Source organism: Bos javanicus, chromosome 10, assembly GCF_032452875.1.
Source record: "Bos javanicus breed banteng chromosome 10, ARS-OSU_banteng_1.0, whole genome shotgun sequence".
NCBI classification, from domain to species: domain Eukaryota; kingdom Metazoa; phylum Chordata; class Mammalia; order Artiodactyla; family Bovidae; genus Bos; species Bos javanicus.
The window spans coordinates 59424206-60577638 of NC_083877.1; the positions used below are offsets into that span (position 1 = coordinate 59424206).

The 1153433-nt window shown below is 39.2% G+C and overlaps 8 protein-coding genes, 2 long non-coding RNA genes, 1 other non-coding gene and 1 pseudogene across 43 annotated transcripts in view; 7 read left to right on the plus strand and 5 right to left on the minus strand.

The window, feature by feature from the left end:
* Nucleotides 1–2129: 2129 nt before the first annotated feature.
* On the plus strand, nt 2130–73628 carry GABPB1 (GA binding protein transcription factor subunit beta 1). Of its 10 annotated transcripts, none has more exons than XM_061428788.1 (10): nt 2130–2214; nt 39067–39188; nt 41598–41705; nt 46693–46860; nt 48521–48715; nt 50640–50787; nt 51141–51254; nt 64684–64869; nt 67450–67565; nt 72121–73628. In XM_061428788.1, exons 2-10 carry the CDS (start codon nt 39183–39185, stop codon nt 72271–72273), a joined length of 1194 nt encoding a protein of 397 aa, XP_061284772.1. In that variant the 5' UTR covers nt 2130–2214; nt 39067–39182; the 3' UTR covers nt 72274–73628. The 10 variants fall into 10 exon arrangements, with proteins under 10 accessions (XP_061284772.1, XP_061284777.1, XP_061284773.1 ...); XM_061428793.1 differs by having other exon boundaries at nt 50640–50751; XM_061428789.1 differs by lacking the exon at nt 39067–39188.
* Nucleotides 73629–88840: 15212 nt separating this feature from the next.
* Nucleotides 88841–111130, plus strand: HDC (histidine decarboxylase). The gene is made up of 12 exons (XM_061428797.1): nt 88841–89291; nt 92082–92254; nt 95655–95768; nt 96714–96836; nt 99738–99872; nt 100101–100244; nt 101089–101155; nt 101990–102152; nt 102245–102335; nt 106211–106309; nt 109723–109824; nt 109958–111130. Exons 1-12 carry the CDS (start codon nt 89261–89263, stop codon nt 110690–110692), a joined length of 1977 nt encoding a protein of 658 aa, XP_061284781.1. The 5' UTR covers nt 88841–89260; the 3' UTR covers nt 110693–111130.
* A 9679-nt stretch (nt 111131–120809) lies between these two features.
* Nucleotides 120810–178859, minus strand: SLC27A2 (solute carrier family 27 member 2). Its single transcript, XM_061428798.1, has 10 exons — nt 178149–178859; nt 163414–163623; nt 157678–157836; nt 151869–151993; nt 138062–138256; nt 133988–134078; nt 133200–133398; nt 130413–130510; nt 124371–124501; nt 120810–123390 (listed from the first exon to the last, which is right to left on the minus strand). The coding sequence occupies exons 1-10, from the start codon at nt 178624–178626 to the stop codon at nt 123214–123216; spliced, it is 1863 nt and encodes a 620-aa protein (XP_061284782.1). The 5' UTR covers nt 178627–178859; the 3' UTR covers nt 120810–123213.
* A 19278-nt stretch (nt 178860–198137) lies between these two features.
* ATP8B4 (ATPase phospholipid transporting 8B4 (putative)) lies at nt 198138–546270 on the plus strand. Of its 8 annotated transcripts, none has more exons than XM_061428801.1 (29): nt 257272–257444; nt 258222–258387; nt 272044–272111; nt 304797–304855; nt 340223–340336; nt 343204–343302; nt 348102–348163; nt 400863–400935; nt 409447–409517; nt 414632–414714; nt 425776–425934; nt 433626–433714; nt 434885–435081; nt 443598–443806; nt 448022–448065; nt 454839–455004; nt 464645–464833; nt 475322–475437; nt 479649–479813; nt 480795–480906; nt 485057–485162; nt 495263–495410; nt 498197–498380; nt 499030–499253; nt 524821–524904; nt 530912–531157; nt 535823–535961; nt 539231–539361; nt 544089–546270. In XM_061428801.1, the coding sequence occupies exons 3-29, from the start codon at nt 272084–272086 to the stop codon at nt 544368–544370; spliced, it is 3579 nt and encodes a 1192-aa protein (XP_061284785.1). In that variant the 5' UTR covers nt 257272–257444; nt 258222–258387; nt 272044–272083; the 3' UTR covers nt 544371–546270. The 8 variants fall into 8 exon arrangements, with proteins under 8 accessions (XP_061284788.1, XP_061284784.1, XP_061284790.1 ...); XM_061428803.1 differs by having other exon boundaries at nt 258222–258293; XM_061428804.1 differs by lacking the exons at nt 257272–257444; nt 258222–258387 and adding an exon at nt 198138–198562.
* On the plus strand, nt 536340–536411 carry TRNAR-GCG (transfer RNA arginine (anticodon GCG)). The gene has a single exon. It is a non-coding gene; the product is annotated as a tRNA-Arg (tRNA).
* LOC133254679 (uncharacterized) lies at nt 544857–791195 on the minus strand. Of its 2 annotated transcripts, XR_009738736.1 has the most exons (5): nt 786002–791195; nt 749651–749758; nt 551327–551464; nt 548285–548361; nt 544857–544927 (listed from the first exon to the last, which is right to left on the minus strand). It is a non-coding gene; the product is annotated as an uncharacterized LOC133254679 (long non-coding RNA). The 2 variants fall into 2 exon arrangements; XR_009738735.1 differs by lacking the exons at nt 544857–544927; nt 548285–548361; nt 551327–551464 and adding an exon at nt 734573–735884.
* Nucleotides 636682–636781, plus strand: LOC133256280 (U6 spliceosomal RNA; annotated as a pseudogene).
* Nucleotides 791196–794892: 3697 nt separating the features above from the next.
* Nucleotides 794893–827254, minus strand: DTWD1 (DTW domain containing 1). 9 transcript variants are annotated; one of them, XM_061428828.1, is made up of 6 exons: nt 827143–827237; nt 822372–822690; nt 819702–819845; nt 817239–817488; nt 798458–798526; nt 794893–795994 (listed from the first exon to the last, which is right to left on the minus strand). In XM_061428828.1, the coding sequence occupies exons 2-5, from the start codon at nt 822633–822635 to the stop codon at nt 798459–798461; spliced, it is 726 nt and encodes a 241-aa protein (XP_061284812.1). In that variant the 5' UTR covers nt 822636–822690; nt 827143–827237; the 3' UTR covers nt 794893–795994; nt 798458. The 9 variants fall into 9 exon arrangements, with proteins under 9 accessions (XP_061284812.1, XP_061284811.1, XP_061284809.1 ...); XM_061428827.1 differs by having other exon boundaries at nt 794893–796121; XM_061428824.1 differs by lacking the exons at nt 794893–795994; nt 798458–798526 and adding exons at nt 810226–810371; nt 811689–811930 and having other exon boundaries at nt 827143–827241.
* A 65-nt stretch (nt 827255–827319) lies between these two features.
* On the plus strand, nt 827320–1040212 carry FAM227B (family with sequence similarity 227 member B). Of its 4 annotated transcripts, none has more exons than XM_061428808.1 (17): nt 827321–827560; nt 838738–838862; nt 841198–841251; nt 843541–843772; nt 845294–845361; nt 848351–848386; nt 849140–849244; nt 855511–855609; nt 864206–864307; nt 868098–868224; nt 878465–878602; nt 1008612–1008709; nt 1013622–1013787; nt 1032518–1032590; nt 1033799–1033873; nt 1036269–1036338; nt 1039984–1040212. In XM_061428808.1, the coding sequence occupies exons 2-17, from the start codon at nt 838815–838817 to the stop codon at nt 1040098–1040100; spliced, it is 1608 nt and encodes a 535-aa protein (XP_061284792.1). In that variant the 5' UTR covers nt 827321–827560; nt 838738–838814; the 3' UTR covers nt 1040101–1040212. The 4 variants fall into 4 exon arrangements, with proteins under 4 accessions (XP_061284794.1, XP_061284792.1, XP_061284795.1 ...); XM_061428809.1 differs by lacking the exon at nt 827321–827560 and adding an exon at nt 831614–831959; XM_061428810.1 differs by lacking the exon at nt 1039984–1040212 and having other exon boundaries at nt 827320–827558; nt 1036269–1036546.
* On the minus strand, nt 907743–969580 carry FGF7 (fibroblast growth factor 7). The gene is made up of 4 exons (XM_061428799.1): nt 969206–969580; nt 968060–968613; nt 910112–910215; nt 907743–908865 (listed from the first exon to the last, which is right to left on the minus strand). The coding sequence occupies exons 2-4, from the start codon at nt 968343–968345 to the stop codon at nt 908671–908673; spliced, it is 585 nt and encodes a 194-aa protein (XP_061284783.1). The 5' UTR covers nt 968346–968613; nt 969206–969580; the 3' UTR covers nt 907743–908670.
* GALK2 (galactokinase 2) overlaps nt 1040092–1153433 on the minus strand; it is a 155164-nt gene continuing 41822 nt past the window's right edge. For all 5 annotated transcript variants that reach the window (XM_061428814.1, XM_061428813.1, XM_061428812.1 and 2 more), the window contains 7 exons: nt 1147611–1147701; nt 1144655–1144801; nt 1091779–1091877; nt 1090302–1090454; nt 1081854–1082064; nt 1048887–1049088; nt 1040092–1040651 (listed from right to left, as the gene is read on the minus strand). In XM_061428814.1, coding sequence (XP_061284798.1) covers nt 1040444–1040651; nt 1048887–1049088; nt 1081854–1082064; nt 1090302–1090454; nt 1091779–1091877; nt 1144655–1144801; nt 1147611–1147701 — 1111 coding nt within the window. In that variant the 3' untranslated portion in view covers nt 1040092–1040443. The remainder of the gene's footprint in view (nt 1040652–1048886; nt 1049089–1081853; nt 1082065–1090301; nt 1090455–1091778; nt 1091878–1144654; nt 1144802–1147610; nt 1147702–1153433) is intronic.
* Nucleotides 1067531–1072475, plus strand: LOC133254680 (uncharacterized). Its single transcript, XR_009738737.1, has 3 exons — nt 1067531–1067713; nt 1068287–1068451; nt 1068914–1072475. It is a non-coding gene; the product is annotated as an uncharacterized LOC133254680 (long non-coding RNA).

Below are 1153433 nucleotides of genomic sequence, written 5' to 3' on the forward strand. Positions count from 1 at the left end.
AGTGCCAGTTACAGTTTTTCTCAAAACAACTTAAATGAAAGAATACCTAACTACCTACTAGATATACCTGCTTAGTTGCCTCATAAGCACTTCAAATTCTACATGGTCAAAACAGAACCATCTTCCTCCCCTAATATGTATTCCTCTTCTCTTGTTTCTAATCTCCATAAAGATATCCTTCAGACTGCTCCTCCAAGACACTTGGGAGTCATTTTTGACATGACCCTCTGTCATTCCCCATTCAGTCAACCAAATCACCAAGCTCTTAGCAACATCTTTGGTCATACTTTTCACTCCTGTTTGCCACCATTCAGTTCAAGTCATTAATCTCTCACAGACTGTTCTCTCTGCCTCTGACTTTTACCTAATAGTGATCTAAAATACAAATCTGATCTTACTATGCTTCTACTTAAAATCTTTCAACATCTTCCTCTTAGCTCTCAAAAGCTCTCAGCTGTTTTGCACATGGCGCTCAAGGCTTTTATGACTAGACGTCTTCAGATACATCTCTAGGCATTTCTGAAAAGTCTTCCGCACACAGGATTTCTGCAAAATCTTCCACACACTCAACCATTTCTAGTGTTTGCCTCCTAACCTTTGCATTCATTACTTCTGTCTGGAAAGTCTCCCCAAATCCCTTACTAAAGCTAACTGCTTTTCCTGCAACATGCCATGCCTCCTTCACAGGTAAATAAGGGATTCCTCCTGTATGAAATTCTCAGCATTCAGCAGTTTACCCTCATTATACTCCTGATGATGTCTATCTACTTGTTCACATTCTGCAGCATAAAAACGACAGCAAAGATTCTATTGCAACCATTAACTGAATGTTTACTCAGATAAATCAATGTTAAAGAAAAGCATGTGAGGATCCAAAGAAGCACTGAAAATATTCAAGAAAAAACAGAATACGACTCCTATGTCATTCATTTTATTTTAGGCACAACATTTTTGTAAGTTACACAAAGACAAATCTCTACATCAATATTACAAATAGGTAGGTGGAGAAAGACTGTTTACCTGAGGCCACCCTAAATCAGTGGGCAATATGTATTTCATTTGTAAACTCTTCTAAATTAAAATCTTGGTGCTCTCTCCCATATTCCCAATTCATAGATATAAGATGCCAAAAATTGTTAAGGTTGAAGATTGCAAAAGTCACTCCCTGGCTCATCTGTTAAGAAGTTTATCTACGTTACGGGTTTCTTAGCTACCCATTGTAAGTAAATTAAACTCATAAGACTCTTACTTTGCAAATCACCATTCTCAAATAAATTGGGGGGGGGGGGGCGCGGAGCATGCAGGAGCTTATTTACCTGACCAGGGATCGAACCTCCGCGCCCTACAGCCGAAGCGTGCAAAGTGCTAACCACTGGGCCGCCAGGTAAGCGCCCTCAAATAAACTTTTGCTACTTTCTTAATAAAATGCAACAAACACCTTAACATCCCAACCCCGGAAAAACAAGACTTCTACCTCTGAGTTGACAGTAATTCAAGGGAATTCAGCGAGCAGTTATTAGGATCTACAAAGTATAAGGAACCAACACAATGTTTAAAAAGGAGGGAGCTACACGAACATGTATGTTTTCATCTCAGCGCTCATGCGGGAGAGATTAGCACACGCACTTCAGCCTCCCACTCCTAGCCCCGCAGAAACGAGCGGGCAGGCTGCCTGGCCAGCCCGCTGCTCCGCCGCGCACATGGCCGGCCGCAGCGCCCACCCCCGTGCCGCGCAGGCGCTGGGCGAGCCGGGACTTGCGGTCGCCGAAGAGGGATCATTCCGCCGGTTTCTTTGTGTGGCTGTAGCTGTAGAAATGGCCTATTTCCCTCCTCTTCGTTAAAAACAAAAATCAGACCCTTTCGCCCTTTTTCTCCCGCCGGGAAGGGATCGGAGAGTGGGTGGGAGGGGGATCTGCTAACTAGGGCAGGGGCGGAAAGGCTCAGGCTAAGAGTCGACGAGGGCCGGGTCTGGGAGGGATGCTGGGAGCTTTGACTCACTCGCACACCATGTGTCCCTCCGCGCGCAGCACGGGGGACTTTTCGGTGGGGATTTTGGGCGCCGACCAGACGCGGCATTTTCGGAAAATAGCGCCCTGTGCAGCTGAAGCGCTTTGTGTTTAGCGGGGCCGCGTCAGCCCGGCAGGGTACGAGGCGCCTCGGGTCCCCGAACCACCTCCTGCTGCTCCCCCGTCGCCGCTCCCGAAGCTTTTCCAGGTCAGTGCGGGTCTGTGTAGGGCCCTGTTACCACCGGATGTGGAAGTTGATCTCTTCGCTGGTAAAAAATAATTCCACTTCCCCCGGAACCCAGATCATCCCCGCGATTTCCTGTTTATTGCATTAAGGCGCCGGGTTTCCGGGGCTCCTGGCCCCGCTTATTCCGCGGGGGTCGGCGGGGTGGGCCTGGGTCCCCGCTCCGCCCGCGCCGCCGCCGCGCTTTGTCCGCTGGCACCCCGCTTCTGGGAGGGGCGGGCAGACATGGTGGCGGCCGCCGCCCCCTCGTCGGCCCCGGCGCACCACGGCCTCCCCGCGGCTCTCCGCCGGGCCGGTGCCGAGCGGCGGCCCTGGAGCGGGATAGGGTCGGGCCAGGGCTGCGGGAACTGCGGCCGCCGAGTAGCAGGCGGTGGGCGGGCGAGGCAGGCTGGCGCGTTACGGCCTTGGCGCTGCCGCCCCGGGAGCCTCCGCTGTCTTTGTCTGGGCCTCCGGACCGCCCAGCCGGAGCGGGGAAGGGTCGGTGGGGGCGGCCGGCCCCCGGCACGGTGTGCTGTTCGGGCCGCGGGGCCTGGAGGCGCTCGGGCCGCGGCGGGAGCAGCCGGCTTGGCCGGCTCGGACAGGGTTAACGGGAGCGCCCAGCTGGTTCCGTGCGGGTCGGCCGCGGCGATTGCCTCGGCCTCGGGGACTCGAGTTGCTAAGGGAGGAAGCCAGCTGCTCTGGATGCTGGGGACTTCTGCTCTTGGCATTTGCCCGCCGGCATCTGCGGGTGCACGGCCTCCGGGACGAAGTTGAGAATTTTGCCAGGTCATTTCTGTCTCAGCACCATCAGTGTGTTTTTAGTGTGTTTTCTTTGAAGCTCTCTTACCATGTTGAACCAGCGTGCCTAGCCTCGAGGGTGCATCGTGAAAACCGAAACCAAAGGAATGATATAGGCCTGCTTTGTGTGTGTTTTCCCACTTGAAGCCTGTTTTCAGTACACATAACTCTTGCTTTAAACCTGATTGGACTGTGGCGTGGAGACATCTGTTCAAAGGAGGGGCAGAGACCACAGTACTTCTGAAGGGGGCTTGGTAATGTGGAAGTATCTTAAGTGTTCTCTCTGTACACTTGATTTGCTGTCTCGATTCAGGCAAGTTACTTTGTGAAGTACAGTTTTCATCTAGAAAATGGTTTGGTGTAATGAGTGCAGTAACTTGCCTTCCCAGAGTTAAAGCACCATAGTTTATTATGCAGAAGTTAGAGGCCAGAAGTTCTTTTTGCAGATAGTCTTTTTTCACACAGAGACCCACCCGGCTTGCTTTAAATTTCTTCTCACTGACATGTAACCATCGACCTTGACACTTCCACTTTCACGCTCAGATTTTGAATTTAAGGAAACGAAAGATGCCTTTGTCTTTTTTAACATTTTCTCGAATTTATTTTCCCACAAAATAACAAAAGACTATTGCATGTTAACGCCAGTGATATTTTAGGCAAGAGTGACATTGTTTTGCATTTCTGATTCTTTTGAATGTTTAACAGAAGATAGCTGGATTCGTGAACCTACTTCTGCGTTCAGTTTGTTGTGGTATCACATCATGTAACTGTTGGTAAACGCCACTGTATACTCATTCCTTTTTTCAAAAGCTGAAAAATGTGTCATTTCTATCCTGCTCTCATCATTCAAATCAAATCAGGATATTATTGTAAAAGACACATTTAAAAAAATACGGATAAGAAGGTTGTTTCCTGTGCTTTTTTCTTGAGCTCTAGCTTTTTTTCAATTTGGGATTTAGATGCATAAACATCATGAATAAAGATTGCATAATCTGCATATGATTTTAGAGACTCAGAATATTTGAAAAAAATTTAAATGATTAAACTTAATTTTTAATTCCACAACTTATTTTTAATGATGTACACAAGTAAAACACGAATCCCATGTTAAATTTGCTTGTGAAAACTTGTGTGTAAATGTAATTTCTGAAGTTGAACACTTCAAAGTACTATCGGAATGCCAGATTAAAAAGGAGTCCCGCAGTGAAACCTTTGGTGAAACTGCTTTTGCATTGTAACGCATATACAGATGTAGAGCTAACTTGTAACTTAAGAGTTCATGAGTTATCTATTTCTGAATCAGTCTGGGTGTTCTAGGTTGGAGGACGGTTGTAAATGTGTGAACACTTAAAGCCATACCTGCTTTGGTTTAATGGTTCTGAAATGAAGCTTCTGGTTGTTTTGTGAACTTTAGTCTGATTCTGTCAGTCTGTAGTTCTCTCCTGTTCCATCAACAGGAAGCATCTGGTCTGTCTTCATGTAATTGCTAGAAAATGTCAGGTATATTTTTGATGTTTGCTATTCACATGAAAATAAATATCAGATTGGATTTTGAGTTGTACTTCCCACCCTCAGTTCTAGATATACTTATGATGAGCTCATGGTCTATAGAATGGACTTTTTTTTGGCCCTTGAGTACCTTAAGTTAGCAATAGCAGGTAAAACAAGTTGTGAGGGGTTCAGGAGTCACTGCGAGAAAGTTTTGACTCATGAATTAATGATGAGGGTGCCGTAGCCCTTTGCAAGCAGGTTGAGCGTGGATAGGCTCCATCTCTTCTCTCTGCAAATACTAATAAGCAAACTGAAACAAAACCTTTAAGTTCAGGGCAACTTAGTTTTCCAGTGAGTCATTTCTTTGGTCCCTGAGCTTTCCAACTAGTAATCAGGTTTCTGTAGCACTAATGTGTCTACCTCAGGACAACTATAATTAGTATATTTAACTTTTTCTGAAGATGTTTGTTCGATCAGGCTCTCTGGTCAGTTTATTAGTGTTAGTATTAGGGCCTGTGTGTTACTTCACAATGTTGACAACAGAGTTCTGCACAGAGAAGATACTTTGGTGCAGCCACCTCTCCCGTTCAGACATTGGTGGGCTAATGCAGTTTTTATTTTTTGGGCTAAGTATGTCCATAGTGTTAGAGGCTTGACCATTAAGTGATTTCCCCACTGAAAATAAATCCACCTGTAGGGCCATTGGTCCACTTAGAAATAGAAACCTAAAATTCTTAGCCCTGGCTCTCTTAACCTTTTAATGGGAATGAGTATAAAGGTTGGCTGTTAGGGCCCAAGATGGTAATGCACAAATAGTGTGGAAAAGACTCGATCATTTTAACTGATTGTACATTTAATATGAATGAACACTTAAAAAATTTTAAAAAGTAAATGCCATTTTGAAGAGCAAGGTGTCAGCCCCACTTTACTTTGTACTGGTTGTGTTGTACCTGGGGTATTATTTCAAATAGCATACTATCCTATTTTAAGTGGGATCTTGGATCAGTTCTGAAACTTTGTATCAGAATCAGCTGGAGAGCTCATTAAAAAGACCTATGGAGGCTCAAGCTTAAGTAGGATAGGAACTGACCCACTCTGTTTTTCTCACATTCCTTAGATGATAAACAACTAAGTTTAAAAACCACCCAACTATAGAGCATGGCTAGAGAATTTTGATTGTGGAGGGAAATGGAAGGGAGGAAAAGTTGAAAAACTGTGATCTTTGGCCCAAAAAAGAGAAGCTCATCTCTCCTGTCAGAACAATCAGGTTTGATTTGACCAGAAAGAACTAGGAGTAAGGGGTAGAAATTAGAAGAAGGCAGATTTTAACATTCCTGGAAGAAAAATTCCTCAACAACAGTATAATGGGTTGTTTCTGGTGGTAGGCTGTCCCCTTCCACTGATGGGCGTTCAAGTTAGGAATTCAAGAGAAGGGGAAATGGTGAGCCGAATCAGGATTTCGGCCAGGTTTCCTTAAGTTCCTTACGGACTGAGAGTTTACAAATATGTGTAGGTTTGCAGATACAAAAGTGGAAGAGCAAAAGCTAATTGAAACAAGTTAGCTTAACTGGATCATAGTTTTCATTTTCTTGGATAAGGAAAAATGAGTATTAAATGAGAGAACTATTTAATGAGGGTTTTTTTAAACTCAGCTGTAGTTTGGTATATTCAAAGCCTGAAAAATGGGCATACCTTCTGATGTGAAAATTTTAAGTGAATTTGTCTTGGTGTTTATTTTGGTGTAATAGAAATATACCAACAAATCGGTAGCTGTTTACAACCAGTTGCAGCATCATTGATAATAAAAGCTGCATATTAACACATTTGATTCCTTCCCCACATTAATCATATATAGTAAGTAATGCTGTTCCCATTTTTCATAAGAGAAAATTGAGATATAGAGAAATTACTAGGTAGCTCACCCAAGTTAGCAGAATTAGTAACTGGTAGAGCACAGACTTGGTTACAAGCAGTTCTATGCTGTAAAATTGTAAACAATTTAGATGTTTCACAGAATTAGGATACATTCCTACCATGGGGGTCCTGCCTAGCCGTTTTTTTAATGCTTTGTTGTTTAGTCGCTAAGTTGTGTCCAACTCATTTGCGACCCCATGAACTGTAGCCCGCCAGCCGCCTCTATCCGTGAGATTTCTCAGGCAAGAATACTGGAGTGGGTTGCCATTTCCTTCTCCAGAGGATCTTCCTGACCCAGGGGTCAAACTTGCTTCTGCAATGGAAGGCAGAGTCTTTACTGCTGAGCCATAAAAATGTAAAAACATGAAATTATGTTTTGGTGTATGTTAAGTAAAAAAAAGTAAATTTAAAAATATGATTTTATTTTTATTAAATAACAGGTATATTGACATCTGGAAGGAAATTGCCAAATTGTTACGTGATTATTTCTGTATGTAATTTTATAGAAGACTGTTTTCTTTTTACTTACACAAATTTTCTAACTTTTACAGTGAATTTGTATGATTATGTATCTCTTGGGATTAAAAGGATTAAGGTTATGTTTCAATAAACATTAAAGATACTAGCATAAGCTGAGTTTGAATTTTACACTGTGCAATTTATGCAAGTTGACTAAGGAACTGCACATAAATGAGCATTTGAAAGTGCGTGAAGTGTTTTGTATTTGTTTGATTCCTTACCACTCTAATATATTAATTGAATAGGAAGAAACACCACTGATTCTTGCCACCCTACCTAATCAGTTCTGTATTTTATGTTTTTTTTTTCACCTTATGTGTAATATTTTAAATGTTGTGTTCATCCCAGTTTAGTCACTCCCTAGTTCTGTGACTGTAGGCAACTTGCCTAATCTGCTTTACTTTCCTTCTTTGTGCAATTCAAATAATTGCAATACTTAACTCATGGTGCTTGGAAGGATTAAGTGAGTTCAGTTCAGTTCAGTCACTTAGTCGTGTCCGAGTCTTTGCGACCCCATGAACTGCAGCATACCAGGCCTCCCTGTCCATTACTAACTCCTGGAGTCCACCCAAACCCATGTCCATCGGGTCGGTGATGCCATCCAACCATCTCAACCTCTGTCGTCCCCTTCTCCTCTTGCCCTCAATCTTTCCCAGCATCAGGGTCTTTTCAAATGAGTCAGCTCTTTGCATCAGGTGACCAAAGTATTGGAGTTTCAGCTTCAAAATCAGTCCTACCAATGAACACGCAGGGCTGATCTCCTTTTGGATGGACTGGTTGGATCTCCTTGCAGTCCAAGGGACTCTCAAGAGTCTTCTCCAACACCACAGTTCAAAAGCATCAATTCTTCGGCTCTCAGCTCTATAGTCCAACTCTCACATCCATACGTGACCACTGGAAAAACCGTAGCCTCGACTAGACGGACCTTTGTTGACACAGTAATGTCTCTGCTTTTTAATATGCTGTCTAGATTGGTAATAACTTTGCTTCCAAGGAGCATATAAATTGATGAGAAGTGTCTGAGACATACTTAATCGCTCAGTGCTGTGCTTAGTCTGTCAGTCCTGTACGACTTTGCAACCCCACGAACTGTAGCCCACCAGACTTCTCTGTCCATGGGATTCTCCAGGCAAGGATACTGGAGTGGATTGCCATGCCCTCCTCCAGATGATCTTCCCAACTCAAGTCTCCCGCACTGCATGTGGATTCTTTACCATCTGAGCCACCCAGGAAGAATTTTTTGTATATAGCTAAGGTGAAGGCAGTGGCACCCGACTCCAGTACTCTCGCCTGGAAAATCCCATGGACAGAGGAGCCTGGTAGGCTGCAGTCCATGGGGTCTCGAAGAGTCGGACACGACTGAACGACTTCACTTTCACTTTTCACTTTCGTGCATTGGAGAAGGAAATGGCAACCCACTCCAGTGTTCTTGCCTGGAGAATCCCAGGGACAGGGGAGCCTGCTGGGCTGCCGTCTGTGGGGTCGCACAGAGTCGGACACGACTGAAGCGACTTAGCAGTAGCAGCAGCAAGGTAGTGTTAATGTAACCTTTCAACAGTTAGTGCAGTAGCCGGCTGCTGCAAAATGTATGAACCTTTACACCAAGTGGGGTAAATAAAGACTATAAATAACTTCATGTCAGTTTAGGTAAGGTATTACTGCCAAATAAGTTATTTTGGGTTTCACAGCTTTTTTTTGGCTTTTGGGATTGCAGTTAAGGAAACTGTGGAATTTACTTAATTTTGAGTCCTATTTTATTTTACTATTACAACATTTTTAATATTAAAGCATGTATAGGAGGTCCAAGATCAAGGTGCCACATCACGGGGCTCTGGTTAGGGCCCTCTTTCAGATTGCAGACTTCTCTGTTGTATCCTTTTATGGTGGAAGGTGCAAAGGGACCCTTCTCAGGTCTCTTTTTATGAGGACATTTATCTCATTCATGATCTGACTGCACCTTCCAAAGACTCCTTCCTAATACCATCACTTTGGGCGTTAGGAGTTCAACATAAAATTCAGGGTTGGGGAGACACACAAATTTTTAAACGTAGCAAACAGTATACTGTTTAAGTGAATGATCTAAAAAAATTTCTTACATCCTAAGTGGCTTGTGTGAACTTTTGATCTTTGCAGTTATTCCACCTGTGCTCCTTTATCTGTGCTGTTCATGGGGACCCTCAGTTTGTCTCCCTTAGTTTATTCCTGTTGCATTATATATAGCCTCAACTGGACATCAATCACTCCTTTCGTATTTTACTGGACTCCTGTTGTCAAATCTTCCTACCTGTCTAGTTCCTGTTTTTCCTCAGAGATCGCAGTGTATTTGTTGGGGAAGGTAGGTAATTATGAAAATTTCTTGGCCACTGTAAATTTATGCTGTACAAATCCAGTGGACCCTTGCTACTTAGCAGTCATTTTATTAATCTGATATTTTGCTGTTGTTTTGTATCTTTTTTCTCTCTCTCAAGAGATGTCACTGACTTATATTTAATTGAAAAAGAGTATAGAATGCAAGCTTGCATGTTGTCACCGTGACAGATCTATCCAGTCACCTTATTTTGTAAACAGAATAGAAGAGGAATCTTGCTTTTCTAGGAATCTTGCTGCCATACTTAACTTTCCTTTGATCACTTTGATCATTAACTGCAGGGATTTCTCCTTACCTTCAAATATTGCAGTGTATACAGACTTCTATGTTTTAGGAGGAAAAGAAATGACTTTAACTATTAACTACTGTTCTTTTTAGCTATCTTCCTCATTTCTTTATTTCAAAAATTTTAAGACAGTTAAAATATTGCTGCCCTCAGCTCTTTCGCTACTTCTTCCCTACATTATTGCAATTTTGTAATGACATTACATGTGAATGTGACATATTCAGACTTGCTTCAAGGGACATCCTTCCCAATGGTATTGGTTTCATCCTGGTTTTATTCAGTCAGTGTGTTGCTATTGACTTCCACTTAGGCTTCTTAACCTTTCCTGTCCTTGCCTTTCATGTTAGTGTGCCGTCTTGATTTTCCTTTTCTAGTTGTTTCATTCGTGAATTTCTTTTGTTGTTTCACGATCCTCTTAGCGCTGTCACTCCTCTCAGTCCTTGGCTCTGTGCTCACCTCTTTTTGTCTCTTCTTCATGGATGTTCTATATGTTGATGACCCGTAAGGGTACTCCCCAGGCTGGTATCTCCAGTTGGTTTACCAAGTATTTCCTTTGAGAGGCTCAAGGAATTTCATTCTGTTTTTGGTTTATTATTACCCAACTTCCACCTACTTTATTTTTCTTTGTTTTATCATCATCATGCTTAAATCTTGAAGTCATCTGTGATATGTTTCTCCTTTATTTCTTATATCCATCAGTCAGCATTATTCTTTAGGTTAGTTTTTCCTGGATCTCTATTTTTGGGATTCTGCATTGCCTATTATTTGCCCTTTCTAACTTTATTTAATTATTTTAAAATATTTACTTAGTTATTTGGCTGCACTGAGTCTTAGTTGTGGCATGTGGAATCTAGTGCCCTAATCGGCGATTGAGCCCAGGCCCCCTGCATTGGGAGCTTGCAGTCAGCCCCTGGACCACCAGGGAAGTCCTGCCCTTTCTAACTTTCTTCCAATCCATCTTGCATATGGCTGCCAGAATAATTTTCCTAAAAGTTTTTTGAGCCCATTGCTGCTAAACCTAAGCAGCCTGAAGAGAGAACATGTACTGTTGACCTTTGCACTCTCCACTGTGCCAAGCAAAGTGAATTGAACTTGTGCTGAATAAATGTTTGAATGGATCATCGTTTGCTCAAAACATAGAACGACTCTCAATTGTCTACAGGATAAAGTCCAAACTCTGCTTTCTGGCTTTCAAGTCTTTCTGTTTTACACTCTGCTTCTTTAGCCTTATTCTTGACTTCTTAACATCACCAAGATAGTATTTGCTCTGTAGGATGCCATGCTTAGGCTTGACTCCATGTGTTCTTCCTTTTCCTTTTCCTGGCTGGTCAAAGCCTCTTCAGCCTAACAGTACTCTGTGCCAGGCAAGATTCCAATCTCTGGTGTTTCAGTAATGAACAAAACAGAAGACAAAATCTGTTTTCTTGGAGCTGACATTCAGTGTTGGGGGAGAGAGGGTGCAGTAAACAAATGTCAGGTGGTAATGAATGTAATGAAGAGTAAAACTGGATAAATGGATGAATACAGACACGAGAATACAATGTTAAAGAGAACGGGGAGTAAAGGATTAGTTTTAAAATGACTTGAAAAAAAAGAAGAAAACTAAAAAAATAAATGACTTGAAGGCAGGTTGGTACCTATCATAATTAAAATTGCATTTATCCCTGTCCCAGCAGCCCAACTTCAGGGAATTTATCTTACAGTTCTATGAAATGAAATGATGCATTTACAAAGTTATTAATTGCAGTGTAGTTTATAATAGCAATAAAGTCCACCTACAGTAAGCTGAGATGTATCCATACAACAGCATACTAAGCAGCTTTATAGAAAATGAGGAAGCCCTCTATGAACTAATAGGAAAGGATCTTCAGGATGCGTTAAGAAAAGCAAGTGCAGAAAGTATATAGTAATGCAGTCATTTGGTAACTATAGAAATATTGGAAGGATATCCATGAAACTAGCAAAGGTGAATAATTGTGGCTGGGGAGAAGACGGGAGTAGCATAAGTGCTTCTGTTGAGACTTCAGTGTATACATTTCTATGCTTTGAATTTTTGAACTATTGAAAACAGAAGAGCAAAGGAGAAGTAAAGTAGCCCCTATAAGACTTGATGATCTGCTGTATGTAGAGACAAGAGGAAGAGAGAGGAGTTGAGGATAGCTCACAGACTCTCTAATTTGGGAGGAAAAGAGGGTGATAGTGTTATCAGCAATACAAGAGGAAGACTAGGTTTTGGCTGGCATGAGAAGTTCTGGTCATGCCAGTTGATGAATGCTTTTACTCTTTTGTAGTTTTGTGTGTATGTGTGTGGCTGCTTAGTCACTCAGTTGTGTTCCACTCTCTGCGACCCCATGGACCATAGCCCACCAGACTCCTCTGTTCATGGTATTATTCCAGCAGGAACACTGGAGTGTGTTGCCATTTTCTCCTTCAGGATATCTTCCCGACCCACCGATCGAACCCACACCTCCTGAGGCTCCTGCATTGGCAGGTGAATTCTGCACCACTGAGCCACCTGGGAAACCCTGTGTGTGATGTGTGTGTATAATTTATGTTCTTTAGATAATAGAACTCGAGGTTGTCTTAAACATGAATAGTAAATAGTCATCAATAAACATTTTTTATCTTTCGATTACAGACATTTATATTCCGTTTTTCTTTGAAAACAGCTTTGTGGTGATGTCATAATTTTACAGTCAAATAGGGACATTGGTACACACAGATAGAATGTAGATAGAGCAATAGAGAATGTATATCTGATAGCTTATACGGGAAATAGGAAATTTATTAGCATAGTTCCAATTTAATTATATCTTTTGATGCCTGAAATTAAAAGCAATAAAAAGGGCTTTTTAATAAGAAAGTGACCTTTCAGTTCAGTTCAGTCCCTCAGTCGTGTCCAACTTTTTGTGACTCCATGGACCACAGCACGCCAGGCCTCCCTGTCCATCACCAACTCCCAGAGTTCACTCAGACTCACGTCTGTTGATGGTGCCATCCAACCATCTCATCCTCTGTCATCCCCTTTTCCTCCTGCCTTCAATCTTTCCCAGCATCAGGGTCTTTTCCAATGAGTCAACTCTTCGCATCAGGTGGCCAAAGTATTGGAGTTTCAGCTTCAGCATCAGTCATTCCAATGAATATTCAGGACTGATGTTCTTTAGGGTAGACTGGTTGGATTTCCTTGCAGTCCAAGGGACTCTCAAGAGTCTTCTCCAACACCACAGTTCAAAAGCATCAATTCTCAGCACTCAGCTTTCTTTATAGTCCAGCTCTCACATCCATAGATGACTACTGGAAAAACCATAGCTTGGACTAGATGGACCTTTATTGACAAGGTAATGTCTCTGCTTTTTAATATGCTGTCTAGGTTGGTCATAACTTTATTTCCAAGGAATAAGTGTCTTTTAATTTCATGGCTGCAATCACCATCTGCAGTGATTTTGGAGCCCCCCAAGATAAAGTCAGCCACTGTTTCCCCACCTATTTGCCATGTAGTGATGGGACTGGATGCCATGATCTTAGTTTTCTGAATGTTGAGTTTTAAGCCAAGTTTTTCACTCTCCTCTTTCACTTTCATTCTGCCATAAGGGTGGTGTCATCTGTATATCTGAGGTTATTTATACTTCTTTCAGCGATCTTGATTCCAGCTTCTGCTTCATCCAGCCTAGTATTTCTCATGATGTACTCTGCATAGAAGTTAAATAAGTGTCTCATGATGCACTCTGCATGTAAGTTAAATAAGAAGTGGAAATATCAGACCACCTGACCTGCCTTTTGAGAAATCTGTATGCAGGTCAGGAAGCAACAGTTAGAACTGGACATGGAACAACAGACTGGTTCCAAATAGGAAAAGGAGTACATGAAGGCTGTATATTGTCACCCTGCTTATTTAACTTCTATGCAGAGTACATCATGAGAAATGCTGGGCTGGATAAAGCACAAGCTGGAATCAAGAAGTGATCTTTAGGGTAGTTGAAATTGTATTGTAATATTTAAAACAATATTAAAACTGAGGGAAGTTTGTAATAGAGCATACATTTTTTTTTTTTTTTAAATATGGTGCATTGAGGAGTAACTGTATAAGATAAGAGGTTTTAACCTAATGGAGGAAAGGAGTCATGAAATGCATGGGTGCTGCTTAGAACAAACTCTTGCTGTATAATTTTGGATTTAAACTTTCTTGGATGACTTATAGTTCAGAATCTGATTTTGGAGGCCCTGATTTATCCATATGAGTTTTACTTGATTTCTATTTGGCTACTGTCAAAAAAATAAAAGGGGAGCATAGTTAAATCACATAACATGCCAGGACTTGCAAATGTATTAGTAGTTCTTTTCTGGGTTTATGTTAACGAGGATTTGGGTGTGGAATGGCAATAAAAAAGAGCTGTTAAGTAATTCTTGCTTGAGATTTAAAATTTTGACCATTTTATATCTGACAAGAGGATGTTATACTGGCAGTAGTTTTCTTTTAAAAATATAACGTTACATAGGATCATGTAACAGTTGGAGTTTTTTTTTTTTTTTTAACTGCATGTGACATGTGGGGTCTGGCATGCAAGATCTTAATTCCCCAACCAGGGATTGAATCCTTAGCCCCTGCAGTAAGCATAGAGTCTTAACCACTAGACTTCCAGGGGAGTCCCCAGAGATGGTCTTATTTGAGTGAGGGTGAAACTGTTTGGTAGCCTCCAACCTGTATTACTTACCCCTTCACTCCCTGTTTTCCTCAGTACTGCAGACCTTTGGAGCTTTGGGAAACCCAATTTGAGAAATGCTGAATTGGGCTTGGCTAAAGTTTTGGCTTGGATTAACTCTTACCTCTTATATATCTTTGTGTCCAGTTGAGTGGACAGTGGTAGAAAGGATGGTGAAAGCATAGTGTATAGAAATTAACTTTAAGAAGCATTTAATTAGTGGTTCTCAATCGGAGTGATTTTGCAAAAGCTAGAGAAATTTTTTTGATGTTGTGAAACAGGGTTGGGGGTTGCTACTGGTATCTTAGGGTGGAGAGTAGGGTTGCTACTAAATATGGAGACACTCTTGCCTAGTTAAATAGCCACTTTGTATGTTGCACTATTCTAAACTAGTTACGCATTCAAATGACACTAAAAGAAAGTCTTGTCTCTACCCATAAGAAACTTAAAATCTAGCTAAAGCATCTCAAACTTAACAGTCTGTGGCCAACCTCCTTAACATCTGACCCACCCTTTCCCACTTTGACACCTTTATTTCAGTAAATAATCCTATTTTTCACCAAGTTGTTCAGGCTAACAGCTTAGTTGTTATCTTTGACTCCTCTTTTTTTCTTGTACATTGAGGTCTGATAGATCAGGAAGTGGAGAAGGAAATGGCAACCCACTCCAGTATACTTGCCTGGAGAATTCCATGGACAGAGGAGCCTGGTGGGCCATGGTCCGTGGTGTTCCAAAGAGTCAGACACGACTGAACGACTAATGCAACATCAGGAAGACATGTAAACTTTACTTTGAAATATATCTTGGCATCTGGGTAATGGTGGGGTAGATTATTTAAACCAGCCCTCTTTTTAGGAACAACTGAAAATGCTGGGTACGACATGTAAAGCACTACCTTAAGAGCTTTGAAAACTGGGGAGATGGTGGAATCTGGTGAGTCAGATTCCAGAAGAAAGCCTAAACCAAGGGAGGTTAGAGGAATACCTGGAGAACTGAAGGCACTTTTCCCCTGAGTGTGTTTGCTGATATCAAGAAATTTAGGGTTTCCATTCAACGGCCTTGTGGGATGAGATGGACAGAAATCAAGACTCAGAGCTTACCTATATAAGAGTCATGTAAGAGATCTGTCCTTGTTAGGCTTGAACCTGTATGTCTACTCCTGAGAGGGAAGGATGAACCAGAGCACATCCTTGACCCCCTTTCATCCATTGCCTACTTCCCAGTCAAATATCAAAGGACTTCAGGCAAATTGTCTCAGTACTGAGTAGAACAGGAGAGAAAAAAAACACTCTACAAAATTGTAGCCCCAGCCTAGTGAGTTAAGGGCACCTTAATTTATAACTTTATTTGGATTGGTCCCTGACTGGTATTATCCCTTTGGTGTTTTGCAGAAGCAAATAGAAGTGTTCCTTTGAGTAATGTTCCTTCATGTTCGGTTCAGTTCAGTTGCTCAGTCGTGTCTGATTCTTTGCGACCCCATGAATCGCAGCACGCCAGGCCTCCCTGGCCATCACCAACTCCTGGAGTTGACTCAAACTCATGTCCATCGAGCCGGTGATGCCATCCAGCCATCTCATCCTCTGTCATCCCCTTCTCCTCCTGCCCCCAATTCCTCCCAGCATCAGAGTCTTATCCAATGAATGAACTCTTGGCATCAGGTGGCCAAAGTATTGGAGTTTCAGCTTTAGCATCAGTTTCCAATGAACACCCAGGACTGATCTTTAGAATGGACTGGTTGGATCTCCTTGCAGTCCAAGGGACTCTCAGGAGTCTTCTCCAACACCACAGTTCAAAGCATCAATTCTTCGGCACTCAGCTTTCTTCACAGTCCGACTCTCACATCCATACATGACCACTGGAAAACCATAGACTTGACTAGATGGACCTTTGTTGGCAAAGTAATGTCTCTCTCTGCTTTTGAATATGCCGTCTAGGTTGGTCATAACTTTCCTTCCAAGGAGTAAGCGTCTTTTAATTTCATGGCTGCAATCACCATCTGCAGTGATTCTGGATCCCAAAAAATAAAGTCTGACACTGTTTCCACTGTTTCCCCATCTATTTCCCATGAAGTGATGGGACCAGATGCCATGATCTTACTTTTCTGAATGTTGAGTTTTAAGCCAACTTTTTCACTCTCCTCTTTCACTTTCATCAAGAGGCTTTTTAGTTCTTCACTTTCTGCCATAAGGGTGGTATCATCTGCATATCTGAGGTTATTTATATTTCTCCCGGCAATCTTGATTCCAGCTTGTGCTTCTTCCAGCCCAGCGTTTCTCATGATGTACTCTGCATAGAAGTTAAATAAGCAGGGTGACAATATACAGCCTTGACGTACTCCTTTTCCTATTTGGAACCAGTCTGTTGTTCCATGTCCAGTTCTAACTGTTGCTTCCTGACCTGCATACAGGTTTCTCAAGAGGCAGGTCAGGTGGTCTGGTATTCTTATCTCTTTCAGAATTACCCACAGTTCACTGTGATCCACAGAGTCAAAGGCTTTGGCATAGTCAATAAAGCAAAAATAGATGTTTTTCTGGAACTCTCTTGCTTTTTTGATGATCCAGCGGATGTTGGCAATTTGATCTCTGGTTCCTCTGCCTTTTCTAAAACCATCTTGAACATCAGGAAGTTCACGGTTCACGTATTGGTGAAGCAATCCTTCATGTTACGGCTCCCCAAAATAATTTTTGAAGGACACTGACATGCATGTATTCAAAGATAACCAACCGTACACGCAGACAAACATGAGCAAGAACCAGTGGAAAGGAGAGACAGCAGAAAAAGATCATCATAGGCATCATATATTAGAATTAGAAGATACAGGTTAAACAACCATAATTACTGTGTTCACAGAAATAACACATCTGAAGAGAGGAAGCAGAAAAAAATGGCATTGTAGATTTGAAAATAACAATTACAACTACTGGAAATAAATAGAGTAAATGAATTAAAAACTTAATGGTGCAGTTTGCAGCACGTTAGACCCATCAGGAAAATTTTTGAACTAGAATATAGATCAGACAGCATTATCCAAGATGTAGCTTCAAGGTAGAAAAGAGAACGATGGAAAATATAGATGACAGTGTAAGAGATGTGGAGGATAGCATGAGAAAGTCTTAACTGGAATTCCAGAAGAAGAGAAAGAAAGAAAAATAGGTCATTTAGAGAGGTGATTACTGATGTTTTCCAGAAACAATGAAAGGTACCAAACTAGGATTCAAGAATCCCAGTGAATCCACATTAGAGTGAAAATAAATTCACACCTTGGTTCAGTTCAGTTCAGTTCAGTTGCTCAGTCATGTCCGACTCTTTGCGACCCCATGGACTGCAACATGCCAGGCTTTCCTGTCCATCACCAATGCCCGGAGCTTACTCAAACTCATGTCCATTGAGTCAGTAATGCCATCTGACCATCTCATCCTCTGTTGGCCCCTTCCCCTCCCGCCTTCAAACTTTCCCAGCATCAGGGTCCTTTCTAGTGAGTTTTTCGCATCAGGTGGCCAAAGTATTGGAGTTTCAGCTTCAGCATCAGTCCTTCCAATGAATATTCAGGACTGATGTTCTTTAGGGTACACTGGTTGGATTTCCTTGCAGTCCAAGGGACTCTCAAGAGTCTTTTCCAGCACCACAGTTCAAAAGCGTGAATTCTTCGTCATTCAGCTTTCTTTATAATCCAACTCTCACATCCATAGATGACTACTGGAAAAAGCATGGCTTTGACTAGACAGACCTTTGTTGACAAAGTAATGTCTCTGCATTTTAATATGCTGTCTGGGTTGATCATAGCTTTCCTTCCAAGGAGCAAGCGTCTTAATTTCATGGCTGCAGTCACCATCTGCAGTGATTTTTGGAGCCCCCCAAAATAAAGTTTCTCACTGTTTCCATTGTTTCCCCATTTATTTGCCATGAAGTGGTGGGACCAGATGCCATGATCTTACTTTTCTGAAATTTGAGCTTTAAGCCAACTTTTTCACTCTCCTCTTTCACTTTCATCAAGAGGCTCTCTAGTTCTTCTTCGCCTTCTGCCTTAAGGGTGGTGTCATCTGTGTATCTGAGGTTATTGATATTTTTCCCATCAATCTTGATTCCAGCTTCTGCTTCATCCAGCCCAGCATTTCTCATGATGTACTCTGCCTAGAAGTTAAACAAACAGGGTGACAGTATACAGGATTGACATACTCTTTTTCCTATTTAGAATCAGTCTGTTGTTCCATGTCCTGTTCTAACTTGCTTCTTGACCTGCATACAGGTTTCTCAAGAGGCAGGTCAGGTTGTCTCGTATTCCCATCTCTTGAAGGATTTTCCACAGTTTGTTGTGATCCACACAGTTAAAGGCTTTGGCATAGTCAATAAAGCAGAAGTAGATGATTTTCTGGAACTCTCTTGCTTTTTCTATGATCCAAAGGATATTGACAATTTGATCTCTGATTCCTCTAACTTTTCTAAATCCACCTTGAACATCACTGGAAGTTGAAGGTGGCTTGGAGAATTTTGGAGAATTTTGAACATTACTTTGCTAGCATGTGAGATGAGTACAATTCTGTAGTATTTGAACATTCTTTGGCATTGTCTTTCTTTGGAATTGGAATGAAAACTGACCTTTTCCAGTCCTGTGGCCACTGCTGAGTTTTCCAATTTGCTGGCATATTGAGTGCAGCACTTTCACAGCGTCATCCTTTAGGATTTGAAATAGCTCAACTGGAATTCCATCACCTCCACTAGCTTTGTGTGTAGTGATACTTCCTAAGGCCCACTTGACTTTGTATTCCAGGATGTCTGGCTCTAGGTGAGTGATCACACCATCGTGGTTATCTGGGTCATGAAGATCATTTTTGTACAGTTCTTCTGTGTATTCTTGCCACCTCCTCTTAATATGTTCTTTTAGGTCCATACCATTTCAGTCCTTTATTGTGTGCATCTTTGCATGAAATGTTCCCTTGGTATCTCTAATTTTCTTGAAGACATCTCTAGTTTTTCCCATTCTGTTGTTTTCCTCTATTTCTTTGCACTGATCACTGAGGAAGGCTTTCTTACGTCTCCTTGCTATTCTTTGGAACTCTGCATTCAGATGGGTATATCTTTCCTTATCTCCTTTGCCTTTAGCTTATCTTCTTTTCTCAGCTGTTTGTAAGACCTCCTCAGACAACCATTTTGCCTTTTTGCATTTGTTTTTCTTGGGGAAGCCCTTGATCACTGCCTCCTGTACAGTGTCCAGAACCTCCATCCATAGTTCTTCAGACACTCTATTAAATCTAATCCCTTGAATCTATTTGTCACTTCCACTGTATAATCGTAAGGGATTTGATTTAGTTCATACCTGAATGGTCGGTTGGTTTTCCCTACTTTTCTTCCAATTTCAGTATGAATTTGCCAATAAGGAGTTAATGATCTGAGCCACAGTCAGCTCCTGGTCTTGTTTTTGCTGACTGTATAGATCTTCTCCACTTTTGGCTGCAAAGAATATCATCAGTCTGATTTCGGTACTGACCATCTGGTGATGTCCATGTGTAGAATCTTCTCTTGTGTTGTAGGAAGAGGGTGTTTGCTATGACCAGTGTGTTCTTTTGGCAAAACTGTTTGCCTTTGCCCTGCTTCATTCTGTATTCCATGGCCCAATTTGCCTGTTAATCCAGGTATCTCTTGACTTCCTACTTTTGCATTCCAGTCCCCTACAGTGAAAAGGACATCTTTTTTGAGTGTTAGTTCTAGAAGGTCTTGTAAGTCTTCATAGTACCATTCAACTTTAGCTTCTTGAGCATTACTGGTTGGGGCATAGACCTGGATTACTGTGATGTTGAATGGTTTTCCTTGGAAACGAACAGAAATCATTCTGTTGTTTTTGAGATTGCATCCAAGTACTGCATTTCGGACTCTCTTGTTGACTGTGGCTACTCCATTTCTTCTACGGGATTCTTGCCCACAGTAGTAGATATAATGGTCATCTGAGTTAAATTCACCCATTCCAGTGCATTTTAGTTTGCTGATTCCTAAAATGTCAATGTTTACTCTTGCCGTCTCCTTTTAACCACTTCCAATTTGCCTTGATTCAGGGACCTCACATTCCAGATTCCTATGCAATATTGTTCTTTACAGCATTGGACTTTACTTCCATCCCCAGTCACATCCACAACTGGGTGTTGTTTTTGCTTTGGCTCCGTCTCTTCATTTCTGGAATTATTTCTCCAGTCGTCTCCAATGGCATATTGGGTACCTACCAACCTGGGGAGTTCATCTTTCAATGTCCTATCTTTTTGTTTTTTCATACTGTTCATGGGGTTCTCAAGGTAAGATTACTGAAGTGGTTTGCCATTCCCTTCTCCAGTGGACCACATTTCATCAGAACTTTCCACCATGACCTGTCCATCTTGGGTGGACCTATATGGCATGGCTCATAGTTTCATTGAGTTAGAAAAGGCTGTGGTCCGTGTATCAGTTTGAGTAGTTTTCTGTGATTGTGGTTTTCATTCTTTCTGCCCTCTGATGGATAAGTATAAGAGGCTTGTGGAAGCATTCTGATGGGAGGGACAGGCTGTGGGGGAATCTGGGTCTTGCTTTGATGGCCATGCTCAGTAAATCTTTAATCTAATTTTCTGTTGATGGGAGGGGCTGTGTTCCCCTCTGTTGTTTGTCCTGAGACCAAACTATGGTTGAGGTAATGAAGATAATGGCAGCCTCATTCAAAAGATCCCATGCACGCACTCAATGCCTCTGACCCTGCAGCAGGCCACTGCTGACCCACGCCTCCACCAGAGACTCCTGGACACTCATGGGCAAGTCTGGGTCAGTCTCTTATGGGGTCACTGCTCCTTTCTCCTGGGTTCTGGTGTACACAAGGTTTTGTTTGTGCCCTCTAAGAGTCTGTTTCCTCAGTCCTATGTAAGTTCTGGCATCTCTGTGGTAGGGTTAATAGTGACCTCTTCCATGAGGACTTATGCCATACCCAGGTCTGCTGCACCCAGAGCCCCTGCCGCTGTGGCAGGCCACTGCTGACCAGTACCTCCACAGGAGACACTCAAACACAGTTCTAGCTCATTCTCTGGGGTCTCTGAGTCCTGGTGCGCACTAGGTTTGTTTGAGCCCTCTGAGTGTCTCTGGCGGGTATGGGGTTTGATTCTAAATGTGATTTTGCCCCTCCTACCATCTTCCTGGGGCTTCTCCAGATATCTTTTTTTGGTGGGATCCAACATTCTTCTTTTGACTGTTGTTCAGCAAAGAGTTGTAATTTTGGAGTTCTTGCAGAAGATGAGCTCATGTCCTTTTGCACTGCCATCTTGAATTCACACATCATAATGAAATTGTAGAAAACCAATGACATTAAGAAAAATTTAAAAAGTAGCTGAAGGAAAAGATAACCATTGAAGTAGCAGGAATTAGGCTAACAAATGACTTCTCAACAATATAAATCAAAAGATAGTGAAATAATATCTGCAATATGAAATGAAATAAAAACAAAGGAAAAAGCCTGTCAACCTAGAATTTTATGGCCAGTGAAAATATCTTTGAAGAATGATGGTGGAAATAAAGATATTTTAAACAAAAACAGATTGTTATCAACATTGATTAAAGATAATTTAAACCAGCTTCATTCAGTAGAAGTTTTTGTAATGATAGAAATATTCTTTGTGCTGTTCAGTTTTGTAGTTATAAGTTACATAGGACTGGTGGACTCTTGAAATGTGGCTAGTGTGATTGAGGAACTGAATTTTTCATTAATTTAAATGATTACATGCACCTTATTAGTGCAGTCCTAAAGTATATACATCAGGTAAAATGAACCCCGGAGAAGGCAATGGCATCCCACTCCAATACTCTTGCCTGGAGAATCCCAGGTACAGAGGAGCCTGGTGGGCTGCTGTCTATGGGGTTGCACAGAGTTGAACACGACTGAAGCGACTTAGCAGCAGCAGCAGCAGAATGAACCCCACATGGTCAAAATAAAAGATATGAAGGGCTGAAAAATAAAGTGATATATATTTAGAAAATGAGAAGGAATAAGGACTGTATAGAACAGTAAAAATTATTTAATGGATTAAAAAACAAGACAATAGCAGAATGGAAATGAATGGGATTCTAGATTCTGGGGTCCTTGTCTAGAAGGAGGGTAAATTTAAAAAAAATATGTGGAAAACTTTAAATATATAAAAGGAAAGGAAAGAGTATGATGAACCCCACATATTCATTACCTAACTTCACCAGTGATCAACTCATGGCTAATCTGGTTCCACATACATCCCTCAATTAATTTATAACAAATTTCAAGTATCACATCATTTAATGTGTAAATATTTGTTTTTAATCCTAAAATGTTATAAACTTAAATATCATTGTCAGATCCAGTTTCTTATTATCAATATTAATTTCTTAATATACATTTAAGCACTGTTTCTTAATATTAATACACATTTAAGCAGTGTTTCAAATCTCCAAATGATCTTTTAAATGTATTTTATTATTTTTTTATAGTGATAATTTAATTGTTAATGCGTAAGTTCCGACAAAACTGTATGTATATTTAAACATTTTTATTTATTTTTTATTGAAAACATTTATGTAGATATAGATTTTTAACGTATATCACAAGGAAAATGTTACTTAAGGAAATTTGTTTATTCCTAAAAACTTCTTCATTAAATCTAAATCTATAAAATCTTGTTTTTAACTTGGAATCATTGTATTCCATGTTTTTCAACATAATCTGTTTGATCAAATTTTGTTGGTGATACAGCATTTCTTTTTTTAAAAAATTAGTTTATTTAAAATATAAATTTATTTATTTTAATTGGAGGTTAATTACTTTACAATATGGTATTGGTTTTGCCATACATCAACATGAATCTGCCACAGGTATACATGTGTTCCCCATCCTGAACCCCCTCCCTCCTCCCTCCCCGTACCATCCCTCCGGGTCGTCCCGGTGCACCAGCCTCAAGCATCCAGTATCATGCATTGATTTGGTGATTCGTTTCACATATGATATTATACAAGTTTCAGTGCCATTCTCCCAAATCATCCCACCCTCTCCCTCTCCCACAGAGTCCAAAAGATTGTTCTATACATCACTGTCTCTTCTGCTGTCTCGTATACAGGGTTATCATTACCATCTTTCTAAATTCCATATATATGAGTTAGTATACTGTATTGGTGTTTTTCTTTCTGGCTTACTTCACTCTGTATTATAGGCTCCAGTTTCATCTACCTCATTAGAACTGATTCAAATGTATTCTTTTTAATGGCTGAGTAATACTCCATTGTGTATATGTACCACAGCTTTCTTATCCATTCATCTGCTGATGGACATCTAGGTTGCTTCCATGTCCTGGCTATTATAAACAGTGCTGCGATTAACATTGGGGTACACGTGTCTCTTTCAATTCTGGTTTCCTCAGTGTGTATGCCAGCAGTGGGATTGCTGGGTCATAAGGCAGTTCTATTTCCAGTTTTTTAAGGAATCTCCACACTGTTCTCCATAGTGGCTGTACTAGTTTGCATTCCCACTAGCAGTGTAAGAGGGTTCCCTTTTCTCCACACCCTCTCCAGCATGTATTGCTTGTAGACTTTTGGATCGCAGCCATTCTGACTGGGGTGAAATGGTACCTCATAGTGGTTTTGATTTGCATTTCTCTGATAATGAGTGATGTTGAGCATCTTTTCATGTGTTTGTTAGCCATCTGTATGTCTTCTTTGGAGAAATGTCTGTTTAGTTCTTTGGCCCATTTTTTGATTGGGTCATTTATCTTTCTGGAATTGAGCTGCTGGAGTTGCTTGTATATTTTTGAGATTAGTTGTTTGTCAGTTGCTTCATTAGCTATTATTTTCTCCCATTCTGAAGGCTGTCTTTCTAAATTTAGGGCAGTTTTAGCTGCACAGCAAAATTTAGGGGCAAATAGAAAGGTTTCTCATACACCATCTTTCCCCATACATGTATAACCTCTGCCATTGCCAGTATCCGCCGCCAGAGTAGTACACTGTTAACAATCGAACCTGCATTAACACATCACAGTCCATAGTTTACGTTGTGGTTCATTCTTTGCTAAGTTGCTAAGTTGCCTCAGTCGTGTCCGACTCTGTACGGCCTCAGAGACAGCAGCCCACCAGGCTCCCCCGTCCCTGGGATTCTCCAGGCAAGAACACTGGAGTGGGTTGCCATTTCCTTCTCCAGTGCATGAAAGTGAAAAGTGAAAGTGAAGTCGCTCAGTCGTGTCCGACTCTTAGCGACCCCATGGACTGCAGCTTACCAGGCTCCTCCATCCATGGGATTTTCCAGGCAGGGGTACTGGAGTGGGGTGCCATTGCCTTCTCCAGGTTCATTCTTGGTGGTGTGCATTCTAGGATTTGGAAAAATGTATAGTGACAAGTTTGAGCATTCTTTGGCATTGGCTTTCTTTGGGATTGGAATGAAAACTGACTTGATGGACGTGAGTCTGGGTGAACTCCGGGAGTTGGTGATGGACAGGGAGGCCTGGTGTGCTGCGATTCATGGGGTCGCAAAGAGTTGGACACGACTGAGTGACTGAACTGAACTGATAGTGACAAGTATCCATCATTAATGGTATCATGCAAGTAGTTGTTCAGTGCCCTAAAAAAATGACTTTTAAAAATTTACATTTAGTTTCTTCAGACTGAATCCAGAGTCCACACATTGCATTTGATTGATGTGTTGGTTGGATCTTCTAAACTCTGTAGGTTTTGGGGGAAGGGGGAACTAAAGATTTTGACTACCTTTAGACTTTAATACCTGGAGAAGGCAATGGCAACCCACTCCGGTACCCCTGCCTGGAAAATCCCATGGATGGAGGAGCCTGGTAAGCTGCAGTCCATGGGGTCGCTAAGAGTCGGCCACGACTGAGCGACTTCACTTTCCCTTTTCACTTTCATGCATTGGAGAAGGAAATGGCAACCCACTCCAGTGTTCTTGCCTGGAGAATCCAAGGGATGGGGGAGCCTGGTGGGCTGCCGTCTCTGGGATTGCACAGAGTCGGACACGACTGAAGTGACTTAGCAGCAGAATTTAATACATGGTATGATATCTAGGGAACCACTAAAGAAAGAGAGGATGTAACTTCCAAATCAGTAGATGAAATAGATAGAATGTTTAAAAAAAAATCAATCTGAAAGAAGACAAGAAAGAACAGAAACTGAACAGAGAACAGTGGAAAGCATACAATAAGATGCTAGATTTAAACCTAGGTAGATGGCACCCCACTCCAGTACTCTTGCCTGGAAAATCCCATGGACGGAGGAGCCTGGTAGGCTGCAGTCCATGGGGTCACTAAGAGTCGGCCACGACTGAGCGACTTCACTTTGACTTTTCACTTTCATGCATTGGAGAAGGAAATGGCAACCCACTCCAGTATTCTTCCCTGGAGAATCCCAGGGACGGGGGAGCTTGGTGGGCTACTATCCCTGGGGTCGCACAGAGTCGGAACCGACTGAAGCAACTTAGCAGCAACAGCAGCAGATAGTACTTAAAGGTAGAAATGTCCAAATGATTACACAGGTATCATCCTAGCACAAGGCACTATCAGCCTGAAATATTTTCGTAACTAGTATTCCTGTCTCAGTTCTTCCCACCTTCTATGTATTTCCCACATGACTTGAGTTGTTGTTGTTCAGTCACTCAGTCATGTCTCTTTGTGACCCCATGGACTGCAACACACTAGGCTTCCCTGTCTTTCACTATCTCTCGGAGTTTGCTCAAACTCATGTGCATTGAGTTGATGATGCCATCCAACCATCTCCTCCTCTGTTGACCCCTTCTCCTCCTGCCCTCAGTCTTTCCCAGCCATCAGTGTCTTTTCCAGTGAGTTGGGTCTTTGCATCAGTCAGGTGGCCAAAGCATTGGAGCTTCAGCATCAATCCTTCCAATGAATATCCAGGGTTGATTTCTGTTAGGATTGACTGGTTTCATCTCCTTGCTCTAAAGGGTCTCTTAGGAGTCTTCTCCAGCACCACAGTTCGAATTCTTTGATGCTCAGCCTTCTTTATGGTCCAACTCTCGTACATGTGTAGTTTTTTAAAACACTAATTCAGTCACATCACAACCCTTAAGTTTAAAACATTCTAATATCTTCCTAGTAAACCGAATACAATCCAGACTCCTTAAAATTCCCAAAAGGCCCTACATGAAGTGGCCCATTCATACCTTTGTGATTGCATATCCTACTCTTCTACTTTTATCTCAGGGCTCGTATATTGGGTTGGCTAAAAAGTTCATTTTGCTTTCGTGTAACATCTTACCGAAAAACTCGAGTGAACTTTTTGGCCAACCCAGTGCTTGGCCTCTCTCTGGATCACCAGGAACAGTCAGAATTCTTAGCTTTAAGCACCAGAAACCACCTCTGGTGAATTTTATAGGAAAGGAATACATCACAGAAAGAAACTCCTATCGTTACTGTGATTGGAATCTGCTGCCGCTCTTGTCATAATGGATTCTATGTACTTCCTGCTTTTTTAATGGCACTATCACCTAAGTTAAATTCTGGCTTAAATACTTCTCTTTTGGAGAGGAGATCATATGACTGTATCCCAATTGCAAGGAAAGCTGGGAAAGCAGTTAACTAGCTTCAATAATAGGTGGAGGTTTCTTCTTTCAAGACTTTCTTCACTTTCTACCATAAGTGTGGTGTCATCTGCATATCTGCTCAATATCTAGAATTCCCTAGATGTTGAGCAGCTTAAAGATTGTTATATCCATCATGGTGCTTTTCTCTGGGATCCTTCCTTGCTTTGCCTCTTCCTTCATTTGTGTCTCTACTCACATGTCACCTCCTCAAGGAGGCCTGTCCTTAGACTTTTCTTAAATGGCAATTCTTTGTCCCTAATCCAGTACTCTGCATTTTCTTCAGTTCAGTTCAGTTCAATTCAGTCGCTCAATCGTGTCCGATTCTTTGCGACCCCATGAATCGCAGCACGCCAGGCCTCCCTGTCCATCACCAACTCCCGGAGTTCACTCAGACTCACGTCCATCAAGTCGGTGATGCCATCCAGCCATCTCATCCTCTGTCGTCCCCTTCTCCTCCTGCCCCCAATCCCTCCCAGCATCAGAGTCTTTTCCAATGAGTCAACTCTTCGCATGAGGTGGCCATAGTACTGGAGTTTCAGCTTCAACATCATTCCTTCCAAAGAGCACCCAGGACCAATCTCCTTTAGAATGGACTGGTTGGATCTCCTTGCAGTCCAAGGGACTCTCAAGAGTCTTCTCCAACACCACAGTTCAAAGCATCAATTCTTCGGCACTCAGCTTTCTTCACAGTCCAACTCTCACATCCATACATGACTACTGGAAAAACCATAGCCTTGACTAGACGGACCTTTGTTGTCAAAGTAATGTCTCTGCTTTTGAATATGCCATCTAGGTTGGTCATAACTTTCCTTCCAAGGAGTAAGCATCTTTTAATTTCATGGCTGCAATCACCATCTGCAGTGATTTTGGAGCCCCAAAAATAAAGTCTGACACTGTTTCCCCATCTATTTCCCGTGAAGTGATGGGACCAGATGCCATGATCTTACTTTTCTGAATGTTGAGTTTTAAGCCAACTTTTTCACTCTCCTCTTTCACTTTCATCAAGAGGCTTTTTAGTTCCTCTTCACTTTCTACCGTAAGTGTGGTGTCATCTGCATATCTGAGGTTATTGATATTTCTCCCGGCAATCTTGATTCCAGCTTGTGCTTCTTCTAGCCCAGAGTTTCTCATGATGTACTCTGCATAGAAGTTAAATAAGCAGGGTGACAATATACAGCCTTGATGTACTCCTTTTCCTATTTGGAACCAGTCTGTTGTTCCATGTCCAGTTCTAACTGTTGCTTGCTGACCTGCATATAGGTTTCTCAAGAGGCAAGTCAGGTGGTCTGGTATTCCCATCTCTTTCAGAATTTTCCACCGTTTCTTGTGATCCACACAGTCAAAGGCTTTGGCATAGTCAAGAAAGCAGAAATAGATACTTTTGTGGAACTCTCTTGCTTTTTTGATGGTCCAGCAGATGTTGGCAATTTGATCTCTGGTTCCTCTGCCTTTTCTAAAAACGGTTTGAACATCAGGAAGTTCACGGTTCACGTATTGCTGAAGCCTGGCTTGGAGAGTTTTGAGCATTACTTTACTAGCGTGTGAGATGAATGCAATTGTGTGGTAGTTTGAGCATTCTTGGCATTGCTTTTCTTTGGGATTGGAATGAAAACTGACCTTTTCCAGTCCTGTGGCCACTGCTGAGTTTTCCAAATTTGCTGGCATATTGAGTGCAGCACTTTCACAGCATCATCTTTCAGGATTTGAAATAGCTCAACTGGAATTCCATCACCTCCACTAGCTTTGTTCGTAGTGATGCTTTCTAAGGCCCACTTGACTTCACATTCCAGGTTGTCTGGCTCTAGGTGAGTGATCACACCATCGTGATTATCTTGGTCGTGAAGATCTTTTTTGTACAGTTCTTCTGTGTATTCTTGCCACCTCTTCTTAATATCTTCTGCTTTTGTTAGGTCCATACCATTTCTGTCCTTTATCGAGCCCATCTTTGCATGAAATGTTCCCTTGGTATCTCTAATTTCCTTGAAGAGATCTCTAGTCTTTCCCATTTTGTTGTTTTCCTCTATTTCTTTGCATTGATCTCTGAGGAAGGCTTTCTTATATCTCCTTGCTATTCTTTGGAATTCTGCATTCAGATGCTTATATCTTTCCTTTTCTCCTTTGCTTTTCTCTTCTCTTATTTTCACAGCTATTTGTAAGGCCTCCCCAGACAGCCATTTTGCTTTTTTGCATTTCTTTTCCATGGGGATGGTCTTGATCCCTGTCTCCTGTATAATGTCTCCATTTTCTTATCCTGCCTTATATTTTCTTCTTAGCAGTTATCACTACAACTTTAACTGATTGGTTGATTGATTAATTGCCAGGCTCTCCCTTTACTACAAAAGCTCTATGGGTTAGGGACTTGTCTGTTTTTGTTTGCCTTTCTGTTGGAAGATAGTGTATGCTAAGTAAACATTTGTTTAATGAACGAAGAGGAAGTGTACAGATTATGGCATAAATTGCTGATAAAAATGGAAAGGTAGAATTGTTGAGGAGTTAGCTTATTTAAGAAAAAGCTTATTTGGGAAGAGGAATGTTAGAAATGGGTTGGTTGAATATACAGTGGATTAAAGACAATCTCTTTAACAAGTGGTGCTGGGAAAACTGGTCAACCACTTGTAAAAGAATGAAACTAGACCACTTTCTAACACCATACACAAAAATAAACTCAAAATGGATTAAAGATCTAAACGTAAGACCAGAAACTATAAAACTCCTAGAGGAGAACATAGGCAAAACACTCTCTGACATACATCACAGCAGGATCCTCTATGACCCACCTCCCAGAATATTGGAAATAAAGGCAAGAGTAAACAAATGGGACCTAATTAAACTTAAAAGCTTCTGCACAACAAAGGAAATTATAAGCAAGGTGAAAAGACAGCCTTCAGAATGGGAGAAAATAATAGCTGATGAAGCAACTGACGAACAACTAATCTCAAAAATATACAAGCAACTCCTGCAGCTCAATTCCAGAAAAATAAATGACCCAATCAAAAAATGGGCCAAAGAACTAAACAGACATTTCTCCAAAGAAGACATACAGATGGCTAACAAACACATGAAAAGATGCTCAACATCACTCATTATCAGAGAAATGCAAATCAAAAGCACTATGAGGTACCATTTCATACCAGTCAGAATGGCTGCGATCCAAAAGTCTACAAGCAATACATGCTGGAGAGGGTGTGGAGAAAAGGGAACCCTCTTACACTGCTGGTGGGAATGCAAACTAGTACAGCCACTATGGAGAACAGTGTGGAGATTCCTTAAAAAACTGGAAATAGAACTGCCTTATGACCCATCAATCCCACTGCTGGGCATACACACTGAGGAAACCAGAATTGAAAGAGACACGTGTACCCCAATGTTAATCGCAGCACTGTTTATAATAGCCAGGACATGGAAGCAACCTAGATGTCCATCAGCAGATGAATGGATAAGAAAGCTGTGGTGCATATACACAATGGAGTATTACTCAGCCATTAAAAAGAGTACATTTTAATCAGTTCTAATGAGGTGGATGAAACTGGAGCCTATTATACAGAGTGAAGTAAGCCAGAAAGAAAAACACCAATACAGTATACTAATGCATATATATGGAATTTAGAAAGATGGTAACGATAACCCTGTATACGAGACAGCAGAAGAGACACTGATGTATAGAACAATCTTTTGGACTCTGTGGGAGAGGGAGAGGGTGGGATGATTTGGGAGAATGGCACTGAAACATGTATAATGTCATATATGGAAAGAGTCGCCAGTCCAGGTTCGATGCACGATACTGGATGCTTGAGGCTGGTGCACCGGGACGACCCAGAGGGACGGCATGGGGAGGGAGGAGGGAGGAGGGTTCAGGAGGGGGAACACATGTATATCTGTGGCGGATTCATTTTGATATATGGCAAAACCAATACAATATTGTAAAATTAAAAAATAAAATTAAATTAAAAAAAGAAATTGGTTGGTTGAAATCTGGGATTTGGAAAAAAGGGTCATGACCATTGCAAATGGGAAATATGAGGTCTGGAATAAGGTGGGCTTGTATGGAATGAGGAAGAACTATTAGATTCTGATGACTGTTGGAGGTTATTAAATGGGAGGTTAGAAAACTGGATGAAATGAATATATGAGGTTGAAGTAGTTGATACACGAACTTAAACTGTAGGTTGAAATTTTGACTTGATTGCTACAGAGTAAAAGGTTACTCATTTTTTTTAATTAAAAATAAAATAGTATTTTCACATAGCTGAGTACTGTGCTGCTGTAAAACAATTTGATTTATACCTTTTTTTCCCCAGATTCCACATGTAAGTGCCGTCACGTGATACTTGTCTTTTTCTGTCTGACTCCCTTCACTGTGTATAATCTCTGGGTCCGCCCATGTTGCTGCATATGGCAGTATTTCATTCCTTTCTTATGACTGAGAAATCTGTTATGTGTGTATTGTTTCACATCATGGTTTTCTCTGGATGTATGCCTAGGAATTATTGATATTTTTACTTTGACAGCATTTGATATATATTGTAGGGTAAAATCCATAAGTTTTATGCTTCTGTGTGTGCTTGCTCAGTCACTTCAGTTGTGTCTGACTTGTGACTCTATGGACTATAACCTGCCAGGTTACTCTGTTCATGGATTATCCTGGCAAGAATATTGTAGTGGGTTGCCATTTCCTTCTCCAGGGGATCTTCCTGACCCAGGGACTGAGCCTGTGGTTCCTGTTATTGGCAGGCAGATTCTTCACTGTTGAGCCACCTGGGAAGCCCTTTTTGTTTATATATTAGGAGGCAATAGAGATACTAGCGTACAATTCAAAGAAACGAAGCAAAAAAACCTGACAGTGATAAGTTGAATTATAAATGCCAGTATGACTTTATGATTTAAAATATTTATTTCTTAATTCTACCTAAATATATATTTCTTTCTTAGCTCTGCCCGTGGAAAAGACCTAGAAAAAGTGTGTCCCTTTGGTAAAAATGAGTACTGCTCTTGCTCCAGTTTTGGTCTTTAAATACTTCTACCTAGGATCCAGAGCTCCTCAAGAAATGACTGATTCCAGGATTGTGGCGGAAACATACACAGTACAACTGGAACGTGTTTTGCCAGAAGTGGGAAAACTTTCACAGACACAAAAGCCAACCCAAAGAAGCCCTTGGCCAAAATTGAGACAGATTGAAATAAAAAAGAATAAGGAGAGTGTATAGAAACAAACAAAAAAACCCAGAATAAATGGAAATGGCGTTTATACCTGTTCTTTACTCTGAAAATCAGTAAACATTTGAACTGCCTTTTTAGTAGAAACTATATTATAGTTAATGAGGAATGCCAGATAGTAAATATAGAAAGAATTATAGAACTGGAAATCACAATTTGTTACAACCTTTTATGGAATAATTGACTTGGGCCAGGATCATTAATGGATTATAAAAGTGTTAGTCAAAAGGTTCATTGGTAATTGAATATTCACATGGAGCCAAAGCAAATCCACAGAGTTCTGGTTGGTCTTGAAGTAATATGATAAAGCTTGACACATACACAATATCGTTATGCTTTCTGTTGATGGATATTTAGTTTGCTTCCATGTCCTAGCTGTTGTAAATAATGCTGCAGTGAACATGGGGATGCATCAGTTTCCTTAGAATGAAACTAATTTCGGAGAAGGAAATGGGAACCCACACCAGTATTCTTGCCTGGAAAATCCCATGGACAAAGGAGTCTGGCGGGCTACAGTCTTTGGGATTACCAAGAGTTGGACACGACTTAGCAACTAAACCACCACCAAAACTAATTTAGAGGTGTAACAACCAGATGTAGTGTTTGTCAGCTTTAAAGTACATTTGTTTTTAGAAGGGAGCAGGAGGAAGCAAGATGGCCAACTTTTAATTTAGAATGTGGGTGATGGGCACATGGGTAGGTGTGTTTGTGTATACACACACACATATATACACATATACATATACTTTTCTATGTTTGAAAATTTTTGTAATAAAAACTTTTAAAATAGTTTTCTGTCGATACTTAAATCGCTTGTAGTTTCCTTTTTTCTATTACAAAAAGTATTTCTATACACATTCTCATACATGTTGCTCTCTTTGTACACATGCTGTAGAATATACAAGGAGATAGGCTAGCTTCTTAGCAGTGGAATTCCTGAATCAGTGGGTAGGTGCTTCTTCAGCTCGACTAGATACTGATGAATTGTTCTTCAAAATGATTGTACTGATGAGAAAGAGGTCATGAAATGTACGACTTTTCTACTAGATGATGAGTTCTTTGATGGTAGAGACTCACATACATTTGTGTGTTTAGTTGCTAAGTTGTATCGGACTCTTTGCAACCGCATGGACTGTAGCCTGCTAGACTCCTTTGTCCATGGCATTTTCCAGGCAAGAATCCTGGAATATGTTGCCATTTGCTAACTCCAGGGGATCTTCCCAACCCAGGGATGGAACCCGAGTCTCTTGTGTCTTCTGTATTGGCGGAAGCCCCCTAGAGACTCACATATAGAAATATTTAAATTGAATGAAATTGTATTTTAGGGAGATTGCCTGGCAGCAGGATGGAGAAACCAGAGTTAGGTCAGCTAAGAGGCTATTGTGATGTTTAAAGTATGAAGCTGTGAGTGTATAGGAGTAGAGGTAGTGGAGGGGAAGGAAGGAAATAGAAATCTTGGAAAGAAAAGATCAAAGTGTATGCATTCTTATTGTTGGATGTTGATACTTCACTCTTGTGCCTTACAACAGCCAGCAGTTGATTGGTTCCACTTTATAGTAAACAAGTATGTTATGCTTTCCTGGTTAATTCAAAACTGTGTACTGGTCCAGATCTAATAGAGTTTTAGCCTTATCTCCATTCTATGCTCATACTCATTTTCAATCCTCAGTCTCTTTCTGGGATAAATACACGTGATTTAAGAGAGACTAGTAGTTGAATGAGGTAAAGGGACAGTGAGTTGCAAAGATGAAGTAGAGTCCAAAGTAGAATCTATGGATGTTTCATCCCCAAATCAGTTTGTGAAGTCTTACAAGGACTAAGGCTATATCTTCCTATAGTTTTTAGAAGGAAAGTCTATCTAGTCTCATAATGGAAAATTCATCGCATGCAGTTTTTCTAAAAGAATGCCATATATATATATATAAACATATACATGTTTATATATATATTTTTTTTTCCAGTTTTATTAAGATATAATTGATATACTGCATTATATAAATTTTAAGGTATACAGCATAATGATTTGATTTACATACATCATGAAGTGATTATCACAGTAAATTTTAGTGAATGTCCACCATCTCATATAGATAAAAAATTTTGTGGTGAGAACTCTTAGGATTTATTCCCTTCACAACTTTTATATATAACATACAGCAGTGTTGGAGAAGGAAATGGCAACCCACTCCAATATTCTTGCCTGCAGAATCCCATGGACAGAGGAGCCTGGTGGCTACAGTCTTATCGGATTGCAAGAGTTGGGCACGACTGAGTGACTAAGCACACACAGAGCAGTGTTTTTTTTTTTTTTTTTTTTTTTACTTAAGCATAAATTTAATAAAATGTGTGCAGGATTTGTTTGCATATAAATGGGAGACAAAGATGAAAGGATTCAAGAAAGATTTACAGAAACAGAGAAATTGCATGGATTAGAAGACTCAATACTGTTAAAATGTCAAGCTTCTTACCACCTTGATTAATTATATTAATCATGTTGCACATTACACCCCAGTACTTACTTATAACTTCTTATAACTGGAAGTTTGTACCTTTTGATTATTTTCATCCAACCCCTTCTCCTCACCCCCTACCTCCGGTTACAGCAAATCTGTTTCCTTTAGTTTGTTTTTAAGGTATAATTGACCTACAACACTACAGTAGAATGTTGTATATAGATGCCCAAAGGTGAGGAAAAGAGCTATTAATATATTCTGTATTTTTTGGTCTCTATTTGAATAGAAAACTGTTACAACTTTAAAGGTCAGAGCATTGAGAATGGGCTATCCTGTATATATATATATTTTTTTGCTACATTGTAAGGCATGTGGGACCTTAGTTCCCTGACCAGGGATCGAACCCATGCCACTTGCAGTGGAAGTGCAGAGTCCTAACCTGGACTGCAGGGAAGTCCCTGTAGGCAATATTCTTAACCTGTAGCAAAAGCAATAGAATATAGAGGTGAAGGTAAAAGAAACAGATCCAATATGGAGTCAGATTTGTTTTCCTCTATTACAGTATCTTGTATTTATGAGTGTGGGTGGGAAATGTGCTGGGCAAAATCTGTATTTAAGCTCTGTGGTGGTTGTGTGGGATTTTACTATACTATTGTGTCTATTTTTATATATGCTCAAAATTATCCAAAAAAGTAAAAAAATATAAAGACTACAATATTCCTTTATGGTATATATTAATTTAACTATTTGTAGTAAGGCATTTCCGTGTTTTCCAATTTTAAATAACACTACTATATATACATTGATATTTCAAATAGTTTTCTTGTGATTTCTATGAGTGGAATTACCAGGTCAAAGTGTGAAAATTTTAAAAGCTTTAGATATACACATAGTGTTAAATTTCTTGATGAAAAACTAGAAGAATTTTATTGGGTTTATAATTGTACTCATTGAGCATGGGGTGATATTGCACATTTTATTCTAAAATTTTGAATGAGACAAAGTTTATTATTAAGTATATTATAGTAGGCTTACATTTTCTAAGTGTTTTAATTCATTTTCTTTTTTGAGTGTTAATAGTTCACATAGAACTAATATTTCCATTTTATAGAGAGTTTTCATGTCCAGTAAATGCTGGAATTCTCACAATAGCTTTTTGAACTATGAATTCAGTTCAGTTCAGTCACTCAGTGGTTTCCGCCTCTTTGTGACCCCATGGATTGCAGCACGCCAGACTTCCCTGTCCATCATCAACTCCTGGAGCTTGCTCAGACTCGATGTCCATCAAGTCGGTGATGCCATCCAACCATCTCATCCTCTGTCATCCCCTTCTCCTCCTGCCTTCAATCTTTCCCAGCATCATTTTTGTGTACATGCTTTATTTGTTAAAATACCATTAGATTATTCCTCAGGATAAGAGCAAAGGTCATCCCCTGCAGAAACTTAGGATCTATGTACAGCATTTTACAGAAGACAACACTTGAGCTGAAGCCTGCATGCTGACCAGAGAAGGGTGACATGAGCGGACTCAGCAAAGAAAGGAAGTCAGGCAGGGCAGGGAAGGTGCCATCTGAATCAAACTTCGGCCACCATCAGGGCAAGTCTTGTGATGGTCACAGATTGGAGGCTGTTTTTGGAAGGATCGAGTACCACACAGGGGTTCTATGTGTCTTCACAGCTAGACCCAGGCTGAGGTGCCATTAGGTCAATGTCACTCAAATTTCTGGCCAGCCATACTCTTGCAGCAAAGAGTCCCAAATTGAGAATCACGTTCCTCTGGAAGTCATTCCTGTCGGTTCCAAAGCAGTAGACGCCCTGAAGCCAGTCTCCCAATGTTGTCTGGAATTTGGGGAGCTTCATTTGCTGAGGCTGCAGCGGTCATGCCAGCCCCACTGAAAGCCATAGCAGCACCTCCACTCTCCGTAAGAACTCTCAGTTCAGTCGCTCAGTCGTGTCCAACTCTTTGCGACCCCATGGACTACATAGCAAGCACACCAGGTTTCTCTGTCCATCACTAACTCCTGGAGCCAACTCAAACTCATGTCAGTTGAGTCAGTGATACCATCCAACCATCTCATCTTCTGTCGTCCCCTTCTCCTGTCTTCAATCTTTCCCAGCATCAGGTCTTTTCAAATGAGTCAGTTCTTCACATCAGGTGGCCAAAGTATTGGAGTTTCAGCTTCAGCATCAGTCCTTCATCAGTCCAATGAATAGGCAGGACTGATTTCCTTTAGGATGGACTGGTTTGATCTCCTTGCAGTCCAAGGGGCTCTTAAGAGTCTTCTCCACATCACAGTTCAAAAGCATCAATTCTTCAGCGCTCAGCTTTCTTTATGGTCCAACTCTCACACCCATACATGACAACTGGAAAAACCATAGCTTTGACTAGATGGACCTTTGTTGGCAAAGTAATGTCTCAGGTTTTTACTATACTGTCTAGGTTGTTCATAGCTTTTCCTTGAAGGAGAAAGCATCTTTTAATTTTATGGCTGCAGTCACCATCTGCAGTGATTTTGGAGGCCAGGAAAATTGTTTGTCACAGTTTCCATTGTTTCCCCATCTGTTTGCCATGAAGTGATGGGACCGGATGCTATAATCTGTGTTTTTTGAATGTTGAGTTTTACACCAGCTTTTCCACTCTGCTCTTTCACTTTCATCAAGAGGCTCTTTAGTTCCTGTTTGCTTTCTGCCATAAGGGTGGTGTCATCTGCATATCTGAGGTTATTGATATTTCTCCCGGCAATCTTGATTCCAGCTTGTGCTTCATCCACCTTGGCATTTCACATGATGTACCCTGCATATAAGTTAAATAAGCAGGGTGACAATATACAGCCTTGATGTACTCCTTTCCCAATTTGGAGCCAGTCTCTTGTTCCATGTCTGGTTCTAACTGTTATTTCTTGACCTGTATACAGGTTTCTCAGGTGGCAGGTAAGGTGGTCTGACATTCCTGTCTCTTGAAGAATATTCCAGTTTGTTGTGATACTCACAGTCAAAGGCTTTAGTGTAGTCAATGAAGCAGAAATAGATGTTTTTCTGAAATTCTCTTGCTTTTTCTATGATCAAATGGATGTTGGCAATTTGATCTCTGGTTTCTGTGCCTTTTCTAAATCCAGCTTGAACATCTGGACGTTCCTGGTTCACTTTCTGTTGAAGTCTAGCTTGTAGAATTTTGAGCATTACTTTGCTAGCGTGTAAGATGAGTGCAATTGTGTGGTAGTTTGAATATTCTTTGACATTGCCTTTCTTTGGGTTTGGAATGAAAACTGACCTTTTCCAGTCCTGTGGCTACTGCTGAACTGTGAATTACAGAAATTCAAAACAAAAAAGACTTTTCAAATTAATTACTGGTAGTAAGTTCTGTTACCACTAGATGGCCCTCTCAGCAGGTACTTTGGAGCAAAAGTAGCTAGTTCATAGACACTTTGAAGTTCTTCTATAGATTTTATTAACATACATTTTAATTGGATTTTAAAAATGGTTTATATCAGATTATGATAAGCTGTTTTAGAAATAGTAAAGAAATTCAAGAGGGAGTTTTTTGCAGTGGGTTTTGTTGTGTTTTCTTCTCAAGAAGAAGAGAGTTTTAAACTAAGTGGCATTCAGTACCATACACATAATATATTTTCAGTAAATATTTTAAACCTTCATTAAAATTTATTGAATTGAATTAGGCTTCTCCATTTGCTTGTGGGAAAGATATTTGCCACTTTGCTAAAGCAAAAAAGCAATCTTTTCTGCTAAGTCTTTAAGTGATTTTATATAAATCTAAGTCTTTATCTCTGAGGATTTAATATATAGATAATGAAGTAAGTAAACTGATGGCTTGATGTGGAGCTATGGTCCCCTTGGTCAATTTTGTTGTCCTAACAAAATTGAGCTCCTCTAAGGGTCGATTATTCTACTGTAGTGTTCATGGTTCCTGTCTGGTGAGAAGTATGAGTGAAATTGCTATATTTTAGTATTTTTATCATCCTAACTTTTACTATCTTGACAAGAAAATTAGAGCATCTTTGACTTTGGTCTTATTTGATCTCACATGTATGTTCTTCTGTTGATTTTTCAATCTTATTATATTCCTTAGTTTTGCTTTTATAATAAATATTTTATTTTGCATACTCTCCTAGCTTGAAATGAAAGCTATAGTTAATATTATCTGTACAACTTAAAAATCATTGTATCTCCCTAATTTCAATATAAAGGGAAGTAGAAGAAAAGCAATTTATAATAATATGTGTATTTCAATATGTAAGTACTGGAGCAGATTGCACTAGATGAAGCAGAAGGTAGTGAAATGCTTGTACCTGTACATAGAATCACTATGAATGTAATAACTGTGAAAGCTGGTTACAGTGTAGTATTATATTGGCGATTCAGGTACCCAAGTGGTATTGGCATTGGTGACATCATTTTCCAAAATGGTGAAAAACTCTTAAAGTTCTGAATGAAAGAGATGAATTGTTGCATTCTAGAAAATTTGGGATTCATTAATACTGTGGGAAAATACATTGTGTTTACTTATTATTTATTTCTAGTTTTAGATATATTCAGTGGGACCTTTGAAAGTCAGCCAACATGTGACAGTTGTTTGCCATACTGGTTTGTTCCCGGCATTGCTGGACCTCTAGTATCCCTGACACTTGCCCTTTAAATGAAGGTTAAGTATTCATCCCATCCTTCCTCCCAAGTAATCCCTAAAATACCTCCATATAGCCAAAGGATCCATCAGGCAGTATGTGTGCTGAATGAATGCAGATTGATTTATTACTATGTAAGAAGGGGACGACAGAGGATGAGATGGCTGGATGGTATCACCGACTCGATGGACATGAGTTTGAGTGAACTTGGGGAGTTGGTGATATACAGGGAGGCCTGGTGTGCTTAACGATTCATGGGGTTGCAAAGAGTCGGACACGACTGAGTGACTGAACTGAACTGAAGACATATTTTTAAATGCATATTTGGGGGAAAGACTTATTTCATTGTAAAAGCAGGTTAATATGAAATTTTGGTCATCCATTACTATCTTTGTTAGTATGGCCAGTTTAGATTTTGCTCTGCCTCTGTAGAACAGGGGTCTTTCTTTTTTACCTTATCCACTCCAGTACTCTTGCCTGGAAAATCCCATGGATGGAGGAGCCTGGTAGGCTGCAGTCCATGGGTTCACGAAGAGTCGGACACGACTGAGCGACTTCACTTTCCCTTTTCACTTACGTGCATTGGAGAAAGAAATGGCGACCCATTCAAGTGTTCTTGCCTGGAGAATCCCAGGGACGGCGGAGCCTGGTGGGCTGCCGTCTATGGAGTTGCACAGAGTCAGACACGACTGAAGCGACTTAGCAGCAGCAGCAGCCTTTAGTGTAGGACATTATTATTGTAGATTCTTTGCCTAGTGAATATGATGTTAATTCACATCCAGCTGGTACATATTCCCTAGGAAAAATTCTTCATTGAAGAACAATAACCTCTTTTGATTTTAGTACTTTTAGTGGGATAATGGAATATTTTGGGTTCCGGTGACTACAGCAAGGTATGAATAAGAGAATGGGAGGAAAAAGAAAAGAATATCAGAAACTCAAGAGTGAAAATGTTGTGTCACAAAAAGGCACATAAACCGCCCCCCCCCATAAAATCCACAAGAGCATATGGTTGTTTTTCTTATTTTTCACGTAGGTTATATTATGAATTATTTGTATTCTTACAGATTGAACAGCTATAAGAAATTCTTTCCTGTCTAGTGACAAATGCCTGTTTTGGACATAAGCATCTCACCTAGTCACCCAGTATTAACATCTATTCCTGGTTACTCTTTCTGTTTGGTATTTCTGTGTTATGAAATCTACTAAAAAATAGAATAATTTAAGCACAAACATGTTCTTTTGGGGACATTTTTTAACCAGCCCTTTTAGATTTCCTAACACCTCTATGTGTGATGCATTCTGTTCCTTTCTGGTATAAATAACCTCTCTGAGCTCTGTCGACATCCTTCTCAACACATACGCCTTTCCCCTCTTCTAGATAATACTTGTTCATAGCAGACTGGGATACACTAATCAACCTGACACTCCTCTCTTATAATTTATTTTCCCTCAACTCAAACAGTATTCACTTTTTGAGACAAATTCATGCGCCAGTCATGTTTCTTGTGTAAATTTAAGGTGTTGTCTATCTTCCCTTCCATACAACCTTCGTATTCTACCTGTTGCCTTTCCTGTGGATACATATAACATCAGTGAATAGTCTTTCTGGATTTGGGAACTTTCTTCTCCCTTGGATTCGAGCATTTCTGATACTTTAAAAATCTTTCTTTCCCTACGTATTCCTGTTATGCTCTTTCCCCAACAGATATTTCAGTATTTCTTATTCAAGACAATACACACACCCACCCACTCCCTAGACTGTGACGTTAGTTTTTTTCAGATACCTTGTGTATCTTGTATTCAGGATTTCAGTTACAGGGCATACTTACTTTATAGATGCTTAGTGAGACACATACTCTATTGATAATACTGTTAGACTCTCTTTTCCTTATTGTCATTAAATGTAAATTGTGCCTTTTCTGAAAGAACATACATGCAAATCCCTGTACAAGGATTGAAAATACTTATTTTCAAGTTCTGAGCACATTTACAAAAGAAAATTATGATAGATTTATTTTAAATTTTTACCAGTTAAAGAGGGTAATGTATTTACTTTATTTATGTTTATATTTGCGAGCTAATTTTATTGCTGCAGCTCCTCCGGTGAAAACAGTTTGTTGCTAGTTTTACATTCTAGACAAGCTTTCTCTACCTCTTACCTCTTCTATTTTTTTTTTTTTTACTAGCTATGTTCAGAGAATTCAAACTAATTTTATTACCCTAGGTAAAAATTTAATAAGAAAGAAAAATCTGCTTCCAAAGTTCAAATAAAAATTACTTTTGTGTGATCTGTAGTTTCAGATTAACTATATCACAACCTTTTAAAGAGATAATTGAGAAATGACTTATTAATAAAGATAGAAGGGGAAAGAAGTCATGTCATAATATATAAATGGAGATGTTAAATTCACCTGTGTTTTGTTTAGATGTCCCTGGTAGATTTGGGAAAGAAGCTTTTAGAAGCGGCACGAGCAGGTCAAGATGATGAAGTTCGTATTTTGATGGCTAATGGAGCTCCTTTTACTACAGACTGGGTAAAGAATGATTTTAACGTTGTGGGTTTTTTTTTCTTTCTTCTTGTTCTCACTTTTTGTTTTTCCAGTTAAAAGTTTAGTCAGTATTGTGTTTATAAATGGTGAAAAGTAATTTTTTTCTTTGCAAATTTGTTTGCAGTTTTAGACTTACAGCTTTTTTTTATATAGTTTTTTTAAAAAAATATTGGACAACCTTATCTAAATATTCTGTCCAACCATGGATTTTTCCTTAAATTATGCATTTCAGTAATGTAGGATGAATGTAAAAGGTAGCTGCTTAAGATTTAATTTAAAGGCCTTATAAATAGCATAGATAGAATTTATAATTCAGAAAAAACAAATTTGGTGTTAATGTTATAATTGATTCTAAAAAGTAAAAGTGTTTGCATTTCAATTGATACTTGTGAAACTATTACAAACATGACCCAGAAGGAAGAAAGATATGGGAAGGAGTTCTTAGTAATTATAGAAGGCAATTGTGAAGAAGATAAAAACCTTAACTATTCAATTCTGCAGGTAAATCAAAAGGGATGTTCTTGGTAGTATGGAGGGTTAAGAATCTGGATTAATTCTCCCACTGGTAATGACTAAAAATTCCAGAGTTTTGATTTTGTTGTTTTTAGCTTACTTGTTCCATGTTCTTTTTTATTTTTTATTCAGAACAAATTTTTTTATTATGGAAAATTTCAAACACATTAACCCCTGCATACCCTTCAAAAATTATCAAATCAGATGAGTCTTGTTTTCTCTGTAGTCCCATTTACTTTCTTTATTTTGTATTATTTTAAAGTAAATTTCAGGAACCATTTTGTTTCATCCATAGATTTCAGCACCTGTCTTTAAAAGATAAAGATTTTTTGACTGAATATTAAAAAAAAAATTGTTAGTCCACCAATGAGTTAGACAGGGATTATCAACCTGAAAAACCAGGCGAAGGCCAGAGCCAGAGAAATTTCACACTTTGAACATTTACCAACTCAGTACGTCTATTTGCTTGTTGGTTTTCCCACCTCCCTGGCATAGGTGACTTTAGAGGAAGACCTGAGACTGCTCACACAGAGAAGTCTTATAGAGATACTTTCCCCATAATACTGGAATCCCAGAGAGATGTACCTTCATGGTAAGGGTAAACCAGAAATACCCTTCCTTCCTCCTGCCTGCCCTTGCCCCTGTTGGATACTGCAAGACAAATCAACCGGCCTGATCTAAGTATCAAATGGAGAGAGGAAAATTTTTGTTGATGTGAATTTGGAGTCAAACATTTGTGGCCTTAACTAATAAATACTTATATATTCTGCAAAACCATGAAGTGAAAAATGAATTTAAAGTGATCTTTGGACTAGAAGTTTCCCCAGGTCTCTGACATGAGCAAATGAATATCCTTTTTGGAGGGACCTACTTCATCCCAGACTTTATATCCACAAATGAAATTCCACGAAAAATGAATGGTCGGAAATAATTGAAGACACAGGGACACAAAGCAACTTGGATAATAACCCACTGGAACAACTGATAGCATTAAGCAGACTTATAAGGACTGTAGATAAAATTTTAACAACAGATGAGGAGCAGCTGAAGAGAAAATTAGTAAATAAAAATCATCCACAGTGCAGCACAGAGAAGAATAGAAAATATGAATGATGTCAGGAGTCCTGAAGGCTAGTGTGTGAGAAAGTCTAACATATATCTGATCATAAATCTACAAGGAGAGTGAGAATAGGGATGAAATTATTTTTAAAAGATAATGGTTTAGATTTCCCAAGACTGGTGAAAGATGGTAGCTCACAGATTCAAGTAACCCAGTAAATCTCCAGCAGGATCAATAAAAACAATCAGTACACATCTAGACACATCATTGTGATCCTGTAGTACATCAAGACAAAAAAAAAAGCCTTCGAAACACCAATGAGGTATCGCCTCACACCTATTAGAATGGCTCTCATCAAAAAAATCTTCACATAAATATTGGCTAGAATGTGGAGAAAAGGAAATTCTTGTGCACTGTTGATGGGGAAGTAAACTGGTGCAGTCACTATGGAAAATGGTGTGGAGGTTCCACAAAGAATTAAAAATAGAACTATCTAGCAGTTCCACTAGTATCATACTGCTAGTGTGATCTAGCAGTTCCACTCCTGGGTATCTTATCTGGAAAAAATGAAAACTCTGAATTTGAAGAGCTGCATGTACCCCAATGTTCATAGCAGTGCTATTTGTAATAGCCAAGATATAAAAGAAATCTGAGTGTCTACCAACACAAAAATGGATACAGAAGATGTGGAATATTACTCAGCTATAAAAGAATGAGATTCTGCCATTGGTAGCAATGTAAGTTAGAGAAAGACAAATACTGTATGATCCTACTTGTTTGTGGAATCTATAAATATATATAGCAAAATAGAAACTGGACTCACAGATATAGAAAACAAACTAGTAGGGAGAGAGAAGCCAGGAGGGACAAAATAGGATATAGGATTAAGAGATACAAACTATGTATAAAATAGATATGCAACAAAGATATATTGTATAACACAGGGAATTGTAGCCATTATTTTATAATAACTTTTAATGAAGTATAATCTATAGAAATACTGAATCACTAGGCTATATACCTGAAACTAATATAATACTGGAAATCAGTTATACTTCCATTAAAAAAAAAAACCTTGAAAAAACACCCAAAAACCTTAAGAAAAATTATCAATAATACATAGAAATTCCCATGACAGTAATGACAAAGGAGATAGGGCAAATAGCTTGATATGGTACTTTACTAAAGTGAAAGTTTAAATGATCAATAAACATGAAAAGATGCTCAGGTACATTAAAATTGGGCAAATGCAAAGTAAAATCATGAAATACTATTGCATATTCACCAGATTAGCAAAAACAAAATTAAGAAGTCTGGCAGTACCAGCTATTGGTGAGGAGATTCATATATTGATACAAACATTTTGGAGGACAATTTGGCAGTACCTTGTAAGTCTGAATATGTACCTGCCCTAAGGAATAGCTATTGAACTTCAAAGAATATTCCCAAAGGAAACTTGTTAATAAACTTGAGACATGTGTAAGACTATTTTTAGTAGCAGCATTATTCATAATAACAAAAAACTAGAAATTTTAATGTTCAGAATAGATTGGTTAAATTAATTGTGGCTTATTCACTTGGTAGAAAGTTACAAAGCATAGAAAATAAGTGAACCACACTTAAATTCATCAACATGGGTGAATCTTAGGATATTATGCAAAAGAAGGCAAGTCTCAGGGAAATACATGAAATGTGATTCTATTTAAGTAAAGCTCAGCAGGCAGAACCAAAGTATATTACTTAGAGATATATAGTAATAATAAAAAAAGCAAAGTAAAACAATGTTTATCCCAACTTCAGGGATTAAGGGAAGGGTTTTTTAGGGAGTGGCATGTAGAAAGATTTTAAATTTTGGTAATGTTTTATTTCTAGACTCTGGTGGTGTTTACCTTATTTTTTCCCTTTAAACTACATATATGTATGAATATATATATGTATTTTTTGTATCATCAACCAAAAAGGTAAGGTCTCAAGAAGAAAAAATAAACCTTATAGCATACTAAGTAGAGCTCATGGCTGCTAAATGGGCTGCTGAGATACTTATTAAATATTAGAATATAAGAGTATAGAAAGGGCCAGTTTAAGAAACAGAATAGAATATGGAGAAAGAAAGGACTGTTTAAGAATCTTCTTTGATCTGCTGGAATGAACATCCCTTAAAAATACAAGGCTTTTAATAGTACTAAAATAAGTATTCCAAGGGTAAGTGATTTCCATTTTTACCATGTATTAAGAGCACATGCCTAGCTTTGTATTATGACTCTTGCTGTGTGACTTCAGGCATATTAATAACCTCTTTGTGCTTAGTTTCTTTTACTGCCAAATGAGGATAGTAATAGTACCTATGTTATAAGGAGATTAAATGAGATAATAAGTGTAAAGGCCTTAGAATAGTGCTTGCTATGGAAACAGAAGCCTTAGTTGCTATTATTACTGTAGTGGTGTTAGCAAATCACGTGTTCTAGTGAACTATCTTGGTTCTTTAAAATGAATGCCTTGATAATCATAGAGTTGTAGGGACTTTCTGTGCTTCTAAATGCTTGGGATATAATGTAATTCTAATTTTGACCTGTTAAAAATTATACCTCTGATAAAGCTCTTCTTCACATATTAGTATGTATTTCCCCTGTATGAATGTTGTGTTAATGTAGTGACTGGGCCACATGGAATCAATTTCAGGAGAACTGGGCTCTGTTTTGGTTCTTTTTAAAAAAATTTTTATTGGCACATATAGTTGGTGATGGACAGGGAGGCCTGGCGTGCTGCAGTTCATGGCGTCGCAAAGAGCCGAACATGACTGAGCGACTGAACTGAACTGAATAGTTGATTTACAGTGTTGTGTTAGTTTCTGCTGTGAATTTTGCATGTGTCTTAACTCACCTTTGGCAGTGCACCTCAGATTAGATTTTTCCCTTGAAAAATGACTGTATGAACTCCTTTAAAAAGATTACTGAGGTGCTGTAATTCCTATGAAACAGTTTAATGTAAAAATACACACTAGCATTTATTTGATATGAGTTTCATAGATGAAAAGAAGTTTTGTGTGAGTAGTATAGGGAAAACATCCTAGTACTCAAAAATTTCTCAAACTCTAATTTCTGATGAAATTAATTTTGTTTAGACTATTTATCTGATAAAAAAATACAGCACGTTTGAATTAAATAAAATATTGACTTTTCTTCCTCACTGAGAAACGAATGGGACTTCTTGAAGGTTCCTTTGAAGAGACTGTGATCAGCAAAAATTACTCCTTTTCAGTTTTGAGTTACTGTTGTTAACATTTGATAAAAAGATAATCTGCTTGCTCTGTGGACACAATATATAAAATATAAGGTAGAAATAGAATTATATTTAAAAATGACTATACGTGTGGGTTTTTTTTTTTTTCTTGTGGTGTAGCTGGGAACTTCTCCACTTCATCTGGCAGCACAGTATGGACATTATTCCACCACAGAAGTACTACTCCGAGCTGGTGTAAGTAGAGATGCCAGAACCAAAGTGGACCGAACACCATTGCATATGGCCGCCTCTGAGGGCCACGCCAGCATAGTGGAAGTTTTGCTTAAGGTATGTGTTCTCTTTTTCTACTCTGCTTTTGAAAGTCAGCCCACAAAGGTTTATAAAACCATAGTGGTTTTGTAAGAGGGAGAAGGGAACTAGTTTTGTTACTGGCCAGGGTCCTTGGACTCCTTAATCAATAGAAGTTAGTAAGAGACCAGACAAGAAATTCAGGCAGGAAAAAAAAAAAGAAAAAGAAATTCAGGCAGGGCTTTTTAGGGACTTGTGCTTCAGCATGAGGGAGTGAAAATAGATAACAGGTTCTCTTGCTCATTCTTTGAGGAGGGAGAAGCTGGTCCCTTAAATAGGGTGAGGGTAGGGGCCAGTCCAGCCATTAGGTAGGAGGGGTTGCTTGAGTGGACTGCCCTCCCCCTTGGTGGAGCTGTGTATAGTACCCAGCTTTTGCTCCTAACACCTCAGAAGTGGCAGTTGGGATTTTGGTCGTTTTGTATTTAATGTTCATAATTTGCCCCAATCGCACATGCAGTTATTTTTAGTCCCCATGGTTTCTCTGTATTCTGTTGCTAGAGGAGATATTTGTCCAGGTGTAGGCACTGCAGCAAAGGGTCTCAGGTCCCAGCCTGTCTCAGTTTGATTGAATGTCTGCCTTTTCTATGCCTGTTATCTCACTTTTTGTGTGTAACCATTCATTTAAATGAAAATTATCTTAAAGTTTTATTTTGTGGGGGGAAAAATTTTGTATGTATGTTTTTAGTTAAGTCAGACAGTTTATTTCTTAGATCTTGGTCTTTGCTATCAGCGACCCATAACTTTGTCTTACTCAACACATTTTAAATGTACATTGAAGGGAATGTTAGTTTGGATAATTAACAAACAAACTAGTATGGACAGGGCTTTTTCTTTAATCATCTAAATGCCAAAGAGAAAATTCTGAAACAGAGAGTGTTAGATGTAGATATTCTTTTTTTTTTTTTTTAGATGTAGATATTCTTAATCTTTTTTATTCTAGCCTCTAGATCAACTTATCTAAAAAATATACAGTGTAAGCCATAAATACAAATCATATGTAATTCTAGATTTTCTATTAGCTACATTTAAAAAGTAAAAAAAAGTTTTTCATATTATATTTTATTTAATTCAGTATATATAAAAAATTATTTCAATATGAATCAGTATAAAATTATTACTGAGATGTTTTGCATCCTTTTTTTGGTGTGATGTCTTTGAATTCCTGTGTATTTATATACACAACATCTGTATTCAGACTACATATGTCTAGTGACTACCATTATGAATAGTGTACCTCTAGAAAGATCCCTATTAATTCATTATATTGCACTGGTTTTGAAAGCAAAGGATATTTTTGTGTAAATAAGGGGCTGGAGGGTTTTGGAGGAAGCCATATGGTTTTCCTTCACTCCTTATGCCATTTAGCCCTTCATGCTCATGACTGGGTGGCTGAAACAATAATTGCTGTATTCCTGAGAAATTAGAAAGAAGGCAGTTGGGAAAGCCAGCATGATAGGAAACTGACTAAGTAACAAATGTATGGTGATTCTGGGAACATGGATTATTCAGCACACAGAAATAAGAGTTGATCATGTTAGTAACAAATTCTTGGTTTAAAGCACAATGGTTAGTATTTTCATATCAGGACTTTTTTATATTTCATATTTTAGAAATTTCTTATTTTGAAATATTTTTATAGCATGGTGCTGATGTTAATGCAAAGGACATGTTGAAGATGACAGCTTTACATTGGGCCACGGAACACAATCATCAAGAGGTGGTGGAACTTTTAATCAAATATGGTGCTGATGTACACACGCAAAGTAAATTTTGTAAAACTGCATTTGATATTTCAATAGACAATGGAAATGAAGATTTAGCAGAGATACTACAGGTAACTTTTGGCTTTAACTTAAAATAGAAAATAATAAAGATCTCTGTCATATGAATGATTTAACTATTTAGCTTATAGGTTTTTTTTTTAATTTATTTTTTAATTGAAGTATAGTTACTTTACAGAATTTTGTTGTTTTCTGTCCAACCTCAACATGAATCAGCCATAGGTATACATATATCCCTTCCCTTTTGAGCCTCCTTCCCATCTCCCTCCCCATCCCATCCCTCTGGGTTGACACAGAGCCCCTGTTTGAGTTTCCTGAGCCATACAGCAAATTCCCATTGGGAATCTATTTTACATATGGTAATGTAAGTTTCCATGTTACTCTTTCCATACATCTCACCCTCTCTTCCCCTCTCCCCATGTCCATAAGTCTATTCTCTATGTCTGTTTCTCCATTGCTGCCCAGTAAATAAATTCTTCAGAACCATTTTTTTAGATTCCATATATGTGTGTTAGAATACGATATTTATCTTTCTCTTTCTGACTCACTTCACTCTGTATAATAGGTTCTAGGTTCATCCACCTTATCAGAACTGACTCAAATGTGTTCCTTTTTATGGCTGAGTGATATTCCATTGTGTATATGTACCACAACTTCTTTATCCATTCATCTGTCGATGGGCATCTAGCTTGCTTCCATGTTCTAGCTATTGAAAATAATGTTGCAATGTACAACAGGATAGATTTTTCTTTTTCGACCCTGGTTTCCTCAGGGTATTATTTAGCTTATAGTTTTTCATTTTGAACATTATTTTGGACAGACCTATTCCTCTTTCACTTCCTTTTTGTTCATTACTGTTTATTTTCCTAATTATAAGACCATAGTCTTTGCATGTAACATTAGAAGATTAGATAAACTGATGAGTTTCGGTGTTTTTAAGGTTCTGAATTCCCTTCTAGACATTTTATTCTATTAATTATTTTATTGCATGTTTGGATACCATATCATTTTTCAACTCTGTTGTCCTCCCACTGAAGTTTTTTTTAAGTAACCATAATAATGTCCCCTTGGTGAGTAATGGTAGTCTTCATCATTCTGATCGGTTTATTTTTTCACCATCCTCAAAAAAGTCTGTTTATGAACACAGTTATTTATGGCTTTTGGACAAGTTTTCCTAATAACCAGCATTACGTCTCTTTTCTTTAGCTAGACAATATTGATGTAAATTATCTTCTTTACTTATTGCTTCTTGTTCTTCTTCCCAGTAGAACTCTTCTGTAAGACCCTATGAGTCTATTGAACTTCACCTAGTTACTTAAAATATGTTGTATATTCAGGGAAATAAACACATGCTGTGCTTCTTTCAATTTTTTTTTCTTCTGACTGCAGTTTGGGGCCTAGAATTGAGGATGGAGAACAATTGGGAAGGATGTGCTTTATATAGGTAGTGTTATATATTGCCAAACATAGTAGAGAACATAATTTTGATTTAAATAATTTGTTTTCTCTAACTACAGGGCAGCAGAATATCTTTCAGTTGTAATACATACATGTGTGTATATATATATATATATATTTTTTTTTTTTTTTTTTCCTTTCCCCTCCGCACAGCTTGTAAGATCTTAGTTCCCTAGCCAAGAGCTGAACCTACACCCTTAGCATTGAAAGCACAGAGTCCTAAACACTGGCCCACCAGGGAGTTCCCTCAACTGTGTTCTGTAAAAGTCTCTCAGATACTAATTTCTCCTCACGTGGGATTTTTGCTGCTTTATCTAATCAGGAAACTTAGGATATAAATCCATACCTATGATTTACTTCTGTACTTTCAATAGACCATAAACAAAGCTTTCCATTTGTATTATATAATTCTTGGATTACAGAATGTTCCTTTATATTTGTGTTTGTATGATATTAAAAGTCTGTGCTGTATGTTCTGATTGTAATTCTGAAAAACAGCTCTGGTAATTTGTTGCCTAGATTGCTATGCAGAACCAAATCAACACAAACCCAGAGAGTCCCGACACTGTGACGATACATGCTGCAACACCGCAGTTTATCATTGGACCTGGAGGGGTGGTGAACCTAACAGGTCTGGTATCTTCAGAAAATTCATCCAAGGCAACAGGTATTGAGATGCATATAGGATAGCTATTGGGATTTTATGCTTTAGTAGGTATACATCCTTTTAAGAAAGGACTGTTGGAGAATAAGGGTAAGATTATATTAGCCACCTTGGTTTTCTTTCTTATAATTGGCAAAAATCAAACTTTTATGAGAAAAATAATCTAAAGAAAGGTGATACTGCAAAACATACTTACAATATGACCTTTCAAAAGCTAATGCTATCCAAGCTTGTTTTCCCAAAACTAATATTATCTAAGCTTCATTTAACAGTTGAATAAAGTAAAGTAGTTTGTCAGAAAAATGCCCTAGATTAAATTCCTTAAAGATTCAAACCTGTTTTCTCCTTTCTTGTAGATGAAACGGGTGTGTCTGCTGTTCAGTTTGGAAACTCCTCTACGTCAGTATTAGCTACGTTAGCTGCCTTAGCTGAAGCATCTGCTCCACTGTCCAATTCTTCCGAAACTCCAGGTTAGAAAAATAAGTCAAAATGTGTACATCAGAAGTTGGAGATTCAAATATTGACAAAGGCCAGGAAGAAAATTTGGAAGGTGAAAGGGGATAGGCTTGAGTTTATGGCCATCTGAGAAGGTCGGGCAGGGTGAGGGTGCCCATGCTATCCACTCTAGCTGATTTTATTAAGATCCTCAGTCTGTGTCGCCAGGTTCTGTTTTTTTTCATGGGAAGCTGAAAATCTGGGTTTTAAAAGGATATAAAAATTTGGCAATCAATTAAAATTAATTAAAATTATTAACAAACTTGTATGATTCACGGGAAACATATCTGCTTACCCAATTTAGCTTTGTTTTACTAGGCTGTGACTTTGTGTAAAAAGTAGATAAATATATATGAACTTGCTGTCTTTCTCATAACTTAAATTTTGGCAGTTGTATTAGAATGACTTAAAAATCTTAATGACTGACAAAACCAGGAAGTAGCATACCAACAACTACCATTATAGGCTAACCTGGAGTTAAATGATTACAGACAATATTAATAGCCAATTTAGATAAGGTTTACCTTATATTATATTATAAGGTTTACCTTATTATATTCGGTTGGCCAAAAAATTCGTTTGGGTGTTACAGAAAAACCCAAAAGAACGTTTTGGCCAACCCAGTACTTAACCAAACTAGTTCTTGCTGTAATTATGTAAGTGAAATTCTTTTTTTAATTAGAGAATTAAAAAAACTCCACAAAATTATTTTTCTTACTGTAGTTTAAGCCACTATATTTGGACAGTGCTTATGAAAGTAAAGAATAATGTTGTTTTCATTATTTAAATTAATGGTTTTTTTTAGTGTGACTAATAATAATAACAACAACAGTTCACTGCGTGTTTACTGCGAGTGCTTTCAGGTCAGTTCAGTTGAGTTTGGTGTGTGCTTTGCACTGTGGCAAGCATTTTATTTACGATCTCATTTAATCTTCACCAGAAAGATTGAAGGTAGATATTACTGGATTTGTGTCTTTAAGGCGGTGACTGGAGGATGTATTTTTTAGGGGAGGGAGTACCTCTCTCTCTCCTTTCTCTCTCCCTCCCTCCCTCCCAACTCCCTCCCTCCCTTTCTCCCCACACCTCCACCCCCAACTAGTGATAGTAAACATTTCTTCATTCTCCAGCTTCTTTAGCATTGTAACCAGTGTTTGAATCGAAACCTTTGTATTTGGGAATCTGAAGATTTTTCTGAATCCCCTTTTCACAGTAGCAGCTATGTGCATCATCCTATTGACGTGTGGCTTTTATGACCTGTGCCAAAGGATCTCTTCAGAACCTTTGTAATTGCAAAAGCGTATCAGAGAAAGTTAATTTCATTGGTGGGTTTCTGTTTGATTAAACTTGTAAATATTTTTGCCTTTATTAAAGTACATATCACTGTAAATGCATCCTTTCTTCAAAGTCAGCTGAAGTATTGGCATTTAGACGTTTGGCTTCATGAATTGGTCATAACAACTTTTCTTCAACCTTTGAAAATGTTATGTGTGGTCTAGTCTGAGAGAATTGGTAATAATAGTTGACTTTTATTGCATGTGACTTGCAATCTTCTGTGAACACAATAATTTTTCATTTCACTGCTACGTCATAGTGGGATCTTTCTGAAGATACTTTAAGAGTTTGAATTAAGTTTAAGTTCAGGTGAGTACATTGACACCAGTGTAAACAACTCAGCTGAAGTGTGTAATCACATAAAGAAATAGCTTCTCACAGGTTGGTTTACACATGCTCAGTCAAGTTATTTCTCTGCCTCTTGGCTGTCTAGTTTCTGTTGATATCGGTTGTCAGACTCATCCTAATTTAGAAATGTTGTATGATTTTTCAAGGACATCTCAGGATCTGGGAAATTAATTAATACGTCCATTTGTATATGATGAAATTGAGGTTTTGTGAAGGTTAAATAGTTTTGCACAAAGTAGCAAGGCTATTTAGTGATGAAAGGAAGTTCGTGCTCAAGGTCTGACTTATTCCTAAGTTGTGTGTCTGTGATTACTAAGTACACTGTTTCCTCTATGCAGTTTCTTCAGGTTATAATTTGGTTTGTGATAAGAATAAATATTTGTAATTATCACTACTTTTACTTCTGAGGTATATATGTTGAAACAGTCTGTTGAAATAAATGTCTTCCTTTTTGCCCTTTTTAAATGGCTGAAGAACAAAATATGAGAACCTTCAGTACACTAATTGGTCTGCTCAGATTCTTTCCTTTTACTGGTGCTAAGTATTGGAGTAAACATGTCTTCTGATGCTATATAACCAGACTGTAGCCGCAAGTGAACTGCGTTTGAAATGGAGGCTAGCTGGCATATATGGTCCTATATATAGAAAATTGGTGCTTATGATAGTCTAGGAAACCATGCTATTTCATTTGAACTATGGCTTTAAAACATTCTTTCATGATTATGTTAGAAGCGTCTTTGATGTATAAAACAAACCTTAATGTTAGTTGAATGGGAGCATCATAGAGGAAATTGGTCTAGTATAATGCTTTCACTGTGAAACCCAATGATACCTCCATCTTCTTGATGTTACAAGCAAATATAACTTCGGATTGCCAAAGTTTGATTAGAGTCTGTTACTAAATTACTTCCTTACTAGTATTTTTATTAAATATTTCCAGTTTTGTTCTTTCCTCATAAACCTTTATTTTGCTAAGCATTTAACTTGATTAAATTTTTCATCTCCATGCATAATTTTCATAATTCTTGGTCTAATAGAAGTACAAAAAAGTAATTCAATAAGTCTCATTATACCCTGATGAGTTTGGTGCTAATGTTCATTTTTACTGGTTTTTTGAGAGTTTTTGTTTCAGTTCCTGAGTCCATAGGCCTATGCTAATTTTCATAGTTATATTAAATAATTACTAGCGGAGAAAGCAATGGTACCCCACTCCAGTACTCTTGCCTGGAGAATCCCATGGACGGAGGAGCCTGGTGGGCTGCAGTTCATGGGGTCGCTGAGTTGGACACAACTGAGCAACTTCACTTTCACTTTTCACTTTCATGCATTCAAGAAGGAAATGGCAACCCACTCCAGTGCTCTTGCCTGGAGAATCCCAGGGACGAAGGAGCCTGGTGGGCTGCCATCTATGGGGTCTCACAGAGTTGGACATGACTGAAGCGACTTAGCAGCAGCAGCAGCTCTATCTTGGTACAGGTGAGGCCAGAAAAAGATGATGAAACAATTGATGTAAGTCATAAATTTAATTTGGCATCTGCCTGTAATGCAGGAGACCTGGGTTCGATCCCTGGGTTGGGAAGATCTCCTGGAGAAGGGAATGGTTACCCATTCCAGTATTCTTGCGTGGAGAATCCCATAGACAGAGGAGTCCGGTGGGCTACAGACCACAGGGTTGCAAAGAGTCAGACGCAACTAAGTGACCAACAGTTTCACTTTTGATGGTTAATATGTACAGGGTTCTTGCTATGAGCTTGTCATTGTGCTGAGTGGTTTACTTGCATTATTTGCATTATGTCATTTTGTTGTCACAATAGTCATCTGGTTAATATAAGGGATTACTCAGCAAACTCATAAGAAAGTGATACATCAATCAAAATGCTAAGTTATTTATTTTTAACTTCTTTTTAAGGAAGGATACAACTGTCTTTTGATACATTAAATTAGCCCATTTTGGAAATAAATCAGTGAAAAAATTTCTAGCCTCTAATAAAAGTATCAGGGCTTCCCTGGGGCGTCAGTGGTGAAGAATTTGCCTGCCAAGCAGGATATGAGGGTTCAGTCTCTGGGACAGGAAGATCAACTGGAGAAGGAAATGGCAACACACTCCAGTGTTCTTGCCTGGGAAGTCCCATGGACAGAGGAGCCTGGTGGGCTGCGGTCCATGGAGTGGCAAAAGAGTTTGGAAATGACTTGGCGACCAAACAACAACAACAACAAAAAGTATGCCTCCACAGTTTACAAAATACTTGTTTAAAACATCCTTTATAGGAACTTCCCTGGTGGTCCAGTGGTTAAGACTCTGCTCTTCTAATGCAGGGGACGTGAGTTTGATACTTGGTTGGGGAATTAAGATCCCATGTGCCCTGTGGGGAGTTCAAAATTTTTTTAAAAAATCAAAAAAATAAGTCCTTCATAATGTTGGAAAGGGATAATTCAGGAGAAATATCAGGCAACTCAAACATTAATATAATAGTTGTCATTTTCTGTTATTAAAACTAGTAGAATTTTTGCTTGGAGATAGTTGGAAATGATCTTGTTAATTTATGTACCCAATGATTAGAAGGCTGTATTCCTTTAAATATTCTGTGATTCAAGTTTTCTACTAATTTAAACTCCTCTCAGTTATGTAGTTTGAATTAATATGATAATATCATAAGAGTAGCTTTCTTACATTTTGTGTGAATCAGAGTCACCTTCTCAATAATTCATTTGCCCCAGTTCTTTCCCAGTGGATTCTGATTCAGTAGGTTTAGGGTGAGGCCCTGACATCTATATTTTTAATGTGTTCTCAAAAGTGACTCTGATGGCACACCAAAATTTAAGAATTTGACGCAAATTTTAAAAGATCTATTTCTTACTACTAATACGTTGGATATAAAAACTATCTAAAGATTGTGAGTGTACTACAGCAAAGATTTGCTTGAATAATATATATTTCTTATTTATTTCATTTTTATGTGTAATTTAATATTTATTCAACTCTTTATGGGGTGCATAGGTGAATCTCTACTAAGGAAAAGATGTAGGCGAAAGGAATGGCTTTCTTAATAGCTTTAATAGTTGAGTATACTGCTACTTTGGTATAAGAAGATGAAAGAAAAACTATACAAAAAAACTATAAAAAAAGGTCTTCACGACCCAGATAATCATGATGGTGTGATCACTCACTCAGAGCCAGACATCCTGGAATGCACAGTCAAGTGGGCCAAGCATCACGACAAACAAAGCTAGTGGAGGTGATGGAATTCCAGTGGACCTAAAATCCTAAAAGATGATGCTGTGAAAGTGCTGCACTCAGTATGCCAGCAAATCTGGAAAACTCAGCATGGCCACAGGACTGGAAAAGATCAGTTTTCATTCCAATCCCAAAGAAAGGCAATGCCAAAGAATGCTCATACTACTACTACTACTACTAAGTCGCTTCAGTCGTGTCCGACTCTGTGCAACCCCATGGACTGCAGCCCACCAGGCTTCTCTGTCCGTGGGATTCTCCAGGCAAGAACACTGGAGTGGGTTGCCATTTCCTTCTCGAATGCATGAAAATGGAAAGTGAAAGTGAAGTCGTTCAGTCGTGTCCGACTCTTAGCGACCCCATGGACTTCAGCCTACCAGGCTCTTCCATCCATGGGATTTTCCAGGCAACAGTACTGGAGTGGGGCGCCATTGCCTTCTCCCAAGAATGTTCATACTACCGCACAATTGCACTCATCTCACATGCTAGCAAAGTAATGCTCAAAATTCTCCAAGCCAGGCTTCAACAGTATGTGAACTGTGAACTTCCAGATGTTCAAGCTGGATTTAGAAAAGGCAGAGGAACCAGAGATCAAATTGCCAACATCTGTTGGATCATCAAAAAAGCAAGAGAGTTCCAGAAAAACATCTGCTTTATCGACTACACCAAAGCCATTGACTATATGGATCACCACAAACTGGAAAATTCTTGAAGAGATGGGAATACCAGACCACCTGATCTGCCTCCTGAGAAATACGTATGCAGGTCAGGAAGCAACAGTTAGAACTGGACATGGAACAACAGTTCAGTCGTTCAGTCGTGTCCGACTCTTTGCAACCCCATGGACTGCAGCACGCCAGGCCTCCATGTCTATCACCAACTCCCAGAGTTTACTCAAACTCATGTCCATTGAGTTGGTGATGCCATCCACCCATCTTATCCTCTGTCGTCCCCTTCTCCTCCCACCTTCAATCTTTCCCAGCATCAGGGTCTTTTCAAATGAGTCAGCTCTTTGCATCAGGTGGCCAAAGTATTGGAGTTTCAGCTTCAGCATCAGTCATTCCAATGAATATTCAGGACTGATTTCCTTTAAGATGGACTGGTTGGATCTCCTTGCAGTCTAAGGGACTCTCAAGAGTCTTCTCCAACACCACAGTTCAAAAGCATCAATTCTTCGGTGCTCAGCTTTCTTTATAGTCCAACTCTCGCATCCATACATGACTACTGGAGAAACCATAGCTTTGACTAGATGGACCTTTGTTGGTAAAGTAATGTCTCAGCTTTTTAATATGCTGTCTAGATTGATCATAACTTTTCTTTGAAGGAGCAAGCGTCTTTTAATTTCATGGCTTCAGTCACCATCTGCAGTGATTTTGGAGCCCAAAAAGATAAAAGTCTGTCACTGTTTCCACTGTTTCCCCATCTATTTGCCATGAAGTGATGGGACCAGATGCCATGATCTTTGTTTTCTGAATGTTGAGTTTTAAGCCAACTTTTTCACTCTCCTCTTGCACTTTCATCAAGAGGGTCTTTAGTTCTTCACTTTCTGCCATAAGGGTGGTGTCATCTGCATATCTGAGGTTATTGATATTGCTTCATCCAGCCCAGCATTTCTCATGATGTACTCTTGCATATAAGTTAAATAAGCAGGGTGGATATACAGCTTTGACATACTCCTTTCCTGATTTGGAACCAGTCTGTTGTTCCATGTCCAGTTTTAACTGTTGCTTCCTGATCTGCCTACTGATTTCTCAAGAGGCAGGTCGGGTGGTCTGATATTCCCATCTCTTTAAGAATTTTCCACAGTTTGTTGTGATCCACACAGTCAAAGCTTTGGCATAGTCAATAAAGTGGAAGTAGATGTTATTCTAGAGCTCTTGCTTTTTCAGTGATCCAACAGATGTTAGCAATTTGATTTCTGGTTCCTCTGCCTTTTCTAAATCCAGCGTGGTCATCTGGCAGTTCATGGTTAATGTACCGTTGAAGCCTGGCTTGGAGAATTTTGAGCATTCTTGAGTAGTGTGTGAAATGAGTGCAATTATGCCATAGTTTGAGCATTCTTGGCATTGCCTTTCTTTGGGATTGGAATGAAAACTGACCTTTTCCAGTCCTGTGGCCACTGCTGAGTTTTCCAAATTTGCTGGCATATTGAGTGCAGCACTTTCACAGCATCATTTTTTAGGATTTGAAATAGGGCAACTGGAATTCCATCATCTCCACTAGTTTTGTTCGCAGCGATGCTTCCTAAGGCCCACTTGACTTTGCATTCCAGGATGTCTGGCTCTAGGTGAGTGATCACACCATCGTGATTATCTGGGTTGTGAAGATCTTTTTCGTATAGTTTCTCTGTGTATTCTCGTATTGCAAGGAGATCCAACCAGTCCATCCTAAAGGAAATCTGTCTGGAATATTCATTGGAAGGACTGATGCTGAAGCTGAAACTCCAATACTTTGACCACCTGATGCAAAGAACTGATTCATTTTAAAAGACCCTGATGCTGGGAAAGATTGAAGGTGGGAGGTGAAGTGGATGGCAGAGGATGAGATGGTTGGATGGCATCACCAACTCAATGGACATGAGTTCGAATAAACTCCAGGAGTTGGTGATAGACAGGGAGGCCAGGCTTGCTTCAGTCCATGGGGTCGCAAGGAGTCGGACACAACTGAGCAACTGAACTGAGTCACTGATACTGCTACTTAATCTTTTTAAGAATTGATTTATTAAGGAGCAAGCTTCAGGTAATTCGGATATAATTTTTTTCCCTCTTTATATTATATTTTTTTCAGTTTTATTTATTTATTTACTTTACAATATTGTAGTGGTTTTTGCCAAACATTGACATGAATCCACCATGGGTGTACATGTGTTCCCCATCCTGAACCCTCCTCCCACCTTTCTCCCCTTCCCATCCCTCTGGGTCATCCCAGCACACCAGCCCCGAGCACCCTGTATCATGCATCGAACTTGGACTAGCAATTCATTTCACATATGATATACATGTTTCAATGCCATTCTCCCAAATCATCCCACCCTCGCCCTCTCCTACAGAGTCCAAAAGACTGTTCTATACATGTGTGTCTCTTTTACTGTCTCACATACAGGGTTATAATTACCATCTTTCTAAATCCCATATATATGCGTTAGTATACTGTATTGGTGTTTTTCTTTCTGACTTACTTCACCCTGTATAATAGGCTCCAGTTTCATCCACCTCGTTAGAACTGATTCAAATGTATTCTTTTTAATGGCTGACAAATATTGGATTGTGTATATGTACCACAGCTTTCTTATCCATTCATCTGCTGATGGGCATCTAGGTTGCTTTCATGTCCTGGCTATTATAAACAGTGCTGCGATGAACATTGGGGTACACGTGTCTCTTTCAATTGTGGTTCAATTAGGATATAATTAAAATAAAAATGTGATACCTATTGTCAAAATCATATGTCTCAAATTGACATGAGAAGGATATTATCACTTTGAGCACTTCAAATATAAAACAGAGTAATTATTCACTGTCATAGTCTGTAGATTCATTAAGGTTTATTTATCTGTAACTCATGTGCCTCTTAAAAGTTTTTCTTTATTTGTACACACTGTTACTTGGTATACTGATTTCTGCCCAAACAGATAAGAAAAATTTTATAGATGATAGCTACTCCTATGAAATTGTATTTTAGCAGGTGCTGATTAGTAAGCTTTGATAAAATTTTGATTTAAAGAAAATATTACCTCTTTATAAAAAATGTGTATGTATATACACTCTGTCAGGGACTAAGTGTGGACATCTATTTAAACTGAGGGAATGCGTTTCTTTTTCATCTTTTAACTCACCTCTAAGTTAAGAAGGTTTCTATTTGCTGGAAGTTACCATCATAGTGTTTGATAATTTTAAGAATTATATTTTTCTTTTGTCTGATATTTCATCTTCTTATACCAAATAAATCTGATTTGCAGTCTAGTTGTGGTTCATTTTTGCTTGTTAGTATTTACGTTCTTTTGCTTTATTTGATTTGTCATAGTAGTTACCTAGCCAAGTAAGAGATTTACCATCAGAAAATAATGTATGAGTTCTAGATGTTTAGATACAATTGACCATTTCACTTGACTAGAAAGTTGTGCAGAGGTTTCCTTAAAATATGCTTTTTTATTTTTTTCTTATGCTCTCATTTCACTAATTTTAGAAAAAGCAAACATCTTCCTGAAACATACATATTTGAAATGTTCTCTTAGTATATTTTCCTGTGCATGAAACTAAGGGGAGTTTAGTTAGGAGTCTGTGGCACTCACCTGGGGAAGAAGTAATGGTAGCATGGATTAAGATCTGGCAAAGAGATAATAAGAAGTGAATAGAGTTGAGAGTTATTTGGATCATAGCTCAGTTGGTAAAGAATCCACCTGTAATGCAGGAGACCCTTGCTCGATTCCTAGTTTGAGAAGGTCCACTGGAAAAGCGATAGGCTACCCACTCCAGTATTCTTTGTCTTCCCTTGTGGCTGAGATGGTAAAGAATCTGCCTCCAATGTGGGAGACCTGGGTTCGATTCCTGGGTTGGGAAGATCCCCTGGAAAAGGGAAAGGCCATCCACTTTGGTATTCTGGCCTGGAGAATTCCACAGTCCATAGGGTCGCAAAGAGCCAGACACGACTGAATGACTTTCACTTACACTTTATTTGGATATAGAATTGGAAGTTAAAATTGTTAGATGTAGGCCTTAAATATACAGTGTAGTTTTAGTCCTTTTGAAATTAGCTCTCAGAAACCTCTATTTTATGGCTTTTGTTTGCAGTCTCACATTGATGTTGCATTGCTTAGACTTATTTTTTTTCTTGTGGCACAGCTTTATAATCCCTTGACTAAATGAATATCTGTGACTACCCTTCTTTTTGTCTTTAGTGCATCTTTGACTAATTGTTAATACAGTGGTTTTTCCAAAGGTATAATGAGTCTGGTGGCTGTTTCCCTCCTTTCTCCTAATAGTTAATTGGCTTTCAGGGATAAGTTAGTGGAGCTGATAATATTGTTTTGTTTTTGCCTGTTTGTTTTTTTTTTTTTTAATTTCAGATTCGAATTCAGGAGATAATACTTTTGAAATGTTATGCTTTTCTTCAGTAAGCATAGTTTCTGTTTTATTGTTGAAATGTTTATATACATAGAATTTTCAGTCTTTTAAGAATACCTCAAAGACAGTTTTTTCCTTATCTTAGTTGAATTTTATGGCATTAAAATTCAAAAGTTAGGTTGAATAAGAGGTCTCAAATATTTTCAAAGATGGTGCAGGTTATCTAGCCTCTCTTTGTATATTACAGCTTGACTTTTAAATCAGCAATGAATATTTATTAGTTATTTTGTTTTATCTAGGAGTTTTATATTTGGATATATCTGTGGATTTATAGTTTTTTTTAATGACATTCTTTGTAAAGTTTTTAGGTTTTCTCTTTTATTCTTATATGTTTCAACACTTCACTGTTAGGTTGTTCTTAGGATTACTCAGGGGCTACTTTGTTTTCTTACATAATTGGTTTCCTTATGATTTTTTCTTAATTCCTCACCAAAGTACAACTTAAAAAGAAAGCTTTTTAGATGAAAGGCCAGAACTCTGTTATCTTAATGATAGTCATTGCAAAGAATACAAAGATGAAAGTTCGAGTTGTGTCTTGATTATGTGTGATCTCAGAAATGTCTTATGTATGATTATGTTTTAGAAATATTTGCTACTTACAGGTACCATTCATCCAGAGTGAACATTTCTTTTTCATATGGATATTTAAAAGAAAAATCAAAGCAATAGTTAATGTGTTTGAAAACCTCAGTAGTTATTCTATCGAATATATTACTGCTTTATGCCCTACATTTCATTTTATAATTATCTTCCTGAAATTTTCTTAAGTGCTTGGTGATAAAGTGTAATTATTGTTTAAGACAAACAAAAATGAGAGAACCGAAAACATAAAGATTATTTGCATTTTAAATATCATCTGTGGTTTGTATTGTGATCTCTGATTACCCAAGTAACAGAGTCGCAGAGTTACAGCCATATCTCTTGCCATGAGTTCATCCTTGAAAACTAGGGTTTTGTTTAAAAAAAGGAGTTTGTTTAATTAAGGCATATCTGTATTTAGTGAATCGTGTGGTTGTTGATATCCAGGTTGTTCTACTGGAAGTTGGTAGCAGCTTAGCATGTTTCAGAGTAAATGTGTATCTGAAGGGTAGCATGACTTTAGGAGAGAATTATTTTATTTCATTACACTTTTGGTAAAGTGTTACCTCAAATAACACATTTCAGAGAACCATATCATTTAGAAATAGTTTTTTTTGTCATTTCCTTTTTCAGAATTAGTTATATTAAAACTTTTTTTTCATAGAAAAATTGGAGAATGAACTTTATACCTTGTACCTGTATTCACACCTGTTAACATCTTGCCACCACTGCATGTTCACACACAGACACATGCTTTTATTTTGCCAAATTATCTGAAAGTAGGTTACAGGCGTCATGGCACTTGATCCTTAAATTCTTCAGCATGTATCTACCAAGAACAAGGACACTTCCTACATACTCACTGTTCTATTATATTTTCTACAAACATAAACATTAATTTAGTAATACTATCTGACATGTGATTCATATTCAAGTTTCCTCAACCCCAAAATGTCCTTTATAATGGTTTGTTTTCATCTGGGATCCAGTCAGAATTCACACACTGTATTCAATTATTTTGTCTTTTGAGTCTCCCCCAAACTAGGATAGTCCTGCTGTATTGCCCTTTTTTTTTTTTTTTATACTTAAAAAAATCTGTTTATTTGGCTATGGAGGGTCTTAGTTGCGGCACATGGGATTTAGTTCCTTGACCAGATCTAGCTCCCTTTGTTGGGAGCACGGAGTCTTAGCCACAGGACCACCAGGAAAGGCCCCCTTGCTTGTTCTTTATGACTTTGAACTCTGTAGATTCATTTGAACATTTTGTCTCTCAAAAACATTTCACCAATATTTTTTTTTTAACATCCATTGGTGATGCTTTCTTAAATAAGTTATTACACTGGGGGTTACAGTGATAATTTTTCTTCTTTTGTTAATTAATGTCATTCTTCTATCAAGAAGATCCTAGTTCTTTCCCCCTTTCTCTCTTCTTTCATGAGATATTATCATGGATAAGTGGATTTTTAAAAATTCAGTGTGTTTGCTGTCCATTTGCTGTCATTTTTCCTTTTGATGCCTTTTTTTTTAAATGTGTAACATATATATATATATAGAAAAATCCGTTAATGTATAGTTTAATGAATTGTCACAAGGTAAATACTCTTGTCTAATCTCATTGCTCAGTTCATAAATGGAAAGTACTCATTATGTATACTGTGTCTGATTTACACCACCCAGTATGCTCTTTTGTCAGATTTATCCATGTTTTGTATTTAGTCACTTTAATTGCTATGTAGTATTCCAGTGTGTGAATCTACCATTTTGTTAACCAGTTTGTTTATTCATTCTACTTTTGACGGATATCTGATTTGTTTCAAGTTTTTGACTAATATGAGTAAAGCTGATATGAATGTTTGTGAGTATATCTTTTGGGATCAGTAGTTGGGTATAGAATTGCCTGTGGGAAAGGATTTTGGCAATTTCTTTACCTAGGCAAGACCTGGAGTGCTGCTGTTTTCAGCTGCCAGAATCCTGTCTGAACCTTTCATGAAATACTGAGAGCATAGTTTTGAATTTTATTTATGTAAATGTTAATGTATTATTTGATATCCAACAGTACCAGATCTATGTGCCACTTATTATAAAGGCAACCCTTGCTCACACAATCCAAAAAGGGAATGCTGTTTATTCTGTCTGCTTGAGAAGTACAGAGCTCCATGTTTTGTTGGATGGGAAATGTATATCAACTCATTTGTAAATTTAGATGGAGTATCACCACATACTGTATTTTATTTTTTGGATTTTAGAATTTTATTAAGATGGCGTAAGTACTTTGTCATATCTGTGACCTTAGGAGATCTTATAAATTTTGCACCTCATAGAACTAAATGAAGGCAGTTTATTTAAACACACGTATGCATACATAGCTGAAACCCCCTTATTGTAAATTGTGGAACTTGTAATCAGCTGTTTATATAGGTATCTACAGCACCACTAGAGACTGAATTTAAAAACCATGTAAAAGCTTTCCTGTATAAGAAAAATGGCTTCCCTGGGGGCTTAGATTGTGAAGAATCTGCCTGCCATGCCGGAGACCCGGGTTCGATCACTGGTTTAGGAAGATCCCCTGGAGGAGGGCATGGCAACCCATTCCAGTATTCTTGCCCGGAGAATCCCATGGACAGAGGAGCCTAGCAGGCTACAGTCCATGTGGTCGCAAAGAGTCGGACACAGCTGAGTGGATAGCACACTCATAAGAAAGAAGCAAGGACAGCAAAAGTAGCAGAGTAAAAACAAACTTCTCTTCATGCTTCTATGTATGTTCATTGATTTTCACTTTTTTTTTTCCAGTAGTGGCTACGGAGGAAGTAGTTACTGCAGAATCTGTGGATGGTGCAATTCAGCAAGTAGTTAGTTCAGGGGGTCAGCAAGTCATCACAATAGTTACAGATGGAATTCAGCTTGGAAATTTGCACTCCATTCCAACAAGTGGAATAGGTCAGCCCATCATTGTGACCATGCCAGATGGACAACAAGGTGGGTAGAAGGCATTTACATAAATGGTGTTTATTCTTAATTCTCAGGAAATTGGACAGTACTTTTTCCTAGGCCATTTAATACAATTCAGATATTGTATGAGCTTGTAAAAACACTATGTGAGAAAAGGCTACTTAAAAAGAAGTTGGACACGGTGGCAACTTTTAGCAGCTTTGTTGATAATTGTCCCATTTTTTTCATTTTGAGTAATAAGAGAGTAGTAATAAAATGGATGAAACATAAGCCCCAGATACATTTTAATCAAACTAAAAGGCTGAGAAAACCACAAAATTCCATATTTCCAAAAACATCTTAAAATCTAAGCCAGGGCAGGAGAACCCTCAGGGAAACCCGTAGTTGTGCATCAAGAAAAGGAGTTGAGCTCAGAAATCAGCAATAAATATACACTTCCAGCAAGACAGGGCCCAGTCTGAGTGGGCAGTGCTGCAAGTAGGGTTAAGATAGACTAGACGTGAAAGCTGCAGGAAGCAGAAAGAGAAGGTGCAGAAAGTTCCTATCTGAGCAAGCATCACCCTGTACCCAGTATTTCCCAATCCCTGCCCTGATCTAAAAGAAAAGTATGTGCACATATAACCTTCTGGAAAATGACTCAGGATTGTAAAGACTAAGTCTCTTCATGGCCATGAAGAAAGTGGGGGAAAGAGAGGGCTGGAGGGAGAAGTCCTCCTAAACTAGGTTTGATTGAGAGTGGCAGGGAGGTATGGCTTTGCAGAGAGACTAGGTCTCAAGGAAAGATTTTGTTTCTTTAGCAGTAGAGGAGGAAACGCTTGACCTGTGAAGCCTGGGAGGCTTTTCTCTCATGCAGGTGCTCCAGGATTTGGATCAAGACCAAGTACTTTCACAAGTTTTAAGAACTAATTCTAACTATATAGAAAAGAAGAAGCTTTCACTCCAATTAAAATAAATAAATTTATATTTAAAAAAAGCTTTCAGAGTATTTGTTTTAAGCAAATACAACACTGTTTCCAAAACTTGATATTAAACACACAGACTAATCTCATTGATGAACAAATGGAAAGAAACTCATGTTTTTGGATCAAATGACTCACTGTCATAAAGCTCTCAATTCTTCCTGACCTAATTGATAAGTGTGATGTGATGGGGGCGAAAGGCTGTACTAATTTACTAGGACTGCCATACAAACTATCACAGTCTGGGTAACTTAACAGAAACTTATCTTCTCACAGTACTGTAGGCTGAAAGTCCAAGATCAAGGCACTGGCAGGCTTGGTTCCTTCCGAGGCCTTTCTCCTTGCTTACAGGTGGTTGCCTCCTTGCTGTGTCCTCACAGAGTCATCCCTCAGTCTGTGTGTCTTCTGCGACCCAACCTCTTACAAGGACAGCAGTCACACTGTGTTAGGACCCACTCAAAGGACCTCATTTTACCTGTTTAACCTTTTTAAAGGTCCTGTCTCCAAATGCATTCTGAGGTACTGAGGATTAGGAAGGACTTAAACATTTGAATTTTGAGGGGGACACAATTTAGGCCATAATAAAAACCAATAGGTCTTTTTTTGGAACTTGCCAAACTGATTCTGAAATTTATATTGATGAAAGAGGAGGAAGAGCAATGAGGGGAACTTACTGAATATTAGTAGAAACATTTAAAGCCTTCACAATTTAAAATTATAAATGGCATATGATTATATAGACTATGTAGACAGTCCAGTGAAACAAATGTAAACTTCTCAGTTCTTTTTGAGTAAATTTTTAAATGTAGTATGATATGAGTTAAAAGAAATACTTTAATTCTCAGTATTTCTAATGTTCTTAATTAATACTGGTTTTACTATTTTTCATTTGTTTACGTTTACAAATGACAGTAAGAGATTTTTTAATGTTTTGACATTAGAAGCTGTAGGACGGTTGTATTTTCCCCAATGATTAGTAAGATTGTTTTGCATAGTTTAAGCTTGTACACTCATTTTTACGTTCTTGCTCTGTTATGCAAAGCAAGGACAGCCTCTCCCTCTCAGTATATTTACATTTGTATAAATAGATACTAAAAACTGGGGCAAAGTCCAACAACCCAATGGATGAGCAAAGCTTATGAACAGACAGTGTTCGTAATAGTGTGTCCACATAGTGGAACAGAATGCAGCTAAATTAAAGAAAGCTCTGTAAGTCTTGATGAAAGGTACCTAGATATATGAAGTGGAAACAGCAGATACTTTCATGAAAGAAAGAAAAAAGAGAATTGCAAATTCATATTCATTTTTACATGAATGAACACAAGAACAATGCATAAGAAACCAATAAAAGCAATTACCTGTTAGCAAAATATGCTTGTTAAATATTATTTTGATTTTGAGCCATATGAATGAATATATTGTCTATAAAATTAAAAAATAGGCACTTTAAATGATAGTTTTCAGTAAAAAGGCAAGAAGTTGAAGACAAAAATATGGACATTTCTCATAAAAAGGAAATCAGTGTTACGAAATAACTGGCTTTGGAATATATTTATCTTAGATGAGTTGCATCAACAATATCAAGACTAGTTTTAATTCTTCTAAACCTATCTGAAAATGAAGTAATGAGTAAATTTTTTCATTTTAGTATTAACAGTACCAGCAACGGACATTGCTGAAGAAACTGTTATAAGTGAAGAACCGCCAGCCAAAAGACAATGTATTGAAATAATTGAAAACCGGGTGGAGTCTGCAGAAATAGAAGTAAGGAGTCTTTTACCCGGTGTGTTTTGCTGCAGTCATCCAAAATAAATTTCATCTGCTTTTTTTTTTTGTCTTTTATATTTATTACTGACAGTATTGTTTTGATATAGAATGAGTACTTTTTTGTCTAGTTTTTTTTTGCCTTATTCATATAGCAAGCCTTCAATAAATAAATATTGAATGAATGAATGAATGAGTGAAGAATCTGTTTGTAACAGTCTTTCATCATGGTAACATTGGAATGTCTTTGGTCTTTGCACTTCATCCTTTATTTTCTATTAAATTTACATACATCATTCTCACAGTCACTAGAGGGAATGTCACTATATATTGACTAAACATTTTTTTCTTTCAAAAATGAAATGCAAATGTCTATTTGGGCTGGAAGATCCTCTTAAAGAATGTTGGAGTTTGTCAACTGAGTTATTTTTTTTGAAAAAGCCATAGATAACCGCTTATTTCACTGTTGAGTCCATTAAGGAAATTAAATGTAGACTAGCTGTTGATAGGGTCACCTTTTTTTTTACCTCTGCCAATCTAGTTTGAATTGTAAACTAGTTTGTAAATATGACTATTCCATAGTTACCTCGTAGATTTTTTTCTCACATTTCTGTAAATAGAATTGTTCCCCCAAGTTTATAATTAACTACATCAAAATGAAAATAAGATCTTTCTTGAATAACTTAAAAAGAGCAACTGCAATGTAAAGACAAGAAGTTTGGATTTGAAATTAAATGAGCTGGATTTGAATCCCACTTCTTGCCCCTCCTATTAGCTTTGAGGCAAGTTATCTTACCTTTCTGCACTTCTGTTTTATTTTCTCCCACATTTGAATTTAGGATAACAATAACTGCATTTTGGGGGTTTTATGAGAGTTGAAAAAGTCAGCCTATTGTTATATTCACATTCATAATATCTAATATATGTGAATAGTAAACATCGGTATTTAGAAATTCTTTGTTAAGGTTCTTGTTATTATACAAAAAAGAGGATTTTTAAAAATGTCACCTAAAGGAAACGTAGTTCTAACTGAGGACAGTTAGAAAATATTGTTGCCCAAATTCATTTACATGTAAGACTAGTGGCCACAATTTCAAAGTATATATTACTGAGTTAAGAAGAATTTAATTCATGGTTTAACCAGATGTTTAGTAATGTTTAATTATTGAGGGTGTGTTGTTTTATTTCTTCAAAATTTAGAGTAATAGACTAAAGTTCTTATAAATTAACCATTTATTTCATTGAATGGTGTCAGTATACTTATTTTTTAATAATCTTTAATATCTTTTACAGATAAATCAGTTGATTTTTTTTTTCTGACATAAAATGAAAAAGATTTTGTCATGTACTTTGCTTTAACTATTTAATAAAACACTTTTAAATTACTTGAATTTTTATTTAACATAAACTGACTTAATTCAGCATTTCTTTTAATTGGAGTACAGTTGATTTATGTCAGTTCACCATTTTTAAAACAGTGAATATGCAGCCTGTAGCTTTTATTTACCTAACAACCAGGGAGAGTTGCTGTTTTCTTCAAATTTCACCCTGATTCCACCTACAGTCTTTCAGAAACCAGGGAGAATAATTACAAATAACAAGGAAGTATGAACTGAGATATGTAAAGTAACTAGAACCAAGGAGACAGCACTTCAGGGAGATGGAATTTTACCTTGATATAAAGAACTTAAGGAAGTTAGAGTTTCAGCTCAATTTTTGTAATTGAGTTACCTGGTAATAAAAATCTTATTTACCGTCACCGGAAATGTTCAGGCCAAAGTTGCATAATCTTAGAGCTACTGCAGAGAGACCTTGAAGCATAGAGTGAGCAGAGATGGTAGAGGCGGGCAGGGGATACAGAATGAAGAGAGACCTCCAATGTTTTCATTAAACTGTTTTCTTAGAGTACATGAAGTAGTTCTTTGGATTTTATTTTCGTAGATGACCAGTAGAGTTGTCTTAGGGATATATTTTTATATTCCTTTCTAAGTGATTGCTTGGCCAAAAACCTCAAGAGTTTCTCAAAATCAGTGGTTCTTAACTGGAGCAATTTTGACCCCAGGGGACATTTGGCAATATCTGGATACATTTCAGGTTGTCACAATGAGGGAAATGCCACTGACATTTAGTGTATGGAGGCTGGGGTTGCTGCTAAACGTTCCATAGGGTGTGTTTTGCCTTCTGTTCAGCCTTCATAGTGGAAAAGCAGCCACAGACAGTTTGGTAATGAGTGGGTATGGCTGTATTTCTGTTAAACTTTATTTATAAAAATAGGATCATGTTTGGCCCATGGCAGTTAGAGGATGTTTGCACACAAGCCGACAGCTCACACACCCTGCCTCAGTTTCTTTTTTAAAAAAATATTTAATGGTTAAGAATATGAGTCTGGAATCAAATTTAGGTTTGAATGATAATTTTCTGAGTGTGATTGGTCAAGTTATTTAACCTTTCAAGGCTTGGCTTCCCCATCCGTAAGAAGGGGAAAATAATAGCACCTACATTATCAAATTGTTGAAAGGTTCAAGTGAGAATGCATGTGAAGGACTAGTACAGTGGTGAGCATATAGTAAATGCTCAGTAACTTGCTATTATTATTATCTTCTAAAAGTTACACTGAGGTATGGTAGAAGATAAATCACTATTATGATTTTTTTGCTTTATAATAAAGTAAAATAAATTGGAATATTAAAAAATCATATATAAAACTGTTAAAAGATAATTGCTAATAGTTGAAACAGAATTTGAGAATCCTATTTGGAAATAAAGCAAATTTGAAGTCTTTGTTCCATTATTCTATTGCCTAATGTAATAATAATATATCGTTGGGCATGAAGTTGTAGTGTAAGATAAATATCTTCCTTACTGGTTTCATAAACTGAAATAATTGTGAATCTCTTGCTCTGTCTAAATGTGAATAAAATAGCTAATTTTATAAGATACCTTGAAGTTTATTTTTTCTAATATTTCCTACCAAATTAGGGCAAGTTTTTATCTATATTCAAAACTTTGACTGGCAAAGGATCTTATTAGGACAGGTAAAATTGTAAAACATTTAAATGCACAGCTGTGTGTTCTCCTACCAGAGCAAGGTGGTCTAGCTTGTACCCTTTCTAAAGTCCTGCAGGTCACTGACAGGGACTGGTATCCATTGCTTATATGAGGTTGGCATCTTGCCTGTAGTAAGGAGAAAAGAGGAGCAGGGTAAGGCTTAGGCATTTCTTAACTTGGAGATGATGGGCACACCTTTCTTCTACTGTACATTTTATGTAATTGGACAATTTGGAGACTACATGTGCAATCAATCACTCCAACTTTTGGTGGGCTCATGGGAAAAACTAATGTTGGATCTAGCTTCATTCCCAGTGTAGGGAAGGCAGTGGGATCACAGGAAGGCAGGACTATTAGACATGTTCCTCCTTATGGACCATGTGAATAGTGAAGGGAAGGGAATCTTTTGGTGTTCCCAGTGGACGTGGGTCAAAGAGAGAGTGGAAGAGACCCTCGTAGTGTTCTCTTTCCCAGTAAGCTGCCGACCCCTTGCCTTTACCTTCAGTTCTCTCTGGCTAAGTGTCTTGTCCAGTGGCAACCTGGCCTCATTTTGTGACTAGTAGTTCTGCTCTTGGCCCCCACCTCATTCAGAGGGCTTGTGCTTCTGAGATGAGATTGAGCTTGGGTCTGTGCAAGTTGAGTTTTTGTCCATATGCTTACTGGAGGTATGGGAAAGGAGTTGAAATGTTTTCCCTTAGACAACTGTATAAGGGCAGAGTGAGGAGGAGGAGAAAGAATATCATTTTCATTGGACCAGATGAGTGTTTCACCTCTCAATTTATTCAGGAACTTAATACACGTGTTTTACAATATATAATGGATCACAATAGAGAAATTAATATTTTACTGATTTGTAAAATGGTATAATTTAGGAAATACTCATCTAGACCAGCCCTCTTCATTTTGAAGGTGAGGAATCTTGCTTGCTATCATAGGAAATGATAGTTTTAAACACAGTAACAGTAGAACCTCATAAACCTGACTCATTGTGTTATGGGAAAGCTACATCATCTCTGAGCATCATTTTTCTCATCTGTAAAATGGGCATAATATCTATCTTACAGACTTGTTATTGGAAATCACCTTGTTAATCAACATATATAATGGGTTTTCAATGAATACTATTTTTTTTATAATTAGTAGCTTTTTAACATCACAGATAAAGATGTAAAGAGGTATGGCTATATATTTCCCTATTTAAGTTTTTCACTAGTTTTTATAGTTGGTATAAAAGTACAGGTACCCAGTTTGGGTTCATCATGGTAGTTTTATTTCGAATTAGCAAATAATTTCCTTGAGGTCAGAAACTAGTCTTTATCTCATATTGAGGAGCTCAAAATGAGGGCTTTAATTATAAGAGAATTGGTTGAAAAGGCAAGATGTCTCAGAAATACCAATAGATGGCTACTTTTAACTACTACAGGTTTCTTTATTTGTAGGATATATACTTGAATGTGTTAATGTATTTGTGCAGTTACGAAAAAAAAACTTTTTTTTTGTTAATTAGGAGAGAGAAGCTCTTCAGAAACAGCTGGATGAAGCTAATCGAGAAGCACAGAAATACCGACAGCAACTTCTAAAGAAAGAACAGGAAGCAGAGGCCTACAGACAGAAATTAGAAGCTATGACGCGTCTTCAGACTAATAAAGAAGCTGTTTAATTGAAATGAACATATAGTTTGAGTTTACTTTTGGTCAAGAAAGAATACAATCTTGAACTGTACACGATAAGGTGCAGTCATGGAAAGACAGGATAATTGAAGAGACTGCAGATGGATAATTGGACTTAAGCCATGAGCTCTGAGTTCTTGTAACATAAAACTTTAGAAGTTGTGAAATGTATTTAAAACTGAATTCTGTAAATAGTTTTTTTTTTTTTTTACAGTTCCAAATGAGTTGATAAAGATTGTTGAAGAGATCCAAAAACACAATAAGCCACCGTTTTTGTGAATTCTTTTTGATATTAGTACAAACCTTAATTTCTCAGAAATGGAACAGTTTTAAGGGTGATCGTTGTTGATTAGACCAAATGTGTAATAATTATGTGGTGGACTGATGCTGGAATTACTCCTGTTGGTATAAACTTCTATATGAAGAGAAGATTTCTACCAGGAAATCTTTGTACAGCTTTAAGTTGTCTCAGATTCTCTGAAAACATTTTTTAGAAAGCAGATTTTTATATTTGTTCAATTTCAGCTATACCCAAGTAGATTTACATGTATATGAAGCAAATATTTTTTAAAACTTTCTGTTTGTACATATTCTGCATGTTTTATAATTTTGGAATGCATCACTTGCATAGGTATTATTTTTCCCACAAAGATGATGAAAGTTACTAGGAAAGAAAGAAACCCTTTTATTCTGTAGGTCCTTGAAACTAAGTAAGCTAGCAGCTGGTTTTATTGGAATGACAATGTTCTTGGAAGGAGCAGCTTACAAGATATCTTGAATTTTCAAACTGCAAAATTTATGCTTTTTTGAAAATTTCGTAGTGGGGATGTGAAACTCTTCTGTGCCTTCCATCATGATTTCCACATGAAAGCACTTTAAGGCACTGGATTTTAAGATAATGTTTTTGGAAAACTCAAAACATGGGTTTCTGAAATACTTCATGGACTCATTTCCCCCCCAGGAAATTATTCTTACAGAAAAGAAAAAAACTGCTTTTGTATGTAGAACAAGAACTTTTTGTACTACAGTGATGCTATAGATATGTCTAACATAACTTTATCTTCTCCCTGTGAAAGCTGTAAGTCTGTGCTGTGACTGGCTCTCATCACAGTATTGTTGAATTCCACAAATGTATGGACATTAAACTCTGACATACTGTTGCTTTTTTTGTAAAACATAACTTCAAGCTCTTTTCTTGGTTTATTTTTTAATGTTTTATTGCTTTATGAAAATGTTTAACCCTAAGACCCTTCTAGATTACCTATACTGTATAAAGAAGCAGTTACCCTTAAAACTGTACTCTGACCTACTTTTCTATTTTACAATTAAATATCTTTTCCACATATGTTCAGTGTAGACTTATATTTTTGACTGCATTTTTTCACACATTAAAAAGTTTGTTCTGTGTATTATGGCAATATTCCACCCTTGCTGTTGAGTCACTAAGTCATGTCCAGCTCTTTGTGACTCCATGACTACAGCACACCAGGTCTTCCACTGTCCCCTGGAGTGTGCTCAAAGTCATGTCCTTTGAGTGAGTGATGCTGTCTAACCATCTCATCCTCTGCCACCCTATTCTCCTTTTGCCTTCAGTCTCTGAGCATCAGGATCTTTTCCAGTGAGTTGGCTCTTCTTATCAAATGGCCAAACTATTGGAGCTTCAGCTTTAGCATCAGTCTTTCCAGTGAATATTCAGGGTTGACTTCCTTTATAATTGATTGGTTTGATCTTGTTGCAGTTCAAGGACTATCAAGAGTCTTATACAACACAATTTGAAAGCATCAATTCTTTGACGCTCAGTGTTCTTTATGGTCCAACTGTCTCATCCATATGTTATTACTGGAAAAACCATAGCTTTGACTATACTGACCTTTGTTGGCAAAGTGATGTCTCTGCTTTTTAATATGTTGTCTAGGTTGTTCATAACTTTGCTTCCAAGGAGTGAGCATCTTTTAATTTCATGGCTGCAGCCACCATCTGCAGTGATTTTGGGGCCCAAGAAAACAAAATTTGTCACTGCTTCCACTTTTCCCCCTTCTATTTGCCATAAAGGGATGTGACCAGATACCATCTTAGTTTTTTTCTTAATTTAGTTTTTTTCATGTTGAGTTTCAAGCCAGCTTTTTTACTCTTCTCTTTCACCCTCATCAAGAGGCTCTTTAGTTCCTCTTCACTTTCTGCCGTTAGAGTGGTATCATCTCCATCTTTGAGGTTGATATTTCTCTTGGCAGTCTTTATTCCAACTTCTGAGTCATCCAGCCTAGCATTTCGCATGATGTACTTACTCTACATAGACTCGATGGACGTGAGTTTGAGCAGGCTCTGGGAGTTGATGGACAGGGAAGTCTGATGTGCTGCAGTTCATGGGGTCGCAAAGAGTTGGACACGACCGAGTGACTGAACTGAACTCTACATATAAGTTAAATATGCAGGGTGACAATATATAGCCTTATTGTATGCTTTTCCCAGTTTTGAATCAGTTTGTTCCATGTCCGATTCTAATTGTTACTTCTTGACCTGCATACAGGTTTCTCAGGAGACAGGTAAGGTGGTCTGGTACTCCCATCTCTCTAAGAATTTTCCACAGTTTGTTGTGATCTACACAGTCAAAAGCTTTAGTGTAGTCAGTGAAGCAGCAATGGACCTTTTTCTGGAGCTCCCTTGCTTTCTCCTTGATGCAACACATGTTGGCAGTTTGATCTCTGGTTCCTCTGCCTCTTTGAAACCCAACTTTTACATCTAGAAGTTCTCAATTCATGTATTGTTGAAGCTTAGTTTAAAGGTTTTTGAGCATAACCTTACTACCATGTGAAATGAGTGCAATTGTACTATAGTTTGAACATTCTTTGGCATTGCCCTTCTTTGGGATTGGAAGAAAAACACCTTTTCCAGTACTGTGGCCACTGCTGAGTTTTCCAAGTTCGCTGACTTATTGAGTGCAACACTTTAACAGTACCATCTTTTAGGGTTTTAATTAGCTCAGCAGGAATTCCATCACCTCCACTAGCTTTGTTCGTGGTAATGCTTCCTAAGGCTCATTTGACTTTGCACTCTAGGATGTCCAGTTCTAGGTGAGTGAGCATGCCATTGTGGTTATCTGGGTCATTTAGACCTTTTTAAAATAGTTCTTCTCTATTCTTGTCATCTCTTTTAAATTTCTTCTGCTTCTGTTAGGTCCTTTCTGTTTCTGGACGTGGTCAAGCAGGAAATGGCAAGATTGAACATTAACATCTTAGGAAAAAGTGAGCTAAAGTGGAAGGGAATGGGTGAATTTAATTCAAGTGACCATTATATCTACTACTGTGGGTAAGAATCCCTTAGAACAAATGGAGTAGCCCTCAGAGTCAACAAGAGTCCAAAATGCAGTACTTAGGTGCAACCTCAAAAATGCCAGAATGATCTCGGTTTATTTCCAAGGCAAACCAACATCACAGTAATCCAAGTCTATGCCCCAACCACTGATGCAAAGAAGCTGAAGTTGACCTATGAAGACCTATAACACCTTCTAGAACTAACATCAAAAAAAGAAGTCTTTTCATCATAGAAGATTGGAATGTAAAAGTAGGACGTCAAGAGATACCTGGATTAACAGGAAAGTTTGGCTTTGGAGTACAAAATGAAGCAGGGCAAAGGCTAACAGTTTTGTCAAGAGAACGCACTAGTCATAGGAAACACCCATTCCCAACAACACAAAAGATGACTTTACATATGGACATCACAAGACGGTCAATACCAAAATCAGATTGATTATATTCTTTGCAGCCGAAGATGGAGAAACTCTATACAGTCAGCAAAAACAAGACCGGGAATTGACTGTGGCTCAGATCATGAGCTGCTTATTGCCAAATTCAGGCTTAAATTGAAGAAAGTAGGGAAAACCACTAGACCATTCAGGTCTGACCTAAATCTAATCCTTTATAATTTTACACTGGAGATGACCAATAGATTCAAGGGATTAGATGTGGTAGACGGAGTGCTTGAAGAACTATGGACAGAGGTTCACAATATTGTACAGGAGGCTGTGACTTTGGGGGAAGTCCACTTTTTTCAGAATCTGTTATGTTGGACTTTAATTGCTCAATCATCTATGCCTGACTCACTGTACTATACAATAAAAACTTAGACAAGAATTTATAACTAGAAAAGGGTATGCTTTTCTCTTTTAGCTTCTGTTTTGAAATGGGCTGGAAAAGCTTTGTATTCTACTTATTCTCAGTGGTGTTATGGGCAGAGATTTAAAAGAACTGAGAATAAAATACTAATAATAAGAATTTTCAGCAATCCACGTTTAATGTGTTTCTAGTACATAATGATGGATTTATAGTTAATGGTCATCAGGTTGCCACATTGATAGCTAATTATTTCCACTTATGTGTAAATGAACACCTTCCTTATTTTCTTTTTTAGAAAACAATCCACATTTGCAGTATTTGTGTGAGAAACAAAGATGCCTGGTGATATTTTTGCATTGGGTTAAGGATGTTTCTGTTTATATTTTCATGAAAGGAATGAGATACTGATTTTAAATGAATAGACACCTTCTTGGGCAGCCCTTCTCAACTAGGGTTCTGTGAGAGAATCAAACCCTTGCGGAATCAAGCCCTAATGTCCTAAAGGTTAGGGCCTGATGAATTAATTCCTGGTAATGCATTAGTTTCTTTCCCGTGCATCTGGAATAGTACTGGTTAGGTACTATCTAGACACAGTTCATTATGTGTCTTGATTGCCTAATTACTTAATTAAGACTTCACTGTGTAGAGTTGCTAGAACTCTGGGATGATTAATTCTAGGTTGATCTGTGGTGATTTCAGAAAGCCTCTTCTGACAACTGGTATCTGCAGAGACTGTACTCAACTAATTTTCATTTATTGTTACTTTATTTATTTCTCAATTACTTCCCCAAAGGGCTTGTGATGTGATTTATTTTTATTAGAAGTTATTTTCTAATGTCAGTCTTTCCTAATATCAACAGCAAGATAGTTTTTCATTTACTCTAGCTCTGGATTTCTCTATGATGGTTGAGGGTTGGGACTTGGAGAGCTTTCTTCTGTGACGTTCAAAATAACAGCTGAAGACCAAAGGAAATAAATGTGAAATTCCGTTTAATTTGGACTACACATGTTTTTAGCAAAAAGATCTGTATACAAAATATATTCAAAACATATTGCTAAAGGCAATCTGTGCCAGCATGTTTCTTCAACATAGTCATTTATGATATTTGTTGAAAAGTAGAAGAAACCCTTGCATATAACAGGAACTGATGAGTTGACAGACATATTCACGGATGCTTTATGCTGATATGATTTTTTTTAAGTACTCCATACAAAGTTTCTTCCAGATAAAAATCTATAAAATTTCTTTGTGTCTTAATACCTGAAAAATCAAAATATATCAAGAAGAAAACCCTTTTCAGATAAAATCACAAAACAATTGTAGGAACCTTTATATCCATATGGATGGGTTCCCAAGCCATCAGCACTCAGGCTTATATAGCAAATAGAAAAAAAATTTTTTTCTATTCACCTAGCTTCTATTGAGTAAATATCTCCTTCCATCATGTCAGATCAACTGAGGAATGAGCTAACTAATATATTCGTTATTTCATTAAGTCATATTTACTGTAGTTGGATTTCATTATAGATAACTAGTCTCTTGTAGTTTTGAATGATGTTTGCTATTTGCTTTCTCTGTTAGGTGAGAACATCTCAGTGCACATGGACTCAGTTTGACGTAAGCTCTGAATTCATTCTCAGATTACTCTGTATAATTTATAATGGAAAATATACCTCTGATTCCAAATGAAAATTTTGATACCAATATTTTTGTGACTTACTGAAACTGTTTTCCAAATATGCAGTCTTACAGTTTTTTACATCATTTTGATACCCTGAGCTCCTTTTAAAAGATTTCACTTTAATAATAATAATCAAATAGTGAATATAATTTGCATATGGTTCTTGGGACTCTTCATTTTTAGATAAGTATTGTAACTCTCCCCAAAACTGCTGTTTTCCTCCTGGAAAAATTCTGACCTGATCTCTATGATTCTGTCCAGTATTCTCTGTTAACTGCTCACTCAGTTTTTCATTTGAGTGGTTTTGATCTCATGTGCATGACTAATATGTTATATGTTTTCTATGTATATAAATAAATATAATTCTAGTCTTATGGATTATAATTTTGAATTTTATGAATTTTAATGTCTCCTTTGTTTTTCTGTAAGAAAATATTTTTCTTGTATGCCAGATTAAACTTAGTAAAGCATTAACTTTTGTATTACTATTTTTCATATTTATCCTATACTTGCCATCCTTATACTCAAGAATTAAGTTTTAATTTGCTTTTGCATATTTTGCTATAGAAAAATAACATACATTAAGAAAGTTTACACCTAAATGAACCTATATCCTCTTTTTATAAGATATTTCAGTGTGCCAGAGAAGTGACTACTTCCAAACTTTTCCTCTGCGTATAATAGACTCTTGGCATCAAACGCTGAAGTATGCTAAGAATGCTTACTACTTTTGTTAGATAAAATTCAATATTCATTTGTTGTTTTAATAAAAGCTTCAAAACATATAGAAGGGCATAGAGAATAACAAACATCCATGTACCTACACCAAAATTTAATGAATCTTAAAATTACCTTCTTTGCTTCAAATCTTTTCTGTTAAGAAACAATCTTACAGATGTAGCTGAAGTCCCTTTATCCCCCCTTTTCATCTCATTCCTCTCCTAAAAGATAGCCACTATCCTGAGGTTGAGATGTTTTGTTCTATCTACATTTTCATGCTTTTTCTTCATACCAAATTTCATAAACATAGGGTAGAGTTTTCTGTGGTTCTTAAACTTTGTTAAATTATCATTTTATACGTCATTCTGCATATCTTTTTCAGTTAACATTTTAGACATTAATTCATATCTGATATCTAATAATTCATTTTGACTGTTATATAAAATTAAATAAGGATATAATAAGTCCCATACACATGAATCTTCAAGATGCAGACTTTCAAAGATGCAAACATTCATGCCAGCCCCTGTACGCCAGCTATCGTGCTCTACCACTATACTTTTCAAGGAACTATAAGATTAAAAATGTTTTATTTTCTGTGTTTGTTTTCTATATACATATGATCTGTGTGAAAAGTATTATAAACCTATTATAGTACAGTGCTATATAGCCTGTTGTGTTAGTTGGGTACCTTGGCTAACTTTGTTGGACTTACAAACAAATTGGACTTATGAAGTTGCTCTCAGAACTCATGCGTATGTAGGGGACTTACTGTATACCATGTGTATTTATTTGTTTCATGTATAGAGATGTCACTATTTTTGGCTGTTATAAATAATACTTAATGAATAGCCTCATATGTTTGTTATCTTTGTATGTGCATGCGTGTACTAGGTTTCTCCAGAAAATGGAATTGTTAGATGATGGGTCAGCAGTTTTACCCAACGTTGTCCAATTGCTTTCCAGAGTGGCTCTGAATAGAGACGAGAATTCTCACTTCCCCACATCTAACAAACACATGATTTTATTACACTATTTTGCCAGCGTTCATTGGTCTGAAATTGTTCTCATTATTTGTAATTCCCTATTATTAGTGAGGCTGAACATTTTCCCCTGTTTCTTGTCCATTAGTGTTTATTCTGTGAATTGCTAGTTCATGGCCTGTTATTTCCTGTGTATTTTTCATATTGATTTGTTGATGTTTAATATTTTTTCTGGAAACTAATCTTTTGCTGGTGGTAAATATTTTCCCCCAGTGTCTGACTTAAAAAAAAGCTTTTTAAAATTGTCTCAAACGGTACATGTTTATTAAGTATTATGTGCAACCCAATGCCAGGCTGAGTTCGAGTATTATATCAGTGTAATACTCAAGGAGCCTATATATAAAGTGGAATGAAGTTTTAATTTACAGCTTGAATCTTTTTCTCTTTTAGTTGAATACTATCTCCTTTTTATTATATATACTTTCCCAGATAATTAGAAAAAATTTTCATTTCCACACTTACTGTTTTTATAAGACGTAATATACTACTCAAGGTAACTTTTTCCCATTCTTGCTCTACATTTTTTTAAAAAATATTTTACAGTTGTGTTTTGAATTGTATTTGAAAGGACAATGAATGTTTGGATTATTGCATGTGATGTGTATTCAAACATTCAGAAGCATTTATAGCAAAACCTCCAAAAATTAAAATTTCACTAGCCCTGACCCTAAAGCTCTGGTGTCTTAAAAGCTGTAGATACCAAACTTGAGAGAAGCAGCCTGTTGTGATAGAAAGACTATGGATATTGGAGCAGATAATCCTGGGTTCAGATCCTGATCCCTTCGATTATTATTTTGTGTAATTTTAGCCACGTGTTTTAATTTCCTTGAGACTAAGTTTCTCAAGGATGAGACAGAAAATGGCTTTCACTAGGTTGTGAAGATTGAACCAAATCATATGTGTTAAAACTGCAAGGCTGGACACAAAGGTGTGATTTTCTGCTGTCCTAAGGGAGTGTGTCTGTCCACTCCATCCTTATGCTACCTTCCCCAGTGAACAACTACGCTTGGTTGCTCTTTGTACAACTAGTTGCTCCCTGGAGGAAGCTGGACTTCCTTTTCCCTCCTATCATGTAACCTCTTTTAGACTGGCCCTAGCCTACGTCTGTGCCACATCTGTGCCCAGTGCTTCTTCAGGGGGCAAATAGCATTACTATGGGCACAGCAGTCCCCTTTCATTACATGGCTGAAAGTGAAACCAGTTCCTCAGTTCTAAGCAGTTCCTTGAGGGCATAGCTCTCTGTCTTCAGTCCTACTAATTCCTTTGTTTCCAGTAAAATCTTGTTTCCTTGGTGGCAGTTTCACCACTTTATTTGCAGCTCACACTTCCCCCGTTCATCAGACAAGCATAGTATTTCTTTGTGGAGTTTCTCAGTGAAGCTGGAGTTCTAGGCTCTTATTTCTGTTGTTGCCTGGCTTTAAGGCACACACCACTAAACTTCTTACTTTCCTAAATTCAGTTAAAAGTGAAAAGGATAGACCAAATGTGGAAGACATCACATCTCAGTTCTTTTAAGCAGAACTTAAAACATTCCAAACAGCAAATTGTATAAAAGTAACAAGTTATTACTATAACTTTATATAATCTGTTCACATCTAGAAGAAGGAACAGAACTCACTGTATCTATGTGTGGAAAGATGGGGAAACATTGATACACTTACTCTTCCTGGAAGGCATTTTGCAAAACCCACCAAAACTCTTTTACTCAGCAATTCTACTTCTAGGAATTTATTGGAAGAAATATCTCACTGGGCAAAATATTCTATTTTAATCCTATTAATAGCAACAAACAAAATTCCCCAAACTTAATTGTCCAGATACAGGATTGGTGGAAGATGCCAGTATATGCATATGGCAGAATGTAATGCAGCCATTAGAATGTTAAACAAATTCTTTTCCTAGAGTGCAGTATGATTAAATTTTTAAATGTCACATGTCTTAAGTGTGAGGTATGTGTGTGTGGTGAGTCTATACATGGAGTTACTAGGAGGTGTACACTGTGAGTATGAGTGTGGCAAAAGATGGAGCTCTAGGGTGCGTGGGCTCAGTAGTTGCGGTGCTCGGCCTTAGTTGCCCCACGGCATGTGGGACCTTAGTTCCTTGACCAGGGATCGAACCACATCCCCTGCAGTTGAAGGTAGATTCTTAACCGCTGTACCACCAGGGAAGTCCCAAGAAAGTTGCATTTTATTATAATCACATCTTTAAAAAAATTTAGTTTAATTAAAATAGTAAATGCTCATTAAATAAGAAAGTAAATAAATACAGTAAAAATAAAAGTTATAAAAGGCAGCTGTGCAAATCCTCTTCTCACCTCCAAGCCTATCTGCTCAACTCCTATTCCAGGTAACTACCATTATTAATTATTTATTAGTAATTTCAGTTTTACTTTTTGCAGGGAGCCGCATAGAAGCAAATGTATGCTACATTCTCATTTTCCCCATTTTTTTCATATATGGTACACTCTGTTCTGCTCTGTGCTGTTTTCCTCATCCCTTGGAGTCTACTCCTTTTACTGTAGAATTGCACTGTGCATGTGCCTTAGTTAAATTAGTTTCCTAGTCATGGACAGTTACGTTGTTTACAATCTTCTGCTACTAATACTCTGCTGCAAAGAATCCCCTTGTATGCATCATTTCACAGGTGTACAGGGATATCGTAAAGTGGAAGAGGTGGGTCAAGGGCAAGTGCATTTGCAGTTTTACAGATATTTCCAGATTGCCCTGCCACCTCTCTTTCAATGGGAGTACCTGTTTTGCTTTCGGCTTGCCCACAGACTGTTATTAGCAAACAGAATGTGTTATTCTGGTAAGTAAAATGTAATAGCTGAGTATAGATTTAAGTTGATTTTCTCAGTTATGGGTTTTGTATTTTCCTTTATGCTAATTTCTCTTACTATTCTTTGCCCAATCTTTTCTATCAGAGTGTTGGCCTTTTTCTTCTTGCTCGTGTATTATGAGTTGCAAGTAGTTTTCCTCAATTTTTCACTGTCTTTTGACTTTCCTTATGGGTGTTTTTTTTTAAAATACAGTTGAATGTATAATTTCTGGCTTTTGAGCCATAGCTAGAAACATATTGTTCACTCTGAGGTTAACCAGAAAAGCATCTAAATTTTCTTCATGTAATTTTCATCTTCTTTTAAAAAAAAAAATTTATGTATTGGCTGTGCAGGGCTTCAGTAGTCGTGGCTCTGGGCTTTAGAGCACAGGCTTAATTGTTGTGGCTCATGGGCTTAGTTGCTGTAGCCTGTGGGATCTTCCTGGATCAGGGGTTGAACCTGTGTCTCCTGTTTTGGCAAGCGGATTCTTTACCACCAAGTCACCAGGGAAGCCCCTCATCTTCCTTTTTTTAACAGCTTTGTTGGTATGTAATTGACATATCAAAAATGCATTATATATTTAATGTATATATTAATAAGTTGATGACCTCGGACATATGCATATACCCAGGTGGTGCTAGTGATAAAGAATCTGCCAATGCAGAAGACATAAGACATGCAGGTTTGATCCCTGGGCCTGGAGGAGGACATTGCAACCCACTCCAGAATTCTTGCCTGGAGAATTCCATGGACAGAGGAGCCTGGTGGGCTATAGTCCATGGGGTTGCAAAGAGTTGGACACGACTGAAGCAACTTAGCACACATGAAAGTGTTACCTAGATTATAGTAGTGCTTTCATGTAATTGTATGCTTTTATTTTTTACATTTATATTTTAAATTCTTTTGGAACTTATCAAGGTACATGGTGAGAGGATTGGATACAACTTATTTTTTTCTGGATGACTACCCCTTGTTTAAGCACTTTCCTGATCTGAGTTGCCATGTTTATTATATGTCTTTAATTATTTGTTCTTTTTGTCTCTTCGTATACCAGTATTGCATTGTTTTACTTATTAAAGCTTCATAAAGTATTTTAATACCTTCTTCGTAAGAGCAGAACTTTCTTGTTACTCTTATAGTTTTCCTCATTATTCTAGTTTATTCATTTTCCCTTATTAATTGTAAAAATGGCTACTGAATTCAAAACAGAACACGCTAAGAACCTGTTGGTGTTTTCACTGGGGTTGTGTTAAATTTGTAAATTAATTTGGAGGAAATTGATATCTTTGTGGTGTTGAGTCTTACTTTCCAAGAACATGTAGTCATGTCTTCTTTTACATCATTCAGCAGCAATTAAAAAATAAAACTTTGTTTATTATGTTCAAGAAAATGATAGTTGAAATTTTAAAATTTGGTAAGAGATTGAAAACTGTAACAAACCAACCATTTGTGTAGGTTTTAAAATTTTATTTATTTTTGCATACTTTACATAGCTACTAAGAGCAGTCAGGAATGCCAGTATTTCCATGCCAATACAAGTACATGGAAAAAAATGACAATAGTGGGAAAGGAGTCTAGGCTACATACCTAATCCCAGTGGAGAAGGAGGAGACCATGGAACAAGAGGTTGCCTCTTAAAACACTGATAAATATTAATAATAACACCTTGCATCCTATATACTGCTTTCATTAACTGTCTTTTACAACATCTCATTAATTTTTTTTGGCCACGCCACATGGCATGCAGGATTTTAGTTCCCCAACCAGGGATCTAACCCATGCCCCCTGCAATAGAAGCACTGAGTCTTAACCATGAGACGCCGGGGAGGTCCCCACAAAAACTCATTAATTAATAGAACCTCATAGATTACGACAAAACAGAGTAAATACCCATTTTGGTGTGGCATACTAGAAGAAAAAGAATTTACCTGCTAGTACACATGTAAAGAATACAACAACCAACTATGGGTGAGAGCCCTAATAAAATGTGATTCTTAAGTTTTGTTGGAAGTATAACACACATATAGAAAAATAAAGAAAACCTAAGTTTCAGCTCAATGAATTTTCACAAATTAAATGCCCCCATGTAACCAGCATCCAGATAAGAAAATGAAACAAAACTAGGATCCCAGAAGACTCTGAGTCTCCTTCCAGGCACTCTTTGCAAAGGTGCATCATAACATCAAGTATTTATTTTGCATAAGCTTGTACTTCACATAATGGAAGTATACTGTATGTACTCTTTTGGCATATCCAAATGTATTTACCCATAGCATGGATGGCCGTTTGAATCCAGTGTTTACCTGTTACGAATATGTGAGCATTCTTGCACATTCTTATGTTGATCATATAAGAGTATTTTTGTTGGTTAATTACCTGAAAGTGAACATTTTTTTTAGCATATATATACATATATATGTGTGTGTGTGTGTATATATATATATATATATATATATATATGTTTAGCTATGGAAGATAATATGAGAGAATATTTTCCAGGATACATGTTTAAATTTATGCCCCGACCTGAGTGTATGAGCTCCAATTGCTCTTAATATTTGCTGTCTTCCTCATTTTAGCCCTTTGGGTTTTGGGGTAATATGCCCTTGTGGTTTTAGTTTGAATTTCCCTGATCACTAATGAGATTGAACATCTTTTGTTACATTTATTGACTAGATATCCTCTTTGAAGAAGTACCTGTTCAAATTTGTTATCTATTTTTTCTATTGGATATACTGTCTTTTAAAGTTGATCTTTGCATGTTCTTTTTATGTCCTGGGTGTGTCCTCTGTTGAATATAAGAATTATGGGGAAAAGAATACCAAATGGAAATTCTAAAACTGAAAAATATACAATAACTGACATCAGGAAAATCAATAACCAGGTGTATCATCACATTAGATACATCTGAAGAGAAAAGTCAAAGATAGATCAGAGGATAATTGCCACACTGAAACTCAGAGGGAAAAGAAGATGGGAAACAAAACAATATAAAATATAATTTTATATATAATTTATAATTTATATAACACATATTATATAATATGTATATATATTTTAACCAGTTTAAAATAGTTAAAAAGTTTAACATAGGCATAATTGGAGTTGTAGAAGAATCAAAAAGAAGGAGCAGAAGTAACAGTTGAAGAGAAAAATAACTCGGAGTTTGTCATTGAAACTTCTTAACTCAGTTTTCGTGTGCTCAATAAACGTCAGCTATTATCACTGTCAATATTATTGTTTTCCCTACTCCTGTGAAAACTTTATACTATTGACAATATCACTGGATCCAAATCTACTAGGACATTTATTCATCAAAGACCTTATGTTCCTGAGGTTTTTCTCCTCCTGCTCCTCCTCCACTTCCTCCTGCTTCATCAACAGCTTTATTATGGCAACCCAGTCCAGTATTCTTGCCTAGAGAATCCCGTGGACGGAGGAGCCTGGTGGGCTGCTGTCCACAGGGTCGCACAGAGTCGCACTCGACTGAAGCGACTTAGCATGCATGCATGCGTTGGAGGAGGAAATGGCAACCCACTCCAGTATTCTTGCCTGGAGAATCCCAGGGACAGAGGAGCCAGATGGGCTGCCATCTATGGGGTCGCACAGAGTCAGACATGACTGAAGCGACTTAGCAGCAGCAGCAGCATACTTTAAATCCTATTTATTTTTCCTTTTTTGTTATATTTACTAGTTTCTTTCTTTTATTCTACATGTAAGTGATATCATGTAGTATTTGTCTTTCTCCAACTTATTTCACTAAGCATAATATTCTCTAGGTCTATCCATGTTGCTGCAAATGGCAAATTTTCATTCTTTTTATGGCTGAGTAATATTCCATCTTGAACCAGGTTATCTGTTGATGGGCACTTGGATTGTTTCCATGTCTTGTCTACCGCAAATAGTGCTTCTGTGAACACTGAGGTACATATATCTTTTCAAATTCATTTTTTCCAGATATATGTGTAGGAGTGGAATTGCTGGGTCATGTGGTAGCTTTATTATTATTATTATTTTTAATTTTAAGGAGTCCCATACTGTTTTCCATAGTGGCTGCACCAATTTGCATTCCCATCAATAGTATAGAAGGGGTCCCTTTTCTCCATACCATTTCCAGCATTTTTTATTTGTGGACTTCTTGATGATAATCATTCTGATTGATGTGAGGTGATACTGCTTTGTGGTTTTGATTTGCATGATGAAGTGGAGCATCTTTTCCTGTGCCTATTGGCCATCTCAGGGTCTTCTCTGGGAAAATGTCTGTTCAGGTCTTCTGCCCATTTTTAAATCAGGTTTTTTTTTTTTAATGTTATATATTTTGGATATTAGCCCATTATTGATCAAATCGTTTGCACTTTCTCCCATTCAGTAGGTATCTTTTCATTTTGTTGATGGTTTCCTTTGCTGTGCAAAAGCTTTTCAGTTTAATTAGTTTCCATTTGTTTATTTTTTCCTTGTATTTCCTCTGCTTTAAGAGACAGATCCAAAGAAATATGGCTAAAATTTATGTCAGAGAGTGTTCCATCTCTGTTTTATTCTGTGAGTTTTATGGTTTCTGGTCTTACATTTAGGTCTTTAATCCATTCTGAGTTTATTCCTCTGGGCTTCCCTGGTGGCTCAGGTGGTAAAGAATCTACCTGCAGTGCAGGAAAAACCCAGTTCGATACCTGGGTTGGGAAGATACTCTGGAGAAGGGAATGGCAATCCACTCCAGTATTTTTGCCTGGAGAATTCCATGGACAGAGGAGCCTGGAGGGCTGTCATCCATGGGGTCACAAAGAAGACACAGCTGAGTGACTAACACACAAGGTATAAGAGAATATTCTAATTTCATCTCTTATATGTAGCTGTCCAGTTTTCCCAGCACCGTTTATTGGAGAGACTGTCTTTTTTCCCTAAGCTGTCAACCTCTGGTAGCTGGTACTCTACCTTTTGTCTCTACAAATTTGACTATTCTGGACATTACATGTAAATGACATGATACGATATGTAGTCCTGTATAACTACCTTCTTTCACTTAGTGTTTTCAAGGTTTATCCATGTTGTAGCTGTTATCAATAGCTCATTCCCTTTTATTATATTCTGTTGAATAGATGGGTGGATGGAGATATAATGAACTGAGATGGGGAAGACTGAATGAGAAGCAGGTTTTTAGGGAAAGACCAAAATTCAATTTTGTAACATGTTAAGTTTGCCATGCCTAAGAGCCACACAAGAAGATTTTTCTGGTAGGCAGTTGAATGTAAGGGTTTCAAACTCAGAAGCCTGGGAGGGCCTCATGGTAAGAATTTGACATGGGGTTTTTATCTATAAGGATATCACTTGGTAATATTTGTTTCTTTATTTTTAATTTGTCTGCACTGAGCCTTAGTTGCAGCACGTGGGATTGTCCATCTTTGTTAAGGCACACAAACTCTTAGCTGTGGCATGTGGGATCCGGTTCCCTGACCAGGGATCGAACTCCACATGCCACAACTAAGAGTTGGGCACTGGGGGTGTAGAGTCTTAGCCACTAGACCACCAGGAAGTCCCTCAGCTGTTAACATTTTAAGTCATAGAAATGTGGAGGGGGGGAGTCATAGAAATGGATAAGGCCACCTAGGAAGAAGGATGCTGCTGCTGCTGCTACGTTGCTTCAGTTGTGTCCAATTCTGTGCGACCCCGTAGATGGCAGCCCACCAAGCTCCTCCGAGGGGAGAGCAATCCCTTGAAGCATGCCCGCACTTAAGGGCCAGTCAGAGGAGACAAGCAGCCAGAGAGCTGGAAGGAGGAGCGTGAGGGAGCATGCCATGAGAGGAGTAACCATCAAACTCCACCAGGGGGACAGAGAACAAACGGACTGTTCTCTTTGACACCTGAAAGCATCTGATCACTTTTTACTCAGAAATCAAGCTCCAGGAGTAGTGTTCCCCGCCCCACAGTAGTTTCCACATCTCCCTTTCCAAGCACAGGCACGCACAGCCGGTTAAGTACTCCAAGTGTTAAATCTCAGTGATGTTTCCATTTTTGCTTTTTTCGCTCATCTGTTTTCTTATCACTACAGCAATAAGTATTATCTAGTAATAATAAAAAAAAATCCATCGTATTAGATAACATCTGCCTGTTCCTGAGCACCCGTGTGGCCAGCAGAACAGCATCCCTGTAAATGCTGTTTCTCCCTCCTGGCTCAGATGGGGACCCAGTGGCAAGAATGATACTAACAACCTTTGCTACTTAGTCGGCACCTGCTTGGCTTCATTCTGGGCTACAGAGCTGGGAGCTTTGTGTGAGGCTCGTCCTCCACTGTATGAATCCAGGGGCAGAAAGAAAAGAGGGCTCTTTACCATATCCACCTGGAGGCTGCCTGCTAAGTGCACTGTTTAATTAGACATGCCTTTTATCCTAGGTCTCTGGACCTGCTAAAGTTGTGGTCTCTGCTCCTAACAAGGACTGGGGGAAGAAGGGGTGGAATTAATTAAACCTAGAGGAAGAGACATTGAGGGGTGGAGCTAAGGGGGGAAGAGAGGAGAACCCTTTAAATAAAGGGTGCACAGAGGGCTACCCAGGAGCGCATCCTCTACTGCGTCCTCTGCAAGAAGGAGCCAGCCCTGAGCCCGAGGGATATGATGGAGCCTGAAGAGTACAGAGAGAGAGGTGAGCACGGATGTCCCTGGCCTTTTCCCCATGGCCACTCTTCTAAAACTGCTGCTTAGATGTTGGGGTGTCTTTTGACTGGAGCATTAGAGCTGACTCTTGAGAGTTGGCTTCTGCAAAATCTTTCCTGAGAATGGAATGTGGGATCAGAGTTTAAAACTTTTCCCAGCCTCTTGTTCATCATCCCTCTCAGGCAGCGACTCTCATGGATGTCCACACTGCTGAGCCACGTTCTTCCTTTCCACTTTCCCACAGAATAGGGCATTTGGATTTCTGATCCACTAAATGGGAAAAGGGGGGATCATTCATTTTCTGAAAGAGAAAAGAATTCCTCTTAGTATTCTGCAGTCCCTGCAAAAATCTTATCTTTCTTCCGTTTGTTTCTCTCTGTGTGACTCTGCCTGGAGAGCTCTTTCATTTAGTCATTCATACCGTATTTAAAGAGCACCTACTGTGTCTCAAACCTTGTATGATGAGCAAAACCAGATGGTTATCCTGTTTTTCAGGCATGGCTGTCCTAAGAGGGGAAAAAGGTAGTTGCTTATAATTTCTCTTTTTGTAAGTGTTTATATCCTCATCCCCACTAGTAGGTTATTTTGCGGTAAGTCATGGTCTTATATTAAAATCCAACTTTTCCTCTCGTCTACCCAGACATAACTCACTAAGTAGATATGTCTTTGCATTTCAGTGGACATTAGCTTATTCCATTGCTTTCCAAAGGCATTCAGCCGAGAGCAGGTTCCTGTGGACATTTATCCTGTGTGTGGAACACAAAAACATTCCATACAGTCCCTGGACAAGGGGAGGGCTAGGTCCAAGGCTCTCAGAGCACTGGGGGGATGCTGCTGCAATCACGAGAGGCATCAGGCCGTGGGACGGTTGGAGGAGAGCACAAAGAAGAGAGAAGTACTGGGAGTTTTCACAGTTTTGTCTGGGGCTAGTTCTGTTCGTAAGAATTTTTCGTGAGCTGATGCATTGGGACGACATCAGATTCTCTTTCCTTGTCTCTCTCTTTTGCAGGCAGAAAGGAGCCTAGGGAGTCCTAAGGAGGAATGATAGATATTGAGAGAGACGGAGAGGGAGAGAAACAATGACAGAGACAGAAAGAGACAGAGGCTCTGAAGATAGAGACCCTTTTCTGCAGAAATGAAAGGGAAGAAAGGATAGATAATTTGCAGTGACTTCAAGTATTTGACCTGGGTGTTTTTCTTCCCTATTTATTTTTTTCCCTATTAAATCCTCATTTAATGAAGTATACCTCTTGAACATATCACACTTGTTCAGGGATCAAACGTTTGGGTGGGTATGATTGCAGTTAAGAAAAAAATAGGGAAAGGAAAGACTACAGTGAAGTCTTAGAGTAGAATTTTCAAGAGATTTATAACGTATAATATTCAATCAACGTACCACATTTTCCTATTACAGATTTCATTCTTGGTTATTCACTGGAAGTAGATATAATAAAAAGGGAACATGATTTGACTCTTAAGACATGAAATCTATCTATGTATGAAACACACATAAAATTTGTTTCTAGATTATTTGGAAAACATGTAAAGGAGAATCTTTCATAATAATTGTTGCTTTGCTTAATCTATCCCACATTAGCTTTATAAGGTTTGAGTTTTCTTCCTTATTTTATTCGTTCATTTGACAAAATTTTTTGAGCATCTGAAAACTGTTCCAGGCACTGAGGTGTTGGTGGAGACAGAACTGAGGGAGATAAGTTGATTAAGAGATAGTCCTGCATTTCCCCAAGATTTCAGGCTAGTGCAGCGTTCTTAGTCTGGGCCTGGGGTTGTACTTTGGGGAGTCCATGCACCTCAGAAATTATACACAAAATCGTATGTGTATAAATCTACAGTTTTAATCAGATTCTCAAAGATATTCACAGGTCCAAAAATGTGAGGAATTAATGGTCCAGTGGAAATGGTGAACTAATAGAATTTTTAAATCTTTTATCAGAACCTGGTGTGGCAGCTTGCCATTTGTGCGAACAAAGAGTATAGCGTGTGTGTGTGTGTGTGTGTGTGTGTGTAATTTCTGGTTAGAGCCACAGTGTTTACCCTGAACCTATAAGGTGATGAATAAATACATACGCTGTTTTTTGAAAAGAAAAAGAAAGGTGGGAGAGTTGTTCAAGATTGATATGGAGAAGGGAAGGGGAGGAAATATAAATACTTTATCTTGGTGAAATGGCAACCCACTCCAGTATTCTTCCCTGGGAAATCCCATGGACAGAGGAGCCTGGTAGGCTATAGTCCATAGGGTTGCAAAGTGAAAGTCGCTCAGTCGTGTCCGACTCTTTGTGACTCCATGGACTATACAGTCCATGGCATGCTCCAGGCCAGAATACTGGAGTGGTTAGCTGTTCCCTTCTCCAGGGGACCTTCCCAACCCAGGGATCAAACCCAGGTCTCCCTCATTGCAGGCAGATTCTTTTCCAGCTGAGCCACCAGGGAAGCCCAGGGTTGCAAAGAGTCAGACACAACTAAGCAACTAACACTCTCACTTTTTTACCTTGGTTTTAGAGTTTGAGGCCTTGGAAATTTTTCCTCTTGTTCATTTATATAGTCACATACTCTCTGCATCATTCATTCACTCCTTTGCACACCTCTTAATTTTTTAATTGAAGACAAGCTGTGTGCTGGGGGTCAGACCCTCCCTGACTCAGCCCATGAATCCATCTCCTTCCTCACCAAATCTCTGGCCCTAACCCAAGGGCGATGGGCATGGGTTAGCCAGGCCCAGTCAGGGGACATGAGGCTGGCCTCTCTGCCTCTCTTTTAGGAAAGGAGATGGTGGACTACATCTGCCAGTACCTGACCACTGTGCGGGAGCGGCGGGTGACTCCAGACGTGAGGCCTGGCTACCTGCGAGCCCAGCTGCCTGAGAGTGCGCCCATGGAGCCCGACAGCTGGGACAGCATCTTTGGGGACATTGAGCGAATCATCATGCCTGGGGTGAGATGCAGTCACCTCAGGGTGATTCTGGATGTCGGGGTGAAGGAGGGTGGGCACTAGGCCTGGAAACCCTGCTTTGGGTAAACGTGAGATGACCCCTAGGCCCTAGACCACCAACATCCCAGCCTGTCTCCTAGGCACATGGAGGGCTGGGACTTGGACTGAAGTTAGGTTTCTGGTGCCAGGACTGACCTGTAGAATTGGGTGGGGAGCAGGAGGGAGAAAGAACTGCATCCTAGGGCCTGTCTGACAGAAGGATGGAGATCTGATGGGATAAGGTGAGTGGTGAAAATTGGGCCAGAGGGGGAAGGATGACTGTGGGGAGCAAGATGGAGCGGGGAGGTGGGAGTTGGTTCCTGGTGCTCCCGTTGGCAGAGCTGAGGGCTCTCCTATGGAATCCTGATATGTGCCAAAGGGAACCAGGGAAGCCAAGAACACCCACCTCTGAGGGTATTCCGATTGTCAGGTTGGGGGGCCAGGAAGCCAAGTGAGTCCCAGTCACTTTCCCCTCTGAAGTGGGAACTATATCCTTCCTGACCAAGAGAGATCTCCTGATGGATCTGCTTTTCAGGAGTAGGGCAGAGCTCCCCCTGAGTCATCTATACTCTCGATGACAAGGGGCACAGCCTGGTGACAGTGTGAGGGGGCCAGGGAACTGACAGAGGCTGGCTGCTGCCTGGGGCTTGTGCTGGGGCCACCGTGGGCTGTGATGGTATCCCAGAGCACCAGGTGAGGAGCTGTGCCCAGTGCTCCTGCTGCAAGTGCACTGTGCTCCTCCCACTGAGGGGCTGCCTTTTACTGTGCTCCACGCCACGTGCCAGGCACCATATTAGCTACATTGTAGACTGGCTTGTTTTATCCCCAAACTGAGGCTCAGACAGGTTGTTTTTCCAAAGTGACAGTTCTCCCTGCATGGAGTGCTGGTGTCTTGAAGCCCATGTGTCCAGCTGTCCTTCCCCAGCATGACTTGACACTTGCTCCCATCGCCCCCGAAGAGTTTTGGACTTAGATGTGCCAGAAGTACACCTGGAGGCAGGGGCAAGATAGTCTTCAAACACAGCAAGTGATAGCAAATTTGTACAAAGGCAAATGCTCATCTCTGACCATTCAGCCTATTTCACAAGCATCGTTTGACATTTTCTATATCAGCAAAGCTCTACCAGGGAGGCTAGCTTCCTGATAAGATTATCTCATGGATTTCATTCTGTAAAATGTAACTGGCGGAGTCATCAACCGTAATTTGCTAGTGAGACCGAAAGCAACTGTCAGAAGAGGTGGAAATGAGCTGATTCATTTGACTGAAAGAAATTCCAGCAGTTGCTGGGGGTGTGGTTAAAGAGGTTCATTTCTGGACCTAGAGGTCTGTCTGTTTTGATAAGCATTCCTCCAGCTTATCTGATCTCATGTATCTTATTAGAACAGACAATTGCCTCTTGATAAGGCCAGGAGGTGGAAGCCCTTCTCTGGGTTTCCAAAATACTGTCACTAAGCACATTGATAATGAAGACCCAATCTTTCATCTCATCTCTCAGGCTGCACCAGCCTCTGAGAGTTGGCCTGAAAGCAGATGGCCCTTTGCTTTCTCATATGGGTCAGCGCCTCATTGAAAACTGGGTTAATTTCCCCCTCCACGCCATGCCCGAGACACAGAAGAAGAAAAACTCTTTTTGCCTTAATTCCAGCCTTGGTTTGAGAAACCAAGGGAGGGAGGGAGAGAAGAGAAGGGGGAGAAGGCAGAGTGCCATCCTGCTTAAGTGTTGAGCTCCAGAGTCAGGCAGTCCTGGATTTCTGCCATCTGTCCTTACCAGATGTATGCAATCATGGGGATGTTGTTTCTCTTTGCCAGCCCCAGTTGTTATCTGTAAAACAGGGATGATGGTAGAAACTCCTAATAGGAGTACTGTGAGAATTAAATAAGATAAAGCATAGAAAGTGGAAGATGTTGTTATTACCTATGACATCTTCTGCCTGGTGAAATTCAGAGGAAGAGGTCTGTTACCTAAGAGTCAAGTCAGGATGTGATATGTTTATCACCATGTGATTAGCTTACCATTAACATTAGTGCTTTACATTTTACAAATTTCTTCCCAAGCTAATTCACACAACTCCAGGAGATGGGATTTATTTTATGATGAGAAACTGAGGTTGAGAGAGAGAGAGGTACAGGGGAGGATCCTGGTTTTATGAGGTCTTAATTGGATGCAAAATTTGGGACCCCCTTAAATAAAAAAAAAAATGAAGAATTAATCTTGAAAGAGACCCATGCAAACATGGGACCTTGATGCTTAAGTTCATTAGCATCACAGTAAATCTGCAAGGTCATGCAGCTTGTTAATAGCCAACAGGTAGGACTGGAACCTGTGTCCTTGGGCTTAAATCTTGTGCTCCTTCTACTATACACACTCTCCAGAACACTGTCCTTGCTCTTGAAGGATTAAAGGGATTTGTGCACATGAAATACCTCAGTAATAAACTACAGTGTTATCTCATGGGCTCTCAGTAGGGTAAAATATCTAGAATGAGAATGTTCCATGGGTTTGGGGAAGGGATCAATGTGGGCTGGGGAAGGGATCATGGAGGAAATGCACTTTCAGTAGCTTTCTAAGAATTAATAGGTTTTGGAACATCACGTCTGTATGAGAAATGCCTTCCTTTGGGGAACACAGCTTTGCTCAAAGACGTGATCACAGATATGAACGGGTCATGTTTGTAGATTGGTGAGATGAAGCCAGAGGAGGCCGATGAGCCATCAAAAATGTTTCTGAGATTTGTTGTAGGGAGTCCCTGTCCACTGGCTCCTCCTTTCATCTGGGTAGTCCAACTGTGGGCTCAAGGGTTAACCTGGAAGCAGGGTCCCATATCCTTGAACTGGTATTTCTGTCCTCTGGTCTCCTCCTCTCTTCATCTCTACTGGGAAGCTCAGGACAGCTTTGAGCCCATGCACACTGACCTCTACAGGAGCTGCCTGCCCAAAGAACTAGGGATGCCTTTTGCAAATGACTGGATGAGATAAGCCACCTGCTGCTACAGGGCACAATCTCCCCTTCCTTTTATTACTGGATAGGAGTGCTGTGGGGGCTAAGCATTGGAGACTAATGCAAAGAGTACCCAGAATTCACAACTCTGATTCCCATAGCGATTTTCATCTTGCATATTCCCTTCTGGTCTTTGCCTATGTGCAAATGCTCCACTGATGAACGAGCTTAGAATAGGAGAAATGTGGGCAGCAAGAACTGTGAATATGTCTTATTTTTATGGATTTGTGTCACTCGTTTGGTTGTCTTGATAGTGTCAGCCAATCTCTAGGGTGGGTGCTTCCCCATGCCAGGGAGGATCTCTGGAGGAGGAAAGCCCCAGGACCTGCCCCCTGGTGCCACCTGTGTCTATGCTTTGCCTCCAGGTGGTGCACTGGCAAAGCCCCCATATGCATGCCTACTACCCAGCTCTCACCTCTTGGCCATCACTGCTGGGAGACATGCTGGCTGATGCCATCAACTGCTTGGGATTCACCTGGGTGAGTAACAGTGGCTGTGGCTATAACCAGTGGTAAAGAGGGCATAGCAGGAAGGGACATCCTGGGACAGACATATTTTGTCCTGGCTTCTGAACAGGGTTTCAAGGTAAATATTAACAGTGGCTACTTTCTTTGAGCTTAAGCTTTATATAAATGACCTCACCTTATTCGTTAACCCTATGAAACTATGAGTATTGGCCCCATTTTGTAGGAGCCAATTAAGAAATTAAGGCTTAAGTAACTTATCTCTCCGAGACCACACAGCTCATATAGATAGAGATGAGATCTGGACTGACATCTGGTTATTACCAGTTTCTGACATTCTCTAAGCACTTTGATACCTAGTGGTGACATTGTCTTTGAGGGGTTAGGGATATTCCCTAAGACTTCCCTTAATAAGCTCTTAAGCACCAATCAGCTTTAAATTTTGCCAGAGTCCTCCTAGAACAGCTCTGTATTTTAAGTCTTGACTATTATAGGGTGTGTGTGTGTGTGTGTGTGTGTGTGTGTGTGTGTAGGGGTGGGTGCGTGGGGTGGGTTGGAAGCTGGGAGAATTTCTATCTTTTCCAGGAGGAAGTGGTTTCTTTCTTAGTCCTAAAACTTCCCTCTGGCCTTTAGAATGCTTTTCAGTTGGATATTTTAGGGACTTAGGGAGCCAAATGGAAGTTTCTGGGCCTGTTTGTCATAAGGCTTTGGAGTCACAGGAGAATTTACCTCATTGAGGATGGCATGAACCAAAGCCCCATTTTCTTTTCCCCTTTTGGTCTGGCAGAGGATGGGGCAGGGATGGGACACAGGACCCAAAAGTGGTCCCTTTTCCCTTCTCCAGGGACAAGATAGGTTAGGCCTAGGGAAGGTCAAGGCAGAGACAGATGTGTTTGGGGGCCGGTGGGGGCATCTTGGTGCCCCGAAGCGGTCCGGATGAAGTTGCTTCCCCTTTTTCAGGCTTCCAGTCCTGCGTGCACGGAGCTGGAGATGAACGTCATGGACTGGCTGGCAAAAATGCTGGGACTCCCGGAGCACTTCCTGCACCACCACCCCGGCAGCCAGGGGGGAGGCGTCTTGCAGGTGCCTCCTCGTAGCATAGGGACTAAGTAGGAAAAGATAAGCCACACTTGTCCGGGCAGTTCTCAGTTTTCTATGGACTTTCTGCCATGTCACTCACACCACCGTCACTGCCACTGCTGTCGCCATCACCACCACCACTGTCACGACCGACGCGACCATCACAGATATTACAACCCCACCACAGTCCTTGCTCCCTCCATTGCTGTCACTACCATCTTGACTTCTGTTGCCTTTAAATGCAGCCACCACTGTCTCCACCCTTCTTTTAGCTTTTTTTTTGGAAAATGATTAAAATGTCAACAGGGCTTCTGAGTTGGACACTACTGAATGACTAAGCACAGCACAACACAAAATGTCAGCAGGGTTTCCCAGGTGGCGCGAGTGGTAAAGAATCTGCCAGCCAATGCAGGAGATGCAGGAAACGCTGGTTTGATCCCTAGGTCTGGAAGATCCCCTCTAGGAGGACACAACAATGCACTCCGGTTTTCTTGCTTAGAGAATCCCATGGACAGAGGAGCCTGGCAGGCTACAGTCCATGGGGCCGCAAAGAGTCAGACATGTACTTAGCATGCACTCACAAACACACAAAAAATGTCAACATGTGATCACATTTCTGGGATCACCTGATTCAAGTTTCTTAGTTTATAATCTGACAACTCCCCTCTCTTGTCCCATGATACACCTTATGGTAATTGGAAAAGAGAAGGCAAGCACAGACTTCTTACCCACCCTCCTAGGTCCAGGAGATCCTTGCCAGTGAGAGAAATTAACAATCAATTTATCTTATCCTCTAATCCTGTCTTTTGACTATCTGTCAAATGATAGTTCTTCAAATATTAATGTTTTTGTCAAGAGCAGTGCAGCACAGAGGAGCTTGCTGGGTGCCTCCCATAGGCTGTGCACATTGCTAGGTACTTAATCTATAAACCCTTGACATTCACGAGGGCTTTGTTCTGAGACCTTTGAGAAGCCCCAGATTCTTGAATTCTTCTGTAATGTGTCATTTTCTTCATTTTATGATTAGGTAGAGAAATAATAATCATAATTTTTATTCCCTCAAAGGGTGGATGTTAGGATTCAGTGAATTCATCTATTAAATAAAAGTAGCTGTGCTGCCCTGAGGTGAGAACTGGGATGTTTCCTGCACCCATTTGCTAGCTAAGTGACTCCCTCTCTCACTCTAGTCTTTTAAAACGATTATGTATTTATTTATAAGTTTTTGACTGCACTGGGTCTTTGTTGCTACACATGGGCTTTCTCTAGTTGTGGCGCATGGAGGCTACTTTCTAGCTGTGGTGCTTGGGCTTCTCTTGTTGCAGCACACAGGTTCTCGGGTGTGCGGGCTTCAGCAGTTGTGGTACTTGGGCTCGGCAGTTGTGACACACGGGCTTAGTTGGAATCTTCCTGGACCAGGGATCAGACCTGTGTCCCCTGCATTGGTAGGTGGATTCTTAACCACTAGGACCACCAGGGAAGTCCCATCTCCTTCCAGTCTTGTACTAATTAAATCTGACCCTCACAAGAAAGACAAATTACTGCATGTTGTAGACCTTGTGGGTGTTAGCAGATAGTTACAGCTTCAGATTTTATATCTGGAAGAACATGCTAAATGTCTGCTGGGCACGATCTTGCTTTTCATCTAATTATCTCAAGAATCCTGTAGGTAAATAGTGTCATTTAGACATCATCCCAGATGTTTGAAACCAGAGCACTGGAGCTCAGAGAGGTTAAAATTTTGCTCCAGATCATACAGCTGGTGAGTGGAAGAATGAGGCTTCAAACCCCAGGCCTGTCTAAATCCAAACAGTGCTTTCTCCTGTATCCATCAGCTCTATGAACTTGGTCTGGTCCTGTCATCTCCCTGAGCATCACTGTCCACATATGTAGACAGTGATCATGTGATGCAGGTCAAGTGGGATGGCAGAAAGTTCTTTGTAAACTATGAATTGCTATATAGATAGAAGGTGGTATCATTATATTATTATTACTATTCTGCTGGCTTCCTTATTGTGGAGTAATTTTTAGCCACTGAATATCTTGTGGGATCTGGTCTATACCACTCTCTATGACACAGTCTGCCAGGCTTTTCAGCAGGGACCAATCAGTTGTAGGTCACCTGAAGATTTCAAGGAGCCAGGACACCGAAGTCTGAGCAAACGAATGACAAAGAACATCCAGATTCTTGGGAGGTTGCTGAGGTGGCCCCCAGGGTTCCCACAGTCATGGCCAGAGCAAAATCCTGCCTAATCTTTTTTGGATTATGGTGGTCCCCTCTGGGAGGCAGCGAAAGAGTCACTCTCCATTTTATAAACGGAAAGAGCTTTCTGGAGGGGCGATACTAGCTTAAGGTCACAAGAGCCATTGGCAGCAACACTGAGGCCCCAGTCCTCTCGCCCGTGGGCCAGGACCCTCCCTCTCTGGGATATCCCTGCGGAAACAAACTCCATTTCACACAATACTGGGTTAGCTAAAAAGTTTGAGTTTTTCCATAAGATGGTATGGGAAGATCCGAGCTTTTTGGCCAAAGATCTTTTTGGCCGAATGAATACATTAAAAGTTTTTTTTTTTTTTTTAACACAGGGAACAAACATATCTATAAGCAGACATGTATCAAGCATTCTCTGGACATTCTCTTTTTGGTGCCTGTAGCCTATAAAGATGTTGTTGAAAATTGGAAAGTTATAGGAGAGGGAGGTGTCCCAGGAATGCATAAGAGGTTGTGAATGGAGATGGAGAACAGGCATGCGAGCTGGGGAGTGGGGGGAGACAGCTCCTTAAGCAGGAGCTGTGTGTGTGCTTCCTCAAGAATAGCTATTACACACACACACACACACACACACCTATGAAGCTAGGGAATTTGTCAAGAGAATACATGGAGAAGCTACCCTTCTTCCACTGCAGAGCACAGTCAGCGAGTCCACCTTGATCGCCTTGCTGGCAGCAAGGAAGAACAAAATCCTGGAAATGAAAGCCTCTGAGCCTGAGGCGGATGAGTCCTTCCTGAACGCCCGGCTTGTGGCCTATGCCTCCGACCAGGTGAGTTGCCTTCAGGCTTGGCTTCTGGAGTCTTAATCCTTGAGTGATTTCCCTGTAGACAGAAGCTTGCTGGGTTCAGGGCTACTCAGGCCTGGGAGATTTTCCAAGGAACTGTGGGGTAAGACAATCGTCAGATACTGTATTTGCTTCCCTTTGTCTGGTTTCAGTGGTTTCTGGGAGTGCTCATTCCCGGACGACTCTGCTAACAGGTTTCCGTGGTCCTTCTAGGCCCACTCCTCGGTGGAAAAGGCTGGTCTGATTTCCCTGGTCAAGATGAAATTTCTGCCTGTGGATGAGAACTTCTCGCTCCGAGGGGAAGCTCTTCAGAAAGCCATCAAGGAGGACAGGGAAAGGGGCCTGGTGCCCATCTTTGTAAGTCAGACCACGTTCTCAGAACAGTAGAGTTGGAAGGGGAGGAAGGAATTTTGGCAGAATTCAGGTAAGTAACAGGCTGCAAACAAGAGCCAAAAGGTCCTCAAATATATTGTTTTACAAAGTATGAGTTGGTATGTTAGGAAATAAGTTGTGTGGGTCATAACCAGCACTAAAAGAAAAAAATAAGAAATAGAAAATATGAGAGTGCCTTCCTGTATTGAGAATATGCATTGTGTGGTAAGACTTATTTCAGATACACATGTGTGTATGTCCTAGGTGGCTCTCTAAAAGATATTTCTTACTGTTGTTGTTGTTCAGTTGCTAAGTTGTGTCCGACTTTCTGTGATCCCGTGGACTGCAGCACGCCAGGCTTCCCTGTCCTTCACTATCTCCCTGAGTTTGCTCAAGCTCATGTGCATTGAGTCGGTGATGCCATCCAAGCATCTCATCTTCTGTCGCCCTCTTCTCCTTCTGTCCTCCATCTTCCCCAGCATCAGGGTCTTTTCCAGTTAGTTAGCTCTACACATAAGTTGACCAAAGTATTGGAGCTTCAGCCTCAGTCCTTTCAATGAATATTCAGTGTTGATTTCCTTTAGGATTGACTAGTTTGATCTCCTTGCAGTCCAAGGGACTCTCAAGAGTCTTCTCCAGCACCACAATTTGAAAGCATCAGTTCTTCAGTGCATAATTTCTTACTGTGGGTCATGTTAAAACAGTGTGAAATACCCGCTGTTCCAGTCGGATGCATGGGGTAGATAATGTCTTTGACGAAATCTTTTTTCAGGCCGAATGTATCACACCAGCCTATCTTCCCATGTTAACTGCCTTTGTTTTCCCCCAGGTCTGTGCAACGCTGGGGACCACTGGGGTCTGTGCATTTGACTGCCTGTCAGAGCTGGGCCCCATCTGTAAGTGTCTGCCCCGTCTGGCTAGGAAGACAAGTGATGAGTTTTAACATGTTCCCTAGAATAAGAGCCTGAAGCCAGCTCAGTGGAATTCTCCTGTCCCTCCTTGGTCAAGGCACAGAGTGTGGGAGGAGTCACCAGAGGTCACGAGTGCCTTCTCCCAGGCAGCCAGGTCACCGCTTCTACAGTGGGGGACTGAGCTGACCTCCCTTGCATCCTATCCTGGAGGCAGCAGTGGGAGGTCCTCAGGTCTCTCACCCTCTCCCTTGTATGTTGAAATCTGCTTAAAGCAGGGTGTATCCAAAACACAGGGTAAATGAGGCATAGTGGAATATTTTCTAGTCTCAGCTAAGAAAATGAAAAGGGCAGGGCAGAGTAAACACCCGAGTGTGGGGAATAAGGGCAGAAGAGAAGCCCAAATGTGACTGTTCAGAATTCTCAAGTGAGAAGCCCACGAGGGAACAGAGCCCTTCCCTCTCTAATGTTTGTATTGGATGCATTAACCTTGTTCTCTGGGCCAGTGGTAAATTGGTTTCTGTTCCAGAAGGCTCTGAGTGGAGCCCAAGAGGGTGTTGCCTGTCTGGTCGGTGAGAGGAAAGGCCAGGGTGAGGCTCGTAGGCTTTCCCCATAGGGGTGGCCCTGCCTCCCTGAGCCCCACTCCTTGCACTGACACCCTCCCCCTGTGCCCACATGCCTCTGTGTCCCATTCCGCCCTGGGCATCCTTGTCCAGTCCTTCCCTCGCAGCCAGGCCAGGCGAAAGATGCCTTTTAGCTGACTGGCGACAACCAACGCCCACCTGCGCTGCCACCCCCAGCAGGTGACGTTTGCCTCCGCAGGTGCCCGTGAGGGGCTGTGGCTGCACATTGACGCTGCCTACGCAGGCACTGCCTTCCTGTGCCCCGAGTTCCGGGGCTTTCTGAAGGGCATTGAGTATGCCGATTCCTTCACCTTTAACCCTTCCAAGTGGATGATGGTGCACTTTGACTGCACCGGCTTCTGGTGAGTGTGGCAGCCGGGCCCCCAGCCTGTGGGAAGGCCTCGCTTGCTCTAGAGAGGCCTGAGCCCACTGATGCCCGTTTGGAACCCCACAGGGTCAAGGACAAGTACAAGCTGCAGCAGACCTTCAGCGTAGACCCCGTCTACCTCAGGCACGCTGACTCGGGCGTGGCCACCGACTTCATGGTGAGTCTGGACAGCCTGGCAGCCTCTAAGATGGAAAACTGGCTGCTTCTTATCCCCCAAGGCTCTCCTTCCCTCACATTCTGAGCCCATCCCACAGTATGACTGCTGTGTACCTTCAGATTCAAACCGTGCCTGAGCATACGGAATGAAACCCAGAAAACTTTATAAAAAACCCTAGAAAATCTGACCAACCTTTGAGGCAGTGTGCAAGTTTCCTAAGTATCTGTGGCATTTAAACATTCTCCCAGTTCCCTTCTGCCTCCATCCTGGGTAATCTTTTCTGCTTACTCCCCAGCAGCAGAGCAGGGTGGAGAATTTCCACAGGCAGGAGAAGAGGCTCCTTGCTTACACCACTGTCCTCCTTTTGTCCCTGTCGAGGTGCTGTGGGAAGCTACACGATGGGGATGGGGCAACGGGTACCCTTCCAGAAGTTCTGGATGCCTCCAAGCATTCCTTCCTGCCCAATAGCTGCACCTCAGTCTCTTGATGCTGTCCACATTCTCAGTCTGTACTGTCTCTTGGGGAAATAACTTCTTCAGATTTACTTCTCAGTCTGAAGATGGGTCCTTCCTTTAATTATAGGGGAGACAGGGATGTAAGAGCTTCCCAGGTGGTGCTAGTGATAAAGAACCCCCCTGCCAATGCAGGAGACGTAAGAGATTGAACCCAGGGTTCAATCCCTGGGTCTGGAGGATCCCCTGGAGGAGGACATGGAAACCCATTCCAGTTTTCTTGCCTGGAGAATCCCATGGACAGAGGAGCCTGGCGGGCTACAGTCCATGGGGTTGCAGAGTCGGACAGGACTCTTAGCAACTTAGCACACAAACACCCAGTGATGTAAACTAGTAAATTACGTATAACATAGCCAAAGCGAGGGATACTGAGATGAGCTGGCTCTGAGATTCCATACAAGCAGTGGGCTTTTGGGAAACTTAGTGAACCTCTCTCAGCCTTGACTTTCTCATCTGCAAAATGGGCATGGTGATACTGGTTTCATAGGGTATTGTGAGGCTGCAGTGGAAACATACATGTAGGTCACTTATTCCTGAAAATGTGGTACATGCTCCATAAATGGTAGGCATGACATTTCTAAAAGCTCTTCTTTTAAGCTGCAGAGATTTGTTGTATAGTAAAGAGATTAAGTATGTAGGTACCAAAGACAGATGACCTGTATTTGAATTCTGGCTTCTCCATTTATTAATTTGTGTGGACTTGGGCAAATGACTTAAACTATTTAGGTTTTCTCATCTATAAAATGAGGGTGAGGATTGAATGAATGAATTCAGAGAAGCACAGAGAGCAATGTCTGCTATCTGTGAGTCATTTTTTGCGAAGAGACGGTTCTGTCTTCTTGCCTTGGGCTGAAGCATCTAGCCCTTTTAGTCCTAAACTAATCACTCTATCATCTCATGATTATACTGGTTACTATCCCTTGGACCAGTTCATATTTCTTTAGATTTTTTTTCAAAGCTTTTTGATTAGAATTTCTGACAATAAGCTTACAGTGGTCCGGGAGGACCCTCCAGAAGTTGATAAAAATAGAAGAATAATGGTTCTTTCATTGCTACTGCCCTGTGTATTGGGTTTTCAGTATTTTTTTTTAATAAAAAAATACAGCAGCCCAAGGGCCAGATATCTTTAGGGATAATTCTGGGTTTCTCTCGTGAGTATGATATGATGCCTATTTTCCTGTAAGTAAACTTGGATCATCATAACTTAAGAGCATTTTTTTACCTTGGCCCATTTTGGATTTTATTTACTTTTTGTGTTTTTGTTTTTTGTCCACAACCCTATCTCAGGATCTTCTTGTGGCTCATTCCCATCACTTTCGAGATTTTATAGTGCTCTGTCTCTTGCAGATCACTCATAAGAATGTTAAATTGAACTTTTCTTAGCACTGATCCAGGGAAATCTTACTATGAATATTTCTACAACCAGAAGGTGCTACTTTATTTTTTCCTCCCCCCACCTCTAATCTTATGGATTTTAATTTTCAAATCTTGAAGCAATTCCTAGAAACGTGAAGCTGCTGTCTGTTGTGATCCCAGGGGTCTTCACTGCTGCTCTGACTCATACCTCAAGCTCTTTTTCACTCAGGTGACTGAAACTTTAAATAAAAGCTCAGCCATTTAAAGATGAGCCAGAAATAGAGCAGCAACCTGGTAGAGAAGACTTGAGGACTTCATCCCTGGGACCCTGGAGCCACCTAAAATCAGGGCTAGATTCCTCTGACATCAGGAAGCTTCCTCTTCTCCCCACAGTTAGTGGAGAGGGCATTGTCTTGTCCTTGGCAGGGAGACTGGCAAAACCTTGATAGGACATAGAAAAGATTTGGTGATACCTTGAGTATCACCAAAGAAGAGCCATGTCCAAATTTCCTGTTCCAACAGAAAATGTCAGCTAGAATCACCCTCCTGGGTCAGCAAGGATTGATTTCAGAATAGTGACAAGAGGAACAACTGGGGGATATGGACAGACTGTAAAGAAAACAAAATGAAAATCATCTCTGTTTCTCATTTAATTTGCTGGTCAGTTATAATAGTCAATTGGCCATAGCCATCTGGAAAATTATATTTTTAGGAAAGACCACTATTATCCATTCAATAGTCTGCATCTGGAGTGTCCATCTAACTAAGGGTGGAGTTTACACTTTCCTTGTCACAGGGATTTTTGTCCTGTATCCAGGTTTTGATGCCCTCTGCTGGTAGAGAAAGTCCCCAAGCTGGTCGTCAACACTGGAGTGTTTTGCTTGGAAATCAAAGGCTTAGTACTCGATACAAACATTGTCCATCAACCAAGGGGTCATGTCCAAACTGTGCCTGAATCGGGAACTGGGGTGAAGGATGCAGATGTGCACAGTTTTGAGGATTAGGCCATTCTGTGAAGGACTAGATAAATATTTGATGGAACAAATATTTATTTTTAGTCAACAGAAATTGTGGCAAATCTTTCTGACACTTGAGGAGGAGGTCATTTGAACTCACAGTACTCAACATAACAATTGCAAATATTTTCCAAACCCTTTGCTCTGTTTTCAGACCTTAGAGATTGGCGTAGAATTGGTTTGAACATTTTCAGCTCTTTGGTGCCCGCAACCTTGAACTTTAAGCTCTGTTGGACTTGGTCACCAGGAGCAAAGGGTCAATTTGAGTGTAACAGAGGCTGATGAGGAAAGGACAGTGATATTAAGCAATGATCATCTTGGTTCTAGGCAGAAATGCCGCTGTGATTGGTGGCTCCCATTTTATCATCTAAATAGCCAACATCTACTGACAGTTTCCTGTGAAGCTCTTCACCCTGGTTCTCTTCACACCGCTTCCCTGGAGGTGCTGCTCATTCCTGTCTCACGAGGAGCCAGTGAGGCAGCAGTGCCCGAGGGCACAGGCAGTAAGAGGAGGAGCTGGAGCAGAAACCCAGGTTTTCAAGACTCAAGCATCTGAGCTCTTGACCCCCACACTTTACATTGTTGTAAGAGAAATAAAACTTTATTTTCTGGAATAGAAATAAAACTTTATCTTTTGCAATTCAAGTAACTTAGGTTCTTTATAGAGAAAGTTGTATTTCGCCCTATCTTGAATTTCAGCCTGGGGTGAAACGTTTAGCATTTAAAGCAAACGTCTTCTCCTTGGTTCAGGGTTATGGACTTGGCGTCCACCTGTGCTGCTCTTAGGGCCAACTTCATTAGGGTTTGGTCACATGATGAAGCGGCCTCCGGGTAACTTGCCTGGCTTCTTACCAACGGGCCCGGGAGTCATGGTGACAGCATGCATCCCTGGAGGGCTGTGTGGGCAACTGATGATGAAGCCCAGGGTGGGTGTGTGGGAGCAGCGGGGGTCCCTGTCTTTAACCACGAGCATTGTGTTCCTTTGTTCTAGCACTGGCAGATCCCCTTGAGCCGACGCTTTCGCTCTATTAAACTCTGGTTCGTGATTCGGTCCTTTGGGGTGAAGAATCTTCAAGCGCATGTCAGACATGTATGTAGTGGGCAGATGTGGGTGGAGCCTGGGCTCTCTTTGTGGCCTCGTGGGGAGGAAGGCTGGTTTCTGCTTTGCAGACCTGCCCTAGGGACTTGTGATGTATGGTTCAGATGTCTGGGCCTGTTCCTGAACTCCTGGGACTTGATTATTCAGGGTGGCCATCTGTTTGTTAGCTAGAGGATCACTGAGCAGAACGTGACTCCAAGGCTGTCTGGTGTCTGTCCTGCCCACCTGAGTGTCTCACCATCCCTTCTGCTACTATCGAGTGCCAGGTGGGCATGGCCCGAGAACCTGGTTTGCAGAGAAAGAAATAGAGAGTAAATCAAAGGGCGGCATGTGCCCAGGGTAGGAGCCTGTGTTTTAAATAATTACTCGCATTGTCACAGCTGTCTGGAAATGTTAGTCACTCTCATGGTTATGCCAGAAACCTGGCTCTCCTGGCTTAGACATATAGACCTACCGAGTCTGCATTATGTCAGTAAGTATTTACTGAAGGCATATTTGGTACAATTTATTTCAACTCAATTCAACAAAAAAATTATTGTGTTAGGAAAGAGACCCAGAGGTGACTGAGATAGGTACAGTCCCTCTGCCATTCTTTTTTTGTTTGTTTGTTTGTAAACCTTCATATTTATTAAACCTGCACATGTGATAAAATTGCACTGATCAAAATACACACAAGCACATACACAGGTGAGTATTGGTAACCCCCAATCTATAAAATTTGTAGATTGTGTCCATGTCAATATGCAGGTGGTGATACTGTAGTATAAATTTGCAGGCTGTCATCATTGTAATAAAATGAGTAAGAGAGCATGTGGTCTATGATTTCTTATAAGTACCTGTGAATTTATAACTACATAAAAATAAAAGTTTAAATGTATTCAGACCACATTTAAATTTTGTTGGTAAATTTCACAATGACAGTCTCACTGTGACACCTCTGTAGGGGCACTTCACAGGTAAGAACTGAGCCAGGGGGGTGCAGTGACTTACAATCTGTATTATGTCTAAGATTTTTGTCAAGCAGCACTAGACAAAATGGCTAAGGCTGTGTCATATTCTTCCTGGAAGGGGTGGAACTTAACTAAGAATTTTTGTCAGCAGTGTTTTCCTCTCATTTTTACAAGTGCCCACGAGAAAGACCAGGTTGTTGAATAAAAGCAGCAGGCTTAATCCAAAAACGTCATCCTTTGTTCCTCTGTGTGTCTTCTCCTGTCCACCTTTCCTCTAGGGAATTCTTTCCTTCTTGAACAAATACAAAGCCCAATGAAATGGTTGAATCACTAAGGATGACTGGCTGGTAATTTTGCATTTGTTATTAACATCAAGGTGTTGGGGGTGCTGATCAATGAGCGGATGTCACCCAGTCTGCTGAGGGACATGAGGCACTTTTGCTCTCTCTAGATTGACTTTCAGACTCAAGACTGAAATGTAGTTGCTAGGGGATGAGGTGGTGGAGGCTACAAATTGTCAGGAAAATGCTTTTGCTTCCAACTTAGGGCTGGATAGTGACCTGCAGGTGCTGGCCCACTCCCTCATGCTGCCTCTTCCCAGCTCAAAGTCCCCGATTCCCATCAGCTCCCCTTTTCCTGCACTGCGCCCAGCCTCTGGGGCCTGGCTTTCAAGGACCCAGTCATCAGCCTCTAAGCTCAGGCTTCTCCCGGCCCATTCCGGCTCCGTCCTCGGTGCGCCTGTGCACCTTCACCTGGGTTTCACCCTCCTGAACCACCCTCTCCTCTCCAAATGATGCCAGGAGATTAAGTTCCGCTTCTCCCAGGAGCTTCCCTCACTGTTCACCTGCCGTCCTGTCTGGATTTGTACCTGAGATGTCTTACTCATGTAGATGTAAGAAAAATTTACACAGAAAGTTCTCAAAATTGGTAGGGCAAGATGGAAATGGGTTTGGAGGGAAGGAGGTACAGGGGGAAATGATGACAGAATTAGAAAGTAAATTGCAAAATTATAAAACAGCTAGAAAACACTTAGTGGAGTGCTTCCCTGAGAGAGAGTTTTAGGGCTTGACAATGAAAAGTGCTTAGGCAGAGATTGGGGATAATTTTAAACAGACCATGCCTTGGAGAGATAAAGTGATTCTGGATCAGGTATGTAGCAAATCAAAAAGATTGTTAGCTAAATCCTTTTGATTTCTCTTGAAATAGAGTAGCCAGTGTGAGAGTCAGGTAGTAGCAATTACTTAGCAAATAGTTTATTAAGATCCTTCTGGTTACCTGGGGAAGTTTTTAAAAATGAAAGGGCAAAAAAAAGGGGGGGGTAAGTTTTAGCCTTATTTAGTTAGTAATTCTAAGAAAAAAAATAGGAAATTAAAAATGATAACTTCAGTAAAAGATCAATATGGTACAAAACTTTAAAATTATTTTATTGTGGTAAAATATAGATAACATAACCCTTAAACTTTAATCTTAAAATTTTTTTTTCTTTCTTTTTAAAAAAAAATGTATTTTGTATTAGGGTAGAGCCGATTAACGATGGTAATAGTTTCAGGGGAATAGCAGAGGGACTCAGCCATATGTATACATGTTTCCATTCTCCCCTAAACTCCCCTCTCATCCTGGCTTCCATATAACATTGAGTAGAGACACCGCTAACCATTGTTACGTGCACAATTCAGTGGTATGAAGTACACTCACAAAGTGTGCAACTGTCATTACTATTTCCAGAACTTTCCCTTCATCCCCAGCAGAAACTCTGTACCCACTAAACAGGTTTAAAGCCCTCTCCATGAGGATAATAGGTAAAAATATATTCTTTGTGGAATGTCAGAAAGAAAGAGGATAAAGGGCATTTGAGGTGAAAATGTTTGAGAGGTTAGGGGAAGATGGAGACTTAGGATATGGGGGCAGGGCTGTCACAGCCCGCATTGTGCCTTCATGTGCAGGAGAAACAGATGTTGCTTCCTCTGAGCATTTGCACCTGCAAGAGGCTCCTGGCTGCGTGTGGGCCCTTGCCAGCCCCCTTGGCCAGTCTGGACGCTGAGACACCTGGAGCTGGTTTATGAGGGCACATTGCCTTAATGGCAAAGCAGGTGGCTTCTGGGAATTCCTTGGTGGTCCATGGTTAGCACTATGTACTTTCACTGCTGAGGGCCGGGGTTCAAACCTTGGTTGGGAAACTAGGGTCCTGCAAGCCTTCTCTTTCTGGGGGTGGTTGAAAGAGGGCCTTGAGACATGAGTTCTCAAAGTGGAGCTAATGTGACAAGAAATACAGAGCCACTGGAGGTTTCATAGCTTGGAACAAAATCAAATGGAGAAGAAAATCAGGCAGAAGTCACTTAGGTCTCTATGGTTCACAGGCGTGCCAGCTTTAAACCTGTTTAGCAGGGCGAAGTTTTATGCACAGTCTTCTCTTCCTGTTAATAATCTCAGTTCTCTTGATGTTCACAATTCTAGGGCACGGAAATGGCTAAGTATTTTGAATCTCTGGTCAGAAATGACCCTTTCTTTGAAATTCCTGCCAAGAGGCACCTTGGCCTGGTGGTTTTTCGTCTCAAGGTAATGCCATCTTCCGTCTCACGTGAAGGGTGTTATTTGGTGACTTTCAGCCTCTTGGAAATGTAAATACTGGGCTTCTGGGGATGCTTACTGGGAATAATGTGGTGTGCTCTTGTCTTTATCCTTCAAACAGGGTCCTAACTGCCTCACAGAAAGCGTGTTAAAGGAAATAGCTAAAGCCGGCCATCTCTTCCTCATTCCAGCCACTATCCAGGACAAGTTGATCATCCGTTTCACTGTGACATCCCAGTTCACCACCAGGGATGACATCCTGAGAGACTGGAATCTCATTCAGGATGCTGCCACTCTCATCCTGAGTCAGCATTGTACTTCCCAACCCAGCCCTCAGGGAGCGAACCTCATCCTCCAAACCAGGGGCCCCAGAGCCTTGGCCAAGGAGATGTCCTTTCCCTCTGTCAACGGGGCAGGCGATGACCCAGCCCATTCCAGGAAGATCGTCAAGCAGCCTCCGCGTGTGGGAGCCAGTCCTGTGAGCCGGCATCTTGAAACCCTGCTGGACCCACTGGATGACTGCTTCTCTGAAGAGGCTCCAGACGTCACCGAGCACAAGCTGTCCTCCTTCCTGTTCAGTTATTTGTCTGTGCAGAACAAGAGGAAGGCAGTACGTTCCCTCAGTTGCAATAGCGTGCCTGTGAGTGCTCAAAAGCAACTGACCACTGAAGGCTCTGTGAAGAATGGCAGCTCCTCCCGGGTCAGAATCTTTTCTAGGTTCCCAGAAGAGGTGATGATGCTGAAGAAGAGTGCCTTCAAAAAACTAATCAAGTTCTACAGTGTCCCCAACTTTCCTGAATGCAGCTCTCAGTGTGGGCTACAGCTGCCCTGCTGCCCTCTGCAGGCAATGGTTTAGACCAGGGGGTTCAGCCTGGCTCCATAAATGTGTTTCAAGGAGTCTCTGAACCTCTTAAAATTGATTCTGAATTTATGTGCTTATGTGTTTGTGCATTTTTCTTGGGAAAAAGCCAATGATTTCTCATGAACCTCATAGAGGTTCATGACCTATGGTAGGATTCAAATAGAGAATTTAAGCCAGCATGGTCCAGAAGACTCCAGCAGGCTGGCTAGAGAGAAAGGGTCTAGGGTGGGGCATTGACGGGCAGCTTCTGTGGTTTAGCTTGTGACACTGAGACTTTCAAGTTTCATGAAACATAATGTAGAAATAAATTGTGCTTGTCTCTGAAAAAAATTATTCTGTGTCACTCAATTAACCACTGAAATACTTGTTTTTCTCTTTCCATTATGGTTTATTACAGGGTTTTGAATATAGTCCTCTGTGCTATGCAGTAGGACAGGGAAGAATTTTGCTGTTTTATCCATTCTAGATATAATAGTTTGTATCTGCTAATTCCAGATTCTCAATTCATCCCTCCACCCCTACTCCCTTCTTGACAACCACAAGTCTGTTCTCTCTGTCTGTGAATCTGTTTTCGTTGCGTAGATAAATTCATTTGTGCCATATTTTAGATTCCACATATAAGTGATATTATATGGTATTTGTCTTTCTATTTCTGACTTACTTCATTTAGTATGACAATGTCTAGTTGCATCCATGTTGCTGCAAATGATAGTATTTCATTCTTTTTTGTGGCTGAGTAGTATTCTGTTGTGTGTGTATATATATGTGTGTGTGTGTGTATGTGTACACACACACTGTATCTTCTTTATCCATTCATCTTTTGGTGGACATGTAGACTGTTTCTGGTTTTTGGCTATTGTAAATAGTGCTGCTATGAACATTGGGTTGTATGTATCTTTTTGAATTATAGTTTTATCCAAAGATATACCTGGGAGTGGGATTGCTGGGTCATACGGCAACTCTAGTTTTTTGAGGAACCTCCATACTGCTTTTCATGCACCAATTTACATTACTTGGACATGGGGTTGATCCTCCAGGCTGCAGCCCCTGGCCTCAGGTGTGGGGTAGCTCCTCCCAGCTGCCGCCCCTGACCTCGAACGTGGGGTAGCTCCTCTCGGCTGCCGCCCCTGACCTCGGACTTGTGTAGCTCTTCTTGGCCATTCCTGCGCTGTCGCAGCCTGGCACTCTTGGCCGCTGCCCCTGACCTTGGACGTGGGGTAACTCCTCTTGGCCGCCGCCCTTCAGGCATGGGGTCCTCCCGGCTTCGGGGCGGCGGCCGAGAGGAGCTACCCTACACCGGAGGCCAGGGGCAGTGGCCAAGAGGACTAATCCCAAGTCCAAGGAGCGGTGGCTGCGCCAGCTCAGGAGGGCCTAGAGGAGCTATCCCACGTTGAAGGTCAGGAAGGGCTGTGGTGAGTAGATACCCCTTGTCCAAGGTAAGGAGCAGTGGCTGCACTTTGCTGGAGCAGCCGTGAAGAGATACCCCATGCCCAAGGTAAGAGAAACCCAAGTAAGATGGTAGGTGTTGCAAGAGGGCATCAGAGGGCAGACACACTGAAACCATACTCACAGGAAAATAGTCAATCTAATCACACTAGGACCACAGCCTTGTCTAACTCAATGAAACTAAGCCATGCCCGTGGGGGCAACACAAGACGGGTGGGTCATGGTGGAGAGATCTGACAGAATGTGGTCCACTGGAGAAGGGAATGGCAAACCACTTCAGTATTCTTGCCTTGAGAACCCCATGAACAGTATGAAAAGGCAAAATGATAGGATACTGAAAGAGGAACTCCCCAGGTCAGTAGATACCCAATATGCTACTGGAGATCAGTGGAAAAATAACTCCAGAAAGAATGAAGGGATGGAGCCAAAGCAAAAACAATACCCAGCTGTGGATGTGACTGGTGATAACAGCAAGGTCTGATGCTGTAAAGAGCAATATTGCATAGGAACCTGGAATGTCAGGTCCATGAATCAAGGCAAATTGGACGTGGTCAAACAAGAGATGGCAAGAGTAAATGTCGACATTCTAGGAATCAGCGAACTCAAATGGACTGGAATGGGTGAATTTAACTCAGACGACCATTATATCTACTACTGCGGACAGGAATCCCTCAGAAGAAATGGAGTAGCCATCATGGTCAACAAAAGAGTCCGAAATGCAGTACTTGGATTCAATCTCAAAAACAACAGAATGATCTCTATTCATTTCCAAGGCAAACCATTCAGTATCACAGTAATCCAAGTCTATGCCCCAACCAGTAATGCTGAAGAAGCTGAAGTTGAATGGTTCTATGAAGACCTATAAGACCTTTTAGAACTAACACCCCAAAAAGATGTCATTTTCATTATAGGGGACTGGAATGCAAAAGTAGGAAGTCAAGAAACAACTGGAGTAACAGGCAAATTTGGCCTTGGGATACGGAATGAAGCAGGGCAAAGACTAATAAGAGTTTTGCCAAGAAAATGCACTGGTCATAGCAAACACCCTCTTCCAACAACACAAGAGAAGACTCTACATATGGACATCACCAGATGGTCAACACTGAAATCAGATTGATTATATTCTTTGCAGCCAAAGATGGAGAAGCTCTATACAGTCAACAAAAACAAGACTGGGAGCTGACTGTGGCTCAGATCATGAACTCCTTATTACCAAATTCAGACTTAAATTGAAGAAAGTAGGGAAAACCACTAGACCATTCAGGTATGACCTAAATCAAATCCCTTATGATTATACAGTGGAAGTGAGAGATAGATTTAAGGGCCTAGATCTGATAGATAGAGTGCCTGATGAACTATGGAATGAGGTTCGTGACATTGTACAGGAGACAGGGATCAAGACCATCCCCATGGAAAAGAAATGCAAAAAAGAAAATGGCTGTCTCGGGAGGCCTTACAAATAGCTGTGAAAAGAAGAGAAGCGAAAAGCAAAGGAGAAAAGGAAAGATATAAGCATCTGAATGCAGAGTTCCAAAGAATAGCAAGAAGAGATAAGAAAGCCTTCCTCAGCGATCAATGCAAAGAAATAGAGGAAAACAACAAAATGGGAAAGACTAGAGATCTCTTCAAGAAAATTAGAGAGACCAAGGGAACATTTCATGCAAAGATGGGCTCGATAAAGGACAGAAATGGTATGGTCCTAACAGAAGCAGAAGATGTTAAGAAGAGGTGACAAGAATACATAGAAGAACTGTACAAAAAAGATCTTCACGACCCAGATAATCACAATGATGTGATCACTGACCTAGAGCCAGACATCCTGGAATGTGAAGTCAAATGGGCCTTAGAAAGCATCACTACAAACAAAGCTAGTGGAGGTAATGGAATTCCAGTTGAACTATTTCAAATCCTGGAATGCTGTGAAAGTGCTGCACTCAATATGCCAGCAAATTTGGAAAACTCAGCAGTGGCCACAGGACTGGAAAAGGTCAGTTTTCATTCCTATCCCAAAGAAAGGCAATGCCAAAGAATGCTCAAACTACCACACAATTGCACTCATCTCACACACTAGTAAAGTAATGCTCAAAATTCTCCAAGCCAGGCTTCAGCAATACGTGAACTGTGAACTTCCTGATGTTCAAGCTGGTTTTAGAAAAGGCAGAGGAACCAGAGACCAAATTGCCAACATCCACTGGATCATGGAAAAAGCAAGAGAGTTCCACAAAAACATCTATTTCTGCTTTATTGACTACACCAAAGCCTTTGACTGTGTGGATCACAATAAACTGTGGAAAATTCTGAAAGAGATGGGAATACCAGACCACCTGACCTGCCTCTTGAGAAACCTGTATGCAGGTCAGGAAGCAACAGTTAGAACTGGACATGGAAAAACAGACTGGTTCCAAATAGGAAAAGGAGTACGTCAAGGCTGTATATTGTCACCCTGCTTATTTAACTTTTATGCAGAGTACATCATGAGAAAAGGCTGAAAGAAGCACAAGCGGGAATCAAGATTGCCGGAAGAAATATCAATAATCTCAGATATGCAGATAACACCACCCTTATGGCAGAAAGTGAAGAAGAACTAAAAAGCCTCTTGATGAAAGTGAAAGAGGAGAGTGAAAAAGTTGGCTTAAAGCTCAACATTCAGAAAACGAAGATCATGGCATCCAGTCCCATCACTTCATGGGAAATAGATGGGGAAACAGTGGAAACAGTGTCAGACTTTATTTTTGGGGGCTCCAAAATCACTGCAGATGGTGACTGCAGCCATGAAATTAAAAGACGCTTACTCCTTGGAAGGAAAGTTATGACCAACCTAGATAGCATATTCAAAAGCAGAGACATTACTTTGCCAACAAAGGTCTGTCTAGTCAAGGCTATGGTTTTTCCAGTGGTCATGTATGGATGTGAGAGTTGGACTGTGAAGAAGGCTGAGTGCCAGAGAATTGATGCTTTTGAACTGTGGTGTTGGAGAAGACTCTTGAGAGTCCCTTGGACTGCAAGGAGATCCAGTCCATTCTGAAGGAGATCAGCCCTGGGATTTCTTTGGAAGGAATGATGCTAAAGCTGAAACTCCAGTACTTTGGACACCTCATACGAAGAGTTGACTCATTGGAAAAGACTCTGATGCTGGGAGGGATTGGGGGTGGGAGGAGAAGGGGACGACAGAGGATGAGATGGCTGGATGGCATCACTGACTCGATGGACGTGAGTCTGAGTGAACTCCGGGAGTTGGTGATGGACAGGGAGGCCTGGTGTGCTGCGATTCACGGGGTCGCAGAGAGTCGGACACGACTGAGCGACTGAACTGAACAACAGTGTAGGAGTGTTCCTTTTTCTCCATACCCTCTCCAGCCATTTTGACCAGTGTGGGTGGTAGCTTACTGTAGTTTTGATTTGCATTTCTCTAATAATTAGCGATGTTGAGCATCTTTTCATGTGCCTGTTGGCTGGCTGTATATCTTCTTTGGAGAAATGTCTATTTAGGCTGGGTTGTTTGTTTTTTGGCATTGACTTGTATCAGCTGTTTGTATATTTTGGAAATTGAGCTCTTATCAGTCACATTATTTGCAAAGATTTTCTCCTAGTCTGTAGGTTGTCTTTTTTTTGTTTATGGTTTCTTTTTCTGACCACTAAAATAATGATTTATTAACCAGGGCATGTTCTGGAGCCTAAATGAATGTACTTACAGGTTTTTAGTATGCTAAAGATCTGAATTTAATGTGAGAAAAAGTTTGGAGAAGCCCTAGGTAGGAAAAACATAGACAGTTTGAGCCAGACACTGTGACTTATAGTTTATAAATGAGGAAATAGAGATGCTAGGTCACACAACTTATAAATGGGCAAACCCAGGACTCCTTATCTTCATGCTATTCCCACCAGACCATACTGTTCAAGGTTGTCCTTGATCAGAATCTCACTATTCATCAGACCTCTCTAATTCTTCATTACAGATAAATGTTCCCTCTCTAGGTTTGGAACTTGTGCATTTTCGTTTTTTTCTGGACCCTGTAGTCAAATAAAAGTTTTGTTCCCAAGCAGCTTACCCATGGTGAGTTCTTTCTATTTTAGATGGTACTTTTATAGGAAGTAGTTCTGAAATTGGTCATATTAACACTGTTAAAGATAAAGTGGCTGCTAGTTAAAATGGTAAGGATACATTATTTTTTCTTCTTTTTTTTTTTTTTTTTGGCTGCTGGGTCTTTGTTGCATGCAAGAGCTTCTCTCTACTTGCCATGCGCAGACTTAATTGCCCTGTGGCATGTGGGTGGGATCTAGTTCGCTGACCAGGGATGGAACCCGGATCATCTGCTTTGGAAGGTGGATTTTTAACCACTGGACCATCAGGGAAATCCTGCTAAGAACAGATTTTCAATCAGTAATAACTATTTGCTATAGAAAAATGAGTCCAGTGTGAACTAGGCTTAACTATATTTGTACAGAGGTCACTGGGCACTTTAGAGGGAGAATGTGGGAACAGGGAGGACGCCTGCAGGGGCTCAGTAGGGTTAGGGAAGTGAAAAATTACCAAAAGCAGGAGAGGGGTTTGGTCATGGAAAGCCCACCTGGGTTTGCTAACTGGTGTTTATCGAAGTGAGGCCCCTACCCTTCCTGTCCCCTTGGGAGACAGGGACCCTATCTTCAAGTGTTGGCTGGAATAAGTGGTAAATACTTTGGCAGCCTTGGGTTTTCTCAGGCAGCCACTTTAAGGGGATGTAGGATTATCCAAGGGGTGTGGCCTTGAACTCTTAGAAACTCTGCTACTATTTTGTTCAAGTCTTTAAAAGCCAAGGTTGTGGCCCAGTTGAGAAGAGGCCTTGGAGGAGCCTAGGTAGAGTTTTCGTCAGGGTGAGAATCTTTGTCAAGACTTTATACTTGCATATTACCCTTGTTCTCAACTGGTGGTCCCTGAACTTTGCCCAAACTGGAATTACCTGGGAGTCTTAAAAAAAAAAAAGTACTGATACCTGGTGCTCACTCCCAGAAATCTTGATCTAACTGGTATCAGATGGGCCCAAGGCTTTGGGTTTTTTAACAGTTCTCCAGTGATTCTAAAAAGCAGCAGTGTTCTAGAGTCGCTTGCTGTTCCAAGAGGGGCATGTGCACCAGAAGCACTGGCATCCCCATGTACTTCTTATGCAACTTGAAGCTTGAGAAGCCCTGCTCCAAGCCAGGGGTTCTCAGATTGAGCCTGCCGCAGAGTCACCAGCAGGGCTTGTTAAAACATAGATGGCTGGGCCCCTCCCCAGTGGTTCTGATTCAGTAGGTCTGAGGGGCCTGATAATTTGCATGTCTGACAAATTCCCAGCGATACTGATGCTGCTGATCTGAAAACAGGCTCTGGTCTATAAAAAGGTGGTCTCTTCTGCAGGTGCTGGCTGGGAGCTTAATGATGCTAATGAGCTGCCTGTACATCACCTCCCCAGGCTTTCATTGTTTTTGTTTGTTTTATTAAAGAGGTTTGACTAGACACTCTCTAGGATTGCTTTTAGTTTTGCTGTAGCAAATAATACATATGTGTGTATCTAGTAAATAGACACTGTTAACATGAATTTTCAAGAACAGTTGAAGGCTAAAGATGATAGAGTGCTGCTTTATGCTGGACTTTCCCTGACGCCTGTACTTTGAGTCACTCCAAACCTAAGATCTGAGCTTCGGTTAATGAAAGATAATCCACACCTGAAGAACTGAATTATACTAAGCACACATGATGTGTAACTCAGGATGTTTTTTCTCTGTGTCAGTGGTTCTCAAAATGCAGCCCCTGATCAACAGCATTACATCACTTGGGAATTTGTTAGAACTGCAAATTCCAATTCCAGTTTCAACTCTGGACAATGGGTCCCAGCAGTCTGTGTCTTTTTAAAAATATATGTTTATATATTTACTATTAGCTGGGCTGGGTCTTCCTTGCTATGCAGGCTTTCTCTAGAAAGAGAGTGGGGATACTCTCTAGTTGCGGGCCATCGGCTTCTCATTGCAGTGGCTTCTCCTGTTGCAGAGCATGGGCTCTAGGCATGCGGACTTCAGCAGTTGCTGCATGTGGGCTAAAAGTAGCTGCGGCTTGCGGGCTCCAGAGCACAGGCTCAGTAGTTGTGGCACACAGGCTTACTTGCCCCGCAGCATGTGGGATCTTTCCAGACCAGGGATCAAAGTGGTGTTTCTTGCATTGCAAGGCAGATTATTAATTACTGGACCACCAGGGAAGTCCCAGTCTGTGTGCTACCAAAACTTTTTGGTGAAGGTGATTCTCAGTGTTCAAGTTTGAGACTCACTGCTGTACCTGAACTAGAAGACTCAGATAATCTATTTAGCTCATCCTCTCTGCCTCCAACACACCTCCCCACCCCCCCCACATATATATATATATATATATATATATATATATATAAAAGCTTGCATGTGGAACCAGATATTTATCAGGGTTGCCTAATTAAAAAAACACAAATAATTATTGCCTCTCATGTATGAGGCACTAGATACATAATGATGAGCAAAATAGATGAACTCTCTACTCTCATGGAGCTTACAGCTTCATAGATGTATGATATCTGTACAAAAGGAAATTGACCATCATAGTGGAATGCACCATCAGCTGTATATCCACATGACAACATAGTACTCTGTGCGCCTGGGGAGACGGTACCCATGCCGACTAGAAAACCTGGGTTGGCCAGGCATCCAGCTTCCCCTGCACAGGGTTGCAGTGATCCTGACTGACATCTTTCCTCTTAGCTGTCTCTTTACAGTCTTCATGCAGCCCCACCAACTGTAATGACAAAATAATTATTTTCAAAAAGTTAAAACACTTGGAGAAGACTCTGGCCTTCCTTCTAGGGGTCTTTCCGGTCAGCTTCCCTTGAAGGTCTGACCTGACTTCCTAAACAGCAGCTTGGAAAACTCCATCACACTGTGCTGAGCTTATCTGTTGGTCCTTAGCAGGGACCCACTAAATGCTTGTGGAGCTGGTGTACAAATGAATAACATGTGTAACAGATCATCTCTTAGGGAGGGTCACTGTGTTTTTATACTGATTCTTCTTAGCTTTCATTTCAGATGCTGACATTCACTAGTTTTACCCCCAAATTATTTTGGTGCCTGTAGCAGCCTATCTATGCACTCATTATATGTCTCCAACCAATGCACTTGAAATCAGAGACCTGTTGAATGATTTACAGGGTGGTGGTGGTTGTTATTCTTTAGTCTCTCAATCCGACTCTTTGCAACCCCATGGACTATAACCTACCAGGTGCCTCTGCCCATGGGATTTTCCAGGCAAGAATATTGAACTTGGTTGCCATTTCCTCCTCCAGGGGATCTTCCCGACCCAGAGATTGAACCCATATCTCCTGCATTGGCAGGCTGATTCTTTTACCACTGAGCCACCAAGGAACCATGTACATGGGTATCAGTGTATTAAAAAAAAAAATCCATTTGTGCTTTCAAATCAAGAAGGTGACTTATACAGACAATTCTATGTACACAATTTTTGACTCTTTTAAAAGAGAAAAATCAGTCTTTAAAATTGATTACTTGTCACAGGATGGGTTGCTTAATTTTGTTTGCTACTGCTGCTGCTAAGTCACTTCAGTCGTGTCCGACTCTGTGCGACCCCATAGACAGCAGCCCACCAGGCTCCGCCGTCCCTGGGATTCTCCAGGCAAGAACACTGGAGTGGGTTGCCATTTCCTTCTCCAATGCATGAAAGTGAAAAGTGGTATTGAGGATATTGTAGGTGGTGCCTCTGTTCATCCCAGCAGAGCTGTGGTTCCTGACTTGAATCTCAGAGGTTTGGGGAAGTGAGAGACTGAGGAGGCCATCTGGGTTTCTTGGGAAGTCTAAGATGTGGGTCAAAGGTGGTCAGGCCCCAGCAGGTTTTGGCTCCTGGAACTCTAATGGCCGTGATGTAAGTGCTGACCTCTCACATGAAAATAGGTCCCATGTGATGTGGAATGACAGGATTGCTTTAACATAATCACAGCACAACATGAGTCACTTTAACAAGATTCCAAATAACAAAATTGCACAATGTTACATTGTCAAAAGCTTGGCTATCTCCTATCACCTGGGTTAAAATTTTCACAAGGAGGATCAATAAAGCAAAGGCAGAGATCCCTAGTATTTTGCAAAAATTCCCAGATGCTGACCACAAGCCACCATGGTTCTACATTATTGGCAAACTCACATAGGTGCAGTGGTGTACGTAGCTCCCCTTAGGCCATCCCCAAGTACCTGGGCTGCACAGCCCCACCACAACAATCAGCTGACCGGAACTGTGCCGTGGCTGTCCCCAAGCTTTCCATGTTCATTTGTGACCTCTCTCCTTATCCACATTACCAAAACAAATCCTGAAGACACTTGAGTTTGCAACCCTTGCTATAGCTGAAAAGTTTGCTGAACACCTTTTTATGTATAGAACTCTGATACTCTAGACTGAAGCCTCTTCTGAGACTATAGGTGGCTTTATCACTTGGGGAATAATGCTGTAGATAGTGACCAGGATGCTCTTGGGGAATAGGGTTGGCCTTACAGTAGATCTGGACTTCCACTGAGTTGCTCACTGGGGACCTACCCCCTCACCTCCCACCTCCTTATCCTTCTTTACTTAAAGTACCATTAGCATTATAAGTGGGAGACCTGTGAAAAATGACCAGTTAGGCTGTCAGGTTCAGGGTTTGCATTTATTTTTCAGTCTTGTATTATTTCTTTATTTTAAAGATTTTTTTTTATTAGAGGCTAATGACTTTACAATATTGTGATGGTTTCTGCCATATCAACATTAAACAGCCATAGGTATCCATATGTCCCCTCTCTCTTGAACCCCCTCCCATCTCCTACCCCATCCCACCCCTCTAGGTTGTCACAGAGCACCAACTTTGGCTTCCCTGCATCGTATAGCAAACTGCCCCTGATATCTCTTTTCCTTATGGTAATGTATATGTTTCAGTGCTATTTTCTCAAATCGTCCCATCCTCTCCTTCCCACATTACATCCAGAACTCTGTTCTTCATGTCTTTGTCTCCTCTGCTGCCCTTCAATTAGGATCGTCAGTATACCATCTTTCTCGATTCCATATATACATGTTAATATAGGATATTTGTCTTTCTCATTCTGACTTACTTCACTCTGTATAACAGGCCCTGAGTCATCCATCTCATTAGAATTGACTCAAATATATTCTTTATAGCTGAGAAATATTCCATTTTGTATATGTGCCACAACTTCCTTATTGATGCATCTGTTGACGGACATCCAGGTTGCTTCCATGTCCTAGCTACTGTAAACAGTGCTGCAGTGAACACTGGGGTACATGTGTCTTTTTCAATTATGCTTTCCTCAGGGTGTATGCCCAGTAGTGGGATTGCTGGGCCGTATGGTATTCCTCTTTTAAAGGAATCTCCATATTGTTCTCCATAGCGGCTATATCAATTTATATCAATTTATCAGTGCAAGAGGGTTCCCTTTTCTCCACATTCTCTCCAGCATTTGTTGTTTGTAGACTTTTTGATGATGGCCCTTCTGACCAGTGTGAGATGATACCTCATTGTAGTTTTGATTTGCATTTCTCTAAGAATGAGTGATGCTGAGCATCTTTCATGCGTCAATAAGCCATCTGTATGTCTCCTTTGGAGAAATGTCTGTTTAGGTCTTCTGCCCACGCTTTGATTGGATTGTTTGTTTTTCTGGTATTGAGCTGCATGAGCTGCTTGTATATTTTGGAAATTAATCCTTTGTCAGTTGTTTCATTTGCTATTATTTTCTCTCATTTTGAGGGTTGTCTTTTCACTTTGTTTATAGTTTCCTATGGCATCTGGTCCCATCAGTTCATGGGAAATAGATGGGGAAACAGTGGAAACAGTGTCAGACTTTATTTTTGGGGGCTCCAAAATCACGGCAGATAGTGATTGCAGCCATGAAATTAAAAGATGCTTACTCCTTGGAAGGAAAGTTATGACCAACCTAGATAGCATATTCAAAAGCAGAGATGTTACTTTGCCAACAAAGATCCATCTAGTCAAGGCTATGTTTTTTTCAGTAGTCATGTATGGATGTGAGAGTTGGACTGTGAAGAAAGCTGAGTGCCAAAGAATTCATGCTTTTGAACTGTGGTGTTGGAGAAGACTCTTGAGAGTCCCTTGGACTGCAAGGAGATCCAACCAGTCCATTCTAAAGGAGATCAGTCCTGGGTGTTCTTTGGAATGAATGATGCTAAAGCTGAAACTCCAGTACTTTGGCCGCCTCATGCGAAGAGTTGACTCATTGGAAAAGACTCTGATGCTGGGAGGGATTGGGGGCAGGGGGAAAAGGGGATGACAGAGGATGAGATGGCTGGATGGCATCACCAAGTCGATGGACGTGAGTTTGAGCGAACCCCAGGAGTTGGTGATGGACAGGGAGGCCTGGCGTGCTACAATTCATGGGGTCGCAAAGAGTCAGACACGACTGAGCGACTAAACTGAACTGATGCAGTTCAAAAGCTTTTAAGGTTGATTAGATCCCATTTGTTTAATTTTTGTTTTTATTTCCATTACTCTAGGAGGTGGGTCATAGAGGATTTTGCTGTGATTTATGTTAGTGTTCTGCCTGTGTTTTCCTCAAGAGTTTTATAGTTTCTGATCTTACAATTAGGTTTTTAATCCATTCTGAGTTTATTTTTGTGTATAGTGTTAGAAGGTGCTCTAATTTCATTCTTTTACATGCAATTGACCAGTCTTCCCAGCATCACTTGTTGAAGGGTCTGCATTTAGAATCAAGTCAGGAAAAAGTGCCATTTCTTATCTTGGTGTTCATCTATTTTATTGCATATTAAAAAAAATAACATCCTCCCTCTAACAAGCTTAGTTTGCAATACAAACAGTAGGTGCAAATTGAAAAATAATTATATCTAGATCTTCTCACTTACAAAGGTTCAGGTGTAATTTAAAAAGTCTCCCCTTATGCTATACATAAAAAAATGCACCTTATAATCTTCAATCAAATTAAAGTTGGATTATATCAACAGTTGGCTGTACTAGATCCATTTAGTTTCTTTTTGGACATACATTGAGTTATCCTGCTGGTAGTATTCAGAGTTTCAGAATTTTATCACTAATGGCATTATAAATGTCCTCAGTCATAGGCACATACATTTCTGCTTTGTCATCCAAGAAATACAAGGCATCTTTGATAACTGCAGGGTTAAAGCCCTCTTCTACGAGGGTCACTTTTCGGTGTTTAAAAGTTCCAGTGATCTCAATGCTGTCCTGAAAAACATCAATCATTTGAGAGCTGTGAGGTGGTTTCTGTGTGATACCAGTATAGCCTGTCTTCAGAACCTCCACTAGGGGGCCCTCTGTGGAGGTATTTTTCCTTCCCTTAGAGCTTAAAGATCACTTGTTGGGAGGAAGGGCTGTGACAGTGGAATATGAAGCAAAGCATCTCTTGCTAGGCAAGCTTCAGGTATTGCTGGAAAATTCTGATTAATGGTGAGGTGGGGAAAGCAATCATCTACACACAGACAAATCTGCTTTTTCACATGTTTCTTGTTTCTGCTTCAATAAATAGGGGGATTTGAGGATATTTCAACTTTGATGTCTTTCAACGTCTCATTGTAAGGCAAATGTCAGGGCTTTATGAATATCAACAGAGATAATTGTATAAGCACAGAGTCGGACACGACTGAAGCGACTTAGCAGCAGCAGCAGCAGTATCTGGTAATCTAACACTGCTTTTCTTAAATCCTCAGCTACAGAATCACAGTGCTCAAGGTCCAAAAGTGAGTTAAACTAAGGGGTTAATGTTTGAGAAAGAAAACAGTCCCTCTATCAGTTTTTTATCAGCTTTGGAGTTCTGGCTGGGTAATGTTGCCCAATTAAATTTCAGGCCATAGACAGGTGCTGGACTTCAGTGAGTTGTTTTTTTTTAACCATTCTTTAAAACTGGAATAATAAGAAGGTCAGAGCATTTCTATTTTATGTGTCTGTTGTACTGCATCAGACAGACATTGTGAGTTATTTGCTAACATTCTTGCTGAATGAACTGTCTGTCGTTTTAAGGAGAAAGGGATTAGGATTTGGTTTCAGCTAGTTTTATCTTCTGGTATTTCTGCTTCCTCATTGAGCTCCCTGAAAAGGGTAGTGAAAATTTGGCTGGCAAGGTTGCCATGGTAGAGAAGAGTTGTTTCCTAAGAGGCAGGGGTCTCCAAGAGAAAGGATAACTGAACTTGATAACAACGGGGTCTCACCTGTATTCTTAGAAAGCGGGGCCTTGCGTAACTAGGCAGGTAATCGACCACGTGCTTAAAGAGCTTCCGTCCATCAAATTCATGGTCTGCCTTCATCTTGATCGAGGCCATGCCAATTCGACCCTCATGACCTAGAGTTAAAGTGAATAAAAATTAGGTGTGTTGTAGATAGTTTATTTTATGATGCTTTGCTAGGTCAGAGGATAGTGAACTGAGACAACATTATGGCATGGGTTTCTTTTGGGTAGCTGGAATTTGTATTTCAAAATATCTTTTGAAGTTAAATTCTGAAGTGAATTAATGGTAAAACAAGCTATACATTGAATCTTTATTACATGCCAGGCCCTTTGCGAAGTGTGTTTTCGTATCTATCTATTTTTTGACATGTACACACTGCTATATTTATTTAGTATTTTTGGCTGTGTTGGGTTTTCGTTGCTGCATGTGGGCTTTCTCTAGTTGCGGCGCACAGGCTTCTCACTGCAGTGGCTTCTCTTCCTGTGGAGCACAGGCTTTAGGCATGCGGGCTTCAGTAGTTGTGGTGCGAGGGCTCAGTTGTTGTGGCCCATGGGCTTAGCTACTCCACAGCCTGTGGAATCTTCCTGGCCCAGGGATTGAATCCATGTTCCCTGCTTTGGCAGGCAGATTCTTACCCATTGCACCACCAGGGAAGTCCATGAAATGTGTTTTATGTACTATCTCATTTAACCTCATGACAACCGTATGAAGGGGTACAAATGTTATCTCCATTTTACAGGTGAAGAAATTGAGGCTTAGTGACATTAAAAGACTTGTTCAATGGATGAACCTAGAGCCTATAATACAGAGTGAAGTAAGAGAGAAAGAGAAAGGTAAATATCGTATTCTAACACATATATATGGAATCTAGAAAAAAAGTACTGAAGAATTTATTTACAGGGCAGAAGTCGAGAACCAGACATATAGAATAGACTTATGGACATGGGGAGGGGGAGGAGAGGGTGAGATGTATGGAGAGAGTAACATGGAAACTTACATTACCGTGTGTAAAATAGATAGCCAATGGGAATTTGCTGTATGGCTCAGGAAACTCAAACAGGGGCTCTGTATCAATCTAGAGGGGTGGGATGGGGAGGGAGATGGGAGGGAGGCTCAAAAGGGAGGGGATATATGTATACCTATGGCTGATTCATGTTGCGGTTTGACAGCCTAAATGTAAACTACCATATGGACAACCAGTTGAACTAGTGGCTAAAGGAAATTTTTTGAATTCTGATGAAAAACCCTTGTTCCCCTGTCAGGGATAACTGGGCTCATATTGTTCTTTAGGTAGCAGGTCAGATCTACTGTGCTTCCAGGTACAAATGTCACCTCTGAGACTTAGTTATTTAATTATGGTTCCTAACAGCTTTGCCTCTGCATTTCAGAGAGGCTGACAGACAGGAAGGTGAAGGCAGATCGAGGGTGAGCTGTGACACCCCTACCCTCCACCTTGATGCCATCTAGTCTGGAGAGGTTTAACTCTCCACAGAGAAAACAGATCCTATAAGGTAGGGCTGTAAGTGGAGAGGCATTCAGAACAATTACCATTGTTTTCTTGTGAGGACAGTGGTAATTACTTATAAATACATCTTCTACCTGAGCCAGGAGACCCAGTGGGAGTCTGGGTCCATTTTTCTGAACTACTTAACTGTAACCAGAGAAGGAGATTGAGCCACCCTTCGTCACTTGGGCCCCAGCTTTCGAAATCTCTCCCATGGTGATTGCATGTTTACCTATTACTCTAAAGAAAACAAGAGGAAAGATTACAAGAAAGGAAATGCATCCACATTTGCTTTGCCTCTTGTCTGAAGGAGGGAGGCAGGGCACCAGACCCTCTTTCTTCAGGGGCCCCCGGTAGCTGTGTCAAAGGCACTAGTCTCAGGAATCTTGAATGTCTCCAGTGAGCTCCTTTTAGAATGAAGGCAGAGGCTGATGCAACAGAAATCTTCAGTGTCAGCTGGCACCTTGCTTCTGAGAAGCGAATGATGCTGATGGATCTCAGGTCTCTGTTCTGATTCCCAGATTAGCTGGGGCTAGTTCAGCTCCAGGGGGAAGGCTCCTGTCTACAACAATTTTAGCCAGGGGTTCTCTAGAGCTGTACTACCAACATGGTCACCACTGGTCACATGTAGCTATTAAAATTAATTAAATAAAATGAAAAATTCAGTTCCTCAGTTTCACCAGCCACATTTCAAGTGCTCAACAGCCATACGGTAGCAATTGGCTACCATACTGAGAGTGCAGATATAGAACATTTTCAGAACATTGCAGAAAGTTCTGTTGATAATATAAAGTTTTAGAAATGAGTTTGGCAGTTCTGGTGTCATCTCTATTTTAGACCCAAACTTGGAAGTTCTCTCCTGGTTCAAAGCTGAGATCTGTGAAAGCCTTGTTAAGTCCTTTGGAACTGAGAATCACCCCAGCAGACTGATGTCTTTCTCTAGATGAACTGCCACATTTCAAGGCTGCTGGGATGAAGCACAAGCTGGAATCAAGATTGCTGGGAGAAATATCAATAACCTCAGATATGCAGATGACACCACTCTTATGGCAGAAAGTAAAGAGGAACTAAAAAGTCTCTTGATGAAAGTGAAAGAGGAGAGTGAAAAAGTTGGCTTAAAGCTCAACATTCAGAAAACGAAGATCATGGCATCTGGTCCCATCACTTCATGGCAAATAGATGAGGAAACAATGGCTGACTTTATTTTTCTGGGCTCCAAAATCACTGCAGATGGTGACTGAAGCCATGAAATTAAAAGATACTCCTTGGAAGGAAAGTTATGACCAACTTAGACAGCATATTAAAAAGCAGAGACATTACTTTGCCAACAAAGGTCCACCTAGTCAAGGCTATGGTTTTTCCAGTGGTCATGTGTGGATGTGTGGACTATAGAGAGGGCTGAGCGCAGAAAAATTGATGCTTTTGAACTGTGGTATTGGAGAAGACTCTTGAGAGTCCCTTGGACTGCAAGGAGATCCAACCAGTCCATCCTAAGGGAAATTGGCCCTGGGTATTCATTGGAAGGACTGATGTTAAAGCTGAAACTCCAGTATTTTGGCCACCTGATGTGAAGAGCTGACTTATTTGAAAAGACCCTGATATTGGGAAAGATTGAGGGTGAGAGGAGAAGGGGACAACAGAGGATGAGATGGTTGGACGGCATCACCGACTCAATGGACATGAGTTTGGGTGGATTCCAGGAGTTGGTGATGGACACAGAAGCCTGGCGTGCTGAGTTTCATGGGGTCGCAAAGTCGGACACAACTGAGCAACTGAACTGAACTGAGAATCACAGAATCTGAAAACAGGAGAGATGTTGGGATTTGTACCTGATCTTTCACTGCTGTGAGAATTCTCATAGGATTCCTGGTGGACAACCAGCCTCTTCACACATTGGTGGGACACTGTCTGTCTCAGGAGACAGTGCATTTTGTTGCTGGTCCCTCAGGTTACAGGAGAGTTCTCAGGCTAAAATTTGCTCCCTGGTCATTTCAATCCATCCATTTTCATTCTGTTCTCCAGAGCAATATGAACACACCTGCTCCTTGTTCTATCTGATGTCTCCTAATCATTTGAAACCCATTAGCCTCCTCTTCTTTGTTCTATATCAGTGACTCCGAAACATTACTGGTTGTTAGACCCACTTGGGAATAAAATTTAAAAAAAGACACAAAAGACTGAGTCCCAAACCCCAGAGGTTCTGATTCGTTAGATCCTGGCTTTAGAAAGTTTCCCAGATGATTCTGAAGACTGGCTAGATTTTCAGAACCACTAGGCCTCCATGCTTCTCAGACTTTAGTGTTTTTTAAAAATTGTGGCAAAATAATGAATCATCATTTTAACCATTTTAAAGTATACGGTTCAATGGCATTTACAATGTTGTGCAATTCTTACCAGTATCTAGTTCTAGAAAATATTCATCACCTCAAACCAGACTTGATTGTTTTTAAGAATCACGGGAGGGCTTGTTAAAACACAGCTTCCTGGGGCCCTAGCCCAGAGATTCTGATTCAGTAGGTCTGGGGTGGGCATTTTTAATATGAGAAATAGCACATTTTTAACAAGCTTCCAGGCAATGATGCTGCTGCTGGTCCAGGGACCCTACTGTCAGCCAAAAAAAAAAAAAAGCACAGTTTAAGTGGTGGTTTAGTTGCTCAGTCATGTCTGACTTTTGAAACCCCATGGACTGTAGCCTTCCAGGCTCCTCTGTCCATGGAATTCTTCAAGCAAGAACACTGGAGTGGGTTGCCATTTCCTTCTCCAAGAATTGAACTCAGGGATTGAACCCAGATCTCCTGCATTGCAGATGGATTAGTTGTGAGTTAAGTTGAGGGCAAAATGAGGGCTATAGCCTGGAAGATAGCATTTCAGATGGCTGTGAGAAACTGCTCCAAAGAGGTAGTGGGGAAGGTCAGTATATACGAGATTTTAGTGAATGGGGAGTACATGCAATCAAGCACATATTTTTTTTTGCAGGTTACCGCTAGTCATGAGGAGCAGATGTCACCATGAAGAATTTAGTGCTTTTCTACAATAGATAAAGGAGATGCAAGAATTAGGTTCATAAAATCTTCTGAAAATATCTATCTGAAGACCTGCTCTACTAGCTTTTCCCAAAGCACAGATTGCCTAATTCCTGATCTCTACCCTGAACTCCAGCTGTAGCAGCTCATAATTTGATCCTTGTAGAGGCAGATGGCAAGTGCCAATGGCAAGTGCCAATTTATAGGTGACACCACTTTGAAGAACATGGATTAGGCCTTTCTTTCCATTTCCCATATTCTCTTACCTTGTCATACTCATTCTTTTGTATTGTTACTTAAAAAATAATCCAGCATTTAGAAGTGCATGCAACATTTTGGGTGGGATCTGTGAGAACACGGTGCAATGGCTGACAACCAGGATATGGGCCCTTGTGTTAATTCAGCCTGAAGTCCAACATGAGAAGTTGGACTCAGGTCAGACTCTGACCCAAGATGTGGCTACACTTCCTATCATATCACTGTCACAGAGTTGGAGAGGAACAGGCAAGAGAAAGCCTCAAATAGTCTTTAATAAAAGGACAGCACGATGTCATGTGAAACCATCATAACTCAAGAAAAAGGGACTTTGGGATTTCCATTCTGAATATAGATGAGAATCCCAAGTACTGAGTTCTAGGAAACACCATTACCCCTAGTACCTTATATTTAGATAGTGATTTGGAGGTTTTAATCCTCTTGACATCTATAATTGTAATGATTTCAGGACAACCCTCATGTACATATCTGATAAACATATATTTAGTATTTATGTAATTAAACTGAATTAGTTCTCTTGGCAATCTTAACTGCAGGGTTGGTATTCTCCCTAATTTAGTGGCTTGCCTGAAGTCAAACAGCCAGCAGGTGTTGGAGTCAGGACCCCAAATCAGACTCCACACTCCCCTCTCTCTTAGCAGAGGCTGATCAGCAGACAGAGGCTTGGTGACAGCACTTTGTGTGAAGCTTCTCAAACTCAGTGGGGCAAGCGGGGATCAGGAACTTGCTGTAAAAGTCTGGGAAAACTCAGCCCCTTCTTGGCTTTTTTCCTATAGCAACTGCTGCTGCTGCTAAGTCACTTCAGTCGTGTCCGACTGTGTGTGACCCCATAGACGGCAGCCCACTGCACTTGCCTGTTATTTGTGCCTTTCAGTTCAGAGACCAAGATACCATTTCTAAGCTCTCAAGGGTGACACATCTTTTCTCGAGGCATGCCAAACGCTGCATGGACCCTGCATCTCTGGGAGATTTGTCTTGCTGGAGAGCCTCAGAACAGCTGGAGAGCTGAACCACAGAGGAAGGCCAGGTTCAGAGGGACTCACGTGGCTGGTTTAGAATGCACATAAACCAGACATGAGCCCCTTACTCCCAGGAGCTGGGAAAGAGTTCTTTGCTTTTCCAGCTGGCAGGAAAAAAGGATGACAAACTTTGCCCTGGGGTTAAAATTATGTTCAGTTAGTGCAGAAATTTTAGCTTTGATTTATAATACATTGTGCATACCTGGCACAGACACACCATAAACGTTCACTTCTTCAACAAAATCAACCAGTCCTACTGTGTCAGCGACTTCAGTGGTGGCCACGTTCTCCCCTTTCCACCTGGAAGAAAAGGCAAGCTTGGCAGAGGTCACTGGTGGTCTGTGGTCCAGGTGGTCTGTGGCAGGTGTTTTCCCCAGGCCTCTGTGGGGTGGCTGCATTTGTCTTCCTCACCTTGGTCCTCAAACTCTCCAACTTAACTCACGGGAGAGGCATCCTGCTTGAGGCACGAAAGACAAAGGCATAGACCTAAATACTAAAATGTGGAATTTTAACCTCCCGACGTGAAATGTGGTACACAGAATGATGTTCTAATGTTAAAATACAGGTTTGGCATAAGAAAGGCACTAGGAATAAAAAATAAATCTCAGTGACTTTTTGCTGTGTTTAGGTCTCTCCCTTTCCTCATTCACTAACTTTGCTATTTAATTCAGTTAGCAAATTTCTATTAAATAGAATTTCATACTTGTATTTCAGGGTCTTATGTCTATGAAAATGCTTTTAGTAAGAAAGAAAATATCATACTTTATTTGTAGGGAGAATAAAATGTTGAATTTTAGTTAAATTTTGACTTACATTTAAAATTCTTTAGATCTCCCCAAAGTATTTTTTTAGTAACATGAAGGTGGCATAAACTAATGATTTAGATTCAGAGTCATGGGGTGTTAGAGATGGAAGGAACCCTAAGGATCACTGGGACCTTCATTTCATGGGTGAAGGAACCGAGGTGGAGAAAGGTTACCTGCCTTGATAATACATCTGCTCATGGGCAAAGGAAGCCTGGGAGCTGAGTTCTCATTCATATCCATGCTCTTTCTACTAGACAACTCCCATCTCTTCCTTATTCATTCATGCAAAAAGTAATCACTGCTAGGTGCTGGGGTTGGGGGTGAACAAGCAGACACAGAGTCTGGCCTCAGGGAGTTTATACAATAAGGAAGCTGGGTTAAACAAAGTGTCGTGAGGCTGGAGGACAATGCTGTTGCTGAGAATTAATTTCATGGTCTATTACAATGACTTTCAATGTTCATTGTGCTGACTTGGGGGTTCTGTGGGAAACCATTTGGTTGGGGATGGAAAGCAGGAGGGAGAGGCCCAGGTGGGGCTCAGAACCCTTGCCTCCTCTTCAACTAGATCATCTTCACATTAATTTGCATTTGATTTTATCTGAAGAAAAGCCTTATGATAGAAAACAGTGTGAACATCCCTGGCTGACCTGAGTGACTGGTAATAACTGATGATAATGAGAGGAATTGAACAGACCAAGTTATGAAGGTGCCCCAAAGCAGGCACAGGTTTTCTCTCCTAGTCTCCTCTGGTTGCTCAGCCAAGTTCACTGCGCATTGCAAAGTGACACCCTGTGTCTTTTGTTCCATATTTTCTGGGAATGTGTGTGCGTGCTAAGTTGCTTCAGTTGCGTCTGACTGTTTAAGACCCTATGGACTCCTCCAGTTCCATTCTTCTTTCTCAAGATAGCTTTGGCTATTCGAGGTTTTTTGTATTTCCATACAAATTGTGAAATTATTTGTTCTAGCTCTGTGAAGAATACCGTTGGTCGCTTGATAGGGATTGCATTGAATCTATAAATTGCTTTGGGTAGTATACTCATTTTCACTATACTGATTCTTCCAATCCATGAACATGGTATATTTCTCCATCTATTAGTATCCTCTTTGATTTCTTTCACCAGTGTTTTATAGTTTTCTATATATAGGTCTTTAGTTTCTTTAGGTAGATATATTCCTAAGTATTTTATTCTTTCCATTGCTATGGTGACTGGAATTGTTTCCTTAATTTCTCTTTCTGTTTTCTCATTATTAGTGTATAGGAATGCAAGGGATTTCTGTGTGTTGATTTTATATCCTGCAACTTCACTATAATCATTGATTAGTTCTAGTAATTTTCTGGTGGAGTCTTTAGGGTTTTCTATGTAGAGGATCATGTCATCTGCAAATAGTGAGAGTTTTACTTCTTCTTTTCCAATTTGGATTCCTTTTATTTCTTTTTCTACTCTGATTGCTGTGGCCAATACAGAGTGAAGTAAACCAGAAAGAAAAACATCAATACAGTATACTAATGCATATATATGGAATTTAGAAAGATGGTAACAATAACCCTGTGTACGAGACAGCAAAAGAGACACTGATGTATAGATCAGTCTTATGGACTCTGTGGGAGAGGGAGAGGGTGGGGAGATTTGGGAGAATGACATTGAAACATGTATAATATCATGTATGAAATGAGTCATCAGACCAGGTTCGATGCACAATACTGGATGCTTGGGGCTGGTGCATTGGGACGACCCAGAGGGAGGGTATGGGGAGGGAGGAGGGAGGAGGGTTCAGGATGGGGAACACAGGTATACCTGTGGCGGATTCATTTTGGTATTTGGCAAAACTAATACAATATTGTAAAGTTAAAAAAAAAAAAAAAGACCCTATGGACTATAGTCCACCAGGCTCCTCTGTCCATGATATTCTCCAGCCAAGAGTACTGGAGTGGGTTGCCATGCTCTCCTCCAGGGGATCTTCCCCACCCAGTGATCGAACCTGTGTCTCCCGCATTGCAGGTGGATTCTTTACCTCTGAGCCAACAGGGAAGCCCTTTCTGGGAATACAGGAGGTTGAACTGACATGACAAAGAGAGAGAAGGAAATGGAACACCACAACCAAAATGGAACATGACTCTAATTTAGGAGTAAGCCAAATTGTGCATGTGTTTGTTTTTGGTTCAATAATTCAGAGAAACCAACCGGAATGTGTCTCCAACTCTGTCGTGGAAGTAGATAAAATTTTCGTGGTCAATCATTAAGAGATCTCCAGTGTTGAAATAGAGGTCTCCTTTCTTAAAGACATCTCTCAGTTTTTTCTTCTCCGTCTGACTCATTCCTCCGGCATAGCCACTAAATGGTGTTAACTGTGTGATTTTGCAAACCAGGAGTCCAGGTTCACCTAAGACAGAAGGAAGTATATAGCTATTTTATGTGCTAGCAGTAGGAAAATTTTATTATTAACCTGCCTTTCAAACAGGTGGCATACAACCCACTGGTAACAAGTTGGCTGCAGAAAGCATCGTCTTACATGCACATGTACCTGTATTTCCATGTACATCATATACAGACATATATGCACCATGTACACACAGGGTACATATTCTCTACAGTTACACATTTTTAATTCTTTTAATAGTAATATTTTACTGAATAATGATTTATATACATAATTTGACAAATGCATGGTAGTTTAAGCTTAAAAGTAAAAGCCCCCTAAAACTAGCTATAGTTTTGTAACCATAATTACATATCCCCTTCATAATGAAGAAGTTACTAAGCAAGGTTTCAAATTATAGTTACATTACATGTGTAGTAAATCATTACCTTTTGGAATTTCTCTATTTTCAGGGGTACAAAGTAAACCTCTTCCCCCACCCACTCTGAAAAATTTTACCTGTTCATTTTAGCAGTGATATGTTTGTTAGTTCTGAAGGTTTACTCAGTTAAGATAAGACATGACAGGTTAATATAACAAAATTTTACTGTACCTTTGGGAACCTTGATGCAGTATCCATTTCCATCTCGAATGGGTTCATCTTTCTCTACATCATATTTAATCAGCTCATAATTTATGACTTTCTAGTAAAATTAAAATGGATCATTTTGAGCACATATTCTTTCACAAATTTTCATTGTTTATTGTGCTTTAGCATACAGAAAGTATGCAAAGTACAGATACCTTAAGTGTACAGCTTGATGAATTTTTACATATGCATACACTTATGTAACTACTGTCCAGATCAAGATACTAAACATTTCCATTACCTTAAGAAGTTTCCTCCTGCCCCTCTCTCTCAAGTCATTATTCTGATTTTTATTACTATCAAGTAGTCTTAAGCATCAAATCCATGAAATAAATACATGTCTTCGCATCTGCTGCTTTCACTCAACGTGTCTGGATTCCTCCCTTCCTGCTGGTGTTTGTGTCAGTGGTGTACTTTTTATTGCCACGCAACTTTCCTTGTATGAATATACCATACTTTATTTATCTCTTTTCCTGTTAACGGACATTTGGATTGTTTCTAGTTTTAGACTATTAAATATAAAGCTGTTATGAACATTCTCATACATGTTCTTTGATGGATATATCACTAATGGGCTTTTAAAGTCTTATTTAACACCCACCCCTTGCAAAAAAAAAAAGATCTTGTTTAACCTTAATACACCACTGTTAAATGTTTTGTGTTCCAGGGACATGTCCTCAAATACATTTAAGATTCAGTGGTATGATGGTATAATTTGTTTCATGCCATGGCTATAAAATTATTAAAATTCTACTGTATTTCTTGTTACTATAATCCAAGGGCATAAGAATTTAAATTTATATAACTCAATAAGAGCAATAAGTATATTATTTTCTATACTTGCAGCAAAACACAAACATCATAGTATTTAGACTTAATTATTAACTATAATTACTACGTCCATTTCAAATTTATATTCAAATTTATACATAAATTAACCAATCATATGCTTTTGTAGTAGCAGATAACCAATAAAAACCAAATAGCATACATAGTGAACAAATTAGATTTTGTTTATTTGCAAGAATATAAAAAAAATTAGGGGTGGTAACCATTGCTTCTTTCCCTATCAAATGTATGGTAATCTTCTTTTTTTTTAGTTAAAAAATATGGTTTTGTTTAAAGTAAGAAAATGACAACACATGGCAATCAGTGGATGAGAAGGGAAGAACTAGTAATACACAACATCAGCTTCTCAAGTGCTCAGGTTTGGTTTGAATGTTTCCCTGAAACTCACTGTCTTAAAAGATATCTTTTTTGATGTGGACTATTTTAAAAGTCTTTATTGAATTTGTTATAATATTACTTCTGTTTTATGTTTTGGTTTTTAGGCTGCGAGGCATATGGGATCTTAGCTCCTCAACCAGGAGTTGAGCCTGCACCCCTTGCATTGGAAGGTGAAATCTTAACCTCTGGACCAGTAGAGAAGTCCCTGCAACTCATGTTTTTGAGTGTCAGTAGTGCCCTGGTGGCTCAGATGGTAATGAATCTGCCTGCAATGCAGGAGACTCAGGTTCAGTTCCTGGGTTGTGAAGATCCCCTGGAGAAGGGAATGGCAACCCTCTCCAGTATTCTTACCTGGAGAATCCCATGGACAGAGGAGCCTGGTGGGCTATGGTCCATGGGGTCGCAAAGTGTCAGACACATCTGAGTGACTAACACCTAAGTGACAACATAGATATCTTGCACCAGGGCTCAGCTCAGCTATCTGCCCTCTCTTGTTTTTGAACCACATTTATCCTGGGTCTCCAAGGTTTGGACTCATCCAGGTTGGCCTGACCCTGACTAGAGAAGACTGACCCTCTCAACAGTGATTCTCAAGTCTGTAGTAGAGCTGCCCAGTAGAATCTTCTATGGTGATGGAAATGTTCTATAACTGTACTACTCAATGTGGTAGTCACTAAACACATGTGGCTACTAAGCACTTGAAATGTGGCTAGGTCAAATGAAGAACTGATTAAAAATTGACATAATTTAAATAGCCACGTGTAGCTAGTGGCTACTGTACTGGGTGGCACAGGTATAGAGGACAGTGGAGGGACATGTGTAGTGCAGCCTTGGCTGTTATTGTTAGAGAGGTGCCTTGGACTTGGAAATCCCAGGAGATCAGGCCAGGATACAAAGAATGGAACGATAATAATCTTTACAGCTATTCAAGGCTATTATATGGCAGGCATTGGGCTATATTCTATCTAATGTAATTCTTTCAACAACTCTTTCCCCTTATTACCTAAGTTTGGGCTAGGCACTAGGCTCTATATTTTCCCTTTTTGTTTTATTTCTGAAGTTGAGGCATGATTATGGGAAAGGGCATGACCTTGGGCTGGTCTGGGATGGTAGTGGAATTTGGTCTCTTGGGCCAGCTCTCTTACGCACGAGGACTATTGTCCTCTGTACTTGGCTGGTCAGTCCCTGGGGGCATCGGTTGCCTGGGAGCTCTGGTGTGGCCGTTTCATGCCCAGGCAGGATGAGGTGCTCGAGACATAACAACAGTAATGACTGCTCAAGCCAGTGAAGATTCAGCATTTACTGAATGTTTCTGGAATTTTGCAGAATAGGTGGTCATCTGGAAGACTGACTGCTCAGACACAATAAAAGGCAAAGAGATTGTCTGGAGATGAGGCAATAAAATGACTGAGAGGGAAAAGAAAATGCTGCATGAGCTGGCTTACACATAAGAAATATCTTTCTGGTATAGTTACTGTGGCTTGGTGCTAAGTCACTTCAGTCGTGTCCAACTCTGTGTGACACTATGGACTGTAGCCCGCCAGGTTCCTCTGTCCATGGGATTCTCCAGGCAAGAATACTGGAGTGGGCTGCCATGCCCTCCTCCAGGGGATCTTCCCAACCCAGGGATGGAACCTGTGTCTCTTAGTCTCCTGCAGTGGCAGGCGGGTTCTTTACCACTAGCACCACCTGGGAAGCCCGGTGTGGTTACCAGGTGAACACAATTGTTCACAAGAGCCTAGAACTCGATGCATTCTGGTTCTCTCAAAGGAGCACTTCTTAATCTTGGTTGAATAGCTTTAAAAAAATACTACCTAGAAGGGTAGGATATGAGGTGGGTGGGAGGGAGGTTCAAGACAGATACGAGGTGGGTGGGAGGGAGGTTCAAGACAGAAGACAGAAGACACACACACACACACACACACACACCTCCCCATACACACACACACACACACACACACACACACACTAAGGGTGGCATATGAGGTGGGTGGGAGGGAGGTTCAAGACAGAAGATTAGCTGATCCATGTTGTTGTATGGCAGAAACCAGCACAATATTATAAAGCCATTATCCTCCAATTAAAAACTTTATTTCTAAAAATACTAAAAAAAATACTGATGTCTGGGCCCACCCTCCTTTGAACAAAAGAAAGTGAAATTGCTCAGTCATGTCCGACTCTTTGCGACCCCATGGACTATAGCCTGCCAGGCTCCTCCATCCATGGGATTCTCCAGGCAAGAATACTGGAATGGGTTGCCATTTCCTTCTCAAGGGGATCTTCCCAACCCAGGGATTGAACCCAGGTCTCCAACATTGCAGGCAGACGCTTTAACCTCTGAGCCACCAGGGAAGCCCTCCTTTGAACAAAGGTGAACACAAGGTATCCCTCCTTCTAAAGCTCTGGGGACAGGGCCCTGCACCTATACGTATAAAAAGACCCCCCACCAGCCTCTTGATGGTAACACATGTCACAATGAAAGAGAAGTACCACATTTCACAGTGTGTAGTTAACATACAGAACTGGTAACATTCAAGTGTTTTAACATATACAAGTATAAATGGCATTAGAAGACTTCACACAAGTTACAGATGGAAAATCATAGTGGATTGTCATTAATAGAAATTACTATGTTAAAATTAAAGGACCCTGTCATTTTTAGGTCATTGTCATAGAGAATGAGCAAAACCTCTCTTGGTGATATGGATGGGTCATGGAATTCTAATAAGAGCATCATCATGATACAGCTTTCAAGAAATCTCCATGTACTGAAAGCTGGCTGCAGATGCCCTCATTTTCCAATATACTTACTTTCTGTAGGTAGTTTACTCTTCCAACCGCACCAATTTTTCTCGTGTAATTCATAAATCCGATATTGCCTTCAGTGGAAGCATAGAACTCATTAATGTGAATATCCCCAAATCTCCTGACGAATTCTCTCCACACATCTGCTCGTAAGCCATTTCCCATTGCCAGTCTGACTTTGTGGTCACGATCGTTTGGTTTCTGTAGCAGGAGAAAGAAGAGACCAAACTGAAACATCTTGGGAGGCTGTACTTGCATATTAATAATGGCCTTTGTGTTTCTACATATTTATGTTGGTTATGAATTGACCTTAGTGCATGCCTTTATTGTCCCCCACACATATTATACCCACCCCCCAACTCCCAAACACAGTATGGGCCGACACTGGGAACTTAATAGCCAAAAGACTTGTATTTTCCCATTTTGATTTTTAAGAGGTGATATGAGACAACTGGACAGGAAACTAAATGAAGCCAGTATTTAATCCCCATCCAATTTGAAGCTTGAGTCACATGTTGTTTTCCTTTTTGTATATTGGGGTATAATTATGTTACAATGTTATGTTAGTTTCTGCTGTACAATGATGTGAATCAGCTACATGTATACATATATCCCTTCCCTCCTGGACCGCTGTCCCACCCCTCTAGGTCATCACAGAGCACCGAGCTGAGCTCCCTGTGCATGTTGATTGTTCTCTTGATGAGGCTGGCGAATCTCAGTGAATTGTAGGTGTCATGGGAAGAGGTCTGTCAGAGAGCGACACAATCTGAAGCTATAGTCTTCACTTGATAATGAAGAAGAAAATGGGAACACAGTCCAGGGAGAGAGAGAGAGAGAGAATCATTTCTATAGAGTCATCCAAGAGCACTCCTGTGAGGGCCTGGTGGTACTGGAGAGAAGACTCTTGCTCACGCATTCATTGTCTAGAGAGACCAGGTGATCAAGCTCCACAAGAGCAGGTGGAGCTGAACCAACAGGGGAGGGGATAAGGGGGGAGGGAACTGGCTTCCAGCTGCCTCAGGTGGCCTGGAGGAATATGCTTTGCTATAAATAGAAATCACAATGGAAAAGCTGTTTTGAGTCTAAGAACTGAAAGCTGAGCTTGTATCAAGCAAGAGAGGTGGATAAGAACTGGGCTGTTTTCCATTCAACCACATTTATGAGGCCCTATAAATATGCCTGAACCTTAGGTAATTTTAATGATATTTTATATTAATGAGGCATTTGATTGAGGTCAGGAGATCACAGCTTGGAGGGAGGAGCAGGTAAATAAGTATAATTTTAACTTGCAAAATGTATAGCTTAATGACCTTTACTCTAAGAGAAAACAGGATGGAGAGAGGTGAAAGTGCTAGGTGACGATGGTTCTCCTCTCCTGTCAAATATAAATCTCGTTAACTGAACGGCGATTTGCTTAAAAGAGCAAATATTCTGAAGAGCATTTCTACATTATTTCTTATTCTGTGAAATCACTGTGAAATGATTTTGGAATAAGAGATCCTTTCTGGAAAAAAAAAAACTGTTTGCAGTGAGAGGCTGGCAGTTCTCTGACAAGGGGAGAACCTTTGATCCGGTGGTTAAAAACCAAACCAAACAAAACTTGAATGGTTTCCATGCGAGAGGTGTCAAGGAGCTAGTGGAGCAGTGTGTGAGCACTTAATTTTTAAGTAGCGCCTTGGTCAAAATTCAAGTGATAAAGTTCTTTCAGGAGACCTAACCAGAGAGGTGGACAATACCTGTCCCTAGTTAAAAGCGGGCCCCTTGTGCAGTCTTATGAGAAGGAAATGTGTAGGCAGAGAAACAGACTAGGGGCTTGATGCCAGTGGCTCTTTTTTTTGGCCCCACCACATGGCTTGCAGGATATTAGTTCCCCAATTAGGGATCGAACCTGCACCCTCTGCAGTGGAAGTGCAGATTCTTAACCCCTGGACCACCAGGGAAATCTGAGCCAGTGGTTCTTAACCAGTGTATTGAGGAGTCTTACCCGAGAAGCCTTCTGAACTTGCACAAATCTACTTGTTCTGAGCGGGAACCTATTCTCTTCATCAGCTCTCTTGATCCCTAGGTTACTTGGATCCCTTTTATAATTATCAAGTACCGATGAGTCAGGATGGGCTTTGCAGGTGGCTCAGTGGTAAAGAATCCTTCTGCCAATGCAGGAGACAGAAGTTTCATCCCTGGGTGGCGAAGATTCCCTGGAGAAGGAAAAGGCAACCCACTCCAGTACTCTTGCCTGGGAAATCCCATGGACAGAGGAGCCTGGTGGGCTATAGTCTACAGGGTTTCAAAAGAGTTGGACACGAGTTGGCGATTAAAACAACAACAGCAGCAGTCAGGACAGCATACATCTGGTTTGCCAGGGCCGGTTCTGGTTTACACCTATTGTTCCGATGTGCTTCTTAGTGACACGACTTCTGCTCTCAAATGGCCCTGTTTGGATAGTGATTTATAGATGGGGTCACCTTGTTTATAAGGCACTATTCCTCAGCAAGGACTGTCAGCTTTCCAAAGACTATCCTTGCCCCCACACTGGTGTGCCTCATTGCCACTCTGGGAATAAAACATCAAAAATACTTGCTTAAAAATACCACCTAACTTGGTCCCCAGGCCTGCGTGAGAAGTTCAAGAGTAGCAATTCAGTGTGTAAACCTGAGACCTTACTTCTTCTACATGCAGCCCACCATTGCCCTGTTAGTTCATTTCTTTGTCTAATTAGACTGTAAGCTCCTTTGAGTCCAAATCTCTCTATATATCGTCCATAGTGCCTGGCCCTGTGCTTGGCATAGAGTGTAATTCCCATAGTAAAAGAAGACATAACCTCCGCCATGAAAACACCAGCCATCCTGTTTAACAGTTAACAGCTGGGACATCCACACCAGGGAGAGCTTAGGATGCAGGAGGCTGCAGCGCTCTGAAATGTGGGAAGTGGGCTGGCCTCACAGGTGCATCTGTCACCTGCAGGTGCCAGGTAGCTGGGCTCACAGTCATAATACCACCAGCTTAGTGTTCATCATAAACGAGAGATCCAATTACACCAGCAAAAGGGATTAAGGCTGTAGGCTGGAAATGTTTGAGAGTTCTTGAAGCCTTTGGAGATGTCTGGTTCTCACCTAAGCTTTTGATCACCAGGGCTTGGGAGTAGCAGTGTTTCTCTTTTTGGAATTTCCTCATCACCAGAGCCACTCCCCAGAGGAACTGTATTTTAGGTCAAGGGTCACCTGCTCATTTGTTTTTTTAAACAAAGATCAAACATTCTATTCCACGTTACAGGTGAGGTGCAACATGCAAACACACCTGGGGCATTTTAATCCATCACGGATTGAATGACTGATGAAGGGTCAGAGGTCAGGGTGTTGAGAGAGGGTGCAGGGTGCCAGGTAATCAGAGAAAGCAGAAGACTTTTATTGAGGGTTTTGCTATGTGTCAGGAAATTGCCCTGTATTATCTAAGGTCCGAAGGAGCCCTACTGAAATGTGAGAGATAATCAAGTATTTGCCTCAGATTACAGTTGAGGAAACAGAACTTTGAAAAGTTTAAAGTAACTTGCCCAAGATCACACAGGTAGAAACACAGTTGCCCCAAAATTCAAATCCAAATTTATATGACTTCGGAGAGCATGCTTTTCCTTAGTTAAAAAAAAGCAACATACACACTCACACACAGAGTTTAAGAACCCAACAGTACTGAAAGGCTTTTACAAGAAGAAATGTTATTCCATTTATCTGTCTTTATCCTTTGACTCCAGCCTACTACCCAGAGGCAGATGCTTTTAATGCTTGTTGCTGCTGCTTCTCACCTCTGTGTTTCTAAATGAAAAGATCTGCTATCTTTCGAGTAAACACTTTAGACATTATTTACTGATTTCCCATTGTGCTGGACAGAGAAGGCAATGGCACCCCACTCCAGTACTCTCACCTGGAAAATCCCATGGACGGAGGAGCCTGGTGGGCCGAAGTCCATGGGGTCACTAAGAGTTGGACAAGACTCAGCGACTTCACTTTCACTTTTCACTTTCATGCATTGGAGAAGGAAATGGCAACCCACTCCAGTGTTCTTGCCTGGAGAATCCCAGGGACGGGGGAGCCTCGTGGGCTGCCGTCTATGGGGTCACACAGAGTCGGACACGACTGAAGCGACTTAGCAGCAGCAGCAGTAGCAGCAGCAGCAGCAGCATTGTACTGGATGGGGATTAAACTCTCTCTCAATTTTCCAATATCACAATTTTTTGTTAAAACAATATTAAATGTTCACATTATTCTGCCCCTAACTCACCACTGATGAACTCAGTAACATACTATGAACAAATTCTTGAACAAATGTTTGTTTTTCCTAGGAATAATTTCCTCCCTGCCCATTTGCTTGATTTTCTTAGTTTTTATTTATAGTTCTTTCCTTATCCTCCAAAAGCATCTAAATACAATACTCCTTCTATCAGACGATACAATTTCCTTTTTTCCATTTTTCTTCCTTTTATCCTTTTGTTCCAATCTGGACTAGTTGTTCTCCAGGTGTAGGAATATTCTTTGTCTCTTTTCCCTGGATTCTGGGTCTTCCTTTTTCTTTTTTTACTCTCCTGTTTGGATGGAATACTTTCTCTAGGAACTTCCTAAAGGAGGGTATACAGGAGGTAAGGTTTTGTTTTTTTTTTTAAACTTTGAATGTCTGAAAATCTCATTTTACACTTGATTAATAATTTGGTTGTATATAAAATTCTAGATCGTTAATAATGTTTACTTAGAATTTTGAAGGCACAGCTTCCTGTGTCTTCCAGCTTGACTGTTGCTGTTGGCAAGTCAAATATTATTTGTATAGAATCCTCTCTCTCTTTTGATAGTCTTAAATAACATCATAGTGTAGTTTAAGCATTAAAAAAAAATTCCACTCATTTTCTTAGGTACTCAATTAGCCCTTTCAATGCATCCTTCAGTTTTGGGAAGTTTTCTTCTGTTATTTCTTAACAATTTCCTCCTCTCCATTTTTGCTATACTTTCCCTAATGTCCTATTAATCAGATACTGAATCTTTTGGATCCTCTAATTTTCTTATTTTGTTTACACTCATGTCCATCACTTTATCTTTCCTCCAATTTCCTATAAGATTACTCAACTTTATCTGCCAACTTTTCTATGGATTAAGTAATTTTTAAATCATATTTTTATTTTTCAGAAGGCATTATTCTGGCTTTTTTAGTAGCATACTATTTTTGGTGTATGGATATAATATCTTCTGTAACATTTCTGAGAATATTAATTATTGATTTCTGGAAGTCATCTTCTACTGTCTGAATTAATGCTCTTTCTTCTTCTTTTTTAAAAATGATCTTTCCTGTTAGAGGTTTTCCTTTGGAATCTGTTCATATTTAGGAGTAAGACAACCCAGGTGGCACTAAGTGGTAAAGAACCCACCTGCCAATGTAGGAGACATAAAAGACGCAGGTTCGATCCCTGGGTTGGGAAGATCCCCTGGAGGAGGGCACGGCAACCCACTCCAGTATTCTTGCCTGGAGAATCCCATGGACAGAGGAGCCTGATGGGTTACAGCCCATGGGGTCACACAGAGTCGGATACCAATGAAGCAACTGACACACAAGGCAACCAAAAGATGCTCGAGCTGCTTGTCTAGTGAAGTGGCAGTGAGCCAATGGCCAGTTTCTTTTCTGGGAAAGTTTAGTTCTCCCTAAGAATAACTCCCTAAGATGGCTGGATGGCATCACCAATGCAATGGACATGAACTTGGGCAAACTCCAGGAGGTGGTGAGGGTCAGGGAAGCCTGGCGTGCTGCAGTCCATAGGATCGAGAAGAGACAGACACAACTAGGGGACTGAACAGCAACAACAAAGCACAGCTCTCCTCCAACGTCTTGCCTGCAAGCATCACTTACAGCCAGAGTTCTGAAAGCTGTGCAGGGCAAGGGAGCTGGTCAGTAAGCAGACAATTACTCAATCTCTGCTCTCAGTGCCTCAACCCCTGCCCTCCTCTGCTCCTAGGGTCCTTGAGAAGTTCAGAGCTTCTCTAGGTCTTCCCCAGACCATAAATCTCCTGTCTCTGATAAAAGATTGAGAGAGGTTGACTATGCTGCTCAAATGGTCAGAGTTCAGACCTGCTGCCTCCAGAGTCCTTGCTCTTAAGCACTACATTAAGTCTGTTAAGGTACTGACTAATGTACTGTAATAAACTGAACTCCTGCCCTAAGGTGGCTCGTGCATTTCTCCCTAGTCCTCTACTTTACCAAGGGAGCTACTGAACGTGACTTAGGAGAGGGAGGAGAAGCATCTTCTCAACATTGCCCCAGATTCTCCTGATGAACCAGGTCATTCTGTGGATGGGTATCATTTGGTTCATATGCTTAGCTAGGGTAGCAGTTGCCTCCCTGATATCCAATGCCTGGGGGCTGACGGTAGAGTTAGCCGCTCCAGGATCAGCCTATTTCAGGAGCTCGAAGGCCGAGGGCATTTCTGATGACATTAATGCAAGCCTTCCACCATCAGTTTTAGTTTATATCCACTTTTGTTGTTATTGCTGCAAATGGCAATATTTCATTCTTTTTTTTATAGCTGAGTAGTATATTATTGTACATATCTATCATCTCCTCTTTTTTAACTTTTTATTTTTTAGTGGAGTATAGTTGATTAACAATGCTGTGAAAATTTCAGATGTACATAAAAATGATTCAGTTATACATATACATGTTTCTAATCTTTTAAAAATTCTTTTCCCATTTAGGTTGTTATATAATCTTGAGCAGAGTTCCCTGCGCTATAGAGTGGGTCTTTGCTGGTTATCCATTTTAAATATAGCACTGTGTACATGTCGATGCCAAGCTCCCTAGTTATTCCTTCCCCCGCTGGCAACCATAAATTTGTTCTTTAAGTCTGTGAGTCTATTTCCGTTTTGTAAATGAGTTCATTTATATATTTCTTTTAAGATTCCATATTTAAGTGATAACATAGGATATTTCTCTTTCACTGTCTGACTTACTTCACTCAGTATGACACCCTCTAGGTCATCCATATTGCTGCAAATGGCATTATGTCATTCTTTTAAATGGCTGAGTAATATTCTATTATATACATGTGCCACATCTTTATCCATTCTTCTGTTGATGGACATTTGGGTTGCTTCCATGCCTTGGCTACTGTAAACTGCTGCAGTGGACACTGGGGTGCATGTACCCTTTTGGACCATGTTTTACTCTGGATATAAGCCCAGGAGTGTGATTGATGGATCAAATGGTAGCTCTATTTTTAGTTTTTCAAGGAATCTCCATACTGTTCTCCAGAGTAGCTGTACCAGTTTACATTCCCACCAACACTATAGGAGGGTTTCCTCTTCTTCACACCCTCTCCAGCATTTATTGTTTGTAGATTTTTTTGATGATGGCCATTCTGACCACTATGCTACCTCACTGCATTTTTGATTTGCATTTTCTATACAAAAGATCATAACATTTAAAAAACCTTCAAATGAAGGTTTTTTGAGATGACTTTGAGCATTTCTTACAATACCAATAAGTATTTTCCAGACAAACCAGACCAAAACTCAGGGGTGGGGTAAATCAAGGGCAAACAGAAACTCCAAATCTCTTTCTAGATTAGAGGTTGTCCATGTACTACTATTATACAACAAATCATAATATATTTTGATGATGTAAAACTCCAATCAAACTGAATGCTTTCCAGCATCTGAGACAATATTAATAAAAAGGAAATGTGGAAGTGTGTGTATGTGTATGAACCTGAAAAAGTGACATATGAACGTGTTTATTTTCCTCAACTCCAAAGGTGGCGCCCCTTAGAACTAACAGGAAAAAACGTAACATGCCCCCTCCCCCAGGAGACTTCTAACTGACAAGGAAGTGTTTTTAAGAAGAACAAGAGAAGAACTGACAAGAGAAGAAAAGCCAAACAGCAGGGCCCTATATGGATTTCTGGGGTTTGATCCTGCTGCTGCTGCTGCTGCTAAGTCACTTCAGTCACGTCCAACTCTGTGCGACCCCACAGACAGCAGCCCACCAGGCTCCCCTGTCCCTGGGATTCTCCAGGCAAGAACACTAGAGTGGGTTGCCATTTCCTTCTCCAATGCATGAAAGTGAAAAGTGAAAGTGAAGTCACGCAGTCGTGTCTGACTCTTTGCGACCCCATGGACTGCAGCCTACCAGGCTCCTCTGCCCATGGGATTTTCCAGGCAAGACTACTGGAGTGGGGTGCCACTGCCTTCTCCGGGGTTTGATACAGAGGCATGCAATCTTTCACACCAGGTGGAATATTAATGTGAAAAACACTCAATAATGACATCAACAAAAATTGCTATGGGAAAGGTCCTCACCCAACTCATAGCTAATTATGACCCTCAGGAAATCTGTTGAATCTGCCTCATGAATTAGCATAATGTGTGCTAAGCCCAAATATTTTTGCGGAACACATTACTTCCCTCAAGTCAATTACATATCTTTCAGGAGCAAGAATTTAGAGGTTCATTCAGCAAAATTTGTTGATGCCTAGAATGTGCCAGATATAGTTCTCAGTGCCAGAGATCTGGCAATCAACAAAGCCCCTGGTGCATGGAGCTTTCATATAACTGGAGGAGAAAGACAACAGTCATACAAACCTGCACTCTGTCAGGAGTGACAGTGGCACAGAAAGCAGTAACCCACAGATGCATGGTAAGGGGCAGGATGCGATGCTTGAGAATTAGTAGGAAGGATCTCTCTAATGAAGTGACATGTGGGCAGAGACCACATGAAGTAAGAAGAGAAAGAACTAAGGCAAGAGCATCTTATACTTCTTTATGTCACACTGCTTCTGTTACAGGCATACCCTGCTTCATTGTGCTTTGCAGATACTTCTTTTTTTTTTTTTCCCCACAAATTGAAGGTTGGTGGCAAGCCAGCATTATCAGATGATGGTTAACATTTTTAGCAATAAGGTATTTAAAATTAAAGTATCAGTCAGTCAATTCAGTCGCTCAGTCATGTCCGACTCTTTGTGACTCCATGAATCGCAGCACGCCAGGCCTCCCTGTCTATCACCAACTCTCAGAGTTCACTCAGACTCAGGTCCATTGAGTCGGTGATGAAATCCAGCCATCTCATCCTCTTTTGTCCCCTTCTCCTCCTGCCCCCAATCCCTCCCAGCATCAGAGTCTTTTCCAATGAGTCAACTCTTCGAATGAGGTGCCCAAAGTACTGGAGTTTCAGCTTTAGCATCATTCCTTCCAAAGAAATCCCAGGGCTGATCTCCTTCAGAATGGACTGGTTGGATCTCCTTGCAGTCCAAGGGACTCTCAAGAGTCTTCTCCAACACCACAGTTCAAAAGCATCAATTCTTTGGCGCTCAGCTTTCTTCACAGTCCAACTCTCACATCCATACATGACCACTGGAAAAACCATAGCCTTGACTAGACAGACCTTTGTTGGCAAAGTAATGTCTCTGCTTTTGAATATGCTATCTAGGTTGGTCATAACATTTCTTCCAAGGAGTAAGCATCTTTTAATTTCTTGGCTGCAGTCACCATCTGCAGTGATTTTGGAGCCCCCAAAAATAAAGTCTGACACTGTTTCCACTGTTTCCCCATCTATTTCCCATGAAGTGATGGGACCACATGCCATGATCTTTGTTTTCTGAATGTTGAACTTTAAGCCAACTTTTTCACTCTCCTCTTTCACTTTCATCAAGAGGCATTTTAGTTCCTCTTCACTTTCGGCCATAAGGGTGGTGTCATCTGCCTATCTGAGGTTATTGATATTTCTCCCAGAAATCTTGATTCCAGCTTGTGTTTCTTCCAGCCCAGCGTTTTTCATGATGTACTCTACATATAAATTAAATAAACAGGGTGACAATATACAGCCTTGACGTATTCCTTTTCCTATTTGGAACCAGTCTGTTTTTCCATGTCCAGTTCTAACTGTTGCTTCCTGACCTGCATACAGATTTCTCAAGAGGCAGGTCAGGTGGTCTGGTATTCTCATCTCTTTAAGAATTTTCCACAGTTTATTGTGATCCACACAGTCAAAGGCTTTGGCATAGTCAATAAAGCAGAAGTAGATGTTTTTCTGGAACTCTCTTGCTTTTTCCATGATCCAGCGGGTATGGCAATTTGATCTCTGTCTGGTTCCTCTGCCTTTTCTAAAACCAGCTTGAACATCTGGAAGTTCACGGTTCACGTATTGCTGAAGCCTGGCTTGGAGAATTTTGAGTATTACTTTACTAGCATGTGAGATGAGTGCAATTGTGCGGTAATTTGAGCATTCTTTGGCATTGCCTTTCTTTGGGATTGGAATGAAAACTGACCTTTTCCAGTCTTGTGGACACTGCTGAGTTTTCCAAAGCACTTTTACAACATCATATTTCAGGATTTGAAATAGCTCAACTGGAATTCCATCACCTCCACTAGCTTTGTTCGTAGTGATGCTTTCTAAGGCCCATTTGACTTCACATTCCAGGATGTCTGGCTCTAGGTGAGTGATCACACCATCGTGATTATCTTGGTCATGAAGATCTTTTTTGTACAGTTCTTCTGTACCTGCCACCTCTTCTTAATATCTACTGCTTCTGTTAGGTCCATACCATTTCTGTCCTTTATCGAGCCCATCTTTGCATGAAATGTTCCCTTGGTATCTCTGATTTTCTTGAAGAGATCTCTAGTCTTTCCCATTCTGTTGTTTTCCTCTATTTCTTTGCATTGATCGCTGAGGAAGGCTTTCTTATCTCTTCTTCCTATTCTTTGGAACTCTGCATTCAGATGGGTATATCTTTCCTTTTTGCTTCTCTTCTTTTCACAGCTATTTGTAAGGCCTCCCCAGACAGCCATTTTGCTTTTTTGCGTTTCTTTTCCATGGGGATGGTCTTGATCCCTGTCTACTGTACAATGTCATGAGCCTCCATCCATAGTTCATCAGGCACTCTATCTATCAGATCTAGTCCCTTAAATCTATTTCTCACTTCCACTGTATAATCATAAGGGATTTGATTTAGGTCATACCTGAATGGTCTAGTGGTTTTCCCTACTTTCTTCAATTTAAGTCTGAATTTGGCAATAAGGAGTTCATGATCTGAGCCACAATCAGGTCCTGGTCGTGTTTTTGTTGACTGTATAGAGCTTCTCCATCTTTGGCTACAAAGAACATAATCAGTCGATTTCAGTGTTGACCATCTGGTGATGTCCATGTGTAGAGTCTCTTTTGTGTTGTTGGAAGAGGATGTTTGCTATGACCAGTGCATTTTCTTGGCAAAACTCTAATAGTCTTTGCCCTGCTTCATTCCATATTCCAAGGCCAAATTTACCTGTTACTCCAGGTGTTTCTTGACTTCCTACTTAAGGTAGGAATTAAGGTATATACACTGCTTTAAGGCTATTGCATACTTAATAGACTACAGCATGGTATAAACATAACTTTTATGTGTACTCGGAAACCAAAACATTCATGTAACTTGCTTTATTGTGGAATTTGCTTTGTTGTGATGGTCTGGAACTGGATCTGCAACATTTCTAAGGTAGCCTATATATAAACTGAACATACTGCTACTGCTAAGTCACCTCAGTCGTGTCTGACTCTGTGCGACCCCATGGACGGCAACCCACCAGGCTCCCCCGTCCCTGGGATTCTCCAGGCAAGAACACTGGAGTGGGTTGCCATTTTTCCTTCTGCAGTGCATGAAAGTAAAAAGTGAAAGTGAAGTCGCTCAGTTGTGTCCGACTCTTAGCGACCGCATGGACTGCAGCCTACTAATCTTGCCTGGGATTTTCCAGGCAAGAGTACTGGAGTGGGGTGCCATTGCCTTCTCCTAAACTGAGCATAACTGGTGCTTATAAATAGCAGTTGATCAACTTAGTGATCCTTTGAGTTTGTTTTCTTTTGATGAGTAAAAGGATTAAAGAAAGTAGAATCTGGTGAGTTTACTGCATTGTCTAGTTTAGTGGTCCTAATGAAGGGTTACTCCTTGGAAGGAAAGTTATGACCAACCTAGATAGCATATTCAAAAGCAGAGACATTACTTTGCCAACAAAGGTCTGTCTAGTCAAGGCTATGGTTTTTCCTGTGGTCATGTATGGATGTGAGAGTTGGACTGTGAAGAAGGCTGAGCGCCGAAGAATTGATGCTTTTGAACTGTGGTGTTGGAGAAGACTCTTGAGAGTCCCTTGGACTACAAGGAGATCCAACCAGTCCATTCTGAAAGAGATTAGCCCTGGGATTTCTTTGGAAGGAATGATGCTAAAGCTGAAACTCCAGTACTTTGGGCACCTCATGCGAAGAGTTGACTTATTGGAAAAGACTCTGATGCTGGGAGGGATTGGGGGCAAGAGGAGAAGGGGACGAAAGAGGATGAGATGGCTGGATGGCATCACTGACTCGATGGATGTGAGTCTGGGTGAACTCTGGGAGTTGGTGATGGACAGGGAGGCCTGGTGTGCTGCGATTCATGGGGTTGCAAAGAGTTGGACACAACTGAGTGACTGATCTGATCTGATCTGAATGAAGGGTTGATTTTGCCTGCCAGGGGATATCTGGCAATGTATGAAGACATTTTGATTATGATGACCTGGGAGGATGGGGAGGGTATCACTGGCATGTCCTGTGTAAAAGCCAAAGATGCTATTAAACATCCTATGGTGCACAGGATAAATTCATACAGTAAAGAATGAGTGGGTGCAAAATAATGGGTGTAAAAAATTGGGACCTTGATGTGGTCCCAGGCAGGCTGCCCTCTCTGATGAGAGCTGAGAACCTGAACAGAACGAGCTCTTTCAAACAACCCCATCAAGATATAAGGGTATCTACAGGCAGGGAAGATCCACAGTACTTGGAGTTATTACCTTGGGACATCTGTTCTAAGCTTGGTAACAGATTTGGTCAGATGGTTCCTAAGTTTATTCACTAAGCAACATTAAGTAAAAGTTTTCTGCATGAATGTGGTATAAGAGAGGGCAAGGCAATGAGATGTGGTCCCATGGGAGGCATGAAGACCAACACCTGCAAAGTGACAAGGGCCACAAAGGAGGAGAAAACAAATGAGGTACAGGAAGGAAGCAATGAGTTCTGTTGGGGTGACTCATGTAAGTTTAACATGTGAGGTATCACTGAAGCTGGGCTTTGACAGTGAGTAGGGTTTAAACAAGTAGAGAAGGAAGCAGAGGATATGCTGGGTAGAGGGTAAAGTATGAAAACAGATACAAAGGTAGGGAATAATGTTATCACAGCAACTTTGCTTTGTGTGCATGCTCGGTCATATCTGACTTTTGTGACCTCAGGGACTGTAGACTGTCAGACTCTTCTGTCCATGGAATTCTCCAGGCAAGAATACTGGAATGGGTTGCCATTCCCTTCTCCAGGGGTCTTCCCGACCCAGGGATTGAACCTGTGCTTCCTGCTTGGCAGGCAAATTCTTTACGACTGAGGTGCCTGGGAAACCCTATTACAATGATTGCCATCAAGTAATGGCTTTCCTGGTGGCTCAGACAATAAAGAATCTGCCTGCAATGCAGGAGACCCGGGTTTGATCCCTGGATCTGGAAGATCCACTGAATAAGGGAATGGCCACCCACTCCATTATTCTTGCCTGGAGAATTCCATGGACAGAGGTGCCCAACTGGCTACAGTCCATGGAGTTGCAAAGAGTTGGACATGACTGAGCCACTAACACACTAACCAACAAATTCCTTATGGTAGGTGTGCTGCCAATAACTTTATAATGAAAAACTATAGTATAAACTGAAAACTGATATATAAGAAGCAGTTGAAACCTAGCATGATCCAAAGTGACTTGCATTCCCATCTTAAGCATTTCAAAAAGATAATGAAACATAGGAAGTGTTACCTGAGGACAGTTGCATAAATATCGAAGCAGTTCACCAATATACTGAATGACAGTGATGTTATATTTTCTGCAGTCATCCCAAAACTGGCTGGCTGAAAATTTGGTCCGCAAAACAAGAGTAGCACCTAGCGAGAAGGAATAGAAGGTACCAATAAAGGAATGCTACCAAAAAAGTCCCAAGTTATATTTTTCACTTTTGAAATTTATATGTGAATTACATTCATAAACAGGTGTTAGGGACCAACTATATTCAATGCAAAAAAAAAAAAAAAGAATAAGACATGGTTTTATTCAATAGGAGATTACAGTATAGTGGGGGAGAAGACATAAAGTTTTCTAGTAAAAGTCAGCTTGCAATAAATAAACACAGTCCAGTGAAGCCCTAAGGGTGTGTGTGTGTGTTGGGGGAGGTAGATTAATTTTTCCTGGGCAAGGGCTGAGAAAGACATATTTTTAAAAAGGTAGGATTTTAATTAGGTCTTGAGAAATGAATATGAAGAAAAATGAGAGAATTCCTGGCAGAGGAAAAAACAAGAACATAAAGGATGGTCCAGAAGGTTGGGGGATGGCCAAGATTCAGTTGGTCTGTGACCAGAGTGGTGAAAGGTGAGTGGGTCAAAGGAGATGAACCTGGAGAAGCAGCTAGGCTTGCAATCCTGGAGAGTTTGTAAGTGTCTTGAGCAAGCAGGAAATAGTCTTCTATGGTGGATGATATAGACAGAATAATGGTTCCCAACACATCCACATCCTAATCTCTAGAACCCATGAATATGCTACCTTACATGACAAAAGGGAATATGTAGATGTGATTAAACTAAGGATCTTGGAAAGGGGAGATTATCCTTCTCCATGGGAGGGCAGATAGATTGAAAACCACAATCACAGAAAACTAACCAATCTGATCACATGGACCACAGTGTTGTCTAACTCAATGAAACTAGGAGCCATGCTGTGTGGGGCCATCCAGGATGGATGGGTCATGGTGGAGAGTTCTGACAAAATGTGGCCCACTGGAGAAGGGAATGGCAAACCACTTCAGTATTTTTGCCTTTAGAACCCCATGAACAACAAGAAAAGACAAAAAGATAGGACACTGAAAGATGAACTCCCTTGGTCGGAAGGTGCCCAATATGCTACTGGAGATTAGTGGAGAAGTAATTCCAGGAAGAATGAAGAGATGGAGCCAAAGCAACAACACCACCCAATTGTGAATGTGACTGGGGACGGAAGTAAAGTCTATGCTGTAAAGAGCAATATTGCATAGGAATCTGGAATGTTAGGTCCATGAATCAAGGCAAATTGGAAGTGGTCAAACAGGAGATGGCAAGAGTGAACATCAACATTCTAGGAATCAGTGAACTAAAATGGACTGGAATGGGTGATTTTAACTCCGATGACCATTGTATCTACTACTGTGGGCAAGAATCCCGTAGAAGAAATGGAGTAGCCATCACAGTCAACAAAAGTCTGAAATGCAGTACTTGGATGCAATCTCAAAAACGACAGAGTGATCTCTGTTCATTTCCAAGGCAAACCATTCAATATCACAGTAATCCAAGTCTATGCCCCAACCAATAAGGCTGAAGAAGCTGAAGTTGAATAGTTCTATGAAGACCTACAAGACCTTTTAGAACTAACACCCAAAAAAGATGTCCTTTTCATTATAGGGGACTGGAATGCAAAAGTAGGAAGTCAAGAGATACCTGGAGTAACAGGCAAATTTGGCCTTGGAGTACAAAATGAAGCAGGTCAAAGGCTAACAGGTTTTGCCAAGAGAACACACTGGTCATAGCAAACACCCTCTTCCAACAACACAAGAGAAGACTCTACACATGGACATCACCTGGTGGTCAACACTGAAATCAGGTTGATTATATTCTTTGCAGCCAAAGATGGAGAAGCTCTATACAGTCAGCAAAAATAAGACCAGGAGCTAACTGTGGCTCAGATCATTAACTCCTTATTGCCAAATTCAGATTTAAATTGAAGAAAGTAGGGAAAACCACTAGACCATTCAGGTATGACCAAAATCAAATCCCTTACAATTATACAGTGGAAGTGACAAATAGATTCAAGGGATTAGATCTGATAGAGTGCATGAAGAACTATGGACAGAGGTTCATGACATTGTACAGGAGGCAAGGATCAAGACCATCCCCAAGAAAAAGAAATGCAAAAAGGCAAAATGGTTGTCTGAAGAGGCCTTACAAATAGCTGAGAAAAGAAGAGAAGTGAAAGGCAAAGCAGAAAAGGAAAGATATGCCCATTTTAATGCTGAGTTCCAAGAACAGCAAGGAAAGATAATAAAGCCTTCTTCAATGATCAATGCAAAGAAATAGAGGAAAGCAATAGAATGGAAAAGACTAGAGATCGCTTCAAGAAAATTAGAGATAGCAAGGGAACATTTCATGTAAAGATGGGCACAAACAAGGACAGAAATGGTATGGACCTAACAGAAGCAGAAGATATTAAGAAGAGATGGCAAGAATATATAGAAGAACTATACAAAAAAGATCTTCACAACTCAGATAATCACGATGATGTGATCACTCACCTAGAGCCAGACATCCTGGAATGTGAAGTCAAGTGGGTCTTAGGAAGCATCACTATGCACAAAACTAATGGAGGTGATGGAATTCCAGTTGAGCTATTTCAAATCCTAAAAGATGATGCTGTGAAAGTGCTGCACTCAATATGTCAGCAAATCTGGAAAACTCAGCAGTGGCCACAGGACTGGAAAAGGTCAGTTTTCATTCCAATCCCAAAGAAATGCAAGGCCAAAGAATGCTCAAACCATCACACAATTGCACTCATCTCACATGATAGGAAAGTAATGCTCAAAATTCTCAAAGCCAGGCTTCAACAGTATGTGAACCATGAACTTCCAGATGTTCAAGCTGGATTTAGAAAATGCAGAGGAACCAGTGTTCAAATTGCCAACATCTACTGTATCTTCAAAAAAGCAAGAGAGTTCCAGAAAAACATCTACTTCTGCTTTATTGACTGTGTCAAAGCCTTTGACTGTGTGGATCACAACAAACTGCGGAAAATTCTTAAAGAGATGGGAATACCAGACCATCTGACCTGCCTCCTGAGAAATCAGTATGCAGCTCAGGAAGCAACAGTAGAACTGGACATGGAACAACAGACTGGTTCCAAATAGGGAAAGGAGTACATCAAGGCTGTATATTGCCACATTGCTTATTTAACTTATATACAGAGTACTTCATGAGAAATGCTGGACTGGATGAAGCACTAGCTGGAATCAAGGTTGCTGGGAGAAATATCAACAACCTCAGATATGCAGATAATACCACCCTCATGGCAGAAATCGAAGAGGAACTAAAGGGCCTCTTGATGAAAGTGAAAGAGGAGAGTGAAAAAGTTGGCTTAAAACTCAACATTCAGAAAACAAAGATCATGGCATCCGGTCCCGTTCAGTTCAGTTCAGTTCAGTTGCTCAGTTGTGTCCGACTCTTTGTGACCCCATGAATTGCAGCACGCCAGGCCTCCCTGTCCATCACCAACTCCCAGAGTTTACCCAAACTCATGTCCATCGAGTTGGTGATGCCATCCTGTCATCTCATCCTCTGTTGTCCCCTTCTCCTCCTGCCCCCAATCCCTTCCAGCATCAGAGTCTCTTCATGGCAAATGAATGGGGAAACAGTGACAGACTATTTGGACTCCAAAATCACTGCAGATGGTGACTGCAACCATGAAATAAAAAGACGCTTGCTCCTTGGAAGAAAAGTTATGACCAACCTAGACAGCATATTAAAAAGCAGAGACATTACTTTACCAACAAAGGTCCATCTAGTCAAAGCTATGGTTTTTCCAGTAGTCATGTATGGATGTGAGAGTTGGACAAAAAGAAAGCTGAGCGCCAAAGAATTGATGCTTTTGAACTGTGGTGTTGGAGAAGACTCTTGATAGTCCCTTGGACTGCAAAGAGATCCAGCCAGTCCATCCTAAAGGAAATCAGTCCTGAATATTCATTGGAAGGACTGATGCTGAAGCTGAAACTCCAATACTTTGGCCACCTGATGCGAAGAGTTGACTCATTGGAAAAGACCCTGATGCTGGGAAAGATTGCAGGTGGGAGGAGAAGGGGACGACAGAGGATGAGACGATTGTATGGCATCACTGACTCAATGGATATGAGTTTGAGTAAACTCTGGGAGTTGGTGATGGATAAGGAGGCCTGGCATGCTGCAGTCCATGGGGTAGCAAAGATTTGGACACTACTGAGTGACTGAACTGAACTGAACTGATTGGGAGAGACCAATATAATCACAAAGGTGCTGATAAGAAGAAGTCAAGAAGGTCAAGAGTAGTAGGAGAAAGCACGACAAAAACAAAAGCCTGGAGTGAAATGTTTTGAAGATGAAAAAAGGGGCTACAAGCCAAAGAATGTGAGCAGCCTCCGGGAGATAGGAAAGGCAAGAAAATGGACTCTTCCCTACAAGCTTCCAGAAGGAATGTAGCCTTGCTGACATCTTGACTTTCGGACTTCTAACTTTCAAAAAAGGGAGAGAACCAACCTGTGTTGTTTTAAACCACAAAGTTCATGGTCATTTGTTACAGTGGCAATAGAAAACTAATACGATAGGTAAAAACAACGTACCTATCATATCCAACCTAACATAAGCGTGAAATGTAGTAAAGTGAAATAAAAATATCACAGATATTTTTCATGTTATTAGTTAATTTCTACACCTAAACATGCAAAATCAAATGTTTAAGGAGAAATTTTTTAAAAATACTATATTTTCCTTTTTAGCATTTATCTATTATGCTTAAGTAGATGTATGAGCGATTGATTTATCCCCAGGAGGGCTTCAGAGTCATTCTGTTTTTGAAGGGCCCAACAATATGATCAGACCCAGGCATTCCTTGCTGATTTGGAGACTGGTATTGGTGCTGGATTAAGGGTTTTATAGCCGATCAGTAAGCTGATGAGGAAAAGGAACAGAGGTTTGGGCAGTCATGTGTATTTGTATATGAATTAATATATGCATACGTTACTATATATACATATATAATTACTTAAAATGTCACATGGGAGAAAAAGTTAAGTTTTTTAGTTTAGTTGGAAAGTTAGAGGTAGTCTCCTGGAAGAGGTGGATATTGGACTGAGACTTCATGTACACAAGGGGCAGAAATCCTGTAGACAATAGTAAGAATGGCAATTCTAATGTAAATGGTAATGTTTCAGAAGGAAAGAGAAGAGATGGGGAAATCTAAGTATTCTGACCGGAGCTGAGAGCCTGTGGGAAGAGGGAAGAATAAAGTAGAATGGGCCAGCTGAATGAGAAGTTTAAACTAGGTGCTAATGGAGATCAACATGCAGATTTCTAAAGACAGAAATGACATAAGAGAATTATTTGTGGAATCAAAGGATCAAGTATCTTAACCTGTATAAAGACCTAAAAGACTTAAAAGAAGCTTGCTCTTTGATATGCTGAACAATTAAAGCATTATATTAAAAGACATGCAGGCATGAGAAAATAGAAATTCTTTTTATTTATTTATTTGGCCTTGGGGCTTGTGGGATCTTAGTTTCCTGATCAGGAATTGAACCCAGGCCCTCAGCAATGAAAATGTGGAGTCCTAACCAATGGACCATCATGGAATTCACTATAAATTCTTTTAGATGTTTGCTATGTGTAAGCCAAACAACCTCAGTATTAACATGGAATTAAACACTATTCCTAGCACAGAGGAAAATAGCAAATTTTGTATTACTTTTCCTTATGAGCACATTGAATGTGTACTGGGCTTCAATACCCTGTTGAGAGGAAAAGCTTACCAGTCACCATACATCCATGTAAGCCAATCAGAAGCGCAGCACTGTGGTACAAGGGTAGGGGGGAATAGATTACATCATCCTGTGTAACCTTGGAGGCGATAGCAAGGCCAATTCCGTACCAAATGCGTTGATGATTGATCTTCGCAGCTTTCGGGAGACCTGCATAAAGGCACAAGAGAAGCATGAGTGAATCAACAATGGTTATTCACAGACACATGGTCTGGGACAGAGATGTATCTTAGGAAGATTCTTCATCTAGTAATTAGAAGATTGCATTTGTTGAGACCAGAAGTTCACAGTTTTTTTCTGTAAAGGACCAGATGGTAAACGTTTTAGGTTTTGCAGGGTCATAAGTCTCTATTGCAACTACTCAACTCTGCTATTACGGCTGAAAGCAGCTAAACACAAAAAGTAATGAACTTGGCCCTGTGGACATGAAACTTTACTTACAGAACTGGTGGTGGTGTGGTGTTTGTGACCCACAGGCTATGGTTTGCTGACCCCTGAGTTAGCTGGTTATTAGAGTGCTAAGATGAGGAAAAACGAATGACTGTCTATTGAATTTCTGCTTTGGGTCTACCATCTTGCTAAGTATCCTTGAAGGACAGGGGTTTGAACTGCCTGGGGTCACTTATATGAGGATTTTTTTCAGTGGTAAACACACCGATGGTTGGTTGAATCCATGGATGAAAAATCGCAGATGCAGAAGAATCTATATGGAGGGCCTTCTATCAGTTTATGTAGATCTTCTGCTGTGTGGACCCTCGTATTGTTCAAGGGTCAACTGTATTGTCAAATTTTCACTCAATTCTTATAATTAATGATATAAGTAGAATTATATTCTCTAGTTCACAGATGAGAAGACTGAGAATCAGAGAGAATACATCCCTATCCATCCTATCTCTTTCCTTCATAGCCACTTCTATGAATTTCTCACATACTCTTCTACAGTTTTTTATGTAAATATAGGCTCATTTGCTCATATGTTCTTGCCCTTTCCCCCAATTAAAAAAAAAAAAAAAGCATACTATTCTGCACTTCCCCCCTTCACTAACAAAGTATTTTTAAGTTCTGTCTATATTTGTATGTAGAAATTTCCCTTATTTTTTCATCCACTTATTCTCTCTGCATTTACTCCTTTGTGTATGTGTTTTATAGTTTATTCACACTAATTTGCAATTTCAAACGACGCTGGTCCACATGTGGAAAAACCTGGTCCACATGGCACTTCACACTGTGAATGATGCTCCATCTGTAGGATAAATTTGCTGATGTGAGACTGCTGGGCCAAAAGGTATCAGACCTCGTAATTTTGTTAGACACTGGCACTTTGCCAGTTATTAGGGCTGTCCCCATTGACTCCCCCGTCAGTAATATAGGAGTGCACCTGTTTCCTCATAGCTCTTCAAAAGTGTCCTTTCAAATGTTGGAATTTCTGACAATCTGAAAGGTGAAAAAATGGTATCTCAGTGTATTTTTAGTACACTATGTACATTTGTATTTTCTTAACTATAATTTATGTAAATTTTTTTATAAGACTCAATTGAAAGAGTATGCTTATATTGTTGCCCATGGGAGTCAGTTTAGTTGGGGAGGCCATGAAGTCATTGCAAAGCGGATGGGTCTAGAGTTTAAAACCTGAGTGGGTCAGTTGGCTTTGTGAAGAGAAAGGCAATCTGTTTAGATTAAGATGCTTCAATATTTGATGGTATTTCCTAAATAAAAGCAAGTTGTTATAAGGCAAAGCAGTATGACTGGCAAACTACCATCATTGTAAACACAGTTCACAATTGATGGTCTTTGATGTCATTAATATTGATGCTCCATTCTATACTAATAATGAGAAACAGAAAAAAGAATCAACAAATCAATTGTATTCACCTTGAAAAAAATTATCCAGATAGTAAAAACTCAGAATTATATTTCTTAAAACAGAAACACACATCTTTTGCTGGTGTTAAGCACTTTCAGAAAACTTCCTGATTTAAAATTTTGTATTAATTAAGAAATAATATTTGGTAACTATTTTGTGCTAATGACTGCTTTTGAGAAACAGGGAAAGCATTTTGTTCTCTGATTGCTTAAATGAATTCTTTTTATTAATGTTTATACTAGTAACTTCCATTGTATAATCATAAGGGATTTGATTTAGGTCATACCTGAATGGTCTAGTGGTTTTCCCTACTTTCTTCAATTTAATAAGGAGTTCATGATCTGAGCCACAGTCAGTTCCCAGTCTTATTTTTGCTGACTGTATAGAGCTTCTCCATCTTTGGCTGCAAAGAATATAATCAATCTGATTTTGGTGTTGACCATCTGGTGATGTCCATGTGTAGAGTCTTCTCTTGTGTTGTTGGAAGAGGGTGTTTGCTATGACCAGTGCATTTTCTTGGCAAAACTCTATTAGTCTTTGCTCTGCTTCATTCTGTATTCCAAGGCCAAATTTGCCTGTTACTCCAGGTATCTCTTGACTTCCTACTTTTGCATTCCAGTCCCCTATAATGAAAAGGACATCCTTTTTGGATTTTAGTTATAGAAGTTCTTGTAGGTATTCATAGAACCGTTCAACTTCAGCTTCTTCAGCATTACTGGTTGGGGCATAGGTTTGGATTACTGTGATATTGAATGGTTTGCCTTGGAAACGAACAGAGATCACTCTGTCGTTTTTGAGATTGCATCCAAGTACTGCATTTCAGACTCTTTTGTTGACCATGATGGCTACTCCATTTCTTCTGCAGGATTCTTGCACATAGTAGTAGATATAATGGTCATCTGAGTTAAATTCACCCATTCCAGTTCATTTTAGTTTGCTGATTTCTAGAATGTCGACGTTCACTCTTGCCATCTCCTGTTTGACCACTTCCAATTTGCCTTGATTCATGGACCTAACATTCCAGGTTCCTATGCAATATTGCTCTTTACAGCATCAGACCTTGTTTCTATCACCAGTCACATCCACAACTGGGTATTGTTTTTGCTTTGGCTCCATTCCTTCATTCTTTCTGGAGTTATCACAATAAACTGTGGAAAATTCTGAAAGAGGTGGGCATACCAGACCACCTGACTTGCCTCTTGAGAAACCTATATGCAGGTCAGGAAGCAACAGTTAAAACTGGACATGGAACAACAGACTGGTTCCAAATAGGAAAAGGAGTACGTCAAGGCTGTATACTATCACCCTGCTTATTTAACTTATATGCAGAGTACATCATGAGAAATGCTGGGCTGGAAGAAGCACAAGCTGGAATTAAGATTGCCGGGAGAAATATCAATAACCTCAGACATGCAGATGATACCACCCTTATGGCAGAAAGTGAAGAGGAACTCAAAAGCCTCTTGATGAAAGTGAAAGAGGAGAGTGAAAAGTTGGCTTAAAGCTCAATATTCAGAAAACAAAGATCATGGCATGTGGTCCCATCACTTCATGGGAAATAGATGGGGAAACAGTGGAAACAGTGTCAGACTTTATTTTTTGGGGCTCCAAAATCACCGCAGATGGTGACTGCAGCCATGAAATTAAAAGATGCTTACTCCTTGGAAGGAAAGTTATGACCAACCTAGATAGCATATTCAAAAGCAGAGACATTACTTTGCCAACAAAGGTCTGTCTAGTCAAGGCTATGGTTTTTCCAGTAGTCATGTTCGGATGTGAGAGTTGGACTGTGAAGAAAGCTGAGCACCGAAGAATTGATGCTTTTGAACTGTGGTGTTGGAGAAGACTCTTGAGAGTCCCTTGGACTGCAGGGAGATCCAACTAGTCCATCCTAAAGGAGATCAGTCCTGGGTGTTCATTGGAAGGAATGATGCTGAGGCTGAAACTCCAGTACTTTGGCCACCTCATGTGAAGAGTTGACTCATTGGAAACGACTCTGATGCTGAGAGGGATTGGGGGCAGGAGGAGAAGGGGACAACAGAGGATGAGATGGCTGAATGGCATCACTGACTTGATGGACGTGAGTTTGGGTGAACTCTGGGAGTTGGTGATGGACAGGGAGGCCTGGCGTGCTGCGATTCATGGGGTCGCAAAGAGTCAGACACGACTGAGCTACTGAACTGAACTGAATACTAGTAACTTGGCAGATATTTTATTCAGAGATAAGAAGAAAGGTAAAATAAACATCAACCCAATTATATTCCAATTAAATCTAAATTCTGAATTATGGGATTGGATCAAAGAGTGCTTATTCTCTTTTTCCCCTAATCTGGGTTTTATACTTCATGGCAAAACCTGCAGTTGTAAACAAGTTCTGTACTTCTCTGTTTAGTATTAAGACTAGAACTCCCAGTCACTAGTTAAGGGCTTGTTTTACCTCAATTACTTCCCAAACCAAAGTTTACAGTTTAGTTTTACCATTCTATTAAGAAATGAGGGTATAAGTTCCATATATTGAGGTAGTTCTGGAGGTAGTGGAAGCATCTGGTTAAACCCTGTCATCCTATCATTCTGTTGACATGGCGAAATAGAACTTTTGACAAAGAACGATAGCTGTTATGCTCTGGAGATGAGCTTTAATAGGTCATCCCAAGCTACCCCTCCTCATAAGGCTCAAAGTAACCCTTATCTCTAATGTTTGATTATTTTACAAGGAGGATGCATGCTAGAATTATCTGCTTGAGTTAAAATTTTAATCAAATGACTCACATATTCAACTTTCCAATATTATTAAGAATAATTAGGATGCTGGGGGTAGCTTCTTATCCTTTCTTAAATATATTCTCTCAGACTTCATATGATTACATTTTGGTAACATTTCCCTGACCTTGAGTAGGCAGACACCAAATAGCTATCAGATGGATGAACTGGGAGGTATTCTGGCAGAGAGGTCAGTTGTATGAGCTGTGGAGTCAGCCTAGCAAAGTGAAGCCTGACACTTCTACTTCCTATCTTGGGAAGCTCTTAAACTCTCTAGGCATCAGTTTCTGAATCTGTAAAACAGGAATAAGAGTAGTACCTGTCTTAAGAGTGGTGGGAGAAATGTATGAACAAATACCACAGAGCTCCTAGAAGAGCACCTAGTACATCTACCTTTAATGTTGCCTGTTCCACATAGCAGTGTTTCAGTAATATAACAGTTGGCAGTGTTTTCTCTTAGCGGCTTATGTAAAATAATAGTACAGCTTACACCGAAGGTGTAAGACATCCTAGATTTGACGAAATACAGCATTTTAGGCCCTAAGCTAAGAGCCATTCTACATCCACAGAACCAAACACCTCCAAGTCATTGTTGCATTGAAAGACAGTGGTCAAAATGTTTGTACAAATATAACCCCATTATTGTTCTATAGCCTTTTTCGGTAGTCCACTTATAATTGGTTATACATTATATATGGATGCTGGACAGAGTATAATCAAAATGTAGCGATCATTAAAAAAATTCCAAAATCTGTTCAGTGCCCAATCTTAATAAAAAAGCAACAATCATTTTGAAAAAAATCCTAACAACCTATTCAGCACCAAATCTTATCATCACCATAATTATTTTTGTAGTTCTTGGTTAACCTCTCTACCTGTTCTATACACCAACTGGGGGAAGTATGTGTACCTTAGAAAAACCCAAATGGTTTCATGTGCTATGGAAAAAGATCATACTTCCCACAGGCAATGAGCTAAATCCCCTGAAGTATTAGTTATCTGATAAGCCTTGCCAAAGAAAGAGAGCATTTAAAAATCTAACCCAACATTTAACTCTTTCAGGATAGGTCCATTGCTTTGAGAATCCTCTCTTTATTTTTTACCTGTGGTTCCAGAAGTATAAATATATAAGGCAGGAGTGGAAAAGGTAACTTCCGACCTCCAGGATTCTGGGACAGGTTCACTTGACACTTCATCCACTTTGTCTAAGAAAGAGTTGACCCCATCCGTGTTAGAAGTTCTGCTCACATAATAGACAGCCACATCATCTTTCTTCAAGCTTGGCAGCACCTCTTCAACAGCGGTTTGTAGTTCTTAATTTAATAAGAGAAAAAAATCCAAACAAACTAAATTAGTCCATTCAAGCTCTATTAGTGCAATACATTTTGTAGTGATTTTGTTTCCACTAAGTGTTGTTAAAACATGTAGACACAGTAATGTTTATAGTTATGTATTTTTAACATGGAATTTACCACATCTGAAAATATCACAAGATCCCAATATTTAAGGGAAGGCTGAGTTTTGATGGTTTAAAAAGCGACAGATGATTGAAATCTGTACATTACATGGCAAATGTAAACAAACCACATAAGGGTAAAAACCAAGATTACATGTGTATGACTTATATGCATATCTGATATATATATATCTCAAAAAACTCCAGAAGTGAATTTAGTTATTCCCAGTGTATGCCCCACAGGACCAGAGATTTTAAAAAAAGAAAATTTTAAGGACAAAGAGAAATGAAAAGAAGGGAACCATGCTACTGAAAGGATAATAGAAGCTAACTTTATGTAACACATTTTTAAAATATCAGCAACAAGTAGTTCTACTAGGAAGGTTCAGCTGATCTGAGACATAAGCTCCAAATTTCATAAGCACATTATCCGACCTAAGAAAAAAAAGGACTGATTAGCATGTTTTTCAAACTCTGAGTCACAATACAGCAGCGAATTGTTAAAATCATTTAAAGTGATGATTTTTCTAAAAAATAAAATAGAAAGTATAACATACATAGGAAGAGGTAAGTATTCTTCTTCTTTTTTTTTTTTTTTTGAGTTTCAGCTATGTGAGTGTGTGAGTGCTGAGCCACACACAAATGTAGCTTTTATAGGGGTCAAGGTAAAACATTTTAAAGGCATTGATGTAATGTGCAAACGATATTTCAGGTTTGTTACTTGAATTTTTGTGCCATTTTAAATTTTATTTTAAATTTTAATTATAAGATGAGATGCTCTTTAAGCTTCTTTGTCTTGAATTGTGATAACTGAAATGAATAGGCCTATTCTTAATAGGAAGGTGACTCAATATCCCAGGGAATTACCTTAGGGAGGCTATATCTGATTCATATTATATGCTTTGTTTTTCAGATATTTACATATAATGTCTCCATCAAGACATGAGATAGCATCTGGATAAATGCATTTAAAAAGTTAAAAAATTTTTTAACCAAAGCAGTCATGCACCTGATAAATATAAATGAAATAGTACAAAAGAGTTGATAATGCAAGTCAGTAGGCCCTTATCTCACAAATAAACCTGCTGCCTGGAGGCAAGGACTTTTAGGTTTTTTGGGTTTTTTTTAGCTGTTTCTTCTAGCAGTCACTTCTTCACCAAATTACATACTTTTCCTGCTACATCATGTCTTACCATTTTTGAAACCCACCTCCATTCCCCCCTTGTTCACCCCCAACAGTTATTATTTTCACTTTATGTTGTCAGGGTTAATGGTATTTTTTATCTATTCTGAGACTATAATTCTATCTTTCTAGCTTTGTCTATGTGTTGGCTCTAGAAATTCTAGAACAAATAATCAGGACTGACAAGATTATGACAATGTAATTATTTCAAATATGACTGTAGAGCCAAGTAACACACTATAAGCATCTTTCCTTTCTTGAACAGTTTTCTCCTGGAGTGTCTACTGGCTATTATTCCTTAATGTACTATTTGTCTCAGTTCTTTTTTAACCTCCATCAGATCAGCTTATTCCTTTTGATGCTCTCTTCTCCTCTTTCATTTTGAATGGTTGCTCTCTAGTTCTTCAGTATTTTGAGAAGATCATCAGAAATATTACTGTTGTAAAAATGGTAACTGGAGTGCTAAGGTCCCTTGCCAGTGCCGTGGTTCAGATTCTCATTATTTCCTACCGAAATTGTCACAATAGCTTCCTGACCGATCTCCTTGCCTCTAACCTCTCCCTGCTTCCAGTGTCAGTGACACCACTGCCCGACTTCTCGTTCTTGCCCTGTTTAAAATCCTTCAGTGGTTGCTTATCCCTTGTGATAGAATCTTTCTAATGCAGTGGATGGTTCTACGGTTCTTCTCAGCCTACATCCCCCGCCCCGATTTTTCTGATGTCATCTTCTTAACTACCCTTGTCCCTTTTCCTCTAATCACACTGATTTATGTGAAGTGAATGGAGCCATAATTCTCACATCTTACCACCTTTGTCCAGGTGGTTTCATCTGCTTGGAACGCCCTCCTGCCCCTAGCCCCTGGTCACTGGAAAAACTTCTGTTCATCCTTCAAAACAGCCTCATTGCATTTAACTCTGTGGTCCTCCCATAGGAGTTTGCATTATACGTCTAGCAGTGTGTTTAGTATGTAGTATAACACGCTTCACTTCTTTTTCTCCTCTATTTGGCAGTGAAAACTTTGAGGTGAAGGGATTATAACTTGATCATCTTGGCCCTGCCGTAAGTGCTTAACAAGTGTTTACAGCTGAAAGAATCTACACAAAGTATTGTATTAGCCACTGGGGAAGAGACAGAGGAATAAGCAAAAGCTGTTGATGTTCAAGGATTTAGATATTGCAATACTGTGAGTTGATAAATCTCCAGTCAAATGCAAAATTAAATCATTTTTGTGATAGAGGTATGTCTTACATCCAAGTAAGGGACACGAAAGTAAATTAAAAATAAAACAAAACTACTATTGCTACTTAAAGAATTAAGAAATCTCTCTCCCTCCTTCTCTTCTACCTGAGACTGAGCCTATTTAGTTATACAGTGTGTTCATAAATTACCTGGATTATTTCTTATTCTTCTCCTCTCTCTCTCCCAACAGTTATTTGACATCTATTTAAAGTGTGTTTCCTGTGTGCATGGTTCTCAGCATTGGAACCAACAGTGTGTATAGCAGATACTGTTTTCACAGAGCCCAGGTCTAAGGGGGAGGAATCAAGAAATAATCCATTGAAATAAGGTGTCATAGGTGGTGTTTTGGAAGCACAGAGGAGGGGCATGAAAACAACCCAGAGGAAGTGTTACCTCAACTGATTCCTGAAGGGTGAGTAGGAGTTGGCAAGATGAAGATCCACTGAGATGGACTCAGCCTGTTTGTAGCCATGGAACAGCTTATGTAAAGACCCACAGGCAAACAAGTGAGCTTTAGTCACTCAGTCGAGTCTGACTCTTTGTGACCCCAGTGGACTATAGCCCATCAGGCTCCTCTGTCATGGAATTCCCCAGGCAAGAATTCTGGAGTGGGTAGTCATTCCCTTCTCCAGGGGATCTTTCTGACTCAGAAATTGAAACAGGGTCTCCCGTGCTGCATGCAGACAGATTCCTTACTGTCTGAGCCACCAGGGAAGCCCAGAGGCAAACAGCAGGATGCCAGAGCAGGTCAAACAGGCTAAAGCTGACTGATACGTAGAATGAGAGGGAAAAATGTTGGGAGAAGAAACTGGATGTAGGTAGGGACCAGGTCTCTGGCTTACATCAGGTACGTGGGTGGGAGAAGGCAAGGACCAGAGGTAGGGAGGCCATTTGATAGATCAAGCTTTACATTAAGGTAGCCACAGAGCCTAGAGAGAAGTAGATGCATTTAAGAGATGGTTGGGAGGTAGAACAGACAAGATTTGGTAAGTCTTGATGAGAGAAAAATTATAAGTCAAAAGAGACTTTAATTTTTTCTGTAATTTTTTGAAAGTAGATGTATGCAGGCATTAATGATATATCTGAAATTAGTAGTTTCTTAGATAATTTATAATTATTATATAAAATAATAATAGTAATAATGAAATAAACAGCCAACTCATTGGAAAAGACCCTGATGCTGGGAAAGATTGAAGGCAAAAGGAGAAGAGGGCAGCAGAGGATGAGATGGTTGGACAGCATCACCTGATTCAATGGACATGAACTTGGACAAACTCCAGGAGATAGTGAGGGTCAGGGAGGCCTGGTATGCTGAAGCATACCATGTAACAACTTAGTGACTGAACAACAGAATAATAAAGGTAAAAGGAAATGCAATTAAGCAGGTATCATGCTTGATCACAGTTCAAGTAATCTGGACAATTGGGGCTTCCGTTCCCTCATGTTTCCACTTGGCCCTCTGCATGCTTTTGGTTTACAATCCCTGACCTTTCACAGAGGTCATCTTATCTGAAGGGAAGGCCATTGCCCCAGCCCAGCACAGTTTCTTTACCTGACCTCTGGGCTGTTGGTGTAGAATTTACGTTTGGATATTGACTTGAGGTTCCAGTCGCTCCCAATCATATCAAGGCATACCTCACATGTCCTATACTGACCTTTACTTTACCTACCTGATAAATCCCTGATGCTGGAAAAGATTGGGGGCAGGAGGAGAAGGGGGCATCAGAGGATGAGATGGTTGGATGGCATCATGGATTCAATGGACATGAGTTTGAGCAAACTCAGGGAGATAGTGAAGGACAGGGAAGCCTGGTGTACTGCAGTTCATGGGGTGCCAAAGAATCAGACACAACATATGTCCTATGGTAGCAGACATTTTCCCTTTAAACTAAAGATGCAATATTTATATAAATACATCTATACACACATATATAAACTGAGATTGGAAGGGAAATTCTGGATGTGAATGCAACTCATTAACTGTATATTTAACATTTAATGTCTTTTCTTAAATCTGTTATAAATAGGACTGGCCCCCATGTTTTCTGCTTCACACATGAATTTTTTTGGTAATTATTACTATAAATCTGCTTACTGAAGATTAAGTGAAAAGTGAAAGTGTCAGTTGCTCAGCTGTGTCCATGTGCCCATGTCATTGTGTCTTTCTGTGCCCATGGACTGTAGCCCACCAGGCTCCTCTGTCTTTGGAATTTCCCAAGCAAGCACACTGGAGTGGGTAGCCATTCCCTTCTCCAGGGGATATTCCCAACCCAGGGATCAAACCTGAGTCTCCTGCATTGCAGGCAGATTCTTTACCATCTGAGTCACCAGGAAAACCCACTTAAGATAGACGTGGCAATCCACAAGGACACATAAGATCAAATGATTCTACTTGACACAGGCTGAGCTCCCTGGAATTCTGAGACTTTTGTGTAGGGGTCCTCTTGGGAATGATGCCTGCGGGGCTGCAATGGAGGTAGACTGGATGGAGGAAGAGATTGTGCTTCGATGCAGCCATGCAGTGGCCTCCCTCAATTGATCTTACCTGGACTCTGGGCCCGGGATGGCCCTTCAGGCTGTCCCAAATGAAACAAAGTAGGTTCTACCTCTGTGCCTGCCCACCAACCAGTCATGGGATGCAGATTGGGGCAGTAGTACTTGACCTTGGGTAAAGAGGCTTTCTTCAACTAACGGCAAGTCCTGGAATGGTTCTCGGCTGATAGCTGGCCGTTGCCAATGCCTCCAGCAGCAGAGGAAGGAGTACCTCAGTCCTGGAGTGGGGAATGGGGCAGCGCATCACAGCATCCACCACACCTTTCATTCTTACTGATTAAACATTTACAAATTTCTTTTGTGGAGGACAGTTTGTATAGTAGCTTTACATACATCACCTCACATAATTTTCACAACAACCCTGTGTTTTAGACAATGGTAACCTTGTTTCCACAAATGAGGACAGAAGCTCAGTGAGTCTCTATATGGATCATTACATACAAAACAAAAAGAATTATATTGGGCTTCTAGGATTACCACTTTCTTGTACTAGTCGTTCAAGTTCAAGTTTCGGTAAAGGACCTTGAGATTTTGGAAGACGCTGTCTACTTGACATGCTCAGTGCTCGTGAAAGCATTCGGATCTGCCTCTCAGTAGTAATATGGATCATCTCTTATTTGTCTTTCTGATGAAGAGAATAACCTCAAGTTTTATGAAAAGCATGGGTATGAGAAATAGTATTCACAGAAAGTTGCCTGCACCTGAAGGGTGTACAGTAGATCTGTCCTTTCTTCATTAGCCTGAGCTGAGATCATGGATGGGTGTAGAACCCCAGAGAGCCCCCTTGGTGGCTCAGATGATAAAGAATCTGCTTGTAATGTAGGAGACAAGAGTGGGACACGATTGAGTGACTAACACTTTCACTTTCACTTATAGAACCTCAGAGAAAGCAGTACACATTTGATGATGGAAAACCAACTGATTATAACATCTGCATTCCTTAAGATCCATTTTATAGAAAAGAAAAAAATCAGGTTTTTTCTGAAGTTTCCTCTCCCACTTACAACCCTCTTTTTTTTTTTTTTAAAAGAAGGTCAGAAGAGAAATTTCTGAGGACACAGGCCCATTCCTCGAAAGCAGGGAGAGAGGGTGGGTAGTGAGCTGAATCAGTCTTCGTCACCAAAGTGGCAAAATGCAACTGGCTAAACCCACTGCTTTTAAATAGGAAAAACATTCAATCTAGTAGCTTGTTTTGCTATTAGATTGCCTCATGGAGAGAGTAACTAACCAAGTTAGTTACATAAAACACCCCAGAAATGTTTACCAATAAAGTAAGATTTGAAAAGACGGCAGAGGACAGAAATGGTTTTGATCAGAATTTCAGGATGATGTGAACTGGTTGGCAGATGAACAAATCAGAATTGAAGACTTTCCTTCAGTCAGAAAGGCAACTGAAACAAACTGGTTCTAACACAGATCATGGAGACAGTCTGAAAATAGTTTTAAAAATACAGTTTGTAACTGTGATTTCTCATTTCTATTACTGGCAGTTTGGAATTATAGTAATTAATAATCTAGCATATAGTCTGTACATCAACACAATGTCATAGAACACCCTTCAGATAGAGGCTTGCATAACCTCCCCTAGGGCTTCCTTGGTGACTCAGATGGTAAAGAATCTTTTTGTAATGCAGGAGACCTGGGTTCAATCCCTGGGTCAGTAAGATCCCCTGGAGAAGGGCATGGCAACCCACTCTGGTATTCTTGCCTGGAAAATCCCAAAGACAGAGGAGCCTGACAGGCTACAGCCTATGGGGCTACAGCCCATGAGTTCTCAAAGAGACACAACTGAATGACTGACACTCACTTTTCGCATACCCTCACCTTCCCTCCACAATGCAAATCACCTTGAGGTCAGAAAGACGTTTAATCAAGGCTAAGTCCCTCAGGAGTAAAGAAATTTTTAGCAGGGAGATACACACTCATCTCATATTTATATAGTTACATAATTTCTTAACATTATTTTTCACTTCTCTCAGTTAAAGTTCTTGGTCAAAGTATCTTGCTTTCTAACTAGCCCTAGAATCAAAGGTAATTCCTTGTCAGAGATTACCAGATCATACCAGGCCCTACATAATCATTTGATATCCATAAGCAAACAAGTCACCTGTCTACCACCTGTGTACTTCCTGGTTTCTCAGAGGCTGTGGGAGGTCTTTTTCAAACACTGGCTGCTTATATTCATTATGCAGTATAATCTGAACTCTGTCCTTCTTCTGGATTCAATAACATTCACTGCGGATTTAGAATTTATTTTGTCTTTATCCCTTCACTCCTTTCTTATTGCTAAAGAAAATAAACTGATAAACATTCCCAAACATGCCAGCAATGTGCTGGTTTGTTTTTGAATGGAGATGTACAATCGTCCTCCCTTGCAAGCTTTAGTTATGAGCAGGTCAAGAAGAAAAATTTTACAGAACGTCTTTAAGCGAGCTCTCTCTTCAAACTGTGGGCTGCTTGTCTGGGACTCTAGCTCTTGAATACCCTCCTCATTTGTCGTCTGGGTTTCTGTGCCCTTCCATCCTGGGCACAGACTCTCCCCAGCAGCCCATTCTGTGCCCATCACCAGCTCCCTCTCTCGCAGTGAGTCCTGGAGAGAGAGTCTGTCTTGTAGCCCTCTGCCAGAAGAAAACTGGGAGGCAAAATAAGTCTGTGATATAAAAAAGAATGAAATGATGCCATTTGCAGCAACATAGATGGACCTAGAGAGTATTATACTGAGTGAAGTAAATCAGAGAAGGAGAAATATTGTATGACATCCCTCATATGTGGAATCTAAAAAGATGATACAAATGAACTTACTTATAGAGCAAAAAAAGACTCACAGACTTAGAAAATGAACTTATGGTTGCCGGGGTGGAGGGGAAGGATGGGGAGAAGGAATAGTTAGGGAGTTTGGGATGGGCATGTAACACTGCTATATTTAAAATGTATAACCAACAAGGACCTACTAGCACAGGGAACTCTGCTCAATGTTATGTGGCAGCCTGGATGGGAGGGGGGTTTAGGGGAGAATGGATACATGTACGTGTATGGCTGAATCCCTTTGCTGTTCACCTGAAACTATCACAACATTGCTTGTTGATGGCTATATCCCAATATAAAATAAAGTTTAAAAAAACTTGTGGCAGATTCATGTATGTATTAATGTATACATTTGTATACATGTATTAATGCCATACAATGTATGGCAAAACCAATACAATATTGTAAAGTAATTATCCTCCAATTAAAATAAATAAATTTATATTAAAAAATTTTTTAAAAAGTCTGTGGTAGGGAGAGGCTGGGCCTGGGGCAGATTGGGTCTAAATGGATTTTCTCAAATCAGGATATATTTGACTGTTTTAACATCATTTTTTTTTTTCATGCCCTCATGACCATCCCAATAGTTCTTAAACTTCAAAGAAGAAAGCTTGTTACAACCAACCAAAAGAATGGAACTTTTTTTTTTAATGGAACTTATTAATGCCACCAACAAAGGTCTGTCTAGCCAAAGCTATGGTTTTCCCAGTAGTCATGTATGGATGTGAGAGCTGGACTATAAAGAAAACTGAATGCTGAAGAATTGATGCTTTTGAACTGTGGTATTGGACAAGACTCTTGAGAGTCCCTTGGACTGCAAGGAGATCCAACCAGTCCATCCTAAAGGAAATCAATTCTGACTATTCATTGGAAGGACTGATGCTTAAGCTGAAACTCCAATACTTTGGCCACCTGATGCAAAGAACTGACTCATTGGAAAAGCCCCTGATGCTGGGCAAGACTGAAGGCGGGATGAGAAGGGGACGACAGAGGATGAGATGGTTGGATGGCATCACCGACTCAACGGACGTGAGTTTGAGTAAACTCTGGGAGTTGGTGATGGACAGGGAGGCCTGGCGCGCTGCAGTCCATCAGGTCACAAAGAGTTGGACACGACTGGGCGACTGAACTGAACTGATTAATGCCACAAATATTTACTGAGTGACGACTATGTGCTAGGTATTACTAAGGCATTATTCAAAGATATATGAGAGAACTGTAACCTGTTGAGACAAAGTACATTGAAGCAACACACCTAAGTTGCAACACACCTAAGTTACTTCTTGAGCAGCCCAGAAGAGGAATGGAGAGGCTATATCTATGCCCTGATTCTTGACTGAAGCTTGCACTAGAAAATTACCTCCTTGCATGAGTCTGAGGCCACCACTGTTGGCCATTCCTTGGGTTTTCTGAGTCCTATTTTCTCTATAGTAGAGTTTCCTCAGTAAACAGTTTAAAAATGACTAACACTTAAGCCCAGCCTACTGTAGTCCTTACATAGTAAAACTCTTTAACAAAGCATCTCATTGTGTTGGTGGTGGTTTAGTCATTAAGTCATGTCTGACTCTTGTGACCCTGTGGTCTGAAGCCTGCCAGGCTCCTCTGTCCATGGGATTCTCCAGGCAAGAATACTGGAGTGAGTTGGAGACCTGAGGAAAAATGCCTCTGGGCTCCTCCTGCCTAGAATTCCTGCTCCCCAATTGCACTTACCTACGCTCTGTTGTCACGGAGAAGGAAATGGCAACCCACTCCAGTATTCTTGCCTGGAGAATCCCCTGGGCAAAGGAGCCTGATGGGCTGCTGACCATGGGGTCACACAGAGTCAGTCACGACTGAAGCAACTTAGCAGCAGCAGCAGCTCTGTTGTCAATGCCCCCAAGAAACATTCATCCTCTCTTTTTCTTCTACAGCATCCTGAAGCCCTCCCAGTATACTTATCACATTCTCCTCATCATTCCAATCACATGTGACTTAGTTCTTCAACTGGACTGTAAGATCCTTAAACTAATTTAGCTTTTTCTCTCTGCCTCCCACCAGGACAACTAGCTTGTACCTTGTGGGAAATGTTTGTTGATATGATATCAAATTGTTATACCATCTGCTTTTCTGCATCTAACCTCAAAAGTTTATCTGACAAGAGTTCTCTTTGGTCCTGACATTAGTTTTAGAATGTTCTCCTCTTTTAGAACTTTCAATGATGCAATACTTTTGAAAGCTATTGGAAACATTTTATCTTATCACATTGTTTAAAGGAGGTCAAATTTTATTTTTTACAACCCTGAAAGACCAGGTCAAAGATAATTGGGAACATTTTATCACTTCTCTGGATCTCAATCTTGAAACACAAAGTATCTTTAATTGTTGCCTGCGTGCTAAGTAGCTTCAGTCATCTCCGACTCTCTGTGCGCCTATAGACTGCAGCCTGCCAGGCTGTTCTGTCCATGGGATTCTTCAGACAAGAATACAGGAGTGGGTTGCTGTGATCCAAGGGATCTTTCCAACTCAGGAATCAAACCTAGGTCTCTTATGTCTACCTGCATGGGCAGGTGGGCTGTTTACCACGAGCGCCACCTGGGAAGCCCATCTTTGTTACTAAAGCCTTATACAAGAGTAGTATCAACACTGGGGGTGCTGTGCATGATTGGTTGAGCCATGCAAGGTAGACCTGGCCAGTGAGCTAATGAAGGAGTTATCCTTCCAGGAGAAGAGCTAGGTTAGCAACAATCTTGCTGCTAAATCACTTCAGTCGTGTCCGACTCTGTGCGACCCCATAGACGGCAGCCCACCAGGCTCCCCTGTCCCTGGGATTCTCCAGGCAAGAGCATTGGAGTGGGGTGCCATTTCCTTCTCCGATGTATGAAAGTGAAAAGTGAAAGTGAAGTTGCTCAGTCATGTCCGACTCCTAGTGACCCCATGGATTGCAGCCTACCAGGCTCCTCTGTCCATGGGATTTTCCAGGCAAGAGTACTGGAGTAGGGTGCCATAATGTTAGCATAAATGGAAACAAAGCAAATTCACTATTTGGGGGACTCTTTTTTAAAAAAAATATTCTATGTTATATGAAATTAAGTATGGCTTCCCGTCTTACCTGTTTTGGGAAACTGCTTGAAAAACTACTGGCCCAATAAATTGGTTTCTATCAACTACAACACTGATGGAGGTTCCAATAGCTGAAGGTAATTTTACCATGTGATTACTTACATTAGAGTAGTCTATGGAGAAGGATCCTGAAATGCACCACACAGAGAAAATCCTGTTTTCTGGGAGATGGGTGTTTCTGATTGATGCAGGGAGGTGTTGTGAGTCTTTGGTTTTCTCTAAGTATAGTAAGTTCTGATGAAAAAAATTGGGCACTGAAATGCCTGACAGGATTGAGCCCTGTTAAGCTTTGTGAAGAGTCCCCCAAATTCATGACAAGGGGATCAATCTTCATCATAAACACCACTGTGCCAGTCCTTTGTATATGCTCCAGAATTTGACACAGTTGAAACTCAAGAAACCCATGAGCTCTGAGGTTGAAATTTGAAGTAAAGAATCAAACTCTGTTGAATTGTCACCTCTCTAACATTTGTAAAACTTCTCATCTTTCTGTCTCCTGTTTAGATGGCATAATAGAATATAAAAAGCATCCTAGAAGTGAGACAAAAATAATTGGGTTCTGTCTCCAGCTCTCTCTGACCCTGGGCAATTGATATCACTCCTCTGGGCCTTCGTTCATTCAACTATTAAACAAACAACTATTAAACAAAGTGGGAATTACCAGACTCAAAGCCTATTCCTTAGATGATCTGCTTCCAAATCATCTAGGAGTGGGATGGGGCTTGCTGTAAAAATATACTTTCCTGCCTCCCCCACAGTCCTGCTGAATCAGTGTTTTTGGGGGGATGAGGCTCAGGAAATTGTTTTTTAAAATGAGCTCCCCAGGTGATCCTTCCACTCATTAAAGTGACTCTTCTAAACGTTTTACTGAAGTATAACACACTTGTTAGGAGAAGGCAATGGCACCCCACTCCAGTACTCTTGTCTGGAGAATCCCATGGATGGAGGAGCCTGGTAGGCTGAGGTTCATGGGGTCGCTAAGAGTCTGACACAACTGAGTGACTTCACTTTCACTTTCATGCATTGGAGAAGGAAATGGCACCCCACTCCAGTGTTCTTGCCTGGAGAATCCCAGGGACGGGGGATCCTGGTGGGCTGCCGTCTATGGGGTCGCACAGAGTCGGACACGACTGAAGTGACTTAGCAGCAGCAGCAGCAACACACTTGTTAAGAGTTATATAAACAACACATTTGTTATATAACACACTTGTTAATCTTAGGATATCTCTAAGATTCTTTCCAACTTTAAAGAATTTGAAGAATCAGTCCATTCAACACATTTGCACATGGGCACGTTTACTAACCAGCATGCAACTTTGGACTCTGTTACCCCCATGGCAGTAACTGTTTTGGATCAGAGTGCAATTCTGCATGTGGTGTAACAGTTTCTCAGTGATTTGGAAAAACAGAATGGTTTTCAAATGTATGGCTTCTCTCAAAGGTCAGTTTACTGTCAGAGTGCTGTAGGTCCACTGGAAAGTCATTCAAATTTGACCTGAATGTTGGAATTTCATTATACTATCTACGTATGCTGACCAAAGCATAATACTCAGTGACAGAAGACTGTTGCCTGGGCAAAAAGGGAGATATCTGGTTGTATTCCTGATTTGATTACAGAACCAAACTCCAGTATAGTCATTTAAATCGAAGCTTCTTTGTCAACAAAACTCCCAGGCCTTGACTTCCTCACGAGGGGACCTGGAATAATATGCAGGAAAAGAAGTACTTAAATACCTCCTGAAGTACACAGATCACTGTGTTAATAACTTTCCTCTGAATCAAGTGGTAAATGGGTTTAAGAGAGTCTTGCAGTTACTAAATAGTGAAGTTGTCTCTTTCCCCAGGCAACTAGAAATTGTTGGGAATTTTCTTCAAAAAGCTATCCCTTTCAAATAATGTGTGTGTGTGTGTGTGTGTGCGCGCGCGTGCACGCGTGTGCTCAGGCACTCAGCTGTGTTCAACTCTTTGTGACCCCATAGACTGTAGCCCACCAGGCTCCTCTGTCCATGGGGTTCTCCAGACAAGAATACTGGAGTGGGTAGCCATGCTCTTCTCCAGGGTATCTTCCCGACCCAGGAGTTGAACCTGAGTCTCTTGCCTCTCCTGCATTGGCAAGTGGATTCTTTACCACTATGCCACATGGGAAGCCCTCAAATAATGCCTTTAAAATTACCCCTTTGCTTTTCAGCTTTTATGCAAAGCCTTCATTTCTTTTTGGATTATTTATGTCTGATGAAACAGGTGTGTAGTTTCCTGGCTTCCCAAAATGAATAGACATGTTGACTTACTGTAACTAGGCAAACTCCTTAGTGTACTTCAGAGTCCTCAACTATGAAATGAAGGCGGAGAAAAGATGGATGCTTAGTCTGTTCCAGCTCTAACACTTTTCATTTGTGAAGAGAAAGATTTCTCTGTGAAGAGAAAGGTAGCATGGTGTAGGGAGAGTCATGAGCTCTGAAACTAGACAGACCTAGGTTGGAATTTTAAGCCTCAGTTTCTTCAGCTGTGTGACAGGGGGTAATGATATATTAATTCTCAGGGTAATAAAAGCATCCAGCATAGAGCTTGGCACAGAAAGAAAGACATTCCAGAAAGGTGAGACTTCCTGGCTCCCTACTTCCCCACATCTTTTAGCCCACACCTGTTTAGCCCTCCTCTTACTGAGAGAGTGAAAAGCAATCCTTGGTCCTTATTCAAATGTAGGGACAAGCTTCCTGGGATAGGAAAACCAGCTAGTCCTTTGGGTAACAGGTTCTCGGATTCTTCCTGACCTGGTCACCACTGGAGCATGAAGTTACCATTTCAGGTCTTGTTGAAAAGCTGCAGGAGGCAACTACAGAACCAAAGGTCACTGTTGCTATAAACGTAATGAGGGCTCACTAGGGCTTGCAGCAGGTGATCAAAGTCTTCTTGGGGATCAGGTGGATTCTCTCTTTCTGCAGTGAGAATCCAGGGAGGCTAACAGAATTTGAGAGCTGGAAGCAGTCTTGAAGACCATCACAGAGGAGGAAACCAAGATATGGAGGGGGAAAGTGACTTTCCCAGGATTATACAGTCAATCAAGGAGCAGAGGGAACAGTCTCTCTGGATCCTCTGGACTTCACACTTTAGACCCTCTGGATTTTAATGCAGATATTGTCAGCACCAGCTAGGACCTTGAATTCTGGAGGCAGACAGATCTAGTTAACCCCCTCCTCCCAATTCTGTGATCTGGGACATAAAGCTTCACCTCTCTGGTCTGACTGGTCTCATCTACAAAGTCAACCCTATCTGTTGTATTACCAGCAACACTACATGTACGGTGATTCACATAATATCTGGCTTGATCAGCTTCTACAACAGAAGGTTCTAATAACCATTAATTAGCGTTTGGAGGAAGGGTTGCCATCCCCTCTCTCTACATCTCTAGTTCTGATCTGAACCCTCATCCCCCGCAACCCCTATGCCAGGCTGTCAAGAAGAGAAGGAGCCCAGTGCCAGGGTGAGGTGGTCCCCAGGCTCACCTGGTGAGACCAGTAGAACCTTCGCTCCAGAGCACTGAAAGCAGTGCAACAGGGACTTCCCGCGGATGTTGTAGTTGAGGCACGCCATGGCACAGCCCAGCTTGATCAGTCCCAGCCACAGCCATATGTAAGCTGGTTCATTGCCCATGAAAATTGCCACGCAGTCTCCCTGCCGCAGGCCGAGGTGGTCGCGCAGCGCCCGAGCCACTTGGTTGCTGCGTCGGTCCACCTGCGCGTAGGTGAGCGTCTCGTCGTGGAAGAGCAGGAAAGGCTTGTGTGGAGTCTGCTGCACTTTCTCCAGAAAGGCGTAGAGGATGGTGCGCACCGGACGGCGCTTCCCATTGCTGCGCGCCCGCTGGGCCACGCCGGCTACCAGCAGGAAGTAGCGCAAGTCCTGGAAGAAGTAAGGGCAGCAGAGGTTCACCAGCAGCGGGAGCATCAGCAACCCCGCCAGAACCGCGTAGACGACTGGCAACATGACGGCGGCGGAGCCCCCTACCCCCTCCAGGGCGGTGGGCGCACTTCGAGCGTGCAGGGCGGCGGCGGAATGGGCTTCTCTAGGGCTGCGGGCGGTGCGGGGATGCACAGCGAGGAGGGGGCGACAGTGGAGCTTTTGGGCCGCCCGCGCACCGCTGCGGGATCTCTGGCAGAAGGAGCTGGGGTGCTGGCTGTTGGGTGTGACAGGCAGGCTGAGCCTGCCCCCTCGTGAGGGTGCAGTAACCTGTGCGTAGGCCCCGCCCCGGCGGTCCTCCGCTGGCTTTAAGGGCGGCTCCGCGGCTCGCTGAGGCCTCGGCCACCTCCCCGCCCGAGCGCGGCGGCCTGGGGGCAAAGCTGGGCTCCCCGACGGTGTGACCTTATAAAAATGGTGACCGTAAGACGCCTTAGAAGACGCTGAGAAGATTAGAGGGGATAATACAGGCGGAGCGCTAGTGTACCTTTTAGAGATGACTGATGGTTATTACCAATAAAGTGCCTTATAAATACGAGAACAGTCCTATGATTTCCTAGTAGCGGGTAGCAGGTGCCACTGCCAAATCAGAATCGCATCTCTCCTTCCTGGTCTCGGGGGCTTTCCGCCTGGTCTCTCTTTGTTTCTCACATTTGCTTTCCGCCACGCCCCCCACGCCGCCCCTTGCACCTCCTGCCCCCCTCCCCACCCCCGCCGGACCCCGCCCCATTCCCCCCACCTACGTCCAGATCCCCGCCAAACCCGGAGCTAATTGCCAGGCAGGCTCTAGTGATAAAGAATTCAAGGGTGAACAAAAGCGCCTTCGATTGACGCCTCCAGCTCATCCCAGCCCGGGGGGCAGTGCGTGAAGCGCTCTAATCCGAGACGTCATGCGGGGCCCAGCTAGCCCAGATTAGGCTGGAGGTGGCGCCACACTTTGGTACATGAAATCAAGCTTCGGGGCAGGTTTGATTTGTTATGATACGTTGTTCTTTAAGTGCCCCCCTCCCCCTGCCGTATATTGAAAATTCTCAAGTATAGTCAGTCCAATTCAGTTCGGTTTACTAAATGGTTCCGTGAGAAACAAGCACAACGCAGAGAAAATGAAGCAAACGCTGGCATTTTTCAGAAGCCATTTCTTTGAGTGTCATCCTTTCTTTTCACTTCCTCGAGTGCTGCTTCTGTACCGAATGAACCCTGGCTCCTTGCTATAGAGGAAGGTCAGAATTTAAATAAAGCAGCATTTTCCTCTCTTCCTCGCCTGTCTTCCTGCTGTTCATTCATTTTATTCTATGCGACAACCAGGAGTAATGAATGCCTACCCCTCTCTGCTATGGGCTTCCTTGTATGATATTTTTGGAGCCTCACAGTCATCTAAAGGTGAAATTTTCAAGCTCATTTATAGACAGGAAAGGGACACTTAGAGAGGTGAATTAAGACAGCTGATAAGTGATGCTTCAGATTTGGGAATTGGTGTATCTGTTTGGTCCTGGGCCCATTGCTTTATTAACCGCAATGTGTTACGCTGTTCTCTTATTTTCTTCTTTCTTTAGCAGTTTTCTCCCCCCACCTCCTATCACAAACTCCCCTTCCCTCATTTCTGTTTAATCCTCCTTTTTAAATCCCTGAACCTGTTGCAACAACCCTTTCTCTTTTTCATTAGACAATAGCTCTAAACCAGCTATTGTCTAATGACTGGTTGCATCATTTCCCTTGGGGGTAAGAGGGGGAAGGATCCCCTGGACTTGGTTATCCCTTAGGGGAAGGTTGTAGTGTTAAAGCAGAAGCCAGGACAGAAACCATTCAGGTGTGCACCTCTTCTTTTCATGTTAAAGCTAGATCCAGCCCTCCTTTTCCAGCCCAATGCCACCGGTTCCTTCATGACCAGTCACTTCAGCATAGCCTCCTCGACCGACCTCTCTTGTCTTGTCCTTAAACAGTCACTCCTTCTTCAGAGTGCTTGATTGCCCCAAATGCCCACTTTCTCCTCTCTTACTCTGAGGATCACTTTAGCCTTGTGCATCCATAGTTTTTCAGTGGCAAATGAAAGAGAAACAAGACCCAAACTGGCTTAAGCAGACATGGGAATTTAAAACTCAGGGTCCAGGGCAGGGCTTCAGGTAAGCCTTCCTCTATGGCTTAAAAGTACTGAGATCTGGACCAAGTTTCCCTTTCTCCATTTTTCTGCTCCATCAACTCCTTTCTCCGGTAAGCTCTTCCCTCATGGTCCAAAGATGGCTGCCAGCCCCTTAGAGTGACCTGTTTCCTGTGCTGACTTCAGACAGAAATGTAAGAAACTTTTCCTTAAAAGTCCTCATTAGAAAGAAGGAAAGAAAAAAAGAAAAGAAGGAAAGATAAAGAAGAAAGCAAGCTCTTCCTGGGATATGTGTCTGTCTTTGTGGAATGGGGGAAGAGAAGCACTGATTGATTTAAGCCAGTCAGGGCTCATTCATGGAGCTGAGGGTAAAGTCAATTCCATGTACACCATACTATGGAAAAATCAGGGTCTTATTAAAAAGGAAGTGGGGAGAAGAAATAAATTTGGAGAGATATTTAATGTTTGTTATATATATCTTAGAACTCTTTTTACCAATGATTCTACCTTCCAACTTGGGCTCTGCTTAGTGGTCTCCCACCAGCCTGATGGTCTTCGTGGAAATGCTGCTAACATCAATCCTCTCTCCAATGCCCAGTTATCTTCAGTGACTGCCTCATCGCCTCCCACCCACTTCCACTCATGGTGTCTATAGACAACTGTTATATTTGTACAGCATACCAGAACACATCTAGGCTAGAGCTGGCTAGACGCCCTGGGTCCTACCTGGCTCCCAGGTGGAGGGAGAAGATTGGTAGCTTAGCACATTGGTTACGCATTCTAGAAACATCTGCGGTGGCAGCTCTGGTTTATAAAATGAAGTTCAAACTTTATTTTCTGGCTCTTCTGATACTGACTTGAACTTTCACTGCACTCAGTTAACAAATCTGTGTTGAGTTTCTCCTATGAGCCGGACATCATTAGGCACTAAGCATTTGAAAATGGATCAAAATGTAATCGCACTGTGTTTTGATGAATCTGGTCTATACCTTTCAAAAAAATGCCCTGCATATTCCTCTCTGTATGACTGTTCTTGCCTATTTCCACCCCTGAACTCTCTGTCCCTCTAAATCCCAACTTAAGGGATTTAAGGTAATGGGTCACAGATTTCTGGTTTTCTCAGTCCAGTAGCATTTCAAAATAAAGTACCAACTTAAAAAATTTTCAAGAAAACTTAGCTCCCCCAGCCAACTATAGTCTGTTTTTACTACTATTTCATGAAAAAAGGACACTTTTCAGCATTAAAAAGGCAAATATAACTGAACTGTTTACTCAAAAATGTTTAAGATGGTTAATTTTATGTGTATTTTACCACGAAAATATACACAAAAAGGAAAAATATACACCAAAAGAAAAGTATAGACCTTTTCAAGGAAGGATGAAGACTACATTATACCAACATATACAAAAGATAGAACTTCAAATATTTTTGAATGCAGAATAAATACAACTTTTATTGTTTTTTTGTCTATAGATATTGTTTCTATGTAAGTTTGAACATTTAAAAATACAAATTCAACAGTGATACATGAATTACAACCAAATCTCTTGGATATTAAGTCAGGATTGTTTCATCACTGAGGTCTCAATCATGGCGCGTCCTCACCCCACACCCTTAATGAAGCCACCTAGTTCCCTCCTCTTTCATGCTCCCATGTCCTCTGAGCCTGTTACCTTCATTGAGAGTCTGGTTCCTTCCTGACCAGTCACTTCAATGCAGACTCTTAGACTCCTCTTTTTCTTAAACTTTCTTCACAGGGCACTGTGTTGTATTTAGTCACTCAGTTGTGTCTGACTCTCTGTGACCCCATGGACTGTAGCCTACCAGGCTTCTCTGTCCATAGGGATTCTCCAGGCAAGAATACTAGAGTGGGTTGCCATGTCTTCCTCCAGGGAATCTTCCCAACCCAGGGACTGAACCCAGGTTTCCTGCACTGCAGGCGGATTCTTTACCATCTGAGCCACCAGGGAAGCCTAAGAATACTGGAGTGGGTAGCCTATCCCTTTTCCAGGGGATCTTCCTGACTCAGGAATTGAACTGGGGTCTCCTGCGTTGCAGGCAGATTCTTTACCAGCTGAACCATCAGGGAAGCCCCACAGAGCACTGCGGCTGCTGTTAAGTCACTTTAGTCATGTCCGACTCTGTGTGACCCCATAGATGGAAGCCCACCAGGCTCCCCTCAGAGCACTGCTACTGCTAAGTCACTTCAGTCATGTCTGACTCTGTGCGACCCCATAGATGGCAGCCCACCAGGCTCCCCCGTCCTTGGGATTCTCCAGGCAAGAACACTGGAGTGGGTTGCCATTTCCTTCTCCAATGCGTGAAAGTGAAAAGTGAAAGTGAAGTCACTCAGTCGTGTCTGACTCTTCGCGACCCCATGGACTGCAGCCTACCAGGCTCCTCCATCCATGGGATTTTCCAGGCAAGAGTACTGGAGTGGGGTGCCATTGCCTTCTCCAAGCACTGGGTTACTGCAAATCCTCACTCTCTTCTGATCTATTCTGAGTCACTGCAAGAAGAATTCAGGAGATAGACATGGTAACTGGAGCACATGTTGACACCTGCTAGCGTTGGTCAGGACTTTCCTGATGCTTCACCCTCATCCGTCCATCCCTGCTGGTGTCTTAGAGAAAGACTCCAAGTGGCAGTTCCCAAATCCAATCATGTCCCCAGTGTGTGTGCTAAGTTGCTTCAGCTATGTCCGACTCCTTGTGACCCCATAGACTGTAGCTGCCAGGCACCTCTGTCCATGGGATTCTCTAGGCAAGAATACTGAACTGGGTTGCCATTTTCTTCTCCAGAGGATCTTCCTGACCCAGGGATCAAAACCTAGGTCTCCTGCATTAGTAGGTGGATTCTTTACCACTAATGCCACTTGGGAAGCCCCAGTGTCCTGAGTCCCAACCTCAAATGTTCTTCGTTGTTGTTATTCGGTTGTTAAGTCATGTGCAACTCTTTTTGACCTTTATGGCCAGGTTTCCCTGTCCTTCACTATCTCCTGGAGTTTGCTCAAACTCATGTTCATTGTTGCCATCCAGCCATCTCATCTTCTGTCACCCCCTTCTCCTTCTGCCCTCAATCTTTCACAGCATCAGGGAGGGTCTTTTCCAATGAGTCAACTCTTTGCACCAGGTAGCCAAAGTATTGGAGAAGGTTTATTTATTTTTAAAAAAATTTTCCTAATTATTTTATTTAAAAAATTTATTTATTTATGACTGTACTGGATCTTTGTAGCTGTGCAAGATTTTCTCCAGTTGTGGTGAGTAGGGGCTACTCTGTAGTTGTGGTGCCCAGGATTCTCATTGCAGTAGCTTCTCTTGTTGCAGCTCCTGGGTTCTGGAGCACAGGCTCAATCGCTGTGGTGTATGGGCTTAGTTCCTCTGAGGCATGTGGAATCTTCCTGGATCAGGGATTGAACCCATGTCTCCTGCATTGGCAGGCAGATTCTTTACCACTGAGCCACGAGGGAAGTCCTCAAAGGCAGATGGTCTGCCTTCCTATTACATGGTTCTCAAACTTTATGAGTGTCAAAATTACCTGGACAACATGCTAAAACACAGCTTGCTAAGCCTCATCTCCAGAATTTCTGATTCATTCTTGGGTGGAGCCAAAGAATTCACATTTCTAAGAAGTTACCAGAAATGCTATAGCTGACAGTCCAGGGACTACACATTAGGAACCACTGATTTAACCCAGTGGTTTCCCAACTGTTCAGCGGAGCCTGAGGACTTCTGAGGAGCTGCTGAGAAGTGATTACAGAGCAGGGACTAGGGCTCTTGGACCTTATCTAGCTCCAGACAGAGGAGCTCTGTGTGTATTTTTCACACATTGGACTTTCATGTAGACTTCACACGAAAGGAATGTTCCCATAACCTTCTGATTCAGTTCAGTTCAGTCGCTCAGTTGTGTCTGACTCTTTGCAACCCCATGAATTGCAGCACACCAGGCCTCCCTGTCCATCACCAACTCCCAGAGTTTACCCAAACTCATGTCCATCGAGTTGGTAATGCCATCCAGCCATCTCATTCTCTGTCGTCCCCTTCTCCTCCTGCCCCCAATCCCTCCCAGCATCAGGGTCTTTTCCAGTGAGTCAACTGTTCGCATGAGGTGGCCAGAGTACTGGAGTTTCAGCTTCAGCATCAGTCTTTCCAATGAACACCCAGGACTGATGTCCTTTAGGATGGACTGGTTGGATCTCCTTGCAGTCCAAGGGACTCTCAAGAGTCCTCCAACACCACAGTTCAAAAGCGTCAATTCTTTGGTGCTCAGCTTTCTTCACAGTCTAACTCTCACATCCATACATGACCACTGGAAAAACCATAGCCTTGACTAGAAGGACCTTTGTTGGCAAAGTAATGTCTCTGCTTTTAATATGCTATCTAGGTTTGTCATAACTTTCCTTTCAAGGAGTAAGCGTTTTTTAATTTCATGGCTGCAATCACCATCTGCGGTGATTTTGGAGCCCCCCAAAAATAAAGTCTGACACTGTTTCCACTGTTTCCCCATCTATTTGCCATGAAGTGATGGAACCAGATGCCATGATCTTAGTTCTCTGAAAGTTGAGCTTTAAACCAACTTTTTCACTCTCCTCTTTCACTTTCATCAAGAGGCTCTTTAGTTCCTTTTCACTTTCTGCCATAAGGGTGGTGTCATCTGCATATCTGAGGTTATTGATATTTCTCCCAGCAATCTTGATTCCAGCTTGTGCTTCTTGCAGTCCAACGTTTCTCATGATGTACTCTGCATAGAAGTTAAATAAGCAGGGTGACAATATACAGCCTTGACGTACTCCTTTTCCTATTTGGAACCAGTCTGTTGTTCCATGTCCAGTTCTAACTGTTGCTTCCTGATCTGCATATAGGTTTTTCAAGAGGCAGGTCAGGTAGTCTGGTATTCCCATCTCTTTCAGAATTTTCCACAGTTTCTTGTGATCCACACAGTCAAAGGCTTTGGCATAGTCAATAAAACAGAAATAGATGTTTTTCTGAAACTCTTTCTTCTCTCTGTCTCCTTCTCTCTAGGTAGCCTCATCTATTCCTCTTGATGATGAGGGCTCCCAAGTCTAAATATTCAGCCCTTACCTTCTGGTGAGTTCCAAATCTGTTTTGATATGGCACACTTAATACCTCCACATGAATTCAGTTATTCAGTCATTCACTTGCTAATTTATTCATTTAGCATTTATTTAAAGTGTACTAGGTGAACACTATTTCACAGTGAAACTGGTAGGGCAGATATTATTATTCTTATTTCAAGTCAGTGAATTGAGATCCAGGGAGGTTAGCCAATGTACTGAAGGTCAGATACGGCAAGTCAGTTGTGGAGGAGGGACTACACCCCCAGTTTTATGACTCCTATAGGCACTGGTATATAAAGTGTTGTGGGTTAAATGGTGCTCCTCCCACAAACTCTCAGATCTTCAAATTATTGCCCCACAGCCCACTGCATGGATTCTGCTTAAAATGGTGTCTTCTATTACTTTATATCATGTGGTTATTTTCTTCTCCCTGCAAATCTTTCAGTATGGGCTCTCTTCTTGCTCAATTACACCCCTAATTTTATAGCTCATCTTTTTTTATATTCATATTTTTATTGAAGTATAGTTGATTTACAGTGTTACAGCTATATAGCAAAGTGATTCAGTTATACATGTATCTATTCTTTTTTAAGATTCTTTTCCATTATAGGTTATTACAAGATACCAAATATCTAGCTCATATTCTTGAGATAACAATCTGGTAGCCCAAACAAATCACTTGTATACACAATCGTATAGAATTCTTAAAGCAAATATCCATAGGTTGCTGTCCAGCCTATAGATAACTGCAGTTGAATAAAGTGCAGGGTCTTGGTCCAGTCAGCTCTGTTTATTCATGGAGATGCATGGAGGTGGGAAGAGGGAGGGGGATGGAGTCTCCCAATTCAAAATACCGTCACTGTATAGGTACTCAGCTGTGGAAACTTGGCAGTTTTTCCTGTAAAGGGACTATGGGCATGGTGTGCATGTGTGCGTGCTAAGTCATTTCAGTTGTATCCAATTTTTTGCGACCCCATGGTCTGTAGCCTCGCCAGGTTCCTCTGTCCATGGGATTCTCCAGGCAAGAATACTGGAGTGGGCTGTCATGCCCTTCTCCAGGGGATCTTCCTGACCCAGGGACTGAAACTGCATCTCTGTGTCCCCTGCACTGGCAGGTGATTTCTTTACCACTAGTGCCACCTGGGAAGCCCTAAAGATAGTCTTGTCAGAAAGAAAAGAAAGAAAGTGAAGTTGCTCAGTTGTGTCCAACTCTTTGTGACCCCATGGACTGTAGCCTATGAGGCTTCTCCATCCATGGAGTTTTCCAGACAAGAGTACTGGAGTGGGTTGCCATTTCCAGTGGGATTCAAACCCATGCCTCCAGGGGAGACTGCAACCTTACATATTAATTGGCTTGTCTTATGTTTCTCTTCCATTTGTTCAGATTGCAATGTCTCTACTGAGTTCTGACTACTATATACAGCAGTTATGGGTAACTACCTTCTATTCACTAGTAAATTATAATTGCCATACTTATGTGGAAAGATTATTTGTATAGATCCAAGTTTGGTATCATGGTCCTTCTGTCTGAAGAACTTCTCCTTAACATTTCTTGAACTATAGGTCTTCTGGAAATAGATTCTTTCAGCTTTTGTTTTTCTGAAAAAGTCTTTATTTAACCTTCATTTCTGAATGGTATTTTCACTGGGTAAAGAATTCTGGTATGAATAGTTCTAATCTTTTTGGTACTTTCAAGATATCACTGTTGCCTTCTGGTGTGCATAGTTTCTAACTGCTGTATTTCTTTTATCTCCTGGTAATTTTAAAGATCATTTTTATTTTAAAATAGCACATAAGCAGGGTTAAAAAAATAAGAATAGTAGAAGTCCGAGTAGAAAATTGTGCAAAGTAAATGCTCCTCCTATCCTGAACCCAAGTCCCTCAGATTCTCTTAGAGGCAGTTGCTGTTAGTAACTTGGTGGTGATGGTTTAGTCACTAAGTCATGTCTGACTCTTTGCCACTCCATGGACAGTAGCCCTTCAGACTCCTCTGTCCATGGGATTTATCAGGCAAGAATATTGGAGTGGGTTGTCATTTCCTTTTCCAGGGGATCTCCCCCACCCAGGGATTGAATCTGGGTCTCCTATATTGCAGGCAGATTCTTTACCCACTGAGCCACCTGGAAACCCCTAGTAACATGCAGACATATATAAATTTTGCTTAGAATCTTCAAAGATGAAAGAATGTACTTTCTATTCAAGAGAGTAGTCCATGATGAATTTAAGTTACATCATTTAGTAGGAATGACTGAAAGCATAGAAATTACCATGAATGGCAAGTAGAAGAGTTTGGATTTTCCTTGAAAGCTTTTTGGACATAAAGCTGTTAGGTCTGATCACAGACTATGTTGAAAATATTGCAGGGAGGAGATAGAAGTAGACCACTGAGATGAGTCCAAGACAGCTTATTGAAGCCTCTGCACTTGCTTGGAAGTTTTCATTAAGACATAGGTGCAAAACTTATGCTAATAATTCAGCTTGCAATTCGGAGCACTGACTTTATGCCAGACCCTCTGTTGAGTGCTTTATGTCTACTTAGTCGGAGAAGGCAATGGCACCCCACACTACTCTTGCCTGGAAAATCCATGGACAGAGTAGCCTGGTAGGCTGCAGTCCACGGGCTCGCTAAGAGTTGGACGCAACTGAGCGAATTCACTTTCACTTTTCTCTTTCATGCATTGGAGAAGGAAATGGCAACCCACTCCAGTATTCTTGCCTGGAGAATCCCAGGGACGGCGGAGCCTGGTGGGCTGCCGTCTATGGGGTCGCACAGAGTCGGACACGACTGAAGCGACTTAGCATAGCATAGCATAGCATAGTTCTCTTAGTGCCCCTCCAGAGTATACATCATTATCTCTGGTTGATAGACAGGAAAACTGAACACGACTGGTCAATGACATTCAGGATGGAATTAAAGTTTGTCTGTCCCCAAAGACCATGCAAGTGAACTACTGCACAAATATGCCTTCCAAGCTGCAGGGCATGCTCCCATCCTCCCTTTTTCCTACTGTCCAGTCATCTGTGACTATACTTCTTCCTCCTTCGAGGTAGCTGACGATATCTAGAGTCTGTACAGTGAGTACACAAATAGGATTGAGCATGACTCCTTTATTCCGTATCTTTGTGTGTGTGTTTTTTTTTTTTTTGTATGTAATTGATTTTTTTTCTGGCTATCTTCATGATTTTTTCTTTATCTTTAGTTTTTAGTAATCAGACTAGTGGTGTGTATGTGTGTGTGTGTGTATGGTATTTAATTTATCTTATTTGGGGTTCTATGAAATTTTGATCTATGGTTTGGTGTCTTTCATAATTTTGGAAAATTTTTTGTCATTATCTCTTCAAATATTTCTTCTGCCCTAAGTTTTTACTCTTTCCCTCTATGGCTCCAGTTACTCATTTACTGGGCCATCTGACACTTTTCAACACTTTTTTATGCATTCTTTTTTTAATTCTTTGTGTTTCAATTGGGGGAATTTCTTGACCTATCTTCATATATTGAGTTTCCCCCTCAGCTGTGATAAGCTTATCTAAATAATTATTTATTCCTGGTATTATGTTTTTTTTTAATCCAGCATTTTCATTTGACTCTTTCATGTAGTTTCCATTTCTACTAGTGTTCCTCACACTGCCCACGCATTTTTTTTTTTTTTTTTACAGTGGCTTTACTCTAAAGAGCTCTTCTCTACAGCTATTTCCTACCCATCTGAGTGGACTCTGGCATGATCAGAGTTCTTGAAAGTTTAAAGCACATACACATATACCCCTACACACTTGCCTTTTGTTTCATTACAATGTTAGTCATGGTACTTCCCTGGTGGCCTGGTGGCTAAGACTGCACTCCCAATGCAGGGGGCCTGGGTTTGATTCCTGGTCAGGGAACTAGATCCCACATGCCACAACTAAAAGTTCGAATGCTGCAATTGATCCTGGATGCCACAATGAAGACTGAAGATCCTGCATGCTGTTACTAAGACCCTGAGCATCCAAATAAATAAATATTTAAAAAGTACTATTAGTCGTCATAACTAGAAAAACAGATCTTGTCCTCATTTCTTTGCAAGGGAGGAAGTCAGCTAGCTAAGAAAAGTTTTGACTCAACTAATGGTGCTGGGATTTCCTTTTTATCTTCTAGCTTGTAGCTTGCTCTTTTGTGTCTACATGTTTCATGCTTATGACATGCTCCAGAGAATATATAGGAACCTTTTGGGCACCATGGCAACCAATCATGACATTCTCTCCTAAGCATAGAGTCATTTTTTAGGACCTCTTATATTTTTGAGATACACACTAGTTTGTTAATGCATGTTAGTTTACTGTTTTGGAGTAGAAAATGGCAACCTACTCCAGTATTCTTGCCTGGGAAATCCCATGGACAGAAGAGCTCGGTGGGCTATAGTCCATGGGGTCACAAAGAATCGGACAAGACTGAACAACTGAGCACGTTTGTTGTTTGGTTGCTCAGTTGTGTCTGACTCTTTTGCAGCACCATGAACTGTAGCCTGCCATGCTTTTCTGTCCATGGGATTTCCCAGACAAGAACACTGGAGTAGGTTGCCATTTCCTTCTCCAGGAGATCTTCCTGACCCAGGGACCGAACCTGCGTCTTCTGCATTGCAGGCAGATTCTTTACTGCTAAGCCACCTGGGAAGCCCATATTAATGAACAAGACCATGCTAAACCATTTGAGAGAGAGTTATAGACGTTGTGACATTTTATTCCCAAAGACTTTGTCATGTATCACCTAAAAAGAGCATTCTCTAATCTGGCTAGAATAGAATTATAACACATGGGAAGTTTAAAATTGATACAATTCTATGATGTGATATTATATTTAATATTATTTCCTAAGATAATTACTTATTTAAATGTCCCTAGTTATTTCAATAATGTCTTTCATAGTATTTTAATCATCTAAGAGCCAATCACAGATTACACATTGTATTTAATTATCTGTCTCTTTTTGTCTCCTTTAATCAAGGGCAGTTCTCCAGTCACTTTTAGTCTTTTATGACATTGATGTTTTTGGAGTCCTGGCCAGTTGTTTTGTAGAATGTTTTTCAATTGAATTTATCTGATGTTTCCTTAAGAATAGATTCAGCCCAGGCATTTTGGGAAGGAATATCACAGGGACGATGTTGAATCCTTCTCAGTGTGTCTTATCAAGAGGAGCCTGCTGATTTTTACCCATATTAAGTTCAATCACTTAGTCAAAGTGCTGGCTGCCAGATGTGTTGTAAAGGTATATTTTCCTTTGTAACAAATCTATATCACTGTGGAGTGATACTTTCAGACTGTATAAGCATTCTTTTATGCCCCACTGTTTCACTGAATGATTTTAGCATGCTTTAATCATTCTTGCCTGAATCTATTATTCCTAAGGTGGTTCTAGAATAATGATCTCTTGTTTTTATTATTCCTTCTGCATGCATTCATTGGCATTCATTTCTTTTTTCCTTTCTTTTTAAGGATGGGTATACACTCATGGGTTTTCAAAGAGTTTAATGTGTAATTATTTTCTGCTGTCTATCTTGGCTGGCTTCTATGTCCTTTTGCATTTTTCCCCCTTAGCCGTTGAGGGGCTTCCCTGGTGACTCAGTAGTAAAGAAGCCTCCTGCCAGGGTGGGAGACACAGGTTCCATACCTGGGTCAGGAAGATCCCCTGGAGAAGTAAATGGCAATCCACTCCAGTATTCTTGCCTGGAGAATCCCGTGGACAGAGGAGCCCGGTGGGCTACAGTCCATATGTGGTCACAAAAGAGTTGGACACGACTTAGTGACTAAATAACAACAAGAATGATCAGCCTTTCAGCACATTCTTATGCTCTGAAATGAGAATATGTTCCAGGATTACCCTGACTCCAGCCTGGAGTCAGTTATTTCGTCATGGGACCCTGCTTCCTTCCATTGGACTGTAACATTTGGACACTGAGATCAGGATATAAGGTGTACTCCCTGTTACAGGAGACTCATTGCTTCTAAGCTCTTTCAACAGACAAACCTAGGAAATACATACTTAAATTTCTTTTATTATATATTTAATGCCTGCAAGTTAAAAAAATATTTTTATTGGAGTATACATATATTAGGCTTCCCTCATGGCTCAGAGGTTAAAGCGTCTGCCTGCAATGTGGGAGACCTGGGTTCAATCCCTGAGTCGGGAAGATCCCCTGGAGAAGCAAATGACAACCCACTCCAGTATTCTTGCCTGGAGAATCCCATGGACTGAGGAGCCTGGTGGACTACAGTCCACAGGGTCACAAAGATTCGGACACGACTGAGAGACTTCACTCACTTCACTCATACATATATCTACTCTTTTTTAGATTCTATTCCCATATAGGTGGAAATAAGTACTTTTAAAAAACATGGATTTGTAATAATACCACCAATTTCTTAATCCAATGCCTTACAGTTTGCATCTTCTTCCCCATTCCATGACTTTAAAAAAATCTCTCCTGGAAAACTTGTTTCCAACAATATCAATATATTTATTTGGCATTTTAAAATACACACAAAACTAGATTCAGATTTACTACTGCTGCCAACAATAAACTTACCAGGTTCAAGATTTTCTCACAGTTCTTATTATCCTTAGAATACTCCCTAAGGATGGAAAGTTAGTTTTACATTAGAAAATTATTTGTAATAGTTTTCTTCTTCTTGTAAGTAGTCATATTATTGATGTTCTCATGCTCAGGTTGATTTTTTTCTGTTCAATTTAGAGTCCCTGCAACCTGTTGGTTTAATTTTATCTTTAAAAAATATAAATGTTTACAGGGTTCAAAAATCAAATATATAATCAGAGTATTTCCATTGTTTTCTGTATCTTTTCTACTCATTTCTTTCTTTTCTCTTTAGGTAATCAGTCCCATTAGTTTCTTGTTTATTCTTTCTGCATTTCATTTTAAAAATAAGCAAATGTATTTCCCCCAGGTTGATTGAGATGCAATTGATACACAACACTGCAAGCATTTTTTTTGGCTGAACCCTACAGCTTGCAGCACTTTAGTTCCCAAAGTCCTTTAGTTCCCAAAGTTCAAACAGGGATTGAACCTGGGCCATCCATGGTAGTGAAAGCGCCACTAACCATTGGACCTTCAGGAATTCCTGTAAGCACATATTTTAAAATTTTTCCTTCTTTATTATAAAAGGTAGCATACCATATACATTTTGTTTTTCATTTTTTAAAATTATTTTTTATTCACACAAATATTTTTAAATTGTAATTTTCTCTTACACGTGGTTCTGCCAAATCACTTTTAACTGAATAGAAATATTGTTCTGTTGGCTGTAAGTCCATGCTAGAAAGAGCAATATTGCATAGGAATCTAGAATGTTAGGTCCGTGAATCAAGGCAAATTGGAAGTGGTCAAACAGGAGATGGCAAGAGTGAATGTCGACATTCTAGGAATCAGCGAATTAAGTGGACTGGAATGGGTGAATTTAACTCAGGTGACCATTATATCTACTATTGTGGGCAAGAATCCCGTAGAAGAAATGGAGTAGCCATCACAGTCAACAAAAGAGTCCGAAGTGCAGTATTTGGATGCAACATCAAAAACAACAGAATGAACTCTGTTCGTTTCCAAGGCAAACCATTCAATATCACAGTAATCCAAGTCTATGCCCCGACCAGTAATGCTGAAGAAGCTAAAGTTGAACGGTTCTATGAAGACCTACACGACCTTCTAGAACTAACACCCCCAAAAGATGTCCTTTTCATTATAGGGGACTGGAATGCAAAAGTAGGAAGTCAAGAGATACCTGGAGTAACAGGCAAATTTGGCCTTGGAATACAGAATGAAGCAGGGCAAAGGCTAACAGAGTTTTGCCGAGAGAATGCACTGGTCATAGCAAACACCCTCTTCCAACAACACAAGAGAATACTCTACACATGGACATCACCAGATGGTCAACACTGAAATCAGGTTGATTATATTCTTTGCAGCCAAAGATGGAGAAGCTCTATACAGTCAGTAAAAACAAGACTGGGAGCTGACTGTGGCTCAGACCGTGAACTCCTTATTGCCAAATTCAGACTTAAATTGAAGAAAGTAGGGAAAACCTCTAGACCATTCAGGTATGACCTAAATCAAATTCCTTACAATTATACAGTGGAAGTGACAGATTCAAGGGATTAGATCTGATAGACAGAGTGCCTGAAGAACTATGGACAGATGTTCATGACATTGTACAGGAGGAAGGGATCAAGACCATCCCCAAGAAAAAGAAATGCAAAAAGGCAAAGTGGTTGTCTGAGGAGGACTTACAAATAGCTGAGAAAAGAAGAGAAGTGAAAGGCAAAGGAGAAAAGGAAAGATATACCCATCTGAATGCAGAGTTCCAAAGAATAGCAAGGAGAGATAAGAAAGCCTTCTTCAGTGATCAATGCAAAGAAATAGAGGAAAACAATAGAATGGGAAAGACTAGAGGTCTTGTCAAGAAAATTAAAAATAGCAAGGGAATATTTCATGTAAAGATGGGCACAATCAAGGACAGAAACTGTATGGACCTAACAGAAGCAGAATATATTAAGAAGAGGTGGCAAGAATACACAGAAACTATACAAAAAAGATCTTCACAACTCAGATAATCATGATGGTGTGATCAGTCACCAAGAGCCAGACATCCTGGAATGTGAAGTCAAGGGGATCTTAGGAAGCATCACTACACACAAAGCTAGTGGAGGTGATGGATTTCCAGTTGAGCTATTTCAAATCCTAAAAGATGATACTGTGAAAGTGCTGCACTCAATATGCCAGCAAATTTGGAAAACTCAGCAGTGGCCACAGGACTGGAAAAAGTCAGTTTTCATTCCAATTCCAAAGAAAGGCAATGCCAAAGAATGCTCAAACTACTGCACAATTGCACTCATCTCACAGGCTAGCAGAGTAATGCTCAAAATTCTCCAAGCCAGGCTTCAACAGTACATGAACCATGAACTTCCAGATGTTCAAGTTGGATTTAGAAAAGTCAGAGGAACCAGCAATCAAATTGCCAACATCCATTGTATCATCAAAAAAGCAAGAAAGTTCCAGAAAAACACCTACTTTATTGACTACACCAAAGAGTTTGACTGTGTGGATCACAATAAACTGTGGAAAATTCTGAAAGAGATGGGAATACCAGTCCACCTGACCTGCCTCTTGAGAAATCTGTATGCAGGTCAGGAAGCAACAGTTAGAACTGGGCATGGAACAACAGTCTGGTTCTAAATTGGGAAAGGAGTACATCAAGGCTGTATATTGTCACCCTACTTATTTAACTTATATGCAGAGTACATCGTGAGAAATGCTGGGCTGGAAGAAGCACAAGCTGGAATCAAGATTGCCAGGAGAGATATCAATAAATTCAGATATGCAGATGACACCACCCTTATGGCCAAAAGTGAAGAACTAAAGAGCCTCTTGATGAAAGTGAAAGAGGAGAGTGAAAAAGTTGGCTTAAAGCTCAACATTCAGAAAACTAAGATCATGACATCCAGTCCCATCACTTCATGGCAAATAGATGGGAAACAGTGGAAACAGTGACAGACATTATTTTTTGGGGGGCTCCAGAATCACTGCAGATGGTGACTGCAGCCATGAAATTAAAAGACGCTTGCTCCTTGGAAGAAAAGTTATGACCAATCCTGAAAGTATATTAAAAAGCAGAGACATTACTTTGCCAACAAAAGTTCATCTAGTCAAGGCTATGGTTTTTCTGGTAGTCATGTATGGATGTGAGAGTTGGACTATAATGAAAGCTGAGCGCCAAAGAATTGATGCTTTTGAACTGTGGTGTTGGAGAAGACTCTTGAGAGTCCCTTGGACTGCAAGGAGATCCAACCAGTCCATCCCAAAGGAAATCAGACTGACTGTTCATTGGAAGGACTGATGCTGAAGCTGAAACTCCAATACTTTGGCCACCTGTTGCGAAGAACTGACTCATTTGAAAAGCCCCTGATACTGGGAAAGATTGAAGGTGGGAGGAGAAGGGGACGACAGAGGATGAGATGGTTAGACGGCATCACCAACTCGATGGACATGAATTTGAGTAGACTCCTGGAGTTGGTGATCGATTGGGAGGCCTGGTGTGCTGCGGTCCTTGGGGTCTCAGAGTCGGACATGACTGAGCGATTGAACTGTTTGGTTGGCACTAAGTCCTATATTTCAAAGACGGCCCTAGTGACTGACCAAACATTTTCTATTCTGGGTGCACTGGAGGCAGCTATCAGTTGGAGGAACAGAAAAAGAAATGCATGGCTGATTAGAGTGGTGGGAGAGAAAGTAGGGAAGGAAATTTGCCTTGAGAGAGCATTTAATACAATTTCCACTAGATGGCAGTAACGTCCTAGGAATAAGGTTTCTAAAGTCTAGAAAGGGATAAACCTGCCGGGAAGGAACTGTGGACCATGCCCAGTGCAGAAATCTTTTAAATGGATTTACTCTTCAGATCATATCAATTTAACTTAAAAAAAATCTCATGCTGAATCCTCTTCATCTTTCAGTAATCTAATATACCAGAGAGAGAGACAGACAGACAGACAGAGACAGACAGAGACAGACAGACTGTGACCCTGAATAAATCTATTAGTCGTCGTCGTTGTTGTTTAGTGGCTAAGTCACATCTGACTCTTTTCCAGTCCCATGGACTGTAGCCTGCCAGGCTCCTCCGTCCATGGGATTTTCCAGGCAAGAATACTGGAGTGGGTTGCCATTTCCTTCTCCAGGGGAGCTTCCCAACCCAGGGATCAAACCTGGATTTGATCAAATCTCCTGCATTGGCAGGTGAAATTCTTTGCCCTTGAGCCAATATGGAAGCCTGAATTCATCTATATGTTCTCAAGTCAGGCAAGATGCTATACAGGGCAAATATTAAAACTAATTTTAAGATTCAGTAGACTGTATTTTAAACCTAAAGTTAATTGAAATTTCTCTACTAAGAATGATCTTAACTCCTTTCAGTTTTTGGTCTGAGCCTGATTTTAAAAACAAGTTTTAAAAAAAGGACAAAATTGAAAAGTAAACTAAACAGCAGGATTCATTCTAACTCAGATTAGGAGCTGGGAACTATTTTCAGAAATTATAGAGGTAATACCATACCCTGATTAATTTAGCAAATCTCGCAAAAAGTACTATTTAATATCACTTATTGTCTTTTGTGACCCTATTAGGCTAGAGGAACTAAGTATCTTCCAATTGCAGGCTCATTCCAATAGCCAGGCAAGTGTAAAATTAGTCTTACTGCCAAAAGCCACATATCTGAAGGCTTGGGAACAGGCCTAGAAACTCTACGCCAGGTATCAAACTGCAGGATTCCCCTACTTTTCATCCTGTTCTTTCTCTGCCTCCCACTTGCTAGCTGGCTACTGAGATGAGCTGGCATGATAGCTCTGACTGGGCTGAGGCATGAAAGTGTGAAAGTGTTAGTTGCTCAGTTGTGTCCCACTCTTGGTGACCCCATGGACTGTGTAGCGTGATAGGCTCCTCTGTCCAGGGGATTCTCCAGGCAAGAATCCTGGAGTGGGTTGCTGTTTCCTCTCCAAGCCATGGGGATGGCAGCTGTTTAAGAAGTCTTCTTTTGTTGGTTACAGACCTATGGGACCCATAGGTATAAGCCAACTGGCCACCCTCTGGTGTCCCTTGGTGGCAGCCACAAAAAACTGGTGTGCTAGACAAGGGCACGAGCTCCTTTCTAGGAGATACCAGCTATCTGGAGCAAGGCAGAGTGAGATTGCAGACAGTGTCTTGGGGTTCTAGAAGTGTGCCAGAGCAGAAGCCTGCCCCTAGGCCAAAGCTCCTGGGCAAGCAAATAGGCCTCTTTCACAGAAAGACGGGGTTGTGTGTCAGTTGGCTGTCTGTGCAGTGCCCTGGGGGTAGTAGCTTGTCAAGAACTGTCTCTGACGGTTCCTGTCCCATGAGACCCGGGGTTGAAAGCCCCCTGCCCTCCAGAAACAGGTGATCAAGTGAATCCCCTTGTGGAAGCCACAAAAACTGGGCCATCAAATGTGAGTAAGAGGTCCCCTGTAGGGGCAGTGGGGCTCTGGAGCGGAGTGGGTAGTGTGACGTTGACGCCCACCAGCTGGGATGAGGCAGAGAGATGGTGCTTGGTGGGAAAAGGAGAACAACAACAAGATCACACTCACTGGCTAGAGTGAGGCAGAGGGAGAGCTCAACATGCTGCCCGTAAGCTCAAGTGTGCTCAGTTAGATGCCTGTCTCGCAAGCAGAAGCTTTAGAATTAGCAGGTGAGTCTCATTCACAGCAGATCTGAGCACCTCCCGGTGAGCCCGAGCCCACGGGGCCTTTAAGAGCTGCTTCTGGCTTCCCCCATTGCCTTGTGGGATTCCTGGGCGGGACTTTGCTTGGTTTTCAAAGCCAGGTATTTTGGGGGCTGGTCTCTAAGGCACAAATCTTAAAAAGTTGGGGTGCCAGATATGGGGTTCAAACCCTTCAGTCCTCAGGGAGAAGCTCCAGGTCTGAGTTCCCTCCCAACTCTGGGCTCTGCAGCACCGGAGGTAGGATTCATGGCAGAGTTGCAACCCAGGCCCTCCTACCCGCTTTCGTGTGGGCCTTCCCTGCTTCTGCCTGATGTGTAGGAGTTGTTAGACAGTTTTTAGGGTTTTTTGGGGGGGGAGGGGGAGAGGAAGTTGTTTCCCGTATAGCAGCAGAGTCAGTGCGTCTCCTGTGAGGCCGGGAGTCCATCTTCCTCCCACGGGTGCCATCTTGACGCCATCAGCTCTTCACCATTGTAATTTCCTTCTGGCTCCTCTCTCTGGTGGGAAGCCAAATCCATGAACCAAGTTTGTGACGGTAAGGCGTTGGGGAGTCTGGAACCTTTTTCTCTCCCCTACTTTTTTCTCCTCCCACCTACCTTTGTGGTAACCATCAGTTAACATGCCTTAAAAGGGAAGTGGCCTGTGTGCTAATTATCTACAAGGATAGCCAAGCCGGAAGAGGCAGAGGATTGGCTGCTCTTGCTGCAGTTGGTTTTGGAGAAGGGCAGAACCCCAAGGGATGGAGTAGAGGCAGCTTTTAGGAAAAGGGGGTTAGAAAACCAAAAGAGGTGGGGCCTGGGAGGAGGTGTGAACCCGGAGTGTCCAGGGGCTCACAGATACTGGGGTGGAGATTTTTGACCCACAGTTCCTTCTGTGGTAGAGTTCTAAACGATGCTGGTGGCTTTTCGCTCTTTTGAGGACAGTCTAATAATGGAATGAGAGGCATCAGTCCTTTTGTAAAACGTTTGTACTTCCCAAGCTGCCTGCACATTAGAATTGCCTTAACAAATTTATTTTTATTTTATTTTTCCCAGAAAGGGAGCATGGCAGTTAATTTATCTTAGAACCTGTCTGTCTGAAATGTCTTTGAGTTCTCTTGTGCATGGTGGGCTGTTTGGCTGGACATAGACTTTTAAAAATTGAGATATAGTTGGTTTACAATATTAGTTTCAGGTGTGCAACATTGTGATTCAAATTTTTTGTAGGTTATACTACGGCAATGGCACCCCACTCCAGTACTCTTGCCTGGAAAATCCCATGGACGGAGGAGCCTGGTAGGCTGCAGACCATGGGGTCGCAAAGAGTCGGACACGACTGAGCGACTTTCACTTTTCCCTTTCATGCATTGGAGAAGAAAATGCAACCCACTCCAGTGTTCTTGCCTGGAGAATCCCAGGGACGGGGGAGCCTGGTGGGCCACCGTCTATGGGGTCGCACAGAGTCGGACACGACTGAAGCGACTTAGCAGCAGCATACTCCATTGAAAGTTATTATGAAATATTGGTTATATTTGTGTTGTATAATGTGTGTGTGTGTGTGCTTAGTCACTCAGTTGTGTCTGACTCTGTGACCTAATGGACTGTAGCCCACCAGGCTCCTCTGTCCATGGGGATCTTCCAGACAAGAATACTGGAGTGGGTTGCCATGCCCTCCTCCAGAGGATCTTCCCGACCCAGGGATCTAACCCAGGTCTCCTGCATTGCAGGCAGACTCTTTACTGTCTGAGCCACCAGGAAAGGCTATTGTACAATATATACTTATATCTTATTTCTTTAATATTAATACATAGTAGTTTGTTCGTGTTAATTCCCTACCCCTATCTTGCTCTTCCCCCATTCCTCTACCCACTGTTAACCATGAATTTGTTCTCTGTATCTGTTGAGTCTGCTTATTTTTGTTAGATTCATTAGTTTTGTTGTATTTTTTAGATTCTACTCGTACATGATATCATAGTGTTTGTCTTTCTCTGATTTATTTCATTTAGTGTCATATCCTTTAAATCCATCTGTGTTGCTGCAAAGGGCAAAATTCCATTCTTTTTGTGACTGAGTACTATTGCACTGTATGTTTGTGTGTATATTTGTATTTATCAATCGATACATAATCTCACATCTTCTTTATCCACTTATCTGTTGATGGACATGTAGATTGCTTCCATATCTTGGCTATTGTAAATTATGATGCTTTGACTATTGGGGTTTATGTATCTTTTCAAATTAGTGTTTTTATTTTTTTCAGATATATTGCCAGCAGTGAACTTGCTGGGTATATGATAGCTCTATTTTTCGTGTTTTGAGGAATTATCGTACTATTTTGCACAGTGGTTGCACCAATGTGTATGCAGGTTCCCTTTCTCCACACCCTTATTAACACTTGATAATTGTGTTCTTGTTGATCATGGCCTTTCTGACTGGTGTGAGGTGATATCTCATTGAGGATTTAATTTGTTTTTCTCTGATTAATGATGTTGGGCATCTTTTCAGGTGCCTGTTAGCCATCTGTATGTTGTTTTTAGAGAAATGTCTATTCAGGTCTTCTGCTCATTAAAAACATTTTTTTTTTTAATTGGTGGAGAATTGCTTTACAATGTTGTGTTGGTTTCTGTCATAAAACAATGTGAATCAGTTGTAATTATATTCATATCCCCTCCCTCTTGAGCCTCCTCCTCCTCCCTCCATTTAAAAAATTTTTTTTATATTCAGTTGTATGAGGTGTTTATTTTGGATATTAACCCCTTATTGGTCATATCGTTTGCAAATATTTTCTCGCTTTCAGTAGGTTGTCTTTAGTTTTGTCAGTGGTTTTCTTTGCTGTGCAAAGGTTTTTAAATTTAATTATGTCTCATGTTTATTTTCTTTAATTTCCTTTGCTTTAGGAGACAGATCCAAAACATATTGCTACAATTTATGTCAGAGTGTTTTGCCCCTGTTTTCCTCTGGGAGTTCAGTGGTTTCAGGTCTTACATTTAGGTCTTTAATCCATTTCGAGTTAATTTTTGTATATGGTGTTAGAGAATGTTCTAATTCCATTCTTTTACATAGCTGTCCACATTGTCTAACACCACTTATTGAAGAGACTGTCTTTTCTCCATTGTCTATTCTTGCCTCCTTTGCCTTATATTAGTTGATCTGTGACATAAACTCCTAAGTGTGTGGTTTATTTCTGGGCTTTCTATCCTATTCCATTTATCTGTATGTCAATGTCAGTGTTTTTGTGCTTGTCCCATAGTGTTTTGTAGTGTGGTCTGAAGTCAGGTGTGTGATTTCTTCAGTTTCATTCTTCTTTCTCAAAATTGTTTTTTGTTTGGGGTCTTTTATGTTCCCATAGAAATTTTAGAATTTATTCTAGTTTTGTGAAAAATGCCATTGGTAATTTGATAGGGATTTCATTGACTCTGCAGATTGCCTTGCATAATATGATCATTTTAACAATAGTCATTCTTCCAATCCGTGAACACAGTGTATCTTTCCATCTGTTTGTGTGATTTTCAGTTTCTTTCATCAGTATCTTATAGTTTTCTGGGCACAGGTCTTTTACCTCCTTCTGAAGTATTTTATTCTTTTTCATGTGATGGTAAATGAAATTGTTATCTTAATTTCTCTTTATGGTAGTTTGTTGTTAGTATATAGAAATGCACAGATTTCCAGATATAAATTTAGTATTCTGCTATTTTACCAGATTCATTGATGAACTATAGTAGCTTCTGGTGGTGTCTTTAGGATTTTCTATGTATAGTATCATGTCATCTTTAAACAGTGACAGTTTTACTTCTTCCTTTCCTGTTGGACTCCTTTGATTTCTCTATTTGTCTAGTTGCTGTGGCTGGGACTTCAATAGTATGTTGCATAAAAGTGGTGAGAGTGGGTATTCTTGTCTTCTTCATGATCTTAGAGGAAATGCTTTTAGCATTTCATTGTTGAGTATGATTTTAGCTGTGGGCTTATCATATATGGACTTTATTATGTTGAGGTGTGTTCACTCTATACCCACCATGTTGAGAGGTTTTTTTTTTTTTTTTAATCATAAATAGATGTTGAAACTTGTCAAAAGATTTTCTGTATCTACTGATATGATCATGTGATTTTTATTTTTCAGTTAGTTAATTTGGTTTTATTACATTGATTTGTAGATACTGAAAAATCTTTGCATCCCTGGAATAAATTCCACTTGATCTGGTGTATGATCTTAATGTATTGGTGGTTTCATTTTGCTAATATTTTGTTGAATATTTTTGCATCTGTATTCATCAAGGATATTGGCCTATAATTTTCTTTCTTTCTTTCATTTTTTTTTTTTTTTTGTAGTATCTTTGTCTGGTTTTGCTATCAGTGTGATGCCGGCCTTGTAAATGTCTTTGGAAGCATTCCTTTTTCTGCATTTTTTGTAATAGTTTGAGAATGGTAGGTGTTAACTCTTCTCTAAATGTTTGGTAAAATTCACCTGGGAGGCCATCTAGTTCTGGACTTTTGTTTTCTGGGAGTTTTAAAAATCATTGATTCAATTTCATTACTGATAATTGGTCTGTTTATATTTTCTATTTCTTCTTGATTGTACATTTCTAAGAATTTGTCCGTTTCTTCTAGGCTGTCTGTTTTATTAGTGTATAATTGTTTGCAATAATTTTCAATGATCTATGGTGTTGTAATTTTTTCGTTTCTGATTTTATTGATTTGGGCCCTCTTGATGAGTCTCACTAAATGTTTATCAATTTTATTTATCTTTTCAAAGACCAGTTCTTTTCATTGATCTTAGTTGCTATTGTTTTTAGTCTTTATTTCATTTATTTTTGCCGTGATCATTATGATTTCTTACCTTCTACTAACTTGGTTTTTTCTTTTTCTAGTTCCTTTAGGTGTGAGGTTAGGTTGCTTGAGATTTTTCTTGTTTCCTGAGGTAGGCTTGTATTGCTGTAAACTACTCTCTTGGAACTGCTTTTGCTGCATCGCATAGATTTTGGATTATTGTTCTTTCATTTCATTCGTGTCCAGATATTTTTAAATTTCTTTTTTGAGCTCTTCAGTGACCATTGGTTGTTTGTTTAGCCTCTGTGTGTGTGTGTGTGTGTGTGTGTGTTTTCTTGCAGATTTTTGTTGTAGTTGATTTCTTGTCTCATAGCACTGTGGCTGGAAAAGATGCTTGATATGATTTCACTTTTCTTAAATTTATTGAGAATATTTATGTGGCTTATTATGTGGCCTATTAGAATGTTGGGTTAGATGTCGATTAGAACATTCTGTCCAGTAGGATGTTCGTGTGCACTTGAAAATTATGTGTATTCTGCTGTTTTTTGAATGGAGTTTTATATATAAATATATATATGGATTTTGACCAATATATATATGAAGTCAATGGTTTAATGTGTTAAGGCCAATATTTCTTTATTGATTTTATGTCTTGTTGATCTGTTCATTGAGGTAAGTGTGGTGTTAAAGTCCCCGACTCTTACTGTGTTGCTGTCAATTTCTCCCTTTATGTATGTTGATATTTGCTTTGGGTAAAAATATTTTTATTGGGTACATGTATATTTACAGTTGTCACAGCATCTTCTTGGATTGATCCCTTGATCATTATGAATGTAATGTCCCTTATTGTTTCTTTTTACAGTTTTTGTTTTAAAGTTTATTTTGTCTGATAAAAGTATTGCTACTCTGACTTTCTTTTGATTTCCATTTGCATAGAATACCTTATTCCAATTCCCTCACTTTCAATCTGTGTGTGTCTTTAGATGGGAAGTGAGTCTTTTTCAGGCAGCATATATGTAACTCTTGTATTTATGTCCATTTTGCCACTCTGTTTTTTACACTGGAGCATTTAGTCCATTTACAATTAATATAGTTACTGATACATATGTACTTACTGCCATTTTGTTAATTGTTTTGGGATTGCTTTTGTAGTTAATTTTTGATTGTTTGTTCTTCTTGTGCTTTCTTCCCTATGATTTGATGACTATCTTTACTGTTATTTTGGATTCTTTTCTCTTTTTTGTGTGTGTCTTTATTATAGGTTTTTGATTTGTGGTTACCATAAGGTTTATGTAGCTATCTATGTTATTTTAAGTTACTAATCTCAGAATCTCTAATGCACTTTAACAACTCTACATTGTTATGTCCCTCCCCCGCAATTACTGTTTTGACATCATATTTTACATCTTTTTGTTTTGTGTGTCCCTTAACTACTTACGGGAATCCCTGGTGGCTCCGAGGTTAAAGTGTCTGCCTGCAATGAGGGAGACCTGGGTTCGATCCCTGAGCTGGGAAGATCCCCTGGAGAAGGAAATGGCAACCCACTCCAGTATTCTTGCCTGGAGAATCCCATGGAGGGAAGAGCCTGGTAGGCTACAGTCCATGGGGTCGCAAAGAGTTGGACATGACTGAGATACTTCACTTAACTACTTACTGCAAATATAGGTGGTTTTACTATTCTTGTCTTTTGACCTTTTTACTAATTTTGCATAAGGTTGATTTACTATCTTTACTAAATATTTCCCCTTACCAGGAAGCTCTTTCTTTCTCTTTCCCCTCCTCCTGCCTCCTCAGAGAATTCCCTTAAATGTTTCTTGTTAAGGTGAATTAGTGGTGATGAACTCTTAGCTTTTGTTTGTAAAACTTTTGATCTCTCCATAAAATCTGAAGGAAAACCTTTAATGGGTAGAACATTTTGGTTGTAGGTTCTTCCCTTTCATCTATTTAAATATTTTATGCTACTCCCTTCTCCCCTGCAGAATTTTTGCTGAAAAGTTATCTGATAGCCTTATGGGAGTTTCCTTGTACATAACTTGATTCTTTTCCCTTGCTGCTTTTAATATTTTCTTTATATTTAATTTTTACCCTTTCAATTAAAATGTGTCTTTGTATTGACCTCATTAGGTTGATCCTCTTTGGGACCGTCTTTACTTCCTGGATCTGGATGTCTGTTTCCCTTCCCAGGTTAGGGAAGTTTTCAACCATTATGTCTTCAAATATGTTCTCAGTCCCTTTTTTCTCCTTGTGGAACCCCCATCATGCATATATTAGTATGCTTGATGGTGTCCCTGAGGTCTCTTAAACCACCTTCACTTCTTTCTATTTTTTCTTTTTCTGTTCCGCTTTAGTGGTTTCCACTACTCTTTCGTTCCACTGACCTGTTCCTCTGTATCATTTAAGCTACTGTTGATTCCTTCTAGTGTATTTTTCATTTCAGTTATTGTATTCATCTCTGTTTTGTTCTCTATATTTGCTAACTCTTTTAAGCACTTGTAACTCCTACTCTGTTCATCCAATCTTCTCCTGAGTTATTGGATCATCTTTATGATTATTACTTTGAACTCTGTTGGGCAGATTGGCTATCTCTACTTAGTTCTTGTGGGTTTTAAAAAAATTTATTTATTTTAATTGGAGGCTAATTACTTTAAAATATTGTAGTGGTTTTTGCCATACATTGACATGAATCAGCCATGGGTGTACATGTGTTCCCCATCCTGAACCCCTCCTCCTCCCTCCCTCCCCATCTCATCCCTCTGGGTCATCCCAGTGCACCAGCCCTGAGCACCCTGTCTCATGTGTCAACCCTGGACTGGTGATCATCCCACTCCCACTCTTCTCAGATCATCCCACTCTTGTGGGGTTTTATCTTGTTACTTTGTTTGGAACATGATTTTTCCTGTAATGTGGTAGATTGTTTACATTTCTTAACCTTTTGTAGGGTATGTCATACATGTCCCAGCAGTATAATCCTCTCTGGTCACCAGAGCCCTGTGTTCTAGAGGTGTCACTCACCTGGCATGTGTGGGTCCTGTGTAGTGAGCTGACTACCATGGGTGATCGGGTAGGCACGACTGGCTTCTGGCCTAGTTGGTTGCCAGGAGTGAAGTCTGCTGGCCACTGATTGATGAGGCTGGATCATGAGGCAGCTGGCTGTGGTTCAGAGGGTCCCAGAACACGTGCCTGCCCTACTGTTGGCTGAGGCTGGTCCTTGGTGAGAGCCCACTCACCTGTGGGTGAGATCAGGGCCCAGGATGTCCTGGGGTTGTTGCCTGCTCACTGGTGGGCAGAGCTGGGTCCTAGGGTCTATGCACTGGTATATGGAGTCAGGTCCTGGGCCTTCTCATGGACAGCACCATGTCCCATCATGGCTGTGGGCTCAGAACTTTTAAAGACAACTCCTGCTTGCTGGTTGTTGGGGCTATGTTCCCACTCAGCTAGTTGCTTGGCCTGAGGCATTGCCCTACTGGTGCCCACACTCTGGTGGGCAGGAGCAGGGTTGGGTCCTGATGCTAATAAGCTCAAGGGTGCTTGTCAGCACCAGTGTTTGCATGGTAGAACACCCCACACCCCTGACCCAAAATGGCTGCCACCACTGTCTGTGTACCCAAGGTGAAGCGGTGGCTTCCCACCTCTCTGGGAGACCCTCCAAGATCAGTAGGTGGGTCTGACCCAGATTTCTTTCAAATTACTGTTTCTACCCTGGGTCCCAGAGCATGTGAGATTTTGTAAGCATCCTTTAAGAGTAGAGCCCCCTGGCACTCTCAGAAGTAAGCCCTGCTGGCTTTCAGAGCCAAATGTTGTGGGGGCTTGTCTTAGTGTAAGACCCCTTAGGGTGGGGAGTCTGATATGGAGCTCAGACCCCTCACTTTGGGGAGAAACTCTGCAATTGTAATTATCCTCCTGTTTGTGAGTCACCCACCAGGGGTGTATATAGATCTGACTAAACCAGGACTTTGCTGGTCCTGTTCTCTCATTGTGGTTCTTTCTTTGTATCTTTTGTTGTAGAAGCTTATTTTCTGCTAGATTCTGGTCCTTCCCATCAATAGTTCCTCTGTAAATTTTATAGTTATAAATTCTGTGTGCCCTTGAGAGGTGGTGAGCTTGGGGTCTTCCTACTCTGCCATCTTGGCCATTCCCTTGCCTTAGGAACTTTAAGTAGTACAGACACCGCCCCCCCATCCCCCCACCCCCAGTCTGACCTCAGAACTACAGAATCAGAGAATCTCCAGAAGTACAGCTAAGTACAGTTTTGAAATGTTCTGCTGTTGATTCTCTTGCAATTTATGCAAGTGGATATATTTAGATACCATTGCCCTAAACATATTAAAACTTATTTGTAAGTAATTTCCCCTAGAGATGAAAGGTATGTTGTTTCACTCCATGTATATCTTAAGTTCAGGAATTAGAATAAATGAAGTCATATTATGACATTAACACATGATAAATATTGATCTACGCTGACAAATAACATTGAATAATGACATTTATAGCACTCTGAAACCTTCCCACATTTGTTCTTCTTTTTTATATTCTCATAACTACTCTGCAAGGTAATCAACCGAGGGATATTTAATGAGTTTCTAGTGTTGTTCAGGAACAGTGCTGGGTATACAGGGAAATGATTATTGGTCCCACATTACACATTAGGATATGGATTGTGAGTAATTAAGTTTCCAGGGTCAGTTGATGGACGAGTCAGGACCTGCAATGACAGCCTGGCTCAGCACATCCTAGGCTTTGCTGCCTAAAAACTTGCCAGTTCACCTATTGCTGCTGTGATTACTCTGGGGAGTCTCCTAGATATCAGTGAAAGTTCCATATATTCATCTTTCTTACCCTTTTGTTCTCTTTCTGTTGTATTCAAGCTTCCAATTATATTTGAAAAAAAATATTCTTTTTTCTTTTCCAGCCAGCTGCCAGATCGTCTCATTTTCCTTCTATTCTTTTAGAACAGATGATCTGTAACAATAAACTCTAGCATCAGCTTTCTCTCTTAGTCTTCATAGTCTCTTTCCTCTCCTCGTCACTCCACCCAGATAACTCTAATTCAGGTCACACAAATCCCGTTCCCAGTTAATCAGAACAGACACTTTTGAAATCTTACTTTCTTCTTACTCTTCTTTCTGAAAGAACCTTTCTCTCCCAGTCTTCCAAGTCCTCTGTCTGCATGTGCTGTCAGTCTTTCTTCAGCCTCTCCTTTTCCTTCCTATTCTTTCAATTGTTTCTCTAGTCGTTCCTCACATGGGGACCTAAATGGGTCCCCTGCTTCTACTTTCCTCATTCAGTCCCACTTCACACACAGCTTCCAACAAATAATTCTCTTCAACTAGTCATTGTCCAACCCAGAAGGCTACGTGAGCTCTCTAGAGCCTGTGCTATTAGATGAAGTCTTACCCCTTAAGATTTTCAGAACCCTCAAGTAATTGTTGATTTATTCAACAGCCTCATGCCTTGAAACCAACCCTAGCAAATTTCCCACTCCTGCCACCTTCCAAAGCAGGAGACGTAAGAGACATGGATTCAATCTCTGGTTGGGAAGATCCCCTGGAGGAGGGCATGGCAACCCACTCCAGTGTTCTTGCCTGGAGAATCCTGTGGGCTGAGGAGCCTGGTGGGCTAAGGTCCATGGGGTCGTACAGAGTCGGACATGACTGAGCACACACATACCCTGTGCTCATCCCAGACATGACACCTACCTTGCACAGAAGCTCGCTCTTGTTGCTTACCAGGATACATCACCCAGCATCAAACTCTTCTAAAAGCGGTGTGGGGTTCAGATAGAGTGTAGCCTTTGTCCTTTTTTCCTTTGTTTAAAAATTTATTTTTAATTCGATAATTGCTTTACAATGTTGTGTTGGCTTCTGCCGTACAACAACATAAATCAACCATCAGTATACATATATCCCCTCCCTTGATCTCCCCTTATCGCACCCCTCTAGGTTGTCACAGAGCACTGGGTAGAGCTCCCTGTGTTATATAGCAGCTTCCCACTAGCTGTCTGTGTTACATATGAAAGTATATATATGTCAATGCTACTTTCTCAAGTCATCGCACCCTCTTCTTCCCCCACTGTGTCCACAAGTCTGTTCTGTCTGCATCTCTATTCCTGCCCTGTAAACGGGTTCATCTGTACCATTTTTCTAGATTCCATCAGTCAGTCAGTTCAGTCACTCAGTTGTGTCTTAACTCTTTGCAACCCCAGGGACCGCAGCATGCCAGGCCTCCCTGTCCATCACCAACTGCTGGAGTTTACTCAAACTCATGTCCATTGAGTTGGTGATGCCATCCAACCACCTCATCCTCTGTCATCCCTTCTCCTCCCTCCTTCAATCTTTCCCAGCATCAGGGTCTTTTCCAATGAGTCAGTTGTTCGCATCAGGTGGCCAAAGTATTAGAGTTTGAGCTTCAGCATCAGTCCTTCCATTGAATATTCAGGACGGATTTCCCTTAGGATGGACTGGTTGGACTTCCTTGCTGTCCAAGGGACTCTCAAGAGTCTTCTCCAACACCACAGTTCAAAAGCATCAATTTTTTGGCGCTCAGCTTTCTTTATAGTCCAACTCTCACATCCATACACGACTTCTGGAAAAACCATAGCTTTGACTAGATGGACCTTTGTTGGCAAAGTAATGTCTGCTTTTTAATAAGTTGACATTAAAGTTGACATTAAGTTGGTCATACCTTTTTTTCCAAGGAGCATTAATAGATTCCATATATGAGCATTAACATGCAGTATTTGTTTTTCTCTTTCTGTCTTCACTCTAGGTTCATCCACCTCAGTTCAACTGACTCAGATTCATTTGCTTTTATGGCTGAGTAATATTCTGTTGTATGTGTGTACAACTTCTTTATCCATTCATCTGTCAATGGACATCTAGGTTGTTTCCATGTCCTGTCTATTGTAAATAGTGCTGCAATGAACACTGGGGAATATGTGTCATTTTCAATTATGATTGTCTCAGGGTATGTGCTCAGTAGTGGGATTGGGTAGGTCATGTGGTATTTTTATTCTTAGTTTGTTTTTTTTTTAAAGGGATCTCCATACCATTCTTTATAGCGGCTGTATCAGTAGTCTTTTTCCTTTTTCATTACATTCCCACTAATAGTGCAAAAGGGTTTTCTTTTCTCCACAACCTCTCCAGCATTTATTGTTTGTAGAGTTTTTGCTGATGACCATTTTGACTGATGTGAAGTGATACTTCATTGCTGGCCTCTTTTTCTGCCAGGACCAAGAGAGGGTCTTTGTCCACTGTCCATATACCATGAGTATATGATAAGGTTACTAGAGTTAGAACCCAGACAATTTTATCACACTTCCCCACCCCCTTAAAAAATTAAGACCTCCAGAAGTCCTCAGTCTCATGCTAACGCATACTCTACCTCCAGTAACTTTCCCACTTCCCACTTGACTTCTTGTCACTCTATGACTCCAGGGGCTTCTGCTACAGTTCATGGTATGCAGCAGCTTCTGCTCCAGTGGAACAACCAAACAAATCTTGGGATTCGGGCATGATGACAAGAGATTAGAAAGACTTCCCTGGGCCCTGACTGTGGAGACATCGGTAACGTGGAGTAAAAGATTGCTTCTCTGCCCCTTTCAATCTACAACCATATAGCAATCACAAGTCAACAAAGGTGCCTCTGTCAACGCAATAGGATGCTGGATAACTCCACACAGCTGTACATACAAAGCTTGGTGATGGGAACAAATAGAAGTGGAACCGAGGGAACTGCAAAGTCAGCATCTTCAGGCCCTGCCCTCTGACCATGGCAGCTGACTCTACAGCTCCAGAGAACCTAGCAGCAACAGGTGAGGTTGCTGTGCGTGACTCTAACCTAATCACAGCAGCGCCAGAGCCACAGGTGACTTGGCAACAATGGCAATGGGGCGAGGACCCCATTCCTCCAGCCACTGGGCTGCCCACAATCCAGCCTCCACCTCCTTCTGCAATGTGGAGCCCATGAGCCTTACAGCACCTAAGAGGTAGAGGTGCCTGTGCGACCTTGGCAACCATCCCACCAGTGTCCTCCTTCCCCCATGGCAGTAAAAGCTACAACTCAGAGGATGCTGGATATGAAGGTAGAGCCCACCATGTCAGTGACTGCAGTGGTTGTGGCAGAAGCAAGGCAGCAGTGACCCCGGAGGCATAAGAAGCAATAGTTGAAGGCACAGAGGCACACCTGTCTCAAAGAGATGGAGGCTAGAAAGTGCCCACTCTTGAAAGTCGAGTGGAGTAAAGGATTGCCTTTCTCTGCCCCTTTCAATCTACAACCATATAGCAACTACAAATCAACAAAGGTGCCTCTGTCAACACAATAGGATGCTGGATAACTCCACACATCTGTACATTTATATATAAAGGTTGAATGCCACCAGGGGCAGCTCATTTAACAGAAACCAAAAACTTGTGTTATAGCACCACCTACTGGAAAACAGAAGAAAGTACTGTAATTTCTTAAAAAAAAAAAAAAGGGTGAGTGTTAGTCACTCTGTCCTCTGACTCTTCTTGAGGCCTGGACCTGTCAGGCTCCTCTGTCCATGAGATTTCCCAGGCAAGAACACTGGAGTGGGTAGCCATTCCCTTCTCCAGAAGATCTTCCAAACCAGGGACTGAACCCAGGTCATTAATATATGATATTTGTTTTTCTCTTTGTGACTTTACTCTAGGTTCATCCATTTCAACCTTGCTGTCAAGGCTGTATATTGTCACCCTGCTTATTTAACTTATATGCAGAGTACATCATGAGAAATGCTTGGCTGGAAGAAGCACAAGCTGGAATCAAGATTTCCAGGAGAAATATCAATATCACATATGCAGATGACACCAACCTTATGGCAGAAAGTGAAGAAGAACTAAAGAGCCTCTTGATGAAAGTGAAAAGAGGAGAGTTAAAAAGTTGGCTTAAAACTCAACATTCAGAAAACGAAGATCATGTCATTTGGTCCCACCACTTCATGGCAAATAGATGGGGAAACAGTGACAGAATTTATTTTTTTGGGCTCCAGAATCACTGCAGATGGTGACTGCAGCCATGAAATTAAAAGACGCTTGCTCCTTGGAAGAAAAGTTATGACCAACCTAGACAGCATATTAAAAAGCAGAGACATTAATTTGCCGACAAAGGTCTGTCTAGTCAAGGCTATGGTTTTTCCTGTGGTCATGTATGGGTGTGAGAGTTGGATTATAAAGAAAGCTGAGCACCGAAGAATCAATGCTTTTGAACTGTGGTGTTGGAGAAGACTCTTGAGAGTCTCTTGGACAGCAAGGAGATCCAACTAGTCCATCCTAAAGGAGATCAGTCCTGAATATTCACTGGAAGGACTAATGCTGAAGCTGAAGCTCCAATACTTTGGCCACCTGATGTGAAGAACTGACTCATTTGAAAAGACCCTGATGCTGGGAAAGATTGAAATCTGGAGGAGAAGGGGAGGACAGAGGATGAGATGGTTGGATGGCATCACCAACTGAATGGACGTGAGTTTGAGTAAACTCCAGGAGTTGGTGATGGACAGGGAGGACTGGCTTGCTGCAGTCCATGAGATTGCAAAGAGCCAGACATGACTGAGTTACAGAACTGAACTCCTGCATTGCAGGCGGATCCTTTAATGTCTGAGCCAACAGGGAAGCCCCAGATCATCACTTAAATTCATATGCCCCAGTGAGGAACAATTCATCAGGCACCACGAAGAACAACAATAACACTGTACTACAAAAAGAAAGTGACAATCCTTTAGAAAGCAAACTTAGTCATGGAATATTGTGATCTGACTGATAGAGAATTCAAAGTAGCTGTCATGGGGATATTCAGTGGGCTACAAGAAAACTCAGGAAGGCAGTTTTGTGAACTCAGGAATAAAATTAATGAACAGAAGGAATACTTTATCAAAGAGATTGAAACTCTGAAAAGGAACCAAACAAATTCTGGAGTTGAAAAATTCAATAAATGAGATAAAGAATGCACTGGAAAGCAATGGAAATAGAGCAGATACATGTAAAAGAGAATTAACAAACTCAAAGTCAGACATTAAGAAATGATATAAGTAGAAAAGGAAAGAGAAAATATTAGAAAATTAGGAAATCCCATGAGAGCTGACTCTTTTAGGAAGGGCAACATTAGGGGAATGGATATCTGAGATAGAGAAGATGAAGAGGGAACAGTTTATTTAAGGAAAGAATAGCTGATAGATTTTCTAAACTTGGGGGAGGAACTGTGTATATAAGCCCTTAAAGCTAAGAGAACACTTAATTATCTCAATGCAAAAAGACCTTCTCCAAGACACACATTAAAATGGTCAAAAGTAAAAGAAAGCGTTTTAAAGGCAGCCAGGAGTGAAGGACAGTAACTCATTGGGTTATCAGCAGATTTCTCAGCAGAAATCCACTAGGCCAAGAGAAAGTGGAATGGCATTCTCAAAATTCTGAAAGATAGGCTTTCACCCAAGAATACAGAGCAAAGTTGTCATTCAGATGTGAGGGAGAAATACTTTCCCAGACAAATAAAAGCTGTGGGAGGTCATTAATACTAGACCTGCCTTACAAGAGCTGTTGAAAGGAGCCCTTCTATAGTTGATTAACAATGTGTTCATTTCAGGTATATAGCAAAGTGATTCATTTATACATATGTGTCTATGCTTTTCCAAATTCTTTTCCCATTTAGGTTATTACATGGTATCGAGCAGTGTTCCCTGTGCTATACAGTAGGTTCTGTGTGGTCATCTATTTTAAATTTAGCAATGTGTACATGTCAAACCCAAATTACCATTCTGTCCTTCCTCGCCCATTCTTCCCTTTTCTAAGTGTGTTTTCTGCTTTGTAAATAAGTTCATTTGTATCATTTTTTAAAAAAATTCACATATATGCAATATCATATATTTGTCTTTCTCTGTCTGACTTTCTGCACTTGGTGTGATAATCTCCAGGCCCATCCATGTTGCTTCACATGGCATTATTTCATTTCAATGCATATATGTACCACGCCGTCTTTATCCTTTCCTCAGCCGATGGACATTTGACATTTAGGTGGCTTCCACGTCTCAGCTACTGCAAACTGTGCTGCAGTGAACATAGGGGTGCACGTATCCTTCAGTTTTACTTCTCTCATTCCAATTTGGATTCCTTTTATCTCTCTTTCTTGTTTGATTGCAGTTTTTAGGGCTGTCACTAGTATGAATAAAAGTGACAGAGTGGATAGCCTTGTCTAGTTCCTGATCTTAGCAGAAGTGCTTTCTTTTTTCACTGTGAAGCGTGGTGGTAGCTTCGAACTGATGGCTTTCGTAAGTTTGAGATAAATTCCCTCTACATCCACTTTATTCAGAGTTTTTATTGAAAGTGGATTTTTAATTTTGTGTGTCTACTGAGATGTTATTTTTATTACTCAATTTGTTGATACAGCATAGCACGTTGATTGATTTGTGGATATTGAATCATCATTGTATTACTGGAGGGGCGGGTGTATAATTACTGGAGGGGCACTTGATCATGGTGTATAATTCTTTCAAGGCATTATTAAATTTGTTTTGGTAAAGTTTTGTTGAGGTTTTTTTGCATCTGTTCTTCAAGGATATTGACTTTTAAATTTCTTTTTTCTTTTTTTGGTAGTGTCTTTGTTTTGGGTATTAGGATGATGCTGGCCTCATAAGTAAGTTTGGGAGTGTTTCTTCTTTAGTTTTTTAGAATAGTTGAGAAGGATCTCTTCATTGATATAAGTGGGATGTTAAATTGCCCTAATTTGATTGTGATGCTGTTGACCTCCCCCTTTCTGTTTGTTAATGTTTGTGTTGTGTATTTAGACGCTTCTGTGTTGCTTGCGTATATACTTACAGTTGTTTGCCTTCTTGTTCGATTGATCTCCTGATCACTTTGTAATTCCTTCTTTGCCTCTCTGAGGCTTTGTTTTAATGTCTATTTTTTTCAGTACAAATATTGCTACCCCAGTTTTCTTTTTGTTACCATTTGCATGGGAGACATTTTTCTCTCCTCTCACTTTCGGTCTGTGTGTTTCTTTAGATTTGCAGTGAGTCTCTGGTGGGCAGCATATATATGGGTCTTGTTTTCTTTATTCATTCAGCCACTGCTTCTCTTTGGGTTGGAGCATTTGGTCCATTTATGTTTAAGGTAATTATTGATAGGTATGTACTGACTGCCATTTTGTTAATTGTTTCTATAGTTCTTTTTTGCTCCCTTTTCCCCTCTTTTTTCTTATTTGATGACTGTATTTAGTGTTATATTTTTTGTATGTGTATCTCTCATAGATTTTTGGTTTGTGGTTATCATGAGGTATATGTGTGATTACCACGGGTGTGTGTGTGTGTATTTGTATACTTTTTCTTTGATAATCTCTTAAGTTCAAACATATTCTAACAATGCTGCATTTTTACTCACTCTTGCCCATGTTTAATATTTTTTACATCATATTTTACTTCTTTTTGTGTATCCCTTAACTATTTATTGTTGATATAAATGGTTGAGCTACTTTTGTCTTTTAACCTTTCTACTCACTTTAAAGTGGTTAATCTGTTATTCTTACTCTTCATTTGCCTTTACCAATAAGATTTTTTCTTTCTGTAATTTTTGAATTTCTAGTTGTGGTTTTCCTTTTCTGTTTAGAGAAGTCTATTTAATATTTCTTGTAAATTGGTTTAGTGGTCAGAACTCAACTTTTACTTGTTAAACCCTTTCTCTCTCCTGCAAATTTGAATGCTAGCCTTGTGGGGTCGAGTATTCTTACCTGTAGGTTTTTTACTTTCATCATTTTACATATATCCTGGCACTCCTGTCGGCCTGTAAAACTTTCACTGATTAACCTGTGGGAGTCCCTTGTATGTAAACAATTGTTTTTCCCTTTGCTGATTTAAGATTCTCATTCTTTTAATTTTCGGCATTTTAATTACAGTGTGTTTTGGTGTGGTTCTCATTGGCTTGATCTTGTTTGGAACTCTATGTTTCCTGGACCCAGATGTCTATTTCCTTTTCCAGATTATGGAATTTTCAGCTATTATTTCTATTAAATTCTCTACCCTTTTCTCTCTCTTCTCTTTTTGGGACCCTTATCTTTCAAATTTTTGTATGCTTCATGCTGTCCCAGACGTTTCTTTAACTGTCCTCATTTTTAAAAGTTTTTTTTTTCCTGTTCAGCTCACGTAGTTTTTCACCACTCTGTCTTCCAGTTCACTAGATCATTCCTCTGTGTCATCTATTCTACTGTTGATTCATTCTAGTGTAATTAAAAAAAATTTTACTTACTATATTCTTCAGTCTGTTTGGTTTTTCTTTATATTTTCTAATTCTTTGCTAAACTTCTCACCGTGTTCATCCTTTCTTCTCCTGAGTTCACAGAGCAAATGTATTAGGTAGGTTGTCTACATCTCACGATCTTGGAGAAACAGACATGTCTCTGACATAAAGGGCTTTTGAGGCTCAGACTCACACTCCCCTCTTGTCACCAGAGCTATATGCTCTAGTGAAAGTGAAGTGAAAGTGTTAGTCTCTCAGTCATGTCTGACTGTGTGACCCCCATGTGGACTGTAGCCCACCAGGCTCTTCTGTCCATGGAATTTTCCAGGCAAGAATACTGGAGTTGGTTGCCATTTCCTACTCCAGGAGATCTTCCTAACCGAGGGATCAAACTTGGGTCTCTTGTGTTTTTAGGTCTAGCTTGCCCCCTTCTTGGTTAACTGACTGGTCTTGCCTTGTGCTGAGGCTGCTGGTTACTGGTGGGAAGAGCTAAGTCACAGGGTGCCTGGCTATATGGGCTGGGTGTTCTTTGGTTTGGTGGTGGCCTGCCAGTGGGTGAGGCTGGGTTCTTGAGCAGCTGTCTAGTTGATCTTAGGAGCTCTGGGACTGATGATGGGCTGCTAGTGGATGGATAAGCTCCTGACACTAACAGGCTAGATTGGGGACTACAAAATGGTGCTTGTCAGCACCAGTGTCCTTGTTGTAGAATGAGCTGCCAAAAATGGCTGCTGCCAGCCCCCGTGTCCACAGGGGAAGTCCTCATTGTCTCTTGCCTCTCTGAGAGGCTTTCCAAAATCAGGAAATGGGATGACTCAGTCTCCTTTCAAATTACTGCCTCTGTACTGGGTCTTAAAGTGTGTAAGATTTTTGCATTCACCTTTTATTTATTTATATATTTTTAAAAGATATTTATTTATTTGGCTGTGTTTCTTCGTTGCAGGATCTTCTTTCGTTGTGGTGCACAGACTCTTTATTTATGGCGTGCGGGCTCTGGAGCGTGCAGGCTCAGTGGTTGTGGCACATAGGCTCTTTAGTTGTGGCACACAGGCTTACTTGTTCCACGGCTTGTAGGATCTTAGTTCCCCAACTAGGGATTGAACCTGCATCCCCTGCACTGCGAGGTAGACTGTCTACCTTTGGACCACCAGAGAATTCTCTGCATTTATCTTTTAAAAGCAGAGTGTCTATTTCTTACAACCCTCTAGCTATCTCATACACAATTTCTGCTAGCTTTCAAAGCCAGTGCTTGGGGCTCATCTTCCCAGTGTAGGACTCCCATCCCCCCTGCCCCATCCAGCTTGAGAACCAGATATGGATCTCAGAGCCTTCACTCTTTGGGAAGAACTTCTCTCTATCCTCCTGTTTGTGGTTGCCGACCTGAGGGTATGAGTCTTGACTATACCATGTCTCCACCCCTCCTACCCATCTTTTTGTATTTTCTTATTTAAAATATTTTCTGCTAGTCTTCAAGTCATTCTTATATAGTTGCTCTATAAATAGTTGTGATTTTGATGTGCCCCTGGGAGGAGGTAAGCTTAGGGTGTTTGTATTCTACCATCTTGGCTATAACCCTCCCATCTTGGCTGCTTCCTCCTCTATTAATATTTGCACTATTTTAACTGCATATTATTTTGTTTCACTTGTGAATTTTTTAAAGTATTTTATGTATGTATCTGTGAATAAACTATGTTCCCAAGTAGACTGTTTAAATGCTCTTTCTGAGTCTTTTGTTGGCGTTTCAGACAGTTTAGTACATTGTAGTGGGTGATTCAACATAACTTTCTTTACACTGGCAACTTGCATCACAGTATTTTTCTCTGTACTATCTCAGGTCTTGAATTTGGGGACACTCTGAGGGTCTGTTTGCTTGGACTCTCTCTTGAGGTCTCCACACTGAGAATTGGAGTTCTATTGGTATTAAAAGAGGCAAGATAAGGAAGAACCAGTGTTGTTGTTGATCAGTCACTAAGTCATGTCCAACTGTTTGCAACCCCAAGGACTGTGGCATGCCAGGCTTCCCTGCCCTTCATTATCTCCCAGAGTTTGCTCAATCTCATGTCTGTGAGTTGGTGATGCCATCCCACCATCTTATCTTCGACTGTCCCCTTCTCCTCCTGCCCTCAATCTTTCCCAGAATCGGTGAGACTTTTCCAGTGAGACTGGTAGATAAATACAGCCTGTGAGGAGATGAGGCCTGCACCAGGGGAAAGATGCAGCTGTTGGAAGTGAGCAGAGTGGAGCTTTCAGAGAGGTGGAAGCCAGCATAATTTGGATGCCTAAGGATGCTCAGAGATTGGACTTCAGTCCCTGGAGGTGGGGGATTGCCTGATAGGAGCAAAGTAGATCCCCAGTTTTCAAGGGGTGTATTCCAGGGAGAGGCTGGATGTGGGAGAGAAAGTTACCCAACTTCTGCGGTACTTGGAGGTTTGGGGTTGGACTGAATGTCACAACAGTCTAATTAGATGGCAGGTTCTATTGGCAACAAGCCCCCCATGGTTAGATGCTCTCCAAAAGTCACCTCATAACAAAAGACAAGCCACCTCAATTACTCTTATCACTTAGGAAATTGCAAGGGTTTTAGGAGCTCTATGCCAGTAACAGGGATGAAGACCACATATATACTTCAGTTAAAAAAAATTATTTGACTGCATCAGGTTTTAGTTGCAGCTTGCAAACTGTTAGTTGTGGCATGTGGGATCTAGTTCCCTGACCAGGGATTCAACCCAGGCCCCCTGCATTGGGAGCATGGAGTCTTAGCTACTGGACCATCAGGGAAGTCCCTATTTTTCTTCTTATAAGTCACAATAACCCAGGAACAAAACTGATTAAACACCAGCAATATGCTAGGCATTGTGCTAGGTACTGGGGATAAAGCTGTGAATGAGACAGACATAGTCTCTGTTCTTAGGGAGCTTAGAGTCTTAAGGAGAGGACATATCATTAAACAGAAAACTACAGGTAATTAAATAAACACTAAGAGTATAAGGAGGTAGATTCTGCAGAAATGTGTGAGTCTTGAGACTTAGTCTCAGTAAGAGGGAGACGTGCAGGATCAGAAAAGGACTGGACTGGCCCTGTGATCTTGTGGGTAGGGGCTGAGTTGAAGAGCCTGCGGTCAGAGGAAGCTGAGCCCAGATAGCGGAAGCTGGATTTTAAGGTTCTAGGTACTTCCTCTCAGAACCCCCAGGGGATAATCTTTCTGTACTGTTTGTGTTATCTTCTGTGCAAGAAGCTACCAATTTGTGCTTTTCCCAAGTTTAATTTCTGCCCATCAGGCAGAAAATATCCTACTGTGCATGTGAACTGTAGGATTCAAGATAAAATGTGGTTTCTAATAAAAATACTTTACCTAGAACATAGTGGTTAAATGAAGTTTCTTCCCGTAATATGTGTAGTCTAGGGCAATATGGATTTTCTCAAGTTCAAGCTTGAGGTTTTGTGGAATGATGGTAGGCAGTGAGAACTATCTAATGTTTGCAGTGTTAGTTTCACTCTGATACATCAGAGTCACTCAAAGTAGCATTGACTAATCTATAGAATGGATACATTTATTTATTCACACAATTTTCTTCATACCAGCAATTGAGTCCTGTTCATGCCTACTTTGACTTTGGAAAGAAAGAAAGGATTTACAAGGCAGGTAGACTTCTTGGGTAATGAAGGTGGTGTGCTCTCAGTGGTTGGTATGGGGAAGGAATAGGAGTGGCAAAGGGAGAAAAGGCTATGTGTAAAAAGTGACAAAGTGATTAAAGATAACTTTTTTTTCTAATTTCTGATTTGAAATTGGGATATTTGCAGTCAGTGAAATTCAGTTGACTTCTTACATGATGGTTCCTCCTTGGCATTGTATCTTCAATTCTAGTATCTGCCAGCAGGTGGGCAACAGTGCCTTTCAGGGTGTACTAGTGTGGCCACCTGCCTAGTGAACACACATTTCATTTGGTTATATATATATAGCTGAAGCTGAAACTCCAGTACTTTGGGCACCTCATGTGAAGAGTTGACTCATTGGAAAAGACTCTGATGCTGGGAGGAATTGGGGGCAGGAGGAGAAGGGGACGACAGAGGATGAGATGGCTGGATGGCATCACTGACTTGATGGACGTGAGTCTGAGTGAACTCTGGGAGTTGGTGATGGACAGGGAGGCCTGGCGTGCTGTGATTCATGGGGTCGCAAAGAGTCGGACATGACTGAGCGACTGAACTGAACTGAACTGATATACCTATATAGGGTTTCCCTGGTGGCTCAGAGGGTAAAGAATCTTCCTGCAATACCAGAGACCCAATTTCGATCCCTGGGTTGGGAAGATGCCCTGGAGAAGGAAATGGCAACCCACTCCAGTATTCTTGCCTGGAGAATTCCATGGAAAGAGGAGCCTGGCAGGCTACAGTCCATGGGGTTGCAAAGAGTTGGACATGACTGAGTGACTACACTTTCACTTTTCATATCTGTAAATGAACTAAGGATGCCTTGTGATTTGCTAACCACACACACATAGTATGTATATATATATGTATGTATGCATATTTGCCACATGGCTGATCATTTCTTAGTGAACATTCCCAGAAATGGGAGGATTAAGTCCCAAGGTGGAACACATATATAAGTTGTTTGGAACACTGCCAGGCTGCCCTCCAGAGAGGTTGCATTAGTCTACTCACCTCCAGTGTGAAAGACAGTGTTCTAGCATGGTTTATAGATTTTAAAAGGAAGAAAAGTGATAGATGCTGTCAGTGATACTGAGATGGGCATTGCAGTTGGCAGGCTATGCTCAGTCTTACCAAAGTGTTGATACTTAAATTGTGATCAATGGGAAATTTGGCAGAAGAATGTGCTTAGTTGCTTCAGTCATGTCCGACAAATCTTTAAATCTTGCTACAAGGTGTGGTACAGTGGAAAGATCATTAAAGTGGCATTTGACATTTAATAAATGTTAGACTCCTTTCAGTCCCTCTCTGTTACTTTCTCTAAAATGGTGCCCCTCCCACCTCTAAACCTGTGTACAGCTTTAAGGAGCATGGGCAACACTTCATGAGAGAAACCTGGTGAGCGTTCTCAACAGGGAAGAGACAGCAGACACTCATGATGCAGAGTGACTAAAAATGACACTATTTTTGTGCCTCTCTGCTGTGTACTTCCTGGCAATATGTGTTTTTACCCTCAGAAGCAGCAAAAGTGTGATAATCGCTTAGTCTTGTCCGACTCCTTGTGACCCCATGGACTGTAGCCTGCCGGGCTCTTCTGTCCATGGAATTCTCCACGAAGAATCTTAGTTGCCATTCTATTCTCCAGGGGATATTCCTGACCCAGGGATTGAACCCTGGGATCCTGCATTGCAAGCAGATACTTTACCGTCTAAGCCACCAGGGAAGCCGATGATTTCAGATCTTATCCCAGGACCATGTTCACTCTGAGGAGCTTCCAATAACTGAAGCAAAATGCTGCTGGTAGTTGGTCAAGATGTTTAAATGTCACTTGGTAACTGATCACTTTTGAGTCATGATGATGCACTGTGATGCTCAGTCATACAAAGGCCCAGTGGCTCACCTCAGTCAGCACTGCACAGAGAGGTGCCGAGGTCCAGCCCCGGCTGATCCAGGGTATTCGAAGGAGAGACGGCTTCGGCGACCTATTTATTTAAATATTCACCAAAGATATAAAGAGGAATAGAACAAGGATAGCTCAGTAGGAAAATTCAGTGGAGAAAAGAGGCTGAGTAGCTTGGTTTACGTGGAAAATCAATATAACCTGTGACACCAGGTTAGCTCTGACCACGGAGGCCGCAGGTGCCCTCTCGAATAGAGGAAGGTGCCCCACCTTAGACACCTTCTCAAGTGGGTCTTAGAAGCCCAGGCAAATAAATGGTCGCAGAGGACCTCCGTGCTCCAGATGGAGACTCAGCTGGAAGTTAAGGAGAAAAATGACATCGGGAGACCAAGCTTTGGCGAGCAAGGCCTGTAGCTTTATTTTTAACAGGGGCTTTTATACCCTAAGTTACACATAGAGGATAATAGGGGATGCAAAGTCAGCAGTCTTTGATCCTTATCAAAAACCAGGGTTTCTTTCCTGCAGATTTATCGTATACGAATGGTTTAGGTGATTTACATCATCTTCTGGCCAGAAGGCCTATTAACATTTTATGACTCTTGACAAAGACTTATTTTCTCTAAGATTAATTATTTTAAGGTTTGGCACCATCTTCCGAAGGTGTTAGATAAAATTGCATTCCTATAGGGCGGATGTGTAATGGGTTTACAACAAAGGAAAGAATTTATTACCTTAAGGGTCTAAAGTTGCTAACACCAAGGCCACTACTTATTTTTTCTACATACCAACTATATTAATTAATACACATTCAAGGATACAATACAGGGGATGTGAAAACTTGGCAACAAGCATTGGCTCATCAATGAAATCTTTTACTAGTTTTATTCTGACAGTTTCTAACTCTCTGAGAGGCTCTAAGCTATTTGAATATCTTAAGCTTCCCGTGCCTCTCGAGGCTGGGAGACTGTAAACAATCGTATGCATAGCTCTAGGAGTCCTGGTAAACTTGTCAGGCGAGTAAGAGAGCTATCTGAGGGGTTTGGATTTAAACACTCCTAATTGTCCAGGAACTTTATTAATTGGAGCTGTAAGTTAACTCTTTGACAGAGAGAGCGAGATGGTGGTGGGGGACAGCCCCCAGTAAAGTCAGAGGTGAGAGCACAAAGCAATAAAGTAAGCAGACTGTTTTTTTGGGGGGTAGATGCTCGAGAATATCCAGGGGGACTCCTGAGGCTTGATCCCGCCTTTGCGTATGCTGAGCCTCCTTCCTCATGACCTTTGTCATGAGTGAAATGCCTCACCGGCTCCCGGCAGAGAGGTAGTTGCATAACTCTCCATCCTTTGGAATAAGTCCTCCTAGAACATTCTGGCATAGGGTATCTCAGCCTTTCTCTAAATGTTGCTTTTCTAGAAAAGTTTACTCATTGATTGGTAAGAGCCAGGGATATTGGACAACTACATTTGGATAGCCCATTGACTGACACATAACAGGTGCTTACTGGGTGAACAAAACATAATGAGAGAATAAACAGGAAAGTATTCATGGAAAAATTGACATTACGTTTTGCTTGATTTTATGTCTATAATATGTATGAGAAACCTCTTTCAGTGCTTGATGCAGAGGAGGACATCAGTATTCCAAGTGTTCTAGTAAAGTATGAACAGGATCTATGGGAATAGAGAATTCAGAGTCCTCTCAAAAATAATTTCTGTTGGTCCTTCAAGGCCAAATCCCTGAGGTGAAAAGTATAAACTTTTATTTCTTCTATCTAGTGTTTCAGTTATAATAATAGTACTCATTGAATACTTTCTATGTACTGCTAAGTCACTTCAGTCGTGTCCGACTCTGTGCGACCCCATAGACGGCAGCCCACCAGGCTCCCCTGTCCCTGGGATTCTCCAGGCAAGAACACTGGAGCGGGTTGCCATTTCCTTCTCCAATGCAGGAAAGTGAAAAGTGAAAGGGAAGTCACTCAGTCGTGTCCGACTCCTAGCGACCCCATGGACTGCAGCCCACCAGCCTCCTCCATCCATGGGATTTTCCAGGCAAGAGTACTGGAGTGGGGTGCCATTGCCTTCCATGTACTATACACATACTATCTTATTTGGTCTTCACAGCTTGATAAGGCAGGATCCTTTACAGATAAGGCAACTGAGACACAAAGGGTAACTTCAGATCAGATCAGATCAGTCTCTCAGTCGTCTCCGACTCTTTGCGACCCCATGAATCGCAGCACGCCAGGCCTCCCTGTCCATCACAAACTCCCGGAGTTCACTCAGACTCACGTCCATCGAGTCAGTGATGCCATCCAGCCATCTCATCCTCTGTCGTCCCCTTCTCCTCCTGCCCCCAATCCCTCCCAGCATCAGAGTCTTTTCCAATGAGTCAACTCTTAGCATGAGGTGGCCAAAGTACTGGAGTTTCAGCTTTAGCATCATTCCTTCCAAAGAAATCCCAGGGCTGATCTCCTTCAGAATAGACTGGTTGGATCTCCTTGCAGTCCAAGGGACTCTCAAGAGTCTTCTCCAACACCACAGTTCAAAAGCATCAATTCTTCAATGCTCAGCCTTCTTCACAGTCCAACTCTCACATCCATACATGACCACAGGAAAAACAACTTACCCAGTGGTATTTGGCTACAAAGTGGCAGGGGTGGGCTTCACCCACCTCTGCTCTCTCACAAGGCCTGTTTTGTGTTCTCAGAACCATGTCATGAAGATAATTCCCCCAAATGGGACATAGGGTCACTTTTAGAAAAGAGTGGAGAGGAAATGAATTCATTTCTACTTACCAATTAAACATCACTCATTTAGCAAAGGAAAAAATTAGGATAAAATATCTTGATCATGGAAAAATTAAATGGCCCTTTCAAACCAATATTTAAGTCACATTTGCTCCAGCCTGGCTTTCTCCCTCTATGGGTGGTAGACCAACTAGCCTGTCTATTTTTCTCTTGGACATTTTGGCATTTTATAGACATACAAAATGCATTTGTGAAGTGCTCATAATTTGCAGTCTCTGTATAGCACTTCTCCCTTTATTCCCTGCTATGATAAACATAACCAGATAGCAAGTTCACAGAAGGCTGTGAGCTTTGAAGTCTTTGAAAAATCCGAAAATTATATGACAATATTGTATATGTAATGACTGTTGAGAGCAAGCCAACATCTTTCCGAATGCCAGACACATGGCCCCTATAAATCCTCTGCTAAGAGCAGAGAGAGGTGGTCCTGTTTATTTAAACTTCAGAGTGGAATGGACATGGTTAGCATCACGATAATTGACACAATCAGGATATTCAAATAGAATTGCTGCTACTCATGTGTATTTAAATGTCATGCTTACATCAATAGTTCAGAAGAAGAAAATCTCCACACTCAAGGTTGGAGTAAATAAAACAGCTTCACCTTTCATTGAAACGTATGTGAGAGGATTAGTAAATGTCTGAGGATTGTATAGTTTAATCTCGAGGAGATAAACTTTTATCAGTGAAAATTTGCACACTTTTTGAAGCCCTTTGAAGTTACATTTGTGTTCCCTTAATTGGACCAAAAGTTTCCTAGTTGAATACAAGAGGAGCCTAAGAAATTTCTCTTTATGGTGCTCTGCTCCAATGGCATCAGTATTTACCTACAGTTTTATATATGTCAGGTTTCAATTCTGATGATCTGTAAATTTATGTCCAGGAAGGAGACTCCATTGCTCAGCGTAGAGTTATCTGCTTATTGTGTTGCTAGATAACAATCCTGTGTGGAATTCTTGAACTTGAATTTTCAGTTTGCTGTCCACACTTTTGGAAAAATATACAATTTGTACCCAGATTGTTTTAAACTTAAAAGACTCTAGGAGCATAGATAAATGTATACTGAAAAGGTCACCCAAAGCAATGTGATGGACAGATATGACATGTCAAAAGCTCTGGGTGTATCTCAATCAGTTCCTACAAACCAGGGTGAGAACGATTCATGGAAATAAGGTTAAAATGAAAGATTCTCTGATTTGTAATACCATCAAGTGATGGTGGTGTGGCTAGAGATTAAGAGCAATGTGGAAAAAGACTATTCTGAATATTGACAGAGGGCAAAATGAAATGATGAAATCTAGAGTACCTCCTTGATCAATTTAGAAGTTGAGAATATGTCACACTAACTTTTTTTTTTTAACTGTAGATGAAACTGAAAGTTTGGAAATATGTCACAACTACATCTCAAAAGAGAAAAGATAGCTTTCAGGTTTCAACTAGTTAAAGATTAAAGAGGGGAACATAAAGGCTTTAAAACTTTCCTCTAAGGTTAGATTTTGAGGCTCTGAGTTAAGATTGAGTCATTCTAGACAGCCCACTTCAACATTTTCTTGCTCCTGAAAGATCTGGCTAATCACGTGCAGCTTTTGTTTTATTTCTGTGAGAGAAAGTAACTTCACCCTCATGTCTGATGAATCACAAAGTGACTGTTGGGTTCGAAACATTCTCTCCTCCTGCTTGGTGATAAGTTAGCTGAGGCTAGTACATATGGCAACCCACTCCAGTGTTCTTGCCTGGAGAATCCCAGGGATGGGGGAGCCTGGTGGGCTGCTGCCTCTGGGGTTGCACAGAGTCGGACATGACTGAAGCAACTTAGCAGCAGCAGCAGCAGCAGTACATGTGGCTCAAATAGATGGATCAGAACTCCTTCTTTCTTCTTTTTCATGATTTTTGTCAAGGTCACCAACATTATCTTAGAATTAGGGCTCAGAACTCAGCATCGCCTGTGACTTTTCCCTTCCCTCTTTCCTTCCTGTTGCCAAGTGTTGTTTCTATCTTTGGAATACTTCTTGAATTTATACTTTGTTGTGCATTTCCATTGACATTGCCTTAAGTTAGGTGATTATTACCACTTGCCTATATAATTCTAAGAGTCTATAATGTAAACCTATGTTTTTGTTCCTTAATTTTTTTCAGTGTCTTCTGTATGCTCAATCTGGCAGACTGAAGCACAGTATTTGTTAATTCTTGCCCATACTGTTTTTTGATTCTTTCTGACTTTGCTGCTGTTCTCTCTGCCTGAATGATTTTCACCCTTGTTATGTACATAAATCATATCAACCCTTCAGAGCCCAGCTCGAATATTTTCTATCCTGAGTTTGTCCTGATTATGAATCTCTTCTCTTTCCCTTCCTATTGCAACTTTCTTTCTCCCTTTATACAGGCACTTATCGCTGCATAATTTGTCATAATAACTTATTTTATGTTTTATTTCTCCTTTTAAACTCCAACATTCTATGTAAGAATCTATGTCTAATTAATCTGTATATCTCTGGCACAGACTTAGGATAGTCAATTCTGTACTTTTCATTATGCAAATAATGGAATTCAGGAAATAGAATACTAATTACTCAATAGTACAGTATATGTCTAAGTGTTGTCAATAAATTGTATATTTTTGTGTCAGCTTCCTGAATGTCAAACCATAGGCCAGCTGCTCAATTACTATTATAGTGTGACTGTTATCATTAGGCATAGAACCAGTGTTTTTTCACATTAACATTTTTTTAATCATTAAAGATAATTTTAATAATGCATTTTATTCAATTCAATACAGTATATCTGGAATATTACCATTTCAGCTTGTAATAAATATAGACATTTACTAAAGAGATATTTTACATTCTTTTTTTCCATACTAAGTCTTTAAAATCATGCATGTGTTTTATATATATATGTACCTCAATCTAGGCACTTAATTTTCACTGGAGATATTTGGTCTGTTAAATTTCATAAAATTTACCACTGGAAAAGTAGATTCACATGCCCAAGTTGTTCCAAATATACTTCAAAGTTTTACAGTAACTAAATTGAGGATCAGCAAATAGTGAGAGTTTTACTTCTTCTTTTCCAATTTGGATTCCTTTTATTTCTTTTTCTGCTCTGATTGCTGTAGCCAAAACTTCCAAAACTATGTTGAATAGTAATGGTGAAAGTGGGCACCCTTGTCTTGTTCCTGACTTTAGAAGAAATGCTTTCAATTTTTCACCATTGAGGATAATGTTTGCTGTGGGTTTGTCATATATAGCTTTTATTATGTTGAGGTATGTTCCTTCTATTCCTGCTTTCTGGAGAGTTTTTATCATAAATGGGTGTTGAATTTTGTCAAAGGCTTTCTCTGCATCTATTGAGATAATCATATGGTTTTTGTTTCTCAATTTGTTAATGTGGTGTATTACATTGATTGATTTGCGGATATTGAAGAATCCTTGCATCCCTGGGATAAAGCCCACTTGGTCATGGTGTATGATCTTTTTAATGTGTTGTTGGATTCTGATTGCTAGAATTTTGTTTAGGATTTTTGCATCTATGTTCATCAGTGATATTGGCCTATAGTTTTCTTTTTTTGTGGCATCTTTGTCAGGTTTTGGTATTAGGGTGATGGTGGCCTCATAGAATGAGTTTGGAAGTTTACCTTCCTCTGCAATTTTCTGGAAGAGTTTGAGCAGGATAGGTGTTAGCTCTTCTCTAAATTTTTGGTAGAATTCAGCCGTGAAGCCGTCTGGACCTGGGCTTTTGTTTGCTGGAAGATTTTTGATTACAGTTTCAATTTCCATGCTTGTGATGGGTCTGTTAAGGTTTTCTATTTCTTCCTGGTCGAGTTTTGGAAAGTTGTACTTTTCTAAGAATTTGTCCATTTCTTCCTCGTTGTCCATTTTATTGGCTTATAATTGTTGATAATAGTCTCTTATGATCCTTTGTATTTCTATGTTGTCTGTTGTGATCTCTCCACTGTCATTTCTAATTTTATTGATTTGATTTTTCTCCCTTTGTTTCTTGATGAGTCTGGCTAATGGTTTGTCAATTTTATTTATCCTTTCAAAGAACCAGCTTTTGGCTTTGTTGATTTTTGCTATGGTCTCTTTTGTTTTTTTTGCATTTATTTCTGCTCTAATTTTTAAGATTTCTTTCCTTCTACTAACCCTGGGGTTCTTCATTTCTTCCTTTTCTAGTTGCTTTAGGTGTAGAGTTAGGTTATTTATTTGACTTTTTTCTTGTTTCTTGAGGTGTGCCTGTATTGCTATGAACTTTCCCCTTAGGACTGCTTTTAAAGTGTCCCACAGGTTTTGGGTTGTTGTGTTTTCATTTTCATTCGTTTCTATACAAATTTTGATTTCTTTTTTGATTTCTTCTGTGATTTGTTGGTTATTCAGCAGCGTGTTGTTCAGCCTCCATATGTTGGAATTTTTAATAGTTTTTCTCCTGTAATTGAGATCTAATCTTACTGCATTGTGGTCAGAAAAGATGCTTGGAATGATTTCTATTTTTTTGAATTTACCAAGGCTAGCTTTATGGCCCAGGATGTGATCTATCCTGGAGAAGGTTCCATGTGCGCTTGAGAAAAAGGTGAAATTCATTGTTTTGGGATGAAATGTCCTATAGATATCAATTAGGTCTAACTGGTCTATTGTATCGTTTAAAGTTTGTGTTTCCTTGTTAATTTTCTGTTTAGTTGATCTATCCATAGGTGTGAGTGGGGTATTAAAGTCTCCCACTATTATTGTGTTATTGTTAATTTCTCCTTTCATACTTGTTAGCATTTGTCTTACATACTGCGGTGCTCCCGTGTTGGGTGCATATATATTTATAATTGTTATATCTTCTTCTTGGATTGATCCTTTGATCATTATGTAGTGACCTTCTTTGTCTCTTTTCACAGCCTTTGTTTTAAAGTCTATTTTATCTGATATGAGTATTGCTACTCCTGCTTTCTTTTGGTCCCTATTTGCATGGAAAATCTTTTTCCAGCCCTTCACTTTCAGTCTGTATGTGTCCCCTGTTTTGAGGTGGGTCTCCTGTAGACAACATATGTAGGGGTCTTGTTTTTGTATCCATTCAGCCAGTCTTTGTCTTTTGGTTGGGGCATTCAACCCATTTACGTTTAAGGTAATTACTGATAAGTATGATCCCGTTGCCATTTACTTTATTGTTTGGGGTTCGAATTTATACACCATTTTTGTGTTTCCTGTCTAGAGAATATCCTTTAGTATTTGTTGTAGAGCTGGTTTGGTGGTGCAGAATTCTCTCAGCTTTTGCTTGTCTGAAAAGCTTTTGATTTCTCCTTCATACTTGAATGAAATCCTTGCTGGGTACAATAATCTGGGCTGTAGGTTATTTTCTTTCATCATTTTAAGTATGTCTTGCCATTCCCTCCTGGCTTGAAGAGTTTCTATTGAAAGATCAGCTGTTATCCTTATGGGAATTCCCTTGTGTGTTATTTGTTGTTTTTCCCTTGCTGCTTTTAATATTTGTTCTTTGTGTTTGATCTTCGTTAATTTGAGTAATATGTGTCTTGGGGTGTTTCGCCTTGGGTTTATCCTGTTTGGGATTCTCTGGGTTTCTTGGACTTGGGTGATTATTTCCTTCCCCAGTTTAGGGAAGTTTTCAACTATTATCTCCTCAAGTATTTTCTCATGATCTTTCTTTTTGTCTTCTTCTTCTGGAACCCCTATGATTCGAATGTTGTAGCGTTTAATATTGTCCTGGAGGTCTCTGAGATTGTCCTCATTTCTTTTAATTCGTTTTTCTTTTATTCTCTCTGATTCATTTATTTCTACCAATCTATCTTCTAGTTCACTAATCCTATCTTCTGCCTCTGTTATTCTACTATTTGTTGCCTCCAGAGTGTTTTTAATTTCATTTATTGCATTATTCATTGTATATTGACTCTTTTTTATTTCTTCTAGGTCCTTGTTAAACCTTTCTTGCATCTTCTCAATCCTTGTCTCCAAGCTATTTATCTGTGATTCCATTTTAATTTCAAGATTTTGGATCAATTTCACTATCATTATTCGGAATTCTTTATCAGGTAGATTCCCTATCTCTTCCTCTTTTGTTTGGTTTGGTGGGCATTTATCCTGTTCCTTTATCTGCTGGCTATTCCTCTGTCTCTTCATCTTGTTTAAATTGCTGAGTTTGGGGTGTCCTTTCTGTATTCTGGCAGTTTGTGGAGTTCTCTTTATTGTGGCTATTCCTCGCTGTGTGTGGGTTTGTACAGGTGGCTTGTCAAGGTTTCCTGGTTAGGGAAGCTTGTGTCAGTGTTCTGATGGGTGGAACTGTATTTCTTCTCTTTGTTCAGTCGCGTTGTGGGGAGGGAGGGAGGGATGCTGCAAGCAAATAACACTGGCGTGCGCTCGCAGTGCCTCAGCCACACTGGGTCTGCCCCTGCTCACTGCGCGTGTAGCCTCCCTGCCCACACTGCTCGGGCTCTAGGTTGTTCCGCCGGGAACAATCTGAGGCTGGCCCTGGGTTGTATGTACCTCCCAGGTCCAAGCCGCTCAGGTTCAGGCACTCGGGTAGTCCTCAGAGGCGCAGACTCAGTTGGGCCTGAGTGTTGTGCTCTTCCCAGGTCCGAGCAGCTCAAGTGATGAGGTGTTTGGCGAGCGCCAATGCTGCGACTTATCGCCTCCCCGCCACTCGGTTATCTGGGCGCAAAACCGGCGCACCTTCTTAGGCAGATGTTAACCGTCCAGACCCCCAAGAAGTTTTAGTTAGCAAAGAAGCCTGCTTACAGTTTTATAGATAATGTCTCTCTGGGGCTGCGATTGCCCCCTTCCGGCTCTGGCTGCCTGTCACCGGAGGGGGAAGGTCTGCAGCCGGCTATCTCTGTTCAATTCTTTGTTCCGTGCGCGGGCCTGGCGGTCTTAGGTTGGGGCTGGCTTTTCGCGTGGTAGATATCCCACAGTCTGGTTTGTTAGCCCAAATTATTTCGTTCAGATAGTGCTTAGGGTATTCAGGCCAGATTCTTACTCTCAGCGATGCAGCCCGCGCTGCGCCTCCCTGCCCAGCCCCCGCTTGTTAATGGCGCCTGCAGGCGTCTGCGCTGCTTCTCCACTGGGGGAGTTACCGTAGGACTCGCAATCTTCGAGTTTTAATTGTTTATTTATTTTTTCTTCCTGTTATGTTGCCCTCTGTGCTTCCAAAGCTCGGCACAGACTCGGCAGTGAGAAGGTTTCCTGGTGCTTGGAAACCTCTCTCTTCCCAAGACTCCCCTCCCGGGACGGAGCTCCGTCCCTCCCTCCTTTGTCTCTCTTTTTTGTCTTTTATATTTTTTCCTACCTCCTTTCGAAGAGTTGGATTGCTTTTCTGGGTGCCTGATGTCCTCTGCCGGCATTCAGAAGTTGTTTTGTGGAATCTACTCGACGTTTAAATGCTCTTTTGATGAATTTGTGGGGGAGAAAGTGTTCTCCCTGTCCTACTCCTCCGCCATCTTGGAGCAGAAGAAGTAAAACTCTCACTATTTGCAGATGACATGATCCTCTACATAGAAAACCCTAAAGACTCCACCAGAAAATTACTAGAACTAATCAATGATTATAGTAAAGTTGCAGGATATAAAATCAACACACAGAAATCCCTTGCGTTCCTATACACTAATAATGAGAAAACAGAAAGAGAAATTAAGGAAACAATTCCATTCACCATTGCAACGAAAAGAATAAAATACTTAGGAATATATCTACCTAAAGAAACTAAAGACCTATATATAGAAAACTATAAAACACTGGTGAAAGAAATCAAAGAGGACACTAATAGATGGAGAAATATACCATGTTCATGGATTGGAAGAATCAATATAGTGAAAATGAGTATACTACCCAAAGCAATTTATAGATTCAATGCAATCCCTATCAAGCTACCAACAGTATTCTTCACAGAGCTAGAACAAATAATTTCACAATTTGTATGGAAATACAAAAAACCTCGAATAGCCAAAGCGATCTTGAGAAAGAAAAATGGAACTGGAGGAATCAACCTACCTGACTTCAGGCTCTACTACAAAGCCACAGTTATCAAGACAGTATGGTACTGGCACAAAGACAGAAATATAGATCAATGGAACAAAATAGAAAGCCCAGAGATAAATCCACGCACATATGGACACCTTATCTTTGACAAAGGAGGCAAGAATATACAGTGGATTAAAGACAATCTCTTTAACAAGTGGTGCTGGGAAATCTGGTCAACCACTTGTAAAAGAATGAAACTAGAACACTTTCTAACACCATACACAAAAATAAACTCAAAATGGATTAAAGATCTCAACATAAGACCAGAAACTATAAAACTCCTAGAGGAGAACATAGGCAAAACACTCTCTGACATCAATCACAGCAGGATCCTCTATGACCCACCTCCCAGAATATTGGAAATAAAAGCAAAAATAAACAAATGGGACCTAATTAAACTTAAAAGCTTCTGCACATCAAAGGAAACTATTAGCAAGGTGAAAAGACAGCCTTCAGAATGGGAGAAAATAATAGCATATGAAGCAACCGACAAACAACTAATCTCAAAAATATACAAGCAACTCCTACAGCTCAACTCCAGAAAAATAAATGACCCAATCAAAAAATGGGCCAAAGATCTAAATAGACATTTCTCCAAAGAAGACATACAGATGGCTAACAAACACTTGAAAAGATGCTCAACATCACTCTTTATCAGAGAAATGCAAATCAAAACCACTATGAGGTACCATTTCACACCAGTCAGAATGGCTGCGATCCAAAAGTCTACAAATAATAAATGCTGGAGAGGGTGTGGAGAAAAGGGAACCCTCTTACACTGTTGGTGGGAATGCAAACTAGTACAGCCACTATGGAGAACAGTGTGGAGATTCCTTAAAAAACTGGAAATAGAACTGCCTTATGATCCAGCAATCCCACTGCTGGGCATACACACCGAGGAAACCAGAAGGGAAAGAGACACGTGTACCCCAATGTTCATCGCAGCACTGTTTATAATAGCCAGGACATGGAAGCAACCTAGATGCCCATCAGCAGATGAATGGATAAGAAAGCTGTGGTACATATACACAATGGAGTATTACTCAGCCATTAAAAAGAATACATTTGAATCAGTTCTAATGAGGTGGATGAAACTGGAGCCTATTATACAGAGTGAAGTAAGCCAGAAGGAAAAACATAAATACAGTATACTAACGCATATATATGGAATTTAGAAAGATGGTAACGATAACCCTGTATACGAGACAGCAAAAGAGACACTGATGTATAGAACAGTCTTATGGACTCTGTGGGAGAGGGTGGGAAGATTTGGGAGAATGGCATTGAAACATGTGAAATGTCATGTATGAAACGAGATGCCAGTCCAGGTTCAGTGCACGATGCTGGATGCTTGGGGCTGGTGCGCTGGGAAGGCCCAGGGGGATGGTATGGGGAGGTTGGGAGGGAGGAGGGTTCAGGATGGGGAGCATGTGTATATCTGAAATTAAAAAAAAAAAAAAAAAAAAACAAAAAAACACAAATCTGCTCCATAAAAAAAAAAAAAAAAAAAAAAAAAAAAAATAAATTGAGGATCAGTTTTTAATTTTAGATTAGTAATACATTTTAATTCAGCAATTAAAAAATTTGAAGTATAGTTAATTTACATACTGTATTAGTTTCAGGTCTATAGCAAAGTGGGCTGGAGATATAAATGTACATATAAGTGTATTTTTTCCTTTGCAGTAACTTAAAAAAATAGCCTAAAGGACAAAGTAAATCTGATAAACCATGTAAAAGTTTGGTCTAATATAATCAGTTAAAATTTCTAGAACAAAACATTTTTATTTCTGATATTGGGTAAAAATCTGAGAACATGCAAGAGTAATAGCAGCATGATTTTATAATCTTTTTGAAGGTATTACTAATTTTAGTTGTTGCTAATTAATACATAATATGTAATGTTAGCATTATTCCTAATATTACTAACAGCGTGAAGATGAGACTATTGAAGTATATCAGTGGTTTTAGTTATTGGTGTTAAGGATTAAGTTATAAGGTTTTGGGGTGCTTCTGTCTGTCTTTACCTGATTGTAATGAAGTGAGTTTATATTCCTAGCACATTCTTGGAGAACTAGACACGTCTTAGTTTTTGGGGATGAATAAATTCACACCGTCTCCTATAAGGAGTGAAAGGAGGCATAATTACACAGAAGCAGAGACAGGTTAGGCACTACACAGTCCATGGAATTCTCCAGGCCAGAATACTGAAGTGGGTAGCGTTTCCCTTCTCTAGGGGATCCTCTTAACCCATGGATAGAATCCAGGTCTCCCCCATTGCAGGCAGATTCTTTACCAGCTGAGTCACAAGGGAGGCCCCAAAAGGCTTATATGTCACAGTATTGTTTTAAGAAAGAACTGAGTGGCTATGTATAAAGCACTTAGAAAATTGTAAGTACTGTATAACTATTTAGGAGTTTGTACCTATCACTGTTATTATGGAATGTTAGATTTAGGATGGTTGCTTAGGCATTGTAGTCTGAGACTCTTATTTTATGGATGAAGAAAGTGAGACCCCAAGATGGGTCATCAAGACCTAGGAAATCTCTTCACAGGGTCCTGGGCTCTTATATTCCGTGCTATGTGTGAGAACTTGAGTTGTGGGTGTTGAAGACCCTCAAGTGTTTCAGGCTTGGATAGGTGGAGATTACAGCAAGACCAACGCCATGATGGGCAAGTGCAGCTTCTTACTCAAGAGGAACTCCAGATTTCTTAGGTTCTTCTCCTCTCCCTGCCCCGCTCCAAGATGGCATCTAGGGAAAAGGAGGACTCATTTGCCTCTGTGCCAGTGACAAGGTGAGAGCCTTGGATCCATGCTGATGAACTTGAGTGACCTCAGCCTGCAGCAGCTTGAAGCAGGATTTCGGTTCCCTGGCTGCAGGTTGAAGTCAGGTCATGTGACTTCACTGAAAGTGAAAGCACTGAATCTTAGCCACAAGACTACCAGGGACCAGAGATCAGTGACAAGGCTCTGGCCCATCAACTTTACAGAAAATGAGTTTCTACAAAGAGGCAAAAAGTAGTGAAACAAGCAAAGTGGTTATTAGGAGGAAAAGAGTAAGTATGGATATACACACGGGTGGGCTCAGAGAAGAAGTCATGCCCTTGCGGTAGTTTGAATCACTTATATGGGGCATTTCTTCTGGGTTTCCTCTGGACAATCATCATGCTTCACCAGATCTGTGTCCTTATTTGGTTTATCTCAGGGTCCTCCCATGTGTGCATGTGCATCTCTTAGCCAAGATGGAGTCTAGTGAAAAGGCCTATGGGTAGGTTGACATTATTTGCTATGAAGTGACACCCCCTCTCTTTTGACCTCCAAGGAGTCTTTCTCACATATGTGGTCAGGAAGGTCTCCTTGACCTCGAGAATGAGAAAAATGTGGTCTCTGCAAACACCTTCTTCCAACAACACAAGAGAAGACTATACATGGACATCACAAGATGGTCAACACCAAAATCAGATTGATTATATTCTTTGCAGCCAAAGATGGAGAAGCTCTATACAGTCAGCAAAAACAAGACCAGGAGCTGACTGTGGCTCAGACCATGAACTCCTTATTGCCAAATTCAGACTGAAATTGAAGAAAGTAGGGAAAACCACTAGACCATTCAGGTATGACCTAAATCAAATCCCTTATGATTATACAGTGGAAGGGAGAAATAGATTTAAGGGCCTAGACCTGATAGATAGAGTGCCTGATGAACTATGGAGTGAGGTTCGTAACATTGTACAGGAGACAGGGATCAAGACCATGCCCATGGAAAAGAAATGCAAAAAAGCAAAATGGCTGTCTGGGGACGCCTTACAAATAGCTGTGAAAAGAAGAGAAGCAAAAAGCAAAGGAGAAAAGGAAAGATATAAACATCTGAATGCAGAGTTCCAAAGAATAGAAAGAAGAGATAAGAAAGCCTTCCTCAGTGATCAATGCAAAGAAATAGAGGAAAAGAACAGAATGGGAAAGACTAGAGATCTCTTCAAGAAAATCAGAGATACCAAAGGAACATTTCATGCAAAGATGGGCTCGATAAAGGGCAGAAATGGTATGGACCTAACAGAAGCAGAAGATATTAAGAAGAGATGGCAAGAATACACAGAAGAACTGTACAAAAAAGATCTTCATGACCCAGTTAATCATGATGGTGTGTTCACTGACCTAGAGCCAGACATCCTGGAATGTGAAGTCAAGTGGGCCTTAGAAAGCAGCACTACGAACAAAAATAGTGGTGGTGATGGAATTCCAGTTGAGCTATTCCAAATCCTGAAAGATGATGCCGTGAAAGTGGTGCACTCAATATGCCAGCAAATTTGGGAAACTCAGCAGTGGCCACAGGACTGGAAAAGGTCAGTTTTCATTCCAATCCTAAAGAAAGGCAATGCCAAAGAATGCTCAAACTACCGCAAATTGCACTCATCTCACACGCTAGTAAAGTAATGCTCAAAATTCTCCAAGCCAGGCTTCAGCAATACGTGGACCGTGAACTTCCAGATGTTCAAGCTGGTTTTAGAAAAGGCAGAGGAACCAGAGATCAAATTGCCAACATCTGCTGGATCACGGAAAAAGCAAGAGAGTTCCAGAAAAACATCTATTTCTGCTTTATTAACTACACCAAAGCCTTTGATTGTGTGGATCACAATAAACTGTGGAAAATTCTGAAAGAGATGGGAATACCAGACCACCTGATCTGCCTCTTGAGAAATTTGTATGCAGGTCAGGAAGCAACAGTTAGAACTGGACATGGAACAACAGACTGGTTCCAAATAGGAAAAGGAGTACGTCAAGGCTGTATATTGTCACCCTGTTTATTTAACTTATCTGCAGAGTATATCATGAGAAACGCTGGGCTGGAAGAAACACAAGCTGGAATCAAGATTGCCGGGAGAATTATCAATAACCTCAGATATGCAGATGACACCACCCTTATGGCAGAAAGTGAAGAGGAACTCAAAAGCCTCTTGATGAAAGTGAAAGTGGAGAGTGAAAAAGTTGGCTTAAAGCTCAACATTCAGAAAACTAAGATCATGGCATCTGGTCCCATCACTTCATGGGAAATAGATGGGGAAGCAGTGAAAACAGTGTCAGACTTTATTTTTCTGGGCTCCAAAATCACTGCAGATGGTGATTGCAGCCATGAAATTAAAAGACGCTTAACTCCTTGGAAGGAAAGTTATGACCAGCCTAGATAGCATATTCAAAAGCAGAGACATTACTTTGCCAACAAAGGTCTGCCTAGTAAAGGCTATGGTTTTTCCTGTGGTCATGTATGGATGTGAGAGTTGGGCTGTGAAGAAGGCTGAGCACCGAAGAATTGATGCTTTTGAACTGTGGTGTTGGAGAAGACTCTTGAGAGTCCCTTGAATTGCAAGGAGATCCAACCAGTCCATTCTGAAGGAGATCAGCCCTGGGATTTCTTTGGAAGGAATGATGCTAAAGCTGAAACTCCAGTACTTTGGGTACCTCATGCGAAGAGTTGACTCATTGGAAAAGACTCTGATGCTGGGAGGGATTGGAAGCAGGAGGAGAAGGGGACGACAGAGGATGAGATGGCTGGATGGCATCACTGACTTGATGGACGTGAGTCTGAGTGAACTCTGGGAGTTAGTGGTGGACAGGGAGGCCTGGCGTGCTGGGATTCATGGGGTCGAAAAGAGTCGGACATTACTGAGCGACTCATCTGATCTGATCTGATCTGAACAGTGTTCAGCTTTTCCTCCTCTTCATCTTGCAGTATCTGTCCACAGGAAACAAATTCTGGTTGCTCAGCCTGGGGCCCATCTATTTACTGCCTCATGAGATCCCCTGGATTCTCTTTGTACAAGGAAATATCTTCATCTTAACTTAGACCTTGCTCTTCATCAGCAGCCAGGAGGCAGGAATACAGGCGTAGGTGCCTGAAGCCACTGTCCTCCTCCAGTGCTCGTCTGCTGTTCCATTCTCGCTGGATGGAGTGTCGTGGTGGACAGGGCACCCAGTCTAGCTGGAGGACACAGGACACTCGACCATATTTCCCAGGTGCCTCTGTATATCTCAACTCTCTCTTGAAAGCTGAGGCCCAAGCTAGGAAAAGCCAGGATTTTAGTGTCTGCCTCCATCATTTCTCTCTTCCCTCTGATCTCTGGTGAGACATAACCCAGATCTCATTCTCCTTTTCTGGGAATGTATTCATGCCTGCTTCCCTTGAAGGACTGGATACAGAGGGTGGCTCAGATGGTAAAGCGTTTGCCTACCATGCGGGAGACCTGGATTCAATCCCTGGGTCGGGAAGATCCTCTGGAGAAGAAAATGGCAACCCACTCCAGTACTCATGCCTGGAAAATTCTATAGATGGAGAAACCTGGTGGGCTACAGTTCGTGGGGTCGCAAAGAGTTGGACTTGACTGAGCGACTTCACTTCACTCACTCCCTTGAAAGACCAGATACAGATGAAACATTGGCTTACCAATAAGGGAACTTCTGAAAAAACACCTTCCTTACCTAAAAGGATGCATAGGAACATGAGGATGCACCAGAAGTAGCTGTGTCATACACTCAGTCAGCGTGGGTCCTAGGCCTGGAGACTGGAGCACATTCTACCTCAAGGTGGCTCAGCATTTGTGGGAATGTGTTCAGAAATGGGGGGGAGGTGTACTCTTTGTTATTGTTCATCTGGAATTTATATTTTCCCAAAGAAAGCTTTTAATGGGGTCTGTTTATCTCCCTTAGGGGATATCTCTAGAGGGTGGGATAATCCTGCAGCCACTTCAGATAGCTTGGCCTCCCTTCTTCCATCTTGAGCTTTCACCTTCTGCACCATGCCCCCTGTGCAGTATTCTAGCTTCATGGTAGGGTGCATTTCCTTACACTCTACAGTATAGCACAGGGTCAGCACCTTACGCAGGTAAGAACACATCCATCTTGCTTTCCTCAGAGGTTGAGTGCCCAAGGCAGCACTTGAGGCTTTCAGGATTCAACTCCTGCCTAACCCCTGCCTGCTTTCTGATCCCCCAGGGCCTAGTAATTACCTTTACTGATGTGCTGAAAGTGATCACTAACTCACTTTTGTCCTCCACATTCATTAATGCTGTAGGATGCGTGACTCCGGCCATTTGGAATGAAAACCCAGGTGGCAGTAGAGGGCAGCTGTTCTTTGAGGTGGGATGAGTTGTAGGTGAACAGAGGATATAAAAGCTACCAGTGACTTTTTCCTCTTGGACTGTTGGCTCATGGAACTACATACATCTTCTCTACTCATCTCTTGGGATTCAGCTTCAAGTGGTATCCAGAGGTTCCTCCCTGACGCTTCCACATCCACAGGAATAAGTTCTCCTTCTACCTATATTCCAAAGCATATTTGGAACAGGGACACTTCTCTTAGAGTTTCTATTATATTGTATCAAAGTGACTTATTCAGAACTTATTTCTCTTCCACTAAAAAGATTCTTTCTAGGGCAGAGACCAGGTCTTGTTTATCTAGGCATCCCTAATGTCTTGCAGAGGTGTTGGTTCAGAACTGGGCCTTAGAAAATGGTGACAGATGTGTGAAATAGAGATAGTTCTGATTAGGAGCCTGAATTTCTTTGATCTTGAACTTTGATCCTGCACTTTCCAAATGACATGCTAGGAGTAGGGAGTGTTCATACTTACTGATGTTGCAGGGTAGGCTAAAAGGGTATAGAAATGAAGGGAAGAGCTTTTTAGAAGCCATATGGCCATAATGCTTCTTTCTTGCTGGGTGATAGCCTGCTAAGAAGAATGTGGGGCTGGAGTGAGTGTCAAAGAGTGTCAGGCTACTCCTGTGTTTTGAAGGTGCAAGAACCACTAGAACCCTGAAACCATTCAGATCGAATCCTTTCCAGATTGAGGCTCCTTTCAGATAAATGCCGCCTATTATTTAATGGCTTATGATGTTGATCTATTTTAAAACAGAGCCCCAAAATATCTCCTGGTCACTTATTGTGTTCAAAGAAGACACTATGCTCCCCTGATCTCAAGAGGTACATTGTTCTGGGGAGTGTTCCTCTCACTGGTGCCAACAGTCTAACCCAGGATCCAGTTTTGTCTGTGGAGCATTTGGATACGAACCTTTAGAATGACTTTTACAACTCAGGATGCCAGTTGTCTGGCTTGGATTAGGCCATCGGGTTTAGAGCTGGGTCATCTAGCTCTGGAACACATGGTTCAGAACACATTTGAAAGGACAAGTGAAATGCAAATCACCTGGTTTTGGTGAGTGGGCTTGGATAATAACAGACTTTCTGGACCCCACTGTTCTGCTTTGTGTCTGAGTGATTGCACTGAAAGGGATATTCAGGAGAGCCCTTGAAGAGACGTCCAAATTACTGGGAGGCGCTGGTCCCCAGAAGTACTTTTAGCATCCAGGAATTTATGTATCTTATTTTAAAAATCATACCAGCTTAATTTTAGTATAGTCATGGATATATAATATTTTTAGTTTACTTTTAATTCCTGAAATTTTAATAGTAGAGGAGGAATCTCTTCTCTTCCTAAATCTGGGTCACTATGAGGGCCTAACTTACAAAGAAATGTCTTCCTTCTTGCTTTCCCTGGTTTCTTTTCTGTTCTTTTTGTGAGTTAGTTCAGTAATAACTAAAACTCAACCATGTGTCTCTTCATCGAGGATGGAAAGTTCCACATAGGAAATTACACTATCAGTAATGGGTTAGTCGTTGATGTTGACCAATGTAAGGAAACCTACTTTCTTACACAAAAGGTTAACTGACCAAGGGGGAGTAATTGGTGGGGAGATTGGTGGAGGAGGAGTTGAGTTGTAGTCTTGTGGTGAACTTAGCTAAACACACCACGGAAAGTACCAGGCAGTAAATGAAACTGTAAGAGGTTAGAAAACTCTCCCTCTTTTTTTGAAATTAAAGACTGTGAAGGTATGTATGATTTCTAAATTTGGTGAACACATTTCTGAATAGGAAGTGAGTAGGTTTCAACCACTGAAAAGAAAAGGACATGGAGGGGCAGGAACATTTTCAGAGCACTTCTCTCACTGGCTGAATCTTTTCATAGAGTGGTGGTTTTCAAACAATTCCTTGGAGTGTAGGAAGAAAAACTAAGACTTGTCCTTATCCTTACTGAGCTCATTCTTTAGAATTGTCTGTTTCTTGTGCTGTTTTATGGTGTATTGAAAGGAAATGCTACAGAGAAGAGGGGAAAGCAGGTGGTTGTATCAGGATGGGAAGAACTGGAGATGCGGGAGAGCTCAGAATTTGGAGGTCTCCCCACTCTTCCAATCTGGGAAATGTAGCCATTTGGGAAGATTCTGGAGAGATAGCAGGAAGAACGTTGACCATTGCCCAGCAATGACTATGTGACAAGTACTGGGTTTTGTGTTATTTATTCTTGTTCTGTCATTGCACATGCAATTTGCTCATGCACTTATACTTCATATTCATTTATTATTTGTTTAGTGAATATCTCATTTGATCTAGACAGATTAAGAAGGTTTTAATTTTCCTCATTTTATAAGCAGAGTTTAAGGCATCACTGACTCGATGGACGCGAGTCTGGGTGAACTCCGGGAGTTGGTGATGGACAGGGAGGTCTGGCGTGCTGTGATTCATGGGGTCGCAAAGAGTCGGACACGACTGAGCGACTGAACTGAACTGAACTGAAGGCAGTTAAGTATTTTCACAACAACATATGGTTTATAACTCGGTGATTCCCTTGTTTTGCTATGTAGGTTTGTAAACCTACAGATCGTCTTTCAAAGAGATTCTTCAGTAGGTTCAAGATGGCTTGTTGTCTACACATAGCAGGTGTATTGTTTATAGAGTCAAGGTATAATTTATTCTGATTTTCTTTCCTTTTGTATTGTGTATGTCCGAATTGTAGTATTAGGCCAGAGACACTTCCCTGTCACTCAGGCTGACACCAAGTTTTGGTTTGCTACTTCAGTCAGCTGAATCTTCCTTTCTAGGCATTAAAAAAGTGAACAAGCAAAGAAAGAGAATAGCTCAAAACTCTTGTAATGGCTAAATTCCAGGGTACCTGTTACCTCTTAGTCTGTTTCACTGTGGTGTTGTTTTAGTTGCTAAGTTGTGTCCAACTATTTGCAACCCTGTGAACTGTAACCTACCAGGCTCCTCTGTCCAAGGGATTTCCTAGGCAAGAATGCTACAGTGGGTTGCCATGTCCTCCTCCAGGGGATCTTCCCAACCCAGGGATTGAACCCATATCTCCTGCATTGGCAGGTGGATTCTTTACAACTGAGCTACCAGCGAAGCCCCCTGTTTTGTTGTAACAAGATTTCAATCAATACAAAGTGGCTGACATTCCTGTTCCAGTCTCTTTCTCAATAGCAGAGCCTGCTGTTTTCCCCTTTCCTTGTAGAAACCTCGCATCTGCATGTCTGTTGTTTCCCAGCATATGACCAGGGGTCTCAGGAGCAAAAGTCACATTTTGTTCATCTTTCTGTGTTTCACAAAGTGCCTATCAGAGAGAGTATCTACATTTTTTGAATGAAAAAATCTTCGTTAAATGCATTTCTTCCAACTGTAGATTTCTACCTATGGATCAGTGCATTCCACTTGATGTATAGGTGATTATTCTGTTTGGTAAAGAATCTGCCTGCCCGTGCAGGAGACATGAGAGACATGGGTTCGATCCCTGGGTTGGGAAGATCCCCTGGAGGAGGGCGAGGCAAACTACTCCATTATTCTTGCCTGGAAAATTCCATGGACAGAGGAGCCTGGTGGGCTACAGTCCATGGGATTGCAAAGAGTCAGACACAGCTGAGCACACATGCAACCTGCTTACTTAAAACAGTAGTTTTCCAGCTCTCAGCTGTCTTGGTAGTAAAGCTAGACGTATTCATTGGTTCTAAGAAATATACTGCTATTCTTTTCAGAAAAACTGTGTGGATTTAGAATCTTAAGTATGAAGAATTCCATCTCTTTCTTATGAGGAAATGTGTGTGAAGTTGGAGGACTAACCAAGAGAGTGGGTAAATGAGGAAAGAAAAACTTTTCTCTCAAGTGCTCAGGCATTTAATCAAAATTCTTTTAACATAATTCACCGGATTGTTGTGAGGACCAATCAGGGCAATCATTGAGAAAGTTCTTTGGAAACTCTAGATTACAGACATGAAGGTCATTTGTAAAAAGTAAGGTTTTAAAGCAAAATAAGGCCTTCAAAAAACACAGAACTTTTGATGTATGTGTATATCAATTTACATGCTGACCAGTGAATATTAAAGATAAAACTGTGTTCAGGTAATATTATCTAAGGGGAATAACATAACATATACCATTTTAATCATTTTAAGTATATTGTTCAGTGACATTAGTGGCATTAAAAATTCTGTATAATCATCACTATCTCCAGAATTTGTTCATCATCCCAATCTCTATACACCGTAAACAATAACTCCCCATTCTTTCCTTCCCCCAGCCCCTGTAACCTCTTTTTTTTTTTTAAACTTATTTTAGGTACATCATATAAGTGAAATCATATAATATTTGTCCTTTTGTATCTGGCTTATTTCATTTAGTGTATATTTTCAAGGTTTATCCATGTTGTAGCATGTATCAGAATTTCATTCCTTTTTAAGAATGAATGATATTCCATTGTATATTTATACATTTTACTTCTCTCTTTATCCATTGACAGACATTTGGATTGTTTCTATCTTTTGGCTATTGTGAATAATGCTGCTATGAACATTGGTGTACAGGTATCTGTTTGAGTCCCTGTCTTGAATTCTTTTGGTTATATGTACCTAGAAGAGGAAAAAAACAGAACATTTAAACCCTTATTTTGCCTGTTACTTTGAGCACAGATACACTTTTTTTGGTTATCCAGAGAAAGTGTAGAACCTCTGTTGGTGCCCTAAAGAGTGGGCACCTGCTTTATTCACCTTCAACGTGCTCTAGGCCTCTATCCTTTCTCCTTGCTGCCTCCTCATCCTTCCCTTAATTTGATGCTTCAAGATGCAGCTACGGAGGATTCTGAAATCTGACTCATCACTACTGGTCTGTGGTGAAGTCTATTTAAATTAGGTCTGCCAACTGGTACTACTTTGGGGACTGATAAGGTGGACTGAGAGAAGTTAAGGGCACAATATAAGGGGAAGTTTAATAGAAATGGAAAGTGTCCTATAGAGCAGTGGTCCACAACCTTTTTTGGTACCAGGGACTGGTTGCACAGAAGACATTTTTTTCTTGGGGGCGGGGCTGGATGGTTTACGTGGTAAAAGTAAGTGATGGGGGTGCTGCAGATGAAGCTTCACCTGCTCACCCGCTGCTCACCCTCCTGCTTGGGGACCCCTGATATAGAGAACTATGCTTGACAGAGTTCAGCTTTAATTCAGTTATGAATAAATTACTGTCTGCTGAGCACTGTTAAAATACAGCAGAGAAGGAGATAAGAGCTAATGTTCTGGAGGGGGATGCAGACATATTTACTAAGCAGCAAACAACTATATGTTATTACTATCCATTTGTTTAGTCAGCATTCATTAACACCTACTATGCATGGTTCTAGGCCCTGGGTATACATCAGTGAACAAGAAAAATCCCTGCTCTCCTGAAGCTGACCTTATGGAGGAAGAAAGTGGACAAGACAAGAAAATACACAGTATTTTTCCTGTGGAGAAAAATAAAGGAAGATAAGGGATAGGAATTGATTGGGTGTGTGTGCTGTTTTAGGTAGGTTGACCAGAACAGGCCTCTGGGAGTCAGTGACTTTGACCACAGATCTAAATGAAAAGAAGAAACTCAAGGGGAGATGTGGGTGATGAGAGCCTGGCAGAGGAATAGTGGCAACTCCTATAAGCTTATATTCCAAAGATGGATACAGAATTTTGGGACTTAAATTGATGGGACAAATAAATTTGATGCTCTGTGATTTTAAGGACATAATCCTTAATAGAATATTGAGAATCCTTAAAAGAATATTCAGTGGCAAGATACTTGCATTTTTAAATGAATGTTTCAAAGTAAGTAATCAGTGCTAGAAATCTCTCTCTCTCTCTCTCACACACACACACACACAAGCATGCATTATGAGAGCTTCTGTGCACGGGGTAAACATGAGGCAGGTGTTCGTGGTTTTGGTGTAGGCGTGGAAGCCCTTCTATACTTTCTCCTCCCATTAAGATTCCTCATTCTGTCAGTGTCATTGGTTAGTAAAAAATACTGTAACTTAATCAGTTCAGACTAGGTAGAATAGGAATAATTAGAGTGTTTTAGACCAGTTTAGATCTCTTAGAAGCATTTAACAAAAATATGCTTAGTAAGCTGAAAAAAGACACCTCTAGTCTTGAAATTACAGGAAGGATGACAAAAATGTTAGAAACTTTTGGGTAAATGGAAAAAAAATCAAAACATGTAGCTCCTTAACGTTGACTCTCTCCTTTACAATATAAAACCGTGTGTGTGTGTGTGTGTGTGTGTGTGTGTGTGTACGTATGTGTATGAGGGGTCTTGCAAAACAAAAAGCACAATTCTTATAGTCCTACCTTAAGCAATGTATAAGCTGGGAGGGAAGATAGCAGCCATGAGAGGGGAAGGGCTGGTGGACAGGACCAAACCTAAACCTAGTCTCTGGCATTGCCTATGAGGGAGGGACCTCAGGTGCTGGGAAGACAGAAAAGGCTGGAAGTGAGGAGGGAGGATGTGATCTGGTCCTTTAAGGACAAGTTGGGAAAGGTCTCCCCAAAGGAGAGGATGGCCTGAGCGAAGATACCAAGTTAGGACTGTGCAGTTGATGTTTAGATACAGGAAAGGGGTTCCCATGGACTAGGGCAGAGCCTCTCTGGCTTGGAGATTATAGGAATAACTGGAAAAATCAATAGAAAGCCAAGGAGAAAAAAAGAGCTCTGTGCTTTCCTTCTTTTGTAAGTTGCTTTTTGACTCATTAATTTATCTGATTATGGGGGAAAATCATCACTTGCTCCTTCATCTGTGTGCTGCTAGTGGGGGCAACCGTAGATCTCAAGATATTCCATGTAAAAAAAATAATCACTGTTTTCTAAGAACTACATTTTCATTGGTTGACTGAAAATTTAAGTAGTACAAAAGGGTAAGAACCAGTGAAACATTTCTCCCAGGGCCCACCAGGTCTTATTATTAATATACTACTGATTATTATTATAGTATTAATGATATAAATATTATTAATATATTAATAACTATCTTCACTGGTAGTTATTATTTCTTCTTGCTCAGCTTTCTTGCTATCATCCATTCAGTCAACAATTATTTATTGAATGCCTATCACGGACATTGGTGATACAACAGTGAACAAAAGTCCCTGCTCTCAAGAAGCTTATGTTTTAGTTGAAAGAAACAGTAAGCAGCAAGTGTATTTAAAATATTTTTACTAAATGGGATTATCCTATACATACTCTTTTGCAACTTGTTCTTTTCACATGACATACATCTTGGACATCTTTCCCTGTCAGTCTGAAAAGGCCTACTTCTTTTGTTGATAGCAACTAATAATTATTGAGCATCTGTGAAGAAAGCTGAGCGCCAAAGAATTGATGCTTTGGAACTGTGGTGTTGGAGAAGACTCTTGAGAGTCCCTTGGACTGCAAGGAGATTCAACCAGTCCATTCTGAAGGAGATCAGCCCTGGGATTTCTTTGGAAGGAATGATGCTAAAGCCGAAACTCCAGTACTTTGGCCACCTCATGCAAAGAGTTGACTCGTTGGAAAAGACTCTGATGCTGCAAGGGATTGGGGGCAGGAGGAGAAGGGGACGACAGAGGATGAGATGGCTGGATGGCATCACTGACTCGATGGACGTGAGTCTGAGTGAACTCTGGGCGTTGGTGATGGATAGGGAGGCCTGGTGTGCTGCGATTCATGGGGTCGTAAAGAGTCGGACATGACTGAGCAACTGAACTGAACTGACTATGCTCCAAGCACTGTCTTATTCACAACAATCCTCTATTGTAAATACTATAATTATCACTTTTTTATGGAGGAGAAGCTGAGGCCCAGAGAGGTTTGAGAACTTTCTCAGAGTCACTAATGGAGCCAGATCTGAACCCAGACCATCTGATTCTTCACTCCAGTTCGACCCCCTCCTGATGGCTGTGTAGTACTCCTTTCTATGAATGTAAAAGTTGGCTTAAAGCTCAACATTCAGAAAACTAAGATCATGGCATCCGGTCCCATCACTTCATGGCAAACAGAGGGGGAAACAGTGGACACAGTGGCTGACTTTATTTTTCTGGGCTCCAAAATCACTGCAGATGGTGATTGCAGCCATGAAATTAAAAGACTTTTACTCCTTGAAAGGAAAGTTATGACCAACCTAGACAGCATATTAAAAAGCAGAGACATTACTTTGTCAACAAAGGTCCGTCTAGTCAAGGCTATGGTTTTTCCATTGGTCATGTATGGATGTGAGAGTTGGGCTATAAAGAAAGCTGAGTTCTGAAGAATTGATGCTTTTGAACTGTGGTGTTGGAGAAGACTCTTGAGAGTCCCTTGGACTGCAAGAAAGTCCAACCAGTCCATCCTAAAGGAGATCAGTCCTGGGTGTTCATTGGAAGGACTGATGTTGAAGCTGAAACTCCAATACTTTGGCCACCTGATGTGAAAAGCTGACTCATTTAAAAAGACCCTGATGCTGGGAAAGATTGAGGGCAGAAGGAGAAGGGGACAACAGAGGATGAGATGGTTGGATGCCATCACCGACTCAATGGACATGGGTTTTGGGTGGACTCTGGGAGTTGGTGATGGACAGGGAGGCCTGGCGTGCTGCCATTCATGGTGTCGCAAAGAGTCGGACACGACTGAGCGACTGAACTGAACTGAACCTCTGCTTACTTAGCCAGTTTCCTGTACTTAAGCCATTTTTAGATTTTTTGCCATCACAGCACTGTAACATTTTTATAGTATGTTTGCACATATTTGTGATCATCTTATAAGGTAAATTCCTGAGAGAGGGAAACATACACATTTCTATATTTGACAGGCATTAATTTCCCTTTAAAATATTTTATCAATTTTTATCTCCATTAACAATGTAGGAGAAGGTGTAGATTTCCTTAAATATCCTTCAACAAAGGTAACTACCAGACTTGTAATAGTTGTCAGTATGACAGGTAAAAAGTGGTATAGAGTTTATACTTAAATTTTTTTTAATTCAAAGGAGTTTTTCATTATAAATATTTAAAAGAAATGATTGCTTCTTCATATAGACTGTTCTTGGTCCTTTTTCTCATGTAAGGAAGGGAGCCATCACTCCTGATTCAAGAAATTCAGTTCAGCTGCTCAGTCATGTCCAACTCTGGACTGCAGCATGGATCCCATGGACTGCAGCATGCCAGGCCTCCCTATCCATCACCAACTCCCCAAGCTTGCTCAAACTCATGTCCATCGAGTCGGTGATGCCATCCAACCATCTCATTCTCTGTTGTCCCCTTCTCCTCCTGCCTTCAATCTTTCCCAGCATCAGGGTCTTTTCAAATGAGTCAGCTCTTCACATCAGGTGGCCAAAGTATTGGAGTTTCAGCTTTAGCATCAGTCCTTCCAGTGAATATTCAGGACTGATTCCTTTAGGATGGACTGGTTTTACCTTCTTGAAGTCCAACAGACTCTCGAGTGTCTTCTCCCACACTGCAATTCAAAAGCATCAATTCTTTGGCATTCAGCTTTCTTTATGATCCAAATCTCATATCCATACATGACTACTGGAAAAACCATAGCTTTGACTAAATGGACCTTTGTTGGCAAAGTAATGTCTCTGCTTTTTAATATGCTGTCTATGTTGGTCATAGCTTTTCCAAGGAGCAAGTGTCTTTTAATTTCATGGCTGCAGTCACTATCTGCAGTGATTCTGGAGCCCAAGAAAATAAAGTCTGTCACTGTTCCCCATCTATTTGCCATGAAGTGCTGGGACCAAATGCCACGATCTTCATTTTTGGAATGTTGAGTTTGAAGCCAGCTTTTTCACTCTCCTCTTTCACTTTTATCAGGAGGCTCTTCAGTTCCTCTTCGTTTTCTGCCATAAGGGTGGTTCATCTGCATATCTGAGGTTATTGATATTTCTCCTGGCAATCTTGATTCCAGCTTGTGCTTCATCCAGCTTGACATTTCACATGATGTACTCAGCGTATAATTTAAACAAGCAGGGTGACAATATACAGCCTTGATGTACTCCTTTCCTGATTTGGAACCAGTCTGTTCCATATACAATTCTTACTGTTGCTTCTTGACCTGCATACACATTTCTCAGGAGGCAGGTAAGATGATCTGGTATTCCCACCTCTTTAAGAATTTTCCACAGTTTGTTGTGATCCACACAGTCAAAGGCTTTGGCATAGTCAATAAAGCATATGTTTTTCTGGAACTCTCTTGCTTTTTCGATGATCCAGTGGATGTTTTTTAAATACAGCTTGAACATGTGGAAATTCTAGGTTCACGTACTATTGGAGCCTGGCATGGAGAATTTTGAGCATTACTTTGCTAACGTGTGAGATGAATGCAATTGTGCGGTAGTTTAAACATTCTTTGGCATTACCTTTCTTTAGGATTGGAATGAAAACTGACTTTTTCCAGTCCTGTGGCCACTGTTGAGTTGTCCAAATTTTCTGGCATGTTGAGTGCAGCACTTTCATAACATCATCTTTTAGGATTTGAAATAGCTCAACTGGAATTCTGTCACCTCCACTATGTTTGTAGTGATTCTTCCTAAGGCCTATTTGACTCTAGACGGCAGATATCTGGCTCTAGGTGAGTGATCACACCATCGTGGTTATCCATGTCATTAAGATCTTTTTCATATAGTTCTTCCATGTATTCTTGCCACCTCTTCTTAATATCTTCTGCTTCTGTTAGGTCCATACTGTTTCTGTCCATGATTGTACCCATCTTTGCATAAAATGTTCCCTTGCTATCTCTAATTTTCTTGAAGCGATCTCTAGTCTTTCCCATTCTGTTATTTTCCTCTATTTCTTTGCACTGATCACTGAGGAATTCTTTCTTTTCTCTTCCTTGCTATTCTTTGGAACTCTGCATTCAAATGAGTATATCTTTCCTTTTCTCCTTTGCCTTTTACTTCTCTTCTTTTCTCAGCTATTTGTAAGGCCTCCTATAGACAACCATTTTGCCTTTTTGCATTTCTTTTTCATGGGGATGGTCTTGATCATTGCCTCCTGTACAGTGTCATGAACCTCTGTTCATAGTTCTTCACACACTCATGCACATCTAATTGCTTGAATCTATTGGTCACTTCCACCATATAAATGTGAGGGATTTCATTTAGGTCATACCTAAATGTCCTAGTGGTTTTCCCTGCTTTCTTCAATTTAAGTCTGAATGTAGCAATAAGGAGCTCATGCTTTGAGGCACAGTCAGCTCCCGGTCTTGTTTTTGCTGACTGTATAGAGCTTCTCCATCTTCGACTGCAAAGAATATAATCAATCTGATTTCAGTGTTGACCATCTGGTGATGTCCATGTGTAGAGTCTTCTCTTGTGTTGTTGGAAGAGGGTGTTTGCTGTGACCAGTGCGTTCTCTTGGCAAAACTCTAGCCTTGCCCTGTTTCATTTTGTACTCCAAGGCCAAACTTGTCTGTTACTTGAGATATGTCTGGACTTCCTACTTTTGCATTCCAGTCCCCTGTGATGAAAAGGACATATTTTTGGGGTGTTAGTTCTAGAAGGTCGTGTAGGTCTTCATAGAACCATTCAACTTCAGTTTCTTCAGGCTTAGTTGTTGGGGCATAGACTTGGAATACTGTGATATTGAATGGTTTGTGTTGGAAATGAACAGAGATCATTCTGTCATTTTTGAGATTGCACCCAAGTACTGCATTTTGGACTCTTTTGTTGACTATGATGGCTGCTCCATTTCTTCTAAGGGATTCTTGCCCACAGTAGTAGATATAATGGTCTCTGAATTAAATTCGCCCATGCCAATCCATTTTAGTTCACTGATTCCTAAAATGTCGATGTTCACTCTTGCCATTTCTTATTTGACCACTTCCAATCTACCTTGATTCATGAACCTAACATTCCAGGTTCCTATGAAGTATTGTTCTTTACAGCATTGGACTTTACTTCCATAGCTGGGTGTTATTTTTGCTTTTGGTTCATCTCTCCATTCTTTCTGGAGTTGTTTCTTCAGTAGCATATTGGGCACCTACTGACCTGGGAAGTTTGTCTTTCCATGTTATATCTTTTTGCCTTTTCATACTGTTCATGGGGTTCTCAAGGCAAGATATTGAAGTGGTTTGCCATTCCCTCCTCCAGTGGACCACGTTTTGTCAGAACTGTCCACCATGACCTGTGCATCTTGGGTTGCCCTACATGGCATGTCTTTTAGTTTCATTGAGTTAGACAGTTCTTTGATCCATGTGATCAGTTTGGTTAGTTTTCTCTGATTGTGGTTTTTATTCTGTTTCCTTTGATTCAAGAAATCTCTCCTTTCTTTGTGACTGTGGAGCACTGGCATGGAAAGGCCCTCCCTTCTCTCTGATCTGGCTTTCAGTGGAAAGTTGAGGGCTCAGTGTCATGTTGTTTGAGAAGAGAGTTGACACAGGGGATCAACTTGCTCTGGTTAGAGAGAGATGATTAAAATATATTTGGCTTCAGTCCTTAACTGCAAATCTGTTGTAACTTCTGGAAACCCCATCAATGGCTTTAGATATATTGAAAAGTAGCCCTAATCCTTTCAAAATAGACATGGACCAAAATATTTTGTTTTTATCTAATCCCATGTTAAAAACCAGAACACTCTTAAGAAAAAAAAGCACAACAACCAGAACCTTCTCTAAGCAATTCTAAACTAAGAAGTTTAAATCTGTTTCCATGTGCATTTGTTCTTCAGCATCCTTAGGGTTAATGGTTTGCTTCCTCTGAGCTGAAATTAAGGATGTTGGGGGAAAAAGAAGTCCTTGCTCTGCATGTTACATGTTGCTTGAATGTGCTTAGCTTTCATCCATAAGAGAGTTGAAGTTCCCTTCTAATGATTTTTTAAAAAAACTGACATTGCTAATCCTTCAATTCTGGCAAAAACAGGTAGGAACTAACTCCAAAGATATTTACTTATCTCCCTCAGTTGAGGGTTGATAAAAGTTTGATAATTCGAAGCCATGGTGACCCCTTTCCTTATCTGCTTATGTTCTTCTGAACTGTTGATTCATACAGAAAAAGCAATCCTGGGGAAGCCAGCCTCTAGGGAGCTCCCTTTTGTTTTTCCAAGATTAACCAGTTCTGCCCTGGGAGTAGTAACAGGCAACTCTTCCAGGAGAAACTCTTCTGGGCTTTTGGTATGTTGCCAAGGACCGTTTTTTGCTCCCTCTGTGCTTCACTGGTAGTGAGGCTGCTTCCCTGCAACTCCTTCCTCCTTGTCTGATGAGATGCTACTTCTGATCTACCCTCGAGCAGCTTCCGGTAGTGGTAAGCGGCCAAGAGTGTTTTTCCGGGAGTTGATCTCAGATTTTCAAGAATGTCCCCTAGAGACCCAGTTTGTTTTCTATGTAATTACTAGAGCTTTCAGAATAGCCTGGCTTTTCTCATTGTTCTCACTGATATGGTCACGGAATGGGTACCTGTTTGATCTTGCTGCATTGCTGGGAAATCTCCCTTTTGTGGGGAGAGGCTTAGGTCCAGGCTGAGGTGAGTCTGGGGAGCACTGAAGGGTTGCTGGGACCAAGAGAGAGTTAGCTCTGCCTCCTTTGGTGCTTTTTGTTTCTCTTCTCTGGGTTACTCTTTTGTTTTTATTTTCTGTGTGTTGAAGTTTAGCAAACAGTCATTTTTCTCCTCTCATTAAAGAATAATTTTGGGGGGAAGTTAGTTGGATTTGGAAAATAGGACATTTTCTTTTTTTCCTTTGAAGTTCAAATGTTGATTCTGTTAGCATCATCTATTACATGGCTAGTGGAGAAGCGTCAGTGCAGCATTTTTTCTTGGTTTCTGGATACTTGTCACTTCCTTTGACCACAGTTGGTTTTAGATTTTTTTTCCCCCTAGAGGGCTCATAACTGATGCACCTATTCAAGATATTGTTCATTTTATGGTCAATTCTTCCTTTGGACATAAACAGTTTGTCACTAAAGTCTCCCTCTAAGGCATAAGGGGTAGATACGTTTCTAGTACTGAGATTTCTCTGAACAGAGAAATGGATTCTTCTAGTTGTTTTGTTGATAGACATGAGGGAGTCTCATTTTCTTAGTTAACAATGAGCTGTTTTGAAGAAAAAAGAGATGAGTGAGAAACATTAAATAGAAGCTGAAAACTTATCATAAAGGAGGTGAGGAGATAGGGTATCATGTATGGGATTACCAACACCTGTGTTCAAGACCAGCCACCTTACCTGTGTCGTTCCCTGCCTGCCTTTACAGCGGAATGTAAATTCAGAGGGATTTTGAGACCTATATTTGTCTGTCTTGTGTTTTTATATTGTTTCATCATCATGATGCATCTTTTAAAAATGAGGAGCCAAGTGATTTTTTTGTGTTGTTGGAGGATTTTTTTATGCTCAGAAGGATTTTATTTTTTTCTTACATGATACATTAGAAATTTTCATTTAGTAGGAAAAAGAAACTTAACCTATTGTTTCAAATAAGAAACTGTTACTGTCCTTGAAATAAAACTTCTTAATGTATGTATACTAGATGGTTACAGAGCATGTATAGGAATCAGATGCTAGTATTTGCTTTCAGGATTTCTCAAGAGATGTCAAGGAAAATACCGTAACCTCAAAATGCTCCATGTTTGTAGCGCATGCCTCAAGTCTTACTTCTTGGCAATATTGACAAATAATATTCTAATTAAATGTTAAATATAAACACTAAGTATTAATCATTGTATTTTTGGAAACGGTCCTTCCTTAATTTGAGGCTTCCTTTTTCTTTTCTCCCCTTCTTCACTCAGTGTTAGTTTGCTGAGCACCTGCCTACCCTGCACCAGCCTCTGTGCTGGATGCCCTGAAGAAGAGGGTGTAGGAGGAAAACTACAGCATTTTGTTTCTGTGTATCTTTCTCAGAACCTTCTTTTGATGTTGGGTGTTCCCTAGGACCTTGTCCTCGTCCTCTCCCTGACTCATCCTCACCCGCTGGCCTCTCCTCACTTCTCTTCGTTCTTCTTTCTGAATGAGATCATTCATCCCCCATGACTTCAGTGCTTCCTTATATGTTGATGATTCCAAGTCTACAAATCGGTCTCTTCTCTTTTGTGCTGAGGATATTTTCAGTGATCAAGAGGCGTTTCAAGCCTAGTGTGCTCAAAGTGAACTTAACTATTGCCGCACCTCAGTTCCTGCTCCTGCTCCCCTACCTTCTCCTTTCACTGCTCTGTTGTCATTTTCATTAGTTATCCTCTCTTGTCCTGAGCCAAAAGCTCAGAAGTCATCCCAGATTCTTTCTTGTTTTGCGCCCCAGCATATGGACCATTTTTAACATTTGTCAACTTCAACTGCAGACACATTTCTAGAATCCAACTCCATTGCCTGTTGTCATTATCCCCCATCTCTTGCCATTCTTGTTCTTGGCTGTGAGAGTAAAACCTTCCTGAAAACTCTGTCAGCTTGCACTCACACAGAGGGACATGAGGAAGCAATGACAGTGAACAAAGGAGCCTAGATTCTAAGCATACCTTTCTGCAGAGAGAACACTTCTGCCTCCCCAATACCTGAGGATCTATCAGGATCTTGACTGTAACAATGTCCTGTGTCAGTTCATCTATCAAATGGGAGAACAACAGTTCCTGCCCATAATATTTTGGTGAGGATTAAATGAGAGGTTACATTTAACAAGTGCTTAGCATGAGGCTAGGTACTTAGTAGATGGGAGTGATGATGCTGACAATGATGACTTCTTTCAGACTCCATCTCTTACCTATCTTGCCAGCCCCCTCACACCACACTCCTCCATGCTCCCTGTAATCTGGTTCCATGACTGTCACTGCTCCCTTTCACAATACTTGGTCTTTCCACTTGCTGTTCTTTTTGCCTGTACTTACCTTGTTTTATTGAGCAAACTCAGGACTTGACTGGGAATTACCATGTGTGAGATCATAGCTGACTGTGTGAGATCATAGCTGACTCTGCAAAGCAGGCTTGGTGACTCCCTTTCCTCTGTCTCCATGGTTCTCAGTCCCTTCTTCTGACATAGATCTGCAATATTGAACTTTCTATGTTTATGATCTCATCTACCCCAGACTCCTGGCTTTTGAAGAAATGATCCTTGCCTCCCTCTACCCAGCCCAAGTTTGATGTAGAACAGGTGTCTGATAAGTGTTGGATGACTGAATGTCAGTAGAGATACTCTCAAATTTGATAGGAGGTTTTCTACATATATAGAGTTAAGGATATATTTAAGAAAAATTAAAGTAATAGCTTTCCTTTCTTGAGTGTTTAACTTTGTATCAAGAGGCACTGTGCTAATTTTTTTTTTTTTTTTTTTACAGGCATGACCTCAGTTTGTTAAATGATCCCATGAGTTAGCTGATTGTCTCTGTTTACAGATGAGAAAATCAGGGCTTAGAATGGAGGGGAACTTGCTGGAAGGAGAGAACTAACAGGATCAAACCTGGTCCTCTGGCTCTAGGCTAATGGAGAAGGGGAAAGAAGAAGGGGAAAGAAGAAGCCGGGGGAGGCATGTTTGATAGAGAAAGGGCAGGATGAGGAAAAGGTTTTGAAAATGCACAAGAGAGGCAGTGAGAGCAGATGAGGAAAGGATGAGAAAGGAAAGAGAAAAGGAAACTGTTGGAAAATAAGCAGGACATAAACAAGAGGAAAAAGGAAGCAGGGTTCCCACCACTTTAGTATTCTGTGGCTGGGTAACAGCTGCACGCCTAACAGAATATAAACAGACTTCAGTGTCGACATAATAACTCACAACACCATCAATCTGATATATATTATATGGGAAATAAAATACTTTATTGTTGAGGCATGGTAATTAGATATAATTGGTAGGCAGTTTATACATTTGGCTGTGCTAACCATCACTTTGACAAACACATACACAGACTGGCTTAAATTTTTTTACTTTTATTTTTTCCCAGTATCTTTGCTCTGCAAGCACTATGGGTGCTGGCAGTTGTCACTGACACCAAATATGATGAGAACATTATCTATACCTCCTACTCTCACTTCATAGTCAAAGCTGCACACATGTAGGACTGAGGCCTGGGCTTATTCTTTACTTTATCCATCGTTGTTCTAACCTCCCAAGGCTGAGATTTCCCTTTTGGACCAAAAATATCCCTTCCCTGGAGTCTTAGAGATGTGCTCCCTCCCTGACCCCATCCCTTAGAGGCCCAGAGCAGGGGGAATATTCTTGGGCTGATAGGCAGTGTTGCCAGCATATATGATTGCAAGGCTACCATGTCCAGAGGTGGGAGGACTCGCTGAAGCTTTGCTTTTGAGCTTCTGGGAACCTAGGGCCAGAGGGAGAATAGGGGCAGGGGCAGGACCAGAGAAGGTGGACAGCAGAGGAGGAAAGAAGGGGCTAACTCCCTAATCCTGCCATCCCACTTCCCATCCTTAGGCCCCCACTATTGCTCAAGTTGGAGAAGGCAATGGCACCCCACTCCAGCACTCTTGCCTGGAAAATCTCATGGACGGAGGAGCCTGGTGGGCCGCAGTCCATGGGGTCGCTAAGAGTTGGACAAGACTCAGCGACTTCACTTTCACTTTTCCCTTTCATGCATTGGAGAAGGAAATGGCAACCCACTCCAGTGTTCTTGCCTGGAGAATCCCAGGGACGGGGGAGCCTTGTGGGCTGCCGTCTATGGGGTTGCACAGAGTTGGACACGACTGAAGCGACTTAGCAGCAGCAGCAGCATTGCTCAAGCAGAGGGGTTCTCCCGCTCACCTAAGCCTCAGCCCTCCCCTCTCTCTTGGTGGATTAGTCTTCAGAAAGGAGGTGGGTTGGGTTAGAAGGCAAGTGGCTTAGTGAGAAAATGAAAGAGAAGGAAACAGGGAAAGGAAACTGAGAGAGTGAAAGCAGAGAAAAGGGGAGGGAGTAGGAGGAGAGAAGACAGATGGGGAGGAAGGAAGGAGGGGGAGGGATCACATTTTTATGGAGTGAGCTGTATATTCTCGCTACAGCCCTGGGAGGAAGGCATTATTTCTTCTTTTTTACAGATTCGGAGAGTGAGTCTTAGGAAGGGTAAGTGACCTGGTCAAAGTGACGCTAGATAGAAAGTAGCTGAGCTCGGATTGGGGTCTGCTCTCCAGAAAGTGTCTCCTGTTCAGGACATGCCTCCCAAGAGGAAGAGGAGGCAGAGCTGGGGAGAGAGGGAGGCAAGAACAGAATGGAGACAGGAGAACAGACGGGTGGGGGGGCTAGAGACCTCACAGGGGTGAGGGCTGAGTCGGGCTCCTTGAAGCTCTCTGGGGTCTTGTTGCTGAGTCCTGACAACTGGAGAGGATGCACTGCTCAAAGGATGTAGAGGATCCTCCTCGGGCACACCCCTGTTCCTCCCTTGACCCTGAGATGAAGCCAGGCTGAGGGTGCTCCCTGGCAGCACTCTGGCGAGAAAGGAGAGCGGCCAGGAATCTGCTTGCCCTACTCTCCTGGCTTCAGCTGCTCCTCCTGTCCCTTCTCCAACTGCTCCACCCCTTCCTTTCCCCTTTCTTTTCCAGTCTCCTCTGATTCCTTTGTCTTGCTATCCCCTTTCCTCATATTTTCATTCTCTCTTCCCACTGGTTTTATTCCCTCAATTTATCGCTATGGCCCTGGATCCCCACTGTAAATACATCTTCTCTTTAAAGCCTCATTACCCAGTTGCAGTTACCTCCTTTGCTGCAGAATGTCTTACAGGAGTTACACTTACTGTCCTCATTTTATCCTAATGTTTATTTAGACATTTTGACAGAGGAAGTTCAGAGGACTGCCTTCAAGATAGCTATATAATGAGCTTCCTTTTCCCACTGACCTGTCCAGGTATGTTCTGAGGCTTAGACAGCTTACCTGCCCTGGATTCTGTAATGCTGGTGGAAAAAGCAGGAATCCAAGGTCAGTTTCTTTGACTCCAAAAGACAAGCTTGCAGCTACCACATCCTGCTGCCCCTTGAGCAGATCAGCTGGCCCTGCCCTTGGTGGCCTGTTGGTGAGTTCATTATGGCCAGGGTGGGTCATTTGTCCTGTATACTTTAGACCATAAGTCAACAGCATACCAAAAACAGATCTACATTTCTGGGGCAGAGTAATATAGCTCAGGAGACAGATGATCTAGACAGATGAACCACAATTTATTAATTGAAAATGTACAATGTAACTGTCAGGAGGACCAGAATGTTCACTTCAGCATGCATGGCTAGTGTATTCTTTCCCTGTAGGCAGACTTCTGTGGGAAAGCAAGTTATTATCAGCAGGTTGCTTGGTGATTGTGGAATTGGAGCAAGGGGAATTAACTATAATAACCTGATTGTTGAATGGCCTCCGATCTTTAAAGAGAAACTCCATTTTAATCCTTTACTTAAAGTGTTGAGTCACCTGTACCCTAGTGTACCCATTTTAATTGTAAAGTAAGGACCTCTGTGAGGAATCATAATATGACCCGTACGCCCCCTTATGCAGACAGCTGCTTGAGTAGCATTTCCAACTTGGATGTCTTTTTATGGCCCTTAATCTCAAGGTATCTGAAATCAACTTCTTATTTTCCCTAAACAAACTGGAATTTTCTTTTGACTTTGCCATTTTTTGTCTATTAGAAGAATTAAATTCTCTGACCAAGATTCAAAACCTGAACTTGAAATTAAAAAAAAAAAGAAATCAAATTCTTCATGCAAGCATCACTCTCAATCTTTTCCAAAAGAGTACTCACATAAATGAATTAATATAGGTAAAGTGCCTAGCTATTATTTGGGTTACATTTCTCTCTCTTCCTACTTTCCCCAGACCTGTCTTTCTTATAAAAATCCAGCAAGACTTTGACACATGAAAACCACCATCTTAACCCCTTGCACGAGATGAAGGCAAGGGTAAGATAAAACCTATTCAGCGACTTACCTTCTTCCACTTCTTCTGCTTTGGGTGATTTCAAAAAAGGAACAATGTTTTTATGTAAATAATGTTTGCTTTAGCACTTGTAAATGGTTGAATTTCAAAATCCTAAACTAGATATTATTTTAGCAAATCCTTCTTTATCACTTTTTTTTTTTTTCAGTCTATTTCCTTAGACTCTCACTGATCTGAAAGTTCAGTAGAAGATGGCTTTTTCTTTTCTCTAACATCAGTGAGTGTCAGCTGGGGTATTTTGGTGAATTGATAAATATAAGACAATAAAAGAACTGAATTTTACTTCCTCAAATTTACACTAGGATCTGATATATTACTATGAATACTCCATTAGATCTATCTGGGTTGCTGTTATTATAAAGAAAAGATTGGATTGGAGGAAACGTGGACTTGAAATCTTAATTTTTGTTATAACCACATGTTTTAGAGGGTAAAAACACTTGGATAAGATCATTAATAAGGAACAATTTTCACAAACCTCAGAGAAGTGTTTAATTCATACAACAGTGATTGTATTATCACTCTGCATTAAATATGAAATAGAGCATATTTTCTACAAAGGCAAAAATGACTAAATTAAAAAAGATTCATTATATTAAAAATAAAAAGTTTTAAAGATATTTTGGAAGGTGTTATTAGAGAAATTAAAAGCATTGAAATAATTGTAAGGCTTAAAGGTAATTTTAGAAAGGATATGGTTTTGCTTTATGCTTAATTGTCTGGGGATTTTAAAATGAAAAGTGCTTGTAGGAAGGTCTAAAATAAGAGATGGAAGGGGTTACATGGATATTTTCTCTTTAGTTACCTTTGTATTGCACAAATATATATTAAGTTCATCCTGTGTACTGGCTATCTGTTAGTGCTAATCCCTCAAAGCAATCTAGCAAACCAAGAAGGAGAAAGGAAGAAAATGTTGGCCAGTGGCCAGTACTCCTAATAACTTCCTGAGAGATTAAATTTCTTCTTCTAGCCTGCATTCTCATTGGCACCTGTCAGGGTGGAGAGTCCCTTTTGCCATCCTGCTTAAAGAACTGTTCTTCCTTTTACCTGCTCGAGGGACTCTGAGCTCGTGAAAACAGAATATGTTAACTTAGTCTCCAGAGAGTTTTCAAGCCCTAACAAGTTGACTTAGAACTTTCTGATGAGCCTTAAAACCCATTGGCCAGATGGGGCCATCAGATCGAGGTGTCATTGTCACTGAATCCATTCATCCTTTCCTATGTCCACATTTTGTATCTGTTGTGAAATTTTGTTGGAACAAAAATAGCTCCTCATGGATAAAAACCTACTTTTGTCCATGTTTTTCTCACAGAAAGTCTTTTCCTCAAAAAAAAAAAAAAATCCTTTTTGTGCATCTTCTTTTAGAGTCAGGGTGCTTCCTCTTGCCCTTCTCCTCCCAGAGATTTGCAAATTTCCTTCTCCTTTCTCATGCTATTCAGTTTGCCTGCAACACTCTTCCTATTGCTAACCAAACACTTCTCATTCTTTGAGGTTCTTCCTAGGTTGGAGGTGGGGTTACACAGGAGAATAGAAACCAGCCAGAGAGAGAGTGGCCAAGAAAGCCACAAAGTTCCCAGTTTGGGAGAATCTAAAACTGTCTTGAACTTGGAGTTGGGGTCTAGGAAGAGAGAGTTGCTAAAAGGAAAATGCCTTTAGTATCAGGAAGCTCTTACTTCATTCCTCATAGAAACTGAGAAATTCATTCTTTCATTTAGCAGACATTTATTGAGCACTGCTGCATGCCAGTCATGCATTTAATACGGAAGATACAACTATGGTCCGGACAGATCAGTTCTCTGCCCCACTGGAGTTTGTAGACTAAGGGAAAAACAGCTAATGTGATAGGCAAATAAATTCTAGAATTATAGGGGCTCTGAGATGATAAGTTCTTGATTCTATGGGAGCACATAGGAAGTGGTCTTATCTCTGATTTGGGGAGCCAGGGGAGAACTCCTATAAGTGCTTAGGAGTGCAGTTTGAGTTGATATTGAAAAGATAGGTACAAATTAGTCAGGTGTAAGGATTGACCATGGGTATTAGATTATGACTGACAGAGGAAAGAACATGAATCATGGCCCTCAAATGGAAAAAGCTGAGTTGAGTGTTTCTGTAGTATAGACATGAGAGGGTGTGAGGAGGAATGGGGACTGTAAGGAGAGTGATGGGAAATCAGAGTAGAAAGACTAGCAGGGTCCAGGTTGCAGAGGGGCCACGGAATCACGTGGAATTTGATCTTTTTATTTTTTTAAGGCCAATAGGAGGTGATTAAAAGGTTTTAAGTAGGTGTGTGACATAATGCTGTTTAACTTTTATCAATATCACTCTGGCTTCAGTGAGGACCCAAGTCTATGGGTGGTCAGGGCTGGAACAGGGAAACCTATTAATGAAGGAATGCAGGGGAAAGCAGTAACCAGTCAGCCCGCCTGTCCTGGAGGCGTCTGCTGCCTAGGGCTGGGGCACAGTGAGGGGAGGGGAGGATTGTTTTAGGCAGCCTTGTAGCAGTTCGTAGAAGGCATTGGAAGAGGAACAGAAGAGTTATTGATGGGTCATATTGGAGGACCTCTCTTGGCTTCTCACAGCATCCAGCAGTAGTAACCTCATCTTCATGTTGGATTCATCAATATTAGTGACTTGTTCCTGGAAAAGCAGTGGGTCTTAGAAAGTGTTAATGGCCCTACATGTCAGGGACACCTTGCGGTGGGTGTTATTCCCTCAGCACTGCTGAGGCTATGGCTTTTCCTGGCTGTAGTGAATGGGAACTTATAAATCTAGGTGCACAACAGGGAGAAATGCTGATGGTTCAGGCTTTTTAGATTCTAGAAATTGATAGTGGAGAAATAGGTGTTGATGAAATTCCTCTGCATCCTCCTTTCTTGTAACTGCTAAGCCATAAGCATTGCTCTTCCTCTTTTCTGGTCTCTAGTTGAGTGACCAGCTTCTTCTTTCGTGGGTGTTTAATGCATCCTGCCACACCACATCTTTGAGCACAAACAAACAAGTCATTTCTCTTGCTAACCTAGGGAATATCAATTCAGAAGCTCTCCTTACTGTCATGTGTTTGCAGAGGTATCTGAGTTCATGTCCATGGTCTACGGGGCTGACGTTGTTTGCCCTTTATTTATTCGTTCTAAATCCTTAATGGAGTTTGCCATATGAAAAAATTGAGACCACATGTAGGGGAAAAAATGAAACATAATATTATTCTGCCCCCTATTTATTTCTAAATAATTTTATTTTTTCTTCCAGTTTTATTGAGAAGTAATGGACATACAGTGCTGTGTAAGTTTAAGGTGTATAGCATGACTGGACCTACATCGTGAAATGATTACCAAAATAAGTTTAATGAACACCCATAATTTCATATAGATAAATTATTTTTGTTGTGATGAGAACTCATAGGATTTACCCTCTTAATAACTTTTGTACATAACATACACTACTGTTATATTGATCATGGTTGCGCTTTACATGCCTAGTACTTATCTTCTGACTGGAAGTTTGTATGTTTTAATCACCTTCATCCAATTCCCCCCCTTCCCACCCCTTGTCTGTGGTAATAACAAATCTGATCTCTTTTTCTATGAGTTTGTTACTTGTTTTTTGAGGTGTAATTAACCTATAACACCATAGTAGTTCCTGGTGCACAACACAGTGATTCAATATTTCTATACAAAGTGATCACCAGGATAAGTCTCGTTACCATCTGTCACCCTGCAGAGATATTATGTTATTAGTACTATGTGCCCCACACAGTGCATCTCATTCTCATGGTTCATTTGTTTAGTCACTGGAAGTTTACACTTCTTTTTTTTTTTTTTTTGCTTTTTTATTTTTTATTTATTTATTTATTTTTTTTAATTCTTCCAATTTTATTTTATTTTTAAACTTTACATAATTGTATTAGTTTTGCCAAATATCAAAATGAATCCGCCACAGGTATACATGTGTTCCCCATCCCGAACCCTCCTCCCTCCTCCCTCCCCATACCATCCCTCTGGGCCGTCCCAGTGCACCAGCCCCAAGCATCCAGCATCATGCATCGAACCTGGACTGGCAACTCGTTTCCTACATGATATTTTACATGTTTCATTGCCATTCTCCCACATCTTCCCACCCTCTCCCTCTCCCACAGAGTCCATAAGACTGTTCTATACATCAGTGTCTCTTTTGCTGTCTCGTACACCGGGTTATTGTTACCATCTTTCTAAATTCCATATATATGCGTTAGTATACTGTATTTATGTTTTTCCTTCTGGCTTACTTCACTCTGTATAATAGGCTCCAGTTTCATCCACCTCATTAGAACTGATTCAAATGTATTCTTTTTAATGGCTGAGTAATACTCCATTGTGTATATGTACCACAGCTTTCTTATCCATTCATCTGCTGATGGACATCTAGGTTGCTTCCACGTCTTGGCTATTATAAACAGTGCTGCGATGAACATTGGGGTACACGTGTCTCTTTCCCTTCTGGTTTCCTCAGTGTGTATGCCCAGCAGTGGGATTGCTGGATCATAAGGCAGTTCTATTTCCAGTTTTTTAAGGAATCTCCACACTGTTCTCCATAGTGGCTGTACTAGTTTGCATTCCCACCAACAGTGTAAGAGGGTTCCCTTTTCTCCACACCCTCTCCAGCATTTATTATTTGTAGACTTTTGGATCGCAGCCATTCTGACTGGTGTGAAATGGTACCTCATAGTGGTTTTGATTTGCATTTCTCTGATAATGAGTGATGTTGAGCATCTTTTCATGTGTTTGTTAGCCATCTGTATGTCTTTTTTGGAGAAATGTCTATTTAGTTCTTTGGCCCATTTTTTGATTGGGTCGTTTATTTTTCTGGAGTTGAGCTGTAGGAGTTGCTTGTATATTTTTGAGATTAGTTGTTTGTCGGTTGCTTCATTTGCTATTATTTTCTCCCATTCTGAAGGCTGTCTTTTCACCTTGCTAATAGTTTCCTTTGATGTGCAGAAGCTTTTAAGGTTAATTAGGTCCCATTTGCTCATTTTTGCTTTTATTTCCAATATTCTGGGAGGTGGGTCATAGAGGATCCTGCTGTGATGTATGTCAGAGAGTGTTTTGCCTATGTTCTCCTCTAGGAGTTTTATAGTTTCTGGTCTTACGTTTAGATCTTTAATCCATTTTGAGTTTATTTTTGTGTATGGTGTTAGAAAGTGGTCCAGTTTCATTCTTTTACAAGTGGTTGACCAGATTTCCCAGCACCACTTGTTAAAGAGATTGTCTTTAATCCATTGTATATTCTTGCCTCCTTTGTCGAAGATAAGGTGTCCATATGTGCGTGGATTTATCTCTGGGCTTTCTATTTTATTCCATTGATCAATAAGTAAAACTCTCACTATTTGCAGATGACATGATCCTCTACATAGAAAACCCTAAAGAGTCCACCAGAAAATTACTAGAAATAATCAATGACTACAGTAAAGTTGCAGGATATAAAATCAACACACAGAAATCCCTTGCATTCCTATATACTAATAATGAGAAAACAGAAAGAGAAATTAAGGAAACAATTCCATTCACCATTGCAACGGAAAGAATAAAATACTTAGGAATATATCTACCTAAAGAAACTAAAGACCTATATATAGAAAACTATAAAACACTGGTGAAAGAAATCAAAGAGGACACTAATAGATGGAGAAATATACCATGTTCATGGATTGGAAGAATCAATATAGTGAAAATGAGTATACTACCCAAAGCAATTTATAGATTCAACGCAATCCCTATCAAGCTACCAACAGTATTCTTCACAGAGCTAGAACAAATAATTTCACAATTTGTATGGAAATACAAAAAACCTCGAATAGCCAAAGCGATCTTGAGAAAGAAGAATGGAACTGGAGGAATCAACTTACCTGACTTCAGGCTCTACTACAAAGCCACAGTTATCAAGACAGTATGGTACTGGCACAAAGACAGAAGTTTACACTTCTTAATCTCCCTATTTCACTCGTTCTCCTTCCCCCTGTCTCCCCATCCCTGCAACCACCTGTTTGTTCTCTGTATATGTGTTTCTGTTTTGTTTTATTTATCCATTTGTTTTGTTTTTTAGATTCCACGTATAAGTGAAACCATACAGTGTTTGTCTTTCTGTTCTTTCACTTAGCATAATGCCCTCCAGGTCCATCTGTGTCATCAAAACTGACAAGATTTCTTTTTTTTATGGCTGAACAGTATTTAATTGTTTATATACACCACACCTGTATCCATTCATCTATCAGTGGGTACTTAGGTTGCTTCCATATCTTGGCTATTTGCTTCCATATCTTGGCTATTGTAAATACTACTGTGATGAACATGGTGGTGCTTAATGTCCTTTTGAGTTAGTATTTTTATTTGGAAAAATACCCCAAAGTGAAATTGCTGGATCTTATGGTAGTTCTACTTTTACTTTTTTGAGGAATCTCCATATTGTTTTCCATAGTGCAAGTTCATAAGAAAACTCTTTTCTCTGCATCCTTGCCAACACTTTCTATGTGTCATCATTTTGATAATAGCCATCTGACATGTGTGAAGTGGTATCTCATTGTAGTTTTTAAAAAATTTAGTTGATTTGTAATGTAATTTTTACAGTATAGCAAAGTCCAGTTTTATATATATACACATATACACATTCTTTCTTATATTCTTTTCTGTTATGGTTTATCACAGGATATTGAGTATAGTTCTCTATATGCCTGCCAATGCAGGAGACATAAGAATTGTGGGTTTGATCCCTGAGTTGGGAAGATCCCCTGGAGGAGGGCATGGCAACTCACTCTAGTATTCTTGCCTGGACAATCCTGTGGACAGAGGAGCCTGGCAGGCTACAGTCCATGGGGTCACAGAGAGTTGGACATGACAAGTGGCTTAGCCGGCACACATACTGTAGGATCTTGTTTATCTATTGTGTATATAATAGCTTGCTCTGCTGACTTCAAATTCCCAATCCATCTCTCGTCAACTCCCTTCCCCACTGGCAACCACAAGCTTGATTTTTATATCTGTGAGTCTGTTTCTTAGCTAAGTTCGTTTGTATCATATTTTAGATTCCACATATACATGGTATTATGTTATTTGTCTTTCTAATTTAGTTAGTATGATACTCTCTGGATCCATCCATGTTGTGGCAAATGACATTCTTTTTTATGACTGAGTAGTATTCCATTGTATGTATTATGTGTGTGTGTATACACACACACACACACACACACACACACACACACACAGTGCATCTTCTTTATCCATTCATTTTTCAGTGAACATTTAGGTAATTTCCCTATGTCTTGGCTATTGTCAGTGTTGCTGCAATGAACATTGGGGTGCATCTCATTGTAGTTTTGTTTTGTATTACTCTGCTGATTAGTGATGTTGAGCATCTTTCTTATGTATCCATTTGCCATCCATATGTATTTTTTGGAAAAATGTCTCTTTGGGTCTTCTGATCATTTTTTAGTGGGGTTGGGTTTTTTTTTTTGATGTTGAGTTGTATGAGTTCTTTTTTTTTTAATTTTATTTTATTTTTAAACTTTACAATATTGTATTAGTTTTGCCAAATATTGAATCCGCCACAGGTATACATGTGTTCCCCATCCTTAACCCTCCTCCCTCCTCCCTCCCCATACCATCCCAGTGCACCAGCCCCAAGCATCCAGTATCGTGCATCGAACCTGGACTGGCGACTCGTTTCATACATGATATTATACATATTTCAATGCCATTCTCCCAAATCTTCCCACCCTCTCCCTCTCCCACAGAGTCCATAAGTTCTTTGTATATTTTGGATGTTAACTCCTTATCAGATGTATCATTTGCAAATATCTTCCCAAATGCAGTAGGTGGCCTTTTTGTTTTGTTGATAGTTTCCTTCACTGTGCAAGTATTTTAGTTTGATGTAGTCCCATTTTTCTTATGTTTTTCTTGCTTACTTCATACATATACTTTTATATATTATGTAGCACATATACATTGGAGAAGGCAATGGCAACCCACTCCAGTGTTCTTGCCTGGAGAATCCCAGGGATGGTGGAGCCTGGTGGGCTGCCGTCTATGGGGTCACACAGAGTCGGACACAACTAAAGTGACTTAGCAGCAGCAACACATACACACACACACACACATATATGTACACCACACACACATACTTTTTCAGATTCTTTCCCCTGATAGGTAGGTTATTACATAATATTGAGTATAGTTCCTTGTGCTATACAGTAGGTTCTTGTCAGCTACCTGTTTTATACAGAGTGTGTATATCTTGGAGAAGAAAATATTCTTGCCTGGAGAATCCCATGGACTGAGGAGCCTGGTCCACAGGGTCGCAGAGAGTTGGACACAACTGAGCATTTGTGTCTGTTAACCCCACCTCCCAATATATCCGTTTCACTACCCCCTCTCCCATTTGGCAATCATAAGTTTGTTTGCTCTCTTTGTGAGTCTCTTTCTTTTTGGAAATAAGATCATTTGTGTCTTTTAAAATTTTAGATTCTATGTGGAAATAATGTTTGTATGATTTTTGTCTTTGGCTTACTTTACTTAGTACGTGGTACTCTTTAGGTACATCCATGTTGCTGCATATGGGCATTATTTCATTCTTTCTTATGGCTGAGTAATATTCCATACACACACACATGCACATCACATCTTTATTCATTCATCTGTCAATGGACATTTGGTTTGCTTTCATGTCTTGACTATTGTAAATAGTGCTGCAGTGAACATTGGGGTGCATGTATCTTTTTGAATTATGCCCAGGAGTTGGATTGCAGGATCATAGGGTAGCTCTATTTTTAGCTCTTAGATGAACCTCTATATTGTTCTCCATAGTGGAGAGGGTTCCTTTTTCTCCATACCCTCTCTAGCATTTATTATTTATAGACTTTTTGATGATGGCTATTTTGACTAGTGTGAGGTGATACCTCATTGTAATTTTCATTGGCATTTCTCTTATAGTTAGCAATGTTGAGCAGCTTTTCATTTGTCTTTTTAATCACGATGGTGTGATCACTGACCTAGAGCCAGACATCCTGGAATGTGAAGTGAAGTGGGCCTTAGAAAGCATCACTATGAACAAAACTAGTGGCGGTGATGGAATTCCAGTTGAGCTATTCCAAATCCTGAAAGATGATGCTGTGAAAGTGCGGCACTCAATATGCCAGCAAATTTGGAAAACTCAGCAGTGGCCACAGGACTGGAAAAGGTCAGTTTTCATTCCAATCCCAAAGAAAGGCAATGCCAAAGAATGCTCAAACTACCACACAATTGCACTCATCTCACACGCTAGTAAAGTAATGCTCAAAATTCTCCAAGCCAGGCTTCAGCAATATGTGAACCGTGAACTTCCAGATGTTCAAGCTAGTTTTAGAAAAGGCAGAGGAACCAGAGATCAAATTGCCAACATCCGCTGGATCATAGAAAAAGCAAGAGAGTTCCAGAAAAACATCTATTTCTGCTTTATTGACTATGCCAAAGCCTTTGACTCTGTGGGTCACAATAAACTGTGGAAAATTCTGAAAGAGATGGGAATACCAGACCACCTGATCTGCCTCTTGAGAAATTTGTACGCAGGTCAGGAAGAAACAGTTAGAATTAGACATGGAACAACAGACTGGTTCCAAATAGGAAAAGGAGTTCGTCAAGGCTGTATATTGTCACCCTGTTTATTTAACTTATATGCAGAGTACATCATGAGAAATGCTGGACTGGAAGAAACACAAGCTGGAATCAAGATTGCCGGGAGAAATATCAATAACCTCAGATATGCAGATGACACCACCCTTATGGCAGAAAGTGAAGAGGAACTCAAAAGCCTCTTGATGAAAGTGAAAGTGGAGAGTGAAAAAGTTGGCTTAAAGCTCAACATTCAGAAAACTAAGATCATGGCATCCGGTCCCATCACTTCATGGGAAATAGATGGGGAAACAGTGAAAACAGTGTCAGACTTTATTTTTCTGGGCTCCAAAATCACTACAGATGGTGACTGCAGCCATGAAATTAAAAGATGCTTACTCCTTGGAAGGAAAGTTATGACCAACCTAGATAGCATATTCAAAAGCAGAGACATTACTTTGCCAACAAAGGTTCGTCTAGTCAAGGCTATGGTTTTTCCAGTGGTCATGTATGGATGTGAGAGTTGGACTGTGAAGAAGGCTGAGCGCCGAAGAATTGATGCTTTTGAACTGTGGTGTTGGAGAAGACTCTTGAGAGTCCCTTGGACTGCAAGGAGATCCAACCAGTCCATTCTGAAGGAGATCAGCCCTGGGATTTCTTTGAAATGAATGATGCTAAAGCTGAAACTCCAGTACTTTGGGCACCTCATGCGAAGAGTTGACTCATTGGAAAAGACTCTGATGCTGGGAGGGATTGGGGGCAGGAGGAGAAGGGGACGACAGAGGATGAGATGGCTGGATGGCATCACTGACTCGATGGACGTGAGTCTGAGTGAACTCCGGGAGTTGGTGATGGACAGGGAGGCCTGGTGTGCTGCGATTCATGGGGTCGCAAAGAGTCGGACACGACTGGGTGACTGATCTGATCTGATCTGATGACTTCAGTTTTCTTAAATTTACCAAGACTTCCTTTGTTGTCCAGGATGTGATCTGTTCTGGAGAATGTTCCATATGCACTTGAAAAGAAGATATATTTTTCTGATTTTGGATGGAATGCTCTATAAATGTCAATTAGATCTATCTGTTCTAATGTGTCTTTTAAAGCCTGTGTTTCCTTATTGATTTTCTGTCTGGATGATGTTTCTATTGATTTAAGTGGAATGCTAAAGTCCTCCACCAAGGTGCTACTGTCAATTTTCCTTATATGTCTGTTAACATTTGCTGAATATATTGAGGTGCTCCTGTGTTGGGTGCATATATAATTGTTATATCTTCTTCTATTGATCCCTTGACTATTATGTAATGTCCTTTTTGTGTCTTGTAACAGTCTTTATTTTAATGTCTATATTGTCTGATAGGAGTACTGCTACTCTAGCTTTCCTTTGATTTCCATTTGCATAGAATACAGTTTTCTATCCCCTCACTTTGAGTCTGTATGTGTCTCTAGATCTGAAGTGGGTCTCTTACAGACAACATGTATATAGATCTTGTTTTTGTATTAATTCAGCCAGCCTATGTCTTTTGGTTGGAGCATTTAATCTATTTACATTTGAGATAATTATTGATATGTATGTTCTTATTGCCATTTTAAAGTTGTTTGATTTTGTAGGACTTTTTAAATTCCTTTTCTCTTTTGTTTACTTCTCTTGTGATTTGATAACTATCTTTAGTGTTGTGTTTGGATCCTTTTTCTTTTCTGTGTGTTTATCTATTATAGATTTTTTGTTTATGGTTACCATGAGGTTTTGATGTAGCAGTCTATATGTATACATGATTGTTTTAAGTTGCTAGTTTCTTAATTTAAAATGCATTTCAAGTATCCTGCATTTGTACTTTCCTCTGCTCACAATTACTGTTTTGACATCATATTTGTGTGTAGATGATTTCCTACTTTTACTATATGTTTACATTTATTAGTGAGCTTTACCATTTTGTAATTTTCTTATTTCTAATTGTGGCCTTTTCTTTTATGCTTAAAGAATTGCTTTAGCATTTGTGGTAACACTTGTTTGATGGTGCTGAATTCTTTTAGCTTTTGTTTGTCTATAAAGCTTTTGATTTCTCCATTAATTCTGAATGAGAGTCATGCTGAGCAAAGTATTCTTGGTTTTAGGTTTTTCCCTTTCTTTGCTTTTAATATATCAAGTCACTCCCTTCTGGCTTGTACAGTTTCTGCTAAAAAATCAAGTGATAGTCTTATGGGGATTCCCTTGTTTATTATTTGTTGCTTTTCCTTTCTTGCTTTTAATGTTTTCTCTGTCCTTAGTTTTTGTCAATTTGATTACTATCTGTCTAGGCATGTTCCTCCTTCATTTAATTCTATATGGGACCATCTGCACTTCCTGGACTTGGGTGACTCTGGAAGGAATCACACTTGGCACTTAAATAAAAGGCAGGTGTTGGAGCATCACCTTTGTAATATACAAATTTACAGGGTTTTGGATATATTAGAAAATTTGGCTCCATTTTAATCCCAAATTGAATTTCATACTTGTTCTTACTTTAAGTTCCATATATCTGCTATAATACAAATAGGTAATTTTTATATAGAATTGTCTGTCTTAAAATTTTTCTTTGGAATAGAATTGATTTACAATGGTGTGTTTGTTTCAGGTGTACAACAAATTGACTTGGGTCTCTCTCTCTCTCTCTTTCTATATATGTACATATATGTGTGTGTATATATATGTATGTATATACATATATACATGCATATACATATATACACACATATATACACATTCGTATATATATGTATGTATATATACACACACACATATATACATTCTTTTTTAAATTCTTTTCCATTATAGGTTATTACAAGACATTGTACATAGTTCCATGTACTATACAGCAGATCTTTGTTGGTTATATATTTTATATATAGTAATGTGTATATTTTGATTGCAAACTCCAAATTTATCCTTTCCCCCTTTCCAATTTGGTAACCATAAGTTTGTTTTCTGTGTCTGTCTGGTTAGATTTAAGTCTCATAAATGGAGTCTGTTATTTGTTCTCTTAATGACTTCCTAGTCATCTAGATTTACTAGGAAGAAAGTTGAATGATGGGAATTTTTGGTTAACAAGTGTTTCTCAAATACTAATGTTTTGTACATATCTCGTTTTCTTATATAGGCCAGCTGTGAGGCCTGGTGAAAAATAATCAAGTGCAATAATGTTCTGCAGTAAGAAGAAATCACTTGGTAAGTATTGAGTTCTTCAGGAGATACAAAGCAAATATGATTTTTTTAAGCATTCATTTTAATTTCAAGGAGATATGATTTATAAGCAAAAACCACATAGATCTTGAGTGTTCTCCTTGAGCTTTGACAATTTTATGTATATTTGTAATTTTCAAAAAGCAAGAAACAATATTTCTATCACTCCAGGAAGTTCCTTGCGCCCCCTTTTTTCATTTTCCCTGCATTGTACACAACCACCTTCTGATTTCTATTTGATTGATTTACCTATTTTTGAAATTAATATAAATGAAACCATGCAGCATGTATTCTTGTGTCTTCTTTCACTAAGTGTAAGGTTTTTGACATATTTCCATGTGGTTGCATGTATCAATATTTTGTTATTCAGTTTTTCCTTGTAAAGTAGTATTCCATTGTATGATTACAGCAACACTTAAAACTAAGATCATATGGTTAGAAATAATTTAGGTTCACTATGGCAAGAAACATTTGGTTTTTGGTTGAGTAATTTGTCTAGCAAAACAGTTTTAATAGTATTCTAGTGTTAAGAAATACATTATTGTGACCTGAGAGTATTAATCTTGTCTTAAACCTTGTTAGTCAGTGATGTTATTGTGTAGTTTTTCCTTCAGTGGAAGTGTATTTGGTTTATTACTACTGTTTTATTTCAGACTTGTTAGAGAGGAAAGGCTGGATTAGAGTATATCTAATATTCTCCTTCTAATCCTATGTGTGACAGTTGGTTAACCTACTTTGATAGGCAGTTATTTCTTGGTGCAGTCTGTTCCCTTTTTGGACACACTCATTGCAATGTTCAGTCTCATAATGAGCTGAAATCTGTCTCAGTGTAGTTTGCACCTGTAGGTCATTAGTTATGCCCTCTGGGGCAATAGTTTCATATTTCCAGAGCTTATTTAAGAGTCTAGAATTATTGTCGTCATTTTTTCTTTTACAAATAAAGTGATTTATTTATACCTAGTCACTGGTATTACCTTAATAATGTAAACATTAGATTAACCAGTTTTGACAAGGACAAGTTTCCAACAGAATCTACTGTTGTGAGGTTTTGGTAAGTTCAGTTTCACTTTTTAAAAAATAATTTCTATGTATATATGAACGCATATGTATAAAATAAGCAATTTTTTATAAGTAAAATTAAGAAAATAGAAGTAACTGTAATTGGACAATCCAGAGATAACTGCTCCAGTCTGCCATGTTGTCTAATTTAGAGGGCTCCAATCAGTGACCTCTATTAATACGTTAATGTATATTTATCCACATATCCCCAGATGGAACTATGGTGTGCATTATTTTGAAACTGGCTCTTAAATATTAATCTTGTAATCACAGATACCTTTTCTACCTTAAACTTTTCTCTATAACATAATATTTTTTTATATTTTCCTCTAACTTTTAATTTTGAAAATGTTGGAACTTACAAAAAATTGGAAGAATGATAAACACCCAAATACCTTTCACCTAAATTCTACAGTTGTTACCATTTTGCCACATTTACTTCCTCTTTTTCCTCTCCCTTCCGCCAGCACACACCCAAACACATGCATACGCATAAATTTTTTGTTGTTGACATCATGACTCTTATCCCCAAATCCTTCAGCACAGATCTCCTAAGAACAAGGACGTTCTCCGTCTTAACTGCAGTATTGTCACCACATCCAAGAAGTGTAACATTTATGAATAAGTAATATACATTCCATTTTTCAGTTTCCCCAACTGTCCCCACATCTCATGTCTCGGAGCTTGTTTTTATTTTTGGTATGATATCTAATTATAATGTTCACACATTGTGTTTGGCTTTAAACTCCTTTATTTTCTTTTAGATTTAGAATAGTTTGTCATCACATTGATTTTTGGCCAAAGTCCGTTCCGAAAGTCATTCCACTCAGTCGTTTTGGATTGAACATCTTGGGTGCAAATACTATGAAATAATATTTAAATGGGAAACTAATAAATTAGTTACTTGAACCACTCTTGATGGGAAATACAACTTGCTGATCTTCCTCATATGGAATTTCATTTTACAGACTGTCATAGCTATTTGTAATGAGCTTTTAAGTAGCCCATTTGTAAATAGCTTTGTAATGAGGTGAAATGTTGCCACATCGTTGGGTCTATATTCACTGTGGTGCTAATTGGCAGAGAAAGCTGAGGCTAGTTCCTTCCTCTTGGACTTGTTACAATGGCCACATGACTTGAGGCACTGACTTTGGTGTCACCATCATTTGCATCATCATGATTGGGAATGTGACATCTTTAGATTATATCAATTCTTATAGATCTATTTATAGACTGGAGATCTTTGTTGTTTAGTTGCTAAGTCATGTCCGACTCTCTGTGACCCCATGGACTGCAGCAGCACGCCAGGCTTCCCTATCCTCCACTCTCTCCTGGAGTTTGCTCAAGTTCATGTCCATTGAATCAGTGATGCTATCTAACCATCTCATCCTCTGCCGCCCTCTTCTCCTTTGGCCTTCAGTCTTTCCCAGCACCAGGGTCTTTTCCAATGAGACGGCTCCTCATATCAGGTGGCCGAAGTACTGGAGCGTCAGCTTTGGCATCAGTTGATGTTGGAGACCTTATTCAATCTACAGTATTCATTTGCTTACCATTTTGCCACATTTGCTTCCTCTCCTTCCTCTCCTCTCCTTCTTCTCCTCTCTCTTCCACTCCTCTATTCACGCAGTCAACAAATATTTTTGAGCACCTATGATATGCTAGGTAGTACCAACTTTACTTCACATAACTTTTTTATGATTTAATAAAAACACATATCTTTATACAATTAAGTTTACAGTAGCAGTGATAACTTAATAACAATTTACCAAACATCACTACCAGTATGTTTTCCAGAGGAGCACAGACTAGAGAACTTCTAGTCAGCCTGCTGTTGTCAGGGGGAGAATCAGGCAGAAGTGATATCTTACTTCAATGAGTTATTTAAGATCTATATTTAAGAAGTGTGCACTTATATTTATATAAACTTTCACAACATCATCAGGAAGCTTGGGACATTGATGATGTATGTGAAAATATAACAAGCTAACCATTAAGTGTTGTGGGAACCCAAGAATTTTCTCCCAGATATATGCTTTACTATTTATTATCTCCATATCCACATAAATCTCACAGTCTTCAGCATGTGGAAAATTCTAGCTAACTGACTCAAATATTTAAAACACACTTACAATCTATTCTTTTTGTTTGTTTGTTATTTGTAATTCATCCTTTTGGTGTAAGCTTGAATGGGAAATCCAAAGATGACCACTTTAAAGCATATATGTGCTTCATATTTTACATATGAACAACAAAGAATGTTGCTCATATGTAAAATACCTAATTCAGGTTTTAGGTTGTTAGGTAATATGGTAAGCAAAAGAGGTAGATAATTGGAGGCTTTATTTAGGCTGTAAAGCTATTATTGATTCCAAAATGTGAAGGTTGTGGAGCGACATGCATTATTCCACAGGGTGCAGGGTGGGAAGATCAGACCAAGGTCACATTATGTGTTTCAAAAAATATTGAAAATTAAATTTTACAGTTGTGAGGGTTTAAAGACAAATATAATCCAGGTTGGACTCATTATTATGTATCCATTATTATTATATTCATTTTGCTTCTAACTTTAAATGAAAATTTAAACATTTTTGTGTTCCTTAAAAGTATTGTGGGCTCCAGATGCTGCATATACTGTGCCTACAAAGGAGGTAGTGCTTTCGTTGAAGTTAAGATACCTATATATTATTTAGTAGGTACTGGGTTGTTCCTATTGCAGAGGACTGGTGACACAGAAGATGAATAAGACATTCAATTTGTTTCTTTTATTTATATACTGGTTCTCTAATGAAACTATCCATCTTGTTATCATAGTTATTTTAAAGTCCATATCTGACAGTTCCAATATCTAGATTATCTGTGAGCCTGCTTATATTTTCTATCTCTTGATTTTCAATAGTTGGTTGTTGTGCTGTATCATACCTACTAGTTTATTATTAAAATCTATACATTGCATATGAAAAAGTTACAGAGGGTCTGGATGTTATTTTTCTTCAGGAGATTTACTTTCTTCCAGCAAGCAGTAACAGAAGGAACAGGTCATTTTGATCCAGTCAGGGACTGAGACAAGTTAAGGCTGGGTTTCAGTGTTTATAAGACCTTGTTTGCTTTAGCTTTTTCTCACTCTAAGTCAATCCAAAACCTAGTATGTTACTAGGGCCCTTCTTCTCTGCCAGATTCTGAATTCTAATTATTGTCTCATCTCTGGGCAGGTTAGGAATTATCACATGCCTCAGGGGAAAGGAACAGAGTATCAGGTTCATCTCAGTATATTTCTCTTCTCTGCTGAAACTTTTCCCTTAAAGTCCTGGCTGATTTTGTTGTTCCATGGTAGTTTCAAACAGCTTTGTATATGTCATCTCTTATCATTGTTCTCAATAAATGGGTTTTCCTGACATTTTATCCTATTTTAGTGGGAAGCAGATTGTTTTAAAACAGTCTGTTTTATAAGATTATCAGAAAGCTACATTATATCACATTATTCTATAGTTGTTCAGTTCAGTTCAGTCACTCAGTAGTGTCCGATTCTTTGCAACCCCATGAACCACAGCACGCCAGGCCTCCCTGTCCATCACCAACTTCTGGAGTCCACTCAAACTCATGTCCATCGAGTCGGTGATGCCATCCAGCCATCTCATCCTCTGTCGTCCCCTTCTCCTCTTGGCCCCAGTCCCTCCCAGCATCAGAGTCTTTTTCAATGAGTCAACTCTTCGCATGAGGTGGCCAAAGTACTGGAGTTTCAGCTTTAGCATCAGTCCTTCCAATGAACACCCAGTACTGATCTCGTTTAGAATGGAGTGGTTGGATCTCCTTGCAGTCAAAGGGACTCTCAAGAGTCTTCTCCAACACCACAGTTCAAAAGCATCAATTCTTCAGCACTCAGCTTTCTTCACAGTCCAACTCTCACATTCATACATGACCACAGGAAAAACCATAGCCTTGACTAAACGAACCTTTGTTGGCAAAGTAATGTCTCTGCTTTTGAATATGCTATCTAGGTTGGTGATAACCTTCCTTCCAAGGAGTAAGCGTCTTTTAATTTCATGGCTGCAGTCACCATCTGCAGTGGTTTTGGAGCCCAGAAAAATAAAGTCTGACACTGTTTCCACTGTTTCCCCATCTATTTGCCATGAAGTGATGGGACCAGATGCCATGATCTTCGTTTTCTGAATGTTGAGCTTTAAGCCACTTTTTTCACTCTCCTATTTCACTTTCATCAAGAGGCTTTTGAGTTCCTCTTCTCTTTCTGCCATAAGGGTGGTGTCATCTGCATATCTGAGGTTATTGATATTTCTCCCGGCAATCTTGATTCCAGCTTGTGCTACTTCCAGTCCAGCGTTTCTCATGATGTACTCTGTATATAAGTTAAATAAGCAGGGTGACAATATACAGCCTGATGTACTCCTTTTCCTATTTGGAACCAGTCTGTTGTTCCATGTCCAGTTCTAACTGTTGCTTCCTCCTGCATATAAGTTTCTCAAGAGGCAGGTCAGGTGGTCTGGTATTCCCATCTCTTGAAGAATTTCCCACAGTTTATTGTGATCCACACAGTCAAAGGCTTTGGCATAGTCAATAAAGCAGAAATAGATGCTTTTCTGGAACTCTCTTGCTTTCTCGATCCAGCAGATGTTGGCAATTTGATCTCTGATTCCTCTGCCTTTTCTAAAACCAGCTTGAACATCTGGAAGTTCACGGTTCACGTATTGCTGAAGCCTGGCTTGGAGAATTTTAAGCATTACTTTACTACCGTGTGAGATGAGTGCAATTGTCTGGTAGTTTGAGCATTCTTTGGCATTGCCTTTCTTTGGGATTGGAATGAAAATTGACCTTTTCGAGTCCTGTGGCCACTGCTGAGTTTTCCAAATTTGCTGGCATATTGAGTGCCGCACTTTCACAGTATCATCTTTCAGGATTTGAAATAGCTCAACTGGAATTCCATCACCTCCACTAGCTTTGTTTGTAGTGATGCTTTCTAAGGCCCAGTTCACTTCACATTCCAGGTTGTCTGGCTGTAGGTGAGTGATCATACCATCATGATTATCTGGGTCATTAGATAAATATTTTAGATTTGTTAGGATTAGAAGTAAGAAATGAGCAGAAAGAATAGTTAAGTTGAATAAGAAAATAATCGTTAATTAATATGTTAATCAGTCTTATTTACTAGAATGGATTTAAGCTTTAGCTATGACACGTATACAAATATATATCTCTTTTGAGCTGTCTCATTCCAGTGGATAATACAATAGTATTCAGAATTGCATTCTATGTCATACATGTTTATTGGTCTTAGAACATATTTCCAAATACATTGTTCCAATTCTCCATTTTATTATTTAGTATTTCCAACTGTGTAATAATCTAATTGTCACACTTTGGTTTTATAAAAAAAATTGTCTTAATTGAAAAATTTCATCCATAGAATTATAATAATTTATTTTTAAAGATGCTTTATATTCCTTCCATAGACCCACACCTTAGAACAGTCCTTTAATTTAGCATTTGAGCCAGTACCTGGCATATAGTAAGCACTACTGAATGGTTGTTGTCGTTGTTATTATTTTAAGTAGTCTTTTAAATGCTATGTATGTGTTAAGTTGCTTCAGTCGTTTCCAACTCTTTGTGATTCTGTGGACTGTAGCCCACCAGGTTCCTGGGTCCATGTTATTCTCCAGGCAAGAATACTGGAGTGGATTGCCATACCCTCCTCTGGGGGATTTTCCTGACCCAGGGATTTGAACCCACATCTCTTATGTTTCCTGCACTGGCAGGAAGGTTCCTTAACACTAGCACCACCTGGGAGGCTATAGAGATTTTGTCTATAAAATGTCCAAATCTGGACACCTTATCATTGACAAAGGAGGCAAGAATATACAATGGATTAAAGACAATCTCTTCAACAAGTGGTGCTGGGAAATCTGGTCAACCACTCGTAAAAGAATGAAACTAGAACACTTTCTAACACCATACACAAAAATAAACTCAAAATGGATTAAAGATCTAAACGTAAGACCAGAAACTATAAAACTCCTAGAGGAGAACATAGGCAAAACACTCTCTGACATACATCACAGCAGAATCCTCTATGACCCACCTCCCAGAATATTGGAAATAAAAGCAAAAATAAACAAATGGGACCTAATTAAACTTAAAAGCTTCTGCACATCAAAGGAAACTACTAGCAAGGTGAAAAGACAGCCTTCAGAATGGGAGAAAATAATAGCAAATGAAGCAACTGACAAACAACTCATCTCAAAAATATACAAGCAACTCCTACAGCTCAACTCCAGAAAAATAAATGACCCAATCAAAAAATGGGCCAAGAACTAAACAGACATTTCTCCAAAGAAGACATACAGATGGCTAACAAACACATGAAAAGATGCTCAACATCACTCATTATCAGAGAAATGCAAATCAAAACCACTATGAGGTACCATTTCACGCCAGTCAGAATGGCTGCGATCCAAAAGTCTACAAGCAATAAATGCTGGAGAGGGTGTGGAGAAAAGGGAACCCTCTTACACTGTTGGTGGGAATGCAAACTAGTACAGCCACTATGGAGAACAGTGTGGAGATTCCTTAAAAAACTGGAAATAGAACTGCCTTATGACCCAGCAATCCCACTGCTGGGCATACACACTGAGGAAACCAGAAGGGAAAGAGACATGTGTACCCCAGTGTTCATCGCAGCACTGTTTATAATAGCCAGGACATGGAAGCAACCTAGATGTCCATCAGCAGAGGAATGGATAAGAAAGCTGTGGTACATATACACAATGGAGTATTACTCAGCAATTAAAAGGAATACACTTGAATCCGTTCTAATGAGGTGGATGGAACTGGAGCCTATTATACAGAGTGAAGTAAGCCAGAAAGAAAAACACCAATACGGTATACTAACGCACATATATGGAATTTAGAAAGATGGTAACAATAACCCTGTGTATGAGACAGCAAAAGAGACACTGAGGTATAGAACAGTCTTATGGACTCTGTTGGAGAGGGAGAGGGTGGGAAGATTTGGGAGAATGGCATTGAAACATGTATAATATCACGTATGAAACGAGTTGCCAGTCCAGGTTCGATGCACGATACTGGATGCTTGGGGCTGGTGCACTGGGATGACCCAGAGGGATGGTATGGAGAGGGAGGAGGGAGGAGGGTTCAGGATGGGGAGCACATATATACCTGTGGCGGATTCATTTCGATGTTTGGCAAAACTAATACAATATTGTAAAGTTTAAAAATAAAATAAAATTAAACTAGAAAAAAAAAATGTCCAAATCTCACTCCCCAGGATGGCAAGAATCCCACACTTTCCAGCAGGATGTTGGACCTATTTCTCAAAAACATCACTTTCACTATTTGTTCAAATAGAACTTCGTAATTTAAAGGAAATTAAGATTTTTTATTTCTAGTCTTAATTTTGAAATCTGGATTTCCTTTTGATGGTGGAATGAAGTCTGAAAGTTTATGAGGTAATCCCAAACATGGTATTTTTTATAAAGAAAAATACTTTTAATAATTCAGAAATGAAAAGCCTACTGTGAATTGTAAACCTGCCTTGATATGATGAATAAACCAATTAAAACATCACATTTCAATGATTTTGACTGGATTGATCTTGTATCATTGTGGTAGTGCTGGTTGTCTTATGTTAATCTCAACCTTGACTGGTGGTTCATTCATTCACTTATTCATTTATCCACTCATCCAGTCACTCAGCCAGCCATTTCACAGATACATACTGAATACCTGTTACGCACCAGACACTGTTCAAAACAGAAAAGAAACAACTGTGGTCAAAACAGATTTTTTTTTTAATATAAATTTATTTATTTTAATTGGCGGCTAATTACTTTACAATATTGTATTGGTTTTGCCATACATCAACATGAATCCACCACGGGTGTACATGTGTTCCCCATCCTGAACCCCCCTGCCACTTCCCTCCCCATACCATCCCTCTGGGTCATCCCAGTGCACCAGCCCAGAGCATCCTGTATCATATATCAAACCTGGACTGGCGATTCCTTTCACATATAATACTATACATGTTTCAATGCCATTCTCCCAAATCATCCCACCCTCACCCTCTCCCACAGAGTCCAAAAGACTGTTCTATACATTTGTGTCTCTTTTGCTGTCTCACATACAGGGTTATCGTTACCATCTTTCTAAATTCCATATATATGTGTTAGTATACTGTATTGGTGTTTTTCTTTCTGGCTTACTTCACTCTGTATAATAGGCTCCAGTTTCATCCACCTCATTAGAACTGATTCAAATGTATTCTTTTTAATGGCTGAGTAATACTCCATTGTGTATATGTACCACAGCTTTCTTATCCATTCCTCTGCTGATGGACATCTAGGTTGCTTCCATGTCCTGGCTATTATAAACAGTGCTGCGATGAACATTGGGGTACATGTGTCTCTTTCAATTTCCTCAGTGTGTATGCCCAGCAGTGGGATTGCTGGGTCATAAGGCAGTTCTATTTCCAGTTTTTTAAGGAATCTCCACACTGTTCTCCATAGTGGCTGTACTAGTTTGCATTCCCACCAACAGTGTAAGAGGGTTCCCTTTTCTCCACACCCTCTCCAGCATTTATTGCTTGTAGACTTTTGGATTGCAGCCATTCTGACTGGCGTGAAATGGTACCTCATAGTGGTTTTGATTTGCATTTCTCTGATAATGAGTGATGTTGAGCATCTTTTCATGTGTTTATTAGCCATCTAATTGTCTTCTTTGGAGAAATGTCTGTTTAGTTCTTGGCCCATTTTTTGATTGGGTCATTTATTTTTCTGGAGTTGAGCTGCAGGAGTTGCTTGTATACTTTTGAGATTAATTCTTTGTCAGTTGCTTCATTTGCTATTATTTTCTCCCATTCTGAAGGCTGTCTTTTCACCTTGCTTATAGTTTCCTTTGTTGTGCAGAAGCTTTTAGTTTTAATTAGGTCCCATTTGTTTATTTTTGCTTTTATTTCCAATATTCTGGGAGGTGGGTCATAGAGGATCCTGCTGTGATTGATGTCAGAGAGTGTTTTGTCTACGTTCTCCTCTAGGAGTTTTATAGTTTCTGGTCTTAGGTTTAGATCTTTAATCCATTTTGAGTTTATTTTTGTGTATGGTGTTAGAAAGTGTTCTAATTTCATTCTTTTACAAGTGGTTGACCAGTTTCCCCAGCACCACTTGTTAAAGAGATTGTGTTTTCTCCACTGTATATTCTTGCCTCCTTTGTCAAAGATAAGGTGTCCATAGGTGTGTGGGTTTATCTCTGGGATTTCTATTTTGTTCCACTGATCTATATTTCTGTCTTTGTGCCAGTACCGTACTGTCTTGATGACTGTGGCTTTGTATTAGAGCCTGAAGTCAGGCAGGTTGATTTTCCAGTTCCATTCTTCTTTCTCAAGATTGCTTTGGCTATTCAAGGTTTTTTGTATTTCCATACAAGTTGTGAAATTATTTGTTCTAGCTCGGTGAAAAATACCGTTGGTAGCTTGATAGGGATTGCATTGAATCTATAGATTGCTTTGAATAGTATACTCATTTTCACTATATTGATTCTTCTGATCCATGAACATGGTATATTTCTCCATCTATTAGTGTCCTCTTTGATTTCTTTCACCAGTATTTTATAGTTTTCTATATATAGGTCTTTGTTTCATTAGGTGGATATATTCCTAAGTATTTTATTCTTTTCATTGCAATGGTGAATGGAATTGTTTCCTTAATTTCTCTTTCTGTTTTCTCATTATTAGTGTATAGGAATGCAAGGGATTTCTGTGTGTTGATTTTATGTCCTGCAACTCTACTATATTCATTGATTAGCTCTAGTAATTTTCTGGTGGAGTCTTTAGGGTTTTCTATGTAGAGGATCATGTCATCTGCAAAGAGTGAGAGTTTTACTTCTTCTTTTCCAATTTGGATTCCTTTTATTTCTTTTTCTGCTCTGATTGCTGTGGCCAGAACTTCCAAAACTATGTTGAATAGTAGTGGTGAAAGTGGGCACCCTTGTCGGGTTCCTGATTTTAGGGGAAATGCTTTCAATTTTTCACCATTGAAGTTATTGTTTGCTGTGGGTTTGTCATATGTAGCTTTTATTATGTTGAAGTATGTTCCTTCTATTCCTGCTTTCTGGAGAGTTTTTATCATAAATGGATGTTGAATCTTGTCAAAGGCTTTCTCTGCATCTATTGAGATAATCATATGGCTTTTATTTTTCAATTTGTTAATGTGGTGTATTACATTGATTGATTTGTGGATATTGAAGAATCCTTGCATCCCTGTGATAAAGCCCACTTCATCATGATGTTTGATCTTTTTAATGTGTGGTTGGATTCTGATTGCTAGAATTTTGTTAAGGATTTTTGCATCTATGTTCATCAGTGATATTGGCCTATAGTTTTCTTTTTTTGTGGCATCTTTGTCAGGTTCTGGTATTAGGGTGATGGTGGCCTCATAGAATGAGTTTGGAAGTTTACCTTCCTCTGCAATTTTCTGGAAGAGTTTGAGTAGAATAGGTGTTAGCTCTTCTTTAAACTTTTGGTAGAATTCAGCTGTGAAGCCGTCTGGACCTGGGCTTTTGTTTGCTGGAAGATTTCTGATTACACTTTCAATTTCTGTGCTTGTGATGGGTCTGTTAAGATTTTCTATTTCTTCCTGGTTCAGTTTTGGAAAGTTGTACTTTTCTAAGAACTTGTCCATTTCTTCCAAGTTGTCCATTTTATTGGCATATAATTGCTGATAGTAGTCTCTTATGATCCTTTGTATTTGTGTGTTGTCTGTTGTGATCTCTCCATTTTCATTTCTAATTTTATTGATTTGATTTTTCTCCCATTGTTTCTTGATGAGTCTGGCTAATGGTTTGTCAATTATATTTATCCTCTCAAAGAACCAGCTTTTGGCTTTGTTGATTTTGCTATGGTCTCTTTTGTTTCTTTTGCATTTATTTCTGCTCTAATATTTAAGATTTCTTTCCTTCTACTAACCCTGGGGTTCTTCATTTCTTCCTTTTCTAGTTTGCTTTACGTATAGAGTTAGGTTATTTATTTGACTTTTTTCTTGTTTCTGAGGTATGCCTGTATTGCTATGAACTTTCCCCTTAGTACTGCTTTTACAGTGTCCCACAGGTTTTGGGTTGTTGTGTTTTCATTTTCATTCATTTCTATGGAAATTTTGATTTCTTTTTTGATTTCTTCTGTGATTTGTTGGTTATTCAGCAGCGTGTTGTTCAGCCTCCATATGTTGGAATTTTTAATAGTTTTTCTCCTGTAATTGAGATCTAATCTTACTGCATTGTGGTCAGAAAAGATGCTTGGAATGATTTCTATTTTTTTGAATTTAGCAAGGCTAGATTTATGGCCCAGGATGTGATCTGTCCTGGAGAAGGTTATATGTGCGCTTGAGAAAAAGGTGAAATTCATTAACAAAACAGATTTTAAAAATCAAAAACTCTTAAGTCTGTATGAAGCTTACATTCTTGTGGGGGGGACAGGGAGAGATAGTTAACAATAAATGAATAAGTAAGTCATCTTGTGTACTGGAGGTTTTGCAGTTTTAAAAATGATAATCAGGGAAGGCTGAATAGAGAAAGACATAGTTGAGCAAATATCTGAAAGAAGTGAGAAGGGGGATCATGTAGTTACTGGAGAACAAGGATTTTAGGCAGAGAGACCAGCAAGTGTAAAAGCTTTGAGGTGGGAGTGTGCCTGGCCTGTTAGAGGAACAACAAAGAGGCGCTGTGCCTGGAGCTGACTGACTGAGCAAGGGGGAGGGTCGTCAGGGCTAGATCCACTTTTTTTTTTTTTTTTGAAGCTTTAAACTAATACAAAACTAAGTATTAAAGGTAATGTTCATTTAGCATGAAAAAACAAATCCTTATAAATCTCAATTTTGAAAATCCATAACATACCATGCATATCACAAAATTCAGAAAAATAACAGGTTCATTAAATCAGTACTTGATAGACCTTTATAATGCCTTTGTTCCTCTACTTTTGGTGCTCTATTTTTTGATTGCGTCTTTTATGACCATTGTTTTGTGCATAACTTTCTATAGAGATACTAGAAAGATAATTCATTTTTTCCTCTAGCACATTAAAATTAGTTTTAAAATTATGATAGCCTAGAATAAAATCACTGAAGATGGTGATTGCAGCCATGAAATTAAAAGACGCTTACTCCTTGGAAGGAAAGTTATGACCAATCTAGATAGCATATTCAAAAGCAGAGACATTACTTTGCCAACAAAGGTTCGTCTAGTCAAGGCTATGATTTTTCCAGTGGTCATGTATGGATGTGAGAGTTGGACTGTGAAGAAAGCTGAGTGCCCAAGAATTGATGCTTTTGAACTGTGGTGTTGAAGAAGACTCTTGAGAGTCCCTTGGACTGCAAGGAGATCCAACCAGTCCATTCTAAAGGAGATTAGTTTTGGGTGTTCTTTGGAAGGACTGATGCTAAAGCTGAAACTCCAGTACTTTGGCCACCTCATGCGAAGAGTTGACCCATTGGAAAAGACTCCGATGCTGGGAGGGATTTGGGGCAGGAGAAGGGGACGACAGAGGATGAGATTGCTGGATGGCATCACCGACTCAATAGATGAGAGTTTGAGTGAACTCCGGGAGTTGGTGATGGACAGGGAGGCCTGGCGTGCTGCAATTCATGGGTTCCAAAGAGTCAGACATGACTGAATGACTTAACTGAACTGAGAATAACTGCAACTTCATGACTTCGTAATGTCATATAAAGATTTAGAATTGTTAACTTTGGGAAAACTTCCATCAAGTTCCCTTCATATCTGAGCTGTTACAGATGTACTTAACTATATATGATAATATTGGAAATGGGTTTGTGCTCTGTCAGCACTGGGATATTAATAAATTTTATATGTTTAATCCTCATGTAAAGAGAAAAATATATGATAGGCTTATTATATATAGTATCAAGGATACTCAAGCATTTGATTCTCCTAATACTACTAATATGAGATAAATTTTGTTTTGACTAGTAGTTAATGAAAAGTAAACCTTCCATGTACAGTTTTACATGTGTGATGATGGGAAGAATCCTCAACAGATTAACTTCTGGCTCAGTATTGCAAACTCCTGTTTCTTCCATGATTCACATACTTCGGGTGCCAGGTGCTACCAGACACAGTCATATTGCCATATGACCTTGGGCTCTGCACTTTCATCTTGCCATGCTAGGTAATTCCCCATGGAGACAGAATTATTCCTACTTTCGGGTGACCGCCAGTAACTTTGTACAGAAGTGACAGTGAATCACATAAATACATTCTGCTAAACACAACTTGGTGTATTTTTAACTTGGCAGTCTTTTATCCCTGCATTGTCTAATAAAAGGCAAAATGTGACGGGAGGAAATAGAGTGGAGACAATGATCTTAGCCTTTGTGGCTAAAATATTTTAATCTTGCACATCAAAAAACAAGACAGTGTGAAACAGATTTCTAGTGCTACACCCAGGGTGTTGGGATGAAATGTGCAAGTGAGGTAAGCTGAAGCTTAAGCTTCATTAGAAGAACTGGCTTCTCTCCTGAGCAAAATTGGACATTTTGTGTGGAGGACAGAGATGAGTCTTGTGGTAGGCAGATTCATGCCCTGCTCCTGCAAAGATAAAGGTGTCCATGTCCAAATCCTTTGAACTTGTGAACATGTAACTTTACATGGTAGAAGACACTTTGCAGATGTGGTGGAGTTAAGGATTTTAAGATGGGACGATTATCCTAGATTATAAAAGTGGGCTCGTTGTAATCAAAAGGGTTTCTTATAAGAGGGATGCAGAAGTCAGAGGAGGTGTTGTAATAATGAAAGCAGAAGTCAGAGTGATGCATATATTACCAAGGAATTCGGGCAGCCTCTAGAGGCTAGAAAAGGCAAAGAACAGACAGTCCTAGAGCCTCTAGAAGGGACTCAGTCTTGATGAAACAGCTTAATTTTATCCCTGTGAGATTCATTTTCATTCTTTTGACTTCCATAATAATAAGACAATACGTTGGTACTGTTTTAAACAATTACATTTGTGGTGATTTCCTAGAGCAGCAATTGGAAACTACTGCAATTCTGGAACTGTCACTCTGTTCTGTTGAAAATAGATGAAAGGGTAGGAGTGAGGAGACCCAAGGGGAGGCTATTACCACCGCCAGGAGGAGAGGTGAGGTGGCTTGGACCAGAGTGTGGTCAGAAGAGGGGCGGAGAAATGGGCAGACTTATTTTCTGCTCAAAGTTCTGGCTGTCTTTCATCTCCTTTAAAATGTGTTTTATTTGGCTGGTTCATGAATAGGTAAAGAAATCAAGTCTCCTATGTTTTTCTTTTCATCTTTTCAATTGGTCCAATATTCTGCTAGAAGGTACAGCTGAGGAGGAACTGTAGATGTCCTCTTGCAAAGTCCATATTTCACCACATCTCGGGTGGCAGACCACCTCCACCAAATGCCTTCTCTTTTTAGTAAATGACTATGACTCAGCTTGGACAGGGTCCAACCTACCACACTCCACAGTTTGTATTCACCTAAGTTCCCTTCAGAGCTTCCCAGGATAGGTGGGAATGACTTTGACCCCCTACCTGGACTTGACTTTCCTTTACTCTGCTTTCTGTGGCCCTCTAGGCCTCTCTTCCACTTCGTTGCTGTGCACATTTACATGACCTTTGAACATGATGGCTGGCTTACTTATTTTTCCTTCACTGTCTAGAATAGAGCCTTTACTCAATATTTACTGAACTCAAAGGAGTTCAGTAAATATTTCGGCAATAAATCACTTAGTCTTGGCTCCAGCAGATTTTATTTGCCAAATGGTTTCGGAAATTAAGGCTCAGAAACTAGTATGTACTAAAGAAACTCAGTTTATAGCCCTACACATATCAAAATGACAAACACAAGCTCTGAGAAACACAGCTTCCTGTGTAAGCCCTGGGGTGTGAAGCAGATAAGAGCCCTCCTTGGTTTCCTTCTCACACCTCTGTCTTTCCCACATGGGGTTCTTTCCTCTCACTTTGTGACAGGTGGCTTAATTTCCCTTGAATAGTTGGACTGTGTCTCACAAAGGGAAATTAAATGTCCTTCAGCTTTTTCTAGGCTCTTGTGATCCTTGGGGTAGATTCTGATTTTTTTTTTTTTTTTTTTTCATTTTGAATGGATAGGCTGTGGGAAAATATAGCTATTTTTTATCTGTATAGGAAATATTCTGATCCTGGCATAGTTCATAGCAATATAGTTTTTGCTGTAGATAATCAAATTGTAAGAGAATGTAGATAAAAATCCAGTTTTCTAGTATTGTATCCATAAGAAAAAGGTTGGTAAGAAAACAAGTTTTGGACAGGGGTTTGGGAAAGCCTCCAGTGAGAGGTCAGTCAGGTTCTCTGGGAGAGGGAGGTGGTACTCCACTGTGAAGCAGAGAGAAGCCTGGAAGCAGTGAAATGTAAGGAGTCACAGGGCCCCAGGTTTGACTGGGAGGGAGTCTGTGTTTTGAAGTACATCCTTGAGTATCACTTTGAAAACAAAATCTTTTGGCTGTGCCCCAGGGCATGTGGGGTCTTAGTTCCCAACCAGGGATTGAACCCACACCCCTGCATTGGCAGCAGGAAGCCTTAATCACTGAACCACCAGGAAAGTCCCCTGGAGCATCACTTTTGTTGAGAGAGGTCTCATCTTCCTGTCTTTGACCTCTGGACACAGGCGTGGGTACATTAATGTGCAGTTCTCTAATCATTTCTGCATGGTACCACCCACCATCTCCTTAGAATCTCTTCCAAGCTCCTTTTACATTCAGTGTTTGAAATCAGATTCTATTACATAATTGTGCTAGGCCTTTATTTTTCTTACTTGTAAAGTGGTGTTAATAACAGCGAGTACCTAATAGGATTGTTGTGAGGGTTAATGCATGTGAAATGCTTCATACAGCATCTAACTTTTAAGGAGTGCTCAGTAGACATTAGCTGTTATTCTTTTCACTGTATTACAGTGAAGTCTTAAATCTCCAGTTGTGAATGTGTACTTACAGAAGAAAGCCACATGGTGAGGCTCATGGGAAGATTCTATCGATTTAACTTGTAATGTGTATAGTATAATTTATGTATGCTCGAAGAGAAATGAATTAGTAAAATATTTTTATATTTCTTCGTGAAGCTGTAGGAAGTCATGAGAGGAACAAATCTCTCAATAAATCAAGTTTTCCAAATATCTGGACCTGATAAGCAAATTGGCTCAACCCAGAGGAAAACAATCCCAGGGCCCTTTAGCATTTGTTGACTCCCCTAACTTTGTTTCCAAGCTCTTTTGAGAGCACAAGAATTTTAAAAAATCATGGAAGGATTTTTTTTTTTCCCTCAATTCTCCCGTTAGTTTGCTTTTTAAATGTCAACAAATCCTCCCAGATGCAGGTCACCACTGAGTTTCAGTAGAAAACCCTGATTCGGGATACACATTTTTCAATTGTATCGGAATGTACTCTTGGAGTCAAATCAGGAAATCTTGAAGGCTGGGGAACTCTTTTTTTTTTTATTGTCTTTAAAACCTTGCCCTGCTCATTTTTCTTTCCTCATGTCTTTAATGAATTACTTTGGCTCCCAACCACACAGGCCAGATTGTGAAGAATGAAAGAACATTAAGAAGGGAAAAAGCTTAAGTTATTATTTTGGCTTGAGGGAATTTTTGCCCAACCCCAAATCCTACAACCCTCAAACCTCAAGTGACACTCCATGTTTGGAGACATTCTTCAACTTCTGGACTGGGACCAGCCTTCATGAGGAAATATTAGTCTGTGCTATCAGGATTTTATAGGGACACCCCCAAATTCTCCATGGTGCTTCCTCATTTCATGGTTTGGGGGAGCTAAAGGCAACTGCCTAGACACTGTCCTCTAAGCTGCATTTGGTGAAGGACAAAATGCTCTGGAGTTAAATGAAGAAAGACAGTATGCTTGTTAATTATGGGCTCATAGTTGCTGTGATCACTCATGGGCCCAATGGAAACCTCCTAAATCTTCCCCTTACTCTTAGTATTGTTAACAGAATTGCTACATTTACTAACTAGTTTTAAACACTAAGGTCACATTGACATTGTTTGGAGACAATATGCATTGTTCAGAGACAAACTCATCCAAAAAAAAAAAAAAATTGTTTAAGTGACCTGTCTTCTCTTGTCTCCTGAAAGTTGAAGCTGGATAATGTGTAATTTATTATGTTATGAGAGAGAAGAGCCCAGATTAGGAAGTGGATGTTGCCTTCAATAACCTAGCATAGAATCAATGGGTATTTGCCAATTTCTACTGAAAATATTCAGAAAATTACTTCAGACCCTCTTCAGTTATAGTAATAATAGTGACATTGACTATATGAACTTAGATGATTTCCTCTTTTTCACCTGTTATTTTTTTCATTAAAAAAAGGCATTTTTGAGTATTTTTCTGTTTATAAAGTGCTTTGCAAACATTTTCTCACTTAATGATGGCCCCATAATGTGGCATTCTATTACTGAGGAAGCATGGGTAAAGAGAGTTTCTTGAGTTAAAAGTGCTCACACAGATGATCTGGTGGAAGGAGATCTCAAGTCTCTTGCTTCACAATCTTGGCTTCTTCTGAGGGCTCCTTCATCAAACTCATTTAAAAAATTATGTATTTGGCTGCGCTGGGTCTTAGTCGTGGCATGCAGGATCTTTACTTGTAGCATGTGGGGTCCAGTTCCCCAAGTAGGAATTGAACCTGGGCCCCATGCATTGGAAGCGTGGAGTCTTAGCCACTGGACCATGAAGGAAGTCCCCATTATCAACCTCATATTTATGGGTCTAAACCCTCTTGCTAACATGAGAACAGCATTGTGCTTACGATTAAAAATTTCCAGCAGAGTAGTCTTAGGCCCCTCCCATCTTTTAAACTTATGTCTTAGTGATCTGATAACACTTTTGGGATTTTCTAGATGCATCTCCTCCTCCTGTAAGGAAAGGCAAGTATACATAATACATAAATGGATATGGTTTTATTATCTGAAACCGAGTCAAACAAACTGTCAGCCCTATAAGAAAATTATTTCAGGGAGGGAGGGGGTTTCTCCAGGTCATATTCCGAAACTCAGGTTACTCTTTTTAATAAATGTTCCCTAACATTTAACTGATTTATAATCATTTCATAAAATAGATGGGGTAGCCTCAGTTAGTTATCTTCTCTATGTAACAGGAAGCACATGGCTCAAAGATAAGCATTCCGTGAGTGCTTCATTGATACTTTGTTTGATTGAGGCAGACAAATTATTTTGGCCTTCCTGAGATTTGAGGAGTGAAGTATATTTCCAGCACCCTGTATGAAGAAGGACTTTGAGGGTTTAATGACCTCTTTTGCCTCTCTTCTGCAGCAGATTAAAAACAATGTCTAAGATAATTTTGCTTCTGCTAATGGCTATTGTCTTGCCCACTGAAATGGTGAAGGATGGCTTCCTATTCAAGCACATGTCTTTGGTGGGCTCCTCAGCTGTCACAAAAGAATGTTAACACTGTTACCAGCTTGCTCTTCTGCCTTATACATCTATACTCAGCTAGCAACACAGAGTAGCAGCTTTCCAGGTATTTCCTAGGAAGTTCAATCTCAACCTTACAGTCATTTAGTGTTTAGCACAAGTGCAGTTGAGAGGAATAATTTTTTAAATCTATAAAAATGTTTTATTATAGAATAGTAATATATTTTTCTTTATACAAATGCAGTAATAAAATGAAAATTTAAGTTCTTTTTATGGTGAAAGGGGCCAACCACAATCATCATACAGCCTTGCATGTTTTTTTCGCTTTCTCCATGGTTGTCTGCTTGGCCATATGTAAGTATAGCTAGACCTACAGGGGAGTTAACGTCCCCTGGGGCAACAGGGTGGGGGCTTAGGGTCAGGTAAACACTTTTGAGAGGCATTTTTATAATTTCCCTTGAAGAGTCAAGTCTCTGTTGCCCCTCTCACATCTTCACATACTTTGTAAAGCATGTTTATATACATTTGTCTTCATCTCTTTCTTGAAGTTGGTTTCTTACTTTAGGTTTAAGGAACAGAAGTGACGACTCTTGACTTGTACTTCACCAGAGAGGAATAATAATTAAGATGATTGCTCAAAGGACATGAAGTTCATTTGCTCATTTAAATAACCTAAAATATATTTTGAACTTCATCACTTCAGCAGAGAACTGATGTTTGGCCTTAGAAACTACAGAATGTTGGGCCCACAGAAACTCTTGTTGGGGTCTTGGGATTGTATTTGAGATATCCCTAGGCTTATTATAAAATACAGTTCTAAAAATCTCACTTTATGTTCTTTTCAAAAAAACAATGTATTTATGTTTGATTGTTCTGGGTCTTTGTCGTTGCACGGGCTTTACTCTAGTTGCTGCTAGTGGGGGCTACTCTAGTTGAGGTGTGTAGGCTTCTCCTTGCAGTGGCTTCTTTTGTTGCGCAGCACAGGCTCGAGGGCATGTAGACTTCAGTAGCTGTGGTTCCAGGTTCTAGAGTGCAGGTTCAGTAGTTGTGGTGCCTAGATTTAGTTGCTCCACCGCACGTGGGGCTTCCTGAATCAAGGATCAAATTCGTGTTTCCTGCAATGGGAGATGGATTCTTTACCACTGAGACACCAGGGAAGTCTTCACTTTATGTTCTTTGTATCAAACAATGACTACTTTATGGGGAGTTCTTAGAGAAATTATTGTTTTAGCCAAGAGCTAATACATAATTGTACTTTCCCAAAGAAATTGGTTTATTTTACCTTTTAAGGTCTTCCCTGTAGCTCAAATGGTAAGAATCTTGCCGGCAACACAGATCAAACCTGGGGAATGGCAGAGAATGGCAGTCCACTCCAGTATTCTTGCCTGTAGAATCCCATGGACAGAGGAGACTGGAGGTCTACAGTTCATGGGATCACAAAGAGTTGGACACGACTGAGCGACTAACACTACTACTACTAGCCATGCCTTCCTTTTTTCTGTAGAATTGGTGGTCCACCTGGAACAGATGTGTGGGTCATCATGTCAGGCATTTTTATTTTCATTATGGACTCTAGCTGATCATTATCCTTTCATTTTTTCCTCCACTCAAATTTACTTTCAATACTTAAACCGTTATTCTTCTTGTACATTCTTGAGTAGTTATTTTGGAGACATCTTGTGTGTAAATGCTCTTGCATGTTTAAAGATGTTTTTATTGTCCTTTCATGATTGATTATTTTACTGGGTATAGAATTTTAAGTTCAAAATATTTTCCTTAAAACTGGAAGGTATCACTCCTGTGTTTTCTATCATCCTTGTTGCTGATGAGAAATTTCATGTTGCTCTAGTTCTTGTAACTCTGAGGCTACCCATTTTTTTCCTTGTGGAGTAAGACTTCTTTCTGGAGGAAAACTTCTTTTCTTCTGGAAGTTTTTAATGTTTTTCTCTTTATTTTTAGAATTCAAAATTTTATGGTTCATTTTCATTCATCCTGATTGCCACTTGATGGCCCTTTTGCTTTGAAGAGCTGTCTTATTCTTGTACAGAGAAATTTTCTTCTATTTATTTCCTCCCACCCACTGTTTATGTTTTTTCTCCCAAGTGTTTTTTTTTGTTCACATTTCATTTTTGTCATTTTCATATATATTTTAAGAGATTTCTTCAGTCTTAGTTTTCATTCTGTCTTTCCTATTATACAGTTTGTGCATTAAATATTTTTAATTTCCTTGTCCTGTATTTTCTTTGTTCCTATTAGCTTGCTCTTGTTTCATGGGCGCCATGTCTTCTTGAATATCTTCAAGGTACTAATTAGAATTAAAAACAAAAACAACCCCCTTCCCCCACCTGTTTTCAGAATTATCTCTTCCCCTTGGAATCTTCTGTTTTGCGTTCTTGGTTTTTCTCAGATGTCTTATGTGACTTATGGTTGCTGGTTTGTATTTACAAATGAAGGACTAGATGGATTAGTGTGGTTTCAAAGTCTCTTTCCTGTCAGGCCTCTCCTTTAAATAGGAGGTCCAGTGATAGAGTCAGCTCACATAGATGTTTTCCCGTGTGTCTTAGTCTGTTCTGTTTGTTATAACAGAATACACGGACTGGGTGGCTCAACATAAATTTATTTCTCACAGTTCTTCATGCTGTGAAGTCTATGATCAAGGTATTGGCAGATATGGGGGCTGATGAGAGCATGATTCCTAGGTCATAGATAGTTGTCTTCTTGCTGTCTTCACATAATGTAACGGGCAAAGGAACTCTCTAGGGCCTCATTTCTTTCATTTTTTTTTTAAAAAACCTTTTATTGGGGTGTAGTTGATTTACAATGCTATGTTAGTTTTAGGTCTACAGCACAGTGAATCAGCTGTGTATATATCAGATCATATCAGATCAGTCGCTCAGACGTGTCCAACTCTTTGCGACTCCATGAATCGCAGCACGCCAGGCCTCCCTGTCCATCACCAACTCCCGGAGTTCACTCAGACTCACGTCCATCGAGTCAGTGATGCCATCCAGCCATCTCATCCTCTGTCGTCCCCTTCTCCTCCTGCCCTCAATCCCTCCCAGCATCAGAGTCTTTTCCAATGAGTCAACTCTTTGCATGAGGTGGCCAAAGTACTGGAGTTTCAGCTTTAGCATCATTCCTTCCAAAGAAATCCCAGGGCTGATCTCCTTCAGAATGGACTGGTTGGATCTCCTTGCAGTCCAAGGGACTCTCAAGAGTCTTCTCCAACACCACAGTTCAAAAGCATCAATTCTCTGGTGCTCAGCCTTCTTCACAGTCCAACTCTCACATCCATACATGACCACAGGAAAAACCATAGCCTTGACTAGACGAACCTTTGTTGGCAAAGTAATGTCTCTACTTTTGAATATGCTATCTAGTTTGGTCATAATGTTCCTTCCAAGGAGTAAGCATCTTTTAATTTCATGGCTGCACTCACCATCTGCAGTGATTTTGGAGCCCAGAAAAATAAAGTCTGACACTGTGTCCACTGTTTCCTCATCTATTTCCCATGAAGTGATGGGACCGGATGCCATGATCTTCGTTTTCTGAATGTTGAGCTTTAAGCCAACTTTTTCACTCTCCACTTTCACTTTCATCAAGAGGCTTTTGAGTTCCTCTTCACTTTCTGCCCTAAGGGTGGTGTCATCTGCACATCTGAGGTTATTGATATATCTCCTGGCAATCTTGATTCCAGCTTGTGTTTCTTCCAGTCCAGATTTCTCATGATGTACTCTGCATATAAGTTAAATAAACAGAGTGACAATATACAGCCTTGACGTACTCCTTTTCCTATTTGGAACCAGTCTGTTGTTCCATGTACCGTTCTAACTGTTGCTTCCTGACCTGCATAGGTTTCTCAAGATGCAGGTCAGGTGGTCTGGTATTCCCATCTCTTTCAGAATTTTCCACAGTTTATTGTGATCCACACAGTCAAAGGCTTTGGCATAGTCAATAAAGCAGAAATAGATGCTTTTCTGGAACTCTCTTGCTTTTTCCATGATCCAGCGGATGTTGGCAATTTGATCTTTGGTTCCTCTGCCTTTTCTAAAACCAGCTTGAACATCTGGAAGTTCATGGTTCACATATTACTGAAGCCTGGCTTGGAGAATTTTGAGCATTACTTTACTAGCGTATGAGATGAGTGCAATTGTGTGGTAGTTTGAGCATTCTTTGGCATTGCCTTTCTTTGGGATTGGAATGAAAACTGACCTTTTCCAGTCCTGTGGCCACTGCTGAGTTTTCCAAATTTGCTGGCATATTGAGTGCAGCACTTTCACAGCATCATCTTTCAGGATTTGGAATAGCTCCACTGGAATTCCATCACCTCCACTAGCTTTGTTTGTAGAGATGTTTTCTAAGGCCCACTTGACTTCACATTCCAGGATGTCTGGCTCTAGGTCAGTGATCACACCATCATGATTATCTGGGTCGTGAAGATCTTTTTTGTACAGTTCTTCTGTGTATTCTTGCCATCTCTTCTTAATATCTTCTGCTTCTGTTAAGTCCATACCATTTCTGTCCTTTATCGAGCCCATCTTTGCATGAAATGTTCCTTTGGTATCTCTGATTTTCTTGAAGAGATCTCTAGTCTTTCCCATTCTGTTCTTTTCCTCTATTTCTTTGCATTGATCGCTGAAGAAGGCTTTCTTATCTCTTCTTGCTATTCTTTGGAACTCTGCATTCAGATGTTTATATCTTTCCTTTTCTCCTTTGCTTTTCGCTTCTCTTCTTTTCACAGCTATTTGTAAGGCCTCCCCAGACAGCCATTTTGCTTTTTTGCATTTCTTTTCCATGGGGATGGTCTTGATCCCTGTCTCCTATACAATGTCATGAACCTCATTCCATAGTTCATCAGGCACTCTATCTATCAGATCTAGGCCCTTAAATCTATTTCTCACTTCCACTGTATAATCATAAGGGATTTGATTTAGTTCATACCTGAATGGTCTAGTGGTTTTCCCTACTTTCTTCAATTTAAGTCTGAATTTGGCAATAAGGAGTTCATGGTCTGAGCCACAGTCAGCTCCTGGTCTTGTTTTTGCTGACTGTATAGAGCTTCTCCATCTTTGGCTGCAAAGAACATAATCAGTCTGATTTCGGTGTTGACCATCTGGTGATGTCCATGTGTAGAGTCTTCTCTTGTGTTGTTGGAAGAGGGTGTTTGTTATGACCAGTGCATTTTCTTGGCAAAACTCTATTAGTCCTTTCCCTGCTTCATTCCGTATTCCAAGGCCAAATTTGCCTGTTACTCCATGTGTTTCTTGACTTCCTACTTTTGCATTCCAATCCCCTATAATGAAAAGTACATCTTTTTTGGGTGTTAGTTCTAAAAGGTCTTGTAGGTCTTCATAGAATCGTTCAACTTCAGCTTCTTCAGTGTTACTGGTTGGGGCATAGACTTGGATTACTGTGATATTGAATAGTTTGCCTTGGAAACGAACAGAGATCATTGTGTCGTTTTTGAGATTGCATCCAAGTACTGCATTTCGGACTCTCTTATTGACCATGATGGCCACTCCATTTCTTCTGAGGGATTCCTGCCCACAGTAGTAGATATAATGGTCATCTGAGTTAAATTCACCCATTCCAGTCCATTTCAGTTCACTGATTCATATATATATATATATATATATATATATATATATATATATATATATGTAGTCACCCTGCTTATTTAACTTATATACAGAGTACGTTATGAGAAACGCTGGGCTGGAAGAAGCACAAGCTGGAATCAAGATTGCTGGGAGAAATATCAATAACCTCAGATATGCAGATGACACCACCCTTATGGCAGAAAGTGAAGAGGAACTCAAAAGCCTCTTGATGAGAGTGAAAGAGGAGAGTGAAAAAGTTGGTTTAAAGCTCAACATTCAGGAAACGAAGATCATGGCATCTGGTCCCATCACTTCATGGGAAATAGATGGGGAAACAGTGGAAATAGTATCAGACTTTATTTTCTTGGGCTGCAAAATCACTGAAGATGGTGACTGCAGCCATGGAATTAAAAGACTCCTTGGAAGAAAAGTTATGACCAACCTAGATAGCATATTCAAAAGCAGAGACATTACTTTGCCAACAAAGGTCCGTCTGGTCAAGGCTATGGTTTTTCCAGTGGTCATATATGGATGTGAGAGAGTTGGACTGTGAAGAAAGCTGAGCACTGAAGGATTGATGCTTTTGAAGTGTGGTGTTGGAGAAGACTCTTGAGAGTCCTTTGGAATCCAACACGACTGAAACGACTTAACAGCAGCATATATATATACATGCTAAGTCCCTTCAGTCGTGTCAGACTCTGTGCGACCCCATAGACGGCAGCCCACCAGGCTCCCCCGTCCCTGGGATTCTCCAGGCAAGAATACTGGAGTGGGCTGCCATTTCCTTCTCCAATGCATGAAAGTGAAAATATATATGTATATATATATTAGTGTGTATATGTCAATCCCAAACTCGTAATTTATTCCCCCCTCCTTTACCTCTTGGTGACCATAGTTGGTTTTCTACATCTGTGACTGTACTTCTGTTTTGTAGATAAGTTCATTTGTACCTTTTTTTTAGATTCCACATATAAACAATCTATGATATTTCTCTTTCTGTGCCTAACTTCATTCAGTATGACAATCCCTGGGTTCATCCATGTTGCTGCAAATGGCATTATTTTGTTTGTTTTTACGACTGAGTTATATTCCATTTATATATATACCACATCTTCTTTATTCCTGTCGATAAAGATTTAGGTTGCTTCCATGTCCTGACTATTGTAAATAGTGCTGCAAGGAACAATGGGGTGCATGTATCTTTTCGAATTATAGTTTTCTCCAGGTATGTGCCTAGGAGTAGGATTGCTGGATCATATGGTAGATCAATTTTTAGTTTTTAAGGGACATTCCTACTGTTCTTCATAGTGGCTGCATCAATTTACATTCCTACTAACAGTGTAGGAGGATTCAGTGGGGCCTCTTTTATAAGGGCACTAATCCCATTTGTGGGGGCTCGACCCTCATGACCTAATTACTTTTCAAAAGCTTTCAAATATTTTCATATCAGGGATTAAGTCTCAACATTTGAATTTGGGAGGAGCAGAGATAATCATCCTGTAATGTTGTGGTTTAGTCAGGCAATCTGGCAAACACCACAATTACTCCAGGAAGGCAGGTCTTACTAGGGCTTAAGTCAGCTGTAGGTGATGTGGAGGTTTGCAGCTGCTTCTCTCTTAGGCCTGAACACCCACTCTTGGTCTCCTCCCTCAGCATGTTGCCTGCTCTCTTCAATGGGTGAGGGCAGTGTGTGTAAGAGGGCCCAACTGGCTCAATTACAATTTAATTATTTTGATAATGCTCCCAAACTAAGGGTATCAGATAACTTATGTTCCAAACATGGGACACTTAAAAAATTATTATTATTTATTTGGCTGCCTCAGGTCTTAGTTACAGCATGTGGGGTCTTCATTGTGACACGTGCGATCTTTCCTTGAGGCAAGTGGGCTTCTCTCTTGTTGTGGCCCATGGACTTAGTTGCACTGTGATGTGTGGAATATTAGTTCCCTGATCAGGGGTCAACCCTATGTCCCTTGCATTGGAAGGCAGATTCTTAACCATTGGACCACTAGGGAAGTATTCCCAAACTGGGACACCCCTTAGAGTAAAAGGCTACCCTATTAATTATTCTGCCAAGCTAATAGGCGTAACTACAGCACACTCTCAATCTTTGTATTTATTGGCTGAATTTGGAACTTGTCTGGGGCACCATTGTGAAAAACCACTCTTCTAATTCTTTTGGCTAGCATTGTTCCTATCTTTTTCTTTTTTGGGCAACTTGATTCCATCTGATTTCTATTTTATTTTCTAGACTGTCTTTAAAATATATGAGCCTCTGCTAACTCATATTCTTATTTTCTAACACTGTTATGTTTTTATTCTTTAGAAAAATATTTTCTGTCATTTCAGTGGGACCTGAGAGGAAAGGGAAGTAGAAGGACATGTTATCTTGAACAGTGAGCTCTTTCATTTCACTGTGAACATATGCTAGCTTACTATATTCGATAATCCATGTGTATCACTTTGCTTCTTTTTGGAACCAGACACATTTAGTGACACCAGTTGTGCAGGAATGAGCTTACCTTGGTAAATGATAAATCCCTTGGTGAGCACTTTCCTTTTATTACTCTCCCATTTTGAAGGATGCCTATGAAGTGGCAGGCATTAAGTCATTGAACAGCTGAGCAGTTCTCAGTGGGCATTGTTTATGGGGAATTCGGTCTCGGCTTCCTCTTCTTGGCAGGATGTGACTTATTGCCAACAGGGGTTTATATCCCCTCACATACTGTTGTAGTACATGGAAGAATGTCAATTCCTACAAAGACAATTCAGGCCTAGCATAAAAAGGTAAAAGGCAGAAAACTAGGAATTTAAATCCAAAGCCAGATATTTGCAGGGCTTAAGGAATGGATGAAAATCTGCCAGAATTTTTTTCATGAAGACTCAGTTCAGAAAGAAAATGCTTACTGAAAGTATAGAAGTAAAGATGAAGACTTAATAAGATGAATTTAAAAATAAATAGGGACTTCCCAAGTGGCACAATGGTAAAGAATTTGCCTGTCAATTCAGGAGACTCTAGAGATGCAGGTTTGATCCCTGGGTTGGGAAGACCCCCTGGAGAAGGAAATGGCAACCCACTCCAATATTTTTGCCTGGAAAACTCCATGGACAGAGGAGCCTGGCAGGCTACAGTCCAGGGAGGTCACAAAGAGTTGGACATGACTGAGCTACCAAGCGAGCACATGGATATAAATAGAGGAGAGGACCTCCTGGCTCTAACAAAGTCTCCAGGGGCAAGAGCAGTGTGAACAGTAGGGAGAAGATCAAAAATTTCCCAGCTCAGAAATTACTCCTTTGGCCACTTTGGAAAATGGCTGTTTTCAGTCCTTAGGGAGCGTAGTTTCATGGAGACACTGGATAGGATATTTAGAGTAAGCAAAACTAGACACAGAACTATAGAATTCTGTGCTTGGATGTGCTTCATACAAATGTGTAATTTAAAAATGATCATCAACTGAATGTATATGATCTAAACTAAAGCCAGTTAATATGAGCACATTTGATTTTTTAATGTTTTATTTTATATTGATGTATAGCTAATTAACAATGTTGTGAAAGTTTCAAGTGGACAGCCATACATATACATGTATCCATTCTCCCCCAAATCCCCCTCCCATCCAGGCTGCCATATAACACTGAGCAGAGTAGCACATCTGATTTTTAACTTACAGCTAATCTGGAAATTACATACAGGATGCCAGTGGGCCAATAACATCAGTTGTTTTCCTGTCAGCAGTTTTACTATGCCTGGGGCGATGTGGGGAATAAAAACATCATCTAGCTTTTTAAGTTTTTAAGTCTCTTTAGCCTCCAAAACTTCATTTTGGGCTTTGATATTTTTGCTCTTTGTTGGAGAATCAACAAGAAAGAGAGGATTATGCTTTTACAGTCAGAGTTTGAAATCGTTCTTTCAGAGGGCAGTTGTTTGAGAGGTTGCTTCCTGGTGGGTTCTCAATTTCAGAGTTATACAGGGAACTGACTTTTTTCATTGGTAAAGAAGGAAGTCATGTAGGTGGCTATCAAACAGATAAATAAACACTCTACAAATGCTAGGAGTCCAATCATAACCAAAGAGAGGGTACTGTTTGTCAGGAGCAGTCCTCAGAGGTGAACTTCATACCTGAAAGCTGAGCCAACACGGGGGATGTAGATTCCTCTTAGACTTTTGGGAAATAGGAATCAGTTCTTATAAATCATGATGCCTGGCACATTGGGTACAGGTGGTAAGACATGTTCCTACCTTCCTTCTTTCCCTGCTCATCTCCCTTATCTTTATCTCCTTCTTATCTCCTCCTCTTTGTTTCTCTCTTGCTGTTCCTTTCCTCATCCCTAATATGTGCCTCCAAGTTACTTCTGCTCTCCAGTCACCTTTATCTCTGTGGTTGTGTGTACCTTCTCTAAAGCCAAACTCTTATCACATCCCTATACTTTTTACAATCTGTCACTTATCTAGGTGGAGAGCTGTGGGATAAGGGAATCCCAGGTTGAGATGGTCAGGGCAGTTACTAGGAGAGTCCAGCACTGACATCTGTTTGTTACTTGACTGATCTTTCTTCCATCACTTTCATTTCTCCACCATTATTACCCTTCTGTCAACTCTGAGAAAATGGAGTGGGAATTTTCTACTCTTACTACAGAAACATGCTCTGCTGGTGTTTCTGGGGCACTGTCTTGTTTTGCCCTTTCAGTTCAGTTCAGTTCAGTCACTCAGTCATGTCCGACTCTTTGCAACCCCATGGACTGCAGCATGCCATGCCTCCCTGTCCATCACCAACTCCCGGAGTTTACTCAAACTCATGTCCATTGAGTCAGTGATGCCATCCAACCATCTCATCCTCCGTCATCCTCATCTCCTTCTGCCTTCAATCTTTCCCAGCATCAGTCAGCTCTTCGCATCTGGTGGCCAAATATTGGAGTTTCAGCTTCAGCATCAGTCTTTCCAATTAATATTCAGGACTGATTTCCTTTAGGATGGACTGGTTGGATCTCCTTGCAGTCCAAGAGACCCTCAAGAGTCTTCTTCAACACCACAGTTTAAAAGCATCAATTCTTTAGCACTCAGCTTTCTTTATAGTTCAACTCTTAACATCCATACATGACTACTGGAAAAACCATAGCTTTGACTAGACGGACCTTTGTTGGAAAAGTAATGTCTTCGCTTTCTAATAGGCTGTCTAGGTTGGTCATAACTTTTCTTCCCAGGAGCAAGCATCTTTTAATTTCATGGCTGCAGTCACCATCTGCAGTGATTTTGGAGCCCCCCAAAATGAAGTTTCTCACGGTTTCCATTGTTTCCCCATGTATTTCCCATGAAGTGATGGGACCAGATGCTGTGATCTTAGTTTTTTGAATGTTAAGTTTTAAGCCAACTTTTTCACTCTCCTCTTTCACTTTCATCAAGAGGCTCTTTAGTTCTTCTTCACTTTCTGCCATAAGGGTGGTGTCTGCATTTCTGAGGTTATTGATATTTCTCCCAGCAATCTTGGTTCCAGCTTGTGCTTTATCCAGCCCAGCATTTCTCATGATGTACTCTGCATATAAGTTAAATAAGCAGGGTGACAATATACAGCCTTGACATACTCCTTTTCCCATTTGGAACTAGCCTGTTTTTCCATGTCCAGTTCTAACTGTTGCTTCTGGACCTGCATACAGATTTCTCAGGAGGCAGGTAAGGTGGTCTGGTATTCCCATCTCTTTAAGAATTTCCCACAGTTTGTTGTGATCCACACAGTCAAAGGCTTGTTTTGCCCTTTACAAATTTTAATTTCTGCAATATGATAATCTTTGGGTTTGTGGTCCTATTAGTTTGTTATTTGTACTTACTTTCAGGTGATATAGAGCTGTCCCCTGGCAGTAGACAGAAAAATTGGGCCCCAGAGAAGGGATAAGCTCCTTTCTGAAGATCCTGGTGAGCTGGAGTGAGGTAGAGAGAGAATGCAAAGATTGTGTCCCTTGGCCTCTATTCCCTGGGAGCCTGTGTATAGTCCCCTGAGTGCCAGACCAGAAGCCTGTCCCACAGGCCCAAGGTTTTATGTAGTTCTCTTTCTCAGAAAGACTGGGAATGTGTTTTAGTCAGCTGTCTGTGCAGTGCCCTGAGGATGGTAGTCTGCCAAGAACAGAATCTTTGATTTTTACAGTTCCATAGGATCCAGGAACACAAGGCTGTGGCTTTCAGAGCCAAGTGACCAAGGAGTATTCCCTGGGTGGCAGCTGTAAAAAACTGGGTCATCAGATATAGAAACTGGGGCACCAAGTGTGTTTGGACCTCCCCTCCAGGGGATCCTAGAACTCTGGAGTGTGGCAGAGGCGGAGTACAAAGATAGCACCTATTGGAAGATAAAAAGGGAAAATAGAAATAGGAAAACAAAAAGACAAGGAGAAAAAGAAAAAGAATAAAGGAAGAAATAAAAGATGGCACCCATTTGCATTAGCAAGGCAGAGGTAGAGCAGGGAGATTGTACCTACCAACTGCCATCTCTGGGGAGTATGCCAGAGGTCCCTGCCCCTAAGACCAATGTTTTAAAATTAGAATGTGGGTCTTTTTCTGGTGCTTTTCAAAAGGCTGCTTCTGTGCTGGGCCCTGGGGTGGGTGAGTCTGCCTGTAGGCACTTTAAAGAGCTGTGCTTCAGTTTGCCGTAGTCCTGCCTGTTGGTCTTTGAAGCAGATGCTTTGGAGGCTGTCTCTCAGGTACTCATCTGGAAAGTTGGGGTATGAACCCTTCGCTTCTCAGGTTGAAGCTCTGGGTTTTGAGTTCCCTTCTCCTTTGTATGGGGATGAGATTGTGTCTCAGACTTTCCTACCTGCTTTGATTGGTTTCCCTCTTGTTTGCCTGATGTGAAGGGCATCACTCAGCTAGTTTTTAGGTGTTTTTCAGAGGAACTTGTTCCAGGTATAGCTGTTGATTTGGTGTGTCTATGGGGAGGAGATGACTTCAAGATCTTTATAAGTTGCTACCTTGAGCTGGAATTCTGCATTTACTTTCCGAAGAGATTTGATTTTTTTGGCCATTTCCAGCTAAGGGCCGGTCTCAGTGTCCTGAAGATGTCAAGTTCCTCTCACTATGCATGGATTGTTTAGACATTTTACCATTGGCTCCATAACCATTAGGTCAGTGACCTCACTGGCCACTTCAATATGGTTTTGTTTGGCTATATTACGTCTTACAATTCTATAGCAAAACAAAATTTCCTTTCCAGTGTGGCATTTGACATAGCTTTTTTTAGAAACTTTTTAGAAACTACCTGAAGTTAACAGAAAGGGTCTTTATGGAGTGAAAGGGATATAGAAATTGGCGACACATACTGTTTTGCTTTATGGCTGGCGTTAGAAAGACAATGAAAAACACTTCAGCTTTCCATTTGGGGACTTTTCCGATACATGTTCCAACATTTAGGCTGGAAAAAAACCAATGCCCTTCAAATTTCAAAAGAAAGAATTCTTGCAACCTTGATGACAATCAAAGTAACCTATGTGATGTTAGTTTAATGAGTCGTATGTTTCTTTTGGTTGAAAATTTAATTTCTTACCTGATTTCTCTTTCTCTTTAGAAGTGGAACGGATAGTAAAAGCCAATGACCGTGAATATAATGAGAAGTTCCTGTACAAAGTGAGTAAAACACATATCCCGCACACAACCTGGGGTAGGTCTTAAGATAGTAGGATTCATACCTTCTAGAACTTTGACTTCACTAAAAACTTTGTTGGCCCATTTTAATAGCAAGGTGCCATATGTTTCAGATTTTTAAAAATAAATTTAGATTTTAGTAATGTTTATACACTTATTTTTTTACACATTAAGAATGATTGGTATTCATATTGGTATGGGAATAAGATGAAGTATCTTCTTAAGAATGATGCTTAGTTTATTCTGGTGCCCATTGGGCACTTGAATAATGTAAGGATACTATGAAAACAGGCCTCTATGGTAGTACTTTGTGATAGAAGTGGTGAAAGTGGCTGATGGGGGATGAATAACATTTGGGGATTTTCTTTAAGCAACTCAGGCTGAATGTGGAAAAGTGTATGTAGGAGAAAGTTCCCCAACCTGAATGATTGTATTTATCAAGTGAGCAGTGAGAATTATTATTTAAAATGTGTGAGCTTTAAGCTTGTACTGAACTACTTTAAAAAAAGTATTTATTGGGCACACAGGCTCTTTGTTGCTTCGTGCGGGATCTTTTGTTGAGGTGCACAGACTCTCTAGTTGTGGTGCTCAGGCTCAGTGGTTGCCCCAAGGCATGTGGGATCTTAATTCCCTGACTGGGGATCCAACCTGTGTCCCCTGCATTGCCAGGTGGATTCTTAGCTACTGGACCACCAGGGAAGTCCCTGAAGTACCTTTTTTTTTTAAGCAAGTTTTTTTTTTTTTTCATTTACATAAGTATTTATTGAACATCTACTAAGTGACTGGCACTATTCTAGAAACTTGGGATACACTGGTGAACACTGTGAATTATGTCACGGTGCTGCTGCTAAGTTGCTTCAGTCATGTCCGACTCTCATTAAAATCTCCTCTTTCCTTGACTCAACTTAAGTTGCTACATGGGCTTTTAAGATAAGTTCTAAGAAAGATAATTGGTAGAATTGATGCTGCGGTTGACATGCAGCCTATAAGACCTGGTATGATTGAGTTACTAGCACATTAACCAGAGTCTGAATTCACAGAGGGATTTGATGACTATTAAGATGTAGCAATGTGAGTTTCTTGGGACAAACTTTAGCAGTGTCCATCCAGGAACTAGCTAGAGGAGAGAGAATTTTGGCCAATGGATTATTTTTAGTATTTGGTTCCTTTTGGGAGGTCATTTCCATATGTGTAGATGAAAGCATTGGACGGCTCTAGCTCGATACCAACAGAGATAGCTAACCACTCCTCTTCTCATGCTGTGCTAATTACCTAACTTGTGATTCTCTACAGGGAGATTCTCTACAGCACACTGCCTCTATGACAGATTTCTCATTAGAATAATACATGGCAACTCTGATTTTATTCATTTATTTTATAAACTTGGTTAAAGTAAGCCTCCCCATGAGAGAAGGAATCTCTCTCAGAAGGCTAATGAATGTGCTAGTGGGAGGATGGCTTTCTTCATGGTGATTATTTCCACTCTGTGCAGCCTCCTGCCATCTGGTCATTTAGCCTGGCTGGTGATCACTAGACTTGGCCCCATGCCTTTCTATCCATTTTATAGCCAGTTCCTTAACTCTTAAGGATGACCCTTGAAAGCCTTGACCACCAAATCCTAAATAAGAGGAGTAGAAATCTATATTTTAAGATCTCGGGGGAAAAGTTCAGTAATCTACTACTGGGTAATCATGCATTTACATATTTGGCTATATCCTTATTTTTCCAATATGTAAGAAGTATTTTCATTCTGTGAGTAGTGACTGTATAAGGAAAGCCATATTTTTTATGTTACTTGTAAGATGATACTGTCCTTTATAGTTATTTTTACTTAATTTATATAATATTTAAAACTTAGAGAAAAGTACAGGAAATAATATATCACCTGTATGCCCACTACACAGATTAAATAGGTAGTAACCATTTGCCATGCTTGCTTCATCTTTCTTTTACTATTAATAATAATACGCCAATCATAACAGAGGTTTTTATTTTCTTGAGCTTGCATGATATTGAACAGAAGCACACAGATGTGTGTGTTTTCTGTTGGTCTTCTTAACAGTGACAAGGCAGTAGAACAATATTCTGCAGCTGCAGCAGATGGAATAAGGCAGCTTCATCTCTGAGTTTAAACATACTAAGGAAAAAACAAAGCCCATTAAGGTCTAGGAAAACCAAGAATGACACCAAGAGTTGAGAGAAGGAAGCTGCAGAGCAGAGAGGGGCATGAGTGTCCTGGGTCTAATGACCCTTCCCATGGCTCAAAGGGGATAAGCCAGGCCCTCCTACAGTGAACAAGGGTCCCTACCAGACCTGGCTGATGGTGTGTTGATTTGGGAACTCCCAATAGGATGTCTGGCCACACATGAGTTGTAGGACTTTTCTCAGCCTCAGTCTATTCAGATAAAAATTACAGATAATAAGTGTAGTGATTTCATAAACTTATTGTATGGATTAAAGCAGAATAACAAAAAGTGACCCCATGAGCTATTCTTTATAGAGATAGTATTTGAATCTATATCTATCTGATTTTAAGGATTTTTAAGCACTTCATACGTGGGCTATCCTTTTAGGTAAGGCAGAAGCCATGGGCCTTTCGCTCAGTCTCGCGTAGCTTTAAAGGATATTACCTCAAATGGAAATGGGTTTTTTAAAAAATGTGCAGATCTCAGGCACTAGTAAAGTAATGCTTAAAATTCTCCAAGCCAGGCTTCAGCAATACGTGAACCGTGAACTTCCAGATGTTCAAGCTGGTTTTAGAAAAGGCAGAGGAACCAGAGATCAAATTGCCAACATCCACTGGATCATCGAAAAAGCAAGAGAGTTCCAGAAAAACATCTATTTCTGCTTTATTGACTATGCCAAAGCCTTTGACTGTGTGGATCACGATAAACTATGGAAAAATTTGAAAGAGATGGGAATACCAGACCACCTGACCTGCCTCTTGAGAAACCTGTATTGCAGGTCAGGAAGCAACAGTTAGAACTGGACATGGAACAACAGATTGGTTCCAACTAGGAAAAGGAGTATGTCAAGGCTGTATATTGTCACCCTGCTTATTTAACTTATATGCAGAGTACATCATGAGAAACCCTGGGCTGGAAGAAGCACAAGCTGGAATCAAGATTGCCGGGAGAAATATCAATAACCTCAGATATGCAGATGACACCACCCTTATGGCAGAAAGTGAAGAAGAACTAAAGAGCCTCTTGATGAAAGTGAAAGAGGAGAGTGAAAAAGTTGGCTTAAAGCTCAACATTCAGAAAACGAAGATCATGGCATCTGATCCCATCACTTCATGGGAAATAGATGGGGAAACAGTGTCAGACTTTATTTTGGGGGGCTCCAAAATCACTGCAGATGGTGATTTCAGCCACGAAATTAAAAGATGCTTGCTGCTTGGAAGGAAAGTTATGACCAACGTAGACAGCATATTAAAAAGCAGAGACATTACTTTGCCAACAAAGGTCTGTCTGGTCAAGGCTATGGTTTTTCCAGTGGTCATGTATGGATGTGAGAGTTGGACTATGAAGAAAGCTGAGCACCTAAGAATTGATGCTTTTGAACTGTGGTGTTGGAAAAGACTCTTGAGAGTCCCTTGGACTGCAAGGAGATCCAACCAGTCCATCCTAAAGGAAATCAGTCCTGGGTGTTCACTGGAGAGACTGATGTTGAAGCTGAAACTCCAAAACTTTGGCCACCTGATGTGAAGAGCTGCCTCATTGGAAAAGACTCTGATGCTGGGAAGGATTGGGGGCAGGAAGAGAAGGAGACGACAGAGGATGAGATGGTAGGATGGCATCACCGACTCAATGGACATGCGTTTGGGTGGACTCTGGCATTGGTGATGGGCAGGGAGGGCTGGCATGCTGTGATTCTTAGGGTCGCAAGGAGTCAGACATGACTGAGCAACTGAACTGAACAGATCTCGGTGAGAATGCTCTTAATAATTGATGAAGTAATATCCTTCCCTAAAGGCTGAAAGGGGGATGGGGATAAACCGAAAATTATAAAAAATATGAAAGAAAAAATGGCAAAGCTTCCTCAAATGTAGTAGAGAGAATGTTTCAGGATAAGATAAACCACAGCTTGAATCCTTTGCTCTCTTTCTCATTTACTAACTTGTGATTTCAATATATTTATTTTTCTGCACATCATTAATTTTACCTTTGAAATGGGGCATTTTCCTTAGAGGATTATCTACCATAGGGTTAAATGAAATAATTTATATAAATGTTTGATAACGGTAAGACTAGGTAGTATATGTTGGATGTGTACTATGTACCACATCCTAGGCTAAACCTTTTTTATGAATTTTTTCTTTAACATGTTTGTGGGCAAGTATGCACAGTCAATTTTAGATTTCCTATAAAGTACTGGGTAAAGTAAGATATCAGTGAAAATGGCTTAGGAAGACACTGAGAAATTGGCTGAAGTTACTTTTTGCAGCAGATATCATGTCAAAAAGTTAGCAAGTCTGTGATACTAAAGGTGTAGAAGCTGCTGATAAATTATGCAGGGAATGCAATATGGAGATGCAGATGCACCTAAAGCAAGAAGACTAACAGTGTGAATGACTATGATTGTAGAGTACACCCCACTCCAGCCTGCCAACTAAGCCATATGAAAGTGCTAGTACTTAATACTCTGGGCAATGCATTTGATAAGTTCAGGAAATAATCCTGATATTCTTAGTATGGATATTGACAGATGTATGGTTAACTGTGATGACAGTAACAAAGTTAGTATTAATAATGATAATAGGTTACACATATGTAAGTGCTTACATGGTTCTAAGCATTCTATTATAGTAAACTGATTTCATCTCACAACTCTATGAAGGGAGCACTTTACTTATCTCACTTTTATTTAAGAAGACATTGATGCACAGAGGTCTCAGGTGATTTACTCAAGGTCATAGAGCTGGATAATGGCTCATATTCTTAAAACTGTGAGTGTAGTTGTGAACCAGGTGCTTTGCACATATAGCTAATCTTCCACAAACCCCACGATACTGGATGCTTGGGGCTAGTGCACTGGGACGACCCAGAGGATGGTATGGGGAGGGAGGAAGGAGGAGGGTTCAGGATGGGGAACACATGTATACCTGTGGCGGATTCATTTTGATATTTGGCAAAACTAATACAATTATGTAAAGTTTAAAAATAAAATTAAAAATTAATTAATTTAAAAAAATTTTTAATTTTAATTTAATTTATTTTATTTATTTTTTATAATTTTTTATAATTTAAATTTATAATTTAATTTATTTAATTAAAATAATTTTAATTTAATTAATTAATTTTTTAAAATTTTATTTTATTTTTAAACTTTACATAATTGTATTAGTTTTGCCAAATATCAAAATGAATCCGCCACAGGTATACATGTGTTCCCCATCTGAACCCTCCTCCCTCCTCCCTCCCTATACCATCTCTCTGGGTCGTCCCAGTGCACCAGCCCCAAGCATCCAGTATCGTGTATCGAACCTGGACTGGCAACTCGTTTCTTACATGATATTTTACATGTTTCAATGTCATTCTCTCAAATCTTCCCACCCTCTCCGTCTCCCACAGAGTCCATAAGACTGTTCTATACATCAGTGTCTCTTTTGCTGTCTCGTACACTGGGTTATTGTTACCATCTTTCTAAATTCCATATATATGCATTAGTATACTGTATTTATGTTTTTCCTTCTGGCTTACTTCACTCTGTATAATAGGCTCCAGTTTCATCCACCTCATTAGAACTGATTCAAATGTATTCTTTTTAATGGCTGAGTAATACTCCATTGTGTATATGTACCATAGCTTTCTTATCCATTCCTCTGCTGATGGACATCTAGGTTGCTTCCATGTCCTGACTATTATAAACAGTGCTGCGATGAACATTGGGGTACACGTGTCTCTTTCCCTTCTGGTTTCCTCAGTGTGTATGCCCAGCAGTGGGATTGCTGGATCATAAGGCAGTTCTATTTCCAGTTTTTTAAGGAATCTCCACACTGTTCTCCATAGTGGCTGTACTAGTTTGCATTCCCACCAACAGTGTAAGAGGGTTCCCTTTTCTCCACACCCTCTCCAGCATGTATTGCTTGTAGACTTTTGGATCGCAGCCATTCTGACTGGCGTGAAATGGTACCTCATAGTGGTTTTGATTTGCATTTCTCTGATAATGAGTGATGTTGAGCATCTTTTCATGTGTTTGTTAGCCATCTGTATGTCTTCTTTGGAGAAATGTCTGTTTAGTTCTTTGGCCCATTTTTTGATTGGGTCGTTTATTTTTCTGGAGTTGAGCTGTAGGAGTTGCTTTTATATTTTTGAGATTAGTTGTTTGTCGGTTGCTTCATTTGCTATTATTTTCTCCCATTCTGAAGGCTGTCTTTTCACCTTGCTAATAGTTTCCTTTGATGTGCAGAAGCTTTTAAGGTTAATTAGGTCCCATTTGTTTATTTTTGCTTTTATTTCCAATATTCTGGGAGGTGGGTCATAGAGGATCCTGCTGTGATGTATGTCAGAGAGTGTTTTGCCTATGTTCTCCTCTAGGAGTTTTATAGTTTCTGGTCTTAGGTTTAGATCTTTAATCCATTTTGAGTTTATTTTTGTGTATGGTGTTAGAAAGTGTTCTAGTTTCATTCTTTTACAAGTGGTTGACCAGATTTCCCAGCACCACTTGTTAAAGAGATTGTCTTTAATCCATTGTATATTCTTGCCTCCTTGTCAAAGATAAGGTGTCCATATGTGCGTGGATTTATCTCTGGGCTTTCTATTTTATTCCATTGATCTATATTTCTGTCTTTGTGCCAGTACCATACTGTCTTGATAACTGTGGCTTTGTATTAGAGCCTGAAGTCAGGTAGGTTGATTCCTCCAGTTCCATTCTTCTTTCTCAAGATCGCTTTGGCTATTCGAGGTTTTTTGTATTTCCATACAAATTGTGAAATTATTTGTTCTAGCTCTGTGAAGAATATTGTTGGTAGCTTGATAGGGATTGCGTTGAATCTATAAATTGCTTTGGGTAGTATACTCATTTTCACTATATTGATTCTTCCAATCCATGAACATGGTATATTTCTCCATCTATTAGTGTCCTCTTTGATTTCTTTCACCAGTGTTTTATAGTTTTCTATATATAGGTCTTTAGTTTCTTTAGGTAGATATATTCCTAAGTATTTTATTCTTTCTGTTGCAATGGTGAATGGAATTGTTTCCTTAATTTCTCTTTCTGTTTTCTCATTATTAGTGTATAGGAATGCAAGGGATTTCTGTGTGTTGATTTTATATCCTGCAACTTTACTATAGTCATTGATTAATTCTAGTAATTTTCTGGTGGAGTCTTTAGGGTTTTCTATGTAGAGGATCATGTCATCTGCAAATAGTGAGAGTTTTAGTTCTTCTTTTCCAATTTGGATTCCTTTTAAAAAAAAATAAAATAAAATGTTTTATCTGACTTAAAAAAAAAAAAACCCAAGAGATGAAGTGGCGTCCCATTTAGTAATTTGTCTGAAGTCATACAGCTCATAGGTAGAATCCTAATTTAGATTGGTCAAATTGAAAGCCTGTTTATTTCCATGATACCTTGCTGCTCATTTGACCAATCTTGAAAAACAGTAACAACAGAAAACCCATCAAACAAATCCTCTGAATTCCCTCTCCTTCTCTTATTACATACCTGCTGGTGAAGTTTTTATACTCTGAAGACAAAGGTAGATAAAGGAGATACAAAATTTTACAAATGTGAGGCTAAGAAGGACCTTAAATCCTACCCTTAGCATTTGTAGATGAGAACTTGGGGTAAAAATTTACACAAAGCACAGATAAATGGTATAATTTCCACAAACACAAAGACTGGCCAAGCAAACTTTTCTCTTTGAAGGCTGAAAAAAGATATTTCAATACCTAGAAAAACCTTAATTTTTCAACAAACCCTTAAGCTTCAAAGCAATTTATAGAGCATAGAACAGTCTTAAAAAATGACCAAAAGTGCTTTTAAAAGATAAAGGGTTTAGAATACAAACAAAAGACAAGGTTAATGATTCTAAGTAAAATTAATTGGCAAATGAGACATGATATTGTGAAAACTGGAAGGTGGAAAACATAAACCTGCAAGTGGGCTTCAGACTGCCAAGATGTGTGACACAAAGCAGGACCCGGGTGGAGGAAGAGTGAGCCAAGCGCTGGGCTTATTCTTCTCATTAGAAAGGAGTTCAAAGTTTTCTTGGTTAATAATAGGAATGAATAATAGAAGTAATGAGAACAGTTGTATTAAAATATGTTAATGTTAAAAACGTTAGGAAAACATAAGCACGAGCCAGACAGCCACTCACGATCCCTATTAGGAGGAGTTCGGAGTGAACGGTAGGAGTAGTGAAAACAGCTGTAATTGTATTAGAATGTGTTGATGTCAAAAATGTCAGAAAAAGTGTTAGATTAATTATAGCTATTTTCTGACTTTATTAAAAAATAAACAAATATTGGAAAACATTGCTTCCCACTGTGTCCTGTTATTTTTCTTTACGTCAGCACAGACATATCCCTGTTCAATTCTCTTGAACTTAGACAGAATTTGAGAAGGGGGAGGAACTTGTCTGAGTGCTGAGAAACTTATCCTGCCTCCAACTCAGAAAGTCCAGTAAACCTGAACACTGTATAGCTTTTATCTGAAAATATTTCTTGCACAAAGGTAGATGGGAAGTTTCTAAAGAGTTTTTTCCCTGAGCTAAAAGGAAGTGTCCTGGCTTGAAGTTGGTGAAAGTTTAGCCAAGTAGTTTCAGATGCTTTTAAAGGAGGCCTTCCTTCCCCAAATGTCAATTTGAACACCGTAATTTATTCTTAGAATCTTGAGATGGCTTGTTGATATTATGGTTACTAAATGGAAGCTCTTGTTGCTCTTATGAGTTTTGTGATTGGTAAAACAATGACCATTTGGGTTTTCCAAAAAGTATTTCTTCAGTGTGACAATATGGCGGACGCTCAGCGGTCGGTGCTACAATGACATCACCAAGATGCCCTTCAGCATGAGCCCCTTCCATTTCCCTCCCACCCACTGACTGGGACTTGTATGTTTACATAGTCACTTCTCTTTTAACTCAGAATAAGTGGTTAAGAGTGGAGTTAGAGATTGTGGCCCACCATCATTCTGGATGTGTGAACTTGGACAGTCACTGGACCTCTTTAGGCCCACATTGTAATGACATGTCTGTGTTTCTCTGAGACCAGACTGACATAACAGTAAAACTTTCTATTCCTGTGTGTGGGTGAATTAATGTTTCATTGTCTCCTTTTTTAAAAAATAGAGATAAAAATGATTTTTAAAATTCAGTATGTTCACAATGTACCTACTCTAGACCTAGCAACATGTGTTCATTGACTTAATTACTTTCCAAAGAGGTTCTGAGGAGATGTATGAAAAAAAGGTGAAGCTGAAAGGAGTAAAAACACATGAGGAAACTGAAATGTGTAGAGTATTTTTAGGTGGGCCCCAAACTGCGTGCTAGAAGACCCTGTTGCTAAAACTGGCAATGTGTTGAGTGCTGAAAGTGAAAGTGTTTGTCGCTCAGTCATGTCCAAAAAATTTAAACTGCTTTCTTCCAAAAAAATTAAACTGCTTTCTTCAGGTCCACCAGCTGCTTCCATGTAATTTAAAGATATTCTGCTTTGAAACCCCACTGGACTGTAGCCTGCCAGGCTCCTCTTTCCATGGGATTTCCCAAGCAAGAATACTGGAGTGGGTTGCCATTACCTTCTCCAGGGAATCTTCCCAACCCAGAGATAGAACTCGGGTCTCCTGCATTGCAGGCGGATTCCTTACTGTCTGAGCCACCAGGGAAGTGCTGGGATTATTTATAAAGGGGGTATAGATTCTGCTTTCCACTTTCAAGGAGTGTGTGTAATCTATTCAAGTAGAGAAGGCCAGCACATAAGAATGAATTTGATAATAGGTAATAATCAAAAGGTAATGCTAAATTCTAATTGTGTGATGTGGCCTGTGTTAGGGAAATGAAGGCTCAGTGTGAGTGAAGATGTTTGACGAAGTGTTAACAGAGGAAATGGGAAATGACTTGAGACTTGTTTGTTTATATGTTTGTTTATATGTACCACCACTTGTTAGAAATGGGAGCAAAATCCTCAAAACTGATCTAATTGGTGGTGGGGATGGGTCATGGGAAATTATAGTTCAGGTAGGTGAGATCTGACTGTTTAAAAAAAGAATTCGAATATGAGGTAATAGGCTCTCAAGGGGCTGAGGAGTCACAAAGTGAGGACTTTAGTAGCCCTCTGGATTAAATAGGTTTGACAATCAAATGGAAATGCCCAGGTTAATAGGGAATGTAATTTGGGTGGGGTTAGAGTAGTAGATTAAGGATATCCATTGGAAGAAGGCACTTCAAGTTAGAAGAAAAACAGAACTTGTTAACGAGTGATGGCTGAAAGGTGTAGGGATAGAAACTCCCACTCAGTTAGAGAGGGGAGTGCTGAGGAAAACAGGGAAAGGGGGAGATGAAAGCTGGGGTGGGGTGGGGTACAGGGTGGTGCGTAACCATATCTGAAGCTAGGTGCTCATGAACGTAGAAGTTGAAGCAGAATATCTTTACATCACATGGAAGCAGTTGGTGGACCTGAAGAAAGCAGTTTAATTTTTTTGGAAGTCAGAGGGCAAGGGAAAAAACATGCAGAAAAGAAGGTCTTACTCAGTTAATAATAAGCAATAAAAAGAGAAATAGTATTAAGCTTTCAGACTCACTGAAATGCAGTGAAGGATTTTTGAGTCAGTTTTCTCACATTTTGACTAGGTACAGAAAGCCATGGGAAGGTAAAACTTTAAACATTTTCTTTGGAAGACTCGGGATATCTACATGTTGGGACACATCCTAGTCCTGTTTTAATCCTGGGAAAATTTGGTTTTCTCTTCTTTTTTTCATGAGCAGCGTAGTTGTACTGCCAACATGCTGTAGATGCTCACCAAGAAGCCTGATGATTAAAGCAATTTATGTACCAACCAAAAAGTATGGATGATGCCAGGCACTGTGACAAGTTGGAATTGGTTGTGGAAAGTGCCAGTAACTTGCATTTGCTGTCTTTTCTGGTTGTTGGTTGTTGCATTTTTTTGTATTGGGGAGTTACTATAGTAGCAGTGACTTTTTAGCAAACGTTGAAACGCTTTCTGTTTTGTGTGCTGTTAATATCTGTGTCCATTATTCTGTGTTCTACATGACAGAGGTTTTATAAATACTTGTAGGAGAAAAGATAATTTTTGGATATCCCTCAAATTCATTTTCATTATAGATTCAAGACTTTGAAAGTATAAATATGTCATCATTTTGACATCTGATTTATTTAAATACTGTTATTTGGCTAAACGTTTGTCTGATTTTTTGTTTTGTTTTGTTTCCTTAATTTGGTTGATCTGTTTTAACCTTTTGTTTTAGCCTCTGAATTCCTATTTCTAAATGTTCTAAAATGGTACATTAAGAAAATTTAAAAATCCAGTTAAGTTCTAGAACTTTGAAGAGTTTGCTTTTTACTTCTTCCAGGTTTGAGTGAGATAATTTCAGCATCCTCATAAGTTAGTTCTGTTCCGTCTGCTCTACGAAGTAAGTTTCTAGTAAAGCCATGTAATTAGCTTCATTTGTTTATTTTGCTTTTACTTCATTCATTGCAATGATATAAAATTTTAAATAGTTTTCAAACAATATGTAATTGGAATTAAAAGAGTTAAAATAAGCTAATTTTGATGTTTGAATTTTGGAGCTCTGTTGTAGCCTAGCTCTGGTGGACTAGATTAAGCTAAGGCTGAGAAATGAAAAGATGGAGCAGGAAGGAAAGTAACCTCCTGTGTGAAGCAAGAACTGCAACTGCAGTTTCCTTTGTTGGCCAGTGGTTTATGAAGGTAATCCATAAATCAATCATGTGGATAATATTGGGCAAGTTCAGTAACAGTTGAGGGGCTAACGGAAAAACCACCAACCCAACAGTCTCAAGGTGGTTTTTAACCCGGTTTTATACTTTTCTTTACTGGACCAAACAGTTTGTTTCTGTGATTCATATTATTAAAAGTTAATAACTATCACATTTTATATTTTGTAATTGAAAGATTAATCAAATCATTTGTGTTAACAGTTTAGTCTCAAATTCATGTCTACTATTATAAAACCAGTACTAGATTACTAGTGAGTTTTATATCTGACATTCTATATGCAGTTTCTTACAAAAGTAAACTATTTAGGCATTAAAGTTAGACCTGGAGATCACTTAAAAATGATACTAAGAATTGATAAGGAGCCATATATATAAATATTTGTGTGTTGTGTATTTATGTGCATGTAGGGAATGTTGTAGCTATAAGAATGTGTGTATGTCTTTGTAAGAATTATCTGGCTTGAATGGTGAAACACTGTTCTTTGGAGCAGAGAACAGCAGATTCTTATATCTAGATTGGTGATGTAAATTTCTACCTGCTAATATCCTGATGTGACATTTCTGGCAGCGCTGGTTGTTCTGGTTTTCATGTGTACTCTTTGGTTGTAAAGTTTGCTGTGACTCAAGGTCACCTCATTATAGCTGTGGCCTGTCCAGGTACAATGTATATATGTTGCAGTTGGTGACATCATTCTGCACCAGTAGTCTGAAAATGCACGGAAGAGGAGTTATTTTATTCAGATGAGAAAACCTGGTTGGTACAGTAAGGAAGATAGCTGAAGTTCATCACAGAATCTCAGTGTAGAATTATCCTTTAAAGCTTTTCCATCAACTTCTACAGAATTTTCACTGACGGCACATCCAGTCTGTTTGTATCCCTCTCTTAAAAGGGCCTTTTCTGTCTTTGTATAGCTTTGACCATTAGACAGTTTGTCTACTGATTGATGCAAAGTGATCTTCTTTGCTCTGTTATCCTTTGGGTTAGCTTTTCTTCTGAGGCCAAAGCAGAGCAAATGCATCTCCTGTTTCCCATGACAACCTTTCTGATATTTGGCTCACTAAGTAGACTTGTCTCCAGAATCATCTCCAATTCCCTTTCTTTTCAAAGAGCTTCAACTTTGCTATCATTTCTTACAGTGGGTTGCTCCAAAGTCAAGCAATATTCTAAAAGGTATTTGACCAGCTTGAAGTGGAAGCATTATTACTGCAACCAAAGCTGGCACTAGTTTTCGGTGATTGTTGGTGCCTATTAATCTCATATTAACCTCATTTTCATTATTAGTGATCAGGACTGTGCCACATTTATCTCTGCATCTTGCTTGTTGTAGGACAGACCTTCCTGTCCTGTGTCACATGTGGACTTATGAGCATGCCTTCTTCATTTTCACTGATATATAAGCCTATAGGCCAATCAAATCAGAGGCTCTGGGGGATGGAGTCTATGCAGTGATATTAAAAAAAGAAATCCACCCATGTGTTTCTAATGAGCAAGCAGGTTAAGAATTACTGATGTTGTTATTCAGTTGCTAAGTTGTGTCCGATTCTTTGCGACCCCATAGACTACAGCACGCCAGGCTTCCCTGTCTTCCACTATCTCCCAGAGTTTGCTCAAGTTCATGTCCATTGAGTTCAAGAATCCCTGATGTAAGTTCTTAAGTAAAATACTGAGCACAACACAGTTGAGGACAGAGCCAGTGCCTTTTCACTAGATGCCTTCCAACAGGTTCCCATTGGGCCATAATCATTATGTCTTGTTGCCTTAGCTAGTTTCCAGTTTCTATAATTAGCTCTTCTGGCTGCCAACCCAATTTTTGTTTAATTGTGCTACATTATTGCTCTCTGTCTTAATTAGCAGAAAGCCTTTAAAGATATTAAATCTATTATAGTGCTGGTTTAGATAACTTATATGGAAGCAGAAGGTTGGAATGAATAATTGAACTTTAAAGATTGTTTTCCAAATCATGTTTCTATGATTCTTGCAAACCACATAGTCCTATACTGCAATATTTTAAACACTCTTGTATGCCAAATTCTGCAAAAACACCATTGTTATAAGCAAGACATTCTTGAGATTAGAAGCACAATAGACTGAACTTCATAATGTTTTGCAGAGAAAGCATTGTTCAGACTTTTCTAGGTGAGAAAAATAAGGTAAAGAAATGTTTGATTTTTTTTTTCTTCTCCCTCACTCTTTAATGTGGAAATGTTAATGAACCACACAAAGATGTTATGCTAAAAATGTGAAAAATCTGTACTTATGCTAGAACCTATCTTTCTTTGGCAAATGTACTTCTCTAAGTTATATACTGGAAATTACTTGTTTGTGTTGTGAATTGCTAACACTTATTACTAGCTCATGTTTGTTCTGATAAATGGAATTGCTTTCCCTTGACATATTATTTTGCATTTTGAAAATTGGGTTTATCAGACTTATATTGAGTAATTAGTAATTTTTATCATTTCATTAAATCCTTTAGAGATTTATAAAAGTATAAGATAGGATCTTAGCTCCTCAGGGATTTGTGGTCACCTTGAGATTTTAACATTATCTTATATAAAAAAAATAATAGCATAACACATTGTAATATTAAGTATAAAATTAAATGGTATTAGACTACAATTGGAGAAGGCAACGGCACCCCACTCCAGCACTCTTGCCTGGAAAATCCCATGGACAGAGGAGCCTGGTGGGCTGCAGTCCACAGGGTCCTGAAGAGTCGGACACGACTGAGAGACTTCACTTTCACTTTCACTTTCATGCATTGGAGAAGGAAATGGCAACCCACTCCAGTGTTCTTGCCTGGAGAATCCCAGGGACGGGGGAGCCTGGTGGGCTGCCGTCTACAGGGTCGCACAGAGTCGGACATGACTGAAGCGACTTAGCAGCAGCAGCAGCAGCAGCAGACTACAATTGGGACTTCTTCAGTGGTAAAGAATCCACCTGCCAATGCAGGAGATGCAGGAGACATGGGTTTGATCCCGGGGTCAGGAAAATCCCTTGGAGGAGGAAATGGTAACCCACTCTAGTATTCTTGCTTGGAGAACCTCAAGGACAGAGGAGCCGGCGGGCTACTGTCCATAGGGTTGCAAAGAGTAGAACATGACTGAGGGGCTGAGGACACAAACAGATTCACAGTTAACATTTTCATTATATCTGGGTAAAGAAGATAATTTTCTAAGAAGAGATGAATCTTTTAAAAATATGTTTATGTTAGTAATTCTCCAAGCCAGGTTTCAGCAATATGTGAACCGTGAACTTCCAGATGTTCAAACTGGTTTTAGAAAAGGCAGAGGAACCAGAGATCAAATTGCCAACATCCATTGGATCATTGAAAAAGCACGAGAGTTCCAGAAAAACATCTATTTCTGGTTTATTGACTATGCCAAAGCCTTTGACTGTGTGGATCACAATAAACTGTGGAAAATTCTTCAAGAGATGGGAATACCAGACCACCTGACCTGCCTCTTGAGAAACAGGTCAGGAAGCAACAGTTAGAACTGGACATGGAACAACAGACTGGTTCCAAATAGGAAAAGGAGTACATCAAGGCTGTATATTGTCACCGTGTTTATTTAACTTTTATGCAGAGTACATCATAAGAAATGCTGGGCTGGAAGAAGCACAGGATGGAATCAAGACTGCTGGGAGAAATATCAATAACCTCAGATATGCAGATGACACCACCCTTATGGCAGAAAGTGAAGAACTAAAGAGCTTCTTGATGAAAGTGAAAGAGGAGAGTGAAAAAATTGGCTTAAAGCTCAACATTCAGAAAACTAAGATCATGGCATCTGGTCCCATCACTTGATGGCAAATAGATGGAGAAACAGTGGAAACAGTGGTTCACTTTATTTTGGGGGGCTCCAAAATCACTGCAGATGGTGACTGCAACCATGAAATTAAAAGACGCATACTCCTTGGAAGGAAAGTTACGACCAACATAGACAGCATATTAAAAAGCAGAGACATTCCTTTGTCATAAAGGTCTGTCTAGTCAAGTCTATAGTTTTTCCAGTAGTCATGTATGGATGTGAGAATTGGACTATAAAGAAAGCTGAGCACCAAAGAATTGATGCTTTTTAACTGTGGTGTTGGAGAAGACTCTTGAGAGTCCCTTGGACTGCAAGGAGATCCAACCAGTCCATCCTAAAGGAAATCAGTCCTGGGTGTTCATTGGAAGGACTGATGTTGAAGCAGAAACTCCAATATTTTGGCCACCTGATGCGAAGAGCTGCCTCATTGGAAAAGACCCTGATGCTGGGAAAGATTGAGGGCAGGAGGAGAAGGGGACGACAGAGGATGAGATGGTTGGATGGCATCACCTACTCAATGGACATGGGTTTGGGTGGACTCTGGGAGTTGGTGATGGACAGGGAGGCCTGGCGTGCTGTGGTTCTTGGGGTCGTGAGAGTCGGACAAAACTGAGCAACTGAACTGATGTTAGTAATAAATATCTTTTGAAAAATATGAAAGTGATAAAATATCATGTTACGTTTATATAGTATAAAAATGGGCTAACTTGATTTGGAAACCTAATCCTTGTCTGAATTTGAGGAACCATTTGCTACGCAAAAAGGCAATTACCAATCCCCTTCAAGCCCATCTAAACCTAAACTGTTGGGAGAAGATGATGTAGTCATTCAGATGTTCTGGGTTATTCTGGAATTGAATGTTTTGATTATGAAAGGCAGTTGGATTTCTTTTTATTTAATTCAAATGTGAATTTTACATGTATTTATTAAACCTGAAAGTGTTTTGACACTAGGAATAGTTCTGAACTTATGCTTTATTAACAAATAATGATTAATTTTTGAATCTAGTCAGTCTCTATATGTTATTTTCTATGCAGAGGGTTAGTTTTCTTGCATTTTATAATTTTTAAAAAAGGGTTCCTCCTGTTCCTCTCCCTTTCTCTTCCTGCAAATTTCTGTGGAATTTCTGCCATAGTCTTTCTCCCCTGGCCCCCAACTTAATGCTTGACCTGGTCTTTTTATTTGCTTGAGCTTTAATTGAAAATGCATGAAGTATCTCTCATTTTTATTTTCATCCAATGTATTTTTCTAAGGATTGAAGGATAAATCCAAAAAAATATCTGCAGCTGAGTCAAAAGGACATTTTCTTTCTGTGGTCTAAGCCCTAGTTTAAGGCATTTCAGCGTTTTAGCTCTAATGTTGATTTGGGTCCATAGTCTCATGGTGAAATCAAGTATTAACTCGAGGTTCGTAATCTATAGTTGACAGATGGGACTTTTTTGGATTTATATTAATTTCACTAAATTATTTACACAGCCCTTTGAAAAAATACATGGACCCTTTCTTATACTACAAAGTTTTGTGCCTATCAAAACTTACAGGCTCTTTAGTACTCTGCTTCTTGAAGAGCAGTCTTCTACTCATCATCATCTCCTCCTCTAGAGCTTGTTAGAAATTCAGAATCTTGGCCTGCATCATGAGACTACTGAGTCAGAATCTGCATTTGAACAAAAGCCTCAAATGATTCATATACACACTTTGAGTTTCAGAAACACTGGACAGATCCTCTATTCTTATATCTGTTAGAAGTGCCCTGAAGGTTTTGGCAAAAGCAAATGAGGAAGAAAAATGCATTTAATTAGGAAGCACAGTGCTAGTACTTTCATACACATTATCTCATATGATCTTCCTGGTTGTGCCAGGTAAATATTACTACACATAATTTACAGATGGGAAAACTGACAATTGGAGGTTTTAAGATTTTTTTCAAGGTCACTTAGTTGGTAAAATGTAGACTCACCTTCCAGATTCAGGATTCCAATTTTCCTAGTACTCAATTATCTCTTGGGACACTTGGTATTTGCCCAAGTCCTTACTACTTGGATGGTTGTGGCTTTATGGTGAATATGATTTAGATTTGAAGGGAAAATGTCTCCAAGAACTCTTGACATCGAAACAAGGTTTGCAAGGAGGCTTTTTTTTTTTTCTTTTTAAAAAAATTATTTTTAATTGAAGGATAATTGCTTTATGGTATTGTGTTGGTGTCTGCCAGACATCAACATGAATCAGCCATAGATATACCTACGTCCCCTCCCTCTTGAACCTCTCTCCCACCTCTCTCTAGGTTGTTACAGGGCCCCTGTTTGAGTTTCCTGAGTCACACAACAAATTCTCATTGACTATCTATTTTACATATGGTAATCCGTATGTTTCCAAAGGCTCTTTCTTAATCTCTGCATATGAAGTTGGAGGTTTGGTTTGTCCTCCTCCATGTGTAATTCTTCTTTATACAGCATGTCTGCCTTCCTCCTTCCCTTTCCTGCTGTTCTTGCCTTCTCCTTTGCAATAGTTCCTGTCATTGTTCTTTACAATAGTGTGTCTGTAATGAGTAAGAAGGCGTATGTAGAAAGTATCTCATGTAATTTTGCAACAGAAGCATGGCATATTTCAGTGGTATTTTCAGGGAAATGGTGGGGCTTAGTCACACATGCGAAATCCAGTTTGGATTCAGAGAGTAGAGGGGGTACAATGTGATTAGCACTGTAGGTTGTGATAAACCCCTCCTTCAGTTACTGTGTATGCTAATAGTAAGTGAAGTGCTTTCAACTGAAGCTAGTTATGTGTGGACTATGCCCCATTTCCTGCTTTCAAGTTTCCTTCCCCAGATCTTACTCCCCATGTCTGCCTGGTGCTTTCTCGTTTCCAAGATCTTTCTCATAGGAAGGATATACTTTTCATTTTGACATGTTATAAATTAATATATGTTGTCTTCCCTGGGTATTTGAGTTGTAATGGAGGACAGTGGCTAGAGAACAATGTTTGGTGCAAATTAATGCCTCTGTATCCCCCTTACCTACTACCCCATGCCTGAAACATTGCTAGGCAAATGGTAAGTGTGAACGTTTTTCTGGTAGAGGATTTCTCTGAATCATCGCAAACTTATTTATTTATTCATGCATTTATTTCACACCCCCAACTATTATTACAATTTTAAAAGTATTATTACAAATGAAATTTCTGAGGACAACAATTTTTGAGGGATTACTCTGCTCCTGGCACAGGGGTGAAGTACACAGAGGTGAGCACGACTCATCCTATCAGCCTTCAAGGAGCTAAACCACAGGCTGTTGAGGGCTTTGCTTCAGGTCTGGAACCATAACGTTTCCTAGAAGCCTGAGGGGTGCCACTGAAACTGTTTACCTCAGATTGGAAATTGAACCCACATGGCTGGAACTGGAACCCAGTCAAAACCCCGCTTGGGACTTGAACCCATGTGGCCAGGACTCAAACACAGCCAAAACCCATGGTACCTGGTTTTGAAACCTAATGAAGCTCAGGTTCTTGATGCCTTATCACAGAAAGAATTCAATGAGAGACAAAGTTGATAGGTAAGAAGTGGATTTATTCCGATTCAGAGAGAAGCACACTCCTCAGAGTTTGGGCCATTGCAGAGGGCAAGTGCAGGGGCAAAATGTGGCCCAAAGAATTGATGCTTTTGAACTGTGGTGTTGGAGAAGACTCTTGAGAGTCCCTTGGACTGGTTGGACTGCAAGGAGATCCAACCAGTCCATCCTAAAGGAGATCAGTCCTGGGTGTTCATTGGAAGGACCGATGCTAAAGCTGAAACTTCAATACTTTGGCCACCTCATGTGAAGAGTTGACTAATTGGAAAAGACTGATGCTGGGAGGGATTGGGAGCAGGAGGAGAAGGGGATGACAGAGGATGAGATGGCTGGATGGCATCACCGACTTTGGACATGGGTTTCGGTAGACTTAGGGAGTTGGTGATGAACAGGGAGGCCTGGTGTGCTGCGGTTCAGGGGGTCACAAAGAGTCAGACACAACTGAGTGACTAAACTGAACTGAATTATGTTTTAATGATAGAAAATGCTATTGAAGCCTCTCTCTTCCCCTATTCCATGTAGACAGGTTTCCTTCCATCTTTGCCAACTTCTCCCCTATTCTCTCTTCTCAACACCTTTATTCCCAAAGAAAAACCACTCAACAAACAAAAATCATAAAGCCAGGTAGTGTGGGTTTGTCTAAATTTAGGTTTATCAGCCTCCCCTGAATGAGAATGGGCTAAAGACCAGGAAAACCCAGGAATGTTGGAGGAGGACACCTCTGTGATCTGACCTGAGGTCCTTGTTGCCCCAGCATCCTCCAGAATATAGGAACTCAGAGCTACACACATTTCTCATCTGATCCTCAGTGTTTCAGGAGAAAATTGCATAGTTCCCCAGGGCTGGTGTTATTTGTGCAGAACCCTAGTATAAGAGATAGTCTTAGGAAGGATCATACTATTTGTAGTGTGTTATTATAACCCCTTGGCCCTTTGGGAAATTCTTCAGGGGTGCCTTCCTCATTAACTGGACTTTTCCACTGTGCCTTTGTTATTGTCATAAATGCCGAGGTCCTGCCTGAAGTTTGGCCTCGTTCCCAGACTGTACAACATGAACTGATTTTTAGTCTTAATAAACAAAGCAGTTTGTATGCACCGAGTTATCCAAAGATGCCCTTGTAGTTCAGCAATCAACTCCACATCACCTCAAAGAAATGCCCACTCTGGTTGTCCAAAGCCTCGTAAGCCCTGGACTGAGATGAGCCAGTGAGCCAAAGCTTGGGCCTGTTCCCAGCAGATATCAGACCATCAAGGTGGAGGCACAGAAGAGCTTTGGAAAACCAGCACTAGGAGACAAACAAGTGCTTAGCGATGCCCTGGGAGAGTCCCACGGTAATACAACCTTTGATTTCTGTTTTCTTTTCTCTGCTTTTCTTTTGTTTTACTTCATATCTCTCTGGATAAATCATATACTGAATCTCTCTCCCTCTGTATAATTTTAAGAGTCTTTTTAGTCCTTTTTCAGATATCTTAAAAGAAAAGTTAACATTTTATCTGGAATGGTTTAAAAGTCTTCTATATTGTACATGTCTAAACACCCTGGAGACAAAAAAAATTAGTGTGATTAAATTAATCTCAGAGGGAAATTTAATGTGTTCCCTTGGTAATTGTCCAATATTAGCTTTTTGTAGATAAATTACTAGTCAGAAGCCACTTACTAGCTTTAGAATAGTCCTTCAGATGCTGGAACGCTAAACCAAAGCCTGAGAGTGGAAAACAGAGCAAGGTTTATGACACTGCCAGGCAGATTTGCTCTGAGGTGAGACTGAGGCCTTCCTGAAAGCTTGCTGCCACTGTCTGTTTCTGAGGCCTAGATGGGAAATGATGCTCCCTAGACAAGCCCTGTGATGCTCTCCCTAGACTGAAAAGACTGAGAGTGACTGCTCCAGCTGACTTAATTAGTGTGCATTGTCCACTGTGCTTTAGTTTAGGGAGGCTCTTTTCTTCACCCGTTGCAGAATGTTCTATGAGGATCAATGAGTTCATTGATCAAGAGGGAATCTAAAGATTCCTTGTTTCTTACTCATTTCTCAGGAAACACATACCATTAGGGAGAATACATAACTCCATGAAACATAGCTTTTATGAGCAATGCTTGCAACTGCTGTAAGCCTCAGTTTCTCCATCTGTAAAATGGACTGAAATTGTAACAGTTCACTGTTTTTTTCTCTTTTAAAGATCACCTGAGATGATGTATGTACAGTGCTTAGCATAGAGCTTGTCATATGTACACCTGTTATCTGGTGTTATTGGGAGACACAGAAACACCATCACAGACATAGTCATGCATGTCCATTTTGTGTCTAAGTCTTGATGACACATACTCAGTCTCTCAGTTGTATCCCACTCTTTGTGACCCCATAGAATGTAGCCCTCCAGGCTCCTTTGTCCATGGAATTTTCCAGGCAGGAATACTGGAGTGGGCTTCCATTTTCTTCTCCAAGGGATCTTCCCAATCCAGGGATCGAACCTACATCTCTTGAGTCTCCTGTGTTTCCAGGCAGATTCTTTACCACTAGTGCCACATGGGAAGCCCTTCATGACACACGGGCCACACTCATTTCCTTTGACCATGACGGTGTTTCGTCTGACAGTCTTCAAACTTTTTGAATATGGGTCTTGTAAAAAGAAAACCTTCCCAATATTCTTTTATATATATATATATATATATAATTATAATACTTGGGCATCCCTGGTGGCTCAGATGGTAAAGAATCTGCCTGCAGAGCAGGAGACCTGAGTTCAATCACTGGGTCTGGAAGATCCCCTGAAGGGCATGGCAACCCACTCCAGTATTCTTCCCTGGAAAATTCCACGGAGTGAGGAGTCTTACATATATATGTATTTATATAGATGTATTCATGTATATGTTTATATGAATATGTGTATTGTTGTTGTTTAGTTGCTAAGTTGTGTTCAACTTTTTTGTGATCCTTTGAACTGTAGCCTGCCAGGCTCCTCCGTCCATGGGATTCTACAGGCAAGAATACTGGAGTGGGTTGCCATTTCCTTCTCCAGGGGATCTTCCTGACCCAGGGATCAAACCCATGTCTCCCTCATGGACAGGTGGATTCTCTACCACTGAGCCACCAAAGAAGTCCATGAATGTGTATACATATATAATAAAGACAATCTGTACTTTGAACATTAGGAACCATTTTTTTGGGAAACCCTAACTTTTGAATATTTTGTTAAAATATATATGGGAGTGTGTTGTTTTATTTTATTTTCTGCTATCCTGAAGCACTGTTTGGGGCATCCCTGGGGGACAGGTGCCCCAGCATTCTTAACAGGTAGTGAAATCTTGAGGTTGCATTAACCTGGAAAGCCAAACAAGCAGCGTCTTAAAGCGACTCTTGTCAGGAAAGGTGCTCCTGCTCTGTTGCTCACTGTTCTCTGGCACTGATCACTTACTTATTTTGTGTTATCAGTTTACAAGTTTATTGTCTGCCTCTCTCCCTACATCTAAAGTGCAAACTTCCTCTCAGAGGGTAGGGTCTTTGTTTATTCACATCGGTAGTCCTGGCTCCATGATCCAGTGCCTGACACATAGAAGACCCTAAATTAAATGTAAAGATAAAAGTTCGGGGACATATCCCTTCGTTCTTTCCCTCCCACACATGCTTTTGTTCGTGGTGGGGAGCCCAAGCTTAGGAGAATGTTCTGAAGCTGCTCATAGTGGTGGTGTTGGTGCTGATGATAAGGATTTAGCGGTTCTCAGTAAAGCCTCATCTGTGTGTTGACCCTCCGTCCGTAGTTATCACTTCTCCGTTCCTTCCAAATAGGAACGCTGTGGGCTCCTCACTGGGTAACTTTTGACTAATACTGAGGAGTTGTGGTTCTCCCTGGTACCAGTGAGGCGCCAGACGCCGGATCTCCACGCCCGCCCGCTTGCCCCATACATGCATTCTTTTGGGATCTTTGCATAAACATGGGCGTTTCACATATTTCCGTGTGATGCAAATGCCTTTAGGCCACTTCCTTTTTAATGCAAGTAGTCTGTGGACACAGTCTCTTTTTGGTTTTCATTTTATGGTTTAAAGATAATCTCTCCCTTAGGAGTCAGGGCTGTTTCTCTCTCTGGAATCCAGGATGTACTATAACAATACTATATCTGCCTCCTCTTCTGGTAAGAAAAATAGGCTTTCTCCCTTCAAGATCCTGATAGTTACTTTTTATAACTGTCATGGAATAAAAATGTTTCATCAAATTTGGGAAGATCTTTTGCTAGTGCTTAAACTTTGGTACTCATTGCGAAAGTTCCTAGGGTTTGGCCTGTGGGATTCACAGATGCAGGCAGTGTCCCCAGACAAACCACCAAACGCGGTTAGGCTCAGCCTTCCATGACTCACTCTTTAAGGCAAATATAGAGATAAAAGTAAATTATTATATAAAAATGTAAACTGATCTTTTATATATTAGTAAGACTCTTACCTGGGATTTGATTGATTGGGAGTAAAAGAAAAATCAACTCAAATTAACGTGGACAATATAAGACATGGACAGATCATATAACTAAAGAGTTCAGAGGTAGGGTTCTTCTCAGAAGAGGCTTGGTTTGGTTTCATTCTCAGTGTTTCTTGGCCCTGCATCTTCAGTGTAGAATTTGTTCTTGGCAGCCTCCTCCATTCACGGTCCCAAATGCTGTCAGTGACTCCTAAGGCTACTTTCTTCCAGGTTGGACTTCAGTAGGAGAAAAAAAGCCTATATTGCCAGCAAATTCCCAAAACTGATACATTAGTAAGACTTTAATCACATGATGTAGGTCATGTGCCAATCCTTGAATTCAAATTTGTAATTAGAAGGGTGGGGCATGTAATTGATTTAAACTAATCTGGCAACCCACTCCAGTATTCTTGCCTGGCAAATCCCAGGGACAGAGGAGCCTGGTGGGCTGCCATCTATGGGGTCTCACAGAGTCGGACCCGACTGAAGCGACTTAGCAGCAGCAGCAGGCCTGACCTTGGAGTTATGGTTCGGAGTTGAGTCAATCTAGATCACAGGACTAAGAAATTTGGGGCACTGTTAGCTGAGGTAAAGGGGGAAATACTTGTTATACTTGGTATTGAAACAGGACTGGGTTGGGAACACTGAGGTTGGTTTTTTATTTTTACTTTTTGTATCTGTTATGTCTTGCACTCTTCAAATATTAGAGTTTCCATTTTTGGTTATGGTAGCCATTATTGATGTCTGTTAGTGTTTCTGGCTTTCCGCCTTATGGACACATGGTTACTCTTTCTGGTCTATTAGCTGTGAGCATTTCCGTTGAAGCATTAACCTGTGGGTGTGAGACTATTCAGAGTGTTCTCTTTGCCTCCATTAATGCAACTGGAAGTGTTTGAGATGGTGGTTGGTCCATTATAAGTAACTATGTTGAGCAGATCTCCCTGCTGGCTCATGCTAGACAAGTAGTATGAGTAAAAACAAACCCTTAGTATGCTAAACCATGAAAATTCTGAAATTATAGGTTACTGTGGCATAACTGGTTTATCCTGTCTAGGACACTGGATTTCCTAAACCCATTTGGGTTATTTGAGGGTTGGTCACAAATATCTTGTATATTTATAATTTTTTTTCAACTTAACAAAATTGCTTTCATGTCTATGATACCATCTTATGTGCACAACGATTGTATAAATGTAATGAGAAATATTATTACTCCATTTTGCCAGTGGAATAATTGAGGCAAACTCCTGAAATGCTCTGTCTGCTAGTTTAGCAGTATCTGCTACTTTCTATTTGCTTTGTTTTCTTAAGCAATATGATTACATGATAAAATCAGATTATAAAAAATTATGTTTTTCATTTTATGAATATTTTATTTGATGGCCCCTTCTTGAAGAATTTGTCATTTTCTTACTTTATTCTTCCCCTCCACCAAGTAGTCAGTGTTAAAGACTTTTGCTGCTTCTGTTGGAGAGCTAAATTAAGGGAGTGGTTAGCTAAACTATTTGCCTGCATTGAGCTTTGAGAGGGACTGAATGGAGTTCAGGGAAGCTGTGGTTCTACACTAGACAGTAGGTAAACGGGGCTCCTGCTGAGGAGGTGGACTCAAGAGGAGAGGGTCGGCATATAGTGTTTCTTCTGGTCGGAAAATGACGGCAGGCCAGAAATAGAGTATAGGAGAAAGCAAGGGCTGATTGCTCTGAAAGCAGAAGAGACATCTGCTTTGCAATGAATTGGGGAAGCACAGTGGTAGCTCAGTTGGTAAAGCGTCTGCCTACAATGCAGGAGACCCGGTTTGATCCCTGGGTCAGGAAGATCTCCTGGAGAAGGAAATGGCACCCCACTCCAGTACTCTTGCCTGGAAAATCCCATGGACAGAGGAGCCTGATAGGCTACAGTCCATGGGGTTGCAAAGAGTCGAACATGACTGAGCGACTTCACTTCACTTAGTGGTAAAGAGAATGGGCTTTGGAAGCAGAGAGACTTGATTCAAATCCTGGTTCTACTACTTATAAGCTGTGCAATCTTGTGTGAACTACTTAATATTGCTGTATTAATATCTTGGATTTCCCTTCTATAGAAGGGGGATAATAGTACCTGTTTCATAAGGATGTTGCTCTTAGAACAGTACACATAGTAAGAGCTTAACCAATACCAGAAACTATTATTATTTCATTGCCACCCTTCTGCCACCATCCTGGTCTAAGCCATCCATCATCTCTCATCTGTAAATAATTGAAAGACCTTCTCACTGGTCTTCTCACATCTATTCTTTGTCATCACCATCTTTGTCCCAGCCGCCTCCCACTGCCCCTTGTAGTTAGGGTAATCTTTTAAAATTAAAACCTCATCAGGATTACTTAAGACTTTACAGTAAAGACTAAAATCTGTAGTATTGATTGTGAGAAACTCCTCTAATTACCGTTTGTGCTGACCTCTCTAGCTTCATAGTCCCTCTTTTACATCCTCAGGTGTGCCACCTTTGCTCATCTCAGGGCCTTTGTTTTACTGTATTTCAGAGAAGCAGTGCCTTTCCCTCATTCTGATGTTGCCTTGCAGGTGGAAAGGTCTCTACTGGGGCGATGTTTCTCTGTCCACCCCTTTTCTCACTCTGCCCCATGATGTGGACTTACTTCCCTGATGCATCCGTCTTGGGTAAATATCTGAGCTGCTTCAGCTCAGCTTTGCCCTCTTCCTCTGGGAAGTGAGCTTCCTAAAGGAAGCAGGTGGTTCCTGATGCATTTCTAGGGACAAGCTCTTTCTTACCATGTGGAAGGTCTTTCCTGGTCCCAGATTACTTATGTCTGTGTGGTTAAACCTACCTCATTGTGGGGTCAGTTGACTAGTCCACTTGGCTAACAGACTAAAGCCATGACTTCCAGCCTGATGTCTGTCAGCACGAAAGAAGCTCTACAGATTCCCTCCATGTACTCCCATCTCCTTGGTTTCTTTCTCGTCCACTTCTTCCTCCTTTCTTCCAAGTTGGGTTATTTCTAGTGGTCCTTGGTAGAAAAGTAGTGCAAAGAGGATAGTGGAGAAGCTCTTCCATGCTATATTATAGAATGAGTTGTCCACTATAACAGTTAGCCAATAGGCTGGCTCAAGGAAATGGCCAAATATCACAGTCTAACTAATGGTCACATTCTTGGATAGGGCAGTAGAAATGGAAGCATTGTTTTTCCTTTTTTTTATTGAAAAACAAAGGTAAATGGGTGTGGAGATTCTCCAGGAGGGGGAGCCCTCGTTCCTTGTTCCCAGTCAGCTATGTGTGTTTGCATCATCTGTGACTAAGTCACAACAAAGCCAGTAGAACAAACACCATCATTGCTATAAGTCAATTTAAACAGAATTGTCACAGTCCCCATTTGGTATTATCACTCTATCCCATACAGTTTACCCTTCACCTTTGTGGAATTCAGTTTTATAGGAGAATTTATAATTCCTGTCAGGGTTTATAATGTGGGCCCAGCAAATGTTCTGTCTATCCTTTTAGTAAGATACAGGCTTAACTTCTATTTTAGTTTCAACTTAGCAGGAAAATGTAAAATGGAATTAGGAACATGTGAATCTTTTGGTTAACTGTGTTTTCTCCTTAGCTGCTTTCTTTCCCATTAGTTTTCCAAGTCCCTTTTTTTTTTTTTTTTAGAAAAACGTGTTGTGATCAACAGCTCTTCCTTCCCAGTCAAGTTTTTGGATAGAAAACTCAGTGCAAAATAGTGATCATCAGCTTACAGACAGTTTTCAGCACAGTGCGATTCATCAGTCCAATGAAGCTGCAAATTCTTCTCTGGACACTTCTTTTACTCTCCCACAACTTGTTTCATAGAGCTGGATGCATTGATTCCTGATAAATGTTAAAAATGGTCATTTAACAGATGATAGTATTTTCTTTGGGGTCCCCTGATAGGTCAGTTGGTCAGGAATCCACCTGCAATGCAGGAGACCCCAGTTTGATTCCCGGGTCCAGAAGATCCACTGGAGAAGGGATAGGCTACCCACTCCAGTATTCTTGAGCTTCCTTTGTGGCTCAGCTGGTAAAGAATCTGCCTGTAATGCAGGAGACCTGGATTTGATCCCTGGGTTGGAAAGATCTCCTGGAGAAGGAAAAGGGTACCCACTCCAGTATTCTTGGGCTTCCCTTGTGGCTCAGCTGGTAAAGAATCCACCTGCAATGCAGGAGACATGGATTCAATCCCTAGGTTGGGAAGATCTCCTGGAGAAGGGAAAGGCTACCCACTCCAGTATTCTGGCCTGGAGAATTCCATGGACTGGATAGTCCAGGTAGTAGTGATTACTAGGCATCATTGTAGGTTCATTTAAAACAAGCCACATGGGAGGAGGCTCCAGTCAAGATGGGAGAATAGAAAGATGAAGAGCTCACCTCCTCCACAAATATATCAAAAATATATCCACATGTGGAACCATTCTCATGAAATAACTGCTGAACGTTGGCAGAAGATCTCAGAATGTCAAAATTGCAAGAAAGATCACCACAAACTTGGGTAGGGTGAAAGAAAAAAGAGAATCAGGATGGGATCCCTGGAAGGGAGCTGTGAAAGAGGAACCATTTCCTCACCCTGGGAAGCCCTTCAAATGTGGGGAGATCAGCTGGGACAGAGAGGGAGCTTCAGGGGCTCGAGGAGAGTACAGCAGCTGGTTTGTGGCAAGAACAGAGAGGGACCAGTACAGGAAGCCTGTGTCACTTCCCTGGTATCCCCAGCCCTAGACATGCATCTGGTGGTGTGTGGCGGTGCTGAGTGCCGAAATGTGAGCTTCAAAGGACAGAGCTGCACGGAGACAGCCTGAAGGGGACGGAGTGTGGTACAGGCTGCAACCAAGGAGTACATGCATACTTCCAGCCTACCAAGGAAGTGAAGGGCTATTGTTAGTGGGTGCATGAAGATTGCCATAGCAGCCCCATTATTGGTATGCTCACAGTGGGTGTGGCTCCACCTTTGTGAGCTCTGGGAGTGTGTAAGAGCCAGTGGATTGCCCACATGTGGAGGTGGGGCTGAAATCGGAGCTGATTTGTAGGTGTTACATGATGTAGGAAGAAGGGCTGAAACTGAGCCCTCTCCCCATGGCTTTGTAATCCACATATTTACCCCCCAGCCACTGGTGCCTTTGTAAACTCAGTGCTGCAGGACATCCGAGCGGACTGTGGGTGCTCCCATGGCTTGGGCAGTTCTGACATTAGTAGCTGTGGGCTTTGCTGGCAGGCACATGCACGCTGGGGTGGGTCTGGGTCTGGGCTGCTTGCATAGCTTGCACAGCAAGTCCAGGTGCACAACTACTGTGGTCCTGGTACCTGACTTAAGTGGAGCTGCCCCTACAGATCTGTGCTGGTGGCTTTGTGAATATAGCTCCGGAGGAACACCAGGGCCAACCATTCCCATGGTTGAGGTGGAACTGTGTACTTTGTGAGCCTGTATCACAGGTAACAGGTGACACCATAGAATGTACTCTCTGGTGGACAGTTCTGGAGGAAGAGGTATACTCAGTGGCTCCTCCCATAACTCTGCTGCTGCTACTATTAAGTCACTTCAGTTTTGTCCGACTCTGTGTGATCCCATAGACGGCAGCCCACCAGGCTCCCCCGTCCCTGGGATTCTCCAAGCAAGAAAACTGGAGTGGGTTGCCATTTCCTTCTCCAATGTATGAAAGTGAAAAGTGAAAGTGAAGTCACTCAGTTGTGTCCTACTCTTAGCAGCCCCATGGCCTGCAGCCTACCAGGCTCCTCCGTCCATGGGATCTGCCAGGCAAGAGTACTGGCATTTTGCCATTGCCTTCTCCAAAGACCTGCCTATTTCATATCACAGCTCAGAAATGGATCTGGGGGCTTTTACGACAACAACTGTGGAGCAGGCCCTGCCCCCAACAGGACTGTGACAACCATAGAGCAAAGAGGAGACCCTGCTCAATATCCAGTGCAGTCTTTTGTCATCACCACGCCAGTCATATGTTCTACCAAAGAGATAACAAACAGCACACCCTGAGGAAACATGTGGCAGGCATCTGTACTGAAAACAGCACATGCAGCCAAAAACATTAGACTCTTGTACACTACACAGGAACACTCCCACAGAAAAACAGCTCTCCAAGACCACAGTAGACCACGGTAGCTTCTCCTAAATTCATAGAGTAAGAGAAATGTAAGTAATATGAAGAAGCAGAGGAACCATTCCTAATTAAAAGATCAAGAGAATTCCCCTGAAAGAAACAGTGAAACAGACGTTTCCAGTCTAATAGTCTCTGAGTTAAAATAAAAAGAGAAAATAAAAATAACAAAGGAATTAAAAAAGACTATTGATAGAAATGCAGATTATTTTAAAAAGGAACTAGAAACTATGAATAGGAACCAAGAAAAATTAGAAAGCTCATTTTGGTGAGAGGAAAACTGAGTGAAAGGCAATAAATAGCAAACTGAATAATGCAAAAAAATAAGTAAGTGATCTGAAAGATAAAATAATGGAAATCATCTAATCATAATAGCAGATGGGAAGATAAGAAAAAGAAAACAATATTCAAGATCTATGTAATATTCCCTGGTGGCTCAGATGATAAAGAATCCACCTGCAATGCAGGAGACCCAGGTTTAATCTCTGGATCAGGAAGATCCTCTGGAGAATGGAATGGCTATCCACTCTAGTATTCTTTTTTTTTGAATTCTTTAAAAATTGGAGGATAATTGCTTTACAGAATTGTGTTGCTTTCTGCCAAACACTCCAATATTCTTGCCTGGAGAATTCCCTGGACAGAGGAGCCTGGTGGCTACAGTCCGCTTATTGGGATTGCAAAGTCAGACATGACTAAGCAACTAATACTTTTACTTTCACACTTTTTCATGGAATAATATAAAGCATGTCAATCTACACATCATAGGATCCTGGAAGGAGAAGAAAGATAAAAAGGGATCAAAAACATATTTGAAGAAATTATGGCTTAAAAGTATGAAACCTAAAGGAAACAGAATTCCAGTTATAGGAAGCGTAGAGGGTCCAAAACAATATGAACTGAACAGAACTACACCAAGACACATTGTAATTAAAATGGCAAAAGTTAAAGGGAAGATTCTAAGGCATCAAGAAAAAAACAAGTTATTAATAGTTATAAAGGAATCTCCATAAGGCTTTCAGCCTATTTCTCTACAGAAACATTGCATGTCAGAAGGGAGTGGCAAGATATATTCAAAGTTCTGAAAGGGAAAAACCTGCAACCCAGGACACTCTACCCTGCAAGATTATCCTTTAGAATAGAGGAGATATAAAGAATTTCACAAGGAAGCAAAAACTAAAAGAATATAGCAATACTAAACCTATTCTAAAATAAAATATTGAAAGGTTTTCTCTAAATAGAAAACAAGTAAGAATCTATAGGAAAGAGAAAATTACAACTGGGAAATAAGTCACTTAAATAAAGCCAGTACAGAAGTTAAAAAAAAAAATTTTTTTTATGAAAGTTATGATAACCACAATGAACTGCAAAGAAAAAACATGAAGATATTAAAAAAGGGCATCAAAATAACAAAATGTGGTGGGGGAGAATAATAGAATGTAAAGAAAATGTATATTTTTTTTAAAAAGAATGTGTTTGAGCCTATGTGACTACAAATTTAAAGCAACTAGATATAGGAATGTGTTAATATACTTTAAAAAGAAGGTAACCACAAATTAGAAACATACAATAGATTCACAAAAACCAAAAAGAAGAGAACACAGATGTAATATAAAGGAAAACCATCTCACCATAAAAGGAAAAGCAAAAAGGCAAAGAAAGGAACCATAAGAAATAAAATATCAACTGGAAAACAAGGTTTAAAATGGCAATAAATATATATTTATCAATAATTACCTTAAATGTCAATGAAATAAATAATTCAATCAAAAGACTTAAAGTGGCAGATTGGTTAAAAAGACAAGAGTCTACAATATGCTGCCTAGAAGAGACCTACTTAATAGGGCAAAAAAATACACATAGGTTGAAAGTGAAGGGATGGAAAAAGGCATTTAATGCAAATAGAAATGACAAGAAAGTGGGGGTAACAATACTCATGAGACAAAATAGACTTTCAAGCAAAGTCCATAAAGAAAGAAGGACTCTATATAATGATAGAAGGATCAATGTAAGAAGAGGATAGTATATGCATTAACATATTCACCTAATATAGGAGCACCCAAATACATAAAATGAATATGCTGCTGCTAAGTTGCTTCAGTCGTGTCCTACTCTGTGCGACCCCATAGACGGCAGCCCACCAGGCTCCCCCGTCCCTGGGATTCTCTAGGCAAGAACACTGGAGTGGGTTGCCATTTCCTTCTCCAGTGCATGAAAGTGAAAAGTGAAAGGGAAGTCACTCAGTCGTGTCCGACTCTGCGACCCCATGGACTGTAGCCCACCAGGCTCCTCTGTCCGTGGGATTTTCCAGGCAAGAGTACTGGAGTGGGGTGCCATTGCCTTCTCCAAAAAAAAAAAAAAAAGATCATATACCACCATTAAGTTGGATTCATCACAGGGTCACAAGGATGGTTTAAAATACACAGAATCAATGTATGATACACCACACCAATAAAAGAAAATACAAAAACCACATGGTCATCTCAATAAATAAAGGAAAAGCATTTGATAAAATTCAACATCCATTCATGATAAAAACTCTTACCAAAGTGGGCATAAGGGAAACATATCTCAATGTAATACAGGCTATTTATGACAAGTCCATAGCCAAAAGTACATTCTATGGTGAAAAGCTAAAAAGCCTTCCTGCTAAAACATAGAACAAGACAAGGATACTCACTCTCACTACTTCTATTCAGCGTAGTACCGGAAGTCCTAGCCACCGCAGTCAGATAGGAAAAAGAAATAAAAGCTATTCAAATTGGTAGAAAAGAGGTAAAATTGCCATTATACACAGATGACATGATGCTAAGACTCTGCACACAAACTATTAGAATGGATAAATAAATTTAACAAGGTAGCAGGATGCAAGATTAACACACAGAAATTGGCTACGTTTCTTTACACTTTCAATGAAATATCAGAAAGGGAATGCAAAAAAAATAATCCTTTTTAAAATTGTATCCAAAAATACTTAGGAATAAACCTCACCAAGGAGGTGAAAGACAGATGCTTAGAACTATAAAATATTGATAAAGGAAATTGAAGATGATATGCAGATGACCAATAGGCACATAGAAGATGGTCAACATTGCTAATTATTAAAGAATCAAATCTATGATGAGGTATCACTTCACTTGGGCTGAATGGCTGTCATTTACAAATGACAAATGCTGGATAGGGTGCGGAGAAACTCTCCTATATTGATGGTGGGAATGTAAATCACTATGGAAAACAGTATGGAGACTCCTCAAAAGCTAAAAATAGAGTTGCCATATGATCCAGCAATCATACTCCTGGGCTTATATCCAGATAAAACTGTAATTCAAAAAGATACATGCATCCCAATGTTAATTGTAGCACTATTTATAATAGCCAAGACATGGAAAAACCTTGAATGTCCATCAACAGATGAATGGATAGAGAAGATGTGATATATGTGTATATACACATAGGTGCCTGTGCGCACACACACACACAGTAGAATATTACTCAGTCATAAAAAGAATGCAATAATGCCATTTGTAGCAACAAGGATGGAACTAGAGATTATCATATATCATATATGATACGTAAGAAAGAAATACAAATACCATGTGATATCACTTATATGTGGAATCTAAAATATCACACAACTAACACAACATTGTAAAGCAACTATACTCCAATAAAAGTTAATTAAAAAATAAATACAGCAAAACAAGCCTATTTATGAAACAGAACAGACTCATAGACATAGCAAACAGACTTGTGGTTGCCAAGGGGAAGGGTGGGGGTGGATGGATGGATTAGATGGATGGATGCAAGCTATTATATATAGAACAGTTATAAACAAGGTCCTATTCGATAGCACAGGGAACTGTATTTAATATCCTGTAATAAACCATAATGGAAAGAATATAAAAAAGAATATATTAATTATTTTGCTGTATACCAGAAACTAGAAAAACATTATAAATTAGCTATATTTCAATAAAAAATAAATAAAAATCATATGGACTAATCTCCATTTTATGATATTAGTGGATAGAAATTCTCTAGGCATGCTGATTCTGAGTGTCAGTAAGATCTGTCACATCAAATTTCTTCTGCTATGTTTGTGAATAAGATAGAGTGAAGTCTCATGAGAATGTAGTTAGATTTATAGATTGTTAAATAAAATATATTTAATATGTTTTATGTAAACACCTGAAAAAGATATCAACTATAATCTGTGGAGAAATCTCTGGTAACTTGCTATAGTTTTATTTCTTTTATTAAATTTTTTTTTGTTTTAGCTCTGTACTTTTTAATGAATTAGTTTTATATAGTTTTGAAAGACTATATAAAAGGCATGTGTTTGAAATTCTTTGATGACATAAAGTTGGGAGGAATATTTAGTGCTTTTGTGATAGCACACTCAAGATTATTTTTTTTTAATTTGGCTCTTATAAAAGGAATATGTGAAAAATCATCAGGACTTAAAAAAATAAACTGTGAATGTTTAGGAATGGGAGACCTGATTTAATAGTGATTTATGAAGAAATGACCTTGAGATTTTAATTCATCAAAACAATGTGAATAAACAGTGAGATTAATTGACAAAATGCTAATGAAATTTTAAGGCAAATTAGTACAATAATCCAGAACACAGAACATCAAAGGCTCTTTTGTATGTGGACCAGTTGAGCTAGATCTGCAATGAATATTTGCATTTGGACACCATGTTTTAAGAGAGATGCAGAGAGGTTGGGATGGATGCAGAAGAGGCTGATCAGGAAGAGATGTCCATGAAAAAATCATGGAGAATGGCTAAGGGTTTCGTGAACACCTAGATCATAATGGAGAGGATCTAGGGGAGTCCTGTGAGTTACCCTCAAGTATTTGAAGATTGTCAATATGGAAAGGGCTTAGACTTTATTTAGGTGACCCCAGGGATGGATGGCACATGGCAAAATTTACAGGGAGGCAGATTTGAGTCTCTCATAATAAAGACCTTTCTATCATTTCCCATCCTGAAATGGAAACAGGATTACACCTGCCTTGTAAGGTGGTCAGTTTTCCACCAGAAGACTCTCAAAGATAGACCTAGGGGCCTTTGTCAGAGTTATCTAAAGGGTCATGGCTTTGGGAAGGTGAACCAAGTGATTCCTGAAGTTCCTTTTAATTCACAAATCCCAGCCACGAGCTCAGTGTCTGTAAACAGTAGGTTCTCAAGAAATGGCTGCCAAGTGAGTAAATACATAAGGATAAAAAATGTGAGGGCAGACTTTTGCACTTGAGAAATTTTTAAGTCACGGATGATTTTATAACATTGAATGGTAATTTCACCTAGTATCAGAAGCATGTCCTCTTGAAAAAACTGAAACCCTTGGCCCACACAGAGTTTAAAATTTCCTAGATAATTGGCTTATCTTTCTTGCTCTGGCATAACTCATGCTCTGTCTCATAAGTTTAGAGCTGTTTCTGATAATGAGTCATGCCTCACCCCAAACTAATGTGATGCTGTTTCTTTTTCAGGATAATCGTATCCACACATCCAAGTACAACATTCTCACCTTCTTGCCAATTAATTTATTTGAACAGTTCCAAAGAGTGGCAAATGCATATTTCCTTTTCCTTCTGATTTTGCAGGTAATGTTTAGGCTGTATTTCTTCATCATCTGTTTGTTAAGAGTATTCATGTAATTTGATAAAATTAATTATTTAGCTTATCTAAATGTTCATGCATAGAAAAGCAGCCTTATCAGATTTTTGATGTTTTTATTGCTGTTTCTCTTCACAAGTGTGGGAGGGATAGGAATGGGTAAAAAAACTAGTACATTCATCATTTTAAACACTGAGGTCATTTTAAAATGCTGCCTTGCGCTTTATCTGAACCACACCAGAGCCTAATAATTACTGTTCACAGCCTGCTTCCTTTCTTCATCTCCCTATCACATTCACAGCATGGTTATTGACAGAGTCGAAGCAAAGAATTTATCTGACTAGTGGTTTGTGGAACTTAATTTGGCAAATTTTATTTGCATCTAAGAACAGTGACATATTTTTACACATATATAAGTAAATGCTATATGTTATTTCACTGTGACTTTTTTGTAGTTTTGAGTGGTTCATTGGTAGTTGGTAACCTTCCTTTTTCTTCCCACTTGAAATTTGAACCTAAGTGAAATTTCAAATTTTACTGATATTTCAGGGAGGAAAGGCATAAATCAAAGATTTAGCATACATATAAGTGGCTCATATTAGCCAGTTATTTACCTTATATTTATTTTAAAGTAATCACATCAAACAGGTAGATTCTGAATCTGCTGGGCTATGCATTAATTATAGGAGGTAAGAGGATGAACTGGATATGTACAGTCTTGATTATAGCTTGAGCACTATTTTTTCTTTAACCAAACAACTATTTATTCAGTAGAATAACTGTCTTAAGAATCTTGGTTGTAAGCTGCAGACATCTAAGTTCACTTAATGTACTTTATGACAACTATTTCAACAGGATGTCACTTTTCTTTTTTTAAATTTCCTTCATGTTTACTCTCAGGCAGACCCTCTCTACTTGGTAATCCTTGAAAACTTTAGAGTTTTATTTTCCTGGCTTCAATGCTGATGTAAAAAAGAGGCAGAGGGGGAGAAGGAGAGGGAGAGGCAGTGGGGAGAGGAAAGAGGGAGAAAAAGGGAATGAAAATGAATCACTTTTTCTGTTCTCTAAAAAGTCCTGGGATTAGCTTTAATTGGACCATGCTGTTACCTTCCTTTTCCAAACCTGTCACTCTGGCACAGGAATTTAATGCAGTGATTGCCTTGACCTAGATCACATGCCAAAGTCCAAAAGCCAGTTGGACGGAATCAGTCCATCAAAATTATGTGTACTCACAGTAAAGGGGTATTAAGAAGTAAGGGAAGAGTTGAAAACAACTGGTTGCTCCTTCCGATGGAGGCCCAGCCCAGGGTTGGTGTGAGGCTGGTAGACCTGGTACATCAGACCAGGTCTCCCTGGAGTCAGATTGCTCTGGAATGCAGCCCAAAGTGGGCGGTAAACTCCATCTAAGGCTAAATACCTGCACAAGACCAATAGTCGCCAAGTACTGTGAGGGAAAGTTGAAAAGAACTTCGGAGAGAGAGTTTAAGAGGGCGAGAGACCATTGAGAGGTAAGCAGGTAGGGTCTGAGGAGTCCTCCTGGAGTAGGGAGAGAAAAAAAAAAAGAACTGGATGCTGAACAAGAGAAAAAATATAGCACTGAAAGTACACCTTACAATTTTGGAAGAGACTTTTTTTCTCTTCCCCCCATGAATTTGCTTTTGGTGTCTTCATAGAACCCTTTACACCACTTCCCTAATTTCTCTAATGGGTTTTCTTATTTATGACCAAAGGTTCCTGTTCACAGAATTTTATATCTAGAAGGGGTCTTTAAGATGGTTCAGTATAATCTCCTGTCTTTTATTGATGCAGAAATGAGATCTGGAGAGGTTAAGTGAGGTGTGGAGCTTTTACCATGTGTTAATGATACAACTCTGACTAGAATCCAGCTTTTCTGCCACTCAGGCTGATGTTTTTGTTGGTCCTTCATAGGCTTTTGAGGGTTTTTTTTAAATCTTATGTGGAAGCTATTACATAAAATTTATAGTGCTGTTTGGTTGAGGCCTGATCAATATACACTGACCATCTCCACCCATCCTTCCCTGCCTGATGGCCCTGAAGTAACTCCAAAATGAACCCCACTTGATGACTACCTTTGTGAGAGAGTCATGTCGACTGTCACTCTGTCTCTCTTAGGTGGGTGGCTTTACAGGTAGAGGCCCAGGCTTTGGAGTCAAACAGACCTAGATTCAATTTTTAGCAGTGTATGTTCTGGGCTGCTAAATCAGTTTGACTTCTCTGGTACTTTTTTTTTTTTTTAATAAAATAGGGAAATGGTGCCCAGGGCTGAGGCATTTCCGGACTCGTGGCTGTCATTCACAGTGTATTCTGCGCTGTGCACTATTTACATGCAATATAAACACTCTAGATGTGTGCAAAACACCTCTGGTACAGAATCTGACTTGATAAACTTCTCTGAGGATCGAGTGATATCATATATAAAAAGTATTTGGGATTGTGTCTGGTGCAAGGTAGGTGCTCGAAGATTCTCCCTTTGAGAATTGGTAAGGAGCTGGTAAAATTGTGAAAAGTTGAATTGAGAAGCGGAGAAAAGATAGGTGACATTTATCATCCTGGGGAAAGATCATCATTTGCGAAAGACTTCAAGAAGCTTTCTTCTCAACTTGCTATAAAAATTTAACTTTTTGCCAGGTAGTCTGACAATTGTTCAATGATGCTTTTTTTCTGTGTCTTATATCTGAGTGCAAACACTTAAATTATCGAATGTTCTATATTTGTACCAATAACTGAATATCATTTCATTAATTTCTGTTGTCTCATAAAGTTGAATGACAAAACCTGAAAGCTATATTTATGAAACTTAAAAGCACTAAACGACTTGACATGTTTGTTTCAGCTGATTCCGGAAATTTCCTCCTTGACTTGGTTTACCACCATTGTGCCCTTGGTCCTAGTGGTAACTATGACAGCTGTCAAAGATGCCACAGATGACTATGTAAGTATTTGCTTTTGAGCATTCCTGTGGTCTCAGTTTCAGTTGTGACCTCTCAGAAGTAGAAAATAGACATCCATTTGAAATTTTTGAATGAAGTTATTTTGGCAAATATTTGCCATAAGAGGCTTTATGGTTATTTGATGATTAATATAGAGGTCATAGAGCCAGGACTGTTTATAGTAATAGCACGGGGCTTCAGTAAGTAGACTCACTCCCTCATTTTATACATGAAGACACTCTCACCTATAAAGAACTAAAGATTTCTTAATGAACATACAAATAATTAGTGGTAAGATCAGAATTGATAGACAAACCTGTTTCCATTCAGTAAAGTATTATTTATCCTGTATCTCAAGTCTTTGTTTAAGTTTTAGGAACTGGTAGATATTAGGCATTCTCACATCCTCTGCTCCGGAGAAGGTAATGGCAACCCACTGCAGTACTCTTGCCTGGAAAATCCCATGGACGGAGGAGCCTGGTGGGCTGCAGTCAATGGGGTCTCTAAGAGTCGGACGCAACTGAGGGACTTCCCTTACACTTTTCACTTTCATGCACTGGAGACAGAAATGGCAACCCACTCCTGTGTTCTTGCCTGGAGAATCCCAGGGACGGGGGAGCCTGGTGGGTTGCCGTCTATGGGGTCGCACAGAGTTGGCTACTACTGAAGCAACTTAGCAGCAGCAGAGCAGCAGCAGCAGCATCCTCTGCTCATCGTACCAGTTCAGTTCAGTTGCTCAGTCGTGTCCTACTCTATGCGACCCCGTGAACTGCTGCACATCAGGCCTCCCTGTGTAACACCAACTCCCAGAGTTTACCCAAACTCATGCCCTTTGAGTTGGTGATGCCATCTAACCCTCTCATCCTCTGTCGTCCCCTTCTCCTTCCGCCTTCAATCTTTCCCAACATTAGGGTCTTTACAAAAGAGTCTGCTCTTTGCATCAGGTGGCCAAAATATTGGAGTTTCTGCTTCAACATCAGTCCTTCCCATGAACACCCAGGACTGATCTCCTTTAGAATGGACTGGTTGGATCTCCTTGCAGTCCAAGGGACTCTCAAGAGTCTTCTCCAACACCACAGTTCAAAAGCAACAGTTCTTTGGTGCTCAGCTTTCTTCACAGTCCAACTCTCACATCCATACATGACTACTGGAAAAACCATAGCCTTGACTAGACAGACCTTTGTTGACAAAGTAATGTTTCTGCTTTTTAATATGCTGTCTACGTTGGTCGTAACTTTCCTTCCAAGGAGTAAGCGTCTTTTAATTTCATGGCTGCAGTGACCATCTGCAGTGATTTTGGAGCCCCCCAAAATAAAGTCAGCAACTGTTTCCACTGTTTCCCCATCTATTTGCCATGAAGTGAGAGGACCGGATGACATGATCTTAGTTTTCTGAATGTTGAGCTTTAAGCCAACTTTTTCACTTTCCTCTTTCACTTTCATCAAGAGGCTCTTTAGTTCCTCCATGCTTTCTGCCGTAAGGGTGGTGTCATCTGCATATCTGAGGTTATTGATATTTCTCCTGGCAATCTTGATTCCAGCTTGTGCTTCTTCCAGCCCAGGGTTTCTCATGATGTACTCTGCATATAAGTTAAATAAGCAGGGTGACAATATACAGCCTTGACATACTCCTTTTCCTATTTGGAACCAGTCTGTTGTTCCATGTCCAGTTCTAACTGTTGCTTCCTGACCTGCATACAGATTTCTCAAGAGGCAGGTCAGGTGGTCTGGTATTCTCATCTCTTTCAGAATTTTCCATAGTTTATTGTGATCCACACAGTCAAAGGCTTTAGCATAGTCAATAAAGCAGAAATAGATGTTTTTCTGGAACTCTCTTGCTTTTTCGATGATCCAATGGATGTTGGCAATTTGATCTCTGGTTCCTCTGCCTTTTCTAAAACCAGCTTGAACATCTGGAAGTTCACGGTTCACGTATTGCTAAAGCCTGGCTTGGAGAATTTTGAGCATTACTTTACTAGCGTGTGAGATGAGTGCAATTGTGTGGTAGTTTGAGCATTCTTTGGCACTGCCTTTCTTTGGGATTGGAATGAAAACTGACCTTTTCCAGTCCTGTGGCCACTGCTGAGTTTTCCAAATTTGCTGACATATGGAATGCAGCACTTTCACAGTATCATCTCTTAGGATTTGATATAACTTAATTGGAATTCTATCACCTCCACTAGCTTTGTTCATAGTGATACTTCTAAGGCCCACTTGACTTCACATTTCAGGATGTCTGGCTCTAGGTGAGTGATCACACCATCATGATTATCTGGGTCATGAAGATCTTTTTTGTATAGTTCTTCTGTATATTCTTGCCACCTCTTTTTAATATCATCTGCTTCTGTTAGGTCCATACCATTTCTGTCTTTTATTGAGCCCATCTTTGCATGAAATTAAAAAATCAAGTAATTAAAAAAGTCAAGCAACTAATGTAAATATTAAGGTATAAGATGATGGAGAGTTTTGAAATCTCCATAATCCAAAGGAAGTCAGTCAAATTCAGATTTAAAACAGTTTTGGGAAAACCAAGCATTCTAAATTCAGACAAATTCTATTCTCACCCTAGGTGACTGCATATGCTCTAGCCTCAAGAGCTCTCTATATGCCATTGAGTGATAGGTTTATATATCTTCTGAACCTGTGATAATTGTTTCTAGTCTTCCCAGGCTCCATCTGTGTCAATGGCAAGATCCTTCGGAAAACCCTGAGCATCCTGAGGCTTGGAGAGTAGGTTGCTCAGCTTTTAGGCAGTGAACTCCATGGTGATTTTCTGTGATGCCAACCAGCTAGTCAGTTTGTGTGCTCAGCTGCTTCAGTCATGTCTGACTCTTTGTGACCCCATGGACTGTAGCCCACCAGGCTCCTCTGTCCATGGGATTCTCCAGGCAAGAATACTGGAGTGGGTTGCCATGCCCCTCTAGGGAATCTACCTGACCCAGGGATCAAACCTGCATCTTTTATGTCTCCTAGTTAGCAGGTGGGTTCTTTACCACTAGCGCCACCTGGGAAGCTTGTTCAGGTTAGATATAGAGGTGTCTAAATATTAAGTGTCTGATGTCTGAATATCTTTTTATTTTTATGATAATATGTCTAGTTTAACAACAGAATATCTTTATCAGTTAGGGTCTTGGCAGGAAACAGATGTCACCGTGGAATGGGGGAAGATTGGAGAAAGATGAATAATGAAGGCGCTATTAAAAGGGTTGTGAGTGAGGAAAAGCGCGTAGGGTAGCAACAAAGGTGGCAGTACTACTTCTCGACCTGAAGGGGCAAAGGGAGGAGGCAGTTACCAGACCTGGAGCTGAGGTGGAGGGCTCTCTATAGAGGAAGCACCCACTGCTGACCCAGTTCAGAAGAAACCAGTAATACATAACCCCATTTTACTCTCCTCTGATCTGGTGATTTTCTGTCAATACCACCCAAGCCCAATCACCAGCCAAAAGGCAGGGATTAAATAGATCAGCATCCCCTGGTACAGGGCAGAGTGTAGAAGGATGAGGTGTAGGTATGGAGGGGAAAACAGAACATCCACCCCTTTCAAATTACGTATTCGGACAGAATAATGTTTCCATTCTTATTGCTGGAGACAAGTTCACATGCCAATGATGGGTTGACTTAATTTACTCTTCTACCAGTGTTATAAAACTCTTTTCCTGTTAACAAATGCCAAGTATCTTTTTTCCTTAGTAATATTCATTTACTTATACATGGCAATCAGTGTAATTGTATGTACTGAGCATAGCATAACAGAAAGAATGGGATGGATTTGGTAAGGATGTTGAAAAGGGGAAAGGGCTGATTGAAGCAATTTATATACTGTGTTATTAATACAATGTTCGATGTTTTTTTTTTTTTTAAGGAAAAAGTGATAATCCTGATGATTAAAATCTATGAAATCAAAATTTCTTATGTCCTGATACTATCGCCTCTTCCTCTGTGCATTTAGCCTAATCAATTGAAATAACATTTTATCTCTAATTTAGCCTGTTCCTATCTGAATGGCTACTCATTTACTAGTTTAGTAGAAGGCTCATAATGTGTGGATTCTTCAAAGCAAACATAGCATAAGAAATAGGATCACTTGGGCATAAAAACATGAATCCACACCAAATGTGGTTCAGTATTATATTTTGATTTTGTTTTGAATGTTCAGTATTTCATAAGATCACTGTTAACAATAAGAATTTCTGGAGAATAAGAATACATGTTGTTACAAGTAATTGCTTGACTTCAAAGAAATCCATAAAACAGAATAGATGCTGTTCAGTAAAGTATTGAGCACATATGTGAGAAAAATGGAAGCCCCCATTCCTTGTTGAAGACATCAAAATTCATGTATGGTTTTCTCTGGAACTATGTGACAGAGTAAAGGGCACATTGTCTTCTTAGAAGACAGCTAAAAACGTGTGGGAATTGGAAGAGCATGTGGCCAGACTTATTCCATTGGTGACACCCAGAATGAGATTTAGTGAGAAGGGTCTTAATTTAGAACACATGGAGCTGGGGCTAAGGTAAGCATGTCATGCTCATTTTAGACTTGATGTTGTTTTCCAAACAGGTGAACTCAAAGTATTTTCAGTGTCACTATTTGTGCTGACAAAGTATGATTTAATATGTTTTTAAACATTTTTATTGGAGTATATTTGCTTTACAATGTTGTGTTAGTTTTTGCTCTACAGCATTGTGAATTAGCTGTACATATGTATACATACATCCCCTCTTTTTGGGATTTCTTCCCCATTTAGCTCACCACAGAGCACTGATTTAATATATCTTTTCACAAATGCTTTGATTTTCAGTTTCGCCACAAGAGTGATAATCAGGTGAATAATCGGCAATCTGAAGTGCTCATCGACAGCAAGTAAGAAATACATTCTTTCAGTTACTTTTAAGATTTCTGGTCATCAAACAGGTCTTGACCATTGGTGACTTTCTCTTTTAGTTGAATATATGTTTCTTCCCCCTTTTAACTTGTTAAAAACTGCAGTGTAAGTCCTTTGTATCTTCATAGCTCTCTTTTATGTTCAGCAAATGCTTGTGCTACTCGCTCAACTTCTACTTCAAATAAATTCCTTTGGAGTTTCCTTTGTCGAATACAGACATGCTATAGTTACTTTTTCATTTCTAGATCTAACACTATTTGGAACTGGCACACATATGATGTCTTTTATGTAGTAGATGTTTAGTAAGTATTTGAATGATTTAATTTGGTAATTTCTGGGAATGTTGCTAGAGAGACTTCAACACATATAAATATAGTGATAATAACTTTGTACCAACTTGATAGTTGAGTTTAGGATGGATTGTCCACCATAACACAGATGTTTAATTGCTGTAAAATTCATCCATCAATGAAAAAATATATATGGGAATGGTTCTTGACCCTGAAATGGTTTAAAATGTGTATTTACACACAAACAATAGCAAAAACGCCTTCAGAAAACTTTGCAAAAGGTAAATTTTATACCTTCATTTCATTGTTTCTTAGTCTCTTTCTTTGTCCCTTTTTTTCTAATAATAACATATGGCAAAGTAAATTTGTAACGTTGTACTTCAGTCTGGCAATCAGTCATGTCTGTTGATGATTTTGAAGCATTTGGGTACTGTGAAGAAAGTAGTTTTTAAAGGGAATATCATAAAATGAATTAATCACATGAGATGGAAAAATTCTAAGAAATGGACATCGAGAAGGGCTAGGTAGCTTAGACAATAACTGGTAGGATTAAAGTAATTAATCTCTTTCTATAAGTAAAATATTGACTGATTATTTACAGTGCAATGAATAATATAGTTTTCCTTTATTAGATTATTTTAGAAAATGGTGTTAAATGCACAGTGAAGAAAAATGATCTTAATCTAAAACCACAGTTATAGAAACAGAGTCATAAAGATGCTTGGAACCGTGTGGTTCATTTCCAGTGTCAGCAGGTTTTGAATTGTAGCCACTATAGCATGGAGTTTAAAAGCCTGGGTTTCATGCTCAGAGAGACTTGAGTTTAGTTCTGACCCTGAGTACTTTTGTGGTGTTGAGCAAGTTCTTATGAGGTGGTGACTATCTGTAAGCTGATGTAGTCCAACTTTGAGTTGGACTGTTGCCTATCTTGAATTTCTCAAGCCTTGCAGTTCTGACTGGGAATTAGATCTGACAATATGATCTGACTAATTCCCCAGAGAATATTTGATAATCAGACTCATTACTTTGAATTATCATCTCATATGGAATACATTAAAAATATGTGCAATTACATGATGAATTTGAACTAAAGGCTTCAGTTCAGTTCAGTTGCTCAGTTGTGTCCAACTCTTTGCGACCCCATGAATCGTAGCACGCCAGGCCTCCCTGTCCATCACCAACTCCTGGAGTTCATCCAGACTCACGTCCAACGAGTCAGTGATGCCATCCAGCCATGTCATCCTCTGTTGTCCCCTTCTCCTCCTGCCCCAAATCCCTCCCAGCATCAGAGTCTTTTCCAATGAGTCAACCCTTCGCATGAGGTGGCCAAAGTACTGGAGTTTCAGCTTTAGCATCATTCCCTCCAAAGAAATCCCAGGGCTGATCTCCTTCAGAATGGACTGGTTGGATCTCCTTGCAGTCCAAGGGACTCTCAAGAGTCTTCTCCAACACCACAGTTCAAAAGCATTAATTCTTCGGCGCTCAGCTTTCTTCACAGTCCAACTCTCACATCCATACATGACCACTAGAAAAACCATAGCCTTGACTAGACGGACCTTTGTTGGCAAAGTAATGTCTCTGCTTTTGAATATGCTATCTAGGTTGGTCATAACTTTCCTTCCAAGGAGTAAGCGTCTTTTAATTTCATGGCTGCAGTCACCATCTGCAGTGATTTTGGAGCCCCCCAAAATAAAGTCTGACACTGTTTCCACTGTTTCCCCACCTATTTCCCATGAAGTGGTGGGACCAGATGCCATGATCTTCGTTTTCTGAATGTTGAGCTTTAAGCCAGCTTTTCACTCTCCACTTTCACTTTCATCAAGAGGCTTTTGAGTTCCTCTTCTCTTTCTGCCATAAGGGTGGTGTCATCTGCATATCTGAGGTTATTGATATTTCTCCCAGCAATCTTGATTCCAGCTTTTGCTTATTCCAGCCCAGCATTTCTCATGATGTACTCTGCATATAAGTTAAATAAGCAGGGTGACAGTATACAGCCTTGACATACTCCTTTTCCTATTTGGAACCAGTCTGTTGTTCCATGTCCAGTTCTAACTGTTGCTTCCTGACCTGCATACAGGTTTCTCAAGAGGCAGGTCAGGTGGTCTGGTATTCCCATCTCTTTCAGAATTTTCCACAGTTTATTGTGATCCACACAGTCAAAGGCTTTGGGATAGTTAATAAAGCAGAAATAGATGTTTTTTTTGAACTCTCTTGCTTTTTCAGTGATCCAGTGGATGTTGGCAATTTGATCTCTGGTTCTTCTGCCTTTTCTAAAACCAGCTTGAACATCTGGAAGTTCACGGTTCACATATTGCTAAAGCCTGGCTTGGAGAATTTTGAGCATTACTTTACTAGCGTGTGAGATGAGTGCAATTGTGTGGTAGTTTGAGCATTCTTTGGCATTGCCTTTCTTTGGGATTGGAATGAGAACTGACTTTTTCCAGTCCTGTGGCCACTGCTGAGTTTTCCAAATTTGCTGGCATATTGAGTGCAGCACTTTCACAGCATCATCTTTCAGGATTTGAAATAGTTCAACTGGAATTCCATCACCACCACTAGTTTTGTTTGTAGTGATGCTTTCTAAGGCCCACTTGACTTCACATTCCAGGATATCTGGCTCTAGGTCAGTGATCACACCATCGTGATTATCTGGGTCATGAAGATCTTTTTTGTACAGTTCTTCTGTGTATTCTTGCCACCTCTTCTTAATATCTTCTGCTTCTGTTAGGTCCATACCATTTCTGTCCTTTATTGAGCCCATTTTGCATGAAATGTTCCCTTGGTATCTCTAATTTTCTTGAAGAGATCTCTAGTCTTTCCCATTCTGTTGTTTTCCTCTATTTCTTTGCATTGATCGCTGAAGAAGGCTTTCTTATCTCTTTTTGCTATTCTTTGGAACTCTGCATTCAGATGCTTATATCTTTCCTTTTCTCCTTTCCTTTTTGCTTCTCTTCTTTTCACAGCTATTTGTAAGGCCTCCCCAGACAGCCATTTTGCTTTTTCGCATTTCTTTTCCATGGCGATGGTCTTGATCCCTGTCTCCTGTACAGTGTCACGAACCTCCGTCCATAGTTCATCAGGTACTCTATCTATCAGATCTAGGCCCTTAAATCTATTTCTCACTTCCAGTGTATAATCACAAGGGATTTGATTTAGGTCATACCTGAATGGTCTAGTGGTTTTCCCTACTTTCTTCAATTTAAGTCTGAATTTGGCAATAAGGGGTTCATGATCTGAGCCACAGTCAGCTCCTGGTCTTGTTTTTGCTGACTGTATAGAGCTTCTCCGTCTTTGGCTGCCAGAGAAGGCAATGGTACCCCACTCCAGTACTCTTGCTTGGAAAATCCCATGGATGGAGGAGCCTGTTAGGCTGCAATCCATGAGGTCGCTAAGAGTCAGACACGACTGAGCGACTTCACTTTCACTTTTCACTTTCATGTATTGGAGAAGGAAATGGCAACCCACTCCAGTGTTCTTGCCTGGACAATCCCAGGGACGGGGAGCCTGGTGGGCTGCCGTCTATGGGGTCGCACAGAGTCGGACACGACTGAAGTGACTTAGCATAGCATAGCATCTTTGGCTGCAAAGAATATAATCAATCTGATTTCAGTGTTGACCATCTGGTGATGTCCATGTGTAGAGTCTTCTCTTGTGTTGTTGGAAGAGGGTGTTTGCTATGACCAGTGCATTTTCTTGGCAAAACTCTATTAGCCTTTGCCCTGCTTCATTCTGTACTCCAAGGCCAAATTTGCCTGTTAATCCAGCTGTTTCTTGACTTCCTACTTTTGCATTTCAGTCCCCTATAATGAAAAGGACATCTTTTTTGGGTGTTAGTTCTAAAAGGTCTTGTAGGTCTTCATAGAACCATTCAACTGCAGCTTCTTCAGCGTTATTGGTTGGGGCATAGACTTGGGTTACTTGATATTGAATGGTTTGCCTTGGAAACGAATAGAGATCATTCTGTTGTTTTTGAGATTTCATCCAAGTACTGCATTTCGGACTCTTTTGTTGACCATGATGGCTACTGCATTTTTTCTGAGGGATTCCTGCTTGTAGTAGTAGATATAATAGTCATCTGAGTTAAATTCACCCATTCCAGTCCATTGTAGTTTGCTCATTCCTACAATGTCGATGTTCACTCTTGCCATCTCCTGTTTGACCACTTCCAATTTGCCTTGATTCATGGACCTGACATTCCAGGTCCCTATGCAATATTGCTCTTTACAGCATCGGGCCTTGCTTCTATCACCAGTCACATCCACAACTGGGTATAGTTTTTGCTTTGGCTCCGTTCCTTCATTCTTTCTGGAGTTATTTCTTCACTGATATCCAGTAGCATATTGGGCACCTACTGGCCTGGGGAGTTCCTCTTTCAGTATCCTATCATTTTGCCTTTTCATACTGTTCATGGGGTTCTCAAAGCAAGAATACTGAAGTGGTTTGCCATTCCCTTCTCCAGTGGACCACATTTTGTCAGACCTCTCCACCATGCCCGCCCATCTTGGGTGGCCCCACAGGGCATGGCTTAGTTTCATTGAGTTAGACAAGGCTGTGGTCCTAGTGTGATTAGATTGACTAGTGTCGCCCGGGAGGAGCTGCCCCACACCTGAGGTCATGGGGCGGTGGCCGGGAGGAGCAACCCCACGTCCAAGGAGCGGTGGCTGTGTGGGCACCGGAGGGCTTATAGGAGCTTTTCCACGTTCAAGGTCGGGAGGGGCATCGGTGAGGAGATACCCCTCGTCCAAGGTAGGGAGCAGCGGCTGCGCTTTGCTGGAGTAGCGGTAAAGAGATACCCCACGCCCAAGGTAAGAGAAACCCAAGTAAGACGGTAGGTGTTGCAAGACAGCATCAGAGGGCAGACACACTGAAACCATACTCACAGGAAACTAGTCAATCTAGTCACACTAGGACCACAGCCTTGTCTAACTCAAAGGCTTCAGTATATCTTTTAATGAATCTCAAATTACCAGTTAAATTTTGTGACTGTATTTGGGCAGTGAAAGATATTGAGGCCTCTACCTGGAGGCCGTGGGAGTAATCCAGTAACTTAGATATTCAGAAACCTGATGGTTGTATGTGTCCCACACAATAATCTTTGTCATGGTTATTAGAAGTAGCACTGGTCTTGTGCTTTCATTTAGCTTTTTGTCAATTCCTTTTGAGGTAGCATCTCTTTGTAATTTGATATGTGTGACATTTTGAAAAGTACTGTTCCTGATTCTGTACAGTTGAAGGTAGAAGCACATATCCAGAATGGAGTGTTCTTTTCTTCAGAATATTTATTTATTTATTTTTGGCTGCGTCGAGTCTTACTTGTAGCATACTGGATCTTAGTTTTCCGACCTGTGATTGAATCTGGGTCCCCTCCATTGGAAGGTGGATTCTTAACTGCTGGACCATAGGGCAGTCCTGAGAATGGAGTATTCTTTAAGATATGGTTAAAAATCACACAGCATTTTTCATTTTTAAGATTATCTACTATTGTGAGCTCCTTTGGCCATCTCTGTTGATCATGTCTGTGTCACTTGAGCCTAGCACAGTGGCTGAGTGGCTGTTGAACTTTCAAACTGAGCAGTAACAAGTATTCTTGCTGAGAGGGCAATCTACCAGAGGAGCTTTATCAGTAGAATGTTGCAGAGTCCTTTTACTAGCCAATTCCAGTGGCTGGGGTTGCGGTCTTCACAGAATGTACTCTGGCTTTCAACACTGGCTTTTCACTTTTTGGAACTTGCAAAGTTGGACATATCAAATGGGCTTAGATTTGAGAAAGCCCAGGGAGCTTTCAGTCCTCCTTTGGAGCTGGTGATTGTAGAGGATGCTGTGAGGGATGTGTCAGACCACTACTGTGTTTCTGGGCTTACCCTAGGCTGCTGTCTGCATTGCTTCAAAGGGCTTGCACTTGCTACTTTCTTCAGAGCACTGCCCTTGGACTACTGGAACCAATGACCAATTGGTGCAAGAGTAAGAAAGAGCAGTGCCCCTAGCTCGAGCTGGATAAGCTGTGAGGTTTAATTTGCACTGCAAGTGCGTGTTGAAATCAGGCTGAAGGTGGGACTTTGCCTGCAGTCATACCCTTGCGTGGCTTCTTCCCCTTCCACGTGCTTCTCATCTTCATTTCCATTTTCTCTCAGAAGTGCTTTCCTAATGAATCCTTGGTGTATGAATCCTCATCTCAGGATCTGCTTTCAAGGAAGTTGACTTGAGAGTAGTTAATGCATGCTTAATCCCGTGGCAGTGTTAATGGAAAATATTAGGAAAGTGCTTTGGGGTCTATTTTAGGCACCTGAGGGTCATGACACAGGGTTAAAGTAAAAAGCCTATAGAGAATCACAGGTGTCTGGATGTTGCTGGAGATGAGTGTCTTACTGGGCTGGGTACTGCCAGGTACCTGTGGCTTCTCTTTGTGCTTCTGGCAGAAGGCTTGAACTTGAGGTTCATGCTTGGGCAGGGGAGGCATCATCGGCTTGTCCTGGAGGGAGGGGAGGCAAGGTTAGTCTTGGGCCGGAGATCCCTGAGAGGAAGGGGATGAGATGAAAGCATAGTCAGAAAACATGGTCTATGTAAGTGATTGCTATGTGATTTTGGGCAATTAATTTTCCTTCTGGCCTTCAGGTATCCCTTCTGCTGCTCTCAGAAGTGAGGAAGATGGGCATTTACATTCAGATTCAACACATACTTAATCAACAACTACCATGTGTGGGCTCCATGCTTCCACATTTAATTCTGATAAAACCCCAAGGTGTGGTGATAGTGCTTCTTTTTAGAGATGCTGAGATTAAGGCCTAGAAAGGGAGTGGCTTGTCCAGGGTTCCATGGCAAGTAAGAGCCTAAATTAGACTTCTAACCATTCACGACATGATGTGTAAATGTAGACTTTGTGGTCTGATCACATCTTCTCTATTTATTTTGCATCTGAAGGGCTTTGCATATAATTATAGAAATATAAACATAATTAATAGTATAAACTATATATAAAATAAATAGAGATGATGTAATCAGACCACAAAGCCTACATTTATGTATTATGTCATGAGTGATTAGAAGTCTAATTTACATATATGTATATACATATGGTTTCATGGGCTTCTCTGGTGGCTCAGATGGTAAAGAATCTGCCTGCAATGCAGGAGACCTAGGTTTGATCCCTAGGTTGGGAAGATCCCCTGGAGAAGGGAATGGCAATCCACTCCAGTACTTTTGCCTGGAGAATGCCACAGACAGAGGAGCCTGGCGGGCTACAGTCCATGAGGTCGCAAAGAGTTGGACATGACTGAGCGACTAACACACACAATATATATAGTTTATCTAAATATAATATGTATGTGAATAAGCATATATATCCTTACTTTTAGTGCCTGGAGCATTACTCATCTACATTCTTAGCATGGGGCAAGCTAATGAACATTATTAACCTAAGCCACACAATAATTAGGGAGACAAGATTCTTTGTTTATAACCTTCCTTTTCGATTTCATGTTTTAATTTTGTTACTTATGTTCCTTTCCATTTAGGACCAATCTTCTGCATCTTATGTGAAAGTGCTTAAGAAATAGGTATTGAATTAACCTTTGATAAGATCTTGTGGTGACTTTAGTGTTAAAACTAGGCAGGAGTGAATGATTCCATGTTGTAGAAATTGCTGTGTCTGATGTATGGGAGGAAAACGTTCTCTTCCAGGCTACGAATGCTGTCTGCTGACTCTACCTCTTGAAATACATATCAAGAGACACCCAGTGTTTCTCATGAGGGTTCCTCAGGGCATGCTAACCTGGGCCAGCTGCCACCATGGAAACACCCAGGCAGGTAAGGGGCTGTGTGAATGGTCTGAAGGTTTCCACAGAGGTCATTCCATCTAGCACTTCTCAGCCTGGGCTGTGTGTTGTATCTGTGCCCCACCCAGTCCCAGAGCAAGTAAATGAGTGGCTTACAAGTCTTGCAAGGGAGGCCTTGGTGTTTTGTTTCTCAAGTTTCCATGGTGATTCTACTATGCAGACACAATCAAGAACCTCTATGCTATGCTAAGTCACTTCAGTCGTGTCCGACTCTGTGCGACCCCATAGACGGCAGCCCACCAGGCTCCCCCGTCCCTGGGATTCTCCAGGCCAGAACACTGGAGTGGGCTGCCATTTCCTTCTCCAATGCATGAAAGTGAAAAGTGAAAGTGAAGTCGCTCAGGCCATTTCTTTACCCACACTTCTATCTCTATGCCTGTATCTCTCAAATTGTAAAAGACATCCAAGGGAAAGAATTCCATTGATTTTTAAAAATGATAGTATAATTTTTTTATATGAAAGTGAAAGTGTTATTTGGTCAGTTGTGTCTGACTTTTTGTGGCTGCGTGGACTATAGCCCACCAGGCTCCTTTGTCCATGGAATTCCCCAGGCAAGAATATTGGAGTGGGTTGCTATTCCCTTCTCCAGGGGATCTTCCTGACCCAGGGATCAAGCCTGGGTCTCCTGAATTGCAGGCTGATTCTTTACTATCTGAGCCTCACAAAAGAATAACTCTGTAATGCTGATTTACATTTTTTTGTAGTAAGGCTCACAGTTTTAGTCAAACATATGGCCAATCAATGATTACTCTGCTAGCTTTTCTTTGAGAAATTTAAATTTTCCTCACTTTCATCTTTTATTTCTTTCTTGTTACATGTGTTGTCTTCAGCGCTGAATTGTTTCTTGACTTTCATGTATCTATGCAGCTTCCAGTTTTTGTCCTGTCCCATCAACATTCCTAGTCATATGGGTTTGGAACAAGGAAAGGAGTGTGGAAGTCTTGCTACCCAGTTAGATAGCCGCTAGCCTCATGGGCTCTTGGGCATTTGAAATGAGGCTGGTTCAAATTCATAAGTGTTGTTAAGTACATTGTGTATGCCAGGTTTCAATGACTTAGTAGCAAAAAGCAAATGTAACACATATCATTAATAATTTGTTTTAAATTACTTTTTGAAGTTATATTTTGTATACACTGGGTTAAATATAACATTAAAATTAATTTACCTTCTGAAAACTTTTTTGAATGTGGCTACCAGAAAATTGAAGATTACCTTTGTGGCCCACATTTGTGGTTGGAATTCTATTTCTATTGGGTAGCACTGCTCTTGGTTACAAATGAGAAAACAGCAAAGAAGAAAATGAACTCTTTGCCATGGGGCTGGCTTCTGGGTTCTCAACTCAGGATTCTCTGTTTGCTTCAGCTGGCTGTTGGCATTGTGGTTTGTGTTATTATGAACAACTTGAGTCAGTGCTACTTTTTCTTAGTATCTGTTACTTACCTAGCATCTTCTGAACTTACACTTCTGCACTAGGAGAATCTGAGCTGGCCCTGCCCTCCTTCAGGTGGGATACTTCCCTGACTCCTCTAGATGTCAGTTAGCTCTTGCCCGTCAACTTTTTATGTAACACATTCCACTTTATACTTTCCTGAGCTTTGGCACAGTTGGCTTAAATCTCCCAAGTTCTTTCATGGGATTCTTCCTGTCAATCTTCTTCAATCATTTTTCATTTGAAACTGAGTATGTATAGGGAAAGACAAGGGCTTTCTGTACTGCAGAGTATTGTCTTCCCTCTTCAAGTCTGATATTCCTAGATATGCTGCATAATTATGAAAACAAATGTATTAATTCAGTAGGAATAAATTTTCTCCTTGTTTAATCAAATTTTCTAGTTTGATATCTCCCACTGGATATTAGAAGAGAACATTTCCTTTCTTTTTTTTTTTTAATTTGGTATTTTTTCCTGTTATAAAAATAGCATATGTTTATTAAGAGAAATTTGGGAGACAGAAAAAAGTAGAAGGGAGAAAATAACATTCATGCTTCCACTATCCAAAAGTAATTATTGTTACTATTTTCCTATATTTCCTTTCTGTTTTTTCCTTTTATCTCAAGATTTTTCATAATTGTATATATATGTGTATTTTTATTCTTGTTTTTACTTCACACCATGTCATTACCATTTTCCAAATCTCTTTCTATTCTTTTTATACATGTAATTTTTAAGGGTTGCATTTTTAAAAATTTATTTTTAATTGAGGAAACATTACAATGTTTTGTTTGTTTCTGCCATACAGCAACACAGATCAGCCACAATTATATATGTACCACCTCCCTGTTAAGCCTCCCTAAGTGTTGTGTTTTTAAAGACTGTATTCAGTTGAATTCATATCTTATAATTCATGTGACCATTTCCTCACTGCTTGATATTTACTCTGTTTTTAATTTTAAAGTATAGTTTCTTGATCTTTCTAAATCGATAGTTACCCTTTTCCATAATACTGGGTTTTGTGATGTATTTACCAAATCCACCTACAATGATTACCCTGACCCTGTTATTTCCTATATTAAGTAATTGAAGCTTGAAGGATTATTACTCAGTCCACTGATAGTAACTTTTGTCAGAGTTTCCCGGTTTAAGTGCGAACAGGACCAGGTTGGGTATGTTGACCAAAGCGTGGGAGGTTTCAGTTCTACCACACATGGGGGTTTCCTGAAACAAGGGTTTCTTGTCAGACCACCACCATCAAGTTTCAAGTTTATCTTTCCTTAATCATAGGACAACATGAAAAAAAGCTCCAGAACATTCTGCTTTGAAAAATGTGTTAGTGACACATGTAAATCCCCAAACATCAATAATTTGAAACGGTTTGAATATAAGTTTTATATTGCAATTACTAGCTATATGGCACTCATATGCATCAGTTTTGGTTTGCAGAGTTCCTTGAGGAAATTTGGGTAGTGATTCAGAAGGCTAGCAGATCCTTTCGGCAGCTAGGAAGGAACTCTTCCCATATTTGTACTGCCAGATTAGAGGTATGTAGACCTATGGTCAAAAGATCTATCATATGCTGTTGAATTCTTGGCAATAACTGACTCAGGAGGGGGTAATTCACGTATGTCATCATCCTTTGTTGGATTATAATCCAAAATGTCAGCCTTGGGTAAGAGTGGATTATTATTTCTTATTAAATATGCTCTTTTTGCCCTTGAGCTTCCTAAACAAAAACTAACTGAGGTCATTGAACTTGATGAATCTGAAGCTGATGCATGTTTAGTGTGTCTGTGTGCTGCTTGTAATTGGGTGAGTGGGAACATGCAAGGTTCTGGAATTCTATTAATTTCTTGGGAGAATGGATGAACTCTGCATTGAGTTATCTTTTCTTCATCAGGGCCCATGGGTTTGCAACCAGAGTGGAAACTTCTGTGTTAAACGCAAGACAGAGCACCAAGTTTCAGTGTTTTTAAAAATCTCTAGCCCATTGTAGATAATTTATGTGATGTTGGCACTACTGGGTCTAGGGGACAGCAATTCAGAATCTATATGAATAGCTCTGCATATTTGAAAAGAAAATTTGAGGTGAAAAATATTGATTCTTCTTTTTTTAAAACAATGTTAATAACACACGCTATTATGGGCTTAAATGACAATGAATTAAACAAGCTAGTGGGAGTAGTCTCTGTTTTTTGGACTCAGTGGAAATGGTTTAAAATTGATTTAATTTTAGATCACACTGCTAAGTCAGAGTAAAAGAATAGTCTCAAGAATAGTTTCACCCTCAAATTAATTTCAGTTTAACTCTTAGACCGATCATTTCATGGGTGAGTCTACACGTCAGTTTTGCAGATGGGATATACTGGTTTTTGTATGTAAGCTTTGACGTTGTAGTTCTTATAAATGATTTTTCCATTGTAATCCATTTCCATTATAATATTAAATTAATATTAAATTAATATTTAAATATTAAAATTATAATAATTTCCATTATAATTACATTATAAAATTGTAATTATTATATTGAATGAATACAATTTTTTAAGTATTGAATTTCTAAATGGTGACTATTTCCCTAAATGAGGTACATCTTGAAATAATGGGAAATTATAGCACTTTCAAAACTCTGCACATGGGCTTTTTTTCAGAGGCATCTCCTAATTTCTTTTTAAGTTTCTATAACCCAGATGTTAGCCACTTTTTTTTCCTCTTAAAACTCCCTTGAAGAACGCCCCTGCTCCCGTAGATGAAAGCATTAGAGAGCAAGGTAGAGTTGAATGAAGACTTTGTGAGGGGTATAAACGAGGAAGTTTATTTCACAAATTCCATAGCAAACAATGCGAAATCGCATTTTAACATTTTTATTCCCCAGAGTTCTCTTTCTTGGCTGTTGGCCTGTATTGTTTCTCCTTGACCCATCCAGTGCTCAGTATAGCTGACTCCAGTCTCCTCTCAGTTCTGGGGCTTCTCATATTTATCTCCCTTTTATTACTCAAAGTAATTTGGTTCTTCCTTGGCTCTGAACACAAACTCTGTTGCAGCTGCTCATCAAAACATCAGGCTCTTCTGTAGCTAGTACCCACTTTATCTGAGATGACAATAGAAGCTAAAAATACACCACATTCTATGTAACACTTAAAACTTGCTTCTCTTTTTAAAAAAATAGATTTATGCATCACTTCTCTGTTGTCATGGGGAGAGATCTAGAATTTCTTTTGAAAAAACAAACGTAAATCTAAACCACAAGGGCCTTGGAAATGTCAGAACATTAATTTTAATAATGTAAAGGCTTACGATAAAATCTGAAAGCTGAAAGAGATCATAATACTATAGTAAGTAAATTTGGTTTCAGTCAGAGCCTACTGGTTTGTCTAAACCAAACCCAGGAAAAATTTTGACAGCATTTATCAATTAACTACGTACTGTTGATTGACTGTACATTTCTACTACAAGGGCATTTTGCTTTAGATCTTCTGAGATTAATCTCAATGTGTTCCCTTCTCCCATGCATTTTAGATTGATATGTTATCTGTCTTTTGTGGGTAGAAAATGAAGACAACTTGAAAAGAGTATAAAGAAAGGATAGATATTTCTCTTGATTCTACTATCCAGATCAGTGTTAACTACAATGAACTTGTGAAGGCATTTTATTGCTCCCATTTCTCTTATATCTGAGTATCTTTGTTTTCTCCTCTTCTTTTCTCTTTCTATTCCACATACTATTTATTTAAAAAATAATTGCAATCATACTATACCTTATTGTCATGGCTTGAATGGTGCTTCCCTCACCCTAAAAGCTAGATCCACTGGAAACTGTGTATGTGATCTTATTTGGATAAAGGGTCTTTGCCTATATAATTAAGTTAAGAATCTTGAGATGAGATCATCCTGGTAATCCAATCACAAGTGTATAAGAGAAGAGCAGGGAAGAAGATAGACAAAAAGATAAGGTGAAGATGGAGGCAGAGATTAGAGCTATAAAGCCCGAAATCAAGGATGCCTGAGGCTATTGGGAGCTGGGGGGGAGGTGTGGAACGCATCCTTCTCCAGAGCCTGTCTGGAGAGCAGCATTGTGCATACACCTTGATTTTGGACTTCTAGCCTGTAGAACTGTGAGAGAGTAATGATTTACTGTTTTAAGACCTACTTTGTGGTCCACTGTTAAAGTGGACTTAGGAAACAAATTCTCAAAGTTTTTTTAGCTTTTAACCAGAGGTTCTATGTTTGTTTATTTGTTCATTTTTTCCTTTTCACTCAGGCATTTATTAAACCCTACTCTGTATCAGGCAGAATGCTATGTGCTGGGGATGCAGAGTTAAATAAAAGATAATTTTTGCCCCCAATAAAATACATTCATACATATACTGTATGTAATAGGTTTATCTCTAGAATTGCCAGGATATACTCACATTTCATTGTTTTTACTCACAGGTAAGGTGAGTGAGCAAAACAACTCATCTCATTAGGAATGAGCAGCTTTCTAAATTTTTTGTCAGTATACAGACAAACTGATGCCAAGTGACAGAAAACCTCAGTAGGATTTGGGAGCCTGGGTGGAAATGGGGCCTTAAAGCTGTAATTCAGGGAACATTAAACCACCTTTAAATGTGAACAGGATTCTCAAAAACCAAGATCTAGTTCCTTATTCCACGTCAGGAATTTAAAAATTTCTTTCTTGATCTTTGGCAAGGAAATTATAATAGTGACAGGAGAAAGAGAGGTCAGTGTGAATAGAAGTAAGAATAATCATCTCTAAATTAGAATTAAAGACTCAAAAGCATCTGGGAATTTGGAGGCTGTAAGAGTGATATTGTCAGCAACCCATGAAAAGAAAAACTCTGATTGTGGCATTGTGGACTAGTTCCTAATGGTAAGGAAGAGAGGGGAAGTGTAATTGAGATTCTGATGCTGAACATTTCAGAAGGAATTGACTTGGATGATGGGGAAAGAATTAGTTTTTAAAGATGTGAAAGAAATTGTTAGCATTTTAAATGAAGAATGTATGTGGGAAAAGTGTACTTTCTCTAAGCTTTAGAAGAGAGTACACATTAATTCAAAATAAGTATTGGGTTTTAAACTTGACTAATTTCCAGTGTTAAGCCCAGTATGGGGGCGTTCCAGGGGTAAAGAAGAAAAGCAAAGCACTGAGAAATGGAATTGAGATTAGAGAGGGCTTCATGACGGAGAATGCATGGACTACAATGAAGATTGAAGGGGACTGTGTTGGCAACAGGGCATGTTTCATTTGGATCTAATTTTCTCTGTGTGTCAATCAACACACTCCTGGGCTTCATCAGAGATATGAAGTAGACATTGTACAGGAGCTTTGAGAGTAGTGGCAGGAATTCATGTGGGTCGAGAAGAGTCAGACACGACTGAGCGACTTCACTTTCACTTTTTCTTTTCATGCATTGGAGAAGGAAATGGCAACCCATTCCAGTGTTCTTGCCTGGAGAATCCCAGGGACAGGGGAGCCGGGTGGGCCGCCGTCTATGGGGTCACACAGAGTCGGACATGACTGAAGCGACTTAGCAGCAGTACTCACCTATCATTAAGCCTACATTTATGTAACACCTCTGTACCAGCCACTGTGCTGATACAGGGCTGATACAGGGATACAGGGATTATTAAGACCCGTGTTCCTTCCCTTGGGGAGCCCAGAGTCCAGAGAAGGAGGTGGACAAACAGATTATTATTTTATAGCAGTAGGTGCCATGATAAAAGGAAGCATGAAGTGCTCTGGGAGAATACACATTGTTGTTGAGTTGTTAAGTCGTATCCGACTCTGTGACCCCATGGAGTGCAGCATGCGGTGCTTACCTGTCCTTCACTATTTCCCGAGTTTGCTCAAACTCACGTCCATTGAGTTGGTGATGCCATCCAGCCATCTCATCTTCGGTCACCCCCTTCTCCTCCTGCCCTCAATCTTTCCAAAAATCAGTTTCTTTTCCAGTGAACCAGCTCTTGGCATCAGGTGGCCAAAGTATTGACCACTTCAGCATCAGTCCTTCTAATGAATATTCTGGGTTGATTTCCTTTAGCATTGACTGGTTTGATCTCCTTGCTCTCTAAGGGACTCTAAAGAGTCTTCTCCAGTACCACAGTTTGAAAGCATCAGTTCTTTGGCACTCACCCTTGTTTATGGTCCAACTCTCACATCCATACACAACTACCAGAAAAACCATAGTTTTGACTCTACAGACCTTTGTTGGCAGAGTGATGTCCCTGCTTCATAATATGCTGTGTAGGTTCATAATAGCTTTTCTTCTAAGGAACAAGTGTCTTTTAAAATCACAGTCTGCAGTGACTTTGGAATCCAAGAAAGTAAAATCTGCCCTTGTTTCCATTGTTTCCCTATCTATTTGCCCTGAAGTGATAAGGCCAGATGCCATGATGTTAGTTTTTTGAATGTTGAGTTTTAAGCCAGCTTTTTCACTCTTCTCTTTAACCTTCATCAGGAGGCTCTTTAGTTCCTCTTTGCTTTCTGCCATTAGTGTGGTGTCATCTGCGTATTTGAGGTTGTTGATATTTCTCCCAGCAGTCTTAATTCTAGCTTGTGATTCATCCAGCCTGGTATTTCGCCTGATGTGCTCTGCATAAGCAGGGTGACAGCCTTATTATACTCCTTTTCCAATTCGAACCAATCCATTGTTCTGTGTCCGGTTCTAACTATTGCTTCTTGATCTGCATACAGGTTTCTCAGAAGACAGGTAAAGTGGTCTGGTATTTCCATCTCTGTAAGCATTTTCCACATTTTGTTGTGATCCACACAGTCAAAGGCTTTAGCATAGTCAGTGAAGCAGAAGTAGATGTTTTTCTGGAACTCTTTTGCTTTTTCAATGATCCATTGGATGTTGGCAATTTGATCTCTGGTTCCTCTGCCTTTTCTAAATCCAGCTTGAACATCTGGAAGTTCTAGGTTCATGTACCGTTGAAGCCTAGTTGAAAGATTTTGAGCCTTTCGTTGTTACCAAGTGTAATGAGTGCAATTGTATGGTAGTTTGAATATTCTTTGGCATTGCCCCAAATTCTTTGGGATTGGAATGAAAACTGACCTTTTCCAGCCCTGTGGCCATTGCTGAGTTTTCCAAATTTGTTGGCGTATTGGGTGCAGCACCCAAAGTGCCTGAAGAACTACGGATAGAGGTTTGTAACATTGTACAGGAGGTGGTGACGAAAACCATCCCAAAGAAAAGGAAATGAATGAAGGCAAAATGGTTATCTGAGGAGGCCTTACAAATAGTTGAGAAAAGAAGATGTGAAGGACAAAGGAGAAAAGGAAAGACATACCCAGTTGAATGCAGAGTTCTAAAGAATAGCGAGGAGGGATAAGAAAGACTTCTTAAGTGAACAAGGCGAAGTAATAGAGGAAAACAATAGAATGGAAAAGATTAGAGATCACCAAGAAAATTAGAGATACCAAGGGAACATTTCATGCAAATATCAGTTCAGTATCAGTTCAGTCGCTCAGTCATGTCAGACTCTTTGCGACCCCATGGACTACAGCACATTAGGATTCCCTGTCCATCACTAACGCCTTGAGCTTACTCAAACTCCTGTCCATCGAGTTGGTAATGCCATCCAACCATCTCATCCTCTGTTGTCCCCTTCTCCTCCTGCCTTCAATCTTGCCTACCATCAGAGTCTTTTTCAATGAGTCAGTTCTTCCCATCAGGTGGCCAAAGTATTGGAGTTTCAGCTTCAGCATCAGTCCTTTCCAATGAATAGTCAGGACTGATTTTCTTTAGGATGGACTGGTTGGATCTCCTTGCAGTCCAAGAGGCTCTCAAGAGTCTTCACTAACACCACAGTTCAAAAGCATAAATTCTTCTGCGCTCCACTTTCTTTATAGTCTAATTCTCAGATTTGTACATGACTACAGGAAAAATAATAGCTTTGACTAGATGGACCTTTTTTGGCAAAGTAATGTTTCTGCTTTTTAATATGCTGTCTAAGTTGGTCATAAATTCTTTTCCAAGGAGCAAATGTCTTTTAATTTCATGGTTGCAGTCAACATCTGCAGTGATTTTGGAGCCCAAGAAAATAGTCTCTCACTGTTTCCATTGTTTCCCCATCTGTTTGCCATGAAGTGATGGGACTGGATGTCACGATCTTAGTTTTTTTAATGTTGAGTTTTAAGCCAACTTTCACTCTCCTCTTTCACTTCCATCAAGGGACTCTTTAGTTCTTCACTTTCTGTCATCAGAGTGGTGTCATCTGCATATCTGAGGTTTTTGATATTTCTCGCAGCAATCTTGATTCCAGCTTGTGCTTCAACCAACTCAGCATTTCTCATGATATACTCTACATATAAATTAAATAAGCAGCATGACAATATACAGCCTTGACGTACTCCTTTCCCGATTTGGAATCAGTCTGTTGTTCCATGTCCAGTTCTAACTGTTGCTTCTTGACCTGCATACAGATTTCTCAGGAGGCAGGTCAGGTGGTCTGGTATTCCCATCTCTTTCAGAATTTTCCACAGCTTGTTGTGATCTACACAGTCAAGTGCTTTGGTTAATTAATAAAATAGAAGTAGATGTTTTTCTGGAACACTCATGCTTTTTCAATGATCCAACAGATGTTCATAATTTGATCTCTGGTTCCTCTGACGTTTCAAAATTCACATTGAACATCTGGAAGTTAATGGTTCACGTACTGTTGAAGCCTGGCTTGGAGAATTTTGAGCATTACTTTGCTAGCCTGTGCGATGAATGCAATTGTGTGGTAGTTTGAGCATTCTTTGGCATTGCCTTTCCTTGGGATTGGAATGAAAACTGACCTTTTCCAGTCCTGTGGCCATTGCTGAGTTTTCCAAATTTGCCGGCATATTGAGTGCAGCACTTTCACAGCATCATCTTTCAGGATTTGAAATAGCTCAACTGGAATTCCATCACCTCCACTAGCTTTGTTCATGTGATGCTTCCTAAGGCCCACTTGACTTCACATTCTAGGATTTCTGGCTTTAGGTAAATAATCACACCATCGTGGTTATCTAGTTCATGAAGATCTTTTTTGTATAGTTCTTCTGTCACAAAGCAGGTCAAAGGCTAACAGAGTTTTGCCGAGAGAATGCACTGGTCATAGCAGATACCCTCTTCCAATAACACAAGATAAGACTCTATACATGGACATCACCAGATGGTCAGTACCAAAATCAGATTGATTATATTCTTTGCAGCCAAAGATGGAGAAGCTCTATACAGTCAGCAAAAACAAGACCAGGAGCTGACTGTGGCTCCGATCATGAACTCCTTATTGCCAAATTCAGACTTAAATTGAAGAAAGTAGGGAAACCACTAGACCATTCAGGTATAACCGAAATCAAATCCCTTACGATTATACAGTAGAAGTGAGAAATAGATTCAAGAGATTAGATCTGATAGACAGAGTGCCTGAAGAACTATCCTTGGAGGTTTGTGACATTTTACAGGAGGCAGGGATCATGACCATCCTCAAGAAAAAGAAATGCAAAAAGGCAAAATGGTTATCTGAGGAGGGCTTACAAATAGCTGAGAAAAGAAGAGAAGCTAAAGGCAAAGGAGAAAAGGAAAAACATACTCATTTGAATGCAGAGTTCCAAAGAATAGCAAGGAGATATAAGAAAGCCTTCCTCAGTGATCAATGCAAAGAAATAGAGGAAAAATAACAGAATGGGAAAGACTAGAGATCTCTTCAAGAAAATTAGAGATACCAAGGGAACATTTCATGCAAAGATGCATACAATAAGGGACAGAAATGGTATCGACCTAACAGAAGCAGAAGATATTAAGAAGAGGTGGCAAGCATACAGAGAAGAATTGTACAGTAAGTTCTTAGTGACCTGGATAATCATGATGGTGTGGTCACTCACTTATTGCCAGACATCCTGGAACGTGAAATCAAGTGGGCCTTGGGAAGCATTACGAACAAAACTAGTGGAGGTGATGGAATTCCAACTGAGCTATTTAAAATCCTAAAAGATGATGTTGTGAAAGTGTTTCACTCAGTATGCCAGTAAATTTGGAAAACTCAGCACTGGCCACAGAACTGGAGAACACACATGGGAGGATCTTAACCCACGTTTTGGGAGGCTAGTAGCAGAGATACCATTGTCTCAGGATAAATCATGGAAAAATTGTCTTCTAACAGAGGTCATCCATTGGAGAGCTAATTGAATGAGGGGAGGGGATGCGAGGGGAGGGAGACAGAAGAGAATTAGGGAAGGGTCCAGGTCATAAAGGACTTCAGATCAGATCAGATCAGATCAGTTGCTCAGTTGTGTCCGACTCTTTGCGACCCCATGAATCGCAGCACTCCAGGCCTCCCTGTCATCACCAACTCCCGGAGTTCACTCAGACTCAGGTCCATCGAGTCAGTGATGCCATCCAGCCATCTCATCCTCTTTCATCCCCTTTTCCTTCTGCCCCCAATCCCTCCCAGCATCAGAGTCTTTTCCAATGAGTCAACTTTTCGCATGAGGTGGCCAAAGTACTGGAGTTTCAGCTTTAGCATCGTTGCTTCCAAAGAAATCCCAGGGCTGATCTGCTTCAGAATGGACTGGTTGGATCTCCTTGCAGTCCAAGGGACTCTCAAGAGTCTTCTCCAACACCACAGTTCAAAAGCATCAATTCTTCGGCGCTCAGCCTTCTTCACAGTCCAACTCTCACATCCATACATGACCACAGGAAAAACCATAACCTTGACTAGGCAGACCTTTGTTGGCAAAGTAATGTCTCTGCTTTTGAATATGCTATCTAGGTTGGTCATAACTTTCCTTCCAAGGAGTAAGCATCTTTTAATTTCATAGCTGCAGTCACCATCTGCAGTGATTTTGGAGCCCAGAAAAATAAAGTCTGACACTGTTCCACTGTTTCCCCATCTATTTCCCATGAAGTGATGGGACCAGATGCCATGATCTTTGTTTTTTGAATATTGAGCTTTAAGCCAAGACTTTTTCACTCTCCACTTTCACTTTCATCAAGCGGCCTTTGAGTTCCTCTTCACTTTCTGCCATAAGGGTGGTGTCATCTGCATATCTGAGGTTATTGATATTTCTCCCGGCAATCTTGATTCCAGCTTGTGTTTCACCAGGTGGCTAAGTGGTAAAGAATCTGCCTGCCAATGTAGGAGACGTAAGAGATGTGAATTTGATCCTTGGGTTGGGAAGATACCCTGGAGGAGGAAATGGCAACCCATTCCAGTATTCTTGCCTGGAAAATCCCATGCACAGTGGCACCTGGCAGGCTACAATCTATACGTTTGCAAAGAGTCAGACACGACTGACTGAACGACTGAGCATGCACAGGTCATAAAGGTGACTAACACCCGGAGCCTGAGAACATGCTGGGTGAAAAATACAGATAGATGAATTAGCATAAATCCATTCTCTCATGTTTGAAACTACCTGCTTTGTGAAATGTGGTCCATCTATGACTGTCATTGTCATGTATAGACATCTCATTATAGGGGTATTGAATGGCACAGCAGTATGGTTATTAGGGAAAGCCCACCAGTCTAGTGTCAGGAAGCTGATGTCTTATTTCAGCTTTGTCACTAATTTGCTGTGTGACTAAGGAGCAAGGACTTCAATTTTCTCATCTACAAAACAAGGGAGTGGATATCAGTCATTTAAAAACTTTTTCCAACCAGCAGATCCCTTTCAAATGAAATCTTATATAGAAGTCCAGTGTATAGAATATATACAAGTACAGCTGGGGTTCTCAGCTGCCATCTTACTGTCTATGGTGGCCCCTGAGGGGCCAGCACAAGCGTTTCTGGACCATACAGTGCTTCTCTCAGTGAGGTCTGAGGACTGCTTTTCCCAGACCTTCTGAATCAAAATCTCTGAGTCTGGGAGAGGACTCTGTTAGCACCTTATGGGATTCTTGTGCATGTTGAAGTTTGACTACCATTGGGCCAGATATTCAAGGTCCTTTCTAGCTCTTAGGACTAAGGCTCTGTGATTCTCTTCACCTTTGTGGTGATGGTGAAGATCTTAAGAAGTGAAGTCAGTACAAAAAGACAACACAAAACGGGATACTGGAAATGTAAGGATGAATATAATGGTAATAAATAATAGAAGATGATGATGGGAGAGGAAAGTTAGATATGAGAGTAAGTTACAGAATATATTAGGGAAAGAAGAAAGGGATTTTAACCATAGCATCTTCCAACAATGAGAATATTGTATTCCAAATGGGAGAAAGTGTAGCAGAAAGTATCAGAAAACAGTTCAGAGCATGATGTTCCCAGGGTTAATGCCTTAACCAGACGCTCCCAAATCCTGCTTTTCTCTATCACAGCACATAGTGTCATGATGGTCTTCTTACGTTTAATTTATTTGTATTTTTGATGCTTATTACATCAGTTAATGTTAGGTACCAGAAATTCAGTGAACCCCAATAGACATGGTCTCTGCAACCATAAACACAGTATCTAGTGAGAAGGGTAGACTTAATAAAGTACTGTTAAATACTTAGTTAAATACTTAATAAAATACTGGTTTAGTTGCTAAGTCCTGTCTGACTCTTGGATCCCATGGACTGTAGCCTGCCAGGCTCCTCTGTCCATGGCATTCTCCAGGTAAGAATACTGGAGTGGATTGCCATTTCCTTCTCCAGGGGATCTTCCCGATCCAGGAATCGAATTCGGGTCTCCTGAATTGCCAGCAGATTCTCTACTGACTGAGCTATGAGGGAAGCCCAATAAAATACAGTAGTCTCCCCTTATCCAAGACCAGCTTCTCTCCCCCACGGATGCCTGAAATCATGGACAGTTGCTGCTGCTGCTGCTAAGTCGCTTCAGTCATGTCCGACTCTGTGCGACCCCATAGACAGCAGCCCACCAGGCTCCCCCGTCCCTGGGATTCTCCAGGCAAGAACACTGGAGTGGGTTGCCATTTCCTTCTCCAATGCATGAAAGTGAAAAGTGAAAGTGAAGTCGCTCAGTCGTGTCCGACTCTTAGCGACCCCATGGAGTGTAGCCCACCAGGCTCCTCCATCCATGGGATTTTCCAAGCAAGAGTACTGGAGTGGGGTGCCATTGCCTTCTCTGATGTTTTTTCCTGTACATACATAATTATGATAAAGTTTTAAAACTAGGCACAGTAAGAAAATGTCTGAATTGCCAGCATCACTATTCCCATGCTTCGGAACTATTATTACGTAAAGTAAGGATTACTTGAACACAAGCACTGCAATGCTGTGACAGTGATCTGATAGCCTAGGTGGCTACTAAGTGACTAAAGGGTGGGATGTACTGAACAAAGGGCTGGTTGATGTACCAGGTAGGATGGAGCAGGACAGAGCAAGATTTCTTCATGCTACTCAAAACACTGCATGATTTAAAACTTATGAGTTATTTCTGAAATTTTCCATTTGATGTTTTCAGACTGTGGCTGGCCGCAAATAACTAAAACTGCAGAAACTAAAACCACAGATAAGGGAGAACCACTGCAGTCATGCTAAGTGGTGTGTAATTATGAACCAAGGCGGGTGCTGTTGAGAAAAACTATGATTCTGAAGCATGGGTTTTTTTTGGGTATGTGTGGCAGGGGAAGTGGATAGAGGTAAGGAAATTGAGAAAAGGGTTTTTTGCAAGAGTAGTAAATTTAAGCTGAGAGCTTATGACAACTAGGAGTTAATTAGATGCGGGGTGGGGTGATGGAATGAGAAGGAGAACTACAGACAGAGGGAGCAGCATGTTCAAAGGCCCTGTGGTAGAAAGGAGGATGTGATCATGGCAGAAGTGCAAAGGGCAAGACTGAGAGAAAAGCAGTGTGAAGCAAGGCTGGAAAAATGGTCCAAAGTCAGAGCCTGAAGGGCCTTGAAGACCGCATTGAGAGTTTGAGTGTTTTCCTAAAAACAGAGAGAATATGTGGAAGGATTTGCTTTTCGAAAAGTGCATGTTTGTTGCATGGAGGAAAAATCAGTGGAAGGGGGTCATGATAGATGTGGGAGAAGGCAGTTGTCCTGCTCTGCTTGCCTGTCATGTCACTTTAAGTTACTGGAAGCTGCGACAGTCTCTGTATTTCCGTCACCTGACTGAGCAGCATCCTGCATGCAGTTGAGATTCAATAATTGTGTGATGGATGAACTAAATGCATTTAAATTAAACAGCTCACTTTGAGGCAAGATCAGAATATCTTTTTAGTATTCCCTATCCTTCTTCTTCCCTGCAACTAATATGGGAAAGCGGGGTATCCACATATTGCATATTCTGTGCACATCATTGTCTGCTGTCATCACCACTGGAGAATGGTGTCTGCTGTGGGGTCTTTGGATGTCAGCCCCATCTTTAACCCAAATGCCTTGTATTATTTGGAGTCTCCCTGATGTTGCTGCACCTTAAGATGCCTGAGACTGTGCTTGACATTAAAGAAAGGGAGAGGATTTGGTCCATCTGGGCTTCATTTCTGAATTAGCAGAGCTCTAGGAAGCATTTGAAGCAATGCTTACTGTTTGCTTCTCAGCTCTCCCCAGGTTGCAGCATGTCAGAAAAACAAAGATGTGGGAGCCCAGGCGGCTCTCAACACTGGGGATGAGGTTGTGGAGATGGGCTTCCTTGTGTCTGCATCTGATACTGCCCTCCAGCAGGACTTTGTGAATTGCCTGCTAATGAATCCTGTTAACCCAGTTTGCCTGTCTGGTTACCTTGCCCTCTTCCAGACATTTGCATTCAGGCACACTTTCCCCCTTCACACTGCTAAATTTAAGGCTTCATTTTCAAATCAAATATTCATCTGGATGGCTGCCTGATAAATCACATGTGGAGAGCTGAGAGACCCAGGCAGGGAACTGTGCCCTTGCTTCTGGAGAGCGGGTCTGGAAACCATATGAACTGTAAATTGTTTTAAAATGTAGAAAAGTAAAGCTTTCTGCCAAAAGGGGAAAGCTGAGGGTTTTTTTTTTTTTTCTCTTTCTAGACTCAGTTATTAGATATGTGTTGGAAGTTACTGACCTCTACCATATAGTCTGTGTACTGTCTCTGTCAACAGGGCCTGGAGCATCCAAACTTAATCCCCTTGAGGCTTCAGCTCTGCCAACACTTGCGTTATTAGAAATAGGTTTTGGGGTCACAGCTATGAAGTTATTAGGTCAGTGCCTTTACTGGAGATTTGCCTTCTTTCACTTACTATTTTCTTCTGAAACTTGGGTACTAAACATAGATTATTATTATTTTTTAAATAATAGAACCTAATTTTCTTATAAGAGTAAGAAAAAGAATAAATAGAAAAAGGGACCTGGCTTCCTCTATTTGCTCCCCCTCAGGTAACTAACATGCTGCAACCTCACTTCCCACATCTGTCCTGTTTTCTGTTGTGCTTTCTCTTTTTCACTTGACACTTCATTATAGAAAGTAATTCCGTAAGACCTTTGCTTTTCTTTATTGCCTTTGGCCTTAATTCTTTTGGGTGCCAAGGCACAGAGATGCCATCACTCCTTTTTATATGTAGACGGTCAGTGAGGACCTTTTAATTGTGTTCTGGTGAATCACTTCAGAGTTTTCTTTTTTTCTTCACTCCAAATTTTGTCCTTTCTTTGTATCTCTCTTCTCACTCTTCTTCTAGGAATAAAGAAGAAAGAAGACTGGAATTGAGATACAAAGAATGATAAGAAAACAATATTCAGTGTAGGCCTTTTAAAGTAGAGAACATTTTCAAATACTAGATGTCTAAAAAGGTAGAAATTGTAATAGCATATGTAAATTAGTGCAAAGTATCACAGCATAAGTGCTTAGAATTGGCATGCAAATTTGTTCATGCCAGTCTGGTATGAAGTTTCAAATCTGGTACTGATAATGTTGAACTAATTTTAGTCCTACTCAAACGATACGTAATTATTGACCACCATCCCTAGCGTAAAAATCTCCCAGTTAACCAAGTCGACAACACAGTTCCCAGCAGTGGCTCTTATGATTAGGGAAGAAGTTCAGAAGAGAAAAGATTGTTATTTACATACTTGCCTATGTATTGTTGTTGGTCAGTTGCTGAGTCATGTCTGACTCTTTGCGACCCCATTGACTGTAGCCCACCAAGCTCCTCTGTTCATGGGATTTCCCAGGCAAGAATACTGGAGTGGGTTGCCATTTCCTTCTCCAGGGAATCTTCCTGACCCAAGGATTGAACCAGTGTCTCCTGTATTGGCAGGCAGATTCTTTACCACTTAGCCACCTGGGAAGCCAGATATATATTAGCAGATTACAAATAAAACCATAAGGCCTGAATCCCCCTGATATCTAGAAAGTATAGAGGGCCCGGGGAGTGTGAGACCAGTGTGTCATTGCTCTGACACAGAAAAACTTCATCCAAGAGCTGGGTGGAGCGTACAGTGTAGAATATTTTCCAGAAAGTAATTCAAAGGGCAACTTTCTGATGGAACGTTTTCATCTTCTTAATAGAGAAAACTGGAGTCTACTCTGGACAAAAAAAAAAAAAAAAAAAGATCATCTAGGTAGATCCAGGGGTCAGAGAATTTTAGAGACTTTGAGATTTGAGGAATGCCAGAGAGAAATAAAGGGACTGTATTATAAGGCCTTTCCCACCCCTCTTGCCTCTAAAGTATGAGAAATAGAACTACCATTTAATATTCTAACCTTCAACCCAAAGTCTTTGGCTGTTCCAAGGTTGTCCAGAGCTGTGGCCCATGGAGTAATGGATGGGGCAGTGCATGTATTAGGTATACCTTCACCAGAAGCTGGGTTTAGCTAGGCCTACAGGTTCCAGGAAGAGTGGATTAGTTTGGGAGTTCAGGTTATTGTGCTAAGTCGTGGCATGGGAGAATGTTGATGTTCCTACTTACACCTAACACTATTGGCCTGGATAGGGCTCCACAAGAGAGCCAGCCAGTCCTATTGGGACCACTTGAATTATTGTTCCAGCACTATTAAAACCAGACATATAGCTATTCTGAGCCAAAGAGAAATGTTTAAGTCTGTCTTAGTTCCCTAAATATTAAGTATCTTCAGTGTGCCAGAGATGATTAACATGCCATTTCTAGTTTCATGAATTCTCATTTTGTGGGGGGAGAGAGAAACAAGTAGGTAATTTCAGTATAATGTGGACGATGATGGGAATTTTCATGAACTGTCATAGAAACACTGAAGAAAGGGTACTTAGTCTAGAGGTCAGAGGAGGCTTCCCGGAAGAGGTGAATCTTTGACTAAAATTAATCAATTAAAAATATAATAATACAGAAAAATCAAAATTTCTACTTTTTGGAGTAAAGTATTATTCCTTGTATTTTTTGTTTTTTGTATATATGCAAAAAAGTCCATGCAATAGCTTTACATTTTACTTTTTTCTTTTGATATAACTCATTTATGTCATTAAAAATTATTTGAAAACTTTTTTTAGTAGTTAAATAATAGATATGCTATAATTGATCATTCCCTATTAGGAAATTAACTTGTTTCTAATATTTTGTTTTACTATATAATTCTGGGAGGAGCATTTTTGAAATGTTTCATATGTATCTTTATTTCTTTAGGTTATGTTTCTTTCTTTTCTTTTTTTTAAACTTTTATTTTGCATTTTGGTATAGCTGGTTAACAATCTTATGATAGTTTTAGGTGAACAGTGAAGAGACTCAGCCGTACATATCCATGTACCCATTTTCACCCAAATTCCCCTCCCATCCAGGTTGTCTGTATTTCCTGACCAGGCTGTATTTCTACGGAATCTAGACTTTGTCCTTTTTAAAGGTTCTTAATAATGTTGTGAAATTGCTTTCTAGGAAGTTCATGCCCATTTATCCTCCCATTTGAACAAAGTGGTTTTTCCACAACACCATTAGAACTTTGAGTATTATCATTTTGAAAATCTAGGCCAATTGCGTAAGATGTTTTGCATAGTAGATACACAACAGATATCTTGTTGTTTTAAAAATATGTTGTTTTCTAGAAAGTGAAGATGATTACATTTTCAAGTATATATTAACTGTATCATTTCTCTTTTTAGTGATTTGTCTAATTCTATTCACTGCCATTTGTTGGTCTACAGTATTTTTTTGAGTTCTGTTTGAGAATAAATTTTAGATTTTGTCTTCTAGTAAATTTTTCCAGTGGGAAACAATGACATCCCTATATGGTGTAGAGAGAGATTGTTTTAGAGTCTTCTCTAGTGTAGTGTGCATGTATAGTTTCTCTAAGCAGGATTGAGTTGTGCTGAGCCAAATATATTCCTGACAGTTTTCTTTCTACAAAACGACTCAGATCACAACATATTTCTGCTAAAAACTCCTTGGCAACTCCCTACTCTGTCCTTACCATCAAAGTACTTACTCCAGTCAAGCTCCCAGCCAGTCTTCCTAACATTACCTACAATTACATGTAACTACTTGCTTTACTTCAGCCTGCAATGCTATGCTTTCCTTTCTCCCTTTTTCATCCATTAGGGCTCAACTCCTGGGTTAACCATCTCTAGAAAACCCTTCAGTATCTATTTCAGGCAGGTAGAACTATCAGCATCCTCTTTTTATTCCTGTAGCATGTACCTGCGGAGAAGACAATGGCAACCCACTCCAGTACTCTTGCCTGGAAAATCCCATGGATGGAGGAGCCTGGTAGGCTACACTCCATGGGGTCGCGAGGAGTTGGACACGACTGAGCAACTTCACTTTCACTTTTCACTTTCATGCATTGGAGAAGGAAATGGCAACCCACTCCAGTGTTCTTGCCTGGAGAATCCCAGGGACAGGGGAGCCTGGTGGGCTGCTGTCTGTGGGGATCACACAGAGTCGGACATGACTAAAGTGACTTAGCAGCAGCAGTAGCAGCATGTACCTTTCACCAAGCTAGAGTTAAGCACAGCACTTTATGGTCCATTTTAGTCTTCCCCTTTGACTGGGAGCCTCTTCAGGGTTTATTCACAGTGCTTCTCTACTGCTTGACATGTAGTAGGTGTTCAATATTTATGAATTCAGCAGAATCCACATACTCTTTCAGTTGGCAACATACATTCATGATACAGGTCATAGTGAAAAAATTGGAAATGTAAAGCTATGAAAGAAGTTGGCATCCCTGTGGGATGTGCCACTTGCCTTATAGCTGTGAAGAAATGTAACTCAGAAGTACACACTTTGAGGAAAATGAATAACATTTTTATTTTCTAAACTGTTACCCTTTGCCCTGCAAGGATTCATTCTATATTTACTCTTTCTGTACTTTGTGCTAATCTCTACTAGATTTTTAGGGCCTTCCCACAGACAGGTGTAGCCATATGGAACTATTATTCGCTGCAACCCTAGAGCTAAATGTGTTAAGCACACAGTATGAGTAACTACGTAAATAACAAATCCACTAAAATATTCATTCAACTAATATTTATTGAGCCCCTTATATATGCCAGGCACTGTTTTACCTGCTAGGGATGCAGAAATGAGCAGGACAGACAAATCCCTATCCTAAGGAGTGAACTACATAGTAGGGAAGATGGACAATAAACAAAATATTAATAAGTAATATGGTTTCAGGTTGTTATAAATGCAACTAAGAAAACAAAATAGGGTAATAACATAGTAGTAGGATGAGAGATGGGCAGATGAGTTTAAATAGTATGGCCAAACAGGCCCATGAAAAGGTGCTCCACATCTCTAATCATCGGGGAAATGCAAAGCAAAACCACGTGAGAAATCACCTCTCACCTGTCAGAAGGCTATCACCAAAAAGAAAATGTTGGCAAGGATGTGGAGAAAAGAGAACCCTCCTACACTGATGGTGGGAAGATAAACTGTAGCAGTAGCCACTGTGAAAACAGTATGAGGACCCAGCAATTCTACTCCTGGATATATAGTCAAAAAACCCTCGGAAAACACTAATTTGAAAAGATACATGCACCCCAATGTTCATAGCAATATTGTTTACAATTGCCAAGATATGGAAACAACCTAAGTGTCCATCAATAGACGAATGAAGAAGGAAGATGTGATGTGATGTGATGTGTGTGTGTGTGTGTGTGTACACACAAACGCAGTGGAATACTCAGCCATAAAAAGAACAAAATTTTGCCATTACAGCAACATGATTGGACTTGGAGGGCATTATGCTAAGTGAAATATCAGACAGAAAAAGACAAACACTTTATGATGTAACATATGTAGAATCGAAAAAATACAACAGATTAATGAATAAAACAAAAGAGAAGCCAGACTCACAGAACAAACTAGTGGTTACCAGTGAAGAGAGGGGAGAGGAGGCAATAAAAGGACAAGGGATTAAAAAAGGGGGGTTATTATGGGATTATATGAAATCATATGTGTGGAGCTTTTGAAAATTATAAAGCACTACAGAATTTAAAGAATTTTCATTCAATTAAAAAGATAAAAGGGATCCTTCAAATCTGGGAGCCAAATAAACAAGGTGACCAAAGAAGTTCTCTTATGGAGATGCAATTTGATTTGAGAGGGACCTAGCCATACCAAGATCTGGGTAAAAACAATAAGTATAAAGGCCTCAAAGTGTCAATGAACTTAACAGTAAGATGTCTACTCTAGCTAGGGTATTGTGATAAAGGGGAGTTCTGAGGGGTTGGCAAGAGCCAATTCTTATAGATCATGTTGGAAAATTCCAATTTTATACTAAATGTGATGTGAAGCTAGTTTTAAGCAGGAGAATTGCATAACAGACAAAAATACTTCTCTGGCTGGTGTGTGGATAGTAGACAGCAGAGAAGGGCAAGTGTAGAATGGTAATGACAAATTGTGAGTTTTCTTTATTTTTTAAATTTTATTTTATTTTTAAACTTTACATAATTGTATTAGTTTTGCCAAATATCAAAATGAATCCATCACAGGTATACATGTGCTCCCCATCCTGAACCCTCCTCCCTCCCCATACCATGCCTCTGGGTCGTCCCAGGGCACTAGCCCCAAGCATCCAGTATCGTGCATTGAACCTGGACTGGCATCTCGTTTCATACATGATATTTTACATGTTTCAATGCCTGTTGTACAGATGATGATGGTGCCATCATCAACTCGTGGTAGTAGTATAGAAGATAAGTGGAATATATCTTATTATGGATTTTTAAACACATGAAAATAGAACCGTACAGTGAACTCTTTTTTATATATTACCCAGCTGCAACCATCATCAAGTTTCTGCTATTTTTGTATCCATTCTCACTTTTTATTATTTGGGATATTTTATTAATAAAAGTAAACCCTATGTGTCATACCCACATTGTCAGTAAATAATGCTTTAGTGTTTCTCTTGAACAGATAAGGACTTATAATATATTTTGCCAAAATACCATAACTACACCTAATGAAATAGAAGTACTCATTTAACTTTAACATTATCTAATACCCACACTTTGAGATGTATTTTCAAGTTAGAGTCAATAGGCGTGCTGCCATATGGAAGTGTGTGAAGAGAGAAATCAGGAGGACTTTTCTTGAGGTGAGGTCCAAGACAGGAAAAACTGGGAAAGAAGCATGTTGTTGTGACATTGATTGTTTTGTTTTGTTTTTGACTAGACTTGGAAACCAGAGTTCTAGTGAGATAGTAACCATTCTGTAGAGATGTAGGTTGAGCAGAAAAAGCTTAGGGGAGAAGTCTGATCTGAAGATATATGAGGGAGTCATCTGGCCACTTAGAGTGAGACTCCAGACTCTAGATAGAAGAGAGAGGAGTTCTGAAGATGGGAAGAAGAGAAAAGTAGCTAAGGGCTTAAGAAGGAGTGACTAATGAAGTAGGAAGAAAACCAAGGGAATACGGTGCTCTGGATTTAAAGAAAAGGTGTTTGAAGCAGGAGGGAATGGTTAATTGTGCTGGGTATAGTGAAGACTGAGAACTGATCTTTGGATTTAACATCATGAAGAGAGATTATAGATGGAGGGATTGAGACAAAATTCTGATTGGAGAAAGAAGCATGGGCAATCTTGAAGTGGAGATACTAAATATAGATAGCTCTTTTGAAGACTTAAAAATTTGAATGTACCATTCTTATAATGAGGTGGTTTATAGTAATAAGAAAGTAGTCACAATACTTAAAGGTATATATTATTTTATAGTTTATAAAATTCTTCATAAACTTGTATAAAATTCATAGGTGTCATCATAATACATGCTTAAATGTCAGATGGGTTTATCACATTTTAAATCCTTAGGATTCTGTATAAAGAAGCGTTCTGAGGAGTTGGCATGAACCAATTAATGTAGATCATAGTTGGAAATTCCAGTTGTGATGAACTTCTTGCCCAAGTGACATGGCTGGTTGGTAGTAGACTTAGTCCCAAGTCTGTGTCTTCTGGTTCTCATGACATAGGCTCTTTCTACTATGTTATATCATGTCTTTCATAAATTTAAGATAAAGATTCTCCTCTTGATAAATGTAAGGATTCAAAAAAAATTAATTGCAACTTCTGGTCCATTCTAAATAGTATTCTTTTTCCTCAAGTATCAAGATTGTCCCTAGAATGTCATCCTCAAAGGACAGAATCTTTACTTTAAAAATTCCTAGTTTTTGTTAAAACAATCCGTTAGGCTTTGTTTCTCATGAAGTTCAAATATTACCTTGAACTTTGTTTCTCCTCATAATGAAAGCATCTAGGGTGCAGAACCGATGGCCCAATGAAAGGATGTATTCTAGTAATTACAAGCAATAAGATTTATCCTGGTCCTGAGAGAAAGATGTGAATGACATAATGGTTGAAATCTCAGAAAGTGGAGATGCTTTCCTCATGACCACAAGTAAATCCTGATTGAAATCTTTTGGCATGACTTTAAGTCATGATTCTGAGAAGCCAAGTCTAGAGGGACCAGAGTAATACAGTCCAGGCATATAGTTTTCTGATGAGCTCACTGTGTAAGGGGACAAAGCTGAGAATATCTTGAGGAATGAAAGTTAATATATCCTTTATTAGACAATTTCTCTGGCCTATCAATTTTCTCAATTTTCAGCTTTTGATGACAGCTGTATGGCAAATAATCTCACACTGAGGTCATTCTCCTGAATACAGGTATTCCTCAATGCTGAGTGGAAGAATATCCACGTTTCAGGTATTAGAAGGCAAAAATGATTGAATTGGGGTTACTGAAGAGCCATATTTATATCCCACTAGTCTCTAGGTTTCTTGAAATCACAGTCTGTATCTCATTCTACTTGCAGCTTCAACACTCAGTGCAGTGCCTGACAATCAGAATGCGCATGTTGTGTGTATGGAGCAATCTTGAACTCCTTAAATGAAGGATGATAGTGCCTCCCATGCCAGTGGCTTTTGATTGAATGAAAAATTCACCTACATGCTATCCTGTTTCTGAGGAACTCAAAGTGATAAATAGTAGAGCCTACTTTAAAGTAACACTTTAACATTTTCTTTAAAATTGTTTAGGATTTAATATGACTGCAAATCTTCTAAGTAAATTAACTCCCCATCTTTCAGTGATACCGTCAGCTGTTCTTTGTGCTGCAGGGTCAGGAATGCTGTTTCCAGAGATGCTGTGTTCTCTGACTAGAGCAAACCAGATCACACCCTCTAGAGACACTTTTGCTCTGTGTCAATATGGCATGCATTATTACTTGATATAGTAAGCAACTAGTTTTTTCTGGCTTAACATATGTTTGCTTCTCTCTTAATTTGGCCCTATGTTTGAAAAATGATTAAGAACATGGTTAGAGGCAATGGGAAAACAGACTATAGGCCTTCAATCCTGATAAAGTTCCCATGTGCTCTGCTGCCACCCCAGTTCCTCCTCCAGAATGCAGAATGTATTTCCACAAGCTCGGTGTGCTGCCCGCACACAGCCCTCAGCTGTCAGCTCTCTCTGCTCCCAGTTGAGGAACAGTTTTTTGTTTTTGTTTTTTAAATTAAAGTCTCTGCTGTATCTGGGACCAGACTGCATCCAGTGACTGGATATGCTAAGGTATAAAGGCCAGGAACCCTTGATCCAACTCTAGAGGCCCATTCCAGCTCAGAGCTCCCCTGGGGTTGGCTGAGCCCTTATTGTGGCTGCAGCAGCAGTCCAGCTCCCCACTCTGCCCAGTGGTTTCCTTCCTGCCCCACAGGGATTATTCCCAAGAGAACTTGCTGATAAACTTCTTGCATGCAGATTTTCCTCCTGACTCTGCTGCCCAGGAATGTGACCTGAACCGAAATAACTGTTTGCTCCATGGTCAAATGAAAGTATTCCTTCAACATTCATATATCAGAGCAGATGAAATAGTCTTCCTTTGAGATAATTTTTTTCTAATTTCCTAGGGGTTGCATCATCTATTAGCCATCTACTAATGGATTTCTACCAAGAAATTACAGAAGATGGGCTCTAGGGAGATTCATTCAGGAGATATGTTTCAGTTTATAGAAATGATTAAAGATAATAGTTTTTCTGTATGACTGACAGTGGCTTATTGCTCAGGTAAAACTTAGTAAATGAATTGTTCATTCTGTTTTCAAAATAGTGTGTGTATTTCTGCATCCAAATAGTGCTCAAAAGACTCTACAAGGATTTGTATAAATTGTTGTTGTTGTTTAGTCAAGTTGTATCTGACTGGTTACAACCTCATGAACTGTAGCCTACCAGGCTCCTCTGTCCATGGGATTTCCCAGGCAAGAATACTGGAGTGGGTAACCATTCCCTTCTCCAGGGGATCTTCTTGACCCAGGGCCTCAACCCATATCTCCTGTTTGGCAGGCGGATTCTTTACGTCTGAGGCATCTGGGAAGACCTTTGTATAAATTAGGCAAGGCACTGCTAATACTGCATTTTTTCTAATAAAATTTATAAATCAAACTATCCATGCTGTAGAATTATTACATTTTATCATTTCTCCCTCTTCTTACCCTTTCCCGCTCTAAAATGGGAGCAATACCATTGACCTCCGTGTGTGGTTCTGCCTCAGCATCAGCATGGTGCTAAAAAGAAGTGAGGACAAGAAGGAAAACATCTGCATTCTTCAAAATAAGTAGATTCTAAAGATATGAGTCTTATGTTCAGTTCAGTCACTCAGTCATGTCCAACTCTTTGCGACCCCATGGACTGCAGCATGCCAGGCTTCCCTGTCCACCACCAACTCCCGGAGCTTGCTCAAACTCATATTCATCTAGTCAGTGATGCCATCCATCCATCTCATCCTCTGTCATACCCTTCTTCTCCCACCTTCAATCTTGCCCAGCATCAGGGTCTTTTCCAATGAGTCGGTTCTCATCAGGTGGCCAAAGTATTGGGAGTGTCAGCTTCAGCATCAGTCCTTTCGATGAATATTCAGGACTGATTTCCTTTAGGATTAACTGGTTGGATCTCCTTGCAGTCCAAGGGACTCTCAAAAGGCTTCTCCAACTCCATAGTTTAAGGCATCAGTTCTTTGGCACTCAGCTTTCTTTATAGTCCAACTCTCACATTCGTACATGACTACTGGAAAAACCATAGCTTTGACTAGACGGACCTTTGTTGGTAAAGCAATGTCTCTGCTTTTTAATATGCTGTCCAGCTTTTAGGCAGCATATTGGTCAAAGCTATGTTGGTCATAGCTTTTCTTCCAAGGAGCAAGTGTCTTTTAATTTCATGGATGCAGTCACCACCTGCAGTGATTTTGGAGCTCAAATAAAATAAAGTCTCTCACTGTTTCCATTATTTTCCCATCTATTTGCCATGAAGGGATGGGACTGGATGCCATGATCTTAGTTTTCTGAATGTTGAGTTTTAAGCCAACTTTTTCACTCTCCTCTTTCACTTCCATCTAGATGCTCTAGTTCTTCTTAACTCTCTGCCATAAGGGTGGTGTCATCTGCATATTTGAGGTTATGGATATTTCTCCCAGCAATCTTGATTCCAGCTTGTGCTTCTTCCAGCCCAGTGTTTCTCATGATGTACTCTGCATATAAGTTAAATAAACAGGATGACAATATACAGCCTTGATGTACTCCTTTCCCAATTTGGAGCCAATCTGTTGTTTCATGTAGAGTTCTAACTGTTACTTCTTGACGTGCATACAGATTTCCTAAGAGGCAGGTCAGGTGGTCTGATATTTTCATCTCTTTAAGAATTTTCCATAGTTTATTGTGATCCACACAGTCAAAGGCTTTTGCATAGTCAATAAAGCAGAAGTAGATGTTTTTCTGGAACTCTCATGTGCTTTTTCGATGATCCAATGGGTGTTGGCAATTTGATTCTCAAGGCAAGAATACTGAAGTGGTTTGGCATTCCTTTCTCCAGTGGACCACATTTTGTCAGAATTCTCCACCATAACTTGTCTGTCTTGGGTGGCCCTACATGGCATGGCTCATAGTTTCATTGAATTAGACAAGGCTATGGCCATCTTATGCTCAATCTCAGTGTAATGAGATCCTGCTCACCAGTCTGTTAGAGGATTAGGGACAAACTGTATCTCTTACTTTAGTGTGGCTCTGACAGCAGTGGGATTGAAAAGAACCAGAGACTGCTGCTGTCCACTGGACATTTGTGTCAGGGGACCATGACTGCAAGCTGGCTTTGAATCAGCTGTATTTAAACACTGGGAGCCTGTATTATTGCTATGCTTGAATCTCTTCAGCTCCTTAGGAGCCATCCTCTTTCTAAATAGACGATACATAGTTATCATAGAAAATAAAGTAAAAAAAGAATAATGAGTATAGATTTATTAAGAACATGGTTTTGTATTCAGGCAGATTCACTTTGCAGTTCTGATTTGCCACTCACATATAAACTTGGAGGAGTTTTCTTCTATTTTTACTCCCCAGTTGTCCTTTAAAACACCAATATGTGTAATGCCCAAAATTCAAACAGACTGGAAAAGTATACAATGAAATGGCATCTCCTCTACATCCCAGTTCTCCTTTTAGTTTCCTTTCTCTAATGGCAACCACTGCACAGTTTCTCATGTGTCTTTCAAGAAATCTTCTATGGGTATAACTGCAGACAAATGCAAATGTAAATCTTTGCTTCAAAACACAGTTAGAATCTTTCAATGCATATGAGTGTTCTGCATGTACTCCTTTTCAACCTAATAATGTAACTTAGAGGGTATTTCACATTACCACGTATAGATCTATTTTTTTCTTTTTTTAGTGGTTGCACTGTATTCCAGTGAGAAGATGAGGCATGATAGGATAGATGTATCCTGGTATTTCTAACTTATTCTTATTGATGGACACTTATGGTTTCTCATACATTGCTATTACAAGTAAATATTGAAAAAAATCCTTTTATATCCATCTTTGAGCATTGGTATGATTAGTTTTTTAAAGTAGAATGTCAAAGTATGTGGGTATTTGAAAGTAGAATGTCAAAGTATGTGGGTATTTGAATTTTTGATATATGTTGAAGACTAGGGCAAGTGTCCCAGTCTCTATGAATTTCAGCTTTTTTTCTGAGTAAAGTTAATAAAATGGGAGTAGCAATGGCACCCCACTCCAGTGTTCTTGCCTGGAGAATCCCAGGGATGGGGGAGCCTGGTGGCTGCCATCTATGGGGTCGCACAGAGTCGGACACGACTGAAGTGACTTAGCATAGCATAGCATAGCATAGCAATAGTACCTATCTCTTAGGGCTACTGGGAGGATTAAAAAAGAGATAAGATACTATCCAGTGTTGCTATGCTATGCTATGCTATGCTAAGTCACTTCAGTCATGTCCGACTCTGTGCGACCCCATAGATGGCAGCCACCAGGCTCCCCGTCCCTGGGATTCTCAGGCAAGAACACTGGAGGGGGTTGCCATTTCCTTCTCCAGTGCATGAAAGTGAAAAGTGAAAGCGAAGTCGCTCAGTCATGGCCGACTCTTAGCGACCCCATGGACTGTAGCCTACCAGGCTCCTCCGTCTATGGGATTTTCCAAGCAAGAGTACTGGAGTGGGGTGCCATTGCCTTCTCCACCCAGTGTTGCTAGATGTAGCAAAATATAGGCCCTCCAGTTAAATTTGAAATGCAGATAAACAATGACAACATTTTAATATAACTATATCCAAAATGTTGCATGGGACACACTTAAACTAAAACATTATTTGTTGTTTATCTTAAATTCAAATTTAATTGGATGTGGCTCAGTGGTAAAGAATCCACCTGCCAATGCAGGAGACGCAGGAGGCTCAGATTTGGTCCCTGGCTCAGAAAGATCCACAGGAGAAGGAAATGGAAACCCACCCCGTTATTCTTGCCTGGGAAATCCCACGGACAGAGGAGCCTGTGGGCTACTGTCAGTGGAGTAGCAAAGAGTCAGACGCAACTGAATGCCTGAGCACTCACACACTTATTTTTATTTGGCAACCTTGTACATTGAGGGACCAACACAGTCCCTGGAAGCCTTAAATAAATTGTTCATTGCTATAGTTCTTATTAGACATTCAGGGAAATGCTATCATCAGCAAACGTTTTTAGAAGTAATGATTCTATAGTTATTAATTTACTTATTCATTCAACAAATACTGAGTGCCTACTATAAACTAGGCATTATTCTAGGTTCTGGTGGTGCAGTGATAAAGAATCTGCCTGCAATGCAGGAGACCCAGGTTCAATCCCTGAGTTGGGAAGATCCCCTGGAGAAGGGAATAGCAACCCACTCCAGTATTCTTGCTGGGAGAATTGCATGGACAGAGGAGCCTGGGAAACTACCGTCTGTGGGGTTGCAAAGAGTTGGGCACAGTTGAGCAACTAACACACACAAGGATACAGTAGTGAATAAAACAAAGTCTGTATGAGCAGAGGAATGCTTTTGTATATTACAGAGCTGACATGGGTTTGAGATTAAGGAAGAGACCAAGTTCATGTGGATTGTTTGGTTAATTAGATGAAGTCAATTACACAGGCCTTCTTTATTATCTTCTCTATGTAGTACCACAGCAAAGCTTTTGAGGAAGTCTTTTCAGGATAATCTGTGTTGCTCATGGGCAGTCAGGAGCATTAGATTGTGGAAAGGATGACAGGAGCCTTGAAGAGACCAATGAAGATCTCCTCTTTCTGTCCCTTAAGCTTCAGCAATGGACTTGGGATCTTGCTCAAGGTAAACAGGTGATTTCTAGCCTCTGGTGTGAACAGTTCAGTGACATGGAGAATGGTAGGTGCTGTCTCACTCTTATTTCTTCAGGCAGTTTCTCAGCAAATTGTAACAACTCTTAGTATGCTATGCCTCATCAGAAAGCAGAAGATTCAGGGCCTTCCCTGGTGGTAAAGTGGCTAAGACTCTGCACTCCTAATGCAGGAGGCCCAGATTCGAATCCTGGTCAGGGAACTAGATCCCACGTGACAGAACAAAGAGTTTGCATGATGCAACTAAAGATCCCACATGCCATATCAAAGACCCTGCATGCTGTGACTAAGACCTGGTACAGCCAAATACACATTTTTTAAAAAAGGAAGCATTAGGTTTAGGCCAATTTATCAATAATTATTAGATACTGTGATTATCTCTCATCACCTTCTCTCAGAACTCAGATTCTCTGATGTTCTGAGAGTGGATATATATCTAGTGGGTATATTTTTAAAACTTCTTTCCTCAAAATAATTCTAGTCACTATTCTGTGACAGTTTAGTGCCATATCTTCTATGGCATCTTTAGAATTTAAATGTTATGAGTTCTTATCTTGAAGTTTGGCTTATTATGTGGTGATTGGCTTTGGGCTTATAAGGTAAAGCTTAACTTATTACCGTAACTGTTTTCAAATTATGTCAGTTTCAAAACCTGAAGCAATTCTGTGATACTGAAGCATATTTAAAAACCTTGGAATTTCTTGATTCAGTACAATGAATTAACTTGCTTTCAGAGTGTTTGTATACTGCAAATCCTCTCTTAAAATGGGAGGGTTTTTCTTGACAAACGTAAAAGCAAAGCTTAAAAATACTGAGTCTGTGGAGCCAAGTGTCATTGTCACAGTGCAAAAGGTCATCCTATTTTTCCCTTCACGGAGCTGTGATGCACACTTGCTTCAAACGTGAGCCTTGAGAGCAGCTGCACCACACATGGAGAGTCAGGGAATGTCCGTTTTATTGTTTCAGGATGATGACAAAATGAAATGACCATACCAACCAAAATCTTAGAAGAAGTCTAGAAATATTTTGAGGATGAGCTTTAAAGGAAATTTCCCTGTCTGTCCCTCCAGCCCTTGATATGTCTTTGATGTTGTGTGGTCAGTGGTAGTGGCAGTGAGTAGGAAAAGAAAATATGGTGGGATTTAAAATATATTCAATTTAAATTCCTTTGCAGATCTTTATCTGTTTATACTTGTTAGTAAGTTTGGTACTTCTATAGTTATGATCCTTAGTGCTCATTGCAGTGTACTCTGAGGTCCTAGTTAGTGCAGTTATAATTACCTGGTAAGAAAGAATAGTAAATAAAATTAAGAAACTCCTCTGATTGTATTATACATATTGATTGTTCTGTAGATATATATTCAAATGAGAGGCTTAACCAAGAACATATGGATTACCAATGTCTCCAGGCCCTTTTTTTTTCATGACCCTAATTACATCTGTAGAACATTACTTTCTCCTCTGCAAAATAATGTTCTGTACTTCTTCCTCCTCTTCTTGGTTCAGTTTCTGGTAGCCTCTTCAAGTCATAACTTTTTTTTTTTTTTTTAAGGAATTTGTTTGATGTGGACCAAAACAAATTTTTAAGTTTTTATTGCATTTGTTACAATATTACTTATGTTTTATGTTTTTTTTTTTTTTTTTTTACCCTGGGGCATGTGGGATCTTACCTCCCTGACCAGGGATCAAACCTGCACCCCCTGCTTTGGAAGATGAAGGCTTAACCTCTAGATCGCCAAGGAAGTCCCAAGTTGTAACTTTCTATCATAATCATCTTTGTAAGGGTTATGCTCTCTTCTGGGTAGGAGGCCATCTGCAAATCTGACAAATGTGTTGTTGTGTCAGTTATTGATGAAGTAGCTGGATAGTGCTAGGGTCAGGGTCAACATTCAAAGAATACCACTTGCTGTTTTTTGTGTCATATTGGTAATTAGTTTTGGATAATAATTGTTTCGAGGAAATATCTCCCATGATTGTGTACCTTCAAAACAATATTTTGTTTCAAGTTCAGAAAAATTTTGTGTCAGATGACATTGTTGCCTTGTGTTCTCTGTAGCTCATTGGTCACAGAGGTTATATTATATCCTATGAAATGTGTACATACACATCCCAGAAAGTTTTTACCATTCAAATGCCGTTTGTCATAGACTTTGGAAGCCAAGTGTTTGGAGTGCTGCTTTTTAGGAAAGGACTTTGCATTGGGATAGGTGGAGATGGATAGGTGACCAAGGACAAGAGTAGGTGTTCGGAGGTATCTGGAGTTACAAAGGGGCCTTTTTGGGAAGAGGCGCTCCAAGGTACATGTTCTGGGAAGAGGGCAGACAGGTGGCAAGAGAAAAGAAGTAGAGTAAGATAAACTAAGGGAGACTGAGTTCATATAGGTATTATTAATATTTTCTGCTTTTTTGGCCTGTTGGATGACATTAGCAGACTAATGGTCAAATCTTTGTAGAGAATGGTCAGATAACTTATTCTAAGTGTTTTATTATTTTTGGAAATATTTAATAAGTTAGTGAATAGAGGGGAAAATACAAATAGGGGTGTGTGGGTCAGAGGACAATGAGCACAAGGATCTAGCATGAGGAGAGAGATTTTCTCCACTTTATCTCTCTGCTTTATTATCCCAGTAGGAATCCATATTGACCATATCAGATTCTTCCTTATCAGGGATTCTTTGCATGCCTTGGGATTTTGCAGATTGTTTTCTTTTTATAAAAATTATTTATTTTAATTGGAGGCTAATGACTTTACAATATTATATTGGTTTTGCCATACATCAACATGAATCTGCCACAGGTGTACACGTGTTTCCCATCCTGAACCCCCCTCCGACCTCCCTCCCCATACCATCCCTCTGGGTCATCCCAGCACCAGCCCCGAGCATCCTATATCATGCATCGAACCTGGACTGGAGATTTGTTTCACATATGATATTATACATGTTTCAATGCCATTCTCCCAAATCATCCCACCCTCACCCTCTCCCACAGAATCCAAAAGACTGTTCTATACATCTGTGTCTCTTTTGCTGTCTCGCATACAGGGTTATCATTACCATCTTTCTACATTTGTTATTTAGAAACAAATTTAATGAATTCTAAACGAATGCGTTATTTAACGCATCTTTCTATATGTGTTAGTATAGTGTATTGGTGTTTTTCTTTCTGGCTTACTTCACTCTGTATAATAGGCTCCAGTTTCATCCACCTCATTAGAACTGATTCAAATGTATTCTTTTTAATGGCTGAATAATACTCCATTGTGTATGTGTACCACAGCTTTCTTATCCATTCATCTGCTGATGGACATCTAGGTTGCTTCCATGTTCTGGCTATTATAAACAGTGCTGCGATGAACACTGGGGTACACGTGTCTCTTTCCCTTCTGGTTTCCTCATTGTGTATGCCCAGCAGTGGGATTGCTGGGTTGTATGGCGGTTCTATTTCCAGTTTTTTAAGGAATCTCCACACTCTTCTCCATAGTGGCTGATCTAGTTTGCATTCCCACCAACAGTGTAAGAGGGTTCCCTTTTTCCACACCCTCTCCAGCATATATTGCTTGTAGACTTTTGAGTTGCAGCCATTTTGACTGGCATGAAATGGTACCTCATTGTGGCTTTGATTTGCATTTCTCTGATAATGAGTGATGTTGAGCATCTTTTCATGTGTTTGTTAGCCATATGTCTTCTTTGGAGAAATGTCTGTTTAGTTCTTTGGCCCATTTTTTGATTGGGTCATTTATTTTTCTGGAATTGAGCTGCAGGAGTTGCTTGTATATTTTTGAGATTAATTCTTTGTCAGTTGCTTCATTTACTATTATTTTCTCCCATTCTGAAGGCTGTCTTTTCACCTTGCTTATTGTTTCCTTTGTTGTGCAGAAGATTTTAATTTTAATTAGGTCCCATTTGATTATTTTTGCTTTTATTTCCAATATTCTGGGAGATGGGTCATAGAGGATCCTGCTGTGATTTATGTCAGAGAGTGTTTTGCCTATGTTCTCCTCTAGGAGTTGTATAGTTTCTGGTCTTACATTTAGATCTTTAATCCATTTTGAGTTTATTTTTGTGTATGGTGTTAGAAAGTGTTCTAGTTTCATTCTTTTACAAGTGGTTGACCAGTTTTCCCAGCACCACTTGTTAAAGAGATTGTCTTTTCTCCATTGTATATTTTTGCCTCCTTTGTCAAAGATAAGGTGTCCATAGGTCCATGGGTTTATCTCTGGGCTTTCTATTTTGTTCCATTGATCTATATTTCTGTCTTTGTGCTAGTACCATCCTGTCTTGATGACTGTGGCTTTGTAGTAGAGCCTGAAGTCAGGCAGGTTGATCCTCCAGTTCCATTCTTCTTTCTCAAGATTGCTTTGGCTATTCGAGGTTTTTTGTATTTCCATACAAGTTGTGAAATTATTTGTTTTAGCTCTGTGAAAAATACCATTGGTAGCTTGATAGAGATTGCATTGAATCTATAGATTGCTTTGGGTAGTATACTCATTTTCACTATATTGATTCTTCTGATCCATGAACACGGTATATTTCTCCATCTATTAGTGTCCTCTTTGATTTCTTTCACTAGTATTTTATAGTTTTGTATATATAGGTCTTTTGTTTCATTAGGTAGATATATTCCTAAGTATTTTATTCTTTTCATTGCAATGGTGAATGGAATTGTTTCCTTAATTTCTCTTTCTGTTTTCTCATTATTAGTGTATAGGAACACAAGGGATTTCTGTGTGTTGATTGTATATCCTGCAACTTTACTATATTCACTGATTAGCTCTAGTAATTTTCTGGTGGAGTCTTTAGGGTTTTCTATGTAGAGGATCATGTCATCTGTGAAGAGTGAGAGTTTTACTTCTTCTTTTCCAATTTGTATTCCTTTTATTTCTTTTTCTGCTCTGATTGCTGTGGCCAAAACTTCTAAAACTATGTTGAATAGTAGTGGTGAAAGTGGGCACCCTTGTCTTGTTCCTGACTTTAGGGGAAATGCTTTCAATTTTTCACCATTGAGGATAATGTTTTCTGTGGATTTGTCATGCTGCTGCTGCTGCTAAGTTGCTTCAGTCGTGTCCGACTCTGTGCGACCCCATAGATGGCAGTTGCCATTTCCTTCTCCAATGAATGAAAGTGAAAAGTGAAAGTGAAGTCGCTCAGTCGTGTCCAACTCTTAGCGACCCCATGGATTGTAGCCTACCAGGCTCCTCCGTCCATGGATTTTCCAGGCAAGAGTACTAGAGTGGGGTGCCATTGCCTTCTCTGGTGGATTTGTCATATATAGCTTTTATTATGTTGAGGTATGTTCCTTCTATTCCTGCTTTCTGGAGAGTTTTTATCATAAATGGATGTTGAATCTTGTCAAAGGCTTTCTCTGCATCTATTGAGATAATCATATGGCTTTTATTTTTCAATTTGTTAATGTGGTGTATTACATTGATTGATTTGTGGATATTGAGGAATCCTTGCATCCCTGGGATAAAGCTCACTTGGTCATGGTGTATGATCTGTTTAATGTGTTGTTGGATTCTGACTGCTAGAATTTTGTTAAGGATTTTTGCATCTATGTTCATCGGTGATATTGGCTTGTAGTTTTCTTTTTTTGTGGCATCTTTGTCAGGTTTTGGTATTAGGGTGATGGTGGCCTCATAGAATGAGTTTGGAAGTTTACCTTCCTCTGCAATTTTCTGGAATTGTCTGAGTAGGATAGGTGTTAGCTCTTCTCTAAATTTTTGGTAGAATTCAGCTGTGAAGCCATCTAGACCTGGGCTTTTGTTTGCTTGAAGATTTCTGATTACGGTTTCAATTTCCGTGCTTGTGATGGGTCTGTTAAGATTTTCTATTTCTTCCTGGTTCAGTTTGAAAAGTTGTACTTTTCTAAGAATTTGTCCATTTCTTCCAAGTTGTCCATTTTATTTGCATATAGTTGCTGTAGTAGTCTCTTATGATCCTTTGTATTTCTGTGTTGTCTGTTGTGATCTCTCCAGTTTCATTTCTAATTTTATTGATTTGATTTTTCTCCCTTTGTTTCTTGATGAGTCTGGCTAATGGTTTGTCAATTGTATTTATCCTCTCAAATAACCAGCTTTTGGCTTTGTTGATTTTTGCTATGGTTTCTTTTGCATTTATTTCTGCCCTAATTTTTAAGATTTCTTTCCTTCTACTGACCCTGGGATTCTTCATTTATTCCTTTTCTAGTTGCTTTAGGTGTAGAGTTAGGTTATTTATTTGACTTTTTTCTTGTTTCTTGAGGTATGCCTGCATTGCTATGAACCTTCCCCTTAGCACTGCTTTTACAGTGTCCCACAGGTTTTGGGTTGTTGTGTTTTCATTTTCATTCATTTCTATGCAAATTTTGATTTCTTTTTTGATTTCTTCTGTGATTTGTTGGTTATTCAGCAGCATGTTGTTCAGCCTCCATATGTTGTAATTTTTAATAGTTTTTCTCCTGTAATTGAGATCTAATCTTACTGCATTGTGGTCAGAAAAGATGCTTGGAATGATTTCTATTTTTTTGAATTTAGCAAGGCTAGATTTATGGCCCAGGCTGTGATCTATCCTGGAGAAGGTTCCGTGTGCAGTTGAGAAAAAGGTGAAATTCATTGTTTTGGGGTGAAATGTCATATAGATATCAATTAGGTCTAACTGGTCTATTGTATCATTTAAAGTTTTTGTTTCCTTGTTAATTTTCTGTTTAGTTGATCTATCCATAGGTGTGCGTGGGGTACAAAGGTCTCCCATTATTATTGTGTTATTGTTAATTTCCCCTTTCATACTTGTTAGCATTTGTCTTACATATTGCAGTGCTCCTATGTTGGGTGCATATATATTTATAATTGTTATGTCTTCTTCTTGGATTGATCCTTTGATCATTGTATAGTGTCCTTCTTTGTCTCTTTTCACAGCCTTTGTTTTAAAGTCTATTTTATCTGATATGAGTATTGCTACTCCTGCTTTCTTTTGGTCTCTATTTGTGTGGAATATCTTTTTCCAGCCCTTCACTTTCAGTCTGTATGTGTCCCTTGTTTTGAGGTGGGTCTCTTGTAGACAACATATATAGGAGTCTTATTTTTGTATCCATTCTGCCAGTCTTTGTCTTTTCATTGGGGTATTCAACCCATTTACGTTTAAGGTAATTATTTATAAGTATGATCCTGTTGTCATTTACTTTATTGTTTTGGGTTTGAGTTTATACACCTTTTTTGTGTTTCCTGTCTAGAGATCCTTTAGCATTTGTTGGAGATCTGGTTTGGTGGTGCTGACTTATCTCAGCTTTTGCTTATCTGTAAAGCTTTTGATTTCTCATTCATATTTGAAAGAGATCCTTGCTGGGTACAGTAATTCTGGCTATAGGTTATTTTCTTTCATCACTTTAAGAATGTCCTGCCATTCCCTCCTAGCCTGAAGAGTTTCTATTGAAAGATCAGCTGTTATCCTTAGGGGAATCCCCTTGTGTGTTATTTGTTGTTTTTCCCTTGCTGCTTTTAATATTTGTTCTTTGTGTTTGATCTTTGTTAATTTGATTAATATGTGTCTTGGAGTGTTTTGCCGTGGATTTATCCTGTTTGGGACTCTCTGTGTTTCTTGGACTTGGGTGATTTTTTTCCTTCCCCATTTTAGGGAAGTTTTCAATGATTATCTCCTCAAGTATTTTCTCATGGTCTTTCTTTTTGACTTCTTCTGGGACTCCTATGATTTGAATGTTGGGGCATTTAACATTGTCCCAGAGGTCTCTGAGATTGTCCTCATTTCTTTTAATTCATTTTTCTTTTTTCCTCTCTGATTCACTTATTTCTACCATTTTATCTTCTACCTCACTAGTCCTATCTTCTGCCTCTGTTATTCTACTATTTGTTGCCTCCAGAGTGTTTTTGATCTCATTTATTATATTATTCATTATATATTGACTCTTTTTTATTTCTTCTAGGTCCTTGTTAAATCTTTCTTGCATCTTCTAAATCCTTGTCTCCAGGCTATTTATCTGTGATTCCATTTTGTTTTCAAGATTTTGGATCATTTTCACTAACATTATTTGGAATTCTTTATCAGGTAGACTCCCTATCTCTTCCTCTTTGGTTTAGTGGGCATTTATTGTGTTCCTTTACCTGCTGAGTATTCCTCTATCTCTTCAACTTGTTTATATTGCTGAGTTTGGGGTGGCCTTTCTGTATTCTGGCAGTTTGCGGAGTTCTCTTTATTGTGGAGTTTCCTCACTGTGGGTGGGGTTGTACGGGTGGCTTGTCAAGGTTTCCTGGTTAGGGAAGCTTGTGTCAGTGTTCTGATGGGTGGAGCTGGATTTCTTCTCTCTGGAGTGCAATGAAGTGTCCAGTAATGAGTTATGAGATGTCAGTGGTTTTGGAGTGACTTTGGGCAGCCTGTATATTGAAGCTCAGGGCAGTGTTCCTGTGTTGCTGGGGAATTTGCATTGTACGTCTTGCTCTGGAACTTGTTGGCCCTTGGGTGGTGCTTGGTTTCAGTGTAGGTTTGGATGCGTTTGATGAGCTCCTGTCTATTAATGTTCCCTGGAGTCAGGATTTCTCTGGTGTTCTCAGGATTTGGACTTAAGCCTCCTGCTTCTGGTTTTCAGTCTTATTTTTACAATAGCCTCAAGACTTCTCTGTCTATACAGCACCGTTGATAAAACATCTAGGTTAAAGATGAAAAGTTTCTCCACAGTGAGGGACACCCAGAGAGGTTCACAGAGTTACATGGAGAAGAGAAGAGGGAGGAGGGAGATAGAGGTGACCAGGATGAGATGAGGTGGAATCAAAAGAGGAGAGAGCAAGCTAGCCAGTAATCACTTCCTTATGTGCGCTCCAGAGTCTGGACTGCTCAGAGATGTTCATGGAGTTATACAGAGAAGAGAAGAGGGAGGAAGGAGACAGAGGTGGCCAGGAGGATAAAGGGGGAAATCAAAAGGAGAGAGAAAGATCCAGCCAGTAATCAGTTCCCTAAGTGTTCTCCACCATCCAGAACACACAAAGAGATTCACAGAGTTGGGTAGAGAAGAGAAGGGGGAGGGAGGACATAGAGGCAACCTGGTGGAGAAAAAGGAGAGTTCAAAAGGGGAGAGAGCAATCCAGCCAGTAATCTTGCTGCCAAGTAAAAATGGGTACTGAAGATTGGGTTCTTAAAGGTACAAAGTTGATAACAAATACCAAAAAGCAAAGATTAAAAATCTAGAGTAGAGGTTGGATTTTCAAAAATACAATATTAAAGAAAAAAAGTCACAAAAATTATAAAATTTATATATATGAAGTTTGCTTTAAAAAATAGAGTCTCTTTTTTTTTTTTTTGCAAAGTAATAGTAGGTTATAAAAATGAAAATTAATGGAGTAATAGAGAACTTAAAATTAAAAAAAAATAAAGAATGATAGTAAAAATAGTAAAAATATATTTAGGACTTTCTCTGGTGGTGGTGTGGGCAGTGTGGGGTCAGTTCATTTTTGAATAGTTCCTTGATCCGGCTTATATATCTCAAAATTCATAGGCCCCTTCCTATGGTGAACATTTTTTTAGGCTCACTTGTTCAGTTGTGCTGTGGGGAGGGAGAGACGCTGCGAACAAATAACACTGGCATGTGCTCGCAGTGTCTCGGCCACGCTGGGCCTGCCCCCGCTCATGGCATGTGTGCTTTCTCTGTCTACACTGCTTAGGCTCTAGGTGCTCTGCTGGGAACTGTCTGAGGCTGGCCCTGGGTTGTATGTACTTCCCAGGTCTAAGCCGCTCAGGTGACCAGGTGTTTGGCGAGCGCAGTCGCTGTGACTTATTACCTCCCCCGTCCCTGCCACCCGGCTTTCTGGGGGTACAACTGGCGCACCTTCTCAGGTGGATGTTGACCGTCCAGAATCCCAGGAAGTCTTAGTTAGCAACCAAGTCTGCTTGCAGTTTGGTAGATAATGCCTCTCTGGGGCTGTGATTGCCCCCTTCTGGCTCTGGCTGCCTGTCAGCAGAGGGGCATGGTCTGCAGCTGGCTCACTCTGTTCTGTGAGCGGGCCTGATGGTGTCTTCGGTTTAGTTCAGTTCAGTTGCTCAGTCGTGTCCTACTCCTTGAGACCGCATGAATCTCAGCACGCCAGGCCTCCCTGTCCAACACCAACTCCCGGAGTTCACTCAAACTCATGTCCATCGAGTCCGTGATGCCATCCAGCCATCTCATCCTCTGTCATCCCCTTCTCCTCCTGCCCCCAATCCCTCCCAGCATCAGGGTCTTTTCCAATGAGTCAACTCTTCGCATGAGGTGGCCAAAGTTTTGGAGTTTCAGCTTTAGCATCAGTCCTTCCAAAGAACACCCAGGACTGATCTCCTTTAGAATGAACTGGTTGGATCTCCTGGGAATCCAAGGGACTCTAAGGGCCTTCTCCAACACCACAGTTCAAAAGCATCAATTCTCCGGCACTCAGCTTTCTTCACAGTCCAACTCTCACATCCATACATGACTACTGGAAAAACCATAGCCTTGACTAGATAGACCTTTGTTGGCAAAGTAATGTCTCTGCTTTTGAATATGCTATCTAGGTTGGTCATAACTTTCCTTCCAAGGAGTAAGCGTCTTTTAATTTCATCGCTGCAATCACCATCTGCAGTGATTTTGGAGCCCCAAAAAATGAAGTCAGCCACTGTTTACACTGTTTCCCCATCTGTTTCCCATAAAGTGATGGGACCAGATGCCATGATCTTCGTTTTCTGAATGTTGAGCTTTAAGCCAAGTTTTACACTCTCCTCTTTCACTTTCATGAAGAGGCTTTTGAGTTCCTCTTCACTTTCTGCCATAGGTGTGGTGTCATTTGCATATCTGAGGTTGTTGATATTTCTCCTGGCAATCTTGATTCCAGCTTGTGCTTCTTCCAGCCCAGTGTTTCTCATGATGTACTCTGCATATAAGTTAAATAACCAAGGTGACAATATACAGCCTTGATGTACTCCTTTTCCTATTTGGAACCAGTCTGTTGTTCCATGTCCAGGTTTAACTGTTGCTTCCTGACCTGCATACAGATTTTTCAAGAGGCAGGTCAAGTGGTCTGGTATTCCCGTCTCTTTCAGAATTTTCCACAGTTTATTGTGATCCACACAGTCAAAGGCTTTGGCATAGTCAATAAAGCAGAAATAGATGTTTTTCTGGAACTCTCTTGCTTTTTCTATGATCCAGCAGACGCTGGCAATTTGATCTCTGGTTCCTCTGCCTTTTCTAAAACCAGCTTGAACATCTGGAAGTTCACGGTTTATGTATTGCTGAAGCCTGGCTTGGAGAATTTTGAGCGTTACTTTATTAGCATGTGCTGCTGCTGCTGTTAAGTCGCTTCAGTTGTGTCTGACTCTTAGCAACCCCATGGACTGCAGCCTACCAGGCTCCTCCATCCATGGGATTTTCTAGGCAAGAGTACTGGAGTGGGGTGCCATTGCCTTCTCCGTACTAGTGTGTGAGATGAGTGCAATTGTGCGGTAGTTTGAGCATTCTGTGGCATTGCCTTTCTTTGGGATTGGAATGAAAACTGACCTTTTCCAGTCCTGTGGCCACTGCTGAGTTTTCCAAATTTGCTGGCATATTGAGTGCAGCACTTTCACAGCATCATCTTTCAGGATCTTTCAGGATTTGAAATAGCTCAACTGGAATTCCATCACCTCCACTAGCTTTGTTGGTAGTGATGCTTTCTAAGGCACACTTGAATTCCCATTCCTGTCTTAGGTTAGGGCTTTTCGCTTGGTAGCTATCCCACAGTCTGGTTTGCTAGTCCAAGTTAGTTCCCTCAGGTTTCCCTTGGGCATTCAGGCCTGGTCCTTACTCTAAGCAATGCAACCCGCGCCTCCCTGCCCAGCCCCCACTTGCTAGTGGTGGATGCAGGCGTCTGCGCTGCTTCTCCACTGGGGGAGTTACCGTTGGGCACGTAATCTGTGGGTTTTAATTATTTATTTATTTTTCCTACCTATTATGTTGCCCTCTGTGGTTCCAAGGCTTGTCACAGACTCAGCAGTGAGAGTGTTTCCTGGTGTTTGGAAACTTCTCTCTTTTTAAGACTCCCTTCCCAGGACGGATCTCCGTCCCTACCTGTTTTGCCTCTCTTTTTGTCTTTTATTTTTTTTTCTACCTCATTTCGAAGACAATGGGCTGCTTTTCTGGGTGCCTGATGTCCTCTGCTGGCATTCAGAAGTTGTTTTTTGGAATTTACTCAGCGTTCAAATGTTCTTTTAATGAATTTGTGGGGGAGAAAGTGATCTCCCCGTCCTATTCCTCCACCATCTTAGGACCGCCTCCGCAGATTGTTTTCTTAGAGACTTTATTCCACTATTGTTCCAAGTGTAGCAGTTAATTCAAGTAATTCCTGTGGATACCACCAGACTTTTAAAAGCATCTTTTCCAGTTGCTTCGGTTTTATGGGGGGAAATATTAATACACTAGAGAAAAACAAGTTAGAATTAAGTAAGAAAACTCAGGTTTTGATTTATTCCCCCCAAACAGTGGCTGTTGTTACTTGTCTGTTACTTAACTCTTGTTTGTACTGGTGTTACTTAACTCTCAAATGGATATTTTGAAATGTATAAGAGATCCTATAGAGTTTCCTTTTAACTTGGGTTGACTTTTCCATTTGGGTGGAAGAGGTAGGTTGTGGTCCTTCCTAGAGCTTAGAGTATATAGATAGGAGGAATAAGAGTTTGCTAATGAGAGTTAGTGTCTTCTCAGCATCTTCTTGATGCAGAGGAACTTTCAATAGAGACTTCAGGGAAATTCAGTAGCAGTGCAGTTTCCATAAATAAAGACACGGTCTCTGTCCTGGTCTTATTTTATCTGAGATACTGTTCCCTGAGACATGTCACTAATGCCTCAAAGTAGATACCCCAGGACAAACAGACCAACACATAATCTATTCATACCTGTAAAAAGAAATAAAATGAGATTTAAAGGCTTCCTAGGTTCTCTCATTGTCAACAAACTAGATAAAGTGCAGAAAAGTATGGTATTGGAAAAATGAATGAATTCTGGCTAGAGATGAAAATGCTTCAGTTGAAAACTTTCCAGAACAACATGTACTTGGAGTCGTATTAAAGAGAAATTCTTTGAGTGTTTAAGCCAAATGACCCAGCAGGGTTGATAGTGTGAGGTATATTTCACAGTTGTATAAATATTTAAAACTGTTTTCCAGCCTATAAAACAAGTAAATTAGGTTGTTTTTCAAAAACTTCACAATGAAATTAACCTGCCCACCTTAACTTGTTGGGAAACCTGCCCTTCTTGTAACAGCCTTCTCTCCTAGAAGAAGTTGCTGGGAAGGAGGTGTGATGAAGGTTTCCAACTCAGAAAACAAAGCTGGTTTACATTTCAGAGAACTTCAGAAACAGCATCATGGATACTCACAGGTGGTGTGTTTCCAGATGGGCTGTCTGCCTAACTTGTTGAGAGGGGCCTGACCAACGAGGCACAACAGCTTTTTGTCATAAACCGCTTTGAACTTGGTGAAGGTAGACTTGGGACTCCATTATATACATGAACCTCGAAGAAAACAGTGTAACATCTTGACCGTGTTCTCAATTCTGAGCTGTTCATCCTAGCTGTTAGAATGCCACCAAGCCTGTCCTTTGGCCAGAATACTGTGGATGATTTGTAGGTGGTCTTTCTTGTTCAGTTTTTTTTTGTCATTGATTGCTGCTCTTGTCCTTTCCAGAATTTTTGTTCTTTTCCTCTTGCATTCTAGCTGTTGCCCTGGACTACTCTCCCTTGCCTCTGTCTCCTTCATATATTGCCTCCAGTTAAACAGACTTCTGAGACAACAGCCCTAATGTTTTTGTATTAACATAGAGCTTGAAAAGAATATTAATGACTAAAGTTATTCCTTTCCTTCCCGCTGAGCTTTTTTGTTTTTGAATGTTCTGCAAGTAAGAGTTAACAGCTGCTGTATACAGCTGGCACCATGGAGTGGTAGGAAGAGTACACGCCAAGAGTTAGGCATTTTGAGTCTAGCCCTAGAGATGACTAACTCACTGGGTCTTTGGGCAAATCGTTTGACCTCTTTTGACCTCTCTCTAGTTCCCACATCACTCAGGTAAATGACTTTGTTATTCAAGGCTCTTTGAACTGAGCATTCTAGGAAAAAAGTTTTACTTGCTGCTTCTGTCATATGATGCTGTATTGTGAATACATTTTCTTGATTCTTTTCTCTATTCCTGAAAAAAAAATTAATTTTGTTTTTGTTCTTAGACTGCAGAATGAAAAATGGATGAACGTCAAAGTGGGAGACATCATTAAATTAGAAAATAACCAATTTGTTGCTGTGAGTATTTCGTACTGTTTAAAGACTTTATCTCAGGTTAAAATAGTATATGTACTAAACTATTTACACTTGCAAATTCAGCAAATCTGTACTAATTTAGCATAACTAAGGAGGGAATACCAAGAAGCATTATTATAATGTCTCAATTATAAGATACTTTTAAGGACATATTGATTAATTACTTTCAATAACATGATAATTCAGACAAGGCTGAGTGATTGTCACCTTGTTATTTTCTTTCGGGTCTTTTATTTATTTTTTTAAATTTTTAAAAATTTTTTTATTTTTATTTTTTTCTTTTGGGTCTTTTAACCTAATAGATAAAAAGATTTAAAATCGTTTGATGTAAATAACAGCTTTTAAAATGCTCCAGAATACTTTAAAAATAGTTCATTCCTGCGTAGTTGGAATACTGTCCCTTAACAATGGAATTAATGCTGTTAATTTGCAGGATTTTAGGAGAAAAGACTAGCTAGAGAAAGAGGAAAATGAATGCTCTCTCCTGAGTAATCATAATCAGAAAATGTTGACTGAATGTTCTCACTAAATGCTATTTTTGAGGTTTTACTTTGTCTTTCAAATGCACTATAATTTATGTTTTCAAAATTCCTGGGTTACAGTTCTCTTAATAAAATTCAAGGGGTCAATTCAGACTAAAATATGTGACTAACTATAGGTCATATTAAATGCAAGGATATATATAAAAGCTATTCAGAACAGGATTAAAAATTCTATATAGTCTTTATGTCAAATGTATATTAGATTAGTGAGGAAAATTTTTGTGTTAATACCATTTTATTTATCAAGTTGTGTTCTTCATTAAATCTGAGACATTTTCCCACAGGATAAAATAAACGGCTCCAAGATCTATTTATAAGAACTACTCAGTTGAGACTCTTAAATAGTCACTTTCAGAAGCAGTTTTCTTTCATTAAGTCATTTTCTGTGTATAGTGATTCTTGAGAGCAACCCATGCTAAGGCAACTAGTCAGTGAACAGGACATTCAAAAAAAGTTCACGGGAATTTGCTGTATGACTCAAGGAAGTCAAACAGGGGCTCTGTAACAATCTAGAGGAGTGGGATGAGGAGGGAGGTGGCGGGGAGGTTCAAGAGGGAGGGGACACATCTATACCTATGGCTGATTCATGTTGTTTGGCAAAAACCAACACAATACTGTAAAGCAATGATTCTTCAATTAAAAATAAATAAAGTAAAAAAAGTAGGATTAGCACACTTAGAGAGGAGACAACGTAGAATTCCCTCATCCTTTCTGCTACATGGGGACACAGAAGGAAGATGGCTGTCACTGGTTGAGGACATCCTGCAGTGAGTGTCTTGATCTTGGAATTCCCAGCCTCTGGAACTATCAGAGATAAATTTCTATTGTTTAAAAGTCAAAAAAAGAAAAAAAAAAGTTCACACTTTAAGTAGAGAAGTGCTTATTTCTCTGACCCCATAGTGTATCTGTGTTCCAACTTGCCTTCTAAAGCCTTAATATTCTAACTTGCACTTTCCTTGGTCTTTGTTTTTAATTTAGTTGTATTTTCTGTGTTACAGTATACATGCTGCTTGTTATTGCAAACGTTTCTGTGGAATGAAACATGGAGTCAAGTATAAGTGCACGCATCACATGGCAGGAAACCAGTTCCACAAACACATTTCCACAAACACATCGTTAGCATTGGTTTAAAATGAATCCACATTTAGATGAGTTCCCATGAAGTTCGTGATCCATGTGTCCCAACACTATCCAGTAGCACTTTCTGCAGTGAAGAAGATGTTTTATGTGCTGTCCAAATATAGAACAGTCAGAAGCACCTTGTGGATATGGAATCCTGGTAATGTGGTTATGCAACTGAGGAACTGAAAGTTAAATTCTATTTAATTTTAATTAATTTAGATTTAAATAGCCACATGTGACTTGTGGCTTTCTTATTGGACAGTGCAGATGTAGCCTTTTCATTGTGGTCATGTGATGGGGCGGAAACGCTTATTTATTCCCAGCCCTTCCCTGGGTCCTGTTGTTCTTGCTTTCACTTGGAGGGACAGCAACAAAATAACACTGAGCATCTTGCACCCCCTTGCTTGCTCCCCTCTTTCCCAGGAGTGACTTCTCTGATTGTCAAGTGTGGGGCAGTAACAGGTGTGCATGACCTGGCACCTCCTTCCTTCCCTTTCTCTTCAGGCTCTGTCTATGTACAGAGAGAACATTCTGCCCTGCTTGGTCACAGCATTCATTTTATAGGAGTAAATCCCCATGGTGGGGGTGATGGGAGGGTCTGGGTAATTTCTATCTTCCAGAGAGCTTCATCTATGGCTGGATAATCTGTCTATCTGGAGCGAAGTATTAGCAAGCCCACTCAGCCCACAGACCTAAAGCCTGGTCTCCAACTGCTTGGTCAGTAGCAGATGATATTTTCCTAATTTCCAGTCATGTCTGTCTGACTCCTACAATTATAGCTCTGTGTCTTTAGTCTTTGGATAAGTGAGGGGGTCCTCCAAATGCCAGAACACTGAAGTGCCTCTTGATTAGGTCACTTTGTTAAAAAGTTTTCCATGTGCAGCTACTCAGCACCTATGAAGCTGTTTTCAGGGACAAATAAATGTTTCTATGTGTGAACTGCTATAATCACTTAGAAGTGCTAATATACCTTCCTACTCCCTGGCATCAGCTGTTAGAGGCTATCAGAGAGCTTACATGTGGTGAGCAACAATCACAGGTCGCTAAAGAGACTCACTTCTGAGTTACTGCACCGAGGTAGAGCCTGGGAAACCAGATCATGAAGATCATGAAAAACCATAGCTAGCCTTTATTGACTACATGCCACATATCAGATAATATTACAAGCTCTTTATACAGCTTAACTCATTTAATCCTCACATTAGCCGAATGACAGCAGTTTATGTACTATTATTGTTCCCATTTACAGATAAGAAAATAGAGGTGCAGTGCCATCAGATAGCTTGTCAATAGGAAGGTTAGGAGTTAAATTCCATCTGGGTTTTAACCCCACTCTTTACCACTACCATATGCAGCTCCTACCTCCATTAGACCTGTCCTAATTACCTTAAGCCTGGGCTTCCAGAGTCAGAGCCTCTAGGCTTGGATGCTAGAAGTGCTGCTCCCAATTCTAATGCATAGCCTCTAACTGTCAAACTTAGAATTTCTAACTTGACTTAAGTCACTTTAAGCAAGGAAAGGAGCTTGTCTGAGATGACCAGTTAGCTGGCCTGTTAAGAGTTACTCACCTCTGTTTTCCAGATAAGAAATCCTTACTGCCCTTTACCTTAAGAAATCTAAAACACTTCTGGACTGAATTTCCAGAGCTCCTATTTTTATTTTAGGACCAAGAAAAAATGGACAGCATAATTCAGTTATCACAATGAGACTGACTTGCATTAGATGAACCAAGTAAACGGTGTGAGAAAACCACACTGCAGAGTTCCCGATACTGGTAGACCCTGGTCCCTGGGAACCATGCCTGCCTTCCTCCTTTAATTGACTGCAGTGCTATTTTCCTATTTTGCTTTGCTTTTCTTTCTTTTTTTTTTTTAAGCATCTTTTATTTTTTTATTTTTAATATAAATTTATGTTTTGCTTTTCTTATCTGGTGGTAGAAATAAACCTTTTCCTGGACATGAGCATATTTGAATTTCACATTTAGTCGTTTAGCTTATTTGGAAAAAGCTCCCCTTCCATCCCCTCCACAGAATGGCCTTTGTGTTTTAGATGTTTACAATGGTAAATTTTTGCTTTAGAACAAAGGCATTCTTCTGCTACAGAAACTGAAAATTTCACCTTAAGAAATGAAAGGACTAGTTTGATGTAAACTCCAGTCCTGACCATGGACAGGCTTTGTCTCTCTCTGTACCCATCATCAGGGCATCTCATCCAGTGTTTTTCAGCACCTTTTAAAGGGTATCCTTTTAGGGAGGCCATTTTGTGGTTGAATTGCGTTTTCAGTTATTTTAACTTTTATAACTTCAGAGTTACTTGTTTTACTCTAATTGCTGAAATAAATCTTCCTCTTTAAAAAAAAAAATGTGAAATGTTCAACATACATTTGAACATTTGGATCTGAACAATGGATCTGAAACTTAAATTTTAAAGAAAAATATTAACTGTAATCGTACACATTTTCATTTTTATGACTTAATTCTGATTTTTGTCCATATCAACATATTTTTCCATAAGTTACTCATACCACATGAGCCATTTTGGATTTTTATTTTTGGACTATAAAAGAATAAAAGAAGAGATAATTTTGTAGATGATAAAGAAGAATTCCGTGTTTGAGAATGGCTTAAAAAAATTAAGGGAGATCCAAATATGATGTTTCAGTTAATTCTACAAATTCATCTTTCCATTTGGTTACAAATCAAATCCCAATATTCTTTCACCATTGTAGTTTTGATTTTGAACACTAGCAAAGCAAAATGCTGTTTTATTTATAGTTGTAAAGATTGTGCATTTTGGGATCAGAGTTCTGAGTTCTAGTTCTAGCTTTGCCCTTTAAGCTCCATATGGTCATGGGTGTGGCTTTAAAGCTCTTAGAGCCTTGGGTTCCTCTATTAGATTCACCATGACTTGCTATGGGCATTGCGTGAGTTAATTTAGTTCATCTAGTGCTTGTCACAGAGAAGGCAATGGCACCCCACTCAGGTAGTCTTGCCTGGAAAATCCCATGGATGGAGGAGCCTGGTAGGCTGCAGTCCATGTGTGCGCTGAGAGTTGGACACGACTCAGTGACTTCACTTTCACTTTTCACTTTCACACGTTGGAGAAGGAAATGGCAACCCACTCCAGTGTTCTTGCCTGGAGAATCCCAGGGATGGCGGAGCCTGGTGGGCTGCCGTCTATGGGGTCGCACAGAGTCAGACACGACTGAAGCGACTTAGCAGCAGCAGCAGCAGCAGTGCTTGTCAGACTGGAAATGACCTTCCCAGGTTTCTTATCCACACAGTAGGAACAACATTATCCCCCAAAGAGACTATTGAGAGAATAAAGTGATACAATTATGTGAATGTTTTGTTAGCCCTTAGCTGCACAGCTTTTAGATGTTATATAATTGCTTGAGGTTTAGCTTCATTGGCTCTTTAATTCAACGAACATTAATTATGCCTAATAAATCTAGGAGTCTAGTGTCATTGGCTCTTAGAACTTACAGATGTTCTGCAGATTCTTTTCAAGAGTCCTCTGGCTGGTATATTTGTTTCAGTTCTCCTTGAAGCTGCTCCTTGGGCTTTTTGTTACCTTTTGAAGGTGGGTGAAGAGACACTGTGTTAAAAACAGTCCTCAATTCTTGAGAGATATAGTTGAGTCTTTCCTGGGAAAGCACAGGGAAAAGGAACCAGTAATTGACAGAAGAAAATACTGCGTTGGCCAAAAAGTTTGTTCGAGCTTTTCCATAACGTCACTTGGAAACCTAAACTAACTTTTTGGCCAACCCAGTACAAATAAGAGTCTAAGGAAGATGGGTATGGTTGGAATTAACTGCTGCGTGTCCCACTGTGAGTTCCAGTAATCACAGTTTCTGTTATTGTGTTTCATTCCTGCTAACACCTCTGCCTACAGGGACCTGCCCTCCATTCCATCTGGAATCTTCCATGAAGCCCTTCCTTAGCTACCAGTCAGATATACCCCTTTCTCACTTGCATTCCTCCCATAGCACTTTGTTAATAAGATACTTAGAACCCTTATCATATTCTGTCTTTACTAAACTATAAAATCCTTGAAGGAAAGAAGTTTTCACTCAATTTAGTACTCCTGGCAGTATAGGCTTTGAATTGCCTAGATTCACACCCTAGTGCCCTACTTACTCTGTGGCCTCAAACAAGTTACTGAACCTCTTTGGGCCTCAGTTTACTCATCTGTAAAGTAGAGATAGCACCAAGATATACATTTAGGATTTCTTTGAGTTAAATAAAATACTGCATTAAGGCTAGGCTATATAGAATAGTGCCAGACACATAGTAAGAACTCACCAAATTTTGGCTATTGGTATTATAAACACCTCCAACTCAAACACAAGTTTCTGGGTCCAATTCTAGGAATTGGGTCCCTGAGAGAGATTGAAAGGATCAGCTTAAGGAGGACTGACCTGAGACTGACAGTACTGGGGCTTGTTGGACCCTAAGACCACCCATGTGTTGCCCCACTCCCTGCTCCAAAGAGCAGAGGGCAATCCAGTACTAACAAGGCTGTTCCTACAGCTCTCCTGCCCTTCCTTTCCAAAAGGGCTACCTAGTGCGTGTGGAAGCAGGGCGGCATGATGGCGACTCAGCTGGCCACTGCTCGTTCACACATGCTCTTCAGCTACAATGAATGAACAAAACTTGAAGAGAGAAGTTAGCAAAAGGAAATACCCAAACTCAGCAGTTGGGCTGGGAGAACAGAGGAAGAGTGAGGGGAGGCAGGGCAGGGATTAGGGAGTGGGAAAACAGGAGGAAGGTTCAGAGGACATAGAAAAAGTTGACACTGGAGGTGACAGGAGGAGGCAGGGAAGGTAGATGAAGGGAAGATACAAGTCCCAGCTTCCCAGGGTATAGAAAAAGCAGTAAGAGTTAGCCCAGAGCCTGTGAGGTTAACACTTTCTACTTCTAGGAGGTTGAGTCGCTGCTCAGGAGATAATCCAGTCACCAGGTGGCAGTGGTGCCTCAGTCACATGTTCTGAGCCACTGTGGCCAACAGTCTCTCTCCTTATTTGCTGAAAATATGTGTTAAGGCAGCTGAGCTCAAACTTACGCAGTAACATTGGATAGTTCTTACTAGGCAGAATTTTGAAGAAAAGCAACCGTAGGTACAAATGGTTATCTTTCTCTAAACTTCATAACTATTTTTCAGTCACAGATGGTAGCAATTAGAGAATTCTGGCTTTTGTTTAAAATGATCCTGTTAAACTCAGGGAGGAGAACCATAAGCCAAAGAGTGTGAAGCTCTACTGCTGTTGTGCCTTATGCCTTTATTCATTGTAATGTAAATGTGAGAAATAAAATCAAGGTTCATTTTCATAACACTTTTTTACTTTAAACATGTTGGCTTATAACTGGCATATACTCTTCACATGTCCTCTTCAGAGTGAGTTTGCTTTGGTCATGTTGTGAGAAGTCAGAAAGTAAATAATTTCTGCCTTGACAGACGTCTGTGACTTTTTCATTCAGAGTTGAAGAACCTTGATAGTACAGACCTGTTTATTTTGTTAGGGGTTTGTCACCGAGTTTTTTTTTTTTTTTTTTCAGTTCTGTTTTGTTATGACTTAGACAAAACTATTCCCCCATACATGCAGCTATGCCTGGCCTATTTTTGAGTTGAAAATTTAAACACTTGAGAGAATGAAATGAGTAGTTTGATTCTAAATTTAACCTCCAGGCTTTGATAATGGGATATTTCTAGTATTTAAAAACCAAAGGTAAGAAAAATTTGCAGTTTTGGAATGCCAGTCATACATTTAGAGGTAGAAAATTGTTAGGCTAATATGTCAAAATAAATTGCTATAATTTTAGTCAGTTCTTTGTAGATATTCAAATCCTTAAGAATTTCATAAAAACTTTTATTTTAAAATTAATTTTGAAATTTCAAAGAAATAATTTCCCAATGTAGAAAGCTACCAGAATTCTAAAACTGAATCATGATCAGTCATTTCCAAAGCACCAAGAGAATAATTTATCTCTGTCTTCATCTCTGAATGTTTTCTGTTTTTACCATGTTTTCTATTCTATCCAGCCCTCTTGCTTAACCCCTGTTTTTCTTCTCTTTCCCTTTTCTTATACACCACCATCTTTTTCTTTTTTTGTTGTTTATCTTTTAAAAAATTATTTATTTTTAATTGAAGGATGGTTGCTTTACAGTATTGGTTTGATTTCTGCCATACATCAACATGAATTAGCCATAGGTACACATATGTCCCCTCCCTCTTGAACCTTCCTGTCATCCTGTTTATCTTTTCAAGTTTGTTTTTCCTTTAATCCTTTTCTCTTTCCTTGCCTCTCATTTTTTTTTATTGTTTTCAGTTTTCTCCTGCTCATTCACTTTTGTCTTTCCCCATTTCTTTGCCTGCCCTCTGCTCTTAACTGATAACTGAAGAATTAAAGTGTGTGCATATAAGTATTTCCAATTATCTTACTTATTGGATTACATTTTATGTTTTTCATGAGCAATTATCAAAGCAAGAAAATGGAATTTTATATGTTTCTATAAAAGATATAAATTTTATATGGGAATATATAAAAACTTTATATATTTCTATTAAAAAATAAAGTGGTTGTTAATTTATATGCTATATCCTGCCCTTGCTTATGTTCTGATGGCCAAGAGAGTGCAAAGCAGGAACAAGGAAGCAGAGGGTGGTTTTGATTCAGGGCATATGTCAGAGAGGTAGAGCCAGACTTCATGTCTCACTTTTTTTCTAAGACTCTGCTGACTCATTAGTAATGGAGGGGTGATACAGTGTTGAAGGCATTCAACCAATCTTCCCCCCTCAAATATTCTTTATCGTGGTTTTTCAAAATAGGCTGATCTCCTTCTCCTATCAAGTAGTGAGCCACATGGTCTCTGTTATATTGAAACTGCTGAGCTTGATGGGTAAGTTATTACAATTCAAATAATTGTTTAGATTGGTTTTCAATGTATTTAAGAGCAATAGCTTTAGAAACAAGACCTAACTTAAATCTTAAAACTTAATCTTAGATGCAATGTGTGTGTGTGTGTGTGTGTGTGCGCGCGCGTGCACGCGCATACCATGGAATAGTAATCATTAAAAAGAATGAAATAATGCCATTTGCAGCAACACGGATGGACCTTGAGATTGTCATACTGAGTGAAGTAACTCAGAGAAAGACAAATGTCATGTATCACTTAAATGTGGAATCTAAATTGATAAATTGATACAAAGGAACTTAGTTCAAAGCAGATATAGACACACTTAACGATTACCAAAGTGGTAAATTAGGGATCTGAGATTAACAGATACATACACTGCTATATATAAAACAGATAAACAGCAAGAATCTACTGTATAATACAGGGAACTACATTAAATATAATAACCTATAATGGAAAAGAATCTAAAAAAGAATATATGTGTATATTGAATGACTTTGCTGTACACCTGAAACACTGTAAATCAACTATACCTCAATCAAAAAATCTAAAAAAAATACCCTTCATTTTATATTCTTGGAAGAAATAAGACTGTTAAATTGCAAAGTCCATTAAAAATGTTTTTTTGATGTGAACCATTTTCAAAGTTTTTATTGAATTTATTACAATACTGCTTCTGTTTTATGTGTTGGTGTTTTGGTTGTGAGGCACGTGGGATCTTAGCCCCTGACCAGGGATTGAATCTGCACCCTCTGCGTTGGAAGGTGAAGTCTTAGCCACTGGACCATCAGGGGAGTCCCATTTAGTCCATTTGCTAGTTACTTTGCAGATCTTGGGAAAACTCTGTCTTTTTTCTTGAATTTATTTCAGAAACAATGAGCTAACTATATATGTGAGTAATATATAGTTTACATAGGGATTCTTCACTGAGATTCCCTGGAAGGGTCTCTTTGTTTATTTGTTTTCAAGTGCTTTTCTAAGGAAAATGAGAGGAATGGCAATCAAGATCTCTTGAAGAAAGAAGAACTGGTGTTACTTTATAAGGCAACTTTTGGAACTGGGTCAAGTGAGGATGTAGAGAGAGAAATGAAGTAGAATGCAGTTTTGACATAGATGCTAATTTGGAATTTAATTAGACCATATAGTAATTTCGTTTCAATGGATTCAGTTAGTCTGTCTGACATAAAAACATTTATTGAACACTTACATTTTAAAGTGTGTGCTTGAGATGGATTCTATCATTTAATCCTGACATAGGTACTATAAGCCCTATTGTATAGGCAAGGAAACGAAAGCTTGGAGTGACTAAAGAATTTGTCCCAGACTTCTAACGAATGAAACCAGGACTCAAACCTGGCAGTCTGACAAAAGAGCCCATGGTTTTAACCACTGCCTTCTAAATCATTGCTGTACTGAGGTATCCAAATAGAGATCAGCCTATGTGATCCTACCCTTGGTTTGGCAGAAGCTAGAATAGTGCTAAGAGGAAAATTTATAGCTATGCGTGTATATACTTGAAGAGTAAAAAAGCCTCAAACCAATTATCAAATCTTCCATTCATAACCTAGAAAATAGCAAAATAAACCAAAGCAAGTAGAAGGAAAGAGCAAAGAGAAAAAAAATCAATGAATCTGAAAATAGAGAAAGAATACAGAAAAATAAACAAAGAGCTAGTTCTTTGAAAACATCAGTAAAATAGACAAATTTTAAGAAGACTGGGAAAGGAGAAAAAAAAAGATACAAGTTAACAATATCATGAATGAACCAGGGAGTATTATAATAGATCCTGAAGTCATCAAAAAGATATGGAGATACTGTGTATAACTCTATACACATTAACAACCAAGAGTAAATGGACTACTTCATTGAAAAACGGTCAGAACTCATCCAGTATGAAATAGTTTGAGTAGTCCTATAATTGTTAAGGAAACAATTCAAATATAAAACATAAAACTATAAAAACTTTCGAAAAAACATAGTAGAAAGTCTTGAAGATTTGAGGCTAGTCAAAGAGCTCTTAGATTTGATCCAAAAAGCATAATGCATAAAAGGAAAATTTGACAAACTGGACTTGGTCATGTTAAAATTCTTTTTTTCCTGTGCAAAAGACTCTGTTAAGAGTATGAAAATAAAAGTTACAGACTAGGAGAAAATACTTGCAACCTATATATCTGACAAAGGACTTGTATCTTGAATATATGAAAAATATTAAAAACTCCACAGTAAAAAAAATCCAATTAGAAAATTGGCAAATGATATTAAAGGACAGTTCACCAAAGATAACTTACAAATGGCAAATAAGTACATGAAAAGATGCTCAACAACTTTAGCCATTGGGATATTAAAGTTAAAACAACAATGATGTATCACTTCCCACTTATCCTATCAGAATAACCAAAATAAAAACTAGTGAGAACTCCAAATGCTGGCAAGAACGTTGAGAAACCAAACCACTCACACATTGCTGATGAGAATATAAATGCTACAATCACTCTGGAAAACAGTGTGGCAGTTTCTAAGCATGTAGCTCCTGTATCCAGCAGTTTCATTACCTGGCATTTATCTCAGAGAAATGACTTATGCTTACACAAAAATTTGTATACAAATGTTTAGGGCACTTTATTTGTAATATCTCCAACTAGAAACAACTTAAATGTCTGTCACCAGGTGAATGGTTGAACAAACTGTGGTATATCCATATTGTGGAATATTACTGAGCAACAAAGAGGAATGAACTATTGATATATGCAGTAACCTGAATGAATCTTCACAGAATCATACTGAGTGAAAAAAGTAAATATCAGAAGGTCACATACTATATTATTTCATTTATATAACATTTCTATAAAATTAGAAAAATGTATAACAGATTAGGAATTGCCAGGAGTTTAAGATGGGTTGGAGGAGGCAGAGAAGGTGTATGTCCGTAAATGGAGCCCAGAGGAATCCTTGTGTTGATAGAAGTGTTCCATATCTTGACTGTTAATGTCAGTATCCTGGTTGTGGTATTGTGATACAGTTTCGTGAGATGGTACCATAGGAGAAATTGACTAAAAGGTAGAAAGGATCTTTCTGTATTGTTTCTTATGTTGAAAATCATTTTGAAATTTATCAAGATATTGACCAAAGTGACTGTACCATTTTAGATGTCACTATTAGTATATGAGATTTTCAGTGACTCTCTATCCTGGTATGATCGATCTTTTAAATTTCAGATAGTTCAGATAGTAGGCATGTAGTAGTAGTATTATTTAGATAGTAGGCAAGTAGTAGTATCTCATTATGGTTTTAATTTGCATTTCCCTAGTGAGAAATGGCAGTGAATTTTTTTTTATTTATCACTGTATTTCTTCTTTAGTGAAGTGTCTATTCAGATCCTTTATGCATGTGTTATTTTATATTGTCATTTGTAGTTTGTTTTTTTTTTTGATAGACACAGGCTATGAGATTCTTTATTCTATTTGTAGCAGCTTATGCAGGTGCAGCCAAACACAAAGCTTCAGGACAAACTGTACACAAACTTTACAATGTGGGAATTGAATTTAAAATATCAAACATAAAATCTACAGATTAAAAAATATTATTTGAGAAAAAAAATCAGGAGTTTTGAAAAAAAAATTTTTATCAGTGAGGCCTGTGTGTGATTATTCTTCCTCTTTAGTTTCCATGTCTGAATATAGAAGTGAGATATCAGAATCCTGAGGAAATAAATTAACATGATGATGAACTTTAGTGAGTGACAGCATATATGGAATAGGGCTGAGGAATGAGAGCTGTCTAGTCCAGTTGGTGTGATTGTTTAAATTATTTGAAAAGTCATTTAAAGGACAAACATTTGTCCTTTAATCTCAACACCACTGTCTCACTCTTTTTCATCAAGCCCAACTCAGTTTCTGCCTCAATTATGAAGTTATTTTTGACTGTCTATACTCATCTCTGCCTCCTAGAATTTGTAGATTTAGATCAGTAAGATCTAAATGACTTTTGAATAAAGTTATTTCAATTATACATTCAGCTTAATGTTTTCTGCAGTAAGCTGTTTGACTAATGGGCATTCCTTGGATTCAGTTCTCATTGCCATAACATCATTGTGAAGCTTAATCATGGAGAAGTTTAGATTAAATGAAGTTGCAGGTATCTGCTCAGTTCTCTAAATTCAGTTTTTCATGGTTTGGTATGCACTTCCAAAAGGTGATATTGGCTTTTTTACCTACCACTTGTTTTCCTCAAGAGGACAGTAACCTTCAGGGCTGCATTGAGTTTCATGGGTGACTATGGTATGTATTCAATCGATATTTGTTGACCCACTACTACTGAACCCACTACTAAACATTTCCATAAAGACTGAACTCTGACAGATGCTCTTAAGCTATGGTAGAAGAGAATTTGGTTGAACTCAGTGAGGAAACTGACATGACGAACTCCTTAAACAGGAGACTTGAATGATGGCCATAGAATCTTCACTGATGGTCATCTCATGAATACCAGACAGCCATCTGTCCAATGTATACATGGTCTTGCTTGGAAGAAGATGACCAGCTCCTTGTGATCTACTTAGTTCCTGTATAGTTTTATGATTCTAGATGTATGGGATTCTTGGCTTGATTCTTCAAGAAAAAGAAAGCTGTATTCCTTTTCCCATTTGAATTTCAGCTACTGTGAAATTTGCCATGACCATTCTTACCAGTAAAACTTCTGCATAGATACCAGATTCTGGAGTGATACTGACCTCCTTTAACTGGCAACTGTGTTCCCATTCCTAATGTGTTTTGTAACTCATGCATGATACTAAGAATGTTCGAATGCAACCATACTTATTATTAATACATCCTCTGTTTTTCTAAATAGCCAAACAGATCGCTGTTGTTACAGAGATGTGCCGTGGATGAAATGCTAACTCTTAGGAGTCTGCAAAGACTTGTCCACTTTGCCGAGATAGTGTGGGAGGTGTGAATGACATTCAGAGGGAGTTTCTTGAATCTCTTGTGTTGGATTTTGCATGTGCTAAAATTGAGGAAATGCCCCTGATGGCTTTGTGTAAGATACTGTTGGGCTATTTCATTTAAAAGTTCATGTCATGTCAATTAATTTCACAGGGAGACAAACCTTAAAGTGCGCCACGCGCTCTCAGTTACCTCAGAACTTGGAGCAGATATCAGCAGACTTGCAAAGTTTGATGGTAAGTGTTTAAAACTGAAAAAGAAAGACCTCAAAACCCAAAAGCTTTTGTAACAAAGCCATGTAACAAAATAATTATATGAAATTCAGTTTATGTTTCTTTTTATTTGGTGGAAGGACATAAAATTCTCCAAGCATCAAAGCCTGTGATCTCCTCTCACGCTCAAGGGTAAAAGTGTTTAACAAGGGGAGAATGGCTGTATCAGTTCATTGTTCCTTTCATCCTTGTTTTTTCTTCTCTAGACCTCGTTCCCTCTGGTCCTATAATACCCTTCATTTGCCTGACCTGGGTCTCCCTGGAGCCTCATACAGACTTGCTGAGGATGAGTAACAGGCCACACTAGCTCTAACTAGCCATGAGTTCTCTGGCTCCATAACAAAGACCAAACCCCAGACTACAGACTTGATGAAGACAGTAACTCTGCCTCATATATTTCTGTCTTTCAGAGTGCCTGGTATAATATCATAAAGATAGTAGGTGTTCAAGAAGAACATTATAATTTATTAATCAGTTGTCAACTATCACCTTGTATTTTAGACCAGGGTTTTGTTATCACCATCTTCACATCATTCAACCCAGTCCCACGCTCCTCAGCATGGTCTCCCCTGCCTATTCTACTCCATCTGTGTCTTGTTCTTTTCTATCAAAGCTGTCACAGAGTAGCAAAATTCTTCTAGTCAAAGGAAAAATAATTAATGGTAGGACTTCGGGCATCCTGATAGGTGGTTGGAGAATCTTTGGGGTCTTCCTGGCCATCCCTCAATGGTCTCTTGCTTTATGTATGATATGATATGTATACATATCCACCTATGTATCTGGACTTGGATATCAATATTTCCATACAGATTTGTTTTATTTATTAACCCATATTCATGAGTTTGAGGCTATCTTTCTAAATGTTTTCTTTGGAGTCTACTAAAGGAAAATATGGACAAGCAAGATCCTGTGAGTTAGAGCACAGGCAGCTTTACATTTTAAAGTTTCTTAGGGCACAACTTAGAGCTCCTGTTGCTTGGGGTTTGCATTTGCTTATAGACTCCATCTGGATACTGTTAATATTTTAATCTTTCTTAAATGAGTGCCATTGTAACAAATGTTTACAGAAAAAAAATATTCCTCCAGTTTGAGATTTAAGTCAGGGGAATAGCCAGGAAACTGAATGGCCCAAGAAATATTTTGATTAGATTAAAATAAATTACACATTTTCTACTAAGTAATTTTTTTCAATGAAATTTTACTGTTATGTGAATCCAAAAAAGTAAATTGTGTTCATGAATCAAAATACTTCCTTAAAACACGTCACGGAATATTCATAGAGTCCTAAAAGTGCAACCTAAATGTAATTTACTCATTTCTTTCCTGGCAGAAGTGTACCTTTACACCACTGTTAATCTATAAGGAGGTAAAAATTCATGACTTCTTGCTTACTTTACTGTTAAAAAGCAGAAAATTATGTTATAATTGCCAGCTTATTTTCTTTCATAGATACTGGCACAGATAGCCCGTGCTGTGATTTAGATACAAACAACCCTGAAATCATAGTGGCATATACAGTAGAAATTTATTTCTTCCTCATGTCACATCTGATGCAGGTTGGATGGGCTTCTTCATCTTGTAGCTTTGATGCCTAGACTAATGGGCCTTAATGAGCACATTAGAGTAAGGATGAGGTGAAAGAGACAAGCTAACTTTTAACTGCTCTTCCTCTCATGTTTCATTGGCCAACACGAGTCACATGGGCCTGACCTAACTGCAAGAGAGGAAATGAGTATGGAGTTGAGTTGAATGCTGTCTCTACCACACCCCCGTGACCAGAGGTCAATTCCAGGATCGTGTAGAAAGGGACATACTGGATTAGGTAGATTTCTTACTTGGAACTGCAGGAATGGGGCCAAGAATCTGCCATCTCAATATGACTCCTCATACCCCTCTCAATCCTCCCTGGCCTGCTTGACTTCTTCTTTTTTCTCATAGCACTTATCACCATCTGGCATACTCTACAAAGTGCTTATTTTCTGCTTATTAGTTATTATCTATCTCTACCTGCTGCAGTGTGTGCTGAACAGGGATCTCTGTTTTGGTCACTGATAAATGCCAAGTCCCTGGAACAAAGCATGGCACAGAGTGATTGCTCAACAAATCCTTGATGAATGCATGAATAAATGGTCACAGGTGCCAGAGAGTGGGGGACAGGATCAGCCTCAGGCCCCAAAAAGACATGGGAGAGCAAAGGAGGGGCCTAAGGTAAGGGACAGAGGGTGGAGTATGAAATGATAGGTGAAGAGGAGGCTTCCTGATGGGAACTTGCAAGACAAAGCAAGAGTGCTGGGGCCCCTTCTCTCGGAGGGCAGTGGCTGGGAAAGGGACCATCTGCTGTGGTGGTTTTATAATGACTTTCCGCAGAATCTTTCCTCCAAACAAAACAGAGTTGAACACAGAAGGCCGAAATTTAAACTAATACAAGTGGTGCTGCTTGGGCTAAAGCAGAAAATACTTCTTCACCTAAAATAATTCTTTTATCACAGATGGGATAACAAGTCCAGAGAGGTTAAAGGACTTGTCTCTGTGTGTGTGTGTGTGTGTATGTGGATGTATATATATACAGATAAAGTCTTTATTAATACTTAATAAAATTTACTTTAAAAGTGTATTCATAATTATTACTTAATAGTTGTGGTCTGCATTTGCTTCAAATAGCATAGGTGATTCACAAAACCTCTAATATATAATAGTTTTTGCCAATAAAGGCAACACAGACCTCTATTGTCTCTCATTTATACATAAACTGTGATCACTTTTCAGAGAACATGTAATGCCAAATTTATGAGGCAGGTACACTTCTGGGCTAAATATCAGATCTCTGCTAAATTTACTTTTTATTCTTAAATCTTGGGTTGAATTTCAATCTACCATAACATTCAAGGCAATAGGATGTTCTATGGGTTTAGTCATATTAAAATATGATTTCCTATTTCCAAGAAAACATCTGAAAAATGAATAGAGGGATTAAGGGGAAATAAATTCGATAGAATATAAAAATTAATCCCCCCTCTTAGCAGACAGATTTAAAGACGAGCGATGCAATATGTGGAAAAGTCTTTGAAAGAGTTGGAACAGTTAACAAACCCCAAATCTTTCCCGCAATTGCTTTTACTTTCTTATAGCCTTCAACTTTTCTTTCATTTCCTTCTTTTTAAGCCTTAATTTTAATTTCATTCTTTCCCTACCTCTGTGACATACACGTTCACACACCAGTACTTCTACTATATACACACATTTCTCTCATGACTCTAGGCATCGTTTTTATTTCCTCCCTTTTTGCATTATTTCTAACTATTCTCTTTGCATCTTTCTCTTTCAAATTTTTGTTTTTAATAGTTTACTTATCTCCTCTATCTGAATTCTCTTTTTCTCTATTATTTTAAAATATTTTCTATTTTCATCACTTTCTTTGTATTATTAGTTTATTAAGTTTATGGTGGCATAGTGGTAAAGAATCTCCCTCCCAGTGCAAAAGACACATCAGATGTGGATTCAGTCCCTGGGTCAGGAAGATCCCCTGGAGGAGGAAATGGCTACCCACTCTAGTATTCTTGCCTGGAAAATTCCACGGACAGAGGAGCCTGGCAGGCTACAGTTCATGGAATCGCAAAGGGTTGGACACAACTGAGCATGCATGACACATCACATCAAGTTTATCATTAAGCACCTCTAAGGACAAGTTGCAATACAAAGTATGTAGAAGTACAACATATCTTCACATGTACTATCAAGATTCTTTAGATACTTCTCCTCCATTCTTTTTCTATCCCCTCTTTTAGGTCTCCTCTGTTAACCTTTGTCATAATGGGATATCAATAGATTTCAAGTTTTCCTCTCGGGGCTAAAAAAAATTTCTTTCAGTCATGAGAAGTAAAACCAGATATTGCATCCCTTAGGTTTCCCAGATGGTTAAGTGGTTAAGAATCCACCTGCTGATGCAGGAGATGCAGGAGACATGAGTTTGATCCCTGGGTCAGAAGTATCCCCTGGAGGAGGAAATGGCAACCATTCCAGTATTCTTTCCTGGTGGGTTACAGTCCATAGGGTCATAAAAGAGTTAAAGAGGACTGAACTACTGAGCACACAGCACACACTGTATCCTTTAGCTTAAATTAGAAGTATGATGTCAGCATTTTGTACATTTGAAAGTGCCCTGCCTAGCTATGGCAAGGTCTAATAGATGAGAAGATGTGTGAGGCATGCCCTTTCTGTCTTTGCCGTGTGTATCTTTTAGCTTGTGACGTCTGGGCAAATCTGAGTAAGGTCTTGGTTTTGCTTCTAGTTACCATGTATTTTTTCTCCTGAGATTTGTGTCAGTTCAGTTCAGTCGCTCAGTTGTGTCTGACTCTTTGCGACCCCATGAACCGCAGCACGCCAGGACTCCCTGTCCATCACCAACTCCCGGAGTCCACCCAAACCCATGTCCATTGAATCGGTGATACCATCCAGCCATCTCATCCTCTGTCGTCCCCTTCTCCTCCTGCCCTCAATCTTTCCCAGCATCAGGGTCTTTTTCAATGAGGCAGCTCTTCGCATCAGGTGGCCAAAGTATTGGAGTTTCAGCTTCAACATCAGTCCTTCCAATGAACATCCAGGAGAACATCCAGTGATCTCCTTTAGGATGGACTGGTTGGATCTCCTTGCAGTCCAAGGGACTCTCAAGAGTCTTCTCCAACACCACAGTTCAAAGGCATCAATTCTTCAGCACTCAGCTTTCTTTATAGCCCAACTCTCACATCCATACATGACCACTGGAAAAACCGTAGCCTTTACTAGATGGACCTTTATTGACAAAGGAATGTCTCTGCTTTTTAATATGCTGTCTAGTTTGGTCATAACTTTCCTTCCAAGGAGTAAGCGTCTTTTAATTTCATGGCTGCAGTCACCATCTGCAGTGATTTTGGAGCTCAGAAAAATAAAGTCAGCCACTGTTTCCACTGTTTCTCCATCTATTTGCCATGACGTGATGGGACCGGATGCCACGATCTTAGTTTTCTGAATGTTGAGCTTTAAGCCAACGTTTTCACTCTCTTTCACTTTCATCAAGAGGCTCTTTAGTTCTTCTTCACTTCCTGCCATTTGTGTCATACTACTATCTTTAGCACCGAACTACAGTTCCAGTCCTGTATCAAAAGGACATATCATATCTTCTAAGTAGCTGAATACCTGAGTTTCCATTAACTCATTGGAAAAGACTCTAATGCTGGGAGGGATTAGGGACAGGAGGAGAAGGGGACGACAGAGGATGAGATGGCTGGATGGCATCACTGACTCGATGGACGTGAGTCTGAGTGAACTCCAGGAGTTGGTGATGGACAGGGAGGCCTGGCGTGCTGCGATTCATGGGGTCGCAAAGAGTCGGACACGACTGAGTGACTGAACTGAACTGAATTGAACCCAAGAAGTCCCCATTGGGAACTCCAAACTGGGGACAACAGCAAGCATCAAAACTGAGGTGGGTAGGGCCTTAGGATGTCTCTTGTAAGTCTCCCTGCCTCCCCACTTTTGCTCTTAAACCTAAGGACAGTAACTTGTTGGTGGCCTCTTAAGGCATGGCATGAGCTTTCTTTCTTGCTTTTTTTTTCTTTTATCCATTCACTCGGCCACCTGTTCCTTTACTTACTAAATGTATATTTCACACAAAGCCAAGGCATTTGCTAAGCCCTGAGATACAGTGGTTAACAAGTCAGATCCAGGCCTTGCCTTCATAGCACTTATAGCCCTGGGGAGAAGACAGATTTGAACAAGGACTCATCCTCAGGCCTACCCATGATGTTGACACATGAACAAGTAGTCACTATGTACCAGGCACCATGCTAAGTCATTGCACATTTTATTTTATTAAATCCTTACAGCCCCAGGAGGAAGAGATTACTATTACTTCCAATTTATGGGCAAGGAAACAGAGACCCAGATAAATTGAATAAGTTCCCCAAGGTCACATGGTAAACTAAGTGGAAGAAGTAGAATATGAACCTAGGACTACTGGCAAAGCCTTACATGAAATGAAGTGAAGTCGCTCAGTCGTGTCCGACTCTTTGCGATCCCATGGACTGTAGCCTACCAGGCTCCTCAGTCCATGGACTTTTCCAGGCAAGAGTACTGGAGTGGGTTGCCATTTTCTTCTCCAAAGCCTTAAATGAGAGGCTCTAAATTGCAAACAAAAAGTCATCATTGGAGGGTCAGGGGAATCAGCATGACTGCTTAGCTCCTGATCAGGGTAAGATTTTAATTGAAGAATACTTTAAACCTGAAAGTACAAAATTAAATTCTGGAGATCGAGTCCATCCAGGACCCAGATGACATCACCATGTTTTTTAAAAGTAGCAAAGTTCTCAGTGATCTTGAATGTCAGGATCCCTGACAACAGTTTATAAAAGAGTTGGCCAAACATAGAAACCAGTACACGCACGACGGAGTTGGGTTTTGGTAGGTAAATCCATTTATTTGAAAAGTTCTCATATAAATATTTTTATACATTTCAAACATCAGAAAAATTGATATGTAGTCTGTTGAATTGTATAAAAAATGATATATAACTTGGCCTAATATTATAAAAAGTATAAAAATAGAGTGGATTTTGATTTTTCATTTTGAAGTCTTTCAGGAATTGACAAGTTTTTATAAATAACTGGAAATAGTTTCAATTATACATTTGTAAACTGGTCAGTCTTATGCCTTGGGGAAAGCCCCGGATGTAAATTGTCCAAATGTGTTTAAGAATCTTTTGCATATTGTTACTGGACTAAGATCTGTTTTTTTGCAACAATGACAAGTTTACATATTTTGTATGACTGTTAATACTGAGTTGTGAAGCAGGGAAAGGTTGACTCTTTATTTAAGGAATCTTTGTGTATTTTTGTGGTCCTTTCTAAAGAAGAGCATGTGTGTAATTAAAACACAGAAAAACAAGCATCTCTTTTTGGTTAAAAAAAATCCAAACACACAGAAAGTCTTTGTTAGAATCTTGTGACTTTTTAAACTTGCCAGATCAGTTTCTCATTCACCTGGATAGAAGCACAGCTCAGTAGCAGAGCTGATGTGACTGTGTGAGACACAGAAGCCTTGTGAAGAAAATAACTTTTTTCTTTACTGCTGGTGTTGATGTGGCCATTATGGTGGTGATGATGGGTAGCTGAGGCTTACGGTTGAAGAGTAATGAGGTTTTAGAAAATGGGAAGGTGACATTTTTCTAAGAAAAAAATATTTATCACAATCATCAGGGCAACAGTAGAGGGCAGTCTTCTAAACTCTAATAAGCACTTGGCTAGAGCACTCTTGAACAGCAACAATGTTTTAATTCAATAGCTAATTGTCTTCTAGAAGAGTTGCAGTGCAGATAATCAAGAAGCATTGCTAACAGTAATAATATCCATAAAGAAATAAAGTCAGGTACTCTGAGAAAATCTTGAAATATGGGACACTGAGTTCCATTTTCATGATAAACTATAGATTTCCACTCTACAGTGGAACACTTTAGTTTGAGAACGATAGTAGGTTGTTAATTAACTAACAATGCAGCTGACTAAATTTAGAATGCCAAGAGGGTTCAGAATGAAATCTTGTAGATTTTGTTTGGTACGAGCCTCGAGTATTTCTGTGTGATTGCAAACTGGATGAACTGCTATCTGCTTTCACATCTATTTTTTTCAGAGAAGCAAACAACTGTGACTGACTAGTTTCATTATATTTATACTTCATAATCGACATGATTTTTCCCCCAGTTGTTTTATTGCTCATTAAAGATGATTTTGTTCTTTGTACACGTGTTCCGTGAATAACTATGTGAGAAGCAATGCTCTTTTTTCTAAACTGTTTTCTCATCCATTGTCAAACTGTTGCCTGCCACTTACTCTATGACTCAGTTAGCAAAGGGAAGCAGGGTCCTACAGTTTTTCTCTAATCCTTATTGTGCTTTATGGCAGGGATATATTTTTGCTTGCTTCTAATGTGCTTGAAGTTGCCAGTTTATTTTCAGTGTTCTCAGATCTATTTGTATCCCTTCAGAGTTAGGCCAACTTAAGTGGCCCACTGTGGTTAGACCATTAGGTCTTCCAATCCCCTTTATCATTGTTACCATGGAAATATACCACCACTTCTTTCATTCATCTTAGATCTGCTCAGATACCCACATCACCTTCCCATCTCTCTCTTGAAATCATCTTTCCATCCATCTCTCCAACAAATATTTATTAAGTTCCTATTACGTAGGTAGTATGATAGGTTATGGGGATACGGAAGTGAATACAGTGCTCCATTAAAAGGAACCTGTTTACCCCTTTCAGAAAGAGGAAGAAAAGACATTGGGAAGTTTGTGTTTTGTGCTAACAGGACTAAAAGAGGGAAGCTGAGCACTTCTAAAGATTAAAAAAAGTAGCTTGGCTTTGTTCATGCTACTTTATTTTCACTAGGCCCTGTATTTAGTATGTACTTAAACCACTGGGCTCATACTCTTCCAGAATGACTGAATTGGTGCTGGGCCTCCAAAAACTGAGGCATAGCCCCTTGGCCTTACTGCCTGTTCCTGTCTAGAACCACACCCGTGGTGTCAGGCCAGAAATGGATGAGCCTTGGGGCCAGGGAGGAGCCAGCCAGCATGTTCAAGGCTATATTTGCTTCAATGTCAGTCTTTGCTTGCAACAATAAAAATGATCAAATGAGCCTGTTTTTTATATTCCTGTTGGCAGGAACTGTGTATCTTGTTGTTTTTGCCCAAAGCACATTTTTTTTTTTTTTTAGTGGGCAAGTTTGAAGCTGGAGAAATTGAGTCTTGAATCTGGAATAAGCTTTAACGGTTGCTATGGACCCATTATTTTATTTAGGTTTTGCTGGTGATGCCTAGTTCAAGGTTCTGTAAAATTTGGGAATGTTAATCATTGGTCAACAAAAAAAGATGTTGAATTCTTAGAGTTTAGAAAAAGTCTCCTCTTCCACAATGGAGTTGTCTAAATAACTTGGGCCAGTTGAAATCAGTTTTCACTTACTTTTGAATATCTGTGATATGCTATAATAGGAGCAAATGAGGACTTAGCCATTCCTGTTCATATAAAAAGTGACTTTGTATGGATTATTTAGCCTCATCCAAATCCTTCTGCCGGCACACTCACAGTTAGCAGTAGATGTCTGGGAAGAAGCCAGTGTGTGTCCCAGTTGGCGTGTTTTGGCAGCAGTATTTCAGTGATTCTGGGGAAAGGTAGATGGGTTTGGAAAAGCAACCTGAGCCCTTAGAGTCTCTCATTCCTTTCAGGCTTTTGTTTGTTTTGTTTTTTCAAGCAAGGTCTATTAACTTTAGCAGTCTGGTTGGTTAGGAATGATCAGGCCATGTGAAAACTGGTTGCTGTCATCTAGGTTTGTTGTAGTGTTAGTTGCTCAGTCGTGTCCAACTTTGAGACCCTATGGACTATAGCCCATCAGGCTCCTCTGTCCATGGGATTCTCCAGGCAGAAATACTGGTGTGGGTAGCATTTCTTTCTGCAGGGGATTTTCCCAACCCAGGGATCAAACCCAGCTCTCCTGCATTGCAGGCAGATTCTTTACTGTCTGAGCCACCAGAGAAGCTCCCATCACCTATGTCTGTGAGCTTTAAAAGGAAAACATATCATCCTGGGAAGGAAAGGAGTCAGGTAAGAAGTCTCTAAGTTCAGGAGGGTGTTTGATGGGGGTGTAAACAGTGCAATACGGAAGTTCTGTAGGAAGTTCTGGTCTCTCTTCCCTTCAGTCAGTGCTAAAGACATATTTCCCTTTTTTATTTTTCCAAATGTTGCTTTCTATGTTGCAAAATACCCTTTTGGTTTCTGATTAAATAAATGTATCTTTATTGTTTTGGGGAGAGAATTTTGTACACACTAATCTTACCCCTGGCTGGCTTGAATCTTGTTTTGATCTGTTCTCAGTTATCTTTTTCATTCCTTTCCTCTCTTTTCATTCCTGTCTCCCTCTGTCCTTCAAATCTTTGTACTCAGAAAGTTAACCCCAACTATGTGCAATGCAAATGTACTTAAATCTAATAGATATACTTTGTGACAGAGTCCATGAAAGATTATTTCTGGTTTCTTTTTCTATCAAGAGAACCCTCATCCTAAAAATGTATTTTTTTATTAAAATAATTGAACAAATTGATTGATTGATTTGGAATGGGCTTGGTATTAAAAAAAAAAAAAAAACTAGAAACATCTTTCGGACAGTTTGGGGCAAGTTATATGTGCCTCTGAGAGTCCCCAGAACTCTGAATCTAATCAAGATAAGAAGCATGAAACAGCTGAAAGGAATCACATGCATTCTCAGGCACATGGGGCAAATACAAGGCCCAGGTTTCCTGGGGGTGGAGTATAGTAGGAACCCAAAATTCTGATTATGAGCCTAGAAAGACCCAATTAACTTTGGTTGTGAAACTAGAAGTATGCCATCTTAACCTGTGTGTAAGTTACATTAAATAATAATAAAAAAAAGATGAAATAAAAACTTTTAGGATCACCTCTGCTTTATCTTTCCAAAAATCATTTGTTTCAAACCAAAAGTAGAGATAAGTGATTGTTTTTTTGTTAATTTATTTTATTTTATTTTTTAACTTTATAATATTGTATTGGTTTTGCCATATATCAACATGAAAGTGATTGTTTTTAAAGGAAAAAACATCCCATGGCTCTTGGGGTTTCTATTCTTATTTGGACAGTGCAGAAAATCATGTTTCACAACATTTGTGCCCTGCCCCAGGTGATTTTTCCTAGCTTGACTTTGTGTGTGTGTGTGTGTGTGAGAACGGTATGGCAGTCTACTCCAGTATTCTTGCCTGGAGAATTTCATGGACAGAAGAGCCTGCCGGGCTACAGTCCATGGGGTTCACAGAGTTGGACACATCTGAGTGACTAACACTTTCACTTTTTCATATATATGACACTGGGCTGTTGAAAAGAGAAGGAAAATGAACTGTATGTGAGAAGTAGGCTGCTAACGGTATTGCAGGCTTCTAAAGAGAGTTCCAGGTGAGGCATAAAGATGTTTGTTTCTTGTATTTTACAGGGATTGTTGTGTGTGAGGCGCCTAACAACAAGTTAGATAAATTCACCGGAGTTCTGTCTTGGAAGGGCAGCAAGCACTCCCTCAACAATGAGAAGATAATCCTGAGGGGCTGTGTCCTGAGAAATACCAGCTGGTGTTTTGGAATGGTTATTTTTGCAGGTACAGTGGACTTCCCAGGGTGCAGTGGGTGAACTCTTCCTGAGAACTGCATGGGCACAGTCTGTGGCTCTCCAGGTTGGATGAGCATGCCAAGTGCCCTTCTGAGTTGACTACAGAGTGTAGAGCACCAGGGTAAGACACCGCTGCTCTGGAAACAGTGTGCCTGGCCCCACTCTGTAAGGAACCACTGACATCACGAACTTACTCTTGAGAGTGCATGGGCCTTGATTACTCAGATGCTAGATACCTAATGTTTATTTTCTTATTCTCTAACCCCATCTCAATCATCCCTATCATCATATGTATTAATCAGCCTGCCTTTAAAGTGGAGGACAAGCGTGAAAGAAAGTCCTGGCTCTGTTGTTGATTTTGTAGTTTGCCAATTTCACGCAGTCCTTTAAGAAAAGCCTTGTTAGAGATCCTGCAGTCATTTCTGTGTATACTTCAGAGCTTCTTCTACTATCTCTCAGCAGGCCAGCAGCTTCTGGAAGGACTGTGCGGGCTGGAGGTGGGGGTAGGGCTTGAGGGAGGAAGGGGAGCATCTCTTACTCTTCCTGCTACTACTTTTCCTGTCTCTAATTTATCTCTGGATGGCACCACCGACTCGATGGACATGAGTTTGAGTGAACTCTGGGAGTTGGTGATGGACAGGGAGGCCTGGGTGCTGCAATTCATGGGGTCGCTAAGAGTCAGACACGACTGAGCGACTGAACTGAACTGAATTTATCTCTAAAGGGCCCAAGGTGGCACTTTCTTGCCAAGGAAGCTTGCAGTAGCATCATTTCATAAAGCCTCTCAATTTTTACTCATGGCTTCAATTGCTAGCCCTTGACTTTTAAAAATCCTGTTTCTTGTGACACCAAATTAAGATGTGTTTTGGGCCCATTGACTATATGTGCAATCAAAATTGGAATGTTTTTCTTAACTGACTTTCTTCAGCAACAACAAAATGTTCATTAAAGTCTCAAAAGTGCTCCGAATCTAGAAAAATCCTTTGAATTCCTCCTAAATACTCTCAGCTGTGAGTGTTAGCAAGGCTCTCACTATCGGGACATTGCCATTATAAGGACTTGAGAAATCCCTCGAAATGATGCAGTATATGTCATTTTATCTGGGAATGAATCTGGTTTCATCATGTTTTCATCAGATGCTTTTATTCTTTAGTCAGGGGAATAAACCCTTGATTATATATTTCCTTATTTTGCATCTTGTATTGAGAAAAAGCATGCTAGTCTTATACATTAACCTATCTTCCCACTTCAATTGTCACGCTTAATGAAGAGATTTCTTGAAGGTCTCTTTTATTTTTTTTTTAATAATTTTATTTATTTTTTATTGTTTTCTGGCTGTGCTGGGTGTTCACTGCTGCCTATTTTTCTCTAGTTGTGATGAGTGGGGATTATTCTCTAGTTTCTATGTGTGCAGGCTTCTCATTGCGATGGCTTCTCTTGTTGCAGAGCATGGGCTCTAGGGTGTGTGGACTTCAGTAGTTGTGGCTCCTGGGCTCTAGAGTGCGGACTCAGTACTCATGGTGCACGGGCATAGTTGCTCCGCCACATGTGGGATCTTCCTGGATCAGGGATAGAACCTGTGTCTCCTTCATGGCAGGCAGATTCTTAACCACTGGACAACCAGGAAAGCCCTTCAAGGTCCTCTGATGGGAAAGACCTTCTCAGTTTGTTCCCTGTCATTAGAGAAGTGGAAGTGCATCATCCTAGGAGTGGGCTGTAACCCAAAGTTTTGTTTGCATTTGTGTGATCTTGTTTGGAATGACTCATTCAGGACAGTGGTTCAGCTATAGCATGTTATGTTAGGACAGCTGGTGCGAGCCACACAGGGGTCAGGTTTTCCTTCATCATGTTGGCTTTGTGTGGAAATGCTCCTCCATAGAAGAAAGTGGAGTGGTAAATTGAACAGGTCCCCCTCTGAAACAGTATAACAGAAAGTTCACAGAATTTGGATTGGACGTATCTGGGTTCAGATTTGTTTGCCAGCTGAAGGATGTTAAACCGTGGTTACTTAAAAGTCCTAAGCTTTAGTTTTATCTGCTGTAATGTGGGAATGAGTACATTAGAGAGTCACTATAAAGGCTCAGAGAGGCAGTGCATATGGAAGAGAATGCCTCACAATTGCTATTTTCCTTCCTTCCCTGCTTTTCCCTTCTTCTGACATCAATTCAGAGTACACTATCTGCTCCATAGGCTGAGAGTTTGGATAATGTACTGCTCTTGGATCTTGGCAGGGAGAAATGGGGAATCACCCTCTTTTGTGATGTGATCTTAATGTTCACTGGCAGAGCATTTATTTATTATATATACTTATAAAGCAGAGCATGCCTATATTAACTTTCATCTAGGCACAAATATTAATAGAAAGCTTAATTAGAATAATTGCAGGCAGAGGAATGGTTGATTTTGTCAGTGCTAGAGTTGAACAAAGGAATGTCTCAGCACCCTAAGTCTTGAGACATCTAACTTCGGGAACTAGGTCCATGTGAACGCCTAGATCTTATGAAAGTTATCTCAAACAAATTAACTATTCTTTCTGTATTAGTACTCTAGTTATACCTGCCCTTAAGGGTTGTGTAAGAAGTGTAGTTGACATAAACATGGTTTACTTTACAAATTATAATTTATGAAGATTTTATAATATACATTAACAGCTAGGCCATGCCTCCCTGGAATGGCTTTTCTTTTAACTCATGACAGGAGAAAGTCCTGTTTCTAAGGGTAGAAGTCTTATCCATGTAAGGGGTCCATAGGAGTCAGCACCATCTTGGTGCATAGTAGGTTTTTGTGCTGGCTGTATTCCACTTGCCCCTGCAGATCTGCTGTCACCACTTCACACTCTTCTCTCTGCCCTGGGAGGCTGACCTGTATGGTTCACACTAATAGGTTTCCTTGAACTTTGGTCCTGTCTTTGGGGATCCCTGGGAAGAAATCAAAGGAAGAAGACTGAGGTCATGGTATTTATTTCCCCAGCTGCCTCCCTTAAAGCTGGCTGGGTCCCTCAACATAAAGCCACCCTTCCTTTAGAAGCTGCAAACTTTACACAACTCTCTCCTTTAGGGTATAATAACCACCCCTCCCCTCATGTCTCCCTTCTAGGGTAGATGAAGAAACATCTTGATTGCTAGGAAGTGCTTGGTTACTATGTTAACATTTTACTTCTCCTGTACGGCCTATACACCCACCAGTACTTTTGTAAAGAGTCTCTTTATAAATATACCTTCCTCTAATAATCCTTGTTCAGTGTGTCATCTATTTCCTGTTTGAGCTCTGAATGAGTCATAGTCTTACATATTGATTGAGTCAGTGAGTTAATGAATTAATGGACTATTTCATGTGGCTTTAAAAATAGTGGTTAAGAGCAAAAGCTTTAGAAGTAGATGTATCTGGGTTCTAATTTTGGCTCTGATGCTTACAGGCCAAAAAATAAAAAATAAAAAAAGGAAACCTCAGGCAAGTTATTTAAATTCTTTAATCCTCAGTTTCATTGTTATTGACCTAAAGATAATAATACCTAATTTATTGGCTTGTTTTAAGCATTAGTGAGATAATAAGATGTGAAAAGCACATATAGATATTTCCTAAAACATTGTAGGTACTTAATAAATAAATTCATTCATTAAACAGTTACTTACTGGGTACCTGCTATGTGGCAGGCACTGTGCTACTTACTTTTTTGCAAGAATGTGACCAAGAAAAGTGTAGTCCCTTCACTCATGTGATTTGAGTCTGGTAGGAAAGAAAGGCATTACTCTTAAATCATTATAGTAATGAGTGTATAATATCAAACTGAGAAAAGTACTCTAAAGAAAAAGAACATGAACTCACAAGAGTGTATGGTGGAGGAATCTGAGGGGAAAGAACAAGCTAGCTAAAAGGCACACCATAGGCAAAGGCCCTATGGTGGGAATGAGGCTGGGGAGGTTAAAAAAAAAAAGGCAAAATTTAAGGCCAGTGTGGAACTTGGAAAACTTAGAGAATAGAAGTGGGCACGTGCCTAGAGACAGGGATAGAGGTTGGACCATCCAGGACCCTTATGGTCTGTATTCAGAATTTTGGTCTTTATCCTAAGAGCATTGAGAAGCCATTGTCAGTTTTTCATACAGATGATATGTGTATGTGTTAAACTGGAAAGTTTTGCTTTTGCCTGTAATATTTTTAAAGTTGGTCAATAGGATCCAGGAAAAAGTGTATACATAGGATGGTAGCAGATGCAGGAGACAAAGTTGCTAGGCTTTTCCTACATACAGTCCAGTTGAGAGGTGATGATACTTTGCATTAGAGTGGGAGTCATGGGATAGATTAGACTCTGAGGTTTCTCCCACCTTTCACAACTGAATGGAGAGTGGTACCATTCATTGAGATAAGGAACCCTGGAGAAAGAGCAGAAGCTAGGCTGGACAAGGGCCACTTGAGGGGCCTTAGAAACATCCAGGGGAAGATATCATATAGGCAATGAAATATATAAGTTTAGAGCTCAGAGGAGCGATCTGAGCTGAAGATACACATTTGGTCTACAGATGTTAACTGGAGCTATGATCTTAGATTTCTCAGGGAAGGTGGGTTGAGAAGGAAAAGAAGATGGCCTATACTTAATTTTTAAGAAGTCTCACTGTTTAATGATTGAGAATAAAGGAGTGAGCATAATGGAAAACAAAGAAGCAGCTATCAAAGAGGTAGGAGGAATAGCAGAACACTGTAAAACAGAAGCTAAGGGAAGAGTGTATTTCAAAAGGATGAAATAGTCAACAGTGTCGAAGTCTGCTGAGAGGTCAAAGAAGGCATGGAGGATATAGATGACAATGCCGGATCTGTTTTGGTGGAGTGATTGGCTCAGAAACTAGCTTGAGAAATGAGTTGGAGACAAAGAATCAGAGGCTGAAGGGTAAAGAAAATTCTTTCAAAATCTTGACTATGAGGGGAAGAAGAGATGTGTGTCTCAACATCTGTGGCTATATTTAAATAAGTACTTAAGAACTCATTAAGCAGATTCTTTGCTAGTCTGTGTGTATGCCTAAGAAATGTAAATTTTTAGCACCAAACTGGTCTGTCAATTTTCAGCTTTTAGCAATCACAAACTTTATTTGCCCTTTGTGATCTTTACTAAAAGAAATGCTTCCCACCCTCAATGTCCAGATGATTTTAATAAACGATTCTGGGAAAAAGTGGGTGGTCTTTGCCCAGCATTGGCTGGGAAAAGGACACTGGGATACAATTTCTAACTCAAGACTGAATTGTTATGAGACCCCAGTCTTTACTCCAATTTGTCTTTTAAGTAAAGGAGTCTTTTAAGAATGTTCCCATTGTTTCTTGACTTCTAGAATGATGTATAATTTCATGTGTACCCCCTTTCTCTCCTTTCTCTCCTTCCCCCTCTCCTCCTCTATTAAGTGGGTACATGGATTGGTGGTAATTGTGGGAAGATGGTGTAGAGAGGGAAGACTAGGGAAATCAGATATAATTAAAATGTGATCACTTCTATTGAGCATCTTTGTTTATAAGGAATTTACTTAGCAATATAATCTAATAGTCTTTATTAGTCATCTAATAATCTACCTCTAAAGCAGCTAATATTATTCTTAGAATTTCTTGAACAAGGCAGTTAGTAAATATTTAACATGGGATTTAAAAGGATTACTTGAAATAAATCTCAACACCATATTTAAGACAATTCTTGCTCTTACAAAAATGCATATCATATAAACAGTGTGCAATACCCAATAAAGGTTTAAATTACTTGCTGTTGTATTGTTTGGAGTTTCTCCATTAAAGCCACCAAAAATCTTTTTTGGGAAACACATCCAGCATTTGATTTTTTTCCCCTAACTTTCCATTTTTGACTTCAGTGTTCTGAATTGTGTTTATTACTACATTCTTGTAAACATTTCCAAATCATTCCTCCATTTGATTGACTTTAATTGCTTCAAACTATAAGCACATCCATACATAGATTTTTGGAAAAAAGCATTTCTTAAACCTTTTAGCTACAAATTATGTCTGGATTTATCCTGTTCTAAGGGATCAATTCTCTTGCAGTTTCCAGGATTATTGTTAAAGATATCAGTTGAGAGTCAATTGTTTCATCATCAGTTCAATCGCTCAGTCGTGTCTGACGCTCTGACCCCCTGAACTGCAGCACTCCAGGCCTCCCTGTCCATCACCAACTCCTGGAGTTCACCCAAACTCATGTCCATTGAGTCGGTGATGCCATCCAACCATCTCATCCTGTCTTCCCCTTCTCCTCCTGCCCTCAGTCTTCCCCAGCATCAGGGTCTTTTCAAATGAGGCAACCCTTCGCATGAGGTGGCCAAAGTATTGGAGTTTCTTCAGCTTCAACATCAGTCCTTCCAATGAACACTCAGGACTGATCTCCTTTAGGATGGACTGGTTGGATCTCTTTGCAGTCCAAGGGACTCTCAAGAGTCTTCTCCAACACCATAGTTCAAAAGCATCAATTCTTTGGCACGCAGCTTTATTTATAGTCCAACTCTCACATCCATACATGACTACTGGGAAAACTATAGCTTTGATTAGACGGACCTTTGTTGACAAAGTAATGTCTCTGCTTTTTAACATGCTGTCTAGGTTGGTCATAACTTTCCTTCCAAGGAGTAAGCATCTTTTAATTTCATGGCTGCAGTCACTATCTGCAGTGATTTTGGAGCCCCCCAAAATAAAGTCTGACACTGTTTCCACATCTGTTTGCCATGAAGTGATGGGACCAGATGCCATGATCTTAGTTTTCTGAGTGTTGAGCTTTAAGCCAACTTTTTCACTCTCCACTTTCACTTTCATCAAGAGGCTTTTTAGTTCCTCTTTACTTTCTGCCATAAGGGTGGTGTCATCTGCATATCTGAGGTTATTGATATTTCTCCCGGCAATCTTGATTCCAGCTTGTGTTTCTTCCAGTCCAGCATTTCTCATGATGTACTCTGCATATAAGTTAAATAAACAGGGTGACAATATACAGCCTTGACGTACTCCTTTTCCTATTTGGAACCAGTCTGTTGTTCATGTCCAGTTCTAACTGTTGCTTCCTGACCCGCATACAGGTTTCTCAAGAGGCAGGTCAGGTGGTCTGGTATTCCCATCTCTTTCAGAATTTTCCACAGTTTCTTGTGATCCATACAGTCAAAGGCTTTGGCATAGTCAATAAAACAGAAATAGATGTTTTTCTGGAACTCTCGTGCTTTTTCGATGATCTAATGGATGTTGGCAATTTGATCTCTGGTTCCTCTGCCTTTTCTAAAACCAGCTTGAACATCTGGAAGTTCGTGGTTCATGTATTGCTGAAGCCTGGCTTGGAGAATTTTGAGCATTTCTTTACCAGCGTATGAGATGAGTGCAGTTGTGTGGTGGTTTGAGCATTCTTTGGCATTGCCTTTCTCTGGGATTGGAATGAAAACTGACCTTTTCCAGTCCTGTGGCCACTGCTGAGTTTTCCAAATTTGCTCACATATTGAGGTCAGCACTTTCACAGCATCATCTTTTAGGATTTGAAATAGCTCAACTGGAATTCCATCATCATAGAAAACTTAAGAATCCTACTCTTAATAAAACTCAAATTATTTTGGAAAAACGTTATTTTCCTTTCAGGAACATTTGATATTCTTAGGAATTAATAATAATAATACATAATCTAATCATTTCAAAGTTATTTTTCTTTCCTTTTTTCTTTTGCAGGTCCTGACACTAAACTAATGCAGAACAGTGGTAAGACAAAGTTTAAGAGGACAAGCATTGATAGACTGATGAATACTCTAGTACTATGGGTAAGTTATTATAACAAAATTAGGCAATATCACAATCATTATCTGAATATGTTTCTTGCATTCTGATGAGATTTCTTTCAGAAATCTTCATTCTTCTTGTGGAATTTGTATTTGGAGATTTTGCATTTGGGGCCTCGTTGCCTCCAAAATGTCTGCTTTGCTAATACTGATAGAGTATTTGCAAATGTAGGGGTTGGCTAAAAATTTTGAGGTTGCTTTCTACTTTTTTTTTGAATCTCAAAAGCAACCTGAAAATTTTTAGTGTATGTCCTGCAGTATTTTAACTAACCCTTATCTTTCTTGTTGACTTCAAGGAATCATTGTGTAGCTAGATCTGTAGCCAGAGACTTGACTAGTCTGAGAAGGTCTTTTATTACTGATGTTTTCTTCCTTTTGCTTTTGTGCCTTGGGTTACCATATAATTTTTCATTTACCAGGATGCTTTTGAAGGTGAAAGAAGGGAATACTGTTAATATTACAGCTGGACAGTAGATTAAACTGGAACTGACTAGAGCAAGTCAGGACATCTTCTTGTACTTCTTGTGCTTCTGTGTGTGTGTGTGTGTGTGTGTGTATGTGTGTGCGCGCACCCACGCGCTCAGTCGTGTCCGACTCTTTGTGAGCCCATGGACTGTAGCCCTCCAGGCTCCTCTGTACATGGAATTTTCCAGGCAAGAATACTGGAGTGGATTGCCATTTCCTACTGCAGTGGATCTTCCCGACCCAGGTAGGGAACCCATGTCTCTTGCGTCTCCTGCATTGGCAGCAGATCCTTTACCACTGCGTCACCTGGGAAGCCCTTAATCTTTGGAAGCCACTTAAACACATGCATACCTCACAAATAGAGGATGTGAAGTTATTAGCTTTGTGGCCATAAACAAGTTATATAACCTGTCTGTTTTTTGTTTTTTGCCTGTAAAGTGTGAATGTTTTTTTCCTATCTCAGAAAGTTAATGGGAGAATTAAGTGAGAAAATGTATATGTAAAATATTTAGCCAAGTTCCCAATGTAAGCATATTACATTTTACTCATATGATTAATGATACTTAGATGAGCTTTGTATAACTTGATTTTCAAATAACAATTGGAATTAGAAGTGTAATTGCCTTGTGTTGATATGACTAGTTGGGATTCAAGTTAACCTTAACTGGACTTCTATACTCATTTCAGATTTTTGGATTTCTGATATGCTTGGGAACTATTCTTGCGATTGGAAATTCAATCTGGGAGAATCAAGTTGGGAACCAATTCAGAACTTTCCTCTTTTGGAATGAGGGAGAGAAGAACTCTGTGTTCTCAGGATTCTTAACATTCTGGTCATATATTATTATCCTTAATACAGTGGTACCCATTTCATTATATGTGAGGTAAGATGAGAGTTTGTTCTTTGAAACCATTTTGTCAAAAGCCTGTGTTCTATGTAATCATTTTTGTTTGTCTTAAAATTACAGCAGTGAGATAGAAGTCTCTAACTGTTCATGATCTGCCACATCTGTTACAAATGAGGCAACTAAGCTGTTTAATCTGCTTAAGTTTCACATTTTCAAATTAACAATAGATGCATTTTATTTTCTTCTTGATTTGATTTGGTTTCTTAGGAATGTTTTCCTCTGGAATACATGGACTACCGTGTAGTCTCATGCAACCTAATGAATTAGAATTGGGTTGATGTTGGGAAAGAAACAGAAAAATATTTGGGGGGATCTATTGAGATGATGCCTTCTTGGTACTAGTCTGGCTCCAGATACCAGGATTTAGACCTTGTGCTACCACTTCCTAGTTCCATAACCTTGAGCAAGTTACTTTACTTCCTGGTACCTCAGTGTCCTCGTTTTATACATGGAGAAAGTAATAGTTCTACTTTAAAAGGTAGTATAGAGAGTAAGCAAACCTATAATGCTCTTAGACAAATGCCTGACACATTATAAGAGATCAGTGAATATTAATTCTTTCTATTTTTATTAGTAACTATCAGTGAATATATGAAGGAGTTGAAATATGGTTGGTTGTTGGTGCTTATTCATTGTTGAAAAAGAAGTTTGGCTTATTACTCCCTCTACAACTTGATTTGTCATTTCTAGATTTGGTCCTATAAACTAGGGCTAAAATGGTCTGCCTGTCTATCTATACATAAGCACTCTGTGAGTGTGTGTGTTTATGTATGTGTTTGATAAAAGTTACAAGTTGGCCCTAGAATCTGTACCTGAGACAGTTTTGATCCTAATCCTGCCAAGACTGAGGCGGACAATCCCAAAGACACTGGAGCCAAGATGAGACTTGGTTGTTTGACATTCCTCATCACCAGTATTTTAACAATACACAAAATCACCAGCTCTAAATCTCTACTAATTTTTATGAGCTTCTTTTTCTCTCTTTCCAAAATCCTCGCTCTGATGAAGCTGGGGAAGTTTAATGCACAAAATCCACCCTTATTTTGGATAGCAGTCAGGAAACTGAAATGTCAAGTTGTGGGAAATTGACTTGAAATAGTGGCATGTGGCCACAACACCACAAATTACTTTGGGCCTTCTGGAACTGTGGTCAGAGCAGGCTCTATTTAAAATGTATCCTACTGGCTTGTCTTTGATTCTGAGGACCTCTCATGCTTGTATCCAATTATGAAGTCTGTAGTAAATCTTGCTCTTTGCCAGAGGAGCTATGGTCAGCTTTTATAGCTTTTCTTTTATGTGGAAATGAACAATAGACGCTCAGAGTGACTTACCATCTGCACATGAGCAGTTTCATGTGTCCTCACAAAGGAAGTATATTCCGTATATACTCTTTCTTTGAAGTGTATTGGTATTTTTCATTTTATGATTTCTAATATTGTTTTTTAAAGACCAAGATTCCCAGGTCCTTTTTCCTTCTAATGTGTTCCCTGCCGTGGCAGAAAGAAAACCTGTTTGGAATAGTCCAAGTTCACATTCTGATATTTTTGCCACTAATAGCTGTGTGACCTTGGAGAAAGTACTTGGATTCTCTGTGCCCTAGTTTGCCTAGGAAATACTTGCTGTAAAACGGGAGGATTAAAATAATTGACTTCTGAGTTACTTTCTGCTCCAAATAATATCACCTTACCTCTAGACAATTAATGTAAAATAGACATTTGTATTTTACATAAAGTGCTTTCACATACATTATCTCATTTACATCTCCCCCTCCCCAAATCTTTTGAAGTTATTGCTGTTGAACTTCTTTCATAAATGAGATGATTTTCTCAGGATTGTAAAGCTGATTAGGGACAGAACCAAGATCCAAACCCAAGTATTCTAACACTTGGCACAGTGTCTACGTCTAAGTTGTACATGATTTATTAATCAGCCAAAACATCAAAAGACACTAGAATTTTCTACCTGTTGGTAAGCCATGGTATTGATGAAGATAATATGAGCTTTTTTCCTCACCAAATAAGAACAGTGATCTGAGGTCAGCCTGACATAAAGTTGAGGCAAAAAGCATTCTGGGGGATTTCAGGTTGCTCATACCAAGATCTGGAAAAAGAGAAGTCCAGGTATTTCTGATTGGAGGGATGAAGGTTTTCTACAAAATTTTCCAAAGGTTCAAGGAATAAATTAGCGCAGTGTCACTAAAGGATAACGGTGCAGAATTTACATTGAATGGTTAACAATTCCATGTGAGCATAATACGTTGATTTTGGCAGGGTATTTCTATGCTGTCAGTTTATCTATAGTGTTAAAATATAACCAGCTACAGTTTTTTAATACACCATCTTAAGAAATGTAATTGCTGTACTCCCAAGGAATTAGCTTTTGAGTGTTTTTTTCTAAAGCAAAAGAAACTCGTTTCCATGTTGCTTATTTTGCCACAGAATGGGGGAAATCATAAGCCCTGCTCTTTGAGCATCCAGGCAGAAAACACTAAACAGTTTGATTATACTAACTCTGGAACATTTGTCTCCTTTTCTCTGCTATTATAAAGCAAAGGGGTGAATGTTCCACTGTGACTCTCCTAAATCCTCCTTTTCCAAACAAAAAAGATACCTTCTTCTCTATAGACTATTTTAAGGTCTAAGAATTAAAATTAATTAAGAATACTTCCACCAACTTGAACCATAACACAGGATTAAATTCTGTTCTCCATTCATTTTGCTTAGATTTTTAGGGAGATGCTTTACCTTTAAATAAATGAAAATGTCAAGTGATTGAACAGTTACTCACATTATGACAATGCATAATGCCATTTTTTATGGCACTCTCCAGGTCTGGTATGCATTGACTTTACCAGATGCCTGAATTCTAGTCTTGGTTCTGTGATTGTGTGACCTTGGGTTATTCACAGTCTCTGTAGGTCTTAATGTCCTTACTGGTGAAATTGGGGAATAAAGGGTCAGGATTCACTCATTCAACACTAACTGACTACCTATGACAGGTCAGGCATTGTGGCTAGTTTATGATATGTGCTAATGCTTTCTGAGTGAATGGAATAGGAAGAGCAAAGCTGATTAGAACAGCTAGCAAGGAACTTACAAGCAAGTGGGGTGGGAATGAAATTAAAATTAGATTGTAACTGGGTAACGTAAAATAAATACATGCAGAGTATGACATTTATTTTTATGATTCTACAGAGTTACAGTGTGCTTTTTTAGTTTGTGTGAAAAAAAGTATTACCATTTAAATAGAAAATGAACTGACACCATACCATTTCTGTAAAGGGAGATGTAGGTATGTCATATACTTATAGAACTAGATACATAGGATTTATTTTTTTAATATAAATTTACTTATTTTAATTGGAGGCTAATTACTTTACAATATTGTATTGGTTTTGCCATACATCAACATGAATCCACCACGGGTGTACACGTGTTCCCCATCCTGAATCCCCCTCCCACCTCCCTCCCCATACCATCCCTCTGGGTCATCCCAGTGCACTGGCCCTGAGCATCCTGTATCATGCATCAACCCTGGACTGGTGTTTCGTTTCACATATGGTATTATACATGTTTCAATGCCATTCTCCCAAATCGTCCCACCCTCGCCCTCTCCCACAGAGTCCATAAGACTGTTCTATACATCTGTGTCTCCTTTGCTGTCTCGCATGCAGCGTTATCGTTACCATCTTTCTAAATTCCATATATATGCGTTAGTATACTGTATTGGTGTTTACTGGCTTACTTCACTCTGTATAATAGGCTCCAGTTTCATCCACCTCATTAGAACTGATTCAAATGTATTCTTTTTAATGGCTGAGTAATACTCCATTGTGTATATGTACCACTGCTTTCTTATCCATTCATCTGCTGATGGACATCTAGGTTGCTTCCATGTCCTGGCTATTATAAACAGTGCTGTGATGAACATTGGGGTACACGTGTCTCTTTCAATTCTGGTTTCCTCGGTGTGTATGCCCAGCAGTGGGATTGCTGGGTCATATGGCAGTTCTATTTCCAGTTTTTTAAGGAATCTCCACACTCTTCTCCATAGTGGCTGATCTAGTTTGCATTCCTACCGACAGTGTAAGAGGGTTCCCCTTTCTCCACACTCTCTCCAGTATTTATTGCTTATAGACTTTTGGATAGCCACCATTCTGACTGGCATGAAATGGTACCTCATTGTGGCTTTGATTTGCATTTCTCTGATAATGAGTGATATTGAGCATCTTTTCATGTGTTTGTTAGCCATCTGTATGTCTTCTTTGGAGAAATGTCTGTTTAGTTCTTTGGCCCATTTTTTGATTGGGTCATTTATTTTTCTGGAATTGAGCTGTAGGAGTTGCTTGTATAATTTTGAATTAATTCTTTGTCAGTTGCTTCATTTGCTATTATTTTCTCCCATTCTGAAGGCTGCCTTTTCACCTTGCTAATAGTTTCCTTTGTTGTGCAGAAGCTTTTAATTTTAATTAGGTCCCATTTGTTTACTTTTATTTCCAATATTATGGGAGGTGGGTCATAGAGGATCCTGCTGTGATTTATGTCGGAGAGTGTTTTGCCTGTGTTCTCCTCTAAGAGTTGTATAGTTTCCGGTCTTACATTTAGATCTTTAATCCATTTTGAGTTTATTTTTGTGTATGGTGTTAGAAAGTGTTCTAGTTTCATTCTTTTACAAGTGGTTGACCAGTTTTCTCAGCACCACTTGTTAAAGAGATTGTTTTTTCTCCATTGTATATTCTTGCCTCATTTGTCAAAGATAAGGTGTCCATAGGTCCGTGGGTTTATCTCTAGGCTTTCTATTTTGTTCCATTGATCTATATTTCTGTCTTTGTGCCAGTACCATACTGTCTTGATGACTGTGGCTTTGTATTAGAGCCTGAAGACAGGCAGGTTGATTCCTCCAGTTCCATTATTCTTTCTCAAGATTGCTTTGGCTATTCGAGGTTTTTTGTATTTCCATACAGATTGTGAAATTATTTGTTCTAGCTCTGTGAAAAATACCGTTGGTAGCTTAATAGGGATTGCATTGAATCTATAGATTGCTTTGGGTACTATACTCATTTTCACTGTATTGATTCTTCCAATCCATGGACACGGTATATTTCTCCATCTATTAGTGTTCTCTTTGATTTCTTTACCCAGTGTTTTATAGTTTTCTATATATAGGTCTTTTGTTTCATTAGGTATATTCCTAAGTATTTTATTCTTTTCGTTGCAATGGTGAATGGAATTGTTTCCTTATATTTCTCTTTCTCTTTTCTCATTATTAGTGTATAGGAATGCAAGGGATTTCTGTGTGTTGATTTTATATCCTGCAACTTTACTATATTCACTGATTAGCTCTAGTAATTTTCTGGTGGAGTCTTTAGGGTTTTCTATGTAGAGGATCATGTCATCTGCAAAGAGTGAGAATTTTACTTCTTCTTTTCCAATTTGGATTCCTTTTATTTCTTTTTCTGCTCTGATTGCTGTGGCCAAAACTTCCAAAACTGTGTTGAATAGTAGTGGTGAAAGTGGGCACCCTTGTCTTGTTCCTGACTTTAGGGGAAATGCTTTCAATGTTTTCACCATTGAGGATAATGTTTGCTGTGGGTTTGTCATGTATAGCTTTTATTATGTTGAGGTATGTTCCTTTTATTCCTGCTTTCTGGAGAGTTTTTGTCATAAATGGATGTTGAATCTTGTCAAAGGCTTTCTCTGCATCTATTGAGATAATCATATGGCTTTTATTTTTCAATTTGTTAATGTGGTGTATTATGTTGATTGATTTGTGGATATTGAAGAAGCCTTGCATGCCTGGGATAAAGCGCACTTGGTCATGATGTATGATCTTTTTAATATGTTGTTGGATTCTGGTTGGTAGAATTTTAAGGATTTTTGCATCTATGTTCATCAGTGATATTGGCCTGTAGTTTTCTTTTTTTGTGGCATCTTTATCAGGTTCTGGTATTAGGGTGATGGTGGCCTCATAGAATGAGTTTGGAAGTTTACCTTCCTCTGCAATTTTCTGGAAGAGTTTGAGTAGGATAGGTGTTAGCTCTTCTCTAAATTTTTGGTAGAATTCAGCTGTGAAGCTGTCTGGACCTGGGCTTTTGTTTGCTTGAAGATTTCTGATTACAGTTTCAATTTCCGTGCTTGTGATGGGTCTGTTAAGATTTTCTATTTCTTCCTGATTCAGTTTTGGAAAGTTGTACTTTTTTAAGAACTTGTCCATTTCTTCCAAGTTGTCCATTTTATTGGCATATAATTGCTAATAGTAGTCTCTTATGATCCTTTGTATTTCTGTGTTGTCTGTTGTGATCTCTCCATTTTCATTTCTAATTTTATTGATTTGATTTTTCTCCCTTTGTTTCTTGATGAATCTGGCTAATGGTTTGTCAATTTGATGTATAGGATTTAATGTGCAGAAAGAACTTGTGTGTCATCTTTTGTCTTTTAGGAGATATATGTTCAGAGTTAGCATAATCAGGCTGCTTTCAACTTAGTTTACAGATGAGAAAACCAAAGCTTAATTCCCACAAAGATCAGAAATAAGCTACGAGTCCTTGCTTTATCATTACTATTTTATACTGTTCTGGATGTCCTTGTTAATGTACTAAGTCATGCAACTAAAATATTAAAAAAAAATGAGACATGAAACCAAAATAAACCATTTAGAGAGGAAGAGCAGAGAAAATGTGATTATAAACCTTGAAAATCCATAGAATAACTCTGTAAAACTCAGTAAAATAATTCAGTGAAATGTTGAATTTTGTCACATAATCACTTTTTTTTAATATTAAGGAAAGCTTCTTTTATTAAAACACATTAAACCAAAGCAATTAAAAATTATCTCATCAATAAAAAGATAAAATGTCTAGGAAGGAATCTGTCAAGCTATGGTGTGGACCTATGTGCAAAAACAAAACAAAACTAAACTATAACTCTTTACCAATAAAAGTACTTTTTAAAAGTTGAACTCCTCGGAAGAGTTATCCTTCTTTAAGTGATATTTATTATAAAATACTCATTCTTTTCAAATAATTGAGTTTAATATAAATTTAATAAAAGTCTCAAGTAAGTTTTATGAGAAAGTTGATACAGTGATTCTAAAGTTTATTTGATGAACACATTAATTTTATCAAGAGGTATAAATTAGTGATTACAGGTAAGAATTTTTTTAAAAGAAGAGAATGAAGATTTTCTTACCTCGTATGCCAAATTTTATGAAGCTACAATAATGAAAACATGAGATAAATTAAATCACACATTAAGCAACAAAATTGAAATACCCGAAACAGATTCTAGTTAGGAAGTAATCTTTATGTGACATGGAGTCATCTTAACACAATAGGGGAAAGGATTCATTGTTCAACAAATAGTGATGAATACATTTGGTAAAAATTGAAATTAGCTTCTCATATGCATGTCATAACTTCAGAAAATTCTAATTGCGAGAAAGAATTAAATGTGGAAAAAATTAAAAAACTGGAAGAAAAGTATAGATATCTGTATATATATATATAATCTTGCCATAGGGAAGGCTTATCTAAGCAAAAATTCCCCCAAAGAAGCTATAAGCAGAAACTGTAAACTATTGATAAATTTGATTGATTAAAAAGGGAGAAGTTCTTTGTGTCAAAAATAGTGGAAACAGAAATAAAAGATGAATGATAAACTGTGTATCATATTGATATAATGTATATAGATATATATTCCATATATATAAATCAATAAGAAATACACTAATACCTGAATAGGAAAGATGAACTAGGAAGGCAATGCAATTAGATAATTCCAGGAAGACATATAACTGGCCAATAAAACTTGAAACAGATATTCAATTCATTGATAAGAAAAGAAATGCAATAAACAGTAATAAAATGCCATTTGACTTGGCATAGACTAAAAGATAATTTTCAATAATCTAATGGTAGAAACTTACATTGTTGTAATTTTTTTGAAAGTTGATTTGGCCTTGTGTATGACAAAGACTGAAAAATATTATACTCTTGGCTTTAGAAATTCCACTTCTGGAACTGGAAAGTCATAAATCACCACTAGATCATAAGACAATGCTCTTTTTCTGGTAAATGGGCAAAGTAATATGACAATACACCCTGTTTTTACTCAATATCTACTATGGTTCGCTTAGTGCTTCATGGAGGGACTCCTTTTTACCTCTTTTGGTAAAATGAAGCCACATCAAATAACTGGTAGGCTACACAAGAAATCTCCACTGGGCCTGGGCCTGTTTAATGTAAATAGAGAAGCATGGAACTTTCCTGAAGGCTTTATGCCAAGTCAGCCCATTGTTTCAAGGTGCTACAAGGAAATGACTTTGAACATTTTCTGCTGACATGTCTCGGAAGATCACTAGGACCTTGAAACAGAGCATTCACATTTTCTTCTAAACTCTGAAGACATTAGCAGACTTCTTGCTTTGGTAAAGCTTTTTATGTTCTGAGATTGATGGAGTATTTCTCTCTTTTTTTCCATTTAAATGGATGAAAGTGTGGAAGTAATTCGTCTGGGACACAGTTATTTTATAAACTGGGATCGGAAGATGTATTACTCCAGGAAGGCAACACCTGCTGAAGCTCGAACGACCACTCTCAATGAGGAGCTAGGCCAGATTGAATATGTTTTCTCTGACAAGACTGGCACCCTCACTCAAAACATCATGACTTTTAAAAAATGTTCCATTAATGGGAGAATCTATGGTAAGATACACCTTTCCTTTTTGTTGTTATTGTTAACAGTCCTAAAAAAATTAAGAAACCCTATTTTTTTTAAATAAAAAAATCTCTGGCTTTCTTATTAATATGGAGACCACCAGCATCCACCAGAGTGGTCGGCACATAATAAACACTTGCTAAATATTTATTGGGTGAATGTTGAATAATTCAAATAAAGCTTTGGATCTGTTACCATTCATGTAACCCCATGAGGGTTAGTTTAGATACTGTCCAAGGCTCCTTTCGTTGCTAAAACTGTGTGATCTGTGGTGCTTAATAGACTCATATTCCAGGGAGGAGGAGTTCTTCAGAGCCTGATTTATCTCAACGAAAGCAGTATTTTATACTTGCTTCCTAACAGCCCTCAATTGATGTTAGTGTCTGTGTTTATAAGAATTTATGACTCATTCCTGAAAATTCACACTGCACAGGGTTACCTTTAGTGGTCAGACAACCTGTTTCATCAATATTGAGTTCCTATTTGTATGCTTTTGTTAGGATACCTGCTCTGTTGGGGATTATCAGCCTTTCTAGTTAGTTACATGTGACCCTTGTCACCCCGACTTAGTCCAGTTGGCAGTTCCTTCTGAGAGCACGGAAGCTCTCCAGAGGGCTCCTGTCAGGTTCCTCTGGATTCCCAGTATCACTTCACTGAACTCGAGTGTCCAGTTTCTCAGTACAAAAATCTCAGGAAGTAAAGAAAATCCAAGAGAGAGAGAGAAACCTTTCCTTTGTCTCCTGATGGGAAACTTCACACATTGCCAAATATTTTAAAGTAAGATTTGATCCTGAGCAAAACTGAGAAATATAAGTTGATTTTCATGCTCTCCTGTCTTTTGACCTCCCTCTGCTATTCCACTCCCCATAACCCCTGGTTGCCATGGTTTCCTCACTTCTCTTCTGTCCACACCTGCCCCACCTTTCTCTGGTAGTAGACCAGATAATATTCAACCTGGACTTCCACACGGCCTAAGTTACATTGTGCATTTTTCTTACATCACTATTAATATTATGAAGATGCTAAATAAAATAGAACATTTTCTTAAAATTTTTTCTTTTGATATTATTTTCAGACGCTTTTGATAAATACAACCCAGGAGCAGTTTAAATGAAAAATATTTTGTTGGAGTATTGGAGTCATTTTGAATTTTGTAGGCCTTTTGTATTCTTTTGCCATGGCACTTATTGGTAATATAATAGAAACAATATCACTTCTAGGAAATTATCCTAAGGAAACTTTAAGACATTGGGACCAAGATTTATTTGAAATATGTTTGTCACTGATGCTAAAGCTGAAACTCCAATACTTTGGCCACCTGATGCAAAGAGTTCACTCATTGGAAAAGACTCTGATGCTGGGAGGGATTAGGGGCAGGAGGAGAAGGGGACAACAGAGGATGAGGTGGCTGGATGGCATCACTGACTTGATGGACATGAGTTTGAGTGAACTCCGGGAGGTGGTGATGGACAGGGAGGCCTGGCGTGCTGCAATTCATGGGGTCTCAAAGAGTCGGACATGACTGAGCGGCTGAACTGAACTGATGTTTGTCACAGGGGCTGTTATTAGAAAAGTCCCTGGATTTTCACAATATATATATCCCAAGATCTTTGCAAATCTCCAAATTTACAAATCCTATGATATTCAGTTCAGTTCAGTTCAGTCGCTCAGTCGTGTCCAACTCTGCGACCCCATGAATCGCAGCACGCCAGGCCTCCCTGTCCATCACCAACTCCTGGATTTCACCCAAACTAATGTGTATCGAGTCGGTGATGCCGTCCAGCCATCTCATCCTCTGTCGTCCCCTTCTCCTCCTGCCCCCAGTCCCTCCCAGCATCAGGGTCTTTTCCAATGAGTCAACTCTTCTCATGAGGTGGCCAAAGTATTGGACTTTCAGCCTCAGCATCAGTCCTTCCAATGAACACCCAGGACTGGTCTCCTTTAGGATGGACTGGTTGGATCTCCTTGTAGTCCAAGGGACTTGCAAGAGTCTTCTCCAGCACCACAGTTCAAAAGCATCAATTCTGCGCTCAGCTTTCTTCACAGTCCGACTCTCACATATATTCATGACCACTGGAAAAACCATAGCCTTGACTAGATGGATCTTTGTTGGCAAAGTAATATCTCTGCTTTTTAGTATGCTATCTAGGTTGGTCATAACTTTGCTTCCAAGGAGTAAGCGTCTTTTTATTTCACGGCTGCTATCACCATCTGCAGTGATTTTGGAGCCCCCCACAATAAAGTCTGACATTGTTTCCATTGTTTCCCCATCTATTTCCCATGAAGTGATGGGACCAGATGCCATGATCTTTGAGAGCTTGTAATTTCCCTCATAAAAGGCAGGAAAGTAACTGAAAGATTTAACAACCCCTTTAGACCTTTAATTTATAAAGCCTTTCCAATTTATAATGTCAGTAAAATATATTCTTACTAAAGAACTCATAGATTGTTCCAGAATCATTTTCCCCCCATACAGTTGGTCTTGTTTATGCCATAGATCCAGGCCTTGGGAAATTTTTATAGTCCATTCTTATTTACCTAAAGCTCTGTTTTCTTTCTCAGATCTATCATTTTCTTAGACTTGAGTTTTTCTTTGCTTCATCACCAGCCTTATGAAGAGGCTTTCTTTGAGAACACCATTTTACACAAAGACAGTTTGTTTGCTTTTATCATTTATCAGAGTTATAGCATAGGGGGTAATGAGTAGAATATAACTGTGGTGAGTTTGGTATTTAAATTCCAGGTGCTGGGTGAGGTTCATTCACTAGCTCAGGGATTCCTCCCATATAGCAGCCTCACTGTATTCTAGATTTATACCTGAGCCCCAGAAAAACCACCAGTAACTCTTTATTAGTGCTTTTTTGGGTCATACTCTTGTATGGTGAGGGGCTTCTCAGGTGGTGTTAGTGGCAAAGAACCTGCAGGAGACGTAAGAGATGCCATTTCGATCCCTGGGTTGGGAAAATCCCTTTCAGGAGGGCATGGCAACCCACTCCTGTGGTTCTTGTCTGGAGAGTCCCCCTGGGCAAAAAAGCCTGTCAGGCTGTGGTCCAAAGGGTTGCACATAACTGAAGCGACTTAGCATGCATGTTTGTATTGAATAATGAAAAGAGAGAGATTTGAATTAAAAACCTACTATGGGCTTCCCTGGTGGCTCGGAGGATAAAGAATCTGCCTTTATGCAGGAGACTTGAGTTTAATCCCTGGGTTCGGAAGATCCCCTGAAGAAGGGAATGACAACCCACTCCAGTATTCTTGCCTGGAGAATTCCATGAACAGAGCACCCTGTTGGGCTACAGTCCACAGCGTCACAAATAGTCATACACGACTGAGTGACTAACACTACTACTATACTATGCTGACTTTTTAGTCTTAGTTGAATCATGTGGGAGATCAGGGCTCGATCCCTGGGTTGAGAGGTGCCCCTGGAGAAGGGAATGGCTTCCCACTCCAGTATTCTGGCCTGGAGAATTCCATGGGCTGTATAGTCCATGGGGTCGCACAGAGTTGGATGCAACTGAGTGACTTTCACATGTCACTTTATATTCTGTTCTTCAGTTCTGTCATCCATAAAACAGGAATGAAAATTTTTTTTTTTAAGATTTTCATTTCTGTTTTAAAAATCCCTGTATTTTCCAATATATTTGTAGTAAGTACATATTGGCTGTATATTAAGAATAGTTACTTTTAAATGTTTGGCGCATGGGTGGCTATGTTCTCTGACTACAGAAGGCTCTAACATTGTTTAATGTTTACATGCTAATTTGACCTTGCCATTACAGATATTAAAGATGTGTCTGGCCCAGACCAATATAGACAAAGATGTACTCACCACACTATAGCACTGATGAGAGTTGGTCTGTCTTGCATACCATTTTGGATTCCCCAACAGTGTGTACAAAGTGAAAGACAAAAACTTGCCTTGTGCAAACATCATAGATAATGTAACAACAGAATGATAAAATTTACAGAAAAACAGAATTATGACTTATTTTGTATTAATGTGTACTGATTTTAGTTCTGTTTTGGGCAAATGACTATCTTTCTGTGTTAATTGCCATGTCTAGTGTTACTGTTTAAGTTTGAACTCATAATGTCATCTAGTAGTGGTGCTTTAATAAACAAGTATATTTCTTCAAACTAAATGTGTAAATCTAGTTTCAATTTCATCTATTTTTAATTCTCAGTTTTGGTTTTGGCAGGTGAGGTGCATGATGACCTGGGTCAGAAGACTGACATGACTAAGGTGTGGAGGTGATTAAGTTCATTCTTACTTTTAATTTCAAATTGTACATACTTTTAAAAAATGATGAGTTCCTAGAAGCCTAATTTCCACTATGACCAGATTATATACTTAATATGTAACTTAAAAAAAAAAGATTCGTATGGTTCAAACTTCCTTCCTATCCAGGTTTCCCAATCACAGAGTTCACTGTCTTTTTTCCCCCTCTGTTAGAGATATTTATTATATACAATCAAATATATTTCTCAATTTTTTACATAGGTGGTAGTGAACTATACTTATTGCGCTTAACTTTCTTCCTTAGCAGTGATCAAGATCCTTCTATATCAGTGGGAAAAAAAGGGCTCCCTAATTCTTTTTATGGTGAATAATAGTTTATTATATTGATGTTTCTTAAATTATGTAAGGAGGTAGGAATGGACATTCATAATATTTTCAACATTTTGCTTGTAAAGGAAATGCAACAAAAGTAACCATGTATACATGTTATATCACATGGATCCTATACTTAACAAGTTCCATTTCTAGAAATGGGATTGCTAAGTCAAAATGTATGTGTATTTGTAATTTGATCAATATTTCCAAATTGCCCTTTTTAGAATTTGTACTAATTTACCCTGTCACAAGCAATGTATAAGAATGCCTGCTTTCTCCTACCCTCACCAACACATGTTTTATCCATTTTTTTATTTTTTAAATTAATTTTTGTTGGAATATAGTTGATTTACAATGTTGTATTAGTTTCTGCTATACAGCAAAGTGAATCAGTTATATGTATACATTTGTCCACCAATTTACCCTGTCACAAGCAATGTACAAGAGTGTCTGCTTTCTCCTACTTTCACTAGCACAGTCAAAGTTTTTGATTTTTGACAAGACTATTTAAAAAGTCACTTTGATGTATAGGAGAAATTAAGCACAACATTGTAAATCAACTGTACTTCAACTAATCTCAAAAATATACAAGCAACTCCTACAGCTCAATTCCAGAAAAATAAATGACTCAATCAAAAAATGGGCCAAAGAACTAAATAGACATTTCTCCAAAGAAGACATACAGATGGCTAACAAACACATGAAAAGATGCTCAACATCACTCATTATCAGAGAAATGCAAATCAAAACCACTATGAGGTACCATTTCAAGCCAGTCAGAATGGCTGCAATCCAAAAATCTACAAGCAATAAATGCTGGAGAGGGTGTGGAGAAAAGGGAACCCTCTTACACTGTTGGTGGGAATGCAAACTAGTACAGCCACTATGGAGAACAGTGTGGAGATTCCTTAAAAAACTGGAAATAGAACTGCCTTATGATCCAGCAATCCCACTGTTGGGCATACACACTGAGGAAACCAGAAGGGAAAGAGACACGTGTACCCCAATGTTCATCGCAGCACTGTTTATAATAGCCAGGACATGGAAGCAACCTAGATGCCCATCAGCAGATGAATGGATAAGAAAGCTGTGGTACATATACACAATGGAGTATTACTCAGCCATTAAAAAGAATACATTTGAATCAGTTCTAATGAGGTGGATGAAACTGGAGCCTATTGTACAGAGTGAAGTAAGTCAGAAAGAAAAACACCAATACAGTATACTAACGCATATATACAGAATTTAGAAAGATGGTAACAATAACCCTGTATACGAGACAGCAAAAGAGACACTGATGTATAGATCAGTCTTATGGACTCTGTGGGAGAGGGAGAGGGTGGGAAGATTTGGGAGAATGACATTGAAACATGTATAATATCATGTATGAAACGAGTCACCAGTCCAGGTTCGATGCACGATACTGGATGCTTGGGGCTGGTGCACTGGGACGACCCAGAAGGATGGTATGGGGAGGGAGGAGGGAGGAGGGTTCAGGATGGGGAACACATGTATACCTGTGGCGGATTCAGTTCAATATTTGGCAAAACCAATACGATATTGTTAAGTTTAAAAATAAAATAAAATTAAAAAAATAAACAGGGTGACAATTAAAAAAAAACTGTACTTCAATAAAATAAAAAAAATTTGTTCTCTCCCTTTTTTGTACAAGAATTTGTGGTTATTAATTTCCCTTTGAACACTGCTTTAGTTTTTTTTTTAATTTTTTTTTAAATTTTATTTTAATTTTAAACTTTACAATATTGTATTAGTTTTATTACATGGATTTTGGCCTGTAATATCTTTATTTTTGTTATATCAGTTTGAATATCCACACTGAACCATGAGAAGAACTAAACATTTTGAAGAGGTTGGGACTCCTCCTGCCTTACAATATTTTTAATAAAAGAATAGATTTGTATTTCTACTTTGGGGGATTTATTCAGGTTTTCTTTATGCCTTAATATGATCAATTGTTGTCAGTGTTCCAGGGTCCTTAAAATGAAAGTTGATGTATTTTCTGTCTTCAAGGTATAAAATTAGCTGTATTGTCATTTAATTCTACCTTATTAATTATATTATTATTATTTAGGTCTTCTATCTCATTTTTCATCTATGTTATTTGTTTGGATTAAAGAGATTAATAAAGCGTTCTGATAATTTCTCTCTCTCTCTAGCTCTCCTATATAGCCTGAAGTCTTCATTTTATGAGTATTGATGCTCTTGTGAGGTGCATTGATGTTCATAGTAGTTATATTTTTATCATGAATGTGCTCTTATCTGATTAATTTTCCTTGTCTTGGATGCAACCTTATTTGATAATAAGATTATGTCTCCTGGTTAACTTTTGATTTGCATTTGCCCACGTTTTTTTTTCAATATTCCTGAATAACTTTGTTTTAGATATGTCTCTTAAGAATGTACAGCATAGGATTGGCTTTTACTTTATATGCAATTTTTTTAGTAAGCAAGTTAGGGCCATTACATTGGATCTATTAAATATTTTAGATTATACTTTATAATTTTTAATAATTCTCTATATGGATTCTACAGACTATGTGTTTGCTTCTCTTACAGTATTTGGGAAAATATTTCATTGTTTCTGCACTGTATACTTTCAAGAGTTTGTGTAATACCCTTAATTCTTTTTTTGTAAGGAGTATCTATCAATTTCCTAATATGAAAAATGGTAAAATTATTATGTTTATCTTTCTTTCCCTCATATTTTCCTACTATTTTTATTAATGATGCATCTTAATCTTAAGTGTACATAGATTTCTCTTAGTTGATTTGAGTTTTTAAATGGTATCTTCTGACCTTCAAATACTAAAATGAGGACATCAGGATCTTCTAATTTTTAAGCAGTTTTTCTATGTAGTCAATGTATATAGCATATACATTTTGTTTTATAATACTAATCTGTTTCTTTTATATTTAGTTCTTCAGGTAATAAGATTCAGTACTTACCACTAACTACTTTTCCCTTTCCCACTGTTTTTCCAGTTATCTTTTATTTGGCTGAAATATATCTTCCAGTTTCAAGAAGGGTTCATGAGAAATAGCAGTTCAGAATTATCTGTTGACTTAATCATTGAATGACATTACTAAATTCATTGATTAGCTCTAGTAGTTTTCTCTTGGAGAAGGCAATGGCACCCCACTCCAGTACTCTTGCCTGGAAAATCCCATGGACACAGGAGCCTGGTAGGCTGCAGTCCATGGGGTCACTAAGAGTCAGACACAACTGAGCGACTTTACTTTCACACTTCACTTTCATGCATTGGAGAAGGAAATGGCAACCCACTCCAGTGTTCTTGTCTAGAGAATCCCAGGGATGGGGGAGCCTGGTGGGCTGCCGTCTATGGGGTCACACAGAGTCGGACACGACTGAAGCGACTCAGCAGCAGTAGCAGCAGTAGTTTTCTGGTAGCATCTTTAGGACTTTGTGTGTACAGATCATGTCATCTACAAATAGTGACAGTTTTACTTCTTTTCCAATTATATTCCTTCTATTTATTTTTCTAGTCTGACAGGCTGTAATCTTTACAAGTCATGGTTTCTTCCCTAGGTGTCAGGGGGAGGGGGTTTAGGGAATTCTAAGGCCAGTGTGTATTTTACTTCGTACTACTGAGTTGACCAATTTTTTCTCCTATTGGGTAGTTGTTTTTAAATTTTCTTACATGAACAAAACAATCTTTGATTAAAGTAAGTCTCTATGATTCTGAAATAAACACAGCTAATGGACTACCTTGTATACTGGCATGTATTCTCAAGTACTTGGATATATTAAGTGTTATATTTAAAATATTATTTTGCAGTCTCCAAGACAAAGTGTATTTGAAAAGTATTTTCTCATCAGTTGTTCTTGCAAAGACCTTATCACACGTCTAGTCCTTCGAGTAATAAACTGTCAAAAATTAGTAGTACATTTTATGCTTTTCATCAGTCAGTGAATTAACAGAGATCTTATTTAATATTAAAATTATCTTCTGTTTTGTTCTATCTTTAATCCTATTTCTTTCGTTTTTGTGATCAACAAATTTTGAAGTGGACAGTAAACTAATATGAGCACAGTGTGTACTGCAGATCTCTAGAACTTTTTCACCTTGTACATCTGAAACTGTAGTTTCTCATTGAACTGCAATGCCCCACTTCCCCATTCTTTTAGTCTTGGAAACTACTGTTTTACACTCAGTTTCTGTGAATTTTACTGTGTTAGATATCTTATATAAATAGAATTATGCAATATTTATTCTCTTGTGAGTGATTTATTTCTTTTAATGTAATGCCCTCAAGGTTCATTCATGTTGCAGCATAAAGACAAGGTTCCTTTTTTATGGCTGAATAATATTCTTTGTGTGTGTGTGTGTATGTGTGTATATATAGATATATAAAAATACATATTCTTTATTCATCATTTGATGGATGTTTTATTTTTGTTTCTGAAGTGAAGTGAAAGTGTTAGTCACCTAGTCATGTCTGACTCTTTGTGGCCCCCATGGACTGTACCCTGTCAGGCTCCTCTGTCCATGGAATTCTCCAGGCAAGAATACTGGAGTGGGTAGCCATTCCCTTCTCCAGGGGATCTTTCCAACCCAGGGATCAAACCCAGGTCTCCTGCACTGCAGGCAGATTCTTTATCATCTGAACCACTAGGGAAGCCCTATGTTGTTTCTGCTGCTGCTGCTGCTAAGTCGCTTCAGTCGCATCTGACTGTGCAACCCCATAGACGGCAGCCTACCAGGCTCCTCTGTCCCTGGGATTCTCCAGGCAAGAACACTGGAATGGGCTGCCATTTCCTTCTCCAGTGCATGAAAGTGAAAAATGAAAGTGAAGTCCCTCAGTCGTGTCCGACTCAGTGACCCCATGGACCGCAGCCTACCAGGCTCCCCTGTCCATGGGATTTTCCAGGCAAGAGTTCTGGAGTGGGGTGCCATTGTTTTCTCCAATGTTGTTTCTACCTTTTGGCTATTGTGAATTATGCTGCAGTGAATGTGTGAGTACAAGTATCTCAAGATCCTGATTTTAATTCTGTCATAATATTTTTTTTTACTTTATTTATTTATTTTTTTAATTTAATTTTTTATTCTGGCACAGTGCCCATATAAAATTGGCCATCATAACCATTTAAAAGTGTACAGTTCAATGGTATGAAGTACATTCATATTATCATCACCCTTGTCTATCTCCAGAACTCTTTTTTTTTGTCTTTTTTAAATTTTTTTATTTTATTTTTTAACTTTACAATATTGTATTGGTTTTGCCATATATCGAAATGAATCTGCCACAGGTATACATGTGTTCCCCATCCTGAACCCTCCTCCCTCCTCCCTCCCCATATCATCCCTCTGGGTCGTCCCAGTGCACCAGCCCCAAGCATCCAGTATCATGCATTGAACCTGGGCTGGCATAATTCTGTCATAATATTTTGCAGTTACTTTAGTGAGATCAGAGAAGTACTCAGTAATCAAACACATTAATATTTTTATATCTTGAAATACTAATTCATGCTAAGTAAGGTTCATCTAGTCAAGCTATGGTTTTTCCTGTGGTCATGTATGGATGTGAGAGTTGGACTGTGAAGAAGGCTGAGTGCCAAAGTATTGATGCTTCTGAACTGTGGTGTTGGAGAAGACTCTTGAGAGTCCCTTGGACTGCAAGGAGATCCAACCAGTCCATTCTGAAGGAGATCAGCCCTGGGATTTCTTGGGAAGGAATGATGCTAAAGCTGAAACTCCAGTACTTTGGGCACCTCATGCGAAGAGTTAACTCATTGGAAAAGACTCTGATGCTGGGAGGGATTGAGGGCAGGAGGAGAAGGGGACAACAGAGGATGAGATGGCTGGATGGCATCACTGACTCAATGGAAGTGAGTCTGAGTGAACTCCGGGAGTTGGTGATGGACAGGGAGGCCTGGCATGCTGCGATTCATGGGGTTGCAAAGAGTCAGACATGACTGAGCGACTGAACTGAACTGAACTGATATTTTAAAAAGTCTATAATTATGCACATACTATTCCAGGTCAGATATTGCTGCCAAAATGAGTTCAAGTCAGGTCAAGTTTTTCCATCAAGTAGGTTTTGAAATCAACTTTTAATTTTTAGGGCTTCTTTGTATTTTAGAGTTGAAGTAAATATTTGAGAATTTGTATAGCCATTGGATTTTTTTCTTCCCCATATGCTTTTGGAAGGTTTATTGCTCTGGTAATGAAGGCTTACATGGCTCTGAAATGAGAAGATGATATTTAACAGTAATGAGGAAACAAAGCCATTTTAGTGCCAGGCTTTGGAGGCTGAAAAGTCATACAAACTCTAAAAATACTTAGAGGAAGTGTTTTTGAATTTTAAAAGACTTTCGTTGGAATGAAGTCTACAGTTTTGTTGTTGTTGTTCTCCTACAGAAAAAAGAGACTGTGGGTTTCTCAGTCAGCCCTCAAGCAGACAGAACATTTCAATTTTTTGACCACCATTTGATGGAATCCATTGAACTGGGTGATCCCAAAGTGCATGAATTCCTTAGGTTACTTGCACTCTGCCACACTGTAATGTCAGAGGAAAATAGTGCAGGTAAGTGCAAAGTGTGTCTGAGTCTCGTTTTTTAAATAGGTATATTTTCATTGAAATGTTTGGAATTGGAAGGATTTTCTAATCCAAAATACAGCATTGCACAAGGGCTTTACCTATTACTAGCTTTTCTTTGTATTTATTTGTATACTGAATGTTTTCTAAAAGTATGGAGAGACTTAAAAGAAAAAAAAAATTAGGAACAGTAAAAAGATGAGGGCCTAGATAAACCAGTTAAAAGGGATACTTTTTTTTTATGACTGAACACCGTATTTGCATACAACAATGCTTAAACTGATGTTTGTAATACTAATGCCAATAATGACATTTTTATTTGAGGATATCACAATGCCTTTAAGTAAATTTTTTTTTATCTCTACTTTCATTTATTTCATTTTTTAAGTTCTATTTTAATAGCTATCTGATTTTATTTTAATATTTTCTTAGATCTCTTTGAGAATATTAATTATTCTTAATTTGAAATCTTTTGTTTCCTCTGCTGTTTCATTTTATGAAATGTTGTTTTTAGAGTTCTGTGTCTAACTTTCATGTTGTTCTCAAATGTTTTATTGTTTGTTATTGCCTGTTCTTATTTGTGTTTGAGCATCCCAGTTTGCCTCTTGGTGAATGTAGGTTCTGATAACGGCCTGTCTCCCAAGATTGTTGGGGAGAGTCACAAAATATTGCTCGTCTTCTGGGCATGGAGTTTCCTGCTTCCTGGAGTTCATATGATACCTGGGCTTAACTTATTTTTTCAAATCTAGTGCTAGGATTCTGTGTCAGAACTCTCATTTCAGAGAAAGTTGTGCTTAAGGTCTGGCCTAAAAGAAAGTATCACAGTCATGGACTCCCTTTCTTTTGTTAATTAATTTCTCTAATCCGTATGGGATTCTAAAGCTATTTCTGGCTGTTTTCAGCTTTGGTCTCCAGCCCCAGCATGAAAACCATAAAAGGTTCCTTAGGTGGATTGTGTACTTAGTGTAAAAGAACATTTTCAAGGTTTCATCTTGAGGCAAATATCACTGTAGCCTGTTGTTGGAAGGAAGTTGGCAGGAGGAGGAGCCGAAGTGGTCCTGGCAAGCTTGAGTGGAATTCTTCAACTCATTTTATTTCTAGTGCCCCTAAGATCACTTCTGCTCTTCTCTTTTGTTGATTCTGATTTGGAGAAACTTTGGGCATTGCTTTTAACTCTGTATTAATTTTCTTTTTCAAATTCTTTGAACTGTGTTTTTCTCCTTTCTTATTTATCCATTTATCAAATCTACTTTTTATCTTTTAGACATTTCTCAAGTTTCTGGTTCACTGAAAATATTCATTCCTCTTTTATGGTATCACTACAATTTTTTCATATTGTGATATTTTAATATTTAAATCAATTTTTAATTGGAGGATAATTGCCCTACAATATTGTGTTGGTCTCTACCATACCTCAATACAAATCAGCCATGAGGAAACATATGTTGCCTCCCTTATAAGCCTCTCTCCCACCCCTTCCCACCCCTCCAGGTTGTCACAGAGCACCTGATTTGAGCTCCTTGCATCACATAGCAAATTTTTACCAGCTATCTAATTCTACATATGGTAATGTGTATTTTCAATGCTACTCTCTTCGTTCCACCCTCTCCCTCCCTCACTGTGCCCAAAAGTCCATTCTGTCTGTTGTGATATAATTAAATGCAATAAAACACAAATCTTAAGTGTATTGTTTAATGAATTTTGACCATTATATACACCCATGTAACCACCTCCCCGATCAAAGTATTAATATTTTCCATCATTCAAGAAAGATTACTCATGTTCCTTTCTAGTCCACATCACCAGCCACTGCCCAAGCAACCACTATCCTGATTTTTATCATCAAAGATGAGTTTTGCCTGTTCTTATAGTAATACTTCATATAAATGGAATCATACAGTATGTATTCTTTTGTGTCTGGCTTCTTTCATACAGTGTAATGTTTTTGTCATTCATCCATGTTGTCATATCAGTCAGTAGTCCATTTTTTTAAATTTGAGTAACATTTCACTGTATGAATATGTTTACCACTTTTATTCTTCCCCAGCCCTCTGTTCAGACATTTAGGTTATTTTCTAGCTTTGGATTATTATGAGTAAAGCTGCCATAAACATTTTTACGTCTTTAAAAAAGTTAACAAATTTGTTTTTCGTAAATACTTAGGAATGGAAATTGCCTGATCATAGCATAGGTGTGTTTAAGAAACTGCCCAACTATTTTCCAAAAATGGAGTATCATTTTACATTCCTACTGTCAGTATATGAGAGTTCTAGTACCTTTACATTCTTACTAACATTTTAGTATTATTACTACTAAGTTGTACCTGTTCTCGTGGATATGGACTAATCTCTTCTGCCATATAAAAGCATTTTGAAGTGAAGAGAAGTAAATGTGTGTATCATTTCAACTATTTCAGTTTTTTCCTTTGAGATTTCAAATTCTCGGTGAAGAATTACAATACTAAATAAGGGGAAATTACATTTTTTTCCTCCTTTTAAAGCTCTAATTATAGGATAGATGACTTAAATCCATGTATGTTCAAGAGCACTGGAAAATATAAACCTTACTTACATAAATGTTAGTTATGATAAAGAACAGAACCCAAATCTGATGAACTTAAAACTACATGACTCTATAATTTATAGCTGAGGGTATTGCTTTTATTTTAAGTGAGTGCTCTTTGTTTCATGGAGACATTTGGGAAAGTTGATCTTCTCATTCCCTTTGCCAGGAATTTCAGAAGCAGAGAAGTGGAAGGTACAAAGGCTTCAATACAAGTTTTTTTCTATTTAGGTAGATGTCAATTAAAGAGATAAAAAATTTAGAAAATTTTTCTTATTGCCTTAAAATCAGTCCTTTAAAATTTGTCGAAGCTTGCTTTATGGCTTGAGATGTATTCAGTTTCTGTGTTTTGTGTGTGCTTGAAATAAATGTGCATTATCCAGTTATTGAAAATGGGGTTCTTAATATATCTACTAGATACTGTGTCTTAATGGTATTGTTTAATCTTCTCCCTCTCTGGATTCTTTTGAGTACTTGATTTCTTGATTAATGAGAATGTATTTAAATCACTTTGGTATAGTGAAAGTGAACGTCGCTCGGTCATGTCCGACTCTCTGCGAATTCTCCAGGCCAGAATACTGGAGTGGGGAGCTTTTCCCTTCTCCAGGGGACCTTCCCAACCCATGGATCAAACCCAGGTCTCCCGCGTTGTAGGCGGATCCTTTACCAGCTGAGCCACCAGGGAAGCCACAAGCGTAGTTAGATGCACAGTAATTGTGTGTTCATTAATTCTACTTTGTTTTGCTAATGTTTGCTTTGTATATTTAAGATCACATTATTAGATACTAGTTTAGAGTTAAATTTTTTTTAAATGAAAACATCTATCAATATATATTTACTTTTTTTATCTCTAGTAACACGTTTGCCTTAAAGTTTATTTTGTCTGATGTTAGTATAGTTATAGATGTTTATTTTGTCTGATCCAATATAGTTATTGATGTTTCCCTCTTGTTAGTATTTGCATTGTTCAGCTTTCCATACTCTTTCCTGCCATTCTTTTTTTTTAATGTTCTAGACACATCTCTTATAAATGGCAAAATTTTTGAAATTTAAAAGAATATCTAGGTTAACTAAACCAAATCTTAAATAGAACATTTAGCCAATTACCCATTGTTGATGATCAATATGTTTAGGTTCTAAGTATTTAATATATGGACTTCCCTATGGTTCAGTGGTAAAGAGTCCTCCTGCCAATGCAGGAGACACAGGTTTGATCACGGGGCTTGGAGAAGAAAACTGGCAAACCACTCCAGCATTCTTGCCTGGGAAATCCCATGAGCAGAGGAGCCTGGTGGGCTACAGTCCATGAGGTTACAAAAGAGTCAGATACAATTTAGTGACTAAACAACAGCAGCAACAATTTAATATATAATTACTGTAGTTACTGATAGATGTCCTTCTACCATCTTACTTTGTATTTTATATTTGCCCTATCATTTGTCTGCCTCTTCCAGTCTTATAGATTTAGTTCAATTTTATTTCTACTGCCTTGAAAATAATATACTCTTATTTGTATTCTTAGTTAATAGCCTAGAACTTTTAGCATAATTGACTCAACATAGCCTAAGCCTTTGTGAACAAAATAAGGACATTAAAACACTTAAATACTAATAAACTCTGTCCTGATTTATATATTTTCTTTTTCAGTCCCTCAAGAGGTTATTTTTATGGTTTTTACAGTCAGTTTACTTAGATTTACTCATATATTTACTTATTTCTATGCTCTTTAATGCTGTCCAATCACTGAGCTTCTGCTGGTCAAAAATGTATTCTTTAGAATTTCTTTTAGGCAGAAGCTACTGGTAGTAAACTCTGAAAAGCTTTGAAAACAACTTTATTTCATCCCATTCTTAAAAAATTTTTTTTTCTGAAGTATAGTTAATTTAAAATATTGTGTTTAATTTCTGCTATACAGTGAAGTGACTCAGTTATATATACATATATACACACACACACATATATGTATGTATATATATACATTCTTTTTTATATTCTTTTCAGAGTATATTGAATATAGTTCCCTGGGCTATACAGTAGGACCTTAATTTTTTACCTATCCTGTATATGATAGTTTGCATCTGCTAATCCCAAACTCTCAATTCCTTCTCTCCCATAATCCCTCTTCCCCTGGCTCATTCGTATTCTTGAATGATGTTTGTTGTGTGCAAAGGTTTAAGGTGACAATTTTCTCAGCACACTGAAGAAATTTAACTATATTTTGACTGCTATTTCTGTTACTGCATGGTCAGCTGTTAGTTCAGTTGTGACTTGAAGGTGATCAGTCCTTTCTCCCTGGTTCAGTTAAGTTCAGTTGCTCAGTCATGTCCGACCCTTTGTGACCCCATGAACGGCAGCACGCCAGGCCTCCCTGTCCATCACCAACTCCCAGAGTCCACCCAAACCCATGTCCATTGAATTGGTGATGCCATCCAACCATCTCATCCTCTGTCGTCCGCTTCTCCTCCTGCCCTCAATCTTTCCCAGCATGGGGGTCTTTTCAAATGAGTCAGCTTTTCGCATCAAGTGGCCAAAATATTGGAGTTTCAACTTCAACATCAGTCCTTCCAATGAACACTCGGGACTGATCTCCTTTAGGATGGACTGGTTGGATCTCCTTGAAGTCCAAGGGACTCTCAAGAGTCTTCTCCAACACCACAGTTCAAAAGCATCAATTCTTCAGCGCTCAGCTTTCTTTATAGCCCAACTCTCACATCCATACATGACCACTGGAAAAACCATAGCCTTTACTAAATGGACCTTTGTTGACAAAGGAATGTCTCTGCTTTTTAATATGCTGTCTAGGTTGGTCATAACTTTCCTTCCAAGGAGTATGCATCTTTTAATTTCATGGTTGCACTCACCATCTGCAGTGATTTGGAGCCCCCCAAAATAAAGTCAGCCACTGTTTCCACTGTGTCCCCATCTATCTGCCATGAAGTGTTGGGACCGGATGCCATGATCTTAGTTTTCTGAATGTTGAGCTTTAAGCCAACTTTTTCACTCTCCTCTTTCACTTTCATCAAGAGGCTCTTTAGTTCTTCACTTTCTGCCATAAGGGTGGTGTCATCTGCATATCTGAGGTTATTGATATTTCTCCCAGCAATCTTGATTTCAGCTTGTGCTTCCTCCAACCCAGCATTTCTCATGATGTACTCTGCATATAAGTTAAATAAGCAGGTGACAATATACAGCCTTGACGTACTATTTGGAACCAGTCTGTTGTTCCATGTCCAGTTCTAACTGTTGCTTCCTGACCTGCATACAGGTTTCTCAACAGGCTGACTTGAGACTTGTTTTTGCTTGTTTTGACTTGTTTTTGTTGACTGTATAGAGCTTCTCCATCTTTGGCTGCAAAGAATATAATCAAGCTGATTTTGGTGTTGACTATCTGGTGATGTCCATGTGTAGAGTCTCTTCTTGTGTTATTGGAAGAGGATGTTTGCTATGACCAGTGTGTTCTCTTGGCAAAACTCTATTAGCCTTTGCCCTGCTTCATTCTGTACTCCAAGGCCAAATTTGCCTGTTACTCCAGGTGTTTCTTGACTTACTACTTTTGCATTGCAGTCCCCTATAATGAAAAGGACATCTTTTTTGGGTGTTAGTTCTAGAAGGTCTTGTAGGTCTTCATAGAGCTGTTCAACTTCAGCTTCTTCAGTGTTACTGGTCAAGGCATAGACTTGAGATTTCTTCTTCTTTCATATTCTTAGTGTAGGTGTGAATTTTTAAAATATTTGTATTGCTTAGAATTCATTGAGATTCTTGAGTCCATAGAATGTTGTCTTTTATCACTTCTGGAATTTCCTTAGCCATATTATTTCTTCAAATATGGACTCTGACTCATTTTCTCTTTGTAATGGATCTTTAGTGTGTAACATTCTCACTTTATTCTCTATGTCTTTTAATAATTCTTTGATTTTTTTCCTTTCTTTGTCTCTCTCGGATATATTCTGGAATTTTCTCCATTTTTCCCCCTGTACACAAATTCTTTCTAGTAGTATTTAATCTGCTGTTTTTGACTTCTATTAAGTCTTTAATTCTTTTTTCAAATCTGATTAATTTTATCTCTTTTATTTTTTGAAATCCATTGTTTGTAGTATTTCTGATCACTTCAATATCTAAAGTTTTTAGGGATATTATTCTCTCTGTTCTTTCTGTTGGTTCTAATTATATCTTGGCCATTTTATTTGGGACTTCATTTGTAGAAATTTTTCAGGTTCTGAGGCTAAGACTGGTTTCTCCAAGAAAGGATTTGCATTTCCTTTAGACACTATTTGGGCTTCCCTTGTGGTTCAGCTGGTAAAGAATCCACCTGCAATGCGGGAGACTTGGGTTCAATCCCTGGGTTGGAAAGATCCTCTGGAGTAGGGGAAGGCTACCCACTCCAGTATTCTAGCCTGGAGAATTCCATGGACTGTGTAGTCGATGGGGTTGCAAAGAGTCAAACATGACTGAGTGACTTTCACTTAGTCACTAATGTATATTTTCAATCTAAATTCACAATATCTGGGTGATCTGTGAATTTAGGATGCAAATATACATGAAAGTCAGTTTTCTGTTATGAATTTTCAGCGTATTTTTTTCTCTTATAAATAGACAGTTTTCCTTATAGGTACTCTTAAAATGGGCACTGTTTTCCAGTTTACCTTCATACTGAGAGAACATGCTTTTGAGGAGTGAGGGTGCTCAGTTTTAAGAAGTGATCTCCTATTAGACTTCTTTCCCTGGCCTGTGTCTTTTCTAACCAAAGCCCTGAGATACTGGAAACCAGTTAGTTTCAAAAATGCGCATCCTTTATTCCAACTGTATTTTTTTTTCCCTCAGTCTTTGACCTGAGCAACTGCTGCTTTCTTGCCAGTCCTGAGTACATGCAAAAATATTTAAATGCTTTTTATTTATAGAATCTATAGCTGGTTCTAACAGAGGAGATTGATCCTGGAACCTAGTCCACCATGTTTCCAGAAGTGGAAGTTACCATGTCATTTCATAATAGATGAAGTAATTGCTTCAATTTTTTTTAATTTCAAAAATTAATTTATGCCTATTGTAGCAAATGAAGCCATACAACATAAAGATTTATAAAGGCAAAGATAGTAATTTCTTCCATGAACTTTAATTCAATCTCTAGAGAAGTAACTCGGAGAAGCAATGGCAACCCACTCCAGTACTCTTGCCTGGAAAATCACATGGACAGAGGAGCCTGGTAGGCTGCAGTCCATGGGGTAGTGAAGAGTTGGACACAACTGAGTGACTTCACTTTCACTTTTCACTTTCATGCATTGGAGAAGGAAATGGCAACCCACTCCAGTGTTCTTGCCTGGAGAATCCCAGGGACGGGGAGCCTGGTGGGCTGCCGTCTATGGGGTCGCACAGAGTCAGACATGACTGAAGTGACTTAGCAGCAGCAGCAGCAGAGAGGTAACTAATATTAACATTTGGTGTACATGATTTCACACTTTCTACTTGCTTATACATATACGCACATATATATGGATAGATATGTAAGTAGTTTTTTTTTAACAAAAAAAATTCTAGTACATAGATTAATATGCAACCAGTTTTCTTAACAATTTATCTTGGACATTATTATAAGTCAGTAAATATGGATCTAGCTCTGCCTAATTTTTTCTAATTTATTTTTACATACAAAGATACTTTTATATAGAAGAGCTTACTTTATTCATGCTGGGTTTTAAGTGTATTTTTATTTTTTTCCCACACTTCATTCTTTTCCTCTCTTCTCTCCTCTTACTCCCACTCCAGCACATACACAATATCAGGTACCAATCATTAATATCTTGGTTTGATTCCTTATATTTCAAGGGATTTCTTTGATGTATTTTCATAAAAAGATCACTAGTAGCAGACTGAAGAGGAATTTGGGATGTCTGCATCATCACTCTGGTGTGTTATCTTGCAAAAGTCGCATAACATTTTCGTACGTTTTACCAGTATAAAGTGGAAATACAGGCATACCTCATTTTGTTGTGCTTCACTTTATTCCACTTCACATATATTGTGTTTTCTACAAATTGAAGATTTGTGCCAACCCTGCATCGAGCAAGTTTATTGGCACCATTTTTCTAACAGCATTTGCTCACTTTGTGTCACTATGTGACATTTTGGTAATTCTTTTAATATTTCAAACTTTTTCACCTGATGGCTCAGCTGGTAAAGAATCTGCCTGCAATGCAGGAAACCCAAGATCGATCCTCGAGTGGGGAAGATCCCCTGGAGAAAAAATGGCAACTCACTCCAGTATTCTTGCCTGGACAATCCCGTGAACAGAGAAACTTGGCAGGCTACAGTGCATGGGGTCACAAAGAGTCAGACATGACTAGTGACAAACACATGTATTTCTCATGGTGATCTGTGATCAGTGATTTTTTGATGTTACTATTGCCAAAATATTATGAATCACCTAAGACTCAGATTATTAACATTTTTTTTCACAATAAAGTATTTTTAAATTAAGTATGTATATTCTTATACATAATGCTATTGCACACATAACAGACAACAGTATAATGTAAATGTAATTTTTATATGCACTGAGGAACCAAAAAATTCATGTGAATCGCTTTATTGCAATATTTGCTTTTTTGCAGTGGTCTGGAACCAAATCTGCAATGTATCTGAGATATGCCTGTAATAATTTTAATAATCCCTCCCTCAGTGCCATGAGGATTATGTGAGTTAATTTATATTAAGTGTTTTAGTTTGTGAAACTTTCTTGGCTGTTTCTAGTCACTGAAAATACAAAGGTGCGGTCTCTGACCTAAGAAACTTTCCACATAGGAAGGAGGCAGGCTCAGGAATGAGTTTTTTCCTGTAAGCTGACAGGGCTCTTATGCATGGTGTTATGTATGGTGTCCTGAAAGTTCCATAGGACTGGTGCCTGGTCAGCTGGTTAGTGAGTGGAAAAAGTCTAATTTCTAGAGCCGACACTTGGGGTGGGTCTTATAGAATGAGTTGAAATTGATGTTGGTTGTTCTGTGAATGTTACTATCATCATATTAATAATCTGTTTCTTTTTGTTATTTAATCCACTTGTTTCTTTTCCTTTTAGGACAGCTGATTTACCAAGTTCAGTCACCTGATGAAGGCGCTCTAGTGACTGCTGCAAAAAATTTGGGGTTCATCTTTAAGTCTCGGACCCCAGAGACAATAACAATAGAAGAATTGGGAACACTAGTTACTTACCAATTGCTTGCCTTTTTGGATTTTAACAATTTCCGAAAAAGGATGTCTGTCATAGGTATGGTTGGTGGCTGAGAGTATTTTCGATCTTTTGATAATACTGTGGTTATATGGAAACTTCTCAAGGATGATGTCACTCTAGTTACGTGCTGAGAGTTGTGATATGTTTTAACTTTTTGAACTTGTGTCATCCTCAGCTTAGCCTCAACTCGGTAGCAGTGAGTAGAACTAAAGAAACAAGTGCCTGTTCTGTGTCCAGCACCATCACCTTACCCTTTCCCCCATTTTCCTCCTTCATCCCCAAGCTACGATTTTACTCAGTCTGTTTTCTGCTTCAGATTAAAATTGCTCTTGTTCCTTTTCAATGCTAAAGGTTCTACCTGTTCCCATCCATTGCCCTTCCTTACTCACTCCCTTCTCGCTTGCTTGTAACTTCACTTTCTTCTTCATCACTGACTTCTTTCTTCAGCCTGCAACTCTATGATCATCTTTGTTTCCTTAAAGATATTGTTCATATTCTGATCTCCACTGATTTTGCCACCCAATTTTTCTTCTTTCCATCACAACTTAATTTTTCAAGGTTAGTTTTTGATCCTCATCTTGGTTTCTCTTTTCAGTCTATAAGGGTCAGGCTTCTGCTTCTTCAAGATGGAATTCCTTCTCAGAAGTTTGACATCACCTCTTAACTACCCAGTGCAATGACATCCCCCCTCTTCCTTCTTTCCTCCCTTCCTCTTCCTGTCCCTCCTTCCCTCCTCCTTATCTGTTTACTATCCATCTGTCGATCTATCTATCCTCTATTATCATCTCTATCTCTTTAAACTTAGTGATATTTGATACTGTTAATCTGCTTCTCTTGACACTCTTCTTTTGGCCTCTTTGACCGCATTGGCTCCTGGGTCTCACCTTGTCCTGTGCTTGCTTTCTGAAGCTCCTTTTCAAGCTGACTGTTCTTCATCATACTCTTCAGTGTTGGTGTCCTTTTCTCTTCTGCGCTCTCCTTGTATAATCTTGACCACTCACATGGTGGCAGCTACTGCCTATATTTTGTGTCCTTCCCATATGGTTCTTCAGTTTCAGTCTCTCTCTGAGGCCTCTATACACATTTTCAGGCTTCTCTTGGATTCTGTCACTGGGTTATACTACAGTTATCTCAAATTTTGCATGTCTAATATAGAACTTTGTCACAACTATGTTCTTATTAAAATTGTTATCTATCTTTTGCTATATGCCAGTGTGAGTGAACTGAACACTTTACAAAAATTTTATTAAAGTCTTGTAATAGTATGTCACCCCCAATCAGGAGATGGGACATTTAAAGCTCAAAGATTTTAAGTATCTTTCCCAGTACTGTCGTGTATCTTGTTACAAAGCCAGTAAGATGCAGAGCAAATATTTGAATCCAGATTTGTCTGTCTCCAAAGTCTGGCCTCTTTATCCCTGTTGTAGGTCACATGCTTTTGATACCTCCGTCTACTTTGTGCCCCTACGTTACTGGCTCTCAAACTTCAGCTTCCATCAAAACCACCAGGAAGAATTATTAAAATGCAGATTTTATTTATTTATTTTTGCTTTTTTTAGCTTAGCAGTACTTTTAGGAACTGTTTCCTTATCCATATATAAAAAAATATACTTGAAAAATTTTAAACTATGCAAATCTCCACTCTATGGATTAAGTCAAAATTTATTTTGTCCCTTGTAGTCGTAGTATAGCAGTAGTAGTGCTAGTTGCTCAGTCTCCCTGAAGGATACCCAGGTTTGATCCCTGGCTCAGGAATGTCCCCTGGATAAGAGAATGGCAACCCACTACGGAATTCTTGCCTGGAAAATTCTGTGGACAGAGGAGCCTGGTGGGCTACAGTCCATGGGATCGCAAAGAACTGGACACGACTGAACGACTAACACTTTCATTTTGTCCCTTTGTGGTGGCCATTTATGCTATCCTCAAACTTTTGCTTTTACACCTACTGAAATGAGTAGCCTTGTACATATTTCATTTTGTACATGTGCAGTTATTTCAGAATATTTATCAGAAATGAGATTGTTGGGTCATAGGATAAACATGTTTTTAATTTTGATGGTTATTGCCAAATTGCCAAAATGGTTATTACCATTGCAGGTATATCATTTTACAATCCCACCTCCATAGTAGGAACGCCTTTCCCCCTATATCCTCATCAACATCAAACTTCAGATTTTTGTCAGTTTTTAAATTGGCATGTAACAGTAGTTTTAGTTTGTACATTTTTATCACGGATGAGGTTGAGTTTATTTCCTATGCTTGAGATACATGTTTATTTTCCTTCTGGACAGAGTTAGTACTCCTCACTCATTTTGCTATTGAACTGCTAGATTTTTTTCTTCTATATTTACAGAAGTCCTTATATATTAGGGAGAGAAGCCCTTTGTGATGTAGCTTGCAGACATTTTTTTCCAGTTTGTTGTCTGACTTTGGATAGTATTTCTAGCTATACATATAGTGTTTTTTATGTGCCCTTGTTCTGCTTTTCTTTTAATATGATTGAATTATTTTAGGGCTTCTACAGTTTGAATCATAGTTAGGAAGCACCTGGTAATTTAGAAGATAGGCGAATACGTGATTTGGAAAGATAAGTATAAAGTAATATGCAGATTTTAAATGCTGTTAAAGTGCAGCCCTAGAGTTTTTGATTCAACAGGTCTGGGGTGGGGCATAAAAGTTTGCACGTTGCACAAGCTCCCAGGTATTCCTGATGCTGCTGCGTCACTGTTTGGACCACAGTTTGGGAGCCATTTCCTTAGACTAAGAGATCCTTCAGTTCAGTTCAATTCAGTTGCTCAGTTGTGTCTGACTCTTTACGACCCCATGAATTGCAGCACGCCAGGCCACCCTGTCCATCACCAACTCCCGGAGTTCACTCAAACTCACGTCCATCGAGTCAGTGATGCCATCCAGCCATCTCATCCTCTGTCGTCCCCTTCTCCTCCTGCCCCCAATCCCTCCCAGCATCAGAGTCTTTTCCAATGAGTCAACTCTTTGCATGAGATGGCCAAAGTACTGGAGTTTCAGCTTTAGCATCATTCCTTCCAAAGAAATCCCAGGGCTGATCTCCTTCAGAATGGACTGGTTGGATCTCCTTGCAGTCCAAGGGACTCCCAAGAGTCTTTTCCAACACCAAAGTTCAGAAGCATCAATTCTTTGGCACTCAGCCTTCTTCATAGTCCAACTCTCACATCCATACATGACCACAGGAAAAACCATAGCTTTGACTAGACGGACCTTTGTTGGCAAAGTAATGTCTCTGCTTTTGAATATGCTATCTAGGTTGGACATAACTTTCCTTCCAAGGAGTAAGCATCTTTTAATTTCATGGCTACAGTCACCATCTGCAGTGATTTTGGAGCCCAAAAAATAAAGTCTGACACTATTTCCAGTGTTTCCCCATCTATTTGCCATGAAGTGATGGGACCGGATGCCATGATCTTCGTTTTCTGAATGTTGAGCTTTAAGCCAATTTTTTCACTCTCCACTTCACTTTCATCAAGAGGCTTTTTAGTTCCTCTTCACTTTCTGCCATAAGGGTGGTGTCATCTGCATATCTGAGGTTATTGATATTTCACCCGGCAATCTTGATTCCGGCTTGCGTTTCTTCCAGTCCAGCGTTTCTCATGATGTACTCTGCATATAAGTTAAATAAGCAGGGTGACAGTATACAGCCTTGACATACTCCTTTTCCTGTTTGGAACCAGTCTGTTGTTCCATGTCCAGTTCTAGCTGTTGCTTCCTGACCTGCATACAGATTTCTCAAGAGGTAGGTCAGGTGTCTGGTATTCCCATCTCTTTCAGAATTTCCCACAGTTTATTGTGATCCACACAGTCAAAGGCTTTGGCATAGTCAATAAAGCAGAAATAGATGTTTTTCTGGAACTCTCTTGCTTTTTCGATGATCCAGCGGATGTTGGCAATTTGATCTCTGGTTCCTCTGCCTTTTCTAAAACCAGCTTGAACATCAGGAAGTTCACGGTTCACATATTGCAGATCCGTAGCTACTCTTTATTCTCCGCTGAGATACTCAGCATGCCTTGTGCACTTTCACACTGTTTGCATGGACTATTTCAATGTAGACCTCTCCTCTTTTCCTCTTCCTTTCTCAGAAAACTCCTAATCATCTGGTAATATTGATTCAGGTGTCACCCATTCTCTCGATTCTTTTCCTCCTTTCCAAATAACCACATTCTTCTTTGTTTCCCAGAGCCCCTTGTTCGAAGCACTAGTGTGATGCCAGTCATGATACTCACGGCTTTCCCTGTTAAAGTCATGCTACCTGAAGGCAGGGACTGTGCTCTAAACTTCATAAACTACCCAGGGCCAAGCAAAGTGCTTAGCACATAGTACATTCTCTAGGAATATCCGTTAAATAACATTTAACCCAACATTTTACAACTTATGAATATCCTGATCAACATGTTAAATCAATTTTTACTCTGAAAAACGTGTGTGTATGTAACAGTAGGACTTTTGGTGTCTTACTACTGGAAACTAGCCCTGGGAGATTGCTCTCAGCACGTAAAAACCAAACATCATCTGAGGGTGTTTATTTTTATTTTTCTGACAACAGGCTGTAGGCAGTCATTGTCAGTGTTACTAATGAGCACATATGCTGCTCTGGGTGTTGGCCTGATGTTGTATCAGCAGGGACTATCTTCTATTTACAGCTTCAGGGAAGTGTTATTGATGTTGGGTTGGCCCAAAACTGGCTTCTCTTTGCTCTGAGGGTGTTGACAAAACCTAAGATTGCTACACAGGGAAGCTTTTGGCTTTTCCCCAGCATCAGTCACTATTAAGGGAAATCACAGCCTAACCACAAACGTCACATGTTTGCCTTAATGGATCCCATATGAAGAAAGGTAGTGTTCCACCGCAGAATGCATGGAGGCTTGGGGCTTTATGTTTGTTCTGTTTTTTAATCAGTTCTGTTTGTTTTTTAATCAGGAGGAATTTGAAAGAGAAACTCCACTAGGGTAGACAAGTCTATGTTTGATAATAAGACCAAAAAAAAAAAAAAAAAGCAGTGTCAGACTCATGATTGTCACGGGTTTGGTGGGGAAAACACCCCAACACGAAGTCTCAGACATTTGTTGCTATTTCTTCTCCTCCTCCTCCTAGGTCTGCTCCTTCTTCAGGCCTGTTTTAGATAATCATTCATTGAATCATGAATGTACAGTTTCAGTACCAGTGGTACTTTCATTCTGGGGCAAGAGCCCTGATTTATTCAGAGGTTTTTATTTATTCTAAATAAAAATAGATTTCTGTAAGTAATTTTGTCAGAAGGTATAAAAGATACAATATTTTAGCCACCTGATGCAAAGAACTGACTAAGTGGAAAAAGACCCTGATGCTGGGAAAGACTGAAGGCAGGAAGAGAAGGGGACGACAGAGGATGAGATGGTTGGATGGCATCACCAACTCAATGGACATGAGTTTAAGCAAATTCCGGGAGTTGGTGATGGACAGGGAAGGCTGGTGTGCTGCAGTCCTTGAGGTCACAAAGAGTTGGATACAACTGAGCAACTGAACTGAACTGAAAAAATATGCTTCATAGATAAGTATATGGGTGCAATCTTGCAGAGTTGCTTCGGTTGTGTCCGACTCTGTGCGACCCAAAGGACCATAGCCTGTCAGGCTCCTCTGTCCATTGGATTCTCTAGGCATGAATACTGGAGTGGGTTGCCATGACCTCCTCCAGTAGATGATCTTCCCGACCCAGAGATCAAACCTGCCTCTCTTAGGTCACCTGCATTGGCAGGCAGGTTCTTGCCCACTAGCACCATCTAGGAAACCTTGAGAAGTGTATAGATCTCATTATATAGTTTTGGAAATATGTAAATAGTTATTTACATATTTACTAATTATGTAAATAAAAACAGATAAAATTCAAGGATAGTTATTAATAGGGCCAAGTGGCAGGTAATTATTAAAGAAGAATAAATTACAGTATCTCCTTTTAAAGCCCTTACAAGATCTTTATATAAAGGTTATTCAACTCTAAACCTTTTAAGGATTATCAAAGTACAAATCACACTGAGATGTGACAGGCATTTCTAACCCAGCTGAAATATGGCAAGTAGAATTATTCATCAACCTTCATGGTATAACTATTACATTTACTCTTACAGCAGAAACCTGGAACCATTTCTGAATATTTTTTTTCTTTATATCACAAAAGCATAGCTACTGCTTACAACGTATTTTGCATGATTATAATTTAACTCAATCAAGCAAATATTTATTAAGTACCTACCATGTTCTAGGAACTTGAAGCTGAAGTAGAATATGAAACTGAAAACTACTTTATGGTTGCATCCAGGGGAAGATGGTGAAGCAGGGTAGGAAATAGGCTAAAAGGGGGCAGAGCTGCATGATTCCTGTTTTTGCCACATTAGGAGTCCAGTATTCATTGGAAGGGCTGATGCTGAAGCGCCAATACTTTGGCCACCTGATGCGAAGAGCTGACTCATTAGAAAAGACCATGATGCTGGGAAAGATTAAAGGCAGGAGGAGAAGGGGATGACAGAGGATGAGACGGTTGAATGGCATCACCGACTCAATGGATATGAGTTTGAACAAACTCCAGGAGATAGTGATGGACAGGGAAGCCTGGCATGCTGCAGTCTATGGGGTCGCAAAGAGTCAAACACAACTGAGTGACTGAACAACAACAAAGGAGTCCAGACTTGATCTAAGGGCAAAAGGAAGCAATTAGGGGATTCTACACAGTAGTGTGAAGATGATTCACCCTGTGTGTGATGGTTGTGTTATAGAAGGAAAACAGGAGGGAAACAGGACTGGGATGAATAAAACCAATTAGGTTAATATGATAATCTAGGAAAGAGAGAAGGTGGCAGAGACCTCTTGGTTTCAATTGGATATGGGTGGTGAAGGGGGAGGAGATTTGAGTGATGACCAGATAACTGCTTTGGGAGACTGAGTGGATGGTGAAGCTGATATTTAAAACTGGAGATAAAAAAAAAACAAAAAAAAAAAAAACGGAGACATAGGAGGAATAATTAGTTATTGGTGATAGGTAATGTTTCCAGTTTGAGTTTAATGTGCTCAGGCACATTTAAGAGGAGATGTCCAGTTGGTAGTTAGATGTCCAGGCAGAAGGGAGAACTGGAAATGGATTTAGGCAGGAGATATACATTTAGAGCAACCATCCTATAGCTGAAGCCAGAAAGAGAATCTGACAGCCCAAAGAGCGTGTGAAGGATGGGATGAGAAGTCAATTTGGGGTAAATCTCTGAAGAACACCAATATTTAAAGGACAGGCAGTGGGAACAAATTCTATAATTAAAATCTGTGACCTTTGTCCAGACTGTTTATTTATCTCAATCATTTAAAACTGCTATGTTATTTTAAATTTATTTTAAAAAGCTAACTTCTGAAAGGACTGAGATTTTATTAGCCTAAAGATTTCCTAGCAGAACTGCCTTGAATGAAAAGGGATATAACACTAGCTGAGCTGCTAAAAGAAATGTTCAGTGAGTAAAATTAAGCAGGATTCCATGAAATTGGACTATGCAAACTCAAATTTAAAGGAGTTAATGCTGGGTTAAGAGAAGGCATCGGATATGGAAAAGTTTACTAAATCAGGAAATTGTAGAGCTGGAATGATGTTAGAAGTTAGGTTGTTTAAATATCTCTTTTTCAGAATAGAAATTGAGATGGTGAGACAAAGAGATGGTAAGGAATTTGCACAATTCATAATCAGTTTGTGATTTCCCTTGAACAGGGATTCTCAATGAGTGGTCTGGGGAACCCTAGGAAAACTTGAAAGATTTTCAGGGGATTCATAAGGACGAAAGTATTTTTATAACATTGCTAATGTTATTTATCTGTCAGTTTTTTTCTCATGAGTATGTCACAGAGGTTTACAAAAGCCACATGACATGTGATATCACAACAGATTGAATATAGAAAACAGATATGAGAATACAACCATCTTCTATTAAACAAGATGTTAAAGAGATCTATAATCATATAGAACATTTGCCACTCCCCAAACTATTTTGTTTTGGAAAAAGTGTCATTTATGTAAATATGTAATGTTTATTGTTATTTATATAATACTTATATTTTGATTAATATTATTAGTGTCATGACTACTAATATAATAACATTTCTCAGTTTTAATTTCTAGTGTGGTAAATATTGATAGATAGGACCCACCTGTAGTCCTCATGAAGTTTTAAGAGTGTAAAGGGGTTCTGAGACCAAGAAGTTTGAGAATCAATATCCTACTTTGGACTTTAAAAAATGAACCGTCATAGAGAAGTTTTACTAGCAAGTGGAGGATATACACACTTTGACTTTATAGCTCTGGTAACAGAAGGAAGAAAATGTGGGAGAAATTAAATTGAATTGCTGTATAAGAGAAGAAAGAGAAAGCCTTTCCTAGGAGTAAATGTTTTCCTCCCACTTGATTGAATAGATATAAATTGCATTTTTTTCCTCTCATTTTCCCCACTGTGGACATTAGAGCCGAGTACAAGAAAAATTGCATAAGTTCTAGAAACTATGAAAGTTGACCATGGGTCTTAGAAGAGAAGACAACTCATAGATAAATCCCAATACAAAAAAGTTTCTAGGGTGCATTAGGTTTATTCAAGCTAGGAGGAAATTGGATTAGATCAAGTTTTGACTAAGGGTCATTAAAAATTAGAGGAAACAACCTCAGTGTTCATTAGCAAGTGAATGAGTAAAGAAGATGTGGTATACATATACAATGGAATACTGCTCAGCCATAAAAAGGAATTAAATTTTGTCATTTGCAACAACATAGGCGCACTTGGAGGGCATTATGTTAAATGAAATGTTAGACATAGAAAGACAAATACTGTATAATATCTTTCAAATGTGGAATCTAAAAAATACAACAAATTAGTGGCTACAACTAAAAAGCAGATTCACAGATATAGAGAATAAACTAGTGGTTACCAGTGGGGAGAGGACAGGGACCAGGGAAATTTTAAGGATAGGGCATTAAGAGATACAAACTATTATGTATAATATAACCCACTAGGATATATTGTACAGCACAGGGAACATAGCCAACACTGTAGAATAACTTCTACAATATTGTGAATAACTTCTGAGCTTCCCCCCTGGCTTAGTGGTAAAGAATCTATGTGCAATGCAGGAGCTACAGGAGATACAGGTTTGATTCCTGGGTGGGGAAGATCCTCTGGAGGAGGGCATGGCAACCCACTGCAGTATTCTTGCCTGGAGAATCTCATGGACAGGGGAGTCTGGTGGGCTACAGCTCATGGGGTCACAAAGAGTTAGCCAGGACAAGCGACTTAGCATGAGTAACTATAAATGGAGTGTAGCCTTTAAAAATGGTGAATCACTGTATTGTACACCTGTAACTTATATAATGTTGTACATCAACTATATTTCAATTTAAAAAAGTTATGGGGAAAAGTAATTTATTGTACTGTGGTATTTATTATATTCCTTTAAATCAAGCTCTGAACTTCATATCCTCTTAAACTAATAGTAGTCAATATTTATGTCCATCTGTTATCAGGCACTCTATTTTTAGAGAAAAGGTACAACTGAGTAGAAAGCATATAATAATCTTAGACTTGATGAAGCTTGTGAGGGTCACTGTTCAAACTATGAAGCTGTGACATGAGCAGTTGTCCTAAATTGTATCTGACCTTTAGATGTAGTAGGGGAGAAATACATTTCTATATCATTCATCTGTTTAATAAATAATTAGGTGCCTGATATGTGCCAAGATGTAAAACCAAGCCTACAAATGTAGGTCAAGTATTCTGTGGCTTAAAGGAAGATTTGTCTGACAGCAACATGTGTGACACCCAGGGGAGGAGTTGAGGATTGTAAATGAGGGATTGGAGCCTCATCAAGGCTATCTTTCCCAAACGTGGGGAGAGCAGGTTAAAACACAGCCCTACTAACACAGACTTTTAGTGGGAAGAAGATAGAAACTTCAGTTTTGAAAGCCCCCTGAGAAGTCTGCTTGTAGCTAGGATTATGACCCAAGAGTAAAAGAGCTTTTCTAAGGAGTAAGGGTACTGAGGAAATATATCAGCAAGGGCTGAGAAAAATCCATAAACCCTGACTTTGAATGACTTGAATTCCATATGGTGATCATTTGGCATAATGCTGATAGCTGATTCCTATAGTCAGTCTTGAATTTCACATCAGGAGACAGGCAAACAAAGCTTTCAGTTCTGCTCAGTACAGAAGGCTTAAATTTAAATGTATCAGCCCTTCAGAAATAGTAAGCAAGGAAAATAGGAAGGTTGTATACATCAGAACAAAAATACTTGTTCCTGTAGATGGAATATTTCTAAGTTAACAAAACAGGAGTAAAGTCAGGTGACTTAGGTAATGACCTTTTAACCAAAGGCACTGAGTATTTTATGACTGCCTAAAGCCTGATGCTCATTTCCAAATTGCCTGGCTGGAGGCCAAGGAGAGTCTAATTTTGATGGATTTCATTGATTATTGTCTACTTTCCCAACTTTTTTTTTTCAGTTCGAAACCCAGAAGGACAGATAAAGCTTTATTCCAAAGGAGCAGACACTATTCTGTTTGAAAGACTTCATCCATCTAATGAAGACCTTCTGACTTTGACTTCAGACCATCTCAGTGTAAGTGCCCCTGCGGTAAGGTTAGCACAGTGGCCCTTTGGCAGCTTCCTGTGGTTAGGTCTTCTTTTTAAAATATCAGCTAAGTGATCTGATTTCTGAAATAGAAAGTGTGTGGAGAATGGCTCCACAGGAAACTGTGCCAGTGAACATTTAGAAACTGGCACATGGACCCACCCCCTGCCTTGTTGAGCATCAGGTCAGTCACTCCAAGGTGGATGAACCCACAGCTGATGAGAAATAGCCACTGAGTATGGGCTCCTGAACTCTGGTCAGGGGATGACTCAGGACACCAAGGGAAACCTGCTCTGACTTCCTTACAGCTGGGGGCTGTTCCACCTGGATGACTGGACTGGTTTTAGTGAAGAGGAACTGGAGAATTGCTTTCCCTTGGGTTCTGATGTGTCTGGTACTAATCTATCTGGTACTCTTAGGGTTACTCCCCTCCACCCAGGGGATAGTTTAGGGTCATGTTTATATGGTGAGAGGAAAATAATCTTTGTAGCCAACTTTCTCCTTTAAGGGTCTTTTTATTCAGGTCATATATCATGATGAGTCACTAATGTTCCCTGGGTTGAAGTTAGCAAATGCATACAGCCTGAGACTATGCAAAGTTTCTTTCTAGAAGCTTCCTAAAGGGAGCAGGGATGATATTTGGCATACGTTTTTCTTTTTGCAAAAGAGTAAGAGTCTAAGAATAAATATAAATGTTATCTGATTTAAAAACTTGAGATTTCAAGGGTCATTCTAGCATTTGTTTGAGGTTCTGTTAAACACAATATGAAATTTAAGGGCAACTGCTCAGAACTCTTATTTCCTCCTTGGTTTCTCTCCTTTAAAAAGCAATTGAGGGTTCATTTTCTTTGCCAAGCCCTATATTTAATATAAAAAAAATTTCCCTGAATCTTTAAAAAACAAACAAACAAATAAAAATCTCTGCCTGACTTTAAGTTTAAAGAATGATTGTTTGGTAATATTGGTTACAAACACAGCTATTGTTTTTGTCTTCCTAATAGAGCATTCTTGATTTTCTTTTAATCTCTTCCAGAAGGCCATCATGGTCCTTTAAAAAAAAATTTTTTTTTATGAAAACAACATTGGAATCATAAGCATTTGATTTTGCCATTGCTCAAACACCAAGGTCCTGGATTTTCATACTAAAGTATGGGAAACCTAATTTGATCTTTCTACATTTCTATGAGTATCACTTTGACTTGCCTTTGCTTCTTTCAGTTTATTCATTTTGACTTCTAAATTCTGAGGTTTTAAATTTATATTTAGGTATTAGTTTTTGAATGATTTAATGATAGGAAATGATCATGCTAATCCTAAATGTTGATTTAGGATTCAACTTGTTTCATGCACTAATTAAATAACTTAAATCATCTGTTCCCTTTTGTAGTGTCATCTTAGAGTTGATTCACTGCTGTGCAGAACAGAGAGAAAAGCACTAGTAATGCCCAGGGGCGTTGCAAGTTAAACTCAAAGAAGTGTTTGTGGGAATTAAGAGGACAAAAGATCATTATAAGGCAGTAACTAGATTTTCAGATCAGTTGGGGACCCGGTGGTGGTTTTGGAAGGGAGGGCTTGTACAGTGTGATTGCAACATCTAGAGTGCTACCAACTGTCTACGAGATAAGTTTGGATAATTTTTCTCATACTCTCTCTGGGCTAAACCACATCACCACAGTGGGCACTGATTTTCCATTTTCCTAATTAGGGTGTGTCAAAGTTTAATTTGTGTCTGATTGCCAATTTGTGTCTGTCCCATAAGCCAGAATATAACAGAGAAGATATGCTTCATGGGGGTGCCCAAAGGAGCAGAAATGGCTATAAAAATGCTTCCAGTATAGAAGGCCATAAAGTGGCCACTAGAGGCCTGTGCAAAGTGGGAGGTTTTTAGCATTTAATGGCACCCCACTCCAGTACTCTTGCCTGGAAAATCCCATGGATGGAGGAGCCTGGTAGGCTGTAGTCCATGGGGTTGCTAAAAGTCAGACACAACTGAGCGACTTCACTTTTACTTTTCACTTTCCTGCATTGGAGAAGGAAATGGCAACCCACTCCAGTGTTCTTGCCTGGAGAATCCCAGGGACAGGGGAGCCTGGTGGGCTGCCGTCTATGGGGTCGCGCAGAGTCGGACACCACTGAAGTGACTTAGCATAGCATAGCATAAGCATTCAACATATGTTTCTAGCTATTGTGACTGTCTGAAACACTTAGCAACTACCAGTCTCCTATGTTTAGTGAATTATTTGCATATTAGAAGGATGTAGCACTCAAGGTATTATTTCAGACTCTCAGTTGACTGAGACACTAAAGAAGGAGTATCATCCTCTGATAAACTTGACCTGTTATTAAATACTAACTCTATAGAAGATAGTTTATTAAAAAAAATTATTTTTTTTAAATTTTATTTTATTTTTAAACTTTACAATATTGTATTAGTTTTGCCAAATATCGAAATAAATCCGCCACAGGTATACCTGTGTTCCCCATCCTGAACCCTCCTCCCTCCTCCCTCCCCATACCCTCCCTCTGGGTCGTCCCAGTGCACCAGCCCCGAGCATTCAGCATCGTGCATTGAACCTGGACTGGCGACTTGTTTCATACATGATATTATACATGTTTCAATGCCATTCTCACAAATCTCCCCACCCTCTCCCTCTCCCACAGAGTCCATAAGACTGATATATACATCTGTGTCTCTTTTGCTGTCTTGTACACAGGGTTATTGTTACCATCTTTCTAAATTCCATATATATGCGTTAGTATACTGTATTGGTGTTTTTCTTTCTGGCTTACTTCACTCTGTATAATAGGTTCCAGTTTCATCCATCTCATTAGAACTGATTCAAATGTATTCTTTTTAATGGCTGAGTAATACTCCATTGTGTATATGTACCACGGCTTTCTTATCCATTCATCTGCTGATGGGCATCTAGGTTGCTTCCATGTCCTGGCTATTATAAACAGTGCTGCGATGAACATTGGGGTACACGTGTCTCTTTCCCTTCTGGTTTCCTCAGTGTGTATGCCCAGCAGTGGGATCGCTGGATCATAAGGCAGTTCTATTTCCAGTTTTTTAAGGAATCTCCACACTGTTCTCCATAGTGGCTGTACTAGTTTGAAAAAAAATTATTTTTTAAAAGTAACTGGGCTTGATGACCTCTTTAAAATTTCAAGCAATTTTATTTTTAAAATTAGACTTTACTACAGCAAAAAAAATATTATAAAGGTTTTAGGATGAAAAGTAAAAGTCAGCTTCAACTTCTAATGGATTTGAGCAAATTCTGGGAGATAGTGGAGGACAGAGGAGCCTGGAATGCTGCAGTCCACAGGGTCATAGAGTTGGACACAACTTAATGACGAACAACCACCACCACCACTTCTAGTACTAGTTCCCAGGAGTGAAAATTTGTATTAACTTTCCTACCTTTCTCACTTTTCCTCTAGAGTTATTATTATAACGTTAATTAATATCCTTGAATTTCTATTGCATGACATTTATTTATTCATCTTTATTGAATACATTTACTTTATTATTATAAATCTTGAAACATAAACACAAGTAGGAGGGAGTTAGTTTTAGACATCGCTGTATTATTAGGGGGAAAGCATGGATGGAGGAGCCTGGTAGGCTGCAGTCCGTGGGGTCACACAGAGTCGGACACGACTGAAGCGACTTAGCAGCAGCAGCAGCATGACTTTGGTGAGATGTCCTGTTGCAGCCCCTTGTGAGAGCCCCCTTCCTTTGATTTGAGAGCCATGGCTCCTCTGAAGGTCCTTTCTTCTCCCATGAAAACTGAGGGCCATGGCCCCAAAACAGGCTGAGTCCCTCTCATCACTAGCAGTGCTTCCTTCAGGCAGAATGTAGGTGAGAAACCAACGTGTCGCTTCGAATGGTTACCTCAAGTCACGCGCACCATTAATCACCTCTCAAAGAGGACCCTTTAGTGGGTGTTTCAGCAGTCTTAAGGGGGAATGCTAGGTCCTTTGAATGTCTCAGTCCCATTGGAATAAAATACAAAATAAAAATATCATCTCCCATTTCCAAGGGGACTAAAAAGTTGGAGAGTTGGAGTCAAGAGGACTAAGTTGTGCTCTTGGGCTAAATAAATCTGAGTGCATAACTTCTTACTCATCACTTTTGTTGTTTTATTGTTGTGATTATTGTTTTGGGATGGTTCCAAGGTCTCTGTCTGTCCTGGCAGGAATTTGCAGGAGAAGGCCTTCGAACCTTGGCCATTGCATACAGAGATCTGGATGACAAGTACTTCAGAGAGTGGCATAAGATGCTTGAAGATGCAAATACCTCCACAGATGAGAGGGATGAACGGATAGCAGGGCTGTATGAAGAAATTGAAAAGGATTTGATGGTATGCATTTAGAAGCATGATGGTTTGTTGTTTACACAAGGGATAGTATGTGTTTAGAGATCTAGCAAGGGAATAATCCACTGGCTAAATCATCTTGCACACAGCAGATGTTACTCTTTCAAACTTTGAATCATGCTTTATACGTTGGCTTTGGGCTTGCCATATGTGGCCAGAGGATTATTTCAATTAGCAGTAGCTTATGCCATTGGAAGTCCCCCAAGATAGTAGACTCCCTATTCTTTGTCAGCCTCTGGTATATCATGTTTTGTTTGATGTTGTGTTTTTTCTTCCTCCATGCTGTATGACCCACCTTTTTAGAACAGGGAAACTTGCTGTGAAGAGTGGGGATCCAGCTCTAAACCAACCTAGAGCCATGAGATGCTGATATCTGTACTGTCCAGAGTGTGATTTATTCTAGAAACCACTCTTCCCTAGGGCCCCAGTGGCTAGACTGTTTAGCGGTTGTGATGTACTAGGGATCACACCTTGATCATCTTTGGATGAAATATTGCATAAGAACCTTCACTTTTTAGTTCACGACATCTGATGGTTTGTTCATTGAAGAGAATGGTTCTATTTGTTCATTGAAGAGAATGGTTCTACTTTTTATTTTGAGGTCCTGACTCTGAGATGAGGCATTTCCTTTGAGACAGCTGGGGGATTCTTGAGGCTCTATAAGCCCAAATGGCTTCTGATCATTTATGCTAATGTTTTATCTGAGCATATCATATCCCTCATGTAAATTCTAACTTCCAGGATCTATGCACAAATTGGTATGCCCACCAGTTGCCTGGATTAGGGAACTTCCTTCTGGGGGTTTTCCCAGCCCACCTCTGTACATAAAGGATGCTTGCTATATCAACACATCCTAATTTCCATCTTTATGTACTTTGACCTCTAAACTCTGTGATTAAAAGCCATAGATGTTATGGGTATTATATGCATGCATTAACGTAAGGTATTCTCTATTTTTCACTGAAGCTACTAGGTGCCACTGCTGTAGAAGACAAGTTACAAGATGGTGTGATTGAAACAGTTACGAGCTTATCACTAGCCAATATTAAGATCTGGGTCCTAACAGGAGACAAACAAGGTAATTTGAAAATAGATGATGATGTTTTGAAAAGAGGAAGATCATTTTTGTGGTAAAATTTTAATGAACCAGGAAGCTTAATTAATAAGACATTTGCCCAGTACTCCACTTAGGAAAGAGTTTCAAATACAAAGAGGAAAGCGAATATATAACAAAAATTTACTATCAAACTAACCATACTTATTGCCAAATTCAGACTGAAATTGAAGAAAGTGGAGAAAACCACTAGACCATTCAGGTATGACCTAAATCAAATCCCTTATGACTATAGAGTGGAAGTGAGAAATAGATTTAAGGGACTAGATCTGATAGACAGAGTGCCTGATGAACTATGGATGGAGGTTCGTGACATTGTCCAGGAGACAGGAATCAAGACCATCCCCAAGAAAAAGAAATGCAAAAAAAGCAAAATGGCTGTCTAAGGAGGCCTTACAAATACCTGTGAAAAGAAGGGAAGCGAAAAGCAAAGGGGAAAGGAAAGATATACCCATTTGAATTCAGAGTTCCAAAGAATAGCAAGGAGAGATAAGAAAGCCTTCCTCAGCCATCAATGCAAAGAAATAGAGGAAAACAATAGAATGGGAAAGACTAGAGATCTCTTCAAGAAAATTAGAGATAGCAAGGGAACATTTCATGCAAAGATGAGCTCTTATAAAGGACAGAAATAGTAGGGACCTAACAGAAGCAGAAGATATTAAGAAGAGGTGGCAAGAATACACAGAAGAACTGTACAAAAAAGATCTTCATGACCCAGATAATCACGATGGTGTGATCACTCACCTAGAGCCAGACATCCTGGAATGTGAAGTCAAGTGGGCCTTAGGGAGCATCACTATGAACAAAGCTAGTGGAGGTGATAGAAGTCCAGTTGAGCTATTTCAAATCCTGAAAGATGATGCTGTGAAAGTGCTGCACTCAATATGCCAGCAAATTTGGAAAACTCAGCAGTGGCCACAGGACTGGAAAAGGTCAGTTTTCATTCCAATCCCAAAGAAAGGCAATGCCAAAGAATGCTCAGACTACTGCATAATGCACTCACTCACATGCTCGTAAAGTAATGCTCAAAATTCTCCAAGTCAGGCTCCAACAGTACGTGAACCATGAACTTCCACATGTTCAAGCTGGTTGTAGAAAAGGCAGAGGAACCAGAGATCAAATTGCCAACATCCGCTGGATCATTGAAAAAGCAAGAAAGTTCCATAAAAACATCTACTTCTGCTTCATTGACTATGCCAAAGCCTTTGACCATGTGGATCACAATAAACTGTGGGAAATTCTGAAAGACATGGGAATACCAAACCACCTGACCTGCCTCTTGAGAAACCTGTATGCAGGTCAGGAAGCAACAGTTAGAACTGGACATGGAACAACAGACTGGTTCCAAATAGGAAAAGGAGTACGTCACGGCTGTATATTGTCACCCTGCTTATTTAACTTATATGCAGAGTACATCAAGAGAAATGCTGGGCTGGAGGAAGCACAAGCTAGAATCAACATTGCTGGGAGAAATATCAATAACGTCAGATACGCAGATGACACTACCCTTATGGCAGAAAGTGAAGAAGTACTAAAGAGCATCTTGATGAAAATGAAAGAGGAGAGTGAAAAAGTTGGCTTAAAGCTCACAAACTAAGATAATGGCATCTGGTCCCATCACATCATGGCAAATAGTGGGGAAACAGTGGAAACAGTGGCTGACTTTATTTTTCTGGGCTCCAAATCACTGCAGATGGTGATTGCAGCCATGAAATTAAAAGACGCTTACTCCTTAGAAGGAAAGTTATGACCCACCTAGACAGCATATTAAAAAGCAGACATTACTTTGCCAACAAAGGTCCGTCTAGTCAAGAATATGGTTTTTCCAGTGGTCATGTATGGATGTGAGAGTTGGACTATAAAGAAAGCTGAGTGCCAAAGAATTGATGATTTTGAACTATGTGTTGGAGAAGACTCTTGAGAGTCCCTTGGACTGCAAGGAGATCCAACCAGTCCATCCTAAAGGAGATCAGTCTTGGGTGTTCATTGGAAGGACTGATGTTGAAGCTGAAACTCCAATACTTTGGCCACTTGATGTGAAGAGCTGACTCATTTGAAAAAACCCTGATGCTGGGAAAGATTGAGGGCAGGAGGAGAAGGGGACGACAGAGGATGATATGGTTGGATGGCATCACCAACTCAATGGACATGAGTTTGGGTAGACTCTGGGAGTTGGTGATGGACAGGGAAGCCTGGCATGCTGTGGTTCATGGGGTAGCAAAGAGTCAGACACGATTGAGTGACTGAACTGAACCAAATATCTTCTGTAGTACACCGTGGAGTCAGTTGAGTTTCAGTTCAAATACTTCTTAAAAATAATAGTTATACTCATAGGCATCAATGGTATTAAAATGTTTAACTGTTGGTTTGTATGTGCACTGATCCCAGTTTAGAACACAGAGTGGCAGAGCTCTGGAGCAGGACATTGGAGACTTCAGCATTACTTCTTTAGTTTCTTCTTGGTAGGGAGGTTTGGGAATCTTTGAGGAGGGGTAGGCTTTGGAGAGACTCAAGGAAGCAGCTTTTTATCAACTGGTATGAAAATATTTTTGTATTTTAACAGCCACCACAACTGTACAAGTGTAACTTGGCTGAATTCCAAGATTGCCCATGCAGTTGAACACGAAGAGCTGACCCACTTTCAGGCATAACAAAACTCCAAGTCATCAGAGAAAGAGTCATTAGGTTCAGAATACCATCTTTCCTAGGAAAGAAAAGGGGATCAATTTAGTTTGGGTCTATTGCTAGCAGTAATGGTTAAAACAAGCATGATTTTCTGCTTGGCCATCAGTAGACCAGAAATATTCAGTTAACTGGCATACATATTTTTAAGATTCTATTTACATGTTAGTTACTTTTTAGAACATTGGAGGACTTGCAGACCTGATAAATCAGTTCTCTATATGTTTACTCAAATCACTGACTACAAAATGTAAAACACAGAGCCTTGAGCTCTGTGCTGGGTTGTTAGAGACTTCACTTGATCAGTGTGTACAGCCATTCAATTAGTTATGAATACTTATAAGTTTACTGCTGCTGCTGCTGCTAAGTCGCTTCAGTCGTGTCCGACTCTGTGCGACCCCATAGATGGCAGCGCATCAGGCTCCCCCATCCCTGGGATTCTCAAGGCAAGAACACTGGAGTTGGTTGCCAATTCCTTCTCCAGTGTGTGAAAGTGAAAAGTGAAAGTGAAGTCGCTGGGTCATGTCTGACTCTTAGCGACCCCATGGACTGCAGCTTACCAGGCTCCTCCGTCCATGGGATTTTCTAGGCAAGAGTACTGGAGTGGGTTGCCATTGCCTTCTCCTATAAGTTTACTACTTAGCTTTAATTTCTGTGGTTTCTACAAAGGATATGCTGAAGTTTTATCTGTTGTCTTCCTTGACTTAGGACAAATCTAATGACTCCATAGAATTCACAAGAGTCTAACAACTAATAAAATTAAAATTGAATGATTGTATTGAAGATGGAAGGGGTACTTACCTATCCTAGGCTCTACTTATACAAAATTAGAGGTAGGATTGGTCAATATCATGTAATACTCTAGTTATCTAGTAGCAGCAGTCCTGGTTTGTTTTTGAGGTGATATTCAAATTCCAAATTTCTATTCACTTAATGGAAATATGGCAGTGTTGCATGTGGGAGAATTTAAAAAACTTAAAATCATTTTTTTGCTGTTCAGCTGAACATTGGGGAGTTTTCAATTTGTCTATTATATCAGATTGTATAATAGCTTAGTATTTCAGCTCTGCAAAGACAGTATTCAAGACTTCTGGTAAAATTTTATACAAGTAAAATGTATACATTTTACTATATCACAAGATCTTGGGATCTTTTCATGAATACTCCTTTTGGAAATCAGAAAGTTCTTTTAAAAACTAGATGAGAATATTGAGGATTCATAGATGTTGGTATTTTTTTTGTGTGGATTTAGCAAATTTTTAAATTTCTTCCTTGATCTCTTGTATTTATTTTATTACGAATCATACTCTCTCTGAAGGTAAGGAGGCCTGTAGGCCTTAAGGAAATATGGAAAGGACTCAAAACTCTTAGGAAAAAGATACTTATCTTATTAAGTAATGTTCTAACTGAAGTGGGATTTCTTTTGTATCAGAAACTGCCATTAATATTGGCTATGCCTGCAACATGCTGACTGATGACATGAATGATGTGTTCATCATAGCAGGGAACACAGCTGCGGAGGTCAGAGAAGAACTCAGGTGAGTGTTAAAGGAAAGAGGAAAGGAGGAGAGGGAAGGAGGGGAAAGGAAAATCTGAGAGTTGAGGAAGAGTCTGCCTAATTATTTCCCCAGAACTTTAGAAAGTGCTTTCTTATAACTAGTTTTGCTTTCTCTAAACTCAGTCCATTTGGGGTCTGACCAAATGGCTTAGAGGCAAATGGCTTGCCACTTGCTCTAGTCCTGAAAGGGGTAACACAGCCCATTCAACACAGCTCACGCAACACAACAGTGGGGCACCGTGAGCTTCCTTACTGTGTCTCCATTTAACCTTAATACTTGTAGATCAAATCTCCCAACATTTTTACACTGTCTTAGTCACTGTAGAAAATATCTATATCATGCTTATTAGAAGCTATGGCTGGAGACCGCATATGTATTTGGCAGTAAAAGTTGGAAAATCTCATTATTACTGATATAATTTTATCATTATTATTTCTATAAATTTAATGATAGAGTCTATAGAGTCTATTGGGAAAATTAATAATTTAGTTAATAATTGTTAAGTCACTAAGCCCTGTCCAACCCGTTGCAACCCCATGGACTATAACATGCCAGGCTTTCCTGTCCTTCACTGTCCTGGAGTTTCCTCAAATTCATGTTCATCGAGTTGGTGATGCCATCCGACCATCTCATCCTCTGTCACTGCCTTTCCTCCCACCCTCAATCTTTCCCAGCATCAGGATATTTTCCAATAAGTTGACTCTCTGCATCAGGTGGCTCAGGACTGAGCTTCAGCATCAGTCCTTCCATTGAATAATCAGGGTTGATTTCCTTTAGAATTGACTGGTTTGATCTTCTTGCAGTCCAGGGGACTCTCAAGAGTCTTCTTCAGCAACACAATTTGAAAGAGTCTCTTTGGTGCTCAGCCTTCTTTATGGTCCACCTCTCACATCCATACATGACTACTGGAAAAATCATGCTGCTGCTAGGTCGCTTCAGTCGTGTCCGACTGTGTGCGACCCCATAGGCGGCAGCCCGTCAGGCTCAGCCATCCCTGGGATTCTCCAGGCAAGAACACAGGAGTGGGTTGCCATTTCCTTCTCCAATGCATGAAAGTGAAAGATGAAATGAAGTCGCTCAGTCGTGTCTGACTCTTAGCGACCCCATGGATTGCAGCCTACCAGGCTCCTCTGTCCATGGGATTTTCCAAGCAAGAGTACTGGAGTGGGGTGCCATTTAGCTTTGACTATATGCATGAAAGTAAAAGAGGAAAGTGAAAAAGTTGGCTTAAAACTCAACATTCAGAAAACTAAGATCATGGCATCTGGTTCCATCACTTCATGGCAAATAAATGGAGAAACAATGGAAACAGTGACAGACTTTATTTTCTTTGGCTCCAAAATCACTGCAGGTGGTGACTGTAGCCATGAAATTAAAAGATGCTTGCTCCTTGGAAGAAAAGCTATGACCAACCTAGAGAGCATATTAAAAAGCAGAGATGTTACTTTGCCAACAAAGGTCCGTCTAGTTAAAGCTCTGGTTTTTCTAATAGTCATGCATGGATGTGAGAGTTGGACTATAAAGAAAGCTGAGTGCCAGAAAATGGATGCTTTTGAATTGTGGTGTTGGAGAAGACTCTTGAGAGTCCCTTGGACTGCAAAGAGATCAAACCAGTCAATCTTAAAGGAAATCAGTCCTGACTATTCATTGGAAGGACTGTTACTGAAACTGAAACTCCAATACTTTGGCCACCTGATGCAGAGAACTGACTTATTGGAAAAAACCCTGATGCTGGGAAAGACTGAAGGCCGGAGGAGAAGGGGATGACAGAGGATGAGATGGTTGGATGGCATCACTGACTCAATGGACATGAATTTGAGCAGGCTCCAGGAATTGGTGATGGGCAGGGAAGACTGGCGTGCTGCAGTCCATGGGTTCACAAAGAGTTGGACACAACTGAGTGACTGAACTTGAGACAGTGCCTTGGACACTGTAGTAAGCAGTAGGCATGTATTCTCTCATTTCATTCTCAAAGCAACCCAGTGAAAGACATTATCATTATCCTTGTTTTGCAGTTAGCAAGTTGAGACACATATAGGGTAAATAATGTGCTCAAAGTTTTACAACTAGTCAGTGGTTCAGGTGGGGCTGAATCTAGGGAGCATGGCCACAGAGCCTGTGCACCCATTCACTAGCCACATTTCTCTGAAAACACCATGGGTGTACTCTTACTCTCTTTAAATAATATTAAAAATGCAGTTTTTGAAGCATCTGGTTGCTTCCCTTGAGGTCAGACACCAGATTGGCAACTACAGCAGAATGGATTTCAGGTAGAGACAGCCAGCTTAAGGGGAAAAGTATAGAATCTGTTGACTTGAGCCAAGTTGGAATCTTGTCTTTGTGCTCTGGCTAGCTAAGTGATTTTTGATACACTATTCTCTCAGTGAACTCTGGGAGTTGGTGATGGACAGGGAGGGCTGGCGTGCTGCGATTCATGGGGTCACAAAGAGTCGGACACGACTGAGCGACTGATCTGATTCAACCTCTCTGTTTGTTTTCCTCATTTGTAAAATGGGAAAATATGCAAATACCAACCCTATAAATGATTTTATTTGAGGGATTAATATAAGAGCTTAAAGCTTTATGACCATTCATTGAACATCCTTCTTGCCTTCCCTCCTGTCTTTCCTCCCTTCCTCCTGCCCTCTTTCCTTAGCCGTTGTTCCCAATCTTTCAACCAACAAGGATTAATTTTTAAAAAATAGTTTTCCAACAAACTTTTGAGTCTATTATTAAGATCATATAAATAATAATGATAAAATTGTATCAGTAACAATTAGGTTTTCTAATTTTTATTTTGCAAAGACACATGTAATCTTCAGTTATGGCTTCTAACTAGTGTGGTATAGTGGTTTGCTATACTAGGTTGATACAAAGTAGCTGAAAGTAAAACACAACTTTAAAGAATTAGACAGTCTTTGCATTCTCATCATAGAAAAACTACACTTTTAATTAACCTTAAGATACTGAAAACAATATCCTGACCCCCATTACACATTTTATGAATCCGCTTCCTCTGTTGATTACATTGGATAACAGTATTGCAGCTTGATGGAATAGCATACACAAAGGCATACAGATGAGAAAGACACCATGTTATATTTCAGGAACCAAGTGTCAAGTCGTAGTTAGAGTGTAGTACAGAGTTATGGGTGGGGACGATTTCTCAGAGATAAAAGTGGTGATTGAGTGATAAGCAAAAGTGAATATACTTTATCTTGAAGGTATTGGATGGATATGGAGGACTTCTAAGCAGAAAAGAGACAAATCCAGTTTTACACTTTAGAAATAACACTCGCGTGACCAGATAGATGAAGTATGTTTGAGGAAAAAAATGAATGGTATGGAGAGATGCCTTAGGAAGCTGTTGGAATACTCAAGTTTGGGAATGTTGAGGGTTAAACAAAGGCAGTGAGGTTGTAATAATGGGGAAGGAAAGAGTGGAATGAAATTGACAGCTGTTTTGGAGGTGTAATGGATAGGACTCAGAATTTGGTTTGATGTGAAGGAAGAAGGAGGCTCTGTCATTTCTAGCTTGTCTGACTTCACAGCCTGCAATATACTGAGCTGGGCAAGAACAGAAACTCATAAAATTTTCTAAAACTAGACTTGAACCCCTTTTCTGCCTGATGACAGAACAACTAAAGTAGGCACTGTGAGTAAATTTAGCTCAAGGCTAGGCCGTGCTATTGCCTTACTGTCACAGAGGCTCAGCATCTACCCCGCTGGCATCTGGCACTTCCCACTTCCTTTCCCTGTGGGCTGACTTCCACATCCTCCTGGGGAAACATGGGTGTTCAGGGGTTCTTCCTCACTTCTCTGTGTCTGAGAAGTGCTCTCACATGGTGCCTCTGTTCCTGAAATCCCTTTCTTCTGCTCCCCTTCATGTCACCATGCTTCAGTGACTACTGTTGCACACTCAGATTCCCAAAAGCGACCCACTCCCGGTCCCGAGTGGGAGCAGCACCTAGGCTTCTTTAGTGATTGATTCGTGAGCATCTAATCTCCTCTTCAGTCGCTCTCCTTTAGGCTAGATAGGAAACAGAGAAAAGGAGTCTTTTTTTTTTTTTTTCCAGTCTATCGCTTAGGGCAACATTTTATGCTCTGGTTCCTTTAAGGATTAATTTTTTGACACTTACAGAAAGTCTTCTCTTCCCTTTCAAAAAGCCCAATTACTAGAATTCCAGATTGCTGGAATTCAGGATGGCAATTCTGCTTTGAGTTTCAAGAGTCTATTTTCATACTCAGAAAACAAGATATTGATTCTTGTTTTCTCTGTGTTTGGCTCTGTCACATCCTCCTGAGGCAAGGTATGTTTCTGAGTAAACAGGGTCGTCTGTGGTAGCAGTGGTGATTGCAGAAGGGGCGGGGAACCGAAATGAATACCTCAAGATTTTATCCAGGTGCATGTGGTTGACTAAGTGGGTGACATAACTGTAGTAATGTGGAAGGAATGTGAAGAAATATGAATTCTTATATACTGTCAGGAGAGTAAGTTGGTAGAAACTTTCTAGACGGTGAACTAGCAATATATTTCAAAATTATATATGTATACAGTTTTGACCCAGTCGTTTTTACCTGTAGGAATTGCCCTTAAGAAAATAAATGGACAAGTGTATGTATGTTTGAGTATGCATGCATGTGTGTTTTTATGTACATAGATATTGTGGCATCAATTATTATAATAGAAAATTGGAAATTGTTCAAACACCCAGCCACCGGGATTTTGTTAATTTGTATGATATATAGATGCAATGAGATACCATATAGTCTTAAAAGTAATTATGTGTTTTTTGACATTGGAAGATGTCCATGATAAGTGAGATTGTGAAATATCATGCATAACATGATCCATTTTTCTAAAAAGGCATATATGTGTATATAGGTATGTATGTATGTGTGTAAAACACTATATGCATCTGTCTCCATACCTATCCTCCTAGCTCCTCATGTGGTTCTCTCTGGATGACAGAATTATGGGTCATGTTTGCTTTCTTATTTCTGGCACTTCATTACAATGAAGTTGTAATAGTGTTCATACAGCAAGCCAAAAGATTATCTGCGAAGAACAATATATTCAAAGGAGAAAAATATTTTCCATCTAGCCTAAGTATTTCAGGACTCTTGAGGCCACTTTTCTTAACTTGCTGGAAAATAATGTTGATTTCAACCAAGATTTGGAGATTACCCCATTCTTAGAGTCTAAGACAGAGAGGCAGTACGTAGTAGAAAATTCTGTATGAGAAGAATCAATATATTTATAGTATGCATTTTCTTATATTAGGGGGGAAAAGAACATCCAAGAAAAGTTATTACTGGAGGTGCTCTCTACAATCCTATTCTTGACTTCTTACATCTAACCCAGGGTTTTAGGGATGAAATATTGAAATTATAAATTTACTCCACTCAGTTTTCTTGTGTTACATGTTTCAGTTCAGTGGGAGTTCATGCAAAAATATTTTATAAAGTGTATCAGGATCTATGTCAGAGGTTCTCAACCTCCAGGCCATGAACTGGTATCTCCTGTCAGATCAGTGGCAGCATTAGACTAGAAGTAAAGTAAAGTGCACAATAAATGCAACGCACTTGAATCATCCTGAAACCGTCCCTTCCCCCATTCCCAGTCTGTGGAAAAATTATCTTCCATGAAATCAGTCCCTGGTACCAGAAAGCTTGGGGACCGCTGATCTAAGTGATGGCAGCTCTTGAGGGAAAATGACCTACAATGCTCGTATTTAAACCCATCAAGTGTGTTTCAATTACATCATAAACAGTGATGTATTTTCATGCATATCATGAAGATGCTTGCTTCAAATTTAATGTCACATAAAATTTTCAAATTTAATGTCATGAAAATGTTTAAGCACATTGAGTCCTGGGTTAAGTTTGCTGCCATAGCTGCTTTAGTATTAAGGGCCTGTCCAGAAATCTACAATTAAACCCTGTTAAGGTCCATCTAGTCAAGGCTGTGGTTTTTCCAGTAGTCATGTATGGATGCGAGAGTTGGGCTGTGAAGAAAGCTGAGCACCGAAGAATTGATGCTTTTGAACTGTGGTGTTGGAGAAGACTCTTGAGAGTCCCTTGGACTGCAAGGAGATCCATTCTGAAGGAGATCAGTCCTGGGATTTCTTTGGAAGGAATGATGCTAAAGCTGAAACTCCAGTACTTTGGTCACCTCATGCGAAGAGTTGACTCATTGGAAAAGACTCTGATGCTGGGAGGGATTGGGGGCAGGAGGAGAAGGGGACGACAGAGGATGAGATGGCTGGATGGCATCACTGACTCGATGGACGTGAGTTGAGTGAACTCTGGGAGTTGGTGATGGACAGAGAGGTCTGGTGTGCTGCAATTCATGGGGTTGCAGAGTCGGACACGACTGAGTGACTGAACTGAACTGAACTGAAGGTTTCTTTGAAGATTTTGCTAAGTCACTTCAGTCATGTCCGACTCTGTGCGACCCCATAGACAGCAGCCCACCAGGCTCCCCCGTCCCTGGGATTCTTCAGGCAAGAACACTGGAGTGGGTTGCCATTTCCTTCTGCAGTGATTACATTTCACTGATAACATATGTCTTCTGCCCAAAGAAAAGCAGACTGAGGATTTAAGTTTGCTTGGGCCTACAAACAAACCAAATCCATGTTTCATTTTTGTTGCACTGATCACATATTTTATTAGAAAAATTAACTGAACCATGAAGAGACTCTCTTGCTTCTGAGTAGTATTCCAGTGATATACCTAGGAACTGATGTTTCCTCTTTAATCAACAACATGCGTATTGCATTTTTTTATATACCTATTTGGTGGATAGTTATTGTTTGAATGAGGAGGGGTCATAAAAGCAAATGGCTCCAGGGTCAGAAAGGTAATGTTGGTTGTGTGATCTTGGCTGTACAAGGCATTAGTGGCTGGGGGTTTGGTGAAAGTGAACATCATGTTGTCCATAAATTCATACAGATTCTTTTTAAACATTATGCAGGCCAAACAAAATGCCCCTTGTTCCTAATTCCCACCCTGCCAAAGTGTTTCAGTATATTTCGTTTCTATCGTAAATTGTAAAATTTTAGAGCACTTAATACTGGAGACCTGCTAGTACAGCCTGGTAGAGCTGCCCAGGTGTCCGTAATGGTATCAACCAGTGTGATTGACTGGTACCATTCACCTAGATTTTATTTTATTTTATTTTTTTTTTCACCTAGATTTTAATAAAGATACTGGTTTAGGGGTTGAGTATCTTACAGGTTAAACAGTTAATAAGGGATGAAACTGGGGCTTGATGTCAGAATTTCATGTACTTTCTCCTTGGATGGCAAGATAATGTCCCTTAGCTGCTGCTCTAGCACTGTGTCTTTGTCCCAGCCTAGAGGCAGCCTGTGGCTAACCATGTGTAAGCTTTTTGATGCGGCAGACAGAGGAGTAGAAATTTGAAGACCTGGGTTCTCCCATGGGTCTGTGACTGGCTAATCAAGTGGCTAGAGGTCAGCTAACTCAGCTGTGGGCATATGACATGTCAGAGGCAGACCTTGGGCCTGAAGCCAGATCTCCAGGTTTCAAGTCCAGTGCTCATGTCAAAGTCAAAATTGTATTCTTCTAAACACAATATCATAGTTTCAATCCATTTTCTAAGAGGTCCTTTTAATGTTTGAATACAGAATGCCTTAAGAAGCCTGACAAAACGATTCTTTTTCCTGCTCTCTCTTTACTTTATGGATTGCATGTACGCCAACATGGGCCTAGCTGTGCTTTGCTCTGTGTGTGGTGAGGTTTCAGTGGTTGGTGTGGGGCTCTGAATGCCAACCAAGGTCGTTCTCAGACATTAACGCATTTCTGTATGCCAGCATTGTAACAGACTGCCCTTCATTACAGAGCTTGGAAAAAACAGGCGCTCTTTTTGTTTTAGCATTTGTAACTTGCATTCTGTGGTAAAGCATTGTGTGTTCATCGTATAGTTCATATTCCTTGGAGGGAGTTATGTGTCTCTTTTCCCCTCCTAATAAATTGCTTTGTGAGAACTAGCTGGTGTTTGAAGAGCTAAGTTCTAGGAAGAAAAAGAAATGACAGCTATAGAGCATGGGTAAACGGAGGCTCTGCAGAGGGAGTGCAGTGGGAATTTAAGCAGGGCCAGAAACACTGTCTGTCCCTTTTCTGCCTGGAAAAGGGATCATGTGAGATGTTAGGAAGACAGTTTAGGGGAAAAAAAATCCTAAGTAAATAGAATTTCAGCCAATACTTTCATGAACTTCACCCTTCTTTGGAATGTTTTCATTCTCTGGGGGGAAAACAAGAGTTTGAGTCATTAATACAGCAAGTGAGAACTTTACTAAAGTTTTTACTAAAAAGGATACCTCAGGAGATGTTGGCCCTTTGGTGCTTTCTGAGGACCTAATTCATGAGCTCTGCAAACCTGTCAGAGAAATATTTTCGTTTCAGAGGAACTTGTCTCTCTTGCTTTCTTCATTACCTGGGACTGTAAATTTTCATGATGGTGAGGAGGATTCCCTTACATACTTATCTGATGCAAAAGTCCTGTATCTCCCACTTAAAGCAATGATTTTTCATGTCTACTCCTCCCTCCCTCTCCCCACCCTAACTCCCTAAATTTCACACATAGCGCTCTGATTTTATGAATCTTTTTCATTCATTCTGCAAACTGATTGCTAAACATAGCATGTCACCCCTGGAGCCAAGGGCATGTAACCTCAGGGTTCCTTGGGTTCCTAAATGCAGGCTGTGATTTTGGTCTTGAACAGCAGAAGGAGATGTTGAGCTAGAAGGTGTGTGTGTATGTGTGTGTGTGTGTTTCAGTTTAACTTGTAAACAATTAGTGGTACATTTTCAAATAATTAGAAAGCTGAGGGCTAAAATGGTTGTTTTTATAATGTGAACGTTCTCTTCCTTCAGAGGAGCCACAGCAAAAAACAAAAACAAACAAAAAGACAGAACCATTTAAGTAAAAAAATTTTTTTTTAAACATAGGATGAGCCTTTGGGGGATCGTTTCATTTCGCCCTAAGACAAAATCCCCATTTTCTGGCCCCTCTCTCCCCGTTCGGTCCTGGGCGCTCATTTTGCACACGCATGCTGTGGCCCGAAGTGTTGGTGTCTGGCTTTGGCACTCATCTTTGGGGGCATCTACTGTGTGGTTCCCTGGTTGTGACTGAAATTTCTAGCAGTCATGTCAGCTCACCCTATGTTACTTCAAAGCCTGTTATCCAAGGGATTCGGAGAGGAAATTTTCCTCCCTTTAAAGGCACTGTCCTTCCATTTTGAAGAGAAGAATAAAATTCCACTTCCAAGGAAGAGTATTAAGTCACGATACAGTCCTCCTCTTAAACAGCAGCGATGGATGTGGGCAGGATTATTGTAGTGCTGATGAGATCTAGGGCACTGGAGGGAGTTTCCATTTGGAACTGCCCTCTACACTTTGGTGTCTGTAGCTCCTTTCTCAGAAGACTTACTCTATTGTTGGAGCTAATGAGTACAATTTTCACTTAAAATATCCCATTGTATTATAATGACTATGCCAATTCAGTAAATGCCATTATTTGTTTTTATTGTCAAATTTCTAAAAGATGTGTTTCTCAGAAGGCTGCCGTTTTAAGTGGGATTGTATTACATTGTTCTACAAGTTGATTAATTTATGTACAGAATTTCCCAGAATTCCTAGAAGATTTCATCAGTTGTCTTCAGTCTTTCCCTTTCCATTATTTAACAATATCATGTGCCAGATCAGTCGTTCTTAAGTCCATGAAGCTCAGGTAACCTTATATATCAGATTTATCAAGAGCCCCTGGTTCCAACCCAGCCCACGATGATGATTTAGCTTTAAGGTAATTTAAAACGTTCAAGATGATTCTGTTTCCTTGTGTTTACCCTCCTCCTTCCTGGAATTTGCAAATTTGCTATGGTATCCCCCATCACAACAAATCATCCCGCTAGCTCACTGAAACTGAATCTCATGCAAGAAACAGTCTGTCTGAATAGTGACGAAATGAATTTACCTCTAGGCTAGCCTCTCCTTAGAGTGGATAGGTATGCTCTGTATACATTGTTATGATTTGCCTTCCTCCGTTCTCCTTTAAGGAAAGCAAAGGAAAATTTGTTTGGACAAAACAGAATTTTTTCCAGTGGACATGTAGTTTTTGAAAAAAAGCAGTCGCTGGAGCTGGACTCAGTTGTAGAAGAAACCGTAACAGGGGATTATGCCTTAATCATAAATGGCCACAGTTTGGTGAGTTCGCTTAAGGCTTTTGTTATTTCTTTTTCTCCACCCCAATAATGAGTTCTTTTCTGCTGTCATAACGAAATCTTCTTTTGTGTATTCAAAACAAATGACACTGCTAGAAACAGGGCATACACAATGATTTCCTGTTTGCAAAGGAAAGGGAAGCTTGTAATATATATTTCATACATTATTGCTTGAACCATCACAGTAAAGGGGAGGATCTGAAGAAATGCTGAATTCAGAGAATATCAATCTTGTCTTAATGACTGTAGACTGTTCAGCAGTATTGTTTAAATGCTCTTCTCAGGGAGAGTATCACAGTTCCTGTTGTTCAATTAAAATAATGCAACTGGATGGATGTACTGCAATTATTGCTCTTCCTAACGTTTGTGATTTGCAGAGCACAACCTGACCTTCATATAATTACCACACCAAATTACTGCCATTAAGATACCTCTAGTGGTTTTTCTAAATAGCAGCATTTTAGAGCAATGCCAAACAATTTGCTTTGATTAGGAAATCTGGTTCTTGTCGTAATAGAATAAACTTCCATTGTGCTTTTAATGTAGTTCAGGTTCCAAATCTTGAACAAATATCAAAATGCTCTTCTGAGTTTCTAACTTAGAAAACAAAAGCTCTGATTGTACTTTAGTGAAATGATCATTTATATGCACAAAGAGCTAATCTCACATCTTTTTCCAGCTTTGATGATTATTTTTCACTTTCAGAGATTGGAAAACAAACGGATCTCCTCGTAGACTATTTCTTAGAGGACAGAAGAAGTTGGACAGGAGTATATTGTGTTTCCCCCCTTGTAATCAGCTGTCTGTTAGCTCTTAGTGTTTAGAGCATTGTCCAGCTGGGTTCCAGACGTACCGATGTGTTGTCTTCTACACCATGGAAAGTTACAGAGCTCAGCTGCAGGCCAAGCTTAGTTGAAAGTTTGTCCAGATGACACGAACTTCTCTCTTGCACAAATGAGCAGCAACTGAGAATTCTAAGCCTGTCAGCTGGGACTTGGAGCTGGTGGCCTTCGTTGAATTCCCCAGGGACCATGATTGGGAAAGATTCCCTAAAGACTTGTGCTCTGACTTTCTCTCAGGTTCAGAGAGGTCAGTGTGAGGTCAATTAGGGCACTCAGGTGTTAACACCCATGATTTTCTCTCTCTGTCTCCAAATATGTTGAAAGAAAGATCTAAGATTGAAGTTGAAGTTGCTCTTCAAGAATTCCCTCAGCTTCAAAGCCTGAGCTTTAGAAACCATGAAATATCATTATTCATTTAAGGAGAATTGGCTGTGTTTCTCCTACTATGGTCAGTTTAAAAAATATTGTGATTTCACTTTGCTCAGATCTTGCTGCTTTGCAGAGTGTAACTGGATCTTTTTTCTCACAGTCTGTGTCTGTTTTTGTTGTTGATAATAAAGAAAAAAGAGAGAGATGGGAACCATTCTGAGCAAGACAGCCAGTTACCAGCTTTCTGTTTCAGAGAGTGTAAATTATATTTGAGAATGCTAATTCACAATTTCCCCTAAAAATTCTAGGCCTTGACATGAGAATTTTCTACATTAGAGTTATGTTTTTATACTCATTCACCCATCTTTGCTTTCATCCCATTAACATTTATTAAGCATGCCCAGGTCATAGTGCTAGAGCCTGAAGATGGATAAGGATATGAAGAGAACAGTCTCTGTTTTAGAGATTGTCATCTGGTGGGAGAGCTAATCTCACAGTATTGTGACAAATACTATACAGAAGCAGGGACATGGTGCTTTGAGAGCATAGAGGCAAAGCAGCCCATTTAGTTCCTCTTGGGAAATTTAGGGAAGAATTCCTAGAGAAAGCGATATTTTCAGGTAGAAGAAACAGCAAGTGCAAAAGCACAGAGGCAGGAAATAACCTGTTAACTTGTAGAAACAAGCAATTTGGCATGACAGGAGTAAAGACTAAACTTAAAGGTGGTGGTAGAAGACAGACCTCAAAAGGAATGTAGGGACCAGAATGTGATGGGCTATGAACATCTTGCTAGAGATTCATTCAAAGATAATGCCCACTCAAAGGTTAGATGGGTTCCTGTTCTCTCTTAATGCATTTACTAAATAATGTAGAGTGAGATATTTTCTAGAAAAAAAAATTATAGTTAATTGCAAAGGACTATGTTCTCTTTTTCAGTCCTTTCTTGGTGTGTCTAAAGGCTCTGATGTATTTGGGGAGGAGCAAGGGTGGAACTGGTTGATGCACCCTGTCTGAGATACAGGTTGCATGCCACCCTTTGCACAGGACTCTCCTGATTTCAGTCACTGTGCTCTTCAAGGACTGCTCTCTGGATCATTTGCTCCTCATCTGCCCTCACATCAACAACCACAACAATAAACACTAAACTACAAAACAACAATGCAAAGGAAACAAAAATGTCACCATGCAGAACAAACAAATCGTCACTTTGTAGTTCATTCTAAGCTTGGTGAAGGGGTAGATGGGCCGTCCTTCACTTTCCCTTATTTTAGTGGATTCTGGTGCTTCCCTGGCATTGAACTGTACCTTGCCAGCACAGCATGATAATGCACCGGTGAGGACACACAGGGCGCTGTGTTTTTGATTTTTATGGTAAAATTCCCTGGCACATAGTAGGCGTTCAGTACTCTCTTCTTTTGTTGTTTGTGTGACCCTGAGTCAACAATGACTTATTGAAGTGAATTAAACTGTTTAGAAATCAGTTGAAAAATAAGAAATCTGCTTCCCAAATGACATCTCTCTTGTTCTATTGTGGATTTTTTTTTTTTAAATAACCTAGGCCCATGCCCTAGAAAGTGATGTCAAGAATGATCTTCTGGAACTTGCCTGCATGTGTAAGACTGTGATTTGCTGCCGAGTCACCCCTCTCCAGAAAGCCCAAGTAGTAGAGCTTGTGAAGAAGTACAGAAATGCTGTCACTTTGGCCATTGGCGATGGAGCCAATGATGTCAGCATGATCAAAAGTAAGGAGACATTTGCTTAATGGGGCACACTACAGACGTGGAAGCCCAGTTCAGCATTTGGCAATATATAATGGAAATTGCATTGAAATTTAATTTTCCCAGTGGTTCTAAAATGAATATTTTCAGGTACAATGCATCCACCATTCATTAAAAAAACAAAACAAAACAACCCTCTGTCTTTAATTAAATCATTTGTGTATCTATCACTATTTGGAGAAGTAAGTAGCTGTGGTGTAGAGGAATGAACACTAGACACATAGTCCCAAATGTTATGTTTTGCCACAAATTGTAAATCTTTGTTCAAGTTACTGAACTTTCTGAGCAATTTTCTCTTGTAAAACTAGGATAAATACCTAACTACCAAGAGTGTTTCGTGAGATAATGTGTGGGAAAAATGATAAATGCTATAGCTGTAAGATTTCCATGAATAAATAATAGTATTACAAGAAGATTGATAGGGGAATTCCCTGGTGGTCCAGTGGTTAGAACTTGGTGCTTCCACTGCTGAAGCCCAGGTTCAGTCCTTGGTCGGGGAATTAAGATACCCCAAGCCGTGCCATATGGCTATAAAGAAAGAAAGAAAAAGAAAAGGAGTTTCCCCAAAGAGGTGTCTTTGTCTGGGAAGTGAAAGTGTCCTTCTTCTTTGTAGGTGCTCACATTGGCGTCGGCATCAGTGGCCAGGAAGGACTGCAGGCAGTCCTAGCCAGCGACTACTCATTTGCACAGTTCAGATACCTCCAAAGGCTTCTCCTTGTTCATGGAAGGTGGTCCTACGTCCGAATGTGCAAATTCTTATGCTATTTCTTCTATAAGAATTTTGCCTTCACACTCGTGCATTTCTGGTTTGGTTTCTTCTGTGGTTTCTCAGCCCAGGTTAGCAAAAAAAAAAAAAAATTTTTTTTTTCTTTTATAAGATCCCCTGGATTGTCGATGACTGTTCTTCATGGTTCTTTATAATATATAGAGATTGTTTTCATATGTCTAATACAAATGACAGTGTGACAATTATGTAATTCATAGTTGACCTGAGCTTTCAACCTAAAAAAATAATTTAGCTAGATTTTTATCTTTTGCTTATTTACATAATAACTAATGAGTACAACCTTTCTGTGCATTTTTATATTTTTATTGAAATGTTGTATGATGACAGGTAAGCTTGCTGTAGTTTTAATTGAGGATTTGAGAAACAATAATAAGAAATGTTGAAACGTATCTATTAGGAAGATGGTCACTCACCCAACACACTAACTGTAAATATTTCAAATTAGGGGAAGGAATTGAAACTCCAACCTCAAGGCTGTTTTGATAGCAATTCATTAGCTAAAAATGATCTATAGGTTATGTTGGTGGCAAGGAAGAAATATTAGCAAATTTGTAAATTAGGATTCTATTTTTATATCTATTTATAGCCATCTTAAAGGTTACTTAAGCCCATATCTTGGATATCAGGAAAGTTTTGATCCTGAGGATCAACTGTAAAACGTAAGACTTACAGCATTTAAATATATTTGTGTATAAAAAATGGCATCACTATTTTAGACAACAACAAAAGAAAAAGATTGTTCTTGAGAATGAAATGGTAACAGTAACTATTATTGGAGATTTCTTCTTTCCTGTTGGTTTTAGTTACTGGTTTCAACGGTATACATGGAGCTATTTTTTCAATTATTTTATTTCAGAAAAATTGAGTATGAATTAAATTTTGGCATTTATGTTAAATGTTGGAGAAGGCAATGGCAACCCACTCCAGTACTCTTGCCTGGAAAATCCCATGGATGGAGGAGCCTGGTAGGCTGCAGTCCGTGGGGTCGTGAAGAGTCGGACACAACTGAGTGACTTCACTTTCACTTTTCACTTTTATCCATTGGAGGAGGAAATGGCAACCCACTCCAGTATTCTTGCCTGGAGAATCCCAGGGACAGAGCAACCTAGTGGGCTGCCGTCTATGGGGTCGAACAGAGTCAGATACAACTGAAGTGACTTAGCAGCAGTAGCAGCATGTTAAATGTGCTGAGGGAAATTAGTGAATCCTTGTGGTAAAGAAAATAGGTATTGTACATTTTTCTCTTTCTCTGAGAAGTTGAAATTTCTTAAGTAAGGCACACCTGTACCCGAATTTTCTCTTTTAATAATAACATTCTCCAAAACGAAAAGCAGACTCTGATATTTTTGTTGATATTTTTGGTAATCTCTAGACAGTTCAAATAAAACAAAGTCTTGATTTTTCAGTTCAGTTCAGTTGCTCAGTCGTGTCTGACTCTTTGTGACCCCATGGACTGCAGCACTCCAGGCTTCTCTGTCCTTCACCAACTCCCGGAGCTTGCTCAAACTCATGTCCATTGAGTCAGTGATGCCATCCAACCATCTCATTCTCTGTCATCCCCTTCTCCTCCTGCCTTCAATCTTTCCCACCACCAGGGTCTTTTCCAGTGAGTCAGTTCTCTGCATCAGGTGGCCAAAGTATTGGAGTTTCAGCTTCAGCATGAGTCCTTCCAATGAATAGTCAGGACTGATTTCCTTTAGAATTGACTGGTTTGATCCCCTTGCAGCCCAAGGGACTCTTAAGACTCTTCTCGAACACCACAGTTCAAAAGCATCAATTCTTAGGCACTCAGCTTTCTTTATAGTCCAGCTCTCACATCCATACACAACTACTGGAAAAACCATAGCTTTGACTAGATGGACCTTTGCTGGCAAAGTAATGTCTCTGCTTTTTAATATGCTGTCTAGGTTGGTCATAGCTTTTCTTTCAAGGAGCAAGTGTCTTTTAATTTCATGGCTGCAATCACCATCTGCAGTGATTTTGGAGTCCCCCAAAATAGTCTGTCACTGTTTTCCCATCTATTTGCCATAAAGTGATGGAACCAGATGCCATGATCTTCGTTTTCTGAATGCTGAGATTTAAGCCAACTTTTTCACTCTCCTCTTTCACTTTTAACAAGAGGCTCTGTAGTTTCTCTTCACTTTCTGCTATAAGGGTGGTGTCATCTGCATATCTCAGTTTATTGATATTCCTCCTGTCAATCTTGATTCCAGCTTGTGGTTCATCCAGCCCGGCATTTCACATGATGTACTCTCCATATAAGTTAAATAAGCAGGGTGACAATATACAGCCTTGATGTACTCCTTTCCCAATTTGGAACCAGTCTGTTGTTCTATGTCCAGTTCTAACTATTACTTCTTGACCTGCATACAGATTTCTCAAGAGGCATGTCAGGTGGTCTAGTATTCCTATCTCTTGAAGAACTTTCCATAGTTTGTTGTGGTCCACACAGTCAAAAGCTTTGGCATAGTCAATAAAGCAGAGGTAGATGTTTTTTTTCTGGAACTCTCTTGCTTTTTCGATGATCCAAGGGGTATTGGCAATTTGATCTCTGGTTCCTCTGCCTTTTCTAAAACCAGCTTGAACATCTGGAAGTTCATGGTTCACGTACTATTGAAGCCTGGCTTGGAGAATTTTGAGCATTCCTTTACTAGCATGTGAGATGAGTGCAGTTGCATGGTAGTTTGAGCATTCTTTGGCATTGCCTTTCTTTGGGATTGGAATGAAAACTGACCTTTTCCAGTCCTGTGGCTGTTGCTTAGTTTTCCAAATTTGCTGACATATTGAGTGCAGCACTTTCACAGCATCGTCTTTCAGGATTTGAAATAGCTCAATTGGAATTCCATCACCTCCACAAGCTCAAAGGCAGGTAAGTTGGTCTGGTATTCCCATCTTTTTAAGAATTTTCCAGTTTATTGTGGTCTTGATTTTACCTTCTCAGAAGTAAAAGTTTTCTTAGCACTTCCCCCAAAAAGGCACCAGGGTGGGGATATTTACCTGCTTATAATTCCACCTTAAGTGCAACAAAGACAAGTGTGAGTGTGGCCTGTGGCCTTCTGGGCTGTTGGCTTTTCCTCCCCTTGAGAATGAAACAAGGCTATTTGCCAAGTGGTGTTTTGAGATATCCAGTTTTCATACTGCAAATGTTTGGGACTTTTGAAAAGTCATAAGACACTGAAGAGATGTCAACTCTTACTTAGACCTCTTAGGACACAGAGGAGTAGTTATGATTTGAATGTGCAGACACACGAAGCTTGGATAGGTAAGTTTACCATCAGAGTTGTCTTTGTTGAAACTGTGAAATTGAAATGAATGTTCAATGACTTGTAATGTCTACATTTGTGTGATTTTATGCTCCACTTTCAGGATCTGATAAAATTGGCAGAATCAGATGTTAAACAACTAGATTTTTAATCTTCTCAACAGTATTTTCAGTTTGAAAGAGAACAGCAAGGAGGAAAAATGATTGCACTAAAGACATGAATACCTGATGTAAACTCAGCTATGAGGCACATCACCCATTTATGATTAGGTTTCATAAATGGTTGATTTAATTGAGCATGTTTCTTTTCTGTGTTCCTGTCTTCTCCTTTTTATTATTTGTTATTACTGGGTGGGCCAAAAAGTTCATTAGGAATTTCCCATAAGATCTTATAGAAAAACCCAAATGAACTTTTTGGCCAACCCTATATTATGTTTTACACTGAAAACTAGTTAATTGCATGGCCTTCTTTTAAATCCATTGTCAGTCTGGACTGGCCCTCTGTATTCTTTCCGATGGTTGTGAGTTGAGCTGGACCAGTGGTTCTCAAGTTTTAATGTGCATGGGAGTTACCTGGAGGGCTTCTAAAGCACAGCTTCCCATCAAGTTTCTGATTCAGTAGGTAGGAGGCAGAGCCCAGAAATTTGCAATTCTAGAAAGTTGCCTGTAGATGCTGATGCTGCAGGTGGGGGACCATATTTTGAGAACCAGGGAGCTGGCCAATACAGAAGAAAATCTGAAGATATGCTTTTTGAACCCAGAGCCCATAGTGAAATCCAGTCTGCTGATGCTGTTTGGTTCATTCTAGACTCTACTTATCTTTTCTAAGGCAGAGGGGCCACTTAAGCCAACATCTTATCACCCCTCCCAATAGAATTGTTCCAGAGGGCTTAGAATCTCTTTATACACCTTGCCAAAACCTTGGCCCCTGAGGCTTATACATGCACTAAGACAAGGTCAGGAGAAAGAGGGGTATTTGTTTCAGGAGAAAGGATTGCTTTTCCCAATCAACTCAGTCTACTATGATTTTATCTAGCTTAACTCTGAACTCCTCCAGGAAAGAAAGCATATCTGAGTTGTGCACACATGACTATTTTTATTTATGTATTTTACTTTTTTATTCTTATTTGGATGCATTGAGTCTTGGTTGTGGCATGAGGGATCTTTGTTGTGGCACATGGGCTTAGTCTCCCCATGGCAGGTAGGGTTTTAGTTCCCTAATCAGATATTGAGCCTCGGTCCTCTGCATTGGAAGGTGGATTCTTAACCACTGGACCACCAGGGAAGTCCCTCAGCCTACACTCTTGAATGACACCTGGCACATAGAAGGTGTATAGTCATTTCAGTGTTGTAGGATGTCTCTAGAGTCCTTCCTTGTGTTCCTTGAGGCAGATCCAGCAAGGAGAGTCCTTCCAACTTGCCTCCAGTCACTCCTGCAGGTGCCACTTACTATACCTGCACCAAGGGCCATTTCTATAGGCTTCGCATCTGGTCTGTGTAAATAAGTACAGCCTGACTAACACTGTGGAGTCAGTGTCTTAAGATCTTAGTGTGATTATGGCATTGATTCCAGAAAGTAGAATGATGTTTTTTCAGTTGTATTAATATTAATATAATATGATAGTTAATTGGGCCACAGCTAATATCTCTTAATTATTTGTATATATATATATATGTATATATATATATTTAACTTCATTCTAAAAAAGACATAGAGTGGATTTTCCCTGGTTTATTTTGCTTTGGCTCGATCTTGGCTGATTTAAATAAGGCAGGGAATATCTTCTTTAAGCAGAGGAGGAGTCACCACATGAGACCAATTGGGCTACTGAGTAGAAATCTTGGATTGCTATCTTGGATTGCTATTAGGGCCATTTGCCCTAATTTTTATGATGATTTGATCAAACTGAGACTTAGGTTTACACCTACTGGACAGGATACTTCAGTCTTAGCACTAAAGGCTTTCATCAAATCAGTGAATATTTACTATGTGTCAGACTGTGATGTCTGCAGGAACTGGTATCTTAGGTACAGAAAGGGATGTCTGAGAGGTGTCTTCTTGGTGGACATGGCAAACTGATCTCACAAATTTTATTAGCTATCCACACTGTGGATAATTTAAGGTTCCAGTTCCAGGATTTTCACAACAGTAGATAGGCTTGTCAGCAGAGTGGCAAGTAGTAACTTGTTGGAGAGGAAAAGGCAGCAGGTCAATGACAGTACCCTTGTAATGACATGAATGCTTTGATGTCATCTTCTAAGTGGAGTCATGATATTGTTGATACCAACAAGTAAGGATAAAAGCAAATTGTAATTATAGCTAACACTTAACTATCACTTACTATGTGCCAGGCATTGTTTAAACATTTTACCTGTATTTGTTCAATTCTTATAATAATCATATGAAGTAGGTCTTTTAATTATAGTCTATGTCAGCTTTTTAAAAATAATTTTAAAATATTTTTAATTGTGTTAAGACACATAAACATAAAATTTAGTGTCCTAACCATTTTAAATGTACCATTCAGTATATTAAAAGTGCATTCACATTGTTATGCAACAGACCTTCAGAACTTTTTCATCTTATAAAACTGAAACAAACTCTATATCTATTGAAAAGCAACTCCCTATTTCCTTCTCTCTCCAGCCCATGAAAATCATCATTTTTGCTTTCTATTTCATTGAGTTTGACTGGATAATTTCAAATGACCTATGTTCTAGTTTACTGATTCTTTCTTCCACTTGGTTGGTGCTCTCTATTGACATCTTCAGTCATTGTATCCTTCAGCTGTAGGATTTTTGTTTTGATGATTTCCATTTCTTTGTTGAACTTCTCATTTTGTTTATGTATTGTTCTCTTAGTTTTTGTTTCCTCTGGGTTCTTACAGTTCACTGAAATTCTTTAAGAGGATTATTCTGAATTCCTTGTCAGACAGTTCGTAGATCTCCTTCAGCTTGGAGTACTAAATGGGCCAGCTGGCAGCTCTGTGGGCAGGTGGGGGGTTCTGTCAGGGTCTCTAGTAGGTGAAGTCCCTGCCTGTGCTCTGAGGTCAGGGGGCTGTTGCTGGCTGGGCTCTGTGATTGCTCATGGTAGATGACATCTCAGACTGTTTCCTGACCAGATGATGCTACTGGCTGGATTCTTTGTTTATGTAGAGCCACCTGCAGGGCTGTAAGTTTGGAGGGACCTCAGGCTGTTCTCTGTGATTAGGTGGGACCAAAGTGTGTACCCCAAAGCTGGGCTGGGCTCCTGTCTGGGTTCCCTCATCAGGTAGAACCCAGAGGTGATTTGCTCCATGGTTGAGTAGATACACTAGCTGAGCTCCCTGAGTGGGCTGGGTTATAGGCAGTGTTTAGCAGTTGGGCAGTTCTGTCTGTTGGGCTCTGCTTCAGGGTGGATCTACAGACTGGGTTCCTTGACTGGATAGTATCACAGGCTGGGCTTTGAGGCTGCCCAGGGTCACTGTTCTGACTCCATGGTTGTATGGGGTCAGAAGCTATACCTGAGACTTGGGTAGGCCTTCTGATCTAGGGGTCTGTATAAACAGGCTGTAGGATGGAGGGTTCCCTGGTTCACTGCCCAGGCTTCCTGGTTCAGTGGGACTGGGGGCTATATTCAGCAGTTAGGTGGGGTTATAAGTTTTCTCTTCTGCCCCAGTGAGGCTACAGAATGGGGTACACAGCAAATATAGCTTGTTGACTGAGTACCCATATCAGGCAGAACTGCCTGGACCAAACAAGATTTCCTGGCCAGAAGGGGTTACTGGGTCAGCTCTGCAGATGGGCAGAGCCCCTGGCTGGCATCTCTGCTTCAGTGCTGCTGAGTGCTGATTGCTATAAGTCTGTCTCCCTTACGTCTCTATCTGATCCACTTTGGGCTCTGTTTCTCTCACTGGAGAAACCATAGGCCCAGAGGGACCCTTTTGGTGCAGTGCTGTGCCAGCCTGGGGGAGAGGTGACAGGGTCAGAGTGTAGTTCTTCTTTCCCTTCTAATGTGATCCTTCTCGGTCTCTGTGATCCAGTGGGGCACTCACTCCCATTCCTGGGGTTTCACAGTGCTCTATTGGCTGTGGACAGTTGCTGGGTGGTCTTTTTGTGAGGGGAACTGAAGCTGGGGATGACCTAAGCTGCCATCATGATCACATCACTCCTGAGTCTCTCTTTTCTAGAGAGCATTTGTGTGGCATGCACTGAGTCCCTGAGGACACTACCTACCGGAGATCTTTCTCTCTGTTTTAGGATTTTTTTTTTTTTTTTTGAATTTATATTGCAGACTCTGCTGAATACCATCAGAGATTCAGGTTTCAGGAGATTTTTTTTTTTTTGTCTCTCCATTTAGCTGGTGCCAAGGCTGAAACAGGCAAATTTCCTTGCAGTCCCTTTCTGCGTGAAGATTTATTTCCTCTGTACTCTCACACTAAGGATTCAATCCTTTGTTGCCTTAGCTTTATGAGAATGTTAGATCCCCACTTTGGTCTAATCTTTGCATTGATTATGCCGTCTCTTATGATAAATAGTCTTAGAATCAATGAGATTTGGTGTTATTACCCAAACTCACTTGGCATAGAACCCTGTTTTTTTCCAAGCAATAGGCATAAAGTTCTATAGAACAAGTATCATACAGAACCCATCTTTGGGAAATTCTGGAATAGATGTCTCTGTGGTGAGAGTTTCAAAACTATTTATTATAGTTTCAATGTTTTGAAGTGGTAAGATGTACAAAGCACAATATGATGCTAAGAATATTTTTCCTAGAAGAATAAGCTATTTATGGTCCTCTCCTTCAAAAACTTCTATTAATTAGCTCTAGTCTAGGGATGAAATAACCCTGTCTTAAATGCTAAAGTAGGGACAGGGGGTTACATCTAAACTTTTACAAACTCATTTTCACTATCCTCAAAGTTTTGTCCTTATTATAAAAACAAATATATGTGGATATATATCAACCTTTATATATCTGAGAACATAACATTTTGTACTTTCTCATTAAAAAAATCATCACATTTTTGAGAAATCCCTCTTGTTTTACATTCTTCAAAAATGTTATTTTTCTTAATGGCACTCAGAAATGTACATTTATTACAAATTGTTTACTCTGATTTCATAAACATTTAAATTTTTATCATTTTAAATTGAATAATTCATCCCTCGCCCATAGCCATGAGTCACACGGCATTGTCAAGTTGCTAGTAAAAATGCTTGTTTACTGACTTGGGAAGAGAAGATAAAATGATGACTAGGTCAAGTCCCTACCCACAGAGTACTCATTTCCTCATTGGGAAATAGACACATGCACAAATATGTCTCATAGAAGTACTGAATTTGAAGTTAATAGGAGAGCAAGGGAAAGGGAGAAATCTATGAGGACTTGGTGTGACTTCAGGGGCTCAATTAAATCTCAGGTGAGAATATGAATATTTTCAAAATTAAGTGGAAGTCTGGAGGCCTGAAAGTCTAGCTACCTCAGGGATGCAGGGGCTGGTTTGTATAAAGTTTTAAGTGTGTGTGTGCTCAGTCATATCCAACTCTTGGCAACCCTGTGGACTGTAGCCCACCAGGCTGCTCTGTTCATGGAATTTCCAGGCAAGAATACTGGAGTGGGTTGCCATTTCCTTCTCCAGGGGATCTTCCCGACCCAGGGATTAAACCTGCATCTCCTGCATTGGCAGCTGGATTCTTTATCTTTGTGCCATCTGGGAAGCAAAGGTATAACATATTTTATTAAAAGGAGGAAAACCCTCCTGTCACACCTGAATACTTTCCAACTGACCTGCTATTAGTGGAATTTAAAATATCTTTTTAATTTCTAAAATTCCACTTAAAATCAACTCATTCAGAAATAACTTTTATAAACTGCATGGTATTACTGTATAAAGCAAGAAGTATATTTTAGAACAGATGTTGTACTTCTATAAAGATGAAAACACTGGTGTTCCCCCATCCTACCCTGGGCTTCCCAGGTGGCGCAGTGGTAAAGAATCTGCCTGCCAGTGCACGAGACACAGGAGGCAGGTTCGATCCCTGGGTCAGGAAGATCCCTTGGAGAAGGAAATGGCAATCCACTCCAGTATTCTTGCCTGGAGAATCCCACGTACAGAGAAGCCTGGTGGACTCTAGTCCGAAGGTCATGGACTGAGCGACTAAGCACACACGCATGCTGCATACCACCCACATGTGAGTGGGCTGATGTGTTAGTATTACTAAGAACTGGCTGTGAGGGCAACCTAGATGTGGAATTGGGATTGGTTGGGTTCATGGTCTCTTTTCCATTCCCTGTTTTTCACTAAAAACTCCTGATTAACAACAGGTTTAACTGAAAAAATTCTTTGGCTTTTTTTCTTAGCCCTGTTTTTCTAAGGACAATATGCTGTAAATGAGGCAAGTGAAAAGAAAACAACATTTTTGGGAGAGACACTAGTCTGCATAGAAGGAGAATTTTTGAATAGGGGACATTTTTTCAGTGACACTTTTTCACCCACTGAACTCATTGAGCTGTCCTGGGCCTCCAAAGCCACATGCTGGGTGACAGGCTTTCTTAGCCTGTAGAACCCATTAGAAAGCTGCTTACTTCCAATCTGTTAATGAAAGTTGGCTGTCTGAAGTCTTCCCACCCCTGCCATCCTTCTCCTAAATTGCTTCAGTGGAATTGAAAGCTCCGCAGTGAAATGGAGCCAGTAGTAATAAAACCTCCAGGGCCCCGCAGATGCAGTAACATTAGGCATGTGGGCAGAGGTCCATCCTTGGCAGACCTGATCTGCAGTCACCTCTTTAGTCACCACAAGACTGAGACTCGCTGACATCCTCTAGCACAGAACCTATAGTCTCTGAATGCTCATTCATTTCAAAAGACGAAACTGAGTGCCAGTTTGGGGCCAAGTGCTTTGCTGGCCTCCAGCGATAAGAGAATGAACCAGAGAGATGCAGTTCCTGCCCTCAGGGAACTTAACAGCCTGGGAATGGTTTCATTTTCATAAATATGAAACTGATGTCAAGTAACTCTGTAGTCACCTTTCTCTTATTTTTCCACCAAGGGTTTTTTAAAATTAAATTTGTCACGGATGGGATGTATCTTGGGGCCAACCCTGTCCAATCTCAGCATGATTCATAAACACCTAAATATTTCTTCCCTGCCTCTCTCAACAGACTGCTTTGAAGTAATCCACTCTGCAGCTGAAAACATCTGACCAAACGTGAACAGATGTGTGTCCATAGACATGTTGCTGACTTTTAAGACACCAGTTTAATTACTTAATGAAATGACATATGCTGTTTCTTTACTACCTTGGCCTGTCTCTCGGTGCCTGGTGAATTTTGTCTAGGCTCTTATTCTCTGATGAGAGCTCCAGTAGATTCCTGGTAGGTGGGTTGGGGCAGATGTTTGAGCCCATTCAGCTGTGACGTGCAAGGTTCCCAGGGGCCGATGGGTGGGACCTCTCACTGCTTGTGAGATGGTGGCCCTGAGGTCACTGGGATGGAGGATGGTGTGCTGCAGGCTGGTTGTACTTGGCTTGTGGACTTCCCTTTGCTTAACCTCAGTGGCTCGCCTCTGTTGTGACTGTTTCTGGACACATGGGGAAAGAATATGCTGGGCAGGGACCAAATTCTCTTTGTTTGCTTTGCTGGGTGGACCTTTCCTGGGAGAAGCAGCCTGGATACAGAACAAAATGTGTGTGCCTTGTTGAAATGTAGAATCTTTGCTCTGGCAGGGAATGTCAGTGATACTGAGTCTAGTTCCTCATTTTATAGAGGAGGAATCTAAGTTCCCTAAGAGCTGAGGATCAGCAATAGACAAGGCAAAGACCAGAATTCACCATGCCTTCTGACTTTTTCTTCAGTGCTCATTCTGCTCTGCTTGATGAGTGGCCACTGGAATTGTTACAGACTTGAGAGAATGGTGGTGGCGATTTAGTTGCTAAGTCGTGTCTGGCTCTTGTGACTCCACAGACTGTAGCCTGCTAGGCTCCTCTGTCCATGGGACTTTCCAGACAAGAATACTGGAGTGGGTTGTTGTTTCTTTCTCCAAGGACCTTCGAGAGAATGGCTATATCTTTAAGAAAAAAACTGTCTTCTCCTAACCCCTAATCAGGCAAATGTTTGCTTTGTTTGGAATCTAAAGGAAGGAGAAACATCCAGAAACACTCAGTATACTATGACTATGGGAGAAAATGAACTGTCTTATTGAGAGGGAGAGACCTTGTATTGTAGGGAGTGTCTCCCACAACTCAGATCCTTAGAAAGGCCAGGCCTGCCTCTAGGCAAACTGCCTCCTGGAATCATCTGGAAGCTGAAGGCCACCTTCTGCCAGCAAACTGCCACTAAAAAGACAATTTAAATATAATCTCTCCTGATGAGATTTCCAACCAGATTTCTGGAGCAGGAGGATTTGGAGAAAGATCATATAAATCTTTAAACTGAATCATGGATCCTTTCTAAGGACATACCTTATTCCAATCTGTCATCAAAGCCTGCATGGTTTTCATGGAATCCACTGTGTGCTCATGTATACTATTTATATGCGTAACTTATTTTTAAAGTACCTTATGCCCTCAAGACTTTTAATAAAGATAAAACCCCCACCCACCTCAAAACAAACAAACAAACAAACGAACAAAAAACCCCACAGCAAAAAAACAAAAACAAAAACAAACCCATTGGTTGAATCCCTGTTTAGGAAATTCACATTTGAAACCATGCAAATACTGGCACTGTGTACTTCTGATATTATCTGATGACAATTTATCATTGTCAGTGAGATACAGGGCTGTGTATGTTTTTTGTTTTTTTTTTTTAAGTTCTGCTGTGATATGGAAACAATTATCTTGTCAAGGCCAGAAAAACATTAGTTCTGTCAAACAGTATAAGAAAACTCATAATGAAAAGTTTGGAAAGTGACGTGAAAGAGTGCGACTAATCTTAAGGCTTGGATGACTTCATGGATTTGGTTACCTGCAAGCCCATCTCAACCTGGCTGGCAGTCCCCACCCGCCTCTCCCCTCACTCCCCTGCCACCACCTCGCCTTCCAGATGTGCTCTGGGGAAAACCCAGGGAGGGGTGGGTGCTCAGGCTTGGGCCATTACTCCTGGATCCAGCTAGTGGGTTTCTGTTAATTACACAAATCAGTAACAGATGTGTTGAGGCTGAGCACCTCATATTTATCCCACAATGTGTTTTCTTTAAATGGCAAATGTTTTTTAAGGCCAAAAAGAAAAAAAAATGTATCATTATATAGTTCTCCTCTGAAACACACAGCAAAGGGATGAATACATGTCTCCAGAGAGGTATTTCGTCCTGTCATTTGAACAAGGAGCTAAGCCAAGGGTCTCAGAATAGAAAGCCCTTTGTAACTGTCTGAGATCCTTATTAAAGTTTATTTAAATGTGGTATTCTATAAATCATAGCTTTTGTGTTCCCCAGGCTGTTAGATTGTAATTTGTAGCTGGGGTATTTTTACTCTATATAAAATGGTTGATAAGGTTGATAAATTGCTCCCACAGAGAAGGGAGCAAGGAGGAGCTTTCCCTAAATAGGAAAACAGTGAGGTAGGGAAAAGGAACACTCCACTTTTTTTTTTCTGATCTGTAAAGAGACACTTTTAGGCTTCCAAAGAGATTAGTAGCATCATGCAGAACAGAAAATTTGGAAGTAGAGGTGGTATGGCTGCCCATAGGAGGATGCAGTTCCTAGGACAAATATTTTTGTTCAAGATTCCTGTTTATATAAACAATTTTGAGTCACCCCAAATCAGAATGTCAGCAGTGGTCTGATATAGTCTCAGGCCAGAATGCTGCTCACACGAGAGGCTGCAAAAGAATCCCTCCTCCACCCTCCTTTACCCCTTCCATCTCTTTGGGGCATCTGGTCAATCCATAACAATGGGGATGAGCAGAAGAGAGAGATGGGGATAGTGGAGGTAGTAGAGGGCTTGAGGATGCCTGGAAGGGGAGAAAATGGATGGGAGTCCATGTGGGTCATGATCTGGCTAGTATGTCCCTCTCATCTGGTCCTAGTCATCAGAGGGGATCTTTACATTTTTCTGAATGTATCTAAGGACTTAAAGGGGAAGTGGAGCATTTACTAGGATAACTTTCTGAGTAGTTGGAGATCTCTTGCAGGGAGAGGAAGGAGCCTGTAATAGTAGAAATACTGCTTGTGACTTAATATTTTTAATCATTTCAGTTCAGTCACTTAGTCGTCGTGTCCAGCTCTTTGCAACCCCATGGACTACAGCACTCCAGGCTTCCCTGTCCATCAACAACTCCTGGAGCTTGCTCAAACTCATGTCCATTGAGTCGGTGATGCCATCCAACCATCTCATTCTCTGTCGTCCTCTTCTCCTCCTGCCTTCAATCTTGCCCAGCATCAGGGTCTTTTCCAGTAAGTCAGTTTTCTGCATCAGGTGGCCAAAGTATTGGAGTTTCAGCTTCAACATCAGTCCTTCCAATGAATATTCAGGACTGATTTCCTTTAGGATTGACTGGTTGGATCTCCTTGCAGCCCAAGAGACTCTCAAGAGTCTTCTCCAGCTACACAGTTCAAAAGCATCAGTTCTTTGGTGCTCAGCTTTCTTTATGGTCCAACCCTCACATCCATACATGACTACTGGAAAAACCATAGCTTTGACTAGATGGACCTTTGTTGGCAAAGTAATGTCTCTGCTTTTTAATATGCTATCTAGGTTGGTCACAGCTTTTCTTCCAAGGAGCAAGCATCTTTTAATTTCATGGCTGCAATCACCATCTGCAGTGATTTTGGAGCCCAAGAAAATAAAGTCTGTCACTGTTTCCATTGTTTCTCCATCTATTTGCCATAAAGTGATGGGACCCGATGCCATAATCTTAGTTTTTTGAATGTTGAGTTTTAAGCCTGCTTTTTAATTCTCCTTTTTCTCTTTCAAGCCCCTAAAGCCTAAACTGTGCTAAATCAATACACATCACTAGAAGGTGTTTTTTAAAAGTGAGTGACTCATGAATGACATTTGTAGAGGCAAAACTAGAGTTAGAGTAAACAGCGGTTGATATAATGAAATATTCATGAGGAAAATGCATAATTACATCAAGGTATTTCATGTTCTTTAACTCATGCTCTAATTTTCCATTGATTTTATTAGTATAGTAGTTTTTAATGGGTACAAATATCTTTGGTTGTAGCAGTAAAGGATTGTATTTCCATAAAAAATATAATTAGTAGGAAAATGCACCTTTTAAAAAAAATTGTTAAACATACGACTTGAAGCTTGAATCTTTGCATGTTTCTTCCTCCCTCTGTCCCTCCCTATCTTCCTTCCTTCCCTCCTTATTGAGGGTATTCACTTATGTGCACTATCCATTTGTCAGAGACAGAATTTTAGGTGCAGTAGTAAAGAATAACTCTATTACTTTGCCAGGCAAAGGGGAACACAGTGAACTCCTGCCCTTGAAAACTGTGTGTCCCAACCTGGGAGGATTTGGTGAGGAGTTTTATAGCAATGGTTCAAAGCGGGGATGTGCTGATAAGGGTCAGGGTATATAAGGGCCTGTACTCCATTAACTTGGTCTCAGGTAATCTCTTGATGCATTTTTCTGGTTCTTTTAATCTGGCCTCTGTGGTCTTCTCTGGAAGGAAGGGTGCTGACATCTTGCATTTGTTGGGAATTTTAGTGTGAGCTAAAGAGCTCAAAGATATTGTTATGTATGTCCCTTGCGGTTATTGTTATGTGCTTCTGTTAGATCCATACCATTTCTAGGTATGGTATGGATCTAACAGAAGCATAAGATATTAAGAAGAGGTGGCAAGAATACACAGAAGAACTATACAAAAAAGATCTTCATGAACCAGACAACCATGATGGTGTGATCACTCACCTAGAGACATACATCTAGGAATGTGAAGTCAAGTGGGCCTTAGGAAGCATCACTACAAACAAAGTTAGTGGACGTGATGGATTTTCAGCTGAACTATTTCAAATCCTGAAAAGATGATGCTGTGAAAGTGCTGCACTCAATATGCCAGCAAATTTGGAAAACTCAGCAGTGGCCACAGGACTGGAGAAGGTCAGTTTTCATTCCAATCCCAAAGAAAGGCAATGCCAAAGAATGCTCAAACTACTGCACAATTGCACTCATCTCACACGCTAGTAAAGTAATGCTCAAAATTCTCCAAGCCAGGGTCCAACAGTACGTGAACTGTGAACTTCCAGATGTTCAAGCTGGTTTTAGAAAAGGCAGAGGAACCAGGGATCAAATTGCTAATATCTGCTGGATCATGGAAAAAGCAAGAGAGTTCCAGAAAAACATCTACTTCTGCTTTATTGATCCTCGTCAAAGCCTTTGACTGTGTGGATCACAACAAACTGGAAAATTCTTCAAGATATAGAATACCAGACCACCTGACCTGCCTCCCGAAAAATCTGCATGCACGTCAAGAAGCAACAGTTAGACCCAGACATGGAACAACAGACTGATTCCAAATAGGAAAAGGAGTATGTACAGGCTGTATATTGTCACCCTGCTTATTTAACTTCCATGCAGAGAACATCATGTGAAATTCTGGGCTGGATGAGGCACAAACTGGAATCATGATTGCCAGGAGAAATATCAATAACCTCAGATATGCAGATAACACCACCCTTACAGCAGAAAGTGAAGAGGAACTAAAGAGCCTCTCGATGAAAGTGAAAAAGGAGAGTGAAAAAGTTGGCTTAAAACTCAGCATTCAGAAAACAAAGATCATGGCATCTGGTCCCATCACTTCATGACAAATAGATGGGGAAATAGTGAGAGACTTTATTTTGGGGGGCTTTAGAACCACTGCAGATGGTGACTGCAACCATGAAATTAAAAGATGCCTGCTCCTTGGAAGAAAAGCTATGACCAACCTAGGCAGCATATTATAAAGCAGAGACATTACTTTGCTGATAAAGATCCATCTAGTCAAAGTATGGTTTTTCCAGTAGTCATGTATGGATGGGAGAGTTGGACTATAAAGAAAGCTGAGTGCCAAAGTATTGATGCTTCTGAACTGTGGTGTTGGAGAAGACTCTTTGAGAGTCCCTTGGGCTGCAAGGAGATCCAACCAGTCAATCCTAAAGGAAATCATCCTGAATATTCATTGGAAGTACTGATGCTGAAGCTAAAACTCCAATACTTTGGCCACCTGATGCAGAAAACTGACTTATTGGAAAAGACCCTGATGCTGGGCAAGATTGAAATCAGGTGGATAAGGGGATGACAAAGGATGAGATAGTTGGATGGCATCACCAATGGACCTGAGTTTGAGCAGGCTCCCGGAGTTGGTCATGGACAGCGAAGCCTGGCGTGCTGTAATCCATGGTGTCACAGAGAGTTGGACATGACTGAGGGACTGAACTGAAACTCCCTTGAGGTGGAACCAGGACCTTGTCCTAGGCTTCCGTGTTGTTTCTTCTCTTTTTCACCCTGTCTCTGTGTCCTGTTCCTGATTAACAGTTGCTGGAATCTTCCCTTTGGAACTCAAGGTCATAGACGTTGGAGCTGTTCCCTACAAACAAGAAATGGGGGACATGGAAAGGCTTCCATGCCCAGGAGCCCCATGGGATCCTGCAGTTTCACCAAGAAGCTTGAAGTCTAGTGGGGAGGGCCTGGGAACCAGCACATAGATAATTACTGAGTCGACAGCTGTGAAGCAGTGAGGTATGGAATGTCATGGGACTACTGGCCTGGAACCCAGCTATGGAAGATGGCAGTGGGCAGAGCTCAGAACGGCTTACTAGAAGATCTGACCCTGGGCTGACCTTTCAGGGATCCATCAGAGTGAAGCAGGTGAAGAGGGAAAGAATGGGAATCCCTGGTTTGGGATTCCCATCCCAAACTGAAGTGAAGAATGGTTTGGGCTGGAACTCCACCCATCTGGCATGGTTAAGTCAGTGGGGTTTGGGATTAATTTAATGTGGGGTGTTGGAGAGAGGAAGAGAGATCAGATTTCTGACTTGGGCTCTGGGATGGAAGTGGTAGTGTCAGAAACTGATTTAGGGAACATAGGAAGAGGCCTGGTTAAGGGACTGTGAGAATGAGTCCAGGGCTGGACACATTGAATTTGCAAAGCCCATGGCATGTCCTCAGGGGAGGGTCTACTGAAAAGTTAAATGTTTAACATTTATAAAAAGTTGTAAAATATTCAACAACTCTTTTTAGAGCATCCACCATTGGCTAGACACTGCTCTAGATACGGGAGTTATCGCTGTGCATAAGTCTCTGTTTCATGGAAATTATATTCTGTGCTGTTCTCTGTCACTCTGTACTGTCTGACTTTGTGACTCCATGAACTATAGTCCACCAGGCTCTTCTGTCCATGGGGATTCTCCAGGCAAGAATGCTAGTGGGTTGCCATGCCCTCCTCCAGGGGATCTTCCCAAACCAGGGATTGAACCCAGGTCTCCCACATTACAGAAAGATTCTTTACTGTCTGAGCCACCAGGGCAGCCCAAGAATACTGGAGTGGGTAGCCTGTCTCTTCTCCAGGGGAACTTCCTGACCCAGGAATCAAAGTGGGGTCTCCTGCATTCCAGGCAGATTCTTTACCAGCTGAGCTACCTGGGAAGATTATATTCCAGAGAGATGAAAACAGATAATAAAGGAATAAATTAGTGAGATAATTTCAGAATTGCTATTAAGAAAGCACTGGGTATTGTAGAAGTTCTCATTGGGAAGTTAACACTGGAACTGTGACCTGAGTGTTTAGAGGGAAATGTTCATATGAATACCCTGGGGTTCAAGTATTCCAGACAGAGGGCATAGCAAGTAGGAATGAGCCTGGTAAGTTAGAGAAAGATAGTCAGTGAAGCTGAAGCTCTGTGAGTGAGGACTAGAGAGCAGTGAGGCAAAGTTGAAGAGGTAGGCTGCATGGATGAGGAAGGGCCTTAAGGCATGGGGCAGAGCCTTAGAAGTTCACTCTAAGTAAAATGGGAAACCACTTGAAGGTTTTAAGCTAATGGTATCATTTTAAATGACAAAAACCAGCATACAGAATTGTATTTGTTGTACACAAAGTGACATAAGCAGGGAAGCTTTTAAAGAAACTTGCCAAATGATACCACGGATTGAGCAGTGTTTTCATACCATGCTCAGTGCTGTGAATGCTGAGGACCAGGACTGGAAGTTGGTCCTGACACTTGATAGGCCAACGTTTTCCAACGCTGTGATCTCAGGACTCTATCAATATGTATCACTTGTTGTTCTTGTTTAGTTGCTAAGTCATGTCTGACTCTTTGTAACACCATGGACTATAGTCCACCCAGGCTCCTCTGTCCATGGTATTTTCCAGGCAAGAATACTGCAGTGGGTTGCCATTTATTTCTCCAGGGGATCTTCCCGACCCAGGGATCGAACCCATGTCTTCTGCATTGGCAATATATTAGGAATTAAAATGGAGGAAAGTTAAACATCTATTAAAAATAACATACCCATGACGTGTTTATCTAAATAACATTTTAGTGAAAAAAAAATATGGTACTTTTCAAAATAAAAAATTAGTTTTGAGAAGAGAGTGAGTTTTTATACTTAAGTTCTTACTATTTAGCACAACAGGAGGCACTCGGGTTCTCACATCTGCTTCTGCATCCAGTTGGTTGTGACATCACACATCATATATACTCATATGAGAATGAGAGTAAAGAGGGAATGTAAACAGCGTCTTAGCATCATTCTGATAACAGTTTTGACACTGTGGATCTCCTAACAGTTCCCTACACCACTTTGAAAATCTTCGTGTTCAGTGGCATTGGGCAGTCTCCTAACTTAATCAGGGCCTCAAACTAGTTTCCCTATCTGTAAACTGGAAGCTGTTAATAGCACCAACCACACAGGATTGTTGTGATTATTTAATGAGTCAATAACATCTGGCCCATAGTGTGTTCCATACATATCAGCCAGCTAATTTTTGTTTTCTTTTTGTTGTGATTCTGTGTGGCAGCAAGCCCTCTTGCAAGAAATTGTAAAAACTCATTTAAACTTTATTCTCACTAATTTTCCTTTCCTGTCCTCTCTTTCTCAAGTTGTGAAATGAGGCTTCAGATCCGAATACCAGCTTACAAACGCTACCATCAGATAACTGCAGGTTTAATGCTAGGCAATTTGTGGTGATGTTCATGGCGCTTTAGGCCAGACCATCAGTTACTGATTGTTTTGTTGTTGTTTAGTTGCTAAGTTGTGTCTGACTGTCTTGGGACCCCATGGATTGTAGCCCACCCAGGCTCCTCTGTCCATAGGATTTTCCAGGCAAGAATATGGAGTGGGTTGCCATTTCCTTCTCCAGGGGATCTTCCCAACCCAGGGATCAAACCTGTGTCTTTTGTGTTGGCAGATGGATTTTTTACTGTTGAGCCACCAGGGAAGCCCCACTCACAGTTTAGCTTGTCGTAATTTTCCGGATTCTTTCTTTCTTGATGAGGAAATCATCTGTCCTCAGTGAACAGAAGTTGGATGGTGGATGAGGTAGAGGAAAAAGAGATCCAACAGAGTGAGGTTTTGCCTGGGGGTCTCAGACTTCAATTAAATTGCTTTCCCACTCTTAAATATTCCATGCTTCAATCATGAAATGAATTGATATGAAACCATCATAAAATGCTTGAGGGTTTGTGTCAGCTACTGCTTTCTTTCTGGATAGGATAAGTGAAATTTCAATTTTGGCTTCACAGTGGACTCACCAGAGAAAATTTTTTTTTTTTTAAACTTTACATAATTACATAATTTTATTAGTTTTGCCAAATATTTAAAATTATCGATACTTTGATTATCCCACCTCCAAAGATATTGATTTAATTGGCCTGGATATGGCTTGGGCATCAGGATATTTAAAATACTTCCATTGCCCAAAGTCCCATCAGAGTGTGACTAGAGAATAGGTCATGTGTTTCCCTTTTTATTGTAAAAAATAACAAATTACAAAAAAGTACATAATATATAAATGTCAGCTTAACAAATTGTAGAATGAACACTCACATCCCCGTGATCCAGTGCAAAAACCAGAAGGTTGCCAAACCCCAGAAGCTCCCTTGCCTTTTCTCAGTCACACCTCATTTCTGACTCTCTGGAGGTAATCATTGTCCTGATATTTTATAATCATGTTCTTTTATAATTTTACCATATGAGTATAAACCTCTAAACAACATAGATTGGCACATTTTTAAACTTTACTGAAAGGGAATCGTACTTTTTTGTCTGGCTTCTTTTGCTCAACATCATATACATTTTTTGATTCATTTGTGGTTTTGGATATAGTTATATAGTTCCTTGCTTTTAATTATTTTGTAGAATTCTATGATATCAGTATACCACAGTGTCAGCCATGAATGTTTCTGGTTTGGGGCTTTTATAGCCAATGCTGGTATGAGCGTTTTCATAGGTCTCTTGGTGCAGGAAGGCAGGCATTCTGACATATATTTCTAGGAATAGACTCGTTGGACACATTGGTTTGTCTGAAGGAAGAGAAAGAGGCTGAGCAGACAGGAGTTTGGCAGATAGGAGGTGGTATCTGCGACTCTGTTAACACTCTACTGTGGGCTGGGCCCCTGGAGGGTTGCACTGCTCTGAGCCATGTGCCCTGGGGATGCTGAAGATTTACAGAAGGCAACGAGAAGCTCAGGACCCTCTGCTTTTAATCATTTTCTGAGACTAGAGGGATAATGTTCCCGTCAAGGGTAGAGATCCTGTTGACATACTTCCCAATCTGGACAGCCTCCTGGGATTAGGGTTTACAGCAGGAGACTGGTTGGCCCACAAAACATCAGGCTTTCATCCCAACCTCAGCAGCTGATAGAAAGAGATAAACACGGTCTCTGGAGGAAAAAAAAAAAAACATCATCTAGGCCTTGAAGTGGTTCTTAAATTGTCACCCTCTCCCTTACCTTGACAGGTATTCCCCATTCATTAGTTCACTGAGGCTTTGATGAAGATACTTTTTCACCCTTAGTTTTTGTTGTTGTCTTCAGTGGGGAATTTGGTATTAATCAATTGTTATTGATGGCACATGTCTCTGTCACATATAGGATTTCCCAAGTGGCTCAGTGTAAAGAATCTGCCTGCAATGCAGGAGATGCAAGAGATGCAGGTTCAATCCCTGAGTCGGAAAGATCCCCTGGAGAAGGAAAGGGCAAACCACTGCAGTATTCTTGCCTGGAGAATTCCATGGACAGAGGAGCCTGGAGGGCTACAGTCCATGAGTTCACAAAGAGTGGGACATGACTGAGCAAGCATACGTGCATCTTCAGTGGGGAGTTTGGTATTATTCAGTTGTTATTGATGGCACATGCTCCTGTCTTATATGAGTACCATAAATCCAGGCTTGTTCCAGATACCTGGGCTAGAATATCCTGGGGTTTCCAGGGAATGCTGACAAGCTTTTCTGGTCTATTCTTATGGTTGCCTGACACTCCAGGCAATTGCCCTGCCCTCTGCAGGTTCTCTCTTGCCACATGGAGTCTCAGGTCCTCTAGAATCTGCACTGTCTGTACTGCTGTGCTCCCAGCATACACATAGGCTGAGGTATGTTAGAGTTAGCTCATATTGGTCCCAAGAACTGCTTGTTAAATGTGAGCCAGTGGTTAAACACAGAAAATTAAATTCTATAATTTAAATAAACTATATGGAAAACCAAGTTCATAACTACTTCAAACTCATCACTTAAAAAAATTATTTACTTTAATTGGAGGACAATTACAATATTGTGAGTGTTTTTTGCTGTATATCAATATGAATTTGCCACAGGTATACATGTGTCCCCTCCATCCTGAAGCCCCCTCCCACCCCGTCCCCATCCCATCCCTCTTGGTTGTCATAGAGCCGTGGCTTTGGGTGCCCTGCTTCATGCATCAAACTCGCACTGGTTATCTATTTTTACATATGGTAATATATATGTTTCAGTGCTATTCTCTCAAATCATCCCACCCTCTCCTCCCACTGAATCAATTTTAAATGAGTTGACCATCTTCTGCTGATTATGCTCTTGAGGTTAATTGTATCTGTTGGATTGATGTGGTGGAAATACTATACGGTGGTGTGCTATGGCACATCTCGTCTTAACTCAGTGATATGACCGCTTGAACTGGAAATATTTACATCATGGAAAATTGGTAAATGTTACAACTCAGGCTTTTTCTTTCTTTTTTTAAAGAGCTAGTTGTTAAACATCTAGCATATCGCTGGACATAAGGCCCCCTTTCAGATCCTCAGAGCAGAGTTCAGACAGAATTTAATAAGCCTCAAAAGTGGTGCTAGTGCTAAAGAACCCATCTGCCAAAGCAGCAGAAGTAAGAGATGCAGGTTTGATCCCTGGGTTTGGAAGATCCCCTGGAGGAGGGCATGGCAACCCACTCCAGTATTCTTGCTTGGAAAATCCCCATGGGCAGAGAAGCCTGGTGGGCTACTGTCCATAGAGTAGCAAAAAGTCAGACACAACTGAAATGACTTTGCATGCACACACAGATAACAAAAGAGAACTTAAAAACTGGTTACTAGAAATGGTTATTCTGAGTCACAAGCACAGGCCTCTTGATGGTGGCCCCTAATGTTGCCCCTTTGCCTAAATCCTGTCTCCACTGTTTATTGGTAGTAGAATTCAGCTTTCCTGCCTGGTGTTTGGCATACCCTCAAAGAGAATGACATAGAGCAGGTCTTTCCTATGTAGATTCCAGGCCTCAACTCTCTGAGATATTCAGCGAATAAAGCAAATTCCTTCCTTCTCTCATCTAGCCCACACCTCCAGTTTTCTGTTCTCATTTTTTCTGTTTCTTTTTTTTGCCCTAAGAATGAAGTCTCCGTGAATTGATTGACATGTCCATGCTCATTACTTCTTACCAAGGGACTAAGCTTGCTGAGAATACAATAATCAGCATTTTTCACAGTGTCTGGCTTATTCAGTGTTGAATAAAACCACCTGTGGAGCTTCAACAGAAATTTCAGATTGAGATTTGGCCTTTAAAGACTGGCTTCCTTCTCTTTTCCTTGAACAAGTATATACCCATCTCAAGAACAAACAGCAATGCAAAGACATGTAATAGCCCAAATCCAGATTTAGCAATAAAGCCACCGAAATATTTTTTTCTCCTATATTACCTACATGTATAGGACAGGATTTGAAAGACTGCCTTAGCTATATAACTATGCAGAACCTACCTTTAGCTTCTCTATCTGGAACATTTGCATTTAAGATTCCTGTTGCTTTCAGAATTTCCCTAAGAAGAAAGTGTGCTTCAGAAAATATTCAAACTCCAGCTCTTCTTTCCACTGATGATCTGATCCAGTCGCCGTCGTCTCTCACCTGGAGCACTGCACTAGCCTCCTAATTGGTTTCCCAACTTCCACAATTGTGCCTCTTTAGTCTGTTCTCAGCACAGAATCCAGAGAATCAGGTTAAAGTACAAATCATGATGTTCCTGTGCTCAAAATCCTCTAATGCCGTCATCTTTTATTTAGGGAACAATCCATAGTTACCTCTATAGGATCCTCCTGTAATTATTTCTTTGAAATTCATGATACTCCATGTAGGGTGCTCTGCTCCAGCCAAATGGGCTGTCTTGCTGTCCTCTGAACCTGCCAGATACTTTCTTGCCTCACAGATTTTTCATGTGATCTACTTGCCATGTGAAATGTTCATGTCCCAGAAAGCTGCATATTTTGATCCTTAATTTTCTTCAGATTTTTTTCCTCAAATGTTACTTCTTAGTGATACCCTCTCCAATCACCTTACAACCCTTCCATATTTCCTACCCTCTTTCTACCCTAGTATTTGTTACTTTCTTACTCAGTCATTTACTCATCAACTATATATCTTGTTTATTATATAAAATCATTTTTGTTACAGTGAAGATTTCATGAGGAATTTTTATCTGATTGTATCATGTTAAATTATCATTGCTGAGAACCTGGTACCTGGCACATAATGGTTTCTTAATAAATATTGAATGAATGAATGATACAGTCGTAGAACAGACATTGGTTAGGGGCTGGAGACCTATTTTATTTTATTTGTTTTTATTTATTTATTATTTTATTTTATTTTTTAACTCTACAATATTGTATTGGTTTTGCCATTATTTGTTTTTAAAATATTTATTTTGCTGCATCAGGTCTTAGTTGTGTCACGTGGGATCCTTCATCATGATGCATGGGCTCTCTGGTGTGGCTCGAAGGCTTTAGAGGGCACAGGCTTCAGCAGTTGCATCATATGGGTTCTCTAGTTGTGGCACACAGGCTCCAGAGTATGTGGGCTCAGTAGTTGTGGAGCGTGGCATGTGGAATCTTAGGGATCGAATCTGCATCCCCTGCATTGCAAGGCAGATTCTTAATCACTGGAACACCAGGGAAGTCTCTGGAGCTGGAGACCTATGTTTTCATCTTTCCCTTTGCCTGTGATAAGGTCTATAATACTTTTTCCGTTCTGTTTCTACATGTCTATGTACTTATTAATACAAAGGAGATATAAGGACTATTCGGAGAAGGCAATGGCACCCCACTCCAGTACTCTTGCCTGGAAAATCCCATGGACGGAGGAGCCTGGTGGGCTGCAGTCCAGGGGGTTGCTAAGAGTCGGACATGACTGAGCGACTTCACTTTCACTTTCCACTTTCATGCATTGGAGAAGGAAATGGCAACCCACTCCAGTACTCTTGCCTGGAGAATCCCAGGGATGGTGGAGCCTGGTGGGCTGCTGTCTATGGGGTCGCACAGAGTCGGACGAGACTGAAGCAACTTAGCAGCAGCAGCAGCAGCAGCAGCTGCATAAGGACTATTTCACATGCCTCACTTTTAGTGAGGTGCATGCAAGGAACTGTTGTCTGTAGGTGTGAGGGGTATTTTTATTGTCTGATTTATATCCAGTGTAGCAAGCAGCTAGCTCCATGCCCACCTTGCTTTAAACCACTCACAAGAAAAAAGTTCTCCATGTGAACACAGGATGGGGCTGATAGGTTCATTTCTGTATCTCCCTCTGAAGATGTTCATGGATCCTTTGCTTATTGCTTAGCAGTTCAGGTAATTGGACTTATTAGAAGACATTGAAAACCTAAAGGGTGGAATAACCCCCCAGAGGGGCCAGAGCTTGTGTGCATCCAGCACTGTGTTAGGTGTTCTACATGTCTGATGCCCTTCTCCCCAACTGAAATTCTATAAGGAAAGTATGACTTCATTTTAGAGATGAAGAGATTGAAGTTTAGAGAGATCTAGGTGTCCATAAAGCAGCAAAGCTGATAAGAGAATGAGCCTGGGGAGAATTCAGGTCTATCTGACTCTAACACCAAACTCCCATCCACTTTAGGAAAATTGAGATAGTTAGTCCAAGAGCCTAAAAGTGAATATTCTCACACCTATGCATGCTGTTTCTCACTGATGTGTTAATTTCATTTCAGACTGTCTATGACCAGTGGTTCATTACCCTTTTTAACATTGTCTACACATCGCTGCCTGTTTTAGCCATGGGGATTTTTGACCAGGTATGTGTTTTCCTTTGTCTTTGTAACTTACTTTGCTCTGTTGATGCCTTCTAGTTGCTTTTAGCTTCTAAGTAGAAGCTTTTGAACTGTGGTGTTGGATAAGACTCCTGAGAGTCCCCTGGATTGCAAGAAGATCAAACCAGTCCATCCTAAAGGAAATCAGTCCTGAATATTCATTGGAAGGACTCATGCTGAAGCTGAAACGCCAATACTTTGGCCACCTGATATGAAGAACTGATTCATTTGAAAAGACCCTGATGCTGGGAAAGATTGAAAGCAGGAGGAGAGGGGGACGACAGAGAATGAGATGGTTGGATGGCATCACCAACTCAATGGACATGAGTTTGAGTAAACTCTGGGAGTTGGTGATGGACAGGGAGGCCTGGCGTGCTGCAGTCCAAGGGGTTGCAAAGAGTTGGACATGACTGAGCAACTGAACTGAACTGAGAAGATGCAAATCATGGAAAGAGTCCTAAGAATGGAGTCGATACCTTAATAGGTATCACATGGATCAAAAACCCTTCCAACTCCCCCAAAAGATCTCGGATCAGAGCTTGATTACTATCGTCTTAAAGACTCACAGTCTACATTATTTTCTCTAAAGGCTCTGAGAGGTCCTACAAGAAATAGTCTCTTTAATTACATTGTAGCCCAGAATTTCCCAAACTCATAGGACTTACGTTTACTTACTTATTTTTCATGTAGAACTGACCAATATGCCTCAGAACTAGTCTCTCTAGTTCACACACTGGGGAATCCTGTATTAGCCTCTGAGAGTGCAGAGAACCATGTGAGGATACATAGAAAATCATGGAGCTGGCTGGAGTGCAAAGAGCTAGCATCTGTGGTGAAACTGCCCAGCACGACTCAGAACAGAAACTCAAGGCCAGAGGAGCACCCTGCCAATGGGAGAGGGAGACACAGAGCCCCAGAGCCATGGAGAGAGAAAGGGCGTAGTTTTCTTTAGTTTAGCTCAATGTGCTTGAGGGGAGCGAAGGGAGGGAATCAATTATAAAATGGTAGGTCCTTGGCACACTCAAGGCCTTGGAGGGTACTTCCTGGATGGGGGAAAAGTCTGGCTGCCCATGGGGAAGTGAAAGACTAGCCAGAGGAGTTTCCATGGCACAGTTAGAGTGTATTATTTAAAAAAATTTTTGAAGTATTTTTAAGGAGACCAGATTTTCTCCAGGCTGTTGTTAGATACATTTGCTAGGCCTCATTTTCTGGCCCAAAGCCATCTATTGCAAAATATAAATCTTAACTTTATGAGCTCATTCTGCTCTCCCATTCTGAAGCTTTGTAGTCAGTTGTAAGCCTCACTTCTTGTACGTAAAAAAGGCAGATTGTGAACAACTCATTTTGTGAAATTCTACAAAAAGCAATGAACTCTTGAAGACTTTGGATATAAAGGATTAGGCTCTTTCATTTCCAAGTGCCCATGTTTACAAGTGTTCCTTTTCTTGGTGCTTTGTAGCTGCCCAGAATGTGGGGTAAAATATTAAAAATAAAACAATTTCTGGGAAAAGATGGTTATTGTGCAATATGGAAAACAATATAAAAAGGGGAGAGTTCAAGATGGTGATAAAGGAAGATCCTGAACTCACCTCTTGCTGTGGACACAGTCTACAACTACACAAGGAAGAATCTTCTCTTAAACAACCCTAAAGGCTGTCTGAGTGAAGACTATACACTGAGCAAACAAGAAGAGAACCACACTCAAGGAAGCGAGTTGGAGAGGCTGGGACACAATCTCGCCATAAATCCTACTCCCACCCTCAGCACAGCAGTCTTCAACCAGGAGAAAACTCAAAGCCTGAAGTTCTTCCCTTAGGAGTGAAGGGTATGCACCCCACATTGAGCACCTTAACTTTTAAAACCCACAACTAGAGATAAGCCCCCCCAAACCAATGGGGCTCCTGTTCCAAGACCCACAAGACTGAAGCAATCTAAGAAATAGTTCTGAATGGGCCCATGTGCTCAGACTCAGTTGCTCCTGGGCCCAGTGCAGACATAGCAAATCATGCCAGTCACAGAGGCTCACCAGCTTATATTAAGTGTCGGCCTGGGAGCAGGCATCCAGCTGAACACACACATCTCGGAGTCTGCTGGAACACACTCCAGGGACAGAGGGTCAGTGCCATCCTTGCATGCTCCCTTTGCCAGACTTCAGATCACCAGTATCTCCTGAACAGGTGCTGGTACATGTGTCTGGTGCCCCTATTTTTGTGGCTGCCACCCAGAGGACACCTCTTGGCTGCCTAACTCTGGAAGCCAGAGAAACTTGCATTCCTGGTCCCATCAGTTCAGTTCAGTCACTCAGTTACGTCTGACTCTTTGCAACCCCATGGACTGCAGCACGTCAGGCTGTCCTTCACCAACTCCCAGAGATTGCTCAAACTCATCCCAATTGAGTCGGTGATGCCATCCAATCGTCTCACCCTCTGTCGTCCTCCTGCCTTCAATCTTTCCCAGCGTCAGGGTCTTTTCCAATGAATCAGTTCTTTGCATCAAGTAGCCAAAGTATTGGAGCTTAAGTTTTAGCATCAGTCCTTCCAGTGAATATTCAGAGTGTATTTCCTTTAGGATTGACTGGTTTGATCTTCTTGCAGTCCAAGGGACTCTCAAGAGTCTTCTCCAACACCACAGTTCAAAAGCATCAATCCTTTGGCACTTAGCCTTCTTTATGGTCCAGCTCTCAGATCCATACATGGTTACTGGAAAAACCATAGCTTTGACTAGATGGACCTTTGTCAGCAAAGTAATGTCTCTGCTTTTAAATATGTCATCTAGGTTGGTCATAGCTTTTATTCCAAGGAGCCTATGGGACTATAGTAATCAGCCTGACCCAGAAAGGATCTCATACTCCTGTCTGGTGTCCTGACTTTTATGACTGTTGCCAGGGAACATTTCTAATGTGTGTGTAGACACACACACACATGTATATAAAAGAACATACATTATTACATGTATATATAGAATAATATATAGAATACAAGGAATATATACAGAATATATATATTCTATATCTATATATTCTATATCTCTCTATATATTCTAATATATGTATATTCTATATCTATCTATATATTCTAAAAATGTAGAATACTCCCTCCAAAAGCAATAGAATGCAAATTCTTCTGAAGTGCATGTGAAACATTTTAAAGAAAAGATCATTTGTTAAGCTATGAAAAGTCTTAATACATTTTACAAATTGAAGTCATATCAAGTATCTTTTCTAACCACAGTGGTATAAACTAGAAATTACTTACATGAAGAAAGCTGGAAAATTCACTTATATGTGCAGATTAAGCAGCATACTCCTGAAAAGCAATAGGTTAAAGAAGAAATCAAAGAAGAAATTTAAAAATACCTTGAGACAAATTAAAATGGGAATATAAGATATCAAAATCTGTGGGATAGAATAAAAGCAGTTCCAAGAGGGAAGTTCATAGTAATAAATGCCAACCTCAAGAAACATGAAAAGACTCAAACAACCTGCCTTTATACCTCAAGGAACTAGGAACAGCACAAAGCCCAAAGGTGGTAGAAGGAAGGGAAAAACAACATTAGAGCAAAAATAAATGAAATAGAGACTAAGAAAGTGATAGAGAAGATCCATGAAACTAAGCTGGTTCCTTGAAAAGATAAAGTCGACAAACCTTTAGGTAGACTCACCAAGAAGAGAAGAGAGAAGGCTCAAAATCAGAAGACATTACAACTGACCACAAAAACACAAGGATCATAAGAGACTAATATTATACAGCAACAAATTGGACAATTTAAAGAAATGAATAAATTTCTAGAAACATACATCCTACCAAGACTGAATTATGATTAAGCAGAAAATGTGAACAGAATGGAAAACAGTATAGAAATCCTGCAAAAAATTAAAAATAGAGCTGTCAAGTGATCCAGCAATTCCACTTCTGGGTATTTATCCAAAGAAAGCCAAAACATTAATTTGAAAAGATATAGACAGTCCTATATTCATTGCAGCATTATTGATAGTAAATAAGATATGGGAATAACCTAAGAGCTAAAAGATATAGATAAAAAATATACAGTTGACCCTTGAAACAACACAAAAGTTAGGGGTCCCCCTCACTTTGGCCCATACCCCAACAGAGTCCAAAATTCTCCTTTACTTGTAGAGTTGCCCCTCCATATCCATGGTTCTGCATCTAAAGTTTCAACTAAGAGTGGATCAGGTAGTACATATTTATTGAAAAATTCTGTGTGTAGGTGAACCCACTTACTGCAAACCCATGTTGTTCAAGGGTCAACTGTATACTCAATAAGTGAAGTCGCTCAGTCGTGTCCAACTCTTTGCAACCCCATGGACTGTAGCCTACCAGGCTCCTCTGTCCATGGGATTTTCCAGGCAAGAGTACTGGAGTGGGGTGCTATTTCCTTCTCCAGGGGATCTTCCTGACCCAGGTCTGCCGCCTTGCAGGCAGACACTTTACCGTCTGAGCCACCAGGGAAGTTCCGTATACACAATAAGGCCCCTTATTGCCATCAAGTTGAGCGTCTACCCATATCCTTTTCTGCTTTGTCTACTCTGACCCTTAAAATGATCTTCCGATCATGGGGTGCTATGCTGGAAGGCCTCGGTGACCATCTATGGCACTGCTTATTGTATAAGGAGGAAACTAAAACTCAGAAGATCATTCTCCTAAAGTTATACGGTCAGTGACAGACCTCAGCCTAGCACCAGGCCACTTGACTCTGAGACTGTAACACTGTTGTTACTATTACTATCATTATCTTGTTGTTATTTATAGAAGCATCTTGTTTTTTAATTATATGAACTATGGCAAGAACTCTGCTGAATACATACCCATTTCATCATGACAGTGATCCTGTGAGGGAGATGGTGTTGCTTGCACTTCTGAAGATGAGGAACCTGAGGCTCAGACAGGTTAAGTGACGGGTCTAAGACTACACACCTGTTACGCAGCAGAGCCGGGGTCTGAACTCAGGATTGTCTGGCTTTGGAGCCGGCTCTAGTGTTTGGCTGTGGCGCTCACAGTGTGGTCACCAGCACTGCTTTGGAGCTTGTTGGAAAGGCAGTCTCAGGCCCCACCCCAAACCTACTGAAGTGCAATCTGTTCCCCAGGTTATTAGTGTGCACATTAAGTTTGAGAAGCACAGCTTTAGCTTCTCCCAGGGCCTGGCTGGGCCCAAACATGATGCCTTCTTATTCTGTCTAAATTCTTTAACCTAAGCACCTGGTAGCTGCCTATGGAGCCCTCCCTGGGTAGAACTCTCACTTCTGCAGGCTTAGCTCCCTTGCACCTGGAATCTACATTCTGTTCCCTCTTTCCCTGTTCCTTTCCTCCTGCTCACCCTCCCCCAGAAGTTGGGAACTCAGGGGGGCCTTTTCTGACTGGCACCGCCTGTCACTGCCTTGGCAGCTAACCCCAGGACCCGCTGGCTGCACTGGATGTCCTAGAATTCTGGGAGCATGAGCGCAGCTAAGGAGAGTAGAGAAAAGAAACTTCCATGTGAAGCCAAATATCCACATGCAATCAAGTTCTGGTTCTGTTATAAAAGCTGTGTTGCCTCTCATGAATCTCTCTTGGAGACTCAAGTTCCTCCTATATAAAGTAGGGATAATTTTAATATCCTTTGGGTTACTGTGGGAATGAAAACAAAGTAATGAGTAGTGCATATTAGGGCATGCTTAGATAGTGCATGCATGCCCAACTGTGTCCAACTCTTTGTGATCCTATGGGCTGTAGCCTGTCAGGCTCCTCTGTCCATGGAGTTTTCCAGGCAAGGATACTGGAGTGGGTTGCCATTTTCTCCTCCAGGGGACCTTCTTGACCTAGGGATTGAACCCTCATCTCCTGGATCTCCTGCATTGGCAGGTGGATTCTTTACCACTGAGCCACCTGGGAAGGCCATGTTTAGATATGCACATGCTATTTCCAGAGACAGGAAATTCAGAGTTTCTCTAACTTCTCCTCGAGCCTCCTCCACTAAAGTAACTCTCTGTTGACAGGATGTTAGTGACCAGAATAGCATGGATTATCCCCAGCTCTACAGACCTGGGCAGCTGAATCTACTTTTTAACAAGCATGAATTTTTCATCTGTATGGCACATGGAATCTATACCTCATTAGCCCTTTTCTTCATCCCTTATGGGGCCTTTCACAACATGGCTGGAGAAGATGGACAGCACACTGCAGATTACCAGTCTTTTGCAGTGACCATGGCCACGTCTTTGGTCATTGTGGTCAGCGTGCAGGTAACCCTTCTGGTGAAAATATCTTAACTGGATGGCTTTACATCTTGTAAAATCATGCTTCATTTGTTGACAGTAATCTTAGTAGGGTCCTCAACCATTTTGGCACCAGGGACTGGTTTCATGGAAGACAATTTTTCCACGGGCCAGGGTGGTGGGGGGATGGTTTCAGAAATGCATTATATTTATTGTGCATTTATTTCTAGTATTATTACAACAACCACAGACCATCAGGCATTAGATCCTGCAGGCTGGGGACCCCTGTAATACGGGGGTTTTCTTTTTAACTACACATTCTGAGATGAAACAGGAAGTTTTAACATAAATCCCCAGATGTGGGAGATTAGCATTTTGTGTCTATAACCTCCAAATTAGGAGAAACCTCACAGTAAATTGGGCACTTTTTGGGACTGAACACTGTATGTAAAGAGAATTGATATACTAATTCTTCCTTGTGTTTTCTTCTTGGGAGAAAAAGTTTCTAATGATAATAGAAACTTTCCCATGATTTCTGTAAAAGTAACTTCTAGGTTTTTTAAATTTATGTCACTCAAAGGATAATTACTTTACAATATAGTGATGGTTTTTGCCATATATCAACATGAGTCAGTCATAGGCATAAATGTGTCCCCCCGATCCTGAACTGCATCCCACCTCCCTCCCCACCCCACCTCTCTACGTTGTCCCAGAGCACTGGCTTTGGGTGCCCTGCTTCATGCATCTAGTTTTATAGTGAGATGTAATGTTTATTTGGCAGTACATTTCTGTATTCAAGAGGTTGAATGTTAGGTGTGTGGCACATTTGAATCTCAATTTCATATAAGCTTTTCTGGTAGGAATAATTTTTTTAATTTATTTTATTGAATTACAGTATTGTACTGATTTCTACTATACAGCAAAGTGATTCAGTTTTATATATATTCTTTTTCATATTCTTTTCCATTATGGTTTATCACAGGATACTGAATATGTTATACCTCTTCCAGTAGGACCTTGTTGTTTATCTATTCTGTATATTGTAGTTTGCATCTGATAATCCCAAATCCTAATCTGTCCTTCTCCTAAACCCCCTCCACCTTGGCAATCACAAGTCTGATCTCTATGTCTGTGAGTCTCTTTCTGTTTCATAAATTTCTTCATTTGTATCATATTTATTTTCCACATATAAGTGATATCATATGGTATTTGTTTTCTCTAACTTACTTCACTTAGTATGATGATCTCTGGGTCCATCCCCGTTGCTGTGAGTGGCATTATCCATTCTTTTCACCGCTGAGTAGCCGTCCAGTGTGTCGTCTGCACGTGTGTGTGTGCATGCCACATCTTCTGAATTCCTTTATCTGTCAGTGAACACTCAGGTTGCTTCCATGTCTTGATTACTGTAATCAGTGCTGCTATGAACGTTGAGGAACCTGTATCTTTTTGAATTATACTTTTGTCCAGATACATGCTCGGGACTGGGAGTGCTGAATCACATGGCAACTTTACTTTTAGTTTTTTGAGGAACTGCCATATTGTTTTGCATAATGGCTGCACCAATTTACATTCCCATCTGGTAGAAATGATTTTTGATGATCGATTGATCATCATTGGACATCTTGAGTTTGTTTTTATTTCTTTTTTAATGAAAATGGTGGACAATACTATTAGATATTGAGTTAGAGTTCACAAAAGCTTTCTAATCCATTAAAATCTGTACCTCTGGGTGGATACAACAAGCTGTGTGACCTCTGTTCTTTGCCTTTGTGTGTGTTTTAAGGGGGAAAGTATCAATCAAGGGCTTAATTTTTACAGAGTTTGAATTGTCTTTGGTCAGTCCTTTTTCTATCCTATAAATAATCTCTTTTACAAATCTTAGCTATTTATATCAACAAAAGATCTCGTTAAACCCCAGACTTTCTCTTCATGACTCAATATTTATTAGACTGAATGAGTCAAATGTAAACATACTGCTTTTAAATGACATCTCTGCCATTCCTTGGTCCATCTAAGTGAGTATCATTAAGTTCATACCAAAGCCATCTAACACTTGACATCTTGGGAGTTCAAAATTCAGAGTCAGATAGCAGCCAAAATCAGAACCAGATTTCTCCACTCAGAGTTGTTTGTCTGTTTCACAACTACATAAAGCATATTGATGCTTTGTGAACGCTCCATGGCTAGGTCCCCTGTGTTCAATTCTGTAGCAGAGGAGGAAACAATAGAGTGAATTGAAAGTATCTGACATAGCTAAGGCATCCATCATGAAATCATGGCTTCAGTCAGAAACTGCTGTCTTTAGCACAGAGTAAACTTCAGGAATTTTGTGAATAAGCTCATTTTGAGAGTGGCATTAACATGTTTTCCTCTCTAAGCATGAGTAATTTCTGCAGGAATACATAGATGTATGTTTGAGTTCAAATCTTTATCTTCACAGTTAAATCATATATTAGATGGGCATAAGATACTTGAATCAGAGTGTTTTAGGAATTCTGTAAATGATTTTCCACTACATCTCTGTTTCACTGTAACAGCTTGGTAATAGGTTGATTCTCTTTCCTTTGTAAATAGTATCTCTTCCGTCTAGAAGCTATGTTTTTTATCCTTGAACTTCACAAATGTTACCAGAATGTAACTTCATTCATTGATTTGCCTATAATTTAGAGTACACTCTCAATCTGAAAATCTTTGCTGCTATCACAGAGCAGGGTTCATCATTTCTTTGATTGCTACTTTTTCTCTTTTTAGGATGCCATTATTTGAATGTTGGGCCTATGGATTGGACATCTATGGATTTACCATCCATGTCTCATATCGTTTTTGCACATGGTTCCCATTTCTTAGAGTTTTTGCCCTTATGAGATGTTTCCATTTGTTTTTACAGAATATTCAGTTCTAATCAGTAACTATTCTTATTTGGTTTCTCTATTAAATTTTTAAATTCAGAAATAACACTTTTTTCTTCCAGAATTTTTTTCTATTATCTAATTGCTTCTCAAGAGTTCTCATTACTTTTTAAAATTATTGTTATAGTGCTTGACTTTTTCATTGTAAGAACTACCTTTTTTTTCCCCCAAGTCAAATCCTCTTAAATTGGTTGTGATTTTTCTTTGCCTACTCATACCTACACAGGTCAAACTATTGGTGTCTTTTAATGGTGATGAACTGACAGATGGTGAACGTTAGAGCTAGAGATTTTGGTCAGCTGTCTTGAGGAATGAGCAGGGAAACCAGCAAGTCTTTCTTTGCTGAGGTATGGAAGGCAGGGCTCTCTGTTCTCAGGCCTCTTGAGGAAAGAAAAGGCTGTCCCTTTGGCACTCCTGCAGTTTCATCGAGGCTGCTAACATTCTTTTTATGGGGCATCATTTTAAAGGACAGTAACTTTGTGTGGGAAGGGGAAGTATGCCTCTATAATGCAGAAGAGTCTGTTTCCTGTGTAGGTAGAGCCCCCTTGGGCAGGCAGGAAATCTGTGACTCTGAGACTTTCTGAGACTCTGCTAGAAATCTAAACTTTCATTTGGACCATTTGGAACCTCTGAGATGCAAATAAGGATGCTGGAACCTACTTAAAAAAATTATTTATAAAAACTGGAATAAAACTGCTTTACAATGTTGTATTACTTTCTGCTGTACAATAATATAAATCAGCTATATGTATACATATACCCCCTCCCTCTTAAGCCTCCCTCCCACTCTGCAAGGTCATCACAGAGCACTGAGCTGACTGAGCTCCCTGTGCTATACAGCAGGTTCCCACTAGCTATCTATTTTACCCATGGTGTAGTGTTATACATATCAGTGTTATTCTGAATTCACCCTACCCTCTCCTCCCCCACATCCATGTGTCCATTCTGTCTGCATCTCTGTCCCTGTCCTGCAAGTAGGTTCATCAACACCATTTTTCTAGATTCCACATATATAAGTTAATATATGGTATTTGTTTTTCTGACTCACTTCACTCTGTATGGCAGACTCTAGGTTCATCCACATCACTGCAAATGACCCAGTTTCACAGAACCTACGTATTTTTCCTCTGAGAACTGAAGTGTTCATATTCACCAGTGGCTTCCTTAGTTTGCCCATATCAGATCACTCTTTTTCAGCTGTGCTGCCATAACAAGTTATTGGATGGGAGAAGGGCTTGTGAACATGCTCACAGATCACTATGAAGCCCAACTCCTGATGCCAAAAGTGGATTAAGGATTTTTGCTATTATTTGAATAGTTTAACAGAAATGGTAATCAAAATGAACTAGAATATTGATATAAAACAGACTATACCTGTGTCAAAATGCTGAAATGAAAATATATGTACAGATCTTAAAATGTTGCAGTTTCTCACTATGAAAAAGTTTTCCAATAGACAAATTTAGAGAGCAATTTGGAAAGTAGCATTGAAATTAGAAGCCACTCTGCTTTCTCATTTAAAAGTTTAACATTTTATTTCCTGATGTTCACTCAATATTGTTAGATATAATGGCTGCAGGTACAAGTCCTAAGGTCAGTTGTCTACCAGAAGTGTCACATCAGTCCCCTGTGTTGTGCAGAAAGTGGTAGAGCCTGTGGTTGGCTGCTAACTAGACAGGTACAATTGTCTTTTCACAGAAGTGTCCTGAGGAGACATTACTCAGTAAAATGATGCTCTTTTCATCCTCAACAATCTCCCCTTGGCATTTGACTTTATTTACAGATAGCCTTGGATACCAGCTATTGGACTGTCATTAACCATGTCTTCATCTGGGGCAGCATAGCCACTTATTTCTCCATTTTATTTACAATGCACAGTAATGGCATCTTTGGCCTCTTCCCAAACCAGTTTCCATTTGTTGGTAAGTGAATCATATTATTTGCTGGGGCCTTGTATCAAGATGTCATTTGTCTTTGTAATGTATCTTCATTTTGGTGGGACTAGGAATGACCAGTAATTCTGTCTCTAGGAATTGACTGAACCAGACAGCTGGAGGCTTACAGTTTCCTAACAGTGCAGATGCAGTATTCTGTCCCTTTTCAAATAAGAGGCACAGCACATATATATCAGAGCTGCCTGAAAACCATGTAGTTCAGGTATATGATAGAGGGAAGAGAAAGAAATGCCAGGCTCTCCCTTTTATGCCACATTATAACCAGCATTTATGCCAAAGTTCACCTGTGGAACTTACGTTCATTTAGAAAAGAAGTGTATAATTTGTGTGTGTGTTAAGTGGGCTTCCCTGGTGGCTCAGAGGGTAAAGCGTCTGCCTGCGATGCAGGAGACCCAGGTTTGATCCCTGGGTGGGGAAGATCCCCTGGAGAAAGAAATGGCAACCCACTCCAGTACTCTTGCCTGGAAAAGATCCCCTGGAGAAAGAAATGGCAACCCACTCCAGTACTCTTGCCTGGAAAATATCATGGACAGAGAAGCCTGGTGGGCTACAGTCCATGGGGTCGCATGTCTGACTCTTTGCAACGCTATGGACTCTAGCCCGCCAGGCTCCTCTGTCTATGGGATTCTCTGGGCAAGAATACTGGAATGGGTTGCCATGCCCTCCTCCAGGGGACATTCCTGACCCAGGGATCAAACCCGCATTTCTTATGTCTCCTTCATTGGCAGGTGGGTAGTGGCTCAGATGGTAAAGAATCTGCCTAGCAGTGCAGGAGACCTGGTCAATCCCTGGAATTGGGAAGAGCCCCTGGAGAAGGGAATGGCTACCCACTCCAGTATTCTTGCCTAGAGAATTCCATGGACAGAGGACCCTAGCAGGTTACAGAGCTGGACAGACTGAGCAACTAACACTTTCTTTACTACTAGTGCCACCTGGGAAGCCCAATGTATAATTTAGTCTTTTAAAAATGGCTGGACAGTAGGCAGTAAGTGGCACAAAGTGTAGGCTCTGTTGCCAGCCAGCCAGGGTTCTCTGCCACTTATAAGATGTGTGACCTTAGGCAAGTTTCTTTTCCTTTTAATACCTTAATGTCTTCAATTCTAAACTTGGGGATATTAATAGTTCCTACTTTTATAGGGAATTTGGGAGGGTTAAATGAGATAATGCATATAAAATGCTTAGCATGCAGCTTGGTACATAGTACTTTATCAGTAAATGTTAACCAGGATAATGATGATTAAATAAAATGTGACTTGATTACTGGTTGGGGACACTGCAAGCGATTTGAACAGCGGGTGGGTAGCAAAAGGCCTCCTAAAATCCCTTGAGCCCCTGATATTCTGAGTCCACCAAGAGTATATGTCTGGTCTACCTTTGGAGTATACTGTCATTGACCCCATATTTCAAAATGATTCCCAGCAAAGGCCACTGAGCTTTACATAGTGGGGCTATTAATAGACTTTTTAAAGAAGTTTTAAAATTTCTAGTGTGTGTGAAATAAGCTGGTAACAGAGATGTTTCTGAGTTCATCCTGGAAATGTGGAAAAGAGATGCACAGTGACAACCTTCTTGAGTTCGATTAGGTAAGGCTGAGATCTGCATCCATTAGTTGGGAAACTGAGTCAAGAAAAACAATTATTAGAAGACTGATTCATAGAGAAAGCAAAATAAGAGCAACTATCGGGTTATACATTTCCAAGATTGTAATTGTAATTGAGATTGTAATTCCATTTAAATGCATATATACATTTAAGAGTATTATATTCAATTTTTTGTCTTGCTCTGTGTACCTGGAAATATTTAAATTGCACCACTCTTACTTAATATAAACTGTTAATCCTTTGTCCACCAAAAGGTTCCAACCATGTAGAAACATGATGGTTGTGAATAATAAGCATACTAGGAGGGAAAAAAGAGACATTTAAGTTTTCCCTTTTGTTTTCTCTTTGGTGCCAAATCTGAAAGTTCAGTGTGTTGACCAGAAGACTTCCAGTCCTAAGAGAGCATTCGCACATACATAATGAGACTGGAATGCCTCAACTGGAGAAAGTAGTCTATGTGGTGACCACGCTCTCCAGCTAAGCACATGCCATTCCAGGAATTAATTACTGAGTTCCAATGAGACTTTTCAAAAGTTATATCAACACTGAGGTTTAAGAAATTTTTTCTTAGTAGCCAGCAGCAAACAGGAGTGTGGTTTTAAAGTGATGGGGTTTTTTCCAGTCATGGCTGCGGGTACTGAGCTTCAAGAAGCTCAGAGATATTTAATTTATGGAGTTGCTCATTTCTGCCCAGGCAGTTGGAATCAAGTGGTCTTTGGTAGGCAGTGTCTATCCTACAAAGAAAATGCAGACATTCCAATAAGTAGCCAAGCCCTCACACCTAAAGCCCATTCAAATAGTGGTAATGCTGTAGGATTGGGAGGGATAATTGGATGTATCATGTCCCTAGAAAACCAACAAAAGGAACAAAGGCTCATTTTGGCAATATAAGTACAGCTGACATCTTCTGTATAATTTTCCTGTCTGCCTCACTGACCCCTATTGCTGTGTTTAGGCAAACAGCCCAGGATACGAGGTGTGAGTATAAAATAAGAACACTGGCTCCAGGCTTGGGAAGGAGCTTCACTATTCTCTAGAACTAATATATTGAATGACTGCACCAGTGGTTTCCCAGTGTGGAGAATGCTCTTTTCACAAACCCAGGAGCATCTCTGATCACCTTGGGACCTTGAGGACTTCCTATCCATGGGAACATTAGAGAGATGAGCATGTCCGCTCGAGGCTGTTGCCTGGATTTAAAAGGTTGATCCTGTCATAGATACAGCTTACTTTTTATGACATAGCCAGTGGAAAAGACCATCATTTGCGATTGTACCTGCATCTAGAACATCTACTGTGTCATTTGATATGGTAGTTTTAAGGGTAAATGTGGCTTTAATGACTGTTTTGCGGTTGAGGCATCCTGAAACTGGATGAGAGAATGCTGTTCTTCAGTGAAGGTGGACTGAACCTGGATCAGACAATGCATGTCTCTGGCTATCAGTCTCCTAGTGATCAAGCCATGAAGCCGTTCCCAAGGGTGATCTGACCATTGTTCTTGCCTTTTTCTTATCACCACTGAACATACTATATGCTGGGGGAAGATACCCAGTGTTCTCTCTAGGAAATCTAAACAATCAATTCAATAATTCAGTTCGATTTATAACCACAGTGTTTATTTTCTTTTAATAATAGGAAATGCACGACATTCCTTGACCCAGAAGTGCACCTGGCTTGTTATTCTCTTAACAACAGTGGCTTCAGTTATGCCTGTGGTGGCGTTCCGATTTTTGAAGGTGGATTTATTCCCAACTCTGAGTGATCAGGTATGTTGCAGCACTGATGGATACTTGAGGGGTTGATTCTTTGCTCTTGGAATCATGTCCTCTGCCTGACAAGAAGTCCAGGGAAGAGCTAATGAAGTTCTCATCAGCAAACACCTACAGGTAGGTGCACAGCATCACATTGCAGTAGCTGGAACTGCCCACATCTGAATGTAGTAGCACTGGGAGTGCCAATGGAGATCACTGTCTACAGTAAATGTGGGTGAGGAGTCATAAATTACAAGTTAAGTTGTGTATTTTTTTATATTAGCACATAGTTGATTAAAGTGTAGTTTCAGGTATACAGCAAGGTGATTCAGTTACATACATGCATCTATTCTTTTTCAAATTCATTTCCCATTTAGGTTATTACAGAATATTAAGAAGCATTCCCTGTGCTACACAAGTCCTTGTTGGTTATCTGTTTTAAATATAGTAGTGTATACATCTCCATTCCAAACTCCCAGTCTATCCTTCCCTTCCATTCTTCCACCCAACCCCTAACTTAACCCAAACCCCAACCATAGACTTACCTTTCTGAAGCACCTACAGCATCCACAATCTCAAAGCAAACTGCACACTTAACAATCCAATAAACAATTCAACATTGATATAAGATTCATGCACCAAATAAGAGTAATAGGAAGTCAACATGACATTTATTTATTTATTTATATTTTATTTTAAAACTTTACATAACTGTATTAGTTTTGCCAAATATCAAAATGAATCCGCCACAGGTATACATGTGTTCCCCATCCTGAACCCTCCTCCCTCCCCATACCATCCCTCTGGGTCGTCCCAGTGCACTAGCCCCAAGCATCCAGTATCCTCTATACCATAAATCCACATCATCACAGTTAAAACAATGAACAGATTATTTAAAAAAGCACTCTGATAACAGTAATTTTGATAAGTATACACACATAGTTATAGCTGTGGTGTTAGTGGTAAATAACCTGCCTGTCAATGCCAGTGCAGGAGATGTAAGTGACTCGGGTTCACTCCCTGGGTGGGGAAGATCCTCTGGAGAAGGAAATGGCAGCCCACTTCAGTATTCTTGCCTGGGAAAATCCCATGGACCAAAGAGCCTGGCAGGCTGCAATCATGGGGTTGCAAAGAGTTGGACACGACTGAAGCAATTTAGCATGCATATAAATTTAAAGCATAACTTCAGCTAGTTATCAAATACATAAATTTACAATACAAAATATTAGTACACAAAATCTTTTTAGTTTTATAAACTACCAATGAATAACCTCAAAAGGAATTTAAGAAGAGAGTTCCATTTTAAATAATGTGAACATAATTAGAGAATGAACTTAAATATTCTAAGCCTGTGAGTCTGTTTCTGTTTGTAAATAAGTTCTTTTGTATCATTTTTTAAGATTCTTCCTATAGTGATACCATATTTGTCTAACTTCACTTAGTATGATAATCTCTAGATTCCATCCATGTTGCTGCAAATGGCATTATTTCATTCTTTCTAATGACTAATATTTCATTGTATAAATATACCATATCTTCTCTATCCATTCATCTGTTGATGGATATTTAGGTTGCTTCCATGTCTTAGCTACTATAAATAGCAGTACAATGAACATTGGGGTACGTGAACATTTCAAATATGGTTTTCTCTAGATATAGGCCCAGGAGTAGAATTGCGAGATCATATAGTAGCTCTATTTTTAGTTTCTTAAGGAATATCCATACATTCTCCTTAGTGGCTGTACCAATTTACATTCCAACAACCGCATAGAAGAAGTAAAACTGTCACTGCTTGTGAATGACGTGATACCATACACAGAAAATCCTAAAGATGGTACCGGAGAAGTGGTAAAGCTCATCACTGAATTTGGTAAAGTTGCAAGATACAAAATTCATACACAGAAATCTGTTGCATTTCTATACACTAACAACAAAAGATAATAAAGAGAAATTAAAGAAACAATCCATTTACTATTGCATCAAAAAGAACAAAATACCTAGGAATCAGCCTACCTAATAAGGCAAAAGAACTGTACTCTGAAAACTATAAGATGCTAATGAAAGAAACCAAAGATGACAAGTTCAGGTGGAAATAGAGACCATGTTCTTGGATTGAAAGAATCAATATTATCAGAATGACTATACTACCCAAGGCAATTACAGATTCAATACAATCTTTATCAAATTGCCAATGGTATTTTTCACAGAACTAGAACAAAAAAAATCTTAAAATGTTTATAGAGATACAACCAACCATGAATAGCCAAAGCAGTCTTCAGAAAGAAAAACAGAGTTGGAGGAATCAAGCTCCCTGACTTCAGACTACATTATAAAGCAACAGAATGATATGGGCACAAAAACGAAAATAGAGCTCAACTGAATAGGATAAAAAGCCCAGAAGTAAACCCATTTACCTACGGTCAATTTGTGGCAAAGGAGGCAAGAATGTAAAATGGAATAAAGACAATCTCTTCAATAAATGGTTCTGGGAAAACTGGACAGCTACATGTAAAAAAGAAAAAAGAACATTCTTTAACACCGTACACAAAAATAAAATAAAATGGATTAAAGACCTAAATGTAAGACCAGATATCATACAATTCTTAGAGGAAAACATAGGCAGAATGTTTTGCCTTTGACATAAGTTACGGCAATATATCTTTTTTTGGTTTGTCTCCTAGAATAATGGGAATAAAACAAAAATAAACAAATGGGATCTAATTTTGGCACAGCAAAGGAAACCATAAACAAAATGAAGAGACAACCCACAGAATGGGAGAAAAAAATTGCAAATGATGCTACTGATAAGGGATTAGTCTCCAAAATTTACAAATAGCTCATGGGACTCAATAAAAAAAAAAAAAAAAAAAAAACCCACCCTATCAAAAACTGGGCAGAAGACCTAAATAAACATTTCTCCAAAGAAGACATACAGATGGCCAAAAGGCACATGAAAATATGCTCAACATCGCTCAGAATTAGGGAAATGCAAATCAAAACTACAATGAAGTATCATCTCACTCCAATCAATGGGACCATTGTCAAAAAGTCTACAAACAATAAATGCTGGAGAGGGTGTGGAGAAAAGGGAACCCTCAGGCACTATTAGTGGGAATGTAAATTGGTGCAGCCACTATGGAGAAGAGCAAGGCAGTTCCTTAAGAAACTAAACACAGAGCTACCATGTAACCCCTGGCAGCATTTTGGACATTTGCTTCCAAGGCAAAGGGAAGCTTGATGGAAATTAACTGACTTGGGAAAGTAAAGGGTAGTAAAAGAGGGACAAATAAGGTATGAGGTGAAGGGGCTCTAAATATCTGTAGAAATATATTAATAGTAACATTATTAAACACAAGGGGGAGGTGGTGTTCATAATAGTTGAAAAGTACAGTTAGAAGAAAAACAGAAAGAATAGATTCTAGAAATACCTAAGCCAAGGGATTAACAGAACATATTTCAGTGTTTCATGGAAAGAGGAGTATAAGCAACACAATGTTGTTAGATCTGGACCCAGAGAGGAAGAGAAAAGGAGAAAGAGGGGACACACGTCTGTAGCCACGTATGAAGCCAAGTGAAGTCGCTCAGTCGTGTCCGACTCTTTGCGACCCCATGGACTGTAGCCTATCAGGCTCCTCCATCTATGGGATTTTCCAGGCAAGAGTGCTGGAGTGGATTGCAGTTTCCTTCTCCAGGGGATCTTCCCGACCCAGGAATCAAAGCCGGGTCTCCTGCACTGCTGGCAGACGCTTTACCGTCTGAGCCACCAGGGAAGCCCAACGTCATGCGAAGGGGGAAATACTGATAAGACGATTGACCAGGCTGATGATGTTGAGAAGAACTGATGTAGAAATTCCCTTATCATGAAATCCTTCCTGGTCTGGGGCCAAAGTGCCAAGAGATTCCTTCTGAAATGACTCACTCATTCCCCTCTAATGTTTGCCCTTTCCCTTTGGCCCTGTGAGCTCATTCTGATGTAAATCCAGACAATGATGGATGAGCTGAAGGAAGATGATGCTCATTCCTTCCTATGTTTATGCACACCATGATTTTCTGCTTGATGGCTTTCTCCTGACATGAAGGTCAGAATCCAAGTGGTCAGTCAGCTCATCTAGAGAACAAGGTGCTAAGCATCAAACCTTGGATCTTTTCTCTCCTCAGCATTACAGGGAAATGAGATGCTACAAACCCACTCAAACAATGTTGAGCTTTTCAAAAGGTCACCAGAAAACCCACAAGAAATCAAAACTATGACAAATCTCATGGTACTTGGATCTGTCACAAGAGTTTGAAATTTATGACTGTCATTTTCTAAATTTTCTTAGTCCAGTCACCACTAACTTTTTGGAGCCAGAGAACCTCTAAAAGAGAAAGGAAAGGCTTACTTGGGGGAAATGGGACTGTAAGTTGTTATACTGACTGAGTTTGGGTGGTGCAAGTTAGAAAATGATTCTGTGCAAAATATGTTCCTGTTCATTTAAGATGGATGTATGAGATGGAGACAATTCTGAAATTTGTCTTAACACTTTTTGTTTGCTTAATAGTCTCTTCATAGAAATAAAAACTGACCAGTATCCAGTTTTCCTGGCTTTTAGGTGAAAAAACTTGATTTTGCAATGAAGTTGAGTACTTGGTTATTACTGATACTGTTTTCACGGAAAAGGCTTTTACCTCAGGAAGTGGCCCACTATGTGGAGTCTGTCATTTGGATGCTCCGTCTCACCCTGGGTCTCCTTTGTCTCCAGATCCGCCAGTGGCAGAAGGCTCAAAAGAAGGCAAGGCCCCTGCGTAGCCGAAAGCCTCAGACTCGGAGATCAAGCTCGCGAAGATCTGGATATGCTTTTGCTCACCAAGAGGGCTACGGCGAGCTTATCACATCTGGAAAAAACATGCGAGCTAAAAATCCACCCCCAACGTCAGGGTTGGAAAAGACACTGTATAATAGCACTAGCTGGATTGAAAATTTATGTAAGAAAACCACAGACACAGTGAGCAGCTTTAGCCAGGATAAAACAGTGAAACTGTGAGTCAAGATGAATTTGAACCACACGATCATCTTTTCACTTCAGCTGGAGCTGAAATCAGCTGGCTCCAGGGTTTGGGGTCTGGGGCTAGGCTGGAGTAGATGGCCTCACTTATCCTAAACCTGTGGCAAACAGCAGCCAGTGCACATTGGATAGAGATGCACTCTACTGACAACCTGGCCAGAGGGCACTGCCTAACTGATGAGTTGGTGGATAAAACTCTCAAAATACTAGCAAAGATTTTTATCAACCTAGATACCAATCAATCTGTACTTTAGAATCTCATTTATGGAGAAACACTTGTAAATCTGTATACACAGAGAATGGATCTTCAGCTGGATAAAAGGATACATTCACAAGGTATATATCCCAGCTGTGCAAAGCATCCTTGTGACACATTAACACTTATATGTAAGGTCAGCTATTTCCAAGATACATGTTTAAGATTTTAGAGGTGCACATTGTACACGAAGGTGCTTTCAGACTTACCAGCAGCCTGTTACTCTCCAGTCTCGATCTCTACATGTGTGTTCAGTCAGAACAACAGATCCCCTTCATGCCTAAAGAGAAGAAAAACTTGCTGGTATTCCACATTTTTCTACTAGTCTGGAGACAAAGTAGACTGAACATCTTTACAGTGGGTAGGCTGACAACTTGTTCAAATTTATTCAAGAAATTCTCAGGGACATGTTCATGAAATGTCAAAGACAGACTCTAGATAGAAAGTATTCTAAGTACTTGTCAATGACTTTTATAACAAACTCAGTAGTTATTTACTCTGTGTCATCCATAACTATTGATGGACTTGGCAAAGCACTGAAATTTCACTGTGATGATAGTATTTCATGTAATTAATGTATCTGCAAATACTTTTGATATTTCCAATTTTGAAAAGTTCAGATTTGAAACCAAACAATCTCTTTAATCGCTATTTAAGTATGCAGGTTTAGTTTGTTCACCTGTCATACTCGTAATTCTAACATATGTGTTGAGTTTCTGGAGATGTACCAGCCCAGATTTCAGTCCACGTGTGAGTCACCAGTGCAGTATCTGTAAAAGGAATTCATGCATATTCATGTTCAAACTCCAGTTCTGTTACTTACCTTTGTAACCTCTGGCAGGTAATGTGCCTCCTCGGGGACTCAGTTTCTTCCTCTGTAAAATGAGGATATTCTACCTACCTCATGTGGTTGGTTGAGGATTGTCAAAGCACAAATTCTTTAATCATTAAAAACAATTCTCAGTGAATAGATGATTAGTTAAGTGCCATTTAACTAATCATCAGAATAAGAGTTTGAAAAGAGCAAATGTGAAGAACTGGAACTTAAGTAATCAGTGGGAAAGGCCTTGATGAAATGAGACTATAAAGTGAGAGCCTTACTTTGGTAAGTATCCTAAAGGGAAATATCCTTGGAGGTATTTTTATATAACTTTAACCATGAAGGTAAATTTCTCTATAAGAAAACAAAAATCATGTTTTATCAATTTTCTACAAATCAGTTTCCAACTTTATAGAATATTTAATCTGGTCTTTATTGAATTATTAAAGTTATATTTCTGGACAGAGTCAGATGGCCCTTGGGTGAGCTTGACGGATAATAGGCTAGCAAGAAATTAATGGATCACACAATCCTTTTTTTTGTTTGTTTTTTTGCTTTAATTTCCATGTCTGGGATAAGGTTTCCTGAATGGGGTCAGATGAGATATGTATAAAAAAGCCTAATGCAGTGCTTTAATCATAGTTAATGCTTATAGATTGACCCTTTTCTCCTGCATGCCTGCGTAGATTTATCCAGATGTTAGTTTTTAGTGTCTAATTTGTCATTAGTCTCACTGTGTTTGCTTGCTTTTTGTAGCATTTTTGAAAGATTTGAAAACTCTCAGTAAATATTTTGGCACTGTTGGTGTTTGACGTGTTGTTTCTTTATTGGAAACTCATCGGGAAAGTCTTTGTTACATTGATCAACTAATTGTTTTTTCTCTCTTAGGGAAAGTGTACTCATTCTTAGGATCAGAGTCAAGAACAAAATGAACCAGGTCAACCTATGTTTAACGGATGGGAAAGATTAGGAATGGTACACGTTTGCAAATTCAGTTCAAATTAAATAAGCCTGTTTATAAACAGATAATGTGGATAATTGTGAGAGAAACACATTTATCAGTTTACTTTGGCCCTATGAGATCCAAATAAACTCACACACCCATTGCAAGGTCCTTCAAATGCCAAGGATTATTTTGAACCTGAAGATAAAAAGGCATGAAAGGGTGTTGGTGATGCTTTGCTATGCTATGCTAAGTCACTTCAGTCATGTCTGACTCTGTGTGACCCCAGAGATGGCAGCACACCAGGCTCCCCCGTCCCTGGGATTCTCCAGGCAAGAACACTGGAGTGGGTTGCCATTTTGGGGAATAGTAAAATTTTAGTTTTATGTAAACTATCAGATTATTTGGAAAGAAAAAATAATTCTTATATTTAGGACTAAAGTTGATAACTTGTGTTTTTAAAGTCTTTGTCCAAGTTTTGAGCTCTTATAGACAATTACAAATTGTGTTTTCCAAAGGAGGGCTCAAGATGGCAGAATGAGAGACTGTGGCATTCACCTCCCCCTCCAGAGACATCAAGAATACATCTACATACAGAATAGTTCTCATGGAAAACTAGTTGGAAACTGACTGAAGAACTCCTATACAGCCAAAGCTGCAAGAAAAATCTCCACCTAACAAGGTAGGACAGAAAAAAAGCATAAGGTCAGGACCCCCACCCCTGAGAAGAGTCTGACAGGGAGAGAAGTCCTGCATTGGTGGATCCTCATCTAGGGCTGCAAGCGGTTCGAGCCACAGTCTGGGTTTCCCAGGCCTGGGGAACAGCATGGAGGAGACAAGCCCTGTTGGCCAATGGCAGAACTGCTGAGACACATAGAAGGGCTGCAGAAGCTCAAACTCAGTACCAAGGAGTCTGTGTGTGCCGATCGTGGCAGACAGAGCCTTGTACTGGCAGCTGCCACCTTGCTGCATTCCTCAGTCCGAATGGGGCAAACGCTCCAGCACCGCTCACTCCTCACCATAGCTTTGTATGAGACCTGGGCCAGCTGGCCGTGACATTTGTATAGCTACAGAGAGACAGCTCTGGGATGTGATCTGGTTAAGGCAGTAGTGGTCATTGTCAGCGTGTGCTTGGGCAGTGCTGCCAGAGTTTGCCACAGTGAGCCTCCCAGCCCAGTGTTCCAGCCCCACCCACTCCACACTGCAGCTGAGCATGGAGGCGGAGGTGGCCCAGATCGCTGGCAGCAGCTCAGCCACCTCAGTTCCTGCAGCCACAAAGCCCCGACTCCAGCTCCAGACTGGTGAATGCCCCAGCCATTCCACATCATCATGTTGTACTAGATCTGGGACTAACATGACAGGGAAGGGATGTGACCTTGGGCTGCATCCCAGTGGAGCTGCAGAGGCCTTCACAGGCGGCACATCATTCCTCTGTGAGTGTGTGGGGGGCAGGGCACACACTCAGGGGGAATGGAGCCTGATTGGGCCCAACCAGCCCGGCTTCTACCCCATCACCTGGGGAGCAGGCCCTGCCCCTGACAGGATGGTGACAGCCACAGAGCAGAGAGGAAATCCCACTTCATACCCAACACAGGCTTTACACCCTCCAACGCCAACCACGCTCCCTATCAAGGGGAAGACAGCCAGCACACCCTGAAGGAAGATGTGGCTGATGTCCATATTAAAACCAGCCCTTTCACCAAAGATATCACACACAGTCTACACAGTGATGCTCCCATATAAAAATGCCCTTTAAGACCACAAAAGCTAAGTTTCTGTGTCTCTATGAATTTAGGAGAAAGTTAAATAAAATGAAAATGCATAAACCACTCCCAATAGGAAGAGCAAGAGAAATTCCATGAAACAGAACTCACCTGTGTACCAGATCCTGATTTCAAAAAGGTGGCTTCATCTGCTGCTGCTGCTAAGTCACTTCACTCATGTCCGACTACTGGAGTAATGGAAATAAAAGCAAACATAAATAAATGGGACCTAATTAAACTTTAAAGCTTTTGCACAGTAAAGGAAACCACTGACAAAAAGATAACCTAGGAGAAATATTTCTAAGAAAAAATATTTGCAAGTGATATGACTGATAAAGGCTTAATAGCCAACATATATAAGCAGCTCATACAATTCAACATCAAAAACCATACAAGCCAATTAAACAATGGGTGGAAGAACTGAATAGACAACTTTCTGAAGAGGAAATGCAGATGGCCAACAAACACATGAAAAAATGCTCAACATCACTAATCATTAAAGAAGTGCAAATCAAAACCACAAGAGATATCATCTTACATCTGTCAGAATGACTATCATCAAAAAGTCTACAAATAAGAAATGTTGTCAAGGATGTGGATGAAAGGGAATCCTTGTACACCATAGGTGGGAATGTAAATTGCTTCTGCCACTGTGGAAAACAGTATGGAGATTTTTCAAAAAACTGAAAGAACTACCATGTGGACCCAGAGATTCCACTCCTGAGTATAGTCACTTCAGTCATGTCCAACTCTGTGCGACCCCATAGATGGCAGCCCACCAGGCTCCCCCATCCCAGGCAAGAACACTGGAGTGGGCTGCCATTTCCTTCTCCAATGCATGAAAGTGAAAAGTGAAAGTGAAGTCGCTCAGTCTTGTCCGACTCTTAGCAACCCCGTGGACTGCAGTCTAACAGGCTCCTCCGTCCATGGGATTTTCCAAGCAAGAGTACTGGAGTGGGGTACCATTGCCTTCTCCGGAGTATACATACAGAAAACCCCAAATCACTAATTCAAAAAGATACATGAACTCCAATGTTCACAGCAGCATTATTTACAACTGCTAAGACACGGAAGCAACTTATGCGTCCATCAACAAATGAATGGATAAAGATGGTGTGGTATATATTTATACAATAGAATACTATTCAGAATGAATATTTGCCATTTGCAGCAACATGAATGGACTCAAAGGGCATTATCCTAAGTGAAATAAGTCAGACAAAGACAAAAGCTATATGATATATGTGGAATATAAAAAATAAACTAGTGAATATAACAAAAAAGAGGCATACTCACAAATAGTGGTTACCACAAACTAGTGCTTACCAACCGGGAGAGGATTCGGAGGAGTCATACAGAGGTGGAGGAGTGGGTAATACAAACTATTGGGTGTAAGAAAGGCTACAAGCACATACTGCACAGCATGGGGAGTATAGCCAATATTTTTTAATAATTAGAAATGGGGTATAACCTTTAAAAATTATATAGAAGTAAAAAATTTTTTAAAGTTACTCCTTAAATTTATATGGAATCACAAAAGACCCAGAATTTCCCAATCCTGAGGAAAAAGAACGAAACTGTGGGTATAATCCTTTCAGACTTCACATTCTATCTACTTCAAAGCTATAGTAACTGAAACAGTATTGGCACAAAAACAGATATAGAGATCAATGGAACTGGAGAGAAAACTTGGAGAGAAATTCACACGCTTATAGTCAATCTATGAGAAAGGAGACAAGATTTTATAATGGAGAAAAGACAGTCTCTTCAATAAGTCGTGCTGGGAAAACTGGAAAGCCAAGCATAAAAGAATAAAATTAGAGCATTATCTAACACCACACACAGAAATAAACTCAGATGGAGTAAAGACCAAACGTAAGACCTGATACTATAAAATTACTAGAGGAAAACATAGGTAGAACCTTTTTCACATAAATGGTAGCAATCCTTTTGGATCCATCTCATAGACTAATGGAGAAAAAAACAAAAGTAAATAAATGGGGCCTAATTAAACTCAAAAACTTTGGTATAGCAAAAGAAACCATAAACAAAACAGAGATAACCTACAGAATGGGAGAGAATATTTTCAAACCATGTGACCAACAAGGGATTAGTCTCCAAATTTTACAAATAGTTCATGTGGCTTGATATCAAAGAAATAGCCCAATCAAAAAATGGGCAAATGACCTAAATAGACATTTCTCCAAAGAAGGCATACAGATGGCCAAAAGGCTTATGAATATATACTCAACATTGCTAAGTATTAGAGAAATGCAAATTAATGCTACAATGAAGCATCATCTTACTCCAGTCAGAGTGAGTGAAGTGAAAGTTGCTCAGTTGTGTCTGACTCTCTGAGACCCCAGGGACTGTAGCATGCCAGGCTCCTCTGTCCTTGGTGATTCTACAGGCCAGAGTACTGGAGAGGGTAGCAGTTCCCTTCTCCAGCGGATCTTCCCAACTCAGGGATCGAACCCAGGTCTCCCGCATTGCAGGCGGATTCTTTACCCACAGAGCCACCAGAGAAGCCTAAGAATACTGGAGTGGATAGCTGTTCCCTTCTCCAAGGATCTTCCCAACCCAGGAATCAAACCGGGGTCTCCTGCATTGCAGGCAGATTCTTTACCAGCTGAGCTACCAGGGAAGCCCTGGTAAGTATTACAGAATGAAGATGCATGTCACTCCAGTCAGAGTGGCCATCATCAAAAATCCTCCAAATAATAGATGCTGGAGAGGGTGTAGAGAAAAGGGAACCCAAGTACACTGCTGGTGGGAATGTAAATTGGTACAGCCGCTATAGAGAGAACAGTATAGAGTTTCCTTAAAAAACTAAAAATAGAACTACCATATGATCCAACAATCCCACTCCTAGGCATATATCCAGAGAAAACCACAATTCAAAAAGATACATGCACTTCAATGTTCATAGCAGCATTATTTACAATTGACAAGATATGGAAGTCACCTAAGTGTCCATCAACAGATGAAGAAAGAAAGAATATGTGGCAGGGTGTGTGTGTGTGTGTGTGTATATATATATAAAAATGCCAAGATTTCATTTTTTTATGGTTGAATATGTTTTTTATAGAGAGAAGACATAGAAGACATAAAAAAGCACCAAAGCAAAAATTGCATGCTGAAAGTCAGACTCACCTTTCCTTGGTTCCCTTTTCTCCAGTAATGACTCAAGTCCTGAATGTTTGGTTGCTCTGCTTCAGTGAGACTACCACAGCACTAGGCCACCATTTTCTTCCATATTTCCATGTCCCATGATTTGAAATGAGAAATGCCCTGGGGAGAAAAACAGTGTAGAATATGAGACTCTTTGAATGCATGAAGCTACTCTGAGATCTTGGCCCTCTAGTTCTGGCTGCAGCAATCCCACTGCTGGGCATATAGCCCCCAAAGGGAAAAACTCTAATTAAAAAAGGTACATGTACCCCAATGTTCATAGCAGCACTACTTAAAATAGTCAAGAAATGAAAGCAACCCAAGTCCCCATCAACAGATGACTGGCTTAAAAAATGTCGCATACACACACACACACACACACACACACACACAATGAATTACAACTCAACCTAAGAAAAATGAAATATTGCTATTTCCAGAAACATGGATGGACCTAGATAATAATATGCTTAGGGAAATATGTCAGACAGAGAAAGACAAATACTACAGATCATCACTTATATGTGGAATCTAAAAAATATTACAAATGAATGTATATACAAAAGACAGATTTTTTGACATAGAAAACAAACATGATTACCAAAGAGGAGAGGGAGGGGCACAGGGACAAATGAGTATAGGATGAACAAACTGCTATATATATATATATATATATATATATAGTTAGGATTTATGGCTTACCAGAGGAATTATACTCAATATCTTGTAATAAAGAAAAAGAAAGAACTGAATCACTAGTCACCTGAAACTAACACAATATGGTAAATCAACTTACTTCAATTAAAAAAAATAAATAAAAATTAAAAAAAAGACCAAATTGTGTTTCCTATTTTTCTCTCTCTCATTTGCCCCCATATATATCTATGATCTAAAGACAGAGAGAGGTGAAGAAAGCAAGAGATAAAGAAGGGACTGGAAAAAGAGGAAGGGAGATACGAGTTTCCAGATAAATATCACTTAAGGTGATATGACTTCCTGCAAAATGAATTTAACTCCTCAAAGGAAAAAACATTAGATTGTATTTGAAAAACAAATAACAAAACCTCCTGCATAGTTAATGTGAGGTCAAGAAAATTTCATTAGTGAACTCTAGTAGTGTTCTGGTAGCATCTTTAGGGTTTTCTATGTCCAGTATCATGTCATCTGCAACAGTGACAGTTTTACTTATTTTCCAGTTTGGATTCTTTTTATTTCCTTTTCTTCTCTGATTGCCATAGATAGGACTTCCAAAACCATGTTGAATAAAAGGGCAAGAGTGGACATCCTGGTACTGTTCCTGATCTCAGAGGAAATGCTTCTGACTCTTCACTGTAGAGGAGATGTGGTACATACATACAGTGAAATATTAGTCCGCCTTATAAAGAATGCAGTCACACCATTTGCAGCAGCATGGAAAGACCTGGAGATTATGACACTAAGGGAAGTGAGTCAGACAAAGACAAATGTCTATGATATCACTTGTATGTGGAATCTAAAAAAATAATAATAATAAATGAACTTATTTACAAAACAGAAACAGAATCACAGACTTGAAAACAAACTTATGGTTACCAAAGGGGAGATGTGTGTTGTGGGGGATAAATTAAGAATTTGGGATTAACATAAACACACTATGCTATGCTATGCTAAGTCACTTCAGTCCTGTCCGACTCTGTGTGACCCCATAGACGGTAGCCTACCAGGCTCCCCCGTCCCTGGGATTCTCCAGGCAAGAACACTGGAGTGGGTTGCCATTTCCTTCTCCAATGCATGAAAGTGAAAAGTGAAAGTGAAGTCACTCAGTCGTGTCCGACTCTTAGCGACCCCATGGACTGTAGCCTACCAGGCTCCTCTGTCCATGGGATTTTCCAGGCAAGAGTACTGGAGTGGGGTGCCATTGCCTTCTCCGATAAACACACTAACCATGTATAAAATAGATAATCAGTAAAAACCTACTGTATAGCACAGGGAACTCTATTCAGTATTCTGTAATAATCTATATGGGAAAATAATCTGAAAAAGAATGGATATATGTACATGTGTAAGTGAATCACTTTGCTGTATACCTGAAATACCACTTTGTAAATCTACTATACTCCAATACAAAATAAAAATTAAATTAAAAAAAGAAAATTTCATTGGAATATGGGTCAGGAGCTCTGACTTCTTATGGCAGTGATGCTACTGATTGGTGTGAGGCGGGGCATGCCACCCAACTCCCCTAGACCTTAGGGTCAGTTCATCAGTGGAGAAATTGGTCAGCATGGTCTCAAAGACAGTTTCTTATTCACACATTCTATGAGTTGGTTCTGCCAGTACTGCCTGCTATGTATTTGCAATTGTTTTTGATGGGAAAGAGGGAGGGAGGAAGGGAGGAAAGAAGAATGAAAGGGGAAAAGATCAAACTGGATGCTCTCCCGAGGGCAGCGCTTGGCTCTGGCACTGGCTTCTGTCTCTCTAGTCCCTGGTGTCCTCCTATCTCCAGCTTTTTCTCAGTCTCACCTCATAGAGGTGCTAAACCCCAGAGTAGTGCTTCTGGCTGAGTCAGCTGAACACAGTTTCTTACTGGTGATTCACTGAGATCTTACAACTCCTTTCCTCTCTGCCATTTTTAGTATCAAAAGTATAAGGAAATAAAAGTAAGACACTCATGCAAGGTCAAAAGAGGGCCTCTTTAAAATTCTCAATACCTTATCCCTGGGCTTAGAGGAGATTCTTTGGGTCCCAGTTTCCTCAAGATTCAAGTGGAAACAACAGAACTTGAGCTATTTCCTTCATAGTTATATAGAATTTTTCAGTTTGTGTATTCTTTGAGCCTCACAGCAACCCTGTCTGGTGGGCAGAGTGATCGTGCTGAACTCACTTTCAGGAAGAGGGAACTAAGACACAGAGAGGTTAAGTGCTTTGTCCAATGTCACACAGGAAGTAACAGAGCTGAACTCACTGAGTGACAGCAAGTCTGTAGCTTCTTAGCCGCAGTTCTTCATTCTGGCACCAGGCTCTCCTCAGAGATCTGGGATATCTCCACAGTCTATCCTCCTAAACCAATCATTTTGCTTAAGGATACAGAATTAAGGAAGCAGTGCAAACAAGTTCAATGTATTTTGAAATGTGTATTTCAGGTGTTCTCTTTTCAATGAAAATTAGCAAGATTTCCACCTTTCCCTTATGCATTTCATGAAGTTATTAATAGATGGTGGTGGAGTATAGACAAGGAAAATGTGCCTGACACTATTTTTTTTTTTAATTACTAGAAAACAAATCAGAAAGGCTTTACTTCTGGTTTTTACAGCCAGGAAAAATTTTTACTTATATTACTCTGTTAGTATGTGCACAAAATGCCTTGAGATTTATACAATCTAGTTACCTAGTTAAATAACTCAGAATTACTATTTTAGGTTAAAAAAATTAGACACAAAGTTTAATAGTGGAAGAAGCCAGAAACGATGATGCCTTCTGGACTGTAAATGGCTTTTGTGGGTCAGGGATCAGATAATTATGTGAGGCCACAGTTTTCCAATTTTTACATTAACATCTGGTATTAAATGTCTGCACTGTGCTCTACTGCGTCACATTTCATTCCTTGGTGAGAATTCATAAACTTTTGCAATTCTGTAGCCTAAGCATTTTGCCGAACTGCCTGGAAGCCAGAATTAAATGACCCATGTGTTTAAAAATGCTCATTGCAAAAGATCTGGAGGATCCGGCTGGGCTGATCTGTAGGACTGGAGCTATGATTTAACCAAGAAAGCGGCCTATCTGTCCTCACGTTTCAAAATTTCCTGGCAGATCCATTCCTGTAACTGGTGAAAAATGCAAATCAGCTTGGAGCTGCGTACGTAAATGTCCAGAGTTCAAAAAATAATCATGATGAGCTGGCCAGAAATCTCTGGCTATCTCAAGTTTGGTTCCAGTAAAGTTTATAAGGGCAAGTTTAAATTTTTAATAAACTGCATCCCTGGGTTTATTAAAAAAAAATATGTTACTGGATCAGGATGCATAGTCATATGATGGTGAACTTACTTTGGAAGTAATGATCAAGGAGAAATGTAGTCGCTTCATCTTTGTTACAAATATTTCTATGTTCCCTGTCTTCCTGAATGAGCAGAAAGGAGGATATTTCTCTGATGTTGATGATTTTACTTCTGGTCCCCTCTCTGCCGCTCCCCTCAGTGTGCAGCACTGTATAAATATGTAAGTACAAACTAATGGACAGAGATTGGATGGGAATTACACTGACTCTAACACATCCTCAGAAACTTTTTTGAATAAAATCTGTATTACTTTCTTGAGACGATGACACTTTTATTAAGTAATGATTGAAAAAGAATTAATTTGGGATCATGATTAGGTGATTGGGAGAGATATTAAAATCATTATCAATGTGTTCAGCAAGGACACTGACCAGTAAGAATGGACAGAAGCATGAATGACTGATGCTTCCCTACTGTTAACTGTGGCTGGCATTCAGCCCTATTCTGATCACATGCTAAGTCACATATGGAAACTGTACCTATTTTTATTTATAATGTGCCTACTTGGTCTGATCCCTGGGTTGGGATGATCCCCTGGAGAAGGGAAAGGCCACCCACTCCAGTTTTCTGGCCTGGAGAATTCCATGGATTGTATAGTCCATGGGGTTGCCAAGAGTCAGACATGACTGAACGACTTTTACTTTACTTGGTCTGAACTAGATAAAAACAAAATTTCTAAGCTAAGTAATTCATAGATACTATATGGCAGGTCAAAATTGTTTATATTTCCTAAAGCTATGTGTTTTGAACAACAGGAATAGTTTCTAACTGTATAGCATTAATGACAAACTATCCTGAGGTATTGTGAATGGTTTCTTATCTTTATGAATTACTGACATTATTGGTAAAATATTTTTATAAATAAAAATCTTATAAATGATTATGTAGCTTATACCAGAAAAACAAAAAACCCAATCAAAAAGTGGGTAGAAGACCTAAACAAACATTTCTCCAAAGAAGACATACAGATGGCTAACAAACACATGAAAAGATGCTCAATGTCACTCATTATTAGAGAAATGAAAATAAAAACTACAATGAGGTATTACCTCACAGTGATCAGAAAGGCCCATCATCAAAAAAATCTACAAACAATAAATGCTGGAGAGGATGTGGAGAAAAGAGAACCCTCTTGCACTGTGGGTGGGAATGTAAATTGATACAGACAGTATGGAAATTCCTTAAAAAACTAGGAGTAAAAGTACCATATGACTCAATAATCCCATTACTGGGCCTATACCCTGAGAAAACCATAATTGAAAAAGACACATGAACCCCAGTGTTCATTGAAGCACTCTTTACAATAGCCAGGACATGGAAGCAACCTAGATGTCCATTGACAGATGAATGGATAAAGAAGCTGTGGTATGTGTGTGTGTGTACACACACACACACACACACACACACACACACACACACAATGGAATATTACTCAGCCATAAAAAGGAATGTATTTGATTTGAGTCAGTTCTAATGAAGTGGACGAACCTAGGGCTTATTATACAGAGTGAAGTAAGTCAGAGAGAGAAATACAAATATATTAATGCATATATATATGGAATCTAGAAAGCTGATACTAATGAAGCTATTTGCAGGGCAGCAATGGAGATGCAGACATAGAGAACAGACTTGTGGACATGGATTGAGGGAAGGAGAGGGTGGGACAGCTGGAGAAGCAGCATGGAAACATATGCACTCCCATGTGAAAAGCAGATAGTGGGAACTTGCTGTATGATGCAGGGAACTCAACATGGGGATTAAAAGAGGGGTCGGATGGGGAGGGAGGTGGGACGGAGATTCAGGAGTCAGGGGAGATACATATACCTATGGCTGATTAATGCTGATATATGACAGAAACTAACACAATATTGCAAAGCAATAATCCTTCAATTAAAAAATTAAATATATACATAACTGAAAAAAAAGGAAAAAAAAAAAAACACAGTATGGTTCAGGACTTCAGAGCAATAGTGTTTGTTCCTATAACTTTGTTTGTGACCAGCTGGGAGAGCCAGACACCAACAGAGGTGACATGGGAGCCATGGAAATAATGACATTCACTAGGGACCAAGGACTAGGCCCTCTCCTGGCTCCTGGGACCAAGTAAGAGCTGAGATTTTTATAGAAGCCAAAGGGATGTATGGAAAGACTAGAGGTTGAGAGCTAGCCTAACTGGATATAGAAAGATAAAAGAATGTGATATGATCAGATCAGATCAGATCAGTCCCTCAGTCGTGTCCGACTCTGCGACCCCATGAATCGCAGCACGCCAGGCCTCACTGTCCATCACCAACTCCTGGAGTTCACTGAGACTCACGTCCATCGAGTCAGTGATGCCATCCAGCCATCTCATCCTCTGTCATCCCCTTCTCCTTTTGCCCCCAATCCCTCCCAGCATCAGAGTCTTTTCCAACGAGTCAACTCTTCGCATGAGGTGGCCAAAGTACTGGAGTTTCAGCTTTAGCATCATTCCTTCCAAAGAAATCCCAGGGCTGATCTCCTTCAGAATGGACTGGTTGGATCTCCTTGCAGTCCAGGGGACTCTCAAGAGTCTTCTCCAACACCACAGTTCAAAAGCATCAATTCTTCGGCGCTCAGCCTTCTTCACAGTCCAACTCTCACATGCATACATGACCACAGGAAAAACCATAGCCTTGACTAGACAGACCTTTGTTGGCAAAGTAATGTCTCTGCTTTTGAATATGCTATCTAGGTTGGTCATAACTTTCCTTCCAAGGAGTAAGCGTCTTTTAATTTCATGGCTGCAGTCACCATCTGTAGTGATTTTGGAGCCCAGAAAAATAAAGTCTGACACTGTTTCCACTGTTTCCCCATCTATTTCCCATGAAGTGATGGGACCGGATGCTATGATCTTCATTTTCTGAATGTTGAGCTTTAAGCCAACTCTTTCACTCTCCTCTTTCACTTTCATCAAGAGGCTTTTGAGTTCCTCTTCACTTTCTGCCATAAGGGTGGTGTCATCTGCATATCTGAAGTTATTGATATTTCTCCCAGCAGTCTTGATTCCAGCTTGTGTTTCTTCCAGCCCAGCGTTTCTCATGATGTACTCTTCATATAAGTTAAATAAGCAGGGTGACAGTATACAGCCTTGACGTACTCCTTTTCCTATTTGGAACCAGTCTATTGTTCCATGTCCAGTTCTAACTGTTGCTTTCTGACCTGCATACAAATTTCTCAAGAGGCAGATCAGGTGGTCTGGTATTCCCATCTCTTTCAGAATTTTCCGCAGTTTATTGTGATCCACACAATCAAAGGCTTTGGCATAGTCAATAAAGCAGAAATAAATGCTTTTCTGGAACTCTCTTGCTTTTTCCATGATCCAGCGGATGTTGGCAATTTGATCTCTGGTTCCTCTGCCTTTTCTAAAACCAGCTTGAACATCAGGAAGTTCACGGCTCACGTATTGCTGAAGCCTGGTTTGGAGAATTTTGAGCATTACTGTACTAGCGTGTGAGATGAGTGCAATTGTGCGGTAGTTTGAGCATTCTTTGACATTGCCTTTCTTTGGGATTGGAATGAAAACTGACCTTTTCCAGTCCTGTGGCCACTGCTGAGTTTTCCAAATTTGCTGGCATATTGAGTGCAGCACTTTCACAGTATCATCTTTCAGGATTTGGAATAGCTCAACTGGAATTCCATCACCTCCACTAGCTTTGTTCGTAGTGATGCTTCCTAAGGCTCACTTGACTTCACATTCTAGGATGTCTGGCTCTAGGTCAGTGATCACACCATCATAATTATCTGGGTCGTGAAGATCTTTTTTGTACAGTTCTTCTGTGTATTCTTGCCATCTCTTCTTAATATCTTCTGCTTCTGTTAGGTCCATACCATTTCTGTCCTTTATCGAGCCCATCTTTGCATGAAATGTTCCTTTGGTATCTCTGATTTTCTTGAAGAGATCCCTAGTCTTTCCCATTCCATTGTTTTCCTCTATTTCTTTGCATTGATCACTGAAGAAGGCTTTCTTATCTCTTCTTGCTATTCTTTGGAACTCTGCATTCAGATGTTTATATCTGTCCTTTTCTCCTTTGCTTTTCACTTCTCTTCTTTTCACAGCTCTATACATCTCCAAATTTCTGTGGAGCAAACCCAGATCCATTGAATAATTCTTTGACTTGCTATTTTGTATAGTAATCATTATTATTAGCTCATTCTGAGAAGTTCTAAGATGAGATATGTGTGTCCAGTCAAAGCTGCCTGTAGGTCTCTTGTGCTCTTTATCACTCCACATGTATCCCCAACCCTCCTCCTTTTAGCTACACTGTGGTGGTGTTCCTTGGTCCATCCACCCATTAGGCTGAAATCAAGGGTATCAGATCTAAACCCCCAAAGGCTATTCTCAATTATATACTCATCAACTGCTGCTTAGCTTTCACTTTTGGCTTTCTATCTGATCCTCCAGGCCTGAGGACTTTCTCCAAAACAGCACCATAGAGCAGTCAGAGGCATTTAGTTGACTTGCTGCTGGATGGGAGGGCTCCCAGGTTTAAAAAAAAAAAAAAAAGACATGGGGTGGAGAAAATGTGTAGAGTGCCTTCCCTGAGTCCTGGACACCTGGGAAGCTCCAGAGGAACTATGTTTCTTTGGATATCAGTGATAATTGAGACAGTGTTGTAAGGTGGGTAGTTTGTCTTGAGCATCGTCCTTCACTCAGTCTGTACTCTTTTCACCATCAAACACCCTATCCAGGTTGGCCTTCATAGTCTCTCTGTTATCTCAGAGATCTGCTAAACATCTATGGCAGACATCTGCCGTTATCTCAGACATCTGCTAAATATCTGTAGAACTGTTCCAGGTGACACTTCTGCATTCTAACAGAGGATAGTATAGTTTCTACTTCATGCAGGAACCCTCTTCAGAATAAGCCTACAGGTGGCATTCACCCTCTGCCCAAGTGTTCTCAGGGATGCCATGTTCACTAGCTCAAGGCAGCCAGTCCCCTAAGAGTACAGCCCCATTGTGAGGAAATGGCCCCTTCTCCCAACCTGAAATCTGGTTACCCCCAGTCACCACCCAGTGCCTGCTTCCACCTTTTGAGAATATGTTGAGTCAGTCTCTTCCTCATGATAGCATCTCAAATATTTGAAAACAGGTGTTCTTCCTTCTGGCCTCCTCTCTTCTCTGAGTTATACTGCAGGTTCTTTTGACTGACTGTAGTCTTTAAAGTGATCTGTGGTCTGATAATGGAAGTTGGAATCATCCGTAATCTCTAAAATGTTTTCATATTCCCTGAGAACCTTGTCAAGATCTGGAAGGGACTACTTTGAAGCTGAAAAAATATGGACAAATATGATGAGAGGGGTGTTAAAATACAAAGATGATGATGAGAGGGGTGTTAAAAGACTGGCAAGCTCTCATCTACATAGTCAAGGTGGTTTCCCTAATACTAGTGCTTAGTGGGGATAGTCCTGTGTCTCCTTGGCATAAACAAGTTGATGAACAGTATCAAGATGGTGGAATAGGAGGATGTGGAGCTCACCTTTCCACACAAAGACATTAAAAATATGTCAAAACATGTGGAACAATCCACATGAAAAACTAATGGGAACTGGCAGAACTTCTATGCAACCAAACCTGTGAGAAAGATCTCCATGTAAATGGGTGCATGCTAAGTCACTTTCAGTTCAGTTCAGTCGCTCAGTCGTGTCCGACTCTTTGCGACCCCATGAATCGCAGCACACCAGGCCTCCCTGTCCATCACCAACTCCTAGAGTTCACTCAGACTCACGTCCATCGAGTCAGTGATGCCATCCAGCCATCTCATCCTCTGTCGTCCCCTTCTCCTCCTGCCCCCAAATCCCTCCCAGCATCAGAGTCTTTTCCAGTGAGTACTCTTCGCATGAGGTGGCCAAAGTACTGGAGTTTCAGCTTTAGCATCATTCCTTCCAAAGAAATCCCAGCGCTGATCTCCTTCAGAATGGACTGGTTGGATCTCCTTGCAGTCCAAGGGACTCTCAAGAGTCTTCTCCAACACCACAGTTCAAAAGCATCAATTCTTTGGTGCTCAGCCTTCTTCACAGTCCAACTCTCACATCCATACATGACCACAGGAAAAACCATAGCCTTGACTAGACGGACCTTTGTTGGCAAAGTAATGTCTCTGCTTTTGAATATGCTATCTAGGTTGGTCATAACTTTCCTTCCAAGGAATAAGCATCTTTTAATTTCACTTTAGTTGTGTCCAATTCTTTGTGATTCTGTGGACTGTAGCCCACCAGGCTCCTCTGTCCATGGGATTCTCCAGGCAAGAATATTGGAGTGGGTTGCTATGCCCTCCTCCAGGGGATCTTCCTGATCTGGGCAGGTGGATTCTTTTACTGCTGAGCCATCAGAGAAGCCTGTGTAAATGGGTACCATGGCGAAAAGACATAAAGTCTAAACCTCTGTCCCTGGGAGGGATCTAAGAGGGAGAATAGGTCCACAAAGATGAACCCTCACCTTGGGGAGTGAGTAGGTGAAACCACAGACTGGGCCTCCCAGTCCTGTGGTCTACATGGAGGAGACAAGTCTCCTTGGCTGTTGAGAGAGCTGTTGGAACAAAAGGACTGGGGAAGCCGAGACTTTACCTGCAAAGAATGTGTGAGTACTGGCTTGCCAACAATCAGGGAGGAAAGAACTTCGCACTAGTGGCTGCTGCCTCACCATGCTCCTGAATCCAAGCGGGGCAAACACCCTGGCCCTGTTCACTCCCCACCATAACTTAGTGTGGGATCTGAGACAGCCAAGCACTGGGAAAAGACTTGGTATAGCTAGTCAGAGATAGCCCGAGGGCCTGGAGTGAAGCTGGGTTGGGACAGTAGCAGGCATTGTCAATGATTACAGTAGCACTGGAACTGGTGCACCTTGGTCCCTGCTCCTGTCCCCACTCCAACCCAACAAAGGCTCTGGCCCTGCTCACTCCATGCCGCAACTTGGCTTGAGGTCTGAGCCAGGTGGGCCCAGGGGGAACACTTGGTCTAGCTGCTCAGGGAGAGCCCAGGGAGCCTGGAGTGTTGTCCAGGTGGGGCGATGGTGGCCACTGTTGGTGCTTTCTCCAGTGGTGCAGCAGGAGATACCTTAACCTGCATGCCACGATCCATCTTCCAGCCAGTGAGTGCTTTGACCCTCTCCCTTACACCACAGCCTTGTAAAAGATCTGAGATGAATATATGGGAGAAGGGATGTGATCGGGCTGTGTTCTAGTGGAACCACAGATGGCTACACAGGTAGCACATTAGTCCTCTGTGAGCTCACGGGCCTCAACTGGCTTCAGTGATCACCTCCTCTGAGGCAGGGCAGGCATTCAAGGGAAATGGAGCCTGATCAAGTCTGAACTTCAGGATTTCTACTCCAACATTTGGTGAGCAGATCTGGTCCCTGACAGGGTTGCAACAGCCATGGAGCAAGAAAAAGTCCTGCCTCACACGCTTCATAGGCTTTAGATTCCCCAATACCAACCACATCCCTATCAGGGTATAGTGGCCAACACACTCTGAGGGAAGACATGGCTCGTATCCTTATCAAAACTATGTCTTGCATCCAACACATTGGTCACACACAGTCTACACAGTGATGCTCCCACATAAAAACACCTCTTCAAGAGCACAATAGTTAACTATTTCTCCTAAATTCCTAGAGACTGAGAAAGTCAAGTAAAATTAAAAGGCAGGGGAACAACTCCCAATTAAAAGAACAAGCAAAATCCCCTGCAAGAACAAATAAAACAAAGCTCACCAGTATATCAGGTCCCAAGTTCAAAAAGCTGGTAATAGAAATGCTAACTAAAAGGATTACTGAAAGAAACAAGGATCATTAAAACAAGGAATTGGAAACTATCAGGATAAGCAAACAAAAAAATTAATTTCTGAGATTAAAAAACAATCTAGAAGCAATGGATAGCTGACTAAATGAGACAAAAGAATGAATCAGTGATCTGGAAGACAGGATAGTGGAAATCAGCCAATTAAAACAGCAGACAGAAAGACAAATGAAAAAAAAAAGGAAGTAACATTCAAGATCTACAGGTTAATATAAAACATGACAACCTACACATAACAGGGAATCCAGGAGAAGAGAGAAAATGGTATCAAAACGTATTTAAAGAAATTACGTTCTTTTTAGCCATCCATTCTTTGGAGAAATGTTTATTTAGATCTGCTCATTTTTTGATTGGGTTGTTTGCTTTTTTGATATCAAACTGCATGAGCTGTTTGTATGTTTTGGAGAATAATTCCTTGATGGTCACTTTATTTGCATATATTTTCCTCAATTCTGTGGGTTGTCTTTTTATTTATTGTTTCCTTTGCTGTGCAAAAACTTTTAAGTTTAATTAGGTCCCATTTGTTTATTTTTGTTTTTATTTTCAATATTCTAGGAGGTGGATCCAAAAAGATTGCTGGAATTTATGTCAAAGAATGTTCTCCTCTGTTTTCAACTAAGAGTTTTACAGTATCTGGTCTTATGTTTGGCTCTTTAATTCATTTTGAGTTTATTTTTGTATAATATATTAGAGAATGTTCCAATTCCATTCTTTATATATGGCTGTCCAGTTTTCCCAGCACCACTTATTGAAAAGACTGTCTTTTCTCCGTTGTACATTCTTGCCTCCTTTGTCATAGATTAATTGACCATAGGTGCATGAGTTTATTAGTAGGCTTTCTATCCTGTCCCATTGATCTGTATTTCTGTTTTGGTACCAATACCATACTGTTTTGATTACTGTAGCTTTGTAGTGTGGTTTGAAGTCAGGGAGTTTGATTCCTCCAGCTCCATTTTTCTTTCTCAGGATTGCTGTGGCTATTTGGGATTATTTGTGTTTCCATATACATTAAAAAATATTCTAGGTCTGTGAAAAAGGCCATTGGAAATTTGATAGGGATGATATTGAATCTTGGGTAGTAAAGTCACTTTGACAATATTGATTCTTCCAATCCATGAACATGGTATATCTTTCTGTTTGTGTCATCTTCAATTTCTTTCATTAGTGTCTTATAGTTTTCAGAGTACAGGTCTTTTGCCTCCATAGGTAGGTTTGTTCCTACCTATTTTATTCCTCATCTACATTTTGTTCCTCATCTTTTTGATGAGATGGTAAATGGATTGTTTCCTTAGTTTCTGTTTCTAGTCTTCTGTTGTTTGTGTGTAGAAGTGCAAGAGATTTCTGTGTATTAATTTTGTACCTGTATCTTTACTAAATTCACTCATGAGCTCTAGTGGTTTTCTCACAGCATCTTTAGGATTTTCTGTATACAGTATCATGTCATCTGCAAACAATGACAGTTTTACCTCTTTTCCAATTTAGATTCCTTTTATTTCTTTTTCTTCTTTGATTGGAATAGCTAGGATTTTCAAAACTATGTTGAATAAAGGTGGCAAGAGTGGACATTCTTGTCTTGTTCCTGATCTGAGAGAAAACACTTTCAGCTTTTCACCATTGAGTATGATGTTTTCTTTGTCATATATAGTCTTTATCATATTGAGGTAGGTTCTCTTTATGCTGACTCTCTGGCGAATATTTTTCATAAATGGGTATTGAATTTTATCAAAAGGTTTTCTGCATCTATTGAAATATTCATATGGTTTTTATTCCTCAGTCTGTTACTGTGGTGAGTCACACAAATTGATTTGCAGATATTGAAAAGTCCTTGCATCTCAGGGATAGATAAATCACCTTGATCATGGTGTATGATCCTTTAATATATTGTTAGATTTGGTCTGCTAGTATTTTGTTGAGGATTTTTGGTTCTGTATTCATCAGTGATATTGGAAAAATGCTCAACATTGCTACTTATTAGAGAAAAGGAAATCAAAACTATAATGAAGTATACACACGAGTCAGAATGACTGCCACCAAAAGTCTACAAACAATAAATGCTGGAGAGGGTGTGAAGAAAAGGGAACCCTTCAAAACTGTTGGTGGGAATGTAAATTGGTACAACCACTATGGATAACAGTATGGCAGTTTCTTAAAAAACTAATAATAGAAATAACATAAGATCCAGGAATCCCACTCAAGGTCATATATCTGGAGAAAATTATAATTTGAAAAAATGCATGCACCCTGATATTCATTGCAGCACTATTTGCAACAGCCAAGACCTGGAAGCAACCTAAATATCTATTGACAGAGGAATGGATAAGGAAGATGTGGTACATAAGTATAATTGAATATTACTCAGCCATAAAAAAGAATGAAATAATGCCATTTGTAGCAACATCGATGGACCCAGAGATTGTCATACTGAGTGAAGTAAGTCAGACAGAGAAAAATAAATATCATATGATATCACTTCTATGTGGAATCTAAAAAATTATACAAATGAACTTATTTACAAAACAGAAATAGACTCTCAGACTTCAAAAACAAACTTATGATTACCAAAGGGGAAAGGTTGTGGGGGATAAATTAGTAATTCAGGATTAACATATATACACTACTATATATAAAATAGATAATAAACAAGGACTTACTCTATGTCACAGGAAACTCTACTCAAAATTCCGTAATAGCCTATATGGGAAAAGAATCTGAAAAAGAATGGATATAACTGAACCAATTTGCTGTACACTTGAAACCAACACAACACTGTACATCAACTATACTCCAAATAAAAATTATATTAAAAATTATGGCCCCAAACTTCCCAAACCTAAAAAAGGAAACATGTATCCTGGTACAGGAAGCACAGAGGGTCTCAAACAAGACAAACCAAGCAGTCCCATGCCAAAACATGTCAAAATTAATATGGCAAAAGTTAGACATAAAAGAGGATTCTAAAGACAGCAGGAAACAAACAAGGAGTCACTTATAAGGAACCCTCATAAGGTTATCAACTAATTTCTCTGCAGAAACTTTGCAGGCCAGAAGGGAGTGGCATGATGTATCCCAAGCCCTGAAGGGGAAAACCCTGCAACATAGGATACTCTACTCTGAAATATTATAATTTAGAATAGAAAGAGAGATAAAATATTTCTCAGACAAGCAAAAGATAAAAGGATTCAGCAATACTAAACATACCCTAAAAATAAATATTTAAGTGTCCTCTCTAAATAGCAAAGAAGAAAGAATCTATAAGAAAGGAAAAGCCACTATAGGAAAGGCAGATATAAAGTAAGGAATGAAGATTATATAAATAATCAGTACATACATTAAAAAAATATAAAAAATTTAAAAGTGATTATAACTACAATAAGCAGTAAAAGTATAAGCATGAATATATAAAATAGGACATCAAAACACAAAATGTGGAGAGCAGTTAACAATAGATCTTCAAGAACGTGTTTGAACTTGATTGACTATCAGTTTAAAGCAAGTTGGTATATTTATGGACCAACATACATGACCCTCAGTTCAGTTCAGTTGCTCAGTCATGTCCGACTATTTGTGACCCCGTGAATTGCAGCACGCCAGGCCTGCCTGTCCATCACCAACTCCCAGAGTTCACTCAGACTCACGTTCATCGAGTTGGTGATGCCATCCAGCCATCTCATCCTCTTTTGTCCCCTTCTCCTCCTGCCCCCAATTCCTCCCAGCATCAGAGTCTTTTCCAGTGAGTCAACTCTTTGCATGAAGTGGCCAAAGTACTGGAGTTCAGCTTTAGCATCATTCCCTCCAAAGAAATCCCAGGGCTGATCTCCTTCAGAATGGACTGGTTGGATCTCCTTGCAGTCCAAGGGACTCTCAAGAGTCTTCTCCAACACTACAGTTCAAAAGCATCAATTCTTCAGTGCTCAGCTTTCTTCACAGTCCAACTCTCACATCCATACATGACCACAGGAAAAAGCATAGCCTTGACTAGATGGACCTTTGTTGGCAAAGTAATGTCTCTGCTTTTCAATATGCTATCTAGGTTGATCATAACTTTCCTTCCAAGGAGTAAGCATCTTTTAATTTCATGGCTGCAGTCACCATCTGCAGTGATTTTGGAGCCCAGCAAAATAAAGTCTGACACTGTTTCCACTGTTTCCCCATCTATTTCCCATGAAGTGATGGGACCAGATGCCATGATCTTCGTTTTCTGAATGTTGAGCTTTAAGCCAATTTTGTCACTCTCCTCAAGAGACTTTTTAGTTCCTCCTCACTTTCTGCCATAAGGGTGGTGTCATCTGCATATCTGAGGTTATTGATATTTCTCGCAGCAATCTTGATTCCAGCTTGTGCTTCTTCCAGCCCAGCGTTTCTCATGATGTACTCTGCATATAAGTTAAATAAGCACGGTGACAATATACAGCCTTGATGTACTCCTTTTCCTATTTGGAACCAGTCTGTTGTTCCATGTCCAGTTCTAACTGTTGCTTCCTGACCTGCATACAGGTTTCTCAAGAGGCAGGTCAGGTGGTCTGGTATTCCCATCTCTTTCAGAATTTTCCACTGTTTATTGTGATCCACACAATCAAAGGCTTTGGCATAGTCAATAAAGCAGAAATAGATGTTTTTCTGGAACTCTCTTGCTTTTTCCATGATCCAGCGGATGTTGGCACTTTGATCTCTGGTTCCTCTGCCTTTTCTAAAACCAGCTTGAACATCTGGAATTTCATGGTTCACGTATTGCTGACATGACCCTATGGTAACCCAAATCAAAAACATACAATAGAATCATAAAAATCAAAAGAAAGTAACTCAAGCATATTGCAAAAGAAAATCATCAAATCACAACAGAAAAAAAGAAGAACAAATAAAAGTACAAAAGCCACAGGGAATCATGAAACAAAATGGCCCTAAAATACATACCAATCAATAATCACTTCTCATAGCAACAGAATAAATGTTTTGATCAAAAGACAGAGTGGCTGATTGTATTAAGAAAAAAACACCAAATATCTGCAATAAGCCACCAGTAAGTGACTCATTTCATGGTAAAAACCACACCCAGAATGACAATGATGGGATGGAATAAAAATATTTCATGCAAATGGAAGCAACAGGAAAGCTGAGGTAGCAATACCCACATCAGACAAAATAGACCTCAAAACAAAGGCTTTAACTAAAGAAAAAGAAAGGCATTATATAATTATAAATGGATCACTACAAGAAGATATTATAATTTTTAACATGTATTCTTGCCTGGAGAACTCCCATGGACAAAGGAGCCTGGTGGGCTACAGTCCATGGTGTTGCAAAGAGTTGGACATGACTGAGCGACTAAGCACAGCACAGCATGCGCACAATACATGAGTATCTCCATATATAGATAAAATACTAAGAGACGTAAGAGAAATAGACAATAATACAGTAATAATAGGAGATTTTTAACACCTCACTGACATCAATAGATCATCCAAACAGAAATTCAACAAGGCAACAAAGGCCATAAATGACACTATAGATGAGTTGGGTTTAATTAATATCTACAGGAAACTACATCCAAAAGTGCCTTCATGGAACACTGCCTTGTCATGATGAAGGGGCTTGCGTAGCTCAGTGACGTTATGAGCCATGCCACGTAGTGCCACCCAAGACAGACAGGTCAGAGTGCAGAGTTCTGACAATGCATGGTCCACTGAAGAAAGGAATGGCAAGACAGTCAAGTATTCTTGCCATGAGAACCCCATGAACTGTTTAAAAAGGCAAAGAGATATGACACCCAAAGATGAGCACCCCCCCCCCCCAGGTCAAAAGGTGTCCAATATGCTACTGGGGAAAAGTGAAGGACAATTACTAATAGCTCCAGAAAGAATGAAGTGGCTGGGCCTAAGTGAAACAATGCTCAGTTGTGGATGTGTCTGGTGATGAAAGTAAAATCCAATGCTGTAAAAAAACAGTGTTGCTTAAGAACCTGGAATGATAGGTCCATGAATCAAGATAAATTAGATGTGGTCAAGCAGGAGATGGTAAGAATAAACATCAGTATCTTAGGAATCAGTGAACTAAATTATTGGGAATGGGCAAATTTAATTCAGATGATCATTATATCTACTACTGTGGGCAAGAATCCTGTAGAAGAAATGGAGAAGCTCTCATAATCAGCAAAAAAGCCTGAAATGCAGTACTTGGGTGCAACCTCAAAAACTACAGAATGATCTCAGTTTGTTTTCAAGGCAAACCATTCAACATGACAGTAATCCAAGTCTATGCCCAAACCACTGATGCTGAAAAAGCTGAAGTTGAGCAGTTCTATGAAGACCTACCTGACCTTCTAGGATGAAGACCAAAAAAATATGTCCTATTCATCACAGGGGACTGGAATGCAAAAGTAAAAAGCCAAGAGATACCTGGAATAACAGGCAAGTTTGGCCTTGGAGTACAAAATGAACCAGGGCAAAGGCTAACAAAATTCTGCCAAGAGAATGCACTGGTCATAGCAAACACCCTTTTTCAACAACACAAGAGGTGACTTTACATATGGATATCACCAGATGGTTTATGCCAAAATCAGACTGATTACATTCTTTGTAGCCAAAGATGGGGAAGGACTATCCAGTCAGCAAAAACAAGACCTGGAGCTGAATGTGGCTCAGATCATCAGCTCCTTAAAGCAAAATTCAGGCTTAAACTAAATAAAGCAGGGAAAACCATTAGGCCACTCAGTTATGACCTAAATCAAATCCCCTATGATTATACAGTGGAGGTAACAAATAAATTTAATGGGTTAGATCTGGTAAACAGAATGCCTGAAGAACTATGGACAGAAGTTCATAACACTGTACAGGAAGCACTGACCAAAATCATCCCAAAGAAAAAGAAATGCAGAAAGGCAAAATGGTTGTCTGAGGAGGCTTTACAAATATCTGAGGAAAGGAGAGAAATGAAAAGAAAAGGGGAAAGGGAAAGGTACCCCCAACTGAATGCAGAGTTCCAGAGAATAATGAGAGACAAGAAGGCTTTATTCAATGAACAATGAAAAAAAAAAAATATAGAGGAAAACAACAGAAGGGGAAAGAGTAAAAATCTCGTCAAGAAAATTGGAGCTATCAAAGGAATATTTCATGCAAAGATGGGCACAATAAAGGATATAAACCGTAAAGACATAATAGAAGTAGAAGAAATCAAGAAGTGATGGCAAGAACATACATAAGAACTGTACAAAAAAGATCTTAATGACCCAGATAACCACAGTGGTATGGCCACTCACCTAGAGCCAGACACCCTTCAGTGTGAAGTCAAGTGGACCTTAGGAAGCACTCCTGCAAATAAAGCTAGTGAAGGTGATGGAATTCCAGCAGAGCTATTTAAAATCCTAAAAGTTAATGCTATTAAAGTGCTGCACTCAATACATCAGGAAATTTGGAAAACCCAGCAGTGGCTACAGGACTGGAAAAGGTCAATCGTTATACCAGTTCCCAAGAAGGGCAGTGCTAAAGAACTTTCAAACTACTAGACAATTGCACTTAAGATTATGCTCAAAATCCTTCAAGTGAGGTTTCAGCAATACTTGAATTGAGAAATTCCAGATGTACAAGCTGGGTTTAGAAAAGGTAGAGGAATCAGAAATCAAATTGCCAACATTCTCTGTATCATAGAGAAAGCAAGGGAATTCCAAAGAAACATCTACCTCTGCTTCATTGATTACACTATAGCCTTTGACTGTGTGGAGCATAACATACTGTGGGAAACTCTTAAAGGGATGGGAATACCAGAACACCTTACTTTTCTCCTGAGAAACCTGTATGCAGTTCAAGAGGCAACAGTTAGAACATTACATGACACAACTGACTGGTTCCAAATTGGGAAAGGAGAATGAGAAGGCTGTATATTGTCACCTGTTTATTTAAATTACATGCAGAGTACATCATGCAAAATGCTGGGGTGGATGAGTTAGAAGCTGGAATCAAGATTGCCAGAAGAAATGTCAACAACCTCAGACATGCAGATAATTCCACTCTAATGGCAGAAAGTGAAGAGGAACTAGAGAGTCTCTTGATGAGGGTGAAAGAAGAGAGTGAAAAAGCCAGATTAAAACTCAACATTAAAAAGACTAAGATCTTGGCATCCAGTCCCATCACATCATGGCAAATAGAAGGGGAAATGGTGGAAGCAGTGACAGATTTCCTCTTCTTGGGCTCTAAAATCACTGCGGATTTTACTACAGCCAGTAAATAAGAAGACAATTGCTTCTTGGAAGGAACGCAATGATAAGCCTAAACAGTGTATTAAAAAGCAAAGACATCACTCTATCTACAAAGGTCCACATAGTCAAAGCCATGGTCTTTCCAGTTGTCATGTACTGATGTGAGAGTTGGACCATAAAGAAAGTAAAGGCGCTAAAGAACTGATGCTGTCTAACTGTTGTGCTGGAGAAGATTCTTGAGATTTCCTTGGACATCAAGGAGATCAAACCAGTCAACCCTAAAGAAAATCAACCCTGAATGCTAATTGATTCTGATGAATGACTGATATTAAAGCTGAAGCCCCAATACTTTGGCCACCTGATGTGAAAAGCCAACTCTCTGGAAAACACTCTGATGCTGGGAAAGATTGAAGGCAGAAGGAGAAGAGGGTGAGAGATGATGAGATGGTTGGAGGGCATCCCTGATTCAATGGACATGAACTTGGGCACATTCTGGGAGATGGTGTGGGACAGGGAGGCCTGGCATGCTGCAGTCCATGGGGTCACAAAGAGTCAGACATGCCTTGGCAACTGAACAACAACAGGGACAACACATCCAAAAGAAAGCAGAATACACATTCTTTTCAAGCCTGCATGGAATGTACTCCAGGATAGACCCCATACTGGGACACAAAACAAACCTCAAAATTTAAGAGAATAGAAATTATTTCAAGCATCTCTTCTCATCACAAAAATACAAAACTAAAAATCAACCACAGAAAGAAAAAGAAGAAAAGAACAAATATGTGGAGATTAAACAACATGCTATGAAAAATCCAATGGACATTGATGAAATCAAAGAAATCAAGAAATACCCTGAGACAAAAGAAAATGAAAATACAACTTTACAAAATTTATAGGATGCAACAAAAGAAGTTCTAAGTAATTCATAGTGAAACAGATTTTCCTCAAGAAACTAGTCTGAAGTAAAACAACATAACCTACCATCTAAAAGAACTAGGAAAAGAACAAAGCCCAAAGTCAGTAGAGGAAACTAAAAAAGATTAGAGAGTAAATTTTTAAAAAATAGAGGTAAAAACCAATAGAAAAGATCAATAAAAACCAAGAGCTGTTTTTTTCTAAAGACAAAATTAACAAACTTCTAGTAAGGTTTCTGAAGAAGAAAAGACATAGGATCCAAATAACTAAAATTAAAATGACAAAGGAGAAATAACAACTGACAGCACAGAAATACGAAAAATCACAAGAGAATACCACAAACTCTTACATGCTAAACTGGACAGTCTAGACGAAATGGACAAATTTTTAGCAACCTTCAGTCTGTCAGGAGTGATTTAAGAAGAAACAGATAATCTGAACAGACCAATCACTAGAAGTAAAACAGAATCTGTAATTTAAAAAATATGTAAACAAATGTCCATGACTGGAGGGATACACTGGTGAATTCTACCAATTATATAAATAAGAACTTGTACCTATTATTTTCAAATTATTCCCAAAAACTTGAAGAAGAGGGAACATTCCCAAATCATTCTACAAGGCCACCATTAGAAAACCAGACCAAGACACTACCATAAAAGAGAAGTACAAGCTAATATCTTTGAGGAATATATTAACAGATGCAAAAATCCTCAACAACATACTAGCAAACCAAATCCAAAAAACAAACAAACAAAAAAAACATAAAAAGAATATACACCATGATCAAGCTGAGTTCATTCCAGGGTTGCAAGAATGTTTCAACATATGCAAATCAAGCAATGTGATACTCCACATTAACAAAAACATAGACAAAAACATGATCATGTCAATAGATTCAGAAAAGGCTCTGATAAAATTCAAGAGTCATTCATGGTAAAATTTCAAAGTAGATATAGAGGGAACATATCTCAACATAACAAAGGCTATTTATGACAACCCACAGCCCCTGGGCTTCCCAGGGGGCTCAGTGGTAAGGAATCCACCTGCCAATGCAAGAGCCCTAGGAGACACAGGTTCAATCTCCAGGTCAGGAAGATCCCCTGGAGGAGGAAATATCAACCCACACCAGTATTCTTGCCAGGATAATCCCATGGACAGAGGAGCCTGGCAGGCTACAGTTCATGGGGTTGCAAAGAGTTGGACATGACTGAGCGACTGAGCATGAGCATGCATAGCCAGCAAAATACTCAATGGTGAAAAGCTGAAAGCCTTCCTACTAAATTCAGAACCAAAACATGGATTCCTACTCTTAACACTTCTATTCAATACAATATGGGAAATACTAGCTATAGCAATCAGATGAGAAAAATAAATTAAAAATATCTAAATTGGAAGGGAAGAGGTAAAATTGTCACTATTTTCAGATGACATGGTACTCTATGTAAAGAACCCTAAAGTCTCCACCCTAGGACTACTGAAACTAATGAATGAATTAAGCAATGTAGTATACAATTAACAAACAGAAATATCTTGGATTTTTATACACATAGTGAGATATCAGAAAGCAAAAATTTACAAAAATCTCATTTAAAATTAGATAAAAAAAACTACCTAGAAATAAACTCAGCTAATCTGCATGCAGATCAGGAAGCAACAGTTAGAACTGGACATGGAACAGCAGACTGGTTCCAAATAGGGAAAGGAGTACGTCAAGGCTGTATATTGTCACCCTGCTTATTTAACTTATATGCAGAGTACATCATGAGAAACGCTGGACTGGAAGAAACACAAGCTGGAATCAAGATTGCCGGGAGAAATATCAATAACCTCAGAAATGCAGATGACACCACCCTTATGGCAGAAAGTGAAGAGGAACTCAAAAGCCTCTTGATGAAAGTGAAAGTAGAGAGTGAAAAAGTTGGCTTAAAGCTCAATATTCAGAAAATGAAGATCATGGCATCTGGTCCCATCACTTCATGGAAAATAGATGGGGAAACAGTGTCAGGTTTTATTTTGGGGGCTCCAAAATCACTGCAGATGGTGACTGCAGCCATGAAATTAAAAGACGCTTACTCCTTGGAAGGAAGGTTATGACCAACCTAGATAGCATATTAAAAAGCAGAGACATTACTTTGCCAACAAAGGTCCATCTAGTCAAGGCTATGGTTTTTCCTGTGGTCATGTATGGATGTGAGAGTTGGACTGTGAAGAAAGCTGAGTGCCAAAGAATTGATGCTTTTGAACTGTGGTGTTGGAGAAGACTCTTGAGAGTCCCTTGGACTGCAAGGAGATCCAACCAGTCCATTCTGAAGGAGATCAGCCCTGGGATTTCTTTGGAGGGAATGATGCTAAAGCTGAAACTCCAGTACTTTGGCCACCTCATGTGAAGAGTTGACTCATTGGAAAAGACTCTGATGCTGGGAGGGATTGGGGACAGGAGGAGAAGGGGACGACAGAGGATGAGATGGATGGATGGCATCACTGAATTGATGGACGTGAGTCTGAGTGAACTCTGGGAGTTGGTGATGGACAGGGAGGCCTGGCGTGCTGCGATTCATGGGGTTGCAAAGAGTCGGACACGACTGAGTGACTGAACTGAACTGAAGGAGGTGAAAGACATTTATACTGAAAACTATAAAACATTAGTAAAGGGAATTAAAGAGGATTGAAATATATCCCAGTCTTAGATTGGAAAAATTAATATTTTTAATTTTAGTGATATTATTCAAAGCAATCTATAGATTTAGTACAAACCCTATCAAAATAACAAAACAGGTTGTAATGATCTGGATAACCACAATGGTGTTGTCACTCATCTAGAGCCAGACATCCTGGAAATCAAGTGGGCCTTAGGAAGCATAACTACAAACAAAGCTAGTACAGGTAATGGAATTCCAGTGGAGCGATTTCAAATCTTAAAAGATGATGCTGAGAAAGTCCTGCACTCAATATGCCAGCAAATTTGAAAAACTCAGCAATGGCCACAGGACTGGAAAAGGTCAGTTTTCATTCCAATCCCAAAGAAGAGCAATGCTAAAGAATGTTCAAACTACTGCAAAAATTGCACTCATTTCACATGCTAGCAAGGTAATGCTCATAATCCTTCAGTCTAGGCTTCAACTGTACATGAACCAAGAACTTCCAGATGTACAAGCTGGATTTTGAAAAGGCAGAGGAACCAGACATCAATTTGCCAACATCCATTGGATCATAGAAAAAGCAAGAGAGTTCCAGAAAAAAAAAACAAAAAACATCTACTTCTGCTTCATTGACTATGCTAAAGCCTTTGTGTGGATCACAACAAACTGTGGAAAATTTTTAAAGAGATGGAAATACCAGACCACCTTACCTGTCTCCTGAGAAACCTGTATGCAGATCAAGAAGCAACAGTTAGAACCAGGCATAGAACAATGGACTGGTTCAAAACTGGGAAAGGGGTACATCAAGGCTGTATATTGTCACCTGCTTATTCAATTTCTATACAGAGTATATCATACAAAATGCCTGGCTGGATGAAACTGGAATCAAGATTTCTTGGAGAAATATCAACAATCTCAGATATGCTACTCAAATGATACTACCCTAATGGCAGAAAGGGAAGAGGAACTAAAGAACCTCTTGATGAAGATGAAAGAGGAGAGTGAAAAAGCTAGCTTAAGTCTCAACATTCAAAAAACCAACATCATGGAATATGGTCCCATCTTCATTGCAAATACAAGGGGAAAAATGGAAACAGTGGCAGATTTTATTTTCTTGGGCTCCGAAGTCACTGGATATGGTGACTGCAGCCGTGAAATTAAAACATACTTGCTACTTGGAAGAAAAGCTATGACAAACCTAGACAGTGTATTAAAAAGCAGAGACATCACTTTGCTGAGAAAAGTCTGTCTAGTCAAAGTTGTGGTTTTTCCAGTAGTCATGTACGGATGTGAGAGTTGGACCATAAAGAAGGCTGAGTGCTCTTAAACTGTGGTACTGGAGAAGTCCCTTGGACTGCAAGGAGATCAAACCAATGAATCCTAAAGGAAATCAACCCTGAATATTAATTGGAAGGACTGATGCTGAAGCTCCAATACTATAGCCACCTGATGTGAATAGCCAACTCATTGGAAAAGACCCTGATGCTCAGAAATATTGAGAGTAGGAGGAGAAGAGGGTGACAGAGATGAGATGGATGGATTGCATCGCCAACTCAATGGACATGAATTTGAGCAAACTCTGGGAGGTAGTGAAGGACAGGGAAGCCTGGCATACTGTAGCCCATGGGGTGGCAAAGAGTTGGACATGACCTAGTGACTAAACAACAACAATCAAGTACCCATGAGATTTTTCATAGAACTAGAACTATAATCCTAAAATTTCTATGGAGCCACAGATACATAGAATTTCCAAAGCAAACTAGAGAAAGGAGCCTACTGGAGGTATAACCCTTGCAGACTTTACACTATACTACAAAGCTACAGTAATCAAAACAGCATGGCACAAAAAAGATATACATATATACATATACAGGTAGGTTTATTTCTGCACTCTCCATTCTGTGCCATTGATCTAGAGTACAGAAATAAACCTACACACCTCTAGTCAATTTATTTGTGACAAAGGAGGCAATAATATACAATGGAGAAAAGACAGTCTCCTTAACAAATGGTATTTGGACAGTTGGGCAGTTATGTGTACATCAATGAAATTAAAACATTCCCTTATGCCATACATAAAAATAAGCTCAAAATGGCTTAAAGATATAAATGTAAGCTTTGACACCATAAAACTCCTAATAGGAACATAGGCAAAACAGTCTTTCACATAAATTGTAGTAATAATTTCTAAGATCACTCTTCCAAAGCAAAAGAAATACACAAATGGAACCTAATAAAGCTTACAATTTTTTGCATAGTGAAGGAAATCATCAACAACAAGATAGCCTACAGGATGGGAAAATTTTTTTCAACTGATGCTACCAAGGGGTTAATATCTGACATACAGAAACAGCTCATACAAGTCAATATTGAAAAAACCAAGAACCCAATCAAGAAGTGGGAGAAGACTTAGACATTTTCTCAAAGGAAGCATACAGATAGCCAACAGGCACATGAAAAGATGTGCAACACTGCTGATTATTATTGAAATGCAAATAAAAGCCACAATGATGTATTTCACATCAATCAGAATGGCTATCATCAAAAGATATAGAAATCATAAATGTTGAGAAGAGTGTGGAGAAAAGGGAACCCTTGCACACTATTGGTGGAATGTAAAATGGTGCAGCCACTGTGGAAAACCATATGTGGGTTCCTTAAAAAACTAAAAATTAGAGCTATCATGGGATCCAGCAATCCCATACCTGAGCATGTATCTGGAAAAAGTAAAGCTTTAATTTGAACAGATACACGCTCCCAGATATTCAGAGAAGCACTATTGACAAGAGCCAAGACACGGAAACAATGCAAAGACCCATCAATAGATGACTGACTTAGGAAGATATGGAATATTACTCAGCCACAGAAAAGATGGAATATTACCATTTGCATCAATATGGATAGACCTAGGGAATATTATATTTAGTGAAATAAGTCAAACAGAGAAAGACAAAAATTGTATGATACAACTTACATGTGGAATCTAAAAAATTATACAAATCAATACACATATAAAACAGAAACAGACTCTCAGACATAGTAAACAAACTTGGTTACCAGAGGTGAGAGGGAGTGGGGGAGGGAAAAATTAGGGGTATGGGATTAACAGACCCAAATTACCATAATAAAATAGATAGGCAACAACAACTTACTCTATAGCACAGGGGATTATACCCAATATCTAATAGTAACTTAGAATAGAATTTGAAAAAAATGTTAATCAACAAAAGCCAATGACAAAAAAATATATATTTTATGGTAAAAGGAGGGGCTTGAGGATCATGGAGAATTAGAAAGGAGGAAAGGATGGGGAGAAAGTCATGGGAAAGACTGACTTTGGGGAAACAAGTGAAAGACTATCTACACTATGAATAGTCTGGCTGCCTAGGAAAAGGAGGGGAGGGAGAAGGCAGGGTGCGGTTTTCATTTAGAAAGCCCATCACCCATGGGGTGTTTAGCTAACACCTACCTGCCCCAAGCCATGAAAATGAGGATCATTGGACATTCCACGCAAGGTTGTGAGAATTATATGAGAGAATGCTTATGATACAACAACTGAATTATTGTTTAACAATTAGTAACCAGATGAAAGTGAAAGTGGAGAGTGAAAAAGTTGGCTTAAAGCTCAACATTCAGAAAATGAAGATCATAGTATCCGGTCCCATCACTTCATGGGAAATAGATGGGGAAACAGTGGAAACAGTGTCAGACTTTATCTTTTTGGGCTCCAAAATCACTGCAGATGGTGACTGCAGCCACGAAATTAAAAGACACTTACTCCTTGGAAGGAAGTTATGTCCAACCTAGATAGCATATTCAAAAGCAGAGACATTACTTTGCCAAAAAGGTCCGTCTAGTCAAGGCTATGGTTTTTCCTGTGGTCGTGTATGGATGTGAGAGTTGGACTGTGAAGAAGGCTGAGTGCCGAAGAATTGATGCTTTTGAACTGTGGTGTTGGAGAAGACTCTTGAGAGTCCCCTGGACTGCAAGGAGATCCAACCAGTCCATTCTGAAGGAGATCAGCCCTGGGATTTCTTTGGAGGGAATGATGCTAAAGCTGAAACTCCAGTACTTTGGCCACCTCATGCGAAGAGTTGAATTATTGGAAAAGACTCTGATGCTGGGAGGGATTGGGGACAGGAGGAGAAGGGGACGACAGAGGATGAGATGGCTGGATGGCATCGCTGAGTCGATGGACATGAGTTTGAGTGAACTCTAGGAGTTGGTGATGGACAGGAAGGCCTGTCGTGCTGTGATTTATGGGGTCGCAGAGAGTCGGACATGACTGAGCGACTGAACTGAACTGAACTGAACTGAAGTGCTGTTATTATGCTAAGCCTCATAGGCATTATGTTACTCAGTCCTCACAACCTAGTGAGGTAGGTGTCATTATTTTCCCCATATTCAAGTGAGAGAACGGTCAGTCATCTGACCAGAGACATACAGTGGAGGATCTGGGATTCTAACCCCAGGGGTCTGGTTCCCCTGTGGCCTGTACTCTTAATGCAGTGTTATCTCTCACAGATACTTAAGTCATAGGGTCAGCCTTTCTAGTTCCTGGTAGCTTAGCTTTTGGTCACAGTGTGCACACTTCTCTTTAAAATTCTCCACTTTATCTGATTCCCTGATATACCTAGTATTCAGTAATTCTTAATTCCAGTTGAGCTATTTCAAATCCTGAAAGATGATACTGTGAAAGTGCTGCACTCATTATGCCAGCAAATTTGGAAAACTCAGCAGTGGCCACAGGACTGGAAAAGGTCAGTTTTTATTCCAATCCCAAAGAAAGGCAATGCCAAAGAATGCTCAAACTAAACACAATTGCACTCATCTCACACGCTAGTAAAGTAATGCTCAAAATTCTCCAAGCCAGGCTTCAGCCATACATGAACTGTGAACTTTCAGATGTTCAAGCTGGCTTTAGAAAGGCAGAAGAACTAGAGATCAAATTGCCAGCATCCGATGCATCATCGAAAAAGCAAGAGAGTTCCAGAACAATATATATTTCTGCTTTATTGACTATGCCAAAGCCTTTGATTGTGTGGATCACAAGAAACTGTGGAAAATTCTGAAAGAGATGGGAATACCAGACCACCTGACCTGCCTCTTGGGAAATCTGTATGCAGGTCAGGAAGCAACAGTTAGAACTGGACATGGAACAACAGACTGGTTCCAAATAGGAAAAGGAGTACATCAAGGCTGTATATTGTCACCGTGCTTATTTAACTTATATGCAGAGTACATCATGAGAAATGCTGGGCTAGGAGGAAGCACAAGCTGAAATCAAGATTGCCGGGAGAATTATCAATAACCTCAGATATGCAGATGACACCACCCTTATGGCAGAAAGTGAAAAAGAGCTAAAGAGCCTCTTGATGAAAGTGAAAGAGGAGAGTGAAAAAGTTGGCTTAAAGCTCAACATTCAGAAAATGAAGATCATGGCATCTGGTCCCATCACTTCATGGCAGATGGATGGGGAAACAGTGGATACAGTGGCTGACTTTACTTTTGGGGGTTCCAAAATCATTGCAGATGGTGATTGCAGCCATGAAATTAAAAGACGCATACTCCTTGGAAGGAAAGTTATGACCAACCTAGACAGCATATTCAAAAGCAGAGACATTACTTTGCCAACAAAGGTCCATCTAGTCAAGGCTATGGTTTTTCCTGTGGTCATGTATGGATGTGAGAGTTGGACTATAAAGAAAGCTGAGCGCCAAAGAATTGATGCTTTTGAACTGTGGTGTTGGAGAAGACTCTTGAGAGTCCCTTGGACTGCAAGGAGATCCAATCAGTCCATTCTGAAGGAGATCAGCCCTGGGATTTCTTTGCAAGGAACGATGCTAAAGTTGAAACTCTGGTACTCTGGCCACCTCACGCAAAGAGTTGACTCATTGGAAAAGACTCTGATGCTGGGAGGGATTGGGGACAGGAGGAGAAGGGGACGACAGAGGATGAGATGGCTGGATGGCATCATCGACTAGATGGACATTGGTTTGGGTGAACTCCAGGAGTTGGTGATGGACAGGGAGGCCTGGTGTGCTGTGGTTCATGGGGTCGCAAGAGTCGGACACAACTGAGTGACTGAACCAAACCGATAAAGTTTTTTTTTTTTCCAACTTCCAACCTATGAGTTAATGCAAGGATAAATTTTCTATTAGTATCTTTAAAAGTTACCTTACCTGCTTTTGCTTCTACAGGAAAAACTTATCATATGCCTTGAGCTAACATTAGGCTTGTATCAATTTTCCATGAAGCTCTGCTTTGGGAGTTCTCCAGACACATATGCTGGAATCAATCATAGTAAGTTCCTCCTTTTTTTTTTTTTTTTTTTTAAGCTTACATTTCCCTTTTCTTTCTTTTAATTTTTTTTTTAACAGAAAAAGTACAAACTGTTTTATTGAATTTTTTTCTAACATGAATTGTTTTGACTAGAGAAGGTAAATTAGTAAACCAATCTGTTCTTAGGTACAATTTTTAAAAAAATATATTGTATTGGCTTTGTCATACATCAACATGAATCCACCACGGGTGTACATATGTTCCCAAGCCTGAACCCCCCTCCCCACCTCTGTCCCTGTACCATCCCTCTGGGTCATCCCAGTGCACCAGCCCCAAGCATCCTGTATCCTGCATCGAACCTGGACTCGCAATTCGCTTCACATGTGATATTATACATGTTTCAATGCCATTCTCCCAAATCATTCAACCCTCTCCCTCTCCCACAGAGTCCAAAAGACTATTCTATACATCTGTGTCTCTTTTGCTGTCTCCATCTTTCTAAATTCCATATATATGCGTTAGTATACTGTATTGGTGTTTTTCTTTCTGGCTTACTTCACTCTGTATAATAGGCTCCAGTTTCATCCACCTCATTAGAACTGATTCAAATGTATTCTTTTTAATGGCCGAGTAATACTCCATTGTGTATATGTACCATGGCTTTCTTATCCATTCGTCTGCTGATGGACATCTAGGTTGCTTCCATGTCCTGGCTATTATAAACAGTGGTGCAATGAACATTGTGGGTACACGTGTCTCTTTCAATTCTGGTTTCCTCGGTGTGTATGCCTAGCAGTCGGATTGCTGGATCATAAGGCAGTTCTATTTCCAGTTTTTTTAAGGAATCTCCACACTGTTCTCCATAGTGGCTGTACTAGTTTGCATTCCCACCAACAGTGTAAGAGTGTTCCCTTTTCTCCACACCTTCTCCAGCATGTATTGCTTGTAGACTTTTGGATCGCAGCCATTCTGACTGGCGTGAAATGGTACCTCATAGTGGTTTTGATTTGCATCTCTCTGATAATGAGTGATGTTGAGCATCTTTTCATGTGTTTGTTAGCCATCTGTATGTCTTCTTTGGAGAAATGTCTATTTAGTTCTTTGGCCCATTTTTTGATTGGGTTATTTTTTTGGAATTGAGCTGTAGGAGTTGCTTGTCTATTTTTCAGATTAATTCTTTGTCAGTTGCTTCATTTGCTATTATTTTCTCCCATTCTGAAGGCTGTCTTTTCACCTTGCTTATCGTTTCCTTTGTTCTGCAGAAGCTTTTAATTTTAATTAGGTCCCATTTGTTTATTTTTGCTTTTATTTCCAATATTCTGGGAGGTGGGTCATAGAGGATCCTGCTGTGATGTATGTCGGAGAGTGTTTGCCTATGTTCTCCTCTAGGAGTTGTATAGATTAGATCTTTACAACGTTTAGATCTTTAATCCGTTTTGAGTTTATTTTTGTGTATGGTGTTAGAAAGTGTTCTAGTTTCATTCTTTTACAAGTGGTTGACCAGTTTCCCCAGCACCACTTTTTAAAGAGATTGTCTTTTCTCCATTGTATATTCTTGCCTCCTTGTCAAAGATAAGGTGTCCATAGGTGCGTGAATTTATCTCTGGGCTTTTTATTTTGTTCCATTGATCTATATTTCTGTCTTTGTGCCAATACCATACTGTCTTGATGACTGTGGCTTTGTATTAGAGCCTGAAGTCAGGCAGGTTGATTCCTCCAGTTCCATTCTTCTTTCTCAAGATTTCTTTGGCTATTCGAGGTTTTTTGAATTTCCATACATATTGTGAAATTATTTGTTCTAGCTCTGTGAAAAATACCGTTGGTTGCTTGATAGGGATTGCATTGAATCTATAGATTTCTTTGGGTAGTATACTCATTTTCACTATATTGATTCTTCTGATCCATGAACAGAGTATATTTCTCCACCTATTAGTGTCCTCTTTGATTTCTTTCACCAGTGTTTTATAGTTTTCTATATATAGGTCTTTAGTTTCTTAGGTAGATATATTCCTAAGTATTTTATTCTTTTCTTTGCAATGGTGAATGGGATTTTCTTAATTTCTCATTCTTACTGTATAAGAATGCAAGGGATTTCTGTGTGTTGATTTTATATCCTGCAACTTTACTATATTCATTGATTAGCTCTAGTAATTTTCTGGTGGAGTCTTTAGGGTTTTCTATGTAGAGGATCATGTCATCTGCAAAGAGTGAGTGTTTTACTTCTTCTTTTCCAATTTGGATTCCTTTCATTTCTTTTTCTGCTCTGATTGCTGTGGCCAAAACTTCCAAAACTACATTGAATAGTAGTGGTGAAAGTGGGCACCCTTGTCTGGTTCCTGACTTTAGGGGAAATGCTTTCAATTTTTCACCATTGAGGATAATGTTTGCTGTGGGTTTGTCATATATAGCTTTTATTATGTTGAGGTATGTTCCTTCTATTCCTGCTTTCTGGAGGGTTTTTATCATAAATGGATGTTGAATTTTGTCAAAGGCTTTCTCTGCATCTATTGAGATAATTATATGGCTTTTATTTTTCAATTTGTTAATGTGGTGTATTACATTGATTGATTTGTGGATATTGAGGAATCCTTGCATCCCTGGGATAAAGCCCACTTGGTCATGGTGTATGATCTTTTTAATGTGTTGTTGGATTCTGATTGCTAGAATTTTGTTAAGGATATCTGCATCTATGTTCATCAGTGATATTGGCCTGTAGTTTTCTTATTTTGTGGCGTCTTTGTCAGATTTGTGTATTAGGGTGATGGTGGCCTCATAGAATGTATTTGGAAGTTAACCTTCCTCTGCAATTTTTTGGAAGAGTTTTGAGTAGGATAGGTGTTAGCTCTTCTCTAAATTTTTGGTAGAATTCAGTTGTGAAGCCATCTAGACCCGGGCTTTTGTTTGCTGGAAGATTTCTGATTACAGTTTCAATTTCTGTGCTTGTGATGGGTCTGTTAAGATTTTCTATTTCTTCCTGGTTCAGTTTTGTAAAGTTGTACTTTCTAAGAATTTGTCCATTTCTTCCAAGTTGTCCATTTTATTTGTATATAATTGCTGATAGTAATCTCTTATAATCCTTTGTATTTCTGTGTTGTCTGTTGTGATCTCTCCATTTTGATTTCTAATTTTATTGATTTGATTTTTCTCCCTTTGTTTCTTGATGAGTCTGGCCAATGGTTTGTCAATTTTATTTATTCTTTCAAAGAACCAGCTTTTGGCTTTGTTGATTTTTGCTATGGTCTCCCTTGTTTCTTTTGCATTTATTTCTGCCCTAATTTTTAAGATTTCTTTCCTTCTACTAACCCTGGGGTTCTTCATTTCTGCCTTTTCTAGTTGCTTTAGGTGTAGAGTTAGGTTATTTATTTGATTTTTTTTCTTGTTTCTTGAGGTATGCCTGTATTGCTATGAACTTTCCCCTTAGTACTGCTTTTACAGTGTCCCACAGGTTTTGGGTTGTTGTGTTTTCATTTTCATTTGTTTCTATGCATATTTTGCTTTCTTTTTTGATTTCTTCTGTGATTTGTTGGTTATTCAGCAGCACGTTGTTCAGCCTCCATATGTTGGAATTTTTAATAGTTTTTCTCCTTTAATTGAGATCTAATCTTACTGCATTGTGGTCAGAAAAGATGCTTGGAATGATTTCAATTTTTTTGAATTTAGCAAGGCTAGATTTATGGCCCAGGATGTGTTCTATCCTGGAGAAGGTTCTGTGTGGGCTTGAGAAAAAGGTGAAATTCATTGTTTTGTGGTGAAATGTCCTATAGATATCAATTAGGTCTAACTAGTCTATTGTATCATTTAAAGTTTGTGTTTCCTTGTTAATTTTCTGTTTAGTTGATCTATCCATAGGTGTGAGTTGGGTATTAAAATCTCCCACTATTATTGTGTTATTGTTAATTTCCTCTTTCATACTTGTTAGCATTTGTCTTACATATTGTGGTGCTCCTATGTTGGGTGCATATGTATTTATAATTGTTATATCTTCTTCTTGGATTGATCCTTTGATCATTATGTAATGTCCTTCGTTGTCTCTTTTTACAGCCTTTGTTTTAAAGTCTATTTTGTCTGATATGAGTATTGCTACTCCTGCTTTCTTTTGGTCTCTATTTGTGTGGAATATCTTTTTCCAGCCCTTCACTTTCAGTCTGTATGTGTCCCTTGTTTTGAGGTGGGTCTCTTGTAGACAACATATATAGGGGTCTTGTTTTTGTTTCCATTCTGCCAGTCTTTGTCTTTTGGTTGGGGCATTCAACCCATTTATGTTTAAGGTAATTATTGATAAGTATGATCCTGTTGCCATTTACTTTATTGTTTTGGCTTCGAGTTTATACACCCTTTTTGTGCTTCCTGTCTAGAGAAGATCCTTTAGCATTTGTTGGAAAGCTGATTTGGTGGTGCTGAATTCTCTCAGCTTTTGCTTGTCTGTAAAGCTTTTGATTTCTCCTTCATAATTGAATGAGATCCTTGCTGGGTACAGTAATCTGGGCTGTAGGTTATTTTCTTTCATCACTTTAAGTATGTCTTGCCATTCCCTCCTGACCTGAAGAGTTTCTATTGAAAGATCAGCTGTTATCCTTATGGGAATCCCCTTGTGTGTTATTTGTTGTTTTTCCCTTGCTGCTTTTAATATTTTTTTCTTTGTGTTTGATCTTTGTTAATTTGATTAATATGTGTCTTAGGGTGTCTCACCTTGCGTTTATCCTGTTTGGGACTCTCTGGGTTTCTTGGACTTGGGTGATTATTTCCTTCCCCATTTTAGGGACGTTTTCAACTATTATCTCATCAAGTATTTTCTCATGGTGTTTCTTTTTGTCTTCTTCTGGGACTCCTATGATTCGAATGTTGGGGCGTTTAATATTGTCCTTGAGGTCTCTGAGATTGTCCTCATTTCTTTTAATTCGTTTTTCTTTTTTCCTCTCTGATTCATTTATTTCTACCATTCTATCTTCCACTTCACTAACCTATCTTCTGCCTCCGTTATTCTACTATTTGTTGCCTCCAGAGTGTTTTTGATCTCATTTATTGCATTACTCATTATATATTGACTCTTTTTTATTTCTTCTAGGTCCTTGTCAAACCTTTCTTGCATCTTCTCAATCCTTGTCTCCAGGCTATTTATCTGTGATTCCATTTTGATTTCAAGATTTTGGATCATTTTCACTATCATTATTCAGAATTCTTTATCAGGTAGATTCCCTATTTCTTCCTCTTTTGTTTGGTTTGGTGGGCATTTATCCTGTTCCTTTACCTGCTGGGTATTCCTCTATCTCTTCATCTTGTTTATATTGCTGAGTTTGGGGTGGCCTTTCTGTATTCTGGCAGTTTGTGGAGTTCTCTTTATTGTGGAGTTTCCTCGCTGTGGGTGGGGTTGTACGGGTGGCTTGTCAAGATTTCTTGGTTATAGAAGCTTGTGTCGGTGTTCTGGTGGGTGGAGCTGGATTTCTTCTCTCTGGAGTGCAATTAAGTGTCCAGTAATGAGTTATGAGATGTCAATGGTTTTGGAGTAACTTTGGGCAGCCTGTATACTGAAGCTCAGCGCTATGTTCCTGTGTTGCTGGAGAATTTTCATGGTATGTCTTGCTCTGGAACTTGTTGGCCCTTGGGTGGTGCTTGGTTTCAGTGTAGGTTTGGATGCGTTTGATGAGCTCCTATTGATTAATGTTCCCTGGAGTCAGGAGTTCTCTGGTGTTCTCAGGATTTGGACTTAAGCCTCCTTCTTCTGGTTTTCAGTCTTATTTTTACAGTAGTCTCAAGACTTTTCCTTCTATACAGCACCATTGATAAAACATCTCCTTTAGAAGAAAATGGGCTGCTTTTCTGGGTGCCTGATGTCCTCTGCCGGCATTCAGAAGTTGTTTTGTGAAATTTACTCAGCATTTAAACGTCCTTTTGATGAATTTGTGGGGGAGAAAGTGATCTCCCCATCCTATTCCTCCGCCATCTTAGGACTGCCCCCCACAGTAAGTTCTATATGCACGTTGCTTTTGCAACTGTTGCTTTGTAAATTCTTCAGTATTTGTACTAAATTTTTTTATAACCATTAACATTTTCTTCAGCCAGAAGAGGTTGCTCCCAATTTTTGAGTCCTCACCAGAGATCCAAAGAATTAAGATATTTGATCACTTTTGTCACTAGGTTCCAGTTTTTTTGTTCTGATAACTGCATACACATCATTTCTTATCTCTCTCAAGATGGTAGATTTTTTATTTAAATGTGATCATAGGTGGCTTGGATGGATGCATTCAAGAAACATTTTAGAAAGTTGAATTTGATTTTGAACATGTCTTTATCATATGGAGAATTGCCAAGAATAAAACACTTATGCCATGCCAAGAAACCAGCCTCAATAATCTAGATAAAAATATTTGCCACAACATTCCTTTACATTCTTTCAGCTTCTTCCTGCTGGCCATCATTTTTAAGCTGAAACTGCTGCCTTTTGCCTGCCTATCCATGCAGATCAGAAATACTGGGCTGTTCAGCAAGTCAACGCTTTACTGAGGATGGCCCCTTCCACCCAGAACCCCAGTGTCCTTGTAATTAGATTGTGTTAGAAGATAAGAAACAACAGATAATCTCAGTGAAGTGGTTGTCCCCATTCCTGCATTTACACCCCTTATAGACACCTCTAGAGTCTTATTACAGTTGTGTTGGTAATTTATAAGCCGAGAGGCTTATAAATTTTGTTTGTTCCTCTTGACTGAGAAGCCCTGTGGGAAAGAGTCCATGTCTTATGTGACTTTGAATTTCTAGTGCATTTCCCAGTTCCTGGCAGATGACTTATTGTCACAATACTTTCTAAACGAATGAATGGACATGATTCAGAGTTGTTGAAATAAAAATTCTGTTCTGCACAAAGCATTGACGTGGTCTTTTGGCAACATCAGTCTCGGAGGACAGATTTCCCTTTTAACCACAGATGCATAAATACAGTGTGTTGACCACATCCTGGGGATAAATTCTACAGTTTGATTGCTTTAATCATACTTCTGGGTCAATATCTGGCATGGAGTAAAGCCCCAGAGGAATTACTGAGCCCTTAAAAATACCTCATCAACTGAACTCCACACATGGAAGAAGATCAATTTTAAATGCACTGCAGTGTTTTGGGCTTTAGGCAATGTTTCTTCTCTAATAAAATATTTTCCTTGACCTTTTTTTCCCCCTTTTTTCCATCTTTGGTTATCTTCATTTGTTTATATTTTATCTTTACTTGTATCTATTCATATTGCAAACCACTTAGAATCCTTTGGGAAATGAGGTCAGCTCTGACTTCATACGTGAAAAACACTGCTATGCCATAGGTAGGTGACTTGGATTCAAATCAGAGACTTTGGAGGGAGGCAGATGGAAATTTTCTCTCTTCTATTGGTTCATTTCATGATCTTAAGCAGGTCACTTAATTCACATTAGTTTTTTGTTTCTATTGATGCAGATAGTTGAGAATCATACCTTCATAAACAGTGACTGGAAGGCTTTTTTTTTTTTTTTAAAAGAACATGACTTAGTCATAGCACTAGAAAAAACCAGTCATGCCTCCTCAGCAGTTCTTTCCAGTCCCCAGAGTACTGCAAGCGTTCTGTTATTCATGTCCTTAGGGACGGGATGCCTCATGAGGATATGCTTGCTACTTCTTGGCAAATCAATTAATATAGGCACAGGCTGAATATCTGGTACATATGGGGAATACAGGAGAAACATAAAAACACAGTCTTTACCCTTATGGGACTTTAGGTGAACAAGGAACAAAGCTTGACACATGGTATATGACAGGAGTAGAAATAGTTCTGCACTCGCAATCAAAATAGTTGGGTTTCTGGCTAGGCCATGGGATCCTGAGCTTCTATCTAATTTTTCAGACTTAATTCCCTTGCTTGTCAAATAAAGCTGACTGCAGAGCTATCAGTTCAGTTCAGTTCAGTCGCTCAGTCGTGTGTGACTCTTTGCAACCCTATGAATCGCAGCACGCCAGGCCTCCCTCTCCATCACCAACCCCTAGAGTTCACTCAAACTCATGTCCATCGAGTCAGCGATGCCATTCAGCCTCTGTCGTCCCCTTCTCCTTCTGCCCTCAATCCCTCCCAGCATCAGAGTCTTTTCCAATAAGTCAACTCTTCACATGAGGTGGCCAAAGTACTGGAGTTTCAGCTTTAGCATCATTCCTTCCAAAGAAATCCCAGGGCTGATCTCCTTCAGAATGGACTGGTTGGATCTCCTTGCAGTCCAAGGGACTCTCAAGAGTCTTCTCCAACACCACAGTTCAAAACCATCAATTCTTCAGCGCTCAGCTTTCTTCACAGTCCAACTCTCACATCCACACATGACCACTGGAAACACCATAGCCTTGACTAGATGGACCTTTGTTGGCAAAGTAATGTCTCTGCTTTTCAATATGCTATCTAGGTTGGTCATAACTTTCCTTCCAAGGAGTGTCTTTTAATTTCGTGAATGCAGTCACCGTCTGCAGTGATTTTGGAACCCCCCCAAAAATAAAATCTGACACTGTTTCCACTGTTTCCCCATCTGTTTCCCATAAAGTGATGGGACCAGATGCCATGATCTTCGTTTTCTGAATGTTGAGCTTTAAGCCAAGTTTTACACTCTCCTCTTTCACTTTCATGAAGAGGCTTTTGAGTTCCTCTTCACTTTCTGCCATAAGGGTGGTGTCATCTGCATATCTGAGGTTATTGATATTTCTCCTGGAAATCTTGATTCCAGCTTGTGCTTCTTCCAGCCCAGAGTTTCTCATGATGTACTCTGCATATAAGTTAAATAAGCAGGGTGACAGTATACAGCCTTGATGTACTCCTTTTCCTATTTGGAACCAGTCTGTTGTTGCATGTCCAGTTCTAACTGTTGCTTCCTGACCTGCATATAGGTTTCTCAAGAGGTAGAGCTATAGTCAGTATTAAAGAATAGAATGAACAAAGAAGATTACAGCTTGCAGAGTAACATATTAGTAGTACATGTTATAATAAAGGAATAGTGTCTATATTTAACATAAAATGATGCATTTGAAAGAACTTTTAAGGCTTGCAGCTTCATATGTCCTTACTAGCTAGCTGGTTTGGGGCAAGACACTTAACATTTCTGAGCCTCACTTTCTCAATCTATGCAACAGCTATATTGATGCCCTCTTTATGGAGCTCCTGGGAATATTTGTGGCAATGTACAGAAAGCAAAAAGCAGAATTGCTGGCACCTAGTATACACTGAAGAAATGGAAGTTTCCATTTCATGATAACTACAGCATAACAATAGAAATCAAATGTAACTTGGTGCTGAGTTATTTACCTACAGTTTGTAGGCAGTATAGGAGTTCAGAGAAGAGGTATGCCAACTGTCTTTGGGTCTTGTTAAAAACATTTGATGGAGGAGGGGTGATTTGAGATTGGCCTGAAAAGGGGAGCAAGCTTTGCTCAGGTGGAATAAACAGTAGTATTTACTTGGATTAACCTTCTGCGGAAAAATGTTAGTCAAGATTTGTATTTTTGTTAGACAATCTATAGCATCTTGCATGGGGGCTTGGATGTTATTTACGTATTCCCCAGTCCCTCTGAATTTCTAGAAGAAAGAGAACACATTGTTTTCACCTTTATATTCCTTAAAGTACTGGCTCTCAATCTTGGGCTCTCAATCCTGTACATGTCATCTGGAGAGCTTTTAGAAATACCTGTGTTGGGGCCTCATGCCAGGCCCACTAAATACAAGTCTCAGGGTATGACTCCTAGGTGTTACTGGTGTTCTTTCAAAGCTCACCAGGCATTTATAACATGCATCCAGTTTGAGAACCATTGCTTTCAACCATCAGCTACACATGAGTAGATGTGTGTTCAGTTGCGATGGTTGTATGGAATGGAATATGCCAGAAAACACCCTGGACTGGGATTAGGAGTTACAGGTTCTGGCTGCAGCTCTGTCCTAACTGCTGGTCGAGTTCTTTGGAATCCCTGGGCTTTGTGTTCTCAGCTGCAAAACAGGGAGAGTGCCCTTTTTGTCTCCTCAAGCCCTAATAGCCTATGATGTAGCCAAACAAGCCTCGTTTAGCTGGTGGAGGGAGGTTCTGATGGTGGAATTGTGGGGTCTCCTTTCACTTTCCATGTAAATTCACACCTCCCTCCCCATGCCAGCCTCATCCATAGATGCACCAGAGGAGCTCACTGAGGACATTTGGAGATGGTTTCCTTCTTCTCTTGAAAAACGCTGTGACATTGTCAATCTGGATTTGTTTTCTTTCTAATGAAGGAAATGTATCTCCTTTATTGGAAATGCCTTCTGGAAGGAGGCAGGCCCTCTGCCTGCACTCTGGCAGCTGAGAGTGGGGTTGCTGGCTGCACCCCACTTGTCCCCATGGCTGAGACCGACACAGCTCCAAATGCTTTCCATGCCTAAACCTTTGTGAAGTTCCCTGTGGACCCAGTGCAGCTTGGGCCCCAGTTGCTGTTACTGGCCAAGATAACTTGAACCACATGCCTGGAGGGGAATCAAGGAGAGTATGGTTCCCCCACCGGCAAGAAGTAAGTAAGTGGCTCCTTCTCATCTTCATTGTGGACACCCTCCCACAGACCAGGCATTGCTCAAGCCTGTCAAATAGTAATTACAGATTTTAGTCCTTAGAATCATTTTGCACTTGGACTAGGCACCTGAAAAGGCAGCTATCCACTTTCACTCCTTAATAAAGAACAGAGGAGACTGGGACTTAGAGGGAAAGTACTACACATGTGGTGGTGGTGGTCGGGGCAGGGGTCCTCATTTGGCAACCCCCTCATTGGGCATGAGTTTAGAGCCATAGTTGAAGCACAGATAGAGTCTATGTCCTGGTCCTTGAGTTCTTTTCTGGGTGCTGAAATGAGTTTCAGAGAGACATGCTGGCTGGAGCCGGGAGCCAGAACCGCTCACCTATTTGTGAGGGTTTTGAGGAGGGACATTTGGCCTGTTGTGGGTGGTAGCAGCAGTCATTCTGAGGATAGCAGATCCTAAAGGGACAAAATCAGTAGCCCTGGCATCTCTCAAGAACAGATCCTAACCATGCTGCCCTTCTAGTAATTTGTAAATATTTCCTGTTAGAGAACCAATTTGAGCTTCAGCTCTGCATGATGCTGGGGAATGTGCTCAGGCTCTGGAACCAGAATAAATTCACGTCCTTTCTAGTTAATTGCTTCTATATCTCATCCTGGTCATTTAAGAACCTTAGAACTTCAGCTTCCTCATCTGCAAAATGGGAGGAATAGTAACCACTGCAAGGACTTTTGCAAGGTTTGCTGTGCTATGCTTAGTTGCCCAGTCATGTCCAACTCTGTGTGACCCTATAGACTGTAGCCCACCAGGCTCCTCTGTCCATGGGGATTCTCCAGGCAAGCACACTGGAGTGGGTTGCTATGCCCTCCTCCAGGGGATCTTCCCAACCCAGGGATCAAACCTAGGCAGATTGGGCTGCAGGCAGATTCTTTACCATCTGAGCCACCACTTGAATATTTAAGTAGTTGAATGGGCTCTGAAGCCAGGCTGCCTGAGTTCAAAGTCCTCTCCACCATATTGCAGCTCTGTGACCTTGAGCAAGTTAGTCACTCTTTCCCTGCTTTGGTTTTCTTACCTGTAAAATGGTGATGGTAATAACAGAACCTATCTCATGGGATTGTGCTAAGGATTAAAACAGTTAATACTTCTGAAGTTCTTGGAATAGTGCCTGGTACAGAGTAAGCACTCAATAACAGGAAGAGTGAACATTTACTGTGCATTGCAGCCCTCCACACAGTGGCTGGCATACCGGACATGCCCAAGGGCTGCTGGTTATTATGACTACCAGGTCTGTTATCCATTCAGCTGGGGGAAAGGATATCTGCACTCACCTCTCATTTCCTGCCTGTTGACCTCCTGATATGATTCAGATGTGAGTCCCCTAAGGTGTCATCCTGGCCCTGAGGAAAGAGCCAAGTGAAAAGAGCAGAGGCATCAGGCTAGCAGCCCACACCCATGGGAAGCCCAGGCTCAGGATCAACTGATCTTTCCACAGGAAGAGGAGAAACCACAGCAGCCCTCACTTTCCCTGGGCTCTCACTGAGTCATGCTCACTCATTCTTGGGTCTCATGCTGGAGAGAGAGAGATTTTTGCAGAATGTGTGCCTAGAGCCCCAGGACCTGTGCTCAGACCAGCGTGCTCTGATGGGGCATGGGAGAGGAGAAGGTTCTGGCTTCCAGGGGCCCTCCAAGCCACTGTGGCAACTACAGAAGAGGCCAAGTACCTGCCTCACAGAAAAATGTCCTCTTCTGAGACAAACAGGGAGGTGAAAGAAGTCCCTAGTTAGTTCTTTAGCATAATTGCTGTTTTTTTCTCTAAAGTTAGCCCATGCTTTGTTTCCACAGAAAAATGACTGTAACGTGCATTCATTTATTCTATAAATGCTGGAGGACCCACCGTGTGTCAGGCACAGTACTAGGGAATACCCTCAAAGAGGATTTCATGAAATCCTGTTACTACTGTATAATATTTTCAGCTTGTAATAGAAGGCTATGACAAACATAGACAGTATATTAAAAAGGAAAGACATCACTTTTCTGACAAATGTCTAATAGTCAAAGCTGTGGTCTTTCCAGTAGTAGGTACAGATGTGAGAGTTGGACTGTAAAGAAGGCTGAATACCGAAGAATCGATGCTTTTGAATTGTGCTGCTGGAGAAGACTTTGGAGAGTCCCTTGGACTGCAAGGAGATCAAACCAGTCAATTCTAAAGGAAATCAACCCTTAATATGCATGCATTCGAAGGACTGAAGCTAAAGCTCCAATACTTTGGCCACCTGATTCAAAGAGCCGACTCACTGGAAAAGACCATGATGCTGGGAAGGATTGAAGGCAAAAGAAGAGGGTGGCAGAGGATGTGATGGTTGGATAGCATCACCAATTCACTGGACATGAACTTGGGTGAACTCCAGGAGATAGTGAGGGACAGGGAGGCCTGGTGTGCTGCCATCCATGGGGTTGCAAAGAGTCAGACATGACTTAGTGACTGAACAACAGTAGAAGTAGGTTCAAAATCTGATGGAGGCATAGTGGGCATAAAGCTCACACAAAGCTTTACAGAAGAAATGACATTGGGGCTTTAAAATAGTAGCCATTAAAAAAATTTTTTTTTGGATATAGACCATTTTAAAGTCTCTACTGAATTTGTTACAGTATTGCTTCTGTTTTATGTTTTGTTTTTTTGGCCACAAGGCATGTGGGATCTTAGCTCCCCAACCAGGGATCAAATCCCCACTCCCTGCATTAGCAGGAGAAATCTTAACCACTGGGCTGCCAGGGAAGTCCCAATGGTAGCCATTTTTGATCACTGAAAATCTGCATATACCTAAAAATTCCATGTGGGTTCCCGCCACCACCACCCACCCCCCCCTCCTGCCCCCACCCTGCTCAAGAGTAAGGCACACTTGGAATTTGCTGTTTAAGTTTTTGGTTTGTGGATGATTGGACTTGAGCCTATAATCCTACAGGCAGGACCACTCAAGACTGTTGGGGTGGCCCAAGTACTCAGGAGTGAGTTCAAGAGGTAGATCCCAACACACATAAGAGCAAGCAGAGTTAATGAGTAGGGCTTACAGGCTCATGCATTGTCTCTTCTACCCATATGACCTGTCCTTACAGGAAGTCTGCAGGGGTCATTCATACAAGTTGGCTGCATCTTAAAGTCAGGGAGGAAAAGAGAGACAGAATCCCTAAACAGGGCTTCAAGACACCTTGAGTCCATAAGCTATATAATTCCTCCTATGGAAATCTCTATCCTCACAGTGGGTGAGGATCTCCTAGATGATGAATGAGCCCTCCCCAAACTGTTCAACAGGTGTCTACTGACCATCATCTTGTGCCAGGCATATGAGTCACATATGTGTCTGCCATCCTCTATCATTTCCAAATAAAATGAGCAGAACTATTCCAGTATCACTAAACAGCAGAGTTTCCTACAAGTATCTTTGGTTCTTCACTTGCCATCTTAAATCAGTTTCACAGAGCCTTGTCTCATTCCTATTTTTGGAGATCAATTCCTCTCTTCTTATGATCCAGACTGTACCATAGACATCTTTGAAAGGACTGATACTCACTAGCTAGTCAGAGAGGCTTGAAAGTGGGCTTTGAGCGAACCAAGACTAAGAGGGATTTACTCATCATTCATCTCCCCTTTATTCTCTAGGGTTATTTAATGTTGAGTTCTCTACTGGCATTTTAGGGGCTTGTTTTATTATTTTATGCACACTGTGTCACTGTGATTCAGAGGCTTGTTTTTCCATGATGAGTCCCCAACTAGAACACATACTCTTTATGGTCATGGGCCATTGTCTTTTCATTTTTTCATGGTCTTGATTTCTCTCAAGGGTGCCATCAAAGCAAGCTTCAAAAAACAACTCCCTAAAATAGGACTAAAACATATTTGAGATCTGCTTGGTTGTAATGCCACCAAAAGAATGTAGTTGTAGCTCAGAGACTTTCTGGATATTCTTGAAATGACCATTTTCCAAAGTTGGCCTAGAATTAGAATCAAGTCTGACCCTCATCTACCTCTCCACTCATCTCATATCACATTCTTTATTTTTCAATATCAAGATTCACTAACTCTTTTCAAGTACTTCAAAGACTACTTTGCACATTCTGTTTCCTTTGTCTAGAATGCTTTCCTCCTCCCTCCATCCCCAAACTCCTGCTCACTTTTGCTAAGTAATACCCACTCACCTTTGAAAACTTAACTCAGTTATCACTTTTTCTGAGCATCTCCCCTGATTTCCCTTAAACTAGATAAAAACAAGTATTTCTAACTTTCTTACAGCACCTTTACCTCTCCTTCAGGGAACTTAATGTCTAACACATTTGCTATGTAATTTACCAATGCAAATATCAGCCTCCCTCTCTAGATGGTAATCTCCATGAGGCTTATGTATATTTTTACTTACCAATTCATTCTCAACACCCACCAAAGAATAGGTATTAATAACCCTTTTAAGTAAATGATATGAAATGAATATTTACATTTAAATCAATACACAATTATTTACTGAATATCTGCTATGGAAGAATGTGATGAGGCTCAATGATGATAAGAAAAGAAAATGCTATGAGCTATTAAGGTGCAACAGAAAAAACAATTTTGAATGGTGGGAGAGTAGCCTATGGAATGGGCCAAGAAAATATGGAAATTGAATGACATTATAAAGCAAGTAAGGACTTCCCTGGTGGTCCAGTGGTTAACAGTCCACCCTGCAATGCAGGGAATGCCAGTTCAATTCCTGGTCAGGGAACTAAGAACCCATAAGATCCCATATGCCATGGAGCAGTTAAGCCTGTAGGCCACAACCACTGAGCCTGAGCGCCACAACTAGAGAGTTTGTGCACTGCAGTAAAAGATCCCCCATGACGTGATGAAGATCTTGAGTCCTATAGCTAAGACCCCATGCAGCCAAATAAATGTTTATTAAAAAAAAAAAAGGAAGTACACAGATTGACATAAGCTTCATTTATGAGGGTGAAAGAATGCAGGTGGAGCCAGTGAGATGAACTGATGTGTTGCAAGGTTAAATTTGTGGCACAGCTGAGTAAGAATTTGTGCATTCGTTATCTATTGCTGTGTAATGAATTATCCCCAGACTTAGTGGCTTAAACAATACTTACTATCTTATATTAATAATTTCCCTGGGACTGACTTAGTTGGGTCCTCCACTCTGGTTCTCTCACAAGGATGGAATTAGTTTTACCTGAAGGCTTATTTGGAGAATATCTACTTCCAAGCTGACAAGATTTAGTTCCTTGTGAACTAAATCTGTTAGACTGAGACCCTTGGTTCTCCAGTGTCTAATGGTCAGAGGTATCCTTTGACTCTTTGCCTGTGTATCTCTTTGAAGAGTAGTTCACAGCATGGCAGCTGGCTTCACCAGAGTGAACAGGTGAGAGGGTAAATGAGGGTACAAGTGAGAGAGTGAGAAGAAGACAGAAATTACAGGCTTTTGTAATGTAATCTTGGAAGGGACATTTATCATTTTTGCCGTATTCTATGAGTTAGAAAACTGACCTTTTCCAGTCCTGTGGCCACTGCTGAGTTTTCCAAATCTGCTGGCATATTGAGTGCAGCACTTTCACAGCATCATCTTTCAGGATTTGGAATAGCTCAACTGGAATTCCATCACCTCCACTAGCTTTGTTCGTAGTGATGCTTTCTAAGGCCCACTTGACTTCACATTCCAGGATGTATGGCTCTAGGTCAGTGATCACACCATCGTGATTATCTGGGTCATGAAGACCTTTTTTGTACAGTTCTTCTGTGTATTCTTGCCATCTCTTCTTAATATCTTCTGCTTCTGTTAGGTCCATACCATTTCTGTCCTTTATCGAGCTCATCTTTGCATGAAATGTTCCTTTGATATCTCTGATTTTCTTGAAGAGATCCCTAGTCTTTCCCATTCTGTTGTTTTCCTCTATTTCTTTGCACTGATTGCTGAAGAAGGCTTTCTTATGTCTTCTTGCTATTCTTTGGAACTTTGCATTCAGATGCTTATATCTGTCCTTTTCTCCTTTGCTTTTTGCTTCTCTTCTTTTCACAGCTATTTGTAAGGTCTCCCCAGACAGCCATTTTGCTTTTTTGCATTTCTTTTCTATGGGAATGGTCTTGGGAGAAGACTCTTGAGAGTCCCTTGGACTGCAAGGAGATCCATCCAGTCCATTCTGAAGGAGATCAGCCCTGGGATTTCTTTGGAAGGAATGATGCTAAAGCTGAAACTCCAGTACTTTGGCCACCTCATGTGAAGAGTTGACTCACTGGAAAAGACTCTGATGCTGGGAGGGATTGGGGGCAGGAGGAGAAAGGGACGACAGAGAATGAGATGGCTGGATGGCATCACTGACTCAATGGACGTGAGTCTGAGTGAACTCTGGGAGTTGGTGATGGACAGGGAGGCCTCGTGCTGTGATTCATGGGGTCGCAAAGAGTCGGACACGACTGAGCGACTGATCTGATCTGATGAGTTAGAAGGAAGTCCTCAGATCCAGATCATACTTGAGGGAATTACACAGAAAGTGAAGATCATTGGAAAGAGGAGTGGCATTTCCAATACTGCCTACCACAATCTACAATTGCTACTGCCAGCTAGAACTGGAAAGAAGAACAAGACCATTACATTTATATTTGAGGGTTATGAATTGTGTTCCAGGTAATTTGCAGGTATAAAACATCACGTGAACTAGGAGAGCATGGCTCACATTCTTATACATTGTAGAAATTCAAGTGGAAGGAGAAGTGGTGGGCCAAACATTACTTTGTGTTTGAATCTGTCTTAGGAAGTGCCTCTGAGACAGAGGGAACAAATGGTGGAAAAAGATATGGAGAAGAAAGGCAGGATTTTGAGATAGGTGTACTAATCAAATTCATGCTCTGAGACCAGGGATAAGCATTTAGAACAAAGTCCCTTGTTCCCAGTCCTCACCTGATTCTGCCACACTCCAACACTATCTCTATGGTCCTTTCCTAGTCACTTTTGAAAGTCAAGAGAAATGTAAATCACATCGGGGACTTTGTCATTAAGGACTTAACATTTATTTTATTAACTCTCTATTCATCATGAGCTGATTACAAACAGAAGACTGTAACTAAAGGGGTCAAGACTGAATAGGACCACCTCCAACATAGAGCAGAAGGCTCTTGGAAGCACTGCTGTTTCAATGACAATCTTTTCTACCTTGATTATTTTCTTGCTGTGGAAAAGAACTACACGTATAAATCTCTCTTTCCTGGCATGTTGTGGCTTCCCAGGGTTATCAGAGCTGGATTTCATTCAGATGAAATTGTGTGTACTGCAGCATGCAGGAGAGAACTGTAACCCAACATCAAAGGAGGGATTCCAAATGGTTATAGGAAAACTGTGCTTTCTCCAGTTGTCTGCCAGTTAATATACTGGCTCTGTCCAGAGGACATGGATTCAACTCTGGAAGCTGAACTTGGAGATGGGAAGCTACATTCTCACTTTGGTGATGAGTTGGTAGCCTGCAGGTTTTAAGAAGTGTAGTAAGACCAAATTTATTGTTCACTCTGCAAATAGTGGAGGATTGACTACATCAAAGAGAAACCAATCTGGAGGAGCATGGCTCTTAGTCTCTGAGCCCGAATCAATTCCATTTGTATTTTTTATAGGAATTGAAACATAGGACATGAACACCAGTCCCCATCATAGAGCAGACCTGTGGGTCTCTCATAATAATACACATCAAAACCATGGGTTCTTTAGGTACCCTGAATTCATTTAGATCTTTAGCCAATAAATTTCCTTACTGTAATCCTTGGGGCTTTAACGTATTAGGGTGTCATATATGGGGATAGTGGCTAGTAACGCAATTTTTTGACCATATACCCACAATCTCGGCCAAAGCTGAGCATGAGGAGTGGAGAAGAATTGCAAATTATGAACTCTTTTTAGCACTTTTTTCAATTATAGAAATATGAGCAAAGCAATTCTGAAATTATTTTAGATGCCTTATAGATTGAGCAAATGGGTTAATGTTGATGAAAGTCAGAATTCCTACTGTGGAAGAAGGGACATGCAAATATAGAATGAGAGAAGGCAAGAAAGAACTTTAGTGGTATGAATTGAGACTGGAGAAATCAGTGTGAACCCATGTTTTCTTATAATTATGTCTATGCATATAATATGCACAAGCAAACATATGAGTATTTGTCATTATGTATTGTGTTTATATGCATGTTTGTGTAGGTATATGTATATGTACAGGTATATTTACATGTAACTATTCCCTAGCTCTGCCTATTGAAATGGCTGAGAACCAAAGACCCACTTAGTAGCAATGATCATACCTAAGACCCAGAGCCTGGTCTCTAATACCATTATCTATTAAAAGGAACCAAGGCTCTTTGGATAAATAGCTAACTCCAGGGATGGGGAAGTGTAGGTAAAATGTAAGCCTGGAACATCTTGCTATTCTTAAAAGTAAGAAAGCATTAAAAAAAAAAGGGGGGATCATGTCACAAGGACCAAGGTAGTAACTGTAAAGGGTTCTAACTGGCCAAATGTGGAATAATTTGATCATCAATATACTTAAGTTTGATGATGAACTTTTGAAAAAAATTAAAAGCCATGCATCCATACTAGTAATACATGAATAAATATGAGTGAGCACGGAGGGCCCATGCTTACCAAAAAATACTGAGAGCCAACTTATAAATGTGGAGAGGGAATGGGAGCTGGAAAATTAACATTTTTGAATCATCATAGTAAAGAGTGCATCAGGCAAGAAACATCAATAACTAATAAGTATGTGGGAAAGATTTGATGAAGAGAAGAATATTTGCATAGTCTTAAACCATCCACAGCTGAGTTATTTCAAATTCTAAAAGATGATGCTATTAAAGTGCTGCATTCAATATGCCAGCAAATTTGGAAAACTTAGCAGTAGCCACAGGACTGGAAAAAATCAATTTTCATTCTAATCATAAAGGGCAATGCCAAAGAATGTTCAGACTACCACACAATTGCACTCATTTCACATGCTAGCAAGGTAATGCTCAAAATCCTTCAAGCTAGGTTTCAACAGTATGTGAACCGAGAACTTCCAGATATACAAGCTGGATTTAGAAAAGGCAGAGGAACCAGAGATCAAATTGCTAACACCCACTGGATCATAGAAAAAGCAAGGGAATTCCAATAAAACAACTACTTCTGCTTCATTGACTATACTAAAGCCTTTGACTCTGTGGATGACAAGAAACTGTGGAAAATTCAAGAGATGGGAATACCAGACCACCTTACCTGCCTCCTGAGAGACCTGTATGCTCATCAAGAAGCAACAGTTAGAATCAGACATGGAACAACAGACTGGTTCCCAATTGGGAAAGGAGTATATCAAGGCTGCATATTGTCACCCTGCTTATTTAACTTATATGTAGAATACATCATGTGAAATGATGGGCTGGATGACTCATAAGCTAGAGTCAAGATTGCCAGGAGAAATATCAATAACTTCAGATATGCAGATGACACCACCCTTATGGCAGAAAGCGAAGAGGAAGTAAAGAGCCTCTTGATGAAGGTGAAAGAGAAAAGTGAAAAAGCTAGCTTAAACCTCAATATTCAAAAAATAAGATCATGGCATCCAGTCCCATCACTTCATGGCAAATAGATGAGGAAAGAATGGAAACAGTGACAGACTTTATTTTCTTGGGCTCCAAAATTACTGTGAACAGTGACTGCAGCCATGAAATTAAAAGGTGCTTTCTCCTTGGAAGGAAAGGTATGACAAATCTAGTCAGCATATTAAAAAAGCAGAGACATCACTTTGCCAACAAAGGTCCATATAATCAAAGCTATGGTTTTACCCAGTAGTCATGTATGGATGTGGGAGTTGGACCATAAAGAAGGCTGAGCGCTGAAGAATTGATGCTTTCAAACTATGGTGCTGGAAAAGAGTCTAGAGAGTCCCTTGGACAGCAAAGTGATCAAACCAGTGAATTCTAAAGGAAATCAACCCTTAATATTCATTCAAAGGACTAAGACTGAAGCTCCAATACTTTGGTCACCTGATGCGAATAGCTGACTCATTGGAAAAGACCCTGATGCTAGGAAAGACTGAGGGCAGGAGGAGAAGGGGGTGGCAGGGGATGGGGTGGTTGGATGGCATCATCAACTCAATGGACATGAGTTTGAGCAAGTGCTGTGAGATAGTGAAGGACAGGGAAGCCTGGCATTCTGCAGTCCATGGGGTTGCAGAGTTGGACAGGACTGAACAACAGTAAAAAAAACTATCCACAGATTGCCTGTCAGTTGTGAGGGAGAGAAAACAGTAATTGCATAGTGGAGAACCTGAACAACTTGTCAGAGTAATCAAAATCAACATGACTACTGTAGATGGACATCTTGTGGCTCCATGAGATATCTTGAGGAGGATACATCATCATCTATGCAGTGTTCTGGCTAAGAATATATGACCTGAGTCTAACCATAAGGAAACATAATAAAAAAAAAAAATGAGGAACATTCTACTAACAACAAAAAAGGAGAGGGACTATGTTCCTAAAAAATGACAAAGAAAGCCTGTGGAAATGTCTCATATTAAAGAAGGTATCTCATTCCTTGTGGGTTGCTGTAACAAAAGTACCACAAACTGGGTATTTTTTCTCAGAGTTCTGGAGATCGAGGTGCCAGTAGAGTCAGTATCTGGTGAGAAATCACTTCCTGGTTCACTTCCTATTGTCCCATTGTGTCCTCATATGTACGTTAAGCATTGTGTCAAACTACATATTAAAAGTATCTGCATGATTCTCACAATGACACTTTTTACATATAAGAAAAACTAAGCTTGTAGATATTAGAAAGACTTGCCCAGTATCATAATTAATAAATGGAGGAAGCATGATTTAACAAAAATTATGCTTTCCCGACTATGTCATGTCAAACCCAAAAGAATTGTTTCTGAATAAAAGCACCCCAAGATGTTTTTTTTTTTCTTGCCTTTCTTCCTAAGGAATGCAATAAAGTGCCAAGGATGTTATTAAATTTCCATGTTCGTGGTAATAAAAGTACAACCTAAGCATGATTTTAATTGTGTCTCTTGGGTTTACAAACTGTGGTCCACCAACTGCTTACAGTCTGTAGGTGGAATTTCCTAACTCTCCCCAGAAGGTGATAATTGTACAGCAGAGAGATCCCTGAAGCTAAAGGGCTAGGTTCCATCCCTGACTCTGCAGTTCAGTGGCTGTAAAATGGTACCTCACAGGGTTTCTGCCAAGGTTGAATGAGATAACATATTTGTAAGCACATACAGATGGAAGTGTGAATATTACTATTTCACTCAGGTCTCTGTGCTTCTTAACTCTTCCTTGCCAAAACAATCCCTCCTCATTTACAACAAAACAAATTTTAAAAACTGGGTCTATGAAAGCAAAGATTTCAGTGAGATCCAGTGACTCCCACTGTTTCCTCCAACACCATGTCCAGAATGTTCCTCTCTTATCAAGGAGTCGATCAACTGCATCTGGGTCAGAATTATAAACCACTGGAAAAGAAATATAATCATAAACCCCCTGAAAAGGGGCAGAGGCTTGGCAGTGATTTTCTCCAAGGCCTACAGTATTGAACTTGATGTGGTTAGTCTGCTTCAAGGAAGTCATTCTCATTTGATTCTATCACCAATGACCTCACCTCCCCTTCCTTGACCTCAGTCTCATCATCTGTAAATGAAGGCAGGGGATGACCTTCCTGAGCCAATGTTGATCACAGCCATCTTCCCAGATCACTTTTAGTGAATCAGCTGGGCTGCTTTGTTAAAACACACATATTCCCCACGTCCTACCCAGTAGCTCCCAATTTAGAACCCTTGGGCAAAAGATCTAGAAGTCTTCATTTTACCCCCAACCACCAAGTAATTCTAATGCATACAAATTTGAGAATCACTGACTCCTTTTCAGATAAAGATTTCTGGGTAGGGTTTGTACATTTTAATGAATCCTTTGGCGAGCTTGTTAAAATGCAGTGGAGCTTGACCTGTATTAATACTACACTCTCAGGCCATGCTACTGGTTCCTGGACCACACTCTAACTAGCAAGGCTTTCTGTAACAGGACACAGACACAGAGGAGGTTGATTGACTTTCTGGGATGAAAATAACATAGGTAGCAGCTCAAGGATGAGAGAAAGGCTTATGAATGGGTAGAAACCCCAAAGATTCACTTGGCTTGAGTGATGACTTAGTTGACTGATCACCTTTAGATGACTTAGGTCCTTATGATAGAGAAGACACAAACTGAGAGATAACTGACTTTGTTAAGACCTCCATTCTGTCACTTCCTAGACATGAAATCTGTAGATACCCATTTAAGCTTTCAGAACCTTAAGTTCTGAATCTGTGTGAATCTGTAAAAACAGAGACAATAAGATACCCATCTCATAGAATGGCTCTGAGCATTAAATGTGATCACATATAAAAAATTCCTAGCCCAGTGCAACTATATCAGTCCCTCTAGGTTTTACCCTTCCTAAGCCTTTACTTAGTTCTCTGTATGGGACTATTGGCTCACTAGAACCTGTCCCTCTCCCACAGCCATCATAGGCACCTCTCTACCACCAAGAGAAAACTCTTGACCTTCCCAGGCCACTGAGTGATTTATCACAGAGCCAATCTCTCAGACTTGGAAGGCTGACGGCAACTCTGCTGGAGACAGATGGGAGAGCTAGAGTCCAGTTGCTTGTCAGTGATGTTCAGAGGACATATTCATAAGGCTTTTCACACTTTTCTGGCATCTTCCACCATCAGCCAGACAACAAAGGCATCTGCTGCACATCACAAGCTGGCAAGGAAAGCTGTATGCATATGTGCTGGCCGGGGCCCCCAGCACAGCTTCATCTTTCTTTCCTGCCTCCTTTCATACTCATTTCTATGTGGTTGTGGTCAACACGCCACCTGACTTATCATGCAAAGTCATTTTAATTTTTCTGACAGGCACTATCATCTTTTGCCAAATTACCCCAAATAACTCACTAAACAAGGACAAGTTGCTGTAATATGGACTTAATGTGAAGAGTTTTCAACTCTCTTCATAGTCATTTGGAGGGATTCAGTTCAGTTCAGTCACTCAGTCATGTCCAACTCTTTGCGACCCCATGAATGGCAGCACGCCAGGCCTCCCTACCCATCACCAACTTCTGGAGTTCACCAAAACCCATGTCCATTGAGTCAGTGATGCCATCCAACCATCTCATCCTCTATTGTCCCCTTCTCCTCCTGCCCTTAATCTTTCCCAGTATCAGGGTCTTTTCAAATGAGTCAGCTCTTCGCATCAGGTGGCCAAAGTATTGGAGTTTCAGCTTCAACATCACTCCTTCCAAAGAAATCCCAGGGCTGATCTCCTTCAGAATGGACTGGTTGGATCTCCTTGCAGAAGACTCTCAAGAGTCTTCTCCAACACCACAGTTCAAAAGCATCAATTCTTCAGCGCTCAGCTTTCTTTATAGTCCAACTCTCACATCCATACATGACCACTGGAAAAAACATAGCTTTGACTAGACAGACCTTTGTTGGCAAAGTAATGTCTCTGCTTTTTAATATGTTGTCTAGGTTGGTCATAACTTTCCTTCCAAGGAGTAAGCATCTTTTAATTTCATGGATGCAATCACCATCTGCAGTGATTTTGAAGTCCAGAAAAATAAAGTCAGCCACTGTTTCCACTGTGTCCCCATCTATCTGCCATGAAGTGATGGGACCAGATGCCATGATCTTAGTTTTCTGAATGTTGAGCTTTAAGCCAACTTTTTCACTCTCCTCTTTCACTTTCATCAAGAGGCTCTTTAGTTCTTCACTTTCTGCCATAAGGGTGGATTATCAACAAAAATTTCTTGAGCAATTGCAATGTGCCTAGAAGCATCCCAGGTGCCTAATGGAGCCTATAATCAAATCATTTGTTAAGCTGCTTGGTCAGCCTATAGGAAGCAAACCATGAAAGTGGTTTTCTTTTTCCTTGAGTCATCCTCAAGTTTATCTGTCTAGAATCACCTAGAGAACTTTAAAAAATACTGATGCCTTAATCCTAATTCAAGAGATTCTGATTTAATTGATCTGAATGCAGCCTTGGCACTGGGAAATGTAAAAGCAGCCAAGATTGAGTATCGCTGTTTTAGGAATGAGTAAAATCTACACAGAATCTTCCAAGGTTGTCTTAATTCTGTATCACCAGTTTTTTTCAAGACTACCCACTTGTAACTATCTTACAAATGTTTTTGCAGATAAATCTATTTTAAGCCTTAAAACAACCCCATGAAGCAGTTCATATGAATTTGAGTATTAGTATATTTATACCCTTGGATATTTGCCTTGATTTTAATATTTTAACAATGAAGCTCAAAGAGGTTAGGTAACCTGTCCTTGGTATTCTTGTCTGGAGAATCCCATGGACAGAGGAGCCTGGCAGGCTATAGTCCACAGGGTCACAAAGAGCTGGACACAACTGAAGCAATTTAGCACACATACCTGGGATAGACAGAGGGTAATGACAGAGGGTAATAATCCTTGAATCCATGGTTCCAGACTCCCACTGTTCTTTCCGTTATTTTGTAACTCCCTAAATTCAGAGTCTGTCATTGGACACCACTCATCAGACCATAATACATAACACATTTCTACCCTAGACTGTGTAAGTGTTAAAAACAAAAACGCTTATTTTCTTTTTGACAGATTTAAGTAATAGTTGTAAGGAAAGAAGAGCAGTGCTAATGAGATGATAGGGCCTTCCTGGTTTGGTGGCCAATATACATGCATGATATACATAATGTGTCAAGAGACATTCAGTACATGATGCTACTTATTGGGGAGGTCACTGTATGTCAGCCAAGGGCTGGGTACCCAGAGCTCATCTCCAAGAGCCATAAACTATTTCAGGAAATAGATCACAACATTCTTCCTTCTGTGATGAAAGACATTCCATGTTTTCTGGAAGGTTGCATAGACCCTCCTCTGAAGACAGAATTGTCTGTCAATTCCTATAAATACAGGGATTAGTTTGAATGGTGCCTTTTCTCCCAAGCAGGCAGGATAATACATTGATTTGCAGTCTCCATGCCTGAGTTGTTATTCATTTGACAGGAAATGACACAAATATTTTTAAAAACTATAATTCTTTGGTGACATGAAGTTATCATTTTATCTACAACTCCTGGGGTATTTTATTAACCATGACAGGATGGAATGGAATGGGACTGGCTGATAAAACGGATTCTCTAAACCACATTTTAGGGAGCCTAAAGATTGGGTGTCAGGCTTCTTTCTCAGGCTGATGCCACAGCTAATGGGAAGCTTATGGTAAAGAGTGCCTATTGATCCATAAATCAGCTTGGGACAGAAATTTAATGACCTTATTAAGGTGGCTCATGGCATTGGTCCAGTTAGGCTTCCACAGACTTTTGGGCTATAGAAAGACACCATCCAAGTAAACTACCAGTCATTCTGAAAACAGTTGTCTCAATTAATTCCAACATATAGTTTGCAATCATTCTATTATTCTAATCAGTTTGTATATGTGAGGCTACATCCATGAATAAAAGTATGGATATAGCCATAAATGAAGAGGATATGCACATTAAGCTCACAAACAGGACTTTTATAATTACTAAAATCACTCAAAAAACCAAAGAATTTTGAAACTGAAAAAAATTACTTGAATCGATACTTCTTAACCAAATTTACCAAAATTAGCCATTAACTAAATCCTTAATGCAGTTAAAATCTGATTTCTCTCTACAGCGTCCTATCTCAGAAATCCTGGAGACAGGTGTCTAAATGCAGACCTCGTAAGTTCCCTCTAGAGATGATGACCTTTTGATTGAATCAGCTGTATAATATGTGAGGCCCAGCATAAAATGAAAGTGCAGGGCCTTTTGTTAAAATATTAGGAACTTAATGATAGCAGAACATTCAACCAAGTATGTTTGATGACACAGGGTATAAACCCATGAAGCAGGCCCTGTCCTCAGGGCAAGGCCTCAGGATTGCTGTATTCCAGCTCCCCTTCTGTTGAGCCACCAGGAACACATGACATTTCACTGTGCATTGCCAACTGTTCTGTGAGAAGATGGTCCTGGCTATCTATAGGACATCTGCAGGGACAGCAACAGGAGGAAAACATGATGGAAAGTAAATGCAGTATGTCTGTCAGAAGTAACAGTGGTAAGACAGAGGTTTTGTACAGTTGTTACGAACATCAGAAAAAGGGCAGGTGGCTACTGAAGACCCAACCAAGTACCAACACTGAATAGAGAAGGCCTTGGATGATCTCTAAATGAGGTTATGTGAAAGCCTATCTGGAGACGTTCTCTCTTTTCCTTCCTTCCTTCCTTCTGCTCCCTCCCTCCATTGCTCTCTCCCAACTTCCTTCCATTTTTCTTTCTTTCCTATCTAGATCTGGATAGGATGTCTAGCTTTGTACCCCAACTCCAAGCTAACAGTTGTCTCTGAGCTCATGTCAGGGGAGCTCTCCACCAGTACATAAAGAAGAAAGTATCCCATAGCTGTCTTGGATAGGTACACAAGCCTAAGTCACAGGGAAATGAGTGCTGAATGAGCATAGAAATTGGCCAGATTCATGAAGGCAGGATTTACTGCACCTAAGAAAGGCATTCCGGGGAAGGCAATGGCACCTCACTCCAGTACTCTTGCCTGGAAAATCCCATGGACCGAGGAGCCTGGTGCACTGCAGTCCATGGGGTCGCAAAGAGTTGGACTCGACTGAGTGAGTTCACTTCCACTTTTCACTTTCATGCATTGGAGAAGGAAATGGCAACCCACTCCAGTGTTCTTGCCTAGAGAGTCCCAGGGACAGGGGAGCCTGGTGGGCTGCTGTCTATGGGGTCACACAGAGTCAGACATGACTGAAGCGACTTAGCAGCAGCAAGAAAGGCATTTCTCCTGGTGTTGCTTGAGAAATGAGTGAGAGAGAAGGCAAGTACAAAGGCCAGTGTGTCCCTGATTGAGAGGATGAATACCCCCACCATCCCAGGAATGGCTGCACAGGCAACATGGCTGATGGAATGACAGCCAGCCTCGGGCCTGAGAGGGGTCTGGGCAGCAGTTGAAAGCTTCCTGTTTGCTGTGAATAGCACACAAGCAGTGGACAGCAGCTGGAAGTGACAGAGAATATCTCACTGGCAACTTAGGTAGCTTGATGGTAGAGAATCAAGGACCATATGACATAATGTTACCCCATCCCCACAGAATGGCTTTGCTTAGTGTTCCAGAAATCACTGGGAGGAGAGGGGAAAAAGAAAAATGAAGTTCAGTTTCCCAGTAGCTTGGTAGGAGGATTAAGAATAAAAATTATATTATTAAAAAGTCACTTTTCTTGTACACCTGTGTTTGTGGACTGAAAGTCATTGTAACTACTTTGTGAAGACACTGCTTGCCAAGCTCATCCATTTCCCATTGCTTTTACTCGGCTCTCATTGAGTAACTTTTTAATTTGGTTTCCAGTTTAGACTTTCCCAGCAGGAAGAGCATGTTTGGACTGCTGGGAGTATTGCATTTCTCTTGGCAATGAAAGCTCTCAGTATCAATGAACAAAACCGACATAGTTCTGACTTATAAATTAGTCAGTCTCTTGTGAGTTTGGTTTATATGGCTCAGTTCCCTGGGACCTGGCTACACTCATTACTGTTAGGCTAGAATTTACCAACTTGCAAAATAGAAGGCCATGATGACTACTAAGGTTCATATACTCCATGAAGACTGATGACTAAAAAGTCCCCCCTGCAATATCTCTCTATTGGTATTTTATATTATAAATTATAACATGAAAATGATGAAAAATTTTAAAAGTTATATTAGTACAATATAGTAGTTAAGAATGTAAGCTCTGGAGTCAGATTTCTCAGTTTTTTCAAATCCTGGCTTCGCCACTTATATAAATTATGATTTCTAGCAAGTTCAAAGAAATTTAACAGGGATTGTTCTGAGGAACAAAGGTATTAATACATGTAAAACATTTTGATCAATACTTAGCATTTGTCATGTGCTTTTTAAAATGTTAACTCCTAAAATTTTTTTTTAAAAAACAAAAACAAACAAAAATGTTAACTGCTATTTCAAAAGCTTTGATGTTATTAAGTGGTCCCTTCCAGCCTATGTTCAAATGGGTATCATTTCATATTGCACATAATTTATATCCATCCCTTCAATTTAATACTATGTCATAAATACTTTATGTGTTTTCATGTAGGATTTAATTATTATTTTTACTAGTATAATTTGACTCAGTATTTTAGCACTCATCTTAAAACTGACCCGATATGTGACAGGAGTATCAAAATGAAGATAAATTAGAAAAACTGGCAAAAAGTGACAAACAGGTAACAGGCTAAAAAAGAAATATAATTGGCCAGACGAGAGGTTAACCCTAACAAGAAGTCAGGAAGTGCAAATTAAAGTGATAATTACAATGTTCACTTTGCAGACTGGCAATATTAGAAGGTTTGATAACACCCACTTTAGTTTCGAGCATAGGATAATGGGAGCTGCCCTCTCTTGCTGGCCAAGAGGAAGCCAGTGCATCCATTTAACTATTACCATGGGAAATGTACAGACACTCTCCATTCCACTATCAATCTCACTCATCCAAATCTGCCCTCAGGAACATGTGCTTCGGGAGACAGAAACAAGGATGTTCACTGTAACATTTGCAGTCTTGATAATTGAAAACCACGAAACTGCTCATCAATCCTGGAAATGGTTAGATAAACTGAGATACATTCATTCTTAAAAATAATGTGTTGTATCGGTACTGACATGGAAACTTTCCAAGGCTGTTGGTAAGAAAACAAGCCAACAAACACATTTTTTAAAAGTTATAGAAGGTATGGAGATTCCTTTAAAAACTAGGAATAAAAGCACCATATGACCCAGCAATCCCAGGCCTGGGCATATACCCTGAGGAAACCAAAATTGAAAAAGACACATGTGCCCCATTGTTCTTTGTAGCACTATTTGCAATAGCTAGAACATGGAAGCCACCTAGATCTCCACCAACAAATGAATAGGTAAAGAACTTGTGGTACATACACACAATGGAGTATTACTCAGCCATAAAAAGGAACACATTTGAGTCAGTTCTAATGATGTGGATGAACCTGGAGCCTATTATACAGAATGAAGTAAGAGAAAGATAAATATCATATACTAATGCATATATACAGGATCTAGAAAAATGGTACTGAAGAACTTAACTGCAATGGAGATAAGGGCAGCAATGGAGAAACAGACAGAATAGACTTATGGACATGGGGAGAGGGGAGGCAAGGGTCAGATGTATGGAGAGAGTAACTTAAAAATTTACATTACCATATGTAAAATAGATAGCCAATGGGAATTTGCTGTATGGTTCAGGACACTCAACCAGGGGCTCTGTATCAACCTAGAGGGGTGGGATGGGGAAGGAGATGGGAGGGAGGTTCAAAAGGGAGGCAATATATGTATATACCTATGGCTGATTCATGTTGAGATTTGACAGAAAACAACAAAATTCTGCAAAGCATTATCCTTCAATTAAAAAATAAATAAAAAGAAAAAAAAGTTGTAGAAAACAAGAACAGCAAATTGGCATTTTCTTAACACACACTCTAAACAAAATATACAGCTTTATAGACACGTGTATGTTGTTGCTGCTGTTGTTGTTTAGTTGGTAAGTCATGTCTGACTCTTTTGCAACCCCATGGACTGTAGCCTGCCAGGCTCCTCTGTCCTTGGGATTTCCCAGGCAATAATACTCTAGTGGGTTTCCATTTCCTTCTTCATGGGGTCTCTCAACCCTGCGTCTCCTGCGTTGGTAGGCAGATTCTTTACCACTGAGCCACCTTGAAAACCCAGATATGTGTATATGCATATGTAAAGTATATATGTGTATGTGTGTAAATATACTCAAGAAATGTCTGGGGGAGTCTGTACCAAACTGCTAACGGTGGCCACCTTTAGACAGGAAATTAAGATTGGTCATTTGGTCAAGGGGACTCTAGTTTTTCTGTATTTTTGAATGTCTTAAAATATTCTTTGTATAATTAATGGTGAACTTTTAAAAATTAAAAGATGAATAAGATACAAAGTTCCTGAATCTCAGCTTTAATATTCCATTGAGTAGACGTTTAACAGTTTACTTAGCCATTGACCTATATTTGGCAATTTAGGTTGTTTCCATTCTTCAACATTATAGTTCTTTATACAGTGCAGCTTCTTTTTCTTCTGTTGATTTATTTCTCTAGGATAAATTCCAAGAGTGGGATTACTGGATAAAATGGTATAAACATCTTTCTGGCTCGTGATATATTTTTCCACATTGCCTTCCAAAAATGTCATGCTTCTTTTTCCCTATCATTACTGCAAAAAAAATGACTGTGCTTTCCTACCACCTGGCAGCAATCTACTTTTCTATGGCTGTCTCCTTGTTCTCAAGAATGAGCACCTTTCAATTCCGTTTCAACCTGTTTTTAGAGCTGACATCTCCGAGAGGACTGTCAGCTCAAAATCTTTCTCCTATAGCGAGGGTGTGTAATATATTTCTGACAGACAGACAGGATTAGCCCTCCCATTACAGGTGAGAGCACCGAGGCTCACAGAGGTCAAGTAACTTGCTTGGGTCCCATAGCTAACAAATGGTAGAGTCCTTTTATCACGTCACTCTACTCTGTGCATCTGGTGTGATTCTATATCAGACTGGTGTGAACAGAGTTGGTTTGAACCCAAACCTTTCGCTCACACACCGGGTACACTTGTGTCATGGCTCTCCTACCCCAGCTGGTCTCTTGGTACCAGTTCATTTTTGCATCTTCACTACCTTTCAGTCTGTTTCGCTCTTTGTGGCCTAGTTCTCAAATGGTCAACTTGTGTTTCAAACACACGAACTCCATCCTTATCTGTTTTCATCTAGTTTGACTGAAGATACTAAACCAGTGACTTTCATTTTGGGGGAATTTAAAGCAAAATGAGCCAAACAAACAAATAAACAAAGTGAGACTTGGTCCCCAGAAATCTGGATTCATTGATATGGGGGACCATCTGGTCACGGGCCTTGGATATGTTTCAAATTTCTCTGGGAAATTTGAGGTAAGAACCTCTGCCCTAGATGCTATTCTTGATTTCTGCCTCTAAGTTTAGGTAGCAACAAAGCTGGTATCTGTTTGTTTCTTTCTTTCCCCCAGATACCCTGTTTGCCTGGGCAATCACTCACCTACAGTCACTTAACTGTCTGCTTTGATGTCCTTCTACCTGATCTGTTCTGTTCCTTTGTGTCCTGCCCAAGCAAAAGTATCTTTGTGTTCTTACCTTCAAACCTTTTCCCTGTTCTTGCTGTTGCCTGCCACCAGTCCTCTTTCCTCTTTCCTAACCCTGTTTGGGCTTCCCTGGTGGCTCAGTGGGAAAGAATCCATTTGCCAATTCAGGAGACTGGGGCTCAGTCCCTGGATCAGGAAGATCCCCTGGAGAAGGAAACAGCAACCCACTCCAGTATTCTTGCCGGGGAAATCCCACGGACAGAGGAGCCTGGAGGGCTATAGCACGTGGGATGGCAAGAGTCGGACACGACTTAGTGACTAAACAACAACAATCCTGTTGGGCCAAAGTTCTGCCCCCTCTGCACAATTCTATTGTATCACAGCCCACACAGGTGCCTGCTGCTTTTGAACTCCTATTTCAATTCTCACCTGCTTCATTCTAGGGGCTTTTCATGTAGTGATGGAAGTAGTGTGTGATTTTCTTGTATTGACAGGAGGAAGATCTCTTAACCGTGGTTAAGAGCACAGGACTGAGAATCAGAAAGGCTTATGTTACAAATTTCAGGCTGCTGCTGCTGTAATTACTTCAGTTTTTTCATTTATATATTGAAGGTAACAATGATATCTATCTCACAGAGGTTGGATAAATGCATGGAAAGCATTTAATACAGTGCCTGCTATATGAGAATTTTTAGAAATATATATTTAGGAATAGATGCTAATTTTAAAAAATAGGATATATAGTAATGAGAGTGATTTCTTTCAACTAAACTAGTGGAAATTAAGAAATGTATGCATCCGGTGAGCCATCTCCCTTGTCAATTTCCCCACAAACACTTGTTATATGAATGAGTGGAAGATACCCACTTATTCTGCTGATGCTGCATTGCCCAGTTCTCTTCCAGAAATCCTTGTTTTGAGTTACCTACAGAGCCAGTTTATGAGTCAGACAGAAAAACAGTCCTATTATTCTTCTCTCTGCTTCTTTTTACCAAAAAAGGTACTTTTCCAGTTTCATTGCCCACTTTATGGTTTGGTGACAAATGACCTCTGGATTTTTTCTTCTTATGAGTTAAATCTAACCCAAGATGATGAAGATGCCATGACTAAGACTATGCACTGAATATGTTACAATTCTTAAGGAATTTCTAAACAAAAGTTCTCAAAAAAAGTTCCACAAGGAGACTGCAAATACCCTGAGAACAGGGACCTTATATACAAGCAAGTTTTTAACCTGTAGTTAACTGAAATTGGGTGCAGAATTTTATCTTGTATATTTTTCCAGTGAGATGAACTGTTATTTTATTATTTTTTTCTAGGTATTTATGACAAACAAGAAATAAGAATCTTGTAAAAGATATTTTATAGATGCCAAGATTCCTAATAGAGTGCTATAATATTAATAATAAATTTAAGTATTAAAGGAAGAAAAACTATGCTATCTTTCACATGCTAAAGTGATGGTATTTATCCATTGTTATAGCACGTATTTATTGTAATGGTGACGGATGGGTTTGAATGAAACTGTAAACATTCTTCTAGCCTCTCATGAAACAGCTGCTAGTGTTCTAGTGTATGGAGTGTGACCTTGGAACAAAGGCTGTTTTTTCTCTCTTTGAAAGAAGAAAACTGAAGTGTCTGGATTGATAGTTACTTTTCTGTTACTCTAGTGACACATTCTAACACATTAAGTTAACTCAAACAAATGACACTGGAATTATAACTTGAAAGAACCGAGAAGTTAGTTTTCCATTGCTTTTCTTCCAGTTCCCAATACTATATTTTTAGAAGCATTTATTTTCAGCAGAGAGAGTCCAAAGGGAAAACACAGCGATCATGATTAAAAAACAAAATCAAAACATGGGAATTGGGAGGATTCTTTTATCCATATTTCTCCCTAGTGGTGGGCTGGTAAACTGTCTCTTTAAGAGGAGAAAAGCCCTGATCTGTAGTCTTTGCCAATTTCTGTTGTGTAAATACTCCCACCGTGGCAATTTCAAGCTACCAATCTGAGGCCACTGAATGGAACTGAGAAGAGATGCCCATAATGTGCTCATGAGCAGGTACAAGTTGGCCTCTGCAAACTATTGCTTGTAACCCTTATAAAAAGGGAATTCTAGGGGAAAGGTTTTTAGGAGAGGTTGTTTTATACCAGTGCCCTTTGGAAGAAGTGTAGTCCAATTAAAGAGAAAGAGGTAATTAGAAATGGATTCTATTGAAGATCAAAACATATAGCTTAAAACATATTTCTCAAACTCTTTGACAAAATTTATCCTCTCCATCCCACACCACCTAGACTTTTTCTCTACTTCGTCCTCTGTCTATGGCCATTTTCCCTTTGTTTTTTGTTTTTGGTTTTTTGGATTTTTTTAAATTAGATTGATTACTCTTCTGGAAGAAAGAGATCTTCCTCTTTAGAACCTAATTGGAGTGGGGTGAGGAGAGATGGGCAGCTCTTTGAAGGACAGAGGAGGAGGGGAGTTCTGGGAACAGTAGGACACTAATAATCTGTATTTTATCATGTTACTTTCCTATGTTTAAAGAGAGAAAAGACTGAAGGGGAAAAAGACTACCTTCTCTCAAAGTTTATGGTCTATGAATCAATAAGTCTTTATAAACATTATCTTTCAGAGAAGAAAAAGCAGTATAAATACAATCTAAGTCTTTTTATTTTCTTTCCACTCACATGGGCATTTCTTAATCTGTATCTACATTTCTAAACCAATTTGACTGATCAAGTTTGAATTAATAAAAAGTTAAAAGCCAAGCCAATGTTTGTCTATCCCAGCTAATTTTATTTTGGCTATCTGGTCAAAGTTGCAATGTACCCATGAGCAAGTCATTTGACCTTTCTGAACCTCAAGTTACATCATCTAACAAACAACAGGAGTGAAGTGAATGGGCTTTAAATTGCCTTCTAGCCAAGAGAGTTTGTGGTACTTATATTGAATTAAATAAGCACTTCACAATTTCCTCTTATGAAATAGACTAATCTCTATTTTTAAAATGCCATAAACCTGCTAGTTTGAATAAGTGGATATATTTTATCTGACTTGACTAGTTAACCCAGGACTCTGCTGCCAATAGGAAGAACCTGTTCTTTGGACTCCAGTTTTCTCTGCTGCCTTCCACACTTTGAGATTCATCATAATCATCTGGAGGAAGAAACTCCTGTGGAATTGGAGGATGGTGCTCAGTATAGATTAAGGATGCTCCACTAATGGTCATCAGCAATCTAAACTCTATCCCTAGACCATTCTGACCCTTGAGGATTCCTATTCTTTCAACACACTTGTCTTCTATGTGTTTTCTTCTCTGTCTGTTTCTGGCCCTCCCAGCCCATCCTGCCCCCATCTCAGGGCTTCTTAGTGGTCTAGGAAAAGGATAGCAAGTACAGTCAATGGGCATGTCTTTCCATCCTCTTCGGCAGTATATAACTTGACTGTGCTGTGTTTAGTCACTCAGTCGTGTCAGACTCTTTGTGACACCCTGAACTGTATGTAGCCTACCAGGTTTCTCCATCCACGGGGATTCTCCAGGAAAGAATATTGGAATGGGTTGTCATGCCCTCTGAGTTGGGGATCTTCCCAACTCAGAACCGAGGTCTCCTGCATTGCAGGTGGATTCTTTACAGTCTGAGCTACCAGGGAAGCCCATATAACTTGACTCTTCCCTGTCAAATACCTGAAGATACATTTTGTTTAGGAGACTTCCAAAAAAGTAATCACAGAAACCACAATAGCTAATATTTACTGAAGGCCTGTTATTTGCTAAGGACTTTACAGACATCTCATTTAGTTTCTAACAACCATATTAATTCTAACCCTGTTCTATCTATAAAATATACTGAAGCTTAATGAGGTTAACCCAAGACCAGAATGAGTGACCAAACCCAGATATAATAAACAAGCACTGCTTGGCCTGTGCTCCTAACCCTGATTTTTACATGGTTATATCCAAAGTTTCTTAAAAAAAACCAACAACTGGGGTGCAGGGGCAGTGAAAAGCATAGGCCAAATAAAAGGTCTAAGATGGAGAGGATTAGGTGGGAGCTGCACTCTACAAGTTTTTCTAGGTGAAGAGAAGACTTGGGCTGCTCAGATGAAGGGAGCCACACACAGCTCTGAGGATCTGCTTCTTTCACTTTCCTCCTTATTCAAGGGTCTTCAGGCTCAACCCTAGGCTCTGACTCCTCTGATTATCAGACTCAATATAGGTAGTTAGGGGGCTTCCCTGGTGGCTCAGAGGTTAAAGGGTCTGCCTGCAAGGTGGGAGACCCGGGTTCAATCCCTGGGTCGGGAAGATCCCCTGGAGAAGGAAATGGCAACCCACTCCAGTATTCTTGCCTGGAGAATCCCATGGACGGAGGAGCCTGGTAGTTTACAGTCCACGGGGTCGCAAACCGTCGGACAGGACTGAGCGACTCCACTTTCACTTTCATAGGTAGTTAGTAGTGGGGGTGGGGGTGGGGTCAAGACTCCCTGTCCAATTATCCTTGTTTCCTTGCCCTGGTATCACTCACTCAGGTATGTGAAGACTCATCTTGTGAGTAAACACTGGCAAGAGTTATCCCCAAACTACGCATGTAGGGCCTTCTCTACTGGGCAGAAACACTGACACTAGGATCATGACCACATTTTTGTTCCCAAAGACTTTGAAACTTGAGTCCTAAGGAACTGATACATTGCAGACAGTATCCAGCCCTTCAGGAGCTACAAAGACACACATCTTAAAAGGCACCTTCCTATATTCTTCTGTTTGGAGACTAGCAGTGTCCTGAGTCACTGGAAAAGACTAAGAGCTGTCCTCCAGCTTGACTTAACCCTCCACTTGGAAGACAATAAAGTTACAGGGATAAGCCAAAAGATTTTAGTTTGGGGCTAGATTTTTTTTGATTGATAAGAAAATACAACAGCATATATAAGTGTGGGAAGAACTCAGGAAGAAAAAGAAGATGACTTTTAAATAAGTTTTGATGAATTTTTTGTTTGATGGAGAGACTTAAATAAAAAACTAAATTTGATGCTTCTTTAGAAGGGAACAGCTACCCACTCCAGTATTCCAGCCTGGAGGATTCCATGGAACGAGGAACCTGGTGGACTACAGTCCCTGGTGTCGCAAAGAGTCAGACATGACTGAGTGACTTTCACTTTCACTTCAATTGTACTTGGATTTTAAATGAATTAATGGGTAAGAGAAAATCCAGGGGTAAGTAGAGTCTAGGACAGATCTGGGTTTTGTGGGACCTAAATCTTATATGACTTAAAGGGGCACTTTCAAGAAAAATAATAAGAATACAGAATTAGGTATAGAACCTTGGGCAAAGTTCATTCAAATGAAGAATTTTGAGATGAAGCTTAATTTACTTCACAGAAAATTCTTCTATGGTTGATATAGTTTAATTTTTTTTCCCATCTAGCTGGGAACATGGACACACCACTCTGAGAGATTCCGCACGGAGAGCCTGAAGGTTAGTGAGAGACATGCAAAGGAAATGATACGAAGAGGCCAATAAAATGCATGGGAGTTACAGGGAGTTTACTAGGTGGTGTGAAATATTCAGAGAGAAGGCTATATGTATATATGATTTTAAACACCTGGTTCTTCTTTAAGAAAAGAATGTGTAGAGATGCAGACATGGATCACCTATGTGGTTTTCTGTGGTTTCCTTACCCAGCATCTGAAAGGGGAGATAAGGGTCAATAGCTTTGGAGCCAAAGTTACTTTTCACTGTCTCTTTTGGTTTCCTAATCATGTTTTGTTTTATTCATGTATTCAGCATGGGCAATACAAACAGCCAGCACAATTCATCTTCTGCCCACCTCCCCTCTTCTTCCTTTTTCCCCTAATTGTATCAATTGATTCTTAACTGTCAATATATTTCAACTCAGGAATGAAAAGTCATTTATGAGACATGTAGAACATTTTAAACTTTGAAAACATCTTAATCTTCATCAAATTTTTTACAACTATTTTCAAATATCTCAAAGTATAGGGTTAGACTAAACAGGCAATGCCCCTTTAAAAGTCTGGAGCAATATATAAAAAAAAAAAAGGTGTGTGTGGGGGCGCTGAGATGGTGCAAACTCTCCAGACTGACCAGAGCTGTGGAGAATTCTACTCTTATGGAGTGGGATTGATTTGGATGGTCTTGTTACTAGTCATAAGACTCTTAAACCCATTCAGCAACAGACAGCCTGCATTTAAATTGGAAAAGACAGACTGTTAGAACCTTTGGTGGTGACAGCACAATCCAGCATAAATTCCACATGAGTTAAAAGTAACAGAAAAGATGGTACCTTTAGAGGAAGAATGAATGGAACTCACAGAAGAGCCACTAAAAAAACAAATATCTAAGCTTTAAAATATTTTACCAGAAAATGAGCAATATTGCAGATCAAACACAGATGCGAGAGAGATTGTTTCAACAAAAGCAGATGGGCAGGGGAGCTTGGGAGACACAGTAATAGGTTCTCTCTGTCCTGAAGGGAAGCCAGTGGAGGGCAGGAAGGCCAAATTTCTCTGAAGATTGGAATTCAGCTCCTCATAATAATCAATAAAAGGAATTTTGGACGTCTCATCTCTAGTTTTTATGAGATTGTCCAAAGTGCTTTGGGCCAAGAACCTCATGCAACAAGAAGGGAATATGAGGAAGGAAGGAAGGAAAGCCTCTGGACACCCCTTCCCTAATGCAGTGGGGAGGCAGTCTTTCACTGTGCTTCAGTTCAGACCCCTTTTGATATGGCCCAAAGAGAGGGGAGCCCAGGCAGGGGAAGAGAATTTTCCAACATAAGAAACATAGGTAGGACCCTCTTGGTAGGGGAGACCAGAATAGCATTCATAATTTTGGTCCAAAAGGAGACTGAGTGACCTTATCCATAGTGAGGGTGAAAGAGGGAGTAGCGTTCCTTCTGTTCTTTCTTTTCTTCCTCCCCTCATTCCCTCCTACCTTCCTTTATTGTTCTCTTTTATTTGTCTTATATTCCTTGAAACTGCTTGATTTACACACCCTAGAGTCATGGTCTTACACAGTGTGAGGCTTATCTAATTTTCTTCCCAGTCATTGTATACAGGCAGGAATCTATTCCAAATTAGAGAAGGCAGCCAGCTTGTCTATTGACCTATATATTAACCATGAGAAGGTGATTTGTCCACAAGCCAGAAGGCATGTCCTCACCTCATAATTGATCTGCTAGAGCCTTGATCTTGGACTTACCAGCCTCCAGAATTGTGAGAAATAAGTACCAGTTTATTGAGAAATAAATATGTGGTACTCTTGTTATACATTTTGAAGGGACTAACACAATGTATATGGAGTTGGGAAACCCATATAGGAAGGAAAATGGGTGTTTGAGGGTTAAAGGAGACTTGAGTGCAAAAGTAGTCATAATTCTTTGTGACCCATACCCTTTGCAATGTGACTTTGCAGCTCTTCTCATCAAAAGATAAAATCTATTTTTTATCCTTTCAATTTGAACTTGCATTACAATTGTACTGACAAATGAAATGAGGCATAAGTAATTTTGTGACAATCATGAGCCTGGAATTCAAGAGACCTTGCATCCTTTCCACTCTCTTGGAACCCTGCTGGCTGCTATGAGACTGAGTCCAGCTAATAGGCTAAAGGATAAGAGATTATATGGAAGAAATCCAATTGTCCCAGCCAACGCTATCCTAGACTATCCAAGAACCAGCAAACTCCAAATACAAGAGATAATGCCGCCTCTGTCAGCAGAGCTGCCTACTTGATCCTTCACTAATTGTACACACATGAGGGGGCGAGGCATCCAACTGACCTATTGACTTGTGAGAAATGTTAATCGTTTTAAGCCACTAAGTCTTGGGATGGTTTGTTACCCATCAATATCTAACTGACATAAGTAACAAGCTAAGAAACTGTGATCTTTGTCCAATAAGCATTATGAGGATTATTATCCGTAAGTATTGATACAATAAAAAAACTGAATTAGAAAATTTCCTGTCACCATAGTAGTAGTGGAATTTAGTGATAATTTTAGTCTAGGAAAAAATTTTAATTTTTATCAAAATAGTGCACATAGTTTAAAAGGTTGCTGCTGCTAAGTCTCTTCAGTTGTGTCCAACTCTGTGCGACCCCATAGACTGCTGCAGCTCACCAGGCTCTGCTGTCCCTGGGATTCTCTAGGCAAGAACACTGGAGTGGGCTGCCATTTCCTTCTCCAGTGCATGAAAGTGAAAAATGAAAGTGAAGTTGCTCAGTTGTGTCCGACTCTTCGTGACCCCACGGACTGCAGCCCACCAGGCTCCTCCGTCCATGGGGTTTTCCAGGCAAGAGTACTGGAGTGGGTTGCCATTGCCTTCTCTGGTTTAAAAGGTTAAATAGTACTATAAGGATTATAAAGGAAAAATGTAGTCCCAAGCTATACACATATGCCCAGTACTATTTTTTGGTTTTCTATTCTGGAATATATCTTCATTTTTCTATATACTGTGTTTATACTCTTTACAGAAATTATCTGTTGACTTCAAGTTATGTCAGATGAGAATTTTTCTGTTTCTTCTCTACTTAATATTCCTTTATGTGAATCAATCCATTTAATAATTGACATTAGAAATTTAATGCCATTAAAATGAAGCAGGGAAAAGGTTAACAGAGCTTTGCCAAAAGAACACACTGGTCATAGCAAACACTCTCTTCCAACAACACAAGAGATGATTTTACACATGAACATCACCAGATGGTCAAAATCAGATTGATAATATTCTTTGTAGCCAAAGATGGAGAAGCTCTATACAGTCAGCAAAAACAAGACCTGGAACTGACTGTGGCCCAGATTATCAGCTTCTTATTGTAAATTTCAGGCTTAAATGGAAGAAAGTAGGGAAAATCACTAGACCATTCAGGTATGATCTAAATCACATCCCTTGTGATTATACAATGGAGGTGACAAATAGATTCAAGGAATTAGATATGAGAGACAGATTATGAACAGAGGTTTGAAACATTGTACAGGAGGCAGTGACCAAAACCATCCCAAAGGAAAAAAATGCAAGAAGGCAAAATAATGCCTTACAAATAACTGAGAAAAGAAGAGAAGCAAAAGGCAAAGGAGAAAGGGAAAGATACCCAACTGAGTGAAGAGTTCCAGAGGAGAGAAAAGAGAGATAAGAAAGCTTTAAGTGAACAATGCAAAAAAATAGAGGAAAACAATAGAATGGGAAAGATTAAATATCTTTTCAAGAAAACTGGAGATACCAAGTGGGCATTTTGTGCAAAGATAGGCACAGTAAAGGACAGAAATGATATGGACCTAATAGAAGCAGAAGAGATTAAGAAGAGGTGGAAAGAATATACAGAAGAACTATATACAAAAATGGTCTTAATGACCTGGATAACCATGATGATCTGGTCACTCACCTAGAGCCAGATATACTGGAATACAAAGCCAAGTGGGTATTAGGAAGCATTACTACGAACAAAGCTACTGGAGGTGATGGGATTCCAGTCGAGCTATTTCAGATCCTAAAAGATGATATAGTTAAAGTGCTGCACTCAATATGCCAGCAAATTTGGAAAACTCAGCCATGGCCACGGGACTGGAAAAGGTCAGTTTTCATTCCAATTCCAAAGAAAGGTAATGCCAAAGAATGTTCAAACTACCAGATTATTACATTCATTTCATATGCTAGCAAGGTAATGTTCAATATCCTTCAAGTTGTGCTTCAACATTATGTGAACCGAGAACTTCCATATGTACAAGCTGGATTTAGAAAAGGCAGAGGAACCAGAGATTGAATTGCTAATATCCATTGGATCACAGAAAAAGTAAGGGAATTCCAGAAAAACATCTACTTCTGCTTCATTGACTATGCTAAAGACTTTGACTGTATGGATCACAACAAAGTGTGGAAAATTCTTAAAGAGATGGGAATACCAAACCTCCTTACCTGCCTCCTGAGAAACCTGTATGCAGATCAAAAAACAAGAGTTAGAACAAGACATGGAACAACAAACTAGTTCAAAATTGGGAAAGGAGTACATCAAGGCTGTATATTGTCACCCTTATTTAACTTATATGCAGAGTATATCATGTGAAATACAAGGCTGGATGAATCACAAGCTGAAATCAAGATTGCTGGGAGAAATATTAACAACCTCAGATATGCAAGTGATACTACCCCAATGGCAGAAAGCAGAGGAACTAAAGAGCCTCTTGATGAAGGTGAAAGAGTGAAAAAGCTGGTTTAAAACTCAACATTCAAAAAAACTAAGATCATGGTATTTGGTGACATCACATTATGGCAAATAGATGGGGGGAAAATGGAAACAGTGACAGACTTTATTTTTTTCAGCTCCAACATCATTGCAGAGTGTGACTGGAGCCATGAAATTAAAAGATGCTTGCTCATAGGAATAAAAGCTATGACAAATTCAGATAGTGTAGTAAAAAGCAGAGACATCACTTTGCCAACAAAGGTCCATATAGTCAAAAATATGGTCTTTTCAGTAGTCATGTATGGATATGAGAGTTGGACCATAAAGAAGGCTGAGCACCGAAGAATTGATGCTTTCAACCTCTGGTGCTGGATAAGACTCTTGAGAGTTCCTTAGACAGCAGGGAGATAAAACCAGTGAATCCTAAAGGAAATCAACCCTGAATATTCACTGGAATATGATATTCAGACTGATGCTGAAGCTCCAATACTTTGGCTATCTGATACAAAGAGCTGACTCACTGGAAAAGACCCTGATGCTGGGAATGATTGAGGGCAGGAGGAGAAGGGGACAAAAGAGGATGAGATGGTTGGATGGCATCATTGACTCCATGGACATGAGTTTGAGCAAACTCTGGGAGACAGTGAAGGACTGGAAACTCTGATGTTCTGCAGTCCATGGGGTTGCATAGATTTGCACATGACTTAGCAACTGAACAATTATAGCTCTGGGCTTCACAGGTGGTGCTAGTGGATTATATCTATATAAATATTGTTCATTATTTGGCAGATATAGTATGATAATTTCTTTTTATAAAATTTTGTTTTTCTCCATTACTGCTTTATTCTTTTATTTGCTTAGTTATCTATATACATTTTTTAATATTTAAAATTTTTAATTAGAAGATAACTACTTTAAAATATTGTGATGGTTTCTGCCATGCATCAACATGAATCGGCCTTAAGTATACGTATGTCCCCTCCCTCTTGAACCCTCCTCCCACCTCCTTCCACATCCTACCCCTCTAGGTTATCACAGACCACCAGCTTTGCATCCCCTGAGTCATACAGCAAATTCCCACTGGCTATTTTACATATGTATGTACTTATTAATTTTCCCCAATATAGTAATAGATACTAAAAAATTCTTTCAATTCTATTTTTCGTGACAGAAGACAGAGTCAAAAAATGACAGAGGATGAGATGGTTGGATGGCATCACTGACTCAATGGACATGAGTTTTAGTAAACTCTGGGAGTTGGTGATGGGCAGGGAGGCCTGGTGTGCTGCAGTCCATGGGGTTGCAAAGAGTCGGGCATGACTGAGCAAATGAACTGACAAAAGCATGAGTAGTTTATTCACTTCATCCTGGAGTCCTTTTGCTCTAACTTCGACTAGTTTTCTAGCATTTCCTATGCTGGATACCCCATTTCTGGGTTATCTTGTCTTCCTCTCTTGATTTAACCTCTTATGGTAGAGCATATCCCTCAATAGCTTCTGGAGTGTAAGAACTTGCATGACTGAAATATTTTTATCCTACCTCAAGCTTGTTTTGTAAAAATTTTACTTATTATTTGTTTTTTATTCTTCTGGGTCTCCAGGGCTATTCTGTAGTTACAAAGAGTGAGCTAACCTTTAGTTGCGGAGCATGGGCTCTAGGCACGCAGGCTTCGCCCAGGCTTCAGAGCACAGGCTTAATAGTTGTGGTGCACAGGGTTAGTTGCTCTGTAGCATGTGGGAACTATCCAGATCCGGGATCAAAACCATGTCTCCTGAACTGGCAGGTGGATTCTTCACCACTGAGCCACCAGGGAAGCCCAAGCTTAATTGTTTGACCAAGAATAGAAAATAATTTTATCTCAGATTTTCTAATGTGCTGCTTCACTGTTTTCTGCCTTTTAAAGCCACTGTTGACAAATTCCTCAAAAGATACAGACTATCAAAATTTACTCAGGAAGAAATAAATAACCTGAGTAGCTTTAGTTTTATGAAAGAAATTTAATTCATAGTTTAGAAAATATCTGACAAAGAAAATACCAGGCACAGATGATCTTTATGGATGAATCTACTAAACATTTAATGGAGAAATAATACCAAATTTATACAAACTCTTACAGAAAATTAAATTGGATAGAGAAAACATTTCCTGATTCATCCTAGAGACCAGCATTATCCTGACACGAAAAACAGACAAATGAGAAAACTAAACTACAGATCAGTATCCCTCCTAAGCACAGATGTAGTAATCCTAAACAAAATTTTAGCAAATGAAATCCAGCTATATATAAAAATGATAATTTATTATGATCAAGGGGTATTTGGCTTGTGGAGGAACTGGAACTCAGACATTGCTGGCAGGAATATAAAATGGTATAATCACTTTGGAACATAGTTTGACAGTTTCTTAAAAAGTGATGGTTATACTTATCATATAATCTAGTTGTAGTTCTAGATATTCACCCTAGAAAAATGAAAGTACATGTCCATGAAGAGACCTATCTAGCCCCAACCCAGAAACAACCCAGTGCATATCACCCAGTGAATAAACAAGCTAGAATGTCCATACAATAACACACTGCTTAGGAAACAGAAAGAAAATAACTATTGATAAAACAGGAATATAGATGAATCTAAAATTATACTTAGTAAGAGATGCCAGACAAAAGAGATCATTCAGTGATTCTAAGTACATAAAGTTCTAGAAAATGAAAACTAAATTGATAGAAAGCAGATCAGTTGTTGCCTGTGGACAAGACAGAGGAATAGGGAAAGTCGGAAGGAAGAGATTTCAAAGGGACCTAACGAAAATGTGGGGGGTCATAGATACGTTCATTATCTGGATTATGGCGATGGTTCTGTGGTGGTGGTGGTGGTGGTTTAGTCACTGTTGTGTCTGACTCTTAGGACTCCAGGGACTGTAGCCGGCCAGGTTCCTCTGTCCATGAGATCCTCCAAGCAAAAATATTGGAGTAGGTAGCCATTTCCTTCTCCACTATAGCTGTATACATATGTCAAAACTCACATATGCATTTGCTTGTATGTCAATTATATTTCAATGAAACTGTTAAAAATGTGAATCAGTTTCATTTATTTGGCTTGATAGTCATCTCTTTTCTGTTTTATCATCCCTTTGAAATACTTAGTTGTACCCCTAGTCTGACTCTAAACTCTTCTTTACGACACTTAAAGGAGATGGGAATGCAACATCATGAAATCAAATTTCAGAAAGACATCTTCAAGTAAATGAAAAAAGTAAGCTCAAGGATATTCTTACTGGTTTCAGTTACCTGTATTTATACTGGCAGTGGAATTTGCTGACATTAATTTCCTACTAACTGGAGACCTTAAATTCAAATTGAACCAGTCAGCCAGACTTGGATGACCATGCGAATCACTTGTTGATCCTAAAATAAAAAAAGTTTGCAGCCCCCATTCCTAGAGATCCTGATTTAGTAACTCTGAGGTGGAAGTCAATGAATTTGCATATAAACCAAGATTAAAGACAACAGCATTGTGCAAAATTTGCATTCACACCCTTGTCTCCACTAGAACCCTTCATCAGATTCAGACTGCCGTCCTCTCTCCCTCTCATACCATGTTAAATCATCTCCCACTTGCCTAATTTCTACCTATGCAAATCAGTTATCTGCCCATCACAAATTTCACCTCTTCTTTTATGACTAATCATCTCTCTCTACTTCATTTCTTCTCACCTGTCTCCAAGTACTGTGGCCCTTCTGATCCTTGGGTCAAAACAAAGATCCAAGACTAATCAAAGAGAGATTCTTTTCTCTGGGTTCCAAGTCACTACATAGAATGAAGGCTCCGGGGTTTTGAAACAATGATTTATTTTTAGAAAACCAGCTCTTTTGCATCATACAAGTCCCTGAACCAAGTTCTCTTATGCACCACCAGTGTACTTTTCCTTGCTTACTGCTTTGGACTCTCTGGACAACTAGTACTGTTCTGTTTTGGTTTTAGGGAAAATGATTAAGGCCTAGAGCCAAGTTGTTTATTTTTGCCATCCAGATTTCTGAGTAGAAGATACTTTAGATAAGCAATTTACCACTGTCTTTGATCTCAAGCTATCAGCTTCAAAGTATAACATTTAAAAATATTTAATGTGGTTTCTATTATTTTTCTTGCCTTGCATGCATTGAAGCTTGTTTTAAGATGTGTCTTCTGTTTTTGAGCATTTTTGTAAGATGGTCAAGTTAGATGTTTGTCCTTTGTGATAAAATTCAACTCCTTTATAGAAATATTCCAGACTTTTTGATTATCATATCACACAGTGGTAACATGAATGCATTGCTTTTCTCTACATGACATTTACTGAGAGTAACAGGGTTGATGCCCACTCTTAATCTTTCTGGAAGAGCATTGTCTTCTGTTTTGTTTTTTTCTCCCCTCCACTTTGTAACTATGCTTGAAGAAAACAATATTCCACTTTGTACATCTAACACACTTGGTATAAGGGAGGGAAGTTAACACTTTTTTTGCATGATGGATACAATCTTTTCTGTTTTTTGTCAGGTCCAACAAAAAAAATCAATCTTATAGATAGAAAATTTGGACAAAATGTTTCAGAAGAGATGTAAATATCTCATGAAGGTCCGGTCAAGTGTACATAATTGATTTTCTTTTATTCTAGTTAACAGTCTTAGAGACAGTATAACAAGTGTACCAGTATACACTGGTAGCAGCGCCTTTGAACTGTGGTGCGAGAGAAGGCTCCTGAGAGCCCCTTGTCAAGGAGAGACTTGACGAGGAGATCAAACTGGTCAGTCTTAGGGGAAATCAACCCTGAATACTTATTGGAAGGACTGATGCTGAAGGTGAAGCTCCAGTATTTTGGTCACCTGATGTGAACTGCTGACTCATTGGAAAAGTCCCTGATGCTGGGAAAGACGGAGGGCAGAAGGAGAAGAGGGTGTCAGAAGATGAGATGGCTGAATGGCATCACTCATGCACTGGACATGAACTTGGGCCAACTTTAGGAGATGGTGAGGGACAGGAAGGCCTGGCATACTACAGTCCATGGGGTTACAAAGAGTTGGACATGACTGGCCCACTGAACAACAACAACAACAAGCACTTAGTTATCTGTAACTAGAGAAACTAGTTTCCAAATTCAATTCCACCTATGTGATCTTGGGCAAGATTCTTCATTCTTTTGTTTATTCATTTATTTGTCCCATAAGTATGTCTTAAATATCTTCTGTGTGTCAGCTATCATGAAAGCTCTGAGAATGGATAGCACATGCAGTCTTTGCTCTTATAAAGTGTGGCAGGCATAAAAACGTGCCTTACAGGTCTCCAAATATGGTAGTATAATTGACCAAGCACCTCTATACTCTGAAAAGTACAGATTCAGAGTACAGATTCTGCACTCTGAAGTCTACTGCATCCTTTGTTGCAGATCACAGTTTGAATGGACTGCTCTCTGCCTGTGACTGGCTGTGACTGTCCCTTCTTGGGAGACATGGTATTCTTAAGATGATGAACTATGACTTGAGAGCTCATCAACGGCCTTACTGAGCATTCCTTAGACTGTACAGCAGTCTAGTTCACTTCAACCTTCCCTTCTTGCCCTCTCTCCTTCCATCAGGTTCACACTTGAATCAGGTTCTGGTGACTCTCTCAAATCTGTGTTCCCTTCCCATTTTCCCTCTTGGGCGTTTTTCTTACTTAAAGCCCTTGCACATCTAATCTCACCTTGGTGCTTGCTTCTTTGGGAACTTAGACTAACATATGGGGTATATGTTCTAGTGGATAAGACAAAAAAAATAATATGGTTGAGACAAAAAAAAAAAATAATATGGTGAATCCATGGACAGAGCAGCCTGGCAGGCTACAGTACATGGGGTTGCAAGGAGTTGGACACAACCTAGCAACTGAGCAACAACAAAAAAATTTCAGATAGTGATAACTGTGTAGGTAACAAAATAGTATAGCAGCATAGATGAATGCCACAGACAGGGACTTGGGCGGGCGGGGGTTAGGCACTTTGTTCTTTAGCTTACACAGCCAGGAAGGATGTTGCTGAGGTTATATTCCAGCTGAAAGTTGAATAATGAGATGGGAAGATGCTGGAGAGGAACAGCTGGGCAGTGTGAAGGGTTGGAGCCCAGAAGAACCAGTATGTTTAGGGAATATGAAGACAGGGATTTTATAAGCATCATCTATGACATCATGGAAAGAGGGAGCATCAGAAAGAAAAATAAAGGCTGGTTCCATAGGACCTCAAAGGCCAAGGTATGGAGTCTATTAATACATTTTATTCTAAGTGCAATGAAAATCCACTGGAGAGTCTGAATATAAAGGTGACATTATTTGGTTTACATTTTTGAGAGGTCACTTTGGTTACCGAGAGGAGAAACTGGAGAGGGATGGCAAGAGTGAATGTAAAATAGAGCAGTTAGATTACAAGAATCTAGGTGAGAGTTGGCATAGGCTTGGATTATGATAGTGACAGTACTGGTAGAAAAAATAAAAGCACTCAAGATATGCTTTGGGAGGACACAGCACCCAAGGATACAGAGTGTATATTTTGGGGGAATATATGCATGTGAAATCTGTGTGCTCAAGGACCTATTTTCAAGTGCTGACAAAGGACCAACCAAGAAGAAAGAGAGTAGATGCTTGGAGAGACAAGATGATGGAGCAGAAGGACATGAGCTTATCTCTTACTATGAAAACACCAAAATCACAACTAACTACTGAACAACAATCAACCAAAAAAAAAAAAAAAAAAGCCAAAACCTACCAAAAAAGATACCTGACACCTAAAGACAAAGAGAAAGCCACAATGAGACAGAGGGAAAGCTCTGAGCCTCAGATAATTCTCCCCAGCCTGGAGGTCTGGCAATGGAAGGAGGAGCCTCCAAGAATCTGGCTTTGAAGGGCAGTAGGATTTGATCACAGGAGTTCCATAGAACTTGGGGAAACAGAAACTCCACTCTGGGAGGGAATACACAAGGTCTCATTCATATCAGTACCTTGGGAAAAAAGCAATGGTCTCATAAAAGATTAGGCCAGACCTACCTGCTAGTGTTGAGGGTCTCCTGCAGAGGCGGGAAGTGGCTGTGGCTCACTGTGGGGATAAAGACACTGGCAATGATAGTTCTGGGAGTACTCATTGGTATGAACCCACCTTGAGGCCACCACTTTCTTTCAGACTTAGTCCCACACAACAGCCTATAGGCTCCAGTGCTGGAACACTTGAGGCTAAATAACCAACAAGGCAGGAACACAGCCTCACCTATCAGCAGACAGAGTGCTTAAAGTCTTTCTGAGAACAGCCCTGCCCACCAGAGGGATAAGACCCAGCTCCACTCACCAGTGGGCAAGAACCAGTCCTGCTCACTAAGAAGCCTGCACAAGCCCCTAAGACAGCCTCATCCACCAAGGAGCAGACAGCAGAAACAAGAATAACTACAACACTGCACCTGGAGGAAAGGAAATTGCAACCACAGGAAGTTAGACAAAATAAGACAGCACAGGGCATGTTTCTGAAGAAGGAACAAGATAAAATCCTAGAATAGCTAAGTGAAGTAGAGATAGGAAATCTACCCAGAAAAGAATTCAGAGTAATGATGATCCAAGATCTCAAAAAATAATGGAGGCACAGATCAAAAATAAATTTATAAGAAATGTTTAATAAAGACCTTGAAGAACTAAATGACAAACAGAGATGAACAATAACCAAAATGAAAAATATACTAGAAGGAATCAACACCAGAATAACTGAGAAAGAAGAATGGATAAGTGAGCTGGAAGACAGAATGGTGGAAATCACTGCCATGGAACAGAAGAAAACAGAATGAAAAGAAATGAGGACAGCCTAAGAAATCAACATTAAAAGCACAAACATTCACATTATAGGGGGTCACAGAAGGCGAAATGAGAGAGAAATAATCTGAGAAAATATTTTAAGCGATAATAGCTAAAAATTTCCCTAATATGGGAAAGGAAAGAGTCACCAAAGTTTAAGAAGCACAGAGACACCCAGGCATGATATAACTAAGGTGGAACATGCTAAGACACATAGTAATCAAACTGACAAAAATTAAGGACAAAGGAAAATATTAAAAGAAACAAAGGAAAACCAAGAAATAATTTACAAAGGAACTCCTATAAGGTTATCAACTGATTTCTCAGCAGAAACTCTGCAGGCCAGAACAGAATGTCAAGATAAATTTAAAGTGATGAAAAGGAAGAACCTACAACCAAGAATATTCTACCCAACAAGACTCTTGTTCAGATTCAATAGAGAGGTCAAAAGTTTTACAGTCAAGCAAAAGCTAAGAGAATTTACCACCACATCAGATCAGCTTTACAATAAACACTAAAGGAACTTCTCTAGGTGGAAAAAAATGCCTACAACTAGAAACAACAAAATTATAAATGGGAAAGCTTTATGGTAAAGGAAAACATACAGTAAAGGTAGGAAATCATCAGCACACAAATATATCAAAATCAGCAATTTGAGAAGAGCACAAATATAGTATACTGGAAATGCACTTGAAATTAAAAGACCAGGAACTTAAAACAATCTTGTTTATATAGACTTCTATATCAAAACCTCATGATAATCACAATCTGAAAATCTACAATAGATACATACAAAGAAAAGAAAAGGAGTCAAACACAAAATTAAAATTAGTCATCAGATTACAAAAGAACAGAACAAAAGAGGAAGGGAAGAAAAAACGCATACAAAAACAAATCCAAAACAATTTTTAAAATGGCAGTAAGAACATACATATCAATAATTACTTTAAACATAAATGGGTCAAATACCCCTTCTGCAGAGGCAGGAAGTGGCTGTGGCTCACTGTGGGGACAAAGACACTGGCTGCAATAGTTCTGGCGAGTATTCATTGGAGTGACAAATGGTGTGACATTGGCATGACAAAAACCAAAAGACAAAGACTGGCTGAATGGATAGAACAACAAAATCTGTATATATGCTGTCTATAAGAGACTCACTTCAGATCCATGGACACATACAGACTGAAAGTGAGGGGATGGAAAAATGTATTCCATGCAAATGGAAATTTAAAAAAAAAGCTAGAATAGCAATACTCATGTCAGACAAAATAGACTTTAAAATAAAAACTGCTACAAGAGACAAATAAGGACACTACATAATGATCATGGGATTAGTCCAAGAAGAAATAAACACTGTAAATATATATGCACCTAACCCACTCCAGTGTTCTTGCCTTGAGAATCCCAGGGACAGGGGAGCCTGGTAGGCTTCCATCTATGGGGCTGCACAGAGTCAGACACGACTGAAGCAACTTAGCAGCAGCAGCAGCAACATAGGAACACCTCAATATATAAGGCAAATACTAATAGCCATAAGAAGAAAAATCAATAGGAACACAATAATAGTGGGGGACTTTAAAGCCCACTTTCATCAAAAGACAGATCATCCAGACAGAACATCAATAAGGAAACATAGGCCTTAAATGAGACATTAGAGCAGAAACTTCATTGACATTTTTATAGCATTCCATTAACAAGGAGCAGACACCTAAAACACCTGGAGAAAGAACAACAACCGCCCCCACTGCCCCCACCGCCCCCATTAAGTTAGTAGAAGGAAAGAAATAAGAAAGATCAAAGCAGAAATAAATGAAACCGAAACAAAGAAGACAACAGCAAAGATCAATAAAACTAAAAGCTGGTTCTTTCAGAACAAAATTGATAAACCTTTAGCTAGACTCATGGAGAAAAAAAAGGAGAGGACTCAAATCAATAAAATTAGGAATGAAAAAAGTTACAACTAACATTGCAGAAATACAAAGGATCATAATAAGTCTCTTATGATCCTACCACAAGCAACTGTATATGAACAAAATGGACAACCTGGAAGAAATGAACACATTCCTAGAAAAATACACCCTTCCAAGTCTGAACCAGGAATAAATAGAAAATATGAGCAGACCAATCACAAGTACTGAAATTGATCTATAATTAGAAAATCTTCCAACAAACAAAAGTCCAGGACCAGATGGCTTCACAGGCAAATTCTATTAATATCAAACATTTAGAGAAGTATAACACCTATCCTTCTCAAACTATTTCCAAAAAATAGCAAAGGGAGAACATTCCCAAACTAATTATATGAAGTCACCATCACCCCAATACCAAAATCAGACAAAGATATTACAAAAAAAGAAAATTATAAGCCAGTATCACTGATGAACATAGACACAGAAAGCCTCAACAAAGTATTAGCAGACCAAATCCAACAATACATTCAAAGGATCATACCCCATGATCAGGGGCTTCCCTAGTGGCTCAGTGGTAAAGAATTCACCTGATGGGCTACAGTCCACAGGGTCACAAAGAGTGAACACGACTCAGCAACTAAATGGTGACAACAAAAACCCATGGGCAAGTGGGATTTATCCCAGGGATGAAAGGATTTTTCAAAATCTGCAAATCAATCAGTGTGATAGTGTTAGTTGCTCAGTTGTGTCTGACTCTGTGACTCCCCATGGATTGTAGCCCAGCAAGCTCCTCTGTCCATGGGATTCTCCAGGCAAGAATGCTGAAGTGGGTTGCCATTCCCTTCTCCAGGGGATCTTCCTGACCCAGGGATCAAACTCAGGTCTCCCACATTGCAGGCAGATTCTTTACCATGGGACTCAGCAGGGAAGCCCCAGTCAGTGTGATATACCACATCAATAAATTGAAGAATAAAAAGAATATGATCATTTCAATAGATACAGAAAATGTTTTTAACAAAACTCAGCACCCATTTATGACAAAAACTCTCCAGAAAGTAGGCATGGAGGGAACATATCTCAACATAATAAAGCCCGTATATGAAAAATCTTCAGCTAACATTATATTCAATGTGAAAAGCTGAAAGCATTTCCTCTAAGATTAGGAAAAAGACAAGGATGTCCATGCTCACAACTTATTCAACACAGTTTGAAAGTCATAGCTACAGCAATCAGAGAAGAAAAAGAATCCAAATTGGAACAGAAGAAGTAAAACTGTCACTGTTTGCAAATGATATGATACCATACATAGAAAATCCTAAAGATGCTACCAGAAAAGTACTAGAGCTCAATGAATTCAATAAAGTTGTAGGATACAAAATTAATACACATAAATCCATTGCATTTTATATGCTAAAAATGAAAGATCAGAAAGAGAAATTAAAGAAACAATCCCACTCACTATCACATCAAAACAAATAAAATACTTAGGAATCAACCTACCTAAGGACACAAAGGGGCTTCCCCAGTAGCTCAGCTAGAAAAGAATCTGCCTGCAATGCTGGAGACCCCGGTTCGATTCCTCGGTTGGGAAGATCCCCTGGAGAAGGGATAGGCTACCCACTCCAGTATTCTGGCCTGGAGAATTCCATGGACTGTATAGTCCATGGGGTCACAAAGAGTCAGACACGACTGAGCAACTTTCATTTTTCACTTCCAATGACACAAAAGACCTGTACTCCAAAAGCTCTAAGATGCCAATAAAGGAAGTGAAAGGTGACACAGAAAGATGGAAAGACTAAAATATCTTCTTGGATTGGAACGGTTTATATTTTCAAAATGACTATACTACCCAAGGCAATCTACAGATTCAATACAATCCCTACCAATTACCAGTGGCAATTTTCACAAAACTGGAACAAAAAAATGTTAAAATTTGTATGGAAACACAAAAGACCCCAAATAGCCAAAGCAATATTGAGAAACAAAAATGGAGCTGGAGGAATCAGGGTCCTTGACTTCAGACAATACTACAAAGGTACAGCCATCAAAACAATATAATACTGGCACAAAATAGAAATATAGATCAATGGAACAGGAAAGAAAGCCCAGAAATACATCCATACACTTATAGTCAATTAATCTAAGATAAAGGAGGCATGAATATAAATAGAGAAAAGAAAGTCTCTTCAATAAATGCTTGGAAAACTGAACAGCTATAAGTAAAAAAACAACTTTAGAACATTCTTAGTTAGCACCATACACAAAAGTAAGCTCAAAATGGATTAACCATCTAAATGTAGGAATGGATACCATAAAACTCTTAAAGGAAAACACAGGCAAAAGGCTATGTGACATAAACTGTAGCAATATCTTTTGTGGTCTATTTCCTAGAGTAATGAAGATAACAAAAATAATCAAATGGGACCTAATAAGCTCAAAAGCTTTTGTGCAACAAAAGAAATCTTAAATAAAATGTAAAGACAACCCACAGAATGTGGTTCTTTTGCAACCCCAAATTGAAAATGATGTGGCCTACTTGCAATTAATCTCCAATTACAAATAAAATGTACAAATAGCTGATACCAAGGGAACATTTCACTCAAGGATAGGCATGATAAAGGACAGAAGCCATAAGGATCTAACAGAACCAAAAGAGACTAATAAGAGGTGGCAAGAATACACAGAAGAATTGTACCAAAAAAAAGGTCTTAATGACCCGGAAAACCACGTTGGTGTGGTCACTCATCTAGAGCCAGACATCCTGAAGTGTGAAATCAAGTTATGCCTTAAAATTATTACTACAAACAAAGGTAGTGGAGGTGACAAAATTCCAGCTATTTCAAATCCTAAAAGATGATGCTGTTAAAGTGCTGCACTTGGTATGTCAGCAAATTTGGAAAGCTCAGCAGTAGCCACAGAACTGGAAAAAGGCAGTTTTCTTTCCAATTCCAAAGAAGGGCAATGTCAAATAATGTTCAAACTACTGTACAGTTGAGCTCCTTTCACATACTAGTAAGATTATACTCAAAATCCTTCAAGCCAGGCTTCAGTAGTACATGAACCAAGAAATTCCAGGTGTACAAGCTGGATTTAGAAAAGGCGGAGGAACCAGAGATCAAATTGCCAACATACCCTGAACCATAGAGAGAGCTAGGAAATTCCAGAAAAACATCTACCTCTGCTTAATTGACTATGTTAAAGCCTTTGACTGTGTGGCTCACAACAAACAAATTTTCACCCTGTGGAAAATTCTGAGAGAGATGGGAATACCAGACCACCTTACCTGTCTCTTGAGAAACTTGTATACCGGTCAAGAAGCAACAGTTAGAATTTTATATGGAACAACTGACTGGTTCAAATTAGGGGAGTAGTAAGACGATTCCTTGGAGGAGGCCATGGCAATCCACTCCAGTATTGCCTGGAGAATGCCATGGACACAGGAGCCTGGCAGGCTACAGTCTATAGGATCACATAGAGTCAGATGTGACGGAGGCGACTCAGCATGTACAGCACATGCCCAAGACTAGGCTATATATTGTCACCCTGTTTAACTTATATTCAGAGTACATCATGCAAAATGCCAGGTTGGACGAATCACAAGCTGGAATCAAGATTGTCTGGAAAATATCAACAGCCTCTGATATGCAGATGATACTACTCTAATGGAAAAAAGTGAAGAGGAACTAAAGAGCCTCTTGATGAAGGTAAAAGAGAAGAGCAAAGAAGCTGGCTTAAAACAACATTCAGTACTCTGGCAGCACACATATTAACACTGGAATGAAACAAAGATTAGTGTGGCCCCAGCACAAGGATGACAGACAAATTCATGAAGCACTCCATATTTTACTATGGCAAATTCATATTGATGTATGGCAAAAACCATCATAATATTATAAAGTAATAAACCTACAATTAAAACAAATAAATAAATAAAAATTTTAAGCCATGAAATACACTTTCCAAGTAAGGAGCTGAGAAGAAAGCTCATTTTACATATCAGAAACAGAGTGACATAAAGTAAGTTATCAAAATTAATATTTCAGACATTATACTGCTATGTGCACTTTTTTTGTTAAAAGAAACTATTCTACCTAAGAAGCAGAATACAACACCATGGTTTTATTTTGAACAATCAATTGAAGGTTATACACTTAAGCTGATTGCTTTTTTAAAAATTAATTTATTTTAATTGGAGGATAATTACTTATAATATTGTGGTGGTTTTTGCCATCCGTCAACATGAATCAGCCATGGGTGCATATAATTGCTTTTTAAATGAGTTTGGTTGACATTTAAAATTTTGAAATACAGTCACTAAATTTAGTTTTACTATTTTGTTTTGGTAAATGCAATATTCAAAGTTTTCTCTTGTACTCCACATGCCTACTGGAGAAGGAAATGGAAACCCACTCCAGTATTCTTGACTGGGAAACCCCATGGACAGAGGAGTGTGGTGGGCTACAGTCCATGGGGTCACAAAGAGTTGGACATTACTGACCAACACTTTTCCACATGCTTATAAAGTTTTTATAAATAGATTGTTTACTTGACCTAAAGAGATTCAAAAGTAATTCTTATGTTCTTCAATTTATTCTGACTAATATTGAGAGAGTCTCTATGTTTAATAAAATTTTTAATGAAGTAGCATTTAATCTCAAATACATTAAAGGAATATCTTAAGATTGGAAACAAACAAAACTCAACATTCACAAAACTAACATCAAGGCATCCAGTCCCATTAGTTCATGGCAAATAGAAGAGGGAAAAGTGGAGACAGTGACAGATTCCATTTTCTTGGACTCTGAGATCACTGTTGATGGAAATGGCAACCCACTCCAGTGTTCTTGCCTGGAGAATCACAGGGATGGGGGAGCCTGGTGGGCTGCCATCTCTGGGGTTGCACAGAGTCAGACACGACTGAAGCGACTTAGCAGCAGCAGCAGCAGCAGCCATTAAATTAAAAGGTGCTTGCTCCTTGGAAGGGAAGCTATGACAAACCTAGACAGTGTATTAAAAAGCAGAGACATCACCTAGAAAGGTCTGTATAGTCCAAGCTATAGGTTTTTCCAGTAGTCATATATAGATGTGAGAGTTGGATCATAAAGCAGGCTATTCAGTTCAGTAGCTCACTTGTGTTTCACTCTTTGTGACTCCAAGGCCTGCAACACGCCAAAACTGCCTGGCCATCACCAACTCCCAGAGTTTACTCAAACGCTTGTCCATTGAGTCAGTGAAGCCATTCAACCACCTCATCCTCTGTCGTCCCCTTCTCCTCCTGCTTTCATTCTTTCCCAGCATCAGGGTCTTTTCAAATGAATCAGTTTTTCACATCAGGTGGGCAAAGTATTGGAGTTTCAGCTTCAACATCAGTTCTTCCAATGAATATTCAGGACTGATTTCCTTTAGGATTGACTGGTTTGATCTCCTTCCAGTCAAAGAGACTCTCAAGAGTCTTCTCCAACACCACAGTTCAAAAGCATCAATTCTTTGGCACTCAGCTTTCTTCACAGTCCAACTCTCACATCCATATATGACTATGGAAAAACCATAGCTTTGATAAGATGGACCTTTGTTGGCAAAGTAATGTCTCTGCTTCTTAAATATGCTCTCGAAGTTGGTCATAACTTTTTTTCAAGGAGAGAGCATCTTTTCCTATCAGGGCTGCAGTCACCATAGGCAGTGATTTTGGAGCCCCCCAAAATAAAGCCTATCATTGTTTCCCCATCTACCTGCCATGAACTGATGGGACCAGATGCCGTGATCTTCATTTTCTGAATGTTGAGCTTTAAGCCAACTTTTTCATTCTCCTCTTTCACTTTCATCAGGAGGCTTTTTTTTTTATTATTATTTTTATAATTAATTTTATTTTTAAACCTTACATAATTGTATTAGTTTTGCCAAATATCAAAATGAATCCACCACAGGTATACATGTGTTCCCCATCCTGAACCCTCCTCCCTCCTCCCTCCCCATACCATCCCTCTGGGTCGTCCCAGTGCACCAGCCCCAAGCATCCAGCATCGTGCATTGAACCTGGACTGGCATCTCGTTTCATACATGACATTTCACATGTTTCAATGCCATTCTCCCAAATCTTCCCACCCTCTCCCTCTCCCACAGAGTCCATAAGACTGTTCTATACATCAGTGTCTCTTTTGCTGTCTCGTATACAGGGTTATCGTTACCATCTTTCTAAATTCCATATATATGCGTTAGTATACTGTATTGGTGTTTTTCCATCAGGAGGCTTTTTAATTCATCTTCACTTTCTGCCATAAGGGTGGTGTCATCTGCATATATGACATTACTGATATTTCTCCCGGCACTCTTGATTCCAGCTTGTGCTTCTTCCAGCCCAGTGTTTCTCATGATGTACTCTGCATAGAAGTTAAATAAGCAGGGTGACAATTAACAGCCTTGATGTATTCCTTTCCCTATTTGGAACCAGTCTGTTGTTCCATGTCCAGTTCTAACTGTTGCTTCCTGACCTGCATACAGATTTCTCAAGAGGCAGGTAAGGTGGTCTGGTATTCCCATCTCTTTCAGAATTTTCCACAGTTTATTGTGGTCCACACAGTCAAAGGCTTTGGCATAGTCAATAAAGCAGTAATAGACGTTTTTCTGGAACTCTCTTGCTTTTTCAATGATCCAGTGGATGGTGGCAATTTGATTTCTGGTTCCTCTGCCTTTTCTAAATCCAGCTTGAACATCTGGAAGTTCAGAGTTTATGTACTGTTGTAGCCTGGCGTGGAGAATTTTGAGCATTACTTTACTAGCGTGTGAGATGAGTGCAACTGTGTAGTAGCTTGAGCATTCTTTGGCGTTGCCTTTCTTTGTGATCGGAATGAAAGCTGACCTTTTCCAGTCCTGCAGGCACTGCTGAGTTTTCAAAAATTGCTGGCATATTGAATGCAGCACTTTCACAGCATTATCTTTTAGGATATGAAATAGCTCAACTGGAATTCTATCACCTCCACTAGCTTTGTTCCTAGTGATGCTTCCTAAGGCCTACTTGACTTCCCATTCCAGGATGTCTGGTTCTAGGTGAGTGATCACACCATCGTGAGTATCTGGGTCGTGAAGATCTTTTTTTGTATAGCTCTTCTGTGTATTCTTGCCACCTCTTCTTAATATCTTCTGCTTCTGTTAGGTCCATACCATTTTTGTCTTTTATTGAGCTCATCTTTGCATGAAATGCTCTCTTGGTATTCTAATTTTCTTGAAGTGATCTCTAGACTTTCCCATTTTATTGTTTTCCTCTATTTCTTTGCATTGATCACTGAGGAAGGCTTTCTTATCTCTCCTTGGTATTCTTTGGAACTCTGCATTCAGATGCCTATATCTTTCCATTTCTCCTTTGCCTTTTGCTTCTCTTCTATTCATAGCTATTTGTAAGGCCTCCTCAGACAACCATTTTGCCTTTTTACATTTCTTTTTCTTGGGGATGGTCTTGATCCCTGCCTCCTGTACAATGTCACGAACCTCTGTCCATAGTTCATCGAGCACTCTGTCTATCAGATCTAATTCCTTGAATCTATTTGTCACTTCCACTGTATAGTTGTAAGGGATTTGATTTAGGTCATACCTGAGTGGTCTAGCAGTTTTCCCTACTTTCTTCAATTTAAGTCTGAATTTGGCAATAAGGAGTTCATGATCTGAGCCAAAGTCAGCTCCTAGTCTTGTTTTTGCTGACTGTATAGAACTTCTCCATCTTTGGCTGCAAAGAATATTATCAATATGATTTCAGTATTGACCATCTGGTGATGTCCATGTGTAGAGTCTTCTCTTATGTTGTTGGAAGAGGGTGTTTGCTATGACCAGTGTGTTCTTTTGGCAAAACTATTAGCCTTTGCCCTGCTTCATTCCATACTCCAAGGCCAAATTTGCCTATTACTCCAGGTATTTCTTGAACTTCCTATTTTTCCATTCCAGTCCCCTATATTGAAAAGGACATCTTTTTTGTTGTTAGTTCTAGAAGGTCTTGTAGGTCTTCATAACCATTCAACTTCAGCTTCTTCAGCATTACTGGTCAGGGCATAGACTTGGATACTGTGATATTGAATGGTTTGCCATAGACACAAACAGAGATCATTCTGTCATTTTTGAGATTGCATCCAAGTACTGCATTTTGGACTCTTTTGTTGACTATGATGGCTACTCCATTTCTTCTAAGGAATTCTTGCCTACTGTAGTAGATATAATGGTCATTTGAGTTAAACACCAATTCCAGTCCATTTTAATTTGTTGATTCCTAAAATATTGATGTTTACCCTTGCCACCTCCTGTTTGACCACTTCCAATTTGCCTTGATTCATGGACCTAACATTTCAGGTTCCTATGCAATACTTCTCTTTACAGCATTGGGCTTTATTTTCATCACCAGTTGCATCTACAACTGGGTGTTGTTTTTGCTTTGGTTCCGTCTCTTCATTCTTTTTGGGCTTATTTTCCCACTAATCTCCAGTAGCATATTGGGCACCTACCAACCTGGGGAGTTCATCTTTCAGTGTCTTAATTTTTGCCTTTTCATACTGTTCATTTGGTTCTCAAGGCAAGAATACTAAAGTGGTTTGCCATTCCCTTCTCCAATGGACCATGTTTTGTCAGAACTCTCCACCATAATCCATTTGTCTTGGGTGGCCCTGCCTGGAATGGCTCCTAGTTTCATTGAGTTAGACAAGGCTGTGGTCCATGTGTGGAGAAGGCAATGGCACCCCACTCCAGTACTCTTGCCTGGAAAATCCCATGGATGGAGGAGCCTGGAAGGCTGCAGTCCATGGGGTCACTGAGGGTCAGACACAACTGAGCGACTTCACTTTCACTTTTCACTTTCATGCACTGGAGAAGGAAATGACAACCCACTCCACTGCTCTTGCCTGGAGAATCCCGGGGATGGGGGAGCCTGGTGGGCTGCAGTCTATTGGGTCACACAGAGTCGGACATGACTGAAGCGACTTAGCAGCAGCAGCAGCAGTGGTCCATGTGATCAGATTGGTTAGTTTCCTGTGATTGTGGTTTTCAGTCTGTCTGCCCTCTGATGGAGAAGGGTAAGAGCAACAAGGCAGGCTGAGCATCAAAGAATTGATGGTTTCAAACTGCTGCTAAAGATGACTCTTGAGATTCCCTTGGACTGCAAGGAGATCAAACCAGTCAACCCTAAATGAAATCAACCCTGAAAATTCATTTGAAGGGTTGATGCTGAAGCTCCAATACTTTGGCTTCCTGATAAGACCCAACACATTGGAAAAGACCTTGATGCTAATATTGGGAATGATAGCAGGCAAAAGGAGCAGAGGGTGAGGAGATGGTTAGACAATATCACTGACTCAATGGACATGAATTTTAGCAAACTCTGGAAGATAGTAAAGCACAGGAAAGCCTGGGGTGCTGTAGTCCATGGGGTTGCATAGCGTTGGACATGACTGAGCGACTGAACACCACCAGCACCTAAATATACATTTCTCCAAAGAAGACACACAGACGGCCAAGAGGTACATTAAAGGATGCTCAGAAATGCAAGTAAAAGCCATAATGTGATATTACTTCACACCATGAAGGAAAGTCATCATGAAAAAAGTCAACAAAGAATAAATGCTAGAGAGGGTATGGAGTCATAGGAACTCCCCTACACTGTTAGTGGGAATGTAAGTTGGTGCAAGCATTTGGAAAATAGGTTCCTCAGAAACCTAAACACAGGGCTACAATATGATTAAGGAATCCCACTCCTAGGCATGTACCTGGAGAAAAGCATGTTTTGAAAGGATACATGCACTTCAGTGTGCTTGGTAGCACTGTTTATAACAGCGAAGACATGAAAACAATCTAAATATCCTTTAAAAGATCAATGGATAAAGAAGAAGAGGTACATATATGCAATGGAATATTACTGGGTCATTAAAAAGAACGAAACAATGCCATTTGCAGCAACATGGATGGATCTGGATATTATCATACTACATGAAGTAAGTCAGTTCAGTTCAGTCACTCAGTCATGTCTGTTTGCGACCCCATGGACCGCAGCATGCTGGGCCTCGCTGTCTATCACCAATTCCTGGAGTTTACCCAAACTCATGTGCATTGAATCAGTGATGCCATCCAACCATCTCATCCTCTGTCGTCCCCTTCTCCTCCTGCCTTCAATCTTTCCCAGCATCAGGGTCTTATCAAATGAGTCAGCTCTTAGCATCAGGGGGCCAAAGTATTGGAGTTTCAGCTTCAACATCAGTCCTTCCAATGAATATTCAGGACTGATTTCCTTTAGGATGGACTGGTTGGATCTCCTTGCAGTCCAAGGGACTCTCAAGAGTTTTCTCCAACACCACAGTTCAAAAGCATCAAACCTTAGGTGCTCAGCTTTCTTTATAGTCCAACTCTCACATCTATACACGAGTACTGGAAAAACCATAGCCTTGACTAGATGGACCTTTGTTGGCAAAGTAATGTCTCTGCTTTTTAATATGCTGTCTAGGTTGGTCAAAACTTTTCTCCAAAGGGATAAATGTCTTTTAATTTCATGGCTGCAGTCACCACCTGCAGTAATTTTGAAGCCCCCAAAAATAAAGTCTGCCACTGTTTCCACTGTTTCTCCATCTATCTGCCATGAAGTGATGGGACCAGATACCATGATCTTGGTTTTCTGAATGTTGAGTTTTAAGCCAACTTTTTCACTCTCCTCTTTCACTTTCATCAAGAGGCTCTTTAGTTCCTCTTCACTTTCTGCCATAAGGGTGGTGTCATCTGCATATCTGAGGTTATTGATATTTCTCCTGGCAATGTTGATTCCAGCTTGTTTCATCCATCCCAGTGTTTCTCATGATGTACTCTGCATAGAAGTTAAATAAGCAGGGTGACAATAACAGCCTTGACATACTCCTTTTCCCATTTGGAACCAGTCTGTTGTTCCATGTCCAGTTCTAACTGTTGCTTCCTGACCTGCGTACAGATTTCTCAAGAGGCAGGTAAGGTGCTCTGGTATTCCCATCTCTTTCAGAATTTTCCACAGTTTGTTGTGGTCCACACAGTCAAAGGCTTTGGCATAGTCAATAAAGTAGTAATAGATGTTTTTTTGGAACTCTCTTGCTTTTTCTATGATCCAGTGGATGGTGGCAATTTGATCTCTGGTTCCTCTGCCTTTTCTAAAACCAGCTTGAACATCTGGAAGTTCACAGTTCACATATTGTTGAAGCCTGGCTTGGAGAATTTTGAGCATTACTTTACTAGCGTGTGAGATGAGTGCAATTGTGTGGTAGTTTGAGCATTCTTGGCATTGCCTTTCTTTGGGATTGGAATGAAAACTGACCTTTTCCAGTCCTGTGGCCACTGCTGAGTTTTCCAAATTTGCTGGCATATTGAATGCAGCACTTTCACAGCATTATCTTTTAGGATTTGAAATAGCTCAACTGGAATTCCATCACCTTCACTAGCTCTGTTCATAGTGATGCTTCCTAAGGCCTTCCTGACTTCCCATTCCAGGATGTCTGGCTCTAGGTGAGTGATCACACCATCATGTGTGGGGAGCGAGCTCCGCCTCTGGCAAAGGTCATGAGGAAGGAGGCGTGGCATACGCAAAGGCGGGATCAAGCCTCAGGAGTCTCCCTGGAAATTCTCGAGCAATCTACCCCCAAAACCAGAGTCTGCCTACTTTCTGCTTTGTGCTTTCACCTACACCTCTGACTTTACGGGGGGCTGTCCCCCACTACCTCTCTCTGAAAAAGAGTTAGCTTACAGCTCCAGTTAATAATTCCTGGGTGTGACAGTGTTTAACCTACAAACTCCTTTGGAAATCGTCTAGCCTGCCTGAATAGGTTTTTCCGGCCACATGTGATTGTTCAGAGCCTCCCAACTGTGAGAGGCAGGAGATGTTCTAAACTGTGTAAACACAGATTCTTTTGAATAGTTAAAAGATTGATTAGAAATTGTATTGGTGAAGGGATTTTCACTTGTTGGGCCAATGTTTGCTGCTAAGTTTCCATATCCCTTACCTGCTGTGTCCCTGGCAGTGTATTGATTAATATAATTGGTGTAAGTAGTAGCTTTAATGTTTGTAACCTGGGACCCTTGAGTTAATTCTTTTTCTTGTTATAGCCCACCACACCTTTGCTCTGTAGGAATGCAACTTTATCTAATGCTTTTGGAGGGTGGCTCCTGACCAATCACCTTTAGAGAAAAATAAGTTTTCTGAAGAAAAGGTCTTAAAATGTTAACAGGCCTCTGGGCCAGAAGATGATGCAAATCACCTAAGCTTTTGCATATGATAAGTTTGCAGGAAGAAAGCCTGGCTTGCTGCCTGACTCTACCCCTTCCCCCATTATCCTCTATGCATAACTTAAGGTATAAAAACTACTTTGGAAAATAAAGTGCGGGCCTTGTTCACCGAAACTTGGTCTCACCATGTCGTTCTTTCTCTTACCTTCTGGCTGAATTATTCAGCCTCTTTTCTGCACTAAAGTTCCTCACTGAGCTATCCTTATTTCAGCCTCTTTTCTCCGCTGAATTTCCTCACTGAGCTATCCTTATTTCAGCCTCTTTTCTCCACTGAATTTCCTCACTGAGCTATCCTTATTTCAGCCTCTTTTCTTCACTGAATTTTACTGAGCTATCCTCATTCTATTACTCTTTATATCCTTAATTAACGTTTAATTAAGCAATTGTCTCCTGATCTTCGCCTACGCCGTCTCTCCTTCGAATACCCTGGATCAGCCGGGGCTGGTCCCCGGCAATCATGATTATCTGGGTAGTGAAGATCTTTTTTGTACAGTTCTTCTGTGTATTCTTGCCATCTCTTCTTAATATCTTCTGCTTCTGTTAGGTCCATACCATTTCTGTCTTTTATTGAGCCCATCTTTGCATGAAATGCTCTCTTAGTATCTCTAATTTTTTTGGAAGGGATCTCTAGTCATTGCCATTCTATTGTTTTCCTCTATTTCTTTGCAGTGATCGCTGAGAAAGGCTTTCTTATCTCTCCTTGGTATTCTTTGGAATTCTGCATTCAAATGTGTATATCCTTCCTTTTTTCCTTTGCTTTTTGTCTCTCTTCTTTTCACAGCTATTTGTAAGGCCTCCTCAGACATCCATTTTGCTTTTTTGCATTTCTTTTTCTTGGGGATGGTCTTGATCCCTGTGTCCTGTAGAACGTCATGAACCTCCATCCATAATCAGAGAAGTCAGAGAAAGACAATTATCAGATTATATTGCTTATATGTGGAGTCTAGAACTAATGATACAAATGAATTTATTTACAAAACAGGAACAGACTCACAGAGAATGAACTTATGATTACTAGGAGGGAAAGGTAAGGGGAGGGATAGACTGAGAGTTTGATACTGACACATACACAGATGTTTAAGATAAACAAGGAGGACTTACTGTACAGCAGAAAGAACTCTGCTCAATATTCTGTAATAATCTAAATGAGAAAGAATTTTTGAAAAATATATACACACACATATGTATACCTGAATATCTTTCTGTATACCCTAAACTAATTCACTGTTGTTAATCAATGATACTCCAATGTAAAATTAAAAAAAAATTAAAGATATGCTTTGGAGGTGCATTTGCTAAAGTGTTTAGCTTTCTGTGCCTTAATTTCATAATTTTAAAAATGGAGTTACCACCTGCCTTATGATAGGCTAAGTAAGGATTAAATTATATGTGGCATGTACAATATTCAGCATACTCAATAAAGATTAGCTTTTCCTTTGTGGAAAGAGTACTGGATAGAAAAGAATAGGTCCATGCTTTGGTTTAGTTCAGCTATTAACTCAAGATATGGCCTCAGTTGGGAAGGGATGGTGATTATAAATCACAGACTATTAGAGCTCTATGGGACCTTTGGGATTATTGATGTCATCCTACCAGTAAGGAAAGAATAGGCAGCACAGGAAAGTAAAACCATATCCTGTAGGAAATTCTTGGCACTGAATATGGGGTCCAATAAGGCCGTTCCTGTTAGGAAACTCCAGTGATTCTAAGTATTCCATAATGTTGCTGACAATTCTTCTATATAAGGGCTCTCTGGGGTCTTTCCTAGTAATTGCATCATTTTATTTCTGTTCTAACTTGACCGGAGCTCACAGGTTTCTCAGAAAAAGCCAGAAAATAATATGTCAAATCAAAATTTATTTTCTTTTCTTTTGCTCCACAATTGTGCATTTTCAATGACTCAGCCCACTGAGAGACATTCTACTTTCAACTCCTCCTTGAGGTACTGATTTCTGCCTGGCCTGGTTGAAAATCTCCAACCAAGTGCCAATCAGTCTTAATATCATTAAAAGTAGAACAACAAAACATCATGCTCCTTTTGTCAAGCAATAGGAAGTAAGCAGCATCACTGCTGAAGTCATCTTTCCATTTAAAATTTTTTATTAAGGAAAGAATAAAACATTTTCAGAAGAAGAGAAAATACTATAAATTCTTTCATGTACTTACAACTCAGATTCAATTTCTACCGTGGGTAAATAGCATGGGGGAAGGTGGAATCATTTTAAATTAAAAGATACTTAACAGGGTGTTGCAGTTTCAGAAATAGTGGAGACTCTGGATGGATTGAACTATTCCTTAGATGATAATTGCAAAATCTGGACTACACACACACACACACACACACACACACACATATATGAACTGGAGAGTGACCAAAATCAAAACTACAGGAAAGAAGAATTTCCATGAGTGTGATTTGAAGGTTTTCAGGCTACTGCCTACATAGCTATACAGCAGCAGAAAGCCACCGTCTTACTAATCTGAGCTATCAGATGCAGTTTGGGGCCGGCAAAGCAGAAGCTTAGAGGAATTATCCTGGAAGGGAGGGAACTGCACAAGGTGAAATCCTTGAACATATACATACAAAATCTGCCAAAAACTTTGGATGACCGCTAAACTATACATGGCCAGGGAAGACCTAAAGAGGCCTTGAAATATAGAGTAGCTGAGAGCTGAATAAATTGAGTGGGAGGTCATTTGCTATCTACCACAAGGAAGACAGAGTTCTGATTCTGAGTCAAGCCAAAGTAACTAACTGCCTTCTAAAATTAAGACTTATTGTTCAGAAGAACATAACATAATCCAGATACCCAACCCTGTATAATTCAAGGTCTAGGTGCCAATCAGAAAAGCCCCTGGATGTACAAAAAAACAAAAACACAAACCCACAAAAAAATTCACACACAATGAGTGAAAATAAAGAAGAAATTTTAGAAGACTATAAGGTAGAAAAAAAGAAAACCTCTCCATTTCTAGTATCTGTCCTTCTTGCCTAGACTTGAGGCATCTCTACTAATACCAGGCTCTAATTTACTCTCACTAGGCATTCCCCATTATGGATCTTCCCTTGTAGCTCAGTCAGTAAAGAATCTGCCTGCAATGCAGGAGACCCAGGTTCAATTCCTGGGTTGGGAAGATCCTCTGGAGAATGAAATGGCAACCTACTCCAGTTTTGTTGCCTGGAGAGTCCCATGGACAGAAGAGCCTGGCAGGTTATAGTCCATAGGGTCTCAAGAGTCGGACACGACTTAGTGATTAAACCACCACAGGCATTATGGAAGCACAGTCAATAATATCCAATGTAGTATCACCTATTCCAGTTGACACAGGTTTGATCTCAGTGGGATAGTAGGTAAGATGATGGTATTGATTATGTGGTAGTGTTAACAATGTTGGTGATAATGGTGGCAGACAGAACTGAAATTCTTACTGAACATCAGGATGTAAGAGGAAAATATTCTAAATCTTTGTTGTTGTTTAGTTACTTAGTTGTGTCAGGGTCCTTTGTAGCTATTTAATCTCATTAAATATCATTTAATGAAGCCCAGACCTGGATTGGGTTTTTCCAATTTCATATCTTGGTAATAAGAGTGACTATCCTGCTTACTCCATAGAGCAGTTATGAGAAAACAAATGAAATAATGACAACAATAGCTTACATTTTTTGAGGAATTAACATTTTCCAGGCATGGTTCTAAGTTCCTTCTTTTTATGTATTAATTTATCTACTACTAATAACAATGAGGTAGCATTTTTACTAGTCTCATTTCATAGATAAAGAGAGAGAGATTAAACAACTTGCCAAATTAATAAGATTTAGAGGTGGGAGTCTGTCAGGGAAGATGTGTGGATCAAGTATTCTCAGCACTCTTGCCTCTGTTGTTAAGATTTTAAACTGATATAACCACTATGGACAGCGATTTGGAAACAGTCTTACAATTAGATGCTGTTATGAATGGGTTATTTCAATCATGATATTCACTAAGAGAAACTCTTGTATGTGTACAACAGGAGACACAGAAAAAAATCTTCAAGGAAACATTATTTGCCATAGGAAAATAAACCTAATTGTCCATCAATAAGTGAATGGATATATCAACTGAGATGCTCCACAACAATTAAGTGCATATGTATCAGTATAAATAGATCTAGAATTTTGCTCTCCATTTTGGTAGCTACTAGCTACATAAAGCTAATAAGCACTTGAAATATGGCTAATATTAGAAGAATAATATTTTGGACATATTTAAATAAAATATGTACTAAATTTAATTTTGCTATTTTTTGTTTTTAGGTGTGGCTATTAGAAAATTTTAAATTAATATGTGGTTCAATTATATTTTTATTGGGCAGCACTGATCTAGAAAATATAATTTGAGTTAAAATAAGCTATGGAAAAATGTGTAAACACCACAAAAGATATAAAACAATATTGTCTACATTTATACAGCATATATATGCAATTAAAATACAAAAATGTAGACTGAAATGGTACCCACAAAATTCATAATAATGCCCACCCATGGAGAATAGATAGGGGGTGGAACCTGGAGAGGAAAACAAAGGGAACGTGAATTTTATTTGTAATATTCCAAATACTTTAGTTAGATAAACAATGTATCTAAAGCCAAAAGGACTAAATACTAATGTTTGATTGTTCTTGAGAGTAGGGTATTTTTACATTTTGGTATTTTAACTTTTCAAAAATGAAACAGAGCCAAAAAAATTGAATATCAATAACGTCACACATACAGCACACATTCATTTACACTTTTAACAATTCTTCCATCATTAGGTGCCATATTTAACCAGAGGTTCTGGCAAAGATAAGCTCAAATGAGGACATTAAGGACAGTGGTTAAAGTTCACATACTGTCATAAATGCATATATGAGTATTCATAAAAGCCAGTGATTTTTGTTGACTATAAGAGTAATATGTGTCCATTGCACAAAATTTGGAATTTAGGAAAAGTATAAAGAGAATAAACAACATTTTACCACAATCCCATCACTAATAGAAAGTCACTGGATATTTTGGTTTATTTTCTTTTAGTCTTTTTGAATATTTGGCTTTTTACTTTTGCTAATATCTGGCAGATATTTTGAAACAAACCCCTGAATGAAATATGATTGTTTTGTCTTTGATCAAAATAATGTTTGCCTTGGGGCTCCAGATTTGGCTTCTGGTATCTTTTTAAAAAATAAAAACAAAAAGCAGTGGCTAATACTAAAGGCTGTACCCAGCACACTAAGCATGTTTCATGCATTATATAATTTAAACCACTTTCCAGTGTAGGAACCATTATAATTCCTATTTTATACAGAGAAAAATGAGGCATAGAGAGGCTTCCTAAGCCGCTAAGAAGGCTCTTGGATGAGATGAAGTTTCAGATTCAAATCCACAGAGTTTGATAAATTTATCTCTATGACATGCCCTCTAAGAGTCTTTGGGTTTATACTGAATTTAGGGGTGTGTGGGTGTATGTGTGTGGGTGGGTGGGTGGGTGTGTGTGTGTGTCTGTGTGATGGGGTAGTGGCATAGAACATATTCTGTGGCCATTACCTGCACCCTACACCTTCATTACACTAACCTCAGACTAAAAGCTGTATCTGGCCCATTCTAGGGAGATTCAAATTTCAGATAAGCAGTGACAATGTCCTCCTGAGGTTAGGCAGTGAGTCAATCCTCAAATACACTTTGTGTTGTTTTAGGTTCAGAGATCTTCTCTGTTGCAACTGACCCATTCCTTAACAACCCTCAGCAGGCTGTAATTGGAACAAAGAACCTCAGAGTCCCAGACTTATCAGTGTCAGAGCCGACATATTGCCGACATACTGCTTCCTGTATCTGGACACATAAACAGGTATAAGTGACTCAGGTGAACTTTGTTCATGAAAGCTGTTGTTGTTCAGTCGCTAAGTTGTGTCTGACTCTTTGTGACCCCATGGACTGCAGCACACCAAGCTTCCCTGTCCTTCACTATCTCTCAGAGTTTGCTCAAATTCATGTCCATTGACTTGCTGATGCCATCCAACCATCTCATCCTCTGTTGCCCCCTTCTCCTCCTTCCCTCAATCTTTCCTAGCATCAGGGTCTTTTCCAGTGAGTCAGCTCTTTACATGAAGTGGCCAAATCTTTGGAGTTTCAACATCAGTCCTTCCAATGAATTTCCTTTTGGATTGTTAATGAAAAGATACTTTTATCTCATATTAACAGAAGTCTTCATTACACTTTGCCATGGGCTAAGTACTTTACATGTTTTGCAATGCTTTATTTCATTTCATCTTTGTAACAACCCTATAATGAAGATTCTAATATGATTCTCAATTCACTAATAGAGAAACTGAGGCTTACAGAGGTTGGGGATGTTGCTGAGGATATAGAGATAATAATGGTGGAGCTGTCCATACTTTCAATCTGAGAACTACAAACATCAGAGGCCATACTCTTCCTCTATCTTTTACCACCCACGCCCCTAGCATATAAAGACATATTATTTCCCTTTGCTAAGCAGTGTACTGTGACAATGTTTGAATCCAGTAGAAGAAACGTACTTGATATAGAATTCCCCAGACACTGGTATAGCCAGTCAGATGGTTCTTATCTTTTGCAAACACATCTTTTCCTTCAGTTTCCCCCACCAGACCTGCCAAGTTTGGGATGGGTATCTGTTATCAACTCCTGGACCTGTCCAGTTGGTATCCAGATTGGTCCAGAACCCAAAGAAGCAGATTTTAAATGACTTGTTTTTGTGTTGCACATTGCAGCCTAGGAGAAAACTGGATAGTCACCAGCTTATAAAAGTAAGGAAATGAGAACCATGCTTAAGAGGAGTAAGGCCTGCCAGTGAGCAGAGACAGGGATTAAACTTTCAAAATATGATGGGCGATTAGGGTGGGGCAGGGGATGGTTAGGCAGAGGATGAATCAGAGTTTGAAGGCAGCCTTAGCCAAAGAACTGACCGACAGACAGACCCTGGGCACTTAATAACTCTGGTAACTTCGTAAAAGAGTGGAAGATATCCTCAAGGTAATTTTTCTTCAATTCTTGTCCATTGGAGACTGAGGAGCAGTCATCACTGGGGGCCTTCAGAGTTGAGATAACATGCTGATTGGGGTAAGACCAAAGGCAGGATGAAGTCAAATGTACCTGCTGCTGGGACCCAGCCACCTCCTTGGCCTTAGAGCAGCACTCAACCCAGTAGCCTCCCACTGTATTGTTAATACATGTCCCGATAATCACTGTCCCAGGTTCTACTAAAGGCCTGAGTCTTTATTATATTGCTTACACATGGTGAGTATCAGATAGCAAGAGAACACCACAGTCCTTGCTGAGCTGAAGAACACAGCCTCTGAGGTCAGGAAACTAATTAATACGGGGGTGGGGTGGGGGGTGGGTTCCAAGCCTGTATCTGAGAACTTGATTATTGAATCAGAGATAAAATGTGCACAGAAAAAAGAGTAAAATAAAAAAGTGAAGGGAAGGACTCCTACTTTTCCCACTCTTTGTCCTTTAACCCAGATCAAGGAATAGGAATTAAGCTTCAGCAGTATGTATCTGCATCAGTTCTCTCGCTCTCTTACCAGGGGTCGTATTGCAGGAAGAAGAATTGTGTATTTTAAGAGCAATTCAGCCAATGCCCCAATATTTGGCTGAAAGAAAAAAATGGCAAGACAAGGAGGAAAATAAAGAACTGGAAAGTAATGTCCTCAAATTTCCTCTGCATATGATTTCCCAGGCTCTAAGAGAAACTTTGTCTCTCTACTCTATGTGCAGGCTTAAAGTGAGTCTCCATAGTCATCTAAACATCATAAAAAGCTGTTTTCATTATTCCCACCCTTCCTAGGAGGGGATTAAGTCACTGATCTGAGACAGCCCTGCCAATTACTCTGACCTCTTTCTTGACAGGAGCTGTTGACACTTGCTTTGGTTCCTCCTTCTACAGGAAATGGGCTTCCCTTGTGGTTCAGCTGGTAAAGAATCTGCCTGCAATGCAGGAGACCTGGCTTTGATGCCTGGGTTGGGAAGATCCCCTGGAGGAGGGAAAGGCTACCCCTTCCAGTATTCTGGCCTGGAGAATTCCATGGACTGTATAGTCCATGGGGACGCAAATAGTTGGACACAACTGAGTGACTTTCACTTTTCCACAAGAAAGTGGCACTATATCTGTATCTCAGTGCAATACTGTCACTGGCAAGACCTCCAAGAATAGAAAACAAAACAACTAATGACACGAAGGGGATATAAAACTCATCAAATGAGACTATTGCCTGAATCGAGAATTGACTCAGAGTACCAGTTGCTCTCTCCAGTGACAACACGAACTTCCAGCAGTCAATCAGGTAATGATTAGACTAAAGGGAGATGTATGTTTCTGAGCTGCTAAGGCACCCCCTCTCTGTGCATTTCTGAAGAATTCATGGACCTACTTTATCCTGATTAAGTGACTTTGGAGAAGAGAAAAGTGGTGACTTCTTATGGAAGCTTAAGGCTGGTCCCTACTCAAAGTGTTTTCTTGTAGAGAAGAACAGTATTAAATCAACTGGATTTCTCACTCATAGTCTGCTGTTTCAGGAGGGAAGTTTTGTGGCCCTTCCTTTGTGGCTGTGTGCTTGGCATTGTCACTCTTTCCGAACATCTCTGTAAGCAAACACTCCTTTGAGGTTTCAATACACTTGTTCCTCTGCTTTCTTTAATAAAATGCATCCTTGGAATTCAGAGAATCTGCTCATTTACTTATTGGCTTAAACATATATAGAAAGAAATTTCTATTAGATACATAGTTTCTGCATTCATCAGTTCTACCTGATACTATTACAAACATGTTCTTTGGGGCACTTACATAGTTACGGAAAAATCTTGCCCTTAATGTCAAACCTTTATTAAGCACCAGAGAACTTTCTCAAAGGTAAAACTGGTAAGATGAAGAATGTGGATAAGAATCAGGCTCTCGATTAAGACAAACTGAGGTTCACTCTTTGCTCTGTCACTTAAATTGTTGTTGATTTCAGGCAAGTTGCCTCACCTCTCTGACTTTTTCTTTACAGTGAGCATGACAAATAACTATAAGGGTTGCTGTGAGGCTTATGCTATGAGCCTGGCTCATAGTAAGAGCACAATATTACTATTAAAAAATGAAACATGGACCCTAATTTTGTGGAGTTCATGGTATTATATAAGGGAAAGAAAATATTTAAAGAGATAAATAACACATCTGGACAAAACTGCTATAATTGACATGCTTAAAAAAACAACAACAGTAAAGCACGGACAAGATAGCCATTCATTTTTGTCAGAAAGGACCATGAGTCTCAGAGAGGAAGTCCTATTGGATCTCACTTGGCTGATAAGTGAAGAAGGGGGTTCTAGGCAGGGGAAACACAAGAGAAGAGACAGAAAGCCATGAAGCACAAGAGAATGCAACCATATGGAGCTGATAACCCTGTCCACATGAAGGAATGCTAGGCTTTCTGAACTTTGTGAACGATTAACTCCCATTAATTTATAGGAGTAAAAGTGTACATTTTTCTTTAGCCTGATGACCAATCTACTACAGAAGATAAATTGGCCAGAAAGGGAAGGATGGAGACACTGTGGAAGCACTAAGATGATGACTACCCATCCACCTTTGGTCCAGTCAGTCAAAATCCAATCAAATTTGGTTTTTGACTCATTGACTTTTCATTCAAGAGCGCTGCATTCTAATTGTGTATTGTCATTCACTAAGTCAGAAAGGGCAAGAGCCATGAAAAGAGGCTTCCCAGTCATAGTTACTTTAAATTTGTTCATTAACCAGCTCATCTATTCATAGAACATCTTATTTGTCACACCACTCCTTTCAGTTTGTTTGTTCAGCCTGATTATCCAAAAGGTCAGGGCTGAATTGCTACTGAACACGGTCTGGATTAAACATGTTTCCAATGTCCAATTGACTTTTCTTTACATTTACATGCAAATGTACACTAAAAATTTACAAAACCTTCTAGGTTTTCAAAGAAGTCAAAGAAACAGAGAGACTTGCAGTGAAAGTCAGAAGAGCTTTCTCTTTCTGCAGTGCAGGAGAAAACTCAGTCCTTGAGAGGATGGGAGAATCCAGCTTAACAAATGCATTCATTAAAGCATACACAGAAATCCAGAAAAGTTTCCAATGAAAAATGGTGACTGAGCCAAGGTTTTGTACATTTTCTCAATGCTATTCAACAAGTTCTTGCCTACATATTGCTAAATGTCCTTCTTAAAAATTTTTTTCTAGTTCTTTTGGGAATAATCTATATATTACTAGTTTGTTTCCATGGTGGTCAGGAAAATTAACTTTATGACTTCAATTCTTTATTGTTTATTGGAAACTATTTTATTTTCCAGCATATGGTCATTTTGGCAAATTTTCCATGAGTATTTGAAAATACTGAACATTCTGTAGTCATTCTATGCATGACTGTGGAATCGTTTATTTCTCCATTTAATTCTGTTAATCTTAAAAATAAGGCTATTTTACTAGTTGGATGTAAATTTAGGTTATATATCTTCCCTGTATTTTATTAAAATGAAATGTCCCTCTATTGCTATTAATATAATACAGTAATTATCTCTAACATTTAATACTGAAATATTTAGAAGTATTAATCTTCCTTTTAAATTTGTCAAAATGAAATCTTTAAAAAAATTTCATTGGAGCATAGTTGATTTACAATGTTGTGTTAGTTTCAGGTGTACAGCAAAGTGAATCAGTTTATACATATATTCACTATTTTGAAATCTTTATCTCTAGAATTGTTGAGTATAGAAATTTTACTTTATGTCTAGTAATACTGCAAAGTAAAGTATTTATAATTATTCAATTTCTTTCCTTATTAGTTGGCAACACTCTTATTTTGGATCTCAATTATTATATGTTTAATTATAATATCCTTGGCCTCATATAATTTTTCTCAATTGATGAGAATTTTTAAGATCTATTCCCTTAGTAATGTTCAAATATACATTACAGTATTGATATCTATATTTATCATGTTGTATATTATGTCACTGAAATTATTTATAACTGGAAGTTTGTACCTTTCGACCAGTTTCACAAATTTCCCCCATCCCTGAACTCTTTGCTTCTATCAATCTGTTCTATTTTATGAGTTAAGTTTTGTTTTTTTTACCCTCAAAACTTAAAAAAAATTTTTAAATTTATTTTTTAATTGAAGGATAATTGTTTCAAACAATTTTGTTTTCTGTCAGACCTTAACACAAATGAGCCATAGGCATACATATATCCACTCACTTTTGAAACTCCCTCCCATCTCCCTCCCCATCCCACCCCTCTAGGTTGATACAGAGCCCCGTTTCAGTTTCTAGAAAGTGAAAGTGAAGTCGCTCAGTTGTGTCCGACTCTTTGTGACCCCATAGACTGTACTACCACGCTCCTCCATCCATGGGATTTTCCAGGCAAGAGTACTGGAGTGGGTTGCCATTTCATTCTCCAGAGGGTCTTCCCAACTCAGGGATCGAACCCAGGTCTCCCACATTGTAGGCAGATGCTTCACCATCTGAGCCACCAGGGAAGTCTCAGTTTCCTGAGACATACAGCAAATTCCTGTTGGTTTTCTATTTTACATACGGTAATGTAAGTTTCCATGTTACTCTTTCCATACATCTCCCCCTCTCCCCATGTCCATAAGTCTATTCTCTATGTCTGTTTCTCCACTGCTGCCCTGTAAATACATTTTTTTAGATTCCATATGTAAGTGAAACCATTTAGTATTTGCCTTTCTCTGTCTGATTTATTTTGCTCAGCATAATGCCTCAAGGGTTTATAACAGCTTAACACCTTTTAACTCTCCTTGTGCTTTTGGTATTGTGTGTTTCAATACAATATATATTTTTAAACCCCAAAACATTAGTATTATTGTTTTAATTAATATGTATTTATATTTACACTGTAGTTATTCTTTCTGTTGTTCATTATTCCTTTCTGCATTATTAATCCTCTTTCTAGGATCGTTTTCCTTCTGTAAAAAATTCTTTAGTATTTTAGTGAAGGACAAATGATGATGAATGCTAAGCTTTTGTCTGAAAAAGTATTTATTTTGCCTTCATTTTTGATGAATATGCTCATTAGGTACAGAATTCTAAATTCACATTTCCTTACATTATTTCAAAGATGTAAATCAATTGTTTCATGGTTTCTATTGCTTCTTTAAGAGTTAAGCTGTCAGTCTTGCTGCCTCTTTGAAGGTAGTATGTTTTTTCCTTGCTTTTTAAAAGATTTTTCTCTTTTGCCTTTGTTGCAACTTTACTATGATGTGCCTAGACATGGTTCTCTTTGATTTCATCCTGTTTTCATTTCATCCTGATTTCCTTTCTATATCCTGAGATTTGCAGACCTTCCTGAATTTATGACTTGATATCTTTTGATAGTTTTAGAAAATTCTCATTCAGCTTTTCAAGTATTGCGTCTTCCACAGCCTCTCGTCCAATTACATGTATGTTAAATCCTTACATCCGATTCCACATATCTCTTATCTCTTCAAAAATTTTTAAAATATTTTTTCCTTCTTTGGACTTTATTTTGGACACTTTCTACTGACCTTTTTTTCAGTTCACTAATCCTCTTTTCTGGTGTGTCTAATATGTTTTTAAATCCATTTTTTAAATTCTTAATTAAATTATTTTATTTTTTGTTTGAAAATTTCCCTTTAAATTTTTTCACATATTCCAGTTTAATGAAATTCTCCATCTTTTTATTTGTTTTTTCAAAAATTCCAATTATAATTATTTTAGTGTTTATATTTGATAATTCTAATATGCAAATCACTGGTTGGTTTATTTCTATTATTTGTTTTTAAGCTACATTTTTGTTTTGTTTTCTAATACACCTAGTAATGGGCTTTCCAGGTGGCTCAGTGGTAAAGAACCTGCCTCCTAATGCAGGAGACCTGAGTTTGATCCCTGGGTCAGGAAGATACCCTGAAGAAGGAAATTGCAACCCACTCCAGTATTCTTGATGGGAAATCCCAAGGACAGAGGAGCCTGGCAGGTCACAGTCCATGGAGTAATAGAGTTGGACATGACTCCAGTATTCTTGCCTGGAGAATCACATGGAAAGAGGAACTTGGGCTACAGTCCAAAGGGTCTCAAAGAGCTGGACACAACTGAGCAACTTACACTTTCACTTTCCTAACTAGTAAAGTTTAACTGAATGTTGAATCTAATGTTTGAAATATTATAAGACATCTGATTAGTCATCATCTTTTAAGGAGTATTTAATTTTTTTCTAGGTTGATAACATATGAGCAGATTTTTTTTTTAATCAAAGGATAATTGCTTTACAGAATTTTGTTGTTTTCTGTCAAACCTCAACATGAATGAGCCATAGGCATACATATATGCCCTCCCTTTTGAACCTCCCTCACATCTGCCTCCCCATCCCACCCCTCTAGGTTGATACAGAGCCCCGTTTGAGTTTCCTGAGACATACAGCAAATTCCTGTTGGTTATCTATTTTACATATGGTAATGTAAGTTTCCATGTTACTCTTTCCACACATCTCACCCTTTTACCCCTCTCCCCATGTCCATAAGTCTATTCTTTGTCTGTTTCTCCATTGCTGCCCTGTAAGTAAATTCTTCAGTACCATTTTTCTAGATTCTGTATATATGTGTTAGAATATTATATTTATCTTTCTCTTTCTGACTTACTTCACTCTGTATAAGAGGGTCTAGGTTCAACCACCTCATCAGAACTCAAAGGCATTCCTTTTTATGGCTGAGTAATATTCCATTGTGTATATGTATCACAACTTCTTTATCCATTCATCTGTTGATGGACATCTAGCTTGCTTCCACTTTCTAGCTATTGTAAATAGTGCTGCACTGAACCATGGGATACATGTGTCTTTTTCAATTTTGTTTTTTTTAGGATATATGCCTTGGAATGGGATTGCTGGGTCATATGGTGGTTTTATTCCTAGTTTTTTAAGGAATCTCCATACCATCTTCCATACTGGCTGTGTCAATTTACATTCCCACCAACAATGCAAGAGTGTTCCCTTTTTTCTACACCCTCTCCAGAATTTATTGTTTGTAGACTTTTTGACGATGACCATTCTGACTGGTATAAGGCAATATCTCATGGTGGTTTTGATTTGCATTTCTCTAATAATGAGTCACACTGAGCATCATTTCATGTGTTTGTTAGCCATCTGTATGTCTTCTTTGGAGAAATGTCTTTTTCCAACTTTTTGATTGGGTTGTTTGGTTTTCTGGTATTGAGTTGTATGAGCTGCTTGTGTATTTTGGAAATTAATCCTTTGTAAGTTGTTTCATTTGCTATTATTTTCTCCCATTCTGAGGATTGTCTTTTCACCTTGCTTATAGTTTCCTTTGCTGTGCAAAAGCTTTTAAGTTTAATCAGGTCTCACTTGTTTACTTTTGTTTCCATTACTCGAGGAGGTGGGTCATAGAGGATCTTGCTTTATGTCATCAAGTGTTCTGCTTATGTTTTCCTTTAAGAGTTTCATAGTTTCTGGTCTTACATTTAGGTCTTTAACCCATTTTGAGTTTATCTTTGTATATGGTGTTAGGAATTTAGTGTTAGTGTTCTGGTGTTAGTGTTCTGATTTCATTCTTTTATATGTAGCTGTCCAGTTTTCCCAGCACCATTTATTGAAGAGGCTGTCTCTGATGGGCAGATCATCTTGAGCTACTCAAGGCTGGCCTATTTTAATCTGCTACTAGTTTTAGAGTATACCTTTTTTGAAAATCTCAGTTGTGAAAAAGATCTATACTTGGAAAGTTATAAGAAACTGATTAAAGAAATTGAGCAGAAACAGATATAAAGATATAATGTGTTCATAGATTTCAAGAATTAATATTGTTAAAATGACCATACTACCCAAGACAATCTACAGATTCTGTGTAACCCCTAACAAATTACCATTGGCATTTGTCACAGAACTTGAACCAAAATTTTAAATTTGAGTGGCAACACAAACAGCCAGAGAAAACTTCAGAAAGAAAAATGGAGCTTGAGTAATTAGGCTGCCAGTCTTCAGATCATGTTACAAAGCTGAAGGAATCAAAAAAGTATGGTACTGGCACAGAAACAAATATAAATCAATGGAACAGGATAGAAATCCCATAAGTAAATCCATGTACTTACAATCAATTAATCTATAACAATGGAGGCATGAATATACAGTGGAGAAAAGACAATCTCTTCAATAAGTGGTGATATGAAAACTGGACAACTAGATGTAAAATAATGCAGTTAAAACATTTTCTAACACCATACATAGAAATAAACTCAAAATGGATTTAAAATGTAAAATGTAAGACCAGACACTATAAAACTCAGGAGAAAACATAGGCAGAATGCTCTTTGACATAAATTGCAGCATTATCTCTTTGAATCCATCTCCTAGAGTAATGGAAATAAACAAATGAGACCAATTAAACTCAAAAGCTTTTGCACAGCAAAGGAAACCATAAATAAAAGAAAAGACAATCTACAGAAGGCGAAAATATTTGGAAACCATATGACTGACAAGAAATTAATCTCCAAAATATTTAATTACAAACAGCTTATGCAGTTCAATATAAAAAAACAAAAAAACAATCAAAAAATGGGTTTAAGACCTAAGTAGACATTTCTCCAGAAGACATACAGTTGGTCAAATGGCACATGAAAAGATTCTCAACATTGCTAATTATTAGACAAATGCAAATCAAAACTACAATGAAATATCACCTCACTCTGGTCAGAATGGCCATCATCAAAAAATCTACTAACAATAAATGCTGGGGAGGATGTGGAGAAAAGAGAACTCTCTTGCATAGTTGATGGGAACCCTCTTGCACAGTGATTATGGAGAATAGCATGGAGATTTCATAAAAAAAAAAAAAAAAACAACAACAACTAGGAATAAAACTTCCATATGACCCAGAAATCCCACTACTGGGCACATAGCATGAGAAAACCATAATTCAAAAAGACACATGTACCTTGCATGTGTTCAACTTTCATTGCAACACTCTTTACAACAGCCAGGACATGAAAACAACCTAGATGTCCATCGACAGATGAATGGATAAAGAAGCTTTGGTACATATTTATGATGGAATATTACTCAACCATAAAAAGGAATGCTTCTGAGTCAGTTCTGATGAGGTAGATGAACCTAGAGACTTATACAGAGTAAGAAAGAGAAAAACAAATATCGTATATTAACACCCATATATGGACTAGAAGAATGGTACTGATGAACTTATTTGCAGGGCACCCCACTCCAGTACTCTTGCCTGGAAAATCCCACGGACGGAGGAGCCTGATGGGCTGCAGTCCATGGGGTCACGAAGAGTTGGACACGACTGGGCGACTTCACTTTCACTTTTCACTTTCATGCATTGGAGAAGGAAATGGCAACCCACTCCAGTGTTCTTGCCTGGAAAATCCCAGGGATGGGGGAGCTTGGTGGGCTTCTGTCTGTGGGGTCGCAGAGTCAGACACGACTGAAATGACGCAGCAGCAGCAGTAGAGACACAGACATAGAGAACAGACTTTTGGACATGGTGGGGAAAGAGAGGGTGGGACAAATGGAAAGAGTAGCATTGAAACACATACATTACCCTATGTAAAATAGATATCCAGTGGGAATTTGATGTATGATGCAGGGAGCTCAACCTGGTGCTCTGTGACAGCCTATAGGGGTGGGATAGAGTGGGAGGTAGGTTCAAGAGGGAGAAGACATATATACACCTATGGCTGATTCATGTTATTGTATAGCAGAAACCAATACAACATTGTAGAGCAATTATCTTCCAATTAAAAATAAATAAATCTTTAAAAAAGTCTACAAATAATAAATGCTGGAGAGGGTGTGGAGGAAAAGGATCCTTCAGACATGATTGGTGGGAATATAAATTGGTACAGCCAATATGGAAATTATGGATGTTCCTTAAGAAACTAAAAATAAAGATACCATATCATCTTGCACTTCTGGGCATGTATCTGGAGAAAATAATAATTCAAAAAAGTACATGTAACCAAATGGTCTTTGCAGCACTATTTACAATAGCCAAGACATGGAAGCAACCTAAGTGTCCATCAAAAGATGAATGAATAAAGATGATATGGTATATATAAGAACAATGCCACTACTGGGCATATACCCTGAGAAAACCATAATTCAAAAAACACATGTATGCTAATGTTCATTGCAGCACAATTTACAGTAGCCAGGACATTGAAACAACCTAAATGTCCATTGGCAGATTTATGGATAAAGAAGTTGTGGTAAATATATACGATGGGCTATTACTTAGGTATAAAAAGGAATGAATTTGAGTCAGTTGAACTGAGGTGGATATACCTGTTGTACAGAATGAATTAAGTCAGGAAGAGAAAAACAAATATTGTATATTAACACATATGTATGGAACATAGAAAAACAGTACTGATGATGAACAGGGCAGGAATAAGATGTACCATCTTATCTGTCTCCTGAGAAACCTGTATGTGGGTCAAGAAGCAACAGTCAGAACATTACATGGAAAAACTGATGGTTCAAAACTGGGAAAGGAGTACAACAAGGCTGTATATTGTCACCCTGTTTATTTAACTTCTATGCAGAGTATATCATGTGAAATGTTGGGCTGGATGAGTTTCAAGCTAGAATCAAGATTGCAGGGAGAAATATCAATAACCTCAGATATGTAGATGATACCACTCTAATGGCAAAAAGCAAAGAGGAACTAAAGAGCCTCTTGATAAGGGTAAAAGAGGAGAGTAAAAAAAACTCAATATTAAAAAAAAAAAAAAAAAAAAAAACAAGATCATGGCATCCAGTCCCATCACTCCATGGCAAATAGAAGGGGAAAAAGTTAAAGCAGTGACAGATTTCCTCTTCATGGGGTCCAAAATCACTGCAAATGGTGACTGCAGCCATGAAATTAGAAGACACCTGCTTCTTGGAAGGAAAGCTATGACAAACCCAGACAGCATATTCAAAAGCAGAGACATTACTTTGTGAACAAAGGTGCATATAGTCAAAGGTATGATTTTTCCAGTATTCATGTACAGATGTGAGATTTGGACCATAAAGACAGCTGAACACCACAGAATTGATGCATTTGAACTGTGGTGTTGGAGAAGACTTTTGAGAGTCCCTTGGACAGCAAGGAGAGAAAATCAGTCAATCCTAAAGGAAATCAACCCTGAATACTCACTGGAAGGACTCATGCCGAAGCTCCAATACTTTGGCCACTTGATGGGAAGAACCGACTCATTGGAAAAGACCCCGATGGTGGGAAAGACTGAAGGCAAAAGGAGAAAAGAGTGGCAGAGGATGAGATGGTTGGATAGCATCACCAACTCAATGAACATGAACTTGGGCAAACTCTGTGAGAAAGTGAGGGACCAGGAGGCCTGGCACACTGCAGTCCATGGGGTTGCAAAGAGTTGGACACGACTTGGTAATTGAACAACAACAACAGAGATGTAGACATAGAGAACAGACTTGTGGACACAGCAGGAGGAGAGGGTGGGACGAACTGAAAGAGCAGCAGTGAAACTTATACATTATCATATGTAAAAAGATAGCTAGTGGGAAGTTGCTGTACAACACAAGGAAATTGATCTGGTGCTCTGTGACAACCTAGGGAGGTGGGATGGGGTAGGAGGTGGGAGGGAGGTTCAAGAGGGAGGGGACATATGTATACTTATGGTTGATTCATATTCTTATATGGCAGAAACCAACACAACATTGTAAAGCAATTTTCTTCCAATTAAAAATAAATTTTAAAAAGTACAAAAGCTACAAAGATGCATTGCAGAACACAGAAAATACAACCAATATTTTATAATAGCTATAAATGGAATGTAACCTTTAAAAATTATGAATGGTGCAGTGGTTTAAGAATGTGCCTGCCAATACAGGAGACGCAGGAGACTCAGGTTTGATCACTGGGTTGGGAAGATCCCCTGGAGCGGGAAATGGCAATCCACTCCAGTATTCTTGCCTGGGAAACGCCATGGACTAGAGGAGCCTGGAGGGCTCCAGTTCATAGGGTCGTAAAGAGTCCAACATGACAGAACACCACTACCACCATGTTGTACACATGAAACTTAGGTAATATTATATGTCAACTTACTGCAATAAAAAAGTTTGCTTTAAAAAAAATGATGTGGCATGTGTACACACACACACAATGGAATACTACTCAGCCATAAAAATGGATGAAACTACGTCATTTTCAGCAACTGGATGGACCTAGAGATCATATTAAGATATGTAAGCCAGAAAAAAAAACAAATTATCATATGGTGTCATCTACACATGGAATCCAAAAAAATATATACAAATTAACTCATTTACAAAACAGAAATAAAACCATAGACACAGAAAACAAACTTATGGTAACCAAAGGGGAAAAGTGGGGAGGGATAAATTTAGCAGTTTGGGACTAACATAAAAATACTACAAAATATAAAATACATAGCCAACAAGGACCTACCTACTGCGTATCACAGGGAGCTATACTCAATATTTTGTAATAATCTATAAGGTAAAAGAATGTGAAAAAGTATATATATATATATATAATGTATACACACATATCACTTTACTGTACACCTGTAATACACTATAAATCACTATACTTCAATAAAAGTGAACAAACCAAAAGTAACATGTATATATACATGTTATACATGAATATACATGATATATTCAAATCATGGGGCATGGAAACAGAACAAAGTGGTGACCTAGTGCTGTGGTAGTCTTACTGAGCCAGAGCAACAAAACATCCAGGACTTGAGTCAAGGTACTGGAGAAAAGGGAACCAAAGGAAGGTGAGTCTGACTTTCTGCATTCAATTTTTGCTTTGGTGCATTTTTATGTCTTCTAAGCTATATATATAAGTTAGGAGACTGAAAATCAAAGCAGAAAGCTGTTGGCAAGAGGCTAAAATGCTAAACAAATTTATACAACTTATACAACTCAACAGCTTATACAACTCAACAGCAAAAAATCAAACAATCCAATTTAAAATTGCACAGAATACCTGAATACACATTTCTCCAAAGAAAACCTACCGATAGTCAACAGGCACATGAAAAGATGCTCAACACTGTTAATCATCAGAAAAACACAAATCAAAACCTCAATGAGATGTCACCTCACACTTGTCAGAATGGCTATCATAGGCCTACAAAGTCTACAAATAACAAATGTTGGCAAGGATATGGAAAAAGGAAACTTTTGTACATGGTTGGTAGGAATGTAAATTGGTTCCACCACTGTGCAAAGCAGTATGAAATTGTCTCAAAAGCTAGAATACAGTAGTATTTTATGACCCAGCAATTCCACTCCTGAGTATACATCAAAAAATAAAAAATCCACCAATTCAAAAAGATAATGGACTCCAATGTTCATAGCAGCATGATTTACAATTTACAAAATATGGAAGCCACCTAAGTGTCCATCAGCATGTGAACGTATAAAGAATATACAGAATATATATACAATAGGAGGCTACTTGGCCATTAAAAATTGAAATTTTGGCATTTGCAAAAACATGGATGGATTTGGATGGCATTATGCTAAGTGAAATATGTTAGGGAGAGAAACACAAATAGCATATAATATCACATGAGTCTTAAAACTAAAGCGAACTAATGAATATAAGAAAAAAGGAAACTCACAGATAATAACACCAGTAGTTACCAGTGGGAAGAGAGGTGGGGAGGGGCAGGATAGGGGTAGGGGATTTAGAGTTACAAACCATTATGTACAAAATAAGCTACAAGGATATAGCTTGTATATAGTTGTATATACTGTACAATACAGGGAATATAGCCAATATTTTATAATAATTACCAGTGGAGTATAACCTTTGAAATTGTGAATCACTGTTATATAAACCTGAACCATTTATAACATTGTAAATCAAGCATTTCTCAATAAAAGGAAAAAAAAAGTCAGTGGGAAATTTGGGATATTTCGTTGGTCTTTTCTACTCAGAACGTTCTGAACTCCAACTTTTACATCCTTAGCACCAACTATTAAAATTTGTTTAGTATTTTAGTATTGCCAACAGCTTTCTGCTTTGATTTTCAGTCTCCTAACTTGTATATATAGCTTAGAAGACATAAAAATGCACCAAAGCAAAAATTGAACGCAGCAAGTCAGACTCACCTTCCTTTGGTTCCCTTTTCTCCAGTACCTTGACTCAAGTCCTGGATGTTTTGCTGCTCTGGCCCAGTGAGACTACCACAGCACTAGGTCACCACTTTGTTCTGTTTCCATGGCCCATGACTTGAATTCAGAAATGCCCTGGGGGGAAAGAGTAGTGTAAAACATGAGACTCTCTTAATACATGCACCTGTTCTCTGAGATCTTGGCCCCTCAACTTCTGGCCACCTTAGCTGCTCTCTTTTCTTTACAATCTATTGTCTAATGGTATTCTGTCCAACTTTTATCATCTGTCTGTCCTACATCTGGAAGTTCACGGTTCATGTATTGCTGAAGTCTGGCTTGGAGAATTTTGAGCATTACTTTACCAGTGTGTGAGATGAGTGCAGTTGTGTGGTAGTTTGAGCATTCTTTGGCATTGCCTTTCTTTGGGATTGGAATGAAAACTGATCTTTTCCAGTCCTGTGGCCCCTGCTGAGTTTTCCAAATTTGCTGGCATAGTGAGTGCAGCACTTTCACAGCATCATCTTTTAGGATTTGAAATAACTCAACTGCAATTCCATCACCTCCACTAGCTTTGTTAGTAGTGATGCTTTCTAAGGCCCACTTGACTTCACATCCCAGGATGTCTGGCTCTAGGTGAGTGATCACACCATCGTGATTATCTGGGTCATGAAGATCTTTTTTGTACAGTTTTTCTGTGTGTTCTTGCCACCTCCTCTTAATATCTTCTGCTTCTGTTAGGTCCATACAATTTAGGTCCTTTATTGTGCCCATCTTTACACGAAATGTTCCCTTGGTATCTCTAAATTTCTTGGAAGAGATCTATAGACTTTCCCATTCTGTTGTTTTCACCTATTTCTTTGCACTGATCATTGAGGAAGGCTTTCTTATCTCTCCTTGCTATTCTTTGGAACTCTGCATTCAAATGGGTATATCTTTCCTTTCCCCTTTGCTTTTTGCTTCCCTTCTTTTCACAGCTATTTGTAAGGCCTCCTCAGACAGCCATTTTTCCTTTTTGCATTTCTTTTTCTTGGGGATGGTCTTGATCCCTGCCTCCTGTACAATGTCACAAACTTCTGTCCATAGTTCGTCAGGCATTCTGTCTGTGAGATCTAATCCCTTGAATCTATTTCTCACTTCCACTGTATAATACTAAGGGGTTTGATTTAGGTCATACCTGAATGGTATAGTGGTTTTCCCTACTTTTTTCAATTTAAGTCTGAATTTGGCAATAACGAGTTCATGATCTGAGCCACAGTCATCTCCCAGTCTTGTTTTTGCTGACTGTATAGAGCTTCTCCATCCTTGGCTGTAGAGAATATAACCAATCTGATTTCGGTATTGACCATCTGGTGATTTTCATGTGTAGAGTCTTCTCTTGTGTTGTTGGAAGAGGGTGTTTGCTATTACCAGTGTGTTTTCTTGGCAAAACTATTAGCCTTTGCCCTGCTTCATTCTGTACTCCAAGGCCAAATTTGCCGTTACTCCAGATGTTTCTTGACTTCCTACTTCTGCATTCCAGTCTCCTATAATGAAAAGGACATCTTTTTTGGCTGTTAGTTCTAGAAGGTCTTGTAGGTCTTCATAGAACCATTCAACTTCAGCATCTTCAGCATTACTGTTTGGGGCATAGACTTGGATTACTGTGATATTGTATGGTTTGCCATAGAAATGAACAGAGATCATTCTGTTATTTTTTGAGATTGTACCCAAGTACTGCATTTTGATCTCTTGTTTACTATGACAGCTACTCCATTTCTTCTAAGGGATTCTTGCCCACTGTAGTAGATATAATGGTCACCTGAGTTAAATTCACCCCTTCCAGCCCTAAATGTTCACTGATTCCTAAAATGTTGATGTTCACTCTTGCCATCTCCTGTTTGATCACTCAGTTTACCTTGATTCATGGACCTAACATTCCAGGTTCCTGTGCAATATTGCTCTTTACAGCATTGGTTTTTGCTTCCATCACAAGTTGCATCCACAACTGGGTGTTGTTTTTGCTTTGGCTCCCTCTCTTCATTCTTGCTGGAGTTATTTCTCCACTGACCTACCATAGCATTTAGGGCACCTTCCGACCTAGGGAGTTCATCTTTCAGTGTCCTATCATTTGCCTTTTTACACTAATCATGGGGCCCTCAAGGCAAGAATACTGAAGTGGTTTACCATTCCCTTCTCCAATGGACCATGTTTTGTCAGAACTCTCCATCATGACTGGTCCGTCTTGGGTGGCCCTACACAGCATGGCTCATAGTTTCACTGAATTAGACAAGGCTGTGGTCCATGTAATCAGATTGATCAGTTTTCTGTGATTGTGGTTTATGATTGTTCCTTTAAAGCTGCTTATGTATCCACCCTTACACATTTAAGAAAGTGTATGACCTTCACCCTTCTCATCCTTACTTTTTTTTACCTAGCTTTAGACAACTAGAGAACAACTAACCCAGCTGGCACAAAATAAACACAAAATGAGCACTGAAAGAAAGAATAACTGAATAAAGTTACTTCATTATGTGAACAAATAGTTGAAATATTCTTTTATTCTTCCCTTTCATTGTTAACCTATCTTATTTTAATAAAAAGTCATCTAAAGTATACAGTAACTTGAAGCCACTCTCCCACGCTTTATATTTAGTGAGATCCAAGGGACTGAATTTCACAAAGTCTTAGTCCATATAAAGGCCCACAGATTCATTTATTTACTCTGAATCATTTATTTACTGGTCATTTAGGTAGTCATCCACAAGTGATTTTTGACAAAAATCTTATATACACTTAGCTAATCTTGACTGGTATAAACAGTTTTTGTCATGTGAATTTCTATTTGGAGATATTACATAGTTGGTGAGACATTGCTAGATTGTTCATTGCCTGGTCTCATTTTTTAAAAGTGCCTCTCTTAAATTTAGAAGTAGGAACTCACTGTGTTATGCACTGAATTTCTGCCAGAGCCTGCTCTTCCACATTTCTAGATCTTTGACTAATTTTTTCCTATGCCTTGAATTTCATTCTCCCTTTTGCCTGTCTGATGAGCTGCTTCAGTGCCCAAAACCCTGCCTCCTTTGTGAAGCTTTTCCTAATATCCCAACAACATTACATGCTTCTTCTGATTTCCCCCTTTTCAGGTTTTCATTATAGTAAATTATAGTTGACCCTTGGACAGTGTTGGAGTTAGGGGTGCCAACCCTGTGCATAGTCAAAAATTCACATACAACTTAAAGTAGGCCAGGATCAACTGTATTTATGTCTTTATTTTTCACTAGACTCTCACAGGGCCTGGAGCATACCTCACTCTTCTAACTTCAGTGCTCAACATAGGAACTGATACTTGCTAGATCCTCAGTACAGTTTTTTCTTAAAGGTAAAATCTACCCAATGCCAAACTCATCCTACATTTTAGAGTGTACAATTCAGTGTTTTTTAATTCAAAGTTGTATAGCCATTGACTTTCCTGGTGGCTCAGATGGTAAAAAGTCTGCCTGCAATGTGGAAGACCTGGGTTCTATCCCTGGGTGGGGAGGATCCCCTGGAGAAGGAAATGGCAACCCACTCCAGTATTCCTGCCTGGAAAATTCCATGGACAGAGGAGCCTGCTAGGCTACAGTCCATGGGGTCGCAAAGGGTTGGACACGACTGAGCAAGTCGACTGAGTAAGTAATAGCCATTACTCACTATATAATCTTCTAAGATTTTATGAGCCCCAAAAGAGATTTCAACCCAACAGCAGTCACTCCAAATTTTACCCTCCCTCCAGCTCCTGCCAACCACTGATCTGTTTTGCATCTCTATGGGTTTACCTTTTCTGAACATTTCAAATAAATGAAATCATACAATATGTGACTTTTTTGTCTGACTTCTTTTACTTGTCATAAAACTTTCAAGGTTCTACCATACTGTAGCATGAACCAGTATTTCATTGCTTTTATTGGTGAGTAATAATGTTTGGTATGAATATAGCATACTATGTTTATATTGGAGAAGGCAATGGCACCCCACTCCAGTACACTTGCCTGGAAAATCCCATGGATGGAGGAGCCTGGTGGGCTGCAGTCCAGGGGGTCACTAGGAGTCGGACATGACTGAGCGACTTCACTTTCTCTTTTCACTTTCATGCATTAGAGAAGGAAATGGCAACCCACTCCAGTGTTCTTGCCTGGAGAATCCCAGGGACGGAGGAGCCTGGTGTGCTGCCATCTCTGGGGTCACACAGAGTCGGACACGACTGAAGTGACTTAGCATAGCATAGCATATGTTTATATAGTCATTAGTTGATTGGCATTTGTATTGTTTCCACTTTTTGACTATTATGAATAATGTCATTATGGATACTCATGTAAAGGTTTTTATATTCATGCGCATGTGTGTGTGCTCAGTTGCTTCAGTCATGTCTGATGCCTTGTGACACTATGGACTGTAGCCCACCAGGCTCTTCTGTCCATGGGACTCTCCAGGCAGGAATATTGGAGTGGGTTGCCATCCCCTCCTCCAGAGGATCCTCCTGACCCGGATTGGGGTATCAAACCCATGTTTCCTGCATTGCAGGCAGATTCTTTACCCACTGAGCCACCTGGGAAGCCCCTTTTATATGCATATATAGTCTCAATTCTCTTAGATACAAAGGAGTGAAATTTCTGGTAACTCTGTTTAACTTTTTGAGAAACTGCCAAACTGTTTTCCAAAGTTGCTGTACCATTTTACATTCCTACCCATAGTGTATTGTGGATTCCAATTTCTTAAGATCTTCTCCAGTACTTGCTACCTTCTGTCTTATTGATTATAGCAATCCTAATGGATATGAAGGGGGTCTTATTGTGATTTTGATTTGAATTTACCTAATGAACAATACATTGGCCACCTCATGAGAAGAGTTGACTCATTGGAAAAGACTTTGATGCTGGGAGGGATTGGGGGCAAGAGGAGAAGGGGACGACAGAGGATGAGATGGCTGGATGGCATCACTGACTTGATGGACATGAGTCTGAGTGAACTCCGGGAGTTGGTGATGGACAGGGAGGCCTGGCGTGCTGCGATTCATGGGGTCGCAAAGAGTCGGACACGACTGAGCGACTGATCTGATCTGATCTGAATGAATAATAATATTAAGCATCTTGTTATGTGCTTATTGGCCATTCATGTTTTCTTTGGAAAAATTATTATTCAAATCGTTTGCCCATATTTTGTTGTTTTTTTAGTGTTGAGAGCTCTTCCCAGGAGGTACAGTGGTAAAGAATCTACCTGCCAATGCAAGAGAGAGAAGAGATACAGATTTGATGCCTGGGTTGGGAAGATCCCCTAAAGTAGGAAATGGTAACCCGCTCCAGTATTCTTGCCTAAAAAATTGCATGGACAGAGGAGACTGGTGGACTACAGTCCATGGAGTCACAGAAAGTTGGACACCATGAACAAGTGCACACAAACACACATTGCACATGAGTTGCTTATATAGTGTGGATACTAGAACTTTATCAGAAATGCAATTTCTAAATAGCCTATTGTCTCTACAAATGTTACCTACTGCTTCAGGCAGCCATAGCTGCCTATGATTGTTTTTGACAGACACCCTTGGAAAAAGTTGTTTTCAGTGAGCAAGTTCTATGTCAGGACAATTAAAGACAGCCTTGAAGTGGTATCTTCTATGGCACCACTGAACAGGTCAAAACTTCTCCAGGAAGGTAACTTTGGAGGAGTTCCAATCCCATTCTGTCTTCTTCAGTTGCTGCCAGACTGTTGGTTTTCACCGTGATTGGTGGCTGTAGGATTTTAATGCTATCACAGAATGGGAGCAGTAGAGGGTTGGGGTGGACTAGGGAACATTAGATCACCACAAAGTTTGCTTTTATTATCAGGATTTGGCCATTTTCTTGAATAATTGCTCCCCAGGTTACTGTAAGCCTTTGATTAATTTCCAGAGTTCTAAAAAAAAAAAAAACTGATCTTGATTTTTTTTTTTTTTTTGGCCAGTCTTTTTACACTTTTAAGAAGAGGTTTCTTTGGAAGCCCTTCCTCTACCATTTTTTAACTGATATCCATCAAAAATGTTTTTGAATAAGTGAATTAATAAATGAATTCCTTATATGCATGCTCACCGACATGTCTTCATACTCCCCAATTCAGCCAAGATATTCATTTTCTGAATTGACTAATCTGCTACAAGCTGCAGACTCTAGATTAATTGAGCCTTGGAACTGACTGCTCTACCAAGAAGTGAGAGGGGATAGAAGTTGTTCTCAGTATTGAAGTGCTTCATACTGGTTGTCCACATTTTTGCTAAGTATGGAAGGGTGCCACTTGTTGCATTTCCTGTGATGTAATTATTTCCTGTCTTCTTTCTGAGGGACTTCCCAGGTGGTGCAGTTGTAAAAAATCCACCTGCCAATGCAGGAGATGCTAGAGACACAGATTAGATTCCTGGGTCATAGAGATCCCCTGGAATAGGAAATGACTTTCAACCATGGTTTCTGATCTTGTATTTAGTATTATATATTTTCAGTTCTTTTGTTTTTGCCTTATTTGAGCAGCTATTTTGTCTTGAATTTAGACTCTGTGAAGCCCTTGCCTTATTACTGTATTTTTTGTATTTGTTATGTTTTCCCAAATATCTTAATGAATTTTGAAGTTGAATCATCTTCTTGTTTTGGTCTTTCTGATCTTCCTTGGCCATCAGCCTTTCCATTTTTCTGATCCCATCTTACTGCTACCCTTGCATTTTTGTCTTGGAGATGATGCTAAACCTTGTACCCCACTTCTTAGTGATCCTTTGCCACAAGTGACGCTGAAATGACACCCCCTTAGCAAAATGTAATATCTCCTAAGTGCTTAAGTCTTTTGGCCTAACACGTGAAGAATTACATGACTAGCCTTTTTATACTAAACCTTCTGGTCACTAGGATCCAACACACTGAATGAGTGAGTACCTTTTAAACATGTTATTTTTAAAGCAAATATTTATCAGACTATATTTGCTCATTTAAATGTATTCTAATTCTGGAAATCAGTTCCCATCAATGGAGAAATTTTCCTTATGTTAAAAGATAAACTGAAGTACATTAAAGTTTTGGAGTTTATTTGAGTAAACATTGATTTGAAATGGCTAAATGCCAAACCAAAAATGAGTAGGAACTCTTCAGTGGCTAAAGAGTTTAGTCACTAAAGAGTGACTTTAAGAGAAAGTCTTATAGAGCAGACACAGAAGCAAAGCAAAGAAGTTATCTGATTGGCTACTGCTTAATCTATTGCCTTATTTGGGAAAGCCTAGTCAGTGTGATTGGTTGTCCTTAAGTTTCAATTTCTTAACCTTGAGGCACTTACAGTAATTGGTTATCACTTAGGTTTCAGTTTGTTTACTTAGGCTGCCAAGATATTAGAACCACCTTAGTCTAATAAGCTCTTTGTTTAATTACTTTAACACTTAAATACATTTAAAATAATTAAAATTCCCTATTTGGGAATTCTTGAAAAATTCTTTTTGTTCTTGTTTATTGTGTTAACTAAGATTATATTTTTTATTCTCTTTCTCCTTTCCAAATTTCTCTTAACTTCTATGTATAATGAAAAAAGTATTCAATCTAGTTAAATAAATTATTGCTTTTGGGTTTCTTTTAATTGACTAATTGCTTTTCAATAGCTATGAAATCATCAAGTGAACAGCCTGTTGCATTTAATTTACCTATGCAATCAGGAGCCTAATGTACTCTTATTTATATAATTTCATAGTTTCATAGAACATTAAGAGTTCACATAGATTGAATAAAATACCTAGGAATAAACGTACCTAAAGAGGCAAAAGACCTGTATGCAGAAAACTATGAAAGATACTGATGAAAGAAATCAAAGATGACATAAACAGATGGATAGATATACCATGTTCTTGGATTGGGAGATTAATATTGTGAAAATGACTATACTACCCAAAGCAATCTACAGATTCAATCCAATGTCTATCAAACTACCAATGGCATTTTTCACAGAGTTAGAATAAAACATTTTACAGTTTGTAGGGAAATACAATAGACTCCAAATAGACAAGCAATATTGAGAAGAAAAATGGAACTGGAGGAATAAGTGTCCCTAACTTTAGACTATACTAAAAAGCTATTGTAATCAAGACAGCATGGTACTGGCACAAAAACAGAAATATAGATCAATGGAACTGGGCAGAAAGCCCAGAGATAAACTCACACACTTATGGTCACCTAATCAATGACAAAGGAGGGAAGAATATACAATGAAGAAAAGATAGTCTCTTCAATAAGTGGTGCTAGGAAAACTGGACAGCTACATGTAAAATTGGACTGTGAAGAAAGCTGAGCACTGAAGAATTGATGCTTTTGAACTGTGGTGTTGGAGAAGACTCTTGAGAGTCCCTTGGACTGCAAGGAGATCCATCCAGTCCATCCTGAAGGAGATCAGCCCTGGGATTTCTTTGGAAGGAATGATGCTAAAGCTGCAACTGCAATACTTTGGCCACCTCATGTGAAGAGTTGACTCATTGGAAAAGACTCTGATGCTGGGAGGGATTGGGATGACAGAGGGATGCTGGGAGGAGGAGAAGGGGACGACAGAGGATGAGATGGCTGGATAGCATCACTGACTCGATGGACATGAGTTTGAATGAACTCCGGGAGTTGGTGATGGACAGGGAGGCCTGGCGTGCTGCAATTCATGGGGTCGCAAAGAGTCGGACATGACTGAGTGACTGAACTGAACTGAACATGTAAAATAATGAAATTAGAACATCCTTTAACACCATATTCAAAAATAAACTCAAAATGGATTACAAATCTAAATGTAAGGTCGGACACTACAAAATTCTTAGAGGAAAACACAGGGAGAACACTCTTTGACATAAATTGCAGCAAGACCTGTTTTGACTCACCTCCTAGAATAAAAAAAATACAAACAAAAATAAACAAATGGAACCTAATTAAACTTAAAAGATTTTTCACAGCAAAGCAAAACAAACAAGATGAAAAGACAACCCTCAGAATGGGAGAAAATATTTGCAAACGAATATTTGCAACTGACTGAGGGATTAATCTCCAAAACATCTCATGCAGTTCAATATCAAACAATCCAATTAAAGAATGGGCAAAAGACCCAAGTAGACATTTCTCCAAAGAAGACATACAAATGGCCAAGAGGCACAGGAAAAGATGTTCAACATCTCTGATTATTAGAGAAATGCAAATCAAAACTACAATGAGGTATCACCTCACACCAGTCAGAATGGCCATCATTAAAAAATCTACAAACAATAAATGCTGGAGAGGTTATGGAGAAAAGGGAACACTCTTGAATTGTTGGTTGGTGGAAATGTAAATTGATACAGCCACTATGGAGAACAGTGTGGAGATTTCTTAAGAAACTAAAAATAGAGCTACTATATTATCCAACCATCCCTTCCTGGGCATATACCAAGAGAAATTAATTTAAAGAAAACCATATTTAAAAAGATACATGTACCACAGCTTTCTTATCCATTTGTCTGCTGATGGACATCTAGGTTGCTTCCATGTCCTAACTATTGTAAACGGTGCTGTGATGAACATTGGGGTACACGTGTCTCTTTCAATTCTGGTTTCCTCTGTGTGTATGCCCAGCAGTGGGATTTTGGGGTCATATGGCAGTTCTATTTCCAGTTTTTTAAGGAATCTCCATACTGTTCTCCATAGTGGCTGTACTAGTTTGCATTCCTACCAACAGTGTAAGAGGGTTCCCTTTTCTCTGCACCCTCTCCAGCATTTATTGTTTGTAGACTTTTTGATAGCAGCTCACTACGATGTTATAAAGTAATTAGCCTCTAATTAAAATAAAACAATTAATTTAAAAAATACATGCATCCCATTGTTCACTGTGGCACTATTTACAATAGCCAGGACACAGAAGCAAACTAAATGTCCATCAACAGAGGAATGGATAAAGAAGATGTGGCACATATATAAAATGGAGTATTATTTAGCCATAAATAGGAATGAAACTCTGCCATTTGCAGAGACGTGGATGGACTTAGAGACTGCCATACAGGGTGAAGTAAGTCAGAAACAAATATCATGTATTGATGCACGTATGTGGAATCTAGAAACATGGTACAGATGAACCTATTTGCAAAGCAGAAATAGGGACACATATGTAGAGAAGAAACATATGGACACCAAGGTGGGACAGGGAGTTGAAGTGAATTCCTATTGACATATATACACTACTAAGTATAAAATAGATAACTAATGAGAACCTACTGTAGAACTCAGGGAACTCTACTCAATGCTTTGTGTTGAAAAAGAAGGAATTGAATATATGTATACATATAGCTGGAGAAGGCAATGGCACCCCACTCCAGTCCTCTTGCCTGGAAAACCCCATGGGTGGAGGAGCCTGGTAGGCTCCAGTCCATGAGGTTGCTCAGAGTCAGACACGACTGAGCGACTTCACTTTCAGTTTTCACTTTCATGCACTGGAAAAGGAAATGGCAACCCACTCCAGTGTTCTTGCCTGGAGAATCCCAGGGACGGGAGAGCCTGGTGGGCTGCTGTCTATGGGGTCGTACACAGTCGGACATGACTGAAGTGACTTAGCAGCAACAGCATACAGATAGCTGATTCACTTTGCTATACAGCAGAGACTAACAACATCATAAAGCAACTAAACTCCAATAAAAAATAAGTTCATACAGATTATCAACCAATTTCTTCATCAAGTACTTAATTCTTACCTCAGTCTCTTAATTTATTCTTTATATGATTTAATATTGAAATAGCTAGATAAGCAACATTGTTTTGAGCTCTGAACCCCACTCCAAATTTGGGTAGAAAGGATGGGTGTCTACATGGATATGCTTTTATTAGACTTGACTCAAACATTCATTACTGAATGTCTGGTATCTAAAAACATTATTACTACCTTTCTGAGGAAACTAGTCTTGCTTTTACTCTAAAAGTCACACCACAATCACTTCAGTTGTATATTCTTGATTATTTTGGAAATTCCTTGTAGATATTAACTTATTGCAAGCATTGATTCTTTAAGAGAAGAAAATGAGTTCCCAGCTTGGATCCTCTAAGGATTTACTTTTATTCTAGCCAAAGAGAGTAGACCAGGAGACCTGGACCAAAAAAAATCTACACAACCAATCATGGTGTTCATATCTTAAGTTTGTATGCAGTCCAAACTCTACTAAATAAAGTGTAAAGCAAGATTGGTTTTTAGTGCAGATTTCTCATGCTATTCATAAATGAACAATTCCCTTTTCTTCAAACACTATATAATCATACCCAGTAAGCCATATTTTCCAGATGTTGATGCTGAGTTATGGAGAATTTGGATCAACCTCATTCTTCAGAAAATAATTCAGTAGGAGAGAAAGGAATAGCTGAGACAAGCATCCTGTCTATGTGTGTACTCCAGCATTCTCACACAAGAACAACTTAAGATTTATTACAGTTCATACTATTGGTAGGAATTCAGGTTTTAGTCTTCTTCCAAATAAACAAACTTGTTGCCATGGGTGGTGGGCAGAAAAGTGACTTTTTAAAAATCCATGCATTTTATCCACTGTGGTTCTTATTTTTTGAGTATTGCCAGCCAAATTAAGTAAATGTCAAGTCTCTCTCACAACTCCAGTGATAAAAAGGAATTTAAAGCCCCAGGTGCTACCACAAATACTGAAACCTGTTTAGTTTGGATGCTACCAATTCCAACATGGAACATGGAAACTCTCCCGCCAAAGCCCTTCTTTAATATTCTCAGAATGAATTAAAACATGATGAAAAGATATCAGAATTAGTCTCTTGTCTTTTGACTCTATGCCTTATAAAGTCAGACCTACGGATCTCCCTGTGATTTGAGATTTGGATTAGTATATTTAAGGAAATGAAGAATCAATGATGATTTCTATAACATATTTAGAGACCAGCAATAAAATCTACCAGATTTGAGGCCTATCATTTAAAGGACATAAATAAATTATGATAGATTCTTCCCTGGCTAGAGAGTTTATTAACTAAAGGAAAATATTATGAGTTTGTAATTTAGCTTGACCAGCACCGGCTTAGAGAGTTTATTAACTAAAGGAAAATATTATGAGTTTGTAATTTAGCTTGGCCAGTACCCCAAGCGGAGAAAGCAATGGCACCCCACTCCAGGACTCTTGCCTGGAAAATCCCATGGACGGAGGAGCCTGGTAGGCTACAGTCCATGGGGTCTCTAGGAGTCGGACACGACTGAGCGACTTCACTTTCACTTTCATGCATTGGAGAAGGAAATGGCAACCCACTCCAGTGTTCTTGCCTGGAGAATCCCAGGGACAGGGGAGCCTCGTGGGCTGCTGTCTCTGGGGTCGCACAGAGTTGGACACGACTGAAGTGACTTAGCAGTAGCAGTACCCCAAGAATTTTCAAATAGTGCCAAGTGCCAAGAAGAGTCTATAGAAGTTTAAACAAAATAAGATTCTCATCAGAGGAAACTTTTGCTACACACATCACTAAATCTGCATACTTTTTGAAAAAAATTGTAAATAGGCTGAACAGGAGAGTTAAATATGTTGGTGAAGTACTTTAAGATAGCATTGTTGCTTCACTTTTGACTTCTGCCTAGGGCCATGGTTTTGAAGAGAAACAAGGTTATTTGATCATGATCCTATAGTTTTAATCAGAACCTACCAAACATGCACCAAAACTCTGTTTTCAATTACCCTGACAAGGGCACAGATGTATGAAGCAATACATGGTATCTATTTGGTTCTTTTAGATTAAGGAATTCACACAACTCACATTGATATTGCTTATAGAAACTAAAGTTGTCAGCTAACCTTCCTACGTTTTTAATGTGCTATTGAGCCATTAAATCACTCACATCCTAGTCATGAGAATGTGGCCTTTATCTTCTGATATGGAAGTAATATTCAGACAAAAGTTATATATAAATATTTTGAATACTTCTAAGTTTCCTGTAGTCTCAGGATTCCAAATAATCCTATACACCACAGTTTTTCTATTGTCATTGAGAATTGATTATTTCTATAGAAAACAGCCTATTTTACATAGAGTTAAAGTCATTGGTTGAGTTCTTTGAGCAGCACTCTATCACCACCTGTACTCCTCTATCTGTACTGAACCCTTCTGAATATATGGGTTTCCCAGGTGGCCCTAGTGGTAAAGAACTCACCTGGCAGTGCAGGAGATGTAAGAGATGTGGGTTCAATCCCTGGGTTGGGAAGATCCCCTGGAGGAGGGCATGGCAACCCACTCCAGTATTCTTGCCTGGATAATCCCATGGACTGAGGAACCTGGCAGGCTACAGTTCATAGGGTCTCAAAGAGCTGGACACAACTGAAGCGAATGAGCATGCACTTTTGAATATGGAATCCAGCTTCCTCATGATTATCTTTCATTTAAACACAACCCCGGACCTGAATGTGCCTTCTTCCTATAGATGAAAAAAGTGAGGGAGAGTCTGGAGACAAACAAGCCTAAGAATATTTTACTATGAGTCACAAGCAAGAACAGGCCCCACCCAGTGGACAGTGATAGCTCTGTGTTCTCTGGCTTGGAAGCACTGGATTGTCCTGCTACAGAACTCATCAGCCACCAAGTGGCGGATATATAAAGATCCCATCCCAGCCCTCCCACATAGCTTCACAGGTCTCCATGAAACAATCATCCAACCCGTCATCATTCAGAAAGAGTCACAGTTTGAATCAATTCAAGCTTGGAAATGATTCAATAGTCATTTGGATCTGGAATAAGGATCTTATTAAATGAAAACCCAAACTGGTTCAAATATTGGACCAATTATAGTCTGATACAAACTACATGTGGAAATGGTTTTAGACTTGAATTCCTTCAGACACTGAGCAGATTCAACCTAGTAAAAATATTAAGTATCATCAAAGTATCTGGGGAAAAACAAGAGGCATCTCTTAACCAATCTTCCCCGTTGCTCTGTCTCACATTCCTATATTTTATAAGCATTCAACACGGTTATGTTGTTGCAAAGACACACTCAAGCTGGGTTTCTTGGTTGATCTGGCCCACTCCTGAGGATATCAGCTACATCCTACAATTAAAAAGGCATAAGCAACCTCATGTTGTTGAAAAAGCAAACTCCCTTTTCAACAACACAAGAGATAACTTTACAAATGGACATCACCAAATGGTCAATATCAAAATCAAATTGATTATACTCTTTGTAGCCAAAGGTGGAGAAGCTGTATACAGTCAGAAAAAACAAGACCTGGAGCTGAATGTGGCTCAGATTATCAGCTTCTCACAGCAAAATTCAGGCTTTAACTAAAGAAAGTGGGGGAAACCACTAGGTAAGCCAGGTACGACCTCAATTCCTTATGAATATGCAGTGGAGGTGACGAACAAATTCCAGGGATTAGATCTAGTAAACAGTGTGCCTGAAGGACTATGGATGGAGGTACGTAATATTGAACAGGAGGCAGTGAACAAAACATCCCAAGAAAAAGAAAAGCAAGAATGCAAAGGGGTTGTCTGAGGGAGCTTTATAAATAGCTGAAGAAAGAAGAGAAGTGAAAAGCAAGGGAGAAAGGGAAAGGTGCATCCAACTAAACGCAGAGTTTCAAAGAATAGCATGGAGAGACAAGAAGACCTTCTTCAATGAACAGTGCATAAAACTAGAGGAAAACAACAGACCGGAAAGATGAGAGATCCCTTCAGGAAATTGGAAATATCAAGGGATTATTTCACCCAAAGATTGGCACAATAAAGGACAGAAATGGTAGACACCTGATAGACTCAGATGAGATCAAGAAGAGATGGAAAGAATACATGGAAGAACTGTATTAAAAAGATCTTAATGAACCAGATAACTACGATGGTGTGGTCTGTCAGCCAGAGTCAGACATTCTGGAAGGTGAAGTTAAGTGGGCCTTGGGAAGCACTGCTGTCAATAAAGCTAGTGGATGTGATGGAATTCCAGTAAAGGTATTCAAAACCCTAAAGGATGATGCTATCAGTGTTGCACTCAACATCTTAGCAAATCTGGAAGACCCAGCAGTGGCCACAGGACTGGAAAAGGTCAATCCTCATCCCAGTTCCTAAGAGGGTTAGTACTAAAGAATGTTCATATCATCAGATAACTGTACTCATCTCCCATGCTAGTAAGGTCACACTTAAAATACTGCATGCTAGGCTTCAGTATCAGAGAAGGCAATGGCACCCCACTCCAGTACTCTTGCCTGGAAAACCCCATGGATGGAGGAGCTTGGTAGGCTGCAATCCATGGGGTCACTAAGTTGGACACGACTGAGCAACTTCACTTTCACTTTTCACTTTCATGCATTGGAGAAGGAAATGGCAACCCACTCCAGTGTTCTTGCCTGGAGAATCCCAGGGACGGGGGAGCCTGGTGGGCTACAGTCCAGGGGGTCGCACAGAGTCGGACACAACTGAAGCAACTTAGCAGCAGCAGCAGGCTTCAGTATTATGCAAACCAAGAACTTCCAGATGTCCAACATGAGTTTAGAAAAGGAAGAACCAGAGATCAAATTTCCAACATTCACTGGATCATAGAGAAAGCAAGGGAATTCCAGAAAAATATCTATCTCTGTTTCAATCACTATGCTAAAGCCTTTGACTGTGTGGATCACAACAAACTGTGGAAAGCTCTTAAAGAGATGGGAATACCAGACCATCTTACTGTCTCCAAAAACCTGTATGCAGGTCAACAAGCAACATTAGAACCCTGTATGGAACAACTGATTGGTTCAGGTTTGAGAAAGGAGTACAACAAGGCTGTCTGCTGTCACTCTTTTTATTTAACCTATATGCTGAGCACATCATGAGAAATTTTGGCTGGATGAGTTACAAACTGGAATCAAGATAGGTGAGAGAAACATCAACAACCTCAGATATGCAGATGATACCACTCTAATGGCAGGAAGCAAAGAGGAAATAAAGAGCCTCTTGATGAAGGTGAAGGAGGAGAGTGAAAGAGCCACCTTAAAATTAAATATTAAAAAAACTAAGATCATGGCATCTGGTCGCATTACTTCATGGTATATAGAAGGGGAAAAGGTGGAAGTAGTGACAGGTTTCATCTTTTGGGGCTCTACAGTCACTACCGATGTTGACTGCAGCCATGAAATCAGAAGACAATTGCTTCTTGGAAGGAAAGCTATGACAAACCTAGACAGTGTGTTGAAAAGTAGAAACATTACTCTGCCAACAAAGGTCTATACAGTCAAGGCTATGGTCTTCCCAGTTGTCAGGTACAGTATTGAGAGCTGGACCATAAAGGTGGCAGAGCACCAAAGAATAGACGCCTCCAGACCGTGGTGTTGGAGAAGACTCCTGAAAGTCCCTTGGACAGCAAGGAGATCAAACCAGTCAATCCTAAGGGAAATCAATCCTGAATATTATTTGGAAGGACTGATGCTGAAATTGAAGTGCCAGTATTTTGGTCACCTGATTCGAACAGCCAGATCACTGGAAAAGTCAGTGCAGATGCTGGGAAAGATTCAGGGCAGAAGGAGAATAGGGTATCAGAGGATGAGATGACTGGATGGCATCACTGATGCAAGGGAAATGAACTTGGAAAAACTTTGGGAGATGGTGAGGGATAGGGAGGCCTGGCATGCTTCAGTCCATGGGGTTGCAAAGAGGAGGACATGACTGGGTGACTGAACAACAGCAAAGGAAACCCTATCATTCATTGGTTTTCATAAACATCCCTTACCAGAAGGCATCAGACTGAAATTTGTCTTTCCTTGGATATTTGCTTGGGTATTTTCAGAGGCAACAGAATCACAAGGCTTAAAGGACTATAGGCATCAAGAAAAGTCAGGGTCTCAGCCACTGGAAACTGAGCCACTAGAAGAAAGTGGCTTTCTTGCTCTATTTTGTTCTCAGCTTAGAAGATCAATGAGGTAGACCAGGCTATCCTTCCGAGTGAAAAGTGTTTGTAAAGAAAAGCCAGTAAGATGGTTGACCTTGTGAAAAATTATGAGGTAGATAAAAAGTGCCTAACAGTACTGGTTATTAAACTTAGTTGGGCCCCAGGCCAGGCTCACTGAGCCACAGCATCTTTGGATGGAGCCCCAGCATTTACATATCGAACTGTGGTGTTGGAGAAGACTCTTGAGAGTCCCTTGGACTACAAGGAGATCCAACCAGTCCATTCTGAAGGAGATCAGCCCTGGGATTTCTTTGGAAGGAATGATGCTAAAGCTGAAACTCCAGTACTTTGGCCACCTCATGCGAAGAGTTGACTCATTGGAAAAGACTCTGATGCTGGGAGGGATTGGGGACAGGAGGAGAAGGGGACAACAGAGGATGAGATGACTGGATGACATCACTGACTCGATGGACATGAGTCTGAGTGAACTCCGGGAGTTGGTGATGGACAGGGAGGCCTGGCGTGCTGCGATTCATGGGGTTGCAAAGAGTCGGACACGACTGAGCAACTGATCTGATCTGATCTGATAAAGCTTTCCCAAGTGATTCTAAGGTAGATGTATGAACATTTGAGAAATACTGGTATAAGGCTCGTTCTCTCCCTTTCCTTAGCTTTCTCCCATAATACCTTCTTACCACCCCAAAACAGGTCTCTAGTGCTGTCTCTGATTTTCCCCACTACCCAGACCATCATCACAGCCATGAAAGACGCCCGTATTACCTTCCCTAGCACCTCATACAATTACCCAGTATTCTCGGCCCTACTTACATAAGTATAAACCAATGAAATTATACTAAATAGCAGTTGAATCCCAAACAAGCTTAATGCACTAAATCTTCCAGGAGTAACTGTATTTTGAAAGAGGATAGAAAGTTTAGGGATAACAATGGTAGGGGGCGGGGGAGGTTGCAGATACTATCAGCAAAATCATCCTTCTTTAAGACCTATTCAGAGTTCCAGTGCAAAAATGACAGCAAAGGAAGACCCTGAACTCATCTCCTTCTATTGACACAAGGGATCAACACCTACATATAGAGCAATTCCTCCTGAAGAACTGAGGGCTGAATGAAAATCTTTTGTGCAGCTTAATTTGTGCAGCTTAATTTGTGCAAATCAAAGGGGTGGCTTTGGCAGGGCTAAAGTGCCAAGAATGTGTTTCACCTGTGCTTTAAAGGCAGACGGGGAATCCAAAATATGGTGGGTGCTTTCAACCCTGGAGTGAGTTCCAGCCCTCTTTCATTTACAGGGACCACATAGAGATGGGCAGGAGAAACAGACAGACACAGTATTGAAGGGACCCCACCCCACTCCTGATGCAGCAACATGCAATAGGGTGGGATATGTCTGAAGGAACCCAGTCACTTACTCACCTGCCCTGAGGCACATAGGAAAAACAGTCGTTCAAGGTCACCTAGATTATACATGAAAGAAACCCACTCATTAACCCTGGAGCATCTGATAAATGGGTGGGGAAGGACTGGACCCTGTGGCTTATACCCACTGAAGCTCCAACAAGCCTGCCAAAGCTGCCTGACACACACAGAGGATGCTTCCACACAAGGCCACACCTTCAAGAATTCGAGAGGTAGCTGTTTCATCTAACTGATAACAAAGTCAAACAAACTGAGGAGATTAATGAAAGCAAAGATAAAATCCCAGAAAAACACCCTAATGTAACTGATTAGAAGTTTAAAGTGAGTCATAAAAATGCTCACTGAACTCAGAGAAACACAGTGAGAATGTCAACAAAGAAGTAGAGAATATAAGAATCAGAGCTGAAGAATGTGCTATGCTTAGTGGCGTCCAACTCTTTTCGACCCCATGGACTGAAGCTGGCCAAGCTCCTCTGTCCATGGGGCTTCTCCAGGCAAGAATACTGGAATGAGTTGCCAATCCCTCCTCCAGGGGATCTTCCCAACCTAGCGATTGAATCCAGGTCTCCTGCATTGCAGGCAGATTCTTTACGATCTGGGCCACTAGGGAAGCCCAGAAATAGTCTAGAGAGAATTGATATTAGGTATGATGATACAGAAAAATGGGTCAGGAATCTGGAAGATAGAAGAGTGAAAATCACCCAATTGGAACAGCAAAAACAAAAAAGAATTTATGAGGAGAGTTTAAAGAATCTCTGGGACATCATCAAGCATACTAGCACGCACATTACAAGGGTCACAGAGGAGAAGAAAGGGGAAAAAAACTTATTTGAAGAAATGATGACTGAAAACTTCTTTAACCTGAGGAAGGAAACAGATATCCAGGTCCAAGAAACAGAGAGTCCAAAACAAGATGAACCCAAAGAGCTCCAAACTAAGACAAACCACAATTAAACTGAAAAACTTCAAGACAGAGAATTTTAGAGACATCAAGAGAAAAACAACTAGTCATATAAAAGAAAATTCCCATTACACTATAAGGTGTTTTTCACTAGAAACTTTGCAGACCAGAAGGGAGTGACAGGATATATTTAAAGTCATGAAAAGGAAAAAAAACCTACTACCTAGGATATTCAACGCAGCAAGGTTATCATTCAAAACTGAAGGAAAGGTAGTGTCCCAGACAATGAAAAACAAAAAGGGTTCATTACTACTAAACTGGCCTTACAAGAAGTGTTAAAGTGTCTTCTTTAAGTGGAAAAGGAAAGACCATAATTAAAAAGAGAGAAATATATGAAAGAAAAAATTCTCATTGATAAAAAATAAATATTTAGTAAAGGCAGGGAATCAGCCACTTAAAAAGATATTGTGAGGGTTAGAAGACAAAAGAAGTAAAATCAACTATAATTACAATACGTAGTTAAGGGATACACAAAATAGGAACACATAAAGTTGAACATCAAAAACAAATGTATCAGAGAGTACTATGTAGAGCTTTCAGAATCATTCAAACATAAGTAACTATCAGCTTAAAATAAACTGATATATATGAAGCTCACAGCAACTATAAACTGCAAATCTACGATAGATACACACACAAAAATAAAGTGAAAGGAACTCAAACATAATGCAAAAGAAAATCATCAAACCATAAGAGAAGAGATTGAGAGAAAAAGAATGGAACAAAGAAGAGCTACAAAAAAAATGAGAAAATAGTTAACAGTAATAACCACATACCTATCAATAATCACCCTAAACAAACATAAATGGACTACATGCTCTAACCAAAAGACATAGGGTGGCTGAATGTATCAAAAACAATACCCATTTGCATGCTGCCTACCAGAGCCTCACTTCAGATCTAAATACACACACAGACTGAAAGGATGGAGATAGGTACACCAAGCAAACAGAAACATAAATAAAGCCGTCATAGAAATACTCATATTGCACATAAAACAGACTTTAAAAGAACACTAAAAAAAAGACAACGAATGGCATTACATAATGACCGATATGTCAATCTGAGGATGATACATTTATGTACCCAACACAGAAGCACCTAAATATATAAAGCAAAGATTAAACAGACAAAGGGAGAAATGAACAGTAACATAATAATATTAGAGGACTTTAAAACCCCACTTACATCAATGAATAGACCATCCAGAAAGAAAATTAATAAGAAAACACTGGTCTTAAATGACACATTAGATCAAATTGACTTAATTGACACACACACACACACACACAATTTTCCATTCAAAAGCTGCAGAATACATATACATTTCAATGCACAGTCTCCTGAAGAGATCATATGACAGGATCATATGAAGAGATGCAGATAAACCATTTGACAAAATTTAACATCTATGTTTGATAAAAACTCTCAACAAAGTAGATACAGAGGGAACATACCTTAACATAATAAAGAATATACATGACAAGCCCACAGCTAACAAAATACTCAATGGTGAAAAGCTGAGAGAATTTCCTCTAAGGTCAGGAATAAGAAAAAAATATCCACCAAAGCCACTTTTATTCAACATAATACTAAAAGCCCTGCCCAGAACAATTAAGAAAAGGAAATAGTAGACATCCAAATTGGAAAGGAAAAACTGATGGTAAAGCAGTCCTTCTCTGTAGATGACAGTATACTATATCCAAAAAACTCTAAATACATCATGGAAAAGTATTAGAAACAATAAACTCAATAAAGTTGTAGGACACAAAATTAATATACAGAAACCCACTGCATTTCTAAGCACTAATAGGGAACCATCAGAAAGAGAAATTCTCATTTACAATCACATCAAAAAGAATAAAATATCATAAATAAATTTAACCAAAGAGGTGAAAGATTCTGAAACATATAGGACATTTATAAAGGAAATGGAAGATATATTGCACTCATGGATTGGAAGAATTAATATTCTTTAACATTTTTATAATGCCCATATTATCCAATGTAATCCACATATGTAATGCAATACCTATCATCCAAATTACTCATGGCATTCCTCACAGATTCATGAATTGGAAGATTCAATATAGTGAAAATGAGTATACTACCCAAAGCAATTTATAGATTCAATGCAATCCCTATCAAGCTACCAACGGTATTCTTCACAGAGCTAGAACAAATGATTTCACAATTTGTATGGAAATACAAAAAACCTCGAATAGCCAAAGCGATCTTGAGAAAGAAGAATGGAACTGGAAGAATCAACCTGCCTGACTTCAGGCTCTACTACAAAGCCACAGTCATCAAGACAGTATGGCACTGGCACAAAGACAGAAATATAGATCAATGGAACAAAATAGAAAGCCCAGAGATTAATCCACGCACATATGGACACCTTATCTTTGACAAAGGAGGCAAGAATATACAATGGATTAAAGACAATCTCTTTAACAAGTGGTGCTGGGAAAACTGGCCAACCACTTGTAAAAGAATGAAACTAGAACACTTTCTAATACCATACACAAAAATAAACTCAAAATGGATTAAAGATGTAAACGTAAGACCAGAAACTATAAAACTCCTAGAGGAGAACATAGGCAAAACACTCTCCGACATACATCACAGCAGGATCCTCTATGACCCACCTCCCAGAATATTGGAAATAAAAGCAAAAATAAACAAATGGGACCTAATTAAAATTAAAAGCTTCTGCACAACAAAGGAAACTCTTAGCAAGGTGAAAAGACAGCCTTCAGAATGGGAGAAAATAATAGCAAATGAAGCAACCGACAAACAACTAATCTCAAAAATATACAAGCAACTCCTACAGCTCAATTCCAGAAAAATAAATGACCCAATCAAAAAATGGGCCAAAGAACTAAATATACATTTCTCCAAAGAAGACATACAGATGGCTAACAAACATGAAAAGATGCTCAACATCACTCATTATCAGAGAAATGCACATCAAAACCACTATGAGGTACCATTTCACGCCAGTCAGAATGGCTGCGATCCAAAAGTCTACAAGCAATACATGCTGGAGAAGGTGTGGAGAAAAGGGAACCCTCTTACACTGTTGGTGGGAATGCAAACTAGTACAGCCACTATGGAGAACAGTGTAGAGATTCCTTAAAAAACTGGAAATAGAACTGCCTTATGATCCAGCAATCCCACTGCTGGGCACACACAATGAGGAAACCAGAAGGGAAAGAGACACGTGTACCCCAATGTTCATCGCAGCACTGTTTATAATAGCCAGGACATGGAAGCAACCTAGATGTCCATCAGCAGATGAATGGATAAGAAAGCTGTGGTACACATACACAATGGCGTATTACTCAGCCATTAAAAAGAATACATTTGAATCAGTTCTAATGAGGTGGATGAAACTGGAGCCTATTATACAGAGTGAAGTAAGCCAGAAAGAAAAACACCAATACAGTATACTAACGCATATATATGGAATTTAGAAAGATGGTAACAATAACCCTGTATACGAGACAGCAAAAGAGACACTGATGTATAGAATAGTCTTTTGGACTCTGTGGGAGAGGGAGAGGGTGGGATGATTTGGGAGAATGGCATTGAAACATGTATAATATCATGTATGAAACGAGTCGCCAGTCCAGGTTCGATGCACGGTACTGGATGCTTGGGGCTGGTGCAATGGGACGACCCAGAGGGATGGTATGGGGAGGGACGAGGGAGGAGGGTTCAGGATGGGAAACACATGTATACCTGTGGCGGAGTCATTTCGATATTTGGCAAAACCAATACAATATTGTAAAGTTTAAAAATAAAATAAAATTTAAAGAGAAACCAAGATACACCTTGAATAGCCAAAGCAATCTTGAGAAAGATGAACACAGCTGGAGCATCTTGGGCCCTGATTTCAAACTACTACAAAGCTACAGGAATCAAAACAGTATGGTGCTGGCCCCCAGACACATAGATCAATGACACAGAACAGAGAATGCTTACATAAACCTATATTTCTATGGTCAATTAATTTATGACAAAGGAAGCAAGAGTATACAATGGGGGAAAAGTTTCAATAATTGTGTTGGGAAAACTGGGCAGCTACATGCAAATGCATAAAACTAAACCACTTTCTTGTACCATATACAAAAATAAACTCAAAGTGTATTAAAGACTTAAATGTAAAATCTGAAACCATAAAACTCCTAGAAGGAAGCATAGGCAAAGTACTTACTTATATCTGTCTCCTCAGGCAAGAGAAAAACAAATAAATAGGAGCTAGTTAAAACTTTTGCACTGTGAAGAAAATCATCAATAAAGTGAAAATTCAAGCTACTGAATGTAGGGCCACCCAAGATGGACAGGTCATAGTGGAGAGTTCTGACAACACGTGCTCCACTGGAGAAAGGAATAGAAAACCGCTTCAGCATTCTTGCCTTGAGAATCCCATGAACAATATGAAAAGGCAAAAAGATATGACACTGAAAGATGAACTCCCCAGGTGGGTAGATGCCCAACATGCTACTGGAGAAGAGTGGAGAAATGGCTACATAAGGAATTAAGAGGCTGAGCAAAAGTGGAAACAATGCCCAGTTGTGGATGTGTCTGGTGAAAGTAAAGTCCAATGCTGTAAAAAATAATGCATAGGAACTGGAATGTTAGGTCCATGAATCAAGAAAATTGGAAGTGGTCAATCAAGAGATGGGAAGAGTGAACACTGACATTTTAGGAACCAGTGAACTAAAATGGATTGGAATGGGTGAATTTAATTCAGATGACAATTACATCTACTACTGTGGGCAAGAATACCTTAGAAGAAATGGAGTAGCCATCATAGTCAACAAAGGAGTCCAAAATGCAGTACTTGGATGAAATCTCAAAAGGACAGAATGATCTCTGTTTGTTTACAAGGTAAACCATTCAATATCACAGTAATCCAAGTCTATGCCCCAACCACTAATGCCAAAGAAGCTGAAACTGAATTGTTCTGTGAAGACCTACAAGAACTTCTAGAACACACACCAAAAAAAGATGTCCTTTACATCACAGGGGACTGGAATGCAAAAGTAGGAGGTCAAGAGATACCTGGAGTAACAGCCAAGTTTGGCCTTGGAGTACAAAATGAAGCAGGCCAAAGACTAGCTAAGTTTGCCAAGAGAATGCACTGGACATAGCAAACACCCTCTTCCAACAACACAAAAGATGACTTTACACATGGATATCACCAGGTGGTCAATATCAAAATCAGATTGATTATATTCTTTGCAGCCAAAGATGGAGAAGTTCTATACAGTCAGCAAAAACAAGACCGGGAGCTGACTGGCTCAGATCACAAACTCCTTATTGCAAAATTCAGACTTAAATTGAATAAAGTAGGGAAAACATCCAGGCCATTCAGGTATGACCTAAGACAAATCCCTTATGATTTTGCAGTGGAAGTGACAAATAGATTCAAGAGATTAGATCTGATAGGGTGCCTTAAGAACTACCAATGGAGTTTCATGACATTGTACACCATAATTTTCACTGCAGTACTGTTTACAGTAGCCAATATATGGGAGCAACCTAAGTGTCTATCAACTGATGAAAGGATAAAGAAGATGTGGTATATTTGTATATGTACAATGGTATATTAGTTAGAAAAGAGACTGAAATCTTGCTATTTGTGACAACATGGATGGACCTAGAAGGTTTTATGCCAAGAGAAATGTTAGAAAAAGACAAATACCATATGATACCACTTATGCATTGATCTAAAAAACAAAAATAAACAAAACAGAATTAAACCCTCAGACAAAAAGCTGGTTGTTTTCAGAGGGGAGGGAGGTGGTAGGATAACACATACCCTTTCTGCAGGGATGATTCTCACCTTCCAAATGGACAAGGCAGATCCCAGTCAATCATATTTGTGATGATGTGATAGTTGCTCAGTCGTGTCTGACTCTTTGCAACTGTAGCCCACCAGGCTCCTCTGTCCCTGGAATTCTCCAGGCAAGAATACTGGAGTGGTTAGCCATTTCCTTCTGCAGGCGGGTTGCCTAATAATGCTTTGGCCCAGTGGCTGTGCCATTACTGGGGTGGCATCCTCAAGCACTGGCTTCTCTTTCTTGCTTTCCTTGCTTGCTGCCCCTGACTGCACTGCAAAGCCATGCTCAGGGCCTCACTGGTTTGTGTGTCTCAAGCCTCAGTTCCCCCCACAGAAGAAGGTTATACAAATAACCTTGGTTTGAGTACTATTTAAAAAGCTGGAATACCCAGTAATTGATTTAAATGAAAAGCAAATGGAGTGTTCCTTGGGATCATGAGAACCAGTATATCTATATTACTGGCCATGTTAAATCCCCGTTTGCCTTTTGAACATAATTGAAAAAGCAGCTGCATAATCTATGGAAAGTGATAAGCAAAGCAGAGAACGTGTGTTAAGGGGTCTTCAATATTCACTGCTTCCAGGGATACTTCTCTTCCAAATCAGGAGCAGAAAGTCTAGTACTGCTGCCTTTTGATTTGCCCTTTCAGCTAAGCTTTCATGGCCCTTATTGTTAGTTGAGATACTGCTCTCCCAAAAACTAGAGAGTGTCCAAGGCTCAGCTCACCATGACAATAGGAAATTTAACTCATGCTAATGACGTGAGCTAGACACAAGCCAGAGACTCAAGAAGCCAAAGGTTCCACGTCCTTCCACTATCCTCTAGAGTCATCTCCTTTATGCCCTGTAGTTTCACTTGATGTTTCCTAAATAGAGATGGCCCATAGAATCCAGAAAGTCTTCAGCCAAGCTTCAAGGTAAGACTGTGCTGGAAAAGGTTGGGTCAAATCTGGTATTTGCTCCTGTTACCTATACTCTGCTGAGAGTTCCTTCAAAATACCTATCAATCTGTATTTGTGCTTACGTCATTTTGGCCTATCGTGATTTTTTTTTTTTCTAAAAAGAGCCAACTGGAGACTTATAAGCTCCTAAGATTTTCTATGGCTAATGACTTTGTCTTAGTTCCCTGAAACTTGCTGAGCATCAGAAACGTTTTGTGATTCTTAGCCCAATCCCGTGCTACTATATTAGCATCTCTGTGACAGGGTCAGATATCAGGATTGTTTTCAGCGTCCTAGGTAGTTACATGGTAACGTGATACTACCTTCCCACTAGACCATCCATTCCTCCGCTGTTCCAGACTAAGCACTGGATCTCCTGACTTCTAACTCTTAACTTGCCACTATACTTGCTATATGACCTTGCCTAAGTCACTTAATTTTCATGGGCTTCAAGTTCCTTATCCCACAGGGAAGAGAAAGTGGAAGGGGAAACTAGGTTTTATCAGTGATTATCAACATGTTCACTTTTGTAACTTTTGAAAATTCTGGCTATGATGGTTCAGGTTTGTCTTTGCGTTCTCCTCCAGCCCCCACCATCACACAACCATTCTGAAACCTGGCACATTTTTTAGCTAGGATGTATCTAAGTTTTTTTTAATTATTTTTTTTTTGTTTGTTTTACTTTTTTTGGCTGCGCTGGGTCTTCGTTGCCATGTGGCTTTTCACTAGTTGTGGTGCACGGGCCTCTCATTGCAGTGGCTTCTCTCTGCTGAGCATGGGCTCTAGGACGTGTGGGCTCAGTAGCTGCAGTTCCCGGGCTCTAGAGCACAGGACTGATGGTTATGGCACATGAGCTTAGTTGCTCCATGGTATGTGGGATCTTCTCAGATCAGGGATCAAACCCAGATCTCCTTCACTGGCAGGTTTTCTTTACCAATGAGCCACCAGGGAAGCCCCTAGGGTGTACTCTTTTAGCATAACATATGGGAGCCACTTTTATAAGAGGTTAATCTTGTGAAGGGAGGGTTAGCAAAATAATAAGAAGGGCCTTGGGAGAGGGGAAAAGGAAAAAGAAGACTCATAGGAAAGGGGCTTCTTTGCTTATCACAAGGGGAATGGCATATGGGGCCACCAGTGTTAAGACTGTACGTATATTGGAGGGGACAGAAGTAGGGATTTTCAGAGCAGAGTGAGAAAAATCCATTCCAGACTCTTCACTTCTTTGTGCTGTTGCACGTGTTGGAATGTTCCACTCAAATTTAAAGAGCCACAGTCTTCTGAATACTATGTAGCTGTGGTAAGATCTGAGATTTTAAGGTCTTTTGATGTTGGGATGTGCAATCCATCTATAAATGCTAGGGTACATAGGTGATCATTTTTGGAGATTCTGATACAATAGGTCTGGAGTGATGCCCAGCCATCCATACATTTTTAAATACCTACAGGTGATCTTCATACACAAGCAATGCTCAGATTTACTTAAAAATTTTTATCTTTTCTTTTGACTTGTCCAAGTTCTTATAACTCTCCCTCCTACCACACAAGTCTCTCCTGCCTTTGTAGGAAGAAACACCCCTTCCCCAAGTCAGACCCTTCCCTGCTTCAGAATATTTGGTTTAGCAAGCAGAATACAAGTTGGATTCAGTCTCCAATTTCACCCTTGACTAGGTGCCTCGTGTAGAGCACAACTGTGACCAAAGGAGAGAGAGCATTGACTGTGGAGACGGCAGATATGTATTGCAGTTGCATATACCCCTCTCCCCATTTTTTAGCTGTTTAAACTTGGGCAAGTTGCTTAATCTCTTCGAACTTCAGTTTGATTATGTCAAAGAGGGATAAAGACACCTACTAAAATAACCAGATCCAATGGCAATAATAAACCTACCAAATTAATTCTGAGACCTCAGAGTTGAACCTATGAGCAGTATTTGATCCTTTTGATCATTTCAGTCTTCTTGAATCACTTCCTCTCCTTAGCTTCTGGGCTACCACTCCCCCTTCCTTTCTTGCCTCTGTGACCATCCTTTCCCAGCCTTTTTTGCTGAAGTCTTTTCTCTTTCCCAACTTGTAATCATTGGAGTACTTAGGACTTAGTCTTCAGACCTCAATTTTCATCTATTTATTCTGATTTTGGGGGCTTCCCAGGTGGCGCCAGTGGTAAAGAACCTGCCTGACAATGCAAGAGAACTAAGAGACACTGGTTCAATCCCTGGGTTGGGATGATCCCCTGGAGGAGGAACTGGCAACCCACTCCAGTATTCCTGCCTAGAAAATTCCATGGACAGAGAAGCCTGGTGGGCTATAGTCCATGGGGTCACAGAGAGTCGGATATAACTAAAGTGACTTAGCACAGCATTCTGATTTTTCAGGTAATCTCATCCACTCCTATGACTTTAAATATTATTTTTATGCTGATGACCTTCAAAAGGCTGTATCTCCAGCCCCAACTTTTCCCATTAATTTTAAACTTTTTTTAAAAATGTATTTGTTTTTAATTGAAAGATAATTGCTTTACAATATTGTGTTGGTTTCTACCATATACCAACACAAATCAGCCATAGGTATTCATATGTCCCCTCCCTCTTGAACATCCCTCCCACCTTCCACCCTACATCACCCCTCTAGGCTGTCACAGAGCACCAGATTCGAGCTCCTTGCGTCATATAGCAAATTTCCACTGGCTGTCTAATTTTACACATGGTAATGTATGTTCTAATGCTACTCTCTCAATTTGTCCTCCCCTCTCGTTCCCTCTGTGTTCACAAGTCTGTTCTCTATGTCTGTCTCTGTTGCTGCCCTGCAGATAGGTCCATCAGTACCATCTTTCTAGATTCCATACGTATGTGTTAATATACAATATTTATCTTTCTCTTTCTGACTTACTTCTCTCTGTATAATAGGCTCTAGGTTCATCCACCTTATTAGAACTGAGTCAAATGCATTCCCTTTTATAGCTGAGTAATAGTCCATTGTGTATATGTACCATAACTTCTTTATCCATTCATCTGTTGATGGATATCTAAGTCGCTTCCACTTTCTAGCTATTGTAAATAGCGCTGCAATAAACACTGGGGTACATGTATCTTTTTCAATTTTGGTTTCCTCACAGTATATGCCCAGTAGTAGAACTGTTGGGTCATATGGTGGTTTTGACTCCTGGAGAAAGGAATGGTAACCCACTCCAGTGCTCTTGACTGGAGAATCCCATGGACAGAGAAGCCTGATGGGCTACAGTCCATGGGGTCGCAAAAAGTTGGATATGACTTAGTGACTAATACACACATATGGTAGTTTTATTCCTAGTTTTTGAAGTCAAATTGCCTACTCAGTAACTCCATTTGGATATATAATAGATATCCTAAATTTAATACAACAGACTCATTTTGTTCCCTAAACTTATTCTTTCCACAACCTCCCAACTTCAGTATACAGTCTTTTCATTTGTTCAGTTTCTCAGGCTTAAAGCCTCTTTATGTCATGCCACACTTACAATCCATCAGCAAACCTATTGGCTCTACCTTAAACTATATTCAGTACCTGGCCTCCACTGCTATCATTCTAGTCTGCTTTTCCATCAACATTCTCCTCAGCTATTGCAGTGAAAGAGTAAGTGGTTCCTTCCAACCACTTTGCTCCATCAAAGTCTATATTCTCCACAGCATTCAAAGAACTTGCTTCTTTGGTCAAAATCTTCCCATGCCGTCCTCTCTCACTGAAAATAAAATCACAAAGTTTTCTGATGGCCTTTCCATGAGGGTATATGATCTCTCTCTCTGACCTCTTAAGTCATTCAGCTCCTTGATCACTCCTCTCCAGACACACTGGCCTCCACATTGGCCCTCAAACACATGACACGTGTTCCTGTCTGGGGTCTTTGCACTACTAGCCCTCTTTTTGGGACATTCTGAGATATCTACAGTCCATCTTACTTGATTCACATCTTTGCTCAAAAGTCGTCTCATTACAAAGTGCTCCCTTGGTCCTTAATCTAAAACATTACCTAACTCCCGTACTCTATTTTCTTATCCAGTTTTATTTTTCTTCATAGTTCACTACTTGACATATTTATACATGTCTGTCTCCCCTCTCTTGGATTGTAAATGTAGCTATATTCCCAGCATCTAGAACAGTGCCTGGCACAGTATAGGGCTCAATAAATATTTGTTAAGTGAATAGATACATGAAAAGATGCTAGTGCTATAATAATTAAATGAGAGAATGTATATGAAGGATTTGGTACATGCCTGACACTTATTAGATACTCAGTAACTGTTCATTAGTGGGTCTAGTAAGATCTTTACAACCTTCAGACATTCTTTTGATTTATTGTAATAACTAATTAAAAAATATATAACTCCCTTGCTAAAGACAGAGGGGCACTCTCCGTACCCCTTCTGATGTCTATGTCAGAAGCTTTCTCTGTCCTTTTTCATTCTTTAATAAAACTCTGCTACACAAAAGCTCTTGAGTGATCAACCCTGGTCCCAAAGCTAAATCTTCTTCGAAGATCACCAATCTGAATCCATTCATCGTAAGCTATCATCTTGGGGGTTCATCCAGGATCTTCAGGACAAGATTATTTAATCAGAGTTGGGGCGGTGACCGAGATTGTCAGGCTGCGACAGTGCAGGAGCGGCCGAGAGGAGCTATCCCACGTCCAAGGTCAGGGGCGGCGGCCAAGAGGAGCTACCCCACGACCAAGGTCAGGGGCGGTGGCCAAGACGAGCTACCCCACGTACGAGGTGTGGCAGCTGCACGGGTGCAGGTGGGCCAAGAGGAGCTACTCCACTTTCAAGGTCAGGAGGGGCGACCTTGTCCAAAGTAAGGAGCAGCGGCTGCGCTTTGCTGGAGCAGCCGTGAAGAGATACCCCACGACCAAGGTAAGAGAAACCCAAGTAAGATGGTAGGTGTTGCAAGAGGGCATCAGAGGGAAAACACACTGAAACCATAATCACAGAAAACTAGACAATCTGATCGCACACACCACAGCCTTGTCTAACTCAATGAAACCAAGCCATGCCCGTGGGGCCACCCAAGATGGACAGGTCATGGTGGAGAGGTCTGATAGAATGTAGTCCACTGGAGAAGGGAATGGCACACCACTTCAGTATTCTTGCATTGAGAACCCCATGAACAGTATGAAAAGGCAAAATGATAGGATACTGAAAGAGGACTCTCCAGGTCGCTAAGTGCCCAATATGCTACTGGAGATCAGTGGAGAAATAACTCCAGAAAGAATGAAGGGATGGAGCCAAAGCAAAAACAATATCCAGTTGTGGATGTGACTGGTGATAGAAGCAAGGTCTGATGCTGTAAGCAGCAATATTGCATAGGAATCTGGAAATGTTAGGTCCATGAATCAAGACAAATTGGAAGGAGTCAAACAGGAGATGGCAAGAGTGAACATTGACATTCTAGGAATCAGCAAACTAAAATGGACTGGAATGGGTGAATTTAACTCAGATGACCATTATATCTACTACTGCAGGCAGGAATCCCTTAGGAGAAATGGAGTAGCCATCATGGTCAACAAAAGAGTCCAAAATGCAGTACTTGGATGCAATCTCAAAAACGACAGAATGATCTCCATTTGTTTCCAAGGCAAACCATTCAATATCACAGTAATCCAAGCCTATGCCCCGACCAGTAATGCTGAAGGAGCTGAAGTTGAATGGTTCTATGAAGACCTACAAGAACTTTTAGAACTAATACTCAAAAAAGATGTTCTTTCCATTATAGGGGACTGGAATGCAAAAGTAGGAAGTCAAGAAATACCTGGAGTAACAGGCAAATTTGGCCTTGGAGTACAGAATGAAGCAGGGCAAAGGCTAATAGAGTTTTGCCAAGAGAACGGACTGGCCATAGCAAACACCCTCTTCCAACAACACAAGAGAAGACTCTACACATGGACATCAACAGATGGTCAACACCGAAATCAGACTGATTCTATTCTTTGCAGCCAAAGATGGAGAAGTTCTATACAGTCAGCTAAAACAAGACCAGGAGTTGAATGTGACTCAGATCATGAACTCCTTATTGCCAAATTCAGACTTAAATTGAAGAAAGTGGGGAAGACCACTAGACCATTCAGGTAAGACCTAAATCAAATCCCTTATGATTATACAGTGGAGTGAGAAATAGATTTAAGGGACTAGATCTGATAGACAGAGTGCCTGATGAACTATGGAATGAGGTTCGTGACATTGTACAGGAGACAGGGATCAAGACCATCCCCATGGAAAAGAAACGCAAAAAAGCAAAATGTCTGTCTGGGGAAGCCTTACAAATAGCTGTGAAAAGAAGAGGAGTGAAAAGCAAAGGAGAAAAGGAAGGATACAAGCATCTGAATGCAGAGTTTCAAAGAACAGCAAGAGATAAGAAAGCCTTCCTCAGCAATCAATGCAAAGAAATAGAGGAAAGCAACAGAATGGGAAAGACCAGAGATCTCTTCAAAAAATTAGAGATACCAAGGGAACATTTCATGCAAAGATGGGCTCGATAAAGGACAGAAATGGTATGGACTTAACAGAAGCAGAAGATATTAAGAAGAGGTGGAAAGAATACACAGAACTACTGTACAAAAAGAGCTTCATGACCCAAATAATCACGATGGTGTGATCACTCACCTAGAGCCAGACATCCTGGAATGTGAAGTCAAGCGGGCCTTAGAAAGCATCACTACGAACAAAGCTAGTGGAGGTGATGGAATTGCAGTTGAGTTATTTCAAATCCTAAAAGATGATGCTGTGAAAGTGCTGCACTCACTATGCCAGCAAATTTGGAAAACTCAGCAGGGGCCACAGGACTGGAAAAGATCAGTTTTCATTCCGATCACAAAGAAAGGCAATGCCAAAGAATGCTCAAACTACCACACAACTGCACTCATCTCACACGCTAGTAAAGTAATGCTCAAAATTCTCCAAGCCAGACTTCAGCAATACATGAACCGTGAACTTCCAGATGTTCAAGCTGGCTTTAGAAAAGGCAGAAGAACCAGAGATCAAATTGCCAACGTTTGTTGGATCATTGAAAAGCAACAGAGTTCCAGAAAAACATCTATTTCTGCTTTATTGACTATGCCAAAGCCTTTGACTGTGTGGATCACAATCAACTGTGGAAAATTCTGAAAGAGGTGGGAATACCAGACCACCTGACCTGCCTCTTGAGAAACCTATATGCAGGTCAGGAAGCAACAGTTAGAACTGGACATGGAACAACAGACTGGTTCCAAATAGGGAAAGGAGTACATCAAGACTGCATATTGTCACCCTGCTTATTTAAATTATATGCAGAGTACTTCATGAGAAACGTTGGGCTGGAAGAAGCACAAGCTGGAATCAAGAGTGCCGGGAGAAATATCAGTAATGTCATATATGCAGATGACACCACCCTTATGGCAGAAAGGGAAAAGGAACTAAAAAGCCTCTTGATGAAAGTGAAAGTGGAGAGTGGAAAAGTTGGCTTAAAGCTCAACATTCAGAAAATGAAGATCATGGCATCTGGTCCCATCACTTCATGGGAAATAGATGGGGAAACAGTGTCTGACTTTATTTTTGGGTGCTCCACAATCACTGCAGATGGTGACTGCAGCCATCAAATTAAAAGACGCTTACTCCTTGGAAGGAAAGTTATGACCAACCTAGATAGCATATTAAAAAGCAGAGACATTATTTTGCCAACAAAGGTCCGTCTAGCCAAGGCTATGGTTTTTCCAGTGGTCATGTATGGATGTGAGAGTTGGGCTGTGAAGAAAGCTGAGTGCCAAAGAATTGATGCTTTTGAACTGTGGTGTTGGAGAAGACTCTTGAGAGTCCCTTGGACTGCAAGGAGATCCAACCAGTCCATTCTGAAGGAGATCAGGCCTGGGTGTTCTTTGGAAGGAATGATGCTAAAGCTGAAACTCCAGTACTTTGGCTACCTCATGCACAGTGTTGACTCATTGGAAAAGACTCTGATGCTGGGAGGGATTGGGGGCAGGAGAAGGGGACGACAGAGGATGAGACAGCTAGATGGCATCACTGACTCAATGGACATGAGTTTGAGTGAACTCTGGGAGTTGGTGATGGACAGGGAGGCCTGGCATGCTGCAATTCATGGGGTCACAAAGAGTCGGACATGACTGAGCGACTGAACTGGACGGAACTGTTTGTTTCCTGTCTACTTCCAACTTTTGTCCTTCCCCCCAGAATATTTATTGAGTGCCTCCTCTAAACCACTCACTGTGTCAGGTGATGGTGATGGAAAGTGTCTCTACTATAAGGAGCTCATGTTCTAGTTGCTACATACTGGTGATAGAGTTATAAAGAAATAACCACCAGTCTCCCAATTCTTTCCACCTGACATATGTGCACTGCCATGTACAAAATGGCTAGCTAGTTGGAATCTACTGTATAGTATAGAGAGCTCAGCTCGGTGCCCTGTGGTGACCTAAGTGGATGGGATGTGGTGGGGGGATTGGGGGTGGCGGTTAGAAGGGATGTCCAAGAGAGAGGGGATATATGTATACATGTAACTGATTCACTTCACCATACAGCAGAAACACAACATTGTAAAGTAGCTATATCCCAAGTTTTAAAAAAAGAAATAACCACCAGACAATGTAATGAACACTGCAAAAGAGACAGTATACTGTGAGAACACAGGTAATGGGGACAGTTAAGGCAGGTTTCAGTGAGCAGTGACATTTAAGCTGAGTCTTGAAGGATAAATAGGGATTTTGTGCAGTAAGGAAGAAGAATATTCCATTCACGGGCATCCCTGGGAAAGGAACACAAAGACATAAAAATATCCCCCTCCAAGAGCACATGGTTTCTTAGCTCCTTAGTTGAAGAGAAAGAATAGCAAAGTGTAATGAAGAGAAAGTGAGGCTATTAAAGCATAATTGTTGACATCACCAGCTATCTCCTCACTTGATATGGAACATCATATTTTTCAGAGTTCTTAAATCTCCTAGGGCTTCCCAGGTTTAGTGGTAAAGAATCTGCCTGCCAGTGCAGTGACTCAGGAAACCTGAGTTCAATCCCTGGATTGGGAAGATCCCTGCAAGAGGAAATGGCAACCCACTCTAGTATTCTTGCCCAGGAAATCTCATGGACAGAGGAGCCTGGCAGGCTATAGTCCATGAAGTCACAAAGAATCGGACACAACTGAGCACACACGCACACACACTTCCTTATGTATCTCTTTGGCTTTAACAATATATTGTCAGGTAGTGATCTACTTGTCATAGAGCCAAAGAAACTAAGGCTCCAAGGCCACACAGAACACTAATGGAAGATTTAGGGTTAGAATTCAAGATGCCTGTTGGGCTGACAGTATCTGGCAATGTGAAATGAAAGGCAGAAGACTGTCTTCTCGAACTACTTAAAAACATTTCTACAACCGCTTTCTAGAGGTAAGCATTTCATGTCACCTTTTTTTTTTTTTTTTTTTAAGTTGGCCACATCTAGCTGCCATTTGGAGAAGGCGATGGCACCCCACTCCAGTACTCTTGCCTGGGAAATCTCATGGACAGAGGAGCCTGGTGGGCTGCAGTCCATGGGGTCACTAAGAGTCATACACAACTGAGCGACTTCACTTTCACTTTTCACTTTCATGCATTGGAGAAGGAAATGGCAACCCACTCCAGTGTTCTTGCCTGGAGAATCCCAGGGACAGGGGAGCCTGGTGGGCTGCCGTCTATGGGGTCACACAGAGTTGGACACGACTGAAGTGACTTAGCAGCAGCTGCCATTTACTGAGAATATATCCAACTAAATTCACCACATATGTTATTTCACCGTTTTTCACAATGACCCTGTGGTAGGTGGTGTTGTTATGGCTATTACTTTATAAAAATAAGAAAACAATTGCTTTAGTAGATTTTAAGTCACTTGCTTTAGATTTTAACTACTTTAATTAATCCAAAGATATTCAATACAAAAGAGGCTGAGCCAGGCTTTAGGATCTGGTTTGACACCAGTGCCATGTTCTTCCAGCTCTGTTACATCTCTGAAATGAAATCTAACCTAAAACACAAGTCCATCTTCTATTTGTTCTTCCTCTCAATATGCCAGCAAATTTGGAAAACTCAGCAGTGGCCACAGGACTGGAAAAGATCAGTTTTCACTCCAATCCCAAAGAAAGCCCAAACTACTGCACAATTGCACTCATCTCACACGCTAGTAAAGTAATGCTCAAAATTCTCCAAGCCAGACTTCAGCAATACATGAACCGTGAACTTCCTGATGTTCAAGCTGGTTTTAGAAAAGGCAGAGGAACCAGAGATCAAATTGCCAACATCTGCTGGATCATGGGAAAAGCAAGAGAGTTCCAGAAAAGCATCTATTTCTGCTTTATTGACTATGTGAAAGCCTTTGACTGTGTGGACCACAATAAACTGTGGACAATTCTGAAAGAGATGGGAATACCAGACCACCTGATCTGCCTCTTGAGAAATTTGTATGCAGGTCAGGAAGCACCAGTTAGAACTGGACATGGAACAACAGACTGGTTCCAAATAGGAAAAGGAGTATGTCAAGGCTGTATATTGTCACCCTGCTTATTTAACTTATATGCAGAGTACATCATGACAAACGCTGGACTGGAAGAAACACAAGCTGGAATCAAGATTGCCAGGAGAAATATCAATAACCTCAGATATGCAGATGACACCACCCTTATGGCAGAAAGTGAAGAGGAACTCAAAAGCCTCTTGATGAAAGTGAAAGTGGAGAGTGAAAAAGTTGACTTAAAGCTCAACATTCAGAAAACGAAGATCATGGCATCCGGTCCCATCACTTCATGGGAAATAGATGGGGAAACAGTGGAAACAGTGTCAGACTTTATTTTTCTGGGCTCCAAAATCACTACAGATGGCAACTGCAGCCATGAAATTAAAAGATGCTTACTCCTTGGAAGGAAGGTTATGACCAACCTAGATAGCATATTAAAAAGCAGAGACATTACTTTGCCAACAAAGGTTCATCTAGTCAAGGCTATGGTTTTTCCAGTGGTCATGTATGGATGTGAGAGTTGGACTGTGAAGAAGGCAGAGCGCCGAAGAATTGATGCTTTTGAACTGTGGTGTTGGAGAAGACTCTTGAGAGTCCCTTGGACTGCAAGGAGATCCAACCAGTCCATTCTAAAGGAGATCAGCCCTGGGATTTCTTTGGAAGGAATAATGCTAAAGCTGAAACTCCAGTACTTTGGCCACCTCATGCGAAGAGTTGACTCATTGGAAAAGACTCTGATGCTGGGAGGGATTGGGGGCAGGAGGAGAAGGGGACGACAGGGGATGAGATGGCTGGATGGCATCACTGACTCGATGGACGTGAGTCTCAGTGAACTCCGGGAGTTGGTGATGGACAGGGAGGCCTGGCATGCTTCGATTCATGGGGTCACAAATAGTCCGACACGACTGAGCGACTGATCTGATCTGGGTTTTCTGTATGGCAGAGTATGGCATTCTTGGCCTTACATGTGTTATTTAGAATTGTTTACTCACTGGAAATTACATCTTCCATTGTAATTTTATATTTATATATTTCTCTATCCAAGTTATACCACATGTACTCATGTACAATCTTCAGCTTTAGCTGTCATAAAAGTGTGGTCATATGAATCATCCTCATGTCTCCAATTATAACACAGCTAAATAGAAAAAAATGACCACCAGTGGTAAAGTTAGCCTAGTCAATATGGTTAGTTTTTGTAAAACCATAAACAAAATCAGGAAGAAAATTTTGGGGGGATTTTGCTGACAGCTTTTGTATAACCCAGTAACCACAGGAGATATGAACATTTCCTTAACCTACACCTATCCGTTCTTAGATGAAGAAAATATTAAAATCCTATTTGCTATATATTTGCCTCAAAAGAGATCCTTCTCCTGTGATGAAGACCAATTATGTCTCTATTCTTCAAGACTTCTATTTTTGTTCTTAATTTTGAGATGTGGCGACTGGTTTTCCTACTGTCTCTGAAGCACTATTCAGCAATCGTTTGTTGATGGAATCTACAGAAAGCAATCAGATGCACTGTTTTTCTGTGAAGGAAGTATACCGAACTTCCATCTGTTAAGTCCTTGCCCTGAGAGAGAAGAAAGTAAACACACTTAAGTTTATTCTAATGTTCCTCTTCTCTAGCTTCTGATTTTTGTCAGTTGTATTATTTTTACAATTTAAAGCTCTGTAACAGTTCTATTTTTTTCATGTAACTATATTTTCATAACTGTTTAGTCTTAATTCTAAATTTAAATCTATTTATTATGTATAATACCACAGCTGGGTTTTAAACCACAGTTTCTTTATGCCCAAGTTTTAAATTTTGATTCATATCTAAGTTGCCCTGGTTTCATTTTCAAGTTTTTTCCTTTTTTATGAACAAATTATGGGTACTGTAGTCTGTGGGTTTTTTGTATGCTTGAGAATGTCTCCTGGTTTTATATTTGAAAAGCAACTTATCTAGGCATACAATTCATACTTCTCTTAGATTTTGTCAAAACAATTCCATTTTTCTGGTATCAAGAGTTGCTGTGGGGCTTTCCAAGTGGCTCAGTGCTATAGAATCTGCCTGCCAATGTTGGAGACATAGGTTTGATTCCTAATCTGGGACGATCCCACATGCTGCAGAGCAACTAAGTCTTTGCGCCACATTTTTTTTTTTTTTTAATTTCACTTATTTAATTGTTGGAAAGTGCTCTAGAGACCAGGTGCCACAGTGACTGAAGCTCGTGCCCTAGAGTCCATGCTCTGCAACAAGAGAAGCCATTGCAATGAGAAGCCCGAGCACCACAATTAGAGAGTTGCCCCTGCTTGCCACAACTAGAGAAGAGCCCTTGTAGCAACGAAGACCCAGCTGTTGCTGCTGCTAAGTCGCTTCAGTCGTGTCCGACTCTGTGCGACCCCATAGACTGCAGCCCACCAGGCTCCCCTGTCCCTGGGATTCTCCAGGCAAGAACACTGGAGTGGGTTGCCATTTCCTTCTCCAATGCATGAAAGTGAAAAGGGAAAGTGAAATTGCTCAGTCGTGTCCGACTCTTAGCGACCTCACGGACTGCAGCCCACCAGGCTCCTCTGTCCATGGGATTTCCCAGGCAAGAGTACTGGAGTGGGGTGCCATTGCCTTCTCTGAAAGACCCAGCACAGCCATGCCAAAAAAAATAAAACTATATTGAAAAAAACAAAAAACAAAAAAAAAACAGCTGCTCTGGACAAGTTGAAGGAAAACTCCATCTTCCCCTTTAATGTTAAACTTCCACTTGGATGCCTGTATTATTTCTTTACCCTTAAAGTTCAGTAACTTCATCAAGATGTGTCACAGCAGGTTTTTGTATTATTCTTTCTTGGCACTAGCATGATCTTTTTTTTCTACCTGCAAATTCACAATTTTAGGAAAGTTGTTTTCTGCAGTTTTCTGAATCTTTTTGTCGATTGCATGAGTATGTGTGTATGTGTTCTTTAGGAAGATGGGGTATTTTGTATATTCTACCTGTCTACTGTCTTCTCTGAAAGTTACAGCTATCTCCCCCCCATTTTTCCTGTATACTCTTCTATAGACTGTTTTATATTCTAAGCTTCATTTTAAATCGTACTTATTCTTTTATTATTATGATTTTCCTCTAATGTAATATTTTACTTCTCTCTTCCAACTTGCTCTATTAATTTGCTTATCATCCTTCACTGTTTTAGCATCTTTTTGTTATCTGAGACTTTTTAAATTTCTTTAAAATTATAGTGATTTGAATTATTTATCTTTTTCTTTAGTTAATTCTCTATTTTCCTTGTATTTGTCTTCTCTATCTCCCCTCCCTAATCTGTGTTTTATGTTGATTCTTTTCTGACACATACATAGCTGTTTGGGGTCAGGTATTCTTAAAGAACATAATGAGGAGAGATGGGAAATGAAGCTAGAAAGCCCAGAGCTTCAATTCAGTTTGTTCTAATGGAACTGCTCGCCAGAGCTCACTTTCCTATTGCTCTTAAGGCCCATCTCACCTCAGCCTTAGATATTTGGCCTATGGGAAGACTTCCGCTTCCCTCTATACTCTCCTGTACCTTTTAAACAGTACCACTTCGGAGGAGTGCGTGTGCATGCTCAGTCACTTCAGTCGTGTCTGACTCTTTGTGACCCTATGGACTGTAGTCTGGCAGGCTCCTCTGTCCATGGCATTCTCCAGGCAAGAATACTGGAGTGGATTGCCATACCCTCCTCCAGGGGATCTTCCCCACCCAGGGATCAAACCCCTGTCTCCTGCGTCTTCTGCATTGCAGGCAGATTCTTAACCACTGAACCACTATGGAAGCCCACTTAGGAGGAGACACTACAGGAAAGACTGGAAGGTCATTATGACTTTGCCTTCAGCTCTGTCTCCCTGCTAGCTTGTTATACGAAGTAAAGAGAGATTGCCTGCTTCTCTTGCAGCTGGCACATGCCTATGGATTTGATTACTCTAACTGAAGGAATATGGGCAGATCCTTTAAACATTTAATGGTAATTTGTAGGAAAATCTGTGTCTTGCTCGAAGCCTGAGGGCAAAGATACTAGGTGTTAATGCCTTCCCTCACTGCAGTTTAAGTTATAAGTGGGAATCGCCACTATTTTTCCATGAAACAAAGACTGACAAACACTCTGTTTGGATTTTCAGACTTGGATATTTGGCAGTATTTTAAAAAAATGAATGAGGCATGTCACACCAAGGAAAACTACTGACGATATTTGTTGACAATAAAATTCAAGCTTTCAATATTAGAACTTTTAAAATCTTGTACCTACCACTATAAACTTGACAACTTTTCAATACATAAATACTTTTCTGATGATATCAGTGGTGATTCTAACAAACATGATTTTTGATATTGCATCATAAAATTGTGTTAACGTTCGTAAGGTTTGCATGACTCTATAATAACCAGTATTTTCCAAATAATCAATCATGCATGCTCCAAAATCATGCATGGGGAAAAATTCCACTCAAAGTGCAAGGGAAATCAATGGATTTTAAAGTAACAGAGTAGTAACTGACTCACTGATATAGTTTTAGAATCTACATTGCAATTAACCTTTAAGAAACTATTTAATACCACTTATTGAGTTTTGGTGTAATATCAAAGAAGAATATCCAGAATTATCTGGAAATGCTTTAAAAATAATTTCCTTTTATGACTGCACTCTGTTTGAAGCCAGATTTTTTCTTCAAATACTTTAACCAAAGAAGGATATAGCAAGAGATGGAACATAGATTAAGAATCCAGCTGTCTTCTATTAAGCCAAACATGAAAGATTTGCAAAACTGAGTGCCACATTTGTTATATTTTCTTGTTTTGGAAAATAAGCTATCTTTACTAAAATATGCCATTTATGTTAGCATGAAATGAGACATTATTGTTATTTAAGAATAAAATAATAAATAATTACTTGAAAATTTTCTTTAATTCCTAATACAATAAATATGTAATTCACATAAGCAAAGGATTTTTGGAATCCTTAATAATTCTTAAGAATGTAGAGACAGCCTTAGACCAGCAAGTTTGAGTATATTAGGTGTACAATGTGGTACAGAAGTAAGTTGTGCAGGAATGTAAAAGCAGAGAAAATATTATGGGTTAGAATTGGGTTTGTTCCAGAGTGGGATGCAGACAATAGATGGTGAAGATTCAGATGTGAGAAGCAGAGAAGCAACAGTGTGAGAAAAAGTGTGTTGGGGATAACAGGGTGGGTTGGGAGAACTATGAGAATCTCTCAAGCTTCAAATCTCTCTGTATTCCACTTCATCTCTCTGACCCTTCATCTTGTCAGCACATTCCCTCTCTTCTCTTTCATTTTGGCTTTTACTCTCGCACTTGCTCTCTCATCACAGCTGAAAATGATTCTCTGCTTTTAAGGACTCATATTGGGTCCACCTGGGTAATTCACATTACTCTTCCCATCTCAAGATATTTTACTTTAATCACATCTACAAAGGCTCTTTTGCCAAGTAAGGTAATATATTGAAAGGTTCTGGGGATTAGAATATGGACAGATTGTATTTTTTTGGACATATTTTAGGGACCATTATTCTGCCTAACAGTCTTACTTGGTATAACAAAATACCATAGATTGGGTGAATTATAAGCAACAGAAATTAATTTCTTACAGTTCTGAAGACTGGGAATTCCAAGACGAGGGTGCCAGCATGGTTCGGTTCTGGTGAGGGCCCACATTCTGTTTCAGAGCCCGTGCCCTCTCGGCCATGTTCTCATGTTCTTAGGCGCAGTGTAAGGGGGGAAAGGAAGCATCCTCGGGGCTCTTTTATAAGGGCGCTAATCCCACCCATGAGGGCGCTTCCTTTGAGACTTAATTACCTCTTAAAGGCCCCATCTCCTAATACCATCACCTTGGGGGTTAGGATTCAACATCTGAATTGAGCGGGGTGGCACAACATCCAGACAATAGCACTACCAAACCAATGAATATTGTTGAGCAAGGAAGTGGCATAATGACAGTGGTACTGAAAGAAAAAAGTTCCCCAATAACTATCCAGTATGGAACTGACCTGGTGCCAAGTTTGGGGCAGAGCTCTGCCTCTGTGGAAAACAACTTCCATGTGTTTTTGATGCAATACAGATGATGAGTCCAGGAGACCATCTGCTGACATCCTGGAAGGCAGATCACTTTCCCATTGCCTTGTGCTACCCACATTTGTCATTCAGGTCACCAAGGGGACAATCATCCACAGTTTCGAGAAGCAGCTTCTCCTCGTTTTTTATCTCCAAAATATTCCATGAAAAGAAAGGGCATAGAATTGCCATGCTAGATCTTAGACAAGAAGATCCAGAATAGAAACCAAAACGTTAGCAGAGTAGAAAATTTTCCCCTCTCAGGACCTGGGAACTTAGATGACCTTTCACCTGAAGCATTTAAGTACTGTGGTGGGCTTGTTGTTGTTGTTCAGTTGCTAAGTTGCACCTGACTTTTGCGACCCCATGGACTGCTGCAGGCCAGGCTTCCCTGTGGGCTTACTGAAACTTAAGTCAGAGGCAGTATTTGAATGGGTACTGGGTTGCCACCAGCATTCTGAAGAAGAAACAATAAGCTTAAATGCTTTTGAGTAATAATTTATCAGGAAGGCTAAATTATGAAAAAATGCTTTAATTAGACAAAAGAAACCCACAAGATGGATGTAGTTCAAATATTTTCCAAAGTAAGCTTCCTTTGGAAAGTAATTTAAATGCTTGTCTGCCTTCCCATTGCATTTATGTGTGATATGTTGAGTAATTAACTAAGAAGTACAGAAAGGGAATCCCTGTGGTATAAATTCCAGGAACAACTACAGACTCATCCAAAGGTCACTTATAAATTAGAAGAAGCTCAAATTCATAAGCTAGCCTCAAACAGAATCAAGTATCCTATAAAAATAAGGAAATCAGAAGAACCATTATTTCCACCCTCTCAAAATATTTGCAAGAAAACAAGACTCTCTTTCTCCAGTCAGGCCAATAACTTATCCAGAGCATTCTTAACTACTGATGCTAAATATTACAGCATTTTGGAACTTGCAAAGTTTTATTATCTGTTCAATTCTCTTGGGTGTATGTCGTTGACTATTTTTGCCTATGCATGTTCTCTCAGGGAAAAGATGTCATAAAGCCAGGACTGTTTTTAAGCAGAACAGGCAACATTTGCTCTAACACTTTCTCATTTCTCCTTTGCAAAATTTTCTTCTGAAGCTATCACAACTTTCTTCCTGGAACCTACCCCAGGCAGCCATGACGTTACCTATAGTTCTGCACTCTTCTATTCCTATTCCTTTGACAGTTCTTTAAATTGTATCTTCTTTTGGACCCAAGGTGTTGTCTAGCTAATTGTAGATGGATGTAATGGATTAGGTTCCCTTCCAGGCAGTGTAACATCTGTAGCCTATGGACACTGCCATTCCCACCCTAGTGTTTTTAGCTCATAATTTAGATAGGTTTTTTGAATCTGTGGATGAAAGGTGAGGTAGGTAGTGAGACCCAACAAGGGAGAGTCAGAAAAAAGTGATAAATTTAGAAACCCTGAGCATCTAGTTGTGAAAATGCAAGTACACAAAGCACTTGCTCCAAAAAGTAGGTGTGAAGAGGGTGGAAAGAGTTTTTAAAAGGAAAGTTTTACTATACCAGGGCTTCTCTGGTGGCTCAGATGGTAAATAATGTGCCTGCAGTGCGGGAGACCCATGTTCAATCCCTGAGTCGGAATGATCCCCCAGAGAAGGGAATAGCAACCCACTCCAGTATTCTTGCCTGGAGAATTCCATGGACAGAGTGAGCCTGGTAGGCTACAGTGCATGGGGTCACAAAGTAGACGTGACTGAATAACTAACACTTTCACACTTTTCACCTTTTCACTTTTACTATTTTAAAAATAAATTGTGTCTGTTTCATAGGTTTCCTTTGCTTCAGGTCTGCCATTTTTCTGTGAGCCGTTTCATTGTGTATCAATTGCACTGAGAGGGCAGTTAAGTTCAGCCATGTGTCTAAATAGTTTGTGCTCTCCCGTGGGAATCACTTGTATTTGACAATTCTGTTTGAAGTCCTTATTTCATTTGGGAGTTCAAGAGGTAGAAACAATAAGCCTTGGGGGATGTGGGGTTATAGCACACTACATCCAGATCAAACAAGGGAAACTACCTGGTATAACCCTCACAATATTCTGCCCAACCTTGGAATCTAGAAATGGCGTATCAGTGCACATGTTGAACCAAACATGAGAATTAAACATCACTCCTTTTTACTGAGCCCATAAATGATCTCAGGATCCTTATCAACGTCCCATCTAGAAAGTCCTCATCAAGCAACTATAATTGACACATGTCTGTTAACAATGTCTTCTGATGTTGATATTTGGGGCATTGCTGCCCATAAAGGGACTGCCTCTTCCAAAGTCAGTCAATTCCTAGAAATGCAAAACAACTTGCACAGGAGTAAGGTTTTCACGTGGAAAGCAATCAGTCTAAAGCCCACACCACAACCACCTCCTATATCAAGCTCTCCTCTCACTACTGTCCACCTGCCGACATCACTTCAGAGCCAGGTACCAGACAACTAGGAATAGTGCCTATGCTCCAGCTCTGCTGAAGTTATTCAAAGTAGTGGATCCTAAACCTGCTCACCCTGCCTTGTCTGTTCCTTCCCACATATCCTGTTCCCACTTCTCCCCTCTCTTTCTCATTTGTGCCCAACTTTGGTGCTTCCAACTCATATGCTGAAGTCCTAACTTGACCCCCATGGCATTTCATGCCCCTTTCTATTGGAATCTTGTGAATATTACAAAGCGTCTTTTCAATGGCACTCATATGATCTGTTGACCTTAGCATATTTAAGCAATAATAACAATATGGCCATCTGATGCGAAGAGCCAACTCATTAAAAAAGACTGATGCTGGGAAAAATTGAAGGCAAAAGAAGAGGGTGGCAGGGGATGAGATGGTTAGATAGGATCACTGACTCAATGGACATGAATCTGAGCAAACTCCAAAAGATAGTGGAGGACAGGGGAGCCTGGTGTGCTGCAGCCCACGGGGTCTCAAAGACTCAGACGTGACTTAGCAACTAAACAAGAACAACAATGAACAACTATGTTAAAATGACATAGGATGGAATCTACCTATCCCCTGAAGCAGAATTTCCAGAGTCCTTTCTAGCTTAAGTAATCTTTTATCCTCTTATTTTAAATAGGAGAGTTTTGTACTGTTTTAACAATAGATATCTCAATTATAACAAGTCCTTGATCTTCTGAAGTTATACAGTCTTTAATTCCAAAATTTTTCTGAATCAGGAATTACATAAAGAGAAATCCCACAGTGGGTCTTGTGTAAATGTCACTGCTTAAGTGGAGGCAGGAGAAAATAGGATTCAGTTTCAGGAAATTTTTCATTTTGCTTTATTACAGCTGAAGGTAAAAAAAAATAATTCTGGTGTACTTTTTTGGGACTTCTGTTAACTTTTTTACTTCCCTTAGCTCTTCTTTCTTCTGTGCTTTTGGGTGAGAGGAGTAGAAGTTCCCTCGTGATAGTATAGGATGGGGTAAGTTTGGGATGTATGCTAGGAAGAATCAGGAAAGTACTGGAGTAAAATGATCCCCTTAAAAGGCACATAAACATACCACTCTGTAAGCAGTGAATCATCAATAAATACTTTCAAAGGAATCAATAATAAATGAACACGTTTTTGCTATTATTTTATTACATAGTATTTGAACTGAATTGTATCCCCCACCCCCTTTCAAATTCACATGTTGAAGTCCTATCCCTGGTACCTTAGATGTGATCTTATTTGGAGACAGGCTCTTTACAGAGGTAATAAAGTTAAAATGAGGTCCTTAGGATGGGTCCTAATCCAATATGACTGATATTCTTATAAAAAAGGGAAATTCTGGAGGCAGACATGCATACAGGGAGAACACCATGTGAACATCAAGGCAGAGATCACAGTGATGCTTCTACAAGTTAAGGAACACCAAAGATTGCCAGAAAAACCCTAGAAGCTAGGTTGAGGCCTAGAACAGAGTCTTTCTCATAATTCTGAGGAGGAACCAACCCTGTGGACACCTCGGTCTCAGATTTCAAGCCTCTATAACTGTGAGACAATAAAATTGCGTTTTTTTTTTTTTTAAGGACATGAGTATAAGACAAAACACAAGAAACATTTCCAAATATATGAAGAACTTTATTAATAGGAATGGAATTTTCCTGAATGAACTAAGCTCTGAATTTATATAAAGTGATTCACTAAGTAGTTTTAATCACCCCATCCTTCTTTGCATTTATCTTTTGTTTGAAAAACAATTACTCCAACCTCTCTCCAAATATACTGCATAGAAATGTTGTGAGGAATCATTTGACTTTTTGGAAATTGCTTTCAGCTACTATAAATTTTCAGAAAAACATTATGTTTAAGGCAAAATTATGTAAGCATTTGTGTAACGGAATAAATAAGAAAGAAATGTATTTCATTCAGTTCAGGAATTAATACCTTAACTGAAGTCATGATTAAAAGGTACCATAGTTACTGGAAATCAAGAAAACAATTTAAAGTCTTTTTAAAAGAAGTTCTATGTGAATTTTCTTCTTTTGTTATTATGTTTGGTTTTGAAAATGCACCCATTCACAAAACCTCTGGGAAGCTGGACAAAACAGATGTATAATCCTCTGAAATGGGACAGGACTCAAGTCAAAATATTGTTGGATGAACATTTAAGAACAAAATGAGGAAAAGACTCACCTTTCTCCTCCACTTGAAGTTGCCAAGTAAAGCCTTCCAAATACTCTAGAGAAAGAAGATGCCTCTGGCTCATTCTACTTGCCTTTGAGTCTTGCTCAAAAAAAATTTTTCTTTTTTTGAATGATAAAAGGAAAGACAAAGGAAACAGTAAAAGTAAAGGAACTAATTTTGTGTGGAAGAAAACTGCAACTGTGGACACTCTGAGCTGTGACCATATAAAAAGAAAAACTTTGGGGAAAAAAACAAACCCTAACTTATTCAATGCTTTAATTTGAAGATGAAGATATTAAAGAATGAGGTGCTCCTTCAGAATCATAGCCTTTATCTGTGTCTTGAAGACTCTTGAAAGATTTTAAAAATCTTGCTCCAGAACCATTTATAATGCTGGAGAAATTTCCTTCTTCTGCATAATTCAAATCTATTTGTCAATGGAAATTTGACATCGCCCTCAAAAACACTATACAAGGATTAAACACTAGATATACAAGGATTAAAGTGTTCACAGAATCCTCTGGGAGTATATGAGTTTGACAGGATTTACCTTGCTCTAAGGTCACTTCAATCCTAAAAATCCTGACATCTCTTCCCTCAAATAGGGAATAATATAGAGTTTTGTGAATATTACTCTCTCGTGCTACAAAAACTAAATTGATATCATCTCTAGGATCAATACTTCTGGGGTATGAAAGGACAAGTAAAAATTAAAATACTGGGTGTACCATTTAGTCCCACTCTTTCATTTAGAGGCTACCCAGGTGGCTCAGCAGTAAGGAATCTGCCTGCCAATGAAGGAGACGTGGGTTCGATCGCTGGGTTGGAAAGATCCCCCGGAGGAGGAAATGACAACCCACTCCAGTATTCTTGCCTAGGAAATCCCGTGGACAGAGAAGCCTGCTGGGCTACAGTCCATGGGGTTGCAAGAGTTGGACATGACTTAGTGACTAAACCACCACCACCTTTCACTCTCAGGTAGCACCAATGGTAAAGAACTCACCTGCCAATGCAGGAGATAAGAGATGCAGGTTTGGTCTCTGGGTCAGGAAGATCCCCTGAAGGAAGGCATGGTAACCCACTCCAGTATCCTTGCCTGGAGAATCCCACGGACAGAGGAACCTGGCAGGCTACAATCCATGGGGTTGCAAAGAGTTAGACATGAATGAAGTGACTTGGCACACAGCACCTTTCATTTTGAATATGAGCCAGCTGAGGCTCAGAGATGGAAGTACACACTGAAACACCCACAGAGGTCCCTTCTGGGGGTCACGCAGAACTGACTTCACCCATGTGCCTCACTCCCGGTCTGCCCATCCTCTTGCTGCAGTGATTGAAGAACTCTAAATATCTCATCAGGTCTCACTAGAACCCTTTCCTGGTTGACTGAGTCCACTACAGAAGAAGAGTAGTGTCCTTATGGCCACTCCATTTGATCCACACCCCTGCTCTATAGATTCTGAAACTGCAGGGGATTCTGGGTGCAGGCCTTGGAGCAAGCTCTGTGGGAGGTAACTGAAAATGCCAGGTGAGGAAGCAGGGCCTGGCATTCCCAAGAGCAATGCTAAGTGATATGTGTGGCTCCTGCATTTTTCACCTTTCCTTCACATTTACTTTCCTTTTGAAAATGTTTTATTTTGAGTAAGACTAAAGGCAAACAGGAGAAGGCAATGGCAACCCACTCCAATACTCCTGCCTGGAATATCCCATGGACGGAGGTGCCTGGTAGGCTACAGTCCCTGGGGTGGCGAACAGTCGGATGCGACTGAGCAACTTCACTTTCACTTTTCACTTTCATGCACTGGAGAAGGAAATGGCAACCCACTCCAGTGTTCTTGCCTGGAGAATCCCAGGGACGGAGGAGCCTGGTGGGCTGCCGTCTATGGGTTCACACAGAGTTGGACACGACTGACATGACTTAGCAGCAGCAGCAGCAAAGGCAAACAATATACATCAGAGACACCTTTCTCTTGAGAATTTGGAAGGTTTCACGTGGTATCTTTAGATGGGAGAGGAAGGTAAACCTTTGCCTCATTGCCAATGTCTGGCTAACTGTTCTTCAGCCTGAATCCTGGCCCATTTCAGAGGCCCCTGGTTATACATCCATTTTGTCTGACTGCCCAGAGGTTTGATGAATGGACGTATTTTCAGGATCAAAATGACTTGCTTAGAGTAGTGTTCAAATTTTAATATGTGTAGATATCACCAGGAGGGTCTGTTGAAACACAGATTGCTGAGCCCCATGCCTAGATTATAACTCAGGAAGTTTGAGTGGAACAAGTTCTATCAAGTTCCCAGGTGATGTTGTTGCTCATTTTAGCATTCACAGTTGCCCCTTTGAGACCCAGCCTCAGCAGTATTCCCGTTCACCTTACCTGCTTTCACTTCTCTGATAAGCCCCTTTCTGGACTGAGAAGCAACAACCATGTTGGGGGAGACAGTGACAATAACGCTGTCATCTTCTCAGAGGAACCACCTTGCTGCCCTTACTCCTAGCTCTTACTAGTGACTATTTTAGAGTTCCTCTTCAGATCAGATCAGATCAGTCGCTCAGTCATGTCCGACTTTTTGCCACCCCATAAATCGCAGCACACCAGGCCTCCCTGTCCATCACCAGCTCCAGGAGTTCACTGAGACTCACGTCCATCAAGTCAATGATGCCATCCAGCCATCTCATCCTCTGTCGTCCCCTTCTCCTCCTGGCCCCAATCCCTCCCAGCATCAGAGTCTTTTCCAGTGAGTCAACTCTTCGCATGAGGTGCCCAAAGTACTGGAGTTTCAGCTTTAGCATCATTCCTTCCAGAGAAATCCCAGGGCAGATCTTCAGAATGGACTGGTTGGATCTCCTTGCAGTCCAAGGGACTCTCAAGAGTCTTCTCCAACACCACACTTCAAAAGCATCCATTCTTCGCCACTCAGCCTTCTTCACAGTCCAACTCTCACATCCATACATTACCACAGGAAAAACCATAGCCTTGACTAGACAAACCTTTGTTGGCAAAGTAATGTCTCTGCTTTTTAATATGCTATCTAGGTTGGTCATAACTTTCCTTCCAAGGAGTAAGCGTCTTTTAATTTCATGGCTGCAGTCACCATCTGCAGTGATTTTGGAGCCCAGAAAACTAAAGTCTGACACTGTTTCCACTGTTTCTCCATCTATTTCCCATGAAGTGGTGGGACCGGATGCCAAGATCTTCGTTTTCTGAATGTTGAGCTTTAAGCCAACTTTTTCACTCTCCAATTTCACTTTCATCAAGAGGCTTTTGAGTTCCTCTTCACTTTCTGCCATAAGGGTGGTGTCATCTGCATATCTGAGGTTACTGATATTTCTCCCGGCAATCTTGATTCCAGCTTGTGTTTCTTCCAGTCCAGCATTTCTCATGATGTACTCTGCATATAAGTTAAATAAACGGGGTGACAATATACAGCCTTGACGAACTCCTTTTCCTATTTGGAACCAGTCTGTTGTTCCATGTCCAGTTCTAACTGTTGCTTCCTGACCTGCATACAAATTTCTCAAGAGGCAGATCAGGTGGTCTGGTATTCCCATCTCTTTCAGAATTGTCCACAGTTTATTGTGATCCACACAGTCAAAGGCTTTCACATAGTCAATAAAGCAGAAATAGATGTTTTTCTGGAACTCTCTTGCTTTTCCCATGATCCAGCGGATGTTGGCAATTTGATCTCTGGTTCCTCTGCCTTTTCTAAAACCAGCTTGAACATCTGGAAGTTCACGGTTCACATATTGCTGAAGCCTGGCTTGGAGAATTTTGAGCATTACTTTACTAGCGTGTGAGATGAGTGCAATTGTGCGGTAGTTTGAGCATTCTTTGGCATTGCCTTTCTTTGGGATTGGAATGAAAACTGACCTTTTCCAGTCCTGTGGCCACTGCTGAGTTTTCCAAATTTGCTGGCATATTGAGTGAAGCACTTTCACAGCATCATCTTTCAGGATTTGGAATAGCTCAACTGGAATTCCATCACCTCCACTAGCTTTGTTTGTAATGATGCTTTCTTTTTTTTTTTACCTTTTTTTTTTTAAAATTTTATTTTATTTTTAAACTTTACATAATTGTATTAGTTTTGCCAAATATCAAAGTGAATCCATCACAGGTATACATGTGTTCCCCATCCTGAACCCTCCTCCCTCCTCCCTCCCCATACCATCCCTCTGGGTCGTCCCAGTGCACTAGCCCCAAGCATCCAGTATTGTACATCGAACCTGGACTGGCAACTCGTTTCATACATGATATTATACATGTTTCAATGCCATTCTCCCAAATCTTCCCACCCTCTCCCTCTCCCACAGAGTCCATAAGACTGTTCCATACATCAGTGTCACTTTTGCTGTCTCGTACACAGGGTTATTGTTATCATCTTTCTAAATTCCATATATATACGTTAGTATACTGTATTGGTATTTTTCCTTCTGGCTTACTTCACTCTGTATAATAGGCTCCAGTTTCATCCACCTATGGAGTATTACTCAGCCATTAAAAATAATACATTTGAATCAGTAATGATGCTTTCTAAGGCCCACTTGACTTCACATTCCAGGATGTCTGGCTCTAGGTCAGTGATCACACCATCCTAATTATCTGGGTCGTGAAGATCTTTCTTGTACAGTTCTTCTGTGTATTCTTGCCATCTCTTCTTAATATCTTCTGCTTCTGTTAGGTCCATACCATTTCTGTCCTTTATCGAGCCCATCTTTGCATGAAATGTTCCTTTGGTATCTCTGATTTTCTTGAAGAGATCCCTACTCTTTCCCATTCTGTTCTTTTCCTCTATTTCTTTGCATTGATTGCTGAGGAAGGCTTTCTTATCTCTCCTTGCTATTCTTTGGAACTCTGCATTCAGATGTTTATATCTTTCCTTTTCTCCTTTGCTTTTCGCTTCTCTTCTTTTCACAGTTATTTGTAAGGCCTCCCCAGACAGCCATTTTGCTTTTTTGCATTTCTTTTCCATGGGGATGGTCTTGATCCCTGTCTCCTGTACAATGTCACGAACCTCATTCCATAGTTCATCAGACACTCTATCTATCAGACCTAGGCCCTTAAATCTATTTCTCACTTCCACTGTATAATCATAAGGGATTTGATTTAGGTCATACCTGAATGGTCTAGTGGTTTCCCCTACTTTCTACAATTTCAGTCTGAATTTGGCAATAAGGAGTTCATGGTCTGAGCCACAGTCAGCTCCTGGTCTTGTTTTTGCTGACTGTATAGAGCTTCTCCATCTTTGGCTGCAAAGAATATAATCAATCTGATTTCAGTGTTGACCATCTGGTGATGTCCATGTATAGAGTCTTCTCTTGTGTTGTTGGAAGAGGGTGTTTGTTATGACCAGTGCATTTTCTTGGCAAAACTCTATTAGCCTTTGCCCTGCTTCATTCCGTATTCCAAGGCCAAATTTGCCTGTTACTCCAGGTGTTTCTTGACTTCCTACTTTTGCATTCCAGTCCCCTATAATGAAAAGGACATCTTTTTTGGGTGTTAGTTCTAAAAGGTCTTGTAGGTCTTCATAGAACCATTCAACTTCAGCTTCTTCAGCATTACTGGTTGCGGCATAGACTTGGATTACTGTGATATTGAATGGTTTGCTTTGGAAATGAACAGAGATCATTCTGTCGTTTTTGAGATTGCATCCAAGTACTGCATTTCGGACTCTTTTGTTGACCATGATGGCCACTCCATTTCTTCTGAGGGATTCCTGTCTGCAGTAGTAAACATAATGGTCATCTGAGTTAAATTCACCCATTCCGGTCCATTTCAGTTCGCTGAGTCCTAGAATGTCGACATTCACTCTTGCCATCTCTTGTTTGACTCCTTCCAATTTGCCTTGATTCATGGACCTGACATTCCAGGTTCCTATGCAATATTGCTCTTTGCAGCATTGGACCTTGCTTCCATCACCAGTCACATCCACAGCTGGGTATTGTTTTTGTTTTGGCTCCATGCCTTCATTCTTTCTGGAGTTATTTCTCCACTGATCTCCAGTAGCATATTGGGCACCTACTGACCTGGGGAGCTTCTCTTTCAGTATCCTATCATTTTGCCTTTTCATACTGTTCATGGGATTCTCAAGGCAAGAATACTGAAGTGGTTTGCCATTCCCTTCTCCAGTGGACCACATTCTGTCAAATCTCTCCACCATGACCCGCCCGTCTTGGGTTGCCCCACGGGCATGACTTAGTTTCATTGAGTTAGACAAGGCTGTGGTCCTAGTGTGATTAGATTGACTAGTTTTCTGTGAGTTTGGTCAGTGTGTTTGCCCTCTGATGCCCTCTTGCAACACCTACCGTCTTACTTGGGTTTCTCTTACCTTGGGCATGGAGTATCTCTTCACGGCTGCTCCAGCAAAGCGCAGCCATTGCTCCTTACCTTGGATGAGGGGTATCTTCTCTTAGGCTCTTTATTTATCTTACCCCTCGCATGTAAATGACCATAAAATCCTATAGATTCTGTATCCTAAAAATCTATAGAAACCCTTGCCTACCTCTCCAGCCCCTTTCTCACCTCCTTGACTCAGGTGAACATGATCTTTCACCCAGAACTCGGCAGCAACTCCCTAGTTGGTTTTCTTTTTCACTCCTCTATCAGAGCAGGTTTCCCAAAACAGACATCTGATCCTAAAACTGGGCTGCTCAGAATTGCTCCACTGTATCTTCTTAGTTTTCAGAAGGACAAATGGGCAACAATAGCTTGGGGACATTTATTTTGCCTTTCCATTATCATCTTCCTTCCTCCTATCACACCAGCACTCAGAGCTTATGAGATCAAACTTGGCAGAAGGCAGAAGAGCTTCGACTTTGTGAACCCCCTTCCACTTAAAACACCTATCTTTCATTTTAGTTTAATGAGCATTTATATCTACCTACTATGTGCAATGCCTGACACTTTTTGTCAATTCTCACAAAAGTCAGATGGGTTGCTAGGAGGAAAGAATGAGTTAAGGAGCTGCCTAAGATTATACCCGGGCTTCTTTGGGGGCTCGGCGGTGAAGCATCCACTTGCCAATGCAGGAAATACAGGTTCAGTTCCTAGGTTGGAGAAGGGAATGGCTACCCACCCCAGTATTCTTGCCTGGAAAATACCATGGACAGAGGAGCCTGGTGGGCCACAGTCCATGGGGTCGCAAAAGAGGTGGACATGACTGAGCGACTAAACAACAGCAGAGAGTTCTTTTCAAGGAATGATATGGTCTGACATTGTGTTTTGCAAGGAGAACTCAGAGGACAGACAGTAGGAGGGAAGAGTAGGCAGAGCATAGTCAGGGAGCTACCATGGTAACTGGGACATGAGAATAAAATGGTTTACACCAGGGTACCTGGTAAGAATTGACTGGATACTGATATTTGCTGGTGATTTGACTACAGGTGTGAGAGAGAGGAATCAAGGATGACTCCAAGTCCAAGTGTCATTTTTGTGCACAGTCACTCCCCTACCCCACTCCACCCCCACTATGCTTTACCACCCTCTCTCTAATCCTGAGGACTCACATTTCTTGACCAGGTACTTCAGTGTACCTCACTCTCCCATCCCAGGCCTGCGTTTTTTGATAGTTCCTCAATGGCACCCCACTCCAGTATTCTTGCATGGAAAATCCCATGGACGGAGGAGCCTGGTGAGCTGCAGTCCATGAGGTCGCTAAGAGTCGGACATGACTGAGAAACTTCACTTTGACTTTTCACATTCATGCATTGGAGAAGGAAATGGCAACCCACTCCAGTGTTCTTGCCTGGAGAATCCCAGGGATGGGGGAGCCTGGTGGGCTGCCGTCTATGGGGTCGCACAGAGTCAGACATGACTGAAGTGACTTAGTAGCAGCAGCAGCAGCAGCATACTCTACTTCTAAACACCTTTTATATTCTGAACTTATCCTTACTGTGTCCCAGCCTATGAATTCCTTGCATAGTGACTGGTTAAGACGAATGTGCTGGTTTGAAAATGTCATATACCCCTCCCACCAAGACACTATACATTTCTATTTTTAGTGCATCATCCCTGTCTTATCTCATAATCATGAGCAATACAGGAATTACAGGCATTTGAGAGGCAACAGTTAGAGATTTGAGGCATGGAAGCCTTTTCTAGAATGAGCTACTTCATTTATATTATCCTCACAGTAATCTGTGGAGAAGGCAATGGCAACCCACTCCAGTACTCTTGCCTGGAAAATCCCATGGATGGAGGAGCCTGGTAGGCTGCAGTCCATGGGGTTGCTAAGAGTTGGACACGACTGAGCGACTTCACTTTCACTTTTCACTTTCATGCATTGGAGAAGGAAATGGCAACCCACTCCAGTGTTCTTGCCTGGAGAATCCCAGGGACGGGGGAGCCTGGTGGGCTGCAGTCTATGGGGTCGCACAGAGTTGGACATGACTGAAGCGACTTAGCAGCAGCAGCAGCACAGTAATCTGATCAGTACTTTTATTTCCATATTACAGAGAGAAGAACTGAGATTTCAAAGGCCTGGGCCCAAGACATGGCTGGTAAAACAAAAGAACTGGGATCCAACCCAAACTCTCTGACTCCAGGGTCCAAGCTTTTCCCTCCATCCTAAGCCCTGCTGTAGTAGAGGTGTGCAATTATTATATAATAATTTCTGGGTTATCAGGACACCAGGAAAGGACCTGCTCTCTAGCTATGACACATTTCTGTTATTTCTGAACTTCAGTCAGACTGGTAAGAACTCAAAATTCTACCTGGTAAATAATTCTAATTTTTTTTTTCTAATGTTTGTTTCTAGTGCTCAAAACAGTTTTATGAATGGTTTTTACTTCAGAGCTATGTTCTGCCAATTTGCTAGAACTCCAAATTGCCTGCTTTACAGTCTACAAGCCCTACATGTGCTTTTGAGCACGAGCTCTGGGTCATTTTCAGTTCTATAGAACAGTCTGATAGTGGATGACGGTAAAATAAAATTAGAAGCTGGGAGGTGGGACTTTCTTTTTCTCACAGATACCTTGAAATGTGGTATTTAGTATTCCCTGGCCTGAGCTTGGGACTTACATGTGTCTCACCACTCGTGGTGTGACTGTAGCACATTAGGTCTATGCTGAATCTTTTTATCCTTCACCTCTATGGATTCAGGGAAAGAATGAACCGTTAATGACCTCGTCAATTTAATAGACCATGTCGACTTCTCTATCTAGTCCTATAAACAGAAAATCAGACTTGTGGTTTCCTGCTGCCCATCTGGATTTCCAAACTGCCTTTCAGCCATGAACTTTGTTCTTCCTGATTAGAAACAGAGACGTTATGGGGAAAGGGGATAGGGAGAGAGGAAGGAAACAGTAATGAATCTTATCAAGGCAACTTACAGCCCTGGGATTACATCATTCAATTAGGATATGCTTATGTAGGTAAAGATACCAGTAGATATGTGTTTCCTTTCCTTGGAAAATCCTTTGTGTCAAACTATTTTTTGTATAATACTAAAGTTTACTCATTAGTTCATACTGGTAGTCCATTTACCTCTTAGGAAAAGCTCACCACCATAGATCTATATTAATATTTTGGTATTTAAAAGATAATCTTATATTTTAGTAAGAGTAAAAAGTTCTACTTATGCTGCTGTTAAACTTCAGCAAGCAGTCAAAAAGTCATATAGGAATGTAGCTGTAGTTTGATTAGGGACTGCTGCTGCTGCTGCTGCTAAGTCGCTTCAGTCGTGTCTGACTCTGTGCGACCCCATAGACTGCAGCCCACCAGGCTCCTCGGTCCCTGGGATTCTTCAGGCAAGAACACTGGAGTGGGTTGCCATTTCCTTCTCCAATGCGTGAAAGTGAACATTGAAAGTGAAGTCACTCATTCGTGTCCGACCCTCAGCAACCCCATGGACTGCACCTTCCATGCTCCTCCATCCATGGGATTTTCCAAGCAAGAGTAGTGGAGTGGGGTGCCATTGCCTTCTCCGGATTAGGGACTATCAGCACTCAAATTAAAGGATTTTAAATAGTAGTAATTGGCGGATTCATGTTGATGAATGGCAAAACCAATACAATATTGTAAGTAATTAACCTCCAATTAAAATAAATAAATTTATATTAAAAAATAAATAGTAGTAATAAACTTTAAAAGTATTACATAGTATTTTTAAAGTAACAAATAAAACATTGATGTTTACTTTTTGTTTCCCTGGGCAACATGATCTTTTTTTTAAAGATCATGCTACTTTAAAATGATCTTTGTTAATAAAGTAGAACAGTGGTGTTTCAAAAGGGACTTATTCAAACATACCATCTGCTGTTACCATGTATAACAAGACTAATGTACTAGACACTTAATATGTGTTGTCATAATTATTATCTGAATCACTAAGTTCAGTGCCCTGAAAAACTAATATCTTTGGACTACATTATATGGTGGAAGATCTGCAACAGTAAAATTTTACATTTTATTTTGCTCAATTTTAAAATTGGTTGGCAATTCTGAGCACAGAATATTTATAATGGGCTCATTGTCCTGAAGCTTAGAATTGTCATATTTCTTTTATTTAGTCAATAAAGTGTTTACTGAACAACTACTGTGTAATAAAGTCTGGGGTGAATTAGATATTAATTCAATTCTAATAAAATTATAGTCAAATGCAATTTATTTTTTTTTAATTTTTAATTTTATTTTATTTTTAAACTTTACAAATTGTGTTAGTTTTGCCAAATATCAAAGTGAATCCGCCACAGGTATACATGTGTTCCCCATCCTGAACCCTCCCCCTCCTCCCTCCCCATACCATCCCTCTGGGTCGTCCCAGTGCACTAGCCCCAAGCATCCAGTATTGTACATCGAACCTGGACTGGCAACTCGTTTCATACATGATATTATACATGTTTCAATGCCATTCTCCCAAATCTTCTCACCCTCTCCCTCTGCGACAGAGTCCATAAGACTGTTCTATACATCAGTGTCTCTTTTGCTGTCTCGTACACAGGGTTATTGTTACCATCTTTCTAAATTCCATATATATGCGTTAGTATACTGTATTGGTGTTTTTCTTTCTGGCTTACTTCACTCTGTATAATAGGCTCCAGTTTTCCAAAGCATTTCATGAAATATGCTCTTTCATGGAGCTTTTATAAGGTGATTCAAAAATTTTGATGGAAAAGCAAATGGTTAATAATCACCGGGATTATTTTGCAAAAAGAAAACACAGTAGAAGTCTTCACCAAATATTAGATTTGTAATACAGATGGTGTGTACCAATACAGGAAGCCCAGAAAATCCGAGAGACATATATGGAAACACACACACATATATATGGAAACACACACACACACTTTAAATATCTTTAAAGTACTATGAACTGGATCAAAGCACTCAAGTTTGGTGCAGCTATATGACTGAGTTCTGACCAAAAAAATATGGAAAGAAGGTGCCTCCAAGCCTGACCCATGAGTCCTCACTTGGAATACCCCATGTTCTTTTTTCCCTGACCTGCTAGACAGATGTAGAAAATTCAGTGGCGCTCTCTGAAGACCAGAAGATGACAGAGCCACTAAATGGGAAAAATATGAATGACTGCACAGAGTGCAGACCTTGCACCATCCACTTTGTGCACCCCCAGTATACAGCAACATAACCAAGAAAAAAACCTTTCCTGTGTTAAACCTGGAAATTTAACATTGTTTAACAGTCAGCCCATTTTTACTAATATACTATAAAATTACATTCATATCCCTATCTCATCCTAGTCAACAATGAACTCTGAGGGCAAAAACATACAGTGTTTCATCCCATGTCACTTGCAAAAATAGGATGAATAAATATGTATTGAATTAATAAATATTCAATTAAGCCAGGAGAAAGAACTAATACATTTATAATGCTTCCCTGTACCCACTTCTCCTAAAGTAAGGTTAAAACAACCATGTACAGAAAAAAATTTCTTAAACATCAGAAAAATAAAATAGCAAGTTAACCATATTTCACTATTTCTCAAGTATTCTAGAATATGATATTTTGCTGCAGTAGAAAATAAAAGATTGATATGTAGTTTCCAAAAGACACAATCATGCATTCTTTAAAGCAATTAAATAAAAACACTTTTCAACCTCTATTCTCATAAGGAAGAGAACAAAATTATCTATGTTTTATTGGTCCAAATTAATTTTGATCCCTAAGTTGGCATTTGAAGCAGGAAAATTTCATGGTGTCACTTTCCCAAGGCTCTTTTGACTACACAGGCGTTTTGACACATTTACTGGAGGCAAACATTTGCCACCGCTAAGTCAAAGTGTATTCAAATGGCATGTAACGCACAACCTTCTCCCCTCTTTTTCTTTTCTTTTCAATTAATTTTTTTATTGAAGGATAATTGCTTTACAGAATTCTGTTGTTTTCTGATAAACCTCAACATCAATTAGCCATAGGTATACATATATCCCCTCCCTTTTGAACTCCCTCCCATCTCTCTCCCATCCCACCCCTCTAAATTGATACAGAGCCCATGTTTGAGATTCCTGAGACATACAGCAAATTCTCGTTGGATATCTATTTTACATGTGGTAATGTAAGTTTCCATGTTACTCTTTCCATACATCTCACCCTCTCTTCCCCTCTCCCCATGTCCATAAGGCTATGCTCTATGTCTGTCTCTCCACTGCTGCTCTGTAAATAAATTCTTCAGAACCATTTTTCTAGATTCCAAAAACATAAATACAGTATACTAACGCATATATATGGAATTTAGAAAGATGGTAACAATAACCCTGTGTACGAGACAGCAAAAGAGACACTGATGTATAGAACAGTCTTATGGATTCTGTCGCAGAGGGAGAGGGTGGGAAGATTTGGGAGAATGGCATTGAAACATGTAAAATATCATGTAAGAAACGAGTTGCCAGTCCAGGTTCGATGCACGATACTGGATGCTTGGGGCTAGTGCACTGGGACGACCCAGAGGGATGGTATGGGGAGGGAGGAGGGAGGAGGGTTCAGGATGGGGAACACATGTATACCTGTGGCGGATTCATTTTGATATTTGGCAAAACTAATACAATTATGTAAAGTTTAAAAATAAAATAAAATTTTAAAAAAGTCAAAAAAAAAAAAATAAAGTCAGAGCAAGGTTTCTAAGCCTTGTATAAAATGTAATGACACCTGAATGTTTCTGAGAAATGATATATTTACAGTTGTACAAAGTAGCCTTTATTGTTATTGTTCAAACACTTGTTCAGTGTTAAAACTTGCAAAAACTCAGGTTGTTTGAGAGAAAGCCTATCAGTGGTTTGTTTGTATGTTTGTGTGTAGACACAGTTTCACTAATCAGTAGTTTAATGGCTTTCAAGTGCAAGCAGTAACCAAAACCAAATACCTTGATGTTGCCTTCTGTTAGATCTCACTTCCATGAGGATCTATAAAAATAATTTGTAATTATGAAATTGGTTATATACAAATAGGGGCTTTTACAATTTGCATGGCTATGTTAATATAAGTTCTCCCTTATTGAAAAAAAAAAAGAATACAATATTTATCTTTCTCTTTCTGACTCACTTCACTCTGTATAATAAGTTCTAGGTTCATCCACCTCAGAACTTACTCAAAGGCATTCCTTTTTATGGCTGAGTAATATTCCATTGTGTATATATACCACAACTTCTTTATCCATTCATCTGTCGATGGGCATCTAGCTTGCTTCCATGTTCTAGATATTGTAAATAGTGCTGCAATGAACAATGGGATACATGTGTCTTTAACAATTTTTGTTTCTTCAGAGTACATGCCTAGGAGTGGGATTGCTGGGTCATATGGTGGTTTTATTCCTAATGTTTTAAGGAATCTCCATAATGTCTTCCATAGTGGCTGTGTCAATTTACATTCCCACCAACAGTGCAAGAGCATTCCCTTTTCTCCACACCCTCTCCAGCATTTATTGTTTGTAGACTTTTTGATGATGGCCATTCTGACCAGTGTGAGTTTTGATTTGTGGTTTTGATTTGCATTTCTCTAATAACGAGCAATGTTGAGCATCTTTTAATGTGTTTGTTAGTCATCTGTATGTCTTTGGAGAAATGTCTGTTTAGGTCTTCCCACTTTTTGAATGGGTTGTTTGTTTCTCTGGCATTGAGTTGTATGAGTTGCTTGTATATTTTGCAAATTAATCATTTGTCAGTTGTTTCATTTGCTATTATTTCCTCCCATTCTGAGGGCTATCTTTTCACCTTGCTTATAGTTTCCTTTGCTGTGAAAAAGCTTTTAAGTTTAATCAGGTCCCATTTGTTTAGTTGTGTTTATATTTCCGTTACTCTAGGAGGTGGGTCATAGAGAATCTTGCTTTGATTTATGTCATCAAGTGTTCTGCCTATGTTTTCCTCTAAGAGTTTTATAGTTTCTGGTTTTACATTTAGGTCTTTAGTCCATTTTGAGTTTATCTTTGTGTATGGCATTAGGAAGTGTTCTAATTTCATTCTTTTACACATAGCTGTCCCATTTCCTCAGCACCACTTATCGAAGAGGCTGTCTTTGCCCCATTGTATATTCTTGCCTCCTTTGTCAAAAATAAGGAAACCATAGGTATCTAGGTTTATTTCTGGGCTTTCTATCTTTTTGCATTGGTCTATATTTCTGTTTTTGTGCCAGTACTATACTGTCTTGATGACTGTAGCTCTGTAGTGTAATCTGAAGTCAGGAAGGTTGATTCCTCCAGCTGGATTCTTCTTTCAGCCAACTGCTTTGGCTATTTGGGGTCTTTTGTGTTTCCATATGAATTGTGAAATGTTTTGTTCTAGTTCTGTGAAAAATGCCATTGGTAGTTTGATAAGGATCACATTGAATCTGTAGATTGCATTTGGTAGTATAGTCATTTTCACAATATTGATTCTTCCTACCCAGAAACATGGAATATCTTTCTATCTGTTTATGTCATCTTTGATTTCTTTCATCAGTGTCTTATAATTTTCTGTGTACAGTTCTTTTGTCACCTTAGGTAAGTTTATTCCTAGATATTTAATTCTTTTTGTTGCAATAGTGAATGGGATTGATTCCTTATTTTCTCTTTCTGATTTTTCATTGTTACTATATAGAAATGCAAGTGATTTCTCTGTATTGATTTTGTATCCTGCGACTTTGTTAAATTAGCTCTGGTAATTTTCTGATACTATCTTTAGGGTTTTCTACGTACAGTACAGAGAAGGCAATGGCACCCCACTCCAGTACTCTTGCCTGGAAAATCCCATGGGCGGAGGAGCCTGGTGGGCTGCAGTCCATGGGGTCGCTAAGAGTCGGACATGACTGAGCGACTTCCCTTTCACTTTTCACTTTCATGCATTGGAGAAGGAAATGACAACCCACTCCAGTGTTCTTGCCTGGAGAATCCCAGGGATGGAGGAGCCTGGTGGGCTGCTGTCTATGGGGTCAACACAGAGTCGGACACGACTGTAGTGACTTAGCAGCATGTACAGTATCATGTCATCTGCAAACAGTAAGAGCTTTACTTCTTTTCTGATCTGGATTCCTTTTATTTCTTTTTCTTCTCTGATTGCTGTAGCTAGGACTTCTAGAACTATGTTGAATAACAGTGGTGAAAGTGGACCTCCTTGTCTTGTTCCTGATCTCAGGGGGAATGCTTTCAGTTTTTCACCATTGAGAATAATGCTTGTTGTAGGCTTATCATATATGGCCTTTACTATATTGAAGAAGGTTCCTTCTATGCCCACTTTTTGAAGAGTTTTAATCATAAATTGGTGCTAAATTTTGTCAAAGGTTTTTTCCTGCATCTATTCAGATGATCATATGGTTTTTATCTTTCAATTTGTTAATATAGTGTATCACATTGATTGATTTGCATATATTGAAGAATCCTTGCATGCCTGGAATAAACCCAATCTGATCATGGTGTATGAGCTTTTTGATGTGTTGCTGAATTCTGTTCACTAAAATTTTGTTGAGGATTTTTGCATCTATGTTCATCAGTGATATTGGCCTGTAGTTTTCTTTTTTGTGTGTTGTCTTTGTCTGGTTTTGATATCAGGGTAATTGTGGCCTTGTAGAATGAGTTTGGAAGTGTTCCATCCTCTGCAGTTTTTTGAAAGAGTTTAGAAGGATAGGCATTAGCTTTTCTCTAAATGTTTGACAGAATTGTCCTGTGAAGCCATCTGGTCCTGGGCTTTTGTTATTTGGGAGATTTTTTGATCATGGTTTCAATTCCAGTGCTTGTAATTGGGTTGTTCATAATTTCTATTTCTTCCTGGTTCAGTCTTGGGAGATTTAAATTATCTAAGAATCTGTCCATTTCTTCCAGGTTATCCATTTTATTGCCATATAGTTGATCATAATAGTCTCTTATAATCCTTATATTTCTGCATTGTCGGTTGTAACCTCTCCTTTTTCATTTCTAATTTTGTTGATTTGTTTCTTCTCTATTTTGTTCTTGATAAGTCTAGCTAAAGGCTTGTCAATTTTGTTTATCTTCTCAAAGAACCAGCTTTTATTAATTTTATTAATAAAAAATAGTTTTATTAATTTTTACTATTGTTTTATTAATTTTTACTGGTTTTATTCATCTTTACTATTGTTTCTTTAATTTCTTTTTCATTTGTTGCTGCTTGGATCTTTATGATTTCTTTCCTTCTACTAACTTTGGAGGTGTTTTGTCCTTCTTTTTCCAGTAGTTTTAGGTGTAAAGTTAGATTGTCTATTTGATAATTTTCTTGTTTCTTGAGGTAGGATTGTATTGCTCTAAACTTCCCTCTTAGAATTGCTTTTGCTGCATCCCACAGGTTTTGAGTTGTGTTTTCATTGTCATTTGTTTCTAGAAATTTTTTATTTCCCTTTTGATTTCCTCAGTAACCTGTTGGTTATTTAGAAACCTGTTGTTTAATCTCCATGTGTTTGTGTTTCTTACACTTTTTTTCTTGTAATTGATATTTAGTCTCATAGTGTTGTGGTCAGAGAAGATGCTTGATATGATTTCAATTTTCCTAAATTTACTGAGGTTTGATTTGTGACCCAAGATGTGGTCTATCTGCACTTGAGAGGAAGGTTTATTCTTCTGCATTTGGGTAGAATGTCCTGAAGATATCAATGAAATCCATCTCATCTAATGTATCATTTAAGACTTGTGTTTCCTTATTAATTTTCTGTTTTGATGATCTGTCCATTGGTGTGAGTGGTATGTTAAAGTCTCCTACTATTATCGTGTTACTGTCAATTTCTCCTTTTATGTCTGCTATTGTTTGTCTTATGTATTGAGGTGCTCTTATGTTGGGTGCATAGATATTTACAATTGTTATGTCTTCCTCTTGGATTGATCCCTTGATCATTATGTAATGTCCTTCCTTATCTCTTGTAATCTTCTTTATTTTAAGATATATTCTGTCTGATATGAGGATTGCTACTCCAGATTTCTTTTATTCCCATTTGCAAAGAATATATTTTTCCATCCTCTCATTTTCAGTCTATATGTATCTTGAGGTCTGAAGTGGGTTTCTTGTAAATAGCATATATATGGGTCTTGTTTTTGTATCCATTCAGCCAGTCTGAGTCTTTTGGTTGGAACATTTAATCCATTTACATTTAAAGTAATTATTGATATATATGTTCCTATTACCATTTTCTTAATTGTTTGGGGTTGACTTTTGTAGATGTTTTTCTTCTCTTGTATTCCTTGACTATATAAGTCCCTTTAACATTTGTTGTAAAGCTGGTTTGGTGGTACTGAATTATCTTAACATTTGCTTTTCTGAAAAGCTTTTTATTTCTCCATCAATTTTGAATGAAATCCTTGCCAGGTACAGTAATCTTGGCTGTAGATTTTTCCCTTTCAGTACTTTAAATCCTGTTATTCCCTTCTGGCCTTCACAGTTTCTGCTGGAAGATCAGCTGTTAAGCCTTTGGGGTTTCCCTTATATGTTACTTGTTGCTTCTCCCTTGCTGCTTTTAACATTCTTTCTTTGTGTTTAGTCTTTGTTAGTTTGATTAGTATGTGTCTTGGCGTGCTTCTCCTTGGATTTATCCTGTATGGGACTCTTTGTGCCTCCTCTTGGAACTGATTGACTATTTCCTTTTCCATGTTAGGGAAATTTTCAACTATAATCTCTTCAAAAATTTTCTCATACCCTTTCTTTCTCTCTTCTTCTTCTGGGACCCCTATAATTCAAATGTTGGCCTGTTTGATATTGTCCCAGAGGTCTCTGAGACTATCCTCAGTTCTTTTCATTCTTTTTACTTTATTCTGCTCTTCAGAAATTGTTTCCACCATTTTATCTTCCAGTTTACTGATTCATTCCTCTGCTTCAGATATTCTGCTATTGATTTCTTCTAGAGTATTTTTAATTTCAGTAATTGTGTTGTTTGTCTCTGTATGTTTATTCTTTAATTCTTCCAGGTGTTTGTTAATTGATTCTTGCATTTTCTCCATTTTGTTTTCAAGGTTTTTGAGCATCTTTACTATAATTATTCTGATTTCTTTTTCAGGTAGTTTGTCTATTTCCTCTTCATTTATTTGGACTTTTGTGTTTCTAGTTTGTTCCTTCATTTGTGTAGTATTTCTCTGCCTTTTCATTCTTTTTTTTTTTAACTTATTGTGTTTGAGGTCTCCTTTTCCCAGGCTTCAGGGTTGAATTCTTTCTTCCTTTCGGTTTCTGCCCTCCTAAGGTTGGTCCAGTGGTTTGTGTAAGCTTTGTATAGGGTGAGATTTATGCTGAGTTTTTTTCTCTGATGGGCAAGGCTGAGTGAGGTGGTAATCCTGTCTGCTGATGATTGGGTTTGTAGTTTTCTTTTGTTTGTTGTTTAGATGAGGCATGCTTCACAGGGTGCTACTGGTGGTTTGGTGATGCCGGGTCTTGTACTCAAGTGGTTTCCATGGTGTGAGTTCTCACTATTTGATACTCCCTAGGATTAGTTCTCTGGTAGCATAGGGTCTTGGAGTCAGTGCTCCCACTCCAAAGGCTCAGGGCTTGATCTCCAGTTGGGAATGATGATTCCATAAGTGGTTTGTTCTGGCATTAAGTGAGATTAAAACAAATATCCATAATGAGAAACCAAAGATGAGCCCCCCAAAAATGGCAGTTACAAAATCAGTCAAATAATTAAAATAATGGAATATACACATATACATATACATCCATGAGCAAAGTCAAAACAGTCCAACAAAAACAAAGTACAATAGGTTAATCCAGCAAACAAAGGAAATCAAAATTATATTTACCAGTTAAGAACAAAACTAACTAAAGCACAAAGTGGAAAACAAAACTAAAGCAAGGTGCCACATGGGGAATAATGCAATGAAAACAAAACTAACAAATATGTTGAGAGGAAAGGAAGGAAAGAAAATAAAGAAAGAATAGATATACAAAGTTAAATAGAGGTAGATGAAGAAGATTTATATACATTAAAGATTAACTGCAAGGGGAAAAGAACAGTAGGAAAAGTAAACAAAGGAATAAATGTAAAAAAATATAATAGGTTTAACAAATTAAAAGTTAAAATTATAAAAAAGAGAAAAGAAAAAGGAAAAAGAAATAAAAAAGGAAAAAAAAGAAAATCTCCACAGAACTGCAAAAGCCCAATGTAGATGCAGAGGTTTATAACAACAATAAAAAGTGTAACTGAATATACACATATAAACATACACCCATAAGCAAAATCAAAACAGTCCAACAAAAATAAAGTACAATAGATTGACCCAGCAATCAAAGGAAACCAAAAATTATATCTACCAGAACAAAACTAGCTAAAGCACAAGATGAAAAACAAAACTAAAGCAAGGTGCCAAGTGGGGAATAAAGCAATGAAAATAAAACTAACAAATATGTTGAGAGGAAAGGAAAGAAAGAAAGAATAGATACGCAAAGTTAAATAGAGGTAGATTAAGAAGATTTATATATATTAAAGATTAACTGCAAGGGGAAAAGAACAGTGGGAAAAGCAAATAAAGGAATAAGTGTAGAAAAATAATAATAGGCTTAGAATATTAAAAATTAAATTTAAAAAATAGAGAGAAAAAAAAGGAAAACTCCCCAGAACTGCAAAAGCCTGATGTAGAGGCAGGGGTTTATAACAACAATAAAAAATGAAATAAAATAAAATAAAAAATTTAAAAAAGTGAGGAAAAAAAGGAAAAAAAAAAGCTTAAAAGCTTAATTAGATTTCATAGTGCCAATAAAATCAACTACAATGGGCGGTGGAGGCGGGGAGAGGAAAAAAAAAGAAAAAAATCCATAAAAATCTACAGACAAGTCAAAACATAAGAATAATGTTTTTCCTGAGTCACTGCTATCAGGGTCCTTTCCCTCACTGGGAGTCACAGTCCACCTCACCTCCCTAGGATGCCCTCCAACACTGTGCTGACCTCTGGACCTGCTCCGGGGGCAGCTCAGATCCTACTCTGGTCCTACTCCTCTGTGTTCTCGCCTCCAATATCCTCAGCTATCAGAACTAGTGCGTTTTCTTTTGTGGGAGCTCTCAACGACCTTTTATATATTCCATAGACACAGAGTCTGCCTAGTTGATCGTGTGAATTTAATCTGCAGCTTGTACAGCTAGTGGAAAGGTTTTGCGTCTTTTTCCTTAGTCACACTGCCCCTGAGTTTCAATTGTGGTTTTATATCCACCTCTGCATGTGGGTCGTCCACTGGGGTTTGCTCCTGAGGCTGCCCTGGAGGACTTGGGTCTGTCCCTGTGAGGGCCAGGTATGGAGGTGGTGCAGCTGCTTGGGTCACAGGGATTCTGGCAGCACCAGGTACTCAGGGAGTTGGCGGCTAGGGCAGAAGGAAATATAGAACTCTAGAAGGGTATGAAAACCAGCATTGGCCAATATGCTCCAGTATTCTTACCTGGAGAACCCCCTCCCTGACAGAGAAGTCTGGCAGGCCACAGTCTACAGGGTCACAAAGAGTTGGACACTACTGAAGTGACCCCGCACGCATAGACACAAGACTTTTTTTTGCCTATGGCAGCTCTGCCCCAGTGTGAGTTGAGCATGAAGGTGGCACAGCTGCTCGGCTTGCAGGGACCCTGACAGCGCCAAGTGTGCAGGGACACACACTGCCTCTGCTGCAGGAGTTATGGCCCTATCAGAGTCTTTTTTGAGCCTCTTGTAGCTGGCCATTAGAAGGTGTCTTTGGCCAGTCTTTCTCTGTAGCTCCGCCTGTTCAGGCACTTAGGGGGTTCCCTTGCCTGGGTTCCTTCTCTGTTATTGGAACATAGAGGGGCCCACCCTGGCTGGAGTCCTACTCTGTGGATTGGCGTGTCAGGCACTTAAAGGAGCACCCTGGGTGGAGTCCTACTCTGTAGTTCAATGTGTCAGGTGTTTGATGGGCCAGCCTCTCTACTGTTCAATTGCCAATGCTGGTGTGTAGGGGGAGAGAGGTTATGGCGATGGTTCTACCCCCTATGCATGACTCAGTAGTATCGCTTTGCTTCCATGGCTGCCCAGCTTTCCTCCACATGCATTTCCACCACAGTCTCCTCCCTCACATCCCCTCAATCCATCTCTCCACAGTCAACAGCAGCCCTTGCCCTGGGATTGCTCCACAAATCCCTAAACTCCAGCTCCCAACTGCTGCACCTTCCAGGGGATCTATGTCCCTGTCTGGGGTATGTAAGGCTGCAGCAAGGACTGTCTGATTCTCATTCCATTTAGGCTGCCACAGATCAGCTGTTTCACTCTCAGCCTTAAATGTTTCTCCTTTGACTCAGACAATTGCCCGATGTGGGGATCGGACCCCTGCTTCAGTTCCCCCAGCTGCCAGCCAAGGGCAAGTCCAGTCCTACTAACACTTCTGTTTTTCCTCCTAGTTCCTTTGTCCTACCAAGTTTTGCTTGGGTCTATATATTCTTTTCCACTGGTCAGGTACTCCTGTCTGCTCTCAGCTGGTGTTCTGCATGTACTTCTGTGTTTGAAGGTGTATTCCTGATGTATCTGTGGAGAGGGATATACTCCATGTCCACCTACTCCTCTGCCATCTTGTTCCTCTCCCCTCTTTTTCTTAATTGCCAAGAAATATTTGCAATACACTAACCCCAGAAAATCTTATGAGACTTTCATTTTAAGGATATTAATATATACGTTTTATTGTGTACTGAAGGATTCCCTGTAGAGAGTGAAGTATGTTGTTGTTGTTCAGTCACTCAGTCATGTCTGACTCTTTGCCATCCCATGGACTACCACTGGGCTCCGCTACCCGTGAGGTTTTCCAGGCAAGAATGCTGGAGTGGGTTGCCATTTTCTCCTCCAGTAGATCTTCCAGACCCAAGGGCTGAACCCACGTCTCCCACATTGCAGGCGGATTCTTTACTGCTGAGTCACTGGGGAAGCCCACGGAAAGTGAGATATAAATAGATCAAAATACTGCCCCAATATCCTCCTTTTCCCAAAGAAAAGCCCACCCACAGAAAGTATACATGTCTATCCTTATTTTTAAATTTAAAACAGCTGTCATTAAGCAGAAGCTACATGTATTGATTTTTAAAAATTAGTATATGAAAAAAAATATGTATGTGTAGCTGAATCACTTTACTCTATAACCTGAAATTAACACATTGTAAATCAATTATACTCCCATTAAAAAAAGGAAATGCTCCAAAAAATGAATAAATTATGTAAAATAAATTAGTATGGCTATTATAGCTTTAAAAGAGAAATCAGAATTTGACATTTGAACCATTCATTCATGTAAACTGTTAGAATGGACAATTGCTTTAATGAAGAATGACAGATGGCCTTTTTTGAAATGAGCAAGTCTAGTAAATACATGTCTCTCAATTGTGTGTAGTGTGTCTGCCAAATGATGTCTAGGTGTCTACTTATCTTTACCCTACCTTACACTTATCTTGTGCTTTACTAGTTTCTTCGCCAAAGGATGGGACAGGGATAATTATGCCCCATATTTCTGGATATTAGGAGTTGAAATTTTCACATGGTTTGTTTCTGTGAAAAAGTCCACACAATAAAATGGCTGCCTTAAAAAGTCAACAGCAAAATGCCACTTATCCTCTCTGCCCAACTTCCACCATTTTGCCAACTTTTGTTTTACGTGAATGTCTTCGTGCCAAAGGAACTTCTGGTGCTCAGATTCGTGATTTGATTTTCTAACTGTTGGAGCATTTTCTAGCTCAGCACAAATAAAAGCACACACATTTTCTTAATATACTTCTATATATATTACTCATATTGTTTTTATGATCTGCATTTTGGTCAAAAACAATCCTTGCTTTGATTACAAAGAAAGTTTTAAACATGCTTCTTGGCAGCGGGTGGGGGGGGGCGGGGCGCGCGGGAATAAAAGGAAGACATTTTGAAATGAAGTACCAAGAAAAAATTGAATGGCAGTGTGTATCTGCAGTTCTGTTCAATGATGTTTACTTTCACATTAAACAACTCAATGTATTAAAATATACATTTTTAATTTTCTAATAAATCAAAACTAAGACACGAATTTTCAATATTTTTCTAGGTCAGGCAGTTTCATTCTGAAAACGTATCTGATTTACCAGATGCTGGGCTATAGGTGTCCTACAGTGTTGGTTGCTCAGCTGTGTCTGACTCTTTCCGACCCCATGGGCCGTAGGCAGACAGGTTCCTCTGTCCATGGAACTCTCCAGGCAAGAATACTAGACTGCTCTGTAACAACTTAGAGGGGTGGGATGGGGAGAGAGGTGGAAGGAAGGTTCAAGAGGGAGGGGATATATGTATACCTATGGCTGATTCATGTTGATGTTTGGCAGAAATCAACACAATACTGTAAAGCAGTTATCTTTAAAAATGAATAAAATTTAAAAATGTATGTACCCAAAAAATACTTTAGACATTAAAATCATATTTTAATAAAGGAATACTACAGTGGGTAGGCATTCCTTTCTCCAGAGGATCTTCCTGACTCAGGGATCAAATCTGGGTCTCTTGCATTGCAGGCAGATTCTTTACCATCTAAACCACCAGGGAAGCCCACTGGTGTTCTACACACACTCACAAAGGCACTTGTCCTGATCACAAAAGAGGTAATGAGAGCAGGGAAAGATGGTCCTATATTTAGAAACCTGAATTAGATGCTAGCAGAAGACGTAACGTGCTGAATTTAAAATGTCTACAGAATCAAATCTGACTTTTAAAACAAACAGCTTTACCACAGAAAGTTCAAATCGTGTCATCATTGTTCGAAACAAGAAGTAATAAACCTCATAAAAGAGAAGTAGTAGTGTTTTTCAGAGCCATTTCATGTCTTACAATGCTTACATATGGAAATAAAGCATATTATGATTCAGAGGAAATAAAACAACAAATTAAATACTGTCTAGACACACTCCATCTTAGGACTCCATGCTCTGTTGTTTTTATGAGAAGGATTACTCTATTCTGAATATCCCTAGCCAGAAATTTCCCCAAGAAAATAGCCCAGGCTTTTACAGGATACTGGAACAGCTGTAATCCAAAAATAGTAGGATGGGGGCAGAAGGCATCGGGGAGTATAAGAGATGTCTCAGCATATTCCTTTGATGAGATGTAAAGACTGATGATGAATTGCTTTTACTGTTTTTTCTCACAGTTTAGTTCTACAATTATATAATGAAAAAGGGCATTGTACAAGAAAAACAATGTTATCATGTTGATTAAGCATAGTTATGAAAGAGAGGGAGGCCCCCTGAAAATTTAACAGAATAATCGTTCAGTTCTTCTTTCTTTCTCTACAATCTCTATGTCTTTATCAAAACCAAAATTTTCCCTCTTATGATGGCTCACACTCTTATTTACCCAGAACAGACTGCTCGCTTGTTCTACAAACCCATATAGCCATTTATTTCTTCTACCTGACATTTTTCCCCCTAAATATTCTCTGCTGCTGCTAAGTTACCTCAGTCGCGTCCAACTCTGTGCAACCCCATAGACGGCAGCCCACCTGGCTCCTCTGTCTCTGGGATTCTCCAAGCAAGAATAGTGGAGTGGGTTGCCATTTCCTTCTCCAATTCATGCATGCATGCTAAGTTGCTTCAGTCATGTCCGACTCTGTGTGACCCTATGGACAGCAGCCACCAGGCTCCTCTGTCCATGGGATTTTCTAGGCAAGAATACTGGAGTGGATTGCCATTTCCTTCTCCAAAATATTCTCTAGGCACTTCAAATTCTACTTTACACATCCTCATTATCCTGATTGGTCATTCTGAGAAGTGATGAAATGTAATACTTGCATTCTGAAATGCCTCACCCTTGACCTTCCCTATTAAGAATCCATATATTAGTACACAAAGAAACATAAATCACTAATGATAGGTTTTGGTTGTTTCTCAAAGTAGTTCTTGTTCTTACAGGAAAAAAAAAGAAAAAAGTGTGTTCCTATACAGCCTTTAGAGATATTAAAGAGTAAAAATACTATAAATTCTTCTGATTTTGTTAGCAAAATCTCTATGTGTTAAAGCTATTTTCTATTAAAGCAGCATTGCTTTTATAGATAGGTAGGTTTGTAGTTTGGAGAAGGAAATGGCAACCCACTCCAGTGTTCTTGCCTGGAGAATCCCAGGGACGGGGAGCCTGGTGGGCTGCCATCTCTGGGGTCACACAGAGTCGGACATGACTGAAGTGACTTAGCAGAAGCAGCAGGTTTGTAGTTAGAGGATGGTTAGATAGATAGGCAGATAGAGGGGGAAAATAGAGAAATAAAAAGGTATAGATATGTGCTTTATAAAATAAATAAGTGAATGAATGAGTCACTGATTCTCAGTGGGGTGGAAAGTTAAAGTGTTAGTCACTCAATCATGTCCAACTCTTTGTGACCCCATGGACTATAGCCTGCCAGGCTCCTCTGTCCATGGGATTCTCCAGGCAAGAAACTGGAGTGGGTAGTCATTCTTCTCTCTAGGGACATCCAAGTGAGTCAGTCTCTCTGCAGAGGGCTCTTTCTTGGTCTATTATCTACACGGCTTGAATTTTAGAGAACAATCTAATTTTCAAATATTTTACTCCAGTATTATACCAACTGTATCCATTTTAGTGTTTAGGAAACTTGGTCACCAAATTTATAGTGGAAATTAATAAATGTTTGTGTCTCACATGTTTCTGTTAGGATCTTCCAATTTTTTTCTTTAAGAGAAAACACATAAATGTTCAGTTGTAGGACAACTTCCAGTTTTCAACTTTCCACTTTGGTCACTTCTCAGTTCTCATCTTTCTTGACCCAACAGCAGCATTCAGTAAGTTGACCACTTTCTCCTTCTTGAAAATTTTTTTAGCTTTGTCACATCACTCTCTTTTAGTTCTCTTCATACATCACTGGCTGCTTCTTCTCAGTCACTTTGGGTGATTCTTCCACATCTACTTGATTTCTAAACATTGTCCTGCCCCAGGGCTCAATCTTTGGATGTCTTTATATATCTACAAGTTCATGTAGTTTCATGGCTTTAAATTCCATTTATATACCACTGATGCTCATAGTTATAGTTCAACCTGGAATTCTAACATGAAGTCCTTTCTGTCTACTCAAAATCTCCACACATGTTTAATACAAATTTAAATTCAATATGCTCAAAACAGAACTCTTGCTTTTCCCCTCAACTTTAATTCTCCTGCAGTTAACCTTATCTCTACCAATAGCAATTCATAAATCCAGTTGTTTGGGCAAAAAATGCGGTTCGGTTCAGTTCAGTCACTCAGTCGTGTCCGACTCTTTGCGACCCCATGAATCGCAGCACGCCAGGCCTCACTGTCCATCACCAACTCCCGGAGTTCACTCAGACTCACGTCCATCGAATCAGTGATGCCATCCAGCCATCTCTTCCTTTGTCGTCCCCTTCTCCTCCTGCCCCCAATCCCTCCCAGCATCACAGTCTTTTCCAATGAGTCAACTCTTCGCATGAGGTGGCCAAAGTACTGGAGTTTCAGCTTTAGCATCATTCCTTCCAAAGAAATCCCAGGGCTGATCTCCTTCAGAATGGACAGGTTGGATCTCCTTGTAGTCCAAGGGACTCTCAAGAGTCTTCTCCAACACCACAGTTCAAAAGCATCAATTCTTTGGCACTCAGCCTTCTTCACAGTCCAACTCTCACATCCATACATGACCACTGGAAAAACCATAGCCTTGACTAGATGGACCTTTGTTGGCAAAGTAATGTCTCTGCTTTTGAAGCTGTCTAGGTTGGTCATAACTTTTCCTCCAAGGAGTAAGCCTCTTTTAATTTCATGGCTGCAGTCACCATCTGTGGTACTTTTCTTTAATTTTTCTGTGAGCCTCATATCCTACTGTCAATCTTATTGTCTCCACTTAAAAATATATCCATAATACTACCAATTCTCAGTATCTTTCTGCTCCAATTTTCTTATCCACATCCATTGCTATGATCTTGGTTAAGCTATTATCTCAAACCTGGATTATTGCAATAATTTTCTTGGTTTTTTAATTCCTGTTTTCCTATAATCTATTCTTTTTTTAATTAATTTTATTTGTTTATTTATTTATGGCTGTGCTGGGTCTTTGTTGCTGGGCAGGCATTTCTCTAGTTGCAGCGAGAAGGAGCTACTTTTCATTGCATGCCCAGGCTTCTCATTTCGGTGGCTTCTATTGTTGAGGAGCACGGGCTCTAGGGCCAGCAGGCTTCAGTAGTTGCAGTGTCTGGGCACAATAGTTGTGGTTCCCTGGCTCTAGAGCACAGGCTTGACAATTGTGGCACTCAGGCTTAGTTGCTCCACAGCATGTAGATCTTCCCAGATCAGGGACTGAACCTGTGCCTCCTGCATTAGCAGACATGTTCTTTACCACTGAGCTACCAGGGAAGCCCTCCTATAGTCTATTCTTAACACAACAGGCAGTGATCATTTTAAAACTCAACCATTTACCAACAATTAAAAAAAAAAAAAAGTCAGATCATGTCCTTCTTCTGCCCAAAACTCTCCCGTGGTTTCCTGCCTTTTCCAGGGTAAGGCCTCTAATACCTTAAGTGGTCTGGCTCCCCACGAGCTCTTCCATCAGTCTTCTCATTTGTTGTGCACCAGCTATACTGACTTTCTTGCTTTCCCTTGAACACATGCCAAGCTCTCTGCCACCCCAGGGCTTTTGCACTGGCTGTTTCCTCTGCCTAGAATAATCTTTCTCTACTATTTCCAAATCTCACTGGTTATTTTTATCAATTATCTGCTCAGTTTTCACCTTATCAAAGAGATCCTCCCTGACCACACTAATATAAAATAGTAACATTTCATTTTCTACCTCACTGATAATGGTTAATTTTTGCCTGAGGCACATTAAGACCATCAGACATACTACATTTTGTGTTAGAAGGGACTCCCTGAACTGTGTTACTGAGTAGAGAAAATCTCCTGGAATATTATAACAGTGAGCAGGCAGGATCCTGGAAGGAATAAGAAGGACTGGGCAAAGGCACTGGGGAAGAAGACTGGTTTGTGGAAAAGACCTTTCTTTCTGTGGACGGAGCCTAGTGCTGCCAAACAACCAGCTCTTAAGGCCCCAAAGTAGTTTTAATGGCTCTGAAAGGGGTTAGTGAGAAGGTGGAGAAATTTTCAGACTTGTATTTTTTTCATGAGATACTGGAGGTGGAATAGTCAATCAGTATTAGCATCACTTTCCTCCAGTGCTTGCCATATTAAACTATACCAGTGCTCAAACTGCAGGGTTTCCCACAACAGAGCAGGTATCCCAATGGCTGAGGGCAATTCCCTGATGAGGAGGGCTCACTCTTTACTTATCCTCTTCTGCGGCAATGGTTTCAATGGAAAGCAGTGAGTTGTAAATGCCATAGGACATCACAAGTCTGGGAGCTGACACTGGGCCCATCATGGATCACTTCCAAATTCCTGGCTTCCCTAAAGCCAAATGCCTGTTTCTCAGCTTATAAAAGCAATACTCCGGCAGAGACCACTTTGAAAATTTGCACCCAAACTAAACTTCAAGGATTTGAGAAATCACATAAATAGTTTTTTCTTTCCATTTCCAAAAGTGGAAAAATGAAGGGTATTTTTAAGGGTAAAGAGCTTTTCTGATTAAGTGGCTCATTGATCAACCCTACTTAGTGACACCAGGGTCAATCTTAACTGTCACAATCCCCAGACAAAATGGTAAGGTAGGGGAAGTATGTTCTGTGTACCTTTCCACCCTGGAAACTCTCTTTCCAACTCTGTTCTCTTATCCTCAACCAAGAGGCCACTTTAAGCCTATTTACTTTGTTTCCTCTCTGGAAAATATATTTTAGCTCTGCAGTAATATGAAGGTCACCAAGAGCCATTAGGAGGATAGAGGTAGAACCTGGAGGCAAACTTAGGTCAACTGCTAAGGAGAGCAAGACCTATAAGCCAAAACCTTGTCAGTGAAGTCTAAAACTAGTACCGGGGCTGTGCTGGAGTCAGAGCAAGAAGCACTCATCTGAGGATCTGGGATACACACACACAAAAACTCATAGGCAAATAAATTCAAGATCAAAGTGAGTAATGGGTTGAAAGGATTATGTTTTGGGGTAAGGCATAGGAAACAAGAAACCTAGACAGTGTATTTAAAAGCAGAGACATCACTTTGCCGACAAAGGTCTGCAGAGTCAAAGCTATGGTTTTTCCAGTAGTCATGTACGGGTGTGAGAGTTGGACCATAAAGAAGGCCGGGCCCTAGAGAATTGATGCTTTCAAACTGCAGTGCTGAAGAAGACTCTTCAGAGTCCCTTGGACTGCAAGGAGATCAAACTAGTCAATCCTAAAGGAAATCAACCCTGAATATTCATTGGAATAACTGATGTTGAAGCTGAAGCTCCAATCCTTTGGCCACCTGATGTGAAGAGCCAACTCATTGGAAAAGACCCTGATGCTGGGAAAGATTGAGGTCAAGAGAAGAGGGTGACAGGGATGAGATGGTTAGATAGCATCACTGACTCAATGATATGAGTTTGAGCAAACTCTGGGAGATAGTGAAGGACAAGGAAGCCTGACGTGCTGTAGTCCGTGGGGTCGCAAAGAGTTAGACACAACTTAGAGGCCTAACAACAACAACAGTAGGGAACAGGACATGTATGTAATTGGTCTGAATGAACTCCCAGCTTTGTGTGTTTGTTTTGTGTGTGTATGTTGGGGGGGTGGGTTTCTCCTTGGAAAACTAAAGACTACTGTGTACTAGGTACACTTCTAGTGTTCTTATAGAGACAACTAATATTTACTGAGCACCTTCTCTGTGATAGACCAGGGCTTTACTTGAATTATTTTATTGAATTCTTGCAACTGTGGTGTAAGCACTATGTTTACTCCCATCATTTGTTTAAATTTATAGAGTAATATGTGTAGAATTTAGGCTTTGAATCCAACTCTGGCTGATTCTAGAGACAACGCCCACTCCAAACAGCCATTTGGCCTCCATATGGTAGAGTGTTGGATTAACATACATCCCACATTTGACACCCAGCAACACTTCCCAGGGTCTAAGTGAATAAACTAGGACCTCTTTAAAATCTTCCCTCAGGTAATGCTGTTCACCTGAAACTTTCAATGATATTTATGGTTCCCTGGTTTCTGTGATATGGTTCCCTGGTTTCTGTGATAGTAATTTATCTGCCTTGATATTTCAGAATTTAATGAACTAGGCTTGGCCTGCAGGATCTGGTCTCTGGAATATTAGCTCTGGTATGAAATCTAATGTAACTTTTAATTCAATCCAGATGAACCTAATGGAATCAGCCTTAAATAGGTATTACCATAAAGAAAACTATTACAAAGGTGTGGGTGATGACAATTATATTATAAATGTTATCATTTCATAATAACATGCCAGGTTGACTAAATTCTCCACTGGGATTTCTGAATCCTATAAACTGTGACCCAGAGGACAAACTGCCCAAAGTCACTGAAGGGATTTCTGCTAATAATCGGAGTACAGTGCATAATTTTATTCTTAATTCCCTAAACTCTATGCTGGAATAGCAATACTGAGTGAACATTTGCTGTGGGTCTCCTCAGTCCAGGGACTCATACATTATTACACCATTTATTGGTATTCGTTCATGCAACATGGAATCACTGAGCATATCTGGAATGGGCCATTCCTTGGGCCTAAGCAGTGAATATGTCAGGCATTATGAAGCTTATGGTATAAAGTGAGAGCTAGTGGAGGTGATGGAATTAAAGCTGAGCTATTTAAAATGTTAAAAGATGATGTTGTTAAAGTGCTGCACTCAACATGTCAGCAAATTTGGAAAACTCGGCAGTGGCCACAGGACTGGAAAAGGTCTGTTTTCATTCCAACCCAAAGAAGAGCAATGCCAAAGAATGTCCTGCTGCTGCTAAGTCACTACAGTCGTGTCCGACTCTGTGCGACCCCATAGACAGAAGCCCACCAGGCTCCCCCGTCCCTGGGATTCTCCAGGCAAGAACACTGGAGTGGGTTCAAAGTACTCTATAATTGTGCTCATTCCACATGGTAGCAAAGGTATGTTCAAAATCCTTCAAGCTAGGCTTCAACAATATGTGAAACAAGAACTTCCAGATGTACCAGCTAGGTTTAGAAAAGGCAGAGCAACCAGACATCAAATTGCCAACTTCTGCTGGATCATAGAGAAAACAAGGGAATTCCAGAAAAACATCTACTTCTGCTTCATTGACTATGCTAAAGCCTTTGACTGTGTTGATCACAACAAATTGTGGAAAATTCTTTAAAACATGGGAGTACCAGACCACCTTACCTGCCTCCTCAGAAACCTGTATGCAGGTCAAGAAACAACAATTAGAACTGGACATGGAACAATGGACTGGTTCAAAATTGGGAAAGGAGTATGTCAAGGCTGTATATTGTCACCGTGCTTACTTAATTTATAGGCAGAGTACATTATGCAAAATGCCAGCCTAGATGAATCACAAGCTGGAATCAAGATTGCTGAGAGAAATATCAATAACCTCAGATATGCAGATGATACCACTCTAATGGTAGAAAGTGAAGAGGAACTAAAGAGCCTCTTGATGAGGGTGAAAGAAGAGAGTGAAAAAGCTGGCTTAAAACTCAACAATCAAAAAACTAAGGTCATGGCATTTGGTCCCATCACTTCATGCCAAATAGAAGGGGAAAAAGTGGAAGAAAGGACAGATTTTATTTTCTTGGGCACCAAAATCACTGTGGACAGTGACTGCAGCTATGAAATTAAAAGATGCCTTGCTTCACGGAAGGAAAGCTATGACAAATCTAGACAGTGTATTAAAAAGCAGAGATATCACTTTGTGGACAAAGGTCTGTATAGTCAAAGCCATGGTTCTTCCAGTAGTCATGTCATGTACAGATGTGAGAGTTGGACCATAAAAATGGCTGAGTGCCGAATTGATGCTTTCCAATAGTGGTGCTGGAAAAGAGTCTTGAGAGTCCCTTGGACTGCAAGGGACTCAAACCAGTCAATCCTAAAAGAAATCAACCCTGAATATTCATTAGAAGGACTGATGCTGAAGCTGAAGCTCCTATACTTTGGTCACCTGATATGAAGAGCCAACTTACTGGAAAAGACCCTGATGCTGGGAAATATTGAAGGCAAAAGGGGAAGGAGGCAGCAGAAGCTGAGATGGTTGGATGACATCATTGACTCAATGGACATGAGTTTGAGCAAACTCCAGGAGATAGTGAAGGACCAGGAAGCCTGGCATGCTGTAGTCCATGGGGTCACAAACAGTTGGACACAATTTAGTAACTGAACGACAACCAAGTCATGTTGTAGTGTTGAGTGTAATAACCATTAAAAAACCCCATTCCAGCTGCTAACAAGCTGTACTTTCCAGCCATACTGTAATCTTAATAAACACTATAAGCTCCTACAGTCAAGTTGATACTGCTCCAGGGTCTCACTGAGATAAAGACTGTTCTTGAAAGACTTGAAAGACTCCCGCCTATAATAATCTACACTTCAATAGAGAGTGGATTTATTCCTGCTTCTGTATATTCTTACTATGTATACAATTTTCTCTTTGTGGAAAACTTTTTCCTTCCATTTGTTTATCAAATTCTTGCCTTCTACAAAGCCCAGTTCAGGTTCCTTTCTTTTCTGAAACACTCTGTGACATAAAGTGTCACCTAAACTCCCAGGACATTCATTATTTGTGCCACTTCTTATCATGTTTTCTTGGATCACTTATCTTTTCTTATATCTACCCTCTAGGAGTATTTTATTGGAGAGGAAAATGGCAACCCACTCCAGTGTTCTTGCCTGGAGAATCCCAGGGATGGGGGAGCCTGGTGGGCTGCCATCTATGGGGTCGCACAGAGTCAGACACGACTGAAGTGACTTAGCAGAAGCAGCAGCAGCAGGAGTATCTTACCTTTTTATCTAATATTCTGTTGTTTAGTAAAGTACCTAACATTCAATAACCATTTTACCCAGATAAATGGTCACTGATGATAAAAATAGATATTTTTCTCTGAAACTGATGATTACCAGACCTAAACGGTAAGCCTTTCCAAGGTAAACACTTTGTGACAATTAGTTTTGGGCCAGAAAGATTCACCCTTAGACTCTGGATCTTCATATTTTTTTAAGGTATCTTTTCATGCCATCTCTGAATCTTCATATTTCCTTTAAGGTATCTTTTCATGCCATGGGTGCTGAGATTAGATTTTTCAGCACTGGCTTCATTTGGGGTGGTGTATTACAGAGAGGAAGCAGGAAGCACAAAATAAGAAAGGAGAAACAGGTTTATGGTTTGAGACTGGCTACAGTCCTGATATACTGTGGGAAGTAGCTGACTGTTTGGTACCAGGGATTGTATAAGCAGTATAAACAAGAAGGAATAAAGAACTGCATGAATAAAGAATTGAGTGACAATCCAAGACAAGGCACCAAGAATTAAGAGAACATAAAAAGATAAGTTCAAATACTTATTGTCAAAGAAACGTCAAGAATGTAACAGAGGACAACTCATCTGATCAAAGGCCAGGGAAGCTATAGGTATCCAGACCACAATCTAGGCAGTGAGAGAATGGGAACCAAATCAAGCAAAGAATCTGAACAGCAAGGATCAGGAACTCAGGACAACAGTTCCAAATGGTCTCTGTAGTAAGTGGTACTCAGTATTTGTTGAATAAATGAATGAACAAAAAGGATACATTGGAACTAGGCTGAAATCTAAATAAATCTGCCCTCAGATGCATTCCTTGCCCTTGCTCCTCTCAACGCTAATACAAGAAGATGGTCCCCTGGGAGATGGCGCTTCCCAGGTGACTTCCTTGTGGGTTCAGCAGCACTAATAGGAGATTGGAGTGACAGGGTAAAGCCATGGTCCTCTTCCCCTTCTATATGGCTCCAGCTGGCATTTCAAGCAACAGCTGTTTCCTTCCTGCCTCTAGTTCTCAATGGGTTAGCCCATTGAGGTTCTAAACTCTGAGCTTTGGTAAAACCACCCTGTACATTTGTCTCTCTAGCCCAGCAGGATCAAACAGATATATAATGTAAGAATATTACATGTAAGTTTTTATTTTTTAATAGCCACATTTTAAAAGTCAAAATTAAAGAGTAAGATTAATTTAGATACAATATATAACTCAATATATTCAACATATCATTTCTCTGTATATTCAATATAAAATCTATTTATGAGATATTTTTATTCTTTTTCTCAGATTCATTCTTCACAATCTTGCACGTATTTTACATTAAGAACATACCGTAGTTCAGATCAGCCACATTTCAAGTGCTCAAAAACAAAGTGTGGTTGGATTCCAAGCTGGACAGCACAGTTCTAGCCTACTGGTGAGAGTAGTCTCCTGCTACTGCTAATTTGAGGGGGATGCCTCACCATTGGGCTTCCCAGGAGATGCTAGTGGTAAGGAACCCACCTGTCAATGCAGTAGACATAAGAGACTTGGGTTCGATCTCTGGGTTGGGAAGGTCCCCTGGAGGAGGGCATGGCAACCCATTCCAGTATTCTTGCCTGGAGAATCCCATGGACAGAGAAGTGCAGCGGGCTACAGTCCATGAGGTTGCCATGAGTCAGACACGACTGAAGTGACTTAGCACAACTTAGGACCCACGCTTCACCATTACTCCTTGTTTTGCTTTTAAGCTATGACATCACTTGAGTAACTAACTTCCTGAACTAAAATCCCTCCATTGTAGGAGACATAAATATTCAGAACACAGTTCTCAACTGTGGACACAGTTGTGGAAGGAGAGGGTGGGACTAATTAAGAGAGTAGCATGGAAATATATGCATTGCCATATGTAAAATAGATAGCCAGTGGGACCATGTAAATGGTCAACTAATATTTGACAAGGGAACCAAGAAGATTCAATGGGGAAAGGAAAAGCTGCTATTTGCCACAACACGGATGAACACAGAGGCCATTATGCCCAGTGATACATAAGTAAGACAAATAAAGACAAATACTGCATGATTTCACTTAAATGTGAACTCTGAAAAAAGAAGTCAACTCATAGTAACAGGAAGTAGTATGCTAGTTACTAGGAGCTTGGAGGGTAGAGGAAACAAGGAGATGCTGGTCAAAGGGTAAGCACTTTCAGTTATAAGATGAATAAGTTCTAGTGACCCAATGTACAGCATGGTGACTATAAATAATACTAATGTAATGTATCATATTGTACACTTGAACTTTGCTAAGACAGTAGTATTCTCACCACAAAAATAAAGAGGAGTAACTATGTGAGATGATAGACATGTTAATTTGCTTGATTGTGGTAATCTTGTCACAATGTACACATATATCAAAACATCATATTGAACTACCTAAGCACATACAATGTTTATCTGTCAATCATACTTCAAGTAAGCTTAGGGTGAGGGGAAGAGAGAGTTACAGAAGAAAACTTCAACAGTGATCACCACAGAGAGCAATTTTTGCCAATGACAGTCTTAAAATTATGGTTAACAACATTCTGGTAATGCTGGGAAGGGTGTCTCAAATTCTTTCAGCAAGCATACTTTCTCATTCAACTATCCTTCAATTTATCAAGAAACTCCTTTTCTTCCCCTGCTCCATAGGGGTAATTCCATGCACACTAAGCAGTCCTCATGACCATTTGGTTTCCCATGCATTCTACCTATCAAATAGAAAGCACAAGCTACGCAGATTCAAAAACTTGGTCTTCCTGTTTCCTCACTGGATACTTACTTCAAGGTGTCTTCTCCAAACGGTGTCCTGCTCCATGAACATGGCAGACTCTGGCAGGAGCCTCTTGTAGTGCTTCCAGTCAGAGACCTCACCTGGCAGGTCTTAGCTCTGTGAAGAAAGAGGAGATGGATTCTATTCAGCTTTTATAGCCATAGAGAGTTAGAAGGAACTGGAGTGTCTACTGGTCCAAATCCATATTTTTTACACATGGGGAGCCCATGGGGATTTAAAACATTGCCCAAAGTTATGCAGCAAGTTTTGTAGCAGAACAGAGATTATGACCTGTTTTCTGCTTCTTGGAACAGTGTTTTTTTTAATGCTGTGTCACAGATTATTACCTTAGATGCTAGATAAAAATCTCAAAGTTATACTTGTCTAGCATTTAGATTTCCCAATGCAAAAACTCAAGTACTACGTGGCCTGCTAACAAATGACAGCTTAGTTGAAGTTTTATGTGTGGTATGAATTTGGGACATTGGGTTAGGATCTGAGATGCTGCATTAAATATCATGGACATGAGCATAGTGCACCAGGTTTTAAAAGTGCATAATTTTCTCTCTCCTATCTTTTGCTGGACGATGCTGAGAATGATAGTTTAAAAATGGAATGCAATTCATCTCAAATAATGAACTATTTTGTAGGAAATAAATATATAAAGATTCAAACTGACAAAATGCAATAAGATTCATTCACTCACTGGTTATTGCACTAATCAAAGGCCTAGACAATAAGGAGAAAACAATAAGCAAAAGAGATCAAGTTTTTTCCTGTATGAAACTTAGATGCTGGGATAGAAGCCACATAATAAGCATGTGGATAAAAAACAATTACAGTGATAAACATGAAGAAAATTGCAGGTTGTCATGATAGAGAATATTGGGGCATTTACTTTGGATAAGGTGGCTAGGGAAGGTCTCTCTAAAATGATGACACTTAAGTTGAGTTTAAAACTGGAAGGCTGTGCAATTTCCCAAAAAGAGAGGAAAGCATTCTAGAGAGAGGGAAAATGTATAACAGTGCTAACGTGATAAGTTCCAGGCTTTTAACTGTATGTGATAAACCAGGAGCATTTGGAATGTAAGCAATTCTGTCATGTAGTAAAATAAAATCAGTCTTAATTCATATTTGTCTTATCATCAAATAAGGAAGTGTAGACTCAAAAGCATGTATGGACACAAGAAACTGAGCCCATTCATAACTCTGGCTTACATGTGGTTCCCAGAGGCTTCCCATAGAGTGCCCAAAGGTTGTAACTGAGAACAAACAGAATAAAACAAAAAACACCCTGGATAAGGGCCCTGAAAATAAAAGGGAATATTCCATCAATAAGTAGCAGTTTGAGTTTGAGATCTAGAAGGAAGGCCACTAATTAAAATTCCCCACCCTCTCTCTGATCCCTTAGACAAGCCATTTTAATAGAGAAATTGCCAAGAAAAAGCACAACAGTGTGGGAAAAAATCATCTTAAATAGACTTGTTCATGGTATGAGAGGTGAAGTAGAAGGCAGAGTGTTGCTTTACTCTACCTCATCAGGGAACATACCCATTGGGTGACAAATTTTTCTCTGCCATGAGCATGTCTGTGAATGACTGTGCAAGTGCCCTGGGTATTGATTTTGTGGTTAAAAATAATGTCTGCAAGTAGGTAAGTTCACAAGACAGACTCCACAAATAGTGAGGGTTGACTATATATAATGTATTGAGTAAGTTTCAGGCCCTGTGTCAAGCACTTTATGTGCATCACCCTACTTAATCCTCCTGGTAACTCTGTCAGATAGGTACAACTTCTATAACTGTGTGCAAACTGAGATTAAGTAAATTTTCAGAAGTCACACAGTTTGTAAGCAGTGGAGCTAAGACTCCTACCCTGGGGTCTCTGAATCAAGAGCCTGTGTTTTTAACCATTATGCTGAATTGTCTCCATGAATATGATACCTCTCATAAGATTTTCTTGCATTGGTAGAGGCCAGTGGATGAAGGCCATATTCTATGTATACAATGGTCACTTCTTCAGAGGATGAGTGTAATCTAGACCTGACTAATCCTGAAAATCATAGCACACTATCTTCTCAGTCTCTGTGCCTTAAAACAGTAAAATATTGACTATCCACAGGAAGAGCTTAAAAGATGTTCAGCTCATATACTTAAGTCTGAATTGTTTAATAAGGAGGATACTCAATGCTACAAGAAAATTCTCTGAATTTAAGGCATAAGATCCAAAGTTCAAATCCCTGTAGTGTTTGAGGTTTTGGAATTAGATTTTCCACATCACTAAAGCACAAATATCAATTTTAATATAAGAAACATGAAATTCTGTTTTAAAAATATTTTAAAAATGAGTAACTATAAAAGGCATCATTTATTGAAATCCTATTTAATGTTCAAATGAAAACACAATTGAGGCACTCATTGCTATGTGTAAGTGGTTTTGTATAAGCGATGAATGTTTCGAAGCTTGCACACACTTTGTTCTTTTTCCAAATAAACACTATATGGATCTATATGCTCAATCCTTGACTAAATTTTTCCTCCAATTGGCTTATTGATAAAGTGTTCTATTTTTTTAATGGATTCTGCAATGAGCATTAATTTCATGACTGAATTCAGAGCTTGTTAAACTTAGAATACTTGTCTTGAGTGACTCACAATCACTTATTGTTCTGCATTGCTTTGTATCAAGTATCCTACATGTCAGTCCCCACAGGATATAAATAGACCATAATAATATTTAGCAATATAAAATGAGGACAATGACTATCCTCATCCGTCACTCCCTTTCTCATGAGGGTGTGGTGTTCATTGTTTATTGCTTGGAGAGATTTGCCAAGAACAATGGCTACTCAAGCCAGTAGCATTTATTCCAGCTGCATCTTGAATTGATTAAAAACTATTTCTCCAGGCAAAGAGTAGCTTCACCTTAAGCCAAAGGATGAGTGTGATTAAGGGATTTGATTGGACCATTAGAGAAACAATGACACGGAAACTGAGAGCAAGATGATGGTTGTGCTCGTCTTTTCAGATGCCATGTGAATGTATAACTACTTAGGTTTGACTGAATCAAATATCCAATTTTTAACAAATATACAGATATTACTTTTTCATTCATTGGGTTTTGATATTCAAGAAAAAATGTGAATAAATAAATTGATGATAAAAATTAGGAAATTCATCTGGTAGAGACTGGGCAGTCAACGCTTTATTTTCACTTTGTAATTGGTACACAGGTAAGCAATATTCTACTTCACTACAACTGGTAACACTCAGATAATCTAGGAAAATATTCAAGACATACAAAAGGAAATACTAATTCTGAGGAAGTGTGGTAAGAGAAAGGGTAAGTTGGCATCTCTGCAATAGTTCATTCATTCCAGAGAAATGGGCAAGTGTTGGAGCTGAAGTAAGTTCCAAAGAAATAAAAACATTCCACCTGGACTGGGTGACAAATAGATATACTTCAATAATATTTACATGCAAGAAAAGAGAAGTTTTGGATAACAATTTCCTTAACTGCTCAGAATGACTGGAAAGTATATGAATTTAGATGCCAGTGCATAGATTAAGTAGCAGAACACTGAGAAAAAAAATCAAAGTAGCTATATTAGAAATCATGTTTTCAGCTGCAAAACAACACAGAAATTTTCTAGTCCTTGTCTGTATGTGTGTGCGTGTGCGTGTGCATGTGCGTGCACACTGAGTGTGTCCAACTCTTTGCAGACCCATAGACCCCAAAAGACTGAAGCCTGCCAGGCTCTTCTGCTTATGGAATTTTTCAGGGAAGAATACTGGAGTGGGTTGCCATTCCAGTATTCAAATGGATACTGGAGATCGAACCCACATATCTTACATCTCCTGCATTGGCGGGAGGGTTCTCAATCACTGGTGCCCCCTGGGAAGCCCAAAATGAGCACATTCCAAAGAAAATCGTTCTTTCCTGAAAAGTCTAGTTTAATCTCGGCTTCCCTGGTGGCTCAGATGGTAAAGAATCTGCCTGCAATGCAGGAGACTGGGATTTAATCCATGGGTCACAAAGATCCCCTGGAGAAGGAAATGATTGCCCACTCCAGTATTCTTGCTTGGAGAATTCCATGGACAGAGGAGCCTGGCAGGCTACAGTCTATGGGATCACAAGGAATTGGACACTACTAAGTGACTAACCTTTTCACTTTTCACTAGTTTAATCTAAGGGCCTTTGCAAGGAAGGCAGGGAGATTTTGTCCAAAGAACAAGTAATTTAGAAAAACTATGAAGTTGCAATTGATTATTAAATAACAATAGGCTAGCATTGCAACAGGGGAAGAGGAGTTGTTTAGAAAAACATTAATATTTTAGCTTATACATACTTAATGAATCTCATATTTCTAAATATACATCATCATGTAATACATATACCCTAGTGTTACAGGTGTAGTTTTTCTCTTACTGATGTTATGTGGCCAGAGGGAAGGTTTGGTAAGTTATTTATGTATTATCTACTCTAAACCTTTCCTTTGTGGAAGAGAGACAGGCCATTCTGACTCCCAGATGACTGGCTTCAGTCAAGGAAGAACAGAGGCAGTCTTTAAAATATGTGGCATCCTTTTTTTCTAATTAACAGAAATATAAATTATTTCTATTAATATTTTCACTGCTCCCTCATAATATATGTGAGCATTTCTTCACATAGCTTTAGCCTTAGATTCACTCTTTATAACTAATACTGTTCAAATTATTATATTTTATAGGAATATCTACATGATTCTACATGTAGATTCATGTTAAGTACTTAGTACATTCCAGGTAGAGTTTAAGAGCTGAATAATCTTTAGCAAGTAACAGTTAACATATTTCATAAAAATAGCTATTAAGGTCATTACTTGCTAGTCAGAAAGTGACAATATTAATCTCACTGAAAAAGAAAATATTTGTCAATTTTGTAATAAAATAATATTGCCAGTTTCATTTTGTTTTTAGTTGATCATTAGTCAAATCTGTACTTAAACAGCTCACCTAAATTCATAGTTTAGACTTTAACCTTAAGTATGAAAAAATTCCTGCATGGTTTCATCATGTATTATACATACTTCTCTGTCATTCTGTTTCAAAAACGTACAACATTAGACTCCTTGGAGAGACGGAGGTAATTCTGAGTGCTTTATCTACCATGTCTTGGCCCCAAATGTGAGACAAACTCTGAACTTGTTACTAGAGAAGCTCTAACCTGGCAGAAAAGAGAAATACAGTTGGATATTTGCAGCACAGTTGGATATTTGACACACAGTGTACCAAGTGCCATGAGAGCACAGAGAAGGGAATATCTAGCTGTATATTGTCACCCTCTTTATTTAAGTTACATGCAGAGTACATCATGCAAAATGCTGGACTGGATGAAGCACAAGCTAGAATCAAGATTGCTGGGAGAAATATCAATAACCTCAGATATGCAGATGACACCACCCTTATGGTAGAAAGCAAAGAAGAACTAAAGAGCCTCTTGATGAAAATGAAACAGGAGAGTGAAAACGCTGGCTTAAAACTCAGCATCATAAAAAACTAAGATTATGGCACAGGATGGGATCACCAGTCCCATCACTTCATAGCAAATAGATGGGGAAACAAAGGAAACAGTGACAGATTTAATTTTCTTGGGCTCCAAAATCACTGAAGATGGTGACTGCAGCCATGAAATTAAAAGACTCTTTGTTCCTTGGAAGAAAAGCTATGACCAACCTAGACAGCATATTAAAAAGCAAAGACATTACTTTGCCAACAAAGATCCATCTAGCCAAACCTATGGTTTTTCCAGTAGTCATGTATGGATGTGAGAGTTGGACTATAAAGAAAGCTGAGTGGCAAAGGATGGATGCTTTTGAACTGTGGTGTTGGAGAAGACTCTTGAGAGTCTCTTTGACTGGAAGGGGATCAAACCAGTTAATCCTAAAGGAAATCAGTCCTGAATATTCATTGGAAGAACTGATGTTGAAGCTGAAACTCTGATACTTTGGTCATCTGATGTGAAGAACTGACTCATTGGAAAAGACCCTGATTCTGGGAAAGATTGAAGGCAGGAAGAGAAGAGGATGACAAAGGATGAGGTGGTTGGACAGCATCACCAACTCAATGGACATGAGTTTGAGCAAACTCTGGGAGATGGTGAAGGATAGGGAAGACTGGTGTGCTGCAGTCCATGGGGTCGCAGAGTTGGACAGGACTGAGCGACTGAACTGAACTGGACTGTTGGATTAGATGAGGGGAATTGGTCTATTATGTCAAGGACTGTTTGAACCTTGTTCATTGAAAATGACAGAACTTGAGTAGGTAGAAAACAGCTGAAGCACCATCCAGGAAAAAGGAAAAAAACTTTACATGAAATTATGTCATGACATGAGGTACCATGAAGAAAAGTAGGAGGAGATGAGGCTGAATTGAACTTTATCCTATATGTAGCTCACTGAAGGAGACTCTGAAAGGTTTCATGTCACAGTATGAAGGACAAATTGTGATGAACAAGAATGAAACAGAAGAACCAGTTATAAGCCTGTATATAAAGAGTCAAGAGGGAGGTGATATATGTATAATTATGGCTAATTTGTGTCGTTGTATGGCAGAAATCAACATAACATTGTAAAGCAATTTTCCCCCTGCTGCTGCTAAGTCACTTCAGTCGTGTCCGACTCTGTGCAACCCCATAGACGGCAGCCCACCAGGCTCCCCCATCCCTGGGATTCTCAAGGCAAGAATTTTCCCCCAATTAAAAATAAATTTTAAAAAAGTCCAGATGATTGGTAAGGTAGTGAGGATAACATGTATTTAAATTTATGTAACAAATATTTGCATAGTACTTATTTATTAAGCCCTGGTCCAATTATGTTATAACTATTAACTCACCCTCTTAATATTTATAACTCATATAGCATCCCTATGAAGTAAGTACTGTTATTACCATCCCCCTTTTTTTGACTGAGGAGACCAAGGCACTGAAAGGCTAAGAATTTTGTTCAAAGTCACACAGCTAATAAATGATAAATCCAGGATTTAAATTCAGGCAGTTTGGTTCCAGCATCTTTCCCCTTAACCGATATACCATGTTACTTTTTATAACTCAGAGTAGGAGTTCATTCCATGGCTTGGATAACTAGGTAGGCAGTGACACCATTTACAGAGACTGGAAAAACACAAGGAGGAACAGATTTCTTCTGGACAAGTATAGAGCTGTATGTTCAGCTTTTGATATGTTGAGTTTGAGATCCTTCTGCTCAATACTTTGTTCAGGCCTAAGTCACAATGAATAACTGTTGACTGAAGCCAATCATTTCTAGAGACCTAGTAACTGGGATAAGTGTCTATGTCAACAGTGGTCTGAAAGCTTCTTGGGGACTTGATGGTTTCTATGGAGGCTGAAAACAGTGGCATACCAAGGAAACTGGTGGGACATGGGTACCATATTCCTGCTGCCCCTAAATCAGACCCCTAACATGGGGTAAACAACTGAGAGCTGTATATTTATACATATTTTTTCATGGAAGTTCAGGCATATGTAGTTCTTTTTTTCCTCCCCTCAAATCCCATTGCAAAGGTAAAGACATTTTGGATTTTATTGAGCACATTTTGAGCAACAGTTACAACCCAAAGGTCACCAAGTTAGGATCACTGTGACAAAAATTTCAAATAAATAAACATCTAAAAGATTTTACTTTAATTCACTTAAGAAAAGGGAATGAAAATAATATCTGCCTAAGAGAACTAACCTCAGCCAAAATTATGCCCAAACTTTCAGACTCAACTTTCATTGCTGTCAGTTGAAGTAATCCTGAAATATTTAAAAGAGGCAAATCAGGTCTATGATACACTATTGTGCCAGGGTTTTTGTCTGTTGCTTATTGTTAGTTTTATTTTTTCCCACTTGCCAAGGTTTAAAAATGGGTACAAGATAAAACAAATTTTTGAAGCAAATTTCAAATGTCTGGCAGTTGTTGAATTCCATTCCTTAATATTCTTGCCTCAAGAGAGGAGGGAAATAAAACATTTCTCAACAAATAGGTGAGTCTTGACATATTATCCTGTCATGCAACTAGAAGATGGGACAGGGAAAGACAAGTTGTTTTATACGTGAGTAAATGTTCTTTCATGTGCTGAGTCCTCTGGGAGTGTGTCTGAATTCATTCTGTGACTCCTAGCTCTTCAAGGTGCATACAGTTTTCTCTAATTGAATTTTCATGATGTAAGGGCTCATTCAATAGTCTGCCCATTGTCCTGGAGCGCAGTGAGTTCTCCCTTAATTTCTCCCAGAAGTTCACAACTCAGGAAGTCAGAAAACCACTGCAGACAAACACTCCTAAGTTTTTGGCTAAGTATGTAGATTATATTAGGGGTATCTCTGTCCAAGTACAGGCTGTACCCATAACAGAATGACAGGTATGCCAAGCTACTCAAAATAGTCCTTCCAATACCAACACATAGGTTAGTATTAAAATACTATATTATTATCCTTGGAAAGAATGAAGAAATTTTTTCTTTTAGATCCTATACATACATACATACATACATGTGTGTATGTGTATATATATATATATATAGGATCTTTTAGATCTTTTAGATATATATATATCTAAAAGATCCTATATATAAAAGTGACTAGAATAAATTCTGTAAAATTGAAAAAATAGTCTATAAATTCAATTTCATCTTTTCCTCTGGACTCATTACAGATATTTCAAACTGCACACAAACCAGATTCACCAGGATGTCATAGATGCCCAACATTTTCTCTGCAAGACGTGTGCTTCTTATTAGAGTTTCTACTTCAGTTAGTGGCATCATCACTACCCAAACCAGAAATCCAAGAGGACTTTTCAGTTTTTCATTTTCCCTGGCTCTTCATACCTATCAAGAGTCTCTTACACTTTGTACCTATCCTCACTTTGTATATGATCTTCCAAATATCTCTCAAGAGCATTCTCTCTTTTCCATCACCATTGCCACAACCACTGCCTTATTTTAGGCTAACAATCTCTCTCCTCTGGACAATTCTAACTGCCTCCAAACTAGTCACAACTATTTCCAGTTTCTAGTCTCCCTCTGTATAGCCACTGAAGTGAAATTTCCAAATCGCAATCTTATCATCCCCCTTCTTAACTCTCTCTCCCATCTCTGCTTCACTGGCTCCTAAATTTTTACATAAGAAAGCCCAAGCTCTTTGGTATAGCACCTGAAGCCCTTCATGGCTTGACTCCATCAAACCATGTTCTTATTTTTTTTTTTTTTATTCTCCAGTAATGATGTCTGCAGTTCAGAAAGGTTGCTAGGTTATTCATACCCTGATCCCTGTCCAAAATGGGTCAGTTCCCTCAAGAGCTACTATTTAGGTAGCATCCAAAACCTCTATAAGGACCCCTCACAGCTATTTCTTTAGCTCAGGGAACTGTCCAAGTTTGCCTCTTATCCAGACTCCTTGATTGTCATCATGTTTTACCCATATTTTCCCATTATGATTTACTTGTACTCAGATTCTCCTTAATATTTTCTGGTCTGGTTTTCTTCCACCTGGTTCCAAACAGGAAAGCCCTCAGACAAGTGACACCCCTTCCCTATATGCTACCCTAAGTCCTTCAAACTAAATGCCAAGGGTCCATCTAGAGGGTAGGATAAGTCTATGCCTTTGTACAACAATGCCTTCTCCCTCTTCTACTGACTATAAATGCCTTTCATTGCCCCTCAAAACCTAGATCAAATGTCCCCAACCTTAAGAGGTCTTCCCTGTTCTATTAAGATAGTTGTACATTCCTACATTCAGCTCTATACCTTATACAAGTTTCTATTTCATTCATCACTCTCTATTAGGTGATCTTGGGCAATATCTTTTAGGCTGTTTTGTGGCTTAATTTTAAATGTGGGATAAATTAATTCTCAGGGTTGCCATCACATAGTAGATACTCAATAAGTGTTTACCAAGGATGCTTCTAACCAGGAATAGAAAGCCACATAAAGGCCTTGGGCATATTCATGCCATGATTGTTTTGTGGATTAGATGTAACACTTCTGTCATTTTAAGTTCCTATTACCTATAATAAACTAAAAACTTATGGCCCTGCAGATTTAATTCAATCCAGCTTCCCTGGTGACTCAGATGCTAAAAAATCTGCCTGCAATGTAGGAGACCTAGGCTCGATCCCTGGGCCAGGAAGATCTCCTGGAGAATGGAATGGTAACCCACTCCAGTATTCTTGCTTAGAGAATCTCATGAATAGAGGAGCCTAACAGGCTACAGTCCATGGGTTCGCAAAGAGTCAGACACAACTGAGAAACTAATAGTGTCAAATTACCCATGACACTTTTCACAGAACTAGAACAAATAATCCTAAAATTTATATGGAACCATAAAAGATCCATAATTGCCAAAGCTATCCATAGGAAAAAGAACAAAAGAAGGAAGCATAACCAACCCAGACTTCAGATAATACTACAAGGCCACAGTAATCAAAGCAGTGTGATACTGGCACAAAAAACAGATGATCAATGGAACAGAATAGAGACCCCAGACATAAACTCACACACTTACAGTCAATTAATTGTCTATAAAGGAGGCAAGAATACACAAAGGAAAAAAGACAGTCTCTTCCACAATTGGTGTTAGGAAAGTTGGACAGCTGTGTGCTAATCAATGAAGATAGAACACACCTCCAACACCATACACAAAAATAAACTCAAAATGGCTTAAAGACTTAAATATTAATAATAAAAAAAAAAAGTGACATCATAAAGCTCCTAACAGAAAGCATAGGCAAAACGTTCTCTGGCATAAATTATACCAATCTTTTCTTAGGCCAATCTCTCAAGGCAATAGAAATACAAACAAAAATAAAAAATGGGACCCAATCAAACTTACAAGCTTCTGTACAGCAAAGGAAACCATAAAAATGCAAAAAGACAACCCTGACTGGGAGAAAATTATTTGAAAATGATGCAACAAAGTAGGGTGTAATTTCCAAAATATACAAACAGCTCATACAACTCAACAACAGAAAAACTATTCTATCAAAAAATGGGGAGAAGAACTAAATAGACATTTCTCTAAAGAAGACATACAGATGGCCAACAGGGACATGAAAAGATGCTCAACATCACTAATTATAAGAGAAATGAAAATTAAAGCTACAATGAGGTACCTCGCACTGGTCAGAATGGCCATTATTGAAAGGTCTACAAATAACAAATGCTGGAGAGAGTGTGGAGACAAAAGGGAACTCTCCTACACTGTTGGTAGGAATGTAAGTTGGTACAGCCTCTATGCACACCAGTATGGAGGTTCCTCAAAAAACTAAAAATAGAGTTGCCATGCAATCCAGCAATCCCACTCCTGGTTATATATCAAGACAAAACTACAGTTCAAAAAAATGCATCTAACCCTATGTTTTGTAGCTGCACAATTTATAACTGCCAAGACATGAAAAAAACTTAAATGTCTATTGAAAGACAAATGGTAAAGATGTGGTACATATATATAATGGAATACTACTCTGTTGTAAAAGAGAATGAAATAATGCCATTTGCAGCAACATGGATGGACATAGAGATTATCATACTAAATGAAGTCAGAAACAGAAAGACAAATACCACATGATATCACTTATATGTGGAATCTAAAATACAATACAAATGGACCTACCTAAAGAAATCGAAGAAAACAATAGAATGGGAAAGACTAGAGATCTCTTCAAGAAAATTAGAGATACCAAGGGAACATTTCATGCAAAGATGGGTTCAATAAAGGACAAAAATTGTATGGACCTAACAGAAGCAGAAGATATTAAGAAGAGGTGGCAAGAATACACAGAACTGTACAAAAAAGATCTTCATGACCAAGATAATCACGATGGTGTGATCACTCACCTAGAGCCATACATTGTGGAATGTGAAGTCAAGTGGGCCTTAGAAAGCATCACTATGAACAAAGCTAGTGGAGGTGATGGAATTCCAGTTGTGCTATTTCAAATCCTAAAAGATGACGCTGTAAAAGTGCTGCACTCAATATGCCAGCAAATTTGGAAAACTCAGCAGTGGCTGCAGGACTGGAAAAGTTTTCATTCCAATCCCGAAGAAAGGCAATGTCAAAGAATGCTCAAACTACCACACAATTGCACTCATCTCACATGCTAGTAAAGTAATGCTCAAAATTTTCTCCTAGCCAGGCTTCAGGAATACGTGAACTGTGAACTTCCAGATGTTCAAGCTGGTTTTAGAAAAGGCAGAAGAACCAGAGATCAAATTGCCAACATCCACTGGATCATTGAGAAAGCAAGAGAGTTTCAGAAAAACATCTACTTCTGCTTTATTGACTATGCGAAAGCCTTGACTGTGTGGATGAAAATAAACTGTGGAAAATTTTGAAAGAGATGGGAATACCAGACCACCTGACCTGCCTCTTGAGAAATCTGTATGCAGGTCAGGAAGCAACAGTTAGAAATGGACATGGAACAACAGATTGGTCCAAATAGGAAAAGGAGTACGTCAAGGCTGTATACTGTCACCCTGCTTATTTAACTTATATGCAGAGTACATTCATGAGAAACGCTGGGTTGGATTAAACACAAGCTGGAATCAAGATTGCCAGGAGAAATATCAATAACCTCAGATATGCAGATGACACCACCCTTATGACAGAAAGTGAAGAAGAACTAAACAGCCTCTTGATGAACATGAAAGAGGAGAGTAAAAAGTTGGCTTAAAGCTCAACATTCAGAAAACTAAGATCATGGCATCCGGTCCCATCACTTCATGGAAAATAGATGGGGACACATTGGAAACAGTGGCTGACTTTATTTTTGGGGGCTCCAAAATCACTGTAGATGTTGACTGTAGCCATGAAATTAAAAGACGCTTACTCCTTGGAAGGAAAGTTATGTCCAACCTAGATAGCATATTAAAAAGCAGAGACATTACTTTGCCAACAAAGGTCCATCTAGTCAGGCTATGGTTTTTCCAGTAGTCATGTATGGATGTGAGAGTTGGACTATAAAGAAAGCTGAGTGGCGAAGAATGGATGCTTTTGAACTGTGGTGTTGGAGAAGACTCTTGAGAGTCTCTTGGACTGCAAGGAGATCCAACCAGTCCATTCTGAAGGAGATCAGTCCTGAGTGTTCATTGGAAGGAGTGATGTTGAAGCTGAAACTCAAATACTTTGGCCAACTGATGCGAAGAGCTGACTCATTGAAAAGACCCTGATGCTGGGCAAGATTGGAGGCAGGAGGAGAAGGGGACAACAGAGGATGAGATTGTTGGATGGCATCACCGACTCAATGGACATGAGTTTGGATAAACTCTGGGAGTTGGTGATGGACAGGGAGGCCCGGCATGCTGCAGTCCACAGGACTGCAAAGAGTCAGACTGAGTGACTGAGCTGAACTGAACTGATTGATGGATTTACTTCAGATGGTCCAGTAGGAATGTTTCTTAGTAAAATGGCCATGAGTGTTATCGAGTGAAAGTAAGAAAATTCCCCACCCTGAATGCTTTCCAAGACTAAAATATGAATCCAGAATTGCAAAAACAAACAAACCGAATCTCCATTTCAGGCAGTATTCAAAACCATAGGCAATGTAGATGACCTTGTAAGTCACATTCTGCACCACTCTATACTGCTGCATTTGGTTGAGCAATTTGCCTAGCCAAGGATTTCTGGCAATTTGCACAGAAAAACTAGTAAAATTTTTTCCCAACTGTAAAATATTTGTTTTATGCAAATTTTAAAAAAGTCCTGAAACCAAATAAAAGAGGGAGAGAGAACAAAGCAAATGTAGCTGTCTTAAATTCTGACATTAGATATATTTCCTAATGGCCTCTCACATCTCTCCTGTATTTTTAAAATCTGGAGAAAAAACGAAAGTGGTTGAGCATCTGAATATTATTAAGGCAGAACAACCACACAAACATTAAATGATCTATAAATGGCATCATCTGCTTGTGTTCATCACTCTTTGGCATGTTTTGGACCCCTTTGTTTTTATTATTAGGGGAAAAACAGGATTAAAAAAAAATTTGTTAAAGGAGGAAAAATAGTTTTTTCTGGATCAGGCCTATAATCACCTTCAACAATTACCTGGCATCTTTGCTTACCATTTTAAGATTTTTATATTGGTAATGCTGAAACCATTAATTTGCTAAATGCCTTGCTTTATTCTGTGGAACTAGCTAAAGACACAAGTCTTCAGGATTCCAGGAAGAACTTGCTTCTTCCTAGCTGCTTTCTGTAGACTTCCATGACCTTTCTATCTAATTGCAGCCCAACAACTGGCCAGGCTGATTTTCTACACTGAGTGCGGAAAATAGTTGCAGTTGAATAAACACAATCTGAATCATTTCATGGGTGAGGTTTAACTGATGGAATGTGAAGGTTCAGCCAATTGTGTTTTATTTACACATATGACATTCATGGGCCTAAAGAACAATAGAACTGACCACTCACATTCTACCAGCAGCAGAAGTGTTTCTCTCCTTTCAGTAGCTTTGGAAGATATTGTTAAGTAACCAGGGACAAAACTAATGAGAGTGTCTGATTATTTTTAGTGAGTGTAGAGCCAAGGAAATGTATTATTTAAAATTTTTGTAAGCCTGAATCCTTAAGATTCTTACATTAAGAAAACTATGATTTATAAAATTCATTAAAGATCTTGGAAACCAAAATGCTAATACTTAAGAATAGGACATGGTAAACTCAGAAATCCTGACAGTGAAAATTACTTGCAAAAAAAAAAAAAAAAGTATATAAACATACTATTGTCAAATTAAGAGCACAGAATTTTACACATTATTTTCCCTGATTTACCATTTTCCCCTTAAAGGAAAAAATACAGGTATATTTTCTTAGGAATCATTTTTGCAGTTATTTCTTAGGTTGAATATTCTTTTGGAGAAAACTGACAGTACTGATGATAGAAATTTTGAATAGTAAATAAAAATTATGCAAAAGTACAGACTCTATTCCTGTCTGCCTTCCAAGTTACTTGCTCATTAATCAAACATCTGTACACCTGAAACATGAGTGCATCATAAGCAGAGAATGGATAATCCATTCTTAGGACTGATATTACAGTTATTGACTTTGGACATAGGATATTAAGTTTCAAGTAATGATTGTGGCATCTTTGTGGAAATAGGCAGCAGATAGAGAGAAATTCATAACTGAATCTTGAGATAGAGGCAGGGCTTAAAATATTGCTATGGAATCATTTATCCACTCAAGGGGAGCAGAAAGAAGGAGAAGGAAAAACAGAATTCCAAGAATCAAAGTAGGTAAAGCACCTACATATTTTTCTACATGAATCATCCATGGGTGTACATGTGTTCCCCATCCTAAGCCCTCCTCCCACCTCCCTCCCCATCCCATCCCTCTGGGTCATCCCAGTGCACCAGCCCTGAGCACCCTATCTCATGCATCAAACCTGGACTGGTGATCTGCTTCACATATGATAATACACATGTTTCAACACTATTCTCTCAAATCATCCCACGCTCACCTTCTCTTACAGAGTCCAAAAGACTGTTCTATACATCTGTATCTCTTTTGCTGTCTTGCATGTAGGGTTATCGTTACCATCTTTCTAAATTCCATATATATGCGTTAGTATACTTTATTGTTTTTCTTTCTGGCTTACTTCACTCGGTATAATAGGTTCCAGTTTCATCCACCTCATTAGAACCGATTCAAATGTATTCTTTTCAATGGCTGAGTAATATTCCATTATGTATATGTACCACAGCTTTCTTATCCATTCGTCTGCTGATAGACATCTAGGTTGCTTCCATGTCCTGGCTATTATAAACAGTGCTGTGATGAACATTGGGGTACACATGTCTCTTTCAATTCTGGTTTCCTTGGTGTGTATGCCCAGCAGTGGAATTGCTGGGTCATATGGCCGTTCTATTTCCAGTTTCTTAAGAAATCTCCACACTGTTCTCCATAGTGGCTGTACTAGTTTGCATTCCCACCAACAGTGTAAGAGGGTTCCCTTTTCTCCACACCCTCTCCAGCATTTATTGTTTGTAGACTTTTGGACAGTGGCCATTCTGACTGGCATGAGATGGTACCTCATTGTGGTTTTGATTTGCATTTCTCTGATAATGAATGAGCATCTTTTCATGTGTTTGTTAGCCATCTGTATGTCTTCTTTGGGGAAACATCTGGCCCATTTTTTGATTGGGTCATTTATTTATTTTTCTGTAATTGAGCTGCAGGAGTTGCTTGTATATTTTTGAGATTAATTCTTTGTCAGTTGTGTTGTTTGCTATTATTTTCTCCCATTCTGAAGGCTGTCTTTTCACCTTGCTTATAGTTTCCTATGTTGTGCAAAAGCTTTAAAGTTTAATTAGGTCCCATTTGTTTATTTTTGCTTTTATTTCCATTACTCTGGGAGGTGGGTCACAGAGGATCCTGCTGTGATTTATGTCAGAGAGTGTTTTGCCTATGTTCTCCTCCAGGAGTTTCATAGTTTCTGGTCTTACATTTAGATCTTTAATCCACTTTGAGTTTATTTTTGTGTATGGTGTTAGAAAGTGTTCTAGTTTCATTCTTTTACAAGTGGTTGACCAGTTTTTCCAGCACCACTTGTTAAAGAGATTGTCTTTAATCCATTGTATATTCTTGCCTCCTTGTCAAAAATAAGGTGTCCATAGGTGCATGGATTTGTCTCTGGGCTTTCTATTTTGTTCCACTGATCTACATTTCTGTCTTTGTGCCAGTACCATACTGTCTTGATGACTGCAGCTTTGTAGTAGAGCCTGAAGTCAAGCAGGTTGATTCCTCCAGTTCCATTCTTCTTTCTCAAGATCGCTTTGGCTATTTGAGGTTTTCAGTATTTCCATACAAATCATGAAATTATTTGTTCTAGTACTGTGAAAAATACCGTTGGTAGCTTGATAGGGATTGCACTGAATCTATAGATTGCTTTGGGTAGTATATTCATTTTCACAATATTGATTCTTCCAATCCATGGACATGGTATATTTCTCCATCTATTTGTGTCCTCTTTGATACCCTTCATCAGTGTTTTATAGTTTTCTATATATAGGTCTTTAGTTTCTTTAGGTAGCTTTATTCCTAAGTATTTTATTCTTTTCGTTGCAGTGGTGAGTGGAATTGTTTCCTTAATTTCTCTTTCTGTTTTCTCATTCTTAGTGTATAGGAATGCAAGGGATTTCTGTGTTAATTTTAAATCCTGCAACTTTACTATATTCATTGATTAGCTCTAGTAATTTTCTGGTGGAGTCTTTAGGGTTTCCTATGTAGAGGATCAAGTCATCTGCAAACAGTGAGAGTTTTACTTCTTCTGTACCAATCTGGATTCCTTTTATTTCTTTTTCTGCTCTGATTGCTGTGGCATAAACTTCCAAAACTATGTTGAATAGTAGTGGTGAGAGTGGGCACCATTTTCTTGTTTACATTTTTAGACTAAAGAAATAAAAATCAGAAGAGGCATGGTCGGAAAAAAATCAGGATAGCTGAGTATTGTAGAAGCCAGGAGGAAAATATTTTAAGGATTAAGGTGGGTTTCAAGAGTGCCAAAAGGTGCAAAGAGGGCAAGAAGTACCAAGACTGAGGAAAAAGATGAAGAATCATCACTGATTACTGTTGAGTGACTATTGAATGACTTAGGGTAGAAAACAAATTTTCAGAAATGTTTCATTTGGAGAACAGAACCATCCTTGGAGAAATCCTCAAATGACTGTCTAAGATTTCAGTTACCTAGGAATCCCTGACACTAGATTATGTCTGTACAAAGACACACTATCTATAAATAATGGATCCAAGGTCATTACTTTACCACACATCACAGCCACTTCACCAATGGAGGCAACTCACAAGTTCATTGAACAACTTCATTTTAGGTAGTCCAGTGTGTGAGTAAACACACCACTTACTCCTGATGATACACAAAGATAATTGGTGTTTGCCGGGAGCGAGCTCCGCCCGTGGCAAAGGTCATGAGGAAGGAGGCTTGGCATACGCAAAGGCGGGATCGAGCCTCAGGAGTCCCCCTGGAAATTCTCGAGCATCTACTCCCAAAACCAGAGTCTGCCTACTTTCTGCTTTGTGCTCTCACCTACACCTCTGACTTTACAGGGGGCTGTCCCCCATTAACTCTCTCTGAAAAAAGAGTTAACTTACAGCTCCAGTTAATAAAGTTCCTGGGTGTGATAGTGTTTCAACCTACAAACTCCTTTGGAAGTCCTCTAGCCTGCCTGAATAGGTTTTTCCGGCCACATGTGATTGCTCAGAGCCTCCAAACTGTGAGAGGCATGAGATGTTCTAAACTGTCTAAATACAGATTCCTTTGAGCAGGTAAAAGATTGATTAGAAATTGTATTGGTGAAGGGTTTTTCACTTGTTGGGCCAATGTTTGCTGCTAAGTCTCCATATCCCTTACCTGCTGTGTCCCTGGCAGTGTATTGATTAATATAATTGGTGTAAGTAGTAGCTTTAATGTTTGTAACCTGGGACCCTTGAATTAATTCTTTTTCTTGTTATAGCCCACCACTCCTTTGCTCTATAGGAATGCAACTTTATCTAATGCTTTTGGAGGGTGGTGCCTGACTTTAGAATAATCACCTATAGAGAAAAATTAGTTTCTTAAAATGTTAACAGGCCTCCGGGCCAGAAGATGATGCAAATCACCTAAACTTTTGCATATGATAAGTTTGCAGGAAGAAAGCCTGGCTTACTGCATGACTCCACCCCTTCCCCCATTATCCTCTATGCATAACTTAAGGTATAAAAACTACTTTGGAAAATAAAGTGCGGGCCTTGTTCACCGAAACTTGGTCTCCCCATGCCGTTCTTTCTCTCACCTTCTGGCTGAATTATTCAGCCTCTTTTCTCCACTGAATTTCCTCACTGAGCTATCCTTATTTCAGCCTCTTTTCTCCACTGAATTTCGTCACTGAGCTATCCTTATTTAACCACTCTTTATATCCTTAATTAACGTTTAATTAAGCAATTGTTTCCTGATCCTCACCGACGCCGTTCCCGCTTCTAATTCCCTGGATCCACCAGGGCTGGACCCCGGCAGGTGTTCACAAACATTAATTTTGTCTAATTGTGCTAAGGTTAAGGCAGTTTGTGAAACTGACACCTAATCACATCAATTCTATCATGTCCAGGGCATGCAGTTTTGGGGGTTTTTTTCTTATTTTTTTCCCTTCTATATTTTTAAAATTGAAGTATAATTGATTTACAATGTTTTGTCAGTTTCTCCTGTACAGCAAATTGATTTAGTTATATGTGTGTGTGTATATATATATATATATATATATATATATAAAACTTTAATATATACAAAAGATATATCTGTGTATGTGTGTATGTATACATTCTTCTTTATATTTGTTTCCGTTTTGGTTTACCACAGGATATTGAATATAGTTCCCTGAGCTATATAGTAGGACTCTGTTGTTTATACATCAGACATATAATAGTTTGCATCTGCTAGTCCCAAACCCCCAATTCTTCCCTCTCCCAACTTTCCTTTGGCAACCACAAATCTGTTCTGTAAATTTGTGAGTCTGTTTCTGTTTCATCAGCTCCGTCCAGTACAGTCAGTCGTGTCTGACTCTTTGCGACCCCATAAACCACAGCATGCCAGGGCTCCCTGTCCATCACCAACTCCGGAATTTACCCAAACTCATGCACACTGAGTTGGTGATGCCATCCAACAATCTCATCTTCTGTCGTCCCCTTCTCCTCCTTCTCCATCAGGGTCTTTTCAAATGAGTCAGCGCTTCACATCAGGTGGCCAAAGTATTGGAGTTGCATCTTCAACATCACTCCTTCCAATGAACACTCAGGACTGATCTCCTTTACGGTGGACTGGTTGAACCTCCTTGCAGTCCAAGAGACTCTCAAGAGTCTTTTCCAACACCACAGTTCAAAAGCATCCATTCTTCACCACTCAGCTTTCTTTAGAGTCCAATTCTCACATCCATACATGACTACTGGAAAAACCATAGCCTTGACTAGACGGACCTTTGTTGACAAAGTAATGTCTCGGCTTTTTAATATGCTATCTAGGTTGGACATAACTTTCCTTCCAAGGAGTAAGCGTCTTTTAATTTCATGGCTGCAATCAACATCTACAGTGATTTTGGAGCCCCCCAAAATAAAGTCAGCCACTGTTTCCACTGTGTCCCCATCTGTTTGCCATGAAGTGATGGGACCAGATGCCATGATCTTAGTTTTCTGAATGTTGAGCTTTAAGCCAACTTTTTTACTCTCCTCTTTCATGTTCATCAAGAGGCTCTTTAGTTCTTCTTCACTTTGTCATAAGGGTGGTGTCATCTGCATATCTGAGGTTATTGATATTTCTCCTGGCAATCTTGATTCCAGCTTGTGTTTCATCCAGCCCAGCGTTTCTCATGATGTACTCTGCATATAATTTAAATAAGCAGGGTGACAATATACAGCCTTGATGTACTCCTTTTCCTATTTGGAACCAGTCTTTTGTTCCATGTCTAGTTCTAACTGTTGCTTCCTGACCTGCATACAGATTTCTCAAGAGGCAGGTCAGGTGGTCTGATATTCCCATCTCTTTCAAAATTTTCCACAGTTTATTGTGATCCACACAGTCAAAGGCTTTGGCATAGTCGATAAAGCAGAAGTAGATGTTTTTCTGGAACTCTCTTGTTTTCTCAATGATCCAGTGGATATTGGCAATTTGATCTCTGGTTCTTCTGCCTTTCCTAAATCCAGCTTGAACATCTGGAAGTTCACGGTTCACATATTGCTGAAGCCTGGCTTGGAGAATTTTGAGCATTACTTTACTAGCGTGTGAGATGACTGCAATTGTGCAGTAGTTTGAGCATTCTTTGGCATTGCCTTTCTTTGGGATTGGAATGAAAACTGAATTTTTTGAGTCCTGTGGCCCCTGCTGAGTTTTCCAAATTTGCTGGCATATTGAGTGCAGCACTTTCACAGGTAGTGCCAATTTCAGGTATCAACATAGCATCTGATAAGGATTCTCTGGTACTGATGCTTAAGCTGAAACTCCAATACGTTGGCCACCTGATGCAAAGAACTGACTCATTGGAAAAGACCCTGATGCTTAGAATTATTGAAGGCAGGAGGAGAAGGGGATAACAGAGGATGAGATGGTTGAATGGCATCACTGAGTCGATGGACATGAGTTTGAGCAAGCTCCACGAGTTGGTGATGCACAGGGAAGCCTGGCATGCCACAGCCCATGGGGTCACAAAGAGTTGGACCTAACTGAGCAACTGAACTGAACTGCACATTGCTAAACCTTTATTTTTTATGAGAAACAAGAATATCACTGAATCATTTTCAAAAAGCTGCACGAGAGGTCATTTTTTGGTTACCTGTTTGGATGCAGAGTTAGTCACAAAGTCTGAGTCACTGAATTGTTTTTAATCCCTCATGCTAACTCATTTATTTTGATGATTTTGTGGATTAGACCACTATTTCTTCATCAGGCATTTGAAATTCATTTTTGTTTTAAGTAAAGATGCCTAATAGTGGCAATATGTGGAAATGTACTCTATTTAGATAAATAACAGAAATGACTTAGCAAACTATGTCCAGAACCAACTAATATTTGTTAAATCCTTCAAATATTTATTCATTATAATGTACTGAGTTGGAAAATGAAATAGCTAACTGAATCACTAACATAAAGGTATTCAGATCAGATCAGTCGCTCAGTCATGTCCGACTCTTTGCGACCCCATGAATCACAGCACGCCAGGCCTCCCTGTCCATCACCAACTCCCAGAGTTCACTCAGACTCACGTCCATCCAGTCAGGGATGCCATCCAGCCATCTCATCTTCTGTCGTCCCATTCTCCTCCTGCCCCTAATCCCTCCCAGCATCAGAGTCTTTTCCAATGAGTCAACTCTTCGCATGAGGTGGCCAAAGTACTGGAGTTTCAGCTTTAGCATCATTCCTTCCAAAAAAATCCCAGGGCTGATCTCCTTCAGAATGGACTGGTTGGATCTCCTTGCAGTCCAAGGGACTCTCAAGAGTCTTCTCCAACACCACACTTCAAAAGCATCAATTCTTTGGCACTCAGCCTTCTTCACAGTCCAACTCTCACATCCATACATGACCACAGGAAAAACTTCTGTATTTGTTCACTCATGGATAAAAGATACTTTGGACCATCAGTATAAAATATATAAGAATGCAGGATATATGAGAATGGAATCTTCCAGGGTAATGTAGTCTACACTTTTGGGTTTTTTGCTTGTTTATTTTTTGTTGTGGTGTATGCTACTATTTTGTCTATACTATCATCATGTAAATAAAATCTTCAGTGATGTTAGCAAGCAGCAGGGGAAGAAACTGAGAGATAGTGACCTGATTTGAACTTGAAAAATTCAGAGTCTGAGGAAACTAGTAATGATGTTTACCACTCATTAACCCTAGCAACTAAAGGAACACTCCCACTAACATTTAGACATGGTAAGGTTGTCAGATTTAGCAACTAATATTACAGGAGGCCCTATTAAATTTGAATTTCAGATAGGCAATGAATTTTTTATAGCACAAGCCTATCCCATACAATATTGAGGATATACTGTATCTAAAATTTTATTTGTTTATCTGAAATTCAAGTTTAATGGGGTATCCTGTACTTTTTTCTGGCAACCCTAGGAAGTGGCAGGCAGGACACATTGCAAATGACAAAGAAGGTGCCAAACAAGTCGCCATGTATTATGGGTGACTGCTGAAAATGGCCTGCATGCCATTTTTTAGCACTCAGAACTTGACTGATTTCCAATCTATATTGAGGCCAGGTCAGTGTAGACAATCTCATTTCTACAAATGTAAATAAAGGATAAAAATATAAGCACCACTCTGAAATAAAGTGAATCATTCTGTCTGGGTAGAAACAGCTGCCAAACAGTCGTGCCTTTCCTTTGAACACATGTAAGGTACTTTTGAAAACATTTTAAATGTTATTGAAGTAATTATTGTACATTGTCTGACAATAGTGGTAGTGTTAGGGGAAACACACTGATTAAAACTGCCCACCCTAGCCAGGCACCATAGTAACAATTTGCATGAATTATTTTACGACAAGAGGTCCTAGTAAGGAACCCAGAACTAACAAGCTTCCGCCAACCATAAGAAGTCGGGAAAGGTCAAAAGGAGACGCCACGTGTCCTACCACCTCCCAGAATCCTTCTGGCTGGCGTCCATCTTGGCTGAGCAATATGTGTGCCACCAGGAAGGACTCTGAGTCAGAGTGATTGGCCAAAGACAACCTAGAAACAAATCCCATCACCATAAAACCTGAGACTGCAAGCCACGTGGCAGAGCAGTTCTCCTGGGTTCCCTTATTCTACTGCTCTCCACCTGGGGGCCCCTTCCCAATAAAGTGTCTTACTTTGTCAGCAGGTTTGTCTCCTCAGACCATTCATCTCCGAGTGTTAGACAAGTGTTAGCCCTTTTCAGGCCCTGCAAGGGGTCCCCCCACCACCAGTAATACAATATAAGGGAGAAGAGTGGTCTGCTACCATGTCACCCCCACCATGGAATCCCACTTTCCAGAGGCAATCACTTTCAAGCCATTCTATTATTTTTCCTGGTGTTTATTTCCATATTTCTAAATTATATGTATAAACTGCTATTATTACTGTAGATAATATCTGTTGATTTATGGCTATGAAATATTAGGATACAGCTCTTTTGCACAGCAAAACTCTTCCCAACCCCCCTCACCACACACACAAACCACATTTTTTTCTATTACCTCCCACCCATTATTGTAGCATAATTATAATGCAAACTATAGTTGAATAAAGAATAATACATATCATTAACAAGATATGAATATGGTTTACAGTAGAATCACATAGTGTGTATTGCATTTCTCTTTTACAACTTTTGCTTTCCCTGGAGTTAACAAAATTAAATTAATTTTTCAATAATTACTTTTCTAGGCACTAATTTATCCTCAAGTTCTTTTAAGAGAATTCTAAAGACGTTTTCAATGTCAAGCACAACCAAAAAATTACAAATTGCATATTATTTTTTCTTTAAGGCAGCCTTTCTGAAGCCCTCTGATCTCTTGTTTTGAACTCTACTAATTACTGTTGTGAACTTCCTGATGTTCAAGCTGGTTATAGAAAAGGCAGAGGAACCAGAGATCAAATTGCCAACATCCGCTGAATCATGGAAAAAGCAAGAGAATTCCAGAAAAACATCTACTTCTGCTTTATTGACTATGCCAAAGCCTTTGGCTGTGTGGATCACAATAAACTGTGGAAAATTCTGAAAGAGATGGGAATACCAGGCCACCTGACCTGCCTCTTGAGAAACCTGTATGCAGGTCAGGAAGCAACAGTTAGAACTGGACATGGAACAACAGACTGGTTCCAAATAGGAAAAGGAGTATGTCAAGGCTGTATATTGTCATCCTGCTTATTTAACTTATATGCAGAGTACATCATGAGAAACACTGGGCTGGAAGAAGCAAAAGCTGGAATCAAGATTGCTGCGAGAAATATCAATAACCTCAGATATGCAGATGACACCACCCTTATGGCAGAAAGTGAAGAGGAACTCAAAAGCCTAGTGACGAAAGTGAAAGTGGAGAGTGAAAAAGTTGGCTTAAAGCTCAACACTCAGAAAACGAAGATCATGGCATCCAGTCCCATCACTTTATGGGAAATAGGTGGGGAAACAGTGGAAACAGTGTCAGACTTATTTTTTGGGGCTCCAAGATCACTGCAGATGGTGACTGTAGCCATGAAATTAAAAGACGCTTACTCCTTGGAAGAAAAGTTATGTCCAACCTAAATAGCATATTAAAAAGCAGAGACATTACTTTGCCAACAAAGGTCCGTCTAGTCAAGGCTATGGTTTTTCCAGTGGTCATGTATGGATGTGAGAGTTGGACTGTGAAGAAGGCTGAGTGCCAAAGAATTGATGCTTTTGAAGTGTGGTGTTGGAGAAGACTCTTGAGAGTCCCTTGGACTGCAAGGAGATCCAACCAGTCCATTCTGAAGGAGATCAGCCCTGGAATGATGCTAAAGCTGAAACTCCAGTACTTTGGCCACCTCATGTGAAGAGTTGACTCATTGGAAAATACTCTGATGCTGGGAGGGATTGGGGGCAGGAGGAGAAGGGGATGACAGAGGACGAGATGGCTGGATGGCATCACTGGCTGGATGGCATCACTGACTCGATGGACTTGAGTCTGGGTGAACTCCGGGAGTTGCTGATGGACAGGGAGGCCTGGCGTGCTGCGATTTTTGGGGTCGCAAAGAGTCGGACACAACTGAGCGACTGAACTGAACTGAATTACTGTCTAGTCCTACAACTGAATACTGTCCTAAGATTATTGTTCACTCTCATAATTGGACTTCCTTATGTGTACTGTATTGATGTCACTATATCTTAGACCCTAGGTCTTTTCTCTCTCTTGATTTAACTTCTTGTGTTGGTAGAGTACATTTTTTAGGACTTTGGGAAGAAAAGCACATGCCTTTGTGCATGCATGAAGTCACTTCAGTCGTGTCCAACTCTTTACGACCCTGTAGACTGTAGCCTGCCAGGATCCTCTGAGCATGGGATTCTCTAGGCAATAATACCGAAGTGGATTGCCATGTCCTCCTCTAACGGATTTTCCCAACCCATGAATCTGCATCTCTTACATCTCCTGCTTTGGCAGGCAGGTTCTTTACCACTAGCGCCACCTGCCAAAGCAGGAGACATAAGAGATGTGGGTTTCATCCCTGGGCTGGGAAGAACCCTTGGAGGAGGGCATGGCAACCCACTCCAGTATTCTTGCCTAGAGAATTCCATGGACACGGAGGAGCCTGGTGGGTTACAGCCCATAGGGTCACAAAGAGTCCAACACAACTAAGCAACTAACCACACACACAAAGAGAGAGGGAGCTTAAATTGATGATGGCTTCATTAATCCCTTTAAATCAATTAGAAAAGATGAAAAAAGTAAACAAATACTATATTCTTAAGAGGATTCACATCCCAAATTTTAAGGGATCTCAAAACTGTTCTCTTTCAAGCAATAAAAGACGCTAATTGCACCCTAACAAGCCTGATTCAAGTAAACTATAGTATTCTAGAATTTCTCCCAATAACTGGCATCTTTTAGTAAAAATGCAGGCCAGTCATCTCTGAGGATCGCTTCATCTTTAAGAAGGAAAGCCCAGATATCCACAGCAATGAAAAGGATCTCTATGCCATGTAGTAAGCACAGAATAAAAACACTGTTTCAGTTGAGTCTAATGAAGATAATTTTGGACAGGACAGTGCCTTTGTAATCCTTCAAATTATACTGGGAACTGGGCTTGGGTTTAAAGCAGAAGCTTTTTACCTTAAGGTAACAAAAGGCCTTTTACTGTTAAGCAATAACATCAAAATTTAAATATCAAAGAATTCTCAAAATCGGCTAGTAAAGCAGGCACAACTGATCCAGAGGGCTGGGCTATGGTTTGCACCTAATTAATTAAAATGGAACCTGTGTTCGCAATGTTAATTTTGGCCTGCACTGTTATGAAATCTTTTCATCAATTCTCAAAGCTTTCCTGCGTCCATGGAATTTTCCCAGCTTCTGAAATCATGTGTCAAATCGTTTGTAATCTGTTGAAAGCTATTTGTGACCTTTCTTTAAGCTTAAAAAGAAATAAATCCATCTGTTGGCTACATCACCAGAGAATTCTGGACAGGGGGAAAGCTAAAAAGTAAAAAGAGAAGAAAGGCAGCTTTTTCTTTTGACCTTTGAAATTGTAATGTTATGTTAATTGAGTCTGAATTTGTTGTTAACAGTTATTTCATTGAACATTTCTGGGAACTGTATTAAGTCAAATGTTTATAGGAAAGCAGGTGTTTTCTCTCACATTTGTTTGTCTTCCTGGTTTTCTACACAATATCCATTTCCCCTTTTTCTCTCTGAGTAATTTATTCTCATGATGAGCTCCTGACTTTTTCCCCTATAAATCTTCTTTAGTGAAAAGTTCCTGTTTCACAAACATTTGTTGGTAAAGAAATAAGTCAATAATTGAAAATCATTGTATTCCCCCAAGTGAACACTATTTGTAGCTTTATCAGTAATCATTTGAGTCACAGGATAAATAATGTATTTTTGAGAGATCCCCATATAATTTTTCATTGTATCTTCTTTTAAAATATGTTAAGTCATACAAAATATATGCCTATTTTCTTTAAATAAGGAAAAGTGCCTTTTTAATAGTTAGCCTATTTCAACTATTTCTCGGGATCTTCAATTCTTTGCATAAATTGGAAGGAAAAAAAGTAAGAAATTAGAGAGAGAGAATGTCAGGTGACCTGTACCTTTCTATAATTTCTCAGCTGTCTTTGACTGTTGCTTGGTAAATATTTTAACTCCTCAGTAAGCTTTCAACTCCTCTGCCCTCCATGAAGAAGCATTTACAATCATAGACCCAGTGAAGAGCAGACCAGTTCTGGGTCTCTGGGAATGTGGTAGGGTGATGTTGAAGAGAAGAGCAATATTGTGAAGCTTCTCAGAAAGACAGCGCATGTCTTGAGTCCATCAGATATGTCAGTCCTGCATGAGGGCTGACTGGAGGCTTTCAAGAGTCAGACTAACCAGCTTCTCTTAACAAAGACAAAGGCCCATTTGCAGAAGTTGAAACAACAGCATGTGGGCAAGGAGATATAACACTAAATGGTAACTTGGCTATGATCTGTTGAACAGCAAAAAGGAAGTAGAACCAATCTTCAGGGTCACTGATGAGCTGGTTGCCATAAGTAAATCCTATGAATTATCCTGGGGCAGTGTTGCAGGGCTCCAGAAATGAAGTGTTCCTCTGGAACATACTTGCTTTGATCAACTGGGATATTACAGGACAATCCAAGTTCAAGTTTTCCTATCAGTTCAGTTCAGTCACTCAGTTGGGTCCAACTCTCTGCGACCCCATGGACTGCAGCACGCCAGGCTTTCCTGTCCATCACTAAGTTTTCCTATAGGTTTTGCTTTAAATACTCAGCCTTTCCTGGAACCTCACAGTCTTAAGCTCAAGTAGAGTTTCTTTATTTCTTCAGAAACCAGCCCTTGAGAATTCACTAGCCTCAAATCCAAGTGGGCATAACACTGAGCAGCTAGCAATGCATGTAGTTTATCTCATCCCCATTATCAATCTTTCAGTGATCCTCAAGGCCCACAATGACTCTTCTACTCACCTCCATTTTTATTTCCACTACCTCCAAGGAATAAATAATAACTACATATACTTTGAGGGATTGTTGATGTACTGTTTCTGGAATTTTTCTGTAAACTAAATTTTCTTAGGCTGTTGTGTCATCTTGAAAAATAAATAAGATGTGATTACAACTTGGCATTTTTACAAAGCCAAGGGCTGGACCTACTGCTACTCCCTTTTGCTTTAGTCTGTGCCTCTAAATGTTGGAAAATCCAGTCACAGATATAAAACATGCTCTCACTTACTGTGTACTACTTTGTACTTCCATTCCAGGATTTCTAATAACACAGAACATATTTTCTGCCCTTTTGGATGGTGCCCAAGCATTCTGACTTGATGTAGATACGTCTAGATCAAACCTCTTGCAGGAAATGTCTTTCTAATCAGCCATCTTGTTCTGGGCTCAGATCAAGGGAGTATGAAAGCTATTAGTAGAAAGAAAATTAGAAATAACATGCTGGATAAAATATTTTATTCCTTTTAAAAGAAAGCACTTGAGAAACTAAAGTTTAGTTCGAGTACGCAGAATCAACAAGAGCCAAGCTAAAGGCTTTTTAACATTATCAGAAGTCAAAACACTAGAATTAAATATGCCATATCTCAAAGACTGACTCTTCATTTTTTTTCATCTTCAGCTGAGTATAACAAGACAGAAGTCTTGTTTTGGGTTTGTTTTTCCTTCCCCTATCTTCCTTTCCTGGTACATGATACATGTTAACCCACTCCCACTCCCCCAAATACCCCCAATTACCTTTCTGGGGCCAGAGATTCACCAAATTGGTATTTCAGAAGTGAGTCTTTTAAAAAGTAATTCAAAGAGGAAAAATGAAGTTTTAGCATCATGGCACCTAATCATTCATTATGCCCTTCTTGATGTAGGTCACTTTTGGTAATGTGAAAAGTCTAATTATTTTGAAGATAGTTTTAAAGATGCTTGATCTTGATAATGGACTCTCTAGGGAAATGAAAGAATATGAGACAGTCCAATCAGTCCTTATCTTTTTCAGTTCAGTTTCATCTGGTAGGGGGAGGGGTGTGATGGAAATAAATAACAGAGTCAGTCAGTCAGTTCAGTCGCTCAGTCATGTCCGACTCTTTGTGACCCTATGAACCACAGCATGCCAGGCCTCCCTGTCCATCACCAACTCCCGGAGTTTACCTAAACTCATGTCCATTGAATTGAAGGGAATGGCAAACCACTTTAGTATTCTTGCCTTGAGAACCCCATGAACAGTATGAAAAGGCAGAAAGATAGGACACTGAAAGATGAACTCCATAGGTCAGTAGGTGCCCAGTATGCTACTGGAGATCAGTGGAGAAATAACTCCAAAAAGAATGAAGGGAAGGAGCCAAAGCAAAAACAACACTCATTTGTGGATGTGATAGAAGCAAGGTCTGATGCTGTAAATAACAGAGAACCCAGACCAAATGCTAAGGGATGTATACAAGATTCCTGAGGTAGAAAAAACTGTGAAATCTAAGTAGGACAGTGAGAAGAGAGCTATTCTTTGTAAAAGCGAGGATTCCAGGTATCTGAAAGAGAGGAGATCACATAGGCAGCCTCTAGAGCTGAAAGTGGAGGCCCATTATGACAAAAGAATGACTAGGCTGGGAGGCGATGAGCAGAGAGGATGGGTCATTCATCCTTCTACACACAGAGTGTCCTCTAGGCAAATGGCACTGGTGATGTGACAGTGAAGTCAAGATCTGTTTCCTTTCTAAACGGAAATTTTTCATTTGCTTGTTTTTGTAATGGAGTATACTATCTCACTTTCTTGTGTTAAAAGTTTACATAGGAACTGAAGGGAAAATGAAATAAGCCTAGAAAGGAAAGTGGGTGTCTCTAAGTTGAAAATTCAAATTCAGAGGCTTTTATTTCAGCTTAACTATACCAGTCTCTTGCCACACACCCCGCCTATCTGGGCCAAGGAAGTCTATTTGATGAAAACATTACTAAACTGTCATTGACCAATCAACTAGCATTCAACAATTTATGATCATCATATTCCCAATAGAGAGCCACCTTCTTTATAAGTGAGAAAAATGAAGATAATAAAAAATAAATAAATAAAGGGAGACAGAAGCTTTGCCCTGGTTAGCATTAGAATGGAAAACTGTCAGTTGGGAATACTTGTAGCTGAGTTAGGTGAAAATGAATAGAACCAATGCTTTAGCTTTTTTTATTTCAAAGCAAATATTTCAAAAGTAATTGATGAGGGCCTAGATATGAGGGAAAATTATTATACCTGGAATACCAAGTCAGTCTGTCAGGGGCTGATTTGAATTGTTTCCCAGCGCCATCATCCGTGGAACAATTTTCCACTGCCCGTTTCAATCCCAAAGCAGGATAATTATCCCAATTCTGTTTTACAGCCATAAACTTCTGCCTAACAAACTGCCTAACTTCGGTCTTACAACTCATATTCTATGTTACAAAATGAAACTCTTCCAGAGAGAGACAGATGATGGTAAGAATGAAGTCATCCCAATTTCAAAAGTCAACTTGATTTGCCTTACTGATGGTTGGTCAGGGCCATAATCATTTCATTCAATAAATGCAGATTGCCTGCTGTACGCTGAATGCCGTGCCCAGTTCTATGAGGCCCACTGTGTCCTGCCCTCAAGCAGCTCAAAATCACGTGACAGGGATAGGGAAGTCATAGTGAAAAATAAACACAAAAGGCCATAATGTGATAAATACATAAAATGACAAATGAAGAAAGACATGTATAAAAGATAGTAAAGATTGAACCATCTCAGCCTATTTGTAAGGCAGGAATAGAAACCCAGATGTAAACAATGGACAGATGGACATGGTGGGAAGGAGAAGGTGAGATGAATTGGGAGATAGGGATAAACTTTATACATTATTGTGTATAAAATAGATAGCTCGTAGGAAGCTGTTTTATAGCACAGGGAGCTCAGTTTGGTGCTCAATTATGACCTAGCGGGGTGGAATTGGGGGAGGGTGGGATGGAGGTTCAAAAGGGAGGGGATGTATGTATATATAGCTGATTCACATTGTTGTACAGCAGAAACACTCCAATAAAAAATAAAAATATAATTTAAAAATTGAACATGTTCATTTTCTCAATATTTATAATATATGTCTATATATATATATATATGTACACAGAAGAAAACATGTATGACTAATACTTCTAAGCTTTAAGCTTTCCTCTAACTTTTTACATGGTCCTTGATATACAAGAAAATTAGCTGTTTTAATATATAAAAAAAGTTTTCACCCAGACTCCATTTTCATATAGAGAAAATTAGGATATTAAAAGTACGTATACAAATTCATATTGTTTGGCTTTCCCAGTCATAGTTCACTTCTTATTCTCTCAGTGATATATCTCCCTCATCCTCTACCATCTCTGTCTTCATTCATAAGATTCCTGTTACAAATAAACATTATGTGCCAGATTGACTGGCACATTTCTACCTTCTACAACAGAATTCCACCTACCTTATTCCTAAGGAATGGATCCAACATGAAGCTACCTTGACCCACAACAGTCGGTACTTTGAGGATCTTACAAAAACTGACCCATATGATTCAGGCAATGTTCAAACGTCAAGTTATCTGGCAGTGACAACAGTGGAGAGTAAGTAAGAGCAATTAATCTCCTCTATCCACAACAAAAGGTTAGAACACTTCTAGTGCTTTCTTTGGCTTTCCTATAATATACATTCCAGCTTTCTAAGAACCTCAACCTCTCTACTAGATTATAGTGACTATGTTTGGGGACATGTATGCTTTTAGTCAGTTCAGTCGCTCAGTCATGTCTGACTCTTTGTGACCCCATGAACTGTAGCACGCCAGGCCTCCCTGTCCATCACCAGCTCCTGGAGTTCACCCAAACTCATGTCCATTGAGTCGGTGATGCTATCCAAAGATCTCATCCTCTGTTGTTCCCTTCTCTTCCTGCCCTCAATCTTTCTCAGCATCAGGGTCTTTTCAAATGAGTCAGCTCTTCAAATCAGGTGGCCAAATAATTGGAGTTGCAGCTTCAACATCAGTCTTTCCAATGAACACCCAGGACTGATGTCATTTAGGGTGGACTGGTTGGATCTCCTTGCAGTTCAAGGGACTCTCAAGAGTCTTCTGAAACACCACAGTTCAAAAGCATCCATTCTTTGCACTCAGCTTTCTTTATAATCCAACTCTCAAATCCATACATGACTACTAGAAAAACCATAGCCTTGACTAGATAGACCTTTGTTGACAAAGTAATGTCTCTGCTTTTTAATATGCTGTCCAAGTTGGTCATAACTTTCCTTCCAAGGAGTAAGTGTCTTTTAATTTCATGGCTGCAATCACCATCTACAGTGATTTTGGAGCCCCAAAAAATAAAGTCAGCCACTGTTTCCAATGTGTCCCCATCTATTTGCCATGAAGTAATGGGACCAGATGCTATGATCTTAGTTTTCTGAATGTTGAGTTTTAAGCCAACTTTTTCACCCTCCTCTTTCACATTCATCAAGAGGCTCTTTAGTTATTCTTCACTTTCCACCATAAGGGTGGTGTCATATGCATATCTGAGGTTATTGATATTTCTCCCAGCAATCTTGATTCCAGCTTGTGCTTCTTCCAGCCCAGCGTTTCCCAAGATTTACTCTGCATATAACTTAAATAAGCAGGATGACAATATACAGCCTTGACATACTCCTTTTCCTATTTAGAACCAGTCTGCTGTTCCATGTCCAGTTCTAACTGTTGCTTCCTGACCTGCATACAGGTTTCTCAGGAGGCAGGTCAGTTGGTCTGGTATTCCCATCTCTTTCAGAATTTTTCAGTTTATTGTGATCCACACAGTCAAAGGCTTTGGCATAGTCAATAAAGCAGAAGTAGACATTTTTCTGGAACTCTCTTGCTTTTTCGATGATCCAGTGGATGTTGGCAACTTGATCTCTGGTTCCTCTGCCTTTTCTAAAACCAGCTTGAACATCTGGAAGTTCATGTTTCATGTACTGCTGAAGCCTGGCTTGGAGAATTTTGAACATCACTATACTAGTGTGTGAGATGAGTGCAATTGTGTGGTAGTTTGAGCATTTTTTGACATTGCCTTTCTTTGGGATTGGAATGAAAACTGACCTTTTCCAGTCCTGTGGCCACTGCTGTTTTCTCCAAATTTGCAGGCATGTTGAGTACAACACTTTAACAGCATCATCTTTTAGGATGAGTGATCACACCATCGTGATTATCTGGGTCATGAAGATCTTTTTTGTACAATTCTTCTGTGTATTCTTGCCACCTCCTCTTAATATCTGCTTCTATTAGGTCCATACCATTTCTGTCCTTTATCGAGCCCATCTTTGAATGAAATGTTCCCTTGGTATCTCTAATTTTCTTGAAGAGATCTCTAGTCTTTCCCATTCTATTGTTTTCCTCTATTTGCATGATCGCTAAGAAAGGCTTTCTTATCTCTCCTTGCTATTCTTTGGAACTCTGCATTCAGATGCTTATATCTTTCCTTTTCTCCTTTGCTTTTCACTTCTCTTCTTTTCACAGCTATTTGTAAGGCCTCCTCAGACAGCCATTTTGCCTTTTTGCATTTCTTTTCTTAGGGATGGTCTTGATCCCTGCCTCCTGTACAATGTCACGAACCTCTGTCCATAGTTCATCAGGCACTCTGTCTATCAGATCTAGTCCCTTAAATCTATTTCTCACTTCCACTGTATAATCATAAGGGATTTGATTTAGGTCATACCTGAATGGTCTAGTGGTTTTCCCTAATTTCTTCAATTTAAATATGAATTTGGCAATAAGGAGTTCATGATCTGAGTGCCAGTCAGCTCCCGGTCTTGTTTTTGCTGACTGTATAGAGCTTCTCCATCTTTGGCTGCAAAGAATATAATCAATCTGATTTCGGTGTTGGCCATCTGGTGATTTCCATGTGTAGAGTCTTCTCTTGTGTTGTTGGAAGAGGGTGATGACCAGTGTGTTCTCTTGGCATCACTCTGTTAGCCTTTGCCCTGCTTCATTCTGTAATCCAAGGCCAAATTTGCCTGTTACTCTAGGTATTTCTTGACTTTCTACTTTTGCATTCCAGTCCTCTATAATGAAAAGCTGCAGCTTTCATGGAGCGGTGGCAGAGTGGCACAGGAGCTGAGAGGAGATATGTGGATTTAATGTTAGCTTAAATCTCAACATTCTAAAAACTAAGATCATGGCATCCAGTCCCATCACTTCATAGAAATAGATAGGGAAAAAATGGAAACAGTGACAACTCTCTTCTCTTGGGCTCTAAAATCACTGCAGATGGTGACTGCAGTCATGAAATTAAAAGACGCTTGCTCCTTGGAAGAAAAGCTATGACAATCCTAGACAGCATATTAAAAAGTAGAGACATTACTTTGCTGACAAAGGTCCATCTAGTCAAAGCTATGGTTTTTCCAGTAGTCAAGAATGGATATGAGAGTTGAACCATAAAAACGGCTGAGAACCAAAGAACTGATGCTTTCGAACTGTAGTGTTGAAGAAGCCTCTTGAGAGTCCCTTGGACTGCAAGGAGATCAAACCAGTCAATCCTAAAGGGAATCAGTCCTGAATATTCATTGAAAGGACTGATGCTGAAGTTGAAGCTCAGCATCTACTTTGGCCACCTGATACGAAGAGCCAGTTTACTGGAAAAGACCCTTATGCTGGGAAAGATTGAAGGCCACAGGAGAAGGGCACAACAGAGGATGAGATGGTTGGATGGAATCACCAACTCAATGGACACAAGTTTGAGCAAACTTCCGGGAGATGGTGAAGGACAGGGAAGCCTGGCACGCTACAGTCCATGGGGGTGTCAAAGAGTTAGACACAACTGAGTGACTGAAGAACAACAACAACGCTGTGTCTCCTCAAAAATTCTAATATAATACATAGGTTCTACTCAGTTAACAAATACAGAACTTATCAACATTTTATACATAAAAATAGGATGTGTGATACTTTGTGGGGACACTTTCTGGAATTTACTCGTATTGATACAGACAATATTCTCCTTTGATTATTGAGAACCAATTATGATAATGGTCTTAAATGCATACATTAAAAAACAATACAGTTCTATGGTGAATAATAGATGGGTAAATAGGTGATAGAAGTGTTAAGATAATAGGTTACAGGAAGAAGAATGGGGGAAAAAATGGTTTAATTAATTTATTTACTGGTTTATTTGCTGTGCTGCATGGCATGCAGGATCACAGTTCCCTGACTGGGAGTGGAACCCGAACCTCCTGCGTTGGAAGTGTGGAATCATAACCACTAGACTGCTGGGGAAGCAGAGTTTGCAAAGATTTTTGTAATACGTATTTTATGGTTATATTTTTTATACATAAACACTTATGCTTATTATCATCTTTGTTATAAATAATGATCTTTTAAATTTTTATTTTGCCTGATATTATATTACTGTTTATGTTTTATTTGAGTTATCATTTGCTAGTTCAACCTATCTACCCTTACTTTTCAAGTTTTTAGAACTAAATTTGGAGTCAGTTACTAAGGCATAAAAAGTTTGGCACATGGCATAACTGGGGTAGCAGACACCTCAGTACAGATATCCAGAGTCTGACTGGGAGGAAATGCATTTCCCGTCACTCCTTTCCTTTTCCTCAGTCACTGACCAGTCACAGTTACAGGCTATCATTTTTACTCTTTTGTGTTGGAGCTTTTAATTCATTTCTACAGTGAAATGGTGCAGAGTGGAAAATGAAAGATGGTGAGTTTAACCTGAGTAGGTAAACAAAGAGGTCTTAATTAGGGGGACAAGGGTGGAGAAGTTATTCATCTGCTGAAAGCAGTGGGCAGCACTTCAGAAACACTGTGATCTTGAGAAGTGAGAGGAATAAGAGTGTCTCCTTCACAACAATTTCTGAGCCAGCCCTGCATCTGCTCAAATACTGTGGGCTCTGGTTCTGTGAAGAGACACCAGAAATGTGGAGTCATGAGATAGGTGCAGACCCGGAAGAAGCCAGAATGTCTACCTACCATGTCTCCTACAAAAACCTCCCTTCTCCTTTTGGCCCTAGAGACAGATAGAGGATGTCTCTCAGTGCATTGGCAATTAGGATGTGCATTACAAGTACAAGAGTTAATATTTTAATGTCCAAACGGGTACAAGGGTACAGGAGGGAAGAAGGGTCAGTTATAGTACTCACTACTGCTCTCCGGTCTGGTGGAAGTCTCTGGAAGTGCTCAGGAGGATTTTCAGGCACATGGTGATAATAAAAAGCAGACAAAAAACTTTAGTTGGCTTTATTATTTTTGAAAACTCTCTACAGATAATGCATCCTCTTGTTGCCTGCATCTAGGGCAGATTGCATACACAGCTCCCCCAGTGGGAAGCCACTGCTGGATTTTCACATAGACCTCAAAAATCTCAGCAGGGATATCCCATAAAGTTCTACCATCCTCTTTTACCAAAACGTCCTTTTACAGACTTGCCAGTTTTGTCTGTTATTTGAGGAGAGCTGAGATAGCTCACATCCTCCTGTCTACAGGAGATTACAGTGAGGGATGGATATTGTTTCCTAGGTATAAAGTTAGGTAAGATTAGTCATGGAAAAGAGCTTAACCAAGAAAGTTTTGATCAAGATCAGATCAGATCAGTCCCTCAGTCATGTCCGACTCTTTGTGATCCCATGAATCACAGCACGCCAGGCCTCCCTGTCCATCACCAACTCCTGGAGTTCACTCAGACTCACATTCATCGAGTCAGTGATGCCATCCAGCCATCTCATCCTCTGTCGTCCCCTTCTCCTCTTGCCCCCAATCCCTCCCAGCATCAGAGTCTTTTCCAATGAGTCAACTCTTCGCATGAGGTGGCCAAAGTACTGGAGTTTCAGCTTTAGCATCATTCCTTCCAAAGAAATCCCAGGGCTGATCTCCTTCAGAATGGACTGGTTGGATCTCCTTGCAGTCCAAGGGACTCTCAAGAGTCTTCTCCAACACCACAGTTCAAAAGCATCAATTCCTCAGTGCTCAGCCTTCTTCACAGTCCAACTCTCACATCCACACGTGACCACAGGAAAAACCATAGCCTTGATCAACAGGGTCCAAATGAGGCTTTCCCTCAATAATCATAGCAATTTCTTGATTTGATATCGAAGAGAGAACTGAACATAGTGATTTGCTGTCTTTGATGCATCATATTGACATGTATGAAGTGGAAATTCTATTACACTGACTTTCTCTATTATCTTAAACAAATTATTAACATAGTATGTGCCCCAGGCTCCCCCTTTTTAATGATGGGTTGATAATATCTGCCCTATATTTCTTATAAAGTTGTTCAGTAATAAATATGAAGATGACCCAAGAGGATCTGGATAGTGTGGCAACAAGAGTTGGATAGAACCTTTCCTGCCTATTACTGACTAAGAAACAGTCCTCTTCATCTGGACTTCTGGGCCTCCTATTCCAAAAGTAAACAAATGATCTCTTACTAAAAGGTATCATCAACTGAAAAAGATACACAATCTAAAATCTGGTGATTATATTTTATTTGGCAGACTTCCTGAGGACTTAAGCTCAGATAGCTCTGAGGGACTGCTCTGAAGAGGAAGGGAGGAGCCAGGATATACAGGGGTATTTGCAACAAAGATCAAGTAGTTGGAACAATAAAAGATTACTGTTAATTAAAGAAAACTAGACATCTCAAGCTAATGTTTAGCATGCTTTTCTCTGTATGGGAAGCTGCAAGAGCCTGGGCCCACTGAAATCATTCCTAGGATACGCACCTTAACTATACAAGGGTCAGTATCATGTTCTTTTCCATCCTGAATCCCCTCAGGGTACACTGCTGGAGGTGGTTGCCGTGGCTGAGGGCTTGATGGCTTCAACATCCTTAAACAATATGGCAGGCGACCTTCTCCATCCTTAGTATATCCCACACACTCCTATTGGGTATACTCACTGTTGTTGTTGTTCAGTCACTAAATTGTGTCTGACTCCTTGCGACTCCATGAACTGTAGCACATCAGGCTTCCCTGTCCTTCACTATCTCCTGGAGTTGTCTCAAACTGATGTCTATTGAGTCAGTGATGCCATCCAATCATCTTATCCTCTGTTTCCCCCTTCTCCTCCTGCCTTTCCCAGCATAAGGGTCTTTTCCAGTAAACTGGCCCTTCGTATCAGGTGGCCAAAGTAGATGCTGAGCTTCAACTTCAGCATCAGTCCTTCCAATGAATATTCAGGGTTGATTTCCTTTAGGAATGACTGGCCTGATCTCCTTGATGTCCAAGGGACTCACTGTATATTATTATATAGATCTGGATTTACTGGTCTTTATTTTCTTTTGGCTAAGTATTACATTTTGAACCAACACAGGCCTAATACCTTTCTTATCATTACTATTTTTTGAAATAAGGCATCCCTAGTGACTCAGTTGGTAAAGAATCTGCCTGCAAAGCAGAAGACCTGGGTTTGATTCCTTGGTCAGGAAGATCCCCTGGAGAAGGAAATGGCAACCCACTCCAGTACTCTCACCTGGAGAATTCCATGGACAGAGGAACCAGGCAGGGTACAGTCCATGGGATACAAAGAGTCAGACATGACTGTGCAACTCACTTTTACCTTCAACTGGAGAAGGGAATGGCAACCCACTCCAGTATTCTTGCCTGGAAAATCCCATAGACAGAGGGGCCTGGCAAGCTATAGTCTAGGGGGCCAAAAAGAGTTGGACACAACTGAGTGACTGAGCATGCACACACGCACAGAAAAGTATATAAATCATAAGGGTATAGATCAATTATGTTTCACTAGTTAAGAACAGCCATGTAATCAGGCACCTGGATCAAGCAACAGAGCATGAGCAGCACCCCCAGAAGTCTTCCCCATGTCTCCTTCCAGTTACCACCAACCCTTCCTCCTAAGGGTAACCACTATCCTGACTAACAGTCATAAATTAGTTTTCCTGGTGGCTCTTTAACAGAAGACATGCCACTTTCATGTAGTTGCTAATAGCTTCCTCGCTTTTGCTATTTGAGCTTCTATAATTTAATAAAGGACACAGGAGAGCTGCAGAGAGTACAAGGTAAATGTAGAAGATAGCACTGGAAACTATCTTCTCCATGAAGTATTGTCAGTTAAGACCAGTGTGTCACTTCTAGCAGGCAAGTGATCTTGTCAAACTTTTGGGAAAGGAAAGCTTAATGAAGTTGGAACCATTGTGCTTCTTTTGTCTCAGATAAATTGCAAAATACCATTTATAGAAATTTTTAAAGAAAACGAAAGCATTTCTCTGTGGCTTAACTTGATACTTGTCCAAACTTGGAAGAATTAGAGATGTACAGTATAATATAACACTGTCATCTTAGTTTTTCTCAAGCCCTTTTACCGCAATGTCCCCCACAGTACAAACAGAATCCAAATGCCAGACCTTGTCCAGATCACCAATGTACTTCCTGGGTGAGGAGGAGAGAGCTGGGGACAGTGGATGGGGGGAAGGGGAGGAACCAGGGACTCTGTGCCAACTGCCTCAGAGCAGGAAACCTAGTTCCCTTTCCTTTCTCCCCCATATCAAATTCTCAACTGCATTCCACTGTCTGACGGGGCTGGCCACAGCTGTGGTTGTTTCCAAAATGAAGATGGAATCTAGCCACAGTTGGATTTATTATTCTCTAGAACTGCTGTTCCTCTGGGCATTATTTTTAGAAGTATCACATTGCATAGGGGCTTAATTTTTCTAACTGACTTTTGGAAAATTTTGCAAATCCTTTTTCCCTTAAATATAAAAAATTGATGTAAGAGGATTCTGTTCAATATATTTTTCCTTTGGGATATCCTTATCCCAATGGAAAAACAGAACATGATTGCTTGACCCAGCTATCTGCCTAAAATAATGTTGTTCGATTTTTTTTCTTCCCAGAGTAGATAAATTATAATAGCACAACACAGCTGCATATTTGAACATAAGTCTACATAGTGAGAGGCTGTACAGTGACTTCTTATTACAGTTCTATTTGATTGAGATCAACCAACATTCTCTAAGAGCTTATGGTGTACCAGGCAGTGATAACAGATGACAAAATGACAAGTAAGACTTTGCCGTGCCCACAGGAACTCACAGATCAGTGACACAACAAATGCAGAACCAATAATTACCATACAACAATTACTTGTTATAATGAAAGTACTACACATAACGTTTTGCATAAGAAGAATTATTAACTCTTACAGAATTTATGGTCTGGGAGGAAGTCACAGAAGAGGTGTTACAGCAAAGACAAGAACCAGACATTTCAAGGAAAAGGAATAAAAATTTTAAAGGCACAGAGGCATGGCATAGCCTAGTATTCTTCAGAAACTCAAAGGTGATGAAGACTAAGTATATGCTAAAGGGTGGCAGTTGGTGAGAATGAAGTAGAGTTGAGATCAGATCGTGGAGGGACTTTATCTTCTAAACAGTTTTACCTAGAGCCAGTATAGTTATATTTGCAGTTTAAGGACTGATTCTTGCATGAAAGAGCCTCAATTAAGAAATAATCTTGATCTCAGGCTTAAAATATGCCAAGCCTTTAGTCTCATGCACACGCTCATTCTCACCCTGGCCCCTTCTCTTGCTCATTCCCTTTCTTCAATTTTTATTACTGCCTTTCTTTCCTCATACCCCTATAACCCTTCCCCATGTTTTACTTAACACTGTAAAATCTTAGGGAAAAATCCTTAAAAATATCCTGCATCATCCCGTAGCCAATATGCCCAAGATCCAAAAACAACTTAGAAAATAAAGAGAGAGGTTAATAATGACCCATTGATATACTATGTCCTGATAATGTATTATAAGTACATTAGGGGACGTAGCCATTAAAATATAGACTTGCCTGGTAGCCTATCTGCTGGCTTTGTCTAAATGATTGCAGACTTGGTAACAGAGCTAGATATGGTTTCACCACCATAACAAACAGCAAAGAAGAAAGTTTCCCATTACTAGTGACTCACTGGTATGCCTACCCTGCCCCAAAGTGTTTGCTGGGCCTTTTGCCCTTGGTCAACCATCTCTTCCTGTGACTGGCTGTCCTCATGGACTATGACCCAGGTGATTCCTCTGCGCGCATCTGTATGGACCAGCTGCCATCTTTGTGTCCTGCTGCTACCTGGAAGTCATGAGTTTATAGGAGGAAAGGAAGGAGACCATCTATAGTGGCGGAGCCTGCTCTGTCTCTAGGTATACAGTCTGAACAGTTAGGGTGAACAAGACTTTGAAGAAAATGAGAAGACTGCCAAAGGATCCTCAGATGACTAGGTATAGATGGATCTGGTGGGTAGAAATGATTTGCAATTTCAGTATAAGGAGTGAGTATATGAATCTCAGGAGAGAGAAACATGAGTGTTGTTTTTTTTTAATCTAAAATTATTATTTAAAATTTTATTTAAGTCAAAAAGTTAATTTATTTACAAAATATAAATGTAGTAGGAGGAGGTTTGGGATATTTGTATTTGTGAAAATAAAAATATGCAACATGGATAGAAATACAAAAACTCTCAACAAATTATTAGCAAATCAACCTAGCAATATATAAATATTAATAGCATGAGTCTATATCAGGAAAGCTATGGTTTTTCCAGTGGTCATGTATGGATGTGAGAGTTGGACTGTGAAGAGAGCTAAGTGCCGAAGAATTGATGCTTTTGAACTGTGGTGTTGGAGAAGACTCTTGCAAGTCCCTTGGACTGCAAGGAGATCCAACCAGTCCATTCTGAAGGAGATCAGCCCTGGGATTTCTTTGGAAGGAATGATGCTAAAGCTGAAACTCTAGTACTTTGGCCACCTCATGCGAAGACTTGATTCACTGGAAAAGACTCTGATGCTGGGAGGGATTGAGGGCAGGAGGAGAAGGGGACGACAGAGGATGAGATGGCTGGATGGCATCACTGACTCGATGGACGTGAGTCTCAGTGAACTCTGGGAGTTGGTGATGGACAGGGAGGCCTGGCGTGCTTCGAGTCATGGGGTCGCAAAGAGTCAGACACGATTGAGCGACTGAACTGAACTGATACCAAGAAATTCATTTTACAGCATGACCCAATATTCACATAGATAAACATAAATTTCATAAACCATGTTAGCACCAAGTATGATGAGCTTATTATTTCTACTTTATTTGATTCCATTTTATTTCATTTTTAGTATCAATTACATTCCATATGATCCACTAATGGATTGAGATCTGAAATTTGAAAAATATTAGTTTATCCAATACCCATCCCCTTCCTCCTTACGTCTTTGCTTAAAACATCATTCAGAAGTGACTTCAGATAATATATCCCTTTAATGAAGATAATCCAGCTTAAATGCAAAAACTGCCAATCAGTTCAGGGTGTGGATATATTATAGTTCTGACAAATGTAAGGAGATATTACCTCTCGGTTTCTTTGCTTAAAAGGGCACGGAGTCCCATTCATAAGGGTTCCACTCTCACAACCTAATCACCTTCTGCTGCTGTTGTGTCGCTTCAGTCGTGTCCAACTCTGTGCGACCCCATAGACGGCAGCCCACCAGGCTCCCCTGTCCCTGGGATTCTCCAGGCAAGAACACTGGAGTGGGTTGCCATTTCCTTCTCCAATGCATGAAAGTGAAAAGTGAAAGTGAAGTCACTCAGTCGTGTCCGACTCTTAGCGACCCCATGGATTGCAGCCTACCAGGCTCCTCCGTCCATGGGATTTTCCAGGCAAGAGTACTGGAATGGGGTGCCATTACCTTCTCTGAATCACCTTCTAGAGGCCCCCAGTTCTAACACCATCACATTGGGGGTTAGGATTTCAGCACATGAGTTTGAGGAGAGCTGGGGATAGGGACAGAAACAATCAATCCATTGCACCTGGGGATAAAATTCTTAATATAGGTAGACACAAAAGGCAGCAACTTTTTAATCCAAGTACACTGCCCCTAAAAGACTAATTGGTTATTATTTAATTACAGTCAGTTGTCTAATAACCCATAATTAAAATCTTTCTTATAAAATGGTATACAAACTAGGCTATGTGTTTTAGGGAACTGAAATTTGAAATAGAAAATATTTCTTATTATTTCTAATATATGGTTATAAAAAGGTGTTTGTCAGCAATTTGCAAACTCACTTCAACAAGCCATATGCTACTGATTATTTTTAAAGTGCACAGTAAATGTAATGACCTAATGTTAGCAACCTTGAGAGGAAAAGCAATGATTAGCAAACCTTCATTTTTCTTGTTTAGAATCAAGGCTCTCAAGTATAACTACTTTCACATACAACAGAATCATTGACTAGGCACTGAAAAAAATTCAGTCAACTATCTGCTTGCTTAATATAGAGTTATGTGGTATCCAGTTAAACCATTTTCTATAGTTAACTTCAAGTGATGTTACACAGGTTTGCTACTGTGGCTATATTCAGATGGTAGCTATAGACAAGGGAGAAAATTCAAGAAAGCGTCTCTCACTTGTCTGGGGCTTTGGTAGTATTGATTAGGGTATTTCAGTTATTCCCTGTGTAGCCTTTCTTTCCATGTAGTGCCTCCAAAGATCTGCAGCATCTCTAGAAGGCTAGCTGGGGCTTCTCAAGATACCATGTTCCAGCTTTAAATATCTTGGTACATTGATTTCATTTAAGAAATAAAATTAATTTACTTTTGGAAAAGCTTCTTAATTCCCATTGTGAAAATAAACTGAGGTGTTCAGACTTAAATCTGGAAAATATTTTTAACTTTACAAAAGTATTTTCCAAAAGCAACAAAGACTTCTATTGTTTCAAATGTTCTCAGGGAAATGTATCATGAAAGGAAAAAAAAAAAGAATTTCCCACCCCTAAGATTATAAAACATTAGGCTACTTGGTTCACCGTGTTTTCCTTCCCTCTTTCCTACCTTCCTTCCTAAATAAGAATTTATTAGGTGTTATTAAAATTTTCTCTAGAGTTTCCTAAAATGTTTGTACAATGTTTACTTGAGAAATTGAAGGAAAAAAGGGTTTTACAATAGCAAACATTTAACAACGTTTCTCTGTGGAACAAATCCTCTAAAATGAGTGATAAAAAGACTAGGAAATCTTCTCTGAAAATAGAAGAAATCTAGACTCTAAAAAATTCCATTATCTTTCCAATCCATTAGACTTCAAAAAAGCCCTGAAAGTAAAAAAGCAATTTTTTCTTAAGATTCAAGGTAGTTATAAAATTTCAAAGTATGTAATCAATTAAAGAAAAAGGAGTCATCAATAATTAGAAGATTTGAGTCTATTTGCAGCAGTGTCAAGGATGGCAACCCACTCCAGTGTTCTTGCCTGGAGAATCCCAGGGACAGGGGAGCCTAGTGGGCTGCTGTCTATGGGGTCGCACAGAGTCGGACACGACTGAAGCGACTTAGCAGCAGCAAGGATATACATGTGTTGGAAGAAACCACTGCTCTTGATAATAAGATTGTAAACATTATTGTATTGGTGTTCAAGAGTAAATAAGATATGCTTTCATACATATTTGAGTTGCTTTTTTGAATTCCCAGCAGAGAACCAGTTGGAATCAACACTTTCATATAGGACAAACATAATTTATTTCTTAAGCTAATAGTTAGCGTTCACTCTAAAAATTTAACCAGAACTTTCACTCACAGTGTCTGCTTTAGAAATTAACAGTTGTTTATTAAAGGTTCATGAGAGTGAAACTGTTAGTCTCTCAGTTGTGTCGGACTCTTTGCGACCCCATGGACTGTAGCCAGCCAGGCTCCTCTGTCCATGGAATTCTCCAGGCAAGAATACTGGAGTAGGTTGCCATTCCCTTCTCCAGGGGAGCTTCCTAGCCCAGGGATCGAACCCCGGGTCTCCACAGGCAGATTCTTTACCACCTGAGCCACCAGGGAAGTGTACCTGTTAAATGTTCATAGATGCTTCTTATGACTGTACTGTATTATAATAACATAAATATTTATAACACATTTAATAACAAAACATATTACCTCTAAGTTTAATGTATATTCAAGTTAAAAATGTAATATTAACTTTTCAAACCTTTTTATAATAAAAATATCTCATATTCCGTATCTTCTTATAAACTTTTAGCACAACCAGAAGCCTGTGAAGTATTCTCTACCATTTTTTATTTCCAACTTTATCAGCTAGAAAAATATTTGCAACGTCATAAATGATCTCAAAGCAAAGACAAAGGCCAAAAGAACCAACAGTAAAGCATAGTCACAGGGTTAGAATAAATAAGAGGCTATAAGACCTTTTCGGCTTCCCTGGTGGCTGAGACGGTAAAGAATCCACCTGCAATGCAGGAGACCAGGGTTCAATCTCTGGGTCCGGAAGATCACTTGGAGGAGGGAATGGATCACCACTCCAGTATTCTTGCCTGGAGAATCCCATGGACAGAGGAACCTGCTGGGCTCCTCAAAGTCCCGTAGTTCTCTACAGGTCTTTTTGTCCTAAGTCTTTCACTTAAGGTCTCCTCTATAAACAAAAAGACTGCTTTATCAATTATCTATTACTAGATAAAAAAAACATCCCCAAATGTAGTGGCTTAAAAAATGATTTAAAAACCTATCATGTTTCTGTGAATTGGCTGGTCATTCTGCTTCAAATGGTGTCGGCTGGAACCACTCACATGGCTGCATTCAGATGGTTGCTAAGCTGAACTAGCAGGTTCAAGACCTCCCTTATGTGTCTGAAGCCTTGAAAATGCAATTGACTGGGGCATCTCACTTCTTCCCCACATGGCCTCTCTCTCTAGGGATTCTCCACATGGTCCTTCTCTCCAGCAGGACAGCATGGAATCCTAATATAATGGCTCGGGAATCCAATGACATGAAAACAGAAACTGTCAGGACTTACTTTGTCCGTATTTTACGGGTCAAAGTAAGTTACAAGGCCAGCCTAGACTGAGGGAAAGGAAAATGAACTCCATTTCTTGAAGGAAAGAGTAGTTATGTCTGTAGACATAGGGAAAGAATTATTTAGGGGCCATCTTTGACAATTATCATTGTCCAACTTCTGGCTACAATTCTTGTCCCACCTAACGTGCAAAACTATACTTACCCGGTATCCTAAAAGTCTCACCCCATGACATCATTCATTCAAGTTCAGCATCTCATCATCTATATCAGGTCCAGACGTGTCAAAAACAGTTCAGGTATTGTTCCTCAGGTGCAGCTATTTGAGATTGGCTTCTCTCAGTCCAGATTTCCTAGTATAGAAAAACCACACAGGGACTCCCCTTGTGATCCAATGGTTAAGACTCCACCTTCCAAAGCAGGGGCGCGGGCTGGATCCCTGGTCAGGGAATTAAGATCCCACATGCCACAAGATGTGACCTAAATAGATACATAGAACTCCTTAAAAATAAGAAAGAAAAAGAAAAGTCACACAAACACTTCAGTCTAGATGGGGCTCAGGGAAGTGGGAGACACAAAACTAAAATTGTTGTGAGAGTCCCTCACTGAGGGCACGGGATAGTGCTTGACTGTGGTTCTGTCCATCCCTCTGCTGGTGATTTCCTAATCCATCCCTCGCCTTGCTTCTTGGCCCCTCCCTCTGGGATTCTGGCTCTGCCAGTCATTCTTCTTTTTTCCTAAGAAATGACAAGCACTGGGTTGGAAATATTTCCTCTAAATACTCCTTTTAAACTGAACAGTTCCTACTTTAGCTTATTCTCTCTTCTTGTACGTTATCGTCAGAAGCTATAGAAAGTTAACTGGTACTTTCACCATAAGGTGCATTTTCTATCTTCTGTGCTATGGCAGGCAAAAGTATTTCCCAGTGTACTGTTACCATATAACTCAGGACCTACATTCTCCAGCATTTGATCATTTCCTTACTGCCTTTTCCCATCCTCTACTAAGAGTCTGTTCACTACTCTCCGAAGCTAATCGTCTCCTAACCACTTGTATTGTTTTTCTCCTGCTTGTGTAACACCAAATTTAGCAGTCTTAACCAACACAAACTTATCATTATACAGTTCTGTAGGCTGCTGTTGTTCAGTCACGAAGTCGTGTCTGACTCTTTGCGACCCCATGAACCACAGCATGCCAGGCTTCCCTGTCATTCACTCTCTTGGAGTTTGCTCAAACTTGAGTTGGTGATGGTTAGAAACACAACACTGATCTCACAGGAATAAAATCAATATGTTGGCTGAACTATATTCCTTTCTGGAGGCTCTAGAGAGGAATGTATTTCCTCGCCTCTTCCAGCTTCTAGAGGCTGCCCACATTCCTTGGCTTGTGGTTCCCCTTATCCATCTGCAAAGACAGCAACAGTGGGCTGAGTCCTAATTTTGTATCACTCTGACTCCCTCTTACGTATCCCTCTCCCACTGTAAGGATCCTTGTGTTTATATTGGCCCACCTGGATAATCCAAAGTAAACACAAGATCATTAATCACATCTGCAAAGTCCCTTTTACCACATAAGGTAACATATTCATAGGTCTGGGGGTTAGGATGTGGCTATCGAGAGGTGGAGGAACTATATTTTACCACACCGACCTTTCAGCCTCCATTAACATTTTTCTTGCCACTCTCCAATATCTACCTGTTGCCTAGTCTTAAAGCCAGTACCCACGTTTCTACATTTTGTTATGATTATACACCATTCCAGATAATTGCTCATCTGTTGAAAGTGAAAGTGTTAGTCGCTCAGTTGTATCCTACATTTTGCAACCTCACCAGGCTCCTTTTTCCACGGAATTCTCCAGGCCAAGAATACTGGAGTGGGATGCCATTTCCTTCTCATTTGTTGTGGAATAACAAATCACACCCTAAAATGCAGTGTTTTAAAATTAATAACTATTATTTACAATTTCTTGCAATTCTCTGTGTGACTGCTTATATGTTCTGCTCCCCATGTGTGCTGGGGTCACTTCTGCAGCTGCACGCAGCTGATCTCACTCAGTCACCAGATGTGGGAAGGGCAGGACTTGAAACAAAGTGGCTCTCTGCACTTGAGCCAGACTCAAAAAGCTGACAGCTGACCTCATTCCTTGCAGCCAGGCAGCAAGTCCTTTCTTGAAAACGAATCTGGGTAGCATGTCTTTTTGCTATCAATCCACCACCTGCTCCATAAATGTCTATTACTCCATGTATGTTTAGGCAGCAGCTCCTGTAAGACTGAAGGGGCCTCTTTTCCTCAGGAGAACTTAAAAGATAGAAGCTAGTGTGACAAACTACAATCCCTACTGTTGTAGTAAGACTGTGGAATACAATCAATACTCGTCATCTCCCTCCTCCACTATCAATTCCAGATTTCTCTCACCCTCCACTTCCATCTTGGCTACTGTTGTGGGCTTACCTGGTGTTGTGACCCAAACCCTCATTCCCGGAAGCGCCTGAGTTTCTGCCACCATGCAGTCCTCAGGATGAAGTTGCTATGCCTACTCATGCATGCTTGCTAAGTCACTTTAGTCGTGTTCAACTCTTTGTGACGCTATGGACTGTAGCCCACCAGGCTTCTCTGTCCATAGGATTCTCCAGGCAAGGACACTGGAATGGGTTGCCATTTCCTCCTCCAGAGGATCTTCCCAACCCAGGGATCGAACCTGCGTCTCTTATGTCTCCAGCATTAGTGTGTTCTTTACCATTAGTGCCACCTGGGAAGCCATGACAGTCACAATTTGTTAAGTGTGTCACTTGGGCTCCATACTCACTCCTTCCTACCTCATAGTAGGAGCTCCATCTCCTTCTGAGATAGGTAAGAAGATGACTCTTTTTCTTGCCTGCTGGTCCCTGGGAACAAGAAGCACAAAGTACTCAGATGGCATCTGCAGCTTATATTACAATGGGGTTTTTGCTATATCTCTTAGAAAAAGTGTGTCCCCTTTAAGGACAAAGACCTTCAGAGTTGTAAAGATAAGAAGCACAAGTGGCAACTTAAGGGTTATTAGAAGTGATTTTAAGGGATAAGGGACACTTCTGCTTCCACTCCTTGGCTTCCAGATCCATATTTTTTTGTACTGAAGCATAGTGCCATATAAACATCTTTGATCCAATAATATAATACATTCTGGAGTATGGCACCTCACTCTTAAAAGAGTATTGCTTCTGAACTGGTATTCAGCCATAGCGTCAGCAGGTTGCTCCAAGGCTCTATCAGGCTGGCAGTTTCTGGGTGGTAAGATATGTGACATTATCAGTGGATACTGGTCTACTCCTGCACTTCCTTTTTAGAAAAATAGGTCCCCTAATTTGGTATGACATTATGTGAGATCCCATGCTAGTGAATCTAATAAACACTCAGATGCTGGTACTGACTGAGGCTCTGTAGGCAGGAAAAGCAACTTCATATCTGGAATATGTGATTATCCAGTGACAAGAAACAGACAGTCACTCCAGGTTGGAGGGGGCCCAACATAGCCAACTTGACACTTGGTCCCAAGGATCAGTGACATATTGGGGACTCAGCATTTCTTTCTATTGCTGGTAGGTTGGGCATTTGTCAGTAGGACTTAAATCAGCCTTGATCAGTTCATCCCACGTCCAGGCTTCACCCCTTCCCCAGTGGACACTCCATTCATGTGCTCAAGTGCCAGCACCAATTGGCCAATGACTGGGGCAGAATGGATGATGCCAACTGAGCAATTTATTCATGTCTTCTTTATTGTTTAGTGCCCCTTCAATAGTGGAGGCACTCTGGTGAGTGCTACATGTGATACGAAGACCCTCACTGTTTATGCTCACACTCATTGCCAATATGTCCATCAACGGGCCTCTCTTCCAGACTTCCTATGGTTGATCTTCCAGTATTTCTTCTCCCAGGACAATTACCAGTTCAGCCACTCAGGCTATTCCATTCCAGATAAGCTCTGTATGCAACTAAAGGGACCCACTTTCTATAAAGCATCAGTGGTATCTAGCCACCCAATTCTGTTATTCTTCAATCTCTGAGTTCCTTCATGAGTCTCAAATACCTGATACCCTGCACTCACTAGTTCATTCTCTTCCACAGGTAAACCCTCTCATTTTACTAGTTGTAAAAGTTGCCACCTTGAGCCAGGGGTTCCTTATGTTCCTTCCATGTGCCACACGTGATGGAGTCCTCACTGGCAGCTTATACCACCCTTGGGATCAACTGTTACAGTTGGGTTCTCTGAAGATCCTGAGATGGAATTTGGGCTACAGGTGTTTATCAGAGAACACTTGTCAAGGGAAGGGGAAGAAGCGGATTCGGCCAAGGAGGAAGCTCTAGAGTGAGTTTTGCCTGACACAATGTGGTGCATTAGGCTGAAATGGCAAGGCTTTTACATCCCCACTTAGTGCTTAGTCCTCAGATCTAGGGAAGGTATAATCTCAGGTACAGTGTCTTCTATAGCTGCTGCAGGTGAAGTGCTGAGAGCTAGAGAATCTCTTTCCTCCACACTCCCTGCAGCTCATCAAAGGGTCTTTCCTGGAAGGGGATCCCCCTTATCTCATGCATCCCCATAGCCACCAGAGTCTAATCCATCTGCAAATCACATTTGCTTCTAATTTCAAGATATATCCAGGATCTGACCATCTCTTACCACTCTCCTTTTACAATTGTTCTTGTCTAAGCAAATACCATCTTTCACATAGACTGCTGCTGCTAAGTCACTTCAGTCGTGTCCAACTCTGTGTGACCCCACAGACGGCAGCCCAACAGGCTCCCCCGTCCCTGGGATTCTCCAGGCAAGAACACTGGAGTGGGCTGCCATTTCCTTCTCCAATGCATGAAAGTGAAAAGTGAAAGTGAAGTCGTGTCTGACCCTCAGCCACTCCATGGACTGCCGTCTTCAGGCTCCTCCATCCATGGGATTTTCCAGGCAAGAGTACTGGAGTGCATTGCCTTCTCTGTCACATAGACTACTGAAACAGTATTCTAATTAATCTTCCAATTTAGCTTCTTACCCTCTTATAGTCTGTTTTTCACAAAGGAATCAGAAATAAATCTTGTTACTCCTTTGCTTAAATCCTCCAGTGGCTTCACATCTCCCTCAGAGTAAAATCCAAACATCTACCATGGTCTCCAAGGCACTAAAGATGTGTTCCCTTATCCCCACTCCACTATGATCCTGTTCTACCTTGTTCCCTTATTCCAGCTAAACTGGCCTCCTTGCTATTTCTCAAACATGCCCAGCATGTTGCTGACTCAGGACCTCTGCACATACTTGTTCCCTCTCCTCAGAATGCTACTCTTTGTGTTATCTGCATGACTTGCTTTATCCCTTCATTTAGGTCTCTGGCTTTACCTTGAGATTTTCCCACACAACTCTATTTAAAATAGCATCCCTTTCCTACATCAGCCACTGTTTGTCTCTTACTCTGCTTTACTTTCCTTCTTAGCATGTATTAATACGTGCTAGGCACTGACATGCTACATCCACTACCTAGACAAGAACACAGCACATAGTGGACAACCAAGAATTTGTGTTGAGTGGAAGAATCCTGGAACTTTCCTTTGCTGCTTTTTTGATGCTCTCTCCTCCCTTTTGGTTTGGTTTCTTTCTCCATTCTGCTGGCAAACATCCTCCAGTATCTTGCTAAGCATCTTTATCTCAAAAAGGATATATGTGAGGTAAGTTTTTTGAGATGTTGTCTATCTTTATTGTATACTCACACTTCATTGATTATATGACTGGAAACAGAACCCAAATCATTTTCACTAGAGTTCTGAGTGATACTCTAGAGTTCTAGTCATCACCCCAATGTCTTCTACTTTCCAATATTTGTTAAGAAGTCCTCTGACACCATGCTTCTTGACCTTTGTGAGACCTGACTTTTCTCTTTGAAAACTATGGTTATTTTCTTTGTATCTGTGGTGTTCTGCAATTCCTTGATGTTAAGCCTTAGTTTTTGCCTTTTTAAATTCTAAAAACCTGTGTCTTCCAGTTTTAGGGATTAAAAGAAAACTTGCCCCTTAAGATTCTCATTCTCTCTGTACTCTTAGATAAAGGACCTCATGGAGTAGTCCTTATTTTTTTTTCCTCCTCTTTTCCATTTCTTTGCCTTTCTGGGAGATCTCCTTAAGTGGAAAAAATTAACTCCATTCTTACTTTAGAAATGACATTTAGAAAGAAGACCAAAACAAAGAGTTGCTTTTTGACTAGCTATTCACTCATTTTAGCAGCAGAATTACTGAATAAAGACAATGAGGTTACAGACACTAAATTAATCCACCAAGTATTTAGTGTGAAAATTACAGCACCGGTAAAGGAGATTTTTTTTCTCCATCAAACATAATATTCTATAATAAATATGTGATGAGATGAATACTATTTACTATAACTACATATAAAATAAGATTGTGGCTGTCAGACTCTCAAGGTGATGACATAGAAACATGGTTAAAACCACATCAAAAATAAACTCAGAATGGATTAAAGACCTAAGTGTGAGGCCAGAAACTATAAAACTCCTAGAGGAAAACACACGCAGAACACCCTCTGACATAAATCAAAGCAAGATCCTCTATGACCCACCTCCCAGAGTAATGGAAATAAAATCAAAAATAAACAAATGGGACCTAATTAAACTTAAAAAGCTTTTACACAATGAAGGAAACTATATGCAAGGTGAAAAGACAGCCTTCAAAATGGGAGAAAATAATAGGAAATGAAACAATTGACAAAGAATTAATCTCCAAAATATATAAGCAACTCATGCAGCTCAATACCAAAAAAACAAACAATCTAATCAAAAAGTGGGCAAAAGACCTAAACAGACATTTCTCCAAAGAAGAAATACAGATGACTAATAAACACTTGAAAAGATGCTCAACATCACTCATTATTCAGTTCAGTTCAGTTCAGTCACTCAGTCGTGTCCGACTCTTTGCGACCCCATGAATCACAGTACGCCAGGCCTCCCTGTCCATCACCAACTCCTGGAGTTCACTCAGACTCACGTCCATCGAGTCAGTGATGCCATCCAGCCATCTCATCCTCTGTCGTCCCCTTCTCCTCCTGCCCCCAATCCCTCCCAGCATCAGAGTCTTTTCCAATGAGTCAACTCACTCATTATTAGAGTAATGCAAATCAAAACCACAGTGAGGTATCATCTCACGCCAGTCAGAATGGCCATCATCAAAAAGTCCACAGACAATAAAAGCTGGAGAGGGTGTGGAGAAAAGGGAACCCTCTTACACTGTTGGTGGGAATGTAAACTGGTACAGCCACTATGGAGAACAATGTGGAGATTCCTTAAAAAAAATGAGTCTAGATCTGCCACACAATCCAGCAATCCCATTGCTGGGCATACACCCTGAGGAAACCAGAATTGAAAGAGACACATGTACCCCAACGTTCACTGAAGCAGTGCTTACAATAGCTAGGACAAGGAAGCAACCTAGATGTCCATCAACAGATGAATGGAAAAGGAAGTTAAGGTACATATACACAATGGAATATTACTCAGCTGTTGGGGGCCGCATTAGGCATTACTGACAAAATAGAGGCATAGCCCCAACTCCCTCTTTTTGTCCCGCAGGCATGGACCTGGGATGAAGGAGTTAGGCCTTGTAATTCTGACTTGTTTTTTCGTCTCCTCAGCTGAGTTGACTGAAAAGAATATTAAGGTGCTTATTGTTCTTGAGAGGAGCATGAGACGGCACAAAGCCTTCTGCAGCTGTGCTCAAAGAATAATTCATAAAGTTTATCATTGACATTTGTTCAAGGGCTTTTGCAAAAGAGTGTTCCAGGATAAGCATGTAGGCTGCAGCTTGAGGCCATGGGAGGGATTGCTATCTGAAGCCTATTTGTGAGGAAAGTGTTTATGGCAAAGGAGTTTGCTGAATTTAGGGCTTAGGAATAATTAAAATAGTTAGAAACTAAAGATTTAAGGAATGTTGTAATGTTAGCATATTCTACTATAGCTTATAGAGATTAGGAACTTTAGAGATATTAATAGCTAGAAGCCCTTTTTAAGAAATAGTGAGCTTAGGATACTAGGGGCAACAGGATTTAGAAAGATAAGAAATAAACTGAGGAATGTGGTATGCAGCCCAAACATTAGCATGAGTTACAGTGTATTCACAAGGACACATGAGAAGAAGTAGATAAGAAAATCGCTGAGGCAGGAACTCCTTTTGAGGGGCAACAATGATTTATGGAGACAAAAAATCTGGGTCAGGGGGAACTGAAAATGTCAAACCTCTGAGCTAATGCTTTTGTAAAAGTATAAAAGAGAATCTTAAGCTTGAAACAAATAGGCAATCCAAGAAAACTGAGAGGCTGCCTCGTTTCTTGCCGACACCGCCCATCTCTTCAGGTTGATTCCCTGGCTGCTGGAGCTGGACTCTGGCACTCAGCTATAAAAAAAAATGCATCTGAGTCAGTTCTAATAGGTGGATGAACCTGGAGCCTATTATACAGAGTGAAGTAAGTCAGAAAGAGAAAGACAAATACTGTATATTAACACATATATATGAAATATAGAAAGACAGTACCAACAATCCTACATGCAGGGTAGGTAGCAAAGGAGACACAGATGTAAAGAACAGACTTTTGGACTCAGTGGGAGAAGGCAAGGGTGGGATAATTTGAGAACAGCATTGAAACATGTACATTACCATATGTAAAACAGATGACCAGTCCAAGTTCAATGCACGAAACAGGGCAGCCAAAGCCAGTGCTCTGGGACAACCCAGAGGGATAGGGTAGGGAGGGAAAGGGGAGGGGGGTTTCAGGATGGGGGGGACATATGTATATCTGGGTCCGATTCATGTTGATGTATATAAAAAACTATCATAATACTGTAATTATCCTCCATTTAAAAGAAAGAAAATTTATTTACAATATTGTGGTTTTTGCCATACATTGACATGAATCAGCCATGGGTATACATGTTTCCCCCCATCTCAAACCCCCATCCCACCTCCCTCCCCACCCCATCCCTCTGGGTTGTCCCAGTGCACTGACTTTGACTGCCCTGTTTCATGCATCGAGCTTGGACTGGTCACCTATTTTACATATGGTAACATACATGTTTCTATGCTATTCTCTCAAATCTTTATTCTCTCAAGTCTAAAAAAAAGAAACATGGTTAAAAACAATGTGGAGTAGCGCTTTGGTCCATCTCAGCAACCCCACTAAAAACTCCACATGAATATGCAGTGTCCGTGTAAATTAATAGATTAGGTGTATGAACAGACTCATTCCACCTAGCTAATAATCTTTCTTTTTTGTGAATTTATGGTAACTGGTATATACAAATAATCCCTAACTTTCTCCTTAACAACAAATGGTTGTTGTTAAGTATACACACTATCAGTAAATGTCTTTCCCTTCAAGGTTTTTATTAAATACAATGTACCAGGTAGCCTATAGTTTCAATTGCCACTTTAAACTAAGGTTGGACTTTTACTTGGAATTTACAATTTTCTATTCATTATGTCATATTTTGTCCTCCAACTCTTGTATTGACTTTTTACTTCAGCAAGCACATTTTTAATTTACAGAATCTTGTCTATTGCTGGTTCTTTTTCACACTATCCCATTCATGTCCTGTGAATACAATGTACTTTTTTTTTTTTTTTAAGAAATGTGTCCAATCATGGAATTTGCCTTCACTAGTCTTCCTTATTGGGACTGTTCTGACAGAATTGGATTCTGTGTATAATTAGAGAGTGATCTCGTGCTTAGGGACTAAAAAAAAAAAAAAACAAGATATTTAGTTTTCCTTTCATTCTCTGTTTCCTTTGGATTCCTCCCCTCCTTGTTAACTGGGCCCCTCTTTCTAATTTGGAGGCTTTCACTAAGTGTTATTGATGAGTGGTGATTTTTGGCTGGTGGTCTTCATTGCAGGCTTACTAAGAGTTTGGCCAAACTCTTCACTAAGGGTCTTCTGTCAGCATTTGGAGGCAAAAATTTGGTAAAATTATCACTAGCAGTAACAGAAGACAGAAAATGTATCTAATTCACTCATGGCATCAAGTGAGACTTAGAAGCAGAATTTTGAAAGAATAAGCTGGCTGCTATGAACTGCAATTTATAAGGTATTCTAACAGAAAGACGAATTCAAACATAAGGAAGTGGCTATACAAATATTACTAAAAGGGAATATAGAGTCTAGGCTGGAAAATGAAACTGTTTTCACCAAATCAAATGCTGAATCATTAAATATAGCTTTAGGACAAAGACCAAATTCAGGGTATTGCCATCACCATGGTCTCAAGGTAAAAAAATCGCTTGCCACTGCAGTAGATGAGGGTCCAATCCCTAGGAAGATCCCCCAGAATAGGGAATGGCAATCCATTCCAGTATTCTTGCCGGGAAAATCCAGTGGACAGAGGAGCATGGAATGCTACAGTCCACGTGGCTACAATCAGACATAACTGAGTGACTGAGCACACATGCATACACATGGGAAAGACAAGTAAAGCGTGTTACTATACACTCATTTTGTACAACCTCTGAAGGGATTAAAGAGATGCCTTTCAACTGAAATCAAAGGGCTACTAGAAAGATTAAGGAAATCAGAAGACTGCTATGTTCAATACATGCACATTTCTACAAACTAAGCTGTGAGTACTTGGAGCATCTCAGGCTGAACTAGTTAATGAGTGTTTCTGTAATCCACTTCCACTGAAGTTTTCTAGACCTTCACCCCCCAGTAAACCCCATATTTGGGAGAACCCCAATTACTTTATTAAACCTCTTCATTCATGCAATACTTTAATCTGCTTTCCTCATCACCTGGCTTCTCTAGAAAAGAGAGCCTGAGGCACAAATTAAATCTATTACTTTATTAGAAGAGGCAATCCAGGCTGGTCAGAGGAAAGATGTAAGGCTAACAAGGACTGGAAGCAAATGCAAACTGATAAACCAAACAGTATTTCATTTCTGGTTCATGATTTAAGTCATGAAGAGACATTGCTGATATTTTGGCCAGTGCAGTTGCTTAGCTACATGGTACATACTCTGGGCAAGAGGGTGAAAAACTGTGTCTCAAAATAGTCCACGAAAAAGGATAGGAATTTGTGTAACAGCTTCTTCTAGTGCATTGATCCAAGTCTTGCAGACAATTGGCTCTCCCAGATTGCATCATCTAACCCTTTTGACAATCACTGGGGTTAACCCTGTGGCATGATGCTTCCTTGAGTCCAGACGTGTTCGGATGGGCCAGAGATTCTGAGCATGTGGCTAGCTGAGGCAGAGCAATCACTCCAGCCTGCTAGTACACAGTGTCACTATATAGGGTGACAGCTATGGCAAGGTAGTTGGTGGCCTAGGAAACAGTGAGGCCAAGAAGGTGAGAAGCCACTTGAGAAAGATGTGTCAGATACTATATTCAAAGATGAGATATCTATTGCTGTAAATACATAATGCTGTAAAATAATAGCTATAAAGTTTCAGAGGCATAACAATGGACATCGCTTGCTTACACATCTATAATCGGATAGGTGTCAGGTTCTACTGATCTTGGCTGGGATGGTTCACATACCTGTGGGTTGACTGGCTACTAGCCAGTCTAAGACTGGATTCAGGTAGGGTGACCAGGGTAATTTGGCTCTGCTTCATGCATGTCTCACCCTCTAGGAAGCTAAGCCAGACATGTACGTGCTTTTGGCGACAGCAGTAGCACAAAAGTGGGAATACACTAGATGTTTGGAAACACATACAGGCCAGAAAGTACTTGAGAACGCACTTCAAAGGAAGATGAAAAAAACTCCATGAATACAGGGAGGAGTAAAGAATTAGGGTGGCTTTTACAGTCCCTCAGACCAAAGAAAAACAAGACAAGTATAGACAATTCATTGTTCAACAGGTACTATTATTGTTTGGGGGTTAGAATTTAAGATTTTTCTGGATTTAGCTATAAATTAGGCTCTTATGGAGTATGTGGGCTGTCTTTCTTAAGACAGCTATAAGGAGCAAAAGAGTTTTTTTCCCTTCTCCCTTTTAACAATTATATTTTGTCAAATGGCAATAGATTTTGGCTCGGGAAAGCTCAAATTTAGCCCAGAGAAATCCAACTTTGGCCCTGCTTAAATCAATTCAGGCCTTCCTCTGTTCCCAGGGCCAAGTCCTAAGCATGAAGAAATCCATTTTAATTCCATTCTTGTAAAATAACTGCTAGTCAGTTATTGCTTATTAACTAATAGGCAAGTCAGATAGTTTATTTGGCTAAGACTATTGGGGCCAATAATGTTCAAACTTTATATAAGCCACATTCCTTTTAATGAAGAGTGTAATAAAATGGTGACCTCACTGACCCAAATCATAAGTCCCAGATTCTAGACAGGATTCTGCCACTAACTAGCTGTGTGATCCTATGGACAAGTTACTTAATCTCATTAGGCCTCAACTGCCACAGATAAATTAATTAGGGACTGCTCTAAATTACAATGTTTCAAAAGATCTATGTTCACAGTATGTTAGTAGGCACTCCTTATTCAAAAAAAGTTTAAGAAATACTAACTTGAAGTTCAAAATGTTTATTGCAGGACTTTTCAGCACTTTCATGCTGTGCCTTTTGAATCTCTAAGAGGGGGATATAAAGTGCAGCAAACAAATTTTACCTGCAACTTTTATTTTTTTTTCCCATAAAACACATGTCCCACTGAGTGTACTTCGGCAAATGTATTACTATTTCTAGCACTCACGTGGGTGAAATCTAATAGTCAATATCCTATAAAGAGGACAACTTCAAGTGGGGACTTTTGAGAAAAATACCTCCCTTGTGGCTCAGTGGTAAAGAATTCATCCACCAGTGCAGAAGCTGCAGGAGATGAAGGTTCAATCCCTGAGTCAGGAAGATTCCCTTGGAGAAGGAAATGGCAACCCACTCTATTTCTGTCTGGGAAATCCCATGGACAAGGAAGCCTAACGGGCTAGTCTGTGGTGCTGGAAAAGAGTCAGATACAACTTAGTGACTGAACAGCATACAAAAATCACTATTTACAAAGGTACAGGCAGAGTTTAGGAAAACCAAGGTGTAAATGACCTACTTTCGGGCTAGAACACCTAGGAGACCTTACTACATAAATGAAAAGGGGTAAAAGGAGGAAGCATGGGTCTGAAATGAACTGGAATAACTGCTGGGAAAAGGATGCCTGGTAAGATGACCTTCAGGAAAGGGACACAGCCACCCATGGTGACCTGGCAGCAAAGCAGCCAAGGAGATAAACAACGCAATTTCATTTTCAACTTTCAACCTACTGCTGGTCCTGTTTGCTGATCCCAACCAAAAGCCAATGGACAAGGGGACCTACCTCACAGAGCAAAGAGCAGAATGGGAAGACTGAAAGGCAGATCCAGAGGGCAAATAGAAGGTATTCAGCACAGTAGGGCTCCATTCACAAGCAGCTAGATTAGATGATTAAATGATGTCCTCAGGACTCAAGTCTTTTTATCTCTCCACTGTTTCTTTTGCTGGCTTCATTCTAAGGCAAAGTTTTGCCACCTGCAGCAGAGATGTCACCAGTAGCTCTAGGGTTATATACATCATGCTTAGTTCACAATTTCATAAAACAAAAAGAATAAACACATGTATAGCACTTACTATATGCCAGGTGCTACTGAAAGCCCCATAGATACATTCACTCAGCTAAACCTCAGTATCATCCTAAAACACCTACCGTATTACTGGTCTCTTCAGTAATCAAGAAACTGACAAGTGACTGGTAGGTGGAAAATGAAAACTGAGATTTAGATTTAGATAGTCTAGCCCTAGAGTCTGTAGTCTAGCTCTAGAGGCCATGCTTTTAACCAGTGAACCATACTGCTTTAAGAAAAACAGTCCCTACTTCCTTGAACATTCATATTACTTATCAAAAAGGAAACATGTACTTATCCTGGATCAATCACTAGGCATTTTGCTTGCTAACCTGGGTCATATGTCCATCCCTAAGACAGGATGTGATTATTAACAATTCCTCCTTAAAAAAGATGCAGATTAAAAAAAAAAAAAAAAAAGTCCATCACAGGCAATATGGACTTAAAAGAAACAGCCCTATGGACTGGAGCTACAATTCTAGTTCTGCCCAGGTTTGCCATCAACCTTGAGCAAATTACTTGAGGAGATTCTGTGAGTATAGGTGGAAAGATATGAAGATCTCTAAAGAAATATCTAATTACATCACATAGATATAAAATAACATATTATTATATTAAAATATAGTAATAAAATTTAGATCTGCCAAACTTGAGCAAGTGACTTCTGAAATGAATTTTTCGGTCAACACTATCTCTGAAAATTCCCTTAGAAATATCTTCATTTTAAAAAATATGAAGTAAAATAAATAAAACCTTACTTTTTCAAGTGGTCTTACCGACATTACACATGAATATTTCCTAGGAATAAACAAAGCACAATTATAATTTTATTGATTTTAGCAAAATAAAATTACATAAGTAACTTTTTTGAAAAAACTAATGGGTAAGTTTTCTTGTTTCCTTGTCTCCAGGGCACTTGGCATTCTTTATCAACTGGTGCATAAAAGAGTAGAAAAATAAAAGATTATCATATTGTCCTTTGTATTTCTCTTTTAATATATCAGTATGATAGTCTACCAAAAAGTAGTAAATGGCTTCAATTGTGGAAAGGAAGGTATCTGGCTTTCCTTTTTGATGGCGCCAAAAGCAAGTTTTTCTTGTTTTCAACTCAACTTGTAGCAACCCTGCCAAAAACAAATAAGAAATATATAGGTATTTCTTGTTAACCACAGAGTATGGTACAATAATGATTTCCCTTAATTATTTTAAGGATTCTTTTTTTAGACTTCTTCAATCCCAATTCCAAACAGGGTATTTTCTCAAATGTATTAAGATATATACAGAAGCAATACAAAACACAGGATGAAATATTATCCATGACAGTTATCTATAAGTCTCAGACCTTACACCAATGGGTTACAAGTGGTTAACATTTAAGATGGTCATCTCTGTCATCTATTTACCAATGTCTTTTTCCACTTTAACCTGTGACAGGACTAAGTTCACCAATTTTCAGAAGAGTTTCATTTCCTTGATAAATTGACATTTTTAAGACATCATTCATTCTGAAACTCACTGAGACCAGATCGGCAGGTTAACGGTTCTTAATACTGTTAAAGCTACTGGATGATCACTTTTTGGCTCTCTCTTCATGTATAGAGTATCTAGAGCTGTTTCATTAGCTGCCACATCTGTGTTTCAGAGCCTTGGGGACACAGTCAGCTAATGCTGTGCTCCTAAATATTTAAAGCGGAAATGACTCATGAAATCTTACAATAGTACTCTCATCTTTTGGGCTTCCCTTGTGGCTCAGCTGGTAAAGAACCTGCCTGCAATGTGGGAGACCTGGGTTCGATCCCTGGTTTAGGAAGATCCCCTGGAGAAGGGAAAGGCTCTACACCAGTATTCTGGCCTAGAGAATTCCATGAATTGTACAGTCCATGAGGTCACAGAGAGACAGACATGACTAAGCCACTTTCACTTTCACTCTCATCTCTTACAACTCAGATGTCAACAAACTCAGAAGGCTTTTAGCACCTTAGACCAACACTCAGACTCACAATAAAATTTGCTTTTAAAAAATCATATTTTATTCTAAATCAATACTCACAGCAAATATAAACTGACTAAACCTGCCATTTAAAAGACAATGATCAATAGAATATAACACAATAGGAATGACCTCCACAAGGCTTCCGTTCAATACTGCACTCAAGGTCTTAGTTAACACAATACTACAAAAACAATAAATTAATTACATGCATAATAATTGAAAAGGGAAAAACACAATTGACATCTGTTGTTGTTGTTCAGTTGCTAAGTTGTGCCTTACTCTTTGTGACCCCATGGACTGCAGCATGCCAGGCTTCTCTGTCATTCACTATCTCATGGGGTTTGCTCAAATTCATGTTCATTGAGTTGATGATGCCATCCAACCATCTCATCCTCCGCTGCCCCCTTCTCCTTTTGCCCTCAATCTTTCCCAGCATCAGAATCTTTACCAATAAGTCGGCTCTTTGCATGAGGTGGCCAAGGTATTGGAACTTCAGCTTCAGTATCAGTAACTCCAATGCATATTCAGGATTGATTTCCTTTATTATTAGGATTATTATTAGGATTGACTGTTTTGATCTCCTTGCAGTCCAAGGGAATCTCAAAAGTCTCCAGCACCACAGTTCAAAAGCATCGATTCTTTGGCACTCAGTCTTCTTTATGGTCCAACTCTCACATCCGAACATGACTACTAGAAAAATCATAGCTTTGACTATATGGACCTTTGTTGGCAAAGTGATGTCTCTGCTTTTTAATATGCTGTCTAGGTTTATCATAGCTTTCCTTTCAAGAAGCAAGCATCTTTTGGATCACAGCCTTGTCATGGTGAAATATATAGAAAGATTTTTAAAAGGAAAAAAAGTGCTAAAACATGAAAGATGGATAAATTCCACACTAAGAATTTCAGTTCTTCAAAAGATACCATAAAGAAATTTAGAAGATGAGTCAGAGACTGCATGAAGATATTTCAAAACATAAGTATATATATTCTAGAATATATAAAGAATTCCTACAAATCAATAAGAAAAACAAAACACTAGAAAAATGGACATAGATATTTCACAGAACAGGATTGCTGCTGCTGCTGCTAAGTCGCTTCAGTCGTGTCCGACTCTGTTCGACCCCACAGAGGGCAGCCCACCAAGCTCCCCCGTCCCTGGGATTCTCCAGGCAAGAATACTGGAATGGGTTGCCATTTCCTTCTCCAATGCATGAAAGTGAAAAGTCAAAGTGAAGTCGCTCAGTCGTGTCCGACTCTTAGTGACCTCATGGACTGCAGCCCACCAGGCTCCTCCGTCCATGGGATTTTCCCGGCAAGAGTACTGTACGGCCAAATAAGCAAACAAAATGATGCTCAACCCAATTAGTCATTAGTGAAAGGTAAATTATGACTACAACCAGATACCATATTATACCCACTCTATTGGCAAGTATCCAACATTTGACGACACAATGGAAGGAGGCATTATGAACTGATAGGAATTCTTGCACATTAATGATGGGAGTATAAACTTGCATACCCACACTTTGGAAAATAGTTGGCATCGTCCTGTAAGACTGAACACTCTTATACATAACAAAACAGCAATTCCAGTTCTAGGTATGTTTCCTAGAGGAAGCTTGCACATGTGCAAGAATGTTCATAGTAGCACTGTGTGTAATAGTAGCACATTGTAGTGCTGTAGCAAAAACCAGAAATAAATTGTTTCATCAACAGAAGACTGAATAAACCTCAGTATATTCACACAATCATACATTCACAGTAGTGAAAATGAGTAAACAATAGCTACAATCTTAGAAACAAAATGGCGAGTTTAAAATTTGAGTCCTGAGAAAACTACAAGTCAAAAAAAAAAAAGCAAAACTAATAATCTAAAAAAAGCAAATCTTTTTTTAATTGAAAGTATGTTGTACAATATAAGTTACTAGTATACAACATAGCGATTCATAATTTTTAAAGGTTATACCCCATTTATGCTGCTGCTACTGCTGCTAAGTCGCTTCAGTTGTGTCCGACTCTGTGTGACCCCATATACAGCAGCCCATGAGGCTCCCCTGTCCCTGGGATTCTCCAGGCAAGAACACTGGAGTGGGTTGCCATTTCCTTCTCCAATGCAGGAAAGTGAAAAGTGAAAGTGAAGTCGCTGAGTCCTGTCCGACTCTTAGTGACCCCATGGACTGCAGCCTACCAGGCTCCTCCGTCCCTGGGATTTTCCAGGCAAGAGTGCTGGAGTGGGGTGCCATTGCCTTCTCCAACCCCATTTATAGTTATTATAAAATATTTGCTGTATTCCCTGTGCCATACAATACATCTTTATAGCTTACTTTATAGTTTGTCCCTTTTACTTTCCTACCCCTATATTGCCCCTCCTTCACTGGTATCCAGCAGCTTGTTCTTTACATCAGTGAGTCTGCATCTCTTTTACTATATCCTTGTATTTTTTTAGATTTCACATATAATTGATATCATACAATATTTGTCTTTCCATTATGTCACTTAGCATAATGCCCTTCAAGTCCATCCGTGTTACTGCAAATGGCAAGATTTCATTCTTTTTTAATGGCTGAGTAGTATTCTATTGTGTGTATGTTTGTATATGTGTACCACGTATGTTTTCCTCTAGGAGTTTTCTAGTATCTGTCTTACATTTATGTCTTTAATCCATTTTGAGTTTATTATTGTATATGGTATTAGAGAATATTTTAATTTCATTCTTTTACATGCAGCCGTTCAGTTTTCCCAGCACCACTTATCGAAGTGAGATGAATGCTAGTTTTAGTAATTTGGACTCCTTCCCCAACAAAAAGACACCATCCTTCCCCAATGCATTCCCCTAAGCCTTTCAATGATGAATCTTCAAGAACATTATGCCACTCTTCACTTGCAGGCTTACATTTCATGATTAAATTAGGCACTCAAACTTCAAATGTTTTGTTTTGAGAGCAGTAAAACATTCACAGCTATTTCTCTGTAAAGTTTGGCAAAAGAGTATGTTACATTGTTAAGAGGATTCGTAATCTCAGCATTCATAATAAGAGAAACAGAAACATTCTAATACAGTACATTTGAGGGTTTAAATAGAAATTTAGAGTTAGTTGTTCAGCTTAATCCCATCAAATGATAAAATGTTTTAAAACCTAACGGCAATGATTTATAACAAACAAGGGTTGTTTCTTGTGGAAGTAACTTGGCTTATCTGGAAACTGGTATTTCACACACATATAGAGATAATAAATATGCTGAGCCCTAAACAGTTCCTGTGGTGCAATGAGGAGTCAAGAAGGGACAGGGGTTGAAGTAGGACATGCAGAAAAAAATGACTCTAGAAATCTGTTTATTTCATGATTTTGAAGGAATTAAGAAATCCATTTAAAATTCTGATGTAGCACAGAACTGAAATATATGACACTTTCTATGTGATCTGAGAATGAATAACAGAAAACTTTTGTCCAAATGTGATTTGAAGCCTTAAGCACAAAGGCTTAACAGATTTAAATTGTACCTCAATAATCCCCTTTATAATTTTTTTCAAGTGTTAATACCACTTGTGTCCTTCATTCGATCCTTTCCATTACCATATAAGGTACTTTAAAGAAAATGGCTCAGGAAAAATCTTCAAACTGGGTAACGTGCAACTGTAACTATTCAAGGGAATATGGCAGGCAGTACTCCAAAGAGCAGGGTTTTAGGGTTTCATCAATCAAACATTAGCAATAAGATTACAAATCTTATTCTGTCGTCTTTTTGCAGTCACTCTCCATATATACACCCTTCCCAAACACAGAAACACACAAGAACACAAACACACCATTTCTTTGTCTCTGTCTATCTTTCTCACACACATACACCCAATCAGAGAGAAGCAGAATGACAAAGAAATCTTACTAACATGTATGTTTTGAAGGGGTATAAACTACATAAATTAAGTGAGTTAAATCTAGTATTGTCATTCACTTAAGCTTGAGACTAATTAACACAAGATTCCAAAAAGTGCCATACACTTTCTTTTCTACATGATGTACATTTTTAATAACTGCCCAGGAGAAGCTCTTCCAGTTTGAAACTGATTTGGAAACTGCTTAAAACCAACTGGGTAACTTTCCTGCTCTCTAATCATATATGGTATACAAATAAAACCACCAAAGAGCCAGAAATAAACCCAAAGCTTTTAAAAAAAACTACTGAGAAAGCCTAAAGAACTGAGTAAGGAACAAGCGAACAAGACAGGTAATATTCTTCATATTACTAGTTGTGTTATTTGGGCAAGTAAAGCAACTCTTTAAACCATTAATTATTAGAAACTAAGCTTTTCATTCTAAAGAAATATATACAAACAAAAAAAAGAAAGAAATGTTAAATCTGAATTGGAACTATTCATGTGAACTCAATACATAGCTATTTATTTTTCTTGGCTCTGTCCACTGAAGCAATGATATACAAGCAGTAATAAATGTATCAGATCTTGGTTTCTAATAACATTCCCCATTAAAAGAACCATAGTTCCTTCAAACAATTAATTCTAGGTCCGGGGCAGGAAAAAAGTACAAGTGAACTTGGGACAGCTTGTTGTACCAGAAAGACTAAAGAGGCCATGCCACAAAGGACCTGAATGTTCCCAATGGCAAAATTTTAGACAATGTGGGCATCAAAAAGAATACAATCATGATAGATTATAATATACTGAATGAAAAGGAAATCCGTAAGACCACAATGATCCCAAAAAGAGGTGGTGGGAGAGACAGGAAAAAGGAGAGAAAAAAAGAAAAGCTAATCTTTACATAAGAATGCCAGCAAACAAATGTAGAGGAAATAATAACATTAAAATTTCATCATTTTGTAATCCTTAATGTAATTACTGATTTAGGCAATAGTCTGTCAGCAATGCAAGAGACCAGATTCAAACCCTGGGTCGGGAAGACCCCCTGGAGAAGGGAATGGCTACCCACTCCAGTATTCTTGCCTGAAGAACTCCATGGACAGAGGAGCCTGGTGGCCACAGTCCATGGGGTCACAGAGTCGGGCACAACTGAGCAACTAACACACACACACATATCAATAAATACTAAAACCACTTTGTAAAAAGCAGTTGGGAAACAGTTCAGTGTCTTAAAAGTATTACCCCACAGATTACTAGTAATTTCAACAAAGAAAATAAACTTTATAATGGAGAGATCTGGCAATCACCACTTTAATCAAGGAATTAACGTTATCAGCAGTAATAGAAAAAGGTACACTATGTCCTCTTATTTGATGTATACAATTTTAGCTACGAATAGGGTAACTAATCACCTATTAAAGGTACACCATGTCCTCTTATTTGATGTATACAACTTTAGCTACGAATAGGGTAACTAATCACCTAAACAGCTTCATTTCTGAAAGGGAATGCTACTATTAATTATATCAAAACAACATATATAAAGTACAATTTTTGTAGACAACCATGGATTTATCCTTATCTGAAGTATCCTTACAAAAATATTTAAACTGAATCTAATTATTAAAACCAGCAGACAACTGACCTGTCCTCGTCACACAAGCCCAAGTCATAAAACGCAAAAACAGGGAACTGTTCTACATTAAAAGAGACTAAAGAGACATAATAACCAAATGGAATCTGACTTCACACGCTGTATCAGAGGAAAAAGGCTACAAGAGATATTTTTGGGTCAATTAGGGAAATGTAAATTTGGACTAAAGATTATAGAACTTTTGCTAACTTTCTTATAGTGATAATGGTATAGCAATTACACCATTCTTAAGGATGTATACTTAGATATTTAAGGGTGATGTGCTGTAAAGCCTGCAACTTACTTTCAAATGGTTCAACCAAAAATATACATATCTAAGTACACACAGATACATATAATAGAGAAGAAAAAATAAAGCAAAGGTGGCAATGCAACTCTTCTTGAATGCATCAGTAGGTCTGAAGTTTGTGAAAGTTGGGAGAAGGAGAAGTCAAAAAAATAAATGCAACATTTTTATTCTTATTTACCTTGAAGTCTCTCATCAGTGAATATTTTGTTTGTTTGGTTCCAGGTGCTATCTATGAATACAATTTTTTTCAGTGTTGTGTCTTTGCACTTGCTGTCATTCAAATCCGGTTCTTCAGTTTTCTTGCGTTTAATGGATGGCTTATCAAGGTCATCATTTTTGCCTCTAATGCTATTTTGACTCTTTTTTTGTAGATGAAAAGAAATATCTTTTACTGAAACAGACTTAGGTCCAGGAAATACAAGTGCAACCTAAAGCAAAGAAGCTTACGTTAGTAGTGTGCTATGATCTTCAAAATTAATAAATTCAGACTTAAAACTTCAAGAGGAAAAACTATGTTGAGTATCTGAGAAAAAAGCATTAGGTTTTAGTATATGTGCCTCTTTAATACATATATGGTAAAGTTTTTGGTTCTTCCCTAGTAACCTATAATCATAATATACTACCAAGAAATACTTCTATACTTTAAAATAAGTTATTCACTTATTGATAGAAACCAGGTTAATTGTATCTTACATAAAAAAACTAAACTCTATAATGTTTCATAAGATAAAAGGCAAAGTATGGGGTACTTTGTAAAAGAACCATTGAAAAGTGCTTGATAATTAAATAGCATCTTCACCTATATAATAAGCAAAGAGAAAACAAATGATACAGCCAGTGCTGGTGAGGAAACAGTATGCTGCTGCTGCTATGTCACGTCAGTCGTGTCCAACTCTGTGCGACCCCATAGACGGTAGCCCACCAGGCTCCCCGGTCCCTGGGATTCTCCAGGCAAGAACACTGGAGTGGGTTGCCATCTCCTTCTCCAATGCATGAAAGTGAAAAGTGAAAGTGAAGTTGCTTAGTTGTCTCTGACTCTGAGCAACCCCATGGACTGCAGCCTAGCAGGCTCCTCAATCCATGGGATTCTCCAGGCAAGAGTACTGGAGTAGGGTGCCGTTGCCTTCTCTGGAGGAAACAGTGTAATAAGCTTTTAAAGCCATTACTGATGTCAAGTTTAAATAACGTAACTCTGTGAAAGCCATCTGGCAATATACGTCAAGAGTCCTGAAATATTCATACTCTCTAGCCAAATGAGATTTCAATATGGAAATTTATCTTAATAATTCTAAACATACACACAATACCCAGAATATATGTTAAAGTATGTTTATTACAGTGAAAGCTTTAAAAATCTGTTAAGGAACTACTCAGTGAATTATGGTACTTCCTTTCTTTCAGCATATTTTTACTGAGACCTTATATACTGTAGAACCTCCAAGGTATGAACAACTCCTAACACAAAGCAGGCACCCAGCAAATATTTGTTAAATGAATAAATGTTGATAGAATCATGGGTATTTATCCTCCATATTTTTCCGTATTTCCAAAGATTTTTGAGTGGAGATTATCATTTTTAATATGAAAAATAAATATTAAAATTTAAAATCTTAAATTTATAAACTTCAATGTTATAAGGTTTTTCAGACACTCACAATGCACACCTACCTTTTCCCCATACCCAACTAGCAAAGTTCAGGGCTTCTTAGTTTTCTTAGATTATAAGCACATCATGTCTTTTTATATTACCTAGCTACACTATGTTCTATGTAACTGACATGATATCTAGCTGATCAAAGAAGGAAATACAAATACATTCCTAGATCCCAAACTCAGATATCATTTACAAACACAACTTTCTATATAAATTCAACCAAAAATTACAATATATTGATAGGAAAGGAAAAACTTACCTAGTTTTTTCTTAAACAAATGAATGCATTGATTTTTTGTTTCTAGATTTACCATACCAACAAATGTTCTCCCAAGAGACCTAGAGGTGTTTATGTTTCTTTCAGAAGTATTCAAGGCCTAGTTTTTTGAGATCTATAGCAACATCACTTTTCAACAAGACCAGCTGTAAAGACCTGTTGTCACTAATGTGACCATTTCAACTAGGTGAAAATCCATTAAGAATCTAGAAATGAGCAAGGAAGGCCTCTCAGTAGCCAAAATAAATATCACAAAAGCCATGTACTAAAGCTTTTAATTTAGAAAGGATTTCTAAAAATCCTTCTAGCTTAGTCTTTCTTTTTTTCTTCTGGAGAAATTTCAACATTTGCAATCTGGTTTCTCAGTTTGTATCAAATTAGCGTTTTTATGTGTAGTGTATGAACAAGAATGGAAAAAGGAGAAAAGTAAAAGCAGGTCTAGTAATACTAGCAAAGAGTAAAAATTGGAAGAAATAATGCAAACTAGTAAAAGTGGAAAGACAGACTCAAAAAAGCCTAACATCTAGGATCATTTGCTCTTTTAAGATACTAATGAAGTAAACTGTATGTTGTTAAGGGCTACAGAAGGTTAACCCAAGACCATTAAATATTAAATTATGTTCAAGTACGTTTAGAAAGGCAAGGGAGTTTAAAATTCATATTTAGATTCAATGTGAAAAGCTGTAAAAAAAAAAAAATAAGCTGCCTACTTCATGGTCCTTTTCTTCATATTCTGGAATGCACGGATATGTATAAATATTTACAAATTCAGGTGCTAAGAGTTTTGCATGTACAGCAGTGCTTTTGCCATCTGTTTCATTCGGATGTTTAATGATGTCAATCTTCAATGGTAGCTAAAATTTAGAGAAAAAAGAAAAATGAACAAAACAAATAGAAAATTCTAATTTTTATGTTATTAAAAATGGTCTTTAAAGCTTAAACAGCAAGCTCACACTAAGTTCCTATAAATACACTTATAGTTTGAAAGTCATACTTTTTTAGAACAGAATACTAAGACTAGTTAAGTCATAAAGCAAACACAAATTTATTTCTCAATACTGTTAATCATGTACTAGAACTATTTTCAACTCATTTAACAGACTCTTATAGCAATGTTCCAATGTCATATTCATTTGTCACATTGGACCGAGTCCTATTCCTTGCATTCAAATATCTGTGTCAAGAACATTTTACATAATTCCTATAAACTTTCAGGTCTGTTAATTTTATATTAAAAAGAAATATAAGCTCAGGCAAAAGTTTTAGATCTAAAATTCAAGTTAAAATTTTGTTCCTCAAAACATCTTTTGAGGTCAAAGGTATTACCTTTTAATGTTAACATCATGATTCTCAGCATGTGAAATTAATTACTAATTGGAAAAAGAGTTAACAGAATGGTTCCAGGAGGTATACTCTATATAAAAAATAACTTTTCAAAATCATTTTGCCTATTTTCCTTAGTTTCATTATTTAATTACTATGAATTATGTCATATCTACATGCAAAAATAATAGTCTTGCAAATTTCTTGAGTTAGATTTTTCTATTTTGCTGACTTATTTGGTTTAGTTTTCTGTATAATGCTTGTATGAATCCTGCCTTCAGCCATGACTATGAAAACAGAAGCCAAGTCATATCTCTCCCATCATATGAGAAATTCTCTCTCTAGGACAGATTTTTCGCTGTAGAGTTCAAATGATTTATTTGTTATGATAAGTACTGTTCCAGCTCCCAGCCCACACTAAAAGGCAACATTCTAGGTATTTACTCTGGGGCAACAGCTATTTAGCCTGGAGTACAAAACTATCTTGTTTTTTTAGAACAGAGGAACAGGGAGGAGGGAGGAGGGTTCAGGATGGGGAACACATGTATAATTTTTTTTTTAATTAAAATTGAATAAAAAAAAATAATAATAAAAAAAGAAAAAAGAAAAAAATAAATAAAAAACAATACTCAATTATTAAATTTCTACAAAAATATTAGCCCTATATTATTAACTTTTATTATTCCAATCACCAATCATTTTGAACAAAATATATCTTAAGATAAAACTTTCAATGAGATATTTTCTTTATGTGGCTATGATAGAAACAAAAGATGAAATGATTCTGTTCATACCTCCAAAACTATACTTCAAAATGTGACATTCTTATATGAGAGATGGGGATAATGGGATAAGGGAGATAAAGGAGAAGGGGGCAGCAGAGGACGAGATGGTTAGATAGCATCACCAACTCAATGGACATGAATTTGAGCAAACTCCAGGAGATAGTAGAGAGCAGAGGAGCCTGGGGTGGCAAAAAGTCGAACAAGACTTAGTGACTGAACAACAATGCAGACTTTAGAAGAATTATTGTGCTCAAGCTCTTAGTTTTTCTGAGGTAACTATAAAGCTTACTGGATTCTATACTTATTTATTCTTGGCCAGTAAACTTTCCATTTTAGACCCCTAAGCAGATCATGGACTTGCCAAGGTAACATGTAAGCTAAAATGCAATTCAAGTAACAAAATACGAGTGTTTCAAAGTATTGTTCTTACCTGAAATTTAAATGAACCTTATCATCACATTAAACTTATTTTCTTATTGGCAAGTTCTAATGAATCCATGTGTAGAATTTGGTCTCTTTAAGGTCCTAATAGGCAGCAGTCAAATTTCATAAGCCATTTAACTTAAAGTTTGAGTCACTGTTAGACAAGTTAACATATACGTAACTAAGTCTTTGATTACAGAGACATGATGGTCTACAGACCGTTTATCTATACAAAAGTAGTCTTGATAGGCAACAAAAAGTATAAGGTAAGCAATCAATTCAAATCAACTTGTTTAAATCTGGCGTTAAATCACCGTAACACAGCCCAATGAGCAGGCCTTAGTCTTTTCAATTTCAGTTTAGTTTAGTTTTGGTCACTGACATGTGCTCCATCTCCACATATAGAATGAGGCTAAACTCACAATTCTGCCTAAGCAAATATCAACCCTACTTCCTTCAGAATATGTTTTCTTCTCAAGGGCAGTCCAAGGCCCTGAGGTGGTTTTTGAAGCTCCTTCATGCAGCCTGTAAACTTGTCTCTTGTAGTTTTCACGTTTATACCACATTTTTTCTATGCTGTAAATGAATTATAATCATTTATTTTAAAAGGTAACTGATTTCATTAAAAACAACAGTATTCATCTCATATGCAAGTGTTTCAGCAATGTATGTCTCTTTTTCTAGAAACAAGGGGGGAAAAATAGGTTTACAGGTCTATAGGATTAAACTTTCTAATTAATTTTCATAATGATGTCATTTATCAAGCTTATCAGTTATATTAGAGTAGGGATATATCAGATGTGTTTTTAAAATCAATTCTACTTTCAAACAATTAAATTTCTCACCAACCTTCACATGTGGTATCTGTTCAACAGGTACATTTTCAACTGGGACGTAACATGTATAGCAGTAGAACATTCTTGAACCACCACACTTGAGACATTTTGATCTTCCATTTTGCTGAGCATTTTTAAGAACGTCTTGAGATGCTAAGCATAAGTTTTGAAGAGGATCTTCTGCAGCTATGCATGTAGTTTGTGACTGCTGTATTTCCACAAATTTTGAAGTATCTTCTTCCCTTTCTTTGAGAAATACAGGTGTATTGAGAGACATTTTTCATTCAAATCAAAGTTTAACTTTTATTTCTAAAACACATATTGTAGATGCACTAGAAAAAAAAAGTGGGGGGGGCAAAATAAAAAACAAAACATTTCACTCACTGTTTAATTCACAACTGTGTGCAGACTTTAGTATTTACTTACAAATGTTAATAAGTTTTTAAACCACTAGATTAGCATGCTTTAAGATATAATATTAAAAAGCAATAAACTAAAAAAAATTACCCTTTAAAGCTGCTGCTGCTGCTACTAAGTTGCTTCAGTCGTGTCCGACTCTGTGCGACCCCACAGACGGCAGCCCACCAGGCTCCCCCATCCCTGGGATTCTCCAGGGTAGACCCTTTAAAGCTAGTCCCTCCATAAAAATAGGAAGGTTGTCTCCCAGCAAAATGATTTCAAATATAAAGTTTAGGTACAAACATTTTATTTCTCAGTGACTATTTCTGCTCCAGAAACAGTACTTTTGCTCTATATTAGGAATATAATGTTTTTATGTTAGTATCAGCCAGGAATGTATTCAACTCTGCAAGCTCTGACTTTCACTTGTTATTATATGACATCAAATTACACTCTGACATGACATCAATTCTCAGTCTGAACCTTGAAAAAAATACAAGGTGAAATCAGTAAAATTTAGTTGGTTATGTTCTAAAAGATGTAATTCTCTCCAACATAAATTAAAACACACATAAAAATATAACTAAACATCCATTAAAATGAGAGGCATCCACTACCAATTATAATTTTTTAAATATCTCAAAAGGTGAAACATATGCCTACAAAAATATAAAGGCATATACATAAAGATTCAAGTGTAATCTTATAAATGTTAAATTTTACAGAGTAACATCAGTGTTCACCCATTCTAAGAATTCATATTGCTTTCAAAAATATACACCATTCAGTCTTCAGGTCTAGAGATAAAATAGTAAAATGGCTTTCTCATTTAAATATTTCGTTCAAAGGAGGATGATGGTTGCCAAAACTGTTGTTCAAATACTTTGTAAGTACAATATGCTTAGAGGGAAAAAGAGACTGGGGCCCTCTTAATTTGATATGCATTCCAGAGCTGTAAAATGATTCTCATAACCTAAAGCCTTATGGTATTGTGGTGTTTAACTATGAGACTCCAGGCACTTCAAGTACAAACACTGAGAGGAGAAATGCTGTGACAGAAACAGGGAACTTTTTGTGGTTTCCCAAAATGAAAGTGAACAAAGAGTCCAGTGGAACATAATACACAATATAATTTACTAACAAGAAGTTAGTGATACTAATTTAATCAGTCATCAGGAGTTTTTTAGAGATTGTAAATGCCAGGGAACTTGGGACCCAATAAAGAAAGGCAAAGAAAAAAGATGTTGGTCATTGAAGGAAAGGTAAAATACACTTGCCAAATTTATCCAAGGGGAAAGCCAAAATACAATAAATATTTTTGATGTGTACTGATTAGGTAAGGGTTTACATTTTGGGTTGCTAGGACAAAGTGATATTTAAAAATGATTGTCCCATCCCTCCTCTTGCCTCATGAATGGAAAACATTATGTGACCTCTACTCCAAATCACCTTCCTAAAAATGACTTTTATCTTTGTCAGTATGCCCTCAATGACTGGGAGAGTGCAGGATATTAAGCTGTTACCTTTCCTTGAGGCTCAGATGCTTTTAAGACTGCGTGAGAGTCTTTGACCTTCTCTCTAGTAAATGCACTTAAAGATGCAGTATTCTGCACACAATTTCAGATGGTTTGCAGGTTAGATTCTAGAGTCCATCTACAAATCTAGGTAAAGACATCTTGGCTAAGATCAAAAAGTCATTCGGAGAACAGGAGAAGGCTTAAAAATCTAGGAAGAGATCCTATTAGTCTCCAGAAATCAGAGCCACAAATCCTTCTCTGGCCAACAAAAGGTGAATTCTCACAAGCCAATGGAGGTCTCATCACTGAACTCAGGAAACTAATTGGTCCCTAAATCCTCTTGGTTTGGCTTTGTTCTACAATTACCTGAGGTTCTTAAAAACATTTTTAGGCTGCAATAGTCTTGAGTTATCCAGATCATGGGCTCATCCTAAAAAAGCAATTGGAGTGGTCTAATTCAATTTGACTCCACTTCCCTGGGTATTCCAGTAGCCATGCAGGGATTTGCATGTGCCACTATAGGGCCCAGCATTAGTGGGGAACTATGCAGTTCCCAATGGTGTCATGAAAGTCAATGCAGTTGCTTGACGTTTAATGGAAAACTGCTGGTGAGTTTTTCTGGAGCCTCAAAGCGCACTCCTCCTGAGATGCCTCAGAAAAATCCTCATGGATTCCACTTGGCAGTCTGTCCATATAGCTAAATGAATTTTTTTGTTGTTTAGTCATTCAGACGTGTCCAACTCTTTTGCAACCCCATGGACTGTAGCCCGCCAGGGTCCTCTGTCCACAGGACTTCCCAAGCAAGAATACTCGAGTGGGTTGCCATTACCCTCTCTAGGAGGTCTTCCTGACCCAGGGATCGAACCTACATCTCTTGCATCTCCGGCATTGGCAGGCAGGTTTTTCACCAGCTGAGCCAACAGGGAAGCCCCAAATTAGCAGAGCCTATAAGTCCTTTCTCTACAAAAATCAAACAACACAAACACCCTGAGACGGTGCAAGGGAAAGGTCTATGGCTCCCTGCCTTGCCTTCCCTAAACACTCTCACATGTAGATAAGGTGGCTACAGAGGAGGCCTGCCGTTCTAAGTCATGGGGAGCTCCCTCCAAAGGTCTCTAAAACCATATGAACCAGGGATCCATCCTGACCTAATGAACAACCTGTTTCTAATGTGTACAAATCATTTATTGCACACACAATGATTCAAAACTTTCAGAGCATACATCTTAACATCAAATATGTGTGATAAATACAAGTGGAGTTGTGGGGGTTACTGAGAACATAAAAAGACTTCGTTCCTAAGGAACTAACATATATTTTTACCTAGATATGCACCTGTCATTTTGTAACTTGGGTTGAAAACAAATTAATTTTTTTCTCTTTCTACCCTCTTTACCACACAAATTAATTACTCAATCAAGTTGTACCAATTCTACCTTGCATATAATCCTGTATTTTTAGTCTCAAAGTCAGGATTCTAGATGGCCCATTGCAATCTCTTCACCTCTTTGCTTTCATGTGCTTATTACTAGTTCCAGATATTTAACACGGGAAAATGTATTTTAATTTGGAGTTACCTTTTAGTTAAGCTATCCTTCCTAGTAGTAGTAAACTCCCCAAGAGTAGAATCCTTCACTCTGCAATTCCAGAATGAGGAATTCAACACTTAACTAAATCAAAACCATTATGAAAAAGAAGCATTCACTATGCAACTGCTACTGAAGTATGACAACCTTTACCTGTAATCTGCAGCCTAGCAGATTTTTTTCTTGTTTTTCCAAAATAATAAAGCAAAAGACTCCTAGCTACAAATAAGTTAACTCCTACCCCCACCCCCCATCCCCAGGCAGGAGACAGGAGTTCAATTCCTGGGTCAGGAAGATCCCCTGGAGGAGAAAATAGCAACCCACTCCAGTATTCTTGCCTGGAAAGTCCCACGGACAGAGGAACCTGGCAGGCTACAGTCCATGGGGTCACAGAGAGTGGGACACGAGTGATCACACAGCACAGCAATGGAACATTATATAAACTCCTTATCCTGTACTTTGGATCATAACAGTACCAAATAAAACCCACTTAAATTTTATTTTCCTATTTTTAAGAACCTGGTCATAGGTACAGGTCCAATGGTCTACTGTTAAAGACTCAAGGTAACACCTTTTTCCTACAGGCTCACAGCCTGTGCCCTCCTCACCACCACTCCCCCTACACACACATAGCACACATCCTGTGGTAGAGACCGTCTTGCCTTAGTTTTTCATAGTACACTGGGGTTTAGAGAGAAGTAAATTTTAAATATTGTGGTTCTGAATCAAGCAGTGATTTTATCATCCAACTTCATGGAATTGGCACCTCGCAGTGTTAATAAACCTCCTGACTTGTCCTACATTTCCAAGAAATAATTCAGACTTAAGGGCAGCCTCTTTGCTTATTACCTATTTATAACCTTAATACTTTAAATACACTGCATGGCACACTATGCCTGCACTAATTTTCTCCTTCAGTGATAACCAGTGTCCCGCAAATCACTTCAAACACTGAAATATAAAAAATAGGGTGCCTAGTGGACTAACTTTGCCTGAACAGACTTTTCTTGGGCCAGACTGCACTGAAAATAGTTGTTAGGGGTAAAACAAAAACTTTTTTTGAGGAAAAATTTGGACGCCCTTTCCCCAAAGGGCCCACAAGACTTTAAATATGCTAGCGGCCGCACAGGGACCAAGGCCCCACTCACAAGCGACACCCAGCACGACCTCCACCGGGGCCCGGCCAAGAAGCGTCCACTCCCGCAGCTGCCGGGCTGCGGCCAGACCCCGGTCCCCACAGAAGCGCTGAGACCCGCACGAGGGATCAGAGTGGGACTCAGACCTGCACAGCCCGCGAGTCCTCGCACAGCTCCACGCGTCTTCCGCTCCGCCGGAGCCCGAGGTGCTCGCCCGGCCCTGATCCCGCCTGGCCGCGGCGGAGCGCTTTCCGGGCGACACCAGAGGGAGGAGCCCGGACGTTGCTAAGGCCGTTGCTAGGCCCGGGCTCAGCGCGGGTTCCGCTGGCAAAGATAACGGGCGGGGAGAACCGCCGTGAGGGGTTAGAGGCAAAGTCCCGCCCCAGCTTTTTTTTTTTTTTTTTTTTTGTGGTGTCACCCTTTTCCGGAGAGAAGTGATAGAGAACCAGAACCCTGCTCCGTGAGGCCTGGCCTCACATCCCGCCAGCGTTGCGCTGAGCTCCCTCCTGAGACTGGCCGGGACCGCGGAAGGAGGACGCAGTTGTCGAAATATACTATCAAGGTGTAGTTGCAGTGTGTTGTGAAAAATGCTATTCCTACAGAACACTTTGCCATTTGCCAATCCCTAAAATATTTTAGTGAGAACTTTGTTCTATTACTTCTTTAAAAAATTTTAATGGCTGTGTCCAGAGAAGTAGTTCGTATGCTGTATAGTAATGAAAGCTGTTTGAAAAATTATGTCTGATAATGAGGTCTACTTTAAAACTACAAACTCACTCAGAGTCGGGACTACTTTGTGCACTTTTCCAATCTGAAATTAAGCGTAGTATGCCGATAGATTATTAAACCATTTTTCCTTGCCCCACCCCAAAGAAAATCTGTAGGGAAGGAATGCATGTTGACAATTGTGAGATTTAAAAATACATTGGCTAGATCTTGAGCAATATATTTATTGAATACTATGAATTTAGCAATTGAGACAGAATACTGCCCTAGGCAGGGGTCCTCAGTCTCCAGGATCTAATGCCTAATAATCTGAATTGGAGCTAATGTAATAATAGAAATAAAACACACAATAATGTAATGTGCTTAAATCATCCTGAACCCACCCCCACCCTCACCCCACCACCCCCCGTTCTTGGGAAAATTATTTTCCACCAAACTGGTCCCTGGTGCCAAAAATGTTGGACCTTAAGTATCAAGTTAAGCATGCATAGTAGAGAAAATACAATATGGCTAATAAATTATAGGAATTTCAAAAGAACTCGGAATGGAGTGGTCAGTGAAGAGCTCTTGGCTGGATTTGAGTAGAGCTCTGAAGAATGATTATGGTTTAGTATAGTGTTATTCAAAGGAATGGTGTGGGTCCCATTGGTGGGGGTCCCATTTGTAATCAAGGAAATCTAGTGACAACTACACTTTTAAAAAAATGAAATTGGCTAGTTTGGAAAAGCAGTGCATGGCATTTAGTAAGGTTGAGTATTACTTTGTGGAGTTTTAAATTATATATGTATGCATGTATATGTACACTAGGTCACTGTTTATAAAATGTATTTCTCATTTGGTGTTTCTTTTTTAAAATGTTTGAAAGCCACCGCTTTAAGAAAGGGAAAGAGGAGAATCAATAGCAAAGTCTTCAAGCCAATAAGTAATTTATCATTTTAAACTAATTTAATTCAAGTGCACAGATTAAAAAGCAAATGATTCTATTTCTTTATCAGAGTGAGTACTGGGTTACTATTACTATGTAATAAATTACTGCAAAATATGCTGTCTTAAAATAATCATTTTTTTATGTTAATGAGTCTTGTATTCAGTGGAGCGTAGAGGGACAAATTTTTTCTGATAATTCAGCTATGAAGACTGTGAATGCTAGCAGAGGTCCAATGTGTTGCCTTTTCATGTGGCCTGGGCTTCCCCCCACGGTATGGCAGCAGAGTAACCAGACTGCTTAGGCCTAGTGCTCCAAAACCAAGTGTTGCAGTGAACAAGGCAGAAACTACATGTTGTTTTTCTAACCTAGTCCCCAAAAGAAACAGCATTATTTCTCTCACATTCTTTTGATTTTGAGTTTGAAGGCATGTCCAAATTTTAGGAGAGGGGACATAGATGCCACTTTTCAAAATACCATCAAGGAATTTGTGGCTGTTTTTTAAAAAACCAACACTGAATTTACTGCTGTCACCAAAACCCCCAAATTACAGTAGATTTTTATTTCTCACAAGAAATCCATTGTGGATGTTACTAGTCAGATAAAGTGTTAAACTCAAGAATGTGAGTTTCTTTTTATTTTTAGTGTTTCTGCTGTTTCCTGTGACTTGGGGTTCACAGCTTACCTGACAAGAGAAAAAGCACAGTGAATCACCTAAGAGGTTTTAGAGGTCAGCCCTAAAAAAGGCATATATCTTTGCCCACATTTCATTGACCAGTTTAATCCAAGGTCCCTTCTTTAACTGCAAGGGAGCCTGAGAAATGTAGAGAAACATACAGATATTGGTGAGTAATAACAGTTTGCCACATTCTAAATTTTTAGCCAAAAATCCTGTAGTCCCCAACCCCTCTGCTAGATTTCATTTTTTCATTAGTTATCTATTTTATACATAATATCAATACTGTATGTATCAATACATACATACAGTATGTATCCCAGTCTCCCAATTTCCCCCAAACCCCTTTCCTCTTTGGTATCTATATGTTTGTTCTCTACATCTATGTCTGTATTTCTTCTTTGCAAATAGAATCACCATTACCATTTTCTAGATTCCACATGTATTCATTAATATTTTCCCCATTCTAACTTACTTCACTCTGTATGACACTCTCTGGGTGCCTCCGCATTTCGACACATGAGCCAATTTTGTTCCTTTTTATGGCTGACTAATATTCCATTGTGTATATGTACCACATCTTCTTTATACAGTGCCCTGTTGATGGAAATTTAGGTTGCTTTCATGTCCTGGCTATTGTAAATAGTGCTGCAGTGGACATTGGAGTGCATGTGTCTTTTTGAATTATGGCTTTCTTTGAGTGTGTGCCCAATGGTAGAATTGCTGGATTATATACTAGTTCTATTTTTAGTTTTTTAAGTAATCTCCATACTTTTCTTAAAAGGAAAATTTTTTTCAAGTATTTTCAGTTCTGTTATTTATTTCATATATCAAAATATACTACAGTTTCTTGATTTTTTTTCACTCTCCAACATTATCTGTTAACTTTCTCCTTTAGAAGTCAATCATAAAGCTCTTTTATAACACCACTCCCAAGTGTGAACATTCCTACTCTCCCCCACACTCTTTTTATCCTCTCATCTCTCAATATAGTAGTCTCACAGTTTTTGTTTAAAGTAACATTTTTATATATTATTTGACCCTGAACCACATATGATCACATTAACTTTTAATACAACCTTTTATTTCTTTGCCTTAATAATTGCCATGTTCTACTTATTAATAATCTATCCTCAGAAACTCTGCCAAAGTAACAAAACATTACAATCAAACATATCGATTAATCTAGCTGATTTTGTTTTCCTTCCAGATGTTCTCTCTAGAGCATTTCCACCTCTAATTCATTCAGTATTGGTTGCTTTTACTAATTCAATACTGCTCTTCTGTGTTAGCTCCCTTGTTCCTTTTTCTTTGCATAATCCTTTGTTTTTCTGAAACATATTTTCTAGTAGTTTCCTGAGAAAAGGTTAATGAGAGTATTGGAGACAGCATAATAACCACCCTCAATGCAGATCCTATTGATATGTTTTCCTGTGTGGCAGAAGGAACTTTGTACATGTGATTAAGTTAAGGATCCTGCAATGAGGAAATTACAGGATTATCTAAGTGGGTTCAGCATAATCATAAGTGTTCCTATGAAACGGATTACAAGAGGTCAGAAAGGGGAGAAGATGCTATACTACTGGCTTTGAGGTTGAAAGAAGGAGCTAAGGAGCAAAGCAGTGTAGGGGGCTCCTAGAAGCTGCAAAAGGCAAGGAAACAGATTCTCCCCTACAACCTCCAGAAGGAGTATAGTTCTGCATACCCATTTCAGGCCTCTGACCTCCAGATCTGGGAGATAAGTAAACCTGTATTGATTTAAACAGTTAAGTTTGCAGTAATTTGTTAGAGCAGCTATGTGAAACTAATATAGAGAAAAATGGTGATTTTTTTTTTAAACTGGCTTAAAAATCTGAAGCATGCCATGTATTTAATTGATAGGCTGTCTGTATTTATATTTGAATTTCTAGCTTGAAAGTCATTTTCTGGAAATAATCATCTAAATTCTTATCTTTTAACCTTTGATTCTTATCTTTAACACTTTTATTCTAGTTTCTAGAACATTGCTTCAGCTTCCTCCCCATAAACATTTTGTTGACTAATTAATTTATTTCATTATATTTGTACCTTTTATTTTTTCTTCATAAAATACTGTTTTTTTGCTTTCAGGGATGCATTTTATCATCTGTGTCTAAGAATCTTAAAGACATTTTAAAAGTTTCCTTCTGTTCCCTGTATTACCTGTATCCTCTCAGATTTTATTTTCAGTTATCTTCTCTGATTTCTATTTTTTAATTTTTATCTTTTTTGATATTTTGCAGCTGTTCCTTAAATATATAGTAAGCCTTGGATTTCTGTTTGTATTGAAGAATGAAGAAGATTAAAATAGTGATATAAAGCTCAATGTGTCTTCATAAGAGGATCAGATTTTTCATTGGGAAATTTTCAAACATCTGTAGAATAAAAGGCACTAATGATGATATGAGCAGAAATCAGTGAAAGTGAAAACACATGTGCACTAGAGGAAAGCAACAGGCCAAAATTGGTTCTTTGAACAGATTAACAAAATTGAAAAGCCTTAAACTGACCAAGTAAAAAGAGAAAACTCAAAATACAAATATCAGGAATGAAAGTGGTAATATCCTACAGGTGATAAAAATAATAAGAGGATATTAAGAACAAATATTTATATCAAGGTATTTGACATTTTTTGCTTTCCTTGAAAAATATAATTTACCAAAACTGATAAAAAAGGAAATAGACAATTCCAATGACTGTATCAATTTCGAGAAATTACACCTATGTTAGCCTGCTCTGGCTGCTATAATAGAATACTACAGACTTGGTCACTTAACAGAAATTTATTCTCTCACAGTTGTGGAGGCCTCAAGTCCAAAACCAAGGTGCTGTCAGTGTTGGTTTCCGGTGAGACCTTTCTTTCTGGCTTCTGGATGGCGGCTTTCTCACTGTGTCCTCACATAACCTTTGTGCATGCGCGGAGAGAAAGACCCCTATGGTGTCTTACTCTTCTTAGAAGAATAGCACTCTTATTGAGCTAAGGCCCCACCCTTAAGACCTCATTAAATTTAATTTCCTCTCCAAAGGCTCCATCTCAAAATATAGTCACATTGAGGGTTAGGTCTTCAAGGTAGGCCCTAGGGGAAAACATAATGTCTGAAATGAAGACTTTACTGGATCACCTAACAGCATTTCTTATCCAAACTGACAAACAGAGGAAAAAAGTTTAGAAAAAAACTCAGCAATCTTAGTGATCTGTAGGAACATTTCAAGCTATCTACCATAGATGCAGTTGGAGACCCAGAAGGAAAGATGGGCAAAAGAAAAAAACATTTGAATAAAAATGATGGATAATTATCCAAATTGATAAAAACTATAAATGGACATGTTCAGAAATTCAGCTAATCCAGACAGAATTAAGAAAGGAAGGAGAGGAGGGAGAGTTGGGGGAAGAGGGAGGGAAGGACAAACAACCCCACTGACTGCTGAAAACCAGTGATAAGGAGAATATTTTAAAAGCAGCCAGAGGAAAAGACATATCACATATAGGACAACAAATATTACATGATTAGAAATATTCCCTTCCCCTTTGTTATTTGCAAGATTATGAATAAAGTTGGTGTGGTTTCTTCCTTAAATCTTTGATAGAATTTACTTATGAAGCCATCTGAGTCTGGAGTTTTCTTTGTGAGATTTTCATTACAAATTCTATTTAATTGTCATAAGCTATTTACCTTTTCTAGCCACCTAAGAGAAATTAAAATGTATCCACAGAATTGTATGCATTTATAATAGCAACTTTTTTTCCTATAATACCTCAAATCTTTAAACAAGGCAATGAGTACACACACATACACACACACTCACACACACACAGGAATACTACTCAGCAATAATATTTGATGATCTTGGATATTCCTCAGAAATCTTATGTTAAGCAAAACAAACCAGATACAAAAGTGTATGCAATGCTATGATTCCACTTTTATGAAAGTCTAGATCAGGCAAAGTTAATCTACAGCTAACTATAGTTACATAAAGCAGATTAGTGTTGCCTAACACCAGTGGTGGGATATTTTTGCGTGAAGTTGTAGGAATCAACAATAAAGTAGCACAAGGACACATTATGGAAGTGATCTAAATATCAGTTTTCATTCCAACCCCAAAGAAGAGTTTGCCAAAGAATATTTAAACTATCATACAATTGTGCTCCTTTCACATGCTAGCAAAGTTGTGCTCAAAAAAGGCTAGGCTTCAGCACTACATGAACCAAGAACTTCCAAATGTACAAGCTGGGTTTAGAAAAGGCAGAGGAACCAGAGATCAAATTGCCAACATTCGTTGGATCATGGTAAAAGCAGGGAATTCCAGAAAAACGTTTACTTCTGCTTCACTGACTATACAAAAGCCTTTGTGTGGATCACAGCAAACTATGAAAAATTCTTAAAGAGATGGGAATAATAAACAACCTTACCTGCCTCCTGAGAAACCTGTAGGCAGTTCAAGAAGCAACAGTTAGAACCATACATGGAACAGCTGACTGGTTCAAAACTGGGAAAGGAGTATGGCAAGACTGTAAATTGTCTCCCTAGTTATTTAACTGACATGCAAAGTACATCATGCAAAATGCCTGGCTGGATAAATCACAGGCTGGAATCAAGATTGCCAGCAGCAATATCAACAACCTCAGATATGAAGATGATACCACTCTAATGGCAAGAAGTAAAGAAGAACTAAAGAGCCTCTTGATGAGGGTGAAGGAGAGTGAAAAGGTTAGCTTGAAACTCAACATTCAAAAAAACTAAGATCATAGCATCTGGTCCCATGAATTCATGACAAATACAAAAGGAAAAAGTGGAAGCAAAGACAGATTTTATTTTCTTGGACTCCAAAATCACTGTGGATGGTGACTGCAGCCATGAAATTGAAAGACACCTGCTCCTAGGAAGGAAAGCTTTCACAAACCTAGACAGCATATTAAAAAACAGATAGATACATCACTTTGCAGACAAAGGTTCATATAGTCAAAGCTATGGTTTTTCCAGTAGTCATATATGGATATGAGAGCCTCAATGAAGGCTGAGCCCTGAAGAATTGATATTTTCCAATTGTGGTGCAGGAGAAAACTCTTGAGAGTCCCTTGCACAGCAAGGAGATCAAACCAGTCAATCCTAAAAGAAATCAACCCTGAATATTAACTGGAAGGACTAATGCTGAAGCTCCAATAATTTGGCCACCTGATGCAAAGAGCCAACTCATTGGAAAAGACCCTGATGCTGGGAAAGATTGAAGGCAAAAGAAGAAGGGGGCAGCTGAGAATGAGATGGTTAGATAATGTTACCAGTTCAATGAACATGAATTTGAGCAAACTCCAGGAGACAGTGGAGGACAGAGGCTGGCATGCTGCAGTCCATGGGGTCGCAAGAGTCAGATACAACTTAGCCACTGAACAACAAAATATTACACAGTTTTTTTTTCTTTAGCCACAGACTTTATTATTTGAATATTTGCAACTATGACTCTATACACAAATTTTAATTTCTTACAAAACTCTACATTCCGTATTGCTAGGTCACTTCACTCTGCTTTATGCCACATTTCCATCAAAAGGCATTTCCCCAAATCACAATCTGCCTGATTGTGTGTTTGTTGTTTAGTTGCTAAGTTGTGTCTGACTCCGACTCCGTGGACTGTAGCCTGCCAGGCTACTCTGTCTATGGGATTTCCCAGGCAAGAATACTAGAGTGGGTTGCCATTTCCTTCTCCAGGGTACATTTTTTAAAAATGTTTATTTATCTAACCGTGCCAAGTCTTAGTTGTGGCCTGCAGTATCTTTTTTTTTAGTTGTGGCATGCAAAATCTTAGTTGTGGCATGTGGGATCTAGTCGCCTGAACCAGGACTGAACTCAAGACCCCTGCTTTGGGAGCTCAGGGTCTTACCACTGGAGCACCAGGAAAGTCCCTAAATGCTACATGTTTTAACTGTAATGAGGGTTACATGGGTGTATGCATTTGTCACTTAAAATGGTAATTTTTTTACATAGTAATTGTGTAGTAAGTAAATTATACCTCAATATAGGTGATTTAAGTAGAAAAATCATTTATATTTCTATTAACTATCAAGAAACCATAGAAAAGGACGTGTTTAAAATACATTTGTGGCTTAAACATTTAAAACATACCATAAAATAGGAGTATACAATGGGATAAATCTAATGAAAGATTGAAAGATTGAAAAATCAATCCATACACTTAAGAGGTGTGCAATTTACTGTATGTGTGTTTTACTTCAACAAAAATATTAACAAAAATAAGTTGCACATATGACTTGATAAAAACAAGCCATAAATGAAACTATTATGTTAATATTAGAAATGTTAAAGTAGGCATGATTAAAGATATTTTAAAGGAATTGTGGAGATAAAATGGGTATAGGAGACAATGAAGCAGAAGAAAGAGTTTAAGATAATTCAGGCTTTAAACCTGGATAATTGTGAAACCTCTATAATTAAAAATAAGAATAAGATTTCTCTACTAAGGACTTGTGTTTCAAGCAATGATCATGAATTGTGTTTTGAAAATAATAGGTTTAAAGTTAAAATACCTAAATGTAAAATATGTATGTTCAATATTCACTCTATGAATCTTTAGAGTAATGTGTCATTGTTCTGAATAAAAATCAGTTTAAACAATTACATAGAATCTAAAAATTCAGGCATTAAAGATTACCACAAATCTCATAGCTCTGAATCCTACTCCACACTGATGATATATTAGAGACAATATAAAAGTATTACAACTGATTTTGGAATTCCAGGGTAAATCACACATGAGTATGACGTATCCTTTTTATACCTGACTTTCCTCAAGTTGCTAGTAATTTGCTAAAGATATTTGTATCTGTGTTCTTGAGGGACATTTGGTTGATAATTTTCTTTTTTTTGGTAATCTTGTCAGATTCTGTTATCAAAGTTATACTGGCGTTATAAGAAAGTATTCCCTCCTCTATTTTTGAAAGTTGACTTATCATCTTCTTTCAGTTTTAGTGATTGTAGTTTTAAGGATTTGCCCATTTCTTGTAGGTTGTTAAATTATTGACACAAGTTTTAAATTATATGCCCCTAAATCATTTAATCCTGGAGAAGGCAATGGCAGCCCACTCCAGTACTCTTGCCTGGCAAATCCCATGGACCGAGGAGCCTGGTAGGCTACAGTCCATTGGCTCGCTAAGAGTCGGACACGACTGAGCGATTTCACTTTCACTTTTCACTTTCATGCATTGGAGAAGGAAATGGCAACCCACTCCAGTGTTCTTGCCTGGAGAATCCCAGGGGCAGCGGAGCCTGGTGGGCTGCCGTCTATGGGGTTGCACAGAGTCGCACACGACTGAAGCGACTTAGCAGCAAGTCATTTAATCAGTGTAGGTTCCCTAATGACATCCTTTTTATCCTTCCTGTATTGGTCATTTATTTTTTTCTCTCATTTTTTAATTCAACCTAAAGAGTCTTTTAAAAGACCAACTTTCAATTTGTTGAGTTCTCTATTTTCATATTTTTATTTAGTCTTCCCGTATCTTTTAATTCCTTTTTCTACTTATTTTTAAATTCTTTTCATTTTTTTAGCTTTCTTAGCACTGTGTTTTCCTCTAAGCATAGGTTTAGGTGTATCCCACAAAGTTTGATACATTGTGTTTTCATTATCTTTCAGTTAGAAAATTTTCTAATTTTTCTTATTGCTTCCTCTTTGAGCTAGAAATGGATTATTTAATATTTAAGGATTCTCTAGTTGTCTTTTTGTTACTATTTTCTATTATAGTCAAAGAACATACCCTGAATGATTTCAATTATTTGGAATTTTTGGGTCTTATGGTACAGCATGAGTCCATCTTCCACGTTTTATTACTTAAAAAGACTGTGTATTCTACAGTTGTGGGATTTAGTTGTTCTATAAATATCAATTAGGTTAAGTTGTTTGATAATGTTGTTCAAATCTTCTATCTCCTGACTGGTGTGTGTGTGTGTGTGTGTGTGTGTGTGTGTGTGTGTACTTGATTCATCAGTTACTCAAAGCAATATGCTAAAATCTCCAGCTATCACTGTGGTTTTGCCTGTTGTATGATCAGACTCCTCAAAACAGCAGTTCTCCTCCTCTTTGAATATCCCCTGCTCAACCAGTTCCTTCCCCAGCCAGTTATTATTCTAATCCTTGGACCAAAGTAACTTTACCTGCTAGTTTATCAAGGGGAAACATTTGCCGTCATTAGCCAGTGGGGCTGCAAAGGACCCGCCTCTGCTAATTTACCTAGTAACTGATGACCCAATCTGAGGTTAATTGCCCCTATAAATGGTAGCCTCCTTTTCCTGGAACAGTGAAGATTACTGCCATGTCCAGACTGCCTTTTGGGTTGAGGTATAGCTCCAGGACTTTGGCCTTATAAGATTTCAAACTGTTGATGTTTCTGTCACCATTTACAGGTTCTTTCTTCCTGAGCAATTACAAGACTTGCAGGCCTGCAGGGTGTAGGTCAACGCCTGTATTTCCCTTTAGTTTTATAAACTTCTGCTACATTTCTTTTGAAGCTCTTTTAGTAAATGCAGACGCATTTGTCATTGTATGACTTAAGGAACTAACCTTTTGTGAATGTGAAATAACCTAATTTATGTCTGGTAATTTTCCTTGTCTTAAAGTCTACTTTGTCTGATATTAATATAGACACCAGTTATGTTTAGTGTTTGCATAGTTCTAGAATTCTCATTTGTTTCTTTTTTGGAATTTTAATATCTCTTGAAATACTCCATGGCTTCATGCACTATAATCAAACCTATACTGTAAAGTCTTTAATGTATTTATAATACTTTTTAAGTCCTTGATGCTAATTACAATAACTGGATTCTTGGTGAATTGGTTTGTATTGACTGTATTTTCTTTTGATTATGGATCCCATTTTCCTTCTTTGTATGTCTTGAAATTGTTTTATTGTGTATTAGACATTCTGTGGAAAAAATTGTGGAGACAAATTTAATTTAATTTTAGTTTTGAGAGCATAAGCTTTTATCTCTCCTTAGCACTTCAAGTGAGAGGCTGATTTTTTAAAATCCTCCTAGATTTGAGTTGGGCTTTAGGATTGATTGTAGCTTTTATTAGATTAAGCTCACCTGTGACTAACTCAAGCTCCAACCTACCTCTTGAGAGCCACCTCTTATCACTTGTCAGTGTTGAGTTGGGACACTTGCGGAATGAAGTTTTAGATGATTTCAGTTCACCTTTGGACCCAACTCCGTCTGGGCTCCTGGAACCCAAGTACTATAAGCATTTGTTAGCTTGTCTAGGTTCTGTATCTTTCCAGCCCCTCCTCTACTGCTGCTTTCTTAACAAAATTCAGAAGCAAGGTGTGGGCACCTGGGAAGGGACTATTTGGTTGAGTCGTTTATATGTTTTCATTTGGGTATCTTTCAGACTCCAGTCTGTTCCCCAGCTCATGCAGACACTTGAAGCCCAGCTGATTTCTCTTCATCTCTTCAAAGTTACTCCCCATGGCAGGCCAACTTTTCCCTCAGTTGCCACACAGAACTCACGGTCAGGTAAGGGAACTGCCACAGCTTTATACTTATAAAGGAGATGTTTCTTTCTGGATTTGGGGTCACCAGGGTTTCCCAGGAGGGCAGCTTCATGGGCTTGCAAGCTGTGCAGTTGCATGCATCTACTGATAAGAAGGACCCTGCTGCTGCTGCTACTAAGTCGCTTCAGTCATGTCCGACTCTGTGCGACCCCATAGACAGAAGCCCACCAGGCTCCCCCATCCCTGGGATTCTCCAGGCAAGAACACTGGAGTGGGTTGCCATTTCCTTCACCAATGCAGGAAAGTGAAAAGTGAAAGGGAAGTCACTCAGTCATGTCTGACTCTTAGCGACCCCATGGACTACAGCCCACCAGGCTCCTCCGCCCATGAGATTTTCCAGGCAAGAGTACTGGAGTGGGGTGCCGTTGCCTTCTCCAGAAGGACCCTACACTAGGCTTAATGATCTGATGTTGCCATTTTGAAATTCTTATTTTTTGAGCACAGGGACTCTAAATTGTCACACATTATATAGTCCTGCTTAGTGGCATCCACCACTTTTCACGAACCCCATAGAAAAGTAAGATTTTTATTTGGTCCAGGATTTTCTTGTTGTTACCATGGAATCATTAGCATTTTGTATCCTACATCCTACCAAGGTCATAAGCCTGTTTAATTTATGCCTCACCTCCTTTTAACTTTCCCCCTAGAGAACTCTGGAATTTTATATTGAAATTAACTGAAATTTTCCTATGCATATTTCATTTCTAATTTTTCTAATTCCCTTTAGTTGAAATGTGAGTATTTTTAGTGCTTTCTTCTAGAAGTGGTTTAACATCCATTACAAGGCAGGGAGAAAGGGTACCATTTAAATTGTTGTAATTATATTCCTTTGTATTCTGTGCATTTCAAAAACTAATTATGGCTTTCCTCTAGTAAAATTGCTGTTCTCACTATCCCTAAAGATACTGTATCATGAACATTTTTTTTTGTCTTTCAGTATTGTGTGCACACCATCTCTTATTTTTTTCTTTTCTCAGTTTGACTAGGCCTAAAGCCACATGTTTTTCATAAAATTTCTTGACAGCTCTACACATCTTTGCTTCTGTATACTTCTCTTTTATAATGACTGTCACATATGCTTTTTATTTTGTTATTGTATTATTCGTTATACATTTATTCATTATACATTTCTTCTTCACATATTTTAAACAGTATTAAGACAATGAAATATTCTATTGAGCCTCAAATGTGCAGTCATTTTGTAAAGCATGGCCTTGTGATTTTGTAATCTTGGTCACTGTATCTATTGATGTGAAGTATGTTCCAGTAAATTAAACTGTAAGATTGTCTTTTCAGACATGTCATCTTCAGAGCATTAGGGTATTATATTAGGATATTCTGAAGTCCTGTTATTTTTGCCTTCTCATTGGTTTTTCATTCTTTAGAAATGGTTTTATTATTTTTAAAAATATCTCCATATTTCTTTGACATTAATCTACTCATTTATTCATTAATTTAAGAACATTGCCAGTTTATGTGCATAATTTACAACCGTTGGCCAGCCACTACATGAAATTTTGACTCTTCAGCAGTGGTTACACTACATTTTCTGTCCTCATAGAGAAACAAATCTGCTGTTGTTACCATAAAGGATCTTTGGGGGACCTAGGAAGACTTCCTAGAAAAGTGACTTTTAATTTGATGTTTGATATAAGAGTTAAATAGGTCAAGAATGAATTGAAGGGAGACAGTTTGGAACAGGGATCCTTCTAAGCAAGAGGAAGAATATGTACACAGTCTCCAAAACAAGGAATAGCAAAATGTTTGGATTAAAATTAATCTGTCTAGTGAAAGACTACATTTTCAGTTTACAAAGAAGGTAACAAAAATGGGATTATAACTTATTACATTGAAACATTCAAAGATTTATTTTCACCAGGTCACTTTTGTGCCTCTTAAAATATTTCATCAGCAAGAGGAGAATGTTATTATATATTATTGACTCTGAATTTATTGTAGACACCATCCAAGATAGCCCAAAATATCTTGGAACTCATGATGGAATTAGAAATGAGGACGTTGAGCAGGATTCATATGTAGCTTTTCTCTAGGAAAAGTGTATGAGAAGGAGGCCTTTTATAGAATTTGGTTCGCAGACTCAGAATTTAAACATTAATCTCTGTCCCTTTTCAAAGTACAAGAACTTTACAAAGAGAATAGTTTACAATATCTTACTTACAGCTCTGAAAATTATAACTGAAGTCCAGTATCATAATGTACTTAAATAAGTTAAGTATAGCCATCCTATAAATAATCTGAATTTATGTTAATGAACAATATTGATTTTACTTCATTAGAAAATGCAAGAACCTCCAAAGAACATTGAAGAATTTTTAAAGCTTCAAAACTTGGTGAGTAGAATATCCTGTTTTATGGGGCCTTCACCACTGCTACACATATCAATCCTTTTCCTTTAGGAAAATACAGCAATTCTTTTTGATTGCCCGTAGAGTTACTTTGACAGTTTTAAAAGAAATTGTTGAGAGTTTGATTGGAATTACAATAGACTTTTGAAATTACTTTTAGAAACAGTCCTTTTAAAAAATACATTCTAAAATCACATAGTGTTAGAGCTATAAAGACTTTAAGTGCCAGCACTCATCTATCAACCTCCTTAAAATGTGATTTTTTAAAATTTCAAAATTACTGATTTTTTTTTTCCTGGTTATAACTAAGATAGTCATTTTAGAAAGTTAAAGAGAAAAGCACTAAAAAAGATAAGCATCTTAATTTTATCCTTTATAGATTAACCAGATATATCTCTGTATTTAGAGAAAATATAATCTAATCAAGCTGGTAGAATTTCAGGATACTTTATTCATAGTATAATTATATAGTATAACTCAATATCTTGAACAAGAGTTGTAATATCTCAAGTCTGACATAAAGGTGTATTTTCATAAACCTTCAGGCATGTTGTAAAATCTGTTCCAGTTCATTTCCATTTTAGCCTCTCCCTACTTTCCCCAAATTCACTTCCAATTTTAGCCTCTTGCCACTTTCCTAACTTCCCTAACAATTGGGATGACCCCTAACATAAGGACTATGTTTTCAAAAGTGGCTGTCATTCTAATTTGACAACGTTTGTCTCCAGGGAGTGTATCTTGTGATCATATCTTATTTTTCAAAGATCTTTGTATTTTTGACGCATAATATCCAGATTTTAAGGCTGGAAAACTTCCCCAGGTGGTTATGTGTTTTAAGACATATGTTTGTAGGATTTGTGAGGGAACACTGATGCATCTAGAATTCTCTTTTTCCAAAATGGCAGGGGGACCTAGATCCTGCTGGGGAAGTTTTTCAGCATTAAACTCTGGTTATTATTCAGGTACCTGTTACCATTACAGAGTATAGTGGATTTAGGAAGCTTTCAAAGGAAGAAAAATGGAAGTAGAATAGACCAAGGCAAAATTTAAAATTTCTTATCTGCCGACTCCAGATTTATTCCCATTTAAGCTAAATTTCCAGAATATCTTACCCACATTCTTCTTAAAAGAGTTTCATCCTATGAAAACTGCTACTCTTCCGGAAAGCATTCTCTTACTCACAAACCTTTAATTATGTCTGTTATCTTTCTTTGTTTTGGTATTCAACAACTCAATTAAAATATTATCTTGTATTTAGGTTTGCAAATATTAATGTTGTGATTCCCCTTTCCTTCCCTTTCCTTCTTCTCCTTCCCTTCGTGAACAATGTAGTCCTAAAGCCATTTGGGGGTCAGAACAAGGCAGCATCCACATTGGTAGGGGAAGGAAATGTGCTGTGGTCCCCCGGAGCAGGCTTTCGGAACCCTGCCACCATGGGGAAGGTATCCATATGACCCCACAGGTGTCGGAATCCGGCGGGGTGAGGATGGTATTCACGTGTGACCAGGGTGGGGAGGTGGTTCCGGGAAGTGCAGAGACAAACTGTGGCCTGGTTTGAAAAGTCAGAGCCTAAGCAGAATGAGAAGGGCATCCATGTACTGAAGAGACTAGCGGTGGATAGGAGAGATTGGTTACCTGAGAAGATTGATGCAATCAGTACATATATTTAAGATAATGTCAGTTAGATTTTTCACTCTTGAAGATGGTAATTATGATATGGAAAAAGAGAAAACTAGAATGTTTGGAACTGGAATTAAATTTATCAATATGAACTCATGGCTTTAATTACATATAGGTCAAGACTGAGGAACTGTTGTAGACCAAAGGGGATTAAAGACATATGATGCTTAAATGCAATGTGTGATACTGAACTAGATCCTTTTACCATAAAGAGCATTATTGATTTAGTTGATGAACTCGAGTAATCTCAGAGAATTATATAGGAATGATGTAACAATGCCAGTTTCCTTATTCTGATAGTTATAGTTGGTTATGTAGGGGAATGTTTTTGTTCTTTGGAAATAAATATTCAACTATTCAAGGATGATGGGGGCATCAGTCAAGTAAGCAACTTACTTTCAAATGATTCAGGAAGAAAGGTTTTTGTAAAGCATTTGAAACTTCTAAAGTTTATGGTTTTTTACAAATTAAAAAATATACATTTAATAAAAATCATGCTGTAGAATAAAACTTCAATTTTGGTTCATTGATTTTTGAACTCTTTAAATTCATTCAAAAAATGATTTAAGTTGTATTGTCTCACATTTTCTGCAGGATCATTGGCCAAAGGAAATCCATTTATGGGATAGTGATAAATTGTTATACACTATGAAGAAAATAAAAGAAGATAGTTCATTTACTTCCATTTATACACATCTGTGGGGAAATGTCCTGCGAGTAGATGATGCAGCTATGGCCATGGAGTCAAGATTAGCAGAATGTTCAATTCTTTTGAAAAACCATGCTTCTGAAATATTCGAGTGGAACAGAATAATTTCCAGGACAAGTAAATCTATTTTTTATATACATAAACTAATTGTCAGTTGTATGTGTGTCTGTTGTGTTTTTGTCTATCTGTGTGTGTATTCTCATAAAGAATGAAATCCTAAGGTAAAAATATCTAAAAACATAAATTTATTTTATTTTAAAACCTCTTCATTTCTAAATGGTCCAGTATGGCTTTTTAGTTGAACATGACCATTTGGATTCAAAGAAAGTGTTGCTGGGACAAAACCTAAAACAGTTCTAAACTTTGAGCTGGAGCAGAGATAACTGAATATCAGGGAAACAGAGTTGCATTAACAAATATTGGTACCAGAGAAAAGCAAGTCAGCAAGAATCAAGATATAAAAACAGTTAAACCTATAACCAAAATAAAAGGAGTGAGACTTCACCTATATAAGCTAAGTTAGTTTGTGAGAAATACTTAGCATTCACGGTTGGATAACTGCAGACTGAGTGAAAAGCTTATCTGTAAGTAATGATAATTTTTACTGCTTTTCAGTATTTATATAGCCTTTACCTAGTTGTATTTTTAACACTTTGAGAATACTTTTAGATACTAATGGTGATTCTTATTCTATGGGCAAACTTGTCATATATGTCTTAAGAATGACATTGGTTGTACTTACATTTTCTGTGTACTAAATAGATGTAATTAGCTACTTAATATCATTTTCAGGCCTTGAGTTTTCAAAATCTGAGTGTGTCTAAGTACAATGTTACTAAATTCTCTATTGTGAGAATTTTCTTATGGAATTTTTAATTATTTAAAAAAATTTTAATTATACAAGCTACATATATATAGCTGTGTCTATATAAACATACAGAGAGAGAGAAAGCACCTGTGCATAATTTTAAAAAACAACTTTTTATGTACTCATTGTCCTCAATATGTAAGTATCAGAGCTTAGGCTCAAGTCTAGATCATCTGACTTCAGAGCCCCCATAGTCTTTCACTGGGCCATGCTGCAGGGTCCTGTACCGTATTGTGTTTAAGGTGACCATGAAACAACCAGATGTAAGTGGCTGAGCTGTTTGAAAAACTTGGGGTTGTTCAGTAAGAAGGGATTAAGGTAAAATTGTAGATAATAGGAGCAAGTACTAAAGACAGACTAGTTGGAAGGTGACGTTTCTAAATAGCAAAAGGAAAAGGAAAAGATATATAATTTAACTCAGACTAGCATTATGTATCTAGCATTATGCTTATCAAAATATTTACTTGGAGTTTGGGACCCCAGAGCTGATGCTCTGTGACAGCCAGGAGGGATGGGGTGAGGTGGGAGGGGGGACCAGGAGTAAGGGGTCACATATGTGCCTATGGCTGATTCATGTTGATAAATGGCAAAAACCGTCACAATATTGTAATTATCCTTCAATTAAATAAATTTTAAAAATTTAATAACTGGTTGATATCATTGGATAGTTTTATATATAATTTTCTTAATATATATAATTATATATAATCTGCTTTTCAATTTTAAAGGATATTTGTGTATTTACATGTGTAAACTCTCATTTTTTAAAGTTTCTCATGGAAAACTGAAACAATACAAGGCATTTCTGAAGAAGTACCATAAGGAAAAGAAGATAATGGTATGGTATTTGTTTTCATCTTGCTTGAAAAACTATTTCACAGAAAATGTCACTATAATTTCATAAATAAGCATTGATAACATTAAAAATTTCCTTTTAGTCTTTTATCATCTATCTATCCCTGTATTTTTAAAATAGCTGGGCTCATAGTCTTCTTTATATACTCAGTATGACTTTTGGTGTTCTCACATCACTGCAATTTATTTGAAGACTTATTTTATCCTCTAGTTATTTAAAACTTTATAATGTCTTATACTTAGGGGTATATGTCCCAAATGTCTTTTTCCTTTAGGAAAAAATAACAGTTTTTATTGCCTATAGAATTACTTTGTTAACTTTTTAAAAGAATCTCTGAGATTTTGATTAGAATTATAATAGCTTTCTTTGAGAAACTTCATCTTTTTCAAAAATACATTCTAAAATTAAAGCTAGAAAAACTTGAAATGCGGCCATTCATCCATCCACCTCCTCAAATGTTTTTTAAATTTCAGATTACTTGGTATGTTATTTTTCCTGATTATGACTAAGGTGGTCATTATAGAAAATTAATCCTTAAGCACCAAACAGGATAAGCATTCTTATTTTATCATTTATAGATAAATAACATATCTCACTATTGTCATTTTCATTTGTCTTTTTATTTAAAAACATTTAAAATTCAAATTAAACTAACTTTTAAACATATTCAATGTTTTATGGAATTTTTACCATTGCCAAATGTCAAAGGGTTTCTACATCATTTAAAAAATAAACTAATGTAATAGCCCTCTTGCTGGATGTTTGGTTAAATTTCATTATTATTTACAAAGCTGCTAGGAATATATTTAGAGCTAAAATTTGTGATTATGCATGATTATTTCATGATAAATTTCAGAAGTGAAACTATTAATACATGGGAAAAATGTGAAAATCTAAGTGTTTTGATACATGTTGCCAAATTGTTTTCTAGAAAGGAGGTACAGTTCAGTTCAGTCACTCAGTAGTGTCTGACTCTTTGTGACTCCATGAACTGCAGCACACCAGGCTTCCCTGTCCATCACCAACTCCCGGAGTTTACTCAAACTCATGTCCATTGAGTCGGTGATGCCATCCAACCATCTCATCCTCTGTCGTCCCCTTCTCCTCCAGCCTTAAATCTTGCCCAGCATCAGGGTCTTTTCAAATGACCCATTTCTTTGCATCAGGTGACTGAAGTACTGGAGTTTCACCTTTAGCATCAGTCCTTCCAATGAATATTCAGGACTGATCTCCTTTAGGATGGATTGGTTGACTCTCCTTGCAGTCCAAGGGACTCTCAAGAGTCTTCTCCAACACCACAATTCAAAAGCATCAATTCTTCAGCACTTAGCTTTCTTTATAGTCCAACTCTCACATCCATACATGACTACTGGAAAATCCATAGCTTTGACTAGACGGACCTTTGTTGGCCACGTAATGTCTCTGCTTTTTAATAAGCTGCCTAGGTTAGTCATAACTTTTCTTCTAATGAGCAAGCATCTTGTAATTTCATGGCAGCAGTCACCATCTGCAGTGATTTTGGAGCCCCCCAAAATAAAGCCTGTCACTATTTCCACTGTTTTCCCATCTATTCACCATGAAGTGATGGGACCGAATGCCATGATCTTAGTTTTCTGAGTGTTGAGTTTTAAGCCAACATAACTAGAAACGTTAGTCATTGTAAATTTTGTATTTTCAAAAGGATTTCAAAAATTCTAATGAATTTTATCAAATGTTTTTCAGGATCTCTTAAAATGACCTTTTAAATGAATTGCACTAGCAAAACTTTTAATGATAATTTTGTTAAATATATCTTATTGGATTTCATCAGGATTTTAAAATGTATTATTTATATTTTTGTGGTATATTTTTCAGATTGTGTTATAAGAACTAGTTTTGTGTTACTATTACTCTGCTCTTTGAAAACTTCCAGTGTTTCTTTGTTTTCTGGAGACTAAAACCAGGACTTCAAGATTAATATCTTTTAAAATCCCAATTTATTGACCAATTATGTCTGTAGCTCTCAAGCATACAGCTTTATTTCTTATAACTGATCTCACTTTCCTTCTCTTTTTTATCCATTTACCAATACTTTAAATGGCAATAACGTGATCCTCTTTCATATGGCAGTATATCATCATCCTTTCTAATTGGTTTCCTATGTCATCTCTTAAATGATATATGTATGTGTGTAATGTGTATAAATTTGCCTGCAAGGTAGTTAATAAACAATATATTAGCATGTCTAGAACACCCCAACTAATCTAAACAGAAGGGTTCCTGTTCTCTGTGTAAAGTGGTGTCATGGGCATGAAGATGTGCCACCCAGATTCCCCTTCAAGGAAGGACCTGTTGCCCCAGCTGCTAAAAGCGTTGTTAGTGGACATCCTTCAGCTGTCAGCTCCTTCGGGGATTCCTCTCACAGACAGATCCTCCTCTCCCAAGGAAACGATCATCTAGGAGTCACTCATTCACACTACCGCCCAGGACTCACACTCACAAGTTGGAAACGGAAAGACCTGACTGTTTCAACCCAGTTCAGAACAACTGCTATGGATCCTTTCAGTTTTAGAGCTCTGTTCAGGGTCAGGGCTGATGGACTCGCCTCATAACTGACTTTTCCATCTTCCGTCTCCTCTTGCCTTCCGTAGATAATCAATCCCCATAAACATTCTGAACACTAAATTGGTTTTCCACCTCACAGTCTGTTTCCCAGAAAAATCAAACTGCAATAAGTAGTTGGTATGTATTTCTGTTATAGCTCTTATGTCTTTGTGTTTTGTATATGTAGCTGACTCCCTTCTTACCCCCAGACTAACTTGAGGGCAAGGAATATTTTTGTATTCTCAGTATCTTATATAGCAACAGCATTCTCTGTCTCAGTAAGACACATACACACACACACACACACACACACATACTTAGTAGAGTTACAAAGTCTAAAAATTCTTAAATTTAGAATTTTAAAGATTTTATTTTAAATTTTTTCCAGCTTTCAGATGAAATGGAGACAAAGAAGGATATAGAGGTATTTAAAATTTCTGTTTTATGAGATTATATATCAAAAATATTATGTGGAACTAAAAGAATGTTTAACGTAATATAGCAATAAATATAGATAATGGCCCCAGAAGAGAGAGTTGGAAAAAATACAGAAGCTATCTTTTTCTGACTCATCAATTTCTTTATTTGTAGCCTGTCTAAAATTTGTTGTAATTTAAGTTAAAATTAGTTCTGAAATAATTGCTTTTACTTTAAAATTTTTGACATATGAATATGCCAGGGCTCTTAATATCATCAGTTTAGTTCAGTTCAGTTCAGTCACTCAGTCGTGTCCGACTCTTTGCGACCCCATGAATCGCAGCACGCCAGGCCTCCCTGTCCATCACCAACTCCCGGAGTTCACCCAGACTCACGTCCATCGAGTCAGTGATGCCATCCAGCCATCTCATCCTCTGTCGTCCCCTTCTCCTCCTGTCCCCAATCCCTCCCAGCATTAGAGTCTTTTCCAATGAGTCAACTCTTCGCATGAGGTGGCCAAAGTACTGGAGTTTCAGCTTTAGCATCATTCCTTTCAAAGAAATCCCAGGGCTGATCTCCTTCAGAATGGACTATTGGATATTTGAAGATTTTTCTTAGGTGGGATAAAATATATTTACTTATTTTTAGTAAAAGTTTGTAATATAATTGCTGGTGAATGCTAGTAGAATTTTTACCTGTCTTCTGTAGTTATATGAAAAGTATTAAGTAATTCCTGTTCTGTGATTTTTCTTCTTTCTAGGGTTGTGACTTCCCAGGATTTAGAACAAATGAGCTTACTCAGCTACCTAGACATCTGAATGCGGAACGAATTTATCTTTTTATTTTAAAGGCCCATAACTTTGATGTATGTAAATATTATTTTATTTCTATTATATGATACATTTGGAGGATATGATTTCATGAATTAGGCCTTTATTTAAAGCTATGACAGATTAGGTATTAAGCAAGATTCAATTCTTTCTGGCATTAAGTCTAGCAGGAAAGACCAGTGATATTTTTAACACCTTGATAACCAAAAGAGAATATATTTGATTCTGTGTTACTGCCTCAGGAGTCTGAGGTTGCTAGTGTGCATTGATTTGGCACATGACTATAACAGGTGTTTCCCCCTCTCCCCGCTCTATCAGCTCAGGATATGTTAGCCTGCTCATTTTGATGTCAGGATAATTTAGGAGAACCCTTCCCCACAGCCCCACCTTTTGAACCTTCAAGTTTCTGAGGAATTTTTAAGAAATATCTCTACAGAAATATCAATAGCCAGTTTATTGAAAAACTGCACACAGGAAGGTAAATAGATCATTGGCCATTGAATGCCAGGTATAGGATGAGGTTTGAGTGGTTTTTGGTATTGATTTCCCTCTCATTTAAATATTAAGTGATCAACTAAAAAGGTTTCTGTTTACTGGGGACTTGGACAACACTCCTTGTACCTCCAGGCAGACTCTGAGATGGACTTGGCTCTTAGGAGACCCTCTGCTGGGAGCTTCCCAGGCAGTGCTTGTGGTAAAGAACCCACCTGCAAATGCAGGAGAGGTAAGAGACTTGGGGTTCAATTCCTGGGTTGCGAAGATCCCCTAAAGGTGGGCATGGCAACCTACTCCAGTATTTTTGCCTGGAGAATCCTATGGATAGAGGAGCCTGGCCAGCTACAGTCCATGGGGTCACAAAGAGTTGGACATAACTGAAGCAACTTACCATGCCTGCACACAGACCCTCTTCCTGTCCTTCACCACTAACCTTCCTGTGGCTCTTTATTTCTCAACACAAAATCAATCTTCTCTCCTACTATAGTCCCCTATAGATGATCAGAAGGGGCACAGTCAACCATTAAACTTGGATAAATCAGTGTCAGCCATTATTCTCTGCCCATTCCTCACTCTTCAAGATGAGAGTGTATCATTTTAGTGTTTCATCCTCAAGAAAAAATATTCCAAGAAATAATCTGATTAACCTGATTTGGGCCTCCTGTTTGCCCCTCCATTAGGGAACCACAGAACTCCATTGAAAACTCCACCTAAAATGATTCAGTAATTACACCTTTTCTTATTTTCTATACTAATACAGATGCTTCTCAATTCTTTTTTATACTTTATGGGATATTGATGAGAGGGAAGGCTTAGTTTGCCCTCCTGATACAATCACCTGATTTCATTTTTTAAGAGAAAAACTATAGGTGGTCTGATTATGCGTGGATCATGAGCATGTTTGTTACATTGTCTGACTATTTTCCAAAGTTTCCTCAGGGAAAAGGTTTTATTATAAAGAAATTAGTATAAATTATTGTTAAAATAATCTTAGGAATGTTCTAGACATTCTATAATCTTTAATTTTAGCATTTTGTATTCTAAAATGAGACTATATTTTAACCATGGATGCATGTACATCTAACAGATCACAAGTCGGTCACATAAACAAGACATAGAAGTACAGCTGTGAGGAGTATTTTGTATACTTGGAGGATGCCAGCATTTTTGAAAGAAGTGGGAAAGGGAGGAGTGTACGCAGATAGGGGGTTGGGGTAAGAAGTACACAGGATATGACAAGCAGCTAGGTTTAGGATATTTTGAGTTTATGTACCAACAGTGTGTCCCTGGTGGTAAAGAATCCACCTGCCAATGCAGGAGATGCAGGTACGATCCCTGATTGGGAAGATCCCTGGAGTAGGAAGTGGCAATCCACTCCAGTATTCTTGCCTGGAGAATGCCAAGGACAGAGAAGCCTGGCAGGCTACAGTCCATGGGGTCACAGAGAGCTGGACATGACTTAGCAATTATCAATAACAACAAACAATGGTATATCTAAACATAGATAACCAGTGTTCTATTTGTTAATACACCTACCTGATTTGAAAAAAGAATTATAATGGGCCTGTTGTCATTGTTCAATTGCTGTGACCTCAACTCTTTGCAGCCCTATGGACTGCAGCACGCCAAGCTTCCCTGTCCTGCACCGTCTCCCGGAGTTTGCTCAAATTCATGTCCTTCGAGTTGATGATGCTACCTAACCATCTCATCCTCTGACACTCCGTTCTCCTTTTGCCTTCAATCTTTGCCAACATAAGTCTTTTCCAGTGAATTGGCTCTTTGCATGAGGTGGCCAAAGTGTTCAGCAACAGTCCCTCTAATGAACATTCAGAGTTGATTTCCTTTAGGATTAACTAGTTTGATCTCCTTGTTGTCCAAAGGACCCTCAAGAATATTTTCCATCTCCACAATTTGAAAGCATCAGTTCTTTAGCGCTCAGCCTTCTTTATAGTCCAGATCTCACATCTGTATGTGACTACTGGCAAAACCATAGCTTTGACTATATATGGACCTTTGTAAGCAAAGTTATGTCTTTGCTTTTTAATACTCTAATGTTTGTCATAGCTTTTCTTCCAAAGAGCAAGTGTCTTTTAATTTCATGGCTGCAGTCACTGTCTGAAGTGATTTTTGGACCCCAAGAAAATCTGTCACTGCTTCTACTTTTCCCCCTTTTATTTGTCATGAAGTGATGGGACTGGATCCCATGATCTTATTTTTTTGAATGTTGACTTTTAAACCAGCTTTTCCACTCTCCTCTTTCACCCCATCAAGAGGTTCTTTAGTTCCTCTTTACTTTCTGCCATTAGGGCGGTACCATCTGTGTATCTGAGGTTCTTGATATATCTCCTGGCAGTCTTGATTCCAGCTTGTGATTCATCCAGCCTGGCATTTTGCAAGATATACCTGCATATAAGTTAAATAGGGTGACAATATACAGCCTTGTACTCCTTTCCCAAGTTTGAACCAGTGAGTTGTTCCATATGCGGGTCTAGCTGTTGCTTCTTGAGTTGCATACAGGTTTTTCAGGAGACAGGTAAGATGGTCTGGTATTCCCCTCTTTAAGAATTTTCCACAGTTTTTTTTTTTTAATTTTATTTTATTTTTTAACTTTACAATATTGTATTGGTTTTGCCATATATCGAAATGAATCCGCCACAGGTATACATGTGTTCCCCATCCAGAACCCTCCTCCTTCCTCTCTCCCCATACCATCCCTCTGGGTCGTCCCAGTGCACCAGCCCAAGCATCCAGTATCATGCATCGAACCTGGACTGGAGACTCGTTTCATACATGATATTATACATATTTCAATGCCATTCTCCCAAATCATCCCACCCTCTCCCTCTCCCGCAGAGTCCAAAAGACTGTTCTATGCATCAGTGTCTCTTTTGCTGTCTCGTATACAGGGTTATTGTTACCATCTTTCTAAATTCCATATATATGCATTAGTATACTGTATTGGTGTTTTTCTTTCTGGCTTACTTCACTCTGTATAATAGGCTCCAGTTCCACACAGTCAAAGGTTCTGAGAGAACACGGTCTCCTGGAGGAGGTAATGAGAAACCCCACCAGTATTCTTGCTGTGAGAACTCTATGAACAGTATGAGAAGGCAGTTGGCCTGCTACACATGTGCAATGCAATGGCATTCAAATAGATGATGAAATTAAAGTGAAAAAAAAATAGGTGTAGGAAAATCAGAAGGAATGTTATTTCATGGAAATGCTTATTGTAACTTCCCAAGAGTGAACTTTATGAATCTAAAGCTTGGAAAGAGAGTGTTAAAGGGTTACTGTTACATGCTTGAAGGCAAGGCAATCCATGAAATTGACTGGATTCACGTTACCCTATCCAAATAACATTCTTGCACATACAGTCGTAGATTAAGTTTCTTGATAAAGTGTAAATTATACCCTGTACCATCCAGAACAGAACCTTGACTACAGATGATGCTCAGTAAATATTTTATTGAATTGGGTGAAAAGAGGCCTATATTATGAGAAAGCTGAGCCACAAACATACAGATATACACAAAATGTCTTAGAGGACATTAGAAGTAGTTTTATCCAACCTATTAAAAGAATCAGTAATAGGAGAAAAAGTTCCAAGTCAAATAATGTATAGGCTTCAAGGTATGTTTACATTTATATGAATCAAAGTGTCACAAAAGGTAAAGGTTAATGGAAGAAAGTACCATTTAACTTTTTAAGCTGGGTTTGGAATTTTTTGGCTGATTTCTAGTTTTTGTTGTTTTGACTAAATACTGATAATAATTTAAAGAATTTGGAATTTTGCTGAAAGTTAGTGTCACTAAGCACAACCAAAGCTTAGAACAGAAGCAATCATGTAATTAGTTTACACTAAAAAGCATGCTTGCTTGAAATTTAGAAAGTATTTCAACAAAAATTCAGATTTTTCTCTTGTATTTTAACTTTCTACTTTTTTCTTTATGTTTTTTGTAATTAAGGAGTACTAAATAAGTTGAAGCTCTTACCAATGTATTCTATAAAGTGGCCTCTGAAAAAGAAGTGCCCCCTGAAAAAGAAGTGCCCCTACAGAATGCATGATAAAAAAAAAATCTCCTTGGTATAAAAGTTTGCAGGTTTCCCTGCTGACTCAGGGGTAAAGAAAGCTCCTACCAGTACAGGAGATGGAGGTTCAATCCCTTGATGAGGACGATCCCCTGGAGAAGGACATGGCAACCCACTCCAGTCTTCTCGCCTGGGAAATCCCATGGACAGAGGAGCCTGGCCAGCTACAGTCTGTTGGGCCACAGAGTCGGACAGGACTGAACTGACTGAGCACACATAAAAGTTTGTACAATATCCTTTTTGTAGACTTGTACTTGAGGAAGAGAAGTTCCTACCTATGGATTTCATTGAAATAAATCTTGAACTGTACTAAATCTGCCATTTAAAAACTTTTAGTGAATAAGATAAAATGATCCACTGAATGTACTTTTTTAAACCAAGATTTAGTCTCTAGTAGTCATGGTAAATTAACTTCATGTGCCCGTTTTGATGAATTGCTAAGAAAGAATACTATGTTTAGTTAGGCTCTAGACTTATGATGGGGCCCAATGGGTTAGAATCCCATGATTGTTGATATCTGTCTTTATCATCGGAGAAGGCAGTGGCACCCCACTCCAGTACTTTTGCCTAGAAAACCCCATGGATGGAGGAGCCTGGTAGGCTGCAGTCCATGGGGTCGCTAGGAGTCGGACACGACTGAGCGACTTCACTTTCACTTTTCACTTCCATGCAATGGAGAAGGAAATGGCAACCCACTCCAGTGTTCTTGCCTGGAGAATCCCAGGGACAGAGGAGCCTAGTGGGCTGCCGTCTATGGGGTCGCACAGAGCCGGACATGACTAAAGTGCAGCAGCAGCAATCTTTATCATAAAAGGGAAACTGTAGCATGTGTCCTGGATTTTTGCTAGTCTTGGTCTAGCCTACACTGCCATTTCAATGACTGCTAACCAAATGTGATTACTGAGCATATGAAATATGCCTGTTGTATTTTTTTATTGAAAAATAGTTTAACAGTGTTGTGTTGGTTTCTGGGGTACAGCAACATGATTCAGTTATACTATATATATTATATATATACACTTTTTAAGGTTTTTTTCCATTATAGGTTATTACAAGGTATTTCCACTATAGGTTATTATAAGGTAGTGAATATAGTTTCGTATGTTATACAGTGGGACCTTCTTACTTATCTATTTTATATATAGTAGTGTGTATCTGTTAATCCCAAACTTAAGATTTATCCCTCCCCACTACTTTCCCTTTTGATAACCTTAAGTTTATTTTCTATGCCTGTGATTAGCTGAATTTCAAAATTTATGTACTTTAATTATATATAAATTTAAAATTACTTGATTCAATTACTGAAAAAATTTAGAGTTAAAAAATAATAACCATATATTTTATAAAATCTAATTATAATCTAGTATTTTTGAAGAAAATACAGTGTTCAAAATTGAGATGTGCTGTAAATATAAAATATATACTATATTTCAAGGACCTAGTACCCAAAGGAATGTAAAATATTTCATTAATAATTTTATAAAATTTATTATAATACTAATATTTTAAATATATTTGGTTAAATGTCACTAAAACTTCACATTTGTACTTTGTTAAAATGTCTACTAGAAAGCTTAATATATAGATGACTCACATTAAATTTCTATTGAGCAGTGGTAGTCTATAACTATTAAATACATACTCTTTATAAAGCCTATTTATATTAATGTGTCTTATAATACATATTAATTTGATCATATATATCTTTTTTCCATAGGGAAAAGTTTTTAAAATCTGGAGGACTCATTTTCTCTCAGAAGCTTCTCTTGCTCTTTTGCATGATTGCTTTTGGTGGTGGTTTCTCCATAAATTTAAGGTAAAATGTTTTTTTTAAACTTCTTTTTAAAAAGTTTGCAGCATAATTTTTCATTAATGGTAACACTGGTGTTTTTTTAATGTTCTTCTGATCCTATCACAAAGCTTGTTTTTTTAGTATTCTGCATATATTAGAAGTCATGTTTGAAATCTAGAGTTCTTTTAGAGGAGTTAAAACCTTAATGTGGATTTCAAAGATCCAGAGTCTGTATTAGTCAGAAAAAGAGTAGTTAAACACTGTAGTAAATAATAAAGTTGTAGCTTTACTCAGTAGTATAATGCACTGATGAACACTAAAGAGAAAATCCACTGCAAATCAGTGACATTGAAAGAGGTTTCACTTAGAAAACACAATATATCAGATGCAGAGAGGGTCCTCTCTTGATTCAGAAAGATGAAAACTCTGCTTAGGATTAAAAAGAGAAAGACATGGGTATCTGGGAAGCAGTGAAAGAATGGAAATAAGCAGTATGCGAGTCTTACATCAGAGAATACATGAGCCTGGAGAAAGTGGTGAATACCAATGGCTGCTCTGTGGCCTCTGGATCTAGAAGAATGAAAAGCAGAGTAATGCTGGGGACCACAGCCCAAGCATTAGGAAGGTGTGCTGCCCCATCGGGAAAGTCTGATATTAGGCTCAGTTCTTCACCTCCCCAGCTCAAATTGCCCAAGGAAAACTGCTTATGGATTCTTTCATACAACGAAGGAATGAGTTCTATTGATTTTTCATAAAACTATTTGAATAGAGCATTATGTTCCTTGTGGCTCAACTGTTAAAGAAGAATCCACCAGCAATGCAGGAGACCTGGTTCGAACCCTGGGATGAGAAGATGCCCTGGAGAAGGGAAAGGCTACCCACTCCAATATGCTGGCCTAGAGAATTCCATGGACCGTATAGTCCATGAAATCACAAAGAGTCGGACAACCGCTGAGAGACTTTCACTTCATCATCACTTCACATGTGTTAGAATAATTAATGTAATTCAAGGTAAGAGTATCTGTCCTGTATTTCTGATATCGTTAGGAGTTGAATGAGAAATAGGAAGTGGTGTATCAGTTCTACAAAGGTAATTATGTAGGGAAACATAAAATGAGACTTTCATTACCTTAAATTTCTTTTTCCAGATCTGGATTCCAAATTTATATTTTTCCATGATAACAGAGAGAAAGCATTACTTTCCCACTTAAATCTGTTAGGATTATATATATGACAAGTTTTTGAAGGAAACATAATCTAGCAATGTTTCTAGTAACTGCTTTGTCAAGCTACATTATTTGGAACAAACAGATCTGACACAAAAGTGTTAACAACCCACTACATTTATGGGGGTATCTGTGGAATAACAAGGAATTAGAAGTCATTTTGTCTTTAAGCAAACTATTCTCTGTAACTGCTGGCTTCCTGAAATTATAGTAATTATTTAAAAATCTTACAATTTAATAACATTTCCAATATCATTAAGGTCTTTGATGTGTTTTGAGGAACATTATATGATTGATCTGAGTGAGTGTTCTGCTACTGTTCCAAGGGAACTGAAAGGGTATCCAAATCATATTGAAGCAACATTTCCATGATTTAACCAGAACAGCGCCTGTTTCATCTGTTCTGTTGATTACATTTCACCTATGATTTTATTTCTAAGAGGGTTCTTTTGTTAAATATATGAAGCCAGTGAGCTAGATTAATAGCATGGCCTCTTGGGTTCCTAAATACATCAAATAAATGTGGTGAGTGCTCATACATTTTTACCAGCATTGTGTGGGAATATTTGTACTGTTAGGTAAGCTCATATTTCAAGCTGTGCTACATTTTCAGGTGAATACAAAACACATACATTCTGTCTATTTTTAGGTCCACCTTATAGGTGTGCTGTGGTTCATGGGGTCGCAAAGAGTCAGACACAACTGAGCAACTGAACTGAACTGATAAATGATAAATAGTACTGACTTTATAACTAGAATAACCTCCCCCCGAGCCACTAGTACAGTTTAATTACCAACAGCACAATATGAAATAATATATAATCATACTCCAGAATATAGCATGATTCAGTATGCTGACTCTGAAACTTATTTCAGTAATTGTTAGGTGACCAATATAAAAGCAAATTTCTTTTATTACCCGTGACTTAGTGGTAAATTGATCTGGTAGAAAAAGTGCTAGGCTTGAATCCAGGAAACAGTGATAGACTTTATTTTGGGGGGCTCCAAAATCACTGCAGGTGGTGACTGCAGCCATGAAAAAAGATGCTTATTCCTTGGAAGAAAAGTTATGCCCAACCTAGACAGCATATTAAAAAGCAGACACTACTTTGCCAACAAAGGTCCATCTAGTCAAAGCTATGGTTTTTCCAGTAGTCATGTATGGATGTGAGAGTTGGATGGACTATAAAGAAAGCTGAGCACCAAAGAATTGATGTTTTTGAACTGTGGTGTTGGAGAAGACTCTTGAGAGTCCCTTGGACTGCAAGGAGATCCAACCAGTCAATCCTAAAGGAAATCAGTCCTGAATATTCATTGGAAGGACTGATACTGCAGCTGAAACTCCAGTACTTTAGCCACCTGATGCAAAGAACTGACTCATTTGAAAAGCCCCTGATGCTGGGAATGATTTAAGGCGGGAAGAGAAGGGGACAACAGAGGATAAGATGGTTGGATGGCATCACCAACTCAATGGACTTGAGTTTGAGTAAACTCCGGGAATTGGTGATGCACAGGAAAGCCTGGTGTGCTGCAGTTCATGGGGTCACAAAGAGTCAGACACAACTGAGTGACCGAACTGAGCTGAATTGAACTCACTCCAAGAAGTTAAAATTTTAAATCTGGTTTTCCCAGTAGTTAGGGTGACATTTCAATACTTGGGCCACCTGATGTGAAGAACTGACTCATTTGAAAAGACCCTGATGCTGGGAAAGATTGAAGGCAGGAGGAGAAGGGGAGGACAGAGGATGAGACAGTTGGATGGCATCACCGACTCAGTGGACATGAGTTTGGATAAACTCCAGGAGTTGGTGATGGACGGGGAGGCCTGGCGTGCTGCAGTCCATGGGGTTGCAAAGAGTTGGACGCTACTGAGTGACTGAACTGAATTGAACTGAGGGTAAAACTTTGGGTTAGTCAAAAAATTGCTCTGAGCTTCAATAATCTCGTCTTCAAAACAAATAAAAACAGATTTAAAAAAACTCTCTCTTTTGCCCTAAAAGTAACATAAGTAAGAGCCCTAGTAACCTGTGAAATACTATATAAGTGTAATATGGATTCAGTGCAATAGAATTAAGATCTGGCTTTCAGAAACAAGTTTGAAAGTGTTTATCAGTCAGTCAGGTCCAACTCTTTGTGACCCCATGGACTGTAGCCTGCCAGACTCCTCTGTCCATGGAATTCTCCAGGCAAGAATGCTGGAATGGATAGTCATTCCCTTCTCCAGATCTTCCCAACCCAGGGATCAAACCCAGGTCTTCCACACTGCAGGCAGATTCTTTACCACCTGAGCCACCAGGGAAGCCCCCAAAACAAGTTTATCCATTAGTAAATGATGTAACTAAATAGTTACTTCTTTCATAAAAACTTTAAGAATTACCTATTGTTTCTGTTTATTGGGAGTTAGGAAATGCATTTAAAGTTGTTTGTTTACATAGAAGTTGTTTAAATGGTATATAGGGTATATGGTAAGTGTTCAGTGGATACATCTATCATTATTATGTTTATTATTATATTCATAGTGAAAATACAGTGTTCCAAAAATTCCTGGCTAATGTATAGGCTAATGATAAAAGTTTCCCTGATGATGTTTGACTAGAAGAATTCCAGTAATGATATACCCTTAAAGGTTTCAAAATTGTCCATGGGACTTTGGCTCTCAAAATGATTCAGAAGCCTGGAAAGTGTATCACTTCTACCCATAAAATATCAAAGATAAGCCATATGTAACCCACAAAAATAACAACTTTTTTCAACTCATCATACAGAGTAAATCGGAAAGCAAAGAATGTTATGAGGGAAGAGTAACTGTATAATGAGGGCTTCCCTGGTGGCTCAGATAGTAAAGAATCTGCCTGCAATGCAGGAAACCCAGGTTCAATCCCTGAGTCCAGAAGATCCCCTGGAGAAGGGCATTCCAGTATTCTTGCCTGGGGAATTCCATGGACGGAGGAACCTGGCAGGCTACAGTCCATGGGGTTGCAAGGAGTTGGACACGACTGAGTGACTAACATAAACACAAAGTAGTCAGTTCATCATTATGACATAACAGTGAAATATTTATATACCTAATTAAAATGCTTTGAAACATTTAATTAAAAATACTTAAAGGAGAAAGACAAATCTATAAATATAGTTAGATATTTCAGCACCTCAGTCTCAGTAATTGGTAGAATGTACAGAAATCAGTTAATGATATAGAATGAGGTAGATGATTTGAGCAATACTTTGTTAACCAACTTTATGTATCTAATTGATATGTATTAAGCATTCCTGTTAATGACAGTAGAATACACATTTTTCTCATGTACATATTAAATCTTTACCAACTATATTCTGGGCTAGGAAAACATTCTAATAAAATTAAAAGAATCAAGTCATGTTTTTAGAACAAAATGGAATTATAGTGTAAATGGATAACAGAAAGCTATCTGGAAAATCCTCAAATATTTGGAAACTAACATACTTCTCAGGAACTATGGGTCAAACCAGAAATCAATAGGGAAATTGAAAAGTATTTTGAGCTTATTGAAAATGAAAATGTAGATTAAATTTGTGAGATATACCTCAAGCAGTATTTAGAAATTTAAAGCATTAAGATGCCTATATTTGAAATACAGAACGTTCTCAAAAACCATGACCCCAGCTTCTAGTGTAGGAAACTAGACAAAGAAATGAAAACCCGAAGTATGCAGAAGAAAGGAAATAATAAAGACCAGTTGTTGTCATTTCTTAGTCATTCAGTCATGTCCGACACTTTTGCAATCCCATGGACTGTAACCCACCAGGCTCCTCTAGAAATGGGGTTTTCCAGGCAAGATTACTAGAGTGAGTTGCCATTAATGTATAAGAGTTCCCAAACAACCAATAACTCAAAGAACAAATCACGGGGGAAATTAGAAAATAGCTTGAGACAAATGAAAACAAAAACAGAACATACAAAACTTGCAGGGAAAAACAAAAGCAGTGCTAAAATAGAAATTTGTAGTTTTAAACAAATCAATAAACAATATATCAACAACCTAAATTTACCTAGTAAGAAACTAGAAAAAGAAGGACAAACTGAACCCTTAGCTAATAGAAGGAGGGAATGAATAGATTAGAGTGGAGATAAATAAAACAGAGAATTGAAAAATAGTAGAGAAAAGCAACAAATTCGAAAGTTATTCCTTGAGATCAATAAAATTGACACACCTCTAGCAAGAGTAAGAGAGAAGGAAATGGCAACCCACTCCAGGATTCTTGCCTAGAGAATCCTGTGGACAGAGGAGCCTGGTGGGCTGCTGTCCATAGGGTTGCAGAGTCAGACACAACTGAAGCAACTTAGCAACAGCAGCAGCAAGAGTAAGAGGACTCAAATTAAAGTCAAATAAAAGTAGGAACTTTACTATCAGCAAAGAAATAAGAAGGATTAAGAGGACTGTGAATAAACATATAATAAAAAATTGGATAGCCTGTATAAAATGGACAAATTCCTAGAGATATATAATTTTCCAAGACTGACTAATGAAGAAATAGACAATCTAAATAGATCTATAACTAGTAGGGAGATTAAATCAGTAATCAGAAACCTCCAAACAAAGAAAGTCCTGGACCAAATGACTTCACTGATGAATTCTGCCAATATTTAAAGAAGAATTAAAACCATTCCTTCTCAAACTCTTCTAAAAAATTGAAGAGGGAATTCTCCTAGCTCATTTTATGAGACCAGTATTGCCGTGATACCAAAGCTAAAGATACTACCAAAAAAAAAAAAAAAAGTACAGATCAATATCCTCTTTGATGGATATTGATACAAAAGCCTTCAACAAAATACTAGGAAACTAAATTCAGCAGTATATTAAAAGGGTTATACAGCCTGACCAATGAGCTTTATTCCTGGAATGCAAGAATGATTTAACATGTGTTAAATAGCTAGATCTAATGAGCATATCAGTAACTTGAATACCCATCAGCTGTAGGATAACTTTTCTTTTCAAGCATAAAAAACATGTATAAAAATTTACCATACTATTTTGCTACTCAGTCTCCTGTGAAAGTATATTTGATGTGTACATTACACTGAATTGTATTAGTCAAAGACATGTTCTGAAACTTTCTGTCTAGATATTTCTTCATACATGATTGTAGGTTGTGTAGCTGAAACATGCCAACTTTATATATAATCTCATTTAATTCTCATACAACCCTAAATCTTAGAACCACTTCCCATTATGTAAATGATCCAGAATTTTTAGCTATTAACATTATCATTATTGTTTCTGTTACTATCTCCATCCATAAACTTATTACAGAGTCATGAGAGCTGTATTGGAAGTTAGAAGACCTGGATTCTAGTCTGGCTTTCAGTTACTTAACTGTGTATCAGTTCAGTCGCTCAATCGTGTCCAACTTTTTGCAACCCAATGGACTGCAGCATGCCAGGCTTCCCTGTCCATCACCAGCTCCCGGAGTTTGCTCAAACTCTTGTCCATCAAGTCAGGGATGCCATCCAGCCATCTCATCCTCTGTTGTCCTCTTCTCCTCTTGCCTTCAATCTTTCCCAGCATCAGGGTCTTTTCCAATGAGTCAGTTCTTCGCATCAGGTGGCCAAAGTATTTGAGCATCAGCATCAGTCATACTTAACTGTGTATGACCTTAAATAATTCACTTAAGCTTTCTGGACAGTAGTAAAATCACTAAATTAGAGAAGTTTAACCTAGGTGATATCTAACTTCCATTTTAATTCTAAGATACTATACATTTATGAATCCCAGGTCATATGATTTGCTAATTTGATAGAAAATTACCACTGAATTTAATCATTTTTGGTGTTTATTACCAAAACCTATTAATGCCAGCTTGTGCTTCTACTGTTGATATCATAAATGAATTTGGATTCATCTCTTCATTGCTTAATAGAGCAAGAATTCAAGGTGCTACCTTAAGACTTTACTATAATGTTAACAGTATTATTACCTATAGATTTCTTCCTTCTTATAACTTACATGCAGAGTGCATCATGAGAAACGCTGGGCTGGAAGAAGCACAACCTGGAATCGAGATTGCTGGGAGAAATATCAATAACCTCAGATATGCAGATGACACCAGCCTTATGGCAGAAAGTGAAGAGGAACTAAAAAGCCTCTTGATGAAAGTGAAAGTGGAGAGTGAAAAAGTTGGCTTAAAGCTCAACATTCAGAAAATGAAGATCATGGCATCTGGTCCCATCACTTCATGGGAAATAGATGGGGAAACAGTGTCAGACTTTATTTGTTGGGGCTCCAAAATCACTGCAGATGGTGACTACAGCCATGAAATTAAAAGATGCTTACTCCTTGGAAGGAAAGTTATGACCAACCTAGATAGCATATTCAACAGCAGAGACATTACTTTGCCAGCAAAGGTCTGTCTGGTCAAGGCTATGGTTTTTCCTGTGGTCATGTATGGATGTGAGAGTTGGACTGTGAAGAAAGCTGAGCACCGAAGAATTGATGCTTTTGAACTGTGGTGTTGGAGAAGACTCTTGAGATCCCTTGGACTGCAAGGAGATCCAACCAGTCCATTCTGAAGGAGATCAGCCCTGGGATTTCTTTGGAAGGAATGATGCTAAAGCTGAAACTCCAGTACTTTGGCCACCTCATGCGAAGAGTTGACTCATTGGAAAAGACTCTGATGCTGGGAGGGATTGGGGGCAGGAGGAGAAGGGGACGACAGAGGATGAGATGGCTGGAAGGCATCACCGGCTCGATGGACATGAGTTTGAGTAAACTCTGGGAGTTGGCAGGAAGGCCTGGCGTGCTGCAATTCATGGGGTCGCAAAGAGTCGGACACGACTGAGCGACTGAACTGAACTGAACTGATGACATTCTACTTTGTTTTTAGTCTTTCATGTCACTATTTTACTAGTTCTGGCTATGGCTGTCTCATTCCAGTAATTGCTTTAATTTTATACTGAGTTACTTATTACGAAAGATTTGAAATGGCTATAGAATAATAGAAGGCAACTATGTCATTGACAGCCTTGTACATGCCAACCACTATTTAAGAACCTTCATTAATTCATCAGACATTGGTTTGCTTTCTATGTGCCAGGCACTGTGCTGAGGGCTTTAAATACAAAGTCAAACAAAATGCGATCCTTGTCCCAATTGAATTTTAAGATACTACTTTAAGGCATGTATATATTACCTACATTTGCAGATAAGGAGACCAGGACTTGCCCAGGATAGTGCAGCTAACGAATAACGGAACCAGCATTTAAATTCAGGTCTGCATGATGCCAAAAACCCATGCTCATTCCATTATAGCATCTGATCTGCCGTTTGAGAATAGATAGAATTACTGACATTATGTAAACAAATTCTAATTTTAAATAATATCAATTATTTTAATTCCATACCTGTTTTATTTTTTAGCCTGACAGAGAAAACCAAGCTTGCTTGTTTGATAGAATTTCAGAAAGTTATGTGTCACTTTTCATGAGCATACCTCTAAGCCGAAAGGATACATTCTTTCAGGTAAATACAGAAGTTAAGTGGTTATACAAATTATATTTATAGCAAATGAACTATAAAAAGTTATTTTCTTTAAATACATAAGAGAATGCATTTTGTTACTTTGAAAGCAAAATTGCCTCAAGTAGAGTAAAAAAGCTAATATTTTAAGTTATGCCCCCAGCCCAGAAAATTGTATTCTGCTGAAAGCCTTACAGAATCAATTTGTTTGCATACTGAAAAATATTGACTCATCCTAAGCATATTCTTGATTTTTCAATCTACAAAATTATTTTCCTTTTACTTTATAAAGTATATTTTGGTCTAAGAGGACTTAACCTCTTGTGTTATGCATAAGTACAACACTAAGCACCTGTGAACAGTAAAGAACAATGAACAAATTTATGAATCAAATGTTGTTTTACTATGTTAAAATAATTTGGTTAAAATCATTTATGTTCTTGAGTAATGTGAAATGAAGATGCATGGAATTTCATTGAGTATTTTGAAATGTAAACTTCTAGCATTTCAAAGCAGAAGACACATTCAAATACTTTGTTGAACTGACATCTGTAAAATCAGAAATATATGAGTATTTTCAAGTCAGTAAATGTTTTTATGGATAAATCCTAAAATAAAATAAATGTCTATCAGGAAAACATAGAATTGCCAAATATTTATACTCAATCTGGATCTAGCTTACAAAAATGTACATACAGTATTATAGAAGGAAGCCAGCAGTGGGCTGGGAATAAGGAGTCCACTACTAATTACACAGGTGATCTTGCAGACATTCAGTCTCTTCAATGCCATAGCCTGTTATCCATCAGATGAAGAGGTTGATCGATGATTCATAACTTGCCTTATAGAACACTGATATTCCAAAAGATAGACTAGCATTTTCTCTGCTAATATAAATTTATTTTTCTTATTTACAGGAAAAATATTAATGGTTAGGATTTTTGATCATTAAATTGCCTAGAGATGACAAAACTGGCTGGATTTCTCCTATCTATAATCCTTCACCTAGTCTGTCCTTTTGTGGTGGGTCTTGTCTGTCTACTACGTGGTTTGATAAAGTCAAGCATGCTTTAACACAAGCCTTAAGAAAAGAATTTTTAAAAGCCTATTTAATGTGAACAAACAAGCTGTGGCACAGTTACATATCCCTCATTCTGTAATTTCTAGTCTTACGTTTAGTGTCCGAATGTTCTCCTTGGGATGATGTGCCTTTTGATATCAAGATGTTGTCTTTATATCCTTCTCAAATCACAACTTGATTTTTTCTGAAGTCCCTATTTTCAGTGGCATTTTCCAAGGAAAAATTAGAAGTTATTTCAATACTTCCAAGTTATTTCAATACTTCTAAGATTCAAAGCCTCACCTGAGAAAAAATAACATGTACACCTTAGTGATTGGACCCTTCCCCCTGTGGTCTATCAGACCACCTCCCTACATATCTATTACCTCCGCAGCTGTATAAGTAGAAGTGGAGCCTCATCTCTCATTGACTAATTTCTGTTTTAACTCATTCAAATAATTGGGAGTTTTGTTACTAATTGGCTCATCTGAGAAGAATCAAAAAATTATCTTCAGGTCTCACTATTCAGTATAAATTAATTGAATCTAAACATATGGTTTTTATTTCATTTCTTCCAATGTCATACAATGATATTCCCTCAGAAAATTTCCCAACACTATCTGACACTTTATCTCTTTTCCCACGAATCTCCTAAAGCTGAGATATACACAGAAAACAAAATGTAAAAGTTCTCCTTACCTAGTTCAATTTTTTAATTACTAGCATAATTTTATATACCACAATTATGTGACTCTTTCCAGTAGCATATGTCCATGGCTGATTCAGTAAAATTAAATATATCAGTGTTTTTAAAGCATTCTTGCCTGCCTCTTTTTCCCTACCCCCAAAAAACTAATGAAATTCTTTAAAGAATACCATCACTTACCAGCAGATTTGAGCACTGCTGAGGTAGGTGACTATATTAGTTTCCTGTTGCTGGTGTAAAAACCATCATGGAGTTAGAGGCTTGAAGAAATGGAAATTCATTGTTTTACAGTTATGTAGATCAGAAGTCCAAAATGAGTCTTATGGGATTAAAATCAAAGTATCAACACAGCTAATTTCTTTAAGAAACCCAAAGGGAGAAATCATCTCTTGCATCTTCCAGTTTCTGGTGTCTGCCAGCCTTCCAAAATAGTAAATAGAATATTTTAAATCTTTAACATAAAAATCTGGTATCTTCCTGTGTATAGTTACTCCCCGAGAGAAACTTAGTAGTCAAGTGACTTTAAGTCTAATAGAATACTGGTAGTACTGTATATTAGTTGATATTCACTCATGGCTTTACAATTGGGGTTCAGTTCAGTTGAGTCACTCAGTCATGTCCAACTCTTTGTGACCCCATGGACTGCAGCATGCCAGGCGTCCTTGTCCATCACCAACTCCTAGAGCTTGCTCAAACTCTTGTCCATCAAGTCAGTGATGCCATCCAACCATCTCATCCTCTGTCGTCCCCTTCTCCTTCCACCTTCAATCTTTCCCAGCATCAGGGTCTTTTCCAATGAGTCAGTTTTTCACATCAGGTGGCCACAGTATTGGAGTTTCAGCTTCAGCACCAATGAGTATTCAGGACTGATTTCCTTTAGGATTGACTGATTTGATCTCCTTGCAGTCCAGGGGACTCTCATGAGTTTTCTCCAACACCACAGTTTAAAAGCATCAATTCTTTGGTGCTCAGCTTTCTTTCGGAGAAGGTGATGGCACCCCACTCCAGTACTCTTGCCTGGAAAATCCCATGGACAGAGGAGCCCAGTAGGCTGCAGTCCATGGGGTCGCTCAGAGTCAGACAGGACTGAGCGACTTCACTTTCACTTTTCACCTTCATGCATTGGAGAAGGAAATGGCAACCCACTCCAGTATTCTTGCCTGGAGAATCCCAGGGACAGGGGAGCCTGGTGGGCTGCCGTCTATGGGGTCGCACAGAGTTGGACACGACTGAAGCGACTTAGCAGTAGCAGCAGCTTTCTTTAAAGCCCAACTCTCACATCCATACATGACTACTGGAAAAACCATAGCTCTGACTAAATAGACCTTTGTTGGCAAAGTAATGTCTCAGCTTTTTAATATGCTGTCTAGGTTGGTCATAGCTTTTCTTCCAAGAAGAAAGCTTTTATTCCAAGGAGCAAACAGTGTAGTATAACCTCAATAATAATTGGGGTTATGCTACATTAACTCACCTAAATGGACTTTAAATTATTTAAAAACATGCTTTTATTTCTCACCACACACACACAAAATGATAACTGTGTGATGTAATAGAGGTATTAGCTGATGCTGTGGTGGTAATCATATTGCAAAATACAAATATATCAACATGTTGTACACCTTAAACTTATGCAGTATTACATGTCAAATATACTTCAATTAAATGTATATATACTTTGTATTACAATGACTAGAAAGAGGGTATACTTTTTCTGAAAGAGGATATCAATAACAAGGTAAAATGAAATAAGTGTAGAACCATTAAACCTTAACCGTTAACTTCATCCTTTATCCAAATTAAATTTTTTCCCCTAAATGCTAACAAATAGCTAAACTGATATGACTTTATTTTCAACTCTTCTTTGTTCATATTCGTCAGTAGTTGGAGGTACAAAGAGGCAAAAAAGGCCAAAAACAAGTTATAAGGAGAAAAAGAGACATGTATATTTCAAAAACTCAATAACTTCTTTGGTATTTGAGATGTTACATGCAATATGAAATTATTTTAATATGGCTCTGTTTTGGTAGGTGTATCCTGATTGTTTGGCACAAGCTATCTACGCAACATTCCAGGAAGCATTTCCAGAATCCAGTAATCTCTTTAATGATGAATTTAAAGAAGATCTAGGGAATAATATTTTTCTTTGGTTGTCAGGTATGAATGTTATTTAAGTTTTGATCACTACTTTGGTACCTAAAACTTTTGAATTGCAGTGTTTTGTTTAGTCAAAAATTTTGTAGTTCTTTGTCTTACAAAACAGAATATTGATGTCTGTGTTTCAAAATCATGATGATTTTCTTCTGAAAATTCTGTTATAATAAAATTAATCACTTATTAACTTTAGAAGGCAAATAATTTTATAGGCAGTGGAATTCTTGTAGAAACCAAAACTGCCACAGAAAGAAAACTGTATGATATATATTTTATATTTGTAAGAGAAGTATTTCAAGCTGCTTCTTTTAGAACACTGCTGGCATTTTTATAGCAGATAATACTGGGTAAATTCTAGAGCTAACTGAATTATTTATATAACATACCATCATTAATCAAGGGGAAAAAATGTTTGAATCATGATGTATGTGTGTGTGTGTGTGTGTGTAGGTAGGAGTTCAGTTTAGTCCGTCGTATCTGACTCTTTGAGACCCCATAGACTGTAGCACACCAGGCTTCCCTGTCCATCACCAACTCCCAGAGTTTACTCAAACTAATGTCCATTGAGTCAGTGATGCCATCTAACCATCTCATCCTCTATTGTCCCCTTGTCTTCCCACCTCCAATCTTTCCCAGCATCAGGGTCTTTTCCAATGAGTCAGTTCTTCGCATCAGGTGGCCAAAGTATTGGAGTTTCAGCTTCAACATCAGTCCTTCCAATGAATAATCAGGACTGATTTCCTTACGATGGACTGGTTGGATCTCCTTGCAGTCCAAGGGACTCTCAAAAGTCTTCTCCAACACCACAGTTCAAAAGCATCATTCTTCGGTGCTCAGCTTTATTTATAGTCCAACCCTCACATCCATACATGACTACTGGAAAGACCATAGCTTTGACTAGACAGACCTTTGTTGGACAAGTAATGTCTCTACTTTTTAATAAGCTGCCTAGGTTGGTCATAACTTTTCTTCCAAGGAGCAAGCTTAATTTCATGGCTGCAGTCACCATCTGCAGTGATTTTGGAGCCCAAAAATAAAGTCTGTCACTGTTTCCAGTGTTTCCCCATCTATTTCCCATGAAGTGATGGGACCAGATGCCAATGATCTTAGTTTTCTGAATGTTGAGTTTTAAGCCAACTTTTTCACTCTCCTCTTTCACTTTCATCAAGAGGCTCTTTAGTTCTTTGCTTTCTGCCATAAGGGTGGTATCATCTGATATCTGAGGTTATTGATATTTCTCCCAGAAATCTTGATTCCAGGTTGTGCTTTATCCAGCCCAGCGTTTCTCATAATGTACTCTGCATATAAGTTAAATAAGCAGGGTGACAATATACAGCCTTGACGTACTCCTTTCCCTATTTGGAACCAGTCTCTTGTTCCACGTCCAGTTCTAACTGTTGCTTTCTCACCTGCATACATATTTCTCAGGAGGCAGGTCAGGTGGTCTGGTTTTCCCATCTCTTTAAGAATTTTCCACAGTTTATTGTGATCCACACAGTCAAAGGCTTTGGCATAGTCAATGAATCAGAAGTAGACTTTTTCTGAAACTCTCTTGCTCTTTTGATGATCCAGCAGATGTTGGCAATTTGATCTCTGGTTCCTCTGCCTTTTCTAAATCCAGCTTGAACATCTGGAATTTCATGGTTCACATACTGTTGAAGCCTGGCTTGGAGAATTTTGAGCATTACTTTCTAGTATGTGAGATGAGTGCAATTGTGCAGTAGTTTGAGCATTCTTTGGCATTGGCTTTCTTTTGGATTGGAATGAAAACTGACCTTTTCCAGTCCTGTGGCCACTGCTGAGTTTTCCAACAGTCTATACAGTCAGCAAAAACAAGACCAGAAGCTGACTGTGGCTCAGATCATGAACCCCTTATTGCCAAATTCAGACTTAAATTGAAGAAAGTAGGGAAACCACTAGACCATTCAGGTATGACTGAAATAAAGTCCCTTAAAACTATATTATAAGTAGGAGTGGCAGAACTCAAAACACTGAAGGGAAGTAAAATTCCATCCTGGAGTACTTAGCTAGAGATTTAGGCACTTAGGTTTTAAAACTATGGTATTGGAGAGAAAAATCTCTTTCTGTCCAAACTTTGATTACTCTTTTATAATTGTTTTGTGTCAATTCTTAGTAACCAAACCATTTCTACAAGAAAATGTTTCATGTTTTAAGGAAGAAGTCCGTGGGAGGTAAATTCTAGAAAATAACCTGGAGCACCAGCCCCCTCCATCAAAATACACAAGACAGGAGTCTCCTAATTACAGAGAAAAATCCAACTAATTCAAATATAAGAAATAAAAAGAGAATGAGCACATCATTCAGACAAAAAAAAAAAAAAAAATACCATAAGAGAAAAAGTGAAGAACAAAACAGATTTCCTCCAGACCTGTTATAGACTACATAGTGTTCCCACCCCCAAATTCATATTGATTTCTGTATGTAAATATTATGAGTCACTTCCTTACTTAATCCTTTTGTTTGAGCTTTATCATTCATTCTAGGGTTTTCAAGTCATTTATCGTATCATCTGCAAATATAGTTTTCATACTTCTTTTGCAACTGTTATGCTTTTAACTAGTTTCTGTGATGTATTCAAGCATGAATGTATGTAATATGCTAAGATGAGCAATAGCAATGAGTTAGGAGATTTATAAGGTAAATCCAGTGGGGATGTCTACTTTAGCCTGTCCCTATTGGTCTTCAAAGCATTCTGCTTTGAACTGCCTGAGTTAAAGGCAAGAACACTAAATATAGATCCCTTATCTGATTTAAATATCAGAATAGATAGTTTTCTTACTTCTAGCCTGAATACATTTGTTTGCAAATGCATATTCTTTGAAAAAGTTGGCTTAAAACTCAACATCCAGAAAACTAGGATCGTGGCATCTGGTCCCATCACTTCATGGCAAATAGATGGGGAAACAATGGAAACAGTGACAGACTTTATCTTGGGGGGGGCTCCAAAATCACTGCAGATAGTGACTGCAGCCATTAAATTAAAAGACATTTGCTCCTTGGAAGAAAAGTTATGACCAACCTAGAAAGAAAGGAAAGAAAGAAAGTGAAGTCACTCAGTCATATCCGACTCTTTGTGACCCCATGGACTGTAGCCTACCAAGCTCTTCTGTCCATGGGATTTTCCGGGCAAGAGTACTGTAGTGAGTTTCCTTCTCCAGGGGACCTTTTCTGACGCAGGGATCGAACCCTGGTCTCCCACATTGTGGACAGACACTTTTACCACCTGAGCCACCAGCAAAGACCAACCTAAACAACATGTTAAAAAGCAGAGACATTACTTTGCCAACAGAGGTCCATCTAGTCAAAGCTATGGTTTTTCCAGTAGTCATGTGTGGATGTTAAGGTTGGACTATAAAGAAAGCTGAGTGCCAAAGAATTGATGCTTTTGAACTGTGGTGTTGGAGAAGACTCTTGAGAGTCCCTTGAACTGCAAAGGAGATCTGACCAGTCCACCCTAAAGGAAATTAGTCCTGAAGATTCATTGGAAGGACTGATGTTGAAGCTGAAACTCCAATACTTTGGCCACTTGATGTGAAGAACTGACTCATTGGAAAAGACCTTGATGCTGGGAAAGATTGAAGGTGGAAGGAGAAGGGGACAGATATGGTTGGATGGCATCACTGACTCGATGGACGTGAGTTTGAGTAAACTCTGGGAGTTGGTGATGGACAGGAAAGCCTGGTGTGCTGCGGTCCATGGGGTCGCAACGAGTCAGACACAACTGAGTGACTGAACTGAACTGATTCTTCCAACATAGGCTATTTATCACTGTTGAACACTTGCTTCAGTACTTCTCTGTGGGCTGTTTCACCTTAGGAGAAAATATTTGTATAGCGAAAGGATTGATGTTTATTGCCTCTCCTTCACATCAGGCAGAGAAATGGTTTAAAGTGAAGGGTAGGTGTAGCTAAAATGGCAAGCTTAAGGAATCCTTGGGATGAAACTGTACCTTAGCCTCAATGTCTATATCCTGATTGTGGTATCATATTATAGCTTTACAAGGTGTTACCTTTGTGGGAAACTACATAGATGGCACAGGGATCTCTCTGTATTATTTGTTGCAAGTACATGTAAATCTACACTCATCTCAGAGTTAAAAAAAATTCAAACCTGCATTTTCTTAAGATAAAAGGTAGCTATGCAGGTGGAATTATATGAATATTCTGGACAACTACCAATATCTACTAAAGCTAAACATATATTAAATTTGGACTCTCAGGTACATAACCTCCAGAAATCTACATATTTCTGTATACCAAAAGAACAAAATGTTCATAGCAATGCTATTCATATAATAATCAAAATCTACTGTTCAAATGCCCACAATAATATAAAATTTAGATAAACTGTGGAGTATTCATATACTGAAATACTGCCAGCAATGAGGATGAGTGAACTACAATCGTATACAGTAGTAAACAAATCACACAAACAAGGTTGAGGGACCAGGCACAAAAAGGTAGATCCTGTATGAGTTCTTTGATACAAAGTTCAAAATCTGACAAAACTAATCCATGGTGTTACAAGCTGAATATTTTGTTTCTGAGGGCTGGTAACTTGCACGCCATGTATTAAACTTGAAAAGATTCACTGACCTGTACATAATTGTTCATTTTTATTTTTATGCATGGATAAGAATTTAAGTTGAAAACAAAGGCAGTAGTGGTGGCTGCACTAGAGCCTCTGTGATTTATTTAACATGAATGTGTTTGTACAGATTTCTGTCACAATGCTTTTTCTCACATTGCATATCTATCAAGACTCACATGTTTTCTGAGTTCTATGCTCATAAATGACCTTTTCACCTTTTACTATGATTTTATCTCTCAATTGTGATTGATTATTTTGTTTTGGCTAGAGCACTTGTTGAAGGAATTTAAAAAGACATTTTTCTTATTTCTTTGTTGGAGAAATATTTATATCATAGATCTAAAATACTTAATTTCTCCTCGTTAATATATGAAAAATTCCTTTTTTAAAAGATGATGTCATAGCTTTATTTGTTTCTTTGCGTTATATTCAGTTTGATTACTTACATTGTCAGTTGGCTTTCATTTTGGTTCGTTTTTCACAGATTTTTTTTTTTTTTTTACCAGAGTTCCTTATTTGTTGTTGTTTGGTTGCTAAGTCATGTCCGACTCTTTGCAACACCATGGACTGTAGCCCCACCAGGCTTCTCTGCCCATGCGGTTTCCCAGGCAAGAATACTGGAGTCAGTTGCCATTTCCTTCTCTAGGGGACCTTCCCAACCAAGGGATGGAACACGTATTGGCAGGTGGATTCTTTACCACTGAGCCACATGGGAAGCCTAGAGATCCTCATATACAATAAAAAAAAGCACCAGAGCTTGTGTTAGTTTCCTATTACTGATGCAGCAGATTACTACTTAGTTTAAAGCAACGTAAGTGTATTATCCTAGAGTTCTGAAAGTCATAGGTCCAAAATGAGTTTCACTAGGGTAAAACCAAGATGTTGGGAGAGCTGTGTTATTCTAGAGGCTCAAGGGAAAATCTCTTTGTAGCTTTTCAGAAGCTGTTTCCATTCTTTGCCTCATAGCCTTTCATCATCAAAGCCCACAATGACTAGTCATCTTTCTCATATTGCATCATTCTAATACTGACTCTTCTACTTCCCTCTTCCATATCTATGACTCTTCTGAGTACATTAGGTTCACCTGGACAAGCCAGCATACTGTCCATATTTTAAGGCTAGCCAGTTATTAACTTAATTCTGTCTGCTTCCTTAATTCCTCTTTGCCGTGTAACATAACATAGTCACCATTTGGGAACATTAAGATATGGAAGACTTTGGAGGATACTTCTGCCTAATATAGAGACACATTAAGATTTTGTATGATTGGCTAGGTTTTAGCACAAGCTTTATGACTGTCCTATGTGGCAGCTTTACAATGAGTAAGATGAAGTTTTGTGCTCTGACTTCTGGCTTCTGCTTAGGATGTAAAAAACTAAAATATTACTTCCACTCTTCTACCTGAAAACACTAAACTACCTGCAAATTTGAAACTTTCCTTGAGCCCATCAGAGGTTCCAAGGCAGTCAACCCAAAATCTACAGAAAGACAGGTGCCTCCAAGGGAAGACCAGATGTCAGCACTTGCTCACGTGGGACAGATGCAGCTAGATGCCATAAAAAGGCAGTAAGAAGAATTTAGCCAAAATTTCTAATGAATTACTTACAGCTGAGTATGGTCTAATGTGACCATATAGGATACTTAGGAGCTTCATAAACAAGGAGGAAGTTGGCATTACAAGTTTCTCTCCAGATATTTTATAAGTAACAATTGAGGATGGTATGACAGTCTTGAGAAAGCCTGGGGGAATATAAGAGAAACCACTACAAAAAAGGCATTAAGCCTTGCCTGGACCCTTCTCTTCCATCTCCTTTGTGTTAACAACAACAAGCTTTAAGTCACAGCAGGAGGAGGGAGAGAGGTTGCAGGGAGGAAGGGCAGCAAATCCAGCTGCCCTTAGCGAAGGAATGGAGATAAAACTCACCCCAGAAACAGAACTACCTATCAAAAGACAAATAAATAATCAGAACCAGTTTTAGATAAGGCACAGGTATTAGAATATTAGACAGAAAATTTCAACTACCTATGATTAATGTGGTAAATGCTCAAGTGGAAAAGATGGATAACATGTATGATCAGATATGTAATTTGAGTGAAACATGGAAATTAAACAAAAAAGGCCACACAGACCAATGGAAGAAGAGTGAGAACCCAGAAATAAACCCTCACAAACACAGTCAACTAATATTTGACAAAGAAGCCAAGAATACTCAATAGGAATATGATCATCTCTTCAATACATGGCGTTGGGAAAGCTGAATCACCACATGTAGAGTAATGAAATTTGACTCCTATCTTAGTCGTCCAGTTGCTAAGTTGTGTCCGACTTTTTGCAACCCCGTGGACTGCAGCACACAGGCTTCCCTGTCCTTCAGTATCTCCCAGAGTCTGTTCAAACTCACATCCATTGAGTGATACCATCCAACCATCTCATCCTCTGTCACGTGCTTCTCCTCCTGCCCTCAATCCTTTCCAGCATCAGGGTCTTTTAAATTGAGTCAGCTCTTTGCATCAGGAGGCCAAAGTATTGGAGCTTTAGCATCAGTCCTTCCAATGAATATTCAGAGTTGATTTTCCTTAGGATTGACTAGTTTGATCTCCTTGCTGTCCAAGGGATTCTCACGAATCTTCTCAAGCACGACAGTTCGAAAGCATCAATTCTTCAGTGCCCAGCCTCTTATTGTCCAATTCTCACATTCATACATGACTACTGGAAAAACCATAGCATTGACTGTATGAAACTTAGTCAACAAAGTGACATCTCTGCTTTTTAGTATGCTGCCTAGGTTTGTAGTAGCTTTTCTTCCAAGGAGCAAGTGTCTTCTAATTTCATGGCTGAAGTCACCATCTGCAGTGATTTTGGAGCCCAAGAAGAGAAAATCTGTCACTGTTTATACTTTTTCCCCTTTTATTTGCCATGAAGTGATTGGACTGGATGCCATGATCTTAGTTTTTTGAATGTTGAGTTTTAAGCCAGCTTTTCCACTTTCCTCTTTCACCCTCATCAACAGGCTCTTTAGTTCTTCCTTGCTTTTTGCCATTAGAGTGGTAGCATCTGCATGTATGAGTCTGTTGATATTTCTCCCAGCAATTCTTGATTCCAGCTTACTATTCATCCAGTGTGGCATTTTGCATGATGTACTCTGCATATAAGTTAAATTAGCAGAGTGACAAAATACAGCCTTGACATACTCCTTTCCCAATTTTGAACCAATCTGATGTTCCCTGTCTGGTTCTGACTGTTGCTTCTTGACCTATATACAGGTTTCTCAGGAGGCAGGTAAGGTGGTCTGGTATTCGCATCTCTTTAACAATTTTCCAGTTTGTTGTAATCCACACTGTCAGAGGCTTTAGTGTAGCAAATGTTTTTCTGGAATTCCCTTGCTTTTTCTATATCACTCACAAAAATTAACTTCAAATGGAGGAAAGAACTGAAGCCATAAAACTCTTAAGAAGAAAACAGTGGAAAAGCTCCTTATATGTCTTGGCAATAATTTTTTGGATATGGTATCAAAAGCACAAGCAACAAAAGCAAAAATCAGTAAGTGAAACTACATCAAACTAAAAAGCTTCTGCACAGTAAAAAAAAAAAAAATCAACAAAATGCAAAATGAATTTATTAAATATATGTGCAAATCATATGTTATAAGGGATTGATACCCAAAAACTAAAAGGAACTCAACTCAATAGCAAAACAAACAAACAAACAAAAACTATGTGATTTTTAAAATAGAGGAACTGAAGACATTTTTCCAAAGAAGACATACTGATGTCCAACAAGTACAGGAAAGGATGTTCAGCATCACTAATCACCAGGGAAATGCTAGTCAAAACTACAATGAGATATCACCTCACACCTGTTAGAATGGCCATTTTCAAAGTGACTACAAATAACAAATATTGATGAGGATGTGAAGAAAAGAGAACCCTTGTTGTTGGTCAAAATGTAAATTGGTAGAGCCACTGTGGGGAACAGTATGGAGGCTCATCAAGAATGAAAACTAGAGCTACTGCGTAAGTCAGCAGTCCCACTTCTAGCAACTAGACTGCCTCTTTCTCCTGATCCCCTGCCAGGCTGTGGTGTGGAGTGAGCGGAATTGGGCATTTGCCCTTTGGACTGGGAAGTATGATGAGGTGGCTGCCATCTGTGCAAGTCTCTCGCTGCTCTGATTGTTAGCAATCCGACACACACACCCGCCTCACAAGTAGAGTCTAGGCTTCTCCAGCTCTCCCATCTGTCTCAGTGGATTTCCTGGCAGACAAGGGGGCCTCCGCGGGGCAAGGATGCACGTGTGTGGACCTTCTCTTCCATACCCCTCCAGGGGCGCTGGTCCCACCCTAACGCCTTCCCCTCCCCCTGTAATTCTGCCCAGTTACATGGAGATCTTTCTTGCAGTTTTGGCTTTATAAAAGATATCCTGCTGGTTTCCAATTAGTTGGTTTTTTGTTTTTGTTTTTTAAGTTGTCTTCCATGTGTAGATATATTTTGGATGTGTTTGTGAGAAGTGAGCTCCATGTCTTCCTACTCTGACATTGATCCCCCATTCAATAAGAAACTATCTTTTAAATATCCCGATCTGTTGACCTTCCTATACCCCAGATTTTCCACTAATATACCATATATTTTAAAACACAGACAATATTGAGAAACATTCAAATGAATTGTTTTGAATATTTTATCTAGTGGCAACTAATATAAAATAAGCAATGACCAAATTTAAAAACACTTCAAAAATTCCAATTTGATATCAAAATACAACAAATAATCCTCATTGAATGCTCACTACTGGGAAAATATTGGATATATTTTATGAGTATGTCAGTGTATGTTAATATGTTTATTATATTTTATGTTTGTTTTTATATTCATGTTTCCCAGTTACTGAATGCTTTAACATATACAAACTCAATTAACCATCAGAATAAGCATATGAAGTATACTAAGGAATTTATATTGTTCTCATTTTTACTGCTGAGGATATAAATGTTTTGTGTGGTTAAATCAATTATTCAACCCTACACAGCTTTTGGAACAAAAGTGGAACTTTTTAAATAGAATTTATTTTTAAATTTTAGAGTGTTATAATCTAGTCAAAAACATTATTTTGAAAATAATAGATACAGAGAGGGAAAAATTTTTAATGTAATCATCTATTGATTGTTGCTCAGAGGCAATCATGATAACAATTAAGCTACAGTCACACATCTGTATAAGGTAAAATTGTCCTTCACATAAAAACAATTCTATGATTACTTTTATATGTTAATAAATACTTACAAGGTAACTTTTTATGGATACTTCATGATCCACTGTTTGGATGTACTATTGTTGGATATTTAGGTCCTTTCAAGTTTTCACAATGTTAATCTTCCCTTATGTCTGTTTATGAACTTAGCTTGTATTTTTGAGTCAGAAGGGTATATATCATGTTTATCTCTTTTCTGATTCACTGTCTTATATGGTAAGACATTAACATTTCTGTATAGAGATTCCCTCATTTGAAACCTAAGACTGGCAGTTCTCACAGGACTGTTGTGAGAATTAAATGCATAATACTCAAAAAAAGGCTTCAACAGAAGATGTTTTTAAAATAGTAATTTCTTTGGTTAAATATACATTTTGTATTAACAGGTTTACCACCTCAAAAAGGATTTTGGACCCACTGGAAACTGAAAGAACTCTCCACAACCACCATTCATGGTAGCAAGAAAATGCCTTCAAAATCTATAAAGGACATGATTGTAAGAAATCAAGAACAGATATCAGCTTGTAAGTAAATTTATTATATATTGCTTACTGAAATAGCCAAAATCAAATATATCATTATTCATTTATCAGAATTTTTTAATGACTTACTTTCTGGTGAGAGTCTTAAAATAACATTTAATTTATAGATGGGTGGAGAAGGAAATGGCAACCCACTCCAGTACTCTTGCCTGGAGAATCCCATGGAGGGAGGAGCCTGGTAGGCTACAGTCCATGGGGTCGCAAAGAGTCGGAGACGACTGAGCCACTTTCACTTCACTATAGATGGGTATTATATTAATTTGAATACCGCTTTATGTTTTTAGTTTTTCATTATAAAAATTACATGTACTTAAGTCCTTTTCTCATTTACACTTATTATGATTTTAATATTAATTTCAGGGAACTTCTCATATATAAGAATGCTACAAATATTCTTACTTTTTGGCTGTATTGCTAACTGGTTCGTAATGTATTTTACCAATAGATAAGCTTAAAATGTTTTATTCAGTAAATTTAAATAATGCCTTTGTAGAGTGTCAGTTTGGGGGCATATTTATCAGGGCTTACTTAACCTAATATGAAAACACAATCTACCTGCTTTTATCTAGTACTTTTAAATTTCCATTATTATATTTGTTACAAAGGGAGATAGTTAGATTCCAGTATTTTGTTTCCAAATGCTCACTTTTTAGATAATCCACTTACAGACTACTTGAAATACCAATTCACATGGATATATTTTTGTGTTCTCTTATACCTGCCAAATTTCTGAGATAAGACCAAACTTCTTAATTACTCTATATTAAAAAGCACTTTAAGGCAAGCTCATGTCTCTCTAATTTATACTGTATTTCAATACTAAACCCTGGTCTGGTGCTCAGGCCTCATTACTGACCGACTAAACAGAATCTCAGACTCAGTATATTTTTTAAAGGTACTCAGATGACTTCAATTTGCAGGCAAAGTTAAGAACTCCTAGTGTAAAGGGAAATACCTTTCCATTATACTTCTTGATATAGGCTGGTGGAAGGAGGGACTAACCTCCTCAACCTGCTCTTCTGAAAACTCTCTCTTCAGTTAGTTTTTTATTCTAAAATTGTTTAATTGATTAATTACTGCTTTTCTGATTAGTGCTTTGATTTTTTGCCACTCTTATCTCTATAGATAGCATTCTGTCTTTTAGTAGTTATGTGAAATTTCTTATTTGCTAATGTTACCCTTGTTTTTATAGAACTTCATACATATTTGTTATTTTGTATAGAAAGAGAGATAATTTACTATTTTGACCCAATCTTAAACATCTCTTTTTGCTTCTTAGTTTTACATGTGAAAAATAAGTTGGCTAAATAGAAAATTAAGGGACTTTTAATTTTTTCAAGTTTTAACTTATAGGAAAGCGGTAAAAATAGTGTAAGGAACTCCCATATATTCTTTATCCACCTGTTGTTTGAATTTGTTCTATTTGTTTTATCATTCTCCTTTTTTATATAAGCATTTAAAGCTATAAATTTCCCCAATTACTGTTTCAGCTACTTTCTGCATATTTTGATGTTATATTTTCATTGTCATTTAATTCAGAATATTTTCTAATATCCAGTATAATTTCTATTTTGATCCATGGGTTATTTAGAAGTGTATTACTTAATTTTAAAAAATTTAGGGTTTTTCTGGATATCTTAAAATTACTGATTTCTACTTTAAAAAATAGTGATCTGATCTACTTTTAAAAATAATGATTTCTACTTTTAAAAATAGTGATCTGTACAGTCTTTTGTAGTGCACTGAGATTTGTTCTACAGTACATGATCTGTCTTGGTAAACATTCCGTGTGCACATGAGAAGAATATATATTCTGCAATTATTTTGTCTCAATTAGATCAAGGTGGTTTATCGTGGCGCAGATGGTAAAAGCATCTGCTTGCAATGCGGGAGACCCGGGTTCAATCCCTGGGTGGGGAAGATCCTCTGGAGAAGGAAATGGCAACCCACTCCAGTACTCTTGCCTGAAAAATTCCATGGATGGAGGAGCCTAATGGGCTCCAGTCCACGGGGTCCCAAAGATTTGGACACAACTGAACGACTTCACTTTCACTTTGCACTTTAGATCTTCTGTATTAGGGTTCAGTAAACTATCTGGCCTATTTTTATATATCCTATGAGCTAAGAATGATTTTTCCGTTTTCAGGGCTGTAAAATAACAAAACATTAAAGAATATACTACAGAGGTCATATGCAGCCCACAAAGCCTAAAATATTGGATTATCTGGCCCTTCATAGAAGAAGTTTGCTAACTCTGGTTCTGTATCTTTATGATATTTTATTTAATTGTTCTGTTTATTTCTGAGAGGTGATATTAAGATCTCCAACTACAATTGTAGAATTATCTATTTCTCTCCTTAATTCTGTTGATTTTTGCTTTATGCATTTTTAAGTTATTTGGTACATATACATTTACATATTATGTTTTCCCTTTAATCATTATGTTTCTTTGTATCTATGGTAATTCCACTGAGTGCTATTCTGTCTGTTATTAATACAGCCACTTCAGCTTGCTTATGTTTGTGGTCTGCATAGTGCCTCTTTTCCCAACATTTTACTTACAGTTTCTTTGTGTTTTATGTTTACAGTGTACCTCTTATAAATGAGATATAGTTGAATCTTGGGGTTTCTTTAAGTCTTAAAATTTCTTCCTTTTAATTGGAGTGATTACTTCATTACATTCAATATAACTATTGAATTAGTTCAACATAACTATGGTTAGGTTTGTTCTACCGTGTTCCTGTTTGTTCCTCTTTTTTGTTCTTCAGTTCCCCTTCTTTATCTTCATTTGGTTAATCAAATATTTTTAGTATTCCATTTTTATTACTCTATTGGCTATTTGCATATTACCTCCTTGTATTTTTTGTAATTGCCTTAATGGTTTCAAACACATCCTTAAATTATTGAAATCCTACTTAAAGTTAATGTTATCCTATTTCACTAAAATGTAGGAACTTGGAGAAGGATAATTACATGTACTCTACTCCTCTTTGTCCTTTGTGCTATTGTTGTCACATATGTTAGAAGATCTACATAAATAATGGCCTCACATTATCTAGTGTTAGGATATTTGCTCCAAATAACGACATGGTTTATTTCACCTTTATTGAGTGAGGTCTAATTGATGTACAATAAACCACACATATTTAGAATATAAAATTTGACAATTTGACATATATATAAACTCATGAGACTATCACAACTTTCAAGATAGGAAACATATCCACCATTCCCAAAAGTTCCTTAGACTTTTTTTTGTAATTCCTCCCTCCTCAATCCCCAGGCAATTACTCCTGTGAGCTTTGTCAGTACAGGTTAGTTTGCATTTTCTAGAATTTTATGTAAATGAAATCATAGAACATGTGCTATCTTTTGTTGGCATTTTCTACTCTGCATAATTATTTTGAGATTCATTCATCTTGTTGCATGTATTAATAGTTTGTTACCCTGTATTTTGCTAAGTCCATAGTAAGGATATACCACAATTTCTTTATCTGTTCACAGGTGGGTAGACATCTGCATTGTTTCCAAGATAAGTTATTGTAAGCTTACCTATAAGCTGTTATAAGTAAAGCTGCTGTTAATATTCATTACAAGTCTTTGTGTAAACATAGAATTTCATTTATCTTTTGTAAACATCTAGTAGTGGAAGTCTGGGTACTATAGGAAGTGCATTACAGCATTTTAAGAAATTGCCAAATTTATCTAAAATTTTACTTCCTACCAGGATACAAGTTATATTAATACTCTACTTCCTTGTTAACACTTTGTATAATCTTTTAATTTTATCCATTCTTGTGGGTTATACTGGTATTTGCTGCTGCTACTGCTGCTAAGTCGCTTCAGTCGTGTCCGACTCTGTGCGACCCCATAGACGGCAGCCCACTAGGCTCCTCTGTCCCTGGGATTCTCCAGGCAAGAACACTGGAGTGGGTTGCCATTGCCTTCTCTGATACTGGTACTTAGTTAGGTTTTATTCTGATTTCTCTAATAACTAATTATGATGAGCTTCTTTTCATGTGCTTATTTGCCATCTGTAGGTCTTCTTTGCTGAAGTGTTTATTTTAGTCTTTTGGCTATTTTTATTTGGGTTGTTTGTGTTCTTTTAATTCTGTTATAACAGTTCTTTATATATTCTAGATATAAGTTCTTTAACAGATATAGATTTTATAAATATTCTTTTATAATCTGTAGTTCCCTTTTTATTTTATAATAGTGTCTTTAAGACAAAATTATATAGTATGGTGAAATCAAATTTATCATTTTTTCCAATATAGTTTGTACTTTCTGTTTCATATTCAAGAATTTTTTATGAAGCTTAATTTCAGTCAAGATTTTCTCCCATATTTTCTTCTAGAAATTTTATTTATTTTTTTTTGTATTTCTAATACTTCAATTTTGTTTTTTATTTTTTTATTATTTTTTTTAATTTTATTTTATTTTTAAACTTTACATAATTGTATTAGTTTTGCCAAATATCAAAATGAATCCACCACAGGTATACATGTGTTCCCCATCCTGAATCCTCCTCCCTCCTCCCTCCCCATACCATCCCTCTGGGTCGTACCAGTGCACTAGCCCCAAGCATCCAGTATCGTGCGTCAAACCTGGACTGGCATCTCGTTTCATACATGATATTTTACATGTTTCAATGCCATTCTCCCAAATCTTCCCACCCTCTCCCTCTCCCACAGAGTCCATAAGACTGTTCTATACATCACTGTCTCTTTTGCTGTCTCATACACAGGGTTATTGTTACCATCTTTCTAAATTCCATATATATGCGTTAGTGTACTGTATTGGTGTTTTTCCTTCTGGCTTACTTCACTAGAAATTTTATAGTATATAATTTTATAGATTATAGCTGTAGCTCTTACATTGAGGACTCTAATTCATTTTCAATAATTTTTGAAAATTATGTGAAGTAAGCATTGAGGATCATTTCTTTGCATATTGTTCTAGAACCATTTGTTGAAAAGATTATCTTTGCCCATTGAATTATCTTGGAACTTTTGTCAAAAAAGCTTTTGACAACACTTGTATTGGCCTATGCCTAAATACACACTTGTACTCTAATTTTTGTTTCGGTGATGCCAATACTAAACTACCTTGATAAATGTAGTTTTATAACATGTCTTGGAGTCAGGTACTATAAATTCTCCACCTTTGTTCTTCTAAAAAAATTATTTTGGTTATCCAGAGTCTTGTCTTTTCTGTATAATTTTAAACCACTTATCAGTATTTTATATACTCTGAAATTTTAATTGAAATTAGGTTAAATCTGTCAACTCAAGAAGCACTGACATGTTAACAATACTGATTTTCCACTCCATGAACATAGAAGATTTCATCTATTTAGGACTTATTTCATTTACCTCAGCAATATTTTCCAGTATTTTTTCTGTGTAGATGCTGCACACATCTCTCAAGTAATATTGCACATGGTATTTTTAATTTCAGTTCCTAATTTTTCATTGATAATACATAGAAAATATGATAGAAAAATACTTTTGTGTTGATTTTATACCCTGCAATCTTACTAAACTTTCTTATTATTTTTAGTAGCCTTCTTAGATTTCTTAAGATTTTCTTCATGGACATTCATGTCATCTGAGAATAAAGAGCATTTTTTCTCAATCTATAAGCCTTTAATGTGTTTTACTTGCCTGTGGTTAAGATATTTAAGAAGATGTTGACTAAAAGTGCTAAGAGTGGACATCCTTGCTTCATTCTTGATCTTAGATGAAAATGTTAAATTTTTGCCGAAGATTTTTATAGATGTCTTTTATCAGGTTGGGGTAGTTTCATTTTCTTTCTAGTTTGCTGAGAAGTTTTTGTTGTTCTTGTTCTTTTTATAACAATATATGTAGAATTTTGACAAATGCTTTTTAGCATTTGTTGAGATGAACATATTGTTTTTCTTTTCTAGTCTTTTGATATAGTGAATTATATTGATTGATTTTTCAAATGTTAAGCCAACCTTGCATTCCTGGGATAAATCCCATTTGGCAATTATATATTAACCTTTTCATGTACTACTGAATTCAGTTTGCTAAAATTTTGTTTTCTTTTCTGTACTATCCTATCACATTTTAGTAATAAGTGTAATGTTTGCCCTTCTTCTCTTTTCTAAGAGTTAGTATAAAATTGTTATTTATTCTTCTTTACATATTTGGTAGAATTCACCCAATGAAGCCATCTGGGTCTGGAAAGTTCTCTGTGGTCAGATTTTTTTGGTCAGATAAAACAGTTCAATTTCTCTAATAGATATAGTGATCAAATGATCAGTTTCTTCTTAAGTAAACTTTGTAGTTTTGTGAGTTTTTATTTTATTCCTTTATATATTTTTGAGTGTTTTTCTTCTGTGATGCAGTCTAGTTATTAATACTTAGAAATATTTTGGTCTATTTGAGGCTTTATTTTAAGCTTCATTAGGTGGAACCAGAGAAGTCTTTTGTTTAGCCTAACTTGCTTCCCCTGCTGAGACAGTTCTCTTCTTTAGTATTCTACTCCATGCTCTGTGTATTGCAGATTTCCCATCTGGCTGTCTGGAACATGAGCTTCCTCTGAGCCCCAGGCATTGTTCTGTCTGCTCCTTCCTGTGTTTTTTTTTTTAAAACCAACCTCAGGCAAAAATTTAAGGATAACCTTCCAAAGAGCTCCAGATTGCTCTGTATGTGCTTCTGTCTCATCTATGTTATGCTGACCTGTGAATTTTAGCTTTCCCTGACCTACCTGCATGCTAAATTTTATTTTTCAAATCAGTTCTGTTTGGATTCCCACCACTTGCACTGTGGCCTGAAATTTCTTTTTTAGAGACAAAAACAGACAAGTGTTCCTTCTTTAGGTTTTCTTCTCTTGGCTGAGGGGCGGGGATTACTGTCCAGTGTTGCCTCTTGTCCAACACATGAAAATCATTGTTTTACATATTTTTTCCAATTGTTTACTTTTTGAAGAATGAATAAAAGTGGTGGGAGTGGATATCCTTATCTTATTCCTAATCTAAGAGGAAATGCTTGCAGTTTTCCACCACTGAGAATGATGTTTGCTGTAGGTTTCCCATACATGGCCTTTATTATGTTGAGTTATGTTCCCTCTAGGCCCATTTTCTGGAGAGTTTTTATTATAAATAGGTATTGAATTTTGTCAAAAGCTTTTTCTGCATATATTGAGGTGATCATATGGCTTTTATTCTACAGTTTGTTAACATGATGTATCGTACTGATATATGTATGTTGAAGAATCCTTGCATCCTTGGGGTAAATCACACTTGATCATGGTGTATGTTTCTCTTAATGTGTTGTTGGATTGGGTTTTCTCATATTTCGTTGAGGATTTTTTACATCTGTGTTCATCAGTGATGTTGGCGTGTAATTTTCTTTTTTGGCAACATCTTTGTCTGGTTTTGGTATCAGAGTGATGGTGGCCTCATAGAATGAGCTTGGGAGTGTTCCATCCTCTGCAATTTTGGGGAATAGTTTGAGAAGGATAGATGTTAACTCTTCTTGAAATCTTTGATAGAATTTGACTGTGAACCTATCTAGTCCTGGACTTTTATTTGTTGGAAATTTTAAAATCACAGTTTCAATTTAGTACTTGTGATTGATCCATTCATCTTTTCTATTTCTTCCTGGTTCAGTCTTAGAAGATTGTATCTTTCAAGAATTCTAAGTTGTCCATTTTATTGGCATATAGTTGCTTGTAGTAGTCTCATGATCCTTTGTATTTCTGTGATGTCAGTTGTAACTGCTCCTTTTTCATTTCTAATTCTATGGATTTCAGTCCTCTCCCCATTTTTTTCTTGATGAGAATCCTACAGGCTCCATGTTAGAAGGTTCAATTCCCCCTCCTTTTTCTGTCTGCTTTTAGTCTTTCCCTGGTATCTTCAAGTGGTTGCTGTTCAGTTGTTAAGTCATGTCTGACTCTGCAACCCCATAGACTGCAGGATGCCAGGCTTCTCTGTCCTTCACTATCTCCTGGAGTTTGCTCAGATTCATATCCTTTGAGTCAGTGATGTTATCTAAGCATCTCATCCTCTGCCAGTGGTTAGTGCCCTTTCTTTTAACACTCTCAAGAATTCACAGCTTTTATCTATGGGAGAGTCAGACTGATATAAATTAAATGTTTTGTTTAAATACTGAGTTTATTTTTCAATTTAAATATCAAAAGTGTCAAATCACATTTTCCTATAAACCTAGATACTGCTTCATTATCTTGTTATTTAGTCTTAATAGAGGAGTCTAAACCAGCCTGTTTTTTCTTCCTATACAGTTAATCAATAAAATTTAGTTTTTACTTTTACTTTATTTAGATATTCCAATATTTTAAAATTTATCTTTAAATTTTAAAAATGTCACTAAAACATGTCTTGATAATTTTCATAAGCTTTCACAATGCCAAAATTTAGTTAATATTCTTGGATCTCCCTAAGCTCTTTTGTAGACCTAGTAAAGATTTTAGCCAAATGTTTCCAGTAAGACATAGACAACTTATAAGACTAAATTGAAGAGGGAGGGAAAGTGACACTGTTTCAGATATTTAAGGAAAAAGTTTCATTTCACCATTGGAGAATATCCCCTGACATTAAGGAAATAAAATCTCCAGAGAAAGGCCTCAGATTCTGTTTTCACATGGAGTACTTTGACAGACTAAAGTTGCCTTCTTTTGCCTCATAAAAAATGAAAATATGTACGGATCAATTGTAAAAAGTAGGATAGTCTTCTACAAGCTACTCATCTGGTATATGTTTTGTAAATCAAGAACAGTTTTGTGTTAAGTGACTATTGAAAGGGCCCTGGAAGTGAGATTGAAAGCAAAAAATCAAGTCCCTAGGGAAAATCATGGTTTTCAACATCATGTTTTATACTGTGGAGGTTATCATTCTACCGGGTGTCTCTAAAGTGACCTCGAATAAGGGGCATCTCTTTGGATTCCCCAGTAAGCATCTCATTTCAGTGGTGCTTTGGTTTTCTAAGTAAGTTTCTGCCAGTGGGGATGTGGATCTATTGAGTACTCCTCGTGTATACTTTCCTATCATGTGGTAAAGTATACTTATTATTAAAAACATTTTAAAATTTGGTCCTATTTCATAGGTTTCTATATCAGATTTTGTATTTAATTTCTGGTGCTCATGCAGATTTTCCTATTTGTATGTTTCATAGTTATTTTACTTAGAGTTGAGAGATAGATCAAAGTGGTTATATTTATCCCAATACTTTACATGGGGTTTCTTTTTAGATTTGCTTTTATTTTTATATTTTATTTAACCATTTAGGAAAGTATAGAAAATACTTCCCACACATAACAAATATTTGCATTTTGCCATATTTGTTTTTCAAGTCTTTTATTTACAGATCTTTTGTACCATCCCTAAATCTGTCTCTCCCTCCCCAAAGGTAATGATTATGGCATTCTTTCTTTCTGTAATATATAACATTGTTTTTTTACATTCTTTACATAAATAATACATATATAAAACTGTTTTATATTTCAGTGTTTAATCATAGTCAACATTCAAAAATTTTAAATAATCAGCTGATATTGACCAATATTTCTGGCCACCAAGAGAATATACTTATGTGGTCTCAGAGTTTATAGCTACCACTGAAAGTGTTTTTCTCTTATTAAGGGAAATACTGCTTATGAGCTTTTATCTCAATTACTTTTGTTCCAAGAATTGTTTATTTATGTGTTATTTCATGATGTGTGTATGTGTGTTAGGCTTTCAGTTGTGTCTGGCTCTTTGCGACCCCGTTAACTATGTCCACCAGACTCCTCTGTCCATGGAATTCTCCAGGCAAGAATACTAGAATGGTTTGCCATTTCCTTCTCTGGGGTATTTCATGATAGTTCTAGTTTTATCAGAAGTTATTATTTTGCAGTATCCATTTTCTGCAATCTAAAATATAGAATTGCTCTAAGTGGTGTACTACCATGCTTTAAAGAGATTTTTATCCTTTATTTTTAATGAAATAATTTTAAAAATTTGGAAAAACATAAAAATTGTCTTTGTTCAAACACTCCTGATTTTTGTGTTAATGGAACATCTTTACGAAATGCTTCATCTGTTTTATTTGCCTATAAATATTTGAAAAATACTTTTTATATTAGATTCTAAAACAAATCATTTTCTGTTTCTGGATAAGGCATCTAAGTCTGGGATATTATGGCAGGTTAGAGGTTTAATTATGAATTATTTTCATATACTGCTCAAAATTAAATTTTAATACTTTTTTTTAAATTTAGGGAAATCTTCAATTTGAACTATGTACTTGATAAAATGTGTTAAATTATTAGAGCCATGTTATAAATATTCTTATGTAATAGGTTGCTTTTATTATAAATTATAAAATGAGGAAACTGAAACATAAATTAAGTAAATTACCCAAGGTCAGATAAACGATAAATGGTGGAATATGAATTCAGAAAGTGAAGGTGAAGGACAAGGAAGCCTGGCATGCTGCAGTCCACAGGGTCGCAAAGAGTCAGACATGACTTAGCGACTGAACAACAACATGAATTCAGATTCAGGAAATTCTGGCCTTAGAGCCTGAACTTTTTAACTACTTCACATAGAGCCTCTCAGACATTTAATTTTACAGGCTTGTAAGTGTATTAAGGCTTAAAATTTTCATCATAGGATAAGAGTTTTAACCTAGGAAAATTACCATGGCCTTATGTCCTCTTTCATGACTAATGTGAATGAGTGTTTAGATTCCTTCCTGAGATAAAATTTTAATAAGTGAGAAAGAAGGAGGAAAGCTGTTAGTATATATGTGTGCTCAGTCGCTTCATTGGTATCTGACTCTTTGCAACCCTATGGACTGTAGCCCGCCAGGTTCCTCTGTCCATATGATTCTCCCGGCAAAAATACTGGAGTGGGTTGTCATGCCCTCTTCCAAGGGATCTTCCTGACCCAGGCATTGAACCCAAAGAAGGATGGAGAAGACTGGAGGAGAAATCTCACTTATTCCCCGATTATGTATATGGATACCTCTAGAAATAGTAAGCAGTCATTTGGAGAACTGGAAAACCCACACTGTGGGGCCAGAGTGGCCCAGAGGTACAGTGATAGCAAAGAATTAGAATTTCTGATCCTACGAAAGAAACTGAGTCTCCAGTGGGGAAGCACAGGTCTATTACACACCACTGTTTTTTGCATGGGAACTAAAAGGGCAATTGTAGCACTTTAAAAAGAGAAGAATTGCATAAAGAAGTGCTCTTATTTTTTTATAAGTAATTTTTCCTGTAGACCTGCTTAAACTATAACTACTAGGAACTCTGGGGTGGAAGCTTGTTCAAATCTTTGTTTTTATTTGAACTTTGAGCCTCATATTTCTTTAAAACCTTAACCTATATTTAAAGCTGTCTTACAAGATATTGCATTAGTTAGTGGTTAATGAGTCCCTCTCCTGCACATACGGATTCAGTGATCCACAGTCACCACCCTATAAAATTTCACAGTCAATAGAATTAATAGAATAAAAGAGGAATAGAGATGCACTCATAGAAGTCTTGGTTTAGAAGTTACCTATATGACCTCAATCACATAACATTAGTAAGAGCAAACCATGGCTACACTAGGTATAAGAAGGGCTGTCAAAAATTCTGGTTGAGAAAGTGATACCTAGTAATAGCTATATACTGTGGAATAGGGAGCACACATTTTGCAGGACATGGAAGTGTCTCTGCTACAACAATTAAAGAATAGTGCAGTAATCTTTATGTATGGGTGCTTTTGTCATGGCCAATAATAAAATTTGAACTTTCAAACAATACCAGACCACCTGACCTGCCTCTTGAGAAATCTGTATGCAGGTCAGGAAGCAACAGTTAGAACTGGACATGGAACAACAGACTGGTTCCAAATCGGGAAAGGAGTATGTCAAGGCTGTATATTGTCACCCTGCTTATTTAACTTATATGCAGAGTACATCATGAGAATCACTGGGCTGGATGAAGCGCAAGCTGGCATCAAGATTGCTGGGAGAAATATCAATAACCTCAGATATGCAGATGACACCACCCTTACGGCAGAAAGTGAAGAGGAACTAATGAGCCTCTTGATGAAAGTGAAAAAGGAGAGTGAAAAAGTTGGCTTAAAACTCAACATTCAAAAAACTAAGATCGTGGCATCCGGTCCCATCACTTCATGGCAAATAGATGGGGAAACAGTGGAAACAGTGACAGACTTTGTTTTTCTGGACTCCAAGATCACTGCAGATAGTGACTGCAGCCATGAAATTAAAAGACGCTTACTCCTTGGAAGGAAAGTTGTGACCAACCTAGATAGCGTATTATTAAAGCGGAGACATTACTTGGCCAACAAAGGTCCGTCTAGCCAAGGCATGGTTTTTCCAGTAATCATGTATGGATGTGACAGATGAACTATAAAGAAAGCTGAGTGCCGAAGAATGGATGCTCTTGAACTGTGGTGTTGGAGAAGACTCTTGAGAGTCCCTTGGACTGCAAGGAGATCCAACCAGTCCATCCTAAAGGAAATCAGTCCTGAATATTCATTGGAAGGACTGATGCTGAAGCTCAAACTCCAATACTTTGGCCACCTCATGTGAAGAGCTGACTCATTTGAAAAGACCCTGATGCTGGGTAAGATTGAAGGTGGGAAGAAAAGGGGATGACAGGATGAGATGGTTGGATGGCATCACTGACTCAATGGACATGAGTTTGAGTGAACTCCTGGAGTTGGTGATGGACAGGGAGGCCTGGTGTGCTGCAGGCCATGGGGTCACAAAGAGTCAGACACAACTGAGCGACTGAACTGTGCTGATCTTGTCATGGCCAATAATAAAATTTGAACTTTCAAACAAAAATTCTGAAGAACTTGCATCCGCTACCATGATCTTGACAGTTTCCCAGTCCTTGACTTCTCTGGTAAGTCAATGGTGATATTAAAAATGTGATTTTTTTTTACTATAAAGAAATGTGTCAATATTTAGAATATCTGCATAACTCACTGAACCAATATTTTTCAAACGACTAATGCATTGTATTTTTAAAAATCATATATGTATTTTAAAAAGTATGACAGATCAGTGGATTTTAGTATAACAGTACACAAAGCACAGTTATATTTTCCGAATCTACATTGCAACCCACCATTAAGAAACTAGAACTGTCAAGTTTGAGTATAGTATTCAATCAAAGAAAATTCACAGCTGTTAAAATACTTTTCTTTTTTGACTATTTGTGTGATACTGGGTTTTATTAATATGCTTCAATATATAAATATATACTTCAAAAATCTGTCTGAAAAATGCAAAAGTAGATATTGGAATCCAGCTGTCTTCTACTAAGACTACTAAGACCTCTAGTCTTCTACTAGAGATCTTTTAAATAGGAAACAGAGTAACTCTTCTCAAAATTTTTCTTGATAAATTTTGAGTTATCTTTTTCAAAAACAATGCAATTTATGTTAATATGAAATCAGTTTATTAGTTTTAATGACATAATAAATACATGTTTAAGATTTATGTTTTAATTTCTAATATAGGAAATACTAATAGATATAAAAACCCATATAAATAAAAATTCTTAATTGTCTTTAGTTATTCTTAAGAGTATAAAGTGGCCCTGAGCCCAAAATTTTGAGGACTTAGAGCACTTTTAAAGACTTAGAGAAAAAGACTTGAATGTCCTTGAGCATGTCTTTTAACCCCTCTCAGCCTTATTTTTTCAACCTGAAAAATTGAGGTGATTGGAATAGATTATTTCTGTAGTTCCCTTTTCTAAAATTTCATTACTCTATGCCTCCTATCTATGAATACTGAATGAACTCCAAAAGTGTTTTGTCAAGTGTTGAGGTGGAATTAGCAGTAGAAACTGGTGGCATAGATTTATTATTTTGGAAGTCTTTACCCTCATTTTCCTTCAATAGTTCTGTGTGTGTGTGTGTGTGTGTGTGCTTCTTTGTGCTGGAGGAATGCTAAGGCAGGTCAAGAGCAGATCCAGGGTAACACATGAGTATATACATTTTGTGCATATGTATGACTTTCAAGGAATACAATAATCTGTGCTCCATGTATGCTGCTGTCCCGAAATTGCTTGTTCTAATCCAAAACATAATTTATTCTTCTTGACATTTGAGATGCTTATTGTCCTTTGGCATTAACTTTTCTCCAGAATTTTAAACTAAAAGCACTTTCTGTTTTCCTTTTTAATGAGATAAACAGACAGAAGATAGTTAAAATTTGCCTTCTAAACAAAATGGCATATCTCCCTTTTTAGGACTGGAATGTAAGCAGTTGTAGAATTTCAGTATCTGGAAGGACTCAGCATTTACAAGCCAGCTCCCCTTTACCAGTATATTGTTAGATTATTTACAAGATCAAAGTTTTAATGTTCATTATTCTTATTGTGGTACAACACCATATAACCTTTTAAACTCAGATGAAGATCATTCTTGAAAAACAAATTTTACACCTTCCCCCTAATCTTTAAGCTAAAATTTTCCTCTTTATCTAGTATTTAAGGTTAAAATATTATCATGTTTTATGATTTTTAAATAGACTATGGTTTAAACCACAAGCAATAAAAATATTCTTATATTCAGTTAACATGTAACTTTTAAGTAACTATGTGCACATTTCTGTACTTGGTGCTATGGGGAGGTAAAACAAAATTTTTTAAGTTATTCATATACAAGCACTAGTTGATATTTAGCAAATGACATGTTCCAAAAATGGTTAAAGTAATCGCCAGATTGATTAGATACTTGAACTTTAACTTGCATCTTGGTCATTTTGCTACCTCTTCACTGTGAGCAATGCTTAGGAACAATTAAAAATAAAAAAACTTTAAAACATAAAAATAAGATAACCCTCTGAGAATTAAGCCAGTAAAATCTCAACATTGTTCTCTTCAATATACATCACTGAAAGAAAACCAAGAAGTTTGCATGGCTAAAGTGTACAAAATCCCCAAGACATTAATAAGAAGGCCAGAGATATAAACTCCCAAAGTGGTATTAATTTTAATAAGTTGTATTGTTGTACTATTTTTGGTTACTTTTATACTATGTGGATAAAGACTATGTGAACATAAGTGGGGTAAATGACATGTAGCATAGAATAGATATAGCCCAAAGAGCCAGAAACTAGTAATGTTTTTTACAGAACTATCCAAATTTGATTGTTGTGAATTAGATTTCATAACAACTTGAATAATATATCTTTTAAAATCCTTTAACTTTACTTTGTTAAGTTGGGATGCAACTTTCTGATTACTAATTTAGCTTCCAAGATAATTGTCCATGGTCTGCCATTGGGTGACTTGCAAATGCCTCCCCCAGGTACATTGGTCTGTAGATTGATAGCAGTGGTCAGAGGTACTAGATAACATAAAAAAGCATCAGGTTCTTATTGTATTATTACATGCATTAACATCTTCCAGTGAGTGATATGGAAATATCAAGCTAAGGAGAAGTGAATAACTTGAATTTGAATACTTCTGAGAGACTGTCACTAGGTTGAACAGCAAGGTGATGTCTTGCTGTTTTTATTGAAGTATAGTTGATTCACATTGTTATATTAGTTTCAGGTGTACAATAGAATGATTCAATGTTTTTATATGTTACACTCCATCTAAGTTTATTATAAAATATTGGCTATGCATTGCATCCTGTATCTTGCTTATTTTATACCTAATAGTTTTTGCGTCTTATCCCATTCACCTATGTTGCCTCTATCTCCACCCATTGCCCCACCGGTAACCACTAGTTTACTCTCTGTGAATCAGTTTTGTTATATTCATTCATATATTCTACTTTTTAGATTCTTTATCCATTCGTTTGTTGATAGATACTTAGGTTACTTCAATATTATGGCCATTGTAAATAATGCTGCTGTGAACATTAGGGAGCATTAATCTTTTCAAATTAGTGTTTTTGTTTCTTGGGATCTATATCCAGGAGTGGAATTTCTGGATCATATGGTAGCTCTAGATTTAATTTTTGAGGAACCTCCATATTATTTTCCATAGTGGCTATACTAATTTACACCCCCACCAACAGCGTACAAGAGTTCCTTTACTCCACATGCTTGGCAAAATTTATTATTTGTTGTCTCTCTGATGATAGACATTTTGACAAATTGAATGTGATATCTCATTGTGGTTTTATTTGCATTTCTCTGAGGTTTAATGATGTTGAACATCTTTTCACGTGCCTGTTGGCTATCTATATGTCTTCTTTAGAAAAATTTCTATTCAGATCTTCTGCCCATTATTAATCAGGTGGTTTTTTGACAGTGAGTTATATGAGCTCCTGATATATTTTGGATATTAACTTTTAGCAGGCAAATCTTTTCCCATTGAGTATGTTGTCTTTTTGTTTTGTTATTGATGTCATTTGCTGTGTAAAATCTTTTAGTTTAGTTAGGTCTATTCATTTGTGTTTGCTTTTATTTCCATTTTGAACAGAAACTCAGGTTTGGCCCTTGGGGTTGAAATAGCAGAAGGACATCAGAGTGGGGATGTCCAGTAAGTAGCTACGTTCAAGAGTCTGTGGAGAAGCACTGGAACAGGGCTAAAGTCATGGCATGGATGGTTTGGGAAAGAGGGACGAGAGAAGAAGGTAGCACCTAGGGGATATTCAAAGTACAAATGGTGGAAAAGAAGTCCACAAAGAAGGAAGAGATGGTACTGATGAACGTATTTGACTTTTGAGAGTCGCTTGGACTGCAAGGCGATCAAACCAGTCCATCCTAAAGGAAACCAATCTTGAATATTCATTGGAAGGACCAAGGTTGAAGCCCCAGTACTTTGGCCACTTGATGCTAAGAGCCAACTCATTGGAAAAGACCCTGATGCTGGGAAAGATTGAAGGCAGGAGAAGAAGGGGACAACAGAAGATGAGATGGTTGGATGGCATCAGTGACTCAGTGGACATAAGTTTGAGCAAGTTCTGGGAGTTGGTGAAGGACAGGGAAGCCTGGCGTGCTGCAGTCCATGGGTTCACAAAAAGTCAGACATGACTGAGCGAGTGAACAACAACAAATTTTATCAAATACGTTTTCTACCCCTCTCTCTCTTCTCTTTCTGGGACCCCTATAATGTGAATGCTAGTACATTTGATGTTGTCCGGAGCTCTTAAGCTATTCTCATTTTTGAAATTTGTTCTTCTTCTTGCTATTCTGATTGTGTGATTTCCATTATTCTATCTTCCAGATAGCTCATGCATTCTTCTATATCACCTGTTAGCTGGTTTTTAGTCACTAAGTCATTTCTGCCTCTTTTCGACCCCATGGACTATAGCCTGCCAGGCTCCTCTGTCCTTGGGATTTCCCAGGCAAGAGTACTGGAGTCACTGCCATTTCCTTCTCCAGGGGATCTCCTGACCCCAGGGTCAAACCCACATCTCTTGCATTGGCAGGTTGATTCTTTACCACTGAGACACAAGGAAGCCACCTAATCTGCTGTTAATTCCCTGTAATGTATTTTTCATTTCAGTTATTGTATTCTTCAGCTCTGACTGGTTCTTTTTTGTATTTCCTAGTTATTTCTTAAAATTGTCATGGTGTTCATCTATTCTTTTCTCAACTTCAAGTAATTTTCTTACTATTATTGCTTTGAATTCTTTATCAAGTAAATTGTTTATCTCTGTTTCATTAGCATTTTTCAGGGGTGTGTGGTTCTTATTTTTTTGTTTGAAAAAATATTCTTCTGTATTCTCATTTTGTTTAAATTTCTGTCTCTGTGAAATTAGGTTAAACAGTTACCTATCTTGATCTTAATGGTGAGTACATGTGTGGGATGGTCCCTATTCAGTCTTCTTATGGCCAGTGGCTTTCATGGGTGGCTGTACCTGAAGTGATCAGGGGCCAGATTTTTCCCTGGGGTGTGTTGGCAACCACCACCTTGATGGAAGGTAGGGCTAGAGTTGAAGGGGCTGGAGCGAAAGCCAAGTGCAACCTGACACTTCTCCTTTGCTCAGTGGCCATCACCATTCTCTCAGGGGATAAGGTCCAAGAGGTTGGAGCAGGAGCCCTGAGAGAGGGGTTTCTCCAGGATTTCTCCTCCAGGTGGCTGGGACCTGAGGCCTTGGGGTTGCACTTCTGTGCTGGTTTCACTTTTCCTCAGTGTCCTTGCTTTGGTTAGAGGTTGAGTCAGGCCAGAAGGGTTGGTGCACACTACTGAGCTGGCTCACCCTGTGTGGGCAGGAACATGCTGAAGTGTGCTAGTTATTTCTTCCCTGAATCTAGTCTCACTGCCTTCTGTGTGAGCAGGGATGTACTCTCTGGCAGTGGCATTCTTTTCCCTGGAGCCACCCTCATTCCCTCCCAAGTGTGTGCAGCAGGTTCCTGCTGGCATGCTGGCAGTGGTTGCCAACACTCCCTCAGGTGGTACTCAAATGCAGTCACACTTCAGATAGGACTTGAACCCACGGTCTCTGACTTAGGATAGGACTCAAACCCAATTGGACCTCAGTTGGGACTCAAACCCAAAATATTTTAACTGAAACCATGCAACCCATCTCAGGATTTAATGAACCTCAGGTTCTTTATATCTCAGCACATATGGTATTCAGTAAGAGGCTAAGTGATAGGCAAGATGTAGATTTATTGATATCCTTTGTAAAGAGGTGGCAGGAAAATTGGGCGTGAGAAGGTGGTCAGGTCCTGGGTGAGGCCCTGGGATTGGCTGTCCAGTGGAGGTCTTTGGCTCCATGCAGGAAAGAATTCAAGAGCGAGCCATAATAAAGTGAAAGCAGAGATAGACATTTCATAGACAGAATGCAGTTTATCTCAGAAGGTGAGAGCAGTCCTGGGAAAAACACACTCCACAGATAGAGTGTAGGTCTTCTCAGGTTAGAGTCCCCAAAATATGGGGTGGGTAGTTTACATGAGCTGGATAATTTCCTAGGCTAATGAGTAGAAGGATTATTCCTACTATTTGGGGGAAGGGGCAGGGATTTCTAGGAATTGGGCCACTGCTCACTTTTTGCCCTTTTATGATCAGCCTGGGAATTGTCATGGCATCTGTGGGTGTGTCATTTAGCATGCTAATGGATTGCAGTGAGCATATAATAAGACTCAAGGTCTACTGGAAGTCAAATTGTCTGCCATCTTGGGCCTAATGTGTTCTAAACAGTTTATGTAGTATCTTCAAAGGCTATGTCATTCTTTTAAAGGTTGTGCCCTGCCCCTTCCCTCCTGTCTCAAAACCCCTCACTTGGAAGAATCCCTGAGCCTGTCTTACAGCCCCTTCTCTTCTGTACTCTCTACTAGGAATGCAAGTCCTGACCAGATCACTTCTCCTCCCTTCCTACAAGATTCTGTGTGAATGTTTCTTCACAGCTTTGGTTGTGGAAGAGCCATCCTGCTCGTTCCCAGTGAGAATCATTCTATATGTAGTTGTTTTTATATTTCCGTGAGGGGAGGTGAGTCAAGCATCCTAGTTTTCTGTCATCTTGAACCCACCCCACAAAGGTACATTTTTATTCATTTGCAACAACTACATTTACATACTGCTTAAATAATTGGAACAATGCTTTGTAATGAGGTGTGCTTATTATTCTGTCACTGAATTAGAATTGGTTTATCCATTCATTCAGTGAATATTTGCTGACTGTTTACTCTGTGTCAGATACTATTAAAGGTGCTTGGGATATGTAAGTGAAAAAAATAAATAGAATCTTTTTAAAAAAAATTATGGACTAGTGAGGAAAGAAAGACAGTGGAATAAACACGGTGGACTAAACTCTAAGGTTTGTGGTGAACAGTGAGAAGATTGGACAGATAAGGGAACCAATTGTTTGACAGCTTTGGATGTTATTTTAAAGAATTTAAAATAAACACAATATGCTGCTGCTGCAAAGTCACTTCAGTTGTGTCCGACTCTGTGCGACCCCATAGACAGCAGCCCACCAGGCTCCTCCGTCCCTGGGATTCTCCAGGCAAGAACACTGGAGTGGGTTGTCATTTCCTTCTCCAATGCATGAAAGTGAAAAGGGAAAGTGAAGTCGCACAGTGGTGTCGGACTCTTAGCGACCCAGTGGACTGCAGCCTACCAGGCTCCTCCATCCATGGGATTTTCCAGGCAAGAGTACTGGAAAACCCAATATGCAGTGAGCAGCTGATGTGGATTCTTTAACTGACAACAGACATCATCAAAGTGTATTTTAGGGAGATTATGGGAATAGGTAGTATCTGAGATGGGAAGGAACTTGACATAAAAATGATTAGGGAACATTCTAGAGTAGCTAAACTCTAGACATGAGGTGTGAGGATGTAGAAGGATCTAGAAAGACATACATCTGAGCTAGCAAGAGTCTAGCTAAATTTTCATGATAACAGATAAAGGGAAGAAGAGATAAGAATGAAAGCTGACTACATTTTGAGCATAAATATTAAGGAAAATGTTTATCTACTTCCATGTACTAAAGTTTGAAATATATATCGGGGAAAAGTTTTCTGAAAATCAAATTGCATTCTGCATTTTTGAAGGATTTCTTGTCTAATAATTCTGTTATAATTATCTTCATATGGTAATTAGAAATATAAAGAAGTATGTACAAAACAAATCTCATTTGGTGAAAAATTTGAAACAACCAAAATAATGAACAATAGGAGATCAGTTAAATAAAGTCTCATCTAGTCTAGTTGGATCCCTTAACTTCATTAAGTTGATTAAGAGAAAACTTTTGTTAAAGTTGAGACATTAAGTGGATATATACATGCCTTAAATATTTCCTTTACTTCAAACTTTTGTACATTCGTCAATTTTTTTTATGTGGGGCTATTGCCTTTTCCATACCAGTGGGCATATGATTCCCATTAAAATATTGTCTACAGTGTTCAGTTTGAGTTTCTTTAAAATGACATGAGAATTTAGTAATATCTGTGAAACAATCTGAGTGCATAATTGTTGACTTTTATTACTTTTTTTTTCACTTTTCTTGCTGATACCTAAATTACCATCTAAGTTTTTAATCACTTAACTTTTTCCATTGCCACTCCATCAGTTCAATTCAGTTGCTCAGTCGTGACCGACTCTGTGACCCCATGAATTGCAGCACGCCAGGCCTCCCTGTCCATCACCAACTCCCAGAGTTCACCCAAACTCATATCCATCCAGTCGGTGATGCCATCCAGCCAACTCATCCTCTGTCATCCCCTTCTCTTCCTGCCCCCAATCCCTCCCAGCATCAGAATCTTTTCCAATAGGCCACTCTAAAAACTTTGGCTTCCATTCATATACGGAAAATAAGTATAGTTTTGAATAGAAAAATTACAGTATCTGAGATATAATTTAACAGAATCTAAACTCTGTCTGCCCTGTTTGAGAATGGCATGTGGTATGTGTGTGGTGGGGGTTGAGAATGGGGGGAGTGTCCGTTTTTGCACTTTATATTCCATAATTGTTCCAATGCAAAAAGACCTGTAGCTCTCTTTTCAGTGTTTGTATTTATTTTAGCCCCAGTGTGACAGCAAAATATGGAAATACCTAGGAAAACCTAGTGTCTAGAAGCACTGTACACTTTAGAATAATATTAGAAAATATGGAATTAGGTGGGAAGCAACATAAGGCTTTGGGGGGTGTTTAAGGAAGAAACAAGGATGAAGAATCAGATGTAATTCCTAAAATGTCCCCTCCCCACATGTTGCCCTCACTTAGTTAATTGGTTCTCAAATACATAGGCTGATTAAAATCTCCTGGAGAGCTTTAAAAATAATGATTGCCTGAGCTGCATCCCAGATATACTGATGCAGTTGATCTGAAGTGGGACCTAGGCCTCATTATTAAAAAAAAAAAAAAAATCCCAGATGATTCCAATGTGTATCTTGCATTAAAATCTATTTTTTTGTCAAGTGTTTTTAGCTCTTTATCCTTAGGTGGTGTTGGGTAACTTATGACTGACTACCTCCACCATCTAGGACAAAACTCTGTGGTTTGAGGAATTTCAATTGGCACATATGATCTTATTCTCTTGAGGTAGGAAGGTGAAGAGGAAGGTTATCTTCATTTTGGATCTGAAGGCAGTGTCATTTCCTTCATGTAGAGGCAAAGTAATACTGTTAATTTTCCAGCTACGTTCAGAGATCTAAGGAGGCATTACCATTACTGTAGTCGCTCAGTCGTGTCCGACTCTTTGCAACCCCATGGACTATAACCTACCAGGCTCCTCCCTCCATGGGATTCTCCAGGCAAGAGTACTGGAGTGGGTTGCCATTTCCTTCTCCAAGGAGGCATAACTCAAGCTAATAGACAGTTCAGACTGTGGTTCAAGCCTTTTTTCATTTATCCTAAGTGGCATTGTACTATAAAGTATCCTTCAGGAAAGGATCAAGTGTGTGCCACAGAGGGTAAACTTACTTCATCTTTCACTGCTGAATGGCTCACCACTGAAAGCCACAAATGACTCATATTAGGCCGAAGAATTGATGCTTTTGAACTGTGGTATTGGAGAAGACTCTTGAGAGTCCCTTGGACTGCAAGAAGATCCAACCAGTCCATTCTAAAGGAGATCAGCCCTGGGATTTCTTTGGAAGGAATGATGCTAAAGCTGAAACTCCAGTACTTTGGCCACCTCATGCAAAGAGTTGACTCACTGGAAAAGACTCTGATGGTGGGAGGGATTGGGGGCCGAAGGAAAAGGGGACGACAGAGGATGAGATGGCTGGATGGCATCACTGACTCAATGGACGTGAGTTTGAGTGAACTCCGGGAGTTGGTGATGGACAGGGAGGCCTGGCGTGCTGCAATTCATGGGGTCGCAAAGAGTCAGACACAACTGAGCAACTGAACTGAACTGAACTGAGGCCCTAGAGAAGCCTGTCTTTATGGCAGTGACCTTAAAATCATTGTTTATGACTTGTGTTAGGCAACCTTTAAGATGGCCTCCAATAATTTTTGTTTTCTGGTTTGTCTGCCTTTGTTAATTTTTTCCCTTGCATACAGGCCGAAGTGATGGAACAGTACTGAAGATTAGGCTATGAAATACTGTGGCTTCCGTTTGGGGCACTCTTTCTCTCTCATTCTTTCTAATTCCTTGCTCTGTGGGAAACGAACTGCCATGTGGCAAATGGAGCTTTGGCAAGGTTTATGTGGTGAAGAAGTGGTATTTCAAACCCACAACCAGTGAGTACCTAAGGTAAATTCCTCTCTGAGTTGAGCATTGAAGGAACAAATAACTGCAGTTCTGGCCAACACCTTGATTATAGCCTTACAAAAGATTCTAGCTAGAGACACCTAGCTAAACCTTGCCCAGGTTGCTGACCACATTAGCTATGAGATAATTAAAATCATTTTTAAACCATTAAGTTTTAAAGTTAAACCAATTTAAGCCATTAAGTTTTAGGACAATTTGTTGTATAACAATAGATAATTAATACGTGGCTGACTGGATATGTCAAGAAAAAGGCCTTCTGTCTTCAAGATAAATGTTATTATTCATCTCATATTTCAGTTATTAGAATACAAGTTCTATTGATATGAAAATTAAATAAATTTTTATCATTTCATAAATTCAATTTGAGGATTTGGAAATTGGAACCATATAATAAACAGGAAGTAAAAGGAAACTGAAATATTTCTCAGGTGAGAGTAAATATAGGAGTTATTGGAAAGAGACTAGGACTTTCTCTGTTGCTTCCCGTCAAGTCTTCTCAAGAAAAAGTATATTTTCTAGACAAGCCACTCAAAGTTAGAGGATGAGTGGAAAAATACATGGGAGGAGTATTACCTTCATTGAAAGCAGCAGCTTTGCTGGATAAATATAGAAGTGGAATAAAAAGTAGCTGGGGGAGGGGCAATAGAGGGGTAGGACATTGAGATACAAACTATTTTGTCTAAAATAAGCTACAAGGATAAGTTGTACAAGACAGGGAATATAGCCAATATAATAACTATAAGTGGAGTATAACCTTCAAAAACTATGAATCACTGTATTGAACACCTATAAATTATATAATATGTATCAACTATACTTCAATAAAAAAATAAAATTAAAAAAAAGTAACCTGGCAACAGTGCTGAAATGGCTAGACATGAAGTTTTTAGGAACTATATCATATTAAGATATGCATTAAGAACTCAAACCAGACAGACCAATTAATAGGTATTCTCTAAAAACTCTGTTTTAAGGCAGTTGTAGAAATGTTCGAAGCTGATAATCATCTGGTGCCCACAGGTTGGTCATAGTGACCTGAATCTATTCTATGAGAGTGGTGGTATGCTCTGATTCACAGTAACCACTCGTTGTTGTTGTTCAGTTGCTCAGTCACATCCAACTCTTTGCAACCCCTTAGACTGCAGCGTGCCAAGGAATCCCTGTCCCTCACCACCTCCCAGAGCTTGCCCAAGTTCACATTCATTGCATTGGTGATGCTGTCCAGCCATCTCATCCTCTGATGCCCTCTTCTCCTCTGCCCTCAATCTTTCCCAGCATCAGAGACTTCTCCAGTGATTCATCTGTTCGAATCAGATAACTGAAATACTGGAGCTTCAGCTTCAGCATCAGCCCTTCCAGTGAATATTCAGGGTTTATCTTCCTTAAGATTGACTGGTTTGATCTCCTTGCTCTTCAAGGGACTTTCAGGAGTCTTCTCCAGCACCACAGTTCAAAGGCATCAATTCTTTGGCATTCTGCCTTCTTTACAGTCCAGCTCTCACAACTGTATATGTGACCACTAAGAAGACCATAGCGTTGACTATATGGACCTTTGTTGGCAGAGTAATGCTTCTGCTTTTTAACACACTGTCTATGTTTGTCATAGCTTTCCTGCTAAGAAGCAATTATCTTCTGATTGCGTGGCTGCAGTCACCATCTACAGTGATTTTGTAGCCGAAGAAGAAGAAATCTGTCACTACTTTCACCTTTTCCCATTTATTTGACATGCAGTAATGGAGCCAGATGCCATGATATTAGTTTTTTTTTTTTTTTTTTTTTTAATATTTAGTCTTAAGTTGGAGAAGGCAATGACAACCCACTCTAGTACTCTTGCCTGGAAAATCCCATGGGCAGAGGAGCCTGGTAGGCTGCAGTTCATGGGGTTGCGAAGAGTTGAACACGACTGAGCAACTTCACTTTCAGTTTTCACTTTCATGCATTGGAGAAGGAAATGGCAACCTACTCCAGTGTTCTTGCCTGGAGAATCCCAGGGATGGGGGAGCCTGGTGGGCTGCCGTCTATGGGGTCGCACAGAGTCGGACACGACTGAAGTGACCTAGCAGCAGCAGCAGTCTTAAGTTGACTCTTTCATTCTATTTCTTCACCCTCATCAAGAGGCTCATTAGGACAGGGTGCTTAGGGCTGGTGCACTGGGACGACTCAGAGGGATGGGATGGGGAGGGAGGCAGGAGGGGGGTTCAGGATGGGGAACACATGTAAACCCATGGCTGATTCATGTCAATGTATGGCAAAAACCACTACAATATTGTATAGTAATTAGACTCCAATTAAAATAAATAAATTTAATTTAAAAAAAGAAAGAAAGAAAAAAGAGATTCATTAGTTCTTTGCTTTCTCCCGTTAGTGTGGTATCATCTGCATATCTGAGATTGTTGATGTTTCTCCCGCATATCTTGATTCCAGCTTGTAACTCATCCAGCCCAGCATTTCTCATGATGTGCTCAGCCTATAGGTTAAACAAACAGTGTGACAGCAGACAGCCCTGTTGTACTCCTTTCTCAATCTTGAGCCAGTCAGTTGTTCCATACACGGTTCTAACTGTTGCTTCTTGACCCACATACAGGTTTCTCAGGAGATAGGTAAGATGGTCTGGTATTCCTGTCTCTCTAAGAGCTTTCCACAGCTTATAATGATCCACATAATCAAAGGCTTTAGCATAGTCAATAAAACAGAGATAGAAATTTTTCTGAAATTCCCTTGCTTTCTCTGTAATCCCCTTGCTTTCTCTGTAATCCAGAAAATGTTGGCAATTTGATCTCTAGTTCCTTTTCCTTTTCTAAACCCAGCTTGGACATCTGGAATTTCTTGGTTCACATAATGCTGAAACCTAACATGCAAGATTTTAAGCATGACCTTACTAGCATGTGAGATGGATGCAGTTGTGTGATAGGTAGCATCTTCTTTGGTACTACCCTTCTTGGGAATTGGAGAAGGAAATGGCAACCCACTCCAGTATTCTTGCCTGTAAAATCCCATGGATGAAGGACGCTGGTAGTCTATAGTCCATGGGGTCGCAAAGAGTTGGACACAACTGAGCAACTTCATTTTTTCACTTTTTTTCTTGGGAATTGGGATGAGGATTGACCTTTTCCAGTCCTGTGGCCACTGTTGGGTCTTCCAGATTTGCTGACATAATGAATGCAAAACCTTGATGGCATCAACTACTCATACTGGTCCTTAAATGTTTTTAGCGTCACTGTAGTTCATAGTAAACTTTTATAATATGTAAAGTTTTGGTTTTCTTTAACCAAGTGTCATCTGTGTGTAAAGTTGAACTGTGTGAAGTATAGGCTCTCTTGTGTCTTATTCATGCCTAGGTATATGGCAGTAGGATAGTAGTGTAAATGAAGCCACATGATAAAACTTATACATCTTTCTGATATATCACTTTTTTCCACTAGTGTGAATTTTATATTAAAGCAGACATAAGTGTATTATGGAATAAAATGCAAAAATCACATGAGTTTTAAGAAAATTTTTCAAGAAATTTTGTGTCTTTGGTGGGATTCCTTTTCATTATTCCTTAGACTCATTCTCTACCTCTACTATTATTGATGTTTCAGTAGGAAATTTGAGAGGCATTGATTTAGGGTATTTGTGGTTACAGAATTGCCTTTAGTACAGCCAGTTCCAGGCTTCCCAGGTGACTCAGTAGTTAAAGAATCTGCCTGCAATGCAGGAAATGCACGAGATACAGGTTCGATCCCTGGGTTGGAAAGATCCCCTGGAGGAGGGCATGGCAACCCACTCCAGTATTCTTGCCTGGAAAATCTCATGGACAGAAGAACCTAGTGGGCTTAAATGCACAGGGTAGCAAAGAATTGGACACCACTAAAGCGACTGACGCATGCACAGCCAGTTCCGTAGTCCATCTCTATGTTCTTTAAGAACCAGAAGGGGCAAACACTAAGAGATGGAAACCAAGAATTTATATCCAGCATCCTTTCTTTTCTGTCATTAAGTTGAATTTTTGCTCGCTCAAAGCCTGATAATTTATTTTATAGCATTTTTATGTAAAAATATTTTAGTTCACTAACTGCATTGAAAATATATTTTTTATTCTTTTGTTAACTATTCAGTTTTTTCCTTCCTAATTCTTGAAAACCAATGTATTTAACCAGTTTTCTCTTTCAAAGAACATTTAGAAAAGATTACTCTGTTTATCTGGCTAATTTGCACAATGCTCTCCGTTTGTAAATAAAGAGGTGCATGTAAGAGTTGAATAGGAATCAGAATTGGAAATTTCATTTTTTTACTCCTTTTTATTCAATTCATCACAGTATAGACTAATTATTATATATCAAGTGAATTTCCCAACATGGCACATTTGAATGTAAATGCAAAGGTCATATTTCTATAGGAATACTTTTTTTTAAAGGCTATTAACTAATAATTGTAATCATATAAGAGCAAGAAGCACATGCTGAGTGAGCTCAACTCTTGTGGCAGCTCTGAACCTAACCTGCTGTGTTATTGGGATCTATTAAAATACAATCTCAATTCCCTGGTCTACAAATGAAATAGTAAGGACTAAGATTCCTTGCAGTTGTAAGACTCTTGAATTCTAAGTATATGTAATTAGTACAGATTTTATTTTCTAAAACTTGCACATTAATAAATAAAGGGGGGAGGATAAAGAATTGTTAAGTGTTTCTAGAAACACTACTGGATCATATTTACTGCTAAATATTGAGTAATTCAGTCTTGCTTTATAATTTGTTAATAAGTATAACTCTAGTCAGAGTATTTGATCCTAATATAGCTCATAGCTTATATACATACACACTATTTCTGTTTAAATTTCCATATAACCATCTTTCACCCTAACTTTTAAAAATTAGTTAAAATTAGTTTCATTATGAATTCACTTTGATATTAAACATTCAATGAATTAATATAAAAAATTTAGTATGGGTAGAGACACTCTGCTAGGCAGTAAGGAAAACAAATAATGAGAAACATCAATTCTTATCTTGGTATGTTCCCAAGATACCAGGCACAGAAGCTTGATCTAGGAACCTAAGTTATCAAGGCCCTGGAGTCAAATAATAAAGACTATTAGGCATGGCATTTCCCCAGAGTATACCTGAGGACAGGCAATCCTTCATAGCTTCCTACAGCCTCATCATGTAGGTGAGCCACAAGAAAATCAAATGAATCTGTTATTTCTGTTGACCTAGCCTTTTTATGTAACTCTTACCTATAAATGTACTATGAGATATTTGTATGAAATAAAGGGACTTTAATGACAAATAGTTTGAAATCAAAACCACCATTGTTAGCATATCAGCAGTTTAACTTAGATAAATATTGGCCTTCAATTGAACAATAAAGTACTACGAAGATCTTCTAATGGAAGTATTATGAACTAGAAATTTATCTTTCCAATAAGTCCATCATATGTAGCCTGACCTCAAGCCTTGATTACTATTCAGAGTCTCAAATCCCTAACTATAGACTCCACTTCAGACATTGTGTCTTCCCCATTCAATAGGAAAGCAACTTTCAATGCTGGCATATTTTAAATGGCAGAGATTTCTAGAGATTAGAAAAACTACTAACTTAAGTATGCATATTTTAAAAGTATTTTACTTTTCTTCTCATGAACTTAAACAAAGCTTAACTTTTAAATCCTGTAAGTCCTTTTATCTGCAGTGATTTTACTTATAAGATCCAATTTAGTTGACGAGAATATGTCACAAAACATAGTTCACATTTTTGTATTGTTCCCTGTGAGACGTCTATTGTAAGAAATGCTGCAGGCTGTCATTTTTGTCTGCCATCCAGGATTTGCTGGCCTGACTGCTGTGTACTAGACTTGATGTTGGTCACAAGGGGGAGGGGGACTTGCAGTGGAGCCAGACGGTTTTGTTATTGCTTTAGAATTAAAAGCATATGAAACAGATACAGCTTATTAAGGTTGTTTTTTTTTTTATAAATAACATAAACTTAAATAACAAAACAGTAAAGTTCAAATACAACTTAAAATAGAGTTTAATGCTGTAACCAGAGGAGAAAAGCATGATTATTTGCGGGAAGAACATTATTAAAAGCCTTATTCCTGAATATGAATTATACAAAAGAAAGATTATGTTACCTCAAAAAAACATAAAAGATTTTTGGATTTTACTTTTAGGGATTATAAAATGTTATCTTGTGGTGAGTGAGATGAAATACAGTATTATCATCATTATTGCTATTTTATATACAAGATTTTTTAAAACATCCTGTAAGCAATACCCTTTCAACTGGAGCAGCATTACAAATTTTGTTCTTGTTAATTGGTAGGTACGAGCATGTTCTAATTCTATACTTTTATAAAACTACTGCTTTGACTCATTTCCATAATGGAATTTTTGAGAATACTTGTTTCTTTTCTGATTAGAGTGGTTCATAATTTTTCACTAGAACGTATTCAAATACTGCTCAACTTCCATAGTTAGTGTTGGCTTGATTATCTGACAGATCATTCCAGCAGCCTTTAGGTCTGACACATCTTATATAACATCATCTGCATTATTATTATTATAGCAGCCATTTTATAAGCAGATAGGAATATTTAAATAATCATTATCAGATAATCAAATCTAACATACTCTTAAGGGTAAATTAACTTAAGAAAAAAACATTACTATTACTAACATCATGATTGTACAACCAGTTTTACAACTTTTTACAACTTTTAGTTACTAAATCTGATTTTTGTGTATATTTTTTTCAAATCTTTCTTTAATGCAGTCTCTTAAAATAAACATAAATGCGCAAGTCCAGCTTGATCAGTTTTTCAGTAGTTTTCCAGCCTTTCTTGGTTAGTTTAAAAAAGAGAAAAGAAAAGATGAAAAAGAAAACAGTCCACTTAAAGAAATCTCCCTGCTGGAACTGGTTTCTTATATGCCATATATGATTAGGTTATTGCCATAGGAAGAAAGTGGGCTGTTTTTTGTTCTTTCTTCGTTTTTTTCCCTCTTACTGGAACCCCCTTTTGATTTAAGGCAACAAACATTTCTCCTCCACTGTGTGTCCATTTAGCTGATGCATATGTGTTGTAATGGTTTTCCAGAATTAATTCTTTGAAGTTGCAGTCCTCATTGCATTCTTTCTGCAATGAAGAACAACAAACAACATTATCCAAATGATTTTTAGGACTCAAACAAAGAATAAACATAATATTTGGTAAAATTAAAACCTACATGACTTTTTTGATCAAGAATAATGCAGTTTGTTGGATAGCATATTTGAAAAAAGATCAGATTTTTTTACAAAGCTAAAATGCTATACATTTAGTTATGCAACATAGTTCCAAACATGTTGCTTTTTGGCAATCAGTTGCTACTATTCTTAAGAGCTATTTTCCTCTAATTAGCAGCTCTCATATTACTATGCCCAAGTCACTCTTTTCCTAACCTTGAGATTTTTATATAATTAGCAGATCCTCTGGCTGAGCACACACACATACTCCTTCCCTCAGCTGAAGTCATATTTTACAACTTTTATTCATTTACTATTATACTACCTGTGATAGTGGTGGAAAATTAAAAAGTTAATTTGCTCATCCATCCAACTTGTCATTCATTCAGTTAAACTTATATTTTTATGTAGTCTATGCCAGGAATACAAAATAAAAGTCAATTATACTGTATCATAGTGGGATAAACTGTTACATATTTTGTATTGTAATAAAGAGGGAACAATGGGAATGCTTATAAGTCAAAGTCTATCATTGTGAGATTGTTGTTGATAAACAAAAGTCTGGATTTTTTTCACCAAGAATTTTCATATCAACAAAGTGCAAACTGCATGGACTTTAACAAAAAGAGCTGACAGATGGAAATTTTATATTTTAAAGATCTAAAGTGCAAATGAAATTTTAGAGCTAGAAGGATCCTTGCATGCATGCATGCTCAGTTGCTGACTCTTTGCAGCACTTTGGACTATGGTCCACCAGGCTCCTCTGTCCATGAGATTCTCCAGGCAAAAATACTGGAGTGGATTGCCACTTCCTCCTCCAGGGGATCTTCCCAACCCAGGGATCAAACCCACATCTCCCGCATTGCAAGTGGATTCTCTACCACTGAGCCGTTGGGGAAGCCCAGAAGGATCCTTAAGGGTCAGTTAATCCAACTTATTTTACAGATGATGAAACAAAGGCCAGAGAGCTTAAACAAATTGTCCAAGGTGACACAGAAAACATTTTTCCTTAATTCCTAAATAGAAAATGTTTTAATGAAATCATTGAATTACATAGTGTGAGAGGAATTAATTTCACTTTTACTTTTCAGAAAGGGAAGATACTTTTGACAAAAGTAAGTTTGAGAAATTAAGTCTAAGCTATCATCTATCAATACCTTTGCATAGAGCTTTCCTTCCTTGTTCATTGCAAGATAATATTCACTTTCCACTCCTTTGATTGCTACAATTCCAACAGCCACTGTCCTGATTTCCATGATGTCTGCAAGGAATCACAGAAAGATATGTCAGTTATTCACTTAGTTTTACAGATTATCCAAGAATGACCATTTGTTCTTATTTGTTTCAACTGGGAGTTAAGATTATTAATGTGATTATTTACTCAGCCTGACACCCCGACCCACTCAGAACATGTAAATACAAACACTTAGTCCTTATTAAATGTGGGAAGTGCAAACTATCAATTTTTTTATTTTGCAGAAAAAGATATTTGGTTTCAAAAAAGTTACATATTTGAAGCTTTTTCTTCTCTACAATTATATTTCCAATTTACTATAATCATTGTTCAGTTGCTAAGTTGCATTTGACTCTTGGAAATGTCATGGACTGCAGTATCCCAGGCTTTCGTATCCTTCACTGTCTCTGAGTTTGCTCAAACTCATGTTCATTGAGTCAGTGATGCCATCCAACCATCTCATCCTCTGTCGCCCGCTTCTCCTCCTGCCCCCTCTTTCCCAGTATCACACTCTTTTCCAATGCTTCCACTCTTTGTGTCAGGTGGCCAGAGTATTGGAGCTCCAGCTTCAGCATCAGTCCTGCCAATGAATATCTGGGTTGATTTCCTTTAGGATTGACTGGTTTGATCTTGAGAGTCCAAGGAACTCTCAAGAGTCTTCTACAGCACCATAATTCAAAAGCATCAATTCTTTGTCACTTAGCCTTCTTCATGGTCACTTACATACATGACTACTGGAAAAACCATAGCTATGTCTATATGTAAAATATATATATATGCTAACATCACTTTGTCAGAAAGTGATGTCTGCTTTTTAATACACTAAGTTTGTCTTAACTTTTCTTCCACGGAGCAAGTGTCTTTTAATTTCATGGATACGGTCACTGTCTGCAGTGATTTTGGAGCCCAAGATAATAAAACTGCCACTGTTTCCATTTTTTTCCCCATCTATTTGCATGAAATGTTGGGACCAGATGCCATGATCTTGGTTTTTTGAATGTTGAGTTTCAGCCAGCTTTTTCACTCTCCTCTTTCACCTTCATCAAGAGGTTCTTTAGTTTCTTTTCACTTTCTGTCATTAGGATGGTATCATCTGCATATCTGAGGCTGTTCGTATTACTCCTGGCAATCTTAATTCCAGCTTGTGAGTCATCTATCCTGGCATTTTGCGTGATGTACTCTGCATATAAGTTAAATAAGCAGGGTGACGATATATAGCCTAGACATATTCCTTTCCCAATTTTGAACCAGTCATTTGTTCCATGTAATGTTCTAACTTGCTTCTTGACCTGCCTACAGGTTTCTCGGGAGACAGGTAAGGTGGTCTGGTATTCCTATCTCTTTAAATATTTCCCACAGTTTGTTGTGAACCACATAGTCAAAGGCTTTAGTGTAGTCAATGAGACAGAAGTAGATGTTTTTCTGGAATTTCCTTGCTTTATCTATGATCCAGTGGAATTTGGCAATTTAATTTCTGGTTCCTCTGCTTTTCTAAATCCACTATGTACATCTGGAAGTTCTTGGAGAATTTTGACCATTACTTTGCTACCATGTGAAATGAGCACAACTGTATGATTGTTTGAACATTCTTTGGGATTGCCCTTCTTTGTGATTGGAATGCAAACTGACCTTTGTGAGTCCTGTGGCCACTGCTGAGTTTTCCAAATTTGCTGGCATACTGAGTGCAGCACTTTAACTGCATCATCTTTTAGGATTTGAAATAGCTCAGCTGGAATTCCATCACTTCCACTAGTTTTGTTTGTAGTAATGCTTCTTAAGGCCCTCTTGACTTCACACTCCAGGATCTGGCTCTAGGTGAATGACCACACCATCATGGTTATCTGAGTCATTAAGACCTTTTTTGTATAGTTCTTCTGTGTATTCTTGCCACCTCTTCTTAATCTCTTCTGCTTCTGTTAGGTCCATACAATTTCTGTCCTTTATCGAGCCCATCTTTGCATGAAATGTTCCCTTGGTATCTCTAATTTTATTGAAATCTCTAGTCTTTCACACTCTATTGTTTTCTCTATTTCTTTGCATTGCTATAATAATAATAACAGTAATACTTAATGTTTACTGAGTTGATACCACATGCAAAGGATTGTTTAAGCACTCTTATATATTAATACATTTACTTATCACCAAGACTATAAGGCAAGTACTCATATTATCCCCAGTTTATAGATCAAGCTCAGGCACAAAGAAGTTAATTAATTTGCCCAGATTCTCTCAGCTGGTAAGTGGCAGAAGTGGAATTTGAACCCGAGTGGTCTGGCTCTTAATCACTATATAATACCGTGAAAGTATATAACTCGTAACATATTTACTTTTGTACTTAAACTTTATAGTAATTATTATTGCTGACATAATATATTCTGAAAGCCAGTTCTGTCCTCAGCTCAATTCAGAGCTGCTCAATTCAAACCCTGCCCTCTTGGAGCACTTTCTCTAGCAGCTAACTGTTCTTCTTATTCAGTTCAGGAAGATCAAAGGGAAGTAATTTATGCAGCAAAATCCAGTTAGTTTAAATTTATATCAATACAATGAAGAATGGGTTCAGCATATTTGTAGTACCTTCAAAACTGGGTAAATATATCTATTTAAGGACATATGAAATAGTTGCTTTCTGAAGATCTTACCACTGTAAAAATGCTGTGAAGAAGTCAGTGTTTACCTTTCCTTTGCTTCAAGTCCCTTTATTTCTGCTATTTCCCTCTTGTTCAATATTACACTTTCTCTTAGATAGAAAGAAGAGTACTGATGCAAAGGCTTAGAGTATCTTTCAGGGCCAGATTTAATTAGGGAATGAAATCTGTCATATTTGCTGGCTTTTCTTTTATAGACCCACTGTCTATAAAATATAACTGTAGAATGATAGAGGTAATGTTAATTACAATATGTAGACACTTTCCCTTCAGGCTCAGTCGTGATAATACATTCATACTGTAAAATCTGGATTTATGTTTACAAGAAGTTCATGTTTATATATAACATAATAAATGTGTTCCCAAATATGTAAGGCATATTACATGAGTGCATTGAGTTGTTACCATAATGACTGTGGTAATATAATGACAGACTTCAAAAAAAAATCAAAGAGATCAGCTCATACAATAGAACGTGAAAAATGAAACAATATGTCAAGTAAATTGGCCATTTCGCCTCATTAGCAATATTTTTGTCAACAATATTGTCAACAGAAGTATCATTTTATTCATTAGGATGTCTCCCTTACAAACTAGGAAATATGCCCAAAATGGCTTCCCTGGAGGTTTTTTCCCCTGTGGTTTAATCATTCATTAAACCATTTTGCCTATTTGTTATTTAAGCCTATATTGTACTAAGAATGAGAAATGAGGAACGTAGGTATAAATTTCTACTACATTTTTAAAAACTTCTCCAACATCTCCTCCTAGAATTTTAGGTGTTTCCCTATCAAATATCCATGCTAATTCTTTGTTCATATCATTAGTGGCATTTATGACTTTAGTGTTTGAACATTTCTTGCTTGAAACAATTTTTTAAGAATTTATCTTTTAGAAAAGTTTTAGGTTCACAGCAAAATTGAGGGGAAGGTGCAGAGATTTCAAGCTGGTTTTAGAAAAGGCAGAGGAACCAGAGATCAAATTGCCAACATCCTCTGGATCATCAAAAAAGTAAGAGAGTTCCAGAAAAACATCTATTTCTGCTTTATTGACTATGCCAAAGCCTTTGACTGTGTGGATCACAATAAACTGTGGAAAATTCTGAAAGAGATGGGAATACCAGTCCACCTGACCTGCCTCTTGAGAAATTTGTGTGCAGGTCAGGAAGCAACAGTTAGAACTGGACATGGAACAACAGACTGGTTCCAAATAGGAAAAGGAGTACATCAAGACTGTATATTGTCATCCTGCTTATTTAACTTATATATAGAGTACATCATGAGAAATGCTGGGCTGGATGAAACACAAGCTGGAATCAAGATTGCTGGGAGAAATATCAGTAATCTCAGACATGCAGATGACACCACCCTTATGGCAGAAAGTGAAGAAGAACTAAAGAGCCTCTTGACGAAAGTGAAAGAGGAGAGTGAAAAAGTTGGCTTAAAGCTCAACATTCAAAAAACTAAGATGATGGATCCAGTCCCATCACTTCATGGCAAATAGATGTGGAAACAGTGGAAACAATGACAGACTTTGTTTTTCTGGGCTCCAAATTTACTACAGGTGGTGGCTGCAGCCATGAAATTAAAAGACACTTGCTCCCTGGAAAAGTTATGACCAACCTAGACAGCATATTCAAAAGCAGAGACATTACTTTGCCAACAGAGGTCCGTCTGGTCAAGGCTATGATTTTTCCAGTAGTCATGTATGGATGTGAGAGTTGGACTATAAAGAAAGCTGAGCGCTGAAGAATTGATGCTTTTGAACTGTGGTTTTGGATAAGACTCTTGAGAGTCCCTTGGAATTCAAGGAGATCCAACCAGTCCATCCTAAAAAAAATCAGTCTTGAATATTCATTGGAGGGACTGATACTGAAGCTGAAACTCCAACATTTTGGCCACCTGATGCGAAGAACTGATTCATTTGAAAAACCCCTGATGCTGGGAAAGATTGAAGGCAGGAGGAGAAGGGGACAACAAAGGATGAGATGGTTGGGTGGCATTACCATCTCGATGGACATGAGTTTGAGCAAGCTGTGGGAGTTGGTGATGGACAGGGAAACCTAGTATGCTGCAGTCCATGGGGTTGCAAAGAGTTGGACACGATTGAGTGACTGAACTGAACTGAGTGATAGTTTAGAAACTTGATGTGGTGACTTTAATTGTAATATCATAAAAATATCTGGATTAATAAAATATATATCAAATCAATTATATTTCCTCCTACAGAAAATTAAAATGAATTATAAGCAACAGTATATGCCAGTTGCTAAAAAGAACAGAATAGAAAATAAATTCAATAATTATTCAGAAGAAAGAGGTATTACATATTCTAGGTGGTCAACAGAGGATTTGAGGAACAGACAGAACTTGAATTACATCTTGAAGAAGATATAAGGTTGACATAGGTAGAATGGAAACATCATGCTAATTGAGAGATAAAAGTTTAAGATAATAGAGTCTATGATTCATAACTCATTTTTAGAAGATAGAAATTAGAGCTATCTGGAGTAGGAAATGTATCAAAGAAATAGAAAAAGTTAGAAAAAATGTTAGGGTGAGTTTGTTGAAGGCCTTGATTGCCAATCATGTAAGAAACGAGTTGCCAGTCCAGGTTCAATGCACGATACTGGATGCTTGGGGCTAGTGCACTGGGACGACCCAGAGGGATGGTATGGGGAGGGAGGAGGGTGGAGGGTTCAGGATGGGGAACACATGTATACCTGTGGCGGATTCATTTTGATATTTGGCAAAACTAATACAATTATGTAAAGTTTAAAAATAAAATAAAATTTAAAAATAAATAAATAAAATAAAAACTAAAAAAATTTTTTTTTTAATTTATTTGTTAACAGTGAGGAGTCTTTGAATGTTTGAAATTTGAAAAATGTCAGATTGTGTTTTAGGAAAATTAATTGGATATGCAGAGTAGATAAAAAGAGAAAATTTCTGGAATTGTACAACCCTGGTTTTCTTCTTATGCTAATATTATGAACTGTCCCATAATTGGCCATTATTTTGATTTTTAAATAGGTCAATAAATAGTTTTAAAATGTCTCAGTTTAATTCTGAATACAGGAAGTATCAGTAGTTGTAAACCCATATGAACAAAAGCTCTTTGGGTCCTCAATAGTTTTTAAGAGTATAAAGTTGTCTCAAGTCTAAAAAATTTGAAAGCATCTTTCTAAATTAATTAAATTCCTTCTGGTCTTTTTAGTTGCACTTTGTACTTTGTATGTTGTACCCTTGTTATTGTAGATACATAGCATTGGTTATTTTATAAATAACTGTACATACATAGATTTATAAATAAATATCCATAGCACATGTATACAGAAATACTCAATATACTCCAAAATGTCTGGAAAATTTCTTAATGATATTTTAAAACATCAAGTTGCAAATTATAATTAACATGTAAGTAAATAGTAAAGCATGTAAAACATTTAGGCTTGATCAACTTTATTACTAATTTAATGTTAGTATGGTTTTAATTAAAGAGTAAGTCTAAGATATGTGTTTGCACTGCTTTGACTTTTGTACCTTGGTCACAAGTCAAGAACAATAAAGAATTCTGTGGTGGATTCATTTCGATATTTGGCAAAACCAATACAATATTGTAAAGTTTAAAAATAAAATAAAATTTAAAAGTTAAAAAAAATAAATAAATGTGTGTTGTGTATTTGACACACTAAAATCCTATATCATAGTATTATGTTTTTTAAATATCCTGCATGTGACTGCTCAAATTATTATTAAACATGCATGTGAGCATGCACACACGATATTGTAAATTCAAAGGAATTGCCTTCAAAGAATATTATACTCTTGATTCTGTATCCTCCTGTCTGTCTTGGATGTCTTCAGTCCCTCCCTTCATTGCCTTTTGTTCACAAAAATATGCTTTCCAAATTGTTCTCTCAATAAAGCTGTTTTAAGATATTCATACACCCTACGTACTATTGTTTCTCAAGACCACCCAACATAAATCTAACGTTAAAATGTTTGGAAATTTTCTTAATGATATTTTAAAACATCAAGTTGCAAATTATAATTAACTTATATAAGTAAATAGTAAAGCACGTAAAATATTTAGGCTTGATCAACTTCGTTACTAATTTAATGTTATTATGGCTTTAATTAAAGAGTAAGTCTGAGATATGTGTTAGCACTGCTTTGATTTTTGTACACTGATTTTTTATTTTTGAAAGCATATTTTTATAATCAAATGGCAAAATATGTCCATAATTTTCATTAGATACAGTATAACCATTTAAAACTTTTATATAGATTTTCTTTTGAAATTACTTGGTCTAAAGTAACTCATTTTATTTATCATTTGCTATTTTTGAAAACTCGTTTCTGCAAATATTGTACTTTCTAGGGAATTCTTGCAAAGAAAAAAATTATCTGATTGTTTTTGTATGTTATGAAAAAGTATTATTAAATTTAATAAATAAAGAAGTTGGCATAATATATTTTATAAGTTAAATATTTGATAATCTCTAGTTTTTAATTTTCCTGTCAGATTTTACTGTCAGTGTCTAAGTTTCAAAGTTTTAAATACATTATAAGTACTTGATGTTTTCATGTGCACTAAGCTTTGTGCCTATGGGCCAGATGAATAAAATGTTCATGCCTCTAACTCTGAAATCTTTTCAAAAGACTGCCCTGCCCCCTTTTCCCCACTCCAGTACTCTTGCCTGGAAAATCCCATGGACGGAGGAGCCTGATGGGCTGCAGTCCATGGGGTCGCGAAGAGTTGGACATAACTGGGCGACTTCACTTTCACTTTTCACTTTCAGGCATTGGAGAAGGAAATGGCAACCCACTCAAGTGTTCTTGCCTGGAGAATCCCAGGGACAGGGGAGCCTGGTAGGCTGCGGTCTATGGAGTCACACAGAGTCAGACACAACTGAAGCGACTTAGCAGCAGCTCCCTTTTCACTTAACACCAAATTTCTTGAACATATAGACTAAATTTGTTCACTTTTCCTCAATTTAACACTTGCATCCTAACTTTTAATCTGCTTAATGGCTTTATCTCTTCAAGGCCAGCAGTGACCTCATAAGTGCCTAAACCAGGGTAAGTGCCTATTTCCAATAGTCATAAACATTCTCTGAATATTATGGCACTGTCAACATCCCTCATTCTATTCCTAATTCTCACTCTTTCTCTAATCCTGCACTATCCTAATCTATACATTTATTTTAAGATGCTTAATTTTGTGTAGCCATATGTATCAGTCTTTCTTGATAATTTATGATATTGTTTTTTATGCTTAAAAGTATTTTTCCATTCTACTATCTGAAATACATTTATTTCTTGCTTTTGTAATTTAAGTTTAAAATATAGCTCTTAAATTCTTTTGGAATTAATTTTGGCACATGGTTTGAGATGGAACTCTAAACTGATATTTTGTTCCTGAAAATAGTTAGCTAACTTTTTCAACATTAGTTATTAAATATTACATTGTTCATTACATTGTAATGAAAGTCATTACATTTTTCAACTGATACAGTGCCTCCCTCTCCTTTACCCTATATTGGCTATCTTGTTTTGTCTATTGTTGTATCTTTCTGTCTATATACTCACATTAATGTATTATAGATTAGCAACTGCTGAGGTGCCTCATTACACTTATCAGATAGCTCTGATCCTAGGTATTACTACATACTCTCAGATATATCCTCTAAAATTCTGCAAGATAATCAATACTTTTTCCATATAACAGCGCTTCAAAGAGATTAAGACATTGGTCATACCAAGGCAAAGCATCTGTAGTTTCTTCAGTCATACATCATACACATGGATTCCAGAATCTCCATTAGTTATATTACTTACCTAAAACCAGTTTTTTATTTTTTATTTTTTTAATTTTATTTTATTTTTAAACTTTACATAATTGTATTAGTTTTGCCAAATATCAAAATGAATCCGCCACAGGTATACATGTGTTCCCCATCCTGAACCCTCCTCCCTCCTCCCTCCCCATACCATCCCTCTGGGTCGTCCCAGTGCACTAGCCCCAAGCATCCAGTATCGTGCATCAAACCTGGACTGGCAACTCGTTTCTTACATGATATTTTACATGTTTCAATGCCATTCTTCCAAATCTTCCCACCCTCTCCCTAACTAGATCAATATAGTTAGCCCAAGACAGAATACTGCTCATTATTTCCCTTAATATAGGCCATAAACTACAGTAATATAATCTGTCTTCCTTAATAATATTTTTAATCATTTCATTATTTTAGAATATTGATATAGTAAAAAGTGTGCCTATCAAAAGAAATTTTATTTCGGGCTTCCCTTGTGGCTCAGCTGGTAAAGGATCTGCCTGCAATGTGGGAGACCTGGGTTTGATCTCTGGGTTGGGAAGATCCTCTAGAGAAGGGAAAGGCTACCCACTCCAGGATTCTGGCCTAGAGAATTGCATGGACTATCCATGGGGTCACAAAGAGTCAGACACAACTATATTTTCAAGATTATTTTATAAAGTTTAGTATAATGATTCATATTTTATGTAAATAAGTATCAAATATTCCCTTCTAACACATGATTATTTTACAATATATCTTCAAATTAATTATTTTTAAAGCATTATTTGAGGATAAATAAATTTCAAAATGATCTTAAGTGATATATGCAGATTGAAAATGTATTAAAATAAATGTAAATTAAAATATAAATCACATAGTGTTAAAACTGAAGAAATACAATTTGCTATTCTAATCTGATTAATAGAATCCTTCTACAATTTCATCTAGTTTTTAAATGATGAGGTAAGAGAAATTGTTGTTCAGTTGCTAAGTTGTGTCCAACCAACTCCTTGTGACCCCATGGACTGTGGTATGCCAATCTGCTCTGTCCTGCACTGTCTCCTGGAGTTTGCTCAGATTCACGTCCATTGAGTCAGTGATGCTGTCTAATCATCTTATCCTCTGCTGCCCCTTTCTCCTTTTGCCTTCAATCTTTGCCAGCATCAATGTCTTTTCCAATGAGTCAGCTCTTTGTATCAGTCTGCCAAAGTACTGGAGCTTCAGCTTCAGCATTAGTCCTTCCAACAAATATTCAGTGTTGATTTCCTTTAGGATTGACTTATTTGATCTCCTTGCTGTCCAAGGGACTCTCAAGAGTCTTCTCTAGCACCACAATTCAAAAGCATCAGTTCTTTGGTGCTCAGCCTTCTTTATGGTCCAACTCTCACATCCATACATGACTACTGGAAAAATCATGGCTTTCACTATATGGACCTTTGTCGGCAAGGTGATGACTCTGCTTTTTAATATGCTGTCTAGGTTTGTCATAGCTTTTCTTCCAAGGAGCAAATGTCTTTTAAACCTGTCACTGTTTATTAAATTCACCAAATTCTTAAAGATAGTTTAGATTTCCAAGCTTCTTTAGTTTTTTTCTTCTTGGCTTCCTTCCTGAATTAGATTTTTTTTAACCCTCTCTAAAAATACTTATCTTCTCTACAAAACTGTAGCTAGAAAACAGTCTCAGACTTTTCACTTTTACATCTAGCCAAAAACAAATAAATAAAGTTTGTATTCATATTGAATGTTATTGGTAACCATCTCAGACACAAAGACAAACACAACAAATACACCCCATGTCACTCCAGATAGTTCCTAATGTTTTTACATCCTGGAATTTCTCCTGGCTAGTTGCTGAGTTCCTGGAAGCATTTATTTCCATTCTTTCTGGATGATTCCCTTCTCAATGCCTATATGCTATATTTACTTTCTAGGAAGTGGAGCATAATACCGGAATGAACCACCTTGTTATCTAACCTAGCATCTTTCACTCAATATAATAGAACACAGTTTCTCAACATACACTTCACAGCAATGGTTCAGATTATTTCTATCTCATTTACTCATCCTTCTTACTCTGCCCATTTCCTCAGGTTCTAGGCCCAATAGATGTTGAGGCCAAGAGAGAAGAATAGGGAATTAGAGAAGTCAAGGATCATTGTAAACCTGGCTAATTTTGAGAATGCGCACATGAGAAAAAGTTAGGGTGGGAATGATAACGTGTTTAAGTTTTGTGAAGTTTGAAGCGATGGCAGTTCTCTGTATCTTGTTCTTGAATTTTGCATAAGCAAATCACTCTGTGATCTAAATTCACAATAAAATTCTGGCTATGCTAGATGTATAAAGTTGACAGAAATGTTTGTTAGTAATAAAAAATAATTTTGCATAGCACCAAAGAATTCTGCGTGATATTGGACTTTTAAAAATATGGCAGTAATGTTAGTGTTTTTTAAAGTTTTCATATTTACTCATCATTCCCAGTATTCACAGTGTTAAAGGGAAGTATCTGTCAGTATCACCTGAAGTGGCCTCACATGTACTCCTCTAACCCTTTAATCTGTAGTCTACTGTCACATCCTGGAATGTCGTCATTATCCATACTCTGATCACAATCCCAAGGTCTTCAAAAGATGAATGAGTCAGAAGGTCTCAGTTTGATTACAGTTGTATGCAGGGCTTAAATTTTACTTGTGGGAGTGATACTGAAACGTGTATAATTACTCTTTCTATTCAATACCATCATCTGCTGATAAACTGGGATCAATGGACTCTTTAATCGTGCTGTGGAAATGAGAATTCTTTGGATTGAAGTGGCTAGGTAGTCCTCAGTTCTTTCCTTACAATTATTTTTCATTTTGAATTTGCTAATTATTATGGTAATATATTTTAGCCAATAGCTTCTCAGTCATATTATTGCTGTTATCAACTACTTTTAAAGGCGTAACTTCACCCCAGTGTTCATCGCAGCACTGTTTATAATAGCCAGGACATGGAAGCAACCTAGATGTCCATCAGCAGATGAATGGATAAGAAAGCTGTGGTACATATACACAATGGAGTATTACTCAGCCATTAAAAAGAATACATCTGAATCAGTTCTAATGAGGTGGATGAAACTGGAGCCTATTATACAGAGTGAAGTAAGCCAGAAAGAAAAACACCAATACAATATACTAACGCATATATATGGAATTTAGAAAGATGGTAACAATAACCCTGTGTACGAGACAGCAAAAGAGACACTGATGTATAGAACAGTCTTATGGACTCTGTTGCAGAGGGAGAGGGTGGGAAGATTTGGGAGAAGGGCATTGAAACATGTATAATATCATGTATGAAACGAGTTGCCAGTCCAGGTTCGATGCACGATACTGGATGCTTGGGGCTAGTGCACTGGGACGACCCAGAGGGATGGTATGGGGAGGGAGGAGGGTTCAGGATGGGGAACACATGTATACCTGTGGCGGATTGATTTTGATATTCGGCAAAACTAACACAATTTGTAAAGTTTAAAAATAAAATTAAATTAAAAAAAATAAAATAAAGGTGTAACTTCTTCATGACAAGTTCTTTGTGATTAAGATTAGTTTATTCATTTATGCCAATGTGTGTGTGTGTGTGCTCAGTCATGTCCAACTCTTTGTGACCTCCTGGACTGTAGCCCACCAGGCTACCTTGTCCATGGAATTTTCCGGGCAAGAATACTGGAGTGGGTTGCCATTTTTTAGTCTAGGAAATCTTTCCGACCCAGGGACCAAACCTGCATCTCTTGCATCTCCTGCATTGGCAGGCAGATTCTTTACCACTAGCACCAACTGATGCCAATAGTTGTTATAAATGAGCACCTCAACTAATTTTAGTCCACTTTTAGCGAAATCAAAGCTTTAAGTTTTTTGAATTTTTAGTGACAGCTAGTAATTTAATCCATAAGTCACTGTTTTGTCTTTGACTATAAAAAGAAAGATGTTTTTACTGTTCTGACTCTAAGAAAGGGAATAAAAATTGTTGTGCTATTAAAAGCCAAATGATTTATTGGTCTGAGATTTAGAATGAAATAAAATAATGCTTATAAATTGTATATAATTTTTTAGAACCAAATATGAAATATTTTGATAATTAAACTAATTTTAATGTTCCTCTCCTTCAAGTAGAAATGGAATTATGTTTAATTTTCAAAGTGTCTCTGAAAGAAGTAGCAGTTTATTTATAGACAGTACTCAGTGAAAAGAATGATATATTTACCTCTAATCAAGGATTAATTATTTAAAGCAAATGTGTCCAAAAGCAGAGTATCATAAATCTTATATAGACCACTGTAAATAAATTGCTTATAAGAAGACAAAAGACTCATATACTACTACTTTAAGTCTGTGTCAGTCTTAATTTTTGAGATGATTTATGAGTCATTTATTTTCTTATAAACAACTTACATGTGGAACTTATATATGAACCAAGTTTTATCAAGATGTGAAAATTATATAAGATGTATTTGCTTAAGGATTCGTAACTGACAATATTTTGTTTCCAGGTGTCAACCTGAAACATAAGCAGGTGATCTTTAGTAATGTGTACATGCTGTTTAAAATTGACTTCTCAAAAGTTATAGTAAAACAAACACCAAATTATCTTAGATTGAAATAAATTTGTTAAGCAAAGTGACTGCTTAACATGAAGACAGATTTTATTTTCAGGCTAGTGCTGGATTAGGACCATTAGGTTGGTATGCTGTGCACGTGCTGACTTCGCTGCAGAGTGGCAATAGTTCAGTGTTTGAGTTGGGAAAAAAGTAAGTTCATTTTCCCTGTGTTTCTTTATAGGATGTCACTTGGATAGGTGGTACAAAAGACTTTGTGGAGGTGGTGACCTCTAGCAGGTTCCAGATTCTCTTACTTTTCCCAGGAACCCTAGAATTCACTATTGTAAGATAACACAATTGATACATGTGGTTGATAATGCTAATCTTGTCTTTGGATCACATTATCCTAAAAAAGCATGCTCTATAACTGTTAAATAATAGATCTAAGACAGAACTTTGGAATACACTAAAAGAAATTAGAAAACTAATCAAATCAAAGCCAGCAAAAAAGAAACACAAGTACATAAATTATTACCAAAACCCAGAAAGTGTAATTCCCATCAAACCAGCATGAAACTCAAAACAGTTCCACATGATTGCATAATTGTTAGTATCAAATGTAACTGAAATGTTCCGCAACCAGAGAATTGATTCCACACTATCATCATCACTGGGGGGTGGGAGGGTAAATCAATTACGGTTCTTATCACTCCTATATCTATTGTATAATGATGTGGAAAACCACTTAAATAACTTGTTGGGTTAGGTAAAAAGAATCGTGTCCTTCATTCGGGAATTTTTTAAGAAAATAAATGAAACACTAGAAAATCTTTAGAAAGTACATTGGCTTGTGGTACAGTGATGGCAGTGTTTTGTTTTGAAAGAATTTATGTTACAACAGCTTGTTTCAGCAGGGTTAGAACTATGCCAGGATTAGAAGCAAACTATTCAGTTGTGCAACAAATAGGATGATTCCACTGGCATATTACTGAGTAATGTCATAGGAACACCACTGAACTGTATTACACAGAATTAAATTTCTACACCAACTTATTGACCTTTTCCTTATCATTTACAGCCTCTCTGGAACATAAAGGAGCCGATTTTCCTCTTTGCACCAGGGAAAGCATATTCCCTCAATCAGCCAGAAGGAAATACTTTGCTTGCCCTGTTATCTTTGTAGGTTCTATACTTTTATTCAGAAAGAATTCTTTATGTTTGGTAGATGTAAAATATGTACATCTGCCAAATACAACACTTTACTATGTTCTAAAAATGGCTCCAAAATTATCACAAGTACAAATACCATAATACCAGTAGATGTGAGGTAAATATCAGATTTTTATGTGAAATAGAAAATAATCTCTTCCTACTGCCTAAAAACTCTCTCCCATTTTCTGACTTTTCCTGAAGCCTCAAATACATTCCAAAGGAAGCCAAATTTTTTATTACATAAGACTAGAGAGAAGGCTCAAAATACAAATATACCAGGGAGACATAACGCAGAGACATAAATTCATATGTGTTGTAAGTGTCTATATCTTCTCTGAGAGCAAAATGTGACTGTGCTAATGGAATAAGTATAAGGACACCAAGAATGAAAGAGGAAATGGTCACAAAAGGGAGAAATTATGGACACTTTCTTTCACACTTTGCTTACAACTAGCTCTAGGAGTCAAGTAGGTTTCACGTAATTCACAGAGATACCAGCTTAGAAGATGAACCACACATCCACATTATCCCTCTATTTTAACTTTGTTATGTCCTATGAAGTTTTGCTGGCATGTATATAATGTAATCTTCCCTCTTTAATTTATATTTAAATATTCTGCCACCCAGGCAATAAGACAATTCTAAACACTTGGTTTTTAGATCATGCTGGTAATCAGCATTGAAAAATTAAAGCATGATTTAAAGCCATTTTGGTCATTGGTTCTTAATAAGTCTTAGGCACTCATTCTTTGCTAGCAGTCTTAACAAAGACTCTTATTAATACTGAGTAGTTATGTTTTCAACAGAATGAAAATGGAAAGTAAAAGAAATTTTTAAAATATGAATTTACAGAGAAAGATACTGAAACTATAAAAAGGCAGTCCAGCTACCCGAAACTGTACCAGAAATAATCACATTTGCCCTTTTTGTATTACGAAGTTTGTGTCTAGTACTTCTCTTCCATTTCCATTACCATTACTTTAGTCCAGTCCTTCATTATTTGTACCGAAACTAGTTCTTAACCAGACCACTCTTCAGTCTCTCTGACTTTATATTTACCTATTTTTATTCATAAAGGTCAGGTGGTCTGGTATTCTCATCTCTTTCAGAATTTTCCACAGTTTATTGTGATCCACACAGTCAAAGGCTTTGGCATAGTCAATAAAGCAGAAATCAATGTTTTTCTGGAACTCTCTTCCTTTTTCGATGATCCAGCAGATGTTGGCAATTTGATCTCTGGTTCCTCTGCCTTTTCTAAAGCCAGCTTGAACATCTGGAAGTTCACGGTTCACGTATTGCTGAAGCCTGGATTGGAGAATTTGGAGCATTACTTTATTAGCATGTGAGATGAGTGCAATTGTGTGGTAGTTTGGCATTGCCTTTCTTTGGGACTGGAATGAAAACTGACCTTTTCCAGTCCTGTGGCCACTGCTGAGTTTTCCAAATTTGCTGGCATACTGAGTGCAGCACTTTAACAGCATCATCTTTCAGGATTTGAAAGAGCTCAACTGGAATTCCATCACCTCCACTAGCTTTGTTCATAGTGATGCTTTCTAAGGCCCACTTGACTTCACATTCCAAGATGTCTGGCTCTAGATGAGTGATCATACCATTGTGATTATCTTGGTCGTGAAGATCTTTTTTTTACAGTTCTTCTGTGTATTCTTGCCACCTTTTCTTAATATCTTCTGCTTCTGTTAGGTCCATACCATTTTTGTCCTATATCGAGCCCATCTTTGCATGAAATGTTCCCTTGGAATCTCTAATTTGAAGAATTGATGCTTTTGAACTGTGGTGTTGGAGAAGACTCTTGAGAGTCCCTTGGACTGCAAGGAGATCCAACCAGTCCATTCTGAAGGAGATCGGCCCTGGGTGTTCTTTGGAAGGAATGATTCTAAAGCTGAAACTCCAGTACTTTGGCCACCTCATGTAAAGAGTTGACTCATTGGAAAAGACTATGATGCTGGGAGGGATTAGGGGCAGAAGAAAGAGGGGACGACAGAGGATGAGATGGCTGGATGGCATCACCGACTCGATGGACGTGAGTCTGAGTGAACTCCGGGAGATGGTGATGGACAGGGAGGCCTGGTGTGCTGTGATTCATGGGGTCGCAAAGAGTCAGACACGACTGAGCGACTAAACTGAACTGAACTGATTCATAAAGGACATGTTATAATGGTTATTCTTTTGCTTCCAAACTTTCAGTGGTATACCCTATTAAAAGCAAAACAAAATAAAGCCTCTTTTTCTTGGAATTCAATGCCCTCCAAAATTTGACTCCAGCCTACTTGTACAATTTTCTCCCATTGTTCCTCTACAACTTACATGGGCCTTTGGCTCCAAACTGATTTGCTCGTTGTCTTTCTCTCCCATACAAATTGCCAGAAACTTTTCTTGCATCTGCCCACCAGTTCCCGTAATTACATAGAGTCTCTATTTCAGTATTTTCCAAATATTGCCTCATGGACTGGCTGCATGGACTCACATGACGAACTCTTTAAAAATTTTCAAACGCCCAGTTCCTACTCCTAAGAAAGTCTGATCCAATAGGTTTGAGGGGAGGCTTAGGAATCAGTATTTTAACAGCTTCCATTTAGCAACATATTTCTTTCAAAGCCAAATTAAAATTCAAGTTTCTCCATAATTTTTTACAGTTTTCTAATCTGTCATCATCTATTTTACTTTAAGAATGCATTGCTATACTACAAAAGCAATCACCTCTATTTTATTGTTCCTCATAATTTTAGCCTATTTTTTAAATCTGATTTACAAGCTATTTGAGGAGATTACCTTACAACTTCTGCAAATCTCTAGTACTTATTATAAGGCTTTGTACTTGGCAGACTCTCATTAAGTGCTGAAGGACAGAATAATGCATAAACCCCATGTTAACTAGTGTGTCATACTTTAAATCAGCAAATGTAAATTGTTAATACTCCAGGATTCAAAGAATTAATGTGTGTCTTAATCATGCTAAACACCAGAAGAACCTAAGGGTAAAGATTGATTAACCAGAAGTATTTGTTAAATTTCCCTTTAATTTTCATTACATTTTTGGAGATCATCTAATTAGATAAGAAGCACAAAATTCCATGGTTTATTCAAACTATAGTTCATCTCAGATCATATTTTATTATGCCAACTCAATCAGCTCCATGTTTGATTCCAAACATCTCTAGTTTTCTAATCAGTTATAGGTTTCATTTTTAGTTTTGGCTAAACCTCTCTTGAACCTATTTATATTTTTCACATGCAGTACTTATATGTGTAACAACTTCCATATGCTTTCTGTTTGCTGTGTAGTATAGCACATCTATTTTTCTGCCTTGCTCCTAGAGCATTAAGGCTTTAAGTGCATGCTAGTTCTAATATTTCATAAGTTGACTAACAAGTCTCTATTCTGCTTCTCCATATTTTTATGATTTTATAGACACTGAATATAGTTCATCTTAATAAACATTTATTTATCTAGATCATAGCCCAGATTTTTTAGCATGAATCTTACATCATTCATTCATTCTAATTCTAGGATGCTTCCATTGTACTGTGTAGTCCCTATTCGTGCTAAGCAAAGAGGATAACATCTGTCTTCCAGATGTAAATATACCATGTTGTTTACACAGAACTATTATAATATGTTCTGTTTTGTGTCTTACTTTCTTCCTGATGATGCCCATTACTTTATTGGTCTCTTGACTAAAAGTATATATTAATATCTTTAGGAAGACATCCAGAGTGATTGCTTGATGCTTTTTCATGAGGAAGTTATTGTTCAGAGCCCTTTGTCTTATAAATATAATTTAAATTTTACTGCAAACTCATGAGAAAACTCATCTGCCAGTTTTTGACTTAGGTATATACACATATTATCTCTTCCAGAATCTTATCATCATTAGCTTATATCACTAATTTAAAGATGGTAGCATAATCTGTAAACTTGGAATTTTCACCACATATTCTTACTGTTAGAAAATGTTGACTAACTGTGATCATTTTAGTGATCCCTGAGGAATCTCACCATTATATATTTTCAAAGTATTCACTCAGACTAATTCTTTATTTTGGGTTTGTACTTTTTCTTTAACCAGTGATTCTCAGAATGATAGGCTAGGTGTTGGGGATGGGGCAGGCATTTTTGAACATCCTTCAGGGAAAAAGATTTCAGAATTACTAGGAGTTTTTAAAACTGCACGTATTTCATGAAGATTCTAATATTTCCTCCCCATCCTTGAAAAGTCATGCCCTGCTCAACCCATCCCTTATGGGATTATTGCTATAATTAGACAATGATACTAATAAAAGTATTCTGTATACAACAGGTATTTGAGGGTGGTCAAAGTTCACAAAGGCAGGTTTTAAAAGTATCTCTTCAATGAAAATGATCAGCTTTATTTTAGGACTGTAGTATAACTTCTTTAAAAAAAAAAAAACAACTTGGTTTTTGAACCCCATCATATAATTTTGAAGATCAAAAAAATGATGTCGACCTGCTTATTTCTCAAAGAGCTATATAGTAAATGGCTATGGTTTTCCTCTTACATAAACCGTCTTGCCTTTCCTCAACATCTGTTCTACAAAATCGTGAAAGTTTGTAGCAAGATAGTAGTGATACAGGAAAAATTAGGCAAGAGAGAGAAAGTGACAAAGCATAAAATATAGAGAAAGAGAAAAAGCATAAAATACCGTGGCATTTGGGGCTTGGTTTGCTGTGCTTGTAGCGTATACAAGGTGAACTGCCAAGAGAAAAAACAATAAACATAGCATAACCAAATCATGAAAACCTTATGTGGCTAGTTGAATTTAGGTTTTTATCCTATAGGAGACAGGAGCCACTGAACGGCTTAGGAAGATGTTTCTGTTAATAGCGTAAGAGATGGATTGCTAAGACGCAAGGCCAGTGAAGAGATGACAGCTCTAGTCTAGACAGAAGCTGATGAAGTCCTTCTCCAAGGCAAGGGTGATAGGCATTGGGGTTGAAGATGAGTGTACTTGTTTCCTCAATACATTATACTTGTGTATATTACTAATACTGAGTCTCAATCCTACTTTGAGACACAACCTCATGCAACAACCTCAAAGTATTATTGATGCTTAGAGAATTTGATAATGTTATAGCTACCACAGCACAATTCCAATATGCCAAAATTGAATGTATAAATGTCCAAGTTAGGGCCTAGAGAAGACAATTTTATTATTTATTTTGAACGTAATATTAAATTTATAATTTATCAATTATCTTCCAGAATAGTTATGTCCTTTGTACATTCCATAATCTTCACTAGTCTCAGCTACATTCATGTTACATCTCACTTGTTTATCTTTCAAAGTTGTGTTCTAACTTAACTGAAAGCAAACTAAGCTAAGCAGGAGAAGAAAGAGCAGTCATAGACTGAATAAAGCTAAGTTAGCTTTCCTCCCGCTGGTAAGAGTCATTGTAATTTGCCCTCACCTTTCTTCCCCAGGCTTTCTAGTTGTGGGCTGTTGAGAGCAGATCCTGCACAAGGAGTCAGGAGACACGGAGTTAAAACAGAACGATGAGAGAGTTTAAGCTATATTAGCCCACACTAATATAAAAGAGAATCGAGGGACTGGATTAAAGATATATCTGAAGAAAAGCTGGATCTCTAGCCAGTGTAAGAAAAAGAAGGATTGCAGAACAGCTCCACGTTAAGAAACTTTATTCAAGAATTATCTAAATTTAGTAGATATGTATATGTTAGAAGCTTACTGTTTATCCTGCAAAATACTTTCATTGGAAAGAATTTTGGTAAAATATTTTAAATAATGGGATCCTTTTTATGCATTCAGATGTGATTAAGGTATAAGAAACGCAATCATCAATTTTTCAAAGTTATATCTATTATGTAAACCAGAGTGCCTATTCAGTTCAGTTCAGTCGCTCAGTTGCGTCCTACTCTGCGACCCCATGAATCGCAGCACGCCAGGCCTCCCTGTCCATCACCAACTCCTGGAGTTGACCCAGACTCACGTCCGTCGAGTCAGTGATGCCATCCAGCCATCTCTTCCTCTGTCATCCCCTTCTCCTCCTGCCCCCAATCCCTCCCAGCATCAGAGTCTTTTCCAATGAGTCAACTCTTCGCATGAGGTGGCCAAAGTGCTGGAGTTTCAGCTTTAGCATCATTCCTTCCAAAGAACACCCAGGGCTGATCTCCTTCAGAATGGACTGGTTGGATCTCCTTGCAGTCCAAGGGACTCTCAAGAGTCTTCTCCAACACCACAGTTCAAAAGCATCAATTCTTCGGCGCTCTGCCTTCTTCACAGTCCAACTCTCACATCCATACATGACTACAGGAAAAACCATAGCCTTGACTAGACGAACCTTTGTTGGCAAAGTAATGTCTCTGCTTTTGAATATGCTATCTAGGTTGGTCATAACTTTCCTTCCAAGGAGTAAGTGTCTTTTAATTTCATGGCTGCAATCACCATCTGCAGTGATTTTGGAGCCCCAAAAAGTAAAGTCTGACACTGTTTCCACTGTTTCCCCATCTATTTCCCATGAAGTGATGGGACCAGATGCCATGATCTTTGTTTTCTGAATGTTGAGCTTTAAGCCAACTTTTTCACTCTCCACTTTCACTTTCATCAAGAGGCTTTTTAGTTCCTCTTCACTTTCTTCCATAAGGGTGGTGTCATCTGCATATCTGAGGTTATTAATATTTCTCCCGGCAATCTTGATTCCAGCTTGTGCTTCTTCCAGTCCAGCGTTTGTCATGATGTACTCTGCATATAAGTTAAATAAGCAGGGTGACAATATACAGCGTTGATGTACTCCTTTTCCTATTTGGAACCAGTCTGTTGTCCCATGTCCAGTTCTAACTGTTGCTTCCTGATCTGCATACAGATTTCTCAAGAGGCAGATCAGGTGGTCTGGTATTCCCATCTCTTTCAGAATTTTCCACAGTTTATTGTGATCCACACAGTCAAAGGCTTTGGCATAGTCAATAAAGCAGAAATAGAGTGTTCCATATACAAATAGTGACCTTTCACCTCTTTGATTTTAAGTTCAATCAATGCAATAATTAGCACAAGGGAATTCAGCTCAATTTTCTATGATATCTCTTCTGTGATGATACTTAGAGTATCAAAATTTTTCCTCAAAAAAATCAGGATTACCTTTACTTTTTTGATGCCTTAAGAATATGCATACTGTGTCTTCACTACCTGGATGCACAGTTTATAGACTATTCTAGCCAATATAGTGCAGGTATCAACCTCATATGATCAAGTTAAACAAGAGTAACTTGTCTTTTTTTCACAGAAAGACAAGCCGTCTAGCATTAAGTGTGGAGAAGTGCCAGAGAATGAAGTATACAGTTTTTCAGATAAGCTACAGTTTGCATTGAAAAACATACCTGATGTCAAATAAGCCACTGTTCTTTTTATAACCATAGTAATGACCAAGGAGTATGTCGGTTTGATAGTTTTTGAATCTAAATACAATAAAACAAAGTTTTTGGCTGTGTAACTGCCATGTCTAGAGTTATACACAGATCTATTGCTCAGTGTATGGGAAATACAGAAAAACTAATTGGTAGCTCTCTTTGAGAAATGAATTGCTTTTTTTCTTCTTCTTTTTTTTAAATTTAATTTTATTTAACTTTACAATATTGTATTGGTTTTGCCATATATCAAAATGAATCTGCCACAGGTATACATGTGTTCCCCATCCTGAACCCTTCTCCCTCCTCCCTCCCCATGAATTGCTTTTAAGAAATGTGTGTCAAGTCGCTTCAGTCATGTCTGAATCTTTGCGACCCTGTGGACTGTAACCCACCAGGATCCTCTGATTCTCCAGGCAAGAATACTGGAGTGGATTGCCATTTTCTTCTCCAGGTAATCTTCCCAATCCAGGGATAGAACCCGCGTCCCTTATATCTCCTGCATTGCCAGGCAGGTTCTCTACCACTAGCGCCACCTGGGGCAGCCCCCTTTATTTGTTTCCCTTTAGGAAATAGAGACCTGCTATTAGCCCACATGATAGGAAAAACTCTCAGTGGCAAAATAGTAAGGAAGAGAAAAGATTAGTGTCAGTCCAGGAAGGAAGGACTTCTGAAAACAGGACAGTCTTGAAAAAGTCTATCAAGATGGGCAGTATTTGAATCAGTGAGAAACAGACTAGAGAGAACTAGACTAAGACAAATGGAAGAGGTAGGCAAGGGATAATGTGGTACATGGATGCCAACTATCCACACTGGATCCTGACGTAGTAGAGTTTAGCTTGGGCAGAATTTCTTTAAGAAAGAAATATAAAAATCAATATATGAAAAAAAAACAGGTAAAACAAAAAGCAAACATATGACTCTCGTCTTTGATAGTTACTTTACACATGAAGACCATATACAGCTTTGACCTCTAATATGCCTCCGCTCAGTACAGAAAATTATATTGCCAAGTCAGAGAACTTGTACAATTTTTACAAGTGCCAGAGGGGTTTCAGAATCGTTCAGTAATTAATATATAAGACTGACTTTTTTCAGGCTATAATGAATGCAATGTGTGGGGGTTAAAATATTTGTTTTATGACTTGACTGTTGTTAGAACATTTTTGGAATTCACTAATACTCCCACCTCAAATACTTGGTAATAATTGCATACACTGTGAAGAAATGTCAAAATATAAGTAGTAAAAACAAAGGAATCTTGGTATGACAGCCTTAGAATTTGAGCTAATTTGATTTCATGTATATTCCAGAACCTACAGTGCATTCAGAGATTATATGTGGACACCCAGTACTTACCCACAACATGTAAATTATATTTTATTCCACTAAAAATTACACTTTACTTTTCATAAGCATAACTATATGTCTGAGCATATTGCTTACTGTGTGTGTATCAGTGATTATATATGATGTAATTAAGTGTACAGTTTATCAATTTCTAGGGACAATAGGTTTTGGGGGCTTTTTGTGAGGGGTAGGGCATGGGAGAACTTCAGAAGTAACTTCAGTAAGTACCAGGGAGAGGATATCAGTGTTCTTCCTCTCTTCAAAGTCCAGGGCCTGCCTCTTGTATGATACTTGATGTTCTGGTCTGACTTTTCATGTATGAGTTGCCATAGCACTAACGAAACGTGAAGTCTGATTTTGGTAGAGACAAATGAGGCAGTCGTGAGGTATGGTGCCAAGGAGGAAAGTGATAGCTGTGGAAACTTCAGCTCCAGGCAGTGGGTGTGCTAGTAAATATCTAACAATTGACTCTGCAGAAGAAAAGGCTCTGATTTGTAGTATTTGTCAGTTTCCATGGTGTAAATACTCCCACATGTCCAATTTCATATCATTATCAAGCTCCAAACCTAGTTTAAGAGATAACTGTGGGGCTGGTAAAAGATACAACCCAGTGACTCTTAGGAGTCGAGATGATCTGGCCCCAACACACTCTGCCTCAGGCTTCAGGTACAGCTCATGCTGTGACCCACAGCCTGCCCATAGCCTCTGAAAATGTGTTTGATCATTTTTAAAAGCATAAAATAATAATATACCACATCATATAAATATTAGTTATAACTATGCTCCATGTAAACAGTGTCAGACTTTATTTTTGGGGGCTCCAAAATCACTGCAGATGGTGACTGCAGCCACGAAATTAAAAGACGCTTACTCCTTGGAAGAAAAGTTATGACTAACCTAGACAGCATATTGAAAAGCAGAGACATTACTTTGCCAACAAAGGTCCGTCTAGTCAACGCTATGGTTTTTCCAGTGGTCATGTATGGATGTGAGAGTTGGACTGTGAAGAAAGCTGAGCACCGAAGAATTGATGCCTTTGAACTGCGGTGTTGGAGAAGACTCTTGAGAGTCCCTTGGACTGCAAGGAGATCCAACCAGTCCATTCTAAAGGAGATCAGTTCTGGGTGTTCTTTGGAAGGACTGATGCTAAAGCTAAAACTCCAATACTTTGGCCACCTCATGCAAAGAACTGACTCATTGGAAAAGAGTCTGATGCTAGGAGGGATTGGGGGCAGGAGAAGGGAACAACAGAGGATGAGATGGCTGGATGGAATCACTGACTCGATGGAATGAGTCTGGGTGAACTCCAGGAGTTGGTGATGGACAGGGAGGCCTGTTGAGAAGGCAATGGCCACCCACTCCAGTACTCTTGCCTGGAAAATCCCATGGATAGAGGAGCCTGGTGGGCTGCAGTCCATGGGGTCGAAAAGAGGTGGACATAACTGAGTGACTTCACTTTCACTTTTCCCTTTCATGCATTGGAGAAGGAAATGGCAACCCACTCCAGTATTCCTGCCTGGAGAATCCCAGGGATGGCGGAGCCTGGTGGGCTGCCATCTGTGGGGTTGCACAGAGTCGGACACGACTGAAGTGACTTAGCAGCAGCAGGCAGGCCTGGTGTGCTGCAATTCATGGGGTTGCAAAGAGTCAGACACGACTGAGCGACTGAACTGAACTGAACTGATGTTCCATATTCTATGAATTTCATAAAAACAAAATTTACAGAATAAGAGATAGAAAAGAAACCAAGCAGACTTTTAAGATATGTTAAGATAAAGATATAGGAAACTGTAACCACTTTATCAGATGGGAAAGGAGAAGCATTAAATATGATGCTGAAATCCAGGTTCCTTCTTAAACAGTTTTCCCTCTTCTACCTCAAAATAAAGAAAAGAATACCACGCCACAAGAATATACAACACTGTATGGACGTATGAGGATGCGGACATTCAGGAAATGCACTAGATTTACTAAGAATAGGTATTCTGAGAAAGCTTCTGAGCTTGCTGCAGGCATCCAGTGCACCTGACACACAGAGCCTGTTGAGAGCCTACCTTCCATGTTTAAAGTGGCCAAACATACAGATCTCTCCTCCAAATTACCCCTGCAGCCAACTGCAATGTGGTAGGAGAAACAGATACACGCATGCACACACATGCGTACACATTCCCTCTCTTGAACAAAGACTGAGAGCATTCTGAAACGTCCCCGGAAACTTTTAAGATACTCTGTAATGTTTGTTGGAGAAGAAAATAGCAACCCACTACAGTGTTCTTGTCTGGAAAGTCCCACAGATAGAGGAGCCTGGTGGGCTACAGTTCATGGAGTCACATATTTGTATTCATATCACCAAAGAAGGACAGGATATGGTCAAGTATTGATTACAAGAGAAGGCAATGGCACCCTACTCCAGTACTCTTGCCTGGAAAATCCCATGGACAGAGGAGCCTGGTAGGCTGCAGTCCATGGGGTCACTGAGGGTCAGACAGGACTGAGCGACTTCACTTTCACTTTTCACTTTCATGCATTGGAGAAGGAAATGGCAACCCACTCCAGTGTTCTTGCCTGGAGAATCACAGGGACAGGGGAGCCTGGTGGGCTGCTGTTTATGGGGTCGCACAGAGTCGGACACGACTAAAGTGACTCAGCAGCAGTCTTTTAAAAAAAATAGGAAATAAGGATAATCAAAGGAATTATCTTACTGACCTGGACAGCAGATCATATTTTTACAACCAGTGGTAACTCTTATAACTTATTAAAAAATAAAAATTAACCAATTACTTATAGTTAAAGAGCAGAATGTTGGGCAGCCTAGTAGAAAAAAGTAAGCAAAATACTTGTGCACAAAAAAAAGTTTTGAATTTATCTGCAAAGCTTATTTTTTGTCTTTTAATTAAATTTATAGATTAAATTTTAAAAGACAAAATTTAGGAACTTCAAAAGTATCCACAACTGTAACTAATCCCATTGCTTTTATGAAACATTATCATGAAGTTGATTTTGAGTTTTGTTGTCTGGTGTATTACATTTTCACTTTGTATGAGAGTTAGAAAATATGGGAACATAAAGTTCACTCTGATTTCTATAAAGACAAAAGTTTGGCAATAGTAAAAAGGAATTTCTAGTCATTGCTTTCTTAAAGAGTTTCTTCCAGTGAGTATTATTTTAAAATGCATGAAGTGTGTTGAATCTTAAATTGGGAAACAGGGAACAGGAAAATCTTGGATGAAAAATAATCCAAATAAAACTAAAACCTCTAAATGATAATTAATTAGAAACACAAGTTAACTAGGCTGGAAGTGCATGTTTATGAGTTTAAATGACCTTTACATATGACTCAAAGCCAAATAATAGCTTTTTTGTGGATTGTGACTATTTAAATGCATTTTTTTTGTTCTGTTTGTCCAGGGAACTAATAGTTTATGTTAGTAATTATAAATAACTTAGACTTACTCATCTTATCAAGTTGAAGCCCTCACCTTAGCACCTTTCACTAAATTTTCAGAAAATCTTAACATATTTTAACTTGTTTGCTCTCCCCAACAACACTTTTGCTATGAAGTGAATATTGGGTTGGGAAAAAATTAAGAAAGTATTATCTAACCAAAGGAAAAAATATCAGTAATAGACATAACACACAAAATGAATGAATTGTTCAATTTCATTTTACTATTATAAGCCCTTTTTAGAAATATACCATTTAATCAAGACTATAAAAACTCCTAGGTTTCTTTAATATAATGCACCCACAAACTATCTAATTTTTAAATAATAAATAAAGCCTCAATGCTTGCCTTCTGTTTTCTATAATAAATACTGAATTAATAATGCATTGGCAATCTATCATCATTGGTACCTTGAGACCACTTCAAAGATTCTGAAGATCACACTGGTAAACTCATTTCCCAAGTCTGCACTCTGGCTTCTCTCCTCTTGAAAAATAAAAATGGTAAAGTTTCCTGTTGTTGGAGGAATTTTGACTGTACATTCATTCTTATAAAAGCTATTGCTATAGATTTTTAAGAAGTGATGCAAGTAGTTATATTTTGGGCTTCTCCGATTGTGCTAGTGGTAGAGAGCCTGCCTGCCAATGCAGGGGACATAAGAGATGCGGGTTAGATCCCTGGGTCTGGAAGATCCCCTTGAGGAGGTCATGGCCACCCACTCCAGTATTCTTGCCAGGAGAATCCCGTGGACAGAGAAGCCTGGCAGGCTACTGTCCACAGGGTCACAAAGAGTCAGACACAACTGAAGCGGCTTAGCCCAGCACAGTTACATTTTACCAAATTTCAAGTTAAGTCCCCTCGATTTTCCTGTTTTGTTTAATGGCATCACAGTTTTCCAAATCATCTAGTTTATAAATGTAAATGCTTTTTTAAAAAATTCTTATTTCTAATCTGCTACATCTAGTTACCAGTGCTATGAATTCCACCTGTGGGATAGTTTGCCAGTGTTTTTTGCATTTCTATTACCAATACCATTGTTACCACACTTGGAATGTTATAGTATTAACTGAACTCTCTCTCTCAACCCACTCTTTTCCCAGTCCAGTTCACCCGGGAAGCAGCCTCCTGCTTTCCTAAAGAACGACACTGCTTATAAAATTTTGATAATGCTCCATGGTCCATGAAATGAAATGCAGAGTCCTTGCCTTGCATTATAGTCTTCATATTTCACTACCATTGTGCAGTAATAAAAATAATACTGGTTTGAGGATATGGCTTTAAATCTGGATTCCTCTAATTAACAGCTCTGTGCTCTTAGCAGGGTAACTAATTTTTCCATTTCTGAGTTTTCATCTCTGAAATATAGGGGCAACCCTGTCAATTTTTTAAATTACATGTACTACATTTAGCAGGCTTCCTTGGTGGCTCAGGGGTAAAACAAACAAACAAAAACACCTGCCAATGCAGGAGACATGGCTTTAATCCCTGGGTTGGGAAGATCCCCTGGAGAAGGAAATGGCAACTGCACTTCAGCATTCTTGCCTGGAGAATCCTGTGGACAGTCCATGGGGTCTCCAAAAGAGTTGGACATGACCTAGTGACTAAACAACAATACACTTAACACAGTGTTATACATATTGTGGGAACGGTCATTTATCCTTTTCCCATCTTAACACTCATCAATGAAGTTAGACTGCCACTGATCCTCACAACTCTAAATCTTTTGCTCACTGAGACTACAAAGTAACCTTCCACCCATGTTCATCTGTCAATGTTTTGTTCATCTCTCAAAGCTAAGCTCTGAGATCCTTCCCTCTTTTGCCCTTTTCAGGAATTCCCAAAATATATCTCTCACTCGTTTGAGAAAGAACGCTTACAATATCTGGCCTTATTTTAGTTACTTGTGTAGTTATTTTTCCTTTTAGAGCATTAACTTCTTGAGATGGGAGAAGACAAACATATGTATATAAATGCTTGCCCATGGTAGAAATGCTATATTTGTGAACAAATGGATATATAGGTTTTCAGAAACTTTGCTTCAAATGTTACTTACATAGCATTACATTTTACATTAACCTTTCTTAACTCTGTCAAGTAATTTTAATTGGCAGAAACAACATGTCATGTAAGATACTATCCAGCTGCTTTCTCTTTCCATTGTTACTTTCAACTTTTAAATATGTTTCTACTTCTTTTACAAAGAGTGCTATTATATAATATGATCATCAAACATATTATGGGAATTTTGGTAATAATTTGGGTCTCAGAGTAAAATAGGGTAAAGAAATAAAACTCTGAAAAATTAACTCTGAAATGTGTCTGGAATAAGAAGTGGAAAAAAAGTCTCAATAAAATATGATTAACAAAGAATTCTCTAATACCTGTAAAGTTTTAGAATGTCTTTTGAAAGTAGTTATAAAAGACAGAAAAATTAAAGCATGTAACAGCATTTGAGCCAGGTCTTATTTATGTTCATGGAAGCTCTTCCACAGTTTTCCCGATATTTTCCTCTACAACACAGTCCCCATTCTGGAGCAGTTTCCAACACACTTTTAGTTCTACAGTGAAAACGGAAAGAAGCATATTTCTGAGTATTAAAATAAAAGAATAAAGCCATGGTTCAATAATACCCAACAGTGAAATGATTACATACTCGAGACAAACTGAAAATTTTCTCATATTGACTATACCCAAAGTAGAGCAGTTTTCCTAAAAGTATATTTTCTTATTTCTCCTACTTTGAGCAAGAAAATAGCATGCACATCTACTTAAAACACCAAAAGCATTCTTTTAAATACTGCCATCTAAAACGTGTGTCTGTAGGAGTAAGAGATGTTTGGTAAGAAATTAAGCTGTTAAAAATATTTCTTACAGGACTTTTCTATAAGTCCTGTTGATAACTGATAGTTATAATTCAGTAAATTATATTATTAATTCAGTAAAAAAAACTATCTTATATATCTCAGAATGCTGCATTTAAATACCTATATGGTCTAGCACTTATTACTTTACCATGCCCTTATTACACTTGCTTTACTTCAGAGAATACAAAATTGTTTTGAAAAATACTGACTTTTGATGCATGTTTTTTACATATGGTGTTCATCAAAGAACAGATATTTAACAAAAGAAAAAAATACAGAAATATAGATTGACTTTGATTTGCATGCTAGATGAATTCATAACAACTATGACAGAAATGGCAACCCACTCCAGTACTCTTGCCTGGAAAATCACATAGACAGAGGAGCTGGTAGGCTACAGTCCATGGGGTCGCAAAGAGTCGAACATGACTGAGCGACTTCACTTCATGACCTCTATATATTAGGGATACCACGTCAGCCTGGTTAACCTTTTGTTTTCAGCACCTAGCACAGTGATGACATGTTGATAAACAGGAATGTCACCTAGACATTGATGAACAGACATTCCACCTAGACTTGAGGTTCTTAATCTTTAGCATGCAGACCAATTACCTGAGAGACCTAATAACAGAGATTTTGATTCAGTGGGTGTGGACTGAGATATAGAAAACAAGCTTTTAACAAGTAAAGTTGGTGACTTTACTACCCTAACATAGATGGTCCCCAAACTGAACTTTACATTGTTCTGCTCTGTAAGGATAGTCCATGCTTTCAATCCCAGCTCTCCAATACCCCTGGAATTGGCTGATGGAGGGTGATGAGACTTAAGGCCTGTAGAGTGTTTTATGAGTACAGTTGTTGTGGAGAATAAATAGATCTTTAAGATTTCATCTATATTAAAAGTATAGATAAATTGAGTGGAACCAATACTCATTAATAGGGAATTTCACAGAAGAATTGAATTTACTTGGGGACATGTGAAGTGAAAGTTGCTCAGTCATGTCCAACTCTTTGCAATCCCATGGACTATATAGTCCATGGAATTCTCCAGGCCAGAATATTGGAGTGGGTAGCCTTTCCCTTCTCCAGGGGATCTTCCTAACCCAGGGGTCGAACTCAGGTCTCCTGCATTGCAGGCAGATTCTTTACCAACTGAGCCACAAGGGAAGCCCAAGAACACTGGAGTGGGTAGCCTATCCCTTCTCCAGTGGATCTTCCCGACCCAGGAATTGAACTGGGGTCTTCTGCGTTGCAGGCAGATTCTTTACCAACTGAACTATCAGGGAAGCCCTGGGGACATGCTGATAGGTAAATATTTTCTATATACAAAGCAGGGACACAATAAATATTGGCTATCATTATTATTACCAGGATTTTTACATAGGTTAATATTCTTCCCCCATTCTCTCTGTATGTTCTGTTTTTTCTGGAATTCAATTGGAAATGGGAAAAGGGGGAGGAACTACTTACTACATGGGAGAGATCTAACAAGTGTTTTCCCTCTGTGAACCTCTGGATGATCCTTGATATATTTCAGGGATTCCGAAGGCAATTTATTTAATCCTTTCTTCTGAGAGTGAGTGCAGTCGCTCTTTCGTGTCCGACTCTTTGCGACCCCATGGACTGTAGCCTACCAGGCTTCTCAGTCCATGGGATTTTCCAGGCAAAAGTACTGGAGTGGGTCGCCATTTCCTTCTCCAGGGGATCTTCCCGACCCAGTGATTGAACCCAGGTCTCCCACATTGTAGGCAGATGCTTTACCCTCTGAGCCACCAGGGAAGCCCAGAATAACATGCTAATTCTACTTCAGTGTGGCATACTGACAGGCATTCTAATTTTTGTTGTTGTTAAAGTGTTTCCTGGATATGTTTTGTCTCCTTACTCAATAGACAAAGAACGAGGTTAAATATAGGCCAATGGAAATACACAGAAGTGTGAAAAATACTGATATATTTGAATCACAGCAAACAAGTATATAGGTGGAAGAAAAGAAAGAGGGGAATAGCAAGTGAGGTTGAAGCCAAATATTTGAATTTGGTCCTGTAGGTGTTACATAACCATCAAATTATGAGCACTATAAGTAGGAATACAATGATCAAGTTTTGGGTTTAGAAAGACACATAGTGACAGTCTGAAGTATGGATTCGAAGCTGAGAAAATGGAAAATGTAGATATTTAAGAGATTAGTGGGTGGGACTGTGACAAGAGCCTTAACTAAATGAATTTCAAGAGGAATGGCTAGATAGTGGAAGAAGAGAAAAAAGGGAAATGAATTAATATTTACTGATAATCTCCTATTATATATACATTCTACAGTTTAACCTTTGTGCAATGCATTTTACAAGTGAAGAACTAAGGTTTGAGAACATTAAATTTATAGCTCTAAATTATAGACTAGGGGTAAAGCAAAATTTCATACCCAGGCCTGTATGACACATCTTTTTATTGGACCACACTGCCTCTCAGCTGTACCAGTTTCTGAGGAGATTTGAGGATCCAAGCTGAGAAATACTTAAGCAATAGAATAGTAGGAGGGCTCAGTGACAGAAAATGTGAGTTAATGAAGAGGAATAATGCAGGGTTTCCAGTTGGGTCAACTGGATGGAGGATGGCATAGCTCTTATGTAAGGAATAGAAGACAAGAGCAGGTTTGAGAAAGATTATGAGTTCATTTGGGAACATACTGAACTTGAAATGCCTGGAGGCTATCAGGAGAATTATCTAGTAACAATTAGCTATATGGACAAGAGCTCAAGAAAAAAAAAAGGAATGGAATTTCAGATTTCAGGATAATCAACATATAGGTCATAAGCAAAGTGACACTTACAGATACAATTATTTAGGACTATATGAGTAGAAAATGACAGTTATCATAGTAGAGAATATAGACTGGGGGACCAAACATGCTATAACTCCTCATGTACATTGATGCAGTATTTTTGGATGATTATCCAAGATTTCCACAGGTTTAAAAGAAAGGAGAATGGTCATCATTATATTGGCAGCACAGGTTTTAACAAGAGCAACATTCTATGAATTTGGACTGTCTGGAAGGAAAATAAGGTTAAAATGATAAGTCCTGACTTTAGAATATTTAAAATATCTTTTTAGTTTTGTCCTCTTTTTGTCCTTTTCATAGTAAGTTAGGCACTTAGTAGTCAACATTTACTGGGTACTTATATACACTATACCCTTTGCTGTGCTTAACATATACTCATTGTTTTAATAACCTCATAATCCTATAAATTGAGCTTCCCTAATAGCTCAGCTGGTAAAGAATCTACCTGCAATGCAGGAGACCTGGTTCCATTCTTGGGTCAGGAAGATCCCCTGGAGAAGGGATAGGTTACCCACTCCAGTATTCTTGGGCTTCCCTGGTGCCTCAGATGGTAAAGAATCCACCTGCAATGTGGGAGACCTGGGTTTGATCCCTGAGTTGGGAAGATCCCCTGGAGAAAGGAATGGCTACCCACTCCAGTATTATTTCCTGGAGAATTCCATGGACACAGGAGCCTGGCAGGCTACAGTCCATGGGATGGCAAAGAATTGGACATGAGTGTATTTATATTTACTATACCCTTTGCTGTGCTTCACATATACTCATTGTTTTAACAACTTCCTAATCCTATAAATTAGATAATATCTCTGTTACTCAATAAACAAGAAAACAAGATTCATAGAGATTATGTAATTTGCCCATGGCTACTGTTTGTGTCTTAGCTTGGATTTGAATCCAAACTAGGACTTCTTTATTACATTTCCAAAAGATTCATATCCAAGAAGCTCTCTTTAATGTATTGCTTGAATGAAAAAAAAAAATGGCTTGAAACTGCAGAACAATTGACAGAAACTGACAACTTTTCCCTCAAGTGACAGAAAACAATATTTTGGTTTCTCTAATAGCTTATGGTTACTTAATTTGTTTACCAAACATCACATTTTACAGATAGTATAGAAATTAATGTCAACTAGTGTTCATTTAATTTTCACATATCTGAATTAGTAAGGTAATTTAATGTTCAAAACTCTGACTAGTATTGCTTATCATTATATACATACATTGAACATGTACATGTTTGTGTATATCAGGCATGCCTTAATAAAGTGGTTTTTAGAAATTACGAGCTTCAGAAGAAGGTGAGATAAATTGAGAGAGTAGCATTGATATATATACAGTACCATGTGTAAAATAAATTGCTTGTGAGAAGCTGGTATAAAGCACAAGAAGCTCAGCTTGGTGCTCTGTAATGACCCCGAGGGGTGCAATGGAGCGGTGGAGAGGAGGCTCAAGAGGGAGGGGATGGATATATACATATGTATACTCAGAGCTGATTCACATTGTTATACAGCAGAAACTAGCACAAAGTTGTAAAGCACTTATCCTCCAATTAAAATAAATAAATAAAAATTAGGAGTATCAATCCTCAATAAGGCCTTCAGTGCTAAAAGGTATTTCTCATGATTTGAGATATACTTAAAAATTAATTAGTAATAATTTATTAGTGACACACTTATGATAGTCTGTCATTTCATATTTACTCAAAATATCAGTGTAAATGAATCTATTGAAAACTAAGTACAGATAAAGGTGAATTGTGGAAGAGATATAAGAGGATGTGGGAAAAATTACAATATAAAGACTAAAATTTCAGTAAAATTAAGATTTTAAAATTTAGTCTTATTATAATCTGACACATAGTTGTTATGGTTAGAGTTTGCATTGGCTTAACCTTTGAACATTTTATTAAACTTTATTCCAATGATGAATAAATGTCTGTCTAAATTAAATGTTGCATTAAAAAATTTACTGTTTACTTTTTTCAACACTTCACAGAAGAAACTTTGCTCCTTTGATATTAATTTTGTACCTAATAATAGTTTTTAAATTTTTGTTTATAATTTCTTCTCTCATAGAACATTAAGCTCTTTGACATATAACTGTATTAAGATATTATTATTGTATTTCAATGTTAGTATTATTATAGTAGTTATCCAATTTGAGTTGCTTCTCAGGTGGCTCTTGGAGAAGAAAATAGCAACCCACTGCAGTATTCTTCCCTGGAAAATCCCATGAATGGAGAAGCCTGGCAGGCTACAGTCCATGGGATCGCAAAGAGTGGACATGACTGAGCGACTTCACTTTTCACTTCAGGTGGCTCTAGTGGTAAACAACTCGCCTGCCAATGCAGATTCAATCCTTAGGTTGGGAAGATCCCCTGGAGGAGGACATGGCAACACACTCCAGTATTCTTGCCTGAATAATCTCATGCACAGAGGAGCCTAGAAGGCTACAGTCCATAGGGTCGCACAGAGTTGGATTCGACTAAAGCAACCTAGCACACACACCTGCACACAGTCTTTAACAGAAACTGGCAAAATCTAAGTTGCTTAGAATTCAATGACAGTAACATTCATTTCACATATAAGTAGCCACATTCTTAGTTAATATTTTAGAAGCAACCATGTGTTGATGCTTAATTGTTTTACTTTTTTGAGGTCATTGGGTTTATATCTGATTCAAGATTTTGGTGCAGTTAAACTGTCTCTTAAAAACCAGTTTTGTAGAATTTGAATTCCCTGCCTCCCCCACATGTAGATGGCACTGAACAGGACCATACATTTTCTTGGTCCATTCAAGAGTTGATTAGCTGAACATATGCTAACTACACCTCTAAACTAGCTCAGTCCACATGTGTAAAAGAATAACAAGGCAGCTCCAGAGAACCTAAGCTATCCAACTGCCTGGGACAAATGTTACTGAAAAATAAGATGAGGTTTATTTTCCAATGCATTATTATGACAAGTTCAACTTTAATTTTTGTTTTAATTGGATTTAAAGATTAAGAAAGTAATCGAAAACCTATGTATAGTATAGGAATCAAGGGGCATAAAGGAATTTTGTCTCCAAACACATATATTCCCCGTATTCTTGCCTGAAATCTTACCACTGAACACTAATTGCTCCATATAAAGCATCATATCCCTAGGGGGGTCCACAGCTAAAAGGCATATACCCTGAGGAAGTTTACACATTGAGCTATTAACTATTATAACATCAATTTTAAAAATGGATTTCTAATTGCATGGTTGGTAGAAAGGAGGGCTCTGAAAAATCAACATTCAGCAAAGTCTTGAAGGGTCATAGCAAGGGAAGGAAGTCTGTAACAACATAATTAGAGACAAAGGCCCAGAGCAAGGAGCTCTAGAGAGTCAGGAGTTACAGTAAAAGTCCCAAGATTTGGAGGAAAGGGATAGCCTGTAATAAGAGAAAACTGATGAAAGATGAGGAGAAGATCCATGAGCATACACTTCCTCAGTTACTCAGTTAATGTCTCCTGTCAGCTCTGAGTCTTGACACATATACTAAATTCACTTTCTGCTCTCCTAATTCCATTACGGGTTTCTTTCTAGTGAATTGCCCTCTAAGAATGCACGTTAATCCTACAGCTTTATGTTTTTCATTTGTTTCTCATATGGACTTACACTTTGGCACACGCTTTACTGTTCCTCTCTGTATGGGTCCATGTAACCATATTTGTATGAATGTGCAATGTCAGAGTCTAGTTTGTGATTCAGCATGACACTGTCTTTTCTTCATAAATCCGTGACATGTTTCCTCCATGTGTTTCTAAAGGCCTGTTTCCCAAGTCAAGAATCATCGTATTCAAAATTACCAGGATGACAGGATCTCTAAAGTTAAGCAATAGCAAGGAATATCTGACCTCTTCACATGCAACTTTATTTTTTTTACTAATTGACAAGAATGTTGAGATGATACCAACAAGATGAAGTTTTAGAAAGGTAATGTCAAAGTGCTATAAATACAGATTAAAAACAGCAATTTCACAAGTACAGAAGCAGAACAGACCTGACTTGGCAACAAGTCATTTGAAAGTGATGTGGAACTTTTAGTTCACAAGCTTAAGATGAGCCAATAGTGTAGTACTTCTGCTCCAAAATACATTAATTGCAAGATTTGGCTGCCTTATAATAGAAGTTAAGTGGTGCTTAGGAAGCAGTTGTCCAGCTGTTGTTAGCCTCACCCTGCTCAATTTGGAGCTTTGTGTTCTGGGTACCTCATTGTGGATGGTATCCTTGGAGGACTAAAGGTAAGAGGCTAGGAAATTGCACTGAAAGGTAATGGCTGAGGGAATTTACATTGTTTAGCATAGAAAAGATCAGCTTAAATAAAAATATAACTGTCTTTATATATTAAAAGGACTGTCCCATAGAGAATGGTTTAGTGGTAAAGGAGTAAAAATCATTTACTAATTCATGGTCTTATTTTAGATTATGGATAAACTGATTTCATGGTAGTTACATTCCATACAGAAGTTAAATAGCAGAGAGTATTAGAAGCTCAGTATGAGCATGTGTAGATGGAAATTACTTACAGCAGCAAGAAAAGCTTGGACTTGGTAACACAGCCTGAGATAGTGCTGGAAAGAGTACATAGTTCTCCGTGGACTGAAAGCATCTTTCACGTCTCTAATCATAGCCCTATCTCTAGTCAGCCCAGCATTTTCAGTAGCCAAAAACCACTTAAAATTGTTACAGGATTTTTAGAGCTAAATGAGATCTAGATCACCTGGTTTAATCTTCTTATAAAGAATAGAGGCTGAGGAAAATTAAATAATTTGTAAAACTCATAATACAAGCCATAGGTAGGAATGAGAACTCTGGCCCACTGATTCCCTGCTCAGGTGTCATTTGTTCATTACACTAGTTAAATAATTACTTAAAAAATATTAGGGGCATCATTTCCTCTTTGTCATATAAAATATTAATTATTAGAAATCTCTCACTTATTTTGAAGTCACTTACCAAACCTTTTTCAATGATAGAGAGTATAACCAAAAGTACAGAAAATAGGCATAAAGACTTCTAAAGCACAAAAGAAGAAGTCCTAAAAGCTTGCAAACAAACTAAACTCATTTAACTATACCTATTTGAAGCCTCAAAGAAGTTTTTATTGAGACAATAAGTCTATTTAGAGTTACTCAATCCTTCTGAGGCTTTATTTCCTCATTTTTAAAAGAAAAATAATTAATGCCTCCATCATTCAATTTATCTGAAAATTAAATTAGTTGTCACATGTGACTTGCTTAGCTCTGTGCCTTACACATACAAGAGTTTCAAAAATGTCAGGCATTATTACTATTCACTAGTCAAATATTGGAGACGTGATACAGTGTTCCTGGCTTCTGTTAGAGAACAGGAATGGACTTTTCTAAAATTGTCCAGAACTACATGAGGATCTATAACTAGTTTAGTGGTCATTTACCATGAGACTAGATGAAATCATCAAGGAATGATTATAGACAGAGAAGATCTCCATGATTTCTCTAAGTATATGAAAGTGTTTTATTAGTCATGTCAATCTATTATTCATACACAGAGAAAAATAACATGATGAAGGGCTTAACTTAAAGCAGGAATGATTTCTCAATATGAGAAAGTGTTTCAACTGTTTGGGTAATATAATACTGAAATGGATTACAGGAGGTTCCATTCTTAGAGAGCTTCAAGAAAAGGTTTGACACATATAAGTCTTGGATTTCTTAGACTGCTAGTGGTTAGGGGAGCCTTTCTAATCCTACCAGACTGTGACTGAAAAAGGAAAGGAGACCCACATATTTAAAAAGCAACATTAGTTTACTATAATTAAATGTATACATATATAAACATAGATATAATTGTTTATGTTCATTAAAAAACTAATATATGCTCATCAAGTACTTGGAAATCACTAAAAAATAAATAAATAAATAAAGAGAATCACCTGAACATACCACTGTTATAATCTATTTATTTTCATTTTCCTGTCTATTTTTATAAAGTTGTAATTATAAGTAGGTTTTTAGTGCAGTAAATAGACATTATTCTTTTTATATTGCTTTTTAAATTCAAGTACAGGGAATTTACTCATTTATTACTTAACATTAACATTAATTTGATATTGAAAGTGAAAGTTGCTCAGTCATGTCTGACTCTTTGCAACCCCACACACTCCATGGAATTCTCCAGGCCAGAATACTGGAGTGGGTAGCTGTTCCCTTCTCCAGGGGATCTTCCCAACCCAGGGATCAAACCCAGGTCTTCCATATTGCAGGTGGACTCTTTACCAGCTGAGTCATCAGGGAAGCCCAAGAATACAGGAGTGGGTAGCCTATCCCTTCTCTAGAGAATCTTCCTGAGCCAGGAATCAAACCAGAGTTTCCAGCATTGCAGGCAGATTCTTTACCAGATGAGCTACCAGGGAAGATATCATGTGTAGTTAAAAGCAAAGAAATAGAGAAAAGAAGCTGAAAGAGTTAGGAAGAAAAGAGAGAGAAAAGAAAGAGAAAGCAGGGAGGAAAAGGGAGTAGCAAGGAAAAGCAATTAGGAGATATGAGGAGAAGCAGAAGAATTGGGGAAACATCAGGAGGGTGATGCCAAGGAGAAAGTTGAAAAGAGAAGTCTTAGTAATTTATGAAAGTTCCTGAGGTTCATGTCCAGTCATCTGGTGGTCCAACACCATAGATATTAAGCAGGACCATAATGCATTGATTCATATCTCTGCCCTTTCAACTTCAGATTAATTAGTTTGTTAGATAATGGTTATAGTTCTTTATCTGCTCTTCTGCATTAAAATAATCAAAAACACTCAAATGGTTAGAGCAGCCTGTAAGTGCATAAGACTCTTCTGATTGCAGAAGCCAAAGCTAAATCACCGAAGCATAAAAGCTTGAGGGTTTGACATCTACCTTAGATTTTCAGTTCAGTTCAGTTCAGTTCAGTCACTCAGTCATGTCCGACTCTTTGTGACTCCATGAACCGCAGAACGCCAGGCCTCCCTGACCATCACCAACTCCTGGAGTCCACCCAAACCCATGTCCATTGTGTCGGTGATGCCATCCAGCCATCTCATCCTCTGTAGAGATCTCTTCAAGAAAATTAGAGATACCAGGGAACATTTCATGCAAAGATGGGCTTAAAAAAGGACAGAAATGGTATGGACCTAACAGAAGCAGAAGATATTAAGAAGAGGTGGCAAGAATACACAGAAGAACTTCTAAAAAGATCTTCATGACCCAGATAATAATGAAGATGTGATCACTCCCACTCAGCTAGAGCCAGACATCCTGGAATGTGAAGTCATGTGGGCCTTTGTTCATCACTATGAACAAAGCTAGTGGAGGTGATGGAATTCCAGGTGAGCTATTTCAAATCCTAAAAGATGATGCTATGAAAGTGCTGCACTCAATATGTCAGCAAATTTGGAAAACTCAGCAGTGGCCACAGGACTGGAAAAGGTCAGTTTTCATTCCAATCCCAAAGAAAGGCAATGCCAAAGAATGCTCAAACTACCGCACAATTGCACTCATCTCACATGCTGGTAAAGTAATGCTCAAAATTCTCCAAGCCAGGCTTCAGCAATACGTGAACCGTGAACTTCCAGATGTTCAAGCTGGCTTTAGAAAAGGCAGAGGAACCAGAGATCAAATTGCCAACATGTGATGGATCATCAAAAAAACAAGGGAGTTCCAGAAAAACATCGATTTCTGCTTTATTGACTATGCCAAAGTCTTTGACTGTGTGGATCACAATAAACTGTGGAAAATTCTGAAAGAGATGGGAATACCAGACCACCTGACCTGCCTCTTGAGAAACCTGTATGCAGGTCAGGAAGCAACAGTTAGAACTGGACATGGAACAACAGACTGGTTCCAAATAGGAAAAGGAGTACATCAAGGCTGTATATTGTCACCCTGCTTATTTAACTTCTATGCAGAGTACATCATGAGAAATGCTGGGCTGGAAGAAGCACAAGCTGGAATCAAGATTGCTGGGAGAAATATCAATAACCTCAGATATGCAGATGACACTACCCTTATGGCAGAAAGTAAAGAGGAACTAAACAGCCTCTTGATGAAAGTGAAAAGAGGAGAGTGAAAAAGTTGGCTTAAAGCTCAACATTCAGAAACCTAAGATCGTGGCATCCGGTCCCATCCCTTCATGGCAAATAGATGGAGAAACAGTGGAAACGGTGGCTGACTTTATTTTTCTGGGCTCCAAAATCACTGCAAATGGTGATTGCAGCCATGAAATTAAAAGATGCTTACTCCTTGGAGGAAAAGTTATGACCAACCTAGACAGCATATTAAAAAGCAGAGAGAGCTGTTTATTCAATTTATTCCTCTTGTTTGAAACTTTGATTTTGTTTTCTCCATCATGTTGGTGATAATTTAGTTAAACTAGTTTTGAGTCAATAAATGTTAGTCGCTCAGTCATGTCCATGGACTGACTGTATGTACATGTACAGTCCATGGACTGTAGCCTGCCAGATTCCTCTATCCATGTAATTCTCCCAGCAAGAATACTAGAGTGAGTTGTTGTTCATTTCTCCAGGGGATCTTCCAAACACAGGGATGGAATCCGGGTCTTCTGCCTTATAGGCAGATTCTTTACCTAATCTGTGCCACCAGGGAAGCCCAATAGTAACAAATATAGTCATTCTAAATAAAAATATTCTTATGCATTAATAGCTTTCCATGGACAGTGGCACCCCACTCCAGTACTCTTGCTTGGAAAATCCCATGGACGGAGGAGCCTGTTAGGCTGCAGTCCACGGGGTCGCTAAGAGTCGGACACAACTGAGCGACTTCACTTTCACTTTTCACTTTCATGCATTGGAGAAGGAAATGGCAGCCCACTCCAGTGTTCTTGCCTGGAGAATCCCAGGGACAGGGGAGCCTGGTGGGCTGCCGTCTATGGGGTCGCACAGAGTCAGACACGACTGAAGTGACTTAGCATAGCATAGCATGGACAGTCTACAGTTTTACCCAAATCAGTTTCCTCAACAATTACTGATAGTTTGGAAAGCTATCAGTTTGCCTATTTGATTGCAAATAGCTATCAAAAGCTATCAATATGAAATTATCACTATTACCAGAAAATCCACCTGAAGTAAATATATCATTGATGATGAACATTTATTTTAAGCATAGCAAATAACACATTAGTGCATTTTCTACCAAAATTTACTTAACTATGAGTAAAAACATACAGATTTCCCATCAACTTTTATATTGCTTACAAAATGCTATTGTTAACCATGTATCTAAAGTCTGTTTTTAAAAAATTAATTTCAAAGAAACATAAAAGCTGGGCATAATACTTCAGTGTAAATAAATAACTAAAATAAAATGCCTGGTATATTTGAAAGAACTGACCAAAATTTCACAAATTTCTTCCTCAGTAGAATATTGTTTTATGCAGCAAATAATAAATAGGAACTTTATTTCCACAAGTACAAAATGAAAATAGTCAAGAAAGATTTCAGTAAATCCAGAGGCTTCTGACCTGGTCATGAAAGATAATTAGGGGACTGTGAGATGCTGATCTAACCTTGAAGATGACATAACAAGGACCACTCAGTCTCCTCAGAAAACTGTGAAATTGTCTGAGACAGAGTGAGCCATTTCATTATTACCTTTGTTTTAATTTTATAACAGCTTTCTTATAACATTCTTATGGTAATAGCCTTCAAATTTAGAATGTGAGAAAAACATGTTTATGATAATGTTAACATAACCAACAAAATGTAGAATCTTGGATGTCTGAAGAGAAATTATCTTCTATGTAAGATATCATACATTTTGCTTGAATGCACTCCAGGAAAATAGATGTTGTTTCATCCTTGAAACATGGCAATGTTTCCTACTGGGTAGTGTTTTATTATGAACTGGACTTGACTTGAAGGGTTGAGGTGGACTTTCTTAAATTAACAATAGTCATTAATTTATTTCATTTGCACACTTAGCACAGTTCTTTTTGTTTCTTATTTTAAAATTATAAGTCTAAAACTGTGTGTATTTTTATATCTGTAAACAGAATGTGATTTTTTTACTATAATTAAATTTTTTAAAGTATTTCTTCCTGCACACAGATGTCAAACATAGAGTACAAATTCACAAATAGAGGAGGATATGACTTCTTGAAAAGTTGTGCTTGATTCCTTAGATTTTAATCTTAAAATATCTCAAAGAAATTTCTTTATTACTTATAACTACTAATTACTACAGTGAATAAGACTATATTTCAAAACAATTTTTGTATGTGAAAACCCCAGAACAAAATTTGTTTGCATGAAGATTGAGAAGCTCTTGTGGTAGCATATGATTTCTTTGCTATTTATTATGTTTTTCTCTTTGACCTTATTAATGCATCTCTGGATACCTAGCAACCTAGGTTGCACTCCTGGCTCTACCACTGACTAACTGCAACTTTGGCTTACTTCCTAACCTTATAGAAGCTCAAAACATACTTACCCTCTAAGCAACGCTCAAAGTATTTTTGCCAGCAGTGTACAAGAAGAATTTCCTTTAGTTAATATTCTCAGGTTCTTACAATTGTCCGAAGAAATAACAATACAATGCAAGATTATTTGCAATTATTTACCATGGGTCTGATGGCTTATCTCCATAAATTATTACAATGATATATTTGAGAAAGCCTTACATTAGGGTAGGAAACTGTAGTCTTGCATGTCTGACCTTTAGCATGATTTCATTGAGTGATTAGGGTAATATTAGTTGAATCACAATCAACTTCTCCAAGAAGATGAGCCCCCATGCCCTCCACCTCTGGTGGGTACTCCGGTTACATCTGTCAAAATCTCTGTGGACCTCAGGATTACAGAGCATCCCTCTCTGCCTTTTCTCTCTTTTCTCGATGTATCTATAATCTGTATTCCTTTTCCTTCTCTCTCCCTGCTTTTTCCTTAGCTTGTGTCTTTCTCAATTTACTTCCTCACACCTCTCCTTTAATTCTATCTCCCCACCTCTGACCTACACCTTCTTCTTTTGTTTTCCTATCTTCTCTTTTTGTACTATGAAGTTAAAATGTGTTTTAAAGCATTTTGCGTATTTACTAGCTCTGTGTTGCTACTTTCTCTGCACCATACTCTCTAGCTAGCCGGGACAAGACACCATTCTCCAAAATCGCCCTACTGTAACCATACCTTTTTGCACACTTGTTCATGACTTGGAAAGCTCTTCACCCTCTGTCAAAATCCTTCAACCAGTCCCCCTTTTATTCCAATTTTATTCAAATTTAATTCAAATTTAAAATTTTCTTTTCCTAATTCTTCTACTCTGTCCTTTTTACATTTTTAGGCTCACCAAGAAGTATTCACTTTCATTCTCCTGATCTCTCCTTTCTTCATATGAAATGTATTAGTAACTTTCAGGACTTACTAGATTATTTCCTATAAAAGCCCAGTAAAAAGTTATTTGTCTTCATAACCTTTATTGTACAGTGTCACCTTACACATTAAAGGTGCTCTATAAATATTGAATTGTATTCTCAACTTAAATCCTAATCATCTAGATCAAATTGCCTTTTAATTTGGCTTCTAAATGGCACCTGTATCTCTACTCAGTTCTTGCCATCACTGCATTTATGTGCTGCGCAAACGACTCAACAGGTTTGTTAGGAAAAATAGATTGAATGTGACAGTTGCAGATAAAGAAGACTGTGTGTGAGGGCAGAGTTAGTTTCTATCTTCAATCCTGTTTTATTGTCTCCCCAACAACTAGCACAGTTCCTGGCATATTATGTGCTTAACAATATCCGTTAAGTGAATGAATGAATATTTGGGGTCAGTATTTGGTGACAGCTCACTGTAACCTCATAAGAGACCTTTAGCTAGAACCACTCAACCCAGCTGCTCCTAGACTCCTGACCCTCTGACACTATGAAGTAATATATACTGTTTTAAGTTGCTAAATTTTGGATAATTTATTATTATGCAGCATTTATAGCTAATATGCCTTCTCTTTCTTCCCATCCCATCCCTCAGTTGCTTAGTACCATTGGTAACATTTTGCAATTGAAATCTGTTCAAACAATGTGCTCTAATCACCATCTTTTTATATTAAAAAAAATCTGAGACCCAGAATAGTTCAGTATTTATCCAAGGTCAATTAATTACTAGAAAAAAGTTTAAAACCAAAGAAATAATATGGTATTATTTCCGTATTCCTATGCTGCCTCTGACTTTATAATCATTTGTCTACTCCTAAGTATTAAATAGCATGTATTAATGTTTATATTAAAAGAGCACTGTGAAGATAAAATTTTTCATACTATCTTTGCACTAACTCATCATTTTTATTCCCTTTCTTTTGCCTCTTTTAATTGATAAAAGTCCTAAAAACACTAGAAATAAATTGAGAACATAGTAAGCGTGGACAAAAGAAAGAACCAGTTTGCCAATATACCATTTCTTTTTCAACCTTTCATAAGTGCTTGTTATAAAAAACTCTGCGACTTCTTTTATTTGCTTTTGTGTTTGTTCTGTTTGAATTTAGTGGCCTTTAGAGAGGGGAGCTGTCTGGCTATACTCCCCAAACTGACTGATTTACTCTCTGAAATCCAACTGTATATATGTATGTATTCTATAACAATTATGAAGATACTTACTAGTGAACAGAATTATAAATGTTTTTAACAAATGTCAGAAATGTGTTTAAAAAACAACCAAATCAAATTTTGCAGCATCTTTAGCAATTTGTAAGCAAATAAACTGAAGGTTTCCACCCCAACTCAGAGGAACATAAATGGAGATGTTTTGTACAAGGCAAGTTGGAGTAGAGTTTTTATTTAATAATAAGAAAATGCCAAGTACTCATTAGGGCCTATCATAGAGAAGATAATTTCAGCTGTTTATAGTTCTTTACATGTAAATGATCCCACTGCATGATGCAAATTAATATGTGATGTTTTAATAATATCAGTGACAGTTTAATGATACATGTGTTAATAACAAAAGCTATGCTTTGAAGTTAAGCCTACTCGGGTTCATATTCCAACCCTGACAGTCAGTAGCTTTAGAACCTAGAGCAAGCTACCTACCTCTGTGAGCCAAAGTTGCCTCTGCAAAATGAGCATAACTCTGCCAGGCCCACGGTAACAACTCAGTAAGTTTACCTCTTTAGTAGTTATTTTCATGATCCTAAAATATTAGTAACTTGTGTTATCATTATAGGGAGAAAGTGTAACTTTAAAACACTTCATTTCTTCCGCTTCAAAGTCTCTTAGCATCTTGTGTTGACTATAAGGAAACTAGAAGTTTTAAAGCAGTATTCTGAATATGAACTTCTTGAACTTTAATATATAATGTTAATCACAGTGAATTCATCAGGTTTACTATTCAATATCTACTGTTTATAAGTTAACTCACTACCCAGATATTTCCAGAAAACAATCCATCATTGCACATAGAAAATTTTGATATGATGATTTCAATCATCAGCTAATATTGAACACCAATCTTTCTTAATTAAAGTGAACACACCTAAATGGGCTTCTCTGGTAGTTCAGACAGTAAAGAATCTACCTGGAATGTGGGAGACTTGGGTTCAATCCCTGGGTCAGGAAGATCCCCTGTAGGAGGACATGGCAACCCACTCCAGTATTCTTGCCTGGAAAATCCCTTTGCACAGAGGAGCCTGGTGGGCTACAGTCCATGGGGTTCACGAAGAGTCGGACATGACTGAGTGACTAAGCATAGCCTCAACACCTAAATAGGCACAACAGGCCTATATATTTTTATTGAGGTATAGTTTACTTACAACATTATATTAGTTTTAGGTATGCAGCACAGTGATTCAAAATCTTTACAGATTATACTCCACGTAGAGTTATTCTACAATGCTGGCTATATTCCCTATGCTGTACAATATATCTCTGTAGCTTATTTATTTTATATATAGTAGTTTGTACCTCCTAATCTCCTATCCATGTCTTGCCCCTTCTCCTCCTTTCTCCCTACTGTTAACCACCAGTTTGCTCTCTATATCTGTGAGTCTGTTCCTTTTTTGTTACATTCATATTCGTTTTACTTTTTAGATTCCACATATAATTGATAACCTACATTATTTATCTTTGTCTGAATTATTTCACTAAGCATAATACCTTCCAGGTCCATACATGTTGTTGCAAATGACAAAATTTCATTTCTTTTAATGGCTGAGTAGTATTCCATTGTGCATATATGTGTGGTTTATATTACATCTTCTTTATCCATTCATTGTTGATGGACACTTAGATTGCTTTCATATCTGTGCTATTGTAAATATGATGCTGTATCTCAATAATACTTGAGATACAGTATCTTTTTTAATTAATATTTTCACTTGTTTTGGATAAAAAGTACATTTTTATATCTTTCAGTTCCAGGAGTGGAATTGTTGGCTCATATGGTAGTTCTGTTTTTAGATTTTTAAGGACCTTCCACAGTGGCTGCACCAATTGACTACTTTCCCACCAACAGTGTACATCCCTTTCTCCACATCCTCTCCCACATTTGTTATTTGTGGTCTTTTTGGTAGTATTCATTCTGAGAGGTATGAGGTGATACCTCACTGTGGTAGCCTAGGTATCATTTTAAAACTAGAACTTGTATACTAGCAAGCTGGCCAATTTCCTGAGCATTTTTCCTTTCCTTCTGTAAAGTGAACTAACTGTGATTATAAGCTTACAATGAATAGGGTGAAATTGATAGTTGCTCAGACTCAGAGATAGTCTGAGCAACTATCAATTTCACCCTCTTCATTGTAGTTTTGTCTGGGAGAAGGCAGCGGCACCCTACTCCAGTACTCTTGCCTGGAAAATCCCATGGACGAAGGAGCCTGGTAGGCTGCAGTCCATGGGGTCGCTAAGAGTCAGACTTGACTGAGCAACTTCACTTTCACTTTTCACTTTCATTCCTTGGAGAAGGAAATGGCAACCCACTCCAGTGTTCTTGCCTGGAGAATCCCAGGGACGGGGGAGCCTGGTGGGCTGCCGTCTATGGTGTTGTACAGAGTCGGACACAACTGAAGTGACTTAGCAGCAGCAGCAGCAGTCTTGTCTGACTCTTTGTGACCCCATGGACTGTAGTCCACCAGGCTCCTCTGTCCATGGGATTTCTCAGACGAGAATACTTAAATGGGTTGCCATTTCCTTCTCCTACATAGCTCTTGGACAGCATTTCAAATTAAGAGAATAGTTTTAAAGTTCTCTTTACTGAAAAAGAGAACATCCAACTAGTAAAGAGCATCCAACTAGGTTTAAATCTCACTAAAAATCTATGGATTTCAGTACACCATTTATACCCAAAATACTCCACCAAGAGTCCAAAATTATACACAGGCTCCTAACTTTGGCATATATTTGTGGTTCAAGGTCACTCTTAAAACATTGGGTCAGGTTCATTTTATAGCCTTTCTAACAACTGGACATGGAACAACAGACTGGTTTCAAATAGGAAAAGGAGTATGTCAAGGCTGTATATTGTCACCCGCTTGTTTAACTTAGATGCAGAGTACATCATGAGAAACGCTGGGCTGGAAGAAGCACAAGCTGGAATCAAGATTGCCAGGAGAAATATCAATAACCTCAGATATGCAGATGACACCACCCTTATGGCAGAAAGCAAAGAACTAAAGAGCCTCTTGATGAAAGTGAAAGTGGAGAGTGAAAAAGTTGGCTTAAAGCTCAACAGTCAGAAAACAGAGATCATGGCATCTGGTCCCATCCCTTCATGGCAAATAGATGGGGAAGCGATGGAAACAGTGACAGACTTTATTTTGTTGGGCCTCCAAAATCACTGCAGATGGTGACTTCAGCCATTAAATTAAAACACACTTGCTCCTTGGAAGAAAAGCTATGACCAACCTAGACAGCATATTTAAAAGCAGAGACATAACTTTGCCAACAAAGGTCCATCTAGTCAAAGCTATGGTTTTTCCAGTAGTCATGTATGGATGTGAGAGTTGGACCATAAAGAAAGCTGAGCGATAAAGAATTGATGCTTTTGAGCTGTGGTCCAACCAGTCCACCCTAAAGGAAATCAGTCCTGAATATTCATTGGAAGGACTGATGCTGACGCTGAAACTCCAATACTTTGGCCACCTGACTCATTTGAAAAGCCCCTGATGCTGGGAAAGATTGAAGGCGGGAGGAGAAGGGGACAACAGAGGATGAGATGGTTGGATGACATCACCGACTCAATGGATGTGAGTTTGAGTAAACTCCGGGAGTTGGTGATGGAAAAGGAGAACTGGCGTGCATCAGTCCATGGGGTCGCAAAGAGCTGGACACAACTGAGTGACTGAACTGAACTGAACAACTGAGTGGAAGCTTGGTTTTATTTCTTCATTACACCAAAGATAAATTTCCTAGCTCTGCAGTTTCCATTTAGAAATTTAAATGTTTTACCCAGATCAGGGGTGAAAGTAGGGAGGATGTGGGTGGTGTGGAGGGCATGCTCTGTTGTCAGATAAGTTTAGGAAACCATATATAGTCTGCTAAAGTTCCCTTATAGCTCAGTTGGTAAAGAATCTGCCTGCAATGCAGGAGACCCTGCTTTAATTCCTGGGTCAGGAAGATCCCTGGAGAAGGGAAAGGCTACCCACTCCAGTATTCTTGGGCTTCCCTTGTGCCTCAGCTGGTAAAGAATTGGTCTGCAGTGCAGGAGACCTGGGTTTGATCCCTGGGTTGGGAAGATACCCTGGAGAAGGGGAAGGCTACCCACTCCAGTATTCTGGCCTGGAGAATTCCATTGACTGTATAGTCCATGGGGTCGCAAAGAGTCGGACACAACTGAGGCACTTTCACTTTCAAAGTTCTGCAATTCATGCTAGTGAAGTATAGGCTCAGTGAATTTTCCCTGTGAAAAAACTTGCTCAGCTTTTTTTAACATAATATTTTCCAATGAGCTGCAGAAACTGTGCTATAGGAAACATCATTAATTATCTTGAGGGACACTAGTGTTCTAAGAAATAAAGTTTGGAATTGCTGCTGTAAGAAAAATCTGCAGGCTGAGTTGATTTTGAATTTGATGTCAAGTCCTTTTCTCATTTATCTACAATTATATCTGATGTTCAGATAGGCAGACAAAATGGAAAGTATTCCAGTAGCTTTTAATGGAACATGATAAATATGCTATTTAAGGATGTTGAAATATGCCACATTTCTCCTTTCTAGTATTAAACAGAAAAATAAACTGTTTCAGAATAGTCTGTATAAATAAGCAAAGATTATTACAGATTTATGCACAGATTTTCAAATTTATTTCAGAAACACATGCAGTAATCTATTATCATTTCAACCCTCTGTACACTATTTTATTTTTGTTTTCACCTCAGAAACCCTCCCTCTACTCTTACCAATCCATTGTACTCAATTTCCCCTATTCTGTAAGGGCATCAAAAAGTTAGTGAAATATTGTACATTAACTATACTTCAATTTAAAAAAAAATAGAAAAGCTATATTTTATAAGTATCATGTGTATTTAAGTCCTCCCTAAACTTAAAATACAAAATTCACTAACGTGTATATAAAGTCCTCTTTCCTTTCATCTCTTGCCTTTTCTCTCCTGTTCAGGGACAAAGATATTTTCTTCCTTTTTGTTCTTAGGACACTAGTGAATGGCTCTATCAAGTGCTTGTGGCCACTTCATTAGAAATGATCACATTCTTCTTCAGGGAAGTTGACTGACGTTACTGAAGAATCTCTGGAGACAATTCTCCCCAGTATATATCAAACTTTTTTTACCCAAGAAGAATATTGCCTGCCTAACTGGCAAGTTTTACCAGGACATGGGCATTGAATAGTTCTCCTCTCTCCTTCCCCACCCTAATTCCTTTGTCTTTATATATTACTACTACTGCTGCTAAGTCACTTCAGTTGTGTCCGACTCTGTGTGACCCCATAGACTGCAGCCCACCAGGCTCCCCCGTCCCTGGGATTCTCAGGGCAAGAACACTGGAGTGGGTTGCCATTTCCTTCTCCAATGCAGGAAAGTGAAAAGTGAAAGTGAAGTCTCTCAGTCGTGTCTGCCTCTTAGCAACCCCATGGACTGCAGCCTACCAGGCTCCTCCACCCATGGGATTTTCCAGGCAAGAGCACTGGAGTGGGGTGCCATTGCCTTACTATACAAACACAGATAGCTGACTAGGTTTAATAATGTTTTCCTTGTTAGTAAACTTGGTATGGCTTCTCTACCTAAGTCAGAATCAGGTATCTCAAATACAGATATGAATCCTGGTCAAAAAACTGTCAAATGTTCAGTGAGTCTTTGATGTGGTTTTCAGAACCACGTGAAAGGCAGATAATTTTTATTTTCCAACGTACTTTGCTTGTAGAAGGATTGGATATGAACTGGGAAGACATTATCCTAAGTGAAATAGGCTAGACACAGAAGAACAAATACTATATAACACAGCTTTCAGGAAAAATCTAAAATATTAGCCACCTCTCATAGAAGCAGAGAAGAATAGTGGTTTCTAGAGACTGGAGGGTGTGGAAAACAAGGAGATATTAGTCAAAGGATAGTAAGTTTCAGTTATGCAAGATGAATAAATCCAAGAAACATACTCTACACTGTAGTGTTTCTAGTTCACAATATTGTAGATATACTTAAATATTTGCTAAGAGGATAGATAGATCCAACCAGGCCATCTTAAAGGAAATCAGTCCTGAATATTCATTGGAAGGGCTGATCCTGAAGCTGAAACTCCAGTACTTTGGCCACCTGATGGGAAGAGCTGACTCATTTGAAAAGACCCTGATGCTCGGAAAGATTGAAGGCGGGATAAAAGGGGATGACAGAGGATGAGATGGTTGGATGGCATCACCGACTCAATGGATATGAGTTTGAGTAGGCTCCAGGAGTTGGTGATGGACAGGGTGGCCTGGCGAGCTGCAGTCTATGGGGTCGCAAAGAGTCAGACATGACTGAGCGACTGAACTGAACTGAAGAGGATAGATCTTATGTTAAGTACTTTTATTACTACTACTATTAATAATAATAAAAAAGATCAGGAGAAAACTATTGGAAGTGATAGCTATGTTTATGGCATAGATTATGATGATATATACTTACCTCTGAATTCATCAAATTGTAACTTTCAATAATTACAACTTTTTGCATGTTAATCGTACCTCAGAACTTTTTTTTAAAGCTTGAATATAGTTTAGAAAAAGTAGGAATTCATGTGGAAGCCCATTTCATTTAATGTTGTTTTTATCCATATTACTTAGGTATATGCAATTCCTGCCTCTTCTATGTGCCATATGTGAAATTAAAACATAGAAATGTATTGTATTCCAGTCGTAATGTAAAAGAAGTTACTATGCTATTTTGGTGCAGTGGAAGAAAGCTGGGATTTAGAAAAGAAAGGAAAGAAAGCTTTGCTTTAATCCCTAACTTACAAACAGAACAAACTTTTAGGTTCATAGTCTTTCACTAATCTGAATAAACCCTCTAGGCTTGTAGTTTCTTTCTTATTAGATTTTTCTAGACTGCAGCTTGTCTCTTTAAATCACTGCTTTTGTAGGGTGGCCATAGGAGGTAAAACCCTAATTTGGGGGCATCAGTTCATAATCATAAATGGCTAATTTAAGTGCCTTGTAAGCTGGCCTTGATGCGTATACTCCAGGTTCCCTGCTTGCAGCATCACTTGAAAGTGTCAGAAGGGAATCAGACCTGCTGTTATTGTGAAATTGTGGCACAGGACCTAATTTTTTCCCAGCAATGAACTCGTTCATCAAAGATGCCTTCTTAAATAGTAGCTAGAAAGCTGTCATCACACGGATTTCCAAGCCAGTTCACCAAATGTTGGATCCACTAAGATTTGTCAAAAATGTTGAATCCTGATGCATTATCCAGAGATTCGTTCCTGATGGGCCCATTTTAAAATCCTCCAGGGCAAAGGTGAACTCTGGAGCCCTCTAAGGGTTCCAAAACATTCCCAGGACACCTAGGGGGAATCCTGCTGAATTAGAAGCCTTGGCTCCTTAAGTAGTGGTTTTCAACCTTAGCTGCAGATTAGAATCACTGGAGAGCTTTAAACAAACACTGATGCCTGGGTTCTTCGTGCCTTCACAAGAGTCTCCTTTAACTAGGGGGTGGTTTCCCCAGTAATCTAATGTGATCCCCGTAGTTTTGTAGCCATGTCAGGATTATCTGGGGAACTTTTGAAATTTCTGATGCCCAGGCTGCACCCCAAATAAATTTAATGAGAATTTTTGTGGATGGAACCTGGTATCAGTATTTTTTAAAGTTTCCCAGCTGGTTTCAATATCTAGTTAAGGCTGAGAAATAGAAAAATCTAGAAAAGAAATCCCTTCCACATAGATCTAAAAGGTGGCATCTTACATCCTCTTCAATTCACCTGGGTCTCTGAAAGCTCTAAAACTATAGGCTGAAGAGTTGTGATACAACTGAGTCACAAGGTAAAGTGCATGATCAGATACTCTGGATTGATAAGAAATGAAAGTGATGATCAGTTCAAATAAGAATCTATAAAATAAATAAGAAATACACCTGTGGCAATGAGCTGTTGTTAGCATTTATTAAACACCAGACACTGGTATTAGCCTAAAAACAGAGGAAGACCATAAAATGGAAAATTATTCTTAATATTAGAGTTTTCAAAGAATAGCTAATATTTCCAAATTGAGCTATTTCCAAATAGCTGTTATTTCCAAATCTTCCATAATTTAAACCTTGGGAACTTAAGGAAATGCAGGTCACCAGTTCTATAGGATTCCATTTTGTCAGTAATTCTACAGTTTTCATTAAATTCCATAGATATGTTTGTCATTGTCTATTTTTTTTAAATGAGGTTGTGATTTTTTTATTTCTTCCTTTGACAGTGTGAGTTATTTTTTTCTTTTAGATAACCTACTAAGAACTCATTGAAGCATAAGCAAGTTTACCATCTTTATATTTAGAGGAGATATGTATATTTGTTAGCTACTAGCAGAGATTCTTGTTGAGCAGGAACTTATCCAAAGAATTGTTGACAATTAAATCGCTGAAGATTTTGTGGTCAAAGTCAAATCCAACAACAGTGTGTTTATTTTCTTTTTGCCAATTGTTAGGCCATATCCCATCACAGTCTAACAATCCAAAAGAGAATATTGCCAAATCACTGGCCAGTTTTCAGAATGGCTAACCCTTTTCTTACTATGGAACTTTCAATGCTTAATTGTAACAAGTGAGGCATACTTTTTCTTGAATCAATGGCTTATGGCTATTAAGAATTCCTTCTCTAAAGAAATGGGAAGAGAAAAACTTTTTTAGTAATTGAATGTCAAAAGCAAGAAAATCATTCCAAGGGACTGAGTTCACATCTGTCTTTCAGGGCAGTTGTCATCTGCCCAGTGCACTGCTGCTGTCTCTCACTTGGCACCTCAACTCCCAGCTTAAACAGCAGCTATTTGTGTCAGGTGTGGAGTGATAGCCTCTGTCTGCTGATGGGCTGCCTGGGCCAATTATCTAAATTCACCCCCTGGCCTTGTCCCCGAGTGGAAAGCTCTGACTACCTCAGTGGAAGGACTGACCATCTGTTGCCAGTCCCTTTGTGATATTATTAACGCTCTCCTTCTGCAGAGAATGTGGATTATTTCATTTTGGAGGGGCATTTTGTGCTTTTACTATTATTATTATTAATTCAGGTTAGGTTCTAGTTTCATCTCTTAGAAGCCTACTAAAAGGCTAAATGTGGTGCCACCAGAGAACAAGTTAAAAGGAGAGGCTTTCCTCTCCTTGGGTAAGAATAGTGTGCTCTCTCAGGACCAGTTCTCCAGTGATACTTTCTCTCTCTCCCAGAGTCAGAAATGCAATTCAGCAGCTCTTGGCCTCTTATAAATTCCTATTTTGACATAGCCGGGTCTTGCTTATACAGTTACTAATACAAGTCTTGTTTCTGTTGGGTTCCTTGGTGCATTTTTTACTGTCATTTATTCAATCTTATTTAGATATAAAATATTTCACAAGACAGCACTGTAATTAAGCCTGAAGTGAGACTTTTACAACCCAGGGTAGCTTAGATGATTTTCTTGATTCCCTAAAGATGTGAGGGACTTCCCAGGTGGCTCAGTGGTAAAGAATCAGCTGGCCAGTGCAGGAGACATGGATTCTATCCCCAGGTCAGGAAGATCCCCTGGAGAAGGTAGTGGTGACCCCCTCCAGTGTTCTTGCCTGGGAAATCCCATGGACAGAGGAGCCTGGCAGGCTACACTCCATGGGGTCGCAAAAGAGTTGGACACGACTGAGCGGCTAAACAACAGTAACAAAGATGTGAGACATGAGTCGTCATATCCACTCCCTATCACTCTCCTTCTCTTCCTCCAACCCTCCATACACCTGCCCCAGCCTAACACTTCTGGAAGCAGAATTATACACCCAGATTTTTCACCTCACCTACCTACTCCAATCCATTATCTTAGCAACATCTTATAAACCACATTCCTATGAAGGAGCGGTGCTTCTGCTGGTGAAGCAAGCAGTCCTTCAAGATGCATTAATATCTTCAGGTCATTTTCCCTTTCATTCACAGCAAAGCCATGAAAATAGACTAGGGACTTTCTTATGGTAACCCAGAAAACCACTGTTCATGTAGATGATGTCCAACTTTTCATGCCAAATTTTATCATCTAAGACATTTAAATGTATCCCATCTTAAAAGGCCTCCAAAGAAGAACGTTCAACAATGTATGAACGAAGTTAAGGCATCAGAACACATGAAATTCGAAGTTTAATTTTGATCTTTTCCACTTTCTGTACTTGGTATTTCAACCTAGTAGATAATCCAGTTACCTTTTACTTTCTCATTTTAATGAAATAGGAAGGAAACAGCTTTTGTTCATTTATTCATTAATTCAGTTAAGGATTGAGAGATATAAACAATAAGTTTTGTAATTTCAGATTTTTGTTTTCTTTGACTTTTAAACGAAATCTTCTGAGCAATTTCTTTGTATCTGGATGCAGTAGCTTCAACTTCACCTAGGGCAATTTGCATTTTTTGTATGAGACACTCAATTTTAAAATTAGTAAGGAAATAAATATTAGAATTCTCTTCTATGTTATTCTCTGTATATTTTTCAATGGAGTACCTTAGGATTTTCTGTAGACAACAGTGAGTTAGCCTCTATTTATGAAGAAGTCTGATAGGCTTATTCTTCAGTAAGATAGCAGCAAAACTTGACAACAATTTGGAGCTTACTGAAAGGATCCAGATGTAAGCTTCCCTCTCTAGGAGAATTTACCTGGAAGTATATACACTATATATGGTATATACTATCAAGAAAGTATATACAGTCTATGAAAAAGCTTATAGAAATAAGATTATTTACATAATATATATTATTTCTTTTAGTACATTGGTATTGTGATATTCTAACTTATAATGATATAGGATGACTTTCTTTCTTTCCTTCTTTCTTTACTTCCTCACTTTCTTTGTTCCCTTATTTTTTACTACAGAATTAGTGTTAGAAGAGAAATTATGTACCATATTGCCTTTATGGTTACTCAAGGTCAGTGCTAAATTGTGTTTCAAACTATGGAAAATTTTAGTACTTTGTGTATGTTTTAAAATATCTGAGTTTCATAGTTTCAAGAAATTTTAATACAAAATAAGACACATATATCTGAATGCATTCTTATCGCAGGTATTCCAATTTTAGATATTCTAATTGATCCCAAATAATTATGAATAATGTTCACTTTCACTGAATTTTGCATCTAATTTTTCACTTTTTCATTACTTGGTAAAAGCAGTCAAAAGGAATTAGCATATGGAAGAATTCTACAGTGTTTAGGCTCAATAACTTTACTACTACAATTTGAAATTAGTTCTGACAGCTCAACTTATCATTAAGATGATATTCACTTTCATCTCATTCAATATATATGGTAATTATATCATATAATCATATAATTTAGATTGTTCACATTTGTGTTATATATTCTAAAGTTTAGATTAAAATATACTGTAAGAACTAAAATGTATATTGGATCATCTGTACATATCCCACAATTTACAGATTAAAAAATGAGAATTGGAAAAAGTAAGGAGTTGTACCAGAGTCAGTCACAGGCAGGGTTTGGACCTATCTGTCATAACTTCCACCTGGGCTCTGTTTTCTCCACCAAGTTCTGTTATCCATTATAAATCTCAATAACTTTTAAATGGGCTTCCCTCGTGGCTCAGATGGTAAAGAATCCTCCTGCAGTGCAGGAGACCTGGGTTTGATCCCTGGGTTGGGAAGATCCCCTGGAGAAGGGAATGGCTACCCATTCCAGTATCTTTCCTGGAGAGTTTCATGGACAGAGGAGCCTGGCAGGACACAGTCCATGGGGTCATTTATTGATATGAGCCAGATTCTTTTGCTAACATAGAAATAGCTATCCACAAAACTTTCCTCCAAATAGTTATTTCCTTAGCTAAACTTCAGTATAATCAGAACAATATTCTAGAACTAACATGATAACATTATTAATAGAGATAATAATAACCATACTGTTAGCAATCCATTAAAATGGCCTTAACATTCTATATCAATTATAGTTTAAAAAGTAGTTTCTCTCATTTTCATATTGGAAACATAATTCTCCATATTCCCATATTGGTTTATTATTAATAGTTTAGAAGCCTAAAAGACATTTATTAAATAAGCAGCAAAGTTTTAAATGTTCACTTGTAAGCCTGGCACTATGCTAAGCAAATGTTTACAGTATCACCCCCATGCATTCTTTTTCAATTAAGTTTAACATATGTAACATTATAAAATGATATGTTATAACATTGTTCAAGTGCTAGTAATGCAAACAAACTTTCTTTTCACTCAGGGATTTTAAATTCTTAGTGTACATGTTCAGGTATATATTTTACTCCATAAAATTTAATACTTTTGAAATTGGTTATTAATCATAACTGCTAAATGATAAATCCAAACCTGATATATCAAGATAAAAAGAATAACTGATTATTGAAGAAAATATAATTATCTACATTTGAATCATGAAATTAATGTCTCTTCCAACTCACTTTTATTTCCTCCTTCACATTTATATTTCCCTTAAGGTAACATAGAACTTTTATGGCATAGAATATGAAGATAAAAAAATGTTAGGAGGAGCCTGTTTTTGTGCCTAGGTAAATAATTAAGCAATCAAATACAAGTTCCTATGACATGAACAGATGAGGAGACCACAGATTCCTATCTGTTTTATAGTTATATACAATTGCACAAGTCAATTTAGCACAATTCAGTATTTGACACCATGGAAATATTTTTTCAAGAGAAACCAAATTATTTTTTGATAAAAATCTGTATTTCCTCAAAATAATGATAATGCATTTTTGGTGAGCATTCACTGAGTATTCTAAGGAGAGTTCCTAGTGAGCTTTGCTAGAGGACAATAAATCACATTTCAGTATAATTAATAATATTTATGTTTTGCTTAACATAGGAGCATTTGAGCTTAGAACATGGAGAATATATTTTCAAATTGGCTTGGTTTATCAGCTCCAGCTGTAATATTATTATATTTGCCCTACTCCAGGAGATATTTTTGGGAACATAGTTTATCCCAATTAAGAGCCAATAGAAAATTACATTTAAATTTTTTCCAAAACAAAGGGAAATTTAGAAAGCATGTCACTTGAAAATTGATCTTTTCTCAGATTGTTAAGGCTCATAAGCTTTTCTATAAATAAGAAAACATTACTTACTGTAATTATTCTTCATCTCTTGAGTCCCTTTGACTTTGCCTCGTTTATCAATCCTCAGATACCACTGTGTTCGACAGAAGAGTCTTCTCACTCTTATATCTCCTCCTTCCATGTAATCATAACTTCTTGTATGTCGCTCGGGGCTGGAACAGTTCACATTTGTAGCCATTTGCTCTGGAGTCATGTCATTGCAAGCTAAAGATATAGTGCCCACTAGACAGATAATGTGGAAGCATGATCTGTAGAGCAAACTTGGCAGGATCCATGTCAGTATCCATTTGCGCATTATAGTATAGTGCTCCGGGTGTTCATGAATAACATAATGAAAATTAAATCTTGAGTTGATTGTTGCTCCTAGGTCATTGACCTCTTCCTATCTGTGAACTGTAGATTGGTTTAAGGAAGAGCGGTTGCACTCTCCAAATTGTTAGCCTTATCCTTTTAGTCCTGATAGCAGTATAGGAGTCCTCCTTAAATAACTCTCTGTTGGTATATCCTTATAAAAGCAGGTTGTAATAAGCTCAGTTGCTGAGATGCTGTTTGCTACTTGACTTCTGTTTGCAATGAGAGATCAAGAATGGGGAGGGAGGAGAGAGAGGAAGATGAAAAGTGATTGTATAAATTTCAGTGGGCAAATACTCTTACAACATACTGTGTAATTCTTACTGTGAAGGTACCTTTAAAACAGTTTTCACAGAGGATGTCAGGGTCCTTACCACTCTATTTGTAGACTTATAAAAGTTCTATATTAGTAGAGATTAATCTGAACATGATTGTACCATTCATTCCAGTCCCTATTTGATAAGAAACATCCAGCAATTTAGAGCTGTTGATTTAAATTCAGTTCTAAAGTTCCTATTAACAAAATATTAATGCTTTTTCCTAGATGTCTTTATTCTTTTACAGTTGTGGTTTCACAGTTATTTTCTTCTGAACTGCCCACAGTTCTCAAGTTAAACGTCAGAATTGTTCTGGAGAATTTCAACCTTATCTTTATGAAAGTTCTATAACGTAATTACTGTAGATAATCACACGGCTCAAAAGTCTGGTAACTTTACTTGTCCCCTCAGGACTAAAAGCAGAGAAATAGATAAACTACTAACAAACAGTTAGCATTATTTTTAAAGACAAGTAACATTCACTTACTTGTTCTGTTGATAACAGCTGGATACACAAGAATTCCATGTCTGTTGTCTGCCCTGTGCAACTTGAGCCTCTCTACTGTAGCTACAAACTATTTCTCAGCTGAGAAATTCTCCAGCGGAATCATAATTGTTTCCATAAATCAACAGCAGGCACGAGGATTTTCTCTGTGTGTGTGAGCGCGTGTGAGCTTGTGTGTGTGTGTGTGGAGCCTTTTATTCAGAGCTTTTCGATAAATACCTTTGCTGACCTCATTGGAAGCAATTAAAACTTAACCAGTAAGCTGTTAGTTGAATACAACAGTGAGAATAAAAGAGGCTTGTATAGTATTCATTCAGTGGTCATGAGAGGGAGCTGTGAACATGGTTTATGCCCAGATCTACAAATGGGTACCTACTTTGTAGAAACAAATCTCTGATTCTGAAGCAGTTAGAAAGGGAAACAGAATTTTTTAGGTTGTCTCATAGCAGTTGAAATAAGTTTAAAAATATTGCTTTGACCATATATGTAAAGGGATCTTTTACCAGGAAATCTTTTACATAGATTTATGGAGCATACATTGCTACTATTATTCTTTTGTGTTAAGAATGTTAGAATAAAACTCCTAATATGTATTAAGTCACACCTTAGTGTCTTCAAGAAGTGTATAGCTGAGTTAAGGGTATATCTCTTCATATAGAGGTATTTCAGCATTGCTTATAACTTTATGTCTTATGTTCCTATATTCTTACTTGAGTTGAGCCAATAATTACCAGTATGACTTTGGACAAGTCACCTGACGTTTCTGAATCTCAGCTACTACACTTGTAAAATTAGTCTAGACGATTCTATGGTGCCTTGTAGTTTTAAAATTCTGTAACTTGTTGCTTACCCTACTAAGATCAGGAAGAGGATATATACTTTTAAATTATTATTCTTAAAAATTAAAAATAAAATTTTATATGGTTTTATATTGGTTATCAATGGTTGACTCATCCTCAGTAAAAATATTGATGCAATAAATATATGTTCATTTAAGGATAGAATTTTAAGAGGTATAGCTCATGTAAAAAAGAGAATGCTATTTTGCTTTCCACCATGAGTTATTCTCCCCTTTTTTAGCATGTATATATTAGTTTCCTGTTCTAGCATGTATTTATTAGTATACTAGAGTTTCATTAGGTATTTGTTGCAAAATAATTGCATTGTTAATCTAAATCAACATTTAGGAATACATATTAACTTTCTATTTCCCATGGTAATACTCTCAGCGCGCGCGCATGCACACACACACACACACACACACACACACACACAAAACTGCACTTGAAATGCACTACTTTACCGCCAGGTGGTGCACGTAGACCAAATAGGAAAAGAAAATCAAGTATTTAATACATTCAATTGTATTATAAGTTATAATTTCCTTTTGTGTCTATGCTTGGAGGAACAGAATCAAGAGCACAGCACAGTTTAAATTTACTCAATTACTCTTTAGGCACCAAATATGACTTTTCTAAGTTTTTTAGAGCAGAAGGGGATGACCCTTCTATAATTGCCTCTGTTGAAAGCTGCTGCTGCTGCTGCTGCTAAGTAGCTTCAGTCATGTCCGACTCTGTACGACCCCATAGGCGGTAGCCCACCAGGCTCCCCAGTCCCTGGGATTCTCAAGGCAAGAACATTGGCGTGGGTTGCCATTTCCTTCTCCAGTGCATGAAAGTGAAGAGTGAAAGTGAAGTCTCTCAGTCGTGTCCGACTCTTAGCGACCCCATGGAGTGCAGCCTACCAGGCTCCTGTGTTCATGGGATTTTCCAGGCAAGAGTACTGGAATGGGGTGCCATTGCCTTCTCCTCTGTTGAAAGCTAGATGACTACAAAATATTCCATCATGTATTTCTCTAAAAGGAGGAAGAGAGAAAAAAGAAAATATGATGCTACTGTGTTATAAATCATATCTCCATTAGTTTTGTAGGCAACAATAACGAGCAGGGGTAGAACTCCTAGGACTCGGATATTCCTTCTAAAGAAATGAAAATTATTAACAACTAATTTACATGTAGATATTCAAGAGCTACTAAATTCATCCATTCCACATTGACCCTACAGATTTTATACTAAGAAATCATGGAATCAGAAGTCAAAATTTGCTAATTAAGTGCTCAAGACTTAAATTCAAAAATGATGAAGAGTACTTAGTGCCTCATTTGCTGTATAAGGTTAATTATAAAATTAAAATTAGAAACAAAGTAAATATGAAATTGTAATCTGTGTACTCTAAGTTCATTGTTGTTGTTCAGTCGCTGTCATGTCTGACTCTTTGTGACCCCATGGACTACAGCACGCCAGGCTTCCCTGTCCTTCAATATCTGAGTTTGTTCAAACTCATGTCCATTGAGTGAGTGATGCCATCCAACCATCTCATTCTCTGTTGCCCTCTTCTCCTCCTGCCTTCAATCTTTCCCAGCATCATGGTCTTTTCCAGTGAGTCGGCTCTTCCCATCAGGTGACCCAAGTATTGGGGTTTCACCTTCAGCATCAATCCTTCCAATGAATATTCAGGGTTGATTTCCTTTAGGATGGACTGGTTGGATCTCCTTGCAGTCCAAGGGACTCTCAAGAATCTTCTCCAGCACCACAGTTCAAAAGCATCAATTCTTTGACTTTCAGCCTTCTTTTTGATCCAAATCTCTCATCTGTACATGTCTACTGGAAAAATCATAAAAACTTTGACTATACAGACATTTGTTGGAAAGTGATGTCTCTACTTTTTAATACACTGTCTAGATTTATCATAGCTTTCCTTCCAAGGAGTGAGTGTCTTTTAATTTCATGGCTGCAGTCACTATCCGCAATGATTTTGGAGCCCAGGAAAAGAATATCTATTACTACTTCCACTTTTTCCTCGTCTTTTTGCCATGAAGGGATAGGACTGGATGCCATGATCTTTGTTTTTTGAATGTTGAGTTTTAAACCAGCTTTTTCACTCTCCTCTTTCATCCTCATCAAGAGGCTCTTTAGTTCCTCTTCACTTTCTGCCATCAGTGTGGTATCATCTGCATATCTGAGGTTGTGATATTTTTCCCAGCAATCTTGAGTTCATTAGATGCCATTGTACATTGTGATTTGAAAATATGATAGCAGTAATATTAGTGAATGGATTAAATCTTAACAAGGGAATAGGTATCCTTTGATTATCAGTTTACATAATGCTTGCGTGCATGCTATGGGCCTACAACCACCACAGCCATAATGAAGAGCCTCACTTATCTCTTATTATATTTCAAAAGGAATTATCCAGAAACAAAAGTAACTTAGGTATCTCCAGATAGGGTAAACCCTCTGGGTTTTTTTAATTTCATACTAGTAATAACATTAACAAGTATTTATTGTTCTTGTTTTAAGGTACACATAATGACAGGCTAAGCACATAAAATACTTTGCAGAGGTGCTCTTTTGTTTTTTCCAGTTTGAGTTAACTTCATTTTTAATTGGAAACATCTCTGTCTCTTGAGCTTTAAAGTTGTAAAGCAAAGGATTAAATTTGTAAAACAAAGAATTCTTGCATCTATTTCTAAAAGTTCACTTTTTAAAAAACTGTTCTTAGTAAGTAGAGATTAATACCTGGGATTCTTCAAAAAAGAAACAGTGCTAACACTTGCCTACTTTGATTTGGTGATAGACTATATGAGAAGAATACAAATAATCTATTTCAGTAAATATCATAAAAACATAGGCAGTTGTTAAAGTAATGATTAACCTCCTAGTTTTGCTTAGGCAACTTCCATTATGTCCCTATTTCAAAAAGAGATAAATGATAGAAAATATTTTTGTTTAATGAATTTTGCATTCTAGTCATTAATTTTAAAACTATGTCACATTCATATGCTAATGCTATGCTAAGTCACTTCAGTCGTGTCTGACTCTGTGTGACCCCTAGACGGCAGCCCACCAGGCTCCCCCGTCCCTGGGACTCTCCAGGCAAGAACACTGGAGTGGGTTGCCATTTCCTTCTCCAATGCATGAAAGTGAAAAGAGAAAGTGAAGTCGCTCAGTCGTGTCCGACTCTTAGCGACCCCATGGACTGCAGCCTACCAGGCTCCTCCGTCCATGGGATTTTCCAGGCAAGAGTACTGAAGTGCGGTGCCATTGCCTTCTCTGATGTCACATTCATAAGTATGTATAATATAATTAATAGGAGGGAACATCATTAAATATTTTCATTCTTTTACATTTTTATATTCTATCCTGTTCCACATCCTCCTAGTTCCCATCCTTTCCCTATAGGTAATCATTGTTATTACCTATATTTAGTTTCTGGTGTATCTTTCCATAATTTTGTATGCATATATAGGCAAACTGAATATATATGTGTGTATACAGTTTTACTTGTTCTCTTTTTATGGAAAAGGTAGCATATCATACACAATGTTCTGCATGTTGCATTTTTTACTTAATAAAAAAAAAGAAAATCTTCCCATCTCAGTATTTAGAAAATTACCTCATTTTTTTTTACAGCTGCACAGTACCCCATTGAATGAATATATCACAATGTATTTGACTAGCTTCCTGTTGTTGAACAATTAATTTATTTCCAGTCTTTTTCTATTACAAAAAAAAATGACACAATGAATAAAATTATAAACATATCATTTGAATGGATATTGCCAGTTTACTCTCCACAGAAGTTGAACTAGTTTTTAGTCTCATTCACAGTATATATGGTGCCTGTTCAGTATAGTGTATTGTCAAACACTGGGGGTTTTGGTAATCTGACAGTAAAAAAAGCATTTTATTGTTTTTTCTTGCATTTCTCATTTCATGAAAGAAAGTGTCCGTCATGGACAAGTACTGTAAAGTCCACAGTGCTATGAGTGTCTACCATAAGTGGCAATAGGAAGCTTTCCCTGTGCTAATGCCAGTAGAGCTGCAGTTTAAAGGATGAGAGGGAGTTCTTTCAACAAGGAAACACCAGTGAGCTCTAGGAGAGAGAATGAGAAGGACTTTGGTATGTAAAAAAGCTGGAGAAACTTAGCCCTGGTGGGCTAAGTCAGAGTTTGATCTTTATCCCAAGAGCAATGGCCATTATGGGATGATAATCAGAAGAGTGACATGATCATAACTGCACTCTATGCCTCTATTCTGACCCAAACTAATTTAATTTCTGCCAGGAGAATAAGTTTAAGAAATTCAAAATTGTGTTCCTTTATCCTATCTTTTCCATTATTCATATTTTCAAAAAGATATCCAAACTTTGTGATTGAAAAGGAAAGATGTAGAAGAAAAAGTCATATATATCTTCCAACTTGAGTAAAGCCCAAATCTGCTTCATAGGGTTGTGCTAAATGCCCTGAAAAGAAGTGAAACATCAACGTGTCTTTGAAAAGAATCCCAGAGAAGGTAGAGCCCATAGATCAGGCAGCATAGAGAAAAATCTCTTTGGGAGCCACACTCTACATTTCTGGTAGTACCCCAGCACACAGCAGAAGCAGCAAAGCTCCAAAGAGTAGAGACTGCCTACGTGTCTAGAAACAGACAGACTCAAAGCACCCCTTATAAATATTTCTCGTGTTTTAAAAGACATCTGGAAAAGCAGAGAACCCAGACCTGAAGAAACTTCATGAGCAGTCAGTAGACACCTACAAGTAACTAGAACAGACAGAGGACACAACTGAGTCCCTTGTCTTGGGCCAGAATTCTCTCTCATCTTGAAACAGAGGAGGGAACCCAACAGTTGACATAAGTTTCTACTAACCAGTGGTGAGAGGTAAGGGGGGGGTGAAATTCTCAAACTTGAAGCCAGGATCATTTATAAGGTTATATGTTACCTCTTGCATATTTGAGATTGTGATCCAAGATTTATTTCTGCTACATTCTCATCACTATCACCAAACTATGGATTTATTTTCATCTTTTATTCTGTCAGTCCCATTTCATCAATTCAGCCTCAACTTTGGATCATGCCATTCAACCAGTGTTACTCACTTCCTTAGTTCATTCACTTAACTATTTATCAAATAGTTATTTGGTGCCAGATGTTGTCCCAGACTTTTGGAGGTACAGTGAGTATTCTAGAAGTGGTCTTTGCACTTACAGAGAATGCTTTCTGGTGAGAGGACATAAACACAGCCCTTTGGCCTGTGTATATGACAGAGGCAGTGTGGGTGTGGGTAGGATAGAAACAAGGTGTCCAAGGAGATAGGAGATAGAGGGGTAAATGGATAGAGGGACCGATTTTAAGTTAGAAAGACCCATCTGAGGAGATAAAGTTTGCGCTGCCTGGAACAAGACTGATGTTGGTGTGTTCCAAGAACTGAAAGAAGGCCAATATGTTGAATGAAGTACATGAGCAGTGGGAAGAGTTGTGAGAGATTAGTGAAACTGAAAAAGTAGGCAGGAGCCAGATCGTAAAGAACTTTGAAGGTCATGGTACTACGAGTTAGAGGTTATTCTAAGTGTAACAGGAAGCTGGAGTACAGGCAGTTCTACTTATAAACATTATAGACCTGGGCAAAGGCGCTAGTTAAACTCCAAAGAAAAATGTCAAAAATAATTGAGCAAGTGTGGGGGTTCCTATAAATCTTGAGTCATGCAAACTTTGTGCTTACACTTATGCCCTAACATTTTAAAGCTTACTGTATATAAGATACAAAGTCTGAGTCATATGCTCAAAATTGTGTGCCTGTGACTCAACTATATAAATATCTCAGTTTACAAGTGTATCTAGATTCTTTGTGTCTCTTGAGTCAATATAAAGTTGTTGTTTAATTTTAGATTTGTAAAAAGTTATCTAATATGCTAATCTAGAAATCAAGTTCTTCAAATTATAGTTTTAACTTACTAAATTAACTTTAGACCTGGAGCAAGATCTCCAGAGTTACTACTTCTTTTTTTCCCAATTCAGAAATATCTGTGTAATGAAGTTAAATTATACAATTTACTCGTGATTGCCTTGACTCTCCTTAAATTAACGCTTAACTTTAGCAAAGAATCTATCTCCTTGATTCAATGCTATACATTAGTGCCTTTTTTGATAACAAGTGCCACTCTAACAGTTGGAAATTGTTGTAATGGCTATGGAGAGAGTTTTGCTTCAACCCCAGGAAAACATTATGGAAAACAACAAAGACTCTGGGCGATTAGGGTTACTACATTCTTTGCTTTAAATTGTCATTCTTTGGTTCCATGTTCATTGTCTACATAGCAAAATGAGTGCTAAAACTATCGTTTTTAATGTTTCATGGATGTCATTGTGGTTTAAATCTGGTCACAAAAGACCTTTCTGAGGAGGTGGGATTAAACTGAAATCTGAAGGATAAGAAGAAATCAGAAATGAAGGTAATACATTCTAGGCAAAGGTAACAGGGAAAAACAAAAGCTCTGAGGTGAAAATGAGCTTGGTATGTTCTAGAAACTAAATGACAGTGTAACTGGAGTTGAGTGAACAAGAGAAAAGTTAGGTGATATGAGACCAATGTGCGTGGGATCTTTTTTGGTTTTACTTTATTTTTGAGGATAATTGGTTTACAAATTTGTGTTGGTTTCTGCCATATGTCAACATGAATCAGCCATAGGTATACATAGGTCCCCTCCCTCCTGTCTGTGTAGGAGCTTGATATCAGTGTTGGGGACTTTGGATGTAATTCTAAGGATAATGTATAATAATCAATGAGTAATGTGATCATCCTGAAAACTTTGTGAGAATGATTTGGAGGATGGCAAAAGTTGAAGTAAAGAGACCAGTTAGGAGGCTGTAGCTGTAATTCAGTTTGGAATTGATAATGCCTTAGACTGGGATCAGAGCAGGGAGAGGAAAGAAGTGGGGAGATAGATTTTGGAGACAAAGCTAGGTGATAATTCAGTGTGAGAAACAAGGAAGAGTCAAGGTTAAATCCAGATGTCTGACATGTGTAACAGGATAAATAGCAGTGTCATTTGCAGAACTCAGATAGACTGGAAGAGAACTGACACTGGAGGGGGAAGTCCGGCAGTTGGAAAGTTAGGTGAGAGGAATGCTATAAACCCAAACTCTCTTCATTCTGGACCCAAGGGATCTGCACCTCTCATTCCTTTAAAATAAGAACCAGTAAGAATCTTGCAAATCAATTACCACAAAAGGGTGGAATTAGAAATAAAATCATTTTCTAAAGTATTCAGGTGCAAAAATGAAAACTTCTTACAGCAGTCTTGCGTGCGTGTGTGTGTGTGTGTGTGTTAGTCACTCAGTTGTGTCTGACTCTTTGAGACCCTATAAACTCTAATTTTCTAGATATTAGAAATTTTATTAGAAAGATTAATAAATATTATATTTAAATCTAATATAAAAATATTAGAAACAGTATTTCTAGAATATCTACAACCAGAATATCACAGTTCCCAGTATTATAACACATGAAATTATCAGAAGGCAAGCTGTGTTGTGGAACCTTATTACAAAAGCCTAAAGCAGTTTATTTTTTTTGTTTCAGCCATAAACGGGTTGCAAAGTTGTCCAAATATAGTTTAATGTGCAGTTGAGTCAGTTCAGGTGACACTGAGAAAGAAGTTTCTAATGACAATGTTGGCATTCTCTCTGGGTATTTTACCTACGAGAGAATTACCTTTATATCTAGAGGAATATTGTAGTAGAGTAGTTCATACCAGCATATAATGCCACAGTGAATTATATAACAAGGCATATCAAAAACTAAACTTTTGTATCTCTAATGTCAAGAAAAAATAGTGAAGTTAAAAAAAGGCAGTCATATCAGTCATTTGATAGTAGCCATAAGAACAACAAAAGACTGATTTTTTTCCAATGAATTTTTGGCTGCTTATAATTATTGCTTTGATTTCCTAGCCTAAGAAGCTTGGAAATTGGAAGCATTGTTTCATGAGTTTAGAGCATTGCTGAATTAGTACAAATCAAAAACTGAAGTATATTTTAAAATAAATACTGTTTATTAATGCCAAGAACTATATGTGTAATAAATCATACTGTCACCTGGCTTAATTGAATAAATAAGAAAAATAGGGAAATAGATTATTAACTTATCTGCAAATGTGAATGTGAAAGTTCTGAAAGATGTTTGAAAGTTGCTTTCTCTCTTAAATATTTTTAAATCTCGTCTGACAACTGATTTGTCCTACTACTTTGTACTAGCTTAGAAATATCTGCAAAGCAAAAAGATAAACCTCAATGGAAACTCAGTTTGAATGGAAACAAAGTCTGAATTAAGGGACTCCAAATGAATGCAGTTTTACTGTATTTTAAATTATTCCAAGATAGAATGTTTTATTAGGATAGAATTCACTTTTATTATTTTTGACTTGGATAAAGAAAGAAAATAACACTAGTTCTTAGTATAAGAAAAAGGGGTGGTTAAAGACTAATTCAAAAATTGTAATGAAATTATGTATGGTGTACTCCTACCTTCCCTGGATTGACTTCCTTGTGCCTTCTGTTCTGTTTATTTCACTTAGCATGTTGACATTTATTAATATACTGTATTTCTAATATAATCGAATTATAAAACCAAGAAGCAAATTCAAAACATCAAGGTGGAAGAGATGAAAAATATAAAATTTCTGGATCATTTTAACACACTCAGAGCATGTTATATATTAAATTTAAAGGGGGCTTTTTTTTTCCTTTCAGCAGTAGTCCTCATCTTTTTAGTACTTAATCCTTTTAGATTGAAAGATCATTTTGTCTCTTTTTTCCCCCTTTTTGGTTTATACGTAAAAATTCAATTATGTGCTTTCCTTGTTGATACAAACATTTACTAAGATTTAGGAGTTTTTTGGTTCTGTTTTAAATTCTTAAACTTTTTTATCATATCCTATTCAATCTCCTTCCCTTTCTCTGCATTTTTCTCCTCTACTTTTTTTTTTATTCTCGTCTCTCTCTCTCCTTCTTTCTCTCTCACACACACTTTTTCTATTATACCCATGCTTCAAGTTTCTAGAAACCTCCTTTAGTCATTCTTATATTAATTTTCTACTTGTTTGTCATTTTTTTCAGTCTAGTCTTGAAAAACACATCTGGTTTCTATTCCAATCAGTATTCCTCTGAGAATAACCTTCATATTATAGAAGACAAACAATTCTCAAATAACCCATAATGATGCAACCTCTGGTAATTTAAACTTTTATTCAATAATTTTAAAAGAGCTATTCATGTACTCTAACTTGGCAGGCTTTTCTTTTTCATTTAAGATAAAGTTTATGGAGGTGGGGTTTGTATGGGTAATCATTTAAAGCAAGTTAATATTTGGAAACTTATTCTTTCAAAATGAGAAATCTTGGAAACCAAACATGGAAAATGATTCACTCTTCTCATTAACAATTCAGTTTTGAGAGTTCACAAGTTAAATGACACATACAAAGTGTTACGGGAGCAAGAAGATAGCAAAGCCTAGGTACTGAAAAAAGAAGACAAAAAATTGGAGCCACTAAGAAACAGCAAATAAATATTAAATGAGAAATTACTAAAAGCTGCTAGCTATACTGTGTTTAGAGGTAATATGGAACAGCTGGCCTGTGATGAGCTTTCACCATTCAGATGTTATCTTTGCAATCAGATATACCTCGATTTGAACTACTTTTGCTCTTGTTGACTTGGGGAAAAAAGGCACAACATGAGTGTTGTGAGCTAAGTTTTATTTGGGGCCAAAGGAGGACTACAGTCTGGGAGACAGTCTCAGATAGCTCTGAGAAACTGCTCCCAAGAGGTTGGGAGGAAATGACTCTATATATACAAAATTAGAGTATGTGCAATCAAGCACACATTTTGGCAGAAGTTGCTGTTGTCACCAGGAGCAGATGTCCATTAATGATTTTAGTGCTTTTCTAGATATGAGTAATATCAAGAAATTGGGCTCATTAAAATTTTCTCCTGGAAATATCTAACTATGTGAAGGCCTAGTCTGCCAGTTTTTCCAAGAGCACAGAGTGCCTCTTCCTGATCTCTGCCCTGAACTCCTTTCAGAATGTGTTGAAGGTCAGCAAATGCAGCAGCTAGTGACTTTTCTCTTGTAGAACCAGGTAGCAAACAAAAATTTGTAGTGACAGGTCCCCTCATGGTATTAAATTCAATCATACTTTGAGAGGTATTTCATGACCATTTTGTCCCATGGTGCTAGGAATGATCATTTGTAGATCAGGCAAGGATTTTTTTTGATAGGCCACTCAATGTGCTATTACTGAACTAGGTCCTATTAACAGTAACCAAGTGTCTTTGGACCACCTGTCTTACTAGTCTTTTATGGTCCAGAAAATGGTTCCCTCTAGTTTTTCTTCCCATATCTAGAGTTACACTATTATAGTCATTGATCTTATATAGAACTATATAAGTGGTTACTTGCTTGAAGTTACTAATCATCATTTTATCAAAGGCTCAGTAACACATTTAGTAACACGTTACTAAATGTGTTACTAAATGTGTTAGTAATGTGTAAGAAACAGCAATGTCATAAAATAGGTAGTATAGGTAATATAACTAGTATAGGTAATATAACTAGTATTATTAGTAAGGTCATAAGTAATTTATTGACTTAAATTGATTGAACTCCCATTAGGTGTGGCTCAATATATCACCAAGCTTCCCAGGTGGTTCAGTGGTAAAGAATTTGCCTGCCCAGCGTGAGACGTAGGTTTGATCCTGGGTCAGGAAAACCCTCTGGAGAAGGAAATGACAACTCACTCCAGTATTCTTGCCTGGGAAATGGACTAGAGGAGCCTAGCAGGCTAGTCTTAGGTCACAAAGAGTTGCTTAGTGACTAAATAGTAGCAGCAGCAGTATATCACCAAGTCATTTGACTTAGTCTGTTCTGTAACAAGTCTTATCTTTAAAGGAAATTATAAGATATTTGCTTTTCTCTGACTTACTTCACTTTTTATGATAATCTCTTAAGTTCATTCATGTTGCTGCAGATGGCATTATTTCGTTCTTTTTAATGGTTGAATAGCTGTGGTGTTAGAGAAGACTCTTGAGATTCCCTTGGACTGCAAGGAGATCCAAGCAGTCAATCCTAAAGGAAATCAGTCCTGAATATTCTTTGGAAGGACTGATGATGAAGCTGAAACTCCAATACTTTGGCCACCTGATGCAAAGAACCAACTCATTGGAAAAGTCCCTGAGGCTGGGCAAGATTGAAAGCAGGAGGAGATGGGGATGACAGAGGACGAGATGATTGGATGGCATCACCAATGCAATGGACATGAGTTTGAGTAGGCTCTGGGAGTTGGTGATGGACAAGGAAGCCTGTAATGCTGCAGTCCATGGGGTTGCAAAGAGTCGGACACAACTGAGTAACTGAACTGAATATTCCATTGCATATATATACAACATCTTTATTTATTCACTTATCAATGAATATTTAGGTTGCTTCCATGTCTTGACTATTGTAAATAGTGCTGCAGTGAACACTGAGGTGCCTGTATCTTTTTGAATTACAGTATTTCCTGGATATATACACAGGAGTGAATTTGCAGGATCATATGGTAGCTATATTTTTTAAGGAACCTCCTTACTGTTGTCCATAGTGACTGCACTAATTTACATTCTGGGACAGTTTCCTTTTCTCTACACCCTCTCCAGCATTTATTATTTATATACTTTTGATGATGACCATTCTGACTGGTGTAAGGTGATACTTCATTTTCTTTTGATATAAATAATAATTAGCAATATTGGGCATATTTTCATGACCTTTTGGGCATATTGGGCAAATTTCACATGCCTTCTTTGGAAAAATGTCTGTTGCGGTCCTCTGCCCATTTTTCAATTGGTTTGCTTGTTGGTTTTCTGATATGGAACTCTATGAGCTGTTTGTATGTTTTGGAGATTAATCCCTTGTCAGATGTATTGTTTGCAAATGTATTCTCCCATTCTGTAGGTTATGTTTTCATTTTATTTATGGTTTTGTTCCTGTGTAAAAGCTTTTAAGTTTAATTAGGTCTAATTTAGTGGTTGTTGTTTTTATTGTTTCCCCTACTTCCATTTCTCTAAGAGATAATCTGAAAAGATATTGCCACAATTTATGTCCTGCCTAGGTTTTCCTTTAGGAGTTTTATAGTATTCAGTCTTACATTTAAGTCTTTAATCCATATACAATTATTTTTATATATGGCATTACAGAATGTTCTAATTTTTTTCTTTTACATATAGTTGTCTAGTCTTCCCAGCACCACTTATTGAATATACTGTCTTTTCTCATTTGTATTAAATATATTCTTGCTTTCTTTGTTTTGCCTAAATTGACCATAAGTGTATGGGTTTACTTCTGGGCTTTCCATCCTGGTTCATAGTTCTATATTTCTATTTTTGTACTAGTACCATACTCTTTTGATGACTGTAGCTTTGTAGTATAGTCTGAAGGCAGGAAGCCAGATTCCTCCAATTCTGTTTTCTTTCCTCAAGATTGCTTTGATTATTCAGGGTCTTTTGTGTTTCCATACAAATTATAAGATTTATTTGTTCTAGTTCTGTGAAAAATGCCATTGGTGATGTGATAGGGATTGTGTTGAATCTGTATATTGCCTTGGATAATACAGTCATTTTGACAATGTTGAATCTGCCAATACAAGAACATGGTATATCTTTCCATCTGTTTGTGTCATCTTCGATTTCTTTCATCAGCATATCATAGTTTTCAAAGTACAGGATTATTTGCCTCCATAGGTCTTCCTAGATGCTTTGCTCTTTTTGATTTGATGGTTTACTTAATTTCTCTTTTTGATCTTTCATTGTTAGTGTATAGAAATGCAACAGATTTCTGTCTATTAATTTTGTATCCTGCAACATTACCAAATTCACTAATGAGCTCTAGTAGTTTTTCAGTAGCACCTTTAGGATTTTCTATGTTTAGTATTATGTTGTCTGAGAACAGTGACAGTTTTACTTCTTCTTCTACAATTTGAATTCCTGTTATTATTTTTTCTTCACTGATTGCTGTGGCTAGGGCTTCCAATACTATGTTGAATAAAAGTGGCAGAAGCGAACATCCTCACCTTGTTCTGGATGTTAGGGAAAATTCTTTCAGATTTTTACCATTAAGTATAATGTTAGCTGTAAGTTTATAAAATGTGACCTTTTATTATGTTGAGATAGGTTCCCTCTATGCCAACTTTCTGGAGTTTTTATCATAAATAGTTGTTAAATTTTATCAAAAGGCTTTTCTGCATCTATTCATGATCATATGGTTTTATTATTCAACTTGTTAATGTCACATTGATTGATTTGCATTTATTAAAAAGTTCTTGCATCCTGGGATAAATCCCCAGTTGATCATGGTGTATAATCTGTTTACTTTATTGTTACAGTCGATTTGCTAGTATTTTGTTGAGGATTTTTGTGGATATTTTCATCAGTGATATTGGTCCCCACTATTATAGTATTAATGTCAATTTCTCCCTTTAGTTAGTATTTGCCTTATATATTGAGGTGCTTCTATGGTGGATGCATATATATTTACAGTTGTTATCTCTTACTCTTGGATTGACCCGTTTATCATTATGTAGTGTCCTTCTTTGTCTCTTGTATTTATTTTGTTTGATATGATTATTACTACTCCAGCTTTCTTTTGATTTCCATTTGCATGAAATACCTTTTTCCATCCCCTTACTTTCATTCTGTATGTGTTTCTAGATCTGAAGTGGGTATTTTGTAGACAGCATATATATAGTCTTGGTTTTTTATCCATTCAGCCAGTCTATATCTTTTGGTTGGAACATTTAAGGTAATTATTAATATACAAGTTCTTATTATCATTTTTAAATTGCTTTGTTTTTATAGATCTTTTTTCTTCCTTTCCTCTTTTTTTCTCTCCTCTTGTGATTTGATGACTTTCTTCAGTGTTGTGTTTAGATTCCTTTTGCTTATTTGTGTTATAACTACTGTAGATTTTTGGTTTGTGGTTACCATGAGGTTTTGATGTAGCACTTTATATATGTATATATGAGTGTTTTAACCTTTTGATCTCTTAATTTCAAATGCATTTCGAATATCCTACATAAGTACTGCCCTCCTGTCACAGTTATTGACTTAGATATTGTAGATATATGTGGATGATTGTCAGCCTTTACTGTATGTTTTCCTTTACTTATGAGCTTTCCTACTTTGTAATTTTCTTATTTCTAGTTGTGGTCTTTCTTTTAAGCCTGGAAAAGTTCCTTTAGCATTTGTGTAAAGCTGGTTTGGTGGTGCTGAACTCTTTCAGCTTTTGCTTGTCTGCAAAGCTTTTGACTTCTCCTTTGAATATGAATGAGAAGCTTGTTGGGTAGAGTATTCTTGGTTGTAAGTTTTTCCCTTTCATCACTTTATATCTTGTCATTCCCTTCTGGCCTGCCAAGTTTTTGCTAAAAATTCAACTAATAATCTTATGGAGATTGTCTTTCTGTTATTTGTTGCTTTTCACTTATCACTCTTAATATTTTCTCTGTCTTCAATTTTTGTTGATTTGATTATTTTGTGTCTCAACATGTTCTTCCTTGGGTATATTCTATATGGGACTCTCTGTGCTTCATGGACTTGAGTGACTGTTTCCTTTCCCATGTTAGGGAAGTTTTCATCTAGCTTGAGATATTTTCTCAGGCCCATTCTGAGTTACAAGAAATTTTTAGCAAAGAGTTAGAAGATATAAAGGATAACCAAGTGGAGTTGAAGAATACAATAAGTGAAATGAAAAATATACTAGAGAGAATCAATACAGAATAAATGAGACAGAAGAAAAAAATCAGTGAGGTGGAAGACAGAATGGTGGATATCTGTGCCATGGAACAGAATAAAGAAAAAACTATGAAAATAAATGAGGACAGTTTAAGAGATCTCTGGGACAATATCAGATGCACCAACATTCACATTATAGGCGTCCCAGAAGAAGATGATTAAGAGATTATTTTTAAATCGACAGTTCTAAAATACAATTATTTCTAAAGATTCATGCAAAAGCTCTTCTCTCACTATATTGAATATACTGAGTAAAAAGTTAATCCTACCAAGTTATTTTTCTTGCTAACACATTTGCAACAGATGGCTTACTTGATTTCTATTAAACCTAGGTACAATAAATTATTATACTTAATATTGATCACTCTAAAAACATGTCTATATTAATTAAATTGACAAGCAAACTAATAAACTTAATAAATTTAAATTAATCTTAATACTGTCTCTCAGTTTACAGGAACCTGAAATTCATTTGGGTTAGTTTCTTTATATTTCTGGGAATTTTTATAAGTGCTTAATTTCCTTTAAGCCCATTAAGCTCATTTATAAATTAATTTTGAAAGTACAATCCAAAGGTAGAGAAATATATACATATAGACAGACGCAACCATATATCTAACAGCTTCATTTTAAAGCTTAGTCATGAATTAGGTACTATAATATAAAACTCACTAGAATAGATAATGATAATCTATTAGATTATGAGAAATGATAATCCAGGCAATGTAAAACTTTTTTCAAATTCTAAGTAGACTTTTCATACTCGTTTATTTAATAAATATTTACTGAACAGCCATTATCTGTCAGATTCTGGTCTGTGTACCAAATGCCATGGTAATACAACACACTCTCTTACACAAAGATAAACTTAAATGAAATAAAGACTTCAATGTGAGACCAGAAACTATAAAACTCTTAGAGGAAAACACAGGCAGACACTCTTTGACATAAATCACAGCAAGATCCTCTATGACCCACATCCTAGAGTAATGGAAATAAAAACAAGAATAAACAAGTGGGACCCAATTAGACTTAAAAGCTTTTACACAGCAAAGGAAACTATAAACAAGGTGAAAAGGCAGCCCTCAGAATGGGAGAAAATAATAGCAAATGAAACAACTGACAAAGGATTAATCTCCAAAATATACAAGCAGGTCATGCAGCTCAAAACTAGAAAAACAAACAACCCAATCAAAAAGTGGGAAGAAGACCTAAACAGACATTTCTACAAAGAAGACATACAGATGACCAACAAACACATGAAAAGATGCTCAACGTCGCTCATTATTATAGAAATGCAAATCAAAACTACAATGAGCTATCACCTCACACCGGTCAGAGTGGCAATCATCAAGAAATCTACAAACAAATGCTGGAGAGGAGGTGGAGAAAATGGAACCCTCTTGCACTGTTGATGAAAATGTAAACTGATGCAGCCACTATGGAGAACAGTATGGAAATTCTTTAGAAAACTATAAATAAAACTACCTTATGACCCAACAATCCCACTAATGGGCATATACCCTAAGAAAACCATGATTGAAAAAGATACATTCACTCCAGTGTTCATTGCAGCACTATCTACAGTAGCTAGGACGTGGAAGAAAACTAGATGTCCATTGGTAGATGAATGGATAAAGAAGTTGTGGTGCACACATACAATCATGTAATGTAATGGAATATTACTCAGCCAAAGAAAGGAATGCATTTGAGTCATTACTAGTGAGGTGGATGAACCTAAAGCCTGTTATACAGAGTAAAGTAAGGCAGAAAAAGAAAAACAAACATTGTATATTAACACATATATATGGAATCTAGAAAAAGGGTACTGATGAAACCTATTTACAGGGCAGAATAGAGACACAGACATAGAGCACAGACTTGTGGACACAGTGGGGGAAAGAGTGAGTGAAGTCCCTCAGTCATGTCCAACTCTTTGCAACCCCATGGACGGTAGCCTACCAGGCTCCTCCCTCTATGGGATTCTCCAGGCAAGAGTACTGGAGTGGGTTGCCAAAAGGAGAGGCGGGGACAAATTGGGAGAGTAGTTCTGAAACATAAAAAAATAGATAGCCAGTGGGAATTTGCTGTATTAGGTTTTTCCAGTGGTCATGTATGGATGTGAGAGTTGGACTGTGAAGAAGGCTGAGCGCTGAAAAATTGATGCTTTTGAACTGTGGTGTTAGAGAAGACTCTTGAGAGTCCCTTGGACTGTAAGGAGATCCATCCAGTCCACTCTGAAGGAGATCAGCCCTGGGATTTCTTTGAAAGGAATGATGCTAAAGCTGAAACTCCAGTACTTTGGCCACCTCACGTGAAGAGTTGACTCATTGGAAAAGTCTCTGATGCTGGGAGGGATTGGGAGCAGGAGGAGAAGGGGACGACAGAGGGTGAGATGGCTGGATGGCATCACTGACTCAATGGACGTGAGTCTGAGTGAACTCCGGGAGTTGGTGATGGACAGGGAGGCCTGGCGTGCTGCAATTCATGGGGTCCAAAGAGTTGGACACGACTGAGCAACTGGACTGAACTGAACTGAACAGGGAACTCAAACCTGGTGCTCTGTGACAACCTAGAGGAGTGAGATGGGATGGGAAGTGGGAAGGAGGTTCAAGAGGGAGGGGACATATGTATACCTACGGCTAGTTTATGATTTATGGCAGAAACCAACACAACATTGTAAAACAATTATCCTCTGATGAAAAAACAAAGCAAACAAAAAACACACTCCCATCCAAAAACAAAAAGCATGATATCTGCCCCATAGAGCTTATCTGAAATTATGCTGCATCATTTTTTTAATACACACTCTGACAAGAAAATGGAGCAGATAAAAAATAGTTTTTAGGAAGCAAGAATATGATGGCTAAGTAAATATCTTTGAAGAATGGCTAAGCAAGAGACTGAATATGGCTAAAAAAAATAAATGATTAAGCTCAGAATATCACAGCATTCAAAAGTACTACACAAATACAGAAGGTTAAAAAAAACAGAGAAATGTTGTGATATGCAATATGAATCCAGATAGTCCATTCTTTACTATAAACGAATTCCAGAGAGAATATGAAGGGAAAGAGGGACAGCAAAGAACACCTTACAAAGTTGAATAAAAATTCAAGTCTTCAGACTGAAATGGCCCACCCAGGGTCAAGTAGAATGGATAAAGACCCACATTTTAGTGAAACCTCTGAACTTGGAAGACTGAGAAAGTTCTAAAAGTTTCAAAAAATAAAAGCAACACTATTTACAAAGGGACTAGAAATCAGATTGGTATCAGATAAATTATTTGGTAGATTTGGTCCTAGAAGGAAGTGCAGAAATACCTACAAAAGTCTGAGGGAAATAACATTAAACCAAAATATGTATCAGTCAAAGTACCATTCAAAAGCAAGTTTAAATATAAATATCTTTGCACAAACAAGAATTTAAAAGATCTACTAACTACAGACTCTCTCTCAAAGAATTAGTGCAGCAAAATAAAAAATATTTCCAAGAAGAAAATGTGGGATACAAAAAAACAACTACTACTCAACAATAAGGAGAAACAAGTCACTAACATGCACGACATATGCATTAGTCTCAAATCATTATTCTAAATGAGGGAAGCTAGACACAAAGGCTGCATATGATATGGGTCCACTTATATGACCTTAGAAAAGGCAAATACTACAGGTACAGAAAAGAACTCAGTGACTGCGGTGGTTGTAGTGACTGCAGTGGGGGAAAGGTTAACGAAAATGGGGGCTGGATGATTATCTGGATAATGGAACTATTCTATATGTTGATTGTGGTGCTGAGTATAAAACCATATTCTTTTGTCAAAATTCAAAGGACTGTACACCAAAAGGGGGGAAAGAGAGCTATGTAAATTATGCCTCAAAAATAAATAAATACATGAGTATAAAAACAAATATACTAGTGCTAATAAGGGGGGAACACAATAAGGACTAAAAAATTAGTTAAATGTATATTTAAATCTCAGTGTTAAAAATATTTTAAAACAATTTTGAACTAAAATCTTAAATGATTACAACATTGGAGGTGGTGTGAGGTAAGTTTAGGAAAACAACAAAAATTTACTGGGACTATGCCTATATTTAAATGGAGAATAGACATATAAATATATTCTAGATGTTGATAAAAAATATGCTAAATATTTTTAGATTAATCCCTCAGTTCAGTCCAGTTGCTCAGTCGTGTCCAACTCTTTGCGACCCCATGAACTGCAGCACACCAGGCCTCCCTGTCCATCACCCACTCCCGGAGTTCACTCAGACTCACGTCCATTGAGTCGGTGATGCCATCCAGCCATCTCATCCTCTGTCATCCCCTTCTCCTCCTGCCCCCAATCCCTCCCAGCATCAGAGTCTTTTCCAATGAGTCAACTCTTCACATGAGGTGGCCAAAGTATTGGAATTTCAGCTTCAGAATCAGTCCTTCCCATGAACACCCAGGGCTGATCTTCAGAATAGACTGGTTGGATCTCCTTGCAGTCCAAGGGACTCTCAAGAGTCTTCTCCAACACCACAGTTCAAAAGCATCAATTCTTCGGCACTCAGCGTTCTTCACAGTCCAACTCTCACATCCATACATGACCACAGGAAAAACCATAGCCTTGACTAGACGGACCTTTGTTGGCAAAGTAATGTCTCTGCTTTTCAATATGCTATCTAGGTTGGTCATAACTTTCCTTCCAAGGAGTGTCTTTTCATTTCATGGCTGCAATCACCATCTGCAGTGATTTTGGAGCCCTAAAAAATAAAGTCTGACACTGTTTCCACTGTTTCCCCATCTATTTGCCATGAAATGATGGGACTGGATGCCATGATCTTCATTTTCTGAATGTTGAGCTTTAAGCCAACTTTTTCACTCTCTTCTTTCACTTTCATCAAGAGGCTCTTTAGTTCCTTTTCACTTTCTACCATAAGGGTAGTGTCATCTGCATAACTGAGGTTGTTGCTATTTCTCCCAGCAATCTTGATTCCAGCTTGTGCTTACTCCAGCCCAGCGTTTCTCATGATGTACTCTGCATATAAGTTAAATAAGCAGGGTGACAATATACAGCCTTGACATACTCCTTTTCCTATTTGGAACCAGTCTGTTGTTCCATGTCCAGTTCTAACTGTTGCTTCCTGACCTGCATTCAGGTTTCTCAAGAGGCGGATCAGGTGGTCTGGTATTCCCATCTCTTTCAGAATTTTCCAGTTTATTGTGATCCACACAGTCAAAGGCTTTGGCATAGTCGATAAAGCAGAAATAGATGTTTTTCTGGAACTCTCTTGCTTTTTCCATGATCCAGCAGATGTTGACAATTTGATCTCTGGTTCCTCTGCCTTTTCTAAAACCAGCTGGAACATCTGGAAGTTTGCAGTTCACATATTGCCAAAGCCTGGCCTGGAGAATTTTGAGCTAGTAAATTTACTTTACTAGCGTGTGAGATGAGTGCAATTTGTGGTAGTTTGAGCATTCTTGGCATTGCCTTTCTTTGGGATTGGAATGAAAACTGACCTTTTCCAGTCCTGTGGCCACTGCTGAGTTTTCCAAATTTGCTGACATATTGAGTGCAGCACCTTCACAGCATCATCTTCCAGGATTTGAAATAGCTCAGCTGGAATTCATCACCTCCACTAGCTTTGTTCATAGTGATGCTTTCTAAGGCCCGCTTGACTTCACATTCCAGGATGTCTGGCTCTAGGTGAGTGATCACACCATCGTGATTATCTTGGTTGTGAAGCTCTTTTTTGTACAGTTCTTCTGTGTATTCTTGCCACCTTTTCTTAATATCTTCTGCTTCTGTTAGGTCCATATCATTTCTGTCCTTTATAGAGCCCATCTTTGCATGAAATGTTCCCTTAGTATCTCTGATTTTCTTGAAGATATCTCTAGTCTTTCCCATTCTGTTGTTTTCCTCTGTTTCTTTGCATTGATCACCGAGGAAGGCTTTCTTATCTCTCCTTGCCATTCTTTGGAGCTTTGCATTCAATGGGAATATTTTTCCTTTTCTCCTTTGCTTTACACTTCTCTTCTTTTCACAGCTATTTGTAAGGCCTCCTCAGACAGACATTTTGCTTTTTTGCATTTCTTTTCCATGGGGATGGTCTTGATGCCTGTCTCCTGTACAATGTCACGAACCTCCGTCCATAGTTCATCACGCACTCTGTCTATCAGATCTAGTCCCTTAAATGTATTTCTCACTCCCACTGTATAATCATAAGGGATTTGATTTAGGTCATACCTGAATGGTCTAGTGGTTTTCCCCACTTTCTTCAATTTAAGTCTGAATTTGGCAATACGAAGTTCATGATCTGAGCCACAGTCAGATCCCAGTCTTGTTTTTGCTGACTGTATAGAGCTTCTCCATCTTTGGGTGCAAAGAATATAATCAATCTGATTTTGGTGTTGACCATCTGGTGATGCCCATGTGTAGAGTCTTCTCCTATGTTGTTGGAAAAGGGTGTTTGCTATGACCAGTGCGTTCTCTTGGCCCACGTCCAAGGTAAGAGAAACCCAAGTAAAACGGTAGGTGTTGCAAGAGGGCATCTGAGGACATACACACTGAAACCATAATCACGGAAAACTAGCCAATCTGATCACACAACCACAGCCTTGTCTAACTCAGTGAAACTAAGCCATGCCATGTGGGGCCTCCCAAGACGGACAGGTCATGGTGGAGAGGTCTGACAGAATGTGGTCCACTGGAGAAGGGAATGGCAAACCACTTCAGTATTCTTGCCTTGAGAACCCCATGAACAGTATGAAAAGATTAATCCCTAGAAGAATAGAAATGAAACTTATAACTTCTAAAGCAGATAAGAAAACAGTAATGGAAAATAATCTAATAAGAAAGTAAAACAGAAATAACTGAAAAGTTCGGTTAAAAGTGGAAAACTAAAATAAAATGGCAAAAATAATTTTAAACCCATTAATCATCATAATAAATATGACTATGTTAAATTTTAATATCATAAAACAGATTCTAAGAAATTTTTATAATTAAACATAAAATTCACAAATAAAATTCCAGCTATATACTGCTTGCAAAAGACAGACCTAAAATTATATGACACAGTATTGTCATCTCGCAGTGCATAAAAATATATAATATTTTACATGTTTTAATATTAATTCTTAAAGTTAAGAATAATATTAGAATATAAAAAATTAAAAATTAAATAAATTTTAATTTGATGAGACTTAGAGGAAAGCTTCATTAATTTGGTAGAGAACAATACAACAAACCTGTAGAACATCATCGTTAATGGTGATACATTAAGAATAGAGTCACTGCTCAGTTCAGTGTTGTTATTGCAGGTTTGGTCAATATAAGAAGAGGAAAAAAAAGAAAATTTTATATGTTGACACCTGTAAGTCTAAAGATAACAACTAGTCTAATACTTGCTCCTGTCAAGATTCTCTTTTATTACATGTCTTTTTATTTCAATAATTTTGAAAGTGTACTGTTCTAAACCATTATTTCCTAAGTCCTTGTTCAAATGTGTTAAATAAGTTCTGGTTCAAATGTCTTGAAAATCTGCTGATGTTCTCTACACGTCAGCTTGCCTTCCATCAGCTAGCAATTGTATCTTGGTTGACGGGCTACCAGAACTCACTTTGCCCTCACACAGAGGGCTGGAATTAATACCCTCTGAGGGTAATTCTGAAGAGAGACCTGATAACTGAGGAGAGAGAATTAATATATGCCACAACTTCCCACCACCGCCATCCTTGGCTGGGATAATTCTGAGGCATGTGTTTTGTACTTTTTTCCACAGAGATTTCATCAGTTCAGTTCAGTGTAGTGACTCAGTCGTGTATGATTCTTTGCAACCCCAAGGAGTGCAGCACACCAGCCTTCCCTGTCCATCACCAACTCCCAGAGCTTGCTAAAACTCATGTCCATTGAGTCGGTGATGCCATCCAACCATCTCATCCTCTGTCGTCCCCTTCTCCTCCTGCCTTCAATCTTTCCCAGCATCAGGGGCTTTTCAAATGAGTCAGTTCTTTGCATCAAGTGGCCAAAGTATTGGAGTTTCAGCTTCAGCATCAGTCCTTCCAGTGAATATTCACTGATTTCCTTTAGGATTGACTGATTTGATCTCCTTGCAGTCCACAGGACTTTCAAGAATCTTCTCCAACACCACAGTTCAAAAGCATCAATTCTTTGGTGATCAGTTTTCTTTAAAGTCCAACTCTCACATCCATACATGACCACTGGAAAAAACAGACTTGACGAGACGGACCTTCGTTGGCAGAGTAATGTCTCTGCTTTTTAATATACTGTCTAGGTTGGTCGTAACTTTTCTGCCAAGGAGCAAGCATCTTTTAATTTCATGGCACAGTCACCATCTGCAGTGATTTTGGAGCCCCCCAAAATAAAGTCTTTCACTGTTTCCATTGTTTCCCCATCTATTTACCATGAAGTGATGAGACCAGATGCCATGATCTTTGTTTTCTGAATGTTGAGTTTTAAGCCAACTTTTTCACTCTCCTCTTTCACTTTGAGAGGCTCGTTAGTTTCTCTTCACTTTCTGCCATAAGGGTGGTGTCATCTGCATAACTGAGGTCATTGATATTTCTCCTGGCAATCTTTATACTAGCTTGTGCTTCATCCAGCCTGGCACTTTGCATGATGTACTCTGCCTATAAGTTAAATAAGCACGGTGACAATATACAGCTTTGACATACTCCTTTCCCAATTTGGAACTAGTCTGTTGTTTCATGTCCAGTTCTGTTGTTTCTTGACCTGCATACAGGATTCTCATGTAGGTAAGGTGGTCTGGTAGTCCCATCTCTTTAAGAATTTTCCACAGTTTGTTGTGATCTACACAGTCAAAGGCTTTGGCATAATCAATAAAGCAGAAGCAGAAGTTTTTCTCTCTTGCTTTTTTGTTGATCCAATGAAGGTTGGCAATTTGATCTCTGATTCATCTGCCTTTTCTAAATCCAGCTTGAACATCCGGTTCACGTACTGTTTAAGCCTGGCTTGGAGAATTTTGAGCATTATTTTGCTGCATGTAAGATGAGTACAATTGTGTGGTAGTTTGAACAGTCTTTGGCATTGCCTTTCTTTGGGATTGGATGAAAACTGAACTTTTCGTGTCCTGTGGTCACTGCTGAGTTTTCCAAATTTGCTGGCATATTGAGTGCAGCACTTTCATAGCATCATCTTCCAGGATTTGAAATAGCTCAACTGGAATTCCATCACCTCCACTAGTTTTGTTCATAGTGATGTTTCCTAAGGCCCACTGGACTTCACATCCCAGGATTTCTGGCTCTAGGTGAGTGATCACACCATCATGGTTATCTGGGTCATGAAGATCTTTTTTGTATAGTTCTGTGTATTCTTGCCACCTCTTCTTAGTATCTTCTGTTTATATTAGGTCCATACCATTTTTTTCCTTTATTGTGCCCATCTTGGCATGAAATGTTCCCTGGTATCTCTAATTTTCCTGAAGAGATCTCTAGACTTTCCCATTCTATTGTTTTCCTCTATTTCTTTGCACTGATCACTGAGGAAGGCTTTCTTATCTCTCCTTGCTATTCTTTGGAACTCTGCATTCAAATGGATATATCTTTCCATTTCCTTTGCCTTTATCTTCTCTTCTTTTCTTAGCTATTTGTAAGGTCTCCTCAGACAACCATTTTGCTTTTTTGCATTTCTTTTTCTCGGGGGTGGTCTTGATTACTGCCTCTAGTACAGTGTCGATGAACCTCCATCCATAGTTCTTCAGGCACTCTATCAGATCTAATCCCTTTGAATCTATTTCTCACTTCCAGTGTATAATCTTGAGGGATTTGATTTAGGTCATACCTGAATGGCCTAGTGGTTTTCCCTACTCTCTTCAATTTAAGTCTGAATTTGGCAATAAGGAGTTCATGATCTGAGTGCCAGTCAGCTCCCGGTCTTGTTTTTGCTGACTGTATAGAGCTTCTCCATCTTTGGGTGCAAAGAATATAATCAAGCTGATTTTGATGTCGACCATCTGGTGATGTCCATGTGTAGAGTCTTCTCTTGTCTTGTTGGAAGAAGGTGTTAGCTATGACCAGTGGGTTCTCTTGACAAAACTCTGTTAGCCTTTGCCCTGCTTCATTTTGTACTCCAAGGTCAAATTTGCCTGTTACTCCAAGTATTTCTTGACTTCCTACTTTTGCATTCCAGTCCCCTATAATGAAAAGGACATCTTTTTTGGGTGTTAGTTCTAGAAGGTCTTGTAGGTCTTCATAGAATCATTCAACTTCAGCTTCTTAAGCATTACTGGTTGGGGCATAGACTTGGTTTACTGTGATATTGAATGGTTTGCCTTGGAAACAAACAGAGATCATTCTGTCATTTTTGAGATTCCCTAGGGGATTATACGGAGAAGGCAATGGCACCCCCACTCCAGTACTCTTGCCTGGAAAATCCCATGGACAGAGGAGCCTGGTGGGCTGCAGTCCATGAGGTCACTGAGGGTCGGACATGACTGAATGACTTCACTTTCACTTTTCACTTTCATGCATTGGAGAAGGAAATGGCAACCCACTCCAGTGTTCTTGCCTGGAGAATCCCAGGGACGGGGGAGCCTGGTGGGCTGCCGTCTATGGGGTCGCACAGAGTCAGACACGACTGAAGTGACTTAGCAGCAGGGGATTATAATCTAGTCACCCACTGTGGTACCTGGCTTGATACTGCATCTTTCATTGGCTGTTTTATTTTCCTGTTTCACTTCTTCTGTAATCCATGTTCCTTGTTTCTCCCAATGATCTGCTTACACTGGAATCCTTGGTACACAGTCTGCTTCTGTGCTAAGTTATGCATAAGCATTAATGATAATAATCATAGCTATAGAAATGCTTTTTATTTGCCTCATTTTTAAAATGCTGGCAGAGTCTGCAGCTTATTTTAAGAATGATTTAACCAAATAAGAGAAAACAAGTGTGGCAAAATGTTGGAAAGGCATAGAGTTCTTTCCTGAGTTTCAAAGAGCAAATTTAATCAGAGAATGAGAAAATGCAGAAACAAAGGAAAGCAGTCAAACAAGACAAAATAATAGTAGTTTAGCCATATAACAAAGTCAAAGACTTCTAGTTCCACCTCAAGGATTATAGATAATATCCTGAGTCTTATCCTTTGGTAGAATTGGAGACACTAAAACTCCCACTGGTTGGGAATATGGATTCAAAAGTCCAGCAATAAAAATAAAATTTGGAAGAGATATGACTACAAGGTAAAACACTTTTTAAAGATCCAGTTAATTAACTGTAGGCATATATGAATCAGTGTAATTTGATTACCAAATAGCTAATGAGATAGGTACAGCATGTCTAGGACACAAGAATAACCGCTTAGTGTACCTGACCTAGAGCCAGACATCCTGGAATGTGAAGTCAAGTGGGCCTTAGAAAGCATCACTAGGAACAAAGCTAGTGGAGGTGATGGAATTCCAGGTGAGCTATTTCAAATCCTGAAAGATGATGCTGTTAAAGTGCTGCACTCAATATGCCAGCAAATTTGGAAAACTCAGCAGTGGCCACAGGACTGGAAGAGGTCAGTTTTCATTCCAATCCCAAAGAAAGGCAATGCCAAAGAGTGCTCAAACTATAGCACAATTGCACTCATCTCCCACGCTAGTAATGTTCAAAATTCTCCAAGCCAGTCTTCAGCAATATGTGAACCGTGAACTTCCTGATGTTCAAGCTAGTTTTAGAAAAGGCAGAGGAACCAGAGATCAAATTGCCAACATCCGCTGGATCATGGAAAAAGCAAGAGAGTTCCAGAAAAACATCTATTTCTGCTTTATTGACTATGCCAAAGCCTTTGACTGTGTGCATCACTATAAACTGTGGAAAATTCTGAAAGAGATGGGAATACCAGAACACCTGACCTGCCTCTTGAGAAATTTGTATGCAGGTCAGGAAGAAACAGTTAGAACTGGACATGGAACAACAGACTGGTTCCAAATAGGAAAAGGAGTTCGTCAAAGCTGTATATTGTCACCCTGTTTATTTAACTTATATGCAGAGTACATCATGAGAAACTCTGGACTGGAAGAAACACAAGCGGGAATCAAGATTGCCGGGAGAAATATCAATAACCTCAGATATGCAGATGACACCACCCTTATGGCAGAAAGTGAAGACGAACTAAAAAGCCTCTTGATGAAAGTAAAAGTGGAGAGTGAAAAAGTTGGCTTAAAGCTCAACATTCAGAAAACAAAGATCATGGCATCCAGTCCCACCACTTCATGGGAAATAGATGGGGAAACAGTGGAAACAGTGTCAGACTTTATTTTTCTGGGCTCCAGAATCACTACAGATGGTGACTGCAGACATGAAATTAAAAGACGCTTACTCCTTGGAAGAAAAGTTATGACCAACCTAGATAGCATATTCAAAAGCAGAGACATTACTTTGCCAACAATGGTTCGTCTAGTCAAGGCTATGGTTTTTCCTGTGGTCATGTATGGATGTGAGAGTTGGACTGTGAAGAAGGCTGAGTGCCGAAGAATTGATGCTTTTGAACTGTGGTGTTGGAGAAGACTCTTGAGAGTCCCTTGGACTGCAAGGAGATCCAACCAGTCCATCCTGAAAGAGATCAGCCCTGGGATTTCTTTGGAAGGAATGATACTAAAGCTGAAACTCCAGTACTTTGGCCACCTCATGCAAAGAGTTGACTCATTGGAAAAGACTCTGATGCTGGGAGGGATCGGGGGTGGGAGGAGAAGGGGACGACAGAGGATGAGATGGCTGGATGGCATCACTGACTCGATGGATGTGAGTCTCAGTGAACTCCAGGAGTTGGTGATGGACAGGGAGGCCTGGAGTGCTCCAATTCATGGGGTCACAAAGAGTCGGACACAACTGAGTGACTGATCTGATCTGATCTGTACTTGTTAGACAACACCGAGAGCAGCATGTGAAAATAAGGGCAAAATAGTAAATAGACTATAAACCCGTTTATCGTAATATTGACTAATTCTGTGGAAATAGAGTTTACTATTATCATGCTATTGTTTCATAGTTTGCTTTAAGATTGATAGAATGGTTATCCCTATTTGACAAAGGAGAACCCTAATAGGTTAAGTAACTTGTCAGTTTCTCACAGTAAGTAATGGTGTTGAGACTTGAGACATACAAGAGTAATATGAGAAAATTCAAGCACGCTGAATGCTCTGTCCTATTATGTCTGAAATGTCTGTTTCACTTTCACATTTAACACACTTTTGCAGATCACATATTTCTATGTTGGTAGTAAGTTTTATTTTTGTTTTGCCATTTAAAATTTTTATTTAGTTTCCATTGTTTCTGTTAATAAAATCTTATCATTGCATCTTTGAAGGAAATGTATCTTTTTTCTCTGGATGTTTTTAATATTTTTTCCCTTCATCTCTATTGTTCAGCAGACTGAGTATAATATACTTAAGTATGGTTTTCTTCATATTTGTACTTTATATTTGGAGTTTTCTAAATCTTTAAAAATCTGTGAGTTGACCTTCTTCATCCATTTAGGGAAATTCTCCATCATTATCTCTTCAAATGCTGCTCTACCCCAATCTCACTCTCCTCTCCTTCAGGACTCCCATACCCCATGTATCTTATAAGGTTTTGTTTTCTCCGTTCTGTGTTTATATATGTGTGTTTCAGTTTGGATATTTTCTTTGGACGTCTTTCAAGTTCATTAATCTTGTCTTCTGTTAAATACAGTCAATGAATTTTTAATTTCAGTCATTGTACTTATTCAGTTCAGTTCAGTCGCTGAGTCGTGTCCAACTCTTTGTGACCCCATGAATTGCAGCACGCCAGGCCTCCCTGTCTATCACCAACTCCTAGAGTTCACTCAGACTCACGTCCATCGAGTCGGTGATGCCATCCAGCCATCTCATTGTACTTATTAGTATGTACTTATCTATAAGGACATCTGTATGTAATTATAGATCCAGAGTGGATCCTTTATTCAATTTTATAGATCCTGATTATTGGTGTAATTTCACCTATTGTGTTCATCTTTTCTTTTAATTCTTGAGCATCTTTATAGTATCATTTTAAAGCCCTTTGTCTCTAAACTCCAATTTATGAATCATCTATGTGTCTCTATCTATTATGCACTTTGCTTGTCTTACACTCTTTTATTATATATTAAGCATTGGGTATAAAGTAACTATAGACATTTAGACAATATTATTTTCCACCAGAGATGCCTCTTGCTTTTTCCAGTTAGCATGAGGGACTAAACACCATGCCTTATTCAGTGACTGAACTGGGTTACAGATGGAATACAGCTTTGATAAGATTCACTGAACTCTAGGTCTTCCCTGTTCTTTGGGCATGGTCTTTGTGGGTTTTTAATTAAGAACCTAGAAGTCTCTATATCCTCAGCCATGAAATAGGGAGAGAGAGTTAATTCTATGCTTTGAATGTTTTGAGCTTAACTCTTTAACCTCCAATGACACACATCTTCAAAATCTGACATATTGTCCTAAGGGGAAGACCAACCAGCTATTTGTGAAATGTTGTCTCCTAGCCACTGTCTAAGACCTGGAAGAGACTTTGTCCACCCTTTGAGAAGCTTCTAATCCAGCCCTGTCCCAGCCTTCCATACCACAGCAGAACTCTGTAAATATCCCATGGTAAAAATTAGCTGCGGTGTACCTGGGAGTTGTCTTGATTTTATACCAGCCTACGTGATTGTTAAAGCTCTGATGGTTCATCTCTTCTCTAACAGAGTACTGTGTACGCCAGACCTGATTCTCAGTAGTACCCCAAATTAGTAGATGCTTTCAAGGGGTGAAAATAACTGGAGGCCTGTCAGCTCCCAAAGGAAGGGTTCTTCCCTCTCTGGAATTTCCACTTGTTCTACCATTGTTTCTAGTGTCCTTTAAAATGACATTTTTGTCATTTACCCTGCTTTTTCTAATTATTAAAGTGGAAACATTGGTCTATAAGACCTACTACATCTGACTCAGAGTTAAAACCTCAAGTAGGTTATTTTAAAAGAATGTTCATCCTTCTTACACACACACAAAAGAAATTCTCAGAACAAAACCTTCTAGAAGGTTAAAAATGAAGCAATGAGAAAAGATAATAATGGAAAAAGATAAAAGTATTCAGCAAAAGAAAGCTGATATAGTAATATTCATATCAGACAAATTAAAGGAATAAAGCACTAAAAGGAAGAGAGACTACCTACTGACAAATAATCCAACAGAATGTATTAATATAATGTGTGAAGATGTATATACCAAAAATATTGCCTAGAAACATAGCAAAAATGTTCAGACTCTCAAGGACGAGCTTACAATTTTTCATATAAAATCCGTAATACTTTAATTCTCCCCTCTTAGATAATAATAGTTATATCTGACAAAAAGTGTTAGTGAATAACATATATCAGGAAAACACTAGTGATTATGAAGTGTGTGAGAGAGAGAGAGGCTACATGCAATAACTCAACTGTCCATTCAAGTGTAGGTACAGATAGAACATTTCCAAAAATTTTCTGCATACTAAGTCAAAAATAAAATCCCAACAATATATAGATCTTACTAACCCTTCTTCTTCCCTTTTTACCTAACTACTGTAGTCAGTAGTTCTAGCTACTTCTTTGTATTCATCCCCAACTCCTTTTACAATTTGCCAACTAAAAATAATTAAAATAATTAAAAATCATTCTCCATCTGTACACATCTGAAAGTGTGCAGCTAAATGTACACAGAGAACACATTCAACCATGCTAACTAGTCTCATGTTTAATTCATAAGTACACAACTCCAGTGGGCCTGAATTCTGTCAGGTAATCATACAGTTTCCGCTGGTCCTTTATTTCTACCACTCATGAAGCCAACTATTTCCCCCTTTTATCTTCTCATATCTCCAACACTCTCTCCCCTATACTCAATCTCAGATAGTGATTTTGCTTCCTACTTCAGTGAGAAAATTAAGACAATGAGAACTTCCACAAACTCCCACCACCACATATACCCAGGTACCAACATTATTTTCCATTCCTCTGCTTTCCCAGGCTTCCCAGGTGGCACAGTGGTGACAAATCTGCCTGCCAGTATAAGAAACATGAGAGACACAGGTTTGATCCCTGGGTTGGGAAGATCCCCTAGAACCAGTATTCTTGCCTGGAAAATTCCATGGAGAGAGAAGCCTGATGGGCTACCATCCATGTTTTCACAAAGAGTCAGACATGACTAAGTGCACATGAATACTCTTTCCCTTCTGTGCTCCTGTCTAAGGTCAACTTTGCCAAGCACTTCACAAACATAATGTTCACTTACTCTCCTAGTGATTCTTTGAGACCAGTGTTCATGATACTGTTTTACAGCTGAGGGTACAGGTTCAAAGTCACATCATTAGAGAGTAACTGTTGCAACGCCGTGTTACCTACCACCTTATTACTCAAAAGGCAACTCCATGGACTGTGGTATAGCATACCAACACCTGTGGTGTTATTAAACCCCATACCTAATAACAAAATCAAAAACTGCACTTGAAAAAGATCCCCACAATTATTTCCTTCAATGAAGAACACTAGCTATCTGTGCCATTCTCTTCTTTCCCATGGATTTTCCACTGTAGTATTAATGGTACCAATTATTTTAGTAATAAAATTTGTTCTTAGATCATATTGTAGTAGCACTCAGTCTTTCCCTATAAGAAAATTTTATTAAGAATGACATGTCTTCCCAAGGTACTAACTAATTCAAACCTTCCATAAATTCTATTAGTGCTTTGTGGTCTTAAAATGAAACTTCTGACGGTGTCTGTTCTCTTGGTATGATTGATTCCATTAAGTTTGAATTTGGTTAGTCTCAGTAGTCAGGATAGGAGCTTAGTGGTAGCAGATCAAAGAATTTGGAATTACCAGCATTAAAAGAGCCAATTCTTATTCTAATCATTCATTTTAACTATTAATTCCTCATTGACATAGAAATCTTGGTTTAATTAAAATCATAAATTAATTTTTCAAATTTGATCTTGCAATATGAACTTTCTTTAAGACATATTATTGGTGTTTATTGGGATTAATGTTGATAATCCACCCATGGAAGAGGTTTGAGAGCCTAGAATTTTTTTTAATGGTGGAATAAAATGCTAGTTCCTTTGTTTAGGACAGGAGTCTAACTTACAGTAATTATTCTAATGGAAAGATTTTGGTGAAAGGGTGGGGAAGTGACACTGCGTCACTAGGACCTCTGCTAGCATTTTTCCCATTAGAGCACAATGACTCTAAACAGAGTAGAAATTATATGGGTGAACCACAGCACCCTTCATTTACCATGGACACTAAGAGGAAAACATAAGGAACTCTTGCAAAAGTTTTATGCCTGCTACATTTGACCTCTCCATCCACATTTTGAATGAAGCATATGTATTTCATGTAAGTCATACATAACACTGACACCACCAAAATGTGAATTCTTTACCACTTTGATTTTATTTCAATGTTTTGATTTTTAACTAATAATACTGTAATTTTCCTCTGTGGTAAAGGTAACTATACATTCCTTAGCTCCTCTTTTCTTCATGATTTTCATAGTGGTTGGGTTGGTCCATTCCTATTTCATTTATAAAATTTATGATAATTTCAGATAATCAGGCTTATTAACAAGTTTATGATTTAAGGGGTAAAACCACATCACTCACATCATTTGTTAAGCAACTATAGTATTTAAATTAACTCATAATTACAGACCAATTATTTCAATCATCATCAAAGATTTGAGTTCAGTGTAGTATTTCCTGACAGACACATAGTAAAAATCTGCTTACACTAGCATAACCGCTTCATCTTAATCTCCTTTGCTCTTTTTCTTCTTCATATTCTTAAAACAGTCCCTAAGGTAACACTTTCCTGCAACTAGGGTGGTCTCCTCAAAGTCCCGTTAAAATACCTTGTTACCCAACCTCAGCCCTATGTACATGCCATGGGCCTGAATTCTTTCTCCGTGTCTGCATTCCTGCAAATCTGATCAGTTTTTAAGTGAGCCTTCTCTGATTAACTCATCCCACAAACAATCTCTAATTCATCCTTAAAGTTTTACTTCTGATACAATCTATTTGCCTCTTCATCTTATATTAACTTTTGAATAGATGTTGAATTTTTAACAAGTATTACCTGCATATGTTTTATCAACCTACTTGATTACAATTGGTTATTGAGGCCAGCAACTGTATACTTTTAATTTCTCTTGAAATTTATAGTGTTTTTCACAAAGTCTGCAAAGAAAGCATTTCTTGAAGCAATGCATGAAAAATTGAATAAATGGAAAATAGGTTTAGGTTTAAGAAATCACATTTGTAGGGTTTTTCCCCACTTGATGGAGGTAGATTAATCTATCTTCTCATGCCTTAATTCATATAATTTACAATAGGGAACATAATTTAAACAAACTAAAAAATGTCTAAAACAGGAGGAAATTTAGACTCAACTGGAAAGTGGGTCACTGGAGATTACATATATAGTTGTAATCAAATTCATTTTTTTACTGCCCAGAGCAAGTTGCAAATGCCATAATTATCTTCAAAGAGACTAGATATTTAGTCCTACCATGTGCCTTGGAAGGATGAAAAGGTGAATACTTGTGAACACCTCTACTGATTAACACCCTCTCCTAAGAGAAGCTCTACGTAATGTAATGAATGTTGTTGATGTGTAAATACAGCCATATTTGAGTCTATAACATTGCACTGTGTTAACCAAGAGCATATAAAGACAAAGTATAATCTGGTAAAAACGGATCTACAAGTGGCCAAGAAAATTCAATTCTAATAAATATCTCTTTGTCGGTCTACCTCAGCTCAAGAATATGTCTCAGATTTTCTAAAAAAATAGATAACACTCAATCACTCCTCAATATTTTCTCTCAATGAATCTTTTATTAAGTATGAAGTAATAGAGAGTTTGAATTCATTCTCCTTAAAAAATGATGGTAATGACAATATTGTCTAAAATTTACACAGTCCATTACAGGATGCCAGTTACGTGTGATTTGCCTATATGATCTCATTTTTATCCAGTTAACAAGTCTATAATTTAATCATTATTATCATTTCAAAATTATATTTCAAGGAACTGAAAGCTTAAAGAATTGTATTTGCCCAAAGTCACTTAGTTTTCAAATGGCAGAGCTGATGTTTAAATCTGTGTCCATCTGTCTCCAAGGCTTAACTAATACACTACTCTGATTCAGGAATGCACATTAAGTTCACATGCCCGTGCTTCAAGCTACTGGTTAAGTGGGAGTTGGAGCCACTCTTTTAGTGAATAGGAGAGGGAAATACCTTGAAAAGTCTCCCAGACTGTGACTGGAATTGTCTTGGGAAGTACCTGCAGAAATGGCTTATGTATTTTTAGAGCAATTTTTGGAGTATGATTAAGGTCTTGAAATGCTCTGCCACTGTGGATTCACCATGGAACATTCACCATGAGTTTAGCTGTGACATTTTTCAAATAAAACTAAGAATCATGGTCTGAAAAGTAGAAACAAATTTATAGAATAACACTTGCAAAATATTATCCCGATAAATAAAAAATATTGTGTCAAAAGTAGCCACGATGGCACAGTAAAAAGACCCTAAGCTCACCTCCTCTAAAAAGCACACCAAAATCACAACTATCTTCAGAACAGCCATCAGTGAAAAAGACTAGAACCTACCAGAAAAGTCTTCTATAGCTAAAGACATAAAGAAAGAACTATAGCAAGACTGGTAGGAAGGGTAGACTTACCATATAATCAGACCCCCTATCTCCTGGATGGGTAAACCACAGACTGGAGAATTATTATATTTTAGAGGTTCTCCTACATCAAGCTACTCAGTCTAGGGATCTGGTACTGAGAAGAGAAGCCCCCAGAGTGTTTGGCTTTGAAGGTTAGTGGGGCTTAATTGCAGGAATCCCACTGGACTGGGGAAAAATAAAAATTTCACTCTTAAAGGGAAAACACCATATCCCTGCTGGGCTTAGAGAGTCTCCTGGGGAGGCAGGAAAGGGGCTATATAGACTCTGGGTGCAGACATATTGGGGAGCATCATCAGCAGTTGATATCTTGGCTCATTAGCTCTAAGACCTGGCGCCACTAAGAGCCTACAGACTCCAGAGTTGGGAAGCCTCAGGCCAAACAACTAACTGGCAGAGGCATAGCCCCACTTAGCAGACAGTCCACCTAAAGACTGAAGAGCCCAGAACTGCCTCTGTACCCATCCCTAAACACTGACCAGCCCACCAGAGGGTCTTGACGTTTGTTGTGCATAGGGTAAACATGAAAGTCCTTTTGTTTAAATTATCTGTTCATAACAACTAGAAGATAGGTTCAGTTCAGTTCAGTTATCACTCGGTTGTGTCCGACTCTTTGCAACCCCATGGACTGCAGCACCCCAGGCCTCCCTGTCCATCACCAACTCGCGGAGTTTATTCAAACTCATGTCCATTGAGTCGGTGATGCCATCCAGCCATCTCATCCTCTGTTGTCCCCTTCTCCTCCTGCCCCCAATCCCTCCCAGCATCAGGGTCTTTTCAAATGAGTCAGCTCTTCGCATCAGGTGGCCAAAGTATTGGAGTTTCAGCTTCAGCATCAGTCATTTCAAAGAACACCCAGGACTGATATCCCAGGACTGATATCCTTTAGGATGGACTGGTTGGATCTCCTTGCAGTCCAAGGGACTCTCAAGAGTCTTATCTAAAAGCACAGTTCAAAAGCATCAATTCTTCAGTACTCAGCTTTCTTGATATTCCAGCTCTCACATCCATACATGACTACTGGAAAAACAATAGCTTTGACCAGAAGGACCTTTGTTGGCAAAGTAATGACTCTGCTTTTTAATATGCTGTCTAGGTTGGTCATAACTTTTCTTCCAAGGAGCAAGTGTCTTTTAATTTCATGGCTGCAGTCACCATCTGCAGTGATTTTGCTAAGCTGCTAAGTCGCTTCAGTCGTGTCCGACTCTGTGCGACCCCAGAGACGGCAGCCCACCAGGCTCCCCCATCCCTGGGATTCTCCAGGCAAGAACACTGGAGTGGGTTGCCATTTCCCTCTCCAATGCAGGAAAGTGAAAAGTGAAAGTGAAGTCGCTCAGTTGTGTCCAACTCTTAGTGACCCCATGGACTGCAGCCCACCAGGCTCCTCCATCCATGGGATTCTCCAGGCAAGAGTACTGGAGTAGGGTGCCATTGCCTTCTCCACAGTGATTTTGGAGCCCCCAGAATTAAAGTCTGTCACCATTTCCACTGTTTCCCCATCTATTTGCCATGAAGTGATGAGACCAGATGCCATGATCTTAGTTTTCTGAATGTTGAGTTTTAAGCCAACTTTTTCACTCTCCTCTTTCACTTTCATCAGGAGGCTCTTCAGTTCTTCTTCACTTTCTGCCATAAGGGTGGTGTCATCTGCATATCAGGTTATTGATATTTCTCCCGGCAATCTTGATTCAAGTTTGTACTTCATCCAACCCAGCATTTCTCATATTGTACTCTGCATATAATTCAAATAAGCAGGGTGACAATATACAGCCTTAACATACTCCTTTTCCTATTTGGAACCAGTCTATTGTTCCATGTCCAGTTCTAACTGTTGCTTCCTGACCTGCATTCAGGTTTCTCAAAAGGCAGGTCAGGTGGTCTGGTATTCCCATCTCTTTCAGAATTTTCCACAGTTTATTGTGATCCACACAGTCAAAGGCTTTGGCATAGTCAATAAAGCAGAAATAGATGTTTTTCTGGAACTCTCTTGCTTTTTCAATGATCCAGTGGATGTTGGCAATTTGATCTCTGGGTCCTCTGCCTTTTCTAAATCCAGCTTGAGCATCTGGAATTTCATGGTTCACGTACTGTTGAAGCCTGGCTTGGAGAATTTTGAGCATTACTTTTTTGCTAGCATATGGGATAAGTACAATTGTGTGGTAGTTTGAGCATTTTTTGGCATTGCCTTTCTTTGAGATTGGAATGAAAACTGACCTGTTCCAGTCCTGTGGCCACTGCTGAGTAATATCACCTAAGTATGTATTTAAGAATAATTCAAAATTGAGCATTTTTATTTTTAATTATTCCTCCCAAAGAGAATATTTTTATTCATTTCTTATTTATCTTTTCAGTGTTCCTTTATACAAATGAAGGCAAGTATCCCTTTTAAACTGAACGTAGCATATTGTATACTTTCAGTCAAGTAATATACTCTGTACTGTTTTGCAACTTGCTTTCCTCACTTAATGATATAACCTCAAGATATCTTCACATCTGTACAGAGATGTTACTCATTTCTTTTTACAGCTTATAGTATTCCAAAAATTGGAGTACCATGGTTTTCTCAACCTGCACCTGAGTAATAAATACATAGGTTTTATGTATTTAAATATTAAATACATAATCATTAAACTTGTACTTGTGTGTTTTTGTACTTGTGTAGGAGATTGTGAAGAATATATTCTTAGGGGAGGGATTACTGAGGCAAAGAAAAAATGTCTGTGTTATTGATAGATATTGTCAAATTCCTTTCCATAATGGGTTGTATGTTTTTGAGCAAGTTTCAAAGTAGAGAAATTATATGGTTCATTACCTTTCTTGCCCATTCTAACTCCCAACTTAACCTAACTTTTGTTTCACTCTTAAAATATAGGTTCCTTGCCAGCCAATTTTTTAATCTCTGCCAGAGAAAAATGCCTAGTTGCCTCCAGTATTTCAAGCTAATATCAAATATCTTTTAATATGTAACATAAATAATCAATCCAAGTAACCTTCTTTAATTCTTCTAAGGTTTGTCATCAACCTCAAATACTGTAGTCTAATTTGTCTACCTGGTAACTGGTAATAATTGTCAGTGCCAAGATCTAGTGCAAACTTCTCAGATCACCTGTTTTCTCTGTTCTATATTGAGGTACCCTTAGTAACTAGCCTGTGCTTTTAGGCTGATTGACATGACTGATTAAATGATATAGTTCTCCTTTAAGATAAGAATCCCTATGTGCCCTCATGCATATTTATGCTGGTTATAAAAAAAAAAAAAATTTACCAAGTCTTTCCTTATCTGGGTGTGTTGTCAGTATATGGAAAAGGTGGCCTCTAACATGCCAAGGCCCAAACCTCTTATTCTACGTAACTAGAGGGTCATGAAAAGAGCTCTGAACTCAGAGGCAAAAGCCCTAGGTCCATATCCTCTTCCTCTACTCTCAATAAATGGTAGGGTAAGACTTAGAGCAAGACTCATCTTAGAAAAAGTCGTAGAGTTTCCTGCATTTGGTTTTCTCATCTGTAAGTTGTGGGAAATTTACTTAGCTCATAAAATGGTTTATGAGGACAGCATGAAATAGTGTAAGTGAATAAATTTGAAAACTCTAAATCCCTGTTAAGTAAAGTGAGATGGAATATTCATTTCCTCTGACTGGGGTGTGCGTGCATGCTCCGTTGATTCCTTGGGACCCCATGAACTATAGCCCGCCAGGCTCCTCTGTCCATGGAATTTTCCAGGCAAGAATACTGGGGTGGTTTATCGTTCCCAACTCCGGGGATCTTCCCAACCCAGGGACTGAGCCTGCATTTCTTGCTCCCGCATTGGCAGGCAGATTCTTCACCACCTGGGAGCCTAGATTGACTGGAGCAAGCTAGTATGTAACAATATCCTAACCTCACACTTTTACCTCTCTCCATGTTTAATGTACATTGCTGGAAAAAAATAAAAGACATGGTGTCATTCCTTTCCGAAGAAAAAAATAACAGAATTTAAGAAATTTTTTTGTTTGTTTGTTTTAGCCATAGACTTCAATATATCGAAAATTTTAGAGAACGCAAAAGCATATACAACGCCTGCATTCAAGGAAGAATCAAGACCATCACAACTACCAACAAAGGTTTGAAGTATAATGATCATAAAAAAAACGTTCTTACTTTTAATATTTTCAGTATAATTAATTCAACAGTTTCACATGGACAATGTAGCTTATTATACTCTTGATATATATTTTAGAAAAACTGATCAGAAGCGACTTATTAGGGAGACTAACCTTAATATTGCTAAGTTGTGTTTTTTCTGAAACTATCCTCATCTCTAAGGAAAAAGAATAATGTTTATCTTTTCCTCATAATTCTGGCACTGCTTCTACTTGGGCTGACATACAAAAAGGGCTCTGACCTCAATAACCATCAGTCAAAGTTGTAGACAAAACATCAAAGGAGTTTTCAACAGTGATTGACCTGTCCCTACCTCTTAAACCATGGTCCTGGAATAAATGACTATATGTAGGTATTGTTACTCTTCAGTCTTGAATGTTTGCTTTCTCCACAGTTTTAAACATGCCTCCAAAATAGAGATCCTATGGACTTGCTACCTTGTGTTGCTTTAGCCAAAATTTGATGAGACTGTTGGCTTCAACTTCTGAATTTGATCTCTTAATTTGTTGGCCAGTTAAGTTTTAAATCTATTGCAGTCTTTATTGATAAAATTTGGTCTGAATTATCTAGTTAAGTCTGACCATTATTTTAAATTTTAAATTATGCCTATAAAAATCACTTTATGAAAGTCATATTCATATATTTCCAGGTCTTTAATAATCCAGGTATGTAGAATCTCTTCCAAATGTCACAGTCCTGCCAAGGATGTTTTGCCAGAGCTTAGGATGGAAATTGGTGACCTGAGAGTCAGGTTGATGTAGATGGCAATATTGCACTATCTTGGCTCAGGGGACAGGAGGGCAGGGGAGGAGATGGGAGTAGAGGAGGAGGGCAATGTTGGTAAATTTCAAAATCAGGAAAGTATGATAGAAATTGTATAGCTGATCTTGAACAACCACTAAAAATGGTCTTTCATACTTTGTTTACAAGTTGGAGAAATATGGATGGAGGGATTTATAACTGACCAAATGACCTTTCTTCAGATGACACTTTAAAAGCTAGAAAGCAAATGGCAGTTATGTCTGTGGCAGTACACCATATTGCTGCATCATTGGTCCTGTATTACACACATTTTATTGACAACTTTGATGAAAACATGGTTGCCATTTTTTATTAGCTATGTAGAAGTCATAAAACTTGGAAGAATTATGAATGACCAAAAGTTTTCAACAGGCTAGAATAACAGACCTGATCTTAGAAGATAAACTGTTACTGTGGAAAAAGTATAAAGGTCCAAAATTATAACTTCCTAAGTATAGAATAATAAAGCCTTGGCTTGGAGGCATCTGAAAAGATTTGGGAATCACTTTCAACAGTAAGCTCTCTATGTGTCAAAAGTAGAATGTCATTGACCCCAAAATCTACTGTATTCATGGGCTGTCTAAACATATGTGCTGATTGGACAAAGATTGTGCATTATGTTCATTTTGGAGCCCTGCATTGTAAAAGGGTATAATAATCAAGACAGTAAAGGGCTCTGAAACCATAATGTTTGAGCAATTGCCAAAATATGTAAAGATGTTTCCACTAGAAAAGATGAGACTGGAGCCCATAATAACTGTTTTCAAATATGTAGAGAGCTACAGTAGATTAGATTAGTAGCAGGATTAGACTTTTTCTATATGGCTCAAAAAAGTTTTTACTAATACACACTAAAAAGTTTTACTTTTACCAATAAGTAAAAGCTGTACAGAGTACATGTTTCAGTTCAATGGAAAGAAAAGTTTTCTAAGCACTTTTTTTTCCCTAAGTGTCTGACTCTTTGTCGTCTGTAGCCCGAAAGGCTCCTCTGTCCATGGGATTCTCCAGGCTAGAATATTGAAGGGGATTGCCATTCCTTTCTCCAGAAGATCTTCCCTACCCAGGGATCAAACCGGAGTGTCTGGCATTGCAGGCAGATTCTTTACCATCTGAGCTACAAGGAAGTCCTTCTAAGCACCAGTGTCATCCAAATGCTGAATGAGTGCTTATGGGCTCCCAGTGTCCACATGAGCATAGATAGTACACACTTTCAAACCTCAAAATCAGAGTTTAGCTTTCTATCCACTGTCAGCAATTATCGTTTAGTAAACTAACAGAAAAGCTGAAGGCTGAAACCATTCCTTGAATTTCCTAGTTCATCCTTTGTGACCCTTCCAAAGTTCATTGGATTGCCTGGTTCTTCAAATTTAGTACTAAATTGACTTTGGCTATAAAAGTTTTGTTTTATGGAATCTTAAATTTCGCAGAGTTTTCTGCCATTATCTTTTGTGGGGGTAATTGGAAGCAGTGAGACTTCTGTTAATTATTTTGGCTACTTGGTATATCTTTAGCAAGAGTTCTTTGGACAACGTGAGACCTTAAAGTACCCAAGAAAATGGCTCAGTTCAGTTCAGTAGTTCAGTCATGTCTGACTCTTTGCGACCCCATGAATTGCAGCACACCAGGCCTCCCTGTCCATCACCAACTCCCGGAGTTCACTCAGACTCACGTCCATCGAGTCAGTGATGCCATCCAGCCATCTCATCCTCTATCATCCCCTTCTCCTCCTGCCCCCAATCCCTCTCAGCATCAGAGTCTTTTCCAATGAGTCAACTCTTTGCATGAGGTGGCCAAAGTACTGGAGTTTCAGCTTTAGCATCATTCCTTCCAAAGAACACCCAGGGCTGATCTCATTTAGAATGGACTGGTTGGATCTCCTTGCAGTCCAAGGGACTCTCAAGAGTCTTCTCCAACATCGTAATTCAAAAGCATCAATTCTTCGGCACTCGGCTTTCTTCACAGTCCAACTCTCACATCCATACATGACCACTGGGAAAACCATAGCCTTGACTAATTGGACCTTTGTTGGCAAAGTAATGTCTCTGCTTTTGAATATGCTATCTAGGTTGGTCATAACTTTCCTTCCAAGGAGTAAGCGTCTTTTAATTTCATGGCTGCAGTCACCATCTGCAGTGATTTTGGAGCCCCAAAAAATAAAGTCTGACACTGTTTCTACTGTTTCCCCATCTATTTCCCATGAAGTGATGGGACCACATGCCATGATCTTCATTTTCTGAATGTTGAGCTTTAAGCCAACTTTTTCACTCTCCTCTTTCACTTTCATCAAGAGGCTCTTTAGTTCCTCTTCACTTTCTGCCATAAGGGTGGTGTCATCTGCATATCTGAGGTTATTGATATTTCTCCCAGCAATCTTGATTCCAGCTTGTGCTTCTTCCAGCCCAGCATTTCTCATGATGTACTTTGCATATAAGTTAAATAAGCAGGGTGACGGTATACAGCCTTGACATACTCCTTTTCCTATTTGGAACCAGTCTGTTGTTCCATGTCCAGTTCTAACTGTTGCTTCCAGACCTGCAAATAGGTTTCTCAAGAGGCAGATCAGGTGGTCTGGTATTCCCATCTCTTTCAGAATTTTCCACAGTTTGTTGTGATCCACACAGTCAACAGCTTTGGCATAGTCAATAAAGCAGAAATAGATGTTTTTCTGGAACTCTCTTGCTTTTTCGATGATCCAGCAGATATTGGCAATTTGAAAGGTTCCTCTGCATTTTCTAAAACCAGATTGCAGTTCATGGTTCACGTATTGCTGAAGCCTGGCTTGGAGAAATTTGAGCATTACTTTACTAGCATGTAAGATGAGTGCAATTGTGCAGTAGTTTGAGCATTCTTTGGCATTGAAAATGGCTAAGGCTTCACAAAACACTGGATTTGCATTTAATGCCTATTTCTGCTCTTGACTGATGGGACTATCCCTTAAAAGTCATAGATTCTCATAGAGGAGGACAGATCTGTGTACTGTGGTTTTCCTAGTTTAGAAACTAGTAACTGCAGAAAAATAACAGAAATGTCTATATCTAAAACTTCAGTAAGATAGAGTTTCTGTTTTATTATTACCAAGACAGAACTCAGAAAAAGGGTCATTAAGACATCTTTCTAGACAGGCAAGATCTCCTTTTAAACTTGATAGAGCTCACTCCAGTTCTGCATGCAGTTTTTGAGATCAGGCTAGATATATACCTGATATGAACTGTCATCAAGACAATAGTGTGATTACAATAGTCCCACCATTTGAAATAATTTTGTAGTAGCTATGAATGAATACAGTGAAAAATTGACCATAAGCAAAAGAAATATGAGAATTTTATATATCAGTTAAAACAAATGAGAAAAAAAAATCTTTCCCCATAGGAAGTGGAATGAACAATAAATCTCTCATCTAGGAATTACAAAAACTGAGGAAAGACAACATATGAGTAGTTGCTATACTTAACCTTGTATTCTACAAGAAGTCAATAGTAGAATATTGAAGCAATTATAATTATGGTGATTGTCTCCCTGACACAGAATTCATGATCTAAGTTTCTTTCATCAGCACTTTGATGGGCTTCTGGCCTCCACTGTTCTGATGAGAAGTCACCTGTTAACTTTTGGGGGTTCTCTTATATGTCGTTTTTCTCTTGCTGGTTTTGAAATTTTTCTTTTTGTCTTTTTTAACACTTTTGACTATGATGCATCTAGATGTGACTTTATCCTACTTGGAGTTAAGTTTCTAGGATGTGTTTTTCATAAAACTTGGAAAGTTTCAATCATTATTTCTTCATATTTTTTCCTATCCCTTTTTCTGGGGTTATGCTCATTTTTCTCTTTCTGTTCTTCAGATAGAATGATCTCTATTGGCCTGTCTTCATGCTAAAAGACCACCAGAGCCTTACAGCACACACTCATAGGCTCATAAGCACTTTCATTAAGAAGAATGCCTTGCAAAATTTCCCTTTAATATACCAGATAATAATTGTATTTATAGTTATAATGCAGATATATTTAATTTACAGTTATTTAAAAATACACAAAAGTAATAATTGACTCTTCTTTTTTTTCTACCCCTTACAGTCCCATTATATCAGTAGTGGTCCAGAGTTTAACCGTGTTCTCTTCAATTTTGGAGGTCAGAGTCCACTGATTTTATATTATCTTGAGATGCATGAGGTAGCTGGTATTTCCAAAGCCCCTAGACAAGTCAGGATTAAACTCACTGAAATACTGAAAGAACCATATCCTTTTTAAGCTTTGCCTTAATATGATCTATCTCCAAAATATTCAAAACTTTTAGCTTTCTTTAATGTCTCAGTTAAGAAAAAAATTTATTGTATTTTATAACTAATGCTCTATTTGGCATTGAATTACATTCAAAACTTTCATAGCATGTTTGGCTAAAAGTATTTTCTCTTTTAGATCTAAGGCTGTGATTTTGCATGTAAGAAAAATAAAACAAACATAAAACTCAGGAACTTAAAAAACTGGTATGTTTAGCTCTTTAGTAAAGTGTTCCATTTCAAACATTTGTCAGAACTGTGGGTCATGGGCTTCTAGATTTCTCCAGAAGAAAGTTTCAGACATACCTTAGCTATGTAATCCTTTGTTCAACTGAATATTTCTTAGCTTACTGTATAAAAATATATTAGGTTGGCCAAAAAGTTCTTTTGGGTTTTTCCTTTTTTTTTTTTTTTTAAATCCCAAACACACTTTTTGGCCAACCCAATAATTTAATGAAGTTGGAGCTCTTTGGTTGCAGCAGGCGTGTCTGTTTACATTCTTGTCCCCCTTCTGTGTAACCAATTCTTGCCCAGGTCACACTAGGGACATGGATGAACACAAAGGGATGTAGTAAATGGTCTCTAGACTGGGGTGTGTACAACTCTACGTGGAAAATATATATATTGTACCTATTTATATCTTTAAAAATAAAAAAGAAATTATACTTGACATATTTAGAAGATAGGTACCCTCGCTCAGTTGACATTTCAGTCTTCACTGTATTGTATCGAGGGATAATAATGACATCTTTGCTTTATGTTATTGTCTGAGGTTCACAATCTATTGCTGTTTTCTTTGGATGGTTACGCAGAGTTATAGATTATATCATGTAATTTAACTAAATTAACACTTACTGGTGGACCAATAGCTTTAAACATTTCCCTGAAAAAAAAACTTTGGATTGATGGTAATATTTATAATGCAAGACTATTTAAAAAAAAAAAAGACTAATTGATATTTCCCCTATTTCTTGAAGGAGCTCCTTTTCAGTCACACTGAGAGACAAAATTAGTGGTGATCCAATCAGTTCTGCTGAGATATAGGCCAAAAAAATAAAAATGTTCAAAAACATCAATTGAAATATGGATAGACATCATTATTAAAACAATAAGCCTAGCCCTAAATGTACGTTGTCCTTTTCAAAATTAGCAAATAATAGTATGATGCCAGTTTAATTTGCAAGGCATTTATAAACTGTATAGACCTCAAAACAAATCTCTATAATTTGAGGATAAAAGGTTCAGAGTACCATTAATAAATATCATTTTAAATTTATTTTTAAATATTTTATTTCATCTCACTGTTTTCTATTTGTAGATGGCATCTTTTATAATATGCCTAGTAAATTAATACAGATTGATATGTGTATAATTTCTAAATTTTAAATTATACCTATAAGGGTGTGTACTCACATAGCTTTTAGTCATAGGATACATGATCCTAGAAGTGTGGAGAACTCTGCTCTGGCAGATTCTGAGGATTCTTTCTAGGACACTTCTCCCATATTTCAGTCCAGATAACCTCCAGAGTCTCACTGACCGCAGGGACATGGAATTAACTTGGATGACTCTGGAACACAAGGAAAAAGGCGAACTAGAGAACTAATTCAGTCTGTTCTGAGACTTGTAATTTAAGGATGCTCATCAACCTTGAATTATTCATACTAATGTTTAAAATTCAAAATTTTTAAATGTTTAGAAGTGAAACTTGAAAGATATATAAAACCATTCATTATAGATTATTTTTATTTTTAGCTAATTTTTATTGTGATTGTAAAAAAATGTCTCTATATTTCTGATGGGCATGGATTTGTCAAACAGCAATACAAGGTTTCATAACACCAATTTACTGAGAATGTGGGAAGAGTGTAAGTATGGGTTGAGATGGGAAAAGCAGAAAATGGATATCTAGAACATGAAACCATTTAGGAGAGTATTTCATTTCCTAAAAATCTGAAAGAAATCACCATTTAGAAAGTGTCAGCTATGGACAAAATTAATTTAAAAAGATACATACCACTTCAGTGTTCATAGCACCACTATTTACAATAGCCAAGACAGGGCAACAACCTAAATGTCCATCTACAGATGAATGGCTAAATAAAATGTGGTACGCATATACAATGGAATATTACTCAGCCATAAAAAAGAATGAAATAATGCCATTTGCAGCAACATAGGTGGACCTAGAGATTCTCATACCAAGTGAAATAAGCAGAAAGACAAATACCATGTGATATCATTTATAAATCGAAAATACGACACAACTGAGCTTATCTGTGAGACAGAAACAGACTCATAGACACAGAAAACAGACTGTGGTTGCTGGGGGATGGGGTGGGGGATGGATTGGGAGTTTGGGATCAGCTGATGTAAACTGTTACATACAAAATGGATAAACAACAGAATCCTACTGTAGAGTAAGGGAATTATAGTCAATATCCTGTGATAAACCATAATGGAAAAGAATATGGAAAAATGTGTATATATGTATAACTAATCACTTTGCAGTACAGCAGACATTAATACAACATTAAAAATAAACTACACTTCAATAAAACAAAATTTTTTAAGAAAGTAATTAGACTGTCTGAGCTTGTAAAATGTAATACCTGCTGATAAGAAAAAATATTCCTAGATCTAATGATGAACAAAATGATAATGATACCTTACATTCGTCAGCACTTGACAGTGTTTCAAGGCATATATTGACTCTATGTATTATTATGAGAAATGACAAAACTCCTGTGGCAGTGGGGAGAGCAGGCACTCATACAGCCACTCTACAAATGAGGAGGTCAAAGCTCGACGGTGAGTAGCTTGCCCAGGTGATTCATGCAGCAGGGCTGGCAACAGTCTGCTGTTTTGCTACTTGCCTGACATGACAGTCCAGGCTGGTGGTTGGCGGCACAGCCCAGTAATGTTTTCAACAAGATCTTTATTTTAACATGTTTTTCCTTTAAAATTTTTTTTGTTGTTTTGGGTTTTTTTTTTAACTTTTAATTTTATATTGGGGTATAGCTGATTAACAATGTTGTGGTAGTTTCAGGTAGACAGCAAAGGGACTCAGCCATACATATACACGTATCCATTCTCCCCCAACTCCCCTCCCATTGAGGCTGCCACATTGAGCAGAGTTCCCTGTGCTATACAGTAGGTCTTTGTTGATTATCCACTTTAAATATAGCAGTGTGTAATTGTCAGTAATTTTTTTAAATTGAAGTATAGTTGATTTTTGGAGAAGGCAATGGCACCCCACTCCAGTACTCTTGCCTGGAAAATCCCATGGGTGGAGGAGCCTTGGTGGGCGCAGTCCATGGGGTCGCTGAGTCAGACATGACAGCGACTTCACTTTCATTTTTCACTTTCATGCATTGGAGAAGGAAATGGCAACCCACTCCAGTGTTCTTGCCTGGAGAATCCCAGGGATGGTGGAGCCTTGTGGGCTGCCGTCTATGGGGCCGCACAGAGTCGGACACGAATGAAGTGACTTAGCAGCAGCAGCATAGTTGATTTTTACAATGTTGTGTTAAAACCAAGATCTTGATAGCTGTTAATGAAATTTGTGTCCAGATTTCTTATATCTGTGATGACTGTACGATCATTAATCTTTCTCCTGAAAGTTTACATTTACAGCATTTATTTTCATTTATATTTACAGCTATTCAGAATATAGAATATTTTTTTATTAGTTTTCTCTGGGCTTATTGGCATCCTCTGGCTTTTCTAAAGTGGAAAAATAACACTTTGCAGTAAATGCATCTATTCAGAGTGAAGGAGTAGGAGATAGTAGAGAAAGTGGAGGAGATAAATAACAAAAACAAAAAAAAGACAAATTTAATTCATAATATTTGGGATTGGCAGACTCTAAAATGGTCTTCAGTGGTTCCTGCCTTCTGTTTTATGCCCTTGTGTAATTATTTCCCATTGGGTATGGGCTGAACCTATGACTTGCTTCTAACAAATAGAATATGGCAAACATAATGAAATGTCACTTTTGAGATTCAGCTGCAAAAAGACTGACATCAGTCCTACTCAGCCTTTCTTGCTTGCTCTTTTGGAGCCCTCTGGGAGAAACCAGCTACCAAGTTGCGAGCTGTCCTGTGGAGACTCCCCAGAGGCAGGGAAGTGAAGAAGGCCTCCAGTCAACAGCCAACAAGAAACTGAGACCCTGTTATTTGGACCCTAAGTGTAGTGGGAAATAATATATTTTTACTGCAATAAAAGCCCTATTAAAATGCAAAAAAAAAAATAAAAGAAGCTGAGACCCTTAGTCCAACAACCCTTGAGGAAGTAAATCTTGCCAATAATCACATGAGTGAGCCTAGAAGCAGCTTCTCCTTCATTTGATCCTGAGATCACTGCAGCCCTTGCCATACCTGGACTGCAGCCTGTGAGGGACCCTGAGCCTGAAGTATCCAGCTGAGCTGTGCCCAGATTCCTGACCTGCAGAAGCTATCCAGTAATAAATGTTTCTTGTTTTATGCTGCCAAATTTCAGGATAATTTGCTATACATCAATGGATAACTCACGATGTTTGAGCAAAAGTCTGATTTAGACAAATGTCTTCAATAATTTTATAGCCCCTTTATACCTCAATCCAAATATTTATCACATCGTACTGTAACCATTTCTATACTTGTTTTTCTCATCCGATAGAGAGTAAAGAATTATTTGCCTCCATATCCCTGACACCAGGAAAAAAAAAAGTATCTTAAAATAGGTATTAAATAAATGTCTGATGGGTGGGTATATAACAGTTTATATAAAGATAAGACTAAATTTCATTTTATTTTTTTGACAAAATTTGACATTATTGTTAAAATTAAGAAAGCTAGAGGATAGAGATAGAAATTTAGGAGTCATTGGTCCAAAATTAATCTTTGAAATTGTCATTATAAAATGTTTTTTAAACTTTATTAAAAAGTTATTGTATACCAAGCACTGTTTCTAAGTACTTTACATTTATTAACTCATTTAATTATCATGTCAGCTTCTGAGATAATTACTATTATTGTCCCTAGTTTGGACTTCCCTGGTAGCTCAGACGGTAAAGCGTCTGCCTACAATGTGGGAGACCTGGGTTCGATCCCTGGCTCAGGAAGATCCCCTGGAGAAGGAAATGGAACCCACTCCAGTATTCATGCCTGGAAAATCCCATGGACCGAGGAGCCTGGTGGGCTACAATCCATGAGGTCGCAAAGAGTCGGGCACGACTGAGCGACTTCTGTGTGTGTGTGTGTGTCCCTAGATTACAGATAAGGAAACTGAGGCACAGGAAAGTTGGATAATTTGTCTGAGGACACCAGAGTAAGTGGTAACACTTGTAGTCTATCCTTGACAATCTGGTTTCTGAGCCAATGCACTCAAAAACTCTGGTGCTGAATTGTTTACCCAGGGGGCATGTATAATTCCAGAAGATAAGACCATATTCTAGTCTCACAGACTTAGAGTTATAGTTATGGTTATGGTTAGCAGGAGGGATGGTTAGCAGGAGGGAAGGGGTAGGGATAGATTAAAAGCTTGGAATTGACATGTACATACCACTATATTTAAAAGAGATAACAAACAAGGACCTGTATAGCATAGGAAATGCTGTTCAGTATTCTATATTAACCTAAATGGGAAAAATATTTGAAAAAGAATAAACACAAGTATATGTATAACTGAATCACTTTGCTCTACATTTGAAATTAACCCAACATTGTTAATCAGCCGTGCTCTGGTATAAAATAAAAATGAAAAGAAAAAAAACGTATTCTAGGTTTTTAAAAATAATCACAATTATGGTTTGGGAGAGGGTTGATAAGAGGGAGAGAAGCCAACAGAAGACAAAAGAAAAGGGATGCCATGACAATGTTGCCGTATTTGAGAATATATAGTTAATTCAAATTTCTACAGCTGGTCATGTATTAAATAACTTTTATAGTTTTTCCTTCAGATCTATAAGATTGCATGATTGACCACATTCTATTTCAAAATGATTTATTTCTTTAGAAAGAAATTCTCTTTTTCCACTCATTAAAAATTTGTTTTATCAAGACTCACAGAGAGATTTATCCTGCCATACTTTCAAATGGATATCTCGAACATATTCTCCTTCCAACCAGTTCATAAAGACTGCATTTCAGTGGAGGTTCATGCATGGCATTCATATTCATTTTTTTCATTACTTAGTTTTTTTATTGAAGTATAGTTGATTTACAGTATTGTATTAGTTTCAGGTATGCAGCAAAGTGATTCAGTTTTACATATCTATATTCATTTTTTTCAGATTATTTTCCCTTATAAGTTTCTACAAAAGTGATTCTTATGACACACTTTTTTCAACTAAATTCAGAACAATATGATACTTGATCAGTATGCAGTTTTAAAATCAGAGTCTTATAGACCAGATCCATTTGGTCTGGTCCATTTGTTTAAAAATAAACAACATCGCAGGTAATATTTCTTTTGACTCAGAATGATTTCCTAAAGTCATAAAAGAGAAGATGAAGGTTGCTTTCTTGTCAGTGTCTCAGGGTCCACATATAAACACTGAGAAGACTGGAGATGTGTCTAGAGAAGGACGGAGGGAGGGAGCGTAATCATACGTCACAAGGTGCTGTGGACTCGGACATGATTTTTAATGTATATTTATAAGGAAAGTTATCAACTCTTTTACTAGATAATATACATTAAATCATTACTAGTAGAAAATTTAAATTTTTTAGTGAATAATCTTTGAATTTCTCTTTTTTTAATGTGACTGCTTAATACTAGTGTTTTGAGTAAAACAGAAAAGATCATTCTTATGGACTCTGTGGGAGAGGAAGAGGGTGGGAAGATTTGGGAGAATGGCATTGAAACATGTATAATATCATGTATGAAACAAGTCGCAGGCCAGGTTTGATGCATGATACTGGATGCTTGGGGCTGGTGCACTGGGACGACCCAGAGGGATGGTATGGGGAGGGAGGAGGGAAGAGGGTTCAGGATGGGGAGCACATGTATACCTGTGGCGGATTCATTTCGATATTTGGCAAAACTAATACAATATTGTAAAGTTTAAAAATAAAATAAAATTTTTAAAAATACATTAACAAAAAAAAAGAAAAGAAAAACTGACTTCTAGGATGCAGAGCTGAATGTGTGGTATGTTTTCAAACTGGGAAGAATCTTGTGCAAAATGTATTTGGAGCTCCTAGTTTTCCCTTCTCACATTTGTCTGCATTTTTGTAGACTACCTCAACTCTTTTATATGTAAAATAATTATTATACTTTTGAGTATTTCTTAGTTTATTTTTTAGTTTCCAGTAAACTAAACTCTTAAGTCTAATAATCATTTTACATGTGAAACAAATATTATTTATTTTTTTTAAAAGAAAACTCAAAAATAAAATGTTGAGTCTCATTAAAAAGTAAAGTCTATAGGCTGTATCTGTATTTCTCACCTGAGTTTATAATGTTCATTCACATTTGTTGCAGTTTGGGAAAAATCTGAACTCAATGCAATGTGATGATGAGTGTTTTGTCTTACTATAAACACAAGCTGTCACCACCACACATTTATACAGACCAACATGTAAAAACTATGAAGAGGCAGGTGATTAAACTACAATTAAAACTAAACCAGGATATATTCCTATCAACATTTATCCCAGCATAAAAATAAAAGCTATACAAAGAAACCTTCTGTTGTGAATTATCCATGATGGGGGAGATTCAAATAGTCAATGGGGGGAGGGGGAGGAAACACTGAGACTCATAGTAGATCTCTCCATCTACACAGAATCTAGTGGGAAATTCCTTAGAGCCATGTGCAATTCCTTTTTACTTTTATTCATAAAAAGACTTCCAATAATCTTTGTCACATGTGCACATATAGATTTTTTATCACTAATATGTGACTAACAATTTGTGTGTCATTACTAAAATTTACTATGAATTGTATCTTTCAAGTCAGTTCATTTCAGGTAAATTAACATATATTAAGGACATGGTTAGTTCTAAAAGGTCTTGTAGGTCTTCATAGAACCGTTCAGCTTCTTCAGCGTTACTGGTTGGGGCATAGACTTGGATTACTGTGATATTGAATGGTTTGCCTTGGAAACGAACAGAGATCATTCTGTCGTTTTTGAGATTGCATCCAAGTACTGCATTTCGGACTCTTTTGTTGACCATGATGGCTACTCCATTTGTTGACCATGATGGCTACTCCTGCCCACAGTAGTAGATATAATGGTCATCTGAGTTAAATTCACCCATTCCAGTCCATTTTAGTTCACTGATTCCTAGGATGCCGACGTTCACTCTTGCCATCTCCTGTTTGACAACTTCCAATTTGCCTTGATTCATGGACCTAACATTCCAGGTTCCTATGCAATATTGCTCTCTACAAGACCTTTTAGAACTAACACCCAAAAAAGATGTCCTTTTCATTATAGGGGACCGGAATGCAAAAGTAGGAAGTCAAGAAACACCTGGGTTGACAGGCAAATTTGGCCGTGGAATACGGAATGAAGCAGGGTAAAGGCTAATAGAGTTTTGCCAAGAGAACGCACTGGTCATAGCAAACACCCTCTTCCAACAACACAAGAGAAGACTGTACACATGGACATCACCAGATGGTCAACACCGAAATCAGACTGATTATATTCTTTGCACCCAAAGATGGAGAAGCTCTATACAGTCAGTAAAAACAAGACTGGGATCTGACTGTGGCTCAGATCATGAACTCCTTATTGCCAAATTCAGACTTAAATTGAAGAAAGTGGGGAAAATCACTAGACCATTCAGGTATGATCTAAATCAAATCCCTTATGATTATACAGTGGAAGTGAGAAATAGATTTAAGGGACTAGATCTGATAGAGTGCCTGATGAACTATGGATGGAAGTTTGTGACATTGTACAGGAGACAAGGATCAAGACCATCCCCATGGAAAAGAAATGCAAAAAGCAAAATGGCTGCCTGGGGAGGCCTTACAAATAGCTGTGAAAAGAAGAGAAGCAAAAAGCAAGGAAGAAAAGGAAAGATCTAAGCATCTGAATGCAGAGTTCCAAAGAGTAGCAAGGAGAGATAAGAAAGCCTTCCTCAGTGATCAATGCAAAGAAATAGAGGAAAACAACAGAATGAGAAAGACTACAGATCTCTTCAAGAAAATTAGAGATACCAAGGGAACATTTCATGCAAAGATGGGCTCAATGAAGGACAGAAATGGTATGGACCTAACAGAAGCAGAAGATATTAAGAAAAGTGGCAAGAATACACAGAAGAACTGTCCAAAAAAATCTTCACGACCAATATAATCACAATGGTGTGATCACTCACCTAGAGCCAGACATCCTGGAATGTGAAGTCAAGTGGGCCTTAGAAAGCATCACTACAAACAAAGCTAGTGGAGGTGATGGAATTCCAATTGAACTATTTCAAATCTTGGAAGATGATGCTGTGAAAGTGCTGCACTCAATATGCCAGCAAATTTGGAAAACTCAGCAGTGGCCACAGGACTGGAAAAGGTCAGTTTTCATTCCAATCCCAAAGAAAGGCAATGCCAAAGAATGCTCAAACTACCGCACAATTGCACTCATCTCACACGCTAGTAAAGTAATGCTCAAAATTCTCCAAGCCAGGCTTCTGCAATACGTAAACTGTGAACTTCCAGATGTTCAAGCTGGTTTTAGGAAAGGCAGAGGAACCAGAGATCAAATTGCCAACATCCGCTGGATCATCGAAAAAGTGAAAGAGTTCCAGAAAAGCATCTATTTCTGCTTTATTGACTATGCCAAACACTTTGACTGTGTGGATCACAATAAACTGTGGAAAATTCTTCAAGAGATGGGAATACCAGACCACCTGACCTGCCTCTTGAGAAACCTATATGCAGGTCTGGAAGCAACAGTTAGAACTGGACATGGAACAACAGACTGGTTCCAAATAGGAAAAGGAGTATGTCAAGGCTGTATATTGTCACCCTGCTTATTTAACTTATATGCAGAGTACATTATGAGAAACACTGGGTTGGATGAAGCACAAGCTGGAATCAAGATTGCCGGGAGAAATATCAATAACCTCAGATATGCAGATGACCACCCTTATGGCAGAAAGCGAAGAAGAACTAAAGAGCCTCTTGATGAAAGTGAAAGAGGAGAGTGAAAAAGTTGGCTTAAAGCTCAACATCCAGAAAATGAAGATCATGGCATCTGGTCCCATCACTTCGTGGCAAATACATGGGGAAACAGTGGAAACAGTAGCTGACTTTATTTTGGGGGGCTCAAAAATCACTGCAGATGGTGATTGCAGCCATGAAATTAAAAGACGTTTACTCCTTGGAAGGAAAGTTATGACCAACCTAGACAGCATATTCAAAAGCAGAGACATTACTTTGCCAACAGAGGTCCATCTAGTCAAGTCTATGGTTTTTCCAGTGGTCATGTATGGATGTGAGTTGGGCTATAAAGAAAGCTGAGTGCTGAAGAATTGATGCTTTTGAACTGTGGTGTTGGAGAAGACTCTTGAGAGTCCCTTGGACTACAATGACATCCAACCAGTCCATCCTAAAGGAGATCAGTCCTGGGTGTTCATTGGTAGTACTGATGTTGAAGCTGAAACTCCAATACTTTGGCCACCTGATGGGAAGAGCTGACTGATTTGAAAAGACCCTGATGCTGAGAAAGATTGAGGGCAGGAAGAGAAGGGGACGACAGAGGATGAGACAGTTGGATGGCATCACCAACTCATTCGACATGGATTTGGGTGGACTCTGGGAGTTGGTGATGGAAAGGGAGGCCTGGTTTGCTGTGGTCATGGAGTCGCAAAGAGTTGGACATGACTGAGTGACTGAACTGAACTGAACTCCCATTTTTTATTGAATGGTTTGGTTTTTTGATATTGAGTTGTATGAGCTGTTTATATATTTTAGACATTAACCCTTTCTTGGTTTCATCATTTGCAAATATTTTCTCCCATCCAATAGGCTGTCTTTTTGTTTTGTTGATGGTTTCCTTTCCTGTGCAAAAGCTTTTAATGTGATTAGGTCCCATTTGTCAATTTCTGATTTTATTTCTTTTGCCTTGAGACCAATATAAGAAAATATTGCTACAACCTATGTCCAAGAATGTTTTGTCCATATTCTCTTCCAGTTTTATGGTGTTATGTCTTATACTTAGATCATTAAACCATTTTGTGTTTATTTTTGTATATGGTATGAAGGAGTGTTCTGTGTTGTTGATTTACATGTACAATAGCTGTCTAACTTTCCCAGCACCACTTATTGAAGAGACTATTTTCTCCATTGTATAATCGAAGTAGATTAATTGACTGCAGGTATGTGGGTTTATCTCTGGACTCTATATTCTGTTCCAGTGATTCACATATCTCTTTCTATGCCAATGCCTTGCTGTTTTCCTTATTGTAGATTTCTAGTATTGTCTAGTCTGAAAGCGTTATGTCTCCAGCTTTGTTCATTTTCCTCAGGATTGCTTTGGCAATTCTAAGTCTTTTGTAGTTCCATATAAATTTTATTTATATGTTTTATTTGTTCTAGTTTGGTGAAAAATGTCATGGGTATTATGATAGGGATTGCATTACATCTATAGATTGCTTTGGGTAGTATGGCTGTATTTACAATATTAATTCTTCTAATCCAAGAGCATAGGATATCTTTCCATTTCTTTTAATCATCTTCAGTTGCCTTTATTAGCGTTTTATAGTTTTTAGGGGAGAAGGAAATGGCAACCCACTCCAGTATTCTTGCCTGGAGAATCCCATGGACAGAGGAGCCTGGCGGGCTGCTGTCCATGGGGGTCCCTCAGAGTTGGACACGACTGAAGCGATGCAGCCGCAGCATAGTTTGTAGCAAATGGTTCTTTCACCTCCTTGATTAAGTCTATTCCAAGTTACTTTTTTAGACTCACTTTTAAATAAGGGTTTTTTTTTTTTTACTTTCTCTTTCTGATATTTCATTGTTAGTATAAAGAAAAGCAACATATTACTGTATATTAATCTTGTATCCTGATACCTTGGTGAACTCATGTACCAGATCTAATACATTTCATGTGGAGACTCTAGGGTTCTCTATATAGAGTATCATGTCATCTGCAAATGGTGACAGTTTTACCTCTCCCCTTCCAATTTGGATACCTTTTATGCTTTTCCCTTGTTTGAGTGCTGTGGCTACTATTTCCAATATGATGTTGAATAAAAGTGGTGCTAGTGGGAATCCTTGTCTTGTTCCTGAATTTAGCAGGAAGGGCTTCAGTTTTTCACCGTCAAAAATGAGGTTGACTCTCAGTTTGTCATAAATGCCTTTGTCATGTTGAGATATGGTCCCTCTATACTCACTTTGGTGAGATTTTTTTCATAAATGGATATTGAATTTTGTCAGATGTTTTTTCTGTGTTTATTGAGATGATCATGTGTTTTTTTGTCTTTTCTTTTTGTAATGTCATATATCATAGTGATTGATTGGAATATTTTGAATCATTCTTGCAACCCTGGGATAAATCCAACTTGATCATGATGTATGATCCTTTTTATGTATTGTTGGGTTCAGTTTGCTATTTTGTTGAGGATTTTTGCATCCATATTCATCAAAGATATTGGCCTGTAACTTTCTTTTTTTAGTAGTGTCTTTTATTTTGATATCAGGATGATGATGGTCTCACAGAATGAATGAGAGTGTTCCTTCCTCTTGGTTTTTTTGAAATGATTTGAGAGGAATAGGTATAAGTTCTTTGTATATCTGGTAGAATTCCCCAGGGAAGCCATCCAGTCCTGGATTTTGTTTGCAAGGAGCTTTTTTAATTACAGATTTTATTTTATGTCTATTGATCAGTCTACTCAAATTAAGTTTCTTCTTGACTCAGTTTTAGCAGGACATTTCTAAAAGCATGTCCATTTCTAGGTTGTCCAATTATTGGCATATAACTGTCCATAGTATTATGATTTTTTGTATTTCTGAAATATCCATTGTTATTTCTGCACTTTAATTTCTTACTTTGTTTATTCGGGTCCTCTTTCTTTTCTTCTTGGTAAACCTGGCTAGAGGTTTGTTGATTTTGTTTCTGTTTTCAGAAAACAGCTCTTGGTTTTACTGATGTTTTCTATTGTTGTTTTGATCTCTTATTTTCTCTGATACTTATTATTTCCTTCCTTCTGCTGACTTTGAATTTTGTTTGTTCTTTTTCTGACTTCTTAGGTGGTAGGTTAGGCTGTTTGAGATTTTTCTTGCTCCTTGAGGAAAGCCTGAATCACTGTGAACTTCCCTTGTAGACCTGCTTTTGCTGCATCCCATAGGTTTTATAAGGTTGTATTTTCATTGACTTTTGTCTTGAAAGGGTTTTCTGGTTTCTTCTTTGATTTCATTGTTGACCCATTGGTTTTTTGTAGCATGTTGTTTAGTCTCCACGTGTTTGTTCTTTTCCTATTTTTCTTTTTGTTGCTGATTTCTAGTTTCATACACCATTGTGATCAGAAAAGACGTTTGAGATAAGCTTTCATCCTCATTCTCAGTTGCTTCACTCATGTCCGACTCTTTGCAGCCCTATGGACCACAGCCTTCTAGGCTCCTCTATGGGATTTTCCAGGCAAGTATACTGGAGTGTGTTGCCATGCCCTCCTCCAGAGGATTTTCCTCCTCCAGGGATCGAACCTGTGTCTCCTGCATCTCCTGCATTACAGATGGATTCTCTTTACAGCTGAGCCACTAGGGAAGCCTGAGATAAGCTCTAGCCTCTTAAATTTGTTGAAGTGTGTTTTATGACCTAATGTGTGGTCTGGAAAATCCCATGGACGGAGGAGCCTGGTAGGCTGCAGTCCATGGGGTCGCTAAGAGTCGGGCACGACTGAGTGACTTCACTTTCACTTTTCACTTTCCTGCATTGGAGAAGGAAACGGCAACCCACTCCAGTATTCTTGCCTGGAGAATCCCAGGGACAGAGGAGCCTAGTGGGCTGCCATCTGTGGGGTCACACAGAGTCGGACACGACTGAAGCAACAGCAACAGCAGCAGCAGCAGCAGTAGCAGTGTGGTCTGTCCTAGAGAAGGTTCCTTGTATGCGTGGAAAGAATGTGCATTCTGGGTGCTTTGGATGAAAGGTCCTGTAGATATCAATTAAGTCTACCTAGTCTATTGTGCCATTTGGGACCACTGTTGTCTTATTGGTTTTCTGTCTAGAAAATCTGTCCACTAATGTCAGTGAGATGGTAAAGTTTCCTACTGTTATTGTATTCCTGTCAATTTCCCCTTTATGTCTGTTAGTATTTGTTTTATATATTTCAGTGCTCCTATAATGGGTGAATGTATGTTAATGACTGTAATATCCTTTTCTTGTATTTGTCCCTTTTTCATAATATAATGTCCTTTTTTGGTCTTTCCTTATGGACTTTGTTTTAAAGTCTATTTTGTCCAATATGAGCATTGCTATCCCTGCTTTCTTGTCATTTCCATTTACATGAAGTATCTTTTTCTATCTTTTCACTTTCAATCTGTGTGTGTCTTTCATCTTGAAGTGAGTCTCTTGTAGGTCATTTTATGGGTTCTTGATTTTTATCCAATCTACAGCTCTATGTCTTTTGGTCAGAGGATATGGTCCCTTGACATTTAAAGTAACTATTTATAAGTTATTTATTGCCATTTTAAGCCTTGTTTTCCTGTTGATATTGTGGTTCTTTTTTGTGTCTTCTTTCTGATTTTCCTTTTGTGCTTTGATGGCTTTTTTGTATGCTTGACTTCCTTTCTTTTTGGTATTTGTGAACCTATTATATGTTTCTGATTAGTGATTACCCTGGTTTTCAAGTATGTTTACCCCTAACTATATATCTACTTGCTTTAAATTGATAGTCACACAAGCTCAAACACATTCTAAACAATCTACATTTTTATAGTTCCCTCCTTCACTTTCTGTGATTTTGATGTCCTATTTTACATATCATTCTTTTGCTGATGATTGCAGTTATAATCACTTTTACAAAAAATAAATTATTTTTTTAATCTGTGTACTAGCTTATCTAAGTGATCTTCAACTTTTTAATATATTTGCCTTTCCTATTGTGACTTTCCCTTTCTTATAGATTGTTTCTTTTCTGTTTAGAGAAGACCTGTCAATATTTCTTCGAGTAAGTTTAGTACTGTTGAGTTCTTTTAACTTTTGCTTGTCGAGAAATTCTATCTCTCCTTCTATTCTACTTGATGATCTTGCTGAATAGAGTATTCTGGGTTACAAATTTTTTTCCTTTCAGAACTTTGAGTGTATCATGCCACTCCTGTCTGGCCTACAAAGTTTCTGAAGAGAAATCAGCTGATAGCCTTATGGGGCATGGGGGTCACATATAACTTTTTTTTCCTCTTGCATTTAGAATCTTCTCTTTTGCTTTTTAATTATGATATGTTCTGGTGTGTGTCTGTTTGGGTTCATCTTGTTTGGGACTCTCTGTGTTCCCTGTACTTAAATACCTGTTTCTTTCTTTAGATTTGGAAAGTTTTCATCAATAATTTCTTCAAATTTGCTTTTAATCCCCTTTTCTCTTCTTCTTCTGGAACTCTTCTCCTTTATGCAAAGGTTGACATGCTTTATATTAACCTATAGATTTCATATGTCGCTTTCATTTTTTTTCATTTGTCTTTCTGTCTGAGCTTCTGATTTGGTGATTTCCATTAATCTATCTTCCAGATATCTTCTTCTATGTTATTTAGTTGCTATTCATTGCTTCTAGATTGGTTTTTATCTCAGCAACTGAGTTGTCTAACTTTGATTTGATAGTTTCTATTTCTATACTACAGTGATCTGCATTTTTATCGATAATCTTTTAATTCCTTTAGCACCTTTATTACTTCCTTTAGGGTCTGGTAGACCGGTGAGGTCTCTTTCCTGTTTTGTTCTTTCAGGGGATTTCTCTTTTAATTTGGAGTAGTTTCTCTGCTTTTTCCTTTTACTTGACTTTATGAATTTAGGAGAAATAGTTAGCTTTAAAGGGCTTTTTATTTGGAAGCACCCCTGTGTAGACTATGAATCTAATATTTTTGGTGCAGAGACTGGTTTCAGTGTAGGTGCTAGCAACATCTTTTCTGAGAGTATGCTGGCTGTTATCCCCCTGATAGGGAAGTAATCGGTGATGTGATGTCCAGAGCCTATTCTGGATATTGGGTGGGGCCTCCTTCTTGCTCTGTGGCTTTCTCAGCCCTGTCAGGGTGGTGTCTGATCCTCAGTTGTTGGAGTAGAAGCTCTGAGGGTCAAGTTCAGTCAGACTCTTTTGCCTTTGAGTGCATGGCCTGCTTCAAACGAGACAACCATGAAGGAAGTGAGGCCAATATGGTCACAGCGAATCTCTACATTACCCATGCAGGTGTCTGCAGTTTTGCCTAGAAGCAGCCCAAAGTCACATCTTTTTTTCTGTCGTGTTCATCTCAGACCTAGTACTAGGCTTTAGTGTGGAGTGGGCGGTACTTGAACATTGCGGCTGCAGGAACTGAAGTAGTTGTGCTGCTGCCTGAGACCCGGGGTGTCTCTGTGCCAAATGTGGCTCCAAGTTGGTGTGTGAGGTGGGTGGATCCAGTAAACTCCCTCTGGGAAACCAACCGCTGCATACTCCTGCCCAGGGCTCTCTGGGTAGGAGACTCAGCACCCACTGAGCATTTCTGTGGTATAACGTTTTGCATGCACCAACAAAGTCCGCCACAACTGCACCTGGCCCTGCCAGCGAGCAGTGACAGAGGACTCTGAAGTCTGGCCCAAAATGCACCCCAGACTATCCAGGCTATCTCCACTAAGCCAGATCAAGTCCTCTCCCAGAGTCTGTCTGCCAGAGAGTCAGTGCTTAGTCACTGCACATGTTTGTAGCCCTGCCCAGTGCCCACTTCAGATTGGGAAATGTGGCAAGCCGGCTACCAGTCTCTCTGTGCCCTGACTGTAAGCAAGTCAGCACACAGGCACTCCTCATAAGTAGAGTCTGGGCTTCTCCAGCCCCTCTGTCCCAGCTTATCCTCCCAGCAAACAAGGGGGCTCCCCAGGGTTTGCCCCGCGTGGACCTTTTCTCCTTTACAGATCCCTCCCACGGAGGCCAGTCCTGTCCTGATTCCTTTTTTCCCCATCCTACTTGGTTATGCAGAGACTCTTCTTGCAGCTTTGGTTGTATAGGAGATCTTCTGCCAGTTTCCAGATGATTTTCTGTGAAAAACGTTCCACATGGAGATGTATTTTTGATGTGTTTGTGGAGGATGGTGAGCTTCACGTCCTCCTACTCCACCATCTTGAGATTCCTCCTCTAGGCTTATATCTTTACGACAACTATACTCTAGACCCTAGATATGATTAAGGAGTTAAAATAAACTTGGCACGTATAATAAACAGGAGTGAACTTCTCTTTCAAATCTATTTCAGAGAATTTCTATCCTATTCAGGATAACATAGTCATCTAGACCCTCCCAAACTCTGTGCTTGGTAGGATGAAGTGTGGTCTGCTATCCACACTGCTTCCCAGCAACTCTGTGATGCTGCTAACAGGTTCTGTGACTGGCAGAGAGAAATTTATCACTCTAGCATTGCTGAAAAAGTAGTCTGGAGCATGCAGAAACCAAGTGTTCTTTTCCTTAATTCTAAGACCTTACTATTCAATCACTAATTATTCAATCATAATTGATTTAAGTTATTTCCTGAGTAGTTTAGAGCATCATAGGGAAGACATTAATTTTATACAAGTTTATGGTAAGAATCTTCCTTGTGAAGCCATTCGTGTTTTTCATTCTGGTTATCTCAATTGAGATACACTCCTCAGGAAATTACCTGTCTCAGGAACCATATCCATCAGACTTTTCCTAACATTCTTATACCAGATAATTAAGATTTAAGTGAGCATCAAAAACATCCTTGAAGGGAACTTAAATATGTTTTAAACAAGCAAATTGTATTCAGAGAAAGATGGAGGTGATACCGAAGGGTGGTTCAGGTAGAAGAGTGGGACCATGGAAATACAAACTCATTCCCTGTGTCTTAATTACAGCAGAGGTTTAAGAGCTCCTACTTTATCAATGAACCTAAGGTATTAACACAAGATGAGGGCTGCCCTCCTTTCAAGTCACTTTCTGATTGCCACTTCAGATGGGAAGCAAGTGTCTGCTTTGCCAGACACAAACATGGGTTAAGACCAGGGTTAGGGACACAGACACTGCTATAACAGGAACAGACAGTATAAGAGCCCCAGATTCATTAGCAGAACATTTTTATCTTCTGCTTATTACCTTTCTCCATGCAGTTAGCAGAGGCAGCCAACATATGCTGCCAGTCACTTTCAGAGTCTCTCAAAAGCCAAGAGATTTTGAGGTTTCAGTCTATATAGAAATGAAGAAATGTCCAGAGTTACAAAAATGTTAGTACAGTTTTAATATTTACATTTAACAAATCACTGCCTTTAAATCACACCAAAAAAAAATATGAACATAGTAATTATGGGATTTATGAAACTGTAAGTCCTTTGCACTATGGATGGTGTCGTCGAGATTGTGGATATAAATTTGCCATGGTCTGATGGATATTGACTTCTTTTGGTCCTTTCAGTGCAACCCCAGACATAATATTCATGTTTATACTTGAGATCTTTCATGCCTGGGAAGCCCAGGCAAGATGGCTCCCTGAGTCCTCCTTTGAAGGATATGTTTACCTCTGCCAAATTTTCCTAGTTGAAAATCTTTCCTTAACCATAGGCCTATCACACCACCTGCACCAACTTATCGTGATATTCTAAAGGAGGCAAAAAGACAATTTGCAAAGAACCGAAAGGAATTTAGAATGTAAGTTTACTTCACACTAATGATAAATATAAAATCATAGACACTTTTAAAACTGGAAGTGACCATAGAAATTATCTACAACTAAGCTCCTTATTTTACTGACAAGAAGAGTCATCTCTGAGCATCTTATAATAGTCTCGGAGATTCCTTTCAGGTAAGTGTCAATGTATGTTTTAACCATGGCAACCAGGCAGGTATCAGGGATTGAAAGAAGGAAGGAAGCTTTCCCATGGTCTGGGTGGGGGGATGTACTCCAACGTGGAGAAACCAGGGGAGAGTTCCAGAGAACAGAGATTGAGTATTATTCATTTACAAAGATAAGCCCTGGAGAACAGACAGGTTGTTTGCAGTAGAAGGAGTTCTTGGAGTAGGGGTGGTGTGGAGGAAAGGCAGGGGGTCTTTTCTGGAATGTTTTCTTGGGGAAACACTCTTAAGTTTTTTGTGCTTAACTAAAAATTATTACTCTTACCCAGTTATAGTATTCTTATGTGCCAGAAAGCATGAAATGGCTTAATGAGGATGTCCATCAGTTTTTATGAGAACTGGCAGGGTCCAGTTCTTCTGCCTGTGATATCAAGGTCACTGCCTAGCTGTCTTATTGCCCTTAAAGGGGAAAAAGGATGGGTATTCTACCCTTTCGGTACCAGATGCTGTTCAGGAAACACATCAAAGAGAGGGAAACCCAAGAATAGTCAGCCACGTCCTATTCCATCCAGCAGGCAGGACAGAAGTCTGAGCTGGTACCTGCCCTGGGGCCCCATTCCCCTCCCACCGACACACACGACACACACAGACACACGTACAGAACCCTCCAGTTCAGTGCAGTTCAGTCGCTCGGTCGTGTCCGACTCTGCGACCCCATGAACTGCAGCGCGCCAGGCCTCCCTGTCCATCACCAACTCCCGGGTTCCTATTTTCAGTGGGAAGAACAGGGACGGGTACCTTGTAAGACAGTCTGTGTGGAAGCAGCCAGGTGGAGTCCAGACCATGCTTAGGTGACATGGATGATGCCTTTGGTGCATGTTTATAAGGGGAGATGTGATGGGGAACTCCTCATACCAAAAGTCATGCATTGGGAGGGGATGCTGAAAAGTTTTGTAAGGAACTTTTACTGATATGTGGAAGGCAGCAAATTGTTGATTTATTCTTTCTCAATGAGAACTGCCTGCATTATTTTCAAAACTTAACTCCAAACTTTGATTTTATAGAGAAAACCACGTAATTAATGAAGAAATAAAACTCCTAAGACAGCGACAGGAAAAAGTTGACAAGGAGTTTCATAGGTTTGTTTCTTATTCAACTTGTAGTGTTTAAAAAATATTTTAATTGAATAACTGTGTTATGTAAACCACAATGGGTTTAATATGTAAAAATTCACTAACTGGAATATCTGCTGAAGTTTTCTACTCAATAGTTCATCTGGATTAGCACTATTTTATCCATATAATCACTTACTCTGCTAATTTAATTAATTGCTAAATATTATCATCATCTTCTTTTATTCCACCAGGCATAGGACTTAAGCTGAGGGCCTTTTAAAGATCCATAACCATGCCTTGCCCTACAGAAGATGTGAACTATAGAAAAATAACCTCTTTACTTGGTCTCAGGCTAGTTCTTTGCCCCCTTTCTGCCCCTGCTGCTTCCCCTATACATACAAACATTGTACCCCCTGAAACAAAGAAAGTTGGGCACATGTGTTTATTTCATAAATGAGGGTATAAAAAAGAAAACTATAAGGCATTGGGACTAACCCACTTCTTCTTCCAGTATATCCACATAAGCAAGGATAAATGTCCAATGAGTACAGCACTTCAAATAAACCACAATTTTCTTCCAGTCATACTGCCATACTTCTGACTGCTATTTTGCAACTTGTAAACCCAGTCTCCCAGTCACATGAGAAAATTCAGCTCATTATTTTAAAACCTTAGTTCACTTTTCACCAAAAATTTTATCATCCAGCTTTCACCTTTACAACACACAAATTATAAGATCTTATTTCCAGGTTCCCAAAAATCAGATCTATAGAGGATAGGATTTCTCACCACTCAGGATATGCAGAAGAATGTAGACCAATTTTCAGAGCAACTCACAAGAAGCACTCAAATATGTGTTATGCAATGGCACACTGCTGGAGAATGTGAAGGGGGAAATACTCAGATGGATATCTTACTCCAGTGAGCCTGTTAAATTTACAGGCAGAGTGTTCAAGTTTCCATCTGTAGTCTTCAAAAAAAGATACTCATGGAAAGGAAAGACAAAGATGGGAGATTAGGTAGTGGTGATGGTTGCAAAACTTTGCAAATATACTAAAACCCACTGAATTGTATACTTTAAAAGGATGGATTTTAGGGTATGAGATATATCAACAAAGCTGTTATTTAAAAATAAGAAGAGAGGGACTGTAAGTTAAAAGTGGGTTGACGATGGATTGATTTTTAACAAAGCAAGATGAACAAGTCTCAGAATGACTTGCAGTCAAAAAGACTCTAAGAGAGTATTACTGAAAAAAGGGCACCAGGGATATTTTGGAGTGTATTTAAATAGTGCTATGAAGAAGAGGCCCAAAACAACCATAAGAGCCAGAAGAAGAAAAGCAGGAAAGGAGAGCCCAAGAGGGTAATAAATGAGGAGAAAACCCAGGCTGAGAAGATAAAATTGGCAGAGATAAAGTAGAGAATGAGTGAGGGAGCATTTGTCAGTCAGAGAACACTAATGCAAGAGACCTCTAAGAAGTAGCCTTACTGCATGCTCTCAGGGAACCCTAGACTAAATGCTGAAGAAACGTAGAGCAGGCCTTATGAGGGGTTGGCTAATCCAAGCTTCATGCTTAAGCAAAGTGTGTTTGGAATTTTTAGAAAATTTTACTTCCTACAGATTTCACAGTATAATTTTTAAATGTTTCACTTGAAAATTGCCACTGAAATTAATATCCTTCTTCCCTTTTCATTTTTCTTTCTCTTACCTATGTTTTTCTTCCTAATGTCTATCCCTGGTCCCAAGTTCCTATCCTTACTTGCTTGGCCTGCCTCTGCTCCTGTCTTCATCCATAATCTCTGGAAAGGTTCCTGCTGCCTCTTCAATTCAGTTATTTAACTCTTTCATAAATATTTCTTGAATGGAGTAGTTGGTGGCCGAGATCATGATAGATTCCTGGATCCCCACCCTCAGTGAGCTTACGGTTTAGTAAGCACTCTCACCCTCCATCCTTTTACATCTTTCTCTCCCCTGCCAAGATCCTTCCCAGACCAGTTCCTCTTACTCTTCCCTCCCCAGTGGCTCATCCTGCAATCCCCACTGGAGCACAGTGAGTGGAGTCAGTGAAGGGAATACTGTACAGACCCTCTCACTGAAGAGGGTGTTTCACTGCTGGGATGCAGTGTCACACGGTGATTACAATGGAGGGCTCTAGTCTCACTGCTTGGGTACAAATCCTCTATTACTTGCTAGCTGAAGGACTGTGGACAGGTCACTTAACCTATCTAAGCCTCTTTCCTCATCTATAATACAGGATAATAGTAGAACTTACTTCCTAGGATTATTGTCAGAGTAATTGAATTAATATATGCAAAGTGGTAGATGCTAGCATATTAAACCCTGTAGATGCTGGCTCTTAGTTGGTGTCAGTATTAAAACAATTAGTTTGCTCACCAGTTGTCTTGTTTTCACGATTAGACTCCAAGCAAAGGCTACTAAGAAACCCTATGAAGTTAAGAGTGATTTTGAGAATTTCCTCCATCAACTGGTAAGTTGTTTGTTTGTTTTTTCTGAAAATAATTGAGAATTCTCTCTTTAGCTTCTCTTATGAAGACTGGAATATACTTAATAAGCAATATATCATTTTCATGTCCAGGTTACAGTAGCAGGATAGAATACATTCTTGTTATTTAATCATCCACATGTACATTTAGTATAATCTCTGTCTCATGATTTGTGACAAGCTCATGCTCACTCATCCCCATCTTCGCTTCTGACCAGAAGCATTTTATACAACTGAAAGCCTCCAAATGCAGTCAGAATTTTTATTTCCCAGTAATAATTCAACAAAAATATATTGGATTCCCATGTTAGATGAATGACCCTTGCCCTCAATTAACAGGAACATAAGAAATGCTGCTGCTGCTAAGTTGCTTCAGTCGTGTCCGACTCTGTGCGACCCCAAAGACGGCAGCCCACCAGGCTCCCCCGTCCCTGGGATTCTCCAGGCAAGAACACTGGAGTGGGCTGCCATTGCCTTCTCCAATGCATGAAAGTGAAAAGTGAAAGTGAAGTCGCTCAGTCGTGTCCAACTCTTAGCGACCCCATGGACTGCAGCCCACCAGGCTCCTCCGCCCATGGGATTTTCCAGGCAAGAGGACTGGAGTGGGGTGCCATTGCCTTCTCCGACATAAGAAATGATAAGGCTCTAAATAGGACTCAAGTATAAGAAGGAAAGAAAAGGCAGGCGTTTTCTTTGTTCCCTTCCCTTCTCTTCCTCCTCAACTTACAGGCAATCCTGTTAAAGCTAAAGGTCCTTCTTCCCTTCCAACAAGAAAGAACATGTAGGGAACAGTGTACAATAAATCTGAAGGTTGGACATTCTGAGATCAGGAATAAGAGAGAGCTTTTCATTTTCAGCGTGCCAGGCTTCCATGCAAAAATCTAGAGCAATCCTCATTGGCTATTGCTGTAATGTCAAAAACAGATCAAAGTCCAATGAAGCAGAAAGGTAACAAAGGAGTACGTGTGTGCTAAGTTGCTTCAGTCGTGTCCAACTCTTTGCAACCCTATGGACTGTAGCCCTCCAGGCTCCTCTGTTCATGGGATTCTCCAGGCAAGAATACTGGAGTGGGTTGCCGTGCCCTCCAAGGGCTCTTCCTGACCTCCAGATCCAACTGGAGTCTCTTGCATCTCCTGCAGTGTTGGGGTGTTATATATTAAACAAATAGAACAATTCTTCCACACACAAAAAATTATTCCTCCCATTATTTCATGATCTCTCTTGACTACTACTGCTAAATACACAGGTACAGAGAAATATTTATTTAGTATAAGAAAAGTATAAGTATAGAGCAAATGACCTCAGCTGGTTAACAGTAAATGGCTTGAATATTAGGGAAACTACATGAGCTGTGGAAAGCATAGCACACTGGAGAGTCTGTGCCTCAGCTAAACATGGCCGCTACTTCCTCACGTAGGTCACTGTGACTCTGCAGGAATGGAGACCAAAGTGTTATCAGATCTTTTACCATTTGCAATCCAGCTGCTGCTGCTGCTGCTGCTGCTGCCATGTCACTTCAGTCGTGTCTGACTCTGTGAGACCCCACAGACGGCAGCCCACCAGGCACCTCTGTCACTGGAATTCTCCAGGCAAGAACACTGGAGTGGGTTGCAATTTCCTTCTCCAATGCATGCATGCATGCTAAGTCACTTCAGTCATGTCCGACTCTGTGCAACCTTACGGACAACAGCCCACCAGGCTCCTCCATCCACAGGATTCTCCAGGCAAGAATACTAGAGTGGGCCAGATTCTTCAGTAAAATTCCTGTTTAGGACTCGAGTTTTTAAATACCCTGGAGGTCAAATTATATAAATCTGTAGATCAGACACAGCCTGTGGGCTGCTGGTTTGCAATACCTGGTCTACCTGCTGAACACGGAGCTCTTCAAAATCTGGTTCCAACCAATATCACTGATCTTATTCTCCATTACATCCATCCCAAGGCAAACCCTTCACTCCCACCAAGTCTTCTGAACATATGGTGTTTATCCATAATCATATACTTTGATCATCTGCATTGCCTATTCCCCAGCTTTCAAATTCTATTCATCCTTTAAGAAAGAAAAAAAGTCTTCCCTCCTGGCTTCCCTTCCCTTGGGCTTCCCTGGTGGCTCAGAGGGTAAAGAGTCTGCCAAGACCCAGGTTTGATCCCTGGGTCGAGAAGATCTCCTGGAGAAGGAAATGGCAACCCACTCCAGTATTCTTGCCTGGAGAATCCCCATGGACAGAGGAGCCTGGTGGGCTACAGTCCATGCAGACCTGAAGAGTTGGACACGACTGAGGGACTTCACTTTCTTTAGCCCTCTCCTTTCCACAAATGAGTTCAACATCTTTCATAATTTCTAGAATAACACTAGGAGATGGTTTCACTGGAAAAATATTTTTCTTCAAGCCAGACATCAAGATAAATACAGGAGTAGATTCAAGCTTAGAATGGCTATGTCTTCCAAAGCAGAATGTGCACAAGAAATGTTTACTTACCTATTTTATAAAGAAGGTTTCTCATGTGAAAAATTTAAATAGAATAGCAAAGCAAAAGCAAGTGCGTTTTTTTACAATAATTCGGGTATCTTCAAAGAATTATATATCAATCAACCACAGATCTTCTGTGGAAAAATGGAAAATTATTAAAGGATTATAATTTTAAATCAATTTTTTAAAATGCAAGCAAATTTGACTTAAGTTTTCTCAAGTATTTACCTTTCTGCTAAGAATAAAAATGTACCAAAATTTATTTTAGAATAATGGATTTCCTAGTGCTTGTATATGACTGCTGTTCTTTGAGAAATGTTACAACCAGTTTTGTCTCAGCTTCTCTGAAACTGAGATTCAAGAAGATGCCCAGTGTTTGAGCAAAACCAAGCTGAGAATAACAGAAAATTGTGATAAACTTATGGATAATTTATGTCAAATAACTGCTGTCCCTCAATTATCTGACTATGCCAGCAAAATGCTTTTTGGTCTAAATTGTGATATAATTCAGGGAGGCCTTCCTGTAGTCTCTCTGGGGGACAGCCACTCATTAACCATAACCATGAGGCCAAACTTTCTGCCCATTTTGATAAACAGGCATCTACCAACAAGCCTACCCAATCCCAGAGCCCACTCTCAGCCTTTTCATACCTCGCCTGCATGCCTCATACCTGCCCTACATTGGTTCACATATACAAACAAGCCTTGCTCGACGTACAGTGAAGGCTGCAAGGCGCAGATGGATTTTCCTAGAATAGTAAACCTGCATCCTGGACTCGAGTGGCATTAAAAAAAAGGAAGGATAGAGTGGGAATAAAGTAAATTCCATGAATAAATTGAATTATCTGAATTAATATTTGGATAATTATCTATTTCCATGTGCACAGAGATAAGAACTTGAAGTGTTTTGTTTTTTTTTTTAATCTAAAGTTTCTCTTTTATGATAGAGAAAGCTCAGGGCCAAAAGAATTGAAAGTAACTGTTTATATGATATCAAATGGTTAAAAAAATTAAATCAGCCTGGGATTTTCTTCCTGAATCCATTTTTTGAAAAAAATTTAAGTGATCTCCCTCAAGTTGATAACTGGGAGAATCTCACTTTCAAGTATACAATATCCAGAAAAATCTGTGAATCCTTAATAGTGTATTATTTTAATAGCGTTTTGAAGCTCTAACTGAGAGAGAATTTTTGGCATCACTGTCATCATCATCATCATCAACAGAAGACCCTGAGGAAGAAGAATGCCCGGAGAAACCAGAAGTAAACTGTATTTAAGAATGTATGTTTAATTCAGGTACAATCTGTGAGGTACCAGTATCGATGGTCTTTTACCACGTGCCTTTAAAAATCTTGAAATCAATAAATCTAAGTAAATTATCTTAAGAGATCTCTATCCAAGCATAATCTTTGCCCTTATCGGTAGAAAACATATTTCAGGTGGAAAAATCATCTTTATGAAGCATGGGGAGATTTCAACCATTTCTTTGGAAATATATCTTGATAATAGCAACCATTTCTTCATAATACAAAACAGAAGGAGGATTAATTTACTGTGGCATGAGAAGTCCTGCCAGTCCCTAAATGTTCTAAATAGTTTCTTGGAGATTTTTTACATTGTTTAGGCCTCAAGGAAAACCAAAGCTCCACCTCCAGGTTTGGTAGCAAACAAACTCTGCTTCTCCGGCGCTAAGCTTCGGTTGCTCCTCTGGTAATAGGCTTCGTGCACATTTGCCAGGAAGCTGGACAGCTTCTCAGCAGGTACTATTGAAACTGTGCAGCCTCCCCATCCTGCTCCAGTAAGTCGTGATCCTTGAGCCCCAAATTTCCTAAAACAATGAGAGAAAAAATTAGAACCTGCAAATGAAAATAAGAGTTGATTTTCCTGGTGCTTCAGAACACTCCAAGAACTAAGGAGAGATTATGTGGTGTGCTTTGTTTTGTGGGTTTTGTTTTTTTTTTTCAGTGTTGTCAAACATTTTAGGACATTACAAAATTTGTACTATTATCAGAAGGTGATTTGAAATTTAATTGTATCTAAAACTAGCCCCAAGTTTTGGCTCTTTAGTAAAAATTAGTAGTACTCCTGTTTCATGAAGGCTGGCAATAACCCCCTGTAGTCTTGATTCCATAAAGCCAGCATTTGAAGAGTTATATAACAAGTCTTCAGGTGATCAAGAAGAGGGAGTAAAAAGAAAACAGGTAGTACACATAATCAACAGTATGAATCAGAAGGTTGCTCCATAAGAGGGCAAATCAAAATTTAAAGTGCAAGTCTTATACATACAAGTGAGAGCTTCCTCTGGTGGCTATTTAAGCTGCATTCAGTCACCTAGAACAGATAGCCTAGATTTGTGCTAAATGAATTTCTCAACAAAGAATGTTACTAAACTCTAAGTTAGTTTACCTGCTAATCTCTAAAGGGAAATTATGCAGACCTTTCCACAAGAGGGTAGTGGTTCAGCAGGTCCATCCCCATCTTCCCTGTGCCTTCAGGAGCTGGTTCTGATGACTGGACGCAGAATTTCTCATCTGAACAAAATGTGTGGTTGAGATGGAAATGACTATATAAGCCTCCGTGCAGCAAGAGGCAATTTTAGTGGCCATCAACCAAGCACAGTTTCAAACCTAAGATTTATACCAAAGTGAAAGGCCCTACACAAGTACAAAGATCACTCATCTTTAAAGACGCAATTTATCCTGACAAGAACAGTTCACATGTGCTTCCAAATTCATCCTAATAAAATTTACTCCAAATTCATAGCAGATTAAGAATTTCATAATTAATTTAGCACAATTCTGTCCCCTTTTTCTATATAAATGAGCTACTTTATTTCCTGGAAAATATCAATAGAATATTACCCTTATTCTAGGACATGAGAATTATTGCACATCAGTAATTCATTTCCCCCTCAATGATTTTCTCAGTTGATTTCTTTTCATCATCTGTTATATTCATTAAAATATGTTTTTCATATGAAAGTAGATGTCTAGAGAAGAAAACAAAAATGCTTGCAAGCAAATAGATTATTCATCTCCTCCTGCCCCTCAAACATTCAGTTTATGGCCCAGTAGGTAAAAAGAGCCTAAACTGAAAAGTTTCACTTACCCTGAGATTCTAGTATTTATCTAGAGTTCCTAGGCTGGCAAGGGGCTAGTTTGCAATTTGGTGGAATAAAAAAAAAGCTGTCACACAGCCATATCAAACTATCTCTTCTTGTGGAAGATATTAAGAAAAACAGAGGTGTCACTGAAGTATCTCTGAAAGACACTAAATCTAAGCATCAAAGCCAGCATGGTATGGTTTAGAGAACAGTATGCCCTCTTATTTGATTTCCTAAGACCCCAACTATACCATTTTTCTGGACTCAAGTCAACCAAGTCTTTTATGGTCTTCAGTGAACTTCTAGGCATATTTTCTTACACTTTCTCATTTGAACAGTTTTTGAAAACTGTGGTCTCAAAATTGAATCTAAAGCAAACTGAAAGTGTTTCTAACTGGCTGCAAAACCCATAGGAATTGTGCCAGGGGGCCTATTTTCCTGACTCTCCTGCCAGTTTCCAGAGAGCAGACACTAGAAGTCTTTCTAGGTAAATCATTCACTTTTAAGTCTCCAGAGCTGCTGTATCACCACCCTGCCTGCTACAAATGAAAATGAACTAGATTGCATCAACCACATGGTTTGAAATCGTCAGGGCTCAAATTTTCCCTGTTGAGAACGGTAAGTGCTATTATAAAGAGCCCTCTACCCGAGTCAGTGGCACTTGTGATCACAAACCAGGTGCTGCCCCAACAGCTAGTCAGCAGCCTGCCCAGTTATACACACTCACAAAGGCAGCGAGATACTGCCTGCAGTGTGCCCTGCTGGTATGTGGCCATAGAAATTGTGTGAGACAGCCAGAGTTAGTAAACTAATAAGCTTTAAATCAAGAAAAAAGTTAGGTGAGCTAAGGGTGTTGAGTGAACTTTTCACAACTGCATTTTTTTCCTGGGAAACTAGTGAGACATTAAAAATACAGCTCCTGAGCTATGGCACATCAGAGAAGCAATACAAAGCCAAGGAAACCAAACCCCTAAAACCCCAAATATCACTTTGATGCTTGTGGTCAGTTGATTGGGACTAACAAGGAAGGTTTGGTCAAAACAACAGAAATATCCTCAGCCTTATAAGGCATGATCTACAAAACAAAGACTAGAGCAGATATAGATTATAAGGAATGTTCCCCTTTGACTCCTTTTATCACTAAAAAGTGTACTCCTATAATCAGCTTTCCAGACACCTAAGTATAGCCTGAATAAAATTTCCTACTTTTAAATGAACTGAGTTGACCATAAAGCACTGACTAAAGTAAGGCATGGATCAAAGGTGGCCTTGAGGGAGGAGGTGGGGAGAGATCCAGTAAGTCCCAACTTTGCCACAAACTGCAGAGGGAAAGCAAGGAATTGTGCCTTGTATTTTAATTCAATTTTATTTTAAGATATATATTGATATATTTTATAAATAGATATTAAGTTATTTCAGAAAATCTTGAATTTAGGGACAGGTTATTATCTAATTCCAGCCCAGCATAATTCCAGGCACTTGGGAGTTTCTAATAATTGTTAAAAACTTCAATTATGTGAAACAAAGTAAAATAATAAAGGAAAATGATACTTGCCCAATATAAAATAACTATCTTACAAAATGTAAATTGTAGGAAATGGCTAAATTTTAAATATATTGAGTAAAATAAAACAATTTGAAATAATTATATGTGTATTTTATATATATATATATATCATTCGTAATGTACTCTTTTTCTGGAAAGACTTCTAGCTTCTGCTCTAAGTATAAAATTTTCTGATTAGAATCTCAGGAAAACACAGCTTCTAGAACAATTTCTATGATTTTTATTAGAAACACTTTCAGATTGCTTTTGATTCAAGAAACCATAGACTTCAGTGTTCAAATGAGAAAGTATAAGAAAATATAACCACATATCCATTTTATAAATTTAAGCCACAAAGCTCATAGAAGACCAGGCAGTTTATCCTGCAAATGGCACACATATTGGGGGAGCGGAGTGCAGGAGCAGGGAGACAATAAATGGAGGACAGAAACCCAAAGAGAAGTGTGCCCCTAAGGCAGCTGAATGGCTCTCTTCCTTTTTCTTGACAGTGTTCAGATTAGCCCATAAGATCATGAGGAAAAGAGCACACACAGGTAGATTTACACTTCATTCTTCCCTACTCCCACCTGCTTAGGAAAATGGCTGCAAGAAGCTAAGCCACACAGCCAGCCATGGAATAAAGTTGTGGGAAGACTTCTGAGGACGCCCGCAAATGAACTTTTTAACCTTTGTTGGTCTTTTAAAACTTGTCATTTATCTTCCTTAGTAGCTTGGGCAATAACACTTCAGTGAGTCCTCTCTAATTTCAACAAGTATCAAAATGGAAATAAAAAATTAACTATTTTTTAAGTATTATATAACCATTCTTTATTCTATATAATAATGAGCTGTCTCATATATAACTGACTTGGTTACAAAATTTATTTGTGTTCCTCAAGAAATCCCATTTTCTTAAAATTTACATTTAGTTCATTTACAAGAATCATTTTATAATTGGGCAAGCTTCATCTATTTTCTTCATTATTTCATATAATTGAGGTTTTCTAATTTAATTAAAAAAATAAGCAGTCTAACTGAATAATTTCCTTCTCCCTCTCTGGCCCTTTCTTTGGATTTTAAACTGATTTTCTCTTGAAGAGCAGTAAAAGGCTCAGCTGAAACAAATTCAAGCATCTGTGATCTCTTCTATCCTTTTCCCCCACTTCTCTCCACTTGAGTCATTAAGCTATCCTATGGACGAGCTACCAGGAGACACCTAGCTCAGATCACATTAAGATTTGTAGATAGTGCCAAGTATTCTACATATCACATCCTTCATTCACTCAGTCAGTTGTCTTTTCAAGCCAAATAGTTTCCAAGCAGGCCTTCAGAAAAACTAACAGAAATTTAAGTCCCACAAGTGGACCAGGGAAGGTGATCTAAAGAGAGCCTTTGGCAGTGCTCCTCCTCAACTTCAGCTTCCCTCTTCCCTCTTCTGATGACCACAAGGCAACCAACCTTCTCAGGCTGCCCAGTCTTAGTCACAAATTGCCCGTTGGTGTTAACTTTTTTTAAGGAGACAGGGAATTATGGAGGTGGTGGTGGTTCTTATACAAAACAGTACCCTACCAGATGATGACTTTATGGGACCAGTGGCCCACACCAGGCCTTGCCAGGTCCTTCCCAGCACATCCCACACTTGCTTGCCCACCAAGATAGTCGTAAAGCTGCAGAAGGAACCAGGGCTTAAGAGTGTTGCCATTTTAATTCGGACCTTTTTCATTTACCATTTACTACTCTCCTATTGTCTTTTTCTCCTGTTTTAACCATTCTGTTTTTACCACTATCTTGCATTCTTCTGCATACCTCCCTTTTCGCCTCATACATCCACATAAAGCAAAGTGCCAGAGCTTTTGAAAATGGAGTTTAGACTACAGTTTCCTGTGGGACACAAATAGCCCTATGAAAAGTATGTGCTGACTTAGGAAGTCATGGCATTAATGACTACATCTACTTAATTCTCCCAGAGTATCCTCCTCTGAGGTTGCTCTGCTACTCAAGACCTTTAGTAACTAGCAATCAACTGGCATATTTGGAGAATATCACCTGCTGCCCACAGTTACAGCAAAGAGAAAATTAATTATTTAAGAAGCTAAGAGGCCAGACAACTATTCTAGCCAATATTTCCAACATGCCAAAAGATAATCTTTCAATATGGGAAACTCAGTCCAAACAGTCCATATAGAATAAGAAAGTAATTTTGATACTTAGCAATTCCAAACAAAACAACCATAAAAAAGGGAGTGAGCTCCTTACACCAGACCCAACTGAAAATGAGTACAGCAGATGAAAATGGTCTAGACAGAGACAGTTTAGCTGCCATTAAGAAAAGGAGTGCTGCTGCTGCTGCTAAGTTGCTTCAGTCGTGCCCGACTCTGTGCGACCCCATAGACGGCAGCCCGCCAGGCTCCCCAGTCCCTGGGATTCTCCAGGCAAGAACACTGGGGTGGGTTGCCCTTGCCTTCTCCAATGCATGAAAGTGAAAAGTGAAAGTGAAGTCACTCAGTCATGTCCGACTCTTAGCGACCCTGTGGACTGCAGCCTACCAGGCTCCTCCGCCCATGGGATTATCCAGGCAAGAGGACTGGAGTGGGGTGCCATTGCCTTCTCCGAAGAAGAGTTTCCAAAAGCAAATAAATGAAAAAGCAAAAGGCATGTTCTTCTGAACCCTTTTAAAACACAGCCACTAAATCTTCTACTAGAAGCACATTTTCAAAATATATAGAGAGATCTATAGACTGCTAGAACAGAAAAACGTATTGGAGATCATAAAGCAAGGTGACAGTTCAAAGTCGCAAAGCTCAGAATGAAACAAGGCAGAGCTAGAACACATCCTTCCTAAATTCCAGCCCAGTTTTCATCCTTCTCCACACATTGCCCTTCCCTGCTCAACATGGCTTTGCTCCATGTTCAAATACCGCAACCTATAGAAAACCAGAGCCTCCATCATTAAAACTTTAATAAAAGAAAATAGGTTAAAGTCCCTCATTCAAATACATCTCAGCCTCCCTGGTGGCTCAGATGGTAGAGAATCTGCCTCCAATGTGGGAGACCCAGGTTCAATCCCTGGGTTGGGAAGATCCCCTGGAGAAGGGAATGACAATGCACTCCAGTATTCTTGCCTAGAAAATCCCATGGACAGAGGATCCTGGAGGGTGGGCTACAGTCCATGGGGTCACAAAGAGTCAGACATGACTGACTGACTAACACTTTCACTTTCAGTATAACCCAAGGAGAGAGAAACAGGTGTGGCAAAAAAAAAGAAAAAAAACACCTGGATGGGGAGCTAGGCTTTCCCAATGACTGATTATGTTACCTTGTTCCAATCTCTTACCCTCTTAGAACTCTCGTGGATCTCTAAGGCCTCTTCCTGCTTTCATATCTTATGGAACTAGATCATTCTGACCCAGAAATGTGAAGCCTGGTCCCCCAAAATATGGCTTTCACAGAAACAAGGACATTTTCTCTGGTCAAAAACCCAGAAGTCATCTTGATTCCTCACTTTCACCCATACAGCAATCTTCTTGACTCTTCCTTCAAGGCACATCTGGCATAAAATCAATTCACACTTCCATTGCCACCTTTTCCTACTCAGAGTCCTTCCAATGGCAAACAAGGTTCAGGGGTATGACTCCCCATGGCCTCTCCTGCTTCATCACCTGCAGCCCTCTCCTCCGATACTGCCCTCCGTGTGTACTGTTCCTCCTGGACTGTTCCTCACATGTGAAGCCACTGTTCTCATTTCTTCACTTCCTTCAGGTCTTTTCCCAACTGTCTCTTCAGAGAGACCTTCTTCAGCCAGTCAATATAAAGACTATCCACCCACCCCTAGGACTCTCCAGCCTTTCTATTTTTTTCATAACACTTATCAGTTCCACTCTATTTTTAGTTGTCATTTCCCTCTTTACCCATGTGAATGTATGCTGCATAAAGACAAGAGCTGGTTGACCATGCCAGAACAAGAAAGTCCCATTTGAGAATTCCAGGAGGCTGGCAAATACCCCTCCATTGCTGTTTCAGATGGGATCCGAGCTATCCTACTACCTTCTTAGCAAAGATGCTTCTGCTAAATTTCTGCAGAAATCATTCCACTTCCTGTTACTTCCAGAACTGAACAATATCTGCCCTTGATAGTTTCAGAAGAGAGTCCTTTCAATGAAACAAGCTCTGAAAGCCTTTTTGGCAGATAGTGAGGAAACACTGGCAGAGTGAATTTCAGCAAGGTTGTGTTCAAGTCTCTCAACAAGTTGGGTTACACATGCCATTTACAATCACTGGAGCTACTTGGTTTAAACTTTTCAGACTGGGTGTGTGGCAATGAGTGAGGCAAGCCGCAGGCGCCAAGTGGTTAATTATATTTTCATTGCTAATTGCAGGCAGTTCTCTGTGATTTTCTCACAATGGAAAGAACATCAATCCATTTGAGAGTTCTCCCAATTTCCCTTTCTATCCTCCAAGGTCAATGAGTTCCCTTCTGGGTAAAGGAACCATTCTACTCTATTATCCCCATTCTCCAGCAATTATAAGGATGTTGTTCTCAGGCTTTATGAAAGAGTTTCCCTCTTTACATTTGTGTGTCAACTGTCCATTCATAAACTGGGCTTTCTTCAATCCTTTTCCCCAAACTGTCTAATCTAAACCTGGAAAACAGGAAATGCTGCCTCTGAATAATTCCTACAGCATCCTCTCCCTGATACACTTCTGTTAGGCTTGAGGTCCTCTTTCCTTTCTTTCTTCTCTTTTGAATAAAACTGTTAAACTTAGGACACCAAACAGGAGATGCTGGTGGAGCTGCAGTGTAGTGGGAACCATTGCTTAAAATACCATGAGAAAGTAACACAGGGTCTGTGTCTGAGAAAATCTCCCTGAAACATCATCCAAAGATGGAAAAGTCTTTTTTTATGATGTTGTGAAGAACTGACTCCAAACCTGCTGCTGCTGCGTCGCTTCAGTCGTGTCCGACTCTGGGCGACCCCAGAGATGGCAGCCCACCAGGCTCCCGTCCCTGGGATTCTCCAGGCAAGAACACTCGAGTGGGTTGCCATTGCCTTCTCCAATGCATGAAAGTGAAAGTGAAAGGGAAGTCGCTCAGTCGTGTCCGACTCTAGCGACCCCATGGACTGCAGCCCACCGGGCTCCTTCGTCCATGGGATTTTCCAGGCAAGAGTACTGGAGTGGGGTGCCATTGCCTTCTCCGGACTCCAAACCTGGAACCTCATAAAGCCATGGAGTTGAGTCTCCAATCTTTTATCTTATACATCTTCAGGAAGGAACAAGTCTAGCTGTGTGTCACAGACAAACCCTCTGATACAAAGTGGGAAGGATCTTCTTCACTGAGAAGAAAAAAAATGCTGCTTTTTTCCATTAAACAGTTTCCCTGTTAGCATCCCACCACACTGCTCTTTCAGCCTCACCGACAGATGTCCACCAGCTGGTCCAGCTCAGGGCAGCTACACTCGTACATATCCCGGCAGCTCCTGTGGCTCTGGTTCATTAGCTCCCCCAGCAGCTGGACCACGTTGTCAGGTGCTTCTTCACATATCTTCTTAAACTGGAGCACTCTCGCAGCCTCACTGTACACGTGCTTTGCCCGCTGGTAGAGTTTGAAGGTGAGAACTTAGGAAGGAAGATTATGGTGGACAGAGTTAGAAATAGTTACTGGCCAGGAAAAAAAAAAATTCAAAAGAAAAAAAGAGTTACTGGACAATTCAGTAAAAGAAAAATACAGTTATTGAGAACTTCCATTTCTGTCTTTATTATTAATACCTTAGATTTTAAATAGGTCTTTCTGAAAGATTTCCTTATAGTCTAAATTACTCTCTTTTCAAGCCAATTTTACTTTAAGGTCACACATGTAGAAAGTGGCAGAGCAAAACAAGTCATGACGTTTTACCCCATAGCCACATTCTTTCCACTGTGATCCACCAGAAAGAACCCCTGAAAATGCTTATACTAGAACTTTTATTTATAAAAATGTTTCTTAGAGATAAGCACAATTACTTCTGTATGTGTGTGTGTAAAAAACACATGTATATACTGTAGCATTATTTATCACAGCAGAAACTAAGAATGAATCCACATTGCTAACAACAGAAAATACTTTTAAAATCATGCTGCATCTATTAAAAATATTATGCTATACTATTGCTACTAAAGCATTCTATTACTCCATGGGAAATTGTTCATTATTAAGTGAACACATAAAATATGAAACTGTACATTTTAATTTTAAAAATTATAAGAAAGCACCAAAATATTAACAGTCATCATCTCTGTGGTGCATTGTGGGTGGCTTTTCTTTGTCCTTGACATATTTCTGTGCCTTCCAGATTATCTGGAATGACTCTTACTTCAGTTATAGAAACAAGCCCTACTGCATTGACTGTGTCTATAGTACTCATATGTTCCCTTGAATAACAACCAAAACCTTCTTACCATTTTCACTCATGCTGAACAGTGGCTGAGTGAGTGTGGTGCCTCTGGGCAAAACTTGAAAAATACACAGAGGCTAATCTGCCTGTCCTGCTAGGAAGAGCCTGGGCTCTCCAAAGGTCTGTCATATCTTCTCAGCCATGTGACAACTCACTGTACTCAAGTTGCTATTTCAATAGAGCTCATTTCTCCATCTTCAAAATGAAGTTGAAAATTATTTCTCAGGATCCTTCCAACTCTAACATTTTAGATTCTGTGAAGAACTCCCTCCAAGCATTCCCCTCATATTGTTATATTTTGAGAAGAAGATGATAATTGTTCTACTTTCTGCCCTTATCTACTCTGCTGTCTGCCCCAGGAGGCTGACTTGGATGGACTACACCAGTGGGCTCCCTTGCCTTTAGATTAGAAAAAGGGAGAAGATCAACGAGAGATGGGAGGGAAGAGAGTGAAGTTGTAGGATCTCTCCCTGGCTCCCTCCTTGCAGAGCTACCTGAAACTGGCCCTGTCCCCCCAACTGAAGGACACTGAACATAGTTTCAAGGCAGCCTTTTCTACATGATTCTCTCTTCCAGGGTCTGCCTCCAGGTTCCTCTCCCCTAGAATATTACTGCTTTTTCAGTAGTGCTTTTATAATTTTATATTAAAAAATACCAAATGCATGACAACATACTTAACAACCAACAAATTATGTTAAAGTTTTAGGTTACATTTTTCCCCTCCACAGTACCACCCTCATAACTCATATACTTATCATATACTTCCCATAGTAATTGTCTCCACAAAGTTTGCCAACTCCTGAAGACAGAAACCAGGTCTTCCGGTTCCAAGCATTTGATAGTCTGCAACCTGGTACTCCCTAGAACCTTCACCAGTGCCTTACGTGACAAGTGCACATGCGTGTTCACTGTTGAACATTCAGAAAGATGACTTAACTCCAGTTCAAAACCAAGATACCTCCATTTAGACACTGTTATTTAAAAAAAAAAGTGCAGTGCCAGCACTCACAGCTTACTAAGAATGTACAAGTTGAGGAAAGGGGACAGCCAGATTCCCTCTGGTATTGAATCTATAACTACTGATACTACATAGGATGAAAAATAAGTCAAAAAATGAACTTACAGGTTAAGTGTAGGTGGGGATAAAAATACAACAACATGCTTTGCTCCATCAGTAGCCAGGTCATGTGACTCAGTGCACACTGCAGTGTGAATTTGTTATTTCTATCAATAGGTTCAATGGAAATGGGAATATTACATATTATTGAGAATTGTTATATATTAAAATATATTATTTTAGGGTCTAGGTATCAAAATATCTTAAGGTAAGAAAGTCTTAACAATACCCAATACTGGCACATAGCATCTGCAACAAAGTTGTCTGAAGAAAAAGCACCAGTAGATTTAACAAGAACTCCTTCAAAATCCCTGAATAGAGAAAGGCAAAGATGGGCCATTGATAGGCATGTATCTACATTAGACAGTACCAATAAGTTTATACATGTTAATAGAATCCATGTATATAAAGAAAGCTGAGTGCCAAAGAATTGATGCTTTTGAACTTTGGTGTTGGAGAAGACTTGAGAGTCCCTTGGACTGCAAGGAGGTCCAATCAGTCTATCCTAAAGGAGATCAGTCCTGAGTGTTCATCGGACCGACTGAGGTTGAAGCTCAAACTCCAATACTTTGGCCATGTGGTTCAAAGAGCTAACTCATTTGAAAAGACCCTGATGCTGGGAAAGATTGAGGGCAGGAGGAGAAGGGGACGACAGAGGATGAGATGGTTGGATGACATCACCGACTCAATGGACATGGGTTTGGGTGGACTCCGGGAGTTGGTGATGGACAGGGAGGCCTGGCATGCTGTGGTCCATGGGGTCGCAAAGAGTCAGACACGACTGAGCGACTGAACTGAACTGAACTGAATATAATCCAGATTATAGAATACACGTTTTGAAAGGGAGGAAAATGACTATGGTAACTATAGTTTAAAAATATTCTTTTTAAAAGTTGACATTGAAACAAAATGTTTAAAATTCTAGCTTTAGGATTCCATATGTTTCAGTTTTATTTGTGAACTATTTCACCTCCCTCATGGGCCAAGTTGCAAAATGAGAGCACGGGGGTAGGGTGGAGGGCATACATAAGAAGAGAATATTGGTTCATTTTTACTGTAATGTCTCATTTCCAAAAAAGCATCTAGTTTCCAGGTCCACTGACATTTATGGCTGCATCACAAAAGGCACAATAAAGCAACATCTACTAACATTGTAAAATAGTGCTATTTAGCTGACAAATTGCTCTATGTCACAATTTGCAAAGAATTTTTTAAACTTCAAGTTATATACAGGACAACAAAGGAAATACAATAGCATGTTCCATACGCCCATCACCTAGACTGAACAATAATTTTTTGCAATATTTTCAATATTTTGCTAGTGTTTTAAAATAAATTATACATGTGACATTTCCTTCCTATATATTTCAGAGTGCAACTCTATAAAATAAGGATATTTTCTTATGAAACCTCTGTATCATTATCACATCTAACAAAATTACCAATGATTCCTTAACACCATTTCATATTCAATCCATATTTAAATTTTCCCAGTTGTTTCAATTTCAATTTACAGCAGGATCCAAGCAAAGTCCACACATTATATTCAGTCTTATCTCTAATAAGTCTCTTTTAGTCAAGAATTTACAGTGATTTTTGATACTCTGGAATGTCAATGTCATATATATATATATATATATATAATACAAATATATCCTGTAATAAAATTCAATACCAACAACAACAAACAGTCCATTAGCAAGAGCATGCTTTGGTTTTCCTTTAGGACTACATAGTTCTTTAAGATTAAAGATATTTTTCCTTTAGGATTAAATATTCTCAAGTAGAAACTATCTAGAGAGAGGTGGGTTTTTTTTTTATATTAAACCTCAGGACTGGTGTTCTGATTTGTGATAAGAAACATTCAGAAGGTACTGAGCAGATTACTAGAACCTCCCTGTGTCTACTCTGTTTTGTCGAGTGTTTCATAGCAAGGCTTCAGGACAGGAATGTCTAATGAGGACTCTCGCTGGGCGTTCTGAAGGTGCATGAGAGACTGCCATGGCTCACACTCCCTGAACAGTAGTAACTTAGACAACAAAGGAAAGGGCAGAAAGGGCATCTGTTTTTAATTGTGATACAAACATCTTGCCAAAGGCTACAACAGATTTGGAGACCACCCTTTGGGAGGGAAAGCAGTTCTGCATTGGCTGGACATCACAAATGCTCTCTGGATCCAGGGTTGTGGCTTGTTATAGGCTGGCAATTCAGCAGGTCTCTGTTGTGTAGATACCAGAAAATCCAAGAAAATCTGAAACTCTGTGGACAAAGCTTTCTTCCTTGTCCAGTTAACTTTTAAAATGGATGCTTCATCTCTCTTATAATCCTTGAGGGCAATTATTAAAGGATGAAGGAATTGTTTCTTACTGCATGAATGCTCACTGCTATATGACTACTTCCAACACAAATACAGTTTAAGAATATAATACCAGGTGCCATTTTCCTGAAACATTGCCAGTGTCCTATCCTATCCATGGGAAATCTGAAGCTTCAAAGTAGGATATGTCATGTGAATTCTAAAACAATCACTTTCTCCTCTGTGAATCTTTGTTAATTACTGAATCTGATCCTGAAATCATGGCAGAGATTCTTAGATCTAAATGATCACAACCATATACATTTAAACAGCAATAATTGTACAATAAGTTCACTTGAATAATTTAGTTGCTAGTTCTAAAATTTCCTTTCCTGATGACTTCCCTGCTGAGCCTCCAGCTCACCACACAGGCTCCTGCCTTGGACCCACTGCATCAGCTGTTCTGTTGCCCTGGAATGTTCTTCCCCTGATCTTGATATGGCTAGCCCCTCACAGTCATTCAAGTCTCAGATGTCACAGCATCAGGAAGACCTTCTCCCATCTCCAACCCAGAATAATCACACCTACACAAACATACACACACATATTCTTTCCATCCTATTTTTGTCTCCCAAAACTACTTTATTTATTCTCACAAACACTGTCCAATTTTCTTATGCTTATTTGTTCAGTGGCCTGTGCTTATCTCTCAACACTGGAAGTTCAGCTTCAGAAGAGCAAGTTCAGTTCAGTCCGACTCTTTGCGACCCCATGGACTTCAGTATGCCAGGCTTTGCTGTCCATCACCAACTCCTGGAACTTGCTCAAACTCATGTCCATCGAGTCGGTGATGCCATCCAACCATCTCCTCCCCTGTCGTCCCCTTCTCTTCCTGTCTTCAATCTTTCCCAGCATCAGGATCTTTTCAAATGAATCAGTTCTTCACAACAGGTGACCAAAGTATTGGAACTTCAGCTTCAGCATCAGTCCTTCCAATGAATATTCAGGACTGATTTCTTTTAGGATGGACTAGTTTGATCTCCTTGCTGTCCAAGGGACTCAAGAGTCTTCTCCAAAACCACAGTTCGAAAGCATCAATTCTTTGGCACTCAGCTTTCTTCACAGTCCAACTCTCACATCCATACATGACTACTGGAAAAACCATAGCTTTGACTAGATGGACTTTTGTTGGCAAAGTAATGTCTCTGCTTTTTAATATGCCACCTAGGTTTCTCTTAGCTTTTCTTCCAAGGAGCAAGCGTATTTCTTCCAAGAACCCTATGCTACAAATGACAGGAAAGACATGTGAAATAGAAGCCCCTACTATGAGAGACTTATGACTCAGTTAAATAAGACAGACTATGAGACCACTGGACAATGACCAAGTGCAGCAGATATTCAAGAGCAGGAAATACTAGAGGTGGACCAAGAAGATAGGGTTTGTGGGAAAAAGAGCCATAGTGGGAAATGCCAGAGCCACAGAGCTTCCTTGCTGTGAGGACAGGATGGCCAAAGGCCCAAGCTGGGAACAGGCAGAGTATGTTTATGGGCTGGAGGGGGCAAACTGATCAGACCCCAGGCCAGTTTCTTGAGGAGGCTGTCCTCACACCTGAGGCTTTAACATCCTCTGCTACATATATTACACAAAGGTTGCACACTCACAACCATGGTCAGTAACCAACCACAGTGATGCTTTCTTGACCCAAATACTTTTTAAACTGAGAAGTTTTAAGAATCTAGATTTTCTGTTTTCCCTTGAAAAAAATGAAAGGCCTGGCAGTGGTGAACCTACCTTCTTGCAAAACTGTTGGCTGGAGCTGAGGAGCAGCCAGCCTGTTTAGGCGGGGCATGCACAGTATCTCCATGTACTTCCCACCATTCCCAATTATCTTACGCCTGGACTGACTCACTAGTTCACATGTCTGCCTGGTCTCTGTAGGCATCTGTGTGTGGGACTCACTTTCCATAAAACTCTCTATTACAGGAATTCTTGGCTAGAGACAGAAGAGTGGACAAACCAAGTGAGTCATCATGCCATAACAAACCACTGTTACTAATGAAGGTCCCTCCCTTAGGTGCATTGATAGTTCCATATGGAAGAGGTCCATCATCTTGTAAATTCTACTGTTTGGTCTTATTTCTGCTCCACAGACATTTGTAAACACAAGACAGCCCTTGAGAGATCTGAAGAAAACTCTCATATCTTATGTTTTTTACACATGGATAACGATTCACTTTATGCCAGGTTTATTAATTATACCAAGGGAACAACAATGAATAATATAAGCTCTTTACTCTCAAAAAGTAATAGTCTTAACAAAAGACAACAGGTGTTGGTGATGATGTGGAGAAATGAACCCTTGCACACTGTTGGTGGGAATGCAAAATGGTGCAACCTCTATGAAAAACAGCACAGAATCCTCAAAAAATTAAAAATAGGACTATCCTATGATCCAGCAATCTCACTTCTGGGTATATCTCCTAAAGAACTAAAATCAGGATCTCAAAGAATTATTAGCACATCCATGTTCATTGCAGCTCTATTCATAATATCTATGCTGTAGAAGCAAACTAAATGTTCATCAATGGATGAATGGATTGAAAAATGATTTATACATAATAGAATATTCAGTTCAGTTCAGTCACTCAGTCATCTCCGACTCTTTGCAACCCCATGAACCACAGCACACCAGGCCTCCCTGTCCATCACCAACTGCCGGAGTCTACCTAAACCCATGTCCATTGAGTTGGTGATGCCATCCAGCCATCTCATCCTCTGTCATCCCCTTCTCCCTCTGCCCCCAATCCCTCCCAGCATCAGAGTTTTTTCCAATGAGTCAACTCTTCGCATGAGGTGGCCAAAGTACTGGAGTTTCAGTTTTAGCATCATTCCTTCCAAAGAACACCCAGGACTGATCTCCTTTAGAATGGACTGGTTGGATTTCCTTGCAGTCCAAGGGACTCTCAAGAGTCCTCTCCAACACCACAGCATTCAAAAGCATCAATTCTTCGGTGCTCAGCTTTTTTCACAGTCCAACTCTCACATCCATACATGACTACTGGAAAAACCATAGCCTTGACTAGACGGACCTTTGTTGGCAAAGTAATGTCTCTGCTTTTGAATACGCTATCTAGGTCTATTATTCAACCTTAAAATTGGAAGAAACTCTACAATATGCAACAATATGGATGGACCTCTTAAGGAAATTATGCCAAGTGAAATAAGCCAGACACATAAAGACAAGTACCATTTATATGAGTTAGCTAGAATCATCAGATTCATAAAATCAAAGGTCAGAATGGTGGTTCCCAGACACTAGGGGAGGGAAAAGTAGAGAGTTAATCATCAGTAGACAAACAGACAAAACATTTTCAACTAAGTAAAATGAATGAGCTCTAGAGACCTACTGTACAGCATTCACCTCTAGTCAACAATAATGTATAGTACGCTTAAAATTTATTAAGAGGATAGATTTCATATGTGTTCCTACTACAATAAAAAAATAAAGTGTTTAGTAAAAAAAAAAGAATAGTTTACTCAGTTCAGTTCAGTCACTCAGTTGTGTCCAACTCTTTGCAACCCCATGAATTGCAGCACGCCAGGCCTCCCTGTCCATCACCAACTCCCAGAGTTCACTCAGACTCATGTCCATCGAGTCAGTGGTGCCATCCAGCCATCTCATCCTCTGTCGTCCCCTTCTCCTCCTGCCCCCAATCCCTCCCAGCATCAGAGTTTTTTCCAATGAGTCAACTCTTTGCATGAGGTGGCCAAAGTACTGGAGTTTCAGCTTTAGCATCAGTCCTTCCAAGGAACACCCGGACTGATCTCCTTTAGAATGGACTGGTTGGATCTCCTTGCAGTCCAAGGGACTCTCAAGAGTCTTCTCCAACACCACAGTTCAAAAGCTTCAATTCTTTGGCACTCAGCTTTCTTCACAGTCCAACTCTCACATCCATACATGACCACAGGAAAAACCATAGCCTTGACTAGACGGACCTTTGTTGGCAACGTAATATCTCTGCTTTTCAATATGCTATCTAGTTGGTCATAACTTTCCTTCCAAGGAGTAAGTGTCCTTTAATTTCGTGGCTGCAATCACCATCTGCAGTGATTTTGGAGCCCAAAAAAGTAAAGTCTGACACTGTTTCCACTGTTTCCCCATCTATTTCCCATGAAGTGATGGGACCACGTGCCATGATCTTCGTTTTCTGAATGTTGAGCTTTAAGCCAACTTTTTCACTCTCCTCTTTCACTTTCATCAAGAGGCTTTTTAATTACTCTTCACTTTCTGCCATAAGGGTGGTGTCCTCTGCATATCTGAGGTTATTGACATTTCTCCCAGAAATCTTGATTCCAGCTTGTGCCTCTTCCAGCCCAGCGTTTCTCATGATGTACTCTGCATATAAGTTAAATAAGCAGGGTGACAATATACAGCCTTGACATACTCCTTTTCCTATTTGGAACCAGTCTGTTGTTCCATGTCCAGTTCTAACTGTTGCTTCCTGACCTGCATATAGGTTTCTCAAGAGGCAGGTCAGGTGGACTGGTATTCCCATCTCTTTCAGAATTTTCCACAGTTTATTGTGATCCACACAGTCAAAGGCTTTGGCATAGTCAGTAAAGCAGAAATAGATGTTTTTCTGGAACTCTCTTCCTTTTTCCAATAGTCTACTAAAGAGAAACAACAATGAGCAATAACAAGCAACAGATGGAAAGACAGCTCCTCACAGCCAAAGTAGAGGCTCAGAGTCAATAGGGTATCCCAATCTGGGTTAGCCTGAAAGCAGAGCCTGACACAAAGACTTGAGTGCAAGTAGCAGAAATCCAGGAAACAGGAGGACAAAAATAAGGAAAGTGAGACAGAAAAGAAGAAAAGTCAATAAAGGTGCTTAATATGCAGGTCACCACAGCGAAAAACCACCGCCCAATTGCTCGGGGATCTCTCTGAAGAACCATGGAGAACCATGGTTCCAACCATGTTGGAAGGGAACAGGTCCACCTATGAAAGGGAAGGGAAGCCTGGGTCTTTTATCCACAGACAGTGCCATCATTGCCCCTAGAGGGGTTAACTTCTCCCCAGAGATGTGCCTGGGCAGCACAGCAACTTTCAGTGACTCTGGAGAATGCCCCAGGATGGCAAAGAGACATTCATGCCAGCTACTAGCTTGACAAAGTTACTGGCAATGCTGGAAGCAGGTAGGCTGAGGGATGGGGAATAGTAGTCATGATCTTCAGAGTCTACCAGTAAAATGTGAAACCACCCAAGTCTAAAAGAAGAGTTAGGTGTCCAGCAAACCACTTAAAAGGTAGGGTGAAAGGATTGGGAAATTAAGACAGAAGGAACTTTGTAAACAAAAACATGGAGATCAAAAACCATGAGGTGCTCTAAGCAGGGCCAGACCTGGTTAGTACTTGGATGGGCATAAGGTGCTTTTAAAGAATTCATAGGACTTGATTGTGATTGTAGCATAGAAAGAGGATGAAGACCAGTAGGAACAAGAAATACAGTAAAAGAGAAAATAAAAGCAGTAGGCAGAGGTCTCAGATATGCAGATGACACCATCCTAATGGCAGAAAGCAAAGAGGAACTAAAGAACCTCTTGATGAAGGTGAAGAAGGAAAGTGAAAAAGCTGGCTTAAAATTCAACATTCAAAAAACTAAGATCATGGCTCTGGTCCCATCCCTCATGGCAAATAGATGGGGGGGAAATGGAAACAGTACAGACTGCATTTTCCTGGGCTCCAAAATCACTGTGGATGGAGACTGCAGCCAAGAAATTAAAAGACACTTGCTCTTTGGAAGAAAAGTTATGACAAACCTAGACAGCCCATTAAAAAGCAGAGACATTACTTTGCCAGCAAAAGTCCATATAGTCAAAGCTATGGTTTTTCCAGTAGTCATGTACAGATGTAAAGGTTGGGCCATAAACAAAGGCTGAGCACCAAAGAATTGATGCTTTAGAGCTGTAGTGTGGGAGGAGACTCTTGAGAGTCCCTTGGACAGCAAAGAGATCAAATCAGTCAATCCTAAAGGAAATCAACCCTGACTATTCAATGGAAGGACTGATGCTGAAGCTGAAGCTCCAATAGTTGGACACCTGATGTGAAGAGCCAACTCATTGGAAGAGACCCTGATGCTGGGAAGCATTGAAGGCAGGAGGAGAAGGGGGTGACAGAGGATGAGATGGTTGGATGGTATCACTGACTCAATGGACATGAGGTTGAGCAAACTCAGAGATGGTGAAGGACAAGGAAGCCTTGGTGTGCTGCAGTCCTTGGGGTCACAGTGAGTAAGACATGACTTAGCAACTGAACAACAAGGCAGAGGTCAGATTATAAGGGCTTTATATGTTATGCTAAGTAAGGTTTTACATTGTATCCTGTACATAAGTGGTTCTTGGCCTTTCTAGGGTTATAGAGACTTTTGAGAATAGAATAAAAGCTATGAACCTTCTCTCCCCCATCTGAGTGCATAAATATATGGAATTATACACACAGTTCAACATACAGTTTCCTTGGATTCAAGTTAAGAATTCAAGCTGGAAACAAGAAAAGATTACTGGCCTTTAGCAATTATATAGTCAGGATTATTGTTTCTGAACAAAAGAAACCTATATGAACTAACTTAATTGAAAGGAATTAATTTTAAAGGTATTAGAGAACTCACAAAATTTATTAGGATTACATATTCCTAATCTCTGTTAGAATTTGAGAATCCAGGTGGGAATAAGCCACGCACCGAGTGAAATAGACAGTGAGGACCATTGCTGAGGTCTCCTCCATAAGTCTGGCTATGACATTAGATTCTAGATACTTTGTCAATGGACCTTTGCCTAATAGACTGAAAGCCCAAAACATAAGCATGTGCCAGGACACAGGAGGAACCAAGGACCCTTGCTCACACTCAGGTGACAAGACAGGAGGAAAATCTGACCCCTCAACTTTTACCATAGGAGGCAAACCTTCCTTCCTTCTCCAGCATGCACATAACAGATTTCCCCAGGAAAAGGCCTGGATGCCAGGTAGTTAAGCTACAGTGTCTGCCCCAGCAGCAGTGAAATACCACAGCTCTGTTAGCATTTAAATCTTTTCTCCAGACCACCCACCCAGTTTCCCTCACATGACTGGATTTCAAGTCTCCCTCACTGATAATTTCCCTGAATACACATTAGTCCGTGTATGCCCTTCTTCGGAGAAGGCGATGGCACCTCACTCCAGTACTCTTGGCTGGAAAATCCCATGGATGGAGGAGCCTGGTAGGCTGCAGTCCATGGGGTCGCTAAGAGTCGGACATGACTGAGCAACTTCCCTTTCACTTTTCACTTTCATGCATTGGGGAAGGAAATGGCAACCCACTCCAGTGTTCTTGCCTGGAGAATCCCAGGGATGGGGGAGCCTGGTGGGCTGCCATCTATGGGGTCGCACAGAGTCGGACACGACTGAAGTGACTTAGCAGCATGCCCTTCTTAAGAGTGGTCTCCCCACATCAGTCTGAGGAATGCAAAGTAGAGCTGGACAGTCATCTCCTTCATTCTCAACACAGTGAGTTTCTTCACATAAGCCTTGTAATACCAAACTGCAAAAAGATTGTGTGGTGATGGAAGAACACACAGCATTGGTCTTCAAACTAAAAGTGATAAATATTTTGGGAATCAGATTTAACTTGGATAAAAACTTCATCTTGGGATAATTAATCAAAAGAAAATAAATAAATAGGCTGGTCAGAGAGAACTGGAAACGTTATCATGGAAGTGTATAATTAATCTTTTTGAGGCTCCCATACCCCAAAATGGTTTCCCACTCTTTGAAGGGGGGCACTAAAAGCAGTTGTGGTTTTAGCTGTCTTTGCACAATCATGGAGCTGCACGCTACTAGCCAATTTCTCTCCAAACACATAGCTCCACTGGGCTAAACTAAGAGTTGGTTTCCAAGAACAGCCATGCAGAGGTGGATGGGGGAAACCACTTCAGAATACACTCCAGAGTGCCTGTTTTCCTATGCAGCACAGTTATAATAAGTCTCTGCTCTGAGGCATAGAATCTTTGGAGTATTTAAGCAGTAGAATGGAAAAACACTATACAGTCCTCATTGAAGCTGGACCACAGTTTCAAATTTATTTCCCCAGTAATAATATTTTTCATAAATGTGAAGTTTCTGAAATGGTCAAACCCACAAAAAATAAACAGCTGTTTTCAGCCACATTAATATCCCATTCCCATGCTGCAAAGATTAAATTAAGTTAGCATTTTACATTTAAGAGGAAAAAAAGGCTTTAACTACCTGCTTTTAAAAGCAAAACCACTGATGAAATATATATATATATATGTGTGTGTTTTCAACACAAACCACATTAATCCATGGAAAATTACATTCCAAGAGGCACTTGTGAATGTTTTCAAATCCACAGCATAATGCCATCTTGTCTGTAGAGAATAACAGCACCCCCACATATTTATAGCTTCCCTCTCTCAGATTTTCAGGAGCAGAAGAGCCAGCACTGTTTTATAATACATTCCACTCCTCCGATCCTGAAACCTTTGCTTCACTCTGCTGCAGGCACTGGCACCTGCATCCTGCTTTCTGGCAATACCGTAAGCTCCTGTTAACTCCAGCGCCATTCAAATGACAAGACAGAGTCCACTGCTCCCTTCCCTCTCGTTCTATACTTTCGTACTTTGGATTCTTATCCCAGGTCTGAACAACTGCTCTACCTTCTAACTGGCCTCCCTCTTACTGCCTATTAACCTGTATTGTTGCTGTTGTTCAGTCAACGAGTCCTCTCTGACTCTTCTGCAATTCCATGGGCTGTATCCTGCCAGGATCCTCTGTCCATGTGATTTTCCAGGCAAGGATACTGGAGAGGGTTGCCAGTTTCTTCTCTAGGGGATCTTACTGACCCAAGGATCAAACTTCAGTCTCCTACATTGGCAGAAGGATTCCTTACCCATGAACCACCAGGGAAGCCCATCAACCTGTATACAGCTACCATAATAAACTTCCCCAATTACCATTTTGATCACGGTGTTCCCCAGTATTTCATTGTATCAAATGCTGCAGTATTGTTCCATGGTCCAATAAATGCGGGCACACACAGTCCAATGCAGTGGGACACAATGGGTCTACTGAACGTTCATGACCCTTTCCAACCTCTTACGGTGTGTCGGCACCATGCCTTGCTTGCGATACCACACTCCATCACTGCCTGTCCAAGAGTGGAGGCCCATGTCGGTATGCTACCCAGACTAGTTTTGTAATCCCCAGATCTCAAGGCCCCTCTTCCATGAAGCTGTCCCCCAACATTCCAGACACTGAATACTATGTATTCCCTTCTAATTACAATGATCACACACTACTTTAGGAGGGCAGAGATTGTGCCATCTTTATCTTTGTAGCTCAGCCTAACACCCTGTCTTGAATAGAGCAGATTCTCAATAAATATCAGCTCCCATCCCAGCAGCAGACGAAGAAGCTGGAACTGCTGGCTGGATGAGCTGCATTTTTGTTTGCCTCTCTTTCTTGAGGAAACTAGTTTCCCATTAACTTCCCAGAACTACCCTAACACTTTGTTTTTAGAAAACATTAAAGGAGCAATCTCAAGTCAGTTGAAAAGAGCTCAGGGAGTTGGGCAGGAATCTTGGTCAGAGCTGAATGAAGGACTATGGAAAACAATGGTCACACTTGCCTAGAGCTGGCCAGTGCTGGTATGTTAACCTAAAAGGGAATGAGTTCTTCTTGTCTTTGCTTTCTCCCATGAACTGAATTAAAGACAGAACAAAAACGTAAGAGACAAAGATGAAGGAGAGGCAGAGGAGATATCAGTAGTTATCTGAGAATAAGTAGTATATTTCCATCAGAACACTTTAATCATTATTTTAGTATTTTCTTCCCACAAAATGATAAATAAATGAGGGCAAGAACTATTCTGGCCTTACAGATTGCTAATGCATCTGTTGCTAACCAAAATAACCTCAAACTTAAAGCATCTAGCACAATGCTTGAATAGTTGCTCTCAACTGAGTACCAGTTGAATAAAAGGATAAAAATTTGCTTCTGTTCTCTTACATTACTCACTTATTTGCCAGTATGATCAAAAGTAGTAGTTTACCAAAATACAACAGTTTGAGCAAGTGAGAAGCTATGTTATGTGCCACACAAAAAATCTAATCCCAGCTAGATTATACAGGATGTTGCCCAGAGTTTGCTTCTGAACAATGTGTTCTGGAGCAGACCAAGAAGGTGACCTGGGCAATGGATGAGGGGCGAACTCGTAGTGGGGAGCTTGTCCTAATAGCCTCATGGTGAGTACTGAAGACAATATGCCTACACTGCACCCAGACTTTCCAAAGGGTAGAATTAGGGAAGGTAAAATGTTTCAATTTCATAAACATCTAATGAGATGCCCCTATTCTCAAGGTGTTTGCAGTATAATTGGTGATAGACTGAAAAGAGGGAGCGTCCCCAATGGGTCAGTGGGTGAAAAATCCACCTGCAATGCAGGAGACTTGGGTTTGATCCTGGGTCAGGAAGGATCCCCTGGAGTAGGAAATGGCAACCCATTCCAGTATTTTTGCCTGAAAAGTCCCATGGACAGAGGAGCCCAGTGGGCTACAGTCCAAAGGGTCGCAAAGAGTCAGACATGACTGAGCATGAGCATCCTGAAAAGATGAATAAGGATGCTATTTCACAGAAGCCCATGATCGCAAATGTGTTTGTGCAGCCCTCTGGGAACCAGAGTGGGAAGTGAATGCTCACGGGCATGAGTTTGTTTGTGGTTTCTCTGTTTTTGTGTATGTGCTCCTCCATAAACAAGCAGTGTGTACACGTCAGGCTTTCCCCCCTTTATTAGATTCATTTTACCTTTATTTTTGTCCATATGACTCTTTCCTTTTTGATCTTCATCTGTCCCCCTTACCCCTATAAGTCTAAATGACAGAAATGAAGCACATATCTTGTTATTTCTTGTCTTAATTGACTAGAATTTTATATCTGTTGTTCTTGGAACATTTCATAGTTTCCCAGTAAAAGACTAAACATACTTCTTTCCTATGGAAATAGTCTCTGGTCTTTTTAATGTTGCACCAGTGGTCCTTGACAGAAGAAAGGCTTTGTAACATTAAAGTCTAATGGACTGAGGGATGTTCATTCTTGTGGTCTCTCCCACCCCATTGCCTCCTAAAGACAATACAAGGAATCATCTTCCTCAAACTTAAAAAAAAGAAAAACCACATACAGTCTCTACCCTTAACATAGAGCGGTGCCCTGCCATGTTTTCATCTGGAATTTACAGCATGAGTGACGATCAATTGATATTTATGTGTTTAAAACTTTGAATGTCTAATTTTTCCAAAGAGGACGTACAGAAGGCCAACAGGCACATGAAAACATGCTCAACATCACTAACCCTCAGAGAAAGGCAAATCAAGACCACAATGAGATATCACCTCACAACTGTCAGAATGGTTATAAAAGAACACAAAGAACAAACGGTAGTGAGACTGTAAATTGGTGTAGCCACTGTAGAAAACAGTATGGAGACACCTCAGAACAAGTGAAAATGGAACTACCATATGATCCAGCGATTCCACATCTGGGTAAATATCCAAAAAAAAAAAAAAAGTTCAAAAAGATACATACACCCCAATACTCTTAGCAGCACTACTTCAGAGAGATACATGCATGCCAGTATTCATAGTAGTAGTATTTTTAAGTGTCAAAATATGGAAGTAACCCAAGTGTCTCTCAACATATAAATGAATAAAGAAGATATAATATATATACAAACATATATGATACGTATATATGATATATACAGCAACACAGATGGACTTAAAAGAGAAAGACAAATGCCGTATGATATCATTTATATGTAGAATCTAAAAAAACGAACATTTACCAGGAGGGAGCAGGAGGGGCAATAGAGGGGTAGGGGAGTAAGAGGTACAAACTGTTAGGTATAAAACAAGCTGTTAAGGATATACTGTAAAACACAAGGAATATAGCAGATATTTTATAACAGCTATAAATGGAGTATAACCTTTAAAAATTGTGAAGTACTATATTACACACCTGTAACATCGTATTTTACAGCAGCCATACTTCAATTTTAAAACTGTGAATGTCTATACAGATATAATGAATAATAATTTTTGTTGTCATTACTATTGATATTTGGCAGTAATCTGCAAAAATGATTAGGTACATGCATAGTAACATACCTCTGCTGACTCACATGTAACAAATTGGGAACAAACATATGTAAGTAGGAAGAGGTACACAGTTTCTACTTCAGAAGTTTTTGCTAGGAAACTTTCTTCCCCCTGAAGCTAGGTACTTTGAAAATAATAAAGGCATAGGAAGTGAACCTATTAATATCAAACAGCAAAGAGGTTTTCCTGGACCATGCCCTAAGATTCTAGAATGACAGTTTCCTGAAAAGAGATTGAATGCCACAAGATGGGGAAAAAATGATAAGCCATGAGGACTAAGAAGGCTTTCACCAGACAAATTGCAGATAAAATGCCAGTGTGAGAGAAATGTGCATCTTAAAAAGATGTCATAGTATGTCTAATCCTCAAGTGAAGATAATTTGGAATCTGGTCAAAACAATATTCATCATCCCAATTGTCTGAAAGGAAATGTCAGCTTCATATTTTAAGATGAGAAAATAAGCTGGTTTCATTGGTATCAGCAAGATTTAAATGGGCTGAGACTCCCAGCTACACAGCACAGGTCAGTGTGGTTTTCATTAGTTAGAGCTGTTTCCAAATGTTCCAGTTTTCCTTGTACACGTTGAGACAGACTGCACTTGCCACCCACTCTGAAATTCATCACATCCACTTGACCTGCTTGAGCCAATGAAAGAGAATAAGAGGCAGCTGTTATAAGTCAGTGAGCGATCAACCACAGTCCCTTCCTCAGACCACAATGATTATGGGCAAACACGTTGAGATGGAGCCCCTGCTGAGCCCAGGTCCCTGATTGTCTCAGATGAACAGACCATCTGCTGACTTGTGATCGAAAGGCAGAGTGGAAATGAACTTTTGTTGGGTCAAGCCCTGAGATGTCGGAACTGGTTGTTACTGAAGAAAAATCACCTTGAACACAGCAGTACAGGAGAATAAACACTTTGACCAAAATAACCAGAATTAACTATAAGAAAAGCAACTTTGTATACAAGGAAAATATTTAATTATATGGAAACCTAAAAATATGAACGTGAAAGTAAAGTAAAGTAAACCTAAAAATATGAACGGAACAAAAGGAAGGAACATAGAAATGACAAGATTGGCCTCTTAGGTAGACAAGGATTATAGAAGGTGGTTTCCTAACGCAAACCAGCAGAGAAGCACCAGGGGATACAATGAGAGGTCAGCCGTCCTCATATCTACAGAAGCCTCATTCTACTCGAAGCAGAGCATCTAATAAATTCACAACTGATCCTTTAATAATTTCATCTTGGCTATTGTAAACAGTGCTGCGATGAACACTGGGGAGCATGTATCCTTTTGGATGAAGTTTTTCTCCAGATATATGCCCAGGAGTGGGATTACAGGGTCATATGGTAGCTCAATTTTTAGTTTTTTATGTTCTCCATAGTGGTTGTACCAATTTACATTCCCACCAACAGTGTAGGAAGGTTCCCTTATCTCCACACTCTCCAGCATTTGTTGTTTGTGGATTTTTTTTTTTTTATGATAGCCATTCTGACTGGTGTGAGGTGATACCTCATTGTAGTTTTGATGTGCATTTCTCTAATAATTAGCAATGTTGAATATTTTTTTCAGGTGCTTATTGGCCATCTGTATATCTTTGGAGAAATGTCTATTCAGGTCTTCTGCCCATTTTTTGAGTGGGTTGTTTGTTTTGATGCTGTTAAACATCATGTGCTATTTGTAAATTTTGGAGACTAATCCCTTATTGGTCACATCATTTCAGATATTTTCTCCCAAACTATGGGTTGTGTTTTGGTTTTGTTTATTGTTCCTTGTGGTGCATTAGCTTTTGAGTTTAAGTAGGTCCCATTAATTTATTTTTGTTTTTATTTCCATTATTCTGGAAGATGGATCAAAAAAGATATTTTCAATATAGCCAAGACATGGAAGCAACTTAAAAGTCCATCGACAGAGGAATGGAAAAACACAATTTCATTGTGTAATGGATATATACAATGGAATATTGTGCTCAGTCACACTGACTCTTTGTGATCTCATGGACTGTAGCTTGCCAGGCTCCTCTGTCCATGAAATTCTCCAGACAAGAATACTGGAATGGGGTGCCATTTCCTTCTCCAGGGGATCTTCCTGACCCAGTGGAGTATTACTCGGTCATTTAAAAAGAATGAAATTATGCCATTTGCAGCAACATGGATGGACGTAGAGAGTGTCAGACTGAGTGAAGTAAGTCAGAAAAGGAGAAATATCATATGGCATCCTTTATATGTGGAATCTAAAAAGAAATGATACAAATGAACTTACTTACAAAACAGAAACAGACTCACAGACTTAGAGAACAAGCTTATGGTTGCTGGGGGAAGGACGGAGAGAAGGGATAGTTAGGGAGTTTGGGATAGATATGTACACGCTGCTTTATTTTAAATGGGTAACCAACAAGGACCTACTGTACAGCATAGAAACTGTTCAGTGTGATGTGGCAGCCTGAATGGGATTGGGTTTTACTTGAGCTGGGGCGGGGATTGGATTTTGAGGGGAGGATGGATACATGTACGTGTATGGCTGAGTCCCTGCACTGTTCACAACATTGTTAATTGGCTATAGCCGATTCAAAATGAGACAGTTTTCAAAATAAATCATTTCATGTCTCAGAAAGTAGAGATACATCCATGAAAAATTCAAGCGAAGGGAATACTCAGTAATAACAAGTCATGTATCTCTTAGACTTAAGAAAAAAATGAATATATATGTATAGTCACTGTCCTTTTCCTTTCTTTTTCTTCCCTTCCCTTGAGGCAGCCTTGAATGGTAGGACCAGCACGGCCAGAGTCAGAGGCCGTTGGGGCTGACAAGGTGGCCAGGAACTACAGGGGCCGGGCCAAGGAAGCTGGTAGAGACCTGAGTAACCCTGGGGGAAAAGTCATGCCAAGGCCAAGAAGACAACTGGGATGAACAAGTTGACTGGTAAGGTCAGGAGGCCAGGTACATACAGGGGAAATAAGCATATTAAGAATGATGGTAGCATATTTTTTTATGCTACAAAGATCTACGCAAGGGCACCAAGCGCCACAACCACTCGCGTACACTGTCCCTCAGCTGCTGGGTCGCCCTGTGGCATGGAGCAGCACCTCCAGGTCCCACTGGCTCCTCCTTCAACTTCTACTCTTGGAGTAGGCATTGGACTAGGTACATGTTTGGCTTCCACCGGTATCATCAGAACTGGAGGCCTGGAGGTAGTGAGTCTGACCCTGATTCCAGCTCCTCTTCCCGAGCTCCAGGTTGCCCTCGCTCTCCCCTACATCCATTGTCACTTCCTGCCTGTCTTTCCTACTGACTTCAGGCTTCAGCACCAGATGCGAACACTGTTTAAACAGCTTACAAGTTGCATGTTGTCAAATTCCTATAACACATCTCTTTCTCTGACAGAACCCTGACTGACAGCCTCATGTCACATAACGGTTAAGACCATAGAGGGAGGCCTCTGGACTCAGAATGTGTGGGTTTGAATCCGAACTCTGTTACTTTGAGCTGCATGATCTTAGGCAAGTTACTTAATTATTCTGTCTTGTTTAACTTCTCTGTAAAGTAGCAAAATACTGGAATTTAACTTATGGGATGTTCCTAGCATCAAAACCATCTAAAGCCAGTCTTTATTCTTTATGTTCCTCTAAATTAAATCTATATGCATGCGTGCTAAGTCACTTAGGTCATGTGCAACTCTTTCTTTGTGACCCTATAGCCTGTAGCCTGCAGCCTGCCAGGCCCCTCTGTCCATGGGATTCTCCAGGCAAGAATAATGGAGTGGGTTGCCATTTCCTTCTCCTGGGGGATCTTCCCAACCCAGGGATCGAACCTGGGTCTCCTGCATTGCAGGGGGATTCTTTACCATCTGTGTCACCAGGGAAGCCCTAAATCTAAATAACTTGTGCTATATTTCACTTACAGAAAAGTCCATGTGTGAATTAAGAGACCACTGTCAAAAGCACTGGGATGCAAGATAGACTATTGTGTTGGGTGGAAAATCTTAGTAACATTCTTTGTTTACAGAATGAAAAAGGAATATTCATCAGTATTAACAGTTATGTCACTGAACACAAATCTAATTAGCACTGTAATGGCCAAACTCATTTGCTTTTCTCTTTTAAACAAATTTCAAACAAACAAAAACAATACCTACCAAAAAATTCTTTATTCCCTCAGAGCTATCTGACTTTGGGAGTTTGACTATCATACTTCAACATTGTGAACAGATGAGGGGAGTTTGAGAGAGTGAGGAGAAGGAGGTGGGAGTGCATCAGTATTTAAATGTGTGTCCAAATGTGTTTAAGGGCTTCCCTGGTGGCTGAGGCAGTAAAGAATCCATCTGCAAAGCAGGAGACCTGGGTTCGATCCCTGGGTGAGGAAGATCCCCTGGAGAAGGAAATAGCAACCCACTCGACTATTCCTGCCTCGAGAATCCCATGGACAGAGGAGCCTGGCAGGCTACAGCCCATGTATGGGGTTGCAAAGAGTCAGACACGGCTGAGCGACTAACACTTTCATTTTCCAAATGTGTTTATGGCACAGTTTACAACCTTGAAAAGAACTATTTCATGTAGGTACTCTGAACATGAAGAACATATTAACAAACACGTGCAGCAAATGTTTTAAAAGTACTCAGAATAGTGCTTGTCACATAGCTAAGTGTTCACTGTTAGTTGTTATGAATAATATTAATGCACATAAACAGATTTTCTTAAAGGCTCAAAATAACCACTCTCTAGCTAGACCTTGAGTACATTTTCTAATTGGCCTCCTACCCATTACCTCTCCATATGAACAGAAGAAAATTAGTTTAACACATTTATTCATTTATCAAGCATTTACTAGGTACCACAGGAATTCCAGCACAAGCTGGAATCAAGATTGCTGGGAGAAATATCAGTAACTTCAGATATGCAAACTTATGGCAGAAAGTGAAGAAGAACTAAAGAGCCTCTTGATGAAAGTGAAAGAGGAGAGTGAAAAAAGTTGGTTTAAAACTCAACATTCAGATCATGGCATCTGGTCCCATCACTTCATAGCAAATAGATGGGGAAACAATGGAAACAGTGACAGACTTTATTTGGAGGTGGGGGGGGGGCCTCCAAAATCATTGCAGATGGTGTTGCAGCCATGAAATTAAAAGATACTTGCTCCTTAGAAGAAAAGTTATGACCAACCTAGACAGCATATAAAAAGCAGAAACATTACTTTGCCAACAAAGGTCCATCTAGTCAAAGCTATGGTTTTTCCAGTAGTCATGTATGGATGTGAGAGTTGGACTATAAAGAAAACTGAGCACTGAAGAATTGATGCTTTTGAACTGTGGTGTTGGAGAAGATTCTTGAGAGTCCCTTGGACAGCAAGGAGATCCAATCAGTCCATTCTAAAGGAAATCAGTCCTGAATATTCATTGGAAGAACTGATGGTAAAGCTGAAACTCCAATATTTTGGCCACTTGATGTGAAGAACTGATTCATTTGAAAAGCCCCTGATGCTGGGAAAGATTGAAGCCAGGAGGAGAAAGGGATGACAGAGGACGAGATGGTTGGATGGCATCACTGACTCAATGGACATAAGTTTGAGTAAACTCCAAGAGTTGGTAATGGACAGGGAAGCCTGGCGTGCTGCAGTCCATGGGGTCACAGAGTCAGACACGACTGAATGACTGAGCTGAACTGAACAGGAATATAGAAATGCACAAAACAAGGACCTTTTCTCAAGGATACAAATGCTATGAAAGAACGGTGCCTCATAACTCACATTTAGCTGCTATGACTATTTTAGGATTTATTTCTGGGGAATGCCATCATGGTAACTATTGTATATGAATTTCCTGTGAGGCTAGAAGAGTAGTTTCCAGCTTGCCATCACAGCCACAGGTCACCAGAGTCTATGGGGCTGCTGTTATCAGAAGAGATTCCCCCCTCTTCCTCCTTTCCTAAAACACGCACAATATTCCTGAAGCTGAAAGCTTAATATAAAAGGATGACCTTCCTAGAGAGATGAAAATCTTCTGTTAGAAAGAGGATCAGAGTGTTTGAGAGAAGAGAAGGTTTAGTCTTACTGGTCTAACTCTCCCACATCTTCTACTCCTGAGCCTGCCCAAATCACATTAACTCAAGAAACGTGGGGAACTCAAGGGTCTGAAGGTACATAGTATGAAGAGGCGGTCAAGCTCATAGGTTCATAAGTTCTGGGCCTACTTCAGTCCAAGATGACTGTAAGTCATCAAGTATGTAAGACTACTGCAGGGGTCAACTTCTCAAAATGTACCGGCAGAATCTGTTTCATTTCAGCTCTTTTAAAACTCTCACACAAGGGAATGAAAATTCCAGAATTCCCTGATTTTAGTGGCTCCAGGATGGCTTCAGGTGCCAAAAACAAGGCCCCCATTATTATTAGCCTTGTAGGATAAGAGTGATTCTGAGCCCTGACCTACCCCTCAGTGACTAGACTCTGACCGGTACACAGCACACATCACAGTCGCGTATGTGATTCCTACACACTGGCACTGAGCTGTCCCTACAGAAGTTGAGAGTTTTGAGATGCAACAGCTTTAAAATCATACTTAATAGATTATGTCTGCACTGCATTGTCAGTTCCCTAAGTATATGAAGAGGCAAGGTGAACTGATGGATAGGGGTATATGATGCACACATGCGAAAGAGGAAGAGGAAAACCGAGGAATGAAACATCAACCCAACTGATCTGGGTTAACAGTTCAGCCCATTTCTTCCTAAAAATTGAAGAAGCTTTACTCCTAGCATGATCCTGCCCTCTGTGGCCAGATAGCTAGAAGTCAACAGGAGCTGAGAAGCAAACCAAAGGGACTAGGAAGAGAGGAAAGGAAAAAGGGAAAGCAAATTTTCTCCACACTTGTATTCCAGAACAACTAAAGCATATTTTTTGTGCACAACAAAAAATAGTTACTTGATTTATTCTTTTATATTGTTTCAGAGGGATCTATTATCTTATTAAAATTAAAACAAAAGACAAAACTAAAGGACTCATTTTTATTTGGCCTTATTATAAGTTCATCATACAAATTTTAAAGATTTCTGCTCAACCAATATCTGTAAATTCTAGAAAGACCCTTTGGAGTTTCTTCTACTACTACTAAGTCACTTCAGTCGTGTCAGACTCTGTGCGACTCCATAGACGGCAGCCCAGGATTCTCCAGGCAAGAACACTGGAGTGGGTTGCCATTTCCTTCTCCAATGCATGAAAGTGAAAAGTGAAAGTGAAGTCGCTCAGTCGTGTCTGACTCCTAGTGACCCCATGGACTGCAGCCTTCCAGGCTCCTCCGTCCATGGGATTTTCCAGGCAAGAGTACTGGAGTGGGGTGCCATTGCCTTCTCCAAGTTTCTTCTAGGCTCTTTATAAAAAATTTTTTCTTCAAAATTCTTATAAGAACAATTTAATGTGTTAAAATCATAGAATGTAGTACCTGATATGAGCTATTTTTAAATCGATTTCCTTTATATTGAGAACACAATTGGAAACTGAAATTACTGACTCCTTTTATACTGTGAAGTACCTTTATATTTCTCCATTAGATTAAAAACTACTCTTCTTTGATGTAGATAAGATAATCCATGAGGACTACCTTTTTATCAAACAAGAAGATTCCACAGCACTTCTCATGGCTTTTCTGTAACACAAAAGCTCATGCACCAAGTTTCTGACCAAGTTGAGTTTGCTCCTTAAATTAAGCAAGCCACTGGATGCCACATGGCTTTACATTTTCTAAGGCAAGAGCACCAGAATGGGAAATAGCTAAAAGGAAACTCTATAACCACCAAGTAACCAACTTCCATCACTTCTCTTTAGTTGCAAGAGAAAATCATAGGAAAGAAAAATCAAAACTTGATATTACCTCCCTTATTGGTATAGGATTGCTAAAGCCAGTTTATTAATACACTAATATTAAAAAGTAAAGGCAGGAAGAGTATTGGATTAACTCAAAAGACTAGGACTTGGGATCTGGCTCCCGCATTTGCCAGCTCTCTAGTTTGTAACTACATGTAATTCTATGACCTTAGTTTCCTCATCTGTGAAATGAGGATAACCATGTGCCCTGGGGTTATTGTGAGATTCAAATCAAATGATACAGTTAAGAGTACTGTATAAACAATAAAGTTTTTGTTTGTTTTCTTACTGCAGATATCTTCCTAAACAGCATTCTATGCCAGTGCCTTATACTTGCTCAAAAGTCATGACTATTGCTTATGACTTCACAAGGATCAAGGATCCAAACATATTAGTCAGTGACTGAACAGCACTTTGTCAACACATAGTCACAGGCAAAGTTGGTCATCAAAGCAAGGAGATTAGTGTCCACCCAGCAGAGTGCTTCTAAGCACAGGGCCACCCAACCTGGAACACAGGCTGAAGTGAAGTGAAGTGAAAGTCGCTCAGTTGTGTCCGACACTGCGATCCCATGGACTATACATTCCATGCAATTCTCCAGGCCAAAATACTGGAGTGGGTAGCCTTTCCCTTATCCAGGGGATCTTCCCAACATAGGCTGAGCATTCCCAAAAGGAATGATCCCAATACATCCCTCCTTTGTCAAACTAGTGCCCAAAGCAGCTAACACATTTTCTACCTCAGTTTCTATTTAGTCCTTCATGGACTCCCCTGTTTATCCTCCAGTGTGTCCTTGACTTAACTCCTGTGCTAGATACACATGTGCCTCTCTCCTGACTCTCTCCACAGCTTCACCTTTTTCTCTGGGGTCACACCTGAGAAAACACCCTTCCCAAATCAGCCTGGACCCTGAGCTTCTAGAAACCCAGACCTTATGCCACAGTTTTACATAACTCCTATCTGGGGGTGGGCGTGCATGCGTGCATGCTCAGTCGCGTCTGACTCTTTGTGACCTTATGGACTGTAGTCTGTCAGGCTCCTCTGTCCATGGGATTCTCCAGGCAAGAATAGTTGAGTGGGTAGCCATTTCTTCCTCTAGGGGATCTTACCAACCCAGGGACTGAACCCACATCTCCTGCATTCCTGCCTTGGCAGGCGGATTCTTTATCACTGGGCCACCTGAAAAATAATTCTTAATTTTTTTCCTAAAGAATAACCCTTAAATTTTTCCTGACCAGTTCCTGGTGATGGATTATAGCCATTTAAACAATGCCTAAAGGATTTGAGAATTTTTCTTTGTGTGTGTGTGTTTAATTTTAATGGTCTCTGAGCATTTCTAAATCTAATTATTATGGAGAAGGAAATGGCAACCCACTCCAGTGTTCTTGCTTGGAGAATCCCAGGGATGGGGGAGCCTGTTGGGCTGCCGTCTCTGGGGTTGCACAGAGTCGGACACGACTGAAGCGACTTAGCAGCAGCAGTGACTATATAACATCCAGCTGAAGACTAGCCAGGGGGGTACTCTTTCTGCCCTCTTTTGATGCCTATGTCAGAAGCTTTCTCTGTCTCCTTTATAGTTTAATAAAACTTTATTACACACACACAAAATAAATAAATAAATAAATCTAATTATTAGAAATCACATGGCCTTTTGGAACTCTGGTTTAGCAGAGGCTGCAAGCCACAGTTTGACTGTAAACATCTCCTTGTACTCTCACCTCAAGGTCAACATCTCCCAACTCACACTCATATCCAGGTTATCCAGGTAAAAGAACAAAGGAATTCTGGCAGAAATAGAACAGAGGATCATGGATTTCCATGACAGGAAAATCTGTCCAAGTCAAAACTAAGTATGTTGAAGTATAGACACCTGGAATAATAGGGTGGTGGCATCCTCCTGAGTCCCCTGCTGAGGACACATGTCATCTATGCCTCCACTCATGCATTCTAAAGACAGTGCCACATTCAATAAGAACCACATTTTCTAAAGGGGTAATAGAAGCATTTACCTAAGGAATTAGACCAATCAAACACAGACTCAGAAGGAACAAGACAATGATATAAACAGATTTTTTATTTCTAATGTTAAAGCTGCATACCAAGAGAATTCAGGAGGAAATTTGGCTGAGGCTAGATGGCTGGATTCAGAGAATAAATCAAGTGAAATTAATCTAGGAGACTCTAGAATCCCACAGGCTGATTTATGTTCATGGTTGTTTTCTTGTTTGTTTTGTTTTTTTTTAACTTATTGCAAAAGGGGGAATCCTTGGAGGATGATAGAGTTATTCACTCAGTTGTGTCCGACTCTTCGCGACCCATGGATTGTACATAGCCTGCCAGGCTTTCCCAGTCCGTGGGATTTTCCAGGCTAGAACACTGGAGTGGGTTGGAGTGGGTTGCCATTTCCTTCTCGAGTTGAGGATGATAGAATTACAAAATAGATTCATTCGTTCAACATAGGTTTTGTTGGCACTCAATAAACCTAATAAATTATAGAAAATCATACATGTGGGCCAGTAGGAAAGTTATTTTAGATAAAGAGATAAGATTAAGTATTCATAACTTTTACAAAAACAATGAAATCATTATTTTTTAAGGGGCTAAAACTTAAATATACACATAAATAGTCATGCATATCCTATGATTAGAAAATTATCCTTTGTGTTTTCCAGATTTTTCTGAGAAATTAACTTATTTTTAAAAAAAATTCTTACTCAAAAGAGGGGTAGGAGGTGAGGGATACAGGCAGATGCAGAGAAAAAGGAACAGGGATACAGACAAAGAACAGGCTTCACACTGAGATGGATATAGATAAGAATTTATTGAGCTTTTACAATAGGTAGGAACCATATTTCAGAAAAGAGGAATGGGCAGTGATGGTCAGGATTAAAGGGAAGACAAAGAGGCTATTAGTGAGTGGGATGGTTCAGCCAGAACAACATTGTCCAAATGGGGATGTATGCGCTCAAACAGGAGACAGGACAGAACAGAGTTAAGACCAAATTGAGAAGAAACTTAACATCCACATTAAAGAGTTTAGGCGGTAGGTAACGGCGGACCTCTAAAGATTTCTGAACTAAGAAACGACACCATGAAAAGGCTGCTTTACGAAGATCATCTGACAGTGAATATTCTCAATGTCTATTAAGGTCTCTTTGCCTCTTAACCAAAAACCCCAAAATCTAATTATATAGTTTGGGTCTTTACTTGCTCTATATCTTTATTTAGATGCCTTGCCACATCACCAGAAATTCATCATCCTGCCTCCAAAATCATTCCCATCTATAATTCCCTAACTTCCCAGCATCCGTGCCTCAGCCTTCCTTATCTCCTATTTCTTTTCTTCTTCCCTTTCTTCCCTCCCTCCTTCCCTTCCTTTCTAGACAAAGGTAATCATCAATTCCAGCTGAACTGCCCTTTATAGTTTTACAAATCTAGTCACTGAGATATCCACCAACAATCCCCCATTTCAGGCTTTTCTGTGATGGAGAAGAGAACAGGCATCCCTGTAGCCAATATTTTTGGCATCCAACTCATACTGCACACAACACCTCTTGACACATTTTTCAAATACCCCATGTCTCATGCCTTGGAGAAGGAAATGGCAACCCATTCTCTGTGCCTGGAGAATCCCAGGGACAGAGGAGCCAGGTGGGCTGCCGTCTATGGGGTCGCAGAGTCGGACACAACTGACGCGACTTAGCAGCAGCAGCAGCATGTCTGTCTTCCAGACTCTTCTGCCTGAAATGGCCTGTCACCACTCTCCTCCTGGGAAGGCCATAACTTTCTTTTCAAATCTAGCTCAAATTCAAGCCACATTCTCTAGGCATTTAGTCACTCTCTCTTCCACACTCAGGACTCATAAGAAATACCTTTATTACCATGGGTATTATCTACTGTGACTGTTGTGAAGCACCCTCACCAATCAGACACTAAGTCACTATAAAGTAGAGACTACATCCTACTTATCTCTGTATCCCAGCATCCAGCATAATACCCAGCCCAGTGAAGTTAACACATATATTTGCTAAATATAAGAAATTGGATGATGTCTTAAGTCAAAGAATAAAGACTATTCCCCTGGAAGCGCTCCCTATCCAATGACCTACCCAATGTCTTTATTCAATAAACATTTTATGAATTTCCCCATTATCCATAAAACACTTGCACACAGTATTTTACAAAGTGTGATGATGGCCTATCTACAAAATCAACCTGATATATATCCCTCACCATTATTTTCAGAAAACATTCAATTGTCTGTAGTACTCTGGATTCCTCTCTTACTCCTCTCTGCCTGGAAGTTTTTCTGCCTGTCTACCTAGGAAATTTCTATTTATTCTCTAACTTTTGTCTGGTTGCTGTCTCCTTCGTAAAGCCAGCTCTGACTTCTTTCTTTTCTGGTCTCCCTAGACCCAAGAACACCTCCCTCACTGCACTCATTACTTCCTGCTGGATCAGTTTTTTCTTTGTTTCCACTACTATTTTGTAAACTCCTTAAGTATCAAACCCTGTTGTGTTTATTTCTGTGTTCCAATGCTCAGCCTCAGGGCCTAGAGTAGGGGAAGTAGGAGAGGGAAGAGAAATAGCAGAAGTAGCTGATGTTTATGAGTACCTCCATTACCAAGCATTGTTCCTAGCACATTACACCAATTACTTCTTTAAGTACCTCTTTCTCTTATGCCTATTTCGTGGAAAAACCAAGATAACAGAAAGATTAAAAACTTTCAAATCAGATCCCAAATCTAGTAAATAAAGATGTCTGGAAAAAAAAAAATAAAACAGAAGTCTGAGATCTTAATCCAGGCCTTATGGCTACGCTTTGGTCTACTGCCTTTCTGGAGTGGTGTCAGCAAACTTTATCTGCCAAGAGCCAGATAGTAAATATTTTAGATTTTGTGGGCCATTTAGACTCTGTCACAACTACTTAAATCTGTCATTGCAGTGCAAAAGCAGCCATAGCCCATATAGATGGCTGTATTCCAGGAAGATTTATTTAAAAAAAAAAAAAAACAGGCGGCAACTCTGATGAAGTTTATAGGCCAGTTTGTTCATCTAGAAATTCAACAAATATTCATCAAATTAAATTGGATCTAACAGTGTTGGGAACCAAAACCTTTTCCCTGCCCTCAAAAGATTTCCTTATCTTATCCTATAGCTGCCAGCAATTGTAGCAATTGCCTGCCTTTAGCAGGCAAATCCACTGTAGGCACTCAAAATCCAGCTGTAAACCTGAAGTGAATGGGGTGGGAATGGGGCTCTGATCTTTCCACTAAGTTCTCATCCCCAACTTTGCCTCACGAAGAGACTACTGGCTTAGCTAGATGTCCCAGCTCCCACCATTGATGTCTCACAAATAGACAACCTTTACTTCTGAGAAGCCACTCCAAGGCTCTAGCTCCTACATTTGCCTGGCTTCCATCTCAAGTTTTTTATGTTAATAGTATAAAAACAGTAGACAAGCAGAAAAAGCCTCCATGCTTAAGTGAGCCACATGTGTCAACCTAAGCAGTGAAGACTTCCTGGTGTTTCAGAATGTGGTTCCACAGCAGTCATGAGCACTGCTCTAACCTAGATCCTTTCATATAAGAAGTATAATAATCAGAAAAATGAGTATGAAAAAAGAAAGGATAAGAAAAAAGAGATGCTTATTGAATTGTGGATTTCTTTTTTTTTTTTTTTCACTTCAAATGGTACAAAAGAGCCATTTCAATTGATATACATACTACTGTATATAAAAGATAGCTAATAGAAACTTACTGTATAGCATAGGGTACTCTCAGTGCTCTGTAATGTACTATATGGGAATAGAGTCTAGAAGAGAGTGGATATATGTATATGCCTGGTTGATTCATTTTGCTGTACAGCAGAAACTAACAATATTGTAAGTCAACTATATAGTCCAGTTAAAAATTATTTTAAAAAAAGGAACCATTTGATTTGCTGAACCAGTATTGCTTTAGATTTCACAATATTTTAACATCTTATTGGAACTGAACAGAACCCTACAGTACCCTCCTCCCCTTGCCCCTTAGTACAAAAACAAGTGGTGAATGATTAGGGCAATAGAATCACAGACTCAGTGTCTGATGCACTTTCCTGAGTTGTTCTACAGATACTATCTATAACTTCCACTAGAAGAAAAAGCTAACTGCATGATGACCAAATTGTAGCCATGGCATAAACTGCTTCAACTTGAGCAGTACTGAATCTATGGCTAGCACAATTCCAAGAACTCGCCTCAAGAGAATGGGATTACCATTATTGCTCATAATAATCTATATCTTTGTGAGCATCTCTCTTAGCCTATATATGTTGCTGCAGCAGCAACATATATGTTAGTGAACAATTAAAATTGTCAGCAAAGAGATACTACAGACCCATGGTGACATTGTCTACTCTGTAGAATAAGGGATCCTGCATCAGCATGAAAAAGTTACAGAAGAAAGACCTTCACCCCTAATTTCTTAGAAATGGAATGATGTTCTGACAAGCAGGGATTTGCAAGCAGCTCTTTACAGAAGACTGCCCTTGGCAGGAATCCCCTGCTCTTGTCACCTTAGGAAAGCTATATTATAACTAATTTTTAAACCAAGCACCCCATGCTCTACTCATCTCCAACCCAAGGACATCTTGCAAATCTTTTAATCACACAAAATCCTGCCTAATTTGTCAATTCTTTGTCAATCAAAGAAGTAGAAATAAAGACTAATTAACAGATGACCAGATTTCTTCCCTAGTTTCCCGTTCAGTAACCTCCTGAACAAATTGTGTGAACAAGATTACATTAGAGAGAGATCACAAGGTGTCAACAAGCCTGCACACAGTGGGGAATGGCGATGACTCTGACCCCCTATCTCAGTGATTAACTGGGATTGCTTTTGTTTCCCTTTAAAAGCTTTCATGGCTGAAGAGAATCTTCGGAGGTGGCTTTCGGGGGATGCTGAGTCCACCATCTCCCAGGATTGCCAGCATTCTAATTAAAGCCACCTTTCTACCGACATTTGTGAGTACGTAATTGATTCTGTAAGTGGCAAGCTGCAGGACCAGATTCACTAGATCTGTTCAGTTCAGTCATGTATGACTCTGTGGCCCCATGGACTGTAGCACGTCAGGCCTCCCTGTCTATCACCAGCTCCCAGAGCTTACTCAAACTCATGTACATCGAGTCAGTGATGCCATCCAACCATCTCATCCTCTGTCGTCCCCTTCTCCTCCCACCTTCAATCTTTCCCAGCATCACGGTCTTTTCAAATGAGTCAATACTTCACATCTAGTGGCCAAAGTATTGGAACTTCAGCTTCAGCATCAGTCCTTCCAATGAATATTCAGGACTAATTTCTTTTAGGATGGACTGGTTGGATCTCCTTGCAGTCCAAGGGACTCTCAAGAGTCTTCTCCAACACCACAGTTCAAAAGCATCAATTCTTCAGCGTTCAGCTTTCTTTGTAGTCCAATTCTCACATTCATACATGACTACTGGGAAAACCATAGCTTTGACTAGATGGACCTTTGTTGGCAAAGTAATGTCTCTGCTTTTTAATATGCTGTCTAGGTTGGTCATAGCTTTCCTTCCAAGGAGCAGCAACTTTTAATTTCATGGCAGCAGTCACCATCTGCAGTGATTTTGGAGCCCCAAAAATAAAGTCTCTGTTTCCATTGTTTCCCCATATATTTGCCATGAAGTGATGGGACCGGATGCCACAATCTTAGTTTTCTGAATGTTGAGTTTTAAGCCAACTTTTTCACTCTTCTCTTTCACTTTCATCAAGAGGCTCTTTAGTTCTTCTTTGCTTTCTACTGGATAACACTATGAATTACATGTCCATCAGGACATTATCTTCAAAACAGGCAATCACAAAACTAGAAACAGGGTATACTAACTGCATGACAAGGGTTATATATGTTTCTAATGGTTATTCAAATCCTGATTTAATTCTAGTGAGAAATAATTTGTTGTTGAAATTCACTGAAAAAGATAACAGAACTTTTTCTGCCACAAGATGCCACAAGATGCTTCCTACAAAAATTTTAAAATACCAAAACAAACTATAAATGTACATTTAATATATTATTAGATCATCACTTTGGTTTCTGATCCCTAAACTGAGTTGGGCTCACATTTGAAAAAAACGCATGATGTTTCCAATGAATTTTCCCTGACCATTGTAATTCTGTGGTTGGCATAGGCCAAAGCAGGAGAATTACAATGGTGAATTGGGAACTTCTTGAGGGCAAGAGTGTGTGTTATTCACCTTTGCCTCACAAGAAAATCCAGCATATAACAGATCAGTAAGAATGAATTTTGAATTTAATGAAGCCAAGAATCTAGATAATTAAGTTTACTGAAATACATACATTCTCCAAATTCCCTCAAGCATGCTTCAAAATCACTAAAAACCCATGGGGCACGGAAACTTTCCACCTGGGCGTGGGGGAACAACACATGCCCTGTTTTCTCCAGCAGACTCACCATCTTGAGTGTTTGGACTGAGAATTTGGGTCTTGAGTTCCTGCAGGCTAATTCCCAGACATTTGCAGATCTCCTCAGGGCTGTAGGGTTCAGGGTGAAGGGCGTCCTCTGTGATCAAAAGCATTTCTTCCAGACTGATCCCCAGTTTGGCCTGTACCTCCTCCAGCCGCAGCACTTCTTTCCATGGCAAGCTTTTGTGCTTAGCCAGGAGCTGCAAATTCAAACCAAGATATATGGTCAGTTTTCATCCCAGAAATTGATATACACTATTTTAATGAGTGAAATTCAACTTTCAGCTTTTTTTTTTCCATTCAACCTATTCACAATTCCACTGCTTGAAAATGAACTCTGAATTCAGATGTTTGAAATTAAACATGCTTGTGTGACACTCACAAGCTAGTTAAGTATTTTTCCTAAAAAAAAAAATAATAATAATAATCCCCCACTGATTTTTTTTGCCTGTCACCACCTTCCCTCAGGGCTATTTCTTTGAATAATTTTGTCGGTTGGTCCCTATTTAGTTCATCCCCCAAACACCGCTCTCTATAAAGTCTACAGAAAACTATTCAAATCTCACACATGACCTGAGTCCTGAGGTAGACACTGAATGCCTGATTTCATTAGAGCACTTCCTGTTTACCACATGCCTCTTTGAAATGGCTAACGAATTTAAGTATCTGGCATTTGGAGTCAAGCCCCAGATTTTAAATGAAAACCTCATTGGTGACCTTATGAAAAACCATTTCATTAGGTCGTTGGTGGTAGTACAGCTGTATGTTTCTCCAGCCTCAAGAAAAGGGTCTGGCTTCCAGTTACATCCTGGGTCACCCCCTCAATCTGCTGGGGAGAGTGAGTATAATCCAAACCTTTGTAACCAGGTCCACTCACAGGAAACACACTCCAGAATGTGTGTCCCTCATCCTCCTCAAACCACTGACTGAGACCTTCAGAGCAGGTGACAGTCAAAATAATGACGGTATCTCTCACCCTGGAGGTCTATAAAATTCATTCCCAGGGTGTGAGGACCACAGGTGCAGACAATGCAAACAGCAAAAAGGAGCAAGCAAGAGAAGGGAAATGTGCATCTGATTTACTCTTCTATTATGACGATGATTTGATTTTCTTTCTTTTTGACAGGAAGCAGATTTACCAAAAGACCATTATACTTTGGTTAGGGCCACTCACTTCTGAAGAATTTTAATAACAGTAGTTCTTATATTCATTAATCCTCTTTTTAAAACTCTGGCTCATACATTTGAAAGGAGTTAATGATTTTAAAGCAGAACTGGAGAAGGGGACAATAGAATCACGTTTCTATTCAATTATTTCACAGAACATGGTGCCATTTTTAAAAGCAAAAACACAAATTAAGACCTTTCTTCTGACCTTGTTTGCTTAGCACATTTAATGTTAAGGCAATGGCACCCCACTCCAGTACTCTTGCCTGGAGAATCCCATGGACGGAGGAGCCTAGTAGGCTGCAGTCCATGGGGTCGCAAAGAGTCAGACACGACTGAGCAACTTCACTTTCACTTCTCACTTTCATGCATTGGAGAAGGAAATGGCAACCCACTCCAGTGTTCTTGCCTGGAGAATCCCAGGGACGGGGGAGTCTGGTGGGCTGCCGTCTATGGGGTCGCACAGAGTCGGACACGACTGAAGCGACTTAGCAGCAGCAGCAGCAGCAGTACTGAATTGACTGACACCTCCACAGACAGATTCATTCATTCATTAAACCCATTTATTCATGGTCCGAATTGGGGTATTTTTGGAATACCAAAATTCCCAAAAATGTATCCCAAAAATAATTTCAGAAAACTTATAGACATACATAAAACAAAAGAAAAACATACAACATACCACATATTTATTTTATACAGAAATAGAGCTAAAGTGGATGATCTAGAATTATGCTTTCTCAAAACACAGATTCAAATCCAACTGAGATAAGCAATGAAGTTAAGAAGTTCATACTTGTATAATGCCATATGATTTAAATGTGATTTTTCCTTCTTTTCACCTTTGACAACTCTGAGAAAGGTATTATTACCTTATTTAAGAGATGAGAGTGACTTACCCAAAGTCATCTAGCTAGTAAAGATAGAGTTGGAAATTTATCCCACATCCTGCACCTCTTTCTTGCTTCCCCAAGGTCACATTCCTAATGGGCTATGTTTGATATCTATGTCTCACTACTCATATGAGTTCAAATCACCACTCAAGTCTTAGAAATGGTTTCTAAACACAAACTAAGATTTGTGTTAGAAGTGAACATTGCAATGATTAAAGACACTTTGATAGGTTCCTTCTAAAATAAGAAGGAAATGGGGGAAAAAAATCAAAGAACGATCCCTCAGAGATGAGTGTGGGCTCTTCCTAAGAACCCTTCAGTACACACCGTCTCCAAGTTCCCAATCCTGGCATCACTTCAACAAAGCACATTGCTTCAGGCACTTGGTCCCAGGAAACTGTCCCAGGACTGTGTGGGGAGAAAGTCTGCAAAGTTGTTTTCAAAGGCTGCCTCTCTGTGTGCCTTTGTTCCACAGGCAGAGACACTAGCAGTTACTCCAGCAGTATCCCAGTTTGCTGTTGGGCCCACTTAGCTCTCAGCTGGAGGGTCCACAGAGCCAGTTCAGTGTGTATTTCAATTAGCTCTACCACATGCCCTCAGTGACAGATGCACAGCCATGAGGCCCTGAACAGTCCACTACATTGTAGGACTCAAATAGGAAAGCCGCCTAAACCCTTTGAAATTTGGCTCAGGAAATGTAAAGATGACTTGCAGATGAGGGAAGTGGATGGGTAAGATCTGTTGCCCAAACACAGAACTTCGTGAAGGAATTTGCCACTCACAGCCCGGGTGCCTAGCCCTGCTTCAAAGCAGGGCTAGGGGTCATTTTGTGACAAGTTCCTCACTCAGGAGCAGGCTGGGGATATCAGAGAAAGCAGTTCTAAGCCAGCATCTAACATTTTCTTTTCACTACTTCAGATTCCATTCCTGGGAGGTTCCTGAGCCTGGCTGATGCTCTGTGGAGAAGAAAGCAGTCTATGAATATTTTGTCCACAGTCATGCAAAGAAGTAGATAAATAGTGCTGAGACCCTGTCTTAGGCTGATTTCTCTCGGAAGCAGGCCCTGAGACAAGAATTTGTGGGGAGAGAGTGATACAGAGAAGTTTTGGCAGAGGAGTGGAAAATGAGACAGGAAGAGAAGCCAATACAAAGTGCAATGATATGGGAGTTTGTGAGGCTGGGCCCACTGGGCCCTCTGGGACCTGTAGGTATACACCTCAGATGTGTCCAACTCAGATAAGAAAGATCAGGTATTTATCCCCTAACTCTCATCTACCATTGATTGAGGGCTGATTCCAAGAGTTTTAGCTCCCCAGACTTACAGGTTGTCCCACATGCAAAATCAGCACTCTCCTCCAACTGGAAAACATCCTCAGTCCGGGAGGCTCCCTGGGACTTCCAGTAAGAGGGTGTGGTAGGAAAGTGCTAACGTATGGACCCTAACTCAGGAGCCTATCTGTCAGAACCCACCTCTCTCTGACTTTCTCATTGCATTTTGCAGTATTAACAAATCAAAGGGGAAAGTACCAAGTCTTTCTCCTCACCAGGTCAGCAAAGGATGAAATTTCAAATCCCGTCTCTGACAAGTTATTTTCCACACAACAAAAGCAGCTGTGTTGTTGGTGGTTTGGGTTCTATAAATCACAAATGCTTATTTTTAAATCTGAAGAAACACATAACAATTTGAGGATTTAAAAAAAAATGATGAAGTAAATCATCTGTAATCATCCCAATAAAATAACCATCAATTTCCCATCTTACATCCTATGATACATTTTTATGCATACTTCATGCATACTTATACACATATAGTTTGATATAAATGGGACTATGCTGCTGCTGCTGCTAAGTCACTTCAGTCGTGTCCGACTCTGTGCGACCCCACAGATGGCAGCCCACCAGGCTCCCCCATCCCTGGGATTCTCCAGGCAAGAACACTGGAGTGGGGTGCCATCGCCTTCTCCAAAATGGGACTAGACGTAACTTTCTATTGTGGATACTTCTTTTTGCTATCTTCCCCTCACCCTCTTCCAGCTACATGGAACCATCCCCAGTGACTTCTGTGCCCATGTTGAGTTCATAACCATCATGAACACATTCACAATGTTGACCTTCCTCAGTGTTAGCCATTCCCACTCTCCGTGTTCTCCATATTAGTTTGCAGGCCACAGAATAAGTCTGAAGAAATCTGCAAAACTGTGCAGAATGACTCTGCTATAATCCTCACTGTACCCTCAGCACAGTCTATCTTTTTTCTAAGGCATCCTCAAGCCTGGTGCTCTGGAGCTCATGCATGCCTAACCCTTAAGGGGCACAATGCAAAAAGAAGGCTGGACTCCTGCACTTACTTAGAACAAAATCACAACCCACTTTGACTGGAAATTCCCTATTTGTAAAATGGGATACATAATGCTACCTCATACGCTACAATAAAGATTAAATAATGTCTCTCTGGTTATACCTTCCCCACAAGACACCTTTTCCTGGGCCTTCAAACATATACAGATGTTTCCACTCATCAAATTCTTATAACTAAAGCTACTGCCCTTCATTTCTCCTTCTCTTTTACTGTCTGACAACTAAAACCAGTGACCCAAGTCACCACTTCTGAGCCCTCCATGGCCACTCTCACTGTTGAAGATGGTTTCCCAGAGGTCCTTCTTATCTCCAAAAGAACTTCCAAAGCCACAGGATTTCTCAGTCCTCTTATTCCTTAAATAAATTGGTCGCTTCTGGGATTCTTCACTACCTACCTTCTTCACATTCCCTGTAGCACTGAATTTTCCCAGCTTCCCTCTCACCTCTCTGGTCCTTACATGTCCATCCATGACTCAGTTTTCTCCTTTTGTTATTACTAAAGATATCTCCCAAGTTTAACCTCCCCCAGCCTTCTGATCTTCTCTTGTCACCTTCTCTCCAAACTCCGTTCTGGATTCAGCAAACTGAACTCAATCCTCAGTCTCAACTATTATCTCAAAACAAATACACCTGAAGGTTTTGCCCAAGCCAAAAGAAATATGCCAAGCTCCAATTTCTAACCACTTGTAAGAACACAGGCAAGTGTCATCACCTCCCACTTTCCTATCACCTTCCATCCTATGTTCCCCATACCTATGAGTCGCAGCACTATGCTTTCCATCACTTCAGCTTAAAACTACACCCTTTTCAACTCAACACTTAGCCTTCACTTGCACACAACTGCATGCAATGCATGTTCGCTCCTGTGAATGAAGCACTCACGGCTCATGACTGCATGCAGCTCACAGTCAACCCAAGGAGACAGGCATCAGGTACTATTACACAGTGAAGAACTTCCTCCATGTGATAAACTGCTATAGTGGAAAAACATAGGACGTGACAAGAGCATATAAAAGGACATTTAACTTAATGGAAGTTGGGAGGGTGGTCAGGGAAAACTTCCTCAAAGTAATAGCATTTATACCAAAAGGAAGACAGAAACCCAGTCACAGCCTTATACCTGACCTTTCACCAGGTCCAGTCAGAGCTTCTTTCCTTTTGCATCCCTCTCTTATGATCCCATCCCCACTGACACTTTAAGACTTACTTCTCTTCAACCAAGTAAAAGTTCCTGCGGCCAACTTGATGTTTCTAGAGTACGTTAATATCAGCAGCTCCCACTGCTTCCAAGACCAAGCCCGTGATCCTCAGCATGGCACTGAAGGCCATGCTACACCTGGTGCCACCGACACATAGACCCTGTTCCCAGTGCGTGCATGCCCTGCCCAGCGGCCAGGACTCGCTGTCCTGGGAATACTCCATGCCAGCGTCCTGGCAGAGTGAGCTCAACTAAATCAACAGGTTGAGTGAAACTGGCTACATTCCTGGGTGTTTGTTTTTTCTCCACTCAGATTCCAAAAAACTGCAGAACCCCTGAGAACGTTATACCCACTTCTCACCACACAAAGAATAAGCTCCATATTGACCACTAAGTGGCAGGAGCTAAAAACTACTGAATGAGTAATGGCCACTGACAAGACAGGCTCTGTTAAAAAAAAAAAAAAAAAGGTCGCACTGTAAATTTTCCCTGAAGTGTCAAAGGACCACATGAAACCTTCTTTATTGTTTCACATGATGCCACAAGGAGCTCAGGGTATGCAAAATGCCAACAGCATAATTTCCCTTCTCTCCTGCATCACACATTTTGTCCCTCAGTATAATTAAGGGATACTCTCTTTTAATAGACATAAAGCATTTCTGGGAAAGTTTCAGCCACTGAATATGTATAAAATACGAAAAAATTTTTCCTCATTAAAGATTTCTTGTTACTTTGTTAATTTAAGAACATAAAAATGTGCTTCACTTAAAAGAATCATTTACGCAAGTTATAATTATAAATCTCTATTGTGTTTGCCTTGAAATGTTTTAAATTTCAGTTGAAATGCCTCTAAAGACTCTAACTTTAAGTGTATCTACATTAATTAGTTTTGGGAAGCTGTTAGAAGAAGAGCAGGGAGGAACAGAAAGAGGGAAGGAAGACATAAGAACAGAAGAAACTGTGAACATTAAAGCAAAACAAAGAAAAACCATCTTTATTGGTTTAGTGTCCTTTCCTGTGCTATGGAGACTCAAAAAGGTACTCATTTTTCAAAAAGGGATCTTGGGAAAATAGGAGGGGAAAAATAAGTAGTACTTATAGTTTTGCCATGTGGAGTTCTACCTAATCAGTCTCATTTTCAAAGCTATCTTGATTTATCATTTCTCCACTGACCCTTCATTTTTATTGTCTGAAAGCAGAAAGTTTACTCAGATTAAGAAAAGCTTCTTTACTTTTTTAACATGAGAGTTTATTTCCTGATTTAATGAGATCATTTCCAAATAAAAATTATATTCATTCATATGTTGCTGAAAACAGAAAGGTGGCACCATATTATAAGGAAAACACGCTTAGCCGAATTCCAGTCTACATTCACTAGGCATAAGTATATTCTTAACATCAACATCTATCTGCATAGCTTATATTAGCAGTTTTCTATATTACCAATAAATTTTATCTTTATTCCTCTTTTGTACATATATATAATGTTAGATTCTCATGATTTGCAGCAGCATGATTTACAAAATATTCTGCATCTTGATAAAGCCCTTCAATTTTCTTTCCTCCACATTTTAAAAGAGAGAAAAATTCAGAGTACTTAAAATAATGAGTTTTATCTACATCAGTTGGAAGGAGTGTGTGGCAGAAAATCAGTTTCACTGACTAAAGTCCCTCTAAAATGCACATGGCATTATACAGTTAAACTCAGAAGAGTTTATAAACAGCCTCAGGAACAAAAGGTTCTGCAGTGGATAAAAGTTTTCAGCTACCTCTTACCAAGGAGAAATCCTTTTTCTACTAACTGCAAAAAGACATGCCCCCATATCCCATTCTGACAACTTTTCACTACAGAGATTCAGCACCACAATATTATTTCTCTTTTTCTTCTTGTATCTTTGGAAAAGAGTCATTACAACATGAACCCACTTCACATATATTGTACTTGTTTTCGCTCTCCTATGGATCTCATAGACGATATCTAATTTCATGATAAAACTCTGAAAACAATGTTGTGTATGTTTGAGGTCTCCTCAGGAAGGCAGCACTTACTCATCTATCTCAAAAAGTCAACAGGAATAAGCCCTTAAACAAATAAGACACTAATTTCTTCCATCTCCTGAAAGAAGAGGCTTGCCCTAAAAAGGGAAAAACAAAATTCACTGAAGTCTTTGACACTGAAAGGTTAACTGCACTACTTCTCATATATGCACTGATCAGAAGAGTTCAATATTAAAACATTTCTCACTAAAGGTCTTCAGTGAATACTTCCTAAGTAGATTTAAGACTTGACTGGCAAGTGTCTTCTAAACTGGGGAAGAGAGAACACAAACCTTGTGGGTTGAGTTTCTTTAGTAGACACCAAGCCTGCATTTTTCCAGGGACCAGTGATGGCCCCTGGTGCATGTAAGAGGACCAAGGATTGAGGCTATCATTGCTTTTGGTGAAGAAACATGATTAGTTATGGTCATCTCCCAACAATCACCTCCAACTTAGCTTTCTCCACCAATATACCTAACCCATGGCCTGTGTTTCACAGATATAAGTTGAGGTGTCATCGTCTCCCCAGTGCCATGCTAGAAGACTCAACTGTGAAGTAACTTCTAAATAGCTAGAAGTTGCAGGGCATACCTATTGGTTTATTTATCTCCTGAGCTGGAAATCAAATTGCTCTATACTAAAAAAAAAAAAACTCCAGTTATAATATTACTGCTATCAGAATGTTGCCCTAAATTTTAGGGAAAGAGACAAAATAATAGGGAACAAAGAGAAAAAGAACAAGAGAAAGCCTACTTCAAGTTTCACTAATTTGCCAAGTCCATACCTTTGCAGCCAGCCGACACTCCATCACCCTGATGTTGAAATGAGAAGTTGCTGCCTTATTCATTTCCACACAACTGTTGGCAATCACAAATACTGCTCCACTTGGGAGTTTCACATCAGTTGCCCTCAGAGGACTAAATTCTATCAACTTGGCCTATTGGGAAAAAAATGACAGGTGAGATATAAAGTACTAGAATTCAAAAACTGCTTAAACATTTATGATTTACCTTAGTAAAAGTTTTTCCCCAAAATGCATTCATTTATCAATTCAAATATTTTTAATCTTTATTTTTAATTGGAGAACAATTGCTTTACAATGCTGTGTTGGTTCATTAGATATAGCCTAGTGTAGGCCCCTCTAAAAAAAAAAAAAAAAAGGAAATCTGAGTCTTAAAGGATGAACAAAAGTAGGACAGACAGAGGGTTTGTTTCCCCAAATAGAATGTCAAGAAGAAGAAAGAGTATATAAAAGTTCAAAGGCCAAAAACAACATAAGGTGTTAGTAGTTTTAGGTATTGCAATTTAGCTATAGCTTGGAGGTTGAGGGGTGAGGCATGGTGAGATGATAGAATTGGAGGGCTGGTAAACCAAGGGTCAGATTAGGAAGTGCTTTGCAAGCCCAAAGAATTTGGACTTTGTTAAAACTCTACAGCTAACTTATATTAACAGGACTCTTGCCATCATGTCGACTTGTCAGGTCTCATCCAAAACACCCAGAGTTCTTAGCATTAAACCAGGTTTCCTCATGTCTCCTGTCTTTGGCTTAGGGAAATCAACAACAAATACTCTTAATAGGAAGAAATCCAGGTATTCTTGGAAAATAGCCAAGCCTGTAGAAATACTAAGAAGAGATTTTTTTTTTTTTAATGTCTGTTTCTATTTTGGAAATGGGCAGTTTATGGCAACTACCAAAACCTCTGTTCTTGCCTATGGGAGTTATAGCCTAGCCAAGGGGAAGTAGTATTGGCTAAGGAATTCATTCCTGGCTTCCTGTCAGCATTCTTCTCCCTACCACTAAAGCCCCAAAAATGTTGACAGAGAAAAATGATACCATAGAGTAAATTATAAAAGAGAGGGGTTGTGAATATATGTAGCATGAGAACTAACATTGGGGTTTAAAACCAACAGGAGATTATGAAAATGCCATGAGATGCAGTGATTTGGGACAAGAGCAGGAAAAGAAGTCCCAGTAACTAATGAGTTGAGAAATAGCATACTAACAATGAATTAGAAGGAGGAAAAAACCCTAGACACAAGAGGAAAAGAGACTTGAGGCACAATTCTGAAAGCTTAAGGGTGAGGTGATCAACATGAAATGGAGTAGGTGAATTGGTGATAAACCTGAATTACAAAGGAGTTAAGAAATATCATCCTAAAATACAGCCTTAAAGAACAGGCCACCCAGAAACAAACACACTGAGGACCTTTCTGCATAACTTTCCCAAGCTGACATTTCCAGATAGTTCAATGTCACCTACAGTTCCTTCTTCTGCAAGAAATGATATGGATTGGTCCATCCCTCCTCCTTCCGTGCCAATGTAACGCTCACTCTTGGCGCAGATTTCTGCAAGCTCCACCTGGAAAAGTAAAATTGATTTTCACTGTGAGTACATCATAATCTGTTGCTCATTCATTTTCCACTCCAGACATGACAGATGAGTTTGAATTCCAGGGCAGTTCTGATCCATTGATAGTAGCTGCCTATTAACAAAAATCCAAGGATACTCAAGTTCCTTATGTAATATGGCAAAGCACTTACATATAACCTATGCACATCATCTCCTACACTTTAGATCATTTCTAAAATACTTATAATACCTAGAATACTTATAATACCTATAATAGAATGTAAATGCTATGTAAAATAGTTGTAAATAAAATGTGAATGCCATGTGAATAGTTGCTCAGTTCAGTTCAGTTGCTCAGTCATGTCCAGCTCTTTGCAACCCCATGAATCACAGCACGCCAGGCCTCCCTGTCCATCACCATCTCCCAGAGTTCACTCAGACTCACGTCCATCGAGTCAGTGATGCCATCAAGCCATCTCATCCTCTGTCATCCCCTTCTCCTCTTGCCCCCAATCCCTCCTAGCATCAGAGTCTTTTCCAATGAGTCAACTCTTCGCATGAGGTGGCCAAAGTATCAGAGTTTCAGCTTCAGCATCAGTCCTTCCAGTGAACACTCAGGACTGATCTCCTTTAGGATGGGCTGGTTAGATCTCCTTGCAGTCCAAGGGACTCTCAAGAGTCTTCTCCAACACCACAGTTCAAAAGCATCAATTCTTCGGCACTCAGCTTTCTTCACAGTCCAACTCTGAATAGTTGCTAGTGCCCAGCAAATTCAAGTTTTGCTTTGGGGAACTTTTTGGAAATTTTTTTGGAATATTTTTGATCCATGGTTGGTTGAATCTGCAGATGCAGAATCTGAATATAAAAAGAGGCTGATTGTATTTGCTATACCTAAAAGATTCCTCAGAGCAAGCAGTTTCTCCCATCTTTTTATTTGCTCCATCCCTCTCTAAACTGGCATCAAAAATCTCATATGGGCACTCATTCATTTCTGCCTCAGCTTGCTTTGTCTTCCAACAGTGTACTACTGCACAGTCTCCCCACAGCCACAGTGAGGTCACCCAGCTTCATTTTCCAATCCAAAAGTAATGCTGCTCTGTGGTATTTCTATTAAATGCAAGAATCAGGACCAGCATCATCTCATCAAACACATCTTCCTCCAATCAAGATGACAAGGCCCAATAAATGAACAAATTTCTAATCCAAACTGGAAATGTCAAAATATCTGTTTAAGAATCTCCTATGGCTTCCTATTAATAAAATAAGTTCAAATTCCTCAATGTGGCATTTCAAAGCCTTCCAAAATATGCAACCAATCTGCACATGAAATCATATTATCTACCACTCTTTTCCAATTATATTTGTCTCCATAACCATCTCACACATTTATGTAACCTAGAATTATTTCCTGTCTTCTCTCATATAAATCCTATTGCCATTCAATATCCAGCTTATTGGCTACCTACTATGGCCAAGTCACTGGACTGGCCAACTGGCCACTCAAATCTTCCTCCATCATACAGTCTTCCTTCAATACTGTTCCCATTATGGCATCCTGTTTCTCTACATCCCTACAATATTGATAGTATCATCCACTTACTCTATTATTCATTCACTCATTCATTTTTTTCTTCTAAGACTTAATTCAAGCATTTATTTCTCACCTATTTCACTGGGAGTTTCTCCTAAAGTGATCATTCTAAAGCACTGCTATAATTATCCCTTGCTTGCTTGGTTGCCAATGCCCTGATTATCATACTTCTCATCGTGGTACACAACATCTCTAATGACTTATCCCTTGCTCACATCTCCAGCCTGCTCTCCTACCACTAACCTGGTAAACCCTAGGCTCAGACCAGGTTCTTCTGTTCATCACACCCAGACTCCCTCAGTGCCTTTAACAGTGTGATTTTCTATCCTCACTCTACTCAAGCATCACCTTTCCCTGAAGCCCTTGCCACCACTGAAATGCACACATCTACCATATAATCCCTCTTCTTCTCTTCCTGTATAAAACTCTATGCCCATTTATCAAACCATGCTTTAAGTATGGCTTTCCTTGTGTCTTTATCCATCAGTCTATGGGAGGCCACGCAGTGCCCAGACCAGAATCCACTTAACAAATACAACTGAATCACATAGTATTCATTATTACTCTTTAATAGTGTCAGGTTTCAATCACACCTATTAATATTTACCCCAGAAAACTGCCAGTCTTGTGAGAAACGGATAAAATCAGTATTTATTCTGTGTTCCCTACCTCACACAATCCTGAGCACATAGAAAGTACTCAGTAAATACCTGCTGCTGTCACTTTCTGAGACTAGCTGCCCAAGCATCATCTGATAGATCCTGTGTCCTATTCCTTCCTGGATTCACTAATGCTAACTGCCTCATGACACGAGGTAAGCTTGGTATTTTTGACATAATGCACATTGTATGTGGCATGATGAACACAATGGAGATGGCAAAGTTCCTTAATAAGCACATTTTTTAAAAATTAGTAACCAACAGGTCAAAACACTCGGATTTTAAAATGTAAAGAAATAATATACCTAGGAGAACTACATGCATGATTCTATGAGGACTGAGGAGACATGGGCCCCTACATAAGTGACAGGGGCCAGTGTGAAAAATTGCCTTCCCACAACAGCAACGCCAGGTGGCCCAAGTGGGAAAGAACCTACCTGCCAATGCAAGAGACACGAGAGACAGAGGCTCGAACACTGGGTTGGGAAGATCCCCTGGAGAAGGGCATGGCAGCCCTCTCCAGCATTCTTATTTGGAGAATCCCATGGACAGAGGAGCCTGGCAGGCTATGGTCCATAGGGTCAGACATGAGTGAAGTGACTTAGCACGCACAACAGGAATAGCAGTCATATTTACATGCTAAGCTCCTGGCATTATCTCTTTTGTGAACATTATCTCCTTTAGGTCTCCAAACAACCCTCTTCTTATCCTCATTATACAGATGAGGGAAAAGAGACTTGGAGACACAGATAGTGGAGAAGCCAGGATTTGAATTTCATGTGCCTAACTCCCAAGTTTCTGTTATTTTTACACTGGACTTTAATTACACCCCTACCCCTCACCAAATAATATACCCAAATAACATGATCTATTTTTTCTACTACTTCAAAGAGATATGAAATGATAAATGAGATCCTCAAAATTTAAGTATTCTCCTTCTTAAGGGAAAAGACACTAAAGCATCAAGAAGTATATGCTTATTGTTTCTGAAAAAATCTCTGAATGTGTGGCAACAACTGAATACTTCAATGGAAATATGTTAATTTTTGCAGACTATCTATCTCCTCAAGATTCAGAGGGACCCAGGACTCCCCAGCATCTGTGTCAAGGGGAGTCCATCAGCAAGGTTCTGGACATCCCCATCCTGTGCTGCTACTTCTCGTGTTGAACTCTGACATGTGTATCTCATTACTAGACAGACAATAACCAAGAGTTTTAATGGAGGAAAAGAAAAAGAAAGTGAAGATAAGAAATTTTAAGATGAAATAAAGGATTGCTCACTTTATAGTCCCCCCTGAATGCATGAGGAATTTGGTGGTAAATATAGAGGAAAGAAACTAGTATCAGAAGCCTCAAGTCTTGGTTAGAGCCCCAACTCTCCTGCCAACTAGACAGATGTGACCCTAGACAAATGGATTAACTTTTCTGAGTTTCCATTTTTTCATATAGTATTAATAAACCATAACAGTTTTCACAGAATTTATTGACCTGTTACTATGTGCCAGGTACTGTTCCAATTGCTTTGCATAAATTAATCATTTACTTCTCATCATGACTCTATAAGATAGATATCTCCTCTTCATTTTACAAAGAAACTGAGACTAGGCTAATAATTACTAAAGCTGAAATTCAAACTCCACTTGTCTAACCCCAGACTCCATACTCTTAAATACCACACTATATTACCTCCCATCCATAACATAAAATATCTACCTCTCTAGCTATTATTGTGATGATCCAATGAATTAGATAAAAACATCCCATAAACTCTAAAGTATATAATTTAAAATTTTATTATTTTTATATAATGAATGAGAAATCACTTGGTTTATACAAGTGAATAGCTAAATTTCAAGTCAAATGTAAAAACAGGTATAATTAATCTTGAATTCAGGACCATTTTTAAACTGTTCAGGGGGAGTCCTCTGGTGGCCTAGTGGTTTGGATTTCAGGCTTTCACTGCCATGGCCCCAGGTTCAACCCGTTTGGGGAATTGAGATCTTGTAAGCTGTGCGGATAGAAAAAAAAAGATGGGGGAATTCCCTGGTCTGGTGGTTAGGACTCCATGCTCTCAATGCAAGGGCCCAGGTTCAACCCCTCCTCAGGGAACTAAGATCCCACAAGCTGTGTAGCACGCACTGCCCCTAAAAAATAACAGTTTAATTATTCAGGGAAAGAGAGAACTTAAACGATTCTGGGTGACCCTAGAGAACCAGTTCAACAGTAAGGAGTAATGCAACTCAAGACAAACAAGAGAGTTTGTATTCCATTTAAAGCATTGCAATCTAAAATTTTTTGAGGGGGAGGTGGGACATGGAGAGGGCAATCCCTGCTTGCCGAACAAAACATGCCTATAGTATAAACTATAACTACAGGCAAAAGGCTGGCTTTCCCAGTGGCCCTTGCCCTTTACCTCCACACTAAAAGCAAAAAGGTCAAATACTAAATGGCTATGAGATGTGAAGAAACTAGAAACAAAAGGCTTTTTTGGTTGGTTGGTTGGTTTTTAATTTCATATCCTGTTAAAGGAAAAATTTGCACGCTCTGACAATAAGCAAAAATTAGAGCTAGGCCCACAGCCTTAGCCAGAGGTGGCATGACCTGAACTCAGAGAACCATTAATGGAGGACCTTAAGAGCAGGGAATGGAAACAGGAGCAGAGAATGCCTTTCATTCTGGGTGATGTTGGGGAAACATGTGAGCCTGCCTCGCCCTTTCTATCCTTGGGGACACTGAAAATAGAACCATAAAATGTTCCCCAAGAGGTATAATCAGGCAGAGTGACTTGTAAAGACAATAAATACTCCATACGTGCTTGAACTATATAAAATATCAAAAGATTTCATGAGAATAAGGAGTCTTCAAGAATACATTAACAACAGCGTATGGAAAGAAGTCCATTGGAAGTTAACTTCAAGAACAAACCAAATCAAATTTGAGGTCCCAATTCCTGATGCTTGAAGCTCATCCACTTCTCCTATCCCCGAACCCCCTCCTATACGCCCCCTGACTCACACACACACAACACCTCAATACACTTACATGCAACCTGAGAAAAACAGCAAAGCCCTAACCAAGGAGGAATTCATCCCCCTCCCTCCAATGTATTTTCAAGCATTTCAAGAACCCCAGGCATCTCCAAACTTCTAGTCCCTTGTGGCATTTAGCTCTATCCCTTCCTGAGAATCATTGGGGAAGACAATCTGATTACATGGGAAACTCTTCCAAAAGTTTGTAGCCAATAAACTCATTTCTATTTTGACTCCTGCCCTCTGGACAGTTAGGAGAAACTTGGCATTATTCATAGATCTTATTTTAAAGGTACTGAAGATAGTTAATGAAGCTAATTTAGCCCTTTGTGTGGTTCTTCTCTTGAAGTGGCCTGGGAAAGAACCAAAAATCACATGGGCTCCCAAATTAAACAGTGTGCCCATATGCTGACCAGTGGGGATCCAGTAAGAGCAGAAATAACAGTGTTAGGTTTTAATAGTCACCAAGAAGGGATAAAGATTCATGAATGTGTTGCCTAGCTAACACTGGATATTCATAAAGACAATAATAATACAAAAGACTTCAAGATATTAATACAGTAAACTTTATTTTTGACAGTTTTTACTAATGAGATTATTAAAAGTAGAATAATTACATAGACAAAAAATGTTCATCATTTCCTATGGGAAGCCTTGCTATTCAGAACACAGACCCTAACCCAGACAGCATCATCCAGCTGTTGTCAACCACACTTAGTGCAAGTTAAGAAAAAGGAAGAAAATGAACAGCCCTATTCATTCATTCAACAGTCATTTAAATACTAGTGTCCTACAGATAGGTGGAATGTCTTCCCTCGAGGAGCTCACGAGACTGATATTGTCTCCAGGTGAACAAGTCTTTCAAAAGAAACTTCTTTCTTTCAAAAGAAAACTAGTGTTCCAGACAATGATTTGTCCCCTACATGTGCTATCCACCCACCTCCATGCAACTATCTGCCCAGGAGGCTGCCCAACATGAACTATATTGAGAGGTTCCCATGTACTCTGCTTCCCATTGGGTTCTTCCAACAGATTCTGGCAGGAAATGAGGAATGGTGAGGGGGCAGGCAGTGAGTTCACCCTCATGAGGTCACTTTCAGACCTAACGGCATAACAACCCAGCTACAACTAGTCCTGAGTATTCCCAATATCTCCAGCTTTGTAGATCATCCCTATGAAATAAACTGCCCTTGATGAATGGGTGTACCATCTACTTTTTGTTATGACCCTGGCTGATATATCAAGATAAAGTGAAAATGTTAATGGCTCCCCTGACTTTTCTTTACCGCAAATATTTTCTCAGCTTTCTCTCCATGCAATCCGTCTTCACACTAACTTTCAAAATGCCTGGGTGCTTACGTGGCGCTATTTTCAAATTCTTCCCCAAATTGGCAAACCTGTTTAGTAGACCCCAGCCAAGTAGGAGAAACTTCAAGAAATAGCACCAAGGTAAATCTAAAAGAAACTGATGTAGACTAGCTGTGTTTTGTAACATGAGTGATGACCAAGCTCTAACTTGTATACACTGTAGTGTTCTAAAGTGGGGAGGAAAAGTAGGTTTTCTTTAATTAGAAAAAGAAGAAGAAGAAGGCTATTGTTTCTTCTTCACATCTCTAATTCAAAGAGATTAGCAACTTTCATATTTTTAACTTCAAGAAAATTTGCCTCAGGACAATGACAGCCAGTTTCCAAATGAACATAAGAGATGCAACTGCCTCGGAAGGTTCATGCTGAAAAGTTCCAGTAAATAATGCAGGAAAGGAAAAAGGAGGACTTCAAATATTTAAAAGATCAGCATCTATGAGGAAACAACACTGAAGAGGATTCCCAAAAGTAAATCTGAAAAACCAGCTAAAATCTAGAACCATCAGAGAGTATGTGCTCACAAGCGTATGTCACACACACACAAAGAACAAAATGGACTCCTTCATCTATATTGAAGAGGACGTAATCTAATGAATCTGGAAAAAGGCTAGTAATTGGAGAATGTGGCTCTCAAAATATTTAGCATGCTTACTGGGGGCAGAAGCACAGTATTCAAGGCATCTCCCTTCCAACTGTAAAGAAAAAGACAAAGACCACTTCCCTAACCTAACTGACCTGCAATCTGAGTCATGGAGGGATCCAGGCTCTGAGAGGAGGCCTTCAACAAGGCAGGAACCCTGTATTTTATGTGAAACAGTTTGGGATTCCAGGTCCATGGGGAACATGAGAAAATGTCTATGATAGGTTTCTCATAGACCTCAACCATCATGACTTGTATTGGATGAGGTTGAACATTCTTAGGTGCCTGGCAACATACAATCTTTAATAAAAGATGATCTGTATGTGTACAGATGTGTGTGGTAAGACTATTAAAATGATAACATAAATCCAACAAGAAATAATAAGATGCAAAAGGAAAGAAAACAGCACCCTATGCGCTACTCTAAGTGAGGCCCTCAGACACAGTAACAGTGTCTCTAGGGGACAGGTTGGAAATACAGACTAGGGCCTTAGACCTGCTGAGTTAGAATCTGTCACTTAACAAGAACCCCAGGTGATTTGTATTCACATTAAATTTGAAAACACTCCTCTAAAATATTTCCTACACCAGGGCCTTCTTAATAAATTAAGCACATAGGAAAGAATCAGTAGGAAAGAAGGGAAACTAAGAAATGCTGAATGTCTTCTAAGGCAAGATACTGCAAGGATATTTCATATGTGCTAACTGTTTAGTCTCCAAAAGGACCCTGAAATGTCAAAAGTATAATTTCTACTTTATAGAGGAGGAAATTGAGGCTCAAAAAGGTCAATAAATTAACCTAAGCTGCCCCTGAGAAAACCGTAATTGAAAAGGACACATGTACCCCAAAGTTCATTGCAGCACTATTTACAATAGCTAGGACATGCAAGCAACCTAGATGTCCACTGACAGATGAATGGATAAAAAAGCTGTGGTATATATATACAGTGGAGTATTACTCATCCACAAAAAGGAACACATTTGAGTCAGTTCTAATGAAGTGGATGAACCTAGAGCCTATTATACACAGTGAAGTAAGTCAGAAAGAGAAGAACAAATATATATTAATGCATATATATGGAATCTAGAAAGATGGTACTGATGCACCAATTTGCAGGGCAGCAATAAAGATGTAGACAGAGAACAGAGTTGTGGACACAGAGGGGGAAGAACAGGGTGGGACAAATGGAGAGAGGAACACGGTAAAATATACACTGCCATATGTAAAACAGATAGCCAATGGGAATTTTCTGTATGACTCAGGGAGCTCAAACTGGTGCTCTGTGACAGCCTAGGCAATGGCAACCACTCCAGTACTTTTGCCTGGAAAATCCCATGGACAGAGGAGCCTGGTAGGCCACAGTCCATGGGGTTGCTAAGAGTCGGACACGACTGAGCGGCTTCACTTTTACTTTTCACTTTCAAGAATTGGAGAAGGAAATGGCAACCCACTCCAGTGTTCTTGCCTGGAGAATCCCAGGGATGGGGGAGCCTGGTGGGCTGCCGTCTATGGGGCCGCACAGAGTCGGACACGACTGAAGCGACTTAGCAGCAGCAGCAGCAGCAGAGGGGTGGGATGGGGTGGCAAGTAGGAGGGAGGTTTAGGAGGGAGGGGACATATGTATACCTATGGCTGATTCATGTTGATGTATGGCAGAAATCAATACAACATTGTAAAGAAAGTAAGCTTCAATTAAAAATTAATTTTTTAAAGAAGATACATAGAGCAATGTCCCTCTCTGATCCTACCTTCTAAATAACCAATGTTAATAGCTTAGGACATTACTGTTTTTTTTTTATCAGTGTCCTCAAAACTACACACATCTCTCTCCCTCTCCACATAGGCACACAAAAAATTTTCCCCAACTTTGCATGCTGTGCTCAGAAGGAATTGTATTATACACATGATCCTGAAAACTTATTTTTTCACTTAATGATAAGTCATGGATTGTGAGAAAAAATTAACCTAAGCTAAGAGTCAAAGCCTGATAGGGTTGGCCCCAAAGTCCACCAGGCCAACCTTGTCTGCCTGCCTCAGAGCATGGAGGCTGTACCCAGACACTGGGCCCTGGTAAGAACATGGAGCAAAATGCATGCATCAGTTCAGTTCAGTTCATGAACTCTCAGTCATGTCCGACTCTTTGCAACCCCATGAATTGCAGCACGCCAGGCCTCCCTGTCCATCACCAACTCCCAGATACCAGAACTGAATATCCCTTCTGTTAAAATGAAAAATGGAATTGACCATGGGGCCCTAGGATGCAGGTATTTCTGAATCATCACAACTTCATTCCATCTTATCCCCAGGTTAAAAAGAAAAAAATCCACCTAGCTTGATGGTTTGGGGCTTGAAGGCCTTTTCCGTTATCCCTTTCCAAATACAATCCCACATACCTCCCCCTACAAACAGCCACAACCCAAAGTGATTACAATATAAGGCTGACATGTTGGTATGATTTCTACAGCCTAATAATAATAATAGCAGCTAATACATTGAGTCAGACATTATTCTAAGCACTATTCATAAACTACCAAATCCATGAAGGAAGATTTATTGATAAATGCATTTTATAATGAAGAAACAGAAGCAAGGAGAGATTAAGTAAATTGACCAAGAACATTCAGCTAGTAAGTGGAAGAGTCAGCATTTGAACTCAGAGTTTTGGCTCTAAGCTCTCAACCACAATACTATTCTTTACCCCCAAGGGGAGCAGAGGTTCAAGGGTGAACAAGGAACCCAAAATATAGAAGTCCCCAAAAGCTTTCTGGGCATACTTTTATCCATCATTAGCACAATTAATTCAATCCCTTTCATTGTTTAAATTCAAAACAAAGAAGGAAAGAAAGGAAGGGCAGCGAACACATACCAAGGTAACTATTATTGGGAAGATGGGAGGAGGCAAGACAGAATTGGAAGAAAAAAAAAAAAAGTTGTTGTGGGAAGACAGCAGGAGGCAGAAGCCTGGCCAGACTGATGGAATCAGACAAGAATATGAACCAAGTCATTGCTACTAAATACCAAAGGGCCTACAAAGGCCTGTGGTATAGGCTGGTGTTGCTTGCTTGGCTGGCAGACCATTTATTTTGGCTCTGACCTTTGAAGAATGCTAAATAATGATGATAATAATGGATGGGCAGCAGGCCTGCAATCTCCGTGGTTTGGCAAGTGTGTCCTGGAACTGCACGTCCCTGCCCGTGGTCAGAGGGACACTCCCACTCCTTGGGGAAGGTTCTTCATGTGGAGTTTTAAGCAGCACTGTCCTGACCCACCCTCAAGGTCCAAACTGCAAGAAATCTGATTGCAAGCCAAAGTGGACTCTCCAGGAGAAGGTAACTATTCTTCTTCCCCCAACATAATTGTTCAAATTAACACTTGTTAATTTTCCTCATATCACTCCAATTGCACAGAAAGGGACCCAACCAAAAGAGAACAGAATAACTTCCATGAATCATCATCTAGTTTGACCAAATCTGTAACTCAGTGGACACATTTGTCTGGGAGAAAGGATTCAATGTGCACAGTATTCAATTCACAAAGCCTTTACCATGAAGTGGGAAGAATCTTCAGGGTCAGGAAATGGTGGAGAGTGTTAAAAGAGTTGTTACAAGGGAAATCTGAGTTGTGCTCAAACATTATTCCAGGAGCATCTACTGAAGGTCACTGTAAGAAACAGTCACATGAATATCATTTTGCATTTGTTTTCAAACTGCTGGAGAGATTGCTTTGTGTGCTATAAGGAATCCACGTGAGGAAAGTGTTTTAGAAGTTAGTACCCCTGGAGGAAACATTACCTTCTCTGGAGACCTGGAATGGTTTCTCTGGTTTGATCACAAGACCTATATAAATTACTCTTTCCCTCTTCCGTTGGTTTCCAATAATCTCAGTAAATACAGTTAAACACAGAATTACACTAAGTAATTAACTTAGGGTGGCTTCCCAGGTGGCACAGTGGTAAAGAACCTGCCCGCCAGTGCAGGAGACGCAAGGGACACAGGCTCAACCCCTGGGTCAGGAAGATCCCCTGGGGTAGCGAATGGCAATCCACTCCAGTATCCTTGACTGGAAAATGTCACGGACAGAGGAGACTGGCGGGCGACAGTCCATGAGGTCACAAAGAGTCAGACACGACTGAGGGCCACACGCACAGTTAACTTATGTGTGCTTAACTTGGTGTGCTTTCATTCTTCTTTCCTTTGCCCTGGTTTTTAATTTCTAAGTTATTAATCTTATTGAATAAATATTCTTGGAGGTATAATTCCTACAATTTCCCATAAAAAGTAAATAAGCACTCGGTACAAGTAAAACAAAATTGAGACCTAACAGGCATCAAGTGAATAGTCACGTTAAGTAGGGCAATGATAATGATGGAGTATATTCTAAGAAGGAATATCATGTATGAAACGAGTCGCCAGTCCAGGCTCGATGCACGATACTGGATGCTTGGGGCTGGTGCACGGGGACAACCCAGAGGGATGGTGTGGGGAGGGAGGAGGGTTCAGGATGGGGAACACATGTATACCTGTGGCAGATTCATTTTGATATATGGAAAACTAATACAATATTGTAAAGTTAAATAAAATAAAATTTAAAAAAAAAAGAATGTCAAGGAAGTCCAATAACCATATCCCATAAGGAACTAGTGAAAGAACAGTGAATGTGTGAGGAACCAGAAGATCTTCCTTAAACTTTAAAAGACTGTAATATCAAAAGAAGGAGAAAATTCAGAATTTAGATAGAAAGGGTAGGTTGTGATTAAATATAAGAAAAAAATCTTCCCAATGACCAAAATGGTCCAGGAATGAAAAGGGCTAATTTGTGAAACAATGGGATTACTGGGGATACTCAAGTGGAGGTTAGAAAACTATTTCCTATGAATGTTGAAGAGCAGAATTATGCTTGGGTTGGGAGGTGACTACAATAAGTAACACCTAGATAGAGGGTCTCTGAAATCTGAGGTTCAGGAGCAGGAACCTCTTAACTTTAACTGCTAGGGAAACTATAGATTTCTTCACCTTCCCCAAGAACATAAATATTATATTCAACAAAAGATGAAGTTAAAAACAGAATCCCCAGAGACAAAAGGATTGGTACAACTCTGACTTAGGGAACTCATGCTTGCTTCAAAACGTACTTCCAAGAAAATAGATTTCCTGCCCTTGTGGAGTAGGAGAGGGAAGTAAAAAAAGAACTTCATAAAACACTAAGGAATATCCATTCTGGTCCATCCACCAAATGTGGGTTCTCAGACACACCTCTAGTTCCCACCCATCATCTTCATGAGGCCCCTTCAGGCACACACTGACTTGGGGCTACCAGAGCAGTTTACATCCACTCTCTGTGCAATCTGCCAGCTTCCCTCTGCACTGCATGATGTCTGATGTAAGGGCAGCCAGAGACAGGTTCACGTGATCTTTTATATAACACTTTAGACATACGTTCAGAGCTCTATACCACACACTGAGCTTCCCAGGTGGTGCTAGTGGTAAAGAACCCGCCTGCCAATGCAGGAGATGTAAGAGACGCAGGTTCAATCCTGGGTTAGGAAGATCCCCTAGAGAAGGGCATGGCAACCCACTCCAGTATTCTTGCCTGGAGAATCCCATGGACAGAGGATCCTGGCAGGCTACAGTCCATGGGGTCGCACAGAGTTGAAAGCAACTTAACTTCACACGACTGAAGCAACTTAGCACGCAAGCCCATACCACACACTATGGAGAAGCAAATGTAGTGCCAAGACCCAATATACGCTTTCATGAACGGATCACCTTATTACAAATCTAGAGTATAATTCAAAAGGCAGAAAAACTGACCAAGAATATTTGTCTTTTGGAAAATAAATGTCTGATTGCAATCTCTTTGTTCAAGTTTTCATTCCTTGTTAAGTACCAACATGTAGTCATTCCTGACAACTCCCCAAAGTTATAAATGTCATAACTAGTGTGTTCAACAAAAGACTAATATGAAAACAGAAACACTCTCCTGGATCTAAATACAGAAATGCCAGCCAATAGTTCAGCAAACTATTGGCAGAAGGTTTCAAGGAAGGGCAAATAATTTCTAACAGAACAGAAACTAATCTAGCCCAGGATATATACTCAGTTGGTACAGTAATTTGTCACAAAACACACCCATCCACTTTACACACCATCAAAACATGGAATGGGAGGCATTAACACTGTCTTAAATGGGGTAATAGAAAAAAAGGGGAGAAAAAGATAATGACGGTTTAAGAGATACCAGAGTAAGGATGGTCCCTGGCTGCTTTGCAAGGTATTAATAAATGCTGGACTCTCCATTCTTGGACCAGACAGCAGCCTGCAACATCAGGGACTGTCCTGACCACCGGTGCCTTGGATGGCTCTGCTCACTTTCACTCCCCAATTCACAAGTCTTTCCTTCCACTTCTTCTGGGAGGATATATTACTTGTTCCTACAGCTTAAGTTTTAGCTCTTCAAAGCATTCTGGAATACTCTGTGCTTATGACAACATATGATGTAGTAATTTTGAAAAGTAAGTCATGTTTGCCTAACTCCAACTCAAGTTTCACATCTCAACTTACTCCATGAAGTCTTCCCTAAAAGCTGCCCCTCCCCATGTAAACTGGGTTCTTCCTATTTTTCTTTCTCACAGTCTATTTTCTTCACAGCATTTATTACAGTCTGTATATAGATATTTGTGTATGTTTGTTTAACACTGGTCTCTCCCATTTGTCTAAGCTCCATGAAGGGAGGGAGCATGTATCTGTTCACCTCTGTATTTCTAATATCTACCCTATCTGATGAAAATGAATGTTGAATGAATAAATGAACAAATGAATATATAATGTCAACATCCTGTTCTCCTACTAATCTGCCATATTCAAGACAGAAATATCCACCCAAGAAATGAACATGTACCAAATAGAAACCCTGAAACTGCTCAATCACTACTCAATCATATCATGACATTGGCACATCTTGGAGAGTGTGAAACACCACTTACTTTCCCTCTTATGCTTTATTTAGATTCATTCTTGCTTCGACTTCTGTGTGCTGCCATTATTGAAGAGATTGGTGCTCCCCATCGTGAACTGAGGCCCTGGGACAGAAGACCTTTACCCTTTTACTTGGCTTCTATACTTCTTCATACTGATTTTTAGTTTATCTTAATTACATGACTTAGCAACTAAACAACAAATTTCAGGAAACCAATAGACCAATTGTTTTCAAACAACTGGTACCAACCCATTACCTAATTATGGAATCAATTTAGTGGTTCAAAATATGTTTTTTAAATAGAAGCTAAGAGAGTATTCTTGCCTGGAGAATTCCATGGACAGTCCATGGGATAGCAAAGAGTGAGACATGACTGAGTGCCTAACATTTTCACTTTCACTTTTCAAGAGAATAGAATGGAAAGCACTGCAAGTAGAAAACATAAGCATTGTTTTGTGAAACTTTTCAGAGTGTGTTTGCCCCTGTATATTACACGTTATATTGCAATATAAAACACATTTTACATGAGTCATGGTCCAAAATTTTAAGAAACTTTAACTTAAATTAACTAATATTAGGGGAAATCTTGATAGCAATCTACAAATAGGTAGTTTATAGGTCAATGCTTATTTATGAATCCAGCTTTCCTTTCATTAAATATTAACAAGTTTCCTAAAATCTGCACAGAAAAATCTGATTCCTAATACTTTCAGCCTTAAACTATGCTGAGATTCTCTAGTTCTTGATACTGAGGCTAAAAATCTAACCTGTCCCAGAATCAGGCCAAAGCAGTCATGTCTACAGCTATAGGAATGTGGCCCTTTCCCCTTATGGATTCATCCTATTTCCTATTTAATTCCTCTCCTCGCCAGAAAAAGCCCTTCTCAATTCTCCCCTATCTAATAAGCAGATCTAATACTTCTCTTCTGAGCTACCCTTTGAAGTCTCTCCAACTATGATCGAATCCTAGTTCTTTCTTTGTACTCTGAGGTCTCCCCTCCCTATCCCTAACTTACCCTTTGTGATGTAATAAAAAATACATACTTGATTTTTGTTCTAGAACCTAAAACCCTTAGATCCTCTGGAGTGATGAGTGCCTTTTATATGCTAGTGAGAAGACTGGTAACTAGAGGCTCCCACCTAGCTTCAGAATGGAGGCTGGTCCCCAGAAGGAGCAATGCATGGACTAGAGTACTGGGACTTTCAGCCCAACCCACTCCCACACCGTCATCTCCAGGGAGGAGAGAGGGGCTAGAATTAAATCAATAACCAATAGACCATGATTTAATCAATTGTGCTTACATAATGAAGCCTCCATCAAAAAAAAACAAAAAAACTCTAAACAACAGGATTTGGAGAATTTTGATTTGGTGAACACATCAAAGTGCCAGCAGGTTAGCACACATGAAGAAGGCACAGTAGTTCTGTGGTCCTTTCTCACCCAGTACCTTCTCCTATGCATCTCCTCCATTTGGCCATTCCTGAGTTGTATTGTTTACAATAAACCAGTAATGGTAATTAGAGAGTAATAGTAAGTATTCTAGAGTTCTGTGAGTCACTCTAGAAAATGATTGAACCTGAAGAGAGAGTTGTGGGAACCCTTAATTTTATAGCTGGTTGGTCAAAAGGGCAGGTGACATGACAACCTGAGACTTGCACCTGGCATCTTAAGTGGTCAGTTTTGTGGGACTGAGTCCTTAACTTTTAGGATCTGACACTAACTCCAGGGAGTGTTAAAACTGAATTGGATTGAACGGATTGAAGGATACCCAGCTGGTATCTGGAGAGCTAGAGAACTGGTTGGTATCAGAAAAATGCCACACACTGGGTGTCCGAAGTGTTGTAAAAATAGGTCATATCCCTCCTTCCTTCAAAGTCCCAGCCACTTCTCTATCTCTTTCTTTTAGAGAGAGAGAAATATTCACAGTTACATTTTCTCATTCCCCAGGCTCCAAGACCATCTCCGCCACAGCTTCTCAATTTTTAGTATATATGTGCTGCTGAAAAAGTACCTCATTGCCTTTTCATAAAAATAGGTTTATGATCTGACCTCTGTTTAGTTCTTCTGCCATAAGCTCCTGCTGTTTTGAACACACAGTCCGAGCTCCTGTCAAACTAATTTGAGTTTTATGATAATCCTAAATTCTCTATGCCTCCATGTCTTTGCAAATGCTATTCCACCTGCACTCATTCAACAAACATTTACTGAGTACCAATTGTTGGAGAAGGCAATGGCCACCCACTCCAGTACTCTTGCCTGGAAAATCCCATGGACAGAGGAGCCTGGTGAGCTGCAGTCCATGGGGTCACAAAGAGTCGGACACGACTGAGCGACTTCACTTTCATTTTCCCTTTCATGCATTGGAGAAGGAAATGGCAACCCACACCAGTTTCTTGCCTGGAGAATCCCAGGGATGGGGGAGCCTGGTGGGCTGCCATCTATGGGGTCGCACAGAGTCAGACACGACTGAAGTGACTTAGCAGCAACAGTTGGAAAGGTGCTATTATAGGTTCTGGGCATATGACAGGAGGGTAAATGAGACCAGAATTCTATACTCTTCTCACTTAATAACTGTGGTTGATTGCTCTTTCACTGAGACTAAAATCAAGCAGCAACTCCTCTGGGAAATTTTCATGGCCTCCTAGAATTGAGTGACATACTCTAACTCTGGGCTCTATCATAGCACTTATTAGTACAACATAGTGGTTAAAACATATCAGTTTCCTCATCTCCAAAATGGGAGTTGCAAAAATTACTCATTTCATTGGGTTGTTGTAAAAATTTTAAAAGCCTAGAATACAGTTAGTGCACAATAAATGCTGGCCACAGTAACTGGCCAACCAGGAATCAATATCCCATGCCACTCCAGGTTCTTTCCACCTACCATTCCCATGGCCTGGAAAGTTGTTCCTCTGAAATATCTGCTCAAATGTCACCTTATCAGACACTTTCCCACATTCCCCTAAAAGATATTAACACCCCCTACCACTCTCCACCTCACACCCTGCTTTGTTTTTCTTCAAGGCTTTTACCATCTTATGTTATCTTTTCCTTTATTTTCTGTCTCCCTTTAATCAAATGTAAACTCTATGAGAGAAAGCACTTTTTTGTCACTACCCTATCTCCAGTGCCTAGAAAAGTGCCTGCTACAAAGTAAACATTCTATAAAATTTTGCTAATTGGATCAATGCATGCACTAAATGTGGGTTCTTTGAATCATAATATTTTCAGAAGGTACAAAGATTTTCTTTTCTTCACAGTATTCAAAATGACAATGAGTCCAATGAATTGTTAAGATTATGGGTTATTTTTTAATTTAATTTTAACATACTTTTAAATCCTCCAGTGTTTTTTAATGAGAAGGTACTGGGTTTTATAACAAGAAAACTAAATATCAAGGAAACTATAATCATTCTTGATGAAATCACAAAAAACCTGGAGTTTGTAAAAATATGTTTTCACCCATTTAAGATGAGCCATAAGATAGAGGCTCTTATCTATTTATGGCTATTTATAGCTATCTATCTCATCTATTTATGGCTCTAGGAACCCACAGCTCACCAACTAGCCTCAAAACTAAAACTCACACTTAAAAATTGTTCGTATTCTCATTGCCATTACTTTTAGTCAATATTTACATATTTTAATTACAATACTACAGTTAGAAAATACATCATTGATCTTAAATTTCTGGTCAACAAGCAAAAACTCCCACTTAACTACTTTATAACAATATGTAAAGGCTATATAACACCTATCTCCTTTCTCCAGTAGACAGGAAACTAGGAAACAGAAATTTAAACTAAGAGAGCATGAGACTTTAATAAAGTATGAAGAATACAGCTGGGGATAAAAGAGATGTTTCCACCTCATCAAGAGAAATTTGCACCTTTGAACACATTTGACTGAATTCTAATAAGGCGAATGAACCTAGAGCCTAATATACAGAGTCAAGTAAATCAGAAAGAGAAAGACAAGTACCATATATTCATGCATATGTATGGAGTCTAAAAAGATATTAGTGATGATCCTGCTTGCAGGTTAGCAAAGGAGACACAGAGAACAGAGTTGTGGAAGTGGTGGGGACAAACTGAGAGAGTAGCACTGAAACATATACATTACCATATGTATAATCAGATAGTCAGTGGGAATTTACTGTATGATGCAGGAAGCTCAAATCTGGTGCTGACAACCTAGAGGGGTGGGATGGGGTGGGAGGGAGTATCAAGAGGAAGGGCATATATGTATACGTATATTAAAAAGCAGAGACATTATTTTGCCAACAAAGGTCCCTCTAGTCAAGGCTATGGTTTTTCCAGTGGTCATATATGGATGTGAGAGTTGGACTGTGAAGAAAGCTAAGTGCCGAAGAATTGATGCTTCTGAACTGTGGTGTTGGGGAAGACTCTTGAGAGTCCCTTGGACTGCAAGGAGATCCAACCAGTCCATTCTAAACGAGATCAGCCCTGGGTGTTCTTTGGAAGGAATGATGCTAAGGCTGAAACTCCAGTACTTTGGCCACCTCATGCAAAGAGTTGACTCATTGGAAAAGACTGATGCTGGGAGGGATTGGGGGCAGGAGGAGAAGGGGACGACAGAGGATGCAATAGCTGGATGGCATCACCAACTCGATGGACGTGAGTTTGAGTGAACTCTGGGAGTTGGTGATGGACAGGGAGGCCTGGCGTGCTGCAATTCATGGGGTCGCAAAGAGTCGGACACAACTGAGCGACTGAACTGAACTGATGGCAGATTCATGTTGATATACGGCAGAAACCAACACAATATTGTAAAGCAATTATCCTCCAACTAAAAATAAATTTTTAAAAAAGAGAAATTTACACCTTTAGAAACACCTCTATTTGGGTAGCCATTTATGTAGTATAGGAATGGACCCAGTTTCATAGGAATGGATCCAGTTTCACCAACTGTCTTGCTCCTTGAACACCTCCTGTATAATACTCCTTCATCTGAAAATATAAGAGGCATGGGATAAAATTCAGAAAGTTTAAGTTGGAGCCCAAGAGGGATAGTCTTTACTAATACCATTACCATGGCAGCTCTGCTAATTCACATGCTTAGACTTATGAGACATGCTTTCCTATGTGCATAAGACAGACAAAACCCTTAGCAACTAAGGAAACTAGCCAAGGATTATAGTCACATTGTCAATAACTGTGTGTTATTGACACACAATAACGGTGTGACACAGACTCCAACTACTCAGAATGCAGAGCAGCCATAGGAGGGAAAAGAGAGATATTTGGTAGATCAGCCTTACATAAAAGATAACAACTCTTTAATAAACATATAAATGAATAACTCCTCTGGATTAAGTTTAATTGCAAAATTGATAGACTCTCAAACAGTTATACTAAATAAAAGCCCAAATAATTATTTACATTATCATCAGCAAATTATCACATTGCAAATGACATCACAATTTTTTTCTTGATTCACTTAGGCACCAGACTGCACAGTGGGGATCCAAAGAATCAAAAAGGGATAGTCTCTACAACATGGGGGAGATAGCCAATATTTTATAACTATAAATGGAGTATAACCTTTAAAATCTGTGAAACACTGTATTGTATACCTATAATTTATATATTGTTCAGCTACTATACTTCAGTTTTTAAAAAGGCGGGGAAGGGAGGATAGCCTCTGTGCTTGAAGACCTCACCAGAGTCTAGAGGGAAACATGTTTCGAATATAAAATAATAAGCGTAATAGTGTAGTTAATGTTGTGATCAGATAGGCCAGGGAGTTTGATCAAGGCCAGGCAGGAAGTAGGGGGAGGGTGTCCCTTAAACAGTTTACTAGTTAACCCACAGTTCCAGGTGGCCATCCCACAAAAGCATGCCAAATGACACGGATGGTGAGCGAGCAAACACATGACTGGTTCAGTAGCCAACCATACAACCACCAGTCTCCTCCCACCGATGAGGCATCAACCTACGAGCAAAGGGCAGCACTGTTTATCTTTTCTTTCGTATAATGTACCAACTAGATGACTAGAGAGACCTAAAAGGTCAAATGACCACTCTGACTTCTATCAACACCACCCACTGGGGAAGGAAGAAAAGGTTAATACACACAACAGCATGCACATGACAGGCAGCCATCTGCCCGTGTCAGGGCTCTTGAGTCCACCTGTTCTCTGCAGAAGCTCTGGCTCAAATCCGACATTTATCTAGACAGGCTGCAGTATAATTTTTATAGTTAGATATATTATTAATCAACCTCTTTTAATCCAACATAAAGCCTGAAAGAATTAAGCCTATGTAGCATAAACCCCTTAAAAGATTATAATAATTAGAGATACAGAGACATGTAAATATTTGTTAGTCAAACCAAATTCGTGTTGCCTGGTATTTTCTTCAGAGCCTGCCCATGTCATTACACTGAAATGCGATATATACAAACCCTGAGTGACTGCAAGTGAAATAATGTGACCCTATATAAACAGTGACAGTTTAAAATTATATTTGCTTGGGTTATTTTTATGCTAGATATCTCAAACAGTTTATTCCAAGCTTAGTACATTTTGTTTTCTAAACAAAACAATGAAGGAGAACATAAAAAAAACTTAAATAGCAGTACAACAATCATTTTAGTTCTCTGACAAATTCTTTGAGAATTTGTGATTTGTAACTCATCAGTAGTTTTCATACAACAAATACACATTGTAGTTATTAAAACACATAATAGAAGACTAAATTGTTACAGTATCTCTTTTTCACTTTTAAAGGGCTTTATAGACTATTTTTTAACTATTATTAACAAAATTAATCCACCTTTGTAAAAAAGAGAATTTATGTCACAAACTTAACCTAAGGCATTCTTTTGGATAGGCAGCAGACTCCTACTTATCAGTTCAGTTCAGTCACTCAGTCATGTCCGACTCTTTGTGACCCATGGACTGCAGCAGGCCAGGCTTCCCTGTCCATCACCAACTCCCAGAGCTTGCTCAAACTCATGTCCATTGAGTCGGTGATGCCATCCAACCATCTCATCCTCTGTTGTCCCCTTCTCCTCCTGCCTTCAATCTTTCCCAACATTAGGGGCTTTTCCAATGAGTGAGTTCTTTGCATCAGGGAGCTTCACCTTCAGCATCAGTCCTTTCAGTGAACATTCAGGACTGATTTCCATTAGGATTGACCGGTTGGATCTCCTTGAAGTCCAAGGGGCTCTCAAGAGTCTTCTCCAACACCACAGTTTAAAAGCATCAATTCTTCAGTGCTCAGCTTTCTTTATGGTCCGATTCTCACATCCATACATGACTATTGGAATAACCATAGCTTTGACTAGATGGACCTTTGTTGGTAAAGTAATGTCTCTGCTTTTTAATATGCTGTCTAGGTTGGTCATAGCTTTTCTTTCAAGGAGCAAGCACCTTTTAATTTTGTGGCTGCAGTCACCATCTGCAGTGATTTTAGAGGCCCCAAAAATAAAGTCTCTCACTGTTTCCATTGTTTCCCCATCTATTGGCCATGAAGTGATGGGACCAGATGCCATGATCTTTTCTGAATGTTGAGTTTTAAGCCAGCTTTTTCATTCTCCTCTTTCACTTTCATCAAGAGGCTCTTTAGTTTTTCTTTGCTTTCTGCCATAAAGGTGGTGTCATCTGTATATCTGAGATTATTGATATTTCTCCCTGCAATCTTGATTCTACTTTGTGCTTCATCCAGTCTGGCATTTCACATGATGTACTCTGTTTTTAAAATATAACAGGATAAACCTAAATCATATGATGTGATTCACTGAGAAGGACATCACCCATGTATTTCTTGGCGGGGAGTGGGGAGTGAATCTTGATCTGATAATCAGGCAACTATCTTGACACATCCATCTGAAGGAACTTGAGAAAAGAAAAGAGGTCTAGACTCTTCAAAAATGTCAAGGCCATGAAAAACTAAAAAACCTTGGGAATTGTTCTAGAATAAAGAAAACTAAAGAAGTGAAGTGAAAGCGAAGTCGCTCAGTTGTGTCCGACTCTTTGCGACCCCATGGACTGTAGCCTACTAGATTCCTCCGTCCATGGGATTTTCCAGGCAAGAATACTGGAGTGGGGTGCCATTTCCTTCTCCAGGAGATCTTCCTGACCCAGGGATTGAACCCAGGTCTCCCGCATTGTAAGCAGACACTTTACTGTCTGAGCCACCAGAAAGTCCTAAACTAAAGAAACATGACAGTTAAATGCAATGATTGGATCAGGAAAGAAAGAAAAAAAACAGAGGAGAAGCTATAAAAGACATTATTATTAGGGCAATTGGAAAATATGGATACAAACTAATATGCATGAGAGGTAATAGTATTGTATCTATGTGAAAATTATATTTGGTTGTGTTGAATAATGACTTGTTCTCAGGGGATGAAGTATTTGGGGACTATGTCTACAATTAACTCTCAAATGGTACAGGGGAAAAAAGTAGAAAAAAAGATAAATCAAATGTGGCAAAATGCTTATGAGGACTAAGGTGAAAGACATATGCATGTTCATTGCCTATTCATATACTTTTTCTATACATTTGGAAATTTTCTTGTAATAAAAATTTGAGAAGACTCACAGAGATTTGTGGTTGCTAAGGGGATGGGATTACTAGATGCAAACTATTACACAAAGAATGGATAAACAACAAGGTTCTACTATATAGCACAAGGAACTATTTTCAATATCCTGGAATAAACCATAATGGAATAGAAAGTGAAAATAAATGTTTATATATGTATAACTGAGTCACTTTGCTATAGAGCAGAAAGTAACACAACATTGTAAATCAACTATACTTCAACTAAAAAAATAAATTTTAATTAATTAAAAGTTGAGAAAAAACTTTAAGTGCTACACTGACAATCCATCTAGGAGTTCTCTGGTGGTCTAGTGGTTAGAACTAGTGCTTCACACCAGTCAGAATGTCTGCGATCCAAAAGTCTATAAGCAATAAATGCTGGAGAGGGTGTGGAGAAAAGGGAACCCTCTTACACTGTTGGTGGGAATGCAAACTAGTACAGCCACTATGGAGAACAGTGTGGAGATTCCTTAAAAAACTGGAAATAGAACTGCCTTATGATCCAGCAATCCCACTGCTGGGCATACACACTGAGGAAACCAGAAGGAAAGAGACACGTGTACCCCAATGTTCATCGCAGCACTGTTTGTAATAGCCAGGACATGGAAGCAACCTAGATGTCCATCAGCAGGTGAATGGATAAGAAAGCTGTGGTACATATACACAATGGAGTATTACTCAGCCATTAAAAAGAATTCATTTGAATCAGTTCTAATGAGGTGGATGAAACTGGAGCCTATTATACAGAGTGAAGTAAGCCAGAAGGAAAAACACAAATACAGTATACTAACGCATATATATGGAATTTAGAAAGATGGTAACAATAACCCTGTGTACGAGACAGCAAAAGAGACACTGATGTATAGAACAGTCTTATGGACTCTATGGGAGAGGGAGAGGGTGGGAAGATTTGGGAGAACAGCATTGAAACATGTAAAATACCATGTATGAAACGAGATGCCAGTCCAGGTTCGATGCACGATACTGGATGCTTGGGGCTAGAGCACTGGGACGACCCAGAGGGATGGTATGGGGAGGGAGGAGGGAGGAGGGTTCAGGATGGGGAACACATGTATACCTGTGGCGGATTCATTTTGATATTTGGCAAAACTAATACAATTATGTAAAGTTTAAAAATAAAATAAAATTAAAAACAAACAAACAAACAAAAAAACAAAAAAGAACTAGTGCTTCACTGCTGAGGCCTGGGTTCAGTCCCTGGCTGGGGAACTGAGATCCTGCAAGCTGCACAACATGGCCAAAACGACAGCAACAACAAGAGAACCTAACTAGATGTGTGATATTACAACAAGTAATAATGTGTCATAATTTATAATATTATGCAAAAAAATTGAAGCAAATCAATGAAAATGGCTAAAGTATCCTGCATTAAAACATAGGTTTCTGTGAATTATTTCTAAAGGAAATGTACATTTAAACTTTTTTCTGATAAATTCTTTATCCAATTTTCTTTTCCTAACCATAGCAACTTTATTTGAAAACTGAAAATATTTATAAAAACTAACAAATACTTTAAGTCATAAAAATGAACATAAATATAACTTAAATTATATAAAGTAGCTCTTCCTCATTTTTATATTTGTAGACTTCTCTACAGCATGTAAAATTTAAAATATTTTAAATTTTACTGATTGCCTGAATTTTTGCATATATTTTACAAAGCAGTGACACAATTTTATAAAAAGAAACAATCAGATATTCTCTGGATATCCTTGTAACCACAGGAGTCATGACCAATTTTACCTTCTCTGTAACTTACTTCAATTATAGGAGATTATGGGCTTTGATGACCACACATAAAGTTCCACAGGGCTCTGTTCCCACTTGATTTAAATAAACACAGTCAAAATTAACAACTGGTTAATAGCCCAGAATGTTGTCTTATGTGGAATGTTACCTAAGATCTTTGAAACAATTATATTTTATTTGCATGTTTAAAATAATTAAATCAACATATTGGTCAAAGAGGAACCTGGGTGGCACTCATTAAAATGTATCATTTGAAAGTGATACCTAAAAAAGCCAAACTCCTCTTATGTTGTCCTTAGTAAGACCATACTGATACAAAGCAGGGCACCCGAGTATTAACAGCACAACCTGGGTTTCTAGAAGATGAATTTAAAGAACTTTCCCTGTTTATTATAAGAAATGAAATTAAATGGGAATCCCCACTCCTGCTCCCATTATGGCTCCAAAGAAGTTATGATATTCCGTGTCAAATAATTTAATTACAGGGTAAATTACTTTAACATGTCAAATTGTCAAACTGGCAGTTGAATAGTCTACATGTGTGAAATGAAACTTTAGCCAATGTTAACTTTGCCCTTCAGACACCCAAAAAACAAATCCATCTCCTTCTCTGAAAAATTTTACTCTCTAAAAGATTTACTTTTGACAAAATTTAAAAACAATAGAAACTCTGGCTTTTACATTACTCATTTTAGTCACTTACTGTGGGATCTCTTGTCATATAACAGTAAAATGATAACCAGAGAAATATAAAGTTGTAAATTAAGGGTAAAAAGCATGAAGTATACCACACTGGACAACAGAATAGACTGATAATAAAAAATTAAGTAACAAGGCAACTGACAGTATTTACAACACCTATCTCTAACCAGTGTCAAAGGTCTGGCACCTCAGTAGGTCAGCTTCAGAACAGCTTTACCATCCCATGTTTTATATTTCATAGCAAAGCAGGATCTTTTCAATAATAAACAATAATTTGATTGGAAATTCTATAGGTATGGCTTTTCCTCTTTAACTTTTTTTCCTGAATGGTAAGGCTATAATCTAATAATGACTAGATATGATTCCCTAGACAGAGGGGCTTCCCTCATAGTCAGCTGGTAAAGAATCCTCCTGCAAGGCAGGAGACCCCGGTTCGATTCCTGGGTTGGGAAGATCCCCTGGAGAAGGCAAAGGCTAACCACTCCAGTATTCTGGCCTGGAGAATCCCATGGAATGTATAGTCCACGGGATCAAAGAGTCAGACACGACTGAGTGACGTTCACTTTCAGACAGAGTGAGGCAAATGGTACTCCTGTCCCTGACCCTGAGCTCCAATTGGAACTCAGATAAAAAATGGGAAAGGAGATTCAACAAAGTCTTGGGGGGAAAAAAAACAAAACAAAAACAAAGCTTGTAAATCTGCTCAAACATCCCAATCCAGAAACATCCAACGCTGCCCTTGAGGGCCACCTAATGACCAAACTTTCACCTAACCTTAGACATTCCGTGGAATGGGGAGAGAAGCCCACCTGCCAAGGCCCTGAAGTACCCTACTGTACCACATGGTTCCCACTGTATTATGGCTCTCTGTACCTACAGATGACTCCTTATGGGCAGAATCAGCAAGACTGCATCCAAAGAGTATCACCAATTTCCTCAAGCAGAATATTTTGCAAACCAACAGAGTGGAACTTTATCCAGAGAAGAAAGGTTCAAAATGGCAAATAATAAACAAAATGTATAATAATATGCTTCAGCTTAAATGTCACTCCCTACATCAGGAAGTTATTGCTACCCACAATAAAACTCAGGTTTACCAACAACTGGTAATTGTTTCATTGGTCATTTTTTCTCTTCCTCCCTTCTCTTACTTTAATTCTTTGTACTAATCACATAACCAAAAGTAATCTTTCTCCAAGTCATTCTCTATCATTGCTAAATTTCATTTTCCTTATAGAAATTAATATATATGAAAGTATTTTGCTCATTTGTTTCTTATATTCAATATCTGTCCCTCCCTTCTAGAATATAAGCACCTTGCCTATTCTTATTGCTCTGGGCCCAGTTCTAGTACAGTGCCTGGTTCAATAAACATTGTTGAATAAAGAAAAATAATGTTCTTTTTACTATCCTAAATCCATTTGGTGTTCATGGAACTCTGCATCTAGAGTTAGAAAGAAAAAAAAAGGCTTCTAATGAAACCAGCCTAGTCATTTTCTAGTGACCCAGAGTACCTCACATGCAGAGAAAATGTACCTTTTGTTAACTGGAATGAGAATTATAAACTACTATTACATTATTATCATCATCTTAATAATCTGGTGATGGTAACAATAGTGATCATTACCACTTATGAGTTAGGCTATGTATTTATGTACATTAATCTTGGCAACAACTTTACTGGGTAAATATTATTACCTCAGTTTTACACACAAAGAAGTTCAGAGGTTAAATAATATCCCAAGGTCACACAGCTCAAGGGTATAAGCTAGGAATCCAAGGTCTGGTCGACTCCAGAGGCCATGCTCTTCCCATCACACCATGCTGTGAGATGCTGAGCTGAAATCATCTTCTTTTCATTCCACCCTTAGTCTTCATGATCAAGTTCCTTTCCTATCTTTTGATCCCTTACCAATTTTGCTACTATTAAAATTAAGAAATTATATGTGTTCATCCAAACTCTAATCTCCAATAGGACTTCTAAAGCATCTGTATACTCAGTAGCCAAGAAAAATGTAATGAGAAATATTTTTTCCTTGGTTATTCACTTAGGAGATACCTGAATAAAATATTATTAAATTATTTTTAAATGGCTACATTATTCACTGCTTACTGGCTTCAGTAAAATAGTTAACAAATGTAGTGTTTTTCTAGTCTCACTCCTAGTATTTTCATCTAGAATTTGACCCCAACCTCTTGCTTTTATAATCAAAGGACTTAATAAGTTGCAAAAAAGTCATAATAGTCTTGCTAAAATGCATCCCAACACTGAAAAAGTAAAACTTATAAATTGTTCAACATGCTTTTAAGAGAGTGAACTACTAAAATTTTAATAGGGAAAAATATTTTAAAAAATAAAAATTATATCTATAAAGACTAAGTCTAAAAATCAAATTTGAGAAATAGGAAAACTTGATAAATGAGACTTTATGAGTTTTCATTAAATTTTTCAAAGATACTAAATTAAACACCATCACTTCAAGGGCTGTGGGTTATTTGCAAATTAGGTTATTGCTCGTAGTTTTAATGGCAGGAAATAAGCAGTGCAACTTTGAAAAGCTTCACAGTGATTTACAGTATATCTGAATCTTTCCTCAGAACCATGGGAGCAGGATTTCACTCTCAGTTCTCACCCTTACTTTTTTATTGTTCCTTTCTTTTTATTTTCCTTTTTCACTTATGAATTTATTTTAATTAAAACTAAGAGCTTCTACCCAGAAGTAAAAATGTGTGTGGTCAATGAAAAGCTTGGTTACTCCAGGATCTCAATCTAGTGAACACTAAAATTATAATGTTTATTTTGTCCAACAAATTCCCAATTGCCAAGTTTATTAAGCAAAGTAATTCTAGGAAAGAGAAAATAGAAATGTGGTGGGTACTTCCACAGGGATAAAAATACCAATTAGCAATACTAGGAGAGTCCTGTTACATTACTACACTATAACAAGTACCTTTCCCGCAGTGTTCCAATTTCATTAGGGTTTGAACATAGCTTTCTAGTGTTTTGTTTTGTTTTGTTTTCCAATAATGATTTATTACTAAAACCCAGAATCTTGAAAACTCCAACAGAAGATTTGGATCATACAAGCATGAGTTTAATTATTATTAGGCAACTCTTTAAAAAATCAGTCTTTTTTTATTTTATTTTTAAACTTTACAATATTGTATTAGTTTTGCCAAATATCGAAATGAATCCACCACAGGTATACCTGTGTTCCCCATCCTGAACCCTCCTCCCTCCTCCCTCCCCATAAGAAAAACACCAATACAGTATACTAACGCATATATATGGAATTTAGAAAGATGGTAACAATAACCCTGTGTACGAGATAGCAAAAGAGACACTGATGTATAGATCAGTCTTAAAAAATCATAGTCTTAAGAATTTATTTACCCGATAGACCACAGAATCCTAGTGCTAAAGGGTCCTCAAAGATTTAGTAGTCTGTATTCACTTATTATGCCAGTGAGGAAACTGAGACACAGAGACAAAGCCTTCCCCTTATTTACATACCTGGAGAGAAGTGGCAGCCTGAATCAGACCCAGGTCTGTTTTTCAGTCACATACTCTCAGAGTAAAAATAAATGCATTCTCCTATGAGAAGATACTGTTTTCTTTGGAACAAAGTATTCATGTTATGTTTTTCTTTAAGTCATTCAAATGTAATACTAATAACAGAGGGAAATGGCTATTTAGCATGTGATGGTAAGTGATAATTCACTAATTTAATCCAATCCAATTAATTGCCTCCTTTATACCAGATATTGGAAAGATGCTCACAAGAAAGTGATATGATCGCCTCTTTCTTGAGGGAGAGAAGTTTTTAAGATTCCTTTCTGCCAGACTGGGTGCACTTTTTTTTATTCTCAACAGATTTGTATGTCCTTCAATACTAAAAAGGCATCTCCACTATCAATTACCAGTGCCTCGCTCAAGCCCTAGAAGGGCTGAATGAACCGGGGTCAACTACCTAACGACTATACCCTCCAAAAATTTTGTTGTGTTGTTGCTGCTGTCTTTGCTGTTTGGTGTTTTTATACCTTATAGGGAAGTAGAAGTAACATCAACATGTTATAAAAATAAAACCTGCCTTACCTTTTTTATATAACAGAATGTCAAGTAAATGATCCTCTAACTACTCTCCAAGAAGTCTCTGAGAGGTTAAGACTATGGTCTAAGAGGCTGGCAGTCAACCTTACTTTGTAGAGTTAAGTGGCCTGGCATATGGATCATTGTAAAGTTCTTTGAATTTCTCCAAGTGCCAAACAGATGCTAAACTGCATTATTCAGATTCAAAAGTACGTATCTTACTATTAGGAAAATATTCCTACTTATAATACAAATCAGTAGTAATTTTAGTTCCCTTGAATAAGCTTCTAAACATACGAGGTCAAACATGTGGTAGACCTAAGAGCTCTGGGGTTCATTTAATGAAGCAGGTGGCTTATTTCAGAGAAATCTTAAATCCCGGACTCTGTCAGGCTATTTGTGTCCAAGTGCTTTACTTCAAAATGAAATTAAAAGGGGTAGATTATTTTCAACTCAAGGAAGATAAAATTGAACATACATACATACAATGATCCCATCCTATCAGTTCAGTTCAGTTGCTCAGTCGTGTCTGACTCTGTGACCCCATGAACCACAGCACGCCAGGCCTCCCTGTCCATCACCAACTCCCAGAGGTTACCCAAACTCATGTCCATTGAGTTGGTGATGCCATCCAACCATCTCATCCTCTGTTGTCCCCTTCTCGTCCTGCCTTCAATCTTTCCCAACATCAGGGTCTTTTCAAATGAGTCAGCTCTTCATATCAGGTGGCCAAAATATCAGAGTTTCAGCTTCAACATCAGTCCCTCCAATGAACACCCAGGACTGATCTCCTTTAGGATGGACTGGTTGGATCTCCTTGCAGTCCAAGGGACTCTCAAGAATCTTCTCCAACACCACAGTTCAAAAGCATCAATTCTTCAGCACTCAGCTTTCTTTATAGTCCAACTCTCACATCCATACATGACTACTGGAAAAACCACAGCCTTGACTAGACGAACCTTTGTTGACAAAGTAATGTCTCTGCTTTTCAATATGCTATCTAGGTCGGTCATAACTTTCCTTCCAAGGAGTAAGCGTCTTTTAATTTCATGGCTGCAATGTATTTGTTTAAATATGACCAAAGTGACCTTTGCTCCAGAATTATCAGTTTAAAAGAATTCAAACAGAAAACTGGTTTGAAAAGGGTTGGATATTTACAATATAAAATATGTTAATGCTTTAGAGAGATAGAGAGAGAGAGAGTTCTTATGGAGTAATAAGATGATAATGAATACTCCAGGAGCAAATGAGCTAAGTAAACATACAGAGTCAAAAAATGCAAGTGACTAATAAAAGATGTGGAAAAGTTGTTTAAACCATCTAATAATCAAACATATACCCATGATAGCATCTATCAGAATGGGAAAATTAAAAGATTGATAGAATGTTAGTAAGCCTGTGGGAAATGGACTCTCATGCAATGTTACTGCATATTACAACTGGCCCTTAAACAACATGGGTCTGAACTACACAGGTCCACTTATACACAGGTATTTTTCAATAGTAAATGCTATAGTACTACACCATCTGTCTGTGTTGGTTGAACCCATGGATTCAAAGGAACTGGTATAGGGAGGGTCGATTATAAGTTACATGAGGATTAGCCAATGTGTTGTTCAAGGGTCACCTGTAAGTGGTAATATCTTTCTAGATGACAATTTGACAATGAATTTCAAAAGTTAAAGCAATCAGGAACAAGGCCAGGATGTCCCCTCTTACTATTGCTTTTCAATATCATAGTGGAAGTCCTAGTGAGTGCAGTAAGATGAGAAAAGGAAATGAAAGCTATGCAGATTGCAAAGGAATAAATAAAACTGTCTTTGTTCACAGATGACATGATTATCTAGGTTAAAAATAAATTTTAAAAAAATCAACCAAAAAACTCTTGGAACTAACAAGCAATTATAACAAGGCTATAGGATACAAGATTAATATACAAAAGTCAGTCACATTCTTATATAACAGCAATGACAAGTAGAATTTGAAATTTAAAACACAATATTATTAACATCAGCAAACAAAAAATAAAATACTTAACTAAATCAAATAAAATACAATCAGTACAAGGAAAACTAAAAAACTGATGAACAAAATAAATGAACTAAATAACTGACGAGATAGTCCATGTTAATGGATAGGAAGACTCAACAACGTCAAGACATTAGTTCTTCCAAACTTGATCTATAGATTCAATGCAATCCCAATCAAAATCCCAGCAAGTTATTTTATGGTTATCGACAGATTCTAAAGTTTATATGGAGGGGCAGGAGACCCAGAATAGCCAACATAATGTTGCAGGAGGGGAATAAAATTGGAGGACTGACACTATCCAACTTCAAGACTTACTATAAAGCTACCGTAATTAAAACATGTGGTTAGCAAAAGAAGAGACAGTTCAATCAACAGAATGCTACTGCTGCTGCTAAGTCGCTTCAGTCATGTCCAACTCTGTGCAACCCCATAGACGGCAGCCCACCAGGCTCCCCCATCCCTGGGATTCTCCAGGCAAGAACACTGGAGTGAGTTGCCATTTCCTCCTCCAACGTGTGAAAGTGAAAAGTGAAAGTGAAGTCGCTCAGTCATGTCCAACTTGTAGCGACCCCATGGACTGCAGCCCACCAGGCTCCTCCGTCCATGGGATTTTCCAGGCAAGAGTACTGGAGTGGGAGAGAGGCCAAAAATAGACTTACATAAATATGCTATGCTATGCTAAGTCACTTCAGTCGTGTCCGACTCTGTGCGACCCCATAGATGGCAGCCCACCAGGCTCCCCCGTCCCTGGGATTCTCCAGGCAAGAACACTGGAGTGGGTTGCCATTGCCTTCTCCAATGCATGAAAGCGAAAAGTGAAAGTGAAGTCACTCAGTCATGTCCGACTCCTAGCGACCCCATGGACTACAGCCCACCAGGCTCCTCCATCCATGGGATTTTCCAGGCAAGAGTACTGGAGTGGGGTGCCATTGCCTTCTCCGTACATAAATATAGTCAAGTGATATTTTGATAAAGGAGCAAAAGCAACATAATGGAGCAAAGATAGTCTTTTCTCCAAATGGTGCTAGAACAACTGCACATCCACATACCAAAAAAATGAATCTAAACACAGACCTTAAACCTTTACAAAAATTAACTCAAACTGGATCACAGACCTAAATGTAAAGCATAAAACTATAAAACTCCTAGAAGATAACATATGTGAAAACCGAGATCACTTAGGATTTGGTGATGACTTTTTAGATACAATACTAAATGCACAGTCCATGGAAAAAAGAATTAATTACCTAGACTTCATTAAAACCAACCATTTCTACTCCACAAAAAACAATGTCAAAAGAATAAAAAGAGAAACTACATATTGGGAGAAAATATTTGCAAAAGACATATCTGATAAAGGACTGTCATCCAGAGCATACAACAAACTCTTAAAACTCAATGATATGGATACAAATAGTCTGATTAAAAAATGGGCCTTAACAGACACCTCATCAAGGAAGATATACAGATGACAAATAAGCATATGAAAAGATGCTCCACATCATGTGTTACTGGGGAAGTGCAAATTAAAACAGCAATGAAATACCTATACACATAGATTAAAATCACCGAAAACCAGAATTCCAAACACTGGCAAGGTTGTGGAGCAGTAGGAACTCTCATTCATTGTTGGTGAAAATGCAAAATGGTACACCTACTTTGAAAGACAGTTTGTTTCTTTCAAAATTAAACATATTCTTAACATATAATACATTCCAGTAATTGCATTCCTTGGAATTTACCCAAAGGACTTTAAAAATTATGTCAACACAAAAACTAGCACATGGATTTTACAGCAGCTTTATTCAAAACTAACAAAACTTGGAAGCAAGCAAGGTGTCCTTCAGTAGGTAAATGGGTAAACAAACTGTTACTAAAATACAATAGAGTATCACCCAGGACTAAATGGAAATGAGTTATCAGGATATGAAAAGACACGGAGGAAATTTAAATGCATATTACTAAGTAGAAGAAGCCAATCAAAAAAGGTTATATAGTGTATGATTCCAACTGCATGACATTCTGGAAAAGATTAAACTATGGAGACTGTAAAAAGGTCAATTGTCACCAGGTGTGGGGAGGAGAGAAGGAAGAACAGGCAGAACATAGAGGATTCTCAGGGCTGTGAAACTATTCTGTATGATGGTGGATATACATCATTATATAAACTTGTCCAAACCCATACAGTGTACCACCTCAAGAGCTAAACATAACATAAATGGTGACTATAATATGTCAATATAGGTTCATCACTTGTAACTAATGTACCCTCTGGTGGAGAATGTTGATAATAAGGGAGGCTATGCATGTGTGGAGGCAAGAGGTATATGGAAAATCTCTGTACTTTCTGGTCAATTTTGCTGTAAAGCCAAAATTGCTCTAAAAAATAAAGTCTATTACTAAAATGAAAATGCCTTTAATCCGATAATTAAGGAGAGAATTGATCAAGTGTGAAAAAAATCTGCATGAATATTCATCAGAGCCTTTTTTATAATAGTGGAAAGCTGGAAACAACCTAAATTTACATAATAGAAGGTCTAGTTAAATAAATTATGGTAAGTTCTTGGCAGGTAAATTCTTTACCACTAGTGCCACCTAGGAAACCCTGAAAAATATTATTAACTATTAAACTGTATCTAATTATAAGACCAAACAAATTACAGTATGACATAATATTAAACAAGAAAGCAATTAAAAAGAATCTACATTTGAAAGATTCTTTATGTATGCTAATACAGAACAATTTTAAATTTATATTTAAGAGAAAAATTCTCAACTTACATTTTAAGTGACCTATGTATATGTACATATACGTGTGTGTATATATATATATATATATTCCTATATTTACACACATAAAATGTTCTTATGTAAATCAGCAAAAGGGAAAACATATGCATATATTACAGTGGACAGAGTATTTCTAGAGGACTCACACAAAAAATCTTTAACAGTGGTTGGTTCTAGGATTGAAGGAAGCCTTACTTTTTTTAAAAAGACACATAGAGGAAAGAATATAAAGTATAAAGATCAATAATCTGTCACAAATAGAATGCCCCTGGAACCACCATTAAGGTCAAGAAAGAAGTATTACCAGAACTCCAGACCCTTTACATCCCCACCTAATCATTTCTTTCCCTAATTCCCAAAAGGTAGCCACCATAATGAATTCTATTTTCTAATTTACAGAGAGTCGTTTAGAGTCATTTACAGTCATTTAATCATGATTAAAATGTTAAATTTTATCAAATGCTTTCCTGTATCAAGATTACTACATTTTATTCTGTCAATATGATAAATTACATTGATTTCTTTTGATAAATGAAACTTGAAATTGTTAGAATAAACTCAACTTGGCCATGATATATTATCCTATACCCTATTTATTATCCCATTTTTACTGGATTAAATTTACTAATAATTTCATTAAGAATTGTCTGCATCTAAAATCATGAGGAAGATTAACCTGTACTTCCCTTTTCTTGTAATGTCCATGTCAGATTTGGTACCAAGGAAGCACATTTACTTTGATCTCTGGCCTTATAAAAGAAGCTGGGAAATGTTCTCTCTTTTCATATTCTTTGGAAGAATTTGTATATGCTACTTTTGTGTGATGTTCCTATTTTTAGGTTAACCCAATACCTACAACTAAAATGTAAATGAATTAAACCTAAGGACTATAACCTAGGGCTTTCTGTTTCCTAAGCATCCAACCCTTTGCTTTGGATGAACAGAACTAGAGAAAACAATCATTATCTTGCCAAAGAGTATAAAATCTGCCAACCTATGAAAAAATATTCAACTCAAATTATTAGGCATACACATGAAAAATTATCATTCATTTCCATTCAGTTCATATTTTAGGACATCAGAAAGATCACAGAACGCTGGGGCTGGACCATCTCCAGTGTGCTCCCTGTATCTGCAAAACTGAGTACATTGCACCACCGGTAACAGCATGGCAGTGTGGAAAATGCATCCACATACTGTGAATCGAATCTGTCTGAGCTGGAATCCAGGTAACTCCATTCATAAAGCGATTTGTCTTTGATCACATTATATAAATTCACTGAGCCTCAATACTTTCTTCTGCAAAACTGAAATAATAGTAATAATAAACCTGTTTTACAAAGCTACCATGAGGTTAGAGATGATGTGTATAAAACACCTAGGTACTTGATTATAAAAGGGGGGGTATCTTTTACTCTCACATAAATTCTAATACAACTTTAAGTCCATATTTTCAGTAGTAATCTCCAAATCTTGGTGTCCAGAACGTATCATAAATAGTCTTCATCAGTTAACCTTTTCCCTTGAGTCACTTTACAGTTTAACTATAATAAATAAAGTTTGTGTCTACAAATACAGCTGTTTCCTTTCTGTTCTCATGGCCACCAATACACTTAAAATCTCATGCAGTTACAGACTCTTCCCTGACTACTAATTTATTTTCCTACCTTACCTACTTTCTTGCTAAACACTTGCCCTAAACTTTTCCAAAATCTCCTAACAGGAAGGTCAGAGGACTGGAGTATTTGGCTAATCTAACATTCAGCCCTGTGAATTTAAAGGAACAGCTGCTCTTACTCTCATTTTAGAAACAGAAGTTGAGGCATGGGGTCGGGGTGGGGGAGGTGGGAAGGGGGTTTCATACAAGTTACAGACCAAATTGGTTACAAAGGGGGACAAGTTATAGAGAGCCTTCCATTGTACTGCTTACTGTATCAAATACTAGTCTGGGGTTAAGGTTTGATCAATTGGCTACAATCATCTCTATTAAACATAAATGAATGGAAATATTAGATGACAAACCCCTCTGAATTTGGTAGGATTATTTACCATTGTATTGTTATCTTTTATCTTTTCTCTGTATACCATAAAGGTAGAAGGTAAGGGCTATGAACATATGTGGTATATTAATATCACCTACATTGGTCCAGTTAATTCTTTAAATACTGAATAATGCTTATACTATTGCTGTGTGCAAGTCAAAGTTTGGAGACATCAAAACATGGTGACCTAATTATAAAAAGAATCTAAGAATTGCAACAAAAGTCCAAGGCACAACCAGGCATGGCTACGAATTTTAAGCAACAGTGGTTTCATTTGAAACCACTTGGAAACAGTGACCCTTATTCCTCCAAACTGTTGCTCCCTAATTAGTCTTGTTTGCCTCCGTTTATGCTAATAGTAAACATGCATTTAGCCTAAGAAAGGAAATGGGGAAAAAAAAAGCAGAGGTTACCTAAACAACCTCCATGAAGCAAGGCTTCTAATCAAATAGCTTAGTCATATCATCCAAGTGAATCCAAATCAGTCAAAATCATTAAATAAAAGATTCCATTTCCAATACTACTCCTAAAAAAGACTATAATCAAAGACACAAACACTATCCCATGTAACTGAAAGAAACCTGGTTCTTTCTTATGATAATACAATATGAACAGTTTTATATTCACATAGTAACAATAGTAGCTTAAATTTTCAAACATTTTTTAAACACAGGCCACCCAATGCTCGAACTAAGCCCTCCTGGTTTTTGTACCAGTGAGCACATGGCTTCAGTCCACACTCAACACTTAATTAAGAGATTCTTTTCAAAGATTGTACTCTGGATGTATCATCTTTTCTGAGGCCAGGCTGCTGCAGTTCATTAGCAGTCAACATCTGGCTGGAATGTTTTAAAATACTATTTTCCTTAACCATTATATGGATGAGGTTTTTGTTATTCTAAGCAAAATGAAACAATGTCTTTGTATGGACTTCTAAACATAATAATTAGTGACAGTGCAAATTGTTTTCTAATTTTTCTTATACTGTGTAGCAAATTACTATTAAAACATTTAAATTGTAGTTTAAACCTTTGTATAATAGTGAGATTCTTTTCATTTTGTAATGTAGACCATGCCTTTACTTTTTAAATACAAGGTCTCATTCTAGAGGCCAAGAAATATTTAACTTAAATGTAGTTACATGCAAAGAAAAATTATCTTTAAACTTTCTCAAGGAAACAGCTCTTAAAAACTCAGAAAAATAAAAAGTTGGAAATATCTGGCACAGAACTTTGGACACTCCAGTTACTTTGCTTGTGAACCTCAAAGGTCTCTTATACACAGTATGGATCTCAAACTTCAAAAACACTCCTCTGAAGAGTATCAACCCGTGTCTACACAATTAATTTGCCACTGAAATTAAGTTAACTGAATCTGTTCAGGGACTTAAGCAACTAGAAACATCCCTGTAGTCAACTAAGTTTTTAAAAGGAATTTCATGAGGCTGCATAAGACTTTTTAGGCCTCAGCTGACACATATTTACAAGTCTGGCTCTGAGAACTGTTATAATGCACTTATGGGCTCACTCTGCCTGAAATGCCCTTGGGCCCCTCCCAGGACTTTGTGTCAAGACACAGCTTTCTTTGCCTTTAAAATATTTTAGAACTCACCACTTACTTAAAATCTTCTTCATCCAACTTTACCAAGGAGCCATTCTTACAAACTTATTTCCCATTTACATATAAAATACTTCACCCCTTGGATGGGGCTTTCCTCATAGCTCAGTCAATAAAAAATCTGCCTGCCATGCAGGAGACCGGGGTTCAATTCCTGGGTTGGGAAGATACCCTGGAGAAGGAAATGGCAACCCACTTCAGTATTCACACCTGGAGAATCCCATGGACAAAGGAGCCTGACAGGCTATAGTCCATGGAGTCCCAAAGAGTTGGACACAACTTAGAGATACCACCACCACCTTGGATGAGATAGGCGCTCAACTATTAAGACTTTGGTTAGTATAGTATTCCACCATGTGCACTCAAGTTCCATAAGGGCAGTGACTGTTCCTTTTCTTTTTCTTTTTAAAAAAATTGTTTCCTCTCTTGCCAGTATAAGCTACAGTATAGTGCCCCCAGCTGAAAGAACTCAAATCGGTGTTAATCCTATTTTGCTACCCTCAGCTCAGAGCCCTCCAAAAGCTTTGTTTGGCTTGGAATGAAGTTCAAACAAGACTGACCATGTGGCCTCTGGCCACCACTCTCAACTCTCCTTCCACCACTCTGCCTTCTCCCCTACTCACCGCACCCCATCCACACCGGCCTCTACTATTCCTGGAATGTGACCAGCCGCCTTTCACCTTAGGTCTCTGGCGTTTGTGTGCCTTCTGCCTCCTCTCTCTGCTCACTCCCTCAGGTATCACTTCAGATGTCTCCTCCTTGAAGGAGACTTCTAATTCCCTATCTAAAATAGCTGCTTCCCCTTTCTACAGCCTATTTTTCTTTCTAGCTCTCGCTGATATTATCTTATACATTCATTTGTATAGCTGTTCATTATCTCCCACCAACACCACAACCACCAGCATGTAAGTGTCATGAAAGCAGAGGCTTCACTGATTTTATTCACCTTCGGTACCTAAAACAATACCTGGCACATAGCAAGTGTTTAATAAATGTCACTGAACGGTTGCCTTCAGGACCCCAGTAGAGGAAAGAATTTGCAGGCAGAAGCCAATCAAACACACCTTACTGGCCAAAGCTGGTTTTTAGAATTGTAACCTGTTTTGCAAGCCAGCCAGCTGTCTCTAAGGTCCATAAGAGGAATATAGTCCTTCTTAGCCTCCAAGGACAACTCCAAAAACACACAGAAACTAGACACAAGTCTACAGCAACCTAAATCCTGAGCTAGCAAAGTAGGGGCACACCTTACAGAATGCCTCCCCAGCTAACATTTTCCTGATTGAACATCTCTTGGTTTTTTATAAGCTTCATAGACTGTATATATCTCCCAGGACAATACTTTTTAAAAGGTGCTTGTTTATTTAAGAAAAAAATATGCTTACATCCCCAAACCTAAATACTATTGGCCTGCACCCCACAGGCCTACAAGGCCTGTGTTTGCCCAATTTCAAGACCGAAGAAAGAGCCCCAAGTCAGCAACAGTGACATCTATGGTTTAATGAATGGGGAAGCTTACATGTCTGAAGCAGGGTCCTGGAGCAACACCCCACCGCATATCACGGTTGGCGGTAGCAGTCTTAGCTCCAGGGGTGGGGGGAAGGGGAGATGACAAGTTATAGGGGAATTGATGTCAGGTGAGCTCATTAATTACCAGGGAAACCAGTAGAAAGGCATGACTTTCACCACCCCTTTGATAAGAACAATCACCAGCTGGTGCCTGGGGCACAGATAGGAAGGTCAGTTATTTGCACAGGATACAAGTAAAACAGGGACTGTAATAGTACAGGTTGTACAGAGAGCAAGGGAACAGCCATCGTGAGTGGCCTGACCATATAACAATGCTAGTAAGGAAATAGTGTCTGTAATACTGGGACACCAGGCATCCACAGAGAAGACTCAGTGTACTACTATGTAAAGAAACTGCTTGTTAACAACCCTATTAATTGTTCAATGGTCAAGAAAAGTAAAAGCTCAGTAGTAAAGAATCTGCCTGCCAATGCAGGAGACACAGGTTCAATCTTTGATCTGGGAAGATCCCATATGCTGCAGAGCAACTAAGCCTGTGTGCCACAACTACTGAGCCTGTGCTTTGAAGTGCATGAGTTGCAACTATTGAGCCCAGGTCCCTCAGCTACAGAAGCCTGCACGCCTGTGCTCCATAACAAGAGAAGCCACCACAGTGAGAAGCCAGAGTACCCCAACTGGAGAGTAGGCCCTGTTCGCCACATCTAGAGAAAAGCCCAAGCAGCAATGAAGACCCAGCACAGCCATAAAGAAATAAAATTATTTTTTTTAAAAGAAAGGCAATTGTTCTAAGTATTTTTCATTGTATTTCTAAGTTACTTATTTAGTGGGATTTTTTACTGTGTTTTTGTAACATTGTAGGAAATTAGATATTCTAAGTTGAAGAGCAACACACTGTAGTTTTTCCTATTTAAAATAATAAGAAATAGAACTCCACGTAAATGATTTTGTGCAGAACATCTGATTTTTTTTTTAGATGTTTTGATTTTTAGAATTGCAACCTGTTTCGCAAGCCAGCCAGCTGTCTCTAAGGTCCATAGAGGAATTTAGTCCTTTCTTCTTGGCCTCCGAGGACAATTCCAAGAACACACAGAAACTAGACACAAGTCTGCTGCTGCTAAGTCGCTTCAGTCGTGTCCAACTCTGTGCAACCCCATAGACGGCAGCCCACCAGGCTCCCCCGTCCCTGGGATTCTCCAGGCAAGAACACTAGAGTGGGTTGCCATTTCCTTCTCCAATGCATGTAAGTGAAAAGTGAAAGTGAAGTTGCTCAGTCATTTCTGACTCTTAGCAACCCCACTGCAGCCCACCAGGCTCCCCTGTCCCTGGGATTCTCCAGGCAAGAATACTAGAGTGGGTTGCCATTTCCTTCTCCAATGCATGTAAGTGAAAAGTGAAAGTGAAGTCGTTCAGTCGAGTCCAACTCATAGCAACCCCATGGACTGCAGCCTACCAGGCTCCTCCGTCCATGGGATTTTCCAGGCAAGAGTAGTACTGGAGTAGCTTGCCATTGCCTTCTCTGACACAAGTCTATAGCAACCTAAATCCTGAGCTAGCAAAGTAGGGGCATACCTTACAGAATGTCTCCCCAGCTAACATTTTCCTGATAGAACATCTCTTGGTTTTTGATACTTAAACTTCATAGACTGTATAATACTTTTTAAAAGGTGCTTGTTTATTTAAGAAAAAAATATGCTTACATCCCCAAACCTAAATACTATTGGCTTGCACCCATTAAGCAAAAGATGCCTGCATGTTCTTGGATTCACCTCAAACCCACCAACAAGGCCTCTCCCCAGGCCTTTCTGACTTGGTGACAGTCTAGCAGCTCATCTGTTCCCAGTCTCTAACTTTGACTCACTAAATCTCGTCTCATGTCTTCATCTTCTAGTTACCTTTCATTTCATTCACCTTTCTTCTCCTTTTCTTAATTTTTACCAAGGGAATATATGCATTTAATCTAAAGGATTGAAGGAGCTAAAAGGTTTACAACAAAAAAAAGCAGTCCCTAGCTCTCACCATCTCATCTTCATCCTCAGTACAGTGTACCCAGAGTCAAACCCTTTCAACTAGCTCTTGCTTTAAATTATCAGATAATCTGAGTAAAATGCTATTGCCTAGATATTCCATATTAATTTCACCTACTGCCTCCTTATGATAAAGGAGAATTTTAGCTGTCTTACACCTACCTTTCCCCCAATCCTTCTCAATAAATTTATTCCAAAAAAGTTTGGTTAAATCTGTATTCGGTATATTAATTATTGAGATTATTGTTTATTTATGAGCCAAATAATGAAAAATAATTGATTTCCTTTCTGGGACAACTTTTCCTTATATTTAATAATTGCTGAATTTCCTCATTTGCTTAGTTTAATTTGCACATCCAGCTAAGCCTTCCCATACCCTATAAAAACTCTGCAAAAATCACTCTCAATTTATTTTTCAACATAGTCAAATATGTCCGATTTATCAATTCTTTATTTTCCTGATAAGATTTATCACTTCCATTTTTTCTTCCCCCATCAGGTTCTAATCTGTACTGAGTATTTTCTAAGTTTCTGGGTGGATGTTTTCTAAGTTTCTAAGTTGCTGGGATTTCCCATCATCGATGTTCTATAAATACCCAACTCCTCTCTCCTGTATTAGATTTCCCATCTCCAAGTTCCCATGTCAACTTCTTTCTTGGTTCACTCCCAAGTTTTGGTTGATTACATGTTGTAGACTTTTAGAATTTGCATGTTTGAGAGTGTTTTATTCTATCCTTTTACTTGATCAGTTCATTTATCCTAAGCTAAACTTCATTCATATTTTGAAGACATTACTTTGTTGCCTTCCATCTTCCAAAGCTATTTTTAATATTTTCATTCCTGTTCCTTTGATTATGATCTTTTTTCCATCTTTTCTCTTGCTCTCTCAATCAGTTTTGAGTGTTTTCTACTAATATTCAAGTTTCAAAATTCCCAGACAATAAACTTTGGTTGGTTTTCTCTCATTTTTTAAATGGAAGGAAAAGCATCTTCTTTTTTTTTTTAACTGAGGAATACTTTCGGGTTTTTTTGGTTTTTTTTTCACTTATTATGCTGAATACCCTATGAGCACCTTTCAACTTGAAAATACATATTTTCATTTTGGAGAAATGTTATTTTAAAAAATAATAATTTTCTGGGAATGCCCTGACAGTCCAGTAGTTAGGACTTGGTGCTTTCACTTCAGTTGCCCAGGTTCAATACCTGGTCAAGCCATACAGCGAGGCCAAAATGATAATAACAATAATAATGATGATAATTCTCTAATGATTGTTTATTCTGTTTCTTCTTACTGGTTGAATATTGTATTTCCAGGATTGATTTGTAAGTTTTCTTATTTTTCTCTCTTTTATTGTCCATCCCTTTTTCCTACTTTATCAGAATTCTTCCAGCCTTTATACCGAACTTTTTTTTCAGCTATCATATTTTTAATATCCAAAATCTCTTTCTTACTGTTTGCTCCTTTTTAAAAAGTAACATTCTATTTTTTTTTCCAACATTTTACTCTCTGAAAACAACAGGATGATGTTGAAGGAATTTTCTGCTCTCAGTATTGTCTTCTGTTTCTTCTGAGTTCCTTTTTCCTTTGTTTACTTAATGTTGAAGGCCTTCTTCCAAAGACCAATTATCTTTTGACAGCCTATCATCCTTAAGAGTGAGTCACTAAAAAGCTGACTAGCAGCTTTGTAAATGGGTTTCTAAAATGGTCAGAGAGTAGCTGGCGAATTTCGGTGGAAGGGGGCCACCAAATGTCAGTATTTATGGGTCTTTCCTCCAGGATGGTTCATCATGGTTTAGTTTCCTCTGAGAAGGATCTTCTAATATCGCTGCTGGGGTTTGGAGTGGTAAGGCTGCCAGTTATGCTACAGCTGATCAGAGAAAGGGAGTTGTGCTGTTCAGAGGCAGAAAGTCCTTTAATCTCCTAGTTTTCAATTCTATTCTGGTCCAGCCTTTCTCAGTGCTCAATGTCCCCAAGTCCAGATAATCTATTTCTCCAGAGACTCCTACAAAGGTGGTGGGAAATGGCTTCCTTATTTAGCCAGGTAAAAGTGGGCTCTGAGGGTCTGGCTGCTCTTCATAAAGACTTTCAAATAAATTTCCACTCACCGTGTCACCCTGCTTCTTGCGATACCCAGTGCCTCTAATTCCTAAGCCTTTCCAGAGAGCTGTGAGTCAGCTTGCTTTCCATCTGCACCACTCTCCACAGGCACTTGGCTTTGACCTTTCTACCACTCTGCTAAGTCATGTACCATCCTTACACCCACTTTCCATCTTTGTATCTTGTGGTTTAGGGTTATTTATTAATATGTCTCCTTGATTTATCAAAGATGGAGCTTATGCCTTCTTTTCTTGCTTTCCCTATTTGGAGATGATTTTTTGAGAAAAGAATAATGAATGAGGGGTAAAGAAAGAGAGTAGGTATCTGTTTATTCAGATGGTGGCTCAGAATCCGCCTGCAATGTGGGAGACCTGGGTTCAATCCCTGGGTTGGGAAGATCTTTTGGAGAAGGGAACAGCTACCCACTCCAGTATTCTGGCCTGGAGAATCCCCATGGACAGAGGAGTCTGGTGGTCTATAGTTCATGGAGTCGCAAAGAATCGGACATGACTGAGCAACTAAACACGGCAGAGTCATCTTGAAACTAGAAGTCTATAGTATTTTCGATTTCACAGATCTTTTATCACAACATAGTCTTCTGTCAGTTCCACTTTAATTCATAATTTGTCTTCCAGACTTTCTGGGTAACTAACCATCTTATTTTACTGGTTTCAGATATGCAACATTTAGTTATTAGTAAATTAACAAGTTCCACACCTATCTATCATAATCCCATTTGTAGTAACTGTCGTCTGCAATTGAATAGGGTACTGAATTTACATATAACTGGGAGGAGACTGTTTATTAATTGAAAGGGCATTAGTTACCAGTGTCTCATGGGCTTTTGGAGAAGGCAATGGCAACCCACTCCAGTACTCCTCCCTGGAAAATCCCATGGACGGAGGAGCCTGGTAGGCTGCAGTCCATGAGGTCGCTACGAGTCGGACATGACTGAGCGACTTCATTTTCACTTTTCACTTTGATGCATTGGAGAAGGAAATGGCAACCTACTCCAGTGTTCTTGCCTGGAGAATCCCAGGGACGGGGAGCCTGGTGGGCTGCCGTCTATGGGGTCGCAGAGTTGGACACGACTGAAATGACTTAGCAGCATGGGCTTTTTCTTATTAGATAGGCTGACCATACTTTGCTTGCCTTCCTGTCCCTCCATTCTCACGCTTCTCTGTACCACCAGGAAACTGATTTCTGTGAATAACTTCCCTAGCCGTTCCCAACTCACATTTTTCCCACCCCTTTCACTCTTTCCCTGCCTCGTTGCATTTCTGGCAACACTACTCTATAGCTGCAGCTCCTGAAGTATAATGGCTTCAGGTTTTACAGGGAAACCCTTCCATTCATTTCCTATGAAGACACTGACTGATATATAAGCAAAAAAAAAAAAAAGATTTTGAAATAACTCATCTCTAAAGTCCCTTGCGTTCTTGTGTTCTATAATTTTTATAAGAGTCAAGTATATACTTGGCACTTATCTAAAGACTTTGGGCAAATTTGGGGCTTCTTTTCAGTCAAGATTTCTTCTTACTATAGCAAAGAAACTCTTCAAACAAATATGCTCAGGCCCTAGAAAATATAAGCACTGTCAGTATAACTTAGACTAACATGAAAAGTTAAGACATACATATTGTTCCCTTTAAGCAAGGGAGTGAGATAGTCCTGGTAAAGTACATTTGTTTTTGTTTTTAATTTTTAAAAATTTAGTACAATTGACATACATTATATCAGCTTTCAGTTCAGTTCAGTCGCTCAGTTGTGTCCGACTCTGCGACCCCATGGAATGCAGCACACCAGGCTTCCCTGTCCATCACCAACTCCCGGAGCTTGCTCAAACTCATGTCCACAAGTTGGCGATGCCATCCAACCATCTCATCCTCTGTCATCCCCTTCTCCTCCTGCCTTCAATCTTTCCCAGCATCAGGGTCTTTTCCAATGAGTTAGTACCTTGCATCAGGTGGAAGAAGTATTGGAGCTTCACCTCCAGCTTCAGTCCTTCCAATGAACATTCAGGATTGATTTCCTTTAGGGTTGACTGGTTGGATCTCTTTGCAGTCCAACAGACTCTTTAGAGTCTTCTCCAACACCAGAGTTCAAAAGCATCAATTCTTTGGTGCTCAGCTTTGTTTATAGTCCAACTCTCACATCCATACATGACTACTGGAAAACCCATAGCTTTGACTAGATGGACCTTTGTCAGCAAAGTACTGTCTCTGCTTTTTATATTAGCTTTAGGTTATGATATAATGATTCAATATTTGTATGTATTATGAAATGAAATCATCACAAGTTTAACATCCATCACTATACCTGGTTACACAATTTTTTTTTCTTGTGATGAGAACTTTGAAGATTTACTCTCTTAGAAACTTTCAAATAAGAAATACAGCACTATTAACTAAAGTCACCATGCTGCACCCCCATTACATATTTATTTAACTGAAAATTTGTACCATTTGATTTCCTTCACCCATTTCACCCATCCCTCACCTCTGGCAACTACTAATCCATTCTCTGTACCTATGAGCTTGGTATTTTATTTTTACTTATTTTTCTTTAGTTGGTGGTGGTCTAGTTGGTAAGTCGTGTTCAACTCTTGCGATCCCATGGACTATGCCCGCCAGGCTCCTCTCTCCATGGGATTCTCCAGGAAGGAATACTGGAGTGGGTTGTCATTTCATTCTCCAGGGTATCTTCCTGAGCCAGGAATCAAACCCATGTCTCCTGCATTGCAGGCAGATGATTTACCAACTAAGCTATGAAGGAAGACACCACAAATAAATGAAATCATTGATACGACATTTGTCTTTCTCTGTCTGACATTTCACTTTAGCGTAATGCCCTCAAGGCCCATCCATGTTGTCACAAATGGCAAAAGTTTATGGCTAAATAATATTCCATTGTGTATATACACACACATACACACACCACATCATCTTTATCCATTCATCCATCAATGGTTATAGGCTGTTTCCTTTTCTTGGCTATTGTAAATTATGTATATGGGAACGCACATATCTTTCTGAATCAATGCTTTCCTTTTCTTCAAATAAATACCCAGAATTGAAATTGCTGGATCATATGATCCAACCAGTCCATTCTGAAGAAGATCAGCCCTGGGATTTCTTTGGAAGGAATGATGCTAAAGCTGAAACTCCAGTACTTTGGCCACCTCACACGAAGAGTTGACTCATTGGAAAAGACTCTGATGCTGGGAGGGATTGGGGGCAGAAGGAGAAGGGGACGATAGAGGATGAGATAGCTGGATGGCATCACTGACTCGATGGACATGAGTCTGAGTGAACTCTGGGAGTTGGTGATGGACAGGGAGGCCTGGCGTGCTGCGATTCATGGGGTCACAAAGAGTCGGACACGACTGAGCAACTGAACTGAACTGAACTGATGACAATTTTTAATTTTTTTTAGGAATCTCCATACTATTTTTATAGTGGCTGCACCAATTTACATTCCCACTAACAGTGAGCAAGGATTCCATTTTATTCACACACTCATCAACACTTATTAGCTCTTATCTTTTTTATCATAGTCATTCTCACAGATATGATATCTGATTATAGTTTTGATATTCATTTCTCTGATGATTAGTGATGTTGAGCATCCTTTCCTGTGCTTTTTGGCCATTTGTATGTCTCCTTGGGAAAGCTATTCAGATCCTCTGCTCATTTTTTAATTGGATTATTTGGGTTTGGGCTTTTTTTTTTTTTTTGCTATTGAGCTGTATGTGTTCTTTATATTATTTTTAATATTAACCCCTTGTCAGATATATGATTTGCAAATATTTTCTCCCTATTAGTAGCTTGTCTTTCCATTTCGTTGATGGTTTCCTTTGCTGGCAGAAAGTTTGATATAATTCCTTTGTGTTTTGTTTTTGTTTGTTTGTTTTTATTTTGTTTTGTTTGCTTTTGTCACCTTGCTTTTGGTGTCAAATTCAAAAAATCATCACCAAGACCAATGTCAAAGAGCTTACTGTTTAGGTTTTCTTCTACTACTTTTATGGTTTTAGGTCTTGTATTCAACTCTTTAATATATTTTGTTTTATTTGGGGGGTGTGGTGTAAGATAAAGGTCTTTTGCATGTGACATCCAGTTTTTCCAACACCATTTACTAAAGAGACTGACCCTTACCCATTGTGTTTTCTTGGCTCCTCTATTGTAAACTAATGGACCGAATATGCATGGGTTTATTTCTGGACTCTCTATTCTGTTCCATTGATCTATGTATCTGTTTTTATACCCAGTACATTTGCTTTTTTGACTTTGAGACACAGAGACAGCCAGAATTAATTCCAAAGTTACAAGGTTTCTTTTTATGTCCTATTCTTCTTTTCCCTTAGATACTCCACCATCAGAAGGCCAGGAAACTGTGAAAAATAAGTTTTACCAACCCTCCCTTTAAAAAGAATGAATTCCTTGACCTCTGTCCCAACCACAGACACCAGAATATCTCTTTTCCAGGCATATCTAGACTTTTTGTATCCACTGAAGTTTTCTACTTTCTCACCTCTCATAGATCCTTCAATTCATTCCTATTTTAAGCTGCTCTTGTCAAGGTTTTTTTCAGCCTCTTTGATGCTAAATTCAATGTATACTTCTGTCTTACTTAACCTCTCTGCTACTCTTTCATGAAATATTATTTTCCTTATCTTTGCTGTTACCTGACTTTTCTACTTTTTCCTCCTAAATGTCTGATTGCTCCTCAGTCTCTTCAAGTGGACATCTCTTCCTCTGTCCATCCCTCAAATCTTCATGCTTTTTGGAACTCTGTCTTAGTCTTCCCTATCTTTCTACCTACATTCTTCCACTGGATGGTCTCCTCCACTCCTATGGCTTCAGAAATCAATTACATACTAATGACTCTCAAGTAGACCATGTCAAGTCTGAATATTCCTCCTGGCTTTCAGAGATACTGTTTGTAGCTAAACACTAGGTAACTCCGTCAGTGTGCCCACAAATTCCTCATACTCATTTTGCTTTCCCTTCAAACCTAATTTTTCATCTATATTTCTTATCCCAGTGAAACATACCAAGCCAGAGACCTGGGTATAATCCTTGACTCCCTGGGTTCCACATCCAATAAATAATCAAGTCTTATTGATTCTGTCAGAGACATACCTTAAATCTATCATCTAATTCTCTCCCCATTCTCACTGCTACTTCACTATAAGTGGCATCTCTCTACTGCTAAGACAATTATCCTCAAGTCTAGACCTTATAATAGACCCAGGGCAATCTTTTCAAAATACAGATATAATCAAGTTATCCTCTTCCTAAAGTCTGCAATGGTTTTACAAACTGCTATCCAAATAAAGCCCAAATTGCTCAACATGGTTTACAAGGCCAACATCTGGTCTCTTACCCTGTATTTCAAATTATTATGTGTCAGTTAAATTAAGCCTTTTTTAGTTCCTCCAACAAGCTATGATCACTCTTACTCTAGACATCTTCACATGATGTTTCCTCCCCCTGTAACATGACTATCCAATGTTATCAGTGTTATCCTGCTATCAGTAGTTCTTTTTTGGCCTATCAGTACTTCTTCTCTAACATCTATGAATTCCTCTCTCTCAGCTTAGATGTACTCAGTTCAGTTCAGTTCAGTCGCTCAGTTGTGTCTGACTCTGTGACTCCACTGACTGCAGCATTCCAGGCCTCCCTGTCCATCACAAACTCCTGGAGTTTACTCAAACTCATGTCCATTGAGTTGGTGAGGCCATCCAACCATCTCATCCTCTGTTGTCCCCTTCTCCTCCCGCCTTCAATGTTTCCCAGCATCAGGGTCTTTTCCAATTAGTCAGTTCTTCACATCAGGTAGCCAAAGCAATGGAGTTTCAGCTTCAACATCAGTCCTTCCAATGAATATTCAGGACTGAATTCCTTTAAGATGGACTGGTTGGATCTCCTTGCAGTCCAAGGGACTCTCAAGAGTCTTCTCCAACACCACAGTTCAAAAGCATCAATTCTTTGGCACTCAACTTTCTTTATAGTCCAACTCTTACATCCATACATGACTACTGGAAAAACCATAGCTTTGACTAGATGGACCTTTCTTGGCACAGTAATGTCTCTACTTTTTAATATAGCTGTCTAGGTTGGTCATAACTTTTCTTCCAAGGAGCAAACGTCTTTTAATTTCATGGCTGCAGTCACCAGCTGCAGTGAATTTAGAGCCCCCAAAAATAAAGTCTGTCGCTATTTCCACTGTTTCCCCATCTATTTGCCATGAAGAGATGCGACCAGATGCCATGATCTTAGTTTTCTGAATGTTGAGTTTTAAGCCTACTTTTTCACTCTCCTCTTTCAATTTAAGAGACTCTCTTGTTCTTCTTTGCTTTCTGCCATAAGGGTGGTATCATCTGCATATCTGAGGTTATTGATATTTCCCCTGGCAATTTGATTCCAGCTTGTGCTTCATCCAGCCCAGCATTTCTCATGATGTACTCTTCACATAAGTTAAATAAGCAGGGAGAGAATATACAGCCTTGGCGTACTCCTTTCCCAGTATGGAAACAGTCTGTTGTTCCATGTCCAGTTCTAACTGTTGCTTCTTGACCTGCATACAGATTTCACAAGAGGCAGGTCAGGTAGTCTGGTATTCCAATCTCTTTCAGAATTTTCCACAGTTTGTCGTGATTCACACAGTCAAAGGCTTTGGTGAAATCAATAAAGCAGAAATAGATGTTTTCCTGGAACTCTCTTGCCTTTTCAATGATCCAGTGGATGTTGGCAATTTGATCTCTGGCTCCTCTGCCTTTTCTGAAGCCAGCTTGAACATCTGGAAGTTCACGGTTCACGTATTGCTAAAGCCTGGCTTGGAGAATTTTGAGCATTACTTTACTAGCATGTGAGATGAGTGAAATTGTGCAGTAGTTTGAGCATTCTTTGGCATTGCTTTTCTTTGGGATTGGAATGAGAACTGACCTTTTCAGTCCCGTGGCGACTGCTGCATTTTCCAAATTTGCTGGCATGTTGAGTGCAACACTTTCACAGCATCATACTTTAGGATCTGAAATAGCTCAACTGGAATTCCATCACCTCCACTAACTTCGTTCGCAGTGATGCTTCCTAAGGCCCACTTGACTTCGCATTCCAGGATGTCTGGCTCTAGGTGAGTAATTACACCATCCTGATCATCTGGGTCATGAAGATCTTTTTTGTACAGTTCTTCTGTGTATTCTTGCCACCTCTTAATATCTTCTGCTTCTATTAAGTCCATATCATTTCTGTCCTTTATTGTGCCCATCTTGGCATGAAATGTTCCCTTGGTATCTCTAATTTTCTTGAAGAGATCTCTAGTCTTTCCCATTCTATTGTTTTCCTCTATTTCTTTGCATTGATCACTGAGGAAGACTTTCTTATCTCTCCTTGCTATTCTTTGGAACTCTGCATCCAAATGGGTATATCTTTCCTTTCCTCCTTTGCTTTTCACTTCTTTTCTCTTCACAGCTATTTGTAAGGCCTCCCCAGACAGCCATTTTGCTTTTTTGCATTTCTTTTTCTTGGGATGGTCTTGATCCCTCTCTTCCTGTACAGTGTCATGAACCTCTGTCCATAGTTCTTCAGGCACTGTTTATCAGATCTAATCCTTTGAATCTATTTCTCACTTCCAGTGTATAATCATAAGGGATTTGATTTAGGTCATACCTGAATGGTCTAGTGGTTTTCCTTACTTTCTTCAAGTCTGAATTTGGCAATAAGGATTTGATGATCTGAGTGACAGTCAGCTCCCGGTTTTGTTTTTGCTGACTGTATAGAGCTTCTCCATCTTTGGCTGCAAAGAATATAATCAATCTGATTTCGATACTGACCATCTGGTGATGTCCATGTATAAAGTCTTCTCTTGTGTTGTTGGAAGAGGGTGTTTGATATGACCCCTGTGTTCTCGGCAAAACTCTATTAGATGTACTATGTTCTCTAAATCTGGATTAGATCTGCTCCCATAGCACACTAGTATCCACTTATCAAACTCTGTTATAGTTGCCTATTCACTCATCTCTATTCCCTTTTTTAGATCATAAGTCCTATTAATATGAAGGCTAAAACTATACCTATTATATTACCAATGCCTTGAACATTAGCTGGCACAAAGTAGGCACTAGGGAAGCAGTGATTGAATGATAAATGAATAAACAAATAAACCACCAGATTAAACATAGCACCAGTGGAAGCAGATTTTACACATGGACTTTCTTTCCCTTACTTTCTCTCTTCTCAAGAAACAAATAACAACAAATTAGTTACCCTTACCTCCAAATAAGCAATTGCTTACAAAGGACTAATTAGTGCATAGTTACAATGGCAGTTAAAGAGAATTCTATCTGAGCCTTTGCTTTCTTCTTCATTTTTCTCTTTCTTCCTACAAATAAAATTTCTGAACTGAAAGTTTAAGCAGATCAAAGAAAGACATGCAGCTGACTTTCTCTTGATCTGCCTGTTGCCCAGTCTATATTCCTAGACATCTACGAATGTGGTAGTACATGTACAAGAGATAAAAAAGAACATATGATAATATTTTTTTTGAACCAGACCTCCAAAACATTAATTAAAGCTGAGCATACCTACTCTGAACTGCGAAATCAGAGATTTATGTGACCTTGTAAAGTTGAGGCTTTCTGACCTCTTGTAGAATTTATGTCTTCTTTAAATAAGCATTTCCTCTTTGCAATGAAGTATTTTTTTCAAGTTTATTTTAGTGACTAAGCTGCTGGTATAAATAGATATGTTATTCAGTTCCTTTATTGCCTGGTTTTCACCCTTTTTACCCATTTCTTGTCAAATATTTAACTGAAGGTTTTGGGTGAAAATAAGCAGGCCCAATTATGAAGGCTAGAATTTCTTCCCTGAAGTTCACTTGTTAATAAGGTGATTTAAAAAGATCTCCATGCATTCAATCTCTCCACTTAATCTAAGAGCATTTTGATACAGCTCTTCACATATTTGCTTACTGTTTGGAAGGTATCAACTACCTTGTAGTTTATCACAAGCAGAACTTGCTAAGTTACAACTCATGCCCCATGTGTGCAGTCCTTTCAGGTAAGACAAAGTTTTTCAATCAAACAAAGGCATTCTAATTTTGAGATTTGAACTCCGGGAGTTAGTGATGGACAGGCAGGCCTGGCGTGCTGCGATTCATGGGGTCGCAAAGAGTCGGACACGACTGAGCAACTGATCTGATCTGATACTAATACTTTAGAAAGAGAGGATTCTATCAGGTTAAATCTTTCAAATTTGTTACCTTGGATAAGTTCATGCCCAACACTGTGAGTGTCACCAAGCCAGCACAACAGACCAAAGCACTGGAGCTGGAGAGGCCAGAACTCGGTGGGATGTTTCCATCTACCAAGCAGTTCATTCCAGTCAGGTCACTGAGACCAAAGTGTTCCTAGAATAGAAGGAAAAATAGCACTAGTAACTCTGCTTGGATTCAAGGAGTAGCAGAAAGTTCTTTCATTCCTCAGAGAGCAAAAGCCTCACAATGGACTTATGCTACTTATAGAAACAACTTGTGCAATTCAATTTAGTTGAGTCCATACGTGACATTTTATTTAATGGCTGTTGGCCACAGGGCTCTATAATTTGAAGACTAATTTTTACTTTGTTGAACAAAAAGCTACTGATCCATTTCCTAAAATTGCTTTGAATGGTCTTTTTCACGAATATGAATTGATTTAAACAAATATGGAGAAATGTTAAACAATTATAATTCAAGTAGCAAGACAAGAAATACACAATTATTACTGAGGCAGGTTAAATCTCTATATAGCACATCCCAACACTCTGTCATTGTAGAAGTCTAACACCAAGCAGTGGTTTGCTTCTATGCAGTATTCTATGTAATACTTTTCTTCAGAGGACCTTCCAACCTTTCTCAGTTCTATTTTATTTATGGAAAAACCTAGGTACCAAAGAGTAAGAGACTTTCCCAAGATTACATATAGGGAAATGGAAGTAGGACTGAGGTCTCTGATTTCTGGTTGAGAACTTCCCCACTGCGGTCAGAAACCTGGGCCAGCATACTGTCACTGTGATTTAACGTAAGTCAGCGATATGAGGAAATCCAGATTTTTACCCGAGTTTATAGATACAATTTAGCCATATGGTAGCTTTCAAGACAGCCAAATTAGAATTCAGCCACAAATGAGAATGCAGACTCTTAAAGCAGGGAAACTCTATTTCTACAAAATAGGAAAGTCCAAAAAAATAATCAGACTCTGATCTCAAGATGGAAAGCTCTAAGATACATAGATTAACATGTAGGGTGAGGACACTTAGGATGATATCATATCATATCCTTTGTGCTTTGGGATTAAAAATAAATTCAAGGTCACTTCCTTCTCAAGAAAAAGTACCACCATGTTTACAGATTATTCAAAGGGTTCAAGACCAAAGTACAAAATACTATTATATTACATAATTATGCATTTCATCATACATATTGTTCTAGGGAGAAATTTCAATAAACTAGATAAAATAGCCAAAGTAACAACAAAACTCTGCAAATAAAAGACCAGTTTTTTTCCTTTTTTTTTTTTAATCTCTTTTTCCCCTAAACTGGCGAAACTCATCCACCACAAAAGAAGAGATTTAGTTGGATGTATTTTTCTTCTTGATTTCAAATGATCTAAAAATTTCCTTTCCAGAAATATAAATTATAAACTGAAATATTGCTGCTGCCAATGCCCTTTCACACAGAACATCAGACAGCTTGTTTAAAAAAATCCTTGGAGAATGCTATATATTTAACCATAAACTGATCCACAGGGTGTCTTGAATGTGAATCATACTTACAAACTTATCACGCAATGTTTAAATTAAAATGTACAACAGATTCAAAATGCAAATGGGCTTTGCCAAATTCAGAAATAGTGCTATCCCATAAGGATAACATGTTCAATTTAATATAAACAGATTATCCACTGGAACTTTCTAGTATTTGAATTTGAAGGTTTCTAAAAGGCTAACATTTAAATTACTTCTCTGCCAAACATTCATTACACAGACCTGCTTTTGCACGTAGGCTGTCAAATCAAAAGGGAAGGCTGTAAGACCTGAAATTCTCAAATACAACACAAGGCACATTTGTTCTTTTGGTCACTTTATCCATATGCTACAGAAGGCATGTTGCTACAAGAAAGATGAAATTGTATTTGCCAACAAATGTTTCCAAATACTGTAATTCCCACTAATGCTTGTGACAAGCCAAATGATTTGAAGATTTAAAACCTGCCAGTAACTTTTCCTGTACGTTGTTACCATCTGTCTGGGAAAATGAAAGGAAGGAAGAGATCGGGGCAGGGGAAGAAAGGGAAGTAGAGAGAAAGAAAGATACATACAGAACCACCATAATTAAGAGTACAGGATTATACAACAGAAATAAATGTGATGCATATCTGTAATGGATATGCCACTGAATCCTACGCTACTCATGACAAAGTTTCAGATAGCACCATCAGACAGTAAAGAACACAAGCTCTCTAAAACATGAATTTTAGCAAACAAATCAAATTGACTTAGCAAATCAATTTTCTTTCTTCCTTCATACTTTTTTAATTAGGAGAGAAAGTAGAAATATTTCATCTTCTCATACATGACATTAGAGATATTCAAAGTATTCAGTGTTTCCAGGAAAATCCTTATTTTCCTTATCAAAATCACTATATCTTTTTTTAAACCCCATCTGAAGTAGTAATAACAAAACTAAGTTAGCATTGATTGAATGCCTACTATGTGTCAAGTACTGTATGATCCTTCCAACAACTCTGTTGAAATAATAACATATTTCACACACAGCAAATCTGAGACTTAAAGAGTTAAATCAACACAGCTGGGTAGAGTCTAGACTCAAACCCAGGGCTGTCCAGGTCTAAATTCTATTACAGTGTGCACTTACACATCACTAGAAGAAAATGTAAGTACTACTACCAGAATGTATCTTTCAAAAGAAAATTTCAACAAAGATTTGAAAACTAGAACAAAGTATCAAATGCACATGACTTATGAATAGCCACTACAGCCCCTGATGAACACCACCCAGAAACAGTCATATCTACTCTATCCCCTGAAATATGTTCATGAGCAAAACAGAGCAGAAACATCAGCACTGAGACAAAAACGATATAGTAAATGAAATAAATCTTGATATAATACATATCATAACCTCAACTGCTAGTAGCTGCTTTATACTGATTTACCTGAATTCCTTTAAATCCACATAGGAAATAGTTGTGCCACAGAGGCTTGGTTTTGTCAATCTGGATGTTATTAGCACTAGTACTGAAGTCCCTGCAAGAGCAAACAACAGTTAATTGAAGTCTAGAGGCTTTGTGCCACAGAATGGATGGCTGACTGCTGCCATCTTGTGCCAGGACAATGACACTGACATTTTATTTTCCATTTGCTTCTCATGTATATACTCCATAGTCTACCCAAAAAACAACAAACATCTCCAGCTGCTAAAAATTAAGAGACGTTTTGGTGACCTTAATAACTAAACTACTTTCAACTGGCCCTTTTTACTTCCTGAAAGGGAGAGAAATGAATATATTTTAGCATAATCTACACCACTGTATTTCACGATGGCCCTTATTAAGTTGGTATAAACCACATAAATGCTTATCCTTTGGGCCTGCTGTTTGGCATACTTTTTACTAGAACACAAGTACTCAAAGCCTTCTTTCCCCACACTCTCTTCCACCCATCCAATTTTACCATCTGCACAGTTTAAGAAAAAGAAGGAATAAACAAAGCAAATGATGCTTCTAATGGATCATAACTCATTGAGTAAAATGAGATTCCATGATTCTATATGAATATAAAATAACAAATGAATAAATAGCTAAATGAAAGAGAATGGAAAGTACTTCCTTAGAGCAAAACGCCAATTAATAGAAGAAATAATAAAAATCAAAAAATCACTATTTGGCAAACTCCATGACAACCATTGCAGAGTACATCATGAGAAACGCTGGGCTGGAAGAAGCACAAGCTGGAATCAAGATTGCCAGGAGAAATGTCAATGACCTCAGATATGCAGATGACACCACCCTTATGGCAGAAAGTGAAGAGGAACTAAAAAGCCTCTTGATGAAAGTGAAAGAGGAGAGTGAAAATGTTGGCTTAAAGCTCAACATTCAGAAAACGAAGATCATGGCATCCAGTCCCATCACTTCATGGGAAATAGATGGGGAAACAGTGGAAACAATGTCAGACTTTATTTTGGGGGGCTCCAAAATCACTGCAGATGGTGAATGCAGCCATGAAATTAAAAGACACTAACAAAGGTCCGTCTAGTCAAGGCTATGGTTTCTCCAGTGGTCATGTATGGATGCGAGAGTTGGACTGTGAAGAAAGCTGAGCACCGAAGAATTGATGGTTTTGAACTGTGGTGTTGGAGAAGACTCTTGAGAGTCCCTTGGACTGCAAGGAGATCCAACCAGTCCATTCTGAAGGAGCTCAGCCCTGGGATTTCTTTGGAAGGAATGACGCTAAAGCTGAAACTCCAGTACTTTGGCCACCTCATGCGAAGAGTTGACTCACTGGAAAAGACTGATGCTGGGAGGGATTGGGGGCAGGAGGAAAAGGGGACGACAGAGGATGACATGGCTGGATGGCATCACCGACTCGATGGACGTGAGTTTGAGTGAACTCCGGGAGATGGTGATGGACAGGGAGGCCTGGCGTGCTGTGATTCATGGGGTCACCAAGAGTCAGACACGACTGAGTGACTGAACTGAACTGAACTGATAACAATCATTTCAGGACGGAATCATCAATGGATGCTAAAGTTACTGAGTAAAAACTTGATGAGAAACAAGATATCTATATAAACTTAAGTATTTCCTTACCAGATACCTGCTGAAAAGGAAAAAAATAGTAACTTGATGGTAATCTGGCAGACAACTCCTTAGCCAAATGATCAAAATTAACAACAGATGAAGGAACATCACATGCCTCCTTGACATGATGCACCGAGGACACATCAGTTAACATGTGGAATTCTTCATACTATTTTTGTGACTTCCTTGAAAGTCGAAAGTTATTTCAAAATGAAAAATAGATAGGCTTCTAAATCAGCCCAAAGAATAAAATATGTGAAGTGGGAGAGGGGTGGAGACCAAGTCAAAAGTGAGGAAATAAGTAACATTCCCACATTGACTGAATGCTCTTCACATATAGCTTACTAAATAACTACTGTGAGCCACTCACTGCAGCAGGTGCCTTCCAAGCATTATCTTAATAACATGGACATATTCTCTCCTAAGAAAAATATGGGATGACCACTTAACCATGCGAGGCATTCACAGGAATATAAAGGTAAAATGTGAAGGGCTTATCTTTTAAGCTTCTGTAATCCAGCCAAGACAGCATGAGCACAAATCACACTCACATTACCACTGTCATGTGATGGTATGTAACATGGGGTGGGACGCAAGGCCAAGAGGGCACCTGTTGGGCTGCACTCCATTGGCCTGCAAATCTTGTAGCTGCCCAGGCTTGAGATCGAAGAAAGAGCCTAGAGACAGCAACAGAGGTATCAATGGTTTATTGGATCGAGGATCTTACAAGTCTACAGCAAAACATGCAGCCCCACTGTGTACAGCAGACGAAAGGCAAGACATGGCAGTAATCTTTCTATTCAGGGAAGAAGGAGGCTACCATTTATAGGGGGAATTGCTGTCAGGTTGGCTCATCAGTTACTGAGGAAACCAGCAGCTGGGATCTGTGGCAAGCTGATGATTAAGCACTAATTAAGCCCTATGATTAGGGTACAGGTGAAGCGGGGACTGGTATAGCAGATGTACAGAGAGCAAGAGAATAGCCATTTTGAATGGCCTGATCATACAACAATTTTTATAGTTGGCACATTAGAGTATAAATGGGAGACTTTCCTGGAGGCTCAGAGAGATCTAGTGACTCTCCAGGGAGCTAAACAGCCTGACTCCAGCTCTCAAACACTTTACTATTACCCACAGGAATTAAAATTTATTGACTATAGTCAATAAGAGGTCCCAGAATTTGGAAAGCAGAAAAGATTATGTTAGCAAAACTGAATGGGCTCTGTCCCAAGATAACCAGATCTTGGAAGTCACCACAAAGAAAAAACAAGGAAGAAGGCTGGGGGACAAGGGGGATGGTATACTAGGGAAACTAGTAGAGGAGGAACTTTGTGCATATGTAGGAAGTTAGATGAGAAACATCAAAGAAAATGCTAACAATCCCCGATCTAATTCCTTCAGACTTAGAAACATAGCTTAAAAACCACAATGTAATGTAACCACACATTTAAGAAAGTGGATAAAACATTTAAAAAAACATGTTGGCAAACATATGGAGCAACTGGAACTCCAATACAGTGGTGTGCGAATATAAAATTATACAACCACTTTCAAAAACAGGCAAATTCTTAAGATAAACCAGACAGTCCACACCTGGGTATTTACCGAACAAAACATGCATCCATACATAGATTTGTACACAAATATTCATAGCAGGTCATACCTGGATGGTCTAGTGGTTTTCCTTACTTTCTTCAATTTAAGTCTTAATTTGGCAAAAAAGAGTTCATGTTCTGAGCCATAGTCAGCTCTCAGTCTTGTTTTTGATAACTGTATAGAGCTTCTCCATCTTTGGCTGCAAAGAATATAATCAATCTGAATTCGGTATTGACCATCTGGTGATGTCCACATGTAGAGTCTTCTCTTGTGTTGTTGGAAGGGGGTGTTTGCTATGATCAGTACATTCTCTTGGCAAAACTCTGTTTGCCTTTGCCCTGCTTCATTTTGTACTCCAAGGTCAAATCTGTCTGTTACTCCAGGTATCTCTCGACTTGCTACTTTTAAATTCCAGGCCCCTATAATAAAAAGGACATCTTTTGGGGATGTTAGTTCTAGAAGGTCTTATAGGTCTTCATAGAACCGTTCAACTTCAGTTTCTTCAGCATTACTGGTCAGGGCATAGACTTGGATTACTGTGATATTGAATGGTTTGCCTTGGAAATGAACAGAGATCATTCTGTCGTTTTTAGAGATTCCATCTAAGTTCTGCATTTCAGACTCTTTTGTTCACTATGATGGCTATTCCATTTCTTCAAAGGGATTCTTGCCCACAGTGGTAGATATAATGGCCATCTGAGTTAAATTCCCCCATTCCAATCCAATTTAGTTTGCTGATTCCTAAAATCTTGATGTTCGCTTTTGCTGTCTTCTGTTTGACCACTTCCAAATTGCCTTGATTCATGGACCTAACATTCCAGGTTCCTATGCAATATTGCTCTTTGCAGCATTGGATTTTACTTCAATCACCAGTCACATCCACAACTGGGTGCTGTTTTTGCTATGGCTCCATCTCTTCATTCTTTCTGGAATTATTTCTCCACTGATCTCCAATAGCATATTGGGCACCTACTAACCTGGGGAGTTCATCTTGCAGTGTCCAATCTTTTTGCCCCTTCATACTTTTCAGGGTAGCAAAGAGATACAAGGGATTATTAGATATGACAGAATGTCTGAAGAACTATGGACGGAGGTTCATGACATTTTATAGGAGGCAGAGATCAAGACCATCCCCAAGAAAAAGATACACAAAAAGGCAAAATGGTTGTCTGAGGAGACCTTACAAATAGCTGTGAAAAGAAGTGAAAGGCAAAGGAGAAAAGGAAAGATATACCCATTTGAATGCAGAGTTTCAAAGAATAGCAAGGAGAGATAAGAAAGCCTTCCTCAGTGATCAGTGCAAAGAAATAGAGGAAAACAATAGAATGGGAAAGACTAGAGATCTCTTCAAGAAAATTAGAGATACCAAGGGAACATTTCATGCCAAGATGGGCACAATAAAAGACAGAAATGGTATGGACCTAACAGAAGCAGAAGATACTAAGAAGTGGCAAGAATACACAGAAGAACTACGCAAAAAAGATCTTCACAACCCAGATAACCACGAGATAGCACCTACAGCCAGATATCCTGGAATGCGAAGTCAAGTGGGCCTTAGGAGGCATCACTATGAACAAAGCTAGTGGAGGTAATGGAATTCCATTGAGCTATTTCAAATCCTAAAAGATGATGCTGTGAAAGTAATGCACTCATACGCCAGCAAATTTAGAAAACTCAGCAGTGGCCACAGGACTGAAAAAGGTCAGTTCTCATTCCAATCCCAAAGAAAGGCAATGCCAAAGAATGCTCAAACTACCGCACAATTTCACTCATTTCACATGCTAACAAAGTAAAATTCTCCAAGCCAGGCTTCAACAGTACCTGAACTGTGAACTTCCAGATGTTCAAGCTGGATTTAGAAAAGACAGAGGAACCAGAGATCAAATTGCCAACATCTATTGGATCATCAAAAAGGCAAGAGAGTTCCAAAAAATCATATATTTCTGCTTTATTGACTTCGCCAAAGCCTTTGACTGTGTATATCACAACAAACTGTGGAAAATTCTTAAACAGATGGGACTACCAGACCACCTTACCTGCCTCCTGAGAAATCTGTATGCAGGTCAAGAAGCAACAGTAAGAACCAGACACGGAACAAAAGACTGTTTCCAAATTGGGAAAGGAGTACGTCAAGGCATTATATTGTCACCCTGCTTATTTAATTTATATGCAGAGAACATCATGAGAAATGCTGGCCTGGATGAAACACAAGCTGGAATCAAGATTGCCGGGAGTTTAAATATCAATAACCTCAAATATGCAGATGACACCACCCTTATGGCAGAAAGCAAAGAAAAACTAAAGAGCCTCTTGATGAAAGTGAAAGAGGAGAATGAAAAAGTTGGCTTAAAACTCAACATTCAGAAAACTAAGATCATGGCATCCAGTCCCATCATTTCATGGCAAATAGATGGGGAAACAGTGGAAACAATGACAGACTTTATTTCGGGGGGCTCCAAAATCACTGCAGATGGTGACTGCAGCCATGAAATTAAAAGACGCTTGCCCCTTGGAAGAAAAGTTATGACCAACATAGACAGCATATTAAAAAGTAGAGACATTACTTTGCCAACAAAGGTCTAT

Excerpts from the sequence above, each read along its gene's own strand:
- GABPB1 (XM_061428786.1), top strand. The coding sequence starts at position 2,252 with ATGTGGAAGTTGATCTCTTCGCTG. Across the intron at positions 2,276-41,597 it reads GGAAGTTGATCTCTTCGCTG|ATGTCCCTGGTAGATTTGGG; the intron begins GTAAAAAATAAT and ends TGTTTTGTTTAG. Across the intron at positions 46,861-48,520 it reads TAGTGGAAGTTTTGCTTAAG|CATGGTGCTGATGTTAATGC; the intron begins GTATGTGTTCTC and ends ATATTTTTATAG.
- HDC (XM_061428797.1), top strand. The coding sequence starts at position 89,261 with ATGATGGAGCCTGAAGAGTACAGAGAGAGAG. Across the intron at positions 95,769-96,713 it reads ACTGCTTGGGATTCACCTGG|GCTTCCAGTCCTGCGTGCAC; the intron begins GTGAGTAACAGT and ends CCCCTTTTTCAG. Across the intron at positions 106,310-109,722 it reads TTCAAGCGCATGTCAGACAT|GGCACGGAAATGGCTAAGTA; the intron begins GTATGTAGTGGG and ends TCACAATTCTAG.
- SLC27A2 (XM_061428798.1), bottom strand. The coding sequence starts at position 178,626 with ATGTTGCCAGTCGTCTACGCGGTTCTGGCGGGGTTGCTGATGCTCCCG. Across the intron at positions 151,994-157,677 it reads ACATGGATGTATGGTGACTG|GTGCTACTCTTGTTTTGCGG; the intron begins GTAAGCTTTTCC and ends CCTTCTCGCTAG. Across the intron at positions 124,502-130,412 it reads TTATGGTGTGTCTGTGCCAG|GTCATGAGGGTCGAATTGGC; the intron begins GTATGCACAATG and ends CTTTAACTCTAG.
- ATP8B4 (XM_061428804.1), top strand. The coding sequence starts at position 272,084 with ATGTTCTGCAGTAAGAAGAAATCACTTG. Across the intron at positions 348,164-400,862 it reads GAAGTGCTCATCGACAGCAA|ACTGCAGAATGAAAAATGGA; the intron begins GTAAGAAATACA and ends TTTTGTTCTTAG. Across the intron at positions 535,962-539,230 it reads AAACCAGTTTCCATTTGTTG|GAAATGCACGACATTCCTTG; the intron begins GTAAGTGAATCA and ends TTTTAATAATAG.
- DTWD1 (XM_061428819.1), bottom strand. The coding sequence starts at position 822,635 with ATGTCTCTCAATACACCTGTATTTCTCAAAGAAAGGGAAGAAGATACT. Across the intron at positions 819,846-822,371 it reads AACAGATACCACATGTGAAG|CTACCATTGAAGATTGACAT; the intron begins GTTGGTGAGAAA and ends TCTAAATTTTAG. Across the intron at positions 811,931-817,238 it reads CACTGATGAGAGACTTCAAG|TAGTCATGTTCGGATGTGAG; the intron begins GTAAATAAGAAT and ends TGATTTTTCTAG.
- FAM227B (XM_061428808.1), top strand. The coding sequence starts at position 838,815 with ATGGCAGGCCAACTTTTCCCTCAGTTGCCACACAGAACTCACGGTCAG. Across the intron at positions 1,008,710-1,013,621 it reads CATCACAACTACCAACAAAG|TCCCATTATATCAGTAGTGG; the intron begins GTTTGAAGTATA and ends TACCCCTTACAG. Across the intron at positions 1,033,874-1,036,268 it reads GTTGACAAGGAGTTTCATAG|ACTCCAAGCAAAGGCTACTA; the intron begins GTTTGTTTCTTA and ends TTTCACGATTAG.
- FGF7 (XM_061428799.1), bottom strand. The coding sequence starts at position 968,345 with ATGCGCAAATGGATACTGACATGGATCCTGCCAAGTTTGCTCTACAGA. Across the intron at positions 910,216-968,059 it reads AGAGATGAAGAATAATTACA|ACATCATGGAAATCAGGACA; the intron begins GTAAGTAATGTT and ends GATTCCTTGCAG. Across the intron at positions 908,866-910,111 it reads AAGGAAAGCTCTATGCAAAG|AAAGAATGCAATGAGGACTG; the intron begins GTATTGATAGAT and ends TCTTCATTGCAG.